At 40.2% G+C, this 1,137,642-nt stretch overlaps 2 protein-coding genes and 442 non-coding genes across 449 annotated transcripts; 443 read left to right on the forward strand and 1 right to left on the reverse strand.

Moving 5' to 3' along the window:
- Positions 1-253: 253 nt before the first annotated feature.
- On the reverse strand, positions 254-146,102 carry ANKS1A (ankyrin repeat and sterile alpha motif domain containing 1A). Of its 5 annotated transcripts, none has more exons than XR_014470387.1 (28): positions 145,861-146,102; positions 126,165-126,245; positions 116,414-116,570; positions 112,281-112,334; positions 92,710-93,006; positions 73,706-73,781; positions 71,610-71,711; positions 62,674-62,748; positions 57,610-57,785; positions 57,447-57,530; positions 52,225-52,315; positions 48,127-48,173; positions 47,890-48,010; positions 47,130-47,494; positions 46,108-46,174; positions 45,913-46,019; positions 35,440-35,538; positions 31,635-31,775; positions 31,438-31,545; positions 30,020-30,157; positions 27,615-27,731; positions 27,303-27,374; positions 27,121-27,207; positions 14,490-14,627; positions 11,001-11,156; positions 9,914-10,007; positions 5,056-7,485; positions 254-5,010 (listed from the first exon to the last, which is right to left on the reverse strand). XR_014470387.1 is itself a non-coding variant. In XM_083173136.1 (27 exons), the coding sequence occupies exons 1-26, from the start codon at positions 146,031-146,033 to the stop codon at positions 9,933-9,935; spliced, it is 3,207 nt and encodes a 1,068-aa protein (XP_083029262.1). In that variant the 5' UTR covers positions 146,034-146,102; the 3' UTR covers positions 254-7,485; positions 9,914-9,932. The 5 variants fall into 5 exon arrangements, 1 of the variants encoding a protein (XP_083029262.1); XR_014470385.1 differs by having other exon boundaries at positions 57,447-57,533; XR_014470386.1 differs by having other exon boundaries at positions 48,127-48,170; positions 57,447-57,533; positions 145,861-146,101.
- A 7,462-nt stretch (positions 146,103-153,564) lies between these two features.
- On the forward strand, positions 153,565-213,580 carry PPARD (peroxisome proliferator activated receptor delta). Of its 2 annotated transcripts, XM_083173138.1 has the most exons (7): positions 153,578-153,701; positions 164,677-164,734; positions 169,474-169,619; positions 177,828-177,966; positions 193,000-193,196; positions 198,984-199,434; positions 211,106-213,580. In XM_083173138.1, exons 2-7 carry the CDS (start codon positions 164,728-164,730, stop codon positions 211,351-211,353), a joined length of 1,188 nt encoding a protein of 395 aa, XP_083029264.1. In that variant the 5' UTR covers positions 153,578-153,701; positions 164,677-164,727; the 3' UTR covers positions 211,354-213,580. The 2 variants fall into 2 exon arrangements, with proteins under 2 accessions (XP_083029263.1, XP_083029264.1); XM_083173137.1 differs by lacking the exon at positions 164,677-164,734 and having other exon boundaries at positions 153,565-153,701.
- A 44,448-nt stretch (positions 213,581-258,028) lies between these two features.
- On the forward strand, positions 258,029-258,102 carry TRNAI-UAU (transfer RNA isoleucine (anticodon UAU)). Its single transcript has one exon. It is a non-coding gene; the product is annotated as a tRNA-Ile (tRNA).
- Positions 258,103-260,395: 2,293 nt separating this feature from the next.
- Positions 260,396-260,469, forward strand: TRNAI-AAU (transfer RNA isoleucine (anticodon AAU)). The gene has a single exon. It is a non-coding gene; the product is annotated as a tRNA-Ile (tRNA).
- A 1,489-nt stretch (positions 260,470-261,958) lies between these two features.
- On the forward strand, positions 261,959-262,032 carry TRNAI-AAU (transfer RNA isoleucine (anticodon AAU)). The gene has a single exon. It is a non-coding gene; the product is annotated as a tRNA-Ile (tRNA).
- A 2,481-nt stretch (positions 262,033-264,513) lies between these two features.
- Positions 264,514-264,587, forward strand: TRNAI-AAU (transfer RNA isoleucine (anticodon AAU)). The gene has a single exon. It is a non-coding gene; the product is annotated as a tRNA-Ile (tRNA).
- Positions 264,588-267,078: 2,491 nt separating this feature from the next.
- TRNAI-AAU (transfer RNA isoleucine (anticodon AAU)) lies at positions 267,079-267,152 on the forward strand. The gene has a single exon. It is a non-coding gene; the product is annotated as a tRNA-Ile (tRNA).
- Positions 267,153-267,867: 715 nt separating this feature from the next.
- Positions 267,868-267,941, forward strand: TRNAI-AAU (transfer RNA isoleucine (anticodon AAU)). Its single transcript has one exon. It is a non-coding gene; the product is annotated as a tRNA-Ile (tRNA).
- A 716-nt stretch (positions 267,942-268,657) lies between these two features.
- TRNAI-AAU (transfer RNA isoleucine (anticodon AAU)) lies at positions 268,658-268,731 on the forward strand. The gene has a single exon. It is a non-coding gene; the product is annotated as a tRNA-Ile (tRNA).
- A 1,506-nt stretch (positions 268,732-270,237) lies between these two features.
- TRNAI-AAU (transfer RNA isoleucine (anticodon AAU)) lies at positions 270,238-270,311 on the forward strand. The gene has a single exon. It is a non-coding gene; the product is annotated as a tRNA-Ile (tRNA).
- Positions 270,312-275,059: 4,748 nt separating this feature from the next.
- TRNAI-AAU (transfer RNA isoleucine (anticodon AAU)) lies at positions 275,060-275,133 on the forward strand. The gene has a single exon. It is a non-coding gene; the product is annotated as a tRNA-Ile (tRNA).
- Positions 275,134-291,020: 15,887 nt separating this feature from the next.
- On the forward strand, positions 291,021-291,094 carry TRNAI-AAU (transfer RNA isoleucine (anticodon AAU)). The gene has a single exon. It is a non-coding gene; the product is annotated as a tRNA-Ile (tRNA).
- Positions 291,095-297,341: 6,247 nt separating this feature from the next.
- On the forward strand, positions 297,342-297,415 carry TRNAI-AAU (transfer RNA isoleucine (anticodon AAU)). The gene has a single exon. It is a non-coding gene; the product is annotated as a tRNA-Ile (tRNA).
- A 9,052-nt stretch (positions 297,416-306,467) lies between these two features.
- Positions 306,468-306,541, forward strand: TRNAI-AAU (transfer RNA isoleucine (anticodon AAU)). The gene has a single exon. It is a non-coding gene; the product is annotated as a tRNA-Ile (tRNA).
- A 1,502-nt stretch (positions 306,542-308,043) lies between these two features.
- Positions 308,044-308,117, forward strand: TRNAI-AAU (transfer RNA isoleucine (anticodon AAU)). The gene has a single exon. It is a non-coding gene; the product is annotated as a tRNA-Ile (tRNA).
- Positions 308,118-310,413: 2,296 nt separating this feature from the next.
- Positions 310,414-310,487, forward strand: TRNAI-AAU (transfer RNA isoleucine (anticodon AAU)). Its single transcript has one exon. It is a non-coding gene; the product is annotated as a tRNA-Ile (tRNA).
- A 1,502-nt stretch (positions 310,488-311,989) lies between these two features.
- Positions 311,990-312,063, forward strand: TRNAI-AAU (transfer RNA isoleucine (anticodon AAU)). Its single transcript has one exon. It is a non-coding gene; the product is annotated as a tRNA-Ile (tRNA).
- Positions 312,064-312,779: 716 nt separating this feature from the next.
- On the forward strand, positions 312,780-312,853 carry TRNAI-AAU (transfer RNA isoleucine (anticodon AAU)). The gene has a single exon. It is a non-coding gene; the product is annotated as a tRNA-Ile (tRNA).
- A 4,412-nt stretch (positions 312,854-317,265) lies between these two features.
- Positions 317,266-317,339, forward strand: TRNAI-AAU (transfer RNA isoleucine (anticodon AAU)). The gene has a single exon. It is a non-coding gene; the product is annotated as a tRNA-Ile (tRNA).
- Positions 317,340-319,640: 2,301 nt separating this feature from the next.
- On the forward strand, positions 319,641-319,714 carry TRNAI-AAU (transfer RNA isoleucine (anticodon AAU)). The gene has a single exon. It is a non-coding gene; the product is annotated as a tRNA-Ile (tRNA).
- A 1,506-nt stretch (positions 319,715-321,220) lies between these two features.
- On the forward strand, positions 321,221-321,294 carry TRNAI-AAU (transfer RNA isoleucine (anticodon AAU)). Its single transcript has one exon. It is a non-coding gene; the product is annotated as a tRNA-Ile (tRNA).
- Positions 321,295-332,577: 11,283 nt separating this feature from the next.
- On the forward strand, positions 332,578-332,651 carry TRNAI-AAU (transfer RNA isoleucine (anticodon AAU)). Its single transcript has one exon. It is a non-coding gene; the product is annotated as a tRNA-Ile (tRNA).
- A 716-nt stretch (positions 332,652-333,367) lies between these two features.
- On the forward strand, positions 333,368-333,441 carry TRNAI-AAU (transfer RNA isoleucine (anticodon AAU)). The gene has a single exon. It is a non-coding gene; the product is annotated as a tRNA-Ile (tRNA).
- Positions 333,442-334,194: 753 nt separating this feature from the next.
- Positions 334,195-334,268, forward strand: TRNAI-AAU (transfer RNA isoleucine (anticodon AAU)). The gene has a single exon. It is a non-coding gene; the product is annotated as a tRNA-Ile (tRNA).
- Positions 334,269-334,983: 715 nt separating this feature from the next.
- TRNAI-AAU (transfer RNA isoleucine (anticodon AAU)) lies at positions 334,984-335,057 on the forward strand. The gene has a single exon. It is a non-coding gene; the product is annotated as a tRNA-Ile (tRNA).
- Positions 335,058-335,773: 716 nt separating this feature from the next.
- TRNAI-AAU (transfer RNA isoleucine (anticodon AAU)) lies at positions 335,774-335,847 on the forward strand. Its single transcript has one exon. It is a non-coding gene; the product is annotated as a tRNA-Ile (tRNA).
- Positions 335,848-336,598: 751 nt separating this feature from the next.
- On the forward strand, positions 336,599-336,672 carry TRNAI-AAU (transfer RNA isoleucine (anticodon AAU)). Its single transcript has one exon. It is a non-coding gene; the product is annotated as a tRNA-Ile (tRNA).
- A 1,551-nt stretch (positions 336,673-338,223) lies between these two features.
- On the forward strand, positions 338,224-338,297 carry TRNAI-AAU (transfer RNA isoleucine (anticodon AAU)). Its single transcript has one exon. It is a non-coding gene; the product is annotated as a tRNA-Ile (tRNA).
- A 1,551-nt stretch (positions 338,298-339,848) lies between these two features.
- TRNAI-AAU (transfer RNA isoleucine (anticodon AAU)) lies at positions 339,849-339,922 on the forward strand. Its single transcript has one exon. It is a non-coding gene; the product is annotated as a tRNA-Ile (tRNA).
- Positions 339,923-340,637: 715 nt separating this feature from the next.
- On the forward strand, positions 340,638-340,711 carry TRNAI-AAU (transfer RNA isoleucine (anticodon AAU)). The gene has a single exon. It is a non-coding gene; the product is annotated as a tRNA-Ile (tRNA).
- Positions 340,712-342,663: 1,952 nt separating this feature from the next.
- Positions 342,664-342,737, forward strand: TRNAI-AAU (transfer RNA isoleucine (anticodon AAU)). The gene has a single exon. It is a non-coding gene; the product is annotated as a tRNA-Ile (tRNA).
- Positions 342,738-343,452: 715 nt separating this feature from the next.
- On the forward strand, positions 343,453-343,526 carry TRNAI-AAU (transfer RNA isoleucine (anticodon AAU)). The gene has a single exon. It is a non-coding gene; the product is annotated as a tRNA-Ile (tRNA).
- Positions 343,527-344,287: 761 nt separating this feature from the next.
- Positions 344,288-344,361, forward strand: TRNAI-AAU (transfer RNA isoleucine (anticodon AAU)). The gene has a single exon. It is a non-coding gene; the product is annotated as a tRNA-Ile (tRNA).
- A 715-nt stretch (positions 344,362-345,076) lies between these two features.
- On the forward strand, positions 345,077-345,150 carry TRNAI-AAU (transfer RNA isoleucine (anticodon AAU)). The gene has a single exon. It is a non-coding gene; the product is annotated as a tRNA-Ile (tRNA).
- Positions 345,151-355,423: 10,273 nt separating this feature from the next.
- On the forward strand, positions 355,424-355,497 carry TRNAI-AAU (transfer RNA isoleucine (anticodon AAU)). The gene has a single exon. It is a non-coding gene; the product is annotated as a tRNA-Ile (tRNA).
- Positions 355,498-357,838: 2,341 nt separating this feature from the next.
- TRNAI-AAU (transfer RNA isoleucine (anticodon AAU)) lies at positions 357,839-357,911 on the forward strand. Its single transcript has one exon. It is a non-coding gene; the product is annotated as a tRNA-Ile (tRNA).
- A 685-nt stretch (positions 357,912-358,596) lies between these two features.
- On the forward strand, positions 358,597-358,670 carry TRNAI-AAU (transfer RNA isoleucine (anticodon AAU)). Its single transcript has one exon. It is a non-coding gene; the product is annotated as a tRNA-Ile (tRNA).
- A 717-nt stretch (positions 358,671-359,387) lies between these two features.
- TRNAI-AAU (transfer RNA isoleucine (anticodon AAU)) lies at positions 359,388-359,461 on the forward strand. Its single transcript has one exon. It is a non-coding gene; the product is annotated as a tRNA-Ile (tRNA).
- A 685-nt stretch (positions 359,462-360,146) lies between these two features.
- Positions 360,147-360,220, forward strand: TRNAI-AAU (transfer RNA isoleucine (anticodon AAU)). Its single transcript has one exon. It is a non-coding gene; the product is annotated as a tRNA-Ile (tRNA).
- A 716-nt stretch (positions 360,221-360,936) lies between these two features.
- Positions 360,937-361,010, forward strand: TRNAI-AAU (transfer RNA isoleucine (anticodon AAU)). Its single transcript has one exon. It is a non-coding gene; the product is annotated as a tRNA-Ile (tRNA).
- Positions 361,011-361,695: 685 nt separating this feature from the next.
- On the forward strand, positions 361,696-361,769 carry TRNAI-AAU (transfer RNA isoleucine (anticodon AAU)). Its single transcript has one exon. It is a non-coding gene; the product is annotated as a tRNA-Ile (tRNA).
- Positions 361,770-362,485: 716 nt separating this feature from the next.
- TRNAI-AAU (transfer RNA isoleucine (anticodon AAU)) lies at positions 362,486-362,559 on the forward strand. Its single transcript has one exon. It is a non-coding gene; the product is annotated as a tRNA-Ile (tRNA).
- A 7,700-nt stretch (positions 362,560-370,259) lies between these two features.
- On the forward strand, positions 370,260-370,333 carry TRNAI-AAU (transfer RNA isoleucine (anticodon AAU)). Its single transcript has one exon. It is a non-coding gene; the product is annotated as a tRNA-Ile (tRNA).
- Positions 370,334-371,042: 709 nt separating this feature from the next.
- On the forward strand, positions 371,043-371,116 carry TRNAI-AAU (transfer RNA isoleucine (anticodon AAU)). The gene has a single exon. It is a non-coding gene; the product is annotated as a tRNA-Ile (tRNA).
- Positions 371,117-373,424: 2,308 nt separating this feature from the next.
- Positions 373,425-373,498, forward strand: TRNAI-AAU (transfer RNA isoleucine (anticodon AAU)). The gene has a single exon. It is a non-coding gene; the product is annotated as a tRNA-Ile (tRNA).
- A 716-nt stretch (positions 373,499-374,214) lies between these two features.
- TRNAI-AAU (transfer RNA isoleucine (anticodon AAU)) lies at positions 374,215-374,288 on the forward strand. The gene has a single exon. It is a non-coding gene; the product is annotated as a tRNA-Ile (tRNA).
- Positions 374,289-375,004: 716 nt separating this feature from the next.
- On the forward strand, positions 375,005-375,078 carry TRNAI-AAU (transfer RNA isoleucine (anticodon AAU)). Its single transcript has one exon. It is a non-coding gene; the product is annotated as a tRNA-Ile (tRNA).
- A 1,505-nt stretch (positions 375,079-376,583) lies between these two features.
- Positions 376,584-376,657, forward strand: TRNAI-AAU (transfer RNA isoleucine (anticodon AAU)). The gene has a single exon. It is a non-coding gene; the product is annotated as a tRNA-Ile (tRNA).
- A 716-nt stretch (positions 376,658-377,373) lies between these two features.
- Positions 377,374-377,447, forward strand: TRNAI-AAU (transfer RNA isoleucine (anticodon AAU)). Its single transcript has one exon. It is a non-coding gene; the product is annotated as a tRNA-Ile (tRNA).
- Positions 377,448-378,953: 1,506 nt separating this feature from the next.
- TRNAI-AAU (transfer RNA isoleucine (anticodon AAU)) lies at positions 378,954-379,027 on the forward strand. The gene has a single exon. It is a non-coding gene; the product is annotated as a tRNA-Ile (tRNA).
- A 715-nt stretch (positions 379,028-379,742) lies between these two features.
- TRNAI-AAU (transfer RNA isoleucine (anticodon AAU)) lies at positions 379,743-379,816 on the forward strand. Its single transcript has one exon. It is a non-coding gene; the product is annotated as a tRNA-Ile (tRNA).
- Positions 379,817-380,532: 716 nt separating this feature from the next.
- Positions 380,533-380,606, forward strand: TRNAI-AAU (transfer RNA isoleucine (anticodon AAU)). The gene has a single exon. It is a non-coding gene; the product is annotated as a tRNA-Ile (tRNA).
- Positions 380,607-382,112: 1,506 nt separating this feature from the next.
- TRNAI-AAU (transfer RNA isoleucine (anticodon AAU)) lies at positions 382,113-382,186 on the forward strand. Its single transcript has one exon. It is a non-coding gene; the product is annotated as a tRNA-Ile (tRNA).
- Positions 382,187-382,901: 715 nt separating this feature from the next.
- TRNAI-AAU (transfer RNA isoleucine (anticodon AAU)) lies at positions 382,902-382,975 on the forward strand. The gene has a single exon. It is a non-coding gene; the product is annotated as a tRNA-Ile (tRNA).
- Positions 382,976-383,691: 716 nt separating this feature from the next.
- TRNAI-AAU (transfer RNA isoleucine (anticodon AAU)) lies at positions 383,692-383,765 on the forward strand. The gene has a single exon. It is a non-coding gene; the product is annotated as a tRNA-Ile (tRNA).
- A 716-nt stretch (positions 383,766-384,481) lies between these two features.
- Positions 384,482-384,555, forward strand: TRNAI-AAU (transfer RNA isoleucine (anticodon AAU)). The gene has a single exon. It is a non-coding gene; the product is annotated as a tRNA-Ile (tRNA).
- Positions 384,556-385,271: 716 nt separating this feature from the next.
- TRNAI-AAU (transfer RNA isoleucine (anticodon AAU)) lies at positions 385,272-385,345 on the forward strand. The gene has a single exon. It is a non-coding gene; the product is annotated as a tRNA-Ile (tRNA).
- Positions 385,346-386,850: 1,505 nt separating this feature from the next.
- Positions 386,851-386,924, forward strand: TRNAI-AAU (transfer RNA isoleucine (anticodon AAU)). Its single transcript has one exon. It is a non-coding gene; the product is annotated as a tRNA-Ile (tRNA).
- A 716-nt stretch (positions 386,925-387,640) lies between these two features.
- On the forward strand, positions 387,641-387,714 carry TRNAI-AAU (transfer RNA isoleucine (anticodon AAU)). Its single transcript has one exon. It is a non-coding gene; the product is annotated as a tRNA-Ile (tRNA).
- Positions 387,715-388,429: 715 nt separating this feature from the next.
- TRNAI-AAU (transfer RNA isoleucine (anticodon AAU)) lies at positions 388,430-388,503 on the forward strand. Its single transcript has one exon. It is a non-coding gene; the product is annotated as a tRNA-Ile (tRNA).
- Positions 388,504-389,219: 716 nt separating this feature from the next.
- TRNAI-AAU (transfer RNA isoleucine (anticodon AAU)) lies at positions 389,220-389,293 on the forward strand. The gene has a single exon. It is a non-coding gene; the product is annotated as a tRNA-Ile (tRNA).
- Positions 389,294-390,009: 716 nt separating this feature from the next.
- Positions 390,010-390,083, forward strand: TRNAI-AAU (transfer RNA isoleucine (anticodon AAU)). Its single transcript has one exon. It is a non-coding gene; the product is annotated as a tRNA-Ile (tRNA).
- Positions 390,084-390,792: 709 nt separating this feature from the next.
- TRNAI-AAU (transfer RNA isoleucine (anticodon AAU)) lies at positions 390,793-390,866 on the forward strand. Its single transcript has one exon. It is a non-coding gene; the product is annotated as a tRNA-Ile (tRNA).
- A 729-nt stretch (positions 390,867-391,595) lies between these two features.
- TRNAI-AAU (transfer RNA isoleucine (anticodon AAU)) lies at positions 391,596-391,669 on the forward strand. The gene has a single exon. It is a non-coding gene; the product is annotated as a tRNA-Ile (tRNA).
- A 1,505-nt stretch (positions 391,670-393,174) lies between these two features.
- Positions 393,175-393,248, forward strand: TRNAI-AAU (transfer RNA isoleucine (anticodon AAU)). The gene has a single exon. It is a non-coding gene; the product is annotated as a tRNA-Ile (tRNA).
- Positions 393,249-393,964: 716 nt separating this feature from the next.
- TRNAI-AAU (transfer RNA isoleucine (anticodon AAU)) lies at positions 393,965-394,038 on the forward strand. The gene has a single exon. It is a non-coding gene; the product is annotated as a tRNA-Ile (tRNA).
- Positions 394,039-395,543: 1,505 nt separating this feature from the next.
- Positions 395,544-395,617, forward strand: TRNAI-AAU (transfer RNA isoleucine (anticodon AAU)). Its single transcript has one exon. It is a non-coding gene; the product is annotated as a tRNA-Ile (tRNA).
- Positions 395,618-396,333: 716 nt separating this feature from the next.
- Positions 396,334-396,407, forward strand: TRNAI-AAU (transfer RNA isoleucine (anticodon AAU)). The gene has a single exon. It is a non-coding gene; the product is annotated as a tRNA-Ile (tRNA).
- A 715-nt stretch (positions 396,408-397,122) lies between these two features.
- Positions 397,123-397,196, forward strand: TRNAI-AAU (transfer RNA isoleucine (anticodon AAU)). Its single transcript has one exon. It is a non-coding gene; the product is annotated as a tRNA-Ile (tRNA).
- Positions 397,197-397,912: 716 nt separating this feature from the next.
- TRNAI-AAU (transfer RNA isoleucine (anticodon AAU)) lies at positions 397,913-397,986 on the forward strand. The gene has a single exon. It is a non-coding gene; the product is annotated as a tRNA-Ile (tRNA).
- A 716-nt stretch (positions 397,987-398,702) lies between these two features.
- Positions 398,703-398,776, forward strand: TRNAI-AAU (transfer RNA isoleucine (anticodon AAU)). Its single transcript has one exon. It is a non-coding gene; the product is annotated as a tRNA-Ile (tRNA).
- Positions 398,777-399,485: 709 nt separating this feature from the next.
- TRNAI-AAU (transfer RNA isoleucine (anticodon AAU)) lies at positions 399,486-399,559 on the forward strand. The gene has a single exon. It is a non-coding gene; the product is annotated as a tRNA-Ile (tRNA).
- Positions 399,560-400,288: 729 nt separating this feature from the next.
- On the forward strand, positions 400,289-400,362 carry TRNAI-AAU (transfer RNA isoleucine (anticodon AAU)). The gene has a single exon. It is a non-coding gene; the product is annotated as a tRNA-Ile (tRNA).
- A 1,505-nt stretch (positions 400,363-401,867) lies between these two features.
- Positions 401,868-401,941, forward strand: TRNAI-AAU (transfer RNA isoleucine (anticodon AAU)). The gene has a single exon. It is a non-coding gene; the product is annotated as a tRNA-Ile (tRNA).
- Positions 401,942-402,657: 716 nt separating this feature from the next.
- On the forward strand, positions 402,658-402,731 carry TRNAI-AAU (transfer RNA isoleucine (anticodon AAU)). The gene has a single exon. It is a non-coding gene; the product is annotated as a tRNA-Ile (tRNA).
- Positions 402,732-404,237: 1,506 nt separating this feature from the next.
- Positions 404,238-404,311, forward strand: TRNAI-AAU (transfer RNA isoleucine (anticodon AAU)). The gene has a single exon. It is a non-coding gene; the product is annotated as a tRNA-Ile (tRNA).
- Positions 404,312-405,026: 715 nt separating this feature from the next.
- On the forward strand, positions 405,027-405,100 carry TRNAI-AAU (transfer RNA isoleucine (anticodon AAU)). The gene has a single exon. It is a non-coding gene; the product is annotated as a tRNA-Ile (tRNA).
- Positions 405,101-405,816: 716 nt separating this feature from the next.
- Positions 405,817-405,890, forward strand: TRNAI-AAU (transfer RNA isoleucine (anticodon AAU)). The gene has a single exon. It is a non-coding gene; the product is annotated as a tRNA-Ile (tRNA).
- A 715-nt stretch (positions 405,891-406,605) lies between these two features.
- On the forward strand, positions 406,606-406,679 carry TRNAI-AAU (transfer RNA isoleucine (anticodon AAU)). The gene has a single exon. It is a non-coding gene; the product is annotated as a tRNA-Ile (tRNA).
- A 716-nt stretch (positions 406,680-407,395) lies between these two features.
- TRNAI-AAU (transfer RNA isoleucine (anticodon AAU)) lies at positions 407,396-407,469 on the forward strand. The gene has a single exon. It is a non-coding gene; the product is annotated as a tRNA-Ile (tRNA).
- Positions 407,470-408,184: 715 nt separating this feature from the next.
- On the forward strand, positions 408,185-408,258 carry TRNAI-AAU (transfer RNA isoleucine (anticodon AAU)). Its single transcript has one exon. It is a non-coding gene; the product is annotated as a tRNA-Ile (tRNA).
- A 716-nt stretch (positions 408,259-408,974) lies between these two features.
- TRNAI-AAU (transfer RNA isoleucine (anticodon AAU)) lies at positions 408,975-409,048 on the forward strand. Its single transcript has one exon. It is a non-coding gene; the product is annotated as a tRNA-Ile (tRNA).
- A 716-nt stretch (positions 409,049-409,764) lies between these two features.
- On the forward strand, positions 409,765-409,838 carry TRNAI-AAU (transfer RNA isoleucine (anticodon AAU)). Its single transcript has one exon. It is a non-coding gene; the product is annotated as a tRNA-Ile (tRNA).
- A 716-nt stretch (positions 409,839-410,554) lies between these two features.
- Positions 410,555-410,628, forward strand: TRNAI-AAU (transfer RNA isoleucine (anticodon AAU)). Its single transcript has one exon. It is a non-coding gene; the product is annotated as a tRNA-Ile (tRNA).
- Positions 410,629-411,344: 716 nt separating this feature from the next.
- TRNAI-AAU (transfer RNA isoleucine (anticodon AAU)) lies at positions 411,345-411,418 on the forward strand. Its single transcript has one exon. It is a non-coding gene; the product is annotated as a tRNA-Ile (tRNA).
- A 715-nt stretch (positions 411,419-412,133) lies between these two features.
- On the forward strand, positions 412,134-412,207 carry TRNAI-AAU (transfer RNA isoleucine (anticodon AAU)). The gene has a single exon. It is a non-coding gene; the product is annotated as a tRNA-Ile (tRNA).
- A 716-nt stretch (positions 412,208-412,923) lies between these two features.
- Positions 412,924-412,997, forward strand: TRNAI-AAU (transfer RNA isoleucine (anticodon AAU)). The gene has a single exon. It is a non-coding gene; the product is annotated as a tRNA-Ile (tRNA).
- Positions 412,998-413,713: 716 nt separating this feature from the next.
- TRNAI-AAU (transfer RNA isoleucine (anticodon AAU)) lies at positions 413,714-413,787 on the forward strand. Its single transcript has one exon. It is a non-coding gene; the product is annotated as a tRNA-Ile (tRNA).
- Positions 413,788-414,548: 761 nt separating this feature from the next.
- Positions 414,549-414,622, forward strand: TRNAI-AAU (transfer RNA isoleucine (anticodon AAU)). The gene has a single exon. It is a non-coding gene; the product is annotated as a tRNA-Ile (tRNA).
- Positions 414,623-416,126: 1,504 nt separating this feature from the next.
- TRNAI-AAU (transfer RNA isoleucine (anticodon AAU)) lies at positions 416,127-416,200 on the forward strand. Its single transcript has one exon. It is a non-coding gene; the product is annotated as a tRNA-Ile (tRNA).
- Positions 416,201-416,629: 429 nt separating this feature from the next.
- Positions 416,630-416,703, forward strand: TRNAI-AAU (transfer RNA isoleucine (anticodon AAU)). Its single transcript has one exon. It is a non-coding gene; the product is annotated as a tRNA-Ile (tRNA).
- A 716-nt stretch (positions 416,704-417,419) lies between these two features.
- TRNAI-AAU (transfer RNA isoleucine (anticodon AAU)) lies at positions 417,420-417,493 on the forward strand. The gene has a single exon. It is a non-coding gene; the product is annotated as a tRNA-Ile (tRNA).
- A 761-nt stretch (positions 417,494-418,254) lies between these two features.
- TRNAI-AAU (transfer RNA isoleucine (anticodon AAU)) lies at positions 418,255-418,328 on the forward strand. The gene has a single exon. It is a non-coding gene; the product is annotated as a tRNA-Ile (tRNA).
- A 1,322-nt stretch (positions 418,329-419,650) lies between these two features.
- On the forward strand, positions 419,651-419,724 carry TRNAI-AAU (transfer RNA isoleucine (anticodon AAU)). The gene has a single exon. It is a non-coding gene; the product is annotated as a tRNA-Ile (tRNA).
- Positions 419,725-421,229: 1,505 nt separating this feature from the next.
- Positions 421,230-421,303, forward strand: TRNAI-AAU (transfer RNA isoleucine (anticodon AAU)). The gene has a single exon. It is a non-coding gene; the product is annotated as a tRNA-Ile (tRNA).
- Positions 421,304-422,019: 716 nt separating this feature from the next.
- TRNAI-AAU (transfer RNA isoleucine (anticodon AAU)) lies at positions 422,020-422,093 on the forward strand. The gene has a single exon. It is a non-coding gene; the product is annotated as a tRNA-Ile (tRNA).
- Positions 422,094-422,808: 715 nt separating this feature from the next.
- On the forward strand, positions 422,809-422,882 carry TRNAI-AAU (transfer RNA isoleucine (anticodon AAU)). The gene has a single exon. It is a non-coding gene; the product is annotated as a tRNA-Ile (tRNA).
- Positions 422,883-423,598: 716 nt separating this feature from the next.
- On the forward strand, positions 423,599-423,672 carry TRNAI-AAU (transfer RNA isoleucine (anticodon AAU)). The gene has a single exon. It is a non-coding gene; the product is annotated as a tRNA-Ile (tRNA).
- Positions 423,673-424,388: 716 nt separating this feature from the next.
- Positions 424,389-424,462, forward strand: TRNAI-AAU (transfer RNA isoleucine (anticodon AAU)). Its single transcript has one exon. It is a non-coding gene; the product is annotated as a tRNA-Ile (tRNA).
- A 716-nt stretch (positions 424,463-425,178) lies between these two features.
- On the forward strand, positions 425,179-425,252 carry TRNAI-AAU (transfer RNA isoleucine (anticodon AAU)). The gene has a single exon. It is a non-coding gene; the product is annotated as a tRNA-Ile (tRNA).
- A 716-nt stretch (positions 425,253-425,968) lies between these two features.
- Positions 425,969-426,042, forward strand: TRNAI-AAU (transfer RNA isoleucine (anticodon AAU)). The gene has a single exon. It is a non-coding gene; the product is annotated as a tRNA-Ile (tRNA).
- A 715-nt stretch (positions 426,043-426,757) lies between these two features.
- Positions 426,758-426,831, forward strand: TRNAI-AAU (transfer RNA isoleucine (anticodon AAU)). The gene has a single exon. It is a non-coding gene; the product is annotated as a tRNA-Ile (tRNA).
- A 716-nt stretch (positions 426,832-427,547) lies between these two features.
- TRNAI-AAU (transfer RNA isoleucine (anticodon AAU)) lies at positions 427,548-427,621 on the forward strand. The gene has a single exon. It is a non-coding gene; the product is annotated as a tRNA-Ile (tRNA).
- Positions 427,622-428,337: 716 nt separating this feature from the next.
- TRNAI-AAU (transfer RNA isoleucine (anticodon AAU)) lies at positions 428,338-428,411 on the forward strand. Its single transcript has one exon. It is a non-coding gene; the product is annotated as a tRNA-Ile (tRNA).
- A 1,550-nt stretch (positions 428,412-429,961) lies between these two features.
- TRNAI-AAU (transfer RNA isoleucine (anticodon AAU)) lies at positions 429,962-430,035 on the forward strand. Its single transcript has one exon. It is a non-coding gene; the product is annotated as a tRNA-Ile (tRNA).
- A 429-nt stretch (positions 430,036-430,464) lies between these two features.
- On the forward strand, positions 430,465-430,538 carry TRNAI-AAU (transfer RNA isoleucine (anticodon AAU)). The gene has a single exon. It is a non-coding gene; the product is annotated as a tRNA-Ile (tRNA).
- Positions 430,539-431,254: 716 nt separating this feature from the next.
- TRNAI-AAU (transfer RNA isoleucine (anticodon AAU)) lies at positions 431,255-431,328 on the forward strand. Its single transcript has one exon. It is a non-coding gene; the product is annotated as a tRNA-Ile (tRNA).
- Positions 431,329-432,043: 715 nt separating this feature from the next.
- On the forward strand, positions 432,044-432,117 carry TRNAI-AAU (transfer RNA isoleucine (anticodon AAU)). The gene has a single exon. It is a non-coding gene; the product is annotated as a tRNA-Ile (tRNA).
- Positions 432,118-432,546: 429 nt separating this feature from the next.
- On the forward strand, positions 432,547-432,620 carry TRNAI-AAU (transfer RNA isoleucine (anticodon AAU)). The gene has a single exon. It is a non-coding gene; the product is annotated as a tRNA-Ile (tRNA).
- Positions 432,621-433,336: 716 nt separating this feature from the next.
- TRNAI-AAU (transfer RNA isoleucine (anticodon AAU)) lies at positions 433,337-433,410 on the forward strand. Its single transcript has one exon. It is a non-coding gene; the product is annotated as a tRNA-Ile (tRNA).
- Positions 433,411-434,171: 761 nt separating this feature from the next.
- TRNAI-AAU (transfer RNA isoleucine (anticodon AAU)) lies at positions 434,172-434,245 on the forward strand. Its single transcript has one exon. It is a non-coding gene; the product is annotated as a tRNA-Ile (tRNA).
- A 1,322-nt stretch (positions 434,246-435,567) lies between these two features.
- On the forward strand, positions 435,568-435,641 carry TRNAI-AAU (transfer RNA isoleucine (anticodon AAU)). Its single transcript has one exon. It is a non-coding gene; the product is annotated as a tRNA-Ile (tRNA).
- A 716-nt stretch (positions 435,642-436,357) lies between these two features.
- On the forward strand, positions 436,358-436,431 carry TRNAI-AAU (transfer RNA isoleucine (anticodon AAU)). The gene has a single exon. It is a non-coding gene; the product is annotated as a tRNA-Ile (tRNA).
- Positions 436,432-437,935: 1,504 nt separating this feature from the next.
- Positions 437,936-438,009, forward strand: TRNAI-AAU (transfer RNA isoleucine (anticodon AAU)). Its single transcript has one exon. It is a non-coding gene; the product is annotated as a tRNA-Ile (tRNA).
- Positions 438,010-438,724: 715 nt separating this feature from the next.
- Positions 438,725-438,798, forward strand: TRNAI-AAU (transfer RNA isoleucine (anticodon AAU)). Its single transcript has one exon. It is a non-coding gene; the product is annotated as a tRNA-Ile (tRNA).
- A 715-nt stretch (positions 438,799-439,513) lies between these two features.
- On the forward strand, positions 439,514-439,587 carry TRNAI-AAU (transfer RNA isoleucine (anticodon AAU)). Its single transcript has one exon. It is a non-coding gene; the product is annotated as a tRNA-Ile (tRNA).
- A 729-nt stretch (positions 439,588-440,316) lies between these two features.
- TRNAI-AAU (transfer RNA isoleucine (anticodon AAU)) lies at positions 440,317-440,390 on the forward strand. The gene has a single exon. It is a non-coding gene; the product is annotated as a tRNA-Ile (tRNA).
- A 716-nt stretch (positions 440,391-441,106) lies between these two features.
- Positions 441,107-441,180, forward strand: TRNAI-AAU (transfer RNA isoleucine (anticodon AAU)). The gene has a single exon. It is a non-coding gene; the product is annotated as a tRNA-Ile (tRNA).
- Positions 441,181-441,941: 761 nt separating this feature from the next.
- Positions 441,942-442,015, forward strand: TRNAI-AAU (transfer RNA isoleucine (anticodon AAU)). The gene has a single exon. It is a non-coding gene; the product is annotated as a tRNA-Ile (tRNA).
- Positions 442,016-442,730: 715 nt separating this feature from the next.
- Positions 442,731-442,804, forward strand: TRNAI-AAU (transfer RNA isoleucine (anticodon AAU)). Its single transcript has one exon. It is a non-coding gene; the product is annotated as a tRNA-Ile (tRNA).
- Positions 442,805-443,565: 761 nt separating this feature from the next.
- TRNAI-AAU (transfer RNA isoleucine (anticodon AAU)) lies at positions 443,566-443,639 on the forward strand. Its single transcript has one exon. It is a non-coding gene; the product is annotated as a tRNA-Ile (tRNA).
- A 715-nt stretch (positions 443,640-444,354) lies between these two features.
- TRNAI-AAU (transfer RNA isoleucine (anticodon AAU)) lies at positions 444,355-444,428 on the forward strand. The gene has a single exon. It is a non-coding gene; the product is annotated as a tRNA-Ile (tRNA).
- A 762-nt stretch (positions 444,429-445,190) lies between these two features.
- TRNAI-AAU (transfer RNA isoleucine (anticodon AAU)) lies at positions 445,191-445,264 on the forward strand. The gene has a single exon. It is a non-coding gene; the product is annotated as a tRNA-Ile (tRNA).
- Positions 445,265-446,109: 845 nt separating this feature from the next.
- Positions 446,110-446,183, forward strand: TRNAI-AAU (transfer RNA isoleucine (anticodon AAU)). Its single transcript has one exon. It is a non-coding gene; the product is annotated as a tRNA-Ile (tRNA).
- Positions 446,184-446,898: 715 nt separating this feature from the next.
- TRNAI-AAU (transfer RNA isoleucine (anticodon AAU)) lies at positions 446,899-446,972 on the forward strand. Its single transcript has one exon. It is a non-coding gene; the product is annotated as a tRNA-Ile (tRNA).
- Positions 446,973-447,734: 762 nt separating this feature from the next.
- On the forward strand, positions 447,735-447,808 carry TRNAI-AAU (transfer RNA isoleucine (anticodon AAU)). Its single transcript has one exon. It is a non-coding gene; the product is annotated as a tRNA-Ile (tRNA).
- A 715-nt stretch (positions 447,809-448,523) lies between these two features.
- Positions 448,524-448,597, forward strand: TRNAI-AAU (transfer RNA isoleucine (anticodon AAU)). The gene has a single exon. It is a non-coding gene; the product is annotated as a tRNA-Ile (tRNA).
- Positions 448,598-449,359: 762 nt separating this feature from the next.
- TRNAI-GAU (transfer RNA isoleucine (anticodon GAU)) lies at positions 449,360-449,433 on the forward strand. Its single transcript has one exon. It is a non-coding gene; the product is annotated as a tRNA-Ile (tRNA).
- A 715-nt stretch (positions 449,434-450,148) lies between these two features.
- TRNAI-AAU (transfer RNA isoleucine (anticodon AAU)) lies at positions 450,149-450,222 on the forward strand. The gene has a single exon. It is a non-coding gene; the product is annotated as a tRNA-Ile (tRNA).
- Positions 450,223-450,990: 768 nt separating this feature from the next.
- Positions 450,991-451,064, forward strand: TRNAI-AAU (transfer RNA isoleucine (anticodon AAU)). Its single transcript has one exon. It is a non-coding gene; the product is annotated as a tRNA-Ile (tRNA).
- Positions 451,065-451,779: 715 nt separating this feature from the next.
- TRNAI-AAU (transfer RNA isoleucine (anticodon AAU)) lies at positions 451,780-451,853 on the forward strand. Its single transcript has one exon. It is a non-coding gene; the product is annotated as a tRNA-Ile (tRNA).
- Positions 451,854-452,614: 761 nt separating this feature from the next.
- Positions 452,615-452,688, forward strand: TRNAI-AAU (transfer RNA isoleucine (anticodon AAU)). Its single transcript has one exon. It is a non-coding gene; the product is annotated as a tRNA-Ile (tRNA).
- Positions 452,689-453,403: 715 nt separating this feature from the next.
- Positions 453,404-453,477, forward strand: TRNAI-AAU (transfer RNA isoleucine (anticodon AAU)). The gene has a single exon. It is a non-coding gene; the product is annotated as a tRNA-Ile (tRNA).
- A 715-nt stretch (positions 453,478-454,192) lies between these two features.
- Positions 454,193-454,266, forward strand: TRNAI-AAU (transfer RNA isoleucine (anticodon AAU)). The gene has a single exon. It is a non-coding gene; the product is annotated as a tRNA-Ile (tRNA).
- A 715-nt stretch (positions 454,267-454,981) lies between these two features.
- Positions 454,982-455,055, forward strand: TRNAI-AAU (transfer RNA isoleucine (anticodon AAU)). The gene has a single exon. It is a non-coding gene; the product is annotated as a tRNA-Ile (tRNA).
- A 1,208-nt stretch (positions 455,056-456,263) lies between these two features.
- On the forward strand, positions 456,264-456,337 carry TRNAI-AAU (transfer RNA isoleucine (anticodon AAU)). Its single transcript has one exon. It is a non-coding gene; the product is annotated as a tRNA-Ile (tRNA).
- Positions 456,338-457,098: 761 nt separating this feature from the next.
- TRNAI-AAU (transfer RNA isoleucine (anticodon AAU)) lies at positions 457,099-457,172 on the forward strand. The gene has a single exon. It is a non-coding gene; the product is annotated as a tRNA-Ile (tRNA).
- Positions 457,173-457,887: 715 nt separating this feature from the next.
- Positions 457,888-457,961, forward strand: TRNAI-AAU (transfer RNA isoleucine (anticodon AAU)). Its single transcript has one exon. It is a non-coding gene; the product is annotated as a tRNA-Ile (tRNA).
- Positions 457,962-459,465: 1,504 nt separating this feature from the next.
- TRNAI-AAU (transfer RNA isoleucine (anticodon AAU)) lies at positions 459,466-459,539 on the forward strand. The gene has a single exon. It is a non-coding gene; the product is annotated as a tRNA-Ile (tRNA).
- A 715-nt stretch (positions 459,540-460,254) lies between these two features.
- TRNAI-AAU (transfer RNA isoleucine (anticodon AAU)) lies at positions 460,255-460,328 on the forward strand. Its single transcript has one exon. It is a non-coding gene; the product is annotated as a tRNA-Ile (tRNA).
- A 715-nt stretch (positions 460,329-461,043) lies between these two features.
- TRNAI-AAU (transfer RNA isoleucine (anticodon AAU)) lies at positions 461,044-461,117 on the forward strand. The gene has a single exon. It is a non-coding gene; the product is annotated as a tRNA-Ile (tRNA).
- Positions 461,118-462,621: 1,504 nt separating this feature from the next.
- Positions 462,622-462,695, forward strand: TRNAF-AAA (transfer RNA phenylalanine (anticodon AAA)). The gene has a single exon. It is a non-coding gene; the product is annotated as a tRNA-Phe (tRNA).
- Positions 462,696-463,456: 761 nt separating this feature from the next.
- TRNAI-AAU (transfer RNA isoleucine (anticodon AAU)) lies at positions 463,457-463,530 on the forward strand. The gene has a single exon. It is a non-coding gene; the product is annotated as a tRNA-Ile (tRNA).
- Positions 463,531-464,245: 715 nt separating this feature from the next.
- Positions 464,246-464,319, forward strand: TRNAI-AAU (transfer RNA isoleucine (anticodon AAU)). The gene has a single exon. It is a non-coding gene; the product is annotated as a tRNA-Ile (tRNA).
- A 1,550-nt stretch (positions 464,320-465,869) lies between these two features.
- TRNAI-AAU (transfer RNA isoleucine (anticodon AAU)) lies at positions 465,870-465,943 on the forward strand. Its single transcript has one exon. It is a non-coding gene; the product is annotated as a tRNA-Ile (tRNA).
- A 761-nt stretch (positions 465,944-466,704) lies between these two features.
- TRNAI-AAU (transfer RNA isoleucine (anticodon AAU)) lies at positions 466,705-466,778 on the forward strand. The gene has a single exon. It is a non-coding gene; the product is annotated as a tRNA-Ile (tRNA).
- A 707-nt stretch (positions 466,779-467,485) lies between these two features.
- On the forward strand, positions 467,486-467,559 carry TRNAI-AAU (transfer RNA isoleucine (anticodon AAU)). Its single transcript has one exon. It is a non-coding gene; the product is annotated as a tRNA-Ile (tRNA).
- Positions 467,560-468,320: 761 nt separating this feature from the next.
- TRNAI-AAU (transfer RNA isoleucine (anticodon AAU)) lies at positions 468,321-468,394 on the forward strand. Its single transcript has one exon. It is a non-coding gene; the product is annotated as a tRNA-Ile (tRNA).
- Positions 468,395-469,109: 715 nt separating this feature from the next.
- On the forward strand, positions 469,110-469,183 carry TRNAI-AAU (transfer RNA isoleucine (anticodon AAU)). Its single transcript has one exon. It is a non-coding gene; the product is annotated as a tRNA-Ile (tRNA).
- A 715-nt stretch (positions 469,184-469,898) lies between these two features.
- On the forward strand, positions 469,899-469,972 carry TRNAI-AAU (transfer RNA isoleucine (anticodon AAU)). Its single transcript has one exon. It is a non-coding gene; the product is annotated as a tRNA-Ile (tRNA).
- A 761-nt stretch (positions 469,973-470,733) lies between these two features.
- TRNAI-AAU (transfer RNA isoleucine (anticodon AAU)) lies at positions 470,734-470,807 on the forward strand. Its single transcript has one exon. It is a non-coding gene; the product is annotated as a tRNA-Ile (tRNA).
- Positions 470,808-471,514: 707 nt separating this feature from the next.
- TRNAI-AAU (transfer RNA isoleucine (anticodon AAU)) lies at positions 471,515-471,588 on the forward strand. The gene has a single exon. It is a non-coding gene; the product is annotated as a tRNA-Ile (tRNA).
- Positions 471,589-471,818: 230 nt separating this feature from the next.
- Positions 471,819-471,892, forward strand: TRNAI-AAU (transfer RNA isoleucine (anticodon AAU)). Its single transcript has one exon. It is a non-coding gene; the product is annotated as a tRNA-Ile (tRNA).
- A 753-nt stretch (positions 471,893-472,645) lies between these two features.
- TRNAI-AAU (transfer RNA isoleucine (anticodon AAU)) lies at positions 472,646-472,719 on the forward strand. Its single transcript has one exon. It is a non-coding gene; the product is annotated as a tRNA-Ile (tRNA).
- Positions 472,720-473,434: 715 nt separating this feature from the next.
- TRNAI-AAU (transfer RNA isoleucine (anticodon AAU)) lies at positions 473,435-473,508 on the forward strand. The gene has a single exon. It is a non-coding gene; the product is annotated as a tRNA-Ile (tRNA).
- A 715-nt stretch (positions 473,509-474,223) lies between these two features.
- TRNAI-AAU (transfer RNA isoleucine (anticodon AAU)) lies at positions 474,224-474,297 on the forward strand. The gene has a single exon. It is a non-coding gene; the product is annotated as a tRNA-Ile (tRNA).
- A 707-nt stretch (positions 474,298-475,004) lies between these two features.
- Positions 475,005-475,078, forward strand: TRNAI-AAU (transfer RNA isoleucine (anticodon AAU)). Its single transcript has one exon. It is a non-coding gene; the product is annotated as a tRNA-Ile (tRNA).
- A 715-nt stretch (positions 475,079-475,793) lies between these two features.
- TRNAI-AAU (transfer RNA isoleucine (anticodon AAU)) lies at positions 475,794-475,867 on the forward strand. The gene has a single exon. It is a non-coding gene; the product is annotated as a tRNA-Ile (tRNA).
- A 761-nt stretch (positions 475,868-476,628) lies between these two features.
- Positions 476,629-476,702, forward strand: TRNAI-AAU (transfer RNA isoleucine (anticodon AAU)). Its single transcript has one exon. It is a non-coding gene; the product is annotated as a tRNA-Ile (tRNA).
- A 715-nt stretch (positions 476,703-477,417) lies between these two features.
- Positions 477,418-477,491, forward strand: TRNAI-AAU (transfer RNA isoleucine (anticodon AAU)). The gene has a single exon. It is a non-coding gene; the product is annotated as a tRNA-Ile (tRNA).
- A 715-nt stretch (positions 477,492-478,206) lies between these two features.
- TRNAI-AAU (transfer RNA isoleucine (anticodon AAU)) lies at positions 478,207-478,280 on the forward strand. The gene has a single exon. It is a non-coding gene; the product is annotated as a tRNA-Ile (tRNA).
- Positions 478,281-479,041: 761 nt separating this feature from the next.
- Positions 479,042-479,115, forward strand: TRNAI-AAU (transfer RNA isoleucine (anticodon AAU)). Its single transcript has one exon. It is a non-coding gene; the product is annotated as a tRNA-Ile (tRNA).
- A 707-nt stretch (positions 479,116-479,822) lies between these two features.
- On the forward strand, positions 479,823-479,896 carry TRNAI-AAU (transfer RNA isoleucine (anticodon AAU)). Its single transcript has one exon. It is a non-coding gene; the product is annotated as a tRNA-Ile (tRNA).
- A 715-nt stretch (positions 479,897-480,611) lies between these two features.
- On the forward strand, positions 480,612-480,685 carry TRNAI-AAU (transfer RNA isoleucine (anticodon AAU)). The gene has a single exon. It is a non-coding gene; the product is annotated as a tRNA-Ile (tRNA).
- A 761-nt stretch (positions 480,686-481,446) lies between these two features.
- On the forward strand, positions 481,447-481,520 carry TRNAI-AAU (transfer RNA isoleucine (anticodon AAU)). The gene has a single exon. It is a non-coding gene; the product is annotated as a tRNA-Ile (tRNA).
- Positions 481,521-482,227: 707 nt separating this feature from the next.
- On the forward strand, positions 482,228-482,301 carry TRNAI-AAU (transfer RNA isoleucine (anticodon AAU)). Its single transcript has one exon. It is a non-coding gene; the product is annotated as a tRNA-Ile (tRNA).
- A 761-nt stretch (positions 482,302-483,062) lies between these two features.
- On the forward strand, positions 483,063-483,136 carry TRNAI-AAU (transfer RNA isoleucine (anticodon AAU)). Its single transcript has one exon. It is a non-coding gene; the product is annotated as a tRNA-Ile (tRNA).
- Positions 483,137-484,686: 1,550 nt separating this feature from the next.
- On the forward strand, positions 484,687-484,760 carry TRNAI-AAU (transfer RNA isoleucine (anticodon AAU)). The gene has a single exon. It is a non-coding gene; the product is annotated as a tRNA-Ile (tRNA).
- A 715-nt stretch (positions 484,761-485,475) lies between these two features.
- On the forward strand, positions 485,476-485,549 carry TRNAI-AAU (transfer RNA isoleucine (anticodon AAU)). Its single transcript has one exon. It is a non-coding gene; the product is annotated as a tRNA-Ile (tRNA).
- A 715-nt stretch (positions 485,550-486,264) lies between these two features.
- On the forward strand, positions 486,265-486,338 carry TRNAI-AAU (transfer RNA isoleucine (anticodon AAU)). The gene has a single exon. It is a non-coding gene; the product is annotated as a tRNA-Ile (tRNA).
- A 9,161-nt stretch (positions 486,339-495,499) lies between these two features.
- On the forward strand, positions 495,500-495,573 carry TRNAI-AAU (transfer RNA isoleucine (anticodon AAU)). The gene has a single exon. It is a non-coding gene; the product is annotated as a tRNA-Ile (tRNA).
- Positions 495,574-496,288: 715 nt separating this feature from the next.
- Positions 496,289-496,362, forward strand: TRNAI-AAU (transfer RNA isoleucine (anticodon AAU)). The gene has a single exon. It is a non-coding gene; the product is annotated as a tRNA-Ile (tRNA).
- Positions 496,363-497,913: 1,551 nt separating this feature from the next.
- Positions 497,914-497,987, forward strand: TRNAI-AAU (transfer RNA isoleucine (anticodon AAU)). The gene has a single exon. It is a non-coding gene; the product is annotated as a tRNA-Ile (tRNA).
- Positions 497,988-498,702: 715 nt separating this feature from the next.
- TRNAI-AAU (transfer RNA isoleucine (anticodon AAU)) lies at positions 498,703-498,776 on the forward strand. The gene has a single exon. It is a non-coding gene; the product is annotated as a tRNA-Ile (tRNA).
- A 715-nt stretch (positions 498,777-499,491) lies between these two features.
- On the forward strand, positions 499,492-499,565 carry TRNAI-AAU (transfer RNA isoleucine (anticodon AAU)). The gene has a single exon. It is a non-coding gene; the product is annotated as a tRNA-Ile (tRNA).
- A 761-nt stretch (positions 499,566-500,326) lies between these two features.
- On the forward strand, positions 500,327-500,400 carry TRNAI-AAU (transfer RNA isoleucine (anticodon AAU)). Its single transcript has one exon. It is a non-coding gene; the product is annotated as a tRNA-Ile (tRNA).
- Positions 500,401-501,115: 715 nt separating this feature from the next.
- TRNAI-AAU (transfer RNA isoleucine (anticodon AAU)) lies at positions 501,116-501,189 on the forward strand. Its single transcript has one exon. It is a non-coding gene; the product is annotated as a tRNA-Ile (tRNA).
- Positions 501,190-501,950: 761 nt separating this feature from the next.
- Positions 501,951-502,024, forward strand: TRNAI-AAU (transfer RNA isoleucine (anticodon AAU)). The gene has a single exon. It is a non-coding gene; the product is annotated as a tRNA-Ile (tRNA).
- A 715-nt stretch (positions 502,025-502,739) lies between these two features.
- TRNAI-AAU (transfer RNA isoleucine (anticodon AAU)) lies at positions 502,740-502,813 on the forward strand. The gene has a single exon. It is a non-coding gene; the product is annotated as a tRNA-Ile (tRNA).
- A 761-nt stretch (positions 502,814-503,574) lies between these two features.
- Positions 503,575-503,648, forward strand: TRNAI-AAU (transfer RNA isoleucine (anticodon AAU)). The gene has a single exon. It is a non-coding gene; the product is annotated as a tRNA-Ile (tRNA).
- Positions 503,649-504,363: 715 nt separating this feature from the next.
- TRNAI-AAU (transfer RNA isoleucine (anticodon AAU)) lies at positions 504,364-504,437 on the forward strand. Its single transcript has one exon. It is a non-coding gene; the product is annotated as a tRNA-Ile (tRNA).
- A 2,340-nt stretch (positions 504,438-506,777) lies between these two features.
- On the forward strand, positions 506,778-506,851 carry TRNAI-AAU (transfer RNA isoleucine (anticodon AAU)). Its single transcript has one exon. It is a non-coding gene; the product is annotated as a tRNA-Ile (tRNA).
- A 761-nt stretch (positions 506,852-507,612) lies between these two features.
- TRNAI-AAU (transfer RNA isoleucine (anticodon AAU)) lies at positions 507,613-507,686 on the forward strand. The gene has a single exon. It is a non-coding gene; the product is annotated as a tRNA-Ile (tRNA).
- Positions 507,687-510,897: 3,211 nt separating this feature from the next.
- TRNAI-AAU (transfer RNA isoleucine (anticodon AAU)) lies at positions 510,898-510,971 on the forward strand. The gene has a single exon. It is a non-coding gene; the product is annotated as a tRNA-Ile (tRNA).
- A 1,551-nt stretch (positions 510,972-512,522) lies between these two features.
- On the forward strand, positions 512,523-512,596 carry TRNAI-AAU (transfer RNA isoleucine (anticodon AAU)). Its single transcript has one exon. It is a non-coding gene; the product is annotated as a tRNA-Ile (tRNA).
- A 1,587-nt stretch (positions 512,597-514,183) lies between these two features.
- Positions 514,184-514,257, forward strand: TRNAI-AAU (transfer RNA isoleucine (anticodon AAU)). The gene has a single exon. It is a non-coding gene; the product is annotated as a tRNA-Ile (tRNA).
- Positions 514,258-515,018: 761 nt separating this feature from the next.
- Positions 515,019-515,092, forward strand: TRNAI-AAU (transfer RNA isoleucine (anticodon AAU)). The gene has a single exon. It is a non-coding gene; the product is annotated as a tRNA-Ile (tRNA).
- A 715-nt stretch (positions 515,093-515,807) lies between these two features.
- TRNAI-AAU (transfer RNA isoleucine (anticodon AAU)) lies at positions 515,808-515,881 on the forward strand. Its single transcript has one exon. It is a non-coding gene; the product is annotated as a tRNA-Ile (tRNA).
- A 1,551-nt stretch (positions 515,882-517,432) lies between these two features.
- TRNAI-AAU (transfer RNA isoleucine (anticodon AAU)) lies at positions 517,433-517,506 on the forward strand. Its single transcript has one exon. It is a non-coding gene; the product is annotated as a tRNA-Ile (tRNA).
- A 715-nt stretch (positions 517,507-518,221) lies between these two features.
- TRNAI-AAU (transfer RNA isoleucine (anticodon AAU)) lies at positions 518,222-518,295 on the forward strand. The gene has a single exon. It is a non-coding gene; the product is annotated as a tRNA-Ile (tRNA).
- Positions 518,296-520,635: 2,340 nt separating this feature from the next.
- On the forward strand, positions 520,636-520,709 carry TRNAI-AAU (transfer RNA isoleucine (anticodon AAU)). The gene has a single exon. It is a non-coding gene; the product is annotated as a tRNA-Ile (tRNA).
- Positions 520,710-523,049: 2,340 nt separating this feature from the next.
- Positions 523,050-523,123, forward strand: TRNAI-AAU (transfer RNA isoleucine (anticodon AAU)). The gene has a single exon. It is a non-coding gene; the product is annotated as a tRNA-Ile (tRNA).
- Positions 523,124-523,838: 715 nt separating this feature from the next.
- Positions 523,839-523,912, forward strand: TRNAI-AAU (transfer RNA isoleucine (anticodon AAU)). Its single transcript has one exon. It is a non-coding gene; the product is annotated as a tRNA-Ile (tRNA).
- Positions 523,913-524,674: 762 nt separating this feature from the next.
- On the forward strand, positions 524,675-524,748 carry TRNAI-AAU (transfer RNA isoleucine (anticodon AAU)). Its single transcript has one exon. It is a non-coding gene; the product is annotated as a tRNA-Ile (tRNA).
- Positions 524,749-527,279: 2,531 nt separating this feature from the next.
- TRNAI-AAU (transfer RNA isoleucine (anticodon AAU)) lies at positions 527,280-527,353 on the forward strand. The gene has a single exon. It is a non-coding gene; the product is annotated as a tRNA-Ile (tRNA).
- A 715-nt stretch (positions 527,354-528,068) lies between these two features.
- TRNAI-AAU (transfer RNA isoleucine (anticodon AAU)) lies at positions 528,069-528,142 on the forward strand. Its single transcript has one exon. It is a non-coding gene; the product is annotated as a tRNA-Ile (tRNA).
- A 304-nt stretch (positions 528,143-528,446) lies between these two features.
- Positions 528,447-528,520, forward strand: TRNAI-AAU (transfer RNA isoleucine (anticodon AAU)). Its single transcript has one exon. It is a non-coding gene; the product is annotated as a tRNA-Ile (tRNA).
- A 761-nt stretch (positions 528,521-529,281) lies between these two features.
- Positions 529,282-529,355, forward strand: TRNAI-AAU (transfer RNA isoleucine (anticodon AAU)). Its single transcript has one exon. It is a non-coding gene; the product is annotated as a tRNA-Ile (tRNA).
- A 715-nt stretch (positions 529,356-530,070) lies between these two features.
- On the forward strand, positions 530,071-530,144 carry TRNAI-AAU (transfer RNA isoleucine (anticodon AAU)). Its single transcript has one exon. It is a non-coding gene; the product is annotated as a tRNA-Ile (tRNA).
- A 1,551-nt stretch (positions 530,145-531,695) lies between these two features.
- TRNAI-AAU (transfer RNA isoleucine (anticodon AAU)) lies at positions 531,696-531,769 on the forward strand. The gene has a single exon. It is a non-coding gene; the product is annotated as a tRNA-Ile (tRNA).
- Positions 531,770-531,886: 117 nt separating this feature from the next.
- TRNAI-AAU (transfer RNA isoleucine (anticodon AAU)) lies at positions 531,887-531,960 on the forward strand. The gene has a single exon. It is a non-coding gene; the product is annotated as a tRNA-Ile (tRNA).
- Positions 531,961-532,675: 715 nt separating this feature from the next.
- Positions 532,676-532,749, forward strand: TRNAI-AAU (transfer RNA isoleucine (anticodon AAU)). The gene has a single exon. It is a non-coding gene; the product is annotated as a tRNA-Ile (tRNA).
- Positions 532,750-533,510: 761 nt separating this feature from the next.
- Positions 533,511-533,584, forward strand: TRNAI-AAU (transfer RNA isoleucine (anticodon AAU)). The gene has a single exon. It is a non-coding gene; the product is annotated as a tRNA-Ile (tRNA).
- Positions 533,585-534,298: 714 nt separating this feature from the next.
- Positions 534,299-534,372, forward strand: TRNAI-AAU (transfer RNA isoleucine (anticodon AAU)). The gene has a single exon. It is a non-coding gene; the product is annotated as a tRNA-Ile (tRNA).
- Positions 534,373-535,133: 761 nt separating this feature from the next.
- TRNAI-AAU (transfer RNA isoleucine (anticodon AAU)) lies at positions 535,134-535,207 on the forward strand. Its single transcript has one exon. It is a non-coding gene; the product is annotated as a tRNA-Ile (tRNA).
- A 1,550-nt stretch (positions 535,208-536,757) lies between these two features.
- Positions 536,758-536,831, forward strand: TRNAI-AAU (transfer RNA isoleucine (anticodon AAU)). The gene has a single exon. It is a non-coding gene; the product is annotated as a tRNA-Ile (tRNA).
- Positions 536,832-538,382: 1,551 nt separating this feature from the next.
- On the forward strand, positions 538,383-538,456 carry TRNAI-AAU (transfer RNA isoleucine (anticodon AAU)). The gene has a single exon. It is a non-coding gene; the product is annotated as a tRNA-Ile (tRNA).
- Positions 538,457-539,170: 714 nt separating this feature from the next.
- TRNAI-AAU (transfer RNA isoleucine (anticodon AAU)) lies at positions 539,171-539,244 on the forward strand. Its single transcript has one exon. It is a non-coding gene; the product is annotated as a tRNA-Ile (tRNA).
- A 1,551-nt stretch (positions 539,245-540,795) lies between these two features.
- TRNAI-AAU (transfer RNA isoleucine (anticodon AAU)) lies at positions 540,796-540,869 on the forward strand. Its single transcript has one exon. It is a non-coding gene; the product is annotated as a tRNA-Ile (tRNA).
- A 762-nt stretch (positions 540,870-541,631) lies between these two features.
- Positions 541,632-541,705, forward strand: TRNAI-AAU (transfer RNA isoleucine (anticodon AAU)). The gene has a single exon. It is a non-coding gene; the product is annotated as a tRNA-Ile (tRNA).
- Positions 541,706-542,420: 715 nt separating this feature from the next.
- TRNAI-AAU (transfer RNA isoleucine (anticodon AAU)) lies at positions 542,421-542,494 on the forward strand. Its single transcript has one exon. It is a non-coding gene; the product is annotated as a tRNA-Ile (tRNA).
- A 761-nt stretch (positions 542,495-543,255) lies between these two features.
- Positions 543,256-543,329, forward strand: TRNAI-AAU (transfer RNA isoleucine (anticodon AAU)). Its single transcript has one exon. It is a non-coding gene; the product is annotated as a tRNA-Ile (tRNA).
- Positions 543,330-544,044: 715 nt separating this feature from the next.
- TRNAI-AAU (transfer RNA isoleucine (anticodon AAU)) lies at positions 544,045-544,118 on the forward strand. Its single transcript has one exon. It is a non-coding gene; the product is annotated as a tRNA-Ile (tRNA).
- A 761-nt stretch (positions 544,119-544,879) lies between these two features.
- On the forward strand, positions 544,880-544,953 carry TRNAI-AAU (transfer RNA isoleucine (anticodon AAU)). The gene has a single exon. It is a non-coding gene; the product is annotated as a tRNA-Ile (tRNA).
- Positions 544,954-545,668: 715 nt separating this feature from the next.
- Positions 545,669-545,742, forward strand: TRNAI-AAU (transfer RNA isoleucine (anticodon AAU)). The gene has a single exon. It is a non-coding gene; the product is annotated as a tRNA-Ile (tRNA).
- Positions 545,743-546,457: 715 nt separating this feature from the next.
- TRNAI-AAU (transfer RNA isoleucine (anticodon AAU)) lies at positions 546,458-546,531 on the forward strand. Its single transcript has one exon. It is a non-coding gene; the product is annotated as a tRNA-Ile (tRNA).
- Positions 546,532-547,292: 761 nt separating this feature from the next.
- TRNAI-AAU (transfer RNA isoleucine (anticodon AAU)) lies at positions 547,293-547,366 on the forward strand. The gene has a single exon. It is a non-coding gene; the product is annotated as a tRNA-Ile (tRNA).
- Positions 547,367-548,081: 715 nt separating this feature from the next.
- TRNAI-AAU (transfer RNA isoleucine (anticodon AAU)) lies at positions 548,082-548,155 on the forward strand. The gene has a single exon. It is a non-coding gene; the product is annotated as a tRNA-Ile (tRNA).
- A 761-nt stretch (positions 548,156-548,916) lies between these two features.
- TRNAI-AAU (transfer RNA isoleucine (anticodon AAU)) lies at positions 548,917-548,990 on the forward strand. The gene has a single exon. It is a non-coding gene; the product is annotated as a tRNA-Ile (tRNA).
- Positions 548,991-549,705: 715 nt separating this feature from the next.
- Positions 549,706-549,779, forward strand: TRNAI-AAU (transfer RNA isoleucine (anticodon AAU)). Its single transcript has one exon. It is a non-coding gene; the product is annotated as a tRNA-Ile (tRNA).
- Positions 549,780-550,494: 715 nt separating this feature from the next.
- On the forward strand, positions 550,495-550,568 carry TRNAI-AAU (transfer RNA isoleucine (anticodon AAU)). Its single transcript has one exon. It is a non-coding gene; the product is annotated as a tRNA-Ile (tRNA).
- Positions 550,569-551,329: 761 nt separating this feature from the next.
- TRNAI-AAU (transfer RNA isoleucine (anticodon AAU)) lies at positions 551,330-551,403 on the forward strand. Its single transcript has one exon. It is a non-coding gene; the product is annotated as a tRNA-Ile (tRNA).
- Positions 551,404-552,118: 715 nt separating this feature from the next.
- On the forward strand, positions 552,119-552,192 carry TRNAI-AAU (transfer RNA isoleucine (anticodon AAU)). Its single transcript has one exon. It is a non-coding gene; the product is annotated as a tRNA-Ile (tRNA).
- A 761-nt stretch (positions 552,193-552,953) lies between these two features.
- On the forward strand, positions 552,954-553,027 carry TRNAI-AAU (transfer RNA isoleucine (anticodon AAU)). The gene has a single exon. It is a non-coding gene; the product is annotated as a tRNA-Ile (tRNA).
- A 715-nt stretch (positions 553,028-553,742) lies between these two features.
- On the forward strand, positions 553,743-553,816 carry TRNAI-AAU (transfer RNA isoleucine (anticodon AAU)). Its single transcript has one exon. It is a non-coding gene; the product is annotated as a tRNA-Ile (tRNA).
- Positions 553,817-554,577: 761 nt separating this feature from the next.
- TRNAI-AAU (transfer RNA isoleucine (anticodon AAU)) lies at positions 554,578-554,651 on the forward strand. Its single transcript has one exon. It is a non-coding gene; the product is annotated as a tRNA-Ile (tRNA).
- A 715-nt stretch (positions 554,652-555,366) lies between these two features.
- TRNAI-AAU (transfer RNA isoleucine (anticodon AAU)) lies at positions 555,367-555,440 on the forward strand. The gene has a single exon. It is a non-coding gene; the product is annotated as a tRNA-Ile (tRNA).
- A 761-nt stretch (positions 555,441-556,201) lies between these two features.
- On the forward strand, positions 556,202-556,275 carry TRNAI-AAU (transfer RNA isoleucine (anticodon AAU)). Its single transcript has one exon. It is a non-coding gene; the product is annotated as a tRNA-Ile (tRNA).
- Positions 556,276-556,990: 715 nt separating this feature from the next.
- TRNAI-AAU (transfer RNA isoleucine (anticodon AAU)) lies at positions 556,991-557,064 on the forward strand. The gene has a single exon. It is a non-coding gene; the product is annotated as a tRNA-Ile (tRNA).
- Positions 557,065-559,357: 2,293 nt separating this feature from the next.
- Positions 559,358-559,431, forward strand: TRNAI-AAU (transfer RNA isoleucine (anticodon AAU)). Its single transcript has one exon. It is a non-coding gene; the product is annotated as a tRNA-Ile (tRNA).
- Positions 559,432-561,724: 2,293 nt separating this feature from the next.
- TRNAI-AAU (transfer RNA isoleucine (anticodon AAU)) lies at positions 561,725-561,798 on the forward strand. The gene has a single exon. It is a non-coding gene; the product is annotated as a tRNA-Ile (tRNA).
- Positions 561,799-562,560: 762 nt separating this feature from the next.
- On the forward strand, positions 562,561-562,634 carry TRNAI-AAU (transfer RNA isoleucine (anticodon AAU)). Its single transcript has one exon. It is a non-coding gene; the product is annotated as a tRNA-Ile (tRNA).
- A 714-nt stretch (positions 562,635-563,348) lies between these two features.
- TRNAI-AAU (transfer RNA isoleucine (anticodon AAU)) lies at positions 563,349-563,422 on the forward strand. The gene has a single exon. It is a non-coding gene; the product is annotated as a tRNA-Ile (tRNA).
- A 762-nt stretch (positions 563,423-564,184) lies between these two features.
- On the forward strand, positions 564,185-564,258 carry TRNAI-AAU (transfer RNA isoleucine (anticodon AAU)). The gene has a single exon. It is a non-coding gene; the product is annotated as a tRNA-Ile (tRNA).
- Positions 564,259-565,020: 762 nt separating this feature from the next.
- Positions 565,021-565,094, forward strand: TRNAI-AAU (transfer RNA isoleucine (anticodon AAU)). The gene has a single exon. It is a non-coding gene; the product is annotated as a tRNA-Ile (tRNA).
- Positions 565,095-565,809: 715 nt separating this feature from the next.
- TRNAI-AAU (transfer RNA isoleucine (anticodon AAU)) lies at positions 565,810-565,883 on the forward strand. Its single transcript has one exon. It is a non-coding gene; the product is annotated as a tRNA-Ile (tRNA).
- Positions 565,884-566,645: 762 nt separating this feature from the next.
- On the forward strand, positions 566,646-566,719 carry TRNAI-AAU (transfer RNA isoleucine (anticodon AAU)). The gene has a single exon. It is a non-coding gene; the product is annotated as a tRNA-Ile (tRNA).
- Positions 566,720-567,481: 762 nt separating this feature from the next.
- On the forward strand, positions 567,482-567,555 carry TRNAI-AAU (transfer RNA isoleucine (anticodon AAU)). Its single transcript has one exon. It is a non-coding gene; the product is annotated as a tRNA-Ile (tRNA).
- Positions 567,556-568,270: 715 nt separating this feature from the next.
- Positions 568,271-568,344, forward strand: TRNAI-AAU (transfer RNA isoleucine (anticodon AAU)). The gene has a single exon. It is a non-coding gene; the product is annotated as a tRNA-Ile (tRNA).
- A 762-nt stretch (positions 568,345-569,106) lies between these two features.
- TRNAI-AAU (transfer RNA isoleucine (anticodon AAU)) lies at positions 569,107-569,180 on the forward strand. Its single transcript has one exon. It is a non-coding gene; the product is annotated as a tRNA-Ile (tRNA).
- Positions 569,181-569,895: 715 nt separating this feature from the next.
- On the forward strand, positions 569,896-569,969 carry TRNAI-AAU (transfer RNA isoleucine (anticodon AAU)). Its single transcript has one exon. It is a non-coding gene; the product is annotated as a tRNA-Ile (tRNA).
- A 762-nt stretch (positions 569,970-570,731) lies between these two features.
- On the forward strand, positions 570,732-570,805 carry TRNAI-AAU (transfer RNA isoleucine (anticodon AAU)). Its single transcript has one exon. It is a non-coding gene; the product is annotated as a tRNA-Ile (tRNA).
- Positions 570,806-571,550: 745 nt separating this feature from the next.
- TRNAI-AAU (transfer RNA isoleucine (anticodon AAU)) lies at positions 571,551-571,624 on the forward strand. The gene has a single exon. It is a non-coding gene; the product is annotated as a tRNA-Ile (tRNA).
- A 762-nt stretch (positions 571,625-572,386) lies between these two features.
- TRNAI-AAU (transfer RNA isoleucine (anticodon AAU)) lies at positions 572,387-572,460 on the forward strand. The gene has a single exon. It is a non-coding gene; the product is annotated as a tRNA-Ile (tRNA).
- Positions 572,461-576,869: 4,409 nt separating this feature from the next.
- On the forward strand, positions 576,870-576,943 carry TRNAI-AAU (transfer RNA isoleucine (anticodon AAU)). The gene has a single exon. It is a non-coding gene; the product is annotated as a tRNA-Ile (tRNA).
- A 762-nt stretch (positions 576,944-577,705) lies between these two features.
- Positions 577,706-577,779, forward strand: TRNAI-AAU (transfer RNA isoleucine (anticodon AAU)). Its single transcript has one exon. It is a non-coding gene; the product is annotated as a tRNA-Ile (tRNA).
- Positions 577,780-591,046: 13,267 nt separating this feature from the next.
- On the forward strand, positions 591,047-591,120 carry TRNAI-AAU (transfer RNA isoleucine (anticodon AAU)). The gene has a single exon. It is a non-coding gene; the product is annotated as a tRNA-Ile (tRNA).
- Positions 591,121-591,836: 716 nt separating this feature from the next.
- TRNAI-AAU (transfer RNA isoleucine (anticodon AAU)) lies at positions 591,837-591,910 on the forward strand. Its single transcript has one exon. It is a non-coding gene; the product is annotated as a tRNA-Ile (tRNA).
- Positions 591,911-594,057: 2,147 nt separating this feature from the next.
- TRNAI-AAU (transfer RNA isoleucine (anticodon AAU)) lies at positions 594,058-594,131 on the forward strand. Its single transcript has one exon. It is a non-coding gene; the product is annotated as a tRNA-Ile (tRNA).
- A 3,579-nt stretch (positions 594,132-597,710) lies between these two features.
- TRNAI-AAU (transfer RNA isoleucine (anticodon AAU)) lies at positions 597,711-597,784 on the forward strand. The gene has a single exon. It is a non-coding gene; the product is annotated as a tRNA-Ile (tRNA).
- A 715-nt stretch (positions 597,785-598,499) lies between these two features.
- TRNAI-AAU (transfer RNA isoleucine (anticodon AAU)) lies at positions 598,500-598,573 on the forward strand. Its single transcript has one exon. It is a non-coding gene; the product is annotated as a tRNA-Ile (tRNA).
- A 2,340-nt stretch (positions 598,574-600,913) lies between these two features.
- TRNAI-AAU (transfer RNA isoleucine (anticodon AAU)) lies at positions 600,914-600,987 on the forward strand. Its single transcript has one exon. It is a non-coding gene; the product is annotated as a tRNA-Ile (tRNA).
- A 1,297-nt stretch (positions 600,988-602,284) lies between these two features.
- On the forward strand, positions 602,285-602,358 carry TRNAI-AAU (transfer RNA isoleucine (anticodon AAU)). Its single transcript has one exon. It is a non-coding gene; the product is annotated as a tRNA-Ile (tRNA).
- A 715-nt stretch (positions 602,359-603,073) lies between these two features.
- On the forward strand, positions 603,074-603,147 carry TRNAI-AAU (transfer RNA isoleucine (anticodon AAU)). The gene has a single exon. It is a non-coding gene; the product is annotated as a tRNA-Ile (tRNA).
- A 715-nt stretch (positions 603,148-603,862) lies between these two features.
- TRNAI-AAU (transfer RNA isoleucine (anticodon AAU)) lies at positions 603,863-603,936 on the forward strand. Its single transcript has one exon. It is a non-coding gene; the product is annotated as a tRNA-Ile (tRNA).
- A 762-nt stretch (positions 603,937-604,698) lies between these two features.
- On the forward strand, positions 604,699-604,772 carry TRNAI-AAU (transfer RNA isoleucine (anticodon AAU)). Its single transcript has one exon. It is a non-coding gene; the product is annotated as a tRNA-Ile (tRNA).
- A 715-nt stretch (positions 604,773-605,487) lies between these two features.
- On the forward strand, positions 605,488-605,561 carry TRNAI-AAU (transfer RNA isoleucine (anticodon AAU)). The gene has a single exon. It is a non-coding gene; the product is annotated as a tRNA-Ile (tRNA).
- Positions 605,562-606,277: 716 nt separating this feature from the next.
- TRNAI-AAU (transfer RNA isoleucine (anticodon AAU)) lies at positions 606,278-606,351 on the forward strand. Its single transcript has one exon. It is a non-coding gene; the product is annotated as a tRNA-Ile (tRNA).
- A 716-nt stretch (positions 606,352-607,067) lies between these two features.
- Positions 607,068-607,141, forward strand: TRNAI-AAU (transfer RNA isoleucine (anticodon AAU)). The gene has a single exon. It is a non-coding gene; the product is annotated as a tRNA-Ile (tRNA).
- Positions 607,142-608,494: 1,353 nt separating this feature from the next.
- On the forward strand, positions 608,495-608,568 carry TRNAI-AAU (transfer RNA isoleucine (anticodon AAU)). Its single transcript has one exon. It is a non-coding gene; the product is annotated as a tRNA-Ile (tRNA).
- Positions 608,569-609,283: 715 nt separating this feature from the next.
- On the forward strand, positions 609,284-609,357 carry TRNAI-AAU (transfer RNA isoleucine (anticodon AAU)). Its single transcript has one exon. It is a non-coding gene; the product is annotated as a tRNA-Ile (tRNA).
- A 1,362-nt stretch (positions 609,358-610,719) lies between these two features.
- Positions 610,720-610,793, forward strand: TRNAI-AAU (transfer RNA isoleucine (anticodon AAU)). The gene has a single exon. It is a non-coding gene; the product is annotated as a tRNA-Ile (tRNA).
- A 693-nt stretch (positions 610,794-611,486) lies between these two features.
- On the forward strand, positions 611,487-611,560 carry TRNAI-AAU (transfer RNA isoleucine (anticodon AAU)). The gene has a single exon. It is a non-coding gene; the product is annotated as a tRNA-Ile (tRNA).
- A 1,099-nt stretch (positions 611,561-612,659) lies between these two features.
- Positions 612,660-612,733, forward strand: TRNAI-AAU (transfer RNA isoleucine (anticodon AAU)). Its single transcript has one exon. It is a non-coding gene; the product is annotated as a tRNA-Ile (tRNA).
- Positions 612,734-613,495: 762 nt separating this feature from the next.
- Positions 613,496-613,569, forward strand: TRNAI-AAU (transfer RNA isoleucine (anticodon AAU)). Its single transcript has one exon. It is a non-coding gene; the product is annotated as a tRNA-Ile (tRNA).
- A 715-nt stretch (positions 613,570-614,284) lies between these two features.
- Positions 614,285-614,358, forward strand: TRNAI-AAU (transfer RNA isoleucine (anticodon AAU)). The gene has a single exon. It is a non-coding gene; the product is annotated as a tRNA-Ile (tRNA).
- A 762-nt stretch (positions 614,359-615,120) lies between these two features.
- Positions 615,121-615,194, forward strand: TRNAI-AAU (transfer RNA isoleucine (anticodon AAU)). The gene has a single exon. It is a non-coding gene; the product is annotated as a tRNA-Ile (tRNA).
- Positions 615,195-615,956: 762 nt separating this feature from the next.
- On the forward strand, positions 615,957-616,030 carry TRNAI-AAU (transfer RNA isoleucine (anticodon AAU)). The gene has a single exon. It is a non-coding gene; the product is annotated as a tRNA-Ile (tRNA).
- A 762-nt stretch (positions 616,031-616,792) lies between these two features.
- On the forward strand, positions 616,793-616,866 carry TRNAI-AAU (transfer RNA isoleucine (anticodon AAU)). The gene has a single exon. It is a non-coding gene; the product is annotated as a tRNA-Ile (tRNA).
- A 762-nt stretch (positions 616,867-617,628) lies between these two features.
- TRNAI-AAU (transfer RNA isoleucine (anticodon AAU)) lies at positions 617,629-617,702 on the forward strand. Its single transcript has one exon. It is a non-coding gene; the product is annotated as a tRNA-Ile (tRNA).
- A 762-nt stretch (positions 617,703-618,464) lies between these two features.
- TRNAI-AAU (transfer RNA isoleucine (anticodon AAU)) lies at positions 618,465-618,538 on the forward strand. Its single transcript has one exon. It is a non-coding gene; the product is annotated as a tRNA-Ile (tRNA).
- A 761-nt stretch (positions 618,539-619,299) lies between these two features.
- TRNAI-AAU (transfer RNA isoleucine (anticodon AAU)) lies at positions 619,300-619,373 on the forward strand. Its single transcript has one exon. It is a non-coding gene; the product is annotated as a tRNA-Ile (tRNA).
- Positions 619,374-620,135: 762 nt separating this feature from the next.
- TRNAI-AAU (transfer RNA isoleucine (anticodon AAU)) lies at positions 620,136-620,209 on the forward strand. Its single transcript has one exon. It is a non-coding gene; the product is annotated as a tRNA-Ile (tRNA).
- Positions 620,210-620,970: 761 nt separating this feature from the next.
- TRNAI-AAU (transfer RNA isoleucine (anticodon AAU)) lies at positions 620,971-621,044 on the forward strand. Its single transcript has one exon. It is a non-coding gene; the product is annotated as a tRNA-Ile (tRNA).
- A 762-nt stretch (positions 621,045-621,806) lies between these two features.
- On the forward strand, positions 621,807-621,880 carry TRNAI-AAU (transfer RNA isoleucine (anticodon AAU)). The gene has a single exon. It is a non-coding gene; the product is annotated as a tRNA-Ile (tRNA).
- Positions 621,881-622,595: 715 nt separating this feature from the next.
- TRNAI-AAU (transfer RNA isoleucine (anticodon AAU)) lies at positions 622,596-622,669 on the forward strand. Its single transcript has one exon. It is a non-coding gene; the product is annotated as a tRNA-Ile (tRNA).
- A 762-nt stretch (positions 622,670-623,431) lies between these two features.
- TRNAI-AAU (transfer RNA isoleucine (anticodon AAU)) lies at positions 623,432-623,505 on the forward strand. Its single transcript has one exon. It is a non-coding gene; the product is annotated as a tRNA-Ile (tRNA).
- A 762-nt stretch (positions 623,506-624,267) lies between these two features.
- Positions 624,268-624,341, forward strand: TRNAI-AAU (transfer RNA isoleucine (anticodon AAU)). The gene has a single exon. It is a non-coding gene; the product is annotated as a tRNA-Ile (tRNA).
- Positions 624,342-625,103: 762 nt separating this feature from the next.
- On the forward strand, positions 625,104-625,177 carry TRNAI-AAU (transfer RNA isoleucine (anticodon AAU)). Its single transcript has one exon. It is a non-coding gene; the product is annotated as a tRNA-Ile (tRNA).
- Positions 625,178-625,892: 715 nt separating this feature from the next.
- TRNAI-AAU (transfer RNA isoleucine (anticodon AAU)) lies at positions 625,893-625,966 on the forward strand. Its single transcript has one exon. It is a non-coding gene; the product is annotated as a tRNA-Ile (tRNA).
- A 716-nt stretch (positions 625,967-626,682) lies between these two features.
- TRNAI-AAU (transfer RNA isoleucine (anticodon AAU)) lies at positions 626,683-626,756 on the forward strand. The gene has a single exon. It is a non-coding gene; the product is annotated as a tRNA-Ile (tRNA).
- A 715-nt stretch (positions 626,757-627,471) lies between these two features.
- TRNAI-AAU (transfer RNA isoleucine (anticodon AAU)) lies at positions 627,472-627,545 on the forward strand. The gene has a single exon. It is a non-coding gene; the product is annotated as a tRNA-Ile (tRNA).
- Positions 627,546-628,261: 716 nt separating this feature from the next.
- On the forward strand, positions 628,262-628,335 carry TRNAI-AAU (transfer RNA isoleucine (anticodon AAU)). Its single transcript has one exon. It is a non-coding gene; the product is annotated as a tRNA-Ile (tRNA).
- Positions 628,336-629,840: 1,505 nt separating this feature from the next.
- TRNAI-AAU (transfer RNA isoleucine (anticodon AAU)) lies at positions 629,841-629,914 on the forward strand. Its single transcript has one exon. It is a non-coding gene; the product is annotated as a tRNA-Ile (tRNA).
- A 1,804-nt stretch (positions 629,915-631,718) lies between these two features.
- TRNAI-AAU (transfer RNA isoleucine (anticodon AAU)) lies at positions 631,719-631,792 on the forward strand. Its single transcript has one exon. It is a non-coding gene; the product is annotated as a tRNA-Ile (tRNA).
- Positions 631,793-634,133: 2,341 nt separating this feature from the next.
- TRNAI-AAU (transfer RNA isoleucine (anticodon AAU)) lies at positions 634,134-634,207 on the forward strand. Its single transcript has one exon. It is a non-coding gene; the product is annotated as a tRNA-Ile (tRNA).
- Positions 634,208-635,743: 1,536 nt separating this feature from the next.
- TRNAI-AAU (transfer RNA isoleucine (anticodon AAU)) lies at positions 635,744-635,817 on the forward strand. Its single transcript has one exon. It is a non-coding gene; the product is annotated as a tRNA-Ile (tRNA).
- Positions 635,818-638,158: 2,341 nt separating this feature from the next.
- On the forward strand, positions 638,159-638,232 carry TRNAI-AAU (transfer RNA isoleucine (anticodon AAU)). Its single transcript has one exon. It is a non-coding gene; the product is annotated as a tRNA-Ile (tRNA).
- Positions 638,233-640,605: 2,373 nt separating this feature from the next.
- TRNAL-AAG (transfer RNA leucine (anticodon AAG)) lies at positions 640,606-640,679 on the forward strand. Its single transcript has one exon. It is a non-coding gene; the product is annotated as a tRNA-Leu (tRNA).
- A 3,195-nt stretch (positions 640,680-643,874) lies between these two features.
- Positions 643,875-643,948, forward strand: TRNAI-AAU (transfer RNA isoleucine (anticodon AAU)). Its single transcript has one exon. It is a non-coding gene; the product is annotated as a tRNA-Ile (tRNA).
- Positions 643,949-646,288: 2,340 nt separating this feature from the next.
- TRNAI-AAU (transfer RNA isoleucine (anticodon AAU)) lies at positions 646,289-646,362 on the forward strand. The gene has a single exon. It is a non-coding gene; the product is annotated as a tRNA-Ile (tRNA).
- Positions 646,363-648,735: 2,373 nt separating this feature from the next.
- On the forward strand, positions 648,736-648,809 carry TRNAL-AAG (transfer RNA leucine (anticodon AAG)). The gene has a single exon. It is a non-coding gene; the product is annotated as a tRNA-Leu (tRNA).
- Positions 648,810-652,051: 3,242 nt separating this feature from the next.
- On the forward strand, positions 652,052-652,125 carry TRNAI-GAU (transfer RNA isoleucine (anticodon GAU)). The gene has a single exon. It is a non-coding gene; the product is annotated as a tRNA-Ile (tRNA).
- A 3,959-nt stretch (positions 652,126-656,084) lies between these two features.
- TRNAI-AAU (transfer RNA isoleucine (anticodon AAU)) lies at positions 656,085-656,158 on the forward strand. The gene has a single exon. It is a non-coding gene; the product is annotated as a tRNA-Ile (tRNA).
- A 762-nt stretch (positions 656,159-656,920) lies between these two features.
- On the forward strand, positions 656,921-656,994 carry TRNAI-AAU (transfer RNA isoleucine (anticodon AAU)). The gene has a single exon. It is a non-coding gene; the product is annotated as a tRNA-Ile (tRNA).
- A 702-nt stretch (positions 656,995-657,696) lies between these two features.
- TRNAI-AAU (transfer RNA isoleucine (anticodon AAU)) lies at positions 657,697-657,770 on the forward strand. Its single transcript has one exon. It is a non-coding gene; the product is annotated as a tRNA-Ile (tRNA).
- Positions 657,771-658,531: 761 nt separating this feature from the next.
- Positions 658,532-658,605, forward strand: TRNAI-AAU (transfer RNA isoleucine (anticodon AAU)). Its single transcript has one exon. It is a non-coding gene; the product is annotated as a tRNA-Ile (tRNA).
- A 716-nt stretch (positions 658,606-659,321) lies between these two features.
- On the forward strand, positions 659,322-659,395 carry TRNAI-AAU (transfer RNA isoleucine (anticodon AAU)). Its single transcript has one exon. It is a non-coding gene; the product is annotated as a tRNA-Ile (tRNA).
- A 4,035-nt stretch (positions 659,396-663,430) lies between these two features.
- Positions 663,431-663,504, forward strand: TRNAI-AAU (transfer RNA isoleucine (anticodon AAU)). The gene has a single exon. It is a non-coding gene; the product is annotated as a tRNA-Ile (tRNA).
- A 715-nt stretch (positions 663,505-664,219) lies between these two features.
- TRNAI-AAU (transfer RNA isoleucine (anticodon AAU)) lies at positions 664,220-664,293 on the forward strand. Its single transcript has one exon. It is a non-coding gene; the product is annotated as a tRNA-Ile (tRNA).
- Positions 664,294-664,994: 701 nt separating this feature from the next.
- On the forward strand, positions 664,995-665,068 carry TRNAI-AAU (transfer RNA isoleucine (anticodon AAU)). Its single transcript has one exon. It is a non-coding gene; the product is annotated as a tRNA-Ile (tRNA).
- A 1,552-nt stretch (positions 665,069-666,620) lies between these two features.
- Positions 666,621-666,694, forward strand: TRNAI-AAU (transfer RNA isoleucine (anticodon AAU)). The gene has a single exon. It is a non-coding gene; the product is annotated as a tRNA-Ile (tRNA).
- A 715-nt stretch (positions 666,695-667,409) lies between these two features.
- On the forward strand, positions 667,410-667,483 carry TRNAI-AAU (transfer RNA isoleucine (anticodon AAU)). The gene has a single exon. It is a non-coding gene; the product is annotated as a tRNA-Ile (tRNA).
- A 701-nt stretch (positions 667,484-668,184) lies between these two features.
- Positions 668,185-668,258, forward strand: TRNAI-AAU (transfer RNA isoleucine (anticodon AAU)). The gene has a single exon. It is a non-coding gene; the product is annotated as a tRNA-Ile (tRNA).
- A 716-nt stretch (positions 668,259-668,974) lies between these two features.
- Positions 668,975-669,048, forward strand: TRNAI-AAU (transfer RNA isoleucine (anticodon AAU)). The gene has a single exon. It is a non-coding gene; the product is annotated as a tRNA-Ile (tRNA).
- An 8,292-nt stretch (positions 669,049-677,340) lies between these two features.
- On the forward strand, positions 677,341-677,414 carry TRNAI-AAU (transfer RNA isoleucine (anticodon AAU)). The gene has a single exon. It is a non-coding gene; the product is annotated as a tRNA-Ile (tRNA).
- Positions 677,415-678,901: 1,487 nt separating this feature from the next.
- Positions 678,902-678,975, forward strand: TRNAI-AAU (transfer RNA isoleucine (anticodon AAU)). Its single transcript has one exon. It is a non-coding gene; the product is annotated as a tRNA-Ile (tRNA).
- A 2,225-nt stretch (positions 678,976-681,200) lies between these two features.
- Positions 681,201-681,274, forward strand: TRNAI-AAU (transfer RNA isoleucine (anticodon AAU)). Its single transcript has one exon. It is a non-coding gene; the product is annotated as a tRNA-Ile (tRNA).
- Positions 681,275-681,525: 251 nt separating this feature from the next.
- Positions 681,526-681,599, forward strand: TRNAI-AAU (transfer RNA isoleucine (anticodon AAU)). Its single transcript has one exon. It is a non-coding gene; the product is annotated as a tRNA-Ile (tRNA).
- Positions 681,600-682,361: 762 nt separating this feature from the next.
- TRNAI-AAU (transfer RNA isoleucine (anticodon AAU)) lies at positions 682,362-682,435 on the forward strand. The gene has a single exon. It is a non-coding gene; the product is annotated as a tRNA-Ile (tRNA).
- A 760-nt stretch (positions 682,436-683,195) lies between these two features.
- Positions 683,196-683,269, forward strand: TRNAI-GAU (transfer RNA isoleucine (anticodon GAU)). Its single transcript has one exon. It is a non-coding gene; the product is annotated as a tRNA-Ile (tRNA).
- A 10,388-nt stretch (positions 683,270-693,657) lies between these two features.
- TRNAI-AAU (transfer RNA isoleucine (anticodon AAU)) lies at positions 693,658-693,731 on the forward strand. The gene has a single exon. It is a non-coding gene; the product is annotated as a tRNA-Ile (tRNA).
- A 2,341-nt stretch (positions 693,732-696,072) lies between these two features.
- On the forward strand, positions 696,073-696,146 carry TRNAI-AAU (transfer RNA isoleucine (anticodon AAU)). Its single transcript has one exon. It is a non-coding gene; the product is annotated as a tRNA-Ile (tRNA).
- Positions 696,147-698,473: 2,327 nt separating this feature from the next.
- On the forward strand, positions 698,474-698,547 carry TRNAI-AAU (transfer RNA isoleucine (anticodon AAU)). The gene has a single exon. It is a non-coding gene; the product is annotated as a tRNA-Ile (tRNA).
- A 2,365-nt stretch (positions 698,548-700,912) lies between these two features.
- TRNAI-AAU (transfer RNA isoleucine (anticodon AAU)) lies at positions 700,913-700,986 on the forward strand. The gene has a single exon. It is a non-coding gene; the product is annotated as a tRNA-Ile (tRNA).
- Positions 700,987-701,747: 761 nt separating this feature from the next.
- On the forward strand, positions 701,748-701,821 carry TRNAI-AAU (transfer RNA isoleucine (anticodon AAU)). Its single transcript has one exon. It is a non-coding gene; the product is annotated as a tRNA-Ile (tRNA).
- Positions 701,822-704,209: 2,388 nt separating this feature from the next.
- On the forward strand, positions 704,210-704,283 carry TRNAI-AAU (transfer RNA isoleucine (anticodon AAU)). The gene has a single exon. It is a non-coding gene; the product is annotated as a tRNA-Ile (tRNA).
- A 6,311-nt stretch (positions 704,284-710,594) lies between these two features.
- Positions 710,595-710,668, forward strand: TRNAI-AAU (transfer RNA isoleucine (anticodon AAU)). The gene has a single exon. It is a non-coding gene; the product is annotated as a tRNA-Ile (tRNA).
- Positions 710,669-711,384: 716 nt separating this feature from the next.
- Positions 711,385-711,458, forward strand: TRNAI-AAU (transfer RNA isoleucine (anticodon AAU)). The gene has a single exon. It is a non-coding gene; the product is annotated as a tRNA-Ile (tRNA).
- Positions 711,459-714,302: 2,844 nt separating this feature from the next.
- On the forward strand, positions 714,303-714,376 carry TRNAI-AAU (transfer RNA isoleucine (anticodon AAU)). The gene has a single exon. It is a non-coding gene; the product is annotated as a tRNA-Ile (tRNA).
- A 716-nt stretch (positions 714,377-715,092) lies between these two features.
- On the forward strand, positions 715,093-715,166 carry TRNAI-AAU (transfer RNA isoleucine (anticodon AAU)). The gene has a single exon. It is a non-coding gene; the product is annotated as a tRNA-Ile (tRNA).
- Positions 715,167-715,882: 716 nt separating this feature from the next.
- Positions 715,883-715,956, forward strand: TRNAI-AAU (transfer RNA isoleucine (anticodon AAU)). Its single transcript has one exon. It is a non-coding gene; the product is annotated as a tRNA-Ile (tRNA).
- Positions 715,957-716,672: 716 nt separating this feature from the next.
- TRNAI-AAU (transfer RNA isoleucine (anticodon AAU)) lies at positions 716,673-716,746 on the forward strand. The gene has a single exon. It is a non-coding gene; the product is annotated as a tRNA-Ile (tRNA).
- A 1,552-nt stretch (positions 716,747-718,298) lies between these two features.
- Positions 718,299-718,372, forward strand: TRNAI-AAU (transfer RNA isoleucine (anticodon AAU)). The gene has a single exon. It is a non-coding gene; the product is annotated as a tRNA-Ile (tRNA).
- A 4,173-nt stretch (positions 718,373-722,545) lies between these two features.
- Positions 722,546-722,619, forward strand: TRNAI-AAU (transfer RNA isoleucine (anticodon AAU)). The gene has a single exon. It is a non-coding gene; the product is annotated as a tRNA-Ile (tRNA).
- Positions 722,620-723,335: 716 nt separating this feature from the next.
- On the forward strand, positions 723,336-723,409 carry TRNAI-AAU (transfer RNA isoleucine (anticodon AAU)). The gene has a single exon. It is a non-coding gene; the product is annotated as a tRNA-Ile (tRNA).
- Positions 723,410-725,464: 2,055 nt separating this feature from the next.
- On the forward strand, positions 725,465-725,538 carry TRNAI-AAU (transfer RNA isoleucine (anticodon AAU)). The gene has a single exon. It is a non-coding gene; the product is annotated as a tRNA-Ile (tRNA).
- Positions 725,539-726,302: 764 nt separating this feature from the next.
- On the forward strand, positions 726,303-726,376 carry TRNAI-AAU (transfer RNA isoleucine (anticodon AAU)). The gene has a single exon. It is a non-coding gene; the product is annotated as a tRNA-Ile (tRNA).
- A 764-nt stretch (positions 726,377-727,140) lies between these two features.
- Positions 727,141-727,214, forward strand: TRNAI-AAU (transfer RNA isoleucine (anticodon AAU)). The gene has a single exon. It is a non-coding gene; the product is annotated as a tRNA-Ile (tRNA).
- A 716-nt stretch (positions 727,215-727,930) lies between these two features.
- TRNAI-AAU (transfer RNA isoleucine (anticodon AAU)) lies at positions 727,931-728,004 on the forward strand. The gene has a single exon. It is a non-coding gene; the product is annotated as a tRNA-Ile (tRNA).
- Positions 728,005-728,479: 475 nt separating this feature from the next.
- On the forward strand, positions 728,480-728,553 carry TRNAI-AAU (transfer RNA isoleucine (anticodon AAU)). Its single transcript has one exon. It is a non-coding gene; the product is annotated as a tRNA-Ile (tRNA).
- Positions 728,554-729,269: 716 nt separating this feature from the next.
- On the forward strand, positions 729,270-729,343 carry TRNAI-AAU (transfer RNA isoleucine (anticodon AAU)). Its single transcript has one exon. It is a non-coding gene; the product is annotated as a tRNA-Ile (tRNA).
- Positions 729,344-730,059: 716 nt separating this feature from the next.
- Positions 730,060-730,133, forward strand: TRNAI-AAU (transfer RNA isoleucine (anticodon AAU)). The gene has a single exon. It is a non-coding gene; the product is annotated as a tRNA-Ile (tRNA).
- A 716-nt stretch (positions 730,134-730,849) lies between these two features.
- On the forward strand, positions 730,850-730,923 carry TRNAI-AAU (transfer RNA isoleucine (anticodon AAU)). Its single transcript has one exon. It is a non-coding gene; the product is annotated as a tRNA-Ile (tRNA).
- Positions 730,924-731,639: 716 nt separating this feature from the next.
- Positions 731,640-731,713, forward strand: TRNAI-AAU (transfer RNA isoleucine (anticodon AAU)). The gene has a single exon. It is a non-coding gene; the product is annotated as a tRNA-Ile (tRNA).
- Positions 731,714-738,721: 7,008 nt separating this feature from the next.
- TRNAI-AAU (transfer RNA isoleucine (anticodon AAU)) lies at positions 738,722-738,795 on the forward strand. The gene has a single exon. It is a non-coding gene; the product is annotated as a tRNA-Ile (tRNA).
- A 3,633-nt stretch (positions 738,796-742,428) lies between these two features.
- On the forward strand, positions 742,429-742,502 carry TRNAI-AAU (transfer RNA isoleucine (anticodon AAU)). Its single transcript has one exon. It is a non-coding gene; the product is annotated as a tRNA-Ile (tRNA).
- A 762-nt stretch (positions 742,503-743,264) lies between these two features.
- Positions 743,265-743,338, forward strand: TRNAI-AAU (transfer RNA isoleucine (anticodon AAU)). Its single transcript has one exon. It is a non-coding gene; the product is annotated as a tRNA-Ile (tRNA).
- A 716-nt stretch (positions 743,339-744,054) lies between these two features.
- On the forward strand, positions 744,055-744,128 carry TRNAI-AAU (transfer RNA isoleucine (anticodon AAU)). Its single transcript has one exon. It is a non-coding gene; the product is annotated as a tRNA-Ile (tRNA).
- A 10,504-nt stretch (positions 744,129-754,632) lies between these two features.
- Positions 754,633-754,706, forward strand: TRNAI-AAU (transfer RNA isoleucine (anticodon AAU)). The gene has a single exon. It is a non-coding gene; the product is annotated as a tRNA-Ile (tRNA).
- A 2,142-nt stretch (positions 754,707-756,848) lies between these two features.
- On the forward strand, positions 756,849-756,922 carry TRNAI-AAU (transfer RNA isoleucine (anticodon AAU)). Its single transcript has one exon. It is a non-coding gene; the product is annotated as a tRNA-Ile (tRNA).
- A 2,142-nt stretch (positions 756,923-759,064) lies between these two features.
- On the forward strand, positions 759,065-759,138 carry TRNAI-AAU (transfer RNA isoleucine (anticodon AAU)). Its single transcript has one exon. It is a non-coding gene; the product is annotated as a tRNA-Ile (tRNA).
- A 715-nt stretch (positions 759,139-759,853) lies between these two features.
- TRNAI-AAU (transfer RNA isoleucine (anticodon AAU)) lies at positions 759,854-759,927 on the forward strand. The gene has a single exon. It is a non-coding gene; the product is annotated as a tRNA-Ile (tRNA).
- A 2,340-nt stretch (positions 759,928-762,267) lies between these two features.
- On the forward strand, positions 762,268-762,341 carry TRNAI-AAU (transfer RNA isoleucine (anticodon AAU)). Its single transcript has one exon. It is a non-coding gene; the product is annotated as a tRNA-Ile (tRNA).
- Positions 762,342-763,709: 1,368 nt separating this feature from the next.
- Positions 763,710-763,783, forward strand: TRNAI-AAU (transfer RNA isoleucine (anticodon AAU)). Its single transcript has one exon. It is a non-coding gene; the product is annotated as a tRNA-Ile (tRNA).
- A 715-nt stretch (positions 763,784-764,498) lies between these two features.
- Positions 764,499-764,572, forward strand: TRNAI-AAU (transfer RNA isoleucine (anticodon AAU)). Its single transcript has one exon. It is a non-coding gene; the product is annotated as a tRNA-Ile (tRNA).
- A 2,147-nt stretch (positions 764,573-766,719) lies between these two features.
- On the forward strand, positions 766,720-766,793 carry TRNAI-AAU (transfer RNA isoleucine (anticodon AAU)). The gene has a single exon. It is a non-coding gene; the product is annotated as a tRNA-Ile (tRNA).
- A 715-nt stretch (positions 766,794-767,508) lies between these two features.
- TRNAI-AAU (transfer RNA isoleucine (anticodon AAU)) lies at positions 767,509-767,582 on the forward strand. Its single transcript has one exon. It is a non-coding gene; the product is annotated as a tRNA-Ile (tRNA).
- A 715-nt stretch (positions 767,583-768,297) lies between these two features.
- TRNAI-AAU (transfer RNA isoleucine (anticodon AAU)) lies at positions 768,298-768,371 on the forward strand. Its single transcript has one exon. It is a non-coding gene; the product is annotated as a tRNA-Ile (tRNA).
- Positions 768,372-769,086: 715 nt separating this feature from the next.
- On the forward strand, positions 769,087-769,160 carry TRNAI-AAU (transfer RNA isoleucine (anticodon AAU)). Its single transcript has one exon. It is a non-coding gene; the product is annotated as a tRNA-Ile (tRNA).
- A 716-nt stretch (positions 769,161-769,876) lies between these two features.
- Positions 769,877-769,950, forward strand: TRNAI-AAU (transfer RNA isoleucine (anticodon AAU)). The gene has a single exon. It is a non-coding gene; the product is annotated as a tRNA-Ile (tRNA).
- A 683-nt stretch (positions 769,951-770,633) lies between these two features.
- On the forward strand, positions 770,634-770,707 carry TRNAI-AAU (transfer RNA isoleucine (anticodon AAU)). Its single transcript has one exon. It is a non-coding gene; the product is annotated as a tRNA-Ile (tRNA).
- A 1,358-nt stretch (positions 770,708-772,065) lies between these two features.
- TRNAI-AAU (transfer RNA isoleucine (anticodon AAU)) lies at positions 772,066-772,139 on the forward strand. Its single transcript has one exon. It is a non-coding gene; the product is annotated as a tRNA-Ile (tRNA).
- A 716-nt stretch (positions 772,140-772,855) lies between these two features.
- Positions 772,856-772,929, forward strand: TRNAI-AAU (transfer RNA isoleucine (anticodon AAU)). Its single transcript has one exon. It is a non-coding gene; the product is annotated as a tRNA-Ile (tRNA).
- A 683-nt stretch (positions 772,930-773,612) lies between these two features.
- On the forward strand, positions 773,613-773,686 carry TRNAI-AAU (transfer RNA isoleucine (anticodon AAU)). Its single transcript has one exon. It is a non-coding gene; the product is annotated as a tRNA-Ile (tRNA).
- Positions 773,687-775,044: 1,358 nt separating this feature from the next.
- Positions 775,045-775,118, forward strand: TRNAI-AAU (transfer RNA isoleucine (anticodon AAU)). Its single transcript has one exon. It is a non-coding gene; the product is annotated as a tRNA-Ile (tRNA).
- Positions 775,119-775,833: 715 nt separating this feature from the next.
- TRNAI-AAU (transfer RNA isoleucine (anticodon AAU)) lies at positions 775,834-775,907 on the forward strand. The gene has a single exon. It is a non-coding gene; the product is annotated as a tRNA-Ile (tRNA).
- Positions 775,908-776,669: 762 nt separating this feature from the next.
- TRNAI-AAU (transfer RNA isoleucine (anticodon AAU)) lies at positions 776,670-776,743 on the forward strand. Its single transcript has one exon. It is a non-coding gene; the product is annotated as a tRNA-Ile (tRNA).
- Positions 776,744-777,504: 761 nt separating this feature from the next.
- Positions 777,505-777,578, forward strand: TRNAI-AAU (transfer RNA isoleucine (anticodon AAU)). Its single transcript has one exon. It is a non-coding gene; the product is annotated as a tRNA-Ile (tRNA).
- A 761-nt stretch (positions 777,579-778,339) lies between these two features.
- On the forward strand, positions 778,340-778,413 carry TRNAI-AAU (transfer RNA isoleucine (anticodon AAU)). Its single transcript has one exon. It is a non-coding gene; the product is annotated as a tRNA-Ile (tRNA).
- A 715-nt stretch (positions 778,414-779,128) lies between these two features.
- TRNAI-AAU (transfer RNA isoleucine (anticodon AAU)) lies at positions 779,129-779,202 on the forward strand. Its single transcript has one exon. It is a non-coding gene; the product is annotated as a tRNA-Ile (tRNA).
- Positions 779,203-779,964: 762 nt separating this feature from the next.
- Positions 779,965-780,038, forward strand: TRNAI-AAU (transfer RNA isoleucine (anticodon AAU)). The gene has a single exon. It is a non-coding gene; the product is annotated as a tRNA-Ile (tRNA).
- A 706-nt stretch (positions 780,039-780,744) lies between these two features.
- Positions 780,745-780,818, forward strand: TRNAI-AAU (transfer RNA isoleucine (anticodon AAU)). Its single transcript has one exon. It is a non-coding gene; the product is annotated as a tRNA-Ile (tRNA).
- A 762-nt stretch (positions 780,819-781,580) lies between these two features.
- TRNAI-AAU (transfer RNA isoleucine (anticodon AAU)) lies at positions 781,581-781,654 on the forward strand. The gene has a single exon. It is a non-coding gene; the product is annotated as a tRNA-Ile (tRNA).
- A 718-nt stretch (positions 781,655-782,372) lies between these two features.
- On the forward strand, positions 782,373-782,446 carry TRNAI-AAU (transfer RNA isoleucine (anticodon AAU)). The gene has a single exon. It is a non-coding gene; the product is annotated as a tRNA-Ile (tRNA).
- A 1,551-nt stretch (positions 782,447-783,997) lies between these two features.
- On the forward strand, positions 783,998-784,071 carry TRNAI-AAU (transfer RNA isoleucine (anticodon AAU)). Its single transcript has one exon. It is a non-coding gene; the product is annotated as a tRNA-Ile (tRNA).
- Positions 784,072-786,489: 2,418 nt separating this feature from the next.
- Positions 786,490-786,563, forward strand: TRNAI-GAU (transfer RNA isoleucine (anticodon GAU)). Its single transcript has one exon. It is a non-coding gene; the product is annotated as a tRNA-Ile (tRNA).
- Positions 786,564-790,617: 4,054 nt separating this feature from the next.
- On the forward strand, positions 790,618-790,691 carry TRNAI-AAU (transfer RNA isoleucine (anticodon AAU)). The gene has a single exon. It is a non-coding gene; the product is annotated as a tRNA-Ile (tRNA).
- Positions 790,692-791,406: 715 nt separating this feature from the next.
- On the forward strand, positions 791,407-791,480 carry TRNAI-AAU (transfer RNA isoleucine (anticodon AAU)). The gene has a single exon. It is a non-coding gene; the product is annotated as a tRNA-Ile (tRNA).
- A 762-nt stretch (positions 791,481-792,242) lies between these two features.
- On the forward strand, positions 792,243-792,316 carry TRNAI-AAU (transfer RNA isoleucine (anticodon AAU)). The gene has a single exon. It is a non-coding gene; the product is annotated as a tRNA-Ile (tRNA).
- Positions 792,317-793,022: 706 nt separating this feature from the next.
- TRNAI-AAU (transfer RNA isoleucine (anticodon AAU)) lies at positions 793,023-793,096 on the forward strand. Its single transcript has one exon. It is a non-coding gene; the product is annotated as a tRNA-Ile (tRNA).
- A 762-nt stretch (positions 793,097-793,858) lies between these two features.
- On the forward strand, positions 793,859-793,932 carry TRNAI-AAU (transfer RNA isoleucine (anticodon AAU)). The gene has a single exon. It is a non-coding gene; the product is annotated as a tRNA-Ile (tRNA).
- A 718-nt stretch (positions 793,933-794,650) lies between these two features.
- TRNAI-AAU (transfer RNA isoleucine (anticodon AAU)) lies at positions 794,651-794,724 on the forward strand. The gene has a single exon. It is a non-coding gene; the product is annotated as a tRNA-Ile (tRNA).
- Positions 794,725-796,275: 1,551 nt separating this feature from the next.
- On the forward strand, positions 796,276-796,349 carry TRNAI-AAU (transfer RNA isoleucine (anticodon AAU)). The gene has a single exon. It is a non-coding gene; the product is annotated as a tRNA-Ile (tRNA).
- A 2,418-nt stretch (positions 796,350-798,767) lies between these two features.
- On the forward strand, positions 798,768-798,841 carry TRNAI-GAU (transfer RNA isoleucine (anticodon GAU)). The gene has a single exon. It is a non-coding gene; the product is annotated as a tRNA-Ile (tRNA).
- Positions 798,842-803,683: 4,842 nt separating this feature from the next.
- Positions 803,684-803,757, forward strand: TRNAI-AAU (transfer RNA isoleucine (anticodon AAU)). The gene has a single exon. It is a non-coding gene; the product is annotated as a tRNA-Ile (tRNA).
- A 1,541-nt stretch (positions 803,758-805,298) lies between these two features.
- TRNAI-AAU (transfer RNA isoleucine (anticodon AAU)) lies at positions 805,299-805,372 on the forward strand. Its single transcript has one exon. It is a non-coding gene; the product is annotated as a tRNA-Ile (tRNA).
- Positions 805,373-806,955: 1,583 nt separating this feature from the next.
- TRNAI-GAU (transfer RNA isoleucine (anticodon GAU)) lies at positions 806,956-807,029 on the forward strand. Its single transcript has one exon. It is a non-coding gene; the product is annotated as a tRNA-Ile (tRNA).
- A 3,941-nt stretch (positions 807,030-810,970) lies between these two features.
- On the forward strand, positions 810,971-811,044 carry TRNAI-AAU (transfer RNA isoleucine (anticodon AAU)). Its single transcript has one exon. It is a non-coding gene; the product is annotated as a tRNA-Ile (tRNA).
- A 761-nt stretch (positions 811,045-811,805) lies between these two features.
- On the forward strand, positions 811,806-811,879 carry TRNAI-AAU (transfer RNA isoleucine (anticodon AAU)). Its single transcript has one exon. It is a non-coding gene; the product is annotated as a tRNA-Ile (tRNA).
- Positions 811,880-812,595: 716 nt separating this feature from the next.
- On the forward strand, positions 812,596-812,669 carry TRNAI-AAU (transfer RNA isoleucine (anticodon AAU)). The gene has a single exon. It is a non-coding gene; the product is annotated as a tRNA-Ile (tRNA).
- Positions 812,670-814,042: 1,373 nt separating this feature from the next.
- TRNAI-AAU (transfer RNA isoleucine (anticodon AAU)) lies at positions 814,043-814,116 on the forward strand. Its single transcript has one exon. It is a non-coding gene; the product is annotated as a tRNA-Ile (tRNA).
- A 701-nt stretch (positions 814,117-814,817) lies between these two features.
- On the forward strand, positions 814,818-814,891 carry TRNAI-AAU (transfer RNA isoleucine (anticodon AAU)). The gene has a single exon. It is a non-coding gene; the product is annotated as a tRNA-Ile (tRNA).
- Positions 814,892-815,652: 761 nt separating this feature from the next.
- TRNAI-AAU (transfer RNA isoleucine (anticodon AAU)) lies at positions 815,653-815,726 on the forward strand. Its single transcript has one exon. It is a non-coding gene; the product is annotated as a tRNA-Ile (tRNA).
- A 701-nt stretch (positions 815,727-816,427) lies between these two features.
- TRNAI-AAU (transfer RNA isoleucine (anticodon AAU)) lies at positions 816,428-816,501 on the forward strand. The gene has a single exon. It is a non-coding gene; the product is annotated as a tRNA-Ile (tRNA).
- Positions 816,502-817,263: 762 nt separating this feature from the next.
- Positions 817,264-817,337, forward strand: TRNAI-AAU (transfer RNA isoleucine (anticodon AAU)). The gene has a single exon. It is a non-coding gene; the product is annotated as a tRNA-Ile (tRNA).
- A 761-nt stretch (positions 817,338-818,098) lies between these two features.
- Positions 818,099-818,172, forward strand: TRNAI-AAU (transfer RNA isoleucine (anticodon AAU)). The gene has a single exon. It is a non-coding gene; the product is annotated as a tRNA-Ile (tRNA).
- A 1,541-nt stretch (positions 818,173-819,713) lies between these two features.
- On the forward strand, positions 819,714-819,787 carry TRNAI-AAU (transfer RNA isoleucine (anticodon AAU)). The gene has a single exon. It is a non-coding gene; the product is annotated as a tRNA-Ile (tRNA).
- Positions 819,788-823,303: 3,516 nt separating this feature from the next.
- On the forward strand, positions 823,304-823,377 carry TRNAI-AAU (transfer RNA isoleucine (anticodon AAU)). Its single transcript has one exon. It is a non-coding gene; the product is annotated as a tRNA-Ile (tRNA).
- Positions 823,378-824,138: 761 nt separating this feature from the next.
- TRNAI-AAU (transfer RNA isoleucine (anticodon AAU)) lies at positions 824,139-824,212 on the forward strand. Its single transcript has one exon. It is a non-coding gene; the product is annotated as a tRNA-Ile (tRNA).
- Positions 824,213-824,927: 715 nt separating this feature from the next.
- On the forward strand, positions 824,928-825,001 carry TRNAI-AAU (transfer RNA isoleucine (anticodon AAU)). The gene has a single exon. It is a non-coding gene; the product is annotated as a tRNA-Ile (tRNA).
- Positions 825,002-826,491: 1,490 nt separating this feature from the next.
- TRNAI-AAU (transfer RNA isoleucine (anticodon AAU)) lies at positions 826,492-826,565 on the forward strand. Its single transcript has one exon. It is a non-coding gene; the product is annotated as a tRNA-Ile (tRNA).
- A 714-nt stretch (positions 826,566-827,279) lies between these two features.
- On the forward strand, positions 827,280-827,353 carry TRNAI-AAU (transfer RNA isoleucine (anticodon AAU)). The gene has a single exon. It is a non-coding gene; the product is annotated as a tRNA-Ile (tRNA).
- A 6,356-nt stretch (positions 827,354-833,709) lies between these two features.
- Positions 833,710-833,783, forward strand: TRNAI-AAU (transfer RNA isoleucine (anticodon AAU)). The gene has a single exon. It is a non-coding gene; the product is annotated as a tRNA-Ile (tRNA).
- A 762-nt stretch (positions 833,784-834,545) lies between these two features.
- TRNAI-AAU (transfer RNA isoleucine (anticodon AAU)) lies at positions 834,546-834,619 on the forward strand. Its single transcript has one exon. It is a non-coding gene; the product is annotated as a tRNA-Ile (tRNA).
- Positions 834,620-839,406: 4,787 nt separating this feature from the next.
- TRNAI-AAU (transfer RNA isoleucine (anticodon AAU)) lies at positions 839,407-839,480 on the forward strand. The gene has a single exon. It is a non-coding gene; the product is annotated as a tRNA-Ile (tRNA).
- A 1,490-nt stretch (positions 839,481-840,970) lies between these two features.
- Positions 840,971-841,044, forward strand: TRNAI-AAU (transfer RNA isoleucine (anticodon AAU)). Its single transcript has one exon. It is a non-coding gene; the product is annotated as a tRNA-Ile (tRNA).
- A 4,010-nt stretch (positions 841,045-845,054) lies between these two features.
- Positions 845,055-845,128, forward strand: TRNAI-AAU (transfer RNA isoleucine (anticodon AAU)). Its single transcript has one exon. It is a non-coding gene; the product is annotated as a tRNA-Ile (tRNA).
- Positions 845,129-845,830: 702 nt separating this feature from the next.
- On the forward strand, positions 845,831-845,904 carry TRNAI-AAU (transfer RNA isoleucine (anticodon AAU)). Its single transcript has one exon. It is a non-coding gene; the product is annotated as a tRNA-Ile (tRNA).
- Positions 845,905-846,665: 761 nt separating this feature from the next.
- TRNAI-AAU (transfer RNA isoleucine (anticodon AAU)) lies at positions 846,666-846,739 on the forward strand. The gene has a single exon. It is a non-coding gene; the product is annotated as a tRNA-Ile (tRNA).
- A 716-nt stretch (positions 846,740-847,455) lies between these two features.
- TRNAI-AAU (transfer RNA isoleucine (anticodon AAU)) lies at positions 847,456-847,529 on the forward strand. The gene has a single exon. It is a non-coding gene; the product is annotated as a tRNA-Ile (tRNA).
- Positions 847,530-848,291: 762 nt separating this feature from the next.
- On the forward strand, positions 848,292-848,365 carry TRNAI-AAU (transfer RNA isoleucine (anticodon AAU)). Its single transcript has one exon. It is a non-coding gene; the product is annotated as a tRNA-Ile (tRNA).
- Positions 848,366-849,112: 747 nt separating this feature from the next.
- On the forward strand, positions 849,113-849,186 carry TRNAI-GAU (transfer RNA isoleucine (anticodon GAU)). The gene has a single exon. It is a non-coding gene; the product is annotated as a tRNA-Ile (tRNA).
- A 2,331-nt stretch (positions 849,187-851,517) lies between these two features.
- On the forward strand, positions 851,518-851,591 carry TRNAI-AAU (transfer RNA isoleucine (anticodon AAU)). Its single transcript has one exon. It is a non-coding gene; the product is annotated as a tRNA-Ile (tRNA).
- Positions 851,592-852,353: 762 nt separating this feature from the next.
- Positions 852,354-852,427, forward strand: TRNAI-AAU (transfer RNA isoleucine (anticodon AAU)). The gene has a single exon. It is a non-coding gene; the product is annotated as a tRNA-Ile (tRNA).
- A 1,547-nt stretch (positions 852,428-853,974) lies between these two features.
- Positions 853,975-854,048, forward strand: TRNAI-AAU (transfer RNA isoleucine (anticodon AAU)). The gene has a single exon. It is a non-coding gene; the product is annotated as a tRNA-Ile (tRNA).
- A 5,620-nt stretch (positions 854,049-859,668) lies between these two features.
- Positions 859,669-859,742, forward strand: TRNAI-AAU (transfer RNA isoleucine (anticodon AAU)). The gene has a single exon. It is a non-coding gene; the product is annotated as a tRNA-Ile (tRNA).
- Positions 859,743-860,458: 716 nt separating this feature from the next.
- TRNAI-AAU (transfer RNA isoleucine (anticodon AAU)) lies at positions 860,459-860,532 on the forward strand. The gene has a single exon. It is a non-coding gene; the product is annotated as a tRNA-Ile (tRNA).
- A 762-nt stretch (positions 860,533-861,294) lies between these two features.
- TRNAI-AAU (transfer RNA isoleucine (anticodon AAU)) lies at positions 861,295-861,368 on the forward strand. Its single transcript has one exon. It is a non-coding gene; the product is annotated as a tRNA-Ile (tRNA).
- Positions 861,369-862,130: 762 nt separating this feature from the next.
- TRNAI-AAU (transfer RNA isoleucine (anticodon AAU)) lies at positions 862,131-862,204 on the forward strand. Its single transcript has one exon. It is a non-coding gene; the product is annotated as a tRNA-Ile (tRNA).
- A 701-nt stretch (positions 862,205-862,905) lies between these two features.
- Positions 862,906-862,979, forward strand: TRNAI-AAU (transfer RNA isoleucine (anticodon AAU)). The gene has a single exon. It is a non-coding gene; the product is annotated as a tRNA-Ile (tRNA).
- Positions 862,980-863,741: 762 nt separating this feature from the next.
- Positions 863,742-863,815, forward strand: TRNAI-AAU (transfer RNA isoleucine (anticodon AAU)). The gene has a single exon. It is a non-coding gene; the product is annotated as a tRNA-Ile (tRNA).
- Positions 863,816-864,651: 836 nt separating this feature from the next.
- TRNAI-AAU (transfer RNA isoleucine (anticodon AAU)) lies at positions 864,652-864,725 on the forward strand. Its single transcript has one exon. It is a non-coding gene; the product is annotated as a tRNA-Ile (tRNA).
- Positions 864,726-865,440: 715 nt separating this feature from the next.
- Positions 865,441-865,514, forward strand: TRNAI-AAU (transfer RNA isoleucine (anticodon AAU)). Its single transcript has one exon. It is a non-coding gene; the product is annotated as a tRNA-Ile (tRNA).
- A 716-nt stretch (positions 865,515-866,230) lies between these two features.
- On the forward strand, positions 866,231-866,304 carry TRNAI-AAU (transfer RNA isoleucine (anticodon AAU)). The gene has a single exon. It is a non-coding gene; the product is annotated as a tRNA-Ile (tRNA).
- Positions 866,305-867,856: 1,552 nt separating this feature from the next.
- TRNAI-AAU (transfer RNA isoleucine (anticodon AAU)) lies at positions 867,857-867,930 on the forward strand. The gene has a single exon. It is a non-coding gene; the product is annotated as a tRNA-Ile (tRNA).
- Positions 867,931-868,274: 344 nt separating this feature from the next.
- On the forward strand, positions 868,275-868,348 carry TRNAI-AAU (transfer RNA isoleucine (anticodon AAU)). The gene has a single exon. It is a non-coding gene; the product is annotated as a tRNA-Ile (tRNA).
- A 716-nt stretch (positions 868,349-869,064) lies between these two features.
- Positions 869,065-869,138, forward strand: TRNAI-AAU (transfer RNA isoleucine (anticodon AAU)). The gene has a single exon. It is a non-coding gene; the product is annotated as a tRNA-Ile (tRNA).
- Positions 869,139-869,854: 716 nt separating this feature from the next.
- On the forward strand, positions 869,855-869,928 carry TRNAI-AAU (transfer RNA isoleucine (anticodon AAU)). The gene has a single exon. It is a non-coding gene; the product is annotated as a tRNA-Ile (tRNA).
- Positions 869,929-870,643: 715 nt separating this feature from the next.
- Positions 870,644-870,717, forward strand: TRNAI-AAU (transfer RNA isoleucine (anticodon AAU)). Its single transcript has one exon. It is a non-coding gene; the product is annotated as a tRNA-Ile (tRNA).
- A 716-nt stretch (positions 870,718-871,433) lies between these two features.
- TRNAI-AAU (transfer RNA isoleucine (anticodon AAU)) lies at positions 871,434-871,507 on the forward strand. The gene has a single exon. It is a non-coding gene; the product is annotated as a tRNA-Ile (tRNA).
- A 716-nt stretch (positions 871,508-872,223) lies between these two features.
- TRNAI-AAU (transfer RNA isoleucine (anticodon AAU)) lies at positions 872,224-872,297 on the forward strand. Its single transcript has one exon. It is a non-coding gene; the product is annotated as a tRNA-Ile (tRNA).
- Positions 872,298-873,012: 715 nt separating this feature from the next.
- On the forward strand, positions 873,013-873,086 carry TRNAI-AAU (transfer RNA isoleucine (anticodon AAU)). The gene has a single exon. It is a non-coding gene; the product is annotated as a tRNA-Ile (tRNA).
- A 762-nt stretch (positions 873,087-873,848) lies between these two features.
- Positions 873,849-873,922, forward strand: TRNAI-AAU (transfer RNA isoleucine (anticodon AAU)). The gene has a single exon. It is a non-coding gene; the product is annotated as a tRNA-Ile (tRNA).
- A 715-nt stretch (positions 873,923-874,637) lies between these two features.
- On the forward strand, positions 874,638-874,711 carry TRNAI-AAU (transfer RNA isoleucine (anticodon AAU)). The gene has a single exon. It is a non-coding gene; the product is annotated as a tRNA-Ile (tRNA).
- A 716-nt stretch (positions 874,712-875,427) lies between these two features.
- TRNAI-AAU (transfer RNA isoleucine (anticodon AAU)) lies at positions 875,428-875,501 on the forward strand. The gene has a single exon. It is a non-coding gene; the product is annotated as a tRNA-Ile (tRNA).
- Positions 875,502-876,216: 715 nt separating this feature from the next.
- TRNAI-AAU (transfer RNA isoleucine (anticodon AAU)) lies at positions 876,217-876,290 on the forward strand. Its single transcript has one exon. It is a non-coding gene; the product is annotated as a tRNA-Ile (tRNA).
- Positions 876,291-877,006: 716 nt separating this feature from the next.
- On the forward strand, positions 877,007-877,080 carry TRNAI-AAU (transfer RNA isoleucine (anticodon AAU)). Its single transcript has one exon. It is a non-coding gene; the product is annotated as a tRNA-Ile (tRNA).
- Positions 877,081-877,796: 716 nt separating this feature from the next.
- Positions 877,797-877,870, forward strand: TRNAI-AAU (transfer RNA isoleucine (anticodon AAU)). Its single transcript has one exon. It is a non-coding gene; the product is annotated as a tRNA-Ile (tRNA).
- Positions 877,871-878,632: 762 nt separating this feature from the next.
- Positions 878,633-878,706, forward strand: TRNAI-AAU (transfer RNA isoleucine (anticodon AAU)). The gene has a single exon. It is a non-coding gene; the product is annotated as a tRNA-Ile (tRNA).
- Positions 878,707-879,421: 715 nt separating this feature from the next.
- TRNAI-AAU (transfer RNA isoleucine (anticodon AAU)) lies at positions 879,422-879,495 on the forward strand. The gene has a single exon. It is a non-coding gene; the product is annotated as a tRNA-Ile (tRNA).
- Positions 879,496-880,211: 716 nt separating this feature from the next.
- On the forward strand, positions 880,212-880,285 carry TRNAI-AAU (transfer RNA isoleucine (anticodon AAU)). Its single transcript has one exon. It is a non-coding gene; the product is annotated as a tRNA-Ile (tRNA).
- Positions 880,286-881,000: 715 nt separating this feature from the next.
- TRNAI-AAU (transfer RNA isoleucine (anticodon AAU)) lies at positions 881,001-881,074 on the forward strand. The gene has a single exon. It is a non-coding gene; the product is annotated as a tRNA-Ile (tRNA).
- A 716-nt stretch (positions 881,075-881,790) lies between these two features.
- On the forward strand, positions 881,791-881,864 carry TRNAI-AAU (transfer RNA isoleucine (anticodon AAU)). The gene has a single exon. It is a non-coding gene; the product is annotated as a tRNA-Ile (tRNA).
- A 716-nt stretch (positions 881,865-882,580) lies between these two features.
- TRNAI-AAU (transfer RNA isoleucine (anticodon AAU)) lies at positions 882,581-882,654 on the forward strand. The gene has a single exon. It is a non-coding gene; the product is annotated as a tRNA-Ile (tRNA).
- A 717-nt stretch (positions 882,655-883,371) lies between these two features.
- Positions 883,372-883,445, forward strand: TRNAI-AAU (transfer RNA isoleucine (anticodon AAU)). Its single transcript has one exon. It is a non-coding gene; the product is annotated as a tRNA-Ile (tRNA).
- Positions 883,446-884,160: 715 nt separating this feature from the next.
- TRNAI-AAU (transfer RNA isoleucine (anticodon AAU)) lies at positions 884,161-884,234 on the forward strand. The gene has a single exon. It is a non-coding gene; the product is annotated as a tRNA-Ile (tRNA).
- Positions 884,235-885,740: 1,506 nt separating this feature from the next.
- Positions 885,741-885,814, forward strand: TRNAI-AAU (transfer RNA isoleucine (anticodon AAU)). Its single transcript has one exon. It is a non-coding gene; the product is annotated as a tRNA-Ile (tRNA).
- A 717-nt stretch (positions 885,815-886,531) lies between these two features.
- On the forward strand, positions 886,532-886,605 carry TRNAI-AAU (transfer RNA isoleucine (anticodon AAU)). Its single transcript has one exon. It is a non-coding gene; the product is annotated as a tRNA-Ile (tRNA).
- A 715-nt stretch (positions 886,606-887,320) lies between these two features.
- Positions 887,321-887,394, forward strand: TRNAI-AAU (transfer RNA isoleucine (anticodon AAU)). Its single transcript has one exon. It is a non-coding gene; the product is annotated as a tRNA-Ile (tRNA).
- A 762-nt stretch (positions 887,395-888,156) lies between these two features.
- TRNAI-AAU (transfer RNA isoleucine (anticodon AAU)) lies at positions 888,157-888,230 on the forward strand. The gene has a single exon. It is a non-coding gene; the product is annotated as a tRNA-Ile (tRNA).
- A 762-nt stretch (positions 888,231-888,992) lies between these two features.
- Positions 888,993-889,066, forward strand: TRNAI-AAU (transfer RNA isoleucine (anticodon AAU)). Its single transcript has one exon. It is a non-coding gene; the product is annotated as a tRNA-Ile (tRNA).
- Positions 889,067-889,781: 715 nt separating this feature from the next.
- On the forward strand, positions 889,782-889,855 carry TRNAI-AAU (transfer RNA isoleucine (anticodon AAU)). The gene has a single exon. It is a non-coding gene; the product is annotated as a tRNA-Ile (tRNA).
- A 762-nt stretch (positions 889,856-890,617) lies between these two features.
- Positions 890,618-890,691, forward strand: TRNAI-AAU (transfer RNA isoleucine (anticodon AAU)). Its single transcript has one exon. It is a non-coding gene; the product is annotated as a tRNA-Ile (tRNA).
- The last annotated feature ends 246,951 nt before the right edge of the window (positions 890,692-1,137,642 follow it).

Genomic DNA, 1,137,642 nt, shown 5'->3' on the forward strand with positions numbered 1-1,137,642 from the left:
CCAACAATGCATCAGGGGTAATAGGATACCAGCCAATGTCTTCATTACTACTTGGGAACAAGTTAATTATAACCCACTACTGTAATTGGCAATAAAAAAGCACAAAGAATATTTACCACTTCCAACAAAAGTCAAATACATGTGTGAGATTTTAGTAATGTAGAAAATACTTGTTTGTGGTAAACACTGCACTGCCATGTAAACCCTTACACTAGAATCAAGTCGTGTAATTGAAAAAAGTCACACAAGTAAGTTTTGGTCCTAAAACAGGTTCTCATTTATTAATTGTTCTAAGGTCTTACATATAAGAAAATACCAAAACGCCTCATGAGTAAGGCTGGCATTATTTACAGTGGCTCCTCCCACAGCAGGATTTAGTGATGCTCATGCTGGAGGCTACTTGAGGCCACCATATTTTGTTCATTACAAAGACAAAGAATAAAACGGATTAGCCATCATCACGCAAACCATTCAAGTATCTTATTACAAAGGTTAAATATTGTGGTCATCTCAGATGAGGTGTCAATCCGATATTTTCATACGTGCAAGCTGTTGAGAGGTTGTCCATGGAAAAATGTACCTCTCTATCAATAACAGTCGTACAAGGGGGATTAACCCTTTAATTAATAAAATATTCACAAATGAGTTGATACAGATCTGAATATTGGCAAGATGAGAACTAATGGGCCTGCAAAAAAGACCCTTTACTACCAGATCAGTCACATTGTATTATTTTTAGTTTAATCCCAATCAAAGATTTAACACTCCCATTGATTCCATGAGTCTTGTAGAAAATTTACCTCCCAGCCATATGTATTATTAGATCTGTCTAATACACATGGCTAATTAAGGAAATCATTTTAAGAACAAGCTGTGTAAAAGGACACTGGGCTCCTCATGAGATATACGCAGTTTTTATTATACTGTACGTAAACCGGAAAGCTCAGAAGTTAGCCACAAGAAAGGAACAAACCACTTCTAACCAAAACAAACAATGACTGATTAAACTATATATTTAACGACAATTAGCAATGCTTGATCACTTTGGTTGTTAACTACTATTCCTTCTATTGGTTTAAACTTTTTTCCCTATTTTACAGCTGGAAGCAATAAAATGACCTGAATGTTAGCCATATCATTCAATTAAGATATTGCATATGCTTGGTTTGAATTTGTTGATTTATTCATATGGAATCTTATTACTAACCAAAATATACTATGGCTGCATAGATATACAACTATATAACCACTAGAGAAAAAATAATAATAAAGGCATAAAACAGATAAGCAAATAGAAAAAAATACTGTTTTTTAAAGAAAGTCACTTCCAAAAAATGTATTCATAAGATGCAAGTGTAATGCATCTAAAAAAATAAAAAAATGAAAATTTAAATACTTTAAAAGACAGACGTGTGTGGTGGAAAAGTTTATTTTTTATACACTAAACAGCGGCTCGGCAATTTAATTTCATGTTCCTTTCTTGTGACAAACTTATTGTGTGCATTTGGTCACGTAAACAAACATTTAAGCCACTAACAAACAGGTGGAATCCATTCACAAAATTATACGATTGCTTCTGATTTACAGTTTATGTACTATAGATGAAACTACAAACATCAGATTACAAATAAAGGCTTATTGATATGGAATAACAACATGCTGTGTGTGTATGGCTTAATCCCATGGAATTTTATCTCCGCATGATCAAGTTAGGAAAAATAAAACCATTAGGACTCATTCACACTTGCATAAATTTGTGTTTTAAAAATATACATGAATTATACATGAAAGGGTTGACACATTTAGGTATATGCACATTTGTTAAACCCAGAATATTTTATGGAAAAATCCTAAATTTTCAAAAAAACACATCTTAAACCCACAAAGGTGATGCTGCATTTAAAATGCACATATTATGAGACTGTTCCGTCGTCATAACATATGAAAATGTTTTACTATTCAATGTGTTTTTATGCATGTGTGAAAGTGCGCTTAGGTTTAATTTAGGTTATCAATTATAGGCGCACAACACAGATCTGAAGATGGCAAAGACAATAAATACAGTTTGCTGACTAATGGTAGTAGGACACTTGCCAATTTTAAAAATGATCTTTCAATTTAATTCATAATCTGACAATCTAAAGCAAAATATATTCACTGTTCATTATACAGTCACTGTACTTAACGAATAAGCTAAGACAGCATGGTGTTTTGCTAAGGTGGCAGCACAGTGTGGCTACAATATCGGAGAACCCAGTAAATGCATTATGGTTTTACGCCATAAAATGGTGTATTTTTGAAAATGTACTGCTCATCTAAAAGTCATGGTGTTAATCTTCAGAATTCCTTGACCACAATAGATTCACACAAGCATATAGATATATGCCGGTTATGTTTGTAAAACCACAAATGGTAACGGCAGTGAGTGTCCAGCATTTTACTCATACAAACATAAAGAGGAAAACATCCAACAACCTGAAATATATTTCTTTAACAAAATAAAACAAAAAACAGAACACAAAATAGGGTATCTTCATTAAATACATATAATAACCGATAGCAAAAATGATACTATAAAATTGTCCTATGGGTTAAACATACTGAATTGGCAAGCTTTGTAAGGAAAGTAGAAACATTGTCCTACATGATACTGTACCACTTCTGGCAAAACATACAGGATCTCTTTTACGTAGAGCACTGGTAGTGCATCACAAACCACCCTGGCAAAAAAAATAAAAACATTCTAGGCTTGTAGTTAGTAGGTAAAATCTGAAGTGGTTACACTTTGCAAAAGCCCAAGCTCCTAACCACATTAAACATTTGTTTAATTTGTAACATTTTTATTTGTATTATTACCCTAAAATCATGCTTAATTTAAAATTATTTGCAGCTTAATCAAATCATGATAGTTAGGAGACAAAAGGACGGCCATTACATGTTGCACTTTTGGAAACTTGAGACTTTTGGCAATGGTACAAATGCACGTCTTTCAAGTGAAAAATTAAAACTCACTAAGGGGGTATTCAATATCCCACCACTATTCCCGGCGGGGGAAATAGCGGCGGGGCCGATTCAATTTGGTCTTTCCCGACAGCATTGAACAGGGCATTGAACTTGGCAGAAAGGACCTGACTTTAGAAGCGATCTCGAGGCCACGCTCCCTTTGAGGTGTTCGGCAAGTGGGACCTTGAATCCTGACTGCCGATAATTCATTGAACCGGCAGAGAACAGGACAGGTCACGGTTGTCGGGCCAGCTTGACAGTCGTGACCCGGTATTGAATATCGCCTAAAGGGGTGATTCTGGTTGGTTTGCAAAAGCAAACTTCTTTAATTGGCAAAACCATGTGCACTGCAGGTGGAGTAGATGTAAGATATGCAGAGAGATACATTTGGGTGAGTTATTTTGTTTCTGTGTGAGTTAATACTGGCTGCTTTATTTTTACACTGTAATTTAGATTTCAGGGGTAGATTTATTAACTAACGGTCAGGGGAATATGCGCTATCCCCTGATCTATCACACCTGCTGGCCGTGTACTTTATCGGTGGCAGTGTGGGGCAGGAGGCATAGCGCAGCTATGATATTTCAGAGTGCGCACCTGCCTCCTGCCTGATTTATGAACGGTCCGCCTCGCTGACCGCTCCGCCGCCTGCAGCTATCGACTTCGACAGCTGCAGGCGGCGATGCCCTATGCCAGAGCTGTCCCTGCTGCTGGCTCTGAGCTGCGCTGGGATCTCGTGTGAGTAGCAAGATCCCATGCATGCGCAGTCCAGCCGGCCGGGGAGAAGCAGACAGCGCGTCAGTGTTAACTGACGCGCTGTCAGCTGGAGGGGACATCGCCGGAGGGGTGAGTTTGCGCTCCCCCCGCTTTGGCGGAAAGATCTTTGTAGATCTTGTCGGTGCCCCCTCCTGCTTCACCTCGCTTCTGAGGTGAAGCAGGGAGTGTAATAGCGGTGCTCTTAGCGCCGCTATAATAAATCTACCCCTCAGTTTGAACATATCCCACCCAAATGTAACTTTCTCTGCACATGTTACATCCGCCCCACCTGCAGTGCACATGGTTTTATCCATTAAAGGAGGAGTTTGCTTTTGCAAACTAACCAGAATCAGGACCTGTAGGTTGAGCAGATCCAAACCGATATACTATGCAATGTTCTTCTAGTGTGAAAATAGCTGTGCACAGACTGTCCTTCCAAATGTCCCCTTTTTACCACTCTCTGGGGTAGATTTATGAAGTGGTAAAGTGGGGCATATGTGCTATCCCCATGCGCTGAAGCAGGGGATAGCACTTCCCCTGATCTATTAAACCCACTGTGCGGGTACTTTAACGGTGGCGGTGCAGTGGAGGCGACTTAGCGCATGTACTAGTTTTAGTACAGCGCGCAATACACATACCTAACTTATGAATTTTCTTATGAGGCTTTGTTCCAGTCTGTGCCGCTGTTCATATCGCCAGAATTTGATGGCGCTGCGGGTCTCCTGTGTATGATGGTAGGCGCCGCTTGTTGGTCTCCAGCGGCTACAGATTAAAACTGCGCATGCGCCGTGTACACAGCATCGCAGCATCCCCTGCGAAAATTTTCCGGTGCATATGCAGTTTTAATCTGGCTGGAGACCAACAAGCGGCACAGAACATGGAAAACTGCGCATGCGCTGGGTACACATTGTGAGAAAATGTATCTGGCGCATGCGCAGATGATACCGCCGGAGGGGAAGGCACCATGCATTATGGGAGGTAGCGTATCCCCGTCAGTAGGGGATAACGCACTCCCATAATGTACACTTGAATGATAATAGACTCAGGCGAATTGCAGGGCAGCTTCACCACGATAAAGTGGTGTAGTTAACCTGCATCATTAAGGAACGTTAAGGACCTGATGCTAAATCTACCCTTCAGTTCTAAAATGTTGCTTTTGCAGTACTCTGGGAAAGAAAAAAACACCCATGCACTTAACTGCACTTATCAATGATCATACTCACTCACCTATCAGCTGCTGCAAGCTGCAAATTTCTGATATTCTGCAAATACATGCCTAGGTACACCATGTACATGTACATGTCTAGGTACACCAGCGTGTGGTCGCCAAAACCGATTTTGTAATGCACATCAACCAGTTTGCAATCCGTAAATGACTTCCATATTTTGCAATTATTAAACAATAAAAAAATACTAAAAATAAAGGTTTCAATAACTTTGAGGTAAATAAAAGTTCTGTGGTACAGTGAAATGTAAAAATGTTATATTCCTTAAATAAACATTTACCATTGCATGTGGAAACAGTACCATTAGGTTCAGTGATAAGAAGTGTCGGTACTTATGTATTATCTGGACTCCCATGTTAAATGCACCCCATTTTTTCATACCCCTGCTATCCAACTACGCATGGAGTTGATTTTATATAGTGTGGCAAGCGCAGCGAGCCACCGTGCCCGAAGCGTGGTGAGCGCAGCGAGCCCCACGAGGGGACGCGGTCTCATAAGAAAAACGTGAGTCCAGATATTACATAAGTACCGAAGTGTCTTCCAGCTAGAATGTACAATGCAATTAAATGGAGTTAATTAAGCTGGTATAGATTTTGTCCAGGTTTAATATTTAACTGCAAAACAAGCAAATAGAATCCATTAGGAAACTTAGAACTAGACACTAACTTCCTTTGGTAAATGAAGAGATAATGTAATGTTCATTTAACCATGAAAGTTGATTATCATTGAATAAAGCAATTTAGCATTATGCACCTTAGAATGCACATTACCAATGTACAAACTCTTCCTTGTACCTTTGTAAAGTTGCACATATATTATACAGTTCATTGTTTTCATTAGTGTAAAGATTTGTATACAGCGCAGCATATAATCAATGCAAGAATCATCTCAGCTTCATACAGCAGTTGATCCTCATCCATCGATAGAGATGTCCAGCATTATTAAACATTTCAATGTGTTCATTACCCACTTGCAGAGATATTCCACATCGTTAGACATTATCAAATGTGGTTAAAAGACAACAGGGTGTTAGAATGGTCTCCCATTAAGAAACATCACAACCTTTTTCTTCAGGTGTGTCACTTATTAATTTAAGAACTAGAAGGCTACAATCCACATCATTAGGGAACATGGGTTAAATGTACCGGTCATCAAAAGCATATCCATGTATCAGTCAACTCAAAAATATCAAATCATTCACTAGAAGATAAATACAGGATTATATATAGCAGCTTTAAACTAGTACAGACTAAAAATGTTAGTGTGATGGTACAGATGGCACAGCGGTGGTGCCAGATATACTACAGTTCCTTTGGGCAGACAGAAACCACAATGGTCTTCCAGAGATGAGCTCTACTTAGGAGCAATCAAGTCATCAGGTTGGAAGATCGGATTTTTTTTCCCCCATTTGCAGCTAAAGTGGATTATGGCATCCTTGCCCAAGGATAAATGGGCATATATAGAGCAATAGCGACAGATAAATGTACCGTATTACAAATTCCCCAAGACTTCATTGCTCCACCCATAAAAATATAAAAAATATAAAATAATAACACCCCCCCCCCCTTTGCAAAAAAAAAAGAAAGAAAAGAAAACCAGGATGACTGCATAAAACTAAGCTGCCATGGCCAATTGCATGGCGGGATGCACAGTGTTTGTCATGTTTATCATACATACATATTGGTGTCACACTTTTGTTACACAATTGAATACACACACGTTCCTAAACAAACTTGCTCAAGAATCTAAATTATTTTCTTACTGTACATATAAAATATTAAGTGATAAGTATATGTTTACAGTTAGTCAAGCATGGGCTTCCTTTTAGGAACTATTCCTTTATTCAAGGACTCCACGTGGCTAATAAACTCAAAATTCTTTAGTGTATCAAATCTATTGCAACTATCAGCAAACTAGTAGCTGATATGGCAATTCTGCTTTCATTTTAGCATTTAATATTACTACAGTAATACTAATTTTCATTAGGAACAGTTGAATAGTAAAAGTTTGATTGTATGGTTTATTAGACTAGTCTTACTTGCTTAGATTCAATGAATACACAAAATATGCCTCACAATGCCTTCAATGGGCAAGTCCTCGAATGGTACCTTTACTCTAAAACAAAGTGCTACATTGCGATTGGGGAGTTGGTTGTGCAGTTATTCTCTGGTAAAAGAAATTATAGGGCAGAGCAGTCTAGTCACTTATGGAAAAGGAACGCTACATGTTTCAGTCTTAATGCAGAACTTCAAATCAGCCTTTTCTCTGCATAGCCCCTAGCAATGTTTTCTTTAAAAAAAAAAAAAAAAAACTGTAAAAAATGGAGGGAAAACGGTTGTAATCCCATTAAGAAGCCATTAGCAAGTCTCAAATTGTAAGAAAAGCAAGAGGGCTATTCCATATTCTTGGTCAGTCTGCGGTCTACGGTTGTCCTCATTTCCTAGAAGAGTTGTTATCAGGGGATTACAGCTGGCGTCCGCTGACTGCAGTATTCTGCCCAGAACTGGATAAAGGTCGATAAAAAGAAAAAAATATATCATTTTAATTGTTATTATGGAAAATACTTGATTTTAATTAGTACAGAAAAGAAAACCATAAAACTACTACATTTTCTGAAGAATGTATACCATAATGAACCATTAGCACATGTATAGGTCTCCAATGAAGGAAAGAAAAAGCCAGCCCATGAGAATTTACTATTTTTCCCTATTTTGTACAATCATTTATGCATATAAAACTTGTTCAAAAAGGAAGTGTTTATTATTTGAACAGGAATTGGCAGCAAACAATGAGGTAGATGCTAAAATATAACACATTAAAGTGGATCAGTTATCCTTGTAACAAACTTAATAGCATTTTACACACTGAACTAATGCTAGCAGGTGAAAATTCTATTTTCCCATCATTACTATGATCACTGCTGCTGAGGACAACACAGGATAAATCAGGGTTGGGCAACACCGGCCCTCCATATGTTAATGAACTACACATCCCAGGATGCTTTGCATTAGTTTTGCTATGTGGCCATGCTCAAACTGATGCAAGGCATGCTGGGATGTGTAGTTCATCAACGTCTGGAGGGCCGGTGTTGCCCGGCCCTGCGATAAATAGTGCATGTATATAAACTAAGCATCAATAGGTCTTCCACTACTGGTTGGCAGGCAATCGGTCAAGACATGAGAGGGTTGACAAGCTTTAGATCATGGGTCTTCAACCTGTGGCCCTCCAGATGTTTTAAAACTACATGTTCCAATATGCATTGCCACATTTTTTCCTATAAGAGCATGCCAAAACAGTCAGGGCATTATGGGACATGAAGTTCCACAACATCTGGAGGGCCACAGGTTGAAGACCTGTGCTTTAGATAGACATTGACAAAAGGTCGACACCAGCAATAGGTCAACATGAAAATAATCGACACAGGAAATAGTCAACATGGTTTATTCTTACTTCCAAATCCAAGTGTGCATAAAGTTAGATTATAATAGTGTGCCTGAAGCATGCCAAGCGCAGCGAGACATGCGAGGAGATGCCGTACACTTATACTTTGTCCATGTTGGCAGATTACGACATGGACACTCAAAAATTACCTTCCCTGTGCTGACCATTTGCTTGTTTCTGCCTTTTGTCAATGACAAAAGGCAGACACATGAAACCTGTGCAGGATGAGGCTAATCCCTTATGAATAGAAATTTAGTTTGCCATCAGAGCTCGCAGAAAATTTGGTAATCAATTACAGTAGACAACACTAATGGTGTGTACACACTTCAATCACCCTGTGATTCTGACTATATAGTCAGAATTGCATCGGTATCGCACGTAGACTGCAAGGGTTTTAACCCCTGCGATCCCGATGCGCGCTCCCGTATCGCACGGCAGAAAGTCTTGGCTGCCTTGACTACATAGTGCAGATCTGCATTATATAGTCAAAATTGTATGCCACCGCATGCATGCCGTGCGATCCGTTAGAATTGCATATCTCAGGTGTGTACACACCATTAGATGGATATTGCCATTTTTGCTAAAAAGTATACATTTTAAAAGGTGGTTTAAAGAGAAAAGGTTCATTTAATAAATCAATATAAATCATTTTCTAAAAGACAGCCACATCCTCTATTCTCAACTTTTTATTAAACACATTGTCCCTCTTCTTTCAGTTGAGGGTGTCCTTGATTTGCATTGTCTTTTCAATGTGTCCCTATAACAATCATGGTCTAATAAAAAAAACTTACTACAGTACATTGAATACCATCAGGTAAACACCAATTTAGGGGGGTATTCAATCCCGGGTCACGACTGTCGATCTGGCCCGACAGCCGTGACCCTGGCCTGTTTTCGTTTTGTTTGACCGCAGATCGCCAGGTGCGATTCAATGTCCCACTTTTTGATCAGCGAAAAGGGGGCGTGTCTGCGTAAACAGCCGTGAATTGTCGATATTCGGCCGCGATCGCGATAATTCACGGCCGAAATCGACAAAACGGGCCCGACTGCTTTTAAAGTCGGGCCCATTCTGTCGATCTGCCTCTTCAATGCTGTCGGGAAAAACAGCATTGAATAGGCGTTCACCGCCATTTCTCCCCGTCGTAAATAGTGGCCCAGATTGAATACCCCCTTAGGCTTAGAACAGAGCTGAGAAAAGACTCGATCGGTTCTCAAACTGTGGGTCCTGACCTTCTCAGTATGGGGTCACGACTCCATGCTGATGACTTTTCTAATCTGTTGAATTGTGTTATTTTAGGCTCCTCACATCATTTTGTGCCTTCACAATGCAATGCTGCATTATTTTTATTGTCTGATGGGATACCAGAGGAAAATAGTTTGAGAACCCTTGGGTTAGATCAACTTAATCTTCTTGCTTACGGCTGATTTATTTAGCTGTCAAACAGTTTATGGGTAGAATTTTTTTTATTTTTTACTATATTGTAACTCACTTCAGATGCAAGCACTGATCTACTGCTTGGGGTCCACAGTCCATGACACACTTCCATGAGGGGCTACAGGCTTCTCACATTCTAAGGACTCCGTCTGATGAGTAAATAAAAGGCATATTATGCACTGCACGACTATGATCACTTCTTTTATACGGTCTGTCTATTTTATACATAAATAAAAATGAAAGAAAGTACTTTGCTCCTACAGCCCATGAATACAGTATGTTTTCAATGCTAAGTCTTAGATGTGCAGACCATTCCATGAAACATTAGACAATAATGTAAACTATACATTTTGGAGAAAATGACTAACATGTGTATGCTAATGTATTTGTAATTAAACCCATCTTGAGTTTAGCGGACAGGTACATTTCAAGACTATATAGCGCAATCAGTTAAGGATGCCAGGAATACCATGGAAGAGCACTTGCTAAAACGATGGCCTGTAATTGCTAGACTCTGGTTGGGAATGGCAAATTAAAAAATGCTAGAAACTGAAACAAGAGCGCATTTACTGAAATACAGTAACATCACAAATTAGGCTAGTAATATACAGGTACAGTATATTGCAATAAGTTAGGGAGATAGGGTTTCCAGAACATCAGGTATGTTTATATTAAATATTACATTTACCAGTATCTTTTTTCCCCTTGCTTCAAAAAGCAGCTATTAAGTTATTTTTTTTTTCTTTGCAGTTTTTTTTTTTTATTGTAATGCTGTCTTTAGAATAAGACCGCTCTGTAATAGGTTGGCATGCAGTCTAATGCATTTTCAAAGAACTGACTGCATTTGAATAACTTAAATCTTAAAATGTCAAATCTTATGTTTCTTTTGTTCGTGTTTGAAAACGCTGCTGTAAAAGGTGGATGTGAGAACACCCATTTTTTGGCAAATGTTTTTATAATGAAAAATATCAACATTGCTACTGACAGAGTTTACATACATTTTTACCAAAATTCTGAACATAAAAGGATGCAAAAAAAGGATTCAGAAAAGCCTTAGTAAAAAGTTGTTTCCCATACAAGGGATATTAAGATATTCAGATATAACTATTTGCTCAGTAAACATAATAATATTTAGTACTTACATTGTGCCGTCTTATACTACCACGCGGCTTAGGGACAGGTTTTGAGGGTCGAGAGACTACTGCTGCAGGGAGACGGGATTTCTGGGCCTGTATGGCCAGTTGATAGGCAACCTCAAAGGCCTGTCCTAAAGTGAGAATTATTTCATAGGCCTGGTTCTACAAAGAGAATCAGAGAGAGACATTGATGTAAACACTACATGACAAACTATTTTCAAACAGAAAAGGAAAACACATAAAAACAACTATCTACAGTATTTCCAGCTATGAAGATAAGGAGATTTACTGTATGTTATTACCCATTAAATCCTTTTCTTCTACTCCACTGGGGACATAGGAATCACAGTGGCTATATAGCGTGGAGAGGTCTGGTACCAAACAGCTAAAACTTTATGGCCGGTTTCACACACTACGGCTCCTGCCGGACAGGGAGCCGTGCCGCACACATTAGTTGTGAATGGACACTATTGTGTCCATTCACACGGGACGGCCACAGTTTTGGGCAACCAAACCCAGCCAGTTGCGTCAGGGTGGGCACCCTGTGTACCCCTTTGGAGTCGAAGAAATGGATTGATCAGGTAAGAACCCCCTTTCTTTCTTTTTCCTGCTCATATAGCTAAGGAGGAATTACAGTCAGAGGGGATGCTCCTAAGCCGCACTAACAGGATGTGAAGTAGTCAAATGAACAGAAACGAATGATAGTGTGGGCTGAGGATAACGTGGCAGCCTCACAAAGCTGCTCTGAAGAAGTACCACAACAAGCTAACCAAGAGAGTCCCATTCAACTGGTGGGAATGATCAATCACTATGACAAGGTGGGATGAGCAAATACTACAGCAGAGGGGGAAAAATCAGCTGCAGTCAAAAGGAGCCCCTTTACCAAGGTCTGCTTAGACGCTGGCCAGCCCAGCAAATGATCATCATTTAGGACAGAGAATCAGTCCTGTGGAATTCCTTTGTCCTGCTCACACTGCATTTAAAAGAGACTTACTCCGAGCAAAGACTCTGTATCTTGGTAAAATGGGAACACAATCTCCATGGGAAGGTTACCAAAGATAGCCCACATAATGACCTCATCCAAGTTGAAAATCAGAAATGGGGAATGATAAGACAAGGCACTCAAGTCTGGCACCCTCTGGGCTGATGTGATGGCTAGAAGGAAAAGTATTCCATGTAAGCCAATGAATTTACATCGTATCTTAGGGCTCAAAAGGAGAAGCCTGTAGAGTTCAGAGAACCAATACTAAGTTTTATGAAGAAACTAGAGAAAGGAAGAGAACTGGAGTACAAAATCCTGATCCGCCAGCAGAAAAACAAATACTTGTGACAGCTGGAATGATCTGGGGTGGTAGCTGAGCACCAATCACAGTAGGCCCTGCCAAATAGGGTGTTGAATTCTGTCTGAAAAAAGGTTCTGGCCATTAAGCATGGTACGAATAACCAGACAAGCATTAGGTCCACACCAATAAATTGACATGGCTTAAGGTCGCCATGACTTAATGTTGACATGCTGAAAGGTCGACATGGTCATTAGGTCAACATGGGTAAGGTCAACAGTGAAAAAGTAAAAAATTATGTGGACAGAGTCACATTCAACCGAATGTGGACAGGGTCAACATAAACACTAAAACGTACCACCGCGTCCCCTCGCATGGCTCGCCATGCTTCGGAGAAGGTGGCTTGCTACGCTCGGCACACTATTTTATTCTCTTACCCCACCCTAGTGGATGGTAGAGCATGAAATACTGCCTGTCGGCACATGTCAGTACAAAAAAAAACAGGAAAAAACAACAACCCATGTCGACCTTCCCCATGTCGACCCAATGACACTGTCGACGTAACCCATGTCGCCCTAATGCTTGTCGACCTACTTGATGGTGACCTAATGACTGTATCCCGTTGAAACAGCTGTTGGGTATTGATGTTTGCATCTCAATGCACATGCTTTTGGATTAAAATACATTTTATCATGACAGAGTGCTGGTTCTTTACTTTTTCCACCAAAAAAAGTAGGAGGGTGAGTGATATTTTTTTTGCGTGGTGCGAGGGGTTGTCTCACCTGAATTGCCCACATTCCTGTGGAGTTTGTTCCCTCCAAGGGAGAGCAAATTGTGAAGTTACACCTGATTCCTTGTGGGTGGTCTTCAACACATCTCTACAGTGAATTTTTTATGCTATTTCATTCTAATGTATCCATTTTCTCCAACCCCATGTTTGCCTCAGGTATTCAACTGCATCAAAGATCAGTGATGGTAATCCTAGTGGCTCCAGACTGCACGCTGACATTCTCAAAATATTGTTAGCTCCAGTGTGGCATCTTCCACTTTGTCCAGAGCTGCTACTGCAGGACCTGTTTCTACACGAACACATTCCTCAGTTGGTTTTCTTTGCCTTGATTTTGAGACTGAGCTTTTGAAAGCTAAAGGTTTCTTTCGCTTGGTAGTAAACACTTTGCTATGAGCCTGGAATCCATTTTAATCACGCAATTGCCAGAGTATGAAAACTACATTTTGTAGTGTAAACATACATCCAATTTTCCCCTCTGTTTCATACAAGGGGGTTTTTAGAAGTAGATTTAAAACTTTATTTCTTTTAAGTGCAGATTTCAGTCCCGTCAATGTATTTTCAGCAGTGTTTGGCCCTTCTGTGTGTTGCTTATTCAACTGATTATTGTCTGTCCGTAGCACCAGGTCTGTTTTTATTTTTTTAACTAAAAACGCACTAGAAAATACTAGAGTGTTGGGTGCTAGTAAAGATATATCAATAATTATAACTGTAAAAATTAATTAAAATAATTATACACTGAGCTGCAGTTACTCCTCTCTGTCAGCATTGATAAGTATGTATAGCACTTGCCAATGCTGGCACCCCACCCTATATCACAGGGAACACATATTATATGTGTATCTAGCGTTAGACACATAGCAATGTGACTAGGATGCACAAGTAGACAGTGCCGATTCATTTGATATACAATTGTGTCCATCTTCAGCTTGTGGGTTTTTGCTTGCCACAGGCTTACGCATTGCAGCAGCGAATACATGCTATGACTAGCATCGGCTTGCCTATGCCCAATGCATCCCTTACAAAGCGAGGCACACAATTTGAGGCAATATATATGTGTTTGGCATGAATAGGAGTATGGATAAGTCTGAAACACGTCTGTATGACAGTGGTATATTGTGTGTGACCGAGCCTCTATACTCAGAAAAACAGAATTTGTATTGGAAAAAAAGCTGTGGCTGCTATATTGTACCACTTCATATACACATATTGTACCACTTCATATACACATTCAGACTTGCACATATTGTGTCATATCAAATTCATCAGAACAGTCTCCTAGTGCATCCTAGTCCCATTGTTGGAAAAAAAGAAGAGTGATGGAAGATTATTATGCAAACTGGTGTGTCAAGAGGGGCAGTATGGCATGACTGTAGCAAAGATGTATGAGGACAGATCCGTACAATGGTTCAGATAGATTTATCTCACCACATCGGCAGTGCTGAAAACATGGCAGTAATGATGGCTCGTCTGCAGATCCTTTGTGATATAAGCAAATGTGCATAAATCCTCTGGATCCTGAGCTGCACATGATATGTTACGGATCTCATGTTCTGCAATTACATTCTGAAAGAATCCAACAATAAAAAAGTTATTAAAATGTAAAGAAACTTATAATATATGTTCTCAATTGGGAACAAATATGCATAAAGATTTTTTTAAATTGTTAATTAGCAAAAACGTAGAAATACCAAAGTTTAACAAAATAAGGTTTTCTAAAACTTCCAGCTTAAAAGTCAAAAAGTCAGATGGATCGATCTTGAAATTTCACTTTAAGAGGCTGTATTCACGGGGTATTCATCATTTTTCATTTTTTTGGGAGGTATTCAGTTTTGGTAGTTAGGGGTGTTTGGCGAAAATAGCATATTTTCCACCAAAAATTTGTGTTGCCTATTCAAGGTCATTTTTTCTCGCCAGTCTAAAGCATTTTGCCTGTCAACTCATTTTGTTTGCAGCACCTGTCTAAAGTCGAACATCTCGTTGCCAAGGGGGGGTTAAATGCTTGTTGTTGTAGGGAGTTCTAAGCTCATTGCCAGGGGTTTCATGTGCCTTGCCAGCAGTTACTTTGTCATTGGCAGGAGGGTTTACCTGCTCATTGCCAGGGAGGAGAGGGGGGGGATTTACCTGCTAGTTGACGGGGTGGGGAGGAGGGGCCGGGGGTGTTACCTGCTCATTGCCAGGGGTGGCGGGGGGTGTTACGTGCTCATTGCCAGGGGGATTTACCTGCTCCTTGATAGGGGCTGCATGGCCACAACGCTCTCCGAATGTGCACTTCTGGATAGCATGGGCGCTCTGCAATCCCCCGACAGAACTTCTGGATAGCGCTGGGCGCTCTGCAATCCCCCGACAGACACTAAAGGAGCACCTGTAGCATATATCTCCTTTACAGCAATCGCCATTTTGGAGGGGCGCAGGGACTCTATATGTGGACCGAACATGAAGAGTACTGTTCTGGTTATCTCCACACCTGTTATTTTAAGAAGCGTTTATATGGTTTTCGCATTACTTTTTTCATATAATAATTAAAATGTTTAACGCAGTTAACGTGTGTGTGTGTGTGTGTGTGTGTGTGTGGGGGGGTGGTGTTGGGTTAGCTGGGGTGTACTGGCAGGGTGTGCAGAGTCTCCATCCACAGGCAGACGGAGACCCTGCGCCCCTCCAAAAATGTCCACCGCTGTGAAGGAGGCAGGCGTTAGAAGTGCTCCTTTACCTGGAAGTGTAGTGTAGAGTGCCCAGTGCTACCCAGAAGTGCGGATTCCGGGAGGGCTGTGGACCTGCAACCCCTGGCAACGAGCAAGTAGACCCCCCCCCCTTGCATGGAGCAAGTAAACCCCCCTTGGCAACGAGCAAGTGAACCCTCTAGCATGGCATGGAGCAAGTAACACCCCCCCCTCCGGTATGGAGCAAGTAACCCCCCCCCGCATGGAGCAGTAAGAAATGGTGCCTCAGTTTTAATTGATTCGATTTTGTATGATTTTAGAACAAGAGTGAACCCATGACCAGAATGAACACCCAAATAGGTGTAGTTGTACCATTTGATGAGGTTCTCAGACCACCTTCATAGCGCATATAATCAATTCCACAGCTAATAGTGATAACTTGAACAGTTCCTCATACAATCCTCAATCACCTTATCCACACTGATGCAGAGGAGGGAGGATCAGTCACTCCAGCAGTCCTGGAGAAAACTTCTGGGGGGTGCAGTAAGTGGTGGGAGCATGCCCTCTCATGTGAAGAGAGTTCAGTGCGCTGACCCTCCCTACTCTGCATTAGTGTGAATAAGGAGATTGAGGATTGTATGAGGAACTGTTCAAGTTATCACTATTAGCATTGGAATTGATCATATGCGCTATGAAGGTGGTATGAGAAGCACAGCAGGTGGTACACCTACACCTGTTTGGGTGTTTATTCTGGTGGCTGGTTCACCCTTGACCTAAAATAATATTACACTAGGAGGCGCCATTTCTCACCTTAGGGGTCACCAGACAGAACCTCTTGGAGATAAGGCAGCCACCCCAAAGAAGAAGGGGACCGTGTGGAGTTGATGAATTGATAATTTGATTCCCAATAGGATTAGCGCTCATAACATCATTGTCTATATTGTATCTCTATCTATCTATACACAAACCCATACATGTGCACATATACAAGGTGGTCGAAGTGAGAATTTTGAAGTGGGGGGTATGGAAAATTGAAAGGGACATCGTGACACTGCAGGGCGTACTGTTGTGAATGGAAAAGACGTGCACGCAAAAATGGAGCATGGCCAATCGCAAGCAGTGTGCCCTTAAGAGACAGAGATTGTAAGCCTGGTTAGATAGATATAGATTGTAAGCTTGCAGCAGGGCCCTCCTACCTCCAGGTCTGTTTGTTGTTACCCAGTTTGTTTTATCACTGTCAGCAATTGTAAAGCGTAATGGAACCTGCTGCGCTATATAAGAAACTGTAAATAAATAAATGAGAGGGAAGCCACATAGTGGAGGAAGGAATGGGGGGGGGGGGGGGGCAGGAGTGCTGAGTGAGAGGAGGTCATATTGAGAGGGAAAGTGGAAGGGTGGGATGCCGGGTAAAAATATATATCTATCGTTGTTTGTATAGAAGCGTACATTTAAAAAAAAAAAATACATCATATTAGACATGTTTCAAATAACGACCCAAGGTATACTTGGGTTCCCCTTTAGTACAATAGGGTATAGATTAGGTCCTGTGCACATTCAAAACTTTAACAGTGTGTACTGGCTCCTCCCCCTTAAGCCCCCTACCACAGCCCAGTATAGGTAAAAAAGAGAGAGAAAAGATGGAGAAATTCTGGGTGCACTCAAAAAATTACTCAAGAAGACTTCCAACTGATACAGGTTGAGTATCTCGTATCCGAGTATCCGTTATCCGAATTATTCCGAAAACCATACATTCCAGAAAGTGAAAAAAAAAAAATATTTTTTTGCTAAAAACTCACTGGGGACATTTGTAACAGCATTACTGGTGACATGATATGTAACTGGCACTATATATGTGCAAAACAATGATTGCTTGGCATTCAAATTCAATATCTGAGATAGTACACAAATTTTGTTTCACGTTTTGAAACCTTGTTTTTTGAACAAATAAAATATATTTGTGTGTATTTTATGTGGTAATAAAATATATTTGTGTGTATTTTATGTGTTTATACAGCATACATGCAAGATACTTCAAAATACATAATTGAAATATTAAAATATTCCGAAATACGGAATAATCCGTTATCCAAAATTCTCCTGGTCCCGAGCATTTTGGATACGGGATATTATTAAATAGTGTTACAACCCCTGTTTCTCATGTGACAATTATTTCACTTTGTTTCTCTTTATTCATTCAGTGTTTAAATTCATACACTGTGTCAAGATTCAAGAGTCAACAGGATGAAGATGAATAAATCCTAGTTATATCTGGGAATTAAACAAATTAATTTTACTGTTTTTTGCCAATATAGGAAGACAGCACACATATAATCATCCTGTTGACTGCCAATAAGGTACAATCTTGATACAGTGTATGAATTTAAACACTGTGGATGAATAAAGAGAAACAAAGTGAAATAATTGTCACACATGAGAAAAAACAGGGGTTGTAACACTAGGATACATAACTCAGTACAATGCCTGAACATCTTATATGCAACTTATGGAACCATAACACATGAACGGTACAACTAACTGAGCGTTAGGGAGGGATCGCTGTGTCACCGGACTGGACTCAGAGAAAGGGGTTTGAACGGTAAATTCTTACAAAAATCCCCTTTTCTCTTTCTTCCAGTCCGGTGACACAGCTCACGATGGGACGTTCACGAGCCGGTCCTTTCGGAGGGTACGCTCAGACTGGAAGTTCTCATCACTACCAGTCCGAATGAAGTGTCCTTTGACGCGAACTCATGAAACCTGTAGAATTTAGTAAAGGTGTGAACAGAGGACCAGGTGGCTGCCCTGCACAGCTGCTCTGCCGTAGCCCCATGGTGCACAGCCCACGAGGAGGCAACTGACCTTGTGGTGTGACAGAACAGGCCTACTTGCCTTACAGTAGGCAAAGGCAATAGTTGATCTCAATCAACGAGCAATCGTCTGCTTCGAAGCAAGCCACCCAATCTTATGTATATCATACAACACCAGAAGCAAATCAGATTTGCGAATATCCTTTACCCTATTCACGTAGATTCGCAAGGCGTGAACCACATCCAACTTCTTCAAACTGTCCCTATTACTCGTTATCTCAGGCAGGGAAAAAAACGTGAACAATGTCCCGATTTAAATGAAACGAGGATACTACCTTAGGTAGGAACTTGGGTACTGTTCTGAGCACAGCCCTGTCATTGTGGAAAATCAAAAACGGTGACGTGCAGGACAAGGCACCCAACTCTGACACACACCTAGCTGAGGCAATGGCCAATAAAAAGGCGTTTCAGCCGATCTCAGTGGCTCAAACGGAGGTTTTTGCAACAGAGACAGAACAAGAGACAAATCCAACGGTGCCACCGGCTGCCTGTATGGGGGTTTAATCCTGGTCACACCCTGTAAAAAGGTCTGAACCTCTGGTAACAGAGCAACCCTTTTTTGAAAGAAAATGGATAGTGCAGAAATCTGCACTTTCAAAGACTGTAAGCTAAGTCCATACGAAAGGCCATCCTGTAGAAACTCCAGTAGCCTCGCTATCTTAAACCTAGATGTGTGAACTCTCTGTCATTCACACCACCTGATGTAAATCTTCCAGACCCAATGGTAATTGGCTGCTGACACCAGTTTTCGAGCCCTGAGCATAGTCTGTATAACCGCATCCTATAAGCCCTTCTTTTTTGATAAGGAGGTCTCATAAGCCACGCCGTCAAATTAAGACGAGCTAGTTCCAGGTGTAGGAACGGTCCTTGTCTTAGCAAATCTGGACGAAGAGGTAGTTGCCACTGATGGTGCAATCAGTATGGCTGGTACACTCTGGTTCTTTATTCTCTTCAACACCCTCGAGATCACTGGAAACGGGGGAAATATGTAGACCAGGCTGAAACACCAAGGGATTGTCATGGCATCCACTGCCCAAGCTGACGGGTCCCTCGGCGGGGAGCAAAACCTCAGTACCTGACAGTTGTTTCTTGACGCCATTAGATCTATTTCTGGCAGTCCCCAGTGGTCTACAATCTCTTGGAAAACTTCCTGATGAAGTGACCATTACCCCCCAGCAGATCCACCCTGCTGAGAAAGTCTGCTTCTACATTCCGGATCCCCGGAATGAACACAGCTGACAGTGCCGGCACCTGTACTTCCGCACTCTCTCTTCCATTGCCATCTTGCTGCGAGTTCCTCCCTGATGGTTCAGGTACACCACTGTTGTGGCATTGTCGGATTGAACTCGTAGTGGTTAACCCTGCAGAAACTCTTCTGCTTCACATAAGGCATTCCATACTGCTCTCAGTTCCAGTATGTTGATAGGAAGCCTGGATTCTTCCTTGGACCAAAGACCCTGTAGCCCTAGGTGAAGGACAACAGCACCCCAAGCCCGGAGGCTGGCATCTGTCGTAATGACCAGCCAATCCCAGGAGCAAAGGTAACACCCCAGCTGCAGAGTCTCTATACCTGTCCACCATTCCAGGGATACGCTCAACTCCTGAGACAGAACCAACCGTTCCTGCTTCATAGTCTTTGCATTCTCTGACCAGCACGATAGAATGTTCCACTGAGAACTCCTCTAATGGAATCTGGCAAACTGCAGTGTCTCGAAGGTTGCTACCATTTTGCCCAGCAACCTTACTCCCTGCCACACTGTCGGTGCAGGAGCCTGAAAGATTGTCAGCACCATCTGACGAATCTCCACTGCCTTGGAATGTGGTAAAAACACCGTGTAAAGGTGTGTGTCCAAAATCACTCCAAAAAATTGCAGACTCTGCGTGGGTGTTAAATGCGATTTGGGGAGGTTTAGCACCCAACCCTGATCTTGCAAGAACTGTGTCGCGATACAATTCCTGCCGACTCCGCCTTGAATAAAAGGGTGTCCAGATACGGAATAATAACTATTCCCTTCAGACGGAGAGCTGCAGCCATGACCACTATCACTTTCGTGAATAGTAGTAGTACGTTTATTTATAAGGCGCCGCAAAGTGTCCGCAGCGCCGTACATAGAAAACAAAAAAAAAAAAACTAATTAACTAATGAATAGTCTCGGAGCCGTTGCCGAACCAAACGGCAGAGCTTGAAACTGCCAATGGTTTTCTCCTATTGAAAATCTGAGAAGAGACTGGTGTTCTTTGTAAATGGGCATATGGAGGTACGTATCCTAAATATCCACAGATGCCAGAAACTCTCCCGGCACTATGCTTAAGAGCACAGAACGCAGGGACTCCATGCGAAAATGATCTACCCATAAGTGAACATTTAAAGATTTTACATTTAGAATAGGCCTGAAAGACCCATCTGGTTTGGGGACTAGAAAAATAATTGAATAAAATCTCTTTTTCCTTTCCTCCTGAGGTACCGGAATCACTACTTCCTTTTCCTTGAGAGACAAGGCTGCCCCCAGAAGGGCGGACCTCAGAGCTGCGGTCCGTGGCAAAGTTGTAGGAAGAAATCTCTCTGGTGGGGTGCCCCTGAGATTTATCCGGTAACCTTCGGAAATAATGGAATGGACCCAAGGATCTCTTAAGTGCAGGAGGCGACCCCCCACTCTGATCCCAGAACGGGGAGCCTCCGCCCCGTCATACAGAGGACTTATCATCACCTTTTGCTGCATGCATTTTTTTTAAGGCCCCAAAGCGAGATTTGGAGTTCTTTCCTCTATTGGCCTGAAATCAACCACTTCACTCAATAAAGAAATCATTCCCTCATCAGAAGGGAAACACACAGGGTCCCTGCGACACTTTTTAAAGACACAGTGTGCAGAGTTTTTTCTTCCTCTGAAACATTCAGAGTCTGTTTTACAGCCACAATCAAATCCTCAATGCCTGAAGCTAAGGCTTCAGCTTCATCATTCCTGTCGCAACTCCAATACTCCTCACACACACCATCATCCTCAGAATCTCCCTGTAAGAGGGGTGGTGTAGAAACAGGGTGTCTAAGCACACTATCAGAGGATTTAGTGAACTGCTCCATCACGGTTGTCATTTTATGAACTCCCTGAGCAGTATCTTGCATAGCTTGTAACAAAATGGGTTCCCCCTGAGCTGGGGTAACTGACCCCCCAGAAACCTGAGAAGAGGGGAAATGGCCAGGAGACCCTAACAAGGAGTCCTTCTGCCTATTCAAAGCCTCTGTTAAGGCATTCATAGACCTGCCTAAGGCCTAAAGCTATCTCAGTTCTGGGGGCGCGCGACCCACTGGGAACAGCTTCACAGGATGGTCATAAATTCCCCTGGTCATCTTGTTCACATGTAAATTTTGCTTCACATTTTTTGCAATAATTAAACATATCCAGCGCTTCCTCCTCCATTGCAGCAGAAGTGAACCCTTCAGCCATGCAAATAACACAATGCAAAATGGCAGGCACCGCACAGAGCAATGTATCAGAGTACTTCTCTTATGCTGTTTTCCTGTCAGCGATCAGCGAGGGAAGCGCTTCTCAGAAGAGACCGGAGTCTGTGTAGTAATTCACCTTGTCAGCTCTGCAGCATGGAGAAAAGGCGCCAAAAACAAAGTGCAGGAAGAGACTAGCCTATTTGGCGCTTTCTCCCCCTTCAGCCGCTCTCACTGTTGTCTCTTCTTACCTCCGTGTGTCTCCCTTCATATGGGACACTTGGAGTTGTCCGGCAACGCAGGACTCCTGTAAAAGACTTCAACTCCCTGGCGGGATTTCAGTCTTTAAGCCTTTCCAAGATGGCAGCCACCATCGCGGGAGGTCTGTCCCCCAAGATCCCCTTCTGTAAGGAGCTGGTTAGGACACCCCCGGGGCAAAGGAAAACCTCTATTGATGAGAGGTTAAGCGCTGTGCAGAGGGAGTAAAAATTGTCCCTCTGCGCACAGAGAGCGGACAGGACGCGCTTATGTCAGCCTCTGCTGTGTTCTCAGTGTGTGTGAACTTCAGTATAAAGTAACACACTGGAAAACCTGCTCTAGGCTAGTGAATTAATAAAATACTAAAAATCTAACTATCTTTAGCAAAACTCCAAGGAAAATACTGCAGCTGCAGCGAAGCATAGCATCCACTCCTGTGGGCACCTAAAAGTAACTGAAGCATTGTGGGATGCAGTAGGGAGGAGCCTGCTCCCAAAGACTTTGAAGCTTAGGTGCCTGGCTCCTGCGGACCCCTCCTACATCCCATCGTGAGCTGTGTCACCGGACTGGACGAAAGAGAAAAACCCTTTGGGCCACTGTGTCCAAAGACCATTCCCAGAAACAGGAGCTTCTGGGTAAGCACCAGATGTGACTTCTAATAATTCAGAATCATCGGTGACGGGACAATAGCTGAGTAGTCCGATCTATGCTGACCGAAAGCAGTTCCCTGGACTTCGCTTTTATCAAGAGATCGTCCAGGTACGGAATAATAGTGTTCACTGTAGAATTCTTTTAGGGCAAAGTGTTGACTACCAAGCAGGGCACATTTTTCAATCGGCGGTACTTGTGTATTTTGGCGGCGCCCATCGCATCGCATACCATAACACATACGATGGTATGCGATGCGACGCGATATCGTACGATAGTGCACGATGGCATACAATTTTTAAATTGTATGCCATTGTACATGGCATACGATGCCATACAATGCAATGCGATGCGATTAAACATTGTATAAGCACCCTAATGGGTGCTTATACAATGTTAAGCACCCAAATGGGTGCTTACAATGTTAAATGCACCCCCACGCCACCCCCCACTATAAACGTGTACCCGAAGCGTGGCGAGCGCAGCGAGCCCGTGAGGGGCGGCGGTACGCGTCCTACGACCTTTTCATACCCCCACTATCCACGTCGGCGTGGAGTTGAGAATAGAATAGTGTGGCGAGCGCAGCGAGCCACCGAGCCCGAAGCGTGGCGAGCGCAGCGAGGGGACGCGGATACCTTCACAAGTAAACGCGTCCCCTCGCGGGCTTCACAGGTGTCCGCGTCGCCACGGACACCTGTGAAGCCCGCGAGGGGACGCGTATAACTGTGAAGGTATCCGCGTGCGCTCGCCACGCTTCGGGCTCGGTGGCTCGCCACACTATTCTATTCTCAACTCCACGCCGACGTGGATAGTGGGGGTATGAAAAGGTCGTAGGACGCGTACCGCTGCGCTCGCCACGCTTCGGGTTCACGTTTATAGTGGGGGGGTGGCGTGGGGGTGCATTTAACATTGTAAGCACCCATTTGGGTGCTCAAAAGCACCCTTTAGGGTGCATGGCATGCGATGCGATCTGTTCGTCGTACGACGGACATCGGGGGCGCCGCCAAAATACACAAGTACCCAAAATGCCTCCAGCAGTGACGCCGGTATAATGCCCCCCAGCAGTGACACACATGCAGTGTTTCCCAGTAATACTCACCGCCCCGGCCTGGCCTCTTCTGCTGTGGCCTCCTTATTGAGGGGAGAAGCAGCGATCGCTCTTCTTCCACCAATGGATGACCACCCAGCTGCCATTTTGAAATATGGAGTCAGCTTCTTAATCTGGTAGCCAATTACTGATCCTACCTTCTGGCATTTAAAATCTAGAGAATACCTACAGCCGGCTCAGCCATGCCCTGCAAACTGCTTGGCCGGGTCTCACTGCAACCAGTCAGAGCAGATGCCAGTCCGGCTCTGCTGAGCTGCTCTCAGTAGAGGGGATCGCACTGTGCGGACAAGGTCTCTGAGTGGTGTGTCAGCGCAGTGTGGTGCACTCGAAAGAGCTGACTGCTTATCCACCCTGCCACGCCGCCAATTCCCCCTGCTGAGAGCATCTGTCAACTATTTCAGCTGGCCCAGAAAAGCCACTGCTACCCCGGCTCCCACAGGTCGGATCCTCCCTGGCTGCCAAAGTCCCTGTATCGGGGGATGGCGGGGCAGTGTGCTCACCAAGGGCACAAAATGAATGTGAGCAGGCTAGTTGATGTAAGGGGTGGGCACGGCCACCACATCACTGTTGGGGGTAGGCCCAGCACCTATGGAGATGCTGGGCTTCCATCTCCCAAGCTCTCCCAGCTTGCATTGAGAGTGACACTGCACGGGGTCGGAGGAGATGGACAGGACTGTTTTAGCAGGGCACGGCGCAATTTGACCTTTAGAAATAGGGCCGGGCGCGACCCGGTGCTAAAATAGCCTAGTTGGAACACTAAGTGTCAGCGAGGGAGGGTGTAACCCTGGTGCCACATACAGTACATTTTCTTCTCATGAAGGAGTAGACAATAAACTGATATACATATGTAGCGAAGCTCATCTTTGCAGGGGCTGGCGGTGTATTCGCCACCCGCCAGCCTTAGTAAGGGGACGCGCATGCGTCCCCTTACATCGGAGCTCCCCTCGGGTCCCTGCGACATTCCCGCTTCCTTCCTAACCCCGTCCATCTCCCTAAAGTGGAGACCGACGGGAAACTGGTATGCTCGCACGTCCCAGTCAGATGTAGCGTCTGCTCGACAGTGGGTGTGGTCTGATGAGCCACGGCGCTGGATGAGCGGCGCTACATCTGTACACACTCAAGCACAACAGAACACAGATGGGAGAAAGCAAAAGTCTGCCCCAGCCCAAACCGTGTAGGAGACCCAGAGGGCAAAGAGCCAGCACAGCAGCCAAACAGACCCAGTAGAAATGTAATAGCGCTATCAGTGAAGCATATGCAGCCACTGATAATATATATACAAGTTACACCAAAGCCCTACATGTGCTTTCCAGTGACTCTCCCCCAGTTAACACCTCTGTACCAGTGAAAACCTGCGACTGGAGTGCCTTGAAGGAGCCTCAACACGCTGCATTCTGTTTCTCTGCTGGGTAATAGCGCAGAGAAGCTGCAGTTCCTGCTCTAAAGTAGCTCCTCCCCCTGCAATGGTGCCAGAGCTACTGATATATTTATACTGGCCAAAACTAGCTCATTTATCACTGTAGAACAAATAGCCATATTTCACTAACCGATGTGCACAGGCGTGGTATGGGACCCCAGACGGGGTCTGTATGTTGGGTATGGATCATTAGGTCATTAGCATTATGGTAAACAAGCATTCGGTCAACACAATTAGGTGGACATGCATTAAGGTCGACATGCAGGAAGGTAAATGTGTAAGGTCAACAGGACCATTAAGTCGACTTGGGTAAGGTCGACATTGAAAAAGTCTACTTTTTGTATTATTGACCGGAATGTCAACACCGTTAACATAAACACTAAAGCGTAGCACCACACTCGCTTGCTTCGGGCACGGTGCCTCATAACGCTCGGCACACTATTTTATTCACCCTCCATGCCCTAGTGCAGGCATTACCAACCACGGCCCTCAAGGCACACCAACAGTGCAGGTTTTGTAGATATCCAGGCTTAAGCACAGGTGACTTAATTAGTACCTGAGGGATTCTGATTAAACCACCTGTGCTGAAGCCTCTATCACTAAAACCTGCACTGTTGGTGTGCCTTGAGGGCCGTGGTTGGGAATGCCTGCCCTAGTGGATGGTAGGGCATGAAATACCACTTGTCGACACGTCAACAAGCATCACGTCCCCTCGCATGGCTTGCTATGCTTCAGGCACACTTTTATTCTCTCACCACACCCTAGTGGATGGTAGGGCATGAAATACCGCCTGTCGGCCTTTGTCGTGTTGACATGGACACTGAAACGTACCGCTGCGCTCATCATGCTTCGGGTATGGTGCCTTGCTACGCTCAGCACACTATTTTATTCTCCCACCACGCCCTAGTGGATGGTAGGGCATGAAATACCGCCTGTCGACACATTTTGGCTCAAAAAAACAGTAAAAACCCCATGTCGACCTAATGACCTTGTCAACCTGGTGACCTTCCTGCATGTCGACCTAATGCTTGTCAACCATCATGCTGGTGACCCAATTACTGTATCCCCGTATGTTCACCTGCGCGTAAATGCTGCACTGAAGAACTGGGGAACCCCCCCTAGCGGGGTCCCTGAAATCTGCTCACCACTCTACTGACCTTCAGGCATGTAGGGGTGTGCGGCATGCTGCGGGCATGTGCACACAGGTTCCTTGCCTAGCGGTACACTGACCCTGCCAAAGCTGCGTTCCATCAGCGGGGACCGGAGCAGCAACTAAAGAGGTCGGTATCCATCCTCCCCCTAAGCTCCCGAGTCACAGGCATGCCGTATGCCCAAACAAATAAAACTTTTGAAAGAAAATAAATTGAAGCAAATCCTCTGGAGCTCTTGTGCATCCTCCCCTGAGGGCACATTTTTCTAAACTGGGCAGTGGTAGGGGCACAGGGAAGAGGAGCCAGCACAACCTGTTGGAAGTTTTTTATGTGCACTGGTTCCTTTGGACCACATCTATACCCCATCGTACTAAATGAACCCCAGTATCCCTTATGGATGATAGAGAAAATGTATTTGTATTATTTACAGTAAGACTAGGAAAAACAGAACATTTGACTATGTATCCCCCCCCCCTCTAAAAATGTAACAGTAAATATGGTTTATTTTAACCTGATTTGATGCATCAATGAACTTCACTCCTTTGTAGCTGATGGATAGCGTTATTCTTGGAATTTTTTTCATCTGTTCTGTGGACTTCTGTAGATAGACATGTAACAGACATGTTTAGTAATGTTTGCAAGGAAACAGGATTACCTGAATAATGCTTTATTGTCACATGCTCTAAATCTCACCCTCATTTTGGCACAAGCATCCTGGGTGGACTCTGTCCCACGGAGATCTTTGATTTGCATTGATCCCAAGTACTGGACCAACAAACAAAGGACGGGGCAAATATTCATTACATTAGCAATCCAACTAATTAGATACAATCAATTAAAAAGAACTTCACAAGACATATTATCAATAAAATAAAAAAAATAAGTGTGTTTCCAACCTCACCAAATGCCCATCTTTGTATAACTATGTTTCTGCTGCAACTTGTGCATTTATTGGCTTTATTGACTGAAAAATCACAGTAGTCAATATGTAATTACAATACTTACACTGGCTTCATAACCACATGACTCAAATATCAACTTTTCGGGTTGGTGCTGCCAGTTTTGTAGTGGGGCATAGGCAGTGGCCAGACTTGGGGGTCGTAAAGTTAATCTAGATTCTTCCTGCATAAAACAAAGTGGATAAAATACAGTTGACATAACCATTTCCCATTAAAATATCAACAATTATTTTGGAATCCTCTACAAGAAGAAAACGAAGCTTCAGTTATTTGATTGCTTAAAAAAGAACTTAGTGTTTTCTCCTAGTCAAAATGTACAAGTTTTTATGACACTGGGAAGAGATTTGGTACTTGTGTAGTTTCACGGCGGTAGTTACGTAGTCAGCGCAGCGACCCTGTCAGAATCAGCGCAGTGTTCCCGCGGCCAGCGTAGTCAGTGTCCCTGTCAGTATCAGCACCGAGTTCCCGCCTGTACACGGCTAGCCAGAGCTTACGTAGTTAGCGTAGTAAGTCAGCGCTATTACATTGTGAAGGAACCATTGACCATTTTAACCTGCCTGACATGCCAGGTGTGAATGTGTTCCTGAAACACCCCCACTATGCACGCCAGCCCGAAGCATGGCAAGCATAGCAAGCCCCGCGAGGGGACGAGTTACGCGTCCTCCCGACTTGTTCATACCCCCGTTGGTGAGGGGATGCGGAATACACGGCAAGTAATATGAGTCCCCTCGTGGGGCTCGGTGGCGGGGCAATGGAGGTCTGGATTTGGAGTCACACTCAAAATTAAAGTGGAAACACACACTACAGACTGATCCAACTTAGATTAAATTTCCTTAAAACAAGTCAAAATGAGGCTCAGTAGTGTGTTTGTGGCCTCCAGGTGCCGGTATGACCTCTCTACAATGCCTGGGCATGCTCCTGATGAGGTGGTGGAGGGTCTCCTGAGGGATCTCCTCCCAGACCTGGACTAAAGCATCCGCCAACTCCTGGACAGTCCCTGGTGCAAGTTGGTGGATGGTGCGCAATTGGATTCAGGTCGGGGGAATGGGCGGGCCAGTCCATAGCATCAATGCCTTTGTCTTGAAGGAAGTGCTGACACACTTCAGCTACATGAGGTCTAGCATTGTCTTGCATTAGGAGGAACCTAGGGCCAACCGCGCGCATATGGTCTCACAAGGGATCTGAGAATCTCATCTCTGTACCTAATGGCAGTCAGGCTATCTCTGGCGAGCACATGGAGGGCTGTGCGGCCCCCCAAAGAAATGCCACCCCACACCATTACTGACCCACTGCCAAACTGGTCGGCCCCTCATACCACCCTCATGGAGTCTGTTTCTGATCGTTTGAGTACACACATGCACATTTGTGGCCTGCTGGAGGCCATTTTGCAGAGATCTGGCAATGTTCCTCCTTGCACAAAGACGAAGGTAGCAGGTCCTACTGCTGGGTTGTTGCCCTCCTACACGTCTCCTGATGTACTGGCCTGTCTCCTGGTAGCGCCTCCCTGCTCTGGACACTACGCTGACAGACACAGCAAACCTTCTTGCCACAGCTTGCATTGATGTGCCATCCTGGATGCAAAAGTTATTGTCACTCAGTGTTGCTTCCTAAGTGGACAGTTTGATTTCACAGAAGTGTGATTGACTTGGAGTTACAATGTGTTATTTAGATGTTCCCTTAATTTTTTTCGGGGCTCCAAACTGCCCCTTTGTCAAGGTTTTGTTTGTACACCTTGACAAAGGGGCAGTTTGGAGCCCCGAAACGTTGGAGCAATAAAAAACCACTCTTGACTTTTTGCAAATCCTGTTGAGTGCCGCTGCTTGCTAGCCACAGTTCTCTACACCTACCTCCCGGAGGGCACCCAGGTCGTTGTCGGACAAGAGGTTGAGTGCCGGACTGACAGTGACTCATATATATATATTTATATATATCGATAGATAGATAGATAGAGATAGAGATAGAGAGAGAGAGAGAGAGAGAGAGAGAGAGAGGTATGTATGTATATATATATATATATATATATATATATACATACATATATATACATACATACACACACACTTACTATATATCTATATGTATTTCTATATCTATATAGGCTCTGTAGCACCAAATGTTGGAAATAGGAGGCACAACCAACTTCCCAACATAGAAGCAAAAATAATGCCAAACCTTTTAACGTGGTTGGGAATAGATCAGGAAAGGGAATATGTAACAACATAATCTATACTCTGTATAATTCATAACCTGTGACACAGATCTTATGTTAGGGGTGTTCTTTCGGTTTTGAACGTGTTAAGATGTAAAAAAATAAAGGCTATCACAAAAAAGACACTAATCTAACTGAGCCTTAAACCAATTAAAAAGTGAGGAAAACACAAAACGGTCATACTACAGGGCTTGCAATGAAATTATTTTAAAATAATTTGAAGAAAGGCATAAAGACGCAACCTCCTTAGCAGATGCTAGACGTCTGCGATGCTCTCTGCTTTCTGTTGATTCTATCCTAGTTCTTCCTGAATCCATTCCTACATCTTCATCTCCTAATGGAATTGATGGCATAGACCGGGGGAGGACATCATGAATACACTGTATGAATAAAAATTATAAAGACATTTCAGCTCAATGAAAATAAATGATGGGGAAAGGACGGGTAGGGAATTTGTCTGCACACTCTTAATGGGTCGTCAGTATTTTTGTTTCTGGACCCGTGTTGCCCGCTATTTTTCGTTCACTTGCGGGGGTGCCACTCAGGGTAACTAGAATGTACAGAAAACTGTGGTAGCACAAAGAGTTGTGCCAGAAAGAGGTTACGCTGTTTGAGTACACACAGTATTTATTATATTTTTTACTGTATTGTAATCATGAGTACAAGGTAAAATTGAACTTTTAATAAACTTGCTTTTAAAAAGATTTCCCCTTTGTTTTTATTCTTTTATGTTCTTAGGAACAGAAGAGGATTAGTTTTTCTAGGTGAAATATAGAATTAAAATCATATACATTTAGACATGGTGCACCATGTCTAAATGTATATGATTTTAATTCTATATTTCACCTAGAAAAACTAATCCTCTTCTGTTCCTAAGAACATAAAAGAATAAAAACAAAGGGGAAATCTTTTTAAAAGCAAGTTTATTAAAAGTTAAATTTTACCTTGTACTCATGATTACAATACAGTAAAAAATATTATAAATACTGTGTGCACTCAAACAGCGTAACCTCTTTCTGGCACAACTCTTTGTGCTACCACAGTTTTCAGCTCAATGGAAATGAAAGAAACCATTTTTATATAGTGCTGAATCTTATACTGCTGTGATAACATCAGGAAATACATCACCATCACCATAGGGCAGAGGTGGGCAAGAAGCTGTTGATGAACTACACATCCCAGCACGTCTTGCCTTTGTTTTGCTATTTGGCCATGAAGGGTATACTGGGATGTTAGTCCATGAACAGCTGGAGGGCCGCTTATTGCCCACCCCTGCCATAGGGCTTTCAATGTTTTACCAGTTCTAAGACTTAGATTTAACAATTCTGAATGTTTCCAGAAAGATTATTTAACTTATACATACTCTGAGTGGACTTCCAGAAAGAAATCCTTTGGCATCTACAACAGTCATGACATTATTTTCTATGCAATAGTTTTATTATGAAATCATCTTTTTATATTTGTGAATAAAAAAGTGATTTCAAATGATTTCATAGGGTTTATGGTTCACCTTTTAAAATATATATGCACTTTACATTTTGTCCAGAAAAGATAGTCAATGTATGTAGTGAGAAACAGACATCATTCTAGCTTACTGGTTGTGGTTCCTTGCAGCAATAATGTATGCATGTATTTACTATATATGAGCATGGCAACTCACTCGTAGCTGTGAGAATCGAGGAGGTTTTTGGGGAGGATCCTCACTTGGTCTCTCTGCCAGTGATGCCAAGATCCTTTTTCTGTGGCCCAATAAATTCACTTTCAATACCTAAATAAATAAATAAATAAATAAAAAGTAGTGAAACAGAGGGTGAAAAACAATTAAAATGATCTAATGAATTTGAAACATTAACTTACATTGACAATCTCAAGTTCCCATAGACTGCGAAGTGTTTCCATAGAGGTATAGCCACTACTTAAAAAGCTGGAAGCATACTGCTGAAGGGAAAGGGCACGCAACCACGACGTTACTGACAGATCCCATGAAAGTGGGAATAGCTAGAAAGTAAAAAAAAATAAAAAAATACAAGTACAGTCAATATGTATGGCAAAAATCTTAAGATCCATTACACATTCTGTTATGTTCCAATTCTGATACAATGATTAACATTACAAGCCTTGTGTAGCTTCCCATAAGTAGGGGAAGGATTCTTTGTCCAGGTTAAAATGACTGTTAATGATTACTTAATGACAAAGATTCATTCTTAAGACTGGAAAAAAACGTGAGCCCTTTCATAAATAACTGTAAGAAAGGTTCAATGAAACTTTGGAAATGAAATACATGTTTTTCAGTGAAACCTGTATTTTTAAAATCAGGTTGGGATCGTTTGGTCTACAGCAAGTTGGTCGACAAGGGTCAAGGTCGACAAGGGTTTAGTTTGACAGGTCAATAGGTCAACAGTCAAAGGGTAGACATGGGGTTTTTCAATGTTTTTGACCCAAATGTCAACACAGTCGACATGGACACAGTTTCCAGGGCACCACATTCCCTTGCATCGCTCGTGGATGGAAGGGCATGAAATATCAGATATCGGCACATGTCGGCTCAAAGAACAGTGAAAAACCTCATGAAGACCTAAACCCATGTCGACCTAACGGTGCCATCATCAAAGCTCTCTCCTTTGCCCATGGATGATCTAATCCTGCCCAGTCTGACCCAGCTGTTAAGGTAGGTGGAACTCACAGTGAATGCATGCTGGTGGTGCCCAGGGTGGAGCTAATGATGAGACCGGAAGTGCAGCTGTGGTAGCTTATGGCGGCAGGGATGCGCAGTGAGGGTGATGCTGGATGGGGGTAAGGGCTAGGGTATATGTATGTGTGTCTTTTAAGTGTTTCATTGGCTGTATGTGGTTCTGAGGATGGGAGCAAGCTCCCAGAAGTACTTAACCCACAATACAGAGTGAATTTTGTTTATATTAAACAGTCTCCGAGTGCTGTCTTTTTTGGAGATTTGTTGTCACTAATATATTATTCAGCATTTCGAAACCTAAAAAGGACATACAATTTGGAAAAGTGTGTATACACAAGTTCACTGACATAAAAACCTTTATTACCGGAAGAACATTGATTACACATCTGTGTCCATTAATAATATTTTGATCCACCTCTCATAGAAATAATGATTCAAAGATTATAATCAGTTGTTTATTCAGTATTTTCAGATTTATATTGTGTTGCACATGATAGTACCAGCATATACAAAATCTGTGTATATATTTTTTTTAAGAACATACCTATGTGAGAATACATTTCTAGGATTATAAACATGAAATCAACAGTAAGTAATCAAAAATAAATAAAATAATTTTAAACTGACTCAATTTAGGTTTCATTATTTTTTTCAGATAGAAACCTAAAGTTTACCATTATTTCAGGGAATAAGATATTAAGTGAAGTGTAATTACACACACAAAAGTATGGTGTAATGGTCATCATACAATTTTTCGGCTGCGGTACATATCGCAACAAGTATGAGCCATTATTTAATTGACTACACACACAATTTACTAACAATTCCTACATGGACAATGCTTTCTATAAAGCACTGTCCCTGTGAAATACTTGTCGACACATTGGCAAAGTCTGTCATATTTCAGCAAGACTCCTTTGCAGTGATGACACAGCACCATGTGCATCTCCTCAGTGCTGGACAAAGACTGCCGGAGAGATATAATAACAGCCTTCACCTCTGGCAATGCCTCCATAGGCATAAAGCGACTGACACCATCAGAGCCAGATATTGGTAACCTTTGGGACCAAGCTCCAAATATGTACCAAGCTCTGAAAAGGGAACCTAAGAATCAGACTCAGTACCAATTCACAATGATGTGGATGGCAACTGGCTCAGTGCACGGTTTGCTTTGCTGTCCCACATGGAACCAATTTTGATTGTGGTGTGGAGTTTTTACTTTCTTTCCATGTTTTTGTGTTTCCTCTTGGTCCTTCCCAAAGTCCAAAAATATACTCAAGCAAGGACTGGGTGGGGTGATAATACTAATGCAGTTTATTAATGAGCGCTGCTGCTATTTGTATTGTGTACTTATTATTATTGCTTGCCTTATCTGGTATAAAGTTCCAAGCAAGTGGGGTGAGACTGCGGCCTTCAAACAAGCTTTCCAAGACTTGTTGGTTGTGAACGTGGCAGAGCGAGGTGTTGCCCTGACTCAGGAGTACCTAGGTCAGGTAAACAAGGAAAAAGACTTCCAAGACCTTATTTTGGTTGCCTAATACACATGACAAGTGAAAAAAAAACCACACCATATTGTGGCTCAAACATATTCGCTTTAAATTGTAATATTTTATTGTTCTAGTATGAATATGTACTTCAACCCTTGTCCTTTATGTTATAAAATATATTTTGAGATGGCTAATACCCCAAACTTCAGACAGTTTGTATTTTTCAAAAGTAATAAAATCCTTGAGAATTTAGGCAATTTTCTTGTTATTTTTAAGCATCTTAAGGCACGGGTTAGAGTTGATCGATTAAATTCATATTTTGCATAGGCTCCCGGAATAGCAAAATGATAAAAAAAATGTTGAAGGTGTATCACATCGTACCTTCAAACTTCAAATCCAAATAAGGGACACTTTAAGGGTGAGGGAGGGGCTAAGATAAGGAACCTTATTAAAAGCAGTATTCTATTCTTGCACTGTCCTGTATGTTTAGCATATGGAGCGGTGACCACCAGAGCCAGACCAATCCAGCACCGTCGGTAGCCTCCACACTCTCGGCGTCAGAGGCGGTCATTGAGGAGCCCAGGTGCAAAGATATAATTTTTGCCCCCTTACTCCACCCAACCCAAATTCACAATATGAAACACAGCAGTGGGTGACAGGGAGAGGCAGTGGGCGACAGGGAGAGGCAGTGGACCCAGACGAATCGGGCTGAGAAATTGGCCCAAATTAGATGTGTTTGACATGTGTTGGAGAGACCGGACGGGCTGCACATTAAATCTATCAGACTGGACCTATCAGTGGCACCCACTATGTGTCGGTTCGATCTGTGTGGTGTGTGCCAGCTGTGTGCAGCAGCTTTGTCCGTGGGGCTGACAGCAGCAGCTAGGAGATTGGAGCAGTATTTGCTGGACAGCGAGTGCAGGAAGCGCTGCTGTATTTGAAAAAATATATTGAAAAAACTGACTGGAACACTGATTGGCTGAAAGAATTCAATCTGCGTTCAGCCAGTCTTTTCAAAATAGCCGCTGCTGCCTGCCCCTCGCCGAACGGACCCCGCTGCCTGGACCCCATTGCCCACCTCCCGCTGCAGCTCCCCAGGGGACATTACATTTGATTTATTGCACGTAAAAATAGCACATTAAGTGCCAAATCGTAAGGGAGCTTCCCGGAGAGCTGCCAGGGCGCTCTCAAGTGCAAACTGGTCTGACTTGTCCATAAGACAAGTCGGACTAGTGTATGGGGGGCCTTTAGAATCTAAGCTATCCAGGCTATATTCCCATGGTAATTGTGACACTTAGTCGAAGACAAAGAAATAAGGGTACTAACAGACAAATTATGCAATAAGAGGGTCCTTCTTATATGTGTACAATCGTTCAGGTTACACATATTCCTTTTGGCTCAGTCAGATAGCAACAGGAAAAAAAAATGTTTATTTGGACTAATCAGTTCTATTAGGAATTTTTAGCATAGCCACCTTGCTATTTACCTTTGGTAAGGAATGGGCAGCCTGCAGAAGTTGGCGGCGATGCTGCATGTCCAGGATTCCGATATCTAACAGGTCCTGATCCTCCAGTATATTTTCCGTCTGCAGGAAATAAAGCATAAAAAAAAATACCATACATTTAAAGAACAAGAGAAAGAGAGCGAACTAGAATGAAATAAATGGATCTACAGAGCTCAAAAAATAAATAAGAAAGAGAGAGACAATATGGCGTCATTAGGAAGAGAGAGAAGTGGGGCTATCTGAAATGAAAAGAGTTGTTTTTAGGGTACTTGTTTCCTAGCACCGCGCCCATCGCATCGCATACGGCATACGATGGTATGCGATGCGATGTTAGCCGATGTTATACAATTTTAAATTGTATACCATTGTATGGCATATACAATGGTATACGATTTTAAATTGTATAAGCACCCTAATGGGTGTTTTCAATGTTAAATGTGCCCCCTATAAGATAAATAATTGTATAAGCACCGTAATAGGTGCTTACAATGTTAAAAGCAACCCCACGCCACCCGTACTATCAACGCCAACCCGAAGCGTGGCGTTGATAATACCCCCACCATGCACGTCGGTGTGGAGTTGATTTTGGATAGTGTGGCGAGTGCAGCGAGACACTGAGCCCGAAGCGTGGCGAGCGCAGCGACCCTCGCGAGGGGAGGCGGAATACATGTATAGTAATACGTGTCTCCTCACCACGCCTCGGTGGCTCGCCACACTATATAAATCAACTCCATGCCGACGTGGATAGTGGGGGTATGAAAAGGTCGGAGGACGCGTACCGCCGCCCCTCGGTGTTGGTTGGTGTTGATAGTGGCGGTGGCGTGGGGGTGCATTTAGCATTGTAAGCACCTATTAAGGCGCTTATACAATTAAAAATCCTAAAGGGGGACCATTTAACATTGAAAAAACCCATTAAGGTGCTTATACAATTATTTATCTTATAGGGGGCACATTTAACATTGAAAACACCCATTAGGGTGCTTATACAATTTAAAATCGCATCGCATTGCATTGTATGCCATATACAATTTTAAATTGAATACAATGCCATACGACTGAGTATCGTGGGCGCCGTGCTAGAAAACAAGTACCGTTTTTAGTAGCACAGGCATTCCCAAACCTCGCTCCTCAGGCACACTTGCTGAGTAGACACTTAAGATGCAGACACAGGCATTTTTTTCAATTATATGCATGATAACGACTAGTCACAGCAACATTTTTGTGCATATTTTCTAGTTAGTACACACAATAGAATTAAAGATTTCCGCTCCTTTGGGTCATTAAGGACCCCTACTGCAGCTCAATCCTGACTATCTCTTTAACAACAGAATGCTCCTGGAGGTGGCCAATGAATATATCTTTGACCATATATTTTGAGAAATCTTTTAAAGGGATAGTTTGGCAGGAAGTTAAAAGGAAATCATGAGTGACATTGTATCATTTGCATGTCGTCTAGTATGTACCCAGCTTTATAATATATATCTGAAGCAGGTGCAGAACTACAGTAGTCTATGGAGTCAGTTGCCGCTGGGCTCTAGCCTTGAAGGAGGCATCTTTTTCCATTGTCCCAGGCAGTTTCCAGCCCAGGTCCCCATTGGTGACTGCAGGCAGACTTCGGGTCTCATTATTAGCCACAGCCAGCCTGGTGCACAGTGCAAGCTCTTGGGGCACTGGGGATGTGTGACTAAATAGGTCATCCTTTATAGCCAGAAAAGATGTAGGTTGCAGTGTCACAGAAGTAGATGGAGCTACCCAGAATGGAGTTCAACAATGTTTTAGGCATTGTAACATGTATATAGGAAGGATGGACTTGGCAAAGCAGCCAAAAGTAACATCTGTAAGGTATGAGGGACCTTAAATGTCTGTGTGCCTCTGTGCACCTGTCTCTGCATCTGTCTCTCTCTAAATATGTGCCCATCTCCCTGTGTCCCTTCACTTCCTTGTAACTATGTACATTGGCCCTTATTCAGATGTAACATGTACAGTATAGAGAGAGTTAGATTTGTATGCGATATTTTGTTTCTGTGCAGGGTATATACTGGCTGCATTATTTTGACACTACAATTTATATTTCAACACACCCCAACCAAATGTAACTCTCTCTGCACCTGTTACATCTGCCACAGCTGCAGTGCACATGGTTTTGCCCATTTAGAGAACAAATTTGTACTGCGATCAGCTCTGAATAAGGGCCATTATGTGTGTCCTTGTCCCTCTGTGACCATGTAACTAAACATGTCCATATATTTATTTATTTATCTGTAACTATATTATCTGTAATTATATGTGTAAGTTTAATTATATATGTGTCTGTGTCCCCCTATTTCCCTGTGTCTGTGCCCAGCAGACAAGGGTGGGGCGGTGGTGGTACAAAACTGGTCCGACTACCATTCTGAGATACAACGCCAGCTGGCCGACATCAATACATACCAAATGGTACCTCAAAACCCCATTCCCGAGTTTAAAAGGAGAATTGACAAGCTCCTTCTCGATGCCCTAAAAAACCAGTGGATCACTAAAGAGAATCACGAATACCTGACAGTAGACTTCCCGGTATGCCCCATAATATACACCCTGCCGAAGATCCATAAGTCCCACTCTCACCCACCAGGCAGACCCATTATTTCTGCCAGACTCTCACTTCTACAACCTCTAGCTATTTTTGTGGATAGCTTCCTGCAACCGATGATCACTGCGGGCACTACGTATGTGAGAGACACCTCCGATTTCATCGAGAAACTAAACACCACCAACATCTCATCAAGCCCGATTCTACTAGCGACTATGGATGTGTGTTCGCTTTACACAGTAATACCACACACTGATGGCCTGAGAGTATTGAGAACCAAGCTCGATGCAAGACAGATACTGGATCCCCCCACCAACTTCTTGGTTGATCTGGCAGAAGTTATCCTCAAATGTAACCACTTCCTTTACCAGAAAAAATATTATAAACAGGTGTCCGGGACCGCAATGGGTTCTATCCGTCGTATGCCTGTTTATATATGTCAGATTATGAAGACACCCACATCATGCCACATTATGGCCACCAGATCCTCTTCTACAAACGCTTCATCGACGATGTGTTCCTGATATGGTCCGACACCACAGAAGCATTTCACCTGATGGTGAACTCTCTGAATTTACTCAACAGCCCCATCAAGTTCACTCATCTCGTCGACAGCCAATCCATCAATTTCCTTGACATCAACATCTGCATCAACGAGGGTACTCTCCAAACCAGCCTGTTCAGGAAATCCACTGACCGCAATACACTGCTATCGACCACCAGCCAACACCCCCCTGCCTTAAAGGAGCATCTACCCATCTCCCAATACATGCGGGTTATCCGAAATAACTCGAATCATGACAACATGGAAATCCAACTCAAGGAAATGACCGATCAATTTGCCCAACGAGGTTACTCTGCAACCACTCTGAGTCGGTGCCTTACGAAGGCCAGGACCAATATGTTGTCACCACGACCCAATACTTCTACCACAAGTAAAAGCCCATCAAGGATGGTTTTTGTGATTCAGTATGACCACGTCTCTTCCAATGTTCAGAAGAGTCTGAAGAAACACTGGCCCATCATCTCTTCTGATAAGGCTCTAAAATTACAACAATTCGGTCCACCCATGATTGCCCATAAACGAGGACCCAATCTGAAACAACTTCTCATACGCCCGATGATGAGCCCCTCATCTGAGAGCAATTTGACCTGGCTCCACTCCAAACGACCTGGATGTTTTCGCTGTACTGGATGTACAACCTGCAGCAGCATGACCCCCGGCACGACCTTTCCGCACCCCCACTCCGGCAAGCCAATCAAGATCAAATACCGCCTCCACTGCCAGATGGACCACATCATCTACCTGTTGAACTGCCCTTGTGGTTTGGCTTACGTGGGAATGACCACCAGGAAATTCCGAGAAAGGATGGCGAATCACAGGAACTCTATTCGCTCTGCCCTCGAGACTATGAAAGCAGACTTGCCAATACCGCGCCATTTCCTCGCAGCAGGCCACCAGAACTCGAATCTACGCTGTCGACTCATTGACTGGGTACCACCCTCACCTCGGGGGGGGGGGGGGGGGGGTGTGTGACCGGGGACTCCAATTGCGTAAACTTGAGAGCCGCTGGATTCATCGATTGGACACTATTTCACCTCGAGGACTTAATGAAAATAATCCTCTGTCAATTTTTCTGAGACAATCATAATATTATTATATTCTAATTATTTATGTCTACTGAACAGCTGTATGTTCTTCTTTATTGGTTCATTATGCCCTATATTTTGCTATCGGTGGATGTAGTTTTTGCCCCCTTGGGCAACATTGCTATGCTTGTTTTGATGATTGTATTTACTCTGTACATCGGGCTATTTCACAATTAATGACTTGGCTTTCACAGACTCATTAGGATTCCCAAAAATGTAATCATATGTTCACATGATGGATGTGCTTATGTCTACCTGCATACTGTGTATTTTGCTGCCCTTCTGGCTGTCGACACATGACCTCAACGGACTGATCGACTCTTAGGTATCCAGCTGACATGCACTCAGACCAGCATTACATTACCATGGTGACCTTGTTCCCCATGACTCCCTTGGTATCTCTTTACTATGATGGGACCTATTCCTATGCACATCCCTCCCTTTTTCAGTGCACCAGAACTTTGATGTATTGGCCCCTATATGCTGAACCGGACCAACATGTTCCATATTTTATCTCTCCCTTTTTTATCTCTCCCTCTGTTTTTTCTCCCCCACTGCCGTTATCTAACACCAGCCCCCGCTATTTAATTCCATTGCGCGATATATTATTTATCCTTAATACTCCGCTAGATAGGTTGGCAGTTAACACTGCTACTGACTTAGTCTGGCGATCGCAAATATATCTTCTTAACCCAGCGCAATGTTATCTATTTACCTACGCATTGGACACACAGCCCCAGACTACCCGGAAGCTGTGCGTTCCAAATTGCGTTCCACTGACCACATCCGGTTTTTCCGGAAATCAGCGCGCGTTCCAGCAGCCTGTCACACCGGCTAATTCGGCGCGCTCGCTGCACACCTCCAACCCCTTTTTTCAAACACATAAATAGCGGGACCTGGACTGCATTGAGTTGGTAGCTGACTTGGATCTGACTTACCTGGCAGACCTTATTTTTGTCGTTGACTACCAGACTCATATGATGGCTATGTAAGCTTATAACTGTACCCTATTGTTTTCAATGCACTGTCTGTTTTATTCTGAAGTGTATTCATGCTATATTTTTTTTGTGTGCCTTAGGCTCCTTGATAATGGTCCATGATTTGGACCGAAACGTCGGGGCTGTCACACAAATATACCTTTGTGTCTATGCTGGACTTTGATGACTCTTTATTAAACTGATTATTTACTATCTTGGATTTCACAAAATTTGTTTTGTGATTGGCGAGTGCTCTCCGTTCTGCTCCCTAGCGTGCAGATCTTTGGACTAGTTTTGAGTGTAAACCCTTTTGGGTCTACACTTTTGGTTGGGCACCCCACTGCTGTTTCCTTCTGGGTGAGAGTGCGGTCTTTCTCTGTATTTGTCTGTGTAACTATATATACGATATATAAAACTCCCATATGCTGACTGGATGGGTGTGAGGGCACTTGGTTCTGTATTGGTGTTCACTATTTATATTATATAGAGGGCACTACAACACAATGCATTACATGGCTGGCAGGGCAACACTGCCTTAAATGGTTGGCCACGGCAACACTATGCATTACATGGCGGGCATTGCAATGCTTTCTACATTAAAAAAAATGCAATCTGTACTGTTGGACCACCACAAAGATTGCATATTTTTATGCTACTGCATATTTATGATTGGGTAAGATTTCACTTTGCATTTGCATCAAGTCCAGTCTCCTGGATCTGCAACCATGGGTGAAAGCAAGCAATACCAGTTAATAGAAAATGGGCTACAACTGGATGGTAAGCACACAATGCAACTCATTTTCATAGGACATTTGTCTTACAAGTTGACATGGGGGGACGGAGGGACATAGGTACATGTATCTTGCCTCCGGGTGATCTATCTGGACTTCGGGGATCTAGGATGAAGTTGCACCACTGATCTGAAGATCAACTTATCTGCAGATATATGTCTAGATGGATCGGGCAACCTGTTCTGCATACACGCTGCCCGATTAGTCATGACTCAAGTCATGTAAATGCCTGCGCAGTTGCTTTGTGTGCATGTGGTTGGTGGATCGCCCATACACACAGCACGGTGTGCTAATATACATTTAGGTATATTGGCTGCACAATGCTGTTAACAGACGTGTCGATTAAACACTTTGGCTGATGGGCCGGTTATATAATTGGCCTTTCATTTGAACCCTGATATATTGACCATATTAAAATAACTAAAAGGTACTAATTAAGTCACGTCGCGCCTGGGAACTCGTACAATGCACTCCTGGGACCGCTGGAGACGAAGCTGAAGGCCTGCCGTGGACGTCGGAGGACTCCATGGACGCTGAGGGACCATCGGGGACAGGCAAGTATGTAATAAAAAAAACTATTCCAAAAACCGGAAAAATCCCTTATTCGGAATGCTCGTGGTCCCGATCATTTCAGATAAGGGATACTCAACCTGTATTAAAGTACTTTACATATTACATCTGCAAAAGTTTAAACTACTAGAAAACACAGACATTAGTTAGGATAATACATCTCTCTCATCAGTCATTGTTAAAGCTAAAGGATTTCTAGTTAGTTAAACTAAATGGCAGTACACATAGGGCAGTATTCAATGTGAATACTGACCACGTGCAGCGAATCCTGTTTAGGATTCGCTGCACATTCGCCAATGCTCGCTGCGTTCCGGAGCCTCGCCGGCTCCGGTATTCAACGAGTCAGGGGCTCTCTGCCCCTGACCGGCGAATTTCAGCTCCTGCGGCGGACGCTGCAGGGAGCCTGAGGACAGTGGCAGGCAGGGAGATGGAAGTCTCCCTGCCTGCCCCAGAACGTTTGTGGGGGGGAGGTGGGCTCCCCGGGAGCCAGGCAGCACAGGCTGCCCCCCAGGGGTGCCAGCAGGGGACCGGGTATATTCACTACACCCGATCATGCATATGTAATGATGGGGTGAAGTGAATATATGAATATCTAATGAGCGGCTCGGCTCCGCCCCCTGCTGGCTGGTCTGTGTAAAAAAATAAAATATATATATATATTTTTTTATTAAATATATATTCATGTGCTTACAGCACATGAATAAAAATAGCATGCCCCTCCTCAGAATAAAATTCCAGATTTTTTGACACCAATTGTAAAAAACACTTTATTTTAAAAGTTCACCTTCCACTTCACCATAAAAAGATAGCGATTGCTACTCGGTGAATCATGGCGAAAAAAACCTTGAAATGTATTCGCCATCTGGTCATTGAATAGGGTGATTCACCGTTTTAGTCAGAAATTTGCCTTACAGCGCAAAATCGCCATTAAAAACCTGGCGAATCAGCCTCATTAAATACCGCCCATAGTATATTGGACAGAGAGATGCTAAAGGGAATGATAGTGATGAATCTATAATGTAGACAGTGTCCAGGAGCTGTAGGGTGGTTATAGCTGTTGGGACACACAAAAAAAGCCTTTTTTCCAATCGCACAGGTGAGGATATCTGTGTATGTGATATAACCCTTTTATATAACGATGAGACTTTAAATAAGTATTTATTTTAGGGTGTGCTGCCACTAGAACAGAAGATTAGATACAGTTTTTGAGAAAGAGAAGGCTGTCATTAGTGTGGCGCACTGGTAAAGAGAGGTGGTTTTAATCAAAATTAACTTTTAATTATTACATCTTAAAATGGCGATATATAAAACACATAACATACATGGGTAAAGTTTTGACAAGGTAAAGATAAAAAAGGAATGAATCCTTGCTTAGTGTGTTTCGATATCCCTTAATGAAAGTTATGGACAGTGGTTGTATCAGTGCCACACTTGATGGGTGCACTGATCACTGCCTTCAATAATATCACAAGTATCTCCACTGTTCGGGCCCCCTCACATTTATTTTATGATGATTTGGTGTGTCTTGTTCAAAATCGCCTGGTGTGTATCCACACGTAATTTCGTATGCAATAAATTGGTTGGATATGGAGTATTATACTTCCTCAATTAAATTGCATTATAACAGAAATATATGCCACTGTAGGTGTATGAAAGAGGCCGCAGTGAGGTTGGTGAGGCGGATTTGGGTATTTTGCCTATAGCATATGCCGCTCATACACTACCAAACTCGGGCTTTTATAAATACAGTTGGTTGGTTGGCTGTGGATATGGTGTAAGACACAGTTTATGATGCATTTAGTTCACCAATCATCATTGTATTGGAGAAACAAGTGTGGGGATAATATACAGTGGGCCCCTACTGGGTGAGTCCCCTTAAAATTATTATCATGTGATTGAGTGCGTCTTATCACAATCGCCCAGTGTGTACCCACAATGATGATTGGTACAATAAATTGGTTGGTTCATATATTAGAATTTTTACTGAATATTACAGTTTATTTATTTGTATTAGGTAGCACTTCGGCTGTAAATACGTGGAGGAGCTCCTAACGGCGAATGAGGTCGGCAGGAGTATCGCTTATAGCATTATAGCATGCTGCTCATACGCCCAGGTTCTCTCTGTACACCTGTCTGTTCTCTGGGTATACACACGGGCAGTGTTATTGTAGTTTGTATGCCGGTGTTACACTGGGAGACACTGCAGTGTGATGGTCACAGTACGGCTCCCCCTATCAGTGCAACTTTGTATTCCGGTTACACGCTAATGTTACAGGTAGGCAGTATGGACGCCGGACTCCTTAAGCAGCACAAACAGCTGGCTGCTGTGCAGCAGGACTGGAGGAGATCGTGGTCAGGGTCTGACCCCACGACTCCTGTCCGATAGTCTCTCTGGTACTGCCTGTGGTGCGCAACAATCACAAATCAAAATACATTGTATATTGGGGAAGGGATATGGGAGTTTAACACACTAAGTGTATTGACAGAAGTATTTGGTGACATCACTGTGGACCACCAAATCCCTGATACTTCTTCCCCTTTCATTCCCTTTCAGTGAAGTCACCAAGCAGCTTAGAGACAACTCGATGAGAACCAGAAAAGCCAATGGTTGCCACAAATGCACAGGATGCAAAACTTGCAGCCACATGATTGTAGGTAAATACTTCTGTCACCCTTATACGGGACAGAGGTATTTCATCAATCATAGTCTGACTTGCTCAAGTTCCTATGTAGTTTATTTGGCCAAATGTCCCTGTGGCTATAACAACATAGGAAAAACCATGCAAACTTTTAAAGAATGCATGGCGTTACATCGATCTGCGATAAGCGCTGCTATAAAAGGCAAAAGTGTGGATCAACCACTTGCAAAACACTTTGCAGAAGCAAAGCATAATTTAGCAAGTTTCCGCCACATGGTAATAGATCATGTACCGGATGACGGAAGAGGGGGCGACAGACACTTAAAACTTCTGAAATGTGAAGCCAAATGGATATTTACAATGGACACATTGAAGACAAAAGGTCTTAATGACCAATTGAACTGGAATATATTTCTATAGGGAATGTAATAATCCTTTTTGCAATAGCCATAAACAGCTTATTATCTATAAATTAATAGCCCCTTCTGTATTGTATTAGATGTAGTATAATGGATGCACTGCAGTCATGTTTTCAACTTTATGCTTCTTGTCACACAATTGTCTTAAACCGTTATACACCGAGTAACGCTCTTGCGGTCAGCTGACCGGCATCCCCTGACGTCACGGACCTCACAGTACGGGGTTGAGACACTCCCAACCCAGAAGGAGACTGAAGACGGAGGGAGGACGCCGCAAGCTTCACGCAAGACAGGATGGGATATAAGGTATGTCTAATTTATGTCACTGTTGTAACACTTTTTCTAGCCTGAGGATGGGATAATAAACTTTCCCGAAAGCTTGCACTTTAAACGGCTGATGCCTGATTTTTATTGCTGAGGAGACAAGTCCCATGCGTGCGGTTTGACTGCCTGCCTATATTGTATCCCACTAACCTGCACCTGGGCAGAAGGGATTTGGAGTGGAGTGTGCCGGCATATCTCTATCTCTATCTATCTAGAGGGAGGGAGGGAGGGAGGGAGGGAGGGAGAGGGAGGGAGGGAGGGAGGGGGGGGGAGAGAGAGAGAGAGAGAGAGAGAGAGAGAGAGAGAGAGAGAGAGAGAGAGAGAGAGAGAGAGAGAGAGAGAGAGAGAGAGAGAGAGAGAGAGAGAGAGAGAGAGAGAGAGATGTAGACTGGATAAAATGTACAAGGAACTGAAAGATCTTCAAGATTTAACTTTCTCATTATTTTCAGAAATAAAAACAGAACACTTAAGTAGCAAGAACACCTTTCCCTTTAACATACCAATCTCTTAACTCACCAAAAAACGAATATCATCAAAGCCGTTTAATACAAATTTGCTTTCATACTGCAGAAGACCCAGAGATTCTAACCACTGGGCTACACTCTGACCTGGGATACGGGACCCTGGGGGTGTGAACAATGGAAATAAGTATTACTTATGCATGCAGTGCAGCAAGCCATTCATTTCATACTGCTGACTTCACACGGTTACCTGCCATGACCTGTTGCTCCTGAGAAAATTCTATGCCCTGATCAATGGAACTCATTATCTTATCGATCTGTGAGGAAACAGAGTAAAGAAAGAAAGAGCAAAATGGACAATCTAAAAAAATAAATAAAAGTACATAAAGTGTAATAGTGATACAGAACTACTATTCATTATATTAAGCCTTTAAAGGGGATGTATAACTGTTTATAATACAGGTGCATCTACATGTAATGTGCAATTTATGAATTATTATTTATTGATGCTGTGGAGTACCGTCTTATATCCTGCAGATTAACACAGCTGAAAGTGTAATCTAAACAGCTATAGAAATTACATCTGCACAATGTAAGGCCATTGAACAAGAATAAAATATGTATATAATTTAAAAAAATTCTATAAATAAATTTAAAATATACAATTATTTTTAAAAATGTCAGTAGTATTTTAGAACACTTCCCCTTTTAAGGTATTTTAAGCCAGCGGACACCAGAATAGGGTGAATGCACCCATAAACAGGTTATTCCCAAGCAAAAGCAGATAATGCATTAACACCAAAGTGAAAATAATAGCTGGCCCAATGGGCAAGCAATTTATAATGAGATGCAACTAGAAAATCCTCCACCAGACAGCAAGAAAATTGACAGCACCACTAAAACACAGTAACAAAAAGCTAAGACAGAAGCATAGATGCTAGCTACAAACAATCTGCCCCTTTTACAACTTCTCCCATCTGACTGTCCTCCTTACGTATTGTTTGGGCAGTGGTTCTGGGGCCAAGTGGAAGCTCTGCTGGAAGAGCATTATTGTTAGGGCTATTTACACAAATCAGCAGCCCCAATAATAAAAACCTTTAGCCCTCAGGGAGCTTTTCTGTCATCTATCCTACAATGACACACCTTATCTCAAACAAATATCTTAAACTTTGTGATTATATAATATCTTTGTACACTTCTCAACTCACAAATATATCCTCCCTTTAATGCCCACTCACATATCATTCAAGAGGTTCCCCATTGCAGACTGACCTCATCCCACTCAGAAGTGAAGGAAGGAGACTTCTCTAATCTCTTCTTGCTGCCTCCAGTAGCACAATTAGTTAGAGATTCGCTCCGGCTCCAGTCTTCGCTTTCACCAACGGCTGGGGGGGAACATGTTAACAAGTCAGAGTCAGATTTGGACAGACTACGACGGAGTGGCAATTCCATGTGTGAGACAGCACCGTTTCTACAGCTGTCTGTGCTGGGAGGGTCACAGGGTACAGGAGGATCTCGAACTTCACAAACTGGAGAAGAACCATGAAGGAGTCCAGAGAAGTGCTGAAGCATATGGGAGTCTGAGCTATCAGCAGAAGCCAAACTCCATCCACCTGAACTGCTCCTACGCTGCCCACCTGTAAGTAGTAAGAAGCTGACATACAAATTTGCAAGATAGAGAAAGGAAATAAAGAATTAAGAAAGACTTGCAGATTGTATGATAAAAGGGAGGGTGAAAGGGACTAAATACAAATAGGGGAAAATATTAACTGGATACATAAAAAAAAAAAAAACAACAGCCAAAAGTGATAAATATGTTAAACAAGGATTGAGTGAATCTGAAAAGAGATTGGAATTTGTTTAAAGCTAGAATTCCAATCCTCCAATGACACAGACCGCAGTGTAACAAGTGTCAACAGCTAAACACTGACAGCTATTGTTTAAGTCAAATCTTTGACATTTACAGAGAATGAAGAAAGGGAGGCTCATAAGTAGGTTCTTACTGTAGATATGTTTAACAAGGCGCTCTTACTGTTTGGCCGCTCAGACCCGTGTGATTCTCCTTCAGAATGGCCACTGGATAAATCAGAAGAACCGCGGCGGTTTGCAGGGCGTGCAGGATCCTGTGGAAGTGTTGAGTGTCGTACTCTGACCTATAAGGAGTATATTAGACTTGATTACAATTACCTGTCAGATGATCGGTCAAAACTGCCTTGCTGAAATAAAGATATGGTAATGGAAGGTGAGAAATAGAAATCATTGAGATTACCTGAGGCTGAGTGTTTCTAAAGTCTCCTTGCAAATGTAGTACCCCTGCTTAAAGAGAGAATCTGGTCAAATTTGTTTTTTTTTTAACATAGGCTAAAATAGTATCTAATATAAACATGTATTTATTTTTTTTATTCAAGGAAAATGAGTATTTTCTGTCTAACATGAAAGCCCCTTCTCCAAAGAAAATTTGGGTTCTGCTTTCTATCCAGAAGGTATAGTAAACAATAACAGAAAAATAACCCATTACAGATCTGTAATCATCATAGAAGGCACATCTCGATGGTAGTTTTTTTTTTTTTTTAAGCAGGACATACACTAAACAATTGTGAAGACAAATTGATTAAATCACAAATTTAACTAATTACTTTACCAATTGTTTTGGTAATTTTCGACCATTTTTATGGCTAATTAAATTCAACCTTTTTAATTCAACCTGCCTGAAACGGCAAATATGCCACGCATCCACATGTTTTGGTGAATCCAATGCCGTGTTTAAGTTTGCTTTAGCCCATACGGACTGTATAAAATTAAATAAAAAAAACGTAAAATGCATAAGCGAAAAATATTCTCAAAAACAAACGAACACACCTGTCATTAAATATTGATTGGCAAATTATTGCAGTTTTTCAGCTGGGGATAAAACAACAATGATTGAATACCCACAGTTGTCGGTTTTCAGGAATTGGAAGCAAATGGCCTATCATCATTTGCTTCTATACATTACGTGATTTTAATTTCAATAAGGCAGATTCGACATATGATCTCACAGATAATTGTACAGTGTATGCACAGCATTACAGATGCATATCATGCCTTGGACAAAGGAGTTTTAAGTAATGGTAAATCTATTTGAACACAGTGTGTACTAACACAAAATCCTACAGTTATAATCAGAAAGTATAAACTGAAAAAGTAACAAGAAACTAAAAGAAAGTTATGCAGAATACACACGGTGCAATTCTATCCACATTTCTACACTATCTGACTAGATAGAAAATGAGCACGAATCGCTCCTTGTGTAGGCCCCCAGCGTCAGCGATCCCGCATGTTGCCATCCCTGGGCTAGATTTATACTGCATCAAGTATAAATCTAGTCATCACCAGTGTTTTCTCTCCAGAGAACACTGGGGGCCAAATGTAATAGGGTGAGAGTTTCAGAAAGTGAGAGATTTTGGGAGAGTTTTCCCCCTTTTTTTAAAGCAGCAATCAATTACACTGCAAAACCAGGTTGATTTTGCCATGTAAATTTAAAAACTTGGGAAAACTCTCTCAAAATCTCTCACTTTCTAAAGCTCTCACCCTATTACATTTGGCCCTGGATGTGCTAGATTGCTGGCTGGTGCATCGCTGTGTGCTGATCAATCTCTGCTAAGCAGATCATGTGAACAGAGCTGTAGAGAGTGTCTTTACACTTGCTTTGCAAACTTTGTATTAACCAGAGTACAGAAACTACGTAGCAAATGTTTTATCTAAAGTACAGGTTCTCAAACTCGGTCCTTAGGACCCCAACACAGTGCATGTTTTGTAGATCTCCTCACAGAATCACAAGTGAAATAATTAGCTCCACCTGTGGATCTTTTTAAAATGTTTCAGTCAGTAATGACTGCACCTGCTGGGTGACCTGGAAAACATGAACTGTGTGAGGTCCTGAGGATCGAGTTTGAGAACCCCTGATCTAAAGTACACAAATCCTGCTTTTGTTCTCTCAAAATATTTCTAAATGCTGTTTGCATGCAACATATCTGCAGTGTAACAGGACTGTTCAGGACCAGCATCGCTCACAGCGACTGTTCTTTTAGTATAAATAAATACAAATAAAGCCAAGTCAATTAATTGAAGTTTAGTTAAATATTGCACCCAAAAAAGAACAGTCGCTGTGAGCGGCGCTGGCATTTTTAACAGCTAATTTGAGGATCCCTCACAGCAATGTTGGCATTTAAAAGGGTTAATAAAAAGGTCTGCTTGGCAATTTTCACACCTATTTTGACAAATTCTCTGGGCACAAAGGAGTAATAATATTCTAGTACTGAATATTTTCCTTGACTAGGTTTACCAGATTTAGCATAATATTTTTTCATTAGATGAAAAATGAAGCAACAAATTCCAATTTAGTTTACGACACATATGCACATTGACAATCAATGCAAAATTTTATTTTAAAAGCCTATTCCCAGTGGTCACACCATAATCTGTCTATTTTGTTAGTCCCATTAAGTGTAGGGATAAATGTAGTGAATTACAGCCAAGTGTTCAGTAAATGAAATGCTTTAGGTTAATTTGGGTTGCATTTAACACGCATGTAAGTATATTTGCCACTTTCAAAAATATTTTGGGAAAAAAATCTGTAACTTCCACATACAAGCTTAAAAAAATGATCACCTTTCCCATCAATAAAGATCCTCTATATACCTGCCCCCGGAGGCGGATTTTTCACAAGGCAACTTAGGCACCTGAACATCCCAAGGGGCCCCATAACAATATCCTTGCCGTCCTAATGGTGTGTACACACGGTCAGATGTGCCTTAAGATCCTATCCACGATCCGATCAGATAGGATCTTAAGGCACATCCGATTTGCATACAATCTTGACTATATAGTGCAGATCTGCACTATATAGACAAGGCAGCCAAGACTTTCTGGCTTCCGATACGTGAACGCGCATCGGGATCGCAAGGGTTAAAATCATTGCGATCTGCATCCGATTCCGATCCTGACTATATCGTCAACATCGGAAAGGAAATCGGACAGTGTGTACACACTATAAGTGTTCCCAGACGAGCATTGCCTGACTACTATATGACATCACATGGACCTGCCCACACTACCAAAGTGTTTTTCTCTGGTTTTATTCACTGTGCAGCGGGTTTACTTTCAATGTGACACTGGTATGAAGCCTACTTCTGATGAAGGAAGGACGCGTTTAAGCGTGCTTTTAATACCAGCCTGGCGTGTGGACCCGTGGAAACAGCTGTGAAGCAGAGGCTAATCCTGGACTGAGCCCCCCTTGCCCCCGGACCAATGGACCCAGACTGACGGAGGATCCTGATGACATCGTATGCTTGCTGTTTTTGCCAGGGACACACTGTTCATGCTTTTATACAAAGTCACTTTATTGTAAGTGCAACTGTCTTATTAAATATCTGTTTTATCATATTGACCTGCACCATGTTGCTTTCTATTATGTCTCCCCTGTGTGTTTAAATAGGGGATAATTTGTATTGGATAAATCTGGAGCAATATATTCAATACACCTCTCGATCCTGCCAAGTTCGATCTGGTTTTGTATTTTTTAAATTGTATTTACATACAGGGTTCTATAACACCTTGCAACATAGTTATCATTGAGCGCTATTATTTCCTATTCACTCTTCCTCTGTTTGCATGAAGCCTACTCCCAAAAGACCTAAAGCCCAATTCAGATTTGAAAACAATGCTGATGTTCACGCAGCTGAGCATTTATCAGTAGACAGTGCAAGCAGCAAGGTATTCTATCCATGCTGCCTGCAATCAGCAGCAAAAATATAGTGCTATGGATTGTTGGAGGGCCCAAAACTTGACTAGGGCCCCATGAGATCCAAATTCGCCTCTGACCTGTCATTCTTGAAGAAATTACTGCAAATATGACATGTCTTTATTGGCCAAATTATGCTAGTTAACATCTTTTAAGTGCCTAATTAATCATATGGGCATATTCCAAGGTTTTGAAGTAAAGTTGGGTACACACTGGCCAATATTATCGGTCATTAAATTTAACAAATATATTGCTGGACCGTCGACCAGTGTGTACCAGCAAAATATCTGACAGTGTCATTCACAGACATATTGTGTCAGCTGTGCACAACAGCTGATGGACGATACATCTTTGCTGCTGCATGTACAGGCTATCTGCCGACTGCCCACACACTTGCAGCAGGAGCGACCAGTAATTGACAGCACCACTGGGTATTATCAGTCACAACGTATCAGGCAGCGTGTATGGAGAATCAGTGATTGCGCAATACTTTTCACTACACTTAAATATGGAGAAAATATAAATATAACCTTTTGACAATTTCACTATAATTCTGTTTATTAAATACCCCAAATTCCCTTTTACCTTGATCATCATGTCTTTTGGTTTCGGCAGTAAGTAGCAGCTCATAGGGGTTCTCCTCCTCCTCCTGACTTATGTGTAAATTTCCATGAGCCTTGTGGGGAATAAAAAAAAAAAGGTTACAAAATTTTGTACACCAGACGTGGCGAAAACATTGATTGCGCCGGTAGATCGCAGCCAACTTCGAAACATCTTCGTAGTGTTCCCAGGGATGCATTGCGCGGGTCCCATAACTTTCATTACTGGGACACTACGCAATGCATCCCTGGTATGTGAGTTACTTTGGTACTTGTGTGCGGCACGCTACACTACATTGTCAGCGTAGTGTCCCCGCGGCAGCCCTGCGTAGTCAAGTAGTGTCCCAGCGGCAGCCCTGCGTAGTCAGTGTATTGTCCCCGCGAGCTGCAGCTCTGTCCCCGGCAATCCTAGTGAGTGCCTCTCACACAGCGCCGGTAAACGCCAGACCCTCTACACTGGCAATCATGCGGGCGCCGGCGGAGAGGTGCTCCATCTGCCTGAGATGCACGAGCGTTCCCACACAATGTTATAAGAGCTGACGCAACGCTGACTGAATAAGCTAACTCCGGTTAGGCGTGAACATACACACAGTCACATACACAAGCTGACTACGCTGGCTGCAGGAACACTACGATGATGCTGACAGGGACACTACACTGACTATGTAAGTGCTGCCGTGAAACTACACAAGTACCATTACTTTAGCCTGTTACGGTGCTGGCCCTGAGATGCACTCCACTTTTCCCTGAAACTGCTGTTGCCAGCTTCCGCAGCCTGCGCCTGTCAAAATGTATGACAGGCAGTGGTGCCCTTACAGTAAACTTTGGGGAGCCGTGGCTGCTGTCAGTTGTAAGACAGGATCAGGAAGCGACACCTTGCAGAGGGCACTGTTGGAAGAGATGAGTGCCAAGAGGCAGGTAAGAGGGGTTATGCACATTATAGAAGAGGGAATGTGTATGGGGAACTACTCTGGGCAATATGGCCCTTATTCTGGTTTACTAGCAAAGGCAAATTCCTTCTCAAATGGAAAAAACCTTGTGCAATGCAGGTGGGGCAGATGTAATCTGCAGAGAGAATTACATTTGGGTGGGGTTTTACTGCAAAGTGAGATCTATATGGCAGTTTAATAATTAGAGACAGGATAATATGCACCATAAAAAGCTTGAAATATGCATGTAAGTATGCATGAAAAATACTTAAAATATGCATGAAAAGTGTTAAAATATGCTACATTAAATAATAAGTAATTTTTAACTTATTTATTTAAAAATCAGCATAAAATTAGTTGCAAATAAACCTCAAAAATAGGTTCACAGCATCTGCAGATGTCTAGTGTTGTACACAGGATTTTTTTCTCCGTGGCTGCTACAGCATACTGCAGCGTCCTAGGCTCTTCTTGCATCAACTACACGGACCCTCATCTCCAGCGCCGATGGATCAAATGTCAGCATAGCGTGTGAGGGCGGCACAGTGGAAGGCTTCCTCCCTGCGCCGCATACTCACTGTGACACGGCATTTCCTCCGCACCGCGTGATGTCACAACCGTTCTGCCCACCTCCTCTGCAGCAGAAGTCTGGCTCTTGGTGTAAAGTGCCAGGCCAGGGACAGGCAAAGGTTCAGGAGCTTAGTATAACCAGTGAGAATGGGCAAAATATGCAAATGCATATGCAAATCTGCAAATGCATATAATCCTGTCTCTAGTAATAATAAAGCAGCCAGTATTTTCTCTGCACAGAAACGAAATAATACACCCAAATCTAAATCTCACTGTACACGTTACATCTGCCCTACCTGCAGTGCACATGGTTTTGTCCAATTGAGAAGGAATTTGCCTTTGCGAGTGAACCAGAATCATGCCTAGCAGCCTGATTCTGGTTCACTCACAAAAGCAAATTCTCTTAATGGACAAAACCATGTGCATTGCAGATGTAAAATGTACATAACCATAACAGTATGAGCTCGTAGCAAATGGTTTTGTCGGTACTGGTTTCCTAACACGGCGCCTATTTTTCAATCATATGGCATCTTATGCATTGTGCGATGCGATTTTAGCCCCCTATACGATTTTTAATTGTATAAGCACCCTTATCGGTGCTTACAATGTTAAATGCACCCCCACGCCACCCCCTCTATGAACACCAACCCGAAGCGTGGCGAGCGCAGCGAGCCTGCGAGGGGCGGCGGTACGCGTCCTCCGACCTTTTCATACCCCCACTATCCACGGCGGTGTGGAGTTGATTTTAGATAGTGTGGCGAGCCACCGAGCCCCGCCTATTACTTTACATGTATTCCGCGTCCCCTCACGGGGCTCGCCACGCTAAGGCCTCGGTGGCTCACTGCGCTCGCCACACTATCTAAAATCAACTCCACGCCAACGTGGTTAGTGGGGGTATGAAAAGGTCAGAGGACATGTACCGCTGCCGCTCGCCACGCTTCGGGTTGGCATTGATACTGGGGGTGGCGTGGGGGTGCTTTTAACATTGTAAGCAGCCATTTCGGTGCTTATACAATTAATAATCATATAGGGGGGGCCCATTTAACATTGAAAACACCCATTAGGGTGCTTATACAATTTAAAATCGTATACCATCACGTTGTATGCCATAGACAATGGTATACAATTTGAAATTGTATAAGATCGGGTGCCATCAAGTAACATCGCATTGCATACCATTGTGGTATACGATGCGATGGGCGCCGTGCTAGGAAACAAGTACCGTTTTGTCTACACCATGGGTACACAACAGCGTTTAATTGAGGGACCAAGGGTCAACTCCTTTTTCTCCTTATAGTGATATCCACTCAAAATGGATAAAGAGAGAACATCATGGTGCAGTATAAAGAATTTAATAACATTTAAAACAGGATATGCAGGGATTAGAATCAAGGGACTCTCACCATTCGATTTTGTCCACAAAGATTTGTAGACAAAATAAGCATGTGTGGATTATAACTCTCAGGCGTCCCTGGATGCTGAAATCTGGTAAGAATTTCCCAAGAGTCCTTTTCCCTGCTTCTAAAAGTTGCCAGCAGCCGACCGGTTTCAATACCTTGCGGTATCTTCTTCATGGCATGAGGTTCTGTCTGTTTGGGGCAGGGTATATTATACCTCCCACACTCATCAAAAAGCAAAACCTAATTCCAGACATAGAATTTCTACTAGCTAAAAGCCTAGTAGATTTGAGTCCCTCAATGAAACGCTGTTGTCTATCCATGGTGTAGACAAAACCATTTGGTACGAGCTCATACACATGGTTTAAGTTAAATCTTCCCATTTATTATATCAGTATCACACTATTGTAAAAAGTTTGTGTCTTTTTGGGTGCATTAATCTGGAGAATTCCAGTTGATTGATTGTATGGTATTGTATGTCTATCTTTTGAAGTGGTGATAAAAAATTTTGGAGGTGGTCACCGTGGCTGCTAATTAGCGCACAAAATAATAGTTTGAATCTATTTCTGTAGTACATTGTAAAATGTACATAGACCATTTGGGTGGGGTTTGTACTTCAAACTGATATCTATATTGCAGTGTAAAAATAAAGCAGCCAGTATTTACCCTGCACAGAATAAAAATAACAACCAAAGCTAATTCTCTCTGCACGTTACATCAGCCCCACCTGCAGTGCACATGTTTTTTTCCATTACAGAGAATTTGCTTTTGCAAGTGAATCAGGCCCTATGTATATTGGGAACTATTCTGGGCATTATGTGCATAATTGGTTATGCACATGTGCAAGGCTTCTGTGCGAGCACCCTCACCAACCTGCACGGTTGGTGTGGCGCACGCAGCGTTTGCATGGGTGTTCCAATGCAAACTCTGGGCTTTGCCATGCAAATGGCGGCATGACGTGGGGTGCCGGGCGGTTGATGTCACATGACGTCAGCCGCCTGTCCTGTCTTCAGCCGGAAGCCTGCAAAAATAAGTCAGTCTCCAATGATTTATATTTGAGAGCCCTGGAGAATCATTTGATGATCGGATGATATTTCCTGGAGCAGGACTTGCAAGGGGATGTGTCTTCCTCACACATCCCCCCGCATGGTTATGAGGGGATGCGGCAGTGGGAGGGAGAGCATTCAGCGGGGTGGGCACTCTGGGACTCGGTAAGATGCTTACGAAGTCAACCAGTAAGGGGGCCTATGTGTAAGCGGCCCTGCGCAGACAGCATTCCCTATAAGCGGCCCTGCGCAGAGAGCATTCCCTATAAGCGGCCCTGTGCAGAGAGCATTCCCTATAAGCGGCCCTGCGCAGAGAGCATTCCCTATAAGCGGCCCTACTCCTGGCATCACCCATAGGCGCCCCTACTCTGGGCATCGCCCATAGGCGCCCCTACTCTGGGCATCGCCCATAAGCGCCCCTACTCTGGGCATCGCCCATAAGCGCCCCTACTCTGGGCATCGCCCATAAGCGCCCCTACTCTGGGCATCATGTAAGCAGCACTACTCAGCATTATGCGTATGAGGTACTAATCTGGGAATTGATCAGTGACAGCACACTGCAGAGTCTGTTTGCACACGTAAGTTATGATCTTTGGGGCAGGCTAGATGTGGTGTGTGGGATTCTCAATAGAGGGGTATATTGAAATGTGTTATGCACTGGGAGGGGAAGGTTTTTTTTGTACAAGCATAGGGGGGGGGGGGGAATTATATGCATAAAGAGAAGTATTGCATATGGGGAACTTTTATGCACTGGGAGGAGGTGGGGTGGTGGGTTTCTGCATAAGGGGGGTTATCTGCACAGCGGGGAATCTGCACAGAGGGGGGTATTTCACATGAGTGGCTGTTCTGCAAATTGTGGAATCTAAACGGGGGGGGGGGGGGGTTATTGCAGTTGGAGGGGTATATACTGCTGTAGACCACCGGTAAGTACGTTTGTGAAATGTAGATCCCGGGTCAGAAAAGTCCGGGCACCCCTGATCTACACATATTGTATCCATATTATATTGTGACATGGAATATAAAACCCAGGTCCATCCAATGACAATTTACCCAGAAATCCTAGCTACACATAATGGACATTTCATACTAAGAATATGTATAGGAACTGGGCTGTACTGCATTTGTGTAGTGGGCTAGAAGGGAAGATGAAAGCAGGATTCAATCTTTGGACCAAGGACCCAGAAACCAGATACTAGTATTCTCAATTTTTCATGACAATGAAAAGGTTAAAGGCACTCAATTGAGATACTGTTGTGTATGAGTACTTACTTCCCGGTTAGCACCCATACTATGCCTCCTCTCCAACTCCTCCTCATCTTCTGGAGGAGGCTTAGCGGGCGGAGGCGGTCGCTCCTTCTGTCAAAAAATGATGGTCAGAAAAAACATTGATAAAAACGGATGAATAGAATGTAGAGCCAAGAAGTAGACTCACCAGTCTAGTCCTTTGAATTTCACGACACAGAGAGTCTCTGTCAGAGGAGCGCCCGCTACATATGCTATCCAATGAGTGGCAAGAAGAAGCATTATACAGCGCTTCATATGGGGACTCTGATTGTGATATGCAGTCTAAATCCAACCGTAAATCCAGTAGTGCTCTTTGCATACTACCTAAAAAGAAAACAATTTGAGGATGAAAAAAAACATTAGTAGGAAAGAACCTGTACATTACCATTTCACAAAATACATTTTGGGGTGCTTACCATTGAACCCATAGGTCTGATTAATGTTGGGGGACAAAGGACTATGGGGATGAAGCACCACAGGAGTAGATACTTTAACTAATATTGTAACCGTAAGAAGACTAAGCTCCTCCTCGAAGCAGTAACCCAGTGAAACATTAAAAATAAATAAATAGAACTGCAGAAAAATGCTGGTAAAGACAAAACATTTCATGACTGAGCATTAGAGAGGTAACGCAGGGACCCACAGCATGAATCCAGAAAAAGTATTCAATGATAAATCATCTTTTCTCTTTTTTCACTATTGCGGGACAATGGACCATGGGAAATTCAAAAGCTGCACCCAGGGGAGTGTACACTCAGGTTGCCTGACCAGAGAACCAAGTAGCCCCTTGCTCAGCAGAGGCCCCATACTGCACCACCCAGGAGGATGCCACCTCCCTAGAGAATGCGCCAATTCCCTGAATGGATCCAATGCAAAATGGTCTGCTTGAGAGCAGGCCATCCACATTTACGAGAACTATAAAAAGACAAGCAAAACACCTGTGCAGCAGACCAAAGAAATCCTTACCAAGTTGATTTGCAGTGTCCAGACAACATCCAACCCAGCCAGATTGTGCTGGCCAGTCGCTGATGAAGGAAATACAGGAAAGATTATTTCCTGGTGCAAATAAAGAGTCAAAACAAATTGTGGTTGGGAAAATGTAAACTCTATGGAGAACCGCCCTATTATCACAGAATATATAAGCTGCCTGCAAGACAATTTACAAAACGGAGAAAAAAAGTCAATTGGAGCCAGTTTGAGAGTCAAGAGGACCAAGTTACAAATCTTACAGATCCACCTGGGGAAAACACAGATGTTGAACCAGTAACACTCTGCAAATGGTGCCAACCAGAGAAAGCAGGGCCCAAATGCCGCTGGAAATAAACTGCCAGACGAAATCACGGCGGCAGGCGAACCCTGTCCTTCAAATCTATCTTAAGGGCAAGAAACGGTAAAGGCAAACCCTCGCTTTTCACACCACAAAATGCATGTATCTCTCAGACCCCATGCTAATTAAGCAACAAAATGGGATTTCAGGTGTGCAACTGAAGAAAAGAAAACCTTAGTCTTCAAGAGCAAGCCTCAAAAGCCAGTTAATTAAAGCCAACCGAGGTTGGTCCTCATGCAGGGGGAGGCGCAGAGAGCTTATGTGGATATGACTGTAGCTGAAGCACACTTCTACCCTGACTTTAAAATGGCTTTACTTGAGTGAGGAATTGTGTTAAGGGGCATAGAAAAGACAAAAAATGTTGTGACTGACAGCTGCAGGGCTCTGAGCCTCCCAGGATTCAGCTGACAAACTAGCCTGACTGGCAAGGGTTTGGTTGCAGCTGGATAATAACTGCAGTGCAAATTGTGGAGATAGTCGCACTGGACAGGACTATGCAGGTGTTAAACTTCTCGGTGCAGCAGTGGGCCCTTCAGGTTTACCCCCATACATTTGAGGAGCTGGCAGTGGTGTGCTTTGAATGTGGAAGCCTGGGAACGTGCGGCGGGACCAAAACAGGGAGAGCTGATGGATTGCAGGAAGGGAAAAGTGGCTCAGCCAATGGTCAGCATGGCTGCTGTGGGTGTCCCCCCTGTTCAGGATACTGGTACAGTTGAAAGGCCGGGAGATCTGGGCACTGGTTGACACTGGTAGTGAGATTACCACTGTCGATGCCAACATGGCTCCTCTAGGAGCGGACAAGGTCCTGCCTCCTGTCAGGGTATTTTATGTACATTGCGATGTTGAGGGGTGCCCTCGGGTGTACCTGCCACCGATACTTCATGGCTGGCCACTGAGGGTGGTAGCTGCGGTGACCTCCAAACTACTTTATCTGCTAATCCTGGGTCATGAATTCCTGTTGCTGCAGGTGCAAGGCCACTGAGGCATCTCAGTGGCCAGAGACTGAGGCCCAATGTTTGTAAGAAGATATCATTGCAGGATATTGGGTGAGACCAATGTCAGGGAAAGCAATCTGGTTTACACCTTTGAGACTGTAAAAGTGGTTAATGGTAGGGCGGTTGCTGCTTTACCACCAGACAGTGTGGAATATTTTGTGTTGAAAAATTATTCGCTATATCGAGTTACCACTTAACATGGGAAAAGAGTAGATCAGTTGCTAGTTCCCCGAAAACTTGAACGGTTGGTATTGGAAGCTGCACATACGCATTTGTGGGATGTCCATTTAGGGGATGAGAAAACCCTCCAACTAATGCAGTTAAGGTTCTTTTGGCCAGGCATCTGTGTCAGGTAGTGTCAGGAATGCCCAGTGTGCCAGACAACTGCCCCTTGGCCAGAGTTTAGTTGAAATTTGGCACTAGCCAGAGAGCCTGGGAAAAGTGGAGCTGGTCTTAACGGTCCAAGGTACCCATTTTGTTTCCAAACTAATGAAGGATTTGTGCCGGTTATTGAAGGTAGACAGGATTACCACCTCAGTGTACCACCCACAAACAGATGGCCTGGTAGAAAGGTTTGATCAAACCCTTAAAAAGATGATAAAGAGGGCAGTGTCCCAACAAAAACGAGACTGGGATTTGCCCCTTCCTTCTTTGATGTTCGCGGTCAGAGAGGTACTGCAATCCTCTACAGGGTTCAGTCCCTTTGAGCTCCTCTATGGGGGGGATTATGGATCTATTAAAAGGGAGGAAAGAAAATCCTCGTCAGGATCCTAGCATCGTTCACTTTGTGTCCCAAATGTCTCCATTGCGCCACTCATGAACGAACACATGGAAAGGGCTCAACAATGTAGGAAACAAAGTTATGACATCACTGCAGTCCACCGTTCCTTTAAAAGGAGACAAGGTACTAGTGCTTGTGTCCACTATAGAAAGTAAGATATATGCTTAATGGCGAGGGCCTTATGAGATCATAGAGGCAGTGGGGCCAGTTAGTTACAAGGTTCGAGAGGAGGGTAGAAGGAGGGGGGTATAAATCTACCATAAAAAAATCTGTTAAAACCTTTGAAGAGAAGTGCCAGTCAGCCCTCTTTAGTAGCAAAAAGGTTCCTGAATGCCAGGTACCTATTGAAGCCAGTAGAAAGAAGGTGGTATGCTGTGCTAAGTAATAAACAACTAATTAATAATAAAAAAATCCATATACATTTAATAAACATATAAAAATACATATAGAGCATGCTGTATTAATTAAAAATAAGAGTAAAACATTAATTCATAGGACCATTTTGAGTGTATAGTCATCCAGAACTTCTGATCCTGGCTTGTCCAATATGCAATTAGAGTCCAAGAATAATAAAAATAGTTTTTAGGGGTGTGCGACAGTCTGACACCTTGAAAAAGCGGTTTGCTACACAACGAAATGCGTCAGTGGACAGGTGCAACGTTATCCATTATCACTTTCACCCAGACACTGCTATCCTTGGCTGACTACGACAGAGCGCAACCTAATTTATACCATCATTGGGTTTGTGCACAAGGAATCTATCAATTATCTGGCAAACGTGAGACCAGCATATCCAGCTTGCAACAATCCAGCTCCTGCCACCTCGCCACTCATTTGAGGCATTAACATCTCGTTGGTACCAACAGACTATTGTACACCCCTTCTTATTATTTTTGGACTCGGTCACTGGTGACCATACACTCAAAATGCACCTATGAATTAATATGTTTTACTCTTATTTTTAATTAATACATCATGCTCTTTTTATGTTTATTAAATTTATATGGATTTTTGAATTATTATTAATTAGTTGTTTATTACTTAGTGCATCATAACACCTTTCTACTGTTTTTCTGTTTAAAGGACTTGACACCCCTTATGAATTGCTGCTGTTTGAGTAAAACCACTCACTCCTAAAAGCGCCCTACTGATATCTTGATATCAAACCCCTGCTACCTATTGAATTCACACTTAGCCCTGGACCAAAACACAAGTGGTGAACTTGATGGCGCAGTACCAAGATGTAGTTTCTGCCATTCACAGATCACCCAACATGATGTTGTGACGCCACCTGGGTGGTCAATAAACAAAGCCAATATCACATTACCGACGCAAAGTGGGCAGCAGTAAAGCAAGAGGTGGAAGAGATGCTACGTGTAATAAAGGAATCAACCAGCGAGTGGAATAATCCCATTGTTTTAGTACCTAAGCCTTTGGGTGCCTTAAGATTTTGCAATGACTTCCGTAAATTAAATCAAGCTTCTCGCTTTGATTCGTACCCTATGCCCAGAGTTAATGAGTTGGTAAAGTGCAACTAAATATGCTGCGCTATATAAGGCAATGTTAATAAATTATAAAAAAATAATTATAATAAATGGAAGAATATTTAGCTAAGAATCCATACCTTCCCACTCTTGATTTGGCAAAAGCATATTGGCAGATTCCTTTGACAGAAGGTGCTAAGGCAAAAACAGCCTTCTCTACCCCAGAGGCCTTATTTCAGTACAATGTGATGGCATTGGTTTACATGGTGCCCCAGCAATCTTCCAGAGATCTATGAACAACTTGCTGCGGCACCACAGGGACCATATGGAGGCCGTATTAAAGTCTCTACAGGCATACAGGTTTACTGCCAACATTGAGAAATGTGCCATTGGTATGGTGGAAGCAAAATATTTGGGGAACATTGGAGGCGGAGAACTGGTTTTACCTCAGCCTATTAAGGTAGAATCAGTCCTCACATGGTCTAAACCCAAATGTTAGTCACAACTTAGGAAAAAACAGAAACAACTAATGCTATACTGCTTCTGTGAATCAATAGTTTTAAAGACACCCCTACATGTACATCACATTATTATTATTATTAATATTTTAACTGTTGTGCTTTACCTGGTTGTGAATCAGTACACACAGATGAACTTGGCAACTCGGATTCTTTTTCTGGAGTTTTGGCTGAATTATGGCCTAAATAACAGAATAAAAATGGTAAAGTCAATGAAAATGACACTGTGTGTGGTAACCAGATCTTGTAAAATTGGGTACAAAGGGCACACTCCTCCTTCTCTGGAACAATTACAAAAAATCCATTTTCTTCTTCTTTAGTCCATGGGAGATTCGCTAAACAATGATGACATCTCAGAGCTATCAACTAAGAGTATGCCCATTTCCAAATGCAGAAATATTAGCCATACTGCACCAGCATATATCTCTTTACTTATCACAAAATATCTCCCATCTCGACCACTCTGCTCTACACAAGATCTGCATCTCTTCCGCACACATCATTAGCTCCCATTCACTATTACAGGACTTTCATCGGGCTACTCCCATCCTATGGATTGCCCTTTCACGCACAGTAAGACTCGCCAAACTTTCAAGTGTTCCCTGAAATCTCACCTCTTCAGGCAAGCCTATATTTAAGTTCTACACGCATAACCCTCTGAGGCACTTATGTATTATATAGCTTCCCTTCTGGACTTGTAACTTGGTGGGACTGCTATGCTATTACTGGTGCCTGTCCTTGTGTTTCCCTCCTATATCCCTATAGATTGTAAGCTTGCCGCAGGGCCATTATACCTCCAAGTCTGTCTGTTGTTACCCAGTTTGTTTTATCACTGTCTACTATTGCGAAGTGCTACGGAATCTGCTGCGCTATATAAGAAACTTTTAATAAATAAATAAATAAATCTGTTGAATTTTGTGAAGGTGTGCACCAAATAGGACTATCTGCCTTGTCAATGAATTGAAAACACCAAGCTGGTAGAATGCACACTCATTCTGTCATGCACACTTATTCTGTCATGCACAAATTAAAGCCCAGTATTAATGAAATTATCTAACTAGCAACGGCATTTTTAGATGCTGTGCTCACAAGTCCTTTAAGCTTACACAATATCCAGAAATCAAACTACAAATGAACTTGGCTTCGATGTTGCGCGGATTTGCAAGGTGATCGATTATCAATGGTTACATTTTTGTCAGTTCCCTCACAACTTGATTGACAGGTGTCGATCAGACTGTCTGTTGCAGAGTTGTGCAAGGGTCAGCGTTATGCACACTTGCACAGACTGGAAAAATTATTGGATATATTGGCGATATTTTTGCAAGACATTCGCATATTTGCACATAGCGGGACTTCACTCTGTCTGGGCGGCGACTATCTGATCGCAGACCTCTACAAATTCGCTCAGCAGCAATCATGGTCTGAATAAGGCCCTTTGTCCAGTACTACTGCATTTCCTTCCTACAGTCACCAAAGTTGAGTTTATGTCCAGAACCACATATGATTACCCTTAATTAATGCTAGCATTATTATGGATCCAGTGAGTCACTCCACACTATAGCAAAATAAAAAATGTGAAGGTTCTTGTATATGCAAATCACTATGGTTATCTGTAAGAAGACACATGGAATTGTTTTTTATCCTATAATACTTTAATTCTAGCTGCTGAACATTAAATACTATTGGTGTCACAGAGCTACAAACATTCTATTAGAAAATCTATGCTGAGATGCACCATTAGGGGCTGCTTCAGGATAACTCTGCGTGATGTCTGTGCATGTGCAAACCCCGGCACCGAAAGGTTTTGGCGAGTGACACACTCACTGGGCCACTCATTGCAGGATGGGAGAGCCGGGGGTGGAAAAGGGGCTGGACCATGGGAACGCCCAGCATTCTATGAGCATTCCCATGAAAATTCTGGGCGTGCCCATGGGAATGCAGGTGGGCCGATGCCTGCCTGGGGTGGTTAGCGAACAAATCCCCTCGCATGGTACAGAGGGTTCAGTGGTGCAGTGGCAGTTAGGCAGGGTGGTGTTTCAGCATTCGGTAAGCAGACAATTTTGCTGCATACTTAGCCATGTGTATGCCCTGTCACCTGATATCCTTTTCACTCAAGTTATGTTTTCCCTAAAGGAGTTGATGTGAATCAAGCCCTTTTCTAACCTCAAGCTTTGGGTGCTGCTAATTTATTCTGCCTTTTAGGCAGAGGATTTTGGATATTGGAGTGCATTATTAATGGTTCCATATCATCTGGGATAAGCCTAATCATTACTATAAAACTATTATACATTTATCTGGCTTAAAAATGTAAAATGATGTTTATTGTATTGCCATATGTGAAATAGTATGGGTCTGGTATCAGCTTTCCTTGTCTCTACCAACTAGACCTGGTAAAGAAAAATCAGTAATAAGGACTGTATGAAAACAGGATTTTGGTAGTCACCATTAAATTCATTTCTCAGAACCCACAGGAGACACTGGAATGTAGACTGTACAGTGGGTATAGAAGTGAAGTAACTGGGAGCTGGCACTAAATAATTTGAGTAGTTTGTCACCACCCCCCCCCCCTCCCCCCCTCCCCAATTCAGTCTTTGTAAACTGAGGCACATAAACTTAACACAATCATGTGTAAACAGAACAATGACATGGAAACTGAGCAAAAGCAGAACCGCAGAAAAACACCCATCACCCAGATAGGAAGAACAGCGCCAGATGGGAGTCCACTGTCCCCTGTGGATTTGGAGAAATGGATTTAATGGTGAGTATCAAATCCTGTTTTCTCCTTCATCCAGCAGGGGACACTGGAATAAAGATTTTACAGTGGGGACGTCCCAGAGCTCCTATCCTGGGTGGGAAAGTGCTGAGACCCTCCAATACCACATGACTAAACTGGGAAGCAGAGGCTGCAAAGGTGTCAAAAACTGTAGAAACGGATAATAGTATGTTGACTTGACCATATAGATGCTCTACATAGTTATAGAACATATTTTATCACACAACTATTTTTGACATAATGATCATTTTTACATACAAAAATGTGGAACATTAATGGGGACACCACTAGCCTCTAGTTAAGCCAATTTGTACATGGCTAAATGGGAACAAGACTTAATTTGGAATAACACCACCATCAAAGAAGATCTAATACTCTGGTATCGATATATAGACAATGTATTCTTTGTCTGAAGAGGGTCTGAGAACAAACTATTAGAATTCACAAAATGTCAAAATCATCTAAATTTGGAATTCACCACAGTTACAAGCAAAACCGAAGCAATTTATTTGGATTTAGAAATGTTCATTACTAATAAAGTAAATACTAGAACCCATTTAAAAGAAGTAAACGGAAACCATATGCTTCACTCTTCCAGCAACTATCACAAACAATGGATTAAAAACATCCCTAGTGGACAGTTCAGAAAATAAAAAGAGAAAATATACCAATACCACACTTAGAGAAAAAACTACAAAAATGTTGAACAACTTTGTGGAAAAGGGGTACAATGAAACAAAAAAAAAAAAAAAAATCAATTAGCTGAAGTGGATCAGCTAAACAGAAAAGACCTACTCACATATAAACCCAAAATACAATCCAATAATGATCTTCCAATTTAATTTATAACACAATACAACAGTAATTCAGAAATAATGGTACTTGTTTCCAAGCACGGCGCCCATCGGGTCCCATCGCATACCTTAACTTAAGGTATGCGATGGGACCCGACGGACCCGATTTTTGGGCTTTTTTTGAGGTTTCTCAATAAATGTAAAATCGGGTCCATCGCATGCCATTATAATGGAATGTGATGCGACCGACGCGACCGACCCGATTTTACATTGTAAGCATTGTATGTAATGTTAAATTCCTATGTAAAATCGGGTCCATTGTATGCCATTATAATGGCATACAATGTTTCCAATGCGATGGACCCGATTTTACATAGGAACCAATGTTAAATTGCCCCCCATACCCAATTTTTGATTGTATACCCACCCTGATGGGTAATTTCTATGTCAAATGCCCCCCCCCCCCCCCTTGTTAACGCCACCCCACGATGAACACCAACCCGAAGCGTGGCGAGCGCAGCGGTACGCGTCCTCCGACCTTTTCATACCCCCACTATCCACGTCGGCGTGGAGTTGATTTTATATAGCGGGGCGAGCGCAGCGAGCCACCAAGCCCAAAAGGTGGCGAGCCCCTAGAGGGGACGTGTAATACGTCTGAAGTAATGCGCATGAGCTCGCCACACTTCGGGCTCGGTGGCTCGCTGCCCTCGCCAACCTATATAGAATCAACTCCACGCTGACATGGATAGTGGAGGTATGAAAGGTCGGAGGACGCGTACCGCCGCTCGCCACGCTTCAGGTTCACATTGATCGTGGCGTGTCGTTAACAATGGGGGGGCATGCAATGAAAAATGGGGTCTGGGGGGCATTTAATATTGGGGCCAATGTAAAATCGGGTCTCAGGGACCATTTAACATTGGTTCCAATGTAAAAAATCGGGTCGGTCAGGTTAATCGCATCGCATGCAATTTGGTTGCATGCGATGCAATTGACCCGATTTTTGCAACCCGATTGCATACAATTAAAATCGGTGGCACCGTGCTAGGAAACAAGTACCAAAATAATTGAAAATTTGGTAAAAATAACTGGCATATCTTAAAACTTGACGATACCTTAAGACCACTAATTGAAGATCAACCTTGAATCAAATATAAGAAAGCAAAACATATGAAACAATAGGAACTAACTAACCTCAACTTACATACACAAAGGTTCAAAAGAATAATGGAGGCTTTCATTATTGCTTTTTCTGCAAAGCTTGTAAACTGAATAAAAAAACTACCAAGGTAATTAAAACATTCAGTTCAAATATAACCAACAAGGAATACAAATATTTAAAGATCAAATTACTTGTGAAATCAAGGGCATAATCTATTTATTGTAATGTCCTTGCAAAAATGCAATACGTTGAACAGACAAGAAGAAAAGCCAAAATTAGATTAGCTGAACATGTTTACAACATAAAAAGAGGTTTAATAACGCACAGTGTCTCCTATCACTTTTTAGAAGCACATAAAGATCCCACTGAACTAAAATTCACTATAATACAAAAAGTTCAAACAACTGAAACAAGATGGATATTTGAATTCAAGACTCTTTCCCCCTTGTAGCCTAAACGTATAAATTTAAATGCATTTTTATAAATAACTTTTCCTCATACAGGTTATGTATCCCTTATCCAAAATGTTTGGGACCAAAAGAATCTTGGATAATGGATTATTCCATATTTCTGAATATTTGAATATTTAAAATTATGTAATTTGAAGTATCTTGCATTTATGTTGTATAACACACATCAACCACATGAAATACACAGAAATATATTTTATTTGTTCAATAAACAAGGTTTAAAACCATGAAACAAAATTTGTGTACTATCTCAGGCACTGAATTTGAATGCCATGCAATCATTTTCTTGCACATATTTAGTGGCAGTTACATATCATGTCCTCAGTAGTGCTGTTACAGATGTCCCCAGTAAGTTTTTAGCAAAAACAAAAAAATATTTTTTCACTTTCTGGAGTGTATGGTTTTCGGAATAATTCGGATAACGGATATTCGGATAAGGGATACTAAACCTGTATATACACATTACTTTTTTTTTTTTTTTTTTTACAATAACATCTATCATATTAATATATTATAGTGGCATCTAATGAAATCCAGAATTCCACAACATGAGGTTCCCGCTGGTTTTATCTGACTTCCTGTCATGAGTTTCATGTTTGAAATTAAGTTCTTGTTAATAAATAAAATAAAAATTTACTATTTCCGCATCCTTGAAAAAGTGCCTGCGGGCATGAAACATATTGGAGCGAATCATGGTCCAAATACACTATCCCAAAGTCTGCACTGGAACAACGCTGGTATACCATCTAACCCGCCACACACAGAAACCCCAGTTAGCCAAACATCAGAAGCGGCTTCTCTCCACAGCTGCTACGGAGACTAGCGCCATCTCCCAAAACAATCGGCTACATCACTGACTCTGCCGCATACGGAAGCCACTTCACTCCGTAGCTGCCATGGAGATCGGCACCACCTCCGACTGCTGTATTCCAACTGCAGCATGCGGGCACGGCGATCAGAGACGACGGCTTTCTGAAGTACCATCTACACTGGCTCTGGTAAGATAGGGACAGATAGGGTTTCATTCGCTCTCTCCAAGGGGATCCATCAAAAAAAAAAAAAAATCCTCCACAAGGAGTGTAAACATTTGTTTTTAACCCAAATAATTTTTTAACCCCTTCACGACATATGACGTATATATACGTCATATGTCGGTTGCGGGGGAATCAAGCCAGCTCACGGAGTGAGCTGGCTTGATAGAGAGCAGGTAATGGCTGTATATTACAGCCAGGTCCCTGCTCTCACGGCCACGAGCGGCGAGTTCGCCGATCGTGGCCGTTTAACCCTTTAAGCACCGCGGGCAAAGCGCCCGCAGTGCTTAAATAGCTGATTGGAGGGGGGGCGCCCCCCTCCGGCGCTGATCGGGGCCCCCCGCAGCGCGATCGGAGGGTGCCGATCGGTTGCCATGGTAGCCAGGGGTCTAATGTAGACCCCTGTGCTGTCCGTGTATGCATACCTATTACATCCTGCCTCAGGTGTAATAGGAAGTGCATAAAATCACTACGTTCAGCCATAGAGCTCTATGGCTGAACCTAGTACAGGCGATCGCGCCCCCTAGTGGTCAAGTACACTAGGGGGCCTTGTAGTAAAAGTAAAAAAAAAAAAAAAAAATAAAGTTTAAAAATAAAAAAAAAAAAAAAAAATATTAAAAGTTCAAATCACCCCCCTTTCCCCATTTCCCAAATAAAAAAAAAAAATAAACATATTTGGTATCGCCGCGTTCCTAAAAGTCCGATCTATTAAAATATAACATTAGTTACCCCGCACGGTTAAAGGCGTAAGCGGAAAATAATCCCCAACGCCAAAACTACGTTTTTTGGTCGCATCGCCTACCCAAAAAAAAAATAGCTAAAAGAGATCAGAAAGTCGCCCATATCCCATAATGGTATTAATTAAAAAGTACACTTCAGCCCGCAAAAAATGAGCCCTCACCCAGGTCCGTAGGTGGAAAAATAAAAAAGTTATAAGCCGCAGAACATGGCGACGCGACGCAAATTCGAAAAACCGTAACATATTCTATTTTTTTTTTTAGTCGTAAAACGTAACGAAAACTATAGAAGTTTGGTATCACCGGAATCGTAACGACCCATAGAATAAAGATAACCCATCATTTTAAACGAACTATGAACTCCAAAAAAAACGTAACCAGCGCAAAATTGTGGAATTGCGTTTTTTTTTCTTTTTACCCCACATTGAATTATTTCCTGATTCCCCAGAATATTATACGGTATAGTAAATGGTACCATTAGAAAGTACAACTTGTCCCGCAAAAAAAAAGCCCTCATGTGTCTATATAGCCGGAAAATTAAAAAAAAAAAAAAAATTACCTTAAAAGGCAATGTCGTGAAGGGGTTAAAGGTGTCCATTCTAAACACATATTATATTTTACGCATAGCGCTGCTGCCTACCTTTTAAAACACTGTACTTTGGAAAAAAGCAACTTACCAAATGGCGCACACACGCATGGAAGAGAAATGCAATTTGCAGGGAACAAAACAAAAAGTTCAACTTGCTTTTACATCTCACTCTGAAAAACGGCTGAGTGGAATGATTAGGTATCCATTAAAAAGGCTGGAAACACTTAGTCTCACTGGTATACTCACCTCAAGTGCTTTAATTCAGCAGCAGAGGACATATGTGGTTTAAGAGGGATGCCCCAGGGTAGTAAGCTAGATTATATGGTGCTTACAGTTTGAGGACCCCCAAAGTTTAGTTACACCCCACTGATGTAGAGTCTGGTGGATCGTCAGGGGTCTATACCACCCACTGTATTCAGCCTATCACCCTAAATCATGGGTCCTCAAACTGCGGCCCTCCAGATGTTGTGAAACTACAAATCCCAGCATGCCTTGCCACAGTTTTAACACTCCCTTAAAGCAAATCTGCAGCAAGGCATGCTGGAATTTGTAGTTTCACAACATCTGGAGGGCCGCAGTTTGAGGACCCATGCCCTAAATGCATCTTACAGTACTTAGTACAAAAAATAAATTGCCTTTTATAGCAAAATGCAAAAATCATTGCTCAGAGGCTAGGTCAAATTCAGCCACAGTGCCAATGGGGAAATAACAGTGCCCCCACTGCTTTATCTGTTCCAGCTACATTGCTCTTGATATGGCACCTGTCCAATTATGCTGCTTTCCCACTGCAGACCCGTTTTAAGTACTGGTATTTTTAAACGGTATTTAAAACGGTATTAGCATTCCCACTGCAGCAGATTACCGTTTTAAATACCGTTTAAGTACCATTCCTATTGCAGTGAACCATTTAAAATGTAAAGAGTTTGGAGGCATCATACATTCCAGTCCAGCACCCAGAAGGACACGGACACTTACCAGTCTTCACAACATCCAGTGTGCTGCGCTGTGCAATCCCAGTCGGTGACACTGAGACCAGCCGACTGACAGGCACCCCCTGTAACATCGGGCAACCCAAAGGCTTCATCACCGCTTGCATAGCAACCGGAGCTCCACAGCGCTGTTCGCTCCTGGTGACGTCATCACTTGGTGCCCCGGGAGTTCGTGCACGCTGTGTCTGAGCTCCGGCGCCCTGCAGCACTGCTTACAGCCGCCTGTCAGCACCCGCAGCCCGGCTGTAAGGGAGCACACAACAGGCACCACCCAGTGTGCGCCAGCACCACCTACAGACCACGCCAGTATTATTGACACCGCGGACACCCTGTACCATTGAAGGAAAGTGCCGACGAGGGACCGACTGCGCAGCGTGGGACCTTTCCATCCACATTATGTTTGCCTGTATCAGATGACACCCAGCGTTCTCTATTCAGACTTACAACAGACTTCAACTAAAAGATTCATAATCTCATAATAAGGACATGCCAGAAATTTACCCTGTATTAGAGATGCTATCTGTTGGCTTTTTTGTGAAGGAACCTCCTGTACGATGTCCAGCGCTGTCATTCCTTTGTGGTCTGTGATGCTGACATCAATTCCTGTAATGGAGGAATGTGAACAAGTAAACAGCAAGTCCCTACACATCTAACCTTGCATTCTTTAAATTGTCTTATGTACAATAGAATCTAAAATAATTAGTAAAAAGAGAAATAGAAAGATGCATTAATAACAATTTGTCAACTGACAGAATAACTGTACTTAACTAATTTGCTCTAAATGGATTTTCCAAGAATTTACCATTATGATATATAAATATATAATGTTGAGTGGATGCTAATAAACATAGGGGTTACTATCAAAACTGCTTCTCCTGAAAAATGACAGCTAGGTCGGGAACCAAGTTTATTTGGTAATCCTGCTCCTTGACTGCTAAATACAGGTTTGGAATTGAATGTAAGGTTTACTCTTTACAAAATTGGGGGAGTTGTTGACCACTAAAATTATGGTACCGTTGCCATTGCAGCGTTCGCAAAATATCAGAGTAGTGATTTAAAAAATAGAAATGGGCATATACAAATACACACATTTTACCTACAAATACTGATGGGGACTCACTTTATAAGAACATGCTCTGTGTGGATTGGTCAAGCAGCAAATGTCGCAAGATGGACACGGCTCCTGGGCAGATGTAACTGCAGCAGTGGAGTGGATGGCAGAAAGGCCGGCTCCTGGCAGTGCAGGACAGCCTAATAATCACCGCACTGAAGCAGCAGTGCTGAAACAAGCAGCACCATTGACGCTGCCCGGGGAAATATAGTATTGTCCCAGTGCATGTGGCTGTACTTTTGGGCTGTGACACTACCTGTTCCCGCACAGCGGTTTCATTGTGGTGATTATTATTACATGCTGGTGTTGGGCACTGGGGCTGCAGAAACAGAGCCGTAGGCCTGCGGGAAGCTGGTTGACTATGCCGGCATGCTCCCGCAGGTTCAGACAAACACGAGGGAAAAGTAAATAGTAAAATGGGAAGATCATTAAATATTTTATGGTTGGGGACTGCACAAATAATTTACCCTTTAAGGCTCCTAATTCTAACCCTTCCTTCCACACAGCCTATCCCTAACCCTCCCAGCTATTGTCTAAACCTAGCCTTCATACTCTGCTGCATAAATGGAATCCCCCAGCCTTGCAGTCTAAAGCCCCGTAAACACGGGATGATGGGGGAGCTGGTGCTGAGCCACATGCTTAAACACACATTGCTGCACACCTACGATGTCTGCTGAGCAATCCTTGCAAAGCAGCATTTTGCCTATGACAATAGGCAAAACCCTGAGATCTTAGCAGGAAATACAGAGCATGGGACCACGTATTGCCGTCACTTGGGGCATACAGTTCACACGGAGCGATCCATGCTTCATTTATAAACAATCTAGTCAGATCATGTACAATCATGTAGTATGCACCCTGAACCTGCCTTGGAAGTGCCTTAACCTAACCTTCCCCTCCCCGCAGTCTATCCATAAATTCCGTAAATAGGGCCTAAACCTAACCCTCCTTACCTGGCCGCACGCTAGCCAGCCCCTCATACTTCCTGACTGACTATATTATATTTAAAATATCCACAGTACTTAAGAGTGAATTGGAAGTGAGCCTATTAATGAGTAGCAGAGATGCAGTGTATGGCTGTGTACTGTCTCCAGGGTTCCTGTTAACAAAAACGATCACTAATGTCTGATGGTAACATTCGTAGTTCCCAGTGGATTATGGTTGTACAAAAGCACAAGGAAATGCTGAAGGAACCGGAAGTGACACTACGTGGTTCGTCTCCACGGCAATGGGAGACTTCTGCTTCTTTTTTGTCCAATATTATTTCAAGTACCCCCAACCAGTCTGCAGTGTACACTCAAGTACCCCAGGTTGGGAACCACACAATGTTTCACAAACTCAGCCTTCATGCATTATGTGTGTTTTCAGGTTATCCCCAGGAATAATTAGTACCACCTAGGCAATTAACACATCTGTACTCCAGCTGTATAATCTGAAAAACATGCACAGTTAAAGTTCCATGCGGACAGGGTTTCATATAAATCACCTGCATCTAGGAGCATCTGTACCACATCAGTCTTCCCAAACAGGGCAGCTTCATGTAAAGCACTTCCTTTTTCGGTCTGAAAAGAAATATACAGGAAAAAAGACTTGATGACCAGAAGAAAAAAGCTATGACTCAATTAATATGCTTAAACATCCTTATCAAGAACATGAAAAACTAGCACAATAACCCTTTTATGATAAAAAGCCGGGCCACACCCAGATTTTTAGACCCCACTCCTACCCGGCTTTTGAACCCTTTTCCACTGCCGTTCCCCATACCTCAGTGGTGGCAGGTCCTGAATCGGTGCTTGGAGAGGACAGTCTCCAAGCATTGGGAAATCTGCCAGCAGGGACCACCGCAATGCCAACGACACAATGGGGGGCAAGCCCAGCACCTGGAAATGCTGTCCCTAGCCTCCATGGGTGGTCATTCCAGCCTCTGTCTGAAGTGAATGGATGCCACACACAGGCATTAATTCACCTCCTCCCCAGCTTCTCTGCTGTCTGCATATTACAGCAGAGCCTGCATGCCGCCTCTTCCAATCTCAGTGCGCTGCGGTCAGCAGGTATGGGCTCCCCCATAGATGTAAACGGGTCCTGGGTCTGAAGACTCTGCTCACCCGTTTACACTGCACCTGAACACGGATCTCACCCATTTCTAACATGAACAATTAGAATTAAATAAACAAAGATCGAAAGAAAACAAAGTTGAATTGCAGTGAGGAAAAAAATGTTAAGTGTCACAAAGAAGGAGGAAAGATGTAATTTAGACTGCCTCAAAAAAACAGTGCTACAGCTGCATAGGATATACAGTATATGTTACATACAAAGGAAGTCAGATTACATATACACCGTTCAAAAGTTTGGGGTCACCAAGACAATTTCATGTTTTGCATGAAAACTGACTTATTTATCAAATGAATTGCAAGATGAATAGAACATATAGTCAAGACATTGGCATTGTAAGAAATAATGTTTTTTATTTGAAATAATTTTTGTCCTTCAAACTATGCTTTTGGCAAAAAATGCTCCTTTTGCCGCAATTACAGCATTGCAGACCTTTGCATTCTAGCTGTTAATTTGTTGAGATACTGTAATCTGAAGAAATTTCACACCACGCTTCCTGAAGGGGTTATATTTATACTGCGTACTCCTGAAAACATAAAGGACAATATTGTACATATAAATTGTAAGTATATACTACTGAAAAGCGTGTACTCACTCTTATATAAATATAACACCACCGATAACTGACTTCATTAAGTATTTTAATCATTCTATCTATTAATAAAAGAGAAGTCTTATACACTTTAACATTACATAAGCATGCCCCACAAAGAGTTCTTTTCTTTCTTTTTTACTTCTTATGTTATAATTAGAGACAGGATTATATGCATTTGCATTTACATATTTTCCCCATTCTCACTGGTTATTGCATATTTTACCTAAAATCTAGTGATGGTGCATATTTTAGGCCCTGCCCCCATCCCACCCGCGAGTCACAGCACTGCTTTGCCCTGCTGCTGCTGGCCAGCTAGTGGTAGAGTGTGCAGGCTGGGGCTATATGTGCGCAGTGTGGGGAACCTTGGATGTACAATATGTCTGACACTGCTCTAGGCTGCCAATCCATGTTGATAAAAGTCAGTCGGGGGGGGGGGGGATGCCATTACGAAGCGCATGCCCCTGGCCTGGGACTTTACATCAAGAGACAGACTTCTGCAGCAGAGGAGGCGGGCAGAAGGGTTGTGACATCACGCAGCACGGAGGAAATGCTGTGTCACAATGAGTATGTGGTGCAGGAAGGAAGCCTTCCACTGCGCCGCCCTCACAAGCTATGCTGACATTTGATCCATCTGCGCTGCAGATGATGGTCCCTGTAGTTAATGCCAGAAGAGCCTAGGACGCTGCAGTCTGCTGTAGCAGCCAGGAAGAAAAAAAATCCTATGCACAACACTAGACATCTGCAGATGCTGTGGGCCTATTTTTGAGGTTTATTTGCAACTAATTGTATTCTGATTTTTAAATAAATAAGTTAAAAATGACTTTTTTTATTATTTAATGTAGCATATTTTAACACTTTTCATGCATATTTGAAGTATTTTTCATGCATATTTCAAGCTTTTTTATGGTGCATATAATCCTGTCTCTAGTTATTATACTCTCAGGGGAGCACCTCCACCAGAGTGATTGATACACCTGTATCACAGACATAATATTGTGGATTTTTCAACATATTTTCTGATATGGTATATATACTCATTGTGATATAATATAGAGTGCAGCCTGTGCAGCAGTAAACTCCTCTATTTCCCACTTTCCCTCCATTTTGTTATATTACTTTTGTTGCAAAGACCTAATGTGATCCCTCTCCTCCTAAGTAGGGGAATGTGATCAATGAGCATAAAGCGAAAATCACGCATAGTACTGTATGTCTGCAGGAGGCAAAGTGTTGTACAACAGGTGGAGTATTAGAGTCTATCGTAGTCATGGCTTTTTTGATAGACCAACGATGTAATGCAACATGTTTGTTCAAAAGACTAATCATCTTGCCAAAATAAATTTGCTTGCACAGACAAACAATGACAAATGATGAAACGACTATCATAGCCGAGGTTGTATCGAATGTTACAGTATGTGCAGTACCTTTTTTGGGATCCACAAACTTGACTCCCAAGCAGAAGTATAGGTAGCTGACACAGCCCCGGCGTCTGAAGACCCCATTTATGGGTTGCAGCCAAGTAGAGTTCTTAATTGGTCCAATATCAGAATTGGCTATAGTAACCTTGAGGTTATTACTCCTTTTGTAGCAAAAAAAAAAAGGGGGAGTTTTCTGACAAAAGCTACAAATAGTGTAGTCCGTTTGCACAATACGCCAATGCTTAAGTACAGCAGCTTTGATGTGTTTAGAGGCAATCCAAAAAGATGTGTCCATATTACGATCCTTCTTGATAAACATATCCTCAGGAGATCGTTCAGAAACAATGCGAAAAAGCTTCCTTAATCTCATTCGCATTGTACCCTCTTTGTGAGGAACGGGACCCATTTTCTCCTCAAGTGACTGAGGGGATTTCATCCCCATTAGAGGTAATTCTCACCATTCTTAGTAATTGTGAGAGTGGTAGACCACGCTTCAATGGCTATAGGTGCTAAATGTCCGCTATGGGTAAAGTATTTTTGTCAGGCTCTTTCCTAAAAATCCTAGTGGACAACCTATCACCCTCTTTAATAACACAAACATCAAGATAGTTGATGGAAGTCTCAGTGTAGCAAAGGAAAAATCTGCTGATGGTGTCGAGTGTATTGAGAACATCAATGAACTCAGTGAGCAGTTTGGTACCACCAGCCCATATCATAAAGAGGTCATCTATATAGAGAACAAAAGATGGATGTGACAAAATGTGTTATTTGTACATGTGCATGAATAAATTACCAGGCATCTGCCCTGATGCTGACATAACTTGCCTCCTTTTGTTACTTCCGACCGGCTGCTGTTCGCGGGCCGCCTCTGCCCAGTGTCTGATTGGTGCATGTGACACGGAGGGAACAGTGCTTCTGTATTGACAGCCCTAGCAGTGTTTTCAAACTCTTGGAATGTTATTTTGTTCAGGTGAGTTTGTGGTTCTGTGGGGTAGATGTATGAAGCAGTGATAAGGGAGGAGAAGTGATTAAGTACCTTGTACTTTATCAATGGGTCAAGTTACAGGCTGGGTTTAAAAAGGGACAGTTAGGGGGGGGGGTGGCCTGGCTGCCATAGCGAGCAGAGGTGTCCCTGCAGAGCTCCCTCTCTCCCAGCGATTAGCGCCCATTGCCGCCCCTGCTTAACCTGCCTCTCACAGCGTGACCGCTCACCGACCGCGGAGCCGGGGAGGGCCTCCTGCGGGTTGCAGCCTGGTGTCTGCCGGGAACTAGAGTTTGGGGAAGAGGATGGCGGCGTGTGGATCCACATAGCCTGGTCCGTCTGTCGGCTGGCAGGGCTGCGGCTAACAGAAAATCTGCTCTGCCCGCAATCACATGAAACCCCGGGAGCCCGTGCGGCGGTGTGGGGGAGAGCACGGAGCCGTCTCTGCCTGGAGGTAGCGGCCACCACTTCAGTGGAATCATCTGGTGTCTGACGCACTTCTGAGGTAAGGAGCCGTCGGCAGCCTACACCCTCACTCCTTCCTAATCTTGAAACTGCATCCTCCCTCTGACGCCACTGCTAAGCCCCCTCACCACCAGCAGCCTGGAACATAAACCCTTAAGAGAGGCTCAATTTCCAGTCTGGAGCCTGCATCCCCCCTGCATGATTTAAATTCATGTTATACTGGGGATAAGTAAGCCTATCATATTGGACAGGCTATACTACTGCATGTCTCTCTGGTACACTAACATCATTATACTGTTACCCGCTCTATAAGGGTCCTGTGTCTGATGCCCCTTTCCCACTGCAGGCTTTACACGGTAAAATGCAGTTTTTTTAGCCTTTTTAAACGGCTAGAGCTGCAGTGGGAAAGCTCCAGGTTGCTTTACACGGGTAACAAATACCGGTATTTGTTAACCGGGTAAAAAGCAGTGTTTTTACCGTGTAAGAGCCGTTTTTTCGGCAGTGGGAAAGGGGTAGCCCTTTACCCGTTAAAAAAAAAAACGGCATGGGGTCCCCCCCACTGCCGTAACCAGCACCAGGCTGAAGGAGCCGGGGCTGGTATTAAAAAAATCAGGAAACCCGACAAATAGGGGTTCCCTGATTTTTTACAACCAGCCCCAGGCTCCAGGTCCGGGGCTGGTTCCCAAAATACGGGGGACAAAATGACTAGGGGTCCCCCGTATTTTAAGAACCAGCCCCAGGCACAACCAGCCAGCAGGGTAATGCCACAGCCGGGGGACACTTATTATATAAGTTCCCACGGCCAAAGCATTAACCCTACCGACCAGTCAGCCTGGCCAGGGGCCCTGGGGGAGTGGAGACCCCCCCAATAAAGGGGTCCCCCCCCCTCCAGGACTTACCTGACCAGGCTGAAGCCTGGTGCGGTCCTCGATGCCCCTGGGCGGTGGGCATCGAGCTGATGGTATGGTGTAAAAAAATAGAATAAAAACCATTGTCTTTTACTGGTGAACTATGAGTCCCAGCAAGCCTCCCCCGCAAGCTGGGACTTGGAGAACCACAAGTCCCAGCCTGCGGGGCATTAAAGGGCCCGCTGGGTCTTGTAGTTCCACAGTAAAAGAAAGAGTTAAATAAACACACTGACACCCGTGAAAAATAAAAGTTTAATACACACATTACATACATACTGATACTTACCTATCTTGAGCCCGTAGGTAGCCCTGGTCCTGATGTCCTGGTCCGTGTCGGCGTCTGTATCCATGTCGGCATCCCTGTCGGCGACGGCGGTCCGGAGTCCGAAGAAATCCATTTGGGAAGCTGTGGAAGGAAACCATACTCACCTGTCCCAGCGCGACGTAGTCCAGGTAAGGTCTTTGCAAAAAAAACAAACCGAACACCCGAACCAAGCGGACACGGAGACGCACGGTGTTTACATCGTGCGGCTCCGCCTCCCGAATGCCGCTATTGGCCGCCTTGCGGCCTAGCGGCCAATCAGGAGCCGCTAGGCCGCAAGGCGGCCAATAGCGGCATTCGGGAGGCGGAGCCGCACGATGTAAACAAACACCGTGCGTCTCCGTGTCCGCTTGGTTCGGGTGTTCGGTTTGTTTTTTTGCAAAGACCTTACCTGGACTACGTCGCGCTGGGACAGGTGAGTATGGTTTCCTTCCACAGCTTCCCAAATGGATTTCTTCGGACTCCGGACCGCCGTCGCCGACAGGGATGCCGACATGGATACAGACGCCGACACGGACCAGGACATCAGGACCAGGGCTACCTACGGGCTCAAGATAGGTAAGTATCAGTATGTATGTAATGTGTGTATTAAACTTTTATTTTTCACGGGTGTCAGTGTGTTTATTTAACTCTTTCTTTTACTGTGGAACTATAAGACCCAGCGGGCCCTTTAATGCCCCGCAGGCTGGGACTTGTGGTTCTCCAAGTCCCAGCTTGCGGGGGAGGCTTGCTGGGACTCATAGTTCACCAGTAAAAGACAATGGTTTTTATTCTATTTTTTACACCATACCATCAGCTCAATGCCCACCGCCCAGGGGCATCGAGGACAGCACCAGGCTTCAGCCTGGTCAGGTAAGTCCTGGAGGGGGGGGACCCCTTTATTGGGGGGGTCCCCACTCCCCCAGGGCCCCTGGCCAGGCTGACTGGTCGGTAGGGTTAATGCTTTGGCCGCGGGAACTTATATAATAAGTGTCCCCCGGCTGTGGCATTACCCTGCTGGCTGGTTGTGCCTGGGGCTGGTTCTTAAAATACGGGGGACCCCTAGTCATTTTGTCCCCCGTATTTTGGGAACCAGCCCCGGACCTGGAGCCTGGGGCTGGTTGTAAAAAATCAGGGAACCCCTATTTGTCGGGTTTCCTGATTTTTTATTACCAGCCCCGGCTCTTTCAGCCTGGTGCTGGTTACGGCAGTGGGGGGGACCCCACGCCGTTTTCTTTTTTAATTCTCCCCCCCCCCCTATCTTTACACTGCTTAAACGGGTTTTTAAACGGGTAAGTGTGAATGTGACAAAAACAGCTTTTAAACGGTAATTTACCGTTTAAAAGCTGCAGTGGGAAAGAGTCTTTATGGCTCTTACCCGTTTAAAGACCCATTTAAAAAAACGGGTCATTACCCGTGTAGGCAGTGGGAAAGCAGCATGAGACTTCATACCCACGCTCCTCCCGCCCCCACAGCATCAGCTCGAGGTCCCACACTTTTGCACCCCGTGAAGTAACCCTTGAATTGAATATCAGTATTCTGAAACCAATTTCCTATGTTATCACTCCCTACCTGATCATGCTCCCTCTTCCACCTAGGAACCTTGCTGTCTGTGCCGACTGACCACAATACCTTGAACTATGACACTATGAGCCGTTCTGCATCGAAAACAAACAAAAAAAAAAGTCCTGCAAGAAATACCAAAAAAAAAAAGTCCTGCAAGAAATCTCACCACTTCCTCCGCCAGGGGAATCAGTCCTAACCCCCTCTCCGTAAAGGCCCTCCCCACTACCCCAAGATGCACCAAGCCTCAACACCCGCCACTAGGAGTGATATAAAAAATATGCAGGACCTCATTGTAGACCTTAAAAACTCGTTCACTTCTGCCCTACAGAAATCTGTTGGCGAACTGAAGGCCGACCTGACTGACCTATCTTCGCGCACCACCTCGCTTGAAACCAACACTGCCAAGATGCAGGCAGAGCAAGAGAACTTCTCAAAGGATCTAAATCACTACTACAATGAACTTTACTTTCTGCGGGAAAAGAATGAAGATCTGGAGAACAGGGAAAGAAGAAACAATCTCTGTATCTGTAACATCCTAGAAACTGTGTCCCCAATGGACCTGGAGCCTTTTCTGATCCGACTTTTCGTACACCTTCTTCCCTCGGAAGCCGTTTCCCTATTTCAAATTGAAAGGGCTCATCGTGCCTTAAGACCCAAACCAAAAGACACTGAACCCCCCAGGGATGTTATCAAATTCCTCTCCTTTAAGAAAAAAACAAGACAAGATCACAATGGCCAGCGGATCCTCCTCCTTTATACTGTTTGAAGGATCAAAGCTCCAGATCTTTCAGGACTTAGCACTGTCCACTATTGCCAAACAAAGAGACCTTAGCACTGTGACGATGCTCCAGAGAGATCATGGCTACAAATATAAATGGGGTTTTCCTTTTCATCTCACAGTGGACATCAGAGGCAATCCCTACTCGATATGATTGACAGAGGAAGGAAGAGATCTTCTCCGCACATTTAAACTGCAGTTTGCTCCTGGCCCCTCTGGCCCTGAAATACAGGACTGCCCTCCCAGAATGAGCCTCTGCGTGGTTGTATGTTTACCTTGATTTACAGTATTGTATTCAGTCTTCACTCTCACACTAACTTGTTTAATCTCAGCCCTACACATAGCTTTATCATTAGGACACTATATCATAGCCTTGTTATCCTATTAGGGTTTGTTACTTAGCACTCTGTTTTATGATTATTTCTATCCACTTGCTATGTATGTTATATTTCTGTTCCGGGTGGAGATTGCTGGCTCTCTGCCAGGCCTCATTACCCCCATTTTTAGGGATTACTGCTTCTAGTATTGCATAATTTAATCTGTATCCCGGGCTCTCAGCCCAATTGCTGTATCCCACACCAGAGCTCCTCATCCTATTTAGAGCTCAGGTATAGTAGCAGCCCATCATCCCTAGTGGCGTTTCCTGCTTTACCTATCCCCCATCTCAGTTTGTCATATTATATTAGTTTTCTTACATTCATTGCAGAGTCCAATCCCTACTATCCCCACTTGCTACCAATTGCATTGAAAGTTGTCATGCCTTTTAAGTGTCCTTCTATTAAATACCAAGGGCCTGAACACCCCCCAGAAACGCACCCACTTGTTTCACTCCCTTCAGAATCTCCATGGTGACTGTGTATTCCTACAGGGAGGCCCACCTTCGGGCGGAACACCCCTTCCCCCCTCTCTAGCTACTAAGAGATATCCTAATGTACACTACTCTAATAATGCCTCTAAACGCAACGGAGTGACCATACTGCTCCACTCGTCCTTCCCATTCATACTATCAGAATGTAAAGCGGACCATGAGGGAAGATACCTAATTCTGAAGGGAAAACTAGGACATGAGGCGATCACCATGGCAAAATGTTTATGCCCCTAACACAGGTCAAGCGAGTTTTTTTTTTTAAATTCTTTAGAATCCTCTCTGAATTCCGGACAGGTAAAACTTTGTAGGGGGAGACTTTAACACAGTCTTACTTCCATCCCTAGAAAAATTGGGACAGTTACCTGACTCAACCCCAGTTCCCGGTTCAGCAGCCCTTCGAAAACACATGGCGAAAGCTGGCCTATTTGACATTTGGAGATCCCTTAACCCCACTACCAGGGACTATACTTTTTATTCCAACCCACATACCTCCCTATTCTGGCATTGACATGTTTTTAGGTTGCGCATCCTTTTCCCAAACAGCAATCCAACCATCCATCTCCCTTAATTCTTGGTCAGATCACTCCTTCCTCGAAGCATCATTTGGGCTCCTGGAGGCCACCTCTTGCAGACCCTACTGGAGGCTGAACGAAATGCTTTTAAAGCTCCCCCAATTTTGCGAAACAATCACAAGCCATCTTCAAGAATATTTTCGCTTTAACTCCACTTATGACGTGCTATTTCCCACAACATGGGAAGCACACAAATCTGTGATTAGAGGACACGATTCAATTTGCCTCCCACCGTAAAAAAAGCCCAGGAAGCTTTGTTTGCTTCACTGACTGACGAAATTGCATCACTTGACAGAGAACATAAGAGAACACTGTCTAGACCAGTGGTAGCCAACCCTAGCCCTCGAGAGCTACCAACAGTTCACATTTTCCAGACAACCTAGCTGCTGCACAGCTGCACAGCTGCACTCACTAATCACTGACACATTTTAAAAGATACACAGATGGAGCTAATTAGCTCACTTGTGATTCTGAGGAGACCTGCAAAACATGCACTGTTGGTAGCTCTCGAGGACTAGGGTTGGCTACCCCAGGTCTAGACAAACACTATCCCGACTTTCCCAAAACGAGCTGAGCTACAAGTTCTACTAGCTGAAAGGGTGGAAAGGAGCCTCAGATGGGCGAACCAAAAATTTTATGATAAGAGTATAAGGCCCACTCTCTCCTAACATGTAGATTATGGTCTGAACAGGCTTTGCAGACCATTGCTTCAATTAAGGATTCGCTAGGCACTACATTGTACAACAATAAAGATATCACCGAATTCTTCGCTAAGTACTATAAAACACTATATAACCTAGATGCCGCGTCTGACATCTATTCTCACACACTTGACGCTCAAAAATATCTAGCCTCCTGCAACCTCCCAACTATACCTGAATCCACGGCTCAATCGCTAGGGGCAGACATCACTGAGGAAGAACTCACAGTAGCACTCAAGTCACAGAAGTCATCAAAGGCCCCTGGCCCTGACGGCCTCACAATGGCTTACTATAAATCATTTACTCAACAACTCTCCCCCCAGCTAACTAGATTGATTTTTTAATGCAACTTTACACTGTGCCTTGTTTTATCCTGACTCTGCCACATCCAAAATAATTGTAAACCCCAAGCCAGGTAAAGACCCCTCTCTCTGCGCAAGTTCCCGGGACTCTACCCTCATTAATACATCCAGATCAAGTATGTTTTATTCCTCACTGACAGGCCTCTGATAACCCGCTCAACTGTGGGGATTGGTAAAGTCAATCCATTAGGACAATCAGTAGCAGTTACCGTGCAACAAGCACACTACAGGGATATACTGACACAATCTCATTTATTCTGTCTCTTTCTTTCTTTGTATATATCCTCTAAGCGAAGCAGTGTTAACTAAGACCACTAGATGGCACCTAAGTGATAATAATCTGACACTATTACTATAACCTATATTGCTGATAATTTCCCCATACATTACGGGTCCTCTCTGTTCATATTAATTTTTATAGGAACATAGATTACTTTAATCCTGATATTGACCTTATATTATTTTGAATAATTTGCGGTCCACCATTTACATTGAGGTGTCTAATCACTGTCATATAGACAGTTCTATTTATAGGTGAACTTTGACTGGAAATTCGTTATTGTTCCACTACATCAAAATGTAATCTGTAAACAGGGTTTACCTATAATATTTTACTGTGTGTAGATGTTTTGTGTGTCATGTATGTAATTTGTTATCACTAATTTACCTAAATGAGTTTTTTTATAAGATACAATTAAACGTTAAGTTTTAAAATAAGTGTGCCCCCAAACAAAGAGTACTTTTCTTCTTTTTTCCTGTTAGGCCTCCGATAACACTAGACGCACCATTGACCTAATCCACTACTCAAACACACATAAGATCCCTTCAATCGTACTAGCTCTGGATGCCAAAAAGGCATTTGACCGCATTTTATGGCCTTTTATGTTCACTACACTAACCTCTGCAGGCATCACAGGTAACTTTTTACAAGCAATTAAATCCCTATATTCATGCCCAACGTCTACAGTTATGAACAATGGTCTCCAAACCCCACGGTTTGCTATGGGAAACCGGACAAGACAGGGCTGCCCCCTGTCTCCTCTCCTCTTTGCCTTATGCATAGAACCGCTGGCGGCTAAAATTCGCTCTAACACGGACAGTACACTGTCACTCTTTGCTGATGATATACTCCTCAGTATAACTAATCCCCTGGTCTCCCTCCCCAGCCTACAATCTGAATTTAACGGTTATGGAATCCTCTCGGGTTATAAGAATAATAGCGCAAAATCTGAAGCTATGGCCATATGCTTCCCCTCTCAACTTTTGTCCACACGAAGATCTTCCTTTCCCTTCATGTGGCGCCCCCAGGCAATCAAATACCTAGGCATATACATTACTAATTCCTACTCCCTCCTATATCGGGCTAACTATTCCCCATGATCCACACTCTGACCACAGACATTGCACGCTGGCAACCTCTCTATATATCTTGGATTGGCAGGATCAACGTGATCAAAATGAACATCCTTCCAAGATTACTATACCTCTTCCAGTCCTTGCCAATACCTGTCCCATACACGGCCTTGAACTCCATACAAACACTATGCAACCGCTTTATATGGGCCAATGGTAAACCCCGCATTCATAAAACAACTCTAGCTAAGGCCGCCCCAGAAGGCGATCTTAGCCTCCCAAAACTCCACTCGTATTACCATGCGGCCTAAATTAATCAGATAATCTTATGGCACTCGTATCCCAGATGTAGAAAATGGGTTGACCGTGAGAACTCTCTGCTCCGGGGGGGGGGGTGTCGGGTTGGCAAGATAGTCTGGTTACCAAAATCACAAAGACCGGCATCGGCCTATACGGCCCCAACCATATGATTTACATTGACATTGTGGGACAAATTCAGCTCTCAGTTGATCTAGCTCCACACCCGCTTACCAATGTCCCCCATATGGAATCACCCTCTTTTTCCCCTGGGGTGTGAAGAAACACTAGCCATACCCTGGCGTGAACTACAAATCATTAGATATAAAACATGTTAAAAGACAAATCGCCCACTTCTACCTTTGCTCAGCTACGGCCCTCAAGCTCTGCCCCCCGGTATGACCCTTTTCCAATGTACACAGCTCCTAAGTTTTGTCAATTCTCAATACCCATCTAACAGCACTAGTACACTGATGCCATTCAAACACCTCTGCTCGCTTTCAGTGGGCCAACGTTGCAACATTTCTTTTTTGTATATCAGCGTTTTGACCTCTACCCCTACTAACTGATAGCCACATGAAACGGCATGGGAAAAGGACCTCCCAAACATCTTGATGGAAGAGGACTGGCCAATCATCCGAGCTAGAATTGCTAACGCATCCATCAGCGTGGCTATCAAAGAGACATGCTACAAGGTTTACACACGTTGGTACTTAGTCTTATCTTGGTTACATGCCATGTTTCAATGCATCTGATCTATGCTGGAGGAACTTTGGCCAAGTTGGCACATTTTATCACATCCGGTGGGATTGCCCAATAATTAAAACATTCTGGAATGCTTTGTGGTCACTGATATGCCGATTGCTGGGCACGCCCCTCTCACCGACAGTCACAGTAGCATTACTGACTGCCCCGAACCAGAGTGTCAGTAAATTCCAAGACAGACTTATTGTCCACATTTGTAAATGCGGCCAAAACCCTGATCTGCAGACATTGGAAACGTACTGAGGCGCCATCTATGACAGCTCTCCACTCCTGAATCAATTTTGTAGCCTCAATGAAATACATCACTTGTCTACAAAGTGACTCCGTCTCTACCTTGCACAAAATAAAGTCCCCTTGGTATACTCTCAACTCCTCCCCCCTCCCTGGACTCTGCTGAATACCTTTTGTGACTACTTTTTGTGTTATTGTTTATTTTTACTTTTCACTACATTTGTTCCTACAACGGTTTTATCTGATGGGACAATTATTTGTAACTGAAATGACCGCTCAAGTAAATAACTGTTTCGTGATTTTTCTCTGCATAAGAAAAATAAAAATTATTGTTTAAAAAAAAAGGGGGGGGGGGGGGGGAACAGTTAGGAGATGATTGGCTGGTGATAAAGTACCAGGCACCTTATCTTTTTTCCCTCCCTTATCACTGCTTCATACATCTACCCCTGTGTCCGTGTGTGTGGGAGTTATATAGTGTATATGTACATATATTTACAGAGGGGGGAATTTTCACCCTCCCACTCCAGCAGCCATAATGTTAATACATCTCAGTGCTAGTTCTTCCAGCTTTGCCTAGGTAAAAGCTGGAAGAGCAAGACTGACATGATATGGGGCAGTAAGTGGCACTAACATACATAGGGCCAGATTCTCTAAGCTTCAAAAGTGATAAAATGGAGAGTGATAAACAGCCAGCCAAGCAGAGAGTGATATACAGGTATTCGTACCCTGAAAGAAAATGGTTGAAGACTTCCTTTGCGCTACTATGATAAAATGATTCGCCCTTTCAGGAATTTGGGGATATAACCCTTACTCCCCCAAACAGACAGTTATATGAAAAATAAATTCCGAATTAAGGCGCTTCCTTCATGGGCACTATGGGAAATGTAATCACTGAAATATACTCTCCTTTTATGTTGTTCCTGTGGTTGATCTTCCGTTACTCCGTTCAACTTCTCTCCACTTTTTACCTCGAGACTCGTCCCGGAATATATGGATGAGAGAAACAAGAGGGCAGGTGTGAGCTGTTCAGAATAGACTCCTCAGCTGATTTATTCTTATCCTAATTGTGCAGTTGCAGGGTAGTCTCCAAAAGTTCTTGAAGCCGTTTCTGCCAGGATTCTTCAGAATTGTGACTGTTTAGATTCTGACCGCCGGGGTTCCTCTACCTGTCCTGCACCAAGAGCATTCGCTTCATGGAATATAACGAGGGTATTCGTACCCATCCGATGACAAATATGTAAGCAGTTCTCATAATTACAATTTACGTACATACAATTCGTATTTTGGGTATTCATATTTAAAAAAAATTATGAATAAGGCTACATTAATTTCAATGGTACCGATAATTTTACTAATGATGCATACACGAATGGAAAATAGAGGGGCTGAAACCCCACACTGTTTTTTTCAGTGTTTCTTTTACACTGGACAGCATTGCACAGATCATTGTGATCAATGCAATGCTGCCACTCCATACGTATTGGTGGCCATATATATGCATACAACTCATTACAAATAAGAACGAATATGACCGGAGAATACGAATGAGACCAATACAACCGCATGGTAAATTTGTCTTATTCTTCATTTCTATTTTTGGGTCAGTTATGGCCGATCATGTATCATAGCGGTCGTATTTGGCCGGGATTAATAAATTTCCCCGGTTGTATATAAAACTTTGTACCTGGAAATATGCAAAATATGGGTAGCATAAGTTCAGACATTTTTCTTTTAGCAGGGTTAGAGTGAGCATAACAAACAATAGTCTAAGAATTGATAAATAAATACTTTTAAGGTCATAGTGATGCCAACCTTTAATATGCAACTGTCATGTTTTTTTAACACAAATGGCAGCTTTTGAATACAGTATAATAGTCGCAGAAACTAAACCATGTTACATAAATGGCATCTTCCTAAATAACACAACACACTAGAACAAACTAGAGAATAAAGGTGCTAATATAAAACAGAAATAAAGACATCTGTTGTATTTATGTGTAGAAAAAAAAAAATATTGGGTACTTATGAATTAGCCGGGCGCCCGACTACGTTGTCAGCGTAGCCATTGCCGGGCGGCCAGCTGGCTAATATGTGATGGATGGCGGGGATTGTGCGGCGGCCGGGCAGACATCAGGGGGTTAACTTACAGCGGCCGGGGTGAGGGACGGGCGGCGGGGTGGGCTGCGGTGATTGAGCAGCGGCCGGGTGAGGGGTTTAGATCCAGGCAGCGGTGCAGCAATGGCCGCCATTCAGCGTAGTCACCGCTGGGGGAGCATCACATGGTTTCCCAGCTCTCCCAGCGGCACTACGCTAATAGCGTACATTGCTGCCGCAGGGGAAGAGCATCATGGCGGCTGTCATGCGGGAAGCAGAGTGCCGGAGATGCCGGGGACATGGTGGATGGTAAGTACAATGCACACTACACACACACACACAAAACACAATCATATCCCCACTATCCACGTGGGCGTGGCGTTATTCTTAGAAAGTGTGGCGAGCGCAGCGAGCCCCGCCACTCCTTTTCCACGAGGGCACTTTCTACAATTAACTCCGCACCCACGTGGACACTGGGGGTAGGACGTGGATAGTGGGTATATGATTCTTTATGTATTAGCACAGCTCCAGTTACGTAAGTTGCGTAGTTTACGTAGCCAGCATAGTGGTGGATTGGTATTCTCAATACACAACTACGCAAACTACGTAATGGGCGCCCGGCTACACTTAGTTGATACTTAAACTGAGCTGCAAGTTTCTGACAATGTGTCGGTGTATACACATACACAGAATTAATATAGTAGAATATATTTATACCAATAATGCCTATTAATCACTTAAATGTGCAATGCTTTTTCTCTAGATAAAGGTGTCTGTATTCCAGCTTAATTTTTGAGCTCTGCTGATGAGCGAAACACCTTCGAGGATTACACCCAGTATCCAACATTTCCTTCTGTGAGCCATTACCAGCTGAAACCTACATTCATCACCAAGAACTTTCCCAGAGAAGCGTGTGACATTCTCTTGGCAGCAGTAGACACAGTCAAAAGTTTTATCAGCATCACAACTAACTATTAAGGACTCGCAGAGTGACAATTGCTACAATTGATAAATTGCAGCCATAAGCATCCGTACATTGTGTATTGAGGTCCAGTGCAATATTACCCATCCAATCTTAGTAAGTTTACCCCTTAGTGCAGGCATGGCCAAACTGTGGCCCTCCAGCTGTTGTGAAACTACACATACCAGGATGTCTTGTCATAGTTTTAGCATTCCTTAATAGCAAAACTGTGACCTGGCATGATGGGAATTGTAGTTTCATAACAGCTGGAGGGCCATAATTTGGCCACACCTGCCTTAGTGTCTTGACAAAGGCCAGAATAATTGTATTTCCCAAGCCCAATAAAGACACACTACTGTTACAAGATCCATATGTTGCTGGTGGCTCGTATGTATTTGGCTGCCGTATTTCCGGAACCCAAATACGAACTGCTATGTCATCTGAGAAATATGAATCTGGAGAATACATCAGCTTTGTAAATTTGCCGTATTCTCCATTCATATTTGCAGGCAATATACGGCCAATCTCGTTAGCTCAACTAGCATGGTCAGTTTGTGTTTGCTACAGGAAGATGCCCACCCCCTTTTCCCCAGGTAACCCCCGGCTCCCTAGAGACAACCCTGAACGGCCAATCTTAGACTTCTAGGTGTGACTTGGGACTAGAACAATCGTTGTACCATTCAAATTTTCCTGGGTTTTCTAACTAGGACTTAAGTTCGAAGTAAACCCCTGATCAATAGCACAGTCCTAGGTTAGGGTCTTTCAGATTGAAGCTAGTCCTGCGTAGTTTGGCCGAATATGAAAAAACAAAAACAAAAAAACACAATATGTCTAAAAGAGGCTTAAAAGCGTACAGTGACAAAAACAAAGGATTTTTTGATACTTAACATTGAATCAATTTCTCTAAATCCATCTGTGGTGCATGGAAATACCTTTGGATATTCTGGAATACTGTAGGCACTTTTTCTGCATTCTACTACCCCAATATAGCTATCCCCCATTTTGGCCTTTGGTTTAATAACCAAGCCCACAGAGGAGAAACAACAAAAACACTTATGAGAAACACACACTCCAGCAAACAGCAAGATAACCAAGTAAAAGGGTTTAGATTGAAGGGTCCCCCAGATGGATTTAGAAAATTTCAGGGGAGAGGGACAAAGATAAGCCATGATTATAATCAATCTAAATACTTTAAACCACAAAACTACTGTACGAATAAAAAACATGTGGCCCGTAATTTGTATTAAAATTCTGATTAGTTAAAATTCCATACAGACCGCACCCCTCAACTCCACACCCTAGCACCTACTCCTAATGGTGTGTACACCTAGGCCGACCTGGCCACCGTCGATATTGATCCAATATCGTAGGAAAGTGTGAGGGGGGGGGGGGGGGGGACACGACACCATGCTGCATTGAGCAGCATTGCCCTCCTTTCGATCACGCAAAATAGACTTGTCTGCACAGTCTATTTCTGCTTTAGATCCCAATGCCACAGGGCCAAGCGTTGGGATCTAATGCACCTGCACATGTGCGATTCAGAATAACTTGCTATTTGTAGTGTTCATTCTAGCAGTCGCTATCTTTGAAAACCCTGGCAATTCCTCTTCCCTGCCTAGCTTGTCGCTGTCTGCTGTAGTGCTTCTAACACCTTGTGGTCTGTAGATCAGCACTGATATGCAAACCGGACCTGTGCCAGAAACACCACAGCAGACAGCGACACCTCAGGCAGGGAACAGGAACTGCATGGGTTTTCAAATATGGCGGGTGCTAGAATGAACACTATATTTGATTTGGACTATATAGTCTAAATTGAATAGAAAATTACCCTGAATTGCACCATGTGTACACTACATAACACACTATGCTTTCTCATCTCTTTAACCTCTTACCCACCTCTATAAAATGTTTGCATATTATCACTTTGCCTGACTCAAAACATTCTCTAATGTTGTACACAATACAAAGAATAAACACATTTTTAACATTTTATAATGGATAATCTAACTAGAGGACATTTACATTATGTGGTTATCACTTTTTTGTTTGTATTAGATTTCACAATTAGAGACATAATATTTAAGAAGTCATAATAAAGCTGACATTTTAAGAAATGTTTATTTATTTCTAATCCTTTTGAAACAATTTAAGTTTAAAAACAGTTTTTCAAACACTCACTACATAATAAATGGTGAGGTACAATTAGCAATTGCTTGACAATAGAATCTTTTGTTTGTCTTTTGCAGGAATACAGTGAAACTTTACTTAAGTGTACCTTCCATTTGGATCATTTAAATCTCTAATGATATTACTGTACCAGCTAATAGTTTGTGTGCAAACATGCAAAACCACCTTTGTCAAAAGATTCCAGCAATAAACCTTAGAAAAAAATGTTTATTGTTTCAGTGAATCTTAATCGGCCTTTAATAGCTCAGATGTTTGCTATAATTTCTCTAATGCTGCTTTCCCACTGCTGAAACGGGTCATTACCCGTTATTTTTAAACGGCAAGAGCCTCAAAGACCCTTTCCCACTGCAGCTTTTAAACGGTAAATTACCGTTTAAAAAGCCGTTTTTGGCACATTCACACTGCCGTTTAAAAACCCGTTTGGCATTACCCTGCTGGCTGGTTGTGCCTGGGGCTGGTTCTTAAAATACAGGGGGACCCCTACTCATTTTGTCCCCCGTATTTTGGGAACCAGCCCCGGCCCTTGAGCCTGGGGCTGGTTTAAAAAAAAATCAGCGAAGCCCTATTTGTCGGGTTTCCTGATTTTTTTAATACCAGCCCCGGCTTATTCAGCCTGGTGCTGGTTACGGCAGTGGGGGGGACCCCACGCCGATTTTTTTTTTTTACTAAATACCGTTTCAGAGCCATTCCCACTGCCTAAAAAACGGCTCTGAAACGTGTAGGACTCTGCTTTTTAAACGTGTTGAAATACCGGTTAACTTTAACCGGTAAATCAACTCTTTCCCACTGCAGACTTAAACGTTTAGAAAGGGGAAAAAAACAGCAATATACCGTTTAAGACCTGCAGTGGGAAAGGGGAATAAATTGTTTACTATAATACCATATTGCAACATAGCCAATAACCACATGAAACACTTGCAAAAAAAATGCAGCAACACAGAACTGCTTATTTCCCAACATAAGTGTGGTTTCTGTACCTGGTAGTTGATATCCATGGCAGCATCAAGCAAAATTCTGACAACTGCTCGGTGCCCATTGCGAGCAGCCAGATGAAGTGGAGTGTGCTTCCGTGTGTGGCAGCTCAACAAGTTAGGATGTGCATTAAGGAGAAGCTTCACTACTTCCAAGCGCCCATATAAAGCTGCAAGATCAAGTGGCGTCTCCATCTTGTTATTGCGCATTGTAGGGTCTGTTAGTTCCTCCAGCAAAACACGAACCACCTCAGTATGCCCATACTGGGCCGCACAGTGCAGGGCCGTCTCATTATCATTGTTCTGCAGAAAATAAAATGTTCTGAAGACTTTAAAAATTGCACACTAGTATCTTATATATTACACGATAATGCTATAAATGTAAAAACAAAATATATATATTGTAAATGTCAAATAAAGGTTAGCATATGCTCTAGTTTTAAACTAAATAACCAGGAGGACGAATACACAGTTATTATGAAACCTTAATAAGAGTTAAACACAGAATTGTTAATATGGAAACATATGAGCAACAATAAACTTTATAAAAGTTACTGAAAACGCAATGCTTTCTTTAAGCAATAGGAGACAGCTTTTAAAAATAACAGTAAAATGCAATAGAGGTTTATATAAATAATCAGAGAAATAAGTGGTCATAGACAGTTCATTCTGAAGTGAGCAATCTGAAGAAACCACTTAGGTGGCTCATGTTGAAGCAGGGGTGGCCAATCTGGTCCTCCAGAGGGTATGTTGAATGTGTCAGTTTAGATTGAATGCAGCATGTTTGATAGTAATGACTACACCAGTGCACCTGCTAGGTTATCTGAGAAATGTTAACTGTTGGTAGGTCTCGAGGACTGGTTTGACCATTCCAGCGTTGAAGCAATTCACAGTAGTTACCAAATTGTTTAGAGCACGAACAAAATTTCTTACACCAAATGTAGATTACCCTATTATGAGTGTTGTGATCATTCATATTATCTGATCCCAAAGCATGGTATTGTTCAAACTGAATTTGTTACCAATGTATATTCTATAGGAAAACATGGTATTTTCAAGCTATATGTGCTATCAAACTCAATCAATTATTTCAACAAATTGTAATTAGCAAGCCAGGAACTTATCAGTGAATATGTAAAATTATATTTCATAACTTTTTTATATGGTCCCTAACAGATTACCTGTTTATAGAGCTGCAGGAGTCATTTCCAGAAGGATGGTTTCCGATCAACTAAAGGTAGTGACGCAAAAAATAAACAAACATTAGGGCAGATTTATCAAGCTAGTTGAAGTGATTATGTGTCTGGTTTTTATCACCGGCCAATCAGCTCCTAACTGTGAAGTTACAGGCTTGGTTTGAAAAATGACAGATAGGAGCTGATTGGCTGGTGATAAAAACCAGACACTTTATCACATCGCCGAGCTTAATAAATCGACTCCACTATTTTAAAGCCAGTTTAAGAAATAGATAGATCTTGAACTCCTAGTCCCCGTGGGAGAGAGACCTGAATATAACCCTTGGGGATGAAGACTGGGATAATGGGAGAGATGTACCAAACACTGAAAAGTGATAAAATGGAGAGCTGAATTTTAAACCAAACCATTCCCCCTGACCCAGTCCTGGCACTGCTCCATGTTTTCCCAATACAATTTTCAGTGGCAGATATGTATGTTTTGAGACATGTCCTTTTTGCCACCAAGGCTGTTATTGCTAAACTGTGGAAATCTGATATAATCCTGAACATATATGAAACAAGGTACACAACTACTTTTTATACATATATAGACTGTCAATGCCATATATTCTTCTTCTCCAAACTCGATAGTCATGAAATGGCTTGGCTGGTCTCTTTATAATGAAAAAATGGTCCACTCGACTATATACAGCAGTCCTCCTGACTTATCTATACTATGTACTCAGTATATACATGTTTCTTCATTGTACATTTATATTCTTGCTGTGTGGATGCATATTGAAATATTGGTACATTTTCTGGTCTGATGGGACTTGTGAGACATAGTATTTTATCACTTGCTGTTTCTTACTTTTTCCCCCTTCCCACTTTACCTTCTGTACCCCCTATTATTTTAAATTTACAATAAAAATGAAATGTTTAAAAAGAAATAGATAAAACCAGAGTAGGTCTTGGAGTGAGTTAAGCTGGCCATACACTACTGCAATTTTACCCTATATCGATGTATCAGCTCAGGGATCAGGCGAAAAGTCACAAATTGCATGTGATTTCGATCCGATCTGATGTGTGGTCCCATGTGCATTGGATCAAGGGCCCTAGATCGCAAGAACTGCACTACAGATTTTTCCGATACGGCAGTACTTGCATGCAAAATATTGCATGAAAAAAAGACAGCATGTTATAAATCACATGGGATCCTGCCTCCCAGGAAGCACCCTGGGGGATCGAAGGAAATCTAAGATGACTTCTTTCTTAAGCTGCCCATACATTTATGTGACTTCTCAGAGGGAGATGTCCCAGGATTTATTGATTTGCCTTAAAAGAATGCTGTGTCAATCGGAGTTATTCAAGCAATCAACTTAAGGCGGATGTACTAGTATCACTTCTGCAATGCGGTACATCCCACAACTTACTGTATCCAATCAAACTGCATATGTACAAACATATGTCTTTAGTACCGCAAAGGACAGCTCTCCTGATAACAGCTGTTCTTTGCAATGTTGATACTTAAGGGTGATACTTTAAGTTACTAGATAATAATGTATACCGTTTTATATTACTGAATAAAATATTATACTGCAATGCCTCAACAAATAAAATAAAAAAAGATTAAATTAACTAACAAAAATACTATTATTTTTCATTCATAAGTTTGAATTAGCAACAACAACAAAAAATAGCAAAATACTGTGAAATGTGAAAAATTCATATTCAATAGTCCATGGAAGCAGATCTGCTGTAATTTCACTATAAATTTTAATTAATCAATTCTGAGCAGCTGAAGAACTTGGGGCAAATCCCTTTATTTTCAAGATAAAAATTTTAGTATTTGGTTCATAACCCCTGGGTCATTTGAATGATGACTTAGATGCTTGGGAGTTTTTAAATATTTTTAATTAGCCAATAATGACATATCATTTTTGGGGAGAAGAAGTGCAAATTGATTGAAATAGCATACAAATTATAGGACAGGTATATTGATTGGGGTGCAGTCAGGCAAGATCAATTAAACTTTTTTTCTGTAATCTCCATAACTCAAAATTTCAAATCGATATACAGTGGGGTGTATTCAATGCTTTTTGCGAGCTGTGACAGCAAGCAGTGCTGCATGCTCGCTGTCACAGCTTGCAGGGTCAGTATTCAACTTACCCCCTGCACACGCCATTTCCCCCTCGCTAGGTTTTTGGAGCGAGGGGTAAACGGCGTATGCAGTCACTAGAATAGTGAAACTCGTGGCTAAATGCAGCGGGATCCCTGCATTAGCCTTGAGCCTCGTTGTTTGGGGGAATCATCGCCATCATCGGACAGCAAGGATTCCCCCGGAACGATGAATAGTTTGAGCAGCCGGCGCAGGGGTTAAACAGGATCGCTGAGGATCGCTTATTTTCAGCGATCTTCGCCGCTTAGCCCCCTCGCTGGCTGCATTGAATACACCCTTTTGTCAGACTTTCAGCCCTAAAGCTGATGTGAAAATACAAATCACTCTTACTGAATACAATAGAGAAAACCCAGGTAAATAGAAAACATTTCACTTAAATATGACCTGGTCCTGTTTCTTTGGAATCTGACCCGTAGCTACCACTGTGGGTCTCAAGACACCTATGCCAATAGGGGTATTCGCTCTAACCATCAACAACGTTACAAAACAGAATCAAGATGCTATTCAGTTTTCCAGCTGTACTGGAGTGTCCCCAGCATCTCCAAGGTCCATCCTCTGCCATCTGTGGACCAGGTCAGTGACCAGTGAGGGTCAACAGACGACAGCAACTAGGCATCTCCAAAAAAACACAACTGATCCAGATGCCGCGTTGATGGAACTTGGTAGTGGAAGCAGCATGCTTACACACTACAGTGGGTGGAGTAAGTAATGTACATTGAAAATCCGAGCCATTCTTTTAACGTATGTGTTCAAGGCTCTAATGACATCCAAAGAATCTGGGATAATTAGGATTATCTGCACCAGACAGAAACCCAATAGGCTGATTGAGGTGGGACGCCGAGGCCCCCTTCGTCAGGAACTGCTGTCGCGTTCTGAGCCCCACTCTATCCTCATAAAAATAGGAGGTATGGACTCTTTTACAACAAGGCTCCTAATTCCGATGCTCATCTTTGCCAAAGCTAAGGCCAGTAGCACTACCTTCTTCCACATAAGGTGCTTCACATCTATTGTCGACAGGGGTTCAAAATTCAACACCACATCCAGATCCCACGGTGCCTTAGGCGGCACAAAGGGAGGTGGAATATGAATAAATTATTGGAGAAAGGTCTGCATAAGGCAGAAGTCTGAACCTTTAGGGATCAGAGACACAGGCCTAAATCCAGACCTTAACTTTTATTGTAGTCAAAATATATTTAAGAATAAAATCGACACACATTGACACTGACCCAACATGAAAACAACATACAGTATATTAGAAGTACACAGCACTATCAAGGTACTTGTACTTAGTTATTCCCTTCAGCGAGAATAATTATGTGTAAAACACTTATTGGAGCATGCATAAGGATTCAATATGCACACTTCATTCTTCTGAATTTAGGAATGGGCACAAAGGTTGGATGGATATCTAATGATATCTATAAGCAACACACTGCAAAATATTTCGTAAACTGTCACACTTTCAAAGAGATATGTATTGTCAAAGTATAATGAGTCTCTGCAAATATATATATATATATATATATATATATATATATATATATTTGCAAAGACTCATTATACTGTGACAATACATATCTCTTTGAAAGTGTGACAGTTTAGTCAGACGCCTCCTGACGAAGTCTTGAATGACGAAACGCGTTGGAGCGGAGTCTTCTGACGTACAGGATCCTGTACGCTGTCCCATCTGAGCTCTCCTGCTGGTACACGCTGACGCCGCTGTTCTTCTACTTACTATCAACATCGATGTTGATAGGTATCAGTGAGAGCTTGGAGCATGACTAAAGCAGCTCGTCAGCACATCAATATCAGCTGTGCGACCTACTATAAGTATAACACCGGTACTTTGGATGGCCACACCCCCTGACGAAGTCCCCAGATGACGAAACCGGTTGGGCATGGCCTAAACTGACAACGCTGTGCTTTTGGAGTTCCTGACCACAGAGGCCCTGGCTATTCAAGTCGTTGGTGCACCAACGATATCACTGTGGCAAGCTGTTTGCTGTTATCTATGATGTATGTGAGCCTGCACTTTCAGTAAAATTTGTTTTACATTTTGCTCATATCTGCGCTTTTTCATCAATTTCTTTCTAATATATATATATATATATATATATATATATATATATATATATATATATATATATATATATATATATATATATATATATATATATATATATATATATATATATATATATATATATATATATATATATATATATATGTATATATGTCTGTGGACATCCCATAGATTCACATTCCGTTCGAATACCTGACTGTTCAGGCTCCACTCCCCGGGATGGTCAAGACTGAGGAAGTCCGCTTTCCAGTTATCCACTCCCAGGATAAATATGTCTGAGACTGCCGTCGCATGCTGTTCCATTCAAGAGAGTATCTTGGTGATACACCCTCCCCCAGCCATTCAGACTGGCATCTGAAGGATCCAATTGGGGATTCCAAAGCTTTGGCCCACCAGGAGGTTTTGAGACTGCAGCCACCACAGGAGCGATATCCTTGCCTGAGGGGACAGACTTATGACCTTGTGCATCTGCAGGTGAGACACTTGCTCAAAACATCTAGCTGAAAGGTTCTGGTATGGAACCTTCCATACTAAGCAGCCTCGAATGAGGCCACCATCTTGGCCAACAACCGGATACAGAAATGGCCAGATATTCGGCTTGGATGGAGCACCTCTCCGACCAAATTTTGAAGATCTATTACCTTCGCTGAGGGCAAGAACACTATTTTTCCATCGTGTCCAGGATCATACCTAGAAACTGCTGGGACTTTGGTACATTTAAAACCCAGGCATGGTGTGACAAGACCTGAATCATGCGGTTGTGCACCTGATCCAACCAAGCCACCAACTGAATTTAATCAGGAGGTCATCCAAGTATGGGACTATATTGATTCCCTGAGTTCTTGGCAAGAACATCATCCCCGCCATCACCTATATACGCGGGACCATAGACAGTCCGAACGGTAATGCCTGGAACTGGTAGTCCTGGAGGGCGAATCTCAGATAAGTCTGATAAAAGGAGGCCAAATGGGTATGTAAAAAGGTAAGTATCCTTCATGTCCAGTGAAGCCAGGAATCCACCTTCCTCCAATCCGGATATCACCGCTTTCAATGATTCCATCTTGACTTGAAAGACTTTTAGGTAGGGATTCAGATATTTCAAATTCAGGAAAGGTAGTACGTAGCCATCCGGGTTTGGCGAAACAAACATGTTGGAATAGTAGCCCCAGACCCCTTTGATGTATTGGGACTGACACGATAACCAGAGACTTGACCAACTTCAGTATGTCCTGACTTGGGACAATTTGAGCCTCCTCCACAGCCGGTAGGCCCGACTGGAAGTAGCACTGAGGTGTAGAACTGTAGAACTCCAGCCTGTAACCATGAGAAATAACATCCCTGACCCAGAAATTTAGGCACGAGGTCTCCCACACGTGGTTTGAGTGCCAAAAGTGTTCTCCCACCTCGGGAGTTTCCCAGGGTGTTTGAACACAGTCATGCTGAGTGCTTGGAAGCAGCGGTACTGGAGCTGCATTCCTGAGCTCCTGCAGTTGCAGGTTTTCTGAACTTACCGTGGTACCCCTGTGAGCATTAGATGCACCTCTTGCTCTAGACCAAAATCTGGGAGCTCAAAAGGACAGCTGAGCTGTTCCTGGAAAGGAACGGCGAACATGTGGGTTTCCAGTCAGAAGAAAGGTAGTCTTCACAGCCATAACTTTGGAAATCCAGTCATCGACTGCACTTCTGAATAATCGTTCACTTGAGAAGGGAAGAGATTCCATGTTGCACTTTGAGTCAGCATCCGCAACTCACGATCGTAGCCACAGGGCCCTACGGGCTTGCACTGCCATAGCAGAGTTTCTCGCATTTATAGCACCCAACTCTTTTTGCACCTCACAAAGGACTTCAGAAGTGTCTTGTATGTTTTGTAATCTCTCAGCAATCTGCGCCACAGACACGTTGCCTAATATGTGTTCCTGCACCTGTGTTGCCCAGGGGAACATAGCCTTAGCCATCCAGCAGCTAACCAGGACTGTGATGCCCCACTCCCACACCTTTCTCCCGGAAGGTTCAAATGGAAAGGTAGAAATACACCTTTTTGAAACCTGAAATCTTTTTCCAGGGTTCGTCCATTCAACCTTAAATGTGTCCTCTAAATTCTTTTGTTCAGGAAAATAAATCTTGGCCCTCTTTTGTGATGCAAAAAAGGGTCTTCCTCTACAGGGTCCACAAGCAGAAGGTCTAACACCTTCCTTATAGCAATAATTAAAGGCTCGGAGCCCTGTAATAGGGACTGAGGCTCCTCTGAGGGGTCTAACTCCTTATCCCCCTCCTCATCGAGGCAATGGCCGGAGGTAGGAGAAAAAGTATCCACTCTAGCTGACAGGACTGAAATTTCCTGCTGCATTTTCTGTGTTTGCTGCACATTTGCAGCAACCTGAGAGGACACATTTCCCAGCATAGCCTTCATACTGCTGGCCCAGGAAGGCTATTGTGAATCACCCTGAGAAATACCACTGAGTTGTGGTGATATACAGTACTCACATGTCACCTGTGAGACAGACCCAGGAGAAAAGTTTGCACTGCAAACCATGCATGTCAGTTTGTTCACCATCTTGGAAAACTGTAAACCACACGTACACACACACACACACACACACACACACACACACAATATGTATATACTGTATGTGTGATAGATTACGGATCTGGTAACACACACTTACATGATGTCTGAAGACTGATAACTCCTGATCTGGGACGCGTTTCGTATGTAAAGGTATAATTGTTAGTTGTAATTCTCATGTATGTTATATCCATCAGCTGTAACACTAGACTGTTAGGAGAAGTATCTATTTGCTGTAACTATCTAGATTACTTAGTATCTGTACTAAGTATATGTTTGTTGTAAATATTCATACTGCACTTATAAATATATGCGGTTTTATCTTCCCTTTGCTAATTAAACCGGTTTTGTGAGTTAGACCAAAATACAATAGTATATACAGCTGTGCACTCTTTTTTTTTAACGGTATTAAAGTGTGCATACCCACAACAAAGGTATGCTATGCTAATAGATGCAGTTTGCATCTGCTATAAACTATCTTATAATGTTTATTAAGTTATAGAACATAATATATATTTATTTACAATTAACAGTTTTTTTTTTATATAGCACACACATTATGCAGGTATTTACAGAGAATATTTGAACATTCACATCAGTTCCTGTCCCAGTGGAGCTTCCAAGCTATATTCCTTACACCAGGGATAGCCAACTCCAGTCCTCGAGAACTACCATCAGTTAACATTTACCAGGTCTCCTCATAGAATAACAAGTTTAGTAATTATCTATACCTGTGGATCTTTTGTAATTTGCCAGTGAGTAAAGAGTGCACCTGATGGGTGGTCTGGAAAACATGAACAATTGGTAACTCTCTAGGACGGGAGTTGGCTACCCCTTCCTTACACAAACACACATTTATTCTAGGGTTAATTTTTGTTGGGAGCCAATTAACCTACCAGTATATTTTTGGATTGTGGGAGTACACAGCACTCCTTTTCAAATGAAGAAAATATTCTTTTTTCTTCATTTGAAAAGGAGTGCCGCCCTATTGGTACCCTGGTGGTTACACAGTTTTCCTATATACTATCCTGGTCCGGCACCCATACCATAGAGATCCAGTCAAGTGTGCGAGTTGCATATGTATACATACATACACACACACACACACACATACATACATACAAACACAGAGCGCCCAGCACTCACTACAACAAACTAACTCACCTTAACATTCAAATAATCAATTAAATAAATAATGGGCTTTTAGTTCATTTAGTTAGTTTGTTGTAGTGAGTGCTGGGCCCCCTGTGTTTGTATTTACTAGAGTGTGTGGTCACAGGCCACAGGCTACGCTTGGCACGCTAATTTATTCTCCCTCCAGGGGTGTCGTGGACACCCACAGAGGGAGAAAGTGTCGAGATTTCGGCGGTCGGGATTCCAGCGTCGGGATTCTGAACGCCGGGATCCCGACCGCCGGGATTTAAACTGCATCCCCTGTTTTGTATTTACTAGAGTGTGTGGTCACAGGCCACTGCACCCCACCCTGGGAAGTGTGTTGGTACTTTTGTATCTATATATATCTGAATCTATACACACATATACATGGAAGTAGTTCGGCACTCCTGCTGATGTTGTTGATATCCTGTGGTGCCTTCCTAGGATTAATAGTCACTGGAAGCCCTGTGTCCCTGAACCCAGGTACAATAAGGCAGGCGGCACTCCAACGGTGTAGTGAACAAAAGTGTTCTGTTTATTTCATTGCTCTGGATGCCTACGTTTCAAGACCGAAGTATTTTCATCAGGGCGTGCAATATGACAAAGAATAAAGTGCTGTGTCCTCTTCTGCACAGCACAGCACTTTATTCTTTGTCATATTGCACGCCATGATGAAAAGACTTCGGTCTTGAAACGTAGGCATCCAGAGCAATGAAATAAACAGAATACTTTTGTTCACTACACCGTTGGAGTGCCGCCTGCCTTATTGTACCTGGGTTCAGGGACACAGGGCTTCCAGTGACATAGGAATATATATATATATATATATATATATATATATATATATATATATATATATATATATATATATATATATATATATATATATATATATATATATATATATATACAGTGGTCGAAGTGGGGCGGTATACGGGGGTATGCCATACCGCCACTTTAATCTGAAGATAAAAAAAACAAACTTTTTTTTCCCCCTCAGGATGCTCTCTGATCACTCAGCAGCGCATATTGTGCTTTTGTAATACCCCTGTACAACGGGGCAGTCTGACAGGGGACGTTGATGGACAGGGGGGTGTCCGAAGGTGCGCACTATATTCACTCTTTACTTTTCCATACCCCCACTTCAAAATTTCCACTTCGACCACTGTATATATATATATATATATATATATATATATATATATATATATATATATATATATATATATATATATATATATATATATATATATATATATATATATATATATATATATTCCTGAGTTAGAGAATTGTTGTGAGAAGGGACCTACATCAAAATCTCTACAGTACTTAGCGGCTACACCAAGTTTCCAGTACCTCTTCTTGAAGGCTGGGCACTAATGGGTTTATTTTCTAAAGTGGGAGTTCTTTTGAAGATAGGATATTGCCCATAGCAACCAATCAGAATTTACTTATTTATGTAATACCTTCTAGAAGATAATAGAAAGGATGTTGCTATAAGCAACTAATCAGATTCTACAGTACTTGTATACTTTCACGGCTCCCATCGCATGCCATATGTAGTGGCATGCGATGCGATTTTTCCGGGATTTTTATGAATTTGTTGTAAAAATCGCATGCCATGCGATGCCATGCTATTTTTATCACAAATGCATCCAAATGCATTTAACCCCTTCCCGACATTGCCTTTTTTGTCAACTTTTTTATTTTTTTTCCTCCTCGCGTTCAAATAAGCGTAACTTTTTGAATTTTCCGGCTATATAGACACATGAGTGCTTTTTTTTTGCGGGACAAGTTGTACTTTTTAATGGTACCATTTACTATACCGTATAATATTCTGGGGAATCAGGAAATAATTCAATGTGGGGTAAAAAGAAAAAAAAAACGCAATTCCACAATTTTGCGCTGGTTACGTTTTTTTTGGAGTTCATAGTTCGTTTAAAATGATGGGTTATCTTTATTGTATGGGTCGTTACGATTCCGGTGATACCAAACTTAAATAGTTTTCGATACGTTTTACCACTAAAAAAAAAAATAGAAAATTTTACGGTTTTTCTAATTTGCGTCGCCATGTTCTGCGGCTTATAACTTTTTTATTTTTCCACCTACGGACCTAGGTGAGGGCTCATTTTTTGCGGGCTGAAGTGTACTTTTTAATTAATACCATTATGGGATATGGGCGACTTTCTGATCTCTTTTAGTTATTTTTTTTGGGGTAGGCAATGCGACCAAAAAACGTAGTTTTGGCGTTGGGAACTTTTTTCCGTTTACGCCTTTAACCGTGCGGGATAACTAATGTTATAGGTACTTGTGAGTTATCCGGGCGCCCGATTTTTTGATTGTATGCCTTAAGTTAAGGCATACAATCAGATGCGATGACCCGATTTTTCCATAGGAATCAATGTTAAAATGATTCCTATGGAAAAAGGGGTCCTTTTCATACCCCTACTATCCAAGTGGGCATGGAGTTGGATATAAACCTGTGGCGAGCGTAGCGAGCCACCGAGCCCGAAGCGTGGCGAGCGAAGCGAGCCCCGCGAGGGGACGGTATTCCGTGTCCCCTTGCGGGGCTCGCTACGCTCGCCACGCTTCGGGGCCGGTGGCTCGCTACGCTCGCCACAGGTTTATATCCAACTCCATGCCCACTTGGATAGTAGGGGTATGAAAAGGACCCCTTTTTCCCACTGAATTCCATGTTAAAATGGACTCAGTCCATTTTAACATTGATTCCTATGGAAAAATCGGGTCATCGCATCGCATCCGATGGTCGCATGCGATGCGATGCGATGTCCCGATCCGACCCGATTTTGAAATCGGGCGCCCGGATAACTCACAAGTACCATGTTATATTTTAATAGATCGGACTTTTAGGAACGCGGCGATACCAAATATGTTTATTTTTTTTATTTTTTATTTATTTTTATTCGTGAAATGGGGAAAGGGGGGTGATTTGAACTTTTAATATTTTTTTTTTTTTTTTAACTTTTTTTTTTTTTTTTTTTTTACTTTTACTACAAGGCCCCCTAGTGTACTTGACCACTAGGGGGCGCGATCGCCTGTACTAGGTTCAGCCATAGAGCTCTATGGCTGAACATAGTGATTTTCAGCACTTCCTATTACATCCTGCCTCAGGCAGGATGTAATAGGAATGCTGACACGGCCAGCACAGGGGTCTACATTAGACCCCTGGCTACCATGGCAACCGATCGGCACCCTCCGATCTCGCTGCGGGGGGCCGCGATCGGCGCCGGAGGGGGGCGCCCCCCCTCCGATCAGCTATTTAAGCACTGCGGGCGCTTTGCCCGCGGTGCTTAAAGGGTTAAACGGCCACGATCGGCGAACTCGCCGCTCGTGGCCGTGAGAGCAGGTGCCTGGCTGTAATATACAGCCATTACCTGCTCTCTTTCAAGCCAGCTCACTCCGTGAGCTGGCTTGATTCCCCCGCAACCGACATATGACGTAAATGTACGTCATATGTCGGGAAGGGGTTAAATTAGTAGCAAACATGTTAAATGCACCCCAAATGTCTTTTTTCACACTGTACCACCCCCACTATCAACGCCAACCCGAAGTGTGGCGAGCGCAGCGAGCCCGCGAGGGGCGGCGGTACGCGTCCTACGACCTTTTCATACCCCCACTATCCACGTCAGCATGGAGTTGAGAATAGAAAGTGTGGCGAGCGCAGCGAGGGGACGCAGATACCTGTGAAAAAGCAAGTAGTGAAGCGCGCGCCAGCAGCACGGCTGTGCGGGCGTATTCCTCCATGCGCTTTCTCCACTAGCCATACTATAGACTCAGCACCTCAATATAGTCAGCCCTTTTCAGGGCTCTAATGTGATTGTTTAATATTGATTTTTGACTGTATGTTGCTATCTTTGTGATAGTGCTTTGGCCGTTTTCCAACGGATCGGACTGTCACGCCACTAGCCCACCCTGTTTAGCAGCACACCGCACCATTGAGTGGGTGTTCCGGTATTAACCACTAGTGTCAGAGGTGACATACCCGGCACTAATGTGTATGTATTTCCACTGGCTTGCTAAACAGTGAATAGTTGGGAACCACATGTGGCCGCAAATTGCTAATTAATGAGCTACTGCAAACTGCCAGTTATTAAATCGTTGCCCCCCTCAAACTGTCATATATCAATAGGGTTCTCACCCTCAGAATACAATGTACACCTATTTCTGATTGAGATTTTGGAGCAACACAAATATACTTTCTGGCACCCAATGTATCCAGCAATACAGTAGATAGAATATTAACCTCTGAAGGGAAATACTCTACACACGACACCATCAGTTGCCAAGTAGTTCTCTCCCCTATTATAAATACAAGAGGTAATCCTTACAATATCTGTATAAGATCATTGTGTGCGACACACAATCATTTATGACGCTGAGTCTCTGCTAGAATAAGAGAGATCGTACAGCGCATGCAGAGAATCCCTGCACGTGCTGTTTTTAAAACACGCACCACCTTCACTTGTTTGTGTCACAACATGTATGTTATTACTATTTTGCAGCTTTTTAGAGATACCTAATAAAAGTTAATTCTTATTGTTGCAATTTATTGATCTAGAGGTGCACCACACCTTAACACACTGTTTCTTCCTTGTGCGATATTCATTTAGTGTCAGTGGTAGCACACCCCTGACAATTTATTGGCCACAGCCACAAATTTAAAGCAGGGGGCCACCCTATCAATCTTGAAATAAGGGATCCATGAAGACTCCCCCACATGTCCTAATTTATAGACAGTATAGGTAATGAGCACAAGACTGATCCCCAAGGCAAAGCAGCAATAGGTCAGATAACATTATGGTGTCCAACGTGTAAAAAGAACCTCTGGTCCAGATCGAGAGGTCAGTTCAGAGAAAGCACCAGATTAACCAAGGGCTGTTCTCCAACGGTGAAAGTCCAGCGATACAACTTGAGCGCTTGATATTGTGCAGATCTGAACCAATAAGCAGATACATCATGCCGAAATAAACCACCCCTCATATCAAGAAAATTATATTCTGCTTTGACTAAACATTTATTCTATGTACATTTACAGTTTCTTCAGAAAACTATACCATTTTGTCACCATCAGAATCGAATCAGAATCCATCAATAAACCATCTTCAAAGGAGATCTCGGACTTCGTCACAATCTTAGCAGCAAGGGTTAACTAAAAATAGGATGGCCAATCCCATGATCGGCAGGATCCTGGGATTTGGCCCCAAAATGTCTGGGATTTCAAACCCGGGATTGGAGTATCCAATCCTGGGATTTCGGGATTAGACTGTCAGTCTAAAGCCGGGCAGCATCTGAGCACTCGCTCAGATGCTGCCCGGCTGTTCCCGACCCTGGCGTGCGGCCTGCGCAGTGTGACTTGGTCATAGGTAACACCGCATAGGCACCTCGGCCTCCCGATCAGCGGTCCCAGCGGCCGATTGCCTCCCGCGGACCATTCCCAGCGCACGCTGACTGCCTCAACGCTGCCACGCGCCCCGCTCCCCCAAGTCATTCCAAACTGACTCGCTGTAAGTTGGTGTGGCTCCCATATTTGAATTTTGGACTGTGCTGCATCCCTACCTCTGGAGCCACCACTGCCTGGCAGACCCTAATACATTAAGAGATATAGTAATTTTCTTTCTAAATCCAATCTTTACTCTCCATAGTTTTGTATTTAGTTTCACATTTTGATAAGGCCAAAGTTAGACATGTGTTCCATTACAGTCAAAGATATAGACAGTACAAAAAAACGTTACCCCTTTGTTTCTGAGACCTGGTACGGTTTAATAATCAATATAGAAAATCTCAGAGTATAAACAAACTGTCAGATACTTATCTAATGGGGCTTACACACTGGGAGATTTCTGCTTAATTTCTAAGCAATTTGGCTAGATTGCTTAGAAATTAAACCCAAATCGCTCAGTGTATCCTCTATAGCGATGGCGAAGCACAGCCCCATGCATCACTATTGCTGGTCTAGATCAGGGGTAGCACACTCCAGTCCTCGAGAGCTAGCAACAGTTAACGTTTTCCATGTCTCCTCACAGAACCACAAGTGAAGTATTTAGCTACTGTACACCTGTGGATCTTTAAAAATGTGTTAGTGAGTAATGAATGCCCCTGTGTACCTGTGAGGTGAGCTGGAAAACGTGAACTGTTGGTAGCGCTTGAGGACTGGAGTTGGCTACCGCTGGTCTAGATCATTCAAGCATGCAGTATATTGAGCAGTTAGATTGCTTAGCAAGAGAATGCAAATTGTCTGTTTTTTTAAATAAGTGATCTGAGCAATCTACATCCCCTCACTCCTGTAATACCCACCCATTATTTAAATAATTTTTTTTTTTGCTTAACACAAAATTTCCCATACTACATCTCTTGCTCAAATCTCCCCGTGTGTATGCCACATAACAAGCACATGGCGTTAGCAGAAAAGAGAGAAGGAAAAGAGCTTTACAATCATCTCACCCAATTCTCTTTTCTTAAGCTGATGGACTGAACCTGCTCATCGGGTCCTCCATGCTGAAATCCTTTTCAGTCCTCCAGATGCCTTAATTCAGTGCATTCCCCTGACAGAGGGTAGGGGCTGAGCATCAGCCTCTAGAGTTCATACAGGGTGAAAGAGGCTGAACCAGTCAACCCTCATTGATTAGAAGTACAATATGATTGTTCCTGGATGCAACTTCTAGGATCTGTAACACTACCACTGTGCATTCTGGGCCTTCCAACTATGATGCACTTCCAGTCAGCTTTTTTTCTGAATCCAGCTGCAAATGCTGCTCATTTCACCACAACAGCTCCCACTTTCCTTCCTGTGTCCCTTCTGCTCCTGAGCCCGGCCAGCTGAACAATGCTTTCAAACCTCCCCAAGAAATCAGGCAAACAGCGATGATGCTTTTTTCCTACACCAATGTTTCTTTATGATAGAGTTCTTTTTCTCCCGTAATCAAACATATTTGTGGAAGAGAGAGAAAAATACAATATCTAGTACGTCTGTATTCTAGATCGTATTTAGGTGAATATATGAAGGGCCCAGAAATGCATACCCTTACTCACATAGAGAGAAGTGAGAACCTGTGCAAAAAGGTATCTTTAGAAATGGATTCCGCCAAGGGATTAGGGTTTTGGATAAAAAAAATCCTCTCCTTCCATATTACGTAAAAGCTGGTCAAATCTATTTCTGGACCGATAACTATTGTTGACGGTGATTGTTGGGTGGTGCAGGTTCTGCGCATGTGGCCACGGCGTGGCTCCAGGTACCACCTTATTTTTTCCCATCTTCCAGATACCACTGTTTTATGCACTGTTAATAAATGTTTTAAATTGAGAGAGATTCTCTCTTTATTTTTAAACACGCACTGGAGTTCATGTTGATAGCACAAACTACGGGAATTATTCCAGTGCTTAAAGATACCTTTATAGGAGTTATCCAAGTGTATTTTATGTGAGTACGGTACATTCATCCAATTCCACCTTTTTGCACAGGTTCTCACATCTCTCTATATAAGTGAGGGTACACATTTCTGGGCCCTTCATATATTCACCTAAATACGATCTAGAATACAGACGTACTGGCGAGGTGGGCCGGTGGAGACGGCGGGGGAGGCTTTGGGGACCCTCGCCGAGCTCCGTTGCCACGGGGTGTGCGGGCGTCTCGTGCGCCATCCACAGCAAGGACAAGGCCTCTGTAGCTTGCTGCATATGGGGCTGCAAAGCCACAGATCAGTCAGAGGGGGAGATGTATGAAGCAGTAAATAGAGTGGAGTAGTGTGCCAATGTTACCAATGGCAACTTGATAAGTGCAACTTCAAAGCTGATTGGCTGCCATGGGAAACGCCTCCATATATCTCGCCCAGAGTGCCCATGTTGACCCCTATCCACCATTGAAAGCATGTACAATTGGCATTTGAGCATCAGAACATACAGCGGAGAAACATTGGGCTCAGACACTTGCCACCTACCTGAACATAGATGCAAAAAAAAGTACACCCCTTCATGCCAATGGTATCTCCTATTGGCATGGTCTCTTTGAACAGGATAATGGCCCTGCCACACAGCTAAAAATCTATGAACATAACAAAGCTTTGGAGTGAGATACCACAGGACACCTTCGGAAGTCTTGAGGAGTCCATAAATGGACGGGACAGAGTTGGTTTCGCAGAAAGAGTAGAATCTACACCACATTAGGTTGATGGTTTTCAGGATATGGCTGATGCAAAAAAAATCCAAAAGCTCATGCAGGTAAGATTGCTAGGGTAGGTAGATCACTAGAGTATGTAGATCGATTAGGTAGATAGATTTCAAAATCAATCTGCTCACTATAGAGAATATGTCCTTTGTAATGCCCTCCCATTCTAAAGGCACCCATACACCAAGTGGAGAAGTCGCCCGCATTCCTCTCTTGAGCTGCCCAGGACCTTCAGGATGGCATGTGATATATCGTATGCGGTCCTTTCACATTCGATATTGAATGCGATCCAAGCCTGCCTGGCTGGGATAAGATCCAACATATTGCTTCTGCAGCAAGTGTGAATCAAAGGCTCCTGTGCGAGGAGCACAAGATCGCACATCGCAGCTGACCTGCTGCCAATTACATGCAATTTGGAAACATTTCATGCACATGAAGAAAAAAAAAAGTTGATACTTGTGTATTATCAGGGAGCCCCTGATTACTTAGTAGTGTATTGAGAATACCAATACAGCACTATGCTGGCTACGTAAACTACGCAAGTGGCTCTGGAGCCCTAAAAAGACACAATGCTTAATATCCCCACTATCCACGTCATAACCCCAGTATCCACGTCAGCGTGGAGTTGATTTTATAAAGCGTGGCGAGCCCCGTGAGGGGACGTGGATATGCGTCCCCTCGCCACACTTTATAAAATCAACTCCACGCCGACGTGGATACTGGGGGTATGACGGGGATAGTGGGGGTAAAATGGCTGGTCTATACTTACCCTCCTCTGGCCCGGGCACCGCGTTGACTCCCTGGCAGTCGCATTCAGTCCCCCTGCTCAGGCACTCGCCACAGACACTGTACGCAGGTAGCTTAGTGCCGCTGGGGGAGCAGGGAAACCATGTGATGCGCCGCCAATTACGTAAAACGTCTGCTGTGAGTGCCAGAGCAGGGGGACTGAATGCGACTGCTGGGGAGTCACCGTGAATCGATGGGAGTCAGCAGGGATCGACGCAGTGCCCAGGCCGGAGGAGGGTAAGTATAAACCACACCACCCTGCTGCCTCCTGTATTATCACGGCGCCGGCTACGCTGACAACGTAGCTTAACCGGGCGCCCTGATAATACACAAGTACCAAAAAGTCCAAATCACACAAGAATGGCCTAGTGCAGTTTTTTCCAGTGGCACCTCAGGGTGCCTCAGGAGACATGCATGGGTGCCCTGGGTTGGTGGTGCAAAATTATTTATAGTCAATGTAATAGGCAAAACCAATGCTGGTGGAAGCTAATAGAACAATATGTGGACAAGCAGAAGTGAATTCTGTCCCTTTCCACATAACCGGGCCTAAAGGTGCCCACAGACGCATCAATTATCGAATGCGTTTTGTACTTTTTAAGCACAAATTGCATCTTATGTACAATTATTGGATGGTGTTTATAGGCTTGTGCGATGCGCGTTCCTGGGAGCCTGATATTGTATGTCTAAAAAAGTACGTGCTGCATGTACTTTTTAGACTACATCTGAAATTTAACATTACAAACATGGATTCATCACATGCATCCAAGTGCACATCTCATAGCAAGCTGGAAGAAAAATTGTATAGAACCATTGTACAGTCAAAAACGCATAGCACAGTACAATTGTAGCGTCTGTGGGCACCTTTAGAATGACATAAAAACACAATTTAATATTTCTGAATTTGTTAATAAGAAACTGTCTGCCCTTGTGGTGCCATGAAAAATAAATTGGATACTATAGGGTACTGTGATTGAAAACGTTTGGGAAGCACTGGCCTAGTGTAGGGGCAACTTATGTTCTCACAAGCAGTGTACGCTCCACCCTTTTTTATTACATATGCACCTCCTTTATAAACAGCACTACTTCACTTTGCGTACAACAACTTATGTTGTGCCTTATAATTAAACAAGGATGGTGACAAACTGTGGTAGAGACTCAAGCCTGGAAAATGAGATATCACCAATAAATGAAGAGCATTAAAAAAAAATATATATTATATAGCTGATAATTACATAAGATGTTTGACAACAACTGTCAGTATGTGACTAGCTGGCAAAGAATACTGAGCTTTGTACTGTACATCAGCAGATTGAAAACTACAGACTTTGTGGGGGGAAAAAAGACCAACACATATAACACCTATGTAACAAACATTACATGGTCTGTGACAAAATAAAAAAGGAGCTAAAATAACACACAAAAGGTTTTGAGGAAATGGATGTACACACCTTAGCATTCACATAAGGATGGAAGGGGCCATACTTTTTCACTTCTGGACCATTCTACAAAAAACAACAACAACAAAAAATAGAGAAGAAAAAATAAGGAGTGGATGAAAATAAAACAAGTGATAAAACGGAGGTGTGGGCCACAATAAGGGATTATCAAGTAAATTGAACACTTTTTGTAATAAAAGCACATAATCATCCTCATAAAATCGACCTAGGCTAGGTATAAAAGGTGAGAAAATTTGGGTAGTTTTAAGGTTAAATAAAATCAGAAGCAGAGTAAGAGATTAAAGCAGCACAGGATGCAAGCAGAAAATAACCTAAAGTGGGGGAAAACACACCTAAGGCTGGCAGAGCATGCTGGGAGTTCAAAATATGAGAGGTTGTGAACGCTCTGAACTACAATTTTGGTTGGCAAATAAAAGTGCACAAAGCAATAAAACCCCATCTGAAACCAAAAGCAGTAAAGACAGATTATATTAAAGGCCAATACATAGTGGGCTATTTTGAGCTGAAGGCACCTAAATTGTCGTTTGAGTTGCTTTCAGCTCAAAAGCCACCCAATGTGTATGGGCCAGCAATGAGCCGAGACGCGCGATCCCGCATCATCGCTGACCATCGCCGGTCAGCAGATGAGCAACAGAGTGGATGGCTTTCCATAGGGTGTGGTATGGGACTGCGACAGTCGGGATCCCAACAGTCATTATTCCCAACGTTGGGATCCCGACTGCCCAGAGTCAGACAGCATGGCGAGCGCAAAAAAGCCCCTTGCTACGCGAGCCACCTATTCTATTCTCCCTCTATGGGGGTCGTGGACCCTCACGAGGGAAAATAGCGGGTGGCAGTCGGGCACCGGCTGTCGGCGTTTTGACAGTCGGGATCCCGACGTCGTGTAAACGACTGTCGGGATCCCGACTGTCGGGAAGCCATCCGGCACCCTTTCCATAAGGCCCCCATACACTGTGCTATTTGGGTCCAATTTCACCCGATTCAGATGGATCAGGCAGTGAAATCGTCCCAAATCGTATGTGCAGACGTCCCATCTGACCCGATGCGTGGTCCCGTGAGCATCGGGTCGGGTGGTCGGACAGGCTGCACATAAGATTAGGTAAATCTTATGTGCAGCCTGGAGGCGGGCAGGGGACGCAACGTATAGGAGGCAGGGAGCTGAGCGGGGCGGGCTGATGCAAGGAGCCGGGCAGGAGAGGCAGAGGGCGCACTGACATGGGTGGTGATTGCCGCAAGCAGAGAGCCTGGCAGGGGAGGCAGTGGTCCAGGCGGTGAATGCAGCGATTGGAACCAGAGACCCTGTAGCGTAGGGGAAGCCGGACAACAACGTTGCACATAGAAATTAGTGGACCGTCAGTGATTGGCTGAGACCGGACCGCTCCCCGCTCCCACCCTGCTACTGCCGCTCCCCGATCCCAGCCTGCTCCTACTGCTCCCACGGACCACTAGCTCTCCTGCAGCTCCCCCGGACCCTTCTCTGCTCCCCGGATTTTTACATGTGATAAATCGCATCCGATTTATCACATGTAAAAAATGGCACAGCAAGTGCCAAATCTTATCAAGCTCCCCGGGGAGCTGCCAAGTCGCCCTAGTGTATGGGGGCCCATAGTGTCCTGCTATGGAAAGTCGTCCACCCCCTGATAAAATCAGTGGCCAGGGGGAAAATCTTAAAAATATTAAATAAATCGCTCAGTGTGTATGCACGGAGCAGTTTTCAGCCCAGCAATTTTCACATCATACCTGTCCACACATGCTGGGTAAAATCACCCAGTGTGTGAGTGTGTGTGTATCGTTATAAAGCTAACAAAAACTCTTGCAGTATGAAATCTCATTTCAAAACTGTAAAATGTGGCATACAAATATAAAATACACAAACTACATGAATAAAACATGAATATATAAAAAAATCACATGCTGCACTTTACTTAATAAACACGGGTCCATTTTTAAAGCTCCGCCACCAAAGCAGATATCACCATGAACAGAGAAAAAAAATGAAAAACCCTATAAAGTTTCTTGGCGTTTTAACACACTCAAGCAAATGAAAATAGGAGATGCCAAAGACCTGCCTTCTAATGCAAGAAACCACAGGGGTACAAAAGCTGATGTCATCCAGTCTCAGGAGACTCCAGCATGCGTAAGGACACAGAGCAGCCCTTACCTGTTAATGAAAAACTGCATTTGTCTTAGCATTCTTTTTTTTTAAAAATGTTGTAATTAGAATGATACCATCATGAATTAGAATTATGACCAGATATTTATAAAAAAAATTATAAAGATTACACCAAAGACAAGTAACAAACAAATAATCACTGGATGTGCTATATAATTTTCCATTTATTTAATATAGGTATATGTGGTACAACAACCAAATTAAAGGTTTCATTTAGTGATGAAATGTATAAGATTTTTTTTTATAAAATTCATAATCAATCTTCTAGCCATGCTGAACATAGATTAGATAGATAGACATGAGACAGCTCGGTAGAGAATGAGCAGTCAATAACAATACAATTCTGAGTGCCATTCTATTATACATATATTAGACAATAGAAGCGGCACTCCAAAGAATTCCATGCTTGAGAAAAATACACAATGTATTGAAATGTTGCAAATAGATACTCACGTTCACCATTTAATGGAGCTCTTTGTAGTGCCGCTTCTATCGTCTATTGTACTATCTTCCTGATGCAGGCACCCAAGAAGCAAAAGTGGCTGTGCGTGTATATATAAACTATTGTTTGTAGCTCTAAATTTACACCCAAAGGAAAAACTAGAGCTATTTTGAAAGATAAACATTTAATCCAGTCTTTGACTGAACCAATGCGTCATTTGTAACAACCACGTCCAATGTCTAGGTTTGGGAAGAATAAAATACCCCAAGTACATTTCAAGTAATACATCATACAGATTGGAATTTCATATGAAAATTTGCGCACAGCTCCAACAAAACTGGTATTAGTTTCAAGCACCCCCAAGAAAACATTGTAGATCTATAGATATTATCAATAAGAGCTAGCTATAGAGACATTCAGTAAACCAACAGAGGGAATAGGGTCCTTGATACTATTGTAAAGCGCAACGGAATCTGCTGCGCTATACAAGAAACTGTAAATAAATATGTGGTGTAACAGCCACATAAACCAAGTACAGGAACAATGGTCAATACTTTAAATACTAAATATTAAGCCAGTGTGGTACAACGGAAATTGAGGTGGTGGCTGTGGATTGTGTGTGGGGGCTCTATACACAGAATAATAGTAAAATTAGAAATAAATTGTTGGATGCTAAAGAGGAACTAAACATGGGGAAGAAGCCAAGTGTAAAGATTTCGTAGCTAAAAAATTGTAACTAATATAACCATAAAAGGACATGTTACATAATACTGGTTAAAAAAGAACATGTTATTATCATTTCCTACTCCTGCAGTATTGAATAATATCCTTCTTGCTTGAAATGTGAATACGTAGAATCTACTAAAGCATAGATGTGTCCAACAACTCTCCTTTTATCCCAAACTAGTTAAAAGCCTGTCAAAATGATGGCTTCTGCAATGGACTTTCACTTTGAGCTGTGACAGTTTTTAGCCCATACACGCTCCACCCCAGTCCTTATGTGCTCTATCTTCACAGGTCCTCTCTCCATATACAGCAAGTTTGAAACAGATTAGTGTCCCTGCAAAAATTGTTTCCTTTTCAAAGGAGTAATTTGGTTTGTCCAGTGACCTCTAGTGGTCGCTGGCAGTATTTCACCTCATAGAGGTGAGGAGTAGTTTGAAATGATTATGTATAGATATATACATACATATACACACACATACACCAACACAAAATTCTGCATCTTAGTACTTCGGTATAGTGCTTTGGCATGGCTAAATAGCAGAGACCGTTGCTATTTGGCGTTACAGGTGGATGGATGTATACCTTTGCAGACTTTTTCTTAATTTTTATTTTCTTGTGTTATAGATTTATCTACTACAAAATCACGAGAGCATTTAACCAATTAAAAAGTTATTAGTTCCAAAATCTAACTTCTGGATCATGGAGGTAAACTTTACAGAGAAAAGAGACATTCGTTAAATCTTCATATCAAGATTAGCATTAAAGTAAAAAGAATAAACTTACCTGTTCGTTGACCTTAGCATGTGAAGGTCCATGGTGAATGAGCAGACGCACAATGTGAGCATCTCCCTTCCATGCTGCCAGATGTAATGGGAAACATCCTTTACAGTCTGCAATATTTGTTACAGCTTCATTCCTCAACAGAACCTCCACCACTTCCCTATTGGAAAACAGTAAGTAAACCAACAAAAGTAAAATGGTAACACTGGTGGAAATGTATTAAAGTGACACATATCATGCCGCTATAGTGTTGCCGCTTTAGAGAGGAAGGTACACAGACGAGATGTATTGACAATATTGTGTTTGCCTAAGTGGGGGAGTAAAAACTCCACTGTCTGATAATTCCTACCAGAGCACGCAGTGCATCAGAATAGTGCCGATGCAGACGTCCTCCTCCCAGCAGACTCCGGTGGCCATGGGCTAGTTCTCCGTATTATCAAGAGATCTCTTACGTATTCTGCAGCTGGCTGCCGCAGCCACTTCAGTCAGGATTTCGTACCCAACACTCCACTGAGACAGCACTGACTAAAGTGGTGAATGATCTGGTCACTGCTACGTCTAAAGGCCAGTACTTCCTCCTATTTCTCCTGGATCTTTCTGCTGCGTTTGACACTGTTGATCACACTCTTCACATACAAACACTGCACTCCCAAGGACTGCATGATACAGCCCTTTCCAAGTTCTAATCTTACCTATCTGATCATTCTTTCAGTGTTCGCTTCTCTGACTCTTCACTACCTCTGTCAGTAGGAGTTCCGCAAGGCTCAGTTTTAGGTCCCCTGCATTTCTCAATATATACCTCATCTCTTGGCAAACTAATCAGCTCTTTTGGATTTCAGAGGTAGATGTATGAAGCAGTCCAATCAGCTCTTAACTGTCCCTTTTTTAAATCCAGCCTGTAACTTGACAGTCAGGTGCTGATAGACCGGTGATAAAGTACCAGGCACTTTATCACTTCTCCTCCCTTATCACAGCTTCATACATCTACCCCTGAGTATCACTTGAATGCAGACTATATTAAAATCTATCTATCACCCCCAGAGTTGTAACTTATGGTTTTGGGCAGAGTCTTGAATGTCTCTCTGCCATCTCATCTTGGATGTCTTATCGTCACCGCAAACTCAATATTTCCAAAACGGAATTAATTATACTCACACCCGCCAAGAACAGTTACCATACTGATACGTAGCTCATTGCCTAAGTGTCATCCTTATCTCTGAACTGTCCTTTGTCCCCACATTCAATCTGTCTCCATATCATGTGACCTGCATCTAAAATACATATCCAAAATATGACCCTATCTTCCACAAGACACTACTCTTATCCTATGCACTCATTATATCCCACAATGATTATTGCAATAGTCTCATAACTGGTCTTCCCAAGAACAGACTCTCGTCACTGCAATCCATTCAAAATGCTGCTGCTAGGCTCATCTTCCTTGCAAGACGCTCATTGTCTGCTGATCCGCTCTTCCAGTCCCTTCTTTGGTTGCCTGTATATTACTAGTTCAATATAAAATACTTCTACATATAAAGCTATATAACCATACTACACCAGCATATATCTTTTTACATATCTCAAAATATCTCCCAACTCGACCACTCCGCTCTGCACAAGATCTGCGTCTCTCTTCTGTACGGATCACTAGCTCCAATTCACTATTACAGGACTTTCATCTGGCTGCTTCCATCCTATGGAATGCCCTTCAACGCACAATAAGATTCTCCACTAGTCTCCAAACTTTCAAGCATTCCCTGAAAACTCACCTCTTCAGGCAAGCCTATCATATTTAAAATCCATACGCATAACCCTCTGAGGCACTTATGTATTATATAGCTCACCTTCTGGACTTGCAACTTGGTGGGACTGCTATGCTATTACTGGAGCCTGTCCTTGTGTTTCCCTCCTATGTCCCTATAGATTGTAAGCTTGCAACAGGGCTCTCCTACCTCCAAGTCTGTCTGTTACCCAGTTTGTTTTATCACTGTCTACTATTGTAAAGTGCTACGGAATCTGCTGCGCTATATAAGAAACTGTAACTAAATACATACATAAAGCCAGTCCTTAAACACACGCAGTAATGAATGGAGGAGATATGGTATCAGCGCACATGACATGTACCGATACCACTTCTCCTCCATAGCGACAGTTCATATATCTACCCTCTGTGTACCAAAAGGAATGGGATCACTTTTAATCTGAAATTATGTCTTTCAACACAAAAATTGCCAGTAACCCTTCAGTTATGTTTAAGCAAGCAACAAAAGAAAATGATGAGGTTAAGAACATTGGGGCAGATGTATTAAGCCTTAACAAGAGATAAATCCAAGGGTGATAAGGAGAGATAAACATCCAGCCAATCACCAGCTAACTGCCATGTTACAGCCTGTGTTTGAAAAAAGTCAGTAAGGAGCTGATTGGCTGGATGTTTATCTCTCCTTATCACGCTTGCATTTATCTCTTGTTAAGTCTTAATACATCTGCCCCATTGTCTTTTTAACATCAAATAACAGTGCTAACAAAGAAGAGTATAAAGGGTAGTGGGGCTGAAGAGAGCAGCCCCACATGGCCAAGATGGCAGTTGGGGCACTGAAATGCTTAACCCTGGTGCTGCACAACCTTATTGAAAGGACCAATAAACACAGAGGTGCTAGCTGTAAATGTAATAACCATTGGCAAGGAGCACTTTGTTCCAGGCTATAGTGTAAAGCCACCCTCTACTAAAAAGGAGGTGGGTGGACGAACGAAAAACAATAGGATAAGTAGGAACGGATGGGAACTGAGGCAGGATAGGAGGATCAAAAGAGGTTAGGAGGAGGGTTAGGTTAGTCGAAAAAAGTGGGTTTTGAGGGAGCGCTTGAAGGAGGTAAAGGAATCAGAAAGCCTGATGGGTGGCGGGAGGTTGTTCCAGTGCAGGGGGGCAGCGCGAGAGAAGTCTTGGACACGGGAGTGGGAGGAGGTGATAAGGTGAGAGGTCAGTCGGCGTCAGCAATGGAGCGGAGGACGGGAGGGAGTGTGGATAGAGATCAGTGAAGAGAGGAGAGGAGAGAGCCTTGTAGGTGGTGGTGAGGAGTTTAAAGAGAACTCAGAAAGGAATGGGGAGCCAGTGAAGAGATAGACAGAGGGGGAGGTGGAGGTAGAGCAGCGGGAGAGGAAGATGAGCCTAGCAGCAGCGTTAAGAATGGATTGGAGAGGTGCGAGGCGGGTGAGAGGTAGCCCAGAGAGAAGGATGTTGCAGTAGTCAAGGCGGGAGATGACAAGAGAGTGAATGAGAATTTGTCGCGTCAGTGGAGAGGAATGGTCTGATGCGTGAGATGTTGCGTAGGTGATCTTCAGTGCATTGATATATAAAGCAGAGTACATTTAATTGTCTGTAACAGGTTTAAGTTCTATATATGTTCAATGTATTAAAACTACAATGTGTTTATTGTATAAGGAATAACCATATTTTGTGACTGTAGTAAATTAGATAGTAATAGTCCTTTCAAAAGCCAGAGGTTTTTTTTTTTCTTTGAATTGCAAGCTATGGGGTCTCTTTTGCATCTCTATGTGAAGTGAACCTTCCTATTATCTCCATTAGCCCAATGATCACAATACATCTACAATTGTTTGATCATTATATTGTGATCAAAACGTTTATGGATCAAGGTAAGACACCTTGATCCGAATAGGAAAGCTTTAGAAAAACCTTCATACTTAGGAATGTACTCAAAAATCAAAGTTCTCAAATGTGCTCCAGAAACAAAGACATATGTCTCCTGAAGAGGTGGTCCATAAATCATCATGGTTGTGACTGGATGCCTGCCATAAGCTCTGGCTCCACAGATGGCAGTTTCTGATCTCACGGGACCTGGTCAATAGAAGATTCCCTGTTAACGTCAGTAACCTCCCGCAGTGTGCGGGGATATCGCTGCCACCACCAGACTCCTACTACATAGCGTCTGGAACCACAGATACCTCCTCAGGTCCAAACGCTGACACCTGAGTAATACCTGCTAGGATGTATGCGTCGAAATGCTGCTGACACCCCCCCCCCCGACTGGCGTCAGCTGGTTCCCCGCCTGGTCATGGACCAGGCCTCTGTTACAGTAGCTAGCAGAGTGGAGAAGGGAGATGCTGGATTCTTTACCCAGTACAGGAGAACAAGACTACTGTTTGAAGTATTCCTGTTGGTGGCAAGAAACAGACGTCTTGAGGCAAAAAGTGTTTATTTCTCACATATAAGTTCTTAAAAAGGACCCTCTCTTATTTCTAAGAGGCACAGCATACAGATGTTACAGCAGGCAAAATAGAAGAAGAGTAAAGAGTTCCAGGGCTCATGAGGACTGTGGATATTTTGGCACAAATACAAAATTGGGATCAATTCTTGGGGTGGCAGACTGAAGTTCTTAGCCTATTAAGCAGAACCCGGTTAGATCCAGAGAACAAAGATGATAACTTTGTATAGATATCAAAACAGCTTGGATCGGCTGGAATTGGAGGATTCTTTGGTCTGATGGATGGGGCCGGATTGAATTCAGAGACCCTTTAGTTCCTGTCCTGGAGTACAATGTTTTAAGTCTCTCATCAGATTGGGGGAATGGGAATCCCACCTGGAATGAAGACACTCAGGTCTCCTATTGAAGGTATGGACTCTGGAGACTTAATTGGAGGAGAGCAATCAACATCCATTTCTATGGTGACAAACCTCTTTTGAGAATAGAAGATGAAAGTTATTTGTTTGGACTTACAGATGTGACCAGATTGGGTCCAGAGATGCTTAAAAATGGTTGTAAACAAAAGGAGACTGGACCGAAAAAACTGATTAAACCGGATTTATTCCAAATGAGCTTGTAGGAATTTTTTGGACCTATAAAAGGGGACCAGATTGGGCCCAGAGATCAGCGAACTGGCTGGAACTTGAGGAGACAGTCAAATGGATGGAAAAGAGGTAGGCAGAATGAAGCTAGAACTGGAGTCCATATTGTCCATCTTGGAACTGGACCCTGCTGAGCATCAACAAAGTAGTGCTCTCAAAAGATGGTGGACATGAGTCCATATTTGTATCTCTGTGTGCTACCATTGGATCTTGCCCCTGGATACCTATATTGGGGTGAAGACTCTAGAGACCCTTCCTGGAGTTGGCACACCAGACACCTCTCTTATGACAGAAGACTATCAGAACATTGGATACTTTAGGGTCAAGGAAATAGTCGCTACTTCCTGGGCTACAGAACAGTTTTAAAAAGGTGATCAGAGCTCCTCATAGTAGAAGAAAAGATGAAACGGTTTGTGACGACTAAGCTCAGATTCAGTAAGCTTAGGCCAAAGCAAGCTCCTGGACCTATCCTCACATCGTGCAAGAATAGATGACTTGTTTCTAGGGAAGTCCTTAAATGAAGCTTCTTTTGACACATAGATGCAAGGAGAAGCTTTGATCACTAAAATCAGTAGGGGAGGTCTTTATTGTGTTAGAAGTGTACCTAGAAATTCTGGAATAATTAGAACTATTCTGGTGAGAAAAGTCTTTGTAACTGCTCTAAAAGTTTAAGAACCTTCAGAAATTCAGATTTTGGCACAATAGAAAACAGAGAAAAAGCTGGATTGAAATCCAGATGTAGAAGCCAGGAGTTGAGGAGTAGGGAGAGGAGCCAGATGTGGAGAAGGTGCAGTACCAGTTAGGATCAGTATTGGACAGCTTAGTCTGGATCTCATTCAAACAGAACATATCCTAAATTAATTGCGCCAACTGTCCCTTAAAAACATTTTGCATTTCAAGATGGATCAACACATACAGAGTAAACCCAGTACCAGCAGACTTATTACTGGTCGAATACATCTGGCCAGTGCTTACTTACACAATCTGTGGTATAGAGGTCTCCGTACCAGAATCAGGGATGCGTGAAGATGACCCAGCGATGTGCTGGAAGTGACAAGGCTGTATGTAGTTCACTTGCATTGTACTGAAAGGAGGATAGTGATGGAAATTATCAGGAACAACTATTTCAGGTGCTGGGTTGTGGAGCAGTAACAGCTATACAGGATACAAGGCTACAGGTGCTAGTTTGAGGACCACAGCAGCCAGGAAAAGATTGGATAGGCAACAATCAGGAGGTCTCTGCTGTAGGTCATGCTGTAACAGCTCCTTATCTGTATTTAGTCAAGTACATACAGAGCACTGATAATTGGCAAGTGTTCAGTGAGCTTCCAATAGACCTGTCGGATATAGGCCGAATATCACATAATGGAAGACTGGCTGCTAATTAGAGACTGAGCGGTCAGCTGATTCACACGGTCATGGCTGTGCACATGGTTAGTTTTGGATTAAACTCCAGAGTTGTACATGTTGGAGAGCATGGTTTGCAGTGAAAACAATGACAGCCTCACACAGGACTGAAAACAGGAGAGCCTGCAAACACACAAGTAATTACTGCTGCAATCTGGATTCTGCACAGGTGTATGACCAGCTTGACGAAAACGCTGTAGCAGTACCACAGCCTTAAGCTGGAAACTCAAAATACGACTATCTGTCCAATCTAGCAATTATAACGGATCAGCACTATGCTCAACCTCCATCTAGATAGCACAGGGCGAGTTGTAATAATATGTCCGCTTGAAGGGATCCCCCAAACCTGGCAACCTTCACCTGCCAGCAGCAACCCGCATCTTCATTTGTACTCTGCAACATCAGGACGGAGCATTCCAGCCACACAGCGCAGAGTTCACTGTCCAGAAAACAGCAGAGACGCGCTGTTGGTGAGAATAGACTGCTTGGTGCATTCCACACCACCGCTTTCAGAGTGACACTGTGTGTGGGCCGATTACGCACAGATACTGACACCGTTGTGCCATTTGCACAAATTCATCTGTGGATACAATTAACTTTCTTTGTATGCATAAAAGATTGACTGCTTTCGACAGCCGCCGCTACACGGACATAAGTGCCCTCTAAACACACATCTTTCCTACTGAAGCGGACATATTATTAAAACTCACCCTGTGCTAATTACATGGAGGTTGAGCATTGTGCTGATCTGTGATAACTGCTGGAATAGTATATTGAATTTATGCACGTATGTGCTTATAGGAGTAACTGGGTTTGTTTTATTTAAACCTGCAAAACTGGCTGGGTGTTTCAGATAGACAAGACAAGTTTTGTTATTTTATCTTTAATTACATTTATTTATTTTATTTATTTATTTACAGTTTCTTATATAGTGCAGCAGATTCCGTTGCGCTTTACAATAGTAGACAGTGATAGAACAAACTGGGAAACAACAGACAGATTTGGGGGTTAGAGGACCCTGCTGCAAGCTTACAATCTATAGGGATATTGGAGGGAAACACAAGGACAGGCACCAGTAATAGCATAGCAGTCCCTCCAAGTTACAAGTCCAGAAGGGAAGCTATATAATACATAAGTGCATTTCAATATAAGCTTTTTCAAACAGAGCACACTCTATATTTAAATATATGTTTTTCTAACCAGTGTTCCAGTACACTACCTGTGAGATATTTGACTGTATCAATTATAGGTGTTTAGACAGTGTACCTTTTATAATTAGTGTGTACAGTCACACTTAAATATTAAGCTTTGCACCTGATTTTTATTTTTTACCTGTCCCATCTGCCTGGTTAGAACAAACATCTGGTAATTTATGGGAGCAACAGGCAATTAGCAATTTGCTCCCTAACAATGGAAAACAGATAAAAACTGACCTTCAGACAAATCTGTAAAATTCATTAAATCTAACCATTTTTGCCCAATTTCAGGCTTTTGAGAGCTAGTGGTTACTTGTCATTTGCTCCCATACATTACAGGATATTCGCTCCAACCACAAACATTGGACAGATACCCCTATAGGGGCAAAACGGACGGTGTAATGGTTAGCATTACTGACTCACAGCACTGAGGTCACAGGTTAGATTCCCACCATGGCTCTAACTGTGCAGAGTTTGTATATTCTCCCCATTGTTGCGTGGCTTTCCTCCGGTTACACCAGTTTACATCCACAATCCAGAAATATACTGGTAGGTTAACTGGATCCCAACAAAAATTAACCTTAGAATGAGTTTGTGTGTGTGTACAAGATTGTGAAAGTCAAATCTTCTCTGTAAAGCGATAAGGAATATGTGTCCTCTATATAAATAACTGATAATATTTAATAAATAGTCTGTAACCAGCATCACCCTGGAGATATAGCAACTTGGAAGCTGAAGTCTGTATAAAGCTCAAAGCAAGGCTGAGAGAAATGGAAAACATTGCAGGACAAAAATAGGTAAGACACTTGGCAGGTATCAGAATATGCATGAAACTAGTCAGGTTCGTGATACCTATAGTCCAGCGGTTCTCAAACTGTGGGTCCTGACCTCCTCAGAATGGGGTCGCGACTCCATGTTGCTGACCATCAGGCTGATGACTTTTCTAATCTCAGTCAGTGATTGTTGAATGTAAAATATCTTTTGAGTTTTATGTTATTTCAGACTCCTCACATCATTTTGTGCCTCCACAATGCTGCCATGTATGTGCTGTCTGCTGACTTCACATGTGATGTGATGACTTTTTGCAGTAACTTGCTGGGGTCCTGTAATTATTTTTATTGTCTGATGGGGTACCAGAGCAAAATAGTTTGAGGACCGGTGCTATAGTCCAATCCAAACTAAATTCTAAAAGAAGATCTAGCTATGAAATTCTCCTAGCCAATGAAACAGCCAAAATAAAACGGGTCTTCCAGGTGGGGAATTTAAAACATATACGCGCACACACACAAGATTCCAAAATCAGCACTGTTTAGCACAACGTTAAGCACAAACTGTCCGAAATCAAATGATTGTCCACATAGACAAAAATTAGGAAATTAGACAGCAATAGGACCATAATATTTGTGAACACTCATGACATACCAGCTTGGGAGAAAAGCCCAGGAAATCTATGGCACATATGTTACTTGACTGCAAAAATAATTTTTATTTCAAGATTAGCTCACTAGCTCACAGAGCAATACATTGAAACATCTAATTTGAGAAGAGGCTAAGGGATTTACAAAAAAATACTGGAAACAAATTATGTTGTCACTGTACCATTTTCACTATTTTATTCAGAGAGTTGAGCATTCAAGAATGGAAAACTGCATGGAATAACTATGGGGGCTATTCTAGTCCACACACAATGCTGCAAATTTTGCAGTGTTGCGTGTGCGCTAAACACCATCTGCTGATAGCAGTTCCGCACACCAGGTTGCCCACACGGCTGCGAATGGATGTTTTTGGGGAAAAAAAAACCATACGCAGCCTATGGGGCGACACCCACATCATTTGATGGTCGCCAACCATCTAATGACATGGAAGGTACACGCATATCTAAGCGACTCTCGGAACCCTTAGAGATATGTGTGCACCCTCACCAGGAACAAGGCAGGCAGTTGACATCCAGCGATGTCAGCTGCCCGCCCCCTGCACCCACGTCACTGGGAGATTTGCATGGGAACGCCCAGTGTTTTCATGGGGATGCCCATGAAACGGCGGGCGTTTTCATGGGCAAGTGCCCTGGCCCCCCACACCCGCAGTCTTGGGTGCATACGCCCAGCGAACACACTGTCGTTGTGACCGCATGCACCATGCACAAAACATCGGTCCGCAGTCTGTGCGCGTGGAGAACCGATTGAACCAGAATTACCTCCTATGTGTATGTTAGGAACGGCAAGGGAACATATGGAGTTGTTGATTTAAAAAAAAAACTTGAATATATAATGAGATGAAGTATAATACTTACTTGTGTCCATTAAGAGAGGCATGGTGTAATGGAGTGTATCCTGAGCTGTCAACACAATTTACATTGGGGCCACGCCAGATACTGAGAAAATAAAATGAATGAAAAAAATTAATGCCATTGCAATCCACAAAAGTTTATAGTTGCAACATAGAATAATAAAAAAAAAAATCAGCTGATACTAATTATTAGTTTATTATGCCTAGATTTTAAATAAATATTACCGTTTAGAAGTTTGGGGTCACCCAGACAATTTTGTGTTTTTTTTATTTTTATTCTATCAATTTTTTATTGAAGTTTTTTGGTATAAGCAAACATTACAATAATATATAAAATAAGATGTAAATAAAAAAATAACATTAAATGATATATACACACATGGGCCCTTATTCTGGTTGGTGCGGCCAGAGCCGCACACGGGGCTCCGGCCGCACAAACCAATCCCCGCCCACCCTACGGATCGCCACGGCCGTCCGTACACGGACGGCTGGCGATCCGCATTAAAATGGTGGAGGCTACGCCTCCACCATGGTGGGAGCTGCCCCCTGCATTCGATGGTCGTCGACCATCGAAGGCAGGTCCGCACGCCGCGGCAGCTCCCGCAAGCTAAGACCACACGGACAATCGTCCGTGTGGTAGCTTGTATGGGGGCTGAAAGCTGACATCCGGCGACGTCAGCTTTCCGCCCCCATGAGTGGCGTCATGCCCTCATTACCATGCATACGCCCCGCGTTTGCATGGGAACGCCCATGAAACGCGGGGCGTACACATAGGGAAATGAGGGCATGATGCCTCTCACGCCCCTATCCGCCCCCTTTGCGGCGGACGAAATCCGTCTGCGGCGAAGGGGGCTGCACATGCGCAGATTCACCTCTGCGCATGTGCAGACCAAAAACATCGGCGGTACGGCCGCACGCGGGCCGTACCGTTCCGATCTGAATAAGGGCCATGGTGTAACATGGTTGCTGAGCAATTTTGGCTTAATATCTCTCAGCAATATATTGCTCAGTGTCTCGTTTTCATCAGCCACCTGCAATTTTGGCTGAAAATTGCAAGTTATTCTGTCTCTACACACGGGGGCGATAGGGGCTGAAATCGCTGGGAATATGGTCGCTGGCGACCATATTGCCAGTGATGGAAGTGTGCCCCGGCGATAAATCGCCAGGTGCGCGCTCCCGTTTTCAGCCCCATTCTAAATCGCTGGTCGCAGGAGCTTGCTCCTGTGACCAGCTGATTACCTATGCGGCTCCTTTTCATCAGCGACCATCTCTGGTTGCTAAAGAAAAGGAGACACTGGGCAATATATTGTTCAGCAATGCATTGCTAGCAATATATTGCAGAGCAATATATCTCCCCCGTGTGTGTACGGGGCTTACCTCATTTTGATTAGAAATCGCTGGTCACTGGTACAGTGCATTGTGCACAAGCAACCAGCAATTTTTAGCCATAATGCAGCGACCATGAAGGGCTCGCTGCGGGAGCACGCTCCTAGCAATTTCTTTCCCACAACACAAAAAGAAACACTGGCGATATGGTCGCTCATCAACCATTTAGTCAGCAATAATGTATGTGGAATATATGCATAAGACAAGATTATGGTATACATATTTCAAATCTTGTCTCATGTTATAATTAATTGCGGCATGCGCAATCGACCCACACCTATCAAGCCTAAGCGCAAAATTACCTACACAGGTCATATTGAGGTAAACACCCCGGTGAAGCTTCTGACACACATCCATATTTTATTTTAGTAGTCTATACCAGGACCCCCAAACCGGCCCAGGGAATTTGTTTAAAGTAATCTATACTTGTCAACAGGACGATGCATATATGGGAAATCAAGCCATCTATTTGCCAGAGACAACCATTTCCCGACTGGAGGACTGGATGAGGCTAACCATGTTCTAGCGATGCACACCTTGGGTGGGTTTATCTAGGATGCCCTCCTCAAATGCTGCTAGGATACAGATTGTTGGGGTAAATGTACCATGGGGGATTCCTGTCGTTGCTATAATTCGAGTAGCGTCCTGCCAAAATTTCGAAACATGTGGGCAGTCCCATATCATGTGCCAGAAGGCTCCTTCTGGCATCGAAGCTGGAGTTATACAGGAGTTAAACAGAAGGAAAACATAAGGAGAACAAGGAAGACTAATCTGTCGGCCAACTCTTCTGCTATGGACCGCATTAATTTACCTACTTATTCTGTATACCCTTCTGACTATATCATCCACTCATGCATCTGGACCACCTTGCTCCATTATTGCTACAAATATCATCTGCTGCGCCCTGAAACATGTGAAATCTAATTCCATTACTTATTGAATGTACCACTGTCTTAATACTGCCTTTTATGTCACTGTAGTATTCTCTTACATTTTCTTCCTGTTACCCCACACCGCATGCTATACCTCTACTATGCACAGCCTGCCAGTAGCAATCTACACTGTGTGCCTTACTCAGATGGCTGCATGGATGGTTTCTCCATTGGAAGGTTGCACCACCTATTGATATGTTCATATGTGGCTGGCATTCCTGGCCTTGGTCCTTGGGGTGCACTGGCAGTGGGCCATAGTGCAGGGCTGTTAGGGGTCAAGGGTGCAGGTGGAGGAGGGAGATGACTACTTTGCCCATTCTCCGTACCTGCTGCTTATGTCCTTACCATCCCTGCCATGCTCACTTCTTGCCTTTAGGTCTCCTTAACTGCACCTCATGTCACCTGTCTGTCTCCCCCTCCCTCTAGACTGTAAGCTCCTTAGAGCAGGGCCCTCTCCCCTCCTGTTCTCACAGCACTCTTCTTGCATTTCAATTACAGCTCTCTTACTCACCTACCATCTATACCTGCATCTCTTCTCGTTCACTTCCCTATATCTCAGCTGTATTGTGTACTAAGAATTGTACTGTTAATTGTGCTCTGTTTTTGTTCTTCTGTTGCGGTTAGGTCTTGTTCCGTGTACCCTGTACTGTTCTACTGGCTGCCTAGGTTCTGTGCCAAATATGTACCCTGTGTCACCCCCGTAGTGTCCTAAATCTGTACTGTTTTTACTTGCTACCGATCTGGCTGGTGCAATCACCAAGTGGCGCAGCTGAATGGCTGCCTGGGTGCTGTACAGCTCAGTAAATATATGCTCCCCATGTCTGTGTCGCTCAATAGAGTACATCTAGTATATATCTGTACTGTTTTACTTGTCTAACTATCTGGCTGGTGCAATCACCATGTGGCACCGCTGAATGGATGCCTGGGTGCTGCACAGCTCAGTTCAGCAAGCCCGGGAACATTTCCACAGGCGGACTTGGTCCCTATGTCCGTGTCCCTCATTAAAATGCGTCTAGTGCATATATGTATGTGTGATGTATATCCATACTGCCATTGTTGCTCGTTCTGATAACCCTTTGTATTATAGTAAGTGCATTATTTTTAATGCCTTGAGTCCTGTTGGAGAAAGTGCGCTATATAAATAAAACTTACTTACCTATTCCTATCTCCCATTCTAAGTAGTCTTATGGGGGTTAAGGCCCCCATACACTAGAAATATTTGTCTGACCTGTAAATTGCATCTGATTTCCCTTGAACTTCCCCGGCAGCTTCCCAGGAAGGCTACATCCAATTTGACACATAGGGCCAAATGTAATAGGGTGAGAGTTTCAGAAAGTGAGAGATTTTGGGAGAGTTTTCCCATGTTTTTTAAAGCAGCAATCAATTACATGGCAAAATCAACCTGGTTTTGCAGTGTAATTGATTGCTGCTTTAAAAAAAAAAAAAGAGGAAAACTCTCCCAAAATCTCTCACGTTCTGAAACTCTCACCCTATTACATTTGACCCATGATGTGCCATTTTTTACATCCAATTTGCGTCAGATGAATCTCATGTGATTTATCTGATGCGAATTGGATGTACCGTAATTTACCGTCTTTTCACCTGGAATACGAATGTATATCGACCATAGTAAATTTGGCTCGATACGGCTAGAAATGGCTATGATTATGCCATTTCTGCTTAGTAAATTTCCCCATTCCCCAAAATCTAGACAAGCAAAGACAGATAAGCACTCTCATCAGCTGACACGTCTTATGTTCTGCCACATTGATGTTCAGTACATTAGGTCACTTAAGCTGTTAGCCACACAATATTCAGACAAAGTAAAACTACAATACGTGGTGGACACTGCTACAGATGGTAGAGAGGAACCACCGCAGCTGCAATGTCCTGAGTCGAAAGTGAGTTGTTCTCTCTATATACAGTACACTGAAATCATGCTTGAGCTCCGTAGCAGCACAGCACCTGATTGGTTATGCAGGTAACATCGGTACACTGACATCAGGCTTGAGCTCCGGCGGAGTACAGCGCCTGATTGCCTGTGCGGCTCTCTGTGGACTCCTGTGTTATTAAAATGTAAACACAGTCTATGGAGAGCCGCATAAGCAATCAGGTGCCGTACTCCGCCGGAGCTCAAGCCTGATGTCAGTGTAATGTATACAGAGAAAACAACTCACTTTCAGCTCAGGACATTGCAGCAGCGGTGGTTCCTCTCTCCCATCTCCCTGCTTCTTCCGGTGACGTGCTGCGGGGGGGGGGGGGGGTCAGGCGGAGGATGGTCCACTCCAGAGCTACACAATAGATATATCGGATCTGACCCATCATGGGTGCTTTTAAGCACCCAAGATGTGCCCAGATTCCGATATATCTTATCTTCAGCAGGTCCGACGCCCTGATCCAATCTGATGCTTACGGGACCGCGCATCAGATCAGATGTCAAACACATGCGATTTTGGGACGATTTCACCCGATTTATCGTCCCAAAGTGCCGGCATCGGGTGAAATCGGCCGAAAATCGCATAGTGTATGGGGGCCTTTAGGTTTACTCTATGAAATATAAAAAGCTGAATTTGCTGGAATCTAGAGGACGTGGAGGATATACTGGGGCTTCCCAGAGATGTTTTCAAGCTTCTTGTGATAAGAGTCATATGTCTGTCTCCCAGGCATCTTTAAGACAGGGCAAGTATATTTCATGGTGTGATGACAGGAGGTTCAAATAGAACCTAAAAATCAACAGAGTATTGCCAGCTAATAGCAGCAATTGTTCAGTAGGCGAGTCCTGTATCACCAGGGATTCAACAGGGAATTGTGTCTTAAGGCATTTACACACGGTGAGATTTTGGTAGTAGATTTTTACTAGATAGTAAAAATCTCCTAGAAGGTTAGCCGAAATCTCCCAGTTTTTCTCCTGCTTAGTCAAAATTGTCTAGCATAAATTGCTTAGCATAAATAGACTGTGTAGGTAAGGCAATTTTTACTACATCATAGGCTATCATTACTTAGACAAAATTGCTTAGTCAAAATCTCCAGTGCATAGAGCCAAAATCGCTCGCAAAATTGCTTAGTCAAAATTAGACATTAGCCAATATCTCACCATGTGTACAGGGCTTTATAGGCGCAAGTTGTAGGTATCTGAAAAAATGTACATGTGGTATAGGATATTCACACTGCAACTGTTGAAGCATTTTCCTGAGTATAGCTAGCCTATAGATGTTATATATGTTGGCTTCAGATCTCGCGTATTTGCAGACCAGACAATTCTGGGAAACCAGAAGCACCATCCAATGGAGTGTCTGGATCACATCCGTTTGTATGTAAAATATTGCTCATCTGCTTCCAAACTTGTACTACCCGTCTAAATAAAGGTAAATCAATTTAACATTTAACATTGCTGCTTAATAACATGTTTAAATGGCGACAAGCCTGGCAGTAGTCAAGACACCAGCAAGGCGGACAGTTTGGAGTTCCCATTTTCACTGACCCAATCAATCAGATGAGCCAGTTGAGTTTCATAATAGTACAGTGTAAAATATTGTAATGCCATGCCTCCATTATCACGTACTCAAGTCAGGGTATCCAATGTGATTCAAGCTCTCCACCCAGACCATCCAACAGACAATAGAATTCCAGCAATACAATTAAATATCTTAAAGGGGGGAATAAATTGGGGAGTGCTGTAACACATACAGTAGCTTGGACTGAACAGTCATTTTTATCAGGCTAATTCTTCATGAAACCGTGAGGGGGAGTTTTCCCCACAGAGAGACTCTAGATTTTAAAGTGGTTTATTTGGGGTTGTTCATAAATAAGAACATATTTGGATGGGTCATTAGTCACCTGGATACCTTAGTATTTAAAAGAGACCATCCATTTAAGTGGAAGTGGAATAATAGGAACATTCGGGATTGTAACCCTAAATGGAAGTATACAAGATATGACCAAATTTATCAAAAGCCCAGAGTATTTGCGTAACTCATTAATAAGTTCCAGCACTTTGGGCATAAAAGGATATCATCCACATACAAGGCTATCTTATCCTCTATGGGACCTATAGTAAAGCCTGTTACTGATTGAGTGGAGCATATAAGGCACGCCAAAGGTTCTACTGCAATTGCGAACAAGGTGGGGGAAAAGAGGTCTTGTACCTCTCGCCAGAGGAAAGGACGAAGAAGTAAAACTATTGACCAAAATCCTAGCTTGAGGACAGGAGTATAAAAGCTGGACCCATTTAATAAACCCTGAGCCTATACCAACTCTGGACATGGTCTCCCACAAAAAAGCCCACTCCACGGAGTCAAACGCCCTAGCCGCGTCAAGCAAAACTATCACGGAAGAGTGAGCGTCCCTGCGAAAGACCTGCAGGTGAGTGAACAGTCTCATAACATTAATCACTGTAGACTTGCCAGGCATAAAGCCAGTTTGATCCTAATGGATGATCTGTGTAATCACGAATTCAGCCTGATGGAAAAAAAAAAATTTGGCAAGAATTTTGTCGGTGGGTATCAGGGAAATTGGCCTATATGACTCAACTCAAGTAGAATCTTTCTCTGGTTCCAACAAATCTATTATAAGCACTTTGGACATGGATTGGGGCAGGATACCACATTTGAACAGTTTATTATAGAAATCTAGTAACTGAAGTGCATAAAAAGAGATATGCTTTTTATATAATTCCAGGGGAATGCCATCCAGGCCTGGAGCCTTTCCACCTGGAAAGGACCTAACTCCTGTTTCAACCTAGTCTATCCTTAGGGGAGAGTCTAGCAGGTCCCTTCGGGTGATAATGACGGCAATGGTATCACACGCAGGAATTCATGTAGATCGTCCTCTCCGCAAGTCAATTTGGTGCTGTATAATTGCCTGTAATAAAAACAAGAATTTGGTACTTACCGATAATTCCTTTTCTCCGAGTTCACAGGGGACACTGCAAGGTCTGCTTACGCTGGGTAGTTTGAGTGATGGTTGGAGTCGGCACTTTAAATTTATTTGACGTGTGACAGGCTCCTCCCCTCTATCCCCCCTCCTAACTCCAGTCTTGAAAAAACTGTGCCGGAGAGGAGAGAGAGAAAAGACCAGAAAACCCCCAGAAAGAGGAAAATAGAGACCAGGAAGAATCAGACACATACTCCTGCCATCGCCAGCCACACTGCAACTTACCCAATGTCTCTGCGCTGGGTGGGCGCTCAGTGTCACCTGTGAACTCGGAGAAAAGGAATTATCGGTAAGTACCAAATTCTTGTTTTCTCCTTCCTTCACAGGGGACACTGCAAAGTCGGTACTTGTGTATTTTGGCGGCGCCCCCGATGTCCGTCGTACGACGAACAGATCGCATCGCATCGCATGCCATGCACCCGATGGCATGCGATGCGACGCGATTTTGACCCCCTATACGACCAAAAATCGTATAAGCACCCTAAAGGGTGCTTTTGAGCACCCAAATGGGTGCTTACAATGTTAAATGCACCCCCACGCCACCCCCCACTATAAACGTGAACCCGAAGCGTGGCGAGCGCAGCGAGCCCGCGAGGGGCGGCGGTACGCGTCCTACGACCTTTTCATACCCCCACTATCCACGTCGGCGTGGAGTTGAGAATAGAATAGTGTGGCGAGCGCAGCGAGCCACCGAGCCCGAAGCGTGGCGAGCGCAGCGAGCCCCGCGAGGGGACGCGGATACCTTCACAGTTATACGCGTCCCCTCGCGGGCTTCACAGGTGTCCGTGGCGACGCGGACACCTGTGAAGCCCGCGAGGGGACGCGTTTACCTGTGAAGGTATCCGCGTCCGCTCGCCACGCTTCGGGCTCGGTGGCTCGCTGCGCTCGCCACACTATTCTATTCTCAACTCCACGCCGACGTGGATAGTGGGGGTATGAAAAGGTCGTAGGACGCGTACCGCCGCCCCTCGCGGGCTCGCTGCGCTCGCCACGCTTCGCTTGCCACGCTTCGGGTTCACGTTTATAGTGGGGGGTGGCGTGGGGGTGCATTTAACATTGTAAGCACCCATTTGGGTGCTTAACATAGTATAAGCACCCATTAGGGTGCTTATACAATGTTTAATCGCATCGCATCGTATGGCATCGTATGCCATGTACAATGGCATACAATTTCAAAATTGTATGCCATCGTGCTCTATCGTACGATATCGCGTCGCATCGCATACCATCGTATGTGTTATGGTATGCGATGCGATGGGCGCCGCCAAAATACACAATTACCCAAAGTCTGCTTACGCTGGGGACGTCCCAAAGCTACCCCCACGGGTGGGAGAGTGCTGAGAACATTGCAGAACCGCCCGACCAAAACTGGATGCTGCAGTTGCAAAAGTATCAAATCTGTAAAACTGGATAAACGTCTGAGAGCTGGACCACGTGGCCGCCCTACACAGCTGCGTCATAGAAACGCCCCTGGCCGCCGCCCAAGAAGGGCCAACGGATCTTGTAGAATGAGCTGAAATAGTCAAAGGGGCCCTAGTTTGTGAAAACACATAGGCCTGCTTAATTGTTAGACATATCCAACGAGCCAACGTCTGCTTTGACGCTGGCCAGCCTCTTTTATTGGCATCATACAAAACAAATAGAGCATCAGACTTCCGAATGTCCCTTGTTCTATCCACGTAAACCCTCAAGGCCTTGACTACATCCAAAGAACTGGACTCTCCCGTCAACCTGGGAACCACAATGGGTTGGTTCATATGATAGGCTGACACCACCTTCGGAAGAAAATCTAACCTCGTCCTGAGCTCCGCCCTGTCCTCATGAAATATGAGAAAAGGCGGCCGACACGAAAGAGCACTAAGGTCTGACACCCTTCTTGCAGAAGCCAAAGCCAGCAGCAAGATAGTTTTCCAAGTCAGCAACCGAAGATCAATTGATTCCAGCGGCTCAAATGTGTCGGACTGAAGAAACGACAGCACTAAAGGTAAATCCCACGGTTCCGTCGGAGTCCTTCCCGGTGGCTGTATACGGAGTACCCCTTTTAAGAATGTCTGGACTTCCGGCAACAAAGCCAGTCTTCTATGGAAAAACACAGATAATGCTGAAATCTGCACCTTTAACGATCCAAGCCGCAGACCCGCCGAAAAACCCGCTTGCAGGAAACGTAGCAGGCGCGCCAGACAGAACACCGTTGTGGGCAAACGCTTCTGTTCGCACCACCGAACGTATGCCTTCCAAATCCTATAATAGTGCAACGAAGTAACCTCCTTCCGTGCCCTGAGCATCGTAGGGATTACTTCCTCCGGAATCCCCCTTCTCTTTAGTAGGGTGGTCTCAACAGCCACGCCGTCAAACGTAGCCGCCCTAAAATCGGGGTAAGTGAACGGCCCTTGAAGTAGAAGATCTTCCCGAAGAGGAAGCCGCCAAGGCTCGTCCGCCAACAGACGTTGCAGATCCGTGTACCAGGAACGCCTGGGCCAATCCGGGGCCACCAGTATTACCGTTGTCCCCTCCCTCTTGATCCGTTTGAGTAGCCTCGGAATGAGAGGAAACGGCGGGAACAGGTAAACCAGTTCGTAATTCCACGGCGCTGACAGGGCATCCACTGCCGCCGCCGCTGGATCCCTTGTGCGTGCACAATAAAGTGGAACCTTGTGGTTTAGCCTGGAGGCCATCAGATCGACCTGAGGTACTCCCCAACGCTGTGTGATCTGAAGGAACACCTCTGGGTGCAGAGCCCACTCTCCCGGGTGGAGATCCTGGCGACTGAGGTAGTCCGCCTCCCAATTCTCCACCCCGGGGATGAAGATGGCCGAAAAAGCCAACGCATGACGCTCCGCCCACTGCAGAATTGGTGTCACCTCCTGCATGGCCCTTCTGCTCTTTGTCCCTCCTTGGTTCCGAATATATGCTACTGCCGTAGCATTGTTGGATTGAATCCTTACAGCACGTCCTTTGAGGATCGGCGTCGCCTGTACCAGAGCCAGACGAATAGCCCGCAGCTCCAAGATGTTGATCGACATCCTTGCTTCCTGTGCGGACCACCTGCCCTAAAATTGGTGATTCAGAACGACCGCCCCCCAGCCCCTGAGGCTGGCGTCGGTTGTGAGGATGGTCCAATCCTGCACAGTGAAGCTGCGACCTTCCAGCAGGTGCGTCGTGTTGAGCCACCAAAGAAGTGATAGCCTTGTTTGAGGATTCAGTGTTATCCGCTTGCGCAAATGCAAGTGGGACCCTGACCATTGACGAAGAAGGTCTAACTGGAAAGTTCGAGAATGAAAACGTCCGAAAGCAATCGCTTCGAAAGAAGCTACCATCTTTCCCAAAAGACGTATGCATACATGTGCCGTCAGCTGATGGTCCTGAAGAACTCTCCTGACTAAATCCTGAAGGGATTGAATCTTTTCCAGAGGGAGGAACACCCTGTTCTGAACCGTATCCAGGATTAGACCCAGAAAAATCAAGCGTTTAGACGGGATCAACTGAGATTTTTTGTAGTTCAAAATCCAGCCATGCTGAACCAGAAACTGGCATGTCATCAGTGCATCCCTCCTGAGCTGGTCCGCGGAAGATGCCTTTATCAATAGATCGTCCAGGTACGGAATCACGGTTATGCCTCGTAACCGGAGCGCCTCCACCATACAGGCCATTATCTTTGTAAAGACCCGCGGGGCCGATGCAAGGCCAAAAGGTAGGGCTTGAAATTGATAATGCTGATGCTGCATTGCAAATCTGAGATACTTCTGATCCTGCTCCCAAATTGGGACATGCAGATATGCATCCTTTACGTCGAGTGAAACTAAAAATTCTAGTGGCTCCAGACTTGCAATGGACTTCGGATAGACTCCATCTTGAACTTCTGATACAGGATGTAATTGTTGAGCCCCTTCAAGTTTAGAATCGGTCTTAACGATCCGTCCGGTTTTGGCACGACAAAAAGATTTGAATAGAACCCCTGACCGCGTTGGCCTGGCGGCACCGGAATAATGACCCTGGACAGAAGTAAAGTCTGAATAGCCTTCTGAATCCCATCTTGCTTTGCTGCCTCTACCGGTAGACCGGAAGTAAAGAATCTTCTGGGCGGAGGGGAGACGAATTCCAAGGCATACCCTCGGATCATAATAGACCGAACCCAATTGTCCGTGCAAATCTGAAGCCACTGTTCTCGAAAAGAAAGCAGTCGTCCTCCCACTCTGGGATCCCCCAGGTGGGCCGGAAACCCGTCATGCCACGGGCTTGTCTGCGGGTTTGTTTTCTGGACGACGAGAGGTTGCTGTGGAAGACAACGCAAAGGAAGACATGGTCCTGCCTCTTCCTCTGCCCGCCGCTGCTGCTGCTCCCCTGGGCTTTCCCCTAAACCTAGAGGAGCCCCGAAAGGACCGAAAGGACGGCCCAGCAAAAGGCCTCTTAGGGGGAGTCGGAGCTGACGGCAAGAAAGTGGACTTCCCCCCCGTGGCCTGGGCTATGAGCTTATCCAGCTCCTGCCCAAACAACACCTCACCTGAAAAAGGTAAAGCCTCCACCGCCTTTTTTATCTCGGCTTCGGCCTGCCACGACCTCAGCCACAAAGTACGTCTGGCTGAGATAGAAGAAGCAGAAATTCTGGCTGCCATTTCCGCCGAATCTCTAGCCGCTTCCCCCAGGTACACCGCCGATTCCCTTATGTGCTCTGCCAAAGGAATCAATTCCGCTCTAGGGCGACCTGATTGAAGCCCCTTTACCAACTCCTCTGCCCATACTTCCACTGCCCTGTTCACCCACGAACTGACCAGTGCTGGCCGAATTAAGACTCCAGCATTAGTGTAAATGGACTTCAGAGTTGTCTCCAACCTACGGTCAGAGGGCTCCTTCAAAGCCACTGCTGTAGGAACCGGTAACGTAGTCTTCTTGGATAACCGAGAGACCGACGTATCAGCTGGAGGCGGGGTTTCCCACTGCACACGACTTTCCTGAGGAAACGGGTAGTAAACATTAAACCGTTTAGACATTTGAAATTTCTTATCTGGCGTCTTCCATGCCTTAAGCAATGGTGCTTCCAGTTCCTCAGAGAAAGGAAAAGTAACCGCCGCCTTCTTCCTTCTGCTGAACAAAGACACTTGGGCCGGCGGATTCTCCTCTTCAATATCAAGAGTAATCCTAACCGCCGAAATCAAAGCCTCTATACCCTGAAGATCGTCAGATGACTAAGGCTCATCAGGATCCCGAACCTCCGCCACCTGCATGTCAGGGTCTATGGTGTGCGAAACATCCCCCTCCTCAGGAGCAGCCTCAAAAAAGACCTCCTCCTCGTCCTCTGAATCATGCAGCAAAACAGGCATAGTGCGCTTTTTCGCTGCCCCTGGCAGGGGGGGCAAAGAACTTGCCGGCGCCTGAACTGTTTTAACCAAAGAGTCCACCGAATGAACCAGCGCCCTGGCCCAGGAAGGCTCCGCAGAGGACACCGAAGACAGGTGGTTATAGAATACCTCCCTATCCCTACGGGACTCTGCTAGTTCAGCTGCAATTGCTGACATAATGGAACTCATGTCAGTAGCAGCAGACGCCTCCGGCTGCGGCCCAGGCACAGGAGCCTTGTAACAGGACTCACATAAATGTACACCCTTAACATGCTGGGTAAACTTGGCTTCACAGCGTTTGCAGACAAACAGCTTGTGTGAGCCCTTAGAAGGAGTAGCCTTGGAGGACATTGCGCAGCCCACACACACACACACACAGAGTATTATAGGAAGACCACCAACAGCCCCCAACAACACCCTAAAGGCAGATAGGGGAGAGGAGCCACCAATCCCACAATGAGCCCAGACCCCACCGCACTGTGTTACCAACACACTCCCTCCCACAGAACAGCAGCACTTACAGCACCGTTGAGCGGAGGGACAAACGCTGTGGACCTGGAAGCTGGCAGCGTTCCGGAGCCCTGAAGCCTGCCTCGTGGGGTAGAGAACGCCGACTGTGCGCTCCAGCCTCTTCCGGTATTTGATATCCGGGACGGCTGTCCACGCGCGAGCAGCGCGTCATCAAAAGCAGCTTCTGCCGGTCAGAGCGTCAAGCTGACCGGCGCCACACCGCGCCGCAGCGCTATCTTCTGCCTGGTCCCCCTGGTCGCGTGGCAGTGACCTCGGGCACCGAGGCAAACCGCGTGCGGCTGCGACGGTACCCCCCCAGCGCGGTGGCAGCCCGGTGGTCCGGGTCACAGAGGAACCCCGCATGCGGCGTCGACCGGACCCCCAGGGGGACTCCCTCGGAGCAGCGCAGACAGCGGCACACTGTCTGCCTGTTGTCAAAATAAAAATACATTATTAGAAACAAAAAAAAAAACAATCTCCTAAGGAGACCTGTGTCCGGGGACCGACTCCTCCGGCACTTTTTTTAAGACTGGAGTTAGGAGGGGGGATAGAGGGGAGGAGCCTGTCACACGTCAAATAAATTTAAAGTGCCGACTCCAACCATCACTCAAACTACCCAGCGTAAGCAGACCTTGCAGTGTCCCCTGTGAAGGAAGGAGAAATAATAAAAAGAACTCATATGCTAATCACCTAACATGATAATACCTTTTAATGTAAGTCAATCCACACTAGGCAATGTACTTGTGGCTGCATGTAAAGTATCCAGTAGGACTAGATGACAACAATATTTGTCTTTAAAAAATTCTGGTACATTCGTTACATGCAGTAGGAAATTATTTGTTAATTTTTTTTAAGCTATTTCCCTGTACCAATTGTTTGGTTAGGGAATTCCATATCTTTTTCCTGCATAATTTGAATGTATGATAAATATATCAGAGGTTAATTGTAAATTCCCAGTTCCTCTGGAATATGATCTGTATTGTGTCTTCTGACTATATAAAGAGGGCTTCCTAACTAGGGAAAAGGGAGATCTCTTCCAACTGAGAAAAGAGTATGCTGCTGCATTGTATGCAATGAACAGTCCTTAAAGACCCAGCAACCTGGGTCCAACCCGGGAATAACAAATCTTTTATCCTGGGTTGGATTGCTGGAACTGGGATATTCTCAATGGACACCGACCCGGGTCAATCCAGCAACAACCTGAGTTCGACCCGGGTTATTTGTGTGGTGTAAAAGAGGTATTACTTAAACCAGTGGTAGCCAACTCCAGTCCTAAAGCTACCAACAGTTCACATTTTCCAGACAATCTAGCTACTGCAAAGGTGCATTCATTACTCAGACACATTTTAAAAGATCCACAGGTGGAACTAATTACTTCACTTGTGATTCTGTGAGGAGATCTGGAAAACATTAACTGTTGGTAGCTCTCGAGGACTGGAGTTGGCTACCCCATACTTAAACAGTAAACTGACTGAACTGGAGCACTGTGAGGGTATACAATTGTTTATTACGCTCAAGAAGGACACTACATTACTTTGTGGTGGTGTGTGGAGGTCACCATCTGTCCAGGATATTAAAGGGTAAAGTTGGAAAGTTAGGTTAAATCTGGGGTAGCCAACCCTAGTCCTCGAGAGCTACCAACAGTGCATGTTTTGCAGGTCTCCTCACAGAATCACAAGTGAGCTAATTAGCTCCACCTGTGGATCTTTTCAAATGTGTCAGTGATTAATGAGTGCAGCAGCTAGGTTGTCTGGAAAATGTGAACTGTTAGTAGCTCTCGAGGGCTAGGGTTGGCTACCACTGGGTTAAATAGTACATTAACAGGATGGATATGGGGTATATGGCTGTATAGGATAGTAGTAACGTTATAGGGGCAAGTCCTGTAACACGGCTAGGGTTGGGTTATATGGTTGTACAGGACAGCATGGAATGAAGTTAGAGGGGTATGAATTTAGTACATCTAGAAGGGATGGTATTATCCCCATGAGTGGTGGGTTTCCCTGGGGCAGGACAAACCCAACAGGGCAGGTTTGTCCTGCCTCAGAAATACTCACAACAGAAGTGGCAGCCGCCCCTGCTCCCCAAGGGCTGCTTTGTCTGGCACTGACTGTGTGCGGCCACTTGGAATAGTTAAGGGCCACTAGAGGGTGACTTGGGAGAGCTCTGATATTCATGTGTTCAGGTGGACGAACACACGAACACCCAAGCGAGTCGGAACTTCACCAAGCGGTGAGGGGGAGGATCGGCAGCGGGGACCACCGAGGGAGACCAGCGGCGGCTAAGCGACTGGTAGGAACAATGAGGGGGTGGTTGGGAGCAGAGAAAGTGCGTCCACAGTCATCCACAGCAGAACAGAGATTACTGCTCTCCAGGGTTCATCGGCCATGCTTTGTGTTTCTGATTAGATGGTGTCACATAATGGGATCTTCAGGGGCACTTTATGGCTAGAAAAGTTCTTAGCTTCAGTCGCACAAACTGAATCTACGTTTTCAGCCTCAAAATCATTGCCAGACAGCAGACAAAAAATAGTGGCACAATACTGTGGCTCAGCAAAACCAATTACAGCAGCAGTCCAGCTGGAACAGAACATTGGGCAGTATCTGCAATGCTGCTCGGGTTATGTAAATAACTGAAGCAACATACCTGCTCCCTGCAGTACTGAGACACAGAGAAGTGCTCCAGACCATGCTGCACCCTTGACACCTGCTGCAGTAATATGTCTAAAGTAAGTGGACCTAATTCAGTAAGAAATGCATGCGATAAGCTGCTCACAGAAGGAGGACCAGTGACCAGCTATAGTTGGGTGTGGATAAGTTGGTCACCAGCAAGTTGTTAGACAGTCATAAAGTCTACACCATTAGGTAGACAGGCATTTACACCTAGGTTGACATGTGTCTATGTCGACAAGCAGGAAGGTGGACATGAGTCTAGGTCGACAAGGGGTTTTTCACTGTTTTTGACCTGAATGTCGACACAATCAACATGGACACAGCTTAAAGTGCACCACGTCCCCTCGCATGGCCAGCTGCACTCGCCATGCTTCAGGCTCAGTGCCTTGCTACTCTCGGCAAACTATTTTATTCTACAACCATGCTCTAGTGGATGGTAAGGCATGAAATACTGCCTGTCGGCACATGTCGGCTCAAAAAACAGTGAAATACCCCATGCCGACCTTATGACTGTCGACCTAACCCATGTCCACCTAATGACCCTGTCGACCTAGGCACTTGTCGACCTAATTACTGTCTAACAACTTGCTGGTGACCCAAAGACCGTATCCCCTAAAGCTCAGTCAGGGCTAAGTTTCACCTACAGCTGGGTAGAAAAAAAAAATCAAGCATTGGTTGTTCCAACAAGTTGGGAAAAACTATTTTTAACGGTTACTTGGTGTGTGGAGCAAACAAATGATTATTAAACTAGTTGGCTGGTTGAAAGAGATATTCTCGTATATGGCCAGCTTAAACCTGAAGCTAACAACACTTTTTTTAACAGAGGAATAATACAGAACACATACGGAAGACCTGCAGTCATAATACCGATGACAGCATCCCGATGCAGAGAGTCCTTACAGGGTTCAGGTAAGTATATTACCCTACACCTGTTCCCACCTAAACTTCCCTCCCAGTAGCCTAAATTCTCCCCCACCCCTTCTAAAGGACTAAACTTAACCATCCCTCTCTGCAGACTAACCCTATGTCTCCCTCCAGTGCCTAAAACTACCTATGAACACCCACCCAGCCCCTGGCCTAAACTTAACTCACCAGCATACAATCTCAGAGGCTGGGATACCAGCGCTGGAATCCTTATTGATGTTAGGTAAAGTCTCTAGCAGAACACTTAGGTTTAAATTGCGAGGAGGATTGTTAAGCTGTGTACACTCGGTGCAATATATTGCTCAGCAATATATTCCTGAGCAATATATCGTTCAGTGTCTCCTTATCATCAGCGACCATAGATGATGGGAGACTCTGGGCCTTATTTTAGTTAGCAAGCTCCTGTGATCAGCGACCATTAGGAGGCTAAACACGGGAGCGTGCCCCAAGCGATTTATCGCTGCAGCATAAACATATCGCTGGCAATATGGTCGCTTAGCGACCAAATTGCCAGCGATATTGCACCGTGTGTACACCGATTTAGTCCTTGCTTGAAGGGAGGGTGGGTTAGGTTAGGCACTAATGGGGCTTACACACGTAGCAATTTGTAGAAACCAACAACTGCCCCTACCTCCTCCTTTGCTCTCCCCAGCATCGGCATGATGAGAATGATGTGAATGTTTAACTATTCTGTGTAAAGCGCAGCGGGGTATGTGTGCGCACGCTATATAAATAACTGGTAATAAATATTTTTCTGTAGTAACTGTTGGTCACTTACAGCTAGGTTATTTGCTCTACTAAACTACCTACTATCGCCATTGGGGACCAAACCCAGCCATTGATACAGCAAATAAAATCAGTAATTTGCTCACAAACACAGGAAAATGCACACAATTGTTTAAATCGAAACAAATTCAACTACAGTACCTTGTCTGACCGACAGTTTTTGTCCATTTTCAAATTTTGGAAGCAAATTACTGAATTACAAATTGCATTTGCTCCCATCTAGTACCAGCTTTTTACTCTATCCAAACAACTAGCTGGATGAACGCTGGTTTGATGTATGGCCGGAATTAGTTTCTTGGAGGAAAATGTATGTTTTTTTTTGGTTTGTTTGTTTTTGCAGTGTCACAAACAGGACACTTTACTCATTTTTATGGCATGGCCCTGCTGAAGTGGCTACTTTTAGATACAGTAACCAAATAAGAAAATAATAATATGTAAATGTAATGGTGCCCATACACGTTACAATTACTGTATACAATATAGCATCTCATCGCATTTCAGTTTTGCGATGAGATCTAGTACAAAAAGTATGTGCAGTACTTTTTGTACTAGATCTCATCTCATTGCAAAACCGATATGCTATATTGTATACAATAATTGTAACGTGTATGGGCACTTTATCACTATGTAAATGTAAAAAAGATAAACACATTTATTGCTTTAACTAGTAACTCATGCATTTAAGGCATATTTCAGTTCACTCTAGTCTATGGTCAGGTTCAACCAACAGAGAAGCAAAATCTATACCAAGGGTAGTTAAGCCATTAAATGCATATTTTATTCCAGCTATTAACTGAACCACATCAAATTACTTAAACATTAAACTTTACTGAAATTAAGATTTATAAATTTAGAATGTTTTTACAAATATAAAAGGAAGAAATATAGCAATACAATTACCATATTGTAGATTTAAAAAAAAACACAAAACAAAAAAAACCACCAGCATATAAGGTTTCCTCTTGCATCAAATCAATCATTACACAAGCAATTACATAAAACATAAGGCAAAATGATTTCTCATACAGGAGTCAATGTAATTAGGGCACCTAATAAGAACTGGCATATTTGCAGAGCTGCACACAGATAATAACATACAGTGGACGTGATTAAGATGTGTATGCACAACACTGCTGTGTCTTTGTATGCAGCGGTTCCGGGAAGATACAAAATTGTCGTAGGATTTATCTTTTCCATCTGCTTTTGGATCCACTGCTTGCATACAAATATGCAGCTTTGAACAAATATATTTGCAATGGATTCAGAAATCCAATGGTGCAACCTAAGACACCATACTAGCGAAACCTGTCTTAAAAGGTGCACATACACCGGTCCGATTTGGCTTGTTTTCATCCAATTTCAAAGGATTGGGAGGATATATTGGATAAAAAAACTGGCCAAATCGGAGGTGTTAGACATCAGATCGGATCTGATGCACGTGTTCCTTGGCACATCGATCAGACCCTGGAGATCTTATGTGCAGCACACAAGATAAATCTGACCATCAGCAGCACTCAGTGTTTGCTTTTTAGCACCTGCGATTTATCGTATCACATTTCCCTTGAACTCCCCCGGCAGCTCTTTTGCATGCGATAAATCACATTTGTTTTATTGCATGTTAAAATGACACATCAAGTTCAAAGTCAGATGGAGCTCTCCCAGGGAGTTGCTTCAGACCAGCCGGATGGGTGTATGGGCTTCTTAAGACTCAGTTGCGTACTGCGACTCGAATCCAAAACAATCGCAACAAACCTGCATTTTAATGACCCCAAGTAGCTGATGTCAATGTTTTTCTAAACCACATCACCATGACATTCGTAAGACCATCACAACTCATCTACAGTGTGAAAAAGATGCTTGTGCAGTACAATAACAATGTAAATGTTCAAAAATATCAGAACTCTGAATCAGGGCCGGGACAGATGAACTAAACCTTGAGAGAGATAACATGGCAGTTAATAGCTGACTGGCTGATACTACTGTATATTACCTTTCCACTTTATCACTGTCCAAGAGTTATGACATCTACCTCCTAGCGTTATCATAGAGGAGCACAATAAGGGGATGTATCATGATAAAGAGACAGTATAATGATGTGTTGCCCAAGAAACCTTGTCACCTCATTGCAGCCACTTACACATCTCCCACTCTCTATACCCCTAGTCCCTGACCACCTCCACCCTCCACCAGGTGCGGCACACGGGTGTACTGTGGGAATATAGTACCTGAGCAGGCTGCTGAGTGGATGACTGCCAGATCCTCCTCCAGTTCCTCCGGCTCCGCCCCCCGCCGACCCACCGGGACCGGCCCCACTTAGCCGCTTCCCACCTAACAACCTTTCTACCGCTGCCCGGTTACCGGTACGGGAGGCTTCCAGGAGCTCCTGCTCTTTCCCCATCCCGCCGTCACCCCGGCAACCACGCCTCCGCCGCCACTTCCGAGACGAGCGTGATTACGTCGCACGCACATTCCATTAATCCACGGGTTTGTGTATTACTGCGTTACGCATTGACACGCATGTACTCCGTCACTGTTGCTTTGGGCTGCTCTGCTGAATAAAGTTTGTTGAAACGTAGATGAAAGAAAGACGGTATAGTAAAATCACAGGGCACGCCACGGGATCTGACAGTGCTTTACAGTTCACAGCTGCGGCTTCCCTTGTTCCTAGCGAGTCAAATTTGTCCTTTCATTTAGGGGCAGATTTATTAAGCTTGGAGAAGAGATAAACTGGAGATAAAGCGGAGAAAAGGTAAAAGGAGATAAAGCACAGCCAATCAGCTGTGTTTGAAAAAGACAGTTGGGAGCTGATTGGCTGGTGCTTTATCTCCTTTTACCTTTTCCCCGCTTTATCTCCAGTTTATCTCTTCTCCAAGCTTAATAAATCTGCCCCATAGTCACTTACACAGGTAAAGTCAGCATGAGATTTTGACTAGTCAAAATCGCATTGGGATCGCACAACCGTCCAGGGCTGAAGCCCGGGGCTGTCACCGGCGTCCGTGGCCAGTGGACGCCGGCCTGATAGGGTTAAATCGATCATACATATCATTACATTGCTTTATACTGGAGAACTACAAGTGCCAGCAGACCTCCCCCGCATGCTGGGACTTGGAGAACCACAAGTCCCAGCATGCGGGGCATTAATGGGCCCGCTGAGACTTGTAGTCCACCTGTAAAAAGAATGTTTATAAAAAACACACACACAGAGAAGTAAAAGTTTATTACACACACACACACACCTCACTTTTACACCAGCGTTACTTACCATTCCTGGATCCAGCGCTGGTCTGGCTGCTTCACAGCCGGCTCCCTCCGCACTGACAGGCAGCGGGAAGAACCGGCTTTCTCCGTTGCCTCTAACAGCTTCTGTAGCGCTGTCCCAGCGCTACAGAGGCTGAGAGCGCGATTGGCCGATACGTCTCCATGGAGACGCATAGCTCAGTCCTGATTGGCTGAGCTATGCGTCTCCATGGAGACGTATCGGCCAATCGCGCTCTCAGCCTCTGTAGCGCTGGAACAGCGCTACAGAAGCTGTTAGAGGCAACGGAGAAAGCCGTTTGGAATTTACATAAGATGCAAAAGGGTATGGGTAAAAACCGTCCCTCCACCCCCATTTTCGGCTTGACAGGCAATTGGGCCCCGGAGGGTACGTTGATAATGTAATCTGGCTTATCAGTGTTCTGCCCCCCGTTCTTAGTGGTGCATTGCGAGGGATGGTCCCGGGTTTAGCTAGTAATAAGTATAGTGAGAAAGAGAGAGATGAGATGTGCAGCACTCATGGCAGAAGAAACACCAGCAGTCAAATATCGTATATCAGGCTATACAAACAAGAATAATAGACAGCTTACCTCAGTGGTCAGGGAACTCGGTCCTCATTACCCCACGCAGTGCATGTTTTGTAGGTCTCCTCACAGAATCACAAGGGAAATAATTAACTCCACCTGCGGACCTTATAAAATGTGTCTGTGAGTAATTAGTACACCTGCGCACCTGCTGGGTTCCCAGCAAAACATGCACTGTGTGGGGAAATGAGGACCGAGTTCCCTGACCACTGGCTTACCTTATACCGCCGCCAAACACTCAGTCGGTTCCGGGTCCCGGGAGAAACGCACTTAAAATTATGTCATCACGTTCCTGTACTACTCCAGTCCTGATTGGCTGAGCTATGCGTCTCCATGGAGACGTATCGGCCAATCGCGCTCTCAGCCTCTGTAGCGCTGGAACAGCGCTACAGAAGCTGTTAGAGGCAACGGAGAAAGCCGGTTCTCCCCGCTGCCTGTCAGTGCGGGGGGAGCCGGCTGTAAAGCAGCCAGACCAGCGCTGGATCCAGGAATGGTAAGTAACGCTGGTGTAAAAGTGAGGTGTGTGTGTGTGTAATAAACTTTTACTTCTCTGTGTGTGTTTTTTATAAACATTCTTTTTACAGGTGGACTACAAGTCTCAGCGGGCCCATTAATGCCCCGCATGCTGGGACTTGTGGTTCTCCAAGTCCCAGCATGCGGGGGAGGTCTGCTGGCACTTGTAGTTCTCCGGTATAAAGCAATGTAATGATATGTATGATCGATTTAACCCTATCAGGCCGGCGTCCACTGGCCACGGACGCCGGTGACAGCCCCGGGCTTCAGCCCTGGACGGGTGAAGCCTGGGGGGGGGGACCCCTTTATTGGGGGGGGGTCCCCACTCCTCCAGGTACCCCGTCCAAGGCTGACCAGCCACGGTGCTCATGTTTTGGCCGGGGGACCTTGTATAAAAAGTGTCCCCCGGCTGTGGCATGACACCGCGGGCTGTTGGAGCCCGGTGCTGGTTTCAAAATACGGGGGACCCCCAGATTTTTTGTCCCCCGTATTTTTGGAACCAGGACCGGTCCAAGAGTCCGGGGCTGGTTTCAGAAATACGGGGGACCCCTATGCTTTTTGTCCCCCCGTATTTTTGGAACCAGGTCCGGCTCAATGAGCCCGGGGCTGGTTATGCTTAGGAGGGGGGACCCTACGCCGTTTTTTTTTTTATAAAAACACTTTTACACATTTTTATTAACAGGACCATGCACAGATCTCAATGATCTGTGCATGGTTCTGTCAAATTCGCCTTTCAGAACCTGGTCTATTTTTTTTGCGATTTTTGGTAACGTTTACCAAAAATCGCACCCTATTACATTTGCGAGTTGTATACTTTATAATGGGAAAACATCTGGATGCGATTTGAAATGTGACTAAAAATCGCACTTCTAAAAGTGCGATTTCGCGGTAAAAAGTGCGATTTTTTTACCGCGATTTTCAACCTATTAAATGTGCGATTTTCGGAAAATGTGCGATTTCGGCCGTTTTTGACCAAAAATCGCACATGTCTAAAAAATCGCACCCTATTACATTTCGCCCCAGGTTCTGACAGACCAGAACCATGCTGGTTAGGTAAAACAAAAATGTGTAAAATTAAAAAATAAACGACATGGGGTCCCCCCTCCTGAGTATAACCAAACTCAAGAGTCAGTTCTGGTTTAAAAAAAAATCACAGGGCAAAGCAAATAGGGTTCCTCTTAATTTTTTTAAAACGGCACCAGGCTCAAGGGCCGGTCCTGGTTCCCAAAATACGGGGGACAAAACAAGTAGGGGTCCCCCTATATTTCAAGAACCAGCACCAGGCAGGGTAATGCCACAGCCTAGGTTCGACTTTTTATACAAGTCCCCCTGGCCAAAGCATTCACCCCCTGACCGGTCAGCTTGGGCAGGGATCCTGGGGAAGTGGGGAAGGTCCCCCCCTCTAGAATTCACCTGCCCAGGCTGAAGCCCGGGCTGTCCATGGTACATCTGTGCGGCACTGGGCTGATGTTTGTGTAAAAAATAGAACAAACTATTGTGTATTGTCCTGCATCTACAAGTCCCAGCAAGCCTGCACCGCATGCAGGGACTTGTAGTTCCACAACAGTACAAATAGTGAAAACAAAACACACACACATATACGACCAGTAAAACTTTATTACATACTAAAATCATCCACTCATACATTACGACCCAGCACCCACGGGTTTCCCTTGCTGAATTGCCACAGCTCCTAGGGTCCAAGGCTGCAGCGCATCACACATCGGTTTCCCGACTGCACCATTCGCCCACTGCAGAATCCATCTGGAAACAACCTCCCCCGACTTTTTTTGGGAGAAAAAAATTAAAATATTTTATTCCATTTTTCAACAGATGAATAAAATATCAATTCAAAATTTCAGTCTTAGATCCAACACCTGAATGACATTAGTTCATGGAGATAATCCGGATAACCCATGGGTTTTTATCACCATGAACTAATGTCATTCAGGTGTTGGATCTAAGACTGAAATTTTGAATTTACATTTTATTAATCTATTGAAAAATGGAATAAACTATTTTAAAGTTTTTCTCCCAAAAAAAGTGTGGGGGAAAGTGTGTGCGTCTTATGGAGCGAATACGTGGGTTAATGTAGCGCTGGGTCTGCTCCCTGCTGCCCAGCATCTCAGAGCCCAGCGGTAGAGCCCGGCATCATGTGACTCATTGTTAGCCGGGAGTGAACGGTATAGCTGGTCGGTAGCGGGCGGTGCTAGAAACTGGTCCCCAGGAGATGTCCATCTCTGAGTTCCTGCCCGGATGGGACTGTGGAGCGGAGCTGCAGGTCCTCCTGGCCTGTGTACTGGTGGCGGTGGTGGGCTGGCTGTGCCGCCTGGCGGAGAGAAGACTCTGGAAACAACCTTCTCCAACAGTAATTGATCATGTCACCACACTCACAAAAATAATAACCTAGTACCAATTGCCTGCTGTAATCAACTCTTTATTTCCTGCATGGTAGTTTCAACATTTTGAAAGGGCCCCCCTCCACCACCAGAAAGGAGAGTACAGAACTAGAGGAGAGTACAGGACTACAGGGGAGTCAGAGGCGGAACTACCATTGGTGCAGCAGGTGCATTGCACCGGGGCCCCTGAAGACTAAGGGGCCCACTTCTGCCACCCACTGCTATGTGGCATATTGTGAACTTGGTTTGGAGTGGAAGAGGAGGGCCCAAAAATGTAGTTTTGCACCTGGGCCAACCACTCGTAAGTTCCGACACTGAGGGGAGTATAGGATGACAGGATGGGGGTAGAGTAGGAAAGGAGGTATAGGAGAGGTTTATTAAATATTTTATTACACTATTTGGTTCATAATAATTTTTTCCTGTTTTCCTCCTCTAAAAACTAAGTGTGTCTTATGGTCAGGTGCGTTTTATGAAGCGAAAAATACGGTAATAATTGTTTTTATTTCATATACAGTATATCAACTGATTGTAATATTTGGTGATTATATAGAGCGCACTTCTATGATCTTTTTCTTTTAATCTATCTACTTCTATTAACAGCGAGGTTCCATAACAATGCTGCCATTCTGCCAGCGAGGTTCCATAGAAATGCTGCCATTCATATTACAAATTCCAACATTCACAGGATGCAGGGAGATACATTGCTGGGTGCACTCCAAAGGTGCACCCACAGGACGCCGATGTCCTAGGATACTTGCAGGGTGAGGCGGCACTCTAGTCATAAAAAAAATACTGAAAGCCAAAACTTGGTAGACATTTCAGCACCTTTTATGTGGTCACCTAAGTTTACCACACCATACACCCCTTATACAAATCATGCAGCACAATACACATAAGGCTCCAAAATTATTATACAAATTTATTATACTTATACTTGCCTCTTAAACATTATGGGCCTTATTCTAGTTCACTCTTTCTGACAAAATCCTTCTTAGATGGACAAAACCATGTGCACTGCAGGTGGGGCAGATGTTTCTTGTGCAGAGAGAATTAGATTTGGGTGGGGTTTTACTTCAAAGTGAGATCTATATTGCAGTGTAAAAATAAAGCAGCCAGTATTTAACCTGCACAGAAACAAAATAACTCACCCAAATCTAATTCTCTCTGCACATGTTACATCTGCCCCACCTGCAGCGCACATGGTTTTGTCCATCTAGGAAGGATTTTGTCAGGAAGAGTGAACTAGAATAAGGCCCCAAGCCACATGGAATGAGCGAAAATACACACTATAGCAAATGGATTGAGCCAAAGTCCACAATATGCTACACAAACAGGGACATTGTGCGCCAAAGGCACACATTAAAAATTTACACCATAATTCCCATTACATGTTAAGGTACACACCATAATGTCCATTATGCATACTTGCCTACTTTCCATTTCACCTCTCTGGGAGAAGCCCAGAGAGGCAACACGTCAGGGGGGCAGGAGCAAGGCTGACATCACTTGGCCCCGCCCCCATCCTGGAAAACTCTGTGATTCGCGGGCCGTGGAGAGGGGGTGGGGCTTAAATGCCACGAAATGCCGCAATCACGTCATTTTAGCCCTGCCCCTCTCCATGGACCCGCGATATCAGGTAATTAAACCAGCGGGCAAGGGGGGAGCGGGGGCTATCTCCAGAATGCGGGAGACTTGCCCACCAAGGATCAGATTTCCGGGAGGCTCCCGGCCATTCCGGGAGGGTAGGCAAGCCTGCATTATGTATTATGCCAAACACCATAATGCCAATTAAAAATTATGCTACATAAGTGTTGCTTACCTACATGCTCATTGTCAGGGGATCCATGCTCGTTGCCATGTGGGATTACATACTCATTGTCAAGGGGAAATACATGCTCGCCACTGGGCAGATGTGACAGCCATTGACAGCCGAGCAGAGAGCGGGGGGCTGCCCAGCTGTATTCAGAGCACTGCAGGTCCTTGCTATTTGAAATAATACCCCATTCACACCAGAAAATGCAGGAAATTACCTGGGAATATGGTCCCAGGATCATGGGGACATTCTCGAGCTGGCCCCTTTTACACCAGCCCAGTCCCTGCATTTTCTGGTGTGAAGGGGAGAGAAAATTAGCGAGTCCCATGTTATCCTATGGGGAAAACTTTCCAGCTTTGCCCGGCGGTATCTCAGTTTAATCCGTCCCTGGCCAGTGGTAACATGTAGGGGGTAGCCCAGCGCAGAGCAAGGCTGCCCCGCATGCTGGGTCCTGCCCCGCGATGAAATCTCAAAAAGTTGTGATTGCATCACTAATATTTGAGCACTTTGCTATATAGCAAAGTGCTGACATGATACTGGGTCACAGCCAGGGGCAAGGGTTGCATTGGCTGCAGATGATGCCATGCAGCCACTGCAGCTCTCCCTAAATGGTAGTAGCAACACACCATCTCCCGTGCCACACTAATTTGTGGCCCCTGCAATGCCTAGTTGCTGTTCCCAGTCAGCCCTTACACTGCGGTCGCATTTTTCTCAATGCGACCACAGTTTCAGGGATCACTGATGAGCACCCCAGCTTGTGTGCATGCACAATTAGTGTGGTCTACTGAATTAAGCCCATAGATTATAGATTTAAAACACCACTGAGACAGGGACGGTGCAATACACTAAAGAAAAATGTAATCAGAACTAAACACAGCTGTATCTTCAGAATTATGGGGGAAACCTTGCACATTTTTTTTGGCAGCACTATGGTGTGCAATCTCAGTGTTGTGGCTGCATGTCAGATTCCCACAGTAACTCAGCCTTGACTGCTGCACTTTTTTTTTTATTATTATTATTATTATTATTATTAAATTATGTTCATTTAAAGAATAGCAATATTATAATTCTTTCTGGGGGGTTTTGCTGAAAAGAAGCACAAGTGGAAAACGTGTGTCATACTTTTTTTGCTTTGCAAAAAAAAAAAATTTTACCATTTACATTTTGATGCGAGATAACGTGAAGCTACAACATCCTATTCCATTATGCAATCTATTCTCTATCCAGTAGCATTGAACTATGCACAAGACAAAGTAATAAAGTATATGTGGGAAAATGCATGCTGAAAGGATGCAGTAGCTCGGCTGAGGGAGGAGGGATAAAGAAAGACTAGAGTCAGGAATGCACCTAATACTCTCCACCCCCACATCACACACATTCCAGCTGCCTGCTGTGATGTCATCTGAGTCACAGGAAGCAGCATAACATGAAGGGGGATGGTGCAGCTCTTTAAATCCTAAATAAAAAAATAATCCTGTCACAACGAAGACAGATGAAAGACGGTAAATTATACATTTTTTTTTATCTCTTGACAAAATGTGCATGTATACAAGTTGACATGTACTAAGCAGTATGTATGCACTTAAACTTGTCTTAGTGTGGGTGTACAGAAGAATGAGTAATAGTAATAGGGAGGATGTCTTTAGGTTACTGTACTAAACTGATATAGTTGTATATCATTATATAGAGTAGCATAACAAAAGAAAAAGTAAAAGAGAGTGATATTAATGTCATATTTCAGTAATATGGTTGGGCATGTTCATTGGACTTTTTGTTTTGGTTTGTCTAATGTATAGAGTACTAACAGCATAGTATTGTCTGTTTCTTTAATTAACCTTTATTTATATACTACCACAATCTATGTCACTTGAATGTTTTCCTGTAACTACCTGTCTTAACACATGCATGAATGTAAACTGACAGCAAGGGCTGCTTGTATTTCATATCACTACATTTTGCATATTCTGGGTTGTGTGTGCCATTAAGGCTATCTGAAGTGGTATACATTCATTATAGTAATCCTTTGAGTGCCAATATCTCTATGAGAGATGCGCAAAATATCTGCAACAAATGCCAACATCTCTTGTGAGCGATGCATGAGTATCAACATCTCAAAAATGTTGTGCCAAAAAAGCTTATATTTCCTATATAAGGCAAACATTGCAGGTCATTATGATGAATAAAAATGTTTGCTTAGCAATTTTCACACCATTTTGGAAAAATTCATTCGGCACTCAAAGGGTTAATATTCAAAATGTTGACATTGAACTTGTCGACAATAACAAATATTAACACTTTATTTTCTCAGATTTTTGGGTTAAGGTTACATTTCTATTACAAACTAGTTGACATTCTGAATGTTGACATATGGTACTACCCACTGTAGAAAATTCAACACTTCAGACTACATAATTTCTGTAACAATTTAAATTTCCCTTTATCACATTGAAAACCTGCCTACTGTACATTGCTTTTTACTATCGCTTCACACCTTTACATATTGGCTAATTTACTATTTTATTGCTGCACCCACTACAACATTTCTCCTAAAAATGCACTTTTGTAGTTGTGCTCATATATTTAGCAGCACTGTTCTTTTTCCTGAAATGTAGCAAAATAACAGCACTGTGTCTATGGGGCAGATTCAAACCTTTTTGCTTGACTGCAAATTCTAAAAGTACTGCACATGTGCACGGATGGTACTTCACTTCACTTCACTTCAAGGACTCCCTGCGATATAATACAGCATATTTTTTTTTCGCTGGCCGCAACTTGATTGACAGGCAGCTGGCATTTGGGGTGGCTCCCGGCCATTTAATGGTGGTGTCAGGAAAAAAAACTCAGGTTTGGAGACCAGTTTTCAGGTAGGCCCTCTAACGCCAGCCTTGGCCCCAATTTGCATATACCATCGCAGCCGCCGAGTACGGTAAGTACAAGGCTTATTTTTACTTGCCTTCCCATTCACAGCCTTGCACAGGGGCAGGTTTTCACTCTGGCAGATGGTGGTTGAACTCGATGGACTAACGTCTTTCTTCAAGCTTAATTATTATGTTGCTAAGTGATCGCAGGGCTCTGCTTTTTAGCAGCTCTGCGATCAGGTCTGAATCAGGCACTATATCATACTGGAAATGGAAATTATATATATATATAATTATATATATATATATATATATATATATATATATATATATAATTTCTCACCTGCACCTTGAAAAAGGGGCGCTGCCCCTAAACGTTGGTTGGTAGTTTTACACTTTTGAATGGACCGCGGTGCCTTCCAATGGGGTAGATATAGCAGCGAACTCTCACCAATAACTTGTTACAGAAATAGATAAGAAAAGAGGCGGCACTCCAACGGATTTGAAATCAAGTGCTGGTGTATTAAGCAATTTTTACAGCATTATAGTAGGTGCAAACGACAACGTTTCAAGACCTGTGCGGTCTTTTCTTCAGGTCATGCATAATGTGCAAGGTGACAACAAACAGTTTCTTACCTCTACATATATATAAGGTGCAGGCAACGTGAACTGTGCAGCGACGATGCCGGGACGCTCCAACTTCCGGGAGGCTGGACACTTAGGGCCGCCCCGTGGGTGTTGCCTCTATGATGTCATTACACCTCCGGACATCGCGCTGTGTGTACAAAAAAATGAATGGTGTTATCATGAGTAAACAATGTGTGAAAAACAAACCTAGGATATGTGCAAAATCGGTGCATATAAACAAGTACACATCTGTAAGAAGACATACATTTAAAACGCTAACCGAATGGGATCATATTATATGTAACATAGCTACCGTAGCTATGTAGCTGACACATATAGTAACATTGTTATTGTTGCAAATAGCGAGAATAGCTATCAAACCCGGCAGTCACGTTATCGGACCAGTGTATCGGACCAGGGCTCCCCCATTTGCGGTTCCCTCTGGTGGCCACCGTCACGACCGTGGCTGCTTGTTAACTGTATATGCGGACGCAAGGTAGGTTATGGTTAGAGATTGCTTGGTGTGTGCGCAAAGGAACAACATGGTAACATCTAATGGCACACTCATTGAGAGATCGAGATACCAGGACCATATGGTATCGATACTCAATATGCTATCAATAAAGGGCAAGTGCAATTGTCAATAAAGGTTTTTAGAAGGTCCAAATAGACACATTCCGATTGTGTTTGCAATCATCACAGGAAAATGTTCCAGGTGAATTTGTCGTTGAGTCCATACGACGCCAGTGTGTTGAGGATGTGAATCCATTTGGATTCGCATTGTGATAGTTTTTTCTGGCAATCACCACCCCGAATGAGAGGAGGTATGTGGTCGATGACCTTACATCGCAGGCTGGCAAGTGAATGTCCTAGTGCTTTGAAATGTTTTGCGACTGGTTGCTCCACTCCTTTCGATTCTTTCCCTTCCAATAATGCACGTATTGAGCCATTGCGATGTTGGGCCATTCTGGTGCAGCGATCCCGGATGGTTTGACCCACATATATGAGTCCACACGGGCAGATAATGATGTATATAATGTGTGTCATAGTGCAAGTTAAGGTCTGTTTCAACTTGTATTTTTGGCCGGAGTGAGGATTTTTAACATATGTCCCTGGCTCCATGTAACTGCAAGTGACACACGTCGGACATCTCACGCCACCCCTGTTACGGGTGGGTAGGAAGGTCTCCTTGGGGATCGGGATGAGGTTAGTTTTAACTAGCATGTCCCTGATGCTGCGACCCCGTCGATAGGCTGGCATCGATGTCTTATTCTTCAGGCAAGGCAGGTCTTTCTCACTGGACACAATGGGCCACAGTTTTTTAGTAGTTTGGGATAAAGACACACAGGCTGGTGTGTACTTGGTGACAAAGGGGATTCGATGATCAGAAGTTTGTAGGGGTGCCTTTTGCAGCAGATCATGTCTAGGGACCTGTAAGCATCTGGGATCTAGGTAGACTCCGCGGTCTACCTAGCTCCCAGATGCTGCGGGCCGCCCGTATCTCCAGTGATAAACCCGCTCTGGCAGCCACACTTGACACCATGATCAACAAATTCGTGACCAGGGGTTACTCCTACAGAGACCTTTTAAAATCTAAAGAAGAGGTCTTACAGATATTCACCTAAACTAATTATCTGAAGGTGGTGGTACTTGTATTAGCGCCCTCTACGCTCCTATTTCTTGTTTCCATTTTGTCTCCCACTAACAGGGGAGATTCTGTAAAGGTAGCTGCTCTCAATCATTGGAAGCGCAATCAGGGTCAACCCCCTTTTGTGTGTATATATATATATATATATATATATATAAAGAAAGGAGTTTCAGAGGGCGCTATGAAAATGATTTTATATTTGTATTGAACAATATTAAAATATACAATTCATGGTACTTGTGTACTATCACGGCGCCCATCGCATCGCAGACCATATCGCATGCGATGCGACGTGATATCGGCCGATGTTGTACAATGGCATACAATTTAAAAATTGTATGTTATTGTATATGGCATACAATGCCATACAATTCGATAGGATGCGATTATAAATTGTATAAGCACCCTAATGGGTGCTTACAATGCTTAAATGCACCCCAACCAGTATAAACGTGAATCCGAAGCGTGGCGACCTTTTCATACCCCCACTATCCACGTCGGCGTGGAGTTGATTTTATAAAGTGCCCGAACGTGGCGAGCGCAGCGAGCCCTGCGAGGGGACACGGATACCTTCAGAGGTATCCGCGTCCCCTCGCAGGCTACACAGGTATCCGCGTCCCCTGCGCTCACCATGCTTCGTGCTCGCTGCGCTCGCCACACTTTATAAAATCAGCTCCCCGCCGACGTGGATAATGGGGGTATATAAAGGTCGTAGGACGCGTACCGCCACCCCTCGCGGGCTCGCTGCGCTCACCACGCTTCAGGTTCACGTTTATACTGGGGGGTGGCGTGGGGGTGCATTTAAGCATTGTAAGCACCCATTAGGGTGCTTATACAATTAAGTATTGTATATGCGTTAAAATTGCATCGCATCGCATGCCATCGGGTGTATGGCATGCAATGTGATTAAAAAATCGGGCGACTAATTATCGGGGCGCGGTGCTAGTACACAAGTACCCAATTCATATAATCACATAAAAATTACATAAAAAAAATATAAAAATGCACCATTTTGGAAGTTTATGAACACTTACAGAAGCTTGTTGGCACTTGATATCTCCTTTGATTGATTGTTAGCCGATGTTGGTATGTATAGCGAAGTTTATTGACTACTTGTTAGTAGGAGTTAGTCGGTTGAGGTGTAGGGCTCAACGCGTTTCATCAAAAAGACTTCCTCAGGGGCAAAAACAAACTGATATACTTCTTATTGAATGGGGTGTATATCATACACAACAATCCGGAATCCGATTTAAATCAGAGGTATTCAACCGTTGGTGAAAGAATCTTCTAGGAAGTGGATCAGCTCAAGTTAATCAGCTCTAGTGAGCTTAGAATCTGTGGTCTTATAACCAGCCAACTACTGCATATATAAGATGTGTATCGTTTGAATCGCTAGTTGGCTGGTTATAAGGCCATAGATTCACAATAGTAAGGCAAGATGATAAGTGTAGAACAGTATCCACACATACTGTATGTTGCTGATCTTCAAATTGCTACTTGGTTGCAGACCCTGACTTTGAGGTGCCATTTCCATCTCCTAGGGCACATTTACAGAGGCTTTTTTCGGGTGTGGATACTGTTCTACACTTATCATCTTGCCTTACTGTTGTTTTATCATCTGGAAGTGTTTACCCTAAAAAAAAAACCTGATGAAGTCTTTCTAAGGACGAAACGCGTGGGGTTGTCATCATCTTTAAAGAAATTAATTAAGACATCATACAATTTTAAAATTATAACTTTTTAATAAAAAAACTGTTAAACTTCAGCAACTTGTATATGTTCTGTTATACTTGAACTATTTGTTTATTACACATAGGGTGGTGGAATCATTTAGCGCTCTCTATCTATTTCTATCTATATATATATATATATATATTTACACATACGTCCTTATATATACGTCCTGAAAGCAGCATTTTATTGTAACCTCCCTTATTCAAGCCTGCCGAGTGCCGTACTACAGACATTAAAAATGAGGCGTGGCCTTCAGAGAGCTAGACCATGCCAATTTTTGATGGTTGCAGCTCTTTGTCTTAACAGGACACATTTTTTGGCTCTTTGTCTCGGATGGGTTGGCCACCCCTGTTCTAGAAGTTTCAAAATAAATAAGAAGTAGATTCTGATTGGTTGTCCATAGCAACATCCCATGTAATATAGGAATCCGATTAATAACTTCCCCCCTCATTGTCTACATAACTCTCAACCTCATGTTCCAACCTCTATCTTAGCGTTAGCCTTGTCTCGTTCTCCTTTACCTTCTCTTCTTCCACCCCTCCATGTCATACTGGAACATTTATGGAAGCAATCCTAATGGGAGCGGGGTCTGGTGAGGGAGGCGGGATTTCTCCCCATAGAGCCTTATTCTAAGTTATACGCAATTACGTCCTACTTTGCATCTTTTGCTGCAGTTGCATCTGTATTTTTATTCTACAATGTCCTTTCGCTGTCCACAGCCTTTACAATCATGCTTTGTGCATTTGTCATACCATTGAAAGTGCCTGATTCAGGTTGGCTCTCTATAAGCAGGGTACATTCGCTGCTTTGCGAGCGGGCAAACACCTGCCCTTCGCCGAGCGTATGGTCACATATGCATATGACTGCATGTGTTCCCTTGCATCCGCATGTGGCCGTACAGGCAAAAACTGGACTGTCTTTTATTTGCCACAGACATGGCCCGAATTTGGGGTGGGTGCTGAGGTCATGTGACCTCAGCCACCTGCCCCAAACAGGCTTCGACATGCCTGCATTCACATGGAGATGCCCAGTCTTTTTGTGGGCACTCTCAGGAAATGCTGGGCATTCCCATTCAACAGCCCACTATCTGCCACTTCCCACACCCATCTGTGTGAACGCCTCAGCAAGTGTGGTATTTGCCAGAGGCATACGCACAGCAGGTCTGCACATGTGTCCAGCAACATCTGTCTCTGGACTGAATTTCGGAAAATAGCGAGTCAACCTGAATCACACCCAAACTTCCATCAGCGTATGCTAGGTGCAGATAATCTGTCAGAATTTGGCCTCTACTGTGAGAAATTTAGGGGTATATACTGTGTGCACTCAGTACCATGCCCATACTACTTCACATCTGCATCTGATTAATAGTATGGTGTCTGAATCTGTACTGTGTCTTTGTACGAGAACCATCGGGACACATGCATCGTGCAACTTAGATGCATGCACAGGCAGATTCAAAGGCGGGACAAGGCTAGGTTCTGAGATAGTGTCTACAGTCACTAGGTGGATCACTAATGGTCGACAGGGACTAGGTTGATACATATAAATGGTTGACACAAGCAAAAGGTCGACCTTGACATGTTCGACACTGAAAAGGTCGACAGGGGTTTCTCACTTTTTTGGTGTCTATATCGATATTTGTCCACATGGACAATTTATAAGTGTACCTGCATCCCCTCGCTTTAGTGTACAAATATGAATTGGGCCCTTTGTTTGAGAGCATTAAAATTAGTGGTGACCTAGCTATATCTGCTGTGGCTGAACACTACAGTATTGTTTAGCAGTGATAAACTGATAGTACATTGCCATTATTTATTGATAACGAAGCACCCATGATGCCAAGCATCCATAAGCTGTATCTAGAGTGTAACTTAACCTAATATTCTCAAAGAAATTATTACATTGTTTTCCTTTCCTGGTGATTATTTATATATATTATTACACTGAACTTTACAAGATATATATATATATATATATATATTTAATGGAATGCGAATTTGCGAATGAAAAGTGCGATATGGTGCCATTTTTAGTCACAAAAAATGTACGATTTTGGAGACATGATAATGTGCATTTTTGTTAAAAAATAAAAATAAAAAAACAACGCGTAGGGTCCCCCCTCCTGAGAATAACCAGCTGGTCCTGGTTGTAAAAAAATCCTCGGACAAAAGAAATAGGGTCCCCTTGATTTCTTTATACCAGCACCAGGCTCAAGTATTGACCTGGTTCCAGAAACACGTGGGACAAAATGAGTAGGGGTCCACCGCATTTCAAGAACCAGCACGGGGCCCAACCAGCCAGCAGGGTAATGCCACAGCCGGGGGGAGAGTTTTTATACAAGTCCCCCCGGTCAAAGCATTCACCCCCTGACCAGTCAGCCTGGGCAGGAATCCTGCGGAAGTTTCTCCGGGGCCCCACGAACGCGGTAGACAGAAGTGGGACTTGGGGATGTGTACATCTGTAGCGGTGCCCTCCTCAGATTGGGAGTTAGGCCCACCCACCAGCCAATGTTCGGGAATCGGGATTTTGGGCCTACTTGAATGTCAACCACTCTTGGCCTCAGAGCACAAATTAACCCCCTATTGGCACTTGCCCACCTTAGGTGATAATTCAACCTTAAATCGGGAAGCAAGGTACACGGTCCGCCCAGAAGGAAGGGGTATAAAAAGAGACAAGCAGACAAAAGGCATGCAGACAGAGATGAAACTCACCAGCACTTATCTTGCACATCACCCTCAGTTCTCCTCACAGGTCCCTGTAAGGAGACAAGAGCACCAGAATCGTGCAGAACCTAACACTACCTAAATTTGGCACAACTACTATACAGTACCTACAACCCATGCCCTAGAACTGAGTAAGAGTGTGTGGTGCGACACAACTAGAACAAACAGGCTAAACAACTTTGCTCTGCACGAACACAACAAACAATACAGTACAAGACTTGCAACTGGGAAAGCCTCTTCAAATAACTGCCTATTACATCTCTCTACCTAGAGCTGAAGTGTTTGTTTGCATCCTCTGCTTCTCCACCCAAACTGTGTCCTTGGCCATCTATAAGCCAATCAGGAGCTGAGTTTCAAACCTATTTATGTTGTAGAACTAGAAGAACCAGCAGGCCCTTTAATACCCCACATGCTGGGACTTGGGGCTCACCAAGTGCCTGCATGCGGGGGAGGCTTGCTGGAACTTGTAGTTCCACAACAAAACCAAATGCTTATTAATCTATTTTTTATACTTTATATACCATCGGTCCGGAGCCCATCATCCAGGGGCACCTGGGACAGCTCCGGGCTTCCGCCCGAACTAGGAGTGCCCTGAAGGGGATACCCCTTTATTGGGGGAGTCCCCACTACCCCAGGGTTCTGGCCTGGGCTGTGCAGCAACAGGTTGATGCTTTGGCCTGGCGACCTAAAAAGTGTCCCCCCAGTTGTGGCATTAGCCTGCTGGCTTTTTGAGCCCTGTGCTGTTTGCCAAAATACGGGGGGACCCCTTTTTATTTTGTCCCCTGTATTTTGGGAACCAGGACTGGGCCATTAACCTGGTAACGGTTATAGAAATACAGGGGGACCCCAGCTTTTTTCCCCTCTGTACTTCTGCAACCAGGATCAGCTCAGCCCAGGGTTGGTTATTGCTGGGCGGGGGGACTGCACATTGTGATTTTTATTTATTCTACTTTTTTACCCTGAGAAGCCTGAACGAATCTGACTGATCCGTGCAGGCTTTATCCAAATAAGACCCAAAAAACGTGGTCTGTTTGTCATTTACTGGTGAATTCGTATTCAAATTTAGCAGTACAAATGGTTGTATATTTGCCATTCATGTAGAACACAATGGCCACATACAGCCTTGTTCTGTTGATGGTGTAGTCCTTCGTACTAGCCAAGTTTGGCTGACCTTGCTGTAAGTTCATAGGCATAGGCATTTGGCTGATTGTAAATTAGCGGGGCACCAGGGGGTGTGGTATAGGGTTCTGACAGTCGGGATCCCGACAGTCATTAGCCCGACGTCGGGATCCCGACTGGCCGGACTCTGACAGCATGGCGAACGCAACAAAGCTGCTTGCGGACTCGCTGTGCTCCCCACGCTGCGGGCACGGTGGCTTGCTACGCTCACCACCTATTCTATTCTATTCTCCCTCTATGGCGGTCGTGGACCCCCACGAGGGAGAATACCCAGTGGCAGTCTGGAACCCGTCTGTTGGTGTTTTAACAGTCGGGATCCCGACGTCGGGTAAATGACTGTCGGGATCCCGACTGTCGGAACCCCACCCGGCACCAGGTCCCGGCTGTGTTTTACATAGAATGAGTACTAATGGCTTAATTTATACGCATTTGATCTTAGTAAATTTTGCACAGACTCTCTACCACAATCCAATCTGTCATCCAAATGTGTCCTGAAATATGACATTCTTCAGTCGGATTTCAGATTGTATTAATACATTTGAGATGTTTATTTAAAGTTACATGCATGGACTATTATTCTTTGAACTGGAGTGTGTTTTGACTCAGTGTCCCAGAGTTTACACCCCCAAAGGGGGGGTACAACAAGTATAATGCCATCAAATTAATACTAATTCCAAAAGACTATGCATCTGTAAGGGTGTTTTATTGGTGTATTAAAACCATATATAAGTGAATTACATAGAAGTTGATTAGATTTCTTGGCTGAACTGCTTTGAGGGTCTTGCTGTAGAATTAGATTTAATTGACCTCCTTGGATCCTGTACAAAGAGCACTGTACTCTATGCAAACTTTTCTTTCCTCCTAAAAAACAGGTATCTGTATTGGTATAGTAATTTAGACTTATATTAAAGACTATGGGGTATATTTACTAATCCCTGGAGAGAGATAAAGTGGACGGAGATAAAGTACCAGCCAATCAGCTCCTAACTGCCATGTGACAGGGTGTGTTTGAAAAATAGCAATTGGGAGCTGGAATGTCTGGTTGTATATCTATCAATAAATAAACCTTGGGTGTGCAGTGGTGCTCTGATATGTGCATGTCGTGATGCATGCGGCCCAAGGCATGCATAAATCTGTGATCCACCTCACACCCAAGAATGGTTTATCTTTCGTAGAAAATGGCCCCTGTTGGTACAAAGTAGGGTAAATCATATGTAGAATAGGAGGAAAGAAACAGTTCAGGAGGATTCAGTACTGAATCCCGGCGGTCGGGATCCCGGCGTTCGGAATCCCGACAGCCGAACTGCCGACAAGGGGGGAACGTGGATCGCCCCCCCTTGCGGGCTCGCTGCGCTCGCCACGCAGCGGGCCCGGTGCCTCGCTACGCTTGGCACACTAATTTATTCTCCCTCCAGGGGTGTCGTGGACACCCACGGATGGAGAATGTGTCGGGATTTCGGCGGTCGGGATTTCGGCGGTCGGGATTCTGAAAGCCGGGATCCCGACCGCCGGGATTTTAACTGCATCCCGTTCAGGATAGGCATTTTAATTAGAATTTTTATTAATGAATAAACATTTAACTAGATAAGAGTAAATAGAATAGTTGTCAGATTCTGTCAGAAATGTGTATGTTTGGCAGTAAGTCAGGGATGGGCTGCTTTTCTGTCAGTAGTATCTCTGGATTGTTTACAGTTGGGTTTCTTTACAGACAGTGCTGTGACAGTTGGAAGCAGTTGAACTGTGTGGTCATTTGGAAATTATGCACGGTAATGTAATCTAAAGTGTCCATTTATGTTACTGCATTTTTTGTCATTGGGGCAGATGTATTAAGCATGGAGGAGAAGCAATAAACTGAGATAAAGTGGAGATAAATTGAAAGGAGATAATGCACCAGCCAATCAACTCCCATCTATCATTTTCAAACACAGTTAATTGGCTGGTGCCAATATATCCTTTCACTTGACCTCCACTTAGGGATGGCCATCGGTGCCTTTGCCATCGATGGTTGCCATTGATGGCAAAAGTGCAACTGACCATCGATATTGCATTTCTATTCAATGGATGACCATCAATGTTTTTGCATATTGATGGTCATCCATTTTCTTTGAAAACAAAAACTGGAGTTTCTGCGCTATTCTTATGTTAAAAAAATGCACCATGGATGAAGTCACTTCACACACATTTTCATCCATTTTCTTTGATTGATTGGGCTGTGGGACAATCAAAATACGGGGGCGGGGCTTCATGGGTGTCGGGGGCGGAGCTAAGCTCCATGTCCCGGCTCCTTGGGGACAAAGTAAAAATGAAACTATTCATTTAAGCTTGACATCGATGGTGGGAAAACAACTGGTTCTCCCCCATCGATGGCAAAGCTATTCTACATCGGCCATAAACCATCGATGAGTTCTAATCATCGATGATCGATGGCCATCCCTACCACCACTTCATCTCCAGTTTATCTCTTCTCCAGGCTTAATACATCTGCCCCACTATACCATGCCATTTAAGAAATATAAAGAGAGAAGTAAAGTAGCTTTATAGTAGAAGCGCACACTGATTCTGGAGTCCTTCATATTTAGTTTAGTTTGGATGACCGCAAAACAGTAACTTTTCTGAGAGTAAAATGCCCACCACTCTGCCACTCACTAACAGAGACCTACTCCATAGGCACTGGTAAGTATGTGGCTTTGGTCATACATACAAAAGGCCTTAAATACCCCATATTCTTCCTGCCTCTCCCATAATGAAAAAAAATTCTCCTTGTTTTTAAAAGATAAACTTTCACAGGTCTACCCTTTTGACCAGACAGACTGCCAATCTTCAGGGAGACAATGCATTTGCAAGAAATAGGTAGAACTAGGGTTGCCACCTCTCCCAGATTTCCGTGAATCTCCCGATTTTGGTGGCAACACTCCAGGAGGCTTTTTCAATATCCCGCATTCCGGGATTCTCCCGGAATCCGGGTGTCTGAAAAAGCCTGCCTGTCCTACTTGCCGCCTCTCCACGTCCCTAACAGCCGCAGCGCCTGCCAGGACTGCCTCCGCAGCCTGACAGATGCACTCGCGAGATGATTATGTCATCATCTCGCGAGTGTCTGCAGTCCCGCCGCCCACCCATCGCTGGTGCACCTGGAGTAACCGGCATGATCATCCAGCTGCCTCCTCTCATCTCCTGCCAAGCCTGGCCCTGCCCAACCCAGCCAACCAGCCCAACCCAGCAAGCCAGCCCAGCCAGCCCTCAAGCCGGCCCAGCCAGCCCGCAAGCCAGCCAGCCAGCCCGCAAGCCAGCCCAGCCAGCCTTAGGTATTTTTTTTTAACAGCCAGCACGGTTTATATATATATATGTATATGCGTGTGTATGTATGCATGTATGTATATTTATATATATGTAGATGTAGTGGGCAAAAATTTGATGTTTTTGAGGTTTTAAGCTATTACAGGGGCCACGCCCACTGTATTGAATAGGCCACGTCCTTTTATTGTGCCACGCCCACTTCTCCGGGAGAGCGCACATTAATGAGGGGGGGGGGGGGGAGTCTCCAGGAATTCATGTGTAGGTACAACAACACACATTTGGGGAAATTTACTAATAAATATATATATACAGCCGATCCTGGATACGACTGCATACGACTGGCATCAGCCGTATTTTTCTGAAAATACGACTCGCAAATAGGGCAGATTTACTAATATATCGTATTTACAGGATTTGTATTTCCCGATGGTGTAGGCGGCTGTATTTTTTTATATTCTTATTCATATTTGGCGGCCGTATTTACAGCCACCAAATACAAATATGAATCAGCAGCCTGCACAGATTAGTCAGATCTGTAAATAAATAAATGTAAAAAAATTGCAGTGGGGTCCCCCCTCATGGCTATAACTAACCCCATGGGCTCAAGCGTTGGTCCTGGTTTTAGAAATTCAGGGGCTGAAAAACACAGGGGATCCCCATCAATTCTAAAACTAGCACCAGTCTCAAGAGCCGGTCCTGTTTCCCAAAATACAGGGGACAAAATGACTAGGGGTCCCCCGTATTTTGAGAACCAGCACCGGGCCCAAACAGTCAGCAGGGTAATGCCACAGCTGGGGAAAACTATTTATATACTAGATCCCCCAGTCAAAGCATTATACCCCTGACTGTGCAGCCCAGACAGGGACCCTGGGGGAGTAGCGACCCCCCAAAAAATGGACCAGCACCTCCAAAATTATCCCAGAGCTGTCCCTGGTGCCCAAGGGTGGTGGGCACCGGGCTGATTTAAGTGTAAAAATAGTATGAACTATTGTGGTTTTGTGGCATTTCTAAATCCAGGACTGACTCATAGAGTCCAGGTTTGGTTATAACCGTGAGAGGGTATTCTTTTTTTTACACACTGAAAGCTGCACGGATCTGACTGATCCATGCAGGCTTCAGCCGATATACGCCTGGAAAATGAGTAGTATTTTCCAGGTGTATATTTAGGGCCTATTAGTAAATTTTGAATCACCATTCGAATAAATGGTGATTCGTATTTGTATCGATTGGCGTATGCATTCGTATTCGGTAATACAAATAGGAATACGCATGGAATACGAATATGAATACCCGTCTTCCGGCCATTGTAAATGCCAAAATACAAATTTACGGCTGTATATGGGCACGAATGGCTATGAGTAGGAGTATTCATAGCCATTTATATTTTAGTAAATTTCCCCCATTGTATCTTTCAAATGCCTAAGTTCCCTTTGTTTGCTAACTAAACACCCCTGGCTCCTTTGAAGCACACTGTGTTTTTCTACACACACACACACACACACACACACACAAAATGACTAGGGGTCCCCCGTATTTTGAGAATCAGCACCGGGCCCAAACAGTCAGCAGGGTAATGCCACAGCTGGGGAAAACTATTTATATACTAGATCCCCCAGTCAAAGCATTATACCCCTGACTGTGCAGCCCAGACAGGGACCCTGGGGGAGTAGCGACCCCCCAAAAAATGGACCAGCACCTCCAAAATTATCCCAGAGCTGTCCCTGGTGCCCAAGGGTGGTGGGCACCGGGCTGATTAAAGTGTAAAAATAGTATGAACTATTGTGGTTCTGTGGCATTTCTAAATCCAGGACTGACTCATAGAGTCCAGGTTTGGTTATAACCGTGAGAGGGTATTCTTTTTTTTACACACTGAAAGCTGCACGGATCTGACTGATCCATGCAGGCTTCAGCCGATATACGCCTGGAAAATGAGTAGTATTTTCCAGGTGTATATTTAGGGCCTATAAGTAAATTTTGAATCACCATTCGAATAAATGGTGATTCGTATTTGTATCGATTGGCGTATGCATTTGTATTCGGTAATACAAATAGGAATACGCATGGAATACGAACATGAATACCCGTCTACCGGCCATTGTAAATGCCAAAATACAAATTTACGGCTGTATATTGGCACCAATGGCTATGAGTAGGAATATTCATAGCCATTTATATTTTAGTAAATTTCCCCCATTGTATCTTTCAAATGCCTAAGTTCCCTTTGTTTGCTAACTAAACACCCCTGGCTCCTTTGAAGCACACTGTGTTTTTCTACAAACACACACACACACACACACACACACACACACACACACAAAATGGGTATGCTGCAACAAATTAGCAGAGCTAGGGGACCCAATGGTGGAAATGCACTGAATTACATAATTGTAGACCCCCCCATGCAGTGCCTGTTTCTACAGCGCTGTATGGGGATGTACCCAAGATGACAGTATCATGTGGCCATACCCCTAATCCACCCATCTACATGTCAGCCATGCCCCAACTACACCGACCAGGCTTCTTCTTACTGCAGCAAGTAAGTCAGAAAGTATGCCTAACTACAGTAGTAACCCTGATCAAAGCAAATGCTTCGAAAGCTAGTCTGCTACCATGTGATTGCCTCTGTGTTTGTGCATGTGTGTGAGAAAGATGTCGTTTCACTCTCTGCCAACAGATGACACACAGACATTAGACATATATATATATATATATATATATATATATATATATATAGATGATATTATACTATTATACTGTCTGTAATATGGATACGCTGCTTTGACAAACACTAGGCACCTCCATAAACCCCTGAGATTTCAGTAGAAAGATGCAAAGAGCAACCTTATATTGGCAGTAGTGCATTCAGCTGGGTAACCAGAGTTCGTCACAGTAGCCTAAAAGGGAAACAAAACATTTTGCAGTGGTGGAGCACTCCCTTCTCAACATTGCCACCGTAAGTGAATATGAAGCCTTAATATAGCTTAGTTTCTTAACTAAGTATGTTAGAAATGTCAATTGAGACGGATTTAAGTAGAAACATGAAACTGTGATACTAGGCAGTACTGTGTGATGTTTTTGCTTTTCCATTTATCTACTTTAGCAATGTACAATTTCTTATATTTTTCTATTGCCCACTTTAATCTGCAAGACCTGTAAGTTGGCAGAATTGTGCAAATGTATGTGCTACATTCTTTTGTCTTCTGTATTACAGAACTCCCACCACGATCTCCATCCTCCGATGAGCAGCTTTCAGGGTCTCTGGAGCATCAGGACATTGTGCAAAGCGTGGATTGCAAGATTTGTGGTGACAAAGCATCTGGGTTTCATTATGGGGTGCACGCATGTGAAGGCTGCAAGGTAACAAACATACAGAGCAGACAGTTCATGCTGTATCATACATCAGGGTTGCCGACTTTTTCTGTCTCCTCTCCGGGAGAAGCCCGGAGAGGAGACTTCCAGCTGCAGGTCGGGGGGCGGGGCTTGAGCTTTACATCATTAAGCCCCGCCCCCAGGATGGTAAAACCCCCAATACACGGATCTCCGTGGAGGGGGCGGAGCTAAAATGACGCGATTTTAGCTCCGCCCCCTCCTCTGACACCCGCGGATTGACAATTTCAATCCAAAAGGTATGGGGAAGACGGGGGGTGGCGTGGGGGTCCCCCGGAATCCGGGAGGGTTGCCCACCTTTCCGGGGGGCCGGGAGGAGGACCCGATTTTCGGGATCCTCCCGGTAATTCCGGGAGGGTCGGCAACCCTGTCATACATTTCAGTTATTCATATCTCCTTGTTAAATGAAAGGGAATACTTTTCTGTTCCTTGTTTACCTGTGACAACAGTGCACACGTTTGGCACCGCCCACAACTGATCCTCCGTCGCAACCATCAATGAATCTGAATCATTGCTGGTTTATGGCCGATGTCAAATACTTATGCCATCGATGGGGGAGAACCAGATGGTTTCTTACCACTGATGGAACAGCAAAACTGAGTTTTTTTTTCAAAGTGCCGGGACATGGAGAATAGCTCTGCCCCAGACAACCCTGAAGCCCCACCCCCACGTTCTGATTGGTCCAAGTGCCAGTCAAAGAAAATGGATGACCATCCTTAGTTAAAACTATCGATGGTCATCCATAACATAGTTTGTCACCATGGATGGCAACTGCACCAATGGTCATCCATACCACGTCCTGCCCGTCGGCTCCCGTCTGCCGCTGTCACTCACATCATGGTCTCCGGAGTCCAGATGCTGCTGCTGCTCTGCCCAGCTTATCCCCCCCTGCTGCATCACTCCTGCGGCCCACCGATCATGGGATGGAGATAGACTGAGACGGATGGAAGTCTGAAGCTCCAGCACGCACCGCCTCCTTATAAGTGCGGACGGTGTGCGTTCGGGCATGACTTGATGACGTCATACTCCACATAAATCACCCCACGCTTGCTCTCCACCTGCGATCTCTCTCCCACCAGGCCCCAGTGTGGTGTACTGCCCTGCCTGGGCTGGTGGAGGAAGAGGGAGGGCTGTAGCTGCTTCTGTGCTTTCATTTTCCAAGGAGAAAATTCCCGACGCGACGGTAGGAGCCTGCGTGTATCATTTATTTATTTATTTTCTTTGGGGTGGGAGCCACTATATTTAATTAAAGTGGGGGCAATATGTTTTTTAAATACTTTGGGGCCAGTGTTATTATGGTAATGCGAGGGCCAGTGTGATTGTACTGCTGCCAGGGCCAACGTGATTTTGTTACTGCAGGGGCCAAAGCTATTGAGTTACTGCGGGGGCCAGTGTCATTGTATTACTGCAGGGGCCAATGTGACTGTGATTGTCTTACTGCGGGGGTAGTGTGATTGTTTAATTACTGTGGGGGTCAGTGTGAATGTTTAATTACTGCGGGGGTCAATATATTAATTTAATTACTGTAGGGACCAATATATTTGTGTAATTACTGTAGGGTCCAAAGTTTTAGTGTAATTACTGTCGGGGCCAATGTATTTGCTTAATAAATTTGCTTAATTATTGTGCGGGCAATTTATTTGGGGCTATTGTGTATGTTTAATTACTATGGGGGACAATGTGTGTTTTATTTTTGCATTGATGCCCAGTAGGCGGTGGTAGGCACACCCCTCCAAGGTGCACCCCCTAATAAAATGGGCTGTGCACACCTATCAGTGTGATTAACGGCATACTAGAGCTCATGCTATTTCAAATGGCCACTAGAGTTATCAAGGAGGGAAAGAGACAGCTGCATCAGAAGCAGAGGCTGGGGTTGTAAATATTACTGTGGGCAATATGTATATGGATTTACGGTGGTCATTAGTTATATGGCACTATGGGTCCATTCTGTATATGGCACTATGTGGTGAAATTTGTATATGGCACTATGGGGGCATTCTGTATATTGTATGATGGGGGCATTCGGTACTTATGTATTATCTGGGCTCCCGATTTTTTCATTGCATGCCACTACTTAAGGCATGCAATGCAATGCGATTTTTTATTGTAAAGACCTGATTTTTAATTGTATAGTCAACCATGGGTGATTTCATACCCCCACTAAACAACTACGCATGGAGTTTAATTTATATTGTGTGGAGAGCGCAGCGAGCCACCGAGCCCGAAGCGTGGCGAGCACAGCGAGCCCCGCGAGGGGCCGTGGATAACTTTACATGTATTCTGTGTCCCCTCGCGGGGCTCGCTGCGCTCGCCACGCTTCGGGCTCGGTGGCTCGCTGCGCTCGCCACACTATATAAAATCAACTCCATGCGTAGTTGGATAGTGGGGGTATGAAATCACCCATGGGTGACTATACAATTAAAAATTGGGTCTTTACAATGAAAAATCGCATTGCATTGTATGCCACTATATTGCATGCGATGCGATGCAATGCAATGCAATGAAAAAATCGGGCGCCCAGATAATACATAAGTACCGGGCATTCTGTATATGGCACTATGGGGGTATTCTCCATATGGCACTACTGGATATATTGTATATGGTACTATTGGAGGCATTCTGGCACAACTGTTGGCATTGTTTGTGTAAAAGGCACTACTAGGGACATTATGGGGGAAATTTACTGATATGAATTTCCTAGGAAAATACGAATTTTTCGGGTGTATTCGTATTTTTGGCATTTACTATGCCAAAAATACAAATATTCATATTCATATTGATGGGACATTCGTATTTGTATTTACAAATACGAATGCATACACCATCATTAGAATACGACAGGAATCACCATTCAAAAGAATGGTGACTCCTGATTTACTAAGCAGCCGTATTGGAAATACGGCTGCTAATTGGCGTGAAACGGCCGGCGAAATACGGCAGAAAAATACACTTTATTTTCCTGTCATATTTGGCTTTAGCCTGCACAGATCAATCAGATCCGTGCAGGCTTTAGTGATTAAAATATATAAAATTAAATAAATAAATGAATAAATCAGCTTGGGGTCCCCCCCACAGCTGTAACCAGCACCAGGCTGAAGGAGCCGGGGCCGGTATTAAAAAAATCAGGAAACCCGGCAAATAGGGGTTCCCCGATTTTTTACAACCAGCTCCAGTTCCGGGGCTGGTTCCCAAAATACGGGGGACAAAATGACGAGGGGTCCCCCGTATTTTAAGAACCAGCCCCAGGCCAAACCAGCCAACAGGGTAATGTCACAGCCGGGGGACACTTATTATATAAGGTCCCGCGGGCAAAACATCACCCTACTGACCAGTCAGCCTGGCCAGGGGCCCTGGGGGAGTGGGGACCCCCCCAATAAAGGGGTCCCCCCCTCCAGGACTTACCTGACCAGGCTGAAGCCTTGTACTGTCCCCGGTGGCCCTGGAGCGGTGGCCACCGGGCTGATTGAGTGTAAAAAAATAGAATAAAAAACAATTGTTTTTAACTGTGGAACTATGAGTCCCAGCAAGCCTCCCCCGCAAGCTGGGACTTGGAGAACCACAAGTCCCAGCCTGCGGGGCATTAAAGGGCCCGCTGGCACTTTAGTTCCACAGTAAAAAAAATAGTGAAATAAACACACACTGACACACAATAAAAATAAAACTTTAATACATCCAAAGTTCATCCAAGTTTAAGGCTGCAATGTGAAAGTGCCAGAGTTGATTTACTGGTTAAAGTTAACCTGTATTTCAATACGGTTAAAAAGCTGAGTCCTAAGTTCAAAGCCGTTTTTTTGGCAGTTTGAACAGCTCTATTTCAATGGCTTGAAACGTGTCCCTTGGGGGTTAAACGGGTTGAATGTTTGAATGGTATTAAATGATTTTTAAAACGGTTTTCACCTGCAATGTGAAAGGTCTCAAGGCTCAGACCCATTTTAAAGTCCCATTTAAGAATACCATGTCATTACCCATTTCTGCAATGTGAAAGCAGTATAAATGATGTATCAAAAGGGCTCAACAAACTGTACAAAAGACCAACAGAGATACACTTGTCTTCCACACTGGACCAAAGAAAGCAAAAGAGAACTAAAAAAAAGATTTATTGGTAACTTCTACAGTGAATGGCACAATATAAAAGGACTCCTGCAGAGGCATTTGCACATATTGTTGAGTAAATCTTTGGACCAACAAATTAATATGAGCTGGCGCCGCTCACCCAATCTGAAGGATAAATCCATCAGCAGCCACTTAGTAAATACTAAATGAAAATCTCCAACAATCACCGGTACATACACATGTGGCAATTGCAAAGTTTGAACACACATACTTAATACTGATCACGTCTTCGACCAACATGGCCATAAAATACAGATTAAGGGATACTTTTACTGTAGAAGTACAAATATGGTGTACTGCATATTATGTCCATGCAATTTGAGGTACTTTGGAATGACACCATGATATGCTCAAGCAAAAGACATGGAACATCTAGGTAATATCCATAATGCTGATAAAGACTTATTAAGGATGAAGCAACTCACTACTTTGGCCCGACATTTTATAAAGAACATCAGGGAAAGACAGGCTATAGGTCTGCAGACTTGAACATGTGATGTTGGGCAAAAGGAGTGGAGATATTACGAATGAGCTTCTAAGGAAAGAGAGCCAATGGATTTTCACTTTGGGCTCTATTATGCCTCAAGGCCTCAATGTAATCATATACTACACAGTATTTTTGGGAGATACCTAGTAACAACCTTCAAAATATGAAGTCATTCTTTTCTCCCATCTATATTCCCTTACTTTCTCTTTCTTTTTTGCATTAATCTTTACAATTGATCAAAAATTAGTTTGGTTCCCTTCTTTTTTGCATTAATCTATACAATTGATCAAAAATTAGTTTGGTTCCCTATCAGACCTGAAAAACAAATTTAATCTAAGCCTATATGGTTAAGCACTAAAGAGGGAAGGTTCGGTTTAGCCTGCGGGGATAGGGTTAGGCACTAACAGGGAGGGCTAGGCTACAGGGGGTGGGAGAGAGTTATGCTGAGGAAGGGAGTATTAGGGGGTAGGGGAAGAGGGTAAATATACATACCTAACCTCTGTTGTTATTGGCAGGAAGAAGGTGACAGGGGCAGCAGTGGGAACTTAATCCTCAGGGGCCCCCAGTGCACTACACCTGCTGCACCAATTTTAGTTCTGCCTCTGATTGCAGGCAAGCATATGTGAAGATACAGTATATATGATTTTAATTGACTCTCATGAACTAAGGGTGGGGCTAGTACAAATGTAGAAAATAGTAATGATATAGTTACATAGATTCAGAATACTGTTGGATATCCGCATAGATTTGTGATCGCCTCCAAAAATTTAACTGTTCTGCCTTCAGGCCCAAATCCAGTATTGTTATCCAAGGGCTCATTGACCTCCAGGCTAAGCCTGTTACAGTATTGTAATGGCAGTTGCCTACAAAACACTGCAAAGTATTTTTACTTGCTTTGATCAGGTTCATATAAAAACAGGTGAATGGTGTTCAGTTTAGTTTGTGCTAATTCAGAAATAATTGCCTTGGTAATAAATTAAATAATCAAAAATTAAGTTTTCCTGATAAAGTGCAAGTTAAGTTAAGCAAGTTGGGGCAGTACGGATGGTGTAAGGCAGGGGTGGGGAACCTTTTGTGTGCCAAGGGCCGTTTGTATGGGGAAAAATCCTTTGGGGGCCATATGTAAAAATGGGCCAGATGTATCAAGCTTCAAAAGTGATAAAATAGAGAGTGATAAACAACCAGCCAATCAGCTCCTACCTGCCATGTCACAGGCTGGGTTTGAAAAATAACAGGTAGTAGCTGATTGGCTGGCTTTTTATCACTCTTTATTTTATCACTTTTTGAAGCTTGATACATCTGGCCCAATGAATCTTACAAATTGTCCTGCTGAAGTCGTCCCATGCTCCGGCGGCTGCTGCTGAATAGGACTGACAGTCTCTGGCTGCTGTTGATTAAGAGGAATTTCACGAGAACTCCCGACCTGTCACGAGTATTCCCCTGTACTTAACTCCCGGAAAAGCCACCGTTGGGTGGGCGGGCCACTCAGACAGGCTACGGCCCCCGGGCCTGAGGTTACACACCACTGGTGTAAAGGTTAGCATTACTGCCTCACAGTACTGAGGTCATGGGTTCGATTCCCACCATGGCCCAAACTGTGCAGAGTTTGTTCTCCCCATACTTACGTGGGTTTCCTATGGGTACTCCGGTTTCCTCCCACAATCCAAAAATATACTGGTAGGTAATTTGACTCCTAACAAAATTACACCCTAGAATATATAGAGTAAGCTCCACTGGGGCAGGGACCCTGTGTTGTGAATGTGGTGTTCAAATATTCTCTGTAAACCACTGCGAAATATGTGTGCGCTATATAAGAAACTGTTAATAAATAAATAAAAATAAAGGTACTTATGTATTATCACAGCACCCGATTTTTCCATCGCATCGGAAAAATCACGTCGATCACATCGACGCGATTTTTCCACAGGAATCAATGTTAAATGGTTCCAAATGTTCCCTGACACTCCATTTCACATTAGGGTCAATGTTAAATGCCCCCCAGGCCCCCCCCCCATTTAGATGTATGCCCCCTCATTGTTAACGCCACCCCACCATCAACGCCAACCTGAAGCGTGGCAAACGGCGGCGGTACGCGTCCTCCGACCTTTTCATACCCCACTATCCACGTCGGCGTGGAGACGATTTTATATAGTGTGCCGAGCGCAGCGAGCCACCGAGCCCGACGCGTGGCGAGCGGACGCAGAATGCAAGCCCGAAGTATGGCGAGGGGACGCGGATTACTTAACATGTATTTTGCGTCCCCTCGCGGAGCTCGCTGCTCTCGCCACGCTTTGGGCTCGTATTACTCGTCCCCTCGCGGGGCTCGCCACGCTTCGGGCTCGCCACACTATATAAAATCAACTCCACGCCATTGTGGATAGTGGGGGTATGAAAAGGGTTGGCGTTGATGGTGGGGTGGCGTTAACAATGCGGGGGCATTTGGGCTAATACACCTAATGGGGGGGGGGGGGCATTTAACATTGCCCATAAAAAATTAGGAAAAATAGGAGGTATCCGTGCGCACTATTTTAACTATAAGATTACTTGCAGCCCTCTGTTGCCAAAATAAAGAGTATAACACCCACTCTTGGATTGGACAATTTTTGGAAAAAATAGGAGAACAGGTGAGTTACAGTACATGCCCCAACTCTGTTGTCCTATTTTTTTCCAAAAATTGCCCCTAAAGTGAAATCGGGTGTCAGGGACCATTTTTAACCATTTAACATTGATTCCTATGGGAAAATCGCGTCGATCGCATCGCATGTACGATTTGGTCGCATGCGATGCGAACGATGCGATTTTGCCGCTAAATCGCGTCAATCGCATGTGATTGTATGCCTAACACTTAAGGAAATCAATGCAACTGGGCGCCGTGATAATACATAAGTACCAAAATAAATAATGCCAATACACACTAGACAATATTGATCACAATATTGTTCAGAAAGGGCATTCTGAACAATATTGTAAACAATATCATCCAGTATGTATGATATACAAGGTGCATATTGTTAATGACTCCCTCCCTCTTCCAGCATGTTAACGAAGGCCGTGCTGCCCCACCACGGTCACCCACCCCCTTGTGTGCGGCATTGACAAGTGTGTATGCACTTGCCGATGCCAGTCCTGTGTGCTTTGTCCAGCCGCAGCCAATGTTAGCGTCAGCAGGGTAGGCATAGTGTGTATGGCCCTTCAGGCTGGGTACACACGTACAGATTTATCTATCCAATCTGTATGGTGTTAAAAAAAAATCTGGTAATGTATAGGAACATATGACAATCAACAATCATTGGACAATATGACAATCAACCATTTGTTTCCAAACAAAATGGACAAAAATAATTGTGTGTATAAATTTGGCTATTTTCCAGTGTTTATCAGCATATGTTCCATTCTCATATGATCCCATGCATTACCATATATTTGTTCCCAACAGATATATTAGACAGATAAATCTTTAGGTGTGTATCCAGCTTTAGCCTAATACAGTACATCAATATTTTTCCATTGCTGTTATGGTAAATTGTCTTGCACAAAGATATTTTTGTGGCACTAATAAATTACATTGGCTTTCATAGGGTTTCTTTCGGCGGACCCTGCGGATGAGGCTTCAGTATGAACACTGTGATCGTAACTGCAAGATACAAAAGAAGAATCGAAACAAATGTCAGTACTGTCGGTTTAACAAGTGTCTGAGCCTTGGAATGTCCCATAATGGTAAGCAAACTGTGCATAAGTATGGTTTTAATTTCTTTCTTTTACTACTGTATTTTCTTTCTGTTGCTCGATACGGGTGTGGTATAACTCACCGACAGTCGGGATCCCGACAGTCATTATCCCGACGTCGGGATCCCGACTGCCTGGCCTCAGACAGCGTGGCCAGCGCAACAAAGCCCCTTGCTGCGCTCGCCACCTATTCTATTCTCCCTCTATGGGTGTCGTGGACCCCCACGAGGGAAAATAGCCGCCGGCCGTCTGTCGGGGATTTAACAGTCGGGATCCCGACGTCGGGTTAATGACTGTCGGGACCCCGTCCGGCACCCGCTCGATACAGCTAAGTAATGACTCCCTAACACAAAAAGTAAATGTGTCCCACTTAATGGGGCATACACATGTGTGCTAAGCGGTTTAGGCTAGGCGCTTGTTTTAAAATAATATAGGGTGTCCTGTGCCCCTCACATTGATGACTTCACCTACCAGTGGTTGATCAAACTTCTCCAGCAGGCTCCTGCAGCTATATTTCCCTGGTGGAAACTTATTGACTCAGTCTGACACTGCCTGTTGTACATGAAATTTGTGTGGTAGCATTTTTGGGGGTTTATTCCCACTTTATAGAATTTTTGTTGTCAAATATTAGGAGTGGCCGGCATACATACCAAAAGTAGCTTTTGAAGTTGGCTCCTTATAGAAGAGAGCTCTTTTAGTAATGATTTTGATGGATGCTCACAAGTCACTTTTAAACTAGATTATCATTGATATATCCTTATATTGCTATAACAGGGAGAAGGAGATGAAAAGATACTGATACAAGCATGATCTATATCTTTTATCTAGTATGCTTATACAATATGGGTGGATATCCTATTACATTAAAACATTGACATTTCGTCAATGCTTTTTTATTGGGCTATGCTATTGGATCGCCAGATAAAGAAAACCCAAAAACATACAGGTTCAGTGATATATCGTAGAGAGCGCCAATTACCCACGATCAGCCATCCCCCATATCCCCCATATTGACTGGGCACTGAAGGCAGTGAAGGCACTGAAGGAATATCTAATCTACCTCGATTAGATATTAATTTGAACTTTCTTTGAAATATAAGTTTACCTGAGAACTCTTTTTTGGCTGCCACGTTAATAGGAGTGTTTTTTTTTTAGTTATTTATCACTTATTGTGAAATGGTAATTTTTATTGTATTGATGTAAATTATGCACAGGTCATTAAGGGCCTTATTCTAGTTCACTCTTTCTGACAAAGTCCTTCTTAGATGGACAAAACCATGTGCACTGCAGGTGGCGCAGATTTTACTTGTGCAGAGAGAATTAGATGTGGGTGGGGTTTTACTTCGAAGTGAGATCTATATTGCAGTGTAAAAATAAAGCAGTCAGTATTTTCCCTGCACAGAAACAAAATAACTCACCCAAATGGAATTCTCTCTGCACATTTTACATCTACCCCCCTGCAGCGCACATGGTTTTGTCCATCTAAGAAGGATTTTGTCAGAAAGAGTGAACTAGTATAAGGCCCTAAGTTTGCAGTGCTTTTTACACTATTTATAGAATACAGATGACACAAAAACTGTATCTGTGGTAAAGGTTTCAGTGAAAACTCAAGTGTGTGTGTGTGTATGTGTGTGTGTGTTCTTAAATTACCTTGTATTCTTTAGGGATGTTTCAATAGTAATAAAAAGATTAACATTCATAGAGCTCAATGACACTCAGCCAAACAGTTACATCTACAAACACTCACTGGGGTTGGGCAGAGATTTTTTCACAAAGACTTCTGGCACTGGTGACCAATAAGCAGATGTTATCTCTACAGCAGTCATGTCCTTTGGAAGAATCAGATGCCTGCAACAACATGCAGACTTTTGGCAGCAGCTCAGCAATATCGCATGATCTCTATGATGGAAATATTGGGGGTGATTCAGGTTGGTTTGCAAAAGCATGTGCACTGCAACTGGGACTGATGTAACATATGCAGAGAATTACATGTGGGTTATTTTGTTCTGAGTAAATACTGGCTGCTTTATTCTTACGCTGCAATTTAGATTTCATTTTGTACACACCCCACCCAAATATAACTTTCTCGTTTGCAAACCAACCTGAATCACCCCCATTGTGTGATGCATGGCCAGCTCCAGGCACGTTCCATATAAGCAGCTGCGCTGGGCGCCACCCTTAGAGGGCATGCTGAAGCAGCAGAACTGAAGCAGTCTGACAGCTGGAGCTCGAAGATCGGTGGGCTGCCCGGCTGTCTTCAGAGTGGGTCCGTGGCTATTTGAAATCTCACGCCGGGTTGCCAGCATAGGATCTTGTGGCCCGGCAGCCAATCAGGAGTGGCAGTGGTGACTCCTGATTGCCTGCCAGGCCACAAGCTCCTATTTCCTGGCGGCTCTGCACGATTTTAATTAGCCGCGGACCCACTCTGAAGACAGCCGGGCAGCCCACCGATCTCTGCCCGGCTGTTACATGGTTTAAATTCTGCCGCTGTGCACCGCTCTAAAGACTGCCGGGAAGCCCACCACTCTCTTCCAGACTGTAAGACTTCAGTCGGGCGGTTTGTTCAATGTGCCCGCTGCAGATTATGCCATCGCTGGCTCCCCCGTGGCAACAAGCATAAAACCTCCTTGGCAACAAGTATAAAATCCCCTTGGCATTGAGCACGAAGCTCCTGGCATCAAGCAGGAAGCCTCTGGCATTGAGCACTTAACCCCTGGAATTGAGCATGTAACCCCTGGCAGTGAGACATAATCCCCTAGCAATGAGAATGTAGGTAAGGCATAATATGTAATGGGCATCACAGTGTTTGTGGATATCTGTAATGGGCATCACAATGTGTGACATATGTGTAATGGAAATCACAGTGTGTGGCTTAATGTGTAATGTGCGTCAAGGTGTGTGGCATAATGTGTAATGGGCATCACAGTGTGTGACATATGTATAATGGGCATCTCAGTATGTGGCATATGTATAATGGGCATCACGGTGTGTGGTATATGTATAATGGGCATCACGATGTATGGCATATGTATACTGGGCATCACGGTGTGTGGCATATGTATAATGGAGCATGGTCACCTCATTTGGAGGGGGTTTCTTAAAAATATCTCTCTCAGGGTGCTAGTAGGTCTCGACCCGGCCCTGATGTGATGTGCTTAAACAGCACTTGTGCTTCTGCTATCTTCCAATAGGAATCTAGAAGGAATGGATTACTGAATGCTGACCTAATCAACTAGTACTTAAACTAAGTTTGGGGTCACCCAGACAATTTAGTGTTTTACTTGAAAACTGACTTTTATTTATCAAATGAGTTGCAAAATAAATAGAACATATAATCAAGTCATTGGCAAGGTGATATACAATTTAAAATCGTTTACCATCGCATTGTATGGCATTGTATGCCATATACAATTTTAACATTGTATGACATCGGGGGGACATCGCGTCGCATCGCATCACATACCATTGTATGCCTTATGGTATGCGATGCGATGGGCGCCATGCTAGGAAACAAGTACCGGAATTTCACCCAACATTTCCTGAAGCACCTCCCACAAGTTGGATTGGCTTCATGGGCACTTCTTGCGTACCATACAGCTCAATGGGGTTGAGATCTGGTCACTGCGTTGGCCACTTCATTACAGACAGAATACCATCTGCCTGCTTCTTCCCTTAAAAGTTCTTGCATCATTTGAAAGTGTGCTTTGGGTCATTGTCCTGAAAATTGGCTCCAATCAAGTGCTGTCCACAGGGTATGGCATGGCATTGCACAATGGAATGATAGCCTTCCATATTCAAAATCCCTTTTAACTAGTACAAATTTCCCACTTTACCAGCACCAAAGCAGCCACAGACCATCACATTACCTCCACCATGCCTGACATATGGCGTCATGCATTCTTTCAACATCTTTTCACACCGTTGTAGGAAATTTTCAGTTTCTTGCCAGTCTCTTGCATGGAATAGCCTTCATTTCAAAGAACAAGAATAGACTCTTTTTCTAGACATTTTGAGAGTATAATCAAACCCACAAATTTGATGCTCCAGATATTCAACTGGTTTAAAGGAAAGCCAGTTTCATAGCTTCACTAATGACTAAACCGATTTTCAGCTATGCGAACATAATTGCACAAGGGATTTCTAATCATCCATTATTCTTCTAATGCGATTAACAAAAACAAGGTACCATTAGAACACTGGAGTGATGGTTGCTGGAAATGGGCCTCTATACACCTATGTAGGTATTCCTTCAAAAGACAGATGTTTGCAGCTAGTAGTCATTTACAATAGTAATATATAGAGTGGGTTTCTGATGAATTTAATGTTATCTTCAATGAAAAAAAAAAAACAGTGGATTTTCCTTCAAAAATAAGGAAATCTTTTGAATGGTAGTGTACTCTTTATGCTTAACCTGACTATGGCTCTGGACACTAAGGGGTACATTGACTGAAGATTATAAAATGAAAAGTGATGTTGCCCATAGCAACCAATAATTTCTCTATTGCATTCTAGAAAATTATACACAGAATCTGATTGGTGTTATGATCCAGAGAGGGAATACCTGAGCAAACTGGATGAAGCAAGCTTGAAGGCTAGGATGTTACTGGAAGGTGGAACTTGGCAACTGTCTTCTGGACAGTCGCCCCGGTACACCCGGGTGTAAGACTCACAGAGGTCACCAGCAGGTCTTCATGCCTATAATAGCAACGGTACCATAAGGCTTTATACGCCTACCGGTACTTGGATGCATCCCCGTTGATAGGTGATCAGCGGCTCTGCTGAGTGGAAGCTGCCAGCTGCTGTGTCAGTAAGAGATGCACAACGGCTTTTAACAATTGGTTGCTATGGACAACATTACCTTTTTTCATTTTATAAACTTTAGTACATTTATCCCTAAGTACTTACCCCCTTTCACACCTATGTGATGAGGTAGGGTTATCCCCGGGTCACCAGCTTTCGCATCTGAGCCTAGTCTTCATCTTACAGTGGATGCTTGAAGATGACATCTCACAAATGGTATTGTCCACGCCAATTAACTACTTATAGGCATGATTACTTGGGTTAACAATACCTGGTTACCTAGTCATCTGGGGAATAATCCTTGCAATGTTTTGAAGAAAAGCTGGGATGGGGTCTGTTCTCACATAGTCAAGACCCAGGATAATCCTGATTTTCGGCAAAACCACAGGTCACAAGGTTATGTGCCATATCTTATAACTAACTGTGGTTAATAGTCTCGCTCTGAGCTATCCAAATAGCCATGGCAAGCTGGCAAGAGCCATGGCTTATTTGGGATTTGCTCAACCTGCTTCAAGTTTCTCTGAACCTGTGTATTTTTGGCAGAAGCGGGACATTTTATAATGCGATCCAAGAGGATTGCCTGATAAAACAAAACGGCGAAACAAATTTCGAAGACCCTTATGCGTGAAAGGGCTATAAGAGAGAGTCAATTAATACATACAGTATATTTAGTGTAAATGTAATTGTGCAAGTTAATACTTGCACCCCAGTGAATAATGATTCTGAATAGCATAGCTTTGGCATATTTCATTTAGAATCACCGTGATATTAAAGAATAGGCCACAGAATTTATACAGGTGAAACTCAAAAAATTTGAATATCGTGCAAAAGTTAATTTATTTCAGTAATTCATCTTAAAAGGTGAAACTAATATATTATATAGACTCATTAAATGCAAAGTGTGATACTTCAAGCCTTTATTTGTTATCATTTTGATGATAATGACTTACAGCTCCTAAAAACCCTAAATCCAAATCTCAGAAAATGTAGAATATTACTTGAAATCAATAAAAATGGGATTTTAATCATCGAAATGTCGGCCCTCTGAAAAGTATAATCATGCATATGTCTTCAGTACTTTGTTTGGGCCCCTTGTGCATGAATAACTGCCTCAATGCAGTGTGGCATGGATGCTATCAGCTTGTGGCACTGCTGAGGTGTTATGGAAGACCAGGCTTCTTCAGTTTCGGCTTTCAGCACTTCTGCATTGTTCGGTCTCATGTCTCATCTTTCTCTTGGCAATACCCCATAAATTCTCTAAGGAGTTCAGGTCAGGTGAGTTTGCTGGCCAATCCAGCACAATATTCCCACGGTCATTGAACCAGGTTTTGGTACTTTTGGCACTGTGGGCAGGTGCCAAGTCCTGCTGGAAAATGAACTCAGCATCTCCATAAAGCTTGTCTGCTGAAAGCTATAAGTGCTATAAATGTCCTGGTTGATGACTGCCTTGACTCGGGACTTAATAAAGCACAGGAGATTAACACCAGCAGATGACATGGCTCCTTAAATCAACACAGACTGGAAAATTTCACACTGGACTTCAAGCATCTTGGATTGTGTGCCTCTCCATTCTTCCTCAAGACTCTGGGTCCTTAGTTTCTAAATGAGATGCAAAATTTGTTCTCATCAGAAAAGAGGCTTTGAACCACTGAGCAACAGACCACAAAAGACTTTGAACCACTGAGCAACAGGCCAGTTATTTATTTTTTCTTTAACCTAGGTTGTTTGTTGTTCAGGAGCGGCTTGGCAAGAGGAATACACAGGGCTTAAAGTGGCCCTGGAAAGGTGGTGGAACTACTTTTTTCCTACCCTCCCCACAATACACACAGACACATTTGGTGGAGCATCTGCCAGTGGCAGGTTTTTTGGCACAACAACAATCTACAAAATTTTTGCCCTAACTTCCATACTTTGCAGAGGGACAGTGGTTATTGCCAGATTGGTAGTAGTAGTAGTACGTTTATTTATAAGGTGCCGCAAAGTGTCCGCAGCGCCGTACATAGCAAACAAAAAAACAAATTACAAGGTAACGTACAGGGTGTGTTGAAAAATACAGTATGAATAGGGGTATAGTTGGTAGAACTAAAATCAGCATCAGTTCAGAAGTAGATGTCAAAATTGTCGAGGAGACTGAAGATGAATTAGAGGAAGGGAAGAACAGGACAGGAGCACAGGTGAGATAAAGAGGTAGGGTAAGTACGTGAGGAAGGAGGACCCTACTCATAAGAGTTAACATACTAAAAATAGGTGGGTGGACGAACGAAAAACAATAGGATAAGTAGGAACGGAGGGGAACGGAGACAGGATAGAAGGATCAAAAGAGGTTAGGAGGAGGGATAGGCTAGTCGAAAAAAGTGGGTTTTGAGGGAGCGCTAGAAGGAGGTAAGGGAATCAGAAAGCCTGATGGGTGGCGGGAGGTTGTTCCAGTGCAGGGGGGCAGCGCGAGAGAAGTCTTGGACACGGGAGTGGGAGGAGGTGATTAGGTGAGAGGTCAGTCGGCGGTCAGCGATGGAGCGAAGAGGACGGGAGGGAGTGTGGATAGAGATCAGTGAAGAGAGGTAAGGAGCGGTGGAGGAGGAGAGAGCCTTGTAGGTGGTGGTGAGGAGTTTAAAGAGAACTCGGAAAGGAATGGGGAGCCAGTGAAGAGATAGACAGAGGGGGGAGGCAGAGGTAGAGCGGCGGGAGAGGAAGATGAGCCTAGCAGCAGCATTAAGAATGGATCGGAGAGGTGCGAGGCGGGTGAGAGGTAGCCCAGAGGGAAGGATGTTGCAGTAGTCAAGGCGGGAGATGACAAGAGAATGAATGAGAATTTTGGTCGCGTCAGTGGAGAGGAATGGTCTGATGCGTGAGATGTTTCGTAGGTGAAAGCGGCAAGACTGTGAGAGAGCACGAATGTGGGGGGTGAAAGAGAGGGAGGAGTCAATGATGACACCGAGGCACCGAGCGCGTTTGGTCGGTGGAGGTGATCTCGGTTTCACCAATGCTGATGGAGATAGTGGGAGAAGAGGGGATGTTCGGGGGATGGAAGATTAGAAGTTCAGTTTTAGCCATGTTTAGTTTCAGGTAACGTGTGGACCCGGTCGAGATGACTTGTGAAAGCACCAGTGACAGTGGCTCCATCTGTATATATAAAAATCGATGTGTGTATGTGTGTATGTTCCCTATGGACTCCAAAATGGCCTGACCGATTTTCATGAAACTGACGAAGACCTCTGTCGAAACGCGTTGGGCGTGGCTACCTTCCTTTGCTGACGGCTGACGTCCTCTGGTCCGGTGAAAAGACTTTCTCGGCTCTGTCCTGACTGCGGCGGGTGGACGAACCCCGCTGGGCTGATCACCCCGCGTGTTCCTGAAAATCTGGTTGACCCCGCTGTGCTGGTGACAAACGCCGTATTGTGGCAATTTATCTTTTATATTACATGTATGTCATTTTTTATCCCTGCTAAAAATATCAGTAAAAACTATTACAAATTTACATATGGTTTTTTTGACTGTGCGCTCTATCTATTTTTTCTCTTACAATATATATATATATATATATATATATATATATATATATATATATATATATATATATATATATATATATATATATAAATTTCGGCAGAGTCCGCACTCAAATTGACCATCCTTCTGAGGGGGGTGCTCCTACAGATGCCTAAACAAAGTATATCGGAGGTGAAAAAAGGGCACTCACCTTATTAAAATTATTATAGGTTTTATTCCATGAAAGTAGAAAAAGCTGACATACCATCGACAAATTTTTGATCTTCCTATGATAACTAATATATTTCTTTATTGTTCCACACATAGGATCTATGTCATGTTATTACACATAGTTCAATTTATACATTAGCGGTTCCCCAGCCAGTTATCGGCATGTGGAACGCACAGGATACTCGTTCTTTAGATCCAATGGAACGCTGGTGACCTTTGACCCGGCGGGTTAGCTGTGGTACACACAGCGTACTCCCATATTACCTAACTTAACAATAGCGGTTCCCCGGCCGATGATCGGCAGGTGGAACACACGAGTCACTCCCCCTCCATACCCGGTGGAACGCTAGTTACTTCCGGAGTTAAGACTGTGGAACGCACAGCTTAATTCCGCCGCATACACTTGACACGCATGGTACTTCCGGTCCGGCGGACTTCCGGCCCGGAGTTTTCCAGTGTGTTTTACAGTGTTTTAGGCTACTTACACATCTAATATATTCCCCCAAGTGGCGTTGTATATCCATATACATTTGAGTTCCATTTTCTACTGTATATGGCCATTTTCTAACATGTTTTGAGGGGCTGATTGAGTGTGATGTGGAAATGCATGGGGTGATGATGTCACTTCCTGCGTATAGGTATTTAAGCTGGCCCCGTGAGGCAGTACAGGTGTATCCTCCCCAGGGATGGATGCCAGGTTGCTTGTCTGACGGTTGTTGAATTTCAAGCTGTATTGAATCCTGATGATGGTCTTTTGTAAGACCGAAACGTCACGTTACGTCGATGGTATGTCAACTTTTTCTACTTTCATGGAATAAAACCTAAAATTATTTTAATATGGTGAGTGCCCTTTTTTCACCTCCGATATATATATATATATATATATATATATATATATATATATATATATATATATATATAAAAATGGATGTGTGTATGTTCCCTATGGACTCCAAAATGGCGTGACCGATTTTGATGACATTTTCAGGCAATCTTCAGATTAGCCCAGCATGTGATCCTGTGAAGTTTGGTAGCAATGAACTTCTGTGAAATGCAACTGAATATTCAAGCCGTTGTCGACAAGGTATTCCCAAATCTAACAACCAACTACAAAAATCCGAAATCATCTGGCTATAGATAATTAGTGCTTCCCATGCGAAGCCGGGGTTGGTCGCTAGTATATTGATTTAATGGTTTATGTATTTAATATCTGCAATTATATTATAATTGATTTTACAGAATAGGTTGGCTCATAACAAAAGGGCAATGTTATTACCAGACCAATCACACAGCAATGTACGTCGTTACAGGAACATTCCTATACATATACATGTGGTTGGCTCATGGGGTATAATCAGGGCCTGCTCTACCACTAGGCAGCTTTAGGCAGCTGCCTAGGGCGCCAGGATCTAGGGGGGCACCACCAAGTCTGCCTATCAAAAAATCAATGGTGTTAGTGACGATCCTTGTTGTACTTAATGCAGGTGGCTGCTGTGGAACCTCTAAGACCTCATCTCCATACTTTCTCTTGAGGCATACTTCCCTACGTTACTGCCCACTCTTCCTGTACTCTGTTATGTGTGGCATAGGGGAGGGTGCTGGGGGCCTCCAGGGAAAGCAGGGGTCTTACCCACCCCTCCTGGGGGGCCGGGTGCACCACAACATTTTTGGAGGCTACCTGCCATTCCAGAATGTTAAGCAAGTATACATTAATGGATTGGAAAATCGTTATTGGTAGCAGTATGGGGGGGGGGGGGGGGGGGGAGAGGCAGTAGGTTGAAGTTTTGGCTAGGGTGCTTAGAAGCCTTACACCGGCCCTGAGTATAATAACTATAGCTCTACTGTCCAGGAACTATGTCCAGGCAAAGTTCAAATATATTTTTAAAGAGATATACTATCCTTGCTCATTGACTATGCAGAAAATATGTTTTAAGAGTGCAAGTCTATTAACCAACCTTGTAAAGCTATATACAAATAGAGAAATAAAAGAAAAATACTCTTTTAGTTGGGGCACTGCTTTTGTATCACCATTTTTGTGGTGTTTAAATTTTATAGTATTTTATTAGGTATATATTAAAATTAATTTGTGACACACATCAACAGTCACAAAAATTGGAAAAACAAAAATTATAATCCAATAAATACAAAAAGAGAGCATATGACTATTATTATGTGAGTTATACAGTAAATGCGTGTGTCAGTTTGGATGCTTAATGTTCTCAAAGGTAAGCTACCCAATGATCCTGTAAGGCATTAATTGCTCCATTTTGTAGCTGAGGGCCAGGGCTTTCCAATGAGCACAGCCCCGTGTCGCTAGCCCCCCCGGGAACCGGAGATAACGCCAGGCAAACTTGGAACGTTTTCCCCATAGGATAACATTTGACCCACTAATTCCGACCTCCACCTGGTTCCAACAGCTGCCAGTTCCCCCTCCGGCATCACAGAAGCTCGAGGTTGATCTCAGTCAAACTCAAATCGCTGGGCCTTCAATCTGATATCTGGTCCATATGAGTTCATTAGTTCTAGAGATATTGCGGGTAAACCAATTTTTTTTTCATTTCTGAAATGTAATTTCATGGCTGTTCATGATGTTCGAGGACAGATTTCTCTGGAACCAAACGGCCCAGTTTCACGGGACCAAAAACATGCAAAGCCTACATGTAAATGGGTCAGTTGGTTCCGAAGATATAGCTGATTGTTTAAAGGGGGGAGGGGTGGTTTTCTCTCCCCCTCAAACCAGAAAATGCAGGGACTAGGCTGTGTAAAAGGGGCCAGTCCGGGAATGTCCCTGCATGATCCAGGGACCATATTCCTGGGTAAATCCCTGTATTTTCTGGTGTGAAAGGGGTATTATTTCCAATAGCAGTGCTCTGAATACAGCTGGGCAGCCCCCTGCTCTCTGCCCGGCTGTCAATGGCTGTCATTTCTGCCCGGCGCGGCGGCTGTCCCCCCGTTACCACGAGCATGTATTCCCCCTTAGCAATAAGCATGTAATCCCACATGGCAATGAGCATGGAACCCCTGGCAATGAGCATGGAACCCCTGGCAATGAACATGGAACCCCTGGCAATGAACATGTAGCTAAGCAACACTTATGTAACATAAATTTTAATAGGCATTATGGTGTTTGGCATAATACGTAATGGAGATTATGGTGTGTGTCTTAACATGTAATGGGCATTATGGTGTAAATTTTTAATGCGTGCCAATATCCCTATTTATGAAGCATATTGTGCATTATTGCTCAATCTGGTATAGTGCAGGCATGTCCAAACTATGGCCCTCCAGCTGTTGTGAAACTACAAGTCCCATAATGCATTGCCACAGTTTTGCTATTAGGGAATGCTAAAACTATGTCAAGGCATGCTGGGATGTGTAGTTTCACAACAGCTGGAGGGCCACTGTTTGGATATGCCTGGTGCAGTGTGTATTTTGGCTCAATCCATGTGGCACAATGTGAATTTTGCCTTAATCAGTGTGGCATAACGTGAATTGTGACTCAATCTGTGTGCCATAGTGTGAATTTTGGCTCATTCCATGTGGCATAATGTAATAGAGGCAAGTACAGTATAAGGGGGTTACTATTGTGTTGCATGATTTGTATAAGGGGTAAATGATGTCGTAAAATTAGGTGACCACATAAAAGGTGTTGAAATGTTGTCTACCAAGTTTCGGCTTTCAGTATTTTATGACTGCAGTGCCGCCTCACCCCGCAAGTATGGACATCGGCATCCTGCGGGTGCACCTTTGGAGTGCACCCGCCAATATATCTCCCTGCATTTTTCTTATGCCAGCCCCCTGCCTTTTCCAGGCATATATAATTAGTTGAAATTATTTACACAAATACAGACACACCCTTGAGCAGACCACCCAAACAGAACACTGGTCACAGCCCCTACATTAATAGGTGCATATGCTTGTTATATTTATATATATATATATATATATATATATATATATATATATATATATATATATATATATATATATATATATATACTAGGTCAGGGGTTCCCAATCTTTTTTAAATCACGGCACCCTAAGAGTATCAGAATTTTTTCACGGCACCCCTAGGCCAATAAAATATAATTTGATGGGGTTTATATGCGATTCTTGGGGTCAGTTATGTGGTAAAGGGCAGGATTTGCTTCTGTTTGCACACATTTTATGATTGGCAGCTGCCAACACTGGTTTTGCTTATAAATAACCATTAATAATTTGAGTTGGTCCTGGACCACCAACCCAGGGCACCCCTGCATGTGTCCCGAGGCACCCCAGGGAGCCACGGCACACAGTTTGGGAACCACTGTACTAGGTGATTCATCCCCCCTTAATTTGTGAACATTTGTATATGAGAAATATGGTTAGAATTGAATGAAAGATGCCCTGTATTGAGTAACTTGAGTTATAGGTGAAATGTGTTAAATAGAGAGCATATGATTTGGAAGGGGGTGTGTATTGTTTTGTTTAATTAAAAAGCGGTTACAGAGTAAGATGTACATTAATAGTGTGGATGGTACAGTGACATTTGTGGGTGTGGGGGGGCTGTGTGTGCATGTTGTTTAGGTGTGTGTGTGTGTGCAATAGTATAGTAGGGTGTTTTTGAGGTAGCGGCTCCCCACTGGCGGAGGTCACGACACAGGAAAACAGGAGGCTGGGTAGTGATAGGGGTGTGTGGGCATAAGGGGGACTAAATAGGAGGGTGGGAGACACTGTGCAGCTTCTGCCAGTGTGTGGGGGTCCAGTGTGGCAGTACAGGACGGTGGCCCTGAGTCAGTGTCTCCTCCTACTGGGTGGGAGTTAGGGTGCATGAGAGCAGGAGGCTGGGCTATGAGGCATGATAGGGGTATGTGGGCAACACAGCATCAGCGACTCCCCAGTGGTGGAAGTTACGGTTCAGGAGAGCAGGAAGCTGGATAGTGATAGGGGTGTGTGGGCATATGGGGGGGTGCCGGGAATCGTGGGGGAAGGGGGCGCGGTGGGTTGCTGCGAATCGTGGGAGGTGGCGGGGGCGCGAATTGCGGGAGGGGGGGGGGGGTCGCGGGGGGGGGGGGGTGCGAATCGCCACAAAAAAAAATAAACACAGAAAGGTCAACACATGTAAATGTTGACATAAGTGTGGCACTTCATTGGTGTCCTTGTCGACACATGAGAATGAATATGAAAACATTCAAAAAATTTAAAATAAATCTTCAAAAACTCATGTCAACCTTTTTCATTGTCGACCATAGCCATGTCAGTGTTTTGGGGGGGGGGGGTGTCCGTGAATCGCGGAAGGTCGGGGGGGGGGAGGTGGTGCAGCGAATTGCAGGAGGGGGGGGGGTCGTGGGGGATGGGGGGCTGCCGCGAATCTCGGGAGGGGGGGTCTGCGAATCGCGGGAGGGGGGTCGCGGCGGTTTAAGGTACTTAAGGCATGCGATCGACGCGATGGACCCGATTTTCTGTCAATCACCAGTTTATTTGCCGGTAAAAGATAAAATCTCGTCCACCGCGGGCCATTATAATGGGCCGCGATGCGACCGACGCGATCAACGCGATTTTCCCATAGATAAGATTGTTAAATGATTTTTAAAGTTAAAATCGCGTTGATCGCATCGGTCGCGGGCCATTATAATGGCCCGCGATGCAATTGACGCGATCAACGCGATTTTACATAGGGAACAATGGGAAATGGGCCAATATGGACAATTTCTCATTGTATATGGTTATAAAGTATGGTTAATGCCTCCCCATTGTTAACGCCACCCCACTATTGACGCCAACCCGAAGCGTGGCGCTTCAATAGTGGAGTGGCGTTAACAATGGAGGGCCATTTCACACATCAGGGGGGGTTTGCTATTAAAATGGGGGGTTTTGGGGCTTTTTACATTGAAATCAATGTAAAATTGGGTCTCAGGTAACATTTTACATTGATTTCAATGTAAAAATCGCGTCGCATGGTCGACGCAATTTTTCCGACCCGATCAATACAATCAAAATCGCAGGCGCCGTGCTAGGAAACAAGTACCATAAATAATTTTAAATAGTCCTGTACCACCAACCTAAGGCACCCCTGCAAGTGTCCCTGGGTGCCACAGCCCACAGTTTGGGAACCACTGGACTTTAACCCTTCTTATAACCCAGGCCGAAATGACAGGTTGCTTGGCCTGGGATATAAGGTTTAGTGCTTTCACACAGCACCTCGACCGGGTCGACCAGCAACAACCCGGGTCTGACCCGGGTTATTTTGCCAATGTGAAAGGGGTGTTGATCTAATGTTTTACTCCATTAGATACTTTTGTCCTATGGGTAAATATAATTCCGATACTCTAGGGTGTCGTGTTTGGGAAACACTGTACTAACCTATACTTTGTGTGGGTAAATTAAGTATGAGGCAATTTGCAATGAATCACCTCCTTTCAGGTACACAAAAATGCAGAACTGAAATGTCCTATTTTTATTTTATATATAGTATTATTATACAATGCAGTTTTACAGCTGTAATAATTCTGAACAAAAAAATTTCAGCAATTAGATTTGGTAGAATGCCAGAAGCAGAGAGAAGGCGTCTGGTGCAGGCCACACCAGGGGATTCAGAAAACCCAGATTCTCCAGTGTCCGATCTGGTGGCGCTTTCTCAGCAAATCCACTCCGCTTACATGAGTGCATTCAACATGACAAAGAAAAGAGCACGAGACATTCTGACTGGCAGAAGCAGCATTTCGGTAAGGATGAAATATAATCCATAACCTAGAATTGTAAAAGTTAGTCATGCTGTATGGAAAAACAGAATTTTAATAATAATAATAATAATAATAATAATAATAATAATAATATTCTTATTATTAATTGTTTAGATGGCACCACAATGGTTCTGCATGTGTGTATATATATATATATATATATATATAGCATGTATATATATATAGCATGCCAAACATTGTGGTACAATCATCTTGACAAAGGTCCCAAAGGCGGACCAAAACTTTGATTGTACCACAATGTTTGGCATGCTGCCTGACTAAACTTAATTTGCTGCTCAAAATCGACTGTTGAGTGACTCCATTTTCTGTTTATATGTTAAAACACTGAATACACTCCATTGTTTTGGATGTTCACCCCAGCACGCCAATACACCTTATGTGAGTGCCAGCCATATGGACTATATATATATAGAGAGAAAAGCAAATGATAAAGGGGTAGCATGGACATACAGGAGTGACATAGAAAGGTCTAGGATGAGAGATAGCTGGGTTTAATGAAGAAGTTGATCTTGAAAACCTCTTTAAAGTTTTGTATATAGTCAAAATCTAATGTTAAATCTCACCATGTCTACACCACATTAGACATGTTGGTGGAAATTTACTAAGATGTGTATTCTACTTCACATGTGTTGTTGCTATGGTCAACAAATCAGAATCTACTTCTTATTTATTTAGCACCCTCTAGAAGATACTAGACAGGATCTGATTGGTTGCCCATAGAAATATCATGTGAAGTAGAATACACATCTTAGTAAATTCCCCCTGTTAAGTTTAAGAAAGCACTGAGATATCCAAGAAGCAATAGCAGAAAGAGAGAGAGAGTTGGAAATACAAGTGAGGAGAGATGAAGAGTAATCAGGAGAGGAGAGGTATATTTGAGTATCATCAGCATAGATGGTATATTGGAATCCAAATGAGAGAGGAATTCTAGAGAGAGAAAAGGAGAGGACCAAGAACAGAGCCTTTGGGTACACATACATGTAGAGGAAGTGAGGGGGATGTGGAGTCATGAGAGGAGACAGAGAAGGTGTGGTCAGAAAATTAGGAAGATAACCAGTATCACACATACCAAGGGAGTGAAGGATTTGGAGAAGGAGAGGATGGTTCATAGTGTCAAAAGCAGTAAGAAGGTCAAGAAGAATAAGCAGGTAGTAATGGCCCTTAGATTTGGAATCATGAAGATCATTGCAGACTTTTGTGAGGACAGTTTTAGTGGAGTGGAGAGGACAGACGCCAGACTGACTGACAGTATAAGCAGGGAGTGGGAGGAAAGAAAGGCAGTTTTAGACAATGCGTTCAAGGAGTTTGGAGGCAAAATGTAGGAGAGAGATGGGTCTGTAGTTGGAGAGAGTGTTAGGATCAAGGGTAGGTGCTTTCAGAATAGGTGAGACAGACATGCTTGAAGGCAGATGGGATAGTGCAAGATGATAGGGAAAGATTGAGGTGTGCAAGGCTGGAACAGGCAGAATGAGACAGGTAACAAAGGAGGTGGAAGGGGATAGGGTCTAATGGGGTGGTGGTTGGGGAATGATGACCAGATGAGGGCCATTACATCATCTCCAGACAAATGGGAAAAAGAAGTCAGAGTTGGTGAAATGGATGGTAAGGGGGTGGTTAGGGAAAGGAGAGGGCAGTTTGTTGAGGGTCTGTTGGAGGTGTGATGTCCTGCCATATGGAGTGCATTTTGGATGTGAAGTAGGTGGCAAAGTCAAGGGCAGATAGTGAGGAAGGGAGATGAGGTGGGTAGAGGAAAGAGTTGTTCATGGCAAAGAGATGCCGGGGGGGGGGGGGGGGGTTAGAAGATTGGAATGAGATGGGTTTATTGAAGTATGACTGTTTAGAGTAGTACATCACTGGACTGGATTGGACGGGAGGATCCATATGCCGTACTCTGCAAGCAAAGTACTGTAAGGGGATACTAACTGTTGCTGTCCCTTCCAGCCACTATAAATAAACTATAGATGTAATAAACAAACAAATCACAATAAATGCAACAATGCAATACAGATGTAATCAGCAGCTCAATAAATGCAACAATGCAATACAGATGTAAGCAGCAACTTGTAGTAAATGCAACAATGCAATAAGGATGACAATACCGGGAGACGCGCACAGTGCCCTTCACCAGGGGCGCAGTCTGCAGGATGACAACAGAGGTGGCTGCTGACACTTACATGAGAGGGTGTGGAGTTCCACTGGGAGAGACCAAGTGATGAAGTGAGGTTAAGAAGTTAAGAGGCAGAGGATTCTGTGGGGATATCCATTGGGATGCTGAAATCACCTAAGATAATGGAGGGAATGTCGGAAGAGAGGAAGTGAGCGAGCCAAGAAGCAAAGTGACTGAAGAATTTGGAGGGAATGCCAGGGGGATAGTAAATAACAGCGACACGAATGTGAACAGGTTGGAACAGGTGTATGGCATGTATCTCAAATGTAGAGAATATAAAGAATGTTTCCAGGGGTATGGGTTGGTAGGAGAAACCTGAGGACAGAAAAATCCAAACAACATTATGTAATATAACACATAATATTCATATATTTTCTGATTAGTTATTTACAGAGCAACAATTTACATTTGCAAATATAGGGAACTTCAACTACTAGCAGTAATTATTCCGTGAGGCTTTCTTCTCGTATAATATTTGTTAAACACCAGATAATTGATAAATGTATTTGAAATATCATGACTGTCACTAGTAAAATCACAATTAAGAATCTGCCACAAACATATTTGTCTGCCCAATGTGAAGAGGAATGACTTTATACTTACTGTAGGATGAAGGCACCCAATATGTATTGGTTAATGACGCAAATAACATTACTAAAGTTTTTTTATGGTGGCAATATTATTTTATATTTAATTTCATCAAAATAACAAAATTATTTCCTAAATGGGAAGTTATGATATGGGCATCAAAATCATTACCTGTCAATGGGGGAAATGTATTCTACCTGAACGACAACAAATCGTGCCTAGTGCTGATTTGCTCTGTCTCTACCCTGGCCAGTTCGCTGGGCATGTGCAAGATCTCGTTACTCAAGCAGTGGTCCCTGCTGTGGCATATGGGCAACGATACCTGCTGCTGTCAAAATCGATAGAGGCAGGTGTAGGAAGGGTCAGTGCTACTGACCATTCATACATTTCCTCCACATATCGGCAAGCTATCTTGTAGATAGCTTGCATAGGGTCCGTAGTCACCATGCACTTATCTTCTCCTTCATACACAGGGAAGAAATGGTATCAGTGCACAAAACGGAGCTGATACTGCTTCTCCCCCTTATTGAATGTTCTTTCATCTACCCCATATCTGCTGGTCAATCCCTTGCCATACAGCCGCTTCACCCCTGTCCATCCAGCACCCCCTCCTCAATTGTCAGTGGAAACCAAACCCCTCCCCCCCCCCCCCACACATTAACATGCTAAACCTTTACCATTGGCCAGCTAGGTTCTCCATGTTATGGTTTTAGGGCTGACCTGTTTAGGACAGCCACGGTGATTCCTACTCTGACTCTGCTGTCCAACTAATGGCTCCTGAGCCAATTCTAGGGAAATAAGTAACCAAACACATAACTGTAAATAAATAAATATATAAATAAATAAGCAACCTCGTCGCATACCAAAGGCGACCTCGTCGCACGCATAAGAGAAACAACACCACACAACAACAGTATAACAACACACAAAAGCACAGCAAACCACACAGAAGGTACAGACAAGTACCGTATTAGGAAACTAACCCAGAACAGGTAAACGTATGCAATGGCCTGTGCCAAAACCTCTGGTGAACTAAACTGTAACAGACTGGCAACGACCAGGACAAGGAGTAAGTGACCCAGGAGCAGATGATTAGGACAGATAAGGATGGCAGGTACCAGCAGCAAGGCAGGTGACTATCCAGAAATGGAAGCTGGTAATTGGCTGCATGCTGCCTGCATGCGTAGGAGAACAGGCCTGGAACACAGGGCACAGGATTTCCAGATAGACCAGACTGCTGAAAGCAGTGAACAAGGAGCTGGATGCTAGGTGCTGGTATCTGGAAGCTGGAAGCTAGAACCTGGAAACAGAAGCTGACTCTAGGACAGAAACAAAAGCTATAACTAGCACCAGTATCTGGGTATGCATTCACTATAAAGGAAGCAAGAACCAATCCAGATTATTAGACAAGCACAAGCCTCCTGCAGCACTGATTACTGCAGGTGAACTGCCCAAAGCAAAGATAAACTAATTAAACAGCAGTCTTGTGCACAGATTAGAAACAAACACAGTATTAAATTGCAATGGCACAGACTACCACAGGAGGCCACCAGAGCTCAAAGAAACTGACATAAAACTAATGAGCTACAACGGTGGCTCATGACACTCTGCATAGGCTAGATCTATTTTGCCTCCTTTTCAGTGGGAGCCACAATGGTGTATTCCCAACCTTTCACTGCAAGCACATTTAGGAGATGGGATAGACTTATGAAATTATTATATAGATTGAGTTTTCCTATCTGATAGCTTAAAAGCATTCTGTTTGAGCTATCGTATCTGTCCCAACCAGTTCTGTTCATCAGGTGTTTCTGGTATTTTTCTCAGAATTGCCATTTTATATATCTAGAGCATTCTAGCCTTTCATATTTACAGTGTTTTTTGTGGAAGGTTATTTTTTGTAAACATAATGGTTTCAAAATGGTGGGAACACCACTCAAATTTTTCCCTATATCTTTATTTCTTTTTTCCTCATTTAATCCAAATGTATTTGTACTAAATATGAAATAATACTAAACAATATTATCTGTATTTAGCAAACTATTTTGTAGTAGGATAGGCTGTAGGAAGAATTGTTGAAAGATTAAAAAACTTGTGTAAACAAAGGAGACCGGGATAATGTTTAAGCATCCTGCGACCCAAATTGTCTTGCGTCTATGTGCATAAAAAAAAACTCTTTCGTAGAAAGGTGAAGAATGGTAATGGGGTTTAAGAGTGAAGTTATTAGAAAACCGCAGGGACACAGGATCTCATTCAGAGTCAGTTAGACTTTTGCGAATCTATGCAAAAGTGCAACTGCTGGTGTTAGGCTTTGGGGTGGGTGGTGGTTGTGCTAGGCTGTAATGGAAGACATGGTCAAGTAAGTGCCCATCAGAGTTGGAGGAAAAATGGAGACCAAAGCCTCCCTCCAGCTGTGCTTCTATGCTAATAGGCGTCTATCAGAGCTATTCTATTGTTGCTCCGTTCAGATGTCCATTAACATGTAACATGGCTGACAGCTCCGGGTTTAGCTAAAGTGGCTAAACCTGTCTAAAGATGACATTTGTTTGTCTAAAAGTACAGGTTTGGGCACCCAACCTATGGATATTAAGCACATTTTTTATCCCGCCTCCGGAGGCTGTGAGATAAAAAAGTATGTGCCACGGGTAATAGGCATCTATCGAAGACACAATTGAATAGCTGCGATAGACATCCATTCATTTAGATGGCCAGCAAGTGGTGCGCTCCACTCATTATATATTGGCAGAGACAGAGAGGTTTTTGCAAGCAAAACTGCATTACAAGATATTGAGTACATTATGATGTGTTGCTTTATTGTGGCAGAAGAATAATAAATCACCCAGTGTAAGGAGATCATTTTATTTAATCTGTAAAATAGTTCTAAGTGAAATTTAACTATTCATTTAACACACAGCAAGTCAGGACAAATTTTATCTCTCAAATACTGAAAGCATATTATTAATATACATATATATTGCATCCTTTTTTTTCTTTAGCCTTTTGTTATACATGACATGGATACCTTGTGGCAGGCTGAACAAGGAACAGTTTGGGAGCAGTTGCCAACACCAGATCCTCCTGGGACAGAGATTGGAGTCCATGTATTTTACCGTTGCCAATGCACTTCTGTGGAGACTGTGCGTGCACTTACTGACTTTGCCAAGAGTGTTCCAGGTTTCAGCACACTCTACCTCAATGATCAGGTCACATTACTAAAGTATGGAGCCCATGAAGCAATTTTTTGTATGCTGGCCTCACTTATGAATAAAGATGGACTGCTGGTGGCTGGTGGCCGTGGTTTCGTCACTCGTGAGTTCCTGCACAGCCTCCGTCTGCCCTACTGTGAAATCATGGAGCCCAAGTTCCACTTCGCTTCTAAGTTCAATGCACTGGAACTTAACGACAATGACCTGGCGCTGTTTGTAGCAGCTATCATCCTTTGTGGGGGTTAGATATTTCACCCTATTTAATCATATTCTGATATATCACTTCTATAGAATACATTGTTTCTATATGGGGGGAGGGGCACTTGAACTGGAATACGGTCATTTGGTCTACAGCATGTTGGTCAACAAGCATTGGGTCAACGCCATTAGGTCGACATGGGTCAAGGTCAACATGGGTCAAGGTCGACATGGGTCAATGTTGACATGGGTCAAGGTCGACAGGTCATTAGGTTGACAGTGTCTAAGTCAAGAGTCAAAAGGTCTACATGGGGTTTTTCACTGTTTTTTGAGCCGACATGTGCCGACAGGTGGAATTTCGTGCCCTACCATCCACTAGCGCACGGTGGGAGAATAAAATAGTGTGCCAAACGCAGCGAGACACCATGCCAGAAGCATTGTGAGTGGATGTGATGCACTTCAAACTGTGTCCATGTCGACTGTGTCGACATTTGGGTTAAAAAACAGTGAAAAATCCCATGTCGAACTTTTTCACTGTCGACCTAATGCTTAGGTTGACCTAATGACCTGTCGACCTAAACCCATGTTGACCTAGACCCATGTCGACCTTGTACCATGTAGACCTATAACCATGTCCACCTTTCCCCATGTCAATCTAGTGGTGTTGACCTAATGCTTGTCGACCAACATGCTGTAGACCAAATGATCCCAACCCCTTGAATTACACACCCTATTTCTAAAAATATTAAGACGTGCTACCATGCTAAGACTTGTAGTTTATCCCAGCAAAGAGAGAAAATATGCTCTATAATACTGCATATCAGGTTAACTACAGATGGAGTGCCTCCCTTCTTTGGCCGGGGATCGCCAGAATGTCCTCTCTGGCGAACCCTGGCGCAGAGCCGCTCCATCTGACTGGGTGCGTTTGCGTCTCACACACACACGTCCCAGTTTCAGGACGGCGCCGCTGCGGGTCCCTGCCCTTTTCCACTTCATAGAGCAGGGATAGGGGGGACTGCAGGGCGGCGAAGGGCACTGGGGGAGGCGGCGGGTACCCATAGCCAGCTCCGAGGCCGGCTCCATCTGTATGATGAACTCTGCAATGCAACATCGAGCAGAATTATATTCTTTCTATACCTGTATTTGTAACACAGTCACACCTGGATAAGTGCAAAACCTCTTACTAGGTCTTGTGCAAACCAACTTGAGTGAATGCCTTTGGCGAGTTTCACACTTGCTGGGGCGGTCGCTCTAGTATGGGAGGGAAGGAGGCGGGCAGGGGGCAGAACCAGGGGAACGCCCAGTGTTTTGTGGGCGTGCCCATAGAAATGCTGAGCATTCACCTGCAAACGCAGGCGTGTCGATGACATCAGCGCCCACCCTGAATACGGCCATCTCAGGCCAGGAAAAAAGACAGTTTCGACTGACTTTTATTTACCAAGGGGATAAAATAAATGTTTAGTTGGTGAGCGACCACCGAATGATTTTTCTCCCGTACGGCCACAAGGGAGGGGATGTGTAAGCGTACACATCTATTTGCATGCTAATGCAGGGATTCGTGAGGCAGGAACCTCTGTAACTGAGACTAATTCAAGTTCAAGCCTCTACATCTGATCAGTGATGTTAGAATGGACACAGAAACCAAGCATGTATGTATTTTTATTTAGCATCTAGGAACCTCGGTACAGTAAGTACTGTTTGAACCTGCATAAGTGAGATGCCTCTTTAAGTGAGACTAAACATGGTGTCCCTTGAAATCCTACTAAACCAGGTTCGGCTGTGTGTGTGTGTGTGTGTGTGTGTATATATATATATATATATATATATCTATATCAAACAATAACAGTCGTCACTCCGGGGCTTGTATACCAAACGTGAGTTTTACTGGTGTTTCACGGTCTAGGCCGTTTCGGGCATTTGCCCTTTGTCAGGACCAAAACACAACAAAGTACTGTACAAAGTGCACTTTGTTGTGTTTTGGTCCTGACGAAGGGCGAATGCCCGAAACCATGTACAAATCATTTTTTTCCCCATTAAAGACCTTTAATTTAATATTCCCCATCTGGGGAGGGGGGCATACCACTGTGACACCAATGAATTTATTATTCCCCATCTGGGGAGGAGGGCCATAGCCACTGGGCACCAATGAATTTAATATTCCCCATCTGGGGAGGGGGGCCATATCCACTGGCCAGTAATGTTTATTTAAAAGCTGTGCCACCAGCTTTTTTTTTCTATATATGGGAGGGCGGGTGGTTATTACATATGAACATTAGGGGGGGGGCAGGGGGGATGTGCATTGTGCCACCGTGCCATTATGCAATAAGGCCTGTATCCCCCATACATATGCAAATAAAAACATTGATGGCACAGTGTAATCCCATCCCCCCTGCCCCCTAATGTTCATGTGTAATACCCCCCCCCCCATCCTCCCATATATAGATTAAAAAAAGCTGGTGGCATAGCTTATAAATAAACATTGCTGGCCAGTGGCTATGGCCCCCCTCCCCAGATGGGGAATAATAAATTCATTGGTGGCACAGTGGTATGCCCCCCCCCCCTCCCCAGATGGAGAATATTAAATTTATTGGTACCCAGTGGCTATGGCCCCCCTCCCCAGATAGGGAATAATAAATTCATTGGTGGCCAGTGGCTGTGGCTATGGCCCCCCTCCCCAGATGGGGAATATTCAATTCATTGGTTGTCAGTGGCTATGCACCCCCCCCCATGGGGAATATTTATCTCATTGGTGGCACAGTGGTTGTGGGGAAGGACCCCCCCCCCTGCCCAGATGGGCAATACATTGGTGGCACAGTGGGGGAAAAAAATACTTACCAACTCCAGGGTCCAGCGTTGCTTCCTCTCTGTCCCGCAGCGTCCACACAATGAAGAGTGAGGTCGCGGCGGGATAGGCCGGCTAGTCCCGAGGTGTCCGGCGCCCGGCGTCATCAGGGGATGCGGCAGTGTCCGGCATCATGGGGGGGGCACCGGTCTCCTGCTGCTCCAGCGGCGGCCGGTGCGTCATCGGGGGCGGCGTCCGGCGTGTGAACGGGGGCAGCGCCCGTCCTGGCAAGGGGGGGGGGGGAGGCGGCATTGTGGGACATCAGGGTGGCGTCGCTCAGAAGGCCCTGCTCACATCCGAGGCCACATATGAGCAGGAGCTTCTGAGCGACTGCTCTAGATTGACAGGCAGGTCCATTCTGAATCCTGGCCAGATTCAGAACGGCGGGGGCGCGCATGTAAATCGCTGTTTGGGCTATACACACAGCGATTTACATGCATTTTCAGGGATTTTCTGAGTGATTTGTTAAAATCGCTCAGAAAATGCCTGAAAATTGTGCTGTGTGTGGGGCCCTTTTGTAAATAGAAACATAGAATTTGAAGGCAGAGAAGAACCACTTGGCCCATCTAGTCTGCCCCTTTTTTAAACATGTTACCTCAAACCATATTTGATCCTTATTTTTTTGTAAGGATATCAATATGCCTATCCCAAGCATGTTTAAATTGTACTACTGTATTTGCCTCTACCACCTCTGGTGGGAGGCTATTCCACTTATCTACTACTCTTTCTGTGAAGTAATTCTTACTCAAATTTCCCCTGAATCTCCCTCCCTCTAGTTTCAGTGTATGTCCTTGTGTTCTGCTGCTCCTCTTCCTATGAAGAATGTCTTCCACCTGTACCTTGTTAAAACCCTTGATATATTTGAAAGTTTCTATTATGTCCCCCCTTTCCCTCCTCTGCTCTAAAGTATACATATTAAGATCTTTTAGTCTTTCCTGGTACATTTTGTGATGTAGGCCATGCACCATTTTAGTTGCCCTTTTTTGTACAGTCTCTAATGTATTTATATCCTTCTGGAGATATGGCCTCCAGAACTGAACACAGTACTCTAGATGAGGTTGTACCAATGACCTATACAGTGGCATTATTACTTCTTTCTTTCTACTGATGCCTCTCCCTATGCAACCAAGCATCTGACTTGCCTTCTTCATTGCTTTGTTACATTGCCTACCTGCCTTTAAGTCCCCTGAAATAGTGACACCTAGATCCCTCTCTTCCTCAGTAGTTTTCAGTATAGTGCCATTTATACTATATTTGGTCTTTGGATTTTTGAGACCCAAGTGCATGATTTTGCATTTTTTGCAATTAAACTGTAGTTGCCATGCTCTTGACTATTCCTCTAATCTAGCTAGATCATCAATCATTTGTTTTACCCAGTGGCGGGCTGGGCCGGGGGCAGGGTGCAATGTGCCCCCCGGGCCAGTAGATTTATGCAGCATCAGGGCCGCCCGTGTGTGACCGATCGCCTGACAGCCGGGAAGGATCTCTCCTGTCAGTATGAGCAGGGCCAGCCGGACTATTACGCTGCCATGCACAGACAGGAGGGCAGAGGGAAGCTAATACAAACAGTGCCGCTGGGCTGGTATTTCAAATGCGGTAGCGGCACCGTCGCCTTCTGCTAGTTGGAATTTTCAGTGAGGCAGCGGCGGCTCGCGATTGGTTCCCAGACTACAAGCACTGATTGGTTTAATGTAGGCAGCGCAGTGGCGCTGCGCATTTGAAATACCAGCGGCGCTGCTTGTATCAGTGGCTTCCCTGCACCCTCCTGTCCTTGGCGGCTGCATGACCCAGCTGCAGCTCCGCACACAGTTCTTCTATGGAGGTAAAGGGGTAGTAGTTACTGGGGCTCACATGCGGGTGCTGCTTTAATAGGACAGACACAGGTCACACTGTGTACTGTCCGGTCCCCACTGGAGAGACCTGGCAGCCCGGTCCTCCATTCTCCTTTAGTGCTTCTTCTCTCCACCGCTGCCACCCTGTCCCTCTCCTCTCTGCGGGCAGCAGACGCCCATGTTCAATGGCATCAATGTCTGTGTGTGCCACTGCCATAGGGAGGGAGGTGCTTTGGTGGTGTGGCAACAAGCCTGTAAACCCCCTGACAACAAGCATATAATCCCCAGTGGAATGATCATGTATTCCCCTAGCAACTAGCATGTAATATGCCCCTGGCAACGATCATGTAATCCCAACTGCAATGAGCATGTAAACCCCCCACCCATGGCAAAGAGCATGTAACAGCCCCCCCCCCGTATGGAAATGATCAGGTAACCCACCATAGCAACAAGCATGACATCCCCCTGGCAACGAGCATGTAATTCACCCTAGCAATGAGCAAGAAACCCCTGGCAAGAAGCAAGAAACCCCTGTTAATGAGCTTGTAACCTCTGGTAAGCGGCACTTCCGGGGGCATTTTGCATATAAACTGCACTAGTGGGGGAATTATGTGTGGAAGCGGAACTAGTGGAAGCATTATGTGTGAAAGCGGTACTTCAGGGGGCATTATGTGTGTAAGCAGTGCTACAGGGGCCATTATGTGTAAGTGGTACTAGTCCTCTTTTGCCATGAAACCCCTTTCAAAGACTAATTATAAGCCTTACTGTGTGGCATCATTTGTGACTTAAAAAAGATTTGGTGTCAATGGAATAATGTGTAATGGGCATTACAGTGTGTGACAACGTGTAATTTGTAATACGGTGTGCATATTTCTGGTGCTGTGTGTCCAACTGAATCAACTGGGTGCAATCTGCCTACGGGGCGGCAGATTGCGCACTGTGCCAAAGGAGCTCTAGTTGGTGCAATCCATATTACACCACATAGTATTTGTTATTCACATTACACCACATCTATTGTGACTTAAAAAAGATTTGGTGTCAGTGGCATAACTATGTGTAATGGGCATTATGGTGTGGCATAATGTGTAATGGGAAGTACAATGTGTGGCCCAATGTGTAATGGGCATTATGGTGTGTAGCATAATGTGTAATGGGTATTATGGTGTGTGGCGTATAGATTTAGGTGCATTACGTTGTGTGGCGTACAGCATTAGGGGCATTATGGTGTTTGTTGTATAGTGTAAGGGGCATTATGGTGTGTGACATAATGGGCATTACAGTGTGTGCATTACAGTGTTAGGGGCATTACGGTGTATGGAATAATATGTAATGGGCATTACAGTGTGTGGCAACGTAATTTGTATTACGGTGTGCATATTTCTGGTGCCACATTTTTTAAGTCACAAATACTATGTGGTGTAATGTTAATAACGGACACTGCTGTGTCATGTAAAATGGTATTATTATGTGGCCGTGCCCCTTTCCCCATGAAGCCACATTCCTAAATTTTTGGTGCACGCACTCTGCAGCTCCCCGAGTTGTCTAGTTACAGAACTGTTGCTACTGGGCTCCTGTATAAGATGTACTACTATTATGGGCATTATACTGTACACCCTTTTTTTCCAGCGTACATGTTGGCAAGCACTCTCTCTTTGTAAAGTATAGGAGGGTACAAATTTATAGTTTGCAGGGTTGCGCCAAACACCCTAACACTGGCCCTGAACAGAAGGATATGTGCGTTAGAAGAAAATCCAGGGCCACTTTCTAGTGTTTGCCCCCCAGGCTAAAAGTAGCCAGCCAGCCCCTGGTTTTACCCCTCCTGTGTGTTTACCCTGTTGCATACCTTTGTGTCATCTGCAAAAAGGCACATTTTACCCTCAATGTCATGTGCAATATCACCAATTAAGATATTAAAAAGCACTGGTCCAAGTACAGATCCCTGGGGTACTCTACTTGTAACCTTTCCCTCCTTTGACTGTACTGTACTGTACTCTGTTTACTACAACTTTACTACAACCCATATGATTTTGATACACTAGTAAATATGAGATGAGAAAAATAATAATAGGAGAAATACAAAATAGAAATGAAGAACAGGAAAATGTACTCAATTATAAACAAGTGAGCAGGTGTAAGGCGGCACCCGGAGTCTGTAAATAAAGTAATACTTGCAACGCTGTAAGGATCAAATGTTTTCGATGTGTTTAATACATCGTCATCCTGATGACGATGTATTAAACACATCAAAAACATTTGATCCTTAAAGCGTTGCAAGTATTACTTTATTTACAGACTCCGGGGGCCGCCTTACTCCTGCTCTATTTGGTTACCATGGTAACCAAGCATGGAGCAAGCATTGCATAGCATTTGGAAGTGCTGCCCCACGGACCTGTACAATTATAAACAATGGCAAAGTAATTATAGTTGGGTAAAATATGAAAATTCCAGAGACATAGTTACATAGTAGTTAGGGCTGAATAAAGACGTGCGTCCATCAAGTTCAACCTTTGGTTAGAGTGCATGATCTATTTGCTATAACCCTTTTATTAACTGTGTAATCTGATTTAATTACAATATATACAGATTATGATTATTGTTTGTACCCCTGTATGTTTTTACCCAATAGATTTTTGTCCAACCTTATTTTAAATTAATTTATTGTGTCTGCTGACACCACCTCTCCAGGAAGAGAGTTCCTCAATTTAACTGCCCTGACCGTAAAAAAGTTTTTTTCTTCTAAAGGTATGAAATTTTCTCTCCTCTAGTTTAAACTCATACCCACCTGTTCTAGGATCCTTCCTCAAAGAAAAATGGTGCTGACAGTTCTTTATATTTGCCCCTGATATATTTGTACATGTTAAGCATGGCTCCCCTTTAAATGTCTCTTTTCTAGGGTAAATAATGTCAGTTTGTCATATCTTTCTTCATAGCTTAATTTCTCTAACAATTATCTTCTTTAGACCTTTTATAGTTCTATGATGACCTTTTTGTAGTGCGGGGTCCTGAATTGTACTCCATATTCTAGATGTGGTCTAACCAATGCTTTGTAAAGAGGCATAATTACATTTGAGTCTTTAGTCTCCATGCCCCTTCGTATACAGGCTAGTATGCTGTTGGCCTTATTAGTTGCTATGTGACACTGAGCTCTACACCCCAGTTTATTGTCTATTTGGACTCCAAGATCCTTTTCCAGTTCTGAGTTAGTCAATGCCACCCCAATTAGGTTATAACTAGCACATAGCTTATGTCTCCCAAGATGCATGACCTTTCATCGACATTGAACCTAACTTTCCAAATTTTTTGCCCACTCTTCTGGTTTATTTAGGTCATTCTGGAGTGTGGAGACATCCTTGAATGTTCTAATTACTCTGCTCAGTTGTTGTCATCAGCAAAGATTGAGACTTTGCTGAGTATACCCACCCCAATATCATTAATGAATATGTTAAATAAAATAGGCCCTAGTACTGAACCCTGTGGCATTCCACTTAGTACAGGTGTCATACTCGATACTGCACCATTTACAACCAACTATTTGTTCTCTATTCCACAGCCAGTTTCCTACCCATCTACAAATTTTACCCCCAAGGTATTTATCAACCTCTTGTGTGGCATAGTATCAAAAGCCTTAGCAAAATCCAGGAAGATCACGTCTTCAGCATTTCCATTGTCTAGATTGTTGACAACATCCTCATAAACCTTATTAAATTTGTTTGGTATGCATGATTTTTTTTACAAACCCATGTTGGTTAATACTGATTATACTGTGCGGCTCTAAATGTGTTTGAATACCACCCCTTAAAATTCCGTCAAATAATTTAACCACTATTGAAGTTAATCTCACTGGTCTATAATTTTCCTTTTTTTTAATAATGGTACTACCTCTGCTATTGTCCAGTCCTTGGACACCTTACCAGATGAAAATGAGTTCTCAAAAATGTAATACAGGGCTTTTGTGATTCCTTCCTTGAATCTGGATCTGGGGATTTGTTTGAGACAAAGAAAAAATATAGTAGAAAACGAGGAAATGCATGTACATGAGGAATATACAGAAGTGATAGAAATATCAGATAGAGAGAGATTAGGAAATATAGAAACATTGTATAACACAGTAAGTCAGGAGCTATTATCACATTTTTATTTCTGTGTTATGCAAATATCACATCAACATGTTTTTAATCATAATTGTCAAGTCAGGGCATTTTAACATGCTGAATTTTGCTGATCCTTGAAAGTTCACCAATCATCAGAGTTTGACAACTGGGAATTGGGCAGTAGATAAATGTCCCATATTATGAGCCTTATTTAAATTTGTATGTAAATTGGATGGTCTTCGTACCAATTATACAGTTGTGGGTCTGCACAGGCTCAAGACTCTTTCTGAGCAAGTGCAGAAGGGGTCTTGTAATATAATTCAAAACTCACTGTCAGTCGCAGCAAGATTGACATGAAGTGGTATTTGAGGGCAGCAGCTGGCACTGTTCTTTAAACTGTAGGAGTAACTCCCCAGGCTTTGTAGGCATGACGGGTCGAGGTGTTGGAATCAGACTTAAGGTGTGTTGGTGCAATATGGTCGCTGAGCAATTTTGGTTTATTATTGCATTGTACCATTTTTTTTCAGTGACTTTTTAGTTTTGACTGACAAGTCAGCACTGAAAAGTCAAAATTGCATGAGCATGCTCCTGCGACCAGCAACCATTAAGGGCTGGCTGCGGGAGTGCGGTCCTAGTGATTTATTACCCTGTACACAACAAAAACCCAGGCAATATGGTCACTCAGCGACAATCTAGCCAGCGACACTGACTAATATTGCCGTATGTACAAAGCGTTACTGGAGCCCGGTGTCAGAATCCTACGGCCAGTTAGAGTAAGCTTCTGATTATGCAGACTGACAGGTGCCTGACACCATTGCAAATTGCAGCTAATGGATCTCGAAAATGAAAGCAGGAGGTATCTATCTCCAGCAATTATTGCATTTTAACTTTAAATATATGGAAATGTGCACTTCCATACAAATAAGATTTTTTTTTTCCCCATAAATGCCTATGCACAGATGATAAACATCGCTCTCCCGTGCGAACACGCGGGGGAAGGATGTAATCAGAATCAGGCCCTTGATGCACTTACTAACCTACCTATGCAACACATGCAAAAACAAGAATTTATTTTGCAGGACAAGATTATTTAAATGGTATCAGACGGGTGAAGAAAGCACATTTAGCAGGCCTGTTTTATTTTATGGGGAGTTGCACATTTTTCTGGCTATAGAAAGACTTGACATCCTTTACACCTTCCACCTTATATAATAGAAATATAAACGTATAATGGAAACAATGCAACACATTACATAAGTAATACATACACTAAAAACTGTCCAGATGCCCCTTCACTCTCATGCTTAAATTAAGACAAACGTTAGGCTAAAAGATAAAGGGCCTTATGCTAAGTTAAATGCAATTTCCATCCCAGTTGAAAAGTTAAAGGCAACCTAAAAATATAGCATGTTTACGTCCCATGTGTAGTTGTTTGTAAACAACATATACGGTCAACTCGTAATCAATAGCAAAATGCGCATCCCTCATTCTAGAAATAAGAGGAGATGTGGCAGGTGTATGAAAAGTGTTGTAGCTTCACTACCAGCACAAAAGATAGCCAAGCCAAAAAACAAAAGCCATACACATAACCATAAATGGCTGGAAAGTAGGGTGTCCAATCCCGGGATCGGGATCGGCGGGATCCGGCCCCCAAAACGCTGGGATTTCAATCCCGGGATTGGAGTTTCCAATCCCGGGATTTCGGGATTAGACTGCGCTTGCGCGCAGTCTAATGCCGGGCAGCGTCTGAGCATCGCTCAAACGCTGCCCGACTTCTCCCGGCAGCACTATGTGCAGCGTGACCTCTCAGCGTGAGATGAGGTCACGCTGCACAGGCAGAGGTCGCGCCCGGCATTGTAATGCCGCGCCACCCGCCCAGCCAGCGCGCCCTCCCGTCCAGCCAGCGTGCCCGCCCTGCCAGCGTGCCCAGCCGCCTGCCCGCCCAGCCAGCGTGCCCAGCCGCCCACTCGCCCAGCCAGTGTGCCCAGCCCAAGCGCCCAGCCAGCATGCCCAGCCCAAGCGCCCAGCCAGCCAGCGCGCCCACCCGCTCACCCAGCCAGCGCGAAGCCAGCATGCCAGCGGCATGGACGACCCGTCCCCCCACCAGGCAACCATCAAATGTAAGTAATTACATTGTAATTACTGACTGGGGCAGTAATTGTGGGGCAGTTTTTTTATTAGGAAAACCAATCCCGGGATCCCGGGAATCCCTGGATTGAGCATTTTTCAATCCCGAATCCCGGGATTGAAAAAATGCCCCGGGATTGGCTTCCCTACTGGAAAGTGGAGACAATAAATACTTAAGTTACATGGAGTGTGTTAAAAGTCAATGGAATAAGATGCACATATAAAATATTTTCTTTTTGAAATCTCATTCTAATAAACTTCTCTCTAGCTGTTCTCTTTCCAGAGTAGAAAATATTCTTTCATTTAAAAATAATAATAATCTTGTTCAGTGCACTGTAATCTGCATTGCAATAATACCTACATTTTACTATATTCAAATAATTTGTGTGTTTTACATGCAACTGGCAAATCAGATGCAAGCACAGCCATCATTATCAAGTTGCAAGTTGAACCAGGGTTCAAGATCCTACATGATATCTGACTCCAAGCAGATGCATTTGCCTTTAGTTGATAGCCATATTGGAATGCATCTTACATCGAGACTCCCTTACTAAAATTTCACCACATTACAACCCTCGTCCTTCCCCACTTGAAACAGAAAGTTGTAAGTGGTTAATGAGAGCGATTCACCAGGGCCAAAGAAAAAGGTTATCTCATTAAACCATCTGATCTGCCTTCTTTTGCATTATACTATTTCCTTTATCATTTTATGTTTTTAAAACTTCTTTTGTAAATAATACATTAATTTCTCTCCAATTATGTATATTATGTTTTTCCCACAAAACTTTCTCACTATTATCTTTTCTATTTCTATCTATCTAGATCGCCCAGGGCTCATGACTTCCTCCCAGGTGGAAGACATCCAAGAAAGGATTCTAAGTGCTCTCAGGTGTCATCTACAGACATCTCACCCTGATACACCTTTCCTCTTTCCAAAACTGCTTCACAAGATGGCTGATTTGCGTCAACTAGTGACTGAGCATGCTGAGCTCGTTCAAAGTATTAAACGCACAGAATCCAGTGCATCGTTGCATCCTCTTCTACAGGAGATCTACAGAGACATGTACTGATTACAAACTGACATACATAAATGAATAACCTCACAACTACTAATGATTCCTTATATTCTTTTTAGTAACATTATATATATGAGTATGCATCCTAACATTTTTCCACCTCATAAAGGTGATTTGCATTTATTTATAAAAGGCCCAATTTAGATACAAACCCAAGATCTATCAAGTACTATTTCATGAATCTCCTATATTTAAGTAAACAGGTATCCAGACTTTAGCTTGACCGTTAATAGGTCCACCACTGTTGGGTGACATGCATTTCTTATGATTTGTTTTAAAAAATTTTTTTATCTTTTTCATACTTTACTATCCATGTGAACTATGACTGGGATTGATATAGTGTGCCAAGCCCAAAGCATGGCGAACAAAGTGTGCAATGTGAGGGGATGCAGTAAAACAATTGGGGGTCCATGTGCTAAAAGATAACAATCTACACCCCAAACCCACCCTCAAAAAAATGATGTCAACATTTTCAGGTGCTGGCCTTTCCCTTATGGCTGTGACTTGACTGTGAACCAAACCCAAGACTTTTCTATACTCATTTTATGTAAGTCTCTGGAATTCTACTGTATATGGGTGAAACTGAATAAAAAAGTGCATTCCGCTTCATTTATAATATTTTAATTAATTTTATTGTTTAAAAGGGCTTACTTAGGACCTAATTCAGCTTAAGTTGTAGTTTTACAATTAATAGCAAAAGTACAACTCCTAGTGGCAGCTTGCTTGATTCTGCACAGGGCATGGCTACCCTATGACGCAATTGCAAAATTTTGCAATCGCATCACTAGTGTGTGAGTAATTTGCTAGAGACCGAGGAGCTTTCATGAAAATGGTAGCCACCTAGCTGAGTCTCCGTCTTCCACCAGCACTTAGACTGCAGGCCTATTTTTCTGAATGTGACTGCATTTTCTGAATGTGACCACAGTTTAAGGTAATCTGATAGACAATTTTGTTCATTTGTATCCATTATTGAATTAGGCCCTTCATTACCAAAGGGCATATCTATGTCAAAAATTTGATTTTTAGTAGTGAAAATCAAAGAAATTTACCAGATTTAAAAAATATATATATATATTTTTATGTAATACAGGTTGAGTATCCCTTATCCAAATATCCATTATCCAAATAATTCTGAAAACCATACATTCCAGAAAGTGCAAAAACCTACTTGGGACATCTGTAACAGCACTACTGAGGACATGATATGTAACTGGCACTAATATCTGCAAGAAAATGATTGCTTGCCATTTAAATTCAGTAGCTGAGATATTTGTTTCATGCTTTGAAACCTTGTTTCATGCACAAATAAAATATATTTGTGTGTATTTCATGTGTTTGTTGTTGTTATACAACATAAATGCAAGATACCTCAAGATACATCATAGAAATATAAAAATATTCTGAAATACGGAATAGTCCGTTATCCAAAATTCTTCTGGTCCTGAGCATTTTTGATAAGGGATACTCAACCTGTATAGGGGCAGATGTATGAAGCAGTGATAAGGGAGGAGAAGTTAGCCAGTGGAGAAGTTGCCCATGGTAACTGATTAGCTGCTCTGTATAATTTTATATTATGCAAATGATAGATGTTAATTCAAATGCTACAAAATGTTTGCATAGCAAAGAGAAGCAACGTGATGTTATGCAGTTCTACTTTACAAACGCTAGTTTACACACTGCTTTTTGAGAAATCTTGTCAAATTCAAAATATGCTGCCTCTACTAAATATATTTTATCTAATAAATATTTATTTTTCATAGTGTACCCTCTAGAAGCTTATATGGTATAAGCTAAATAAACCTTATGCCATCAGATGCCACAGAAAAAAATATCAAAATGTATATTTTAAAGCACAGGTTCTCAAAGTCGGTCCTCAGGACCCCACACAGTGCATATTTTGCAGGTCTCCTCACAGAATCACAAATGAAATAATTAGCTCCACCTGTGGATCTTTTAAACTATGTCAAGGTGTAATGAATGCACCTGTGCACCTGCCAGGTGACCTGGAAAACGTGAACTGTGTGGGATCCTGAGGACTGAGTTTGAGAACCCCTGTTTTAAAGCAAGAACATTGCAGACAATGTTCTTGGTGTCATTACAATGTTTACCCCATTGAAATGATAACAAAGGTAATTTAATGTTATTGGTAGTAAATATTGTAAACATACTGCTTTTAAAACATAAGTTACAGAATGTTAAATAAATCACATACTCAAGCCAATACTGTCTGCTTTTTCATGTAGCCCACAAATGCTAGACGACTTTATTGTTTCAATGCAATTTAGATTTGTATTTTTATACGCTCCTCTGAAATCAAAATCTCACCTTCGGTATATCATGGTTTTGCCAAAGTGTAAAATTAGTTGCTTTTTTTCTTGTCTCACAACTCAATTTCAATGTTTAAGTACTCACAACTTATGGTAGCTGCACCTAGTAGCTTTTCACAGAATTCAAACAATATTCAGTACATGTAGCACATAGAAGAGGCAATATTCAACAAACTGAAAAACTATGCTAGACAGAAACTTTCTGTGTAATGTATGATACAGATTTTACACCCTGCGCTCCACTTCCACCTATAGTTCTATATGTAACTACATTCAGTGATTTATAAAATACATATCAAAGGCTGCTGTACCAATGTTTCAAAGCTCTGTGGCTTTTTTATCAAGGCATTTTGGAGAACAAACAACACATGTACAGACACTTACCTAAATACTGGGTTCTTTTCGTGCTTCCTGGCATCACCCGGCTGGGCGCCTACTATCGACATCATTTCTGGAGGGAGCCATTACACCTGAACTGTGAGGTCCAATCAGTGATACAGATGGTTACTGTGGAAACAGTAAACAATAACATTGACAAACTGGGAAGGAACGGCAAACATTGTTACAATGACGTAAGAAAGAAAAATGCTAAGAATACAGGTTAATACAAAATTGGTGTCAGAACCACATTGTCTGATACACCAATTTACATTCTCAATGTGATTAAAAAATTAATCAAGCAACATACAGCGTACAGCATTGAATTTCAAGCTGAATAAATTATTGTAAATAATGCTAGAATGAACTTATCTATAAAAAGCAAGAAAGGCCCAGGTTGTCATTTAACCCTCACGGCATCTCTGTCTTACCGAGATAATGGCGGCCACACAGGCAACTTAAAAAGGTAAATTGCAAATTTTGTAGTACAACTAACACGGTGTCTGGTTTAAAAATTTTCAACCAGAATAAAAGTGATAGAAAGAATTGTCTTGTACTAAGTAACTACAGGTAGCACAACCACAACATCTAAAACACCCTAATTTTGGGGTGCCCAAAAATGTGGAGGGCACCGGTGGTAATCTGATTTCATTTTTGACTTAGTGATCCTTGAGATTTTTACCTCTAGTATATGCACAGCTGATAGTCTTGTCCTGTAATAATTGTATGTAGGAGGATACACACTGCGCTGTCAATCAGGACTGTGGTTAGAGAAATAATTATAATATAATTTAATATAAAGCACACCAAGCACAATGAGTAGAGGACACGCTGTGAATAGATATAAAAAACTTTTTTATATATAGACAAAAATAAATATAAAAATATAGGTAGGTAATAAACTAAAATTGGAGTATAATTAGCATAAATTCACATACATATACATGAGTATGAAGACACAAATAATATACTAAGATTTAGGTGGGTAATCAACTAAAATTGGAGTATAATGAGCACAATTACATATATAAGTACACAAATAAAATACTTATGTCTGGACCAGTAGATTAAGGATAAAAGTAGCAGACTTGGTGAATTTCATATACCACAGTTAGCTGGCGTCCCAGCGGAAATGGTATAGTGGTATTGAATAATAAATATTAAAAAGTCCCCTCAGAGGATTGCCGTTTGGAGTATACACAATTAGAAGCCTTTAGCAGTAGGAAAGTTAGTAAGCCAAGTAGACCTGGATTAGCGTGTAAGCTGACACGCACAAGAGTTCATGCAGGTGCTGGCAAGTAGGACAGAAAGCAGGCGTCTGCGTGTTAGTATAGCAGTTTTTCTTCCATTTTTTGAAGTCTGGCAGACTTCTCACTCCTGCAGCAGCCAATCAGGACACTATTTTTATAAACTTACTTATTTAAAGAATTTTTCATAAAGAGTTTTTCATATTGATTAAAACTTTTTTACTAATTAGCGCCGGGGCTCTTAGGAGACTGAGATATCCCCTTTCTCTTAGGAACACAAATTCCCAAATTTCTGCTTTTGCCTTTACCCCAGGCAGCTAGTAATATAGTTATTTTGTATAGAAACCATACAGGTTATTATTGCACACTAGGCACAATGAGTGAATTTAAGAGTTATTATGACCGTAAATCTAGACGGGAACAATACTTGTCTTCTTTTAACAAGACTTATATACAGGCGGACATTCCACCCAGTGCCAATCCTAACATGAATAAACTATTTTACAACTTAGAAGATCTTCTTAAAGAAGAAATGAGAAACTGGTGGGATAGCATATCCCTGCAGAAATACATTGATGTAAAAATCATACCAAGAGGCTTGAGAGTCTTTAAACATCTATCAATAATCGATAAACCAGAATTACTGGTTAAATGGAATGAAGCACTGGATGGATGTTCGCTTGCTTTGATGAAACTCCTGGTACAATACAGGTGTCCAAAACTATCATTAAAATCGATAAAATTAAAGATGAACTTATATCATTTAAAGAGAACCCAGCCTTCAAAGAAAGGGATGAACAGATAAATATTAGAGTAGAAAAATTTGAGAGAGAGTTGCTTCAAAATAAAAAAAGAAAATGGGAAAGAGACCAAACGGATTATCATCATAAATAGAATCAGGACTTATCACACACAAAATATCCCAAATGGATACACCAATAGGGATCAAGATAACCCCAATGGCAAAGAAATTGAGGGTCACTATAGAGCGTCAAACCATCTTACCAGTCCTCCAAATACAACTCAGGTTATTCCCACTATAGACCCAATACAGACTATCAGACACATAATAAACGTAAAAGATCTAGAAATTACTCGCATCGTCGAGAACAATCCAATTACCATGTGTCTCGACAAGAACTTCAAACAAGAGGCCCTAAATCCCCCCCTCCCATGACCAATTCCCACCCAACTACTTCAACTACCAACGACCAGGTTTTTCAATCAAATGGTACGATCACAATCCCTACCAATGTTTATCAATTCAAACCCCAAAAAGACAAAGAGACAGAGAGGAAATAGAGGAGGAAGAAAGAGAGCTCAGAAAAGCAAGGTTAAAATAGGGACAGCCGGTATATTCAATTTAACTAATCATGAGATTTCAGATGATCAAAAGAGACTATTATGCAAAGGTTTAAACTTTGCTCCCACAAAGGAACCCAATATTTTTGATCTCTTCTTAGATCTTAATAAATTTCTCAGAATTCTGTGTAGAAAACACTATTTTGCCATTAAGGAACTTAGCAAAAAAAAAAAATATATAAAGATCACCTTGGGATTGATCCCACTTCAATTCTTTTGGACAATAGCGATAGAGAGAGCCTACAAACCCTTGAATCTTTATGGAATGAAAATAACACATCGGAAATTAAATTATTTGACATCAACGCCCATTCTGAAACCAGTATTAAACCCGTATTTAAAAATAAATCAACTTTTTTTCCAATTGAACAGAAAAGTCCAGCTATCACGTTATTTTACAATAAGACATTGGAAGATTTTAAGAAAATTTGTACTAATTCTCAATCAAATAGAGGTAGAAATAAATTCCCATATCTTGACAATCTGACTAAAAAAGAACGTTCCGCCATAAAACAATTTAAAGATGACTCTTCGCTAGTTATCAGACAAGCGGATAAGGGAGGGGGGGTTGTTTTGTTAGATAGACAATACTATATCTCAGAAGCTTTGAGACAATTAAATGATAAAAACTACTATCTACAACTGTCTACAGACCCCACCACCTCCTTCCAAGCTGAATTCAAATGTATGCTGGATGAAGCGTTACTGAAGGATGTGATATCCAAGACTGAACACTCTTTTCTTTTTTCTCTTCACCCAGTCACCCCTATATTTTATCACTTACCCAAAATTCACAAATGCTTACATTCACCTCCCGGTCGTCCCATTATTTCAGGTGTTGGTTCCCTCACGTCTAATTTGTCACATTTTGTTGATTTTTATTTACAAAAATTTGTCACGGCACTCCCCTCACATGTTAGAGACACGACACATATTCTCAATAAAACATTGGACCTTAATTGGTCTGAGGACTGGGCATTCCTTACTTTGGATGTCCAGGCCCTCTATACCAATATCCCCCATTCCAGGGGTCTTGAGGCCATTAGTTACTTTTTGGACACAGATGCTAGTCTTTCTACAGACAAAAAACAATTTATCCTAAATTCCATTTTATACATACTTAAACATAATTATTTCACTTCTGAAGACAAATTTTACTTACAACAGCTTGGGACGGCCATGGGGACCAGATTTGCACCCAGCTTTGCCAACCTCTATATGGGCCGCCAAGAAAAACAACTTATTTGGGGCGGTCCATATAGAGAGAATCTGGTCCTCTATGGCCGTTTCATAGATGACCTCTTCATCATCTGGAATGGGGGACTCATCAAAGCTCTAGAATTTGTTAATTTTTTGAACACTAACACTTTTAATTTAGTTTTCACCCACACCTTCAGTTCCATTTCTGTTAACTTCCTGGATATCACATTCTCTGTACTTCAGAACAAGCTTGTTTCTACCAACTACATGAAACCAGTAGGTGCAGGGAATTACCTACATTTTAAAAGTGGCCATTACAAGCCTTGGATTACAAATATCCCAAAAAAACAGATCCTCAGTGTCACGATCCGAGCTGTCAGACAGACTTTCTTACCGGCTAAGTGCCTCCGCAGGTTCAGCTTGCGGTCCAGACGTCATCTCTGCCGGCCTCCTGTCTCCCAGTGACAGTCCCCAGTGCACGGCAATCCACCTGTCCGCCGCCATTGCTCCCAGTATCCAGCATGGTGTGCACAAACACACTTTCCCGCCATAGCAGACATGGGGGCTGCCATGTTCTTCCCAGTCACATGTCTGTGCTGTCCAATCCTGTGGGTTCTGATCTCCCTGTCATACTTCCTCAGCCAATCCTGGCCACCCAGTGGGGATAAGTACGCTGGGAGCTCTCAGAACCATTGCTAGTGCTTCAGTTGTCTCCAGTGTATGGTCAGCTGTCCTTGTCTCCGTGCAAGTGTATTTCTCTGCTGGTGTTGTCTTCCATGCTGCAGTGTGTTCCAGGTTGTTCCATCTCCTGTGAAGTCCAGGTTATTCCACCGCCTGTGATCCTGCCTCTCAGCCCAGCGACCAAGCCTAGCTCCGGGACTCTGGTCCTTCCGATGCTCCAGCATCATCCACCATCGATGTTTCATCGCTAGTCCGATATTCCGGATCTCCTGCTTCCGTCCGTCATTCCGGACCCACAGTCATCTCCCGTCCGTCATTCCGGACCCACAGTCATCTTCCATATCCGATACCCGGATCCGATGTTCCCACATCATCATCGATAGTCCGATATTCCGGATCTCCAAGCCAAGCTTCCGTCCGTCATTCCGGACCCACAGTCAAGCTCAAGTCTTCCGTCCGTCATTCCGGACCCACAGTCTTCACATCCGATGTTCCACCATCGATCCCACATATCATCACATCTGTAAAGTATTGCAATCTGCATGAACTCTGTTATTTCTCCTGCATACTTTACTGTCTGTTTATTTTATAACCATCTGCAAATAAACTCCGGTTGTATTTTACCTCTGACTGCTTATTGGCTCTGGGTGCACTGTCGCGCACTCCATGCGCAAGGGTCCTCTCCAACCTCCCCGGTCCAGGTACCGGTCCAGGTCCCCACCAGAGGTCTCAGTCTTGTCGACTGAGTCCCCTGGTGTGACAGTAAGCACTAGCCAAATGGATCCAGCCGCAAACCAAGCTTCTCCACCCAGCCCTGTACAGCAACTGGCTGTTCGCTTGGATCAGCAAGAGGCTGCGCAGAGCCAAGTGATTCATTGTCTGCAAGATCTGTCTTCCCGGCTGGATAAGCTACAGACCACTCTCAGTGGCCCTGAGCCTGTCAGAGAACTTCCAAGTCCCGTTCATCCTCCTGTAATGGCTGCGGCACCTCGCCTTCATCTCTCTGTCCCCACCAAGTATGATGGGAACCCCAAGACCTGCCGAGGTTTTCTCAATCAGTGTGAGATTCACTTTGAGCTGCAACCCAGCAACTTCCCTACTGAAAGGGTCAAGATCGCCTACATCATCTCCCTCCTGTGTGGAGCAGCGTTAGAATGGGCGTCTCCCTTATGGGAAAGATCTGATGCCATCCTGTCCAACTACAAGGACTTCGTGTCAACATTCCGGCGTATCTTCGATGAGCCTGGGCGATCAGCATCTGCCTCCACTGAACTCCTCCGTCTCAGACAGGGATCCCGCTCCGTCGGGCAATATCTGGTCCAGTTCCAGATTCTGGCGTCTGAACTCTCCTGGTGTGATGGGGCCTTATACGCAGCTTTCTGGCATGGCCTATCTGATCGTATTAAGGATGAACTCGCTACCAGAGACTTACCCTCAGGTCTAAATGACCTTATTTCATTATGTATCAAGGTAGACCTACGCTTCCGAGAAAGGGCTGTAGAACGTCACAAGAGCGCTCCAGTTAAAGTGCCAACTCCTCCGCCTTCTTTACCCACTGCTCCTGCGGTCCATTCCAAAGAAGAACCAATGGAGATAAACCGTTTCCGTTTGTCTCCAGGAGAACGTCGACGGTTGGCACAGCTCTGCCTGTATTGTGCCGATCCTGCACATCAAATTTCTGCATGCCCAAAGCGTCAGGAAAACTCCTCCTCCTAGCCCGTCAAGGAGAGGGTAGGCTAGGAGTAATTAAGTCCTCTCCATCAGCAACTGATTGTGTCCTTCCAGTTTCCCTACAAGTTGGTCAGCATTTCAAGACTGTCTCCGCACTTCTTGATTCCGGTGCCGCTGGCAACTTCGTTACTGCAGAACTGGTCCGCAAGTGGGGGTTACCCACTGAAAGTCTTTCCAAGACTGTCTTCCTTACTGCTGTGGATGGCAGTAGGATTCCTGATGCGACAGTCTCCCGCAGAACTTTGCCACTTACAGTAAAAGTGGGAGTCCTGCACACTGAACTTTTGTCCTTCCTGGTTTTACCCCGAGCCACTCATGCTCTGGTTCTGGGTTTACCCTGGCTCCGTCTTCACAATCGTCGTCTTGATTGGAAGACATCGGAAATCCTTTCCTGGGATCCTTCCTGCTCCGGTACCTGTCTCCAAAAGGTACTCCCAGCTCGTCATTCTTCAGCCGATGCAGCAGACCTTCCGCCTCTTCCCTACCAAGAGTACTCAGATGTATTCAGCAAGTCTGGCGCTGATGTCCTACCTCCTCACAGACCGTGGGATTGCCCTATCGAACTTATCCTGGGCAAGAACCACCCAGAGGTAGAACCTATCCTCTCTCTCTTCCAGAGACTCAAGCCATGACCAATTACATCAAGGAAAATCTGGCAAAGGGATTCATCCGTCCTTCGACTTCTCCTGCTGGCGCAGGATTCTTCTTCGTAAAGAAGAAGGATGGAGGCCTACGTCCCTGCATTGATTATCGTGGCCTCAATGACATTACAGTAAAGAACCGATATCCGTTGCCCCTCATCACCGAGCTGTTTGACCGTGTCAGCGGTGCAACCATCTTTACGAAACTCGATCTGAGGGGTGCATACAATCTCATCCGCATACGAGAGGGCGACGAGTGGAAGACGGCGTTTAATACCAGAGACGGCCACTATGAGTACCTCGTCATGCCCTTCGGGCTCAGCAATGCCCCAGCCGTGTTCCAGCACTATGTCAATGAGATTTTTCGGGACATTCTGTATCGTCATGTAGTTGTATATCTCGATGACATTTTAATCTACGCCAATAACATCACAGAACATCGTTATTGGGTCAAAGAGGTTCTGTCCCGGCTGCGAGCTAATCATCACTACTGTAAACTGGAGAAATGTGTCTTCGAGGTGAAGTCTATACCCTTCCTAGGGTACATTGTCTCCGGTTCCGGTCTTCAAATGGACCCAGGAAAACTGCAGGCCATCCAAGATTGGCCAATTCCCTCTTCGCTGAAAGGTATTCAACGTTTCCTGGGTTTTGCCAATTATTACAGAAAATTCATTCGTAATTTCTCATCTATTGTGGCTCCCCTCACTGCCTTAACGAAAAAGGGGTCTAATCCAGCGAAGTGGCCGGCAGAAGCCATCGAAGCCTTCCATCTGTTGAAACAGAGGTTCACTTCCGCTCCTGTTTTAAGACAACCTGATACCACCTTGCCCTTTATTCTCGAGGTTGATGCCTCCTCCGTGAGTGTTGGGGCAGTCCTCTCGCAGAAAGCGCCCGATGGTCGTCTTCACCCCTGTGGGTTCTACTCCCGTAAGTTCCTGCCTGCAGAGTGTAACTATGCCATCGGTGACCAAGAGCTCCTTGCCATCAAGTTGGCATTAGAAGAATGGAGATATCTTCTAGAGGGCGCTGTTCATGAGATCACAATTATCACAGACCATAAGAATCTTCTGTATCTCAAGTCTGCTCAATGTTTAAATCCCCGTCAAGCCAGATGGACACTTTTCTTTTCCAGGTTCCGTTTCAAGCTGTCATTCTGTCCAGGGACACAAAACCGAAAAGCTGATGCCCTTTCCCGCTCATGGGAGCAAGAAAGTGAGTCTAAGTCCACACATCAACATTTCATTATTGATCCAGTGGCCTTCTCCGCAACGAGAGTTTCAAATCTCACGCCACCTACAGGGAAAAGATATGTAAAGCCAGCTCTAAGAAAGAAGTTGCTCTGTTGGGCGCATTCTTCAAAATTCGCTGGCCATGCAGGCATTCAGAAAACTTACGAGTTTATCACCAGGTCCTACTGGTGGCCGTCCCTCAAACAGGATGTACAGGACTTTGTTTCCTCTTGTGCTAAATGTGCTCAGCACAAGACCAGTTGTCAGTCTCCTCCTGGGCAATTGATGCCACTGTCAGTGCCACATCGTCCTTGGACGCATATCTCTATGGACTTTGTAACTGATCTTCCAGAGTCTGACAAGTTCACCACCATCTGGGTGATTGTTGACCGGTTCACCAACATGGCTCACTTCGTTCCCCTCACCGGTCTTCCGTCAGCTTCCAAGCTGTCCCAGCTCTTCATCAAAGAGATATTCAAGCTTCATGGACTGCCTCTTGAAATCATCTCCGATAGAGGAGTCCAATTCGTAGCCAAATTCTGGCGAAGCCTGTGCTCCCTGCTTCAAATCAAGTTAAAGTTTTCCACAGCCTACCACCCTCAAACCAATGGCCAAACGGAGAGGGTGAATCAGGACCTTGACGCATTTCTCCACACATATGTCTCTTCTTCCCAAGATGACTGGGCTCAACTCCTTCCATGGGCAGAGTTCTGCCATAATAACCAATATCATTCTTCATCTAATGTCACTCCATTCCTTGCCAATTATGGGTTTCATCCTCGAGTTCCTGACTTCACTCTGCAACCTGTGTCCTCTGTTCCAGCGGTCGACACGACCATCCGGCAATTCGTCAAATCCTGGAAGCTCATTCGTTCTTCACTTCTGAAGGCTTCAAGCAGGTACAAAAAATTTGCCGACAGGAAACGCAGAGCTGTGCCAGCCCTCCGTCCAGGAGATCGTGTCTGGTTGTCAACCAAGAATCTTCGATTGAGAGTGCCATCGATGAAGTTCGCTCCCCGATATATTGGTCCTTTCCCAGTTGAGCGAGTCGTCAATCCAGTAGCTTACAAGCTCAAGTTGCCGTCCTATTTGAAAGTGCCAGCTACATTCCACATTTCGCTGCTCAAGCCGCTGGTTCTGACTCGCTTTCATTCCAAGCTCCCCAAGGCTCCTAAGGTTTGCACCCAGCGTGGAACAGAATATGAGGTCAGTAAAATCTTGGACTCTCGCATCCGATATGGTCGTCTGCAATATCTGATCGATTGGAAGGGCTACGGCCCCGAAGAGCGATCATGGACCAATGCCATCGATGTCCATGCTCCCAGACTCATCCGGGCGTTCCACTCCAAGTTTCCCCGCAAGCCTAAAAGGTGTCCTGGGGCCACCCTTAAAGGGGGGGGGGTGCTGTCACGATCCGAGCTGTCAGACAGACTTTCTTACCGGCTAAGTGCCTCCGCAGGTTCAGCTTGCGGTCCAGACGTCATCTCTGCCGGCCTCCTGTCTCCCAGTGACAGTCCCCAGTGCACGGCAATCCACCTGTCTGCCGGCATTGCTCCCAGTATCCAGCATGGTGTGCACAAACACACTTTCCCGCCATAGCAGACATGGGGGCTGCCATGTTCTTCCCAGTCACATGTATGTGCTGTCCAATCCTGTGGGTTCTGATCTCCCTGTCATACTTCCTCGGCCAATCCTGGCCACCCAGTGGGGATAAGTATGCTGGGAGCTCTCAGAACCATTGCTAGTGCTTCAGTTGTCTCCAGTGTATGGTCAGCTGTCCTTGTCTCCGTGCAAGTGTATTTCTCTGCTGGTGTTGTCTTCCATGCTGCAGTGTGTTCCAGGTTGTTCCATCTCCTGTGAAGTCCAGGTTATTCCACCGCCTGTGATCCTGCCTCTCAGCCCAGCGACCAAGCCTAGCTCCGGGACTCTGGTCCTTCCGATGCTCCAGCATCATCCACCATCGATGTTTCATCGCTAGTCCGATATTCCGGATCTCCTGCTTCCGTCCGTCATTCCGGACCCACAGTCATCTCCCGTCCGTCATTCCGGACCCACAGTCATCTTCCATATCCGATACCCGGATCCGATGTTCCCACATCATCATCGATAGTCCGATATTCCGGATCTCCAAGCCAAGCTTCCGTCCGTCATTCCGGACCCACAGTCAAGCTCAAGTCTTCCGTCCGTCATTCCGGACCCACAGTCTTCACATCCGATGTTCCACCATCGATCCCACATATCATCACATCTGTAAAGTATTGCAATCTGCATGAACTCTGTTATTTCTCCTGCATACTTTACTGTCTGTTTATATTACAACCATCTGCAAATAAACTCCGGTTGTATTTTACCTCTGACTGCTTATTGGCTCTGGGTGCACTGTCGCGCACTCCATGCGCAAGGGTCCTCTCCAACCTCCCCGGTCCAGGTACCGGTCCAGGTCCCCACCAGAGGTCTCAGTCTTGTCGACTGAGTCCCCTGGTGTGACACTCAGATTGAGAAGAAACTGCACGACTGACCATGAATTCGAGACCCAATCAGAAATTATGCTTGATCACTTTAGGAATAGAGGGTATCCGGATTAGATAAAGCCTTCAAAGAATCCGAACTAGTTCCTAGAACCAACCTTTTGACAATCAAAAATAAAAATACAAAACCCCTCCAATCAGTACCCCTAGAAACAGTTAAAAAATCCCCACTTTTTACTTCCAAATATAATTTCAGATCTAATTCTATCAAAAAAGTTATCCAAAAGAACTTTGAAATTTTGAAATATGACAATACTATCCAAATGTCTTAACAAACCCACAATAGTCTTTAAGAGAAATCAAAACCTTAGGGACCTCATAGCACCCAGTATGCTACGGCAAGAACCCACAAGTTCTGTAACAGTTAATACCTCATGGTTACCATCTAAACCTAACGGTAATTATAAATGTGGTAAAACCGTCTGCCTTACTTGTAATTTTATGAAAAATAAAAACCATATGATTACCTCTACACATAATTCTAAAGAGTATCCTATCAAACAATTCATGAATTGCGATACAAATTATTGTATCTACATGTTGCAATGTTCGTGCAATCTTCAATATATCGGTCGAACTACCCGTAGCCTAAAAAGTCGCTTCAGAGAACATAGAACTAATATTCTGAAAAAATTCCAATTTCATAGAATATCGCGCCATTTTTCTGAAGTACATGAGGGCAACCCTAAAGACATTATATTCACAGCTATTGAACATATTACATTTACTAAAAGAGGAGGAGACAGATTTAAACGATTATGTTTGGCTGAATCTTCCTGGATTTTTAAAATGGATACTCTTAGTCCTTCAGGCCTCAATGAGGCTCTAGACTTCCTGTTTAGACTAAATACATTGTAGGTAGTGACTGATAAGCCATTGTATAAGTTGGGATCCACCACTATACATTTGCCTTGTCACTTACTCCCTTCACCCTTACAATTCTTTCCACTGTTCATAAATACATCTTCTGGTTACCTATTTGTGATTTGTAATCCCATATCCCCTATAGACCAATAGTATTATAATGTTTAAATTTCCATGTTTTTTTACCATCTTAGATCACTGCGACGATCGGAATGACAGTTGACTACCCTAACATAGGGTTTGCAGTCTTCTCTCCTTCTATTCATTGCAGGGCACTCCACATGGTTCGACACATATATAGCTGGATCGAGGAAGTATATTAAATTGTATGTGTATTTTTACATTTAGTATTTGATGGGTTTCACACTAAACATATAGTATTGAAAAACTTAATAAACTTTAAAACATCCCAAAAGAATTATGGAACTATATATCTGTTGCTCTCTTACTCCATCCTCATCTCTTCCTTATTGGACTAAAAATAATAATAAAAATAAAAAAATAATAAAAATAAAAAATAATGTCCGATATGTATATATATATATATATATATATATATATATATATATATATATATACATTTCACTGCGTTTTCATGTAAAATTACAAAAAAATCAAATCTTCCTTATGATCTGATATTTAGATTAATTTTTATCTTGTCCTGTGTATCTGACTTTGAATAACTTGAAATAGTATCAGTATTTTCTCTCTCTCTCCATTCCCAAATGCTCTAAATAAATGTATCAAATCTCATTGTTTATATTATAGTTTATTCAATGTCACAAGACATTTCTCTATGCTCCTTTAAATGTATTTAAAATGTACTAATCTGTTCCCATTTCAATTAATGCTATAAATTGTACTTATCATCTATAATTCTCTTATTCCCCTCGTCTCCATTGTCCATCGCTCATTTATTTATTTATTTATTTATTTAATATTTGTGTATATCTGCTAGTTCCGAGGACACGCTGAACGCTATATGTTTATCTCTCAACTGGTTTGCACTATTAAGTGGATAATTGACTATTTACCCAATTAACATGGACCTATAAATATCAAGTACCAGCAATGGCTAAATCACAGCTGGAAAAAGTCTCCAGTTGCTTGGGAGACGAAACACGTTGCCCCACCTCCGCCCCACTTCCGCCAGTTTACACAGCAGACTTGTGACAGACTTCCGCCCTCATCTTCAGCCCCAGGGATCCTTGCCGCTACTACCCCCGGCTGGACGTTTGCCGCTACCTTTAAACACGCAGCCTGGCGTACAACTTCACACAGTAATCTGCCGCCAGCGTGCATCTCTCCAGCACGCTACCCACAAGCAGCCCGCCGAGGTACTACTTCTATCCTCAAGACGCAGTGAGTGTTTCTATACCCACAACTACAAGCGCACACTTGCGACTCCTGGGCTTATTACTGACTGTGCCTGCTATACTAACACGCAGACGCCTGCTTTCTGTCCTACTTGCCAGCACCTGCATGAACTGTTGTGCGTGTCAGCTTACACGCTAATCCAGGTCTACTTGGCTTACTAACTTTCCTGCTGCTAAAGGCTTCTAATTGTGTATACTCCAAAAGGCAATCCTCTGAGGGGACTTTTTAATATTTATTATTCAATACCACTATACCATTTCCGCTGGGACGCCAGCTAACTGTGGTATATGAAATTCACCAAGTCTGCTACTTTTATCCTTAATCTACTGGTCCAGACATAAGTATTTTATTTGTGTACTTATATATGTAATTGTGCTCATTATACTCCAATTTTTGTTGATTACCCACCTAAATCTTAGTATATTATTTGTGTCTTCATACTCATGTATATGTATGTGAATTTATGCTAATTATACTCCAATTTTAGTTTATTACCCACCTATATTTTTATATTTATTTTTGTAAACAATAACATTGACAAACTGGGAAGGAACGGCAAACATTGTTACAATGACGTAAGAAAGAAAAATGCTAAGAAAACAGGTTAATACAAAATTGGTGTCAGAACCACATTGTCTGATACACCAATTTACATTCTCAATGTGATTAAAAAATTAATCAAGCAACATACAGCGTACAGCATTGAGGCCCTTATTCTGATCGGTGCGGCCAGAGCCGCATACGGGGCTCCGGCCGCACCAACCAATCCCCGCCTACTATACGGATCGCCACGGCCGTCCGTACACGGACGGCTGGCGATCCGCAAGAAAATGGTGGGGCGTACGCCTCCACCATGGTGGGAGCTGCCCCCTGCATTCGATGGTCGGCGACCATCGAAGGCAGGGCCGCACGCCCCACCAGGTCCCGCAAGCTGAGACCACACGGACAATCGTCCGTGTGATAGCTTGTATGGGGGCTGAGAGCTGACATCCGGCGACGTCAGCTTTCCGCCCCCATCACTGGCGTCATACCCTCATTAGCATGCATACGCCCCGCGTTTGCATGGGAACGCCCATGAAACGCGGGGCGTATGCATAGGGAAATGAGGGTATGAAGCCCCTCACGCCCCTATACGCCCCCTTTGCGGCGGACGAACTACGTCTGCGGCGAATTGGGCTGCACATGCGCAGATTGACCTCTGCGCATGTGCAGACTAAAAACATCGGCGGTACGGCCGCACGCGGGCCGTACCGCACGATTCTGAATAAGGGCCTGAATTTCAAGCTGAATAAATTATTGTAAATAATGCTAAAATGAACTTATCTATAAAAAGCAAGAAAGGCCCAGGTTGTCATTTAACCCTCACGGCATCTCTGTCTTACCGAGATAATGGCGGCCACACAGGCAACTTAAAAGGTAAATTGCAAATTTTGTAGTACAACTAACACGGTGTCTGGTTTAAAAATTTTCAACCAGAATAAAAGTGATAGAAAGAATTGTCTTGTACTAAGTAACTACAGGTAGCACAACCACAACATCTAAAACACCCTAATTTTGGGGTGCCCAAAAATGTGGAGGGCACCGGTGGTAATCTGATTTCATTTTTGACTTAGTGATCCTTGAGATTTTTACCTCTGGTATATGCACAGCTGATAGTCTTGTCCTGTAATAATTGTATGTAGGAGGATACACACTGCGCTGTCAATCAGGACTTTGGTTAGAGAAATAATTATAATATAATTTAATATAAAGCACACCAAGCACAATGAGTAGAGGACACGCTGTGAATAGATATAAAAAACTTTTTTATATATAGACAAAAATAAATATAAAAATATAGGTAGGTAATAAACTAAAATTGGAGTATAATTAGCATAAATTCACATACATATACATGAGTATGAAGACACAAATAATATACTAAGATTTAGGTGGGTAATCAACTAAAATTGGAGTATAATGAGCACAATTACATATATAAGTACACAAATAAAATACTTATGTCTGGACCAGTAGATTAAGGATAAAAGTAGCAGACTTGGTGAATTTCATATACCACAGTTAGCTGGCATCCCAGCGGAAATGGTATAGTGGTATTGAATAATAAATATTAAAAAGTCCCCTCAGAGGATTGCCGTTTGGAGTATACACAATTAGAAGCCTTTAGCAGTAGGAAAGTTAGTAAGCCAAGTAGACCTGGATTAGCGTGTAAGCTGACACGCACAAGAGTTCATGCAGGTGCTGGCAAGTAGGACAGAAAGCAGGCGTCTGCGTGTTAGTATAGCAGTTTTTCTTCCATTTTTTGAAGTCTGGCAGACTTCTCACTCCTGCAGCAGCCAATCAGGACACTATTTTTATAAAGTTACTTATTTAAAGAATTTTTCATAAAGAGTTTTTCATATTGATTAAAACTTTTTTACTAATTAGCGCCGGGGCTCTTAGGAGACTGAGATATCCCCTTTCTCTTAGGAACACAAATTCCCAAATTTCTGCTTTTGCCTTTACCCCAGGCAGCTAGTAATAATAGTTATTTTGTATAGAAACCATACAGGTTATTATTGCACACTAGGCACAATGAGTGAATTTAAGAGTTATTATGACCGTAAATCTAGACGGGAACAATACTTGTCTTCTTTTAACAAGACTTATATACAGGCGGACATTCCACCCAGTGCCAATCCTAACATGAATAAACTATTTTACAACTTAGAAGATCTTCTTAAAGAAGAAATGAGAAACTGGTGGGATAGCATATCCCTGCAGAAATACATCGATGTAAAAATCATACCAAGAGGCTTGAGAGTCTTTAAACATCTATCAATAATCGATAAACCAGAATCACTGGTTAAATGGAATGAAGCACTGGATGGATGTTCGCTTGCTTTGATGAAACTCCTGGTACAATACAGGTGTCCAAAACTATCATTAAAATCGATAAAATTAAAGATGAACTTATATCATTTAAAGAGAACCCAGCCTTCAAAGAAAGGGATGAACAGATAAATATTAGAGTAGAAAAATTTGAGAGAGAGTTGCTTCAAAATAAAAAAAGAAAATGGGAAAGAGACCAAACGGATTATCATCATAAATAGAATCAGGACTTATCACACACAAAATATCCCAAATGGATACACCAATAGGGATCAAGATAACCCCAATGGCAAAGAAATTGAGGGTCACTATAGAGCGTCAAACCATCTTACCAGTCCTCCAAATACAACTCCGGTTATTCCCACTATAGACCCAATACAGACTATCAGACACATAATAAACGTAAAAGATCTAGAAATTACTCGCATCGTCGAGAACAATCCAATTACCATGTGTCTCGACAATAACTTCAAACAAGAGGCCCTAAATCCCCCCCTCCCATGACCAATTCCCACCCAACTACTTCAACTACCAACGACCAGGTTTTTCAATCAAAAGCCTGGTACGATCACAATCCCTACCAATGTTTATCAATTCAAACCCCAAAAAGACAAAGAGACAGAGAGGAAATAGAGGAGGAAGAAAGAGAGCTCAGAAAAGCAAGGTTAAAATAGGGACAGCCGGTATATTCAATTTAACTAATCATGAGATTTCAGATGATCAAAAGAGACTATTATGCAAAGGTTTAAACTTTGCTCCCACAAAGGAACCCAATATTTTTGATCTCTTCTTAAATCTTAATAAATTTCTCAGAATTCTGTGTAGAAAACACTATTTTGCCATTAAGGAACTTAGCAAAAAAAAAATATATAAAGATCACCTTGGGATTGATCCCACTTCAATTCTTTTGGACAATAGCGATAGAGAGAGCCTACAAACCCTTGAATCTTTATGGAATGAAAATAACACATCGGAAATTGAATTATTTGACATCAACGCCCATTCTGAAACCAGTATTAAACCCGTATTTAAAAGTAAATCAACTTTTTTTCCAATTGAACAGAAAAGTCCAGCTATCACGTTATTTTACAATAAGACATTGGAAGATTTTAAGAAAATTTGTACTAATTCTCAATCAAATAGAGGTAGAAATAAATTCCCATATCTTGACAATCTGACTAAAAAAGAACGTTCCGCCATAAAACAATTTAAAGATGACTCTTCGCTAGTTATCAGACAAGCGGATAAGGGAGGGGGGGTTGTTTTGTTAGATAGACAATACTATATCTCAGAAGCTTTGAGACAATTAAATGATAAAAACTACTATCTACAACTGTCTACAGACCCCACCACCTCCTTCCAAGCTGAATTCAAATGTATGCTGGATGAAGCGTTACTGAAGGATGTGATATCCAAGACTGAACACTCTTTTCTTTTTTCCCTTCACCCAGTCACCCCTATATTTTATCACTTACCCAAAATTCACAAATGCTTACATTCACCTCCCGGTCATCCCATTATTTCAGGTGTTGGTTCCCTCACGTCTAATTTGTCACATTTTGTTGATTTTTATTTACAAAAATTTGTCACGGCACTCCCCTCACATGTTAGAGACATGACACATATTCTCAATAAAACATTGGACCTTAATTGGTCTGAGGACTGGGCATTCCTTACTTTGGATGTCCAGGCCCTCTATACCAATATCCCCCATTCCAGGGGTCTTGAGGCCATTAGTTACTTTTTGGACACAGATGCTAGTCTTTCTACAGACAAAAAACAATTTATCCTAAATTCCATTTTATACATACTTAAACATAATTATTTCACTTCTGAAGACAAATTTTACTTACAACAGCTTGGGACGGCCATGGGGACCAGATTTGCACCCAGCTTTGCCAACCTCTATATGGGCCGCCTAGAAGAACAACTTATTTGGGGCGGTCCATATAGAGAGAATCTGGTCCTCTATGGCCGTTTCATAGATGACCTCTTCATCATCTGGAATGGGGGACTCATCAAAGCTCTAGAATTTGTTAATTTTTTGAACACTAACACTTTTAATTTAGTTTTCACCCACACCTTCAGTTCCATTTCTGTTAACTTCCTGGATATCACATTCTCTGTACTTCAGAACAAGCTTGTTTCTACCAACTACATGAAACCAGTAGGTGCAGGGAATTACCTACATTTTAAAAGTGGCCATTACAAGCCTTGGATTACAAATATCCCAAGAAAACAGATCCTCACATTGAGAAGAAACTGCACGACTGATCATGAATTCGAGACCCAATCAGAAATTATGCTTGATCACTTTAGGAATAGAGGGTATCCGGATGAACTATTAGATAAAGCCCTCAAAGAATCCAAACTAGTTCCTAGAACCAACCTTTTGACAATCAAAAATAAAAATACAAAACCCCTCCAATCAGTACCCCTAGAAACAGTTAAAAAATCCCCACTTTTTACTTCCAAATATAATTTCAGATCTAATTCTATCAAAAAAGTTATCCAAAAGAACTTTGAAATTTTGAAATATGACAATACTATCCAAATGTCTTAACAAACCCACAATAGTCTTTAAGAGAAATCAAAACCTTAGGGACCTCATAGCACCCAGTATGCTACGGCAAGAACCCACAAGTTCTGTAACAGTTAATACCTCATGGTTACCATCTAAACCTAACGGTAATTATAAATGTGGTAAAACCGTCTGCCTTACATGTAATTTTATGAAAAATAAAAACCATATGATTACCTCTACACATAATTCTAAAGAGTATCCTATCAAACAATTCATGAATTGCGATACAAATTATTGTATCTACATGTTGCAATGTTCGTGCAATCTTCAATATATCGGTCGAACTACCCGTAGCCTAAAAAGTCGCTTCAGAGAACATAGAACTAATATTCTGAAAAAATTCCAATTTCATAGCATATCGCGCCATTTTTCTGAAGTACATGAGGGCAACCCTAAAGACATTATATTCACAGCTATTGAACATATTACATTTACTAAAAGAGGAGGAGACAGATTTAAACGATTATGTTTGGCTGAATCTTCCTGGATTTTTAAAATGGATACTCTTAGTCCTTCAGGCCTCAATGAGGCTCTAGACTTTTCCTGTTTAGACTAAATACATTGTAGGTAGTGACTGATAAGCCATTGTATAAGTTGGGGTCCACCACTATACATTTGCCTTGTCACTTACTCCCTTCACCCTTACAATTCTTTCCACTGTTCATAAATACATCTTCTGGTTACCTATTTGTGATTTGTAATCCCATATCCCCTATAGACCAATAGTATTATAATGTGTAACCCCTTCCTGACAGAGCTAGTTTTTGCGTTCCTGACAGAGCCATTTTTTTCAAATCTGACATGTCTCACTTAAGTGGGGATAACTTTTTTTTGCTTTTACTTATCCCAGTGATTTTGAGATTGTTTTTTCGTGACACATTGTACTTCAAATTAGTGGTAAATTTGGGTCGATACAGTCTGTGTTTTTTTGTGAAAAATACCAAAATGTCGTGAAAAAATGGAAAATTTAGCGATTTTCAAAATGTTAAATTTTCTGCTTGTGAGACAAATAATCATACCACTCAAAATAGTTAATAACTAACATAGACCATATGTCTACTTTATGTTTCCATCATTATTTCAACTTCCTTTTAATTTTTTTGGACACTAGGAGGCTTACAATATGAATAGCAAATTCTCAAATTTTCAAGAAAATTTCAAACACTGATTTTTTTAGGGACCAGTTCAGTTCTGATGTGACTTTGAGGGACTTGTATGTGAGACACCCCCATAAATGATGCCATTTCAAAAACTGCACCCCTCACAGTATTCAAAACAGCATTTTGGAAGTTTGTTAACCCTTTAGGTGTTTCACAGGAATTAAAACAAAGTGTAGGTGAAATTTCAAAATTTCATTTTTTTTGCAGAGTTTCAATTTTAATACATTTTTCTAACGAATACAGTAGATTTTACTAGAGAAATGTGACTAAAAATTGATTCCCCCAATTCTTTAGTTTTCATAAATATCCTATATGTGGCCCTAGTGTGCACGGTGACCAAACCACAGGCTTCATAATAGAAGGAGCACCTACTTGATTTTGGAGCCTCCTTTTTATGAGATTATTTTTTAGGCACCATGTAGGTTTCTAGGCACCATAAGATGCTAAAAGTTAGGAACCCCCCCACAAGTGACCCCATTTTGCAAACTACACCCTTCAGGGAATTCATCTAGGGGTATAGTGTACATTTCAAACCCCCAGGGGTTTCACCAATTGTGGTACAACTGGGCAGTGAAAATAAAAAAAATTAATTTTTCATTTTCACAGCTCAGTTGTATCAAAATTGGTGAAACCCCTGGGGGTTTGAAATGTACACTATACCCCTTGATGAATTCCCTGAAGGGTGTAGTTTGCAAAATGGGGTGACTTGTGGGGGGGTTCCACTGTATTGGTGCAACATAGCACCCACCATTCATTCCACCAAAATCTGTGCTGCAAAATCCAAAAATCACTCCTTCCCTTCTGAGTCCTGCCATGCACCCAACTGGTATTTTTTGGTCACATGTGAGGCATTGCCGTACTCGGGAGAAATTGGGGCACAGATTTTGGGGTGCTTTGTATCCTTCATTCCTTGTGAAAATGAAAAATTTTGAGCCAGAACTGCATTTTTCTGTAAAAAATTACATTTTTTTACACAAAAATGCAGATCTGGCTCAAAATTTTTCATTTTCACAAGGAATGAAGGATACAAAGCACCCCAAAATCTGTGCCCCAATTTCTCCCGAGTACGGCAATGCCTCACATGTGACCAAAAAATACCAGTTGGGTGCATGGCAGGACTCAGAAGGGAAGGAGTGATTTTTGGTGGTGGAATGAATGGTGGGTGCTATGTCGCATTAGCAAGACCCCCGAAGCACCAATACAGTGGAACCCCCCCACAAGTGACCCCATTTTGGTCACCAGCTTTGGGAGGGGGGCTGGCGCTGCAGCTGGCGGGGGGGTGGGAGGGGTGCTGGCGCTGCGGCAGCCGGGTGGGTGGGAGTGAGGGGGGCTGCCGGGTGGGAGGGGGGGGGGGGCTGGCGATCGGTGGTGATCGGTGCTGTACTTAACAGCACCGATCACCACCGATCACTGTGTTACCGAGCGGCTTAGCCGCCGGTAACACAGAAAACGCTGCAATTGGCTGTTCACATTTGAACAGCCAATCGCAGCGATCGCCGCGAGGGGGGATGTCTGCTGTCAGGGACAGCAGACATATCCAAACTGTCACCGCGTCTATAGACGCGGTGACAGTTTAAAACCATGACGTATATATACGTCTTCGGTCGGGAAGTACCTCCCGACCATGACGTATATATACGTCATATGTCGGGAATATCTATATATATATATATATATATATATATATGTGTGTGTGTGTGTGTGTGTGTATGTATGTATGTGTGTATATATATATATATATATATATATATATATACACACACATATATATACACACATATATCTGTGTATATATATATACATATATATATGTGTGTATATATATATACATATATACACATACATATATGTGTGTATATATATATATACACATACACACATATATATATATATATATATTTATATATATATATATATATCTCAGTACCTTATTTTTATTTTTTTAACTCATTGCTGGGGTGGGAGGGGGGAAGCGCTGCGTGCGCTGAGGATCCGTGCTGCTGCTGCTGCCGGGGGACCTAGCGTGCTGCTGCTGCTGCCGGGGGACCTGTGGGAGCTGCCGGGTGAGTGCCGGGTGGGTGGGAGGGGGGTGCTGCTCATCGGTGGTGATCGGTGCTGCACCGATCACCACCGTTTTCTGTGTTACCGAGCGGCTTAGCCGCCGGTAACACAGGAAACGCTGTGAATGGCTGTTCAGATTTGAACAGCCAATCACAGCGATCGCCGACCGGGGGGGGCACCCCTGCCCCCCCCGGGCGGCGAGGGGGGATGTCTGCTGTCAGGGACAGCAGACATCTCCAAACTGTCACCGCGTCTATAGACGCGGTGACAGTTTTAACCCATGACGTACATTTATGCCATGTGTCGGGAAGTACTTCCCGACCATGACGTAAATGTACGTCAAATGTCGGGAAGGGGTTAAATTTCCATGTTTTTTTACCATCTTAGATCACTGCGACGATCGGAATGACAGTTGACTACCCTAACATAGGGTTTGCAGTCTTCTCTCCTTCTATTCATTGCAAGGCACTCCACATGGTTCGACACATATATAGCTGGATCGAGGAAGTATATTAAATTGTATGTGTATTTTTACATTTAGTATTTGATGGGTTTCACACTAAACATATAGTATTGAAAAACTTAATAAACTTTAAAACATCCCAAAAGAATTATGGAACTATATATCTGTTGCTCTCTTACTCCATCCTCATCTCTTCCTTATTGGACTAAAAATAATAATAAAAATAAAAAAATAATAAAAAATAAAAATAAAAAATAATGTCCGATATGTATATATATATATATATATATATATATACATTTCACTGCGTTTTCATGTAAAATTACAAAAAAATCAAATCTTCCTTATGATCTGATATTTAGATTAATTTGTATCTTGTCCTGTGTATCTGACTTTGAATAACTTGAAATAGTATCAGTATTTTCTCTCTCTCTCCATTCCCAAATGCTCTAAATAAATGTATCAAATCTCATTGTTTATATTATAGTTTATTCAATGTCACAAGACCTTTCTCTCTGCTCCTTTAAATGTATTTAAAACGTACTAATCTGTTCCCATTTCAATTAATGCTATAATATGTACTTATCATCTATAATTCTCTTATTCCCCTCGTCTCCTTTGTCCATCGCTCATTTATTTATTTATTTATTTAATATTTGTGTATATCTGCTAGTTCCGAGGACACGCTGAACGCTATATGTTTATCTCTCAACTGGTTTGCACTATTAAGTGGATAATTGACTATTTACCCAATTAACATGGACCTATAAATATCAAGTACCAGCAATGGCTAAATCACAGCTTGAAAAAGTCTCCAGTTGCTTGGGAGACGAAACGCGTTGCCCCACCTCCGCCCCACTTCCGCCAGTTTACACAGCAGACTTGTGACAGACTTCCACCCTCATCTTCAGCCCCAGGGATCCTTGCCGCTACTACCCCCGGCTGGACGTTTGCCGCTACCTTCAAACACGCAGCCTGGCGTACAACTTCACACAGTAATCTGCCGCCAGCGTGCATCTCTCCAGCACGCTACCCACAAGCAGCCCGCCGAGGTACTACTTCTATCCTCAAGACGCAGTGAGTGTTTCTATACCCACAACTACAAGCGCACACTTGCGACTCCTGGGCTTATTACTGACTGTGCCTGCTATACTAACATACAGACGCCTGCTTTCTGTCCTACTTGCCAGCACCTGCATGAACTGTTGTGCGTGTCAGCTTACACGCTAATCCAGGTCTACTTGGCTTACTAACTTTCCTGCTGCTAAAGGCTTCTAATTGTGTATACTCCAAAAGGCAATCCTCTGAGGGGACTTTTTAATATTTATTATTCAATACCACTATACCATTTCCGCTGGGACGCCAGCTAACTGTGGTATATGAAATTCACCAAGTCTGCTACTTTTATCCTTAATCTACTGGTCCAGACATAAGTATTTTATTTGTGTACTTATATATGTAATTGTGCTCATTATACTCCAATTTTTGTTGATTACCCACCTAAATCTTAGTATATTATTTGTGTCTTCATACTCATGTATATGTATGTGAATTTATGCTAATTATACTCCAATTTTAGTTTATTACCCACCTATATTTTTATATTTATTTTTGTCTATATATAAAAAAAATTCTATATCTATTCACAGCGTGTCCTCTACTCATTGTGCTTGGTGTGCTTTATATTATATTATAATTATTTCTCTAACCACAGTCCTGATTGACAGCGCAGTGTGTATCCTCCTACATAGAATCGTTGTGTGAAAAATCAGTTTTTCTTCCATTTTTTGAAGTCTGGCAGACTTCTCACTCCTGCAGCAGCCAATCAGGACACTATTTTTATAAACTTACTTATTTAAAGAATTTTTCATAAAGAGTTTTTCATGTTGATTAAAACTTTTTTACTAATTAGCGCCGGGGCTCTTAGGAGACTGGGATATCCCCTTTCTCTTAGGAACACAAATTCCCAAATTGTCCTGTAATAATGTAACATTGGATCAGATGTCAACATCACCAGTGGGACTTTGCAATTTGTATAACAAAACTTGGTCTCTGGAGAGACCCATCACTTTATCTTTAGATTTTTTTAATCAACTAAGAAATATCCCTGTTCGTCAAATTTCTCTATAATGTTATTGAGGGAAAGTTCAAGCTGCTGTGGGTCAGTGGAAATACGCGTTTCCCGTAGCATTTGAGAGAAGAGCAACCCTCAGTCAGTCGGTTTAGTATATAAAGATGTCCCAATAAATCCATCTTTAATTTTAATGTTCACATCAAGATATTGAACTTCAGTTGCATCAATTACATATGTTAATTTAACCGGGGAGTCTGTGCTGTTATGCACTTCAATAAGCCTATCACCTAGCCAAAATACCAGTTGGTCATCTATATACCGTATGTAAAATAACACGGAATGGATGGCTCCTGGGTTTTGGGTAAATAGGATCTGGTCAGCTGTAAACATATACAGTATGAATTGGCGAATGATGGGGCCACTGAAGACCTCATCGCACAGCCTTTGCATTGCAGATACTGTAATTTTTGCCATTAAACATGAAATAATTCCGTTTGAACGTAAGCTCAAGTAACTTAAGAAAAAATGGTATAATTGGACCTGCGTAAGTTACTTGAGCTTACGCTTAAATTGAATTATTTTAAGTTTAAAGGCAGATATTGGGGGAAATTTACTAATGAAAATACACATAAAATAGGCACATTAATATAAAAATACACTTATTTTATGCGTATTCGTATTTTTGGCATTTACTGTATTTTTTGTAATTTTTTAAACCAGCACCAGCCCGATATTGGTTCCCAAAATCCGGGGGACGCAATGAGTAGGAGTCCCCCATATTTTGTGAACCAACACCAGGCCCAACCAGCCAACAGGGTAATGCCACAACCCGGGGATACTTTTCATATAAGGCCAAAGCACTAACCCCCTGACCGGTCAGCCTGTGCCAGAGAGTGATGTCTTGGAAAGGCAGAGTGACATGAGAGAGTAAAATGGGGAGATAGGGCAACAGGGGAGAGGTAGATGGTGATGCAGTGGGTGATGAGGAGAGATAGAGAGACAAAGGTGGCTACAGGGAGAGACATAGGGAGCTAGGGAAGGTAGATGGAGGGATGGGAGTCAGTGAGGCACAGAGAGCGAGGGGAGAGTGAAATAGAGGGTAGAGAGGAGGTGAGTGGAAGAGATAGAGGGGGGAGAGAAATGGGCAGGGAGAGACGGGACAGGGAGGGTGTGAGTGAGAGACAAAGAGAGGGAGAGAGAGTAAGTGAGAGACATAAAAATATGGGGGAGAGACTATTCAACCACATATATATATACAGATTTCACCCCTAAATCCGGTCCCCCAACACCTGCAACAACTACCCCCAGCCCTAGAACACCTACCCGTCCAGCGGTGAGTTGCGCTGCGGAGCCGGGGGAGGGAGCAATCATTCCCTGCAGGTTGCGGCCCTCACCCCAACTCAGCCTGCGGCCTCGATTTTGAAGCAGGCTTGGCGGATGAGTTCCAGACACCAGCCCGGGGACGTTTTCGGCTACCCAGCGCTACACCGGGTCACACAGGACATGCACGCTCACCCGATCCCCACTCAGCCTCTGACGGCCAGCATCTCCTCCACAGCCGAGCCGCCGGAGCCCCAGAGGAGTAGAGCTCCTAGCTACAGACACTGCAGGAGAACAGCGGCAGCCATCTTGGTGGATCTCCGGCCGTCCCGCAGCGCTCGTGCTGGGGCTCCAGAAGGGGAGCCTCTCAGGTATTTAGAGCTGCCCCTAGCTCTCCCAGCATACCCCCTCTCAAGTAGGGGCTGTCTGTGCTGCCCCCCCCGCCGGGCTCAACACCCTATATAAGCAGACGGCGGCCATCTTGGAGGGGGCACAGGCTGTTATCTCTATACTGTTCAGCCAATGCCCTGCCTGGCCCCCCAAACGCCCTGGTGAATAAAAGTGGGTAACCCTGACCAGCACCTACATAACTGTGCCTCACCACCTATACACACCAACTGCAGGACAGTGCTGCAGCCTCAGCTTGTTGCTCCCAAGCGTCACTGCAGGCTGCTCTGCCAGCATCAGCCAGCTGCTCACCCTACTGCCCCTAATAGATTCTAGGGGGGAACGGAGCCCGGCCTTCACCCTGTACGGTGGCCTATATGCATAAAATCCTCCGGATGCCCAACTACCCCCTTGCTGAATTCGGTAAACCCTGCAGCCTACGTAGAAGTCTCAGCCCCAACATCTTTGTGTCCCTATCCCTGACCTGAGCTGCTGTGTGGGGCATAGGGGCTGCAATTTCCCCTGGGAATCCTTTCCCTTCCACGATTGATTGACCTCTGCACTCCGAGAAGCGTCATCATGTCTCCCCCTGGGCTCGAGGGGCTATGTTAGTGTCTGGATGTAGCTTCCCTGCCTAATGGTCCCTCCATGCGCCGCCCCGTGGCCGCCTTCTATATGATCTGACGTCTTGTTGATGGGATACATAGGATAACAGCCTCCATAACACAGTACCTCATACGAGATTACTATCGAACACATCTTCTCTTAAACCATGCCTTCGAAAAAACACAAGGGGCAAAATGTAATAGGGTGCGATTTTTAGACATGTGCGATTTTTGGTCAAAAACGGGCGAAATCGCACATTTTCCGAAAATCGCACATTTAATAGGTTGAAAATCGCGGTAAAAAAATCGCACTTTTTTACCGCGAAATCACACTTTTAGAAGTGCGATTTTTAGTCACATTTCAAATCGCATCCAGATGTTTTCCCATTATAAAGTATACAACTCGCAAATGTAATAGGGTGCGATTTTTGGTAAATGTTACCAAAAATCGCAAAAAAAATAGACCAGGTTCTGACAGGCGAATTTGACAGAACCATGCACAGATCATTGAGATCTGTGCATGGTCCTGTTAATAAAAATGTGTAAAAGTGTTTTTATTAAAAAAAAACCGGCGTGGGGTCCCCCCTCCTAAGCATAACCAGCCCCGGACAAAAAGCATAGGGGTCCCCCGTATTTTTGAAACCAGCCCCGGACTCTTGGACTGGTCCTGGTTCCAAAAATACGGGGGACAAAAAATCTGGGGGTCCCCCGTATTTTGAAACCAGCACCGGGCTCCAACAGCCCGCGGTGTCATGCCACAGCCGGGGGACACTTTTTATACAAGGTCCCCCGGCCAAAACATGAGCACCGTGGCTGGTCATCCTTGGACGGGGTACCTGGAGGAGTGGGGACCCCTCCAATAAAGGGGTCCCCCCCCAGGCTTCACCCGTCCAGGGCTGAAGCCCGGGGCTGTCACCGGCGTCCATGGCCAGTGGACGCCGGCCTGATAGGGTTAAATCGATCATACGTTACATTGCTTTATACCGGAGAACTACAAGTGCCAGCAAACCTCCCTCGCATGGAAAAAATATTCACTAGGAATAATCAGGCGCCTGGCTAAGAGTTGTTCCTCTGGTAAGAGCTGCTGCTTGGATGTGGGGGTAGTCACTCCCCACTTGGAAAAAAGACCGCAAAGTGTCTCACACTAGGTGAGAATAGCAGCGCTCAATTCAATGAATGAAACAAGTTTTTGAAAATATAACAAAATTTTTTTTTTTACTGTTGATTAAAATACAATATAAAAAACATAAATAAAAACAATAATGGTGACACCTTTGATAAAGCTGCAGGACGCAGTGAAACGCGTTAGATGATTGCCCCCCACCTCTGGACCCAGCTGTGACACTCCAGCTCCATTTGGATTCCTTTTCATCTTCCTCTCTCACTGGACGTTGATTTGGCGGACACCGTGCTTTTGATCCACTGGTATACAACATCTAGACCAGTGTGGACTGTCACTCAGCACGGAAGCCACTTCTTCATTGCATTGTCTCCATCTACACCTGGGATATCGCTGCAGACAAATCGGTGGTCTGAACCCCCAAGATCGGCTCTACACCGACACAAAGTCTGCTCCACTTCTGGCGACATTTCATCCCTCCAACGGCTGTCCCAAAAGCCGTCATCATCGTGAGGACTCCCAGCTTAAAAGGATCCATGAAAATTATTGGTAAAGTGCACTTACCTATTTCTTCCACACAAAGTGTCGACACAGCTCTATCCGACGTGTCCATTGAGGCGGGGCATTTATTATTATTTCTATTTTGACTTTCATTCCAATTTACTTTTTTTCCCCCCCTATACCATTATACCATTATTGTCATTATTGTTTTTATTTATGTTTTTTATATTGTATTTTAATCAACAGTAAAAAAAAAAAATTTTGTTATATTTTCAAAAACTTGTTTCATTCATTGAATTGAGCGCTGCTATTCTCACCTAGTGTGAGACACTTTGCAACCTCCCTCGCATGCTGGGACTTGGAGAACCACAAGTCCCAGCATGCGGGGCATTAATGGGCCCGCTGGGACTTGTAGTCCACCTGTAAAAAGAATTTTTATAAAAAACACACACACACAGAAGTAAAAGTTTATTACACACACACCTCACTTTTACACCAGCGTTACTTACCATTCCTGGATCCAGCGCTGGTCTGGCTGCTTCACAGCCGGCTCTCCCCGCACTGTTCTTCCACCGTTGATAGGTTTTTTGATGGGGTTCTCTCGTGATCAGTTGAATATATTAAAGAGAGAAACAAAAAAAAGGGGATATAGTGTCTATAGATTCTTATTAAGACACACTCGGGGATAGAAATCAAGGGCCATAGAATGCGTACCCTCACTCACATAGAGAAGAATAGATACCCGTGTATAAAGGTTTCGGTACTTGTGAGTTATCCGGGCTGCCGATTTTGTCCTTAAGTTTGGTTAACTTAAGGACACCCGACCGACGCGATGCCCACGATTTAGCTCCAAATCGGGGGCATCGCGTCGGTCGTGGCCGTTATAAGGGGCCGCGACGCGATGCCCACGATTTCCCATAGACAGTAATGTTAAAAGACACGAAATCGGGGGCATCGCGTCGGTCGTGGCCGTTATAAGGGGCCGCGACGCGATGCCCACGATTTCCCATAGACAGTAATGTTAAAAGACACGATGGACCCGATTTCCCATAGACAGTAATGTTAAAAGACGCGATGGACCCGATTTCCCATAGACAGCAATGTTAAAATAAAATTACAATGTGAAATTGGGCAATATGTTTTTAAAAAAAATGTTTCATGGCCCCCCACCACCGTTACCGCCACCCCGCTATTGACGCCAACCCGAAGCGTGGCGAGCGCAGCGAGCCCGCGAGGGGCGGCGGTACGCGTCCTCCGACCTTTTCATGCCCTACTATCCACTAGGGCGTGGAGTGAGAATAGAATAGTGTGGCGAGCGCAGCGAGCCCCGCGAGGGGACGCGGACACCTGTGAAGCCCGCAAGGGCACGCGGATACCTGTGAAGGTGTCCGTGTCCCCTCGCGGGGCTCGCTGCGCTCGCCACGCTTCGGGCTCGGTGGCTCGCTGCGCTCGCCACACTATTCTATTCTCGCTCCACGCCCTAGTGGATAGTAGGGCATGAAAAGGTCGGAGGACGCGTACCGCCGCCCCTCGCGGGCTCGCTGCGCTCGCCACGCTTCGGGTTGGCGTCAATAGCGGGGTGGCGTTAACGGTGGTGGGGGGCCATGAAACATTTTTTTTAAAAACATATTGGCCAATTTCACATTGTAATTTTATTTTAACATTGCTGTCTATGGGAAATCGGGTCCATCGCGTCTTTTAACATTACTGTCTATGGGAAATCGTGTCGGAAATCGGGTCCATCGTGTCTTTTAACATTACTGTCTATGGGAAATCGTGGGCATCGCGTCGCGGCTCCTTATAACGGCCACGACCGACGCGATGCCCACGATTTCGGGCGCGATGAAAAAATCGGCAGCCCGGATAACTCACAAGTACCAAGGTTTCTTTATCAATGACGCTCCGTATTATACGTGTTGTTTTCCCTCCACCTGGTAAGTTTGTACACGTACCGTACTCACATCAAGTACGCTTTCAATAATCATATAAAGGTATCTTTAGATAACCAACGGTCTTCTTAATCAATTTCTTATGAGAACGAAGCTCCAATATGAATTCAGGAGAAGACGTCAGGTGGATATATCAAAGTAAAACAAAAATTGCAATGTGTAGAGGGTCTTTAAACCTGTTGTAAGGTGATCTAGAGGGACCCAGAATGCGTACCTTCACTCACATGCAATAGAAAGATCCCACGTGTGTAAAGGTTTCTTTTATCAGGATCACACTTCGTGGTAGAAAGAACAATAATTCCCTCCACCGGTGGACTTATAAACGTACCATACTCACATGTAGTGCTTATGGATAACACATATAAGGGTATCTTTAAGGGTGCACGCTTGTCTTTTGGATATGCAAAACTCAAGCACATGGACTCCAATATAGGATTTATAAAAATAAAGAGAGGGTACCTCTCAGTATCAAATATTTATTTGTACATAAAAACAGGTGCATGGAAACAACAAAGTAGTGACTGAAAGATGGAAAAATGAATGGCAGTACCTAGATCCGTGCAGTGGCCACATGCACCGGAACTCCACCATCCAATTCAGTCACAGATTACAATGGTTGGCACCTCTCTCCACCGACGCGTTTCGATAGGTCCTCCTATCTTTGTCAAGGCTGGAGAGAGGTTCAACCTGTAGGGATATTTATACAGGTCATAATGAGCAATCCAATTAGGTATACGTGCACTTCCGCCGGAAGTGATGTCACGTTCCTAACATTCGTTCAGTTTGATCAATTATATTGTTATTAATGATCATGGGTAATTGTTTTTTTAAGTCAATTATCCCCAAGATTAATGCAAGGTGATTTTATATACGTAAAGCCCAAGATTTAGGTGGCTTTATCAGTGGAACGCATAAAGCAAATGGCGCTGGAACGCATTACGTACTTCCGGTTTTTAAACGGGTACGTTTTTCGTAACTTGCGTCCACTTTTTTATGTTGAAATCTGCAACATCTATAAGGGCGCTGTTATGCCCTCTACTCACAGTGTGAATATCTCACTGCGAGATGCGGTCAATTCTACCGCTCATGCTAGATTCCGTTTGGAGCGCATTCCAACATGGCGCTGGAGCGCATATTCTATTTCCGGTTGGTCACATTTGGAACGCACGGCCATTTGTATTATAGAACACATAGGTTCTTATGGAGTGCATATAAAGTGCATTAATGTAATTTTAGGATGTGCAAATTTAGCTGAAAAAAGTGCAAATGCCTGTATATATCTCCCTTTACAAAAAATATATATATAAAACCACACTAAAAACACATTATAAACACTAATTAGCATAAAAACATTTAAATGAACCACTTTAATTCAAAATCTACATTAAGACCGTGAGGTGCTAAAGTCTGCATGTTAAAGATCCACCTCATCTCTTTTTGTGCGAGGGTAGTATCTTTATTCTTATGCCTCCAATTATCCCTCACACTCTCAAGGCCCCAGGAAAACAACTGAATTGAATATCAATAATCATGTTTATAAAATAGATCAATTCATGACATGTAACATTAAATACGCCATCTATATGATTATGTGCTCATGTTCTAAATGCTATATTGGGAAAATCACTAGAACTTTGAAAGTGAGATGGTCAGAACACATTAGAAACATTAAAAAAGGGAATATCGATCACCCCTTCTCACTGCATTTCAAAGAGGTTCACCAATGTTCTACGGCACATATAAAAGGCTTTTGGGGCCTTGAGAGTGTGAGGGATAATTGGAGGCATAAGAATAAAGATACTACCCTCGCACAAAAAGAGATGAGGGGGATCTTTAACATGCAGACTTTAGCACCTCACGGTCTTAATGTAGATTTTGAATTAAAGTGGTTCATTTAAATGTTTTTATGCTAATTAGTGTTTATAATGTGTTTTTAGTGTGATTTTATATATATATTTTTTGTAAAGGGAGATATATACAGGCATTTGCACTTTTTTCAGCTAAATTTGCACATCCTAAAATTACATTAATGCACTTTATATGCACTCCATAAGAACCTATGTGTTCTATAATACAAATGGCCGTGCGTTCCAAATGTGACCAACCGGAAATAGAATATGCGCTCCAGCGCCATGTTGGAATGCGCTCCAAACGGAATCTAGCATGAGCGGTAGAATTGACAGCATCTCGCAGTGAGATATTCACACTGTGAGTAGAGGGCATAACAGCGCCCTTATAGATGTTGCAGATTTCAACATAAAAAAGTGGACGCAAGTTACGAAAAACGTACCCGTTTAAAAACCGGAAGTACGTAATGCGTTTCAGCGCCATTTGCTTTATGCGTTCCACTGATAAAGCCACCTAAATCTTGGGCTTTACGTATATAAAATCACCTTGCATTAATCTTGGGGATAATTGACTTAAAAAAACAATTACCCATGATCATTAATAACAATATAATTGATCAAACTGAACGAATGTTAGGAACGTGACATCACTTCCGGCGGAAGTGCACGTATACCTAATTGGATTGCTCATTATGACCTGTATAAATATCCCTACAGGTTGAACCTCTCTCCAGCCTTGACAAAGATAGGAGGACCTATCGAAACGCGTCGGTGGAGAGAGGTGCCAACCATTGTAATCTGTGACTGAATTGGATGGTGGAGTTCCGGTGCATGTGGCCACTGCACGGATCTAGGTACTGCCATTCATTTTTCCATCTTTCAGTCACTACTTTGTTGTTTCCATGCACCTGTTTTTATGTACAAATAAATATTTGATACTGAGAGGTACCCTCTCTTTATTTTTATAAATCCTATATTGGAGTCCATGTGCTTGAGTTTTGCATATCCAAAAGACAAGCGTGCACCCTTAAAGATACCCTTATATGTGTTATCCATAAGCACTACATGTGAGTATGGTACGTTTATAAGTCCACCGGTGGAGGGAATTATTGTTCTTTCTACCACGAAGTGTGATCCTGATAAAAGAAACCTTTACACACGTGGGATCTTTCTATTGCATGTGAGTGAAGGTACGCATTATGGGTCCCTCTAGATCACCTTACAACAGGTTTAAAGACCCTCTACACATTGCAATTTTTGTTTTCCTTTGATATATCCACCTGGCGTCTTCTCCTGAATTCATATTGGAGCTTCGTTCTCATAAAAAATTGATTAAGAAGACCGTTGGTTATCTAAAGATACCTTTATATGAGTATTGAAAGCGTACTTGATGTGAGTACGGTACGTGTACAAACTTACCAGGTGGAGGGAAAACAACACGTATAATACGGAGCGTCATTGATAAAGAAACCTTTATACACAGGTATCTATTCTTCTCTATCTGAGTGAGGGTACGCATTCTATGGCCCTTGATTTCTATCCCTGAGTGTGTCTTAATAAGAATCTACAGACACTATATCCCCTTTTTTTTGTTTCTCTCTTTAATATATTCAACTGATCACGAGAGAACCCCATAAAAAAACCTATCAACGGTGGAAGAACAAAGCATCATCGCCGTATGCCTGATTTCTTTTAACATTTGCTCGATATAAGGACTTGTTGGTGGTCCTATTTTTTGAAGGCCTGGCTGAAGGTGCTAGGTGGCGCCTTGGGACTTTTCCTTTTGTTTTCCATTTGGCTCTCCCCGCACTGACAGGCAGCGGGGAGAACTGGCTTTCTCCGTTGCCTCTAATAGCTTCTGTAGCGCTGTCCCAGTGCTACAGAGGCTGAGAGCGCGATTGGCTGAGCTATGCGTCTCCATGGAGACGCATAGCTCAGCCAATCAGGACTGAGCTATGCGTCTCCATGGAGAAGTATCGGCCAATCGCGCTCTCAGCCTCTGTAGCACTGGGACAGCGCTACAGAAGCTGTTAGAGGCAACGGAGAAAGCCGGTTCTCCCCGCTGCCTGTCAGTTCGGGGGGAGCCGGCTGGGAAGCAGCCAGACCAGCGCTGGATCCAGGAATGGTAAGTAACGCTGGTGTAAAAGTGAGGTGTGTGTGTAATAAACTTTTACTTCTCTGTGTGTGTGTTTTTTATAAACATTCTTTTTACAGGTGGACTACAAGTCCCAGCGGGCCCATTAATGCCCCGCATGCTGGGACTTGTGGTTCTCCAAGTCCCAGCATGCGGGGGAGGTTTGCTGGCACTTGTAGTTCTCCGGTATAAAGCAATGTAACGTATGATCGATTTAACCCTATCAGGCCGGCGTCCACTGGCCACGGACGCCGGTGACAGCCCCGGGCTTCAGCCCTGGACGGGTGAAGCCTGGGGGTGGGACCACTTTATTGGGGGGGTCCCCACTCCACCAGGTACCCCATCCAAGGCTGACCAGCCACGGTGCTCATGTTATGGCCGGGGGACCTTGTATAAAAAGTGTCCCCCGGCTGTGGCATGATACCGCGGGCTGTTGGAGCCCGGTGCTGGTTTCAAAATACGGGGGGACCCCCAGATTTTTTGTCCCCCGTATTTTTGGAACCAGGACCGGTCCAAGAGTCCGGGGCTGGTTTCAGAAATACGGGGGACCCCTATGCTTTTTGTCCCCCGTATTTTTGGAACCAGGTCCGGCTCAATGAGCCCGGGGCTGGTTATGCTTAGGAGGGGGACCCCACGCCGTTTTTGTTAAAACTTTTTTTTTTAGCACAAAATCGCATTTATGAAAATGCGCACATTTTCATGACTAAAAATGCGCACATTTTCATGACTATAAATCGTCCGAAATCGCGGCAAATCGCATTTTTTGCCGCTAATTCGCATCTCATTACATATGCGAATTCGCGGCAAAAAACACGATTTTTAAAGGTGCGATTTCTGGCGAGTTTGGAACTCGTCCAAAAATCACACCCTATTACATTTCGCCCCAGGTCTCCAAGCCCATATCCCAGATCCCCTTCTTTAAACCATCTCCTCAGCGTCCTGCCACCCACAGCGCAACCACACCCACTGGAGCTGCGCCACTCCCTCCCCCCGCACCGCATCCTGAAGACTCCTCTGTGCCTCCAGGTGCCTCCCCTGCACTACAATTGGAGAATAGTGAAGCTTTAACAGTAGGCACCTTGCGGCTCTTGTTTTACCAATTCAAAGATGAAGTTGCGTCTGAATTTCGCACAATGTTACAGACCTGCCAGCACTCCATTGATGATCTTGGGGACCGCACTGGCCACTTGGAAACCAAAATGGGGGAGGTTGTGGGATCCCACAATGCCTTAATAGACTCGCACGACTCTCTGGAGGGTGAGGTGGCGGCTCTACGAGACAAGGTGGCAGACCTAGAGGACCGGTCGCGTAGAAACAACCTCAAAATAAGGGGGGTCCCCCGAGAATGTTTCCAATAGTAGTCTTCACGACTTTGCCATTGATGTATTCAAGAAGCTTCTCCCCTCTGCGACCACCGAAGACCTTCTTTTGGACCGTATGCATCGTTTACCAAAGCCAAGGACGGCCCCGGAGGGAGCCCCGAGAGATGTCCTGATGCGAGTCCACTTCTACCATGTCAAGGAAGCTCTGCTGAAGGCAGCTAGACCCTCGTCTGCCTCTGCCGAAGCTCTGGGCCCGCTACAACTTTTTGGAGACCTTTCCCAAACTACCCTTGCTAAGAGACGCTCTCTTCAACCTGTTACCTCAGCTCTACGTAAAGCGGACATAGCATATCATTGGGGGCACCCCACTAAACTCCTCATTCCCCGAGGGGGCTCCACCATCTCTATCTCCACTGTTGAGGAAGGTATGAGGTTCCTTGCTAAGCTGAACCTTGCCGAATGCCCGGATGCTCCTACCCCAGAACGTTGACTCCAGCAGGACTGGTCGATGGTTGCGAAGTAATTTGTTATACCTATTATGTTCGGTTTACAGATCCTTCGGGCTCGGAGGTGCAGGGTCTCTGTCTAAAAGTGCCCGGTTGCCCCTCTAGGGACGACTAAGCGTGCACAACCCTTTAAAGTATTATGTAGCGTAGTTGTGTGATACTTGGCCTTGTCCACCCCAATAACGATGTTCCTTTAATTGTTGTTAGTATAACTCTTGTTTAACATGTTATATTGGATCTCTGACTTGGGAAGACAATAAACCAGAGGAAATCTAGATAATTGAGAAGGGCGCATCTGCACCCCAAGCTTCGATGTCACCAAGTGCTCCTTGTAACAGCTCTGGTTCGCCCGTTGTCTTCCCTACCGGAGATCCATGTTTTTTTCTGTTCTCTCCTTATCCTTGTTCCCATGTTGCTACTGGTTACTGTCTATATCCATGTTTTGGTACTGGGCGGCTGCGGGGTGGTTAGCCACTACCCCCGATTTTCTCCATGATGGGTGAGGCGCTACCTCTTTGGCGCCTTACTAGGACTCCACATGGAGTCTGCTTGATTTCTCTATGTTTCTTTTTTGTGTCTCGTTACCACCGTGTTCCCCATATGTGTGTTGTCCAACCTTCGTACTCCCCTGTTTGTCTTTCCTCTCTTGCACCCAGGCTGTACATAGCTAATATTGTTACAGACTTGCCTATACAGTACATCGAACCCCTCCTTTATCTGCCATGGTTAAGATTGTATCACTAAATGTTAAGGGTTTAAACTCCCCACAAAAGCGGAAACTAGCCCTCTCCTCCTTCTATAAAATGAAAGCAAACATAGTTGCTATTCAGGAAACCCACTTTAGACACCCTGACCCTCCCCGCTTTTTTGACGGACGTTTTCCCCAATGCTTTATGGCAAGTGGCCCAACTAAGAAAGCGGGAGTGGCCATCCTTTTTTCGCTTAATTGCCCCTTTGTATTAGAATCCCAACATGCTGACCCAGAAGGACGATATCTTATATTAATTGGTACCCTGGAAAGTATTGCTGTCACCCTTGTTTCGTGCTATGCCCCCAACTCTAGACAACTGCCGTTTTGTAGAAAACTATGTGCGATTGTCCAACAACTAGCAAAAGGTGCTATAATGATGTTAGGTGACTTTAATTTAGTAGTAGACCCTACAATTGACAGGTCCCTCCCAACGAAAACATCCCTTCATGGCCCTATACCCCCCCCTGACGGCTCCTCTGGTTTCAGACTCCTACTAGGGGAATACGACCTCTATGACGCTTGGCGCACCAAGCACCCATCGGTTAGAGATTATTCTTTCTACTCCCATGCGCACTCCTCGTACTCTAGGATTGATTTAGTTCTGACCGACAAATGGACACTGTCATCAATCACCAAGATTGACATTTTACCTATGACCTGGTCAGATCATTGCCCTATAGCGGTGGTATGGGATATAGGAGACCGTAGAAGCGCCCCGGGTCCCTGGAGACAGGGCAAATATACACGGTCCCATCCAGAGGCTTTCCAATCCATTCAGGAATCTATAAAACAGTATCTGGACTCTAATACCACCGAAGACACGTCTGTTTTCAACCACTGGTGCTCCCTTAAAGCTGTTATACGAGGGACAGCCATTCAAACGGCTTCTAGACTCAAAAGAGCCCATAAACGCGACTTTGAGTCGGCTGAAAAAGAAGCAGCTAAGTTAGAAGAGGCACATAAAGCAGACCCCCTTAACAAAACCATTTACAGACTCTTGCTATCTGCGAGGGAGAAGGTCAACACCTTTTCTCTCCAGGAGGTGTAACGTAACCTGTCTCATCTGAATCAGAGATGCTATGTCTTCGGTAATAAAGCAGGTCGGCTGCTTGCCCGCAAACTGAGAGGTAGGCGGGCTAAAGCCCGGATACACTATGTATATACCTCTGCGGGCTCCAAGGTCTCTGATCCGGACGACATAGCCAACGCATTTGCAGAATATTATCGCCAGCTATATAACTTGCATTCTGATTCTGGTACCCCCCAACCCCTAGAGGCTGACATCATGTCCTTCCTGGATAGATTAAATTTACCCAGATAAGACTCGGAGACCTGCCTGGCCCTGGACTCCCCGTGGTCCCTCTCGGAACTTGAAAAAGCAATCGATGACCTTCCCCGCCATAAAGCCCCTGGACCGGATGGGTATCCGACCAATTTTTATAAAAGTTATAAAACAGATTTGGCCCCCACACTGTTGAAGGTTTTTAACGAGGCATCTAACTCCAGTGGGTTTCCAAAAGAAATGTTGGAAGCACAGATAGTTGCGATTCCGAAGCCTGGGAAGCCCCCCTCCTCAGTTCAAAACTACCGCCCAATAGCGTTGCTGAATACAGATGTCAAACTCTATGCCAGACTGGTAGCAAATCGCCTTTGCCCCCTTCTCCCTTCCCTTATTGCTGCGGACCAAGTTGGTTTTGTCCCGGGCAGGCAGGCCCCAGATAATACTCGTAGAGTCTTTAACGTAATTGAGCATTGTGATTCTCGTAGGTCTCCGCTGTTAGTGCTTTCGTTAGATGCAGAGAAAGCATTTGACAGATTGCACTGGGGGTACCTAAAGTCTGTACTGTCCTCAGACAGGGTACTGTCCTCTGGCTTTCAGGGTAGATTCTTAGACTCTGTTTTGGCCCTCTACTCTGCCCCATCTGCAAAGGTCTTTGCCAATGGTAGTCTCTCCTTGGGGTTTGATATTGCTAACGGTACCAGACAGGGGTGCCCCTTGTCGCCCCTTATATTTGCACTGGCAATCAAACCCCTGGCTGAGACTATCAGAGTTGATGAAGCCGTGGAGGGACCTGTTATTGGGGGCATCGCCCATAAAATAAGCCTGTTTGCAGACGATATCCTCCTGTGTCTGTTAAACCCCGAGACCTCCCTACCCAGACTCCATACCATCCTAGACGATTATACAAATATATCGTACTATAAATTGAATACCTCTAAAACGGAAGCCCTCCCACTTAATGTCCCCCCGGCAACTTTAGCCTTACTTAAAGATAGGTACAAATATGCGTGGCAGTCATGCTCCATTCAGTATTTAGGAGTACACTTAGCCAGAGATGCTGACCTGGTTGAGTGTAATTTTGTGTCTCTGCTTGGCTCATTTGAGAAGTTAATTAAAGAGTGGCTTCTCCACGAGATCTCGTGGCTGGGGCGTATAGCTGCTGCCAAGATGGTGTTGCTCCCTAAACTGATGTATCTCTTTCGCGCCATCCCATGCTCTATACCCAAATCCCTCAGTCACAGAGCCACTCAGGTGTTTTCACGGTATATTTGGAAGGGCGCTAAGCCCCGCATTGCTAAGCACATTTTAGTATTGCCGAAACACTTCGGAGGGGTAGCTTATCCCGACATTGACAGCTACCACTCTGCCTGTATCCTTAGTCAGGCACGGGATTGGTTTTCCGTTACATCCCCCAAACCCTGGGTCCTTATAGAAAGATCATTTGCAGGAAAATATAACCTTACTGACCTACTGTTACTCCCCAAGCAAGCTGTCCCTTCTTGGGAGGGCCCTGGTGTTGCAATTAGGACTACTCTGCAAGCCTGGCATGCTGTTATCTCAGCAGACCCTGACGTGTCCCTACCGGCCCCCAGCCTCCCTATTAAAACTCTTGCCAGTCTCATCCCCGATCTCCGATTAGACCCTTGGATGGAGAAAGGCATTACCTGTTTGAAAGATATTTTTGGTATAGATTCCCTACTTCCCTTTTCCCAACTACAGTCTCAATTTGATATCCCTAAAGGCGATTTTTTCAAATATCTACAAATACGCCACTGGCTGTTATGCATTTTAGATTGACCTCACCTAACCACAGAGGTGGTATATCTCGGTGGTACCAATATATTGTCCTGTTGGGTAAGAAGGGTAAATTAGCATCTCAATCTAAATGGGAAAGAGATTTGTCTAGAGTGTTTCAGGATACGGAGTGGGATTCGATCTCGCTATCCTGTTTTAAGGTATCAAAATGCCTCCAACACTGTGAATGTTCTATAAGCTATGCCATAGAGCCTACTTTACCCCACAGCGGCTGCACCTTATCTGGCCCTCAACATCCTGTCTCTGCTGGAGAAACTGTGGATGCAATGGGACAATTCTACATATATTCTGGGATTGCCCAGCTCTGCGGCCGCTGTGGATCGAAGTATTCTCCCTCATAAACGACGTTCTTAGGATGTCTGTCCCCTTCGACCCTGTAGTGGCTCTGTTCCACCACACCCAAGTTCCTCTCCTAAGCTGCGACAGATACATCATGGGACATATTTTGATCTCCACCAAGGCTGCCATTGGACAACTGTGGAAATCCCAGTCTATTCCCAGTATACAAACCATTATTAATAACACTCACAAGCATTTTATATTCGAGACGGCTGGTTGTAGATACTCCTCCTCCCCCTCCTCAATCCATATAAAATGGTACAAATGGAGTGAATACCGAGAGAGACATGGTCAATCTACCATGAGTAGCGACCATGTTGATGTATTGGCTTTACAGTCGCCTGAGCCTGGCGATTCCTCTTGATCATTTTTGTTGATAGTAGGAAGTGTGTGTCATTTGTTTGTGTCCCCCTGTCCTTGTTATACCCTTCTGTGTCCGTGTTGTCTTGTCTCGTTTTGTATGGTTTTCTTTTTCACCTTCTATATACAGGTTTTGAGTCTTGAAGGGATACACGTATAGATATCATTCTGTAATTTTCAGTATTTTGTTGTTTCATTCCTATATGTGTTTACCATATAAGCTACTACTGTTGTATGTATATTCATACTTCTATATGTTTTGTAATCAATAAAAATGTAATATTCAAAAAAAAATATGGGGGAGAGAGGAAAGACAGAGAGAATGTAAAGAACGAGAGGATGCATGAGAGGGGAGTGTGAGTGAGAGGGGGTGAGGGAGGTCACAAGAGAAAGAGGGGGTAGGTGAGAGGAGTAGAGAAAGAGAGGGGGGAGAAAGGGATTGGGTGAGAGGGGAAAATGAGTGAAAGGTATAATAGGGGGAGGGGAAGTCAGAGAGAGGAGGGATAGTGAGAAAGGGAAGAGAGAGAGAAAGTGAGTTGGGGTGCATGAGAGGGGTGGACAAGGGAGAGGGGGTGAGAGTGGTGGCAAAAGAAAGAGAGGGGTGGGATAGAGGAGGAGAGCATGAGGGGGAAAGAGAGGTTGAGTGAAAGGGGAAAGCGAGTGACGGGAGGATAGTAGGGTGAGGGGAGAGTGAGAGGTGGGCAGAATGAGACAGGGAAGAGATAGAGATGGATAGTGTGTGAGTGGGAGAGGAGGGTGAGAGTGAGTGACAGAAGGAAAGAGAGTGGAGGAAGGGAGAGTGGGTGAGAGAGAAAAAGAAAGAAGGGAAGGCGGAGAGGAAAGGGAGATAAGGAGTGAAAGAGAGATGGGAGGAGAGAGGGAGGGGCCGCAGGACAAGCTATCTCAGCACCCTAGGCAAACTATCTGCCTACTCCCCTCCATATTCCCACATACACACACTAATACCACCAGGAGACTAGGGTTAGAGGAGGAGAGGATGTGGTAGAGCAGGAGATGGGGTTGTAGAGAAGGAGACAGGGGTTAGAGGAGGAAAGGGGGTGGTAAAAGGGGAGAGGAAGTGACAGAGGAGGCAGAGGAGGAGAGGGTATTGTATAGGAGGAGAGGGGGTAGAGAAGGAGAGGGGGGTGTAAGAGTGGAAACGGGTTAGAGGAGGAGACGTGGGGTGGTAGAGAAGGAGAGGGGTTTAGAGGGGGTGGTAAAGGAGGTGACTAGGGTTGTATAGGAGCAGAGGTGTTGGTAGAGGAGGAGTGGGATGTGGTAGAGGAGGAATGGGGGTGGGGTGGTAGAGGAGGAGAAGGGAGTGGTAGAGGAGGAGACAGTGGTGGTAGAGGAGATGTGGGTGGTAGAGGAGAAGAGGGGGTGATAGAGGAGACCGGGGTGGTAGAGGGGGAGATGTGGGGTAGATGAAGAGAAGTAGTATAAGAGTAGAGGGGGGTGTAGAGGATGAGGTAGGTGGTGGTAAAGAAGGAGAGGGGTGGTATAGGAGGAGAGGGGGTGTAGAGGAGGAGAAGGGCGGTGGTAAAGGAGGAGAAGAGGGTGGTAGAAGAGGAGAAGGGTGGTATAGGGGGAGAGGGGTGGTATAGGTGAGAGGGGGTGGTAGACGAGGAGAGGGGGTGGTAGAGAAGGCAGAGCAAGCAGATGTTTGAAAGTTACAGACATTACTTTGATGAATTCTAATCTTCTCCAGCGCCGGGCCTCCTCTCACTCACCGGCGCGCTGGGCCTCTTGTCTGCGGTCCCCTGGTATAGAGCCTCAACCTCCTATCTGCAGCACCAAGGGGGAGTGCGCTGCTTGGGGTGGGGGGGGGGAGTGCGCTGCTTGGGGCAGGAGGGGGGGAGAAGTGTGCTGCTCAGGGCGGCAGGGGGGAGTGCGCTGCTCAGGAGTGTGCTGCTCGGGGTGGGAGGGGGAGGAGTGCACTACTCAGGGCGGGACTAGAGAGGGGGGTGTGCTGCAGTGCTTGGGCAGGAGGGGAAGCGAGGGGATGAGAGTGGGGGTCAATGAGAGGGGAGAGTGAGTGAGATAAATTGGGGGAGAGAGACCTCACAAGACCTTCGGCTCCTCTGTGCAAGTCCTCCACCGGGAGTCTACGGTAATCTATGGAGAAGAGGAGGCGGGGCAGTGGCGTAAGAGGAGGACAGCCATTGGGAGGACATTGACCGGGAGGAGCAGGGGCACAAAAAGAACCTTCAGAGCCCCATAGCAAAATTTTTAAAGCCCTCCCCCCACCTTTCTTACTACAATGCTTCTGGGGGGGGGGGGGTTAGGACGGAGAAATGTTGGAGGAAACAGAGAACATGGGAGAAAAACGAAGGGGGAGGTGGAGAGAGGGGAGACAGAGAGGAGGAGGAGTGAGAGAGTGGTTAATGTGAAGGGAGGAGAGTAGAAGTGAAGTGACGGGAAGGGGGAGGCAAGAGGGGAAGGTGAGAGGGAGTGAAGTAATGGGTTATGAGGGGGAGGAGATAATGCAGGTCAGGGGTGAGGTGACAGGGGCGAGGTGAGAGGGGGTGAGATGAAGGGGGGGGCGAGAGGTGGTGAGGTGACTGGGGATGATGAGGGGGAGGAGAGGATGCAGGTGATGGGGTGAGGTGATGAGGTTACTGGGAATAATGAGGGGGAGGAGAAGATGCAGGTCAGGGGTGAGGTGAGGTGACAGGAATGAGGCAAGAGGTGGTGAGGTGAGAGATTTTGAGGTGAGAGAGGAGAGGTGGTGAGATGATGGGACAAAGTGAGGTGACAGGGGGTGATGGGGGGAAAAGAAGAGGACGCATGTCTTCATTTCACTAGCATTGGCTGGTCTTACTTCACAGTGCTGGCATACGCTGGGTCTGCTGCTCCCATGGTCACATTACTGAGTGCTGTCCTCCTGGGCTGCTCCTGCAGCTGCGGACCCTGCTCCCACGACTGCCTGCAGAGACAGCTCTCCCAGGCTCCAGCAGCTGTGGACCTCCTCCGGCTCCCAAGGCTGCAGAGACAGTTCTCCTGGTATCCAGCAGCTGCGGACCTCCTCTCTCTCTCTCCCACGGCTGCAGTATCTGCTCTCCTACAGTGCTCCTGCAGCCACTGGGCCTTCTCCTGCTTCAGATGCCACACTGACTGCCATGTCTCCTCTTTGACGCCGGCAGCCAGATGAGAAGGGGTAAGGTGACATGGCATCACAGTGCCACAATGACTGGTACTTTTAGTGCCGGCAGCCGCTGGGCTTTCTGCTGCTCCCACCCGCCGCAGTGAGAGATCTAAAGACTTCATATAGGTTCCTGCAGCTGCTGTGTTTCCTGCTCCCGACCAACGCTGAAGGAGGAGTAACTAACAGGATGGTTGCGCAGCCTCTGCCAGGGCAGCACTATTATTTTTTTAAAATAAACTTAAAAAGGGTGCAGTGGATTTCCCTGGGGCCCCCCAAGCCCCATAACAGTTGCATCATGCCACTAAAGAGGATGCTGAGCTGCATGGAGTTGATTTTATATAGTGATCATAGCGTGATGATCGCAGCGAGCCCCGCGAGGGGACGCGGTCTCATAACAAAAACGGGAGTCCAGATATTACATAAGTACCCAAAAAGCACCTTCTAGAAATAATACATATAATAATTTGAAGATTATTTGTCATTTTGGATTTTCGCAATCAAACAGTGTGGCCGGTTAGCTCTGTTGGTTAGAGCGTGGTGCTTATAACGCCAAGGTCTTGGGTTCGATCCCCACACTGGCTATTAGTTTTTCTGGATGACCAAACATCATTGACAACAATGGATTTAAACTTGTAGTACAGTGCTTGGAATCTAGGCTTCATCATCAGTATTGGCTATAGTGATTATCCCTTGTAACTTCCTTGAATACATTGTAGATCTTTTACCATTATCCTTTAAATATATAGTATTTTACACCCTATTTTTATTTTGCTTTGGACTGTAGGAAGAAATGAAAGCCCTCTTACCAATGCCACACTTCAAAGCACTTTATGCTTTATGATTTTTCTTTAAAATAGAAATGCTTTTCAAACAATATATGATCTACTACGTGGCCCATGCGTAAATGTTTCATGCAAATAAAATACAATTCATTTTATAGTGAGGTTGGTGGTTTGTAGTAGGATGAAAGAAGAACTGGTTCATATGTAGCCATTTCGAGAAGCTGTGCAAAACTGATCATCTTTGCCATGCTGTATCAACACATCCAGGGAAAGAAGTGTAGGGCACAAAGTCAATTTGTAACTTCAATTTTTAAAGAAACAAAACCATATACAATTCTTAACTAACAATTTATCTGAAGCAAGTAACTTAATCTTTAAAATGGGACCTCATTTATCGTTTTTGCAAAAGTACGAAGGTAGAAAAAATGATTGTCAACAAAAATCACCTTTTAGAAATAATACATATAATGATTTGATTATTTGTCATTTTGGATTTTCATATTCAAACAGTGTGGCCGATTAGCTCAGTTGGTTAGAGCGTGGTGCTAATAACGCCAAGGTCTTGGGTTCGATCCCCACACTGGCCATTTGTTTTTCTTGATGACCAAACATCATTGACAGCAATGGATTCAAACTTGTAGTACAGTGCTTGGAAACTAGGCTTCATCATCAGTATTGGCTATAGTGATTATCCCTTGTAACTGCCTTGAATACATTGTAGATCTTTTACCATTATCCTTTAAATATATAGTATTTTGCACCATATTTTTATTTTGCTTTGGACTGTAGGAAGAAATGAAAGCCCTCTTACCAAAGCCACACTCCAAAGCACTTTATGCTTTATGATTTTTCTTTAAAATAGAAGTGCTTTTCAAACATTATATGATCTACTAGGTGGCCAGTGCGTAAATGTTTCATGCAAATAAAATACAATTCATTTTATAGTGAGGTTGGTGTTTTGTAGTAGGATGAAAGAGGAACTGGTTCATATGTAGCCATTTCGAGAAGCTGTGCAAAACTGATTATCTTTGCCATGCTGTATCAACACATCCAGGGAAAGAAGTGTAGGGCACAAAGTCAATTTGTAACTTCAATTTTTAAAGAAACAAAACCATATACAATCCTTAATTAACAATTTATCTAAAGCAAAGAACTTAAACTTTAAAATGGGACCTCATTTATCGTTTTTGCAAAAGTATGAAGGGAGAAAAAATGATCGTCAACAAAAATCACCTTTTAGAAATAATACATATAATGATTTGAAGATTATTTGTCATTTTGGATTTTCGAATTCAAACAGTGTGTCCGGTTAGCTCAGTTGGTTATAGCGTGGTGCTAATAACGCCAAGGTCTTGGGTTCGATCCACACACTGGCCATTTTTTTTTCTTAATGACCAAACATCATCGACAACAATGGATTTAAACTTGTAGTACAGTGCTTGGAAACTAGGCTTCATCATCAGTACTGGATATAGTGATTATCCCTTGTAACTGCCTTGAATACATTGTAGATTTTGTACCATTATCCTTTAAATATATAGTATTTTACACCCTATTTTTATTTTGCTTTGGACTGTAGGAAGAAATGAAAGCCCTCTTACCAAAGTCACATTTCAAAGCACTTTATGCTTTATGATTTTTCTTTAAAATAGACATGCTTTTCAATCAGTATATGATTTGCTACGAGGCCCATGCGTAAATGTTTCATGCAAATAAAATACAATTCATTTTATAGTGAGGTTGGTGTTTTGTAGTAGGATGAAAGAAGAACTGGTTCATATGTAGCCATTTCGAGAAGCTGTGCAAAACTGATCATCTTTGCCATGCTGTATCAACACATCCAGGGAAAGAAGTGTAGGGCACAAAGTCAATTTGTGACTTCAATTTTTAAAGAAACAAAACCATATACAATTCTTAACTAACAATTTATCTGAAGCAAGTAACTTAATCTTTAAAATGGGACCTCATTTATCGTTTTTGCAAAAGTATGAAGGGAGAAAAAATGATTGTCAACAAAAATCACCTTTTAGAAATAATATATATAATGATTTGAAGATTATTTGTCATTTTGGATTTTCACTTTCAAACAGTGTGGCCGGTTAGCTTAGTTGGTTAGAGCGTGGTGCTAATAACGCCAAGGTCTTGGGTTCGATCCCCACACTGGTCATTTGTTTTTCTTGATGACCAAACATCATTGACAACAATGGATTTAAACTTGTAGTACAGTGCTTGGAAACTAGGCTTCATCATCAGTATTGGCTATAGTGATTATCCCTTGTAACTGCCTTGAATACATTGTAGATCTTTTACCATTATCCTTTAAATATATAGTATTTTACACCCTATTTTTATTTTGCTTTGGACTGTAGCAAGAAATGAAAGCCCTATTACCAATGCCACACTTCAAAGCACTTTATGATTTTTCTTTAAAATAGAAATGCTTTTCAAACATTATATGATCTACTAGGTGGCCAGTGCGTAAATGTTTTGTGCAAATAAAATACAATTCATTTTATAGTGAGGTTGGTGTTTTGTAGTAGGATGAAAGAGGAACTGGTTCATTTGTAGCCATTTCGAGAAGCTGTGCAAAACTGATCATCTTTGCCATGCTGTATCAACACATCCAGGTAAAGAAGTGTAGGGCACAAAGTCAATTTGTAACTTCAATTTTTAAAGAAACAAAACCATATACAATTCTTAACTAACAATTTATCTGAAGCAAGTAACTTAATCTTTAAAATGGGACCTCATTTATCGTTTTTGCAAAAGTATGAAGGGAGAAAAAATGATTGTCAACAAAAATCACCTTTTAGAAATAATATATATAATGATTTGAAGATTATTTGTCATTTTGGATTTTCACATTCAAACAGTGTGGCCGGTTAGCTTAGTTGGTTAGAGCGTGGTGCTAATAACGCCACGGTCTTGGGTTCGATCCCCACACTGGTCATTTGTTTTTCTTGATGACCAAACATCATTGACAACAATGGATTTAAACTTGTAGTACAGTGCTTGGAAACTAGGCTTCATCATCAGTATTGGCTATAGTGATTATCCCTTGTAACTGCCTTGAATACATTGTAGATCTTTTACCATTATCCTTTAAATATATAGTATTTTACACCCTATTTTTATTTTGCTTTGGACTGTAGCAAGAAATGAAAGCCCTATTACCAATGCCACACTTCAAAGCACTTTATGATTTTTCTTTAAAATAGAAATGCTTTTCAAACATTATATGATCTACTAGGTGGCCAGTGCGTAAATGTTTCATGCAAATAAAATACAATTCATTTTATAGTGAGGTTGGTGGTTTGTAGTAGGATGAAAGAGGAACTGGTTCATATGTAGCCATTTCGAGAAGCTGTGCAAAACTGATTATCTTTGCCATGCTGTATCAACACATCCAGGGAAAGTGTAGGGCACAAAGTCAATTTGTAACTTCAATTTTTAAAGAAACAAAACCATATACAATCCTTAATTAACAATTTATCTAAAGCAAAGAACTTAAACTTTAAAATGGGACCTTATTTATCGTTTTTGCAAAAGTATGAAGGGAGAAAAAATGATCGTCAACAAAAATCACCTTCTAGAAATAATACATATAATGATTTGAAGATTATTTGTCATTTTGGATTTTCTAATTCAAACAGTGTGGCCGGTTAGCTCAGTTGGTTAGAGCGTGGTGCTAATAACGCCAAGGTCTTGGGTTCGATCCCCACACTGGCCATCATTTTTGCAAAAGTATGAAGGGAGAAAAAATGATCATCAACAAAAATCACCTTCTAGAAATAATACATATAATGATTTGAAGATTATTTGTCATTTTGGATTTTCGAATTCAAACAGTGTGGCCGGTTAGCTCAGTTGGTTATAGCGTGGTGCTAATAACGCCAAGGTCTTGGGTTTAATCCACACACTGGCCATTTTTTTTTCTTAATGACTAAACATCATTGACAACAATGGATTTAAACTTGTAGTACAGTGCTTGGAAACTAGGCTTCATCATCAGTACTGGATATAGTGATTATCCCTTGTAACTGCCTTGAATACATTGTAGATTTTGTACCATTATCCTTTAAATATATAGTATTTTACACCCTATTTTTATTTTGCTTTGGACTGTAGGAAGAAATGAAAGCCCTCTTACCAAAGCCACATTTCAAAGCACTTTATGCTTTATGATTTTTCTTTAAAATAGACATGCTTTTCAATCAGTATATGATCTGCTACGAGGCCCATGCGTAAATGTTTCATGCAAATAAAATACAATTCATTTTATAGTGAGGTTGGTGGTTTGTAGTAGGATGAAAGAAGAACTGGTTCATATGTAGCCATATCGAGAAGCTGTGCAAAACTGATCATCTTTGCCATGCTGTATCAACACATCCAGGGAAAGAAGTGTAGGGCACAAAGTCAATTTGTAACTTCAATTTTTAAAGAAACAAAACCATATACAATTCTTAACTAGCAATTTATCTGAAGCAAGTAACTTAATCTTTAAAATGGGACCTCATTTATCGTTTTGCAAAAGTATGAAGGGAGAAAAAATGATTGTCAACAAAAATCACCTTTTAGAAATAATATATATAATGATTTGAAGATTATTTGTCATTTTGGATTTTCACATTCAAACAGTGTGGCCGGTTAGCTCAGTTGGTTAGAGCGTGGTGCTAATAACACCAAGGTCTTGGGTTTGATCCCCACACTGGCCATTTGTTTTTCTTGATGACCAAACATCATTGACAACAATGGATTTAAACTTGTAGTACAGTGCTTGGAAACTAGGCTTCATCATCAGTATTGGCTATAGTGATTATCCCTTGTAACTGCCTTGAATACATTGTAGATCTTTTACCATTATCCTTTAAATATATAGTATTTTACACCCTATTTTTATTTTGCTTTGGACTGTAGGAAGAAATGAAAGCCCTCTTACCAAAGCCACATTTCAAAGCACTTTATGCTTTATGATTTTTCTTTAAAATAGACATGCTTTTCAATAAGTATATGATCTGCTACGAGGCCCATGCGTAAATGTTTCATGCAAATAAAATACAATTCATTTTATAGTGAGGTTGGTGGTTTGTAGTAGAATGAAAGAAGAACTGGTTCATATGTAGCCATTTCGAGAAGCTGTGCAAAACTGATCATCTTTGCCATGCTGTATCAACACATCCAGGGAAAGAAGTGTAGGGCACAAAGTCAATTTGTAACTTCAATTTTTAAAGAAACAAAACCATATACAATTCTTAACTAACAATTTATCTGAAGCAAGTAACTTAATCTTTAAAATGGGACCTCATTTATCGTTTTTGCAAAAGTATGAAGGGAGAAAAAATGATTGTCAACAAAAATCACCTTTTAGAAATAATATATATAATGATTTGAAGATTATTTGTCATTTTGGATTTTCACATTCAAACAGTGTGGCCGGTTAGCTTAGTTGGTTAGAGCGTGGTGCTAATAACGCCACGGTCTTGGGTTCGATCCCCACACTGGTCATTTGTTTTTCTTGATGACCAAACATCATTGACAACAATGGATTTAAACTTGTAGTACAGTGCTTGGAAACTAGGCTTCATCATCAGTATTGGCTATAGTGATTATCCCTTGTAACTGCCTTGAATACATTGTAGATCTTTTACCATTATCCTTTAAATATATAGTATTTTACACCCTATTTTTATTTTGCTTTGGACTGTAGCAAGAAATGAAAGCCCTATTACCAATGCCACACTTCAAAGCACTTTATGATTTTTCTTTAAAATAGAAATGCTTTTCAAACATTATATGATCTACTAGGTGGCCAGTGCGTAAATGTTTCATGCAAATAAAATACAATTCATTTTATAGTGAGGTTGGTGGTTTGTAGTAGGATGAAAGAGGAACTGGTTCATATGTAGCCATTTCGAGAAGCTGTGCAAAACTGATTATCTTTGCCATGCTGTATCAACACATCCAGGGAAAGTGTAGGGCACAAAGTCAATTTGTAACTTCAATTTTTAAAGAAACAAAACCATATACAATCCTTAATTAACAATTTATCTAAAGCAAAGAACTTAAACTTTAAAATGGGACCTTATTTATCGTTTTTGCAAAAGTATGAAGGGAGAAAAAATGATCGTCAACAAAAATCACCTTCTAGAAATAATACATATAATGATTTGAAGATTATTTGTCATTTTGGATTTTCAAATTCAAACAGTGTGGCCGGTTAGCTCAGTTGGTTAGAGCGTGGTGCTAATAACGCCAAGGTCTTGGGTTCGATCCCCACACTGGCCATCATTTTTGCAAAAGTATGAAGGGAGAAAAAATGATCATCAACAAAAATCACCTTCTAGAAATAATACATATAATGATTTGAAGATTATTTGTCATTTTGGATTTTCGAATTCAAACAGTGTGGCCGGTTAGCTCAGTTGGTTATAGCGTGGTGCTAATAACGCCAAGGTCTTGGGTTTAATCCACACACTGGCCATTTTTTTTTCTTAATGACTAAACATCATTGACAACAATGGATTTAAACTTGTAGTACAGTGCTTGGAAACTAGGCTTCATCATCAGTACTGGATATAGTGATTATCCCTTGTAACTGCCTTGAATACATTGTAGATTTTGTACCATTATCCTTTAAATATATAGTATTTTACACCCTATTTTTATTTTGCTTTGGACTGTAGGAAGAAATGAAAGCCCTCTTACCAAAGCCACATTTCAAAGCACTTTATGCTTTATGATTTTTCTTTAAAATAGACATGCTTTTCAATCAGTATATGATCTGCTACGAGGCCCATGCGTAAATGTTTCATGCAAATAAAATACAATTCATTTTATAGTGAGGTTGGTGGTTTGTAGTAGGATGAAAGAAGAACTGGTTCATATGTAGCCATATCGAGAAGCTGTGCAAAACTGATCATCTTTGCCATGCTGTATCAACACATCCAGGGAAAGAAGTGTAGGGCACAAAGTCAATTTGTAACTTCAATTTTTAAAGAAACAAAACCATATACAATTCTTAACTAGCAATTTATCTGAAGCAAGTAACTTAATCTTTAAAATGGGACCTCATTTATCGTTTTGCAAAAGTATGAAGGGAGAAAATATGATTGTCAACAAAAATCACCTTTTAGAAATAATATATATAATGATTTGAAGATTATTTGTCATTTTGGATTTTCACATTCAAACAGTGTGGCCGGTTAGCTCAGTTGGTTAGAGCGTGGTGCTAATAACACCAAGGTCTTGGGTTTGATCCCCACACTGGCCATTTGTTTTTCTTGATGACCAAACATCATTGACAACAATGGATTTAAACTTGTAGTACAGTGCTTGGAAACTAGGCTTCATCATCAGTATTGGCTATAGTGATTATCCCTTGTAACTGCCTTGAATACATTGTAGATCTTTTACCATTATCCTTTAAATATATAGTATTTTACACCCTATTTTTATTTTGCTTTGGACTGTAGGAAGAAATGAAAGCCCTCTTACCAAAGCCACATTTCAAAGCACTTTATGCTTTATGATTTTTCTTTAAAATAGACATGCTTTTCAATAAGTATATGATCTGCTACGAGGCCCATGCGTAAATGTTTCATGCAAATAAAATACAATTCATTTTATAGTGAGGTTGGTGGTTTGTAGTAGAATGAAAGAAGAACTGGTTCATATGTAGCCATTTCGAGAAGCTGTGCAAAACTGATCATCTTTGCCATGCTGTATCAACACATCCAGGGAAAGAAGTGTAGGGCACAAAGTCAATTTGTAACTTCAATTTTTAAAGAAACAAAACCATATACAATTCTTAACTAACAATTTATCTGAAGCAAGTAACTTAATCTTTAAAATGGGACCTCATTTATCGTTTTTGCAAAAGTATGAAGGGAGAAAAAATGATTGTCAACAAAAATCACCTTTTAGAAATAATATATATAATGATTTGAAGATTATTTGTCTTTTTGGATTTTCGCATTCAAACAGTGTGGCCGTTTAGCTCAGTTGGTTAGAGCGTGGTGCTAATAACGCCAAGGTCTTGGGTTCGATCCCCACACTGGCTATTTGTTTTTCTTGATGACCAAACATCATTGACAACAATGGATTTAAACTTGTAGTACAGTGCTTGGAAACTAGGCTTCATCATCAGTATTGGGTATAGTGATTATCCCTTGTAACTGCCTTGAATACATTGTAGATCTTTTACCATTATCCTTTAAATATATAGTATTTTACACCCTATTTTTATTTTGCATTTGGACTGTAGGAAGAAATGAAAGCCCTATTACCAATGCCACACTCCAAAGCACTTTATGCTTTATGATTTTTCTTTAAAATAGAAATGCTTTTCAATCAATATATGATCTACTACGTGGCCCATGCGTAAATGTTTCATGCAAATAAAATACAATTAATTTTATAGTGAGGTTGGTGGTTTGTAGTAGGATGAAAGAAGAACTGGTTCATATGTAGCCATATCGAGAAGCTGTGCAAAACTGATCATCTTTGCCATGCTGTATTAACACATCCAGGGAAAGAAGTGTAGGGCACAAAGTCAATTTGTAACTTCAGTTTTTAAAGAAACAAAACCATAAACAATTCTTAACTAGCAATTTATCTGAAGCAAGTAACTTAATCTTTAAAATGGGACCTCATTTATCGTTTTGCAAAAGTATGAAGGGAGAAAAAATGATTGTCAACAAAAATCACCTTTTAGAAATAATATATATAATGATTTGAACATTATTTGTCATTTTGGATTTTCACGTTCAAACAGTGTGGCCGGTTAGCTCAGTTGGTTAGAGCGTGGTGCTAATAACGCCAAGGTCTTGGGTTCGATCCCCACACTGGCCATTTGTTTTTCTTGATGACCAAACATCATTGACAACAATGGATTTAAACTTGTAGTACAGTGCTTGGAAACTAGGCTTCATCATCAGTATTGGCTATAGTGATTATCCCTTGTAACTGCCTTGAATACATTGTAGATCTTTTACCATTATCCTTTAAATATATAGTATTTTACACCCTATTTTTATTTTGCTTTGGACTGTAGGAAGAAATGAAAGCCCTCTTACCAAAGCCACATTTCAAAGCACTTTATGCTTTATGATTTTTCTTTAAAATAGACATGCTTTTCAATCAGTATATGATCTGCTACGAGGCCCATGCGTAAATGTTTCATGCAAATAAAATACAATTAATTTTATAGTGAGGTTGGTGGTTTGTAGTAGGATGAAAGAAGAACTGGTTCATATGTAGCCATATCGAGAAGCTGTGCAAAACTGATCATCTTTGCCATGCTGTATTAACACATCCAGGGAAAGAAGTGTAGGGCACAAAGTCAATTTGTAACTTCAATTTTTAAAGAAACAAAACCATATACAATTCTTAACTAGCAATTTATCTTAAGCAAGTAACTTAATCTTTAAAATGGGACCTCATTTATCGTTTTGCAAAAGTATGAAGGGAGAAAAAATGATTGTCAACAAAAATCACCTTTTAGAAATAATATATATAATGATTTGAACATTATTTGTCATTTTGGATTTTCACATTCAAACAGTGTGGCCGGTTAGCTCAGTTGGTTAGAGCGTGGTGCTAATAACGCCAAGGTCTTGGGTTCGATCCCCACACTGGCTATTTGTTTTTCTTGATGACCAAACATCATTGACAACAATGGATTTAAACTTGTAGTACAGTGCTTGGAAACTAGGCTTCATCATCAGTATTGGGTATAGTGATTATCCCTTGTAACTGCCTTGAATACATTGTAGATCTTTTACCATTATCCTTTAAATATATAGTATTTTACACCCTATTTTTATTTTGCATTTGGACTGTAGGAAGAAATGAAAGCCCTATTACCAATGCCACACTCCAAAGCACTTTATGCTTTATGATTTTTCTTTAAAATAGAAATGCTTTTCAATCAATATATGATCTACTACGTGGCCCATGCGTAAATGTTTCATGCAAATAAAATACAATTAATTTTATAGTGAGGTTGGTGGTTTGTAGTAGGATGAAAGAAGAACTGGTTCATATGTAGCCATATCGAGAAGCTGTGCAAAACTGATCATCTTTGCCATGCTGTATTAACACATCCAGGGAAAGAAGTGTAGGGCACAAAGTCAATTTGTAACTTCAATTTTTAAAGAAACAAAACCATATACAATTCTTAACTAGCAATTTATCTGAAGCAAGTAACTTAATCTTTAAAATGGGACCTCATTTATCGTTTTGCAAAAGTATGAAGGGAGAAAAAATGATTGTCAACAAAAATCACCTTTTAGAAATAATATATATAATGATTTGAAGATTATTTGTCATTTTGGATTTTCAAATTCAAACAGTGTGGCCGGTTAGCTCAGTTGGTTAGAGCGTGGTGCTAATAACGCCAAGGTCTTGGGTTCGATCCCCACACTGGCCATTTGTTTTTCTTGATGACCAAACATCATTGACAACAATGGATTTAAACTTGTAGTACAGTGCTTGGAAACTAGGCTTCATCATCAGTATTGGCTATAGTGATTATCCTTTGTAACTGCCTTGAATACATTGTAGATCTTTTACCATTATCCTTTAAATATATAGTATTTTACACCCTATTTTTATTTTGCTTTGGACTGTAGGAAGAAATGAAAGCCCTCTTACCAAAGCCACATTTCAAAGCACTTTATGCTTTATGATTTTTCTTTAAAATAGACATGCTTTTCAATCAGTATATGATCTGCTACGAGGCCCATGCGTAAATGTTTCATGCAAATAAAATACAATTCATTTTATAGTGAGGTTGGTGTTTTGTAGTAGGATGAAAGAAGAACTGGTTCATATGTAGCCATTTCGAAAAGCTGTGCAAAACTGATCATCTTTGCCATGCTGTATCAACACATCCAGGGAAAGAAGTGTAGGGCACAAAGTCAATTTGTAACTTCAATTTTTAAAGAAACAAAACCATATACAATTCTTAACTAACAATTTATCTGAAGCAAGTAACTTAATCTTTAAAATGGGACCTCATTTATCGTTTTTGCAAAAGTATGAAGGGAGAAAAAATGATTGTCAACAAAAATCACCTTTTAGAAATAATATATATATTGATTTGAAGATTATTTGTCATTTTGGATTTTCATATTCGAAAAGTGTGGCCGGTTAGCTCAGTTGGTTAGAGCGTGGTGCTAATAACGGCAAGGTCTTGGGTTCGATCCCCACGCTGGCCATTTGTTTTTCTTGATGACCAAACATCATTGACAACAATGGATTTAAACTTGTAGTACAGTGCTTGGAAACTAGGCTTCATCATCAGTATTGGCTATAGTGATTATCCCTTGTAACTGCCTTGAATACATTGCAGATCTTTTACCATTATCCTTTAAATATATAGTATTTTAGACCCTATTTTTATTTTGATTTGGACTGTAGGAAGAAATGAAAGCCCTATTACCAATGCCACACTTCAAAGCACTTTATGCTTTATGATTTTTCTTTAAAATAGAAATGCTTTTCAAACATTATATGATCTACTAGGTGGCGTTTGCGTAAATGTTTCGTGCAAATAAAATACAATTCATTTTATAGTGAGGTTGGTGGTTTGTAGTAGGATGAAAGAGGAACTGTTTCATATGTAGCCATTTCGAGAAGCTGTGCAAAACTGATCATCTTTGCCATGCTGTATCAACACATCCAGGGAAAGAAGTGTAGGGCACAAAGTCAATTTGTAACTTCAATTTTTAAAGAAACAAAACCATATACAATTCTTAACTAACAATTTATCTGAAGCAAGTAACTTAATCTTTAAAATGGGACCTCATTTATCGTTTTTGCAAAAGTATGAAGGGAGAAAAAATGATTGTCAACAAAAATCACCTTTTAGAAATAATATATATAATGAATTGAAGATTATTTGTCATTTTGGATTTTCACATTCAAACAGTGTGGCCGGTTAGCTCAGTTGGTTAAAGCGTGGTGCTAATAACGCCAAGGTCTTGGGTTCGATCCCCACACTGGCCATTTGTTTTTCTTGATGACCAAACATCATTGACAGCAATGGATTCAAACTTGTAGCCAATTCGAGAAGCTGTGCAAAACTGATCATCTTTGCCATGCTGTATCAACACATCCAGGGAAAGAAGTGTAGGGCACAAAGTCAATTTGTAACTTCAATTTTTAAAGAAACAAAACCATATACAATTCTTAACTAACAATTTATCTGAAGCAAGTAACTTAATCTTTAAAATGGGACCTCATTTATCGTTTTTGCAAAAGTATGAAGGGAGAAAAAATGATTGTCAACAAAAATCACCTTTTAGAAATAATATATATAATGATTTGAAGATTATTTGTCATTTTGGATTTTCGCGTTTAAACAGTGTGGCCGGTTAGCTCAGTTGGTTATAGCGTAGTGCTAATAACGCCAAGGTCTTGGGTTCGATCCACACACTGGCCATTTTTTTTTCTTAATGACCAAACATCATTGACAACAATGGATTTAAACTTGTAGTACAGTGCTTGGAAACTAGGCTTCATCATCAGTACTGGATATAGTGATTATCCCTTGTAACTGCCTTGAATACATTGTAGATTTTGTACCATTATCCTTTAAATATATAGTATTTTACACCCTATTTTTATTTAGCTTTGGACTGTAGGAAGAAATGAAAGCCCTCTTACCAAAGCCACATTTCAAAGCACTTTATGCTTTATGATTTTTCTTTAAAATAGACATGCTTTTCAATCAGTATATGATCTGCTACGAGGCCCATGCGTAAATGTTTCATGCAAATAAAATACAATTCATTTTATAGTGAGGTTGGTGTTTTGTAGTAGGATGAAAGAAGAACTGGTTCATATGTAGCAAATTCGAGAAGCTGTGCAAAACTGATCATCTTTGCCATGCTGTATCAACACATCCAGGTAAAGAAGTGTAGGGCACAAAGTCAATTTGTAACTTAAATTTTTAAAGAAACAAAACCATATACAATTCTTAACTAACAATTTATCTGAAGCAAGTAACTTAATCTTTAAAATGGGACCTCATTTATCGTTTTTGCAAAAGTATGAAGGAAGAAAAAATGATTGTCAACAAAAATCACCTTTTAGAAATAATATATATGATGATTTGAAGATTATTTGTCATTTTGGATTTTCATATTCGAACAGTGTGGCTGGTTAGCTCAGTTGGTTAGAGCGTGGTGCTAATAACGGCAAGGTCTTGGGTTCGATCCCCACGCTGGCCATTTGTTTTTCTTGATGACCAAACATCATTGACAACAATGGATTTAAACTTGTAGTACAGTGTTTGGAAACTAGGCTTCATCATCAGTATTGGCTATAGTGATTATCCCTTGTAACTGCCTTGAATACATTGCAGATCTTTTACCATTATCCTTTAAATATATAGTATTTTAGACCCTATTTTTATTTTGATTTGGACTGTAGGAAGAAATGAAAGCCCTATTACCAATGCCACACTTCAAAGCACTTTATGCTTTATGATTTTTCTTTAAAATAGAAATGCTTTTCAAACATTATATGATCTACTAGGTGGCGTTTGCGTAAATGTTTCGTGCAAATAAAATACAATTCATTTTATAGTGAGGTTAGTGGTTTGTAGTAGGATGAAAGAGGAACTGTTTCATATGTAGCCATTTCGAGAAGCTGTGCAAAACTGATCATCTTTGCCATGCTGTATCAACACATCCAGGGAAAGAAGTGTAGGGCACAAAGTCAATTTGTAACTTCAATTTTTAAAGAAACAAAACCATATACAATTCTTAACTAACAATTTATCTGAAGCAAGTAACTTAATCTTTAAAATGGGACCTCATTTATCGTTTTTGCAAAAGTATGAAGGGAGAAAAAATGATTGTCAACAAAAATCACCTTTTAGAAATAATATATATAATGAATTGAAGATTATTTGTCATTTTGGATTTTCACATTCAAACAGTGTGGCCGGTTAGCTCAGTTGGTTAAAGCGTGGTGCTAATAACGCCAAGGTCTTGGGTTCGATCCCCACACTGGCATTTTGTTTTTCTTGATGACCAAACATCATTGACAACAATGGATTTAAACTTGTAGCTAATTCGAGAAGCTGTGCAAAACTGATCATCTTTGCCATGCTGTATCAACACATCCAGGGAAAGAAGTGTAGGGCACAAAGTCAATTTGTAACTTAAATTTTTAAAGAAACAAAACCATATACAATCCTTAATTAACAATTTATCTAAAGCAAAGAACTTAAACTTTAAAATGGGACCTCATTTATCGTTTTTGCAAAAGTATGAAGGGAGAAAAAATGATCGTCAACAAAAATCACCTTCTAGAAATAATACATATAATGATTTGAAGATTATTTGTCATTTTGGATTTTCGCGTTTAAACAGTGTGGCCGGTTAGCTCAGTTGGTTATAGCGTGGTGCTAATAACGCCAAGGTCTTGGGTTCGATCCACACACTGGCCATTTTTTTTTCTTAATGACCAAACATCATTGACAACAATGGATTTAAACTTGTAGTACAGTGCTTGGAAACTAGGCTTCATCATCAGTACTGGATATAGTGATTATCCCTTGTAACTGCCTTGAATACATTGTAGATTTTGTACCATTATCCTTTAAATATATAGTATTTTACACCCTATTTTTATTTAGCTTTGGACTGTAGGAAGAAATGAAAGCCCTCTTACCAAAGCCACATTTCAAAGCACTTTATGCTTTATGATTTTTCTTTAAAATAGACATGCTTTTCAATCAGTATATGATCTGCTACGAGGCCCATGCGTAAATGTTTCATGCAAATAAAATACAATTCATTTTATAGTGAGGTTGGTGTTTTGTAGTAGGATGAAAGAAGAACTGGTTCATATGTAGCAAATTCGAGAAGCTGTGCAAAACTGATCATCTTTGCCATGCTGTATCAACACATCCAGGGAAAGAAGTGTAGGGCACAAAGTCAATTTGTAACTTCAATTTTTAAAGAAACAAAACCATATACAATTCTTAACTAACAATTTATCTGAAGCAAGTAACTTAATCTTTAAAATGGGACCTCATTTATCGTTTTTGCAAAAGTATGAAGGGAGAAAAAATGATTGTCAACAAAAATCACCTTTTAGAAATAATATATATGATGATTTGAAGATTATTTGTCATTTTGGATTTTCACATTCAAACAGTGTGGCCGGTTAGCTCAGTTGGTTAGAGCGTGGTGCTAATAACGCCAAGGTCTTGGGTTCGATCACCACACTAGTCATTTGTTTTTCTTGATGACCAAACATCATTGACAACAATGGATTTAAACTTGTAGTACAGTGCTTGGAAACTAGGCTTCATCATCAGTATTGGCTATAGTGATTATCCCTTGTAACTGCCTTGAATACATTGTAGATCTTTTACCATTATCCTTTAAATATATAGTAATTTACACCCTATTTTTATTTTGATTTGGACTGTAGGAAGAAATGAAAGCCCTATTACCAATGCCACACTTCAAAGCACTTTATGCTTTATGATTTTTCTTTAAAATAGAAATGCTTTTCAAACATTATATGATCTACTAGGTGGCCAGTGCGTAAATGTTTTGTGCAAATAAAATACAATTCATTTCATAGTGAGGTTGGTTGTTTGTAGTAGGATGAAAGAGGAACTGGTTCATATGTAGCCATTTCGAGAAGCTGTGCAAAACTGATCATCTTTGCCATGCTGTATCAACACATCTAGGGAAAGAAGTGTAGGGCACAAAGTCAATTTGTAACTTCAATTTTTAAAGAAACAAAACCATATACAATTCTTAACTAACAATTTATCTGAAGCAAATAACTTAATCTTTAAAATGGGACCTCATTTATCGTTTTTGCAAAAGTATGAAGGGAGAAAAAATGATTGTCAACAAAAATCACCTTTTCGAAATAATATATATAATGATTTGAAGATTATTTGTCATTTTGGATTTTCACATTCAAACTGTGTGGCCGATTAGCTCAGTTGGTTAGAGCATGGTGCTAATAACGCCAAGGTCTTGGGCTCGATCCCCACACTGGCCATTTGTTTTTCTTGATGACCAAACATCATTGACAGCAATGGATTCAAACTTGTAGTACAGTGCTTGGAAACTAGGCTTCATCATCAGTATTGGCTATAGTGATTATCCCTTGTAACTGCCTTGAATACATTGTAGATCTTTTACCATTATCCTTTAAATATATAGTATTTTGCACCATATTTTTATTTTGCTTTGGACTGTAGGAAGAAATGAAAGCCCTCTTACCAAAGCCACACTCCAAAGCACTTTATGCTTTATGATTTTTCTTTAAAATAGAAATGCTTTTCAAACATTATATGATCTACTAGGTGGCCAGTGCGTAAATGTTTCATGCAAATAAAATACAATTCATTTTATAGTGAGGTTGGTGGTTTGTAGTAGGATGAAAGAGGAACTGGTTCATATGTAGCCATTCCGAGAAGCTGTGCAAAACTGATTATCTTTGCCATGCTGTATCAACACATCCAGGGAAAGAAGTGTAGGGCACAAAGTCAATTTGTAACTTCAATTTTTAAAGAAACAAAACCATATACAATTCTAAACTAACAATTTATCTGAAGCAAGTAACTTAATCTTTAAAATGGGACCTCATTTATCGTTTTTGCAAAAGTATGAAGGGAGAAAAAATTATTGTCAACAAAAATCACCTTTTAGAAATAATATATATAATGATTTGAAGATTATTTGTCATTTTGGATTTTCACATTCAAACAGTGTGGCCGGTTAGCTCAGTTGGTTAGAGCGTGGTGCTAATAACGCCAAGGTCTTGGGTTCGATCCCCACACTAGTCATTTGTTTTTCTTGATGACCAAACATCATTGACAACAATGGATTTAAACTTGTAGTACAGTGCTTGGAAACTAGGCTTCATCATCAGTATTGGCTATAGTGATTATCCCTTGTAATTGCCTTGAATACATTGTAGATCTTTTACCATTATCCTTTAAATATATAGTATTTTGCACCTTATTTTTATTTTGCTTTGGACTGTAGGAAGAAATGAAAGCCCTCTTACCAAAGCCACACTCCAAAGCACTTTATGCTTTATGATTTTTCTTTAAAATAGAAGTGCTTTTCAAACATTATATGATCTACTAGGTGGCCAGTGCGTAAATGTTTCATGCAAATAAAATACAATTCATTTTATAGTGAGGTTGGTGGTTTGTAGTAGGATGAAAGAGGAACTGGTTCATATGTAGCCTTTCGAGAAGCTGTGCAAAACTGATTATCTTTGCCATGCTGTATCAACACATCCAGGGAAAGAAGTGTAGGGCACAAAGTCAATTTGTAACTTCAATTTTTAAAGAAACAAAACCATATACAATCCTTAATTAACAATTTATCTAAAGCAAAGAACTTAAACTTTAAAATGGGACCTCATTTATCGTTTTTGCAAAAGTATGAAGGGAGAAAAAATGATCGTCAACAAAAATCACCTTCTAGAAATAATACATATAATGATTTGAAGATTATTTGTCATTTTGGATTTTTGCATTCAAACAGTGTGGCCGGTTAGCTCAGTTGGTTATAGCATGGTGCTAATAACGCCAAGGTCTTGGGTTCGATCCACACACTGGCCATTTGTTTTTCTTAATGACCAAACATCATTGACAACAATGGATTTAAACTTGTAGTACAGTGCTTGGAAACTAGGCTTCATCATCAGTATTGGGTATAGTGATTATCCCTTGTAACTGCCTTGAATACATTGTAGATCTTTTACCATTATCCTTTAAATATATAGTATTTTACACCCTATTTTTATTTTGCATTTGGACTGTAGGAAGAAATGAAAGCCCTATTACCAATGCCACACTTCAAAGCACTTTATGCTTTATGATTTTTCTTTAAAATAGAAATGCTTTTCAATCAATATATGATCTACTACGTGGCCCATGCGTAAATGTTTCATGCAAATAAAATACAATTAATTTTATAGTGAGGTTGGTGGTTTGTAGTAGGATGAAAGAAGAACTGGTTCATATGTAGCCATATCGAGAAGCTGTGCAAAACTGATCATCTTTGCCATGCTGTATCAACACATCCAGGGAAAGAAGTGTAGGGCACAAAGTCAATTTGTAACTTAAATTTTTAAAGAAACAAAACCATATACAATTCTTAACTAACAATTTATCTGAAGCAAGTAACTTAATCTTTAAAATGGGACCTCATTTATCGTTTTTGCAAAAGTATGAAGGAAGAAAAAATGATTGTCAACAAAAATCACCTTTTAGAAATAATATATATAATGATTTGAAGATTATTTGTCATTTTGGATTTTCATATTCGAACTGTGTGGCCGGTTAGCTCAGTTGGTTAGAGCGTGGAGCTAATAACGCCAAGGTCTTGGGTTCGATCCCCACACTGGCCATTTGTTTTTCTTGATGACCAAACATCATTGACAACAATGGATTTAAACTTGTAGTACAGTGCTTGGAAACTAGGCTTCATCATCAGTATTGGCTATAGTGATTATCCCTTGTAACTGCCTTGAATACATTGCAGATCTTTTACCATTATCCTTTAATTATATAGAATTTTAGACCCTATTTTTATTTTGATTTGGACTGTAGGAAGAAATGAAAGCCCTATTACCAATGCCACACTTCAAAGCACTTTATGCTTTATGATTTTTCTTTAAAATAGAAATGCTTTTCAAACATTATATGATCTACTAGGTGGCGTTTGCGTAAATGTTTCGTGCAAATAAAATACAATTCATTTTATAGTGAGGTTGGTGGTTTGTAGTAGGATGAAAGAGGAACTGGTTCATATGTAGCCATTTCGAGAAGCTGTGCAAAACTGATCATCTTTACCATGCTGTATCAACACATCCAGGGAAAGAAGTGTAGGGCACAAAGTCAATTTGGAACTTCAATTTTTAAAAAAACAAAACCATATACAATTCTTAACTAACAATTTATCTGAAGCAAGTAACTTAATCTTTAAAATGGGACCTCATTTATCGTTTTTGCAAAAGTATGAAGGGAGAAAAAATGATTGTCAACAAAAATCACCTTTTAGAAATAATATATATAATGAATTGAAGATTATTTGTCATTTTGGATTTTCACATTCAAACAGTGTGGCCGGTTAGCTCAGTTGGTTAAAGCGTGGTGCTAATAACGCCAAGGTCTTGGGTTCGATCCTCACACTGGCCATTTGTTTTTCTTGATGACCAAACATCATTGACAACAATGGATTTAAACTTGTAGTACAGTGCTTGGAAACTAGGCTTCATCATCAGTATTGGCTATAGTGATTATCCCTTGTAACTGCCTTGAATACATTGTAGATCTTTTACCATTATCCTTTAAATATATAGTATTTTACACCCTATTTTTATTTTGATTTGGACTGTAGGAAGAAATGAAAGCCCTATTACCAATGCCACACTTCAAAGCACTTTATGCTTTATGATTTTTCTTTAAAATAGAAATGCTTTTCAAACATTATATGATCTACTAGGTGGCCAGTGCGTAAATGTTTCATGCAAATAAAATACAATTCATTTTATAGTGAGGTTGGTGGTTTGTAGTAGGATGAAAGAAGAACTGGTTCATATGTAGCCATATCGAGAAGCTGTGCAAAACTGATCATCTTTGCCATGCTGTATCAACACATCCAGGGAAAGAAGTGTAGGGCACAAAGTCAATTTGTAACTTCAATTTTTAAAGAAACAAAACCATATACAATTCTTAACTAGCAATTTATCTGAAGCAAGTAACTTAATCTTTAAAATGGGACCTCATTTGGGAGGGCGTGGCCATGGCAGGACGTGAGTGAGGGAGTGCGTCCGATCTCCCCCCTGCACACCGCTGCTATGAAGCTGGTTTCCATGTTACTATCCCAGCGTTGGTGAGCCTATGCCGGCGTACAAAGCTTGACAGCTGCCCCCACCGATAAAACTTCAAAAAAACGTACCCGCTGAGTGTTTGAGACGTGTCCCGGAGGGGTCGAGTGAGAGCCGGCTCCTTACGTCATACGTTTGCAGCGAGGGGTCCTTCCTGAGCTGACCGCGGCTGGTGCCTGTCTGGAGAGAGGCAAGGACGCCGGCGAGACGCCCGCACACGCCTGCACTGAACCGCTACAAGCGGCGGGTGAGAGACGCCGCACACGCCTGCACTGAACCCCGGTAAGCGGCGGGTGGGAGACGCCGCATACGCCAGCTTTGATCCTCTGCAAGCGGCGGGTGAGAGACGCCGCAAGTCAGGCGGTTCCCAGCAGTCGGAGGCAAGACGCTGTGGCAGGGGTCCCCTCAGGGTCTGTCCCTGTAAGTGCCTGCCCGGAGAGGAGGCAACATTGTGAAGCCTCGGAGAAGCCGGTCTGGAGTCCCTGCCAGCGGTGGGTGAGAGACGCCGCGGCTGGGCAAAACTAAGCTCTATCTGCCACAGCTGACAGGGCAGAAGTCGTCTGCTGAAGAAGAGGTGGAGCTCCAGCGGGTGCCCAAACGGGAGCTGAGAAGCATAAAGAACACAGTGTGCCCTGGCTTGGTGGGTGAGTCGTGCTGGGCACAAGCAGTATTAAAGTACTCTCAGACCCCCTTGGGGCAGTGGATAACTTGTGTTGTTGCTGGCTGATTAAAACTGCCTCTGCAAATCTGTGGGCTGCGTACTAAGAGCAGCAGGCACTGGGCAGTGGGGTATCTATAGCGGTGCTTCGAGTATCTCCCCAGTAGCAGGACTGGCCCGTAACACAGGCAAACAGCAAAGGAGTAAGAGACTGTATAATTTACAGCCTGTGCCCGGGTGGGAGACGGGATTCAGGCTGGACATTACACACCGAGAGGTGCTTGAAATTACATTTACTTGGGCCATCTGTGAGAGGCTGGGATTGCGCAAAGTGTGTTCTGACACAGGTAGTCAGTGCGTGAGTCTGAGCTAAGTCAGGACAGAAGGGTGTCTTACTTCTTCCTTTGGGACTGTGAAACCCCAAATATGGGTAAAACAGGCCAAACCACGGCAGCAGCCAGACTGGAAAAATATGCCAGGTCTCAGGCTGGCAGCAGCTCCCAGGTAAATACACCGCTGTCTACCCCCACTAAGGAAAATAAAAACCCCTCAACCCCTGAGGTAACATTACAGCAAGTCCTAGAAGCAATCAATACATGTGAGACTCGCCTTCTAGAGCAAATTAACAAGGTACAGTCGGATATTACTTTGTTGAGGAATGACGCTCAAATAATTCGTGAAAGAGTCACGGAGGCTGAGACCCGAATAGGTGCAGTGGAGGATATGATCGGCCCCTTGCAGTCCCAGGTCAAATCCCTGGGTGGTCACATGATTGAAATACGCCAAAAAATGTCCGATATGGAGGGCAGACTGAGACGGAACAATATTCGTTTTATTGGTTTCGAGGAACGTGCAGAGGGTAATGCCCCGGAAAAATTCCTGGAAGAATGGTTGATCCAGATGTTTGGCAGCAAAGCCTTCTCTGCACAATTCGCTATTGAGAGAGCCCATCGTATCCCAGGCCGGGCTCCCCCTCCGGGTGGCCCCTCTCGCACGTTGATAGCCAAGTTCCTAAATTTCAAAGATCGGGACAGTGTGCTAAGACTGGCTAGGGATAAGGTGGACTTTGCCTATAATGGAAGAAAGATCTCTGCCTTTCTGGACTTTCCATTGGATGTCCAGAAGGACCGTGCGAAATTCAAAGAAATTAAAAGCCGCCTTAGGGAGCTGGAATTAAAATATTCTATGCTCTACCCGTCCAAACTTAGAGTGGTGGCGGATGGGGCTACGAAGTTTTTTTTCACTCCCGGGGAGGCGGCAAATTGGCTTGATGCCACATACCCTGGAAGGAAGCAGGTGTTGGCATAGAAAGGGGTTTAGCAACAGACACGGCTCCGCTGTGTCAGATATGTATGGTTACTTACTGGATCTGGGCATAGGGAGTTATAGTGTGCTGTGCTCAGGCTGAGTGGGGAGGTGCTCAGTACATGTATACTAATCTTGGTGGGATTGGAGAAATGTTTCATAAGTAGTGGTGGGAAACGAGCGGCTTATATTTTTTTTTTCTATTTTGGATCCGTTGTAAGGCAGCATGAGGTGCGGGGGGGGACCGGGGGTAGGCCTCTTTTGGTGGTCATTAGTTAATTGTCCTCAGGGGGATATAGTGTAAGGGAAGGGTGGGTTGATGTGGGGAGGTAGGGATTTAGGTATGCCATGGGGTTTGGTTATACAGGGTGGGGGAGGGTGGGCGGGGTGTCTTTGTGGCTATATGTTTTTGTATTTGTATATGTGTGTTCACAGCAACAAGTTGAGAGTCCCCTTTAGATGGTTCATGAGGGGCCGTGAATATCTGGTGAGCATGACCCTCCCCCTGCACTCATCCCATAGAGTATGGGATAGAGGTAAAACCCAATTTATCTTTTTGATAACTGTAAATGGTTAAACTGGTTACCTGGAATGTTAGAGGCCTGAATTGCAGGATAAAAAGAGCGTTGGTCTTGCAACAATGTAGGAGTATGGACTCTGACATTATATGCTTGCAAGAGACCCATCTTTCCGCGGAGCGCCTGGGCGCGCTAAAACGGCCTTGGATTGGTCACAGCTTCCATGCTCCATTCTCTACCTCTTCGCGGGGGGTTGCAATGTTGGTTAAGAAGACTGTGGTGTTTGAAGTGGGAATGGTGAAGACTGACCCTGGGGGTAGATATATATTTGTTGAATGTGCTATCGATCACATAAGATTCTGCATCCTCACAGTGTATGTTCCACCCCCATTCTCATACGATGTTGTGAGGATGGCTGTGGAATTTGCTGCTTCATACCCCGATAATTTGATAATATGCTTGGGTGATTTTAATAAAGTCTTGCAGCCTCATATCGATAGATGGAGGAGGGCGGCAAAAGAAAATACAAATGAGGGTAATAAATTTGCGGAATTTGTTGAGGAAATAGGCTGGAAAGATCCCTGGCGAATGAGAAACCCGGATATGCAGCAGTTCTCCTGCTATTCCGCCTCCCATAAAGTGTTCTCAAGGATAGATATGATTCTGGTATCTGAAAGGGTCCTTAGCAATATTAAAAATGTACAATATAGGGCGCGAGGGATCTCGGACCACTCCCCTGTCAGCATTGAGATAGATCTAGAGCCCCAAGTAGGGTTTAAATATTGGAAACTGCAAGCATTTTGGTTACTTCAAATGGGGGAGCAGGAAGAAATGGAGGGTTGGATAAATACTTTTTTTGAGGAGAATAATGGGTCATCCCCAAATATCGTGGTGTGGGACGCCTTCAAGGCCTATCTTCGTGGGGTATTCATTAAGAGGATAGCCTATCTGAAATTAACAAATCGGAAGAGGGCAAGTGAACTAGAAGCCCGGATGGTCCAGTATGAAAACATTTTCCTGGCCAGTAAAACTGATTCAGATAGGTTAACTTGGGAGGCAGCCCAAAAAGAATGGGTAGAGCACCTTCAGGAGGCCACTTGTCGGAGACTAGCCTCGGGGTCGCATAGGTGGTATGCTAATTCCGATCGTACTGGGAAATTTCTGGCTCATATAATGAGACAGGAGAGTCCGCCTAATATTATCCCTATGATTAAATCGGATTCCGGGGTAGTGGTAACCAAAACCCCTGAGATAAGTGAGCTTTTCTCAAAACATTTTGAAGAAGTTTATAAATCTAAATTAACCTGCAGTGAGGCGTTAATTGGGGAGTACCTGTCAGGGTTGGAGCTTCCAAAACTGCCCCCTGTATCAAGGGACATGATGGAGGATCCCCTGACAATAGAGGAGGTGTCTGCCGCTATCAACTCCTTTCCAGGGGGTAAAGCCCCTGGATTGGACGGGATACCCGGTGAGGTTTATCAAAAATACTCTAACAAATTGGGTCCACAGTTGTTGAGGGTTTTTCAGAATATGGAGGTAGAGGATTGTATCCCACAGTCTATGACAGAGGCGGCCATTATTGTGATCCCTAAGAGTGGTAAAGACCCAACCTGTGTTGACTCCTATAGGCCTATATCGCTAATAACATCTGATGCCAAGATATATGCAAAAATATTAGCAACCCGACTTCAAAAGGTGATAGATCAGGTGGTCCACCCCGACCAAACGGGTTTCATGGTGGGGAAGTCCACCATGATCAACTTACGAAGAGCTTATACCTACCTACAACGGGCGGAGATGAGCGAGTCGGATGCAGTGCTCGCGTCTTTTGACGCGAGTAAGGCATTCGACTCGGTCGAATGGCCTTTCCTCTGGATGGTTCTTCGGGCCTTTGGATTCGGGGATAGGTTCATTGGACGGGTGTCAGTTCTCTATCAGAAACCAAGAGCTAGATTAACTATTAATGGGTTTACGTCCCCATCCTTCGCGCTCTCCAGAGGTACCCGACAGGGGTGTCCTCTATCCCCCTTGCTGTTTGCAATGGTGGCGGAGCCCCTGGCGTGTGCATTGAGAGCTGCCCTGGGGAGAGCGGGAGGGGTCCCTGGTAGAAATCTAGTGGCGTTATATGCGGACGACTTGCTGGTGGGTCTAGAGGAGCCTGGAGGGCTTCCCGAGGTCCTGGAGATTATCCAGGAGTTCGGGGGATACTCCGGTCTTATAATGAACTGGGACAAGTCCAATTATATCCAGTTGGGGAAGGAGGGGAGACACCTTCAAGGGAATATGGTACAACTCAACAGGGTGGATAAATTTAGATACCTGGGTATTTGCTTCACTAGGAACTCTTCAGCGTTTATAAGTGAGAATTTAAGCCCGTTTATTAAAGAGCTTAAATCTAGATGTCGGAGCTGGACTAAACTCCAGCTGTCACAATTAGGTCGTGTTAACTTGATAAAGATGGCAATCCTGCCCAAGTTCCTATATATAGTGCAACACTCTCCAGTTTTTATTAAGGACGACTATTTTAGGAAAATAAAGAGCATTGTATCGTCCTTTATCTGGAGGGATAAACAGCCCAGGGTCAGAATGGATATTTTGACCCGAGACAGAGAAAGAGGGGGTTTGGCTCTCCCAGATTTTAAAACATATTATATGGCCGCACAGATGGTTCATATTTGTTCATGGGTAAAGCGGGGGGAGGAAACTCCAGAGCTGCGAGATCTTATGGAGTGTGTGGATCCAGACTATACCCCTCTTCAGAGATTACTTGTGGGGGGGCTGCGGAGGGACATACCTCCAATAGTCTGCCAGGCCGTTAAAGTTTGGAGATGGGCTTGTAGACTTACAAAATCAGCTGGCCTGGATCCCGACACTCCTATTCTATCCCTGCCTGGTATGCGGGCTCTTAAAGAACAACAAGGGGGGACAGTTTGGAAAATTTATGGTATCGGCTCAATAGGCCAATGGTGTGAAGACGGGGTGTTGAAGTCATTTTCCCAGCTTCAAGTAGAGTTTGGAATACGGAATGAATTCTTTTTCAGATACCTGCAAGTAAGAAGCGCGTTGACCCAAGCAGGGAGTATTAATACTTGGAGGGTGGAGGAGGCTCTGTGTAAAAAATTTCTAAAACAACTCCCGAAGGGCAAACGCCTGGCCAAACTGTATAATTTCCTGCATTCATTTATTCAAGCCGATGATCTTGCGGCTTTACGGGCAAAATGGGTGGAGGATATCCCTCAATTGGAGGAAAATAGCTGGTCGGTGGCCCTGGCCGGCCCTCGGCAAGCTACCAATCTAATGAGGACCCAGCAAGTCCAATTCAATATCTTACATAGGACATACATAACGCCGGTAAAAATGAAAAAATATGCGGGGGCAGCGGCGGATAATTGCCCAAAGTGCGGTGAGGGGGGGGCCACATTTGACCACTTGCTGTGGAGCTGTTGTATGGTCAGTAGGTTCTGGGAGGATGTTGTTAATTCCCTAGTCCAGATAGGCCTTCCACGTGGTGCCCTCAACAAGTTGAATCTAGTTTTGGGGACATGGGAGGAGCGTGAGGTGAAATGGGAACTGAGGCAATTGGCTAAGAGCCTCACAGCATTAGCAAAGGTAATAGTAGCTCGTCGGTGGATGTCTCCCCTTAGTCCGCTTCGAGGTGATTGGATATATTTGGTAAATCAGACTAGTGAGCATGAGAAATTTGTCTATGCTTCCCGGGGGGTGTCAATAAAGTACCGGGCTATATGGGGTTATTGGAATAGGTCAATCAACCACAGAGTTATAAATGGGGAGAGAGTGAATAGCTAAATTGGGGTTATTATTATCAACATAGAGGAAGTAAGTTTAAAGAATATAGATTTAGTTTGGTTGTACATATTTTAGGCCACACGGTAGGGCTACTTAGCACATGGAGAGTAAAATGAGACTGCCTCTTGAGAGGCCATATAATAATTATTCCCGAGTAAAAAGGGATTGGATTTCACTTAAGAATTACGATTTGTTAGACACAAGGTATTAAAATAACTTTAACTCAGGTTTTATACTTGATTTGCAATAATTTGTAGTCACAAAGAAGGGTAGAAAGGTGGAAGGGGGAAAAGGAGAAACTATACATTTCTGATTGTTTTTTTTTTTTTCTCATCGGGATATATATATATATATATACTTTCTTTTTTTTTTTTCTCACTGTGTGTGTCTGAGGTAACTCTGTGGTTGGTGTATGCAGTAGAATCAGATTGGTCTGGGGTACGGGAAAATGTCGGGAACAAACATGACAAAGGGGGTACGTACTAACTAAGTGGAAGGGGATAGACAACAACTGGGGAGAGCAAAAGTGGGGGGAGGAGCCAGAAGGGTTGTTAACTGTTGTTAGGGCAGGACAGAATTGGGAAAAATGGAACGGTTGGGGACAGGGGTAGAGATAAATAGTTAAAAAAAGGCTGCTGTGAATTTGTTTGTATGTCTATGTCTTTGTATTTGTTGAATGTTGATTTTTTTTTTTTTTTGGATGGTATAAAATATCGAATGGAAACTTGCTGCTGTGAAATATGACCAACTTTTTGATGTATAATGGCTAGATATTTTTTTTTTTTTGTGTATTGTCGTATGTCGGTATAAGTTTATGTCTAAATGTTTCTTTTTTATATGGAAAAAATTAAAATAAAGACTCAATTTAAAAAAAAAATGGGACCTCATTTATCGTTTTGCAAAAGTATGAAGGGAGAAAAAATGATTGTCAACAAAAATCACCTTTTAGAAATAATATATATAATGATTTGAAGATTATTTGTCATTTTGGATTTTCATATTCAAACAGTGTGGCAGGTTAATCTCAGTTGGTTAGAGCATGGTGCTAATAACGCCAAGGTCTTGGGTTCGATCACCACACTGGACATTTGTTTTTCTTGATGACCAAACATCATTGACAGCAATGGATTTAAACTTGTAGTACAGTGCTTGGAAACTAGGCTTCATCATCAGTATTGGCTATAGTGATTATCCCTTGTAACATTGTAGATCTTTTACCATTATCCTTTAAATATATAGTATTTTGCACCATATTTTTATTTTGCTTTGGACTGTAGGAAGAAATAAAAGCCCTCTTACCAAAGCCACACTCCAAAGCACTTTATGCTTTATGATTTTTCGTTAAAATAGAAGTGCTTTTCAAACATTATATGATCTACTAGGTAGCCAGTGCGTAAATGTTTCATGCAAATAAAATACAATTCATTTTATAGTGAGGTTGGTGGTTTGTAGTCGGATGAAAGAAGAACTGGTTCATATGTAGCCATATCAAGAAGCTGTGCAAAACAGATCATCTTTGCCATGCTGTACCAACACATCCAGGGAAAGAAGTGTAGGGCACAAAGTCAATTTGTAACTTCAATTTTTAAAGAAACAAAACCATATACAATTCTTAACTAGCAATTTATCTGAAGCAAGTAACTTAATCTTTAAAATGGGACCTCATTTATCAATTTGCAAAAGTATGAAGGGAGAAAAAATGATTGTCAACAAAAATCACCTTTTAGAAATAATACATATATTGATTTGAAGATTATTTGTCATTTTGGATTTTCATATTCAAACAGTGTGGGAGGTTAGCTCAGTTGGTTAGAGCATGGTGCTAATAACGCCAAGGTCTTGGGTTCGATCACCACACTGGCCATTTGTTTTTCTTGATGACCAAACATCATTGACAACAATGGATTTAAACTTGTAGTACAGTGCTTGGAAACTAGGCTTCATCATCAGTACTGGATATAGTGATTATCCCTTGTAACTGCCTTGAATACATTGTAGATTTTGTACCATTATCCTTTAAATATATAGTATTTTACACCCTATTTTTATATTGCTTTGGACTGTAGGAAGAAATGAAAGCCCTCTTACCAAAGCCACATTTCAAAGCACTTTATGCTTTATGATTTTTCTTTAAAATAGACATGCTTTTCAATCAGTATATGATCTGCTACGAGGCCCATGCGTAAATGTTTCATGCAAATAAAATACAATTCATTTTATAGTGAGGTTGGTGTTTTGTAGTAGGATGAAAGAAGAACTGGTTCATATGTAGCAAATTCGAGAAGCTGTGCAAAACTGATCATCTTTGCCATGCTGTATCAACACATCCAGGGAAAGAAGTGTAGGGCACAAAGTCAATTTGTAACTTCAATTTTTAAAGAAACAAAACCATATACAATTCTTAACTAACAATTTATCTGAAGCAAGTAACTTAAGCTTTAAAATGGGACCTCATTTATCGTTTTTGCAAAAGTATGAAGGGAGAAAAAATGATTGTCAACAAAAATCACCTTTTAGAAATAATATATATGATGATTTGAAGATTATTTGTCATTTTGGATTTTCATATTCAAACAGTGTGGCCGGTTAGCTCAGTTGGTTAGAGCGTGGTGCTAATAACGCCAAGGTCTTGGGTTCGATCACCACACTAGTCATTTGTTTTTCTTGATGACCAAACATCATTGACAACAATGGATTTAAACTTGTAGTACAGTGCTTGGAAACTAGGCTTCATCATCAGTATTGGCTATAGTGATTATCCCTTGTAACTGCCTTGAATACATTGTAGATCTTTTACCATTATCCTTTAAATATATAGTAATTTACACCCTATTTTTATTTTGATTTGGACTGTAGGAAGAAATGAAAGCCCTATTACCAATGCCACACTTCAAAGCACTTTATGCTTTATGATTTTTCTTTAAAATAGAAATGCTTTTCAAACATTATATGATCTACTAGGTGGCCAGTGCGTAAATGTTTCGTGCAAATAAAATACAATTCATTTTATAGTGAGGTTGGTTGTTTGTAGTAGGATGAAAGAGGAACTGGTTCATATGTAGCCATTTCGAGAAGCTGTGCAAAACTGATCATCTTTGCCATGCTGTATCAACACATCTAGGGAAAGAAGTGTAGGGCACAAAGTCAATTTGTAACTTCAATTTTTAAAGAAACAAAACCATATACAATTCTTAACTAACAATTTATCTGAAGCAAATAACTTAATCTTTAAAATGGGACCTCATTTATCGTTTTTGCAAAAGTATGAAGGGAGAAAAAATGATTGTCAACAAAAATCACCTTTTCGAAATAATATATATAATGATTTGAAGATTATTTGTCATTTTGGATTTTCACATTCAAACAGTGTGGCCGATTAGCTCAGTTGGTTAGAGCATGGTGCTAATAACGCCAAGGTCTTGGGCTCGATCCCCACATTGGCCATTTGTTTTTCTTGATGACCAAACATCATTGACAGCAATGGATTCAAACTTGTAGTACAGTGCTTGGAAACTAGGCTTCATCATCAGTATTGGCTATAGTGATTATCCCTTGTAACTGCCTTGAATACATTGTAGATCTTTTACCATTATCCTTTAAATATATAGTATTTTGCACCATATTTTTATTTTGCTTTGGACTGTAGGAAGAAATGAAAGCCCTCTTACCAAAGCCACACTCCAAAGCACTTTATGCTTTATGATTTTTCTTTAAAATAGAAGTGCTTTTCAAACATTATATGATCTACTAGGTGGCCAGTGCGTAAATGTTTCATGCAAATAAAATACAATTCATTTTATAGTGAGGTTGGTGGTTTGTAGTAGGATGAAAGAGGAACTGGTTCATATGTAGCCATTTCGAGAAGCTGTGCAAAACTGATTATCTTTGACATGCTGTATCAACACATCCAGGGAAAGAAGTGTAGGGCACAAAGTCAATTTGTAACTTCAATTTTTAAAGAAACAAAACCATATACAATCCTTAATTAACAATTTATCTAAAGCAAAGAACTTAAACTTTAAAATGGGACCTCATTTATCGTTTTTGCAAAAGTATGAAGGGAGAAAAAATGATCGTCAACAAAAATCACCTTCTAGAAATAATACATATAATGATTTGAAGATTATTTGTCATTTTGGATTTTCGCATTCAAACAGTGTGGCTGGTTAGCTCAGTTGGTTATAGCGTGGTGCTAATAACGCCAAGGTCTTGGGTTCGATCCACACACTGGCCATTTTTTTTTCTTAATGACCAAACATCATTGACGACAATGGATTTAAACTTGTATTACAGTGCTTGGAAACTAGGCTTCATCATCAGTACTGGATATAGTGATTATCCCTTGTAACTGCCTTGAATACATTGTAGATTTTGTACCATTATCCTTTAAATATATAGTATTTTACACCCTATTTTTATTTTGCTTTGGACTGTAGGAAGAAATGAAAGCCCTCTTACCAAAGCCACATTTCAAAGCACTTTATGCTTTATGATTTTTCTTTAAAATAGACATGCTTTTCAATCAGTATATGATCTGCTACGAGGCCCATGCGTAAATGTTTCATGCAAATAAAATACAATTCATTTTATAGTGAGGTTGGTGTTTTGTAGTAGGATGAAAGAAGAACTGGTTCATATGTAGCCAATTCGAGAAGCTGTGCAAAACTGATCATCTTTGCCATGCTGTATCAACACATCCAGGGAAAGAAGTGTATGGCACAAAGTCAATTTGTAACTTCAATTTTTAAAGAAACAAAACCATATACAATTCTTAACTAACAATTTATCTGAAGCAAGTAACTTAATCTTTAAAATGGGACCTCATTTATCGTTTTTGCAAAAGTATGAAGGGAGAAAAAATGATTGTCAACAAAAATCACCTTTTAGAAATAATATATATAATGATTTGAAGATTATTTGTCATTTTGGATTTTCACATTCAAACATTGTGGCCGGTTAGCTCAGTTGGTTAGAGTGTGGTACTAATAACACCAAGGTCTTGGGTTCGATCCCCACACTAGTCATTTGTTTTTCTTGATGACCAAACATCATTGACAACAATGGATTTAAACTTGTAGTACAGTGCTTGGAAACTAGGCTTCATCATCAGTATTGGCTATAGTGATTATCCCTTGTAATTGCCTTGAATACATTGTAGATCTTTTACCATTATCCTATTATCCTTTAAATATATAGTATTTTGCACCATATTTTTATTTTGCTTTGGACTGTAGGAAGAAATGAAAGCCCTCTTACCAAAGCCACACTCCAAAGCACTTTATGCTTTATGATTTTTCTTTAAAATAGAAGTGCTTTTCAAACATTATATGATCTACTAGGTGGCCAGTGCGTAAATGTTTCATGCAAATAAAATACAATTCATTTTATAGTGAGGTTGGTGGTTTGTAGTAGGATGAAAGAGGAACTGGTTCATATGTAGCCTTTCGAGAAGCTGTGCAAAACTGATTATCTTTGCCATGCTGTATCAACACATCCAGGGAAAGAAGTGTAGGGCACAAAGTCAATTTGTAACTTCAATTTTTAAAGAAACAAAACCATATACAATCCTTAATTAACAATTTATCTAAAGCAAAGAACTTAAACTTTAAAATGGGACCTCATTTATCGTTTTTGCAAAAGTATGAAGGGAGAAAAAATGATCGTCAACAAAAATCACCTTCTAGAAATAATACATATAATGATTTGAAGATTATTTGTCATTTTGGATTTTTGCATTCAAACAGTGTGGCCGGTTAGCTCAGTTGGTTATAGCGTGGTGCTAATAACGCCAAGGTCTTGGGTTCGATCCACACACTGGCCATTTGTTTTTCTTAATGACCAAACATCATTGACAACAATGGATTTAAACTTGTAGTACAGTGCTTGGAAACTAGGCTTCATCATCAGTACTGGATATAGTGATTATCCCTTGTAACTGCCTTGAATACATTGTAGATTTTGTACCATTATCCTTTAAATATATAGTATTTTACACCCTATTTTTATTTTGCTTTGGACTGTAGGATGAAATGAAAGCCCTCTTACCAAAGCCACATTTCAAAGCACTTTATGCTTTATGATTTTTCTTTAAAATAGACATGCTTTTCAATCAGAATATGATCTGCTACGAGGCCCATGCGTAAATGTTTCATGCAAATAAAATACAATTCATTTTATAGTGAGGTTGGTGTTTTGTAGTAGGATGAAAGAAGAACTGGTTCATATGTAGCCATTTCGAGAAGCTGTGCAAAACTGATCATCTTTGCCATGCTGTATCAACACATCCAGGGAAAGAAGTGTAGGGCACAAAGTCAATTTGTAACTTCAATTTTTAAAGAAACAAAACCATATACAATTCTTAACTAACAATTTATCTGAAGCAAGTAACTTAATCTTTAAAATGGGACCTCATTTATCGTTTTTGCAAAAGTATGAAGGGAGAAAAAATGATTGTCAACAAAAATCACCTTTTAGAAATAATATATATAATGATTTGAAGATTATTTGACATTTTGGATTTTCACATTCAAACAGTGTGGCCGGTTAGCTCAGTTGGTTAGAGCGTGGTGCTAATAACGCCAAGGTCTTGGGTTCGATCCCCACACTAGTCATTTGTTTTTCTTGATGACCAAACATCATTGACAACAATGGATTTAAACTTGTAGTACAGTGCTTGGAAACTAGGCTTCATCATCAGTATTGGCTATAGTGATTATCCCTTGTAACTGCCTTGAATACATTGTAGATCTTTTACCATTATCCTTTAAATATATAGTATTTTGCACCATATTTTTATTTTGCTTTGGACTGTAGGAAGAAATGAAAGCCCTCTTACCAAAGCCACACTCCAAAGCACTTTATGCTTTATGATTTTTCTTTAAAATAGAAGTGCTTTTCAAACATTATATGATCTACTAGGTGGCCAGTGCGTAAATGTTTCATGCAAATAAAATACAATTCATTTTATAGTGAGGTTGGTGGTTTGTAGTAGGATGAAAGAGGAACTGGTTCATATGTAGCCATTTCGAGAAGCTGTGCAAAACTGATTATCTTTGCCATGCTGTATCAACACATCCAGGGAAAGAAGTGTAGGGCACAAAGTCAATTTGTAACTTCAATTTTTAAAGAAACAAAACCATATACAATCCTTAATTAACAATTTATCTAAAGCAAAGAACTTAAACTTTAAAATGGGACCTCATTTATCGTTTTTGCAAAAGTATGAAGGGAGAAAAAATGATCGTCAACAAAAATCACCTTCTAGAAATAATACATATAATGATTTGAAGATTATTTGTCATTTTGGATTTTTGCGTTCAAGCAGTGTGGCCGGTTAGCTCAGTTGGTTAGAGCGTGGTGCTAATAACGCCAAGGTCTTGGGTTCGATCCACACACTGGCCATTTGTTTTTCTTAATGACCAAACATCATTGACAACAATGGATTTAAACTTGTAGTACAGTGCTTGGAAACTAGGCTTCATCATCAGTACTGGATATAGTGATTATCCCTTGTAACTGCCTTGAATACATTGTAGATTTTGTACCATTATCCTTTAAATATATAGTATTTTACACCCTATTTTTATTTTGCTTTGGACTGTAGGATGAAATGAAAGCCCTCTTACCAAAGCCACATTTCAAAGCACTTTATGCTTTATGATTTTTCTTTAAAATAGAAGTGCTTTTCAAACATTATATGATCTACTAGGTGGCCAGTGCGTAAATGTTTCATGCAAATAAAATAAAATTCATTTTATAGTGAGGTTGGTTGTTTGTAGTAGGATGAAAGAGGAACTGGTTCATATGTAGCCATTTCGAGAAGCTGTGCAAAACTGATTATCTTTGCCATGCTGTATCAACACATCCAGGGAAAGAAGTGTAGGGCACAAAGTCAATTTGTAACTTCAATTTTTAAAGAAACAAAACCATATACAATCCTTAATTAACAATTTATCTAAAGCAAAGAACTTAAACTTTAAAATGGGACCTCATTTATCGTTTTTGCAAAAGTATGAAGGGAGAAAAAATGATCGTCAACAAAAATCACCTTCTAGAAATAATACATATAATGATTTGAAGATTATTTGTCATTTTGGATTTTTGCATTCAAACAGTGTGGCCGGTTAGCTCAGTTGGTTATAGCGTGGTGCTAATAACGCCAAGGTCTTGGGTTCGATCCACACACTGGCCATTTGTTTTTCTTAATGACCAAACATCATTGACAACAATGGATTTAAACTTGTAGTACAGTGCATGGAAACTAGGCTTCATCATCAGTACTGGATATAGTGATTATCCCTTGTAACTGCCTTGAATACATTGTAGATTTTGTACCATTATCCTTTAAATATATAGTATTTTACACCCTATTTTTATTTTGCTTTGGACTGTAGGATGAAATGAAAGCCCTCTTACCAAAGCCACATTTCAAAGCACTTTATGCTTTATGATTTTTCTTTAAAATAGACATGCTTTTCAATCAGAATATGATCTGCTACGAGGCCCATGCGTAAATGTTTCATGCAAATAAAATACAATTCATTTTATAGTGAGGTTGGTGTTTTGTAGTAGGATGAAAGAAGAACTGGTTCATATGTAGCCAATTCGAGAAGCTGTGCAAAACTGATCATCTTTGCCATGCTGTATCAACACATCCAGGGAAAGAAGTGTAGGGCACAAAGTCAATTTGTAACTTCAATTTTTAAAGAAACAAAACCATATACAATTCTTAACTAACAATTTATCTGAAGCAAGTAACTTAATCTTTAAAATGGGACCTCATTTATCGTTTTTGCAAAAGTATGAAGGGAGAAAAAATGATTGTCAACAAAAATCACCTTTTAGAAATAATATATATAATGATTTGAAGATTATTTGACATTTTGGATTTTCACATTCAAAAAGTGTGGCCGATTAGCTCAGTTGGTTAGAGCATGGTGCTAATAACGCCAAGGTCTTGGGCTCGATCCCCACACTGGCCATTTGTTTTTCTTGATGACCAAACATCATTGACAGCAATGGATTCAAACTTGTAGTACAGTGCTTGGAAACTAGGCTTCATCATCAGTATTGGATATAGTGATTATCCCTTGTAACTGCCTTGAATACATTGTAGATCTTTTACCATTATCCTTTAAATATATAGTATTTTGCACCATATTTTTATTTTGCTTTGGACTGTAGGAAGAAATGAAAGCCCTCTTACCATTAGCCACACTCCAAAGCACTTTATGCTTTATGATTTTTCTTTAAAATAGAAGTGCTTTTCAAACATTATATGATCTACTAGGTGGCCAGTGCGTAAATGTTTCATGCAAATAAAATACAATTAATTTTATAGTGAGGTTGGTGGTTTGTAGTAGGATGAAAGAGGAACTGGTTCATATGTAGCCATTTCGAGAAGCTGTGCAAAACTGATTATCTTTGCCATGCTGTATCAACACATCCAGGGAAAGAAGTGTAGGGCACAAAGTCAATTTGTAACTTCAATTTTTAAAGAAACAAAACCATATACAATCCTTAATTAACAATTTATCTGAAGCAAAGAACTTACACTTTAAAATGGGACCTCATTTATCGTTTTTGCAAAAGTATGAAGGGAGAAAAAATGATCGTCAACAAAAATCACCTTCTAGAAATAATACATATAATGATTTGAAGATTATTTGTCATTTTGGATTTTTGCATTCAAACAGTGTGGCCGGTTAGCTCAGTTGGTTAGAGCGTGGTGCTAATAACGCCAAAGTCTTGGGTTCGATCCACACACTGGCCATTTTTTTTTCTTAATGACCAAACATCATTGACAACAATGGATTTAAACTTGTAGTACAGTGCTTGGAAACTAGGCTTCATCATCAGTACTGGATATAGTGATTATCCCTTGTAACTGCCTTGAATACATTGTAGATTTTGTACCATTATCCTTTAAATATATAGTATTTTACACCCTATTTTTATTTTGCTTTGGACTGTAGGAAGAAATGAAAGCCCTCTTACCAAAGCCACATTTCAAAGCACTTTATGCTTTATGATTTTTCTTTAAAATAGACATGCTTTTCAATCAGTATATGATCTGCTACGAGGCCCATGCGTAATTGTTTCATGCAAATAAAATACAATTCATTTTATAGTGAGGTTGGTGTTTTGTAGTAGGATGAAAGAAGAACTGGTTCATATGTAGCCAATTCGAGAAGCTGTGCAAAACTGATCATCTTTGCCATGCTGTATCAACACATCCAGGGAAAGAAGTGTATGGCACAAAGTCAATTTGTAACTTCAATTTTTAAAGAAACAAAACCATATACAATTCTTAACTAACAATTTATCTGAAGCAAGTAACTTAATCTTTAAAATGGGACCTCATTTATCGTTTTTGCAAAAGTATGAAGGGAGAAAAAATGATTGTCAACAAAAATCACCTTTTAGAAATAATACATATAATGATTTGAAGATTATTTGTCATTTTGGATTTTCACATTCAAACAGTGTGGCCGGTTAGCTCAGTTGGTTATAGCGTGGTGCTAATAACGCCAAGGTCTTGGGTTCGATCCACACATTGGCCGTTTGTTTTTCTTAATGACCAAACATCATTGACAACAATGGATTTAAACTTGTAGTACAGTGCTTGGAAACTAGGCTTCATCATCAGTATTGGCTCTAGTGATTATCTCTTGTAACTGCCTTGAATACATTGTAGATTTTGTACCATTATCCTTTAAATATATAGTATTTTACACCCTATTTTTATTTTGCTTTGGACTGTAGGAAGAAATGAAAGCCCTCTTACCAAAGCCACATTTCAAAGCACTTTATGCTTTATGATTTTTCTTTAAAATAGACATGCTTTTCAATCAGTATATGATCTGCTACGAGGCCCATGCGTAAATGTTTCATGCAAATAAAATACAAATTATTTTATAGTGAGGTTGGTGTTTTGTAGTAGGATGAAAGAAGAACTGGTTCATATGTAGCCAATTCGAGAAGCTGTGCAAAACTGATCATCTTTGCCATGCTGTATCAACACATCCAGGGAAAGAAGTGTATGGCACAAAGTCAATTTGTAACTTCAATTTTTAAAGAAACAAAACCTTATACAATTCTTAACTAACAATTTATCTGAAGCAAGTAACTTAATCTTTAAAATGGGACCTCATTTATCGTTTTTGCAAAAGTATGAAGGGAGAAAAAATGATTGTCAACAAAAATCACCTTCTTGAAATAATACATATAATGATTTGAAGATTATTTGTCATTTTGGATTTTCACCTTCAAACAGTGTGGCCGATTAGCTCAGTTGGTTAGAGCATGGTGCTAATAACGCCAAGGTCTTGGGCTCGATCCCCACACTGGCCATTTGTTTTTCTTGATGACCAAACATCATTGACAGAAATGGATTCAAACTTGTAGTACAGTGCTTGGAAACTAGGCTTCATCATCAGTATTGGCTATAGTGATTATCTCTTGTAACTGCCTTGAATACATTGTAGATCTTTTACCATTATCCTTTAAATATATAGTATTTTGCACCATATTTTTATTTTGCTTTGGACTGTAGGAAGAAATGAAAGCCCTCTTACCAAAGCCACACTCCAAAGCACTTTATGCTTTATGATTTTTCTTTAAAATAGAAGTGCTTTTCAAACATTATATGATCTACTAGGTGGCCAGTGCGTAAATGTTTCATGCAAATAAAATACAATTCATTTTATAGTGAGGTTGGTGGTTTGTAGTAGGATGAAAGAGGAACTGGTTCATATGTAGCCATTTCGAGAAGCTGTGCAAAACTGATTATCTTTGCCATGCTGTATCAACACATCCAGGGAAAGAAGTGTAGGGCACAAAGTCAATTTGTAACTTCAATTTTTAAAGAAACAAAACCATATACAATCCTTAATTAACAATTTATCTAAAGCAAAGAACTTAAACTTTAAAATGGGACCTCATTTATCGTTTTTGCAAAAGTATGAAGGGAGAAAAAATGATCGTCAACAAAAATCACCTTCTAGAAATAATACATATAATGATTTGAAGATTATTTGTCATTTTGGATTTTTGCATTCAAACAGTGTGGCCGGTTAGCTCAGTTGGTTATAGCGTGGTGCTAATAACGCCAAGGTCTTGGGTTCGATCCACACACTGGCCATTTGTTTTTCTTAATGACCAAACATCATTGACAACAATGGATTTAAACTTGTAGTACAGTGCTTGGAAACTAGGCTTCATCATCAGTACTGGATATAGTGATTATCCCTTGTAACTGCCTTGAATACATTGTAGATTTTGTACCATTATCCTTTAAATATATAGTATTTTACACCCTATTTTTATTTTGCTTTGGACTGTAGGATGAAATGAAAGCCCTCTTACCAAAGCCACATTTCAAAGCACTTTATGCTTTATGATTTTTCTTTAAAATAGACATGCTTTTCAATCAGAATATGATCTGCTACGAGGCCCATGCGTAAATGTTTCATGCAAATAAAATACAATTCATTTTATAGTGAGGTTGGTGTTTTGTAGTAGGATGAAAGAAGAACTGGTTCATATGTAGCCATTTCGAGAAGCTGTGCAAAACTGATCATCTTTGCCATGCTGTATCAACACATCCAGGGAAAGAAGTGTAGGGCACAAAGTCAATTTGTAACTTCAATTTTTAAAGAAACAAAACCATATACAATTCTTAACTAACAATTTATCTGAAGCAAGTAACTTAATCTTTAAAATGGGACCTCATTTATCGTTTTTGCAAAAGTATGAAGGGAGAAAAAATGATTGTCAACAAAAATCACCTTTTAGAAATAATATATATAATGATTTGAAGATTATTTGACATTTTGGATTTTCACATTCAAACAGTGTGGCCGGTTAGCTCAGTTGGTTAGAGCGTGGTGCTAATAACGCCAAGGTCTTGGGTTCGATCCCCACACTAGTCATTTGTTTTTCTTGATGACCAAACATCATTGACAACAATGGATTTAAACTTGTAGTACAGTGCTTGGAAACTAGGCTTCATCATCAGTATTGGCTATAGTGATTATCCCTTGTAACTGCCTTGAATACATTGTAGATCTTTTACCATTATCCTTTAAATATATAGTATTTTGCACCATATTTTTATTTTGCTTTGGACTGTAGGAAGAAATAAAAGCCCTCTTACCAAAGCCACACTCCAAAGCACTTTATGCTTTATGATTTTTCTTTAAAATAGAAGTGCTTTTCAAACATTATATGATCTACTAGGTGGCCAGTGCGTAAATGTTTCATGCAAATAAAATACAATTCATTTTATAGTGAGGTTGGTGGTTTGTAGTAGGATGAAAGAGGAACTGGTTCATATGTAGCCATTTCGAGAAGCTGTGCAAAACTGATTATCTTTGCCATGCTGTATCAACACATCCAGGGAAAGAAGTGTAGGGCACAAAGTCAATTTGTAACTTCAATTTTTAAAGAAACAAAACCATATACAATCCTTAATTAACAATTTATCTAAAGCAAAGAACTTAAACTTTAAAATGGGACCTCATTTATCGTTTTTGCAAAAGTATGAAGGGAGAAAAAATGATCGTCAACAAAAATCACCTTCTAGAAATAATACATATAATGATTTGAAGATTATTTGTCATTTTGGATTTTTGCGTTCAAGCAGTGTGGCCGGTTAGCTCAGTTGGTTAGAGCGTGGTGCTAATAATGCAAAGGTCTTGGGTTCGATCCACACACTGGCCATTTGTTTTTCTTAATGACCAAACATCATTGACAACAATGGATTTAAACTTGTAGTACAGTGCTTGGAAACTAGGCTTCATCATCAGTACTGGATATAGTGATTATCCCTTGTAACTGCCTTGAATACATTGTAGATTTTGTACCATTATCCTTTAAATATATAGTATTTTACACCCTATTTTTATTTTGCTTTGGACTGTAGGATGAAATGAAAGCCCTCTTACCAAAGCCACATTTCAAAGCACTTTATGCTTTATGATTTTTCTTTAAAATAGAAGTGCTTTTCAAACATTATATGATCTACTAGGTGGCCAGTGCGTAAATGTTTCATGCAAATAAAATACAATTCATTTTATAGTGAGGTTGGTTGTTTGTAGTAGGATGAAAGAGGAACTGGTTCATATGTAGCCATTTCGAGAAGCTGTGCAAAACTGATTATCTTTGCCATGCTGTATCAACACATCCAGGGAAAGAAGTGTAGGGCACAAAGTCAATTTGTAACTTCAATTTTTAAAGAAACAAAACCATATACAATCCTTAATTAACAATTTATCTAAAGCAAAGAACTTAAACTTTAAAATGGGACCTCATTTATCGTTTTTGCAAAAGTATGAAGGGAGAAAAAATGATCGTCAACAAAAATCACCTTCTAGAAATAATACATATAATGATTTGAAGATTATTTGTCATTTTGGATTTTTGCATTCAAACAGTGTGGCCGGTTAGCTCAGTTGGTTATAGCGTGGTGCTAATAACGCCAAGGTCTTGGGTTCGATCCACACACTGGCCATTTGTTTTTCTTAATGACCAAACATCATTGACAACAATAGATTTAAACTTGTAGTACAGTGCATGGAAACTAGGCTTCATCATCAGTACTGGATATAGTGATTATCCCTTGTAACTGCCTTGAATACATTGTAGATTTTGTACCATTATCCTTTAAATATATAGTATTTTACACCCTATTTTTATTTTGCTTTGGACTGTAGGATGAAATGAAAGCCCTCTTACCAAAGCCACATTTCAAAGCACTTTATGCTTTATGATTTTTCTTTAAAATAGACATGCTTTTCAATCAGAATATGATCTGCTACGAGGCCCATGCGTAAATGTTTCATGCAAATAAAATACAATTCATTTTATAGTGAGGTTGGTGTTTTGTAGTAGGATGAAAGAAGAACTGGTTCATATGTAGCCAATTCGAGAAGCTGTGCAAAACTGATCATCTTTGCCATGCTGTATCAACACATCCAGGGAAAGAAGTGTAGGGCACAAAGTCAATTTGTAACTTCAATTTTTAAAGAAACAAAACCATATACAATTCTTAACTAACAATTTATCTGAAGCAAGTAACTTAATCTTTAAAATGGGACCTCATTTATCGTTTTTGCAAAAGTATGAAGGGAGAAAAAATGATTGTCAACAAAAATCACCTTTTAGAAATAATATATATAATGATTTGAAGATTATTTGACATTTTGGATTTTCACATTCAAAAAGTGTGGCCGATTAGCTCAGTTGGTTAGAGCATGGTGCTAATAACGCCAAGGTCTTGGGCTCGATCCCCACACTGGCCATTTGTTTTTCTTGATGACCAAACATCATTGACAGCAATGGATTCAAACTTGTAGTACAGTGCTTGGAAACTAGGCTTCATCATCAGTATTGGCTATAGTGATTATCCCTTGTAACTGCCTTGAATACATTGTAGATCTTTTACCATTATCCTTTAAATATATAGTATTTTGCACCATATTTTTATTTTGCTTTGGACTGTAGGAAGAAATGAAAGCCCTCTTACCATTAGCCACACTCCAAAGCACTTTATGCTTTATGATTTTTCTTTAAAATAGAAGTGCTTTTCAAACATTATATGATCTACTAGGTGGCCAGTGCGTAAATGTTTCATGCAAATAAAATACAATTAATTTTATAGTGAGGTTGGTGGTTTGTAGTAGGATGAAAGAGGAACTGGTTCATATGTAGCCATTTCGAGAAGCTGTGCAAAACTGATTATCTTTGCCATGCTGTATCAACACATCCAGGGAAAGAAGTGTAGGGCACAAAGTCAATTTGTAACTTCAATTTTTAAAGAAACAAAACCATATACAATCCTTAATTAACAATTTATCTGAAGCAAAGAACTTACACTTTAAAATGGGACCTCATTTATCGTTTTTGCAAAAGTATGAAGGGAGAAAAAATGATCGTCAACAAAAATCACCTTCTAGAAATAATACATATAATGATTTGAAGATTATTTGTCATTTTGGATTTTTGCATTCAAACAGTGTGGCCGGTTAGCTCAGTTGGTTAGAGCGTGGTGCTAATAACGCCAAAGTCTTGGGTTCGATCCACACACTGGCCATTTTTTTTTCTTAATGACCAAACATCATTGACAACAATGGATTTAAACTTGTAGTACAGTGCTTGGAAACTAGGCTTCATCATCAGTACTGGATATAGTGATTATCCCTTGTAACTGCCTTGAATACATTGTAGATTTTGTACCATTATCCTTTAAATATATAGTATTTTACACCCTATTTTTATTTTGCTTTGGACTGTAGGAAGAAATGAAAGCCCTCTTACCAAAGCCACATTTCAAAGCACTTTATGCTTTATGATTTTTCTTTAAAATAGACATGCTTTTCAATCAGTATATGATCTGCTACGAGGCCCATGCGTAATTGTTTCATGCAAATAAAATACAATTCATTTTATAGTGAGGTTGGTGTTTTGTAGTAGGATGAAAGAAGAACTGGTTCATATGTAGCCAATTCGAGAAGCTGTGCAAAACTGATCATCTTTGCCATGCTGTATCAACACATCCAGGGAAAGAAGTGTATGGCACAAAGTCAATTTGTAACTTCAATTTTTAAAGAAACAAAACCATATACAATTCTTAACTAACAATTTATCTGAAGCAAGTAACTTAATCTTTAAAATGGGACCTCATTTATCGTTTTTGCAAAAGTATGAAGGGAGAAAAAATGATTGTCAACAAAAATCACCTTTTAGAAATAATACATATAATGATTTGAAGATTATTTGTCATTTTGGATTTTCACATTCAAACAGTGTGGCCGGTTAGCTCAGTTGGTTATAGCGTGGTGCTAATAACGCCAAGGTCTTGGGTTCGATCCACACATTGGCCGTTTGTTTTTCTTAATGACCAAACATCATTGACAACAATGGATTTAAACTTGTAGTACAGTGCTTGGAAACTAGGCTTCATCATCAGTATTGGCTCTAGTGATTATCTCTTGTAACTGCCTTGAATACATTGTAGATTTTGTACCATTATCCTTTAAATATATAGTATTTTACACCCTATTTTTATTTTGCTTTGGACTGTAGGAAGAAATGAAAGCCCTCTTACCAAAGCCACATTTCAAAGCACTTTATGCTTTATGATTTTTCTTTAAAATAGACATGCTTTTCAATCAGTATATGATCTGCTACGAGGCCCATGCGTAAATGTTTCATGCAAATAAAATACAATTCATTTTATAGTGAGGTTGGTGTTTTGTAGTAGGATGAAAGAAGAACTGGTTCATATGTAGCCAATTCGAGAAGCTGTGCAAAACTGATCATCTTTGCCATGCTGTATCAACACATCCAGGGAAAGAAGTGTATGGCACAAAGTCAATTTGTAACTTCAATTTTTAAAGAAACAAAACCTTATACAATTCTTAACTAACAATTTATCTGAAGCAAGTAACTTAATCTTTAAAATGGGACCTCATTTATCGTTTTTGCAAAAGTATGAAGGGAGAAAAAATGATTGTCAACAAAAATCACCTTCTTGAAATAATACATATAATGATTTAAAGATTATTTGTCATTTTGGATTTTCACCTTCAAACAGTGTGGCCGATTAGCTCAGTTGGTTAGAGCATGGTGCTAATAACGCCAAGGTCTTGGGCTCGATCCCCACACTGGCCATTTGTTTTTCTTGATGACCAAACATCATTGACAGAAATGGATTCAAACTTGTAGTACAGTGCTTGGAAACTAGGCTTCATCATCAGTATTGGCTATAGTGATTATCTCTTGTAACTGCCTTGAATACATTGTAGATCTTTTACCATTATCCTTTAAATATATAGTATTTTGCACCATATTTTTATTTTGCTTTGGACTGTAGGAAGAAATGAAAGCCCTCTTACCAAAGCCACACTCCAAAGCACTTTATGCTTTATGATTTTTCTTTAAAATAGAAGTGCTTTTCAAACATTATATGATCTACTAGGTGGCCAGTGCGTAAATGTTTCATGCAAATAAAATACAATTCATTTTATAGTGAGGTTGTTGGTTTGTAGTAGGATGAAAGAGGAACTGGTTCATATGTAGCCATAAATGGGACCTCATTTATCGTTTTTGCAAAAGTATGAAGGGAGAAAAAATGATTGTCAACAAAAATCACCTTCTTGAAATAATACATATAATGATTTAAAGATTATTTGTCATTTTGGATTTTCACCTTCAAACAGTGTGGCCGATTAGCTCAGTTGGTTAGAGCATGGTGCTAATAACGCCAAGGTCTTGGGCTCGATCCCCACACTGGCCATTTGTTTTTCTTGATGACCAAACATCATTGACAGAAATGGATTCAAACTTGTAGTACAGTGCTTGGAAACTAGGCTTCATCATCAGTATTGGCTATAGTGATTATCTCTTGTAACTGCCTTGAATACATTGTAGATCTTTTACCATTATCCTTTAAATATATAGTATTTTGCACCATATTTTTATTTTGCTTTGGACTGTAGGAAGAAATGAAAGCCCTCTTACCAAAGCCACACTCCAAAGCACTTTATGCTTTATGATTTTTCTTTAAAATAGAAGTGCTTTTCAAACATTATATGATCTACTAGGTGGCCAGTGCGTAAATGTTTCATGCAAATAAAATACAATTCATTTTATAGTGAGGTTGTTGGTTTGTAGTAGGATGAAAGAGGAACTGGTTCATATGTAGCCATTTCGAGAAGCTGTGCAAAACTGATTATCTTTGCCATGCTGTATCAACACATCCAGGGAAAGAAGTGTAGGGCACAAAGTCAATTTGTAACTTCAATTTTTAAAGAAACAAAACCATATACAATCCTTAATTAACAATTTATCTAAAGCAAAGAACTTAAACTTTAAAATGGGACCTCATTTATCGTTTTTGCAAAAGTATGAAGGGAGAAAAAATGATCGTCAACAAAAATCACCTTCTAGAAATAACACATATAATGATTTGAAGATTATTTGTCATTTTGGATTTTCGCATTCAAACAGTGTGGCCGGTTAGCTCAGTTGGTTATAGCGTGGTGCTAATAACGCCAAGGTCTTGGGTTCGATCCACACACTGGCCATTTTTTTTTCTTAATGACCAAACATCATTGACAACAATGGATTTAAACTTGTAGTACAGTGCTTGGAAACTAGGCTTCATCATCAGTACTGGATATAGTGATTATCCCTTGTAACTGCCTTGAATACATTGTAGATTTTGTACCATTATCCTTTAAATATATAGTATTTTACACCCTATTTTTATTTTGCTTTGGACTGTAGGAAGAAATGAAAGCCCTCTTACCAAAGCCACATTTCAAAGCACTTTATGCTTTATGATTGTTCTTTAAAATAGACATGCTTTTCAATCAGTATATGATCTGCTACGAGGCCCATGCATAAATGTTTCATGCAAATAAAATACAATTCATTTTATAGTGAGGTTGGTGTTTTGTAGTAGGATGAAAGAAGAACTGGTTCATATGTAGCCAATTCGAGAAGCTGTGCAAAACTGATCATCTTTGCCATGCTGTATCAACACATCCAGGGAAAGAAGTGTATGGCACAAAGTCAATTTGTAACTTCAATTTTTAAAGAAACAAAACCATATACAATTCTTAACTAACAATTTATCTGAAGCAAGTAACTTAATCTTTAAAATGGGACCTCATTTATCGTTTTTGCAAAAGTATGAAGGGAGAAAAAATGATTGTCAACAAAAATCACCTTTTTGAAATAATATATATAATGATTTGAAGATTATTTGTCATTTTGGATTTTCACATTCAAACAGTGTGGCCGATTAGCTCAGTTGGTTAGAGCATGGTGCTAATAACGCCAAGGTCTTCGGCTCGATCCCCACACTGGCCATTTGTTTTTCTTGATGACCAAACATCATTGCCAGAAATGGATTCAAACTTGTAGTACAGTGCTTGGAAACTAGGCTTCATCATCAGTATTGGCTATAGTGATTATCTCTTGTAACTGCCTTGAATACATTATAGATCTTTTACCATTTTCCTTTAAATATATAGTATTTTACACCCTATTTTTATTTTGATTTGGACTGTAGGAAGAAATGAAAGCCCTATTACCAATGCCACACTTTAAAGCACTTTATGCTTTATGATTTTTCTTTAAAATAGAAATGCTTTTCAAACATTATATGATCTACTAGGTGGCCAGTGCGTAAATGTTTCATGCAAATAAAATACAAGGTACTTGTGAGTTATCCGGGCGCCCGATTTTTTGATTGTATGCCTTAAGTTAAGGCATACAATCAGATGCGATGCGATGCGATATCGCATCGCATCGCATGCGACCATCGGATGCGATGGCCCGATTTTTCCATAGGAATCAATGTTAAAATGATTCCTATGGAAAAAGGGGTCCTTTTCATACCCCTACTATCCAAGTGGGCATGGAGTTGGATATAAACCTGTGGCGAGCGTAGCGAGCCACCGAGCCCGAAGCGTGGCGAGCGAAGCGAGCCCCGCGAGGGGACGGTATTCTGTGTCCCCTCGCGGGGCTCGCTACGCTCGCCACGCTTCGGGCTCGGTGGCTCGCTACGCTCGCCACAGGTTTATATCCAACTCCATGCCCACTTGGATAGTAGGGGTATGAAAAGGACCCTTTTTCCCATTGAATTCCATGTTAAAATGGACTCAGTCCATTTTAACATTGATTCCTATGGAAAAATCGGGTCATCGCATCGCATCGCATCGCATCCGATGGTCGCATGCGATGCGATGCGATGTCCCGATCCGACCCGATTTTAAAATCGGGCGCCCGGATAACTCATAAGTACCAAATACAATTCATTTTATAGTGAGGTTGGTTGTTTGTAGTAGGATGAAAGAGGAACTGGTTCATATGTAGCCATTTTGAGAAGCTGTGCAAAACTGATCATCTTTGCCATGCTGTATCAACACATCTAGGGAAAGAAGTGTAGGGCACAAAGTCAATTTGTAACTTCAATTTTTAAAGAAACAAAACCATATACAATTCTTAACTAACAATTTATCTGAAGCAAATAACTTAATCTTTAAAATGGGACCTCATTTCTCGTTTTTGCAAAAGTATGAAGGGAGAAAAAATGATTGTCAACAAAAATCACCTTTTCGAAATAATATATATAATGATTTGAAGATTATTTGTCATTTTGGATTTTCACATTCAAACAGTGTGGCCGATTAGCTCAGTTGGTTAGAGCATGGTGCTAATAACGCCAAGGTCTTGGGCTCGATCCCCACACTGGCCATTTGTTTTTCTTGATGACCAAACATCATTGATAGCAATGGATTTAAACTTGTAGTACAGTGCTTGGAAACTAGGCTTCATCATCAGTATTGGCTCTAGTGATTATCTCTTGTAACTGCCTTGAATACATTGTAGATTTTGTACCATTATCCTTTAAATATATAGTATTTTACACCCTATTTTTATTTTGCTTTGGACTGTAGGATGAAATGAAAGCCCTCTTACCAAAGCCACATTTCAAAGCACTTTATGCTTTATGATTTTTCTTTAAAATAGACATGCTTTTCAATCAGTATATGATCTGCTACGAGGCCCATGCGTAAATGTTTCATGCAAATAAAATACAATTCATTTTATAGTGAGGTTGGTGTTTTGTAGTACGATGAAAGAAGAACTGGTTCATATGTAGCCAATTCGAGAAGCTGTGCAAAACTGATCATCTTTGCCATGCTGTATCAACACATCCAGGGAAAGAAGTGTAGGGCACAAAGTCAATTTGTAACTTCAATTTTTAAAGAAACAAAACCATATACAATTCTTAACTAACAATTTATCTGAAGCAAGTAACTTAATCTTTAAAATGGGACCTCATTTATCGTTTTTGCAAAAGTATGAAGGGAGAAAAAATGATTGTCAACAAAAATCACCTTTTAGAAATAATATATATAATGATTTGAAGATTATTTGTCATTTTGGATTTTCACATTCAAACAGTGTGGCCGGTTAGCTCAGTTGGTTAGAGCGTGGTGCTAATAACGCCAAGGTCTTGGGTTCGATCCCCACACTAGTCATTTGTTTTTCTTGATGACCAAACATCATTGACAACAATGGATTTAAACTTGTAGTACAGTGCTTGGAAACTAGGCTTCATCATCAGTATTGGCTATAGTGATTATCCCTTGTAACTGCCTTGAATACCTTGTAGATCTTTTACCATTATCCTTTAAATATATAGTATTTTACACCCTATTTTTATTTTGATTTGGACTGTAGGAAGAAATGACAGCCCTATTACCAATGCCACACTTCAAAGCACTTTATGCTTTATGATTTTTCTTTAGAATAGAAATGCTTTTCGAACATTATATGATCTACTAGGTGGCCAGTGTGTAAATGTTTCGTGCAAATAAAATACAATTCATTTTATAGTGAGGTTGGTGGTTTGTAGTAGGATGAAAGAGGAACTGGTTCATATGTAGCCATTTCGAGAAGCTGTGCAAAACTGATCATCTTTGCCATGCTGTATCAACACATCCAGGGAAAGAAGTGTAGGGCACAAAGTCAATTTGTAACGTCAATTTTTAAAGAAACAAAACCATATACAATTCTTAACTAACAATTTATCTGAAGCAAGTAACTTAATCTTTAAAATGGGACCATTTATCGTTTTTGCAAAAGTATGAAGGGAGAAAAAATGATTGTCAACAAAAATCACCTTTTAGAAATAATATATATAATGATTTGAAGATTATTTGTCATTTTGGATTTTCACATTCAAACAGTGTGGCCGGTTAGCTCAGTTGGTTAGAGCGTGGTGCCAATAACGCCAAGGTCTTGGGTTCGATCCCCACACTAGTCATTTGTTTTTCTTGATGACCAAACATCATTGACAACAATGGATTTAAACTTGTAGTACAGTGCTTGGAAACTAGGCTTCATCATCAGTATTGGCTATAGTGATTATCCCTTGTAACTGCCTTGAATACATTGTAGATCTTTTACCATTTTCCTTTAAATATATAGTATTTTACACCCTATTTTTATTTTGATTTGGACTGTAGGAAGAAATGAAAGCCCTATTACCAATGCCACACTTCAAAGCACTTTATGCTTTATGATTTTTCTTTAAAATAGAAATGCTTTTCAAACATTATATGATCTACTAGGTGGCCAGTGTGTAAATGTTTCGTGCAAATAAAATACAATTCATTTTATAGTGAGGTTGGTGGTTTGTAGTAGGATGAAAGAGGAACTGGTTCATATGTAGCCATTTCGAGAAGCTGTGCAAAACTGATCATCTTTGCCATGCTGTATCAACACATCCAGGGAAAGAAGTGTAGGGCACAAAGTCAATTTGTAACTTCAATTTTTAAAGAAACAAAACCATATACAATTCTTAACTAACAATTTATCTGAAGCAAGTAACTTAATCTTTAAAATGGGACCATTTATCGTTTTTGCAAAAGTATGAAGGGAGAAAAAATGATTGTCAACAAAAATCACCTTTTAGAAATAATATATATAATGATTTGAAGATTATTTGTCATTTTGGATTTTCACATTCAAACAGTGTGGCCGGTTAGCTCAGTTGGTTAGAGCGTGGTGCTAATAACGCCAAGGTCTTGGGTTCGATCCCCACACTAGTCATTTGTTTTTCTTGATGACCAAACATCATTGACAACAATGGATTTAAACTTGTAGTACAGTGCTTGGAAACTAGGCTTCATCATCAGTATTGGCTATAGTGATTATCCCTTGTAACTGCCTTGAATACATTGTAGATCTTTTACCATTATCCTTTAAATATATAGTATTTTACACCCTATTTTTATTTAGCTTTGGACTGTAGGAAGAAATGAAAGCCCTCTTACCAAAGCCACATTTCAAAGCACTTTATGCTTTATGATTTTTCTTTAAAATAGACATGCTTTTCAATCAGTATATGATCTGCTACGAGGCCCATGCGTAAATGTTTCATGCAAATAAAATACAATTCATTTTATAGTGAGGTTGGTGTTTTGTAGTAGGATGAAAGAAGAACTGGTTCATATGTAGCCAATTCGAGAAGCTGTGCAAAACTGATCATCTTTGCCATGCTGTATCAACACATCCAGGGAAAGAAGTGTAGGGCACAAAGTCAATTTGTAACTTCAATTTTTAAAGAAACAAAACCATATACAATTCTTAACTAACAATTTATCTGAAGCAAGTAACTTAATCTTTAAAATGGGACTTCATTTATCGTTTTTGCAAAAGTATGAAGGGAGAAAAAATGATTGTCAACAAAAATCACCTTTTAGAAATAATATATATAATGATTTGAAGATTATTTGTCATTTTGGATTTTCACATTCAAACAGTGTGGCCGGTTAGCTCAGTTGGTTAGAGCGTCGTGCTAATAACGCCAAGGTCTTGGGTTCGATCCCCACACTAGTCATTTGTTTTTCTTGATGACCAAACATCATTGACAACAATGGATTCAAACTTGTAGTACAGTGCTTGGAAACTAGGCTTCATCATCAGTATTGGCTATAGTGATTATCCCTTGTAACTGCCTTGAATACATTGTAGATCTTTTACCATTATCCTTTAAATATATAGTATTTTACACCCTATTTTTATTTTGATTTGGACTGTAGGAAGAAATGAAAGCCCTCTTACTAAAGCCACATTTCAAAGCACTTTATGCTTTATGATTTTTCTTTAAAATAGACATGCTTTTCAAACATTATATGATCTACTAGGTGGCCAGTGCGTAAATGTTTCGTGCAAATAAAATACAATTCATTTTATAGTGAGGTTGGTGGTTTGTAGTAGGATGAAAGAAGAACTGGTTCATATGTAGCCATTTCGAGAAGCTGTGCAAAACTGATTATCTTTGCCATACTGTATCAACACATCCAGGGAAAGAAGTGTAGGGCACAAAGTCAATTTGTAACTTCAATTTTTAAAGAAACAAAACCATATACAATCCTTAATTAACAATTTATCTAAAGCAAAGAACTTAAACTTTAAAATGGGACCTCATTTATCGTTTTTGCAAAAGTATAAAGGGAGAAAAAATGATCGTCAACAAAAATCACCTTCTAGAAATAATACATATAATGATTTGAAGATTATTTGTCATTTTGGATTTTTGCATTCAAACAGTGTGGCCGGTTAGCTCAGTTGGTTATAGCGTGGAGCTAATAATGCCAAGGTCTTGGGTTCGATCCCCCAACTGGCTATTTGTTTTTCTTGATGACCAAACATCATTGACAACAATGGATTTAAACTTGTAGTACAGTGCTTGGAAACTAGGCTTCATCATCAGTATTGGCTATAGTGATTATCCCTTGTAACTGCCTTGAATACATTGTAGATTTTGCACCATTATCCTTTAAATATATAGTATTTTACACCCTATTTTTATTTTGCTTTGGACTGTAGGAAGAAATGAAAGCCCTCTTACCAAAGCCACATTTCAAAGCACTTTATGCTTTATGATTTTTCTTTAAAATAGACATGCTTTTCAATCAGTATATGATCTGCTACGAGGCCCATGCGTAAATGTTTCATGCAAATAAAATACAATTCATTTTATAGTGAGGTTGGTGTTTTGTAGTAGGATGAAAGAAGAACTGGTTCATATGTAGCCAATTCGAGAAGCTGTGCAAAACTGATCATCTTTGCCATGCTGTATCAACACATCCAGGGAAAGAAGTGTAGGGCACAAAGTCAATTTGTAACTTCAATTTTTAAAGAAACAAAACCATATACAATTCTTAACTAACAATTTATCTGAAGCAAGTAACTTAATCTTTAAAATGGGACTTCATTTATCGTTTTTGCAAAAGTATGAAGGGAGAAAAAATGATTGTCAACAAAAATCACCTTTTAGAAATAATATATATAATGATTTGAAGATTATTTGTCATTTTGGATTTTCACATTCAAACAGTGTGGCCGGTTAGCTCAGTTGGTTAGAGCGTGGTGCTAATAACGCCAAGGTCTTGGGTTCGATCCCCACACTAGTCATTTGTTTTTCTTGATGACCAAACATCATTGACAACAATGGATTCAAACTTGTAGTACAGTGCTAGGAAACTAGGCTTCATCATCAGTATTGGCTATAGTGATTATCCCTTGTAACTGCCTTGAATACATTGTAGATCTTTTACCATTATCCTTTAAATATATAGTATTTTACACCCTATTTTTATTTTGATTTGGACTGTAGGAAGAAATGAAAGCCCTCTTACTAAAGCCACATTTCAAAGCACTTTATGCTTTATGATTTTTCTTTAAAATAGACATGCTTTTCAAACATTATATGATCTACTAGGTGGCCAGTGCGTAAATGTTTCGTGCAAATAAAATACAATTCATTTTATAGTGAGGTTGGTGGTTTGTAGTAGGATGAAAGAGGAACTGGTTCATATGTAGCCATTTCGAGAAGCTGTGCAAAACTGATCATCTTTGCCATGCTGTACCAACACATCCAGGGAAAGAAGTGTAGGGCACAAAGTCAATTTGTAACGTCAATTTTTAAAGAAACAAAACCATATACAATTCTTAACTAACAATTTATCTGAAGCAAGTAACTTAATCTTTAAAATGGGACCATTTATCGTTTTTGCAAAAGTATGAAGGGAGAAAAAATGATTGTCAACAAAAATCACCTTTTAGAAATAATATATATAATGATTTGAAGATTATTTGTCATTTTGGATTTTCACATTCAAACAGTGTGGCCGGTTAGCTCAGTTGGTTAGAGCGTGGTGCCAATAACGCCAAGGTCTTGGGTTCGATCCCCACACTAGTCATTTGTTTTTCTTGATGACCAAACATCATTGACAACAATGGATTTAAACTTGTAGTACAGTGCTTGGAAACTAGGCTTCATCATCAGTATTGGCTATAGTGATTATCCCTTGTAACTGCCTTGAATACATTGTAGATCTTTTACCATTTTCCTTTAAATATATAGTATTTTACACCCTATTTTTATTTTGATTTGGACTGTAGGAAGAAATGAAAGCCCTATTACCAATGCCACACTTCAAAGCACTTTATGCTTTATGATTTTTCTTTAAAATAGAAATGCTTTTCAAACATTATATGATCTACTAGGTGGCCAGTGTGTAAATGTTTCGTGCAAATAAAATACAATTCATTTTATAGTGAGGTTGGTGGTTTGTAGTAGGATGAAAGAGGAACTGGTTCATATGTAGCCATTTCGAGAAGCTGTGCAAAACTGATCATCTTTGCCATGCTGTATCAACACATCCAGGGAAAGAAGTGTAGGGCACAAAGTCAATTTGTAACTTCAATTTTTAAAGAAACAAAACCATATACAATTCTTAACTAACAATTTATCTGAAGCAAGTAACTTAATCTTTAAAATGGGACCATTTATCGTTTTTGCAAAAGTATGAAGGGAGAAAAAATGATTGTCAACAAAAATCACCTTTTAGAAATAATATAAATAATGATTTGAAGATTATTTGTCATTTTGGATTTTCACATTCAAACAGTGTGGCCGGTTAGCTCAGTTGGTTAGAGCGTGGTGCTAATAACGCCAAGGTCTTGGGTTCGATCCCCACACTAGTCATTTGTTTTTCTTGATGACCAAACATCATTGACAACAATGGATTTAAACTTGTAGTACAGTGCTTGGAAACTAGGCTTCATCATCAGTATTGGCTATAGTGATTATCCCTTGTAACTGCCTTGAATACATTGTAGATCTTTTACCATTATCCTTTAAATATATAGTATTTTACACCCTATTTTTATTTAGCTTTGGACTGTAGGAAGAAATGAAAGCCCTCTTACCAAAGCCACATTTCAAAGCACTTTATGCTTTATGATTTTTCTTTAAAATAGACATGCTTTTCAATCAGTATATGATCTGCTACGAGGCCCATGCGTAAATGTTTCATGCAAATAAAATACAATTCATTTTATAGTGAGGTTGGTGTTTTGTAGTAGGATGAAAGAAGAACTGGTTCATATGTAGCCAATTCGAGAAGCTGTGCAAAACTGATCATCTTTGCCATGCTGTATCAACACATCCAGGGAAAGAAGTGTAGGGCACAAAGTCAATTTGTAACTTCAATTTTTAAAGAAACAAAACCATATACAATTCTTAACTAACAATTTATCTGAAGCAAGTAACTTAATCTTTAAAATGGGACTTCATTTATCGTTTTTGCAAAAGTATGAAGGGAGAAAAAATGATTGTCAACAAAAATCACCTTTTAGAAATAATATATATAATGATTTGAAGATTATTTGTCATTTTGGATTTTCACATTCAAACAGTGTGGCCGGTTAGCTCAGTTGGTTAGAGCGTGGTGCTAATAACGCCAAGGTCTTGGGTTCGATCCCCACACTAGTCATTTGTTTTTCTTGATGACCAAACATCATTGACAACAATGGATTCAAACTTGTAGTACAGTGCTTGGAAACTAGGCTTCATCATCAGTATTGGCTATAGTGATTATCCCTTGTAACTGCCTTGAATACATTGTAGATCTTTTACCATTATCCTTTAAATATATAGTATTTTACACCCTATTTTTATTTTGATTTGGACTGTAGGAAGAAATGAAAGCCCTCTTACTAAAGCCACATTTCAAAGCACTTTATGCTTTATGATTTTTCTTTAAAATAGACATGCTTTTCAAACATTATATGATCTACTAGGTGGCCAGTGCGTAAATGTTTCGTGCAAATAAAATACAATTCATTTTATAGTGAGGTTGGTGGTTTGTAGTAGGATGAAAGAAGAACTGGTTCATATGTAGCCATTTCGAGAAGCTGTGCAAAACTGATTATCTTTGCCATACTGTATCAACACATCCAGGGAAAGAAGTGTAGGGCACAAAGTCAATTTGTAACTTCAATTTTTAAAGAAACAAAACCATATACAATCCTTAATTAACAATTTATCTAAAGCAAAGAACTTAAACTTTAAAATGGGACCTCATTTATCGTTTTTGCAAAAGTATAAAGGGAGAAAAAATGATCGTCAACAAAAATCACCTTCTAGAAATAATACATATAATGATTTGAAGATTATTTGTCATTTTGGATTTTTGCATTCAAACAGTGTGGCCGGTTAGCTCAGTTGGTTATAGCGTGGAGCTAATAATGCCAAGGTCTTGGGTTCGATCCCCCAACTGGCTATTTGTTTTTCTTGATGACCAAACATCATTAACAACAATGGATTTAAACTTGTAGTACAGTGCTTGGAAACTAGGCTTCATCATCAGTATTGGCTATAGTGATTATCCCTTGTAACTGCCTTGAATACATTGTAGATTTTGCACCATTATCCTTTAAATATATAGTATTTTACACCCTATTTTTATTTTGCTTTGGACTGTAGGAAGAAATGAAAGCCCTCTTACCAAAGCCACATTTCAAAGCACTTTATGCTTTATGATTTTTCTTTAAAATAGACATGCTTTTCAATCAGTATATGATCTGCTACGAGGCCCATGCGTAAATGTTTCATGCAAATAAAATACAATTCATTTTATAGTGAGGTTGGTGTTTTGTAGCAGGATGAAAGAAGAACTGGTTCATATGTAGCCAATTCGAGAAGCTGTGCAAAACTGATCATCTTTGCCATGCTGTATCAACACATCCAGGGAAAGAAGTGTAGGGCACAAAGTCAATTTGTAACTTCAATTTTTAAAGAAACAAAACCATATACAATTCTTAACCCAACAATTTATCTGAAGCAAGTAACTTAATCTTTAAAATGGGACCTCATTTATCGTTTTTGCAAAAGTATGAAGGGAGAAAAAATGATTGTCAACAAAAATCACCTTTTAGAAATAATATATATAATGATTTGAAGATTATTTGTCATTTTGGATTTTCACATTCAAACAGTGTGGCCGGTTAGCTCAGTTGGTTAGAGCGTGATGCTAATAACGCCAAGGTCTTGGGTTCGATCCCCACACTAGTCATTTGTTTTTCTTGATGACCAAACATCATTGACAACAATGGATTCAAACTTGTAGTACAGTGCTTGGAAACTAGGCTTCATCATCAGTATTGGCTATAGTGATTATCCCTTGTAACTGCCTTGAATACATTGTAGATCTTTTACCATTATCCTTTAAATATATAGTATTTCACACCCTATTTTTATTTTGATTTGGACTGTAGGAAGAAATGAAAGCCCTCTTACCAAAGCCACATTTCAAAGCACTTTATGCTTTATGATTTTTCTTTAAAATAGACATGCTTTTCAAACATTATATGATCTACTAGGTGGCCAGTGCGTAAATGTTTCGTGCAAATAAAATACAATTCATTTTATAGTGAGGTTGGTGGTTTGTAGTAGGATGAAAGAGGAACTGGTTCATATGTAGCCATTTCGAGAAGCTGTGCAAAACTGATCATCTTTGCCATGCTGTATCAACACATCCAGGGAAAGAAGTGTAGGGCACAAAGTCAATTTGCTAATAACGGTCTTGGGTTCGATCCCCACACTAGTCATTTGTTTTTCTTGATGACCAAACATCATTGACAACAATGGATTTAAACTTGTAGTACAGTGCTTGGAAACTAGGCTTCATCATCAGTATTGGCTATAGTGATTATCCCTTGTAACTGCCTTGAATACATTGTAGATCTTTTACCATTATCCTTTAAATATATAGTATTTTACACCCTATTTTTATTTTGATTTGGACTGTAGGAAGAAATGACAGCCCTATTACCAATGCCACACTTCAAAGCACTTTATGCTTTATGATTTTTCTTTAGAATAGAAATGCTTTTCGAACATTATATGATCTACTAGGTGGCCAGTGTGTAAATGTTTCGTGCAAATAAAATACAATTCATTTTATAGTGAGGTTGGTGGTTTGTAGTAGGATGAAAGAGGAACTGGTTCATATGTAGCCATTTCGAGAAGCTGTGCAAAACTGATCATCTTTGCCATGCTGTATCAACACATCCAGGGAAAGAAGTGTAGGGCACAAAGTCAATTTGTAACTTCAATTTTTAAAGAAACAAAACCATATACAATTCTTAACTAACAATTTATCTGAAGCAAGTAACTTAATCTTTAAAATGGGACCTCATTTATCGTTTTTGCAAAAGTATGAAGGGAGAAAAAATGATTGTCAACAAAAATCACCTTTTAGAAATAATATATATAATGATTTGAAGATTATTTGTCATTTTGGATTTTCACATTCAAACAGTGTGGCCGGTTAGCTCAGTTGGTTAGAGCGTGATGCTAATAACGCCAAGGTCTTGGGTTCGATCCCCACACTAGTCATTTGTTTTTCTTGATGACCAAACATCATTGACAACAATGGATTCAAACTTGTAGTACAGTGCTTGGAAACTAGGCTTCATCATCAGTATTGGCTATAGTGATTATCCCTTGTAACTGCCTTGAATACATTGTAGATCTTTTACCATTTTCCTTTAAATATATAGTATTTTACACCCTATTTTTATTTTGATTTGGACTGTAGGAAGAAATGAAAGCCCTATTACCAATGCCACACTTCAAAGCACTTTATGCTTTATGATTTTTCTTTAAAATAGAAATGCTTTTCAAACATTATATGATCTACTAGGTGGCCAGTGTGTAAATGTTTCGTGCAAATAAAATACAATTCATTTTATAGTGAGGTTGGTGGTTTGTAGTAGGATGAAAGAGGAACTGGTTCATATGTAGCCATTTCGAGAAGCTGTGCAAAACTGATCATCTTTGCCATGCTGTATCAACACATCCAGGGAAAGAAGTGTAGGGCACAAAGTCAATTTGTAACTTCAATTTTTAAAGAAACAAAACCATATACAATTCTTAACTAACAATTTATCTGAAGCAAATAACTTAATCTTTAAAATGGGACCTCATTTATCGTTTTTGCAAAAGTATGAAGGGAGAAAAAATGATTGTCAACAAAAATCACCTTTTAGAAATAATAAATATAATGATTTGAAGATTATTTGTCATTTTGGATTTTCACATTCAAACAGTGTGGCTGGTTAGCTCAGTTGGTTATAGCGTGGAGCTAATAATGCCAAGGTCTTGGGTTCGATCCCCCCACTGGCTATTTGTTTTTCTTGATGACCAAACATCATTGACAACAATGGATTTAAACTTGTAGTACAGTGCTTGGAAACTAGGCTTCATCATCAGTATTGGCTATAGTGATTATCCCTTGCAACTGCCTTGAATACATTGTAGATTTTGCACCATTATCCTTTAAATATATAGTATTTTACACCCTATTTTTATTTTGCTTTGGACTGTAGGAAGAAATGAAAGCCCTCTTACCAAAGCCACATTTCAAAGCACTTTATGCTTTATGATTTTTCTTTAAAATAGACATGCTTTTCAATCAGTATATGATCTGCTACGAGGCCCATGCGTAAATGTTTCATGCAAATAAAATACAATTCATTTTATAGTGAGGTTGGTGTTTTGTAGTAGGATGAAAGAAGAACTGGTTCATATGTAGCCAATTCGAGAAGCTGTGCAAAACTGATCATCTTTGCCATGCTGTATCAACACATCCAGGGAAAGAAGTGTAGGGCACAAAGTCAATTTGTAACTTCAATTTTTAAAGAAACAAAACCATATACAATTCTTAACTAACAATTTATCTGAAGCAAGTAACTTAATCTTTAAAATGGGACCTCATTTATCGTTTTTGCAAAAGTATGAAGGGAGAAAAAAAGATTGTCAACAAAAATCACCTTTTAGAAATAATATATATAATGATTTGAAGATTATTTGTCATTTTGGATTTTCACATTCAAACAGTGTGGCCGGTTAGCTCAGTTGGTTAGAGCGTGGTGCTAATAACGCCAAGGTCTTGGGTTCGATCCCCACACTAGCCATTTGTTTTTCTTGATGACCAAACATCATTGACAACAATGGATTCAAACTTGTAGTACAGTGCTTGGAAACTAGGCTTCATCATCAGTATTGGCTATAGTGATTATACCTTGTAACTGCCTTGAATACATTGTAGATCTTTTACCATTATCCTTTAAATATATAGTATTTCACACCCTATTTTTATTTTGATTTGGACTGTAGGAAGAAATGAAAGCCCTCTTACCAAAGCCACATTTCAAAGCACTTTATGCTTTATGATTTTTCTTTAAAATAGACATGCTTTTCAAACATTATATGATCTACTAGGTGGCCAGTGCGTAAATGTTTCGTGCAAATAAAATACAATTCATTTTATAGTGAGGTTGGTGGTTTGTAGTAGGATGAAAGAGGAACTGGTTCATATGTAGCCATTTCGAGAAGCTGTGCAAAACTGATCATCTTTGCCATGCTGTATCAACACATCCAGGGAAAGAAGTGTAGGGCACAAAGTCAATTTGTAACTTCAATTTTTAAAGAAACAAAACCATATACAATTCTTAACTAACAATTTATCTGAAGCAAATAACTTAATCTTTAAAATGGGACCTCATTTATCATTTTTGCAAAAGTATGAAGGGAGAAAAAATGATTGTCAACAAAAATCACCTTTTAGAAATAATATATATAATGAATTGAAGATTATTTGTCATTTTGGATTTTCAGATTCAAACAGTGTGGCCGGTTAGCTCAGTTGGTTAAAGCGTGGTGCTAATAACGCCAAGGTCTTGGGTTCGATCCCAACACTGGCCATTTGTTTTTCTTGATGACCAAACATCATTAACAACAATGGATTTAAACTTGTAGTACAGTGCTTGGAAACTAGGCTTCATCATCAGTATTGGCTATAGTGATTATCCCTTGTAACTGCCTTGAATACATTATAGATCTTTTACCATTTTCCTTTAAATATATAGTATTTTACACCCTATTTTTATTTTGATTTGGACTGTAGGAAGAAATGAAAGCCCTATTACCAATGCCACACTTCAAAGCACTTTATGCTTTATGATTTTTCTTTAAAATAGAAATGCTTTTCAAACATTATATGATCTACTAGGTGGCCAGTGTGTAAATGTTTTGTGCAAATAAAATACAATTCATTTTATAGTGAGGTTGGTGGTTTGTAGTAGGATGAAAGAGGAACTGGTTCATATGTAGCCATTTCGAGAAGCTGTGCAAAACTGATCATCTTTGCCATGCTGTATCAACACATCCAGGGAAAGAAGTGTAGGGCACAAAGTCAATTTGTAACTTCAATTTTTAAAGAAACAAAACCATATACAATTCTTAACTAACAATTTATCTGAAGCAAATAACTTAATCTTTAAAATGGGACCTCATTTATCGTTTTTGCAAAAGTATGAAGGGAGAAAAAATGATTGTCAACAAAAATCACCTTTTAGAAATAATATATATAATGATTTGAAGATTATTTGTCATTTTGGATTTTCACATTCAAACAGTGTGGCCGGTTAGCTCAGTTGGTTAGAGCGTTGTGCTAATAACGCCAAGGTCTTGGGTTCGATCCCCACACTAGTCATTTGTTTTTCTTGATGACCAAACATCATTGACAACAATGGATTTAAACTTGTAGTACAGTGCTTGGAAACTAGGCTTCATCATCAGTATTGGCTATAGTGATTATCCCTTGTAACTGCCTTGAATATATTGTAGATCTTTTACCATTATCCTTTAAATATATAGTATTTTACACCCTATTTTTATTTTGCTTTGGACTGTAGGAAGAAATGAAAGCCCTATTACCAATGCCACACTTCAAAGCACTTTATGCTTTATGATTTTTCTTTAAAATAGAAATGCTTTTCAATCAATATATGATCTACTATGTGGCCAGTGCGTAAATGTTTCATGCAAATAAAATACAATTCATTTTATAGTGAGGTTGGTGGTTTGTAGTAGGATGAAAGAAGAACTGGTTCATATGTAGCCATTTCGAGAAGCTGTGCAAAACTGATCATCTTTGCCATGCTGTATCAACACATCCAGGGAAAGAAGTGTAGGGCACAAAGTCAATTTGTAACTTCAATTTTTAAAGAAACAAAACCATATACAATTCTTAACTAACAATTTATCTGAAGCAAGTAACTTAATCTTTAAAATGGGACCTCATTTATCGTTTTTGCAAAAGTATGAAGGGAGATAAAATGATTGTCAACAAAAATCACCTTTCAGAAATAATATATATACAGTAATGATTTGAAGATTATTTGTCATTTTGGATTTTCAGATTCAAACAGTGTGGCCGGTTAGCTCAGTTGGTTAGAGCGTGGTGCTAATAACGCCAAGGTCTTGGGTTCGATCCCCACGCTGGCCATTTGTTTTTCTTGATGACCCAACATCATTGACAACAATGGATTTAAACTTGTAGTACAGTGCTTGGAAACTAGGCTTCATCATCAGTATTGGCTATAGTGATTATCCCTTGTAACTGCCTTGAATACATTGTAGATCTTTTACGATTATCCTTTAAATATATAGTATTTTACACCCTATTTTTATTTTGCTTTGGACTGTAGGAAGAAATGAAAGCCCTATTACCAATGCCACACTTCAAAGCACTTTATGCTTTATGATTTTTCTTTAAAATAGAAATGCTTTTCAATCAATATATGATCTACTACGTGGCCCATGCGTAAATGTTTCATGCAAATAAAATACAATTCATTTTATAGTGAGGTTGGTGGTTTGTAGTAGGATGAAAGAAGAACTGGTTCATATGTAGCCATTTCGAGAAGCTGTGCAAAACTGATTATCTTTGCCATACTGTATCAACACATCCAGGGAAAGAAGTGTAGGGCACAAAGTCAATTTGTAACTTCAATTTTTAAAGAAACAAAACCATAAACAATCCTTAATTAACAATTTATCTAAAGCAAAGAACTTAAACTTTAAAATGGGACCTCATTTATCGTTTTTGCAAAAGTATGAAGGGAGAAAAAATGATCGTCAACAAAAATCACCTTCTAGAAATAATACATATAATGATTTGAAGATTATTTGTCATTTTGGATTTTCGCATTCAAACAGTGTGGCCGGTTAGCTCAGTTGGTTATAGCGTGGAGCTAATAATGCCAAGGTCTTGGGTTCGATCCCCCCACTGGCTATTTGTTTTTCTTGATGACCAAACATCATTGACAACAATGGATTTAAACTTGTAGTACAGTGCTTGGAAACTAGGCTTCATCATCAGTATTGGCTATAGTGATTATCCCTTGTAACTGCCTTGAATACATTGTAGATTTTGCACCATTATCCTTTAAATATATAGTATTTTACACCCTATTTTTATTTTGCTTTGGACTGTAGGAAGAAATGAAAGCCCTCTTACCAAAGCCACATTTCAAAGCACTTTATGCTTTATGATTTTTCTTTAAAATAGACATGCTTTTCAATCAGTATATGATCTGCTACGAGGCCCATGCGTAAATGTTTCATGCAAATAAAATACAATTCATTTTATAGTGAGGTTGGTGTTTTGTAGTAGGATGAAAGAAGAACTGGTTCATATGTAGCCAATTCGAGAAGCTGTGCAAAACTGATCATCTTTGCCATGCTGTATCAACACATCCAGGGAAAGAAGTGTAGGGCACAAAGTCAATTTGTAACTTCAATTTTTAAAGAAACAAAACCATATACAATTCTTAACTAACAATTTATCTGAAGCAAGTAACTTAATCTTTAAAATGGGACCTCATTTATCGTTTTTGCAAAAGTATGAAGGGAGAAAAAATGATTGTCAACAAAAATCACCTTTTAGAAATAATATATATAATGATTTGAAGATTATTTGTCATTTTGGATTTTCACATTCAAACAGTGTGGCCGGTTAGCTCAGTTGGTTAGAGCGTGGTGCTAATAACGCCAAGGTCTTGGGTTCGATCCCCACACTAGTCATTTGTTTTTCTTGATGACCAAACATCATTGACAACAATGGATTCAAACTTGTAGTACAGTGCTTGGAAACTAGGCTTCATCATCAGTATTGGCTATAGTGATTATCCCTTGTAACTGCCTTGAATACATTGTAGATCTTTTACCATTATCCTTTAAATATATAGTATTTTACACCCTATTTTTATTTTGATTTGGACTGTAGGAAGAAATGAAAGCCCTCTTACCAAAGCCACATTTCAAAGCACTTTATGCTTTATGATTTTTCTTTAAAATAGACATGCTTTTCAAACATTATATGATCTACTAGGTGGCCAGTGCGTAAATGTTTCGTGCAAATAAAATACAATTCATTTTATAGTGAGGTTGGTGGTTTGTAGTAGGATGAAAGAGGAACTGGTTCATATGTAGCCATTTCGAGAAGCTGTGCAAAACTGATCATCTTTGCCATGCTGTATCAACACATCCAGGGAAAGAAGTGTAGGGCACAAAGTCAATTTGTAACTTCAATTTTTAAAGAAACAAAACCATATACAATTCTTAACTAACAATTTATCTGAAGCAAGTAACTTAAACTTTAAAATGTGTCCTCATTTATCGTTTTTGCAAAAGTATGAAGGGAGAAAAAATGATTGTCAACAAAAATCACCTTTTAGAAATAATATATATAATGAATTGAAGATTATTTGTCATTTTGGATTTTCACATTCAAACAGTGTGGCCGGTTAGCTCAGTTGGTTAAAGCGTGGTGCTAATAACGCCAAGGTCTTGGGTTCGATCCCAACACTGGCCATTTGTTTTTCTTGATGACCAAACATCATTGACAACAATGGATTTAAACTTGTAGTACAGTGCTTGGAAACTAGGCTTCATCATCAGTATTGGCTATAGTGATTATCCCTTGTAACTGCTTTGAATACATTGTAGATCTTTTACCATTATCCTTTAAATATATAGTATTTTACACCCTATTTTTATTTTGCTTTGGACTGTAGGAAGAAATGAAAGCCCTATTACCAATGCCACACTTCAAAGCACTTTATGCTTTATGATTTTTCTTTAAAATAGAAATGCTTTTAGTACATTTTATAATTAGGCAGGGAAAAACCACCTTGGTTACGCTGTGCACACATAATGGGGAATTTTATGCGGGGGGTTTTATTCCTCCATACAAAGGACAGGGTAACCTGATTGAGCTTACGAAAAAAACTTTCTGGGACAGACATAGGCGAGTGCATAAAGATATAAAGAATTTTGGGCAACACCACCATTTTAACTAAATTGACACGGCCAATAATGGTGAGCGGAAGCTTCAACCAGCTTTTCAGGCGAATTTTAAATTCATCAATTATAGGGTCTAGATTGAGCTTAACAAAATCTAATGGGTTGCTAGAAATAATTATACCCAAGTATCTAAACTTCTCAGCCGTCGGAAGACAAACAGTCCTATCAATAACATTGGTGGCAGCAGAATTAATAAACATAAGATGAGATTTATTACAGTTTATAGTTAACCCTGAAAATCCCCCAAATTCATGAAGAGAGGACATCACCCCAGGTAGCTGTTTATTACAATCAGTAACCCCCACAAGTAGGTCATCAGCATAAAGTGAAATTAGACTCCTGGGCAGCACCCGGTTCCTGTCCCCCGTCCCCACCACCCCCCGCAACCTACTGGCCAATGGCTCCATAGCTATTGCGAACAGTAGTGGGGAGAGGGGACAGCCCTGCCGGGTCCCCCTAAGTAGCGGGAAGGGTTCAGACAAGAAGCCATTAACCAACACCCTAGCTACAGGGGATTGATACAGCAAAAACACCCTATTAATAAACTTAGGGCCGAATCCAAATGCCAAAAGCACCTGTTTGAGATACGGCAACTCTACCGAATCAAATGCCTTGTTGGCATCAAAGGACGCTATTGCAGCACCGGGGACATGGGGGACCATAGTTTGCATAAACATATAAAGCCTCCGCAGGTTTATAGCTGTAGACTTCCCCCTCATAAAACCGACCTGGTCCGGATGGACTATCTTCCCGATCACGACTTCCAGTCGACTAACCAGAATTTTAGCAAAAATTTTTGCATCAGTCGTGATCAGGGAGATAGGGCGATAGGAGTCCACCTGCTCTAGATCTTTACCACCTTTAGGGATAATAGTGACTATGGCCTCCGTCATCGAACTCGATAGTTTCCCCTCCTCTTCCATATCACCAAAAAACTGCCATAGTCTAGAGGCTAGAGAGTCCTCATATTTTTTGTAAAATTCACCGGGGATACCATCTACTCCGGGCGCCTTCCCCGAGGGGAGAGACCTTATTGCCCTCACCACTTCATCCAGGGAAACCGGGGCATCCAAGAGATATCTATCTTCCTCAGAAAGAACTGGAAGGGAAATTCCGGCTAAGTACCTCTCGATGTCCCCATTATCATATATAAGCTTAGAAGTATACACGTCAGAGAGGTGTTCCTTAAAAACTGCGGCAATCTCTGGCGTTGAGGTGGTTATAGTACCATTTTTAGATCTTATTTTAACAACTGTAGTTGATGGGCGATCGAGCCTAGACAAAAATGCCAAATATTTACCCCCTTTATCTATATTCATGTAGAACTTGTGTGAGTTTATTAAAACCCTATTGTCATGAACCTGACTTGGTTCAGTCAGTTTCTGAGGTTTCTATGCCTGTTTGCTCCTAGCTGCTGCTGTTGCAGCTGCCTTGCATTCCCAGTGATTAAGTCTCCAGTGAACTTCCCTGAGTTCTGCAGCCTGATCCCTGACCCACACACACCTGTGCAGTAATCAGGTGTGTCTGTCTTTCCCCAGTGTTGATTAGTGCTGCGGCTGGCAGCCAATCACAGAAAGGCTAGGGGGATATAACTCAGGCCCTGGGCCTTCATTCCTTGCCTTGAACAATTGCTTACCTGTTCCCAGAATCTCCTGTGTCAGAGAAGTTTCCAAGGCTCCGAGATCTCCAGCGTACCCCTGCGATACTACCTGGTTCTCTCCATCTCCAGAAGACTCCTGCGATTCCATCCCTGCAGTTGAGTAGCCGGTGTTCCGCTACAAACATCATTTGGCTTTTCAGCCCATCAGTGACTTTCCCACCTGGTCCTGAAAACTGCCGACAGACTCTGTCGACTCCGGGGTTGACTACTCCCTGCTGCTCTCATAGTGACTACATCATCTGTCCTATACTTCCAGCAAGTACCCCGGGGCCTTCCCTCATCTGTCGACACCACGGTCGACATCCCACGTCGACATCCCCAGCAATTCCCAGATTGCACTTCCCTCATTGAGCTCTCCAAGTTCAAGTGTCATCACCCCAGCCTGCATCCAGAGGGCCAGGGCAGGGGGCCGCGACCTGCCTGTCAGACGCAGCTAAGTCCAAAGCTCCTTGCGGGGCTCCCTGGTGAATACCGCTGGCAGGTTAGACTCCGCGCCCCTGTTCCTGGTCTCTGCCAACACTCTGGTTCACAGTGCCCTGATCCTCCTGTGTATTTCTCATATCAAAACCTCCTGCGTTCAACTATCCAGCGCCCTCCACTGGTCCACCACGGTCACAGCCGGGAACACAAAATATCCTTGCGCTGACAGTTTGTTCAAGGCCGATGGACTCGGTTCAAGACCCCAGTGTGGGACCAGCGGTCATCCAAAATGTTACCGCTCGGATAGAGACTCAAGAAGCCACTCAGCAGCGAGTGATAAAATATCTTCAAGAGGTATCCAGTCGATTGGATACAATGCAGCAGTCATTGTCAACTCATGTGTCGACTGTCCAAAATTTTTTACCACCCACTTCCCATTCCAGTCTCCAATTGCCGGTACCAAGCAAATACGACGGTGATTCCAAAACCTGCAGGGGATTCATTAATCAGTGTCAAATTCAATTTGAACTGTTACCTCACAACTTCCCCACAGCTAGAATAAAGATTGCATATATCGTCTCATTGCTTTCCGGATCTGCCCTCGAATGGGTATCACCGCTGTGGGAGAAGTCTGATCCTCTCCTTGCAGACTATGACAAATTTATCGAGACTTTTCGCCGTATTTTTGATAGACCAGGTCGCTCAGCCTCTGCTTCCACAGATATCCTTCAGGTCAAACAAGGATCTCGGCCCATGGGGCAATATGTGGTCCACTTTCAGACTTTGGCATCCGAGTTACTGTGGAACAATGAAGCCTTGACAGCTGCGTTCTGGTTAGGAGTATCAGATCGCATCAAGGATGAGCTGGCAACCCGGGATCTTCCAGATCGGTTGGAAGACCTTATCTCCCAATGTGTCAAGATTGATTTACGCCTCCGTGAGAGAGGTCTTGAAAAACAAAAGAAGTTAATTCCTAGAGAGATTCCTGAATCACGTTCTGTGTCTCCTGACCGTGAAGAACCCATGCAAATTGGTAGATCACGCCTGACTCCTGTCGAACGTGCCCGCAGGCAGCGCAATAGATTGTGTATATATTGTGCTGCTTCCAATCATTTCATTGATGCCTGTCCTGAGCGTTCAGGAGAACGCCAAGGCCTGACCTGCAATGGAGAAGTCAGGTTGGGTCAACTTGTGAAATCTCCTCACGATAATGACTTTGTCCTTTCAGTGTCCCTCGAGACTCCAGCCGGACCCATACCCAGTTCTGCCCTAGCAGATTCCGGGTCAGGTGGAAACTTCATCTCTTATGACCTTGTCTCCAAGTTGAAAATTCCTCTGGTACCCATATCTCCGCCTATCTCTGTTACCGTGATGGATGGCAGCAAGATTCCTGGCAGTGAGGTTCATTTCCGTACTGAACCTGTCCTTTTAAAAGTTGGTACTTTGCATCAAGAGTTAATAAAATTCTTTGTGATTCCCAAAGCATCCTATGACATTGTGCTGGGGCTTCCATGGCTCCGACTCCATAACCCCAGTATCAACTGGTCCACTTTACAGTTGGAACATTGGAGTCCATATTGTCGTCAGCATTGTACTGTTCCGGCGCTGCCAACCGGTTCCACGAATGTCGCACCATTTCCTGGTTGGCCTGACACCTGCAGAGACCTTATGGATAAGCATGCTGCCGATACCCTGCCACCACCTCAGGAGTGGGATTGCTCCATCAATTTACGCCCAGGGAAAATTCCTCCTAAAGGCCGTACCTACCCGGTATCAGTCCCTAAGAATCAGGCCATGCAATCTGGTAATAGAAAGAATCTTCAAAAGAGATTCGTCCGACCTTCTAATCCTCCTGCTGGTATAGGTGTTTGCCCTGCAAAGAAAAAAGGTGGTCTCCAATCTTGTATTGATTCCAGAGACGTAGAATCCCATCGCTCTCCAGTAAAAGAGGTTCCACGTCAGCTCAGACAAAACAAGCCCTATGATAGGATTATGTGCCGTTCTGGTACTCTGAGTGTAAAAACTGATGTCCTATCTTGCTCCATGAAGGAAGACTACCCCATTCCTGATTCCATCGCATTTGCTCCTACGCAAGTATCTCCTACACCTCCTTCTGGTAAGACATTTGTGCCCCCTGAGCTCCGCCCAAGACAGTTGTCAGGGGTTCATAAATCTTTGTTCCCCGGGCGTCCTGGTGCCCAAAACACCCTCGAGACTCTGCAACGCTCCGATGGATGGCCACAGATCAAAGAAGATATCAAAGAATGTGTGACATCCTGTCCAGAGGGTACACAGCATAAAATTCCTTTCCAAGGAGGTCCTATCCTCCACGACCATGTTTTTCTCCAGGATGATACTCCGATAAATTCAGTTTCCATCGATGATGGATGGTCCACCTGTTCCGAAGATGAAAACTATGTTTTGCCTCAGGAAAAAATTAAATTGAATTCTACAAGTTGCTATCCAAAAGCCCCTGGCTATCTTACTAGATGCAACTTAAGCGATAGTGGAGTCCTAGCCTCAAGGGCCCGATCCTCCCGTCCCTACCAAGTTCGTTGGGGTGTTCGGAGTCCACCCCTAAAGGAGGGGGTACTGTCATGAACCTGACTTGGTTCAGTCAGTTTCTGAGGTTTCTATGCCTGTTTGCTCCTAGCTGCTGCTGTTGCAGCTGCCTTGCATTCCCAGTGATTAAGTCTCCAGTGAACTTCCCTGAGTTCTGCAGCCTGATCCCTGACCCACACACACCTGTGCAGTAATCAGGTGTGTCTGTCTTTCCCCAGTGTTGATTAGTGCTGCGGCTGGCAGCCAATCACAGAAAGGCTAGGGGGATATAACTCAGGCCCTGGGCCTTCATTCCTTGCCTTGAACAATTGCTTACCTGTTCCCAGAATCTCCTGTGTCAGAGAAGTTTCCAAGGCTCCGAGATCTCCAGCGTACCCCTGCGATACTACCTGGTTCTCTCCATCTCCAGAAGACTCCTGCGATTCCATCCCTGCAGTTGAGTAGCCGGTGTTCCGCTACAAACATCATTTGGCTTTTCAGCCCATCAGTGACTTTCCCACCTGGTCCTGAAAACTGCCGACAGACTCTGTCGACTCCGGGGTTGACTACTCCCTGCTGCTCTCATAGTGACTACATCATCTGTCCTATACTTCCAGCAAGTACCCCGGGGCCTTCCCTCATCTGTCGACACCACAGTCGACATCCCACGTCGACATCCCCAGCAATTCCCAGATTGCACTTCCCTCATTGAGCTCTCCAAGTTCAAGTGTCATCACCCCAGCCTGCATCCAGAGGGCCAGGGCAGGGGGCCGCGACCTGCCTGTCAGACGCAGCTAAGTCCAAAGCTCCTTGCGGGGCTCCCTGGTGAATACCACTGGCAGGTTAGACTCCGCGCCCCTGTTCCTGGTCTCCGCCAACACTCTGGTTCACAGTGCCCTGATCCTCCTGTGTATTTCTCATATCAAAACCTCCTGCGTTCAACTATCCAGCGCCCTCCACTGGTCCACCACGGTCACAGCCGGGAACACAAAATATCCTTGCGCTGACACCTATGGGCCGACATAGCTTGGAGGTGCTCTACCCAGAGCCGCTGTGCCTCCAACCACTCTGTTCTAGCTGTATCAGTCTTGGCTCTAAGAAATAGCCCCTCTTTAAACGATAGCTGACTTTCTAGAGTGACCGCAGTGTTAAGGAGACGCCGTTTGGCCTGTGAGATTTTTTTCAGACACATCCCCCGTATATATGCTTTAGACGTCTCCCACACAATAGAACTACTGGCTGATTCTAAATTGTCTCCAAAGAAACCATTCATCAAGTGTGAGAACTCCTCACCTTCATATAGTTGAGGAATCCATGATGGATGCAATCTCCACAGACTTTGGCCCATACCTTGTGTTGGCTCAATCTGCATCTGAATGGGGGAGTGATCAGACACCCCTCTAGACATATATTATAGTGACTGCACTTTCACGAGCACATTCCTACCTGGTTTAATGAAAATGAATATACAGAGGAATTGGTTAAATACGTAAGCCATCTTTTTCCGGGTCACTCTCCAACGCAGGCTATTCTGCGTTCAGGCAGGATTAACAAGACCCCTCCCTTTGTTATGCAACTACGTTGGGTTTGGAGAAGGGTTTGTAGTAAGCTGAACTTGGAGGGTATTGACCCGGAAACCAATATTTTTTCTATTCCGGGGTTGGAAGGGCTAAATCTGAGTCAGGGGGGTAGGAGCTGGGGCCAATATGGGGTAAATAACATCGGGCAATTTTATAATGGCAGGGAACTGAAACAATTCACTCAATTGCAGACTGACTATGTTATCCCTAGAAATATGTTTTACAGATATTTGCAATTGAGGAGTGCTATTGCGCAGCAGGCGTGCCAGTGCAGTCTTGTTATTGTTGAATCCCCCTTAAAGAAGTTTATTAAAACTCTGTCGGAGGGTAAATGTCTCTCCAAATGTTATAAATTTCTCATGTCAAGTTTGATAAATAATGAGGTGGAGGGGCAGATGTATAAATGGCTTAAGAATATACCAGACCTTACGATGGAAAAGTGGAGAGAGGCTGTGAGCATTCCTTGTAAGGCAACAAACTCTTTGAGAACCCAACAGATACAACTGAACATTCTATACCAGACCTACTTAACACCAGATAAAATTAGCAAGTTTTCAAATGATAATAACAGTAGGTGTCCAAAGTGTCTGGTCCACAAGTGTGACTTTTGGCATCTAATATGGGAGTGTGAACATTTGCAGAGGTTCTGGACAGATGTTCAATCGGTACTTGTCGAGATTGGGTTGGCTGTCCGTAGCCTTTCTCCATCGGTGGTTATATTGGGGATCTGTTCTGGTGTAGGGGATCCGGGGATAAAACAACTTTTGATAAACCTCTGTGCAATCGCCAAGGTCATCATAGCGAGAGGTTGGATGGCTAAGAGCCCTCCCCGCGTTGAAGAATGGATTGCCTTGGTTAATGTAAATATGAATCATGAGAGGTATGTGCACTATTCCAGGAGGTCTATTGCTAAGTTTTTCTCCATATGGGAGAGATGGTATTACTCCAAATATAACCGTGCCCATCGGGCAGGGTGATGATACTATATGCATAACATCTTTCCTTTTTTTTTTTTTTTTTTTTTTCCCCCTTCTCCTCTTCTGCACTTTTGCACTTTGATACAGTGCATGGAGGAATTAGTTGTTGTTATTGGATAACTATGTTAGGTAGAAGCTGTGGTATTCTTCAGGTCAGTAGGCTGTACTAAAGTAATACGTGTTTTTGAGTATAAATTAATGTTTAGTATCCCGGGTATCCTTTTTTTTTTTTTTTTTTTTTTGGGATCTGTTTAGGTATACACTGCACTTTGAGTGGATATAATACTCTGAGTAAATGAATTGAGCAGTACTAATATCCTTTTCTTCAGCACCTTTGGAGCTAACTGTTGTTATGTGGTCAATTATGTTAGGTAGAAGTTGTGGTATCCTTTAGGTTAGTAGGTTGTACTAAGTAATAATGTAGTTTGAGTATAAATTGATGACTATTACCCTAGGTATTTTTTTTTTTTTTTTTTTGCACGATCGCACTTTAGAGAGGTATAGTGTTGAACCTCTTTTGAAACCATTTAGGTATTCACTGCACTTCGAGTGGATGTAATACTTCGAGTAAATGAATTGACTAGTACAAATTAATGTTTATCACTTCAGGTATATCCAGTTAATATAATTAATATTGCACTTTTGCACTTTAGGGAGGTGTAGGGTAGAATGTAAAGAGGCCATATTTATTTATACTTCTTTTCATATATACTGTCTTTTTTTTTTTTTTTTTTTTTCTTTGATCTATTTAGGTATACACTGCACTTTGAGTGGATGTAATGCTCTGAGTAAATGAATTGAGCAGTATTACTATCCCTTTCTTCAGCACCTTTGAAGCTAACTGTTGTTATGTGGTCAATTATGTTAGGTAGAAGCTGTGGTATCCTTTAGGTTAGTTGGTTGTACCAATGTAATAATGTAGTTTGAGTATAAATTGATGACTATTTCCCTAGGTATTTTTTTTTTTTTTTTTTTGCATGATCGCACTTTAGAAAGGTATAGTGTTGAACCTCTTTTGAAACCATTTAGGTATTCACTGCACTTCGAGTGGATGTAATACTTCGAGTAAATGAATTGACTAGTACAAATTAATGTTTGTCACTTCAGGTATATCTAGTTAATAAAATTAATATTGCACTTTTGCACTTTAGGGAGGTGTAGGGTAGAACTTAAAGAGGCCATATTTATTTATATATATATTTTTTTTTTTTTATATATACTGTCTTTTTTTTTTTTTTTTTTCTTCTTCCTCTTTCTCCTTCTTCTTCTTCCTGTAATTGATCATAAGGGTCAACCCCTGGAATAGTGCACCGTACTATAAAACAACCGACCATGGGATTTTATCCCCTTCTCTGTATTACCATTGCCCTGTATTAGTAGACTAAACCGATTGGAATGGCAGTGATATCTGTAATTATGTACCAGACCCTAGATTGTCTCGTATAATAATGTATCAGTACACACATTGTATGTATATTGTCTATGTATGTTATGTTGTGATGTCGAATGTTCTTCTTGTTTTTTACTTTGTGTTTGTAATGTATATACAATGGAAAAATTTGAATAAAGATTATAAAGAAAAAAAAAAAAATAGAAATGCTTTTCAATCAATATATGATCTACTACGTGGCCCATGCGTAAATGTTTCATGCAAATAAAATACAATTCATTTTATAGTGAGGTTGGTGGTTTGTAGTAGGATGAAAGAAGAACTGGTTCATATGTAGCCATTTCGAGAAGCTGTGCAAAACTGATCATCTTTGCCATGCTGTATCAACACATCCAGGGAAAGAAGTGTAGGGCACAAAGTCAATTTGTAACTTCAATTTTTAAAGAAACAAAACCATATACAATTCTTAACTAACAATTTATCTGAAGCAAGTAACTTAATCTTTAAAATGGGACCTCATTTATCGTTTTTGCAAAAGTATGAAGGGAGAAAAAATGATTGTCAACAAAAATCACCTTTTAGAAATAATACATATAATGATTTGAAGATTATTTGTCATTTTGGATTTTCACATTCGAACAGTTTGGCCGGTTAGCTCAGTTGGTTAGAGCGTGGTGCTAATAACGCGAAGGTCTTGGGTTCGATCCCCACACTGGCCATTTGTTTTTCTTGATGACCCAACATCATTGACAACAATGGATTTAAACTTGTAGTACAGTGCTTGGAAACTAGGCTTCATCATCAGTATTGGCTATAGTGATTATCCTAGTAACTGCCTTGAATACATTGTAGATCTTTTACCATTATCCTTTAAATATATAGTATTTTACACCCTATTTTTATTTTGCTTTGGACTGTAGGAAGAAATGAAAGCCCTATTACCAATGCCACACTTCAAAGCACTTTATGCTTTATGATTTTTCTTTAAAATAGAAATGCTTTTCAATCAATATATGATCTACTACGTGGCCCATGCGTAAATGTTTCATGCAAATAAAATACAATTCATTTTATAGTGAGGTTGGTGGTTTGTAGTAGGATGAAAGAAGAACTGGTTCATATGTAGCCATTTCGAGAAGCTGTGCAAAACTGATCTTCTTTGCCATGCTGTATCAACACATCCAGGGAAAGAAGTGTAGGGCACAAAGTCAATTTGTAACTTCAATTTTTAAAGAAACAAAACCATATACAATTCTTAACTAACAATTTATCTGAAGCAAGTAACTTAATCTTTAAAATGGGACCTCATTTATCGTTTTTGCAAAAGTATGAAGGGAGAAAAAATGATTGTCAACAAAAATCACCTTTTAGAAATAATACATATAATGATTTGAAGATTATTTGTCATTTTGGATTTTCACATTCAATCAGTGTGGCCGGTTAGCTCAGTTGGTTAGAGCGTGGTGCTAATAACGCCAAGGTCTTGGGTTCGATCCCCACACTGGCCAGTTGTTTTTCTTGATGACCCAACATCATTGACAACAATGGATTTAAACTTGTAGTACAGTGCTTGGAAACTAGGCTTCATCATCAGTATTGGCTATAGTGATTATCCCTTGTAGCTGCCTTGAATACATTGTAGATCTTTTACCATTATCCTTTAAATATATAGTATTTTACACCCTATTTTTATTTTGCTTTGGACTGTAGGAAGAAATGAAAGCCCTATTACCAATGCCACACTTCAAAGCACTTTATGCTTTATGATTTTTCTTTAAAATAGAAATGCTTTTCAATCAATATATGATCTACTACGTGGCCCATGCGTAAATGTTTCATGCAAATAAAATACAATTCATTTTATAGTGAGGTTGGTGGTTTGTAGTAGGATGAAAGAAGAACTGGTTCATATGTAGCCATTTTGAGAAGCTGTGCAAAACTGATCATCTTTGCCATGCTGTATCAACACATCCAGGGAAAGAAGTGTAGGGCACAAAGTCAATTTGTAACTTCAATTTTTAAAGAAACAAAACCATATACAATTCTTAACTAACAATTTATCTGAAGCAAGTAACTTAATCTTTAAAATGGGACCTCATTTATCGTTTTTTCAAAAGTATGAAGGGAGAAAAAATGATTGTCAACAAAAATCACCTTTTAGAAATAATACATATAATGATTTGAAGATTATTTGTCATTTTGGATTTTCACATTCAAACAGTGTGGCCGGTTAGCTCAGTTGGTTAGAGCGTGGTGCTAATAACGCCAAGGTCTTGGGTTCGATCCCCACACTGGCCATTTGTTTTTCTTGATGACCCAACATCATTGACAACAATGAATTTAAACTTGTAGTACAGTGCTTGGAAACTAGGCTTCATCATCAGTATTGGCTATAGTGATTATCCCTTGTAGCTGCCTTGAATACATTGTAGATCTTTTACCATTATCCTTTAAATATATAGTATTTTACACCCTATTTTTATTTTGCTTTGGACTGTAGGAAGAAATGAAAGCCCTATTACCAATGCCACACTTCAAAGCACTTTATGCTTTATGATTTTTCTTTAAAATAGAAATGCTTTTCAATCAATATATGATCTAATACGTGGCCCATGCGTAAATGTTTCATGCAAATAAAATACAATTCATTTTATAGTGAGGTTGGTGGTTTGTAGTAGGATGAAAGAAGAACTGGTTCATATGTAGCCATTTTGAGAAGCTGTGCAAAACTGATCATCTTTGCCATGCTGTATCAACACATCCAGGGAAAGAAGTGTAGGGCACAAAGTCAATTTGTAACTTCAATTTTTAAAGAAACAAAACCATATGCAATTCTTAACTAACAATGTATCTGAAGCAAATAATTTAATCTTTAAAATGGGACCTCATTTATCGTTTTTGCAAAAGTATGAAGGGAGAAAAAATGATTGTCAACAAAAATCACCTTTTAGAAATAATACATATAATGATTTATTGTCAACAAAAATCACCTTTTAGAAATAATACACATAATGATTTGAAGATTATTTGTCATTTTGGGTTTTCGCATTTGGCCGGTTAGCTCAGTTGGTTAGAGCGTGGTGCTAATAACGCCAAGGTCTTGGGTTCGATCCCCACACTGGCCATTTGTTTATCTTGATGACCCAACATCATTGACAACAATGGATTTAAACTTGTAGTACAGTGCTTGGAAACTAGGCTTCCTCATCAGTATTGGCTATAGTGATTATCCTAGTAACTGCCTTGAATACATTGTAGATCTTTTACCATTATACTTTAAATATATAGTATTTTACACCCTATTTTTATTTTGCTTTGGACTGTAGGAAGAAATGAAAGCCCTATTACCAATGCCACACTTCAAAGCACTTTATGCTTTATGATTTTTCTTTAAAATAGAAATGCTTTTCAATCAATATATGATCTACTACGTGGCCCATGCGTAAATGTTTCATGCAAATAAAATACAATTCATTTTATAGTGAGGTTGGTGGTTTGTAGTAGGATGAAAGAAGAACTGGTTCATATGTAGCCATTTCGAGAAGCTGTGCAAAACTGATCTTCTTTGCCATGCTGTATCAACACATCCAGGGAAAGAAGTGTAGGGCACAAAGTCAATTTGTAACTTCAATTTTTAAAGAAACAAAACCATATACAATTCTTAACTAACAATTTATCTGAAGCAAGTAACTTAATCTTTAAAATGGGACCTCATTTATCGTTTTTGCAAAAGTATGAAGGGAGAAAAAATGATTGTCAACAAAAATCACCTTTTAGAAATAATACATATAATGATTTGAAGATTATTTGTCATTTTGGATTTTCACATTCAAACAGTGTGGCCGGTTAGCTCAGTTGGTTAGAGCGTGGTGCTAATAACGCCAAGGTCTTGGGTTCGATCCCCACACTGGCCATTTGTTTTTCTTGATGACCCAACATCATTGACAACAATGGAATTAAACTTGTAGTACAGTGCTTGGAAACTAGGCTTCATCATCAGTATTGGCTATAGTGATTATCCCTTGTAGCTGCCTTGAATACATTGTAGATCTTTTACCATTATCCTTTAAATATATAGTATTTTACACCCTATTTTTATTTTGCTTTGGACTGTAGGAAGAAATGAAAGCCCTATTACCAATGCCACACTTCAAAGCACTTTATGCTTTATGATTTTTCTTTAAAATAGAAATGCTTTTCAATCAATATATGATCTACTACGTGGCCCATGCGTAAATGTTTCATGCAAATAAAATACAATTCATTTTATAGTGAGGTTGGTGGTTTGTAGTAGGATGAAAGAAGAACTGGTTCATATGTAGCCATTTTGAGAAGCTGTGCAAAACTGATCATCTTTGCCATGCTGTATCAACACATCCAGGGAAAGAAGTGTAGGGCACAAAGTCAATTTGTAACTTTAATTTTTAAAGAAACAAAACCATATACAATTCTTAACTAACAATTTATCTGAAGCAAGTAACTTAATCTTTAAAATGGGACCTCATTTATCGTTTTTGCAAAAGTATGAAGGGAGAAAAAATGATTGTCAACAAAAATCACCTTTTAGAAATAATACATATAATGATTTGAAGATTATTTGTCATTTTGGATTTTCACATTCAAACAGTGTGGCCGGTTAGCTCAGTTGGTTAGAGCGTGGTGCTAATAACGCCAAGGTCTTGGGTTCGATCCCCACACTGGCCATTTGTTTTTCTTGATGACCCAACATCATTGACAACAATGGATTTAAACTTGTAGTACAGTGCTTGGAAACTAGGCTTCATCATCAGTATTGGCTATAGTGATTATCCCTTGTAGCTGCCTTGAATACATTGTAGATCTTTTACCATTATCCTTTAAATATATAGTATTTTACACCCTATTTTTATTTTGCTTTGGACTGTAGGAAGAAATGAAAGCCCTATTACCAATGCCCCACTTCAAAGTACTTTATGCTTTATGATTTTTCTTTAAAATAGAAATGCTTTTCAATCAATATATGATCTAATACGTGGCCCATGCGTAAATGTTTCATGCAAATAAAATACAATTCATTTTATAGTGAGGTTGGTGGTTTGTAGTAGGATGAAAGAAGAACTGGTTCATATGTAGCCATTTTGAGAAGCTGTGCAAAACTGATCATCTTTGCCATGCTGTATCAACACATCCAGGGAAAGAAGTGTAGGGCACAAAGTCAATTTGTAACTTCAATTTTTATAAAACAAAACCATATGCAATTCTTAACTAACAATGTATCTGAAGCAAATAACTTAATCTTTAAAATGGGACCTCATTTATCGTTTTTGCAAAAGTATGAAGGGAGAAAAAATGATTGTCAACAAAAATCACCTTTTAGAAATAATACATATAATGATTTATTGTCAACAAAAATCACCTTTTAGAAATAATACACATAATGATTTGAAGATTATTTGTCATTTGGGTTTTCGCATTTGGCCGGTTAGCTCAGTTGGTTAGAGCGTGGTGCTAATAACACCAAGGTCTTGGGTTCGATCCCCACACTGGCCATTTGTTTATCTTGATGACCCAACATCATTGACAACAATGGATTTAAACTTGTAGTACAGTGCTTGGAAACTAGGCTTCATCATCAGTATTGGCTATAGTGATTATCCTAGTAACTGCCTTGAATACATTGTAGATCTTTTACCATTATACTTTAAATATATAGTATTTTACACCCTATTTTTATTTTGCTTTGGACTGTAGGAAGAAATGAAAGCCCTATTACCAATGCCACACTTCAAAGCACTTTATGCTTTATGATTTTTCTTTAAAATAGAAATGCTTTTCAATCAATATATGATCTACTACGTGGCCCATGCGTAAATGTTTCATGCAAATAAAATACAATTCAGTTTATAGTGAGGTTGGTGGTTTGTAGTAGGATGAAAGAAGAACTGGTTCATATGTAGCCATTTCGAGAAGCTGTGCAAAACTGATCTTCTTTGCCATGCTGTATCAACACATCCAGGGAAAGAAGTGTAGGGCACAAAGTCAATTTGTAACTTCAATTTTTAAAGAAACAAAACCATATACAATTCTTAACTAACAATTTATCTGAAGCAAGTAACTTAATCTTTAAAATGGGACCTCATTTATCGTTTTTGCAAAAGTATGAAGGGAGAAAAAATGATTGTCAACAAAAATCACCTTTTAGAAATAATACATATAATGATTTGAAGATTATTTGTCATTTTGGATTTTCACATTCAAACAGTGTGGCCGGTTAGCTCAGTTGGTTAGAGCGTGGTGCTAATAACGCCAAGGTCTTGGGTTCGATCCCCACAATAGCCATTTGTTTTTCTTGATGACCCAACATCATTGACAACAATGGATTTAAACTTGTAGTACAGTGCTTGGAAACTAGGCTTCATCATCAGTATTGGCTATAGTGATTATCCCTTGTAGCTGCCTTGAATACATTGTAGATCTTTTACCATTATCCTTTAAATATATAGTATTTTACACCCTATTTTTATTTTGCTTTGGACTGTAGGAAGAAATGAATGCCCTATTACCAATGCCAACCTTCAAAGCACTTTATGCTTTATGATTTTTCTTTAAAATAGAAATGCTTTTCAATCAATATATGATCTACTACGTGGCCCATGCGTAAATGTTTCATGCAAATAAAATACAATTCATTTTATAGTGAGGTTGGTGGTTTGTAGTAGGATGAAAGAAGAACTGGTTCATATGTAGCCATTTTGAGAAGCTGTGCAAAACTGATCATCTTTGCCATGCTGTATCAACACATCCAGGGAAAGAAGTGTAGGGCACAAAGTCAATTTGTAACTTCAATTTTTAAAGAAACAAAACCATATACAATTCTTAACTAACAATGTATCTGAAGCAAATAACTTAATCTTTAAAATGGGACCTCATTTATCGTTTTTGCAAAAGTATGAAGGGAGAAAAAATGATTGTCAACAAAAATCACCTTTTAGAAATAATACATATAATGATTTATTGTCAACAAAAATCACCTTTTAGAAATAATACACATAATGATTTGAAGATTATTTGTCATTTTGGATTTTCGCATTCAAAGAGTGTGGCCGGTTAGCTCAGTTGGTTAGAGCGTGGTGCTAATAACGCCAAGGTCTTGGGTTCGATCCCCACACTGGCCATTTGTTTATCTTTATGACCCAACATCATTGACAACAATGGATTTAAACTTGTAGTACAGTGCTTGGAAACTAGGCTTCATCATCAGTATTGGCTATAGTGATTATCCTAGTAACTGCCTTGAATACATTGTAGATCTTTTACCATTATACTTTAAATATATAGTATTTTACACCCTATTTTTATTTTGCTTTGGACTGTAGGAAGAAATGAAAGCCCTATTACCAATGCCACACTTCAAAGCACTTTATGCTTTATGATTTTTCTTTAAAATAGAAATGCTTTTCAATCAATATATGATCTACTACGTGGCCCATGCGTAAATGTTTCATGCAAATAAAATACAATTCATTTTATAGTGAGGTTGGTGGTTTGTAGTAGGATGAAAGAAGAACTGGTTCATATGTAGCCATTTCGAGAAGCTGTGCAAAACTGATCTTCTTTGCCATGCTGTATCAACCCATCCAGGGAAAGAAGTGTAGGGCACAAAGTCAATTTGTAACTTCAATTTTTAAAGAAACAAAACCATATACAATTCTTAACTAACAATTTATCTGAAGCAAGTAACTTAATCTTTAAAATGGGACCTCATTTATCGTTTTTGCAAAAGTATGAAGGGAGAAAAAATGATTGTCAACAAAAATCACCTTTTAGAAATAATACATATAATGATTTGAAGATTATTTGTCATTTTGGATTTTCACATTCAAACAGTGTGGCCGGTTAGCTCAGTTGGTTAGAGCGTGGTGCTAATAACGCCAAGGTCTTGGGTTCGATCCCCACAATAGCCATTTGTTTTTCTTGATGACCCAACATCATTGACAACAATGGATTTAAACTTGTAGTACAGTGCTTGGAAACTAGGCTTCATCATCAGTATTGGCTATAGTGATTATCCCTTGTAGCTGCCTTGAATACATTGTAGATCTTTTACCATTATCCTTTAAATATATAGTATTTTACACCCTATTTTTATTTTGCTTTGGACTGTAGGAAGAAATGAATGCCCTATTACCAATGCCAACCTTCAAAGCACTTTATGCTTTATGATTTTTCTTTAAAATAGAAATGCTTTTCAATCAATATATGATCTACTACGTGGCCCATGCGTAAATGTTTCATGCAAATAAAATACAATTCATTTTATAGTGAGGTTGGTGGTTTGTAGTAGGATGAAAGAAGAACTGGTTCATATGTAGCCATTTTGAGAAGCTGTGCAAAACTGATCATCTTTGCCATGCTGTATCAACACATCCAGGGAAAGAAGTGTAGGGCACAAAGTCAATTTGTAACTTCAATTTTTAAAGAAACAAAACCATATACAATTCTTAACTAACAATGTATCTGAAGCAAATAACTTAATCTTTAAAATGGGACCTCATTTATCGTTTTTGCAAAAGTATGAAGGGAGAAAAAATGATTGTCAACAAAAATCACCTTTTAGAAATAATACATATAATGATTTATTGTCAACAAAAATCACCTTTTAGAAATAATACACATAATGATTTGAAGATTATTTGTCATTTTGGATTTTCGCATTCAAAGAGTGTGGCCGGTTAGCTCAGTTGGTTAGAGCGTGGTGCTAATAACGCCAAGGTCTTGGGTTCGATCCCCACACTGGCCATTTGTTTATCTTTATGACCCAACATCATTGACAACAATGGATTTAAACTTGTAGTACAGTGCTTGGAAACTAGGCTTCATCATCAGTATTGGCTATAGTGATTATCCTAGTAACTGCCTTGAATACATTGTAGATCTTTTACCATTATACTTTAAATATATAGTATTTTACACCCTATTTTTATTTTGCTTTGGACTGTAGGAAGAAATGAAAGCCCTATTACCAATGCCACACTTCAAAGCACTTTATGCTTTATGATTTTTCTTTAAAATAGAAATGCTTTTCAATCAATATATGATCTACTACGTGGCCCATGCGTAAATGTTTCATGCAAATAAAATACAATTCATTTTATAGTGAGGTTGGTGGTTTGTAGTAGGATGAAAGAAGAACTGGTTCATATGTAGCCATTTCGAGAAGCTGTGCAAAACTGATCTTCTTTGCCATGCTGTATCAACCCATCCAGGGAAAGAAGTGTAGGGCACAAAGTCAATTTGTAACTTCAATTTTTAAAGAAACAAAACCATATACAATTCTTAACTAACAATTTATCTGAAGCAAGTATCTTAATCTTTAAAATGGGACCTCATTTATCGTTTTTGCAAAAGTATGAAGGGAGAAAAAATGATTGTCAACAAAAATCACCTTTTAGAAATAATACACATAATGATTTGAAGATTATTTGTCATTTTGGATTTTCGCATTCAAAGAGTGTGGCTGGTTAGCTCAGTTGGTTAGAGCGTGGTGCTAATAACGCCAAGGTCTTGGGTTCGATCCCCACACTGGCCATTTGTTTATCTTGATGACCCAACATCATTGACAACAATGGATTTAAACTTGTAGTACAGTGCCATGCTGTATCAACACATCCAGGGAAAGAAGTGTAGGGCACAAAGTCAATTTGTAACTTAAATTTTTAAAGAAACAAAACCATATACAATTCTTAACTAACAATTTATCTGAAGCAAGTAACTTAATCTTTAAAATGGGACCTCATTTATCGTTTTTGCAAAAGTATGAAGGGAGAAAAAATGATTGTCAACAAAAATCACCTTTTAGAAATAATACATATAATGATTTGAAGATTATTTGTCATTTTGGATTTTCACATTCAAAGAGTGTGGCCGGTTAGCTCAGTTGGTTAGAGCGTGGTGCTAATAACGCCAAGGTCTTGGGTTCGGTCCCCACACTGGCCATTTGTTTTTCTTGATGACCCAACATCATTGACAACAATGGATTTAAACTTGTAGTACAGTGCTTGGAAACTAGGCTTCATCATCAGTATTGGCTATAGTGATTATCCCTTGTAGCTGCCTTGAATACATTGTAGATCTTTTACCATTATCCTTTAAATATATAGTATTTTACACCCTATTTTTATTTTGCTTTGGGCTGTAGGAATAAATGAAAGCCCTATTACCAATGCCACACTTCAAAGCACTTTATGCTTTATGCATTTTTCTTTAAAATAGAAATGCTTTTCAATCAATATATGATCTACTACGTGGCCCATGCGTAAATGTTTCATGCAAATAAAATACAATTCATTTTATAGTGAGGTTGGTGGTTTGTAGTAGGATGAAAGAAGAACTGGTTCATATGTAGCCATTTTGAGAAGCTGTGCAAAACTGATCATCTTTGCCATGCTGTATCAACACATCCAGGGAAAGAAGTGTAGGGCACAAAGTCAATTTGTAACTTCAATTTTTAAAGAAACAAAACCATATACAATTCTTAACTAACAATGTATCTGAAGCAAATAACTTAATCTTTAAAATGGGACCTCATTTATCGTTTTTGCAAAAGTATGAAGGGAGAAAAAGTGATTGTCAACAAAAATCACCTTTTAGAAATAATACATATAATGATTTATTGTCAACAAAAATCACCTTTTAGAAATAATACACATAATGATATGAAGATTATTTGTCATTTTGGATTTTCGCTTTCAAAGAGTGTGGCCGGTTAGCTCAGTTGGTTAGAGCGTGGTGCTAATAACGCCAAGGTCTTGGGTTCGATCCGCACATTTGTTTATTTTGATGACCCAACATCATTGACAACAATGGATTTAAACTTGTAGTACAGTGCTTGGAAACTAGGCTTCATCATCAGTATTGGCTATAGTGATTATCCTAGTAACTGCCTTGAATACATTGTAGATCTTTTACCATTATACTTTAAATATATAGTATTTTACACCCTATTTTTATTTTGCTTTGGACTGTAGGAAGAAATGAAAGCCCTATTACCAATGCCACACTTCAAAGCACTTTATGCTTTATGATTTTTCTTTAAAATAGAAATACTTTTCAATCAATATATGATCTACTACATGGCCCATGCATAAATGTTTCATGCAAATAAAATACAATTCATTTTATAGTGAGGTTGGTGGTTTGTAGTAGGATGAAAGAAGAACTGGTTCATATGTAGCCATTTCGAGAAGCTGTGCAAAACTGATCTTCTTTGCCATGCTGTATCAACACATCCAGGGAAAGAAGTGTAGGGCACAAAGTCAATTTGTAACTTCAATTTTTAAAGAAACAAAACCATATACAATTCTTAACTAACAATTTATCTGAAGCAAGTAACTTAATCTTTAAAATGGGACCTCATTTATCGTTTTTGCAAAAGTATGAAGGGAGAAAAAATGATTGTCAACAAAAATCACCTTTTAGAAATAATACATATAATGATTTAAAGATTATTTGTCATTTTGGATTTTCACATTCAAACAGTGTGGCCGGTTAGCTCAGTTGGTTAGAGCGTGGTGCTAATAACGCCAGGGTCTTGGGTTCGATCCCCACACTGGCCGTTTGTTTTTCTTGATGACCCAACATCATTGACAACAATGGATTTAAACTTGTAGTACAGTGCTTGGAAACTAGGCTTCATCATCAGTATTGGCTGTAGTGATTATCCTAGTAACTGCCTTGAATACATTGTAGATCTTTTATCATTATACTTTAAATATATAGTATTTTACACCCTATTTTTATTTTGCTTTGGACTGTAGGAAGAAATGAAAGCCCTATTACCAATGCCACACTTCAAAGCACTTTATGCTTTATGATTTTTCTTTAAAATAGAAATGCTTTTCAATCAATATATGATCTACTACGTGGCCCATGCGTAAATGTTTCATGCAAATAAAATACAATTCATTTTATAGTGAGGTTGGTGGTTTGTAGTAGGATGAAAGAAGAACTGGTTCATATGTAGCCATTTCGAGAAGCTGTGCAAAACTGATCTTCTTTGCCATGCTGTATCAACACATCCAGGGAAAGAAGTGTAGGGCACAAAGTCATTTTGTAACTTCAATTTTTAAAGAAACAAAACCATATACAATTCTTAACTAACAACTTATCTGAAGCAAGTAACTTAATCTTTAAAATGGGACCTCATTTATCGTTTTTGCAAAAGTATGAAGGGAGAAAAAATGATTGTCAACAAAAATCACCTTTTAGAAATAATACATATAATGATTTGAAGATTATTTGTCATTTTGGATTTTCACATTCAAACAGTGTGGCCGGTTAGCTCAGTTGGTTAGAGCGTGGTGCTAATAACGCCAAGGTCTTGGGTTCGATCCCCACACTGGCCATTTGTTTTTCTTGATGACCCAACATCATTGACAACAATGGATTTAAACTTGTAGTACAGTGCTTGGAAACTAGGCTTCATCATCAGTATTGGCTATAGTGATTATCCCTTGTAGCTGCCTTGAATACATTGTAGATCTTTTACCATTATCCTTTAAATATATAGTATTTTACACCCTATTTTTATTTTGCTTTGGACTGTAGGAAGAAATGAATGCCCTATTACCAATGCCACACTTCAAAGCACTTTATGCTTTATGATTTTTCTTTAAAATAGAAATGCTTTTCAATCAATATATGATCTACTAGTGGCCCATGCGTAAATGTTTCATGCAAATAAAATACAATTCATTTTATAGTGAGGTTGGTGGTTTGTAGTAGGATGAAAGAAGAACTGGTTAATATGTAACCATTTTGAGAAGCTGTGCAAAACTGATCATCTTTGCCATGCTGTATCAACACATCCAGGGAAAGAATTGTAGGGCACAAAGTCAATTTGTAACTTCAATTTTTAAAGAAACAAAACCATATACAATTCTTAACTAACAATGTATCTGAAGCAAATAACTTAATCTTTAAAATGGGACCTCATTTATCGTTTTTGCAAAAGTATGAAGGGAGAAAAAATGATTGTCAACAAAAATCACCTTTTAAAAATAATACATATAATGATTTATTGTCAACAAAAATCACCTTTTAGAAATAATACACATAATGATATGAAGATTATTTGTCATTTTGGATTTTCGCATTCAAAGAGTGTGGCCGGTTAGCTCAGTTGGTTAGAGCGTGGTGCTAATAACGCCAAGGTCTTGGGTTCGATCCCTACACTGGCCATTTGTTTATCTTGATGACCCAACATCATTGACAACGGTGGATTTAAACTTGTAGTACAGTGCTTGGAAACTAGGCTTCATCATCAGTATTGGCTATAGTGATTATCCTAGTAACTGCCTTGAATACATTGTAGATCTTTTACCATTATACTTTAAATATATAGTATTTTACAACCTATTTTTATTTTGCTTTGGACTGTAGGAAGAAATGAAAGCCCTATTACCAATGCCACACTTCAAAGCACTTTATGCTTTATGATTTTTCTTTAAAATAGAGATGCTTTTCATTCAATATATGATCTACTACGTGGCCCATGCATAAATGTTTCATGCAAATAAAATACAATTCATTTTATAGTGAGGTTGGTGGTTTGTAGTAGGATGAAAGAAGAACTGGTTCATATGTAGCCATTTCGAGAAGCTGTGCAAAACTGATCTTCTTTGCCATGCTGTATCAACACATCCAGGGAAAGAAGTGTAGGGCACAAAGTCAATTTGTAACTTCAATTTTTAAAGAAACAAAACCATATACAATTCTTAACTAACAATTTATCTGAAGCAAGTAACTTAATCTTTAAAATGGGACCTCATTTATCGTTTTTGCAAAAGTATGAAGGGAGAAAAAATGATTGTCAACAAAAATCACCTTTTAGAAATAATACATATAATGATTTGAAGATTATTTGTCATTTTGGATTTTCACATTCAAACAGTGTGGCCGGTTAGCTCAGTTGGTTAGAGCGTGGTGCTAATAACGCCAAGGTCTTGGGTTCGATCCCCACACTGGCCATTTGTTTTTCTTGATGACCCAACATCATTGACAACAATGGATTTAAACTTGTAGTACAGTGCTTGGAAACTAGGCTATATCATCAGTATTGGCTATAGTGATTATCCCTTGTAGCTGCCTTGAATACATTGTAGATCTTTTACCATTATCCTTTAAATATATCGTATTTTACACCCTATTTTTATTTTGCTTTGGACTGTAGGAAGAAATGAAAGCCCTATTACCAATGCCACACTTCAAAGCACTTTATGCTTTATGATTTTTCTTTAAAATAGAAATGCTTTTCAATCAATATATGATCTACTACGTGGCCCATGCGTAAATGTTTCATGCAAATAAAATACAATTCATTTTATAGTGAGGTTGGTGGTTTGTAGTAGGATGAAAGAAGAACTGGTTCATATGTAGCCATTTTGAGAAGCTGTGCAAAACTGATCATCTTTGCCATGCTGTATCAACACATCCAGGGAAAGAAGTGTAGGGCACAAAGTCAATTTGTAACTTCAATTTTTAAAGAAACAAAACCATATACAATTCTTAACTAACAATGTATCTGAAGCAAATAACTTAATCTTTAAAATGGGACCTCATTTATCGTTTTTGCAAAAGTATGAAGGGAGAAAAAATGATTGTCAACAAAAATCACCTTTTAGAAATAATACATATAATGATTTATTGTCAACAAAAATCACCTTTTAGAAATAATACACATAATGATATGAAGATTATTTGTCATTTTGGATTTTCGCATTCAAAGAGTGTGGCCGGTTAGCTCAGTTGGTTAGAGCGTCGTGCTAATAACGCCAAGGTCTTGGGTTCGATCCCCACACTGGCCATTTGTTTTTCTTGATGACCCAACATCATTGACAACAATGGATTTAAACTTGTAGTACAGTGCTTGGAAACTAGGCTTCATCATCAGTATTGGCTATAGTGATTATCCTAGTAACTGCCTTGAATACATTGTAGATCTTTTACCATTATACTTTAAATATATAGTATTTTACACCCTATATATATTTTGCTTTGGACTGTAGGAAGAAATGAAAGCCCTATTACCAATGCCACACTTCAAAGCACTTTATGCTTTATGATTTTTCTATAAAATAGAAATGCTTTTCAATCAATATATGATCTACTACGTGGCCCATGCGTAAATGTTTCATGCAAATAAAATACAATTCATTTTATAGTGAGGTTGGTGGTTTGTAGTAGGATGAAAGAAGAACTGGTTCATATGTAGCCATTTCGAGAAGCTGTGCAAAACTGATCTTCTTTGCCATGCTGTATCAACACATCCAGGGAAAGAAGTGTAGGGCACAAAGTCAATTTGCAACTTCAATTTTTAAAGAAACAAAACCATATACAATTCTTAACTAACAATTTATCTGAAGCAAGTAACTTAATCTTTAAAATGGGACCTCATTTATCGTTTTTGCAAAAGTATGAAGGGAGAAAAAATGATTGTCAACAAAAATCACCTTTTAGAAATAATACATATAATGATTTGAAGATTATTTGTCATTTTGGATTTTCACATTCAAACAGTGTGGTCGGTTAGCTCAGTTGGTTAGAGCGTGGGGCTAATAACGCCAAGGTTTGATCCCCACACTGGCCATTTGTCTTTCTTGATGACCCAACATCATTGACAACAATGGATTTAAACTTGTAGTACAGTGCTTGGAAACTAGGCTTCATGATCAGTATTGGCTATAGTGATTATCCCTTGTAGCTGCCTTGAATACATTGTAGATCTTTTACCATTATCCTTTAAATATATAGTATTTTACACCCTATTTTTATTTTGCTTTGGACTGTAGGAAGAAAGTGCAACAGAATGGCTGCATAGACATGGAGTGTATTAAACAGACAAGGCTGGGTGTGTACCTCTGGTCAGCATGTGACTCGGTGTAGCCAATAAGGGGCATCAGGTTTGGCCTGTTAGCTGAGATAATAGTGCAGGAGTGGGAGGAGCTTTCCTCTTTCTCCTGTGAAGTTTCTGTGAGTAGCTGTGTGCCCCTGCGCTCTGCTTCCCCTTTAGCTTTGCTGTGTTTTTTGAGGTAAAAGTTTCTGTTAAATCACTGTAGGCTATTACTGGTTTGTTAACAGGTTATTGTACTGTGCATTAATAGTTTTACTGACACTGCTGCAATGCCCAGAAGTGCTCCCCGCCGCCCTGCCCGCTCCATTAGGCCTCCTGCCCGTTATGCCTCAGAGGAAGGCCCAGGCTTAGCAGGCGCTGACGCACCTGAACTCCCCAGTAGGCCCCAGGCGCTGGCTTCTGGCTCCGGGACCCGTCGGGCTGCCGGGGCTGCTCCTAGAGCCGGCCGCACTACCCGTGCTGGTCTGGCTCGGGGGGTGGCTTCCGTGAGGCCTGCGGCTTCGGGTCAGAGGGCCGGGCGCCGGGGTGTGACGTCGCGCGGCGGGCGTTCGTCCTCTGGATGCGCTCGCCGCGGGGATGGCGGTGCCGTCAGCGGCGGCTCTGGGACAGTGCTGGGGGGTAGCGGGCGGCCTCCATTTGGTGCGGGGACTGCACGAGGCGCTACACGCCGCCCACCAATGGCGGACAGGCCCGGCCGCGCGAGGGGGCGGGGGTACCTGCAAACTGGTCTGCAGCGTGGACGCGGTGTAAGCAGGGCCCAGGACAGGATTGTCACTGAGGCTCCTGCGGTGGATGCGCCTGCGCCTGACCCTGAGACACCATTTTACGGGTACAGACCCTCCTGGGAGCGACAGACCACGGACTCAGATGCCATTCAGGGTGATGCTGATACAGGTGGGGAGGGGTCACGTGGGAGACGGCCGTCGGCCCGCGGTGGTCGCCATGGGGCTAATACAGCACACCGGGGGGCCAGCGGGTCTGGTTTTGCAGCTCCCACATTTGACCCTGCACTGCTCTCAGCAGCCCTGTCATCCATGGCCGGGGCTCTGGCTCCACTGGTTGAAGGGGTACCGGGCGGATCTGGTGTTGCGGGCGGTAGTAGGCGTACCACTAGGGGACAGAGCAGAGAGCCCATACCTGGCTGCTCTGAATTTGTTAGAGCATTTGGGGGGCGTAGGCCCAATGATGAGCAGTATCCCGGGGGCAGCAGTGAGGGGCCGGCAGCTAGGCCCAGGCGTTTGCCCACGCGGTCCCCCGGTCCCCCTCCCTATGTTTCCACAGGTGCTGATGAGCAGGATGTCATATGGGACGAGGAGAAAGCGGGTATTGATGATGATGATGTTGATGACGACACCTGGGAGGAGTTAGACTCGTCAGGTGAGGCCTCATCAGATGGGGACGATACAACTAAGGATGATTCTGGTTCTGGGGATTCTGATTCCACACATCACTCTTCCTCCTCATCCTCCTCTTCTGCTGGGGGGTCTGATACGGGTAGTAAGGCCAAAGCCCGTAAGAGGGCGGCTAAGTATGCAAAGAAGGAGGCCGGCAGACTCTCCAGCAGTAAGAAGCGCAGGAGAGCAGCGTCTTTATCTAAGAGGGAGCGTAAGAGGAGAAATCTCCCGGGTATGGTACACTGTGACTATACTGCTGTCCTGAGAGGATTGAGGGAGAGCTGCAGGAGAAAAATTGAGAAAGGTGACTTTGTGGACCTTTTCAGCCTGACGGATGAGGCCAAGAAGGCTTTCAAGGTAGCCAAAGGGAAAGGAGGCATTGGTGCTGAAGCCTTCAGGTCATATGATAACTGGCTGTCAGGTTTTTGTTTCTTTGCCGCATGCTATCTTGAGGATAGGCCTGGTGAACATATGAACATCATCAGGTATATCCACATGATACATGACATGTACAGAAAGTATGGAGGAGTGGCGTGGCGAACATATGACGAGCAGTTCAGGCGCAAGCAGGACTGCTTGCATATTATTGATTTTGGTTGCAAGGATGTGGAAGTATGGATGGAGGTGGGGAGAACGCACACGGTTGGGATTGAAGGTGCTCATCCGGCTCCCCCTCCTGCTTCTTTGCCACCAACATCTCAGAGGGCCATTTCAGATGGTACCTCGGCTAAGCGCTTCCCCCAGGGGAATAGGCCTTTTGCACCGGGGTCAGCAAGAGGGAAGTGTTATGCATTTAACAACTCCTCTTGCAACCTAGGGCAACGCTGCAGGTACAAGCATATCTGTATTAATTGCTCTGGGAATCACCCGTCCTCGGGTTGCTTTCGGGGGGGCCGCCCCGGTAGAGGGGCGATCACCCCGGCGGCCGCCCGTGGCTCTGGATCCGCCCCAGCTCGCTAGAGCACCAACCCCGGTTCAGGTCGGAGCCATGGGCCCATGGCTCCGGCTGTATCCGGACAGGGAGGCTGCTGATTTCCTGTCTAAGGGTTTTAAGGAAGGTTTTCACCTACCTATACAAGGTGATGTGTTGGGCGGTTCTTTTAGAAATTTGCAGTCGGCTCGTTCACTGGCCGCTGTGTTAAGAGAGAAAGTGGAGAAGGAAGTGCAGTTGGGAAGGATGGCTGGTCCTTTCCGGGCCCCTCCATTGGCGAATTTGATCATCTCGCCGGTGGGGGTGGTACCCAAAAAGGTTCCTGGAAAGTACAGGTTGATCCAGCATTTGTCTTATCCTGCGGGGTTTTCTGTGAACGACGCCATCCCAGTCGATTGCTGCTCCGTGAATTATCAGTCATTTGATGATGCATTGGAAATGGTACAAGCTTACGGAAGGGGGGCTCTGATGGCGAAAATCGATGTCGAGTCCGCCTTCCGGCTTTTACCTCTGCACCCTGATGCATTCAGGTACATGGGCTTCCGCATTGGTGAGGAATACTTCATTGACAAGTGTTTGCCGATGGGGTGTTCTGTATCCTGTGCCTTCTTTGAGAGGTTCAGTACCTTTTTGCATTGGTGTGTGGAGAGGCATGCAGGGGTGAGCGGGATCGCTCATTACCTGGATGACTTCCTCTGCGTAGGCCCAGCAGACAGCGAACAGTGTGCGGATCTTCTGTCTGCTGTGCGTAGTCTGTTTTTGCAATTTGGTGTCCCAATTGCAGAGGAAAAGACGGAAGGTCCTGTTACCTGCTTGTCTTTTCTGGGGATTCAGATTGACTCGGGGCTAGGACTTTGCAGTCTCCCGCAGGATAAGGTGACTAAGTTGAAGGAGACAATCGCATGTTGTCACTCGGCACGCAAGGTAACGCTACGCCAGGCCCAGTCACTTTTGGGTCAGCTGAACTTTGCGTGTCGAGTGATACCCATGGGCAGGCTTTTTTGCCGCAGAATGGAGCGGGCAACCGCTGGGGTAGCCAGACTTCATCACTTTGTGCGCTTGTCCGCCGAAATTAGGCGTGACCTAGCTGTCTGGTCTTCCTTTTTGGAGGATTTTAACGGTATACGCATATGGCTGGCCCCGGTGGTTGACAGCTCCAGGCTCCAGCTATATACCGATGCAGCCGGTTCCACCGGTTTCGGTTGTTTCTTGAATGGTAGCTGGTGTGCTCAGGCCTGGCCTGAAAGTTGGGTGAATGAAGGCCTCAACAGGGACATGCTTCTTTTAGAACTCTTCCCAATCATGGTTGCTATGGAGGTTTGGGGCATGCGTTTGGCTAACCGCAATGTGCTATTCTGGTGTGACAACTACAGCGCAGTGCATGCAATTAATAACCAGAAGGCCAAATCGCTTATTGTGTTGCGAGTTCTGTCACAACTAACCTTGCAATGCTTGCGTTATAACATCCTGTTTAAAGCTAAGCATGTTCCTGGCGTGCAAAACGAGGTGGCTGATGCGCTGTCGCGCTTCCAATGGGAGCGCTTTAGATCCCTGGCTCCCAATGCTGATGCTGTTGGGGTCTCGTGCCCGCTTTATGTTTGGCAGGTCATCGGGCCGGACTGGAGGGGCTAGCAGAGTTTTCGGTGGCCCCGGGTACTCTTAAAACCTACCGGCAGGCTTGGTCGGAATGGGAAACCTTTTCCGGAGGGTCTGCACACTCAGGTAGGCAGAGCCAACGGCTCTTGCTGTCTTTTCTATGGGGCTTATACAGCGCTGTCAAATCTAGGGCATTTACTTCGCGGTACTTAGCAGGTATAGCATTTTTTGCGCAGCTTAAAGGGCTCCCCGACTTTACAAAGGGATTTCTGGTGCGCAAGGCTATGAAAGGTTGGTTGCGGGCGGCCCCTGCCGCTCCCGATCATAGGCGCCCCATAGTAGTTTCCATGCTTCCTTCTCTGTTAGAAATGGTTTATAGTTACGCTGAGTCCGCGTTTGAGGCTCTTTTATTTCGTTTAGCCTTTTCTATGGCTTTTTATGGAGCTTTGAGAATTTTGGAATTAGTTGCTCCGTCTAAACACAAAGATGCAGCGCTGCTGGATACCGATGTTCGCATAGAAGAACAGGCGCTATGGTGCAGGATCAGGCGCTCTAAAACAGATCAGCTAGCAAGGGGAACTTGGGTGTCAATGCCCCCCGTGTTGCCCGCATCTGTCTGCCCTGTGGCTTTGGCGAGGCAGTATGCCCAGGTTAGACCGGTTGTGAGAGGGTCATGGCTGCTGCATTATGATAAACTGCCATTAACCAGGTACCAATTTAATTGGATGATGAGGCATTGCTTGAGCGGGTTGGGCCTTTCACCGGGGGACTTTGGCACCCATTCCTTTAGGATAGGAGCAGCAACATCAGCGGCTGGAGCAGGTTGGCCGGTGCAAGATATCAAAGCTTTAGGTAGATGGCGCTCGGCTAGCTATAGGAAGTACATTCGTCCGCATTTAATGCTATGTTAATTCTGTGAATGTATGGTTTCCAGCTAAGTGGTTGTACTCCTGTGTTACCCCCCCTCCTTTCAGTCATCCTACTCGGGGATTAGCTACGCTCTGTTGTTGGGCCAGCGTCCGGAGTTTTCACGCTTTTTTACCTGATCTGACGGACTGAATTCGGCTTATCACTAATTCGGCTAATTCGGCTCCAATTAAGAGTCCCTCAGCAGGTTCAGACGTTTTTTCCTCCGGCCGAGTAATTCCCTGTGTTCCTTCATCCCCGTCCATTACCTTTCCCTCCCCCTGTTCGTCATCATACCTTTTGTGTCTAGGAGTGGCTTCAATGTGATTGAAGCAGTTCTACCGCACCAAATTTGTGCACCAATTCAGAAATTTTTTCTTTTTGGCAGATCCTCATAATAAAATGCATTTACCTGTCCTTTAAAACAATATTAACAGTCTTTATACAATTCTTTCCTCCAGGTGTGGGCAATGACAATCGTTAAGTCTGGGTGGTAGGTCATTCCTTCATCTACTGGTCGGGTAGGCTCGTGGCTTCAGGGGATAGTCCTTTGTTAGATCACTGTCACCTGGTGCGCTGGCTTGGTGTGAGGGGAATGTCCTGGCGCAAGCTAAGGTCTTTCCTTCTGGAGAATGTGAGGCTGTATGGTTTGCCAGAGATCTTGGTGCTGCACTTAGGTGGCAATGACCTTGGGAAAGTGTCCCAGTTGGAGTTGCGGGCCTTGATCCTGAGTGATCTGGCCGCAATTAAAGCAGCATGGCCCAGGTGCAAGTTGGTGTGGTCATATATTGTCCCTCGCCTGTGTTGGAGAGGAGCTAGGGACTGTAGGGCCGTTGATGAATCCAGAAAAAAGTTGAATGCTGCCATCGCACGTTGGGTCCTGCAGGCTGGTGGTTATGTAGTCCCACATGAGCGTATTCGGTTTAGACATCACCAGCTTTTCAGGCCCGACGGGGTTCACTTTGTGAGGGCAGGTTTATTCCTGTTTGTTGAGGATCTGTTAGAAGTAATCGCTGGGTTGCTTTAGTTTGGTGGCGGGGCGAGGACTCCGGGACCGGTGTCCTCGCTTTGGCGGGAAAGAACGGCAATTCCATAGATTTTAAGGCTTGATTAAGTTAGTTTTCCTGCATATTTGCCTTGTTTTAGGTGCGCTCACCTCTCATTGGCTTAGGCCTTCGCTGGACTACCCGCCCGGGGGCAGCGACCCCCACCCGGATGGGTGGGGTTGTCAATGTAGTAGGTAGAGTGGAGACCACTGTTGATGAGTTAGGCTGAATTATGCAGGATTAGTTTTGGGGTGGAGCTTAGAGTTAGAGCCGTTCTTTCTGGCCACCAAATTAAATCAAATTAATTAAATAATAAAACAAAAACAAAAATTAGCTTAAATTATTTCAAATAAAATTCAGCTAACAAATTCTGCCAAACCTATGTCTCCGAGTCTTTATTTCTGGTTCTGAGTGCTTTATTTGTTAACTTATCATTATACACATGCCAGGGGTCACACATCTGCCGTTAGAATGTTTAGTGCAACAGAATGGCTGCATAGACATGGAGTGTATTAAACAGACAAGGCTGGGTGTGTACCTCTGGTCAGCATGTGACTCGGTGTAGCCAATAAGGGGCATCAGGTTTGGCCTGTTAGCTGAGATAATAGTGCAGGAGTGGGAGGAGCTTTCCTCTTTCTCCTGTGAAGTTTCCCCGCCCTCCCTCCCTATAAAAGTTGTTTTTCTCTATTTTGGGGTGGGGTGTTTAAGCGCGTTAGCTGACAATCGGGAAAGAACGGCAATTCCATAGATTTTAAGGCTTGATTAAGTTAGTTTTCCTGCATATTTGCCTTGTTTTAGGTGCGCTCACCTCTCATTGGCTTAGGCCTTCGCTGGACTACCCGCCCGGGGGCAGCGACCCCCACCCGGATGGGTGGGGTTGTCAATGTAGTAGGTAGAGTGGAGACCACTGTTGATGAGTTAGGCTGAATTATGCAGGATTAGTTTTGGGGTGGAGCTTAGAGTTAGAGCCGTTCTTTCTGGCCACCAAATTAAATCAAATTAATTAAATAATAAAACAAAAACAAAAATTAGCTTAAATTATTTCAAATAAAATTAAGCTAACAAATTCTGCCAAACCTATGTCTCAGAGTCTTTATTTCTGGTTCTGAGTGTTTTATTTGTTAACTTATCATTATACACATGCCAGGGGTCACACATCTGCCGTTAGAATGTTTATGAAAGCCCTATTACCAATGCCACACTTCAAAGCACTTTATGCTTTATGATTTTTCTTTAAAATAGAAATGCTTTTCAATCAATATATGATCTACTACGTGGCCCATGCGTAAATGTTTCATGCAAATAAAATACAATTCATTTTATAGTGAGGTTGGTGGTTTGTAGTAGGATGAAAGAAGAACTGGTTCATATGTAGCCATTTTGAGAAGCTGTGCAAAACTGATCTTCTTTGCCATGCTGTATCAACACATCCAGGGAAAGAAGTGTAGGGCACAAAGTCAATTTGTTACTTCAATTTTTAAAGAAACAAAACCATATACAATTCTTAACTAACAATGTATCTGAAGCAAATAACTTAATCTTTAAAATGAGACCTCATTTATCGTTTTTGCAAAAGTATGAAGGGAGAAAAAATGATTTTCAACAAAAATCACCTTTTAGAAATAATACATATAATGATTTATTGTCAACAAAAATCACCTTTTAGAAATAATACACATAATGATTTGAAGATTATTTGTCATTTTGGATTTTCGCATTCAAAGAGTGTGGCCGGTTAGCTCAGTTGGTTAGAGCGTAGTGCTAATGACGCCAAGGTCTTGGGTTCGATCCCCACACTGGCCATTTGTTTCTCTTGATGACCCAACATCATTGACAACAATGGATTTAAACTTGTAGTACAGTGCTTGGAAACTAGGCTTCATCATCAGTATTGGCTATAGTGATTATCCTAGTAACTGCCTTGAATACATTGTAGATCTTTTACCATTATACTTTAAATATATAGTATTTTACACCCTATTTTTATTTTGCTTTGGACTGTAGGAAGAAATGAAAGCCCTATTACCAATGCCACACTTCAAAGCACTTTATGCTTTATGATTTTTCTTTAAAATAGAAATGCTTTTCAATCAATATATGATCTACTACGTGGCCCATGCGTAAATGTTTCATGCAAATAAAATACAATTAATTTTATAGTGAGGTTGGTGGTTTGTAGTAGGATGAAAGAAGAACTGGGTCATATGTAGCCATTTCGAGAAGCTGTGCAAAACTGATCTTCTTTGCCATGCTGTATCAACACATCCAGGGAAAGAAGTGTAGGGCACAAAGTCAATTTGTAACTTCAATTTTTAAAGAAACAAAACCATATACAATTCTTAACTAACAATTTATCTGAAGCAAGTAACTTAATCTTTAAAATGGGACCTCATTTATCGTTTTTGCAAAAGTATTAAGGGAGAAAAAATGATTGTCAACAAAAATCACCTTTTAGAAATAATACATATAATGATTTGAAGATTATTTGTCATTTTGGATTTTCACAATCAAACAGTGTGGCCGGTTAGCTCAGTTGGTTAGAGCGTGGTGCTAATAACGCCAAGGTCTTGGGTTTGATCCCCACACTGGCCATTTGTTTTTCTTGATGACCCAACATCATTGACAACAATGGATTTAAACTTGTAGTACAGTGCTTGGAAACTAGGCTTCATCATCAGTATTGGCTATAGTGATTATCCCTTGTAGCTGCCTTGAATACATTGTAGATCTTTTACCATTATCCTTTAAATATATAGTATTTTACACCCTATTTTTATTTTGCTTTGGGCTGTAGGAATAAATGAAAGCCCTATTACCAATGCCACACTTCAAAGCACTTTATGCTTTATGATTTTTCTTTAAAATAGAAATGCTTTTCAATCAATATATGATCTACTACGTGGCCCATGCGTAAATGTTTCATGCAAATAAAATACAATTCATTTTATAGTGAGGTTGGTGGTTTGTAGTAGGATGAAAGAAGAACTGGTTCATATGTAGCCATTTCGAGAAGCTGTGCAAAACTGATCATCTTTGCCATGCTGTATCAACACATCCAGGGAAAGAAGTGTAGGGCACAAAGTCAATTTGTAACTTCAATTTTTAAAGAAACAAAACCATATACAATTCTTAACTAACAATGTATCTGAAGCAAATAACTTAATCTTTAAAATGGGACCTCATTTATCGTTTTTGCAAAAGTATGAAGGGAGAAAAAATGATTGTCAACAAAAATCACCTTTTAGAAATAATACATATAATGATTTATTGTCAACAAAAATCACCTTTTAGAAATAATACACATAATGATTTGAAGATTATTTGTCATTTTGGATTTTCGCATTCAAAGAGTGTGGCCGGTTAGCTCAGTTTGTTAGAGCGTGGTGCTAATAACGCCAAGGTCTTGGGTTCGATCCCCACACTGGCCATTTGTTTATCTTGATGACCCAACATCATTGACAACAATGGATTTAAACTTGTAGTACAGTGCTTAGAAACTAGGCTTCATCATCAGTATTGGCTATAGTGATTATCCTAGTAACTGCCTTGAATACATTGTAGATCTTTTACCCTTATACTTTAAATATATAGTATTTTACACCCTATTTTTATTTTGCTTTGGACTGTAGGAAGAAATGAAAGCCCTATTACCAATGCCACACTTCAAAGCACTTTATGCTTTATGATTTTTCTTTAAAATAGAAATGCTTTTCAATCAATATATGATCTACTACGTGGCCCATGCGTAAATGTTTCATGCAAATAAAATACAATTCATTTTATAGTGAGGTTGGTGGTTTGTAGTAGGATGAAAGAAGAACTGGGTCATATGTAGCCATTTCGAGAAGCTGTGCAAAACTGATCTTCTTTGCCATGCTGTATCAACACATCCAGGGAAAGAAGTGTAGGGCACAAAGTCAATTTGTAACTTCAATTTTTAAAGAAACAAAACCATATACAATTCTTAACTAACAATTTATCTGAAGCAAGTAACTTAATCTTTAAAATGGGACCTCATTTATCGTTTTTGCAAAAGTATGAAGGGAGAAAAAATGATTGTCAACAAAAATCACCTTTTAGAAATAATACATATAATGATTTGAAGATTATTTGTCATTTTGGATTTTCACAATCAAACATTGTGGCCGGTTAGCTCAGTTGGTTAGAGCGTGGTGCTAATAATGCCAAGGTCTTGGGTTTGCTCCCCACACTGGCCATTTGTTTTTCTTGATGACCCAACATCATTGACAACAATGGATTTAAACTTGTAGTACAGTGCTTGGAAACTAGGCTTCATCATCAGTATTGGCTATAGTGATTATCCCTTGTAGCTGCCTTGAATACATTGTAGATCTTTTACCATTATACTTTAAATATATAGTATTTTACACCCTATTTTTATTTTGCTTTGGACTGTAGGAAGAAATGAAAGCCCTATTACCAATGCCACACTTCAAAGCACTTTATGCTTTATGATTTTTCTTTAAAATAGAAATGCTTTTCAATCAATATATGATCTACTACGTGGCCCATGCGTAAATGTTTCATGCAAATAAAATACAATTAATTTTATAGTGAGGTTGGTGGTTTGTAGTAGGATGAAAGAAGAACTGGGTCATATGTAGCCATTTCGAGAAGCTGTGCAAAACTGATCTTCTTTGCCATGCTGTATCAACACATCCAGGGAAAAAAGTGTAGGGCACAAAGTCAATTTGTAACTTCAATTTTTAAAGAAACAAAACCATATACAATTCTTAACTAACAATTTATCTGAAGCAAGTAACTTAATCTTTAAAATGGGACCTCATTTATCGTTTTTGCAAAAGTATGAAGGGAGAAAAAATGATTGTCAACAAAAATCACCTTTTAGAAATAATACACATAATGATTTGAAGATTATTTGTCATTTTGGATTTTCACATTCAAAGAGTGTGGCCGGTTAGCTCAGTTGGTTAGAGCGTGGTGCTAATAACGCCAAGTCTTGGGTTCGATCCCCACACTGGCCATTTGTTTTTCTTGATGACCCAACATCATTGACAACAATGTATTTAAACTTGTAGTACAGTGCTTGGAAACTAGGCTTCATCATCAGTATTGGCTATAGTGATTATCCTAGTAACTGCCTTGAATACATTGTAGATCTTTTACCATTATACTTTAAATATATAGTATTTTACACCCTATTTTTATTTTGCTTTGGACTGTAGGAAGAAATGAAAGCCCTATTACCAATGCCACACTTCAAAGCACTTTATGCTTTATGATTTTTCTTTAAAATAGAAATGCTTTTCAATCAATATATGATCTACTACGTGGCCCATGCGTAAATGTTTCATGCAAATAAAATACTATTCATTTTATAGTGAGGTTGGTGGTTTGTAGTAGGATGAAAGAAGAACTGGGTCATATGTAGCCATTTCGAGAAGCTGTGCAAAACTGATCTTCTTTGCCATGCTGTATTAACACATCCAGGGTTAGTTAGTTAGTTAAGAAACAAAACCATATACAATTCTTAACTAACAATTTATCTGAAGCAAGTAACTTAATCTTTAAAATGGGACCTCATTTATCGTTTTTGCAAAAGTATGAAGGGAGAAAAAATGATTGTCAACAAAAATCACCTTTTAGAAATAATACATATAATGATTTGAAGATTATTTGTCATTTTGGATTTTCACAATCAAACATTGTGGCCGGTTAGCTCAGTTGGTTAGAGCGTGGTGCTAATAACGCCAAGGTCTTGGGTTTGATCCCCACACTGGCCATTTGTTTTTCTTGATGACCCAACATCATTGACAACAATGGATTTAAACTTGTAGTACAGTGCTTGGAAACTAGGCTTCATCATCAGTATTGGCTATAGTGATTATCCCTTGTAGCTGCCTTGAATACATTGTAGATCTTTTACCATTATCCTTTAAATATATAGTATTTTACACCCTATTTTTATTTTGCTTTGGACTGTAGGAAGAAATGAAAGCCCTATTACCAATGCCACACTTCAAAGCACTTTATGCTTTATGATTTTTCTTTAAAATAGAAATGCTTTTCAATCAATATATGATCTACTACGTGGCCCATGCGTAAATGTTTCATGCAAATAAAATACAATAAATTTTATAGTGAGGTTGGTGGTTTGTAGTAGGATGAAAGAAGAACTGGGTCATATGTAGCCATTTCGAGAAGCTGTGCAAAACTGATCTTCTTTGCCATGCTGTATCAACACATCCAGGGAAAGAAGTGTAGGGCACAAAGTCAATTTGTAACTTCAATTTTTAAAAAAAACAAAACCATATACAATTCTTAACTAACAATTTATCTGAAGCAAGTAACTTAATCTTTAAAATGGGACCTCATTTATCGTTTTTGCAAAAGTATGAAGGGAGAAAAAATGATTGTCAACAAAAATCACCTTTTAGAAATAATACACATAATGATTTGAAGATTATTTGTCATTTTGGATTTTCACATTCAAAGAGTGTGGCCGGTTAGCTCAGTTGGTTAGAGCGTGGTGCTAATAACGCCAAGGTCTTGGGTTCGATCCCCACACTGGCCATTTGTTTTTCTTGATGACCCAACATCATTGACAACAATGTATTTAAACTTGTAGTACAGTGCTTGGAAACTAGGCTTCATCATCAGTATTGGCTATAGTGATTATCCTAGTAACTGCCTTGAATACATTGCAGATCTTTTACCATTATACTTTAAATATATAGTATTTTACACCCTATTTTTATTTTGCTTTGGACTGTAGGAAAAAATGAAAGCCCTATTACCAATGCCACACTTCAAAGCACTTTATGCTTTATGATTTTTCTTTAAAATAGAAATGCTTTTCAATCAATATATGATCTACTACGTGGCCCATGCGTAAATGTTTCATGCAAATAAAATACAATTCATTTTATAGTGAGGTTGGTGGTTTGTAGTAGGATGAAAGAAGAACTGGTTCATATGTAGCCATTTTGAGAAGCTGTGCAAAACTGATCTTCTTTGCCATGCTGTATCAACACATCCAGGGTTAGTTAGTTAGTTAAGAAACAAAACCATATACAATTCTTAACTAACAATTTATCTGAAGCAAGTAACTTAATCTTTAAAATGGGACCTCATTTATCGTTTTTGCAAAAGTATGAAGGGAGAAAAAATGATTGTCAACAAAAATCACCTTTTAGAAATAATACATATAATGATTTGAAGATTATTTGTCATTTTGGATTTTCACAATCAAACATTGTGGCCGGTTAGCTCAGTTGGTTAGAGCGTGGTGCTAATAACGCCAAGGTCTTGGGTTTGATCCCCACACTGGCCATTTGTTTTTCTTGATGACCCAACATCATTGACAACAATGGATTTAAACTTGTAGTACAGTGCTTGGAAACTAGGCTTCATCATCAGTATTGGCTATAGTGATTATCCCTTGTAGCTGCCTTGAATACATTGTAGATCTTTTACCATTATCCTTTAAATATATAGTATTTTACACCCTATTTTTATTTTGCTTTGGACTGTAGGAAGAAATGAAAGCCCTATTACCAATGCCACACTTCAAAGCACTTTATGCTTTATGATTTTTCTTTAAAATAGAAATGCTTTTCAATCAATATATGATCTACTACGTGGCCCATGCGTAAATGTTTCATGCAAATAAAATACAATTAATTTTATAGTGAGGTTGGTGGTTTGTAGTAGGATGAAAGAAGAACTGGGTCATATGTAGCCATTTCGAGAAGCTGTGCAAAACTGATCTTCTTTGCCATGCTGTATCAACACATCCAGGGAAAGAAGTGTAGGGCACAAAGTCAATTTGTAACTTCAATTTTTAAAGAAACAAAACCATATACAATTCTTAACTAACAATTTATCTGAAGCAAGTAACTTAATCTTTAAAATGGGACCTCATTTATCGTTTTTGCAAAAGTATGAAGGGAGAAAAAATGATTGTCAACAAAAATCACCTTTTAGAAATAATACACATAATGATTTGAAGATTATTTGTCATTTTGGATTTTCACATTCAAAGAGTGTGGCCGGTTAGCTCAGTTGGTTAGAGCGTGGTGCTAATAACGCCAAGGTCTTGGGTTCGATCCCCACACTGGCCATTTGTTTTTCTTGATGACCCAACATCATTGACAACAATGTATTTAAACTTGTAGTACAGTGCTTGGAAACTAGGCTTCATCATCAGTATTGGCTATAGTGATTATCCTAGTAACTGCCTTGAATACATTGCAGATCTTTTACCATTATACTTTAAATATATAGTATTTTACACCCTATTTTTATTTTGCTTTGGACTGTAGGAAAAAATGAAAGCCCTATTACCAATGCCACACTTCAAAGCACTTTATGCTTTATGATTTTTCTTTAAAATAGAAATGCTTTTCAATCAATATATGATCTACTACGTGGCCCATGCGTAAATGTTTCATGCAAATAAAATACAATTCATTTTATAGTGAGGTTGGTGGTTTGTAGTAGGATGAAAGAAGAACTGGTTCATATGTAGCCATTTTGAGAAGCTGTGCAAAACTGATCTTCTTTGCCATGCTGTATCAACACATCCAGGGTTAGTTAGTTAGTTAAGAAACAAAACCATATACAATTCTTAACTAACAATTTATCTGAAGCAAGTAACTTAATCTTTAAAATGGGACCTCATTTATCGTTTTTGCAAAAGTATGAAGGGAGAAAAAATGATTGTCAACAAAAATCACCTTTTAGAAATAATACATATAATGATTTGAAGATTATTTGTCATTTTGGATTTTCACAATCAAACATTGTGGCCGGTTAGCTCAGTTGGTTAGAGCGTGGTGCTAATAACGCCAAGGTCTTGGGTTTGATCCCCACACTGGCCATTTGTTTTTCTTGATGACCCAACATCATTGACAACAATGGATTTAAACTTGTAGTACAGTGCTTGGAAACTAGGCTTCATCATCAGTATTGGCTATAGTGATTATCCCTTGTAGCTGCCTTGAATACATTGTAGATCTTTTACCATTATCCTTTAAATATATAGTATTTTACACCCTATTTTTATTTTGCTTTGGACTGTAGGAAGAAATGAAAGCCCTATTACCAATGCCACACTTCAAAGCACTTTATGCTTTATGATTTTTCTTTAAAATAGAAATGCTTTTCAATCAATATATGATCTACTACGTGGCCCATGCGTAAATGTTTCATGCAAATAAAATACAATTAATTTTATAGTGAGGTTGGTGGTTTGTAGTAGGATGAAAGAAGAACTGGGTCATATGTAGCCATTTCGAGAAGCTGTGCAAAACTGATCTTCTTTGCCATGCTGTATCAACACATCCAGGGAAAGAAGTGTAGGGCACAAAGTCAATTTGTAACTTCAATTTTTAAAGAAACAAAACCATATACAATTCTTAACTAACAATTTATCTGAAGCAAGTAACTTAATCTTTAAAATGGGACCTCATTTATCGTTTTTGCAAAAGTATGAAGGGAGAAAAAATGATTGTCAACAAAAATCACCTTTTAGAAATAATACACATAATGATTTGAAGATTATTTGTCATTTTGGATTTTCACATTCAAAGAGTGTGGCCGGTTAGCTCAGTTGGTTAGAGCGTGGTGCTAATAACGCCAAGGTCTTGGGTTCGATCCCCACACTGGCCATTTGTTTTTCTTGATGACCCAACATCATTGACAACAATGTATTTAAACTTGTAGTACAGTGCTTGGAAACTAGGCTTCATCATCAGTATTGGCTATAGTGATTATCCTAGTAACTGCCTTGAATACATTGTAGATCTTTTACCATTATACTTTAAATATATAGTATTTTACACCCTATTTTTATTTTGCTTTGGACTGTAGGAAAAAATGAAAGCCCTATTACCAATGCCACACTTCAAAGCACTTTATGCTTTATGATTTTTCTTTAAAATAGAAATGCTTTTCAATCAATATATGATCTACTACGTGGCCCATGCGTAAATGTTTCATGCAAATAAAATACAATTCATTTTATAGTGAGGTTGGTGGTTTGTAGTAGGATGAAAGAAGAACTGGTTCATATGTAGCCATTTTGAGAAGCTGTGCAAAACTGATCATCTTTGGCATGCTGTGTCAACACATCCAGGGAAAGAAGTGTAGGGCACAAAGTGAATTTGTAACTCAATTTTTTTTTTATTCAATTAAGTTTTTATTGAATTTTTAGTTGGACCACAAAACATGTAGAAAAACAATACAGACATACATAGGGAAAACAAACTAAGATATATATGAATGATAAAATAAAATACAATACAATATAACAGGAAAATAAAAAAAACAAAATAAGGTAGGTGTGCATAGCTCACATGCAAAATATGTCAGGTAAATCAGGATAAAGCAATACATCGCTGTGTCTAATGGTGATCAGGTCAGAAGCTGCTGAGTGAAGCCCCAAAAAGTCGGACTTGTGGTACTGCCACGCTGCTAGACTAGTTCAGCACTGAAAGATCTGTATAAGTGCTGCGTCCGCTTGAGTGACCTTGCTGTTCCCTGTATTCGGTCCATCTGAACCATTTAATGTGAATGGAAGACGCCTTAGGGGAATATGCTACATCTGAGGTTTCGAATAGGAAATGCTTATGTATTTTGTTTTCAATCATTTGTATACTAGGGAGATCTGAGGACTTCCAAAGTTGGGCTATAGAGGCCTTAGCCGCTATCAAAATGTGGCCAAGGACGTATCTGTCGCCAGCTGGCAACACCCCTGGGTAGTAGTGAAAGAGTGCGACTAGGGGGTTCATAGGGATGGATTGGTTGAGTACTTTAGCTATCAGAAGAAAAATTTCTCTCCATAGGGAGCTTAGGGCCGGACAGGACCAAAAGATGTGTAAAATGTTCCCCACCCCCCCACATTGCCTCCAGCATAGAGAGGAGACAGAGGGCCAAAACTTATGTAGTCGGTCTGGGGTAAGGTAAGCTCTGTGGACCAGCTTGAAATACATCTCCGAGTGATTTGCACACTTTGACACTTTGAAGCAGGAGCGGAAAATGGATCTCCACACCTCTTCGGAGAAAGTGTTTGGTAGATCTGCCTCCCACTGATACTGAGAAGGGAACCTCCTGTTTGAACCTATAGAAATCATGTGTCTATACCAGCGAGAAATACCTCCCTTTGCGGTTGTAGAATCGAAGAATGACATCAAGACCTTAGGAACACAGAGCTTAACCGGGGCTTTAGGCAGGAAATTACCAAGCCAATGTCTTATTTGTAGGTATTTGTAGAAGTCACGTTTCGAGACTTGGTATTGCTGTTGAAGTTGAGAAAAGGGCACTACCCTCCCATCCACAAGGAAGTCTTGTATTGCCAATAGACCTAAGGGGACCCAGGAATCTACACTTAAGTCGGGAATTAGGGCCGCTAGGGACGTTAACGATAATTGTGGGGAGGGTAAGCAGATGTCTGTGTCAGTCGCAACTAGCTTATGCCATACCGAGATAGTTGTGCGGACCGCTCTACATGAATAGATCTGGGGTATGGTAACTGCTGTTGGTAATCTCAATAAATCCGGTAGGCGAAGGGGGAACATTAAAGCTTGTTCAATCGCAACCCAGGGTTTGTTGCCATCTGTCGTATACCAATCTCTAGATTGGCTCAGGATACATGCTGAGTGGTATTTCTCTAAATCAGGGTATGCTACGCCCCCCTCGTCTTTAGCGAAAGACAGTGTGGTTTTCGCTATTTTGGGCCTAGCCCCCTTCCAAATATAAGCGGTCAGCAACTTATTAAACTTGTTGCAAATAAGAGGTGGGAAAGGTCGAGGGATTGTACGAAAGATGTACATCAGCTTGGGCAGAAGTACCATTTTCGCTGCAGCGATACGTCCTACCCAAGATACTTCCTGCATCATCCAGTCTTTAGTGAGGGTATCGAAAGCACGTAGCAAAGGATCATAGTTAGCATCTAGGATATCGCAGTCCCTAGCCAAATTGATACCTAGGTATTTAATCGACTTAGCTTTCCAAGCGTATTTGTATTCTGCTTTCAAACTTGCTAGCATATTATCTGGCAAGTCTAGTGGGAGAGCCTCTGTTTTTGTGGTGTTTAGCTTGTAGTACGAAATCTTAGAGTAAGCCTCCAGAGTCTTATGTAAGTAGGGAAGAGAAGATGACGGCTCTGTAATACATAGCAGGACATCATCTGCAAATAAGCTGATCTTGTGTGTGGTACCCCCAATAGCCGGTCCCCGGATGCGCTCCTGAGAGCGAATAGACTCAGCCAGAGGCTCAATTGCCAGTGCAAAAATCAACGGGGAAAGCGGGCAACCTTGGCGAGTGCCATTTGTGATGTTAAAGTGTGAAGAAAAACACCCATTCGTAAACACCCTTGCGCCTGGGGCTGAGTATAGGGCCAAGATGGAGCTAAGCATCCTTCCGCAGAAGCCAAAGCGTTGTAGGGTGGAGCACAAGTATACCCAGTGCAGTCTGTCGAATGCTTTTTCAGCATCAAGCGACAGGACCAGGAGGGGATGTCTATGTGTCTGGCAGTATTCTATAATGTCAATAATTCTACGCGTATTATCCGACGCTTGCCTGCCCAATACGAAGCCTACTTGGTCGGGATTGATTAATTTAGGTAATAGGGGGGATATTCTATTGGCTATCATCTTGGCATATAGTTTAATATCAACGTTAAGGAGGGCAATGGGACGATAGTTTTGTACATTGGTAGTAGGTTTACCTGGTTTAGGGATAGTAATTATGCGGGCCTCGAGCATTTCTTTGGGGAAAGCAGTGGTTGAGGAAGCTTCATTAAAAACCGAGACTAATGTAGGGGCCACCTTAGCTTTAAAGGTCCTATAAAAATTGGAAGGGTAGCCGTCTGGGCCTGGGGCCTTATCCAGCGGCATGGAGTCTATAGCTGCCTCCACTTCACCTAGTGACCAAGGTGTGTTAAGACGATCGCGGGCAGCCGAGTCCAAAGAGGGAAGGGATTGGTTTTGCAGGAACTCATTAATGTCGGACAGAGAGGGTTGGGGCGTGTTGGGGTCATTTTTTAAGTTATAGAGTTGTGCGTAGTACTCAGCAAAAGCTTCTGCTATTTCTGTGGGATCTGTAACTTTGGCTCCTCTAGAAGTATGTATGGCCTGGATGCGTTCATTCGCTCTGCGGCCTCGAAGTTTGCGCGCTAGGAGACGGCCCGCTCTATTCCCAAGCAGATAGTATTTTTGATTGAGCCGGTGCAAGTTGCGCTGTACTTCAGCAAGAGAAAAGGAGTTAACCTTGTCTCTGGCGGTTAGCAGTTTGTTATATACAGCTTTATTTGAGGGATCAGCCTTATGGGCAGTTTCCAAATTGGATGCCTCAAGTTCTGCATCAGCAAACCGCTCTTTGTATTGTCTTTTGAGCCTAGCTGCTATTTGTATCGCTGAGCCTCGCAGGACGGCCTTCAAGGCACACCAGTGTACAAAAATAGACGTGTCTTCCATGCGATTGGTGTCTACATAAAGGTCTAGGGAAGTTTGAATAGCTTTTTGGGCCTCCTGCTGAGCCAGTAGAAAGGCACTCAACCTCCAAGGGCCCGGAGTGACCTTACGCTCAGCTACATCCCAGAGGATCGCCAAAGGGGAGTGATCTGACCATGTAATTGGTAGGATATCAGCTTTACGTACTGTGGGCAGGGTCCATTTATCAACCAGGGCCAAATCTATGCGTGAGTATGAGCGATGTACATGTGAATAGAATGTGTAGTCCCTCTCAGAGGGGTGTTTTGCTCTCCACAAATCGAAGAGATCATACTCTGCAAGAACCTTACGGAAGCTAGCCGAGCAATCTCGCTGTCTGATATAGCTAGAGGAGTGGAGTGATTTCGACTTATCTAGGGTGGGGTCGAGAACTATATTGAAGTCCCCCAGAATAAGGAGGGCCCCTTTTGCTCTTTTCTGTAGGGCACAAAGGAACTTCCTGCAGAAGGAGACCTGCTTAGTATTAGGGGCGTAGCAGGAGGCCAAAGTCACTTCAACATTGTCCAAGTGACCCGTCAGTATCAGAAATCTCCCATCAGGGTCTGCGTATTGGGAGGACAGAACAAAAGGACAATGACGAGCTATGAGGAGAGCCACTCCAGCTTTTTTGTTTGGCCCATTGGCAGTGAAGCAATGTGGGTATCTATGATCTGTAAAGAGGGGAGGGTTATTTTTTTGGAAGTGCGTCTCCTGCAGGGCGACTATCTGTGCTTTTATTTTGTGAAAATAGTTCAGTGCCAATTTTCGCTTCTGGGGGGAGTTCAACCCCTTAACATTTAAAGAAACTACTTTAACCATATTCTAGGACAAAAGGGCGAGTTGTATAGGGCATGTTGAAGCGAGGGTAGTAGTAACCTGACATATGAGTGGTGATTAAATATATAAACACAAATAAGGACGTAAAATACATAAATAAATACAAGACAAAACAAAAAGGGGATAGAAGATCCCACTTGGGATCTAAACCAGCCTGCACTAACAGGCGGCTGGGTGTAATGAAAGTGTGGGGGTAGCGGCCAATCTCCCACCTCCCATACGTAGGGGGGAAAAAGGAGTCCCCTTCAAACAAGGCAAGCTAACCTTAAACAACCTACTAGAATTTTAGATTCAACTATGTTAACGTAAAGGTGAGCTTATATTAATCTACGGAATTAGCATGTATAAGTGTAACATTTCCAGCTAAGAGGGCAGAAACTAAGACCCATGTGGTAATTATAAAGAAGAAACATTGTAGATAAGTTAGTAGGGACATTTTACAGAACAGGTGTATATATAGCCAAAGCCCCAACTAACTTATGCAGGTCTATCCAGTAACCGAAGCTGCACGCTAACATGGAACAAACCAAATGCCCAAAGTCTGAATGTTGGGCTATTAGCTTATATCAGCGGCAGGCCCCCTGGATAGAGTGCAACCGGTAGCACGGAATAGAGGGCACATTCGTTACCCAACCAGTCCTCACCCCACCGCAGACCAGTCCTGCTGAAGTCGGCGAGGGGAAGGAGGTCCGGGCACGGGTTTGGAAACGCTCCATGATGCCATAAGCCTCAGGCCCTCCTCTGGGTTTAGAATGACGACTGTGGAGCCTTCTCGTGAAACCAGCAGCTTTGTAGGGAAGCCCCACCGATACGGGATATCCGCCTTTCTAAGAGCTGAGGTGATTGGGTGGAAGGAGCGTCGTTTCAGTAACGTGGCTGCCGATAGATCCCCAAAAAGTTGGAGTTCACCCAGCAGGTCAGACGATGCGGCAGATGGTCTTGCTGCTTTCAGTAAGGCTTCCTTGACATGGAAGTAATGCATTTTCATAAGCACATCTCTAGGGGCATTCTCGGGGGCGGATCTAGCTTTAGGCAGTCTATGTATTCTGTCTATAAGAAGATCCGCTGATGAGGCTTGGGGTAGGAGTTTCCTGAATAGATTCATGGTGTAATCATGCAGGCTACTATTAGAGATATTTTCCGGGATGCCCCTCAGCTTAAGATTAGATCTTCGGGACCTGTCCTCTAAATCAGCAACTTTGTCCCGTAGTAATTTGACTTCTGCTTCAAGGGCATCATGTGAGTCGATTAACCCATTGTGAGAGCTAACAACCTCCTCCATCTTGGTCTCAAGGTGGTCGGTGCGACCACCCAGTTCATCTACCGCGCGTTGGCAGTTTTGCACCGCAGCCCGAATTTCCGCCGTGACTTCATTCTTGAATTCTTTGAAAAGGAGTTTCAAGGTACCAACTGTGAGGGCGTCCGAGTCTCCCACTGGAACAGACGGTAGAGTAACAGCTGTAACAGGGGAAGACGCAGACAGTGTATGTGTGTCCGGTGGGTCAGACACGGCGGTAGGTTTATCTGTGCTCTTGGGGCGAGACGTGTGGGGTGAAGCCTTAAAGAACGGAATCTGGGAAATAGACTGGGGTGGTTTGCTACGTTTGGGAGGCATAGTGAGGAGCCCAGATGAGGTGCAGGTTGAAATATTACACGGGGTAGAGGTACGGATCCACCAAGCTAGTTACATGCAAGTCATTCCGTAGTAACCATGGGAGGTAGGAGAAACAGGGAATTAATCGGTCATAATGGTGAGTCCGATCACATTCCGTGACCCATTAGGCATATCTGTCTGATGCAAGTGAGTGTACTGACACAGCTGGCCACAGGGTGGAGCTCCTACTTATAGACTGCTGGTGTGCCTGTCAGAGAACAGGAATAGTGGGCACTTCTTGTACCTAGAGTCCACAGAGGTTGTGTAATATTATTATATGAGATGGCCGACAGTGCAGGTGGGCTCAGAGGCACCTTTAGTTAAGCACCCCAGCACCACCAGATATGGCTATATGTGTGGCACCAGGGGGCATACAACGCTACTGGGGTGATGCCTGCCCGGGGAAGGGTTTGTGGCTGAGTGCAGGCTATAACACTATTCTGAATAGGCTCCAGAGATGAGGTAGGACGGCAGCATACAGGCTCCCTCGCCTATGGGCTGTGCAGGGTCGCAGCGCAGCAGAGGCAAGATGGCCACCACTGCAGTGTCAGAAGGGAGCTCAGGGATGGCGTCCCAGGTTCCAGGGGCAGCCCTCCCTCCGCGCCCCCCTCGTTTTTTGGGGTATTAGCTGTGCGCCTCCACCCTCACAGCCCCAGGATAGCCTAAGAGCCGCCGGGCCGTTTCCAAGATGGCCGCCGCGACCAGGGAGAGAGAGGAGGTCCCGCAGCTCCCGGCCTGCTACTGACCGTCGGGTGCTCTCAGGCAGGTGAGACCTGCTTGCGTTGGTAGGGGAGGTCTCTGCTTACCTCCCAACGCTGCTCGGATCCCTTTTCGCTGCTGTTTTCCACCGCCGGCGGGTCCTGGAGCTCAGCTTCTGGGCGCGAGCTGAAATTTAGGCCGCGGCTTCACTCGAGGCACTAGGCCGCAACCCGCAGGGCAGGAGTTCTCCTACCCCCGGCTCCGCAGCACCAGGTACCTCGATTCGGAGGGTCACTACAGGGCAGGCAGGTGTGCTGACATGCACTGGGCGTACAGGAACGGGCACAAAGTGCAGTTTAAATGATTTTTTAGCAGGAGCTCAGCCAAGAGACGTCCTTTCACCTTCACCGTTAGGCCACGCCCCGTAACTTCAATTTTTAAAGAAACAAAACCATATACAATTCTTAACTAACAATGTATCTGAAGCAAATAACTTAATCTTTAAAATGGGACCTCATTTATCGTTTTTGCAAAAGTATGAAGGGAGAAAAAATGATTGTCAACAAAAATCACCTTTTAGAAATAATACATATAATGATTTATTGTCAACAAAAATCACCTTTTAGAAATAATACACATAATGATATGAAGATTATTTGTCATTTTGGATTTTCGCATTCAAAGAGTGTGGCCGGTTAGCTCAGTTGGTTAGAGCGTGGTGCTAATAACGCCAAGGTCTTGGGTTCGATCCCCACACTGGCCATTTGTTTATCTTGATGACCCAACATCATTGACAACAATGGATTTAAACTTGTAGTACAGTGCTTGGAAACTAGGCTTCATCATCAGTATTGGCTATAGTGATTATCCTAGTAACTGCCTTGAATACATTGTAGATCTTTTACCATTATACTTTAAATATATAGTATTTTACACCCTATTTTGCTTTGGACTGTAGGATGAAATGAAAGCCCTATTACCAATGCCACACTTCAAAGCACTTTATGCTTTAAGATTTTTCTTTAAAATAGAAATGCTTTTCAATCAATATATGATCTACTACGTGGCCCATGCGTAAATGTTTCATGCAAATAAAATACAATTAATTTTATAGTGAGGTTGGTGGTTTGTAGTAGGATGAAAGAAGAACTGGTTCATATGTAGCCATTTCGAGAAGCTGTGCAAAACTGATCTTCTTTGCCATGCTGTATCAACACATCCAGGGAAAGAAGTGTAGGGCACAATGTCAATTTGTAACTTCAATTTTTAAAGAAACAAAACCATATACAATTCTTAACAAACAATTTATCTGAAGCAAGTAACTTAATCTTTAAAATGGGACCTCATTTATCGTTTTTGCAAAAGTATGAAGGGAGAAAAAATGATTGTCAACAAAAATCACCTTTTAGAAATAATACATATAATGATTTGAAGATTATTTGTCATTTTGGATTTTCACAATCAAACAGTGTGGCCGGTTAGCTCAGTTGGTTAGAGCGTGGTGCTAATAACGCCAAGGTCTTGGGTTCGATCCCCACACTGGCCATTTATTTTTCTTGATGACCCAACATCATTGACAACAATGGATTTAAACTTGTAGTACAGTGCTTGGAAACTAGGCTTCATCATCAAGGCTTCATCATCAGTATTGGCTATAGTGATTATCCTAGTAACTGCCTTGAATACATTGTAGATCTTTTACCATTATACTTTAAATATATAGTATTTTCCACCCTATTTTTATTTTGCTTTGGACTGTAGGAAGAAATGAAAGCCCTATTACCAATGCCACACTTCAAAGCACTTTATGCTTTATGATTTTTCTTTAAAATAGAAATGCTTTTCAATCAATATATGATCTACTACGTGGCCCATGCGTAAATGTTTCATGCAAATAAAATACAATTAATTTTATAGTGAGGTTGGTGGTTTGTAGTAGGATGAAAGAAGAACTGGTTCATATGTAGCCATTTCGAGAAGCTGTGCAAAACTGATCATCTTTGCCATGCTGTATCAACACATCCAGGGAAAGAAGTGTAGGGCACAAAGTCAATTTGTAACTTCAATTTTTAAAGAAACAAAACCATATACAATTCTTAACTAACAATTTATCTGAAGCAAGTAACTTAATCTTTAAAATGGGACCTCAATTATCGTTTTTGCAAAAGTATGAAGGGAGAAAAAATGATTGTCAACAAAAATCACCTTTTAGAAATAATACATATATTGATTTGAAGATTATTTGTCATTTTGGATTTTCACATTCAAACAATGTGGCCGTTTAGCTCAGTTGGTTAGAGCGTGGTGCTAATAACGCCAAGGTCTTGGGTTCGATCCCCACACTGGCCATTTGTTTTTCTTGATGACCCAACATCATTGACAACAATGGATTTAAACTTGTAGTACAGTGCTTGGAAACTTGGCTTCATCATCAGTATTGGCTATAGTGATTATCCCTTGTAGCTGCCTTGAATACATTGTAGATCTTTTACCATTATCCTTTAAATATATAGTATTTGACACCCTATTTTTATTTTGCTTTGGGCTGTAGGAATAAATGAAAGCCCTATTACCAATGCCACACTTCAAAGCACTTTATGCTTTATGATTTTTCTTTAAAATAGAAATGCTTTTCAATCAATATATGATCTACTACGTGGCCCATGCGTAAATGTTTCATGCAAATAAAATACAATTCATTTTATAGTGAGGTTGGTGGTTTGTAGTAGGATGAAAGAAGAACTGGTTCATATGTAGCCATTTTGAGAAGCTGTGCAAAACTGATCATCTTTGCCATGCTGTGTCAACACATCCAGGGAAAGAAGTGTAGGGCACAAAGTGAATTTGTAACTTCAATTTTTAAAGAAACAAAACCATATACAATTCTTAACTAACAATGTATCTGAAGCAAATAACTTAATCTTTAAAATGGGACCTCATTTATCGTTTTTGCAAAAGTATGAAGGGAGAAAAAATGATTGTCAACAAAAATCACCTTTTAGAAATAATACATATAATGATTTGAAGATTATTTGTCATTTTGGATAATCACATTCAAATAGTGTGGCCGGTTAGCTCAGTTGGTTAGAGCGTGGTGCTAATAACGCAAGGTCTTGGGTTCGATCCCCACACTGGCCATTTGTTTATCTTGATGACCCAACATTATTGACAACAATGGATTTAAACTTGTAGTACAGTGCTTGGAAACTAGGCTTCATCATCAGTGTTGGCTATAGTGATTATCCCTTGTAGCTGCCTTGAATACATTGTAGATCTTTTACCATTATCCTTTAAATATATAGTATTTTACACCCTATTTTTATTTTGCTTTGGACTGTAGGAAGAAATGAAAGCCCTATTACCAATGCCACACTTCAAAGCACTTTATGCTTTATGATTTTTCTTTAAAATAGAAATGCTTTTCAATCAATATATGATCTACTACGTGGCCCATGCGTAAATGTTTCATGCAAATAAAATACAATTCATTTTATAGTGAGGTTGGTGGTTTGTAGTAGGATGAAAGAAGAACTGGTTCATATGTAGCCATTTTGAGAAGCTGTGCAAAACTGATCATCTTTGCCATGCTGTATCAACACATCCAGGGAAAGAAGTGTAGGGCACAAAGTCAATTTGTAACTTCAATTTTTAAAGAAACAAAACCATATACAATTCTTAACTAACAATGTATCTGAAGCAAATAACTTAATCTTTAAAATGGGACCTCATTTATCGTTTTTGCAAAAGTATGAAGGGAGAAAAAATGATTGTCAACAAAAATCACCTTTTAGAAATAATACATATAATGATTTGAAGATTATTTGTCATTTTGGATTTTCAAATTTAAAGAGTGTGGCCGGTTAGCTCAGTTGGTTAGAGCGTGGTGCTAATAACGCCAAGGTCTTGGGTTCGATCCCCACACTGGCCATTTGTTTTTCTTGATGACCCAACATCATTGACAACAATGGATTTAAACTTGTAGTACAGTGCTTGGAAACTAGGCTTCATCATCAGTATTGGCTATAGTGATTATCCCTTATAGCTGCCTTGAATACATTGTAGATCTTTTACCATTATCCTTTAAATATATAGTATTTTACACCCTATTTTTATTTTGCTTTGGACTGTAGGAAGAAATGAAAGCCCTATTACCAATGCCACACTTCAAAGCACTTTATGCTTTATGATTTTTCTTTAAAATAGAAATGCTTTTCAATCAATATATGATCTACTACGTGGCCCATGCGTAAATGTTTCATGCAAATAAAATACAATTAATTTTATAGTGAGGTTGGTGGTTTGTAGTAGGATGAAAGAAGAACTGGTTCATATGTAGCCATTTCGAGAAGCTGTGCAAAACTGATCTTCTTTGCCATGCTGTATCAACACATCCAGGGAAAGAAGTGTAGGGCACAAAGTCAATTTGTAACTTCAATTTTTAAAGAAACAAAACCATATACAATTCTTAACTAACAATTTATCTGAAGCAAGTAACTTAATCTTTAAAATGGGACCTCATTTATCGTTTTTGCAAAAGTATGAAGGGAGAAATAATGATTGTCAACAAAAATCACCTTTTAGAAATAATACACATAATGATTTGAAGATTATTTGTCATTTTGGATTTTCACATTCAAAGAGTGTGGCCGGTTAGCTCAGTTGGTTAGAGCGTGGTGCTAATAACGCCAAGGTCTTGGGTTCGATCCCCACACTGGCCATTTGTTTTTCTTGATGTCCCAACATCATTGACAACAATGGATTTAAACTTGTAGTACAGTGCTTGGAAACTAGGCTTCATCATCAGTATTGGCTATAGTGATTATCCCTTGTAGCTGCCTTGAATACATTGTAGATCTTTTACCATTATCCTTTAAATATATAGTATTTTACACCCTATTTTTATTTTGCTTTGGGCTGTAGGAATAAATGAAAGCCCTATTACCAATGCCACACTTCAAAGCACTTTATGCTTTATGATTTTTCTTTAAAATAGAAATGCTTTTCAATCAATATATGATCTACTACGTGGCCCATGCGTAAATGTTTCATGCAAATAAAATACAATTCATTTTATAGTAAGGTTGGTGGTTTGTAGTAGGATGAAAGAAGAACTGGTTCATATGTAGCCATTTTGAGAAGCTGTGCAAAACTGATCATCTTTGCCATGCTGTATCAACACATCCAGGGAAAGAAGTGTAGGGCACAAAGTCAATTTGTAACTTCAATTTTTAAAGAAACAAAACCATATACAATTCTTAACTAACAATGTATCTGAAGCAAATAACTTAATCTTTAAAATGGGACCTCATTTATCGTTTTTGCAAAAGTATGAAGGGAGAAAAAATGATTGTCAACAAAAATCACCTTTTAGAAATAATACATATAATGATTTGAAGATTATTTGTCATTTTGGATTTTCACATTCAAAGAGTGTGGCCGGTTAGCTCAGTTGGTTAGAGTGTGGTGCTAATAACGCCAAGGTCTTGGGTTCGATCCCCACACTGGCCATTTGTTTTTCTTGATGACCCAACATCATTGACAACAATGGATTTAAACTTGTAGTACAGTGCTTGGAAACTTGGCTTCATCATCAGTATTGGCTATAGTGATTATCCCTTGTAGCTGCCTTGAATACATTGTAGATCTTTTACCATTATCCTTTAAATATATAGTATTTGACACCCTATTTTTATTTTGCTTTGGGCTGTAGGAATAAATGAAAGCCCTATTACCAATGCCACACTTCAAAGCACTTTATGCTTTATGATTTTTCTTTAAAATAGAAATGCTTTTCAATCAATATATGATCTACTACGTGGCCCATGCGTAAATGTTTCATGCAAATAAAATACAATTCATTTTATAGTGAGGTTGGTGGTTTGTAGTAGGATGAAAGAAGAACTGGTTCATATGTAGCCATTTTGAGAAGCTGTGCAAAACTGATCATCTTTGCCATGCTGTGTCAACACATCCAGGGAAAGAAGTGTAGGGCACAAAGTGAATTTGTAACTTCAATTTTTAAAGAAACAAAACCATATACAATTCTTAACTAACAATGTATCTGAAGCAAATAACTTAATCTTTAAAATGGGACCTCATTTATCGTTTTTGCAAAAGTATGAAGGGAGAAAAAATGATTGTCAACAAAAATCACCTTTTAGAAATAATACATATAATGATTTGAAGATTATTTGTCATTTTGGATAATCACATTCAAATAGTGTGGCCGGTTAGCTCAGTTGGTTAGAGCGTGGTGCTAATAACGCAAGGTCTTGGGTTCGATCCCCACACTGGCCATTTGTTTATCTTGATGACCCAACATTATTGACAACAATGGATTTAAACTTGTAGTACAGTGCTTGGAAACTAGGCTTCATCATCAGTGTTGGCTATAGTGATTATCCCTTGTAGCTGCCTTGAATACATTGTAGATCTTTTACCATTATCCTTTAAATATATAGTATTTTACACCCTATTTTTATTTTGCTTTGGACTGTAGGAAGAAATGAAAGCCCTATTACCAATGCCACACTTCAAAGCACTTTATGCTTTATGATTTTTCTTTAAAATAGAAATGCTTTTCAATCAATATATGATCTACTACGTGGCCCATGCGTAAATGTTTCATGCAAATAAAATACAATTCATTTTATAGTGAGGTTGGTGGTTTGTAGTAGGATGAAAGAAGAACTGGTTCATATGTAGCCATTTTGAGAAGCTGTGCAAAACTGATCATCTTTGCCATGCTGTATCAACACATCCAGGGAAAGAAGTGTAGGGCACAAAGTCAATTTGTAACTTCAATTTTTAAAGAAACAAAACCATATACAATTCTTAACTAACAATGTATCTGAAGCAAATAACTTAATCTTTAAAATGGGACCTCATTTATCGTTTTTGCAAAAGTATGAAGGGAGAAAAAATGATTGTCAACAAAAATCACCTTTTAGAAATAATACATATAATGATTTGAAGATTATTTGTCATTTTGGATTTTCAAATTTAAAGAGTGTGGCCGGTTAGCTCAGTTGGTTAGAGCGTGGTGCTAATAACGCCAAGGTCTTGGGTTCGATCCCCACACTGGCCATTTGTTTTTCTTGATGACCCAACATCATTGACAACAATGGATTTAAACTTGTAGTACAGTGCTTGGAAACTAGGCTTCATCATCAGTATTGGCTATAGTGATTATCCCTTATAGCTGCCTTGAATACATTGTAGATCTTTTACCATTATCCTTTAAATATATAGTATTTTACACCCTATTTTTATTTTGCTTTGGACTGTAGGAAGAAATGAAAGCCCTATTACCAATGCCACACTTCAAAGCACTTTATGCTTTATGATTTTTCTTTAAAATAGAAATGCTTTTCAATCAATATATGATCTACTACGTGGCCCATGCGTAAATGTTTCATGCAAATAAAATACAATTAATTTTATAGTGAGGTTGGTGGTTTGTAGTAGGATGAAAGAAGAACTGGTTCATATGTAGCCATTTCGAGAAGCTGTGCAAAACTGATCTTCTTTGCCATGCTGTATCAACACATCCAGGGAAAGAAGTGTAGGGCACAAAGTCAATTTGTAACTTCAATTTTTAAAGAAACAAAACCATATACAATTCTTAACTAACAATTTATCTGAAGCAAGTAACTTAATCTTTAAAATGGGACCTCATTTATCGTTTTTGCAAAAGTATGAAGGGAGAAATAATGATTGTCAACAAAAATCACCTTTTAGAAATAATACACATAATGATTTGAAGATTATTTGTCATTTTGGATTTTCACATTCAAAGAGTGTGGCCGGTTAGCTCAGTTGGTTAGAGCGTGGTGCTAATAACGCCAAGGTCTTGGGTTCGATCCCCACACTGGCCATTTGTTTTTCTTGATGTCCCAACATCATTGACAACAATGGATTTAAACTTGTAGTACAGTGCTTGGAAACTAGGCTTCATCATCAGTATTGGCTATAGTGATTATCCCTTGTAGCTGCCTTGAATACATTGTAGATCTTTTACCATTATCCTTTAAATATATAGTATTTTACACCCTATTTTTATTTTGCTTTGGGCTGTAGGAATAAATGAAAGCCCTATTACCAATGCCACACTTCAAAGCACTTTATGCTTTATGATTTTTCTTTAAAATAGAAATGCTTTTCAATCAATATATGATCTACTACGTGGCCCATGCGTAAATGTTTCATGCAAATAAAATACAATTCATTTTATAGTAAGGTTGGTGGTTTGTAGTAGGATGAAAAAAGAACTGGTTCATATGTAGCCATTTTGAGAAGCTGTGCAAAACTGATCATCTTTGCCATGCTGTATCAACACATCCAGGGAAAGAAGTGTAGGGCACAAAGTCAATTTGTAACTTCAATTTTTAAAGAAACAAAACCATATACAATTCTTAACTAACAATGTATCTGAAGCAAATAACTTAATCTTTAAAATGGGACCTCATTTATCGTTTTTGCAAAAGTATGAAGGGAGAAAAAATGATTGTCAACAAAAATCACCTTTTAGAAATAATACATATAATGATTTGAAGATTATTTGTCATTTTGGATTTTCACATTCAAAGAGTGTGGCCGGTTAGCTCAGTTGGTTAGAGTGTGGTGCTAATAACACCAAGGTCTTGGGTTCGATCCCCACACTGGCCATTTGTTTTTCTTGATGACCCAACATCATTGACAACAATGGATTTAAACTTGTAGTACAGTGCTTGGAAACTAGGCTTCATCATCAGTATTGGCTATAGTGATTATCCCTTGTAGCTACCTTGAATACATTGTAGATCTTTTACCATTATCCTTTAAATATATAGTATTTTACACCCTATTTTTATTTTGCTTTGGGCTGTAGGAATAAATGAAAGCCCTATTACCAATGCCACACTTCAAAGCACTTTATGCTTTATGATTTTTCTTTAAAATAGAAATGCTTTTCAATCAATATATGATCTACTACGTGGCCCATGCGTAAATGTTTCATGCAAATAAAATACAATTCATTTTATAGTGAGGTTGGTGGTTTGTAGTAGGATGAAAGAAGAACTGGTTCATATGTAGCCATTTCGAGAAGCTGTGCAAAACTGATCATCTTTGCCATGCTGTATCAACACATCCAGGGAAAGAAGTGTAGGGCACAAAGTCAATTTGTAACTTCAATTTTTAAAGAAACAAAACCATATACAATTCTTAACTAACAATGTATCTGAAGCAAATAACTTAATCTTTAAAATGGGACCTCATTTATCGTTTTTGCAAAAGTATGAAGGGAGAAAAAATGATTGTCAACAAAAATCACCTTTTAGAAATAATACATATAATGATTTGAAGATTATTTGTCATTTTGGATTTTCACATTCAAACAGTGTGGCCGGTTAGCTCAGTTGGTTAGAGCGTGGTGCTAATAACGCCAAGGTCTTGGGTTCGATCCCCACACTGGCCATTTGTTTATCTTGATGACCCAACATCATTGACAACAATGGATTTAAACTTGTAGTACAGTGCTTGGAAACTAGGCTTCATCATCAGTATTGGCTATAGTGATTATCCTAGTAACTGCCTTGAATACATTGTAGATCTTTTACCATTATACTTTAAATATATAGTATTTTACACCCTATTTTTATTTTGCTTTGGACTGTAGGAAGAAATGAAAGCCCTATTACCAATGCCACACTTCAAAGCACTTTATGCTTTATGATTTTTCTTTAAAATAGAAATGCTTTTCAATCAATATATGATCTACTACGTGGCCCATGCGTAAATGTTTCATGCAAATAAAATACAATTCATTTTATAGTGAGGTTGGTGGTTTGTAGTAGGATGAAAGAAGAACTGGTTCATATGTAGCCATTTCGAGAAGCTGTGCAAAACTGATCTTCTTTGCCATGCTGTATCAACACATCCAGGGAAAGAAGTGTAGGGCACAAAGTCAATTTGCAACTTCAATTTTTAAAGAAACAAAACCATATACAATTCTTAACTAACAATTTATCTGAAGCAAGTAACTTAATCTTTAAAATGGGACCTCATTTATCGTTTTTGCAAAAGTATGAAGGGAGAAAAAATGATTGTCAACAAAAATCACCTTTTAGAAATAATACATATAATGATTTGAAGATTATTTGTCATTTTGGATTTTCAAATTTAAAGAGTGTGGCCGGTTAGCTCAGTTGGTTAGAGCGTGGTGCTAATAACGCCAAGGTCTTGGGTTCGATCCCCACACTGGCCATTTGTTTTTCTTGATGACCCAACATCATTGACAACAATGGATTTAAACTTGTAGTACAGTGCTTGGAAACTAGGCTTCATCATCAGTATTGGCTATAGTGATTATCCCTTATAGCTGCCTTGAATACATTGTAGATCTTTTACCATTATCCTTTAAATATATAGTATTTTACACCCTATTTTTATTTTGCTTTGGACTGTAGGAAGAAATGAAAGCCCTATTACCAATGCCACACTTCAAAGCACTTTATGCTTTATGATTTTTCTTTAAAATAGAAATGCTTTTCAATCAATATATGATCTACTACGTGGCCCATGCGTAAATGTTTCATGCAAATAAAATACAATTAATTTTATAGTGAGGTTGGTGGTTTGTAGTAGGATGAAAGAAGAACTGGTTCATATGTAGCCATTTCGAGAAGCTGTGCAAAACTGATCTTCTTTGCCATGCTGTATCAACACATCCAGGGAAAGAAGTGTAGGGCACAAAGTCAATTTGTAACTTCAATTTTTAAAGAAACAAAACCATATACAATTCTTAACTAACAATTTATCTGAAGCAAGTAACTTAATCTTTAAAATGGGACCTCATTTATCGTTTTTGCAAAAGTATGAAGGGAGAAATAATGATTGTCAACAAAAATCACCTTTTAGAAATAATACACATAATGATTTGAAGATTATTTGTCATTTTGGATTTTCACATTCAAAGAGTGTGGCCGGTTAGCTCAGTTGGTTAGAGCGTGGTGCTAATAACGCCAAGGTCTTGGGTTCGATCCCCACACTGGCCATTTGTTTTTCTTGATGTCCCAACATCATTGACAACAATGGATTTAAACTTGTAGTACAGTGCTTGGAAACTAGGCTTCATCATCAGTATTGGCTATAGTGATTATCCCTTGTAGCTGCCTTGAATACATTGTAGATCTTTTACCATTATCCTTTAAATATATAGTATTTTACACCCTATTTTTATTTTGCTTTGGGCTGTAGGAATAAATGAAAGCCCTATTACCAATGCCACACTTCAAAGCACTTTATGCTTTATGATTTTTCTTTAAAATAGAAATGCTTTTCAATCAATATATGATCTACTACGTGGCCCATGCGTAAATGTTTCATGCAAATAAAATACAATTCATTTTATAGTAAGGTTGGTGGTTTGTAGTAGGATGAAAGAAGAACTGGTTCATATGTAGCCATTTTGAGAAGCTGTGCAAAACTGATCATCTTTGCCATGCTGTATCAACACATCCAGGGAAAGAAGTGTAGGGCACAAAGTCAATTTGTAACTTCAATTTTTAAAGAAACAAAACCATATACAATTCTTAACTAACAATGTATCTGAAGCAAATAACTTAATCTTTAAAATGGGACCTCATTTATCGTTTTTGCAAAAGTATGAAGGGAGAAAAAATGATTGTCAACAAAAATCACCTTTTAGAAATAATACATATAATGATTTGAAGATTATTTGTCATTTTGGATTTTCACATTCAAAGAGTGTGGCCGGTTAGCTCAGTTGGTTAGAGTGTGGTGCTAATAACACCAAGGTCTTGGGTTCGATCCCCACACTGGCCATTTGTTTTTCTTGATGACCCAACATCATTGACAACAATGGATTTAAACTTGTAGTACAGTGCTTGGAAACTAGGCTTCATCATCAGTATTGGCTATAGTGATTATCCCTTGTAGCTACCTTGAATACATTGTAGATCTTTTACCATTATCCTTTAAATATATAGTATTTTACACCCTATTTTTATTTTGCTTTGGGCTGTAGGAATAAATGAAAGCCCTATTACCAATGCCACACTTCAAAGCACTTTATGCTTTATGATTTTTCTTTAAAATAGAAATGCTTTTCAATCAATATATGATCTACTACGTGGCCCATGCGTAAATGTTTCATGCAAATAAAATACAATTAATTTTATAGTGAGGTTGGTGGTTTGTAGTAGGATGAAAGAAGAACTGGTTCATATGTAGCCATTTCGAGAAGCTGTGCAAAACTGATCATCTTTGCCATGCTGTATCAACACATCCAGGGAAAGAAGTGTAGGGCACAAAGTCAATTTGTAACTTCAATTTTTAAAGAAACAAAACCATATACAATTCTTAACTAACAATGTATCTGAAGCAAATAACTTAATCTTTAAAATGGGACCTCATTTATCGTTTTTGCAAAAGTATGAAGGGAGAAAAAATGATTGTCAACAAAAATCACCTTTTAGAAATAATACATATAATGATTTGAAGATTATTTGTCATTTTGGATTTTCACATTCAAACAGTGTGGCCGGTTAGCTCAGTTGGTTAGAGCGTGGTGCTAATAACGCCAAGGTCTTGGGTTCGATCCCCACACTGGCCATTTGTTTATCTTGATGACCCAACATCATTGACAACAATGGATTTAAACTTGTAGTACAGTGCTTGGAAACTAGGCTTCATCATCAGTATTGGCTATAGTGATTATCCTAGTAACTGCCTTGAATACATTGTAGATCTTTTACCATTATACTTTAAATATATAGTATTTTACACCCTATTTTTATTTTGCTTTGGACTGTAGGAAGAAATGAAAGCCCTATTACCAATGCCACACTTCAAAGCACTTTATGCTTTATGATTTTTCTTTAAAATAGAAATGCTTTTCAATCAATATATGATCTACTACGTGGCCCATGCGTAAATGTTTCATGCAAATAAAATACAATTCATTTTATAGTGAGGTTGGTGGTTTGTAGTAGGATGAAAGAAGAACTGGTTCATATGTAGCCATTTCGAGAAGCTGTGCAAAACTGATCTTCTTTGCCATGCTGTATCAACACATCCAGGGAAAGAAGTGTAGGGCACAAAGTCAATTTGCAACTTCAATTTTTAAAGAAACAAAACCATATACAATTCTTAACTAACAATTTATCTGAAGCAAGTAACTTAATCTTTAAAATGGGACCTCATTTATCGTTTTTGCAAAAGTATGAAGGGAGAAAAAATGATTGTCAACAAAAATCACCTTTTAGAAATAATACATATAATGATTTGAAGATTATTTGTCATTTTGGATAATCACATTCAAATAGTGTGGCCGGTTAGCTCAGTTGGTTAGAGCGTGGTGCTAATAACGCCAAGGTCTTGGGTTCGATCCCCACACTGGCCATTTGTTTATCTTGATGACCCAACATTATTGACAACAATGGATTTAAACTTGTAGTACAGTGCTTGGAAACTAGGCTTCATCATCAGTATTGGCTATAGTGATTATCCGTTGTAGCTGCCTTGAATACATTGTAGATCTTTTACCATTATCCTTTAAATATATAGTATTTTACACCCTATTTTTATTTTGCTTTGGACTGTAGGAAGAAATGAAAGCCCTATTACCAATGCCACACTTCAAAGCACTTTATGCTTTATGATTTTTCTTTAAAATAGAAATGCTTTTCAATCAATATATGATCTACTACGTGGCCCATGCGTAAATGTTTCATGCAAATAAAATACAATTCATTTTATAGTGAGGTTGGTGGTTTGTAGTAGGATGAAAGAAGAACTGGTTCATATGTAGCCATTTCGAGAAGCTGTGCAAAACTGATCTTCTTTGCCATGCTGTATCAACACATCCAGGGAAAGAAGTGTAGGGCACAAAGTCAATTTGCAACTTCAATTTTTAAAGAAACAAAACCATATACAATTCTTAACTAACAATTTATCTGAAGCAAGTAACTTAATCTTTAAAATGGGACCTCATTTATCGTTTTTGCAAAAGTATGAAGGGAGAAAAAATGATTGTCAACAAAAATCACCTTTTAGAAATAATACATATAATGATTTGAAGATTATTTGTCATTTTGGATAATCACATTCAAATAGTGTGGCCGGTTAGCTCAGTTGGTTAGAGCGTGGTGCTAATAACGCCAAGGTCTTGGGTTCGATCCCCACACTGGCCATTTGTTTATCTTGATGACCCAACATTATTGACAACAATGGATTTAAACTTGTAGTACAGTGCTTGGAAACTAGGCTTCATCATCAGTATTGGCTATAGTGATTATCCGTTGTAGCTGCCTTGAATACATTGTAGATCTTTTACCATTATCCTTTAAATATATAGTATTTTACACCCTATTTTTATTTTGCTTTGGACTGTAGGAAGAAATGAAAGCCCTATTACCAATGCCACACTTCAAAGCACTTTATGCTTTATGATTTTTCTTTAAAATAGAAATGCTTTTCAATCAATATATGATCTACTACGTGGCCCATGCGTAAATGTTTCATGCAAATAAAATACAATTCATTTTATAGTGAGGTTGGTGGTTTGTAGTAGGATGAAAGAAGAACTGGTTCATATGTAGCCATTTTGAGAAGCTGTGCAAAACTGATCATCTTTGCCATGCTGTATCAACACATCCAGGGAAAGAAGTGTAGGGCACAAAGTCAATTTGTAACTTCAATTTTTAAAGAAACAAAACCATATACAATTCTTAACTAACAATGTATCTGAAGCAAATAACTTAATCTTTAAAATGGGACCTCATTTATCGTTTTTGCAAAAGTATGAAGGGAGAAAAAATGATTGTCAACAAAAATCACCTTTTAGAAATAATACATATAATGATTTGAAGATTATTTATCATTTTGGATTTTCAAATTTAAAGAGTGTGGCCGGTTAGCTCAGTTGGTTAGAGCGTGGTGCTAATAACGCCAAGGTCTTGGGTTCGATCCCCACACTGGCCATTTGTTTTTCTTGAGGACCCAACATCATTGACAACAATGGATTTAAACTTGTAGTACAGTGCTTGGAAACTAGGCTTCATCATCAGTATTGGCTATAGTGATTATCCTAGTAACTGCCTTGAATACATTGTAGATCTTTTACCATTATACTTTAAATATATAGTATTTTACACCCTATTTTTATTTTGCTTTGGACTGTAGGAAGAAATGAAAGCCCTATTACCAATGCCACACTTCAAAGCACTTTATGCTTTATGATTTTTTTTTTAAAATAGAAATGCTTTTCAATCAATATATGATCTACTACGTGGCCCATGCGTAAATGTTTCATGCAAATAAAATACAATTCATTTTATAGTGAGGTTGGTGGTTTGTAGTAGGATGAAAGAAGAACTGGTTCATATGTAGCCATTTCGAGAAGCTGTGCAAAACTGATCATCTTTGCCATGCTGTATCAACACATCCAGGGAAAGAAGTGTAGGGCACAAAGTCAATTTGTAACTTCAATTTTTAAAGAAACAAAACCATATACAATTCTTAACTAACAATGTATCTGAAGCAAATAACTTAATCTTTAAAATGGGACCTCATTTATCGTTTTTGCAAAAGTATGAAGGGAGAAAAAATGATTGTCAACAAAAATCACCTTTTAGAAATAATACATATAATGATTTGAAGATTATTTGTCATTTTGGATTTTCACATTCAAACAGTGTGGCCGGTTAGCTCAGTTGGTTAGAGCGTGGTGCTAATAACGCCAAGGTCTTGGGTTCGATCCCCACACTGGCCATTTGTTTATCTTGATGACCCAACATTATTGACAACAATGGATTTAAACTTGTAGTACAGTGCTTGGAAACTAGGCTTCATCATCAGTATTGGCTATAGTGATTATCCGTTGTAGCTGCCTTGAATACATTGTAGATCTTTTACCATTATCCTTTAAATATATAGTATTTTACACCCTATTTTTATTTTGCTTTGGACTGTAGGAAGAAATGAAAGCCCTATTACCAATGCCACACTTCAAAGCACTTTATGCTTTATGATTTTTCTTTAAAATAGAAATGCTTTTCAATCAATATATGATCTACTACGTGGCCCATGCGTAAATGTTTCATGCAAATAAAATACAATTAATTTTATAGTGAGGTTGGTGGTTTGTAGTAGGATGAAAGAAGAACTGGTTCATATGTAGCCATTTTGAGAAGCTGTGCAAAACTGATCATCTTTGCCATGCTGTATCAACACATCCAGGGAAAGAAGTGTAGGGCACAAAGTCAATTTGTAACTTCAATTTTTAAAGAAACAAAACCATATACAATTCTTAACTAACAATTTATCTGAAGCAAGTAACTTAATCTTTAAAATGGGACCTCAATTATCGTTTTTGCAAAAGTATGAAGGGAGAAAAAATGATTGTCAACAAAAATCACCTTTTAGAAATAATACATATATTGATTTGAAGATTATTTGTCATTTTGGATTTTCACAATCAAACAGTGTGGCCGGTTAGCTCAGTTGGTTAGAGCGTAGTGCTAATAACGCCAAGGTCTTGGGTTCGATCCCCACACTGGCCATTTGTTTTTCTTGATGACCCAACATCATTGACAACAATGGATTTAAACTTGTAGTACAGTGCTTGGAAACTAGGCTTCATCATCAGTATTGGCTATAGTGATTATCCTAGTAACTGCCTTGAATACATTGTAGATCTTTTACCATTATACTTTAAATATATAGTATTTTACACCCTATTTTTATTTTGCTTTGGACTGTAGGAAGAAATGAAAGCCCTATTACCAATGCCACACTTGAAAGCACTTTATGCTTTATGATTTTTCTTTAAAATAGAAATGCTTTTCAATCAATATATGATCTACTACGTGGCCCATGCGTAAATGTTTCATGCAAATAAAATACAATTCATTTTATAGTGAGGTTGGTGGTTTGTAGTAGGATGAAAGAAGAACTGGTTCATATGTAGCCATTTCGAGAAGCTGTGCAAAACTGATCTTCTTTGCCATGCTGTATCAACACATCCAGGGAAAGAAGTGTAGGGCACAAAGTCAATTTGCAACTTCAATTTTTAAAGAAACAAAACCATATACAATTCTTAACTAACAATTTATCTGAAGCAAGTAACTTAATCTTTAAAATGGGACCTCATTTATCGTTTTTGCAAAAGTATGAAGGGAGAAAAAATGATTGTCAACAAAAATCACCTTTTAGAAATAATACATATAATGATTTGAAGATTATTTGTCATTTTGGATTTTCACATTCAAAGAGTGTGGCCGGTTAGCTCAGTTGGTTAGAGCGTGGTGCTAATAATGCCAAGGTCTTGGGTTCGATCCCCACACTGGCCATTTGTTTTTCTTGATGACCCAACATCATTGACAACAATGGATTTAAACTTGTAGTACAGTGCTTGGAAACTAGGCTTCATCATCAGTATTGGCTATAATGATTATCCCTTGTAGCTGCCTTGAATACATTGTAGATCTTTTACCATTATCCTTTAAATATATAGTATTTTACACCCTATTTTTATTTTGCTTTGGGCTGTAGGAATAAATGAAAGCCCTATTACCAATGCCACACTTCAAAGCACTTTATGCTTTATGATTTTTCTTTAAAATAGAAATGCTTTTCAATCAATATATGATCTACTACGTGGCCCATGCGTAAATGTTTCATGCAAATAAAATACAATTCATTTTATAGTGAGGTTGGTGGTTTGTAGTAGGATGAAAGAAGAACTGGTTCATATGTAGCCATTTTGAGAAGCTGTGCAAAACTGATCATCTTTGCCATGCTGTATCAACACATCCAGGGAAAGAAGTGTAGGGCACAAAGTCAATTTGTAACTTCAATTTTTAAAGAAACAAAACCATATACAATTCTTAACTAACAATGTATCTGAAGCAAATAACTTAATCTTTAAAATGGGACCTCATTTATCGTTTTTGCAAAAGTATGAAGGGAGAAAAAATGATTGTCAACAAAAATCACCTTTTAGAAATAATACATATAATGATTTGAAGATTATTTGTCATTTTGGATTTTCACATTCAAAGAGTGTGGCCGGTTAGCTCAGTTGGTTAGAGCGTGGTGCTAATAATGCCAAGGTCTTGGGTTCGATCCCCACACTGGCCATTTGTTTTTCTTGATGACCCAACATCATTGACAACAATGGATTTAAACTTGTAGTACAGTGCTTGGAAACTAGGCTTCATCATCAGTATTGGCTATAGTGATTATCCTAGTAACTGCCTTGAATACATTGTAGATCTTTTACCATTATACTTTAAATATATAGTATTTTACACCCTATTTTTATTTTGCTTTGGACTGTAGGAAGAAATGAAAGCCCTATTACCAATGCCACACTTGAAAGCACTTTATGCTTTATGATTTTTCTTTAAAATAGAAATGCTTTTCAATCAATATATGATCTACTACGTGGCCCATGCGTAAATGTTTCATGCAAATAAAATACAATTCATTTTATAGTGAGGTTGGTGGTTTGTAGTAGGATGAAAGAAGAACTGGTTCATATGTAGCCATTTCGAGAAGCTGTGCAAAACTGATCTTCTTTGCCATGCTGTATCAACACATCCAGGGAAAGAAGTGTAGGGCACAAAGTCAATTTGCAACTTCAATTTTTAAAGAAACAAAACCATATACAATTCTTAACTAACAATTTATCTGAAGCAAGTAACTTAATCTTTAAAATGGGACCTCATTTATCGTTTTTGCAAAAGTATGAAGGGAGAAAAAATGATTGTCAACAAAAATCACCTTTTAGAAATAATACATATAATGATTTGAAGATTATTTGTCATTTTGGATTTTCACATTCAAAGAGTGTGGCCGGTTAGCTCAGTTGGTTAGAGCGTGGTGCTAATAATGCCAAGGTCTTGGGTTCGATCCCCACACTGGCCATTTGTTTTTCTTGATGACCCAACATCATTGACAACAATGGATTTAAACTTGTAGTACAGTGCTTGGAAACTAGGCTTCATCATCAGTATTGGCTATAATGATTATCCCTTGTAGCTGCCTTGAATACATTGTAGATCTTTTACCATTATCCTTTAAATATATAGTATTTTACACCCTATTTTTATTTTGCTTTGGACTGTAGGAAGAAATGAAAGCCCTATTACCAATGCCACACTTCAAAGCACTTTATGCTTTATGATTTTTCTTTAAAATAGAAATGCTTTTCAATCAATATATGATCTACTACGTGGCCCATGCGTAAATGTTTCATGCAAATAAAATACAATTCATTTTATAGTGAGGTTGGTGGTTTGTAGTAGGATGAAAGAAGAACTGGTTCATATGTAGCCATTTTGAGAAGCTGTGCAAAACTGATCATCTTTGCCATGCTGTATCAACACATCCAGGGAAAGAAGTGTAGGGCACAAAGTCAATTTGTAACTTCAATTTTTAAAGAAACAAAACCATATACAATTCTTAACTAACAATGTATCTGAAGCAAATAACTTAATCTTTAAAATGGGACCTCATTTATCGTTTTTGCAAAAGTATGAAGGGAGAAAAAATGATTGTCAACAAAAATCACCTTTTAGAAATAATACATATAATGATTTGAAGATTATTTATCATTTTGGATTTTCAAATTTAAAGAGTGTGGCCGGTTAGCTCAGTTGGTTAGAGCGTGGTGCTAATAACGCCAAGGTCTTGGGTTCGATCCCCACACTGGCCATTTGTTTTTCTTGAGGACCCAACATCATTGACAACAATGGATTTAAACTTGAAGTACAGTGCTTGGAAACTAGGCTTCATCATCAGTATTGGCTATAGTGATTATCCCTTGTAACTGCCTTGAATACATTTTAGATCTTTTACCATTATCCTTTAAATATATAGTATTTTACACCCTATTTTTATTTTGCTTTGGACTGTAGGAAGAAATGAAAGCCCTATTACCAATGCCACACTTCAAAGCACTTTATGCTTTATGATTTTTCTTTAAAATAGAAATGCTTTTCAATCAATATATGATCTACTACGTGGCCCATGCGTAAATGTTTCATGCAAATAAAATACAATTCATTTTATAGTGAGGTTGGTGGTTTGTAGTAGGATGAAAGAAGAACTGGTTCATATGTAGCCATTTTGAGAAGCTGTGCAAAACTGATCATCTTTGCCATGCTGTATCAACACATCCAGGGAAAGAAGTGTAGGGCACAAAGTCAATTTGTAACTTCAATTTTTAAAGAAACAAAACCATATACAATTCTTAACTAACAATTTATCTGAAGCAAATAATTTAATCTTTAAAATGGGACCTCATTTATCATTTTTGCAAAAGTATGAACTGAGAAAAAATGATTGTCAACAAAAATCACCTTTTAGAAATAATACATATTATGATTTGAAGATTATTTGTCATTTTGGATTTTCACATTCGAACAGTGTGGCCGGTTAGCTCAGTTGGTTAGAGCGTGGTGCTAATAACGCCAAGGTCTTGGGTTCGATCCCCACACTGGCCATTTGTTTTTCTTGAGGACCCAACATCATTGACAACAATGGATTTAAACTTGTAGTACAGTGCTTGGAAACTAGGCTTCATCATCAGTATTGGCTATAGTGATTATCCTAGTAACTGCCTTGAATACATTGTAGATCTTTTACCATTATACTTTAAATATATAGTATTTTACACCCTATTTTGCTTTGGACTGTAGGATGAAATGAAAGCCCTATTACCAATGCCACACTTCAAAGCACTTTATGCTTTAAGATTTTTCTTTAAAATAGAAATGCTTTTCAATCAATATATGATCTACTACGTGGCCCATGCGTAAATGTTTCATGCAAATAAAATACAATTAATTTTATAGTGAGGTTGGTGGTTTGTAGTAGGATGAAAGAAGAACTGGTTCATATGTAGCCATTTCGAGAAGCTGTGCAAAACTGATCTTCTTTGCCATGCTGTATCAACACATCCAGGGAAAGAAGTGTAGGGCACAATGTCAATTTGTAACTTCAATTTTTAAAGAAACAAAACCATATACAATTCTTAACAAACAATTTATCTGAAGCAAGTAACTTAATCTTTAAAATGGGACCTCATTTATCGTTTTTGCAAAAGTATGAAGGGAGAAAAAATGATTGTCAACAAAAATCACCTTTTAGAAATAATACATATAATGATTTGAAGATTATTTGTCATTTTGGATTTTCACAATCAAACAGTGTGGCCGGTTAGCTCAGTTGGTTAGAGCGTGGTGCTAATAACGCCAAGGTCTTGGGTTCGATCCCCACACTGGCCATTTATTTTTCTTGATGACCCAACATCATTGACAACAATGGATTTAAACTTGTAGTACAGTGCTTGGAAACTAGGCTTCATCATCAAGGCTTCATCATCAGTATTGGCTATAGTGATTATCCTAGTAACTGCCTTGAATACATTGTAGATCTTTTACCATTATACTTTAAATATATAGTATTTTCCACCCTATTTTTATTTTGCTTTGGACTGTAGGAAGAAATGAAAGCCCTATTACCAATGCCACACTTCAAAGCACTTTATGCTTTATGATTTTTCTTTAAAATAGAAATGCTTTTCAATCAATATATGATCTACTACGTGGCCCATGCGTAAATGTTTCATGCAAATAAAATACAATTAATTTTATAGTGAGGTTGGTGGTTTGTAGTAGGATGAAAGAAGAACTGGTTCATATGTAGCCATTTCGAGAAGCTGTGCAAAACTGATCATCTTTGCCATGCTGTATCAACACATCCAGGGAAAGAAGTGTAGGGCACAAAGTCAATTTGTAACTTCAATTTTTAAAGAAACAAAACCATATACAATTCTTAACTAACAATTTATCTGAAGCAAGTAACTTAATCTTTAAAATGGGACCTCAATTATCGTTTTTGCAAAAGTATGAAGGGAGAAAAAATGATTGTCAACAAAAATCACCTTTTAGAAATAATACATATATTGATTTGAAGATTATTTGTCATTTTGGATTTTCACATTCAAACAATGTGGCCGGTTAGCTCAGTTGGTTAGAGCGTGGTGCTAATAACGCCAAGGTCTTGGGTTCGATCCCCACACTGGCCATTTGTTTTTCTTGATGACCCAACATCATTGACAACAATGGATTTAAACTTGTAGTACAGTGCTTGGAAACTTGGCTTCATCATCAGTATTGGCTATAGTGATTATCCCTTGTAGCTGCCTTGAATACATTGTAGATCTTTTACCATTATCCTTTAAATATATAGTATTTGACACCCTATTTTTATTTTGCTTTGGGCTGTAGGAATAAATGAAAGCCCTATTACCAATGCCACACTTCAAAGCACTTTATGCTTTATGATTTTTCTTTAAAATAGAAATGCTTTTCAATCAATATATGATCTACTACGTGGCCCATGCGTAAATGTTTCATGCAAATAAAATACAATTCATTTTATAGTGAGGTTGGTGGTTTGTAGTAGGATGAAAGAAGAACTGGTTCATATGTAGCCATTTTGAGAAGCTGTGCAAAACTGATCATCTTTGCCATGCTGTGTCAACACATCCAGGGAAAGAAGTGTAGGGCACAAAGTGAATTTGTAACTTCAATTTTTAAAGAAACAAAACCATATACAATTCTTAACTAACAATGTATCTGAAGCAAATAACTTAATCTTTAAAATGGGACCTCATTTATCGTTTTTGCAAAAGTATGAAGGGAGAAAAAATGATTGTCAACAAAAATCACCTTTTAGAAATAATACATATAATGATTTGAAGATTATTTGTCATTTTGGATAATCACATTCAAATAGTGTGGCCGGTTAGCTCAGTTGGTTAGAGCGTGGTGCTAATAACGCAAGGTCTTGGGTTCGATCCCCACACTGGCCATTTGTTTATCTTGATGACCCAACATTATTGACAACAATGGATTTAAACTTGTAGTACAGTGCTTGGAAACTAGGCTTCATCATCAGTGTTGGCTATAGTGATTATCCCTTGTAGCTGCCTTGAATACATTGTAGATCTTTTACCATTATCCTTTAAATATATAGTATTTTACACCCTATTTTTATTTTGCTTTGGACTGTAGGAAGAAATGAAAGCCCTATTACCAATGCCACACTTCAAAGCACTTTATGCTTTATGATTTTTCTTTAAAATAGAAATGCTTTTCAATCAATATATGATCTACTACGTGGCCCATGCGTAAATGTTTCATGCAAATAAAATACAATTCATTTTATAGTGAGGTTGGTGGTTTGTAGTAGGATGAAAGAAGAACTGGTTCATATGTAGCCATTTTGAGAAGCTGTGCAAAACTGATCATCTTTGCCATGCTGTATCAACACATCCAGGGAAAGAAGTGTAGGGCACAAAGTCAATTTGTAACTTCAATTTTTAAAGAAACAAAACCATATACAATTCTTAACTAACAATGTATCTGAAGCAAATAACTTAATCTTTAAAATGGGACCTCATTTATCGTTTTTGCAAAAGTATGAAGGGAGAAAAAATGATTGTCAACAAAAATCACCTTTTAGAAATAATACATATAATGATTTGAAGATTATTTGTCATTTTGGATTTTCAAATTTAAAGAGTGTGGCCGGTTAGCTCAGTTGGTTAGAGCGTGGTGCTAATAACGCCAAGGTCTTGGGTTCGATCCCCACACTGGCCATTTGTTTTTCTTGATGACCCAACATCATTGACAACAATGGATTTAAACTTGTAGTACAGTGCTTGGAAACTAGGCTTCATCATCAGTATTGGCTATAGTGATTATCCCTTATAGCTGCCTTGAATACATTGTAGATCTTTTACCATTATCCTTTAAATATATAGTATTTTACACCCTATTTTTATTTTGCTTTGGACTGTAGGAAGAAATGAAAGCCCTATTACCAATGCCACACTTCAAAGCACTTTATGCTTTATGATTTTTCTTTAAAATAGAAATGCTTTTCAATCAATATATGATCTACTACGTGGCCCATGCGTAAATGTTTCATGCAAATAAAATACAATTAATTTTATAGTGAGGTTGGTGGTTTGTAGTAGGATGAAAGAAGAACTGGTTCATATGTAGCCATTTCGAGAAGCTGTGCAAAACTGATCTTCTTTGCCATGCTGTATCAACACATCCAGGGAAAGAAGTGTAGGGCACAAAGTCAATTTGTAACTTCAATTTTTAAAGAAACAAAACCATATACAATTCTTAACTAACAATTTATCTGAAGCAAGTAACTTAATCTTTAAAATGGGACCTCATTTATCGTTTTTGCAAAAGTATGAAGGGAGAAATAATGATTGTCAACAAAAATCACCTTTTAGAAATAATACACATAATGATTTGAAGATTATTTGTCATTTTGGATTTTCACATTCAAAGAGTGTGGCCGGTTAGCTCAGTTGGTTAGAGCGTGGTGCTAATAACGCCAAGGTCTTGGGTTCGATCCCCACACTGGCCATTTGTTTTTCTTGATGTCCCAACATCATTGACAACAATGGATTTAAACTTGTAGTACAGTGCTTGGAAACTAGGCTTCATCATCAGTATTGGCTATAGTGATTATCCCTTGTAGCTGCCTTGAATACATTGTAGATCTTTTACCATTATCCTTTAAATATATAGTATTTTACACCCTATTTTTATTTTGCTTTGGGCTGTAGGAATAAATGAAAGCCCTATTACCAATGCCACACTTCAAAGCACTTTATGCTTTATGATTTTTCTTTAAAATAGAAATGCTTTTCAATCAATATATGATCTACTACGTGGCCCATGCGTAAATGTTTCATGCAAATAAAATACAATTCATTTTATAGTAAGGTTGGTGGTTTGTAGTAGGATGAAAGAAGAACTGGTTCATATGTAGCCATTTTGAGAAGCTGTGCAAAACTGATCATCTTTGCCATGCTGTATCAACACATCCAGGGAAAGAAGTGTAGGGCACAAAGTCAATTTGTAACTTCAATTTTTAAAGAAACAAAACCATATACAATTCTTAACTAACAATGTATCTGAAGCAAATAACTTAATCTTTAAAATGGGACCTCATTTATCGTTTTTGCAAAAGTATGAAGGGAGAAAAAATGATTGTCAACAAAAATCACCTTTTAGAAATAATACATATATTGATTTGAAGATTATTTGTCATTTTGGATTTTCACAATCAAACAGTGTGGCCGGTTAGCTCAGTTGGTTAGAGCGTAGTGCTAATAACGCCAAGGTCTTGGGTTCGATCCCCACACTGGCCATTTGTTTTTCTTGATGACCCAACATCATTGACAACAATGGATTTAAACTTGTAGTACAGTGCTTAGAAACTAGGCTTCATCATCAGTATTGGCTATAGTGATTATCCTAGTAACTGCCTTGAATACATTGTAGATCTTTTACCATTATACTTTAAATATATAGTATTTTACACCCTATTTTTATTTTGCTTTGGACTGTAGGAAGAAATGAAAGCCCTATTACCAATGCCACACTTGAAAGCACTTTATGCTTTATGATTTTTCTTTAAAATAGAAATGCTTTTCAATCAATATATGATCTACTACGTGGCCCATGCGTAAATGTTTCATGCAAATAAAATACAATTCATTTTATAGTGAGGTTGGTGGTTTGTAGTAGGATGAAAGAAGAACTGGTTCATATGTAGCCATTTCGAGAAGCTGTGCAAAACTGATCTTCTTTGCCATGCTGTATCAACACATCCAGGGAAAGAAGTGTAGGGCACAAAGTCAATTTGCAACTTCAATTTTTAAAGAAACAAAACCATATACAATTCTTAACTAACAATTTATCTGAAGCAAGTAACTTAATCTTTAAAATGGGACCTCATTTATCGTTTTTGCAAAAGTATGAAGGGAGAAAAAATGATTGTCAACAAAAATCACCTTTTAGAAATAATACATATAATGATTTGAAGATTATTTGTCATTTTGGATTTTCACATTCAAAGAGTGTGGCCGGTTAGCTCAGTTGGTTAGAGCGTGGTGCTAATAATGCCAAGGTCTTGGGTTCGATCCCCACACTGGCCATTTGTTTTTCTTGATGACCCAACATCATTGACAACAATGGATTTAAACTTGTAGTACAGTGCTTGGAAACTAGGCTTCATCATCAGTATTGGCTATAATGATTATCCCTTGTAGCTGCCTTGAATACATTGTAGATCTTTTACCATTATCCTTTAAATATATAGTATTTTACACCCTATTTTTATTTTGCTTTGGGCTGTAGGAATAAATGAAAGCCCTATTACCAATGCCACACTTCAAAGCACTTTATGCTTTATGATTTTTCTTTAAAATAGAAATGCTTTTCAATCAATATATGATCTACTACGTGGCCCATGCGTAAATGTTTCATGCAAATAAAATACAATTCATTTTATAGTGAGGTTGGTGGTTTGTAGTAGGATGAAAGAAGAACTGGTTCATATGTAGCCATTTTGAGAAGCTGTGCAAAACTGATCATCTTTGCCATGCTGTATCAACACATCCAGGGAAAGAAGTGTAGGGCACAAAGTCAATTTGTAACTTCAATTTTTAAAGAAACAAAACCATATACAATTCTTAACTAACAATGTATCTGAAGCAAATAACTTAATCTTTAAAATGGGACCTCATTTATCGTTTTTGCAAAAGTATGAAGGGAGAAAAAATGATTGTCAACAAAAATCACCTTTTAGAAATAATACATATAATGATTTGAAGATTATTTGTCATTTTGGATTTTCACATTCAAAGAGTGTGGCCGGTTAGCTCAGTTGGTTAGAGCGTGGTGCTAATAATGCCAAGGTCTTGGGTTCGATCCCCACACTGGCCATTTGTTTTTCTTGATGACCCAACATCATTGACAACAATGGATTTAAACTTGTAGTACAGTGCTTGGAAACTAGGCTTCATCATCAGTATTGGCTATAGTGATTATCCTAGTAACTGCCTTGAATACATTGTAGATCTTTTACCATTATACTTTAAATATATAGTATTTTACACCCTATTTTTATTTTGCTTTGGACTGTAGGAAGAAATGAAAGCCCTATTACCAATGCCACACTTGAAAGCACTTTATGCTTTATGATTTTTCTTTAAAATAGAAATGCTTTTCAATCAATATATGATCTACTACGTGGCCCATGCGTAAATGTTTCATGCAAATAAAATACAATTCATTTTATAGTGAGGTTGGTGGTTTGTAGTAGGATGAAAGAAGAACTGGTTCATATGTAGCCATTTCGAGAAGCTGTGCAAAACTGATCTTCTTTGCCATGCTGTATCAACACATCCAGGGAAAGAAGTGTAGGGCACAAAGTCAATTTGCAACTTCAATTTTTAAAGAAACAAAACCATATACAATTCTTAACTAACAATTTATCTGAAGCAAGTAACTTAATCTTTAAAATGGGACCTCATTTATCGTTTTTGCAAAAGTATGAAGGGAGAAAAAATGATTGTCAACAAAAATCACCTTTTAGAAATAATACATATAATGATTTGAAGATTATTTGTCATTTTGGATTTTCACATTCAAAGAGTGTGGCCGGTTAGCTCAGTTGGTTAGAGCGTGGTGCTAATAATGCCAAGGTCTTGGGTTCGATCCCCACACTGGCCATTTGTTTTTCTTGATGACCCAACATCATTGACAACAATGGATTTAAACTTGTAGTACAGTGCTTGGAAACTAGGCTTCATCATCAGTATTGGCTATAATGATTATCCCTTGTAGCTGCCTTGAATACATTGTAGATCTTTTACCATTATCCTTTAAATATATAGTATTTTACACCCTATTTTTATTTTGCTTTGGACTGTAGGAAGAAATGAAAGCCCTATTACCAATGCCACACTTCAAAGCACTTTATGCTTTATGATTTTTCTTTAAAATAGAAATGCTTTTCAATCAATATATGATCTACTACGTGGCCCATGCGTAAATGTTTCATGCAAATAAAATACAATTCATTTTATAGTGAGGTTGGTGGTTTGTAGTAGGATGAAAGAAGAACTGGTTCATATGTAGCCATTTTGAGAAGCTGTGCAAAACTGATCATCTTTGCCATGCTGTATCAACACATCCAGGGAAAGAAGTGTAGGGCACAAAGTCAATTTGTAACTTCAATTTTTAAAGAAACAAAACCATATACAATTCTTAACTAACAATGTATCTGAAGCAAATAACTTAATCTTTAAAATGGGACCTCATTTATCGTTTTTGCAAAAGTATGAAGGGAGAAAAAATGATTGTCAACAAAAATCACCTTTTAGAAATAATACATATAATGATTTGAAGATTATTTATCATTTTGGATTTTCAAATTTAAAGAGTGTGGCCGGTTAGCTCAGTTGGTTAGAGCGTGGTGCTAATAACGCCAAGGTCTTGGGTTCGATCCCCACACTGGCCATTTGTTTTTCTTGAGGACCCAACATCATTGACAACAATGGATTTAAACTTGAAGTACAGTGCTTGGAAACTAGGCTTCATCATCAGTATTGGCTATAGTGATTATCCCTTGTAACTGCCTTGAATACATTTTAGATCTTTTACCATTATCCTTTAAATATATAGTATTTTACACCCTATTTTTATTTTGCTTTGGACTGTAGGAAGAAATGAAAGCCCTATTACCAATGCCACACTTCAAAGCACTTTATGCTTTATGATTTTTCTTTAAAATAGAAATGCTTTTCAATCAATATATGATCTACTACGTGGCCCATGCGTAAATGTTTCATGCAAATAAAATACAATTCATTTTATAGTGAGGTTGGTGGTTTGTAGTAGGATGAAAGAAGAACTGGTTCATATGTAGCCATTTTGAGAAGCTGTGCAAAACTGATCATCTTTGCCATGCTGTATCAACACATCCAGGGAAAGAAGTGTAGGGCACAAAGTCAATTTGTAACTTCAATTTTTAAAGAAACAAAACCATATACAATTCTTAACTAACAATTTATCTGAAGCAAATAATTTAATCTTTAAAATGGGACCTCATTTATCATTTTTGCAAAAGTATGAACTGAGAAAAAATGATTGTCAACAAAAATCACCTTTTAGAAATAATACATATTATGATTTGAAGATTATTTGTCATTTTGGATTTTCACATTCGAACAGTGTGGCCGGTTAGCTCAGTTGGTTAGAGCGTGGTGCTAATAACGCCAAGGTCTTGGGTTCGATCCCCACACTGGCCATTTGTTTTTCTTGAGGACCCAACATCATTGACAACAATGGATTTAAACTTGTAGTACAGTGCTTGGAAACTAGGCTTCATCATCAGTATTGGCTATAGTGATTATCCTAGTAACTGCCTTGAATACATTGTAGATCTTTTACCATTATACTTTAAATATATAGTATTTTACACCCTATTTTGCTTTGGACTGTAGGATGAAATGAAAGCCCTATTACCAATGCCACACTTCAAAGCACTTTATGCTTTAAGATTTTTCTTTAAAATAGAAATGCTTTTCAATCAATATATGATCTACTACGTGGCCCATGCGTAAATGTTTCATGCAAATAAAATACAATTAATTTTATAGTGAGGTTGGTGGTTTGTAGTAGGATGAAAGAAGAACTGGTTCATATGTAGCCATTTCGAGAAGCTGTGCAAAACTGATCTTCTTTGCCATGCTGTATCAACACATCCAGGGAAAGAAGTGTAGGGCACAATGTCAATTTGTAACTTCAATTTTTAAAGAAACAAAACCATATACAATTCTTAACAAACAATTTATCTGAAGCAAGTAACTTAATCTTTAAAATGGGACCTCATTTATCGTTTTTGCAAAAGTATGAAGGGAGAAAAAATGATTGTCAACAAAAATCACCTTTTAGAAATAATACATATAATGATTTGAAGATTATTTGTCATTTTGGATTTTCACAATCAAACAGTGTGGCCGGTTAGCTCAGTTGGTTAGAGCGTGGTGCTAATAACGCCAAGGTCTTGGGTTCGATCCCCACACTGGCCATTTATTTTTCTTGATGACCCAACATCATTGACAACAATGGATTTAAACTTGTAGTACAGTGCTTGGAAACTAGGCTTCATCATCAAGGCTTCATCATCAGTATTGGCTATAGTGATTATCCTAGTAACTGCCTTGAATACATTGTAGATCTTTTACCATTATACTTTAAATATATAGTATTTTCCACCCTATTTTTATTTTGCTTTGGACTGTAGGAAGAAATGAAAGCCCTATTACCAATGCCACACTTCAAAGCACTTTATGCTTTATGATTTTTCTTTAAAATAGAAATGCTTTTCAATCAATATATGATCTACTACGTGGCCCATGCGTAAATGTTTCATGCAAATAAAATACAATTAATTTTATAGTGAGGTTGGTGGTTTGTAGTAGGATGAAAGAAGAACTGGTTCATATGTAGCCATTTCGAGAAGCTGTGCAAAACTGATCATCTTTGCCATGCTGTATCAACACATCCAGGGAAAGAAGTGTAGGGCACAAAGTCAATTTGTAACTTCAATTTTTAAAGAAACAAAACCATATACAATTCTTAACTAACAATTTATCTGAAGCAAGTAACTTAATCTTTAAAATGGGACCTCAATTATCGTTTTTGCAAAAGTATGAAGGGAGAAAAAATGATTGTCAACAAAAATCACCTTTTAGAAATAATACATATATTGATTTGAAGATTATTTGTCATTTTGGATTTTCACATTCAAACAATGTGGCCGGTTAGCTCAGTTGGTTAGAGCGTGGTGCTAATAACGCCAAGGTCTTGGGTTCGATCCCCACACTGGCCATTTGTTTTTCTTGATGACCCAACATCATTGACAACAATGGATTTAAACTTGTAGTACAGTGCTTGGAAACTTGGCTTCATCATCAGTATTGGCTATAGTGATTATCCCTTGTAGCTGCCTTGAATACATTGTAGATCTTTTACCATTATCCTTTAAATATATAGTATTTGACACCCTATTTTTATTTTGCTTTGGGCTGTAGGAATAAATGAAAGCCCTATTACCAATGCCACACTTCAAAGCACTTTATGCTTTATGATTTTTCTTTAAAATAGAAATGCTTTTCAATCAATATATGATCTACTACGTGGCCCATGCGTAAATGTTTCATGCAAATAAAATACAATTCATTTTATAGTGAGGTTGGTGGTTTGTAGTAGGATGAAAGAAGAACTGGTTCATATGTAGCCATTTTGAGAAGCTGTGCAAAACTGATCATCTTTGCCATGCTGTGTCAACACATCCAGGGAAAGAAGTGTAGGGCACAAAGTGAATTTGTAACTTCAATTTTTAAAGAAACAAAACCATATACAATTCTTAACTAACAATGTATCTGAAGCAAATAACTTAATCTTTAAAATGGGACCTCATTTATCGTTTTTGCAAAAGTATGAAGGGAGAAAAAATGATTGTCAACAAAAATCACCTTTTAGAAATAATACATATAATGATTTGAAGATTATTTGTCATTTTGGATAATCACATTCAAATAGTGTGGCCGGTTAGCTCAGTTGGTTAGAGCGTGGTGCTAATAACGCAAGGTCTTGGGTTCGATCCCCACACTGGCCATTTGTTTATCTTGATGACCCAACATTATTGACAACAATGGATTTAAACTTGTAGTACAGTGCTTGGAAACTAGGCTTCATCATCAGTGTTGGCTATAGTGATTATCCCTTGTAGCTGCCTTGAATACATTGTAGATCTTTTACCATTATCCTTTAAATATATAGTATTTTACACCCTATTTTTATTTTGCTTTGGACTGTAGGAAGAAATGAAAGCCCTATTACCAATGCCACACTTCAAAGCACTTTATGCTTTATGATTTTTCTTTAAAATAGAAATGCTTTTCAATCAATATATGATCTACTACGTGGCCCATGCGTAAATGTTTCATGCAAATAAAATACAATTCATTTTATAGTGAGGTTGGTGGTTTGTAGTAGGATGAAAGAAGAACTGGTTCATATGTAGCCATTTTGAGAAGCTGTGCAAAACTGATCATCTTTGCCATGCTGTATCAACACATCCAGGGAAAGAAGTGTAGGGCACAAAGTCAATTTGTAACTTCAATTTTTAAAGAAACAAAACCATATACAATTCTTAACTAACAATGTATCTGAAGCAAATAACTTAATCTTTAAAATGGGACCTCATTTATCGTTTTTGCAAAAGTATGAAGGGAGAAAAAATGATTGTCAACAAAAATCACCTTTTAGAAATAATACATATAATGATTTGAAGATTATTTGTCATTTTGGATTTTCAAATTTAAAGAGTGTGGCCGGTTAGCTCAGTTGGTTAGAGCGTGGTGCTAATAACGCCAAGGTCTTGGGTTCGATCCCCACACTGGCCATTTGTTTTTCTTGATGACCCAACATCATTGACAACAATGGATTTAAACTTGTAGTACAGTGCTTGGAAACTAGGCTTCATCATCAGTATTGGCTATAGTGATTATCCCTTATAGCTGCCTTGAATACATTGTAGATCTTTTACCATTATCCTTTAAATATATAGTATTTTACACCCTATTTTTATTTTGCTTTGGACTGTAGGAAGAAATGAAAGCCCTATTACCAATGCCACACTTCAAAGCACTTTATGCTTTATGATTTTTCTTTAAAATAGAAATGCTTTTCAATCAATATATGATCTACTACGTGGCCCATGCGTAAATGTTTCATGCAAATAAAATACAATTAATTTTATAGTGAGGTTGGTGGTTTGTAGTAGGATGAAAGAAGAACTGGTTCATATGTAGCCATTTCGAGAAGCTGTGCAAAACTGATCTTCTTTGCCATGCTGTATCAACACATCCAGGGAAAGAAGTGTAGGGCACAAAGTCAATTTGTAACTTCAATTTTTAAAGAAACAAAACCATATACAATTCTTAACTAACAATTTATCTGAAGCAAGTAACTTAATCTTTAAAATGGGACCTCATTTATCGTTTTTGCAAAAGTATGAAGGGAGAAATAATGATTGTCAACAAAAATCACCTTTTAGAAATAATACACATAATGATTTGAAGATTATTTGTCATTTTGGATTTTCACATTCAAAGAGTGTGGCCGGTTAGCTCAGTTGGTTAGAGCGTGGTGCTAATAACGCCAAGGTCTTGGGTTCGATCCCCACACTGGCCATTTGTTTTTCTTGATGTCCCAACATCATTGACAACAATGGATTTAAACTTGTAGTACAGTGCTTGGAAACTAGGCTTCATCATCAGTATTGGCTATAGTGATTATCCCTTGTAGCTGCCTTGAATACATTGTAGATCTTTTACCATTATCCTTTAAATATATAGTATTTTACACCCTATTTTTATTTTGCTTTGGGCTGTAGGAATAAATGAAAGCCCTATTACCAATGCCACACTTCAAAGCACTTTATGCTTTATGATTTTTCTTTAAAATAGAAATGCTTTTCAATCAATATATGATCTACTACGTGGCCCATGCGTAAATGTTTCATGCAAATAAAATACAATTCATTTTATAGTAAGGTTGGTGGTTTGTAGTAGGATGAAAGAAGAACTGGTTCATATGTAGCCATTTTGAGAAGCTGTGCAAAACTGATCATCTTTGCCATGCTGTATCAACACATCCAGGGAAAGAAGTGTAGGGCACAAAGTCAATTTGTAACTTCAATTTTTAAAGAAACAAAACCATATACAATTCTTAACTAACAATGTATCTGAAGCAAATAACTTAATCTTTAAAATGGGACCTCATTTATCGTTTTTGCAAAAGTATGAAGGGAGAAAAAATGATTGTCAACAAAAATCACCTTTTAGAAATAATACATATAATGATTTGAAGATTATTTGTCATTTTGGATTTTCACATTCAAAGAGTGTGGCCGGTTAGCTCAGTTGGTTAGAGTGTGGTGCTAATAACACCAAGGTCTTGGGTTCGATCCCCACACTGGCCATTTGTTTTTCTTGATGACCCAACATCATTGACAACAATGGATTTAAACTTGTAGTACAGTGCTTGGAAACTAGGCTTCATCATCAGTATTGGCTATAGTGATTATCCCTTGTAGCTACCTTGAATACATTGTAGATCTTTTACCATTATCCTTTAAATATATAGTATTTTACACCCTATTTTTATTTTGCTTTGGGCTGTAGGAATAAATGAAAGCCCTATTACCAATGCCACACTTCAAAGCACTTTATGCTTTATGATTTTTCTTTAAAATAGAAATGCTTTTCAATCAATATATGATCTACTACGTGGCCCATGCGTAAATGTTTCATGCAAATAAAATACAATTAATTTTATAGTGAGGTTGGTGGTTTGTAGTAGGATGAAAGAAGAACTGGTTCATATGTAGCCATTTCGAGAAGCTGTGCAAAACTGATCATCTTTGCCATGCTGTATCAACACATCCAGGGAAAGAAGTGTAGGGCACAAAGTCAATTTGTAACTTCAATTTTTAAAGAAACAAAACCATATACAATTCTTAACTAACAATGTATCTGAAGCAAATAACTTAATCTTTAAAATGGGACCTCATTTATCGTTTTTGCAAAAGTATGAAGGGAGAAAAAATGATTGTCAACAAAAATCACCTTTTAGAAATAATACATATAATGATTTGAAGATTATTTGTCATTTTGGATTTTCACATTCAAACAGTGTGGCCGGTTAGCTCAGTTGGTTAGAGCGTGGTGCTAATAACGCCAAGGTCTTGGGTTCGATCCCCACACTGGCCATTTGTTTATCTTGATGACCCAACATCATTGACAACAATGGATTTAAACTTGTAGTACAGTGCTTGGAAACTAGGCTTCATCATCAGTATTGGCTATAGTGATTATCCTAGTAACTGCCTTGAATACATTGTAGATCTTTTACCATTATACTTTAAATATATAGTATTTTACACCCTATTTTTATTTTGCTTTGGACTGTAGGAAGAAATGAAAGCCCTATTACCAATGCCACACTTCAAAGCACTTTATGCTTTATGATTTTTCTTTAAAATAGAAATGCTTTTCAATCAATATATGATCTACTACGTGGCCCATGCGTAAATGTTTCATGCAAATAAAATACAATTCATTTTATAGTGAGGTTGGTGGTTTGTAGTAGGATGAAAGAAGAACTGGTTCATATGTAGCCATTTCGAGAAGCTGTGCAAAACTGATCTTCTTTGCCATGCTGTATCAACACATCCAGGGAAAGAAGTGTAGGGCACAAAGTCAATTTGCAACTTCAATTTTTAAAGAAACAAAACCATATACAATTCTTAACTAACAATTTATCTGAAGCAAGTAACTTAATCTTTAAAATGGGACCTCATTTATCGTTTTTGCAAAAGTATGAAGGGAGAAAAAATGATTGTCAACAAAAATCACCTTTTAGAAATAATACATATAATGATTTGAAGATTATTTATCATTTTGGATTTTCAAATTTAAAGAGTGTGGCCGGTTAGCTCAGTTGGTTAGAGCGTGGTGCTAATAACGCCAAGGTCTTGGGTTCGATCCCCACACTGGCCATTTGTTTTTCTTGAGGACCCAACATCATTGACAACAATGGATTTAAACTTGTAGTACAGTGCTTGGAAACTAGGCTTCATCATCAGTATTGGCTATAGTGATTATCCTAGTAACTGCCTTGAATACATTGTAGATCTTTTACCATTATACTTTAAATATATAGTATTTTACACCCTATTTTTATTTTGCTTTGGACTGTAGGAAGAAATGAAAGCCCTATTACCAATGCCACACTTCAAAGCACTTTATGCTTTATGATTTTTTTTTTAAAATAGAAATGCTTTTCAATCAATATATGATCTACTACGTGGCCCATGCGTAAATGTTTCATGCAAATAAAATACAATTCATTTTATAGTGAGGTTGGTGGTTTGTAGTAGGATGAAAGAAGAACTGGTTCATATGTAGCCATTTCGAGAAGCTGTGCAAAACTGATCATCTTTGCCATGCTGTATCAACACATCCAGGGAAAGAAGTGTAGGGCACAAAGTCAATTTGTAACTTCAATTTTTAAAGAAACAAAACCATATACAATTCTTAACTAACAATGTATCTGAAGCAAATAACTTAATCTTTAAAATGGGACCTCATTTATCGTTTTTGCAAAAGTATGAAGGGAGAAAAAATGATTGTCAACAAAAATCACCTTTTAGAAATAATACATATAATGATTTGAAGATTATTTGTCATTTTGGATTTTCACATTCAAATAGTGTGGCCGGTTAGCTCAGTTGGTTAGAGCGTGGTGCTAATAACGCCAAGGTCTTGGGTTCGATCCCCACACTGGCCATTTGTTTTTCTTGATGACCCAACATCATTGACAACAATGGATTTAAACTTGTAGTACAGTGCTTGGAAACTAGGCTTCATCATCAGTATTGGCTATAGTGATTATCCTAGTAACTGCCTTGAATACATTGTAGATCTTTTACCATTATACTTTAAATATATAGTATTTTACACCCTATTTTTATTTTGCTTTGGACTGTAGGAAGAAATGAAAGCCCTATTACCAATGCCACACTTGAAAGCACTTTATGCTTTATGATTTTTCTTTAAAATAGAAATGCTTTTCAATCAATATATGATCTACTACGTGGCCCATGCGTAAATGTTTCATGCAAATAAAATACAATTCATTTTATAGTGAGGTTGGTGGTTTGTAGTAGGATGAAAGAAGAACTGGTTCATATGTAGCCATTTCGAGAAGCTGTGCAAAACTGATCTTCTTTGCCATGCTGTATCAACACATCCAGGGAAAGAAGTGTAGGGCACAAAGTCAATTTGCAACTTCAATTTTTAAAGAAACAAAACCATATACAATTCTTAACTAACAATTTATCTGAAGCAAGTAACTTAATCTTTAAAATGGGACCTCATTTATCGTTTTTGCAAAAGTATGAAGGGAGAAAAAATGATTGTCAACAAAAATCACCTTTTAGAAATAATACATATAATGATTTGAAGATTATTTGTCATTTTGGATTTTCACATTCAAAGAGTGTGGCCGGTTAGCTCAGTTGGTTAGAGCGTGGTGCTAATAATGCCAAGGTCTTGGGTTCGATCCCCACACTGGCCATTTGTTTTTCTTGATGACCCAACATCATTGACAACAATGGATTTAAACTTGTAGTACAGTGCTTGGAAACTAGGCTTCATCATCAGTATTGGCTATAATGATTATCCCTTGTAGCTGCCTTGAATACATTGTAGATCTTTTACCATTATCCTTTAAATATATAGTATTTTACACCCTATTTTTATTTTGCTTTGGGCTGTAGGAATAAATGAAAGCCCTATTACCAATGCCACACTTCAAAGCACTTTATGCTTTATGATTTTTCTTTAAAATAGAAATGCTTTTCAATCAATATATGATCTACTACGTGGCCCATGCGTAAATGTTTCATGCAAATAAAATACAATTCATTTTATAGTGAGGTTGGTGGTTTGTAGTAGGATGAAAGAAGAACTGGTTCATATGTAGCCATTTTGAGAAGCTGTGCAAAACTGATCATCTTTGCCATGCTGTATCAACACATCCAGGGAAAGAAGTGTAGGGCACAAAGTCAATTTGTAACTTCAATTTTTAAAGAAACAAAACCATATACAATTCTTAACTAACAATGTATCTGAAGCAAATAACTTAATCTTTAAAATGGGACCTCATTTATCGTTTTTGCAAAAGTATGAAGGGAGAAAAAATGATTGTCAACAAAAATCACCTTTTAGAAATAATACATATAATGATTTGAAGATTATTTGTCATTTTGGATTTTCACATTCAAAGAGTGTGGCCGGTTAGCTCAGTTGGTTAGAGCGTGGTGCTAATAATGCCAAGGTCTTGGGTTCGATCCCCACACTGGCCATTTGTTTTTCTTGATGACCCAACATCATTGACAACAATGGATTTAAACTTGTAGTACAGTGCTTGGAAACTAGGCTTCATCATCAGTATTGGCTATAGTGATTATCCTAGTAACTGCCTTGAATACATTGTAGATCTTTTACCATTATACTTTAAATATATAGTATTTTACACCCTATTTTTATTTTGCTTTGGACTGTAGGAAGAAATGAAAGCCCTATTACCAATGCCACACTTGAAAGCACTTTATGCTTTATGATTTTTCTTTAAAATAGAAATGCTTTTCAATCAATATATGATCTACTACGTGGCCCATGCGTAAATGTTTCATGCAAATAAAATACAATTCATTTTATAGTGAGGTTGGTGGTTTGTAGTAGGATGAAAGAAGAACTGGTTCATATGTAGCCATTTCGAGAAGCTGTGCAAAACTGATCTTCTTTGCCATGCTGTATCAACACATCCAGGGAAAGAAGTGTAGGGCACAAAGTCAATTTGCAACTTCAATTTTTAAAGAAACAAAACCATATACAATTCTTAACTAACAATTTATCTGAAGCAAGTAACTTAATCTTTAAAATGGGACCTCATTTATCGTTTTTGCAAAAGTATGAAGGGAGAAAAAATGATTGTCAACAAAAATCACCTTTTAGAAATAATACATATAATGATTTGAAGATTATTTGTCATTTTGGATTTTCACATTCAAAGAGTGTGGCCGGTTAGCTCAGTTGGTTAGAGCGTGGTGCTAATAATGCCAAGGTCTTGGGTTCGATCCCCACACTGGCCATTTGTTTTTCTTGATGACCCAACATCATTGACAACAATGGATTTAAACTTGTAGTACAGTGCTTGGAAACTAGGCTTCATCATCAGTATTGGCTATAATGATTATCCCTTGTAGCTGCCTTGAATACATTGTAGATCTTTTACCATTATCCTTTAAATATATAGTATTTTACACCCTATTTTTATTTTGCTTTGGACTGTAGGAAGAAATGAAAGCCCTATTACCAATGCCACACTTCAAAGCACTTTATGCTTTATGATTTTTCTTTAAAATAGAAATGCTTTTCAATCAATATATGATCTACTACGTGGCCCATGCGTAAATGTTTCATGCAAATAAAATACAATTCATTTTATAGTGAGGTTGGTGGTTTGTAGTAGGATGAAAGAAGAACTGGTTCATATGTAGCCATTTTGAGAAGCTGTGCAAAACTGATCATCTTTGCCATGCTGTATCAACACATCCAGGGAAAGAAGTGTAGGGCACAAAGTCAATTTGTAACTTCAATTTTTAAAGAAACAAAACCATATACAATTCTTAACTAACAATGTATCTGAAGCAAATAACTTAATCTTTAAAATGGGACCTCATTTATCGTTTTTGCAAAAGTATGAAGGGAGAAAAAATGATTGTCAACAAAAATCACCTTTTAGAAATAATACATATAATGATTTGAAGATTATTTATCATTTTGGATTTTCAAATTTAAAGAGTGTGGCCGGTTAGCTCAGTTGGTTAGAGCGTGGTGCTAATAACGCCAAGGTCTTGGGTTCGATCCCCACACTGGCCATTTGTTTTTCTTGAGGACCCAACATCATTGACAACAATGGATTTAAACTTGTAGTACAGTGCTTGGAAACTAGGCTTCATCATCAGTATTGGCTATAGTGATTATCCTAGTAACTGCCTTGAATACATTGTAGATCTTTTACCATTATACTTTAAATATATAGTATTTTACACCCTATTTTTATTTTGCTTTGGACTGTAGGAAGAAATGAAAGCCCTATTACCAATGCCACACTTCAAAGCACTTTATGCTTTATGATTTTTTTTTTAAAATAGAAATGCTTTTCAATCAATATATGATCTACTACGTGGCCCATGCGTAAATGTTTCAGGCAAATAAAATACAATTCATTTTATAGTGAGGTTGGTGGTTTGTAGTAGGATGAAAGAAGAACTGGTTCATATGTAGCCATTTCGAGAAGCTGTGCAAAACTGATCATCTTTGCCATGCTGTATCAACACATCCAGGGAAAGAAGTGTAGGGCACAAAGTCAATTTGTAACTTCAATTTTTAAAGAAACAAAATCATATACAATTCTTAACTAACAATGTATCTGAAGCAAATAACTTAATCTTTAAAATGGGACCTCATTTATCGTTTTTGCAAAAGTATGAAGGGAGAAAAAATGATTGTCAACAAAAATCACCTTTTAGAAATAATACATATAATGATTTGAAGATTATTTGTCATTTTGGATTTTCACATTCAAACAGTGTGGCCGGTTAGCTCAGTTGGTTAGAGCGTGGTGCTAATAACGCCAAGGTCTTGGGTTCGATCCCCACACTGGCCATTTGTTTATCTTGATGACCCAACAATATTGACAACAATGGATTTAAACTTGTAGTACAGTGCTTGGAAACTAGGCTTCATCATCAGTATTGGCTATAGTGATTATCCGTTGTAGCTGCCTTGAATACATTGTAGATCTTTTACCATTATCCTTTAAATATATAGTATTTTACACCCTATTTTTATTTTGCTTTGGACTGTAGGAAGAAATGAAAGCCCTATTACCAATGCCACACTTGAAAGCACTTTATGCTTTATGATTTTTCTTTAAAATAGAAATGCTTTTCAATCAATATATGATCTACTACGTGGCCCATGCGTAAATGTTTCATGCAAATAAAATACAATTCATTTTATAGTGAGGTTGGTGGTTTGTAGTAGGATGAAAGAAGAACTGGTTCATATGTAGCCATTTCGAGAAGCTGTGCAAAACTGATCTTCTTTGCCATGCTGTATCAACACATCCAGGGAAAGAAGTGTAGGGCACAAAGTCAATTTGCAACTTCAATTTTTAAAGAAACAAAACCATATACAATTCTTAACTAACAATTTATCTGAAGCAAGTAACTTAATCTTTAAAATGGGACCTCATTTATCGTTTTTGCAAAAGTATGAAGGGAGAAAAAATGATTGTCAACAAAAATCACCTTTTAGAAATAATACATATAATGATTTGAAGATTATTTGTCATTTTGGATTTTCACATTCAAAGAGTGTGGCCGGTTAGCTCAGTTGGTTAGAGCGTGGTGCTAATAATGCCAAGGTCTTGGGTTCGATCCCCACACTGGCCATTTGTTTTTCTTGATGACCCAACATCATTGACAACAATGGATTTAAACTTGTAGTACAGTGCTTGGAAACTAGGCTTCATCATCAGTATTGGCTATAATGATTATCCCTTGTAGCTGCCTTGAATACATTGTAGATCTTTTACCATTATCCTTTAAATATATAGTATTTTACACCCTATTTTTATTTTGCTTTGGGCTGTAGGAATAAATGAAAGCCCTATTACCAATGCCACACTTCAAAGCACTTTATGCTTTATGATTTTTCTTTAAAATAGAAATGCTTTTCAATCAATATATGATCTACTACGTGGCCCATGCGTAAATGTTTCATGCAAATAAAATACAATTCATTTTATAGTGAGGTTGGTGGTTTGTAGTAGGATGAAAGAAGAACTGGTTCATATGTAGCCATTTTGAGAAGCTGTGCAAAACTGATCATCTTTGCCATGCTGTATCAACACATCCAGGGAAAGAAGTGTAGGGCACAAAGTCAATTTGTAACTTCAATTTTTAAAGAAACAAAACCATATACAATTCTTAACTAACAATGTATCTGAAGCAAATAACTTAATCTTTAAAATGGGACCTCATTTATCGTTTTTGCAAAAGTATGAAGGGAGAAAAAATGATTGTCAACAAAAATCACCTTTTAGAAATAATACATATAATGATTTGAAGATTATTTGTCATTTTGGATTTTCACATTCAAAGAGTGTGGCCGGTTAGCTCAGTTGGTTAGAGCGTGGTGCTAATAATGCCAAGGTCTTGGGTTCGATCCCCACACTGGCCATTTGTTTTTCTTGATGACCCAACATCATTGACAACAATGGATTTAAACTTGTAGTACAGTGCTTGGAAACTAGGCTTCATCATCAGTATTGGCTATAGTGATTATCCTAGTAACTGCCTTGAATACATTGTAGATCTTTTACCATTATACTTTAAATATATAGTATTTTACACCCTATTTTTATTTTGCTTTGGACTGTAGGAAGAAATGAAAGCCCTATTACCAATGCCACACTTGAAAGCACTTTATGCTTTATGATTTTTCTTTAAAATAGAAATGCTTTTCAATCAATATATGATCTACTACGTGGCCCATGCGTAAATGTTTCATGCAAATAAAATACAATTCATTTTATAGTGAGGTTGGTGGTTTGTAGTAGGATGAAAGAAGAACTGGTTCATATGTAGCCATTTCGAGAAGCTGTGCAAAACTGATCTTCTTTGCCATGCTGTATCAACACATCCAGGGAAAGAAGTGTAGGGCACAAAGTCAATTTGCAACTTCAATTTTTAAAGAAACAAAACCATATACAATTCTTAACTAACAATTTATCTGAAGCAAGTAACTTAATCTTTAAAATGGGACCTCATTTATCGTTTTTGCAAAAGTATGAAGGGAGAAAAAATGATTGTCAACAAAAATCACCTTTTAGAAATAATACATATAATGATTTGAAGATTATTTGTCATTTTGGATTTTCACATTCAAAGAGTGTGGCCGGTTAGCTCAGTTGGTTAGAGCGTGGTGCTAATAATGCCAAGGTCTTGGGTTCGATCCCCACACTGGCCATTTGTTTTTCTTGATGACCCAACATCATTGACAACAATGGATTTAAACTTGTAGTACAGTGCTTGGAAACTAGGCTTCATCATCAGTATTGGCTATAATGATTATCCCTTGTAGCTGCCTTGAATACATTGTAGATCTTTTACCATTATCCTTTAAATATATAGTATTTTACACCCTATTTTTATTTTGCTTTGGGCTGTAGGAATAAATGAAAGCCCTATTACCAATGCCACACTTCAAAGCACTTTATGCTTTATGATTTTTCTTTAAAATAGAAATGCTTTTCAATCAATATATGATCTACTACGTGGCCCATGCGTAAATGTTTCATGCAAATAAAATACAATTCATTTTATAGTGAGGTTGGTGGTTTGTAGTAGGATGAAAGAAGAACTGGTTCATATGTAGCCATTTTGAGAAGCTGTGCAAAACTTATCATCTTTGCCATGCTGTATCAACACATCCAGGGAAAGAAGTGTAGGGCACAAAGTCAATTTGTAACTTCAATTTTTAAAGAAACAAAACCATATACAATTCTTAACTAACAATGTATCTGAAATAAATAACTTAATCTTTAAAATGGGACCTCATTTATCGTTTTTGCAAAAGTATGAAGGGAGAAAAAATGATTGTCAACAAAAATCACCTTTTAGAAATAATACATATAATGATTTGAAGATTATTTGTCATTTTGGATTTTCACATTCAAAGAGTGTGGCCGGTTAGCTCAGTTGGTTAGAGCGTGGTGCTAATAATGCCAAGGTCTTGGGTTCGATCCCCACACTGGCCATTTGTTTTTCTTGATGACCCAACATCATTGACAACAATGGATTTAAACTTGTAGTACAGTGCTTGGAAACTAGGCTTCATCATCAGTATTGGCTATAATGATTATCCCTTGTAGCTGCCTTGAATACATTGTAGATCTTTTACCATTATCCTTTAAATATATAGTATTTTACACCCTATTTTTATTTTGCTTTGGGCTGTAGGAATAAATGAAAGCCCTATTACCAATGCCACACTTCAAAGCACTTTATGCTTTATGATTTTTCTTTAAAATAGAAATGCTTTTCAATCAATATATGATCTACTACGTGGCCCATGCGTAAATGTTTCATGCAAATAAAATACAATTCATTTTATAGTGAGGTTGGTGGTTTGTAGTAGGATGAAAGAAGAACTGGTTCATATGTAGCCATTTCGAGAAGCTGTGCAAAACTGATCATCTTTGCCATGCTGTATCAACACATCCAGGGAAAGAAGTGTAGGGCACAAAGTCAATTTGTAACTTCAATTTTTAAAGAAACAAAACCATATACAATTCTTAACTAACAATGTATCTGAAGCAAATAACTTAATCTTTAAAATGGGACCTCATTTATCGTTTTTGCAAAAGTATGAAGGGAGAAAAAATGATTGTCAACAAAAATCACCTTTTAGAAATAATACATATAATGATTTGAAGATTATTTGTCATTTTGGATTTTCACATTCAAAGAGTGTGGCCGGTTAGCTCAGTTGGTTAGAGCGTGGTGCTAATAATGCCAAGGTCTTGGGTTCGATCCCCACACTGGCCATTTGTTTTTCTTGATGACCCAACATCATTGACAACAATGGATTTAAACTTGTAGTACAGTGCTTGGAAACTAGGCTTCATCATCAGTATTGGCTATAGTGATTATCCTAGTAACTGCCTTGAATACATTGTAGATCTTTTACCATTATACTTTAAATATATAGTATTTTACACCCTATTTTTATTTTGCTTTGGACTGTAGGAAGAAATGAAAGCCCTATTACCAATGCCACACTTCAAAGCACTTTATGCTTTATGATTTTTCTTTAAAATAGAAATGCTTTTCAATCAATATATGATCTACTACGTGGCCCATGCGTAAATGTTTCATGCAAATAAAATACAATTAATTTTATAGTGAGGTTGGTGGTTTGTAGTAGGATGAAGGAAGAACTGGTTCATATGTAGCCATTTTGAGAAGCTGTGCAAAACTGATCATCTTTGCCATGCTGTATCAACACATCCAGGGAAAGAAGTGTAGGGCACAAAGTCAATTTGTAACTTCAATTTTTAAAGAAACAAAACCATATACAATTCTTAACTAACAATGTATCTGAAGCAAATAACTTAATCTTTAAAATGGGACCTCATTTATCGTTTTTGCAAAAGTATGAAGGGAGAAAAAATGATTGTCAACAAAAATCACCTTTTAGAAATAATACATATAATGATTTATTGTCAACAAAAATCACCTTTTAGAAATAATACACATAATGATATGAAGATTATTTGTCATTTTGGATTTTTGCCTTCAAAGAGTGTGGCCGGTTAGCTCAGTTGGTTAGAGCGTGGTGCTAATAACGCCAAGGTCTTGGGTTCGATCCCCACACTGGCCATTTGTTTATCTTGATGACCCAACATCATTGACAACAATGGATTTAAACTTGTAGTACAGTGCTTGGAAACTAGGCTTCATCATCAGTATTGGCTATAGTGATTATCCTAGTAACTGCCTTGAATACATTGTAGATCTTTTACCATTATACTTTAAATATATAGTATTTTACACCCTATTTTTATTTTGCTTTGGACTGTAGGAAGAAATGAAAGCCCTATTACCAATGCCACACTTCAAAGCACTTTATGCTTTATGATTTTTCTTTAAAATAGAAATGCTTTTCAATCAATATATGATCTACTACGTGGCCCATGCGTAAATGTTTCATGCAAATAAAATACAATTAATTTTATAGTGAGGTTGGTGGTTTGTAGTAGGATGAAAGAAGAACTGGTTCATATGTAGCCATTTTGAGAAGCTGTGCAAAACTGATCATCTTTGCCATGCTGTATCAACACATCCAGGGAAAGAAGTGTAGGGCACAAAGTCAATTTGTAACTTCAATTTTTAAAGAAACAAAACCATATACAATTCTTAACTAACAATTTATCTGAAGCAAGTAACTTAATCTTTAAAATGGGACCTCAATTATCGTTTTTGCAAAAGTATGAAGGGAGAAAAAATGATTGTCAACAAAAATCACCTTTTAGAAATAATACATATATTGATTTGAAGATTATTTGTCATTTTGGATTTTCACAATCAAACAGTGTGGCCGGTTAGCTCAGTTGGTTAGAGCGTAGTGCTAATAACGCCAAGGTCTTGGGTTCGATCCCCACACTGGCCATTTGTTTTTCTTGATGACCCAACATCATTGACAACAATGGATTTAAACTTGTAGTACAGTGCTTGGAAACTAGGCTTCATCATCAGTATTGGCTATAGTGATTATCCTAGTAACTGCCTTGAATACATTGTAGATCTTTTACCATTATACTTTAAATATATAGTATTTTACACCCTATTTTTATTTTGCTTTGGACTGTAGGAAGAAATGAAAGCCCTATTACCAATGCCACACTTGAAAGCACTTTATGCTTTATGATTTTTCTTTAAAATAGAAATGCTTTTCAATCAATATATGATCTACTACGTGGCCCATGCGTAAATGTTTCATGCAAATAAAATACAATTCATTTTATAGTGAGGTTGGTGGTTTGTAGTAGGATGAAAGAAGAACTGGTTCATATGTAGCCATTTCGAGAAGCTGTGCAAAACTGATCTTCTTTGCCATGCTGTATCAACACATCCAGGGAAAGAAGTGTAGGGCACAAAGTCAATTTGCAACTTCAATTTTTAAAGAAACAAAACCATATACAATTCTTAACTAACAATTTATCTGAAGCAAGTAACTTAATCTTTAAAATGGGACCTCATTTATCGTTTTTGCAAAAGTATGAAGGGAGAAAAAATGATTGTCAACAAAAATCACCTTTTAGAAATAATACATATAATGATTTGAAGATTATTTGTCATTTTGGATTTTCACATTCAAAGAGTGTGGCCGGTTAGCTCAGTTGGTTAGAGCGTGGTGCTAATAATGCCAAGGTCTTGGGTTCGATCCCCACACTGGCCATTTGTTTTTCTTGATGACCCAACATCATTGACAACAATGGATTTAAACTTGTAGTACAGTGCTTGGAAACTAGGCTTCATCATCAGTATTGGCTATAATGATTATCCCTTGTAGCTGCCTTGAATACATTGTAGATCTTTTACCATTATCCTTTAAATATATAGTATTTTACACCCTATTTTTATTTTGCTTTGGGCTGTAGGAATAAATGAAAGCCCTATTACCAATGCCACACTTCAAAGCACTTTATGCTTTATGATTGTAGGGCACAAAGTCAATTTGTAACTTCAATTTTTAAAGAAACAAAACCATATACAATTCTTAACTAACAATGTATCTGAAGCAAATAACTTAATCTTTAAAATGGGACCATACATATAATGATTTGAAGATTATTTGTCATTTTGGATTTTCACATTCAAAGAGTGTGGCCGGTTAGCTCAGTTGGTTAGAGCGTGGTGCTAATAATGCCAAGGTCTTGGGTTCGATCCCCACACTGGCCATTTGTTTTTCTTGATGACCCAACATCATTGACAACAATGGATTTAAACTTGTAGTACAGTGCTTGGAAACTAGGCTTCATCATCAGTATTGGCTATAATGATTATCCCTTGTAGCTGCCTTGAATACATTGTAGATCTTTTACCATTATCCTTTAAATATATAGTATTTTACACCCTATTTTTATTTTGCTTTGGGCTGTAGGAATAAATGAAAGCCCTATTACCAATGCCACACTTCAAAGCACTTTATGCTTTATGATTTTTCTTTAAAATAGAAATGCTTTTCAATCAATATATGATCTACTACGTGGCCCATGCGTAAATGTTTCATGCAAATAAAATACAATTCATTTTATAGTGAGGTTGGTGGTTTGTAGTAGGATGAAAGAAGAACTGGTTCATATGTAGCCATTTCGAGAAGCTGTGCAAAACTGATCATCTTTGCCATGCTGTATCAACACATCCAGGGAAAGAAGTGTAGGGCACAAAGTCAATTTGTAACTTCAATTTTTAAAGAAACAAAACCATATACAATTCTTAACTAACAATGTATCTGAAGCAAATAACTTAATCTTTAAAATGGGACCTCATTTATCGTTTTTGCAAAAGTATGAAGGGAGAAAAAATGATTGTCAACAAAAATCACCTTTTAGAAATAATACATATAATGATTTGAAGATTATTTGTCATTTTGGATTTTCACATTCAAACAGTGTGGCCGGTTAGCTCAGTTGGTTAGAGCGTGGTGCTAATAACGCCAAGGTCTTGGGTTTGATCCCCACACTGGCCATTTGTTTATCTTGATGACCCAACATCATTGACAACAATGGATTTAAACTTGTAGTACAGTGCTTGGAAACTAGGCTTCATCATCAGTATTGGCTATAGTGATTATCCTAGTAACTGCCTTGAATACATTGTAGATCTTTTACCATTATACTTTAAATATATAGTATTTTACACCCTATTTTTATTTTGCTTTGGACTGTAGGAAGAAATAAAAGCCCTATTACCAATGCCACACTTCAAAGCACTTTATGCTTTATGATTTTTCTTTAAAATAGAAATGCTTTTCAATCAATATATGATCTACTACGTGGCCCATGCGTAAATGTTTCATGCAAATAAAATACAATTAATTTTATAGTGAGGTTGGTGGTTTGTAGTAGGATGAAAGAAGAACTGGTTCATATGTAGCCATTTTGAGAAGCTGTGCAAAACTGATCATCTTTGCCATGCTGTATCAACACATCCAGGGAAAGAAGTGTAGGGCACAAAGTCAATTTGTAACTTCAATTTTTAAAGAAACAAAACCATATACAATTCTTAACTAACAATGTATCTGAAGCAAATAACTTAATCTTTAAAATGGGACCTCATTTATCGTTTTTGCAAAAGTATGAAGGGAGAAAAAATGATTGTCAACAAAAATCACCTTTTAGAAATAATACATATAATGATTTATTGTCAACAAAAATCACCTTTTAGAAATAATACACATAATGATATGAAGATTATTTGTCATTTTGGATTTTCGCCTTCAAAGTGTGTGGCCGGTTAGCTCAGTTGGTTAGAGCGTGGTGCTAATAACGCCAAGGTCTTGGGTTCGATCCCCACACTGGCCATTTGTTTATCTTGATGACCCAACATCATTGACAACAATGGATTTAAACTTGTAGTACAGTGCTTGGAAACTAGGCTTCATCATCAGTATTGGCTATAGTGATTATCCTAGTAACTGCCTTGAATACATTGTAGATCTTTTACCATTATACTTTAAATATATAGTATTTTACACCCTATTTTTATTTTTCTTTGGACTGTAGGAAGAAATGAAAGCCCTATTACCAATGCCACACTTCAAAGCACTTTATGCTTTATGATTTTTCGGTACTTATGTAGTATCTGGGCTGCCGATTTTTTGATTGTATGCCTTAAGTTAAGGCATACAATCAGATGCGATGCGATGCGATATCGCATCGCATCGCATCGCATCCGATATCGGATGCGATGACCCGATTTTTCCATAGGAATCAATGTTAAAATGATTCCTATGGAAAAATGGGTCCTTTTCATACCCCTACTATCCAAGTGGGCATGGAGTTGGATATAAACCTGTGGCGAGCGTAGCGAGCCACCGAGCCCGAAGCGTGGCGAGCGAAGCGAGCCCCGCGAGGGGACGGTATTCGTCCCCTCGCGGGGCTCGCTTCGCTCGCCACGCTTCGGGCTCGGTGGCTCGCTACGCTCGCCACAGGTTTATATCCAACTCCATGCCCACTTGGATAGTAGGGGTATGAAAAGGACCCATTTTTCCCATTGAATTCCATGTTAAAATGGACTCAGTCCATTTTAACATTGATTCCTATGGAAAAATCGGGTCATCGCATCGCATCGCATCGCATCGAATCGCATGGTCGCATGCGATGCGATGCGATCTCCCGATCCGACCCGATTTAGAAATCGGCAGCCCAGATACTACATAAGTACCTATTTTTCTTTAAAATAGAAATGCTTTTCAATCAATATATGATCTACTACGTGGCCCATGCGTAAATGTTTCATGCAAATAAAATACAATTCATTTTATAGTGAGGTTGGTGGTTTGTAGTAGGATGAAAGAAGAACTGGTTCATATGTAGCCATTTCGAGAAGCTGTGCAAAACTGATCTTCTTTGCCATGCTGTATCAACACATCCAGGGAAAGAAGTGTAGGGCACAAAGTCAATTTGCAACTTCAATTTTTAAAGAAACAAAACCATATACAATTCTTAACTAACAATTTATCTGAAGCAAGTAACTTAATCTTTAAAATGGGACCTCATTTATCGTTTTTGCAAAAGTATGAAGGGAGAAAAAATGATTGTCAACAAAAATCACCATTTAGAAATAATACATATAATGATTTGAAGATTATTTGTCATTTTGGATTTTCACATTCAAACAGTGTGGCCGGTTAGCTCAGTTGGTTAGAGCGTGGTGCTAATAACGCCAAGGTCTTGGGTTCGATCCCCACACTGGCCATTTGTTTATCTTGATGACCCAACATTATTGACAACAATGGATTTAAACTTGTAGTACAGTGCTTGGAAACTAGGCTTCATCATCAGTATTGGCTATAGTGATTATCCGTTGTAGCTGCCTTGAATACATTGTAGATCTTTTACCATTATCCTTTAAATATATAGTATTTTACACCCTATTTTTATTTTGCTTTGGACTGTAGGAAGAAATGAAAGCCCTATTACCAATGCCACACTTCAAAGCACTTTATGCTTTATGATTTTTCTTTAAAATAGAAATGCTTTTCAATCAATATATGATCTACTACGTGGCCCATGCGTAAATGTTTCATGCAAATAAAATACAATTAATTTTATAGTGAGGTTGGTGGTTTGTAGTAGGATGAAAGAAGAACTGGTTCATATGTAGCCATTTTGAGAAGCTGTGCAAAACTGATCATCTTTGCCATGCTGTATCAACACATCCAGGGAAAGAAGTGTAGGGCACAAAGTCAATTTGTAACTTCAATTTTTAAAGAAACAAAACCATATACAATTCTTAACTAACAATTTATCTGAAGCAAGTAACTTAATCTTTAAAATGGGACCTCAATTATCGTTTTTGCAAAAGTATGAAGGGAGAAAAAATGATTGTCAACAAAAATCACCTTTTAGAAATAATACATATATTGATTTGAAGATTATTTGTCATTTTGGATTTTCACAATCAAACAGTGTGGCCGGTTAGCTCAGTTGGTTAGAGCGTAGTGCTAATAACGCCAAGGTCTTGGGTTCGATCCCCACACTGGCCATTTGTTTTTCTTGATGACCCAACATCATTGACAACAATGGATTTAAACTTGTAGTACAGTGCTTGGAAACTAGGCTTCATCATCAGTATTGGCTATAGTGATTATCCTAGTAACTGCCTTGAATACATTGTAGATCTTTTACCATTATACTTTAAATATATAGTATTTTACACCCTATTTTTATTTTGCTTTGGACTGTAGGAAGAAATGAAAGCCCTATTACCAATGCCACACTTGAAAGCACTTTATGCTTTATGATTTTTCTTTAAAATAGAAATGCTTTTCAATCAATATATGATCTACTACGTGGCCCATGCGTAAATGTTTCATGCAAATAAAATACAATTCATTTTATAGTGAGGTTGGTGGTTTGTAGTAGGATGAAAGAAGAACTGGTTCATATGTAGCCATTTCGAGAAGCTGTGCAAAACTGATCTTCTTTGCCATGCTGTATCAACACATCCAGGGAAAGAAGTGTAGGGCACAAAGTCAATTTGCAACTTCAATTTTTAAAGAAACAAAACCATATACAATTCTTAACTAACAATTTATCTGAAGCAAGTAACTTAATCTTTAAAATGGGACCTCATTTATCGTTTTTGCAAAAGTATGAAGGGAGAAAAAATGATTGTCAACAAAAATCACCTTTTAGAAATAATACATATAATGATTTGAAGATTATTTGTCATTTTGGATTTTCACATTCAAAGAGTGTGGCCGGTTAGCTCAGTTGGTTAGAGCGTGGTGCTAATAATGCCAAGGTCTTGGGTTCGATCCCCACACTGGCCATTTGTTTTTCTTGATGACCCAACATCATTGACAACAATGGATTTAAACTTGTAGTACAGTGCTTGGAAACTAGGCTTCATCATCAGTATTGGCTATAATGATTATCCCTTGTAGCTGCCTTGAATACATTGTAGATCTTTTACCATTATCCTTTAAATATATAGTATTTTACACCCTATTTTTATTTTGCTTTGGGCTGTAGGAATAAATGAAAGCCCTATTACCAATGCCACACTTCAAAGCACTTTATGCTTTATGATTTTTCTTTAAAATAGAAATGCTTTTCAATCAATATATGATCTACTACGTGGCCCATGCGTAAATGTTTCATGCAAATAAAATACAATTCATTTTATAGTGAGGTTGGTGGTTTGTAGTAGGATGAAAGAAGAACTGGTTCATATGTAGCCATTTTGAGAAGCTGTGCAAAACTGATCATCTTTGCCATGCTGTATCAACACATCCAGGGAAAGAAGTGTAGGGCACAAAGTCAATTTGTAACTTCAATTTTTAAAGAAACAAAACCATATACAATTCTTAACTAACAATGTATCTGAAGCAAATAACTTAATCTTTAAAATGGGACCTCATTTATCGTTTTTGCAAAAGTATGAAGGGAGAAAAAATGATTGTCAACAAAAATCACCTTTTAGAAATAATACATATAATGATTTGAAGATTATTTGTCATTTTGGATTTTCACATTCAAAGAGTGTGGCCGGTTAGCTCAGTTGGTTAGAGCGTGGTGCTAATAATGCCAAGGTCTTGGGTTCGATCCCCACACTGGCCATTTGTTTTTCTTGATGACCCAACATCATTGACAACAATGGATTTAAACTTGTAGTACAGTGCTTGGAAACTAGGCTTCATCATCAGTATTGGCTATAGTGATTATCCTAGTAACTGCCTTGAATACATTGTAGATCTTTTACCATTATACTTTAAATATATAGTATTTTACACCCTATTTTTATTTTGCTTTGGACTGTAGGAAGAAATGAAAGCCCTATTACCAATGCCACACTTGAAAGCACTTTATGCTTTATGATTTTTCTTTAAAATAGAAATGCTTTTCAATCAATATATGATCTACTACGTGGCCCATGCGTAAATGTTTCATGCAAATAAAATACAATTCATTTTATAGTGAGGTTGGTGGTTTGTAGTAGGATGAAAGAAGAACTGGTTCATATGTAGCCATTTCGAGAAGCTGTGCAAAACTGATCTTCTTTGCCATGCTGTATCAACACATCCAGGGAAAGAAGTGTAGGGCACAAAGTCAATTTGCAACTTCAATTTTTAAAGAAACAAAACCATATACAATTCTTAACTAACAATTTATCTGAAGCAAGTAACTTAATCTTTAAAATGGGACCTCATTTATCGTTTTTGCAAAAGTATGAAGGGAGAAAAAATGATTGTCAACAAAAATCACCTTTTAGAAATAATACATATAATGATTTGAAGATTATTTGTCATTTTGGATTTTCACATTCAAAGAGTGTGGCCGGTTAGCTCAGTTGGTTAGAGCGTGGTGCTAATAATGCCAAGGTCTTGGGTTCGATCCCCACACTGGCCATTTGTTTTTCTTGATGACCCAACATCATTGACAACAATGGATTTAAACTTGTAGTACAGTGCTTGGAAACTAGGCTTCATCATCAGTATTGGCTATAATGATTATCCCTTGTAGCTGCCTTGAATACATTGTAGATCTTTTACCATTATCCTTTAAATATATAGTATTTTACACCCTATTTTTATTTTGCTTTGGACTGTAGGAAGAAATGAAAGCCCTATTACCAATGCCACACTTCAAAGCACTTTATGCTTTATGATTTTTCTTTAAAATAGAAATGCTTTTCAATCAATATATGATCTACTACGTGGCCCATGCGTAAATGTTTCATGCAAATAAAATACAATTCATTTTATAGTGAGGTTGGTGGTTTGTAGTAGGATGAAAGAAGAACTGGTTCATATGTAGCCATTTTGAGAAGCTGTGCAAAACTGATCATCTTTGCCATGCTGTATCAACACATCCAGGGAAAGAAGTGTAGGGCACAAAGTCAATTTGTAACTTCAATTTTTAAAGAAACAAAACCATATACAATTCTTAACTAACAATGTATCTGAAGCAAATAACTTAATCTTTAAAATGGGACCTCATTTATCGTTTTTGCAAAAGTATGAAGGGAGAAAAAATGATTGTCAACAAAAATCACCTTTTAGAAATAATACATATAATGATTTGAAGATTATTTATCATTTTGGATTTTCAAATTTAAAGAGTGTGGCCGGTTAGCTCAGTTGGTTAGAGCGTGGTGCTAATAACGCCAAGGTCTTGGGTTCGATCCCCACACTGGCCATTTGTTTTTCTTGAGGACCCAACATCATTGACAACAATGGATTTAAACTTGTAGTACAGTGCTTGGAAACTAGGCTTCATCATCAGTATTGGCTATAGTGATTATCCTAGTAACTGCCTTGAATACATTGTAGATCTTTTACCATTATACTTTAAATATATAGTATTTTACACCCTATTTTTATTTTGCTTTGGACTGTAGGAAGAAATGAAAGCCCTATTACCAATGCCACACTTCAAAGCACTTTATGCTTTATGATTTTTTTTTTAAAATAGAAATGCTTTTCAATCAATATATGATCTACTACGTGGCCCATGCGTAAATGTTTCAGGCAAATAAAATACAATTCATTTTATAGTGAGGTTGGTGGTTTGTAGTAGGATGAAAGAAGAACTGGTTCATATGTAGCCATTTCGAGAAGCTGTGCAAAACTGATCATCTTTGCCATGCTGTATCAACACATCCAGGGAAAGAAGTGTAGGGCACAAAGTCAATTTGTAACTTCAATTTTTAAAGAAACAAAACCATATACAATTCTTAACTAACAATGTATCTGAAGCAAATAACTTAATCTTTAAAATGGGACCTCATTTATCGTTTTTGCAAAAGTATGAAGGGAGAAAAAATGATTGTCAACAAAAATCACCTTTTAGAAATAATACATATAATGATTTGAAGATTATTTGTCATTTTGGATTTTCACATTCAAACAGTGTGGCCGGTTAGCTCAGTTGGTTAGAGCGTGGTGCTAATAACGCCAAGGTCTTGGGTTCGATCCCCACACTGGCCATTTGTTTATCTTGATGACCCAACAATATTGACAACAATGGATTTAAACTTGTAGTACAGTGCTTGGAAACTAGGCTTCATCATCAGTATTGGCTATAGTGATTATCCGTTGTAGCTGCCTTGAATACATTGTAGATCTTTTACCATTATCCTTTAAATATATAGTATTTTACACCCTATTTTTATTTTGCTTTGGACTGTAGGAAGAAATGAAAGCCCTATTACCAATGCCACACTTGAAAGCACTTTATGCTTTATGATTTTTCTTTAAAATAGAAATGCTTTTCAATCAATATATGATATACTACGTGGCCCATGCGTAAATGTTTCATGCAAATAAAATACAATTCATTTTATAGTGAGGTTGGTGGTTTGTAGTAGGATGAAAGAAGAACTGGTTCATATGTAGCCATTTCGAGAAGCTGTGCAAAACTGATCTTCTTTGCCATGCTGTATCAACACATCCAGGGAAAGAAGTGTAGGGCACAAAGTCAATTTGCAACTTCAATTTTTAAAGAAACAAAACCATATACAATTCTTAACTAACAATTTATCTGAAGCAAGTAACTTAATCTTTAAAATGGGACCTCATTTATCGTTTTTGCAAAAGTATGAAGGGAGAAAAAATGATTGTCAACAAAAATCACCTTTTAGAAATAATACATATAATGATTTGAAGATTATTTGTCATTTTGGATTTTCACATTCAAAGAGTGTGGCCGGTTAGCTCAGTTGGTTAGAGCGTGGTGCTAATAATGCCAAGGTCTTGGGTTCGATCCCCACACTGGCCATTTGTTTTTCTTGATGACCCAACATCATTGACAACAATGGATTTAAACTTGTAGTACAGTGCTTGGAAACTAGGCTTCATCATCAGTATTGGCTATAATGATTATCCCTTGTAGCTGCCTTGAATACATTGTAGATCTTTTACCATTATCCTTTAAATATATAGTATTTTACACCCTATTTTTATTTTGCTTTGGGCTGTAGGAATAAATGAAAGCCCTATTACCAATGCCACACTTCAAAGCACTTTATGCTTTATGATTTTTCTTTAAAATAGAAATGCTTTTCAATCAATATATGATCTACTACGTGGCCCATGCGTAAATGTTTCATGCAAATAAAATACAATTCATTTTATAGTGAGGTTGGTGGTTTGTAGTAGGATGAAAGAAGAACTGGTTCATATGTAGCCATTTTGAGAAGCTGTGCAAAACTGATCATCTTTGCCATGCTGTATCAACACATCCAGGGAAAGAAGTGTAGGGCACAAAGTCAATTTGTAACTTCAATTTTTAAAGAAACAAAACCATATACAATTCTTAACTAACAATGTATCTGAAGCAAATAACTTAATCTTTAAAATGGGACCTCATTTATCGTTTTTGCAAAAGTATGAAGGGAGAAAAAATGATTGTCAACAAAAATCACCTTTTAGAAATAATACATATAATGATTTGAAGATTATTTGTCATTTTGGATTTTCACATTCAAAGAGTGTGGCCGGTTAGCTCAGTTGGTTAGAGCGTGGTGCTAATAATGCCAAGGTCTTGGGTTCGATCCCCACACTGGCCATTTGTTTTTCTTGATGACCCAACATCATTGACAACAATGGATTTAAACTTGTAGTACAGTGCTTGGAAACTAGGCTTCATCATCAGTATTGGCTATAGTGATTATCCTAGTAACTGCCTTGAATACATTGTAGATCTTTTACCATTATACTTTAAATATATAGTATTTTACACCCTATTTTTATTTTGCTTTGGACTGTAGGAAGAAATGAAAGCCCTATTACCAATGCCACACTTGAAAGCACTTTATGCTTTATGATTTTTCTTTAAAATAGAAATGCTTTTCAATCAATATATGATCTACTACGTGGCCCATGCGTAAATGTTTCATGCAAATAAAATACAATTCATTTTATAGTGAGGTTGGTGGTTTGTAGTAGGATGAAAGAAGAACTGGTTCATATGTAGCCATTTCGAGGAGATGTGCAAAACTGATCTTCTTTGCCATGCTGTATCAACACATCCAGGGAAAGAAGTGTAGGGCACAAAGTCAATTTGCAACTTCAATTTTTAAAGAAACAAAACCATATACAATTCTTAACTAACAATTTATCTGAAGCAAGTAACTTAATCTTTAAAATGGGACCTCATTTATCGTTTTTGCAAAAGTATGAAGGGAGAAAAAATGATTGTCAACAAAAATCACCTTTTAGAAATAATACATATAATGATTTGAAGATTATTTGTCATTTTGGATTTTCACATTCAAAGAGTGTGGCCGGTTAGCTCAGTTGGTTAGAGCGTGGTGCTAATAATGCCAAGGTCTTGGGTTCGATCCCCACACTGGCCATTTGTTTTTCTTGATGACCCAACATCATTGACAACAATGGATTTAAACTTGTAGTACAGTGCTTGGAAACTAGGCTTCATCATCAGTATTGGCTATAATGATTATCCCTTGTAGCTGCCTTGAATACATTGTAGATCTTTTACCATTATCCTTTAAATATATAGTATTTTACACCCTATTTTTATTTTGCTTTGGGCTGTAGGAATAAATGAAAGCCCTATTACCAATGCCACACTTCAAAGCACTTTATGCTTTATGATTTTTCTTTAAAATAGAAATGCTTTTCAATCAATATATGATCTACTACGTGGCCCATGCGTAAATGTTTCATGCAAATAAAATACAATTCATTTTATAGTGAGGTTGGTGGTTTGTAGTAGGATGAAAGAAGAACTGGTTCATATGTAGCCATTTTGAGAAGCTGTGCAAAACTGATCATCTTTGCCATGCTGTATCAACACATCCAGGGAAAGAAGTGTAGGGCACAAAGTCAATTTGTAACTTCAATTTTTAAAGAAACAAAACCATATACAATTCTTAACTAACAATGTATCTGAAATAAATAACTTAATCTTTAAAATGGGACCTCATTTATCGTTTTTGCAAAAGTATGAAGGGAGAAAAAATGATTGTCAACAAAAATCACCTTTTAGAAATAATACATATAATGATTTGAAGATTATTTGTCATTTTGGATTTTCACATTCAAAGAGTGTGGCCGGTTAGCTCAGTTGGTTAGAGCGTGGTGCTAATAATGCCAAGGTCTTGGGTTCGATCCCCACACTGGCCATTTGTTTTTCTTGATGACCCAACATCATTGACAACAATGGATTTAAACTTGTAGTACAGTGCTTGGAAACTAGGCTTCATCATCAGTATTGGCTATAATGATTATCCCTTGTAGCTGCCTTGAATACATTGTAGATCTTTTACCATTATCCTTTAAATATATAGTATTTTACACCCTATTTTTATTTTGCTTTGGGCTGTAGGAATAAATGAAAGCCCTATTACCAATGCCACACTTCAAAGCACTTTATGCTTTATGATTTTTCTTTAAAATAGAAATGCTTTTCAATCAATATATGATCTACTACGTGGCCCATGCGTAAATGTTTCATGCAAATAAAATACAATTCATTTTATAGTGAGGTTGGTGGTTTGTAGTAGGATGAAAGAAGAACTGGTTCATATGTAGCCATTTCGAGAAGCTGTGCAAAACTGATCATCTTTGCCATGCTGTATCAACACATCCAGGGAAAGAAGTGTAGGGCACAAAGTCAATTTGTAACTTCAATTTTTAAAGAAACAAAACCATATACAATTCTTAACTAACAATGTATCTGAAGCAAATAACTTAATCTTTAAAATGGGACCTCATTTATCGTTTTTGCAAAAGTATGAAGGGAGAAAAAATGATTGTCAACAAAAATCACCTTTTAGAAATAATACATATAATGATTTGAAGATTATTTGTCATTTTGGATTTTCACATTCAAAGAGTGTGGCCGGTTAGCTCAGTTGGTTAGAGCGTGGTGCTAATAATGCCAAGGTCTTGGGTTCGATCCCCACACTGGCCATTTGTTTTTCTTGATGACCCAACATCATTGACAACAATGGATTTAAACTTGTAGTACAGTGCTTGGAAACTAGGCTTCATCATCAGTATTGGCTATAGTGATTATCCTAGTAACTGCCTTGAATACATTGTAGATCTTTTACCATTATACTTTAAATATATAGTATTTTACACCCTATTTTTATTTTGCTTTGGACTGTAGGAAGAAATGAAAGCCCTATTACCAATGCCACACTTCAAAGCACTTTATGCTTTATGATTTTTCTTTAAAATAGAAATGCTTTTCAATCAATATATGATCTACTACGTGGCCCATGCGTAAATGTTTCATGCAAATAAAATACAATTAATTTTATAGTGAGGTTGGTGGTTTGTAGTAGGATGAAGGAAGAACTGGTTCATATGTAGCCATTTTGAGAAGCTGTGCAAAACTGATCATCTTTGCCATGCTGTATCAACACATCCAGGGAAAGAAGTGTAGGGCACAAAGTCAATTTGTAACTTCAATTTTTAAAGAAACAAAACCATATACAATTCTTAACTAACAATGTATCTGAAGCAAATAACTTAATCTTTAAAATGGGACCTCATTTATCGTTTTTGCAAAAGTATGAAGGGAGAAAAAATGATTGTCAACAAAAATCACCTTTTAGAAATAATACATATAATGATTTATTGTCAACAAAAATCACCTTTTAGAAATAATACACATAATGATATGAAGATTATTTGTCATTTTGGATTTTCACAATCAAACAGTGTGGCCGGTTAGCTCAGTTGGTTAGAGCGTAGTGCTAATAACGCCAAGGTCTTGGGTTCGATCCCCACACTGGCCATTTGTTTTTCTTGATGACCCAACATCATTGACAACAATGGATTTAAACTTGTAGTACAGTGCTTGGAAACTAGGCTTCATCATCAGTATTGGCTATAGTGATTATCCTAGTAACTGCCTTGAATACATTGTAGATCTTTTACCATTATACTTTAAATATATAGTATTTTACACCCTATTTTTATTTTGCTTTGGACTGTAGGAAGAAATGAAAGCCCTATTACCAATGCCACACTTGAAAGCACTTTATGCTTTATGATTTTTCTTTAAAATAGAAATGCTTTTCAATCAATATATGATCTACTACGTGGCCCATGCGTAAATGTTTCATGCAAATAAAATACAATTCATTTTATAGTGAGGTTGGTGGTTTGTAGTAGGATGAAAGAAGAACTGGTTCATATGTAGCCATTTCGAGAAGCTGTGCAAAACTGATCTTCTTTGCCATGCTGTATCAACACATCCAGGGAAAGAAGTGTAGGGCACAAAGTCAATTTGCAACTTCAATTTTTAAAGAAACAAAACCATATACAATTCTTAACTAACAATTTATCTGAAGCAAGTAACTTAATCTTTAAAATGGGACCTCATTTATCGTTTTTGCAAAAGTATGAAGGGAGAAAAAATGATTGTCAACAAAAATCACCTTTTAGAAATAATACATATAATGATTTGAAGATTATTTGTCATTTTGGATTTTCACATTCAAAGAGTGTGGCCGGTTAGCTCAGTTGGTTAGAGCGTGGTGCTAATAATGCCAAGGTCTTGGGTTCGATCCCCACACTGGCCATTTGTTTTTCTTGATGACCCAACATCATTGACAACAATGGATTTAAACTTGTAGTACAGTGCTTGGAAACTAGGCTTCATCATCAGTATTGGCTATAATGATTATCCCTTGTAGCTGCCTTGAATACATTGTAGATCTTTTACCATTATCCTTTAAATATATAGTATTTTACACCCTATTTTTATTTTGCTTTGGGCTGTAGGAATAAATGAAAGCCCTATTACCAATGCCACACTTCAAAGCACTTTATGCTTTATGATTGTAGGGCACAAAGTCAATTTGTAACTTCAATTTTTAAAGAAACAAAACCATATACAATTCTTAACTAACAATGTATCTGAAGCAAATAACTTAATCTTTAAAATGGGACCATACATATAATGATTTGAAGATTATTTGTCATTTTGGATTTTCACATTCAAAGAGTGTGGCCGGTTAGCTCAGTTGGTTAGAGCGTGGTGCTAATAATGCCAAGGTCTTGGGTTCGATCCCCACACTGGCCATTTGTTTTTCTTGATGACCCAACATCATTGACAACAATGGATTTAAACTTGTAGTACAGTGCTTGGAAACTAGGCTTCATCATCAGTATTGGCTATAATGATTATCCCTTGTAGCTGCCTTGAATACATTGTAGATCTTTTACCATTATCCTTTAAATATATAGTATTTTACACCCTATTTTTATTTTGCTTTGGGCTGTAGGAATAAATGAAAGCCCTATTACCAATGCCACACTTCAAAGCACTTTATGCTTTATGATTTTTCTTTAAAATAGAAATGCTTTTCAATCAATATATGATCTACTACGTGGCCCATGCGTAAATGTTTCATGCAAATAAAATACAATTCATTTTATAGTGAGGTTGGTGGTTTGTAGTAGGATGAAAGAAGAACTGGTTCATATGTAGCCATTTCGAGAAGCTGTGCAAAACTGATCATCTTTGCCATGCTGTATCAACACATCCAGGGAAAGAAGTGTAGGGCACAAAGTCAATTTGTAACTTCAATTTTTAAAGAAACAAAACCATATACAATTCTTAACTAACAATGTATCTGAAGCAAATAACTTAATCTTTAAAATGGGACCTCATTTATCGTTTTTGCAAAAGTATGAAGGGAGAAAAAATGATTGTCAACAAAAATCACCTTTTAGAAATAATACATATAATGATTTGAAGATTATTTGTCATTTTGGATTTTCACATTCAAACAGTGTGGCCGGTTAGCTCAGTTGGTTAGAGCGTGGTGCTAATAACGCCAAGGTCTTGGGTTCGATCCCCACACTGGCCATTTGTTTATCTTGATGACCCAACATCATTGACAACAATGGATTTAAACTTGTAGTACAGTGCTTGGAAACTAGGCTTCATCATCAGTATTGGCTATAGTGATTATCCTAGTAACTGCCTTGAATACATTGTAGATCTTTTACCATTATACTTTAAATATATAGTATTTTACACCCTATTTTTATTTTGCTTTGGACTGTAGGAAGAAATGAAAGCCCTATTACCAATGCCACACTTGAAAGCACTTTATGCTTTATGATTTTTCTTTAAAATAGAAATGCTTTTCAATCAATATATGATCTACTACGTGGCCCATGCGTAAATGTTTCATGCAAATAAAATACAATTCATTTTATAGTGAGGTTGGTGGTTTGTAGTAGGATGAAAGAAGAACTGGTTCATATGTAGCCATTTCGAGAAGCTGTGCAAAACTGATCTTCTTTGCCATGCTGTATCAACACATCCAGGGAAAGAAGTGTAGGGCACAAAGTCAATTTGCAACTTCAATTTTTAAAGAAACAAAACCATATACAATTCTTAACTAACAATTTATCTGAAGCAAGTAACTTAATCTTTAAAATGGGACCTCATTTATCGTTTTTGCAAAAGTATGAAGGGAGAAAAAATGATTGTCAACAAAAATCACCTTTTAGAAATAATACATATAATGATTTGAAGATTATTTGTCATTTTGGATTTTCACATTCAAAGAGTGTGGCCGGTTAGCTCAGTTGGTTAGAGCGTGGTGCTAATAATGCCAAGGTCTTGGGTTCGATCCCCACACTGGCCATTTGTTTTTCTTGATGACCCAACATCATTGACAACAATGGATTTAAACTTGTAGTACAGTGCTTGGAAACTAGGCTTCATCATCAGTATTGGCTATAATGATTATCCCTTGTAGCTGCCTTGAATACATTGTAGATCTTTTACCATTATCCTTTAAATATATAGTATTTTACACCCTATTTTTATTTTGCTTTGGGCTGTAGGAATAAATGAAAGCCCTATTACCAATGCCACACTTCAAAGCACTTTATGCTTTATGATTGTAGGGCACAAAGTCAATTTGTAACTTCAATTTTTAAAGAAACAAAACCATATACAATTCTTAACTAACAATGTATCTGAAGCAAATAACTTAATCTTTAAAATGGGACCATACATATAATGATTTGAAGATTATTTGTCATTTTGGATTTTCACATTCAAAGAGTGTGGCCGGTTAGCTCAGTTGGTTAGAGCGTGGTGCTAATAATGCCAAGGTCTTGGGTTCGATCCCCACACTGGCCATTTGTTTTTCTTGATGACCCAACATCATTGACAACAATGGATTTAAACTTGTAGTACAGTGCTTGGAAACTAGGCTTCATCATCAGTATTGGCTATAATGATTATCCCTTGTAGCTGCCTTGAATACATTGTAGATCTTTTACCATTATCCTTTAAATATATAGTATTTTACACCCTATTTTTATTTTGCTTTGGGCTGTAGGAATAAATGAAAGCCCTATTACCAATGCCACACTTCAAAGCACTTTATGCTTTATGATTTTTCTTTAAAATAGAAATGCTTTTCAATCAATATATGATCTACTACGTGGCCCATGCGTAAATGTTTCATGCAAATAAAATACAATTCATTTTATAGTGAGGTTGGTGGTTTGTAGTAGGATGAAAGAAGAACTGGTTCATATGTAGCCATTTCGAGAAGCTGTGCAAAACTGATCATCTTTGCCATGCTGTATCAACACATCCAGGGAAAGAAGTGTAGGGCACAAAGTCAATTTGTAACTTCAATTTTTAAAGAAACAAAACCATATACAATTCTTAACTAACAATGTATCTGAAGCAAATAACTTAATCTTTAAAATGGGACCTCATTTATCGTTTTTGCAAAAGTATGAAGGGAGAAAAAATGATTGTCAACAAAAATCACCTTTTAGAAATAATACATATAATGATTTGAAGATTATTTGTCATTTTGGATTTTCACATTCAAACAGTGTGGCCGGTTAGCTCAGTTGGTTAGAGCGTGGTGCTAATAACGCCAAGGTCTTGGGTTCGATCCCCACACTGGCCATTTGTTTATCTTGATGACCCAACATCATTGACAACAATGGATTTAAACTTGTAGTACAGTGCTTGGAAACTAGGCTTCATCATCAGTATTGGCTATAGTGATTATCCTAGTAACTGCCTTGAATACATTGTAGATCTTTTACCATTATACTTTAAATATATAGTATTTTACACCCTATTTTTATTTTGCTTTGGACTGTAGGAAGAAATAAAAGCCCTATTACCAATGCCACACTTCAAAGCACTTTATGCTTTATGATTTTTCTTTAAAATAGAAATGCTTTTCAATCAATATATGATCTACTACGTGGCCCATGCGTAAATGTTTCATGCAAATAAAATACAATTAATTTTATAGTGAGGTTGGTGGTTTGTAGTAGGATGAAAGAAGAACTGGTTCATATGTAGCCATTTTGAGAAGCTGTGCAAAACTGATCATCTTTGCCATGCTGTATCAACACATCCAGGGAAAGAAGTGTAGGGCACAAAGTCAATTTGTAACTTCAATTTTTAAAGAAACAAAACCATATACAATTCTTAACTAACAATGTATCTGAAGCAAATAACTTAATCTTTAAAATGGGACCTCATTTATCGTTTTTGCAAAAGTATGAAGGGAGAAAAAATGATTGTCAACAAAAATCACCTTTTAGAAATAATACATATAATGATTTATTGTCAACAAAAATCACCTTTTAGAAATAATACACATAATGATATGAAGATTATTTGTCATTTTGGATTTTCGCCTTCAAAGTGTGTGGCCGGTTAGCTCAGTTGGTTAGAGCGTGGTGCTAATAACGCCAAGGTCTTGGGTTCGATCCCCACACTGGCCATTTGTTTATCTTGATGACCCAACATCATTGACAACAATGGATTTAAACTTGTAGTACAGTGCTTGGAAACTAGGCTTCATCATCAGTATTGGCTATAGTGATTATCCTAGTAACTGCCTTGAATACATTGTAGATCTTTTACCATTATACTTTAAATATATAGTATTTTACACCCTATTTTTATTTTTCTTTGGACTGTAGGAAGAAATGAAAGCCCTATTACCAATGCCACACTTCAAAGCACTTTATGCTTTATGATTTTTCGGTACTTATGTAGTATCTGGGCTGCCGATTTTTTGATTGTATGCCTTAAGTTAAGGCATACAATCAGATGCGATGCGATGCGATATCGCATCGCATCGCATCGCATCCGATATCGGATGCGATGACCCGATTTTTCCATAGGAATCAATGTTAAAATGATTCCTATGGAAAAATGGGTCCTTTTCATACCCCTACTATCCAAGTGGGCATGGAGTTGGATATAAACCTGTGGCGAGCGTAGCGAGCCACCGAGCCCGAAGCGTGGCGAGCGAAGCGAGCCCCGCGAGGGGACGGTATTCGTCCCCTCGCGGGGCTCGCTTCGCTCGCCACGCTTCGGGCTCGGTGGCTCGCTACGCTCGCCACAGGTTTATATCCAACTCCATGCCCACTTGGATAGTAGGGGTATGAAAAGGACCCATTTTTCCCATTGAATTCCATGTTAAAATGGACTCAGTCCATTTTAACATTGATTCCTATGGAAAAATCGGGTCATCGCATCGCATCGCATCGCATCGAATCGCATGGTCGCATGCGATGCGATGCGATCTCCCGATCCGACCCGATTTAGAAATCGGCAGCCCAGATACTACATAAGTACCTATTTTTCTTTAAAATAGAAATGCTTTTCAATCAATATATGATCTACTACGTGGCCCATGCGTAAATGTTTCATGCAAATAAAATACAATTCATTTTATAGTGAGGTTGGTGGTTTGTAGTAGGATGAAAGAAGAACTGGTTCATATGTAGCCATTTCGAGAAGCTGTGCAAAACTGATCTTCTTTGCCATGCTGTATCAACACATCCAGGGAAAGAAGTGTAGGGCACAAAGTCAATTTGCAACTTCAATTTTTAAAGAAACAAAACCATATACAATTCTTAACTAACAATTTATCTGAAGCAAGTAACTTAATCTTTAAAATGGGACCTCATTTATCGTTTTTGCAAAAGTATGAAGGGAGAAAAAATGATTGTCAACAAAAATCACCATTTAGAAATAATACATATAATGATTTGAAGATTATTTGTCATTTTGAATTTTCACATTCAAATAGTGTGGCCGGTTAGCTCAGTTGGTTAGAGCGTGGTGCTAATAACGCCAAGGTCTTGGGTTCGATCCCCACACTGGCCATTTGTTTTTCTTGATGACCCAACATCATTGACAACAATGGATTTAAACTTGTAGTACAGTGCTTGGAAACTAGGCTTCATCATCAGTATTGGCTATAATGATTATCCCTTGTAGCTGCCTTGAATACATTGTAGATCTTTTACCATTATCCTTTAAATATATAGTATTTTACACCCTATTTTTATTTTGCTTTGGGCTGTAGGAATAAATGAAAGCCCTATTACCAATGCCACACTTCAAAGCACTTTATGCTTTATGATTTTTCTTTAAAATAGAAATGCTTTTCAATCAATATATGATCTACTACGTGGCCCATGCGTAAATGTTTCATGCAAATAAAATACAATTCATTTTATAGTGAGGTTGGTGGTTTGTAGTAGGATGAAAGAAGAACTGGTTCATATGTAGCCATTTCGAGAAGCTGTGCAAAACTGATCATCTTTGCCATGCTGTATCAACACATCCAGGGAAAGAAGTGTAGGGCACAAAGTCAATTTGTAACTTCAATTTTTAAAGAAACAAAACCATATACAATTCTTAACTAACAATGTATCTGAAGCAAATAACTTAATCTTTAAAATGGGACCTCATTTATCGTTTTTGCAAAAGTATGAAGGGAGAAAAAATGATTGTCAACAAAAATCACCTTTTAGAAATAATACATATAATGATTTGAAGATTATTTGTCATTTTGGATTTTCACATTCAAACAGTGTGGCCGGTTAGCTCAGTTGGTTAGAGCGTGGTGCTAATAACGCCAAGGTCTTGGGTTCGATCCCCACACTGGCCATTTGTTTATCTTGATGACCCAACATCATTGACAACAATGGATTTAAACTTGTAGTACAGTGCTTGGAAACTAGGCTTCATCATCAGTATTGGCTATAGTGATTATCCTAGTAACTGCCTTGAATACATTGTAGATCTTTTACCATTATACTTTAAATATATAGTATTTTACACGCTATTTTTATTTTGCTTTGGACTGTAGGAAGAAATGAAAGCCCTATTACCAATGCCACACTTCAAAGCACTTTATGCTTTATGATTTTTCTTTAAAATAGAAATGCTTTTCAATCAATATATGATCTACTACGTGGCCCATGCGTAAATGTTTCATGCAAATAAAATACAATTAATTTTATAGTGAGGTTGGTGGTTTGTAGTAGGATGAAAGAAGAACTGGTTCATATGTAGCCATTTCGAGAAGCTGTGCAAAACTGATCTTCTTTGCCATGCTGTATGAACACATCCAGGGAAAGAAGTGTAGGGCACAAAGTCAATTTGTAACTTCAATTTTTAAAGAAACAAAACCATATACAATTCTTAACTAACAATTTATCTGAAGCAAGTAACTTAATCTTTAAAATGGGACCTCAATTATCGTTTTTGCAAAAGTATGAAGGGAGAAAAAATGATTGTCAACAAAAATCACCTTTTAGAAATAATACATATATTGATTTGAAGATTATTTGTCATTTTGGATTTTCACAATCAAACAGTGTGGCCGGTTAGCTCAGTTGGTTAGAGCGTGGTGCTAATAACGCCAAGGTCTTCGGTTCGATCCCCACACTGGCCATTTGTTTTTCTTGATGACCCAACATCATTGACAACAATGGATTTAAACTTGTAGTACAGTGCTTGGAAACTAGGCTTCATCATCAGTATTGGCTATAGTGATTATCCTAGTAACTGCCTTGAATACATTGTAGATCTTTTACCATTATACTTTAAATATATAGTATTTTACACCCTATTTTTATTTTGCTTTGGTCTGTAGGAAGAAATGAAAGCCCTATTACCAATGCCACACTTCAAAGCACTTTATGCTTTATGATTTTTCTTTAAAATAGAAATGCTTTTCAATCAATATATGATCTACTACGTGGCCCATGCGTAAATGTTTCATGCAAATAAAATACAATTCATTTTATAGTGAGGTTGGTGGTTTGTAGTAGGATGAAAGAAGAACTGGTTCATATGTAGCCATTTCGAGAAGCTGTGCAAAACTGATCTTCTTTGCCATGCTGTATCAACACATCCAGGGAAAGAAGTGTAGGGCACAAAGTCAATTTGCAACTTCAATTTTTAAAGAAACAAAACCATATACAATTCTTAACTAACAATTTATCTGAAGCAAGTAACTTAATCTTTAAAATGGGACCTCATTTATCGTTTTTGCAAAAGTATGAAGGGAGAAAAAATGATTGTCAACAAAAATCACCTTTTAGAAATAATACATATAATGATTTGAAGATTATTTGTCATTTTGGATAATCACATTCAAATAGTGTGGCCGGTTAGCTCAGTTGGTTAGAGCGTGGTGCTAATAACGCCAAGGTCTTGGGTTCGATCCCCACACTGGCCATTTTTTTTTCTTGATGACCCAACATCATTGACAACAATGGATTTAAACTTGTAGTACAGTGCTTGGAAACTAGGCTTCATCATCAGTATTGGCTATAGTGATTATCCTAGTAACTGCCTTGAATACATTGTAGATCTTTTACCATTATACTTTAAAAATATAGTATTTTACACCCTATTTTTATTTTGCTTTGGACTGTAGGAAGAAATGAAAGCCCTATTACCAATGCCACACTTCAAAGCACTTTATGCTTTATGATTTTTCTTTAAAATAGAAATGCTTTTCAATCAATATATGATCTACTACGTGGCCCATGCGTAAATGTTTCATGCAAATAAAATACAATTCATTTTATAGTGAGGTTGGTGGTTTGTAGTAGGATGAAAGAAGAACTGGTTCATATGTAGCCATTTTGAGAAGCTGTGCAAAACTGATCATCTTTGCCATGCTGTATCAACACATCCAGGGAAAGAAGTGTAGGGCACAAAGTCAATTTGTAACTTCAATTTTTAAAGAAACAAAACCATATACAATTCTTAACTAACAATGTATCTGAAGCAAATAACTTAATCTTTAAAATGGGACCTCATTTATCGTTTTTGCAAAAGTATGAAGGGAGAAAAAATGATTGTCAACAAAAATCACCTTTTAGAAATAATACATATAATGATTTGAAGATTATTTGTCATTTTGGATTTTCACAATCAAACAGTGTGGCCGGTTAGCTCAGTTGGTTAGAGCGTGGTGCTAATAACGCCAAGGTCTTGGGTTCGATCCCCACACTGGCCATTTGTTTTTCTTGATGACCCAACATCATTGACAACAATGGATTTAAACTTGTAGTACAGTGCTTGGAAACTAGGCTTCATCATCAGTATTGGCTATAGTGATTATCCTAGTAACTGCCTTGAATACATTGTAGATCTTTTACCATTATTCTTTAAATATATAGTATTTTACACCCTATTTTTATTTTGCTTTGGACTGTAGGAAGAAATGAAAGCCCTATTACCAATGCCACACTTCAAAGCACTTTATGCTTTATGATTTTTCTTTAAAATAGAAATGCTTTTCAATCAATATATGATCTACTACGTGGCCCATGCGTAAATGTTTCATGCAAATAAAATACAATTAATTTTATAGTGAGGTTGGTGGTTTGTAGTAGGATGAAAGAAGAACTGGTTCATATGTAGCCATTTCGAGAAGCTGTGCAAAACTGATCTTCTTTGCCATGCTGTATCAACACATCCAGGGAAAGAAGTGTAGGGCACAAATTCAATTTGTAACTTCAATTTTTAAAGAAACAAAACCATATACAATTCTTAACTAACAATTTATCTGAAGCAAGTAACTTAATCTTTAAAATGGGACCTCAATTATCGTTTTTGCAAAAGTATGAAGGGAGAAAAAATGATTGTCAACAAAAATAACCTTTTAGAAATAATACATATATTGATTTGAAGATTATTTGTCATTTTGGATTTTCACAATCAAACAGTGTGGCCGGTTAGCTCAGTTGGTTAGAGCGTGGTGCTAATAACGCCAAGGTCTTGGGTTCGATCCCCACACTGGCCATTTGTTTTTCTTGATGACCCAACATCATTGACAACAATGGATTTAAACTTGTAGTACAGTGCTTGGAAACTAGGCTTCATCATCAAGGCTTCATCATCAGTATTGGCTATAGTGATTATCCTAGTAACTGCCTTGAATACATTGTAGATCTTTTACCATTATACTTTAAATATATAGTATTTTACACCCTATTTTTATTTTGCTTTGGACTGTAGGAAGAAATGAAAGCCCTATTACCAATGCCACACTTCAAAGCACTTTATGCTTTATGATTTTTCTTTAAAATAGAAATGCTTTTCAATCAATATATGATCTACTACGTGGCCCATGCGTAAATGTTTCATGCAAATAAAATACAATTCATTTTATAGTGAGGTTGGTGGTTTGTAGTAGGATGAAAGAAGAACTGGTTCATATGTAGCCATTTCGAGAAGCTGTGCAAAACTGATCTTCTTTGCCATGCTGTATCAACACATCCAGGGAAAGAAGTGTAGGGCACAAAGTCAATTTGCAACTTCAATTTTTAAAGAAACAAAACCATATACAATTCTTAACTAACAATTTATCTGAAGCAAGTAACTTAATCTTTAAAATGGGACCTCATTTATCGTTTTTGCAAAAGTATGAAGGGAGAAAAAATGATTGTCAACAAAAATCACCTTTTAGAAATAATACATATAATGATTTGAAGATTATTTGTCATTTTGGATTTTCACAATCAAATAGTGTGGCCGGTTAGCTCAGTTGGTTAGAGCGTGGTGCTAATAACGCCAAGGTCTTGGGTTCGATCCCCACACTGGCCATTTGTTTATCTTGATGACCCAACATTATTGACAACAATGGATTTAAACTTGTAGTACAGTGCTTGGAAACTAGGCTTCATCATCAGTATTGGCTATAGTGATTATCCCTTGTAGCTGCCTTGAATACATTGTAGATCTTTTACCATTATCCTTTAAATATATAGTATTTTACACCCTATTTTTATTTTGCTTTGGACTGTAGGAAGAAATGAAAGCCCTATTACCAATGCCACACTTCAAAGCACTTTATGCTTTATGATTTTTCTTTAAAATAGAAATGCTTTTCAATCAATATATGATCTACTACGTGGCCCATGCGTAAATGTTTCATGCAAATAAAATACAATTCATTTTATAGTGAGGTTGGTGGTTTGTAGTAGGATGAAAGAAGAACTGGTTCATATGTAGCCATTTCGAGAAGCTGTGCAAAACTGATCATCTTTGCCATGCTGTATCAACACATCCAGGGAAAGAAGTGTAGGGCACAAAGTCAATTTGTAACTTCAATTTTTAAAGAAACAAAACCATATACAATTCTTAACTAACAATGTATCTGAAGCAAATAACTTAATCTTTAAAATGGGACCTCATTTATCGTTTTTGCAAAAGTATGAAGGGAGAAAAAATGATTGTCAACAAAAATCACCTTTTAGAAATAATACATATAATGATTTGAAGATTATTTGTCATTTTGGATTTTCACATTCAAAGAGTGTGGCCGGTTAGCTCAGTTGGTTAGAGCGTGGTGCTAATAACGCCAAGGTCTTGGGTTCGATCCCCACACTGGCTATTCGTTTTTCTTGATGACCCAACATCATTGACAACAATGGATTTAAACTTGTAGTACAGTGCTTGGAAACTAGGCTTCATCATCAGTATTGGCTATAGTGATTATCCCTTGTAGCTGCCTTGAATACATTGTAGATCTTTTACCATTATCCTTTAAATATATAGTATTTTACACCCTATTTTTATTTTGCTTTGGGCTGTAGGAATAAATGAAAGCCCTATTACCAATGCCACACTTCAAAGCACTTTATGCTTTATGATTTTTCTTTAAAATAGAAATGCTTTTCAATCAATATATGATCTACTACGTGGCCCATGCGTAAATGTTTCATGCAAATAAAATACAATTCATTTTATAGTGAGGTTGGTGGTTTGTAGTAGGATGAAAGAAGAACTGGTTCATATGTAGCCATTTTGAGAAGCTGTGCAAAACTGATCATCTTTGCCATGCTGTATCAACACATCCAGGGAAAGAAGTGTAGGGCACAAAGTCAATTTGTAACTTCAATTTTTAAAGAAACAAAACCATATACAATTCTTAACTAACAATGTATCTGAAGCAAATAACTTAATCTTTAAAATGGGACCTCATTTATCGTTTTTGCAAAAGTATGAAGGGAGAAAAATGATTGTCAACAAAAATCACCTTTTAGAAATAATACATACAATGATTTATTGTCAACAAAAATCACCTTTTAGAAATAATACACATAATGATATGAAGATTATTTGTCATTTTGGATTTTCGCATTCAAAGAGTGTGGCCGGTTAGCTCAGTTGGTTAGAGCGTGGTGCTAATAACGCCAAGGTCTTGGGTTCGATCCCCACACTGGCCAATTGTTTATCTTGATGACCCAACATCATTGACAACAATGGATTTAAACTTGTAGTACAGTGCTTGGAAACTAGGCTTCATCATCAGTATTGGCTATAGTGATTATCCTAGTAACTGCCTTGAATACATTGTAGATCTTTTACCATTATACTTTAAATATATAGTATTTTACACCCTATTTTTATTTTGCTTTGGATTGTAGGAAGAAATGAAAGCACTATTACCAATGCCACACTTCAAAGCACTTTATGCTTTATGATTTTTCTTTAAAATAGAAATGCTTTTCAATCAATATATGATCTACTACGTGGCCCATGCGTAAATGTTTCATGCAAATAAAATACAATTAATTTTATAGTGAGGTTGGTGGTTTGTAGTAGGATGAAAGAAGAACTGGTTCATATGTAGCCATTTCGAGAAGCTGTGCAAAACTGATCTTCTTTGCCATGCTGTATCAACACATCCAGGGAAAGAAGTGTAGGGCACAAAGTCAATTTGTAACTTCAATTTTTAAAGAAACAAAACCATATACAATTCTTAACTAACAATTTATCTGAAGCAAGTAACTTAATCTTTAAAATGGGACCTCATTTATCGTTTTTGCAAAAGTATGAAGGGAGAAAAAATGATTGTCAACAAAAATCACCTTTTAGAAATAATACATATAATGATTTGAAGATTATTTGTCATTTTGGATTTTCAAATTCAAAGAGTGTGGCCAGTTAGCTCAGTTGGTTAGAGCGTGGTGCTAATAATGCCAAGGTCTTGGGTTCGATCCCCACACTGGCCATTTGTTTTTCTTGATGACCCAACATCATTGACAACAATGGATTTAAACTTGTAGTACAGTGCTTGGAAACTAGGCTTCATCATCAGTATTGGCTATAGTGATTATCCTAGTAACTGCCTTGAATACATTGTAGATCTTTTACCATTATACTTTAAATATATAGTATTTTACACCCTATTTTTATTTTGCTTTGGACTGTAGGAAGAAATGAAAGCCCTATTACCAATGCCACACTTTAAAGCACTTTATGCTTTATGATTTTTCTTTAAAATAGAAATGCTTTTCAATCAATATATGATCTACTACGTGGCCCATGCGTAAATGTTTCATGCAAATAAAATACAATTCATTTTATAGTGAGGTTGGTGGTTTGTAGTAGGATGAAAGAAGAACTGGTTCATATGTAGCCATTTTGAGAAGCTGTGCAAAACTGATCATCTTTGCCATGCTGTATCAACACATCCAGGGAAAGAAGTGTAGGGCACAAAGTCAATTTGTAACTTCAATTTTTAAAGAAACAAAACCATATACAATTCTTAACTAACAATGTATCTGAAGCAAGTAACTTAATCTTTAAAATGGGACCTCATTTATCGTTTTTGCAAAAGTATGAAGGGAGAAAAAATGATTGTCAACAAAAATCACCTTTTAGAAATAATACATATAATGATTTATTGTCAACAAAAATCACCTTTTAGAAATAATACACATAATGATATGAAGATTATTTGTCATTTTGGATTTTCGCATTCAAAGAGTGTGGCCGGTTAGCTCAGTTGGTTAGAGCGTGGTGCTAATAACGCCAAGGTCTTGGGTTCGATCCCCACACTGGCCATTTGTTTATCTTGATGACCCAACATCATTGACAACAATGGATTTAAACTTGTAGTACAGTGCTTGGAAACTAGGCTTCATCATCAGTATTGGCTATAGTGATTATCCTAGTAACTGCCTTGAATACATTGTAGATCTTTTACCATTATACTTTAAATATATAGTATTTTACACCCTATTTTTATTTTGCTTTGGACTGTAGGAAGAAATGAAAGCCCTATTACCAATGCCACACTTCAAAGCACTTTATGCTTTATGATTTTTCTTTAAAATAGAAATGCTTTTCAATCAATATATGATCTACTACGTGGCCCATGCGTAAATGTTTCATGCAAATAAAATACAATTCATTTTATAGTGAGGTTGGTGGTTTGTAGTAGGATGAAAGAAGAACTGGTTCATATGTAGCCATTTCGAGAAGCTGTGCAAAACTGATCTTCTTTGCCATGCTGTATCAACACATCCAGGGAAAGAAGTGTAGGGCACAAAGTCAATTTGCAACTTCAATTTTTAAAGAAACAAAACCATATACAATTCTTAACTAACAATTTATCTGAAGCAAGTAACTTAATCTTTAAAATGGGACCTCATTTATCGTTTTTGCAAAAGTATGAAGGGAGAAAAAATGATTGTCAACAAAAATCACCATTTAGAAATAATACATATAATGATTTGAAGATTATTTGTCATTTTGGATTTTCACATTCAAATAGTGTGGCCGGTTAGCTCAGTTGGTTAGAGCGTGGTGCTAATAACGCCAAGGTCTTGGGTTCGATCCCCACACTGGCCATTTGTTTTTCTTGATGACCCAACATCATTGACAACAATGGATTTAAACTTGTAGTACAGTGCTTGGAAACTAGGCTTCATCATCAGTATTGGCTATAGTGATTATCCCTTGTAGCTGCCTTGAATACATTGTAGATCTTTTACCATTATCCTTTAAATATATAATATTTTACACCCTATTTTTATTTTGCTTTGGACTGTAGGAAGAAATGAAAGCCCTATTACCAATGCCACACTTCAAAGCACTTTATGCTTTATGATTTTTCTTTAAAATAGAAATGCTTTTCAATCAATATATGATCTACTACGTGGCCCATGCGTAAATGTTTCATGCAAATAAAATACAATTCATTTTATAGTGAGGTTGGTGGTTTGTAGTAGGATGAAAGAAGAACTGGTTCATATGTAGCCATTTTGAGAAGCTGTGCAAAACTGATCATCTTTGCCATGCTGTATCAACACATCCAGGGAAAGAAGTGTAGGGCACAAAGTCAATTTGTAACTTCAATTTTTAAAGAAACAAAACCATATACAATTCTTAACTAACAATGTATCTGAAGCAAATAACTTAATCTTTAAAATGGGACCTCATTTATCGTTTTTGCAAAAGTATGAAGGGAGAAAAAATGATTGTCAACAAAAATCACCTTTTAGAAATAATACATATAATGATTTATTGTCAACAAAAATCACCTTTTAGAAATAATACACATAATGATTTGAAGATTATTTGTCATTTTGGATTTTCGCATTCAAAGAGTGTGGCCGGTTAGCTCAGTTGGTTAGAGCGTGGTGCTAATAACGCCAAGGTCTTGGGTTCGATCCCCACACTGGCCATTTGTTTATCTTGATGACCCAACATCATTGACAACAATGGATTTAAACTTGTAGTACAGTGCTTGGAAACTAGGCTTCATCATCAGTATTGGCTATAGTGATTATCCTAGTAACTGCCTTGAATACATTGTAGATCTTTTACCATTATACTTTAAATATATAGTATTTTAAACCCTATTTTTATTTTTCTTTGGACTGTAGGAAGAAATGAAAGCCCTATTACCAATGCCACACTTCAAAGCACTTTATGCTTTATGATTTTTCTTTAAAATAGAAATGCTTTTCAATCAATATATGATCTACTACGTGGCCCATGCGTAAATGTTTCATGCAAATAAAATACAATTAATTTTATAGTGAGGTTGGTGGTTTGTAGTAGGATGAAAGAAGAACTGGGTCATATGTAGCCATTTCGAGAAGCTGTGCAAAACTGATCTTCTTTGCCATGCTGTATCAACACATCCAGGGAAAGAAGTGTAGGGCACAAAGTCAATTTGCAACTTCAGTTTTTAAAGAAACAAAACCATATACAATTCTTAACTAACAATTTATCTGAAGCAAGTAACTTAATCTTTAAAATGGGACCTCATTTATCGTTTTTGCAAAAGTATGAAGGGAGAAAAAATGATTGTCAACAAAAATCACCATTTAGAAATAATACATATAATGATTTGAAGATTATTTGTCATTTTGGATTTTCACATTCAAATAGTGTGGCCGGTTAGCTCAGTTGGTTAGAGCGTGGTGAGAAAAAATGATTGTCAACAAAAATCACCTTTTAGAAATAATACATATAATGATTTGAAGATTATTTGTCATTTTGGATTTTCACAATCAAACAGTGTGGCCGGTTAGCTCAGTTGGTTAGAGCGTGGTGCTAATAACGCCAAGGTATTGGGTTCGATCCCCACACTGGCCATTTGTTTTTCTTGATGACCCAACATCATTGACAACAATGGATTTAAACTTGTAGTACAGTGCTTGGAAACTAGGCTTCATCATCAGTATTGGCTATAGTGATTATCCTAGTAACTGCCTTGAATACATTGTAGATCTTTTACCATTATACTTTAAATATATAGTATTTTACACCCTATTTTTATTTTGCTTTGGACTGTAGGAAGAAATGAAAGCCCTATTACCAATGCCACACTTCAAAGCACTTTATGCTTTATGATTTTTCTTTAAAATAGAAATGCTTTTCAATCAATATATGATCTACTACGTGGCCCATGCGTAAATGTTTCATGCAAATAAAATACAATTCATTTTATAGTGAGGTTGGTGGTTTGTAGTAGGATGAAAGAAGAACTGGTTCATATGTAGCCATTTCGAGAAGCTGTGCAAAACTGATCTTCTTTGCCATGCTGTATCAACACATCCAGGGAAAGAAGTGTAGGGCACAAAGTCAATTTGCAACTTCAATTTTTAAAGAAACAAAACCATATACAATTCTTAACTAACAATTTATCTGAAGCAAGTAACTTAATCTTTAAAATGGGACCTCATTTATCGTTTTTGCAAAAGTATGAAGGGAGAAAAAATGATTGTCAACAAAAATCACCATTTAGAAATAATACATATAATGATTTGAAGATTATTTGTCATTTTGGATTTTCACATTCAAATAGTGTGGCCGGTTAGCTCAGTTGGTTAGAGCGTGGTGCTAATAATGCCAAGGTCTTGGGTTCGATCCCCACACTGGCCATTTGTTTTTCTTGATGACCCAACATCATTGACAACAATGGATTTAAACTTGTAGTACAGTGCTTGGAAACTAGGCTTCATCATCAGTATTGGCTATAGTGATTATCCCTTGTAGCTGCCTTGAATACATTGTAGATCTTTTACCATTATCCTTTAAATATATAGTATTTTACACCCTATTTTTATTTTGCTTTGGACTGTAGGAAGAAATGAAAGCCCTATTACCAATGCCACACTTCAAAGCACTTTATGCTTTATGATTTTTCTTTAAAATAGAAATGCTTTTCAATCAATATATGATCTACTACGTGGCCCATGCGTAAATGTTTCATGCAAATAAAATACAATTCATTTTATAGTGAGGTTGGTGGTTTGTAGTAGGATGAAAGAAGAACTGGTTCATATGTAGCCATTTTGAGAAGCTGTGCAAAACTGATCATCTTTGCCATGCTGTATCAACACATCCAGGGAAAGAAGTGTAGGGCACAAAGTCAATTTGTAACTTCAATTTTTAAAGAAACAAAACCATATACAATTCTTAACTAACAATGTATCTGAAGCAAATAACTTAATCTTTAAAATGGGACCTCATTTATCGTTTTTGCAAAAGTATGAAGGGAGAAAAAATGATTGTCAACAAAAATCACCTTTTAGAAATAATACATATAATGATTTATTGTCAACAAAAATCACCTTTTAGAAATAATACACATAATGATTTGAAGATTATTTGTCATTTTGGATTTTCGCATTCAAAGAGTGTGGCCGGTTAGCTCAGTTGGTTAGAGCGTGGTGCTAATAACGCCAAGGTCTTGGGTTCGATCCCCACACTGGCCATTTGTTTATCTTGATGACCCAACATCATTGACAACAATGGATTTAAACTTGTAGTACAGTGCTTGGAAACTAGGCTTCATCATCAGTATTGGCTATAGTGATTATCCTAGTAACTGCCTTGAATACATTGTAGATCTTTTACCATTATACTTTAAATATATAGTATTTTAAACCCTATTTTTATTTTTCTTTGGACTGTAGGAAGAAATGAAAGCCCTATTACCAATGCCACACTTCAAAGCACTTTATGCTTTATGATTTTTCTTTAAAATAGAAATGCTTTTCAATCAATATATGATCTACTACGTGGCCCATGCGTAAATGTTTCATGCAAATAAAATACAATTAATTTTATAGTGAGGTTGGTGGTTTGTAGTAGGATGAAAGAAGAACTGGGTCATATGTAGCCATTTCGAGAAGCTGTGCAAAACTGATCTTCTTTGCCATGCTGTATCAACACATCCAGGGAAAGAAGTGTAGGGCACAAAGTCAATTTGCAACTTCAGTTTTTAAAGAAACAAAACCATATACAATTCTTAACTAACAATTTATCTGAAGCAAGTAACTTAATCTTTAAAATGGGACCTCATTTATCGTTTTTGCAAAAGTATGAAGGGAGAAAAAATGATTGTCAACAAAAATCACCTTTTAGAAATAATACATATAATGATTTGAAGATTATTTGTCATTTTGGATTTTCACAGTCAAAGAGTGTGGCCGGTTAGCTCAGTTGGTTAGAGCGCGGTGCTAATAACGCCAAGGTCTTGGGTTCGATCCCCACACTGGCCATTTGTTTTCCTTGATGACCCAACATCATTGACAACAATGGATTTAAACTTGTAGTACAGTGCTTGGAAACTCGGCTTCATCATCAGTATTGGCTATAGTGAATATCCCTTGTAGCTGCCTTGAATACATTGTAGATCTTTTACCATTATCCTTTAAATATATAGTATTTTACACCCTATTTTTATTTTGCTTTGGGCTGTAGGAATAAATGAAAGCCCTATTACCAATGCCACACTTCAAAGCACTTTATGCTTTATGATTTTTCTTTAAAATAGAAATGCTTTTCAATCAATATATGATCTACTACGTGGCCCATGCGTAAATGTTTCATGCAAATAAAATACAATTCATTTTATAGTGAGGTTGGTGGTTTGTAGTAGGATGAAAGAAGAACTGGTTCATATGTAGCCATTTTGAGAAGCTGTGCAAAACTGATCATCTTTGCCATGCTGTATCAACACATCCAGGGAAAGAAGTGTAGGGCACAAAGTCAATTTGTAACTTCAATTTTTAAAGAAACAAAACCATATACAATTCTTAACTAACAATGTATCTGAAGCAAATAACTTAATCTTTAAAATGGGACCTCATTTATCGTTTTTGCAAAAGTATGAAGGGAGAAAAAATGATTGTCAACAAAAATCACCTTTTAGAAATAATACATATAATGATTTATTGTCAACAAAAATCACCTTTTAGAAATAATACACATAATGATATGAAGATTATTTGTCATTTTGGATTTTCGCCTTCAAAGAGTGTGGCCGGTTAGCTCAGTTGGTTTGAGCGTGGTGCTGATAACGCCAAGGTCTTGGGTTCGATCCCCACACTGGCCGTTTGTTTATCTTGATGACCCAACATCATTGACAACAATTGATTTAAACTTGTAGTACAGTGCTTGGAAACTAGGCTTCATCATCAGTATTGGCTATAGTGATTATCCTAGTAACTGCCTTGAATACATTGTAGATCTTTTACCATTATACTTTAAATATATAGTATTTTACACCCTATTTTTATTTTTCTTTGGACTGTAGGAAGAAATGAAAGCCCTATTACCAATGCCACACTTCAAAGCACTTTATGCTTTATGATTTTTCTTTAAAATAGAAATGCTTTTCAATCAATATATGATCTACTACGTGGCCCATGCGTAAATGTTTCATGCAAATAAAATACAATTCATTTTATAGTGAGGTTGGTGGTTTGTAGTAGGATGAAAGAAGAACTGGTTCATATGTAGCCATTTCGAGAAGCTGTGCAAAACTGATCTTCTTTGCCATGCTGTATCAACACATCCAGGGAAAGAAGTGTAGGGCACAAAGTCAATTTGCAACTTCAATTTTTAAAGAAACAAAACCATATACAATTCTTAACTAACAATTTATCTGAAGCAAGTAACTTAATCTTTAAAATGGGACCTCATTTATCGTTTTTGCAAAAGTATGAAGGGAGAAAAAATGATTGTCAACAAAAATCACCATTTAGAAATAATACATATAAGGATTTGAAGATTATTTGTCATTTTGGATTTTCAAATTCAAATAGTGTGGCCGGTTAGCTCAGTTGGTTAGAGCGTGGTGCTAATAACACCAAGGTCTTGGGTTCGATCCCCACACTGGCCATTTGTTTTTCTTGATGACCCAACATCATTGACAACAATGGATTTAAACTTGTAGTACAGTATTTAAGCTTGGAAACTAGGCTTCATCATCAGTATTGGCTATAGTGATTATCCCTTGTAGCTGCCTTGAATACATTGTAGATCTTTTACCATTATCCTTTAAATATATAGTATTTTACACCCTATTTTTATTTTGCTTTGGACTGTAGGAAGAAATGAAAGCCCTATTACCAATGCCACACTTCAAAGCACTTTATGCTTTATGATTTTTCTTTAAAATAGAAATGCTTTTCAATCAATATATGATCTACTACGTGGCCCATGCGTAAATGTTTCATGCAAATAAAATACAATTCATTTTATAGTGAGGTTGGTGGTTTGTAGTAGGATGAAAGAAGAACTGGTTCATATGTAGCCATTTTGAGAAGCTGTGCAAAACTGATCATCTTTGCCATGCTGTATCAACACATCCAGGGAAAGAAGTGTAGGGCACAAAGTCAATTTGTAACTTCAATTTTTAAAGAAACAAAACCATATACAATTCTTAACTAACAATGTATCTGAAGCAAATAACTTAATCTTTAAAATGGGACCTCATTTATCGTTTTTGCAAAAGTATGAAGGGAGAAAAAATGATTGTCAACAAAAATCACCTTTTAGAAATAATACATATAATGATTTATTGTCAACAAAAATCACCTTTTAGAAATAATACACATAATGATTTGAAGATTATTTGTCATTTTGGATTTTCGCGTTCAAAGAGTGTGGCCGGTTAGCTCAGTTGGTTAGAGCGTGGTGCTAATAACGCCAAGGTCTTGGGTTCGATCCCCACACTGGCCATTTGTTTATCTTGATGACCCAACATCATTGACAACAATGGATTTAAACTTGTAGTACAGTGCTTGGAAACTAGGCTTCATCATCAGTATTGGCTATAGTGATTATCCTAGTAACTGCCTTGAATACATTGTAGATCTTTTACCATTATACTTTAAATATATAGTATTTTAAACCCTATTTTTATTTTGCTTTGGACTGTAGGAAGAAATGAAAGCCCTATTACCAATGCCACACTTCAAAGCACTGTATGCTTTATGATTTTTCTTTAAAATAGAAATGCTTTTCAATCAATATATGATCTACTACGTGGCCCATGCGTAAATGTTTCATGCAAATAAAATACAATTAATTTTATAGTGAGGTTGGTGGTTTGTAGTAGGATGAAAGAAGAACTGGGTCATATGTAGCCATTTCGAGAAGCTGTGCAAAACTGATCTTCTTTGCCATGCTGTATCAACACATCCAGGGAAAGAAGTGTAGGGCACAAAGTCAATTTGTAACTTCAATTTTTAAAGAAACAAAACCATATACAATTCTTAACTAACAATTTATCTGAAGCAAGTAACTTAATCTTTAAAATGGGACCTCATTTATCGTTTTTGCAAAAGTATGAAGGGAGAAAAAATGATTGTCAACAAAAATCACCTTTTAGAAATAATACATATAATGATTGGAAGATTATTTGTCATTTTGGATTTTCACATTCAAAGAGTGTGGCCGGTTAGCTCAGTTGGTTAGAGCGTGGTGCTAATAACGCCAAGGTCTTGGGTTCGATCCCCACACTGGCCATTTGTTTTCCTTGATGACCCAACATCATTGACAACAATGGATTTAAACTTGTAGTACAGTGCTTGGAAACTCGGCTTCATCATCAGTATTGGCTATAGTGATTATCCTAGTAACTGCCTTGAATACATTGTAAATCTTTTACCATTATACTTTAAATATATAGTATTTTACACCCTATTTTTATTTTGCTTTGGACTGTAGGAAGAAATGAAAGCCCTATTACCAATGCCACACTTCAAAGCACTTTATGCTTTATGATTTTTCTTTAAAATATAAATGCTTTTCAATCAATATATGATCTACTACGTGGCCCATGCGTAAATGTTTCATGCAAATAAAATACAATTCATTTTATAGTGAGGTTGGTGGTTTGTAGTAGGATGAAAGAAGAACTGGTTCATAAGTAGCCATTTTGAGAAGCTGTGCAAAACTGATCATCTTTGCCATGCTGTATCAACACATCCAGGGAAAGAAGTGTAGGGCACAAAGTCAATTTGTAACTTCAATTTTTAAAGAAACAAAACCATATACAATTCTTAACTAACAATGTATCTGAAGCAAGTAACTTAATCTTTAAAATGGGACCTCATTTATCGTTTTTGCAAAAGTATGAAGGGAGAAAAAATGATTGTCAACAAAAATCACCTTTTAGAAATAATACATATAATGATTTATTGTCAACAAAAATCACCTTTTAGAAATAATACATATAATGATTTGAAGATTATTTGTCATTTTGGATTTTCTCATTCAAACAGTGTGGCCGGTTAGCTCAGTTGGTTAGAGCGTGGTGCTAATAACGCCAAGGTCTTGGGTTCGATCCCCACACTGGCCATTTGTTTATCTTGATGACCCAACATCATTGACAACAATGGATTTAAACTTGTAGTACAGTGCTTGGAAACTAGGCTTCATCATCAGTATTGGCTATAGTGATTATCCTAGTAACTGCCTTGAATACATTGTAGATCTTTTACCATTATACTTTAAATATATAGTATTTTAAACCCTATTTTTATTTTGCTTTGGACTGTAGGAAGAAATGAAAGCCCTATTACCAATGCCACACTTCAAAGCACTTTATGCTTTATGATTTTTCTTTAAAATAGAAATGCTTTTCAATCAATATATGATCTACTACGTGGCCCATGCGTAAATGTTTCATGCAAATAAAATACAATTAATTTTATAGTGAGGTTGGTGGTTTGTAGTAGGATGAAAGAAGAACTGGTTCATATGTAGCCATTTCGAGAAGCTGTGCAAAACTGATCTTCTTTGCCATGCTGTATCAACACATCCAGGGAAAGAAGTGTAGGGCACAAAGTCAATTTGTAACTTCAATTTTTAAAGAAACAAAACCATATACAATTCTTAACTAACAATTTATCTGAAGCAAGTAACTTAATCTTTAAAATGGGACCTCATTTATCGTTTTTGCAAAAGTATGAAGGGAGAAAAAATGATTGTCAACAAAAATCACCTTTTAGAAATAATACATATAATGATTTGAAGATTATTTGTCATTTTGGATTTTCACATTCAAACAGTGTGGCCGGTTAGCTCAGTTGGTTAGAGCGTGGTGCTAATAACGCCAAGGTCTTGGGTTCGATCCCCACACTGGCCATTTGTTTTTCTTGATGACCCAACATCATTGACAACAATGGATTTAAACTTGTAGTACAGTGCTTGGAAACTAGGCTTCATCATCAGTATTGGCTATAGTGATTATCCTAGTAACTGCCTTGAATACATTGTAGATCTTTTACCATTATACTTTAAATATATAGTATTTTACACCCTATTTTTATTTTGCTTTGGACTGTAGGAAGAAATGAAATCCCTATTACCAATGCCACACTTCAAAGCACTTTATGCTTTATGATTTTTCTTTAAAATAGAAATGCTTTTCAATCAATATATGATCTACTACGTGGCCCATGCGTAAATGTTTCATGCAAATAAAATACAATTCATTTTATAGTGAGGTTGGTGGTTTGTAGTAGGATGAAAGAAGAACTGGTTCATATGTAGCCATTTCGAGAAGCTGTGCAAAACTGATCTTCTTTGCCATGCTGTATCAACACATCCAGGGAAAGAAGTGTAGGGCACAAAGTCAATTTGTAACTTCAATTTTTAAAGAAACAAAACCATATACAATTCTTAACTAACAATTTATCTGAAGCAAGTAACTTAATCTTTAAAATGGGACCTCATTTATCGTTTTTGCAAAAGTATGAAGGGAGAAAAAATGATTGTCAACAAAAATCACCTTTTAGAAATAATACATATAATGATTTGAAGATTATTTGTCATTTTGGATTTTCACAATCAAACAGTGTGGCCGGTTAGCTCAGTTGGTTAGAGCGTGGTGCTAATAACCCCAAGGTCTTGGGTTCGATCCCCACACTGGCCATTTGTTTTTCTTGATGACCCAACATCATTGACAACAATGGATTTAAACTTGTAGTACAGTGCTTGGAAACTAGGCTTCATCATCAGTATTGGCTATAGTGATTATCCTAGTAACTGCCTTGAATACATTGTAGATCTTTTACCATTATACTTTAAATATATAGTATTTTACACCCTATTTTTATTTTGCTTTGGACTGTAGGAAGAAATGAAATCCCTATTACCAATGCCACACTTCAAAGCACTTTATGCTTTATGATTTTTCTTTAAAATAGAAATGCTTTTCAATCAATATATGATCTACTACGTGGCCCATGCGTAAATGTTTCATGCAAATAAAATACAATTCATTTTATAGTGAGGTTGGTGGTTTGTAGTAGGATGAAAGAAGAACTGGTTCATATGTAGCCATTTCGAGAAGCTGTGCAAAACTGATCTTCTTTGCCATGCTGTATCAACACATCCAGGGAAAGAAGTGTAGGGCACAAAGTCAATTTGCAACTTCAATTTTTAAAGAAACAAAACCATATACAATTCTTAACTAACAATTTATCTGAAGCAAGTAACTTAATCTTTAAAATGGGACCTCATTTATCGTTTTTGCAAAAGTATGAAGGGAGAAAAAATGATTGTCAACAAAAATCACCATTTAGAAAAAATACATATAATGATTTGAAGATTATTTGTCATTTTGGATTTTCGCATTCAAATAGTGTGGCCGGTTAGCTCAGTTGGTTAGAGCATGGTGCTAATAACGCCAAGGTCTTGGGTTCGATCCCCACACTGGCCATTTGTTTTTCTTGATGACCCAACATCATTGACAACAATGGATTTAAACTTGTAGTACAGTGCTTGGAAACTAGGCTTCATCATCAGTATTGGCTATAGTGATTATCCTAGTAACAGCCTTGAATACATTGTAAATCTTTTACCATTATACTTTAAATATATAGTATTTTACACCCTATTTTTATTTTGCTTTGGACTGTAGGAAGAAATGAAAGCCCTATTACCAATGCCACACTTCAAAGCACTTTATGCTTTATGATTTTTCTTTAAAATAGAAATGCTTTTCAATCAATATATGATCTACTACGTGGCCCATGCGTAAATGTTTCATGCAAATAAAATACAATTAATTTTATAGTGAGGTTGGTGGTTTGTAGTAGGATGAAAGAAGAACTGGTTCATATGTAGCCATTTCGAGAAGCTGTGCAAAACTGATCTTCTTTGCCATGCTGTATCAACACATCCAGGGAAAGAAGTGTAGGGCACAAAGTCAATTTGTAACTTCAATTTTTAAAGAAACAAAACCATATACAATTCTTAACTAACAATTTATCTGAAGCAAGTAACTTAATCTTTAAAATGGGACCTCATTTATCGTTTTTGCAAAAGTATGAAGGGAGAAAAAATGATTGTCAACAAAAATCACCTTTTAGAAATAATACATATAATGATTTTTATTTTGCTTTGGACTGTAGGAAGAAATGAAAGCCCTATTACCAATGCCACACTTCAAAGCACTTTATGCTTTATGATTTTTCTTTAAAATAGAAATGCTTTTCAATCAATATATGATCTACTACGTGGCCCATGCGTAAATGTTTCATGCAAATAAAATACAATTAATTTTATAGTGAGGTTGGTGGTTTGTAGTAGGATGAAAGAAGAACTGGGTCATATGTAGCCATTTCGAGAAGCTGTGCAAAACTGATCTTCTTTGCCATGCTGTATCAACACATCCAGGGAAAGAAGTGTAGGGCACAAAGTCAATTTGTAACTTCAATTTTTAAAGAAACAAAACCATATACAATTCTTAACTAACAATTTATCTGAAGCAAGTAACTTAATCTTTAAAATGGGACCTCATTTATCGTTTTTGCAAAAGTATGAAGGGAGAAAAAATGATTGTCAACAAAAATCACCTTTTAGAAATAATACATATAATGATTGGAAGATTATTTGTCATTTTGGATTTTCACATTCAAAGAGTGTGGCCGGTTAGCTCAGTTGGTTAGAGCGTGGTGCTAATAACGCCAAGGTCTTGGGTTCGATCCCCACACTGGCCATTTGTTTTCCTTGATGACCCAACATCATTGACAACAATGGATTTAAACTTGTAGTACAGTGCTTGGAAACTCGGCTTCATCATCAGTATTGGCTATAGTGATTATCCTAGTAACTGCCTTGAATACATTGTAAATCTTTTACCATTATACTTTAAATATATAGTATTTTACACCCTATTTTTATTTTGCTTTGGACTGTAGGAAGAAATGAAAGCCCTATTACCAATGCCACACTTCAAAGCACTTTATGCTTTATGATTTTTCTTTAAAATATAAATGCTTTTCAATCAATATATGATCTACTACGTGGCCCATGCGTAAATGTTTCATGCAAATAAAATACAATTCATTTTATAGTGAGGTTGGTGGTTTGTAGTAGGATGAAAGAAGAACTGGTTCATAAGTAGCCATTTTGAGAAGCTGTGCAAAACTGATCATCTTTGCCATGCTGTATCAACACATCCAGGGAAAGAAGTGTAGGGCACAAAGTCAATTTGTAACTTCAATTTTTAAAGAAACAAAACCATATACAATTCTTAACTAACAATGTATCTGAAGCAAGTAACTTAATCTTTAAAATGGGACCTCATTTATCGTTTTTGCAAAAGTATGAAGGGAGAAAAAATGATTGTCAACAAAAATCACCTTTTAGAAATAATACATATAATGATTTATTGTCAACAAAAATCACCTTTTAGAAATAATACATATAATGATTTGAAGATTATTTGTCATTTTGGATTTTCTCATTCAAACAGTGTGGCCGGTTAGCTCAGTTGGTTAGAGCGTGGTGCTAATAACGCCAAGGTCTTGGGTTCGATCCCCACACTGGCCATTTGTTTATCTTGATGACCCAACATCATTGACAACAATGGATTTAAACTTGTAGTACAGTGCTTGGAAACTAGGCTTCATCATCAGTATTGGCTATAGTGATTATCCTAGTAACTGCCTTGAATACATTGTAGATCTTTTACCATTATACTTTAAATATATAGTATTTTAAACCCTATTTTTATTTTGCTTTGGACTGTAGGAAGAAATGAAAGCCCTATTACCAATGCCACACTTCAAAGCACTTTATGCTTTATGATTTTTCTTTAAAATAGAAATGCTTTTCAATCAATATATGATCTACTACGTGGCCCATGCGTAAATGTTTCATGCAAATAAAATACAATTAATTTTATAGTGAGGTTGGTGGTTTGTAGTAGGATGAAAGAAGAACTGGTTCATATGTAGCCATTTCGAGAAGCTGTGCAAAACTGATCTTCTTTGCCATGCTGTATCAACACATCCAGGGAAAGAAGTGTAGGGCACAAAGTCAATTTGTAACTTCAATTTTTAAAGAAACAAAACCATATACAATTCTTAACTAACAATTTATCTGAAGCAAGTAACTTAATCTTTAAAATGGGACCTCATTTATCGTTTTTGCAAAAGTATGAAGGGAGAAAAAATGATTGTCAACAAAAATCACCTTTTAGAAATAATACATATAATGATTTGAAGATTATTTGTCATTTTGGATTTTCACATTCAAACAGTGTGGCCGGTTAGCTCAGTTGGTTAGAGCGTGGTGCTAATAACGCCAAGGTCTTGGGTTCGATCCCCACACTGGCCATTTGTTTTTCTTGATGACCCAACATCATTGACAACAATGGATTTAAACTTGTAGTACAGTGCTTGGAAACTAGGCTTCATCATCAGTATTGGCTATAGTGATTATCCTAGTAACTGCCTTGAATACATTGTAGATCTTTTACCATTATACTTTAAATATATAGTATTTTACACCCTATTTTTATTTTGCTTTGGACTGTAGGAAGAAATGAAATCCCTATTACCAATGCCACACTTCAAAGCACTTTATGCTTTATGATTTTTCTTTAAAATAGAAATGCTTTTCAATCAATATATGATCTACTACGTGGCCCATGCGTAAATGTTTCATGCAAATAAAATACAATTCATTTTATAGTGAGGTTGGTGGTTTGTAGTAGGATGAAAGAAGAACTGGTTCATATGTAGCCATTTCGAGAAGCTGTGCAAAACTGATCTTCTTTGCCATGCTGTATCAACACATCCAGGGAAAGAAGTGTAGGGCACAAAGTCAATTTGTAACTTCAATTTTTAAAGAAACAAAACCATATACAATTCTTAACTAACAATTTATCTGAAGCAAGTAACTTAATCTTTAAAATGGGACCTCATTTATCGTTTTTGCAAAAGTATGAAGGGAGAAAAAATGATTGTCAACAAAAATCACCTTTTAGAAATAATACATATAATGATTTGAAGATTATTTGTCATTTTGGATTTTCACAATCAAACAGTGTGGCCGGTTAGCTCAGTTGGTTAGAGCGTGGTGCTAATAACCCCAAGGTCTTGGGTTCGATCACCACACTGGCCATTTGTTTTTCTTGATGACCCAACATCATTGACAACAATGGATTTAAACTTGTAGTACAGTGCTTGGAAACTAGGCTTCATCATCAGTATTGGCTATAGTGATTATCCTAGTAACTGCCTTGAATACATTGTAGATCTTTTACCATTATACTTTAAATATATAGTATTTTACACCCTATTTTTATTTTGCTTTGGACTGTAGGAAGAAATGAAATCCCTATTACCAATGCCACACTTCAAAGCACTTTATGCTTTATGATTTTTCTTTAAAATAGAAATGCTTTTCAATCAATATATGATCTACTACGTGGCCCATGCGTAAATGTTTCATGCAAATAAAATACAATTCATTTTATAGTGAGGTTGGTGGTTTGTAGTAGGATGAAAGAAGAACTGGTTCATATGTAGCCATTTCGAGAAGCTGTGCAAAACTGATCTTCTTTGCCATGCTGTATCAACACATCCAGGGAAAGAAGTGTAGGGCACAAAGTCAATTTGCAACTTCAATTTTTAAAGAAACAAAACCATATACAATTCTTAACTAACAATTTATCTGAAGCAAGTAACTTAATCTTTAAAATGGGACCTCATTTATCGTTTTTGCAAAAGTATGAAGGGAGAAAAAATGATTGTCAACAAAAATCACCATTTAGAAAAAATACATATAATGATTTGAAGATTATTTGTCATTTTGGATTTTCGCATTCAAATAGTGTGGCCGGTTAGCTCAGTTGGTTAGAGCATGGTGCTAATAACGCCAAGGTCTTGGGTTCGATCCCCACACTGGCCATTTGTTTTTCTTGATGACCCAACATCATTGACAACAATGGATTTAAACTTGTAGTACAGTGCTTGGAAACTAGGCTTCATCATCAGTATTGGCTATAGTGATTATCCTAGTAACAGCCTTGAATACATTGTAAATCTTTTACCATTATACTTTAAATATATAGTATTTTACACCCTATTTTTATTTTGCTTTGGACTGTAGGAAGAAATGAAAGCCCTATTACCAATGCCACACTTCAAAGCACTTTATGCTTTATGATTTTTCTTTAAAATAGAAATGCTTTTCAATCAATATATGATCTACTACGTGGCCCATGCGTAAATGTTTCATGCAAATAAAATACAATTAATTTTATAGTGAGGTTGGTGGTTTGTAGTAGGATGAAAGAAGAACTGGTTCATATGTAGCCATTTCGAGAAGCTGTGCAAAACTGATCTTCTTTGCCATGCTGTATCAACACATCCAGGGAAAGAAGTGTAGGGCACAAAGTCAATTTGTAACTTCAATTTTTAAAGAAACAAAACCATATACAATTCTTAACTAACAATTTATCTGAAGCAAGTAACTTAATCTTTAAAATGGGACCTCATTTATCGTTTTTGCAAAAGTATGAAGGGAGAAAAAATGATTGTCAACAAAAATCACCTTTTAGAAATAATACATATAATGATTTGAAGATTATTTGTCATTTTGGATTTTCACAATCAAACAGTGTGGCCGGTTAGCTCAGTTGGTTAGAGCGTGGTGCTAATAACGCCAAGGTCTTGGGTTCGATCCCCACACTGGCCATTTGTTTTTCTTGATGACCCAACATCATTGACAACAATGGATTTAAACTTGTAGTACAGTGCTTGGAAACTAGGCTTCATCATCAGTATTGGCTATAGTGATTATCCTAGTAACTGCCTTGAATACATTGTAGATCTTTTACCATTATACTTTAAATATATAGTATTTTACACCGTATTTTTATTTTGCTTTGGACTGTAGGAAGAAATGAAATCCCTATTACCAATGCCACACTTCAAAGCACTTTATGCTTTATGATTTTTCTTTAAAATAGAAATGCTTTTCAATCAATATATGATCTACTACGTGGCCCATGCGTAAATGTTTCATGCAAATAAAATACAATTCATTTTATAGTGAGGTTGGTGGTTTGTAGTAGGATGAAAGAAGAACTGGTTCATATGTAGCCATTTCGAGAAGCTGTGCAAAACTGATCTTCTTTGCCATGCTGTATCAACACATCCAGGGAAAGAAGTGTAGGGCACAAAGTCAATTTGTAACTTCAATTTTTAAAGAAACAAAACCATATACAATTCTTAACTAACAATTTATCTGAAGCAAGTAACTTAATCTTTAAAATGGGACCTCATTTATCGTTTTTGCAAAAGTATGAAGGGAGAAAAAATGATTGTCAACAAAAATCACCTTTTAGAAATAATACATATAATGATTTGAAGATTATTTGTCATTTTGGATTTTCACAATCAAACAGTGTGGCCGGTTAGCTCAGTTGGTTAGAGCGTGGTGCTAATAACGCCAAGGTCTTGGGTTCGATCCCCACACTGGCCATTTGTTTTTCTTGATGACCCAACATCATTGACAACAATGGATTTAAACTTGTAGTACAGTGCTTGGAAACTAGGCTTCATCATCAGTATTGGCTATAGTGATTATCCTAGTAACTGCCTTGAATACATTGTAGATCTTTTACCATTATACTTTAAATATATAGTATTTTACACCCTATTTTTATTTTGCTTTGGACTGTAGGAAGAAATGAAATCCCTATTACCAATGCCACACTTCAAAGCACTTTATGCTTTATGATTTTTCTTTAAAATAGAAATGCTTTTCAATCAATATATGATCTACTACGTGGCCCATGCGTAAATGTTTCATGCAAATAAAATACAATTCATTTTATAGTGAGGTTGGTGGTTTGTAGTAGGATGAAAGAAGAACTGGTTCATATGTAGCCATTTCGAGAAGCTGTGCAAAACTGATCTTCTTTGCCATGCTGTATCAACACATCCAGGGAAAGAAGTGTAGGGCACAAAGTCAATTTGCAACTTCAATTTTTAAAGAAACAAAACCATATACAATTCTTAACTAACAATTTATCTGAAGCAAGTAACTTAATCTTTAAAATGGGACCTCATTTATCGTTTTTGCAAAAGTATGAAGGGAGAAAAAATGATTGTCAACAAAAATCACCATTTAGAAAAAATACATATAATGATTTGAAGATTATTTGTCATTTTGGATTATCGCATTCAAATAGTGTGGCCGGTTAGCTCAGTTGGTTAGAGCATGGTGCTAATAACGACAAGGTCTTGGGTTCGATCCCCACACTGGCCATTTGTTTTTCTTGATGACCCAACATCATTGACAACAATGGATTTAAACTTGTAGTACAGTGCTTGGAAACTAGGCTTCATCATCAGTATTGGCTATAGTGATTATCCTAGTAACAGCCTTGAATACATTGTAAATCTTTTACCATTATACTTTAAATATATAGTATTTTACACCCTATTTTTATTTTGCTTTGGACTGTAGGAAGAAATGAAAGCCCTATTACCAATGCCACACTTCAAAGCACTTTATGCTTTATGATTTTTCTTTAAAATAGAAATGCTTTTCAATCAATATATGATCTACTACGTGGCCCATGCGTAAATGTTTCATGCAAATAAAATACAATTAATTTTATAGTGAGGTTGGTGGTTTGTAGTAGGATGAAAGAAGAACTGGTTCATATGTAGCCATTTCGAGAAGCTGTGCAAAACTGATCTTCTTTGCCATGCTGTATCAACACATCCAGGGAAAGAAGTGTAGGGCACAAAGTCAATTTGTAACTTCAATTTTTAAAGAAACAAAACCATATACAATTCTTAACAAACAATTTATCTGAAGCAAGTAACTTAATCTTTAAAATGGGACCTCATTTATCGTTTTTGTAAAGGAATGAAGGGAGAAAAAATGATTGTCAACAAAAATCACCTTTTAGAAATAATACATATAATGATTTGAAGATTATTTGTCATTTTGGATTTTCACAATCAAACAGTGTGGCCGGTTAGCTCAGTTGGTTAGAGCGTGGTGCTAAAAACGCCAAGGTCTTGGGTTCGATCCCCACACTGGCCATTTGTTTTTCTTGATGACCCAACATCATTGACAACAATGGATTTAAACTTGTAGTACAGTGCTTGGAAACTAGGCTTCATCATCAGTATTGGCTATAGTGATTATCCTAGTAACTGCCTTGAATACATTGTAAATCTTTTACCATTATACTTTAAATATATAGTATTTTACACCCTATTTTTATTTTGCTTTGGACTGTAGGAAGAAATGAAAGCCCTATTACCAATGCCACACTTCAAAGCACTTTATGCTTTATGATTTTTCTTTAAAATATAAATGCTTTTCAATCAATATATGATCTACTACGTGGCCCATGCGTAAATGTTTCATGCAAATAAAATACAATTCATTTTATAGTGAGGTTGGTGGTTTGTAGTAGGATGAAAGAAGAACTGGTTCATATGTAGCCATTTTGAGAAGCTGTGCAAAACTGATCATCTTTGCCATGCTGTATCAACACATCCAGGGAAAGAAGTGTAGGGCACAAAGTCAATTTGTAACTTCAATTTTTAAAGAAACAAAACCATATACAATTCTTAACTAACAATGTATCTGAAGCAAGTAACTTAATCTTTAAAATGGGACCTCATTTATCGTTTTTGCAAAAGTATGAAGGGAGAAAAAATGATTGTCAACAAAAATCACCTTTTAGAAATAATACATATAATGATTTATTGTCAACAAAAATCACCTTTTAGAAATAATACATATAATGATTTGAAGATTATTTGTCATTTTGGATTTTCTCATTCAAACAGTGTGGCCGGTTAGCTCAGTTGGTTAGAGCGTGGTGCTAATAACGCCAAGGTCTTGGGTTCGATCCCCACACTGGCCATTTGTTTATCTTGATGACCCAACATCATTGACAACAATGGATTTAAACTTGTAGTACAGTGCTTGGAAACTAGGCTTCATCATCAGTATTGGCTATAGTGATTATCCTAGTAACTGCCTTGAATACATTGTAGATCTTTTACCATTATACTTTAAATATATAGTATTTTACACCCTATTTTTATTTTTCTTTGGACTGTAGGAAGAAATGAAAGCCCTATTACCAATGCCACACTTCAAAGCACTTTATGCTTTATGATTTTTCTTTAAAATAGAAATGCTTTTCAATCAATATATGATCTACTACGTGGCCCATGCGTAAATGTTTCATGCAAATAAAATACAATTAATTTTATAGTGAGGTTGGTGGTTTGTAGTAGGATGAAAGAAGAACTGGTTCATATGTAGCCATTTCGAGAAGCTGTGCAAAACTGATCTTCTTTGCCATGCTGTATCAACACATCCAGGGAAAGAAGTGTAGGGCACAAAGTCAATTTGTAACTTCAATTTTTAAAGAAACAAAACCATATACAATTCTTAACAAACAATTTATCTGAAGCAAGTAACTTAATCTTTAAAATGGGACCTCATTTATCGTTTTTGTAAAGGAATGAAGGGAGAAAAAATGATTGTCAACAAAAATCACCTTTTAGAAATAATACATATAATGATTTGAAGATTATTTGTCATTTTGGATTTTCACAATCAAACAGTGTGGCCGGTTAGCTCAGTTGGTTAGAGCGTGGTGCTAATAACGCCAAGGTCTTGGGTTCGATCCCCACACTGGCCATTTGTTTTTCTTGATGACCCAACATCATTGACAACAATGGATTTAAACTTGTAGTACAGTGCTTGGAAACTAGGCTTCATCATCAGTATTGGCTATAGTGATTATCCTAGTAACTGCCTTGAATACATTGTAAATCTTTTACCATTATACTTTAAATATATAGTATTTTACACCCTATTTTTATTTTGCTTTGGACTGTAGGAAGAAATGAAAGCCCTATTACCAATGCCACACTTCAAAGCTCTTTATGCTTTATGATTTTTCTTTAAAATATAAATGCTTTTCAATCAATATATGATCTACTACGTGGCCCATGCGTAAATGTTTCATGCAAATAAAATACAATTCATTTTATAGTGAGGTTGGTGGTTTGTAGTAGGATGAAAGAAGAACTGGTTCATATGTAGCCATTTTGAGAAGCTGTGCAAAACTGATCATCTTTGCCATGCTGTATCAACACATCCAGGGAAAGAAGTGTAGGGCACAAAGTCAATTTGTAACTTCAATTTTTAAAGAAACAAAACCATATACAATTCTTAACTAACAATGTATCTGAAGCAAGTAACTTAATCTTTAAAATGGGACCTCATTTATCGTTTTTGCAAAAGTATGAAGGGAGAAAAAATGATTGTCAACAAAAATCACCTTTTAGAAATAATACATATAATGATTTATTGTCAACAAAAATCACCTTTTAGAAATAATACATATAATGATTTGAAGATTATTTGTCATTTTGGATTTTCTCATTCAAACAGTGTGGCCGGTTAGCTCAGTTGGTTAGAGCGTGGTGCTAATAACGCCAAGGTCTTGGGTTCGTTCCCCACACTGGCCATTTGTTTATCTTGATGACCCAACATCATTGACAACAATGGATTTAAACTTGTAGTACAGTGCTTGGAAACTAGGCTTCATCATCAGTATTGGCTATAGTGATTATCCTAGTAACTGCCTTGAATACATTGTAGATCTTTTACCATTATACTTTAAATATATAGTATTTTACACCCTATTTTTATTTTTCTTTGGACTGTAGGAAGAAATGAAAGCCCTATTACCAATGCCACACTTCAAAGCACTTTATGCTTTATGATTTTTCTTTAAAATAGAAATGCTTTTCAATCAATATATGATCTACTACGTGGCCCATGCGTAAATGTTTCATGCAAATAAAATACAATTAATTTTATAGTGAGGTTGGTGGTTTGTAGTAGGATGAAAGAAGAACTGGTTCATATGTAGCCATTTCGAGAAGCTGTGCAAAACTGATCTTCTTTGCCATGCTGTATCAACACATCCAGGGAAAGAAGTGTAGGGCACAAAGTCAATTTTTAACTTCAATTTTTAAAGAAACAAAACCATATACAATTCTTAACAAACAATTTATCTGAAGCAAGTAACTTAATCTTTAAAATGGGACCTCATTTATCGTTTTTGTAAAGGAATGAAGGGAGAAAAAATGATTGTCAACAAAAATCACCTTTTAGAAATAATACATATAATGATTTGAAGATTATTTGTCATTTTGGATTTTCACAATCAAACAGTGTGGCCGGTTAGCTCAGTTGGTTAGAGCGTGGTGCTAATAACGCCAAGGTCTTGGGTTCGATCCCCACACTGGCCATTTGTTTTTCTTGATGACCCAACATCATTGACAACAATGGATTTAAACTTGTAGTACAGTGCTTGGAAACTAGGCTTCATCATCAGTATTGGCTATAGTGATTATCCTAGTAACTGCCTTGAATACATTGTAAATCTTTTACCATTATACTTTAAATATATAGTATTTTACACCCTATTTTTATTTTGCTTTGGACTGTAGGAAGAAATGAAAGCCCTATTACCAATGCCACACTTCAAAGCACTTTATGCTTTATGATTTTTCTTTAAAATATAAATGCTTTTCAATCAATATATGATCTACTACGTGGCCCATGCGTAAATGTTTCATGCAAATAAAATACAATTCATTTTATAGTGAGGTTGGTGGTTTGTAGTAGGATGAAAGAAGAACTGGTTCATATGTAGCCATTTTGAGAAGCTGTGCAAAACTGATCATCTTTGCCATGCTGTATCAACACATCCAGGGAAAGAAGTGTAGGGCACAAAGTCAATTTGTAACTTCAATTTTTAAAGAAACAAAACCATATACAATTCTTAACTAACAATGTATCTGAAGCAAGTAACTTAATCTTTAAAATGGGACCTCATTTATCGTTTTTGCAAAAGTATGAAGGGAGAAAAAATGATTGTCAACAAAAATCACCTTTTAGAAATAATACATATAATGATTTATTGTCAACAAAAATCACCTTTTAGAAATAATACACATAATGATATGAAGATTATTTGTCATTTTGGATTTTCGCATTCAAAGAGTGTGGCCGGTTAGCTCAGTTGGTTAGAGCGTGGTGCTAATAACGCCAAGGTCTTGGGTTCGATCCCCACACTGGCCATTTGTTTATCTTGATGACCCAACATCATTGACAACAATGGATTTAAACTTGTGCTTGGAAACTAGGCTTCATTATCAGTATTGGCTATAGTGATTATCCTAGTAACTGCCTTGAATACATTGTAGATCTTTTACCATTATACTTTAAATATATAGTATTTTAAACCCTATTTTTATTTTGCTTTGGACTGTAGGAAGAAATGAAAGCCCTATTACCAATGCCACACTTCAAAGCACTTTATGCTTTATGATTTTTCTTTAAAATAGAAATGCTTTTCAATCAATATATGATCTACTACGTGGCCCATGCGTAAATGTTTCATGCAAATAAAATACAATTCATTTTATAGTGAGGTTGGTGGTTTGTAGTAGGATGAAAGAAGAACTGGTTCATATGTAGCCATTTCGAGAAGCTGTGCAAAACTGATCTTCTTTGCCATGCTGTATCAACACATCCAGGGAAAGAAGTGTAGGGCACAAAGTCAATTTGCAACTTCAATTTTTAAAGAAACAAAACCATATACAATTCTTAACTAACAATTTATCTGAAGCAAGTAACTTAATCTTTAAAATGGGACCTCATTTATCGTTTTTGCAAAAGTATGAAGGGAGAAAAAATGATTGTCAACAAAAATCACCATTTAGAAAAAATACATATAATGATTTGAAGATTATTTGTCATTTTGGATTTTCACATTCAAATAGTGTGGCCGGTTAGCTCAGTTGGTTAGAGCGTGGTGCTAATAACGCCAAGGTCTTGGGTTCGATCCCCACACTGGCCATTTGTTTTTCTTGATGACCCAACATCATTGACAACAATGGATTTAAACTTGTAGTACAGTGCTTGGAAACTAGGCTTCATCATCAGTATTGGCTATAGTGATTATCCTAGTAACAGCCTTGAATACATTGTAAATCTTTTACCATTATACTTTAAATATATAGTATTTTACACCCTATTTTTATTTTGCTTTGGACTGTAGGAAGAAATGAAAGCCCTATTACCAATGCCACACTTCAAAGCACTTTATGCTTTATGATTTTTCTTTAAAATATAAATGCTTTTCAATCAATATATGATCTACTACGTGGCCCATGCGTAAATGTTTCATGCAAATAAAATACAATTCATTTTATAGTGAGGTTGGTGGTTTGTAGTAGGATGAAAGAAGAACTGGTTCATATGTAGCCATTTTGAGAAGCTGTGCAAAACTGATCATCTTTGCCATGCTGTATCAACACATCCAGGGAAAGAAGTGTAGGGCACAAAGTCAATTTGTAACTTCAATTTTTAAAGAAACAAAACCATATACAATTCTTAACTAACAATGTATCTGAAGCAAATAACTTAATCTTTAAAATGGGACCTCATTTATCATTTTTGCAAAAGTATGAAGGGAGAAAAAATGATTGTCAACAAAAATCACCTTTTAGAAATAATACATATAATGATTTATTGTCAACAAAAATCACCTTTTAGAAATAATACACATAATGATTTGAAGATTATTTGTCATTTTGGATTTTCGCATTCAAAGAGTGTGGCCGGTTAGCTCAGTTGGTTAGAGCGTGGTGCTAATAACGCCAAGGTCTTGGGTTTGATCCCCACACTGGCCATTTGTTTATCTTGATGACCCAACATCATTGACAACAATGGATTTAAACTTGTAGTACAGTGCTTGGAAACTAGGCTTCATCATCAGTATTGGCTATAGTGATTATCCTAGTAACTGCCTTGAATACATTGTAGATCTTTTACCATTATACTTTAAATATATAGTATTTTAAACCCTATTTTTATTTTGCTTTGGACTGTAGGAAGAAATGAAAGCCCTATTACCAATGCCACACTTCAAAGCACTTTATGCTTTATGATTTTTCTTTAAAATAGAAATGCTTTTCAATCAATATATGATCTACTACGTGGCCCATGCGTAAATGTTTCATGCAAATAAAATACAATTAATTTTATAGTGAGGTTGGTGGTTTGTACTAGGATGAAAGAAGAACTGGGTCATATGTAGCCATTTCGAGAAGCTGTGCAAAACTGATCTTCTTTGCCATGCTGTATCAACACATCCAGGGAAAGAAGTGTAGGGCACAAAGTCAATTTGTAACTTCAATTTTTAAAGAAACAAAACCATATACAATTCTTAACTAACAATGTATCTGAAGCAAATAACTTAATCTTTAAAATGGGACCTCATTTATCGTTTTTGCAAAAGTATGAAGGGAGAAAAAATGATTGCCAACAAAAATCAAATTTTAGAAATAATACATATAATGATTTGAAGATTATTTGTCATTTTGGATTTTCTCATTCAAACAGTGTGGCCGGTTAGCTCAGTTGGTTAGAGCGTGGTGCTAATAACGCCAAGGTCTTGGGTTCGATCCCCACACTGGCCATTTGTTTATCTTGATGACCCAACATCATTGACAACAATGGATTTAAACTTGTAGTACAGTGCTTGGAAACTAGGCTTCATCATCAGTATTGGCTATAGTGATTATCCTAGTAACTGCCTTGAATACATTGTAGATCTTTTACCATTATACTTTAAATATATAGTATTTTACACCCTATTTTTATTTTTCTTTGGACTGTAGGAAGAAATGAAAGCCCTATTACCAATGCCACACTTCAAAGCACTTTATGCTTTATGATTTTTCTTTAAAATAGAAATGCTTTTCAATCAATATATGATCTACTACGTGGCCCATGCGTAAATGTTTCATGCAAATAAAATACAATTAATTTTATAGTGAGGTTGGTGGTTTGTAGTAGGATGAAAGAAGAACTGGTTCATATGTAGCCATTTCGAGAAGCTGTGCAAAACTGATCTTCTTTGCCATGCTGTATCAACACATCCAGGGAAAGAAGTGTAGGGCACAAAGTCAATTTGTAACTTCAATTTTTAAAGAAACAAAACCATATACAATTCTTAACAAACAATTTATCTGAAGCAAGTAACTTAATCTTTAAAATGGGACCTCATTTATCGTTTTTGTAAAGGAATGAAGGGAGAAAAAATGATTGTCAACAAAAATCACCTTTTAGAAATAATACATATAATGATTTGAAGATTATTTGTCATTTTGGATTTTCACAATCAAACAGTGTGGCCGGTTAGCTCAGTTGGTTAGAGCGTGGTGCTAATAACGCCAAGGTCTTGGGTTCGATCCCCACACTGGCCATTTGTTTTTCTTGATGACCCAACATCATTGACAACAATGGATTTAAACTTGTAGTACAGTGCTTGGAAACTAGGCTTCATCATCAGTATTGGCTATAGTGATTATCCTAGTAACTGCCTTGAATACATTGTAAATCTTTTACCATTATACTTTAAATATATAGTATTTTACACCCTATTTTTATTTTGCTTTGGACTGTAGGAAGAAATGAAAGCCCTATTACCAATGCCACACTTCAAAGCACTTTATGCTTTATGATTTTTCTTTAAAATATAAATGCTTTTCAATCAATATATGATCTACTACGTGGCCCATGCGTAAATGTTTCATGCAAATAAAATACAATTCATTTTATAGTGAGGTTGGTGGTTTGTAGTAGGATGAAAGAAGAACTGGTTCATATGTAGCCATTTTGAGAAGCTGTGCAAAACTGATCATCTTTGCCATGCTGTATCAACACATCCAGGGAAAGAAGTGTAGGGCACAAAGTCAATTTGTAACTTCAATTTTTAAAGAAACAAAACCATATACAATTCTTAACTAACAATGTATCTGAAGCAAGTAACTTAATCTTTAAAATGGGACCTCATTTATCGTTTTTGCAAAAGTATGAAGGGAGAAAAAATGATTGTCAACAAAAATCACCTTTTAGAAATAATACATATAATGATTTATTGTCAACAAAAATCACCTTTTAGAAATAATACACATAATGATATGAAGATTATTTGTCATTTTGGATTTTCGCATTCAAAGAGTGTGGCCGGTTAGCTCAGTTGGTTAGAGCGTGGTGCTAATAACGCCAAGGTCTTGGGTTCGATCCCCACACTGGCCATTTGTTTATCTTGATGACCCAACATCATTGACAACAATGGATTTAAACTTGTGCTTGGAAACTAGGCTTCATCATCAGTATTGGCTATAGTGATTATCCTAGTAACTGCCTTGAATACATTGTAGATCTTTTACCATTATACTTTAAATATATAGTATTTTAAACCCTATTTTTATTTTGCTTTGGACTGTAGGAAGAAATGAAAGCCCTATTACCAATGCCACACTTCAAAGCACTTTATGCTTTATGATTTTTCTTTAAAATAGAAATGCTTTTCAATCAATATATGATCTACTACGTGGCCCATGCGTAAATGTTTCATGCAAATAAAATACAATTCATTTTATAGTGAGGTTGGTGGTTTGTAGTAGGATGAAAGAAGAACTGGTTCATATGTAGCCATTTCGAGAAGCTGTGCAAAACTGATCTTCTTTGCCATGCTGTATCAACACATCCAGGGAAAGAAGTGTAGGGCACAAAGTCAATTTGTAACTTCAATTTTTAAAGAAACAAAACCATATACAATTCTTAACTAACAATTTATCTGAAGCAAGTAACTTAATCTTTAAAATGGGACCTCATTTATCGTTTTTGCAAAAGTATGAAGGGAGAAAAAATGATTGTCAACAAAAATCACCTTTTAGAAATAATACATATAATGATTTGAAGATTATTTGTCATTTTGGATTTTCACAATCAAACAGTGTGGCCGGTTAGCTCAGTTGGTTAGAGCGTGGTGCTAATAACGCCAAGGTCTTGGGTTCGATCCCCACACTGGCCATTTGTTTATCTTGATGACCCAACATCATTGACAACAATGGATTTAAACTTGTAGTACAGTGCTTGGAAACTAGGCTTCCCACACTGAGAAAAAATGATTGTCAACAAAAATCACCTTTTAGAAATAATACATATAATGATTTATTGTCAACAAAAATCACCTTTTAGAAATAATACACATAATGATATGAAGATTATTTGTCATTTTGGATTTTCGCATTCAAAGAGTGTGGCCGGTTAGCTCAGTTGGTTAGAGCGTGGTGCTAATAACGCCAAGGTCTTGGGTTCGATCCCCACACTGGCCATTTGTTTATCTTGATGACCCAACATCATTGACAACAATGGATTTAAACTTGTGCTTGGAAACTAGGCTTCATCATCAGTATTGGCTATAGTGATTATCCTAGTAACTGCCTTGAATACATTGTAGATCTTTTACCATTATACTTTAAATATATAGTATTTTACACCCTATTTCTATTTTGCTTTGGACTGTAGGAAGAAATGAAAGCCCTATTACCAATGCCACACTTCAAAGCACTTTATGCTTTATAATTTTTCTTTAAAATAGAAATGCTTTTCAATCAATATATGATCTACTACGTGGCCCATGCGTAAATGTTTCATGCAAATAAAATACAATTCATTTTATAGTGAGGTTGGTGGTTTGTAGTAGGATGAAAGAAGAACTGGTTCATATGTAGCCATTTTGAGAAGCTGTGCAAAACTGATCATCTTTGCCATGCTGTATCAACACATCCAGGGAAAGAAGTGTAGGGCACAAAGTCAATTTGTAACTTCAATTTTTAAAGAAACAAAACCATATACAATTCTTAACTAACAATGTATCTGAAGCAAGTAACTTAATCTTTAAAATGGGACCTCATTTATCGTTTTTGCAAAAGTATGAAGGGAGAAAAAATGATTGTCAACAAAAATCACCTTTTAGAAATAATACATATAATGATTTATTGTCAACAAAAATCACCTTTTAGAAATAATACACATAATGATATGAAGATTATTTGTCATTTTGGATTTTCGCATTCAGAGAGTGTGGCCGGTTAGCTCAGTTGGTTAGAGCGTGGTGCTAATAACGCCAAGGTCTTGGGTTCGATCCCCACACTGGCCATTTGTTTATCTTGATGACCCAACATCATTGACAACAATGGATTTAAACTTGTAGTACAGTGCTTGGAAACTAGGCTTCATCATCAGTATTGGCTATAGTGATTATCCTAGTAACTGCCTTGAATACATTGTAGATCTTTTACCATTATACTTTAAATATATAGTATTTTAAACCCTATTTTTATTTTGCTTTGGACTGTAGGAAGAAATGAAAGCCCTATTACCAATGCCACACTTCAAAGCACTTTATGCTTTATGATTTTTCTTTAAAATAGAAATGCTTTTCAATCAATATATGATCTACTACGTGGCCCATGCGTAAATGTTTCATGCAAATAAAATACAATTAATTTTATAGTGAGGTTGGTGGTTTGTAGTAGGATGAAAGAAGAACTGGTTCATATGTAGCCATTTCGAGAAGCTGTGCAAAACTGATCTTCTTTGCCATGCTGTATCAACACATCCAGGGAAAGAAGTGTAGGGCACAAAGTCAATTTGTAACTTCAATTTTTAAAGAAACAAAACCATATACAATTCTTAACTAACAATTTATCTGAAGCAAGTAACTTAATCTTTAAAATGGGACCTCATTTATCGTTTTTGCAAAAGTATGAAGGGAGAAAAAATGATTGTCAACAAAAATCACCTTTTAGAAATAATACATATAATGATTTGAAGATTATTTGTCATTTTGGATTTTCACAATCAAACAGTGTGGCCGGTTAGCTCAGTTGGTTAGAGCGTGGTGCTAATAACGCCAAGGTCTTGGGTTCGATCCCCACACTGGCCATTTGTTTTTCTTGATGACCCAACATCATTGACAACAATGGATTTAAACTTGTAGTACAGTGCTTGGAAACTAGGCTTCATCATCAGTATTGGCTATAGTGATTATCCTAGTAACTGCCTTGAATACATTGTAGATCTTTTACCATTATACTTTAAATATATAGTATTTTACACCCTATTTTTATTTTGCTTTGGACTGTAGGAAGAAATGAAAGCCCTATTACCAATGCCACACTTCAAAGCACTTTATGCTTTATGATTTTTCTTTAAAATAGAAATGCTTTTCAATCAATATATGATCTACTACGTGGCCCATGCGTAAATGTTTCATGCAAATAAAATACAATTCATTTTATAGTGAGGTTGGTGGTTTGTAGTAGGATGAAAGAAGAACTGGTTCATATGTAGCCATTTCGAGAAGCTGTGCAAAACTGATCTTCTTTGCTATGCTGTATCAACACATCCAGGGAAAGAAGTGTAGGGCACAAAGTCAATTTGCAACTTCAATTTTTAAAGAAACAAAACCATATACAATTCTTAACTAACAATTTATCTGAAGCAAGTAACTTAATCTTTAAAATGGGACCTCATTTATCGTTTTTGCAAAAGTATGAAGGGAGAAAAAATGATTGTCAACAAAAATCACCATTTAGAAAAAATACATATAATGATTTGAAGATTATTTGTCATTTTGGATTTTCACATTCAAATAGTGTGGCCGGTTAGCTCAGTTGGTTAGAGCGTGGTGCTAATAACGCCAAGGTCTTGGGTTCGATCCCCACACTGGCCATTTGTTTTTCTTGATGACCCAACATCATTGACAACAATGGATTTAAACTTGTGCTTGGAAACTAGGCTTCATCATCAGTATTGGCTATAGTGATTATCCTAGTAACTGCCTTGAATACATTGTAGATCTTTTACCATTATACTTTAAATATATAGTATTTTAAACCCTATTTTTATTTTGCTTTGGACTGTAGGAAGAAATGAAAGCCCTATTACCAATGCCACACTTCAAAGCACTTTATGCTTTATGATTTTTCTTTAAAATAGAAATGCTTTTCAATCAATATATGATCTACTACGTGGCCCATGCGTAAATGTTTCATGCAAATAAAATACAATTAATTTTATAGTGAGGTTGGTGGTTTGTAGTAGGATGAAAGAAGAACTGGTTCATATGTAGCCATTTCGAGAAGCTGTGCAAAACTGATCTTCTTTGCCATGCTGTATCAACACATCCAGGGAAAGAAGTGTAGGGCACAAAGTCAATTTGTAACTTCAATTTTTAAAGAAACAAAACCATATACAATTCTTAACTAACAATTTATCTGAAGCAAGTAACTTAATCTTTAAAATGGGACCTCATTTATCGTTTTTGCAAAAGTATGAAGGGAGAAAAAATGATTGTCAACAAAAATCACCTTTTAGAAATAATACATATAATGATTTGAAGATTATTTGTCATTTTGGATTTTCACAATCAAACAGTGTGGCCGGTTAGCTCAGTTGGTTAGAGCGTGGTGCTAATAACGCCAAGGTCTTGGGTTCGATCCCCACACTGGCCATTTGTTTTTCTTGATGACCCAACATCATTGACAACAATGGATTTAAACTTGTAGTACAGTGCTTGGAAACTAGGCTTCATCATCAGTATTGGCTATAGTGATTATCCTAGTAACTGCCTTGAATACATTGTAGATCTTTTACCATTATACTTTAAATATATAGTATTTTACACCCTATTTTTATTTTGCTTTGGACTGTAGGAAGAAATGAAATCCCTATTACCAATGCCACACTTCAAAGCACTTTATGCTTTATGATTTTTCTTTAAAATAGAAATGCTTTTCAATCAATATATGATCTACTACGTGGCCCATGCGTAAATGTTTCATGCAAATAAAATACAATTCATTTTATAGTGAGGTTGGTGGTTTGTAGTAGGATGAAAGAAGAACTGGTTCATATGTAGCCATTTCGAGAAGCTGTGCAAAACTGATCTTCTTTGCCATGCTGTATCAACACATCCAGGGAAAGAAGTGTAGGGCACAAAGTCAATTTGCAACTTCAATTTTTAAAGAAACAAAACCATATACAATTCTTAACTAACAATTTATCTGAAGCAAGTAACTTAATCTTTAAAATGGGACCTCATTTATCGTTTTTGCAAAAGTATGAAGGGAGAAAAAATGATTGTCAACAAAAATCACCATTTAGAAAAAATACATATAATGATTTGAAGATTATTTGTCATTTTGGATTTTCACATTCAAATAGTGTGGCCGGTTAGCTCAGTTGGTTAGAGCGTGGTGCTAATAACGCCAAGGTCTTGGGTTCGATCCCCACACTGGCCATTTGTTTTTCTTGATGACCCAACATCATTGACAACAATGGATTTAAACTTGTAGTACAGTGCTTGGAAACTAGGCTTCATCATCAGTATTGGCTATAGTGATTATCCTAGTAACAGCCTTGAATACATTGTAAATCTTTTACCATTATACTTTAAATATATAGTATTTTACACCCTATTTTTATTTTGCTTTGGACTGTAGGAAGAAATGAAAGCCCTATTACCAATGCCACACTTCAAAGCACTTTATGCTTTATGATTTTTCTTTAAAATATAAATGCTTTTCAATCAATATATGATCTACTACGTGGCCCATGCGTAAATGTTTCATGCAAATAAAATACAATTCATTTTATAGTGAGGTTGGTGGTTTGTAGTAGGATGAAAGAAGAACTGGTTCATATGTAGCCATTTTGAGAAGCTGTGCAAAACTGATCATCTTTGCCATGCTGTATCAACACATCCAGGGAAAGAAGTGTAGGGCACAAAGTCAATTTGTAACTTCAATTTTTAAAGAAACAAAACCATATACAATTCTTAACTAACAATGTATCTGAAGCAAATAACTTAATCTTTAAAATGGGACCTCATTTATCATTTTTGCAAAAGTATGAAGGGAGAAAAAATGATTGTCAACAAAAATCACCTTTTAGAAATAATACATATAATGATTTATTGTCAACAAAAATCACCTTTTAGAAATAATACACATAATGATTTGAAGATTATTTGTCATTTTGGATTTTCGCATTCAAAGAGTGTGGCCGGTTAGCTCAGTTGGTTAGAGCGTGGTGCTAATAACGCCAAGGTCTTGGGTTTGATCCCCACACTGGCCATTTGTTTATCTTGATGACCCAACATCATTGACAACAATGGATTTAAACTTGTAGTACAGTGCTTGGAAACTAGGCTTCATCATCAGTATTGGCTATAGTGATTATCCTAGTAACTGCCTTGAATACATTGTAGATCTTTTACCATTATACTTTAAATATATAGTATTTTAAACCCTATTTTTATTTTGCTTTGGACTGTAGGAAGAAATGAAAGCCCTATTACCAATGCCACACTTCAAAGCACTTTATGCTTTATGATTTTTCTTTAAAATAGAAATGCTTTTCAATCAATATATGATCTACTACGTGGCCCATGCGTAAATGTTTCATGCAAATAAAATACAATTAATTTTATAGTGAGGTTGGTGGTTTGTACTAGGATGAAAGAAGAACTGGGTCATATGTAGCCATTTCGAGAAGCTGTGCAAAACTGATCTTCTTTGCCATGCTGTATCAACACATCCAGGGAAAGAAGTGTAGGGCACAAAGTCAATTTGTAACTTCAATTTTTAAAGAAACAAAACCATATACAATTCTTAACTAACAATGTATCTGAAGCAAATAACTTAATCTTTAAAATGGGACCTCATTTATCGTTTTTGCAAAAGTATGAAGGGAGAAAAAATGATTGTCAACAAAAATCAAATTTTAGAAATAATACATATAATGATTTGAAGATTATTTGTCATTTTGGATTTTCTCATTCAAACAGTGTGGCCGGTTAGCTCAGTTGGTTAGAGCGTGGTGCTAATAACGCCAAGGTCTTGGGTTCGATCCCCACACTGGCCATTTGTTTATCTTGATGACCCAACATCATTGACAACAATGGATTTAAACTTGTAGTACAGTGCTTGGAAACTAGGCTTCATCATCAGTATTGGCTATAGTGATTATCCTAGTAACTGCCTTGAATACATTGTAGATCTTTTACCATTATACTTTAAATATATAGTATTTTACACCCTATTTTTATTTTTCTTTGGACTGTAGGAAGAAATGAAAGCCCTATTACCAATGCCACACTTCAAAGCACTTTATGCTTTATGATTTTTCTTTAAAATAGAAATGCTTTTCAATCAATATATGATCTACTACGTGGCCCATGCGTAAATGTTTCATGCAAATAAAATACAATTAATTTTATAGTGAGGTTGGTGGTTTGTAGTAGGATGAAAGAAGAACTGGTTCATATGTAGCCATTTCGAGAAGCTGTGCAAAACTGATCTTCTTTGCCATGCTGTATCAACACATCCAGGGAAAGAAGTGTAGGGCACAAAGTCAATTTGTAACTTCAATTTTTAAAGAAACAAAACCATATACAATTCTTAACAAACAATTTATCTGAAGCAAGTAACTTAATCTTTAAAATGGGACCTCATTTATCGTTTTTGTAAAGGAATGAAGGGAGAAAAAATGATTGTCAACAAAAATCACCTTTTAGAAATAATACATATAATGATTTGAAGATTATTTGTCATTTTGGATTTTCACAATCAAACAGTGTGGCCGGTTAGCTCAGTTGGTTAGAGCGTGGTGCTAATAACGCCAAGGTCTTGGGTTCGATCCCCACACTGGCCATTTGTTTTTCTTGATGACCCAACATCATTGACAACAATGGATTTAAACTTGTAGTACAGTGCTTGGAAACTAGGCTTCATCATCAGTATTGGCTATAGTGATTATCCTAGTAACTGCCTTGAATACATTGTAAATCTTTTACCATTATACTTTAAATATATAGTATTTTACACCCTATTTTTATTTTGCTTTGGACTGTAGGAAGAAATGAAAGCCCTATTACCAATGCCACACTTCAAAGCACTTTATGCTTTATGATTTTTCTTTAAAATATAAATGCTTTTCAATCAATATATGATCTACTACGTGGCCCATGCGTAAATGTTTCATGCAAATAAAATACAATTCATTTTATAGTGAGGTTGGTGGTTTGTAGTAGGATGAAAGAAGAACTGGTTCATATGTAGCCATTTTGAGAAGCTGTGCAAAACTGATCATCTTTGCCATGCTGTATCAACACATCCAGGGAAAGAAGTGTAGGGCACAAAGTCAATTTGTAACTTCAATTTTTAAAGAAACAAAACCATATACAATTCTTAACTAACAATGTATCTGAAGCAAGTAACTTAATCTTTAAAATGGGACCTCATTTATCGTTTTTGCAAAAGTATGAAGGGAGAAAAAATGATTGTCAACAAAAATCACCTTTTAGAAATAATACATATAATGATTTATTGTCAACAAAAATCACCTTTTAGAAATAATACACATAATGATATGAAGATTATTTGTCATTTTGGATTTTCGCATTCAAAGAGTGTGGCCGGTTAGCTCAGTTGGTTAGAGCGTGGTGCTAATAACGCCAAGGTCTTGGGTTCGATCCCCACACTGGCCATTTGTTTATCTTGATGACCCAACATCATTGACAACAATGGATTTAAACTTGTGCTTGGAAACTAGGCTTCATCATCAGTATTGGCTATAGTGATTATCCTAGTAACTGCCTTGAATACATTGTAGATCTTTTACCATTATACTTTAAATATATAGTATTTTAAACCCTATTTTTATTTTGCTTTGGACTGTAGGAAGAAATGAAAGCCCTATTACCAATGCCACACTTCAAAGCACTTTATGCTTTATGATTTTTCTTTAAAATAGAAATGCTTTTCAATCAATATATGATCTACTACGTGGCCCATGCGTAAATGTTTCATGCAAATAAAATACAATTAATTTTATAGTGAGGTTGGTGGTTTGTAGTAGGATGAAAGAAGAACTGGTTCATATGTAGCCATTTCGAGAAGCTGTGCAAAACTGATCTTCTTTGCCATGCTGTATCAACACATCCAGGGAAAGAAGTGTAGGGCACAAAGTCAATTTGTAACTTCAATTTTTAAAGAAACAAAACCATATACAATTCTTAACTAACAATTTATCTGAAGCAAGTAACTTAATCTTTAAAATGGGACCTCATTTATCGTTTTTGCAAAATTATGAAGGGAGAAAAAATGATTGTCAACAAAAATCACCTTTTAGAAATAATACATATAATGATTTGAAGATTATTTGTCATTTTGGATTTTCACAATCAAACAGTGTGGCCGGTTAGCTCAGTTGGTTAGAGCGTGGTGCTAATAACGCCAAGGTCTTGGGTTCGATCCCCACACTGGCCATTTGTTTATCTTGATGACCCAACATCATTGACAACAATGGATTTAAACTTGTAGTACAGTGCTTGGAAACTAGGCTTCATCATCAGTATTGGCTATAGTGATTATCCTAGTAACTGCCTTGAATACATTGTAGATCTTTTACCATTATACTTTAAATATATAGTATTTTACACCCTATTTTTATTTTTCTTTGGACTGTAGGAAGAAATGAAAGCCCTATTACCAATGCCACACTTCAAAGCACTTTATGCTTTATGATTTTTCTTTAAAATAGAAATGCTTTTCAATCAATATATGATCTACTACGTGGCCCATGCGTAAATGTTTCATGCAAATAAAATACAATTAATTTTATAGTGAGGTTGGTGGTTTGTAGTAGGATGAAAGAAGAACTGGTTCATATGTAGCCATTTCGAGAAGCTGTGCAAAACTGATCTTCTTTGCCATGCTGTATCAACACATCCAGGGAAAGAAGTGTAGGGCACAAAGTCAATTTGTAACTTCAATTTTTAAAGAAACAAAACCATATACAATTCTTAACAAACAATTTATCTGAAGCAAGTAACTTAATCTTTAAAATGGGACCTCATTTATCGTTTTTGTAAAGGAATGAAGGGAGAAAAAATGATTGTCAACAAAAATCACCTTTTAGAAATAATACATATAATGATTTGAAGATTATTTGTCATTTTGGATTTTCACAATCAAACAGTGTGGCCGGTTAGCTCAGTTGGTTAGAGCGTGGTGCTAATAACGCCAAGGTCTTGGGTTCGATCCCCACACTGGCCATTTGTTTTTCTTGATGACCCAACATCATTGACAACAATGGATTTAAACTTGTAGTACAGTGCTTGGAAACTAGGCTTCATCATCAGTATTGGCTATAGTGATTATCCTAGTAACTGCCTTGAATACATTGTAAATCTTTTACCATTATACTTTAAATATATAGTATTTTACACCCTATTTTTATTTTGCTTTGGACTGTAGGAAGAAATGAAAGCCCTATTACCAATGCCACACTTCAAAGCACTTTATGCTTTATGATTTTTCTTTAAAATATAAATGCTTTTCAATCAATATATGATCTACTACGTGGCCCATGCGTAAATGTTTCATGCAAATAAAATACAATTCATTTTATAGTGAGGTTGGTGGTTTGTAGTAGGATGAAAGAAGAACTGGTTCATATGTAGCCATTTTAAAAAGCTGTGCAAAACTGATCATCTTTGCCATGCTGTATCAACACATCCAGGGAAAGAAGTGTAGGGCACAAAGTCAATTTGTAACTTCAATTTTTAAAGAAACAAAACCATATACAATTCTTAACTAACAATGTATCTGAAGCAAGTAACTTAATCTTTAAAATGGGACCTCATTTATCGTTTTTGCAAAAGTATGAAGGGAGAAAAAATGATTGTCAACAAAAATCACCTTTTAGAAATAATACATATAATGATTTATTGTCAACAAAAATCACCTTTTAGAAATAATACACATAATGATATGAAGATTATTTGTCATTTTGGATTTTCGCATTCAAAGAGTGTGGCCGGTTAGCTCAGTTGGTTAGAGCGTGGTGCTAATAACGCCAAGGTCTTGGGTTCGATCCCCACACTGGCCATTTGTTTATCTTGATGACCCAACATCATTGACAACAATGGATTTAAACTTGTGCTTGGAAACTAGGCTTCATCATCAGTATTGGCTATAGTGATTATCCTAGTAACTGCCTTGAATACATTGTAAATCTTTTACCATTATACTTTAAATATATAGTATTTTACACCCTATTTTTATTTTGCTTTGGACTGTAGGAAGAAATGAAAGCCCTATTACCAATGCCACACTTCAAAGCACTTTATGCTTTATGATTTTTCTTTAAAATAGAAATGCTTTTCAATCAATATATGATCTACTACGTGGCCCATGCGTAAATGTTTCATGCAAATAAAATACAATTCATTTTATAGTGAGGTTGGTGGTTTGTAGTAGGATGAAAGAAGAACTGGTTCATATGTAGCCATTTCGAGAAGCTGTGCAAAACTGATCTTCTTTGCCATGCTGTATCAACACATCCAGGGAAAGAAGTGTAGGGCACAAAGTCAATTTGCAACTTCAATTTTTAAAGAAACAAAACCATATACAATTCTTAACTAACAATTTATCTGAAGCAAGTAACTTAATCTTTAAAATGGGACCTCATTTATCGTTTTTGCAAAAGTATGAAGGGAGAAAAAATGATTGTCAACAAAAATCACCATTTAGAAAAAATACATATAATGATTTGAAGATTATTTGTCATTTTGGATTTTCACATTCAAATAGTGTGGCCGGTTAGCTCAGTTGGTTAGAGCGTGGTGCTAATAACGCCAAGGTCTTGGGTTCGATCCCCACACTGGCCATTTGTTTTTCTTGATGACCCAACATCATTGACAACAATGGATTTAAACTTGTAGTACAGTGCTTGGAAACTAGGCTTCATCATCAGTATTGGCTATAGTGATTATCCTAGTAACTGCCTTGAATACATTGTAAATCTTTTACCATTATACTTTAAATATATAGTATTTTACACCCTATTTTTATTTTGCTTTGGACTGTAGGAAGAAATGAAAGCCCTATTACCAATGCCACACTTCAAAGCACTTTATGCTTTATGATTTTTCTTTAAAATATAAATGCTTTTCAATCAATATATGATCTACTACGTGGCCCATGCGTAAATGTTTCATGCAAATAAAATACAATTCATTTTATAGTGAGGTTGGTGGTTTGTAGTAGGATGAAAGAAGAACTGGTTCATATGTAGCCATTTTGAGAAGCTGTGCAAAACTGATCATCTTTGCCATGCTGTATCAACACATCCAGGGAAAGAAGTGTAGGGCACAAAGTCAATTTGTAACTTCAATTTTTAAAGAAACAAAACCATATACAATTCTTAACTAACAATGTATCTGAAGCAAGTAACTTAATCTTTAAAATGGGACCTCATTTATCGTTTTTGCAAAAGTATGAAGGGAGAAAAAATGATTGTCAACAAAAATCACCTTTTAGAAATAATACATATAATGATTTATTGTCAACAAAAATCACCTTTTAGAAATAATACACATAATGATATGAAGATTATTTGTCATTTTGGATTTTCGCATTCAAAGAGTGTGGCCGGTTAGCTCAGTTGGTTAGAGCGTGGTGCTAATAATGCCAAGGTCTTGGGTTCGATCCCCACACTGGCCATTTGTTTATCTTGATGACCCAACATCATTGACAACAATGGATTTAAACTTGTAGTACAGTGCTTGGAAACTAGGCTTCATCATCAGTATTGGCTATAGTGATTATCCTAGTAACTGCCTTGAATACATTGTAGATCTTTTACCATTATACTTTAAATATATAGTATTTTAAACCCTATTTTTATTTTGCTTTGGACTGTAGGAAGAAATGAAAGCCCTATTACCAATGCCACACTTCAAAGCACTTTATGCTTTATGATTTTTCTTTAAAATAGAAATGCTTTTCAATCAATATATGATCTACTACGTGGCCCATGCGTAAATGTTTCATGCAAATAAAATACAATTAATTTTATAGTGAGGTTGGTGGTTTGTAGTAGGATGAAAGAAGAACTGGTTCATATGTAGCCATTTCGAGAAGCTGTGCAAAACTGATCTTCTTTGCCATGCTGTATCAACACATCCAGGGAAAGAAGTGTAGGGCACAAAGTCAATTTGTAACTTCAATTTTTAAAGAAACAAAACCATATACAATTCTTAACTAACAATTTATCTGAAGCAAGTAACTTAATCTTTAAAATGGGACCTCATTTATCGTTTTTGCAAAAGTATGAAGGGAGAAAAAATGATTGTCAACAAAAATCACCTTTTAGAAATAATACATATAATGATTTGAAGATTATTTGTCATTTTGGATTTTCACAATCAAACAGTGTGGCCGGTTAGCTCAGTTGGTTAGAGCGTTGAGCTAATAACGCCAAGGTCTTGGGTTCGATCCCCACACTGGCCATTTGTTTTTCTTGATGACCCAACATCATTGACAACAATGGATTTAAACTTGTAGTACAGTGCTTGGAAACTAGGCTTCATCATCAGTATTGGCTATAGTGATTATCCTAGTAACTGCCTTGAATACATTGTAGATCTTTTACCATTATACTTTAAATATATAGTATTTTACACCCTATTTCTATTTTGCTTTGGACTGTAGGAAGAAATGAAAGCCCTATTACCAATGCCACACTTCAAAGCACTTTATGCTTTATAATTTTTCTTTAAAATAGAAATGCTTTTCAATCAATATATGATCTACTACGTGGCCCATGCGTAAATGTTTCATGCAAATAAAATACAATTCATTTTATAGTGAGGTTGGTGGTTTGTAGTAGGATGAAAGAAGAACTGGTTCATATGTAGCCATTTTGAGAAGCTGTGCAAAACTGATCATCTTTGCCATGCTGTATCAACACATCCAGGGAAAGAAGTGTAGGGCACAAAGTCAATTTGTAACTTCAATTTTTAAAGAAACAAAACCATATACAATTCTTAACTAACAATGTATCTGAAGCAAGTAACTTAATCTTTAAAATGGGACCTCATTTATCGTTTTTGCAAAAGTATGAAGGGAGAAAAAATGATTGTCAACAAAAATCACCTTTTAGAAATAATACATATAATGATTTATTGTCAACAAAAATCACCTTTTAGAAATAATACACATAATGATATGAAGATTATTTGTCATTTTGGATTTTCGCATTCAGAGAGTGTGGCCGGTTAGCTCAGTTGGTTAGAGCGTGGTGCTAATAACGCCAAGGTCTTGGGTTCGATCCCCACACTGGCCATTTGTTTATCTTGATGACCCAACATCATTGACAACAATGGATTTAAACTTGTAGTACAGTGCTTGGAAACTAGGCTTCATCATCAGTATTGGCTATAGTGATTATCCTAGTAACTGCCTTGAATACATTGTAGATCTTTTACCATTATACTTTAAATATATAGTATTTTAAACCCTATTTTTATTTTGCTTTGGACTGTAGGAAGAAATGAAAGCCCTATTACCAATGCCACACTTCAAAGCACTTTATGCTTTATGATTTTTCTTTAAAATAGAAATGCTTTTCAATCAATATATGATCTACTACGTGGCCCATGCGTAAATGTTTCATGCAAATAAAATACAATTAATTTTATAGTGAGGTTGGTGGTTTGTAGTAGGATGAAAGAAGAACTGGTTCATATGTAGCCATTTCGAGAAGCTGTGCAAAACTGATCTTCTTTGCCATGCTGTATCAACACATCCAGGGAAAGAAGTGTAGGGCACAAAGTCAATTTGTAACTTCAATTTTTAAAGAAACAAAACCATATACAATTCTTAACTAACAATTTATCTGAAGCAAGTAACTTAATCTTTAAAATGGGACCTCATTTATCGTTTTTGCAAAAGTATGAAGGGAGAAAAAATGATTGTCAACAAAAATCACCTTTTAGAAATAATACATATAATGATTTGAAGATTATTTGTCATTTTGGATTTTCACAATCAAACAGTGTGGCCGGTTAGCTCAGTTGGTTAGAGCGTGGTGCTAATAACGCCAAGGTCTTGGGTTCGATCCCCACACTGGCCATTTGTTTTTCTTGATGACCCAACATCATTGACAACAATGGATTTAAACTTGTAGTACAGTGCTTGGAAACTAGGCTTCATCATCAGTATTGGCTATAGTGATTATCCTAGTAACTGCCTTGAATACATTGTAGATCTTTTACCATTATACTTTAAATATATAGTATTTTACACCCTATTTTTATTTTGCTTTGGACTGTAGGAAGAAATGAAAGCCCTATTACCAATGCCACACTTCAAAGCACTTTATGCTTTATGATTTTTCTTTAAAATAGAAATGCTTTTCAATCAATATATGATCTACTACGTGGCCCATGCGTAAATGTTTCATGCAAATAAAATACAATTCATTTTATAGTGAGGTTGGTGGTTTGTAGTAGGATGAAAGAAGAACTGGTTCATATGTAGCCATTTCGAGAAGCTGTGCAAAACTGATCTTCTTTGCTATGCTGTATCAACACATCCAGGGAAAGAAGTGTAGGGCACAAAGTCAATTTGCAACTTCAATTTTTAAAGAAACAAAACCATATACAATTCTTAACTAACAATTTATCTGAAGCAAGTAACTTAATCTTTAAAATGGGACCTCATTTATCGTTTTTGCAAAAGTATGAAGGGAGAAAAAATGATTGTCAACAAAAATCACCATTTAGAAAAAATACATATAATGATTTGAAGATTATTTGTCATTTTGGATTTTCACATTCAAATAGTGTGGCCGGTTAGCTCAGTTGGTTAGAGCGTGGTGCTAATAACGCCAAGGTCTTGGGTTCGATCCCCACACTGGCCATTTCTTTTTCTTGATGACCCAACATCATTGACAACAATGGATTTAAACTTGTAGTACAGTGCTTGGAAACTAGGCTTCATCATCAGTATTGGCTATAGTGATTATCCTAGTAACTGCCTTGAATACATTGTAAATCTTTTACCATTATACTTTAAATATATAGTATTTTACACCCTATTTTTATTTTGCTTTGGACTGTAGGAAGAAATGAAAGCCCTATTACCAATGCCACACTTCAAAGCACTTTATGCTTTATGATTTTTCTTTAAAATATAAATGCTTTTCAATCAATATATGATCTACTACGTGGCCCATGCGTAAATGTTTCATGCAAATAAAATACAATTAATTTTATAGTGAGGTTGGTGGTTTGTAGTAGGATGAAAGAAGAACTGGTTCATATGTAGCCATTTCGAGAAGCTGTGCAAAACTGATCTTCTTTGCCATGCTGTATCAACACATCCAGGGAAAGAAGTGTAGGGCACAAAGTCAATTTGTAACTTCAATTTTTAAAGAAACAAAACCATATACAATTCTTAACTAACAATTTATCTGAAGCAAGTAACTTAATCTTTAAAATGGGACCTCATTTATCGTTTTTGCAAAAGTATGAAGGGAGAAAAAATGATTGTCAACAAAAATCACCTTTTAGAAATAATACATATAATGATTTGAAGATTATTTGTCATTTTGGATTTTCACAATCAAACAGTGTGGCCGGTTAGCTCAGTTGGTTAGAGCGTTGAGCTAATAACGCCAAGGTCTTGGGTTCGATCCCCACACTGGCCATTTGTTTTTCTTGATGACCCAACATCATTGACAACAATGGATTTAAACTTGTAGTACAGTGCTTGGAAACTAGGCTTCATCATCAGTATTGGCTATAGTGATTATCCTAGTAACTGCCTTGAATACATTGTAGATCTTTTACCATTATACTTTAAATATATAGTATTTTACACCCTATTTCTATTTTGCTTTGGACTGTAGGAAGAAATGAAAGCCCTATTACCAATGCCACACTTCAAAGCACTTTATGCTTTATAATTTTTCTTTAAAATAGAAATGCTTTTCAATCAATATATGATCTACTACGTGGCCCATGCGTAAATGTTTCATGCAAATAAAATACAATTCATTTTATAGTGAGGTTGGTGGTTTGTAGTAGGATGAAAGAAGAACTGGTTCATATGTAGCCATTTTGAGAAACTGTGCAAAACTGATCATCTTTGCCATGCTGTATCAACACATCCAGGGAAAGAAGTGTAGGGCACAAAGTCAATTTGTAACTTAAATTTTTAAAGAAACAAAACCATATACAATTCTTGGGGTTTTTTGGATATGAATCCACAAACTGGTCTGCGCTGTGTTTGAGCGGCCCAATACGGTAGATAACTGTGGGGGTTGCTAGAAAGCAGGATATATCGGGCGCTTGTAAAAAATAATAAATAAAAATACAAAAAGAATTTTGCAAAACGGAGATTTTTTTGTGATGGAGAGTGGTAAAAATGGAAGAGATAAGGTCAACCAGATGGTTGCTAAAATTATTATTGGGGGTGCTGTTTGGAATTAAATGGAAGAAGGAGGATAAAAAGTGTAGTAATGAGTCAAGGATAGGAAATAAAAAATAATAATAGTAATGATAAAATAATAAAAATAAAAATAAATAAAATAAGAATATAAAAGTAAAAAAAAAAAAAAAAAAAAATAATAACAAGATTAAAGAAAAATAACTGGGCTGAAATTAACGGTACTGATAAACCAAATAGAGTAGAATGAGAATAAATGAAAGAGATATAAATGCAGTAAGAAATAAATAAATAAATAATAAAATAATAAAATTGAAAGAAATAGACGGACAAACAAAAAACACTTATTGCGGCATGTTTACAATCCTTTGGTTGAGAAGGTAAGGGGGGAGCAGTCCAGTATCTCTAACTCACCCTAACTAGTCCTGCCTGGGGTCCGTTTTGGTGGACGCTCCGGGCGGCAGCGGGCGGTAGCAGACGGCACGGGTCCTGCGCTGTCAATTGCCGGCTTCTGTCATAAAGCTTGTAGCGTGCGGCAGAGCGGCGGCTTGTGGCGGCTGTCAGACTTGGCTTGCTGCTGGTTCTGCTGGGTCTTCTGGTCCCTCCTAGAAACACATCCAACGCGTTTCACATCGGGTAGATGCTTTGTCAAGGATGACTGTGTTTGTGGCTTGATGCTTTTTATAGCATAAAAACTTTATTAGTAAAACGGAAGTGCCCAGAATAGCTTTGGCTTAATTCGGAGGCAACCTCATGGCTCTTTTTTTTCTTTTTTTTCCAAAGGTAATTTAAAATCTTTTCATGCGCAATAGTTGACAAACAGTCACAAACAAAATACAGAAAAAATACACAGAAAAAATACGCTGAACATTGATAGTGGTGAAGAGAAAAGGATATAAAATGAATACATATAAGAGAGGTTTAAGATGAAAATAAGGCAAAATAAAATAAATAATAATAAAAATAAAAATAAATATATATAAAATATAAAATAAATGAAAATAATAAAAGTAACAAAACAAAAACAAAAACAAAAATCAAAATAAATAAGGATAATAATAATAATAAAAATAATAGAAAACAAAAAAATAAATAAGAAAATAAAACAAAAAGCAAAAAGAAAAATAGAAGAGGAAGAAGGTGTGCGGGAAGTTTATCTGCAGGGGGATTCTTTTCATAGAAATGCTTTGAGCTCAATGTCAATGTTTAGACCCTTTGGCTCAAGGGTGTCCAGGAGATAGATCCATTTTGTTTCTGTCCTTTTTAGGGTGGATACCATATCCTCTCCTCTCCAATGTGGGGTTATGTTCTGGATTCCCATAAAGGTGAGGCCTCTCGGATCTTTGTTGTGTCTTTCAAGAAAATGGGCAGAGACACTATGGGTTTTTAGTCCTCTTTTGATATTATAAATATGCTCTGTGATTCTTGTTTTTAATTTCCTCTTGGTCTGCCCAACATATTGCTGGCCACATGGGCATTCTAAAAGATAGATTGCTCCTTCTGTGTTGCAGGAGAGCTGGTCATTTATTTGAAAGACTTTTTTGTTCTGGTTTGATGAGAATTCTTTGATTGGTTTTGTGCTTGTTTTTTGGTTTTTACATCCTGTGCATTTGGTGCATTGGAAAAAACCTTTTGTTGTTTTTTTCTTCTTGTTTTCTGTTGGAAGGTAGCTGCTCGTTAGTGCTTTTTTTAGATTATTTGCCTTCCGATATACGACTTTGGGTTTATTAGTCAAAGTTCCTTTTAGTTGTTCGTCTAGCATTAATATATGCCAGTGTTTACGTAGCATTTCTTCAATGGTTCTGTGATTGCTATTGTATTTTGTGATGAATGTCAATGGCATCTCCTTTGTCTTTTTTGGGTTGTAACTGATTAGTTCGTCTCGCTTCAAGTCTCTTGTATTCTTTATTTGCGTTTGTAGGAAGTTTTGCTTGTATCCTTTTTGAAGGAACTTTTTTTCCATGTCTTTGCTTTGATGTTCGAATACTTCATCTTCTGTACAGTTACGCCTTAGTCGACGAAATTGTCCTCCTGGGATGTTACTTATCCATTGTTGATGGTGGTTGCTATTGTGTGCCAGCATATTGTTCCCATTAACAGTTTTTATGTGTGTTCTGGTTTGAATCTTTTTGTTTTTTATGTAGATTTCTAAATCTAAAAAGACAACCATGTCTTTACTGTCCACCGTTGTGAATTCAAGGTTAAGTGAGTTGTTGTTCATATGTAGTTTGAATTCTTCTAGTTCTTCTGGTGATCCTTCCCATATGAAGAAGAGGTCATCTATATACCGTTTCCAGCAATGGATTTTCTCCAGGTATATGTTGTTCTTCCAGATGGCCGTATCTTCCCATCTTGACACAAACAAATTCGCATAACTCGGTGCGAAGGAAGTTCCCATTGCGGTCCCCTGGTCCTGGTTAAAAAATGCCCCATTGTACCAGAAATAATTATGTCTGAGAATGAAATCGATATTTTCCATGATGAAATTGATTTGTCTATTGGAAATGGTGGTTTGTTCAGTTAGGTAGTGGCGTGTTGCTTCACATCCTGCGTCGTGGTTTATTACTGTGTACAATGATTTTATGTCACTTGTACAGAGGGTGTAAGTCTCTTTCCATTCAATTGTATTCAGAGTCTGCAGGATGCTTGTGGTGTCCTTCAGGAAACTTTTTTGTTTTTTGACCAGGGGTTGGAGGAAAAAGTCAATATATTTTGACAGGTTGGATGTTGTTGATCCAATTCCTGAAACTATTGGGCGTCCAGGTGGGTTTTCTTGATTTTTGTGAATCTTTGGCAGGTGATAGAATGTTGGGATCTTTGGATGTTCTATGTAAATGTAATCAAATTCTTTTTTAGTAATGATACCTGTTTCTAGTCCCTCTTGTAATTGTTGATATAGGAGGCGCTGGTAGTTGGCTGTGGGATCTTGATCTAGTTTTCTGTATGTGTTCACATCGAAAAGTAATTTCTCTGCTTCCTTTTCATAATTCTCCTTATCTTGAATCACCACTCCTCCACCTTTGTCCGCCGGTTTGATTACTATCGTGCGGTCTTGTTTTAGTGTTTTTAGAGCTTTTTGTTCCTCTTTCGAAAAGTTGTATTGTATTCTCTGTTTCTCGTCGATGTTTGAGATTTCATCTTCTATCAACTTTTGGAATGTCGCAATGTGCGGTCCTTTGATATGACTTGGGAAGAAGGACGAGGTCGGTTTAAAATCTGTGTGTTCAAATTGCGTCTCTTCCTCATTGGTCTCTTTTTCTTTTTTATTTGAGAAGAATTTCTTGATGCACAATTTGCGTACGAATTTTTGTGTATCTATATACAGTTCGAATTTGTCTATTTTTGAATGTGGTGCGAACTTTAGTCCTTTTTTCAGGACCTTTTGTTCTTCTGTGGTGAGGTTTCTCTTGCTTAGATTGAACACTGTCTCTGATTGGTCTTCTAAGGGTTCAGATGTTTCTTTTTTCTTTCTTTTTTTCTTTCCTCCTCTTTTTCCCCTCATGGTTTTTATGGATTGTTCCTTCGTCTCTTTTGTGCAGATTTTACATAGTCTGGTGGTGCCTCGTTCTCCCAGACTGCCGCTAAAAAAGCATTATCCTCATCATCATCCTCTTCATATTCTTCCTCACTTTCTATTTCTTCTGTGTAGTTTCTTTTTCTGGATTTCTTCTCTCCTTCTTGTTTATTTTTTTCTATTTTATTGATGAGGTTTATAAAGCTTGTAGATTCTTCATCTTTGGCCTGCTGTACTCCTTCGTAGAATGACTTTTTTATTATTTTGTATGGATTCTCTTGATTGGGGTTATGTGCTCTGTAGGGTCTATGTTCCTTTAGTGGTTTCTGTGTGGAAGGTCTTCTCTGTTGGGGTTCTTTTCTTGTATTGCGGAATGATTGTTTCCGTACAGGTTTGTAGTTTGATCTTAGTTTTCTTTGGTTGGTATTGTCGCATCCTTTTTCTGCAAGGTCGCGCTGAAATTTCTTTTGTTTGATGAGTATGATATTATCTTCAATTTTTTCCATTTTTGTATTTGTCATTTTGATCAGGTTCTTAAAGTCTTCCATTTCGTTTAGTGGTTCAAACTTTTTTTCTATTTCTGTAATGGATTCATTTATATTTTTCAGTGACTTTTTTCTGTCTTCAATAATTAAGGAAATGAGTTGTTTTGAACACTGTATTAGTGCATTGTTCCACTTTATTTTGAAGTCAGCATCACTTGATTCGTATGTGCAGTTTTTTTGTATTTTTAATCCTTTTGGTATAAGGTTCTGTTCTAGGTATTTGGAAAGAGCAGTTATTTCCCACCACTGCTTGATCTCTGTGGTGTATAATTTTTCTAATTTTAAGAACTGTGTGCAGAATTTTTCTTCTTCCACTTGTGGTTGTATCATTTGCATATTGGTTGTGGAGAACAGTTCTTCAATTCTGTCTCTTCTGTTTGCGTGCGTGATGTGTGAAGAGCTATGTGCCATGATCTAAAAGCTGCAGTCCTGTTTGAATAGTTTAACGAGATATGGGGTTTTTTGGATATGAATCCACAAACTGGTCTGCGCTGTGTTTGAGCGGCCCAATACGGTAGATAACTGTGGGGGTTGCTAGAAAGCAGGATATATCGGGCGCTTGTAAAAAATAATAAATAAAAATACAAAAAGAATTTTGCAAAACGGAGATTTTTTTGTGATGGAGAGTGGTAAAAATGGAAGAGATAAGGTCAACCAGATGGTTGCTAAAATTATTATTGGGGGTGCTGTTTGGAATTAAATGGAAGAAGGAGGATAAAAAGTGTAGTAATGAGTCAAGGATAGGAAATAAAAAATAATAATAGTAATAATAAAATAATAAAAATAAAAATAAATAAAATAAGAATATAAAAGTAAAAAAAAAAAAAAAAAAAATAATAACAAGATTAAAGAAAAATAACTGGGCTGAAATTAACGGTACTGATAAACCAAATAGAGTAGAATGAGAATAAATGAAAGAGATATAAATGCAGTAAGAAAGAAATAAATAAATAATAAAATAATAAAATTGAAAGAAATAGACGGACAAACAAAAAACACTTATTGCGGCATGTTTACAATCCTTTGGTTGAGAAGGTAAGGGGGGAGCAGTCCAGTATCTCTAACTCACCCTAACTAGTCCTGCCTGGGGTCCGTTTTGGTGGACGCTCCGGGCGGCAGCGGGCGGTAGCAGACGGCACGGGTCCTGCGCTGTCAATTGCCGGCTTCTGTCATAAAGCTTGTAGCGTGCGGCAGAGCGGCGGCTTGTGGCGGCTGTCAGACTTGGCTTGCTGCTGGTTCTGCTGGGTCTTCTGGTCCCTCCTAGAAACACATCCAACGCGTTTCACATCGGGTAGATGCTTTGTCAAGGATGACTGTGTTTGTGGCTTGATGCTTTTTATAGCATAAAAACTTTATTAGTAAAACGGAAGTGCCCAGAATAGCTTTGGCTTAATTCGGAGGCAACCTCATGGCTCTTTTTTTTCTTTTTTTTCCAAAGGTAATTTAAAATCTTTTCATGCGCAATAGTTGACAAACAGTCACAAACAAAATACAGAAAAAATACACAGAAAAAATACGCTGAACATTGATAGTGGTGAAGAGAAAAGGATATAAAATGAATACATATAAGAGAGGTTTAAGATGAAAATAAGGCAAAATAAAATAAATAATAATAAAAATAAAAATAAATATATATAAAATATAAAATAAATGAAAATAATAAAAGTAACAAAACAAAAACAAAAACAAAAATCAAAATAAATAAGGATAATAATAATAATAAAAATAATAGAAAACAAAAAAATAAATAAGAAAATAAAACAAAAAGCAAAAAGAAAAATAGAAGAGGAAGAAGGTGTGCGGGAAGTTTATCTGCAGGGGGATTCTTTTCATAGAAATGCTTTGAGCTCAATGTCAATGTTTAGACCCTTTGGCTCAAGGGTGTCCAGGAGATAGATCCATTTTGTTTCTGTCCTTTTTAGGGTGGATACCATATCCTCTCCTCTCCAATGTGGGGTTATGTTCTGGATTCCCATAAAGGTGAGGCCTCTCGGATCTTTGTTGTGTCTTTCAAGAAAATGGGCAGAGACACTATGGGTTTTTAGTCCTCTTTTGATATTATAAATATGCTCTGTGATTCTTGTTTTTAATTTCCTCTTGGTCTGCCCAACATATTGCTGGCCACATGGGCATTCTAAAAGATAGATTGCTCCTTCTGTGTTGCAGGAGAGCTGGTCATTTATTTGAAAGACTTTTTTGTTCTGGTTTGATGAGAATTCTTTGATTGGTTTTGTGCTTGTTTTTTGGTTTTTACATCCTGTGCATTTGGTGCATTGGAAAAAACCTTTTGTTGTTTTTTTTCTTCTTGTTTTCTGTTGGAAGGTAGCTGCTCGTTAGTGCTTTTTTTAGATTATTTGCCTTCCGATATACGACTTTGGGTTTATTTGTCAAAGTTCCTTTTAGTTGTTCGTCTAGCATTAATATATGCCAGTGTTTACGTAGCATTTCTTCAATGGTTCTGTGATTGCTATTGTATTTTGTGATGAATGTCAATAGCATCTCCTTTGTCTTTTTTGGGTTGTAACTGATTAGTTCGTCTCGCTTCAAGTCTCTTGTATTCTTTATTTGCGTTTGTAGGAAGCAAATAACTTAATCTTTAAAATGGGACCTCATTTATCATTTTTGCAAAAGTATGAAGGGAGAAAAAATGATTGTCAACAAAAATCACCTTTTAGAAATAATACATATAATGATTTATTGTCAACAAAAATCACCTTTTAGAAATAATACACATAATGATTTGAAGATTATTTGTCATTTTGGATTTTCGCATTCAAAGAGTGTGGCCGGTTAACTCAGTTGGTTAGAGCGTGGTGCTAATAACGCCAAGGTCTTGGGTTTGATCCCCACACTGGCCATTTGTTTATCTTGATGACCCAACATCATTGACAACAATGGATTTAAACTTGTAGTACAGTGCTTGGAAACTAGGCTTCATCATCAGTATTGGCTATAGTGATTATCCTAGTAACTGCCTTGAATACATTGTAGATCTTTTACCATTATACTTTAAATATATAGTATTTTAAACCCTATTTTTATTTTGCTTTGGACTGTAGGAAGAAATGAAAGCCCTATTACCAATGCCACACTTCAAAGCACTTTATGCTTTATGATTTTTCTTTAAAATAGAAATGCTTTTCAATCAATATATGATCTACTACGTGGCCCATGCGTAAATGTTTCATGCAAATAAAATACAATTAATTTTATAGTGAGGTTGGTGGTTTGTAGTAGGATGAAAGAAGAACTGGGTCATATGTAGCCATTTCGAGAAGCTGTGCAAAACTGATCTTCTTTGCCATGCTGTATCAACACATCCAGGGAAAGAAGTGTAGGGCACAAAGTCAATTTGTAACTTCAATTTTTAAAGAAACAAAACCATATACAATTCTTAACTAACAATGTATCTGAAGCAAATAACTTAATCTTTAAAATGGGACCTCATTTATCGTTTTTGCAAAAGTATGAAGGGAGAAAAAATGATTGTCAACAAAAATCAAATTTTAGAAATAATACATATAATGATTTGAAGATTATTTGTCATTTTGGATTTTCTCATTCAAACAGTGTGGCCGGTTAGCTCAGTTGGTTAGAGCGTGGTGCTAATAACGCCAAGGTCTTGGGTTCGATCCCCACACTGGCCATTTGTTTATCTTGATGACCCAACATCATTGACAACAATGGATTTAAACTTGTAGTACAGTGCTTGGAAACTAGGCTTCATCATCAGTATTGGCTATAGTGATTATCCTAGTAACTGCCTTGAATACATTGTAGATCTTTTACCATTATACTTTAAATATATAGTATTTTACACCCTATTTTTATTTTTCTTTGGACTGTAGGAAGAAATGAAAGCCCTATTACCAATGCCACACTTCAAAGCACTTTATGCTTTATGATTTTTCTTTAAAATAGAAATGCTTTTCAATCAATATATGATCTACTACGTGGCCCATGCGTAAATGTTTCATGCAAATAAAATACAATTAATTTTATAGTGAGGTTGGTGGTTTGTAGTAGGATGAAAGAAGAACTGGTTCATATGTAGCCATTTCGAGAAGCTGTGCAAAACTGATCTTCTTTGCCATGCTGTATCAACACATCCAGGGAAAGAAGTGTAGGGCACAAAGTCAATTTGTAACTTCAATTTTTAAAGAAACAAAACCATATACAATTCTTAACAAACAATTTATCTGAAGCAAGTAACTTAATCTTTAAAATGGGACCTCATTTATCGTTTTTGTAAAGGAATGAAGGGAGAAAAAATGATTGTCAACAAAAATCACCTTTTAGAAATAATACATATAATGATTTGAAGATTATTTGTCATTTTGGATTTTCACAATCAAACAGTGTGGCCGGTTAGCTCAGTTGGTTAGAGCGTGGTGCTAATAACGCCAAGGTCTTGGGTTCGATCCCCACACTGGCCATTTGTTTTTCTTGATGACCCAACATCATTGACAACAATGGATTTAAACTTGTAGTACAGTGCTTGGAAACTAGGCTTCATCATCAGTATTGGCTATAGTGATTATCCTAGTAACTGCCTTGAATACATTGTAGATCTTTTACCATTATACTTTAAATATATAGTATTTTACACCCTATTTTTATTTTGCTTTGGACTGTAGGAAGAAATGAAAGCCCTATTACCAATGCCACACTTCAAAGCACTTTATGCTTTATGATTTTTCTTTAAAATAGAAATGCTTTTCAATCAATATATGATCTACTACGTGGCCCATGCGTAAATGTTTCATGCAAATAAAATACAATTCATTTTATAGTGAGGTTGGTGGTTTGTAGTAGGATGAAAGAAGAACTGGTTCATATGTAGCCATTTCGAGAAGCTGTGCAAAACTGATCTTCTTTGCCATGCTGTATCAACACATCCAGGGAAAGAAGTGTAGGGCACAAAGTCAATTTGCAACTTCAATTTTTAAAGAAACAAAACCATATACAATTCTTAACTAACAATTTATCTGAAGCAAGTAACTTAATCTTTAAAATGGGACCTCATTTATCGTTTTTGCAAAAGTATGAAGGGAGAAAAAATGATTGTCAACAAAAATCACCATTTAGAAAAAATACATATAATGATTTGAAGATTATTTGTCATTTTGGATTTTCACATTCAAATAGTGTGGCTGGTTAGCTCAGTTGGTTAGAGCGTGGTGCTAATAACTCCAAGGTCTTGGGTTCGATCCCCACACTGACCATTTGTTTTTCTTGATGACCCAACATCATTGACAACAATGGATTTAAACTTGTAGTACAGTGCTTGGAAACTAGGCTTCATCATCAGTATTGGCTATAGTGATTATCCCTTGTAGCTGCCTTGAATACATTGTAGATCTTTTACCATTATCCTTTAAATATATAGTATTTTACACCCTATTTTTATTTTGCTTTGGACTGTAGGAAGAAATGAAAGCCCTATTACCAATGCCACACTTCAAAGCACTTTATGCTTTATGATTTTTCTTTAAAATAGAAATGCTTTTCAATCAATATATGATCTACTACGTGGCCCATGCGTAAATGTTTCATGCAAATAAAATACAATTCATTTTATAGTGAGGTTGGTGGTTTGTAGTAGGATGAAAGAAGAACTGGTTCATATGTAGCCATTTTGAGAAGCTGTGCAAAACTGATCATCTTTGCCATGCTGTATCAACACATCCAGGGAAAGAAGTGTAGGGCACAAAGTCAATTTGTAACTTCAATTTTTAAAGAAACAAAACCATATACAATTCTTAACTAACAATGTATCTGAAGCAAATAACTTAATCTTTAAAATGGGACCTCATTTATCATTTTTGCAAAAGTATGAAGGGAGAAAAAATGATTGTCAACAAAAATCACCTTTTAGAAATAATACATATAATGATTTATTGTCAACAAAAATCACCTTTTAGAAATAATACACATAATGATTTGAAGATTATTTGTCATTTTGGATTTTCGAATTCAAAGAGTGTGGCCGGTTAGCTCAGTTGGTTAGAGCGTGGTGCTAATAACGCCAAGGTCTTGGGTTCGATCCCCACACTGGCCATTTGTTTTTCTTGATGACCCAACATCATTGACAACAATGGATTTAAACTTGTAGTACAGTGCTTGGAAACTAGGCTTCATCATCAGTATTGGCTATAGTGATTATCCTAGTAACTGCCTTGAATACATTGTAGATCTTTTACCATTATACTTTAAATATATAGTATTTTAAACCCTATTTTTATTTTGCTTTGGACTGTAGGAAGAAATGAAAGCCCTATTACCAATGCCACACTTCAAAGCACTTTATGCTTTATGATTTTTCTTTAAAATAGAAATGCTTTTCAATCAATATATGATCTACTACGTGGCCCATGCGTAAATGTTTCATGCAAATAAAATACAATTAATTTTATAGTGAGGTTGGTGGTTTGTAGTAGGATGAAAGAAGAACTGGGTCATATGTAGCCATTTCGAGAAGCTGTGCAAAACTGATCTTCTTTGCCATGCTGTATCAACACATCCAGGGAAAGAAGTGTAGGGCACAAAGTCAATTTGTAACTTCAATTTTTAAAGAAACAAAACCATATACAATTCTTAACTAACAATGTATCTGAAGCAAATAACTTAATCTTTAAAATGGGACCTCATTTATCGTTTTTGCAAAAGTATGAAGGGAGAAAAAATGATTGTCAACAAAAATCAAATTTTAGAAATAATACATATAATGATTTGAAGATTATTTGTCATTTTGGTTTTTCTCATTCAAACAGTGTGGCCGGTTAGCTCAGTTGGTTAGAGCGTGGTGCTAATAACGCCAAGGTCTTGGGTTCGATCCCCACACTGGCCATTTGTTTATCTTGATGACCCAACATCATTGACAACAATGGATTTAAACTTGTAGTACAGTGCTTGGAAACTAGGCTTCATCATCAGTATTGGCTATAGTGATTATCCTAGTAACTGCCTTGAATACATTGTAGATCTTTTACCATTATACTTTAAATATATAGTATTTTACACCCTATTTTTATTTTTCTTTGGACTGTAGGAAGAAATGAAAGCCCTATTACCAATGCCACACTTCAAAGCACTATATGCTTTATGATTTTTCTTTAAAATAGAAATGCTTTTCAATCAATATATGATCTACTACGTGGCCCATGCGTAAATGTTTCATGCAAATAAAATACAATTAATTTTATAGTGAGGTTGGTGGTTTGTAGTAGGATGAAAGAAGAACTGGTTCATATGTAGCCATTTCGAGAAGCTGTGCAAAACTGATCTTCTTTGCCATGCTGTATCAACACATCAAGGGAAAGAAGTGTAGGGCACAAAGTCAATTTGTAACTTCAATTTCTAAAGAAACAAAACCATATACAATTCTTAACAAACAATTTATCTGAAGCAAGTAACTTAATCTTTAAAATGGGACCTCATTTATCGTTTTTGTAAAGGAATGAAGGGAGAAAAAATGATTGTCAACAAAAATCACCTTTTAGAAATAATACATATAATGATTTGAAGATTATTTGTCATTTTGGATTTTCACAATCAAACAGTGTGGCCGGTTAGCTCAGTTGGTTAGAGCGTGGTGCTAATAACGCCAAGGTCTTGGGTTCGATCCCCACACTGGCCATTTGTTTTTCTTGATGACCCAACATCATTGACAACAATGGATTTAAACTTGTAGTACAGTGCTTGGAAACTAGGCTTCATCATCAGTATTGGCTATAGTGATTATCCTAGTAACTGCCTTGAATACATTGTAAATCTTTTACCATTATACTTTAAATATATAGTATTTTACACCCTATTTTTATTTTGCTTTGGACTGTAGGAAGAAATGAAAGCCCTATTACCAATGCCACACTTCAAAGCACTTTATGCTTTATGATTTTTCTTTAAAATATAAATGCTTTTCAATCAATATATGATCTACTACGTGGCCCATGCGTAAATGTTTCATGCAAATAAAATACAATTCATTTTATAGTGAGGTTGGTGGTTTGTAGTAGGATGAAAGAAGAACTGGTTCATATGTAGCCATTTTGAGAAGCTGTGCAAAACTGATCATCTTTGCCATGCTGTATCAACACATCCAGGGAAAGAAGTGTAGGGCACAAAGTCAATTTGTAACTTCAATTTTTAAAGAAACAAAACCATATACAATTCTTAACTAACAATGTATCTGAAGCAAGTAACTTAATCTTTAAAATGGGACCTCATTTATCGTTTTTGCAAAAGTATGAAGGGAGAAAAAATGATTGTCAACAAAAATCACCTTTTAGAAATAATACATATAATGATTTATTGTCAACAAAAATCACCTTTTAGAAATAATACACATAATGATATGAAGATTATTTGTCATTTTGGATTTTCGCATTCAAAGAGTGTGGCCGGTTAGCTCAGTTGGTTAGAGCGTGGTGCTAATAACGCCAAGGTCTTGGGTTCGATCCCCACACTGGCCATTTGTTTATCTTGATGACCCAACATCATTGACAACAATGGATTTAAACTTGTAGTACAGTGCTTGGAAACTAGGCTTCATCATCAGTATTGGCTATAGTGATTATCCTAGTAACTGCCTTGAATACATTGTAGATCTTTTACCATTATACTTTAAATATATAGTATTTTAAACCCTATTTTTATTTTGCTTTGGACTGTAGGAAGAAATGAAAGCCCTATTACCAATGCCACACTTCAAAGCACTTTATGCTTTATGATTTTTCTTTAAAATAGAAATGCTTTTCAATCAATATATGATCTACTACGTGGCCCATGCGTAAATGTTTCATGCAAATAAAATACAATTAATTTTATAGTGAGGTTGGTGGTTTGTAGTAGGATGAAAGAAGAACTGGTTCATATGTAGCCATTTCGAGAAGCTGTGCAAAACTGATCTTCTTTGCCATGCTGTATCAACACATCCAGGGAAAGAAGTGTAGGGCACAAAGTCAATTTGTAACTTCAATTTTTAAAGAAACAAAACCATATACAATTCTTAACTAACAATTTATCTGAAGCAAGTAACTTAATCTTTAAAATGGGACCTCATTTATCGTTTTTGCAAAAGTATGAAGGGAGAAAAAATGATTGTCAACAAAAATCACCTTTTAGAAATAATACATATAATGATTTGAAGATTATTTGTCATTTTGGATTTTCACAATAAAACAGTGTGGCCGGTTAGCTCAGTTGGTTAGAGCGTGGTGCTAATAACGCCAAGGTCTTGGGTTCGATCCCCACACTGGCCATTTGTTTTTCTTGATGACCCAACATCATTGACAACAATGGATTTAAACTTGTAGTACAGTGCTTGGAAACTAGGCTTCATCATCAGTATTGGCTATAGTGATTATCCTAGTAACTGCCTTGAATACATTGTAGATCTTTTACCATTATACTTTAAATATATAGTATTTTACACCCTATTTTTATTTTGCTTTGGACTGTAGGAAGAAATGAAAGCCCTATTACCAATGCCACACTTCAAAGCACTTTATGCTTTATGATTTTTCTTTAAAATAGAAATGCTTTTCAATCAATATATGATCTACTACGTGGCCCATGCGTAAATGTTTCATGCAAATAAAATACAATTCATTTTATAGTGAGGTTGGTGGTTTGTAGTAGGATGAAAGAAGAACTGGTTCATATGTAGCCATTTCGAGAAGCTGTGCAAAACTGATCTTCTTTGCCATGCTGTATCAACACATCCAGGGAAAGAAGTGTAGGGCACAACGTCAATTTGTAACTTCAATTTTTAAAGAAACAAAACCATATACAATTCTTAACTAACAATGTATCTGAAGCAAATAACTTAATCTTTAAAATGGGACCTCATTTATCGTTTTTGCAAAAGTATGAAGGGAGAAAAAATGATTGTCAACAAAAATCACCTTTTAGAAATAATACATATAATGATTTATTGTCAACAAAAATCACCTTTTAGAAATAATACACATAATGATATGAAGATTATTTGTCATTTTGGATTTTCGCCTTCAAAGAGTGTGGCCGGTTAGCTCAGTTGGTTAGAGCGTGGTGCTAATAACGCCAAGGTCTTGGGTTCGATCCCCACACTGGCCATTTGTTTATCTTGATGACCCAACATCATTGACAACAATGGATTTAAACTTGTAGTACAGTGCTTGGAAACTAGGCTTCATCATCAGTATTGGCTATAGCGATTATCCTAGTAACTGCCTTGAATACATTGTAGATCTTTTACCATTATACTTTAAATATATAGTATTTTACACCCTATTTTTATTTTTCTTTGGACTGTAGGAAGAAATGAAAGCCCTATTACCAATGCCACACTTCAAAGCACTTTATGCTTTATGATTTTTCTTTAAAATAGAAATGCTTTTCAATCAATATATGATCTACTACGTGGCCCATGCGTAAATGTTTCATGCAAATAAAATACAATTAATTTTATAGTGAGGTTGGTGGTTTGTAGTAGGATGAAAGAAGAACTGGTTCATATGTAGCCATTTCGAGAAGCTGTGCAAAACTGATCTTCTTTGCCATGCTGTATCAACACATCCAGGGAAAGAAGTGTAGGGCACAAAGTCAATTTGTAACTTCAATTTCTAAAGAAACAAAACCATATACAATTCTTAACAAACAATTTATCTGAAGCAAGTAACTTAATCTTTAAAATGGGACCTCATTTATCGTTTTTGTAAAGGAATGAAGGGAGAAAAAATGATTGTCAACAAAAATCACCTTTTAGAAATAATACATATAATGATTTGAAGATTATTTGTCATTTTGGATTTTCACAATCAAACAGTGTGGCCGGTTAGCTCAGTTGGTTAGAGCGTGGTGCTAATAACGCCAAGGTCTTGGGTTCGATCCCCACACTGGCCATTTGTTTTTCTTGATGACCCAACATCATTGACAACAATGGATTTAAACTTGTAGTACAGTGCTTGGAAACTAGGCTTCATCATCAGTATTGGCTATAGTGATTATCCTAGTAACTGCCTTGAATACATTGTAAATCTTTTACCATTATACTTTAAATATATAGTATTTTACACCCTATTTTTATTTTGCTTTGGACTGTAGGAAGAAATGAAAGCCCTATTACCAATGCCACACTTCAAAGCACTTTATGCTTTATGATTTTTCTTTAAAATATAAATGCTTTTCAATCAATATATGATCTACTACGTGGCCCATGCGTAAATGTTTCATGCAAATAAAATACAATTCATTTTATAGTGAGGTTGGTGGTTTGTAGTAGGATGAAAGAAGAACTGGTTCATATGTAGCCATTTTGAGAAGCTGTGCAAAACTGATCATCTTTGCCATGCTGTATCAACACATCCAGGGAAAGAAGTGTAGGGCACAAAGTCAATTTGTAACTTCAATTTTTAAAGAAACAAAACCATATACAATTCTTAACTAACAATGTATCTGAAGCAAGTAACTTAATCTTTAAAATGGGACCTCATTTATCGTTTTTGCAAAAGTATGAAGGGAGAAAAAATGATTGTCAACAAAAATCACCTTTTAGAAATAATACATATAATGATTTATTGTCAACAAAAATCACCTTTTAGAAATAATACACATAATGATATGAAGATTATTTGTCATTTTGGATTTTCGCATTCAAAGAGTGTGGCCGGTTAGCTCAGTTGGTTAGAGCGTGGTGCTAATAACGCCAAGGTCTTGGGTTCGATCCCCACACTGGCCATTTGTTTATCTTGATGACCCAACATCATTGACAACAATGGATTTAAACTTGTAGTACAGTGCTTGGAAACTAGGCTTCATCATCAGTATTGGCTATAGTGATTATCCTAGTAACTGCCTTGAATACATTGTAGATCTTTTACCATTATACTTTAAATATATAGTATTTTAAACCCTATTTTTATTTTGCTTTGGACTGTAGGAAGAAATGAAAGCCCTATTACCAATGCCACACTTCAAAGCACTTTATGCTTTATGATTTTTCTTTAAAATAGAAATGCTTTTCAATCAATATATGATCTACTACGTGGCCCATGCGTAAATGTTTCATGCAAATAAAATACAATTAATTTTATAGTGAGGTTGGTGGTTTGTAGTAGGATGAAAGAAGAACTGGTTCATATGTAGCCATTTCGAGAAGCTGTGCAAAACTGATCTTCTTTGCCATGCTGTATCAACACATCCAGGGAAAGAAGTGTAGGGCACAAAGTCAATTTGTAACTTCAATTTTTAAAGAAACAAAACCATATACAATTCTTAACTAACAATTTATCTGAAGCAAGTAACTTAATCTTTAAAATGGGACCTCATTTATCGTTTTTGCAAAAGTATGAAGGGAGAAAAAATGATTGTCAACAAAAATCACCTTTTAGAAATAATACATATAATGATTTGAAGATTATTTGTCATTTTGGATTTTCACAATCAAACAGTGTGGCCGGTTAGCTCAGTTGGTTAGAGCGTGGTGCTAATAACGCCAAGGTCTTGGGTTCGATCCCCACACTGGCCATTTGTTTTTCTTGATGACCCAACATCATTGACAACAATGGATTTAAACTTGTAGTACAGTGCTTGGAAACTAGGCTTCATCATCAGTATTGGCTATAGTGATTATCCTAGTAACTGCCTTGAATACATTGTAGATCTTTTACCATTATACTTTAAATATATAGTATTTTACACCCTATTTTTATTTTGCTTTGGACTGTAGGAAGAAATGAAAGCCCTATTACCAATGCCACACTTCAAAGCACTTTATGCTTTATGATTTTTCTTTAAAATAGAAATGCTTTTCAATCAATATATGATCGACTACGTGGCCCATGCGTAAATGTTTCATGCAAATAAAATACAATTCATTTTATAGTGAGGTTGGTGGTTTGTAGTAGGATGAAAGAAGAACTGGTTCATATGTAGCCATTTCGAGAAGCTGTGCAAAACTGATCTTCTTTGCCATGCTGTATCAACACATCCAGGGAAAGAAGTGTAGGGCACAAAGTCAATTTGCAACTTCAATTTTTAAAGAAACAAAACCATATACAATTCTTAACTAACAATTTATCTGAAGCAAGTAACTTAATCTTTAAAATGGGACCTCATTTATCGTTTTTGCAAAAGTATGAAGGGAGAAAAAATGATTGTCAACAAAAATCACCATTTAGAAAAAATACATATAATGATTTGAAGATTATTTGTCATTTTGGATTTTCACATTCAAATAGTGTGGCCGGTTAGCTCATTTGGTTAGAGCGTGGTGCTAATAACGCCAAGGTCTTGGGTTCGATCCCCACACTGACCATTTGTTTTTCTTGATGACCCAACATCATTGACAACAATGGATTTAAACTTGTAGTACAGTGCTTGGAAACTAGGCTTCATCATCAGTATTGGCTATAGTGATTATCCCTTGTAGCTGCCTTGAATACATTGTAGATCTTTTACCATTATCCTTTAAATATATAGTATTTTACACCCTATTTTTATTTTGCTTTGGACTGTAGGAAGAAATGAAAGCCCTATTACCAATGCCACACTTCAAAGCACTTTATGCTTTATGATTTTTCTTTAAAATAGAAATGCTTTTCAATCAATATATGATCTACTACGTGGCCCATGCGTAAATGTTTCATGCAAATAAAATACAATTCATTTTATAGTGAGGTTGGTGGTTTGTAGTAGGATGAAAGAAGAACTGGTTCATATGTAGCCATTTTGAGAAGCTGTGCAAAACTGATCATCTTTGCCATGCTGTATCAACACATCCAGGGAAAGAAGTGTAGGGCACAAAGTCAATTTGTAACTTCAATTTTTAAAGAAACAAAACCATATACAATTCTTAACTAACAATGTATCTGAAGCAAATAACTTAATCTTTAAAATGGGACCTCATTTATCATTTTTGCAAAAGTATGAAGGGAGAAAAAATGATTGTCAACAAAAATCACCTTTTAGAAATAATACATATAATGATTTATTGTCAACAAAAATCACCTTTTAGAAATAATACACATAATGATTTGAAGATTATTTGTTATTTTGGATTTTCGCATTCAAAGAGTGTGGCCGGTTAGCTCAGTTGGTTAGCGCGTGGTGCTAATAACGCCAAGGTCTTGGGTTTGATCCCCACGCTGGCCATTTGTTTATCTTGATGACCCAACATCATTGACAACAATGGATTTAAACTTGTAGTACAGTGCTTGGAAACTAGGCTTCATCATCAGTATTGGCTATAGTGATTATCCTAGTAACTGCCTTGAATACATTGTAGATCTTTTACCATTATACTTTAAATATATAGTATTTTAAACCCTATTTTTATTTTGCTTTGGACTGTAGGAAGAAATGAAAGCCCTATTACCAATGCCACACTTCAAAGCACTTTATGCTTTATGATTTTTCTTTAAAATAGAAATGCTTTTCAATCAATATATGATCTACTACGTGGCCCATGCGTAAATGTTTCATGCAAATAAAATACAATTAATTTTATAGTGAGGTTGGTGGTTTGTAGTAGGATGAAAGAAGAACTGGGTCATATGTAGCCATTTCGAGAAGCTGTGCAAAACTGATCTTCTTTGCCATGCTGTATCAACACATCCAGGGAAAGAAGTGTAGGGCACAAAGTCAATTTGTAACTTCAATTTTTAAAGAAACAAAACCATATACAATTCTTAACTAACAATGTATCTGAAGCAAATAACTTAATCTTTAAAATGGGACCTCATTTATCGTTTTTGTAAAGGAATGAAGGGAGAAAAAATGATTGTCAACAAAAATCACCTTTTAGAAATAATACATATAATGATTTGAAGATTATTTGTCATTTTGGATTTTCACAATCAAACAGTGTGGCCGGTTAGCTCAGTTGGTTAGAGCGTGGTGCTAATAACGCCAAGGTCTTGGGTTCGATCCCCACACTGGCCATTTGTTTTTCTTGATGACCCAACATCATTGACAACAATGGATTTAAACTTGTAGTACAGTGCTTGGAAACTAGGCTTCATCATCAGTATTGGCTATAGTGATTATCCTAGTAACTGCCTTGAATACATTGTAAATCTTTTACCATTATACTTTAAATATATAGTATTTTACACCCTATTTTTATTTTGCTTTGGACTGTAGGAAGAAATGAAAGCCCTATTACCAATGCCACACTTCAAAGCACTTTATGCTTTATGATTTTTCTTTAAAATATAAATGCTTTTCAATCAATATATGATCTACTACGTGGCCCATGCGTAAATGTTTCATGCAAATAAAATACAATTCATTTTATAGTGAGGTTGGTGGTTTGTAGTAGGATGAAAGAAGAACTGGTTCATATGTAGCCATTTTGAGAAGCTGTGCAAAACTGATCATCTTTGCCATGCTGTATCAACACATCCAGGGAAAGAAGTGTAGGGCACAAAGTCAATTTGTAACTTCAATTTTTAAAGAAACAAAACCATATACAATTCTTAACTAACAATGTATCTGAAGCAAGTAACTTAATCTTTAAAATGGGACCTCATTTATCGTTTTTGCAAAAGTATGAAGGGAGAAAAAATGATTGTCAACAAAAATCACCTTTTAGAAATAATACATATAATGATTTATTGTCAACAAAAATCACCTTTTAGAAATAATACACATAATGATATGAAGATTATTTGTCATTTTGGATTTTCGCATTCAAAGAGTGTGGCCGGTTAGCTCAGTTGGTTAGAGCGTGGTGCTAATAACGCCAAGGTCTTGGGTTCGATCCCCACACTGGCCATTTGTTTATCTTGATGACCCAACATCATTGACAACAATGGATTTAAACTTGTAATACAGTGCTTGGAAACTAGGCTTCATCATCAGTATTGGCTATAGTGATTATCCTAGTAACTGCCTTGAATACATTGTAGATCTTTTACCATTATACTTTAAATATATAGTATTTTAAACCCTATTTTTATTTTGCTTTGGACTGTAGGAAGAAATGAAAGCCCTATTACCAATGCCACACTTCAAAGCACTTTATGCTTTATGATTTTTCTTTAAAATAGAAATGCTTTTCAATCAATATATGATCTACTACGTGGCCCATGCGTAAATGTTTCATGCAAATAAAATACAATTAATTTTATAGTGAGGTTGGTGGTTTGTAGTAGGATGAAAGAAGAACTGGTTCATATGTAGCCATTTCGAGAAGCTGTGCAAAACTGATCTTCTTTGCCATGCTGTATCAACACATCCAGGGAAAGAAGTGTAGGGCACAAAGTCAATTTGTAACTTCAATTTCTAAAGAAACAAAACCATATACAATTCTTAACAAACAATTTATCTGAAGCAAGTAACTTAATCTTTAAAATGCTGTAACAAACAATGCTGTAACAAACAATGCTGTATCAACACATCCAGGGAAAGAAGTGTAGGGCACAAAGTCAATTTGTAACTTCAATTTCTAAAGAAACAAAACCATATACAATTCTTAACAAACAATTTATCTGAAGCAAGTAACTTAATCTTTAAAATGGGACCTCATTTATCGTTTTTGTAAAGGAATGAAGGGAGAAAAAATGATTGTCAACAAAAATCACCTTTTAGAAATAATACATATAATGATTTGAAGATTATTTGTCATTTTGGATTTTCACAATCAAACAGTGTGGCCGGTTAGCTCAGTTGGTTAGAGTACTTGTAGTACAGTACTTGTAGTACAGTGCTTGGAAACTAGGCTTCATCATCAGTATTGGCTATAGCGATTATCCTAGTAACTGCCTTGAATACATTGTAGATCTTTTACCATTATACTTTAAATATATAGTATTTTACACCCTATTTTTATTTTTCTTTGGACTGTAGGAAGAAATGAAAGCCCTATTACCAATGCCACACTTCAAAGCACTTTATGCTTTATGATTTTTCTTTAAAATAGAAATGCTTTTCAATCAATATATGATCTACTACGTGGCCCATGCGTAAATGTTTCATGCAAATAAAATACAATTAATTTTATAGTGAGGTTGGTGGTTTGTAGTAGGATGAAAGAAGAACTGGGTCATATGTAGCCATTTCGAGAAGCTGTGCAAAACTGATCTTCTTTGCCATGCTGTATCAACACATCCAGGGAAAGAAGTGTAGGGCACAAAGTCAATTTGTAACTTCAATTTTTAAAGAAACAAAACCATATACAATTCTTAACTAACAATGTATCTGAAGCAAATAACTTAATCTTTAAAATGGGACCTCATTTATCGTTTTTGCAAAAGTATGAAGGGAGAAAAAATGATTGTCAACAAAAATTAAATTTTAGAAATAATACATATAATGATTTGAAGATTATTTGTCATTTTGGTTTTTCTCATTCAAACAGTGTGGCCGGTTAGCTCAGTTGGTTAGAGCGTGGTGCTAATAACGCCAAGGTCTTGTGTTCGATCCCCACACTGGCCATTTGTTTATCTTGATGACCCAACATCATTGACAACAATGGATTTAAACTTGTAGTACAGTGCTTGGAAACTAGGCTTCATCATCAGTATTGGCTATAGTGATTATCCTAGTAACTGCCTTGAATACATTGTAGATCTTTTACCATTATACTTTAAATATATAGTATTTTACACCCTATTTTTATTTTTCTTTGGACTGTAGGAAGAAATGAAAGCCCTATTACCAATGCCACACTTCAAAGCACTTTATGCTTTATGATTTTTCTTTAAAATAGAAATGCTTTTCAATCAATATATGATCTACTACGTGGCCCATGCGTAAATGTTTCATGCAAATAAAATACAATTAATTTTATAGTGAGGTTGGTGGTTTGTAGTAGGATGAAAGAAGAACTGGTTCATATGTAGCCATTTCGAGAAGCTGTGCAAAACTGATCTTCTTTGCCATGCTGTATCAACACATCCAGGGAAAGAAGTGTAGGGCACAAAGTCAATTTGTAACTTCAATTTCTAAAGAAACAAAACCATATACAATTCTTAACAAACAATTTATCTGAAGCAAGTAACTTAATCTTTAAAATGGGACCTCATTTATCGTTTTTGTAAAGGAATGAAGGGAGAAAAAATGATTGTCAACAAAAATCACCTTTTAGAAATAATACATATAATGATTTATTGTCAACAAAAATCACCTTTTAGAAATAATACACATAATGATATGAAGATTATTTGTCATTTTGGATTTTCGCATTCAAAGAGTGTGGCCGGTTAGCTCAGTTGGTTAGAGCGTGGTGCTAATAACGCCAAGGTCTTGGGTTCGGTCCCCACACTGGCCATTTGTTTATCTTGATGACCCAACATCATTGACAACAATGGATTTAAACTTGTAGTACAGTGCTTGGAAACTAGGCTTCATCATCAGTATTGGCTATAGTGATTATCCTAGTAACTGCCTTGAATACATTGTAGATCTTTTACCATTATACTTTAAATATATAGTATTTTAAACCCTATTTTTATTTTGCTTTGGACTGTAGGAAGAAATGAAAGCCCTATTACCAATGCCACACTTCAAAGCACTTTATGCTTTATGATTTTTCTTTAAAATAGAAATGCTTTTCAATCAATATATGATCTACTACGTGGCCCATGCGTAAATGTTTCATGCAAATAAAATACAATTAATTTTATAGTGAGGTTGGTGGTTTGTAGTAGGATGAAAGAAGAACTGGTTCATATGTAGCCATTTCGAGAAGCTGTGCAAAACTGATCTTCTTTGCCATGCTGTATCAACACATCCAGGGAAAGAAGTGTAGGGCACAAAGTCAATTTGTAACTTCAATTTTTAAAGAAACAAAACCATATACAATTCTTAACTAACAATTTATCTGAAGCAAGTAACTTAATCTTTAAAATGGGACCTCATTTATCGTTTTTGCAAAAGTATGAAGGGAGAAAAAATGATTGTCAACAAAAATCACCTTTTAGAAATAATACATATAATGATTTGAAGATTATTTGTCATTTTGGATTTTCACAATCAAACAGTGTGGCCGGTTAGCTCAGTTGGTTAGAGCGTGGTGCTAATAACGCCAAGGTCTTGGGTTCGATCCCCACACTGGCCATTTGTTTTTCTTGATGACCCAACATCATTGACAACAATGGATTTAAACTTGTAGTACAGTGCTTGGAAACTAGGCTTCATCATCAGTATTGGCTATAGTGATTATCCTAGTAACTGCCTTGAATACATTGTAGATCTTTTACCATTATACTTTAAATATATAGTATTTTACACCCTATTTTTATTTTGCTTTGGACTGTAGGAAGAAATGAAAGCCCTATTACCAATGCCACACTTCAAAGCACTTTATGCTTTATGATTTTTCTTTAAAATAGAAATGCTTTTCAATCAATATATGATCTACTACGTGGCCCATGCGTAAATGTTTCATGCAAATAAAATACAATTCATTTTATAGTGAGGTTGGTGGTTTGTAGTAGGATGAAAGAAGAACTGGTTCATATGTAGCCATTTCGAGAAGCTGTGCAAAACTGATCTTCTCTGCCATGCTGTATCAACACATCCAGGGAAAGAAGTGTAGGGCACAAAGTCAATTTGCAACTTCAATTTTTAAAGAAACAAAACCATATACAATTCTTAACTAACAATTTATCTGAAGCAAGTAACTTAATCTTTAAAATGGGACCTCATTTATCGTTTTTGCAAAAGTATGAAGGGAGAAAAAATGATTGTCAACAAAAATCACCATTTAGAAAAAATACATATAATGATTTGAAGATTATTTGTCATTTTGGATTTTCACATTCAAATAGTGTGGCCGGTTAGCTCATTTGGTTAGAGCGTGGTGCTAATAACGCCAAGGTCTTGGGTTCGATCCCCACACTGACCATTTGTTTTTCTTGATGACCCAACATCATTGACAACAATGGATTTAAACTTGTAGTACAGTGCTTGGAAACTAGGCTTCATCATCAGTATTGGCTATAGTGATTATCCCTTGTAGCTGCCTTGAATACATTGTAGATCTTTTACCATTATCCTTTAAATATATAGTATTTTACACCCTATTTTTATTTTGCTTTGGACTGTAGGAAGAAATGAAAGCCCTATTACCAATGCCACACTTCAAAGCACTTTATGCTTTATGATTTTTCTTTAAAATAGAAATGCTTTTCAATCAATATATGATCTACTACGTGGCCCATGCGTAAATGTTTCATGCAAATAAAATACAATTCATTTTATAGTGAGGTTGGTGGTTTGTAGTAGGATGAAAGAAGAACTGGTTCATATGTAGCCATTTTGAGAAGCTGTGCAAAACTGATCATCTTTGCCATGCTGTATCAACACATCCAGGGAAAGAAGTGTAGGGCACAAAGTCAATTTGTAACTTCAATTTTTAAAGAAACAAAACCATATACAATTCTTAACTAACAATGTATCTGAAGCAAATAACTTAATCTTTAAAATGGGACCTCATTTATCATTTTTGCAAAAGTATGAAGGGAGAAAAAATGATTGTCAACAAAAATCACCTTTTAGAAATAATACATATAATGATTTATTGTCAACAAAAATCACCTTTTAGAAATAATACACATAATGATATGAAGATTATTTGTCATTTTGGATTTTCGCATTCAAAGAGTGTGGCCGGTTAGCTCAGTTGGTTAGAGCGTGGTGCTAATAACGCCAAGGTCTTGGGTTCGATCCCCACACTGGCCATTTGTTTATCTTGATGACCCAACATCATTGACAACAATGGATTTAAACTTGTAATACAGTGCTTGGAAACTAGGCTTCATCATCAGTATTGGCTATAGTGATTATCCTAGTAACTGCCTTGAATACATTGTAGATCTTTTACCATTATACTTTAAATATATAGTATTTTAAACCCTATTTTTATTTTGCTTTGGACTGTAGGAAGAAATGAAAGCCCTATTACCAATGCCACACTTCAAAGCACTTTATGCTTTATGATTTTTCTTTAAAATAGAAATGCTTTTCAATCAATATATGATCTACTACGTGGCCCATGCGTAAATGTTTCATGCAAATAAAATACAATTAATTTTATAGTGAGGTTGGTGGTTTGTAGTAGGATGAAAGAAGAACTGGTTCATATGTAGCCATTTCGAGAAGCTGTGCAAAACTGATCTTCTTTGCCATGCTGTATCAACACATCCAGGGAAAGAAGTGTAGGGCACAAAGTCAATTTGTAACTTCAATTTCTAAAGAAACAAAACCATATACAATTCTTAACAAACAATTTATCTGAAGCAAGTAACTTAATCTTTAAAATGCTGTAACAAACAATGCTGTAACAAACAATGCTGTATCAACACATCCAGGGAAAGAAGTGTAGGGCACAAAGTCAATTTGTAACTTCAATTTCTAAAGAAACAAAACCATATACAATTCTTAACAAACAATTTATCTGAAGCAAGTAACTTAATCTTTAAAATGGGACCTCATTTATCGTTTTTGTAAAGGAATGAAGGGAGAAAAAATGATTGTCAACAAAAATCACCTTTTAGAAATAATACATATAATGATTTGAAGATTATTTGTCATTTTGGATTTTCACAATCAAACAGTGTGGCCGGTTAGCTCAGTTGGTTAGAGTACTTGTAGTACAGTACTTGTAGTACAGTGCTTGGAAACTAGGCTTCATCATCAGTATTGGCTATAGCGATTATCCTAGTAACTGCCTTGAATACATTGTAGATCTTTTACCATTATACTTTAAATATATAGTATTTTACACCCTATTTTTATTTTTCTTTGGACTGTAGGAAGAAATGAAAGCCCTATTACCAATGCCACACTTCAAAGCACTTTATGCTTTATGATTTTTCTTTAAAATAGAAATGCTTTTCAATCAATATATGATCTACTACGTGGCCCATGCGTAAATGTTTCATGCAAATAAAATACAATTAATTTTATAGTGAGGTTGGTGGTTTGTAGTAGGATGAAAGAAGAACTGGGTCATATGTAGCCATTTCGAGAAGCTGTGCAAAACTGATCTTCTTTGCCATGCTGTATCAACACATCCAGGGAAAGAAGTGTAGGGCACAAAGTCAATTTGTAACTTCAATTTTTAAAGAAACAAAACCATATACAATTCTTAACTAACAATGTATCTGAAGCAAATAACTTAATCTTTAAAATGGGACCTCATTTATCGTTTTTGCAAAAGTATGAAGGGAGAAAAAATGATTGTCAACAAAAATTAAATTTTAGAAATAATACATATAATGATTTGAAGATTATTTGTCATTTTGGTTTTTCTCATTCAAACAGTGTGGCCGGTTAGCTCAGTTGGTTAGAGCGTGGTGCTAATAACGCCAAGGTCTTGGGTTCGATCCCCACACTGGCCATTTGTTTATCTTGATGACCCAACATCATTGACAACAATGGATTTAAACTTGTAGTACAGTGCTTGGAAACTAGGCTTCATCATCAGTATTGGCTATAGTGATTATCCTAGTAACTGCCTTGAATACATTGTAGATCTTTTACCATTATACTTTAAATATATAGTATTTTACACCCTATTTTTATTTTTCTTTGGACTGTAGGAAGAAATGAAAGCCCTATTACCAATGCCACACTTCAAAGCACTTTATGCTTTATGATTTTTCTTTAAAATAGAAATGCTTTTCAATCAATATATGATCTACTACGTGGCCCATGCGTAAATGTTTCATGCAAATAAAATACAATTAATTTTATAGTGAGGTTGGTGGTTTGTAGTAGGATGAAAGAAGAACTGGTTCATATGTAGCCATTTCGAGAAGCTGTGCAAAACTGATCTTCTTTGCCATGCTGTATCAACACATCCAGGGAAAGAAGTGTAGGGCACAAAGTCAATTTGTAACTTCAATTTCTAAAGAAACAAAACCATATACAATTCTTAACAAACAATTTATCTGAAGCAAGTAACTTAATCTTTAAAATGGGACCTCATTTATCGTTTTTGTAAAGGAATGAAGGGAGAAAAAATGATTGTCAACAAAAATCACCTTTTAGAAATAATACATATAATGATTTATTGTCAACAAAAATCACCTTTTAGAAATAATACACATAATGATATGAAGATTATTTGTCATTTTGGATTTTCGCATTCAAAGAGTGTGGCCGGTTAGCTCAGTTGGTTAGAGCGTGGTGCTAATAACGCCAAGGTCTTGGGTTCGATCCCCACACTGGCCATTTGTTTATCTTGATGACCCAACATCATTGACAACAATGGATTTAAACTTGTAGTACAGTGCTTGGAAACTAGGCTTCATCATCAGTATTGGCTATAGTGATTATCCTAGTAACTGCCTTGAATACATTGTAGATCTTTTACCATTATACTTTAAATATATAGTATTTTAAACCCTATTTTTATTTTGCTTTGGACTGTAGGAAGAAATGAAAGCCCTATTACCAATGCCACACTTCAAAGCACTTTATGCTTTATGATTTTTCTTTAAAATAGAAATGCTTTTCAATCAATATATGATCTACTACGTGGCCCATGCGTAAATGTTTCATGCAAATAAAATACAATTAATTTTATAGTGAGGTTGGTGGTTTGTAGTAGGATGAAAGAAGAACTGGTTCATATGTAGCCATTTCGAGAAGCTGTGCAAAACTGATCTTCTTTGCCATGCTGTATCAACACATCCAGGGAAAGAAGTGTAGGGCACAAAGTCAATTTGTAACTTCAATTTTTAAAGAAACAAAACCATATACAATTCTTAACTAACAATTTATCTGAAGCAAGTAACTTAATCTTTAAAATGGGACCTCATTTATCGTTTTTGCAAAAGTATGAAGGGAGAAAAAATGATTGTCAACAAAAATCACCTTTTAGAAATAATACATATAATGATTTGAAGATTATTTGTCATTTTGGATTTTCACAATCAAACAGTGTGGCCGGTTAGCTCAGTTGGTTAGAGCGTGGTGCTAATAACGCCAAGGTCTTGGGTTCGATCCCCACACTGGCCATTTGTTTTTCTTGATGACCCAACATCATTGACAACAATGGATTTAAACTTGTAGTACAGTGCTTGGAAACTAGGCTTCATCATCAGTATTGGCTATAGTGATTATCCTAGTAACTGCCTTGAATACATTGTAGATCTTTTACCATTATACTTTAAATATATAGTATTTTACACCCTATTTTTATTTTGCTTTGGACTGTAGGAAGAAATGAAAGCCCTATTACCAATGCCACACTTCAAAGCACTTTATGCTTTATGATTTTTCTTTAAAATAGAAATGCTTTTCAATCAATATATGATCTACTACGTGGCCCATGCGTAAATGTTTCATGCAAATAAAATACAATTCATTTTATAGTGAGGTTGGTGGTTTGTAGTAGGATGAAAGAAGAACTGGTTCATATGTAGCCATTTCGAGAAGCTGTGCAAAACTGATCTTCTTTGCCATGCTGTATCAACACATCCAGGGAAAGAAGTGTAGGGCACAAAGTCAATTTGCAACTTCAATTTTTAAAGAAACAAAACCATATACAATTCTTAACTAACAATTTATCTGAAGCAAGTAACTTAATCTTTAAAATGGGACCTCATTTATCGTTTTTGCAAAAGTATGAAGGGAGAAAAAATGATTGTCAACAAAAATCACCATTTAGAAAAAATACATATAATGATTTGAAGATTATTTGTCATTTTGGATTTTCACATTCAAATAGTGTGGCCGGTTAGCTCATTTGGTTAGAGCGTGGTGCTAATAACGCCAAGGTCTTGGGTTCGATCCCCACACTGACCATTTGTTTTTCTTGATGACCCAACATCATTGACAACAATGGATTTAAACTTGTAGTACAGTGCTTGGAAACTAGGCTTCATCATCAGTATTGGCTATAGTGATTATCCCTTGTAGCTGCCTTGAATACATTGTAGATCTTTTACCATTATCCTTTAAATATATAGTATTTTACACCCTATTTTTATTTTGCTTTGGACTGTAGGAAGAAATGAAAGCCCTATTACCAATGCCACACTTCAAAGCACTTTATGCTTTATGATTTTTCTTTAAAATAGAAATGCTTTTCAATCAATATATGATCTACTACGTGGCCCATGCGTAAATGTTTCATGCAAATAAAATACAATTCATTTTATAGTGAGGTTGGTGGTTTGTAGTAGGATGAAAGAAGAACTGGTTCATATGTAGCCATTTTGAGAAGCTGTGCAAAACTGATCATCTTTGCCATGCTGTATCAACACATCCAGGGAAAGAAGTGTAGGGCACAAAGTCAATTTGTAACTTCAATTTTTAAAGAAACAAAACCATATACAATTCTTAACTAACAATGTATCTGAAGCAAATAACTTAATCTTTAAAATGGGACCTCATTTATCATTTTTGCAAAAGTATGAAGGGAGAAAAAATGATTGTCAACAAAAATCACCTTTTAGAAATAATACATATAATGATTTATTGTCAACAAAAATCACCTTTTAGAAATAATACACATAATGATATGAAGATTATTTGTCATTTTGGATTTTCGCATTCAAAGAGTGTGGCCGGTTAGCTCAGTTGGTTAGAGCGTGGTGCTAATAACGCCAAGGTCTTGGGTTCGATCCCCACACTGGCCATTTGTTTATCTTGATGACCCAACATCATTGACAACAATGGATTTAAACTTGTAATACAGTGCTTGGAAACTAGGCTTCATCATCAGTATTGGCTATAGTGATTATCCTAGTAACTGCCTTGAATACATTGTAGATCTTTTACCATTATACTTTAAATATATAGTATTTTAAACCCTATTTTTATTTTGCTTTGGACTGTAGGAAGAAATGAAAGCCCTATTACCAATGCCACACTTCAAAGCACTTTATGCTTTATGATTTTTCTTTAAAATAGAAATGCTTTTCAATCAATATATGATCTACTACGTGGCCCATGCGTAAATGTTTCATGCAAATAAAATACAATTAATTTTATAGTGAGGTTGGTGGTTTGTAGTAGGATGAAAGAAGAACTGGGTCATATGTAGCCATTTCGAGAAGCTGTGCAAAACTGATCTTCTTTGCCATGCTGTATCAACACATCCAGGGAAAGAAGTGTAGGGCACAAAGTCAATTTGTAACTTCAATTTTTAAAGAAACAAAACCATATACAATTCTTAACTAACAATTTATCTGAAGCAAGTAACTTAATCTTTAAAATGGGACCTCATTTATCGTTTTTGCAAAAGTATGAAGGGAGAAAAAATGATTGTCAACAAAAATCACCTTTTAGAAATAATACATATAATGATTTGAAGATTATTTGTCATTTTGGATTTTCACAATCAAACAGTGTGGCCGGTTAGCTCAGTTGGTTAGAGCGTGGTGCTAATAACGCCAAGGTCTTGGGTTCGATCCCCACACTGGCCATTTGTTTTTCTTGATGACCCAACATCATTGACAACAATGGATTTAAACTTGTAGTACAGTGCTTGGAAACTAGGCTTCATCATCAGTATTGGCTATAGTGATTATCCTAGTAACTGCCTTGAATACATTGTAGATCTTTTACCATTATACTTTAAATATATAGTATTTTACACCCTATTTTTATTTTGCTTTGGACTGTAGGAAGAAATGAAAGCCCTATTACCAATGCCACACTTCAAAGCACTTTATGCTTTATGATTTTTCTTTAAAATAGAAATGCTTTTCAATCAATATATGATCTACTACGTGGCCCATGCGTAAATGTTTCATGCAAATAAAATACAATTCATTTTATAGTGAGGTTGGTGGTTTGTAGTAGGATGAAAGAAGAACTGGTTCATATGTAGCCATTTCGAGAAGCTGTGCAAAACTGATCTTCTTTGCCATGCTGTATCAACACATCCAGGGAAAGAAGTGTAGGGCACAAAGTCAATTTGCAACTTCAATTTTTAAAGAAACAAAACCATATACAATTCTTAACTAACAATTTATCTGAAGCAAGTAACTTAATCTTTAAAATGGGACCTCATTTATCGTTTTTGCAAAAGTATGAAGGGAGAAAAAATGATTGTCAACAAAAATCACCATTTAGAAAAAATACATATAATGATTTGAAGTTTATTTGTCATTTTGGATTTTCACATTCAAATAGTGTGGCCGGTTAGCTTATTTGGTTAGAGCGTGGTGCTAATAACGCCAAGGTCTTGGGTTCGATCCCCACACTGACCATTTGTTTTTCTTGATGACCCAACATCATTGACAACAATGGATTTAAACTTGTAGTACAGTGCTTGGAAACTAGGCTTCATCATCAGTATTGGCTATAGTGATTATCCCTTGTAGCTGCCTTGAATACATTGTAGATCTTTTACCATTATCCTTTAAATATATAGTATTTTACACCCTATTTTTATTTTGCTTTGGACTGTAGGAAGAAATGAAAGCCCTATTACCAATGCCACACTTCAAAGCACTTTATGCTTTATGATTTTTCTTTAAAATAGAAATGCTTTTCAATCAATATATGATCTACTACGTGGCCCATGCGTAAATGTTTCATGCAAATAAAATACAATTCATTTTATAGTGAGGTTGGTGGTTTGTAGTAGGATGAAAGAAGAACTGGTTCATATGTAGCCATTTTGAGAAGCTGTGCAAAACTGATCATCTTTGCCATGCTGTATCAACACATCCAGGGAAAGAAGTGTAGGGCACAAAGTCAATTTGTAACTTCAATTTTTAAAGAAACAAAACCATATACAATTCTTAACTAACAATGTATCTGAAGCAAATAACTTAATCTTTAAAATGGGACCTCATTTATCATTTTTGCAAAAGTATGAAGGGAGAAAAAATGATTGTCAACAAAAATCACCTTTTAGAAATAATACATATAATGATTTATTGTCAACAAAAATCACCTTTTAGAAATAATACACATAATGATTTGAAGATTATTTGTCATTTTGGATTTTCGCATTCAAAGAGTGTGGCCGGTTAGCTCAGTTGGTTAGCGCGTGGTGCTAATAACGCCAAGGTCTTGGGTTTGATCCCCACGCTGGCCATTTGTTTATCTTGATGACCCAACATCATTGACAACAATGGATTTAAACTTGTAGTACAGTGCTTGGAAACTAGGCTTCATCATCAGTATTGGCTATAGTGATTATCCTAGTAACTGCCTTGAATACATTGTAGATCTTTTACCATTATACTTTAAATATATAGTATTTTAAACCCTATTTTTATTTTGCTTTGGACTGTAGGAAGAAATGAAAGCCCTATTACCAATGCCACACTTCAAAGCACTTTATGCTTTATGATTTTTCTTTAAAATAGAAATGCTTTTCAATCAATATATGATCTACTACGTGGCCCATGCGTAAATGTTTCATGCAAATAAAATACAATTAATTTTATAGTGAGGTTGGTGGTTTGTAGTAGGATGAAAGAAGAACTGGGTCATATGTAGCCATTTCGAGAAGCTGTGCAAAACTGATCTTCTTTGCCATGCTGTATCAACACATCCAGGGAAAGAAGTGTAGGGCACAAAGTCAATTTGTAACTTCAATTTTTAAAGAAACAAAACCATATACAATTCTTAACTAACAATTTATCTGAAGCAAGTAACTTAATCTTTAAAATGGGACCTCATTTATCGTTTTTGCAAAAGTATGAAGGGAGAAAAAATGATTGTCAACAAAAATCACCTTTTAGAAATAATACATATAATGATTTGAAGATTATTTGTCATTTTGGATTTTCACAATCAAACAGTGTGGCCGGTTAGCTCAGTTGGTTAGAGCGTGGTGCTAATAACGCCAAGGTCTTGGGTTCGATCCCCACACTGGCCATTTGTTTTTCTTGATGACCCAACATCATTGACAACAATGGATTTAAACTTGTAGTACAGTGCTTGGAAACTAGGCTTCATCATCAGTATTGGCTATAGTGATTATCCTAGTAACTGCCTTGAATACATTGTAGATCTTTTACCATTATACTTTAAATATATAGTATTTTACACCCTATTTTTATTTTGCTTTGGACTGTAGGAAGAAATGAAAGCCCTATTACCAATGCCACACTTCAAAGCACTTTATGCTTTATGATTTTTCTTTAAAATAGAAATGCTTTTCAATCAATATATGATCTACTACGTGGCCCATGCGTAAATGTTTCATGCAAATAAAATACAATTCATTTTATAGTGAGGTTGGTGGTTTGTAGTAGGATGAAAGAAGAACTGGTTCATATGTAGCCATTTCGAGAAGCTGTGCAAAACTGATCTTCTTTGCCATGCTGTATCAACACATCCAGGGAAAGAAGTGTAGGGCACAAAGTCAATTTGCAACTTCAATTTTTAAAGAAACAAAACCATATACAATTCTTAACTAACAATTTATCTGAAGCAAGTAACTTAATCTTTAAAATGGGACCTCATTTATCGTTTTTGCAAAAGTATGAAGGGAGAAAAAATGATTGTCAACAAAAATCACCATTTAGAAAAAATACATATAATGATTTGAAGTTTATTTGTCATTTTGGATTTTCACATTCAAATAGTGTGGCCGGTTAGCTTATTTGGTTAGAGCGTGGTGCTAATAACGCCAAGGTCTTGGGTTCGATCCCCACACTGACCATTTGTTTTTCTTGATGACCCAACATCATTGACAACAATGGATTTAAACTTGTAGTACAGTGCTTGGAAACTAGGCTTCATCATCAGTATTGGCTATAGTGATTATCCCTTGTAGCTGCCTTGAATACATTGTAGATCTTTTACCATTATCCTTTAAATATATAGTATTTTACACCCTATTTTTATTTTGCTTTGGACTGTAGGAAGAAATGAAAGCCCTATTACCAATGCCACACTTCAAAGCACTTTATGCTTTATGATTTTTCTTTAAAATAGAAATGCTTTTCAATCAATATATGATCTACTACGTGGCCCATGCGTAAATGTTTCATGCAAATAAAATACAATTCATTTTATAGTGAGGTTGGTGGTTTGTAGTAGGATGAAAGAAGAACTGGTTCATATGTAGCCATTTTGAGAAGCTGTGCAAAACTGATCATCTTTGCCATGCTGTATCAACACATCCAGGGAAAGAAGTGTAGGGCACAAAGTCAATTTGTAACTTCAATTTTTAAAGAAACAAAACCATATACAATTCTTAACTAACAATGTATCTGAAGCAAATAACTTAATCTTTAAAATGGGACCTCATTTATCATTTTTGCAAAAGTATGAAGGGAGAAAAAATGATTGTCAACAAAAATCACCTTTTAGAAATAATACATATAATGATTTATTGTCAACAAAAATCACCTTTTAGAAATAATACACATAATGATTTGAAGATTATTTGTCATTTTGGATTTTCGCATTCAAAGAGTGTGGCCGGTTAGCTCAGTTGGTTAGCGCGTGGTGCTAATAACGCCAAGGTCTTGGGTTTGATCCCCACGCTGGCCATTTGTTTATCTTGATGACCCAACATCATTGACAACAATGGATTTAAACTTGTAGTACAGTGCTTGGAAACTAGGCTTCATCATCAGTATTGGCTATAGTGATTATCCTAGTAACTGCCTTGAATACATTGTAGATCTTTTACCATTATACTTTAAATATATAGTATTTTAAACCCTATTTTTATTTTGCTTTGGACTGTAGGAAGAAATGAAAGCCCTATTACCAATGCCACACTTCAAAGCACTTTATGCTTTATGATTTTTCTTTAAAATAGAAATGCTTTTCAATCAATATATGATCTACTACGTGGCCCATGCGTAAATGTTTCATGCAAATAAAATACAATTAATTTTATAGTGAGGTTGGTGGTTTGTAGTAGGATGAAAGAAGAACTGGGTCATATGTAGCCATTTCGAGAAGCTGTGCAAAACTGATCTTCTTTGCCATGCTGTATCAACACATCCAGGGAAAGAAGTGTAGGGCACAAAGTCAATTTGTAACTTCAATTTTTAAAGAAACAAAACCATATACAATTCTTAACTAACAATGTATCTGAAGCAAATAACTTAATCTTTAAAATGGGACCTCATTTATCGTTTTTGCAAAAGTATGAAGGGAGAAAAAATGATTGTCAACAAAAATCAAATTTTAGAAATAATACATATAATGATTTGAAGATTATTTGTCATTTTGGATTTTCTCATTCAAACAGTGTGGCCGGTTAGCTCAGTTGGTTAGAGCGTGGTGCTAATAACGCCAAGGTCTTGGGTTCGATCCCCACACTGGCCATTTGTTTATCTTGATGACCCAACATCATTGACAACAATGGATTTAAACTTGTAGTACAGTGCTTGGAAACTAGGCTTCATCATCAGTATTGGCTATAGTGATTATCCTAGTAACTGCCTTGAATACATTGTAGATCTTTTACCATTATACTTTAAATATATAGTATTTTACACCCTATTTTTATTTTTCTTTGGACTGTAGGAAGAAATGAAAGCCCTATTACCAATGCCACACTTCAAAGCACTTTATGCTTTATGATTTTTCTTTAAAATAGAAATGCTTTTCAATCAATATATGATCTACTACGTGGCCCATGCGTAAATGTTTCATGCAAATAAAATACAATTAATTTTATAGTGAGGTTGGTGGTTTGTAGTAGGATGAAAGAAGAACTGGTTCATATGTAGCCATTTCGAGAAGCTGTGCAAAACTGATCTTCTTTGCCATGCTGTATCAACACATCCAGGGAAAGAAGTGTAGGGCACAAAGTCAATTTGTAACTTCAATTTCTAAAGAAACAAAACCATATACAATTCTTAACAAACAATTTATCTGAAGCAAGTAACTTAATCTTTAAAATGGGACCTCATTTATCGTTTTTGTAAAGGAATGAAGGGAGAAAAAATGATTGTCAACAAAAATCACCTTTTAGAAATAATACATATAATGATTTGAAGATTATTTGTCATTTTGGATTTTCACAATCAAACAGTGTGGCCGGTTAGCTCAGTTGGTTAGAGCGTGGTGCTAATAACGCCAAGGTCTTGGGTTCGATCCCCACACTGGCCATTTGTTTTTCTTGATGACCCAACATCATTGACAACAATGGATTTAAACTTGTAGTACAGTGCTTGGAAACTAGGCTTCATCATCAGTATTGGCTATAGTGATTATCCTAGTAACTGCCTTGAATACATTGTAAATCTTTTACCATTATACTTTAAATATATAGTATTTTACACCCTATTTTTATTTTGCTTTGGACTGAAGGAAAGAAATGAAAGCCCTATTACCAATGCCACACTTCAAAGCACTTTATGCTTTATGATTTTTCTTTAAAATATAAATGCTTTTCAATCAATATATGATCTACTACGTGGCCCATGCGTAAATGTTTCATGCAAATAAAATACAATTCATTTTATAGTGAGGTTGGTGGTTTGTAGTAGGATGAAAGAAGAACTGGTTCATATGTAGCCATTTTGAGAAGCTGTGCAAAACTGATCATCTTTGCCATGCTGTATCAACACATCCAGGGAAAGAAGTGTAGGGCACAAAGTCAATTTGTAACTTCAATTTTTAAAGAAACAAAACCATATACAATTCTTAACTAACAATGTATCTGAAGCAAGTAACTTAATCTTTAAAATGGGACCTCATTTATCGTTTTTGCAAAAGTATGAAGGGAGAAAAAATGATTGTCAACAAAAATCACCTTTTAGAAATAATACATATAATGATTTATTGTCAACAAAAATCACCTTTTAGAAATAATACACATAATGAAATGAAGATTATTTGTCATTTTGGATTTTCGCATTCAAAGAGTGTGGCCGGTTAGCTCAGTTGGTTAGAGCGTGGTGCTAATAACGCCAAGGTCTTGGGTTCGATCCCCACACTGGCCATTTGTTTATCTTGATGACCCAACATCATTGACAACAATGGATTTAAACTTGTAGTACAGTGCTTGGAAACTAGGCTTCATCATCAGTATTGGCTATAGTGATTATCCTAGTAACTGCCTTGAATACATTGTAGATCTTTTACCATTATACTTTAAATATATAGTATTTTAAACCCTATTTTTATTTTGCTTTGGACTGTAGGAAGAAATGAAAGCCCTATTACCAATGCCACACTTCAAAGCACTTTATGCTTTATGATTTTTCTTTAAAATAGAAATGCTTTTCAATCAATATATGATCTACTACGTGGCCCATGCGTAAATGTTTCATGCAAATAAAATACAATTAATTTTATAGTGAGGTTGGTGGTTTGTAGTAGGATGAAAGAAGAACTGGTTCATATGTAGCCATTTCGAGAAGCTGTGCAAAACTGATCTTCTTTGCCATGCTGTATCAACACATCCAGGGAAAGAAGTGTAGGGCACAAAGTCAATTTGTAACTTCAATTTTTAAAGAAACAAAACCATATACAATTCTTAACTAACAATTTATCTGAAGCAAGTAACTTAATCTTTAAAATGGGACCTCATTTATCGTTTTTGCAAAAGTATGAAGGGAGAAAAAATGATTGTCAACAAAAATCACCTTTTAGAAATAATACATATAATGATTTGAAGATTATTTGTCATTTTGGATTTTCACAATCAAACAGTGTGGCCGGTTAGCTCAGTTGGTTAGAGCGTGGTGCTAATAACGCCAAGGTCTTGGGTTCGATCCCCACACTGGCAATTTGTTTTTCTTGATGACCCAACATCATTGACAACAATGGATTTAAACTTGTAGTACAGTGCTTGGAAACTAGGCTTCATCATCAGTATTGGCTATAGTGATTATCCTAGTAACTGCCTTGAATACATTGTAGATCTTTTACCATTATACTTTAAATATATAGTATTTTACACCCTATTTTTATTTTGCATTGGACTGTAGGAAGAAATGAAAGCCCTATTACCAATGCCACACTTCAAAGCACTTTATGCTTTATGATTTTTCTTTAAAATAGAAATGCTTTTCAATCAATATATGATCTACTACGTGGCCCATGCGTAAATGTTTCATGCAAATAAAATACAATTCATTTTATAGTGAGGTTGGTGGTTTGTAGTAGGATGAAAGAAGAACTGGTTCATATGTAGCCATTTCGAGAAGCTGTGCAAAACTGATCTCCTTTGCCATGCTGTATCAACACATCCAGGGAAAGAAGTGTAGGGCACAAAGTCAATTTGCAACTTCAATTTTTAAAGAAACAAAACCATATACAATTCTTAACTAACAATTTATCTGAAGCAAGTAACTTAATCTTTAAAATGGGACCTCATTTATCGTTTTTGCAAAAGTATGAAGGGAGAAAAAATGATTGTCAACAAAAATCACCATTTAGAAAAAATACATATAATGATTTGAAGATTATTTGTCATTTTGGATTTTCACATTCAAATAGTGTGGCCGGTTAGCTCAGTTGGTTAGAGCGTGGTGCTAATAACGCCAAGGTCTTGGGTTCGATCCCCACACTGACCATTTGTTTTTCTTGATGACCCAACATCATTGACAACAATGGATTTAAACTTGTAGTACAGTGCTTGGAAACTAGGCTTCATCATCAGTATTGGCTATAGTGATTATCCCTTGTAGCTGCCTTGAATACATTGTAGATCTTTTACCATTATCCTTTAAATATATAGTATTTTACACCCTATTTTTATTTTGCTTTGGACTGTAGGAAGAAATGAAAGCCCTATTACCAATGCCACACTTCAAAGCACTTTATGCTTTATGATTTTTCTTTAAAATATAAATGCTTTTCAATCAATATATGATCTACTACGTGGCCCATGCGTAAATGTTTCATGCAAATAAAATACAATTCATTTTATAGTGAGGTTGGTGGTTTGTAGTAGGATGAAAGAAGAACTGGTTCATATGTAGCCATTTTGAGAAGCTGTGCAAAACTGATCATCTTTGCCATGCTGTATCAACACATCCAGGGAAAGAAGTGTAGGGCACAAAGTCAATTTGTAACTTCAATTTTTAAAGAAACAAAACCATATACAATTCTTAACTAACAATGTATCTGAAGCAAATAACTTAATCTTTAAAATGGGACCTCATTTATCATTTTTGCAAAAGTATGAAGGGAGAAAAAATGATTGTCAACAAAAATCACCTTTTAGAAATAATACATATAATGATTTATTGTCAACAAAAATCACCTTTTAGAAATAATACACATAATGATTTGAAGATTATTTGTCATTTTGGATTTTCGCATTCAAAGAGTGTGGCCGGTTAGCTCAGTTGGTTAGAGCGTGGTGCTAATAACGCCAAGGTCTTGGGTTTGATCCCCACACTGTCCATTTGTTTATCTTGATGACCCAACATCATTGACAACAATGGATTTAAACTTGTAGTACAGTGCTTGGAAACTAGGCTTCATCATCAGTATTGGCTATAGTGATTATCCTAGTAAGTGTGGCCGGTTAGCTCAGTTGGTTAGAGCGTGGTGCTAATAACGCCAAGGTCTTGGGTTCGATCCCCACACTGGCCATTTGTTTATCTTGATGACCCAACATCATTGACAACAATGGATTTAAACCTGTAGTACAGTGCTTGGAAACTAGGCTTCATCATCAGTATTGGCTATAGTGATTATCCTAGTAACTGCCTTGAATACATTGTAGATCTTTTACCATTATACTTTAAATATATAGTATTTTAAACCCTATTTTTATTTTGCTTTGGACTGTAGGAAGAAATGAAAGCCCTATTACCAATGCCACACTTCAAAGCACTTTATGCTTTATGATTTTTCTTTAAAATAGAAATGCTTTTCAATCAATATATGATCTACTACGTGGCCCATGCGTAAATGTTTCATGCAAATAAAATACAATTAATTTTATAGTGAGGTTGGTGGTTTGTAGTAGGATGAAAGAAGAACTGGTTCATATGTAGCCATTTCGAGAAGCTGTGCAAAACTGATCTTCTTTGCCATGCTGTATCAACACATCCAGGGAAAGAAGTGTAGGGCACAAAGTCAATTTGTAACTTCAATTTTTAAAGAAACAAAACCATATACAATTCTTAACTAACAATTTATCTGAAGCAAGTAACTTAATCTTTAAAATGGGACCTCATTTATCGTTTTTGCAAAAGTATGAAGGGAGAAAAAATGATTGTCAACAAAAATCACCTTTTAGAAATAATACATATAATGATTTGAAGATTATTTGTCATTTTGGATTTTCACAATCAAACAGTGTGGCCGGTTAGCTCAGTTGGTTAGAGCGTGGTGCTAATAACGCCAAGGTCTTGGGTTCGATCCCCACACTGGCCATTTGTTTTTCTTGATGACCCAACATCATTGACAACAATGGATTTAAACTTGTAGTACAGTGCTTGGAAACTAGGCTTCATCATCAGTAACTTCAATTTTTAAAGAAACAAAACCATATACAATTCTTAACAAACAATTTATCTGAAGCAAGTAACTTAATCTTTAAAATGGGACCTCATTTATCGTTTTTGTAAAGGAATGAAGGGAGAAAAAATGATTGTCAACAAAAATCACCTTTTAGAAATAATACATATAATGATTTGAAGATTATTTGTCATTTTGGATTTTCACAATCAAACAGTGTGGCCGGTTAGCTCAGTTGGTTAGAGCGTGGTGCTAATAACGCCAAGGTCTTGGGTTCGATCCCCACACTGGCCATTTGTTTTTCTTGATGACCCAACATCATTGACAACAATGGATTTAAACTTGTAGTACAGTGCTTGGAAACTAGGCTTCATCATCAGTATTGGCTATAGTGATTATCCTAGTAACTGCCTTGAATACATTGTAAATCTTTTACCATTATACTTTAAATATATAGTATTTTACACCCTATTTTTATTTTGCTTTGGACTGTAGGAAGAAATGAAAGCCCTATTACCAATGCCACACTTCAAAGCACTTTATGCTTTATGATTTTTCTTTAAAATATAAATGCTTTTCAATCAATATATGATCTACTACGTGGCCCATGCGTAAATGTTTCATGCAAATAAAATACAATTCATTTTATAGTGAGGTTGGTGGTTTGTAGTAGGATGAAAGAAGAACTGGTTCATATGTAGCCATTTTGAGAAGCTGTGCAAAACTGATCATCTTTGCCATGCTGTATCAACACATCCAGGGAAAGAAGTGTAGGGCACAAAGTCAATTTGTAACTTCAATTTTTAAAGAAACAAAACCATATACAATTCTTAACTAACAATGTATCTGAAGCAAGTAACTTAATCTTTAAAATGGGACCTCATTTATCGTTTTTGCAAAAGTATGAAGGGAGAAAAAATGATTGTCAACAAAAATCACCTTTTAGAAATAATACATATAATGATTTATTGTCAACAAAAATCACCTTTTAGAAATAATACACATAATGATATGAAGATTATTTGTCATTTTGGATTTTCGCATTCAAAGAGTGTGGCCGGTTAGCTCAGTTGGTTAGAGCGTGGTGCTAATAACGCCAAGGTCTTGGGTTCGATCCCCACGCTGGCCATTTGTTTATCTTGATGACCCAACATCATTGACAACAATGGATTTAAACTTGTAGTACAGTGCTTGGAAACTAGGCTTAATCATCAGTATTGGCTATAGTGATTATCCTAGTAACTGCCTTGAATACATTGTAGATCTTTTACCATTATACTTTAAATATATAGTATTTTAAACCCTATTTTTATTTTGCTTTGGACTGTAGGAAGAAATGAAAGCCCTATTACCAATGCCACACTTCAAAGCACTTTATGCTTTATGATTTTTCTTTAAAATAGAAATGCTTTTCAATCAATATATGATCTACTACGTGGCCCATGCGTAAATGTTTCATGCAAATAAAATACAATTAATTTTATAGTGAGGTTGGTGGTTTGTAGTAGGATGAAAGAAGAACTGGTTCATATGTAGCCATTTCGAGAAGCTGTGCAAAACTGATCTTCTTTGCCATGCTGTATCAACACATCCAGGGAAAGAAGTGTAGGGCACAAAGTCAATTTGTAACTTCAATTTTTAAAGAAACAAAACCATATACAATTCTTAACTAACAATTTATCTGAAGCAAGTAACTTAATCTTTAAAATGGGACCTCATTTATCGTTTTTGCAAAAGTATGAAGGGAGAAAAAATGATTGTCAACAAAAATCACCTTTTAGAAATAATACATATAATGATTTGAAGATTATTTGTCATTTTGGATTTTCACAACCAAACAGTGTGGCCGGTTAGCTCAGTTGGTTAGAGCGTGGTGCTAATAACGCCAAGGTCTTGGGTTCGATCCCCACACTGGCCATTTGTTTTTCTTGATGACCCAACATCATTGACAACAATGGATTTAAACTTGTAGTACAGTGCTTGGAAACTAGGCTTCATCATCAGTATTGGCTATAGTGATTATCCTAGTAACTGCCTTGAATACATTGTAGATCTTTTACCATTATACTTTAAATATATAGTATTTTACACCCTATTTTTATTTTGCATTGGACTGTAGGAAGAAATGAAAGCCCTATTACCAATGCCACACTTCAAAGCACTTTATGCTTTATGATTTTTCTTTAAAATAGAAATGCTTTTCAATCAATATATGATCTACTACGTGGCCCATGCGTAAATGTTTCATGCAAATAAAATACAATTCATTTTATAGTGAGGTTGGTGGTTTGTAGTAGGATGAAAGAAGAACTGGTTCATATGTAGCCATTTCGAGAAGCTGTGCAAAACTGATCTCCTTTGCCATGCTGTATCAACACATCCAGGGAAAGAAGTGTAGGGCACAAAGTCAATTTGCAACTTCAATTTTTAAAGAAACAAAACCATATACAATTCTTAACTAACAATTTATCTGAAGCAAGTAACTTAATCTTTAAAATGGGACCTCATTTATCGTTTTTGCAAAAGTATGAAGGGAGAAAAAATGATTGTCAACAAAAATCACCATTTAGAAAAAATACATATAATGATTTGAAGATTATTTGTCATTTTGGATTTTCACATTCAAATAGTGTGGCCGGTTAGCTCAGTTGGTTAGAGCGTGGTGCTAATAACGCCAAGGTCTTGGGTTCGATCCCCACACTGACCATTTGTTTTTCTTGATGACCCAACATCATTGACAACAATGGATTTAAACTTGTAGTACAGTGCTTGGAAACTAGGCTTCATCATCAGTATTGGCTATAGTGATTATCCCTTGTAGCTGCCTTGAATACATTGTAGATCTTTTACCATTATCCTTTAAATATATAGTATTTTACACCCTATTTTTATTTTGCTTTGGACTGTAGGAAGAAATGAAAGCCCTATTACCAATGCCACACTTCAAAGCACTTTATGCTTTATGATTTTTCTTTAAAATAGAAATGCTTTTCAATCAATATATGATCTACTACGTGGCCCATGCGTAAATGTTTCATGCAAATAAAATACAATTCATTTTATAGTGAGGTTGGTGGTTTGTAGTAGGATGAAAGAAGAACTGGTTCATATGTAGCCATTTTGAGAAGCTGTGCAAAACTGATCATCTTTGCCATGCTGTATCAACACATCCAGGGAAAGAAGTGTAGGGCACAAAGTCAATTTGTAACTTCAATTTTTAAAGAAACAAAACCATATACAATTCTTAACTAACAATGTATCTGAAGCAAATAACTTAATCTTTAAAATGGGACCTCATTTATCATTTTTGCAAAAGTATGAAGGGAGAAAAAATGATTGTCAACAAAAATCACCTTTTAGAAATAATACATATAATGATTTATTGTCAACAAAAATCACCTTTTAGAAATAATACACATAATGATTTGAAGATTATTTGTCATTTTGGATTTTCGCATTCAAAGAGTGTGGCCGGTTAGCTCAGTTGGTTAGAGCGTGGTGCTAATAACGCCAAGGTCTTGGGTTTGATCCCCACACTGGCCATTTGTTTATCTTGATGACCCAACATCATTGACAACAATGGATTTAAACTTGTAGTACAGTGCTTGGAAACTAGGCTTCATCATCAGTATTGGCTATAGTGATTATCCTAGTAAGTGTGGCCGGTTAGCTCAGTTGGTTAGAGCGTGGTGCTAATAACGCCAAGGTCTTGGGTTCGATCCCCACACTGGCCATTTGTTTATCTTGATGACCCAACATCATTGACAACAATGGATTTAAACCTGTAGTACAGTGCTTGGAAACTAGGCTTCATCATCAGTATTGGCTATAGTGATTATCCTAGTAACTGCCTTGAATACATTGTAGATCTTTTACCATTATACTTTAAATATATAGTATTTTAAACCCTATTTTTATTTTGCTTTGGACTGTAGGAAGAAATGAAAGCCCTATTACCAATGCCACACTTCAAAGCACTTTATGCTTTATGATTTTTCTTTAAAATAGAAATGCTTTTCAATCAATATATGATCTACTACGTGGCCCATGCGTAAATGTTTCATGCAAATAAAATACAATTAATTTTATAGTGAGGTTGGTGGTTTGTAGTAGGATGAAAGAAGAACTGGTTCATATGTAGCCATTTCGAGAAGCTGTGCAAAACTGATCTTCTTTGCCATGCTGTATCAACACATCCAGGGAAAGAAGTGTAGGGCACAAAGTCAATTTGTAACTTCAATTTTTAAAGAAACAAAACCATATACAATTCTTAACTAACAATTTATCTGAAGCAAGTAACTTAATCTTTAACATGGGACCTCATTTATCGTTTTTGCAAAAGTATGAAGGGAGAAAAAATGATTGTCAACAAAAATCACCTTTTAGAAATAATACATATAATGATTTGAAGATTATTTGTCATTTTGGATTTTCACAATCAAACAGTGTGGCCGGTTAGCTCAGTTGGTTAGAGCGTGGTGCTAATAACGCCAAGGTCTTGGGTTCGATCCCCACACTGGCCATTTGTTTTTCTTGATGACCCAACATCATTGACAACAATGGATTTAAACTTGTAGTACAGTGCTTGGAAACTAGGCTTCATCATCAGTATTGGCTATAGTGATTATCCTAGTAACTGCCTTGAATACATTGTAGATCTTTTACCATTATACTTTAAATATATAGTATTTTACACCCTATTTTTATTTTGCTTTGGACTGTAGGAAGAAATGAAAGCCCTATTACCAATGCCACACTTCAAAGCACTTTATGCTTTATGATTTTTCTTTAAAATAGAAATGCTTTTCAATCAATATATGATCTACTACGTGGCCCATGCGTAAATGTTTCATGCAAATAAAATACAATTCATTTTATAGTGAGGTTGGTGGTTTGTAGTAGGATGAAAGAAGAACTGGTTCATATGTAGCCATTTTGAGAAGCTGTGCAAAACTGATCATCTTTGCCATGCTGTATCAACACATCCAGGGAAAGAAGTGTAGGGCACAAAGTCAATTTGTAACTTCAATTTTTAAAGAAACAAAACCATATACAATTCTTAACTAACAATGTATCTGAAGCAAATAACTTAATCTTTAAAATGGGACCTCATTTATCATTTTTGCAAAAGTATGAAGGGAGAAAAAATGATTGTCAACAAAAATCACCTTTTAGAAATAATACATATAATGATTTATTGTCAACAAAAATCACCTTTTAGAAATAATACACATAATGATTTGAAGATTATTTGTCATTTTGGATTTTCGCATTCAAAGAGTGTGGCCGGTTAGCTCAGTTGGTTAGAGCGTGGTGCTAATAACGCCAAGGTCTTGGGTTTGATCCCCACACTGGCCATTTGTTTATCTTGATGACCCAACATCATTGACAACAATGGATTTAAACTTGTAGTACAGTGCTCGGAAACTAGGCTTCATCATCAGTATTGGCTATAGTGATTATCCTAGTAACTGCCTTGAATACATTGTAGATCTTTTACCATTATACTTTAAATATATAGTATTTTAAACCCTATTTTTATTTTGCTTTGGACTGTAGGAAGAAATGAAAGCCCTATTACCAATGCCACACTTCAAAGCACTTTATGCTTTATGATTTTTCTTTAAAATAGAAATGCTTTTCAATCAATATATGATCTACTACGTGGCCCATGCGTAAATGTTTCATGCAAATAAAATACAATTAATTTTATAGTGAGGTTGGTGGTTTGTAGTAGGATGAAAGAAGAACTGGGTCATATGTAGCCATTTCGAGAAGCTGTGCAAAACTGATCTTCTTTGCCATGCTGTATCAACACATCCAGGGAAAGAAGTGTAGGGCACAAAGTCGATTTGTAACTTCAATTTTTAAAGAAACAAAACCATATACAATTCTTAACAAACAATTTATCTGAAGCAAGTAACTTAATCTTTAAAATGGGACCTCATTTATCGTTTTTGTAAAGGAATGAAGGGAGAAAAAATGATTGTCAACAAAAATCACCTTTTAGAAATAATACATATAATGATTTGAAGATTATTTGTCATTTTGGATTTTCACAATCAAACAGTTGGCCGGTTAGCTCAGTTGGTTAGAGCGTGGTGCTAATAACGCCAAGGTCTTGGGTTCGATCCCCACACTGGCCATTTGTTTTTCTTAATGACCCAACATCATTGACAACAATGGATTTAAACTTGTAGTACAGTGCTTGGAAACTAGGCTTCATCATCAGTATTGGCTATAGTGATTATCCTAGTAACTGCCTTGAATACATTGTAAATCTTTTACCATTATACTTTAAATATATAGTATTTTACACCCTATTTTTATTTTGCTTTGGACTGTAGGAAGAAATGAAAGCCCTATTACCAATGCCACACTTCAAAGCACTTTATGCTTTATGATTTTTCTTTAAAATATAAATGCTTTTCAATCAATATATGATCTACTACGTGGCCCATGCGTAAATGTTTCATGCAAATAAAATACAATTCATTTTATAGTGAGGTTGGTGGTTTGTAGTAGGATGAAAGAAGAACTGGTTCATATGTAGCCATTTTGAGAAGCTGTGCAAAACTGATCATCTTTGCCATGCTGTATCAACACATCCAGGGAAAGAAGTGTAGGGCACAAAGTCAATTTGTAACTTCAATTTTTAAAGAAACAAAACCATATACAATTCTTAACTAACAATGTATCTGAAGCAAGTAACTTAATCTTTAAAATGGGACCTCATTTATCGTTTTTGCAAAAGTATGAAGGGAGAAAAAATGATTGTCAACAAAAATCACCTTTTAGAAATAATACATATAATGATTTATTGTCAACAAAAATCACCTTTTAGAAATAATACACATAATGATATGAAGATTATTTGTCATTTTGGATTTTCGCATTCAAAGAGTGTGGCCGGTTAGCTCAGTTGGTTAGAGCATGGTGCTAATAACGCCAAGGTCTTGGGTTCGATCCCCACACTGGCCATTTGTTTATCTTGATGACCCAACATCATTGACAACAATGGATTTAAACTTGTAGTACAGTGCTTGGAAACTAGGCTTCATCATCAGTATTGGCTATAGTGATTATCCTAGTAACTGCCTTGAATACATTGTAGATCTTTTACCATTATACTTTAAATATATAGTATTTTAAACCCTATTTTTATTTTGCTTTGGACTGTAGGAAGAAATGAAAGCCCTATTACCAATGCCACACTTCAAAGCACTTTATGCTTTATGATTTTTCTTTAAAATAGAAATGCTTTTCAATCAATATATGATCTACTACGTGGCCCATGCGTAAATGTTTCATGCAAATAAAATACAATTAATTTTATAGTGAGGTTGGTGGTTTGTAGTAGGATGAAAGAAGAACTGGTTCATATGTAGCCATTTCGAGAAGCTGTGCAAAACTGATCTTCTTTGCCATGCTGTATCAACACATCCAGGGAAAGAAGTGTAGGGCACAAAGTCAATTTGTAACTTCAATTTTTAAAGAAACAAAACCATATACAATTCTTAACTAACAATTTATCTGAAGCAAGTAACTTAATCTTTAAAATGGGACCTCATTTATCGTTTTTGCAAAAGTATGAAGGGAGAAAAAATGATTGTCAACAAAAATCACCTTTTAGAAATAATACATATAATGATTTGAAGATTATTTGTCATTTTGGATTTTCACAATCAAACAGTGTGGCCGGTTAGCTCAGTTGGTTAGAGCGTGGTGCTAATAACGCCAAGGTCTTGGGTTCGATCCCCACACTCGCCATTTGTTTTTCTTGATGACCCAACATCATTGACAACAATGGATTTAAACTTGTAGTACAGTGCTTGGAAACTAGGCTTCATCATCAGTATTGGCTATAGTGATTATCCTAGTAACTGCCTTGAATACATTGAAGATCTTTTACCATTATACTTTAAATATATAGTATTTTACACCCTATTTTTATTTTGCTTTGGACTGTAGGAAGAAATGAAAGCCCTATTACCAATGCCACACTTCAAAGCACTTTATGCTTTATGATTTTTCTTTAAAATAGCAATGCTTTTCAATCAATATATGATCTACTACGTGGCCCATGCGTAAATGTTTCATGCAAATAAAATACAATTCATTTTATAGTGAGGTTGGTGGTTTGTAGTAGGATGAAAGAAGAACTGGTTCATATGTAGCCATTTCGAGAAGCTGTGCAAAACTGATCTTCTTTGCCATGCTGTATCAACACATCCAGGGAAAGAAGTGTAGGGCACAAAGTCAATTTGTAACTTCAATTTTTAAAGAAACAAAACCATATACAATTCTTAACTAACAATGTATCTGAAGCAAATAACTTAATCTTTAAAATGGGACCTCATTTATCGTTTTTGCAAAAGTATGAAGGGAGAAAAAATGATTGTCAACAAAAATCACCTTTTAGAAATAATACATATAATGATTTATTGTCAACAAAAATCACCTTTTAGAAATAATACACATAATGATATGAAGATTATTTGTCATTTTGGATTTTCGCCTTCAAAGAGTGTGGCCGGTTAGCTCAGTTGGTTAGAGCGTGGTGCTAATAACGCCAAGGTCTTGGGTTCGATCCCCACACTGGCCATTTGTTTATCTTGATGACCCAACATCATTGACAACAATGGATTTAAACTTGTAGTACAGTGCTTGGAAACTAGGCTTCATCATCAGTATTGGCTATAGTGATTATCCTAGTAACTGCCTTGAATACATTGTAGATCTTTTACCATTATACTTTAAATATATAGTATTTTACACCCTATTTTTATTTTTCTTTGGACTGTAGGAAGAAATGAAAGCCCTATTACCAATGCCACACTTCAAAGCACTTTATGCTTTATGATTTTTCTTTAAAATAGAAATGCTTTTCAATCAATATATGATCTACTACGTGGCCCATGCGTAAATGTTTCATGCAAATAAAATACAATTAATTTTATAGTGAGGTTGGTGGTTTGTAGTAGGATGAAAGAAGAACTGGTTCATATGTAGCCATTTCGAGAAGCTGTGCAAAACTGATCTTCTTTGCCATGCTGTATCAACACATCCAGGGAAAGAAGTGTAGGGCACAAAGTCAATTTGTAACTTCAATTTTTAAAGAAACAAAACCATATACAATTCTTAACAAACAATTTATCTGAAGCAAGTAACTTAATCTTTAAAATGGGACCTCATTTATCGTTTTTGTAAAGGAATGAAGGGAGAAAAAATGATTGTCAACAAAAATCACCTTTTAAAAATAATACATATAATGATTTGAAGATTATTTGTCATTTTGGATTTTCACATTCAAATAGTGTGGCCGGTTAGCTCAGTTGGTTAGAGCGTGGTGCTAATAACGCCAAGGTCTTGGGTTCGATCCCCACACTGACCATTTGTTTTTCTTGATGACCCAACATCATTGACAACAATGGATTTAAACTTGTAGTACAGTGCTTGGAAACTAGGCTTCATCATCAGTATTGGCTATAGTGATTATCCCTTGTAGCTGCCTTGAATACATTGTAGATCTTTTACCATTATCCTTTAAATATATAGTATTTTACACCCTATTTTTATTTTGCTTTGGACTGTAGGAAGAAATGAAAGCCCTATTACCAATGCCACACTTCAAAGCACTTTATGCTTTATGATTTTTCTTTAAAATAGAAATGCTTTTCAATCAATATATGATCTACTACGTGGCCCATGCGTAAATGTTTCATGCAAATAAAATACAATTCATTTTATAGTGAGGTTGGTGGTTTGTAGTAGGATGAAAGAAGAACTGGTTCATATGTAGCCATTTTGAGAAGCTGTGCAAAACTGATCATCTTTGCCATGCTGTATCAACACATCCAGGGAAAGAAGTGTAGGGCACAAAGTCAATTTGTAACTTCAATTTTTAAAGAAACAAAACCATATACAATTCTTAACTAACAATGTATCTGAAGCAAATAACTTAATCTTTAAAATGGGACCTCATTTATCATTTTTGCAAAAGTATGAAGGGAGAAAAAATGATTGTCAACAAAAATCACCTTTTAGAAATAATACATATAATGATTTATTGTCAACAAAAATCACCTTTTAGAAATAATACACATAATGATTTGAAGATTATTTGTCATTTTGGATTTTCGCATTCAAAGAGTGTGGCCGGTTAGCTCAGTTGGTTAGAGCGTGGTGCTAATAACGCCAAGGTCTTGGGTTTGATCCCCACACTGGCCATTTGTTTTTCTTGATGACCCAACATAATTGACAACAATGGATTTAAACTTGTAGTACAGTGCTTGGAAACTAGGCTTCATCATCAGTATTGGCTATAGTGATTATCCTAGTAACTGCCTTGAATACATTGTAGATCTTTTACCATTATACTTTAAATATATAGTATTTAAACCCTATTTTTATTTTGCTTTGGACTGTAGGAAGAAATGAAAGCCCTATTACCAATGCCACACTTCAAAGCACTTTATGCTTTATGATTTTTCTTTAAAATAGAAATGCTTTTCAATCAATATATGATCTACTACGTGGCCCATGCGTAAATGTTTCATGCAAATAAAATACAATTAATTTTATAGTGAGGTTGGTGGTTTGTAGTAGGATGAAAGAAGAACTGGGTCATATGTAGCCATTTCGAGAAGCTGTGCAAAACTGATCTTCTTTGCCATGCTGTATCAACACATCCAGGGAAAGAAGTGTAGGGCACAAAGTCAATTTGCAACTTCAATTTTTAAAGAAACAAAACCATATACAATTCTTAACTAACAATTTATCTGAAGCAAGTAACTTAATCTTTAAAATGGGACCTCATTTATCGTTTTTGCAAAAGTATGAAGGGAGAAAAAATGATTGTCAACAAAAATCACCATTTAGAAATAATACATATAATGATTTGAAGATTATTTGTCATTTTGGATTTTCACATTCAAATAGTGTGGCCGGTTAGCTCAGTTGGTTAGAGCGTGGTGCTAATAACGCCAAGGTCTTGGGTTCGATCCCCACACTGGCCATTTGTTTTTCTTGATGACCCAACATCATTGACAACAATGGATTTAAACTTGTAGTACAGTGCTTTGAAACTAGGCTTCATCATCAGTATTGGCTATAGTGATTATCCCTTGTAGCTGCCTTGAATACATTGTAGATCTTTTACCATTATCCTTTAAATATATAGTATTTTACACCCTATTTTTATTTTGCTTTGGACTGTAGGAAGAAATGAAAGCCCTATTACCAATACCACACTTCAAAGCACTTTATGCTTTATGATTTTTCTTTAAAATAGAAATGCTTTTCAATCAATATATGATCTACTACGTGGCCCATGCGTAAATGTTTCATGCAAATAAAATACAATTCATTTTATAGTGAGGTTGGTGGTTTGTAGTAGGATGAAAGAAGAACTGGTTCATATGTAGCCATTTTGAGAAGCTGTGCAAAACTGATCATCTTTGCCATGCTGTATCAACACATCCAGGGAAAGAAGTGTAGGGCACAAAGTCAATTTGTAACTTCAATTTTTAAAGAAACAAAACAATATACAATTCTTAACTAACAATGTATCTGAAGCAAATAACTTAATCTTTAAAATGGGACCTCATTTATCGTTTTTGCAAAAGTATGAAGGGAGAAAAAATGATTGTCAACAAAAATCACCTTTTAGAAATAATACATACAATGATTTATTGTCAACAAAAATCACCTTTTAGAAATAATACACATAATGATATGAAGATTATTTGTCATTTTGGATTTTCACATTCAAAGAGTGTGGCCGGTTAGCTCAGTTGGTTAGAGCGTGGTGCTAATAACACCAAGATCTTGGGTTAGATCCCCACACTGGCCATTTGTTTATCTTGATGACCCAACATCATTGACAACAATGGATTTAAACTTGTAGTACAGTGCTTGGAAACTAGGCTTCATCATCAGTATTGGCTATAGTGATTATCCTAGTAACTGCCTTGAATACATTGTAGATCTTTTACCATTATACTTTAAATATATAGTATTTTACACCCTATTTTTATTTTGCTTTGGACTGTAGGAAGAAATGAAAGCCCTATTACCAATGCCACACTTCAAAGCACTTTATGCTTTATGATTTTTCTTTAAAATAGAAATGCTTTTCAATCAATATATGATCTACTACGTGGCCCATGCGTAAATGTTTCATGCAAATTAAATACAATTCATTTTATAGTGAGGTTGGTGGTTTGTAGTAGGATGAAAGAAGAACTGGTTCATATGTAGCCATTTCGAGAAGCTGTGCAAAACTGATCTTCTTTGCCATGCTGTATCAACACATCCAGGGAAAGAAGTGTAGGGCACAAAGTCAATTTGTAACTTCAATTTTTAAAGAAACAAAACCATATACAATTCTTAACTAACAATTTATCTGAAGCAAGTAACTTAATCTTTAAAATGGGACCTCATTTATCGTTTTTGCAAAAGTATGAAGGGAGAAAAAATGATTGTCAACAAAAATCACCTTTTAGAAATAATACATATAATGATTTGAAGATTATTTGTCATTTTGGATTTTCACAATCAAACAGTGTGGCCGGTTAGCTCAGTTGGTTAGAGCGTGGTGCTAATAACGCCAAGGTCTTGGGTTCGATCCCCACACTGGCCATTTGTTTTTCTTGATGACCCAACATCATTGACAACAATGGATTTAAACTTGTAGTACAGTGCTTGGAAACTAGGCTTCATCATCAGTATTGGCTATAGTGATTATCCCTTGTAGCTGACTTGAATACATTGTAGATCTTTTACCATTATCCTTTAAATATATAGTATTTTACACCCTATTTTTATTTTGCTTTGGGCTGTAGGAATAAATGAAAGCCCTATTACCAATGCCACACTTCAAAGCACTTTATGCTTTATGATTTTTCTTTAAAATAGAAATGCTTTTCAATCAATATATGATCTACTACGTGGCCCATGCGTAAATGTTTCATGCAAAAAAAATACAATTCATTTTATAGTGAGGTTGGTGGTTTGTAGTAGGATGAAAGAAGAACTGGTTCATATGTAGCCATTTTGAGAAGCTGTGCAAAACTGATCATCTTTGCCATGCTGTATCAACACATCCAGGGAAAGAAGTGTAGGGCACAAAGTCAATTTGTAACTTCAATTTTTAAAGAAACAAAACCATATACAATTCTTAACTAACAATGTATCTGAAGCAAATAACTTAATCTTTAAAATGGGACCTCATTTATCATTTTTGCAAAAGTATGAAGGGAGAAAAAATGATTGTCAACAAAAATCACCTTTTAGAAATAATACATATAATGATTTATTGTCAACAAAAATCACCTTTTAGAAATAATACACATAATGATTTGAAGATTATTTGTCATTTTGGATTTTCGCATTCAAAGAGTGTGGCCGGTTAGCTCAGTTGGTTAGAGCGTGGTGCTAATAACGCCAAGGTCTTGGGTTTGATCCCCACACTGGCCATTTGTTTATCTTGATGACCCAACATCATTGACAACAATGGATTTAAACTTGTAGTACAGTGCTTGGAAACTAGGCTTCATCATCAGTATTGGCTATAGTGATTATCCTAGTAACTGCCTTGAATACATTGTAGATCTTTTACCATTATACTTTAAATATATAGTATTTTAAACCCTATTTTTATTTTGCTTTGGACTGTAGGAAGAAATGAAAGCCCTATTACCAATGCCACACTTCAAAGCACTTTATGCTTTATGATTTTTCTTTAAAATAGAAATGCTTTTCAATCAATATATGATCTACTACGTGGCCCATGCGTAAATGTTTCATGCAAATAAAATACAATTAATTTTATAGTGAGGTTGGTGGTTTGTAGTAGGATGAAAGAAGAACTGGTTCATATGTAGCCATTTCGAGAAGCTGTGCAAAACTGATCTTCTTTGCCATGCTGTATCAACACATCCAGGGAAAGAAGTGTAGGGCACAAAGTCAATTTGTAACTTCAATTTTTAAAGAAACAAAACCATATACAATTCTTAACTAACAATTTATCTGAAGCAAGTAACTTAATCTTTAAAATGGGACCTCATTTATCGTTTTTGCAAAAGTATGAAGGGAGAAAAAATGATTGTCAACAAAAATCACCTTTTAGAAATAATACATATAATGATTTGAAGATTATTTGTCATTTTGGATTTTCACAATCAAACAGTGTGGCCGGTTAGCTCAGTTGGTTAGAGCGTGGTGCTAATAACGCCAAGGTCTTGGGTTCGATCCCCACACTGGCCATTTGTTTTTCTTGATGACCCAACATCATTGACAACAATGGATTTAAACTTGTAGTACAGTGCTTGGAAACTAGGCTTCATCATCAGTATTGGCTATAGTGATTATCCTAGTAACTGCCTTGAATACATTGTAGATCTTTTACCATTATACTTTAAATATATAGTATTTTACACCCTATTTTTATTTTGCTTTGGACTGTAGGAAGAAATGAAAGCCCTATTACCAATGCCACACTTCAAAGCACTTTATGCTTTATGATTTTTCTTTAAAATAGAAATGCTTTTCAATCAATATATGATCTACTACGTGGCCCATGCGTAAATGTTTCATGCAAATAAAATACAATTCATTTTATAGTGAGGTTGGTGGTTTGTAGTAGGATGAAAGAAGAACTGGTTCATATGTAGCCATTTTGAGAAGCTGTGCAAAACTGATCATCTTTGCCATGCTGTATCAACACATCCAGGGAAAGAAGTGTAGGGCACAAAGTCAATTTGTAACTTCAATTTTTAAAGAAACAAAACCATATACAATTCTTAACTAACAATGTATCTGAAGCAAATAACTTAATCTTTAAAATGGGACCTCATTTATCATTTTTGCAAAAGTATGAAGGGAGAAAAAATGATTGTCAACAAAAATCACCTTTTAGAAATAATACATATAATGATTTATTGTCAACAAAAATCACCTTTTAGAAATAATACACATAATGATTTGAAGATTATTTGTCATTTTGGATTTTCGCATTCAAAGAGTGTGGCCGGTTAGCTCAGTTGGTTAGAGCGTGGTGCTAATAACGCCAAGGTCTTGGGTTTGATCCCCACACTGGCCATTTGTTTATCTTGATGACCCAACATCATTGACAACAATGGATTTAAACTTGTAGTACAGTGCTTGGAAACTAGGCTTCATCATCAGTATTGGCTATAGTGATTATCCTAGTAACTGCCTTGAATACATTGTAGATCTTTTACCATTATACTTTAAATATATAGTATTTTAAACCCTATTTTTATTTTGCTTTGGACTGTAGGAAGAAATGAAAGCCCTATTACCAATGCCACACTTCAAAGCACTTTATGCTTTATGATTTTTCTTTAAAATAGAAATGCTTTTCAATCAATATATGATCTACTACGTGGCCCATGCGTAAATGTTTCATGCAAATAAAATACAATTAATTTTATAGTGAGGTTGGTGGTTTGTAGTAGGATGAAAGAAGAACTGGGTCATATGTAGCCATTTCGAGAAGCTGTGCAAAACTGATCTTCTTTGCCATGCTGTATCAACACATCCAGGGAAAGAAGTGTAGGGCACAAAGTCAATTTGTAACTTCAATTTTTAAAGAAACAAAACCATATACAATTCTTAACTAACAATGTATCTGAAGCAAATAACTTAATCTTTAAAATGGGACCTCATTTATCGTTTTTGCAAAAGTATGAAGGGAGAAAAAATGATTGTCAACAAAAATCAAATTTTAGAAATAATACATATAATGATTTGAAGATTATTTGTCATTTTGGATTTTCTCATTCAAACAGTGTGGCCGGTTAGCTCAGTTGGTTAGAGCGTGGTGCTAATAACGCCAAGGTCTTGGGTTTGATCCCCACACTGGCCATTTGTTTATCTTGATGACCCAACATCATTGACAACAATGGATTTAAACTTGTAGTACAGTGCTTGGAAACTAGGCTTCATCATCAGTATTGGCTATAGTGATTATCCTAGTAACTGCCTTGAATACATTGTAGATCTTTTACCATTATACTTTAAATATATAGTATTTTACACCCTATTTTTATTTTTCTTTGGACTGTAGGAAGAAATGAAAGCCCTATTACCAATGCCACACTTCAAAGCACTTTATGCTTTATGATTTTTCTTTAAAATAGAAATGCTTTTCAATCAATATATGGTCTACTACGTGGCCCATGCGTAAATGTTTCATGCAAATAAAATACAATTCATTTTATAGTGAGGTTGGTGGTTTGTAGTAGGATGAAAGAAGAACTGGTTCATATGTAGCCATTTTGAGAAGCTGTGCAAAACTGATCATCTTTGCCATGCTGTATCAACACATCCAGGGAAAGAAGTGTAGGGCACAAAGTCAATTTGTAACTTCAATTTTTAAAGAAACAAAACCATATACAATTCTTAACTAACAATGTATCTGAAGCAAATAACTTAATCTTTAAAATGGGACCTCATTTATCATTTTTGCAAAAGTATGAAGGGAGAAAAAATGATTGTCAACAAAAATCACCTTTTAGAAATAATACATATAATGATTTATTGTCAACAAAAATCACCTTTTAGAAATAATACACATAATGATTTGAAGATTATTTGTCATTTTGGATTTTCGCATTCAAAGAGTGTGGCCGGTTAGCTCAGTTGGTTAGAGCGTGGTGCTAATAACGCCAAGGTCTTGGGTTTGATCCCCACACTGGCCATTTGTTTATCTTGATGACCCAACATCATTGACAACAATGGATTTAAACTTGTAGTACAGTGCTTGGAAACTAGGCTTCATCATCAGTATTGGCTATAGTGATTATCCTAGTAACTGCCTTGAATACATTGTAGATCTTTTACCATTATACTTTAAATATATAGTATTTTAAACCCTATTTTTATTTTGCTTTGGACTGTAGGAAGAAATGAAAGCCCTATTACCAATGCCACACTTCAAAGCACTTTATGCTTTATGATTTTTCTTTAAAATAGAAATGCTTTTCAATCAATATATGATCTACTACGTGGCCCATGCGTAAATGTTTCATGCAAATAAAATACAATTAATTTTATAGTGAGGTTGGTGGTTTGTAGTAGGATGAAAGAAGAACTGGGTCATATGTAGCCATTTCGAGAAGCTGTGCAAAACTGATCTTCTTTGCCATGCTGTATCAACACATCCAGGGAAAGAAGTGTAGGGCACAAAGTCAATTTGTAACTTCAATTTTTAAAGAAACAAAACCATATACAATTCTTAACTAACAATGTATCTGAAGCAAATAACTTAATCTTTAAAATGGGACCTCATTTATCGTTTTTGCAAAAGTATGAAGGGAGAAAAAATGATTGTCAACAAAAATCAAATTTTAGAAATAATACATATAATGATTTGAAGATTATTTGTCATTTTGGATTTTCTCATTCAAACAGTGTGGCCGGTTAGCTCAGTTGGTTAGAGCGTGGTGCTAATAACGCCAAGGTCTTGGGTTTGATCCCCACACTGGCCATTTGTTTATCTTGATGACCCAACATCATTGACAACAATGGATTTAAACTTGTAGTACAGTGCTTGGAAACTAGGCTTCATCATCAGTATTGGCTATAGTGATTATCCTAGTAACTGCCTTGAATACATTGTAGATCTTTTACCATTATACTTTAAATATATAGTATTTTACACCCTATTTTTATTTTTCTTTGGACTGTAGGAAGAAATGAAAGCCCTATTACCAATGCCACACTTCAAAGCACTTTATGCTTTATGATTTTTCTTTAAAATAGAAATGCTTTTCAATCAATATATGATCTACTACGTGGCCCATGCGTAAATGTTTCATGCAAATAAAATACAATTAATTTTATAGTGAGGTTGGTGGTTTGTAGTAGGATGAAAGAAGAACTGGTTCATATGTAGCCATTTCGAGAAGCTGTGCAAAACTGATCTTCTTTGCCATGCTGTATCAACACATCCAGGGAAAGAAGTGTAGGGCACAAAGTCAATTTGTAACTTCAATTTTTAAAGAAACAAAACCATATACAATTCTTAACAAACAATTTATCTGAAGCAAGTAACTTAATCTTTAAAATGGGACCTCATTTATCGTTTTTGTAAAGGAATGAAGGGAGAAAAAATGATTGTCAACAAAAATCACCTTTTAGAAATAATACATATAATGATTTGAAGATTATTTGTCATTTTGGATTTTCACAATCAAACAGTGTGGCCGGTTAGCTCAGTTGGTTAGAGCGTGGTGCTAATAACGCCAAGGTCTTGGGTTCGATCCCCACACTGGCCATTTGTTTTTCTTGATGACCCAACATCATTGACAACAATGGATTTAAACTTGTAGTACAGTGCTTGGAAACTAGGCTTCATCATCAGTATTGGCTATAGTGATTATCCTAGTAACTGCCTTGAATACATTGTAAATCTTTTACCATTATACTTTAAATATATAGTATTTTACACCCTATTTTTATTTTGCTTTGGACTGTAGGAAGAAATGAAAGCCCTATTACCAATGCCACACTTCAAAGCACTTTATGCTTTATGATTTTTCTTTAAAATATAAATGCTTTTCAATCAATATATGATCTACTACGTGGCCCATGCGTAAATGTTTCATGCAAATAAAATACAATTCATTTTATAGTGAGGTTGGTGGTTTGTAGTAGGATGAAAGAAGAACTGGTTCATATGTAGCCATTTTGAGAAGCTGTGCAAAACTGATCATCTTTGCCATGCTGTATCAACACATCCAGGGAAAGAAGTGTAGGGCACAAAGTCAATTTGTAACTTCAATTTTTAAAGAAACAAAACCATATACAATTCTTAACTAACAATGTATCTGAAGCAAGTAACTTAATCTTTAAAATGGGACCTCATTTATCGTTTTTGCAAAAGTATGAAGGGAGAAAAAATGATTGTCAACAAAAATCACCTTTTAGAAATAATACATATAATGATTTATTGTCAACAAAAATCACCTTTTAGAAATAATACACATAATGATATGAAGATTATTTGTCATTTTGGATTTTCGCATTCAAAGAGTGTGGCCGGTTAGCTCAGTTGGTTAGAGCGTGGTGCTAATAACGCCAAGGTCTTGGGTTCGATCCCCACACTGGCCATTTGTTTATCTTGATGACCCAACATCATTGACAACAATGGATTTAAACTTGTAGTACAGTGCTTGGAAACTAGGCTTCATCATCAGTATTGGCTATAGTGATTATCCTAGTAACTGCCTTGAATACATTGTAGATCTTTTACCATTATACTTTAAATATATAGTATTTTAAACCCTATTTTTATTTTGCTTTGGACTGTAGGAAGAAATGAAAGCCCTATTACCAATGCCACACTTCAAAGCACTTTATGCTTTATGATTTTTCTTTAAAATAGAAATGCTTTTCAATCAATATATGATCTACTACGTGGCCCATGCGTAAATGTTTCATGCAAATAAAATACAATTAATTTTATAGTGAGGTTGGTGGTTTGTAGTAGGATGAAAGAAGAACTGGGTCATATGTAGCCATTTCGAGAAGCTGTGCAAAACTGATCTTCTTTGCCATGCTGTATCAACACATCCAGGGAAAGAAGTGTAGGGCACAAAGTCAATTTGTAACTTCAATTTTTAAAGAAACAAAACCATATACAATTCTTAACTAACAATGTATCTGAAGCAAATAACTTAATCTTTAAAATGGGACCTCATTTATCGTTTTTGCAAAAGTATGAAGGGAGAAAAAATGATTGTCAACAAAAATCAAATTTTAGAAATAATACATATAATGATTTGAAGATTATTTGTCATTTTGGATTTTCTCATTCAAACAGTGTGGCCGGTTAGCTCAGTTGGTTAGAGCGTGGTGCTAATAACGCCAAGGTCTTGGGTTTGATCCCCACACTGGCCATTTGTTTATCTTGATGACCCAACATCATTGACAACAATGGATTTAAACTTGTAGTACAGTGCTTGGAAACTAGGCTTCATCATCAGTATTGGCTATAGTGATTATCCTAGTAACTGCCTTGAATACATTGTAGATCTTTTACCATTATACTTTAAATATATAGTATTTTACACCCTATTTTTATTTTTCTTTGGACTGTAGGAAGAAATGAAAGCCCTATTACCAATGCCACACTTCAAAGCACTTTATGCTTTATGATTTTTCTTTAAAATAGAAATGCTTTTCAATCAATATATGATCTACTACGTGGCCCATGCGTAAATGTTTCATGCAAATAAAATACAATTCATTTTATAGTGAGGTTGGTGGTTTGTAGTAGGATGAAAGAAGAACTGGTTCATATGTAGCCATTTTGAGAAGCTGTGCAAAACTGATCATCTTTGCCATGCTGTATCAACACATCCAGGGAAAGAAGTGTAGGGCACAAAGTCAATTTGTAACTTCAATTTTTAAAGAAACAAAACCATATACAATTCTTAACTAACAATGTATCTGAAGCAAATAACTTAATCTTTAAAATGGGACCTCATTTATCATTTTTGCAAAAGTATGAAGGGAGAAAAAATGATTGTCAACAAAAATCACCTTTTAGAAATAATACATATAATGATTTATTGTCAACAAAAATCACCTTTTAGAAATAATACACATAATGATTTGAAGATTATTTGTCATTTTGGATTTTCGCATTCAAAGAGTGTGGCCGGTTAGCTCAGTTGGTTAGAGCGTGGTGCTAATAACGCCAAGGTCTTGGGTTTGATCCCCACACTGGCCATTTGTTTATCTTGATGACCCAACATCATTGACAACAATGGATTTAAACTTGTAGTACAGTGCTTGGAAACTAGGCTTCATCATCAGTATTGGCTATAGTGATTATCCTAGTAACTGCCTTGAATACATTGTAGATCTTTTACCATTATACTTTAAATATATAGTATTTTAAACCCTATTTTTATTTTGCTTTGGACTGTAGGAAGAAATGAAAGCCCTATTACCAATGCCACACTTCAAAGCACTTTATGCTTTATGATTTTTCTTTAAAATAGAAATGCTTTTCAATCAATATATGATCTACTACGTGGCCCATGCGTAAATGTTTCATGCAAATAAAATACAATTAATTTTATAGTGAGGTTGGTGGTTTGTAGTAGGATGAAAGAAGAACTGGGTCATATGTAGCCATTTCGAGAAGCTGTGCAAAACTGATCTTCTTTGCCATGCTGTATCAACACATCCAGGGAAAGAAGTGTAGGGCACAAAGTCAATTTGTAACTTCAATTTTTAAAGAAACAAAACCATATACAATTCTTAACTAACAATGTATCTGAAGCAAATAACTTAATCTTCAAAATGGGACCTCATTTATCGTTTTTGCAAAAGTATGAAGGGAGAAAAAATGATTGTCAACAAAAATCAAATTTTAGAAATAATACATATAATGATTTGAAGATTATTTGTCATTTTGGATTTTCTCATTCAAACAGTGTGGCCGGTTAGCTCAGTTGGTTAGAGCGTGGTGCTAATAACGCCAAGGTCTTGGGTTTGATCCCCACACTGGCCATTTGTTTATCTTGATGACCCAACATCATTGACAACAATGGATTTAAACTTGTAGTACAGTGCTTGGAAACTAGGCTTCATCATCAGTATTGGCTATAGTGATTATCCTAGTAACTGCCTTGAATACATTGTAGATCTTTTACCATTATACTTTAAATATATAGTATTTTACACCCTATTTTTATTTTTCTTTGGACTGTAGGAAGAAATGAAAGCCCTATTACCAATGCCACACTTCAAAGCACTTTATGCTTTATGATTTTTCTTTAAAATAGAAATGCTTTTCAATCAATATATGATCTACTACGTGGCCCATGCGTAAATGTTTCATGCAAATAAAATACAATTAATTTTATAGTGAGGTTGGTGGTTTGTAGTAGGATGAAAGAAGAACTGGTTCATATGTAGCCATTTCGAGAAGCTGTGCAAAACTGATCTTCTTTGCCATGCTGTATCAACACATCCAGGGAAAGAAGTGTAGGGCACAAAGTCAATTTGTAACTTCAATTTTTAAAGAAACAAAACCATATACAATTCTTAACAAACAATTTATCTGAAGCAAGTAACTTAATCTTTAAAATGGGACCTCATTTATCGTTTTTGTAAAGGAATGAAGGGAGAAAAAATGATTGTCAACAAAAATCACCTTTTAGAAATAATACATATAATGATTTGAAGATTATTTGTCATTTTGGATTTTCACAATCAAACAGTGTGGCCGGTTAGCTCAGTTGGTTAGAGCGTGGTGCTAATAACGCCAAGGTCTTGGGTTCGATCCCCACACTGGCCATTTGTTTTTCTTGATGACCCAACATCATTGACAACAATGGATTTAAACTTGTAGTACAGTGCTTGGAAACTAGGCTTCATCATCAGTATTGGCTATAGTGATTATCCTAGTAACTGCCTTGAATACATTGTAAATCTTTTACCATTATACTTTAAATATATAGTATTTTACACCCTATTTTTATTTTGCTTTGGACTGTAGGAAGAAATGAAAGCCCTATTACCAATGCCACACTTCAAAGCACTTTATGCTTTATGATTTTTCTTTAAAATATAAATGCTTTTCAATCAATATATGATCTACTACGTGGCCCATGCGTAAATGTTTCATGCAAATAAAATACAATTCATTTTATAGTGAGGTTGGTGGTTTGTAGTAGGATGAAAGAAGAACTGGTTCATATGTAGCCATTTTGAGAAGCTGTGCAAAACTGATCATCTTTGCCATGCTGTATCAACACATCCAGGGAAAGAAGTGTAGGGCACAAAGTCAATTTGTAACTTCAATTTTTAAAGAAACAAAACCATATACAATTCTTAACTAACAATGTATCTGAAGCAAGTAACTTAATCTTTAAAATGGGACCTCATTTATCGTTTTTGCAAAAGTATGAAGGGAGAAAAAATGATTGTCAACAAAAATCACCTTTTAGAAATAATACATATAATGATTTATTGTCAACAAAAATCACCTTTTAGAAATAATACACATAATGATATGAAGATTATTTGTCATTTTGGATTTTCGCATTCAAAGAGTGTGGCCGGTTAGCTCAGTTGGTTAGAGCGTGGTGCTAATAACGCCAAGGTCTTGGGTTCGATCCCCACACTGGCCATTTGTTTATCTTGATGACCCAACATCATTGACAACAATGGATTTAAACTTGTAGTACAGTGCTTGGAAACTAGGCTTCATCATCAGTATTGGCTATAGTGATTATCCTAGTAACTGCCTTGAATACATTGTAGATCTTTTACCATTATACTTTAAATATATAGTATTTTAAACCCTATTTTTATTTTGCTTTGGACTGTAGGAAGAAATGAAAGCCCTATTACCAATGCCACACTTCAAAGCACTTTATGCTTTATGATTTTTCTTTAAAATAGAAATGCTTTTCAATCAATATATGATCTACTACGTGGCCCATGCGTAAATGTTTCATGCAAATAAAATACAATTAATTTTATAGTGAGGTTGGTGGTTTGTAGTAGGATGAAAGAAGAACTGGTTCATATGTAGCCATTTCGAGAAGCTGTGCAAAACTGATCTTCTTTGCCATGCTGTATCAACACATCCAGGGAAAGAAGTGTAGGGCACAAAGTCAATTTGTAACTTCAATTTTTAAAGAAACAAAACCATATACAATTCTTAACTAACAATTTATCTGAAGCAAGTAACTTAATCTTTAAAATGGGACCTCATTTATCGTTTTTGCAAAAGTATGAAGGGAGAAAAAATGATTGTCAACAAAAATCACCTTTTAGAAATAATACATATAATGATTTGAAGATTATTTGTCATTTTGGATTTTCACAATCAAACAGTGTGGCCGGTTAGCTCAGTTGGTTAGAGCGTGGTGCTAATAACGCCAAGGTCTTGGGTTCGATCCCCACACTGGCCATTTGTTTTTCTTGATGACCCAACATCATTGACAACAATGGATTTAAACTTGTAGTACAGTGCTTGGAAACTAGGCTTCATCATCAGTATTGGCTATAGTGATTATCCTAGTAACTGCCTTGAATACATTGTAGATCTTTTACCATTATACTTTAAATATATAGTATTTTACACCCTATTTTTATTTTGCTTTGGACTGTAGGAAGAAATGAAAGCCCTATTACCAATGCCACACTTCAAAGCACTTTATGCTTTATGATTTTTCTTTAAAATAGAAATGCTTTTCAATCAATATATGATCTACTACGTGGCCCATGCGTAAATGTTTCATGCAAATAAAATACAATTAATTTTATAGTGAGGTTGGTGGTTTGTAGTAGGATGAAAGAAGAACTGGTTCATATGTAGCCATTTCGAGAAGCTGTGCAAAACTGATCTTCTTTGCCATGCTGTATCAACACATCCAGGGAAAGAAGTGTAGGGCACAAAGTCAATTTGTAACTTCAATTTTTAAAGAAACAAAACCATATACAATTCTTAACTAACAATGTATCTGAAGCAAGTAACTTAATCTTTAAAATGGGACCTCATTTATCGTTTTTGCAAAAGTATGAAGGGAGAAAAAATGATTGTCAACAAAAATCACCTTTTAGAAATAATACATATAATGATTTATTGTCAACAAAAATCACCTTTTAGAAATAATACACATAATGATATGAAGATTATTTGTCATTTTGGATTTTCGCATTCAAAGAGTGTGGCCGGTTAGCTCAGTTGGTTAGAGCGTGGTGCTAATAACGCCAAGGTCTTGGGTTCGATCCCCACACTGGCCATTTGTTTATCTTGATGACCCAACATCATTGACAACAATGGATTTAAACTTGTAGTACAGTGCTTGGAAACTAGGCTTCATCATCAGTATTGGCTATAGTGATTATCCTAGTAACTGCCTTGAATACATTGTAGATCTTTTACCATTATACTTTAAATATATAGTATTTTAAACCCTATTTTTATTTTGCTTTGGACTGTAGGAAGAAATGAAAGCCCTATTACCAATGCCACACTTCAAAGCACTTTATGCTTTATGATTTTTCTTTAAAATAGAAATGCTTTTCAATCAATATATGATCTACTACGTGGCCCATGCGTAAATGTTTCATGCAAATAAAATACAATTAATTTTATAGTGAGGTTGGTGGTTTGTAGTAGGATGAAAGAAGAACTGGTTCATATGTAGCCATTTCGAGAAGCTGTGCAAAACTGATCTTCTTTGCCATGCTGTATCAACACATCCAGGGAAAGAAGTGTAGGGCACAAAGTCAATTTGTAACTTCAATTTTTAAAGAAACAAAACCATATACAATTCTTAACTAACAATTTATCTGAAGCAAGTAACTTAATCTTTAAAATGGGACCTCATTTATCGTTTTTGCAAAAGTATGAAGGGAGAAAAAATGATTGTCAACAAAAATCACCTTTTAGAAATAATACATATAATGATTTGAAGATTATTTGTCATTTTGGATTTTCACAATCAAACAGTGTGGCCGGTTAGCTCAGTTGGTTAGAGCGTGGTGCTAATAACGGCAAGGTCTTGGGTTCGATCCCCACACTGGCCATTTGTTTTTCTTGATGACCCAACATCATTGACAACAATGGATTTAAACTTGTAGTACAGTGCTTGGAAACTAGGCTTCATCATCAGTATTGGCTATAGTGATTATCCTAGTAACTGCCTTGAATACATTGTAGATCTTTTACCATTATACTTTAAATATATAGTATTTTACACCCTATTTTTATTTTGCTTTGGACTGTAGGAAGAAATGAAAGCCCTATTACCAATGCCACACTTCAAAGCACTTTATGCTTTATGATTTTTCTTTAAAATAGAAATGCTTTTCAATCAATATATGATCTACTACGTGGCCCATGCGTAAATGTTTCATGCAAATAAAATACAATTAATTTTATAGTGAGGTTGGTGGTTTGTAGTAGGATGAAAGAAGAACTGGTTCATATGTAGCCATTTCGAGAAGCTGTGCAAAACTGATCTTCTTTGCCATGCTGTATCAACACATCCAGGGAAAGAAGTGTAGGGCACAAAGTCAATTTGTAACTTCAATTTTTAAAGAAACAAAACCATATACAATTCTTAACTAACAATGTATCTGAAGCAAATAACTTAATCTTTAAAATGGGACCTCATTTATCGTTTTTGCAAAAGTATGAAGGGAGAAAAAATGATTGTCAACAAAAATCACCTTTTAGAAATAATACATATAATGATTTATTGTCAACAAAAATCACCTTTTAGAAATAATACACATAATGATATGAAGATTATTTGTCATTTTGGATTTTCGCCTTCAAAGAGTGTGGCCGGTTAGCTCAGTTGGTTAGAGCGTGGTGCTAATAACGCCAAGGTCTTGGGTTCGATCCCCACACTGGCCATTTGTTTATCTTGATGACCCAACATCATTGACAACAATGGATTTAAACTTGTAGTACAGTGCTTGGAAACTAGGCTTCATCATCAGTATTGGCTATAGTGATTATCCTAGTAACTGCCTTGAATACATTGTAGATCTTTTACCATTATACTTTAAATATATAGTATTTTACACCCTATTTTTATTTTTCTTTGGACTGTAGGAAGAAATGAAAGCCCTATTACCAATGCCACACTTCAAAGCACTTTATGCTTTATGATTTTTCTTTAAAATAGAAATGCTTTTCAATCAATATATGATCTACTACGTGGCCCATGCGTAAATGTTTCATGCAAATAAAATACAATTAATTTTATAGTGAGGTTGGTGGTTTGTAGTAGGATGAAAGAAGAACTGGTTCATATGTAGCCATTTCGAGAAGCTGTGCAAAACTGATCTTCTTTGCCATGCTGTATCAACACATCCAGGGAAAGAAGTGTAGGGCACAAAGTCAATTTGTAACTTCAATTTTTAAAGAAACAAAACCATATACAATTCTTAACAAACAATTTATCTGAAGCAAGTAACTTAATCTTTAAAATGGGACCTCATTTATCGTTTTTGTAAAGGAATGAAGGGAGAAAAAATGATTGTCAACAAAAATCACCTTTTAGAAATAATACATATAATGATTTGAAGATTATTTGTCATTTTGGATTTTCACAATCAAACAGTGTGGCCGGTTAGCTCAGTTGGTTAGAGCGTGGTGCTAATAACGCCAAGGTCTTGGGTTCGATCCCCACACTGGCCATTTGTTTTTCTTGATGACCCAACATCATTGACAACAATGGATTTAAACTTGTAGTACAGTGCTTGGAAACTAGGCTTCATCATCAGTATTGGCTATAGTGATTATCCTAGTAACTGCCTTGAATACATTGTAAATCTTTTACCATTATACTTTAAATATATAGTATTTTACACCCTATTTTTATTTTGCTTTGGACTGTAGGAAGAAATGAAAGCCCTATTACCAATGCCACACTTCAAAGCACTTTATGCTTTATGATTTTTCTTTAAAATATAAATGCTTTTCAATCAATATATGATCTACTACGTGGCCCATGCGTAAATGTTTCATGCAAATAAAATACAATTCATTTTATAGTGAGGTTGGTGGTTTGTAGTAGGATGAAAGAAGAACTGGTTCATATGTAGCCATTTTGAGAAGCTGTGCAAAACTGATCATCTTTGCCATGCTGTATCAACACATCCAGGGAAAGAAGTGTAGGGCACAAAGTCAATTTGTAACTTCAATTTTTAAAGAAACAAAACCATATACAATTCTTAACTAACAATGTATCTGAAGCAAGTAACTTAATCTTTAAAATGGGACCTCATTTATCGTTTTTGCAAAAGTATGAAGGGAGAAAAAATGATTGTCAACAAAAATCACCTTTTAGAAATAATACATATAATGATTTATTGTCAACAAAAATCACCTTTTAGAAATAATACACATAATGATATGAAGATTATTTGACATTTTGGATTTTCGCATTCAAAGAGTGTGGCCGGTTAGCTCAGTTGGTTAGAGCGTGGTGCTAATAACGCCAAGGTCTTGGGTTCGATCCCCACACTGGCCATTTGTTTATCTTGATGACCCAACATCATTGACAACAATGGATTTAAACTTGTAGTACAGTGCTTGGAAACTAGGCTTCATCATCAGTATTGGCTATAGTGATTATCCTAGTAACTGCCTTGAATACATTGTAGATCTTTTACCATTATACTTTAAATATATAGTATTTTAAACCCTATTTTTATTTTGCTTTGGACTGTAGGAAGAAATGAAAGCCCTATTACCAATGCCACACTTCAAAGCACTTTATGCTTTATGATTTTTCTTTAAAATAGAAATGCTTTTCAATCAATATATGATCTACTACGTGGCCCATGCGTAAATGTTTCATGCAAATAAAATACAATTCATTTTATAGTGAGGTTGGTGGTTTGTAGTAGGATGAAAGAAGAACTGGTTCATATGTAGCAATTTTGAGAAGCTGTGCAAAACTGATCATCTTTGCCATGCTGTATCAACACATCCAGGGAAAGAAGTGTAGGGCACAAAGTCAATTTGTAACTTCAATTTTTAAAGAAACAAAACCATATACAATTCTTAACTAACAATTTATCTGAAGCAAGTAACTTAATCTTTAAAATGGGACCTCATTTATCGTTTTTGCAAAAGTATGAAGGGAGAAAAAATGATTGTCAACAAAAATCACCTTTTAGAAATAATACACATAATGATTTGAAGATTATTTGTCATTTTGGATTTTCGCATTCAAAGAGTGTGGCCGGTTAGCTCAGTTGGTTAGAGCGTGGTGCTAATAACGCCAAGGTCTTGGGTTTGATCCCCACACTGGCCATTTGTTTATCTTGATGACCCAACATCATTGACAACAATGGATTTAAACTTGTAGTACAGTGCTTGGAAACTAGGCTTCATCATCAGTATTGGCTATAGTGATTATCCTAGTAACTGCCTTGAATACATTGTAGATCTTTTACCATTATACTTTAAATATATAGTATTTTACACCCTATTTTTATTTTGCTTTGGACTGTAGGAAGAAATGAAAGCCCTATTACCAATGCCACACTTCAAAGCACTTTATGCTTTATGATTTTTCTTTAAAATAGAAATGCTTTTCAATCAATATATGATCTACTACGTGGCCCATGCGTAAATGTTTCATGCAAATAAAATACAATTCATTTTATAGTGAGGTTGGTGGTTTGTAGTAGGATGAAAGAAGAACTGGTTCATATGTAGCCATTTCGAGAAGCTGTGCAAAACTGATCTTCTTTGCCATGCTGTATCAACACATCCAGGGAAAGAAGTGTAGGGCACAAAGTCAATTTGCAACTTCAATTTTTAAAGAAACAAAACCATATACAATTCTTAACTAACAATTTATCTGAAGCAAGTAACTTAATCTTTAAAATGGGACCTCATTTATCGTTTTTGCAAAAGTATGAAGGGAGAAAAAATGATTGTCAACAAAAATCACCATTTAGAAAAAATACATATAATGATTTGAAGATTATTTGTCATTTTGGATTTTCACATTCAAATAGTGTGGCCGGTTAGCTCAGTTGGTTAGAGCGTGGTGCTAATAACGCCAAGGTCTTGGGTTCGATCCCCACACTGACCATTTGTTTTTCTTGATGTCCCAACATCATTGACAACAATGGATTTAAACTTGTAGTACAGTGCTTGGAAACTAGGCTTCATCATCAGTATTGGCTATAGTGATTATCCCTTGTAGCTGCCTTGAATACATTGTAGATCTTTTACCATTATCCTTTAAATATATAGTATTTTACACCCTATTTTTATTTTGCTTTGGACTGTAGGAAGAAATGAAAGCCCTATTACCAATGCCACACTTCAAAGCACTTTATGCTTTATGATTTTTCTTTAAAATAGAAATGCTTTTCAATCAATATATGATCTACTACGTGGCCCATGCGTAAATGTTTCATGCAAATAAAATACAATTCATTTTATAGTGAGGTTGGTGGTTTGTAGTAGGATGAAAGAAGAACTGGTTCATATGTAGCCATTTTGAGAAGCTGTGCAAAACTGATCATCTTTGCCATGCTGTATCAACACATCCAGGGAAAGAAGTGTAGGGCACAAAGTCAATTTGTAACTTCAATTTTTAAAGAAACAAAACCATATACAATTCTTAACTAACAATGTATCTGAAGCAAATAACTTAATCTTTAAAATGGGACCTCATTTATCGTTTTTGCAAAAGTATGAAGGGAGAAAAAATGATTGTCAACAAAAATCAAATTTTAGAAATAATACATATAATGATTTGAAGATTATTTGTCATTTTGGATTTTCTCATTCAAACAGTGTGGCCGGTTAGCTCAGTTGGTTAGAGCGTGGTGCTAATAACGCCAATGTCTTGGGTTCGATCCCCACACTGGCGATTTGTTTATCTTGATGACCCAACATCATTGACAACAACGGATTTAAACTTGTAGTACAGTGCTTGGAAACTAGGCTTCATCATCAGTATTGGCTATAGTGATTATCCTAGTAACTGCCTTGAATACATTGTAGATCTTTTACCATTATACTTTAAATATATAGTATTTAAACCCTATTTTTATTTTGCTTTGGACTGTAGGAAGAAATGAAAGCCCTATTACCAATGCCACACTTCAAAGCACTTTATGCTTTATGATTTTTCTTTAAAATAGAAATGCTTTTCAATCAATATATGATCTACTACGTGGCCCATGCGTAAATGTTTCATGCAAATAAAATACAATTAATTTTATAGTGAGGTTGGTGGTTTGTAGTAGGATGAAAGAAGAACTGGTTCATATGTAGCAATTTTGAGAAGCTGTGCAAAACTGATCATCTTTGCCATGCTGTATCAACACATCCAGGGAAAGAAGTGTAGGGCACAAAGTCAATTTGTAACTTCAATTTTTAAAGAAACAAAACCATATACAATTCTTAACTAACAATTTATCTGAAGCAAGTAACTTAATCTTTAAAATGGGACCTCATTTATCGTTTTTGCAAAAGTATGAAGGGAGAAAAAATGATTGTCAACAAAAATCACCTTTTAGAAATAATACACATAATGATTAGAAGATTATTTGTCATTTTGGATTTTCGCATTCAAAGAGTGTGGCCGGTTAGCTCAGTTGGTTAGAGCGTGGTGCTAATAACGCCAAGGTCTTGGGTTTGATCCCCACACTGGCCATTTGTTTATCTTGATGACCCAACATCATTGACAACAATGGATTTAAACTTGTAGTACAGTGCTTGGAAACTAGGCTTTATCATCAGTATTGGCTATAGTGATTATCCTAGTAACTGCCTTGAATACATTGTAGATCTTTTACCATTATACTTTAAATATATAGTATTTTACACCCTATTTTTATTTTGCTTTGGACTGTAGGAAGAAATGAAAGCCCTATTACCAATGCCACACTTCAAAGCACTTTATGCTTTATGATTTTTCTTTAAAATAGAAATGCTTTTCAATCAATATATGATCTACTACGTGGCCCATGCGTAAATGTTTCATGCAAATAAAATACAATTCATTTTATAGTGAGGTTGGTGGTTTGTAGTAGGATGAAAGAAGAACTGGTTCATATGTAGCCATTTCGAGAAGCTGTGCAAAACTGATCTTCTTTGCCATGCTGTATCAACACATCCAGGGAAAGAAGTGTAGGGCACAAAGTCAATTTGCAACTTCAATTTTTAAAGAAACAAAACCATATACAATTCTTAACTAACAATTTATCTGAAGCAAGTAACTTAATCTTTAAAATGGGACCTCATTTATCGTTTTTGCAAAAGTATGAAGGGAGAAAAAATGATTGTCAACAAAAATCACCATTTAGAAAAAATACATATAATGATTTGAAGATTATTTGTCATTTTGGATTTTCACATTCAAATAGTGTGGCCGGTTAGCTCAGTTGGTTAGAGCGTGGTGCTAATAACGCCAAGGTCTTGGGTTCGATCCCCACACTGACCATTTGTTTTTCTTGATGTCCCAACATCATTGACAACAATGGATTTAAACTTGTAGTACAGTGCTTGGAAACTAGGCTTCATCATCAGTATTGGCTATAGTGATTATCCCTTGTAGCTGCCTTGAATACATTGTAGATCTTTTACCATTATCCTTTAAATATATAGTATTTTACACCCTATTTTTATTTTGCTTTGGACTGTAGGAAGAAATGAAAGCCCCATTACCAATGCCACACTTCAAAGCACTTTATGCTTTATGATTTTTCTTTAAAATAGAAATGCTTTTCAATCAATATATGATCTACTACGTGGCCCATGCGTAAATGTTTCATGCAAATAAAATACAATTCATTTTATAGTGAGGTTGGTGGTTTGTAGTAGGATGAAAGAAGAACTGGTTCATATGTAGCCATTTTGAGAAGCTGTGCAAAACTGATCATCTTTGCCATGCTGTATCAACACATCCAGGGAAAGAAGTGTAGGGCACAAAGTCAATTTGTAACTTCAATTTTTAAAGAAACAAAACCATATACAATTCTTAACTAACAATGTATCTGAAGCAAATAACTTAATCTTTAAAATGGGACCTCATTTATCGTTTTTGCAAAAGTATGAAGGGAGAAAAAATGATTGTCAACAAAAATCAAATTTTAGAAATAATACATATAATGATTTGAAGATTATTTGTCATTTTGGATTTTCTCATTCAAACAGTGTGGCCGGTTAGCTCAGTTGGTTAGAGCGTGGTGCTAATAACGCCAATGTCTTGGGTTCGATCCCCACACTGGCGATTTGTTTATCTTGATGACCCAACATCATTGACAACAACGGATTTAAACTTGTAGTACAGTGCTTGGAAACTAGGCTTCATCATCAGTATTGGCTATAGTGATTATCCTAGTAACTGCCTTGAATACATTGTAGATCTTTTACCATTATACTTTAAATATATAGTATTTAAACCCTATTTTTATTTTGCTTTGGACTGTAGGAAGAAATGAAAGCCCTATTACCAATGCCACACTTCAAAGCACTTTATGCTTTATGATTTTTCTTTAAAATAGAAATGCTTTTCAATCAATATATGATCTACTACGTGGCCCATGCGTAAATGTTTCATGCAAATAAAATACAATTAATTTTATAGTGAGGTTGGTGGTTTGTAGTAGGATGAAAGAAGAACTGGGTCATATGTAGCCATTTCGAGAAGCTGTGCAAAACTGATCTTCTTTGCCATGCTGTATCAACACATCCAGGGAAAGAAGTGTAGGGCACAAAGTCAATTTGCAACTTCAATTTTTAAAGAAACAAAACCATATACAATTCTTAACTAACAATTTATCTGAAGCAAGTAACTTAATCTTTAAAATGGGACCTCATTTATCGTTTTTGCAAAAGTATGAAGGGAGAAAAAATGATTGTCAACAAAAATCACCATTTAGAAATAATACATATAATGATTTGAAGATTATTTGTCATTTTGGATTTTCACATTCAAATAGTGTGGCCGGTTAGCTCAGTTGGTTAGAGCGTGGTGCTAATAACGCCAAGGTCTTGGGTTCGATCCCCACACTGGCCATTTGTTTTTCTTGATGACCCAACATCATTGACAACAATGGATTTAAACTTGTAGTACAGTGCTTGGAAACTAGGCTTCATCATCAGTATTGGCTATAGTGATTATCCCTTGTAGCTGCCTTGAATACATTGTAGATCTTTTACCATTATCCTTTAAATATATAGTATTTTACACCCTATTTTTATTTTGCTTTGGACTGTAGGAAGAAATGAAAGCCCTATTACCAATACCACACTTCAAAGCACTTTATGCTTTATGATTTTTCTTTAAAATAGAAATGCTTTTCAATCAATATATGATCTACTACGTGGCCCATGCGTAAATGTTTCATGCAAATAAAATACAATTCATTTTATAGTGAGGTTGGTGGTTTGTAGTAGGATGAAAGAAGAACTGGTTCATATGTAGCCATTTTGAGAAGCTGTGCAAAACTGATCATCTTTGCCATGCTGTATCAACACATCCAGGGAAAGAAGTGTAGGGCACAAAGTCAATTTGTAACTTCAATTTTTAAAGAAACAAAACCATATACAATTCTTAACTAACAATGTATCTGAAGCAAATAACTTAATCTTTAAAATAGGACCTCATTTATCGTTTTTGCAAAAGTATGAAGGGAGAAAAAATGATTGTCAACAAAAATCACCTTTTAGAAATAATACATACAATGATTTATTGTCAACAAAAATCACCTTTTAGAAATAATACACATAATGATATGAAGATTATTTGTCATTTTGGATTTTCACATTCAAAGAGTGTGGCCGGTTAGCTCAGTTGGTTAGAGCGTGGTGCTAATAACGCCAAGATCTTGGGTTCGATCCCCACACTGGCCATTTGTTTATCTTGATGACCCAACATCATTGACAACAATGGATTTAAACTTGTAGTACAGTGCTTGGAAACTAGGCTTCATCATCAGTATTGGCTATAGTGATTATCCTAGTAACTGCCTTGAATACATTGTAGATCTTTTACCATTATACTTTAAATATATAGTATTTAAACCCTATTTTTATTTTGCTTTGGACTGTAGGAAGAAATGAAAGCCCTATTACCAATGCCACACTTCAAAGCACTTTATGCTTTATGATTTTTCTTTAAAATAGAAATGCTTTTCAATCAATATATGATCTACTACGTGGCCCATGCGTAAATGTTTCATGCAAATAAAATACAATTAATTTTATAGTGAGGTTGGTGGTTTGTAGTAGGATGAAAGAAGAACTGGGTCATATGTAGCCATTTCGAGAAGCTGTGCAAAACTGATCTTCTTTGCCATGCTGTATCAACACATCCAGGGAAAGAAGTGTAGGGCACAAAGTCAATTTGCAACTTCAATTTTTAAAGAAACAAAACCATATACAATTCTTAACTAACAATTTATCTGAAGCAAGTAACTTAATCTTTAAAATGGGACCTCATTTATCGTTTTTGCAAAAGTATGAAGGGAGAAAAAATGATTGTCAACAAAAATCACCATTTAGAAATAATACATATAATGATTTGAAGATTATTTGTCATTTTGGATTTTCACATTCAAATAGTGTGGCCGGTTAGCTCAGTTGGTTAGAGCGTGGTGCTAATAACGCCAAGGTCTTGGGTTCGATCCCCACACTGGCCATTTGTTTTTCTTGATGACCCAACATCATTGACAACAATGGATTTAAACTTGTAGTACAGTGCTTGGAAACTAGGCTTCATCATCAGTATTGGCTATAGTGATTATCCCTTGTAGCTGCCTTGAATACATTGTAGATCTTTTACCATTATCCTTTAAATATATAGTATTTTACACCCTATTTTTATTTTGCTTTGGACTGTAGGAAGAAATGAAAGCCCTATTACCAATACCACACTTCAAAGCACTTTATGCTTTATGATTTTTCTTTAAAATAGAAATGCTTTTCAATCAATATATGATCTACTACGTGGCCCATGCGTAAATGTTTCATGCAAATAAAATACAATTCATTTTATAGTGAGGTTGGTGGTTTGTAGTAGGATGAAAGAAGAACTGGTTCATATGTAGCCATTTTGAGAAGCTGTGCAAAACTGATCATCTTTGCCATGCTGTATCAACACATCCAGGGAAAGAAGTGTAGGGCACAAAGTCAATTTGTAACTTCAATTTTTAAAGAAACAAAACCATATACAATTCTTAACTAACAATGTATCTGAAGCAAATAACTTAATCTTTAAAATGGGACCTCATTTATCGTTTTTGCAAAAGTATGAAGGGAGAAAAAATGATTGTCAACAAAAATCACCTTTTAGAAATAATACATACAATGATTTATTGTCAACAAAAATCACCTTTTAGAAATAATACACATAATGATATGAAGATTATTTGTCATTTTGGATTTTCGCATTCAAAGAGTGTGGCCGGTTAGCTCAGTTGGTTAGAGCGTGGTGCTAATAACGCCAAGATCTTGGGTTCGATCCCCACACTGGCCATTTGTTTATCTTGATGACCCAACATCATTGACAACAATGGATTTAAACTTGTAGTACAGTGCTTGGAAACTCGGCTTCATCATCAGTATTGGCTATAGTGATTATCCCTTGTAGCTGCCTTGAATACATTGTAGATCTTTTACCATTATCCTTTAAATATATAGTATTTTACACCCTATTTTTATTTTGCTTTGGGCTGTAGGAATAAATGAAAGCCCTATTACCAATGCCACACTTCAAAGCACTTTATGCTTTATGATTTTTCTTTAAAATAGAAATGCTTTTCAATCAATATATGATCTACTACGTGGCCCATGCGTAAATGTTTCATGCAAAAAAAATACAATTCATTTTATAGTGAGGTTGGTGGTTTGTAGTAGGATGAAAGAAGAACTGGTTCATATGTAGCCATTTTGAGAAGCTGTGCAAAACTGATCATCTTTGCCATGCTGTATCAACACATCCAGGGAAAGAAGTGTAGGGCACAAAGTCAATTTGTAACTTCAATTTTTAAAGAAACAAAACCATATACAATTCTTAACTAACAATGTATCTGAAGCAAATAACTTAATCTTTAAAATGGGACCTCATTTATCGTTTTTGCAAAAGTATGAAGGGAGAAAAAATGATTGTCAACAAAAATCACCTTTTAGAAATAATACATATAATGATTTATTGTCAACAAAAATCACCTTTTAGAAATAATACACATAATGATTTGAAGATTATTTGTCATTTTGGATTTTCGCATTCAAAGAGTGTGGCCGGTTAGCTCAGTTGGTTAGAGCGTGGTGCTAATAACGCCAAGGTCTTGGGTTCGATCCCCACACTGGCCATTTGTTTATCTTGATGACCCAACATCATTGACAACAATGGATTTAAACTTGTAGTACAGTGCTTGGAAACTAGGCTTCATCATCAGTATTGGCTATAGTGATTATCCTAGTAACTGCCTTGAATACATTGTAGATCTTTTACCATTATACTTTAAATATATAGTATTTTAAACCCTATTTTTATTTTGCTTTGGACTGTAGGAAGAAATGAAAGCCCTATTACCAATGCCACACTTCAAAGCACTTTATGCTTTATGATTTTTCTTTAAAATAGAAATGCTTTTCAATCAATATATGATCTACTACGTGGCCCATGCGTAAATGTTTCATGCAAATAAAATACAATTAATTTTATAGTGAGGTTGGTGGTTTGTAGTAGGATGAAAGAAGAACTGGGTCATATGTAGCCATTTCGAGAAGCTGTGCAAAACTGATCTTCTTTGCCATGCTGTATCAACACATCCAGGGAAAGAAGTGTAGGGCACAAAGTCAATTTGTAACTTCAATTTTTAAAGAAACAAAACCATATACAATTCTTAACTAACAATTTATCTGAAGCAAGTAACTTAATCTTTAAAATGGGACCTCATTTATCGTTTTTGCAAAAGTATGAAGGGAGAAAAAATGATTGTCAACAAAAATCACCTTTTAGAAATAATACATATAATGATTTGAAGATTATTTGTCATTTTGGATTTTCACATTCAAAGAGTGTGGCCGGTTAGCTCAGTTGGTTAGAGCGTGGTGCTAATAACGCCAAGGTCTTGGGTTCGATCCCCACACTGGCCATTTGTTTTCCTTGATGACCCAACATCATTGACAACAATGGATTTAAACTTGTAGTACAGTGCTTGGAAACTCGGCTTCATCATCAGTATTGGCTATAGTGATTATCCCTTGTAGCTGCCTTGAATACATTGTAGATCTTTTACCATTATCCTTTAAATATATAGTATTTTACACCCTATTTTTATTTTGCTTTGGGCTGTAGGAATAAATGAAAGCCCTATTACCAATGCCACACTTCAAAGCACTTTATGCTTTATGATTTTTCTTTAAAATAGAAATGCTTTTCAATCAATATATGATCTACTACGTGGCCCATGCGTAAATGTTTCATGCAAATAAAATACAATTCATTTTATAGTGAGGTTGGTGGTTTGTAGTAGGATGAAAGAAGAACTGGTTCATATGTAGCCATTTTGAGAAGCTGTGCAAAACTGATCATCTTTGCCATGCTGTATCAACACATCCAGGGAAAGAAGTGTAGGGCACAAAGTCAATTTGTAACTTCAATTTTTAAAGAAACAAAACCATATACAATTCTTAACTAACAATGTATCTGAAGCAAATAACTTAATCTTTAAAATGGGACCTCATTTATCGTTTTTGCAAAAGTATGAAGGGAGAAAAAATGATTGTCAACAAAAATCACCTTTTAGAAATAATACATATAATGATTTATTGTCAACAAAAATCACCTTTTAGAAATAATACACATAATGATATGAAGATTATTTGTCATTTTGGATTTTCGCATTCAAAGAGTGTGGCCGGTTAGCTCAGTTGGTTAGAGCGTGGTGCTAATAACGCCAAGGTCTTGGGTTCGATCCCCACACTGGCCATTTGTTTATCTTGATGACCCAACATCATTGACAACAATGGATTTAAACTTGTAGTACAGTGCTTGGAAACTAGGCTTCATCATCAGTATTGGCTATAGTGATTATCCCTTGTAGCTGCCTTGAATACATTGTAGATCTTTTACCATTATCCTTTAAATATATAGTATTTTACACCCTATTTTTATTTTGCTTTGGGCTGTAGGAATAAATGAAAGCCCTATTACCAATGCCACACTTCAAAGCACTTTATGCTTTATGATTTTTCTTTAAAATAGAAATGCTTTTCAATCAATATATGATCTACTACGTGGCCCATGCGTAAATGTTTCATGCAAATAAAATACAATTCATTTTATAGTGAGGTTGGTGGTTTGTAGTAGGATGAAAGAAGAACTGGTTCATATGTAGCCATTTTGAGAAGCTGTGCAAAACTGATCATCTTTGCCATGCTGTATCAACACATCCAGGGAAAGAAGTATAGGGCACAAAGTCAATTTGTAACTTCAATTTTTAAAGAAACAAAACCATATACAATTCTTAACTAACAATGTATCTGAAGCAAATAACTCAATCTTTAAAATGGGACCTCATTTATCGTTTTTGCAAAAGTATGAAGGGAGAAAAAATGATTGTCAACAAAAATCACCTTTTAGAAATAATACATACAATGATTTATTGTCAACAAAAATCACCTTTTAGAAATAATACACATAATGATATGAAGATTATTTGTCATTTTGGATTTTCGCATTCAAAGAGTGTGGCCGGTTAGCTCAGTTGGTTAGAGCGTGGTGCTAATAACGCCAAGGTCTTGGGTTCGATCCCCACACTGGCCATTTGTTTATCTTGATGACCCAACATCATTGACAACAATGGATTTAAACTTGTAGTACAGTGCTTGGAAACTAGGCTTCATCATCAGTATTGGCTATAGTGATTATCCTAGTAACTGCCTTGAATACATTGTAGATCTTTTACCATTATACTTTAAATATATAGTATTTTACACCCTATTTTTATTTTGCTTTGGACTGTAGGAAGAAATGAAAGCCCTATTACCAATGCCACACTTCAAAGCACTTTATGCTTTATGATTTTTCTTTAAAATAGAAATGCTTTTCAATCAATATATGATCTACTACGTGGCCCATGCGTAAATGTTTCATGCAATTAAAATACAATTCATTTTATAGTGAGGTTGGTGGTTTGTAGTAGGATGAAAGAAGAACTGGTTCATATGTAGCCATTTCGAGAAGCTGTGCAAAACTGATCTTCTTTGCCATGCTGTATCAACACATCCAGGGAAAGAAGTGTAGGGCACAAAGTCAATTTGTAACTTCAATTTTTAAAGAAACAAAACCATATACAATTCTTAACTAACAATTTATCTGAAGCAAGTAACTTAATCTTTAAAATGGGACCTCATTTATCGTTTTAGCAAAAGTATGAAGGGAGAAAAAATGATTGTCAACAAAAATCACCTTTTAGAAATAATACATATAATGATTTGAAGATTATTTGTCATTTTGGATTTTCACAATCAAACAGTGTGGCCGGTTAGCTCAGTTGGTTAGAGCGTGGTGCTAATAACGCCAAGGTCTTGGGTTCGATCCCCACACTGGCCATTTGTTTTTCTTGATGACCCAACATCATTGACAACAATGGATTTAAACTTGTAGTACAGTGCTTGGAAACTAGGCTTCATCATCAGTATTGGCTATAGTGATTATCCCTTGTAGCTGCCTTGAATACATTGTAGATCTTTTACCATTATCCTTTAAATATATAGTATTTTACACCCTATTTTTATTTTGCTTTGGGCTGTAGGAATAAATGAAAGCCCTATTACCAATGCCACACTTCAAAGCACTTTATGCTTTATGATTTTTCTTTAAAATAGAAATGCTTTTCAATCAATATATGATCTACTACGTGGCCCATGCGTAAATGTTTCATGCAAAAAAAATACAATTCATTTTATAGTGAGGTTGGTGGTTTGTAGTAGGATGAAAGAAGAACTGGTTCATATGTAGCCATTTTGAGAAGCTGTGCAAAACTGATCATCTTTGCCATGCTGTATCAACACATCCAGGGAAAGAAGTGTAGGGCACAAAGTCAATTTGTAACTTCAATTTTTAAAGAAACAAAACCATATACAATTCTTAACAAACAATGTATCTGAAGCAAATAACTTAATCTTTAAAATGGGACCTCATTTATCGTTTTTGCAAAAGTATGAAGGGAGAAAAAATGATTGTCAACAAAAATCACCTTTTAGAAATAATACATATAATGATTTATTGTCAACAAAAATCACCTTTTAGAAATAATACACATAATGATTTGAAGATTATTTGTCATTTTGGATTTTCGCATTCAAAGAGTGTGGCCGGTTAGCTCAGTTGGTTAGAGCGTGGTGCTAATAACGCCAAGGTCTTGGGTTCGATCCCCACACTGGCCATTTGTTTATCTTGATGACCCAACATCATTGACAACAATGGATTTAAACTTGTAGTACAGTGCTTGGAAACTAGGCTTCATCATCAGTATTGGCTATAGTGATTATCCTAGTAACTGCCTTGAATACATTGTAGATCTTTTACCATTATACTTTAAATATATAGTATTTTAAACCCTATTTTTATTTTGCTTTGGACTGTAGGAAGAAATGAAAGCCCTATTACCAAAGCCACACTTCAAAGCACTTTATGCTTTATGATTTTTCTTTAAAATAGAAATGCTTTTCAATCAATATATGATCTACTACGTGGCCCATGCGTAAATGTTTCATGCAAATAAAATACAATTAATTTTATAGTGAGGTTGGTGGTTTGTAGTAGGATGAAAGAAGAACTGGTTCATATGTAGCCATTTCGAGAAACTGTGCAAAACTGATCTTCTTTGCCATGCTGTATCAACACATCCAGGGAAAGAAGTGTAGGGCACAAAGTCAATTTGTAACTTCAATTTTTAAAGAAACAAAACCATAAACAATTCTTAACTAACAATTTATCTGAAGCAAGTAACTTAATCTTTAAAATGGGACCTCATTTATCGTTTTTGCAAAAGTATGAAGGGAGAAAAAATGATTGTCAACAAAAATCACCTTTTAGAAATAATACATATAATGATTTGAAGATTATTTGTCATTTTGGATTTTCACATTCAAAGAGTGTGGCCGGTTAGCTCAGTTGGTTAGAGCGTGGTGCTAATAACGCCAAGGTCTTGGGTTCGATCCCCACACTGGCCATTTGTTTTCCTTGATGACCCAACATCATTGACAACAATGGATTTAAACTTGTAGTACAGTGCTTGGAAACTCGGCTTCATCATCAGTATTGGCTATAGTGATTATCCCTTGTAGCTGCCTTGAATACATTGTAGATCTTTTACCATTATCCTTTAAATATATAGTATTTTACACCCTATTTTTATTTTGCTTTGGGCTGTAGGAATAAATGAAAGCCCTATTACCAATGCCACACTTCAAAGCACTTTATGCTTTATGATTTTTCTTTAAAATAGAAATGCTTTTCAATCAATATATGATCTACTACGTGGCCCATGCGTAAATGTTTCATGCAAATAAAATACAATTCATTTTATAGTGAGGTTGGTGGTTTGTAGTAGGATGAAAGAAGAACTGGTTCATATGTAGCCATTTTGAGAAGCTGTGCAAAACTGATCATCTTTGCCATGCTGTATCAACACATCCATTGAAAGAAGTGTAGGGCACAAAGTCAATTTGTAACTTCAATTTTTAAAGAAACAAAACCATATACAATTCTTAACTAACAATGTATCTGAAGCAAATAACTTAATCTTTAAAATGGGACCTCATTTATCGTTTTTGCAAAAGTATGAAGGGAGAAAAAATGATTGTCAACAAAAATCACCTTTTAGAAATAATACATATAATGATTTATTGTCAACAAAAATCACCTTTTAGAAATAATACACATAATGATATGAAGATTATTTGTCATTTTGGATTTTCGCATTCAAAGAGTGTGGCCGGTTAGCTCAGTTGGTTAGAGCGTGGTGCTAATAACGCCAAGGTCTTGGGTTCGATCCCCACACTGGCCATTTGTTTATCTTGACAACAATGGATTTAAACTTGTAGTACAGTGCTTGGATACTAGGCTTCATCATCAGTATTGGCTATAGTGATTATCCCTTGTAGCTGCCTTGAATACATTGTAGATCTTTTACCATTATCCTTTAAATATATAGTATTTTACACCCTATTTTTATTTTGCTTTGGGCTGTAGGAATAAATGAAAGCCCTATTACCAATGCCACACTTCAAAGCACTTTATGCTTTATGATTTTTCTTTAAAATAGAAATGCTTTTCAATCAATATATGATCTACTACGTGGCCCATGCGTAAATGTTTCATGCAAATAAAATACAATTCATTTTATAGTGAGGTTGGTGGTTTGTAGTAGGATGAAAGAAGAACTGGTTCATATGTAGCCATTTTGAGAAGCTGTGCAAAACTGATCATCTTTGCCATGCTGTATCAACACATCCAGGGAAAGAAGTATAGGGCACAAAGTCAATTTGTAACTTCAATTTTTAAAGAAACAAAACCATATACAATTCTTAACTAACAATGTATCTGAAGCAAATAACTCAATCTTTAAAATGGGACCTCATTTATCGTTTTTGCAAAAGTATGAAGGGAGAAAAAATGATTGTCAACAAAAATCACCTTTTAGAAATAATACATACAATGATTTATTGTCAACAAAAATCACCTTTTAGAAATAATACACATAATGATATGAAGATTATTTGTCATTTTGGATTTTCGCATTCAAAGAGTGTGGCCGGTTAGCTCAGTTGGTTAGAGCGTGGTGCTAATAACGCCAAGGTCTTGGGTTCGATCCCCACACTGGCCATTTGTTTATCTTGATGACCCAACATCATTGACAACAATGGATTTAAACTTGTAGTACAGTGCTTGGAAACTAGGCTTCATCATCAGTATTGGCTATAGTGATTATCCCTTGTAGCTGCCTTGAATACATTGTAGATCTTTTACCATTATCCTTTAAATATATAGTATTTTACACCCTATTTTTATTTTGCTTTGGGCTGTAGGAATAAATGAAAGCCCTATTACCAATGCCACACTTCAAAGCACTTTATGCTTTATGATTTTTCTTTAAAATAGAAATGCTTTTCAATCAATATATGATCTACTACGTGGCCCATGCGTAAATGTTTCATGCAAATAAAATACAATTCATTTTATAGTGAGGTTGGTGGTTTGTAGTAGGATGAAAGAAGAACTGGTTCATATGTAGCCATTTTGAGAAGCTGTGCAAAACTGATCATCTTTGCCATGCTGTATCAACACATCCAGGGAAAGAAGTATAGGGCACAAAGTCAATTTGTAACTTCAATTTTTAAAGAAACAAAACCATATACAATTCTTAACTAACAATGTATCTGAAGCAAATAACTCAATCTTTAAAATGGGACCTCATTTATCGTTTTTGCAAAAGTATGAAGGGAGAAAAAATGATTGTCAACAAAAATCACCTTTTAGAAATAATACATACAATGATTTATTGTCAACAAAAATCACCTTTTAGAAATAATACACATAATGATATGAAGATTATTTGTCATTTTGGATTTTCACATTCAAAGAGTGTGGCCGGTTAGCTCAGTTGGTTAGAGCGTGGTGCTAATAACGCCAAGGTCTTGGGTTCGATCCCCACACTGGCCATTTGTTTATCTTGATGACCCAACATCATTGACAACAATGGATTTAAACTTGTAGTACAGTGCTTGGAAACTAGGCTTCATCATCAGTATTGGCTATAGTGATTATCCTAGTAACTGCCTTGAATACATTGTAGATCTTTTACCATTATACTTTAAATATATAGTATTTTACACCCTATTTTTATTTTGCTTTGGACTGTAGGAAGAAATGAAAGCCCTATTACCAATGCCACACTTCAAAGCACTTTATGCTTTATGATTTTTCTTTAAAATAGAAATGCTTTTCAATCAATATATGATCTACTACGTGGCCCATGCGTAAATGTTTCATGCAAATAAAATACAATTCATTTTATAGTGAGGTTGGTGGTTTGTAGTAGGATGAAAGAAGAACTGGTTCATATGTAGCCATTTCGAGAAGCTGTGCAAAACTGATCTTCTTTGCCATGCTGTATCAACACATCCAGGGAAAGAAGTGTAGGGCACAAAGTCAATTTGTAACTTCAATTTTTAAAGAAACAAAACCATATACAATTCTTAACTAACAATTTATCTGAAGATAGTAACTTAATCTTTAAAATGGGACCTCATTTATCGTTTTTGCAAAAGTATGAAGGGAGAAAAAATGATTGTCAACAAAAATCACCTTTTAGAAATAATACATATAATGATTTGAAGATTATTTGTCATTTTGGATTTTCACAATCAAACAGTGTGGCCGGTTAGCTCAGTTGGTTAGAGCGTGGTTCTAATAACGCCAAGGTCTTGGGTTCGATCCCCACACTGGCCATTTGTTTTTCTTGATGACACAACATCATTGACAACAATGGATTTAAACTTGTAGTACAGTGCTTGGAAACTAGGCTTCATCATCAGTATTGGCTATAGTGATTATCCCTTGTAGCTGACTTGAATACATTGTAGATCTTTTACCATTATCCTTTAAATATATAGTATTTTACTCCCTATTTTTATTTTGCTTTGGGCTGTAGGAATAAATGAAAGCCCTATTACCAATGCCACACTTCAAAGCACTTTATGCTTTATGATTTTTCTTTAAAATAGAAATGCTTTTCAATAAATATATGATCTACTACGTGGCCCATGCGTAAATGTTTCATGCAAATAAAATACAATTCATTTTATAGTGAGGTTGGTGGTTTGTAGTAGGATGAAAGAAGAACTGGTTCATATGTAGCAATTTTGAGAAGCTGTGCAAAACTGATCATCTTTGCCATGCTGTATCAACACATCCAGGGAAAGAAGTGTAGGGCACAAAGTCAATTTGTAACTTCAATTTTTAAAGAAACAAAACCATATACAATTCTTAACTAACAATGTATCTGAAGCAAATAACTTAATCTTTAAAATGGGACCTCATTTATCGTTTTTGCAAAAGTATGAAGGGAGAAAAAATGATTGTCAACAAAAATCACCTTTTAGAAATAATACATATAATGATTTATTGTCAACAAAAATCACCTTTTAGAAATAATACACATAATGATATGAAGATTATTTGTCATTTTGGATTTTCGCATTCAAAGAGTGTGGCCGGTTAGCTCAGTTGGTTAGAGCGTGGTGCTAATAACGCCAAGGTCTTGGGTTCGATCCCCACACTGGCAATTTGTTTATCTTGATGACCCAACATCATTGACAACAATGGATTTAAACTTGTAGTAGTAGTAGTACGTTTATTTATAGGGCGCCGCAAAGTGTCCGCAGCGCCGTACATAGCAAACAAAAAAAAAATGACGAGGTAACGTACAGGGTGTGTTGAAAAATACAGTATAAATGGGGGTATAGCTGGTAGAACTAAAATCAGCATCAGTTCAGAAGTAGGTGTCAAAATTGTCAAGGAGACTAAAGGTGAAGTAGAGGAAGGGAAGAACAGGACAGGAGCACAGGTGAGGTAAAGAGGTAGGGTGAGTACGTGAGGAAGGAGGGCCCTACTCATAAGAGTTAACATACTAAAAATAGGTGGGTGGACGAACGAAAAACAATAGGATAAGTAGGAACGGAGGGGGACGGAGGCAGGATCAAAAGAGGTTAGGAAGGAGGGATAGGCTAGTCGAAAAAAGTGGGTTTTGAGGGAGCGCTTGAAGGAGGTAAGGGAATCAGAAAGCCTGATGGGTGGCGGGAGGTTGTTCCAGTGCAGGGGGGCAGCGCGAGAGAAGTCTTGGACACGGGAGTGGGAGGAGGTGATTAGGTGAGAGGGCGGTCAGCGATGGAGCGAAGAGGACGGGAGGGAGTGTGGATAGAGATCAGTGAAGAGAGGTAAGGAGCGGTGGAGGAGGAGAGAGCTTTGTAGGTGGTGGTGAGGAGTTTAAAGAGAACTCGGAAAGGAATGGGGAGCCAGTGAAGAGATAGACAGAGGGGGGAGGCGGAGGTAGAGCGTCGGGAGAGGAAGATGAGCCTAGCAGCAGCGTTAAGAATGGATTGGAGAGGTGCGAGGCGGGTGAGAGGTAGCCCGGAGAGAAGGATGTTGCAGTAGTCAAGGCGGGAGATGATAAGAGAGTGAATGAGAATTTTGGTTGCGTCAGTGGAGAGGAATGGTCTGATGCGTGAGATGTTGCGTAGGTGAAAGCGGCAAGACTGTGAGAGAGCACGAATGTGGGGGGTGAAAGAGAGGGAGGAGTCAATGATGACACCAAGGCAGCGCGTTTGGTCGGTGGAGGTGATCTCGGTTTCACCAATACTGATGGAGATAGTGGGAGAAGAGGGGATGTTCGGGGGATGGAAGATTAGAAGTTCAGTTTTAGCCATGTTTAGCTTCAGGAAGCGTTGGGTCATCCAGGCTGAGATGGCTGTGAGGCATTCAGAGACCTTGGACAGGAGTGATGGGGATAGATCGGGGGAAGAGAGATAGATTAGGGTATCATCAGCATAAAGGTGGTAATGAAAACCATAGGAGCTGATGAGAGTGCCCAGAGAGGTGGTGTAGAGAGAGAACTTGTAGTACAGTTTCCAAAAACTAGGCTTCATCATCAGTATTGGCTATAGTGATTATCCCTTGTAGCTGCCTTGAATACATTGTAGATCTTTTACCAATATCCTTTAAATATATAGTATTTTACACCCTATTTTTATTTTGCTTTGGACTGTAGGAAGAAATGAAAGCCCTATTACCAATGCCACACTTCAAAGCACTTTATGCTTTATGATTTTTCTTTAAAATAGAAATGCTTTTCAATCAATATATGATCTACTATGTGGCCCATGCGTAAATGTTTCATGCAAATAAAATACAATTCATTTTATAGTGAGGTTGGTGGTTTGTAGTAGGATGAAAGAAGAACTGGTTCATATGTAGCCATTTCGAGAAGCTGTGCAAAACTGATCTTCTTTGCCATGCTGTATCAACACATCCAGGGAAAGAAGTGTAGGGCACAAAGTCAATTTGTAACTTCAATTTTTAAAGAAACAAAACCATATACAATTCTTAACTAACAATTTATCTGAAGCAAGTAACTTAATCTTTAAAATGGGACCTCATTTATCGTTTTTGCAAAAGTATGAAGGGAGAAAAAATGATTGTCAACAAAAATCACCTTTCAGAAATAATACATATAATGATTTGAAGATTATTTGTCATTTTGGATTATCACAATCAAACAGTGTGGACGGTTAGCTCAGTTGGTTAGAGCGTGGTGCTAATAACGCCAAGGTCTTGGGTTTGATCCCCACACTGGCCATTTGTTTTTCTTGATGACCCAACATCATTGACAACAATGGATTTAAACTTGTAGTACAGTGCTTGGAAACTAGGCTTCATCATCAGTATTGGCTATAGTGATTATCCTAGTAACTGCCTTGAATACGTTGTAGATCTTTTACCATTATACTTTAAATATATAGTATTTTACACCCTATTTTTATTTTGCTTTGGACTGTAGGAAGAAATGAAAGCCCTATTACCAATGCCACACTTCAAAGCACTTTATGCTTTATGATTTTTCTTTAAAATAGAAATGCTTTTCAATCAATATATGATCTACTACGTGGCCCATGCGTAAATGTTTCATGCAAATAAAATACAATTCATTTTATAGTGAGGTTGGTGGTTTGTAGTAGGATGAAAGAAGAACTGGTTCATATGTAGCCATTTCGAGAAGCTGTGCAAAACTGATCTTCTTTGCCATGCTGTATCAACACATCCAGGGAAAGAAGTGTAGGGCACAAAGTCAATTTGCAACTTCAATTTTTAAAGAAACAAAACCATATACAATTCTTAACTAACAATGTATCTGAAGCAAATAACTTAATCTTTAAAATGGGACCTCATTTATCGTTTTTGCAAAAGTATGAAGGGAGAAAAAATGATTGTCAACAAAAATCACCTTTTAGAAATAATACATATAATGATTTGAAGATTATTTGTCATTTTGGATTTTCACATTCAAACAGTGTGGCCGGTTAGCTCAGTTGGTTAGAGCGTGGTGCTAATAACGCCAAGGTCTTGGGTTCGATCCCCACACTGGCCATTTGTTTTTCTTGATGACCCAACATCATTGACAACAATGGATTTAAACTTGTAGTACAGTGCTTGGAAACTAGGCTTCATCATCAGTATTGGCTATAGTGATTATCCCTTGTAGCTGCCTTGAATACATTGTAGATCTTTTACCATTATCCTTTAAATATATAGTATTTTACACCCTATTTTTATTTTGCTTTGGGCTGTAGGAATAAATGAAAGCCCTATTACCAATGCCACACTTCAAAGCACTTTATGCTTTATGATTTTTCTTTAAAATAGAAATGCTTTTCAATAAATATATGATCTACTACGTGGCCCATGCGTAAATGTTTCATGCAAATAAAATACAATTCATTTTATAGTGAGGTTGGTGGTTTGTAGTAGGATGAAAGAAGAACTGGTTCATATGTAGCCATTTCGAGAAGCTGTGCAAAACTGATCATCTTTGCCATGCTGTATCAACACATCCAGGGAAAGAAGTGTAGGGCACAAAGTCAATTTGTAACTTCAATTTTTAAAGAAACAAAACCATATACAATTCTTAACTAACAATGTATCTGAAGCAAATAACTTAATCTTTAAAATGGGACCTCATTTATCGTTTTTGCAAAAGTATGAAGGGAGAAAAAATGATTGTCAACAAAAATCACCTTTTAGAAATAATACATATAATGATTTATTGTCAACAAAAATCACCTTTTAGAAATAATACACATAATGATATGAAGATTATTTGTCATTTTGGATTTTCGCATTCAAAGAGTGTGGCCGGTTAGCTCAGTTGGTTAGAGCGTGGTGCTAATAACGCCAAGGTCTTGGGTTCGATCCCCACACTGGCCGTTTGTTTATCTTGATGACCCAACATCATTGACAACAATGGATTTAAACTTGTAGTACAGTTTCCAAAAACTAGGCTTCATCATCAGTATTGGCTATATTGATTATCCCTTGTAGCTGCCTTGAATACATTGTAGATCTTTTACCAATATCCTTTAAATATATAGTATTTTACACCCTATTTTTATTTTGCTTTGGACTGTAGGAAGAAATGAAAGCCCTATTACCAATGCCACACTTCAAAGCACTTTATGCTTTATGATTTTTCTTTAAAATAGAAATGCTTTTCAATCAATATATGATCTACTACGTGGCCCATGCGTAAATGTTTCATGCAAATAAAATACAATTCATTTTATAGTGAGGTTGGTGGTTTGTAGTAGGATGAAAGAAGAACTGGTTCATATGTAGCCATTTCGAGAAGCTGTGCAAAACTGATCTTCTTTGCCATGCTGTATCAACACATCCAGGGAAAGAAGTGTAGGGCACAAAGTCAATTTGCAACTTCAATTTTTAAAGAAACAAAACCATATACAATTCTTAACTAACAATGTATCTGAAGCAAGTAACTTAATCTTTAAAATGGGACCTCATTTATCGTTTTTGCAAAAGTATGAAGGGAGAAAAAATGATTGTCAACAAAAATCACCTTTTAGAAATAATACATATAATGATTTGAAGATTATTTGTCATTTTGGATTTTCACATTCAAACAGTGTGGCCGGTTAGCTCAGTTTGTAAGAGCGTGGTGCTAATAACGCCAAGGTCTTGGGTTCGATCCCCACACTGGCCATTTGTTTTTCTTGATGACCCAACATCATTGACAACAATGGATTTAAACTTGTAGTACAGTGCTTGGAAACTAGGCTTCATCATCAGTATTGGCTATAGTGATTATCCCTTGTAGCTGCCTTGAATACATTGTAGATCTTTTACCATTATCCTTTAAATATATAGTATTTTACACCCTATTTTTATTTTGCTTTGGGCTGTAGGAATAAATAAAAGCCCTATTACCAATGCCACACTTCAAAGCACTTTATGCTTTATGATTTTTCTTTAAAATAGAAATGCTTTTCAATCAATATATGATCTACTACGTGGCCCATGCGTAAATGTTTCATGCAAATAAAATACAATTCATTTTATAGTGAGGTTGGTGGTTTGTAGTAGGATGAAAGAAGAACTGGTTCATATGTAGCAATTTTGAGAAGCTGTGCAAAACTGATCATCTTTGCCATGCTGTATCAACACATCCAGGGAAAGAAGTGTAGGGCACAAAGTCAATTTGTAACTTCAATTTTTAAAGAAACAAAACCATATACAATTCTTAACTAACAATGTATCTGAAGCAAATAACTTAATCTTTAAAATGGGACCTCATTTATCGTTTTTGCAAAAGTATGAAGGGAGAAAAAATGATTGTCAACAAAAATCACCTTTTAGAAATAATACATATAATGATTTGAAGATTATTTGTCATTTTGGATTTTCACATTCAAACAGTGTGGCCGGTTAGCTCAGTTGGTTAGAGCGTGGTGCTAATAACGCCAAGGTCTTAGGTTCGATCCCCACACTGGCCATTTGTTTTTCTTGATGACCCAACATCATTGACAACAATGGATTTAAACTTGTAGTACAGTGCTTGGAAACTAGGCTTCATCATCAGTATTGGCTATAGTGATTATCCCTTGTAGCTGCCTTGAATACATTGTAGATCTTTTACCATTATCCTTTAAATATATAGTATTTTACACCCTATTTTTATTTTGCTTTGGGCTGTAGGAATAAATGAAAGCCCTATTACCAATGCCACACTTCAAAGCACTTTATGCTTTATGATTTTTCTTTAAAATAGAAATGCTGTTCAATAAATATATGATCTACTACGTGGCCCATGCGTAAATGTTTCATGCAAATAAAATACAATTCATTTTATAGTGAGGTTGGTGGTTTGTAGTAGGATGAAAGAAGAACTGGTTCATATGTAGCAATTTTGAGAAGCTGTGCAAAACTGATCATCTTTGCCATGCTGTATCAACACATCCAGGGAAAGAAGTGTAGGGCACAAAGTCAATTTGTAACTTCAATTTTTAAAGAAACAAAACCATATACAATTCTTAACTAACAATGTATCTGAAGCAAATAACTTAATCTTTAACCCCTTCACGACATTTAACGTATATATACGTAATGGCCGGGAAGTACTTCCCGACACATGACGTATATATACGTCATGACTTTAAACTGTCACTGCGTCTCGAGACGCAGTGACAGAGGGACGATGTCTGCGGTCCCTGACAGCAGACATGTCCCTGCATGCCCAGGGGGGGCTGCGATGTCGCCCCCCCCGTCGGCGATCGCTGTGATTGGCTGTTCAGTGTGAACAGCCATTCACAGCGTTTTCCTGTGTTACCAGCGAATCAGACGCTTGGTAACACAGGTGTCAATCACCGCCGGGCGTCAGGGGGCATGAAGGGGTCATCGGTGACGATGACACCTCACCCCACCCTCACCCCACCTGCCCCCAAGGCTGTGATTGGTCCGTGGGACCCACGGACCAATCACAGCCAAGGCGCGACATTTAAACTAACGGTGACTGCGCTGCAGACGCCATTCCGGTCTGGAATAGCGTGCAGAACGGTCACCGTGCCTGTCTGCCGTGAATACCGACCTGATCCTTGCTAATACTTACCTGATCCTTGCAAATACCTTACCTGATCACCTGCTCACTGCTTGTAGCGTGCTGGACGCTTCCTGGATCTGACTTCCTGAGACTTCCTGCTGCTGCTGCAGTGTGATAGAGAGATAGAGAGATAGAGATAGAGAGATAGAGAGAGATAGAGAGATAGTGACAGAGAGAGCTATATTTTGTGTCTGCTACCCCCCCTTTTTGGGGGTGCAGGGGTTTTTTATATATAAATAACTGTCGCTGCTGCTGCAGTGTCATAGTGATAGATAGTGATAGATAGTGAGAGATAGTGATAGATAGTAATAGATAGTGAGAGATAGAGAGATTTGTGTCTGCTACCCCCCTTTTTTGGGGGTGCAGGTTTTTTTTTTATATATATAACTGTCAGTGCTGCTGCTGCAGTGTCATAGTGATAGATAGTGATAGATAGTGAGAGATAGAGAGATAGAGAGAGATAGTGACAGAGAGTGATAGAGAGTGTATATTTTGTGTCTGCTACCCCCCCTTTTTGGGGGTGCAGTTTTTTTTTTATACATATAACTGTCAGTGCTGCTGCTGCAGTGTGATAGATAGTGATAGATAGTGATAGATAGTGAGAGATAGAGAGAGATAGTGACAGAGAGTGATAGAGAGTGTATATTTTGTGTCTGCTACCCCCGCCTTTTGTGCTGATCACTATATCTGAGGTGATCAGCAACTTTTTGGGGGTGCAGAGGTTTTTTTTTTTTATATATACCTGTCAGTTGCTGCCAGTTGCACCAAAGGTTGTGCACCTGCTGCCCCTCACTGGTAATCAGTGTCGCATCACTGATCACCTTTTTTTTTTTTTTGTGGGTGCTGTGTGGTCTTTTTTAATTTTTTTTTTACACACACTGTGATTTTGTGGGTGTCCTGTGGCCACTGTGCGCTGATCAGTGACGTACATCACTGATCAGCTTTTTCGGCACAGGGTTGATCTATTTTTTTTTTTTTGATCAAATTCCTGTTGCCTTTGAGCGCTGTTCAGTGACAGACGTTACTGACCAACATCTGTGCTCAATTTTTGGTGCAGGACCTTTTTTTTTGTTTTTTTAACCCCTTCATTTTTTTTTTTTTTTAACCCCTTCAATTTTTTTTTTTTTAACCCCTTCATTTTTTTTTTTTTTGTATAAAGTATTTTTTTTGTTCTGCACTACATACACACAACACACTACATACCCCCCGGGTTGAAATAAAGTTTGTACCCCCCCCTACACTATACACGTGTTGAAACATTTCACTACCAGTAACACAAAAATAAAAATGGCATCCCAAATGTCCTCCCAAATGTCCTCCCAAATGTCATCCCAGTCATCCAGAAGAATGTATTCAGTGGAGGAGGCATATGCCATGCTTGCCTCTGATTCTGACACAGCCAGTGAGGCAAGCGGGGAATTTGAAGGATTCGTCTTAAGCTCCTCTTCCTCCTCTGGTGATGAGGGACCCCCTCAAAGACGCCCCCGTAGAGCAGCTGAGACCCCCCCCCAATAATTGATCTCGTATGGACCCCACCACCAGACAATTTTGAGCCCCAGGTTCCTGAGTTTTTGGCCATGCCAGGAATCCAATTTGATTCCACAGGTCTCAGAGAAATTGACTTTTTCAAATTATTTTTCTCTGATGATTTTATAAATTTAATGGTGGACCAAACTAATTTATATGCCCAGCAGTTTATTGCTCAAAACCCCACGTCATCATTTGCTAGGTGGACCCCTGTAGATGCAGTAGAGATGATGACGTTTTGGGGTCTGGTGTTTCATATGGGCATAGTAAAAAAGCCACAAATTAGGCAATATTGGAGTACAGATGTTCTGTACAGCACCCCATTTTACCGTATGGCCATGACTCGGACTCGTTTTGAGGCAATCCATAAATTTATACATTACACCGATAATGCACAGTGCCCACCCAGAGATGATCCCACCTTTGACCGGCTATTCAAAGTCAGGCCGGTCATTGATCATTTCAGTGCCAAATTTGCAGAGCTATACATCCCTGAAAAATTTATTTGTATTGACGAGTCCCTTATACATTTTAAAGGAAGGGTTAAATTCCGCCAGTACCTTCCCAGTAAGAGGGCAAGGTATGGCATAAAAATGTATAAGCTGTGTGAAAGCACCACAGGGTACACCCACAAGTTTAGGGTATATGAAGGGAAGGATTCAAGAATTGAACCGCCAGAATGCCCCCCCTCCCTCGTAGGTGTTAGTGGCAAAATTGTCTGGGATTTAATGCACCCCTTCCTGGATAAGGGTTATCACCTCTATGTGGATAACTTTTACACCAGCATCCCCCTGTTTAAGGCCCTTGGTTCAAGAGGTACAGCAGCTTGCGGTACTGTGCGCAAGAACCAAAGAGGCCTCCCCAAAACGCACATTGCCCAAGTAATGAGAAGGGGTGAAAGCAGGGGAATATGCACCGAAAATATGTTGTTGGTCAAATATAAGGACAAGAGGGATGTCCTTATACTGACAACAATTCATGGAGACAGTACCACCTCCATCCCTGTACGAGGTACCAGTACCCACACCTCAAAACCAAATTGTATCCTAGATTACAATAAGTACATGGGCGGAGTGGATCTTTCAGATCAGGTACTGAAGCCGTACAGTGCCCTGCGGAAAACAAATATCTGGTACAAGAAGCTGGCCGTGTATATCATCCAGATGGCACTGTATAACGCTTACGTGCTATTCCGTTCTACCGGCCAGAGGGGGACATTTATGCACTTTCAAGAGGAAGTCATAAAGGGCCTAATATTTGGGAACCAGCAGGCAGAGGGCCCCAGTACTTCTAGTACTGGGCCCCGTATTGTACCAGGGCAGCATTTCCCAACGAAATCCCCTCCACTGCAAGAAAGGGCAGGACACAAAAAAGGTGCAAAGTTTGCTATAAAAAGGGAATAAGAAAGGAAACTATTTTCCACTGTGAAACTTGCCCCGACAAACCCGGCCTATGTATAAAGGAGTGTTTCAAAATATACCACACATCGATGGATTATTAGGTTCATCATTTCACCGTGCATCGGGGGTCTTGCTAATGCCACATAGCACCCACCATTCATTCCACCAGAATCTGAGCTGCAAAATCCAAAAATCACTCCTTCCCTTCTGAGTCCTGCCATGCACCCAACTGGTATTTTTTGGTCACATGTGAGGCATTGCCGTACTCTGGAGAAATGGGGGCACAGATTTTGGGGTGCTTTGTCTCCTTCATTCCTTGTGAAAATGAAAAATTTTGAGCCAGAACTGCATTTTTGTGTAAAAAAATGTAATTTTTCATTTTCACAGCCCAGTTGTACCAAAATTGGTGAAACCCCTGGGGGTTTGAAATGTACACTATACCCCTAGATGAATTCCCTGAGGGGTGTAGTTTGCAAAATGGGGTCACTTGTGGGGGGGTTCCACTGTATTGGTAATGCAACATAGCACCCACCATTCATTCCACCAAAATCTGTGCTGCCAAATCCAAAAATCACTCCTTCCCTTCTGAGTCCTGCCATGCGCCCAACTGGTATTTTTTGGTCACATGTGAGGCATTGCCGTACTCGGGAGAAATTGGGGCACAGATTTTGGGGTGCTTTGTCTCCTTCATTCCTTGTGAAAATGAAAAATTTTGAGCCAGAACTGCATTTTTGTGTAAAAAAATGTAATTTTTCATTTTCACAGCCCAGTTGTACCAAAATTGGTGAAACCCCTGGGGGTTTGAAATGTACACTATACCCCTAGATGAATTCCCTGAGGGGTGTAGTTTGCAAAATGGGGTCACTTGTGGGGGGGTTCCACTGTATTGGTAATGCAACATAGCACCCACCATTCATTCCACCAAAATCTGTGCTGCCAAATCCAAAAATCACTCCTTCCCTTCTGAGTCCTGCCATGCGCCCAACTGGTATTTTTTGGTCACATGTGAGGCATTGCCGTACTCGGGAGAAATTGGGGCACAGATTTTGGGGTGCTTTGTCTCCTTCATTCCTTGTGAAAATGAAAAATTTTGAGCCAGAACTGCATTTTTGTGTAAAAAAATGTAATTTTTCATTTTCACTGCCCGGTTGTATCAAAATTGGTGAAACCCCTGGGGGTTTGAAATGTACACTATACCCCTAGATTAATTCCCTGAGGGGTGTACTTTGCAAAATGGGGTGACTTGTGGGGGGGTTCCACTCTATTGGTGCTTTGGGAGTCTTGCTAATGCAACATGGCACCCACCATTCATTCCACCAAAATCTGTGCTGCCAAATCCAAAAATCACTCCTTCCCTTCTGAGTCCTGCCATGCGCCCAACTGGTATTTTTTGGTCACATGTGAGGCATTGCCGTACTCGGGAGAAATTGGGGCACAGATTTTGGGGTGCTTTGTCTCCTTCATTCCTTGTGAAAATGAAAAATTTTGAGCCAGAACTGCATTTTTGTGTAAAAAAATGTAATTTTTCATTTTCACTGCCCAGTTGTATCAAAATTGGTGAAACCCCTGGGGGTTTGAAATGTACACTATACCCCTAGATGAATTCCCTGAGGGGTGTACTTTGCAAAATGGGGTGACTTGTGGGGGCTTCCACTGTATTGGTGCTTTGGGAGTCTTGCTAATGCAACATGGCACCCACCATTCATTCCACCAAAATCTGTGCTGCCAAATCCAAAAATCACTCCTTCCCTTCTGAGTCCTGCCATGCGCCCCACTGGTATTTTTTGGTCACATGTGAGGCATTGCCGTACTCGGGAGAAATTGGGGCACAGATTTTGGGGTGCTTTGTCTCCTTCATTCCTTGTGAAAATGAAAAATTTTGAGCCAGAACTGCATGTTTGTGTAAAAAAATGTAATTTTCCATTTTCACATCCCAGTTGTACCAAAATTGGTGAAACCCCTGGGGGTTTGAAATGTACACTATACCCCTAGATGAATTCCCTGAGGGGTGTACTTTGCAAAATGGGGTGACTTGTGGGGGGGTTCCACTGTATTGGTGCTTTGGGAGTCTTGCTAATGCAACATGGCACCCACCATTCATTCCACCAAAATCTGTGCTGCCAAATCCAAAAATCACTCCTTCCCTTCTGAGTCCTGCCATGCGCCCCACTGGTATTTTTTGGTCACATGTGAGGCATTGCCGTACTCGGGAGAAACTGGGGCACAGATTTTGGGGTGCTTTGTCTCCTTCATTCCTTGTGAAAATGAAAAATTTTGAGCCAGAACTGCATGTTTGTGTAAAAAAATGTAATTTTCCATTTTCACATCCCAGTTGTACCAAAATTGGTGAAACCCCTGGGGGTTTGAAATGTACACTATACCCCTAGATGAATTCCCTGAGGGGTGTACTTTGCAAAATGGGGTGACTTGTGGGGGGGTTCCACTGTATTGGTGCTTTGGGAGTCTTGCTAATGCAACATGGCACCCACCATTCATTCCACCAAAATCTGTGCTGCCAAATCCAAAAATCACTCCTTCCCTTCTGAGTCCTGCCATGCGCCCCACTGGTATTTTTTGGTCACATGTGAGGCATTGCCGTACTCGGGAGAAATTGGGGCACAGATTTTGGGGTGCTTTGTCTCCTTCATTCCTTGTGAAAATGAAAAATTTTGAGCCAGAACTGCATGTTTGTGTAAAAAAATGTAATTTTCCATTTTCACATCCCAGTTGTACCAAAATTGGTGAAACCCCTGGGGGTTTGAAATGTACACTATACCCCTAGATGAATTCCCTGAGGGGTGTACTTTGCAAAATGGGGTGACTTGTGGGGGGGTTCCACTGTATTGGTGCTTTGGGAGTCTTGCTAATGCAACATGGCACCCACCATTCATTCCACCAAAATCTGTGCTGCCAAATCCAAAAATCACTCCTTCCCTTCTGAGTCCTGCCATGCGCCCCACTGGTATTTTTTGGTCACATGTGAGGCATTGCCGTACTCAGGAGAAACTGGGGCACAGATTTTGGGGTGCTTTGTCTCCTTCATTCCTTGTGAAAATGAAAAATTTTGAGCCAGAACTGCATGTTTGTGTAAAAAAATGTAATTTTCCATTTTCACATCCCAGTTGTACCAAAATTGGTGAAACCCCTGGGGGTTTGAAATGTACACTATACCCCTAGATGAATTCCCTGAGGGGTGTACTTTGCAAAATGGGGTGACTTGTGGGGGCTTCCACTGTATTGGTGCTTTGGGAGTCTTGCTAATGCAACATGGCACCCACCATTCATTCCACCAAAATCTGTGCTGCCAAATCCAAAAATCACTCCTTCCCTTCTGAGTCCTGCCATGCGCCCCACTGGTATTTTTTGGTCACATGTGAGGCATTGCCGTACTCGGGAGAAACTGGGGCACAGATTTTGGGGTGCTTTGTCTCCTTCATTCCTTGTGAAAATGAAAAATTTTGAGCCAGAACTGCATGTTTGTGTAAAAAAATGTAATTTTCCATTTTCACATCCCAGTTGTACCAAAATTGGTGAAACCCCTGGGGGTTTGAAATGTACACTATACCCCTAGATGAATTCCCTGAGGGGTGTACTTTGCAAAATGGGGTGACTTGTGGGGGGGTTCCACTGTATTGGTGCTTTGGGAGTCTTGCTAATGCAACATGGCACCCACCATTCATTCCACCAAAATCTGTGCTGCCAAATCCAAAAATCACTCCTTCCCTTCTGAGTCCTGCCATGCGCCCCACTGGTATTTTTTGGTCACATGTGAGGCATTGCCGTACTCGGGAGAAATTGGGGCACAGATTTTGGGGTGCTTTGTCTCCTTCATTCCTTGTGAAAATGAAAAATTTTGAGCCAGAACTGCATGTTTGTGTAAAAAAATGTAATTTTCCATTTTCACATCCCAGTTGTACCAAAATTGGTGAAACCCCTGGGGGTTTGAAATGTACACTATACCCCTAGATGAATTCCCTGAGGGGTGTACTTTGCAAAATGGGGTGACTTGTGGGGGGGTTCCACTGTATTGGTGCTTTGGGAGTCTTGCTAATGCAACATGGCACCCACCATTCATTCCACCAAAATCTGTGCTGCCAAATCCAAAAATCACTCCTTCCCTTCTGAGTCCTGCCATGCGCCCCACTGGTATTTTTTGGTCACATGTGAGGCATTGCCGTACTCGGGAGAAACTGGGGCACAGATTTTGGGGTGCTTTGTCTCCTTCATTCCTTGTGAAAATGAAAAATTTTGAGCCAGAACTGCATGTTTGTGTAAAAAAATGTAATTTTCCATTTTCACATCCCAGTTGTACCAAAATTGGTGAAACCCCTGGGGGTTTGAAATGTACACTATACCCCTAGATGAATTCCCTGAGGGGTGTACTTTGCAAAATGGGGTGACTTGTGGGGGGGTTCCACTGTATTGGTGCTTTGGGAGTCTTGCTAATGCAACATGGCACCCACCATTCATTCCACCAAAATCTGTGCTGCCAAATCCAAAAATCACTCCTTCCCTTCTGAGTCCTGCCATGCGCCCCACTGGTATTTTTTGGTCACATGTGAGGCATTGCCGTACTCGGGAGAAATTGGGGCACAGATTTTGGGGTGCTTTGTCTCCTTCATTCCTTGTGAAAATGAAAAATTTTGAGCCAGAACTGCATGTTTGTGTAAAAAAATGTAATTTTCCATTTTCACATCCCAGTTGTACCAAAATTGGTGAAACCCCTGGGGGTTTGAAATGTACACTATACCCCTAGATGAATTCCCTGAGGGGTGTACTTTGCAAAATGGGGTGACTTGTGGGGGGGTTCCACTGTATTGGTGCTTTGGGAGTCTTGCTAATGCAACATGGCACCCACCATTCATTCCACCAAAATCTGTGCTGCCAAATCCAAAAATCACTCCTTCCCTTCTGAGTCCTGCCATGCGCCCCACTGGTATTTTTTGGTCACATGTGAGGCATTGCCGTACTCAGGAGAAACTGGGGCACAGATTTTGGGGTGCTTTGTCTCCTTCATTCCTTGTGAAAATGAAAAATTTTGAGCCAGAACTGCATGTTTGTGTAAAAAAATGTAATTTTCCATTTTCACATCCCAGTTGTACCAAAATTGGTGAAACCCCTGGGGGTTTGAAATGTACACTATACCCCTAGATGAATTCCCTGAGGGGTGTACTTTGCAAAATGGGGTGACTTGTGGGGGGGTTCCACTGTATTGGTGCTTTGGGAGTCTTGCTAATGCAACATGGCACCCACCATTCATTCCACCAAAATCTGTGCTGCCAAATCCAAAAATCACTCCTTCCCTTCTGAGTCCTGCCATGCGCCCCACTGGTATTTTTTGGTCACATGTGAGGCATTGCCGTACTCGGGAGAAACTGGGGCACAGATTTTGGGGTGCTTTGTCTCCTTCATTCCTTGTGAAAATGAAAAATTTTGAGCCAGAACTGCATGTTTGTGTAAAAAAATGTAATTTTCCATTTTCACATCCCAGTTGTACCAAAATTGGTGAAACCCCTGGGGGTTTGAAATGTACACTATACCCCTAGATGAATTCCCTGAGGGGTGTACTTTGCAAAATGGGGTGACTTGTGGGGGGGTTCCACTGTATTGGTGCTTTGGGAGTCTTGCTAATGCAACATGGCACCCACCATTCATTCCACCAAAATCTGTGCTGCCAAATCCAAAAATCACTCCTTCCCTTCTGAGTCCTGCCATGCGCCCCACTGGTATTTTTTGGTCACATGTGAGGCATTGCCGTACTCGGGAGAAATTGGGGCACAGATTTTGGGGTGCTTTGTCTCCTTCATTCCTTGTGAAAATGAAAAATTTTGAGCCAGAACTGCATGTTTGTGTAAAAAAATGTAATTTTCCATTTTCACATCCCAGTTGTACCAAAATTGGTGAAACCCCTGGGGGTTTGAAATGTACACTATACCCCTAGATGAATTCCCTGAGGGGTGTAGATTGCAAAATGGGGTGACTTGTGGGGAAGGTTCCTAACTTTTAGCACTTATGGTGCCTAGAAACCTACATGGTGCCTAAAAAAAAATCTCATAAAAAGGAGGCTCCAAAATCAAGTAGGTGCTCCTTCTATTATGAAGCCTGTGGTTTGGTCAACGTGCACACTAGGGCCACATATAGGATATTTTTGAAAACACAAGAATTGGGGGAATCAATTTTTAGTCACATTTCTCTAGTAAAATCTACTGTATTTGTTAGAAAAATGTATTAAAATTGAAACTCTGCAAAAAAAAAGAAATTTTGAAATTTCACCTACACTTTGTTTTAATTCCTGTGAAACACCTAAAGGGTTAACAAACTTCCAAAATGCTGTTTTGAATACTGTGAGGGGTGCAGTTTTTGAAATGGCATCATTTATGGGGGTGTCTCACATACAAGTCCCTCAAAGTCACATCAGAACTGAACTGGTCCCTAAAAAAATCAGTGTTTGAAATTTTCTTGAAAATTTGAGAATTTGCTAGTCATATTTGAAGCCTCCTAGTGTCCAAAAAAATGAAAAGGGGGTTGAAATAATGATGGCAACATAAAGTAGACATATGGTCTATGTTAGTTATTAACTATTTTGAGTGGTATGATTATTTGTCTCACAAGCAGAAAATTTAACATTTTGCATATTGCTAAATTTTCCATTTTTTCACGATATTTTGGTATTTTTCACAAAAAAACACAGACTGTATCGACCAAAATTTACCACTAACTTGAAGTACAATGTGTCACGAGAAAACAATCTCAAAATCACTGGGATAAGTAAAAGCAAAAAAAAATTATCCCCACTTAAGTGAGACATGTCAGATTTGAAAAAAAGGGCTCTGTCATGAAGGCACAAACTGGCTCTGTCATGAAGGGGTTAAAATGGGGGTACTTGTGAGTTATCCGGGCTCCCGATTTTTTGATTGTATGCCTTAAGTTAAGGCATACAATCCGATGCGATGCGATGCGATATCGCATCGCATCGCATCGCATCCGACCATCGGATGCGATGACCCGATTTTTCCATAGGAATCAATGTTAAAATGATTTCTATGGAAAAAGGGGTCCTTTTCATACCCCTACTATCCAAGTGGGCATGGAGTTGGATATAAACCTGTGGCGAGCGTAGCGAGCCACTGAGCCCGAAGCGTGGCGAACAAAGCGAGCCCCGCGAGGGGACGGTATTCCGTGTCCCCTCGCGGGGCTCGCTACGCTCGCCACGCTTCGGGCTCGGTGGCTCGCTACGCTCGCCACAGGTTTATATCCAACTCCATGCCCACTTGGATAGTAGGGGTATGAAAAGGACCCCTTTTTCCCATTGAATTCCATGTTAAAATGGACTCAGTCCATTTTAACATTGATTCCTATGGAAAAATCGGGTCATCGCATCGCATCGCATCCGATGGTCGCATGCGATGCGATGCGATGTCCCGATCCGACCCGATTTTAAAATCGGGCGCCCGGATAACTCACAAGTACCAAAATGGGACCTCATTTATCGTTTTTGCAAAAGTATGAAGGGAGAAAAAATTATTGTCAACAAAAATCACCTTTTAGAAATAATACATATAATGATTTATTGTCAACAAAAATCACCTTTTAGAAATAATACACATAATGATATGAAGATTATTTGTCTTTTTGGATTTTCACATTCAAAGAGTGTGGCCGGTTAGCTCAGTTGGTTAGAGCGTGGTGCTAATAACGCCAAGGTCTTGGGTTCGATCCCCACACTGGCCTTTTGTTTATCTTGATGACCCAACATCATTGACAACAATGGATTTAAACTTGTAGTACAGTGCTTGGAAACTAGGCTTCATCATCAGTATTGGCTATAGTGATTATCCTAGTAACTGCCTTGAATACATTGTAGATCTTTTACCATTATACTTTAAATATATAGTATTTTACACCCTATTTTTATTTTGCTTTGGACTGTAGGAAGAAATGAAAGCCCTATTACCAATGCCACACTTCAAAGCACTTTATGCTTTATAATTTTTCTTTCAAATAGAAATGCTTTTCAATCAATATATGATCTACTACGTGGCCCATGCGTAAATGTTTCATGCAAATAAAATACAATTCATTTTATAGTGAGGTTGGTGGTTTGTAGTAGGATGAAAGAAGAACTGGTTCATATGTAGCCATTTCGAGAAGCTGTGCAAAACTGATCTTCTTTGCCATGCTGTATCAACACATCCAGGGAAAGAAGTGTAGGGCACAAAGTCAATTTGTAACTTCAATTTTTAAAGAAACAAAACCATATACAATTCTTAACTAACAATTTATCTGAAGCAAGTAACTTAATCTTTAAAATGGGACCTCATTTATCGTTTTTGCAAAAAGTATGAAGGGAGAAAAAATGATTGTCAACAAAAATCACCTTTCAGAAATAATACATATAATGATTTGAAGATTATTTGTCATTTTGGATTTTCACATTCAAACAGTGTGGCCGGTTAGCTCAGTTGGTTAGAGCGTGGTGCTAATAACGCCAAGGTCTTGGGTTCGATCCCCACACTGGCCATTTGCTTTTCTTGATGACCCAACATCATTGACAACAATGGATTTAAACTTGTAGTACAGTGCTTGGAAACTAGGCTTCATCATCAGTATTGGCTATAGTGATTATCCTAGTAACTGCCTTGAATACATTGTAGATCTTTTACCATTATACTTTAAATATATAGTATTTTACACCCTATTTTTATTTTGCTTTGGACTGTAGGAAGAAATGAAAGCCCTATTACCAATGCCACACTTCAAAGCACTTTATGCTTTATGATTTTTCTTTCAAATAGAAATGCTTTTCAATCAATATATGATCTACTACGTGGCCCATGCGTAAATGTTTCATGCAAATAAAATACAATTCATTTTATAGTGAGGTTGGTGGTTTGTAGTAGGATGAAAGAAGAACTGGTTCATATGTAGCCATTTCGAGAAGCTGTGCAAAACTGATCTTCTTTGCCATGCTGTATCAACACATCCAGGGAAAGAAGTGTAGGGCACAAAGTCAATTTGCAACTTCAATTTTTAAAGAAACAAAACCATATACAATTCTTAACTAACAATGTATCTGAAGCAAATAACTTAATCTTTAAAATGGGACCTCATTTATCGTTTTTGCAAAAGTATGAAGGGAGAAAAAATGATTGTCAACAAAAATCACCTTTTAGAAATAATACATATAATGATTTGAAGATTATTTGTCATTTTGGATTTTCACATTCAAACAGTGTGGCCGGTTAGCTCAGTTGGTTAGAGCGTGGTGCTAATAAAGCCAAGGTCTTGGGTTCGATCCCCACACTGGCCATTTGTTTTTCTTGATGACCCAACATCATTGACAACAATGGATTTAAACTTGTAGTACAGTGCTTGGAAACTAGGCTTCATCATCAGTATTGGCTATAGTGATTATCCCTTGTAGCTGCCTTGAATACATTGTAGATCTTTTACCATTATCCTTTAAATATATAGTATTTTACACCCTATTTTTATTTTGCTTTGGGCTGTAGGAATAAATGAAAGCCCTATTACCAATGCCACACTTCAAAGCACTTTATGCTTTATGATTTTTCTTTAAAATAGAAATGCTGTTCAATAAATATATGATCTACTACGTGGCCCATGCGTAAATGTTTCATGCAAATAAAATACAATTCATTTTATAGTGAGGTTGGTGGTTTGTAGTAGGATGAAAGAAGAACTGGTTCATATGTAGCAATTTTGAGAAGCTGTGCAAAACTGATCATCTTTGCCATGCTGTATCAACACATCCAGGGAAAGAAGTGTAGGGCACAAAGTCAATTTGTAACTTCAATTTTTAAAGAAACAAAACCATATACAATTCTTAACTAACAATGTATCTGAAGCAAATAACTTAATCTTTAAAATGGGGGTACTTGTGAGTTATCCGGGCTCCCGATTTTTTGATTGTATGCCTTAAGTTAAGGCATACAATCCGATGCGATGCGATGCGATATCGCATCGCATCGCATCGCATCCGACCATCGGATGCGATGACCCGATTTTTCCATAGGAATCAATGTTAAAATGATTCCTATGGAAAAAGGGGTCCTTTTCATACCCCTACTATCCAAGTGGGCATGGAGTTGGATACAAACCTGTGGCGAGCGTAGCGAGCCACCGAGCCCGAAGCGTGGCGAGCGAAGCGAGCCCCGCGAGGGGACGGTATTCCGTGTCCCCTCGCGGGGCTCGCTACGCTCGCCACGCTTCGGGCTCGGTGGCTCGCTACGCTCGCCACAGGTTTATATCCAACTCCATGCCCACTTGGATAGTAGGGGTATGAAAAGGACCCCTTTTTCCCATTGAATTCCATGTTAAAATGGACTCAGTCCATTTTAACATTGATTCCTATGGAAAAATCGGGTCATCGCATCGCATCCGATGGTCGCATGCGATGCGATGCGATGTCCCGATCCGACCCGATTTTAAAATCGGGCGCCCGGATAACTCACAAGTACCAAAATGGGACCTCATTTATCGTTTTTGCAAAAGTATGAAGGGAGAAAAAATTATTGTCAACAAAAATCACCTTTTAGAAATAATACATATAATGATTTATTGTCAACAAAAATCACCTTTTAGAAATAATACACATAATGATATGAAGATTATTTGTCTTTTTGGATTTTCACATTCAAAGAGTGTGGCCGGTTAGCTCAGTTGGTTAGAGCGTGGTGCTAATAACGCCAAGGTCTTGGGTTCGATCCCCACACTGGCCATTTGTTTATCTTGATGACCCAACATCATTGACAACAATGGATTTAAACTTGTAGTACAGTGCTTGGAAACTAGGCTTCATCATCAGTATTGGCTATAGTGATTATCCTAGTAACTGCCTTGAATACATTGTAGATCTTTTACCATTATACTTTAAATATATAGTATTTTACACCCTATTTTTATTTTGCTTTGGACTGTAGGAAGAAATGAAAGCCCTATTACCAATGCCACACTTCAAAGCACTTTATGCTTTATGATTTTTCTTTCAAATAGAAATGCTTTTCAATCAATATATGATCTACTACGTGGCCCATGCGTAAATGTTTCATGCAAATAAAATACAATTCATTTTATAGTGAGGTTGGTGGTTTGTAGTAGGATGAAAGAAGAACTGGTTCATATGTAGCCATTTCGAGAAGCTGTGCAAAACTGATCTTCTTTGCCATGCTGTATCAACACATCCAGGGAAAGAAGTGTAGGGCACAAAGTCAATTTGCAACTTCAATTTTTAAAGAAACAAAACCATATACAATTCTTAACTAACAATTTATCTGAAGCAAGTAACTTAATCTTTAAAATGGGACCTCATTTATCGTTTTTGCAAAAGTATGAAGGGAGAAAAAATGATTGTCAACAAAAATCACCTTTTAGAAATAATACATATAATGATTTGAAGATTATTTGTCATTTTGGATTTTCACATTCAAACAGTGTGGCCGGTTAGCTCAGTTGGTTAGAGCGTGGTGCTAATAAAGCCAAGGTCTTGGGTTCGATCCCCACACTGGCCATTTGTTTTTCTTGATGACCCAACATCATTGACAACAATGGATTTAAACTTGTAGTACAGTGCTTGGAAACTAGGCTTCATCATCAGTATTGGCTATAGTGATTATCCCTTGTAGCTGCCTTGAATACATTGTAGATCTTTTACCATTATCCTTTAAATATATAGTATTTTACACCCTATTTTTATTTTGCTTTGGGCTGTAGGAATAAATGAAAGCCCTATTACCAATGCCACACTTCAAAGCACTTTATGCTTTATGATTTTTCTTTAAAATAGAAATGCTGTTCAATAAATATATGATCTACTACGTGGCCCATGCGTAAATGTTTCATGCAAATAAAATACAATTCATTTTATAGTGAGGTTGGTGGTTTGTAGTAGGATGAAAGAAGAACTGGTTCATATGTAGCAATTTTGAGAAGCTGTGCAAAACTGATCATCTTTGCCATGCTGTATCAACACATCCAGGGAAAGAAGTGTAGGGCACAAAGTCAATTTGTAACTTCAATTTTTAAAGAAACAAAACCATATACAATTCTTAACTAACAATGTATCTGAAGCAAATAACTTAATCTTTAAAATGGGGGTACTTGTGAGTTATCCGGGCTCCCGATTTTTTGATTGTATGCCTTAAGTTAAGGCATACAATCCGATGCGATGCGATGCGATATCGCATCGCATCGCATCGCATCCGACCATCGGATGCGATGACCCGATTTTTCCATAGGAATCAATGTTAAAATGATTCCTATGGAAAAAGGGGTCCTTTTCATACCCCTACTATCCAAGTGGGCATGGAGTTGGATACAAACCTGTGGCGAGCGTAGCGAGCCACCGAGCCCGAAGCGTGGCGAGCGAAGCGAGCCCCGCGAGGGGACGGTATTCCGTGTCCCCTCGCGGGGCTCGCTACGCTCGCCACGCTTCGGGCTCGGTGGCTCGCTACGCTCGCCACAGGTTTATATCCAACTCCATGCCCACTTGGATAGTAGGGGTATGAAAAGGACCCCTTTTTCCCATTGAATTCCATGTTAAAATGGACTCAGTCCATTTTAACATTGATTCCTATGGAAAAATCGGGTCATCGCATCGCATCCGATGGTCGCATGCGATGCGATGCGATGTCCCGATCCGACCCGATTTTAAAATCGGGCGCCCGGATAACTCACAAGTACCAAAATGGGACCTCATTTATCGTTTTTGCAAAAGTATGAAGGGAGAAAAAATTATTGTCAACAACAATCACCTTTTAGAAATAATACATATAATGATTTATTGTCAACAAAAATCACCTTTTAGAAATAATACACATAATGATATGAAGATTATTTGTCTTTTTGGATTTTCACATTCAAAGAGTGTGGCCGGTTAGCTCAGTTGGTTAGAGCGTGGTGCTAATAAAGCCAAGGTCTTGGGTTCGATCCCCACACTGGCCATTTGTTTTTCTTGATGACCCAACATCATTGACAACAATGGATTTAAACTTGTAGTACAGTGCTTGGAAACTAGGCTTCATCATCAGTATTGGCTATAGTGATTATCCCTTGTAGCTGCCTTGAATACATTGTAGATCTTTTACCATTATCCTTTAAATATATAGTATTTTACACCCTATTTTTATTTTGCTTTGGGCTGTAGGAATAAATGAAAGCCCTATTACCAATGCCACACTTCAAAGCACTTTATGCTTTATGATTTTTCTTTAAAATAGAAATGCTGTTCAATAAATATATGATCTACTACGTGGCCCATGCGTAAATGTTTCATGCAAATAAAATACAATTCATTTTATAGTGAGGTTGGTGGTTTGTAGTAGGATGAAAGAAGAACTGGTTCATATGTAGCAATTTTGAGAAGCTGTGCAAAACTGATCATCTTTGCCATGCTGTATCAACACATCCAGGGAAAGAAGTGTAGGGCACAAAGTCAATTTGTAACTTCAATTTTTAAAGAAACAAAACCATATACAATTCTTAACTAACAATGTATCTGAAGCAAATAACTTAATCTTTAAAATGGGGGTACTTGTGAGTTATCCGGGCTCCCGATTTTTTGATTGTATGCCTTAAGTTAAGGCATACAATCCGATGCGATGCGATGCGATATCGCATCGCATCGCATCGCATCCGACCATCGGATGCGATGACCCGATTTTTCCATAGGAATCAATGTTAAAATGATTCCTATGGAAAAAGGGGTCCTTTTCATACCCCTACTATCCAAGTGGGCATGGAGTTGGATACAAACCTGTGGCGAGCGTAGCGAGCCACCGAGCCCGAAGCGTGGCGAGCGAAGCGAGCCCCGCGAGGGGACGGTATTCCGTGTCCCCTCGCGGGGCTCGCTACGCTCGCCACGCTTCGGGCTCGGTGGCTCGCTACGCTCGCCACAGGTTTATATCCAACTCCATGCCCACTTGGATAGTAGGGGTATGAAAAGGACCCCTTTTTCCCATTGAATTCCATGTTAAAATGGACTCAGTCCATTTTAACATTGATTCCTATGGAAAAATCGGGTCATCGCATCGCATCCGATGGTCGCATGCGATGCGATGCGATGTCCCGATCCGACCCGATTTTAAAATCGGGCGCCCGGATAACTCACAAGTACCAAAATGGGACCTCATTTATCGTTTTTGCAAAAGTATGAAGGGAGAAAAAATTATTGTCAACAACAATCACCTTTTAGAAATAATACATATAATGATTTATTGTCAACAAAAATCACCTTTTAGAAATAATACACATAATGATATGAAGATTATTTGTCTTTTTGGATTTTCACATTCAAAGAGTGTGGCCGGTTAGCTCAGTTGGTTAGAGCGTGGTGCTAATAACGCCAAGGTCTTGGGTTCGATCCCCACACTGGCCATTTGTTTATCTTGATGACCCAACATCATTGACAACAATGGATTTAAACTTGTAGTACAGTGCTTGGAAACTAGGCTTCATCATCAGTATTGGCTATAGTGATTATCCTAGTAACTGCCTTGAATACATTGTAGATCTTTTACCATTATACTTTAAATATATAGTATTTTACACCCTATTTTTATTTTGCTTTGGACTGTAGGAAGAAATGAAAGCCCTATTACCAATGCCACACTTCAAAGCACTTTATGCTTTATGATTTTTCTTTCAAATAGAAATGCTTTTCAATCAATATATGATCTACTACGTGGCCCATGCGTAAATGTTTCATGCAAATAAAATACAATTCATTTTATAGTGAGGTTGGTGGTTTGTAGTAGGATGAAAGAAGAACTGGTTCATATGTAGCCATTTCGAGAAGCTGTGCAAAACTGATCTTCTTTGCCATGCTGTATCAACACATCCAGGGAAAGAAGTGTAGGGCACAAAGTCAATTTGTAACTTCAATTTTTAAAGAAACAAAACCATATACAATTCTTAACTAACAATTTATCTGAAGCAAGTAACTTAATCTTTAAAATGGGACCTCATTTATCGTTTTTGCAAAAGTATGAAGGGAGAAAAAATGATTGTCAACAAAAATCACCTTTTAGAAATAATACATATAATGATTTGAAGATTATTTGTCATTTTGGATTTTCACATTCGAACAGTGTGGCCGGTTAGCTCAGTTGGTTAGAGCGTGGTGCTAATAACGCCAAGGTCTTGGGTTCGATCCCCACACTGGCCATTTGTTTTTCTTGATGACCCAACATCATTGACAACAATGGATTTAAACTTGTAGTACAGTGCTTGGAAACTAGGCTTCATCATCAGTATTGGCTATAGTGATTATCCTAGTAACTGCCTTGAATACATTGTAGATCTTTTACCATTATACTTTAAATATATAGTATTTTACACCCTATTTTTATTTTGCTTTGGACTGTAGGAAGAAATGAAAGCCCTATTACCAATGCCACACTTCAAAGCACTTTATGCTTTATGATTTTTCTTTCAAATAGAAATGCTTTTCAATCAATATATGATCTACTACGTGGCCCATGCGTAAATGTTTCATGCAAATAAAATACAATTCATTTTATAGTGAGGTTGGTGGTTTGTAGTAGGATGAAAGAAGAACTGGTTCATATGTAGCCATTTCGAGAAGCTGTGCAAAACTGATCTTCTTTGCCATGCTGTATCAACACATCCAGGGAAAGAAGTGTAGGGCACAAAGTCAATTTGCAACTTCAATTTTTAAAGAAACAAAACCATATACAATTCTTAACTAACAATGTATCTGAAGCAAATAACTTAATCTTTAAAATGGGACCTCATTTATCGTTTTTGCAAAAGTATGAAGGGAGAAAAAATGATTGTCAACAAAAATCACCTTTTAGAAATAATACATATAATGATTTGAAGATTATTTGTCATTTTGGATTTTCACATTCAAACAGTGTGGCCGGTTAGCTCAGTTTGTAAGAGCGTGGTGCTAATAACGCCAAGGTCTTGGGTTCGATCCCCACACTGGCCATTTGTTTTTCTTGATGACCCAACATCATTGACAACAATGGATTTAAACTTGTAGTACAGTGCTTGGAAACTAGGCTTCATCATCAGTATTGGCTATAGTGATTATCCCTTGTAGCTGCCTTGAATACATTGTAGATCTTTTACCATTATCCTTTAAATATATAGTATTTTACACCCTATTTTTATTTTGCTTTCGGCTGTAGGAATAAATAAAAGCCCTATTACCAATGCCACACTTCAAAGCACTTTATGCTTTATGATTTTTCTTTAAAATAGAAATGCTTTTCAATAAATATATGATCTACTACGTGGCCCATGCGTAAATGTTTCATGCAAATAAAATACAATTCATTTTATAGTGAGGTTGGTGGTTTGTAGTAGGATGAAAGAAGAACTGGTTCATATGTAGCAATTTTGAGAAGCTGTGCAAAACTGATCATCTTTGCCATGCTGTATCAACACATCCAGGGAAAGAAGTGTAGGGCACAAAGTCAATTTGTAACTTCAATTTTTAAAGAAACAAAACCATATACAATTCTTAACTAACAATGTATCTGAAGCAAATAACTTAATCTTTAAAATGGGACCTCATTTATCGTTTTTGCAAAAGTATGAAGGGAGAAAAAATGATTGTCAACAAAAATCACCTTTTAGAAATAATACATATAATGATTTATTGTCAACAAAAATCACCTTTTAGAAATAATACACATAATGATATGAAGATTATTTGTCTTTTTGGATTTTCGCATTCAAAGAGTGTGGCCGGTTAGCTCAGTTGGTTAGAGCGTCGTGCTAATAACGCCAAGGTCTTGGGTTCGATCCCCACACTGGCCATTTGTTTTTCTTGATGACCCAACATCATTGACAACAATGGATTTAAACTTGTAGTACAGTGCTTGGAAACTAGGCTTCATCATCAGTATTGGCTATAGTGATTATCCTAGTAACTGCCTTGAATACATTGTAGATCTTTTACCATTATACTTTAAATATATAGTATTTTACACCCTATTTTTATTTTGCTTTGGACTGTAGGAAGAAATGAAAGCCCTATTACCAATGCCACACTTCAAAGCACTTTATGCTTTATGATTTTTCTTTAAAATAGAAATGCTTTTCAATCAATATATGATCTACTACGTGGCCCATGCGTAAATGTTTCATGCAAATAAAATACAATTCATTTTATAGTGAGGTTGGTGGTTTGTAGTAGGATGAAAGAAGAACTGGTTCATATGTAGCCATTTCGAGAAGCTGTGCAAAACTGATCTTCTTTGCCATGCTGTATCAACACATCCAGGGAAAGAAGTGTAGGGCACAAAGTCAATTTGCAACTTCAATTTTTAAAGAAACAAAACCATATACAATTCTTAACTAACAATGTATCTGAAGCAAATAACTTAATCTTTAAAATGGGACCTCATTTATCGTTTTTGCAAAAGTATGAAGGGAGAAAAAATGATTGTCAACAAAAATCACCTTTTAGAAATAATACATATAATGATTTGAAGATTATTTGTCATTTTGGATTTTCACATTCAAACAGTGTGGCCGGTTAGCTCAGTTGGTTAGAGCGTGGTGCTAATAACGCCAAGGTCTTGGGTTCGATCCCCACACTGGCCATTTGTTTTTCTTGATGACCCAACATCATTGACAACAATGGATTTAAACTTGTAGTACAGTGCTTGGAAACTAGGCTTCATCATCAGTATTGGCTATAGTGATTATCCCTTGTAGCTGCCTTGAATACATTGTAGATCTTTTACCATTATCCTTTAAATATATAGTATTTTACACCCTATTTTTATTTTGCTTTGGGCTGTAGGAATAAATGAAAGCCCTATTACCAATGCCACACTTCAAAGCACTTTATGCTTTATGATTTTTCTTTAAAATAGAAATGCTGTTCAATAAATATATGATCTACTACGTGGCCCATGCGTAAATGTTTCATGCAAATAAAATACAATTCATTTTATAGTGAGGTTGGTGGTTTGTAGTAGGATGAAAGAAGAACTGGTTCATATGTAGCAATTTTAAGAAGCTGTGCAAAACTGATCATCTTTGCCATGCTGTATCAACACATCCAGGGAAAGAAGTGTAGGGCACAAAGTCAATTTGTAACTTCAATTTTTAAAGAAACAAAACCATATACAATTCTTAACTAACAATGTATCTGAAGCAAATAACTTAATCTTTAAAATGGGGGTACTTGTGAGTTATCCGGGCTCCCGATTTTTTGATTGTATGCCTTAAGTTAAGGCATACAATCCGATGCGATGCGATGCGATATCGCATCGCATCGCATCCGACCATCGGATGCGATGACCCGATTTTTCCATAGGAATCAATGTTAAAATGATTTCTATGGAAAAAGGGGTCCTTTTCATACCCCTACTATCCAAGTGGGCATGGAGTTGGACATAAACCTGTGGCGAGCGTAGCGAGCCACCGAGCCCGAAGCGTGGCGAGCGAAGCGAGCCCCGCGAGGGGACGGTATTCCGCCACAGGTTTATATCCAACTCCATGCCCACTTGGATAGTAGGGGTATGAAAAGGACCCCTTTTTCCCATTGAATTCCATGTTAAAATGGACTCAGTCCATTTTAACATTGATTCCTATGGAAAAATCGGGTCATCGCATCGCATCGCATCCGATGGTCGCATGCGATGCGATGCGATGTCCCGATCCGACCCGATTTTAAAATCGGGCGCCCGGATAACTCACAAGTACCAAAATAGGACCTCATTTATCGTTTTTGCAAAAGTATGAAGGGAGAAAAAATTATTGTCAACAAAAATCACCTTTTAGAAATAATACATATAATGATTTATTGTCAACAAAAATCACCTTTTAGAAATAATACACATAATGATATGAAGATTATTTGTCTTTTTGGATTTTCACATTCAAAGAGTGTGGCCGGTTAGCTCAGTTGGTTAGAGCGTGGTGCTAATAACGCCAAGGTCTTGGGTTCGATCCCCACACTGGCCATTTGTTTATCTTGATGACCCAACATCATTGACAACAATGGATTTAAACTTGTAGTACAGTGCTTGGAAACTAGGCTTCATCATCAGTATTGGCTATAGTGATTATCCTAGTAACTGCCTTGAATACATTGTAGATCTTTTACCATTATACTTTAAATATATAGTATTTTACACCCTATTTTTATTTTGCTTTGGACTGTAGGAAGAAATGAAAGCCCTATTACCAATGCCACACTTCAAAGCACTTTATGCTTTATGATTTTTCTTTCAAATAGAAATGCTTTTCAATCAATATATGATCTACTACGTGGCCCATGCGTAAATGTTTCATGCAAATAAAATACAATTCATTTTATAGTGAGGTTGGTGGTTTGTAGTAGGATGAAAGAAGAATTGGTTCATATGTAGCCATTTCGAGAAGCTGTGCAAAACTGATCTTCTTTGCCATGCTGTATCAACACATCCAGGGAAAGAAGTGTAGGGCACAAAGTCAATTTGTAACTTCAATTTTTAAAGAAACAAAACCATATACAATTCTTAACTAACAATTTATCTGAAGCAAGTAACTTAATCTTTAAAATGGGACCTCATTTATCGTTTTTGCAAAAGTATGAAGGGAGAAAAAATGATTGTCAACAAAAATCACCTTTCAGAAATAATACATATAATGATTTGAAGATTATTTGTCATTTTGGATTTTCACATTCAAACAGTGTGGCCGGTTAGCTCAGTTGGTTAGAGCGTGGTGCTAATAACGCCAAGGTCTTGGGTTCGATCCCCACACTGGCCATTTGTTTTTCTTGATGACCCAACATCATTGACAACAATGGATTTAAACTTGTAGTACAGTGCTTGGAAACTAGGCTTCATCATCAGTATTGGCTATAGTGATTATCCTAGTAACTGCCTTGAATACATTGTAGATCTTTTACCATTATACTTTAAATATATAGTATTTTACACCCTATTTTTATTTTGCTTTGGACTGTAGGAAGAAATGAAAGCCCTATTACCAATGCCACACTTCAAAGCACTTTATGCTTTATGATTTTTCTTTAAAATAGAAATGCTTTTCAATCAATATATGATCTACTATGTGGCCCATGCGTAAATGTTTCATGCAAATAAAATACAATTCATTTTATAGTGAGGTTGGTGGTTTGTAGTAGGATGAAAGAAGAACTGGTTCATATGTAGCCATTTCGAGAAGCTGTGCAAAACTGATCTTCTTTGCCATGCTGTATCAACACATCCAGGGAAAGAAGTGTAGGGCACAAAGTCAATTTGCAACTTCAATTTTTAAAGAAACAAAACCATATACAATTCTTAACTAACAATGTATCTGAAGCAAGTAACTTAATCTTTAAAATGGGACCTCATTTATCGTTTTTGCAAAAGTATGAAGGGAGAAAAAATGATTGTCAACAAAAATCACCTTTTAGAAATAATACATATAATGATTTGAAGATTATTTGTCATTTTGGATTTTCACATTCAAACAGTGTGGCCGGTTAGCTCAGTTGGTTAGAGCGTGGTGCTAATAACGCCAAGGTCTTGGGTTCGATCCCCACACTGGCCATTTGTTTTTCTTGATGACCCAACATCATTGACAACAATGGATTTAAACTTGTAGTACAGTGCTTGGAAACTAGGCTTCATCATCAGTATTGGCTATAGTGATTATCCCTTGTAGCTGCCTTGAATACATTGTAGATCTTTTACCATTATCCTTTAAATATATAGTATTTTACACCCTATTTTTATTTTGCTTTGGGCTGTAGGAATAAATGAAAGCCCTATTACCAATGCCACACTTCAAAGCACTTTATGCTTTATGATTTTTCTTTAAAATAGAAATGCTTTTCAATAAATATATGATCTACTACGTGGCCCATGCGTAAATGTTTCATGCAAATAAAATACAATTCATTTTATAGTGAGGTTGGTGGTTTGTAGTAGGATGAAAGAAGAACTGGTTCATATGTAGCAATTTTGAGAAGCTGTGCAAAACTGATCATCTTTGCCATGCTGTATCAACACATCCAGGGAAAGAAGTGTAGGGCACAAAGTCAATTTGTAACTTCAATTTTTAAAGAAACAAAACCATATACAATTCTTAACTAACAATGTATCTGAAGCAAATAACTTAATCTTTAAAATGGGACCTCATTTATCGTTTTTGCAAAAGTATGAAGGGAGAAAAAATGATTGTCAACAAAAATCACCTTTTAGAAATAATACATATAATGATTTATTGTCAACAAAAATCACCTTTTAGAAATAATACACATAATGATATGAAGATTATTTGTCTTTTTGGATTTTCGCATTCAAAGAGTGTGGCCGGTTAGCTCAGTTGGTTAGAGCGTGGTGCTAATAACGCCAAGGTCTTGGGTTCGATCCCCACACTGGCCATTTGTTTTTCTTGATGACCCAACATCATTGACAACAATGGATTTAAACTTGTAGTACAGTGCTTGGAAACTAGGCTTCATCATCAGTATTGGCTATAGTGATTATCCTAGTAACTGCCTTGAATACATTGTAGATCTTTTACCATTATACTTTAAATATATAGTATTTTACACCCTATTTTTATTTTGCTATGGACTGTAGGAAGAAATGAAAGCCCTATTACCAATGCCACACTTCAAAGCACTTTATGCTTTATGATTTTTCTTTAAAATAGAAATGCTTTTCAATCAATATATGATCTACTACGTGGCCCATGCGTAAATGTTTCATGCAAATAAAATACAATTCATTTTATAGTGAGGTTGGTGGTTTGTAGTAGGATGAAAGAAGAACTGGTTCATATGTAGCCATTTCGAGAAGCTGTGCAAAACTGATCTTCTTTGCCATGCTGTATCAACACATCCAGGGAAAGAAGTGTAGGGCACAAAGTCAATTTGCAACTTCAATTTTTAAAGAAACAAAACCATATACAATTCTTAACTAACAATGTATCTGAAGCAAATAACTTAATCTTTAAAATGGGACCTCATTTATCGTTTTTGCAAAAGTATGAAGGGAGAAAAAATGATTGTCAACAAAAATCACCTTTTAGAAATAATACATATAATGATTTGAAGATTATTTGTCATTTTGGATTTTCACATTCAAACAGTGTGGCCGGTTAGCTCAGTTGGTTAGAGCGTGGTGCTAATAACGCCAAGGTCTTGGGTTCGATCCCCACACTGGCCATTTGTTTTTCTTGATGACCCAACATCATTGACAACAATGGATTTAAACTTGTAGTACAGTGCTTGGAAACTAGGCTTCATCATCAGTATTGGCTATAGTGATTATCCCTTGTAGCTGCCTTGAATACATTGTAGATCTTTTACCATTATCCTTTAAATATATAGTATTTTACACCCTATTTTTATTTTGCTTTGGGCTGTAGGAATAAATGAAAGCCCTATTACCAATGCCACACTTCAAAGCACTTTATGCTTTATGATTTTTCTTTAAAATAGAAATGCTTTTCAATAAATATATGATCTACTACGTGGCCCATGCGTAAATGTTTCATGCAAATAAAATAGAATTCATTTTATAGTGAGGTTGGTGGTTTGTAGTAGGATGAAAGAAGAACTGGTTCATATGTAGCAATTTTGAGAAGCTGTGCAAAACTGATCATCTTTGCCATGCTGTATCAACACATCCAGGGAAAGAAGTGTAGGGCACAAAGTCAATTTGTAACTTCAATTTTTAAAGAAACAAAACCATATACAATTCTTAACTAACAATGTATCTGAAGCAAATAACTTAATCTTTAAAATGGGACCTCATTTATCGTTTTTGCAAAAGTATGAAGGGAGAAAAAATGATTGTCAACAAAAATCACCTTTTAGAAATAATACATATAATGATTTGAAGATTATTTGTCATTTTGGATTTTCGCATTCAAACAGTGTGGCCGGTTAGCTCAGTTGGTTAGAGCGTGGTGCTAATAACGCCAAGGTCTTGGGTTCGATCCCCACACTGGCCATTTGTTTTTCTTGATGACCCAACATCATTGACAACAATGGATTTAAACTTGTAGTACAGTGCTTGGAAACTAGGCTTCATCATCAGTATTGGCTATAGTGATTATCCCTTGTAGCTGCCTTGAATACATTGTAGATCTTTTACCATTATCCTTTAAATATATAGTATTTTACACCCTATTTTTATTTTGCTTTGGGCTGTAGGAATAAATGAAAGCCCTATTACCAATGCCACACTTCAAAGCACTTTATGCTTTATGATTTTTCTTTAAAATAGAAATGCTTTTCAATAAATATATGATCTACTACGTGGCCCATGCGTAAATGTTTCATGCAAATAAAATAGAATTCATTTTATAGTGAGGTTGGTGGTTTGTAGTAGGATGAAAGAAGAACTGGTTCATATGTAGCAATTTTGAGAAGCTGTGCAAAACTGATCATCTTTGCCATGCTGTATCAACACATCCAGGGAAAGAAGTGTAGGGCACAAAGTCAATTTGTAACTTCAATTTTTAAAGAAACAAAACCATATACAATTCTTAACTAACAATGTATCTGAAGCAAATAACTTAATCTTTAAAATGGGACCTCATTTATCGTTTTTGCAAAAGTATGAAGGGAGAAAAAATGATTGTCAACAAAAATCACCTTTTAGAAATAATACATATAATGATTTGAAGATTATTTGTCATTTTGGATTTTCACATTCAAACAGTGTGGCCGGTTAGCTCAGTTGGTTAGAGCGTGGTGCTAATAACGCCAAGGTCTTGGGTTCGATCCCCACACTGGCCATTTGTTTTTCTTGATGACCCAACATCATTGACAACAATGGATTTAAACTTGTAGTACAGTGCTTGGAAACTAGGCTTCATCATCAGTATTGGCTATAGTGATTATCCCTTGTAGCTGCCTTGAATACATTGTAGATCTTTTACCATTATCCTTTAAATATATAGTATTTTACACCCTATTTTTATTTTGCTTTGGGCTGTAGGAATAAATGAAAGCCCTATTACCAATGCCACACTTCAAAGCACTTTATGCTTTATGATTTTTCTTTAAAATAGAAATGCTTTTCAATAAATATATGATCTACTACGTGGCCCATGCGTAAATGTTTCATGCAAATAAAATACAATTAATTTTATAGTGAGGTTGGTGGTTTGTAGTAGGATGAAAGAAGAACTGGTTCATATGTAGCAATTTTGAGAAGCTGTGCAAAACTGATCATCTTTGCCATGATGTATCAACACATCCAGGGAAAGAAGTGTAGGGCACAAAGTCAATTTGTAACTTCAATTTTTAAAGAAACAAAACCATATACAATTCTTAACTAACAATGTATCTGAAGCAAATAACTTAATCTTTAAAATGGGGGTACTTGTGAGTTATCCGGGCTCCCGATTTTTTGATTGTATGCCTTAAGTTAAGGCATACAATCCGATGCGATGCGATATCGCATCGCATCGCATCGCATCCGACCATCGGATGCGATGACCCGATTTTTCCATAGGAATCAATGTTAAAATGATTCCTATGGAAAAAGGGGTCCTTTTCATACCCCTACTATCCAAGTGGGCATGGAGTTGGATATAAACCTGTGGCGAGCGTAGCGAGCCACCGAGCCCGAAGCGTGGCGAGCGAAGCGAGCCCCGCGAGGGGACGGTATTCCGTGTCCCCTCGCGGGGCTCGCTACGCTCGCCACGCTTCGGGCTCGGTGGCTCGCTACGCTCGCCACAGGTTTATATCCAACTCCATGCCCACTTGGATAGTAGGGGTATGAAAAGGACCCCTTTTTCCCATTGAATTCCATGTTAAAATGGACTCAGTCCATTTTAACATTGATTCCTATGGAAAAATCGGGTCATCGCATCGCATTCGATGGTCGCATGCGATGCGATGCGATGTCCCGATCCGACCCGATTTTAAAATCGGGCGCCCGGATAACTCACAAGTACCAAAATGGGACCTCATTTATCGTTTTTGCAAAAGTATGAAGGGAGAAAAAATTATTGTCAACAAAAATCACCTTTTAGAAATAATACATATAATGATTTATTGTCAACAAAAATCACCTTTTAGAAATAATACACATAATGATATGAAGATTATTTGTCTTTTTGGATTTTCGCATTCAAAGAGTGTGGCCGGTTAGCTCAGTTGGTTAGAGCGTGGTGCTAATAACGCCAAGGTCTTGGGTTCGATCCCCACACTGGCCATTTGTTTATCTTGATGACCCAACATCATTGACAACAATGGATTTAAACTTGTAGTACAGTGCTTGGAAACTAGGCTTCATCATCAGTATTGGCTATAGTGATTATCCTAGTAACTGCCTTGAATACATTGTAGATCTTTTACCATTATACTTTAAATATATAGTATTTTACACCCTATTTTTATTTTGCTTTGGACTGTAGGAAGAAATGAAAGCCCTATTACCAATGCCACACTTCAAAGCACTTTATGCTTTATGATTTTTCTTTCAAATAGAAATGCTTTTCAATCAATAAATGATCTACTACGTGGCCCATGCGTAAATGTTTCATGCAAATAAAATACAATTCATTTTATAGTGAGGTTGGTGGTTTGTAGTAGGATGAAAGAAGAACTGGTTCATATGTAGCCATTTCGAGAAGCTGTGCAAAACTGATCTTCTTTGCCATGCTGTATCAACACATCCAGGGAAAGAAGTGTAGGGCACAAAGTCAATTTGTAACTTCAATTTTTAAAGAAACAAAACCATATACAATTCTTAACTAACAATTTATCTGAAGCAAGTAACTTAATCTTTAAAATGGGACCTCATTTATCGTTTTTGCAAAAGTATGAAGGGAGAAAAAATGATTGTCAACAAAAATCACCTTTTAGAAATAATACATATAATGATTTGAAGATTATTTGTCATTTTGGATTTTCACATTCAAACAGTGTGGCCGGTTAGCTCAGTTGGTTAGAGCGTGGTGCTAATAACGCCAAGGTCTTGGGTTCGATCCCCACATTGGCCATTTGTTTTTCTTGATGACCCAACATCATTGACAACAATGGATTTAAACTTGTAGTACAGTGCTTGGAAACTAGGCTTCATCATCAGTATTGGCTATAGTGATTATCCTAGTAACTGCCTTGAATACATTGTAGATCTTTTACCATTATACTTTAAATATATAGTATTTTACACCCTATTTTTATTTTGCTTTGGACTGTAGGAAGAAATGAAAGCCCTATTACCAATGCCACACTTCAAAGCACTTTATGCTTTATGATTTTTCTTTCAAATAGAAATGCTTTTCAATCAATATATGATCTACTACGTGGCCCATGCGTAAATGTTTCATGCAAATAAAATACAATTCATTTTATAGTGAGGTTGGTGGTTTGTAGTAGGATGAAAGAAGAACTGGTTCATATGTAGCCATTTCGAGAAGCTGTGCAAAACTGATCTTCTTTGCCATGCTGTATCAACACATCCAGGGAAAGAAGTGTAGGGCACAAAGTCAATTTGTAACTTCAATTTTTAAAGAAACAAAACCATATACAATTCTTAACTAACAATGTATCTGAAGCAAATAACTTAATCTTTAAAATGGGGGTACTTGTGAGTTATCCGGGCTCCCGATTTTTTGATTGTATGCCTTAAGTTAAGGCATACAATCCGATGCGATGCGATGCGATATCGCATCGCATCGCATCGCATCCGACCATCGGATGCAATGACCCGATTTTTCCATAGGAATCAATGTTAAAATGATTCCTATGGAAAAAGGGGTCCTTTTCATACCCCTACTATCCAAGTGGGCATGGAGTTGGATATAAACCTGTGGCGAGCGTAGCGAGCCATCGAGCCCGAAGCGTGGCGAGCGAAGCGAGCCCCGCGAGGGGACGGTATTCCGTGTCCCTTCGCGGGGCTCGCTACGCTCGCCACGCTTCGGGCTCGGTGGCTCGCTACGCTCGCCACAGGTTTATATCCAACTCCATGCCCACTTGGATAGTAGGGGTATGAAAAGGACCCCTTTTTCCCATTGAATTCCATGTTAAAATGGACTCAGTCCATTTTAACATTGATTCCTATGGAAAAATCGGGTCATCGCATCGCATCGCATCCGATGGTCGCATGCGATGCGATGCGATGTCCCGATCCGACCCGATTTTAAAATCGGGCGCCCGGATAACTCACAAGTACCAAAATGGGACCTCATTTATCGTTTTTGCAAAAGTATGAAGGGAGAAAAAATTATTGTCAACAAAAATCACCTTTTAGAAATAATACATATAATGATTTATTGTCAACAAAAATCACCTTTTAGAAATAATACACATAATGATATGAAGATTATTTGTCTTTTTGGATTTTCACATTCAAAGAGTGTGGCCGGTTAGCTCAGTTGGTTAGAGCGTGGTGCTAATAACGCCAAGTTCTTGGGTTCGATCCCCACACTGGCCATTTGTTTATCTTGATGACCCAACATCATTGACAACAATGTGCTTGGAAACTAGGCTTCATCATCAGTATTGGCTATAGTGATTATCCTAGTAACTGCCTTGAATACATTGTAGATCTTTTACCATTATACTTTAAATAGGGTATTTTACACCCTATTTTTATTTTGCTTTGGACTGTAGGAAGAAATGAAAGCCCTATTACCAATGCCACACTTCAAAGCACTTTATGCTTTATGATTTTTCTTTCAAATAGAAATGCTTTTCAATCAATATATGATCTACTACGTGGCCCATGCGTAAATGTTTCATGCAAATAAAATACAATTCATTTTATAGTGAGGTTGGTGGTTTGTAGTAGGATGAAAGAAGAACTGGTTCATATGTAGCCATTTCGAGAAGCTGTGCAAAACTGATCTTCTTTGCCATGCTGTATCAACACATCCAGGGAAAGAAGTGTAGGGCACAAAGTCAATTTGTAACTTAAATTTTTAAAGAAACAAAACCATATACAATTCTTAACTAACAATTTATCTGAAGCAAGTAACTTAATCTTTAAAATGGGACCTCATTTATCGTTTTTGCAAAAGTATGAAGGGAGAAAAAATGATTGTCAACAAAAATCACCTTTCAGAAATAATACATATAATGATTTGAAGATTATTTGTCATTTTGGATTTTCACATTCAAACAGTGTGGCCGGTTAGCTCAGTTGGTTAGAGCGTGGTGCTAATAACGCCAAGGTCTTGGGTTCGATCCCCACACTGGCCATTTGTTTTTCTTGATGACCCAACATCATTGACAACAATGGATTTAAACTTGTAGTACAGTGCTTGGAAACTAGGCTTCATCATCAGTATTGGCTATAGTGATTATCCCTTGTAGCTGCCTTGAATACATTGTAGATCTTTTACCATTATCCTTTAAATATATAGTATTTTACACCCTATTTTTATTTTGCTTTGGGCTGTAGGAATAAATGAAAGCCCTATTACCAATGCCACACTTCAAAGCACTTTATGCTTTATGATTTTTCTTTAAAATAGAAATGCTTTTCAATAAATATATGATCTACTACGTGGCCCATGCGTAAATGTTTCATGCAAATAAAATACAATTAATTTTATAGTGAGGTTGGTGGTTTGTAGTAGGATGAAAGAAGAACTGGTTCATATGTAGCAATTTTGAGAAGCTGTGCAAAACTGATCATCTTTGCCATGCTGTATCAACACATCCAGGGAAAGAAGTGTAGGGCACAAAGTCAATTTGTAACTTCAATTTTTAAAGAAACAAAACCATATACAATTCTTAACTAACAATGTATCTGAAGCAAATAACTTAATCTTTAAAATGGGGGTACTTGTGAGTTATCCGGGCTCCCGATTTTTTGATTGTATGCCTTAAGTTAAGGCATACAATCCGATGCGATGCGATGCGATATCGCATCGCATCGCATCGCATCCGACCATCGGATGCGATGACCCGATTTTTCCATAGGAATCAATGTTAAAATGATTCCTATGGAAAAAGGGGTCCTTTTCATACCCCTACTATCCAAGTGGGCATGGAGTTGGATATAAACCTGTGGCGAGCGTAGCGAGCCACCGAGCCCGAAGCGTGGCGAGCGAAGTGTAGGGCACAAAGTCAATTTGTAACTTCAATTTTTAAAGAAACAAAACCATATACAATTCTTAACTAACAATGTATCTGAAGCAAATAACTTAATCTTTAAAATGGGACCTCATTTATCGTTTTTGCAAAAGTATGAAGGGAGAAAAAATGATTGTCAACAAAAATCACCTTTTAGAAATAATACATATAATGATTTGAAGATTATTTTTCATTTTGGATTTTCGCATTCAAAGAGTGTGGCCGGTTAGCTCAGTTGGTTAGAGCGTGGTGCTAATAACGCCAAGGTCTTGGGTTCGATCCCCACACTGGCTATTCGTTTTTCTTGATGACCCAACATCATTGACAACAATGGATTTAAACTTGTAGTACAGTGCTTGGAAACTAGGCTTCATCATCAGTATTGGCTATAGTGATTATCCCTTGTAGCTGCCTTGAATACATTGTAGATCTTTTACCATTATCCTTTAAATATATAGTATTTTACACCCTATTTTTATTTTGCTTTGGACTGTAGGAAGAAATGAAAGCCCTATTACCAATGCCACACTTCAAAGCACTTTATGCTTTATGATTTTTCTTTAAAATAGAAATGCTTTTCAATCAATATATGATCTACTACGTGGCCCATGCGTAAATGTTTCATGCAAATAAAATACAATTCATTTTATAGTGAGGTTGGTGGTTTGTAGTAGGATGAAAGAAGAACTGGTTCATATGTAGCCATTTTGAGAAGCTGTGCAAAACTGATCATCTTTGCCATGCTGTATCAACACATCCAGGGAAAGAAGTATAGGGCACAAAGTCAATTTGTAACTTCAATTTTTAAAGAAACAAATCCATATACAATTATTAACTAACAATGTATCTGAAGCAAATAACTTAATCTTTAAAATGGGACCTCATTTATCGTTTTTGCAAAAGTATGAAGGGAGAAAAAATGATTGTCAACAAAAATCACCTTTTAGAAATAATACATACAATGATTTATTGTCAACAAAAATCACCTTTTAGAAATAATACACATAATGATATGAAGATTATTTGTCATTTTGGATTTTCGCATTCAAACAGTGTGGCCGGTTAGCTCAGTTGGTTAGAGCGTGGTGCTAATAACGCCAAGGTCTTGGGTTCGATCCCCACACTGGCCATTTGTTTATCTTGATGACCCAACATCATTGACAACAATGGATTTAAACTTGTAGTACAGTGCTTGGAAACTAGGCTTCATCATCAGTATTGGCTATAGTGATTAACCTAGTAACTGCCTTGAATACATTGTAGATCTTTTACCATTATACTTTAAATATATAGTATTTTAAACCCTATTTTTATTTTGCTTTGGACTGTAGGAAGAAATGAAAGCCCTATTACCAATGCCACACTTCAAAGCACTTTATGCTTTATGATTTTTCTTTAAAATAGAAATGCTTTTCAATCAATATATGATCTACTACGTGGCCCATGCGTAAATGTTTCATGCAAATAAAATACAATTAATTTTATAGTGAGGTTGGTGGTTTGTAGTAGGATGAAAGAAGAACTGGGTCATATGTAGCCATTTCGAGAAGCTGTGCAAAACTGATCTTCTTTGCCATGCTGTATCAACACATCCAGGGAAAGAAGTGTAGGGCACAAAGTCAATTTGCAACTTCAATTTTTAAAGAAACAAAACCATATACAATTCTTAACTAACAATTTATCTGAAGCAAGTAACTTAATCTTTCAAATGGGACCTCATTTATCGTTTTTGCAAAAGTATGAAGGGAGAAAAAATGATTGTCAACAAAAATCACCATTTAGAAATAATACATATAATGATTTGAAGATTATTTGTCATTTTGGATTTTCAAATTCAAATAGTGTGGCCGGTTAGCTCAGTTGGTTAGAGCGTGGTGCTAATAATGCCAAGGTCTTGGGTTCGATCCCCACACTGGCCATTTGTTTTTCTTGATGACCCAACATCATTGACAACAATGGATTTAAACTTGTAGTACAGTGCTTGGAAACTAGGCTTCATCATCAGTATTGGCTATAGTGATTATCCCTTGTAGCTGCCTTGAATATATTGTAGATCTTTTACCATTATCCTTTAAATATATAGTATTTTACACCCTATTTTTATTTTGCTTTGGACTGTAGGAAGAAATGAAAGCCCTATTACCAATGCCACACTTCAAAGCACTTTATGCTTTATGATTTTTCTTTAAAATAGAAATGCTTTTCAATCAATATATGATCTACTACGTGGCCCATGCGTAAATGTTTCATGCAAATAAAATACAATTCATTTTATAGTGAGGTTGGTGGTTTGCAGTAGGATGAAAGAAGAACTGGTTCATATGTAGCCATTTTGAGAAGCTGTGCAAAACTGATCATCTTTGCCATGCTGTATCAACACATCCAGGGAAAGAAGTGTAGGGCACAAAGTCAATTTGTAACTTCAATTTTTAAAGAAACAAAACCATATACAATTCTTAACTAACAATGTATCTGAAGCAAATAACTTAATCTTTAAAATGGGACCTCATTTATCGTTTTTGCAAAAGTATGAAGGGAGAAAAAATGATTGTCAACAAAAATCACCTTTTAGAAATAATACATATAATGATTTATTGTCAACAAAAATCACCTTTTAGAAATAATACACATAATGATTTGAAGATTATTTGTCATTTTGGATTTTCGCATTCAAAGAGTGTGGCCGGTTAGCTCAGTTGGTTAGAGCGTGGTGCTAATAACGCCAAGGTCTTGGGTTCGATCCCCACACTGGCCATTTGTTTTCCTTGATGACCCAACATCATTGACAACAATGGATTTAAACTTGTAGTACAGTGCTTGGAAACTCGGCTTCATCATCAGTATTGGCTATAGTGATTATCCCTTGTAGCTGCCTTGAATACATTGTAGATCTTTTACCATTATCCTTTAAATATATAGTATTTTACACCCTATTTTTATTTTGCTTTGGGCTGTAGGAATAAATGAAAGCCCTATTACCAATGCCACACTTCAAAGCACTTTATGCTTTATGATTTTTCTTTAAAATAGAAATGCTTTTCAATCAATATATGATCTACTACGTGGCCCATGCGTAAATGTTTCATGCAAATAAAATACAATTCATTTTATAGTGAGGTTGGTGGTTTGTAGTAGGATGAAAGAAGAACTCGTTCATATGTAGCCATTTTGAGAAGCTGTGCAAAACTGATCATCTTTGCCATGCTGTATCAACACATCCAGGGAAAGAAGTGTAGGGCACAAAGTCAATTTGTAACTTCAATTTTTAAAGAAACAAAACCATATACAATTCTTAACTAACAATGTATCTGAAGCAAATAACTTCATCTTTAAAATGGGACCTCATTTATCGTTTTTGCAAAAGTATGAAGGGAGAAAAAATGATTGTCAACAAAAATCACCTTTTAGAAATAATACATATAATGATTTATTGTCAACAAAAATCACCTTTTAGAAATAATACACATAATGATATGAAGATTATTTGTCATTTTGGATTTTCGCATTCAAAGAGTGTGGCCGGTTAGCTCAGTTGGTTAGAGCGTGGTGCTAATAACGCCAAGGTCTTGGGTTCGATCCCCACACTGGCCATTTGTTTTCCTTGATGACCCAACATCATTGACAACAATGGATTTAAACTTGTAGTACAGTGCTTGGAAACTCGGCTTCATCATCAGTATTGGCTATAGTGATTATCCCTTGTAGCTGCCTTGAATACATTGTAGATCTTTTACCATTATCCTTTAAATATATAGTATTTTACACCCTATTTTTATTTTGCTTTGGGCTGTAGGAATAAATGAAAGCCCTATTACCAATGCCACACTTCAAAGCACTTTATGCTTTATGATTTTTCTTTAAAATAGAAATGCTTTTCAATCAATATATGATCTACTACGTGGCCCATGCGTAAATGTTTCATGCAAATAAAATACAATTCATTTTATAGTGAGGTTGGTGGTTTGTAGTAGGATGAAAGAAGAACTGGTTCATATGTAGCCATTTTGAGAAGCTGTGCAAAACTGATCATCTTTGCCATGCTGTATCAACACATCCAGGGAAAAAAGTATAGGGCACAAAGTCAATTTGTAACTTCAATTTTTAAAGAAACAAAACCATATACAATTCTTAACTAACAATGTATCTGAAGCAAATAACTCAATCTTTAAAATGGGACCTCATTTATCGTTTTTGCAAAAGTATGAAGGGAGAAAAAATGATTGTCAACAAAAATCACCTTTTAGAAATAATACATATAATGATTTATTGTCAACAAAAATCACCTTTTAGAAATAATACACATAATGATTTGAAGATTATTTGTCATTTTGGATTTTCGCATTCAAAGAGTGTGGCCGGTTAGCTCAGTTGGTTAGAGCGTGGTGCTAATAACGCCAAGGTCTTGGGTTCGATCCCCACACTGGCCATTTGTTTTCCTTGATGACCCAACATCATTGACAACAATGGATTTAAACTTGTAGTACAGTGCTTGGAAACTCGGCTTCATCATCAGTATTGGCTATAGTGATTATCCCTTGTAGCTGCCTTGAATACATTGTAGATCTTTTACCATTATCCTTTAAATATATAGTATTTTACACCCTATTTTTATTTTGCTTTGGGCTGTAGGAATAAATGAAAGCCCTATTACCAATGCCACACTTCAAAGCACTTTATGCTTTATGATTTTTCTTTAAAATAGAAATGCTTTTCAATCAATATATGATCTACTACGTGGCCCATGCGTAAATGTTTCATGCAAATAAAATACAATTCATTTTATAGTGAGGTTGGTGGTTTGTAGTAGGATGAAAGAAGAACTCGTTCATATGTAGCCATTTTGAGAAGCTGTGCAAAACTGATCATCTTTGCCATGCTGTATCAACACATCCAGGGAAAGAAGTGTAGGGCACAAAGTCAATTTGTAACTTCAATTTTTAAAGAAACAAAACCATATACAATTCTTAACTAACAATGTATCTGAAGCAAATAACTTCATCTTTAAAATGGGACCTCATTTATCGTTTTTGCAAAAGTATGAAGGGAGAAAAAATGATTGTCAACAAAAATCACCTTTTAGAAATAATACATATAATGATTTATTGTCAACAAAAATCACCTTTTAGAAATAATACACATAATGATATGAAGATTATTTGTCATTTTGGATTTTCGCATTCAAAGAGTGTGGCCGGTTAGCTCAGTTGGTTAGAGCGTGGTGCTAATAACGCCAAGGTCTTGGGTTCGATCCCCACACTGGCCATTTGTTTTCCTTGATGACCCAACATCATTGACAACAATGGATTTAAACTTGTAGTACAGTGCTTGGAAACTCGGCTTCATCATCAGTATTGGCTATAGTGATTATCCCTTGTAGCTGCCTTGAATACATTGTAGATCTTTTACCATTATCCTTTAAATATATAGTATTTTACACCCTATTTTTATTTTGCTTTGGGCTGTAGGAATAAATGAAAGCCCTATTACCAATGTCACACTTCAAAGCACTTTATGCTTTATGATTTTTCTTTAAAATAGAAATGCTTTTCAATCAATATATGATCTACTACGTGGCCCATGCGTAAATGTTTCATGCAAATAAAATACAATTCATTTTATAGTGAGGTTGGTGGTTTGTAGTAGGATGAAAGAAGAACTGGTTCATATGTAGCCATTTTGAGAAGCTGTGCAAAACTGATCATCTTTGCCATGCTGTATCAACACATCCAGGGAAAAAAGTATAGGGCACAAAGTCAATTTGTAACTTCAATTTTTAAAGAAACAAAACCATATACAATTCTTAACTAACAATGTATCTGAAGCAAATAACTCAATCTTTAAAATGGGACCTCATTTATCGTTTTTGCAAAAGTATGAAGGGAGAAAAAATGATTGTCAACAAAAATCACCTTTTAGAAATAATACATACAATGATTTATTGTCAACAAAAATCACCTTTTAGAAATAATACACATAATGATATGAAGATTATTTGTCATTTTGGATTTTCGCATTCAAAGAGTGTGGCCGGTTAGCTCAGTTGGTTAGAGCGTGGTGCTAATAACGCCAAGGTCTTGGGTTCGATCCCCACACTGGCCATTTGTTTATCTTGATGACCCAACATCATTGACAACAATGGATTTAAACTTGTAGTACAGTGCTTGGAAACTAGGCTTCATCATCAGTATTGGCTATAGTGATTATCCTAGTAACTGCCTTGAATACATTGTAGATCTTTTACCATTATACTTTAAATATATAGTATTTTAAACCCTATTTTTATTTTGCTTTGGACTGTAGGAAGAAATGAAAGCCCTATTACCAATGCCACACTTCAAAGCACTTTATGCTTTATGATTTTTCTTTAAAATAGAAATGCTTTTCAATCAATATATGATCTACTACGTGGCCCATGCGTAAATGTTTCATGCAAATAAAATACAATTCATTTTATAGTGAGGTTGGTGGTTTGTAGTAGGATGAAAGAAGAACTCGTTCATATGTAGCCATTTTGAGAAGCTGTGCAAAACTGATCATCTTTGCCATGCTGTATCAACACATCCAGGGAAAGAAGTGTAGGGCACAAAGTCAATTTGTAACTTCAATTTTTAAAGAAACAAAACCATATACAATTCTTAACTAACAATGTATCTGAAGCAAATAACTTCATCTTTAAAATGGGACCACATTTATCGTTTTTGCAAAAGTATGAAGGGAGAAAAAATGATTGTCAACAAAAATCACCTTTTAGAAATAATACATATAATGATTTATTGTCAACAAAAATCACCTTTTAGAAATAATACACATAATGATATGAAGATTATTTGTCATTTTGGATTTTCGCATTCAAAGAGTGTGGCTGGTTAGCTCAGTTGGTTAGAGCGTGGTGCTAATAACGCCAAGGTCTTGGGTTCGATCCCCACACTGGCCATTTGTTTTCCTTGATGACCCAACATCATTGACAACAATGGATTTAAACTTGTAGTACAGTGCTTGGAAACTCGGCTTCATCATCAGTATTGGCTATAGTGATTATCCCTTGTAGCTGCCTTGAATACATTGTAGATCTTTTACCATTATCCTTTAAATATATAGTATTTTACACCCTATTTTTATTTTGCTTTGGGCTGCAGGAATAAATGAAAGCCCTATTACCAATGCCACACTTCAAAGCACTTTATGCTTTATGATTTTTCTTTAAAATAGAAATGCTTTTCAATCAATATATGATCTACTACGTGGCCCATGCGTAAATGTTTCATGCAAATAAAATACAATTCATTTTATAGTGAGGTTGGTGGTTTGTAGTAGGATGAAAGAAGAACTGGTTCATATGTAGCCATTTTGAGAAGCTGTGCAAAACTGATCATCTTTGCCATGCTGTATCAACACATCCAGGGAAAAAAGTATAGGGCACAAAGTCAATTTGTAACTTCAATTTTTAAAGAAACAAAACCATATACAATTCTTAACTAACAATGTATCTGAAGCAAATAACTCAATCTTTAAAATGGGACCTCATTTATCGTTTTTGCAAAAGTATGAAGGGAGAAAAAATGATTGTCAACAAAAATCACCTTTTAGAAATAATACATACAATGATTTATTGTCAACAAAAATCACCTTTTAGAAATAATACACATAATGATATGAAGATTATTTGTCATTTTGGATTTTCGCATTCAAAGAGTGTGGCCGGTTAGCTCAGTTGGTTAGAGCGTGGTGCTAATAACGCCAAGGTCTTGGGTTCGATCCCCACACTGGCCATTTGTTTATCTTGATGACCCAACATCATTGACAACAATGGATTTAAACTTGTAGTACAGTGCTTGGAAACTAGGCTTCATCATCAGTATTGGCTATAGTGATTATCCTAGTAACTGCCTTGAATACATTGTAGATCTTTTACCATTATACTTTAAATATATAGTATTTTACACCCTATTTTTATTTTGCTTTGGGCTGTAGGAATAAATGAAAGCCCTATTACCAATGCCACACTTCAAAGCACTTTATGCTTTATGATTTTTCTTTAAAATAGAAATGCTTTTCAATCAATATATGATCTACTACGTGGCCCATGCGTAAATGTTTCATGCAAATAAAATACAATTCATTTTATAGTGAGGTTGGTGGTTTGTAGTAGGATGAAAGAAGAACTGGTTCATATGTAGCCATTTTGAGAAGCTGTGCAAAACTGATCATCTTTGCCATGCTGTATCAACACATCCAGGGAAAGAAGTGTAGGGCACAAAGTCAATTTGTAACTTCAATTTTTAAAGAAACAAAACCATATACAATTCTTAACTAACAATGTATCTGAAGCAAATAACTTAATCTTTAAAATGGGACCTCATTTATCGTTTTTGCAAAAGTATGAAGGGAGAAAAAATGATTGTCAACAAAAATCACCTTTTAGAAATAATACATATAATGATTTATTGTCAACAAAAATCACCTTTTAGAAATAATACACATAATGATATGAAGATTATTTGTCATTTTGGATTTTCGCATTCAAAGAGTGTGGCCGGTTAGCTCAGTTGGTTAGAGCGTGGTGCTAATAACGCCAAGGTCTTGGGTTCGATCCCCACACTGGCTATTTGTTTTTCTTGATGACCCAACATCATTGACAACAATGGATTTAAACTTGTAGTACAGTGCTTGGAAACTAGGCTTCATCATCAGTATTGGCTATAGTGATTATCCCTTGTAGCTGCCTTGAATACATTGTAGATCTTTTACCATTATCCTTTAAATATATAGTATTTTACACCCTATTTTTATTTTGCTTTGGACTGTAGGAAGAAATGAAAGCCCTATTACCAATGCCACACTTCAAAGCACTTTATGCTTTATGATTTTTCTTTAAAATAGAAATGCTTTTCAATCAATATATGATCTACTACGTGGCCCATGCGTAAATGTTTCATGCAAATAAAATACAATTCATTTTATAGTGAGGTTGGTGGTTTGTAGTAGGATGAAAGAAGAACTGGTTCATATGTAGCCATTTTGAGAAGCTGTGCAAAACTGATCATCTTTGCCATGCTGTATCAACACATCCAGGGAAAGAAGTATAGGGCACAAAGTCAATTTGTAACTTCAATTTTTAAAGAAACAAATCCATATACAATTATTAACTAACAATGTATCTGAAGCAAATAACTTAATCTTTAAAATGGGACCTCATTTATCGTTTTTGCAAAAGTATGAAGGGAGAAAAAATGATTGTCAACAAAAATCACCTTTTAGAAATAATACATACAATGATTTATTGTCAACAAAAATCACCTTTTAGAAATAATACACATAATGATATGAAGATTATTTGTCATTTTGGATTTTCGCATTCAAAGAGTGTGGCCGGTTAGCTCAGTTGGTTAGAGCGTGGTGCTAATAACGCCAAGGTCTTGGGTTCGATCCCCACACTGGCCATTTGTTTATCTTGATGACCCAACATCATTGACAACAATGGATTTAAACTTGTAGTACAGTGCTTGGAAACTAGGCTTCATCATCAGTATTGGCTATAGTGATTATCCTAGTAACTGCCTTGAATACATTGTAGATCTTTTACCATTATACTTTAAATATATAGTATTTTAAACCCTATTTTTATTTTGCTTTGGACTGTAGGAAGAAATGAAAGCCCTATTACCAATGCCACACTTCAAAGCACTTTATGCTTTATGATTTTTCTTTAAAATAGAAATGCTTTTCAATCAATATATGATCTACTACGTGGCCCATGCGTAAATGTTTCATGCAAATAAAATACAATTAATTTTATAGTGAGGTTGGTGGTTTGTAGTAGGATGAAAGAAGAACTGGGTCATATGTAGCCATTTCGAGAAGCTGTGCAAAACTGATCTTCTTTGCCATGCTGTATCAACACATCCAGGGAAAGAAGTGTAGGGCACAAAGTCAATTTGCAACTTCAATTTTTAAAGAAACAAAACCATATACAATTCTTAACTAACAATTTATCTGAAGCAAGTAACTTAATCTTTCGAATGGGACCTCATTTATTGTTTTTGCAAAAGTATGAAGGGAGAAAAAATGATTGTCAACAAAAATCACCATTTAGAAATAATACATATAATGATTTGAAGATTATTTGTCATTTTGGATTTTCAAATTCAAATAGTGTGGCCGGTTAGCTCAGTTGGTTAGAGCGTGGTGCTAATAACGCCAAGGTCTTGGGTTCGATCCCCACACTGGCCATTTGTTTTTCTTGATGACCCAACATCATTGACAACAAAGGATTTAAACTTGTAGTACAGTGCTTGGAAACTAGGCTTCATCATCAGTATTGGCTATAGTGATTATCCCTTGTAGCTGCCTTGAATACATTGTAGATCTTTTACCATTATCCTTTAAATATATAGTATTTTACACCCTATTTTTATTTTGCTTTGGACTGTAGGAAGAAATGAAAGCCCTATTACCAATGCCACACTTCAAAGCACTTTATGCTTTATGATTTTTCTTTAAAATAGAAATGCTTTTCAATCAATATATGATCTACTACGTGGCCCATGCGTAAATGTTTCATGCAAATAAAATACAATTCATTTTATAGTGAGGTTGGTGGTTTGCAGTAGGATGAAAGAAGAACTGGTTCATATGTAGCCATTTTGAGAAGCTGTGCAAAACTGATCATCTTTGCCATGCTGTATCAACACATCCAGGGAAAGAAGTGTAGGGCACAAAGTCAATTTGAAACTTCAATTTTTAAAGAAACAAAACCATATACAATTCTTAACTAACAATGTATCTGAAGCAAATAACTTAATCTTTAAAATGGGACCTCATTTATCGTTTTTGCAAAAGTATGAAGGGAGAAAAAATGATTGTCAACAAAAATCACCTTTTAGAAATAATACATATAATGATTTATTGTCAACAAAAATCACCTTTTAGAAATAATACACATAATGATTTGAAGATTATTTGTCATTTTGGATTTTCGCATTCAAAGAGTGTGGCCGGTTAGCTCAGTTGGTTAGAGCGTGGTGCTAATAACGCCAAGGTCTTGGGTTCGATCCCCACACTGGCCATTTGTTTTCCTTGATGACCCAACATCATTGACAACAATGGATTTAAACTTGTAGTACAGTGCTTGGAAACTCGGCTTCATCATCAGTATTGGCTATAGTGATTATCCCTTGTAGCTGCCTTGAATACATTGTAGATCTTTTACCATTATCCTTTAAATATATAGTATTTTACACCCTATTTTTATTTTGCTTTGGGCTGTAGGAATAAATGAAAGCCCTATTACCAATGCCACACTTCAAAGCACTTTATGCTTTATGATTTTTCTTTAAAATAGAAATGCTTTTCAATCAATATATGATCTACTACGTGGCCCATGCGTAAATGTTTCATGCAAATAAAATACAATTCATTTTATAGTGAGGTTGGTGGTTTGTAGTAGGATGAAAGAAGAACTCGTTCATATGTAGCCATTTTGAGAAGCTGTGCAAAACTGATCATCTTTGCCATGCTGTATCAACACATCCAGGGAAAGAAGTGTAGGGCACAAAGTCAATTTGTAACTTCAATTTTTAAAGAAACAAAACCATATACGATTCTTAACTAACAATGTATCTGAAGCAAATAACTTCATCTTTAAAATGGGACCTCATTTATCGTTTTTGCAAAAGTATGAAGGGAGAAAAAATGATTGTCAACAAAAATCACCTTTTAGAAATAATACATATAATGATTTATTGTCAACAAAAATCACCTTTTAGAAATAATACACATAATGATATGAAGATTATTTGTCATTTTGGATTTTCGCATTCAAAGAGTGTGGCCGGTTAGCTCAGTTGGTTAGAGCGTGGTGCTAATAACGCCAAGGTCTTGGGTTCGATCCCCACACTGGCCATTTGTTTTCCTTGATGACCCAACATCATTGACAACAATGGATTTAAACTTGTAGTACAGTGCTTGGAAACTCGGCTTCATCATCAGTATTGGCTATAGTGATTATCCCTTGTAGCTGCCTTGAATACATTGTAGATCTTTTACCATTATCCTTTAAATATATAGTATTTTACACCCTATTTTTATTTTGCTTTGGGCTGTAGGAATAAATGAAAGCCCTATTACCAATGCCACACTTCAAAGCACTTTATGCTTTATGATTTTTCTTTAAAATAGAAATGCTTTTCAATCAATATATGATCTACTACGTGGCCCATGCGTAAATGTTTCATGCAAATAAAATACAATTCATTTTATAGTGAGGTTGGTGGTTTGTAGTAGGATGAAAGAAGAACTGGTTCATATGTAGCCATTTCGAGAAGCTGTGCAAAACTGATCTTCTTTGCCATGCTGTATCAACACATCCAGGGAAAGAAGTGTAGGGCACAAAGTCAATTTGCAACTTCAATTTTTAAAGAAACAAAACCATATACAATTCTTAACTAACAATGTATCTGAAGCAAATAACTTAATCTTTAAAATGGGACCTCATTTATCGTTTTTGCAAAAGTATGAAGGGAGAAAAAATGATTGTCAACAAAAATCACCTTTTAGAAATAATACATATAATGATTTATTGTCAACAAAAATCACCTTTTAGAAATAATACACATAATGATTTGAAGATTATTTGTCATTTTGGATTTTCGCATTCAAAGAGTGTGGCCGGTTAGCTCAGTTGGTTAGAGCGTGGTGCTAATAACGCCAAGGTCTTGGGTTCGATCCCCACACTGGCCATTTGTTTATCTTGATGACCCAACATCATTGACAACAATGGATTTAAACTTGTAGTACAGTGCTTGGAAACTAGGCTTCATCATCAGTATTGGCTATAGTGATTATCCTAGTAACTGCCTTGAATACATTGTAGATCTTTTACCATTATACTTTAAATATATAGTATTTTACACCCTATTTTTATTTTGCTTTGGACTGTAGGAAGAAATGAAAGCCCTATTACCAATGCCACACTTCAAAGCACTTTATGCTTTATGATTTTTCTTTAAAATAGAAATGCTTTTCAATCAATATATGATCTACTACGTGGACCATGCGTAAATGTTTCATGCAAATAAAATACAATTCATTTTATAGTGAGGTTGGTGGTTTGTAGTAGGATGAAAGAAGAACTGGTTCATATGTAGCCATTTCGAGAAGCTGTGCAAAACTGATCTTCTTTGCCATGCTGTATCAACACATCCAGGGAAAGAAGTGTAGGGCACAAAGTCAATTTGTAACTTCAATTTTTAAAGAAACAAAACCATATACAATTCTTAACTAACAATTTATCTGAAGCAAGTAACTTAATCTTTAAAATGGGACCTCATTTATCGTTTTTGCAAAAGTATGAAGGGAGAAAAAATGATTGTCAACAAAAATCACCTTTTAGAAATAATACATATAATGATTTGAAGATTATTTGTCATTTTGGATTTTCACAATCAAACAGTGTGGCCGGTTAGCTCAGTTGGTTAGAGCGTGGTGCTAATAACGCCAAGGTCTTGGGTTCGATCCCCACACTGGCCATTTGTTTTTCTTGATGACCCAACATCATTGACAACAATGGATTTAAACTTGTAGTACAGTGCTTGGAAACTAGGCTTCATCATCAGTATTGGCTATAGTGATTATCCCTTGTAGCTGCCTTGAATACATTGTAGATCTTTTACCATTATCCTTTAAATATATAGTATTTTACACCCTATTTTTATTTTGCTTTGGGCTGTAGGAATAAATGAAAGCCCTATTACCAATGCCACACTTCAAAGCACTTTATGCTTTATGATTTTTCTTTAAAATAGAAATGCTTTTCAATCAATATATGATCTACTACGTGGCCCATGCGTAAATGTTTCATGCAAATAAAATACAATTCATTTTATAGTGAGGTTGGTGGTTTGTAGTAGGATGAAAGAAGAACTGGTTCACATGTAGCCATTTTGAGAAGCTGTGCAAAACTGATCATCTTTGCCATGCTGTATCAACACATCCAGGGAAAGAAGTGTAGGGCACAAAGTCAATTTGTAACTTCAATTTTTAAAGAAACAAAACCATATACAATTCTTAACTAACAATGTATCTGAAGCAAATAACTTAATCTTTAAAATGGGACCTCATTTATCGTTTTTGCAAAAGTATGAAGGGAGATAAAATGATTGTCAACAAAAATCACCTTTTAGAAATAATACATATAATGATTTGAAGATTATTTGTCATTTTGGATTTTCACATTCAAACAGTGTGGCCGGTTAGCTCAGTTGGTTAGAGCGTGGTGCTAATAACGCCAAGGTCTTGGGTTCGATCCCCACACTGGCCATTTGTTTATCTTAATGACCCAACATCATTGACAACAATGGATTTAAACTTGTAGTACAGTGCTTGGAAACTAGGCTTCATCATCAGTATTGGCTATAGTGATTATCCTAGTAACTGCCTTGAATACATTGTAGATCTTTTACCATTATACTTTAAATATATAGTATTTGACACCCTATTTTTATTTTGCTTTGGACTGTAGGAAGAAATGAAAGCCCTATTACTAATGCCACACTTCAAAGCACTTTATGCTTTATGATTTTTCTTTAAAATAGAAATGCTTTTCAATCAATATATGATCTACTACGTGGCCCATGCGTAAATGTTTCATGCAAATAAAATACAATTAATTTTATAGTGAGGTTGGTGGTTTGTAGTAGGATGAAAGAAGAACTGGGTCATATCTAGCCATTTCGAGAAGCTGTGCAAAACTGATCTTCTTTGCCATGCTGTATCAACACATCCAGGGAAAGAAGTGTAGGGCACAAAGTCAATTTGTAACTTCAATTTTTAAAGAAACAAAACCATATACAATTCTTAACTAACAATTTATCTGAAGCAAGTAACTTAATCTTTAAAATGGGACCTCATTTATCGTTTTTGCAAAAGTATGAAGGGAGAAAAAATGATTGTCAACAAAAATCACCTTTTAGAAATAATACATATAATGATTTGAAGATTATTTGTCATTTTGGATTTTCACATTCAAAGAGTGTGGCCGGTTAGCTCAGTTGGTTAGAGCGTGGTGCTAATAACGCCAAGGTCTTGGGTTCGATCCCCACATTGGCCATTTTTTTTTCTTGATGACCCAACATCATTGACAACAATGGATTTAAACTTGTAGTACAGTGCTTGGAAACTAGGCTTCATCATCAGTATTGGCTATAGTGATCATCCCTTGTAGCTGCCTTAAATATTTTGTAGATCTTTTACCATTATCCTTTAAATATATAGTATTTTACACCCGATTTTTATTTTGCTTTGGGCTGTAGGAATAAATGAAAGCCCTATTACCAATGCCACACTTCAAAGCACTTTATGCTTTATGATTTTTCTTTAAAATAGAAATGCTTTTCAATCAATATATGATCTACTACGTGGCCCATGCGTAAATGTTTCATGCAAATAAAATACAATTCATTTTATAGTGAGGTTGGTGGTTTGTAGTAGGATGAAAGAAGAACTGGTTCATATGTAGCCATTTCGAGAAGCTGTGCAAAACTGATATTCTTTGCCATGCTGTATCAACACATCCAGGGAAAGAAGTGTAGGGCACAAAGTCAATTTGTAACTTCAATTTTTAAAGAAACAAAACCATATACAATTCTTAACTAACAATTTATCTGAAGCAAGTAACTTAATCTTTAAAATGGGACCTCATTTATCGTTTTTGCAAAAGTATGAAGGGAGAAAAAATGATTGTCAACAAAAATCACCTTTTAGAAATAATACATATAATGATTTGAAGATTATTTGTCATTTTAGATTTTCACATTCAAACAGTGTGGCCGGTTAGCTCAGTTGGTTAGAGCGTGGTGCTAATAATGCCAAGGTCTTGGGTTCGATCCCCACATTGGCCATTTGTTTATCTTGATGACCCAACATCATTGACAACAATGGATTTAAACTTGTAGTACAGTGCTTGGAAACTAGGCTTCATCATCAGTATTGGCTATAGTGATTATCCTAGTAACTGCCTTGAATACATTGTAGATCTTTTACCATTATACTTTAAATATATAGTATTTTACACCCTATTTTTATTTTGCTTTGGACTGTAGGAAGAAATGAAAGCCTTATTACCAATGCCACACTTCAAAGCACTTTATGCTTTATGATTTTTCTTTAAAATAGAAATGCTTTTCAATCAATATATGATCTACTACGTGGCCCATGCGTAAATGTTTCATGCAAATAAAATACAATTCATTTTATAGTGAGGTTGGTGGTTTGTAGTAGGATGAAAGAAGAACTGGTTCATATGTAGCCATTTCGAGAAGCTGTGCAAAACTGATCTTCTTTGCCATGCTGTATCAACACATCCAGGGAAAGAAGTGTAGGGCACAAAGTCAATTTGCAACTTCAATTTTTAAAGAAACAAAACCATATACAATTCTTAACTAACAATGTATCTGAAGCAAATAACTTAATCTTTAAAATGGGACCTCATTTATCGTTTTTGCAAAAGTATGAAGGGAGAAAAAATGATTGTCAACAAAAATCACCTTTTAGAAATAATACATATAATGATTTGAAGATTATTTGTCATTTTGGATTTTCACATTCAAACAGTGTGGCCGGTTAGCTCAGTTGGTTCGAGCGTGGTGCTAATAACGCCAAGGTCTTGGGTTCGATCCCCACACTGGCCATTTGTTTTTCTTGATGACCCAACATCATTGACAACAATGGATTTAAACTTGTAGTACAGTGCTTGGAAACTAGGCTTCATCATCAGTATTGGCTATAGTGATTATCCCTTGTAGCTGCCTTGAATACATTGTAGATCTTTTACCATTATCCTTTAAATATATAGTATTTTACACCCTATTTTTATTTTGCTTTGGGCTGTAGGAATAAATGAAAGCCCTATTACCAATGCCACACTTCAAAGCACTTTATGCTTTATGATTTTTCTTTAAAATAGAAATGCTTTTCAATAAATATATAATCTACTACGTGGCCCATGCGTAAATGTTTCATGCAAATAAAATACAATTCATTTTATAGTGAGGTTGGTGGTTTGTAGTAGGATGAAAGAAGAACTGGTTCATATGTAGCAATTTTGAGAAGCTGTGCAAAACTGATCATCTTTGCCATGCTGTATCAACACATCCAGGGAAAGAAGTGTAGGGCACAAAGTCAATTTGTAACTTCAATTTTTAAAGAAACAAAACCATATACAATTCTTAACTAACAATTTATCTGAAGCAAGTAACTTAATCTTTAAAATGGGACCTCATTTATCGTTTTTGCAAAAGTATGAAGGGAGAAAAAATGATTGTCAACAAAAATCACCTTTTAGAAATAATACATATAATGATTTGAAGATTATTTGTCATTTTGGATTTTCACAATCAAACAGTGTGGCCGGTTAGCTCAGTTGGTTAGAGCGTGGTGCTAATAACGCCAAGGTCTTGGGTTCGATCCCCACACTGGCCATTTGTTTTTCTTGATGACCCAACATCATTGACAACAATGGATTTAAACTTGTAGTACAGTGCTTGGAAACTAGGCTTCATCATCAGTATTGGCTATAGTGATTATCCTAGTAACTGCCTTGAATACATTGTAGATCTTTTACCATTATCCTTTAAATATATAGTATTTTACACCCTATTTTTATTTTGCTTTGGACTGTAGGAAGAAATGAAAGCCCTATTACCAATGCCACACTTCAAAGCACTTTATGCTTTATGATTTTTCTTTCAAATAGAAATGCTTTTCAATCAATATATGTTCTACTACGTGGCCCATGCGTAAATGTTTCATGCAAATAAAATACAATTCAATTTTGTCAACAAAAATCACCTTTTAGAAATAATACACATAATGATTTGAAGATTATTTGTCATTTTGGATTTTCGCATTCAAAGAGTGTGGCCGGTTAGCTCAGTTGGTTAGAGCGTGGTGCTAATTGTAGCTGACTTGAATACATTGTAGATCTTTTACCATTATCCTTTAAATATATAGTATTTTACACCCTATTTTTATTTTGCTTTGGGCTGTAGGAATAAATGAAAGCCCTATTACCAATGCCACACTTCAAAGCACTTTATGCTTTATGATTTTTCTTTAAAATAGAAATGCTTTTCAATAAATATATGATCTACTACGTGGCCCATGCGTAAATGTTTCATGCAAATAAAATACAATTCATTTTATAGTGAGGTTGGTGGTTTGTAGTAGGATGAAAGAAGAACTGGTTCATATGTAGCAATTTTGAGAAGCTGTGCAAAACTGATCATCTTTGCCATGCTGTATCAACACATCCAGGGAAAGAAGTGTAGGGCACAAAGTCAATTTGTAACTTCAATTTTTAAAGAAACAAAACCATATACAATTCTTAACTAACAATGTATCTGAAGCAAATAACTTAATCTTTAAAATAGGACCTCATTTATCGTTTTTGCAAAAGTATGAAGGGAGAAAAAATGATTGTCAACAAAAATCACCTTTTAGAAATAATACATATAATGATTTATTGTCAACAAAAATCACCTTTTAGGCCATCGATCCCCACACTGGCCATTTGTTTTTCTTGATGACCCAACATCATTGACAACAATGGATTTAAACTTGTAGTACAGTGCTTGGAAACTAGGCTTCATCATCAGTATTGGCTATAGTGATTATCCTAGTAACTGCCTTGAATACATTGTAGATCTTTTACCATTATACTTTAAATATATAGTATTTTACACCCTATTTTTATTTTGCTTTGGACTGTAGGAAGAAATGAAAGCCCTATTACCAATGCCACACTTCAAAGCACTTTATGCTTTATGATTTTTCTTTAAAATAGAAATGCTTTTCAATCAATATATGATCTACTACGTGGCCCATGCGTAAATGTTTCATGCAAATAAAATACAATTCATTTTATAGTGAGGTTGGTGGTTTGTAGTAGGATGAAAGAAGAACTGGTTCATATGTAGCCATTTCGAGAAGCTGTGCAAAACTGATCTTCTTTGCCATGCTGTATCAACACATCCAGGGAAAGAAGTGTAGGGCACAAAGTCAATTTGCAACTTCAATTTTTAAAGAAACAAAACCATATACAATTCTTAACTAACAATGTATCTGAAGCAAATAACTTAATCTTTAAAATGGGACCTCATTTATCGTTTTTGCAAAAGTATGAAGGGAGAAAAAATGATTGTCAACAAAAATCACCTTTTAGAAATAATACATATAATGATTTGAAGATTATTTGTCATTTTGGATTTTCACATTCAAACAGTGTGGCCGGTTAGCTCAGTTGGTTAGAGCGTGGTGCTAATAACGCCAAGGTCTTGGGTTCGATCCCCACACTGGCCATTTGTTTTTCTTGATGACCCAACATCATTGACAACAATGGATTTAAACTTGTAGTACAGTGCTTGGAAACTAGGCTTCATCATCAGTATTGGCTATAGTGATTATCCCTTGTAGCTGCCTTGAATACATTGTAGATCTTTTACCATTATCCTTTAAATATATAGTATTTTACACCCTATTTTTATTTTGCTTTGGGCTGTAGGAATAAATGAAAGCCCTATTACCAATGCCACACTTCAAAGCACTTTATGCTTTATGATTTTTCTTTAAAATAGAAATGCTTTTCAATAAATATATGATCTACTACGTGGCCCATGCGTAAATGTTTCATGCAAATAAAATACAATTCATTTTATAGTGAGGTTGGTGGTTTGTAGTAGGATGAAAGAAGAACTGGTTCATATGTAGCAATTTTGAGAAGCTGTGCAAAACTGATCATCTTTGCCATGCTGTATCAACACATCCAGGGAAAGAAGTGTAGGGCACAAAGTCAATTTGTAACTTCAATTTTTAAAGAAACAAAACCATATACAATTCTTAACTAACAATTTATCTGAAGCAAGTAACTTAATCTTTAAAATGGGACCTCATTTATCGTTTTTGCAAAAGTATGAAGGGAGAAAAAATGATTGTCAACAAAAATCACCTTTTAGAAATAATACATATAATGATTTGAAGATTATTTGTCATTTTGGATTTTCACATTCAAACAGTGTGGCCGATTAGCTCAGTTGGTTAGAGCGTGGTGCTAATAATGCCAAGGTCTTGGGTTCGATCCCCACACTGGCCATTTGTTTTTCTTGATGACCCAACATCATTGACAACAATGTATTTAAACTTGTAGTACAGTGCTTGGAAACTAGGCTTCATCATCGGTATTGGCTATAGTGATTATCCCTTGTAGCTGCCTTGAATACATTGTAGATCTTTTACCATTATCCTTTAAATATATAGTATTTTTCACCCTATTTTTATTTTGCTTTGGACTGTAGGAAGAAATGAAAGCCCTATTACCAATGCCACACTTCAAAGCACTTTATGCTTTATTATTTTTCTTTAAAATAGAAATGCTTTTCAATCAATATACGATCTACTACGTGGCCCATGCGTAAATGTTTCATGCAAATAAAATACAATTCATTTTATAGTGAGGTTGGTGGTTTGTAGTAGGATGAAAGAAGAACTTGTTCATATGTAGCCATTTTGAGAAGCTGTGCAAAGCTGATCCTCTTTTCCATGCTGTATCAAAACATCCAGGGAAAGAAGTGTAGGGCACAAAGTCAATTTGTAACTACAATTTTTAAAGAAACAAAACCATATACAATTTTTAACTAACAATGTATCTGAAGCAAATAACTTAATCTTTAAAATGGGACCTCATTTATTGTTTTTGCAAAAGTATGAAGGGAGAAAAAATGATTGTCAACAAAAATCACCTTTTAGAAATAATACATATAATGATTTATTGTCAACAAAAATCACCTTTTAGAAATAATACATATAATGATTTGAAGATTATTTGTCATTTTGGATTTTCGCATTCAAAGAGTGTGGCCGGTTAGCTCAGTTGGTTAGAGGGTGGTGCTAATAACGCCAAGGTCTTGGGTTCGATCCCCACACTGGCCATTTGTTTATCTTGATGACCCAACATCATTGACAACAATGGATTTAAACTTGTAGTACAGTGCTTGGAAACTAGGCTTCATCATCAGTATTGGCTATAGTGATTATCCTAGTAACTGCCTTGAATACATTGTAGATCTTCTACCATTATACTTTAAATATATAGTATTTTACACCCTATTTTTATTTTGCTTTGGACTGTAGGAAGAAATGAAAGCCCTATTACCAATGCCACACTTCAAAGCACTTTATGCTTTATGATTTTTCTTTAAAATAGAAATGCTTTTCAATCAATATATGATCTACTACGTGGCCCATGCGTAAATGTTTCATGCAAATAAAATACAATTCATTTTATAGTGAGGTTGGTGGTTTGTAGTAGGATGAAAGAAGAACTGGTTCATATGTAGCCATTTCGAGAAGCTGTGCAAAACTGATCTTCTTTGCCATGCTGTATCAACACATCCAGGGAAAGAAGTGTAGGGCACAAAGTCAATTTGTAACTTCAATTTTTAAAGAAACAAAACCATATACAATTCTTAACTAACAATTTATCTGAAGCAAGTAACTTAATCTTTAAAATGGGACCTCATTTATCGTTTTTGCAAAAGTATGAAGGGAGAAAAAATGATTGTCAACAAAAATCACCTTTTAGAAATAATACATATAATGATTTGAAGATTATTTGTCATTTTGGATTTTCACATTTAAACAGTGTGGCCGGTTAGCTCAGTTGGTTAGAGCGTGGTGCTAATAACGCCAAGGTCTTGGGTTCGATCCCCACACTGGCCATTTGTTTTTCTTGATGACCCAACATCATTGACAACAATGGATTTAAACTTGTAGTACAGTGCTTGGAAACTAGGCTTCATCATCAGTATGGCTATAGTGATTATCCCTTGTAGCTGCCTTGAATACATTGTAGATCTTTTACCATTATCCTTTAAATATATAGTATTTTACACCCTATTTTTATTTTGCTTTGGACTGTAGGAAGAAATGAAAGCCCTATTACCAATGCCACACTTCAAAGCACTTTATGCTTTATGATTTTTCTTTAAAATAGAAATGCTTTTCAATCAATATACAATCTACTACGTGGCCCATGCGTAAATGTTACATGCAAATAAAATACAATTCATTTTATAGTGAGGTTGGTGGTTTGTAGTAGGATGAAAGAAGAACTGGTTCATATGTAGCCATTTTGAGAAGCTGTGCAAAACTGATCATCTTTGCCATGCTGTATCAACACATCCAGGGAAAGAAGTGTAGGGCACAAAGTCAATTTGTAACTTCAATTTTTAAAGAAACAAAACCATATACAATTCTTAACTAACAATGTATCTGAAGCAAATAACTTAATCTTTAAATTGGGACCTCATTTATCGTTTTTGCAAAAGTATGAAGGGAGAAAAAATGATTGTCAACAAAAATCACCTTTTAGAAATAATACATATAATGATTTATTGTCAACAAAAATCACCTTTTAGAAATAATACACATAATGATTTGAAGATTATTTGTCATTTTGGATTTTCGAATTCAAAGAGTGTGGCCGGTTAGCTTAGTTGGTTAGAGCGTAGTGCTAATAACGCCAAGGTCTTGGGTTCGATCCCCACACTGGCCGTTTGTTTATCTTGATGACCCAACATCATTGACAACAATGGATTTAAACTTCTAGTACAGTGCTTGGAAACTAGGCTTCATCATCAGTATTGGCTATAGTGATTATCCTAGTAACTGCCTTGAATACATTGTAGATCTTTTACCATTATCCTTTAAATATATAGTATTTTACACCCTATTTTTATTTTGCTTTGGACTGTAGGAAGAAAAGAAATCCACACTTCAAAGCACTTTATGCTATATGATTTTTCTTTAAAATAGAAATGCTTTTCAATCAATATATGATCTTCTACGTGGCCCATGCGTAAATGTTTCATGCAAATAAAATACAATTCATTTTATAGTGAGGTTGGTGGTTTGTAGTAGGATGAAAGAAGAACTGGTTCATATGTAGCCATTTCGAGAAGCTGTGCAAAACGGATCTTCTTTGCCATGCTGTATCAACACATCCAGGGAAAGAAGTGTAGGGCACAAAGTCAATTTGTAACTTCAATTTTTAAAGAAACAAAACCATATACAATTCTTAAATAACAATTTATCTGAAGCAAGTAACTTAATCTTTAAAATGGGACCTCATTTATCGTTTTTGCAAAAGTATGAAGGGAGAAAAAATGATTGTCAACAAAAATCACCTTTTAGAAATAATACATATAATGATTTGAAGATTATTTGTCATTTTGGATTTTCACATTCAAACAGTGTGGCCGGTTAGCTCAGTTGGTTAGAGCGTGGTGCTAATAACGCCAAGGTCTTGGGTTCGATCCCCACACTGGCCATTTGTTTTTCTTGATGACCCAACATCATTGACAACAATGGATTTAAACTTGTAGTACAGTGCTTGGAAACTAGGCTTCATCATCAGTATTGGCTATAGTGATTATCCCTTGTAGCTGCCTTGAATACATTGTAGATCTTTTACCATTATCCTTTAAATATATAGTATTTTACACCCTATTTTTATTTTGCTTTGGGCTGTAGGAATAAATGAAAGCCCTATTACCAATGCCACACTTCAAAGCACTTTATGCTTTATGATTTTTCTTTAAAATAGAAATGCTTTTCAATAAATATATGATCTACTACGTGGCCCATGCGTAAATGTTTCATGCAAATAAAATACAATTCATTTTATAGTGAGGTTGGTGGTTTGTAGTAGGATGAAAGAAGAACTGGTTCATATGTAGCAATTTTGAGAAGCTGTGCAAAACTGATCATCTTTGCCATGCTGTATCAACACATCCAGGGAAAGAAGTGTAGGGCACAAAGTCAATTTGTAACTTCAATTTTTAAAGAAACAAAACCATATACAATTCTTAACTAACAATTTATCTGAAGCAAGTAACTTAATCTTTAAAATGGGACCTCATTTATCGTTTTTGCAAAAGTATGAAGGGAGAAAAAATGATTGTCAACAAAAATCACCTTTTAGAAATAATACATATAATGATTTGAAGATTATTTGTCATTTTGGATTTTCACATTCAAACAGTGTGGCCGATTAGCTCAGTTGGTTAGAGCGTGGTGCTAATAATGCCAAGGTCTTGGGTTCGATCCCCACACTGGCCATTTGTTTTTCTTGATGACCCAACATCATTGACAACAATGTATTTAAACTTGTAGTACAGTGCTTGGAAACTAGGCTTCATCATCGGTATTGGCTATAGTGATTATCCCTTGTAGCTGCCTTGAATACATTGTAGATCTTTTACCATTATCCTTTAAATATATAGTATTTTTCACCCTATTTTTATTTTGCTTTGGACTGTAGGAAGAAATGAAAGCCCTATTACCAATGCCACACTTCAAAGCACTTTATGCTTTATGATTTTTCTTTAAAATAGAAATGCTTTTCAATCAATATACGATCTACTACGTGGCCCATGCGTAAATGTTTCATGCAAATAAAATACAATTCATTTTATAGTGAGGTTGGTGGTTTGTAGTAGGATGAAAGAAGAACTTGTTCATATGTAGCCATTTTGAGAAGCTGTGCAAAGCTGATCCTCTTTTCCATGCTGTATCAAAACATCCAGGGAAAGAAGTGTAGGGCACAAAGTCAATTTGTAACTACAATTTTTAAAGAAACAAAACCATATACAATTTTTAACTAACAATGTATCTGAAGCAAATAACTTAATCTTTAAAATGGGACCTCATTTATTGTTTTTGCAAAAGTATGAAGGGAGAAAAAATGATTGTCAACAAAAATCACCTTTTAGAAATAATACATATAATGATTTATTGTCAACAAAAATCACCTTTTAGAAATAATACATATAATGATTTGAAGATTATTTGTCATTTTGGATTTTCGCATTCAAAGAGTGTGGCCGGTTAGCTCAGTTGGTTAGAGGGTGGTGCTAATAACGCCAAGGTCTTGGGTTCGATCCCCACACTGGCCATTTGTTTATCTTGATGACCCAACATCATTGACAACAATGGATTTAAACTTGTAGTACAGTGCTTGGAAACTAGGCTTCATCATCAGTATTGGCTATAGTGATTATCCTAGTAACTGCCTTGAATACATTGTAGATCTTCTACCATTATACTTTAAATATATAGTATTTTACACCCTATTTTTATTTTGCTTTGGACTGTAGGAAGAAATGAAAGCCCTATTACCAATGCCACACTTCAAAGCACTTTATGCTTTATGATTTTTCTTTAAAATAGAAATGCTTTTCAATCAATATATGATCTACTACGTGGCCCATGCGTAAATGTTTCATGCAAATAAAATACAATTCATTTTATAGTGAGGTTGGTGGTTTGTAGTAGGATGAAAGAAGAACTGGTTCATATGTAGCCATTTCGAGAAGCTGTGCAAAACTGATCTTCTTTGCCATGCTGTATCAACACATCCAGGGAAAGAAGTGTAGGGCACAAAGTCAATTTGTAACTTCAATTTTTAAAGAAACAAAACCATATACAATTCTTAACTAACAATTTATCTGAAGCAAGTAACTTAATCTTTAAAATGGGACCTCATTTATCGTTTTTGCAAAAGTATGAAGGGAGAAAAAATGATTGTCAACAAAAATCACCTTTTAGAAATAATACATATAATGATTTGAAGATTATTTGTCATTTTGGATTTTCACATTTAAACAGTGTGGCCGGTTAGCTCAGTTGGTTAGAGTGTGGTGCTAATAACGCCAAGGTCTTGGGTTCGATCCCCACACTGGCCATTTGTTTTTCTTGATGACCCAACATCATTGACAACAATGGATTTAAACTTGTAGTACAGTGCTTGGAAACTAGGCTTCATCATCAGTATGGCTATAGTGATTATCCCTTGTAGCTGCCTTGAATACATTGTAGATCTTTTACCATTATCCTTTAAATATATAGTATTTTACACCCTATTTTTATTTTGCTTTGGACTGTAGGAAGAAATGAAAGCCCTATTACCAATGCCACACTTCAAAGCACTTTATGCTTTATGATTTTTCTTTAAAATAGAAATGCTTTTCAATCAATATACAATCTACTACGTGGCCCATGCGTAAATGTTACATGCAAATAAAATACAATTCATTTTATAGTGAGGTTGGTGGTTTGTAGTAGGATGAAAGAAGAACTGGTTCATATGTAGCCATTTTGAGAAGCTGTGCAAAACTGATCATCTTTGCCATGCTGTATCAACACATCCAGGGAAAGAAGTGTAGGGCACAAAGTCAATTTGTAACTTCAATTTTTAAAGAAACAAAACCATATACAATTCTTAACTAACAATGTATCTGAAGCAAATAACTTAATCTTTAAATTGGGACCTCATTTATCGTTTTTGCAAAAGTATGAAGGGAGAAAAAATGATTGTCAACAAAAATCACCTTTTAGAAATAATACATATAATGATTTATTGTCAACAAAAATCACCTTTTAGAAATAATACACATAATGATTTGAAGATTATTTGTCATTTTGGATTTTCGAATTCAAAGAGTGTGGCCGGTTAGCTTAGTTGGTTAGAGCGTAGTGCTAATAACGCCAAGGTCTTGGGTTCGATCCCCACACTGGCCGTTTGTTTATCTTGATGACCCAACATCATTGACAACAATGGATTTAAACTTCTAGTACAGTGCTTGGAAACTAGGCTTCATCATCAGTATTGGCTATAGTGATTATCCTAGTAACTGCCTTGAATACATTGTAGATCTTTTACCATTATCCTTTAAATATATAGTATTTTACACCCTATTTTTATTTTGCTTTGGACTGTAGGAAGAAAAGAAATCCACACTTCAAAGCACTTTATGCTATATGATTTTTCTTTAAAATAGAAATGCTTTTCAATCAATATATGATCTTCTACGTGGCCCATGCGTAAATGTTTCATGCAAATAAAATACAATTCATTTTATAGTGAGGTTGGTGGTTTGTAGTAGGATGAAAGAAGAACTGGTTCATATGTAGCCATTTCGAGAAGCTGTGCAAAACGGATCTTCTTTGCCATGCTGTATCAACACATCCAGGGAAAGAAGTGTAGGGCACAAAGTCAATTTGTAACTTCAATTTTTAAAGAAACAAAACCATATACAATTCTTAAATAACAATTTATCTGAAGCAAGTAACTTAATCTTTAAAATGGGACCTCATTTATCGTTTTTGCATAAGTATGAAGGGAGAAAAAATGATTGTCAACAAAAATCACCTTTTAGAAATAATACATATAATGATTTATTGTCAACAAAAATCACCTTTTAGAAATAATACATATAATGATTTGAAGATTATTTGTCATTTTGGATTTTCGCATTTCAAAGAGTGTGGCCGGTTAGCTCAGTTGGTTAGAGCGTGGTGCTAATAACGCCAAGGTCTTGGGTTCGATCCCAACACTGGCCATTTGTTTATCTTGATGACCCAACATCATTGACAACAATGGATTTAAACTTGTAGTACAGTGCTTGGAAACTAGGCTTCATCATCAGTATTGGCTATAGTGATTATCCCTTGTAGCTGCCTTGAATACATTGTAGATCTTTTACCATTATCCTTTAAATATATAGTATTTTACACCCTATTTTTATTTTGCTTTGGACTGTAGGAAGAAATGAAAGCCCTATTACCAATGCCACACTTCAAAGCACTTTATGCTTTATGATTTTTCTTTAAAATAGAAATGCTTTTCAATCAATATATGATCTACTACGTGGCCCATGCGTAAATGTTTCAAGCAAATAAAATACAATTCATTTTATAGTGAGGTTGGTGGTTTGTAGTAGGATGAAAGAAGAACTGGTTCATATGTAGCCATTTTGAGAAGCTGTGCAAAACTGATCCTCTTTGCCATGCTGTATCAACACATCCAGGGAAAGAAGTGTAGGGCACAAAGTCAATTTGTAACTTCAATTTTTAAAGAAACAAAACCATATACAATTCTTAACTAACAATTTATCTGAAGCAAGTAACTTAATCTTTAAAATGGGACCTCATTTATCGTTTTTGCAAAAGTATGAAGGGAGAAAAAATGATTGTCAACAAAAATCACCTTTTAGAAATAATACATATAATGATTTGAAGATTATTTGTCATTTTGGATTTTCACATTCAAACAGTGTGGCCGGTTAGCTCAGTTGGTTAGAGCGTGGTGCTAAGAACGCCAAGGTCTTGGGTTCGATCCCCACACTGGCCATTTGTTTTTCTTGATGACCCAACATCATTGACAACAATGGATTTAAACTTGTAGTACAGTGCTTGGAAACTAGGCTTCATCATCAGTATGGCTATAGTGATTATCCCTTGTAGCTGCCTTGAATACATTGTAGATCTTTTACCATTATCCTTTAAATATATAGTATTTTACACCCTATTTTTATTTTGCTTTGGACTGTAGGAAGAAATGAAAGCCCTATTACCAATGCCACACTTCAAAGCACTTTATGCTTTATGATTTTTCTTTAAAATAGAAATGCTTTTCAATCAATATACAATCTACTACGTGGCCCATGCGTAAATGTTACATGCAAATAAAATACAATTCATTTTATAGTGAGGTTGGTGGTTTGTAGTAGGATGAAAGAAGAACTGGTTCATATGTAGCCATTTTGAGAAGCTGTGCAAAACTGATCATCTTTGCCATGCTGTATCAACACATCCAGGGAAAGAAGTGTAGGGCACAAAGTCAATTTGTAACTTCAATTTTTAAAGAAACAAAACCATATACAATTCTTAACTAACAATGTATCTGAAGCAAATAACTTAATCTTTAAATTGGGACCTCATTTATCGTTTTTGCAAAAGTATGAAGGGAGAAAAAATGATTGTCAACAAAAATCACCTTTTAGAAATAATACATATAATGATTTATTGTCAACAAAAATCACCTTTTAGAAATAATACACATAATGATTTGAAGATTATTTGTCATTTTGGATTTTCGAATTCAAAGAGTGTGGCCGGTTAGCTTAGTTGGTTAGAGCGTAGTGCTAATAACGCCAAGGTCTTGGGTTCGATCCCCACACTGGCCGTTTGTTTATCTTGATGACCCAACATCATTGACAACAATGGATTTAAACTTCTAGTACAGTGCTTGGAAACTAGGCTTCATCATCAGTATTGGCTATAGTGATTATCCTAGTAACTGCCTTGAATACATTGTAGATCTTTTACCATTATCCTTTAAATATATAGTATTTTACACCCTATTTTTATTTTGCTTTGGACTGTAGGAAGAAATGAAATCCACACTTCAAAGCACTTTATGCTATATGATTTTTCTTTAAAATAGAAATGCTTTTCAATCAATATATGATCTTCTACGTGGCCCATGCGTAAATGTTTCATGCAAATAAAATACAATTCATTTTATAGTGAGGTTGGTGGTTTGTAGTAGGATGAAAGAAGAACTGGTTCATATGTAGCCATTTCGAGAAGCTGTGCAAAACGGATCTTCTTTGCCATGCTGTATCAACACATCCAGGGAAAGAAGTGTAGGGCACAAAGTCAATTTGTAACTTCAATTTTTAAAGAAACAAAACCATATACAATTCTTAAATAACAATTTATCTGAAGCAAGTAACTTAATCTTTAAAATGGGACCTCATTTATCGTTTTTGCAAAAGTATGAAGGGAGAAAAAATGATTGTCAACAAAAATCACCTTTTAGAAATAATACATATAATGATTTATTGTCAACAAAAATCACCTTTTAGAAATAATACATATAATGATTTGAAGATTATTTGTCATTTTGGATTTTCGCATTTCAAAGAGTGTGGCCGGTTAGCTTAGTTGGTTAGAGCGTAGTGCTAATAACGCCAAGGTCTTGGGTTCGATCCCCACACTGGCCGTTTGTTTATCTTGATGACCCAACATCATTGACAACAATGGATTTAAACTTCTAGTACAGTGCTTGGAAACTAGGCTTCATCATCAGTATTGGCTATAGTGATTATCCTAGTAACTGCCTTGAATACATTGTAGATCTTTTACCATTATCCTTTAAATATATAGTATTTTACACCCTATTTTTATTTTGCTTTGGACTGTAGGAAGAAAAGAAATCCACACTTCAAAGCACTTTATGCTATATGATTTTTCTTTAAAATAGAAATGCTTTTCAATCAATATATGATCTTCTACGTGGCCCATGCGTAAATGTTTCATGCAAATAAAATACAATTCATTTTATAGTGAGGTTGGTGGTTTGTAGTAGGATGAAAGAAGAACTGGTTCATATGTAGCCATTTCGAGAAGCTGTGCAAAACGGATCTTCTTTGCCATGCTGTATCAACACATCCAGGGAAAGAAGTGTAGGGCACAAAGTCAATTTGTAACTTCAATTTTTAAAGAAACAAAACCATATACAATTCTTAAATAACAATTTATCTGAAGCAAGTAACTTAATCTTTAAAATGGGACCTCATTTATCGTTTTTGCAAAAGTATGAAGGGAGAAAAAATGATTGTCAACAAAAATCACCTTTTAGAAATAATACATATAATGATTTATTGTCAACAAAAATCACCTTTTAGAAATAATACATATAATGATTTGAAGATTATTTGTCATTTTGGATTTTCGCATTTCAAAGAGTGTGGCCGGTTAGCTCAGTTGGTTAGAGCGTGGTGCTAATAACGCCAAGGTCTTGGGTTCGATCCCAACACTGGCCATTTGTTTATCTTGATGACCCAACATCATTGACAACAATGGATTTAAACTTGTAGTACAGTGCTTGGAAACTAGGCTTCATCATCAGTATTGGCTATAGTGATTATCCCTTGTAGCTGCCTTGAATACATTGTAGATCGTTTACCATTATCCTTTAAATATATAGTATTTTACACCCTATTTTTATTTTGCTTTGGACTGTAGGAAGAAATGAAAGCCCTATTACCAATGCCACACTTCAAAGCACTTTATGCTTTATGATTTTTCTTTAAAATAGAAATGCTTTTCAATCAATATATGATCTACTACGTGGCCCATGCGTAAATGTTTCAAGCAAATAAAATACAATTCATTTTATAGTGAGGTTGGTGGTTTGTAGTAGGATGAAAGAAGAACTGGTTAATATGTAGCCATTTTGAGAAGCTGTGCAAAACTGATCCTCTTTGCCATGCTGTATCAACACATCCAGGGAAAGAAGTGTAGGGCACAAAGTCAATTTGTAACTTCAATTTTTAAAGAAACAAAACCATATACAATTCTTAACTAACAATTTATCTGAAGCAAGTAACTTAATCTTTAAAATGGGACCTCATTTATCGTTTTTGCAAAAGTATGAAGGGAGAAAAAATGATTGTCAACAAAAATCACCTTTTAGAAATAATACATATAATGATTTGAAGATTATTTGTCATTTTGGATTTTCACATTCAAACAGTGTGGCCGGTTAGCTCAGTTGGTTAGAGCGTGGTGCTAATAACGCCAAGGTCTTGGGTTCGATCCCCACACTGGCCATTTGTTTTTCTTGATGACCCAACATCATTGACAACAATGGATTTAAACTTGTAGTACAGTGCTTGGAAACTAGGCTTCATCATCAGTATGGCTATAGTGATTATCCCTTGTAGCTGCCTTGAATACATTGTAGATCTTTTACCATTATCCTTTAAATATATAGTATTTTACACCCTATTTTTATTTTGCTTTGGGCTGTAGGAATAAATGAAAGCCCTATTACCAATGCCACACTTCAAAGCACTTTATGCTTTATGATTTTTCTTTAAAATAGAAATGCTTTTCAATAAATATATGATCTACTACGTGGCCCATGCGTAAATGTTTCATGCAAATAAAATACAATTCATTTTATAGTGAGGTTGGTGGTTTGTAGTAGGATGAAAGAAGAACTGGTTCATATGTAGCAATTTTGAGAAGCTGTGCAAAACTGATCATCTTTGCCATGCTGTATCAACACATCCAGGGAAAGAAGTGTAGGGCACAAAGTCAATTTGTAACTTCAATTTTTAAAGAAACAAAACCATATACAATTCTTAACTAACAATTTATCTGAAGCAAGTAACTTAATCTTTAAAATGGGACCTCATTTATCGTTTTTGCAAAAGTATGAAGGGAGAAAAAATGATTGTCAACAAAAATCACCTTTTAGAAATAATACATATAATGATTTGAAGATTATTTGTCATTTTGGATTTTCACATTCAAACAGTGTGGCCGATTAGCTCAGTTGGTTAGAGCGTGGTGCTAATAATGCCAAGGTCTTGGGTTCGATCCCCACACTGGCCATTTGTTTTTCTTGATGACCCAACATCATTGACAACAATGTATTTAAACTTGTAGTACAGTGCTTGGAAACTAGGCTTCATCATCGGTATTGGCTATAGTGATTATCCCTTGTAGCTGCCTTGAATACATTGTAGATCTTTTACCATTATCCTTTAAATATATAGTATTTTTCACCCTATTTTTATTTTGCTTTGGACTGTAGGAAGAAATGAAAGCCCTATTACCAATGCCACACTTCAAAGCACTTTATGCTTTATGATTTTTCTTTAAAATAGAAATGCTTTTCAATCAATATACGATCTACTACGTGGCCCATGCGTAAATGTTTCATGCAAATAAAATACAATTCATTTTATAGTGAGGTTGGTGGTTTGTAGTAGGATGAAAGAAGAACTTGTTCATATGTAGCCATTTTGAGAAGCTGTGCAAAGCTGATCCTCTTTTCCATGCTGTATCAAAACATCCAGGGAAAGAAGTGTAGGGCACAAAGTCAATTTGTAACTACAATTTTTAAAGAAACAAAACCATATACAATTTTTAACTAACAATGTATCTGAAGCAAATAACTTAATCTTTAAAATGGGACCTCATTTATTGTTTTTGCAAAAGTATGAAGGGAGAAAAAATGATTGTCAACAAAAATCACCTTTTAGAAATAATACATATAATGATTTATTGTCAACAAAAATCACCTTTTAGAAATAATACATATAATGATTTGAAGATTATTTGTCATTTTGGATTTTCGCATTCAAAGAGTGTGGCCGGTTAGCTCAGTTGGTTAGAGGGTGGTGCTAATAACGCCAAGGTCTTGGGTTCGATCCCCACACTGGCCATTTGTTTATCTTGATGACCCAACATCATTGACAACAATGGATTTAAACTTGTAGTACAGTGCTTGGAAACTAGGCTTCATCATCAGTATTGGCTATAGTGATTATCCTAGTAACTGCCTTGAATACATTGTAGATCTTCTACCATTATACTTTAAATATATAGTATTTTACACCCTATTTTTATTTTGCTTTGGACTGTAGGAAGAAATGAAAGCCCTATTACCAATGCCACACTTCAAAGCACTTTATGCTTTATGATTTTTCTTTAAAATAGAAATGCTTTTCAATCAATATATGATCTACTACGTGGCCCATGCGTAAATGTTTCATGCAAATAAAATACAATTCATTTTATAGTGAGGTTGGTGGTTTGTAGTAGGATGAAAGAAGAACTGGTTCATATGTAGCCATTTCGAGAAGCTGTGCAAAACTGATCTTCTTTGCCATGCTGTATCAACACATCCAGGGAAAGAAGTGTAGGGCACAAAGTCAATTTGTAACTTCAATTTTTAAAGAAACAAAACCATATACAATTCTTAACTAACAATTTATCTGAAGCAAGTAACTTAATCTTTAAAATGGGACCTCATTTATCGTTTTTGCAAAAGTATGAAGGGAGAAAAAATGATTGTCAACAAAAATCACCTTTTAGAAATAATACATATAATGATTTGAAGATTATTTGTCATTTTGGATTTTCACATTTAAACAGTGTGGCCGGTTAGCTCAGTTGGTTAGAGCGTGGTGCTAATAACGCCAAGGTCTTGGGTTCGATCCCCACACTGGCCATTTGTTTTTCTTGATGACCCAACATCATTGACAACAATGGATTTAAACTTGTAGTACAGTGCTTGGAAACTAGGCTTCATCATCAGTATGGCTATAGTGATTATCCCTTGTAGCTGCCTTGAATACATTGTAGATCTTTTACCATTATCCTTTAAATATATAGTATTTTACACCCTATTTTTATTTTGCTTTGGACTGTAGGAAGAAATGAAAGCCCTATTACCAATGCCACACTTCAAAGCACTTTATGCTTTATGATTTTTCTTTAAAATAGAAATGCTTTTCAATCAATATACAATCTACTACGTGGCCCATGCGTAAATGTTACATGCAAATAAAATACAATTCATTTTATAGTGAGGTTGGTGGTTTGTAGTAGGATGAAAGAAGAACTGGTTCATATGTAGCCATTTTGAGAAGCTGTGCAAAACTGATCATCTTTGCCATGCTGTATCAACACATCCAGGGAAAGAAGTGTAGGGCACAAAGTCAATTTGTAACTTCAATTTTTAAAGAAACAAAACCATATACAATTCTTAACTAACAATGTATCTGAAGCAAATAACTTAATCTTTAAATTGGGACCTCATTTATCGTTTTTGCAAAAGTATGAAGGGAGAAAAAATGATTGTCAACAAAAATCACCTTTTAGAAATAATACATATAATGATTTATTGTCAACAAAAATCACCTTTTAGAAATAATACACATAATGATTTGAAGATTATTTGTCATTTTGGATTTTCGAATTCAAAGAGTGTGGCCGGTTAGCTTAGTTGGTTAGAGCGTAGTGCTAATAACGCCAAGGTCTTGGGTTCGATCCCCACACTGGCCGTTTGTTTATCTTGATGACCCAACATCATTGACAACAATGGATTTAAACTTCTAGTACAGTGCTTGGAAACTAGGCTTCATCATCAGTATTGGCTATAGTGATTATCCTAGTAACTGCCTTGAATACATTGTAGATCTTTTACCATTATCCTTTAAATATATAGTATTTTACACCCTATTTTTATTTTGCTTTGGACTGTAGGAAGAAAAGAAATCCACACTTCAAAGCACTTTATGCTATATGATTTTTCTTTAAAATAGAAATGCTTTTCAATCAATATATGATCTTCTACGTGGCCCATGCGTAAATGTTTCATGCAAATAAAATACAATTCATTTTATAGTGAGGTTGGTGGTTTGTAGTAGGATGAAAGAAGAACTGGTTCATATGTAGCCATTTCGAGAAGCTGTGCAAAACGGATCTTCTTTGCCATGCTGTATCAACACATCCAGGGAAAGAAGTGTAGGGCACAAAGTCAATTTGTAACTTCAATTTTTAAAGAAACAAAACCATATACAATTCTTAAATAACAATTTATCTGAAGCAAGTAACTTAATCTTTAAAATGGGACCTCATTTATCGTTTTTGCATAAGTATGAAGGGAGAAAAAATGATTGTCAACAAAAATCACCTTTTAGAAATAATACATATAATGATTTATTGTCAACAAAAATCACCTTTTAGAAATAATACATATAATGATTTGAAGATTATTTGTCATTTTGGATTTTCGCATTTCAAAGAGTGTGGCCGGTTAGCTCAGTTGGTTAGAGCGTGGTGCTAATAACGCCAAGGTCTTGGGTTCGATCCCAACACTGGCCATTTGTTTATCTTGATGACCCAACATCATTGACAACAATGGATTTAAACTTGTAGTACAGTGCTTGGAAACTAGGCTTCATCATCAGTATTGGCTATAGTGATTATCCCTTGTAGCTGCCTTGAATACATTGTAGATCTTTTACCATTATCCTTTAAATATATAGTATTTTACACCCTATTTTTATTTTGCTTTGGACTGTAGGAAGAAATGAAAGCCCTATTACCAATGCCACACTTCAAAGCACTTTATGCTTTATGATTTTTCTTTAAAATAGAAATGCTTTTCAATCAATATATGATCTACTACGTGGCCCATGCGTAAATGTTTCAAGCAAATAAAATACAATTCATTTTATAGTGAGGTTGGTGGTTTGTAGTAGGATGAAAGAAGAACTGGTTCATATGTAGCCATTTTGAGAAGCTGTGCAAAACTGATCCTCTTTGCCATGCTGTATCAACACATCCAGGGAAAGAAGTGTAGGGCACAAAGTCAATTTGTAACTTCAATTTTTAAAGAAACAAAACCATATACAATTCTTAACTAACAATTTATCTGAAGCAAGTAACTTAATCTTTAAAATGGGACCTCATTTATCGTTTTTGCAAAAGTATGAAGGGAGAAAAAATGATTGTCAACAAAAATCACCTTTTAGAAATAATACATATAATGATTTGAAGATTATTTGTCATTTTGGATTTTCACATTCAAACAGTGTGGCCGGTTAGCTCAGTTGGTTAGAGCGTGGTGCTAAGAACGCCAAGGTCTTGGGTTCGATCCCCACACTGGCCATTTGTTTTTCTTGATGACCCAACATCATTGACAACAATGGATTTAAACTTGTAGTACAGTGCTTGGAAACTAGGCTTCATCATCAGTATGGCTATAGTGATTATCCCTTGTAGCTGCCTTGAATACATTGTAGATCTTTTACCATTATCCTTTAAATATATAGTATTTTACACCCTATTTTTATTTTGCTTTGGACTGTAGGAAGAAATGAAAGCCCTATTACCAATGCCACACTTCAAAGCACTTTATGCTTTATGATTTTTCTTTAAAATAGAAATGCTTTTCAATCAATATACAATCTACTACGTGGCCCATGCGTAAATGTTACATGCAAATAAAATACAATTCATTTTATAGTGAGGTTGGTGGTTTGTAGTAGGATGAAAGAAGAACTGGTTCATATGTAGCCATTTTGAGAAGCTGTGCAAAACTGATCATCTTTGCCATGCTGTATCAACACATCCAGGGAAAGAAGTGTAGGGCACAAAGTCAATTTGTAACTTCAATTTTTAAAGAAACAAAACCATATACAATTCTTAACTAACAATGTATCTGAAGCAAATAACTTAATCTTTAAATTGGGACCTCATTTATCGTTTTTGCAAAAGTATGAAGGGAGAAAAAATGATTGTCAACAAAAATCACCTTTTAGAAATAATACATATAATGATTTATTGTCAACAAAAATCACCTTTTAGAAATAATACACATAATGATTTGAAGATTATTTGTCATTTTGGATTTTCGAATTCAAAGAGTGTGGCCGGTTAGCTTAGTTGGTTAGAGCGTAGTGCTAATAACGCCAAGGTCTTGGGTTCGATCCCCACACTGGCCGTTTGTTTATCTTGATGACCCAACATCATTGACAACAATGGATTTAAACTTCTAGTACAGTGCTTGGAAACTAGGCTTCATCATCAGTATTGGCTATAGTGATTATCCTAGTAACTGCCTTGAATACATTGTAGATCTTTTACCATTATCCTTTAAATATATAGTATTTTACACCCTATTTTTATTTTGCTTTGGACTGTAGGAAGAAATGAAATCCACACTTCAAAGCACTTTATGCTATATGATTTTTCTTTAAAATAGAAATGCTTTTCAATCAATATATGATCTTCTACGTGGCCCATGCGTAAATGTTTCATGCAAATAAAATACAATTCATTTTATAGTGAGGTTGGTGGTTTGTAGTAGGATGAAAGAAGAACTGGTTCATATGTAGCCATTTCGAGAAGCTGTGCAAAACGGATCTTCTTTGCCATGCTGTATCAACACATCCAGGGAAAGAAGTGTAGGGCACAAAGTCAATTTGTAACTTCAATTTTTAAAGAAACAAAACCATATACAATTCTTAAATAACAATTTATCTGAAGCAAGTAACTTAATCTTTAAAATGGGACCTCATTTATCGTTTTTGCAAAAGTATGAAGGGAGAAAAAATGATTGTCAACAAAAATCACCTTTTAGAAATAATACATATAATGATTTATTGTCAACAAAAATCACCTTTTAGAAATAATACATATAATGATTTGAAGATTATTTGTCATTTTGGATTTTCGCATTTCAAAGAGTGTGGCCGGTTAGCTTAGTTGGTTAGAGCGTAGTGCTAATAACGCCAAGGTCTTGGGTTCGATCCCCACACTGGCCGTTTGTTTATCTTGATGACCCAACATCATTGACAACAATGGATTTAAACTTCTAGTACAGTGCTTGGAAACTAGGCTTCATCATCAGTATTGGCTATAGTGATTATCCTAGTAACTGCCTTGAATACATTGTAGATCTTTTACCATTATCCTTTAAATATATAGTATTTTACACCCTATTTTTATTTTGCTTTGGACTGTAGGAAGAAAAGAAATCCACACTTCAAAGCACTTTATGCTATATGATTTTTCTTTAAAATAGAAATGCTTTTCAATCAATATATGATCTTCTACGTGGCCCATGCGTAAATGTTTCATGCAAATAAAATACAATTCATTTTATAGTGAGGTTGGTGGTTTGTAGTAGGATGAAAGAAGAACTGGTTCATATGTAGCCATTTCGAGAAGCTGTGCAAAACGGATCTTCTTTGCCATGCTGTATCAACACATCCAGGGAAAGAAGTGTAGGGCACAAAGTCAATTTGTAACTTCAATTTTTAAAGAAACAAAACCATATACAATTCTTAAATAACAATTTATCTGAAGCAAGTAACTTAATCTTTAAAATGGGACCTCATTTATCGTTTTTGCAAAAGTATGAAGGGAGAAAAAATGATTGTCAACAAAAATCACCTTTTAGAAATAATACATATAATGATTTATTGTCAACAAAAATCACCTTTTAGAAATAATACATATAATGATTTGAAGATTATTTGTCATTTTGGATTTTCGCATTTCAAAGAGTGTGGCCGGTTAGCTCAGTTGGTTAGAGCGTGGTGCTAATAACGCCAAGGTCTTGGGTTCGATCCCAACACTGGCCATTTGTTTATCTTGATGACCCAACATCATTGACAACAATGGATTTAAACTTGTAGTACAGTGCTTGGAAACTAGGCTTCATCATCAGTATTGGCTATAGTGATTATCCCTTGTAGCTGCCTTGAATACATTGTAGATCGTTTACCATTATCCTTTAAATATATAGTATTTTACACCCTATTTTTATTTTGCTTTGGACTGTAGGAAGAAATGAAAGCCCTATTACCAATGCCACACTTCAAAGCACTTTATGCTTTATGATTTTTCTTTAAAATAGAAATGCTTTTCAATCAATATATGATCTACTACGTGGCCCATGCGTAAATGTTTCAAGCAAATAAAATACAATTCATTTTATAGTGAGGTTGGTGGTTTGTAGTAGGATGAAAGAAGAACTGGTTAATATGTAGCCATTTTGAGAAGCTGTGCAAAACTGATCCTCTTTGCCATGCTGTATCAACACATCCAGGGAAAGAAGTGTAGGGCACAAAGTCAATTTGTAACTTCAATTTTTAAAGAAACAAAACCATATACAATTCTTAACTAACAATTTATCTGAAGCAAGTAACTTAATCTTTAAAATGGGACCTCATTTATCGTTTTTGCAAAAGTATGAAGGGAGAAAAAATGATTGTCAACAAAAATCACCTTTTAGAAATAATACATATAATGATTTATTGTCAACAAAAATCACCTTTTAGAAATAATACATATAATGATTTGAAGATTATTTGTCATTTTGGATTTTCGCAATTCAAAGAGTGTGGCCGGTTAGCTCAGTTGGTTAGAGCGTGGTGCTGATAACGCCAAGGTCTTGGGTTCGATTACCACACTGGCTATTTGTTTATCTTGATGACCCAACATCATTGACAACAATGGATTTAAACTTGTAGTACAGTGCTTGGAAACTAGGCTTCATCATCAGTATTGGCTATAGTGATTATCCCTTGTAACTGCCTTGAATACATTGTAGATCTTTTACCATTATCCTTTAAATATATAGTATTTTACACCCTATTTTTATTTTGCTTTGGACTGTAGGAAGAAATGAAAGCCCTATTACCAATGCCACACTTCAAAGCACTTTATGCTTTATGATTTTTCTTTAAAATAGAAATGCTTTTCAATCAATATATGATCTACTACATGGCCCATGCATAAATGTTTCATGCAAATAAAATACAATTCATTTTATAGTGAGGTTGGTGGTTTGTAGTAGGAAGAAAGAAGAACTGGTTCATATGTAGCCATTTCGAGAAGCTGTGCAAAACTGATCTTCTTTGCCATGCTGTATCAACACATCCAGGGAAAGAAGTGTAGGGCACAAAGTCAATTTGTAACTTAAATTTTTAAAGAAACAAAACCATATACAATTCTTAACTAACAATTTATCTGAAGCAAGTAACTTAATCTTTAAATTGGGACCTCATTTATCGTTTTTGCAAAAGTATGAAGGGAGAAAACATGATTGTCAACAAAAATCACCTTTTAGAAATAATACATATAATGATTTGAAGATTATTTGTCATTTTGGATTTTCACATTCAAACAGTGTGGCCGGTTAGCTCAGTTGGTTAGAGCGTGGTGCTAATAACGCCAAGGTCTTGGGTTCGATCTCCACACTGGCCATTTGTTTTTCTTGATGACCCAACATCATTGACAACAATGGATTTAAACTTGTAGTACAGTGCTTGGAAACTAGGCTTCATCATCGGTATTGGCTATAGTGATTATCCCTTGTAGCTGCCTTGAATACATTGTAGATCTTTTACCATTATCCTTTACATATATAGTATTTTTCACCCTATTTTTATTTTGCTTTGGACTGTAGGAAGAAATGAAAGCCCTATTACCAATGCCACACTTCAAAGCACTTTATGCTTTATGATTTTTCTTTAAAATAGAAATGCTTTTCAATCAATATATGATCTACTACGTGGCCCATGCGTAAATGTTTCATGCAAATAAAATACAATTAATTTTATAGTGAGGTTGGTGGTTTGTAGTAGGATGAAAGAAGAACTGGTTCATATGTAGCCATTTTGAGAAGCTGTGCAAAACTGATCCTCTTTTCCATGCTGTATCAACACATCCAGGGAAAGAAGTGTAGGGCACAAAGTCAATTTGTAACTACAATTTTTAAAGAAACAAAACCATATACAATTTTTAACTAACAATGTATCTGAAGCAAATAACTTAATCTTTAAAATGGGACCTCATTTATCGTTTTTGCAAAAGTATGAAGGGAGAAAAAATGATTGTCAACAAAAATCACCTTTTAGAAATAATACATATAATGATTTATTGTCAACAAAAATCACCTTTTAGAAATAATACATATAATGATTTGAAGATTATTTGTCATTTTGGATTTTCGCATTCAAAGAGTGTGGCCTTTTAGCTCAGTTGGTTAGAGGGTGGTGCTAATAACGCCAAGGTCTTGGGTTCGATCCCCACACTGGCCATTTGTTTATCTTGATGACCCAACATCATTGACAACAATGGATTTAAACTTGTAGTACAGTGCTTGGAAACTAGGCTTCATCATCAGTATTGGCTATAGTGATTATCCTAGTAACTGCCTTGAATACATTGTAGATCTTTTACCATTATACTTTAAATATATAGTATTTTACACCCTATTTTTATTTTGCTTTGGACTGTAGGAAGAAATGAAAGCCCTATTACCAATGCCACACTTCAAAGCACTTTATGCTTTATGATTTTTCTTTAAAATAGAAATGCTTTTCAATCAATATATGATCTACTACGTGGCCCATGAGTAAATGTTTCATGCAAATAAAATACAATTCATTTTATAGTGAGGTTGGTGGTTTGTAGTAGGATGAAAGAAGAACTGGTTCATATGTAGCCATTTCGAGAAGCTGTGCAAAACTGATCTTCTTTGCCATGCTGTATCAACACATCCAGGGAAAGAAGTGTAGGGCACAAAGTCAATTTGTAACTTCAATTTTTAAAGAAACAAAACCATATACAATTCTTAACTAACAATTTATCTGAAGCAAGTAACTTAATCTTTAAAATGGGACCTCATTTATCGTTTTTGCAAAAGTATGAAGGGAGAAAAAATGATTGTCAACAAAAATCACCTTTTAGAAATAATACATATAATGATTTGAAGATTATTTGTCATTTTGGATTTTCACATTCAAACAGTGTGGCCGGTTAGCTCAGTTGGTTAGAGCGTGGTGCTAATAACGCCAAGGTCTTGGGTTCGATCCCAACACTGGCCATTTGTTTTTCTTGATGACCCAACATCATTGACAACAATGGATTTAAACTTGTAGTACAGTGCTTGGAAACTAGGCTTCATCATCAGTATTGGCTATAGTGATTATCCCTTGTAGCTGCCTTGAATACATTGTAGATCTTTTACCATTATCCTTTAAATATATAGTATTTTTCACCCTATTTTTATTTTGCTTTGGACTGTAGGAAGAAATGAAAGCCCTATTACCAATGCCACACTTCAAAGCACTTTATGCTTTATGATTTTTCTTTAAAATAGAAATGCTTTTCAATCAATATATGATCTACTACGTGGCCCATGCGTAAATGTTTCAAGCAAATAAAATACAATTCATTTTATAGTGAGGTTGGTGGTTTGTAGTAGGATGAAAGAAGAACTGGTTCATATGTAGCCATTTTGAGAAGCTGTGCAAAACTGATCCTCTTTGCCATGCTGTATCAACACATCCAGGGAAAGAAGTGTAGGGCACAAAGTCAATTTGTAACTTCAATTTTTAAAGAAACAAAACCATATACAATTCTTAACTAACAATTTATCTGAAGCAAATAACTTAATCTTTAAAATGGGACCTCATTTATCGTTTTTGCAAAAGTATGAAGGGAGAAAAAATGATTGTCAACAAAAATCACCTTTTAGAAATAATACATATAATGATTTATTGTCAACAAAAATCACCTTTTAGAAATAATACATATAATGATTTGAAGATTATTTGTCATTTTGGATTTTCGCATTCAAAGAGTGTGGCCGGTTAGCTCAGTTGGTTAGAGCGTGGTACTAATAACGCCAAGGTCTTGGGTTCGATCCCCACACTGGCCATTTGTTTATCTTGATGACCCAACATCATTGACAACAATGGATTTAAACTTGTAGTACAGTGCTTGGAAACTAGGCTTCATCATCAGTATAGTGATTATCCTAGTAACTGCCTTGAATACATTGTAGATCTTTTACCATTATACTTTAAATATATAGTATTTTACACCCTATTTTTATTTTGCTTTGGACTGTAGGAAGAAATGAAAGCCCTATTACCAATGCCACACTTCAAAGCACTTTTTGCTTTATGATTTTTCTTTAAAATAGAAATGCTTTTCAATCAATATATGATCTAAAACGTGGCCCATGCGTAAATGTTTCATGCAAATAAAATACAATTCATTTTATAGTGAGGTTGGTGGTTTGTAGTAGGATGAAAGAAGAACTGGTTCATATGTAGCCATTTCGAGAAGCTGTGCAAAACTGATCTTCTTTGCCATGCTGTATCAACACATCCAGGGAAAGAAGTGTAGGGCACAAAGTCAATTTGTAACTTTAATTTTTAAAGAAACAAAACCATATACAATTCTTAACTAACAATTTATCTGAAGCAAGTAACTTAATCTTTAAAATGGGACCTCATTTATCGTTTTTGCAAAAGTATGAAGGGAGAAAAAATGATTGTCAACAAAAATCAAATTTTAGAAATAATACATATAATGATTTGAAGATTATTTGTCATTTTGGATTTTCTCATTCAAACAGTGTGGCCGGTTAGCTCAGTTGGTTAGAGCATGGTGCTAATAACGCCAAGGTCTTGGGTTCGATCCCCACACTGGCCATTTGTTTTTCTTGATGACCCAACATCATTGACAACAATGGATTTAAACTTGTAGTACAGTGCTTGGAAACTAGGCTTCATCATCAGTATTGGCTATAGTGATTATCCCTTGTAACTGCCTTGAATACATTGTAGATCTTTTACCATTATCCTTTAAATATATAGTATTTTACACCCTATTTTTATTTTGCATTGGACTGTAGGAAGAAATAAAAGCCCTATTACCAATGCCACACTTCAAAGCACTTTATGTTTTATGATTTTTCTTTAAAATAGAAATGCTTTTCAATCAATATATGATCTACTACGTGGCCCATGCGTAAATGTTTCATGCAAATAAAATACAATTCATTTTATAGTGAGGTTGGTGGTTTGCAGTAGGATGAAAGAAGAACTGGTTCATATGAAGCCATTTTGAGAAGCTGTGCAAAACTGATCATCTTTGCCATGCTGTATCAACACATCCAGGGAAAGAAGTGTAGGGCACCAAGTCAATTTGTAACTTCAATTTTTAAAGAAACAAAACCATATACAATTCTTAACTAACAATTTATCTGAAGCAAATAACTTAATCTTTAAAATGGGACCTCATTTATCGTTTTTGCAAAAGTATGAAGGGAGAAAAAATGATTGTCAACAAAAATCACCTTTTAGAAATAATACATATAATTAATTATTGTCAACAAAAATCACCTTTTAGAAATAATACATATAAGGATTTGAAGATTATTTGTCATTTTGGATTTTTGCATTCAAAGAGTGTGGCCGGTTAGCTCAGTTGGTTAGAGCGTGGTGCTAATAACGCCAAGGTCTTGGGTTCGATCCCCACACTGGCCATTTGTTTATCTTGATGACCCAACATCATTGACAACAATGGATTTAAACTTGAAGTACAGTGCTTGGAAACTAGGCTTCATCATCAGTATTGGCTATAGTGATTATCCCTTGTAACTGCCTTGAATACATTGTAGATCTTTTACCATTATCCTTTAAATATATAGTATTTTACACCCTATTTTTATTTTGCTTTGGACTGTAGGAAGAAATGAAAGCCACATTTCAAAGCACTTTATGCTTTATGATTTTTCTTTAAAATAGAAATGCTTTTCAATCAATATATGATCTACTACGTGGCCCATGCGTAAATGTTTCATGCAAATAAAATACAATTCATTTTATAGTGAGGTTGGTGGTTTGTAGTAGGATGAAAGAAGAACTGGTTCATATGTAGCCATTTCGAGAAGCTGTGCAAAACTGATCTTATTTGCCATGCTGTATCAACACATCCAGGGAAAGAAGTGTAGGGCACAAAGTCAATTTGTAACTTCAATTTTTAAAGAAACAAAACCATATACAATTCTTAACTAACAATTTATCTGAAGCAAGTAACTTAATCTTCAAATTGGGACCTCATTTATCGTTTTTGCAAAAGTATGAAGGGAGAAAAAATGATTGTCAACAAAAATCACCTTTTAGAAATAATACATATAATGATTTGAAGATTATTTGTCATTTTGGATTTTCACATTCAAACAGTGTGGCCGGTTAGCTCAGTTGGTTAGAGCGTGGTGCTAATAACGCCAAGGTCTTGGGTTCGATCCCCACACTGGCCATTTGTTTATCTTGATGACCCAATATCATTGACAACAATTGATTTAAACTTCTAGTACAGTGCTTGGAAACTAGGCTTCATCATCAGTATTGGCTATAGTGATTATCCTAGTAACTGCCTTGAATACATTGTAGATCTTTTACCATTATACTTTAAATATATAGTATTTTACACCCTATTTTTATTTTGCTTGGGACTGTAGGAAGAAATGAAAGCCCTATTACCAATGCCACACTTCAAAGCACTTTATGCTTTATGATTTTTCTTTAAAATAGAAATGCTTTTCAATCAATATATGATCTACTACGTGGCCCATGCGTAAATGTTTCATGCAAATAAAATACAATTCATTTTATAGTGAGGTTGGTGGTTTGTAGTAGGATGAAAGAAGAACTGGTTCATATGTAGCCATTTTGAGAAGCTGTGCAAAACTGATCATCTTTGCCATGCTGTATCAACACATCCAGGGAAAGAAGTGTAGGGCACAAAGTCAATTTGTAGCTTCAATTTTTAAAGAAACAAAACCATATACAATTCTTATCTAACAATGTATCTGAAGCAAATAACTTAATCTTTAAAATGGGACCTCATTTATCGTTTTTGCAAAAGTATGAAGGGAGAAAAAATGATTGTCAACAAAAATCACCTTTTAGAAATAATACATATCATGATATATTGTCAACAAAAATCACCATTTAGAAATAATACATATAATGATTTAAAGATTATTTGTCATTTTGGATTTTCACATTCAAACAGTGTGGCCGGTTAGCTCAGTTGGTTAGAGCGTGGTGCTAATAACGCCAAGGTCTTGGGTTCGATCCCCACACTGGCCATTTGTTTTTCTTGATGACCCAACATCATTGACAACAATGGATTTAAACTTGTAGTACAGTGCTTGGAAACTAGGCCTCATCATCAGTATTGGCTATAGTGATTATCCCTTGTAGCTGCCTTGAATACATTGTAGATCTTTTACCATTATCCTTTAAATATATAGTATTTTACACCCTATTTTTATTTTGCTTTGGACTGTAGGAAGAAATGAAAGCCCTATTACCAATGCCACACTTCAAAGCACTTTATGCTTTATGATTTTTCTTTAAAATAGAAATGCTTTTCGATCAATATATGATCTACTACGTGGCCCATGCGTAAATGTTTCATGCAAATAAAATACAATTCATTTTATAGTGAGGTTGGTGGTTTGTAGTAGGATGAAAGAAGAACTGGTTCATATGTAGCCATTTTGAGAAGCTGTGCAAAACTGATCATCTTTGCCATGCTGTATCAACACATCCAGGGAAAGAAGTGTAGGGCACAAAGTCAATTTGTAACTTCAATTTTTAAAGAAACAAAACCATATACAATTCTTAACTAACAATTTATCTGAAGCAAATAACTTAATCTTTAAAATGGGACCTCATTTATCGTTTTTGCAAAAGTATGAAGGGAGAAAAAATGATTGTCAACAAAAATCACCTTTTAGAAATAATACATATTATGATTTGAAGATTATTTGTCATTTTGGATTTTCACATTCGAACAGTGTGGCCGGTTAGCTCAGTTGGTTAGAGCGTGGTGCTAATAACGCCAAGGTCTTGGGTTCGATCCCCACACTGGCCATTTGTTTTTCTTGATGACCCAACATCATTGACAACAATGGATTTAAACTTGTAGTACAGTGCTTGGAAACTAGGCTTCATCATCAGTATTGGCTATAGTGATTATCCCTTGTAGCTGCATTGAATACATTGTAGATCTTTTACCATTATCCTTTAAATATATAGTATTTTACACCCTATTTTTATTTTGCTTTGGACTGTAGGAAGAAATGAAAGCCCTATTACCAATGCCACACTTCAAAGCACTTTATGCTTTATGATTTTTCTTTAAAATAGAAATGCTTTTCAATCAATATATGATCTACTACGTGGCCCATCCGTAAATGTTTCATGCAAATAAAATACAATTCATTTTATAGTGAGGTTTTTGGTTTGTAGTAGGATGAAAGAAGAACTGGTTCATATGTAGCCATTTTGAGAAGCTGTGCAAAACTGATCATCTTTGCCATGCTGTATCAACACATCCAGGGAAAGAAGTGTAGGGCACAACGTCAATTTGTAACTTCAATTTTTAAAGAAACAAAACCATATACAATTCTTAACTAACAATGTATCTGAAGCAAATAACTTAATCTTTAAAATGGGACCTCATTTATCGTTTTTGCAAAAGTATGAAGGGAGAAAAAATGATTGTCAACAAAAATCACCTTTTAGAAATAATACATATAATGATTTATTGTCAACAAAAATCACCTTTTAGAAATAATACACATAATGATTTGAAGATTATTTGTCATTTTGGATTTTCGCATTCAAAGAGTGTGGCCGGTTAGCTCAGTTGGTTAGAGCGTGGTGCTAATAACGCCAAGGTCTTGGGTTCGATCACCACACTGGCCATTTGTTTATCTTTATGACCCAACATCATTGAAAACAATGGATTTAAACTTGTAGTACAGTGCTTGGAAACTAGGCTTCATCATCAGTATTGGCTATAGTGATTATCCTAGTAACTGCCTTGAATACATTGTAGATCTTTTACCATTATACTTTAAATATATAGTATTTTACACCCTATTTTTATTTTGCTTTGGACTGTAGGAAAAAATGAAAGCCACACTTCAAAGCACTTTATGCTTTATGATTTTTCTTTAAAATAGAAATGCTTTTCAATCAATATATGATCTACTACGTGGCCCATGCGTAAATGTTTCATGCAAATAAAATACAATTCATTTTATAGTGAGGTTGGTGGTTTGTAGTAGGATGAAAGTAGAACTGGTTCATATATAGCCATTTCGAGAAGCTGTGCAAAACTGATCTTCTTTGCCATGCTGTATCAACACATCCAGGGAAAGAAGTGTAGGGCACAAAGTCAATTTGTAACTTCAATTTTTAAAGAAACAAAACCATATACAATTCTTAACTAACAATTTATCTGAAGCAAGTAACTTAATCTTTAAAATGGGACCTCATTTATCGTTTTTGCAAAAGTATGAAGGGAGAAAAAATGATTGTCAACAAAAATCACCTTTTAGAAATAATACATATAATGATTTATTGTCAACAAAAATCACCTTTTAGAAATAATACACATAATGATTTGAAGATTATTTGTCATTTTGGATTTTCGCATTCAAAGAGTGTGGCCGGTTAGCTCAGTTGGTTAGAGCGTAGTGCTAATAATGCCAAGGTCTTTGGTTCAATCCCCACACTGGCCATTTGTTTTTCTTGATGACCCAACATCATTTACAACAATGGATTTAAACTTGTAGTACAGTGCTTGGAAACTAGGCTTCATCATCAGTATTGGCTATAGTGATTATCCCTTGTAGCTGCCTTGAATGCATTGTAGATCTTTTACCATTATCCTTTAAATATATAGTATTTTACACCCTATTTTTATTTTGCTTTGGACTGTAGGAAGAAATGAAAGCCCTATTACCAATGCCACACTTAAAAGCACTTTATGCTTTATGATTTTTCTTTAAAATAGAAATGCTTTTCAATCAATATATGATCTACTACGTGGCCCATGCGTAAATGTTTCATGCAAATAAAATACAATTCATTTTATAGTGAGGTTGGTGGTTTGTAGTAGGATGAAAGAAGAACTGGTTCATATGTAGCCATTTTGAGAAGCTGTGCAAAACTGATCCTCTTTGCCATGCTGTATCAACACATCCAGGGAAAGAAGTGTAGGGCACAAAGTCAATTTGTCACTTCAATTTTTAAAGAAACAAAACCATATACAATTCTTAACTAACAATGTATCTGAAGCAAATAACTTAATCTTTAAAATGGGACCTCATTTATCGTTTTTGCAAAAGTATGAAGGGAGAAAAAATGATTGTCAACAAAAATCACCTTTTAGAAATAATACATATAATGATTTATTGTCAACAAAAATCACCTTTTAGAAATAATACACATAATGATTTGAAGATTATTTGTCATTTTGGATTTTCGCTTTTGGCCGGTTAGCTCAGTTGTTTAGAGCATGGTGCTAATAACGCCAAGGTCTTGGGTTTGATCCCCACACTGGCCGTTTGTTTATCTTGATGACCCAACATCATTGACAACAATGGATTTAAACTTGTAGTACAGTGCTTGGAAACTAGGCTTCATCATCAGTATTGGCTATAGTGATTATCCTAGTAACTGCCTTGAATACATTGTAGATCTTTTACCATTATACTTTAAATATATAGTATTTTACCCCCTATTTTTATTTCGCTTTGGACTGTAGGAAGAAATGAAAGCCCTATTACCAATGCCACACTTCAAAGCACTTTATGCTTTATGATTTTTCTTTAAAATAGAAATGCTTTTCAATCAATATATGATGTACTACGTGGCCCATGCGTAAATGTTTCATGCAAATAAAATACAATTCATTTTATAGTGAGGTTGGTGGTTTGTAGTAGGATGAAAGTAGAACTGGTTCATATATAGCCATTTCGAGAAGCTGTGCAAAACTGATCTTCTTTGCCATGCTGTATCAACACATCCAGGGAAAGAAGTGTAGGGCACAAAGTCAATTTGTAACTTCAATTTTTAAAGAAACAAAACCATATACAATTCTTAACTAACAATTTATCTGAAGCAAGTAACTTAATCTTTAAAATGGGACCTCATTTATCGTTTTTGCAAAAGTATGAAGGGAGAAAAAATGATTGTCAACAAAAATCACCTTTTAGAAATAATACATATAATGATTTGAAGATTATTTGTCATTTTGGATTTTCACATTCAAACAGTGTGGCCGGTTAGCTCATTTGGTTAGAGCGTGGTGCTAATAACGCCAAGGTCTTGGGTTCGATCCCCACACTGGCCATTTGTTTTTCTTGATGACCCAACATCATTGACAACAATGGATTTAAACTTGTAGTACAGTGCTTGGAAACTAGGCTTCATCATCAGTATTGGCTATAGTGATTATCCCTTGTAGCTGCCTTGAATACATTGTAGATCTTTTACCATTATCCTTTAAATATATAGTATTTTTCACCCTATTTTTATTTTGCTTTGGACTGTAGGAAGAAATGAAAGCCCTATTACCAATGCCACACTTCAAAGCACTTTATGCTTTATGATTTTTCTTTAAAATAGAAATGCTTTTCAATCAATATATGATCTACTACGTGGCCCATGCGTAAATGTTTCAAGCAAATAAAATACAATTCATTTTATAGTGAGGTTGGTGGTTTGTAGTAGGATGAAAGAAGAACTGGTTCATATGTAGCCATTTTGAGAAGCTGTGCAAAACTGATCCTCTTTGCCATGCTGTATCAACACATCCAGGGAAAGAAGTGTAGGGCACAAAGTCAATTTGTAACTACAATTTTTAAAGAAACAAAACCATATACAATTTTTAACTAACAATGTATTTGAAGCAAATAACTTAATCTTTAAAATGGGACCTCATTTCTCGTTTTTGCAAAAGTATGAAGGGAGAAAAAATGATTGTCAACAAAAATCACCTTTTAGAAATAATACATATAATGATTTATTGTCAACAAAAATCACCTTTTAGAAATAATACACATAATGATTTGAAGATTATTTGTCATTTTGGATTTTCGCATTCAAAGAGTGTGGCCGGTTAGCTCAGTTGGTTAGAGCGTGGTGCTAATAATGCCAAGGTCTTGGGTTCGATCCCCACACTGGCCATTTGTTTACCTTGATGACCTAACATCATTGACAACAATGGATTTAAACTTGTAGTACAGTGCTTGGAAACTAGGCTTCATCATCAGTATTGGCTATAGTGATTATCCTAGTAACTGCCTTGAATACATTGTAGATCTTTTACCATTATACTTTAAATATATAGTATTTTACACCCTATTTTTATTTTGCTTTGGACTGTAGGAAGAAATGAAAGCCCTATTACCAATGCCACACTTCAAAGCACTTTATGCTTTATGATTTTTCTTTAAAATAGAAATGCTTTTCAATCAATATATGATCTACTACGTGGCCCATGCGTAAATGTTTCATGCAAATAAAATACAATTCATTTTATAGTGAGGTTGGTGGTTTGTAGTAGGATGAAAGAAGAACTGGTTCATATGTAGCCATTTCGAGAAGCTGTGCAAAACTGATCTTCTTTGCCATGCTGTATCAACACATCCAGGGAAAGAAGTGTAGGGCACAAAGTCAATTTGTTACTTCAATTTTTATAGAAACAAAACCATATACAATTCTTAACTAACAATTTATCTGAAGCAAGTAACTTAATCTTTAAAATTGGACCTCATTTATCGTTTTTGCAAAAGTATGAAGGGAGAAAAAATGATTGTCAACAAAAATCACCTTTTAGAAATAATACATATAATGATTTGAAGATTATTTGTCATTTTGGATTTTCACATTCAATCAGTGTGGCCTGTTAGCTCAGTTGGTTAGAGCGTGGTGCTAATAACGCCAAGGTCTTGGGTTCGATCCCCACATTGGCCATTTGTTTTTCTTGATGACCCAACATCATTGACAACAATGGATTTAAACTTGGAAACTAGGCTTCATCATCAGTATTGGCTATAGTGATTATCCCTTGTAGCTGCCTTGATTACATTGTAGATCTTTTACCATTATCCTTTAAATATATAGTATTTTACACCCTATTTTTATTTTGCTTTAAACTGTAGGAAGAAATGAAAGCCCTATTACCAATGCCACACTTCAAAGCACTTTATGCTTTATGATTTTTCTTTAAAATAGAAATGCTTTTCAATCAATATATGATCTACTACGTGGCCCATGCGTAAATGTTTCATGCAAATAAAATACAATTCATTTTATAGTGAGGTTGGTGGTTTGTAGTAGGATGAAAGAAGAACTGGTTCATATGTAGCCATTTTGAGAAGCTGTGCAAAACTGATCATCTTTGCCATGCTGTATCAACACATCCAGGGAAAGAAGTGTAGGGCACAAAGTCAATTTGTAACTTCAATTTTTAAAGAAACAAAACCATATACATTTCTTAACTAACAATGTATCTGAAGCAAATAACTTAATCTTTAAAATGGGACCTCATTTATCGTTTTTGCAAAAGTATGAAGGGAGAAAAAATGATTGTCAACAAAAATCACATTTAGAAATAATACATATAATGATTTGAAGATTATTTGTCATTTTGGATTTTCAAATTCAAACAGTGTGGCCGGTTAGCTCAGTTGGTTAGAGCGTGGTGCTAATAACGCCAAGGTCTTGGGTTCGATCCCCACACTGGCCATTTGTTTTTCTTGATGACCCAACATCATTGACAACAATGGATTTAAACTTGTAGTACAGTGCTTGGAAACTAGGCTTCATCATCAGTATTGGCTATAGTGATTATCCCTTGTAACTGCCTTGAATACATTGTAGATCTTTTACCATTATCCTTTAAATATATAGTATTTTACACCCTATTTTTATTTTGCTTTGGACTGTAGGAAGAAATGAAAGCCCTATTACCAATGCCACACTTCAAAGCACTTTATGCTTTATGATTTTTCTTTAAAATAGAAATGCTTTTCAATCAATATATGATCTACTACATGGCCCATGCGTAAATGTTTCATGCAAATAAAATACAATTCATTTTATAGTGAGGTTGGTGGTTTGTAGTAGGATGAAAGAAGAACTGGTTCATATGTAGCCATTTCGAGAAGCTGTGCAAAACTGATCTTCTTTGCCATGCTGTATCAACACATCCAGGGAAAGAAGTGTAGGGCACAAAGTCAATTTGTAACTTAAATTTTTAAAGAAACAAAACCATATACAATTCTTAACTAACAATTTATCTGAAGCAAGTAACTTAATCTTTAAATTGGGACCTCATTTATCGTTTTTGCAAAAGTATGAAGGGAGAAAACATGATTGTCAACAAAAATCACCTTTTAGAAATAATACATATAATGATTTGAAGATTATTTGTCATTTTGGATTTTCACATTCAAACAGTGTGGCCGGTTAGCTCATTTGGTTAGAGCGTGGTGCTAATAACGCCAAGGTCTTGGGTTCGATCCCCACACTGGCCATTTGTTTTTCTTGATGACCCAACATCATTGACAACAATGGATTTAAACTTGTAGTACAGTGCTTGGAAACTAGGCTTCATCATCAGTATTGGCTATAGTGATTATCCCTTGTAGCTGCCTTGAATACATTGTAGATCTTTTACCATTATCCTTTAAATATATAGTATTTTTCACCCTATTTTTATTTTGCTTTGGACTGTAGGAAGAAATGAAAGCCCTATTACCAATGCCACACTTCAAAGCACTTTATGCTTTATGATTTTTCTTTAAAATAGAAATGCTTTTCAATCAATATATGATCTACTACGTGGCCCATGCGTAAATGTTTCAAGCAAATAAAATACAATTCATTTTATAGTGAGGTTGGTGGTTTGTAGTAGGATGAAAGAAGAACTGGTTCATATGTAGCCATTTTGAGAAGCTGTGCAAAACTGATCCTCTTTGCCATGCTGTATCAACACATCCAGGGAAAGAAGTGTAGGGCACAAAGTCAATTTGTAACTACAATTTTTAAAGAAACAAAACCATATACAATTTTTAACTAACAATGTATCTGAAGCAAATAACTTAATCTTTAAAATGGGACCTCATTTCTCGTTTTTGCAAAAGTATGAAGGGAGAAAAAATGATTGTCAACAAAAATCACCTTTTAGAAATAATACATATAATGATTTATTGTCAACAAAAATCACCTTTTAGAAATAATACACATAATGATTTGAAGATTATTTGTCATTTTGGATTTTCGCATTCAAAGAGTGTGGCCGGTTAGCTCAGTTGGTTAGAGCGTGGTGCTAATAATGCCAAGGTCTTGGGTTCGATCCCCACACTGGCCATTTGTTTACCTTGATGACCTAACATCATTGACAACAATGGATTTAAACTTGTAGTACAGTGCTTGGAAACTAGGCTTCATCATCAGTATTGGCTATAGTGATTATCCTAGTAACTGCCTTGAATACATTGTAGATCTTTTACCATTATACTTTAAATATATAGTATTTTACACCCTATTTTTATTTTGCTTTGGACTGTAGGAAGAAATGAAAGCCCTATTACCAATGCCACACTTCAAAGCACTTTATGCTTTATGATTTTTCTTTAAAATAGAAATGCTTTTCAATCAATATATGATCTACTACGTGGCCCATGCGTAAATGTTTCATGCAAATAAAATACAATTCATTTTATAGTGAGGTTGGTGGTTTGTAGTAGGATGAAAGAAGAACTGGTTCATATGTAGCCATTTCGAGAAGCTGTGCAAAACTGATCTTCTTTGCCATGCTGTATCAACACATCCAGGGAAAGAAGTGTAGGGCACAAAGTCAATTTGTTACTTCAATTTTTATAGAAACAAAACCATATACAATTCTTAACTAACAATTTATCTGAAGCAAGTAACTTAATCTTTAAAATTGGACCTCATTTATCGTTTTTGCAAAAGTATGAAGGGAGAAAAAATGATTGTCAACAAAAATCACCTTTTAGAAATAATACATATAATGATTTGAAGATTATTTGTCATTTTGGATTTTCACATTCAATCAGTGTGGCCTGTTAGCTCAGTTGGTTAGAGCGTGGTGCTAATAACGCCAAGGTCTTGGGTTCGATCCCCACATTGGCCATTTGTTTTTCTTGATGACCCAACATCATTGACAACAATGGATTTAAACTTGGAAACTAGGCTTCATCATCAGTATTGGCTATAGTGATTATCCCTTGTAGCTGCCTTGATTACATTGTAGATCTTTTACCATTATCCTTTAAATATATAGTATTTTACACCCTATTTTTATTTTGCTTTAAACTGTAGGAAGAAATGAAAGCCCTATTACCAATGCCACACTTCAAAGCACTTTATGCTTTATGATTTTTCTTTAAAATAGAAATGCTTTTCAATCAATATATGATCTACTACGTGGCCCATGCGTAAATGTTTCATGCAAATAAAATACAATTCATTTTATAGTGAGGTTGGTGGTTTGTAGTAGGATGAAAGAAGAACTGGTTCATATGTAGCCATTTTGAGAAGCTGTGCAAAACTGATCATCTTTGCCATGCTGTATCAACACATCCAGGGAAAGAAGTGTAGGGCACAAAGTCAATTTGTAACTTCAATTTTTAAAGAAACAAAACCATATACAATTCTTAACTAACAATGTATCTGAAGCAAATAACTTAATCTTTAAAATGGGACCTCATTTATCGTTTTTGCAAAAGTATGAAGGGAGAAAAAATGATTGTCAACAAAAATCACATTTAGAAATAATACATATAATGATTTGAAGATTATTTGTCATTTTGGATTTTCAAATTCAAACAGTGTGGCCGGTTAGCTCAGTTGGTTAGAGCGTGGTGCTAATAACGCCAAGGTCTTGGGTTCGATCCCCACACTGGCCATTTGTTTTTCTTGATGACCCAACATCATTGACAACAATGGATTTAAACTTGTAGTACAGTGCTTGGAAACTAGGCTTCATCATCAGTATTGGCTATAGTGATTATCCCTTGTAACTGCCTTGAATACATTGTAGATCTTTTACCATTATCCTTTAAATATATAGTATTTTACACCCTATTTTTATTTTGCTTTGGACTGTAGGAAGAAATGAAAGCCCTATTACCAATGCCACACTTCAAAGCACTTTATGCTTTATGATTTTTCTTTAAAATAGAAATGCTTTTCAATCAATATATGATCTACTACATGGCCCATGCGTAAATGTTTCATGCAAATAAAATACAATTCATTTTATAGTGAGGTTGGTGGTTTGTAGTAGGATGAAAGAAGAACTGGTTCATATGTAGCCATTTCGAGAAGCTGTGCAAAACTGATCTTCTTTGCCATGCTGTATCAACACATCCAGGGAAAGAAGTGTAGGGCACAAAGTCAATTTGTAACTTAAATTTTTAAAGAAACAAAACCATATACAATTCTTAACTAACAATTTATCTGAAGCAAGTAACTTAATCTTTAAATTGGGACCTCATTTATCGTTTTTGCAAAAGTATGAAGGGAGAAAACATGATTGTCAACAAAAATCACCTTTTAGAAATAATACATATAATGATTTGAAGATTATTTGTCATTTTGGATTTTCACATTCAAACAGTGTGGCCGGTTAGCTCAGTTGGTTAGAGCGTGGTGCTAATAACGCCAAGGTCTTGGGTTCGATCCCCACACTGGCCATTTGTTTTTCTTGATGACCCAACATCATTGACAACAATGGATTTAAACTTGTAGTACAGTGCTTGGAAACTAGGCTTCATCATCAGTATTGGCTATAGTGATTATCCCTTGTAACTGCCTTGAATACATTGTAGATCTTTTACCATTATCCTTTAAATATATAGTATTTTTCACCCTATTTTTATTTTGCTTTGGACTGTAGGAAGAAATGAAAGCCCTATTACCAATGCCACACTTCAAAGCACTTTATGCTTTATGATTTTTCTTTAAAATAGAAATGCTTTTCAATCAATATATGATCTACTACGTGGCCCATGCGTAAATGTTTCATGCAAATAAAATACAATTCATTTTATAGTGAGGTTGGTGGTTTGTAGTAGGATGAAAGAAGAACTGGTTCATATGTAGCCATTTTGAGAAGCTGTGCAAAACTGATCCTCTTTGCCATGCTGTATCAACACATCCAGGGAAAGAAGTGTAGGGCACAAAGTCAATTTGTCACTTCAATTTTTAAAGAAACAAAACCATATACAATTCTTAACTAACAATGTATCTGAAGCAAATAACTTAATCTTTAAAATGGGACCTCATTTATCGTTTTTGCAAAAGTATGAAGGGAGAAAAAATGATTGTCAACAAAAATCACATTTTTTTTTTTAACTTATAATCTTTTATTGTTTTTCATAATTACATAAGTAAAAAAAAAGGAACATACAGACATACATACATTCACAGACAATTAACAGTATGAGCGCCTATTGCAAAATCACGAACATGATAAAAGAGAAACACTATGTGACACTCCACATTACATACAAACAGCAGTGCACATTCCAATCCACTTTTTCTGCTTTTTTACTGATCTATAACTATGGCGGGGTATCTGACAATATTGTCTCTTAGCCACGCAGGTGACTTTTGACGGTCTAGGTGGGCAGATTCGTTGTTATCTGCCTTCCACTATGGAGGCGTGCTATCACCTTTATTTCCACTTCAGTATAATTAAGTGCTACAACATTCAACACTTGTGGCATTAATCCTTTATTGGTTACCTAACCTTAATGTGCTGTTTTCGTGTTTTTAGTGGTAATATACATTGTGTCTTCTATATTATGGTTTTGTGGGACTTTCACTTCTTAAGTTTACGTGCTTTCAATTGCCCCCTATCTCCATACCCCCCCCCCCTCTCCAAACCCCCATTTTTTTTTTTTTTTTTATAAATAACATTGTGATTAGATTCAGTGTCTACTGTGTCTAGTGTAGTAACGCAGATTGTGATTTATACTGAATTGTTAACATTCAATTCTTTCATGTGTGTTATAAATTACTTTTTGCATTTTTAGCCAACTGTGAACCCTTTATTACCCTATTTCAATTCTTCACCCACCAACTACTACTACTCTCATCTAAGTGTCATCGTACCTCCAATAAATTGATGTGGTCCACCTATACCATGCTTTTGGGTAGTTATTCAACATCTTTCTACTTCTATATACCTGTTTTTCCTGTCTAGCTGTGTAGTTTACCAGGGCTTTCCAAGACTGAATATCGGGGCCATTTTCTGCCATCCAACCCCTGGCAATAATGACCTTCGCCAGGGCACAGAGGTTGTTAACATACGATTTATCCCCGGCCTGGAGTCCCGTTCCCACCATCAGGCCAAGTATACAGCATTTTACCGTCATGGTTTCTCTGGGTATCCCCGTATTCACCAACACTTGCACGATTTTACCCCAAAAGATAGCAATTATGGGGCATTCCCATAACAAGTGAAAAAAGGTTCCCGTATCTCTCTTGCATTTTGGGCATACACTCGAGGTCCGCCCTGAAAATTTCATCAACCTGGGCATTGATAAGTACGCCCTATGAAATATAAACAGTTGCACTTGTTGGACCCGCAGGGCACTGGTCGCTTTGGATATCCCAGACTTCACGTTATTCCACTCCTCCTCACATAAAGAACCTACATCCCCTTCCCATTTTTCCTTAAGATCGCTCAGGCCGTCACTACTTTTACCTCTATTAATACATTTATATAATCTTGATATTATTTTTGTTTTATCACTTGATTTTAATATTCTTTTTATTGGGGACTCCTCAAATATTGGAGGGATGTTAAGAAATTGAACTTCCAAAGCGTGTCTCAGCTGTAAAAAGCGGAAGAAATGTGTCTGCGGCAACCTATATTCGTCCCTCAATTGTGAGAAAGACTTTATCCCATCTGCATTATATACCTGACTGAGAGTGACAATAGCATATGGCATCCAGACCTCTCTTACTTGTAGCTTACATAGTTCATTTAACAACTTGTTATCTACAATCGGATGATCTTGGTCTATGTGCTTAAATTGTATACACCTATTGGCCTCTCTCCAGATTTTTACAGCCTGGATCACTAAAGGGGGGTCCGAACTCGTGATTTGACCTCGTAATATTTTATGCATAGGGTTAGTTCCTGGGGCTGCCGAATCTACCAAAGCTGCTGTTAATTTACTGTTCTGCTCCTCCACAATCCAACACTTTGTTTGTGCCAATTGGGTAGAGATATAATAGCCTCTAAGATCCGGCAGCCCCAGACCCGCCTCTGCCTTGTCTCTCATCAAGATATTTAAACTAATTTTCGCTCTGGCCCCATTCCATATAAAGGATGAGATCATGCTATTCATTTTTCTGAACAAGGTCATGGGGAGGAATATCGGGGACTGATGTATCACGTATAAAATTTTGGGGAGGACCACCATTTTAAATAGGTTGACTCTACCAGTCACGGTTAATGGCAGTCTACGCCAAGATTTAAATTTCATCCCCATATATTCTAATATTGGCTGGATATTTAATTGTACAAATGTCTTTGGATCCAGGGAGATGAGAATCCCAAGATATCTAAATGTTAATACCCAACCTAATGGATACGGAGAGGGGAGTGCTGGACAGATTTTACCATCTAGGGGAAAGATGTGCGATTTACCCCAGTTCATTCTAACTCCTGAGTGATTTCCAAACTCTTGTATCAGACTTAAAACACAGGGGAGAGATTTACTAAAATCTGACAGGTAAATAAGCAGATCGTCTGCGTACAGAGATACCACATCTCTCTCATCCCCTAGTCTGAAGCCATGGATCTCGGGGTGCTTTCTAATAATGCAGGCCAGAGGTTCGATCGCCAGGGCGAAGAGGGCAGGTGAAAGGGGGCACCCTTGCCTCGTCCCCCTGGCGAGTGCAAAAACCGGCGATGTCCAGCCGTTTATAGTGACCCTGGCGGTTGGATCAGTGTACATCAGCTGCAACCATTTTATATAGTTGGGCCCTATGCCGTAGGCTCTAAGCACCGTCCACAAATACGGCCATTCTATCGAATCAAATGCCTTGATTGCGTCCAGGGTCACCACAACCGGCTCCGTCCCACCCTCGATTGGCATCTGCAAATGGCTATATAATTTGCGGAGATTGAGCGAGGTCGCCTTGCCTGGCATAAAACCGGTCTGATCTTGATGTACCATTTTTAATATATGCTTGTTGAGTCTAACCGCTAGTATTTTAGCCAAGATTTTAGCTTCACATGTTAAAAGAGATATAGGCCTGTACGAATCCATGCATTTCGGATCCTTTCCCTGTTTAGGAATAACAATGATATTTGTTTGTGTCATAGATCTCGGGATGTTATTTTGTTCGAAGCATGCACATAGTGCATCATGGAGTAATGGCCCAATTATATCTTTATGTTTTTTATACCATTCTATGGGTAACCCATCTAATCCTGGCACTTTCCCCGAGGGGAGTTCTTTTATGGCCAACATGACCTCAGCTAGGGTTAGTGGAGCCTCCAGACTTGCCCTATCTTCTGCGTTTAATACGGGCAACGCAATATTATCAATATAACTTTGTGTTTCATTTTGGCACTGCTGCGTCTTGGTAGCATATATATCCCTGTAATACTCTTTAAATGCCTCACCTATCTGTGTGGGAGTATTCAGCACAATGCCATTATTATCCACTATACTACTGATTATTTTAGGGGGACTTTCAGCTTGTGCAAGAAAGGCCAAGTAGTTGCCTGCTCTATCCGAGTGCTGATAGCGCCTCTGTGACCTATACAACATTATTTTGGAATTCTCCTCTTCTAGTGTATTGAGCCAAGCCCTTTGGGCTTCCTGCCAATTTTCCCGTGTGTCGTCGGTGTTACACCGCAGGTAATTAGCCTCTGAATCCTCACAATTCTTTTCCATTTCGCATATTTTATTTCTGCTCGCCCTCTTGCATTCTGCTATGCATTTTTTGAAGGTACCCCTTACATAAGCCTTAAATGTGTCCCAGATTATCGCAGGCTTAGCTGTCCCTTTATTAAATTCCCAGAATTCTTCCCACTGTGCTATCAGAGATTCATTCTGCCCTATTTGATCTATCCAATTTGGGTTCAGCCTCCAAAAACTTTGCCCACGTACATTACTCTCAGATAATTCCAGGAGAATCGGGGAATGATCAGAAATTCCCCTCGGCTTATACACTATTTCTGCAACCTGAGGTAATAGATTGCGCGAAACCAGGGCCATATCAATCCGGGAGAAGGTCTGATGTGAGGAGGAGTAGCAAGAAAATTGCGTCGCATTTGGATTATACTCCCTCCAGGGGTCCACCCATCCCATATTACTTATGAATTCTGCAAAGCCCCTGGTTCCCCTGACCAACCCCTGCGATGCACTCCTCCTGTCTGCCCGGGGATCCAGCACATTGTTGAAATCCCCCAAGCAGACAACAGGAACATCTGGTGTAAGGGCAGAAAATTCTGCCGCTTTTCTAAGGACTTCGTATGAGAAGGGTGGGGGGACATACACCGAGAGTAACAATATCTGCTTGTTATTGATCGTACAATCTAAGAAGACATATCGACCTCCACTATCTATTTTGACTTTGTTACAAACAAACGCCACTGATTTTTTAATTAATACTGAGACACCCCTGGAGGATGATGTGAATGGGGCATGATAGACATATCCAACCCAGGGTTTCCTCAGTGACAATAATTTCCCACCCACCAAGTGGGTCTCAAGCAGACATATCACATCTGCATTGTAGTGCCTTAATTGATTAAGCACAAGTGACCGTTTGATCCTGTCATTTATGCCCCTTATATTCCAGGTCAATAGCTTAATCATTTTTCTTTACAACTATGATTATCCCCCATGCCTTCCACACATCCCCAACCACCTTCCGCGTGGCGTAGCTTATACATTTTCCCTTCCGCCATAGAATATTACTGTACACTGCTAAGAAAATACAATTTACATACATTACATCGAGAAACACATACCCTCCCCCCTCCCTGTATACCATCCACCCCTTAGTATACCTATACCTTTGGCCTTCCCTCCCCCAACCACCCATACAAAAAAAATACAAAAAAAAGAGAAAAATAAACATCACACACTATACACCCCGTTCCTGGGGGCTATACCAATTGGGCCACCAATTTGCAGGTGGCTCCCTGACATGATTATTTTGTTATAATCTGTCCTGAGGCCTATCCATCCGCCAGCTGCCGGGTGCCCGGGAGCTTTGTGTCCAACCATTTTGCCGCCTCGTTAGGCGTAGAGAAAAAAAGGGTTTCGTCGCCACTTATCACCCTTAACTTTGAAGGAAAAACCATTGAGTACTTAAGATTATTGTCCCGTAATCTTCTCTTAACTTCAATGTACTTTGCTCTATCTCTCTGAACTTCTAAGGCGAAGTCAGGGAATACAGAAATCTTAGTCCCGTTGTACTCTAATGGACCTTTAGTACGCAACAGTCGAAGAATAGTGTCCCTGTCCTGAAAGTTTAGTATTTTAACAATCAGGGTTCTAGGCGGGGCCCCTGGTGGCAGGGGGCGAAATGGCACCCTATGTGCCCTTTCTACTGAAAAGTGGTCTGTAAAGGAAGATTTCCCCAGCTTGGTACTCAGCCACTCTATTATAAATTTGGGCGCATCTGCACCCTCCACCCGCTCGGGCAGCCCCACGAATCTTAGGTTATTTCGCCGTAATCTTCCTTCGATATCAAGTAGTTTACTTTTCATCTCTATCATTTGCTGGGTCATGTTGTTAACTTTATTTGAACAGAGATTGTGTTTATCCTCCATTGTGGATATGCGCTCCTCTGCTTCCTTTATTCTGTCTGTATTCGCCTTTAGTTCAGTTTTGATTATACTAATTTCTTGCTGTACTCCATTTATTTGCTCTGACAAACGTTGTTCAGAGCTATTGATGGCTTCTAGAACCTGTTGGAGTGTAATCTCTGGAGTAGATATGGAGATCGGGCTTTTATTTTTTGTTGGGGTGGCCTGTGGCGTTGAGGAGGGGGTCTCTGTAGTGTTCTTACCCTGACCACGGGCGAATTTCTCAAGCCGGGCAGCGGCGGTTGCATTGCCAGTTTTCCCCATTGTACTCAAGGGGATCTGCGCAACTTTTATCTATTCAGACACTAATCCTTTTTCTTTATTTTGCACAGTTGACCTGTGCCTGCCACGTGGTTTAGGAGGTGCAGTACTTATTGCCACACCGTTTGCTGATCGCAATACTCCCTAGTCAGTTCTAGCAACGGTATTTTGTTTGATCAGGGGCACAAACCTGTTTACTTCAAATATACTGCACCATTACAGTTTTCTTTCCACAGGTCACACAAAAATGAACAGAGAACCAGACCAAAACAGAGAGGCTTATGTTCTTATCACAGTCAATACAGCTTAAAAAGAAAGAGGAAAGGCAATGTTATACTGCACCGGTTTGTAGACTTGCAGTCCTGACTGGGCACCCAATGTCACTCGGTGTTGTTATATTATCCGACTTTGTGAGGCTTTTATCACTGTAGTGTGCGGGTGCTCACACCACCACGCATTTATTGGAGCCCCAGCGTCCTTTACCGCGGGTTTAGGGTTTCTTCTGTGTGTCTCCTCTTTTACTTGTGCCCACTGCTCTCTCACCTGGGTCCTGCGTCCCAGCCTCCAACCACGGCTTCCAACCCCCAGTAGTCGGCTCTCGCTTCAGTGCCGCTGTGCATAGACCGGGAGCGGAGGTGCCCCTCCTTTCCTCTCCCCCCTGGTGTCTATTCGGCGTGTCTCACGTCTGCTAGTTCCACCTCGCGTGACGGCAGCAGCCGGAGCGTCTAATACTGGATACCGACAGCCGGGCTTGCAGACCTCCGATACAGCTCCTCGCTTAACCCGGCTTGCACACAATCTCCAGCTGCCCTGGATGTCAGCAGTTTAGCAGCGCCTCACTCCACCGCTCATTCCCCGGGGCATAACTCCCTCAACCGGCTTCAGGATCTCAGGTAACGCCCGGGTCTTTTACATGTCAGGGAGCGCACTCTCTCACCTGCTCACACCTGCACCGCCGTGGCCCCGCCCCCCAACAAAAATCACATTTTAGAAATAATACATATAATGATTTATTGTCAACAAAAATCACCTTTTAGAAATAATACACATAATGATTTGAAGATTATTTGTCATTTTGGATTTTCGCATTTGGCCGGTTAGCTCAGTTGTTTAGAGCGTGGTGCTAATAACGCCAAGGTCTTGGGTTTGATCCCCACACTGGCCGTTTGTTTATCTTGATGACCCAACATCATTGACAACAATGGATTTAAACTTGTAGTACAGTGCTTGGAAACTAGGCTTCATCATCAGTATTGGCTATAGTGATTATCCTAGTAACTGCCTTGAATACATTGTAGATCTTTTACCATTATACTTTAAATATATAGTATTTTACCCCCTATTTTTATTTCGCTTTGGACTGTAGGAAGAAATGAAAGCCCTATTACCAATGCCACACTTCAAAGCACTTTATGCTTTATGATTTTTCTTTAAAATAGAAATGCTTTTCAATCAATATATGATCTACTACGTGGCCCATGCGTAAATGTTTCATGCAAATAAAATACAATTCATTTTATAGTGAGGTTGGTGGTTTGTAGTAGGATGAAAGTAGAACTGGTTCATATATAGCCATTTCGAGAAGCTGTGCAAAACTGATCTTCTTTGCCATGCTGTATCAACACATCCAGGGAAAGAAGTGTAGGGCACAAAGTCAATTTGTAACTTCAATTTTTAAAGAAACAAAACCATATACAATTCTTAACTAACAATTTATCTGAAGCAAGTAACTTAATCTTTAAAATGGGACCTCATTTATCGTTTTTGCAAAAGTATGAAGGGAGAAAAAATGATTGTCAACAAAAATCACCTTTTAGAAATAATACATATAATGATTTGAAGATTATTTGTCATTTTGGATTTTCACATTCAAACAGTGTGGCCGGTTAGCTCAGTTGGTTAGAGCGTGGTGCTAATAACGCCAAGGTCTTGGGTTCGATCCCCACACTGGCCATTTGTTTTTCTTGATGACCCAACATCATTGACAACAATGGATTTAAACTTGTAGTACAGTGCTTGGAAACTAGGCTTCATCATCAGTATTGGCTATAGTGATTATCCTAGTAACTGCCTTGAATACATTGTAGATCTTTTACCATTATACTTTAAATATATAGTATTTTACACCCTATTTTTATTTTGCTTTGGACTGTTTGAAGAAATGAAAGCCCTATTACCAATGCCACACTTCAAAGCACTTTATGCTTTATGATTTTTCTTTAAAATAGAAATGCTTTTCAATCAATATATGATCTACTACGTGGCCCATGCGTAAATGTTTCATGCAAATAAAATACAATTCATTTTATAGTGAGGTTGGTGGTTTGTAGTAGGATGAAAGAAGAACTGGTTCATATGTAGCCATTTCGAGAAGCTGTGCAAAACTGATCTTCTTTGCCATGCTGTATCAACACATCCAGGGAAAGAAGTGTAGGGCACAAAGTCAATTTGTTACTTCAATTTTTATAGAAACAAAACCATATACAATTCTTAACTAACAATTTATCTGAAGCAAGTAACTTAATCTTTAAAATTGGACCTCATTTATCGTTTTTGCAAAAGTATGAAGGGAGAAAAAATGATTGTCAACAAAAATCACCTTTTAGAAATAATACATATAATGATTTGAAGATTATTTGTCATTTTGGATTTTCACATTCAAACAGTGTGGCCTGTTAGCTCAGTTTGTTAGAGCGTGGTGCTAATAACGCCAAGGTCTTGGGTTCGATCCCCACATTGGCCATTTGTTTTTCTTGATGACCCAACATCATTGACAACAATGGATTTAAACTTGGAAACTAGGCTTCATCATCAGTATTGGCTATAGTGATTATCCCTTGTAGCTGCCTTGAATACATTGTAGATCTTTTACCATTATCCTTTAAATATATAGTATTTTACACCCTATTTTTATTTTGCTTTAAACTGTAGGAAGAAATGAAAGCCCTATTACCAATGCCACACTTCAAAGCACTTTATGCTTTATAATTTTTCTTTAAAATAGAAATGCTTTTCAATCAATATATGATCTACTACGTGGCCCATGCGTAAATGTTTCATGCAAATAAAATACAATTCATTTTATAGTGAGGTTGGTGGTTTGTAGTAGGATGAAAGAACTGGTTCATATGTAGCCATTTTGAGAAGCTGTGCAAAACTGATCATCTTTGCCATGCTGTATCAACACATCCAGGGAAAGAAGTGTAGGGCACAAAGTCAATTTGTAACTTCAATTTTTAAAGAAACAAAACCATATACAATTCTTAACTAACAATGTATCTGAAGCAAATAACTTAATCTTTAAAATGGGACCTCATTTATCGTTTTTGCAAAAGTATGAAGGGAGAAAAAATGATTGTCAACAAAAATCACATTTAGAAATAATACATATAATGATTTGAAGATTATTTGTCATTTTGGATTTTCACATTCAAAAAGTGTGGCCGGTTAGCTCAGTTGGTTAGAGCGTGGTGCTAATAACGCCAAGGTCTTGGGTTCGATCCCCACACTGGCCATTTGTTTTTCTTGATGACCCAACATCATTGACAACAATGGATTTAAACTTGTAGTACAGTGCTTGGAAACTAGGCTTCATAATCAGTATTGGCTATAGTGATTATCCCTTGTAACTGCCTTGAATACATTGTAGATCTTTTACCATTATCCTTTAAATACAGTATATAGTATTTTACACCCTATTTTTATTTTGCTTTGGACTGTACGAAGAAATGAAAGCCCTATTACCAATGCCACACTTCAAAGCACTTTATGCTTTATGATTTTTCTTTAAAATAGAAATGCTTTTCAATCAATATATGATCTACTACGTGGCCCATGCGTAAATGTTTCAAGCAAATAAAATACAATTCATTTTATAGTGAGGTTGGTGGTTTGTAGTAGGATGAAAGAAGAACTGGTTCATATGTAGCTATTTTGAGAAGCTGTGCAAAACTGATCCTCTTTGCCATGCTGTATCAACACATCCAGGGAAAGAAGTGTAGGGCACAAAGTCAATTTGTAACTTCAATTTTTAAAGAAACAAAACCATATACAATTCTTAACTAACAATTTATCTGAAGCAAATAACTTAATCTTTAAAATGGGACCTCATTTATCGTTTTTGCAAAAGTATGAAGGGAGAAAAAATGATTGTCAACAAAAATCACCTTTTAGAAATAATACATATAATGATTTATTGTCAACAAAAATCACCTTTTAGAAATAATACATATAATGATTTGAAGATTATTTGTCATTTTGGATTTTCGCATTCAAAGAGTGTGGCCGGTTAGCTCAGTTGGTTAGAGCGTGGTACTAATAACGCCAAGGTCTTGGGTTCGATCCCTACACTGGCCATTTGGTTATCTTGATGACCCAACATCATTGACAACAATGGATTTAAATTTGTAGTACAGTGCTTGGAAACTAGGCTTCATCATCAGTATAGTGATTATCCTAGTAACTGCCTTGAATACATTGTAGATCTTTTACCATTATACTTTAAATATATAGTATTTTACACCCTATTTTTATTTTGCTTGGGACTGTAGGAAGAAATGAAAGCCCTATTACCAATGCCACACTTCAAAGCACTTTATGCTTTATGATTTTTCTTTAAAATAGAAATGCTTTTCAATCAATATATGATCTACTACGTGGCCCATGCGTAAATGTTTCATGCAAATAAAATACAATTCATTTTATAGTGAGGTTGGTGGTTTGTAGTAGGATGAAAGAAGAACTGGTTCATATGTAGCCATTTTGAGAAGCTGTGCAAAACTGATCATCTTTGCCATGCTGTATCAACACATCCAGGGAAAGAAGTGTAGGGCACAAAGTCAATTTGTAGCTTCAATTTTTAAAGAAACAAAACCATATACAATTCTTATCTAACAATGTATCTGAAGCAAATAACTTAATCTTTAAAATGGGACCTCATTTATCGTTTTTGCAAAAGTATGAAGGGAGAAAAAATGATTGTCAACAAAAATTACCTTTTAGAAATAATACATATAATGATATATTGTCAACAAAAATCACCATTTAGAAATAATACATATAATGATTTAAACTTGTAGTACAGTGCTTGGAAACTAGGCCTCCTCATCAGTATTGGCTATAGTGATTATCCCTTGTAGCTGCCTTGAATACATTGTAGATCTTTTACCATTATCCTTTAAATATATAGTATTTTACACCCTATTTTTATTTTGCTTTGGACTGTAGGAAGAAATGAAAGCCCTATTACCAATGCCACACTTCAAAGCACTTTATGCTTTATGATTTTTCTTTAAAATAGAAATGCTTTTCAATCAATATATGATCTACTACGTGGCCCATGCGTAAATGTTTCATGCAAATAAAATACAATTCATTTTATAGTGAGGTTGGTGGTTTGTAGTAGGATGAAAGAAGAACTGGTTCATATGTAGCCATTTTGAGAAGCTGTGCAAAACTGATCATCTTTGCCATGCTGTATCAACACATCCAGGGAAAGAAGTGTAGGGCACAAAGTCAATTTGTAACTTCAATTTTTAAAGAAACAAAACCATATACAATTCTTAACTAACAATTTATCTGAAGCAAATAATTTAATCTTTAAAATGGGACCTCATTTATCGTTTTTGCAAAAGTATGAAGGGAGAAAAAATGATTGTCAACAAAAATCACCTTTTAGAAATAATACATATTATGATTTGAAGATTATTTGTCATTTTGGATTTTCACATTCGAACAGTGTGGCCGGTTAGCTCAGTTGGTTAGAGCGTGGTGCTAATAACGCCAAGGTCTTGGGTTCGATCCCCACACTGGCCATTTGTTTTTCTTGATGACCCAACATCATTGACAACAATGGATTTAAACTTGTAGTACAGTGCTTGGAAACTAGGCTTCATCAAATTATCTGAAGCAAGTAACTTAATCTTTAAATTGGGACCTCATTTATTGTTTTTGCAAAAGTATGAAGGGAGAAAAAATGATTGTCAACAAAAATCACCTTTTAGAAATAATACATATAATGATTTGAAGATTATTTGTCATTTTGGATTTTCACATTCAAACAGTGTGGCCGGTTAGCTCAGTTGGTTAGAGCGTGGTGCTAATAATGCCAAGGTCTTGGGTTCGATCCCCACACTGGCCATTTGTTTTTCTTGATGACCCAACATCATTGACAACAATGGATTTAAACTTGTAGTACAGTGCTTGGAAACTAGGCTTCATCATCAGTATTGGCTATAGTGATTATCCCTTGTAGCTGCCTTGAATACATTGTAGATCTTTTACCATTATCCTTTAAATATATAGTATTTTACACCCTATTTTTATTTGGCTTTGGACTGTAGGAAGAAGCGAAAGCCCTATTACCAATGCCACACTTCAAAGCACTTTATGCTTTATGATTTTTCTTTAAAATAGAAATGCTTTTTAATCAATATATGATCTACTACGTGGCCAATGCGTAAATGTTTCATGCAAATAAAATACAATTCATTTTATAGTGAGGTTGGTGGTTTGTAGTAGGATGAAAGAAGAACTGGTTCATATGTAGCCATTTTGAGAAGCTGTGCAAAACTGATCATCTTTGCCATGCTGTATCAACACATCCAGGGAAAGAAGTGTAGGGCACCAAGTCAATTTGTAACTTCAATTTTTAAAGAAACAAAACCATATACAATTTTTAACTAACAATGTATCTGAAGCAAATAACTTAATCTTTAAAATGGGACCTCATTTATCGTTTTTGCAAAAGTATGAAGGGAGAAAAAATGATTGTCAACAAAAATCACCTTTTAGAAATAATACATATAATGATTTATTGTCAACAAAAATCACCTTTTAGAAATAATACACATAATGATTTGAAGATTATTTGTCATTTTGGATTTTCGCATTCAAAGAGTGTGGCCGGTTAGCTCAGTTGGTTAGAGCGTGGTGCTAATAACGCCAAGGTCTTGGGTTCGATCCCCACACTGGCCATTTGTTTATCTTTATGACCCAACATCATTGACAACAATGGATTTAAACTTGTAGTACAGTGCTTGGAAACTAGGCTTCATCATCAGTATTGGCTATAGTGATTATCCTAGTAACTGCCTTGAATACATTGTAGAACTTTTACCATTATACTTTAAATATATAGTATTTTAAACCCTATTTTTATTTTGCTTTGGACTGTAGGAAGAAATGAAAGCCCTATTACCAATGCCACACTTCAAAGCACTTTATGCTTTATGATTTTTCTTTAAAATAGAAATGCTTTTCAATCAATATATGATCTACTACGTGGCCCATGCGTAAATGTTTCATGCAAATAAAATACAATTCATTTTATAGTGAGGTTGGTGGTTTGTAGTAGGATGAAGAAGAACTGGTTCATATGTAGCCATTTCGAGAAGCCGTGCAAAACTGATCATCTTTGCCATGCTGTATCAACACATCCAGGGAAAGAAGTGTAGGGCACCAAGTCAATTTGTAACTTCAATTTTTAAAGAAACAAAACCATATACAATTTTTAACTAACAATGTATCTGAAGCAAATAACTTAATCTTTAAAATGGGACCTCATTTATCGTTTTTGCAAAAGTATGAAGGGAGAAAAAATGATTGTCAAAAAAAATCACCTTTTAGAAATAATACATATAATGATTTATTGTCAACAAAAATCACCTTTTAGAAATAATACACATAATGATTTGAAGATTATTTGTCATTTTGGATTTTCGCATTCAAAGAGTGTGGCCGGTTAGCTCAGTTGGTTAGAGCGTGGTGCTGATAACGCCAAGGTCTTGGGTTCGATCCCCACACTGGCCATTTGTTTATCTTTATGACCCAACATCATTGACAACAATGGATTTAAACTTGTAGTACAGTGCTTGGAAACTAGGCTTCATCATCAGTATTGGCTATAGTGATTATCCTAGTAACTGCCTTGAATACATTGTAGATCTTTTACCATTATACTTTAAATATATAGTATTTTACACCCTATTTTTATTTTGCTTTGGACTGTAGGAAGAAATGAAAGCCCTATTACCAATGCCACACTTCAAAGCACTTTATGCTTTATGATTTTTCTTTAAAATAGAAATGCTTTTCTTTTTTTTTTTTTTTATCATCTTTATTGAAAGTTTTATAAAACAACAATACATAGTACACATACATAGACAAAGTTACAATACATTCCACATACATATACCCGTGTGCATCTTATACAATTTAATCGCTATGCTACATTCCAAATACTCAATCTATATTTGTCCTTGCGGACTTCAGTATCTTTTGTTTTCGTTGTTATATGAAAGACAGACAGAAAAGAAGTTGATTGGATTAACAATCTAATTTTATGAGACGCATGGAAGCGAAAGAAAAGAGAGTATCGAAGAAGAAAAGAGTTAAAAAAAAGATATAAAGGGGGGGGGGGGGACTGAGAATGGAAAAGGGGGGCTTGTATTTTTTTTTTTTTTTTTTTTCCTTTTTAATTCTTAACTATATTTGTGTGTGTGATGACAGCTACATTTTTCACCGCCCTCACAGCTATCCATAACTTCATAACCTACGATCTGAAGGTGCCGAAGTGCGTGACGCTTCTTTGTATTTAGCTTCAAGTGAATAGTATTGTCAAGTAGGTGCAATGCAACTACTATAATACTTTTTATAAATATGCATAAAAGGTGTAAGATTATTGTGCCTAACTTCATATTCTGTCGGTGACTCATTTACGTGGGTGAGATCGTGAACCGTCAATAAATTTACGGGTGTTGTGATACTTTATTATACGTTGTGTTAACATTTCTCAGTGTGTCACAGTGTCTATGGCCATACAGAATTTCTCCAATTCTAAATAGTGACATTTTTAAAGTGCTAAATTTCCATCTTCTACAAAAGTTACATCTCATTCTGCCACACTGGTCATTTATCTACAGTTCATCCATAATCTTCCTCGTCTAATTATTTGACCAGTTAGTGAATAGAAAGAGGAAGATAACATTTAATACTGTTAGTGATTATATTACTTAGTGATTATAATACTTTGAATAGTACCATGCCCCCCAAATATCATAGAATTTATCAATTGACTTATTTAAAAGATATAAATATTTCTCATGCTCCATATTACAATTGACCAAGCTAATCCATTCCTGTACCCGTGGGCCACTTTTTGCCATCCATGAGCGAGCAATTACCATTTTTGCCATGGCACAAAGGTTAATCACCAACTGCCTGTCTCCACGAGACATACTACTAGATGGCCAAACCCCGAGAATCAGCCCCAAGGGTGATAGACTTTGACATGGGACCCCTAGTGCCGCAAGTATTTTTCCAACCCCTTTCCAGAATACTTGCAATTTTTTGCACTCCCAAAGGAGATGCCAAAAGTTGCATCCTATTTCATCGCATTTCGGGCAACGGTTACGGCTACCTTGAGAAAATTTGCTAATCCTTTCTGGGGTTATATACGTTCGATATAAGATATTTAATTGTACCTGCTGGATTCTTAACGAATTTGTTGCTAAGCTAGGGGCCTCAAGAACAATTCTCCAATTTCCCGCATTCACTTCTGGGATGTTAATATTCCATTTTTGGACCAAGCCATCCATTTCCTCACCTTGAGTATTTACTGAGAGAAATTTATAACATTTTGATAAGCGTTTATTATTTCCCAATGTTTTAATGAATTTTTTAATTGGGGATTCAACAAGATTAATCTGTTTTATCCGATTGCGTTGTGTCACTGCACTCCTCAATTGCAGATATCTATAAAACATGGTTTTAGGGAGGGAAAATTCAATTTGTAATTGGGAAAATGATTTTAGACCATTATTAACAAAAACCTGACCAATAGAGTTAATTCCAAAGTGTCCCCATATCCTCCCACCTTGGTGTAGTTTTAATTTGTCAATTGGGTTCAGCGAAAATAGGTGAGTATCTGGATCTATTTCAGCGAAGTCCATTTTTTTACTTATCCATTGCCATATTTTCCTGGCTTGTTTAAGTATTGGAGGAAAATTGTGATGGTTCTCCTTCATCAGGATTGCCTGCAATGGGGAGTGCCCGGGAATAGTTCTAGATATAAATCTGGCTATTTGCCCGATATATTCATCCCCTTTAATCCAGCCTGTTAAATGAACCATTTGGGCTGCGTAATAATATAGTTTAAAGTTGGGCATAGCCGCACCCCCATCTCCGCGCTCTCTCGTTAGGAAGGGCATTTTGATTCTCGGAATTTTATTCCGCCATACAAAGGATGATATTACACCGTTGATTTTCTTGAACACCTCTTCCTTAATGAGGATGGGAGAGTGTAAGAATACATATAGGAGCTTTGGTAAAATCGTCATTTTTACTAAGTTAACCCGACCAATTACTGTTAGTGGGAGTCTCAGCCAACTTTTACATCTGATTCTGATCTCATCTATTATGGGGTCTAGATTTTGTTTGACGTACTCTCCTGGGTTGTTCGATACAATAATCCCCAAATACTTGAATCTCTCAACCCTTGGGAGAAGGGAGGCCCTTTCAGGTATACCATCCCCTTCGGCTTTAGTTATGAGAAGCTGTGATTTCCCGTAGTTTATCGTTAGACCCGAATACTGTCCGAATACCCGCATGTTATCTATTACTACTGGCAATTGGTTGACATAATCAGCCATTCCCACCAACAGATCATCGGCATATAAGGAGATGATATTGCTATTTAGATTCTCCCTCTCATCCCCACATCTCAGAATTGCCCTTAATTTGCACGCAATGGGCTCAATAGCCACCGCGAAGAGTAGGGGTGAGAGGGGGCACCCTTGACGGGTACCCCTAAACAGCGGAAATGAGTCAGTTATATAGCCGTTGACTGAGATCCTCGCACTTGGAGACTGGTATAACAAGAAGATCCAATTTATAAACCTAGGGCCCAATCCCATTGCAGACAGTACATGCCTTAAATAAAGCCATTCGACCGAGTCGAACGCTTTATTTGCATCGAATGATGCAATTGCAATATTTTTACCTGACATATCTGCCATCTGAAGAGACATGAATACTCTGCGCAGATTAATTGCTGTGGACTTTCCACTCATAAATCCGGTTTGGTCCGGGTGGACTATCTTCCCGATCACGCTGTTCAATCTGATCGCCAGAATCTTAGCGTAGATCTTGGCGTCAGTCGTGATCAGGGAGATTGGCCGGTACGAGTCTACCAGTGTGGGGTCCTTACCGCTTTTAGGAATTACAGTAATAATGGCCTCAGTCATTGATTTTGATAGATTACCTTCCTGTTCCATCTCCTGAAAATACTGTAACAATTTTGGGGCTAAAATCCCCCCAAATTTTTTATAGAGCTCACCCGGAAGCCCATCTATCCCCGGGGCTTTACCTGATGCTAGGGACTTGATCGCCACTTCAACCTCCTCAGCAGAGAAGGGAGAGTCTAGTAATCTCCTCTCTTCATGAGAGATGGAGGGAAGGTTGATGCTACTAAGATATCTTTCAATTTTATGGCTCTCATGAGTGAGTTTGGATTTATACACTTCGCTGAAATGATCCCGAAAAACCTCTGCAATTTCCGGAGCAGCTACCCGCATGACCCCTGTACCCGAGTAGATTTTAGTTACAATGTTCGATGGTTTATCTAGCTTAGAGAGATAGGCGGTATACTTCCCAGCTTTGTCGATGTTCAAGTAAAATTGATGTGAATTTTTTACTAATCTATGATTCGTCATAATTTGTAGATGCTCCACCCAACCTCTCTGAGCCGCCAGCCATTCTATTCTGGCTGCTTCCGTTTGTTCCCGCAAGAATCTCTGTTCCAATTCGATCGTATTGTTTTCTAATAGCAGAGCAGCTTCACGGCAATTACTTTTGGCTTGTGCTATTTTTTTCATTAATATACCTCGAGTAAAAGCCTTGAAGGTATCCCAGACCACAGTTGAGCTTGCCGAATCGATGTTCTCCCCAAAGAAGCTGTCTACCATTACCCGCATTTCCTCCCTATCATCAATCTGGGTAAGCCATGAGGGATGAAATCTCCAATATCTAAAACCCGCTTGAGAATCTGCGTTTGTTAACATCAACACCGGTGAATGATCAGAGATCCCACGGGCCTTGTAGTCTATCATAGAAATATTCTGTAACAAATTTCTAGAAACAAAAATGATGTCGATTCTCGAGAAGGTTTTATGCGAGGGAGAATAACATGAATATTGATTCTTACTGGGATGCCTTTCTCTCCAGACATCCCACCAATCAACCTCGGATGTGAATTCGGCCAAACCAGTTTTATTGTTTTTACTTCCCCCTTTACTGTTCCACCTATCAATGCTGATATTCATTACTGCATTGAAATCACCCAGACAGACTGTATATATATCAGGGCGAGCAGCCACAAAGTCTACTGCCTGCCTCAAGACGTCATATGCAAAGGGGGGGGGGGATATATACCGCCATAATGCAATATCTAATTGAGTTAACCCTCCCATCCAAAAAAATAAATCTGCCCCTAGGGTCAATTTCAGATGCGAGAAGTTCAAAAACAGTGTTTTTCTTAATAATTATAGAGACTCCTCGAGAGGATGAGGAAAACTGAGAATGAAAGGACCTACCAATCCAAGGTCGCCTCAAAGCCAGTACTTTCTCTCCATATAAATGGGTTTCCTGGAGACATATTATGTCCGCCTCAGAGGACTTACAATATTTAAGCACTAGGGAGCGCTTGGTCTTCTCATTTAGGCCACGCACGTTCCATGTTAAGAATCCTACCATTCCCAAGTACCTACAATCTCTACCGGATATTCATGTTTTCCGATTGGGGGTGGCATATACTGATCACCCTTTGTCCAAATTTTCTTATTGCCCACCATCCGTACCGATTGCAAAGAATAGGATGAGATGCAATTTCCCTTTCCCCTAGTTCCTCCCTTTGATTGCTGATTAGATGCATAGACTACACACGAACAAACAACACACAACATATACCCCACCCCCCTCCCCCACCCTGTATCACCTACCCATCTAGGCATACCTATAGAACTACCTCCCAGCCAAAATCCCAATACGCTCTAGTTCCCCACTTTCGTTGGGGGCAATTAACTATCGGGCACACTATCATAGGCGTGCCTGGCTCTCCGGCGTCTCCATTTGTCACTTGTCATTTGTCCCATCCCTCCCACCCACCCACTTCCCACCTGATTAGTATATATTTAGTTAGATACTATTTTTTCACACAGTTGTTACATTATATGAAGATCTACCGTCTAACTTAAAGTCACGTTGTTATAACTTTCCAGACACTACTTATAGCAAAAGAACTATTGCCACACTATGGGCATTGCAAATTTTAATTAATTTGGTGCAAGCTGTTTTTTGCTTGGATGCGTTTTATCAAGCCATGCCGCGGCTTCCCCTGGTGAAAGGAAGAACTTGATCTCATCATTGGCGACAATTCGAAGTTTTGTGGGATATAACATAGAGTATTTAATACTCAAGTCTCTAAGTCTCGCCTTTACATAACGGAATCTGGTTCTCTCCCTCTGTACATCTTGTGGAAGATCAGGAAAGGCGGAGATTTTCTTGCCGTTATAACTTAAGTCCCCCATATTTCTTGCAAGTCTTAGAATTTTGTCCCGATCTTTAGACTGGAGTATTTTTGCTATTAAGGTACGAGGAGGACCACCGGGAATCGGGGCTCTACCGGGAACTCGATGTGCCCTTTCTACAGAGAACAAAGGGGAAAGAGCTTCATTTCCTAGGCTTTGTTTCAACCAGTCCTCAATAAATTTTTCGGGCGTGTTCCCCTCCACTTTTTCTTCAAAGCCTATGAATCGTATATTATTTCGACGCAGCCGTCCTTCCATATCGGACATTTTGCTGCGCATCTCCACTAATTGGTCCGAGATGGTTTTGACCTGGGTTTGCATAGGCCCTATAGTATCTTCGATCTCTGAGACTCGCGTTTCAACCTCCGTTACTCTTGCACGTATTTTCTGTGCATCATCACGCAGAAGCATAATATCGGATTGAACTTTGTTAATCTGTTCTGATAAGCGAGTTTCGCAAGCAGTAACTGCCTCCAGCACTTGTGACAAAGTAACCTCTTTTTGCTGTGAGCCGTTCCCACTTTTAGTAGGGGTACTCTGTGGGGTGCTTTCCCTTGAGCCACTCAGGACCTGTACCTGGGTACGGGCATATTTTTCCAACCTGGCGGCCGCAGAGTTCTGCCCTGCTTTTGGCATGATAACAATTGAGGTATTTCTCCGTCCGACTCCTGGGCAAGTTTAATACGCAAGCAAGGTATCCCAATAGGATTTGCAGTCTCTAATACTATTGGTGTATAAATAGGCAATTTTTCTTTTCCAATGTGACCTAGTCCACCACCTGTGACCATTTATCTTCACCACAAACACACTTAAGTTTTTATAATTTATCCGATAACATGGATTTTTGCCGATTGAATCAATAGTATCTCGGTAGGTACTGTAGAGATATAGAACTCGGCTCCAAAATATAATAACGTTAGAGTTATTCCTATTTTTAGCTGACGATGATCGCCGAGCAATCAATTATTAACTATAAGTGTGTGTGGACTTACCGGTCCGATGTTTTAGCCCGCCGGCCGCGGCTCCTGGATCTTTCCTCCTAGAAGAAGGATTGCTGGCATCCGCTGGGGGTCACTGCAGCCAATGTACTGTATTCCTCAGGGAATCTGCTTATATTGAGGTCTATTATCACTCTTCTGAATGTCCTTGTCCCCTGAGTCCAGGTATTTAGGACACCAGAAATGCACACCAACAATTCACTGGACAGGGTCCTCTGCCTCAACAGCAGTGCAGGGCACAAACAGTTCAACCTCCCGCACACCAGCGATAGTAAATGTCCAGCAATTGGAGGTTTAATGCAAGAAATCAGTTAGTAATTACTCCTGCTTGATAGCAGCAGTATATGTCCAGCAAACGGAGATTCAGTACAGCTGGCCAGCAGGTAATTGCCTCTGCACCCTGCTTAATAATATATGCCAGCAATGCAGGTTCCATGCAGGTGTCCAGCAGGTAGGTGCTCCTGCACGTATCTGCCCAGCAAATATAAATTAGAGGGAGGAGGATTGCAGGGGCAGAGCAGGAACCACAACGTTTCCTAACCGGGGCTTCTCCGGTCCCTGTCGAGGAGCACCGGCGATTCACACACAGGGCAGCAATTCTCTGCCACGGACCTCTCCCCCCTGACAGGGTCTGCTGGTGCTTTCAGCAAACACTCCTTCTGCCCCCCGCTGTACAGTGACCAAAGAGCTGCTCCTGATACAGGTCGCCAGCGGGTCGTCAGCAGGTTAGCAGCGGGTATTCAGGAGCTCCGGCAATTAGTACACGGGGCCAATAGGTCTCAGCGGCATTGATCTCCCCCGTATCAGCGTCAGCTGGGGCTCTCACGAGCGCTCCTTCCGACTCCCTGTCACACAGCTGTGACGAGGCGGCAGTTCCACAGACGGCGGCCAGCAGAGTTGTCAGCGGGTCAGGCAGCGGGTCGCAGGCAGATCATCAGCGGGACCATCAGCCACATTCATCCGACTGGAAGCCAGCACAGGTGGGACGGGTGGGGAAGGGTTTTACCGGCTGGAGATGGAGACGCCGGTCAGCTCAGTCATCCTCCCTCACACGCACGCCGTCGTGACCCCGCCCCCCTCATACAGGTATCAAATAGAAATGCTTTTCAATCAATATATGATCTACTACGTGGCCCATGCGTAAATGTTTCATGCAAATAAAATACAATTCATTTGTATGGTTAGCTCAGTTGGTTAGAGCGTAGTGCTAATAATGCCAAGGTCTTTGGTTCGATCCCCACACTGGCCATTTGTTTTTCTTGATGACCCAACATCATTGACAACAATGGATTTAAACTTGTAGTACAGTGCTTGGAAACTAGGCTTCATCATCAGTATTGGCTATAGTGATTATCCCTTGAATGCATTGTAGATCTTTTACCATTATCCTTTAAATATATAGTATTTTACACCCTATTTTTATTTTGCTTTGGACTGTAGGAAGAAATGAAAGCCCTATTACCAATGCCACACTTAAAAGCACTTTATGCTTTATGATTTTTCTTTAAAATAGAAATGCTTTTCAATCAATATATGATCTACTACGTGGCCCATGCGTAAATGTTTCATGCAAATAAAATACAATTCATTTTATAGTGAGGTTGGTGGTTTGTAGTAGGATGAAAGAAGAACTGGTTCATATGTAGCCATTTTGAGAAGCTGTGCAAAACTGATCCTCTTTGCCATGCTGTATCAACACATCCAGGGAAAGAAGTGTAGGGCACAAAGTCAATTTGTCACTTCAATTTTTAAAGAAACAAAACCATATACAATTCTTAACTAACAATGTATCTGAAGCAAATAACTTAATCTTTAAAATGGGACCTCATTTATCGTTTTTGCAAAAGTATGAAGGGAGAAAAAATGATTGTCAACAAAAATCACCTTTTAGAAATAATACATATAATGATTTATTGTCAACAAAAATCACCTTTTAGAAATAATACACATAATGATTTGAAGATTATTTGTCATTTTGGATTTTCGCATTTGGCCGGTTAGCTCAGTTGTTTAGAGCGTGGTGCTAATAACGCCAAGGTCTTGGGTTTGATCCCCACACTGGCCGTTTGTTTATCTTGATGACCCAACATCATTGACAACAATGGATTTAAACTTGTAGTACAGTGCTTGGAAACTAGGCTTCATCATCAGTATTGGCTATAGTGATTATCCTAGTAACTGCCTTGAATACATTGTAGATCTTTTACCATTATACTTTAAATATATAGTATTTTACCCCCTATTTTTATTTCGCTTTGGACTGTAGGAAGAAATGAAAGCCCTATTACCAATGCCACACTTCAAAGCACTTTATGCTTTATGATTTTTCTTTAAAATAGAAATGCTTTTCAATCAATATATGATCTACTACGTGGCCCATGCGTAAATGTTTCATGCAAATAAAATACAATTAATTTTATAGTGAGGTTGGTGGTTTGTAGTAGGATGAAAGAAGAACTGGTTCATATGTAGCCATTTCGAGAAGCTGTGCAAAACTGATCTTCTTTGCCATGCTGTATCAACACATCCAGGGAAAGAAGTGTAGGGCACAAAGTCAATTTGTAACTTCAATTTTTAAAGAAACAAAACCATATACAATTCTTAACTAACAATTTATCTGAAGCAAGTAACTTAATCTTTAAAATGGGACCTCATTTATCGTTTTTGCAAAAGTATGAAGGGAGAAAAAATGATTGTCAACAAAAATCACCTTTTAGAAATAATACATATAATGATTTGAAGATTATTTGTCATTTTGGATTTTCACATTCAAACAGTGTGGCCGGTTAGCTCAGTTGGTTAGAGCGTGGTGCTAATAAGGCCAAGGTCTTGGGTTCGATCCCCACACTGGCCATTTGTTTTTCTTGATGACCCAACATCATTGACAACAATGGATTTAAACTTGTAGTACAGTGCTTGGAAACTAGGCTTCATCATCAGTATTGGCTATAGTGATTATCCCTTGTAGCTGCCTTGAATACATTGTAGATCTTTTACCATTATCCTTTAAATATATAGTATTTTTCACCCTATTTTTATTTTGCTTTGGACTGTAGGAAGAAATGAAAGCCCTATTACCAATGCCACACTTCAAAGCACTTTATGCTTTATGATTTTTCTTTAAAATAGAAATGCTTTTCAATCAATATATGATCTACTACGTGGCCCATGCGTAAATGTTCCAAGCAAATAAAATACAATTCATTTTATAGTGAGGTTGGTGGTTTGTAGTAGGATGAAAGAACAACTGGTTCATATGTAGCCATTTTGAGAAGCTGTGCAAAACTGATCCTCTTTGCCATGCTGTATCAACACATCCAGGGAAAGAAGTGTAGGGCACAAAGTCAATTTGTAACTACAATTTTTAAAGAAACAAAACCATATACAATTTTTAACTAACAATGTATCTGAAGCAAATAACTTAATCTTTAAAATGGGACCTCATTTATCATTTTTGCAAAAGTATGAAGGGAGAAAAAATGATTGTCAACAAAAATCACCTTTTAGAAATAATACATATAATGATTTATTGTCAACAAAAATCACCTTTTAGAAATAATACACATAATGATTTGAAGATTATTTGTCATTTTGGATTTTCGCATTCAAAGAGTGTGGCCGGTTAGCTCAGTTGGTTAGAGCGTGGTGCTAATAATGCCAAGGTCTTGGGTTCGATCCCCACACTGGCCATTTGTTTTTCTTGATGACCTAACATCATTGACAACAATGGATTTAAACTTGTAGTACAGTGCTTGGAAACTAGGCTTCATCATCAGTATTGGCTATAGTGATTATCCCTTGTAGCTGCCTTGAATACATTGTAGATCTTTTACCATTATCCTTTAAATATATAGTATTTTACACCCTATTTTTATTTTGCTTTAAACTGTAGGAAGAAATGAAAGCCCTATTACCAATGCCACACTTCAAAACACTTTATGCTTTATGATTTTTCTTTAAAATAGAAATGCTTTTCAATCAATATATGATCTACTACGTGGCCCATGCGTAAATGTTTCATGCAAATAAAATACAATTCATTTTATAGTGAGGTTGGTGGTTTGTAGTAGGATGAAAGAAGAACTGGTTCATATGTAGCCATTTTGAGAAGCTGTGCAAAACTGATCATCTTTGCCATGCTGTATCAACACATCCAGGGAAAGAAGTGTAGGGCACAAAGTCAATTTGTAACTTCAATTTTTAAAGAAACAAAACCATATACAATTCTTAACTAACAATGTATCTGAAGCAAATAACTTAATCTTTAAAATGGGACCTCATTTATCGTTTTTGCAAAAGTATGAAGGGAGAAAAAATGATTGTCAACAAAAATCACCTTTTAGAAATAATACATATAATGATTTGAAGATTATTTGTCATTTTGAATTTTCACATTCAAACAGTGTGGCCGGTTAGCTCAGTTGGTTAGAGCGTGGTGCTAATAACGCCAAGGTCTTGGGTTCGATCCCCACACTGACCATTTGTTTTTCTTGATGACCCAACATCATTGACAACAATGGATTTAAACTTGTAGTACAGTGCTTGGAAACTAGGCTTCATCATCAGTATTGGCTATAGTGATTATCCCTTGTAGCTGCCTTGAATACATTGTAGATCTTTTACCATTATCCTTTAAATATATAGTATTTTACACCCTATTATTATTTTGCTTTAAACTGTAGGAAGAAATGAAAGCCCTATTACCAATGCCACACTTCAAAGCACTTTATGCTTTATGATTTTTCTTTAAAATAGAAATGCTTTTCAATCAATATATGATCTACTACGTGGCCCATGCGTAAATGTTTCATGCAAATAAAATACAATTAATTTTATAGTGAGGTTGGTGGTTTGTAGTAGGATGAAAGAAGAACTGGTTCATATGTAGCCATTTTGAGAAGCTGTGCAAAACTGATCATCTTTGCCATGCTGTATCAACACATCCAGGGAAAGAAGTGTAGGGCACAAAGTCAATTTGTAACTTCAATTTTTAAAGAAACAAAACCATATACAATTCTTAACTAACAATGTATTTGAAGCAAATAACTTAATCTTTAAAATGGGACCTCATTTATCGTTTTTGCAAAAGTATGAAGGGAGAAAAAATGATTGTCAACAAAAATCACCTTTTAGAAATAATACATATAATGATTTATTGTCAACAAAAATCACCTTTTAGAAATAATACACATAATGATTTGAAGATTATTTGTCATTTTGGATTTTCGCATTCAAAGAGTGTGGCCGGTTAGCTGAGTTGGTTAGAGCATGGTGCTAATAACGCCAAGGTCTTGGGTTCGATCCCCACACTGGCCATTTGTTTATCTTGATGACCTAACATCATTGACAACAATGGATTTAAACTTGTAGTACAGTGCTTGGAAACTAGGCTTCATCATCAGTATTGGCTATAGTGATTATCCTAGTAACTGCCTTGAATACATTGTAGATCTTTTACCATTATTCTTTAAATATATAGTATTTTACACCCTATTTTTATTTTGCTTTGGACTGTAGGAAGAAATGAAAGCCCTATTACCAATGCCACACTTCAAAGCACTTTATGCTTTATGATTTTTCTTTAAAATAGAAATGCTTTTCAATCAATATATGATCTACTACGTGGCCCATGCGTAAATGTTTCATGCAAATAAAATACAATTCATTTTATAGTGAGGTTGGTGGTTTGTAGTAGGATGAAAGAAGAACTGGTTCATATGTAGCCATTTCGAGAAGCTGTGCAAAACTGATCTTCTTTGCCATGCTGTATCAACACATCCAGGGAAAGAAGTGTAGGGCACAAAGTCAATTTGTTACTTCAATTTTTATAGAAACAAAACCATATACAATTCTTAACTAACAATTTATCTGAAGCAAGTAACTTAATCTTTAAAATTGGACCTCATTTATCGTTTTTGCAAAAGTATGAAGGGAGAAAAAATGATTGTCAACAAAAATCACCTTTTAGAAATAATACATATAATGATTTGAAGATTATTTGTCATTTTGGATTTTCACATTCAAACAGTGTGGCCTGTTAGCTCAGTTGGTTAGAGCGTGGTGCTAATAACGCCAAGGTCTTGGGTTCGATCCCCACACTGGCCATTTGTTTTTCTTGATGACCCAACATCATTGACAACAATGGATTTAAACTTGGAAACTAGGCTTCATCATCAGTATTGGCTATAGTGATTATCCCTTGTAGCTGCCTTGAATACATTGTAGATCTTTTACCATTATCCTTTAAATATATAGTATTTTACACCCTATTTTTATTTTGCTTTAAACTGTAGGAAGAAATGAAAGCCCTATTACCAATGCCACACTTCAAAGCACTTTATGCTTTATGATTTTTCTTTAAAATAGAAATGCTTTTCAATCAATATATGATCTACTACGTGGCCCATGCGTAAATGTTTCATGCAAATAAAATACAATTCATTTTATAGTGAGGTTGGTGGTTTGTAGTAGGATGAAAGAAGAACTGGTTCATATGTAGCCATTTTGAGAAGCTGTGCAAAACTGATCATCTTTGCAATGCTGTATCAACACATCCAGGGAAAGAAGTGTAGGGCACAAAGTCAATTTGTAACTTCAATTTTTAAAGAAACAAAACCATATACAATTCTTAACTAACAATGTATCTGAAGCAAATAACTTAATCTTTAAAATGGGACCTCATTTATCGTTTTTGCAAAAGTATGAAGGGAGAAAAAATGATTGTCAACAAAAATCACCTTTTAGAAATAATACATATAATGATTTGAAGATTATTTGTCATTTTGGATTTTCACATTCAAACAGTGTGGCCGGTTAGCTGAGTTGGTTAGAGCGTGGTGCTAATAACGCCAAGGTCTTGGGTTCGATCCCCACACTGGCCATTTGTTTTTCTTGATGACCCAACATCATTGACAACAATGGATTTAAACTTGTAGTACAGTGCTTGGAAACTAGGCTTCATCATCAGTATTGGCTATAGTGATTATCCCTTGTAGCTGCCTTGAATACATTGTAGATCTTTTACCATTATCCTTTAAATATATAGTATTTTACACCCTATTTTTATTTTGCTTTGGACTGTAGGAAGAAATGAAAGCCCTATTACCAATGCCACACTTCAAAGCACTTTATGCTTTATGATTTTTCTTTAAAATAGAAATGCTTTTCAATCAATATATGATCTACTACGTGGCCCATCCGTAAATGTTTCATGCAAATAAAATACAATTCATTTTATAGTGAGGTTTTTGGTTTGTAGTAGGATGAAAGAAGAACTGGTTCATATGTAGCCATTTTGAGAAGCTGTGCAAAACTGATCATCTTTGCCATGCTGTATCAACACATCCAGGGAAAGAAGTGTAGGGCACAAAGTCAATTTGTAACTTCAATTTTTAAAGAAACAAAACCATATACAATTCTTAACTAACAATGTATCTGAAGCAAATAACTTAATCTTTAAAATGGGACCTCATTTATCGTTTTTGCAAAAGTATGAAGGGAGAAAAAATGATTGTCAACAAAAATCACCTTTTAGAAATAATACATATAATGATTTATTGTCAACAAAAATCACCTTTTAGAAATAATACACATAATGATTTGAAGATTATTTGTCATTTTGGATTTTCGCATTCAAAGAGTGTGGCTGGTTAGCTGAGTTGGTTAGAGCATGGTGCTAATAACGCCAAGGTCTTGGGTTCGATCCCCACACTGGCCATTTGTTTATCTTGATGACCTAACATCATTGACAACAATGGATTTAAACTTGTAGTACAGTGCTTGGAAACTAGGCTTCATCATCAGTATTGGCTATAGTGATTATCCTAGTAACTGCCTTGAATACATTGTAGATCTTTTACCATTATTCTTTAAATATATAGTATTTTACACCCTATTTTTATTTTGCTTTGGACTGTAGGAAGAAATGAAAGCCCTATTACCAATGCCACACTTCAAAGCACTTTATGCTTTATGATTTTTCTTTAAAATAGAAATGCTTTTCAATCAATATATGATCTACTACGTGGCCCATGCGTAAATGTTTCATGCAAATAAAATACAATTCATTTTATAGTGAGGTTGGTGGTTTGTAGTAGGATGAAAGAAGAACTGGTTCATATGTAGCCATTTCGAGAAGCTGTGCAAAACTGATCTTCTTTGCCATGCTGTATCAACACATCCAGGGAAAGAAGTGTAGGGCACAAAGTCAATTTGTTACTTCAATTTTTATAGAAACAAAACCATATACAATTCTTAACTAACAATTTATCTGAAGCAAGTAACTTAATCTTTAAAATTGGACCTCATTTATCGTTTTTGCAAAAGTATGAAGGGAGAAAAAATGATTGTCAACAAAAATCACCTTTTAGAAATAATACATATAATGATTTGAAGATTATTTGTCATTTTGGATTTTCACATTCAAACAGTGTGGCCTGTTAGCTCAGTTGGTTAGAGCGTGGTGCTAATAACGCCAAGGTCTTGGGTTCGATCCCCACACTGGCCATTTGTTTTTCTTGATGACCCAACATCATTGACAACAATGGATTTAAACTTGGAAACTAGGCTTCATCATCAGTATTGGCTATAGTGATTATCCCTTGTAGCTGCCTTGAATACATTGTAGATCTTTTACCATTATCCTTTAAATATATAGTATTTTACACCCTATTTTTATTTTGCTTTAAACTGTAGGAAGAAATGAAAGCCCTATTACCAATGCCACACTTCAAAGCACTTTATGCTTTATGATTTTTCTTTAAAATAGAAATGCTTTTCAATCAATATATGATCTACTACGTGGCCCATGCGTAAATGTTTCATGCAAATAAAATACAATTCATTTTATAGTGAGGTTGGTGGTTTGTAGTAGGATGAAAGAAGAACTGGTTCATATGTAGCCATTTTGAGAAGCTGTGCAAAACTGATCATCTTTGCAATGCTGTATCAACACATCCAGGGAAAGAAGTGTAGGGCACAAAGTCAATTTGTAACTTCAATTTTTAAAGAAACAAAACCATATACAATTCTTAACTAACAATGTATCTGAAGCAAATAACTTAATCTTTAAAATGGGACCTCATTTATCGTTTTTGCAAAAGTATGAAGGGAGAAAAAATGATTGTCAACAAAAATCACCTTTTAGAAATAATACATATAATGATTTGAAGATTATTTGTCATTTTGGATGTTCACATTCAAACAGTGTGGCCGGTTAGCTCAGTTGGTTATAGCGTGGTGCTAATAACGCCAAGGTCTTGGGTTCGATCCCCACACTGGCCATTTGTTTTTCTTGATGACCCAACATCATTGACAACAATGGATTTAAACTTGTAGTACAGTGCTTGGATCTAGGCTTCATCATCAGTATTGGCTATAGTGATTATCCCTTGTAGCTGCCTTGAATACATTGTAGATCTTTTACCATTATCCTTTAAATATATAGTATTTTACACCCTATTTTTATTTTGCTTTGGACTGTAGGAAGAAATGAAAGCCCTATTACCAATGCCACACTTCAAAGCACTTTATGCTTTATGATTTTTCTTTAAAATAGAAATGCTTTTCAATCAATATATGATCTACTACGTGGCCCATGCGTAAATATTTCATGCAAATAAAATACAATTCATTTTATAGTGAGGTTTTTGGTTTGTAGTAGGATGAAAGAAGAACTGGTTCATATGTAGCCATTTTGAGAAGCTGTGCAAAACTGATCATCTTTGCCATGCTGTATCAACACATCCAGGGAAAGAAGTGTAGGGCACAAAGTCAATTTGTAACTTCAATTTTTAAAGAAACAAAACCATATACAATTCTTAACTAACAATGTATCTGAAGCAAATAACTTAATCTTTAAAATGGGACCTCATTTATCGTTTTTGCAAAAGTATGAAGGGAGAAAAAATGATTGTCAACAAAAATCACCTTTTAGAAATAATTCATATAATGATTTATTGTCAACAAAAATCACCTTTTAGAAATAATACACATAATGATTTGAAGATTATTTGTCATTTTGGATTTTCACATTCAAAGAGTGTGGCCGGTTAGCTCAGTTGGTTAGAGCATGGTGCTAATAACGCCAAGGTCTTGGGTTCGATCCCCACATTTGTTTATCTTGATGACCTAACATCTTTGACAACAATGGATTTAAACTTGTAGTACAGTGCTTGGAAACTAGGCTTCATCATCAGTATTGGCTATAGTGATTATCCTAGTAACTGCCTTGAATACATTGTAGATCTTTTACCATTATACTTTAAATATATAGTATTTTACACCCTATTTTTATTTTGCTTTGGACTGTAGGAAGAAATGAAAGCCCTATTACCAATGCCACACTTCAAAGCACTTTATGCTTTATGATTTTTCTTTCAAATAGAAATGCTTTTCAATCAATATATGATCTACTACGTGGCCCATGCGTAAATGTTTCATGCAAATAAAATACAATTAATTTTATAGTGAGGTTGGTGGTTTGTAGTAGGATGAAAGAAGAACTGGTTCATATGTAGCCATTTCGAGAAGCTGTGCAAAACTGATCTTCTTTGCCATGCTGTATCAACACATCCAGGGAAAGAAGTGTAGGGCACAAAGTCAATTTGTAACTTCAATTTTTAAAGAAACAAAACCATATACAATTCTTAACTAACAATGTATCTGAAGCAAGTAACTTAATCTTTAAAATGGGACCTCATTTATCGTTTTTGCAAAAGTATGAAGGGAGAAAAAATGATTGTCAACAAAAATCACCTTTTAGAAATAATACATATAATGATTTATTGTCAACAAAAATCACCTTTTAGAAATAATACACATAATGATATGAAGATTATTTGTCATTTTGGATTTTCGCATTCAAAGAGTGTGGCCGGTTAGCTCAGTTGGTTAGAGCGTGGTGCTAATAACGCCAAGGTCTTGGGTTCGATCCCCACACTGGCCATTTGTTTATCTTGATGACCCAACATCATTGACAACAATGGATTTAAACTTGTAGTACAGTGCTTGGAAACTAGGCTTCATCATCAGTATTGGCTATAGTGATTATCCTAGTAACTGCCTTGAATACATTGTAGATCTTTTACCATTATACTTTAAATATATAGTATTTTAAACCCTATTTTTATTTTGCTTTGGACTGTAGGAAGAAATGAAAGCCCTATTACCAATGCCACACTTCAAAGCACTTTATGCTTTATGATTTTTCTTTAAAATAGAAATGCTTTTCAATCAATATATGATCTACTACGTGGCCCATGCGTAAATGTTTCATGCAAATAAAATACAATTAATTTTATAGTGAGGTTGGTGGTTTGTAGTAGGATGAAAGAAGAACTGGTTCATATGTAGCCATTTCGAGAAGCTGTGCAAAACTGATCTTCTTTGCCATGCTGTATCAACACATCCAGGGAAAGAAGTGTAGGGCACAAAGTCAATTTGTTACTTAAATTTTTATAGAAACAAAACCATATACAATTCTTAACTAACAATTTATCTGAAGCAAGTAACTTAATCTTTAAAATGGGACCTCATTTATCGTTTTTGCAAAAGTATGAAGTGAGAAAAAATGATTGTCAACAAAAATCACCTTTTAGAAATAATACATATAATGATTTATTGTCAACAAAAATCACCTTTTAGAAATAATACACATAATGATTTGAAGATTATTTGTCATTTTGGATTTTCGCATTCAAACAGTGTGGCCGGTTAGCTCAGTTGGTTAGAGCGTGGTGCTAATAACGCCAAGGTCTTGGGTTTGATCCCCACACTGGCCAATTGTTTTGCTTGATGACCCAACATCATTGACAACAATGGATTTAAACTTGTATTACAGTGCTTGGAAACTAGGCTTCATCATCAGTATTGGCTATAGTGATTATCCCTTGTAACTGCCTTGAATACATTGTAGATCTTTTACCATTATCCATTAAATATATACTATTTTACACCCTATTTTTATTTTGCTTTGGACTGTAGGAAGAAATGAAAGCCCTATTACCAATGCCAAACTTCAAAGCACTTTATGCTTTATGAGTTTTCTTTAAAATAGAAATGCTTTTCAATCAATATATGATCTACTACGTGGCCCATGCGTAAATGTTTCATGCAAATAAAATACAATTAATTTTATAGTGAGGTTGGTGGTTTGTAGTAGGATGAAAGAAGAACTGGGTCATATGTAGACATATCGAGAAGCTGTGCAAAACTGATCTTCTTTGCCATGCTGTATCAACACATCCAGGGAAAGAAGTGTAGGGCACAAAGTCAATTTGTAACTTCAATTTTTAAAGAAACAAAACCATATACAATTCTTAACTAACAATTTATCTGAAGCAAATAAGTTAATCTTTAAAATGGGACCTCATTTATCGTTTTTGCAAAAGTATGAAGGGAGAAAAAATGATTGTCAACAAAAATCACCTTTTAGAAATAATACATATAATGATTTGAAGATTATTTGTCATTTTGGATTTTCACATTCAAACAGTGTGGCCGGTTAGCTCAGTTGGTTAGAGCGTGGTGCTAATAACGCCAAGGTCTTGGGTTCGATCCCAACACTGGCCATTTGTTTTTCTTGATGACCCAACATCATTGACAACAATGGATTTAAACTTGTAGTACAGTGCTTGGAAACTAGGCTTCATCATCAGTATTGGCTATAGTGATTATCCCTTGTAGCTGCCTTGAATACATTGTAGATCTTTTACCATTATCCTTTAAATATATAGTATTTTACACCCTATTTTTATTTTGCTTTGGACTGTAGGAAGAAATGAAAGCCCTATTACCAATGCCACACTTCAAAGCACTTTATGCTTTATGATTTTTCTTTAATATAGAAATGCTTTTCAATCAATATATGATCTAATACGTGGCCCATGTGTAAATGTTTCATGCAAATAAAATGCAATTCATTTTATAGTGAGGTTGGTGGTTTGTAGTAGGATGAAAGAAGAACTGGTTCATATATAGCCATTTTGAGAAGCTGTGCAAAACTGATCATCTTTGCCATGCTGTATCAACACATCCAGGGAAAGAAGTGTAGGGCACAAAGTCAATTTGTAACTTCAATTTTTAAAGAAACAAAACCATATACAATTCTTAACTAACAATGTATCTGAAGCAAATAACTTAATCTTTAAAATGGGACCTCATTTATCGTTTTTGCAAAAGTATGAAGGGAGAAAAAATTATTGTCAACAAAAATCACCTTTTAGAAATAATACATATAATGATTTATTGTCAACAAAAATCACCTTTTAGAAATAATACATATAATGATTTGAAGATTATTTGTCATTTTGGATTTTCACATTCAAACAGTGTGGCCGGTTAGCTCAGTTGGTTAGAGCGTGGTGCTAATAACACCAAGGTCTTGGGTTCGATCCCAACACTGGCCATTTGTTTTTCTTGATGACCCAACATCATTGACAACAATGGATTTAAACTTGTAGTACAGTGCTTGGAAACTAGGCTTCATCATCAGTATTGGCTATAGTGATTATCCCTTGTAGCTGCCTTGAATACATTGTAGATCTTTTACCATTATCCTTTAAATATATAGTATTTTACACCCTATTTTTATTTTGCTTTGGACTGTAGGAAGAAATGAAAGCCCTATTACCAATGCCACACTTCAAAGCACTTTATGCTTTATGATTTTTCTTTAATATAGAAATGCTTTTCAATCAATATATGATCTAATACGTGGCCCATGTGTAAATGTTTCATGCAAATAAAATGCAATTCATTTTATAGTGAGGTTGGTGGTTTGTAGTAGGATGAAAGAAGAACTGGTTCATATATAGCCATTTTGAGAAGCTGTGCAAAACTGATCATCTTTGCCATGCTGTATCAACACATCCAGGGAAAGAAGTGTAGGGCACAAAGTCAATTTGTAACTTCAATTTTTAAAGAAACAAAACCATATACAATTCTTAACTAACAATGTATCTGAAGCAAATAACTTAATCTTTAAAATGGGACCTCATTTATCGTTTTTGCAAAAGTATGAAGGGAGAAAAAATTATTGTCAACAAAAATCACCTTTTAGAAATAATACATATAATGATTTATTGTCAACAAAAATCACCTTTTAGAAATAATACATATAATGATTTGAAGATTATTTGTCATTTTGGATTTTCACATTCAAACGGTGTGGCCGGTTAGCTCAGTTGGTTAGAGCGTGGTGCTAATAACGCCAAGGTCTTGGGTTTGATCCCCACACTGGCCAATTGTTTTGCTTGATGACCCAACATCATTGACAACAATGGATTTAAACTTGTATTACAGTGCTTGGAAACTAGGCTTCATCATCAGTATTGGCTATAGTGATTATCCCTTGTAACTACCTTGAATACATTGTAGATCTTTTACCATTATCCTTTAAATATATAGTATTTTACACCCTATTTTTATTTTGCTTTGGACTGTAGGAAGAAATGAAAGCCCTATTACCAATGCCACACTTCAAAGCACTTTATGCTTTATGATTTTTCTTTAAAATAGAAATGCTTTTCAATCAATATATGATCTAATACGTGGCCCATGTGTAAATGTTTCATGCAAATAAAATACAATTCATTTTATAGTGAGGTTGGTGGTTTGTACTAGGATGAAAGAAGAACTGGTTCATATATAGCCATTTTGAGAAGCTGTGCAAAACTGATCATCTTTGCCATGCTGTATCAACACATCCAGGGAAAGAAGTGTAGGGCACAAAGTCAATTTGTAACTTTAATTTTTAAAGAAACAAAACCATATACAATTCTTAACTAACAATTTATCTGAAGCAAGTAACTTAATCTTTAAAATGGGACCTCATTTATCGTTTTTGCAAAAGTATGAAGGGAGAAAAAATGATTGTCAACAAAAATCACCTTTTAGAAATAAGACATATAATGATTTGAAGATTATTTGTCATTTTTGATTTTCACATTCAAATAGTGTGGCCGGTTAGATCAGTTGGTTAGAGCGTGGTGCTAATAACGTCAAGGTCTTGGCTTCGATCCCCACAATGGCCATTTGTTTTTCTTGATGACCCAACATCATTGACAACAATGGATTTAATTAATATATGATCTACTACGTGGCCCATGCGTAAATGTTTCATGCAAATAAAATACAATTCATTTTATAGTGAGGTTGGTGGTTTTTAGTAGGATGAAAGAAGAACTGGTTCATATGTAGCCATTTCGAGAAGCTGTGCAAAACTGATCTTCTTTGCCATGCTGTATCAACACATCCAGGGAAAGAAGTGTAGGGCACAAAGTCAATTTGTAACTTCAATTTTTAAAGAAACAAAACCATATACAATTCTTAACTAACAATTTATCTGAAGCAAATAACTTAATCTTTAAAATGGGACCTCATTTATCGTTTTTGCAAAAGTATGAAGGGAGAAAAAATGATTGTCAACAAAAATCACCTTTTAGAAATAATACATATAATGATTTGAAGATTATTTGTCATTTTGGATTTTCGCATTCAAAGAGTGTGGCCGGTTAGCTCAGTTGGTTAGAGCGTGGTGTTAATAACGCCATGGTCTTCGGTTCGATCCCTACACTGGCCATTTGTTTATCTTGATGACCCAACATCATTGACAACAATGTATTTAAACTTGTAGTACAGTGCTTGGAAACTAGGCTTCATCATCAGTATTGGCTATAGTGATTATCCCTTGTAACTGCCTTGAATATATTGTAGATCTTTTACCATTATCCTTTAAATATATAGTATTTTACACCCTATTTTTATTTTGCTTTGGACTGTAGGAAGAAATGAAAGCCCTATTACCAATGCCACACTTCAAAGCACTTTATGCTTTATGATTTTTCTTTAAAATAGAAATGCTTTTCAATCAATATATTATCTACTACATGGCCCATGCGTAAATGTTTCATGCAAATAAAATACAATTCATTTTTATAGTGAGGTTGGTGGTTTGTAGTAGGATGAAAGAAGAACTGGTTCATATGTAGCCATTTCGAGAAGCTGTGCAAAACTGATCTTCTTTGCCATGCTGTATCAACACATCCAGGGAAAGAAGTGTAGGGCACAAAGTCAATTTGTAACTTCAATTTTTAAAGAAACAAAACCATATACAATTCATAACTAACAATTTATCTGAAGCAAGTAACTTAATCTTTAAAATGGGACCTCATTTATCGTTTTTGCAAAAGTATGAAGGGAGAAAAAATGATTGTCAACAAAAATCACCTTTTAGAAATAAGATATATAATGATTTGTAGATTATTTGTCATTTTTGATTTTCACATTCAAACAGTGTGGCCGGTTAGCTCAGTTGGTTAGAGCGTGGTGCTAATAACGCCAAGGTCTTGTGTTCGATCCCCACACTGGCCATTTGTTTTGCTTGATGACCCAACATCATTGACAACAATGGATTTAAACTTGTAGTACAGTGCTTGGAAACTAGGCTTCATCATCAGTATTGGCTATAGTGATTATCCCTTGTAGCTGCCTTGAATACATTGTAGATCTTTTACCATTATCCTTTAAATATATAGTATTTTACACCCTATTTTTATTTTGCTTTGGACTGTAGGAAGAAATGAAAGCCCTATTACCAATGCCACACTTCAAAGCACTTTATGCTTTATGATTTTTCTTTAAAATAGAAATGCTTTTCAATCAATATATGATCTAATACGTGGCCCATGTGTAAATGTTTCATGCAAATAAAATACAATTCATTTTATAGTGAGGTTGGTGGTTTGTACTAGGATGAAAGAAGAACTGGTTCATATATAGCCATTTTGAGAAGCTGTGCAAAACTGATCATCTTTGCCATGCTTTATCAACACATCCAGGGAAAGAAGTGTAGGGCACAAAGTCAATTTGTAACTTCAATTTTTAAAGAAACAAAACCATATACAATTCTTAACTAACAATGTATCTGAAGCAAATAACTTAATCTTTAAAATGGGACCTCATTTATCGTTTTTGCAAAAGTATGAAGGGAGAAAAAATGATTGTCAACAAAAATCACCTTTTAGAAATAATACATATAATGATTTGAAGATTATTTGTCATTTTGGATTTTCACATTCAAACAGTGTGGCCGGTTAGATCAGTTGGTTAGAGCGTGGTGCTAATAACGTCAAGGTCTTGGGTTCGATCCCCACACTGGCCATTTGTTTTTCTTGATGACCCAACATCATTGACAACAATGGATTTAATTAATATATGATCTACTACGTGGCCCATGCGTAAATGTTTCATGCAAATAAAATACAATTCATTTTATAGTGAGGTTGGTGGTTTGTAGTAGGATGAAAGAAGAACTGGTTCATATGTAGCCATTTCGAGAAGCTGTGCAAAACTGATCTTCTTTGCCATGCTGTATCAACACATCCAGGGAAAGAAGTGTAGGGCACAAAGTCAATTTGTAACTTCGATTTTTAAAGAAACAAAACCATATACAATTCTTAACTAACAATTTATCTGAAGCAAATAACTTAATCTTTAAAATGGGACCTCATTTATCGTTTTTGCAAAAGTATGAAGGGAGAAAAAATGATTGTCAACAAAAGTCACCTTTTAGAAATAATACATATAATGATTTGAAGATTATTTGTCATTTTGGATTTTCGCATTCAAAGAGTGTGGCCGGTTAGCTCAGTTGGTTAGAGTGTGGTGTTAATAACGCCATGGTCTTGGGTTCGATCCCTACACTGGCCATTTGTTTATCTTGATGACCCAACATCATTGACAACAATGGATTTAAACTTGTATTACAGTGCTTGGAAACTAGGCTTCATCATCAGTATTGGCTATAGTGATTATCCCTTGTAACTACCTTGAATACATTGTAGATCTTTTACCATAATCCTTTAAATATATAGTATTTTACACCCTATTTTTATTTTGCTTTGGACTGTAGGAAGAAATGAAAGCCCTATTACCAATGCCACACTTCAAAGCACTTTATGCTTTATGATTTTTCTTTAAAATAGAAATGTTTTTCAATCAATATATGATCTACTACGTGGCCCATGCGTAAATGTTTCATGCAAATAAAATACAATTCATTTTATAGTGAGGTTGGTGGTTTGTAGTAGGATGAAAGAAGAACTGGTTCATATGTAGCCATTTCGAGAAGCTGTGCAAAACTGATCTTCTTTGCCATGCTGTATCAACACATCCAGGGAAAGAAGTGTAGGGCACAAAGTCAATTTGTAACTTCAATTTTTAAAGAAACAAAACCATATACAATTCATAACTAACAATTTATCTGAAGCAAGTAACTTAATCTTTAAAATGGGACCTCATTTATCGTTTTTGCAAAAGTATGAAGGGAGAAAAAATGATTGTCAACAAAAATCACCTTTTAGAAATAAGATATATAATGATTTGTAGATTATTTGTCATTTTTGATTTTCACATTCAAACAGTGTGGCCGGTTAGCTCAGTTGGTTAGAGCGTGGTGCTAATAACGCCAAGGTCTTGTGTTCGATCCCCACACTGGCCATTTGTTTTGCTTGATGACCCAACATCATTGACAACAATGGATTTAAACTTGTAGTACAGTGCTTGGAAACTAGGCTTCATCATCAGTATTGGCTATAGTGATTATCCCTTGTAGCTGCCTTGAATACATTGTAGATCTTTTACCATTATCCTTTAAATATATAGTATTTTACACCCTATTTTTATTTTGCTTTGGACTGTAGGAAGAAATGAAAGCCCTATTACCAATGCCACACTTCAAAGCACTTTATGCTTTATGATTTTTCTTTAAAATAGAAATGCTTTTCAATCAATATATGATCTAATACGTGGCCCATGTGTAAATGTTTCATGCAAATAAAATACAATTCATTTTATAGTGAGGTTGGTGGTTTGTACTAGGATGAAAGAAGAACTGGTTCATATATAGCCATTTTGAGAAGCTGTGCAAAACTGATCATCTTTGCCATGCTTTATCAACACATCCAGGGAAAGAAGTGTAGGGCACAAAGTCAATTTGTAACTTCAATTTTTAAAGAAACAAAACCATATACAATTCTTAACTAACAATGTATCTGAAGCAAATAACTTAATCTTTAAAATGGGACCTCATTTATCGTTTTTGCAAAAGTATGAAGGGAGAAAAAATGATTGTCAACAAAAATCACCTTTTAGAAATAATACATATAATGATTTGAAGATTATTTGTCATTTTGGATTTTCACATTCAAACAGTGTGGCCGGTTAGATCAGTTGGTTAGAGCGTGGTGCTAATAACGTCAAGGTCTTGGGTTCGATCCCCACACTGGCCATTTGTTTTTCTTGATGACCCAACATCATTGACAACAATGGATTTAATTAATATATGATCTACTACGTGGCCCATGCGTAAATGTTTCATGCAAATAAAATACAATTCATTTTATAGTGAGGTTGGTGGTTTGTAGTAGGATGAAAGAAGAACTGGTTCATATGTAGCCATTTCGAGAAGCTGTGCAAAACTGATCTTCTTTGCCATGCTGTATCAACACATCCAGGGAAAGAAGTGTAGGGCACAAAGTCAATTTGTAACTTCGATTTTTAAAGAAACAAAACCATATACAATTCTTAACTAACAATTTATCTGAAGCAAATAACTTAATCTTTAAAATGGGACCTCATTTATCGTTTTTGCAAAAGTATGAAGGGAGAAAAAATGATTGTCAACAAAAGTCACCTTTTAGAAATAATACATATAATGATTTGAAGATTATTTGTCATTTTGGATTTTCGCATTCAAAGAGTGTGGCCGGTTAGCTCAGTTGGTTAGAGTGTGGTGTTAATAACGCCATGGTCTTGGGTTTGATCCCTACACTGGCCATTTGTTTATCTTGATGACCCAACATCATTGACAACAATGGATTTAAATTTGTATTACAGTGCTTGGAAACTAGGCTTCATCATCAGTATTGGCTATAGTGATTATCCCTTGTAACTACCTTGAATACATTGTAGATCTTTTACCATAATCCTTTAAATATATAGTATTTTACACCCTATTTTTATTTTGCTTTGGACTGTAGGAAGAAATGAAAGCCCTATTACCAATGCCACACTTCAAAGCACTTTATGCTTTATGATTTTTCTTTAAAATAGAAATGTTTTTCAATCAATATATGATCTACTACGTGGCCCATGCGTAAATGTTTCATGCAAATAAAATACAATTCATTTTATAGTGAGGTTGGTGGTTTGTAGTAGGATGAAAGAAGAACTGGTTCATATGTAGCCATTTCGAGAAGCTGTGCAAAACTGATCTTCTTTGCCATGCTGTATCAACACATCCAGGGAAAGAAGTGTAGGGCACAAAGTCAATTTGTAACTTCAATTTTTAAAGAAACAAAACCATATACAATTCTTAACTAACAATTTATCTGAAGCAAGTAACTTAATCTTTAAAATGGGACCTCATTTATCGTTTTTGCAAAAGTATGAAGGGAGAAAAAATGATTGTCAACAAAAATCACCTTTTAGAAATAATACATATAATGATTTGAAGATTATTTGTCATTTTGGATTTTCACATTCAAACAGTGTGGCCGGTTAGCTCAGTTGGTTAGAGCGTGGTGCTAATAACGCCAAGGTCTTGGGTTCGATCCCCACACTGGCCATTTGTTTATCTTGATGACCCAACATTATTGACAACAATGGATTTAAACTTGTATTACAGTGCTTGGAAACTAGGCTTCATCATCAGTATTGGCTATAGTGATTATCCCTTGTAACTACCTTGAATACATTGTAGATCTTTTACCATTATCCTTTAAATATATAGTATTTTACACCCTATTTTTATTTTGCTTTGGACTGTACGAAGAAATGAAAGCCCTATTACCAATGCCACACTTCAAAGCACTTTATGCTTTATGATTTTTCTTTAAAATAGAAATGCTTTTCAATCAATATATGATCTACTATGTGGCCCATGCGTAAATGTTTCATGCAAATAAAATACAATTCATTTTATAGTGAGGTTGGTGGTTTGTAGTAGGATGAAAGAATAACTGGTTCATATGTAGCCATTTCGAGAAGCTGTGCAAAACTGATCTTCTTTGCCATGCTGTATCAACACATCCAGGGAAAGAAGTGTAGGGCACAAAGTCAATTTGTAACTTCAATTTTTAAAGAAACAAAACCATATACAATTCTTAACTAACAATTTATCTGAAGCAAGTAACTTAATCTTTAAAATGGGACCTCATTTATCGTTTTTGCAAAAGTATGAAGGGATAAAAAATGATTGTCAACAAAAATCACCTTTTAGAAATAAGATATATAATGATTTGAAGATTATTTGTCATTTTGGATTTTCACATTCAAACGGTGTGGCCGGTTAGCTCAGTTGGTTAGAGCGTGGTGCTAATAACGCCAAGGTCTTGGGTTCGATCCCCACACTGGCCAATTGTTTTGCTTGATGACCCAACATCATTGACAACAATGGATTTAAACTTGTATTACAGTGCTTGGAAACTAGGCTTCATCATCAGTATTGGCTATAGTGATTATCCCTTGTAACTACCTTGAATACATTGTAGATCTTTTACCATTATCCTTTAAATATATAGTATTTTACACCCTATTTTTATTTTGCTTTGGACTGTAGGAAGAAATGAAAGCCCTATTACCAATGCCACACTTCAAAGCACTTTATGCTTTATGATTTTTCTTTAAAATAGATATGGTTTTCAATCAATATATGATCTACTACGTGGCCCATGCGTAAATGTTTCATGCAAATAAAATACAATTCATTTTATAGTGAGGTTGGTGGTTTGTAGTAGGATGAAAGAAGAACTGGTTCATATGTAGCCATTTCGAGAAGCTGTGCAAAACTGATCTTCTTTGCCATGCTGTATCAACACATCCAGGGAAAGAAGTGTAGGGCACAAAGTCAATTTGTAACTTCAATTTTTAAAGAAACAAAACCATATACAATTCTTAACTAACAATTTATCTGAAGCAAGTAACTTAATCTTTAAAATGGGACCTCATTTATCGTTTTTGCAAAAGTATGAAGGGAGAAAAAATGATTGTCAACAAAAATCACCTTTTAGAAATAATACATATAATGATTTGAAGATTATTTGTCATTTTTGATTTTCACATTCAAACACTGTGGCCGGTTAGCTCACTTGGTTAGAGCGTGGTGCTAATAACGCCAAGGTCTTGTGTTCGATCCCCACACTGGCCATTTGTTTTGCTTGATGACCCAACATCATTGACAACAATGGATTTAAACTTGTAGTACAGTGCTTGGAAACTAGGCTTCATCATCAGTATTGGCTATAGTGATTATCCCTTGTAGCTGCCTTGAATACATTGTAGATCTTTTACCATTATCCTTTAAATATATAGTATTTTACACCCTATTTTTATTTTGCTTTGGACTGTAGGAAGAAATGAAAGCCCTATTACCAATGCCACACTTCAAAGCACTTTATGCTTTATGATTTTTCTTTAAAATAGAAATGCTTTTCAATCAATATATGATCTAATACGTGGCCCATGTGTAAATGTTTCATGCAAATAAAATACAATTCATTTTATAGTGAGGTTGGTGGTTTGTACTAGGATGAAAGAAGAACTGGTTCATATATAGCCATTTTGAGAAGCTGTGCAAAACTGATCATCTTTGCCATGCTTTATCAACACATCCAGGGAAAGAAGTGTAGGGCACAAAGTCAATTTGTAACTTCAATTTTTAAAGAAACAAAACCATATACAATTCTTAACTAACAATGTATCTGAAGCAAATAACTTAATCTTTAAAATGGGACCTCATTTATCGTTTTTGCAAAAGTATGAAGGGAGAAAAAATGATTGTCAACAAAAATCACCTTTTAGAAATAATACATATAATGATTTGAAGATTATTTGTCATTTTGGATTTTCACATTCAAACAGTGTGGCCGGTTAGATCAGTTGGTTAGAGCGTGGTGCTAATAACGTCAAGGTCTTGGGTTCGATCCCCACACTGGCCATTTGTTTTTCTTGATGACCCAACATCATTGACAACAATGGATTTAATTAATATATGATCTACTACGTGGCCCATGCGTAAATGTTTCATGCAAATAAAATACAATTCATTTTATAGTGAGGTTGGTGGTTTGTAGTAGGATGAAAGAAGAACTGGTTCATATGTAGCCATTTCGAGAAGCTGTGCAAAACTGATCTTCTTTGCCATGCTGTATCAACACATCCAGGGAAAGAAGTGTAGGGCACAAAGTCAATTTGTAACTTCGATTTTTAAAGAAACAAAACCATATACAATTCTTAACTAACAATTTATCTGAAGCAAATAACTTAATCTTTAAAATGGGACCTCATTTATCGTTTTTGCAAAAGTATGAAGGGAGAAAAAATGATTGTCAACAAAAGTCACCTTTTAGAAATAATACATATAATGATTTGAAGATTATTTGTCATTTTGGATTTTCGCATTCAAAGAGTGTGGCCGGTTAGCTCAGTTGGTTAGAGTGTGGTGTTAATAACGCCATGGTCTTGGGTTCGATCCCTACACTGGCCATTTGTTTATCTTGATGACCCAACATCATTGACAACAATGGATTTAAACTTGTATTACAGTGCTTGGAAACTAGGCTTCATCATCAGTATTGGCTATAGTGATTATCCCTTGTAACTACCTTGAATACATTGTAGATCTTTTACCATAATCCTTTAAATATATAGTATTTTACACCCTATTTTTATTTTGCTTTGGACTGTAGGAAGAAATGAAAGCCCTATTACCAATGCCACACTTCAAAGCACTTTATGCTTTATGATTTTTCTTTAAAATAGAAATGTTTTTCAATCAATATATGATCTACTACGTGGCCCATGCGTAAATGTTTCATGCAAATAAAATACAATTCATTTTATAGTGAGGTTGGTGGTTTGTAGTAGGATGAAAGAAGAACTGGTTCATATGTAGCCATTTCGAGAAGCTGTGCAAAACTGATCTTCTTTGCCATGCTGTATCAACACATCCAGGGAAAGAAGTGTAGGGCACAAAGTCAATTTGTAACTTCAATTTTTAAAGAAACAAAACCATATACAATTCTTAACTAACAATTTATCTGAAGCAAGTAACTTAATCTTTAAAATGGGACCTCATTTATCGTTTTTGCAAAAGTATGAAGGGAGAAAAAATGATTGTCAACAAAAATCACCTTTTAGAAATAATACATATAATGATTTGAAGATTATTTGTCATTTTGGATTTTCACATTCAAACAGTGTGGCCGGTTAGCTCAGTTGGTTAGAGCGTGGTGCTAATAACGCCAAGGTCTTGGGTTCGATCCCCACACTGGCCATTTGTTTATCTTGATGACCCAACATTATTGACAACAATGGATTTAAACTTGTATTACAGTGCTTGGAAACTAGGCTTCATCATCAGTATTGGCTATAGTGATTATCCCTTGTAACTACCTTGAATACATTGTAGATCTTTTACCATTATCCTTTAAATATATAGTATTTTACACCCTATTTTTATTTTGCTTTGGACTGTACGAAGAAATGAAAGCCCTATTACCAATGCCACACTTCAAAGCACTTTATGCTTTATGATTTTTCTTTAAAATAGAAATGCTTTTCAATCAATATATGATCTACTATGTGGCCCATGCGTAAATGTTTCATGCAAATAAAATACAATTCATTTTATAGTGAGGTTGGTGGTTTGTAGTAGGATGAAAGAATAACTGGTTCATATGTAGCCATTTCGAGAAGCTGTGCAAAACTGATCTTCTTTGCCATGCTGTATCAACACATCCAGGGAAAGAAGTGTAGGGCACAAAGTCAATTTGTAACTTCAATTTTTAAAGAAACAAAACCATATACAATTCTTAACTAACAATTTATCTGAAGCAAGTAACTTAATCTTTAAAATGGGACCTCATTTATCGTTTTTGCAAAAGTATGAAGGGATAAAAAATGATTGTCAACAAAAATCACCTTTTAGAAATAAGATATATAATGATTTGAAGATTATTTGTCATTTTGGATTTTCACATTCAAACGGTGTGGCCGGTTAGCTCAGTTGGTTAGAGCGTGGTGCTAATAACGCCAAGGTCTTGGGTTCGATCCCCACACTGGCCAATTGTTTTGCTTGATGACCCAACATCATTGACAACAATGGATTTAAACTTGTATTACAGTGCTTGGAAACTAGGCTTTATCATCAGTATTGGCTATAGTGATTATCCCTTGTAACTACCTTGAATACATTGTAGATCTTTTACCATTATCCTTTAAATATATAGTATTTTACACCCTATTTTTATTTTGCTTTGGACTGTAGGAAGAAATGAAAGCCCTATTACCAATGCCACACTTCAAAGCACTTTATGCTTTATGATTTTTCTTTAAAATAGATATGGTTTTCAATCAATATATGATCTACTACGTGGCCCATGCGTAAATGTTTCATGCAAATAAAATACAATTCATTTTATAGTGAGGTTGGTGGTTTGTAGTAGGATGAAAGAAGAACTGGTTCATATGTAGCCATTTCGAGAAGCTGTGCAAAACTGATCTTCTTTGCCATGCTGTATCAACACATCCAGGGAAAGAAGTGTAGGGCACAAAGTCAATTTGTAACTTCAATTTTTAAAGAAACAAAACCATATACAATTCTTAACTAACAATTTATCTGAAGCAAGTAACTTAATCTTTAAAATGGGACCTCATTTATCGTTTTTGCAAAAGTATGAAGGGAGAAAAAATGATTGTCAACAAAAATCACCTTTTAGAAATAATACATATAATGATTTGAAGATTATTTGTCATTTTGGATTTTCACATTCGAACAGTGTGGCCGGTTAGCTCAGTTGGTTAGAGCGTGGTGCTAATAACGCCAAGGTCTTGGGTTCGATCCCCACACTGGCCATTTGTTTATCTTGATGACCCAACATTATTGACAACAATGGATTTAAACTTGTATTACAGTGCTTGGAAACTAGGCTTCATCATCAGTATTGGCTATAGTGATTATCCCTTGTAACTACCTTGAATACATTGTAGATCTTTTACCATTATCCTTTAAATATATAGTATTTTACACCCTATTTTTATTTTGCTTTGGACTGTACGAAGAAATGAAAGCCCTATTACCAATGCCACACTTCAAAGCACTTTATGCTTTATGATTTTTCTTTAAAATAGAAATGCTTTTCAATCAATATATGATCTACTATGTGGCCCATGCGTAAATGTTTCATGCAAATAAAATACAATTCATTTTATAGTGAGGTTGGTGGTTTGTAGTAGGATGAAAGAATAACTGGTTCATATGTAGCCATTTCGAGAAGCTGTGCAAAACTGATCTTCTTTGCCATGCTGTATCAACACATCCAGGGAAAGAAGTGTAGGGCACAAAGTCAATTTGTAACTTCAATTTTTAAAGAAACAAAACCATATACAATTCTTAACTAACAATTTATCTGAAGCAAGTAACTTAATCTTTAAAATGGGACCTCATTTATCGTTTTTGCAAAAGTATGAAGGGAGAAAAAATGATTGTTAACAAAAATCACCTTTTAGAAATAAGATATATAATGATTTGAAGATTATTTGTCATTTTGGATTTTCACATTCAAACGGTGTGGCCGGTTAGCTCAGTTGGTTAGAGCGTGGTGCTAATAACGCCAAGGTCTTGGGTTCGATCCCCACACTGGCCAATTGTTTTGCTTGATGACCCAACATCATTGACAAAAATGGATTTAAACTTGTATTACAGTGCTTGGAAACTAGGCTTCATCATCAGTATTGGCTATAGTGATTATCCCTTGTAACTACCTTGAATACATTGTAGATCTTTTACCATTATCCTTTAAATATATAGTATTTTACACCCTATTTTTATTTTGCTTTGGACTGTAGGAAGAAATGAAAGCCCTATTACCAATGCCACACTTCAAAGCACTTTATGCTTTATGATTTTTCTTTAAAATAGAAATGCTTTTCAATCAATATATGATCTACTACGTGGCCCATGCGTAAATGTTTCATGCAAATAAAATACAATTCATTTTATAGTGAGGTTGGTGGTTTGTAGTAGGATGAAAGAAGAACTGGTTCATATGTAGCCATTTTGAGAAGCTGTGCAAAACTGATCATCTTTGCCATGCTGTATCAACACATCCAGGGAAAGAAGTGTAGGGCACAAAGTCAATTTGTAACTTCAATTTTTAAAGAAACAAAACCATATACAATTCTTAACTAACAATTTATCTGAAGCAAGTAACTTAATCTTTAAAATGGGACCTCATTTATCGTTTTTGCAAAAGTATGAAGGGAGAAAAAATGATTGTCAACAAAAATCACCTTTTAGAAATAATACATATAATGATTTGAAGATTATTTGATATTTTGGATTTTCACATTCAAACAGTGTGGCCGGTTAGCTCAGTTGGTTAGAGCGTGGTGCTAATAACGCCAAGGTCTTGGGTTCGATCCCAACACTGGCCATTTGTTTTTCTTGATGACCCAACATCATTGACAACAATGGATTTAAACTTGTAGTACAGTGCTTGGAAACTAGGCTTCATCATCAGTATTGGCTATAGTGATTATCCCTTGTAGCTGCCTTGAATACATTGTAGATCTTTTACCATTATCCTTTAAATATATAGTATTTTACACCCTATTTTTATTTTGCTTTGGACTGTAGGAAGAAATGAAAGCCCTATTACCAATGCCACACTTCAAAGCACTTTATGCTTTATGATTTTTCTTTAAAATAGAAATGCTTTTCAATCAATATATGATCTAATACGTGGCCCATGTGTAAATGTTTCATGCAAATAAAATGCAATTCATTTTATAGTGAGGTTGGTGGTTTGTAGTAGGATGAAAGAAGAACTGGTTCATATATAGCCATTTTGAGAAGCTGTGCAAAACTGATCATCTTTGCCATGCTGTATCAACACATCCAGGGAAAGAAGTGTAGGGCACAAAGTCAATTTGTAACTTCAATTTTTAAAGAAACAAAACCATATACAATTCTTAACTAACAATGTATCTGAAGCGAATAACTTAATCTTTAAAATGGGACCTCATTTATCGTTTTTGCAAAAGTATGAAGGGAGAAAAAATTATTGTCAACAAAAATCACCTTTTAGAAATAATACATATAATGATTTATTGTCAACAAAAATCACCTTTTAGAAATAATACATATAATGATTTGAAGATTATTTGTCATTTTGGATTTTCACATTCAAACGGTGTGGCCGGTTAGCTCAGTTGGTTAGAGCGTGGTGCTAATAACGCCAAGGTCTTGGGTTTGATCCCCACACTGGCCAATTGTTTTGCTTGATGACCCAACATCATTGACAACAATGGATTTAAACTTGTATTACAGTGCTTGGAAACTAGGCTTCATCATCAGTATTGGCTATAGTGATTATCCCTTGTAACTACCTTGAATACATTGTAGATCTTTTACCATTATCCTTTAAATATATAGTATTTTACACCCTATTTTTATTTTGCTTTGGACTGTAGGAAGAAATGAAAGCCCTATTACCAATGCCACACTTCAAAGCACTTTATGCTTTATGATTTTTCTTTAAAATAGAAATGCTTTTCAATCAATATATGATCTAATACGTGGCCCATGTGTAAATGTTTCATGCAAATAAAATACAATTCATTTTATAGTGAGGTTGGTGGTTTGTACTAGGATGAAAGAAGAACTGGTTCATATATAGCCATTTTGAGAAGCTGTGCAAAACTGATCATCTTTGCCATGCTGTATCAACACATCCAGGGAAAGAAGTGTAGGGCACAAAGTCAATTTGTAACTTCAATTTTTAAAGAAACAAAACCATATACAATTCTTAACTAACAATTTATCTGAAGCAAGTAACTTAATCTTTAAAATGGGACCTCATTTATCGTTTTTGCAAAAGTATGAAGGGAGAAAAAATGATTGTCAACAAAAATCACCTTTTAGAAATAAGACATATAATGATTTGAAGATTATTTGTCATTTTTGATTTTCACATTCAAATAGTGTGGCCGGTTAGATCAGTTGGTTAGAGCGTGGTGCTAATAACGTCAAGGTCTTGGGTTCGATACCCACACTGGCCATTTGTTTTTCTTGATGACCCAACATCATTGACAACAATGGATTTAATTAATATATGATCTACTACGTGGCCCATGCGTAAATGTTTCATGCAAATAAAATACAATTCATTTTATAGTGAGGTTGGTGGTTTTTAGTAGGATGAAAGAAGAACTGGTTCATATGTAGCCATTTCGAGAAGCTGTGCAAAACTGATCTTCTTTGCCATGCTGTATCAACACATCCAGGGAAAGAAGTGTAGGGCACAAAGTCAATTTGTAACTTCAATTTTTAAAGAAACAAAACCATATACAATTCTTAACTAACAATTTATCTGAAGCAAATAACTTAATCTTTAAAATGGGACCTCATTTATCGTTTTTGCAAAAGTATGAAGGGAGAAAAAATGATTGTCAACAAAAATCACCTTTTAGAAATAATACATATAATGATTTGAAGATTATTTGTCATTTTGGATTTTCGCATTCAAAGGGTGTGGCCGGTTAGCTCAGTTGGTTAGAGCGTGGTGTTAATAACGCCATGGTCTTGGGTTCGATCCCTACACTGGCCATTTGTTTATCTTGATGACCCAACATCATTGACAACAATGTATTTAAACTTGTAGTACAGTGCTTGGAAACTAGGCTTCATCATCAGTATTGGCTATAGTGATTATCCCTTGTAACTGCCTTGAATATATTGTAGATCTTTTACCATTATCCTTTAAATATATAGTATTTTACACCCTATTTTTATTTTGCTTTGGACTGTAGGAAGAAATGAAAGCCCTATTACCAATGCCACACTTCAAAGCACTTTATGCTTTATGATTTTTCTTTAAAATAGAAATGCTTTTCAATCAATATATTATCTACTACATGGCCCATGCGTAAATGTTTCATGCAAATAAAATACAATTCTTTTTTTATAGTGAGGTTGGTGGTTTGTAGTAGGATGAAAGAAGAACTGGTTCATATGTAGCCATTTCGAGAAGCTGTGCAAAACTGATCTTCTTTGCCATGCTGTATCAACACATCCAGGGAAAGAAGTGTAGGGCACAAAGTCAATTTGTAACTTCAATTTTTAAAGAAACAAAACCATATACAATTCATAACTAACAATTTATCTGAAGCAAGTAACTTAATCTTTAAAATGGGACCTCATTTATCGTTTTTGCAAAAGTATGAAGGGAGAAAAAATGATTGTCAACAAAAATCACCTTTTAGAAATAAGATATATAATGATTTGTAGATTATTTGTCATTTTTGATTTTCACATTCAAACAGTGTGGCCGGTTAGCTCAGTTGGTTAGAGCGTGGTGCTAATAACGCCAAGGTCTTGTGTTCGATCCCCTCACTGGCCATTTGTTTTGCTTGATGACCCAACATCATTGACAACAATGGATTTAAACTTGTAGTACAGTGCTTGGAAACTAGGCTTCATCATCAGTATTGGCTATAGTGATTATCCCTTGTAGCTGCCTTGAATACATTGTAGATCTTTTACCATTATCCTTTAAATATATAGTATTTTACACCCTATTTTTATTTTGCTTTGGACTGTAGGAAGAAATGAAAGCCCTATTACCAATGCCACACTTCAAAGCACTTAATGCTTTATGATTTTTCTTTAAAATAGAAATGTTTTTCAATCAATATATGATCTAATACGTGGCCCATGTGTAAATGTTTCATGCAAATAAAATACAATTCATTTTATAGTGAGGTTGGTGGTTTGTACTAGGATGAAAGAAGAACTGGTTCATATATAGCCATTTTGAGAAGCTGTGCAAAACTGATCATCTTTGCCATGCTTTATCAACACATCCAGGGAAAGAAGTGTAGGGCACAAAGTCAATTTGTAACTTCAATTTTTAAAGAAACAAAACCATATACAATTCTTAACTAACAATGTATCTGAAGCAAATAACTTAATCTTTAAAATGGGACCTCATTTATCGTTTTTGCAAAAGTATGAAGGGAGAAAAAATTATTGTCAACAAAAATCACCTTTTAGAAATAATACATATAATGATTTGAAGATTATTCGTCATTTTAGATTTTCACATTCAAACAGTGTGGCTGGTTAGATCAGTTGGTTAGAGCGTGGTGCTAATAACGTCAAGGTCTTGGGTTCGATCCCCACACTGGCCATTTGTTTTTCTTCATGACCCAACATCATTGACAACAATGGATTTAATTAATATATGATCTACTACGTGGCCCATGCGTAAATGTTTCATGCAAATAAAATACAATTCATTTTATAGTGAGGTTGGTGGTTTGTAGTAGGATGAAAGAAGAACTGGTTCATATGTAGCCATTTCGAGAAGCTGTGCAAAACTGATCTTCTTTGCCATGCTGTATCAACACATCCAGGGAAAGAAGTGTAGGGCACAAAGTCAATTTGTATTTTCGATTTTTAAAGAAACAAAACCATATACAATTCTTAACTAACAATTTATCTGAATCAAATAACTTAATCTTTAAAATGGGACCTCATTTATCGTTTTTGCAAAAGTATGAAGGGAGAAAAAATGATTGTCAACAAAAGTCACCTTTTAGAAATAATACATATAATGATTTGAAGATTATTTGTCATTTTGGATTTTCGCATTCAAAGAGTGTGGCCGGTTAGCTCAGTTGGTTAGAGTGTGGTGTTAATAACGCCATGGTCTTGGGTTCGATCCCTACACTGGCCATTTGTTTATCTTGATGACCCAACATCATTGACAACAATGGATTTAAACTTGTATTACAGTGCTTGGAAACTAGGCTTCATCATCAGTATTGGCTATAGTGATTATCCCTTGAATAAATTGTAGATCTTTTACCATTATCCTTTAAATAAATAGTATTTTACACCCTATTTTTATTTTGCTTTGGACTGTAGGAAGAAATGAAAGCCCTATTACCAATGCCACACTTCAAAGCACTTTATGCTTTATGATTTTTCTTTAAAATAGAAATGTTTTTCAATCAATATATGATCTACTACGTGGCCCATGCGTAAATGTTTCATGCAAATAAAATACAATTCATTTTATAGTAAGGTTGGTGGTTTGTAGTAGGATGAAAGAAGAACTGGTTCATATGTAGCCATTTCGAGAAGCTGTGCAAAACTGATCTTCTTTGCCATGCTGTATCAACACATCCAGGGAAAGAAGTGTAGGGCACAAAGTCAATTTGTAACTTCAATTTTTAAAGAAACAAAACCATATACAATTCTTAACTAACAATTTATCTGAAGCAAGTAACTTAATCTTTAAAATGGGACCTCATTTATCGTTTTTGCAAAAGTATGAAGGGAGAAAAAATTATTGTCAACAAAAATCACCTTTTAGAAATAATACATATAATGATTTGAAGATTATTTGTCATTTTGGATTTTCACATTCAAACAGTGTGGCCGGTTAGCTCAGTTGGTTAGAGCGTGGTGCTAATAACGCCAAGGTCTTGGGTTCGATCCCCACACTGGCCATTTGTTTATCTTGATGACCCAACATTATTGACAACAATGGATTTAAACTTGTATTACATTGCTTGGAAACTAGGCTTCATCATCAGTATTGGCTATAGTGATTATCCCTTGTAACTACCTTGAATACATTGTAGATCTTTTACCATTATCCTTTAAATATATAGTATTTTACACCCTATTTTTATTTTGCTTTGGACTGTAGGAAGAAATGAAAGCCCTATTACCAATGCCACACTTCAAAGCACTTTATGCTTTAGGATTTATCTTTAAAATAGAAATGCTTTTCAATCAATATATGATCTACTACGAGGCCCATGCGTAAATGTTTCATGCAAATAAAATACAATTCATTTTATAGTGAGGTTGGTGGTTTGTAGTAGGATGAAAGAAGAACTGGTTCATATGTAGCCATTTCGAGAAGCTGTGCAAAACTGATCTTCTTTGCCATGCTGTATCAACACATCCAGGGAAAGAAGTGTAGGGCACAAAGTCAATTTGTAACTTCAATTTTTAAAGAAACAAAACCATATACAATTCCTAACTAACAATTTATCTGAAGCAAGTAACTTAATCTTTAAAAGGGGACCTCATTTATCGTTTTTGCAAAAGTATGAAGGGAGAAAAAATGATTGTCAACAAAAATCACCTTTTAGAAATAAGATATATAATGATTTGAAGATTATTTGTCATTTTGGATATTCACATTCAAACGGTGTGGCCGGTTAGCTCAGTTGGTTAGAGCGTGGTGCTAATAACGCCAAGGTCTTGGGTTCGATCCCCACACTGGCCAATTGTTTTGCTTGATGACCCAACATCATTGACAACAATGGATTTAAACTTGTATTACAGTGCTTGGAAACTAGGCTTCATCATCAGTATTGGCTATAGTGATTATCCCTTGTAGCTGCCTTGAATACATTGTAGATCTTTTACCATTATCCTTTAAATATATAGTATTTTACACCCTATTTTTATTTTGCTTTGGACTGTAGGGAGAAATGAAAGCCCTATTACCAATGCCACACTTCAAAGCACTTTATGCTTTATGATTTTTCTTTAAAATAGAAATGCTTTTCAATCAATATATGATCTACTACGTGGCCCATGCGTAAATGTTTCATGCAAATAAAATACAATTCATTTTATAGTGAGGTTGGTGGTTTGTAGTAGGATGAAAGAAGAACTGGTTCATATGTAGCCATTTTGAGAAGCTGTGCAAAACTGATCATCTTTGCCATGCTGTATCAACACATCCAGGGAAAGAAGTGTAGGGCACAAAGTCAATTTGTAACTTCAATTTTTAAAGAAACAAAACCATATACAATTCTTAACTAACAATTTATCTGAAGCAAGTAACTTAATCTTTAAAATGGGACCTCATTTATCGTTTTTGCAAAAGTATGAAGGGAGAAAAAATGATTGTCAACAAAAATCACCTTTTAGAAATAATACATATAATGATTTGAAGATTATTTGTCATTTTGGATTTTCGCATTCAAAGAGTGTGGCCGATTAGCTCAGTTGGTTAGAGCGTGGTGCTAATAACGCCAAGGTTTTGGGTTCGATCCCCACACTGGCCATTTGTTTATCTTGATGACCCAACATCATTGACAACAATGGATTTAAACTTGTAGTACAGTGCTTGGAAACTAGGCTTCATCATCAGTATTGGCTATAATGATTATCCCTTGTAGCTGCCTTGAATACATTGTAGATCTTTTACCATTATCCTTTAAATATATAGTATTTTACACCCTATTTTTATTTTGCTTTGGACTGTAGGAAGAAATGAAAGCCCTATTACCAATGCCACACTTCAAAGCACTTTATGCTTTATGAGTTTTCTTTAAAATAGAAATGCTTTTCAATCAATATATGATCTACTACGTGGCCCATGCATAAATGTTTCATGCAAATAAAATACAATTCATTTTATAGTGAGGTTGGTGGTTTGTAGTAGGATGAAAGAATAACTGGTTCATATGTAGCCATTTCGAGAAGCTGTGCAAAACTGATCTTCTTTGCCATGCTGTATCAACACATCCAGGGAAAGAAGTGTAGGGCACAAAGTCAATTTGTAACTTCAATTTTTAAAGAAACAAAACCATATACAATTCTTAACTAACAATTTATCTGAAGCAAGTAACTTAATCTTTAAAATGGGACCTCATTTATCGTTTTTGCAAAAGTATGAATGGAGAAAAAAAAATTGTCAACAAAAATCACCTTTTAGAAATAATACATATAATGATTTAAAGATTATTTGTCATTTTGGATTTTCACATTCAAACAGTGTGGCCGGTTAGCTCGGTTGGTTAGAGCGTGGTGCTAATAACGCCAAGGTCTTGGGTTCGATCCCCACACTGGCCATTTGTTTTTCTTGATGACCCAACATCATTGACAACAATGGATTTAATCAATATATGATCTACTACGTGGCCCATGCGTAAATGTTTCATGCAAATAAAATACAATTCATTTTATAGTGAGGTTGGTGGTTTGTAGTAGGATGAAAGAAGAACTGGTTCATATGTAGCCAATTCGAGAAGCTGTGCAAAACTGATCTTTTTTTGCCATGCTGTATCAACACATCCAGGGAAAGAAGTGTAGGGCACAAAGTCAATTTGTAACTTCAATTTTTAAAGAAACAAAACCATATACAATTCTTAACTAACAATTTATCTGAAGCAAGTAACTTAATCTTTAAAATAGGACCTCATTTATCGTTTTTGCAAAAGTATGAAGGGAGAACAAATGATTGTCAACAAAAATCACATTTTAGAAATAAGATATATAATGATTTGAAGATTATTTGTCATTTTGGATTTTCACATTCAAACAGTGTGGCCGGTTAGCTCAGTTGGTTAGAGCGTGGTGCTAATAACGCCAAGGTCTTGGGTTCGATCCCCACACTGGCCATTTGTTTTTCTTGATGACCCAACATCATTGACAACAATGGATTTAAACTTGTAGTACAGTGCTTGGAAACTAGGCTTCATCATCAGTATTGCCTATAGTGATTATCCCTTGTAGCTGCCTTGAATACATTGTAGATCTTTTACCATTATCCTTTAAATATATAGTATTTTACACCCTATTTTTATTTTGCTTTGGACTGTAGGAAGAAATGAAAGCCCTATTACCAATGCCACACTTCAAAGCACTTTATGCTTTATGATTTTTCTTTAAAATAGAAATGCTTTTCAATCAATATATGATCTACTACGTGGCCCATGCGTAAATGTTTCATGCAAATAAAATACAATTCATTTTTTATAGTGAGGTTGGTGGTTTGTAGTAGGATGAAAGAAGAACTGGTTCATATGTAGCCATTTTGAGAAGCTGTGCAAAACTGATCATCTTTGCCATGCTGTATCAACACATCCAGGGAAAGAAGTGTAGGGCACAAAGTCAATTTGTGACTTCAATTTTTAAAGAAACAAAACCATATACAATTCTTAACTAACAATTTATCTGAAGCAAATAACTTAATCTTTAAAATGGGACCTCATTTATCGTTTTTGCAAAAGTATGAAGGGAGAAAAAATGATTGTCAACAAAAATCACCTTTTAGAAATAATACATATAATGATTTATTGTCAACAAAAATCACCTTTTAGAAATAAGATATATAATGATTTGAAGATTATTTGTCATTTTGGATTTTCACATTCAAACAGTGTGGCCGGTTAGCTCAGTTGGTTAGAGCGTGGTGCTAATAACGCCAAGGTCTTGGGTTCGATCCCCACACTGGCCATTTGTTTTTCTTGATGACCCAACATCATTGACAACAATGGATTTAAACTTGTAGTACAGTGCTTGGAAACTAGGCTTCATCATCAGTATTGCCTATAGTGATTATCCCTTGTAGCTGCCTTGAATACATTGTAGATCTTTTACCATTATCCTTTAAATATATAGTATTTTACACCCTATTTTTATTTTGCTTTGGACTGTAGGAAGAAATGAAAGCCCTATTACCAATGCCACACTTCAAAGCACTTTATGCTTTATGATTTTTCTTTAAAATAGAAATGCTTTTCAATCAATATATGATCTACTACGTGGCCCATGCGTAAATGTTTCATGCAAATAAAATACAATTCATTTTTTATAGTGAGGTTGGTGGTTTGTAGTAGGATGAAAGAAGAACTGGTTCATATGTAGCCATTTTGAGAAGCTGTGCAAAACTGATCATCTTTGCCATGCTGTATCAACACATCCAGGGAAAGAAGTGTAGGGCACAAAGTCAATTTGTGACTTCAATTTTTAAAGAAACAAAACCATATACAATTCTTAACTAACAATTTATCTGAAGCAAATAACTTAATCTTTAAAATGGGACCTCATTTATCGTTTTTGCAAAAGTATGAAGGGAGAAAAAATGATTGTTAACAAAAATCACCTTTTAGAAATAATACATATAATGATTTATTGTCAACAAAAATCACCTTTTAGAAATAATACATATAATGATTTGAAGATTATTTGTCATTTTGGATTTTCGCATTCAAAGAGTGTGGCCGGTTAGCTCAGTTGGTTAGAGCGTGGTGCTAATAACGCCAAGGTTTTGGGTTCGATCCCCACACTGGCCATTTGTTTATCTTGATGACCCAACATCATTGACAACAATGGATTTAAACTTGTAGTACAGTGCTTGGAAACTAGGCTTCATCATCAGTATTGGCTATAATGATTATCCCTTGTAGCTGCCTTGAATACATTGTAGATCTTTTACCATTATCCTTTAAATATATAGTATTTTACACCCTATTTTTATTTTGCTTTGGACTGTAGGAAGAAATGAAAGCCCTATTACCAATGCCACACTTCAAAGCACTTTATGCTTTATGATTTTTCTTTAAAATAGAAATGCTTTTCAATCAATATATGATCTACTACGTGGCCCATGCATAAATGTTTCATGCAAATAAAATACAATTCATTTTATAGTGAGGTTGGTGGTTTGTAGTAGGATGAAAGAATAACTGGTTCATATGTAGCCATTTCGAGAAGCTGTGCAAAACTGATCTTCTTTGCCATGCTGTATCAACACATCCAGGGAAAGAAGTGTAGGGCACAAAGTCAATTTGTAACTTCAATTTTTAAAGAAACAAAACCATATACAATTCTTAACTAACAATTTATCTGAAGCAAGTAACTTAATCTTTAAAATGGGACCTCATTTATCGTTTTTGCAAAAGTATGAATGGAGAAAAAATGATTGTCAACAAAAATCACCTTTTAGAAATAATACATATAATGATTTAAAGATTATTTGTCATTTTGGATTTTCACATTCAAACAGTGTGGCCGGTTAGCTCGGTTGGTTAGAGCGTGGTGCTAATAACGCCAAGGTCTTGGGTTCGATCCCCACACTGGCCATTTGTTTTTCTTGATGACCCAACATCATTGACAACAATGGATTTAATCAATATATGATCTACTACGTGGCCCATGCGTAAATGTTTCATGCAAATAAAATACAATTCATTTTATAGTGAGGTTGGTGGTTTGTAGTAGGATGAAAGAAGAACTGGTTCATATGTAGCCATTTCGAGAAGCTGTGCAAAACTGATCTTTTTTTGCCATGCTGTATCAACACATCCAGGGAAAGAAGTGTAGGGCACAAAGTCAATTTGTAACTTCAATTTTTAAAGAAACAAAACCATATACAATTCTTAACTAACAATTTATCTGAAGCAAGTAACTTAATCTTTAAAATGGGACCTCATTTATCGTTTTTGCAAAAGTATGAAGGGAGAACAAATGATTGTCAACAAAAATCACCTTTTAGAAATAAGATATATAATGATTTGAAGATTATTTGTCATTTTGGATTTTCACATTCAAACAGTGTGGCCGGTTAGCTCAGTTGGTTAGAGCGTGGTGCTAATAACGCCAAGGTCTTGGGTTCGATCCCCACACTGGCCAATTGTTTTGCTTGATGACCCAACATCATTGACAACAATGGATTTAAACTTGTATTACAGTGCTTGGAAACTAGGCTTCATCATCAGTATTGGCTATAGTGATTATCCCTTGTAACTGCCTTGAATACATTGTATATCTTTTACCATTATCCTTTAAATATATAGTATTTTACACCTTATTTTTATTTTGCTTTGGACTTTAGGAAGAAATGAAAGCCCTATTACCAATGCCACACTTCAAAGCACTTTATGCTTTATGATTTTTCTTTAAAATAGAAATGCTTTTCAATCAATATATGATCTACTACGTGGCCCATGCGTAAATGTTTCATGCAAATAAAATACAATTCATTTTATAGTGAGGTTGGTGGTTTGTAGTAGGATGAAAGAAGAACTGGTTCATATGTAGCCATTTCGAGAAGCTGTGCAAAACTGATCATCTTTGCCATGCTGTATCAACACATCCAGGGAAAGAAGTGTAGGGCACAAAGTCAATTTGTAACTTCAATTTTTAAAGAAACAAAACCATATACAATTCTTAACTAACAATGTATCTGAAGCAAATAACTTAATCTTTAAAATGAGACCTCATTTATCGTTTTTGCAAAAGTATGAAGGGAGAAAAAATGATTGTCAACAAAAATCACCTTTTAGAAATAATACATATAATGATTTGAAGATTATTTGTCATTTTGGATTTTCACATTCAAACAGTGTGGCCGGTTAGCTCAGTTGGTTAGAGCGTGGTGCTAATAATGCCAAGGTCTTGGGTTCGATCCCCACACTGGCCATTTGTTTTTCTTGATGACCCAACATCATTGACAACAATGGATTTAAACTTTTAGTACAGTGCTTGGAAACTAGGCTTCATCATCAGTATTGGCTATAGTGATTATCCCTTGTAGCTGCCTTGAATACATTGTAGATCTTTTACCATTATCCTTTAAATATATAGTATTTTACACCCTATTTTTATTTAGCTTTGGACTGTAGGAAGAAATGAAAGCCCTATTACCAATGCCACACTTCAAAGCACTTTATGCTTTATGATTTTTCTTTAAAATAGAAATGCTTTTCAATCAATATATGATCTACTACGTGGCCCATGCGTAAATGTTTCATGCAAATAAAATACAATTCATTTTATAGTGAGGTTGGTGGTTTGTAGTAGGATGAAAGAATAACTGGTTCATATGTAGCCATTTCGAGAAGCTGTGCAAAACTGATCTTCTTTGCCATGCTGTATCAACACATCCAGGGAAAGAAGTGTAGGGCACAAAGTCAATTTGTAACTTCAATTTTTAAAGAAACAAAACCATATACAATTCTTAACTAACAATTTATCTGAAGCAAGTAACTTAATCTTTAAAATGGGACCTCATTTATCGTTTTTGCAAAAGTATGAAGGGAGAACAAATGATTGTCAACAAAAATCACCTTTTAGAAATAAGATATATAATGATTTGAAGATTATTTGTCATTTTGGATTTTCACATTCAAACAGTGTGGCCGGTTAGCTCAGTTGGTTAGAGCGTGGTGCTAATAACGCCAAGGTCTTGGGTTCGATCCCCACACTGGCCAATTGTTTTGCTTGATGACCCAACATCATTGACAACAATGGATTTAAACTTGTATTACAGTGCTTGGAAACTAGGCTTCATCATCAGTATTGGCTATAGTGATTATCCCTTGTAACTGCCTTGAATACATTGTATATCTTTTACCATTATCCTTTAAATATATAGTATTTTACACCTTATTTTTATTTTGCTTTGGACTTTAGGAAGAAATGAAAGCCCTATTACCAATGCCACACTTCAAAGCACTTTATGCTTTATGATTTTTCTTTAAAATAGAAATGCTTTTCAATCAATATATGATCTACTACGTGGCCCATGCGTAAATGTTTCATGCAAATAAAATACAATTCATTTTATAGTGAGGTTGGTGGTTTGTAGTAGGATGAAAGAAGAACTGGTTCATATGTAGCCATTTCGAGAAGCTGTGCAAAACTGATCATCTTTGCCATGCTGTATCAACACATCCAGGGAAAGAAGTGTAGGGCACAAAGTCAATTTGTAACTTCAATTTTTAAAGAAACAAAACCATATACAATTCTTAACTAACAATGTATCTGAAGCAAATAACTTAATCTTTAAAATGAGACCTCATTTATCGTTTTTGCAAAAGTATGAAGGGAGAAAAAATGATTGTCAACAAAAATCACCTTTTAGAAATAATACATATAATGATTTGAAGATTATTTGTCATTTTGGATTTTCACATTCAAACAGTGTGGCCGGTTAGCTCAGTTGGTTAGAGCGTGGTGCTAATAATGCCAAGGTCTTGGGTTCGATCCCCACACTGGCCATTTGTTTTTCTTGATGACCCAACATCATTGACAACAATGGATTTAAACTTTTAGTACAGTGCTTGGAAACTAGGCTTCATCATCAGTATTGGCTATAGTGATTATCCCTTGTAGCTGCCTTGAATACATTGTAGATCTTTTACCATTATCCTTTAAATATATAGTATTTTACACCCTATTTTTATTTAGCTTTGGACTGTAGGAAGAAATGAAAGCCCTATTACCAATGCCACACTTCAAAGCACTTTATGCTTTATGATTTTTCTTTAAAATAGAAATGCTTTTCAATCAATATATGATCTACTACGTGGCCCATGCGTAAATGTTTCATGCAAATAAAATACAATTCATTTTATAGTGAGGTTGGTGGTTTGTAGTAGGATGAAAGAATAACTGGTTCATATGTAGCCATTTCGAGAAGCTGTGCAAAACTGATCTTCTTTGCCATGCTGTATCAACACATCCAGGGAAAGAAGTGTAGGGCACAAAGTCAATTTGTAACTTCAATTTTTAAAGAAACAAAACCATATACAATTCTTAACTAACAATTTATCTAAAGCAAGTAACTTAATCTTTAAAATGGGACCTCATTTATCGTTTTTGCAAAAGTATGAAGGGAGAACAAATGATTGTCAACAAAAATCACCTTTTAGAAATAAGATATATAATGATTTGAAAATTATTTGTCATTTTGGATTTTCACATTCAAGCAGTGTGGCCGGTTAGCTCAGTTGGTTAGAGCGTGGTGCTAATAACGCCAAGGTCTTGGGTTTGATCCCCACACTGGCCATTTGTTTTTCTTGATGACCAAACATCATTGACAACAATGGATTTAAACTTGTAGTACAGTGCTTGGAAACTAGGCTTCATCATCAGTATTGCCTATAGTGATTATCCCTTGTAGCTGCCTTGAATACATTGTAGATCTTTTACCATTATCCTTTAAATATATAGTATTTTACACCCTATTTTTATTTTGCTTTGGACTGTAGGAAGAAATGAAAGCCCTATTACCAATGCCACACTTCAAAGCACTTTATGCTTTATGATTTTTCTTTAAAATAGAAATGCTTGACTTCCGCTTCCGGCTGAGATGAAGTAGCAGCCTTGAATGGGGCTCCGCTACCCACCGCTCCACAAACCCCATTTACAAGGCTTTTGCCTCCGTTGACAGGCACCTGATGACTGCCAGTATCACAGGGAGCAGCTTGCGTCGCATGGAGAAATACTTCTCCGCGATGCCGAAGAAGCAAAGGCAGTGACAGGAGAAGCGGCATCGCGAGGCGCTTCCCAAGATGGCGCCCGCCAGCAACACCGACAGCGAGTCGCGCTCCCCAGCCTACCCGCAGATGGCTTCACCAGCAATAGAAGGAGATTCCTCTCCCCCCCTGCTCCAAAGTCAGAAAAAGCGGTGCTCGGCAGAGACGCAGGCTGACTATTCAGACGACTCGGACCTGGAATCAGAGCAGGTACCTTCCCCTGTGCAGCACAGCAACCCTTCTAAGCACTATACTTCCCCATTGAAGGAGCCCACACCATCACAAGCCCCCCGATTATCACACGCTTGTGAGGGAGCCCCATCTAAGTTCTCACTGGATAGTGAGATGCATGACAAACCTGATCAGCCCATTACACGCAGAGAACTCACTGAGGCTATTCAATCTGCTATGAGCCCGCTCTTAAAGGCACAAACACGTGACATTAACAAACAAATACAAGCGCTGCAGCATAGAGTTTTGGAAGTGGAACATAGGGTGGGTGAATGCTTCATGGATGTAGCTGATTTAAAGCCAAGGGTTAAAGAGCAAGAAAAAACTATTCTTTACTTGCAGAATAAACTCCAAGATCTAGAGAATCGCTCGAGAAGAAATAATCTTCGGCTCATAGGGCTCCCAGAATCAGTGAAAGGGACAGACCTAGCATATTTTGTGAAACATACCCTACCAGAATTATTACGGTTACAGGATGAATGCAAAGATCTAGTAATTGAGAGGGTACACAGACTGGGGCCTCTGCGCAACAATGATAATGCCCGCCCGAGAGCAGTGATCTTTAAAGTTCTTAATTTCCTACACAAAGATTTGATTTGGACCTCTTTCAGAAAACAGAGAGGTCTGGAGTGGGAGGGTCACCGACTCTTGATTTTTCAGGAATACTCGGCAGAGTTAAGTAAACAGCGGAAAGAGTTCTCACAGGTGTGCTCCACAATGATAAAAAAGGAGAAGAAATTTGCTCTGCTGTACCCAGCACGTTTAAGATTCTATGAAGGGGACTCTTTCAAAGATTTCCTATCTGCAGCTGATGCATCTGCCTACTTGGAAGAAATCCAAATGTGTGATGACCAGAGAAGACCCCCTGTTTGAAAGAATGATCCCGAGTTAAACTTTTTCATAATTTTGGAGTAAAAGCTCAAGAGGTGGGTGAGAAAGGGTCCTCTGGCAAATTTCTGGACCTAAAGACCTTTCTCACATCTGTGAGGACTATTCTTCACTTATATGAGAACTGACACGGTCTGTAGAGACTTTAAGGTTCCAGGTTTAGTATGGCAACATATTTTCTTATGCAGAGATTAAGAGATATTGGCTGCGTCTTAGTTTGACAGCCCAAACACAAGAAGGCGATTTTGAGACTCTTTGCAAATCTCATTTGGAGTTAGCAAAGCATTAGTATTTTTGCAAGTTTAAATGGAAATGAAAAATGCAAAAGCATTAAGGGCACATGCAGAGCTGACAGGCGTGTCAGGTGCTAAAAGTTAATGTTAGAAACATATTGTGGCGGTGGAGTTAGGAGTTGTTTATTAGAAACAGAGAATGCGAGTGTGGTTAGCACTCATAAGGGACACGGAAGTCTTTGGTTTCAATTTTACATCTATATTTTGGATGTTATGTTTTTGTGTTTGTTTTGTTATCCCCCCCCTTCCCCAGGTGTATTTCTACCGCTCCCGGGACACGGGATGCCATATATTTTCAAAATTAAACAAGTGTGATGGTAAATACCATATAGGTGCTTTAGGGAAAAGCGAAACTCTCTATGGGAGTATTGGTTCATTTATAGCGATGATGCTGCTCACTTTAAAGATTCTCAAGTCTAGCCCGGTATGTCTCTTGTGATAGGCAGCTGGAACGTGGGAGGAGTTAACTCCCCCATTAAACGCAAGAAGCTATTAGTTTATCTAAACAAACATAAGGTGGACCTTGCTTTTTTACAGGAGACACATCTCACAGAAGGGGAAACTCTCAAGTTTGGCATTTTGGGTTGGAGAGTGATAGCGGCTGCTCCTTACAATTCAAAAGCCAGAGGAGTGGTTGTGCTAGCAAGGAAAAACATAGATATAGAGATCTCCGAAATCACATCTGACCCTAATGGGAGATTTGTCTCCTTTATGACCAAATTCAAGGGCCAATCCTTTTTTTGTATGAATGTTTATGGGCCGAACCAATATTCCAAACCATTCCTCATGTCTCTAATTAGACAACTTTCGAAAGCACCACAGATTCCAAAACTAATTTGTGGTGACTTTACTTTGCTAACCTCTATAAGCTTGGACAGACAACCTAGACCAACCAAACCAAAGAAGCTTCCTAAATTCGGAATTAAAGAATTCATAAAGACATTAGGCCTAGTGGATAGCTGGAGGGTTTGTAACCCCACAGAGCAAGAATACTCATGTATGTCTGCTGCGTCTGGTTATATGTCTAGGATTGACTACATTATGATTTCACAAGATTGGCTTCCCAAATTAGATGATGTAGAAATGGGACCGATAGTCATTTCAGACCATGCCCTCATAACCCTCAAACTACACTTCTCCTATGAAAGGTCGAACCTAATAACGTGGCGCTGCCCTCCGGGCATAGCATCTTCACCCCAGTTAAGGAATTTAACATTAGAAGCTTGGGAAATTTTTTTAAAGGACAATAAACAGAGCCTAGAAGAAAAACCACAAATTTTTTGGGAAGCAGCCAAAGCAACCCTTAGAGGGGTAATCATCTCAGGTACAACAGCAATTAAACGGCAGATAGCTAAAGAATACTTAGAAGCCAGAGAAACGTTAACAGATTCCTTTCAGAGATACCAAGCTTCACCTACACCCACATCAAAACAAGACTATTATATAGCAAAGGCGAGAGTAGAAGGCCTTGTAGAAAAACAGGCACATATATACACTTTTAAGCGACAGGCAAGATTCCATAAATATGGGAATAAATCTAGCAAATTGCTATCCTCCCTCTTACAAGGTCAAAAAACTCCTTCGGCTATACACCCCCTGAAAACCTCCACTCATTCCCTTGCAACCTCAAGTGCTCAAATTGCTGAAGTATTGAGGGATTTTTATACAAATTTGTATGCCCAACCTAATTCTGACAAGAGCAAAGAAACTTCATTTTGGGAGAACATTCTAACACCTAAATTGACCCCTTCTCAAGCACAATCTTTAATAAACCCCATAACTCATGAAGAAGTCTCAGAAGCAATTTCAAATTTAAAACCAGGGAAGGCTCCAGGCCCCGATGGCTTTACATCTGAATTTTACAAACTCTTAGCCCCAAAATTAATCCCCATCTTAGTTTCGGTATTCAATGATATAGATCAATCAGGCTCTATCCCAAAGTACTTCAATTTGGCCTCTCTGCGCCTCCTTCCTAAGTCAGGTAGAGATCTGTCAGACCCTGGGTCCTATAGACCAATTTCCTTATTGAATCTTGATTACAAGATATTTACGAAAATTCTCGCTGAAAGACTCAAACTTCTATTACCCTGTCTGATTCACGAGGACCAGACAGGATTTGTTTCAGGCAGAAACCCAGTTGCAAACATCAGAAGGGTGCTTGCGGCTGTGGGGGGTTCCCGGTGCGCCATGTCACACGCCATCCAAGGAATATTAGCATTGGATGCAGAAAAAGCTTTTGACATGATGCACTGGGATCACCTTTTTAATACCCTAAGAGAGTTCGCCTTCCCAGAAAAATGTATTGCCTTATTAGCAACCCTTTACAATAAGTCGGCATCCAGAATTCTTTGTAACGGACTGCTTTCTGATCCATTTAATATCTGCAGAGGCACCCGCCAGGGATGCCCCTTATCTCCGTTATTATTTGTTCTGGCCTTGGAACCATTAGCTATTGCCATAAGAGAATCACCTTTATATCAAGGTATTCAGGTTGGACATGTAGATCTTAGGCTCTCCTTGTTTGCTGACGACATGTTGCTCTTCTTATCCAACCCGCATCACTCGATAAAAGAAGCCCTCTCTATAATTAAACATTTCAGCAGCTTTTCGGGGTACAAAATAAATATAAGTAAATCAGAACTACTAATGCTAAGAGGAAATCTCCCAATTGGGTTTGAATCAGAGGAAGAGGGGAAGGCAATCAAGGTCCAAAAACACCAAATTAAATACTTGGGCATACAAATAACAAATAACCCCAATGCGCTATATAAGAGCAACTTTGACCCGGCAATTAAAAAAATAATTGATTCAATGAATAATTGGAAAGACCTCCCGTTATCTCTTTTGGGGAGGATGGAGGTGATTAGGTCGGTGTTATTCCCTAGGCTTTTCTATATTTTACAATTACTCCCCTTTAGGCTAGCTAAGAAAGATAACAAATTGCTTGATAAGGCCTGTTCCACCTTTTTATGGAAGGGGAAGAAACCACGAATCGCTATAGCTAGATTAAAACTTTCTAGGGAGGAAGGCGGTATAGGCTTCCCTGATTTAGAACATTACTCTAGGGCATTGCTTATCAGATTTGCGCTAGGTTGGTTAACAGGTAACAACGCCTATTCAAATTTTGCTTTAGACAGAGCTCTGTTTTCTCCTTGGAACCCTAGTGCCCTGCTCCATTCTCCCAGGAGGCATATACCGCCTGACATCCTTGACCACTTCATGTTTAAAGACACATACGAGGCTTGGTCTCATTTTAATGCCCTTACTGGATCAGATCCAGAGAAATCTGAGTGGATCCCCTTTTGTGGAAATCCTCTTTTCCCCCCCGGGACCTCAAACCCGATTTTCACTCGCATACATATGAAAGGATTGAGTTTAGTTTCCCAGGTGTTTGATCCAGGGGGGAATATGATTTCTTCAGAGAATCTGCAAAGTAAATACGGCCTACCCAATAATAGCTTCTTTCCCCTTCTGCAACTAAAACATTTCGCTTCTTCACTCGACATAAAGAGCATCATTGGGACACAAGGTTCTAGATTGCAATTAGAGACCCAGAAATTCTTGATAGGGAAGTTCAAGCCTAGATCACTTTACAACATTCGTCCTGATACAAAGGTAAAGAAACTCCGAGAAATAACAACAGAGAAATGGATGACAGATATTCCTTCACTAGATACAGAATCTTTATTTAAATACTGGGAAAGTACACTTAAAATTTTACAGACTACAATTTTACAAGAAATCCATATCAAAATAGTTTACAGAGCATACATTTCACAGAGCCAAAGAAAACATTACATGCCAGATGAATCAAGTAAATGCCCCAAGTGTGGCCACCAGGATGCTACCTTCTTCCACAATCTTTGGACCTGCAGGAAAATAAAGAGATTCTGGAATAAGGTACTGTCTCAAATTAGCAAATTACTTAAGCAGAATATTAGCCCAGACCCTGTGCCTGTTCTGTTTAATAATTTTGATTCTTGGAACATCCCTCCTTCTTCTAACCATCTGATCCCTTTCATTACGATGGTTCTGAATATAGCAAAGAAAATTATCCTGAATCATTGGATAGTTAAACAGGCTCCTAGATTTCAGGAGGTTTTGGCATTGATGGTTAAATTCATGTATCTGGATAGATATAATGGGCAAATTGCAGCAAAGAACCACGCCGACTCATTTAAGAGAAAATGGGACCCTTTAGAATGTTTGCTCTCTCACAGATCTATGTCTCAATTGTATCATGATATTATTACCTAGCCTAGTTAATAGCCACCTTCTAGATTAGAGAGCTGGTTACCTCTGTGACACCTTCGGGCGAATTGACTAACAGCATCTGAAACACTTGTTTATAAATTCCTGTGTAAGAATATTGATAAACACCTCCCCCCCTCTCTTTTCTCCCCGATCCCTCCCCCCCCCCTAATCTCATACTCCCCCAATTATTCCCCCTATCCTCCCCCCCCTCACCCCCCCCTCCCATTGCTTTCATTACTGCTTAGATGAAGGCCTCGGTATCAAACTGATCTAAGAAGTTAATTTACATACAGCACTTGTTTATGGTTATACTCGATATTATGTGGAAATTGCTGACATAAGCCGTTGACCTGTCTACAATGTTTATGTTCTGATTTGTATTAAAAACTGAAAACTCAATAAACATATTTTGAAAAAAAAAAAAAAAAATAGAAATGCTTTTCAATCAATATATGATCTACTACGTGGCCCATGCGTAAATGTTTCATGCAAATAAAATACAATTCATTTTATAGTGAGGTTGGTGGTTTGTAGTAGGATGAAAGAAGAACTGGTTCATATGTAGCCATTTCGAGAAGCTGTGCAAAACTGATCTTCTTTGCCATGCTGTATCAACACATCCAGGGAAAGAAGTGTAGGGCACAAAGTCAATTTGTAACTTCAATTTTTAAAGAAACAAAACCATATACAATTCTTAACTAACAATTTATCTGAAGATAGTAACTTAATCTTTAAAATGGGACCTCATTTATCGTTTTTGCAAAAGTATGAAGGGAGAAAAAATGATTGTCAACAAAAATCACCTTTTAGAAATAATACATATAATGATTTGAAGATTATTTGTCATTTTGGATTTTCACAATCAAACAGTGTGGCCGGTTAGCTCAGTTGGTTAGAGCGTGGTGCTAATAACGCCAAGGTCTTGGGTTCGATCCCCACACTGGCCATTTGTTTTTCTTGATGACCCAACATCATTGACAACAATGGATTTAAACTTGTAGTACAGTGCTTGGAAACTAGGCTTCATCATCAGTATTGGCTATAGTGATTATCCCTTGTAGCTGACTTGAATACATTGTAGATCTTTTACCATTATCCTTTAAATATATAGTATTTTACACCCTATTTTTATTTTGCTTTGGGCTGTAGGAATAAATGAAAGCCCTATTACCAATGCCACACTTCAAAGCACTTTATGCTTTATGATTTTTCTTTAAAATAGAAATGCTTTTCAATAAATATATGATCTACTACGTGGCCCATGCGTAAATGTTTCATGCAAATAAAATACAATTCATTTTATAGTGAGGTTGGTGGTTTGTAGTAGGATGAAAAAAGAACTGGTTCATATGTAGCAATTTTGAGAAGCTGTGCAAAACTGATCATCTTTGCCATGCTGTATCAACACATCCAGGGAAAGAAGTGTAGGGCACAAAGTCAATTTGTAACTTCAATTTTTAAAGAAACAAAACCATATACAATTCTTAACTAACAATGTATCTGAAGCAAATAACTTAATCTTTAAAATGGGACCTCATTTATCGTTTTTGCAAAAGTATGAAGGGAGAAAAAATGATTGTCAACAAAAATCACCTTTTAGAAATAATACATATAATGATTTATTGTCAACAAAAATCACCTTTTAGAAATAATACACATAATGATATGAAGATTATTTGTCATTTTGGATTTTCGCATTCAAAGAGTGTGGCCGGTTAGCTCAGTTGGTTAGAGCGTGGTGCTAATAACGCCAAGGTCTTGGGTTCGATCCCCACACTGGCAATTTGTTTATCTTGATGACCCAACATCATTGACAACAATGGATTTAAACTTGTAGTAGTAGTAGTACGTTTATTTATAGGGCGCCGCAAAGTGTCCGCAGCGCCGTACATAGCAAACAAAAAAAAAATGACGAGGTAACGTACAGGGTGTGTTGAAAAATACAGTATAAATGGGGGTATAGCTGGTAGAACTAAAATCAGCATCAGTTCAGAAGTAGGTGTCAAAATTGTCAAGGAGACTAAAGGTGAAGTAGAGGAAGGGAAGAACAGGACAGGAGCACAGGTGAGGTAAAGAGGTAGGGTGAGTACGTGAGGAAGGAGGGCCCTACTCATAAGAGTTAACATACTAAAAATAGGTGGGTGGACGAACGAAAAACAATAGGATAAGTAGGAACGGAGGGGGACGGAGGCAGGATAAGAGGATCAAAAGAGGTTAGGAGGAGGGATAGGCTAGTCGAAAAAAGTGGGTTTTGAGGGAGCGCTTGAAGGAGGTAAGGGAATCAGAAAGCCTGATGGGTGGCGGGAGGTTGTTCCAGTGCAGGGGGGCAGCGCGAGAGAAGTCTTGGACACGGGAGTGGGAGGAGGTGATTAGGTGAGAGGTCAGTCGGCGGTCAGCGATGGAGCGAAGAGGACGGGAGGGAGTGTGGATAGAGATCAGTGAAGAGAGGTAAGGAGCGGTGGAGGAGGAGAGAGCTTTGTAGGTGGTGGTGAGGAGTTTAAAGAGAACTCGGAAAGGAATGGGGAGCCAGTGAAGAGATAGACAGAGGGGGGAGGCGGAGGTAGAGCGGCGGGAGAGGAAGATGAGCCTAGCAGCAGCGTTAAGAATGGATTGGAGAGGTGCGAGGCGGGTGAGAGGTAGCCCGGAGAGAAGGATGTTGCAGTAGTCAAGGCGGGAGATGATAAGAGAGTGAATGAGAATTTTGGTCGCGTCAGTGGAGAGGAATGGTCTGATGCGTGAGATGTTGCGTAGGTGAAAGCGGCAAGACTGTGAGAGAGCACGAATGTGGGGGGTGAAAGAGAGGGAGGAGTCAATGATGACACCAAGGCAGCGCGTTTGGTCGGTGGAGGTGATCTCGGTTTCACCAATACTGATGGAGATAGTGGGAGAAGAGGGGATGTTCGGGGGATGGAAGATTAGAAGTTCAGTTTTAGCCATGTTTAGCTTCAGGAAGCGTTGGGTCATCCAGGCTGAGATGGCTGTGAGGCATTCAGAGACCTTGGACAGGAGTGATGGGGATAGATCGGGGGAAGAGAGATAGATTAGGGTATCATCAGCATAAAGGTGGTAATGAAAACCATAGGAGCTGATGAGAGTGCCCAGAGAGGTGGTGTAGAGAGAGAACTTGTAGTACAGTTTCCAAAAACTAGGCTTCATCATCAGTATTGGCTATAGTGATTATCCCTTGTAGCTGCCTTGAATACATTGTAGATCTTTTACCAATATCCTTTAAATATATAGTATTTTACACCCTATTTTTATTTTGCTTTGGACTGTAGGAAGAAATGAAAGCCCTATTACCAATGCCACACTTCAAAGCACTTTATGCTTTATGATTTTTCTTTAAAATAGAAATGCTTTTCAATCAATATATGATCTACTATGTGGCCCATGCGTAAATGTTTCATGCAAATAAAATACAATTCATTTTATAGTGAGGTTGGTGGTTTGTAGTAGGATGAAAGAAGAACTGGTTCATATGTAGCCATTTCGAGAAGCTGTGCAAAACTGATCTTCTTTGCCATGCTGTATCAACACATCCAGGGAAAGAAGTGTAGGGCACAAAGTCAATTTGTAACTTCAATTTTTAAAGAAACAAAACCATATACAATTCTTAACTAACAATTTATCTGAAGCAAGTAACTTAATCTTTAAAATGGGACCTCATTTATCGTTTTTGCAAAAGTATGAAGGGAGAAAAAATGATTGTCAACAAAAATCACCTTTCAGAAATAATACATATAATGATTTGAAGATTATTTGTCATTTTGGATTATCACGATCAAACAGTGTGGACGGTTAGCTCAGTTGGTTAGAGCGTGGTGCTAATAACGCCAAGGTCTTGGGTTCGATCCCCACACTGGCCATTTGTTTTTTCTTGATGACCCAACATCATTGACAACAATGGATTTAAACTTGTAGTACAGTGCTTGGAAACTAGGCTTCATCATCAGTATTGGCTATAGTGATTATCCTAGTAACTGCCTTGAATACGTTGTAGATCTTTTACCATTATACTTTAAATATATAGTATTTTACACCCTATTTTTATTTTGCTTTGGACTGTAGGAAGAAATGAAAGCCCTATTACCAATGCCACACTTCAAAGCACTTTATGCTTTATGATTTTTCTTTAAAATAGAAATGCTTCAATCAATATATGATCTACTACGTGGCCCATGCGTAAATGTTTCATGCAAATAAAATACAATTCATTTTATAGTGAGGTTGGTGGTTTGTAGTAGGATGAAAGAAGAACTGGTTCATATGTAGCCATTTCGAGAAGCTGTGCAAAACTGATCTTCTTTGCCATGCTGTATCAACACATCCAGGGAAAGAAGTGTAGGGCACAAAGTCAATTTGCAACTTCAATTTTTAAAGAAACAAAACCATATACAATTCTTAACTAACAATGTATCTGAAGCAAATAACTTAATCTTTAAAATGGGACCTCATTTATCGTTTTTGCAAAAGTATGAAGGGAGAAAAAATGATTGTCAACAAAAATCACCTTTTAGAAATAATACATATAATGATTTGAAGATTATTTGTCATTTTGGATTTTCACATTCAAACAGTGTGGCCGGTTAGCTCAGTTGGTTAGAGCGTGGTGCTAATAACGCCAAGGTCTTGGGTTCGATCCCCACACTGGCCATTTGTTTTTCTTGATGACCCAACATCATTGACAACAATGGATTTAAACTTGTAGTACAGTGCTTGGAAACTAGGCTTCATCATCAGTATTGGCTATAGTGATTATCCCTTGTAGCTGCCTTGAATACATTGTAGATCTTTTACCATTATCCTTTAAATATATAGTATTTTACACCCTATTTTTATTTTGCTTTGGGCTGTAGGAATAAATGAAAGCCCTATTACCAATGCCACACTTCAAAGCACTTTATGCTTTATGATTTTTCTTTAAAATAGAAATGCTTTTCAATAAATATATGATCTACTACGTGGCCCATGCGTAAATGTTTCATGCAAATAAAATACAATTCATTTTATAGTGAGGTTGGTGGTTTGTAGTAGGATGAAAGAAGAACTGGTTCATATGTAGCCATTTCGAGAAGCTGTGCAAAACTGATCATCTTTGCCATGCTGTATCAACACATCCAGGGAAAGAAGTGTAGGGCACAAAGTCAATTTGTAACTTCAATTTTTAAAGAAACAAAACCATATACAATTCTTAACTAACAATGTATCTGAAGCAAATAACTTAATCTTTAAAATGGGACCTCATTTATCGTTTTTGCAAAAGTATGAAGGGAGAAAAAATGATTGTCAACAAAAATCACCTTTTAGAAATAATACATATAATGATTTATTGTCAACAAAAATCACCTTTTAGAAATAATACACATAATGATATGAAGATTATTTGTCATTTTGGATTTTCGCATTTAAAGAGTGTGGCCGGTTAGCTCAGTTGGTTAGAGCGTGGTGCTAATAACGCCAAGGTCTTGGGTTCGATCCCCACACTGGCCGTTTGTTTATCTTGATGACCCAACATCATTGACAACAATGGATTTAAACTTGTAGTACAGTTTCCAAAAACTAGGCTTCATCATCAGTATTGGCTATATTGATTATCCCTTGTAGCTGCCTTGAATACATTGTAGATCTTTTACCAATATCCTTTAAATATATAGTATTTTACACCCTATTTTTATTTTGCTTTGGACTGTAGGAAGAAATGAAAGCCCTATTACCAATGCCACACTTCAAAGCACTTTATGCTTTATGATTTTTCTTTAAAATAGAAATGCTTTTCAATCAATATATGATCTACTACGTGGCCCATGCGTAAATGTTTCATGCAAATAAAATACAATTCATTTTATAGTGAGGTTGGTGGTTTGTAGTAGGATGAAAGAAGAACTGGTTCATATGTAGCCATTTCGAGAAGCTGTGCAAAACTGATCTTCTTTGCCATGCTGTATCAACACATCCAGGGAAAGAAGTGTAGGGCACAAAGTCAATTTGTAACTTCAATTTTTAAAGAAACAAAACCATATACAATTCTTAACTAACAATTTATCTGAAGCAAATAACTTAATCTTTAAAATGGGACCTCATTTATCGTTTTTGCAAAAGTATGAAGGGAGAAAAAATTATTGTCAACAAAAATCACCTTTTAGAAATAATACATATAATGATTTGAAGATTATTTGTCATTTTGGATTATCACAATCAAACAGTGTGGCCGGTTAGCTCAGTTGGTTAGAGCGTGGTGCTAATAACGCCAAGGTCTTGGGTTCGATCCCCACACTGGCCATTTGTTTTTCTTGATGACCCAACATCATTGACAACAATGGATTTAAACTTGTAGTACAGTGCTTGGAAACTAGGCTTCATCATCAGTATTGGCTATAGTGATTATCCTAGTAACTGCCTTGAATACATTGTAGATCTTTTACCATTATCCTTTAAATATATAGTATTTTACACCCTATTTTTATTTTGCTTTGGGCTGTAGGAATAAATGAAAGCCCTATTACCAATGCCACACTTCAAAGCACTTTATGCTTTATGATTTTTCTTTAAAATAGAAATGCTGTTCAATAAATATATGATCTACTACGTGGCCCATGCGTAAATGTTTCATGCAAATAAAATACAATTCATTTTATAGTGAGGTTGGTGGTTTGTAGTAGGATGAAAGAAGAACTGGTTCATATGTAGCAATTTTGAGAAGCTGTGCAAAACTGATCATCTTTGCCATGCTGTATCAACACATCCAGGGAAAGAAGTGTAGGGCACAAAGTCAATTTGTAACTTCAATTTTTAAAGAAACAAAACCATATACAATTCTTAACTAACAATGTATCTGAAGCAAATAACTTAATCTTTAACCCCTTCACGACATTTGACGTATATATACGTCATGGCCGGGAAGTACTTCCCGACACATGACGTATATATACGTCATGACTTTAAACTGTCACTGCGTCTCGAGACGCAGTGACAGAGGGACGATGTCTGCTGTCCCTGACAGCAGACATGTCCCTGCATGCCCAGGGGGGGCTGCGATGTCGCCCCCCCCGTCGGCGATCGCTGTGATTGGCTGTTCAGTGTGAACAGCCATTCACAGCGTTTTCCTGTGTTACCAGCGAATCAGACGCTTGGTAACACAGGTGTCAATCACCGCCGGGCGTCAGGGGGCATGAAGGGGTCATCGGTGACGATGACACCTCACCCCACCCTCACCCCACCTGCCCCCAAGGCTGTGATTGGTCCGTGGGACCCACGGACCAATCACAGCCAAGGCGCGACATTTAAACTAACGGTGACTGCGCTGCAGACGCCATTCCGGTCTGGAATAGCGTGCAGAACGGTCACCGTGCCTGTCTGCCGTGAATACCGACCTGATCCTTGCTAATACTTACCTGATCCTTGCAAATACCTTACCTGATCACCTGCTCACTGCTTGTAGCGTGCTGGACGCTTCCTGGATCTGACTTCCTGAGACTTCCTGCTGCTGCTGCAGTGTGATAGAGAGATAGAGAGATAGAGAGAGAGAGATAGAGAGAGATAGAGAGATAGTGACAGAGAGAGCTATATTTTGTGTCTGCTACCCCCCCTTTTTGGGGGTGCAGGGGTTTTTTATATATAAATAACTGTCGCTGCTGCTGCAGTGTCATAGTGATAGATAGTGATAGATAGTGAGAGATAGTGATAGATAGTAATAGATAGTGAGAGATAGAGAGATTTGTGTCTGCTACCCCCCTTTTTTGGGGGTGCAGGTTTTTTTTTTATATATATAACTGTCAGTGCTGCTGCTGCAGTGTCATAGTGATAGATAGTGATAGATAGTGAGAGATAGAGAGATAGAGAGAGATAGTGACAGAGAGTGATAGAGAGTGTATATTTTGTGTCTGCTACCCCCCCTTTTTGGGGGTGCAGTTTTTTTTTTATACATATAACTGTCAGTGCTGCTGCTGCAGTGTGATAGATAGTGATAGATAGTGATAGATAGTGAGAGATAGAGAGAGATAGTGACAGAGAGTGATAGAGAGTGTATATTTTGTGTCTGCTACCCCCGCCTTTTGTGCTGATCACTATATCTGAGGTGATCAGCAACTTTTTGGGGGTGCAGAGGTTTTTTTTTTTTATATATACCTGTCAGTTGCTGCCAGTTGCACCAAAGGTTGTGCACCTGCTGCCCCTCACTGGTAATCAGTGTCGCATCACTGATCACCTTTTTTTTTTTTTTGTGGGTGCTGTGTGGTCTTTTTTAATTTTTTTTTTACACACACTGTGATTTTGTGGGTGTCCTGTGGCCACTGTGCGCTGATCAGTGACGTACATCACTGATCAGCTTTTTCGGCACAGGGTTGATCTATTTTTTTTTTTTTTTATCAAATTCCTGTTGCCTTTGAGCGCTGTTCAGTGACAGACGTTACTGACCAACATCTGTGCTCAATTTTTGGTGCAGGACCTTTTTTTTTGTTTTTTTAACCCCTTCATTTTTTTTTTTTTTTAACCCCTTCAATTTTTTTTTTTTTTAACCCCTTCATTTTTTTTTTTTTTTGTATAAAGTATTTTTTTTGTTCTGCACTACATACACACAACACACTACATACCCCCCGGGTTGAAATAAAGTTTGTACCCCCCCCTACACTATACACGTGTTGAAACATTTCACTACCAGTAACACAAAAATAAAAATGGCATCCCAAATGTCCTCCCAAATGTCCTCCCAAATGTCATCCCAGTCATCCAGAAGAATGTATTCAGTGGAGGAGGCATATGCCATGCTTGCCTCTGATTCTGACACAGCCAGTGAGGCAAGCGGGGAATTTGAAGGATTCGTCTTAAGCTCCTCTTCCTCCTCTGGTGATGAGGGACCCCCTCAAAGACGCCCCCGTAGAGCAGCTGAGACCCCCCCCCCCCAATAATTGATCTCGTATGGACCCCACCACCAGACAATTTTGAGCCCCAGGTTCCTGAGTTTTTGGCCATGCCAGGAATCCAATTTGATTCCACAGGTCTCAGAGAAATTGACTTTTTCAAATTATTTTTCTCTGATGATTTTATAAATTTAATGGTGGACCAAACTAATTTATATGCCCAGCAGTTTATTGCTCAAAACCCCACGTCATCATTTGCTAGGTGGACCCCTGTAGATGCAGTAGAGATGATGACGTTTTGGGGTCTGGTGTTTCATATGGGCATAGTAAAAAAGCCACAAATTAGGCAATATTGGAGTACAGATGTTCTGTACAGCACCCCATTTTACCGTATGGCCATGACTCGGACTCGTTTTGAGGCAATCCATAAATTTATACATTACACCGATAATGCACAGTGCCCACCCAGAGATGATCCCACCTTTGACCGGCTATTCAAAGTCAGGCCGGTCATTGATCATTTCAGTGCCAAATTTGCAGAGCTATACATCCCTGAAAAATTTATTTGTATTGACGAGTCCCTTATACATTTTAAAGGAAGGGTTAAATTCCGCCAGTACCTTCCCAGTAAGAGGGCAAGGTATGGCATAAAAATGTATAAGCTGTGTGAAAGCACCACAGGGTACACCCACAAGTTTAGGGTATATGAAGGGAAGGATTCAAGAATTGAACCGCCAGAATGCCCCCCCTCCCTCGTAGGTGTTAGTGGCAAAATTGTCTGGGATTTAATGCACCCCTTCCTGGATAAGGGTTATCACCTCTATGTGGATAACTTTTACACCAGCATCCCCCTGTTTAAGGCCCTTGGTTCAAGAGGTACAGCAGCTTGCGGTACTGTGCGCAAGAACCAAAGAGGCCTCCCCAAAACGCACATTGCCCAAGTAATGAGAAGGGGTGAAAGCAGGGGAATATGCACCGAAAATATGTTGTTGGTCAAATATAAGGACAAGAGGGATGTCCTTATACTGACAACAATTCATGGAGACAGTACCACCTCCATCCCTGTACGAGGTACCAGTACCCACACCTCAAAACCAAATTGTATCCTAGATTACAATAAGTACATGGGCGGAGTGGATCTTTCAGATCAGGTACTGAAGCCGTACAGTGCCCTGCGGAAAACAAATATCTGGTACAAGAAGCTGGCCGTGTATATCATCCAGATGGCACTGTATAACGCTTACGTGCTATTCCGTTCTACCGGCCAGAGGGGGACATTTATGCACTTTCAAGAGGAAGTCATAAAGGGCCTAATATTTGGGAACCAGCAGGCAGAGGGCCCCAGTACTTCTAGTACTGGGCCCCGTATTGTACCAGGGCAGCATTTTCCCAACGAAATCCCCTCCACTGCAAGAAAGGGCAGGACACAAAAAAGGTGCAAAGTTTGCTATAAAAAGGGAATAAGAAAGGAAACTATTTTCCACTGTGAAACTTGCCCCGACAAACCCGGCCTATGTATAAAGGAGTGTTTCAAAATATACCACACATCGATGGATTATTAGGTTCATCATTTCACCGTGCATCGGGGGTCTTGCTAATGCCACATAGCACCCACCATTCATTCCACCAGAATCTGAGCTGCAAAATCCAAAAATCAATCCTTCCCTTCTGAGTCCTGCCATGCACCCAACTGGTATTTTTTGGTCACATGTGAGGCATTGCCGTACTCTGGAGAAATGGGGGCACAGATTTTGGGGTGCTTTGTCTCCTTCATTCCTTGTGAAAATGAAAAATTTTGAGCCAGAACTGCATTTTTGTGTAAAAAAATGTAATTTTTCATTTTCACAGCCCAGTTGTACCAAAATTGGTGAAACCCCTGGGGGTTTGAAATGTACACTATACCCCTAGATGAATTCCCTGAGGGGTGTAGTTTGCAAAATGGGGTCACTTGTGGGGGGGTTCCACTGTATTGGTAATGCAACATAGCACCCACCATTCATTCCACCAAAATCTGTGCTGCCAAATCTAAAAATCACTCCTTCCCTTCTGAGTCCTGCCATGCGCCCAACTGGTATTTTTTGGTCACATGTGAGGCATTGCCGTACTCGGGAGAAATTGGGGCACAGATTTTGGGGTGCTTTGTCTCCTTCATTCCTTGTGAAAATGAAAAATTTTGAGCCAGAACTGCATTTTTGTGTAAAAAAATGTAATTTTTCATTTTCACAGCCCAGTTGTACCAAAATTGGTGAAACCCCTGGGGGTTTGAAATGTACACTATACCCCTAGATGAATTCCCTAAGGGGTGTAGTTTGCAAAATGGGGTCACTTGTGGGGGGGTTCCACTGTATTGGTAATGCAACATAGCACCCACCATTCATTCCACCAAAATCTGTGCTGCCAAATCCAAAAATCACTCCTTCCCTTCTGAGTCCTGCCATGCGCCCAACTGGTATTTTTTGGTCACATGTGAGGCATTGCCGTACTCCGGAGAAATTGGGGCACAGATTTTGGGGTGCTTTGTCTCCTTCATTCCTTGTGAAAATGAAAAATTTTGAGCCAGAACTGCATTTTTGTGTAAAAAAATGTAATTTTTCATTTTCACTGCCCGGTTGTATCAAAATTGGTGAAACCCCTGGGGGTTTGAAATGTACACTATACCCCTAGATTAATTCCCTGAGGGGTGTACTTTGCAAAATGGGGTGACTTGTGGGGGGGTTCCACTCTATTGGTGCTTTGGGAGTCTTGCTAATGCAACATGGCACCCACCATTCATTCCACCAAAATCTGTGCTGCCAAATCCAAAAATCACTCCTTCCCTTCTGAGTCCTGCCATGCGCCCAACTGGTATTTTTTGGTCACATGTGAGGCATTGCCGTACTCGGGAGAAATTGGGGCACAGATTTTGGGGTGCTTTGTCTCCTTCATTCCTTGTGAAAATGAAAAATTTTGAGCCAGAACTGCATTTTTGTGTAAAAAAATGTAATTTTCCATTTTCACATCCCAGTTGTATCAAAATTGGTGAAACCCCTGGGGGTTTGAAATGTACACTATACCCCTAGATGAATTCCCTGAGGGGTGTACTTTGCAAAATGGGGTGACTTGTGGGGGGGTTCCACTGTATTGGTGCTTTGGGAGTCTTGCTAATGCAACATGGCACCCACCATTCATTCCACCAAAATCTGTGCTGCCAAATCCAAAAATCACTCCTTCCCTTCTGAGTCCTGCCATGCGCCCCACTGGTATTTTTTGGTCACATGTGAGGCATTGCCGTACTCGGGAGAAATTGGGGCACAGATTTTGGGGTGCTTTGTCTCCTTCATTCCTTGTGAAAATGAAAAATTTTGAGCCAGAACTGCATGTTTGTGTAAAAAAATGTAATTTTCCATTTTCACATCCCAGTTGTACCAAAATTGGTGAAACCCCTGGGGGTTTGAAATGTACACTATACCCCTAGATGAATTCCCTGAGGGGTGTACTTTGCAAAATGGGGTGACTTGTGGGGGGGTTCCACTGTATTGGTGCTTTGGGAGTCTTGCTAATGCAACATGGCACCCACCATTCATTCCACCAAAATCTGTGCTGCCAAATCCAAAAATCACTCCTTCCCTTCTGAGTCCTGCCATGCGCCCCACTGGTATTTTTTGGTCACATGTGAGGCATTGCCGTACTCGGGAGAAACTGGGGCACAGATTTTGGGGTGCTTTGTCTCCTTCATTCCTTGTGAAAATGAAAAATTTTGAGCCAGAACTGCATGTTTGTGTAAAAAAATGTAATTTTCCATTTTCACATCCCAGTTGTACCAAAATTGGTGAAACCCCTGGGGGTTTGAAATGTACACTATACCCCTAGATGAATTCCCTGAGGGGTGTACTTTGCAAAATGGGGTGACTTGTGGGGGGGTTCCACTGTATTGGTGCTTTGGGAGTCTTGCTAATGCAACATGGCACCCACCATTCATTCCACCAAAATCTGTGCTGCCAAATCCAAAAATCACTCCTTCCCTTCTGAGTCCTGCCATGCGCCCCACTGGTATTTTTTGGTCACATGTGAGGCATTGCCGTACTCGGGAGAAATTGGGGCACAGATTTTGGGGTGCTTTGTCTCCTTCATTCCTTGTGAAAATGAAAAATTTTGAGCCAGAACTGCATGTTTGTGTAAAAAAATGTAATTTTCCATTTTCACATCCCAGTTGTACCAAAATTGGTGAAACCCCTGGGGGTTTGAAATGTACACTATACCCCTAGATGAATTCCCTGAGGGGTGTACTTTGCAAAATGGGGTGACTTGTGGGGGGGTTCCACTGTATTGGTGCTTTGGGAGTCTTGCTAATGCAACATGGCACCCACCATTCATTCCACCAAAATCTGTGCTGCCAAATCCAAAAATCACTCCTTCCCTTCTGAGTCCTGCCATGCGCCCCACTGGTATTTTTTGGTCACATGTGAGGCATTGCCGTACTCGGGAGAAACTGGGGCACAGATTTTGGGGTGCTTTGTCTCCTTCATTCCTTGTGAAAATGAAAAATTTTGAGCCAGAACTGCATGTTTGTGTAAAAAAATGTAATTTTCCATTTTCACATCCCAGTTGTACCAAAATTGGTGAAACCCCTGGGGGTTTGAAATGTACACTATACCCCTAGATGAATTCCCTGAGGGGTGTACTTTGCAAAATGGGGTGACTTGTGGGGGGGTTCCACTGTATTGGTGCTTTGGGAGTCTTGCTAATGCAACATGGCACCCACCATTCATTCCACCAAAATCTGTGCTGCCAAATCCAAAAATCACTCCTTCCCTTCTGAGTCCTGCCATGCGCCCCACTGGTATTTTTTGGTCACATGTGAGGCATTGCCGTACTCGGGAGAAACTGGGGCACAGATTTTGGGGTGCTTTGTCTCCTTCATTCCTTGTGAAAATGAAAAATTTTGAGCCAGAACTGCATGTTTGTGTAAAAAAATGTAATTTTCCATTTTCACATCCCAGTTGTACCAAAATTGGTGAAACCCCTGGGGGTTTGAAATGTACACTATACCCCTAGATGAATTCCCTGAGGGGTGTACTTTGCAAAATGGGGTGACTTGTGGGGGGGTTCCACTGTATTGGTGCTTTGGGAGTCTTGCTAATGCAACATGGCACCCACCATTCATTCCACCAAAATCTGTGCTGCCAAATCCAAAAATCACTCCTTCCCTTCTGAGTCCTGCCATGCGCCCCACTGGTATTTTTTGGTCACATGTGAGGCATTGCCGTACTCGGGAGAAATTGGGGCACAGATTTTGGGGTGCTTTGTCTCCTTCATTCCTTGTGAAAATGAAAAATTTTGAGCCAGAACTGCATGTTTGTGTAAAAAAATGTAATTTTCCATTTTCACATCCCAGTTGTACCAAAATTGGTGAAACCCCTGGGGGTTTGAAATGTACACTATACCCCTAGATGAATTCCCTGAGGGGTGTAGATTGCAAAATGGGGTGACTTGTGGGGAAGGTTCCTAACTTTTAGCACTTATGGTGCCTAGAAACCTACATGGTGCCTAAAAAAAAATCTCATAAAAAGGAGGCTCCAAAATCAAGTAGGTGCTCCTTCTATTATGAAGCCTGTGGTTTGGTCAACGTGCACACTAGGGCCACATATAGGATATTTTTGAAAACACAAGAATTGGGGGAATCAATTTTTAGTCACATTTTTCTAGTAAAATCTACTGTATTTGTTAGAAAAATGTATTAAAATTGAAACTCTGCAAAAAAAAAAGAAATTTTGAAATTTCACCTACACTTTGTTTTAATTCCTGTGAAACACCTAAAGGGTTAACAAACTTCCAAAATGCTGTTTTGAATACTGTGAGGGGTGCAGTTTTTGAAATGGCATCATTTATGGGGGTGTCTCACATACAAGTCCCTCAAAGTCACATCAGAACTGAACTGGTCCCTAAAAAAATCAGTGTTTGAAATTTTCTTGAAAATTTGAGAATTTGCTAGTCATATTTGAAGCCTCCTAGTGTCCAAAAAAATGAAAAGGGGGTTGAAATAATGATGGCAACATAAAGTAGACATATGGTCTATGTTAGTTATTAACTATTTTGAGTGGTATGATTATTTGTCTCACAAGCAGAAAATTTAACATTTTGCATATTGCTAAATTTTCCATTTTTTCACGATATTTTGGTATTTTTCACAAAAAAACACAGACTGTATCGACCAAAATTTACCACTAACTTGAAGTACAATGTGTCACGAGAAAACAATCTCAAAATCACTGGGATAAGTAAAAGCAAAAAAAAATTATCCCCACTTAAGTGAGACATGTCAGATTTGAAAAAAAGGGCTCTGTCATGAAGGCACAAACTGGCTCTGTCATGAAGGGGTTAAAATGGGGGTACTTGTGAGTTATCCGGGCTCCCGATTTTTTGATTGTATGCCTTAAGTTAAGGCATACAATCCGATGCGATGCGATATCGCATCGCATCGCATCGCATCCGACCATCGGATGCGATGACCCGATTTTTCCATAGGAATCAATGTTAAAATGATTTCTATGGAAAAAGGGGTCCTTTTCATACCCCTACTATCCAAGTGGGCATGGAGTTGGATATAAACCTGTGGCGAGCGTAGCGAGCCACCGAGCCCAAAGCGTGGCGAGCAAAGCGAGCCCCGCGAGGGGACGGTATTCCGTGTCCCCTCGCGGGGCTCGCTACGCTCGCCACGCTTCGGGCTCGGTGGCTCGCTACGCTCGCCACAGGTTTATATCCAACTCCATGCCCACTTGGATAGTAGGGGTATGAAAAGGACCCCTTTTTCCCATTGAATTCCATGTTAAAATGGACTCAGTCCATTTTAACATTGATTCCTATGGAAAAATCGGGTCATCGCATCGCATCGCATCCGATGGTCGCATGCGATGCGATGCGATGTCCCGATCCGACCCGATTTTAAAATCGGGCGCCCGGATAACTCACAAGTACCAAAATGGGACCTCATTTATCGTTTTTGCAAAAGTATGAAGGGAGAAAAAATGATTGTCAACAAAAATCACCTTTTAGAAATAATACATATAATGATTTATTGTCAACAAAAATCACCTTTTAGAAATAATACACATAATGATATGAAGATTATTTGTCTTTTTGGATTTTCACATTCAAAGAGTGTGGCCGGTTAGCTCAGTTGGTTAGAGCGTGGTGCTAATAATGCAAGGTCTTGGGTTCGATCCCCACACTGGCCATTTGTTTATCTTGATGACCCAACATCATTGACAACAATGGATTTAAACTTGTAGTACAGTGCTTGGAAACTAGGCTTCATCATCAGTATTGGCTATAGTGATTATCCTAGTAACTGCCTTGAATACATTGTAGATCTTTTACCATTATACTTTAAATATATAGTATTTTACACCCTATTTTTATTTTGCTTTGGACTGTAGGAAGAAATGAAAGCCCTATTACCAATGCCACACTTCAAAGCACTTTATGCTTTATGATTTTTCTTTCAAATAGAAATGCTTTTCAATCAATATATGATCTACTACGTGGCCCATGCGTAAATGTTTCATGCAAATAAAATACAATTCATTTTATAGTGAGGTTGGTGGTTTGTAGTAGGATGAAAGAAGAACTGGTTCATATGTAGCCATTTCGAGAAGCTGTGCAAAACTGATCTTCTTTGCCATGCTGTATCAACACATCCAGGGAAAGAAGTGTAGGGCACAAAGTCAATTTGTAACTTCAATTTTTAAAGAAACAAAACCATATACAATTCTTAACTAACAATTTATCTGAAGCAAGTAACTTAATCTTTAAAATGGGACCTCATTTATCGTTTTTGCAAAAGTATGAAGGGAGAAAAAATGATTGTCAACAAAAATCACCTTTCAGAAATAATACATATAATGATTTGAAGATTATTTGTCATTTTGGATTTTCACATTCAAACAGTGTGGCCGGTTAGCTCAGTTGGTTAGAGCGTGGTGCTAATAACGCCAAGGTCTTGGGTTCGATCCCCACACTGGCCATTTGTTTTTCTTGATGACCCAACATCATTGACAACAATGGATTTAAACTTGTAGTACAGTGCTTGGAAACTAGGCTTCATCATCAGTATTGGCTATAGTGATTATCCTAGTAACTGCCTTGAATACATTGTAGATCTTTTACCATTATACTTTAAATATATAGTATTTTACACCCTATTTTTATTTTGCTTTGGACTGTAGGAAGAAATGAAAGCCCTATTACCAATGCCACACTTCAAAGCACTTTATGCTTTATGATTTTTCTTTCAAATAGAAATGCTTTTCAATCAATATATGATCTACTACGTGGCCCATGCGTAAATGTTTCATGCAAATAAAATACAATTCATTTTATAGTGAGGTTGGTGGTTTGTAGTAGGATGAAAGAAGAACTGGTTCATATGTAGCCATTTCGAGAAGCTGTGCAAAACTGATCTTCTTTGCCATGCTGTATCAACACATCCAGGGAAAGAAGTGTAGGGCACAAAGTCAATTTGCAACTTCAATTTTTAAAGAAACAAAACCATATACAATTCTTAACTAACAATGTATCTGAAGCAAATAACTTAATCTTTAAAATGGGACCTCATTTATCGTTTTTGCAAAAGTATGAAGGGAGAAAAAATGATTGTCAACAAAAATCACCTTTTAGAAATAATACATATAATGATTTGAAGATTATTTGTCATTTTGGATTTTCACATTCAAACAGTGTGGCCGGTTAGCTCAGTTGGTTAGAGCGTGGTGCTAATAAAGCCAAGGTCTTGGGTTCGATCCCCACACTGGCCATTTGTTTTTCTTGATGACCCAACATCATTGACAACAATGGATTTAAACTTGTAGTACAGTGCTTGGAAACTAGGCTTCATCATCAGTATTGGCTATAGTGATTATCCCTTGTAGCTGCCTTGAATACATTGTAGATCTTTTACCATTATCCTTTAAATATATAGTATTTTACACCCTATTTTTATTTTGCTTTGGGCTGTAGGAATAAATGAAAGCCCTATTACCAATGCCACACTTCAAAGCACTTTATGCTTTATGATTTTTCTTTAAAATAGAAATGCTGTTCAATAAATATATGATCTACTATGTGGCCCATGCGTAAATGTTTCATGCAAATAAAATACAATTCATTTTATAGTGAGGTTGGTGGTTTGTAGTAGGATGAAAGAAGAACTGGTTCATATGTAGCAATTTTGAGAAGCTGTGCAAAACTGATCATCTTTGCCATGCTGTATCAACACATCAGGGGAAAGAAGTGTAGGGCACAAAGTCAATTTGTAACTTCAATTTTTAAAGAAACAAAACCATATACAATTCTTAACTAACAATGTATCTGAAGCAAATAACTTAATCTTTAAAATGGGGGTACTTGTGAGTTATCCGGGCTCCCGATTTTTTGATTGTATGCCTTAAGTTAAGGCATACAATCCGATGCGATGCGATATCGCATCGCATCGCATCGCATCCGACCATCGGATGCGATGACCCGATTTTTCCATAGGAATCAATGTTAAAATGATTCCTATGGAAAAAGGGGTCCTTTTCATACCCCTACTATCCAAGTGGGCATGGAGTTGGATACAAACCTGTGGCGAGCGTAGCGAGCCACCGAGCCCGAAGCGTGGCGAGCGAAGCGAGCCCCGCGAGGGGACGGTATTCCGTGTCCCCTCGCGGGGCTCGCTACGCTCGCCACGCTTCGGGCTCGGTGGCTCGCTACGCTCGCCACAGGTTTATATCCAACTCCATGCCCACTTGGATAGTAGGGGTATGAAAAGGACCCCTTTTTCCCATTGAATTCCATGTTAAAATGGACTCAGTCCATTTTAACATTGATTCCTATGGAAAAATCGGGTCATCGCATCGCATCCGATGGTCGCATGCGATGCGATGCGATGTCCCGATCCGACCCGATTTTAAAATCGGGCGCCCGGATAACTCACAAGTACCAAAATGGGACCTCATTTATCGTTTTTGCAAAAGTATGAAGGGAGAAAAAATTATTGTCAACAAAAATCACCTTTTAGAAATAATACATATAATGATTTATTGTCAACAAAAATCACCTTTTAGAAATAATACACATAATGATATGAAGATTATTTGTCTTTTTGGATTTTCGCATTCAAAGAGTGTGGCCGGTTAGCTCAGTTGGTTAGAGCGTGGTGCTAATAACGCCAAGGTCTTGGGTTCGATCCCCACACTGGCCATTTGTTTATCTTGATGACCCAACATCATTGACAACAATGGATTTAAACTTGTAGTACAGTGCTTGTAAACTAGGCTTCATCATCAGTATTGGCTATAGTGATTATCCTAGTAACTGCCTTGAATACATTGTAGATCTTTTACCATTATACTTTAAATATATAGTATTTTACACCCTATTTTTATTTTGCTTTGGACTGTAGGAAGAAATGAAAGCCCTATTACCAATGCCACACTTCAAAGCACTTTATGCTTTATGATTTTTCTTTCAAATAGAAATGCTTTTCAATCAATATATGATCTACTACGTGGCCCATGCGTAAATGTTTCATGCAAATAAAATACAATTCATTTTATAGTGAGGTTGGTGGTTTGTAGTAGGATGAAAGAAGAACTGGTTCATATGTAGCCATTTCGAGAAGCTGTGCAAAACTGATCTTCTTTGCCATGCTGTATCAACACATCCAGGGAAAGAAGTGTAGGGCACAAAGTCAATTTGCAACTTCAATTTTTAAAGAAACAAAACCATATACAATTCTTAACTAACAATGTATCTGAAGCAAATAACTTAATCTTTAAAATGGGACCTCATTTATCGTTTTTGCAAAAGTATGAAGGGAGAAAAAATGATTGTCAACAAAAATCACCTTTTAGAAATAATACATATAATGATTTGAAGATTATTTGTCATTTTGGATTTTCACATTCAAACAGTGTGGCCGGTTAGCTCAGTTGGTTAGAGCGTGGTGCTAATAAAGCCAAGGTCTTGGGTTCGATCCCCACACTGGCCATTTGTTTTTCTTGATGACCCAACATCATTGACAACAATGGATTTAAACTTGTAGTACAGTGCTTGGAAACTAGGCTTCATCATCAGTATTGGCTATAGTGATTATCCCTTGTAGCTGCCTTGAATACATTGTAGATCTTTTACCATTATCCTTTAAATATATAGTATTTTACACCCTATTTTTATTTTGCTTTGGGCTGTAGGAATAAATGAAAGCCCTATTACCAATGCCACACTTCAAAGCACTTTATGCTTTATGATTTTTCTTTAAAATAGAAATGCTGTTCAATAAATATATGATCTACTACGTGGCCCATGCGTAAATGTTTCATGCAAATAAAATACAATTCATTTTATAGTGAGGTTGGTGGTTTGTAGTAGGATGAAAGAAGAACTGGTTCATATGTAGCAATTTTGAGAAGCTGTGCAAAACTGATCATCTTTGCCATGCTGTATCAACACATCAGGGGAAAGAAGTGTAGGGCACAAAGTCAATTTGTAACTTCAATTTTTAAAGAAACAAAACCATATACAATTCTTAACTAACAATGTATCTGAAGCAAATAACTTAATCTTTAAAATGGGGGTACTTGTGAGTTATCCGGGCTCCCGATTTTTTGATTGTATGCCTTAAGTTAAGGCATACAATCCGATGCGATGCGATATCGCATCGCATCGCATCGCATCCGACCATCGGATGCGATGACCCGATTTTTCCATAGGAATCAATGTTAAAATGATTCCTATGGAAAAAGGGGTCCTTTTCATACCCCTACTATCCAAGTGGGCATGGAGTTGGATACAAACCTGTGGCGAGCGTAGCGAGCCACCGAGCCCGAAGCGTGGCGAGCGAAGCGAGCCCCGCGAGGGGACGGTATTCCGTGTCCCCTCGCGGGGCTCGCTACGCTCGCCACGCTTCGGGCTCGGTGGCTCGCTACGCTCGCCACAGGTTTATATCCAACTCCATGCCCACTTGGATAGTAGGGGTATGAAAAGGACCCCTTTTTCCCATTGAATTCCATGTTAAAATGGACTCAGTCCATTTTAACATTGATTCCTATGGAAAAATCGGGTCATCGCATCGCATCCGATGGTCGCATGCGATGCGATGCGATGTCCCGATCCGACCCGATTTTAAAATCGGGCGCCCGGATAACTCACAAGTACCAAAATGGGACCTCATTTATCGTTTTTGCAAAAGTATGAAGGGAGAAAAAATTATTGTCAACAAAAATCACCTTTTAGAAATAATACATATAATGATTTATTGTCAACAAAAATCACCTTTTAGAAATAATACACATAATGATATGAAGATTATTTGTCTTTTTGGATTTTCACATTCAAAGAGTGTGGCCGGTTAGCTCAGTTGGTTAGAGCGTGGTGCTAATAACGCCAAGGTCTTGGGTTCGATCCCCACACTGGCCATTTGTTTATCTTGATGACCCAACATCATTGACAACAATGGATTTAAACTTGTAGTACAGTGCTTGTAAACTAGGCTTCATCATCAGTATTGGCTATAGTGATTATCCTAGTAACTGCCTTGAATACATTGTAGATCTTTTACCATTATACTTTAAATATATAGTATTTTACACCCTATTTTTATTTTGCTTTGGACTGTAGGAAGAAATGAAAGCCCTATTACCAATGCCACACTTCAAAGCACTTTATGCTTTATGATTTTTCTTTCAAATAGAAATGCTTTTCAATCAATATATGATCTACTACGTGGCCCATGCGTAAATGTTTCATGCAAATAAAATACAATTCATTTTATAGTGAGGTTGGTGGTTTGTAGTAGGATGAAAGAAGAACTGGTTCATATGTAGCCATTTCGAGAAGCTGTGCAAAACTGATCTTCTTTGCCATGCTGTATCAACACATCCAGGGAAAGAAGTGTAGGGCACAAAGTCAATTTGTAACTTCAATTTTTAAAGAAACAAAACCATATACAATTCTTAACTAACAATTTATCTGAAGCAAGTAACTTAATCTTTAAAATGGGACCTCATTTATCGTTTTTGCAAAAGTATGAAGGGAGAAAAAATGATTGTCAACAAAAATCACCTTTTAGAAATAATACATATAATGATTTGAAGATTATTTGTCATTTTGGATTTTCACATTCAAACAGTGTGGCCGGTTAGCTCAGTTGGTTAGAGCGTGGTGCTAATAACGCCAAGGTCTTGGGTTCGATCCCCACACTGGCCATTTGTTTTTCTTGATGACCCAACATCATTGACAACAATGGATTTAAACTTGTAGTACAGTGCTTGGAAACTAGGCTTCATCATCAGTATTGGCTATAGTGATTATCCTAGTAACTGCCTTGAATACATTGTAGATCTTTTACCATTATACTTTAAATATATAGTATTTTACACCCTATTTTTATTTTGCTTTGGACTGTAGGAAGAAATGAAAGCCCTATTACCAATGCCACACTTCAAAGCACTTTATGCTTTATGATTTTTCTTTCAAATAGAAATGCTTTTCAATCAATATATGATCTACTACGTGGCCCATGCGTAAATGTTTCATGCAAATAAAATACAATTCATTTTATAGTGAGGTTGGTGGTTTGTAGTAGGATGAAAGAAGAACTGGTTCATATGTAGCCATTTCGAGAAGCTGTGCAAAACTGATCTTCTTTGCCATGCTGTATCAACACATCCAGGGAAAGAAGTGTAGGGCACAAAGTCAATTTGCAACTTCAATTTTTAAAGAAACAAAACCATATACAATTCTTAACTAACAATGTATCTGAAGCAAATAACTTAATCTTTAAAATGGGACCTCATTTATCGTTTTTGCAAAAGTATGAAGGGAGAAAAAATGATTGTCAACAAAAATCACCTTTTAGAAATAATACATATAATGATTTGAAGATTATTTGTCATTTTGGATTTTCACATTCAAACAGTGTGGCCGGTTAGCTCAGTTTGTAAGAGCGTGGTGCTAATAACGCCAAGGTCTTGGGTTCGATCCCCACACTGGCCATTTGTTTTTCTTGATGACCCAACATCATTGACAACAATGGATTTAAACTTGTAGTACAGTGCTTGGAAACTAGGCTTCATCATCAGTATTGGCTATAGTGATTATCCCTTGTAGCTGCCTTGAATACATTGTAGATCTTTTACCATTATCCTTTAAATATATAGTATTTTACACCCTATTTTTATTTTGCTTTGGGCTGTAGGAATAAATAAAAGCCCTATTACCAATGCCACACTTCAAAGCACTTTATGCTTTATGATTTTTCTTTAAAATAGAAATGCTTTTCAATAAATATATGATCTACTACGTGGCCCATGCGTAAATGTTTCATGCAAATAAAATACAATTCATTTTATAGTGAGGTTGGTGGTTTGTAGTAGGATGAAAGAAGAACTGGTTCATATGTAGCAATTTTGAGAAGCTGTGCAAAACTGATCATCTTTGCCATGCTGTATCAACACATCCAGGGAAAGAAGTGTAGGGCACAAAGTCAATTTGTAACTTCAATTTTTAAAGAAACAAAACCATATACAATTCTTAACTAACAATGTATCTGAAGCAAATAACTTAATCTTTAAAATGGGACCTCATTTATCGTTTTTGCAAAAGTATGAAGGGAGAAAAAATGATTGTCAACAAAAATCACCTTTTAGAAATAAAACATATAATGATTTATTGTCAACAAAAATCACCTTTTAGAAATAATACACATAATGATATGAAGATTATTTGTCTTTTTGGATTTTCGCATTCAAAGAGTGTGGCCGGTTAGCTCAGTTGGTTAGAGCGTCGTGCTAATAACGCCAAGGTCTTGGGTTCGATCCCCACACTGGCCATTTGTTTTTCTTGATGACCCAACATCATTGACAACAATGGATTTAAACTTGCAGTACAGTGCTTGGAAACTAGGCTTCATCATCAGTATTGGCTATAGTGATTATCCTAGTAACTGCCTTGAATACATTGTAGATCTTTTACCATTATACTTTAAATATATAGTATTTTACACCCTATTTTTATTTTGCTTTGGACTGTAGGAAGAAATGAAAGCCCTATTACCAATGCCACACTTCAAAGCACTTTATGCTTTATGATTTTTCTTTAAAATAGAAATGCTTTTCAATCAATATATGATCTACTACGTGGCCCATGCGTAAATGTTTCATGCAAATAAAATACAATTCATTTTATAGTGAGGTTGGTGGTTTGTAGTAGGATGAAAGAAGAACTGGTTCATATGTAGCCATTTCGAGAAGCTGTGCAAAACTGATCTTCTTTGCCATGCTGTATCAACACATCCAGGGAAAGAAGTGTAGGGCACAAAGTCAATTTGCAACTTCAATTTTTAAAGAAACAAAACCATATACAATTCTTAACTAACAATGTATCTGAAGCAAATAACTTAATCTTTAAAATGGGACCTCATTTATCGTTTTTGCAAAAGTATGAAGGGAGAAAAAATGATTGTCAACAAAAATCACCTTTTAGAAATAATACATATAATGATTTGAAGATTATTTGTCATTTTGGATTTTCACATTCAAACAGTGTGGCCGGTTAGCTCAGTTGGTTAGAGCTTGGTGCTAATAACGCCAAGGTCTTGGGTTCGATCCCCACACTGGCCATTTGTTTTTCTTGATGACCCAACATCATTGACAACAATGGATTTAAACTTGTAGTACAGTGCTTGGAAACTAGGCTTCATCATCAGTATTGGCTATAGTGATTATCCCTTGTAGCTGCCTTGAATACATTGTAGATCTTTTACCATTATCCTTTAAATATATAGTATTTTACACCCTATTTTTATTTTGCGTTGGGCTGTAGGAATAAATGAAAGCCCTATTACCAATGCCACACTTCAAAGCACTTTATGCTTTATGATTTTTCTTTAAAATAGAAATGCTGTTCAATAAATATATGATCTACTACGTGGCCCATGCGTAAATGTTTCATGCAAATAAAATACAATTCATTTTATAGTGAGGTTGGTGGTTTGTAGTAGGATGAAAGAAGAACTGGTTCATATGTAGCAATTTTGAGAAGCTGTGCAAAACTGATCATCTTTGCCATGCTGTATCAACACATCCAGGGAAAGAAGTGTAGGGCACAAAGTCAATTTGTAACTTCAATTTTTAAAGAAACAAAACCATATACAATTCTTAACTAACAATGTATCTGAAGCAAATAACTTAATCTTTAAAATGGGGGTACTTGTGAGTTATCCGGGCTCCCGATTTTTTGATTGTATGCCTTAAGTTAAGGCATACAATCCGATGCGATGCGATGCGATATCGCATCGCATCGCATCGCATCGCATCCGACCATCGGATGCGATGACCCGATTTTTCCATAGGAATCAATGTTAAAATGATTTCTATGGAAAAAGGGGTCCTTTTCATACCCCTACTATCCAAGTGGGCATGGAGTTGGATATAAACCTGTGGCGAGCGTAGCGAGCCACCGAGCCCGAAGCGTGGCGAGCGAAGCGAGCCCCGCGAGGGGACGGTATTCCGTGTCCCCTCGCGGGGCTCGCTACGCTCGCCACGCTTCGGGCTCGGTGGCTCGCTACGCTCGCCACAGGTTTATATCCAACTCCATGCCCACTTGGATAGTAGGGGTATGAAAAGGACCCCTTTTTCCCATTGAATTCCATGTTAAAATGGACTCAGTCCATTTTAACATTGATTCCTATGGAAAAATCGGGTCATCGCATCGCATCGCATCCGATGGTCGCATGCGATGCGATGCGATGTCCCGATCCGACCCGATTTTAAAATCGGGCGCCCGGATAACTCACAAGTACCAAAATGGGACCTCATTTATCGTTTTTGCAAAAGTATGAAGGGAGAAAAAATTATTGTCAACAAAAATCACCTTTTAGAAATAATACATATAATGATTTATTGTCAACAAAAATCACCTTTTAGAAATAATACACATAATGATATGAAGATTATTTGTCTTTTTGGATTTTCACATTCAAAGAGTGTGGCCGGTTAGCTCAGTTGGTTAGAGCGTGGTGCTAATAACGCCAAGGTCTTGGGTTCGATCCCCACACTGGCCATTTGTTTATCTTGATGACCCAACATCATTGACAACAATGGATTTAAACTTGTAGTACAGTGCTTGGAAACTAGGCTTCATCATCAGTATTGGCTATAGTGATTATCCTAGTAACTGCCTTGAATACATTGTAGATCTTTTACCATTATACTTTAAATATATAGTATTTTACACCCTATTTTTATTTTGCTTTGGACTGTAGGAAGAAATGAAAGCCCTATTACCAATGCCACACTTCAAAGCACTTTATGCTTTATGATTTTTCTTTCAAATAGAAATGCTTTTCAATCAATATATGATCTACTACGTGGCCCATGCGTAAATGTTTCATGCAAATAAAATACAATTCATTTTATAGTGAGGTTGGTGGTTTGTAGTAGGATGAAAGAAGAATTGGTTCATATGTAGCCATTTCGAGAAGCTGTGCAAAACTGATCTTCTTTGCCATGCTGTATCAACACATCCAGGGAAAGAAGTGTAGGGCACAAAGTCAATTTGTAACTTCAATTTTTAAAGAAACAAAACCATATACAATTCTTAACTAACAATTTATCTGAAGCAAGTAACTTAATCTTTAAAATGGGACCTCATTTATCGTTTTTGCAAAAGTATGAAGGGAGAAAAAATGATCGTCAACAAAAATCACCTTTCAGAAATAATACATATAATGATTTGAAGATTATTTGTCATTTTGGATTTTCACATTCAAACAGTGTGGCCGGTTAGCTCAGTTGGTTAGAGCGTGGTGCTAATAACGCCAAGGTCTTGGGTTCGATCCCCACACTGGCCATTTGTTTTTCTTGATGACCCAACATCATTGACAACAATGGATTTAAACTTGTAGTACAGTGCTTGGAAACTAGGCTTCATCATCAGTATTGGCTATAGTGATTATCCTAGTAACTGCCTTGAATACATTGTAGATCTTTTACCATTATACTTTAAATATATAGAATTTTACACCCTATTTTTATTTTGGTTTGGACTGTAGGAAGAAATGAAAGCCCTATTACCAATGCCACACTTCAAAGCACTTTATGCTTTATGATTTTTCTTTCAAATAGAAATGCTTTTCAATCAATATATGATCTACTACGTGGCCCATGCGTAAATGTTTCATGCAAATAAAATACAATTCATTTTATAGTGAGGTTGGTGGTTTGTAGTAGGATGAAAGAAGAACTGGTTCATATGTAGCCATTTCGAGAAGCTGTGCAAAACTGATCTTCTTTGCCATGCTGTATCAACACATCCAGGGAAAGAAGTGTAGGGCACAAAGTCAATTTGTAACTTCAATTTTTAAAGAAACAAAACCATATACAATTCTTAACTAACAATGTATCTGAAGCAAATAACTTAATCTTTAAAATGGGACCTCATTTATCGTTTTTGCAAAAGTATGAAGGGAGAAAAAATGATTGTCAACAAAAATCACCTTTTAGAAATAATACATATAATGATTTGAAGATTATTTGTCATTTTGGATTTTCACATTCAAACAGTGTGGCCGGTTAGCTCAGTTGGTTAGAGCGTGGTGCTAATAAAGCCAAGGTCTTGGGTTCGATCCCCACACTGGCCATTTGTTTTTCTTGATGACCCAACATCATTGACAACAATGGATTTAAACTTGTAGTACAGTGCTTGGAAACTAGGCTTCATCATCAGTATTGGCTATAGTGATTATCCCTTGTAGCTGCCTTGAATACATTGTAGATCTTTTACCATTATCCTTTAAATATATAGTATTTTACACCCTATTTTTATTTTGCTTTGGGCTGTAGGAATAAATGAAAGCCCTATTACCAATGCCACACTTCAAAGCACTTTATGCTTTATGATTTTTCTTTAAAATAGAAATGCTGTTCAATAAATATATGATCTACTACGTGGCCCATGCGTAAATGTTTCATGCAAATAAAATACAATTCATTTTATAGTGAGGTTGGTGGTTTGTAGTAGGATGAAAGAAGAACTGGTTCATATGTAGCAATTTTGAGAAGCTGTGCAAAACTGATCATCTTTGCCATGCTGTATCAACACATCCAGGGAAAGAAGTGTAGGGCACAAAGTCAATTTGTAACTTCAATTTTTAAAGAAACAAAACCATATACAATTCTTAACTAACAATGTATCTGAAGCAAATAACTTAATCTTTAAAATGGGGGTACTTGTGAGTTATCCGGGCTCCCGATTTTTTGATTGTATGCCTTAAGTTAAGGCATACAATCCGATGCGATGCGATGCGATATCGCATCGCATCGCATCGCATCCGACCATCGGATGCGATGACCCGATTTTTCCATAGGAATCAATGTTAAAATGATTCCTATGGAAAAAGGGGTCCTTTTCATACCTCTACTATCCAAGTGGGCATGGAGTTGGATACAAACCTGTGGCGAGCGTAGCGAGCCACCGAGCCCGAAGCGTGGCGAGCGAAGCGAGCCCCGCGAGGGGACGGTATTCCGTGTCCCCTTGCGGGGCTCGCTACGCTCGCCACGCTTCGGGCTCGGTGGCTCGCTACGCTCGCCACAGGTTTATATCCAACTCCATGCCCACTTGGATAGTAGGGGTATGAAAAGGACCCCTTTTTCCCATTGAATTCCATGTTAAAATGGACTCAGTCCATTTTAACATTGATTCCTATGGAAAAATCGGGTCATCGCATCGCATCGCATCCGATGGTCGCATGCGATGCGATGTCCCGATCCGACCCAATTTTAAAATCGGGCGCCCGGATAACTCACAAGTACCAAAATGGGACCTCATTTATCGTTTTTGCAAAAGTATGAAGGGAGAAAAAATTATTGTCAACAAAAATCACCTTTTAGAAATAATACATATAATGATTTATTGTCAACAAAAATCACCTTTTAGAAATAATACACATAATGATATGAAGATTATTTGTCTTTTTGGATTTTTACATTCAAAGAGTGTGGCCGGTTAGCTCAGTTGGTTAGAGCGTGGTGCTAATAACGCCAAGGTCTTGGGTTCAATCCCCACACTGGCCATTTGTTTATCTTGATGACCCAACATCATTGACAACAATGGATTTAAACTTGTAGTACAGTGCTTGGAAACTAGGCTTCATCATCAGTATTGGCTATAGTGATTATCCTAGTAACTGCCTTGAATACATTGTAGATCTTTTACCATTATACTTTAAATATATAGTATTTTACACCCTATTTTTATTTTGCTTTGGACTGTAGGAAGAAATGAAAGCCCTATTACCAATGCCACACTTCAAAGCACTTTATGCTTTATGATTTTTCTTTCAAATAGAAATGCTTTTCAATCAATATATGATCTACTACGTGGCCCATGCGTAAATGTTTCATGCAAATAAAATACAATTCATTTTATAGTGAGGTTGGTGGTTTGTAGTAGGATGAAAGAAGAACTGGTTCATATGTAGCCATTTCGAGAAGCTGTGCAAAACTGATCTTCTTTGCCATGCTGTATCAACACATCCAGGGAAAGAAGTGTAGGGCACAAAGTCAATTTGTAACTTCAATTTTTAAAGAAACAAAACCATATACAATTCTTAACTAACAATTTATCTGAAGCAAGTAACTTAATCTTTAAAATGGGACCTCATTTATCGTTTTTGCAAAAGTATGAAGGGAGAAAAAATGATTGTCAACAAAAATCACCTTTTAGAAATAATACATATAATGATTTGAAGATTATTTGTCATTTTGGATTTTCACATTCAAACAGTGTGGCCGGTTAGCTCAGTTGGTTAGAGCGTGGTGCTAATAACGCCAAGGTCTTGGGTTCGATCCCCACACTGGCCATTTGTTTTTCTTGATGACCCAACATCATTGACAACAATGGATTTAAACTTGTAGTACAGTGCTTGGAAACTAGGCTTCATCATCAGTATTGGCTATAGTGATTATCCTAGTAACTGCCTTGAATACATTGTAGATCTTTTACCATTATACTTTAAATATATAGTATTTTACACCCTATTTTTATTTTGCTTTGGACTGTAGGAAGAAATGAAAGCCCTATTACCAATGCCACACTTCAAAGCACTTTATGCTTTATGATTTTTCTTTCAAATAGAAATGCTTTTCAATCAATATATGATCTACTACGTGGCCCATGCGTAAATGTTTCATGCAAATAAAATACAATTCATTTTATAGTGAGGTTGGTGGTTTGTAGTAGGATGAAAGAAGAACTGGTTCATATGTAGCCATTTCGAGAAGCTGTGCAAAACTGATCTTCTTTGCCATGCTGTATCAACACATCCAGGGAAAGAAGTGTAGGGCACAAAGTCAATTTGTAACTTCAATTTTTAAAGAAACAAAACCATATACAATTCTTAACTAACAATTTATCTGAAGCAAGTAACTTAATCTTTAAAATGGGACCTCATTTATCGTTTTTGCAAAAGTATGAAGGGAGAAAAAATGATTGTCAACAAAAATCACCTTTTAGAAATAATACATATAATGATTTGAAGATTATTTGTCATTTTGGATTTTCACATTCAAACAGTGTGGCCGGTTAGCTCAGTTGGTTAGAGCGTGGTGCTAATAACGCCAAGGTCTTGGGTTCGATCCCCACACTGGCCATTTGTTTTTCTTGATGACCCAACATCATTGACAACAATGGATTTAAACTTGTAGTACAGTGCTTGGAAACTAGGCTTCATCATCAGTATTGGCTATAGTGATTATCCTAGTAACTGCCTTGAATACATTGTAGATCTTTTACCATTATACTTTAAATATATAGTATTTTACACCCTATTTTTATTTTGCTATGGACTGTAGGAAGAAATGAAAGCCCTATTACCAATGCCACACTTCAAAGCACTTTATGCTTTATGATTTTTCTTTAAAATAGAAATGCTTTTCAATCAATATATGATCTACTACGTGGCCCATGCGTAAATGTTTCATGCAAATAAAATACAATTCATTTTATAGTGAGGTTGGTGGTTTGTAGTAGGATGAAAGAAGAACTGGTTCATATGTAGCCATTTCGAGAAGCTGTGCAAAACTGATCTTCTTTGCCATGCTGTATCAACACATCCAGGGAAAGAAGTGTAGGGCACAAAGTCAATTTGCAACTTCAATTTTTAAAGAAACAAAACCATATACAATTCTTAACTAACAATGTATCTGAAGCAAGTAACTTAATCTTTAAAATGGGACCTCATTTATCGTTTTTGCAAAAGTATGAAGGGAGAAAAAATGATTGTCAACAAAAATCACCTTTTAAAAATAATACATATAATGATTTGAAGATTATTTGTCATTTTGGATTTTCACGTTCAAACAGTGTGGCCGGTTAGCTCAGTTGGTTAGAGCGTGGTGCTAATAACGCCAAGGTCTTGGGTTCGATCCCCACACTGGCCATTTGTTTTTCTTGATGACCCAACATCATTGACAACAATGGATTTAAACTTGTAGTACAGTGCTTGGAAACTAGGCTTCATCATCAGTATTGGCTATAGTGATTATCCCTTGTAGCTGCCTTGAATACATTGTAGATCTTTTACCATTATCCTTTAAATATATAGTATTTTACACCCTATTTTTATTTTGCTTTGGGCTGTAGGAATAAATGAAAGCCCTATTACCAATGCCACACTTCAAAGCACTTTATGCTTTATGATTTTTCTTTAAAATAGAAATGCTTTTCAATAAATATATGATCTACTACGTGGCCCATGCGTAAATGTTTCATGCAAATAAAATACAATTCATTTTATAGTGAGGTTGGTGGTTTGTAGTAGGATGAAAGAAGAACTGGTTCATATGTAGCAATTTTGAGAAGCTGTGCAAAACTGATCATCTTTGCCATGCTGTATCAACACATCCAGGGAAAGAAGTGTAGGGCACAAAGTCAATTTGTAACTTCAATTTTTAAAGAAACAAAACCATATACAATTCTTAACTAACAATGTATCTGAAGCAAATAACTTAATCTTTAAAATGGGACCTCATTTATCGTTTTTGCAAAAGTATGAAGGGAGAAAAAATGATTGTCAACAAAAATCACCTTTTAGAAATAATACATATAATGATTTGAAGATTATTTGTCATTTTGGATTTTCACATTCAAACAGTGTGGCCGGTTAGCTCAGTTGGTTAGAGCGTGGTGCTAATAACGCCAAGGTCTTGGGTTCGATCCCCACACTGGCCATTTGTTTTTCTTGATGACCCAACATCATTGACAACAATGGATTTAAACTTGTAGTACAGTGCTTGGAAACTAGGCTTCATCATCAGTATTGGCTATAGTGATTATCCCTTGTAGCTGCCTTGAATACATTGTAGATCTTTTACCATTATCCTTTAAATAAATGAAATAGGAATAAATGAAAGCCCTATTACCAATGCCACACTTCAAAGCACTTTATGCTTTATGATTTTTCTTTAAAATAGAAATGCTTTTCAATAAATATATGATCTACTACGTGGCCCATGCGTAAATGTTTCATGCAAATAAAATAGAATTCATTTTATAGTGAGGTTGGTGGTTTGTAGTAGGATGAAAGAAGAACTGGTTCATATGTAGCAATTTTGAGAAGCTGTGCAAAACTGATCATCTTTGCCATGCTGTATCAACACATCCAGGGAAAGAAGTGTAGGGCACAAAGTCAATTTGTAACTTCAATTTTTAAAGAAACAAAACCATATACAATTCTTAACTAACAATGTATCTGAAGCAAATAACTTAATCTTTAAAATGGGACCTCATTTATCGTTTTTGCAAAAGTATGAAGGGAGAAAAAATGATTGTCAACAAAAATCACCTTTTAGAAATAATACATATAATGATTTGAAGATTATTTGTCATTTTGGATTTTCACATTCAAACAGTGTGGCCGGTTAGCTCAGTTGGTTAGAGCGTGGTGCTAATAACGCCAAGGTCTTGGGTTCGATCCCCACACTGGCCATTTGTTTTTCTTGATGACCCAACATCATTGACAACAATGGATTTAAACTTGTAGTACAGTGCTTGGAAACTAGGCTTCATCATCAGTATTGGCTATAGTGATTATCCCTTGTAGCTGCCTTGAATACATTGTAGATCTTTTACCATTATCCTTTAAATATATAGTATTTTACACCCTATTTTTATTTTGCTTTGGGCTGTAGGAATAAATGAAAGCCCTATTACCAATGCCACACTTCAAAGCACTTTATGCTTTATGATTTTTCTTTAAAATAGAAATGCTTTTCAATAAATATATGATCTACTACGTGGCCCATGCGTAAATGTTTCATGCAAATAAAATACAATTAATTTTATAGTGAGGTTGGTGGTTTGTAGTAGGATGAAAGAAGAACTGGTTCATATGTAGCAATTTTGAGAAGCTGTGCAAAACTGATCATCTTTGCCATGCTGTATCAACACATCCAGGGAAAGAAGTGTAGGGCACAAAGTCAATTTGTAACTTCAATTTTTAAAGAAACAAAACCATATACAATTCTTAACTAACAATGTATCTGAAGCAAATAACTTAATCTTTAAAATGGGGGTACTTGTGAGTTATCCGGGCTCCCGATTTTTTGATTGTATGCCTTAAGTTAAGGCATACAATCCGATGCGATGCGATGCGATATCGCATCGCATCGCATCGCATCCGACCATCGGATGCGATGACCCGATTTTTCCATAGGAATCAATGTTAAAATGATTCCTATGGAAAAAGGGGTCCTTTTCATACCCCTACTATCCAAGTGGGCATGGAGTTGGATATAAACCTGTGGCGAGCGTAGCGAGCCACCGAGCCCGAAGCGTGGCGAGCGAAGCGAGCCCCGCGAGGGGACGGTATTCCGTGTCCCCTCGCGGGGCTCGCTACACTCGCCACGCTTCGGGCTCGGTGGCTCGCTACGCTCGCCACAGGTTTATATCCAACTCCATGCCCACTTGGATAGTAGGGGTATGAAAAGGACCCCTTTTTCCCATTGAATTCCATGTTAAAATGGACTCAGTCCATTTTAACATTGATTCCTATGGAAAAATCGGGTCATCGCATCGCATCGCATCCGATGGTCGCATGCGATGCGATGTCCCGATCCGACCCGATTTTAAAATCGGGCGCCCGGATAACTCACAAGTACCAAAATGGGACCTCATTTATCGTTTTTGCAAAAGTATGAAGGGAGAAAAAATTATTGTCAACAAAAATCACCTTTTAGAAATAATACATATAATGATTTATTGTCAACAAAAATCACCTTTTAAAAATAATACATATAATGATTTGAAGATTATTTGTCATTTTGGATTTTCACGTTCAAACAGTGTGGCCGGTTAGCTCAGTTGGTTAGAGCGTGGTGCTAATAACGCCAAGGTCTTGGGTTCGATCCCCACACTGGCCATTTGTTTTTCTTGATGACCCAACATCATTGACAACAATGGATTTAAACTTGTAGTACAGTGCTTGGAAACTAGGCTTCATCATCAGTATTGGCTATAGTGATTATCCCTTGTAGCTGCCTTGAATACATTGTAGATCTTTTACCATTATCCTTTAAATATATAGTATTTTACACCCTATTTTTATTTTGCTTTGGGCTGTAGGAATAAATGAAAGCCCTATTACCAATGCCACACTTCAAAGCACTTTATGCTTTATGATTTTTCTTTAAAATAGAAATGCTTTTCAATAAATATATGATCTACTACGTGGCCCATGCGTAAATGTTTCATGCAAATAAAATACAATTCATTTTATAGTGAGGTTGGTGGTTTGTAGTAGGATGAAAGAAGAACTGGTTCATATGTAGCAATTTTGAGAAGCTGTGCAAAACTGATCATCTTTGCCATGCTGTATCAACACATCCAGGGAAAGAAGTGTAGGGCACAAAGTCAATTTGTAACTTCAATTTTTAAAGAAACAAAACCATATACAATTCTTAACTAACAATGTATCTGAAGCAAATAACTTAATCTTTAAAATGGGACCTCATTTATCGTTTTTGCAAAAGTATGAAGGGAGAAAAAATGATTGTCAACAAAAATCACCTTTTAGAAATAATACATATAATGATTTGAAGATTATTTGTCATTTTGGATTTTCACATTCAAACAGTGTGGCCGGTTAGCTCAGTTGGTTAGAGCGTGGTGCTAATAACGCCAAGGTCTTGGGTTCGATCCCCACACTGGCCATTTGTTTTTCTTGATGACCCAACATCATTGACAACAATGGATTTAAACTTGTAGTACAGTGCTTGGAAACTAGGCTTCATCATCAGTATTGGCTATAGTGATTATCCCTTGTAGCTGCCTTGAATACATTGTAGATCTTTTACCATTATCCTTTAAATAAATGAAATAGGAATAAATGAAAGCCCTATTACCAATGCCACACTTCAAAGCACTTTATGCTTTATGATTTTTCTTTAAAATAGAAATGCTTTTCAATAAATATATGATCTACTACGTGGCCCATGCGTAAATGTTTCATGCAAATAAAATAGAATTCATTTTATAGTGAGGTTGGTGGTTTGTAGTAGGATGAAAGAAGAACTGGTTCATATGTAGCAATTTTGAGAAGCTGTGCAAAACTGATCATCTTTGCCATGCTGTATCAACACATCCAGGGAAAGAAGTGTAGGGCACAAAGTCAATTTGTAACTTCAATTTTTAAAGAAACAAAACCATATACAATTCTTAACTAACAATGTATCTGAAGCAAATAACTTAATCTTTAAAATGGGACCTCATTTATCGTTTTTGCAAAAGTATGAAGGGAGAAAAAATGATTGTCAACAAAAATCACCTTTTAGAAATAATACATATAATGATTTGAAGATTATTTGTCATTTTGGATTTTCACATTCAAACAGTGTGGCCGGTTAGCTCAGTTGGTTAGAGCGTGGTGCTAATAACGCCAAGGTCTTGGGTTCGATCCCCACACTGGCCATTTGTTTTTCTTGATGACCCAACATCATTGACAACAATGGATTTAAACTTGTAGTACAGTGCTTGGAAACTAGGCTTCATCATCAGTATTGGCTATAGTGATTATCCCTTGTAGCTGCCTTGAATACATTGTAGATCTTTTACCATTATCCTTTAAATATATAGTATTTTACACCCTATTTTTATTTTGCTTTGGGCTGTAGGAATAAATGAAAGCCCTATTACCAATGCCACACTTCAAAGCACTTTATGCTTTATGATTTTTCTTTAAAATACAAATGCTTTTCAATAAATATATGATCTACTACGTGGCCCATGCGTAAATGTTTCATGCAAATAAAATACAATTAATTTTATAGTGAGGTTGGTGGTTTGTAGTAGGATGAAAGAAGAACTGGTTCATATGTAGCAATTTTGAGAAGCTGTGCAAAACTGATCATCTTTGCCATGCTGTATCAACACATCCAGGGAAAGAAGTGTAGGGCACAAAGTCAATTTGTAACTTCAATTTTTAAAGAAACAAAACCATATACAATTCTTAACTAACAATGTATCTGAAGCAAATAACTTAATCTTTAAAATGGGGGTACTTGTGAGTTATCCGGGCTCCCGATTTTTTGATTGTATGCCTTAAGTTAAGGCATACAATCCGATGCGATGCGATGCGATATCGCATCGCATCGCATCGCATCCGACCATCGGATGCGATGACCCGATTTTTCCATAGGAATCAATGTTAAAATGATTCCTATGGAAAAAGGGGTCCTTTTCATACCCCTACTATCCAAGTGGGCATGGAGTTGGATATAAACCTGTGGCGAGCGTAGCGAGCCACCGAGCCCGAAGCGTGGCGAGCGAAGCGAGCCCCGCGAGGGGACGGTATTCCGTGTCCCCTCGCGGGGCTCGCTACACTCGCCACGCTTCGGGCTCGGTGGCTCGCTACGCTCGCCACAGGTTTATATCCAACTCCATGCCCACTTGGATAGTAGGGGTATGAAAAGGACCCCTTTTTCCCATTGAATTCCATGTTAAAATGGACTCAGTCCATTTTAACATTGATTCCTATGGAAAAATCGGGTCATCGCATCGCATCGCATCCGATGGTCGCATGCGATGCGATGTCCCGATCCGACCCGATTTTAAAATCGGGCGCCCGGATAACTCACAAGTACCAAAATGGGACCTCATTTATCGTTTTTGCAAAAGTATGAAGGGAGAAAAAATTATTGTCAACAAAAATCACCTTTTAGAAATAATACATATAATGATTTATTGTCAACAAAAATCACCTTTTAGAAATAATACACATAATGATATGAAAATTATTTGTCTTTTTGGATTTTCGCATTCAAAGAGTGTGGCCGGTTAGCTCAGTTGGTTAGAGCGTGGTGCTAATAACGCCAAGGTCTTGGGTTCGATCCCCACACTGGCCATTTGTTTATCTTGATGACCCAACATCATTGACAACAATGGATTTAAACTTGTAGTACAGTGCTTGGAAACTAGGCTTCATCATCAGTATTGGCTATAGTGATTATCCTAGTAACTGCCTTGAATACATTGTAGATCTTTTACCATTATACTTTAAATATATAGTATTTTACACCCTATTTTTATTTTGCTTTGGACTGTAGGAAGAAATGAAAGCCCTATTACCAATGCCACACTTCAAAGCACTTTATGCTTTATGATTTTTCTTTCAAATAGAAATGCTTTTCAATCAATAAATGATCTACTACGTGGCCCATGCGTAAATGTTTCATGCAAATAAAATACAATTCATTTTATAGTGAGGTTGGTGGTTTGTAGTAGGATGAAAGAAGAACTGGTTCATATGTAGCCATTTCGAGAAGCTGTGCAAAACTGATCTTCTTTGCCATGCTGTATCAACACATCCAGGGAAAGAAGTGTAGGGCACAAAGTCAATTTGCAACTTCAATTTTTAAAGAAACAAAACCATATACAATTCTTAACTAACAATGTATCTGAAGCAAATAACTTAATCGTTAAAATGGGACCTCATTTATCGTTTTTGCAAAAGTATGAAGGGAGAAAAAATGATTGTCAACAAAAATCACCTTTTAGAAATAATACATATAATGATTTGAAGATTATTTGTCATTTTGGATTTTCACATTCAAACAGTGTGGCCGGTTAGCTCAGTTGGTTAGAGCGTGGTGCTAATAACGCCAAGGTCTTGGGTTCGATCCCCACACTGGCCATTTGTTTTTCTTGATGACCCAACATCATTGACAACAATGGATTTAAACTTCTAGTACAGTGCTTGGAAACTAGGCTTCATCATCAGTATTGGCTATAGTGATTATCCCTTGTAGCTGCCTTGAATACATTGTAGATCTTTTACCATTATCCTTTAAATATATAGTATTTTACACCCTATTTTTATTTTGCTTTGGGCTGTAGGAATAAATGAAAGCCCTATTACCAATGCCACACTTCAAAGCACTTTATGCTTTATGATTTTTCTTTAAAATAGAAATGCTTTTCAATAAATATATGATCTACTACGTGGCCCATGCGTAAATGTTTCATGCAAATAAAATACAATTCATTTTATAGTGAGGTTGGTGGTTTGTAGTAGGATGAAAGAAGAACTGGTTCATATGTAGCAATTTTGAGAAGCTGTGCAAAACTGATCATCTTTGCCATGCTGTATCAACACATCCAGGGAAAGAAGTGTAGGGCACAAAGTCAATTTGTAACTTCAATTTTTAAAGAAACAAAACCATATACAATTCTTAACTAACAATGTATCTGAAGCAAATAACTTAATCTTTAAAATGGGACCTCATTTATCGTTTTTGCAAAAGTATGAAGGGAGAAAAAATGATTGTCAACAAAAATCACCTTTTAGAAATAATACATATAATGATTTATTGTAAACAAAAATCACCTTTTAGAAATAATACACATAATGATATGAAGATAATTTGTCATTTTGGATTTTCACATTCAAACAGTGTGGCCGGTTAGCTCAGTTGGTTAGAGCGTGGTGCTAATAACGCCAAGGTCTTGGGTTCGATCCCCACACTGGCCATTTGTTTATCTTGATGACCCAACATCATTGACAACAATGGATTTAAACTTGTAGTACAGTGCTTGGAAACTAGGCTTCATCATCAGTATTGGCTATAGTGATTATCCTAGTAACTGCCTTGAATACATTGTAGATCTTTTACCATTATCCTTTAAATATATAGTATTTTACACCCTATTTTTATTTTGCTTTGGACTGTAGGAAGAAATGAAAGCCCTATTACCAATGCCACACTTCAAAGCACTTTATGCTTTATGATTTTTCTTTAAAATAGAAATGCTTTTCAATCAATATATGATCTACTACGTGGCCCATGCGTAAATGTTTCATGCAAATAAAATACAATTCATTTTATAGTGAGGTTGGTGGTTTGTAGTAGGATGAAAGAAGAACTGGTTCATATGTAGCCATTTTGAGAAGCTGTGAAAAACTGATCATCTTTGCCATGCTGTATCAACACATCCAGGGAAAGAAGTGTAGGGCACAAAGTCAATTTGTAACTTCAATTTTTAAAGAAACAAAACCATATACAATTCTTAACTAACAATTTATCTGAAGCAAGTAACTTAATCTTTAAAATGGGACCTCATTTATCGTTTTTGCAAAAGTATGAAGGGAGAAAAAATGATTGTCAACAAAAATCACCTTTTAGAAATAATACATATAATGATTTATTGTCAACAAAAATCACCTTTTAGAAATAATACACATAATGATATGAAGATTATTTGTCATTTTGGATTTTCGCATTCAAAGAGTGTGGCCGGTTAGCTCAGTTGGTTAGAGCGTGGTGCTAATAACGCCAAGGTCTTGGGTTCGATCCCCACACTGGCCATTTGTTTATCTTGATGACCCAACATCATTGACAACAATGGATTTAAACTTGTAGTACAGTGCTTGGAAACTAGGCTTCATCATCAGTATTGGCTACAGTGATTATCCTAGTAACTGCCTTGAATACATTGTAGATCTTTTACCATTATACTTTAAATATATAGTATTTTACACCCTATTTTTATTTTGCTTTGGACTGTAGGAAGAAATGAAAGCCCTATTACCAATGCCACACTTCAAAGCACTTTATGCTTTATGATTTTTCTTTAAAATAGAAATGCTTTTCAATCAATATATGATCTACTACGTGGCCCATGCGTAAATGTTTCATGCAAATAAAATACAATTCATTTTATAGTGAGGTTGGTGGTTTGTAGTAGGATGAAAGAAGAACTGGTTCATATGTAGCCATTTCGAGAAGCTGTGCAAAACTGATCTTCTTTGCCATGCTGTATCAACACATCCAGGGAAAGAAGTGTAGGGCACAAAGTCAATTTGTAACTTCAATTTTTAAAGAAACAAAACCATATACAATTCTTAACTAACAATTTATCTGAAGCAAGTAACTTAATCTTTAAAATGGGACCTCATTTATCGTTTTTGCAAAAGTATGAAGGGAGAAAAAATGATTGTCAACAAAAATCACCTTTTAGAAATAATACATATAATGATTTATTGTAAACAAAAATCACCTTTTAGAAATAATACACATAATGATATGAAGATAATTTGTCATTTTGGATTTTCGCATTCAATGAGTGTGGCCGGTTAGCTCAGTTGGTTAGAGCGTGGTGCTAATAACGCCAAGGTCTTGGGTTCGATCCCCACACTGGCCATTTGTTTATCTTGATGACCCAACATCATTGACAACAATGGATTTAAACTTGTAGTACAGTGCTTGGAAACTAGGCTTCATCATCAGTATTGGCTATAGTGATTATCCTAGTAACTGCCTTGAATACATTGTAGATCTTTTACCATTATACTTTAAATATATAGTATTTTACACCCTATTTTTATTTTGCTTTGGACTGTAGGAAGAAATGAAATCCCTATTACCAATGCCACACTTCAAAGCACTTTATGCTTTATGATTTTTCTTTAAAATAGAAATGCTTTTCAATCAATATATGATCTACTACGTGGCCCATGCGTAAATGTTTCATGCAAATAAAATACAATTCATTTTATAGTGAGGTTGGTGGTTTGTAGTAGGATGAAAGAAGAACTGGGTCATATGTATCCATTTCGAGAAGCTGTGCAAAACTGATCTTCTTTGCCATGCTGTATCAACACATCCAGGGAAAGAAGTGTAGGGCACAAAGTCAATTTGTAACTTCAATTTTTAAAGAAACAAAACCATATACAATTCTTAACTAACAATTTATCTGAAGCAAGTAACTTAATCTTTAAAATGGGACCTCATTTATCGTTTTTGCAAAAGTATGAAGGGAGAAAAAATGATTGTCAACAAAAATCACCTTTTAGAAATAATACATATAATGATTTGAAGATTATTTGTCATTTTGGATTTTCACATTCAAAGAGTGTGGCCGGTTAGCTCAGTTGGTTAGAGCGTGGTGCTAATAACGCCAAGGTCTTGGGTTCGATCCCCACACTGGCCATTTGTTTTTCTTGATGACCCAACATCATTGACAACAATGGATTTAAACTTGTAGTACAGTGCTTGGAAACTAGGCTTCATCATCAGTATTGGCTATAGTGATTATCCCTTGTAGCTGCCTTGAATACATTGTAGATCTTTTACCATTATCCTTTAAATATATAGTATTTTACACCCTATTTTTATTTTGCTTTGGGCTGTAGGAATAAATGAAAGCCCTATTACCAATGCCACACTTCAAAGCACTTTATGCTTTATGATTTTTCTTTAAAATAGAAATGCTTTTCAATCAATATATGATCTACTACGTGGCCCATGCGTAAATGTTTCATGCAAATAAAATACAATTTATTTTATAGTGAGGTTGGTGGTTTGTAGTAGGATGAAAGAAGAACTGGTTCATATGTAGCCATTTTGAGAAGCTGTGCAAAACTGATCATCTTTGCCATGCTGTATCAACACATCCAGGGAAAGAAGTGTAGGGCACAAAGTCAATTTGTAACTTCAATTTTTAAAGAAACAAAACCATATACAATTCTTAACTAACAATGTATCTGAAGCAAATAACTTAATCTTTAAAATGGGACCTCATTTATCGTTTTTGCAAAAGTATGAAGGGAGAAAAAATGATTGTCAACAAAAATCACCTTTTAGAAATAATACATATAATGATTTATTGTCAACAAAAATCACCTTTTAGAAATAATACACATAATGATATGAAGATTATTTGTCATTTTGGATTTTCGCATTCAAAGAGTGTGGCCGGTTAGCTCAGTTGGTTAGAGCGTGGTGCTAATAATGCCAAGGTCTTGGGTTCGATCCCCACACTGGCCATTTGTTTATCTTGATGACCCAACATCATTGACAACAATGGATTTAAACTTGTAGTACAGTGCTTGGAAACTAGGCTTCATCATCAGTATTGGCTATAGTGATTATCCTAGTAACTGCCTTGTAGATCTTTTACCATTATACTTTAAATATATAGTATTTTACACCCTATTTTTATTTTGCTTTGGACTGTAGGAAGAAATGAAAGCCCTATTACCAATGCCACACTTCAAAGCACTTTATGCTTTATGATTTTTCTTTAAAATAGAAATGCTTTTCAATCAATATATGATCTACTACGTGGCCCATGCGTAAATGTTTCATGCAAATAAAATATAATTAATTTTATAGTGAGGTTGGTGGTTTGAAGTAGGATGAAAGAAGAACTGGGTCATATGTAGCCATTTCGAGAAGCTGTGCAAAACTGATCTTCTTTGCCATGCTGTATCAACACATCCAGGGAAAGAAGTGTAGGGCACAAAGTCAATTTGTAACTTCAATTTTTAAAGAAACAAAACCATATACAATTCTTAACTAACAATTTATCTGAAGCAAGTAACTTAATCTTTAAAATGGGACCTCATTTATCATTTTTGCAAAAGTATGAAGGGAGAAAAAATGATTGTCAACAAAAATCACCTTTTAGAAATAATACATATAATGATTTGAAGATTATTTGTCATTTTGGATTTTCACATTTAAAGAGTGTGGCCGGTTAGCTCAGTTGGTTAGAGCGTGGTGCTAATAACGCCAAGGTCTTGGGTTCGATCCCCACACTGGCCATTTGTTTTTCTTGATGACCCAACATCATTGACAACAATGGATTTAAACTTGTAGTACAGTGCTTGGAAACTAGGCTTCATCATCAGTATTGGCTATAGTGATTATCCCTTGTAGCTGCCTTGAATACATTGTAGATCTTTTACCATTATCCTTTAAATATATAGTATTTTACACCCTATTTTTATTTTGCTTTGGGCTGTAGGAATAAATGAAAGCCCTATTACCAATGCCACACTTCAAAGCACTTTATGCTTTATGATTTTTCTTTAAAATAGAAATGCTGTTCAATCAATATATGATCTACTACGTGGCCCATGCGTAAATGTTTCATGCAAATAAAATACAATTCATTTTATAGTGAGGTTGGTGGTTTGTAGTAGGATGAAAGAAGAACTGGTTCATATGTAGCCATTTTGAGAAGCTGTGAAAAACTGATCATCTTTGCCATGCTGTATCAACACATCCAGGGAAAGAAGTGTAGGGCACAAAGTCAATTTGTAACTTCAATTTTTAAAGAAACAAAACCATATACAATTCTTAACTAACAATGTATCTGAAGCAAATAACTTAATCTTTAAAATGGGACCTCATTTATCGTTTTTGCAAAAGTATGAAGGGAGAAAAAATGATTGTCAACAAAAATCACCTTTTAGAAATAATACATATAATGATTTATTGTCAACAAAAATCACCTTTTAGAAATAATACACATAATGATATGAAGATTATTTGTCATTTTGGATTTTTGCATTCAAAGAGTGTGGCCAGTTAGCTCAGTTGGTTAGAGCGTGGTGCTAATAACGCCAAGGTCTTGGGTTCGATCCCCACACTGGCCATTTGTTTATCTTGATGACCCAACATCATTGACAACAATGGATTTAAACTTGTAGTACAGTGCTTGGAAACTAGGCTTAATCATCATCAGTATTGGCTATAGTGATTATCCTAGTAACTGCCTTGAATACATTGTAGATCTTTTACCATTATACTTTAAATATATAGTACTTTACACCCTATTTTTATTTTGCTTTGGACTGTAGGAAGAAATGAAAGCCCTATTACCAATGCCACACTTCAAAGCACTTTATGCTTTATGATTTTTCTTTAAAATAGAAATGCTTTTCAATCAATATATGATCTACTACGTGGCCCATGCGTAAATGTTTCATGCAAATAAAATACAATTAATTTTATAGTGAGGTTGGTGGTTTGTAGTAGGATGAAAGAAGAACTGGGTCATATGTAGCCATTTCGAGAAGCTGTGCAAAACTGATCTTCTTTGCCATGCTGTATCAACACATCCAGGGAAAGAAGTGTAGGGCACAAAGTCAATTTGTAACTTCAATTTTTAAAGAAACAAAACCATATACAATTCTTAACTAACAATTTATCTGAAGCAAGTAACTTAATCTTTAAAATGGGACCTCATTTATCATTTTTGCAAAAGTATGAAGGGAGAAAAAATGATTGTCAACAAAAATCACCTTTTAGAAATAATACATATAATGATTTGAAGATTATTTGTCATTTTGGATTTTCACATTTAAAGAGCGTGGCCGGTTAGCTCAGTTGGTTAGAGCGTGGTGCTAATAACGCCAAGGTCTTGGGTTCGATCCCCACACTGGCCATTTGTTTTTCTTGATGACCCAACATCATTGACAACAATGTATTTAAACTTGTAGTACAGTGCTTGGAAACTAGGCTTCATCATCGGTATTGGCTATAGTGATTATCCCTTGTAGCTGCCTTGAATACATTGTAGATCTTTTACCATTATCCTTTAAATATATAGTATTTTTCACCCTATTTTTATTTTGCTTTGGACTGTAGGAAGAAATGAAAGCCCTATTACCAATGCCACACTTCAAAGCACTTTATGCTTTATGATTTTTCTTTAAAATAGAAATGCTTTTCAATCAATATACGATCTACTACGTGGCCCATGCGTAAATGTTTCATGCAAATAAAATACAATTCATTTTATAGTGAGGTTGGTGGTTTGTAGTAGGATGAAAGAAGAACTTGTTCATATGTAGCCATTTTGAGAAGCTGTGCAAAGCTGATCCTCTTTTCCATGCTGTATCAACACATCCAGGGAAAGAAGTGTAGGGCACAAAGTCAATTTGTAACTACAATTTTTAAAGAAACAAAACCATATACAATTTTTAACTAACAATGTATCTGAAGCAAATAACTTAATCTTTAAAATGGGACCTCATTTATTGTTTTTGCAAAAGTATGAAGGGAGAAAAAATGATTGTCAACAAAAATCACCTTTTAGAAATAATACATATAATGATTTATTGTCAACAAAAATCACCTTTTAGAAATAATACATATAATGATTTGAAGATTATTTGTCATTTTGGATTTTCGCATTCAAAGAGTGTGGCCGGTTAGCTCAGTTGGTTAGAGGGTGGTGCTAATAACGCCAAGGTCTTGGGTTCGATCCCCACACTGGCCATTTGTTTATCTTGATGACCCAACATCATTGACAACAATGGATTTAAACTTGTAGTACAGTGCTTGGAAACTAGGCTTCATCATCAGTATTGGCTATAGTGATTATCCTAGTAACTGCCTTGAATACATTGTAGATCTTTTACCATTATACTTTAAATATATAGTATTTTACACCCTATTTTTATTTTGCTTTGGACTGTAGGAAGAAATGAAAGCCCTATTACCAATGCCACACTTCAAAGCACTTTATGCTTTATGATTTTTCTTTAAAATAGAAATGCTTTTCAATCAATATATGATCTACTACGTGGCCCATGCGTAAATGTTTCATGCAAATAAAATACAATTCATTTTATAGTGAGGTTGGTGGTTTGTAGTAGGATGAAAGAAGAACTGGTTCATATGTAGCCATTTCGAGACGCTGTGCAAAACTGATCTTCTTTGCCATGCTGTATCAACACATCCAGGGAAAGAAGTGTAGGGCACAAAGTCAATTTGTAACTTCAATTTTTAAAGAAACAAAACCATATACAATTCTTAACTAACAATTTATCTGAAGCAAGTAACTTAATCTTTAAAATGGGACCTCATTTATCGTTTTTGCAAAAGTATGAAGGGAGAAAAAATGATTGTCAACAAAAATCACCTTTTAGAAATAATACATATAATGATTTGAAGATTATTTGTCATTTTGGATTTTCACATTCAAACAGTGTGGCCGGTTAGCTCAGTTGGTTAGAGCGTGGTGCTAATAACGCCAAGGTCTTGGGTTCGATCCCCACACTGGCCATTTGTTTTTCTTGATGACCCAACATCATTGACAACAATGGATTTAAACTTGTAGTACAGTGCTTGGAAACTAGGCTTCATCATCAGTATGGCTATAGTGATTATCCCTTGTAGCTGCCTTAAATACATTGTAGATCTTTTACCATTATCCTTTAAATATATAGTATTTTACACCCTATTTTTATTTTGCTTTGGACTGTAGGAAGAAATGAAAGCCCTATTACCAATGCCACACTTCAAAGCACTTTATGCTTTATGATTTTTCTTTAAAATAGAAATGCTTTTCAATCAATATATGATCTACTACGTGGCCCATGCGTAAATGTTTCATGCAAATAAAATACAATTCATTTTATAGTGAGGTTGGTGGTTTGTAGTAGGATGAAAGAAGAACTTGTTCATATGTAGCCATTTTGAGAAGCTGTGCAAAGCTGATCCTCTTTTCCATGCTGTATCAACACATCCAGGGAAAGAAGTGTAGGGCACAAAGTCAATTTGTAACTACAATTTTTAAAGAAACAAAACCATATACAATTTTTAACTAACAATGTATCTGAAGCAAATAACTTAATCTTTAAAATGGGACCTCATTTATTGTTTTTGCAAAAGTATGAAGGGAGAAAAAATGATTGTCAACAAAAATCACCTTTTAGAAATAATACATATAATGATTTATTGTCAACAAAAATCACCTTTTAGAAATAATACATATAATGATTTGAAGATTATTTGTCATTTTGGATTTTCGCATTCAAAGAATGTGGCCGGTTAGCTCAGTTGGTTAGAGGGTGGTGCTAATAACGCCAAGGTCTTGGGTTCGATCCCCACACTGGCCATTTGTTTATCTTGATGACCCAACATCATTGACAACAATGGATTTAAACTTGTAGTACAGTGCTTGGAAACTAGGCTTCATCATCAGTATTGGCTATAGTGATTATCCTAGTAACTGCCTTGAATACATTGTAGATCTTTTACCATTATACTTTAAATATATAGTATTTTACACCCTATTTTTATTTTGCTTTGGACTGTAGGAAGAAATGAAAGCCCTATTACCAATGCCACACTTCAAAGCACTTTATGCTTTATGATTTTTCTTTAAAATAGAAATGCTTTTCAATCAATATACAATCTACTACGTGGCCCATGCATAAATGTTACATGCAAATAAAATACAATTCATTTTATAGTGAGGTTGGTGGTTTGTAGTAGGATGAAAGAAGAACTGGTTCATATGTAGCCATTTTGAGAAGCTGTGCAAAACTGATCATCTTTGCCATGCTGTATCAACACATCCAGGGAAAGAAGTGTAGGGCACAAAGTCAATTTGTAACTTCAATTTTTAAAGAAACAAAACCATATACAATTCTTAACTAACAATGTATCTGAAGCAAATAACTTAATCTTTAAATTGGGACCTCATTTATCGTTTTTGCAAAAGTATGAAGGGAGAAAAAATGATTGTCAACAAAAATCACCTTTTAGAAATAATACATATAATGATTTATTGTCAACAAAAATCACCTTTTAGAAATAATACACATAATGATTTGAAGATTATTTGTCATTTTGGATTTTCGTATTCAAAGAGTGTGGCCGGTTAGCTTAGTTAGTTAGAGCGTAGTGCTAATAACGCCAAGGTCTTGGGTTCGATCCCCACACTGGCCGTTTGTTTATCTTGATGACCCAACATCATTGACAACAATGGATTTAAACTTCTAGTACAGTGCTTGGAAACTAGGCTTCATCATCAGTATTGGCTATAGTGATTATCCTAGTAACTGCCTTGAATACATTGTAGATCTTTTACCATTATCCTTTAAATATATAGTATTTTACACCCTATTTTTATTTTGCTTTGGACTGTAGGAAGAAATGAAAGCCACACTTCAAAGCACTTTATGCTTTATGATTTTTCTTTAAAATAGAAATGCTTTTCAATCAATATATGATCTTCTACGTGGCCCATGCGTAAATGTTTCATGCAAATAAAATACAATTCATTTTATAGTGAGGTTGGTGGTTTGTAGTAGGATGAAAGAAGAACTGGTTCATATGTAGCCATTTCGAGAAGCTGTGCAAAACGGATCTTCTTTGCCATGCTGTATCAACACATCCAGGGAAAGAAGTGTAGGGCACAAAGTCAATTTGTAACTTCAATTTTTAAAGAAACAAAACCATATACAATTCTTAACTAACAATTTATCTGAAGCAAGTAACTTAATCTTTAAAATGGGACCTCATTTATCGTTTTTGCAAAAGTATGAAGGGAGAAAAAATGATTGTCAACAAAAATCACCTTTTAGAAATAATACATATAATGATTTATTGTCAACAAAAATCACCTTTTAGAAATAATACATATAATGATTTGAAGATTATTTGTCATTTTGGATTTTCGCATTTCAAAGAGTGTGGCCGGTTAGCTCAGTTGGTTAGAGCGTGGTGCTGATAACGCCAAGGTCTTGGGTTCGATTACCACACTGGCCATTTGTTTATCTTGATGACCCAACATCATTGACAACAATGGATTTAAACTTGTAGTACAGTGCTTGGAAACTAGGCTTCATCATCAGTATTGGCTATAGTGATTATCCCTTGTAACTGCCTTGAATACATTTTAGATCTTTTACCATTATCCTTTAAATATATAGTATTTTACACCCTATTTTTATTTTGCTTTGGACTGTAGGAAGAAATGAAAGCCCTATTACCAATGCCACACTTCAAAGCACTTTATGCTTTATGATTTTTCTTTAAAATAGAAATGCTTTTCAATCAATATATGATCTACTACATGGCCCATGCATAAATGTTTCATGCAAATAAAATACAATTCATTTTATAGTGAGGTTGGTGGTTTGTAGTAGGATGAAAGAAGAACTGGTTCATATGTAGCCATTTCGAGAAGCTGTGCAAAACTGATCTTCTTTGCCATGCTGTATCAACACATCCAGGGAAAGAAGTGTAGGGCACAAAGTCAATTTGTAACTTAAATTTTTAAAGAAACAAAACCATATACAATTCTTAACTAACAATTTATCTGAAGCAAGTAACTTAATCTTTAAATTGGGACCTCATTTATCGTTTTTGCAAAAGTATGAAGGGAGAAAACATGATTGTCAACAAAAATCACCTTTTAGAAATAATACATATAATGATTTGAAGATTATTTGTCATTTTGGATTTTCACATTCGAACGGTGTGGCCGGTTAGCTCAGTTGGTTAGAGCGTGGTGCTAATAACGCCAAGGTCTTGGGTTTGATCTCCACACTGGCCATTTGTTTTTCTTGATGACCCAACATCATTGACAACAATGGATTTAAACTTGTAGTACAGTGCTTGGAAACTAGGCTTCATCATCGGTATTGGCTATAGTGATTATCCCTTGTAGCTGCCTTGAATACATTGTAGATCTTTTACCATTATCCTTTAAATATATAGTATTTTTCACCCTATTTTTATTTTGCTTTGGGCTGTAGAAATAAATGAAAGCCCTATTACCAATGCCACACTTCAAAGCACTTTATGCTTTATGATTTTTCTTTAAAATAGAAATGCTGTTCAATCAATATATGATCTACTACGTGGCCCATGCGTAAATGTTTCATGCAAATAAAATACAATTCATTTTATAGTGAGGTTGGTGGTTTGTAGTAGGATGAAAGAAGAACTGGTTCATATCTAGCCATTTTGAGAAGCTGTGAAAAACTGATCATCTTTGCCATGCTGTATCAACACATCCAGGGAAAGAAGTGTAGGGCACAAAGTCAATTTGTAACTTCAATTTTTAAAGAAACAAAACCACATCAACAACAAAATCAACACATCCAGGGAAAGAAGTGTAGGGCACAAAGTCAATTTGTAACTTCAATTTTTAAAGAAACAAAACCATATACAATTCTTAACTAACAATTTATCTGAAGCAAGTAACTTAATCTTTAAAATGGGACCTCATTTATCGTTTTTGCAAAAGTATGAAGGGAGAAAAAATGATTGTCAACAAAAATCACCTTTTAGAAATAATACATATAATGATTTGAAGATTATTTGTCATTTTGGATTTTCACATTCAAACAGTGTGGCCGATTAGCTCAGTTGGTTAGAGCGTGGTGCTAATAACGCCAAGTTCTTGGGTTCGATCCCCACACTGGCCATTTGTTTTTCTTGATGACCCAACATCATTGACAACAATGTATTTAAACTTGTAGTACAGTGCTTGGAAACTAGGCTTCATCATCGGTATTGGCTATAGTGATTATCCCTTGTAGCTGCCTTGAATACATTGTAGATCTTTTACCATTATCCTTTAAATATATAGTATTTTTCACCCTATTTTTATTTTGCTTTGGACTGTAGGAAGAAATGAAAGCCCTATTACCAATGCCACACTTCAAAGCACTTTATGCTTTATGATTTTTCTTTAAAATAGAAATGCTTTTCAATCAATATACGATCTACTACGTGGCCCATGCGTAAATGTTTCATGCAAATAAAATACAATTCATTTTATAGTGAGGTTGGTGGTTTGTAGTAGGATGAAAGAAGAACTTGTTCATATGTAGCCATTTTGAGAAGCTGTGCAAAGCTGATCCTCTTTTCCATGCTGTATCAACACATCCAGGGAAAGAAGTGTAGGGCACAAAGTCAATTTGTAACTACAATTTTTAAAGAAACAAAACCATATACAATTTTTAACTAACAATGTATCTGAAGCAAATAACTTAATCTTTAAAATGGGACCTCATTTATTGTTTTTGCAAAAGTATGAAGGGAGAAAAAATGATTGTCAACAAAAATCACCTTTTAGAAATAATACATATAATGATTTATTGTCAACAAAAATCACCTTTTAGAAATAATACATATAATGATTTGAAGATTATTTGTCATTTTGGATTTTCGCATTCAAAGAGTGTGGCCGGTTAGCTCAGTTGGTTAGAGGGTGGTGCTAATAACGCCAAGGTCTTGGGTTCGATCCCCACACTGGCCATTTGTTTATCTTGATGACCCAACATCATTGACAACAATGGATTTAAACTTGTAGTACAGTGCTTGGAAACTAGGCTTCATCATCAGTATTGGCTATAGTGATTATCCTAGTAACTGCCTTGAATACATTGTAGATCTTTTACCATTATACTTTAAATATATAGTATTTTACACCCTATTTTTATTTTGCTTTGGACTGTAGGAAGAAATGAAAGCCCTATTACCAATGCCACACTTCAAAGCACTTTATGCTTTATGATTTTTCTTTAAAATAGAAATGCTTTTCAATCAATATATGATCTACTACGTGGCCCATGCGTAAATGTTTCATGCAAATAAAATACAATTCATTTTATAGTGAGGTTGGTGGTTTGTAGTAGGATGAAAGAAGAACTGGTTCATATGTAGCCATTTCGAGACGCTGTGCAAAACTGATCTTCTTTGCCATGCTGTATCAACACATCCAGGGAAAGAAGTGTAGGGCACAAAGTCAATTTGTAACTTCAATTTTTAAAGAAACAAAACCATATACAATTCTTAACTAACAATTTATCTGAAGCAAGTAACTTAATCTTTAAAATGGGACCTCATTTATCGTTTTTGCAAAAGTATGAAGGGAGAAAAAATGATTGTCAACAAAAATCACCTTTTAGAAATAATACATATAATGATTTGAAGATTATTTGTCATTTTGGATTTTCACATTCGAACAGTGTGGCCGCTTAGCTCAGTTGGTTAGAGCGTGGTGCTAATAACGCCAAGGTCTTGGGTTCGATCCCCACACTGGCCATTTGTTTTTCTTGATGACCCAACATCATTGACAACAATGGATTTAAACTTGTAGTACAGTGCTTGGAAACTAGGCTTCATCATCAGTATGGCTATAGTGATTATCCCTTGTAACTGCCTTGAATACATTGTAGATCTTTTTACCATTATCCTTTAAATATATAGTATTTTACACCCTATTTTTATTTTGCTTTGGACTGTAGGAAGAAATGAAAGCCCTATTACCAATGCCACACTTCAAAGCACTTTATGCTTTATGATTTTTCTTTAAAATAGAAATGCTTTTCAATCAATATATGATCTACTACGTGGCCCATGCGTAAATGTTTCATGCAAATAAAATACAATTCATTTTATAGTGAGGTTGGTGGTTTGTAGTAGGATGAAAGAAGAACTGGTTCATATGTAGCCATTTCGAGAAGCTGTGCAAAACTGATCTTCTTTGCCATGCTGTATCAACACATCCAGGGAAAGAAGTGTAGGGCACAAAGTCAATTTGTAACTTCAATTTTTAAAGAAACAAAACCATATACAATTCTTAACTAACAATTTATCTGAAGCAAGTAACTTAATCTTTAAAATGGGACCTCATTTATCGTTTTTGCAAAAGTATGAAGGGAGAAAAAATGATTGTCAACAAAAATCACCTTTTAGAAATAATACATATAATGATTTATTGTAAACAAAAATCACCTTTTAGAAATAATACACATAATGATATGAAGATAATTTGTCATTTTGGATTTTCGCATTCAATGAGTGTGGCCGGTTAGCTCAGTTGGTTAGAGCGTGGTGCTAATAACGCCAAGGTCTTGGGTTCGATCCCCACACTGGCCATTTGTTTATCTTGATGACCCAACATCATTGACAACAATGGATTTAAACTTGTAGTACAGTGCTTGGAAACTAGGCTTCATCATCAGTATTGGCTATAGTGATTATCCTAGTAACTGCCTTGAATACATTGTAGATCTTTTACCATTATACTTTAAATATATAGTATTTTACACCCTATTTTTATTTTGCTTTGGACTGTAGGAAGAAATGAAATCCCTATTACCAATGCCACACTTCAAAGCACTTTATGCTTTATGATTTTTCTTTAAAATAGAAATGCTTTTCAATCAATATATGATCTACTACGTGGCCCATGCGTAAATGTTTCATGCAAATAAAATACAATTCATTTTATAGTGAGGTTGGTGGTTTGTAGTAGGATGAAAGAAGAACTGGGTCATATGTATCCATTTCGAGAAGCTGTGCAAAACTGATCTTCTTTGCCATGCTGTATCAACACATCCAGGGAAAGAAGTGTAGGGCACAAAGTCAATTTGTAACTTCAATTTTTAAAGAAACAAAACCATATACAATTCTTAACTAACAATTTATCTGAAGCAAGTAACTTAATCTTTAAAATGGGACCTCATTTATCGTTTTTGCAAAAGTATGAAGGGAGAAAAAATGATTGTCAACAAAAATCACCTTTTAGAAATAATACATATAATGATTTGAAGATTATTTGTCATTTTGGATTTTCACATTCAAAGAGTGTGGCCGGTTAGCTCAGTTGGTTAGAGCGTGGTGCTAATAACGCCAAGGTCTTGGGTTCGATCCCCACACTGGCCATTTGTTTTTCTTGATGACCCAACATCATTGACAACAATGGATTTAAACTTGTAGTACAGTGCTTGGAAACTAGGCTTCATCATCAGTATTGGCTATAGTGATTATCCCTTGTAGCTGCCTTGAATACATTGTAGATCTTTTACCATTATCCTTTAAATATATAGTATTTTACACCCTATTTTTATTTTGCTTTGGGCTGTAGGAATAAATGAAAGCCCTATTACCAATGCCACACTTCAAAGCACTTTATGCTTTATGATTTTTCTTTAAAATAGAAATGCTTTTCAATCAATATATGATCTACTACGTGGCCCATGCGTAAATGTTTCATGCAAATAAAATACAATTTATTTTATAGTGAGGTTGGTGGTTTGTAGTAGGATGAAAGAAGAACTGGTTCATATGTAGCCATTTTGAGAAGCTGTGCAAAACTGATCATCTTTGCCATGCTGTATCAACACATCCAGGGAAAGAAGTGTAGGGCACAAAGTCAATTTGTAACTTCAATTTTTAAAGAAACAAAACCATATACAATTCTTAACTAACAATGTATCTGAAGCAAATAACTTAATCTTTAAAATGGGACCTCATTTATCGTTTTTGCAAAAGTATGAAGGGAGAAAAAATGATTGTCAACAAAAATCACCTTTTAGAAATAATACATATAATGATTTATTGTCAACAAAAATCACCTTTTAGAAATAATACACATAATGATATGAAGATTATTTGTCATTTTGGATTTTCGCATTCAAAGAGTGTGGCCGGTTAGCTCAGTTGGTTAGAGCGTGGTGCTAATAATGCCAAGGTCTTGGGTTCGATCCCCACACTGGCCATTTGTTTATCTTGATGACCCAACATCATTGACAACAATGGATTTAAACTTGTAGTACAGTGCTTGGAAACTAGGCTTCATCATCAGTATTGGCTATAGTGATTATCCTAGTAACTGCCTTGTAGATCTTTTACCATTATACTTTAAATATATAGTATTTTACACCCTATTTTTATTTTGCTTTGGACTGTAGGAAGAAATGAAAGCCCTATTACCAATGCCACACTTCAAAGCACTTTATGCTTTATGATTTTTCTTTAAAATAGAAATGCTTTTCAATCAATATATGATCTACTACGTGGCCCATGCGTAAATGTTTCATGCAAATAAAATATAATTAATTTTATAGTGAGGTTGGTGGTTTGAAGTAGGATGAAAGAAGAACTGGGTCATATGTAGCCATTTCGAGAAGCTGTGCAAAACTGATCTTCTTTGCCATGCTGTATCAACACATCCAGGGAAAGAAGTGTAGGGCACAAAGTCAATTTGTAACTTCAATTTTTAAAGAAACAAAACCATATACAATTCTTAACTAACAATTTATCTGAAGCAAGTAACTTAATCTTTAAAATGGGACCTCATTTATCATTTTTGCAAAAGTATGAAGGGAGAAAAAATGATTGTCAACAAAAATCACCTTTTAGAAATAATACATATAATGATTTGAAGATTATTTGTCATTTTGGATTTTCACATTTAAAGAGTGTGGCCGGTTAGCTCAGTTGGTTAGAGCGTGGTGCTAATAACGCCAAGGTCTTGGGTTCGATCCCCACACTGGCCATTTGTTTTTCTTGATGACCCAACATCATTGACAACAATGGATTTAAACTTGTAGTACAGTGCTTGGAAACTAGGCTTCATCATCAGTATTGGCTATAGTGATTATCCCTTGTAGCTGCCTTGAATACATTGTAGATCTTTTACCATTATCCTTTAAATATATAGTATTTTACACCCTATTTTTATTTTGCTTTGGGCTGTAGGAATAAATGAAAGCCCTATTACCAATGCCACACTTCAAAGCACTTTATGCTTTATGATTTTTCTTTAAAATAGAAATGCTGTTCAATCAATATATGATCTACTACGTGGCCCATGCGTAAATGTTTCATGCAAATAAAATACAATTCATTTTATAGTGAGGTTGGTGGTTTGTAGTAGGATGAAAGAAGAACTGGTTCATATGTAGCCATTTTGAGAAGCTGTGAAAAACTGATCATCTTTGCCATGCTGTATCAACACATCCAGGGAAAGAAGTGTAGGGCACAAAGTCAATTTGTAACTTCAATTTTTAAAGAAACAAAACCATATACAATTCTTAACTAACAATGTATCTGAAGCAAATAACTTAATCTTTAAAATGGGACCTCATTTATCGTTTTTGCAAAAGTATGAAGGGAGAAAAAATGATTGTCAACAAAAATCACCTTTTAGAAATAATACATATAATGATTTATTGTCAACAAAAATCACCTTTTAGAAATAATACACATAATGATATGAAGATTATTTGTCATTTTGGATTTTTGCATTCAAAGAGTGTGGCCAGTTAGCTCAGTTGGTTAGAGCGTGGTGCTAATAACGCCAAGGTCTTGGGTTCGATCCCCACACTGGCCATTTGTTTATCTTGATGACCCAACATCATTGACAACAATGGATTTAAACTTGTAGTACAGTGCTTGGAAACTAGGCTTAATCATCATCAGTATTGGCTATAGTGATTATCCTAGTAACTGCCTTGAATACATTGTAGATCTTTTACCATTATACTTTAAATATATAGTACTTTACACCCTATTTTTATTTTGCTTTGGACTGTAGGAAGAAATGAAAGCCCTATTACCAATGCCACACTTCAAAGCACTTTATGCTTTATGATTTTTCTTTAAAATAGAAATGCTTTTCAATCAATATATGATCTACTACGTGGCCCATGCGTAAATGTTTCATGCAAATAAAATACAATTAATTTTATAGTGAGGTTGGTGGTTTGTAGTAGGATGAAAGAAGAACTGGGTCATATGTAGCCATTTCGAGAAGCTGTGCAAAACTGATCTTCTTTGCCATGCTGTATCAACACATCCAGGGAAAGAAGTGTAGGGCACAAAGTCAATTTGTAACTTCAATTTTTAAAGAAACAAAACCATATACAATTCTTAACTAACAATTTATCTGAAGCAAGTAACTTAATCTTTAAAATGGGACCTCATTTATCATTTTTGCAAAAGTATGAAGGGAGAAAAAATGATTGTCAACAAAAATCACCTTTTAGAAATAATACATATAATGATTTGAAGATTATTTGTCATTTTGGATTTTCACATTTAAAGAGCGTGGCCGGTTAGCTCAGTTGGTTAGAGCGTGGTGCTAATAACGCCAAGGTCTTGGGTTCGATCCCCACACTGGCCATTTGTTTTTCTTGATGACCCAACATCATTGACAACAATGTATTTAAACTTGTAGTACAGTGCTTGGAAACTAGGCTTCATCATCGGTATTGGCTATAGTGATTATCCCTTGTAGCTGCCTTGAATACATTGTAGATCTTTTACCATTATCCTTTAAATATATAGTATTTTTCACCCTATTTTTATTTTGCTTTGGACTGTAGGAAGAAATGAAAGCCCTATTACCAATGCCACACTTCAAAGCACTTTATGCTTTATGATTTTTCTTTAAAATAGAAATGCTTTTCAATCAATATACGATCTACTACGTGGCCCATGCGTAAATGTTTCATGCAAATAAAATACAATTCATTTTATAGTGAGGTTGGTGGTTTGTAGTAGGATGAAAGAAGAACTTGTTCATATGTAGCCATTTTGAGAAGCTGTGCAAAGCTGATCCTCTTTTCCATGCTGTATCAACACATCCAGGGAAAGAAGTGTAGGGCACAAAGTCAATTTGTAACTACAATTTTTAAAGAAACAAAACCATATACAATTTTTAACTAACAATGTATCTGAAGCAAATAACTTAATCTTTAAAATGGGACCTCATTTATTGTTTTTGCAAAAGTATGAAGGGAGAAAAAATGATTGTCAACAAAAATCACCTTTTAGAAATAATACATATAATGATTTATTGTCAACAAAAATCACCTTTTAGAAATAATACATATAATGATTTGAAGATTATTTGTCATTTTGGATTTTCGCATTCAAAGAGTGTGGCCGGTTAGCTCAGTTGGTTAGAGGGTGGTGCTAATAACGCCAAGGTCTTGGGTTCGATCCCCACACTGGCCATTTGTTTATCTTGATGACCCAACATCATTGACAACAATGGATTTAAACTTGTAGTACAGTGCTTGGAAACTAGGCTTCATCATCAGTATTGGCTATAGTGATTATCCTAGTAACTGCCTTGAATACATTGTAGATCTTTTACCATTATACTTTAAATATATAGTATTTTACACCCTATTTTTATTTTGCTTTGGACTGTAGGAAGAAATGAAAGCCCTATTACCAATGCCACACTTCAAAGCACTTTATGCTTTATGATTTTTCTTTAAAATAGAAATGCTTTTCAATCAATATATGATCTACTACGTGGCCCATGCGTAAATGTTTCATGCAAATAAAATACAATTCATTTTATAGTGAGGTTGGTGGTTTGTAGTAGGATGAAAGAAGAACTGGTTCATATGTAGCCATTTCGAGACGCTGTGCAAAACTGATCTTCTTTGCCATGCTGTATCAACACATCCAGGGAAAGAAGTGTAGGGCACAAAGTCAATTTGTAACTTCAATTTTTAAAGAAACAAAACCATATACAATTCTTAACTAACAATTTATCTGAAGCAAGTAACTTAATCTTTAAAATGGGACCTCATTTATCGTTTTTGCAAAAGTATGAAGGGAGAAAAAATGATTGTCAACAAAAATCACCTTTTAGAAATAATACATATAATGATTTGAAGATTATTTGTCATTTTGGATTTTCACATTCAAACAGTGTGGCCGGTTAGCTCAGTTGGTTAGAGCGTGGTGCTAATAACGCCAAGGTCTTGGGTTCGATCCCCACACTGGCCATTTGTTTTTCTTGATGACCCAACATCATTGACAACAATGGATTTAAACTTGTAGTACAGTGCTTGGAAACTAGGCTTCATCATCAGTATGGCTATAGTGATTATCCCTTGTAGCTGCCTTAAATACATTGTAGATCTTTTACCATTATCCTTTAAATATATAGTATTTTACACCCTATTTTTATTTTGCTTTGGACTGTAGGAAGAAATGAAAGCCCTATTACCAATGCCACACTTCAAAGCACTTTATGCTTTATGATTTTTCTTTAAAATAGAAATGCTTTTCAATCAATATATGATCTACTACGTGGCCCATGCGTAAATGTTTCATGCAAATAAAATACAATTCATTTTATAGTGAGGTTGGTGGTTTGTAGTAGGATGAAAGAAGAACTTGTTCATATGTAGCCATTTTGAGAAGCTGTGCAAAGCTGATCCTCTTTTCCATGCTGTATCAACACATCCAGGGAAAGAAGTGTAGGGCACAAAGTCAATTTGTAACTACAATTTTTAAAGAAACAAAACCATATACAATTTTTAACTAACAATGTATCTGAAGCAAATAACTTAATCTTTAAAATGGGACCTCATTTATTGTTTTTGCAAAAGTATGAAGGGAGAAAAAATGATTGTCAACAAAAATCACCTTTTAGAAATAATACATATAATGATTTATTGTCAACAAAAATCACCTTTTAGAAATAATACATATAATGATTTGAAGATTATTTGTCATTTTGGATTTTCGCATTCAAAGAATGTGGCCGGTTAGCTCAGTTGGTTAGAGGGTGGTGCTAATAACGCCAAGGTCTTGGGTTCGATCCCCACACTGGCCATTTGTTTATCTTGATGACCCAACATCATTGACAACAATGGATTTAAACTTGTAGTACAGTGCTTGGAAACTAGGCTTCATCATCAGTATTGTCTATAGTGATTATCCTAGTAACTGCCTTGAATACATTGTAGATCTTTTACCATTATACTTTAAATATATAGTATTTTACACCCTATTTTTATTTTGCTTTGGACTGTAGGAAGAAATGAAAGCCCTATTACCAATGCCACACTTCAAAGCACTTTATGCTTTATGATTTTTCTTTAAAATAGAAATGCTTTTCAATCAATATACAATCTACTACGTGGCCCATGCATAAATGTTACATGCAAATAAAATACAATTCATTTTATAGTGAGGTTGGTGGTTTGTAGTAGGATGAAAGAAGAACTGGTTCATATGTAGCCATTTTGAGAAGCTGTGCAAAACTGATCATCTTTGCCATGCTGTATCAACACATCCAGGGAAAGAAGTGTAGGGCACAAAGTCAATTTGTAACTTCAATTTTTAAAGAAACAAAACCATATACAATTCTTAACTAACAATGTATCTGAAGCAAATAACTTAATCTTTAAATTGGGACCTCATTTATCGTTTTTGCAAAAGTATGAAGGGAGAAAAAATGATTGTCAACAAAAATCACCTTTTAGAAATAATACATATAATGATTTATTGTCAACAAAAATCACCTTTTAGAAATAATACACATAATGATTTGAAGATTATTTGTCATTTTGGATTTTCGTATTCAAAGAGTGTGGCCGGTTAGCTTAGTTAGTTAGAGCGTAGTGCTAATAACGCCAAGGTCTTGGGTTCGATCCCCACACTGGCCGTTTGTTTATCTTGATGACCCAACATCATTGACAACAATGGATTTAAACTTCTAGTACAGTGCTTGGAAACTAGGCTTCATCATCAGTATTGGCTATAGTGATTATCCTAGTAACTGCCTTGAATACATTGTAGATCTTTTACCATTATCCTTTAAATATATAGTATTTTACACCCTATTTTTATTTTGCTTTGGACTGTAGGAAGAAATGAAAGCCACACTTCAAAGCACTTTATGCTTTATGATTTTTCTTTAAAATAGAAATGCTTTTCAATCAATATATGATCTTCTACGTGGCCCATGCGTAAATGTTTCATGCAAATAAAATACAATTCATTTTATAGTGAGGTTGGTGGTTTGTAGTAGGATGAAAGAAGAACTGGTTCATATGTAGCCATTTCGAGAAGCTGTGCAAAACGGATCTTCTTTGCCATGCTGTATCAACACATCCAGGGAAAGAAGTGTAGGGCACAAAGTCAATTTGTAACTTCAATTTTTAAAGAAACAAAACCATATACAATTCTTAACTAACAATTTATCTGAAGCAAGTAACTTAATCTTTAAAATGGGACCTCATTTATCGTTTTTGCAAAAGTATGAAGGGAGAAAAAATGATTGTCAACAAAAATCACCTTTTAGAAATAATACATATAATGATTTATTGTCAACAAAAATCACCTTTTAGAAATAATACATATAATGATTTGAAGATTATTTGTCATTTTGGATTTTCGCATTTCAAAGAGTGTGGCCGGTTAGCTCAGTTGGTTAGAGCGTGGTGCTGATAACGCCAAGGTCTTGGGTTCGATTACCACACTGGCCATTTGTTTATCTTGATGACCCAACATCATTGACAACAATGGATTTAAACTTGTAGTACAGTGCTTGGAAACTAGGCTTCATCATCAGTATTGGCTATAGTGATTATCCCTTGTAACTGCCTTGAATACATTTTAGATCTTTTACCATTATCCTTTAAATATATAGTATTTTACACCCTATTTTTATTTTGCTTTGGACTGTAGGAAGAAATGAAAGCCCTATTACCAATGCCACACTTCAAAGCACTTTATGCTTTATGATTTTTCTTTAAAATAGAAATGCTTTTCAATCAATATATGATCTACTACATGGCCCATGCATAAATGTTTCATGCAAATAAAATACAATTCATTTTATAGTGAGGTTGGTGGTTTGTAGTAGGATGAAAGAAGAACTGGTTCATATGTAGCCATTTCGAGAAGCTGTGCAAAACTGATCTTCTTTGCCATGCTGTATCAACACATCCAGGGAAAGAAGTGTAGGGCACAAAGTCAATTTGTAACTTAAATTTTTAAAGAAACAAAACCATATACAATTCTTAACTAACAATTTATCTGAAGCAAGTAACTTAATCTTTAAATTGGGACCTCATTTATCGTTTTTGCAAAAGTATGAAGGGAGAAAACATGATTGTCAACAAAAATCACCTTTTAGAAATAATACATATAATGATTTGAAGATTATTTGTCATTTTGGATTTTCACATTCGAACGGTGTGGCCGGTTAGCTCAGTTGGTTAGAGCGTGGTGCTAATAACGCCAAGGTCTTGGGTTTGATCTCCACACTGGCCATTTGTTTTTCTTGATGACCCAACATCATTGACAACAATGGATTTAAACTTGTAGTACAGTGCTTGGAAACTAGGCTTCATCATCGGTATTGGCTATAGTGATTATCCCTTGTAGCTGCCTTGAATACATTGTAGATCTTTTACCATTATCCTTTAAATATATAGTATTTTTCACCCTATTTTTATTTTGCTTTGGGCTGTAGAAATAAATGAAAGCCCTATTACCAATGCCACACTTCAAAGCACTTTATGCTTTATGATTTTTCTTTAAAATAGAAATGCTGTTCAATCAATATATGATCTACTACGTGGCCCATGCGTAAATGTTTCATGCAAATAAAATACAATTCATTTTATAGTGAGGTTGGTGGTTTGTAGTAGGATGAAAGAAGAACTGGTTCATATCTAGCCATTTTGAGAAGCTGTGAAAAACTGATCATCTTTGCCATGCTGTATCAACACATCCAGGGAAAGAAGTGTAGGGCACAAAGTCAATTTGTAACTTCAATTTTTAAAGAAACAAAACCACATCAACAACAAAATCAACACATCCAGGGAAAGAAGTGTAGGGCACAAAGTCAATTTGTAACTTCAATTTTTAAAGAAACAAAACCATATACAATTCTTAACTAACAATTTATCTGAAGCAAGTAACTTAATCTTTAAAATGGGACCTCATTTATCGTTTTTGCAAAAGTATGAAGGGAGAAAAAATGATTGTCAACAAAAATCACCTTTTAGAAATAATACATATAATGATTTGAAGATTATTTGTCATTTTGGATTTTCACATTCAAACAGTGTGGCCGATTAGCTCAGTTGGTTAGAGCGTGGTGCTAATAACGCCAAGTTCTTGGGTTCGATCCCCACACTGGCCATTTGTTTTTCTTGATGACCCAACATCATTGACAACAATGTATTTAAACTTGTAGTACAGTGCTTGGAAACTAGGCTTCATCATCGGTATTGGCTATAGTGATTATCCCTTGTAGCTGCCTTGAATACATTGTAGATCTTTTACCATTATCCTTTAAATATATAGTATTTTTCACCCTATTTTTATTTTGCTTTGGACTGTAGGAAGAAATGAAAGCCCTATTACCAATGCCACACTTCAAAGCACTTTATGCTTTATGATTTTTCTTTAAAATAGAAATGCTTTTCAATCAATATACGATCTACTACGTGGCCCATGCGTAAATGTTTCATGCAAATAAAATACAATTCATTTTATAGTGAGGTTGGTGGTTTGTAGTAGGATGAAAGAAGAACTTGTTCATATGTAGCCATTTTGAGAAGCTGTGCAAAGCTGATCCTCTTTTCCATGCTGTATCAACACATCCAGGGAAAGAAGTGTAGGGCACAAAGTCAATTTGTAACTACAATTTTTAAAGAAACAAAACCATATACAATTTTTAACTAACAATGTATCTGAAGCAAATAACTTAATCTTTAAAATGGGACCTCATTTATTGTTTTTGCAAAAGTATGAAGGGAGAAAAAATGATTGTCAACAAAAATCACCTTTTAGAAATAATACATATAATGATTTATTGTCAACAAAAATCACCTTTTAGAAATAATACATATAATGATTTGAAGATTATTTGTCATTTTGGATTTTCGCATTCAAAGAGTGTGGCCGGTTAGCTCAGTTGGTTAGAGGGTGGTGCTAATAACGCCAAGGTCTTGGGTTCGATCCCCACACTGGCCATTTGTTTATCTTGATGACCCAACATCATTGACAACAATGGATTTAAACTTGTAGTACAGTGCTTGGAAACTAGGCTTCATCATCAGTATTGGCTATAGTGATTATCCTAGTAACTGCCTTGAATACATTGTAGATCTTTTACCATTATACTTTAAATATATAGTATTTTACACCCTATTTTTATTTTGCTTTGGACTGTAGGAAGAAATGAAAGCCCTATTACCAATGCCACACTTCAAAGCACTTTATGCTTTATGATTTTTCTTTAAAATAGAAATGCTTTTCAATCAATATATGATCTACTACGTGGCCCATGCGTAAATGTTTCATGCAAATAAAATACAATTCATTTTATAGTGAGGTTGGTGGTTTGTAGTAGGATGAAAGAAGAACTGGTTCATATGTAGCCATTTCGAGACGCTGTGCAAAACTGATCTTCTTTGCCATGCTGTATCAACACATCCAGGGAAAGAAGTGTAGGGCACAAAGTCAATTTGTAACTTCAATTTTTAAAGAAACAAAACCATATACAATTCTTAACTAACAATTTATCTGAAGCAAGTAACTTAATCTTTAAAATGGGACCTCATTTATCGTTTTTGCAAAAGTATGAAGGGAGAAAAAATGATTGTCAACAAAAATCACCTTTTAGAAATAATACATATAATGATTTGAAGATTATTTGTCATTTTGGATTTTCACATTCGAACAGTGTGGCCGCTTAGCTCAGTTGGTTAGAGCGTGGTGCTAATAACGCCAAGGTCTTGGGTTCGATCCCCACACTGGCCATTTGTTTTTCTTGATGACCCAACATCATTGACAACAATGGATTTAAACTTGTAGTACAGTGCTTGGAAACTAGGCTTCATCATCAGTATGGCTATAGTGATTATCCCTTGTAACTGCCTTGAATACATTGTAGATCTTTTACCATTATCCTTTAAATATATAGTATTTTACACCCTATTTTTATTTTGCTTTGGACTGTAGGAAGAAATGAAAGCCCTATTACCAATGCCACACTTCAAAGCACTTTATGCTTTATGATTTTTCTTTAAAATAGAAATGCTTTTCAATCAATATATGATCTACTACGTGGCCCATGCGTAAATGTTTCATGCAAATAAAATACAATTCATTTTATAGTGAGGTTGGTGGTTTGTAGTAGGATGAAAGAAGAACTTGTTCATATGTAGCCATTTTGAGAAGCTGTGCAAAGCTGATCCTCTTTTCCATGCTGTATCAACACATCCAGGGAAAGAAGTGTAGGGCACAAAGTCAATTTGTAACTACAATTTTTAAAGAAACAAAACCATATACAATTTTTAACTAACAATGTATCTGAAGCAAATAACTTAATCTTTAAAATGGGACCTCATTTATTGTTTTTGCAAAAGTATGAAGGGAGAAAAAATGATTGTCAACAAAAATCACCTTTTAGAAATAATACATATAATGATTTATTGTCAACAAAAATCACCTTTTAGAAATAATACATATAATGATTTGAAGATTATTTGTCATTTTGGATTTTCGCATTCAAAGAGTGTGGCCGGTTAGCTCAGTTGGTTAGAGAGTGGTGCTAATAACGCCAAGGTCTTGGGTTCGATCCCCACACTGGCCATTTGTTTATCTTGATGACCCAACATCATTGACAACAATGGATTTAAACTTGTAGTACAGTGCTTGGAAACTAGGCTTCATCATCAGTATTGGCTATAGTGATTATCCTAGTAACTGCCTTGAATACATTGTAGATCTTTTACCATTATACTTTAAATATATAGTATTTTACACCCTATTTTTATTTTGCTTTGGACTGTAGGAAGAAATGAAAGCCCTATTACCAATGCCACACTTCAAAGCACTTTATGCTTTATGATTTTTCTTTAAAATAGAAATGCTTTTCAATCAATATATGATCTACTACGTGGCCCATGCGTAAATGTTTCATGCAAATAAAATACAATTCATTTTATAGTGAGGTTGGTGGTTTGTAGTAGGATGAAAGAAGAACTGGTTCATATGTAGCCATTTCGAGACGCTGTGCAAAACTGATCTTCTTTGCCATGCTGTTTCAACACATCCAGGGAAAGAAGTGTAGGGCACAAAGTCAATTTGTAACTTCAATTTTTAAAGAAACAAAACCATATACAATTCTTAACTAACAATTTATCTGAAGCAAGTAACTTAATCTTTAAAATGGGACCTCATTTATCGTTTTTGCAAAAGTATGAAGGGAGAAAAAATGATTGTCAACAAAAATCACCTTTTAGAAATAATACATATAATGATTTGAAGATTATTTGTCATTTTGGATTTTCACATTCAAACAGTGTGGCCGGTTAGCTCAGTTGGTTAGAGCGTGGTGCTAATAACGCCAAGGTCTTGGGTTCGATCCCCACACTGGCCATTTGTTTTTCTTGATGACCCAACATCATTGACAACAATGGATTTAAACTTGTAGTACAGTGCTTGGAAACTAGGCTTCATCATCAGTATGGCTATAGTGATTATCCCTTGTAGCTGCCTTGAATACATTGTAGATCTTTTACCATTATCCTTTAAATATATAGTATTTTACACCCTATTTTTATTTTGCTTTGGACTGTAGGAAGAAATGAAAGCCCTATTACCAATGCCACACTTCAAAGCACTTTATGCTTTATGATTTTTCTTTAAAATAGAAATGCTTTTCAATCAATATATGATCTACTACGTGGCCCATGCGTAAATGTTTCATGCAAATAAAATACAATTCATTTTATAGTGAGGTTGGTGGTTTGTAGTAGGATGAAAGAAGAACTTGTTCATATGTAGCCATTTTGAGAAGCTGTGCAAAGCTGATCCTCTTTTCCATGCTGTATCAACACATCCAGGGAAAGAAGTGTAGGGCACAAAGTCAATTTGTAACTACAATTTTTAAAGAAACAAAACCATATACAATTTTTAACTAACAATGTATCTGAAGCAAATAACTTAATCTTTAAAATGGGACCTCATTTATTGTTTTTGCAAAAGTATGAAGGGAGAAAAAATGATTGTCAACAAAAATCACCTTTTAGAAATAATACATATAATGATTTATTGTCAACAAAAATCACCTTTTAGAAATAATACATATAATGATTTGAAGATTATTTGTCATTTTGGATTTTCGCATTCAAAGAGTGTGGCCGGTTAGCTCAGTTGGTTAGAGGGTGGTGCTAATAACGCCAAGGTCTTGGGTTCGATCCCCACACTGGCCATTTGTTTATCTTGATGACCCAACATCATTGACAACAATGGATTTAAACTTGTAGTACAGTGCTTGGAAACTAGGCTTCATCATCAGTATTGGCTATAGTGATTATCCTAGTAACTGCCTTGTAGATCTTTTACCATTATACTTTAAATATATAGTATTTTACACCCTATTTTTATTTTGCTTTGGACTGTAGGAAGAAATGAAAGCCCTATTACCAATGCCACACTTCAAAGCACTTTATGCTTTATGATTTTTCTTTAAAATAGAAATGCTTTTCAATCAATATATGATCTACTACGTGGCCCATGCGTAAATGTTTCATGCAAATAAAATACAATTCATTTTATAGTGAGGTTGGTGGTTTGTAGTAGGATGAAAGAAGAACTGGTTCATATGTAGCCATTTCGAGAAGCTGTGCAAAACTGATCTTCTTTGCCATGCTGTATCAACACATCCAGGGAAAGAAGTGTAGGGCACAAAGTCAATTTGTAACTTCAATTTTTAAAGAAACAAAACCATATACAATTCTTAACTAACAATTTATCTGAAGCAAGTAACTTAATCTTTAAAATGGGACCTCATTTATCGTTTTTGCAAAAGTATGAAGGGAGAAAAAATGATTGTCAACAAAAATCACCTTTTAGAAATAATACATATAATGATTTGAAGATTATTTGTCATTTTGGATTTTCACATTCAAACAGTGTGGCCGGTTAGCTCAGTTGGTTAGAGCGTGGTGCTAATAACGCCAAGGTCTTGGGTTCGATCCCCACACTGGCCATTTGTTTTTCTTGATGACCCAACATCATTGACAACAATGGATTTAAACTTGTAGTACAGTGCTTGGAAACTAGGCTTCATCATCAGTATGGCTATAGTGATTATCCCTTGTAGCTGCCTTGAATACATTGTAGATCTTTTACCATTATCCTTTAAATATATAGTATTTTACACCCTATTTTTATTTTGCTTTGGACTGTAGGAAGAAATGAAAGCCCTATTACCAATGCCACACTTCAAAGCACTTTATGCTTTATGATTTTTCTTTAAAATAGAAATGCTTTTCAATCAATATACAATCTACTACGTGGCCCATGCGTAAATGTTACATGCAAATAAAATACAATTCATTTTATAGTGAGGTTGGTGGTTTGTAGTAGGATGAAAGAAGAACTGGTTCATATGTAGCCATTTTGAGAAGCTGTGCAAAACTGATCATCTTTGCCATGCTGTATCAACACATCCAGGGAAAGAAGTGTAGGGCACAAAGTCAATTTGTAACTTCAATTTTTAAAGAAACAAAACCATATACAATTCTTAACTAACAATGTATCTGAAGCAAATAACTTAATCTTTAAATTGGGACCTCATTTATCGTTTTTGCAAAAGTATGAAGGGAGAAAAAATGATTGTCAACAAAAATCACCTTTTAGAAATAATACATATAATGATTTATTGTCAACAAAAATCACCTTTTAGAAATAATACACATAATGATTTGAAGATTATTTGTCATTTTGGATTTTCGTATTCAAAGAGTGTGGCCGGTTAGCTTAGTTGGTTAGAGCGTAGTGCTAATAACGCCAAGGTCTTGGGTTCGATCCCCACACTGGCCGTTTGTTTATCTTGATGACCCAACATCATTGACAACAATGGATTTAAACTTCTAGTACAGTGCTTGGAAACTAGGCTTCATCATCAGTATTGGCTATAGTGATTATCCTAGTAACTGCCTTGAATACATTGTAGATCTTTTACCATTATCCTTTAAATATATAGTATTTTACACCCTATTTTTATTTTGCTTTGGACTGTAGGAAGAAATGAAAGCCACACTTCAAAGCACTTTATGCTTTATGATTTTTCTTTAAAATAGAAATGCTTTTCAATCAATATATGATCTTCTACGTGGCCCATGCGTAAATGTTTCATGCAAATAAAATACAATTCATTTTATAGTGAGGTTGGTGGTTTGTAGTAGGATGAAAGAAGAACTGGTTCATATGTAGCCATTTCGAGAAGCTGTGCAAAACGGATCTTCTTTGCCATGCTGTATCAACACATCCAGGGAAAGAAGTGTAGGGCACAAAGTCAATTTGTAACTTCAATTTTTAAAGAAACAAAACCATATACAATTCTTAACTAACAATTTATCTGAAGCAAGTAACTTAATCTTTAAAATGGGACCTCATTTATCGTTTTTGCAAAAGTATGAAGGGAGAAAAAATGATTGTCAACAAAAATCACCTTTTAGAAATAATACATATAATGATTTATTGTCAACAAAAATCACCTTTTAGAAATAATACATATAATGATTTGAAGATTATTTGTCATTTTGGATTTTCGCATTTCAAAGAGTGTGGCCGGTTAGCTCAGTTGGTTAGAGCGTGGTGCTGATAACGCCAAGGTCTTGGGTTCGATTACCACACTGGCCATTTGTTTATCTTGATGACCCAACATCATTGACAACAATGGATTTAAACTTGTAGTACAGTGCTTGGAAACTAGGCTTCATCATCAGTATTGGCTATAGTGATTATCCCTTGTAACTGCCTTGAATACATTGTAGATCTTTTACCATTATCCTTCAAATATATAGTATTTTACACCCTATTTTTATTTTGCTTTGGACTGTAGGAAGAAATGAAAGCCCTATTACCAATGCCACACTTCAAAGCACTTTATGCTTTATGATTTTTCTTTAAAATAGAAATGCTTTTCAATCAATATATGATCTACTACATGGCCCATGCATAAATGTTTCATGCAAATAAAATACAATTCATTTTATAGTGAGGTTGGTGGTTTGTAGTAGGATGAAAGAAGAACTGGTTCATATGTAGCCATTTCGAGAAGCTGTGCAAAACTGATCTTCTTTGCCATGCTGTATCAACACATCCAGGGAAAGAAGTGTAGGGCACAAAGTCAATTTGTAACTTAAATTTTTAAAGAAACAAAACCATATACAATTCTTAACTAACAATTTATCTGAAGCAAGTAACTTAATCTTTAAATTGGGACCTCATTTATCGTTTTTGCAAAAGTATGAAGGGAGAAAACATGATTGTCAACAAAAATCACCTTTTAGAAATAATACATATAATGATTTGAAGATTATTTGTCATTTTGGATTTTCACATTCAAACGGTGTGGCCGGTTAGCTCAGTTGGTTAGAGCGTGGTGCTAATAACGCCAAGGTCTTGGGTTTGATCTCCACACTGGCCATTTGTTTTTCTTGATGACCCAACATCATTGACAACAATGGATTTAAACTTGTAGTACAGTGCTTGGAAACTAGGCTTCATCATCGGTATTGGCTATAGTGATTATCCCTTGTAGCTGCCTTGAATACATTGTAGATCTTTTACCATTATCCTTTAAATATATAGTATTTTTCACCCTATTTTTATTTTGCTTTGGACTGTAGGAAGAAATGAAAGCCCTATTACCAATGCCACACTTCAAAGCACTTTATGCTTTATGATTTTTCTTTAAAATAGAAATGCTTTTCAATCAATATATGATCTACTACGTGGCCCATGCGTAAATGTTTCAAGCAAATAAAATACAATTCATTTTATAGTGAGGTTGGTGGTTTGTAGTAGGATGAAAGAAGAACTGGTTCATATGTAGCCATTTTGAGAAGCTGTGCAAAACTGATCCTCTTTGCCATGCTGTATCAACACATCCAGGGAAAGAAGTGTAGGGCACAAAGTCAATTTGTAACTTCAATTTTTAAAGAAACAAAACCATATACAATTCTTAACTAACAATTTATCTGAAGCAAATAACTTAATCTTTAAAATGGGACCTCATTTATCGTTTTTGCAAAAGTATGAAGGGAGAAAAAATGATTGTCAACAAAAATCACTTTTTAGAAATAATACATATAATGATTTATTGTCAACAAAAATCACCTTTTAGAAATAATACATATAATGATTTGAAGATTATTTGTCATTTTGGATTTTCGCATTCAAAGAGTGTGGCCGGTTAGCTCAGTTGGTTAGAGCGTGGTACTAATAACGCCAAGGTCTTGGGTTCGATCCCCACACTGGCCATTTGTTTATCTTGATGACCCAACATCATTGACAACAATGGATTTAAACTTGTAGTACAGTGCTTGGAAACTAGGCTTCATCATCAGTATAGTGATTATCCTAGTAACTGCCTTGAATACATTGTAGATCTTTTACCATTATACTTTAAATATATAGTATTTTACACCCTATTTTTATTTTGCTTTGGACTGTAGGAAGAAATGAAAGCCCTATTACCAATGCCACACTTCAAAGCACTTTTTGCTTTATGATTTTTCTTTAAAATAGAAATGCTTTTCAATCAATATATGATCTAAAACGTGGCCCATGCGTAAATGTTTCATGCAAATAAAATACAATTCATTTTATAGTGAGGTTGGTGGTTTGTAGTAGGATGAAAGAAGAACTGGTTCATATGTAGCCATTTCGAGAAGCTGTGCAAAACTGATCTTCTTTGCCATGCTGTATCAACACATCCAGGGAAAGAAGTGTAGGGCACAAAGTCAATTTGTAACTTTAATTTTTAAAGAAACAAAACCATATACAATTCTTAACTAACAATTTATCTGAAGCAAGTAACTTAATCTTTAAAATGGGACCTCATTTATCGTTTTTGCAAAAGTATGAAGGGAGAAAAAATGATTGTCAACAAAAATCAAATTTTAGAAATAATACATATAATGATTTGAAGATTATTTGTCATTTTGGATTTTCTCATTCAAACAGTGTGGCCGGTTAGCTCAGTTGGTTAGAGCGTGGTTCTAATAACGCCAAGGTCTTGGGTTCGATCCCCACACTGGCCATTTGTTTTTCTTGATGACCCAACATCATTGACAACAATGGATTTAAACTTGTAGTACAGTGCTTGGAAACTAGGCTTCATCATCAGTATTGGCTATAGTGATTATCCCTTGTAACTGCCTTGAATACATTGTAGATCTTTTACCATTATCCTTTAAATATATAGTATTTTACACCCTATTTTTATTTTGCATTGGACTGTAGGAAGAAATAAAAGCCCTATTACCAATGCCACACTTCAAAGCACTTTATGTTTTATGATTTTTCTTTAAAATAGAAATGCTTTTCAATCAATATATGATCTACTACGTGGCCCATGCGTAAATGTTTCATGCAAATAAAATACAATTCATTTTATAGTGAGGTTGGTGGTTTGTAGTAGGATGAAAGAAGAACTGGTTCATATAAAGCCATTTTGAGAAGCTGTGCAAAACTGATCCTCTTTGCCATGCTGTATCAACACATCCAGGGAAAGAAGTGTAGGGCACAAAGTCAATTTGTAACTTCAATTTTTAAAGAAACAAAACCATATACAATTCTTAACTAACAATTTATCTGAAGCAAATAACTTAATCTTTAAAATGGGACCTCATTTATCGTTTTTGCAAAAGTATGAAGGGAGAAAAAATGATTGTCAACAAAAATCACCTTTTAGAAATAATACATATAATTAATTATTGTCAACAAAAATCACCTTTTAGAAATAATACATATAATGATTTGAAGATTATTTGTCATTTTGGATTTTTGCATTCAAAGAGTGTGGCCGGTTAGCTCAGTTGGTTAGAGCGTGGTGCTAATAACGCTCTTGGGTTCGATCCCCACACTGGCCATTTGTTTATCTTGATGACCCAACATCATTGACAACAATGGATTTAAACTTGAAGTACAGTGCTTGGAAACTAGGCTTCATCATCAGTATTGGCTATAGTGATTATCCCTTGTAACTGCCTTGAATACATTGTAGATCTTCTACCATTATCCTTTAAATATATAGTATTTTACACCCTATTTTTATTTTGCTTTGGACTGTAGGAAGAAATGAAAGCCACACTTCAAAGCACTTTATGCTTTATGATTTTTCTTTAAAATAGAAATGCTTTTCAATCAATATATGATCTACTACGTGGCCCATGCGTAAATGTTTCATGCAAATAAAATACAATTCATTTTATAGTGAGGTTGGTGGTTTGTAGTAGGATGAAAGAAGAACTGGTTCATATGTAGCCATTTCGAGAAGCTGTGCAAAACTGATCTTATTTGCCATGCTGTATCAACACATCCAGGGAAAGAAGTGTAGGGCACAAAGTCAATTTGTAACTTCAATTTTTAAAGAAACAAAACCATATACAATTCTTAACTAACAATTTATCTGAAGCAAGTAACTTAATCTTTAAATTGGGACCTCATTTATCGTTTTTGCAAAAGTATGAAGGGAGAAAAAATGATTGTCAACAAAAATCACCTTTTAGAAATAATACATATAATGATTTGAAGATTATTTGTCATTTTGGATTTTCGCATTCAAACAGTGTGGCCGGTTAGCTCAGTTGGTTAGAGCGTGGTGCTAATAACGCCAAGGTCTTGGGTTCGATCCCCACACTGGCCATTTGTTTATCTTGATGACCCAACATCATTGACAACAATGGATTTAAACTTCTAGTACAGTGCTTGGAAACTAGGCTTCATCATCAGTATTGGCTATAGTGATTATCCTAGTAACTGCCTTGAATACATTGTAGATCTTTTACCATTATACTTTAAATATATAGTATTTTACACCCTATTTTTATTTTGCTTGGGACTGTAGGAAGAAATGAAAGCCCTATTACCAATGCCACACTTCAAAGCACTTTATGCTTTATGATTTTTCTTTAAAATAGAAATGCTTTTCAATCAATATATGATCTACTACGTGGCCCATGCGTAAATGTTTCATGCAAATAAAATACAATTCATTTTATAGTGAGGTTGGTGGTTTGTAGTAGGATGAAAGAAGAACTGGTTCATATGTAGCCATTTTGAGAAGCTGTGCAAAACTGATCATCTTTGCCATGCTGTATCAACACATCCAGGGAAAGAAGTGTAGGGCACAAAGTCAATTTGTAGCTTCAATTTTTAAAGAAACAAAACCATATACAATTCTTATCTAACAATGTATCTGAAGCAAATAACTTAATCTTTAAAATGGGACCTCATTTATCGTTTTTGCAAAAGTATGAAGGGAGAAAAAATGATTGTCAACAAAAATCACCTTTTAAAAATAATACATATAATGATATATTGTCAACAAAAATCACCATTTAGAAATAATACATATAATGATTTAAAGATTATTTGTCATTTTGGATTTTCACATTCAAACAGTGTGGCCGGTTAGCTCAGTTGGTTAGAGCGTGGTGCTAATAACGCCAAGGTCTTGGGTTCGATCCCCACACTGGCCATTTGTTTTTCTTGATGACCCAACATCATTGACAACAATGGATTTAAACTTGTAGTACAGTGCTTGGAAACTAGGCCTCATCATCAGTATTGGCTATAGTGATTATCCCTTGTAGCTGCCTTGAATACATTGTAGATCTTTTACCATTATCCTTTAAATATATAGTATTTTACACCCTATTTTTATTTTGCTTTGGACTGTAGGAAGAAATGAAAGCCCTATTACCAATGCCACACTTCAAAGCACTTTATGCTTTATGATTTTTCTTTAAAATAGAAATGCTTTTCAATCAATATATGATCTACTACGTGGCCCATGCGTAAATGTTTCATGCAAATAAAATACAATTCATTTTATAGTGAGGTTGGTGGTTTGTAGTAGGATGAAAGAAGAACTGGTTCATATGTAGCCATTTTGAGAAGCTGTGCAAAACTGATCATCTTTGCCATGCTGTATCAACACATCCAGGGAAAGAAGTGTAGGGCACAAAGTCAATTTGTAACTTCAATTTTTAAAGAAACAAAACCATATACAATTCTTAACTAACAATTTATCTGAAGCAAATAACTTAATCTTTAAAATGGGACCTCATTTATCGTTTTTGCAAAAGTATGAAGGGAGAAAAAATGATTGTCAACAAAAATCACCTTTTAGAAATAATACATATTATGATTTGAAGATTATTTGTCATTTTGGATTTTCACATTCGAACAGTGTGGCCGGTTAGCTCAGTTGGTTAGAGCGTGGTGCTAATAACGCCAAGGTCTTGGGTTCGATCCCCACACTGGCCATTTGTTTTTCTTGATGACCCAACATCATTGACAACAATGGATTTAAACTTGTAGTACAGTGCTTGGAAACTAGGCTTCATCATCAGTATTGGCTATAGTGATTATCCCTTGTAGCTGCATTGAATACATTGTAGATCTTTTACCATTATCCTTTAAATATATAGTATTTTACACCCAATTTTTATTTTGCTTTGGACTGTAGGAAGAAATGAAAGCCCTATTACCAATGCCACACTTCAAAGCACTTTATGCTTTATGATTTTTCGGTACTTATGTAGTATCTGGGCTGCCGATTTCTAAATCGGGTCGGATCGGGAGATCGCATCGCATCGCATGCGACCATGCGATTCGATGCGATGCGATGCGATGCGATGACCCGATTTTTCCATAGGAATCAATGTTAAAATGGACTGAGTCCATTTTAACATGGAATTCAATGGGAAAAATGGGTCCTTTTCATACCCCTACTATCCAAGTGGGCATGGAGTTGGATATAAACCTGTGGCGAGCGTAGCGAGCCACCGAGCCCGAAGCGTGGCGAGCGAAGCGAGCCCCGCGAGGGGACGAATACCGTCCCCTCGCGGGGCTCGCTTCGCTCGCCACGCTTCGGGCTCGGTGGCTCGCTACGCTCGCCACAGGTTTATATCCAACTCCATGCCCACTTGGATAGTAGGGGTATGAAAAGGACCCATTTTTCCATAGGAATCATTTTAACATTGATTCCTATGGAAAAATTGGGTCATCGCATCCGATATCGGATGCGATGCGATGCGATGCGATGCGATATCGCATCGCATCGCATCTGATTGTATGCCTTAACTTAAGGCATACAATCAAAAAATCGGCAGCCCAGATACTACATAAGTACCGATTTTTCTTTAAAATAGAAATGCTTTTCAAGCAATATATGATCTACTACGTGGCCCATCCGTAAATGTTTCATGCAAATAAAATACAATTCATTTTATAGTGAGGTTTTTGGTTTGTAGTAGGATGAAAGAAGAACTGGTTCATATGTAGCCATTTTGAGAAGCTGTGCAAAACTGATCATCTTTGCCATGCTGTATCAACACATCCAGGGAAAGAAGTGTAGGGCACAAAGTCAATTTGTAACTTCAATTTTTAAAGAAACAAAACCATATACAATTCTTAACTAACAATGTATCTGAAGCAAATAACTTAATCTTTAAAATGGGACCTCATTTATCGTTTTTGCAAAAGTATGAAGGGAGAAAAAATGATTGTCAACAAAAATCACCTTTTAGAAATAATACATATAATGATTTATTGTCAACAAAAATCACCTTTTAGAAATAATACACATAATGATTTGAAGATTATTTGTCATTTTGATTTTCGCATTCAAAGAGTGTGGCCGGTTAGCTCAGTTGGTTAGAGCGTGGTGCTAATAACGCCAAGGTCTTGGGTTCGATCCCCACACTGGCCATTTGTTTATCTTTATGACCCAACATCATTGACAACAATGGATTTAAACTTGTAGTACAGTGCTTGGAAACTAGGCTTCATCATCAGTATTGGCTATAGTGATTATCCTAGTAACTGCCTTGAATACATTGTAGATCTTTTACCATTATACTTTAAATATATAGTATTTTACACCCTATTTTTATTTTGCTTTGGACTGTAGGAAGAAATGAAAGCCACACTTCAAAGCACTTTATGCTTTATGATTTTTCTTTAAAATAGAAATGCTTTTCAATCAATATATGATCTACTACGTGGCCCATGCGTAAATGTTTCATGCAAATAAAATACAATTCATTTTATAGTGAGGTTGGTGGTTTGTAGTAGAATGAAAGAAGAACTGGTTCATATGTAGCCATTTCGAGAAGCTGTGCAAAACTGATCTTCTTTGCCATGCTGTATCAACACATCCAGGGAAAGAAGTGTAGGGCACAAAGTCAATTTGTAACTTCAATTTTTAAAGAAACAAAACCATATACAATTCTTAACTAACAAATTATCTGAAGCAAGTAACTTAATCTTTAAATTGGGACCTCATTTATTGTTTTTGCAAAAGTATGAAGGGAGAAAAAATGATTGTCAACAAAAATCACCTTTTAGAAATAATACATATAATGATTTGAAGATTATTTGTCATTTTGGATTTTCACATTCAAACAGTGTGGCCGGTTAGCTCAGTTGGTTAGAGCGTGGTGCTAATAATGCCAAGGTCTTGGGTTCGATCCCCACACTGGCCATTTGTTTTTCTTGATGACCCAACATCATTGACAACAATGGATTTAAACTTGTAGTACAGTGCTTGGAAACTAGGCTTCATCATCAGTATTGGCTATAGTGATTATCCCTTGTAGCTGCCTTGAATACATTGTAGATCTTTTACCATTATCCTTTAAATATATAGTATTTTACACCCTATTTTTATTTGGCTTTGGACTGTAGGAAGAAATGAAAGCCCTATTACCAATGCCACACTTCAAAGCACTTTATGCTTTATGATTTTTCATTAAAATAGAAATGCTTTTTAATCAATATATGATCTACTACGTGGCCCATGCGTAAATGTTTCATGCAAATAAAATACAATTCATTTTATAGTGAGGTTGGTGGTTTGTAGTAGGATGAAAGAAGAACTGGTTCATATGTAGCCATTTTGAGAAGCTGTGCAAAACTGATCATCTTTGCCATGCTGTATCAACACATCCAGGGAAAGAAGTGTAGGGCACCAAGTCAATTTGTAACTTCAATTTTTAAAGAAACAAAACCATACACAATTTTTAACTAACAATGTATCTGAAGCAAATAACTTAATCTTTAAAATGGGACCTCATTTATCGTTTTTGCAAAAGTATGAAGGGAGAAAAAATGATTGTCAACAAAAATCACCTTTTAGAAATAATACATATAATGATTTATTGTCAACAAAAATCACCTTTTAGAAATAATACACATAATGATTTGAAGATTATTTGTCATTTTGATTTTCGCATTCAAAGAGTGTGGCCGGTTAGCTCAGTTGGTTAGAGCGTGGTGCTAATAACGCCAAGGTCTTGGGTTCGATCCCCACACTGGCCATTTGTTTATCTTTATGACCCAACATCATTGACAACAATGGATTTAAACTTGTAGTACAGTGCTTGGAAACTAGGCTTCATCATCAGTATTGGCTATAGTGATTATCCTAGTAACTGCCTTGAATACATTGTAGATCTTTTACCATTATACTTTAAATATATAGTATTTTACACCCTATTTTTATTTTGCTTTGGACTGTAGGAAGAAATGAAAGCCACACTTCAAAGCACTTTATGCTTTATGATTTTTCTTTAAAATAGAAATGCTTTTCAATCAATATATGATCTACTACGTGGCCCATGCGTAAATGTTTCATGCAAATAAAATACAATTCATTTTATAGTGAGGTTGGTGGTTTGTAGTAGAATGAAAGAAGAACTGGTTCATATGTAGCCATTTCGAGAAGCTGTGCAAAACTGATCTTCTTTGCCATGCTGTATCAACACATCCAGGGAAAGAAGTGTAGGGCACAAAGTCAATTTGTAACTTCAATTTTTAAAGAAACAAAACCATATACAATTCTTAACTAACAAATTATCTGAAGCAAGTAACTTAATCTTTAAATTGGGACCTCATTTATTGTTTTTGCAAAAGTATGAAGGGAGAAAAAATGATTGTCAACAAAAATCACCTTTTAGAAATAATACATATAATGATTTGAAGATTATTTGTCATTTTGGATTTTCACATTCAAACAGTGTGGCCGGTTAGCTCAGTTGGTTAGAGCGTGGTGCTAATAATGCCAAGGTCTTGGGTTCGATCCCCACACTGGCCATTTGTTTTTCTTGATGACCCAACATCATTGACAACAATGGATTTAAACTTGTAGTACAGTGCTTGGAAACTAGGCTTCATCATCAGTATTGGCTATAGTGATTATCCCTTGTAGCTGCCTTGAATACATTGTAGATCTTTTACCATTATCCTTTAAATATATAGTATTTTACACCCTATTTTTATTTGGCTTTGGACTGTAGGAAGAAATGAAAGCCCTATTACCAATGCCACACTTCAAAGCACTTTATGCTTTATGATTTTTCATTAAAATAGAAATGCTTTTTAATCAATATATGATCTACTACGTGGCCCATGCGTAAATGTTTCATGCAAATAAAATACAATTCATTTTATAGTGAGGTTGGTGGTTTGTAGTAGGATGAAAGAAGAACTGGTTCATATGTAGCCATTTTGAGAAGCTGTGCAAAACTGATCATCTTTGCCATGCTGTATCAACACATCCAGGGAAAGAAGTGTAGGGCACCAAGTCAATTTGTAACTTCAATTTTTAAAGAAACAAAACCATACACAATTTTTAACTAACAATGTATCTGAAGCAAATAACTTAATCTTTAAAATGGGACCTCATTTATCGTTTTTGCAAAAGTATGAAGGGAGAAAAAATGATTGTCAACAAAAATCACCTTTTAGAAATAATACATATAATGATTTATTGTCAACAAAAATCACCTTTTAGAAATAATACACATAATGATTTGAAGATTATTTGTCATTTTGGATTTTCGCATTCAAAGAGTGTGGCCGGTTAGCTCAGTTGGTTAGAGCGTGGTGCTAATAACGCCAAGGTCTTGGGTTCGATCCCCACACTGGCCATTTGTTTATCTTTATGACCCAACATCATTGACAACAATGGATTTAAACTTGTAGTACAGTGCTTGGAAACTAGGCTTCATCATCAGTATTGGCTACAGTGATTATCCTAGTAACTGCCTTGAATACATTGTAGATCTTTTACCATTATCCTTTAAATATATAGTATTTTACACCCTATTTTTATTTTGCTTTGGACTGTAGGAAGAAATGAAAGCCCTATTACCAATGCCACACTTCAAAGCACTTTATGCTTTATGATTTTTCTTTAAAATAGAAATGCTTTTCAATCAATATATGATCTACTACGTGGCCCATGCGTAAATGTTTCATGCAAATAAAATACAATTCATTTTATAGTGAGGTTGGTGGTTTGTAGTAGGATGAAAGAAGAACTGGTTCATATGTAGCCATTTCGAGAAGCTGTGCAAAACTGATCATCTTTGCCATGCTGTATCAACACATCCAGGGAAAGAAGTGTAGGGCACCAAGTCAATTTGTAACTTCAATTTTTAAAGAAACAAAACCATATACAATTTTTAACTAACAATGTATCTGAAGCAAATAACTTAATCTTTAAAATGGGACCTCATTTATCGTTTTTGCAAAAGTATGAAGGGAGAAAAAATGATTGTCAACAAAAATCACCTTTTAGAAATAATACATATAATGATTTATTGTCAACAAAAATCACCTTTTAGAAATAATACACATAATGATTTGAAGATTATTTGTCATTTTGGATTTTCGCATTCAAAGAGTGTGGCCGGTTAGCTCAGTTGGTTAGAGCGTGGTGCTAATAACGCCAAGGTCTTGGGTTCGATCCCCACACTGGCCATTTGTTTATCTTTATGACCCAACATCATTGACAACAATGGATTTAAACTTGTAGTACAGTGCTTGAAAACTAGGCTTTATCATCAGTATTGGCTATAGTGATTATCCTAGTAACTGCCTTGAATACATTGTAGATCTTTTACCATTATCCTTTAAATATATAGTATTTTACACCCTATTTTTATTTTGCTTTGGACTGTAGGAAGAAATGAAAGCCCTATTACCAATGCCACACTTCAAAGCACTTTATGCTTTATGATTTTTCTTTAAAATAGAAATGCTTTTCAATCAATATATGATCTACTACGTGGCCCATGCGTAAATGTTTCATGCAAATAAAATACAATTCATTTTATAGTGAGGTTGGTGGTTTGTAGTAGGATGAAAGAAGAACTGGTTCATATGTAGCCATTTTGAGAAGCTGTGCAAAACTGATCCTCTTTGCCATGCTGTATCAACACATCCAGGGAAAGAAGTGTAGGGCACAAAGTCAATTTGTCACTTCAATTTTTAAAGAAACAAAACCATATACAATTCTTAACTAACAATGTATCTGAAGCAAATAACTTAATCTTTAAAATGGGACCTCATTTATCGTTTTTGCAAAAGTATGAAGGGAGAAAAAATGATTGTCAACAAAAATCACCTTTTAGAAATAATACATATAATGATTTATTGTCAACAAAAATCACCTTTTAGAAATAATACACATAATGATTTGAAGATTATTTGTCATTTTGGATTTTCGCATTTGGCCGGTTAGCTCAGTTGTTTAGAGCGTGGTGCTAATAATGCCAAGGTCTTGGGTTTGATCCCCACACTGGCCGTTTGTTTATCTTGATGACCCAACATCATTGACAACAATGGATTTAAACTTGTAGTACAGTGCTTGGAAACTAGGCTTCATCATCAGTATTGGCTATAGTGATTATCCTAGTAACTGCCTTGAATACATTGTAGATCTTTTACCATTATACTTTAAATATATAGTATTTTACCCCCTATTTTTATTTCGCTTTGGACTGTAGGAAGAAATGAAAGCCCTATTACCAATGCCACACTTCAAAGCACTTTATGCTTTATGATTTTTCTTTAAAATAGAAATGCTTTTCAATCAATATATGATCTACTACGTGGCCCATGCGTAAATGTTTCATGCAAATAAAATACAATTCATTTTATAGTGAGGTTGGTGGTTTGTAGTAGGATGAAAGTAGAACTGGTTCATATATAGCCATTTCGAGAAGCTGTGCAAAACTGATCTTCTTTGCCATGCTGTATCAACACATCCAGGGAAAGAAGTGTAGGGCACAAAGTCAATTTGTAACTTCAATTTTTAAAGAAACAAAACCATATACAATTCTTAACTAACAATTTATCTGAAGCAAGTAACTTAATCTTTAAAATGGGACCTCATTTATCGTTTTTGCAAAAGTATGAAGGGAGAAAAAATGATTGTCAACAAAAATCACCTTTTAGAAATAATACACATAATGATTTGAAGATTATTTGTCATTTTGGATTTTCGCATTCAAAGAGTGTGGCCGGTTAGCTCAGTTGGTTAGAGCGTGGTGCTAATAATGCCAAGGTCTTGGGTTCGATCCCCACACTGGCCATTTGTTTACCTTGATGACCTAACATCATTGACAACAATGGATTTAAACTTGTAGTACAGTGCTTGGAAACTAGGCTTCATCATCAGTATTGGCTATAGTGATTATCCTAGTAACTGCCTTGAATACATTGTAGATCTTTTACCATTATACTTTAAATATATAGTATTTTACACCCTATTTTTATTTTGCTTTGGACTGTAGGAAGAAATGAAAGCCCTATTACCAATGCCACACTTCAAAGCACTTTATGCTTTATGATTTTTCTTTAAAATAGAAATGCTTTTCAATCAATATATGATCTACTACGTGGCCCATGTGTAAATGTTTCATGCAAATAAAATACAATTCATTTTATAGTGAGGTTGGTGGTTTGTAGTAGGATGAAAGAAGAACTGGTTCATATGTAGCCATTTCGAGAAGCTGTGCAAAACTGATCTTCTTTGACATGCTGTATCAACACATCCAGGGAAAGAAGTGTAGGGCACAAAGTCAATTTGTTACTTCAATTTTTATAGAAACAAAACCATATACAATTCTTAACTAACAATTTATCTGAAGCAAGTAACTTAATCTTTAAAATTGGACCTCATTTATCGTTTTTGCAAAAGTATGAAGGGAGAAAAAATGATTGTCAACAAAAATCACCTTTTAGAAATAATACATATAATGATTTGAAGATTATTTGTCATTTTGGATTTTCACATTCAAACAGTGTGGCCTGTTAGCTCAGTTGGTTAGAGCGTGGTGCTAATAACGACAAGGTCTTGGGTTCGATCCCCACATTGGCCACTTGTTTTTCTTGATGACCCAACATCATTGACAACAATGGATTTAAACTTGGAAACTAGGCTTCATCATCAGTATTGGCTATAGTGATTATCCCTTGTAGCTGCCTTGAATACATTGTAGATCTTTTACCATTATCCTTTAAATATATAGTATTTTACACCCTATTTTTATTTTGCTTTAAACTGTAGGAAGAAATGAAAGCCCTATTACCAATGCCACACTTCAAAGCACTTTATGCTTTATGATTTTTCTTTAAAATAGAAATGCTTTTCAATCAATATATGATCTACTACGTGGCCCATGCGTAAATGTTTCATGCAAATAAAATACAATTCTTTTTTTTTTTAATATACTTTTTATTAGTTTTTTGCACAAATTAAACAGAGTATACATTAACATACTTATGTATTTTCATAAACATTGGTTAAGCAATAAGATACAATACAATTTGGGCTTGCATATTGATGTCTAGATCACAATGTTTTCTAGGTATACATTTAAAAAGTCGTATATATGTATACATTCGTTATTCTAAACCCTTAAAGAAATTCAACATTTCTGTCTAACTATGAGCTGATAAATTCCTTTGTAAGATAGTCTTTCCTGAGTCCAGATATTTAGAGGAATTGACAGCTCCTGAAAAATTTTTTTTTTTTAACTATGCTCGATATACTTAGCCTACAATTAACTAGTTATCAAACAAATACACTCATATATTCAATCATATTATCTAATTATCTAATTACGAAGACTGAAGGGGGGGGGGTGTGGGAAGGGGGGGGTGTAGGTTGCAGTGTTCCTTTATGCTGGCGTTTTTTATGCTGCGTGAAACTAAGTACAGCTGGTTCGTATCGGATTTGTGTATTCCGGACGTGTCAGCATGGCCTCTTCTCCTCGTACAGGTCCTAATCAACGTGGGGGTTCGTCAACATTTGAAGTTCCAATGAACAGTGTCCAGCGCTCTTATTTAATCTGCTGTTAAAGAGCCAGTTAGGGTGAAGTATAATGTATACTATTTCCGGCTAAGCCCTCTGATATCAAGGGACTAACTCTACTCCAAGCTGATGTTTCAAAATAATTTAAAATAATAAGTCTGGAGTCTTGATCTAAGGATAATATGTAGTTATGCCACTTTGTTTGAAATTTATATAAAGAACTGTTTTCTTGTAAAATAATGGATTTTAGATCAAAGTATAAGTATTGAAGTAAAAAAGATTTCAACTCTTGGATGCTGGGTGCCGTCTTTTTTATCCAATGTTTTAAAATCAATTTCTTTGCCAAAGTAAAGGTTAAAACTAGTATAGGGATATTTTGTGGGCTAATAGGATTTTCATTTACGGATTGGAATTTTAACAATAGACAGACCTCAGGTGTCATTGTTAACGAGATTTGTAGTGTTGAATTAATATAAGCTATTGTTTTATTCCAGAATCTACGCACTTTCGAGCACTCCCAAAAGCAGTGTATAAATTTAGCGTTGCTCATTGAGCATTTATAACAATGTCCTGGGTCGTCCGCTACCATATATTTTCTTTGGGCTGGAGATATAAAGGATTTGTGTATGAATTTTAAGTGTGTTTCCTGGAGATACGCCGAGGTCAAATATTTAGATAGTGAACAATAATTTTCTATGAGATTTGCCGGATATTCCATTGTGGAGGAGATATCGGGTTGCCATTTATTTTCCAGATTTTTAATTTGATTTTCAACAGAGGAGTTGGCTTCTATAAGATGAGGGTATAACAGGCTTAATTTGTATTTCCCTGTAGTTCTGTGTTGTAAGATATGAAGAATCGGATGGGGAGGGGAGTTGTTGATTATTGATAAGTTTAATGTTTGTGCATAGTGTCTTACTTGAAGGTATAGATAGAATTGTGAGTTTGGTAGTGCGTATGTTTGTGCTAATGTACTGAAAGGCAGGATTCCACCGCCTGGGTCGAAGACCTTGGTCACAAGAGACAAGCCACTTTGTTTCCATTTCAGAATTGTAGCATTCGAAAGGGAGGGGGGGAAACCCGGGTTGCCCCAAAGCGGGATATAAGGGGAGACATGTGGATCTCGCTTAAGTTTTTTATGGAGGAAAATCCAGTTTAGATAGGTATCCCTGAACATGATATTATTTAGTAATGCTTTCGGAATATCAGCATACCTCTGGTGTAATAAGGCTGCTGGGGAGAAAGGGTGGAAGTTTGCACAATCTAAGTTTATGTCAGTGTATACAGATTGTTCCAACAACCAGTCACCCGCATACCTAAATAGGACTGAAGCCGTATAGGCTTTAAAGTCAGGTATTCGTAGCCCTCCCTGCGCCTTAGGAAGTGTTAACCTAGTCAGTGCGATAAATAAAATACAATTCATTTTATAGTGAGGTTGGTGGTTTGTAGTAGGATGAAAGAAGAACTGGTTCATATGTAGCCATTTTGAGAAGCTGTGCAAAACTGATCATCTTTGCCATGCTGTATCAACACATCCAGGGAAAGAAGTGTAGGGCACAAAGTCAATTTGTAACTTCAATTTTTAAAGAACCCAAGACCTTGGCGTTATTAGCACCACGCTCTAACCAACTGAGCTAACCGGCCACACTCTTTGAATGCGAAAATCCAAAATGACAAATAATCTTCAAATCATTATGTGTATTATTTCTAAAAGGTGATTTTTGTTGACAATAAATCATTATATGTATTATTTCTAAAAGGTGATTTTTGTTGACAATCATTCAAAGAGTGTGGCCGGTTAGCTCAGTTGGTTAGAGCGTGGTGCTAATAACGCCAAGGTCTTGGGTTCGATCCCCACACTGGCCATTTGTTTATCTTTATGACCCAACATCATTGACAACAATGGATTTAAACTTGTAGTACAGTGCTTGGAAACTAGGCTTCATCATCAGTATTGGCTACAGTGATTATCCTAGTAACTGCCTTGAATACATTGTAGATCTTTTACCATTATACTTTAAATATATAGTATTTTACACCCTATTTTTATTTTGCTTTGGACTGTAGGAAGAAATGAAAGCCCTATTACCAATGCCACACTTCAAAGCACTTTATGCTTTATGATTTTTCTTTAAAATAGAAATGCTTTTCAATCAATATATGATCTACTACGTGGCCCATGCATAAATGTTTCATGCAAATAAAATACAATTCATTTTATAGTGAGGTTGGTGGTTTGTAGTAGGATGAAAGAAGAACTGGTTCATATGTAGCCATTTCGAGAAGCTGTGCAAAACTGATCATCTTTGCCATGCTGTATCAACACATCCAGGGAAAGAAGTGTAGGGCACCAAGTCAATTTGTAACTTCAATTTTTAAAGAAACAAAACCATATACAATTTTTAACTAACAATGTATCTGAAGCAAATAACTTAATCTTTAAAATGGGACCTCATTTATCGTTTTTGCAAAAGTATGAAGGGAGAAAAAATGATTGTCAACAAAAATCACCTTTTAGAAATAATACATATAATGATTTATTGTCAACAAAAATCACCTTTTAGAAATAATACACATAATGATTTGAAGATTATTTGTCATTTTGGATTTTCGCATTCAAAGAGTGTGGCCGGTTAGCTCAGTTGGTTAGAGCGTGGTGCTAATAACGCCAAGGTCTTGGGTTCGATCCCCACACTGGCCATTTGTTTATCTTTATGACCCAACATCATTGACAACAATGGATTTAAACTTGTAGTACAGTGCTTGGAAACTAGGCTTCATCATCAGTATTGGCTATAGTGATTATCCTAGTAACTGCCTTGAATACATTGTAGATCTTTTACCATTATCCTTTAAATATATAGTATTTTACACCCTATTTTTATTTTGCTTTGGACTGTAGGAAGAAATGAAAGCCCTATTACCAATGCCACACTTCAAAGCACTTTATGCTTTATGATTTTTCTTTAAAATAGAAATGCTTTTCAATCAATATATGATCTACTACGTGGCCCATGCGTAAATGTTTCATGCAAATAAAATACAATTCATTTTATAGTGAGGTTGGTGGTTTGTAGTAGGATGAAAGAAGAACTGGTTCATATGTAGCCATTTTGAGAAGCTGTGCAAAACTGATCCTCTTTGCCATGCTGTATCAACACATCCAGGGAAAGAAGTGTAGGGCACAAAGTCAATTTGTCACTTCAATTTTTAAAGAAACAAAACCATATACAATTCTTAACTAACAATGTATCTGAAGCAAATAACTTAATCTTTAAAATGGGACCTCATTTATCGTTTTTGCAAAAGTATGAAGGGAGAAAAAATGATTGTCAACAAAAATCACCTTTTAGAAATAATACACATAATGATTTAAAGATTATTTGTCATTTTGGATTTTCGCATTCAAAGAGTGTGGCCGGTTAGCTCAGTTGGTTAGAGCGTGGTGCTAATAATGCCAAGGTCTTGGGTTCGATCCCCACACTGGCCATTTGTTTACCTTGATGACCTAACATCATTGACAACAATGGATTTAAACTTGTAGTACAGTGCTTGGAAACTAGGCTTCATCATCAGTATTGGCTATAGTGATTATCCTAGTAACTGCCTTGAATACATTGTAGATCTTTTACCATTATACTTTAAATATATAGTATTTTACACCCTATTTTTATTTTGCTTTGGACTGTAGGAAGAAATGAAAGCCCTATTACCAATGCCACACTTCAAAGCACTTTATGCTTTATGATTTTTCTTTAAAATAGAAATGCTTTTCAATCAATATATGATCTACTACGTGGCCCATGCGTAAATGTTTCATGCAAATAAAATACAATTCATTTTATAGTGAGGTTGGTGGTTTGTAGTAGGATGAAAGAAGAACTGGTTCATATGTAGCCATTTCGAGAAGCTGTGCAAAACTGATCTTCTTTGACATGCTGTATCAACACATCCAGGGAAAGAAGTGTAGGGCACAAAGTCAATTTGTTACTTCAATTTTTATAGAAACAAAACCATATACAATTCTTAACTAACAATTTATCTGAAGCAAGTAACTTAATCTTTAAAATTGGACCTCATTTATCGTTTTTGCAAAAGTATGAAGGGAGAAAAAATGATTGTCAACAAAAATCACATTTTAGAAATAATACATATAATGATTTGAAGATTATTTGTCATTTTGGATTTTCACATTCAAACAGTGTGGCCTGTTAGCTCAGTTGGTTAGAGCGTGGTGCTAATAACGACAAGGTCTTGGGTTCGATCCCCACATTGGCCACTTGTTTTTCTTGATGACCCAACATCATTGACAACAATGGATTTAAACTTGGAAACTAGGCTTCATCATCAGTATTGGCTATAGTGATTATCCCTTGTAGCTGCCTTGAATACATTGTAGATCTTTTACCATTATCCTTTAAATATATAGTATTTTACACCCTATTTTTATTTTGCTTTAAACTGTAGGAAGAAATGAAAGCCCTATTACCAATGCCACACTTCAAAGCACTTTATGCTTTATGATTTTTCTTTAAAATAGAAATGCTTTTCAATCAATATATGATCTACTACGTGGCCCATGCGTAAATGTTTCATGCAAATAAAATACAATTCATTTTATAGTGAGGTTGGTGGTTTGTAGTAGGATGAAAGAAGAACTGGTTCATATGTAGCCATTTTGAGAAGCTGTGCAAAACTGATCATCTTTGCCATGCTGTATCAACACATCCAGGGAAAGAAGTGTAGGGCACAAAGTCAATTTGTAACTTCAATTTTTAAAGAAACAAAACCATATACAATTCTTAACTAACAATGTATCTGAAGCAAATAACTTAATCTTTAAAATGGGACCTCATTTATCGTTTTTGCAAAAGTATGAAGGGAGAAAAAATGATTGTCAACAAAAATCACATTTAGAAATAATACATATAATGATTTGAAGATTATTTGTCATTTTGGATTTTCACATTCAAACAGTGTGGCCGGTTAGCTCAGTTGGTTAGAGCGTGGTGCTAATAACGCCAAGGTCTTGGGTTCGATCCCCACACTGGCCATTTGTTTTTCTTGATGACCCAACATCATTGACAACAATGGATTTAAACTTGTAGTACAGTGCTTGGAAACTAGGCTTCATCATCAGTATTGGCTATAGTGATTATCCCTTGTAACTGCCTTGAATACATTGTAGATCTTTTACCATTATCCTTTAAATATATAGTATTTTACACCCTATTTGTATTTTGCTTTGGACTAGGAAGAAATGAAAGCCCTATTACCAATGCCACACTTCAAAGCACTTTATGCTTTATGATTTTTCTTTAAAATAGAAATGCTTTTCAATCAATATATGATCTACTACATGGCCCATGCGTAAATGTTTCATGCAAATAAAATACAATTCATTTTATAGTGAGGTTGGTGGTTTGTAGTAGGATGAAAGAAGAACTGGTTCATATGTAGCCATTTCGAGAAGCTGTGCAAAACTGATCTTCTTTGCCATGCTGTATCAACACATCCAGGGAAAGAAGTGTAGGGCACAAAGTCAATTTGTAACTTAAATTTTTAAAGAAACAAAACCATATACAATTCTTAACTAACAATTTATCTGAAGCAAGTAACTTAATCTTTAAATTGGGACCTCATTTATCGTTTTTGCAAAAGTATGAAGGGAGAAAACATGATTGTCAACAAAAATCACCTTTTAGAAATAATACATATAATGATTTGAAGATTATTTGTCATTTTGGATTTTCACATTCAAAGAGTGTGGCCGGTTAGCTCAGTTGGTTAGAGCGTGGTGCTAATAATGCCAAGGTCTTGGGTTCGATCCCCACACTGGCCATTTGTTTTTCTTGATGACCCAACATCATTGACAACAATGGATTTAAACTTGTAGTACAGTGCTTGGAAACTAGGCTTCATCATCAGTATTGGCTATAGTGATTATCCCTTGTAACTGCCTTGAATACATTGTAGATCTTTTACCATTATCCTTTAAATATATAGTATTTTTCACCCTATTTTTATTTTGCTTTGGACTGTAGGAAGAAATGAAAGCCCTATTACCAATGCCACACTTCAAAGCACTTTATGCTTTATGATTTTTCTTTAAAATAGAAATGCTTTTCAATCAATATATGATCTACTACGTGGCCCATGCGTAAATGTTTCATGCAAATAAAATACAATTCATTTTATAGTGAGGTTGGTGGTTTGTAGTAGGATGAAAGAAGAACTGGTTCATATGTAGCCATTTTGAGAAGCTGTGCAAAACTGATCCTCTTTGCCATGCTGTATCAACACATCCAGGGAAAGAAGTGTAGGGCACAAAGTCAATTTGTAACTTCAATTTTTAAAGAAACAAAACCATATACAATTCTTAACTAACAATGTATCTGAAGCAAATAACTTAATCTTTAAAATGGGACCTCATTTATCGTTTTTGCAAAAGTATGAAGGGAGAAAAAATGATTGTCAACAAAAATCACCTTTTAGAAATAATACATATAATGATTTATTGTCAACAATAATCACCTTTTAGAAATAATACACATAATGATTTGAAGATTATTTGTCATTTTGGATTTTCGCATTTGGCCGGTTAGCTCAGTTGTTTAGAGCGTGGTGCTAATAACGCCAAGGTCTTGGGTTTGATCCCCACACTGGCCGTTTGTTTATCTTGATGACCCAACATCATTGACAACAATGGATTTAAACTTGTAGTACAGTGCTTGGAAACTAGGCTTCATCATCAGTATTGGCTATAGTGATTATCCTAGTAACTGCCTTGAATACATTGTAGATCTTTTACCATTATACTTTAAATATATAGTATTTTACCCCCTATTTTTATTTCGCTTTGGACTGTAGGAAGAAATGAAAGCCCTATTACCAATGCCACACTTCAAAGCACTTTATGCTTTATGATTTTTCTTTAAAATAGAAATGCTTTTCAATCAATATATGATCTACTACGTGGCCCATGCGTAAATGTTTCATGCAAATAAAATACAATTCATTTTATAGTGAGGTTGGTGGTTTGTAGTAGGATGAAAGTAGAACTGGTTCATATATAGCCATTTCGAGAAGCTGTGCAAAACTGATCTTCTTTGCCATGCTGTATCAACACATCCAGGGAAAGAAGTGTAGGGCACAAAGTCAATTTGTAACTTCAATTTTTAAAGAAACAAAACCATATACAATTCTTAACTAACAATTTATCTGAAGCAAGTAACTTAATCTTTAAAATGGGACCTCATTTATCGTTTTTGCAAAAGTATGAAGGGAGAAAAAATGATTGTCAACAAAAATCACCTTTTAGAAATAATACATATAATGATTTGAAGATTATTTGTCATTTTGGATTTTCACATTCAAACAGTGTGGCCGGTTAGCTCAGTTTGTTAGAGCGTGGTGCTAATAACGCCAAGGTCTTGGGTTCGATCCCCACATTGGCCATTTGTTTTTCTTGATGACCCAACATCATTGACAACAATGGATTTAAACTTGGAAACTAGGCTTCATCATCAGTATTGGCTATAGTGATTATCCCTTGTAGCTGCCTTGAATACATTGTAGATCTTTTACCATTATCCTTTAAATATATAGTATTTTACACCCTATTTTTATTTTGCTTTAAACTGTAGGAAGAAATGAAAGCCCTATTACCAATGCCACACTTCAAAGCACTTTATGCTTTATGATTTTTCTTTAAAATAGAAATGCTTTTCAATCAATATATGATCTACTACGTGGCCCATGCGTAAATGTTTCATGCAAATAAAATACAATTCATTTTATAGTGAGGTTGGTGGTTTGTAGTAGGATGAAAGAAGAACTGGTTCATATGTAGCCATTTTGAGAAGCTGTGCAAAACTGATCATCTTTGCCATGCTGTATCAACACATCCAGGGAAAGAAGTGTAGGGCACAAAGTCAATTTGTAACTTCAATTTTTAAAGAAACAAAAATATATACAATTCTTAACTAACAATGTATCTGAAGCAAATAACTTAATCTTTAAAATGGGACCTCATTTATCGTTTTTGCAAAAGTATGAAGGGAGAAAAAATGATTGTCAACAAAAATCACATTTAGAAATAATACATATAATGATTTGAAGATTATTTGTCATTTTGGATTTTCACATTCAAACAGTGTGGCCGGTTAGCTCAGTTGGTTAGAGCGTGGTTCTAATAACGCCAAGGTCTTGGGTTCGATCCCCACACTGGCCATTTGTTTTTCTTGATGACCCAACATCATTGACAACAATGGATTTAAACTTGTAGTACAGTGCTTGGAAACTAGGCTTCATCATCAGTATTGGCTATAGTGATTATCCCTTGTAACTGCCTTGAATACATTGTAGATCTTTTACCATTATCCTTTAAATACAGTATATAGTATTTTACACCCTATTTTTATTTTGCTTTGGACTGTAGGAAGAAATGAAAGCCCTATTACCAATGCCACACTTCAAAGCACTTTATGCTTTATGATTTTTCTTTAAAATAGAAATGCTTTTCAATCAATATATGATCTACTACATGGCCCATGCGTAAATGTTTCATGCAAATAAAATACAATTCATTTTATAGTGAGGTTGGTGGTTTGTAGTAGGATGAAAGAAGAACTGGTTCATATGTAGCCATTTCGAGAAGCTGTGCAAAACTGATCTTCTTTGCCATGCTGTATCAACACATCCAGGGAAAGAAGTGTAGGGCACAAAGTCAATTTGTAACTTAAATTTTTAAAGAAACAAAACCATATACAATTCTTAACTAACAATTTATCTGAAGCAAGTAACTTAATCTTTAAATTGGGACCTCATTTATCGTTTTTTGCAAAAGTATGAAGGGAGAAAACATGATTGTCAACAAAAATCACCTTTTAGAAATAATACATATAATGATTTGAAGATTATTTGTCATTTTGGATTTTCACATTCAAACGGTGTGGCCGGTTAGCTCAGTTGGTTAGAGCGTGGTGCTAATAACGCCAAGGTCTTGGGTTCGATCTCCACACTGGCCATTTGTTTTTCTTGATGACCCAACATCATTGACAACAATGGATTTAAACTTGTAGTACAGTGCTTGGAAACTAGGCTTCATCATCGGTATTGGCTATAGTGATTATCCCTTGTAGCTGCCTTGAATACATTGTAGATCTTTTACCATTATCCTTTAAATATATAGTATTTTTCACCCTATTTTTATTTTGCTATGGACTGTAGGAAGAAATGAAAGCCCTATTACCAATGCCACACTTCAAAGCACTTTATGCTTTATGATTTTTCTTTAAAATAGAAATGCTTTTCAATCAATATATGATCTACTACGTGGCCCATGCGTAAATGTTTCATGCAAATAAAATACAATTCATTTTATAGTGAGGTTGGTGGTTTGTAGTAGGATGAAAGAAGAACTGGTTCATATGTAGCCATTTTAAGAAGCTGTGCAAAACTGATCCTCTTTTCCATGCTGTATCAACACATCCAGGGAAAGAAGTGTAGGGCACAAAGTCAATTTGTAACTACAATTTTTAAAGAAACAAAACCATATACAATTTTTAACTAACAATGTATCTGAAGCAAATAACTTAATCTTTAAAATGGGACCTCATTTATTGTTTTTGCAAAAGTATGAAGGGAGAAAAAATGATTGTCAACAAAAATCACCTTTTAGAAATAATACATATAATGATTTATTGTCAACAAAAATCACCTTTTAGAAATAATACATATAATGATTTGAAGATTATTTGTCATTGTGGATTTTCGCATTCAAAGAGTGTGGCCGGTTAGCTAAGTTGGTTAGAGGGTGGTGCTAATAACGCCAAGGTCTTGGGTTCGATCCCCACACTGGCCATTTGTTTATCTTGATGACCCAACATCATTGACAACAATGGATTTAAACTTGTAGTACAGTGCTTGGAAACTAGGCTTCATCATCAGTATTGGCTATAGTGATTATCCAAGTAACTGCCTTGAATACATTGTAGATCTTTTACCATTATACTTTAAGTATATAGTATTTTACACCCTATTTTTATTTTGCTTTGGACTGTAGGAAGAAATGAAAGCCCTATTACCAATGCCACACTTCAAAGCACTTTATGCTTTATGATTTTTCTTTAAAATAGAAATGCTTTTCAATCAATATATGATCTACTACGTGGCCCATGCGTAAATGTTTCATGCAAATAAAATACAATTCATTTTATAGTGAGGTTGGTGGTTTGTAGTAGGATGAAAGAAGAACTGGTTCATATGTAGCCATTTCGAGAAGCTGTGCAAAACTGATCTTCTTTGCCATGCTGTATCAACACATCCAGGGAAAGAAGTGTAGGGCACAAAGTCAATTTGTAACTTCAATTTTTAAAGAAACAAAACCATATACAATTCTTAACTAACAATTTATCTGAAGCAAGTAACTTAATCTTTAAAATGGGACCTCATTTATCGTTTTTGCAAAAGTATGAAGGGAGAAAAAATGATTGTCAACAAAAATCACCTTTTAGAAATAATACATATAATGATTTGAAGATTATTTGTCATTTTGGATTTTCACATTCAAACAGTGTGGCCGGTTAGCTCAGTTGGTTAGAGCGTGGTGCTAATAACGCCAAGGTCTTGGGTTCGATCCCAACACTGGCCATTTGTTTTTCTTGATGACCCAACATCATTGACAACAATGGATTTAAACTTGTAGTACAGTGCTTGGAAACTAGGCTTCATCATCAGTATTGGCTATAGTGATTATCCCTTGTAGCTGCCTTGAATACATTGTAGATCTTTTACCATTATCCTTTAAATATATAGTATTTTTCACCCTATTTTTATTTTGCTTTGGACTGTACGAAGAAATGAAAGCCCTATTACCAATGCCACACTTCAAAGCACTTTATGCTTTATGATTTTTCTTTAAAATAGAAATGCTTTTCAATCAATATATGATCTACTACGTGGCCCATGCGTAAATGTTTCAAGCAAATAAAATACAATTCATTTTATAGTGAGGTTGGTGGTTTGTAGTAGGATGAAAGAAGAACTGGTTCATATGTAGCCATTTTGAGAAGCTGTGCAAAACTGATCCTCTTTGCCATGCTGTATCAACACATCCAGGGAAAGAAGTGTAGGGCACAAAGTCAATTTGTAACTTCAATTTTTAAAGAAACAAAACCATATACAATTCTTAACTAACAATTTATCTGAAGCAAATAACTTAATCTTTAAAATGGGACCTCATTTATCGTTTTTGCAAAAGTATGAAGGGAGAAAAAATGATTGTCAACAAAAATCACCTTTTAGAAATAATACATATAATGATTTATTGTCAACAAAAATCACCTTTTAGAAATAATACCTATAATGATTTGAAGATTATTTGTCATTTTGGATTTTCGCATTCAAAGAGTGTGGCCGGTTAGCTCAGTTGGTTAGAGCGTGGTACTAATAACGCCAAGGTCTTGGGTTCGATCCCCACACTGGCCATTTGGTTATCTTGATGACCCAACCTCATTGACAACAATGGATTTAAACTTGTAGTACAGTGCTTGGAAACTAGGCTTCATCATCAGTATAGTGATTATCCTAGTAACTGCCTTGAATACATTGTAGATCTTTTACCATTATACTTTAAATATATAGTATTTTACACCCTATTTTTATTTTGCTTTGGACTGTAGGAAGAAATGAAAGCCCTATTACCAATGCCACACTTCAAAGCACTTTTTGCTTTATGATTTTTCTTTAAAATAGAAATGCTTTTCAATCAATATATGATCTAAAACGTGGCCCATGCGTAAATGTTTCATGCAAATAAAATACAATTCATTTTATAGTGAGGTTGGTGGTTTGTAGTAGGATGAAAGAAGAACTGGTTCATATGTAGCCATTTCGAGAAGCTGTGCAAAACTGATCTTCTTTGCCATGCTGTATCAACACATCCAGGGAAAGAAGTGTAGGGCACAAAGTCAATTTGTAACTTTAATTTTTAAAGAAACAAAACCATATACAATTCTTAACTAACAATTTATCTGAAGCAAGTAACTTAATCTTTAAAATGGGACCTCATTTATCGTTTTTGCAAAAGTATGAAGGGAGAAAAAATGATTGTCAACAAAAATCACCTTTTAGAAATAATACATATAATGATTTGAAGATTATTTGTCATTTTGGATTTTCACATTCAAACAGTGTGGCCGGTTAGCTCAGTTGGTTAGAGCGTGGTGCTAATAACGCCAAGGTCTTGGGTTCGATCCCCACACTGGCCATTTGTTTTTCTTGATGACCCAACATCATTGACAACAATGGATTTAAACTTGTAGTACAGTGCTTGGAAACTAGGCTTCATCATCAGTATTGGCTATAGTGATTATCCCTTGTAGCTGCCTTGAATACATTGTAGATCTTTTACCATTATCCTTTAAATATATAGTATTTTTCACCCTATTTTTATTTTGCTTTGGACTGTAGGAAGAAATGAAAGCCCTATTACCAATGCCACACTTCAAAGCACTTTATGCTTTATGATTTTTCTTTAAAATAGAAATGCTTTTCAATCAATATATGATCTACTACGTGGCCCATGCGTAAATGTTTCAAGCAAATAAAATACAATTCATTTTATAGTGAGGTTGGTGGTTTGTAGTAGGATGAAAGAAGAACTGGTTCATATGTAGCCATTTTGAGAAGCTGTGCAAAACTGATCCTCTTTGCCATGCTGTATCAACACATCCAGGGAAAGAAGTGTAGGGCACAAAGTCAATTTGTAACTACAATTTTTAAAGAAACAAAACCATATACAATTTTTAACTAACAATGTATCTGAAGCAAATAACTTAATCTTTAAAATGGGACCTCATTTATCGTTTTTGCAAAAGTATGAAGGGAGAAAAAATGATTGTCAACAAAAATCACCTTTTAGAAATAATACATATAATGATTTATTGTCAACAAAAATCACCTTTTAGAAATAATACACATAATGATTTGAAGATTATTTGTCATTTTGGATTTTCGCATTCAAAGAGTGTGGCCGGTTAGCTCAGTTGGTTAGAGCGTGGTGCTAATAATGCCAAGGTCTTGGGTTCGATCCCCACACTGGCCATTTTTTTATCTTGATGACCTAACATCATTGACAACAATGGATTTAAACTTGTAGTACAGTGCTTGGAAACTAGGCTTCATCATCAGTATAGTGATTATCCTAGTAACTGCCTTGAATACATTGTAGATCTTTTACCATTATACTTTAAATATATAGTATTTTACACCCTATTTTTATTTTGCTTTGGACTGTAGGAAGAAATGAAAGCCCTATTACCAATGCCACACTTCAAAGCACTTTTTGCTTTATGATTTTTCTTTAAAATAGAAATGCTTTTCAATCAATATATGATCTAAAACGTGGCCCATGCGTAAATGTTTCATGCAAATAAAATACAATTCATTTTATAGTGAGGTTGGTGGTTTGTAGTAGGATGAAAGAAGAACTGGTTCATATGTAGCCATTTCGAGAAGCTGTGCAAAACTGATCTTCTTTGCCATGCTGTATCAACACATCCAGGGAAAGAAGTGTAGGGCACAAAGTCAATTTGTAACTTCAATTTTTAAAGAAACAAAACCATATACAATTCTTAACTAACAATTTATCTGAAGCAAGTAACTTAATCTTTAAAATGGGACCTCATTTATCGTTTTTGCAAAAGTATGAAGGGAGAAAAAATGATTGTCAACAAAAATCACCTTTTAGAAATATTACATATAATGATTTGAAGATTATTTGTGATTTTGGATTTTCACATTCAAACAGTGTGGCCGGTTAGCTCAGTTGGTTAGAGCGTGGTGCTAATAACGCCAAGGTCTTGGGTTCGATCCCAACACTGGCCATTTGTTTTTCTTGATGACCCAACATCATTGACAACAATGGATTTAAACTTGTAGTACAGTGCTTGGAAACTAGGCTTCATCATCAGTATTGGCTATAGTGATTATCCCTTGTAGCTGCCTTGAATACATTGTAGATCTTTTACCATTATCCTTTAAATATATAGTATTTTTCACCCTATTTTTATTTTGCTATGGACTGTAGGAAGAAATGAAAGCCCTATTACCAATGCCACACTTCAAAGCACTTTATGCTTTATGATTTTTCTTTAAAATAGAAATGCTTTTCAATCAATATATGATCTACTACGTGGCCCATGCGTAAATGTTTCATGCAAATAAAATACAATTCATTTTATAGTGAGGTTGGTGGTTTGTAGTAGGATGAAAGAAGAACTGGTTCATATGTAGCCATTTTGAGAAGCTGTGCAAAACTGATCCTCTTTTCCATGCTGTATCAACACATCCAGGGAAAGAAGTGTAGGGCACAAAGTCAATTTGTAACTACAATTTTTAAAGAAACAAAACCATATACAATTTTTAACTAACAATGTATCTGAAGCAAATAACTTAATCTTTAAAATGGGACCTCATTTATCGTTTTTGCAAAAGTATGAAGGGAGAAAAAATGATTGTCAACAAAAATCACCTTTTAGAAATAATACATATAATGATTTATTGTCAACAAAAATCACCTTTTAGAAATAATACATATAATGATTTGAAGATTATTTGTCATTTTGGATTTTCGCATTCAAAGAGTGTGGCCGGTTAGCTAAGTTGGTTAGAGGGTGGTGCTAATAACGCCAAGGTCTTGGGTTCGATCCCCACACTGGCTATTTGTTTATCTTGATGACCCAACATCATTGACAACAATGGATTTAAACTTGTAGTACAGTGCTTGGAAACTAGGCTTCATCATCAGTATTGGCTATAGTGATTATCCAAGTAACTGCCTTGAATACATTGTAGATCTTTTACCATTATACTTTAAATATATAGTATTTTACACCCTATTTTTATTTTGCTTTGGACTGTAGGAAGAAATGAAAGCCCTATTACCAATGCCACACTTCAAAGCACTTTATGCTTTATGATTTTTCTTTAAAATAGAAATGCTTTTCAATCAATATATGATCTACTACGTGGCCCATGCGTAAATGTTTCATGCAAATAAAATACAATTCATTTTATAGTGAGGTTGGTGGTTTGTAGTAGGATGAAAGAAGAACTGGTTCATATGTAGCCATTTCGAGAAGCTGTGCAAAACTGATCTTCTTTGCCATGCTGTATCAACACATCCAGGGAAAGAAGTGTAGGGCACAAAGTCAATTTGTAACTTCAATTTTTAAAGAAACAAAACCATATACAATTCTTAACTAACAATTTATCTGAAGCAAGTAACTTAATCTTTAAAATGGGACCTCATTTATCGTTTTTGCAAAAGTATGAAGGGAGAAAAAATGATTGTCAACAAAAATCACCTTTTAGAAATAATACATATAATGATTTGAAGATTATTTGTCATTTTGGATTTTCACATTCCAACAGTGTGGCCGGTTAGCTCAGTTGGTTAGAGCGTGGTGCTAATAACGCCAAGGTCTTGGGTTCGATCCCAACACTGGCCATTTGTTTTTCTTGATGACCCAACATCATTGACAACAATGGATTTAAACTTGTAGTACAGTGCTTGGAAACTAGGCTTCATCATCAGTATTGGCTATAGTGATTATCCCTTGTAGCTGCCTTGAATACATTGTAGATCTTTTACCATTATCCTTTAAATATATAGTATTTTTCACCCTATTTTTATTTTGCTTTGGACTGTACGAAGAAATGAAAGCCCTATTACCATTGCCACACTTCAAAGCACTTTATGCTTTATGATTTTTCTTTAAAATAGAAATGCTTTTCAATCAATATATGATCTACTACGTGGCCCATGCGTAAATGTTTCAAGCAAATAAAATACAATTCATTTTATAGTGAGGTTGGTGGTTTGTAGTAGGATGAAAGAAGAACTGGTTCATATGTAGCCATTTTGAGAAGCTGTGCAAAACTGATCCTCTTTGCCATGCTGTATCAACACATCCAGGGAAAGAAGTGTAGGGCACAAAGTCAATTTGTAACTTCAATTTTTAAAGAAACAAAACCATATACAATTCTTAACTAACAATTTATCTGAAGCAAATAACTTAATCTTTAAAATGGGACCTCATTTATCGTTTTTGCAAAAGTATGAAGGGAGAAAAAATGATTGTCAACAAAAATCACCTTTTAGAAATAATACATATAATGATTTATTGTCAACAAAAATCACCTTTTAGAAATAATACATATAATGATTTGAAGATTATTTGTCATTTTGGATTTTCGCATTCAAAGAGTGTGGCCGGTTAGCTCAGTTGGTTAGAGCGTGGTACTAATAACGCCAAGGTCTTGGGTTCGATCCCCACACTGGCCATTTGGTTATCTTGATGACCCAACCTCATTGACAACAATGGATTTAAACTTGTAGTACAGTGCTTGGAAACTAGGCTTCATCATCAGTATAGTGATTATCCTAGTAACTGCCTTGAATACATTGTAGATCTTTTACCATTATACTTTAAATATATAGTATTTTACACCCTATTTTTATTTTGCTTTGGACTGTAGGAAGAAATGAAAGCCCTATTACCAATGCCACACTTCAAAGCACTTTTTGCTTTATGATTTTTCTTTAAAATAGAAATGCTTTTCAATCAATATATGATCTAAAACGTGGCCCATGCGTAAATGTTTCATGCAAATAAAATACAATTCATTTTATAGTGAGGTTGGTGGTTTGTAGTAGGATGAAAGAAGAACTGGTTCATATGTAGCCATTTCGAGAAGCTGTGCAAAACTGATCTTCTTTGCCATGCTGTATCAACACATCCAGGGAAAGAAGTGTAGGGCACAAAGTCAATTTGTAACTTTAATTTTTAAAGAAACAAAACCATATACAATTCTTAACTAACAATTTATCTGAAGCAAGTAACTTAATCTTTAAAATGGGACCTCATTTATCGTTTTTGCAAAAGTATGAAGGGAGAAAAAATGATTGTCAACAAAAATCACCTTTTAGAAATAATACATATAATGATTTGAAGATTATTTGTCATTTTGGATTTTCACATTCAAACAGTGTGGCCGGTTAGCTCAGTTGTTTAGAGCGTGGTGCTAATAACGCCAAGGTCTTGGGTTCGATCCCCACACTGGCCATTTGTTTTTCTTGATGACCCAACATCATTGACAACAATGGATTTAAACTTGTAGTACAGTGCTTGGAAACTAGGCTTCATCATCAGTATTGGCTATAGTGATTATCCCTTGTAGCTGCCTTGAATACATTGTAGATCTTTTACCATTATCCTTTAAATATATAGTATTTTTCACCCTATTTTTATTTTGCTTTGGACTGTAGGAAGAAATGAAAGCCCTATTACCAATGCCACACTTCAAAGCACTTTATGCTTTATGATTTTTCTTTAAAATAGAAATGCTTTTCAATCAATATATGATCTACTACGTGGCCCATGCGTAAATGTTTCAAGCAAATAAAATACAATTCATTTTATAGTGAGGTTGGTGGTTTGTAGTAGGATGAAAGAAGAACTGGTTCATATGTAGCCATTTTGAGAAGCTGTGCAAAACTGATCCTCTTTGCCATGCTGTATCAACACATCCAGGGAAAGAAGTGTAGGGCACAAAGTCAATTTGTAACTACAATTTTTAAAGAAACAAAACCATATACAATTTTTAACTAACAATGTATCTGAAGCAAATAACTTAATCTTTAAAATGGGACCTCATTTATCGTTTTTGCAAAAGTATGAAGGGAGAAAAAATGATTGTCAACAAAAATCACCTTTTAGAAATAATACATATAATGATTTATTGTCAACAAAAATCACCTTTTAGAAATAATACACATAATGATTTGAAGATTACTTGTCATTTTGGATTTTCGCATTCAAAGAGTGTGGCCGGTTAGCTCAGTTGGTTAGAGCGTGGTGCTAATAATGCCAAGGTCTTGGGTTCGATCCCCACACTGGCCATTTTTTTATCTTGATGACCTAACATCATTGACAACAATGGATTTAAACTTGTAGTACAGTGCTTGGAAACTAGGCTTCATCATCAGTATTGGCTATAGTGATTATCCTAGTAACTGCCTTGAATACATTGTAGATCTTTTACCATTATACTTTAAATATATAGTATTTTACACCCTATTTTTATTTTGCTTTGGACTGTAGGAAGAAATGAAAGCCCTATTACCAATGCCACACTTCAAAGCACTTTATGCTTTATGATTTTTCTTTAAAATAGAAATGCTTTTCAATCAATATATGATCTACTACGTGGCCCATGCGTAAATGTTTCATGCAAATAAAATACAATTCATTTTATAGTGAGGTTGGTGGTTTGTAGTAGGATGAAAGAAGAACTGGTTCATATGTAGCCATTTCGAGAAGCTGTGCAAAACTGATCTTCTTTGCCATGCTGTATCAACACATCCAGGGAAAGAAGTGTAGGGCACAAAGTCAATTTGTTACTTCAATTTTTATAGAAACAAAACCATATACAATTCTTAACTAACAATTTATCTGAAGCAAGTAACTTAATCTTTAAAATTGGACCTCATTTATCGTTTTTGCAAAAGTATGAAGGGAGAAAAAATGATTGTCAACAAAAATCACCTTTTAGAAATAATACATATAATGATTTGAAGATTATTTGTCATTTTGGATTTTCACATTCAAACAGTGTGGCCTGTTAGCTCAGTTTGTTAGAGCGTGGTGCTAATAACGCCAAGGTCTTGGGTTCGATCCCCACATTGGCCATTTGTCTTTCTTGATGACCCAACATCATTGACAACAATGGATTTAAACTTGGAAACTAGGCTTCATCATCAGTATTGGCTATAGTGATTATCCCTTGTAGCTGCCTTGAATACATTGTAGATCTTTTACCATTATCCTTTAAATATATAGTATTTTACACCCTATTTTTATTTTGCTTTAAACTGTAGGAAGAAATGAAAGCCCTATTACCAATGCCACACTTCACAGCACTTTATGCTTTATGATTTTTCTTTAAAATAGAAATGCTTTTCAATCAATATATGATCTACTACGTGGCCCATGCGTAAATGTTTCATGCAAATAAAATACAATTCATTTTATAGTGAGGTTGGTGGTTTGTAGTAGGATGAAAGAAGAACTGGTTCATATGTAGCCATTTTGAGAAGCTGTGCAAAACTGATCATCTTTGCCATGCTGTATCAACACATCCAGGGAAAGAAGTGTAGGGCACAAAGTCAATTTGTAACTTCAATTTGTAAAGAAACAAAACCATATACAATTCTTAACTAACAATGTATCTGAAGCAAATAACTTAATCTTTAAAATGGGACCTCATTTATCGTTTTTGCAAAAGTATGAAGGGAGAAAAAATGATTGTCAACAAAAATCACATTTAGAAATAATACATATAATGATTTGAAGATTATTTGTCATTTTGGATTTTCACATTCAAACAGTGTGGCCGGTTAGCTCAGTTGGTTAGAGCGTGGTGCTAATAACGCCAAGGTCTTGGGTTCGATCCCCACACTGGCCATTTGTTTTTCTTGATGACCCAACATCATTGACAACAATGGATTTAAACTTGTAGTACAGTGCTTGGAAACTAGGCTTCATCATCAGTATTGGCTATAGTGATTATCCCTTGTAACTGCCTTGAATACATTGTAGATCTTTTACCATTATCCTTTAAATACAGTATATAGTATTTTACACCCTATTTTTATTTTGCTTTGGACTGTAGGAAGAAATGAAAGCCCTATTACCAATGCCACACTTCAAAGCACTTTATGCTTTATGATTTTTCTTTAAAATAGAAATGCTTTTCAATCAATATATGATCTACTACATGGCCCATGCGTAAATGTTTCATGCAAATAAAATACAATTCATTTTATAGTGAGGTTGGTGGTTTGTAGTAGGATGAAAGAAGAACTGGTTCATATGTAGCCATTTCGAGAAGCTGTGCAAAACTGATCTTCTTTGCCATGCTGTATCAACACATCCAGGGAAAGAAGTGTAGGGCACAAAGTCAATTTGTAACTTAAATTTTTAAAGAAACAAAACCATATACAATTCTTAACTAACAATTTATCTGAAGCAAGTAACTTAATCTTTAAATTGGGACCTCATTTATCGTTTTTGCAAAAGTATGAAGGGAGAAAACATGATTGTCAACAAAAATCACCTTTTAGAAATAATACATATAATGATTTGAAGATTATTTGTCATTTTGGATTTTCACATTCAAACGGTGTGGCCAGTTAGCTCAGTTGGTTAGAGCGTGGTGCTAATAACGCCAAGGTCTTGGGTCCGATCTCCACACTGGCCATTTGTTTTTCTTGATGACCCAACATCATTGACAACAATGGATTTAAACTTGTAGTACAGTGCTTGGAAACTAGGCTTCATCATCGGTATTGGCTATAGTGATTATCCCTTGTAGCTGCCTTGAATACATTGTAGATCTTTTACCATTATCCTTTAAATATATAGTATTTTTCACCCTATTTTTATTTTGCTATGGACTGTAGGAAGAAATGAAAGCCCTATTACCAATGCCACACTTCAAAGCACTTTATGCTTTATGATTTTTCTTTAAAATAGAAATGCTTTTCAATCAATATATGATCTACTACGTGGCCCATGCGTAAATGTTTCATGCAAATAAAATACAATTCATTTTATAGTGAGGTTGGTGGTTTGTAGTAGGATGAAAGAAGAACTGGTTCATATGTAGCCATTTTGAGAAGCTGTGCAAAACTGATCCTCTTTTCCATGCTGTATCAACACATCCAGGGAAAGAAGTGTAGGGCACAAAGTCAATTTGTAACTACAATTTTTAAAGAAACAAAACCATATACAATTTTTAACTAACAATGTATCTGAAGCAAATAACTTAATCTTTAAAATGGGACCTCATTTATCGTTTTTGCAAAAGTATGAAGGGAGAAAAAATGATTGTCAACAAAAATCACCTTTTAGAAATAATACATATAATGATTTATTGTCAACAAAAATCACCTTTTAGAAATAATACATATAATGATTTGAAGATTATTTGTCATTTTGGATTTTCGCATTCAAAGAGTGTGGCCGGTTAGCTAAGTTGGTTAGAGGGTGGTGCTAATAACGCCAAGGTCTTGGGTTCGATCCCCACACTGGCCATTTGTTTATCTTGATGACCCAACATCATTGACAACAATGGATTTAAACTTGTAGTACAGTGCTTGGAAACTAGGCTTTATCATCAGTATTGGCTATAGTGATTATCCAAGTAACTGCCTTGAATACATTGTAGATCTTTTACCATTATACTTTAAATATATAGTATTTTACACCCTATTTTTATTTTGCTTTGGACTGTAGGAAGAAATGAAAGCCCTATTACCAATGCCACACTTCAAAGCACTTTATGCTTTATGATTTTTCTTTAAAATAGAAATGCTTTTCAATCAATATATGATCTACTACGTGGCCCATGCGTAAATGTTTCATGCAAATAAAATACAATTCATTTTATAGTGAGGTTGGTGGTTTGTAGTAGGATGAAAGAAGAACTGGTTCATATGTAGCCATTTCGAGAAGCTGTGCAAAACTGATCTTCTTTGCCATGCTGTATCAACACATCCAGGGAAAGAAGTGTAGGGCACAAAGTCAATTTGTAACTTCAATTTTTAAAGAAACAAAACCATATACAATTCTTAACTAACAATTTATCTGAAGCAAGTAACTTAATCTTTAAAATGGGACCTCATTTATCGTTTTTGCAAAAGTATGAAGGGAGAAAAAATGATTGTCAACAAAAATCACCTTTTAGAAATAATACATATAATGATTTGAAGATTATTTGTCATTTTGGATTTTCACATTCAAACAGTGTGGCCGGTTAGCTCAGTTGGTTAGAGCGTGGTGCTAATAACGCCAAGGTCTTGGGTTCGATCCCAACACTGGCCGTTTGTTTTTCTTGATGACCCAACATCATTGACAACAATGGATTTAAACTTGTAGTACAGTGCTTGGAAACTAGGCTTCATCATCAGTATTGGCTATAGTGATTATCCCTTGTAGCTGCCTTGAATACATTGTAGATCTTTTACCATTATCCTTTAAATATATAGTATTTTTCACCCTATTTTTATTTTGCTTTGGACTGTACGAAGAAATGAAAGCCCTATTACCAATGCCACACTTCAAAGCACTTTATGCTTTATGATTTTTCTTTAAAATAGAAATGCTTTTCAATCAATATATGATCTACTACGTGGCCCATGCGTAAATGTTTCAAGCAAATAAAATACAATTCATTTTATAGTGAGGTTGGTGGTTTGTAGTAGGATGAAAGAAGAACTGGTTCATATGTAGCCATTTTGAGAAGCTGTGCAAAACTGATCCTCTTTGCCATGCTGTATCAACACATCCAGGGAAAGAAGTGTAGGGCACAAAGTCAATTTGTAACTTCAATTTTTAAAGAAACAAAACCATATACAATTCTTAACTAACAATTTATCTGAAGCAAATAACTTAATCTTTAAAATGGGACCTCATTTATCGTTTTTGCAAAAGTATGAAGGGAGAAAAAATGATTGTCAACAAAAATCACCTTTTAGAAATAATACATATAATGATTTATTGTCAACAAAAATCACCTTTTAGAAATAATACATATAATGATTTGAAGATTATTTGTCATTTTGGATTTTCGCATTCAAAGAGTGTGGCCGGTTAGCTCAGTTGGTTAGAGCGTTGTACTAATAACGCCAAGGTCTTGGGTTCGATCCCCACACTGGCCATTTGGTTATCTTGATGACCCAACCTCATTGACAACAATGGATTTAAACTTGTAGTACAGTGCTTGGAAACTAGGCTTCATCATCAGTATAGTGATTATCCTAGTAACTGCCTTGAATACATTGTAGATCTTTTACCATTATACTTTAAATATATAGTATTTTACACCCTATTTTTATTTTGCTTTGGACTGTAGGAAGAAATGAAAGCCCTATTACCAATGCCACACTTCAAAGCACTTTTTGCTTTATGATTTTTCTTTAAAATAGAAATGCTTTTCAATCAATATATGATCTAAAACGTGGCCCATGCGTAAATGTTTCATGCAAATAAAATACAATTCATTTTATAGTGAGGTTGGTGGTTTGTAGTAGGATGAAAGAAGAACTGGTTCATATGAAGCCATTTTGAGAAGCTGTGCAAAACTGATCATCTTTGCCATGCTGTATCAACACATCCAAGGAAAGAAGTGTAGGGCACCAAGTCAATTTGTAACTTCAATTTTTAAAGAAACAAAACCATATACAATTCTTAACTAACAATTTATCTGAAGCAAATAACTTAATCTTTAAAATGGGACCTCATTTATCGTTTTTGCAAAAGTATGAAGGGAGAAAAAATGATTGTCAACAAAAATCACCTTTTAGAAATAATACATATAATTAATTATTGTCAACAAAAATCACCTTTTAGAAATAATACATATAATGATTTGAAGATTATTTGTCATTTTGGATTTTTGCATTCAAAGAGTGTGGCCGGTTAGCTCAGTTGGTTAGAGCGTGGTGCTAATAACGCCAAGGTCTTGGGTTCGATCCCCACACTGGCCATTTGTTTATCTTGATGACCCAACATCATTGACAACAATGGATTTAAACTTGAAGTACAGTGCTTGGAAACTAGGCTTCATCATCAGTATTGGCTATAGTGATTATCCCTTGTAACTGCCTTGAATACATTTTAGATCTTTTACCATTATCCTTTAAATGTATAGTATTTTACACCCTATTTTTATTTTGCTTTGGACTGTAGGAAGAAATGAAAGCCACACTTCAAAGCACTTTATGCTTTATGATTTTTCTTTAAAATAGAAATGCTTTTCAATCAATATATGATCTACTACGTGGCCCATGCGTAAATGTTTCATGCAAATAAAATACAATTCATTTTATAGTGAGGTTGGTGGTTTGTAGTAGGATGAAAGAAGAACTGGTTCATATGTAGCCATTTCGAGAAGCTGTGCAAAACTGATCTTATTTGCCATGCTGTATCAACACATCCAGGGAAAGAAGTGTAGGGCACAAAGTCAATTTGTAACTTCAATTTTTAAAGAAACAAAACCATATACAATTCTTAACTAACAATTTATCTGAAGCAAGTAACTTAATCTTTAAATTGGGACCTCATTTATCGTTTTTGCAAAAGTATGAAGGGAGAAAAAATGATTGTCAACAAAAATCACCTTTTAGAAATAATATATATAATGATTTGAAGATTATTTGTCATTTTGGATTTTCACATTCAAACAGTGTGGCCGGTTAGCTCAGTTGGTTAGAGCGTGGTGCTAATAACGCCAAGGTCTTGGGTTCGATCCCCACACTGGCCATTTGTTTATCTTGATGACCCAACATCATTGACAACAATGGATTTAAACTTCTAGTACAGTGCTTGGAAACTAGGCTTCATCATCAGTATTGGCTATAGTGATTATCCTAGTAACTGCCTTGAATACATTGTAGATCTTTTACCATTATACTTTAAATATATAGTATTTTACACCCTATTTTTATTTTGCTTGGGACTGTAGGAAGAAATGAAAGCCCTATTACCAATGCCACACTTCAAAGCACTTTATGCTTTATGATTTTTCTTTAAAATAGAAATGCTTTTCAATCAATATATGATCTACTACGTGGCCCATGCGTAAATGTTTCATGCAAATAAAATACAATTAATTTTATAGTGAGGTTGGTGGTTTGTAGTAGGATGAAAGAAGAACTGGTTCATATGTAGCCATTTTGAGAAGCTGTGCAAAACTGATCATCTTTGCCATGCTGTATCAACACATCCAGGGAAAGAAGTGTAGGGCACAAAGTCAATTTGTAGCTTCAATTTTTAAAGAAACAAAACCATATACAATTCTTATCTAACAATGTATCTGAAGCAAATAACTTAATCTTTAAAATGGGACCTCATTTATCGTTTTTGCAAAAGTATGAAGGGAGAAAAAATGATTGTCAACAAAAATCACCTTTTAGAAATAATACATATAATGATATATTGTCAACAAAAATCACCATTTAGAAATAATACATATAATGATTTAAAGATTATTTGTCATTTTGGATTTTCACATTCAAACAGTGTGGCCGGTTAGCTCAGTTGGTTAGAGCGTGGTGCTAATAACGCCAAGGTCTTGGGTTCGATCCCCACACTGGCCATTTGTTTTTCTTGATGACCCAACATCATTGACAACAATGGATTTAAACTTGTAGTACAGTGCTTGGAAACTAGGCCTCATCATCAGTATTGGCTATAGTGATTATCCCTTGTAGCTGCCTTGAATACATTGTAGATCTTTTACCATTATCCTTTAAATATATAGTATTTTACACCCTATTTTTATTTTGCTTTGGACTGTAGGAAGAAATGAAAGCCCTATTACCAATGCCACACTTCAAAGCACTTTATGCTTTATGATTTTTCTTTAAAATAGAAATGCTTTTCAATCAATATATGATCTACTACGTGGCCCATGCGTAAATGTTTCATGCAAATAAAATACAATTCATTTTATAGTGAGGTTGGTGGTTTGTAGTAGGATTAAAGAAGAACTGGTTCATATGTAGCCATTTTGAGAAGCTGTGCAAAACTGATCATCTTTGCCATGCTGTATCAACACATCCAGGGAAAGAAGTGTAGGGCACAAAGTCAATTTGTAACTTCAATTTTTAAAGAAACAAAACCATATACAATTCTTAACTAACAATTTATCTGAAGCAAATAACTTAATCTTTAAAATGGGACCTCATTTATCGTTTTTGCAAAAGTATGAAGGGAGAAAAAATGATTGTCAACAAAAATCACCTTTTAGAAATAATACATATTATGATTTGAAGATTATTTGTCATTTTGGATTTTCACATTCGAACAGTGTAGCCGGTTAGCTCAGTTGGTTAGAGCGTGGTGCTAATAACGCCAAGGTCTTGGGTTCGATCCCCACACTGGCCATTTGTTTTTCTTGATGACCCAACATCATTGACAACAATGGATTTAAACTTGTAGTACAGTGCTTGGAAACTAGGCTTCATCATCAGTATTGGCTATAGTGATTATCCCTTGTAGCTGCCTTGAATACATTGTAGATCTTTTACCATTATCCTTTAAATATATAGTATTTTACACCCTATTTTTATTTTGCTTTGGACTGTAGGAAGAAATGAAAGCCCTATTACCAATGCCACACTTCAAAGCACTTTATGCTTTATGATTTTTCTTTAAAATAGAAATGCTTTTCAATCAATATATGATCTACTACGTGGCCCATCCGTAAATGTTTCATGCAAATAAAATACAATTCATTTTATAGTGAGGTTTTTGGTTTGTAGTAGGATAAAAGAAGAACTGGTTCATATGTAGCCATTTTGAGAAGCTGTGCAAAACTGATCATCTTTGCCATGCTGTATCAACACATCCAGGGAAAGAAGTGTAGGGCACAAAGTCAATTTGTAACTTCAATTTTTAAAGAAACAAAACCATATACAATTCTTAACTAACAATGTATCTGAAGCAAATAACTTAATCTTTAAAATGGGACCTCATTTATCGTTTTTGCAAAAGTATGAAGGGAGAAAAAATGATTGTCAACAAAAATCACCTTTTAGAAATAATACATATAATGATTTATTGTCAACAAAAATCACCTTTTAGAAATAATACACATAATGATTTGAAGATTATTTGTCATTTTGGATTTTCGCATGCAAAGAGTGTGGCCGGTTAGCTCAGTTGGTTAGAGCGTGGTGCTAATAACGCCAAGGTCTTGGGTTCGATCCCCACACTGGCCATTTGTTTATCTTTATGACCCAACATCATTGACAACAATGGATTTAAACTTGTAGTAAAGTGCTTGGAAACTAGGCTTCATCATCAGTATTGGCTATAGTGATTGTCCTAGTAACTGCCTTGAATACATTGTAGATCTTTTACCATTATACTTTAAATATATAGTATTTTACACCCTATTTTTATTTTGCTTTGGACTGTAGGAAGAAATGAAAGCCACACTTCAAAGCACTTTATGCTTTATGATTTTTCTTTAAAATAGAAATGCTTTTCAATCAATATATGATCTACTACGTGGCCCATGCGTAAATGTTTCATGCAAATAAAATACAATTCATTTTATAGTGAGGTTGGTGGTTTGTAGTAGGATGAAAGAAGAACTGGTTCATATGTAGCCATTTCGAGAAGCCGTGCAAAACTGATCATCTTTGCCATGCTGTATCAACACATCCAGGGAAAGAAGTGTAGGGCACCAAGTCAATTTGTAACTTCAATTTTTAAAGAAACAAAACCATATACAATTTTTAACTAACAATGTATCTGAAGCAAATAACTTAATCTTTAAAATGGGACCTCATTTATCGTTTTTGCAAAAGTATGAAGGGAGAAAAAATGATTGTCAAAAAAAATCACCTTTTAGAAATAATACATATAATGATTTATTGTCAACAAAAATCACCTTTTAGAAATAATACACATAATGATTTGAAGATTATTTGTCATTTTGGATTTTCGCATTCAAAGAGTGTGGCCGGTTAGCTCAGTTGGTTAGAGCGTGGTGCTGATAACGCCAAGGTCTTGGGTTCGATCCCCACACTGGCCATTTGTTTATCTTTATGACCCAACATCATTGACAACAATGGATTTAAACTTGTAGTACAGTGCTTGGAAACTAGGCTTCATCATCAGTATTGGCTATAGTGATTATCCTAGTAACTGCCTTGAATACATTGTAGATCTTTTACCATTATACTTTAAATATATAGTATTTTACACCCTATTTTTATTTTGCTTTGTACTGTAGGAAGAAATGAAAGCCCTATTACCAATGCCACACTTCAAAGCACTTTATGCTTTATGATTTTTCTTTAAAATAGAAATGCTTTTCAATCAATATATGATCTACTACGTGGCCCATGCGTAAATTTTTCATGCAAATAAAATACAATTCATTTTATAGTGAGGTTGGTGGTTTGTAGTAGGATGAAAGAAGAACTGGTTCATATGTAGCCATTTCGAGAAGCTGTGCAAAACTGATCTTCTTTGCCATGCTGTATCAACACATCCAGGGAAAGAAGTGTAGGGCACAAAGTCAATTTGTAACTTCAATTTTTAAAGAAACAAAACCATATACAATTCTTAACTAACAATTTATCTGAAGCAAGTAACTTAATCTTTAAAATGGGACCTCATTTATCGTTTTTGCAAAAGTATGAAGGGAGAAAAAATGATTGTCAACAAAAATCACCTTTTAGAAATAATACATATAATGATTCTAAGATTATTTGTCATTTTGGATTTTCACATTCAAACAGTGTGGCCGGTTAGCTCAGTTGGTTAGAGCGTAGTGCTAATAATGCCAAGGTCTTTGGTTCGATCCCCACACTGGCCATTTGTTTTTCTTGATGACCCAACATCATTGACAACAATGGATTTAAACTTGTAGTACAGTGCTTGGAAACTAGGCTTCATCATCAGTATTGGCTATAGTGATTATCCCTTGTAGCTGCCATGAATGCATTGTAGATCTTTTACCATTATCCTTTAAATATATAGTATTTTACACCCTATTTTTATTTTGCTTTGGACTGTAGGAAGAAATGAAAGCCCTATTACCAATGCCACACTTAAAAGCACTTTATGCTTTATGATTTTTCTTTAAAATAGAAATGCTTTTCAATCAATATATGATCTACTACGTGGCCCATGCGTAAATGTTTCATGCAAATAAAATACAATTCATTTTATAGTGAGGTTGGTGGTTTGTAGTAGGATGAAAGAAGAACTGGTTCATATGTAGCCATTTTGAGAAGCTGTGCAAAACTGATCCTCTTTGCCATGCTGTATCAACACATCCAGGGAAAGAAGTGTAGGGCACAAAGTCAATTTGTCACTTCAATTTTTAAAGAAACAAAACCATATACAATTCTTAACTAACAATGTATCTGAAGCAAATAACTTAATCTTTAAAATGGGACCTCATTTATCGTTTTTGCAAAAGTATGAAGGGAGAAAAAATGATTGTCAACAAAAATCACCTTTTAGAAATAATACATATAATGATTTATTGTCAACAAAAATCACCTTTTAGAAATAATACACATAATGATTTGAAGATTATTTGTCATTTTGGATTTTCGCATTTGGCCGGTTAGCTTAGTTGTTTAGAGCGTGGTGCTAATAACGCCAAGGTCTTGGGTTTGATCCCCACACTGGCCGTTTGTTTATCCTGATGACCCAACATCATTGACAACAATGGATTTAAACTTGTAGTACAGTGCTTGGAAACTAGGCTTCATCATCAGTATTGGCTATAGTGATTATCCTAGTAACTGCCTTGAATACATTGTAGATCTTTTACCATTATACTTTAAATATATAGTATTTTACCCCCTATTTTTATTTCGCTTTGGACTGTAGGAAGAAATGAAAGCCCTATTACCAATGCCACACTTCAAAGCACTGTATGCTTTATGATTTTTCTTTAAAATAGAAATGCTTTTCAATCAATATATGATCTACTACGTGGCCCATGCGTAAATGTTTCATGCAAATAAAATACAATTCATTTTATAGTGAGGTTGGTGGTTTGTAGTAGGATGAAAGAAGAACTGGTTCATATGTAGCCATTTCGAGAAGCTGTGCAAAACTGATCTTTTTTGCCATGCTGTATCAACACATCCAGGGAAAGAAGTGTAGGGCACAAAGTCAATTTGTAACTTCAATTTTTAAAGAAACAAAACCATATACAATTCTTAACTAACAATTTATCTGAAGCAAGTAACTTAATCTTTAAAATGGGACCTCATTTATCGTTTTTGCAAAAGTATGAAGGGAGAAAAAATGATTGTCAACAAAAATCACCTTTTAGAAATAATACATATAATGATTTGAAGATTATTTGTCATTTTGGATTTTCACATTCAAACAGTGTGGCCGGTTAGCTCAGTTGGTTAGAGCGTGGTGCTAATAACGCCAAGGTCTTGGGTTCGATCCCCACACTGGTCATTTGTTTTTCTTGATGACCCAACATCATTGACAACAATGGATTTAAACTTGTAGTACAGTGCTTGGAAACTAGGCTTCATCATCAGTATTGGCTATAGTGATTATCCCTTGTAGCTGCCTTGAATACATTGTAGATCTTTTACCATTATCCTTTAAATATATAGTATTTTTCACCCTATTTTTATTTTGCTTTGGACTGTAGGAAGAAATGAAAGCCCTATTACCAATGCCACACTTCAAAGCACTTTATGCTTTATGATTTTTCTTTAAAATAGAAATGCTTTTCAATCAATATATGATCTACTACGTGGCCCATGCGTAAATGTTTCAAGCAAATAAAATACAATTCATTTTATAGTGAGGTTGGTGGTTTGTAGTAGGATGAAAGAAGAACTGGTTCATATGTAGCCATTTTGAGAAGCTGTGCAAAACTGATCCTCTTTGCCATGCTGTATCAACACATCCAGGGAAAGAAGTGTAGGGCACAAAGTCAATTTGTAACTACAATTTTTAAAGAAACAAAACCATATACAATTTTTAACTAACAATGTATCTGAAGCAAATAACTTAATCTTTAAAATGGGACCTCATTTATCGTTTTTGCAAAAGTATGAAGGGAGAAAAAATGATTGTCAACAAAAATCACCTTTTAGAAATAATACATATAATAATTTATTGTCAACAAAAATCACCTTTTAGAAATAATACACATAATGATTTGAAGATTATTTGTCATTTTGGATTTTCGCATTCAAAGAGTGTGGCCGGTTAGCTCAGTTGGTTAGAGCGTGGTGCTAATAATGCCAAGGTCTTGGGTTCAATCCCCACACTGGCCATTTGTTTATCTTGATGACCTAACATCATTGACAACAATGGATTTAAACTTGTAGTACAGTGCTTGGAAACTAGGCTTCATCATCAGTATTGGCTATAGTGATTATCCTAGTAACCTAGATACATTGTAGATCTTTTACCATTATACTTTAAGTATATAGTATTTTACACCCTATTTTTATTTTGCTTTGGACTGTAGGAAGAAATGAAAGCCCTATTACCAATGCCACACTTCAAAGCACTTTATGCTTTATGATTTTTCTTTAAAATAGAAATGCTTTTCAATCAATATATGATCTACTACGTGGCCCATGCGTAAATGTTTCATGCAAATAAAATACAATTCATTTTATAGTGAGGTTGGTGGTTTGTAGTAGGATGAAAGAAGAACTGGTTCATATGTAGCCATTTCGAGAAGCTGTGCAAAACTGATCTTCTTTGCCATGCTGTATCAACACATCCAGGGAAAGAAGTGTAGGGCACAAAGTCAATTTGTAACTTCAATTTTTAAAGAAACAAAACCATATACAATTCTTAACTAACAATTTATCTGAAGCAAGTAACTTAATCTTTAAAATGGGACCTCATTTATCGTTTTTGCAAAAGTATGAAGGGAGAAAAAATGATTGTCAACAAAAATCACCTTTTAGAAATAATACATATAATGATTTGAAGATTATTTGTCATTTTGGATTTTCACATTCAAACAGTGTGGCCGGTTAGCTCAGTTGGTTAGAGCGTGGTGCTAATAACGCCAAGGTCTTGGGTTCGATCCCAACACTGGCCATTTGTTTTTCTTGATGACCCAACATCATTGACAACAATGGATTTAAACTTGTAGTACAGTGCTTGGAAACTAGGCTTCATCATCAGTATTGGCTATAGTGATTATCCCTTGTAGCTGCCTTGAATACATTGTAGATCTTTTACCATTATCCTTTAAATATATAGTATTTTTCACCCTATTTTTATTTTGCTTTGGACTGTACGAAGAAATGAAAGCCCTATTACCAATGCCACACTTCAAAGCACTTTATGCTTTATGATTTTTCTTTAAAATAGAAATGCTTTTCAATCAATATATGATCTACTACGTGGCCCATGCGTAAATGTTTCAAGCAAATAAAATACAATTCATTTTATAGTGAGGTTGGTGGTTTGTAGTAGGATGAAAGAAGAACTGGTTCATATGTAGCCATTTTGAGAAGCTGTGCAAAACTGATCCTCTTTGCCATGCTGTATCAACACATCCAGGGAAAGAAGTGTAGGGCACAAAGTCAATTTGTAACTTCAATTTTTAAAGAAACAAAACCATATACAATTCTTAACTAACAATTTATCTGAAGCAAATAACTTAATCTTTAAAATGGGACCTCATTTATCGTTTTTGCAAAAGTATGAAGGGAGAAAAAATGATTGTCAACAAAAATCACCTTTTAGAAATAATACATATAATGATTTATTGTCAACAAAAATCACCTTTTAGAAATAATACATATAATGATTTGAAGATTATTTGTCATTTTGGATTTTCGCATTCAAAGAGTGTGGCCGGTTAGCTCAGTTGGTTAGAGCGTGGTACTAATAATGCCAAGGTCTTGGGTTCGATCCCCACACTGGCCATTTTTTTATCTTGATGACCTAACATCATTGACAACAATGGATTTAAACTTGTAGTACAGTGCTTGGAAACTAGGCTTCATCATCAGTATTGGCTATAGTGATTATCCTAGTAACTGCCTTGAATACATTGTAGATCTTTTACCATTATACTTTAAATATATAGTATTTTACACCCTATTTTTATTTTGCTTTGGACTGTAGGAAGAAATGAAAGCCCTATTACCAATGCCACACTTCAAAGCACTTTATGCTTTATGATTTTTCTTTAAAATAGAAATGCTTTTCAATCAATATATGATCTACTACGTGGCCCATGCGTAAATGTTTCATGCAAATAAAATACAATTCATTTTATAGTGAGGTTGGTGGTTTGTAGTAGGATGAAAGAAGAACTGGTTCATATGTAGCCATTTCGAGAAGCTGTGCAAAACTGATCTTCTTTGCCATGCTGTATCAACACATCCAGGGAAAGAAGTGTAGGGCACAAAGTCAATTTGTTACTTCAATTTTTATAGAAACAAAACCATATACAATTCTTAACTAACAATTTATCTGAAGCAAGTAACTTAATCTTTAAAATTGGACCTCATTTATCGTTTTTGCAAAAGTATGAAGGGAGAAAAAATGATTGTCAACAAAAATCACCTTTTAGAAATAATACATATAATGATTTGAAGATTATTTGTCATTTTGGATTTTCACATTCAAACGGTGTGGCCAGTTAGCTCAGTTGGTTAGAGCGTGGTGCTAATAACGCCAAGGTCTTGGGTCCGATCTCCACACTGGCCATTTGTTTTTCTTGATGACCCAACATCATTGACAACAATGGATTTAAACTTGTAGTACAGTGCTTGGAAACTAGGCTTCATCATCGGTATTGGCTATAGTGATTATCCCTTGTAGCTGCCTTGAATACATTGTAGATCTTTTACCATTATCCTTTAAATATATAGTATTTTTCACCCTATTTTTATTTTGCTATGGACTGTAGGAAGAAATGAAAGCCCTATTACCAATGCCACACTTCAAAGCACTTTATGCTTTATGATTTTTCTTTAAAATAGAAATGCTTTTCAATCAATATATGATCTACTACGTGGCCCATGCGTAAATGTTTCATGCAAATAAAATACAATTCATTTTATAGTGAGGTTGGTGGTTTGTAGTAGGATGAAAGAAGAACTGGTTCATATGTAGCCATTTTGAGAAGCTGTGCAAAACTGATCCTCTTTTCCATGCTGTATCAACACATCCAGGGAAAGAAGTGTAGGGCACAAAGTCAATTTGTAACTACAATTTTTAAAGAAACAAAACCATATACAATTTTTAACTAACAATGTATCTGAAGCAAATAACTTAATCTTTAAAATGGGACCTCATTTATCGTTTTTGCAAAAGTATGAAGGGAGAAAAAATGATTGTCAACAAAAATCACCTTTTAGAAATAATACATATAATGATTTATTGTCAACAAAAATCACCTTTTAGAAATAATACATATAATGATTTGAAGATTATTTGTCATTTTGGATTTTCGCATTCAAAGAGTGTGGCCGGTTAGCTAAGTTGGTTAGAGGGTGGTGCTAATAACGCCAAGGTCTTGGGTTCGATCCCCACACTGGCCATTTGTTTATCTTGATGACCCAACATCATTGACAACAATGGATTTAAACTTGTAGTACAGTGCTTGGAAACTAGGCTTCATCATCAGTATTGGCTATAGTGATTATCCAAGTAACTGCCTTGAATACATTGTAGATCTTTTACCATTATACTTTAAATATATAGTATTTTACACCCTATTTTTATTTTGCTTTGGACTGTAGGAAGAAATGAAAGCCCTATTACCAATGCCACACTTCAAAGCACTTTATGCTTTATGATTTTTCTTTAAAATAGAAATGCTTTTCAATCAATATATGATCTACTACGTGGCCCATGCGTAAATGTTTCATGCAAATAAAATACAATTCATTTTATAGTGAGGTTGGTGGTTTGTAGTAGGATGAAAGAAGAACTGGTTCATATGTAGCCATTTCGAGAAGCTGTGCAAAACTGATCTTCTTTGCCATGCTGTATCAACACATCCAGGGAAAGAAGTGTAGGGCACAAAGTCAATTTGTAACTTCAATTTTTAAAGAAACAAAACCATATACAATTCTTAACTAACAATTTATCTGAAGCAAGTAACTTAATCTTTAAAATGGGACCTCATTTATCGTTTTTGCAAAAGTATGAAGGGAGAAAAAATGATTGTCAACAAAAATCACCTTTTAGAAATAATACATATAATGATTTGAAGATTATTTGTCATTTTGGATTTTCACATTCAAACAGTGTGGCCGGTTAGCTCAGTTGGTTAGAGCGTGGTGCTAATAACGCCAAGGTCTTGGGTTCGATCCCAACACTGGCCATTTGTTTTTCTTGATGACCCAACATCATTGACAACAATGGATTTAAACTTGTAGTACAGTGCTTGGAAACTAGGCTTCATCATCAGTATTGGCTATAGTGATTATCCCTTGTAGCTGCCTTGAATACATTGTAGATCTTTTACCATTATCCTTTAAATATATAGTATTTTTCACCCTATTTTTATTTTGCTTTGGACTGTACGAAGAAATGAAAGCCCTATTACCAATGCCACACTTCAAAGCACTTTATGCTTTATGATTTTTCTTTAAAATAGAAATGCTTTTCAATCAATATATGATCTACTACGTGGCCCATGCGTAAATGTTTCAAGCAAATAAAATACAATTCATTTTATAGTGAGGTTGGTGGTTTGTAGTAGGATGAAAGAAGAACTGGTTCATATGTAGCCATTTTGAGAAGCTGTGCAAAACTGATCCTCTTTGCCATGCTGTATCAACACATCCAGGGAAAGAAGTGTAGGGCACAAAGTCAATTTGTAACTTCAATTTTTAAAGAAACAAAACCATATACAATTCTTAACTAACAATTTATCTGAAGCAAATAACTTAATCTTTAAAATGGGACCTCATTTATCGTTTTTGCAAAAGTATGAAGGGAGAAAAAATGATTGTCAACAAAAATCACCTTTTAGAAATAATACATATAATGATTTATTGTCAACAAAAATCACCTTTTAGAAATAATACATATAATGATTTGAAGATTATTTGTCATTTTGGATTTTCGCATTCAAAGAGTGTGGCCGGTTAGCTCAGTTGGTTAGAGCGTGGTACTAATAACGCCAAGGTCTTGGGTTCGATCCCCACACTGGCCATTTGGTTATCTTGATGACCCAACATCATTGACAACAATGGATTTAAACTTGTAGTACAGTGCTTGGAAACTAGGCTTCATCATCAGCATTGGCTATAGTGATTATCCAAGTAACTACATTGTAGATCTTTTACCATTATACTTTAAATATATAGTATTTTACACCCTATTTTTATTTTGCTTTGGACTGTAGGAAGAAATGAAAGCCCTATTACCAATGCCACACTTCAAAGCACTTTATGCTTTATGATTTTTCTTTAAAATAGAAATGCTTTTCAATCAATATATGATCTACTACGTGGCCCATGCGTAAATGTTTCATGCAAATAAAATACAATTCATTTTATAGTGAGGTTGGTGGTTTGTAGTAGGATGAAAGAAGAACTGGTTCATATGTAGCCATTTCGAGAAGCTGTGCAAAACTGATCTTCTTTGCCATGCTGTATCAACACATCCAGGGAAAGAAGTGTAGGGCACAAAGTCAATTTGTAACTTCAATTTTTAAAGAAACAAAACCATATACAATTCTTAACTAACAATTTATCTGAAGCAAGTAACTTAATCTTTAAAATGGGACCTCATTTATCGTTTTTGCAAAAGTATGAAGGGAGAAAAAATGATTGTCAACAAAAATCACCTTTTAGAAATAATACATATAATGATTTGAAGATTATTTGTCATTTTGGATTTTCACATTCAAACAGTGTGGCCGGTTAGCTCAGTTGGTTAGAGCGTGGTGCTAATAACGCCAAGGTCTTGGGTTCGATCCCAACACTGGCCATTTGTTTTTCTTGATGACCCAACATCATTGACAACAATGGATTTAAACTTGTAGTACAGTGCTTGGAAACTAGGCTTCATCATCAGTATTGGCTATAGTGATTATCCCTTGTAGCTGCCTTGAATACATTGTAGATCTTTTACCATTATCCTTTAAATATATAGTATTTTTCACCCTATTTTTATTTTGCTTTGGACTGTACGAAGAAATGAAAGCCCTATTACCAATGCCACACTTCAAAGCACTTTATGCTTTATGATTTTTCTTTAAAATAGAAATGCTTTTCAATCAATATATGATCTACTACGTGGCCCATGCGTAAATGTTTCAAGCAAATAAAATACAATTCATTTTATAGTGAGGTTGGTGGTTTGTAGTAGGATGAAAGAAGAACTGGTTCATATGTAGCCATTTTGAGAAGCTGTGCAAAACTGATCCTCTTTGCCATGCTGTATCAACACATCCAGGGAAAGAAGTGTAGGGCACAAAGTCAATTTGTAACTTCAATTTTTAAAGAAACAAAACCATATACAATTCTTAACTAACAATTTATCTGAAGCAAATAACTTAATCTTTAAAATGGGACCTCATTTATCGTTTTTGCAAAAGTATGAAGGGAAAAAAAATGATTGTCAACAAAAATCACCTTTTAGAAATAATACATATAATGATTTATTGTCAACAAAAATCACCTTTTAGAAATAATACATATAATGATTTGAAGATTATTTGTCATTTTGGATTTTCGCATTCAAAGAGTGTGGCCGGTTAGCTCAGTTGGTTAGAGCGTGGTACTAATAACGCCAAGGTCTTGGGTTCGATCCCCACACTGGCCATTTGGTTATCTTGATGACCCAACCTCATTGACAACAATGGATTTAAACTTGTAGTACAGTGCTTGGAAACTAGGCTTCATCATCAGTATAGTGATTATCCTAGTAACTGCCTTGAATACATTGTAGATCTTTTACCATTATACTTTAAATATATAGTATTTTACACCCTATTTTTATTTTGCTTTGGACTGTAGGAAGAAATGAAAGCCCTATTACCAATGCCACACTTCAAAGCACTTTTTGCTTTATGATTTTTCTTTAAAATAGAAATGCTTTTCAATCAATATATGATCTAAAACGTGGCCCATGCGTAAATGTTTCATGCAAATAAAATACAATTCATTTTATAGTGAGGTTGGTGGTTTGTAGTAGGATGAAAGAAGAACTGGTTCATATGAAGCCATTTTGAGAAGCTGTGCAAAACTGATCATCTTTGCCATGCTGTATCAACACATCCAAGGAAAGAAGTGTAGGGCACCAAGTCAATTTGTAACTTCAATTTTTAAAGAAACAAAACCATATACAATTCTTAACTAACAATTTATCTGAAGCAAATAACTTAATCTTTAAAATGGGACCTCGTTTATCGTTTTTGCAAAAGTATGAAGGGAGAAAAAATGATTGTCAACAAAAATCACCTTTTAGAAATAATACATATAATTAATTATTGTCAACAAAAATCACCTTTTAGAAATAATACATATAATGATTTGAAGATTATTTGTCATTTTGGATTTTTGCATTCAAAGAGTGTGGCCGGTTAGCTCAGTTGGTTAGAGCGTGGTGCTAATAACGCCAAGGTCTTGGGTTCGATCCCCACACTGGCCATTTGTTTATCTTGATGACCCAACATCATTGACAACAATGGATTTAAACTTGAAGTACAGTGCTTGGAAACTAGGCTTCATCATCAGTATTGGCTATAGTGATTATCCCTTGTAACTGCCTTGAATACATTTTAGATCTTTTACCATTATCCTTTAAATATATAGTATTTTACACCCTATTTTTATTTTGCTTTGGACTGTAGGAAGAAATGAAAGCCCTATTACCAATGCCACACTTCAAAGCACTTTATGCTTTATGATTTTTCTTTAAAATAGAAATGCTTTTCAATCAATATATGATCTACTACGTGGCCCATGCGTAAATGTTTCATGCAAATAAAATACAATTCATTTTATAGTGAGGTTGGTGGTTTGTAGTAGGATGAAAGAAGAACTGGTTCATATGTAGCCATTTTGAGAAGCTGTGCAAAACTGATCATCTTTGCCATGCTGTATCAACACATCCAGGGAAAGAAGTGTAGGGCACAAAGTCAATTTGTAACTTCAATTTTTAAAGAAACAAAACCATATACAATTCTTAACTAACAATTTATCTGAAGCAAATAATTTAATCTTTAAAATGGGACCTCATTTATCATTTTTGCAAAAGTATGAACTGAGAAAAAATGATTGTCAACAAAAATCACCTTTTAGAAATAATACATATTATGATTTGAAGATTATTTGTCATTTTGGATTTTCACATTCGAACAGTGTGGCCGGTTAGCTCAGTTGGTTAGAGCGTGGTGCTAATAACGCCAAGGTCTTGGGTTCGATCCCCACACTGGCCATTTGTTTTTCTTGATGACCCAACATCATTGACAACAATGGATTTAAACTTGTAGTACAGTGCTTGGAAACTAGGCTTCATCATCAGTATTGGCTATAGTGATTATCCCTTGTAGCTGCCTTGAATACATTGTAGATCTTTTACCATTATCCTTTAAATATATAGTATTTTACACCCTATTTTTATTTTGCTTTGGACTGTAGGAAGAAATGAAAGCCCTATTACCAATGCCACACTTCAAAGCACTTTATGCTTTATGATTTTTCTTTAAAATAGAAATGCTTTTCAATCAATATATGATCTACTACGTGGCCCATCCGTAAATGTTTCATGCAAATAAAATACAATTCATTTTATAGTGAGGTTTTTGGTTTGTAGTAGGATGAAAGAAGAACTGGTTCATATGTAGCCATTTTGAGAAGCTGTGCAAAACTGATCATCTTTGCCATGCTGTATCAACACATCCAGGGAAAGAAGTGTAGGGCACCAAGTCAATTTGTAACTTCAATTTTTAAAGAAACAAAACCATATACAATTTTTAACTAACAATGTATCTGAAGCAAATAACTTAATCTTTAAAATGGGACCTCATTTATCGTTTTTGCAAAAGTATGAAGGGAGAAAAAATGATTGTCAAAAAAAATCACCTTTTAGAAATAATACATATAATGATTTATTGTCAACAAAAATCACCTTTTAGAAATAATACACATAATGATTTGAAGATTATTTGTCATTTTGGATTTTCGCATTCAGAGAGTGTGGCTGGTTAGCTCAGTTGGTTAGAGCGTGGTGCTAATAACGCCAAGGTCTTGGGTTCGATCCCCACACTGGCCATTTGTTTTTCTTGATGACCCAACATCATTGACAACAATGAATTTAAACTTGTAGTACAGTGCTTGGAAACTAGGCTTCATCATCAGTATTGGCTATAGTGATTATCCCTTGTAACTGCCTTGAATACATTGTAGATCTTTTACCATTATCCTTTAAATATATAGTATTTTACACCCTATTTGTATTTTGCTTTGGACTGTAGGAAGAAATGAAAGCCCTATTACCAATGCCACACTTTAAAGCACTTTATGCTTTATGATTTTTCTTTAAAATAGAAATGCTTTTCAATCAATATATGATCTACTACGTGGCCCATGCGTAAATGTTTCATGCAAATAAAATACAATTCATTTTATAGTGAGGTTGGTGGTTTGTAGTAGGATGAAAGAAGAACTGGTTCATATGTAGCCATTTTGAGAAGCTGTGCAAAACTGATCATCTTTGCCATGCTGTATCAACACATCCAGGGAAAGAAGTGTAGGGCACCAAGTCAATTTGTAACTTCAATTTTTAAAGAAACAAAACCATATACAATTTTTAACTAACAATGTATCTGAAGCAAATAACTTAATCTTTAAAATGGGACCTCATTTATCGTTTTTGCAAAAGTATGAAGGGAGAAAAAATGATTGTCAACAAAAATCACCTTTTAGAAATAATACATATAATGATTTATTGTCAACAAAAATCACCTTTTAGAAATAATACACATAATGATTTGAAGATTATTTGTCATTTTGGATTTTCGCATTCAAAGAGTGTGGCCGGTTAGCTCAGTTGGTTAGAGCGTGGTGCTAATGACGCCAAGGTCTTGGGTTCGATCCCCACACTGGCCATTTGTTTATCTTTATGACCCAACATCATTGACAACAATGGATTTAAACTTGTAGTACAGTGCTTGGAAACTAGGCTTCATCATCAGTATTGGCTATAGTGATTATCCTAGTAACTGCCTTGAATACATTGTAGATCTTTTACCATTATACTTTAAATATATAGTATTTTACACCCTATTTTTATTTTGCTTTGGACTGTAGGAAGAAATGAAAGCCACACTTCAAAGCACTTTATGCTTTATTATTTTTCTTTAAAATAGAAATGCTTTTCAATCAATATATGATCTACTACGTGGCCCATGCGTAAATGTTTCATGCAAATAAAATACAATTCATTTTATAGTGAGGTTGGTGGTTTGTAGTAGAATGAAAGAAGAACTGGTTCATATGTAGCCATTTCGAGAAGCTGTGCAAAACTGATCTTCTTTGCCATGCTGTATCAACACATCCAGGGAAAGAAGTGTAGGGCACAAAGTCAATTTGTAACTTCAATTTTTAAAGAAACAAAACCATATACAATTCTTAACTAACAAATTATCTGAAGCAAGTAACTTAATCTTTAAATTGGGACCTCATTTATTGTTTTTGCAAAAGTATGAAGGGAGAAAAAATGATTGTCAACAAAAATCACCTTTTAGAAATAATACATATAATGATTTGAAGATTATTTGTCATTTTGGATTTTCACATTCAAACAGTGTGGCCGGTTAGCTCAGTTGGTTAGAGCGTGGTGCTAATAATGCCAAGGTCTTGGGTTCGATCCCCACACTGGCCATTTGTTTTTCTTGATGACCCAACATCATTGACAACAATGGATTTAAACTTGTAGTACAGTGCTTGGAAACTAGGCTTCATCATCAGTATTGGCTATAGTGATTATCCCTTGTAGCTGCCTTGAATACATTGTAGATCTTTTACCATTATCCTTTAAATATATAGTATTTTACACCCTATTTTTATTTGGCTTTGGACTGTAGGAAGAAATGAAAGCCCTATTACCAATGCCACACTTCAAAGCACTTTATGCTTTATGATTTTTCTTTAAAATAGAAATGCTTTTCAATCAATATATGATCTACTACGTGGCCCATGCGTAAATGTTTCATGCAAATAAAATACAATTCATTTTATAGTGAGGTTGGTGGTTTGTAGTAGGATGAAAGAAGAACTGGTTCATATGTAGCCATTTTGAGAAGCTGTGCAAAACTGATCATCTTTGCCATGCTGTATAAACACATCCAGGGAAAGAAGTGTAGGGCACCAAGTCAATTTGTAACTTCAATTTTTAAAGAAACAAAACCATATACAATTTTTAACTAACAATGTATCTGAAGCAAATAACTTAATCTTTAAAATGGGACCTCATTTATCGTTTTTGCAAAAGTATGAAGGGAGAAAAAATGATTGTCAACAAAAATCACCTTTTAGAAATAATACATATAATGATTTATTGTCAACAAAAATCACCTTTTAGAAATAATACACATAATGATTTGAAGATTATTTGTCATTTTGGATTTTCGCGTTCAAAGAGTGTGGCCGGTTAGCTCAGTTGGTTAGAGCGTGGTGCTAATAACGCCAAGGTCTTGGGTTCGATCCCCACACTGGCCATTTGTTTTTCTTGATGACCCAACATCATTGACAACAATGGATTTAAACTTGTAGTACAGTGCTTGGAAACTAGGCTTCATCATCAGTATTGGCTATAGTGATTATCCCTTGTAACTGCCTTGAATACATTGTAGATCTTTTACCATTATCCTTTAAATATATAGTATTTTACACCCTATTTTTATTTTGCTTTGGACTGTAGGAAGAAATGAAAGCCCTATTACCAATGCCACACTTTAAAGCACTTTATGCTTTATGATTTTTCTTTAAAATAGAAATGCTTTTCAATCAATATATGATTTGAAGATTATTTGTCATTTTGGATTTTCACAATCAAACATTGTGGCCGGTTAGCTCAGTTGGTTAGAGCGTGGTGCTAATAACGCCAAGGTCTTGGGTTTGATCCCCACCTACTACCATCTACTACGTGGCCCATGCGTAAATGTTTCATGCAAATAAAATACAATTCATTTTATAGTAAGGTTGGTGGTTTGTAGTAGGATGAAAGAAGAACTGGTTCATATGTAGCCATTTTGAGAAGCTGTGCAAAACTGATCATCTTTGCCATGCTGTATCAACACATCCAGGGAAAGAAGTGTAGGGCACAAAGTCAATTTGTAACTTCAATTTTTAAAGAAACAAAACCATATACAATTCTTAACTAACAATGTATCTGAAGCAAATAACTTAATCTTTAAAATGGGACCTCATTTATCGTTTTTGCAAAAGTATGAAGGGAGAAAAAATGATTGTCAACAAAAATCACCTTTTAGAAATAATACATATAATGATTTGAAGATTATTTGTCATTTTGGATTTTCACATTCAAAGAATGTGGCCGGTTAGCTCAGTTGGTTAGAGCGTGGTGCTAATAACGCCAAGGTCTTGGGTTCGATCCCCACACTGGCCATTTGTTTATCTTGATGACCCAACATCATTGACAACAATGGATTTAAACTTGTAGTACAGTGCTTGGAAACTAGGCTTCATCATCAGTATTGGCTATAGTGATTATCCTAGTAACTGCCTTGAATACATTGTAGATCTTTAACCATTATACTTTAAATATATAGTATTTTACACCCTATTTTTATTTTGCTTTGGACTGTAGGAAGAAATGAAAGCCCTATTACCAATGCCACACTTCAAAGCACTTTATGCTTTATGATTTTTCTTTAAAATAGAAATGCTTTTCAATCAATATATGATCTACTACGTGGCCCATGCGTAAATGTTTCATGCAAATAAAATACAATTAATTTTATAGTGAGGTTGGTGGTTTGTAGTAGGATGAAAGAAGAACTGGTTCATATGTAGCCATTTCGAGAAGCTGTGCAAAACTGATCTTCTTTGCCATGCTGTATCAACACATCCAGGGAAAGAAGTGTAGGGCACAAAGTCAATTTGTAACTTCAATTTTTAAAGAAACAAAACCATATACAATTCTTAACTAACAATTTATCTGAAGCAAGTAACTTAATCTTTAAAATGGAACCTCAATTATCGTTTTTGCAAAAGTATGAAGGGAGAAAAAATCATTGTCAACAAAAATCACCTTTTAGAAATAATACATATATTGATTTGAAGATTATTTGTCATTTTGGATTTTCACATTCAAACAGTGTGGCCGGTTAGCTCAGTTGGTTAGAGCGTGGTGCTAATAACGCCAAGGTCTTGGGTTCGATCCCCACACTGGCCATTTGTTTTTCTTGATGACCCAACATCATTGACAACAATGGATTTAAACTTGTAGTACAGTGCTTGGAAACTAGGCTTCATCATCAGTATTGGCTATAGTGATTATCCCTTGTAGCTGCCTTGAATACATTGTAGATCTTTTACCATTATCCTTTAAATATATAACATTTTACACCCTATTTTTATTTTGCTTTGGACTGTAGGAAGAAATGAAAGCCCTATTACCAATGCCACACTTCAAAGCACTTTATGCTTTATGATTTTTCTTTAAAATAGAAATGCTTTTCAATCAATATATGATCTACTACGTGGCCCATGCGTAAATGTTTCATGCAAATAAAATACAATTAATTTTATAGTGAGGTTGGTGGTTTGTAGTAGGATGAAAGAAGAACTGGGTCATATGTAGCCATTTCGAGAAGCTGTGCAAAACTGATCTTCTTTGCCATGCTGTATCAACACATCCAGGGAAAGAAGTGTAGGGCACAAAGTCAATTTGTAACTTCAATTTTTAAAGAAACAAAACCATATACAATTCTTAACTAACAATTTATCTGAAGCAAGTAACTTAATCTTTAAAATGGGACCTCATTTATCGTTTTTGCAAAAGTATGAAGGGAGAAATAATGATTGTCAACAAAAATCACCTTTTAGAAATAATACACATAATGATTTGAAGATTATTTGTCATTTTGGATTTTCACATTCAAAGAGTGTGGCCGGTTAGCTCAGTTGGTTAGAGCGTGGTGCTAATAACGCCAAGGTCTTGGGTTCGATCCCCACACTGGCCATTTGTTTTTCTTGATGACCCAACATCATTGACAACAATGGATTTAAACTTGTAGTACAGTGCTTGGAAACTAGGCTTCATCATCAGTATTGGCTATAGTTATTATCCCTTGTAGCTGCCTTGAATACATTGTAGATCTTTTACCATTATCCTTTAAATATATAGTATTTTACACCCTATTTTTATTTTGCTTTGGGCTGTAGGAATAAATGAAAGCCCTATTACCAATGCCACACTTCAAAGCACTTTATGCTTTATGATTTTTCTTTAAAATAGAAATGCTTTTCAATCAATATATGATCTACTACGTGGCCCATGCGTAAATGTTTCATGCAAATAAAATACAATTCATTTTATAGTAAGGTTGGTGGTTTGTAGTAGGATGAAAGAAGAACTGGTTCATATGTAGCCATTTTGAAAAGCTGTGCAAAACTGATCATCTTTGCCATGCTGTATCAACACATCCAGGGAAAGAAGTGTAGGGCACAAAGTCAATTTGTAACTTCAATTTTTAAAGAAACAAAACCATATACAATTCTTAACTAACAAATTATCTGAAGCAAGTAACTTAATCTTTAAATTGGGACCTCATTTATTGTTTTTGCAAAAGTATGAAGGGAGAAAAAATGATTGTCAACAAAAATCACCTTTTAGAAATAATACATATAATGATTTGAAGATTATTTGTCATTTTGGATTTTCACATTCAAACAGTGTGGCCGGTTAGCTCAGTTGGATAGAGCGTGGTGCTAATAATGCCAAGGTCTTGGGTTCGATCCCCACACTGGCCATTTGTTTTTCTTGATGACCCAACATCATTGACAACAATGGATTTAAACTTGTAGTACAGTGCTTGGAAACTAGGCTTCATCATCAGTATTGGCTATAGTGATTATCCCTTGTAACTGCCTTAAATACATTGTAGATCTTTTACCATTATCCTTTAAATATATAGTATTTTACACCCTATTTTTATTTTGCTTTGGACTGTAGGAAGAAATGAAAGCCCTATTACCAATGCCACACTTTAAAGCACTTTATGCTTTATGATTTTTCTTTAAAATAGAAATGCTTTTCAATCAATATATGATCAACTACGTGGCCCATGCGTAAATGTTTCATGCAAATAAAATACAATTCATTTTATAGTGAGGTTGGTGGTTTGTAGTAGGATGAAAGAAGAACTGGTTCATATGTAGCCATTTTGAGAAGCTGTGCAAAACTGATCATCTTTGCCATGCTGTATCAACACATCCAGGGAAAGAAGTGTAGGGCACCAAGTCAATTTGTAACTTCAATTTTTAAAGAAACAAAACCATATACAATTCTTAACTAACAATTTATCTGAAGCAAATAACTTAATCTTTAAAATGGGACCTCATTTATCGTTTTTGCAAAAGTATGAAGGGAGAAAAAATGATTGTCAACAAAAATCACCTTTTAGAAATAATACATATAATGATATATTGTCAACAAAAATCACCTTTTAGAAATAATACATATAAAGATTTAAAGATTATTTCTCATTTTGGATTTTCACATTCAAACAGTGTGGCCGGTTAGCTCAGTTGGTTAGAGCGTGGTGCTAATAACGCCAAGGTCTTGGGTTCGATCCCCACACTGGCCATTTGTTTTTCTTGATGACCCAACATCATTGACAACAATGGATTTAAACTTGTAGTACAGTGCTTGGAAACTAGGCTTCATCATCAGTATTGGCTATAGTGATTATCCCTTGTAACTGCCTTGAATACATTGTAGATCTTTTACCATTATCCTTTAAATATATAGTATTTTACACCCTATTTTTATTTTGCTTTGGACTGTAGGAAGAAATGAAAGCCCTATTACCAATGCCACACTTTAAAGCACTTTATGCTTTATGATTTTTCTTTAAAATAGAAATGCTTTTCAATCAATATATGATTTGAAGATTATTTGTCATTTTGGATTTTCACAATCAAACATTGTGGCCGGTTAGCTCAGTTGGTTAGAGCGTGGTGCTAATAACGCCAAGGTCTTGGGTTTGATCCCCACACTGGCCATTTGTTTTTCTTGATGACCCAACATCATTGACAACAATGGATTTAAACTTGTAGTACAGTGCTTGGAAACTAGGCTTCATCATCAGTATTGGCTATAGTGATTATCCCTTGTAGCTGCCTTGAATACATTGTAGATCTTTTACCATTATCCTTTAAATATATAGCATTTTACACCCTATTTTTATTTTGCTTTGGACTGTAGGAAGAAATGAAAGCCCTATTACCAATGCCACACTTCAAAGCACTTTATGCTTTATGATTTTTCTTTAAAATAGAAATGCTTTTCAATCAATATATGATCTACTACGTGGCCCATGCGTAAATGTTTCATGCAAATAAAATACAATTAATTTTATAGTGAGGTTGGTGGTTTGTAGTAGGATGAAAGAAGAACTGGGTCATATGTAGCCATTTCGAGAAGCTGTGCAAAACTGATCTTCTTTGCCATGCTGTATCAACACATCCAGGGAAAGAAGTGTAGGGCACAAAGTCAATTTGTAACTTCAATTTTTAAAGAAACAAAACCATATACAATTCTTAACTAACAATTTATCTGAAGCAAGTAACTTAATCTTTAAAATGGGACCTCATTTATCGTTTTTGCAAAAGTATGAAGGGAGAAATAATGATTGTCAACAAAAATCACCTTTTAGAAATAATACACATAATGATTTGAAGATTATTTGTCATTTTGGATTTTCGCATTCAAAGAGTGTGGCCGGTTAGCTCAGTTGGTTAGAGCGTGGTGCTAATAACGCCAAGGTCTTGGGTTCGATCCCCACACTGGCCATTTGTTTTTCTTGATGACCCAACATCATTGACAACAATGGATTTAAACTTGTAGTACAGTGCTTGGAAACTAGGCTTCATCATCAGTATTGGCTATAGTGATTATCCCTTGTAGCTGCCTTGAATACATTGTAGATCTTTTACCATTATCCTTTAAATATATAGTATTTTACACCCTATTTTTATTTTGCTTTGGGCTGTAGGAATAAATGAAAGCCCTATTACCAATGCCACACTTCAAAGCACTTTATGCTTTATGATTTTTCTTTAAAATAGAAATGCTTTTCAATCAATATATGATCTACTACGTGGCCCATGCGTAAATGTTTCATGCAAATAAAATACAATTCATTTTATAGTAAGGTTGGTGGTTTGTAGTAGGATGAAAGAAGAACTGGTTCATATGTAGCCATTTTGAGAAGCTGTGCAAAACTGATCATCTTTGCCATGCTGTATCAACACATCCAGGGAAAGAAGTGTAGGGCACAAAGTCAATTTGTAACTTCAATTTTTAAAGAAACAAAACCATATACAATTCTTAACTAACAATGTATCTGAAGCAAATAACTTAATCTTTAAAATGGGACCTCATTTATCGTTTTTGCAAAAGTATGAAGGGAGAAAAAATGATTGTCAACAAAAATCACCTTTTAGAAATAATACATATAATGATTTGAAGATTATTTGTCATTTTGGATTTTCACATTCAAAGAATGTGGCCGGTTAGCTCAGTTGGTTAGAGCGTGGTGCTAATAACGCCAAGGTCTTGGGTTCGATCCCCACACTGGCCATTTGTTTATCTTGATGACCCAACATCATTGACAACAATGGATTTAAACTTGTAGTACAGTGCTTGGAAACTAGGCTTCATCATCAGTATTGGCTATAGTGATTATCCTAGTAACTGCCTTGAATACATTGTAGATCTTTTACCATTATACTTTAAATATATAGTATTTTACACCCTATTTTTATTTTGCTTTGGACTGTAGGAAGAAATGAAAGCCCTATTACCAATGCCACACTTCAAAGCACTTTATGCTTTATGATTTTTCTTTAAAATAGAAATGCTTTTCAATCAATATATGATCTACTACGTGGCCCATGCGTAAATGTTTCATGCAAATAAAATACAATTAATTTTATAGTGAGGTTGGTGGTTTGTAGTAGGATGAAAGAAGAACTGGTTCATATGTAGCCATTTCGAGAAGCTGTGCAAAACTGATCTTCTTTGCCATGCTGTATCAACACATCCAGGGAAAGAAGTGTAGGGCACAAAGTCAATTTGTAACTTCAATTTTTAAAGAAACAAAACCATATACAATTCTTAACTAACAATTTATCTGAAGCAAGTAACTTAATCTTTAAAATGGGACCTCAATTATCGTTTTTGCAAAAGTATGAAGGGAGAAAAAATCATTGTCAACAAAAATCACCTTTTAGAAATAATACATATATTGATTTGAAGATTATTTGTCATTTTGGATTTTCACATTCAAACAGTGTGGCCGGTTAGCTCAGTTGGTTAGAGCGTGGTGCTAATAACGCCAAGGTCTTGGGTTCGATCCCCACACTGGCCATTTGTTTTTCTTGATGACCCAACATCATTGACAACAATGGATTTAAACTTGTAGTACAGTGCTTGGAAACTAGGCTTCATCATCAGTATTGGCTATAGTGATTATCCCTTGTAGCTGCCTTGAATACATTGTAGATCTTTTACCATTATCCTTTAAATATATAGCATTTTACACCCTATTTTTATTTTGCTTTGGACTGTAGGAAGAAATGAAAGCCCTATTACCAATGCCACACTTTAAAGCACTTTATGCTTTATGATTTTTCTTTAAAATAGAAATGCTTTTCAATCAATATATGATCTACTACGTGGCCCATGCGTAAATGTTTCATGCAAATAAAATACAATTAATTTTATAGTGAGGTTGGTGGTTTGTAGTAGGATGAAAGAAGAACTGGGTCATATGTAGCCATTTCGAGAAGCTGTGCAAAACTGATCTTCTTTGCCATGCTGTATCAACACATCCAGGGAAAGAAGTGTAGGGCACAAAGTCAATTTGTAACTTCAATTTTTAAAGAAACAAAACCATATACAATTCTTAACTAACAATTTATCTGAAGCAAGTAACTTAATCTTTAAAATGGGACCTCATTTATCGTTTTTGCAAAAGTATGAAGGGAGAAATAATGATTGTCAACAAAAATCACCTTTTAGAAATAATACACATAATGATTTGAAGATTATTTGTCATTTTGGATTTTCATATTCAAAGAGTGTGGCCGGTTAGCTCAGTTGGTTAGAGCGTGGTGCTAATAACGCCAAGGTCTTGGGTTCGATCCCCACACTGGCCATTTGTTTTTCTTGATGACCCAACATCATTGACAACAATGGATTTAAACTTGTAGTACAGTGCTTGGAAACTAGGCTTCATCATCAGTATTGGCTATAGTTATTATCCCTTGTAGCTGCCTTGAATACATTGTAGATCTTTTACCATTATCCTTTAAATATATAGTATTTTACACCCTATTTTTATTTTGCTTTGGGCTGTAGGAATAAATGAAAGCCCTATTACCAATGCCACACTTCAAAGCACTTTATGCTTTATGATTTTTCTTTAAAATAGAAATGCTTTTCAATCAATATATGATCTACTACGTGGCCCATGCGTAAATGTTTCATGCAAATAAAATACAATTCATTTTATAGTAAGGTTGGTGGTTTGTAGTAGGATGAAAGAAGAACTGGTTCATATGTAGCCATTTTGAGAAGCTGTGCAAAACTGATCATCTTTGCCATGCTGTATCAACACATCCAGGGAAAGAAGTGTAGGGCACAAAGTCAATTTGTAACTTCAATTTTTAAAGAAACAAAACCATATACAATTCTTAACTAACAATGTATCTGAAGCAAATAACTTAATCTTTAAAATGGGACCTCATTTATCGTTTTTGCAAAAGTATGAAGGGAGAAAAAATGATTGTCAACAAAAATCACCTTTTAGAAATAATACATATAATGATTTGAAGATTATTTGTCATTTTGGATTTTCACATTCAAAGAATGTGGCCGGTTAGCTCAGTTGGTTAGAGCGTGGTGCTAATAACGCCAAGGTCTTGGGTTCGATCCCCACACTGGCCATTTGTTTATCTTGATGACCCAACATCATTGACAACAATGGATTTAAACTTGTAGTACAGTGCTTGGAAACTAGGCTTCATCATCAGTATTGGCTATAGTGATTATCCTAGTAACTGCCTTGAATACATTGTAGATCTTTTACCATTATACTTTAAATATATAGTATTTTACACCCTATTTTTATTTTGCTTTGGACTGTAGGAAGAAATGAAAGCCCTATTACCAATGCCACACTTCAAAGCACTTTATGCTTTATGATTTTTCTTTAAAATAGAAATGCTTTTCAATCAATATATGATCTACTACGTGGCCCATGCGTAAATGTTTCATGCAAATAAAATACAATTAATTTTATAGTGAGGTTGGTGGTTTGTAGTAGGATGAAAGAAGAACTGGTTAATATGTAGCCATTTCGAGAAGCTGTGCAAAACTGATCTTCTTTGCCATGCTGTATCAACACATCCAGGGAAAGAAGTGTAGGGCACAAAGTCAATTTGTAACTTCAATTTTTAAAGAAATAAAACCATATACAATTCTTAACTAACAATTTATCTGAAGCAAGTAACTTAATCTTTAAAATGGGACCTCAATTATCGTTTTTGCAAAAGTATGAAGGGAGAAAAAATCATTGTCAACAAAAATCACCTTTTAGAAATAATACATATATTGATTTGAAGATTATTTGTCATTTTGGATTTTCACATTCAAACAGTGTGGCCGGTTAGCTCAGTTGGTTAGAGCGTGGTGCTAATAATGCCAAGGTCTTGGGTTCGATCCCCACACTGGCCATTTGTTTTTCTTGATGACCCAACATCATTGACAACAATGGATTTAAACTTGTAGTACAGTGCTTGGAAACTAGGCTTCATCATCAGTATTGGCTATAGTGATTATCCCTTGTAGCTGCCTTGAATACATTGTAGATCTTTTACCATTATCCTTTAAATATATAGTATTTGACACCCTTATTTTTATTTTGCTTTGGGCTGTAGGAATAAATGAAAGCCCTATTTCCAATGCCACACTTCAAAGCACTTTATGCTTTATGATTTTTCTTTAAAATAGAAATGCTTTTCAATCAATATATGATCTACTACGTGGCCCATGCGTAAATGTTTCATGCAAATAAAATACAATTCATTTTATAGTGAGGTTGGTGGTTTGTAGTAGGATGAAAGAAGAACTGGTTCATATGTAGCCATTTCGAGAAGCTGTGCAAAACTGATCTTCTTTGCCATGCTGTATCAACACATCCAGGGAAAGAAGTGTAGGGCACAAAGTCAATTTGTAACTTCAATTTTTAAAGAAACAAAACCATATACAATTCTTAACAAACAATTTATCTGAAGCAAGTAACTTAATCTTTAAAATGGGACCTCATTTATCGTTTTTGCAAAAGTATGAAGGGAGAAAAAATGATTGTCAACAAAAATCACCTTTTAGAAATAATACATATAATGATTTATTGTCAACAAAAATCCCTTTTAGAAATAATACACATAATGATATGAAGATTATTTGTCATTTTGGATTTTCGCATTCAAAGAGTGTGGCCGGTTAGCTCAGTTGGTTAGAGCGTGGTGCTAATAACGCCAAAGTCTTGGGTTCGATCCCCACACTGGCCATTTGTTTATCTTGATGACCCAACATCATTGACAACAATGGATTTAAACTTGTAGTACAGTGCTTGGAAACTAGGCTTCATCATCAGTATTGGCTATAGTGATTATCCTAGTAACTGCCTTGAATACATTGTAGATCTTTTACCATTATACTTTAAATATATAGTATTTTACACCCTATTTTTATTTTGCTTTGGACTGTAGGAAGAAATGAAAGCCCTATTACCAATGCCACACTTCAAAGCACTTTATGCTTTATGATTTTTCTTTAAAATAGAAATGCTTTTCAATCAATATATGATCTACTACATGGCCCATGCGTAAATGTTTCATGCAAATAAAATACAATTCATTTTATAGTGAGGTTGGTGGTTTGTAGTAGGATGAAAGAAGAACTGGTTCATATGTAGCCATTTCGAGAAGCTGTGCAAAACTGATCTTCTTTGCCATGCTGTATCAACACATCCAGGGAAAGAAGTGTAGGGCACAAAGTCAATTTGCAACTTCAATTTTTAAAGAAACAAAACCATATACAATTCTTAACTAACAATTTATCTGAAGCAAGTAACTTAATCTTTAAAATGGGACCTCATTTATCATTTTTGCAAAAGTATGAAGGGAGAAAAAATGATTGTCAACAAAAATCACCTTTTAGAAATAATACATATAATGATTTGAAGATTATTTGTCATTTTGGATAATCACATTCAAATAGTGTGGCCAGTTAGCTTAGTTGGTTAGAGCGTGGTGCTAATAACGCCAAGGTCTTGGGTTCGATCCCCACACTGGCCATTTGTTTATCTTGATGACCCAACATTATTGACAACAATGGATTTAAACTTGTAGTACAGTGCTTGGAAACTAGGCTTCATCATCAGTATTGGCTATAGTGATTATCCGTTGTAGCTGCCTTGAATACATTGTAGATCTTTTACCATTATCCTTTAAATATATAGTATTTTACACCCTATTTTTATTTTGCTTTGGACTGTAGGAAGAAATGAAAGCCCTATTACCAATGCCACACTTCAAAGCACTTTATGCTTTATGATTTTTCTTTAAAATAGAAATGCTTTTCAATCAATATATGATCTACTACGTGGCCCATGCGTAAATGTTTCATGCAAATAAAATACAATTCATTTTATAGTGAGGTTGGTGGTTTGTAGTAGGATGAAAGAAGAACTGGTTCATATGTAGCCATTTTGAGAAGCTGTGCAAAACTGATCATCTTTGCCATGCTGTATCAACACATCCAGGGAAAGAAGTGTAGGGCACAAAGTCAATTTGTAACTTCAATTTTTAAAGAAACAAAACCATATACAATTCTTAACTAACAATGTATCTGAAGCAAATAACTTAATCTTTAAAATGGGACCTCATTTATCGTTTTTGCAAAAGTATGAAGGGAGAAAAAATGATTGTCAACAAAAATCACCTTTTAGAAATAATACATATAATGATTTGAAGATTATTTGTCATTTTGGATTTTCAAATTTAAAGAGTGTGGCCGGTTAGCTCAGTTGGTTAGAGCGTGGTGCTAATAACGCCAAGGTCTTGGGTTCGATCCCCACACTGGCCATTTGTTTTTCTTGATGACCCAACATCATTGACAACAATGGATTTAAACTTGTAGTACAGTGCTTGGAAACTAGGCTTCATCATCAGTATTGGCTATAGTGATTATCCTAGTAACTGCCTTGAATACATTGTAGATCTTTTACCATTATACTTTAAATATATAGTATTTTACACCCTATTTTTATTTTGCTTTGGACTGTAGGAAGAAATGAAAGCCCTATTACCAATGCCACACTTCAAAGCACTTTATGCTTTATGATTTTTCTTTAAAATAGAAATGCTTTTCAATCAATATATGATCTACTACGTGGCCCATGCGTAAATGTTTCATGCAAATAAAATACAATTAATTTTATAGTGAGGTTGGTGGTTTGTAGTAGGATGAAAGAAGAACTGGTTCATATGTAGCCATTTCGAGAAGCTGTGCAAAACTGATCTTCTTTGCCATGCTGTATCAACACATCCAGGGAAAGAAGTGTAGGGCACAAAGTCAATTTGTAACTTCAATTTTTAAAGAAACAAAACCATATACAATTCTTAACAAACAATTTATCTGAAGCAAGTAACTTAATCTTTAAAATGGGACCTCATTTATCGTTTTTGCAAAAGTATGAAGGGAGAAAAAATGATTGTCAACAAAAATCACCTTTTAGAAATAATACATATAATGATTTGAAGATTATTTGTCATTTTGGATTTTCACAATCAAACAGTGTGGCCGGTTAGCTCAGTTGGTTAGAGTGTGGTGCTAATAACGCCAAGGTCTTGGGTTCGATCCCCACACTGGCCATTTGTTTTTCTTGATGACCCAACATCATTGACAACAATGGATTTAAACTTGTAGTACAGTGCTTGGAAACTAGGCTTCATCATCAGTATTGGCTATAGTGATTATCCCTTGTAGCTGCCTTGAATACATTTGAGATCTTTTACCATTATCCTTTAAATATATAGTATTTTACACCCTATTTTTATTTTGCTTTGGACTGTAGGAAGGAATGAAAGCCCTATTACCAATGCCACACTTCAAAGCACTTTATGCTTTATGATTTTTCTTTAAAATAGAAATGCTTTTCAATCAATATATGATCTACTACGTGGCCCATGCGTAAATGTTTCATGCAAATAAAATACAATAAATTTTATAGTGAGGTTGGTGGTTTGTAGTAGGATGAAAGAAGAACTGGGTCATATGTAGCCATTTTGAGAAGCTGTGCAAAACTGATCTTCTTTGCCATGCTGTATCAACACATCCAGGGAAAGAAGTGTAGGGCACAAAGTCAATTTGTAACTTCAATTTTTAAAGAAACAAAACCATATACAATTCTTAACTAACAATTTATCTGAAGCAAGTAACTTAATCTTTAAAATGGGACCTCATTTATCGTTTTTGCAAAAGTATGAAGGGAGAAATAATGATTGTCAACAAAAATCACCTTTTAGAAATAATACACATAATGATTTGAAGATTATTTGTCATTTTGGATTTTCACATTCAAAGAGTGTGGCCGGTTAGCTCAGTTGGTTAGAGCGTGGTGCTAATAACGCCAAGGTCTTGGGTTCGATCCCCACACTGGCCATTTGTTTTTCTTGATGACCCAACATCATTGACAACAATGGATTTAAACTTGTAGTACAGTGCTTGGAAACTAGGCTTCATCATCAGTATTGGCTATAGTGATTATCCCTTGTAGCTGCCTTTAATACATTGTAGATCTTTTACCATTATCCTTTAAATATATAGTATTTTACACCCTATTTTTATTTTGCTTTGGGCTGTAGGAATAAATGAAAGCCCTATTACCAATGCCACACTTCAAAGCACTTTATGCTTTATGATTTTTCTTTAAAATAGAAATGCTTTTCAATCAATATATGATCTACTACGTGGCCCATGCGTAAATGTTTCATGCAAATAAAATACAATTAATTTTATAGTGAGGTTGGTGGTTTGTAGTAGGATGAAAGAAGAACTGGTTAATATGTAGCCATTTCGAGAAGCTGTGCAAAACTGATCTTCTTTGCCATGCTGTATCAACACATCCAGGGAAAGAAGTGTAGGGCACAAAGTCAATTTGTAACTTCAATTTTTAAAGAAATAAAACCATATACAATTCTTAACTAACAATTTATCTGAAGCAAGTAACTTAATCTTTAAAATGGGACCTCAATTATCGTTTTTGCAAAAGTATGAAGGGAGAAAAAATCATTGTCAACAAAAATCACCTTTTAGAAATAATACATATATTGATTTGAAGATTATTTGTCATTTTGGATTTTCACATTCAAACAGTGTGGCCGGTTAGCTCAGTTGGTTAGAGCGTGGTGCTAATAATGCCAAGGTCTTGGGTTCGATCCCCACACTGGCCATTTGTTTTTCTTGATGACCCAACATCATTGACAACAATGGATTTAAACTTGTAGTACAGTGCTTGGAAACTAGGCTTCATCATCAGTATTGGCTATAGTGATTATCCCTTGTAGCTGCCTTGAATACATTGTAGATCTTTTACCATTATCCTTTAAATATATAGTATTTGACACCCTTATTTTTATTTTGCTTTGGGCTGTAGGAATAAATGAAAGCCCTATTTCCAATGCCACACTTCAAAGCACTTTATGCTTTATGATTTTTCTTTAAAATAGAAATGCTTTTCAATCAATATATGATCTACTACGTGGCCCATGCGTAAATGTTTCATGCAAATAAAATACAATTCATTTTATAGTGAGGTTGGTGGTTTGTAGTAGGATGAAAGAAGAACTGGTTCATATGTAGCCATTTCGAGAAGCTGTGCAAAACTGATCTTCTTTGCCATGCTGTATCAACACATCCAGGGAAAGAAGTGTAGGGCACAAAGTCAATTTGTAACTTCAATTTTTAAAGAAACAAAACCATATACAATTCTTAACAAACAATTTATCTGAAGCAAGTAACTTAATCTTTAAAATGGGACCTCATTTATCGTTTTTGCAAAAGTATGAAGGGAGAAAAAATGATTGTCAACAAAAATCACCTTTTAGAAATAATACATATAATGATTTATTGTCAACAAAAATCCCTTTTAGAAATAATACACATAATGATATGAAGATTATTTGTCATTTTGGATTTTCGCATTCAAAGAGTGTGGCCGGTTAGCTCAGTTGGTTAGAGCGTGGTGCTAATAACGCCAAAGTCTTGGGTTCGATCCCCACACTGGCCATTTGTTTATCTTGATGACCCAACATCATTGACAACAATGGATTTAAACTTGTAGTACAGTGCTTGGAAACTAGGCTTCATCATCAGTATTGGCTATAGTGATTATCCTAGTAACTGCCTTGAATACATTGTAGATCTTTTACCATTATACTTTAAATATATAGTATTTTACACCCTATTTTTATTTTGCTTTGGACTGTAGGAAGAAATGAAAGCCCTATTACCAATGCCACACTTCAAAGCACTTTATGCTTTATGATTTTTCTTTAAAATAGAAATGCTTTTCAATCAATATATGATCTACTACATGGCCCATGCGTAAATGTTTCATGCAAATAAAATACAATTCATTTTATAGTGAGGTTGGTGGTTTGTAGTAGGATGAAAGAAGAACTGGTTCATATGTAGCCATTTCGAGAAGCTGTGCAAAACTGATCTTCTTTGCCATGCTGTATCAACACATCCAGGGAAAGAAGTGTAGGGCACAAAGTCAATTTGCAACTTCAATTTTTAAAGAAACAAAACCATATACAATTCTTAACTAACAATTTATCTGAAGCAAGTAACTTAATCTTTAAAATGGGACCTCATTTATCATTTTTGCAAAAGTATGAAGGGAGAAAAAATGATTGTCAACAAAAATCACCTTTTAGAAATAATACATATAATGATTTGAAGATTATTTGTCATTTTGGATAATCACATTCAAATAGTGTGGCCAGTTAGCTTAGTTGGTTAGAGCGTGGTGCTAATAACGCCAAGGTCTTGGGTTCGATCCCCACACTGGCCATTTGTTTATCTTGATGACCCAACATTATTGACAACAATGGATTTAAACTTGTAGTACAGTGCTTGGAAACTAGGCTTCATCATCAGTATTGGCTATAGTGATTATCCGTTGTAGCTGCCTTGAATACATTGTAGATCTTTTACCATTATCCTTTAAATATATAGTATTTTACACCCTATTTTTATTTTGCTTTGGACTGTAGGAAGAAATGAAAGCCCTATTACCAATGCCACACTTCAAAGCACTTTATGCTTTATGATTTTTCTTTAAAATAGAAATGCTTTTCAATCAATATATGATCTACTACGTGGCCCATGCGTAAATGTTTCATGCAAATAAAATACAATTCATTTTATAGTGAGGTTGGTGGTTTGTAGTAGGATGAAAGAAGAACTGGTTCATATGTAGCCATTTTGAGAAGCTGTGCAAAACTGATCATCTTTGCCATGCTGTATCAACACATCCAGGGAAAGAAGTGTAGGGCACAAAGTCAATTTGTAACTTCAATTTTTAAAGAAACAAAACCATATACAATTCTTAACTAACAATGTATCTGAAGCAAATAACTTAATCTTTAAAATGGGACCTCATTTATCGTTTTTGCAAAAGTATGAAGGGAGAAAAAATGATTGTCAACAAAAATCACCTTTTAGAAATAATACATATAATGATTTGAAGATTATTTGTCATTTTGGATTTTCAAATTTAAAGAGTGTGGCCGGTTAGCTCAGTTGGTTAGAGCGTGGTGCTAATAACGCCAAGGTCTTGGGTTCGATCCCCACACTGGCCATTTGTTTTTCTTGATGACCCAACATCATTGACAACAATGGATTTAAACTTGTAGTACAGTGCTTGGAAACTAGGCTTCATCATCAGTATTGGCTATAGTGATTATCCTAGTAACTGCCTTGAATACATTGTAGATCTTTTACCATTATACTTTAAATATATAGTATTTTACACCCTATTTTTATTTTGCTTTGGACTGTAGGAAGAAATGAAAGCCCTATTACCAATGCCACACTTCAAAGCACTTTATGCTTTATGATTTTTCTTTAAAATAGAAATGCTTTTCAATCAATATATGATCTACTACGTGGCCCATGCGTAAATGTTTCATGCAAATAAAATACAATTAATTTTATAGTGAGGTTGGTGGTTTGTAGTAGGATGAAAGAAGAACTGGTTCATATGTAGCCATTTCGAGAAGCTGTGCAAAACTGATCTTCTTTGCCATGCTGTATCAACACATCCAGGGAAAGAAGTGTAGGGCACAAAGTCAATTTGTAACTTCAATTTTTAAAGAAACAAAACCATATACAATTCTTAACAAACAATTTATCTGAAGCAAGTAACTTAATCTTTAAAATGGGACCTCATTTATCGTTTTTGCAAAAGTATGAAGGGAGAAAAAATGATTGTCAACAAAAATCACCTTTTAGAAATAATACATATAATGATTTGAAGATTATTTGTCATTTTGGATTTTCACAATCAAACAGTGTGGCCGGTTAGCTCAGTTGGTTAGAGTGTGGTGCTAATAACGCCAAGGTCTTGGGTTCGATCCCCACACTGGCCATTTGTTTTTCTTGATGACCCAACATCATTGACAACAATGGATTTAAACTTGTAGTACAGTGCTTGGAAACTAGGCTTCATCATCAGTATTGGCTATAGTGATTATCCCTTGTAGCTGCCTTGAATACATTTGAGATCTTTTACCATTATCCTTTAAATATATAGTATTTTACACCCTATTTTTATTTTGCTTTGGACTGTAGGAAGGAATGAAAGCCCTATTACCAATGCCACACTTCAAAGCACTTTATGCTTTATGATTTTTCTTTAAAATAGAAATGCTTTTCAATCAATATATGATCTACTACGTGGCCCATGCGTAAATGTTTCATGCAAATAAAATACAATAAATTTTATAGTGAGGTTGGTGGTTTGTAGTAGGATGAAAGAAGAACTGGGTCATATGTAGCCATTTTGAGAAGCTGTGCAAAACTGATCTTCTTTGCCATGCTGTATCAACACATCCAGGGAAAGAAGTGTAGGGCACAAAGTCAATTTGTAACTTCAATTTTTAAAGAAACAAAACCATATACAATTCTTAACTAACAATTTATCTGAAGCAAGTAACTTAATCTTTAAAATGGGACCTCATTTATCGTTTTTGCAAAAGTATGAAGGGAGAAATAATGATTGTCAACAAAAATCACCTTTTAGAAATAATACACATAATGATTTGAAGATTATTTGTCATTTTGGATTTTCACATTCAAAGAGTGTGGCCGGTTAGCTCAGTTGGTTAGAGCGTGGTGCTAATAACGCCAAGGTCTTGGGTTCGATCCCCACACTGGCCATTTGTTTTTCTTGATGACCCAACATCATTGACAACAATGGATTTAAACTTGTAGTACAGTGCTTGGAAACTAGGCTTCATCATCAGTATTGGCTATAGTGATTATCCCTTGTAGCTGCCTTTAATACATTGTAGATCTTTTACCATTATCCTTTAAATATATAGTATTTTACACCCTATTTTTATTTTGCTTTGGGCTGTAGGAATAAATGAAAGCCCTATTACCAATGCCACACTTCAAAGCACTTTATGCTTTATGATTTTTCTTTAAAATAGAAATGCTTTTCAATCAATATATGATCTACTACGTGGCCCATGCGTAAATGTTTCATGCAAATAAAATACAATTCATTTTATAGTGAGGTTGGTGGTTTGTAGTAGGATGAAAGAAGAACTGGTTCATATGTAGCCATTTTGAGAAGCTGTGCAAAACTGATCATCTTTGCCATGCTGTATCAACACATCCAGGGAAAGAAGTGTAGGGCACAAAGTCAATTTGTAACTTCAATTTTTAAAGAAACAAAACCATATACAATTCTTATCTAACAATGTATCTGAAGCAAATAACTTAATCTTTAAAATGGGACCTCATTTATCGTTTTTGCAAAAGTATGAAGGGAGAAAAAATGATTGTCAACAAAAATCACCTTTTAGAAATAATACATATAATGATTTGAAGATTATTTGTCATTTTGGATTTTCACATTCAAAGAGTGTGGCCGGTTAGCTCAGTTGGTTAGAGCGTGGTGCTAATAATGCCAAGGTCTTGGGTTCGATCCCCACACTGGCCATTTGTTTTTCTTGATGACCCAACATCATTGACAACAATGGATTTAAACTTGTAGTACAGTGCTTGGAAACTAGGCTTCATCATCAGTATTGGCTATAATGATTATCCCTTGTAGCTGCCTTGAATACATTGTAGATCTTTTACCATTATCCTTTAAATATATAGTATTTTACACCCTATTTTTTATTTTGCTTTGGGCTGTAGGAATAAATGAAAGCCCTATTACCAATGCCACACTTCAAAGCACTTTATGCTTTATGATTTTTCTTTAAAATAGAAATGCTTTTCAATCAATATATGATCTACTACGTGGCCCATGCGTAAATGTTTCATGCAAATAAAATACAATTCATTTTATAGTGAGGTTGGTGGTTTGTAGTAGGATGAAAGAAGAACTGGTTCATATGTAGCCATTTCGAGAAGCTGTGCAAAACTGATCATCTTTGCCATGCTGTATCAACACATCCAGGGAAAGAAGTGTAGGGCACAAAGTCAATTTGTAACTTCAATTTTTAAAGAAACAAAACCATATACAATTCTTAACTAACAATGTATCTGAAGCAAATAACTTAATCTTTAAAATGGGACCTCATTTATCGTTTTTGCAAAAGTATGAAGGGAGAAAAAATGATTGTCAACAAAAATCACCTTTTAGAAATAATACATATAATGATTTGAAGATCATTTTTCATTTTGGATTTTCACATTCAAACAGTGTGGCCGGTTAGCTCAGTTGGTTAGAGCGTGGTGCTAATAACGCCAAGGTCTTGGGTTCGATCCCCACACTGGCCATTTGTTTTTCTTGATGACCCAACATCATTGACAACAATGGATTTAAACTTGTAGTACAGTGCTTGGAAACTAGGCTTCATCATCAGTATTGGCTATAGTGATTATCCTAGTAACTGCCTTGAATACATTGTAGATCTTTTACCATTATACTTTAAATATATAGTATTTTAAACCCTATTTTTATTTTGCTTTGGACTGTAGGAAGAAATGAAAGCCCTATTACCAATGCCACACTTCAAAGCACTTTATGCTTTATGATTTTTCTTTAAAATAGAAATGCTTTTCAATCAATATATGATCTACTACGTGGCCCATGCGTAAATGTTTCATGCAAATAAAATACAATTAATTTTATAGTGAGGTTGGTGGTTTGTAGTAGGATGAAAGAAGAACTGGGTCATATGTAGCCATTTCGAGAAGCTGTGCAAAACTGATCTTCTTTGCCATGCTGTATCAACACATCCAGGGAAAGAAGTGTAGGGCACAAAGTCAATTTGCAACTTCAATTTTTAAAGAAACAAAACCATATACAATTCTTAACTAACAATTTATCTGAAGCAAGTAACTTAATCTTTCAAATGGGACCTCATTTATCGTTTTTGCAAAAGTATGAAGGGAGAAAAAATGATTGTCAACAAAAATCACCATTTAGAAATAATACATATAATGATTTGAAGATTATTTGTCATTTTGGATTTTCACATTCAAATAGTGTGGCCGGTTAGCTCAGTTGGTTAGAGCGTGGTGCTAATAACGCCAAGGTCTTGGGTTCGATCCCCACACTGGCTATTCGTTTTTCTTGATGACCCAACATCATTGACAACAATGGATTTAAACTTGTAGTACAGTGCTTGGAAACTAGGCTTCATCATCAGTATTGGCTATAGTGATTATCCCTTGTAGCTGCCTTGAATACATTGTAGATCTTTTACCATTATCCTTTAAATATATAGTATTTTACACCCTATTTTTATTTTGCTTTGGGCTGTAGGAATAAATGAAAGCCCTATTACCAATGCCACACTTCAAAGCACTTTATGCTTTATGATTTTTCTTTAAAATAGAAATGCTTTTCAATCAATATATGATCTACTACGTGGCCCATGCGTAAATGTTTCATGCAAATAAAATACAATTCATTTTATAGTGAGGTTGGTGGTTTGTAGTAGGATGAAAGAAGAACTGGTTCATATGTAGCCATTTTGAGAAGCTGTGCAAAACTGATCATCTTTGCCATGCTGTATCAACACATCCAGGGAAAGAAGTGTAGGGCACAAAGTCAATTTGTAACTTCAATTTTTAAAGAAACAAAACCATATACAATTCTTAACTAACAATTTATCTGAAGCAAGTAACTTAATCTTTAAAATGGGACCTCATTTATCGTTTTTGCAAAAGTATGAAGGGAGAAATAATGATTGTCAACAAAAATCACCTTTTAGAAATAATACACATAATGATTTGAAGATTATTTGTCATTTTGGATTTTCACATTCAAAGAGTGTGGCCGGTTAGCTCAGTTGGTTAGAGCGTAGTGCTAATAACGCCAAGGTCTTGGGTTCGATCCCCACACTGGCCATTTGTTTTTCTTGATGACCCAACATCATTGACAACAATGGATTTAAACTTGTAGTACAGTGCTTGGAAACTAGGCTTCATCATCAGTATTGGCTATAGTGATTATCCCTTGTAGCTGCCTTTAATACATTGTAGATCTTTTACCATTATCCTTTAAATATATAGTATTTTACACCCTATTTTTATTTTGCTTTGGGCTGTAGGAATAAATGAAAGCCCTATTACCAATGCCACACTTCAAAGCACTTTATGCTTTATGATTTTTCTTTAAAATAGAAATGCTTTTCAATCAATATATGATCTACTACGTGGCCCATTCGTAAATGTTTCATGCAAATAAAATACAATTCATTTTATAGTGAGGTTGGTGGTTTGTAGTAGGATGAAAGAAGAACTGGTTCATATGTAGCCATTTTGAGAAGCTGTGCAAAACTGATCATCTTTGCCATGCTGTATCAACACATCCAGGGAAAGAAGTGTAGGGCACAAAGTCAATTTGTAACTTCAATTTTTAAAGAAACAAAACCATATACAATTCTTATCTAACAATGTATCTGAAGCAAATAACTTAATCTTTAAAATGGGACCTCATTTATCGTTTTTGCAAAAGTATGAAGGGAGAAAAAATGATTGTCAACAAAAATCACCTTTTAGAAATAATACATATAATGATTTGAAGATTATTTGTCATTTTGGATTTTCATATTCAAAGAGTGTGGCCGGTTAGCTCAGTTGGTTAGAGCGTGGTGCTAATAATGCCAAGGTCTTGGGTTCGATCCCCACACTGGCCATTTGTTTTTCTTGATGACCCAACATCATTGACAACAATGGATTTAAACTTGTAGTACAGTGCTTGGAAACTAGGCTTCATCATCAGTATTGGCTATAATGATTATCCCTTGTAGCTGCCTTGAATACATTGTAGATCTTTTACCATTATCCTTTAAATATATAGTATTTTACACCCTATTTTTTATTTTGCTTTGGGCTGTAGGAATAAATGAAAGCCCTATTACCAATGCCACACTTCAAAGCACTTTATGCTTTATGATTTTTCTTTAAAATAGAAATGCTTTTCAATCAATATATGATCTACTACGTGGCCCATGCGTAAATGTTTCATGCAAATAAAATACAATTCATTTTATAGTGAGGTTGGTGGTTTGTAGTAGGATGAAAGAAGAACTGGTTCATATGTAGCCATTTCGAGAAGCTGTGCAAAACTGATCATCTTTGCCATGCTGTATCAACACATCCAGGGAAAGAAGTGTAGGGCACAAAGTCAATTTGTAACTTCAATTTTTAAAGAAACAAAACCATATACAATTCTTAACTAACAATGTATCTGAAGCAAATAACTTAATCTTTAAAATGGGACCTCATTTATCGTTTTTGCAAAAGTATGAAGGGAGAAAAAATGATTGTCAACAAAAATCACCTTTTAGAAATAATACATATAATGATTTGAAGATTATTTTTCATTTTGGATTTTCACATTCAAACAGTGTGGCCGGTTAGCTCAGTTGGTTAGAGCGTGGTGCTAATAACGCCAAGGTCTTGGGTTCGATCCCCACACTGGCCATTTGTTTTTCTTGATGACCCAACATCATTGACAACAATGGATTTAAACTTGTAGTACAGTGCTTGGAAACTAGGCTTCATCATCAGTATTGGCTATAGTGATTATCCTAGTAACTGCCTTGAATACATTGTAGATCTTTTACCATTATACTTTAAATATATAGTATTTTAAACCCTATTTTTATTTTGCTTTGGACTGTAGGAAGAAATGAAAGCCCTATTACCAATGCCACACTTCAAAGCACTTTATGCTTTATGATTTTTCTTTAAAATAGAAATGCTTTTCAATCAATATATGATCTACTACGTGGCCCATGCGTAAATGTTTCATGCAAATAAAATACAATTAATTTTATAGTGAGGTTGGTGGTTTGTAGTAGGATGAAAGAAGAACTGGGTCATATGTAGCCATTTCGAGAAGCTGTGCAAAACTGATCTTCTTTGCCATGCTGTATCAACACATCCAGGGAAAGAAGTGTAGGGCACAAAGTCAATTTGCAACTTCAATTTTTAAAGAAACAAAACCATATACAATTCTTAACTAACAATTTATCTGAAGCAAGTAACTTAATCTTTCAAATGGGACCTCATTTATCGTTTTTGCAAAAGTATGAAGGGAGAAAAAATGATTGTCAACAAAAATCACCATTTAGAAATAATACATATAATGATTTGAAGATTATTTGTCATTTTGGATTTTCACATTCAAATAGTGTGGCCGGTTAGCTCAGTTGGTTAGAGCGTGGTGCTAATAACGCCAAGGTCTTGGGTTCGATCCCCACACTGGCTATTCGTTTTTCTTGATGACCCAACATCATTGACAACAATGGATTTAAACTTGTAGTACAGTGCTTGGAAACTAGGCTTCATCATCAGTATTGGCTATAGTGATTATCCCTTGTAGCTGCCTTGAATACATTGTAGATCTTTTACCATTATCCTTTAAATATATAGTATTTTACACCCTATTTTTATTTTGCTTTGGGCTGTAGGAATAAATAAAAGCCCTATTACCAATGCCACACTTCAAAGCACTTTATGCTTTATGATTTTTCTTTAAAATAGAAATGCTTTTCAATCAATATATGATCTACTACGTGGCCCATGCGTAAATGTTTCATGCAAATAAAATACAATTCATTTTATAGTGAGGTTGGTGGTTTGTAGTAGGATGAAAGAAGAACTGGTTCATATGTAGCCATTTTGAGAAGCTGTGCAAAACTGATCATCTTTGCCATGCTGTATCAACACATCCAGGGAAAGAAGTGTAGGGCACAAAGTCAATTTGTAACTTCAATTTTTAAAGAAACAAAACCATATACAATTCTTAACTAACAATGTATCTGAAGCAAATAACTTAATCTTTAAAATGGGACCTCATTTATCGTTTTTGCAAAAGTATGAAGGGAGAAAAAATGATTGTCAACAAAAATCACCTTTTAGAAATAATACATATAATGATTTATTGTCAACAAAAATCACCTTTTAGAAATAATACACATAATGATATGAAGATTATTTGTCATTTTGGATTTTCGCATTCAAAGAGTGTGGCCGGTTAGCTCAGTTGGTTAGAGCGTGGTGCTAATAACGCCAAGGTCTTGGGTTCGATCCCCACACTGGCTATTCGTTTTTCTTGATGACCCAACATCATTGACAACAATGGATTTAAACTTGTAGTACAGTGCTTGGAAACTAGGCTTCATCATCAGTATTGGCTATAGTGATTATCCCTTGTAGCTGCCTTGAATACATTGTAGATCTTTTACCATTATCCTTTAAATATATAGTATTTCACACCCTATTTTTATTTTGCTTTGGACTGTAGGAAGAAATGAAAGCCCTATTACCAATGCCACACTTCAAAGCACTTTATGCTTTATGATTTTTCTTTAAAATAGAAATGCTTTTCAATCAATATATGATCTACTACGTGGCCCATGCGTAAATGTTTCATGCAAATAAAATACAATTAATTTTATAGTGAGGTTGGTGGTTTGTAGTAGGATGAAAGAAGAACTGGTTCATATGTAGCCATTTTGAGAAGCTGTGCAAAACTGATCATCTTTGCCATGCTGTATCAACACATCCAGGGAAAGAAGTATAGGGCACAAAGTCAATTTGTAACTTCAATTTTTAAAGAAACAAATCCATATACAATTATTAACTAACAATGTATCTGAAGCAAATAACTTAATCTTTAAAATGGGACCTCATTTATCGTTTTTGCAAAAGTATGAAGGGAGAAAAAATGATTGTCAACAAAAATCACCTTTTAGAAATAATACATACAATGATTTATTGTCAACAAAAATCACCTTTTAGAAATAATACACATAATGATATGAAGATTATTTGTCATTTTGGATTTTCGCATTCAAAGAGTGTGGCCGGTTAGCTCAGTTGGTTAGAGCGTGGTGCTAATAACGCCAAGGTCTTGGGTTCGATCCCCACACTGGCCATTTGTTTATCTTGATGACCCAACATCATTGACAACAATGGATTTAAACTTGTAGTACAGTGCTTGGAAACTAGGCTTCATCATCAGTATTGGCTATAGTGATTATCCTAGTAACTGCCTTGAATACATTGTAGATCTTTTACCATTATACTTTAAATATATAGTATTTTAAACCCTATTTTTATTTTGCTTTGGACTGTAGGAAGAAATGAAAGCCCTATTACCAATGCCACACTTCAAAGCACTTTATGCTTTATGATTTTTCTTTAAAATAGAAATGCTTTTCAATCAATATATGATCTACTACGTGGCCCATGCGTAAATGTTTCATGCAAATAAAATACAATTAATTTTATAGTGAGGTTGGTGGTTTGTAGTAGGATGAAAGAAGAACTGGGTCATATGTAGCCATTTCGAGAAGCTGTGCAAAACTGATCTTCTTTGCCATGCTGTATCAACACATCCAGGGAAAGAAGTGTAGGGCACAAAGTCAATTTGCAACTTCAATTTTTAAAGAAACAAAACCATATACAATTCTTAACTAACAATTTATCTGAAGCAAGTAACTTAATCTTTCAAATGGGACCTCATTTATCGTTTTTGCAAAAGTATGAAGGGAGAAAAAATGATTGTCAACAAAAATCACCATTTAGAAATAATACATATAATGATTTGAAGATTATTTGTCATTTTGGATTTTCAAATTCAAATAGTGTGGCCGGTTAGCTCAGTTGGTTAGAGCGTGGTGCTAATAACGCCAAGGTCTTGGGTTCGATCCCCACACTGGCCATTTGTTTTTCTTGATGACCCAACATCATTGACAACAATGGATTTAAACTTGTAGTACAGTGCTTGGAAACTAGGCTTCATCATCAGTATTGGCTATAGTGATTATCCCTTGTAGCTGCCTTGAATACATTGTAGATCTTTTACCATTATCCTTTAAATATATAGTATTTTACACCCTATTTTTATTTTGCTTTGGACTGTAGGAAGAAATGAAAGCCCTATTACCAATGCCACACTTCAAAGCACTTTATGCTTTATGATTTTTCTTTAAAATAGAAATGCTTTTCAATCAATATATGATCTACTACGTGGCCCATGCGTAAATGTTTCATGCAAATAAAATACAATTCATTTTATAGTGAGGTTGGTGGTTTGCAGTAGGATGAAAGAAGAACTGGTTCATATGTAGCCATTTTGAGAAGCTGTGCAAAACTGATCATCTTTGCCATGCTGTATCAACACATCCAGGGAAAGAAGTGTAGGGCACAAAGTCAATTTGTAACTTCAATTTTTAAAGAAACAAAACCATATACAATTCTTAACTAACAATGTATCTGAAGCAAATAACTTAATCTTTAAAATGGGACCTCATTTATCGTTTTTGCAAAAGTATGAAGGGAGAAAAAATGATTGTCAACAAAAATCACCTTTTAGAAATAATACATATAATGATTTATTGTCAACAAAAATCACCTTTTAGAAATAATACACATAATGATTTGAAGATTATTTGTCATTTTGGATTTTCGCATTCAAAGAGTGTGGCCGGTTAGCTCAGTTGGTTAGAGCGTGGTGCTAATAACGCCAAGGTCTTGGGTTCGATCCCCACACTGGCCATTTGTTTTCCTTGATGACCCAACATCATTGACAACAATGGATTTAAACTTGTAGTACAGTGCTTGGAAACTCGGCTTCATCATCAGTATTGGCTATAGTGATTATCCCTTGTAGCTGCCTTGAATACATTGTAGATCTTTTACCATTATCCTTTAAATATATAGTATTTTACACCCTATTTTTATTTTGCTTTGGGCTGTAGGAATAAATGAAAGCCCTATTACCAATGCCACACTTCAAAGCACTTTATGCTTTATGATTTTTCTTTAAAATAGAAATGCTTTTCAATCAATATATGATCTACTACGTGGCCCATGCGTAAAGCCCAGAATACCATTCAGAGTATAGACCATGACATGGGTGAGGGTTGAGATACTTTTGGCCACGCCCCTTTTGCCTAGAAGCCCCTAAACCCATTGAAATAGCATTGGGGGTTTAAATTCGTTAGGCCCCGCCCCTTTGGGTCCAGATGCCCAGAATACCATTCAGAGTATAGACCATGACATGGCTGAGGGTTGAGATACTTTTGGCCACGCCCCTTTTGACTAGAAGCCCCTAAATCCATTGAAATAGCATTAAGGGTTTAAATTCGTTAGGCCCCGCCCCTTTGGGTCCAGAAGCCCAGAATACCATTCAGAGTATAGACCATGACATGTCTGAGGGTTGAGATACTTTTGGCCACGCCCCTTTTGCCTAGAAGCCCCTAAACCCATTGAAATAGCATTAAGGGTTTAAATTCGTTAGGCCCCGCCCCTTTGGGTCCAGAAGCCCAAAATATCAATCAGAGTATAGACCATGACATGGCTGAGGGTTGAGATACTTTTAGCCACGCCCCTTTTGCCTAGAAGCCCCTAAACCCATTGAAATAGCATTAAGGGTTTAAATTCGTTAGGCCCCGCCCCTTTGGGTCCAGAAGCCCAGAATACCATTCAGAGTATAGATCATGACATGGCTGAGGGTTGAGATACTTTTGGCCACGCCCCTTTTGCCTAGAAGCCCCTAAACCCATTGAAATAGCATTAAGGGTTTAAATTCGTTAGGCCCCGCCCCTTTGGGTCCAGAAGCCCATAATACCATTCAGAGTATAGACCATGACATGGCTGAGGGTTGATATACTTTTGGCCACGCCCCTTTTGCCTAGAAGCCCCTAAACCCATTGAAATAGCATTAAGGGTTTAAATTCGTTAGGCCCCGCCCCTTTGGGTCCAGAAGCCCATAATACCATTCAGAGTATAGACCATGACATGGCTGAGGGTTAAAATACTTTTGGCCACGCCCCTTTTGCCTAGAAGCCCCTAAACCTATTGAAATAGCATTAAGGGAGTTAAATTTGTTAGGCCCCGCCCTTTGTGTCCAGAAGCCCAGAATACCATTCAGAGTATAGACCATGACATGGATGACGGTTAAGATACTTTTGGCCACGCCCCGTTTGCCTAGAAGCCCCTAAACCCATTGAAATAGCATTGGGGGTTTAAATTCGTTAGGCCCCGCCCCTTTGGGTCCAGATGCCCAGAATACCATTCAGAGTATAGACCATGACATGGCTGAGGGTTGAGATACTTTTGGCCACGCCCCTTTTGCCTAGAAGCCCCTAAACCCATTGAAATAGCATTAAGGGTTTAAATTCGTTAGGCCCCGCCCCTTTGGGTCCAGAAGCCCAGAATACCATTCAGAGTATAGACCATGAAATGTCTGAGGGTTGAGATACTTTTGGCCACGCCCCTTTTGCCTAGAAGCCCCTAAACTCATTGAAATAGCATTAAGGGTTTAAATTCGTTAGGCCCCGCCCCTTTGGGTCCAGAAGCCCAGAATACCATTCAGAGTATAGACCATGACATGTCTGAGGGTTGAGATACTTTTGGCCACGCCCCTTTTGCCTAGAAGCCCCTAAACCCATTGAAATAGCATTAAGGGTTTAAATTCGTTAGGCCCCGCCCCATTGGGTCCAGAAGCCCAAAATATCATTCAGAGTATAGACCATGACATGGCTGAGGGTTTAGATACTTTTAGCCACGCCCCTTTTGCCTAGAAGCCCCTAAACCTATTGAAATAGCATTAAGGGTTTAAATTCGTTAGGCCCCGCCCCTTTGGGTCCAGAAGCCCAGAATACCATTCAGAGTATAGACCATGACTTGGCTGAGGGTTGAGATACTTTTGGCCACGCCCCTTTTGCCTAGAAGCCCCTAAACCCATTGAAATAGCATTAAGGGTTTAAATTCGTTAGGCCCCGCCCCTTTGGGTCCAGAAGCCCAAAATATCAATCAGAGTATAGACCATGACATGGCTGAGGGTTGAGATACTTTTAGCCACGCCCCTTTTGCCTAGAAGCCCCTAAACCCATTGAAATAGCATTAAGGGTTTAAATTCGTTAGGCCCCGCCCCTTTGGGTCCAGAAGCCCAGAATACCATTCAGAGTATAGATCATGACATGGCTGAGGGTTGAGATACTTTTGGCCACGCCCCTTTTGCCTAGAAGCCCCTAAACCCATTGAAATAGCATTAAGGGTTTAAATTCGTTAGGCCCCGCCCCTTTGGGTCCAGAAGCCCATAATACCATTCAGAGTATAGACCATGACATGGCTGAGGGTTGAGATACTTTTGGCCACGCCCCTTTTGTCTAGAAGCCCCTAAACCCATTGAAATAGCATTAAGGGTTTAAATTCGTTAGGCCCCGCCCCTTTGGGTCCAGAAGCCCATAATACCATTCAGAGTATAGACCATGACATGGCTGAGGGTTAAAATACTTTTGGCCACGCCCCTTTTGCCTAGAAGCCCCTAAACCTATTGAAATAGCATTAAGGGAGTTAAATTTGTTAGGCCCCGCCCTTTGTGTCCAGAAGCCCAGAATACCATTCAGAGTATAGACCATGACATGGATGACGGTTGAGATACTTTTGGCCACGCCCCGTTTGCCTAGAAGCCCCTAAACCCATTGAAATAGCATTGGGGGTTTAAATTCGTTAGGCCCCGCCCCTTTGGGTCCAGATGCCCAGAATACCATTCAGAGTATAGACCATGACATGGCTGAGGGTTGAGATACTTTTGGCCACGCCCCTTTTGCCTAGAAGCCCCTAAACCCATTGAAATAGCATTAAGGGTTTAAATTCGTTAGGCCCCGCCCCTTTGGGTCCAGAAGCCCAGAATACCATTCAGAGTATAGACCATGAAATGTCTGAGGGTTGAGATACTTTTGGCCACGCCCCTTTTGCCTAGAAGCCCCTAAACTCATTGAAATAGCATTAAGGGTTTAAATTCGATAGGCCCCGCCCCTTTGGGTCCAGAAGCCCAGAATACCATTCAGAGTATAGACCATGACATGGCTGAGGGTTGAGATACTTTTGGCCACGCCCCTTTTGCCTAGAAGCCCCTAAACCCATTGAAATAGCATTAAGGGTTTAAATTCGTTAGGCCCCGCCCCTTTGGGTCCAGAAGCCCATAATACCATTCAGAGTATAGACCATGACATGGCTGAGGGTTAAAATACTTTTGGCCACGCCCCTTTTGCCTAGAAGCCCCTAAACCCATTGAAATAGCATTAAGGGTTTAAATTCGTTAGGCCCCGCCCCTTTGGGTCCAGAAGCCCATAATACCATTCAGAGTATAGACCATGACATGGCTGAGGGTTAAAATACTTTTGGCCACGCCCCTTTTGCCTAGAAGCCCCTAAACCTATTGAAATAGCATTAAGGGAGTTAAATTTGTTAGGCCCCGCCCTTTGTGTCCAGAAGCCCAGAATACCATTCAGAGTATAGACCATGACATGGATGACGGTTGAGATACTTTTGGCCACGCCCCGTTTGCCTAGAAGCCCCTAAACCCATTGAAATAGCATTGGGGGTTTAAATTCGTTAGGCCCCGCCCCTTTCGGTCCAGATGCCCAGAATACCATTCAGAGTATAGACCATGACATGGCTGAGGGTTGAGATACTTTTGGCCACGCCCCTTTTGCCTAGAAGCCCCTAAACCCATTGAAATAGCATTAAGGGTTTAAATTCGTTAGGCCCCGCCCCTTTGGGTCCAGAAGCCCAGAATACCATTCAGAGTATAGACCATGAAATGTCTGAGGGTTGAGATACTTTTGGCCACGCCCCTTTTGCCTAGAAGCCCCTAAACTCATTGAAATAGCATTAAGGGTTTAAATTCGATAGGCCCCGCCCCTTTGGGTCCAGAAGCCCAGAATACCATTCAGAGTATAGACCATGACATGGCTGAGGGTTGAGATACTTTTGGCCACGCCCCTTTTGCCTAGAAGCCCCTAAACTCATTGAAATAGCATTAAGGGTTTAAATTCGTTAGGCCCCGCCCCTTTGGGTCCAGAAGCCCAGAATACCATTCAGAGTATAGATCATGACATGGCTGAGGGTTGAGATACTTTTGGCCACGCCCCTTTTGCCTAGAAGCCCCTAAACCCATTGAAATAGCATTAAGGGTTTAAATTCGTTAGGCCCCGCCCCTTTGGGTCCAGAAGCCCATAATACCATTCAGAGTATAGACCATGACTTGGCTGAGGGTTGAGATACTTTTGGCCACGCCCCTTTTGCCTAGAAGCCCCTAAACCCATTGAAATAGCATTGGGGGTTTAAATTCGTTAGGCCCCGCCCATTTGGGTCCAGAAGCCCAGAATACCATTCAAAGTATAGACCTTGACATGGCTGAGGGTTGAGATACTTTTGGCCACGCCCCTTTTGCCTAGAAGCCCCTAAACTCATTGAAATAGCATTAAGGGTTTAAATTCGATAGGCCCCGCCCCTTTGGGTCCAGAAGCCCAGAATACCATTCAGAGTATAGACAATGACATGGCTGAGGGTTGAGATACTTTTGGCCACGCCCCTTTTGCCTAGAAGCCCCTAAACCCATTGAAATAGCATTAAGGGTTTAAATTCGTTAGGCCCCGCCCCTTTGGGTCCAGAAGCCCAGAATACCATTCAGAGTATAGATCATGATATGGCTGAGGGTTGAGATACTTTTGGCCACGCCCCTTTTGCCTAGAAGCCCCTAAACCCATTGAAATAGCATTAAGGGTTTAAATTCGTTAGGCCCCGCCCCTTTGGGTCCAGAAGCCCAGAATACCATTCAGAGTATAGACCATGACATGGCTGAGGGTTTAGATACTTTTGGCCACGCCCCTTTTGCCTAGAAGCCCCTAAACCCATTGAAATAGCATTAAGGGTTTAAATTCGTTAGGCCCCGCCCCTTTAAGTCCAGAAGCCCAGAATACCATTCAGAGTATAGACCATGACATGGCTGAGGGTTGAGATACTTTTGGCCACGCCCCTTTTGCTTAGAAGCCCCTAAACTCATTGAAATAGCATTAAGGGTTTAAATTCGTTAGGCCCCGCCCCTTTGGGTCCAGAAGCCCATAATATCATTCAGAGTATAGACCATGACATGGCTGAGGGTTGAGATACTTTTAGCCACGCCCCTTTTGCCTAGAAGCCCCTAAACCCATTGAAATAGCATTAAGGGTTTAAATTCGTTAGGCCCCGCCCCTTTGGGTCCAGAAGCCCAGAATACCATTCAGAGTATAGATCATGACATGGCTGAAGGTTGAGATACTTTTGGCCACGCCCCTTTTGCCTAGAAGCCCCTAAACCCATTGAAATAGCATTAAGGGTTTAAATTCGTTAGGCCCCGCCCCTTTGGGTCCAGAAGCCCATAATACCATTCAGAGTATAGACCATGACGTGGCTGAGGGTTGAGATACTTTTGGCCACGCCCCTTTTGCCTATAAGCCCCTAAACCCATTGAAATAGCATTGGGGGTTTAAATTCGTTAGGCCCCGCCCCTTTGGGTCCAGAAGCCCAGAATACCATTCAGAGTATAGATCATGACATGGCTGAGGGTTGAGATACTTTTGGCCACGCCCCTTTTGCCTAGAAGCCCCTAAACCCATTGAAATAGCATTAAGGGTTTAAATTCGTTAGGCCCCGCCCCTTTGGGTCCAGAAGCCCATAATACCATTCAGAGTATAGACCATGACATGGCTGAGGGTTAAAATACTTTTGGCCACGCCCCTTTTGCCTAGAAGCCCCTAAACCTATTGAAATAGCATTAAGGGTTTAAATTTGTTAGGCCCCGCCCTTTGTGTCCAGAAGCCCAGAATACCATTCAGAGTATAGACCATGACATGGATGAGGGTTGAGATACTTTTGGCCACGCCCCTTTTGCCTAGAAGCCCCTAAACCCATTGAAATAGCATTAAGTGTTTAAATTCGTTAGGCCCCGCCCCTTTTGCCTAGAAGCCCCTAAACCTATTGAAATAGCATTAAGGGTTTAAATTTGTTAGGCCCCGCCCTTTGTGTCCAGAAGCCCAGAATACCATTCAGAGTATAGACCATGACATGGGTGAGGGTTGAGATACTTTTGGCCACGCCCCTTTTGCCTAGAAGCCCCTAAACCCATTGAAATAGCATTGGTAGTTTAAATTCGTTAGGCCCCGCCCCTTTGGGTCCAGATGCCCAGAATACCATTCAGAGTATAGACCATGACATGGCTGAGGGTTGAGATACTTTTGGCCACGCCCCTTTTGACTAGAAGCCCCTAAATCCATTGAAATAGCATTAAGGGTTTAAATTCGTTAGGCCCCGCCCCTTTGGGTCCAGAAGCCCAGAATACCATTCAGAGTATAGACCATGACATGTCTGAGGGTTGAGATACTTTTGGCCACGCCCCTTTTGCCTAGAAGCCCCTAAACCCATTGAAATAGCATTAAGGGTTTAAATTCGTTAGGCCCCGCCCCTTTGGGTCCAGAAGCCCAAAATATCATTCAGAGTATAGACCATGACATGGCTGAGGGTTTAGATACTTTTAGCCACGCCCCTTTTGCCTAGAAGCCCCTAAACCCATTGAAATAGCATTAAGGGTTTAAATTCGTTAGGCCCCGCCCCTTTGGGTCCAGAAGCCCAGAATACCATTCAGAGTATAGATCATGACATGGCTGAGGGTTGAGATACTTTTGGCCACGCCCCTTTTGCCTAGAAGCCCCTAAACCCATTGAAATAGCATTAAGGGTTTAAATTCGTTAGGCCCCGCCCCTTTGGGTCCAGAAGCCCATAATACCATTCAGAGTATAGACCATGACATGGCTGAGGGTTGAGATACTTTTGGCCACGCCCCTTTTGACTAGAAGCCCCTAAATCCATTGAAATAGCATTAAGGGTTTAAATTCGTTAGGCCCCGCCCCTTTGGGTCCAGAAGCCCATAATACCATTCAGAGTATAGACCATGACATGGCTGAGGGTTAAAATACTTTTGGCCACGCCCCTTTTGCCTAGAAGCCCCTAAACCTATTGAAATAGCATTAAGGGAGTTAAATTTGTTAGGCCCCGCCCTTTGTGTCCAGAAGCCCAGAATACCATTCAGAGTATAGACCATGACATGGATGACGGTTGAGATACTTTTGGCCACGCCCCGTTTGCCTAGAAGCCCCTAAACCCATTGAAATAGCATTGGGGGTTTAAATTCGTTAGGCCCCGCCCCTTTGGGTCCAGATGCCCAGAATACCATTCAGAGTATAGACCATGACATGGCTGAGGGTTGAGATACTTTTGGCCACGCCCCTTTTGCCTAGAAGCCCCTAAACCCATTGAAATAGCATTAAGGGTTTAAATTCGTTAGGCCCCGCCCCTTTGGGTCCAGAAGCCCAGAATACCATTCAGAGTATAGACCATGAAATGTCTGAGGGTTGAGATACTTTTGGCCACGCCCCTTTTGCCTAGAAGCCCCTAAACTCATTGAAATAGCATTAAGGGTTTAAATTCGATAGGCCCCGCCCCTTTGGGTCCAGAAGCCCAGAATACCATTCAGAGTATAGACCATGACATGGCTGAGGGTTGAGATACTTTTGGCCACGCCCCTTTTGCCTAGAAGCCCCTAAACCCATTGAAATAGCATTAAGGGTTTAAATTCGTTAGGCCCCGCCCCTTTGGGTCCAGAAGCCCATAATACCATTCAGAGTATAGACCATGACTTGGCTGAGGGTTGAGATACTTTTGGCCACGCCCCTTTTGCCTAGAAGCCCCTAAACCCATTGAAATAGCATTGGGGGTTTAAATTCGTTAGGCCCCGCCCATTTGGGTCCAGAAGCCCAGAATACCATTCAAAGTATAGACCTTGACATGGCTGAGGGTTGAGATACTTTTGGCCACGCCCCTTTTGCCTAGAAGCCCCTAAACTCATTGAAATAGCATTAAGGGTTTAAATTCGATAGGCCCCGCCCCTTTGGGTCCAGAAGCCCAGAATACCATTCAGAGTATAGACCATGACTTGGCTGAGGGTTGAGATACTTTTGGCCACGCCCCTTTTGCCTAGAAGCCCCTAAACCCATTGAAATAGCATTAAGGGTTTAAATTCGTTAGGCCCCGCCCCTTTGGTTCCAGAAGCCCAAAATATCAATCAGAGTATAGACCATGACATGGCTGAGGGTTGAGATACTTTTAGCCACGCCCCTTTTGCCTAGAAGCCCCTAAACCCATTGAAATAGCATTAAGGGTTTAAATTCGTTAGGCCCCGCCCCTTTGGGTCCAGAAGCCCAGAATACCATTCAGAGTATAGATCATGACATGGCTGAGGGTTGAGATACTTTTGGCCACGCCCCTTTTGCCTAGAAGCCCCTAAACCCATTGAAATAGCATTAAGGGTTTAAATTCGTTAGGCCCCGCCCCTTTGGGTCCAGAAGCCCATAATACCATTCAGAGTATAGACCATGACATGGCTGAGGGTTGAGATACTTTTGGCCACGCCCCTTTTGTCTAGAAGCCCCTAAACCCATTGAAATAGCATTAAGGGTTTAAATTCGTTAGGCCCCGCCCCTTTGGGTCCAGAAGCCCATAATACCATTCAGAGTATAGACCATGACATGGCTGAGGGTTAAAATACTTTTGGCCACGCCCCTTTTGCCTAGAAGCCCCTAAACCTATTGAAATAGCATTAAGGGAGTTAAATTTGTTAGGCCCCGCCCTTTGTGTCCAGAAGCCCAGAATACCATTCAGAGTATAGACCATGACATGGATGACGGTTGAGATACTTTTGGCCACGCCCCGTTTGCCTAGAAGCCCCTAAACCCATTGAAATAACATTGGGGGTTTAAATTCGTTAGGCCCCGCCCCTTTGGGTCCAGATGCCCAGAATACCATTCAGAGTATAGACCATGACATGGCTGAGGGTTGAGATACTTTTGGCCACGCCCCTTTTGCCTAGAAGCCCCTAAACCCATTGAAATAGCATTAAGGGTTTAAATTCGTTAGGCCCCGCCCCTTTGGGTCCAGAAGCCCAGAATACCATTCAGAGTATAGACCATGAAATGTCTGAGGGTTGAGATACTTTTGGCCACGCCCCTTTTGCCTAGAAGCCCCTAAACTCATTGAAATAGCATTAAGGGTTTAAATTCGATAGGCCCCGCCCCTTTGGGTCCAGAAGCCCAGAATACCATTCAGAGTATAGACCATGACATGGCTGAGGGTTGAGATACTTTTGGCCACGCCCCTTTTGCCTAGAAGCCCCTAAACCCATTGAAATAGCATTAAGGGTTTAAATTCGTTAGGCCCCGCCCCTTTGGGTCCAGAAGCCCATAATACCATTCAGAGTATAGACCATGACATGGCTGAGGGTTAAAATACTTTTGGCCACGCCCCTTTTGCCTAGAAGCCCCTAAACCCATTGAAATAGCATTAAGGGTTTAAATTCGTTAGGCCCCGCCCCTTTGGGTCCAGAAGCCCATAATACCATTCAGAGTATAGACCATGACATGGCTGAGGGTTAAAATACTTTTGGCCACGCCCCTTTTGCCTAGAAGCCCCTAAACCTATTGAAATAGCATTAAGGGAGTTAAATTTGTTAGGCCCCGCCCTTTGTGTCCAGAAGCCCAGAATACCATTCAGAGTATAGACCATGACATGGATGACGGTTGAGATACTTTTGGCCACGCCCCGTTTGCCTAGAAGCCCCTAAACCCATTGAAATAGCATTGGGGGTTTAAATTCGTTAGGCCCCGCCCCTTTGGGTCCAGATGCCCAGAATACCATTCAGAGTATAGACCATGACATGGCTGAGGGTTGAGATACTTTTGGCCACGCCCCTTTTGCCTATAAGCCCCTAAACCCATTGAAATAGCATTGGGGGTTTAAATTCGTTAGGCCCCGCCCCTTTGGGTCCAGAAGCCCAGAATACCATTCAGAGTATAGATCATGACATGGCTGAGGGTTGAGATACTTTTGGCCACGCCCCTTTTGCCTAGAAGCCCCTAAACCCATTGAAATAGCATTAAGGGTTTAAATTCGTTAGGCCCCGCCCCTTTGGGTCCAGAAGCCCATAATACCATTCAGAGTATAGACCATGACATGGCTGAGGGTTAAAATACTTTTGGCCACGCCCCTTTTGCCTAGAAGCCCCTAAACCTATTGAAATAGCATTAAGGGTTTAAATTTGTTAGGCCCCGCCCTTTGTGTCCAGAAGCCCAGAATACCATTCAGAGTATAGACCATGACATGGATGAGGGTTGAGATACTTTTGGCCACGCCCCTTTTGCCTAGAAGCCCCTAAACCCATTGAAATAGCATTAAGTGTTTAAATTCGTTAGGCCCCGCCCCTTTTGCCTAGAAGCCCCTAAACCTATTGAAATAGCATTAAGGGTTTAAATTTGTTAGGCCCCGCCCTTTGTGTCCAGAAGCCCAGAATACCATTCAGAGTATAGACCATGACATGGGTGAGGGTTGAGATACTTTTGGCCACGCCCCTTTTGCCTAGAAGCCCCTAAACCCATTGAAATAGCATTGGTAGTTTAAATTCGTTAGGCCCCGCCCCTTTGGGTCCAGATGCCCAGAATACCATTCAGAGTATAGACCATGACATGGCTGAGGGTTGAGATACTTTTGGCCACGCCCCTTTTGACTAGAAGCCCCTAAATCCATTGAAATAGCATTAAGGGTTTAAATTCGTTAGGCCCCGCCCCTTTGGGTCCAGAAGCCCAGAATACCATTCAGAGTATAGACCATGACATGTCTGAGGGTTGAGATACTTTTGGCCACGCCCCTTTTGCCTAGAAGCCCCTAAACCCATTGAAATAGCATTAAGGGTTTAAATTCGTTAGGCCCCGCCCCTTTGGGTCCAGAAGCCCAAAATATCATTCAGAGTATAGACCATGACATGGCTGAGGGTTTAGATACTTTTAGCCACGCCCCTTTTGCCTAGAAGCCCCTAAACCCATTGAAATAGCATTAAGGGTTTAAATTCGTTAGGCCCCGCCCCTTTGGGTCCAGAAGCCCAGAATACCATTCAGAGTATAGATCATGACATGGCTGAGGGTTGAGATACTTTTGGCCACGCCCCTTTTGCCTAGAAGCCCCTAAACCCATTGAAATAGCATTAAGGGTTTAAATTCGTTAGGCCCCGCCCCTTTGGGTCCAGAAGCCCATAATACCATTCAGAGTATAGACCATGACATGGCTGAGGGTTGAGATACTTTTGGCCACGCCCCTTTTGACTAGAAGCCCCTAAATCCATTGAAATAGCATTAAGGGTTTAAATTCGTTAGGCCCCGCCCCTTTGGGTCCAGAAGCCCATAATACCATTCAGAGTATAGACCATGACATGGCTGAGGGTTAAAATACTTTTGGCCACGCCCCTTTTGCCTAGAAGCCCCTAAACCTATTGAAATAGCATTAAGGGAGTTAAATTTGTTAGGCCCCGCCCTTTGTGTCCAGAAGCCCAGAATACCATTCAGAGTATAGACCATGACATGGATGACGGTTGAGATACTTTTGGCCACGCCCCGTTTGCCTAGAAGCCCCTAAACCCATTGAAATAGCATTGGGGGTTTAAATTCGTTAGGCCCCGCCCCTTTGGGTCCAGATGCCCAGAATACCATTCAGAGTATAGACCATGACATGGCTGAGGGTTGAGATACTTTTGGCCACGCCCCTTTTGCCTAGAAGCCCCTAAACCCATTGAAATAGCATTAAGGGTTTAAATTCGTTAGGCCCCGCCCCTTTGGGTCCAGAAGCCCAGAATACCATTCAGAGTATAGACCATGAAATGTCTGAGGGTTGAGATACTTTTGGCCACGCCCCTTTTGCCTAGAAGCCCCTAAACTCATTGAAATAGCATTAAGGGTTTAAATTCGATAGGCCCCGCCCCTTTGGGTCCAGAAGCCCAGAATACCATTCAGAGTATAGACCATGACATGGCTGAGGGTTGAGATACTTTTGGCCACGCCCCTTTTGCCTAGAAGCCCCTAAACCCATTGAAATAGCATTAAGGGTTTAAATTCGTTAGGCCCCGCCCCTTTGGGTCCAGAAGCCCATAATACCATTCAGAGTATAGACCATGACTTGGCTGAGGGTTGAGATACTTTTGGCCACGCCCCTTTTGCCTAGAAGCCCCTAAACCCATTGAAATAGCATTGGGGGTTTAAATTCGTTAGGCCCCGCCCATTTGGGTCCAGAAGCCCAGAATACCATTCAAAGTATAGACCTTGACATGGCTGAGGGTTGAGATACTTTTGGCCACGCCCCTTTTGCCTAGAAGCCCCTAAACTCATTGAAATAGCATTAAGGGTTTAAATTCGATAGGCCCCGCCCCTTTGGGTCCAGAAGCCCAGAATACCATTCAGAGTATAGACCATGACTTGGCTGAGGGTTGAGATACTTTTGGCCACGCCCCTTTTGCCTAGAAGCCCCTAAACCCATTGAAATAGCATTAAGGGTTTAAATTCGTTAGGCCCCGCCCCTTTGGTTCCAGAAGCCCAAAATATCAATCAGAGTATAGACCATGACATGGCTGAGGGTTGAGATACTTTTAGCCACGCCCCTTTTGCCTAGAAGCCCCTAAACCCATTGAAATAGCATTAAGGGTTTAAATTCGTTAGGCCCCGCCCCTTTGGGTCCAGAAGCCCAGAATACCATTCAGAGTATAGATCATGACATGGCTGAGGGTTGAGATACTTTTGGCCACGCCCCTTTTGCCTAGAAGCCCCTAAACCCATTGAAATAGCATTAAGGGTTTAAATTCGTTAGGCCCCGCCCCTTTGGGTCCAGAAGCCCATAATACCATTCAGAGTATAGACCATGACATGGCTGAGGGTTGAGATACTTTTGGCCACGCCCCTTTTGTCTAGAAGCCCCTAAACCCATTGAAATAGCATTAAGGGTTTAAATTCGTTAGGCCCCGCCCCTTTGGGTCCAGAAGCCCATAATACCATTCAGAGTATAGACCATGACATGGCTGAGGGTTAAAATACTTTTGGCCACGCCCCTTTTGCCTAGAAGCCCCTAAACCTATTGAAATAGCATTAAGGGAGTTAAATTTGTTAGGCCCCGCCCTTTGTGTCCAGAAGCCCAGAATACCATTCAGAGTATAGACCATGACATGGATGACGGTTGAGATACTTTTGGCCACGCCCCGTTTGCCTAGAAGCCCCTAAACCCATTGAAATAACATTGGGGGTTTAAATTCGTTAGGCCCCGCCCCTTTGGGTCCAGATGCCCAGAATACCATTCAGAGTATAGACCATGACATGGCTGAGGGTTGAGATACTTTTGGCCACGCCCCTTTTGCCTAGAAGCCCCTAAACCCATTGAAATAGCATTAAGGGTTTAAATTCGTTAGGCCCCGCCCCTTTGGGTCCAGAAGCCCAGAATACCATTCAGAGTATAGACCATGAAATGTCTGAGGGTTGAGATACTTTTGGCCACGCCCCTTTTGCCTAGAAGCCCCTAAACTCATTGAAATAGCATTAAGGGTTTAAATTCGATAGGCCCCGCCCCTTTGGGTCCAGAAGCCCAGAATACCATTCAGAGTATAGACCATGACATGGCTGAGGGTTGAGATACTTTTGGCCACGCCCCTTTTGCCTAGAAGCCCCTAAACCCATTGAAATAGCATTAAGGGTTTAAATTCGTTAGGCCCCGCCCCTTTGGGTCCAGAAGCCCATAATACCATTCAGAGTATAGACCATGACATGGCTGAGGGTTAAAATACTTTTGGCCACGCCCCTTTTGCCTAGAAGCCCCTAAACCCATTGAAATAGCATTAAGGGTTTAAATTCGTTAGGCCCCGCCCCTTTGGGTCCAGAAGCCCATAATACCATTCAGAGTATAGACCATGACATGGCTGAGGGTTAAAATACTTTTGGCCACGCCCCTTTTGCCTAGAAGCCCCTAAACCTATTGAAATAGCATTAAGGGAGTTAAATTTGTTAGGCCCCGCCCTTTGTGTCCAGAAGCCCAGAATACCATTCAGAGTATAGACCATGACATGGATGACGGTTGAGATACTTTTGGCCACGCCCCGTTTGCCTAGAAGCCCCTAAACCCATTGAAATAGCATTGGGGGTTTAAATTCGTTAGGCCCCGCCCCTTTGGGTCCAGATGCCCAGAATACCATTCAGAGTATAGACCATGACATGGCTGAGGGTTGAGATACTTTTGGCCACGCCCCTTTTGCCTAGAAGCCCCTAAACCCATTGAAATAGCATTAAGGGTTTAAATTCGTTAGGCCCCGCCCCTTTGGGTCCAGAAGCCCAGAATACCATTCAGAGTATAGACCATGACATGGCTGAGGGTTGAGATACTTTTGGCCACGCCCCTTTTGCCTAGAAGCCCCTAAACCCATTGAAATAGCATTAAGGGTTTAAATTCGTTAGGCCCCGCCCCTTTGGGTCCAGAAGCCCAGAATACCATTCAGAGTATAGATCATGACATGGCTGAGGGTTGAGATACTTTTGGCCACGCCCCTTTTGCCTAGAAGCCCCTAAACCCATTGAAATAGCATTAAGGGTTTAAATTCGTTAGGCCCCGCCCCTTTGGGTCCAGAAGCCCATAATACCATTCAGAGTATAGACCATGACTTGGCTGAGGGTTGAGATACTTTTGGCCACGCCCCTTTTGCCTAGAAGCCCCTAAACCCATTGAAATAGCATTGGGGGTTTAAATTCGTTAGGCCCCGCCCATTTGGGTCCAGAAGCCCAGAATACCATTCAAAGTATAGACCTTGACATGGCTGAGGGTTGAGATACTTTTGGCCACGCCCCTTTTGCCTAGAAGCCCCTAAACTCATTGAAATAGCATTAAGGGTTTAAATTCGATAGGCCCCGCCCCTTTGGGTCCAGAAGCCCAGAATACCATTCAGAGTATAGACAATGACATGGCTGAGGGTTGAGATACTTTTGGCCACGCCCCTTTTGCCTAGAAGCCCCTAAACCCATTGAAATAGCATTAAGGGTTTAAATTCGTTAGGCCCCGCCCCTTTGGGTCCAGAAGCCCAGAATACCATTCAGAGTATAGATCATGATATGGCTGAGGGTTGAGATACTTTTGGCCACGCCCCTTTTGCCTAGAAGCCCCTAAACCCATTGAAATAGCATTAAGGGTTTAAATTCGTTAGGCCCCGCCCCTTTGGGTCCAGAAGCCCAGAATACCATTCAGAGTATAGACCATGACATGGCTGAGGGTTTAGATACTTTTGGCCACGCCCCTTTTGCCTAGAAGCCCCTAAACCCATTGAAATAGCATTAAGGGTTTAAATTCGTTAGGCCCCGCCCCTTTAAGTCCAGAAGCCCAGAATACCATTCAGAGTATAGACCATGACATGGCTGAGGGTTGAGATACTTTTGGCCACGCCCCTTTTGCTTAGAAGCCCCTAAACTCATTGAAATAGCATTAAGGGTTTAAATTCGTTAGGCCCCGCCCCTTTGGGTCCAGAAGCCCATAATATCATTCAGAGTATAGACCATGACATGGCTGAGGGTTGAGATACTTTTAGCCACGCCCCTTTTGCCTAGAAGCCCCTAAACCCATTGAAATAGCATTAAGGGTTTAAATTCGTTAGGCCCCGCCCCTTTGGGTCCAGAAGCCCAGAATACCATTCAGAGTATAGATCATGACATGGCTGAAGGTTGAGATACTTTTGGCCACGCCCCTTTTGCCTAGAAGCCCCTAAACCCATTGAAATAGCATTAAGGGTTTAAATTCGTTAGGCCCCGCCCCTTTGGGTCCAGAAGCACATAATACCATTCAGAGTATAGACCATGACGTGGCTGAGGGTTGAGATACTTTTGGCCACGCCCCTTTTGCCTAGAAGCCCCTAAACCCATTGAAATAGCATTGGGGGTTTAAATTCGTTAGGCCCCGCCCCTTTGGGTCCAGAAGCCCAGAATACCATTCAGAGTATAGATCATGACATGGCTGAGGGTTGAGATACTTTTGGCCACGCCCCTTTTGCCTAGAAGCCCCTAAACCCATTGAAATAGCATTAAGGGTTTAAATTCGTTAGGCCCCGCCCCTTTGGGTCCAGAAGCCCATAATACCATTCAGAGTATAGACCATGACATGGCTGAGGGTTAAAATACTTTTGGCCACGCCCCTTTTGCCTAGAAGCCCCTAAACCTATTGAAATAGCATTAAGGGTTTAAATTTGTTAGGCCCCGCCCTTTGTGTCCAGAAGCCCAGAATACCATTCAGAGTATAGACCATGACATGGATGAGGGTTGAGATACTTTTGGCCACGCCCCTTTTGCCTAGAAGCCCCTAAACCCATTGAAATAGCATTAAGTGTTTAAATTCGTTAGGCCCCGCCCCTTTTGCCTAGAAGCCCCTAAACCTATTGAAATAGCATTAAGGGTTTAAATTTGTTAGGCCCCGCCCTTTGTGTCCAGAAGCCCAGAATACCATTCAGAGTATAGACCATGACATGGGTGAGGGTTGAGATACTTTTGGCCACGCCCCTTTTGCCTAGAAGCCCCTAAACCCATTGAAATAGCATTGGTAGTTTAAATTCGTTAGGCCCCGCCCCTTTGGGTCCAGATGCCCAGAATACCATTCAGAGTATAGACCATGACATGGCTGAGGGTTGAGATACTTTTGGCCACGCCCCTTTTGACTAGAAGCCCCTAAATCCATTGAAATAGCATTAAGGGTTTAAATTCGTTAGGCCCCGCCCCTTTGGGTCCAGAAGCCCAGAATACCATTCAGAGTATAGACCATGACATGTCTGAGGGTTGAGATACTTTTGGCCACGCCCCTTTTGCCTAGAAGCCCCTAAACCCATTGAAATAGCATTAAGGGTTTAAATTCGTTAGGCCCCGCCCCTTTGGGTCCAGAAGCCCAAAATATCATTCAGAGTATAGACCATGACATGGCTGAGGGTTTAGATACTTTTAGCCACGCCCCTTTTGCCTAGAAGCCCCTAAACCCATTGAAATAGCATTAAGGGTTTAAATTCGTTAGGCCCCGCCCCTTTGGGTCCAGAAGCCCAGAATACCATTCAGAGTATAGATCATGACATGGCTGAGGGTTGAGATACTTTTGGCCACGCCCCTTTTGCCTAGAAGCCCCTAAACCCATTGAAATAGCATTAAGGGTTTAAATTCGTTAGGCCCCGCCCCTTTGGGTCCAGAAGCCCATAATACCATTCAGAGTATAGACCATGACATGGCTGAGGGTTGAGATACTTTTGGCCACGCCCCTTTTGACTAGAAGCCCCTAAATCCATTGAAATAGCATTAAGGGTTTAAATTCGATAGGCCCCGCCCCTTTGGGTCCAGAAGCCCAGAATACCATTCAGAGTATAGACCATGACATGGCTGAGGGTTGAGATACTTTTGGCCACGCCCCTTTTGACTAGAAGCCCCTAAATCCATTGAAATAGCATTAAGGGTTTAAATTCGATAGGCCCCGCCCCTTTGGGTCCAGAAGCCAAGAATACCATTCAGAGTATAGATCATGACATGGCTGAGGGTTGAGATACTTTTGGCCACGCCCCTTTTGCCTAGAAGCCCCTAAACCCATTGAAATAGCATTGGGGGTTTAAATTCGTTAGGCCCCGCCCCTTTGGGTCCAGAAGCCCATAATACCATTCAGAGTATAGACCATGACATGGCTGAGGGTTAAAATACTTTTGGCCACGCCCCTTTTGCCTAGAAGCCCCTAAACCTATTGAAATAGCATTAAGGGAGTTAAATTTGTTAGGCCCCGCCCTTTGTGTCCAGAAGCCCAGAATACCATTCAGAGTATAGACCATGACATGGATGACGGTTGAGATACTTTTGGCCACGCCCCGTTTGCCTAGAAGCCCCTAAACCCATTGAAATAGCATTGGGGGTTTAAATTCGTTAGGCCCCGCCCCTTTGGGTCCAGATGCCCAGAATACCATTCAGAGTATAGACCATGACATGGCTGAGGGTTGAGATACTTTTGGCCACGCCCCTTTTGCCTAGAAGCCCCTAAACCCATTGAAATAGCATTAAGGGTTTAAATTCGTTAGGCCCCGCCCCTTTGGGTCCAGAAGCCCAGAATACCATTCAGAGTATAGACCATGAAATGTCTGAGGGTTGAGATACTTTTGGCCACGCCCCTTTTGCCTAGAAGCCCCTAAACTCATTGAAATAGCATTAAGGGTTTAAATTCGATAGGCCCCGCCCCTTTGGGTCCAGAAGCCCAGAATACCATTCAGAGTATAGACCATGACATGGCTGAGGGTTGAGATACTTTTGGCCACGCCCCTTTTGCCTAGAAGCCCCTAAACCCATTGAAATAGCATTAAGGGTTTAAATTCGTTAGGCCCCGCCCCTTTGGGTCCAGAAGCCCATAATACCATTCAGAGTATAGACCATGACTTGGCTGAGGGTTGAGATACTTTTGGCCACGCCCCTTTTGCCTAGAAGCCCCTAAACCCATTGAAATAGCATTGGGGGTTTAAATTCGTTAGGCCCCGCCCATTTGGGTCCAGAAGCCCAGAATACCATTCAAAGTATAGACCTTGACATGGCTGAGGGTTGAGATACTTTTGGCCACGCCCCTTTTGCCTAGAAGCCCCTAAACTCATTGAAATAGCATTAAGGGTTTAAATTCGATAGGCCCCGCCCCTTTGGGTCCAGAAGCCCAGAATACCATTCAGAGTATAGACCATGACATGGCTGAGGGTTGAGATACTTTTGGCCACGCCCCTTTTGCCTAGAAGCCCCTAAACCCATTGAAATAGCATTAAGGGTTTAAATTTGATAGGCCCCGCCCCTTTGGGTCCAGAAGCCCAGAATACCATTCAGAGTATAGACCATGACATGGCTGAGGGTTTAGATACTTTTGGCCACGCCCCTTTTGCCTAGAAGCCCCTAAACCCATTGAAATAGCATTAAGGGTTTAAATTCGTTAGGCCCCGCCCCTTTGGGTCCAGAAGCCCAGAATACCATTCAGAGTATAGACCATGACGTGGCTGAGGGTTGAGATACTTTTGGCCACGCCCCTTTTGCCTAGAAGCCCCTAAACCCATTGAAATAGAATTGGGGGTTTAAATTCGTTAGGCCCCGCCCATTTGGGTCCAGAAGCCCAGAATACCATTCAAAGTATAGACCTTGACATGGCTGAGGGTTGAGATACTTTTGGCCACGCCCCTTTTTGCCTAGAAGCCCCTAAACTCATTGAAATAGCATTAAGGGTTTAAATTCGATAGGCCCCGCCCCTTTGGGTCCAGAAGCCCAGAATACCATTCAGAGTATAGACCATGACATGGCTGAGGGTTGAGATACTTTTGGCCACGCCCCTTTTGCCTAGAAGCCCCTAAACCCATTGAAATAGCATTAAGGGTTTAAATTCGTTAGGCCCCGCCCCTTTGGGTCCAGAAGCCCATAATACCATTCAGAGTATAGACCATGACGTGGCTGAGGGTTGAGATACTTTTGGCCACGCCCCTTTTGCCTAGAAGCCCCTAAACCCATTGAAATAGCATTGGGGGTTTAAATTCGTTAGGCCCCGCCCCTTTGGGTCCAGAAGCCCATAATACCATTCAGAGTATAGACCATGACGTGGCTGAGGGTTGAGATACTTTTGGCCACGCCCCTTTTGCCTAGAAGCCCCTAAACCCATTGAAATAGCATTGGGGGTTTAAATTCGTTAGGCCCCGCCCCTTTGGGTCCAGAAGCCCAGAATACCATTCAGAGTATAGACCATGACATGGCTGAGGGTTGAGATACTTTTGGCCACGCCCCTTTTGCCTAGAAGCCCCTAAACCCATTGAAATAGCATTAAGGGTTTAAATTCGTTAGGCCCCGCCCCTTTGGGTCCAGAAGCCCAGAATACCATTCAGAGTATAGATCATGACATGGCTGAGGGTTGAGATACTTTTGGCCACGCCCCTTTTGCCTAGAAGCCCCTAAACCCATTGAAATAGCATTGGGGGTTTAAATTCGTTAGGCCCCGCCCCTTTGGGTCCAGATGCCCAGAATACCATTCAGAGTATAGACCATGACATGGCTGAGGGTTGAGATACTTTTGGCCACGCCCCTTTTGACTAGAAGCCCCTAAATCCATTGAAATAGCATTAAGGGTTTAAATTCGTTAGGCCCCGCCCCTTTGGGTCCAGAAGCCCAGAATACCATTCAGAGTATAGATCATGACATGGCTGAGGGTTGAGATACTTTTGGCCACGCCCCTTTTGCCTAGAAGCCCCTAAACCCATTGAAATAGCATTAAGGGTTTAAATTCGTTAGGCCCCGCCCATTTGTGTCCAGAAGCCCATAATACCATTCAGAGTATAGACCATGACATGGCTGAGGGTTAAAATACTTTTGGCCACGCCCCTTTTGACTAAAAGCCCCTAAATCCATTGAAATAGCATTAAGGGTTTAAATTCGTTAGGCCCCGCCCCTTTGGGTCCAGAAGCCCAGAATACCATTAAGAGTATAGACCATGACATGTCTGAGGGTTGAGATACTTTTGGCAACGCCCCTTTTGCCTAGAAGCCCCTAAACCCATTGAAATAGCATTAAGGGTTTAAATTCGTTAGGCCCCGCCCCTTTGGGTCCAGAAGCCCATAATACCATTCAGAGTATAGACCATGACGTGGCTGAGGGTTGATATACTTTTGGCCACGCCCCTTTTGCCTAGAAGCCCCTAAACCCATTGAAATAGCATTGGGGGTTTAAATTCGTTAGGCCCCGCCCATTTGGGTCCAGAAGCCCAGAATACCATTCAAAGTATAGACCTTGACAAGGCTGAGGGTTGAGATACTTTTGGCCACGCCCCTTTTGCCTAGAAGCCCCTAAACTCATTGAAATAGCATTAAGGGTTTAAATTCGATAGGCCCCGCCCCTTTGGGTCCAGAAGCCCAGAATACCATTCAGAGTATAGACCATGACATGGCTGAGGGTTGAGATACTTTTGGCCACGCCCCTTTTGCCTAGAAGCCCCTAAACCCATTGAAATAGCATTGGGGGTTTAAATTCGTTAGGCCCCGCCCCTTTGGGTCCAGATGCCCAGAATACCATTCAGAGTATAGACCATGACATGGCTGAGGGTTGAGATACTTTTGGCCACGCCCCTTTTGACTAAAAGCCCCTAAATCCATTGAAATAGCATTAAGGGTTTAAATTCGTTAGGCCCCGCTCCTTTGGGTCCAGAAGCCCAGAATACCATTAAGAGTATAGACCATGACATGTCTGAGGGTTGAGATACTTTTGGCAACGCCCCTTTTGCCTAGAAGCCCCTAAACCCATTGAAATAGCATTAAGGGTTTAAATTCGTTAGGCCCCGCCCCTTTGGGTCCAGAAGCCCATAATACCATTCAGAGTATAGACCATGACGTGGCTGAGGGTTGATATACTTTTGGCCACGCCCCTTTTGCCTAGAAGCCCCTAAACCCATTGAAATAGCATTGGGGGTTTAAATTCGTTAGGCCCCGCCCATTTGGGTCCAGAAGCCCAGAATACCATTCAAAGTATAGACCTTGACAAGGCTGAGGGTTGAGATACTTTTGGCCACGCCCCTTTTGCCTAGAAGCCCCTAAACTCATTGAAATAGCATTAAGGGTTTAAATTCGATAGGCCCCGCCCCTTTGGGTCCAGAAGCCCAGAATACCATTCAGAGTATAGACCATGACATGGCTGAGGGTTGAGATACTTTTGGCCACGCCCCTTTTGCCTAGAAGCCCCTAAACCCATTGAAATAGCATTAAGGGTTTAAATTCGTTAGGCCCCGCCCCTTTGGGTCCAGAAGCCCAGAATACCATTCAGAGTATAGATCATGACATGGCTGAGGGTTGAGATACTTTTGGCCACGCCCCTTTTGCCTAGAAGCCCCTAAACCCATTGAAATAGCATTAAGGGTTTAAATTCGTTAGGCCCCGCCCCTTTTGGTCCAGAAGCCCAGAATACCATTCAAAGTATAGACCTTGACAAGGCTGAGGGTTGAGATACTTTTGGCCACGCCCCTTTTGCCTAGAAGCCCCTAAACTCATTGAAATAGCATTAAGGGTTTAAATTCGATAGGCCCCGCCCTTTGTGTCCAGAAGCCCAGAATACCATTCAGAGTATAGACCATGACATGGATGAGGGTTGAGATACTTTTGGCCACGCCCCTTTTGCCTAGAAGCCCCTAAACCCATTGAAATAGCATTAAGGGTTTAAATTCGTTAGGCCCCGCCCCTTTGGGTCCAGAAGCCCAGAATACCATTCAGAGTATAGATCATGACATGGCTGAGGGTTGAGATACTTTTGGCCACGCCCCTTTTGCCTAGAAGCCCCTAAACCCATTGAAATAGCATTGGGGGTTTAAATTCGTTAGGCCCCGCCCCTTTGGGTCCAGATGCCCAGAATACCATTCAGAGTATAGACCATGACATGGCTGAGGGTTGAGATACTTTTGGCCACGCCCCTTTTGACTAGAAGCCCCTAAATCCATTGAAATAGCATTAAGGGTTTAAATTCGTTAGGCCCCGCCCCTTTGGGTCCAGAAGCCCAGAATACCATTCAGAGTATAGATCATGACATGGCTGAGGGTTGAGATACTTTTGGCCACGCCCCTTTTGCCTAGAAGCCCCTAAACCCATTGAAATAGCATTAAGGGTTTAAATTCGTTAGGCCCCGCCCATTTGTGTCCAGAAGCCCATAATACCATTCAGAGTATAGACCATGACATGGCTGAGGGTTAAAATACTTTTGGCCACGCCCCTTTTGCCTAGAAGCCCCTAAACCTATTGAAATAGCATTAAGGGTTTAAATTTGTTAGGCCCCGCCCTTTGTGTCCAGAAGCCCAGAATACCATTCAGAGTATAGACCATGACATGGATGAGGGTTGAGATACTTTTGGCCACGCCCCTTTTGCCTAGAAGCCCCTAAACCCATTGAAATAGCATTAAGGGTTTAAATTCGATAGGCCCCGCCCCTTTGGGTCCAGAAGCCCAGAATACCATTCAGAGTATAGACCATGACATGGCTGAGGGTTGAGATACTTTTGGCCACGCCCCTTTTGCCTAGAAGCCCCTAAACCCATTGAAATAGCATTAAGGGTTTAAATTCGTTAGGCCCCGCCCCTTTGGGTCCAGAAGCCCATAATACCATTCAGAGTATAGACCATGACTTGGCTGAGGGTTGAGATACTTTTGGCCACGCCCCTTTTGCCTAGAAGCCCCTAAACCCATTGAAATAGCATTGGGGGTTTAAATTCGTTAGGCCCCGCCCATTTGGGTCCAGAAGCCCAGAATACCATTCAAAGTATAGACCTTGACATGGCTGAGGGTTGAGATACTTTTGGCCACGCCCCTTTTGCCTAGAAGCCCCTAAACTCATTGAAATAGCATTAAGGGTTTAAATTCGATAGGCCCCGCCCCTTTGGGTCCAGAAGCCCAGAATACCATTCAGAGTATAGACCATGACATGGCTGAGGGTTGAGATACTTTTGGCCACGCCCCTTTTGCCTAGAAGCCCCTAAACCCATTGAAATAGCATTAAGGGTTTAAATTCGATAGGCCCCGCCCCTTTGGGTCCAGAAGCCCAGAATACCATTCAGAGTATAGACCATGACATGGCTGAGGGTTTAGATACTTTTGGCCACGCCCCTTTTGCCTAGAAGCCCCTAAACACATTGAAATAGCATTAAGGGTTTAAATTCGTTAGGCCCCGCCCCTTTGGGTCCAGAAGCCCAGAATACCATTCAGAGTATAGACCATGACGTGGCTGAGGGTTGAGATACTTTTGGCCACGCCCCTTTTGCCTAGAAGCCCCTAAACCCATTGAAATAGAATTGGGGGTTTAAATTCGTTAGGCCCCGCCCATTTGGGTCCAGAAGCCCAGAATACCATTCAAAGTATAGACCTTGACATGGCTGAGGGTTGAGATACTTTTGGCCACGCCCCTTTTTGCCTAGAAGCCCCTAAACTCATTGAAATAGCATTAAGGGTTTAAATTCGATAGGCCCCGCCCCTTTGGGTCCAGAAGCCCAGAATACCATTCAGAGTATAGACCATGACATGGCTGAGGGTTGAGATACTTTTGGCCACGCCCCTTTTGCCTAGAAGCCCCTAAACCCATTGAAATAGCATTAAGGGTTTAAATTCGTTAGGCCCCGCCCCTTTGGGTCCAGAAGCCCATAATACCATTCAGAGTATAGACCATGACGTGGCTGAGGGTTGAGATACTTTTGGCCACGCCCCTTTTGCCTAGAAGCCCCTAAACCCATTGAAATAGCATTGGGGGTTTAAATTCGTTAGGCCCCGCCCCTTTGGGTCCAGAAGCCCATAATACCATTCAGAGTATAGACCATGACGTGGCTGAGGGTTGAGATACTTTTGGCCACGCCCCTTTTGCCTAGAAGCCCCTAAACCCATTGAAATAGCATTAAGGGTTTAAATTCGTTAGGCCCCGCCCATTTGTGTCCAGAAGCCCATAATACCATTCAGAGTATAGACCATGACATGGCTGAGGGTTAAAATACTTTTGGCCACGCCCCTTTTGCCTAGAAGCCCCTAAACCTATTGAAATAGCATTAAGGGTTTAAATTTGTTAGGCCCTGCCCTTTGTGTCCAGAAGCCCAGAATACCATTCAGAGTATAGACCATGACATGGATGAGGGTTGAGATACTTTTGGCCACGCCCCTTTTGCCTAGAAGCCCCTAAACCCATTGAAATAGCATTGGGGGTTTAAATTCGTTAGGCCCCGCCCCTTTGGGTCCAGATGCCCAGAATACCATTCAGAGTATAGACCATGACATGGCTGAGGGTTGAGATACTTTTGGCCACGCCCCTTTTGACTAAAAGCCCCTAAATCCATTGAAATAGCATTAAGGGTTTAAATTCGTTAGGCCCCGCCCCTTTGGGTCCAGAAGCCCAGAATACCATTAAGAGTATAGACCATGACATGTCTGAGGGTTGAGATACTTTTGGCAACGCCCCTTTTGCCTAGAAGCCCCTAAACCCATTGAAATAGCATTAAGGGTTTAAATTCGTTAGGCCCCGCCCCTTTGGGTCCAGAAGCCCATAATACCATTCAGAGTATAGACCATGACGTGGCTGAGGGTTGATATACTTTTGGCCACGCCCCTTTTGCCTAGAAGCCCCTAAACCCATTGAAATAGCATTGGGGGTTTAAATTCGTTAGTCCCCGCCCATTTGGGTCCAGAAGCCCAGAATACCATTCAAAGTATAGACCTTGACAAGGCTGAGGGTTGAGATACTTTTGGCCACGCCCCTTTTGCCTAGAAGCCCCTAAACTCATTGAAATAGCATTAAGGGTTTAAATTCGATAGGCCCCGCCCCTTTGGGTCCAGAAGCCCAGAATACCATTCAGAGTATAGACCATGACATGGCTGAGGGTTGAGATACTTTTGGCCACGCCCCTTTTGCCTAGAAGCCCCTAAACCCATTGAAATAGCATTAAGGGTTTAAATTCGTTAGGCCCCGCCCCTTTGGGTCCAGAAGCCCAGAATACCATTCAGAGTATAGATCATGACATGGCTGAGGGTTGAGATACTTTTGGCCACGCCCCTTTTGCCTAGAAGCCCCTAAACCCATTGAAATAGCATTAAGGGTTTAAATTCGTTAGGCCCCGCCCCTTTTGGTCCAGAAGCCCAGAATACCATTCAAAATATAGACCTTGACAAGGCTGAGGGTTGAGATACTTTTGGCCACGCCCCTTTTGCCTAGAAGCCCCTAAACTCATTGAAATAGCATTAAGGGTTTAAATTCGATAGGCCCCGCCCTTTGTGTCCAGAAGCCCAGAATACCATTCAGAGTATAGACCATGACATGGATGAGGGTTGAGATACTTTTGGCCACGCCCCTTTTGCCTAGAAGCCCCTAAACCCATTGAAATAGCATTGGGGGTTTAAATTCGTTAGGCCCCGCCCCTTTGGGTCCAGATGCCCAGAATACCATTCAGAGTATAGACCATGACATGGCTGAGGGTTGAGATACTTTTGGCCACGCCCCTTTTGCCTAGAAGCCCCTAAACCCATTGAAATAGCATTAAGGGTTTAAATTCGTTAGGCCCCGCCCCTTTGGGTCCAGAAGCCCAGAATACCATTCAGAGTATAGACCATGAAATGTCTGAGGGTTGAGATACTTTTGGCCACGCCCCTTTTGCCTAGAAGCCCCTAAACTCATTGAAATAGCATTAAGGGTTTAAATTCGATAGGCCCCGCCCCTTTGGGTCCAGAAGCCCAGAATACCATTCAGAGTATAGACCATGACATGGCTGAGGGTTGAGATACTTTTGGCCACGCCCCTTTTGCCTAGAAGCCCCTAAACCCATTGAAATAGCATTAAGGGTTTAAATTCGTTAGGCCCCGCCCCTTTGGGTCCAGAAGCCCAGAATACCATTCAGAGTATAGATCATGACATGGCTGAGGGTTGAGATACTTTTGGCCACGCCCCTTTTGCCTAGAAGCCCCTAAACCCATTAAAATAGCATTAAGGGTTTAAATTCGTTAGGCCCCGCCCCTTTGGGTCCAGAAGCCCATAATACCATTCAGAGTATAGACCATGACTTGGCTGAGGGTTGAGATACTTTTGGCCACGCCCCTTTTGCCTAGAAGCCCCTAAACCCATTGAAATAGCATTAAGGGTTTAAATTCGTTAGGCCCCGCCCCTTTGGGTCCAGAAGCCCATAATACCATTCAGAGTATAGACCATGACTTGGCTGAGGGTTGAGATACTTTTGGCCACGCCCCTTTTGCCTAGAAGCCCCTAAACCCATTGAAATAGCATTGGGGGTTTAAATTCGTTAGGCCCCGCCCATTTGGGTCCAGAAGCCCAGAATACCATTCAAAGTATAGACCTTGACATGGCTGAGGGTTGAGATACTTTTGGCCACGCCCCTTTTGCCTAGAAGCCCCTAAACTCATTGAAATAGCATTAAGGGTTTAAATTCGATAGGCCCCGCCCCTTTGGGTCCAGAAGCCCAGAATACCATTCAGAGTATAGACCATGACATGGCTGAGGGTTGAGATACTTTTGGCCACGCCCCTTTTGCCTAGAAGCCCCTAAACCCATTGAAATAGCATTAAGGGTTTAAATTCGATAGGCCCCGCCCCTTTGGGTCCAGAAGCCCAGAATACCATTCAGAGTATAGACCATGACATGGCTGAGGGTTGAGATACTTTTGGCCACGCCCCTTTTGCCTAGAAGCCCCTAAACCCATTGAAATAGCATTAAGGGTTTAAATTCGTTAGGCCCCGCCCCTTTGGGTCCAGAAGCCCAGAATACCATTCATAGTACAGACCTCGACATGGCTGAGGGTGGAGATACTTTTGGCCACGCCCCTTTTGCCTAGAAGCCCCTAAACCCATTGAAATAGCATTGGGGGTTTATATTCGTTAGGCCACGCCCCTTTGGGTCCAGAAGCCCAGAATACCATTCATAGTATAGACCTCGACATGGCTGAGGGTTGAGGTACTTTTGGCCACGCCCCTTTTGCCTAGAAGCCCCTAAAACCATTGAAATAGCATTGGGGTTTAAATTCGTTAGGCCCCGCCCCTTTGGGTCCAGAAGCCCAGAATACCATTCATAGTACAGACCTCGACATGGCTGAGGGTTGAGATACTTTTGGCCACGCCCCTTTTGCCTAGAAGCCCCTAAACCCATTGAAATAGCATTGGGGGTTTATATTCGTTAGGCCCCACCCCTTTGGGTCCAGAAGCCCAGAATACCATTCATAGTACAGACCTCGACATGGCTGAGGGTTGAGGTACTTTTGGCCACGCCCCTTTTGCCTAGAAGCCCCTAAACCCATTGAAATAACATTGGGGGTTTAAATTCGTTAGGCCCCGCCCCTTTGGGTCCAGAAGCCCAGAATACCATTCATAGTACAGACCTCGACATGGCTGAGGGTTGAGGTACTTTTGGCCACGCCCCTTTTGCCTAGAAGCCCCTAAACCCATTGAAATAGCATTGGGGTTTAAATTCGTTAGGCCCCGCCCCTTTGGGTCCAGAAGCCCAGAATACCATTCATAGTACAGACCTCGACATGGCTGAGGGTTGAGATACTTTTGGCCACGCCCCTTTTGCCTAGAAGCCCCTAAACCCATTGAAATAGCATTGGGGGTTTATATTCGTTAGGCCCCGCCCCTTTGGGTCCAGAAGCCCAGAATACCATTCATAGTACAGACCTCGACATGGCTGAGGGTTGAGATACTTTTGGCCACGCCCCTTTTGCCTAGAAGCCCCTAAACCCATTGAAATAGCATTGGGGGTTTATATTCGTTAGGCCCCGCCCCTTTGGGTCCAGAAGCCCAGAATACCATTCATAGTACAGACCTCGACATGGCTGAGGGTTGAGATACTTTTGGCCACGCCCCTTTTGCCTAGAAGCCCCTAAACCCATTGAAATAGCATTGGGGGTTTATATTCGTTAGGCCCCACCCCTTTGGGTCCAGAAGCCCAGAATACCATTCATAGTACAGACCTCGACATGGCTGAGGGTTGAGGTACTTTTGGCCACGCCCCTTTTGCCTAGAAGCCCCTAAACCCATTGAAATAACATTGGGGGTTTAAATTCGTTAGGCCCCGCCCCTTTGGGTCCAGAAGCCCAGAATACCATTCATAGTACAGACCTCGACATGGCTGAGGGTTGAGGTACTTTTGGCCACGCCCCTTTTGCCTAGAAGCCCCTAAACCCATTGAAATAGCATTGGGGTTTAAATTCGTTAGGCCCCGCCCCTTTGGGTCCAGAAGCCCAGAATACCATTCATAGTACAGACCTCGACATGGCTGAGGGTTGAGATACTTTTGGCCACGCCCCTTTTGCCTAGAAGCCCCTAAACCCATTGAAATAGCATTGGGGGTTTATATTCGTTAGGCCCCGCCCCTTTTGGTCCAGAAGCCCAGAATACCATTCATAGTACAGACCTCGACATGGCTGAGGGTTGAGATACTTTTGGCCACGCCCCTTTTGCCTAGAAGCCCCTAAACCCATTGAAATAGCATTGGGGGTTTATATTCGTTAGGCCCCGCCCCTTTGGGTCCAGAAGCCCAGAATACCATTCATAGTATAGACCTCGACATGGCTGAGGGTTGAGATACTTTTGGCCACGCCCCTTTTGCCTAGAAGCCCCTAAACCCATTGAAATAGCATTGGGGTTTAAATTCGCTAGGCCCCGCCCCTTTGGGTCCAGAAGCCCAGAATACCATTCATAGTATAGACAACGACATGGCTGAGGGTTGAGGTACTTTTGGCCACGCCCCTTTTGCCTAGAAGCCCCTAAACCCATTGAAATAGCATTGGGGGTTTAAATTCGTTAGGCCCCGCCCCTTTGGGGCTTGAAGCCCAGAATACCATTCATAGTATAGACCTAGACATGGCTGAGGGTTGAGGTACTTTTGGCCACGCCCCTTTTGCCTAGAAGCCCCTAAACCCATTGAAATAGCATTGGGGGTTTAAATTCGTTAGGCCCCGCCCCTTTGGGTCCAGAATCCCAGAATACCATTCATAGTATAGACCTCGACATGGCTGAGGGTTGAGGTACTTTTGGCCACGCCCCTTTTGCCTAGAAGCCCCTAAACCCATTGAAATAGCATTGGGGGTTTAAATTCGTTAGGTACCGCCCCTTTGGGTCCAGAAGCCCAGAATACCATTCATAGTACAGACCTCGACATGGCTGAGGGTTGAGATACTTTTGGCCACGCCCCTTTTGCCTAGAAGCCCCTAAACCCATTGAAATAGCATTGGGGGTTTAAATTCGTTAGGCCCCGCCCCTTTGGGTCCAGAAGCCCAGAATACCATTCATAGTATAGACCTCGACATGGCTGAGGGTTGAGGTACTTTTGGCCACACCCCTTTTGCCGAGAAGCCCCTAAACCCATTGAAATAGCATTGGGGGTTTAAATTCGTTAGGCCCCGCCCCTTTGGTTCCAGAAGCCCAGAATACCATTCATAGTATAGACCTCGACATGGCTGATGGTTGAGATACTTTTGGCCACGCCCCTTTTGCCTAGAAGCCCCTAAACCCATTGAAATAGCATTGGGGGTTTAAATTCGGTAGGCCCCGCCCCTTTGGGTCCAGAAGCCCAGAATACCATTCATAGTATAGACCTCGACATGGCTGAGGGTTGAGATACTTTTGGCCACGCCCCTTTTGCCTAGAAGCCCTAAACCCATTGAAATCGCATTGGGGGTTTAAATTCGTTAGGCCCCGCCCCTTTGGGTCCTGAAGCCCAGAATACCATTCATAGTATAGACCTCGACATGGCTGAGGGTTGAGGTACTTTTGGCCATGCCCCTTTTGCCTAGAAGCCCCTAAACCCATTGAAATAGCATTGGGGGTTTAAATTCGTTAGGCCCCGCCCCTTTGGGTCCAGAAGCACAGAATACCATTCATAGTATAGACCTCGACATGGCTGAGGGTTGAGATACTTTTGGCCACGCCCCTTTTGCTAGAAGCCCCTAAACCCATTGAAATAGCATTGGGGGTTTAAATTCGTTAGGCCACGCCCCTTTGGGTCCAGAAGCCCAGAATACCATTCATAGTATAGACCTCGACATGGCTGATGGTTGAGATACTTTTGGCCACGCCCCTTTTGCCTAGAAGCCCCTAAACCCATTGAAATAGCATTGGGGGTTTAAATTCGGTAGGCCCCTCCCCTTTGGGTCCAGAAGCCCAGAATACCATTCATAGTATAGACCTCGACATGGCTGAGGGTTGAGATACTTTTGGCCACGCCCCTTTTGCCTAGAAGCCCCTAAACCCATTGAAATCGCATTGGGGGTTTAAATTCGTTAGGCCCCGCCCCTTTGGGTCCAGAAGCCCAGAATACCATTCATAGTACAGACCTCGACATGGCTGAGGGTTGAGATACTTTTGGCCACGCCCCTTTTGCCTAGAAGCCCCTAAACCCATTGAAATAGCATTGGGGGTTTATATTCGTTAGGCCCCGCCCCTTTGGGTCCAGAAGCCCAGAATACCATTCATAGTATAGACCTCGACATGGCTGAGGGTTGAGGTACTTTTGGCCACGCCCCTTTTGCCTAGAAGCCCCTAAAACCATTGAAATAGCATTGGGGTTTAAATTCGTTAGGCCCCGCCCCTTTGGGTCCAGAAGCCCAGAATACCATTCATTGTACAGACCTCGACATGGCTGAGGGTTGAGATACTTTTGGCCACGCCCCTTTTGCCTAGAAGCCCCTAAACCCATTGAAATAGCATTGGGGGTTTAAATTCGTTAGGCCCCGCCCCTTTGGGTCCAGAAGCCCAGAATACCATTCATAGTATAGACCTCGACATGGCTGAGGGTTGAGATACTTTTGGCCACGCCCCTTTTGCCTAGAAGCCCCTAAACCCATTGAAATAGCATTGGGGTTTAAATTCGCTAGGCCCCGCCCTTTGGGTCCAGAAGCCCAGAATACCATTCATAGTATAGACCTCGACATGGCTGAGGGTTGAGGTACTTTTGGCCACGCCCTTTTTGCCTAGAAGCCCCTAAACCCATTGAAATAGCATTGGGGTTTAAATTCGTTAGGCCCCGCCCCTTTGGGGCCAGAAGCCCAGAATACCATTCATAGTACAGACCTCGACATGGCTGAGGGTTGAGATACTTTTGGCCACGCCCCTTTTGCCTAGAAGCCCCTAAACCCATTGAAATCGCATTGGGGGTTTAAATTCGTTAGGCCCCGCCCCTTTGGGTCCAGAAGCCCAGAATACCATTCATAGTATAGACCTCGACATGGCTGAGGGTTGAGGTACTTTTGGCCACGCCCCTTTTGCCTAGAAGCCCCTAAACCCATTGAAATAGCATTGGGGGTTTAAATTCGTTAGGCCCCGCCCCTTTGGGGCTTGAAGCCCAGAATACCATTCATAGTATAGACCTCGACATGGCTGAGGGTTGAGGTACTTTTGGCCATGTCCCTTTTGCCTAGAAGCCCCTAAACCCATTGAAATAGCATTGGGGGTTTAAATTCGTTAGGCCCCGCCCCTTTGGGTCCAGAAGCACAGAATACCATTCATAGTATAGACCTCGACATGGCTGAGGGTTGAGATACTTTTGGCCATGCCCTTTTTGCCTAGAAGCCCCTAAACCCATTGAAATAGCATTGGGGGTTTAAATTCGTTAGGCCACGCCCCTTTGGGTCCAGAAGCCCAGAATACCATTCATAGTATAGACCTCGACATGGCTGAGGGTTGAGATACTTTTGGCCACGCCCCTTTTGCCTAGAAGCCCCTAAACCCATTGAAATAGCATTGGGGTTTAAATTCGCTAGGCCCCGCCCCTTTGGGTCCAGAAGCCCAGAATACCATTCATAGTATAGACCTCGACATGGCTGAGGGTTGAGGTACTTTTGGCCACGCCCTTTTTGCCTAGAAGCCCCTAAACCCATTGAAATAGCATTGGGGGTTTAAATTCGTTAGGCCCCGCCCCTTTGGGGCCAGAAGCCCAGAATACCATTCATAGTACAGACCTCGACATGGCTGAGGGTTGAGATACTTTTGGCCACGCCCCTTTTGCCTAGAAGCCCCTAAACCCATTGAAATAGCATTGGGGGTTTAAATTCGTTAGGCCCCGCCCCTTTGGGTCCAGAAGCCCAGAATACCATTCATAGTATAGACCTCGACATGGCTGAGGGTTGAGGTACTTTTGACCACACCCCTTTTGCCGAGAAGCCCCTAAACCTATTGAAATAGCATTGGGGGTTTAAATTCGTTAGGCCCCGCCCCTTTGGGTCCAGAAGCCCAGAATACCATTCATAGTATAGACCTCGACATGGCTGAGGGTTGAGGTACTTTTGGCCACGCCCCTTTTGCCTAGAAGCCCCTAAACCCATTGAAATAGCATTGGGGGTTTAAATTCGTTAGGCCCCGCCCCTTTTGGTCCTGAAGCCCAGAATACCATTCATAGTATAGACCTCGACATGGCTGAGGGTTGAGGTACTTTTGGACACGCCCCTTTTGCCTAGAAGTCCCTAAAACCCATTGAAATAGCATTGGGGGTTTAAATTCGTTAGGCCTCGCCCCTTTGTGTCCAGAAGCCCAGAATACCATTCATAGTATAGACCTCGACATGGCTGAGGGTTGAGGTACTTTTGGCCACGCCCCTTTTGCCTAGAAGCCCCTAAACCCATTGAAATAGCATTGGGGGTTTAAATTCGTTAGGCCCCGCCCCTTTGGGGCTTGAAGCCCAGAATACCATTCATAGTATAGACCTAGACATGGCTGAGGGTTGAGGTACTTTTGGCCACGCCCCTTTTGCCTAGAAGCCCCTAAACCCATTGAAATAGCATTGGGGGTTTAAATTCCTTAGGCCCCGCCCCTTTGGGTCCAGAAGCCCAGAATACCATTCATAGTATAGACCTCGACATGGCTGAGGGTTGAGGTACTTTTGGCCACGCCCCTTTTGCCTAGAAGCCCCTAAACCCATTGAAATAGCATTGGGGGTTTAAATTTGTTAGGCCCCGCCCCTTTGGGTCCAGAAGCCCAGAATACCATTCATAGTACAGACCTTGATATGGCTGAGGGTTGAGATACTTTTGGCCACGCCCATTTTGCCTAGAAGCCCCTAAACCCATTGAAATAGCATTGGGGGTTTAAATTCGTTAGGCCCCGCCCCTTTGGGTCCAGAAGCCCAGAATACCATTCATAGTATAGACCTCGACATGGCTGAGGGTTGAGGTACTTTTGGCCACACCCCTTTTGCCGAGAAGCCCCTAAACCCATTGAAATAGCATTGGGGGTTTAAATTCGTTAGGCCCCGCCCCTTTGGGGCTTGAAGCCCAGAATACCATTCATAGTATAGACCTAGACATGGCTGAGGGTTGAGGTACTTTTGGCCACGCCCCTTTTGCCTAGAAGCCCCTAAACCCATTGAAATAGCATTGGGGGTTTAAATTCGTTAGGCCCCGCCCCTTTGGGTCCAGAAGCCCAGAATACCATTCATAGTATAGACCTCGACATGGCTGAGGGTTGAGGTACTTTTGGCCACGCCCCTTTTGCCTAGAAGCCCCTAAACCCATTGAAATAGCATTGGGGGTTTAAATTCGTTAGGCCCCGCCCCTTTGGGTCCAGAAGCCCAGAATACCATTCATAGTACAGACCTCGACATGGCTGAGGGTTGAGATACTTTTGGCCACGCCCCTTTTGCCTAGAAGCCCCTAAACCCATTGAAATAGCATTGGGGGTTTAAATTCGTTAGGCCCCGCCCCTTTGGGTCCAGAAGCCCAGAATACCATTCATAGTATAGACCTCGACATGGCTGAGGGTTGAGGTACTTTTGGCCACACCCCTTTTGCCGAGAAGCCCCTAAACCCATTGAAATAGCATTGGGGGTTTAAATTCGTTAGGCCCCGCCCCTTTGGGTCCAGAAGCCCAGAATACCATTCATAGTATAGACCTCGACATGGCTGATGGTTGAGATACTTTTGGCCACGCCCCTTTTGCCTAGAAGCCCCTAAACCCATTGAAATAGCATTGGGGGTTTAAATTCGGTAGGCCCCGCCCCTTTGGGTCCAGAAGCCCAGAATACCATTCATAGTATAGACCTCGACATGGCTGAGGGTTGAGATACTTTTGGCCACGCCCCTTTTGCCTAGAAGCCCCTTAACCCATTGAAATCGCATTGGGGGTTTAAATTCGTTAGGCCCCGCCCCTTTGGGTCCTGAAGCCCAGAATACCATTCATAGTATAGACCTCGACATGGCTGAGGGTTGAGGTACTTTTGGCCATGCCCCTTTTGCCTAGAAGCCCCTAAACCCATTGAAATAGCATTGGGGGTTTAAATTCGTTAGGCCCCGCCCCTTTGGGTCCAGAAGCACAGAATACCATTCATAGTATAGACCTCGACATGGCTGAGGGTTGAGATACTTTTGGCCACGCCCCTTTTGCTAGAAGCCCCTAAACCCATTGAAATAGCATTGGGGGTTTAAATTCGTTAGGCCACGCCCCTTTGGGTCCAGAAGCCCAGAATACCATTCATAGTATAGACCTCGACATGGCTGATGGTTGAGATACTTTTGGCCACGCCCCTTTTGCCTAGAAGCCCCTAAACCCATTGAAATAGCATTGGGGGTTTAAATTCGGTAGGCCCCTCCCCTTTGGGTCCAGAAGCCCAGAATACCATTCATAGTATAGACCTCGACATGGCTGAGGGTTGAGATACTTTTGGCCACGCCCCTTTTGCCTAGAAGCCCCTAAACCCATTGAAATCGCATTGGGGGTTTAAATTCGTTAGGCCCCATCCCTTTGGGTCCAGAAGCCCAGAATACCATTCATAGTACAGACCTCGACATGGCTGAGGGTTGAGATACTTTTGGCCACGCCCCTTTTGCCTAGAAGCCCCTAAACCCATTGAAATAGCATTAAGGGTTTAAATTCGTTAGGCCCCGCCCCTTTGGGTCCAGAAGCCCATAATACCATTCAGAGTATAGACCATGACTTGGCTGAGGGTTGAGATACTTTTGGCCACGCCCCTTTTGCCTAGAAGCCCCTAAACCCATTGAAATAGCATTGGGGGTTTAAATTCGTTAGGCCCCGCCCATTTGGGTCCAGAAGCCCAGAATACCATTCAAAGTATAGACCTTGACATGGCTGAGGGTTGAGATACTTTTGGCCACGCCCCTTTTGCCTAGAAGCCCCTAAACTCATTGAAATAGCATTAAGGGTTTAAATTCGATAGGCCCCGCCCCTTTGGGTCCAGAAGCCCAGAATACCATTCAGAGTATAGACCATGACATGGCTGAGGGTTGAGATACTTTTGGCCACGCCCCTTTTGCCTAGAAGCCCCTAAACCCATTGAAATAGCATTAAGGGTTTAAATTCGATAGGCCCCGCCCCTTTGGGTCCAGAAGCCCAGAATACCATTCAGAGTATAGACCATGACATGGCTGAGGGTTTAGATACTTTTGGCCACGCCCCTTTTGCCTAGAAGCCCCTAAACACATTGAAATAGCATTAAGGGTTTACATTCGTTAGGCCCCGCCCCTTTGGGTCCAGAAGCCCAGAATACCATTCAGAGTATAGACCATGACGTGGCTGAGGGTTGAGATACTTTTGGCCACGCCCCTTTTGCCTAGAAGCCCCTAAACCCATTGAAATAGAATTGGGGGTTTAAATTCGTTAGGCCCCGCCCATTTGGGTCCAGAAGCCCAGAATACCATTCAAAGTATAGACCTTGACATGGCTGAGGGTTGAGATACTTTTGGCCACGCCCCTTTTTGCCTAGAAGCCCCTAAACTCATTGAAATAGCATTAAGGGTTTAAATTCGATAGGCCCCGCCCCTTTGGGTCCAGAAGCCCAGAATACCATTCAGAGTATAGACCATGACATGGCTGAGGGTTGAGATACTTTTGGCCACGCCCCTTTTGCCTAGAAGCCCCTAAACCCATTGAAATAGCATTAAGGGTTTAAATTCGTTAGGCCCCGCCCCTTTGGGTCCAGAAGCCCATAATACCATTCAGAGTATAGACCATGACGTGGCTGAGGGTTGAGATACTTTTGGCCACGCCCCTTTTGCCTAGAAGCCCCTAAACCCATTGAAATAGCATTGGGGGTTTAAATTCGTTAGGCCCCGCCCCTTTGGGTCCAGAAGCCCATAATACCATTCAGAGTATAGACCATGACGTGGCTGAGGGTTGAGATACTTTTGGCCACGCCCCTTTTGCCTAGAAGCCCCTAAACCCATTGAAATAGCATTAAGGGTTTAAATTCGTTAGGCCCCGCCCATTTGTGTCCAGAAGCCCATAATACCATTCAGAGTATAGACCATGACATGGCTGAGGGTTAAAATACTTTTGGCCACGCCCCTTTTGCCTAGAAGCCCCTAAACCTATTGAAATAGCATTAAGGGTTTAAATTTGTTAGGCCCTGCCCTTTGTGTCCAGAAGCCCAGAATACCATTCAGAGTATAGACCATGACATGGATGAGGGTTGAGATACTTTTGGCCACGCCCCTTTTGCCTAGAAGCCCCTAAACCCATTGAAATAGCATTGGGGGTTTAAATTCGTTAGGCCCCGCCCCTTTGGGTCCAGATGCCCAGAATACCATTCAGAGTATAGACCATGACATGGCTGAGGGTTGAGATACTTTTGGCCACGCCCCTTTTGACTAAAAGCCCCTAAATCCATTGAAATAGCATTAAGGGTTTAAATTCGTTAGGCCCCGCCCCTTTGGGTCCAGAAGCCCAGAATACCATTAAGAGTATAGACCATGACATGTCTGAGGGTTGAGATACTTTTGGCAACGCCCCTTTTGCCTAGAAGCCCCTAAACCCATTGAAATAGCATTAAGGGTTTAAATTCGTTAGGCCCCGCCCCTTTGGGTCCAGAAGCCCATAATACCATTCAGAGTATAGACCATGACGTGGCTGAGGGTTGATATACTTTTGGCCACGCCCCTTTTGCCTAGAAGCCCCTAAACCCATTGAAATAGCATTGGGGGTTTAAATTCGTTAGGCCCCGCCCATTTGGGTCCAGAAGCCCAGAATACCATTCAAAGTATAGACCTTGACAAGGCTGAGGGTTGAGATACTTTTGGCCACGCCCCTTTTGCCTAGAAGCCCCTAAACTCATTGAAATAGCATTAAGGGTTTAAATTCGATAGGCCCCGCCCCTTTGGGTCCAGAAGCCCAGAATACCATTCAGAGTATAGACCATGACATGGCTGAGGGTTGAGATACTTTTGGCCACGCCCCTTTTGCCTAGAAGCCCCTAAACCCATTGAAATAGCATTAAGGGTTTAAATTCGTTAGGCCCCGCCCCTTTGGGTCCAGAAGCCCAGAATACCATTCAGAGTATAGATCATGACATGGCTGAGGGTTGAGATACTTTTGGCCACGCCCCTTTTGCCTAGAAGCCCCTAAACCCATTGAAATAGCATTAAGGGTTTAAATTCGTTAGGCCCCGCCCCTTTTGGTCCAGAAGCCCAGAATACCATTCAAAATATAGACCTTGACAAGGCTGAGGGTTGAGATACTTTTGGCCACGCCCCTTTTGCCTAGAAGCCCCTAAACTCATTGAAATAGCATTAAGGGTTTAAATTCGATAGGCCCCGCCCTTTGTGTCCAGAAGCCCAGAATACCATTCAGAGTATAGACCATGACATGGATGAGGGTTGAGATACTTTTGGCCACGCCCCTTTTGCCTAGAAGCCCCTAAACCCATTGAAATAGCATTGGGGGTTTAAATTCGTTAGGCCCCGCCCCTTTGGGTCCAGATGCCCAGAATACCATTCAGAGTATAGACCATGACATGGCTGAGGGTTGAGATACTTTTGGCCACGCCCCTTTTGCCTAGAAGCCCCTAAACCCATTGAAATAGCATTAAGGGTTTAAATTCGTTAGGCCCCGCCCCTTTGGGTCCAGAAGCCCAGAATACCATTCAGAGTATAGACCATGAAATGTCTGAGGGTTGAGATACTTTTGGCCACGCCCCTTTTGCCTAGAAGCCCCTAAACTCATTGAAATAGCATTAAGGGTTTAAATTCGATAGGCCCCGCCCCTTTGGGTCCAGAAGCCCAGAATACCATTCAGAGTATAGACCATGACATGGCTGAGGGTTGAGATACTTTTGGCCACGCCCCTTTTGCCTAGAAGCCCCTAAACCCATTGAAATAGCATTAAGGGTTTAAATTCGTTAGGCCCCGCCCCTTTGGGTCCAGAAGCCCAGAATACCATTCAGAGTATAGATCATGACATGGCTGAGGGTTGAGATACTTTTGGCCACGCCCCTTTTGCCTAGAAGCCCCTAAACCCATTAAAATAGCATTAAGGGTTTAAATTCGTTAGGCCCCGCCCCTTTGGGTCCAGAAGCCCATAATACCATTCAGAGTATAGACCATGACTTGGCTGAGGGTTGAGATACTTTTGGCCACGCCCCTTTTGCCTAGAAGCCCCTAAACCCATTGAAATAGCATTAAGGGTTTAAATTCGTTAGGCCCCGCCCCTTTGGGTCCAGAAGCCCATAATACCATTCAGAGTATAGACCATGACTTGGCTGAGGGTTGAGATACTTTTGGCCACGCCCCTTTTGCCTAGAAGCCCCTAAACCCATTGAAATAGCATTGGGGGTTTAAATTCGTTAGGCCCCGCCCATTTGGGTCCAGAAGCCCAGAATACCATTCAAAGTATAGACCTTGACATGGCTGAGGGTTGAGATACTTTTGGCCACGCCCCTTTTGCCTAGAAGCCCCTAAACTCATTGAAATAGCATTAAGGGTTTAAATTCGATAGGCCCCGCCCCTTTGGGTCCAGAAGCCCAGAATACCATTCAGAGTATAGACCATGACATGGCTGAGGGTTGAGATACTTTTGGCCACGCCCCTTTTGCCTAGAAGCCCCTAAACCCATTGAAATAGCATTAAGGGTTTAAATTCGATAGGCCCCGCCCCTTTGGGTCCAGAAGCCCAGAATACCATTCAGAGTATAGACCATGACATGGCTGAGGGTTGAGATACTTTTGGCCACGCCCCTTTTGCCTAGAAGCCCCTAAACCCATTGAAATAGCATTAAGGGTTTAAATTCGTTAGGCCCCGCCCCTTTGGGTCCAGAAGCCCAGAATACCATTCATAGTACAGACCTCGACATGGCTGAGGGTGGAGATACTTTTGGCCACGCCCCTTTTGCCTAGAAGCCCCTAAACCCATTGAAATAGCATTGGGGGTTTATATTCGTTAGGCCACGCCCCTTTGGGTCCAGAAGCCCAGAATACCATTCATAGTATAGACCTCGACATGGCTGAGGGTTGAGGTACTTTTGGCCACGCCCCTTTTGCCTAGAAGCCCCTAAAACCATTGAAATAGCATTGGGGTTTAAATTCGTTAGGCCCCGCCCCTTTGGGTCCAGAAGCCCAGAATACCATTCATAGTACAGACCTCGACATGGCTGAGGGTTGAGATACTTTTGGCCACGCCCCTTTTGCCTAGAAGCCCCTAAACCCATTGAAATAGCATTGGGGGTTTATATTCGTTAGGCCCCACCCCTTTGGGTCCAGAAGCCCAGAATACCATTCATAGTACAGACCTCGACATGGCTGAGGGTTGAGGTACTTTTGGCCACGCCCCTTTTGCCTAGAAGCCCCTAAACCCATTGAAATAACATTGGGGGTTTAAATTCGTTAGGCCCCGCCCCTTTGGGTCCAGAAGCCCAGAATACCATTCATAGTACAGACCTCGACATGGCTGAGGGTTGAGGTACTTTTGGCCACGCCCCTTTTGCCTAGAAGCCCCTAAACCCATTGAAATAGCATTGGGGTTTAAATTCGTTAGGCCCCGCCCCTTTGGGTCCAGAAGCCCAGAATACCATTCATAGTACAGACCTCGACATGGCTGAGGGTTGAGATACTTTTGGCCACGCCCCTTTTGCCTAGAAGCCCCTAAACCCATTGAAATAGCATTGGGGGTTTATATTCGTTAGGCCCCGCCCCTTTGGGTCCAGAAGCCCAGAATACCATTCATAGTACAGACCTCGACATGGCTGAGGGTTGAGATACTTTTGGCCACGCCCCTTTTGCCTAGAAGCCCCTAAACCCATTGAAATAGCATTGGGGGTTTATATTCGTTAGGCCCCGCCCCTTTGGGTCCAGAAGCCCAGAATACCATTCATAGTACAGACCTCGACATGGCTGAGGGTTGAGATACTTTTGGCCACGCCCCTTTTGCCTAGAAGCCCCTAAACCCATTGAAATAGCATTGGGGGTTTATATTCGTTAGGCCCCACCCCTTTGGGTCCAGAAGCCCAGAATACCATTCATAGTACAGACCTCGACATGGCTGAGGGTTGAGGTACTTTTGGCCACGCCCCTTTTGCCTAGAAGCCCCTAAACCCATTGAAATAACATTGGGGGTTTAAATTCGTTAGGCCCCGCCCCTTTGGGTCCAGAAGCCCAGAATACCATTCATAGTACAGACCTCGACATGGCTGAGGGTTGAGGTACTTTTGGCCACGCCCCTTTTGCCTAGAAGCCCCTAAACCCATTGAAATAGCATTGGGGTTTAAATTCGTTAGGCCCCGCCCCTTTGGGTCCAGAAGCCCAGAATACCATTCATAGTACAGACCTCGACATGGCTGAGGGTTGAGATACTTTTGGCCACGCCCCTTTTGCCTAGAAGCCCCTAAACCCATTGAAATAGCATTGGGGGTTTATATTCGTTAGGCCCCGCCCCTTTTGGTCCAGAAGCCCAGAATACCATTCATAGTACAGACCTCGACATGGCTGAGGGTTGAGATACTTTTGGCCACGCCCCTTTTGCCTAGAAGCCCCTAAACCCATTGAAATAGCATTGGGGGTTTATATTCGTTAGGCCCCGCCCCTTTGGGTCCAGAAGCCCAGAATACCATTCATAGTATAGACCTCGACATGGCTGAGGGTTGAGATACTTTTGGCCACGCCCCTTTTGCCTAGAAGCCCCTAAACCCATTGAAATAGCATTGGGGTTTAAATTCGCTAGGCCCCGCCCCTTTGGGTCCAGAAGCCCAGAATACCATTCATAGTATAGACAACGACATGGCTGAGGGTTTAGGTACTTTTGGCCACGCCCCTTTTGCCTAGAAGCCCCTAAACCCATTGAAATAGCATTGGGGGTTTAAATTCGTTAGGCCCCGCCCCTTTGGGGCTTGAAGCCCAGAATACCATTCATAGTATAGACCTAGACATGGCTGAGGGTTGAGGTACTTTTGGCCACGCCCCTTTTGCCTAGAAGCCCCTAAACCCATTGAAATAGCATTGGGGGTTTAAATTCGTTAGGCCCCGCCCCTTTGGGTCCAGAAGCCCAGAATACCATTCATAGTATAGACCTCGACATGGCTGAGGGTTGAGGTACTTTTGGCCACGCCCCTTTTGCCTAGAAGCCCCTAAACCCATTGAAATAGCATTGGGGGTTTAAATTCGTTAGGCCCCGCCCCTTTGGGTCCAGAAGCCCAGAATACCATTCATAGTACAGACCTCGACATGGCTGAGGGTTGAGATACTTTTGGCCACGCCCCTTTTGCCTAGAAGCCCCTAAACCCATTGAAATAGCATTGGGGGTTTAAATTCGTTAGGCCCCGCCCCTTTGGGTCCAGAAGCCCAGAATACCATTCATAGTATAGACCTCGACATGGCTGAGGGTTGAGGTACTTTTGGCCACACCCCTTTTGCCGAGAAGCCCCTAAACCCATTGAAATAGCATTGGGGGTTTAAATTCGTTAGGCCCCGCCCCTTTGGTTCCAGAAGCCCAGAATACCATTCATAGTATAGACCTCGACATGGCTGATGGTTGAGATACTTTTGGCCACGCCCCTTTTGCCTAGAAGCCCCTAAACCCATTGAAATAGCATTGGGGGTTTAAATTCGGTAGGCCCCGCCCCTTTGGGTCCAGAAGCCCAGAATACCATTCATAGTATAGACCTCGACATGGCTGAGGGTTGAGATACTTTTGGCCACGCCCCTTTTGCCTAGAAGCCCCTAAACCCATTGAAATCGCATTGGGGGTTTAAATTCGTTAGGCCCCGCCCCTTTGGGTCCTGAAGCCCAGAATACCATTCATAGTATAGACCTCGACATGGCTGAGGGTTGAGGTACTTTTGGCCATGCCCCTTTTGCCTAGAAGCCCCTAAACCCATTGAAATAGCATTGGGGGTTTAAATTCGTTAGGCCCCGCCCCTTTGGGTCCAGAAGCACAGAATACCATTCATAGTATAGACCTCGACATGGCTGAGGGTTGAGATACTTTTGGCCACGCCCCTTTTGCTAGAAGCCCCTAAACCCATTGAAATAGCATTGGGGGTTTAAATTCGTTAGGCCACGCCCCTTTGGGTCCAGAAGCCCAGAATACCATTCATAGTATAGACCTCGACATGGCTGATGGTTGAGATACTTTTGGCCACGCCCCTTTTGCCTAGAAGCCCCTAAACCCATTGAAATAGCATTGGGGGTTTAAATTCGGTAGGCCCCTCCCCTTTGGGTCCAGAAGCCCAGAATACCATTCATAGTATAGACCTCGACATGGCTGAGGGTTGAGATACTTTTGGCCACGCCCCTTTTGCCTAGAAGCCCCTAAACCCATTGAAATCGCATTGGGGGTTTAAATTCGTTAGGCCCCGCCCCTTTGGGTCCAGAAGCCCAGAATACCATTCATAGTACAGACCTCGACATGGCTGAGGGTTGAGATACTTTTGGCCACGCCCCTTTTGCCTAGAAGCCCCTAAACCCATTGAAATAGCATTGGGGGTTTATATTCGTTAGGCCCCGCCCCTTTGGGTCCAGAAGCCCAGAATACCATTCATAGTATAGACCTCGACATGGCTGAGGGTTGAGGTACTTTTGGCCACGCCCCTTTTGCCTAGAAGCCCCTAAAACCATTGAAATAGCATTGGGGTTTAAATTCGTTAGGCCCCGCCCCTTTGGGTCCAGAAGCCCAGAATACCATTCATTGTACAGACCTCGACATGGCTGAGGGTTGAGATACTTTTGGCCACGCCCCTTTTGCCTAGAAGCCCCTAAACCCATTGAAATAGCATTGGGGGTTTAAATTCGTTAGGCCCCGCCCCTTTGGGTCCAGAAGCCCAGAATACCATTCATAGTATAGACCTCGACATGGCTGAGGGTTGAGATACTTTTGGCCACGCCCCTTTTGCCTAGAAGCCCCTAAACCCATTGAAATAGCATTGGGGTTTAAATTCGCTAGGCCCCGCCCCTTTGGGTCCAGAAGCCCAGAATACCATTCATAGTATAGACCTCGACATGGCTGAGGGTTGAGGTACTTTTGGCCACGCCCTTTTTGCCTAGAAGCCCCTAAACCCATTGAAATAGCATTGGGGGTTTAAATTCGTTAGGCCCCGCCCCTTTGGGGCCAGAAGCCCAGAATACCATTCATAGTACAGACCTCGACATGGCTGAGGGTTGAGATACTTTTGGCCACGCCCCTTTTGCCTAGAAGCCCCTAAACCCATTGAAATCGCATTGGGGGTTTAAATTCGTTAGGCCCCGCCCCTTTGGGTCCAGAAGCCCAGAATACCATTCATAGTATAGACCTCGACATGGCTGAGGGTTGAGGTACTTTTGGCCACGCCCCTTTTGCCTAGAAGCCCCTAAACCCATTGAAATAGCATTGGGGGTTTAAATTCGTTAGGCCCCGCCCCTTTGGGGCTTGAAGCCCAGAATACCATTCATAGTATAGACCTCGACATGGCTGAGGGTTGAGGTACTTTTGGCCATGTCCCTTTTGCCTAGAAGCCCCTAAACCCATTGAAATAGCATTGGGGGTTTAAATTCGTTAGGCCCCGCCCCTTTGGGTCCAGAAGCACAGAATACCATTCATAGTATAGACCTCGACATGGCTGAGGGTTGAGATACTTTTGGCCATGCCCTTTTTGCCTAGAAGCCCCTAAACCCATTGAAATAGCATTGGGGGTTTAAATTCGTTAGGCCACGCCCCTTTGGGTCCAGAAGCCCAGAATACCATTCATAGTATAGACCTCGACATGGCTGAGGGTTGAGATACTTTTGGCCACGCCCCTTTTGCCTAGAAGCCCCTAAACCCATTGAAATAGCATTGGGGTTTAAATTCGCTAGGCCCCGCCCCTTTGGGTCCAGAAGCCCAGAATACCATTCATAGTATAGACCTCGACATGGCTGAGGGTTGAGGTACTTTTGGCCACGCCCTTTTTGCCTAGAAGCCCCTAAACCCATTGAAATAGCATTGGGGGTTTAAATTCGTTAGGCCCCGCCCCTTTGGGGCCAGAAGCCCAGAATACCATTCATAGTACAGACCTCGACTTGGCTGAGGGTTGAGATACTTTTGGCCACGCCCCTTTTGCCTAGAAGCCCCTAAACCCATTGAAATAGCATTGGGGGTTTAAATTCGTTAGGCCCCGCCCCTTTGGGTCCAGAAGCCCAGAATACCATTCATAGTATAGACCTCGACATGGCTGAGGGTTGAGGTACTTTTGACCACACCCCTTTTGCCGAGAAGCCCCTAAACCTATTGAAATAGCATTGGGGGTTTAAATTCGTTAGGCCCCGCCCCTTTGGGTCCAGAAGCCCAGAATACCATTCATAGTATAGACCTCGACATGGCTGAGGGTTGAGGTACTTTTGGCCACGCCCCTTTTGCCTAGAAGCCCCTAAACCCATTGAAATAGCATTGGGGGTTTAAATTCGTTAGGCCCCGCCCCTTTTGGTCCTGAAGCCCAGAATACCATTCATAGTATAGACCTCGACATGGCTGAGGGTTGAGGTACTTTTGGACACGCCCCTTTTGCCTAGAAGTCCCTAAACCCATTGAAATAGCATTGGGGGTTTAAATTCGTTAGGCCCCGCCCCTTTGTGTCCAGAAGCCCAGAATACCATTCATAGTATAGACCTCGACATGGCTGAGGGTTGAGGTACTTTTGGCCACGCCCCTTTTGCCTAGAAGCCCCTAAACCCATTGAAATAGCATTGGGGGTTTAAATTCGTTAGGCCCCGCCCCTTTGGGGCTTGAAGCCCAGAATACCATTCATAGTATAGACCTAGACATGGCTGAGGGTTGAGGTACTTTTGGCCACGCCCCTTTTGCCTAGAAGCCCCTAAACCCATTGAAATAGCATTGGGGGTTTAAATTCCTTAGGCCCCGCCCCTTTGGGTCCAGAAGCCCAGAATACCATTCATAGTATAGACCTCGACATGGCTGAGGGTTGAGGTACTTTTGGCCACGCCCCTTTTGCCTAGAAGCCCCTAAACCCATTGAAATAGCATTGGGGGTTTAAATTCGTTAGGCCCCGCCCCTTTGGGTCCAGAAGCCCAGAATACCATTCATAGTACAGACCTTGATATGGCTGAGGGTTGAGATACTTTTGGCCACGCCCATTTTGCCTAGAAGCCCCTAAACCCATTGAAATAGCATTGGGGGTTTAAATTCGTTAGGCCCCGCCCCTTTGGGTCCAGAAGCCCAGAATACCATTCATAGTATAGACCTCGACATGGCTGAGGGTTGAGGTACTTTTGGCCACACCCCTTTTGCCGAGAAGCCCCTAAACCCATTGAAATAGCATTGGGGGTTTAAATTCGTTAGGCCCCGCCCCTTTGGGGCTTGAAGCCCAGAATACCATTCATAGTATAGACCTAGACATGGCTGAGGGTTGAGGTACTTTTGGCCACGCCCCTTTTGCCTAGAAGCCCCTAAACCCATTGAAATAGCATTGGGGGTTTAAATTCGTTAGGCCCCGCCCCTTTGGGTCCAGAAGCCCAGAATACCATTCATAGTATAGAGCTCGACATGGCTGAGGGTTGAGGTACTTTTGGCCACGCCCCTTTTGCCTAGAAGCCCCTAAACCCATTGAAATAGCATTGGGGGTTTAAATTCGTTAGGCCCCGCCCCTTTGGGTCCAGAAGCCCAGAATACCATTCATAGTACAGACCTCGACATGGCTGAGGGTTGAGATACTTTTGGCCACGCCCCTTTTGCCTAGAAGCCCCTAAACCCATTGAAATAGCTTTGGGGGTTTAAATTCGTTAGGCCCCGCCCCTTTGGGTCCAGAAGCCCAGAATACCATTCATAGTATAGACCTCGACATGGCTGAGGGTTGAGGTACTTTTGGCCACACCCCTTTTGCCGAGAAGCCCCTAAACCCATTGAAATAGCATTGGGGGTTTAAATTCGTTAGGCCCCGCCCCTTTGGGTCCAGAAGCCCAGAATACCATTCATAGTATAGACCTCGACATGGCTGATGGTTGAGATACTTTTGGCCACGCCCCTTTTGCCTAGAAGCCCCTAAACCCATTGAAATAGCATTGGGGGTTTAAATTCGGTAGGCCCCGCCCCTTTGGGTCCAGAAGCCCAGAATACCATTCATAGTATAGACCTCGACATGGCTGAGGGTTGAGATACTTTTGGCCACGCCCCTTTTGCCTAGAAGCCCCTTAACCCATTGAAATCGCATTGGGGGTTTAAATTCGTTAGGCCCCGCCCCTTTGGGTCCTGAAGCCCAGAATACCATTCATAGTATAGACCTCGACATGGCTGAGGGTTGAGGTACTTTTGGCCATGCCCCTTTTGCCTAGAAGCCCCTAAACCCATTGAAATAGCATTGGGGGTTTAAATTCGTTAGGCCCCGCCCCTTTGGGTCCAGAAGCACAGAATACCATTCATAGTATAGACCTCGACATGGCTGAGGGTTGAGATACTTTTGGCCACGCCCCTTTTGCTAGAAGCCCCTAAACCCATTGAAATAGCATTGGGGGTTTAAATTCGTTAGGCCACGCCCCTTTGGGTCCAGAAGCCCAGAATACCATTCATAGTATAGACCTCGACATGGCTGATGGTTGAGATACTTTTGGCCACGCCCCTTTTGCCTAGAAGCCCCTAAACCCATTGAAATAGCATTGGGGGTTTAAATTCGGTAGGCCCCTCCCCTTTGGGTCCAGAAGCCCAGAATACCATTCATAGTATAGACCTCGACATGGCTGAGGGTTGAGATACTTTTGGCCACGCCCCTTTTGCCTAGAAGCCCCTAAACCCATTGAAATCGCATTGGGGGTTTAAATTCGTTAGGCCCCATCCCTTTGGGTCCAGAAGCCCAGAATACCATTCATAGTACAGACCTCGACATGGCTGAGGGTTGAGATACTTTTGGCCACGCCCCTTTTGCCTAGAAGCCCCTAAACCCATTGAAATAGCATTGGGGGTTTATATTCGTTAGGCCCCGCCCCTTTGGGTCCAGAAGCCCAGAATACCATTCATAGTATAGACCTCGACATGGCTGAGGGTTGAGGTACTTTTGGCCACGCCCCTTTTGCCTAGAAGCCCCTAAAACCATTGAAATAGCATTGGGGTTTAAATTCGTTAGGCCCCACCCCTTTGGGTCCAGAAGCCCAGAATACCATTCATAGTACAGACCTCGACATGGCTGAGGGTTGAGATACTTTTGGCCACGCCCCTTTTGCCTAGAAGCCCCTAAACCCATTGAAATAGCATTGGGGGTTTATATTCGTTAGGCCCCGCCCCTTTGGGTCCAGAAGCCCAGAATACCATTCATAGTATAGACCTCGACATGGCTGAGGGTTGAGGTACTTTTGGCCACGCCCCTTTTGCCTAGAAGCCCCTAAAACCATTGAAATAGCATTGGGGTTTAAATTCGTTAGGCCCCGCCCCTTTGGGTCCAGAAGCCCAGAATACCATTCATAGTACAGACCTCGACATGGCTGAGGGTTGAGATACTTTTGGCCACACCCCTTTTGCCGAGAAGCCCCTAAACCCATTGCAATAGCATTGGGGGTTTAAATTCGTTAGGCCCCGCCCCTTTGGGTCCAGAAGCCCAGAATACCATTCATAGTATAGACCTCGACATGGCTGAGGGTTGAGATACTTTTGGCCACACCCCTTTTGCCGAGAAACCCCTAAACACATTGAAATAGCATTGGGGGTTTAAATTCGTTAGGCCCCGCCCCTTTGGGTCCAGAAGCACAGAATACCATTCATAGTATAGACCTCGACATGGCTGAGGGTTGAGGTACTTTTGGCCACGCCCCTTTTGCCTAGAAGCCCCTAAACCCATTGAAATAGCATTGGGGGTTTAAATTCGTTAGGCCCCGCCCCTTTGGGTCCAGAAGCCCAGAATACCATTCATAGTATAGACCTCGACATGGCTGAGGGTTGAGGTACTTTTGGCCACGCCCCTTTTGCCTAGAAGCCCCTAAACCCATTGAAATAGCATTGGGGGTTTAAATTCGTTAGGCCCCGCCCCTTTGGGGCTTGAAGCCCAGAATACCATTCATAGTATAGACCTCGACATGGCTGAGGGTTGAGGTACTTTTGGCCATGTCCCTTTTGCCTAGAAGCCCCTAAACCCATTGAAATAGCATTGGGGGTTTAAATTCGTTAGGCCCCGCCCCTTTGGGTCCAGAAGCACAGAATACCATTCATAGTATAGACCTCGACATGGCTGAGGGTTGAGATACTTTTGGCCATGCCCTTTTTGCCTAGAAGCCCCTAAACCCATTGAAATAGCATTGGGGGTTTAAATTCGTTAGGCCACGCCCCTTTGGGTCCAGAAGCCCAGAATACCATTCATAGTATAGACCTCGACATGGCTGATGGTTGAGATACTTTTGGCCACGCCCCTTTTGCCTAGAAGCCCCTAAACCCATTGAAATAGCATTGGGGGTTTAAATTCGGTAGGCCCCTCCCCTTTGGGTCCAGAAGCCCAGAATACCATTCATAGTATAGACCTCGACATGGCTGAGGGTTGAGATACTTTTGGCCACGCCCCTTTTGCCTAGAAGCCCCTAAACCCATTGAAATCGCATTGGGGGTTTAAATTCGTTAGGCCCCGTCCCTTTGGGTCCAGAAGCCCAGAATACCATTCATAGTACAGACCTCGACATGGCTGAGGGTTGAGATACTTTTGGCCACGCCCCTTTTGCCTAGAAGCCCCTAAACCCATTGAAATAGCATTGGGGGTTTATATTCGTTAGGCCCCGCCCCTTTGGGTCCAGAAGCCCAGAATACCATTCATAGTATAGACCTCGACATGGCTGAGGGTTGAGGTACTTTTGGCCACGCCCCTTTTGCCTAGAAGCCCCTAAAACCATTGAAATAGCATTGGGGTTTAAATTCGTTAGGCCCCACCCCTTTGGGTCCAGAAGCCCAGAATACCATTCATAGTACAAACCTCGACATGGCTGAGGGTTGAGATACTTTTGGCCACGCCCCTTTTGCCTAGAAGCCCCTAAACCTATTGAAATAGCATTGGGGGTTTATATTCGTTAGGCCCCGCCCCTTTGGGTCCAGAAGCACAGAATACCATTCATAGTATAGACCTCGACATGGCTGAGGGTTGAGATACTTTTGGCCATGCCCTTTTTGCCTAGAAGCCCCTAAACCCATTGAAATAGCATTGGGGGTTTAAATTCGTTAGGCCCCGCCCCTTTGGGTCCAGAAGCCCAGAATACCATTCATAGTATAGACCTCGACATGGCTGAGGGTTGAGGTACTTTTGGCCACGCCCCTTTTGCCTAGAAGCCCCTAAACCCATTGAAATAGCATTGGGGGTTTAAATTCGTTAGGCCCCGCCCCTTTGGGGCTTGAAGCCCAGAATACCATTCATAGTATAGACCTAGACATGGCTGAGGGTTGAGGTACTTTTGGCCACGCCCCTTTTTTTTCCTAGAAGCCCCTAAACCCATTGAAATAGCATTGGGGGTTTAAATTCCTTAGGCCCCGCCCCTTTGGGTCCAGAAGCCCAGAATACCATTCATAGTATAGACCTCGACATGGCTGAGGGTTGAGGTACTTTTGGCCATGCCCCTTTTGCCTAGAAGCCCCTAAACCCATTGAAATAGCATTGGGGGTTTAAATTCGTTAGGCCCCGCCCCTTTGGGTCCAGAAGCCCAGAATACCATTCATAGTACAGACCTTGATATGGCTGAGGGTTGAGATACTTTTGGCCACGCCCATTTTGCCTAGAAGCCCGTAAACCCATTGAAATAGCATTGGGGGTTTAAATTCGTTAGGCCCCGCCCCTTTGGGTCCAGAAGCCCAGAATACCATTCATAGTACAGACCTCGACATGGCTGAGGGTTGAGATACTTTTGGCCACGCCCCTTTTGCCTAGAAGCCCCTAAACCCATTGAAATAGCATTGGGGGTTTATATTCGTTAGGCCCCGCCCCTTTGGGTCCAGAAGCCCAGAATACCATTCATAGTATAGACCTCGACATGGCTGAGGGTTGAGGTACTTTTGGCCACGCCCCTTTTGCCTAGAAGCCCCTAAAACCATTGAAATAGCATTGGGGTTTAAATTCGTTAGGCCCCACCCCTTTGGGTCCAGAAGCCCAGAATACCATTCATAGTACAAACCTCGACATGGCTGAGGGTTGAGATACTTTTGGCCACGCCCCTTTTGCCTAGAAGCCCCTAAACCTATTGAAATAGCATTGGGGGTTTATATTCGTTAGGCCCCGCCCCTTTGGGTCCAGAAGCACAGAATACCATTCATAGTATAGACCTCGACATGGCTGAGGGTTGAGATACTTTTGGCCATGCCCTTTTTGCCTAGAAGCCCCTAAACCCATTGAAATAGCATTGGGGGTTTAAATTCGTTAGGCCCCGCCCCTTTGGGTCCAGAAGCCCAGAATACCATTCATAGTATAGACCTCGACATGGCTGAGGGTTGAGGTACTTTTGGCCACGCCCCTTTTGCCTAGAAGCCCCTAAACCCATTGAAATAGCATTGGGGGTTTAAATTCGTTAGGCCCCGCCCCTTTGGGGCTTGAAGCCCAGAATACCATTCATAGTATAGACCTAGACATGGCTGAGGGTTGAGGTACTTTTGGCCACGCCCCTTTTTTTTCCTAGAAGCCCCTAAACCCATTGAAATAGCATTGGGGGTTTAAATTCCTTAGGCCCCGCCCCTTTGGGTCCAGAAGCCCAGAATACCATTCATAGTATAGACCTCGACATGGCTGAGGGTTGAGGTACTTTTGGCCATGCCCCTTTTGCCTAGAAGCCCCTAAACCCATTGAAATAGCATTGGGGGTTTAAATTCGTTAGGCCCCGCCCCTTTGGGTCCAGAAGCCCAGAATACCATTCATAGTACAGACCTTGATATGGCTGAGGGTTGAGATACTTTTGGCCACGCCCATTTTGCCTAGAAGCCCGTAAACCCATTGAAATAGCATTGGGGGTTTAAATTCGTTAGGCCCCGCCCCTTTGGGTCCAGAAGCCCAGAATACCATTCATAGTATAGACCTCGACATGGCTGAGGGTTGAGGTACTTTTGGCCACACCCCTTTTGCCGAGAAGCCCCTAAACCCATTGAAATAGCATTGGGGGTTTAAATTCGTTAGGCCCCGCCCCTTTGGGTCCAGAAGCCCAGAATACCATTCATAGTATAGACCTCGACATGGCTGAGGGTTGAGGTACTTTTGGCCACGCCCCTTTTGCCTAGAAGCCCCTAAACCCATTGAAATAGCATTGGGGGTTTAAATTCGTTAGGCCCCGCCCCTTTGGGGCTTGAAGCCCAGAATACCATTCATAGTATAGACCTAGACATGGCTGAGGGTTGAGGTACTTTTGGCCACGCCCCTTTTTTTCCTAGAAGCCCCTAAACCCATTGAAATAGCATTGGGGGTTTAAATTCCTTAGGCCCCGCCCCTTTGGGTCCAGAAGCCCAGAATACCATTCATAGTATAGACCTCGACATGGCTGAGGGTTGAGGTACTTTTGGCCACGCCCCTTTTGCCTAGAAGCCCCTAAACCCATTGAAATAGCATTGGGGGTTTAAATTCGTTAGGCCCCGCCCCTTTGGGTCCAGAAGCCCAGAATACCATTCATAGTACAGACCTTGATATGGCTGAGGGTTGAGATACTTTTGGCCACACCCATTTTGCCTAGAAGCCCGTAAACCCATTGAAATAGCATTGGGGGTTTAAATTCGTTAGGCCCCGCCCCTTTGGGTCCAGAAGCCCAGAATACCATTCATAGTATAGACCTCGACATGGCTGAGGGTTGAGGTACTTTTGGCCACACCCCTTTTGCCGAGAAGCCCCTAAACCCATTGAAATAGCATTGGGGGTTTAAATTCGTTAGGCCCCGCCCCTTTGGGGCTTGAAGCCCAGAATACCATTCATAGTATAGACCTAGACATGGCTGAGGGTTGAGGTACTTTTGGCCACGCCCCTTTTGCCTAGAAGCCCCTAAACCCATTGAAATAGCATTGGGGGTTTAAATTCGTTAGGCCCCGCCCCTTTGGGTCCAGAAGCCCAGAATACCATTCATAGTATAGACCTCGACATGGCTGAGGGTTGAGGTACTTTTGGCCACGCCCCTTTTGCCTAGAAGCCCCTAAACCCATTGAAATAGCATTGGGGGTTTAAATTCGTTAGGCCCCGCCCCTTTGGGTCCAGAAGCCCAGAATACCATTCATAGTACAGACCTCGACATGGCTGAGGGTTGAGATACTTTTGGCCACGCCCCTTTTGCCTAGAAGCCCCTAAACCCATTGAAATAGCATTGGGGGTTTAAATTCGTTAGGCCCCGCCCCTTTGGGTCCAGAAACCCAGAATACCATTCATAGTATAGACCTCGACATGGCTGAGGGTTGAGGTACTTTTGGCCACACCCCTTTTGCCGAGAAGCCCCTAAACCCATTGAAATAGCATTGGGGGTTTAAATTCGTTAGGCCCCGCCCCTTTGGGTCCAGAAGCCCAGAATACCATTCATAGTATAGACCTCGACATGGCTGATGGTTGAGATACTTTTGGCCACGCCCCTTTTGCCTAGAAGCCCCTAAACCCATTGAAATAGCATTGGGGGTTTAAATTCGGTAGGCCCCGCCCCTTTCGGTCCAGAAGCCCAGAATACTATTCATAGTATAGACCTCGACATGGCTGAGGGTTGAGATACTTTTGGCCACGCCCCTTTTGCCTAGAAGCCCCTTAACCCATTGAAATCGCATTGGGGGTTTAAATTCGTTAGGCCCCGCCCCTTTGGGTCCTGAAGCCCAGAATACCATTCATAGTATAGACCTCGACATGGCTGAGGGTTGAGGTACTTTTGGCCACGCCCCTTTTGCCTAGAAGCCCCTAAACCCATTGAAATAGCATTGGGGGTTTAAATTCGTTAGGCCCCGCCCCTTTGGGTCCAGAAGCACAGAATACCATTCATAGTATAGACCTCGACATGGCTGAGGGTTGAGATACTTTTGGCCACGCCCCTTTTGCTAGAAGCCCCTAAACCCATTGAAATAGCATTGGGGGTTTAAATTCGTTAGGCCACGCCCCTTTGGGTCCAGAAGCCCAGAATACCATTCATAGTATAGACCTCGACATGGCTGATGGTTGAGATACTTTTGGCCACGCCCCTTTTGCCTAGAAGCCCCTAAACCCATTGAAATAGCATTGGGGGTTTAAATTCGGTAGGACCCTCCCCTTTGGGTCCAGAAGCCCAGAATACCATTTATAGTATAGACCTCGACATGGCTGAGGGTTGAGATACTTTTGGCCACGCCCCTTTTGCCTAGAAGCCCCTAAACCCATTGAAATCGCATTGGGGGTTTAAATTCGTTAGGCCCCGTCCCTTTGGGTCCAGAAGCCCAGAATACCATTCATAGTACAGACCTCGACATGGCTGAGGGTTGAGATACTTTTGGCCACGCCCCTTTTGCCTAGAAGCCCCTAAACCCATTGAAATAGCATTGGGGGTTTATATTCGTTAGGCCCCGCCCCTTTGGGTCCAGAAGCCCAGAATACCATTCATAGTATAGACCTCGACATGGCTGAGGGTTGAGGTACTTTTGGCCACGCCCCTTTTGCCTAGAAGCCCCTAAAACCATTGAAATAGCATTGGGGTTTAAATTCGTTAGGCCCCACCCCTTTGGGTCCAGAAGCCCAGAATACCATTCATAGTACAGACCTCGACATGGCTGAGGGTTGAGATACTTTTGGCCATGCCCCTTTTGCCTAGAAGCCCCTAAACCCATTGAAATAGCATTGGGGGTTTATATTCGTTAGGCCCCGCCCCTTTGGGTCCAGAAGCCCAGAATACCATTCATAGTATAGACCTCGACATGGCTGAGGGTTGAGGTACTTTTGGCCACGCCCCTTTTGCCTAGAAGCCCCTAAAACCATTGAAATAGCATTGGGGTTTAAATTCGTTAGGCCCCGCCCCTTTGGGTCCAGAAGCCCAGAATACCATTCATAGTACAGACCTCGACATGGCTGAGGGTTGAGATACTTTTGGCCACACCCCTTTTGCCGAGAAGCCCCTAAACCCATTGCAATAGCATTGGGGGTTTAAATTCGTTAGGCCCCGCCCCTTTGGGTCCAGAAGCCCAGAATACCATTCATAGTATAGACCTCGACATGGCTGAGGGTTGAGATACTTTTGGCCACACCCCTTTTGCCGAGAAACCCCTAAACCCATTGAAATAGCATTGGGGGTTTAAATTCGTTAGGCCCCGCCCCTTTGGGTCCAGAAGCACAGAATACCATTCATAGTATAGACCTCGACATGGCTGAGGGTTGAGGTACTTTTGGCCACGCCCCTTTTGCCTAGAAGCCCCTAAACCCATTGAAATAGCATTGGGGGTTTAAATTCGTTAGGCCCCGCCCCTTTGGGTCCAGAAGCCCAGAATACCATTCATAGTATAGACCTCGACATGGCTGAGGGTTGAGGTACTTTTGGCCACGCCCCTTTTGCCTAGAAGCCCCTAAACCCATTGAAATAGCATTGGGGGTTTAAATTCGTTAGGCCCCGCCCCTTTGGGGCTTGAAGCCCAGAATACCATTCATAGTATAGACCTCGACATGGCTGAGGGTTGAGGTACTTTTGGCCATGTCCCTTTTGCCTAGAAGCCCCTAAACCCATTGAAATAGCATTGGGGGTTTAAATTCGTTAGGCCCCGCCCCTTTGGGTCCAGAAGCCCAGAATACCATTCATAGTATAGACCTCGACATGGCTGAGGGTTGAGATACTTTTGGCCATGCCCTTTTTGCCTAGAAGCCCCTAAACCCATTGAAATAGCATTGGGGGTTTAAATTCGTTAGGCCCCGTCCCTTTGGGTCCAGAAGCCCAGAATACCATTCATAGTACAGACCTCGACATGGCTGAGGGTTGAGATACTTTTGGCCACGCCCCTTTTGCCTAGAAGCCCCTAAACCCATTGAAATAGCATTGGGGGTTTATATTCGTTAGGCCCCGCCCCTTTGGGTCCAGAAGCCCAGAATACCATTCATAGTATAGACCTCGACATGGCTGAGGGTTGAGGTACTTTTGGCCACGCCCCTTTTGCCTAGAAGCCCCTAAAACCATTGAAATAGCATTGGGGTTTAAATTCGTTAGGCCCCACCCCTTTGGGTCCAGAAGCCCAGAATACCATTCATAGTACAGACCTCGACATGGCTGAGGGTTGAGATACTTTTGGCCACGCCCCTTTTGCCTAGAAGCCCCTAAACCCATTGAAATAGCATTGGGGGTTTATATTCGTTAGGCCCCGCCCCTTTGGGTCCAGAAGCCCAGAATACCATTCATAGTATAGACCTCGACATGGCTGAGGGTTAAGGTACTTTTGGCCACGCCCCTTTTGCCTAGAAGCCCCTAAAACCATTGAAATAGCATTGGGGTTTAAATTCGTTAGGCCCCGCCCCTTTGGGTCCAGAAGCCCAGAATACCATTCATAGTACAGACCTCAACATGGCTGAGGGTTGAGATACTTTTGGCCACGCCCCTTTTGCCGAGAAGCCCCTAAACCCATTGCAATAGCATTGGGGGTTTAAATTCGTTAGGCCCCGCCCCTTTGGGTCCAGAAGCCCAGAATACCATTCATAGTATAGACCTCGACATGGCTGAGGGTTGAGATACTTTTGGCCACACCCCTTTTGCCGAGAAACCCCTAAACCCATTGAAATAGCATTGGGGGTTTAAATTCGTTAGGCCCCGCCCCTTTGGGTCCAGAAGCACAGAATACCATTCATAGTATAGACCTCGACATGGCTGAGGGTTGAGGTACTTTTGGCCACGCCCCTTTTGCCTAGAAGCCCCTAAACCCATTGAAATAGCATTGGGGGTTTAAATTCGTTAGGCCCCGCCCCTTTGGGTCCAGAAGCCCAGAATACCATTCATAGTATAGACCTCGACATGGCTGAGGGTTGAGGTACTTTTGGCCACGCCCCTTTTGCCTAGAAGCCCCTAAACCCATTGAAATAGCATTGGGGGTTTAAATTCGTTAGGCCCCGCCCCTTTGGGGCTTGAAGCCCAGAATACCATTCATAGTATAGACCTCGACATGGCTGAGGGTTGAGGTACTTTTGGCCATGTCCCTTTTGCCTAGAAGCCCCTAAACCCATTGAAATAGCATTGGGGGTTTAAATTCGTTAGGCCCCGCCCCTTTGGGTCCAGAAGCACAGAATACCATTCATAGTATAGACCTCGACATGGCTGAGGGTTGAGATACTTTTGGCCATGCCCTTTTTGCCTAGAAGCCCCTAAACCCATTGAAATAGCATTGGGGGTTTAAATTCGTTAGGCCACGCCCCTTTGGGTCCAGAAGCCCAGAATACCATTCATAGTATAGACCTCGACATGGCTGATGGTTGAGATACTTTTGGCCACGCCCCTTTTGCCTAGAAGCCCCTAAACCCATTGAAATAGCATTGGGGGTTTAAATTCGTTAGGCCCCGCTCCTTTGGGTCCAGAAGCACAGAATACCATTCATAGTATAGACCTCGACATGGCTGAGGGTTGAGATACTTTTGGCCATGCCCTTTTTGCCTAGAAGCCCCTAAACCCATTGAAATAGCATTGGGGGTTTAAATTCGTTAGGCCACGCCCCTTTGGGTCCAGAAGCCCAGAATACCATTCATAGTATAGACCTCGACATGGCTGATGGTTGAGATACTTTTGGCCACGCCCCTTTTGCCTAGAAGCCCCTAAACCCATTGAAATAGCATTGGGGGTTTAAATTCGTTAGGCCCCGCCCCTTTGGGTCCAGAAGCCCAGAATACCATTCATAGTATAGACCTCGAAATGGCTGAGGGTTGAGATACTTTTAGCCACGCCCCTTTTGCCTAGAAGCCCCTAAACCCATTGAAATCGCATTGGGGGTTTAAATTCGTTAGGCCCCGCCCCTTTGGGTCCAGAAGCCCAGAATACCATTCATAGTATAGACCTCGACATGGCTGAGGGTTGAGGTACTTTTGGCCATGCCCCTTTTGCCTAGAAGCCCCTAAACCCATTGAAATAGCATTGGGGGTTTAAATTCGTTAGGCCCCGCCCCTTTGGGTCCAGAAGCACAGAATACCATTCATAGTATAGACCTCGACATGGCTGAGGGTTGAGATACTTTTGGCCACGCCCCTTTTGCTAGAAGCCCCTAAACCCATTGAAATAGCATTGGGGGTTTAAATTCGTTAGGCCCCGCCCCTTTGGGTCCAGTAGCCCAGAATACCATTCATAGTATAGACCTCGACATGGCTGAGGGTTGAGATACTTTTGGCCACGCCCCTTTTGCCTAGAAGCCCCTAAACCCATTGAAATCGCATTGGGGGTTTAAATTCGTTAGGCCCCGCCCCTTTGGGTCCAGAAGCCCAGAATACCATTCATAGTATAGACCTCGACATGGCTGAGGGTTGAGGTACTTTTGGCCATGCCCCTTTTGCCTAGAAGCCCCTAAACCCATTGAAATAGCATTGGGGGTTTAAATTCGTTAGGCCCCGCCCCTTTGGGTCCAGAAGCACAGAATACCATTCATAGTATAGACCTCGACATGGCTGAGGGTTGAGATACTTTTGGCCACGCCCCTTTTGCTAGAAGCCCCTAAACCCATTGAAATAGCATTGGGGGTTTAAATTCGTTAGGCCACGCCCCTTTGAGTCCAGAAGCCCAGAATACCATTCATAGTACAGACCTCGACATGGCTGAGGGTTGAGATACTTTTGGCCACGCCCCTTTTGCCTAGAAGCCCCTAAACCCATTGAAATAGCATTGGGGGTTTATATTCGTTAGGCCCCGCCCCTTTGGGTCCAGAAGCCCAGAATACCATTCATAGTATAGACCTCGACATGGCTGAGGGTTGAGATTCTTTTGGCCACGCCCCTTTTGCCTAGAAGCCCCTAAACCCATTGAAATAGCATTGGGGTTTAAATTCGCTAGGCCCCGCCCCTTTGGGTCCAGAAGCCCAGAATACCATTCATAGTATAGACCTCGACATGGCTGAGGGTTGAGGTACTTTTGGCCACGCCCTTTTTGCCTAGAAGCCCCTAAACCCATTGAAATAGCATTGGGGGTTTAAATTCGTTAGGCCCCGCCCCTTTGGGGCCAGAAGCCCAGAATACCATTCATAGTACAGACCTCGACATGGCTGAGGGTTGAGATACTTTTGGCCACGCCCCTTTTGCCTAGAAGCCCCTAAACCCATTGAAATAGCATTGGGGGTTTAAATTCGTTAGGCCCCGCCCCTTTGGGTCCAGAAGCCCAGAATACCATTCATAGTATAGACCTCGACATGGCTGAGGGTTGAGATACTTTTGGCCACGCCCCTTTTGCCTAGAAGCCCCTAAACCCATTGAAATAGCATTGGGGGTTTAAATTCGTTAGGCCCCGCCCCTTTGGGTCCAGAAGCCCAGAATACCATTCATAGTATAGACCTCGACATGGCTGAGGGTTGAGGTACTTTTGGCCACGCCCCTTTTGCCTAGAAGCCCCTAAACCCATTGAAATAGCATTGGGGGTTTAAATTCGTTAGGCCCCGCCCCTTTTGGTCCTGAAGCCCAGAATACCATTCATAGTATAGACCTCGACATGGCTGTGGGTTGAGGTACTTTTGGCCACGCCCCTTTTGCCTAGAAGTCCCTAAACCCATTGAAATAGCATTGGGGGTTTAAATTCGTTAGGCCCCGCCCCTTTGGGTCCTGAAGCCCAGAATACCATTCATAGTATAGACCTCGACATGGCTGAGGGTTGAGGTACTTTTGGCCACGCCCCTTTTGCCTAGAAGCCCCTAAACCCATTGAAATAGCATTGGGGGTTTAAATTCGTTAGGCCCCGCCCCTTTGGGGCTTGAAGCCCAGAATACCATTCATAGTATAGACCTAGACATGGCTGAGGGTTGAGGTACTTTTTGCCACGCCCCTTTTGCCTAGAAGCCCCTAAACCCATTGAAATAGCATTGGGGGTTTAAATTCGTTAGGCCCCGCCCCTTTGGGTCCAGAAGCCCAGAATACCATTCATAGTATAGACCTCGACATGGCTGAGGGTTGAGGTACTTTTGGCCACGCCCCTTTTGCCTAGAAGCCCCTAAACCCATTGAAATAGCATTGGGGGTTTAAATTCGTTAGGCCCCGCCCCTTTGGGTCCAGAAGCCCAGAATACCATTCATAGTACAGACCTTGATATGGCTGAGGGTTGAGATACTTTTGGCCATGCCCCTTTTGCCTAGAAGCCCCTAAACCCATTGAAATAGCATTGGGGGTTTAAATTCCTTAGGCCCTGCCCCTTTGGGTCCAGAAGCCCAGAATACCATTCATAGTATAGACCTCGACATGGCTGAGGGTTGAGATACTTTTGGTCACGCCCCTTTAGCCTAGAAGCCCCTAAACCCATTGAAATAGCATTGGGGGTTTAAATTCGTTAGGCCCCGCCCCTTTGGGTCCAGAAGCCCAGAATACCATTCATAGTACAGACCTCGACATGGCTGAGGGTTGAGATACTTTTGGCCACGCCCCTTTTGCCTAGAAGCCCCTAAACCCATTGAAATAGCATTGGGGGTTTAAATTCGTTAGGCCCCGCCCCTTTGGGTCCAGAAGCCCAGAATACCATTCATAGTATAGACCTCGACATGGCTGAGGGTTGAGGTACTTTTGGCCACACCCCTTTTGCCGAGAAGCCCCTAAACCCATTGAAATAGCATTGGGTGTTTAAATTCGTTAGGCCCCGCCCTTTTGGGTCCAGAAGCCCAGAATACCATTCATAGTATAGACCTCGACATGGCTGAGGGTTGAGGTACTTTTGGCCACGCCCCTTTTGCCTAGAAGCCCCTAAACCCATTGAAATAGCATTGGGGGTTTAAATTCGTTAGGCCCCGCCCCTTTGGGTCCTGAAGCCCAGAATACCATTCATAGTATAGACCTCGACATGGCTGAGGGTTGAGGTACTTTTGGCCACGCCCCTTTTGCCTAGAAGCCCCTAAACCCATTGAAATAGCATTGGGGGTTTAAATTCGTTAGGCCCCGCCCCTTTGGGTCCAGAAGCCCAGAATACCATTCATAGTATAGACCTCGACATGGCTGAGGGTTGAGGTACTTTTGGCCACGCCCCTTTTGCCTAGAAGCCCCTAAACCCATTGAAATAGCATTGGGGGTTTAAATTCGTTAGGCCCCGCCCCTTTGGGGCTTGAAGCCCAGAATACCATTCATAGTATAGACCTCGACATGGCTGAGGGTTGAGGTACTTTTGGCCATGTCCCTTTTGCCTAGAAGCCCCTAAACCCATTGAAATAGCATTGGGGGTTTAAATTCGTTAGGCCCCGCCCCTTTGGGTCCAGAAGCACAGAATACCATTCATAGTATAGACCTCGACATGGCTGAGGGTTGAGATACTTTTGGCCATGCCCTTTTTGCCTAGAAGCCCTTAAACCCATTGAAATAGCATTGGGGGTTTAAATTCGTTAGGCCCCGCCCCTTTGGGTCCAGAAGCCCAGAATACCATTCAGAGTATAGACCATGACATGGCTGAGGGTTGAGATACTTTTGGCCACGCCCCTTTTGCCTAGAAGCCCCTAAACTCATTGAAATAGCATTAAGGGTTAAAATTCGATAGGCCCCGCCCCTTTGGGTCCAGAAGCCCAGAATACCATTCAGAGTATAGATCATGACATGGCTGAGGGTTGAGATACTTTTGGCCACGCCCCTTTTGCCTAGAAGCCCCTAAACCCATTGAAATAGCATTGGGGGTTTAAATTCGTTAGGCCCCGCCCCTTTGGGTCCAGAAGCCCAGAATACCATTCATAGTATAGACCTCGACATGGCTGAGGGTTGAGATACTTTTGGCCACGCCCCTTTTGCCTAGAAGCCCCTAAACCCATTGAAATAGCATTGGGGGTTTAAATTCGTTAGGCCCCGCCCCTTTGGGTCCAGAAGCCCAGAATACCATTCATAGTATAGACCTCGACATGGCTGAGGGTTGAGGTACTTTTGGCCACGCCCCTTTTGCCTAGAAGCCCCTAAACCCATTGAAATAGCATTGGGGGTTTAAATTCGTTAGGCCCCGCCCCTTTTGGTCCTGAAGCCCAGAATACCATTCATAGTATAGACCTCGACATGGCTGAGGGTTGAGGTACTTTTGGCCACGCCCCTTTTGCCTAGAAGCCCCTAAACCCATTGAAATAGCATTGGGGGTTTAAATTCGTTAGGCCCCGCCCCTTTGGGGCTTGAAGCCCAGAATACCATTCATAGTATAGACCTAGACATGGCTGAGGGTTGAGGTACTTTTTGCCACGCCCCTTTTGCCTAGAAGCCCCTAAACCCATTGAAATAGCATTGGGGGTTTAAATTCGTTAGGCCCCGCCCCTTTGGGTCCAGAAGCCCAGAATACCATTCATAGTATAGACCTCGACATGGCTGAGGGTTGAGGTACTTTTGGCCACGCCCCTTTTGCCTAGAAGCCCCTAAACCCATTGAAATAGCATTGGGGGTTTAAATTCGTTAGGCCCCGCCCCTTTGGGTCCAGAAGCCCAGAATACCATTCATAGTACAGACCTTGATATGGCTGAGGGTTGAGATACTTTTGGCCATGCCCCTTTTGCCTAGAAGCCCCTAAACCCATTGAAATAGCATTGGGGGTTTAAATTCCTTAGGCCCTGCCCCTTTGGGTCCAGAAGCCCAGAATACCATTCATAGTATAGACCTCGACATGGCTGAGGGTTGAGATACTTTTGGTCACGCCCCTTTAGCCTAGAAGCCCCTAAACCCATTGAAATAGCATTGGGGGTTTAAATTCGTTAGGCCCCGCCCCTTTGGGTCCAGAAGCCCAGAATACCATTCATAGTACAGACCTCGACATGGCTGAGGGTTGAGATACTTTTGGCCACGCCCCTTTTGCCTAGAAGCCCCTAAACCCATTGAAATAGCATTGGGGGTTTAAATTCGTTAGGCCCCGCCCCTTTGGGTCCAGAAGCCCAGAATACCATTCATAGTATAGACCTCGACATGGCTGAGGGTTGAGGTACTTTTGGCCACACCCCTTTTGCCGAGAAGCCCCTAAACCCATTGAAATAGCATTGGGTGTTTAAATTCGTTAGGCCCCGCCCTTTTGGGTCCAGAAGCCCAGAATACCATTCATAGTATAGACCTCGACATGGCTGAGGGTTGAGGTACTTTTGGCCACGCCCCTTTTGCCTAGAAGCCCCTAAACCCATTGAAATAGCATTGGGGGTTTAAATTCGTTAGGCCCCGCCCCTTTGGGTCCTGAAGCCCAGAATACCATTCATAGTATAGACCTCGACATGGCTGAGGGTTGAGGTACTTTTGGCCACGCCCCTTTTGCCTAGAAGCCCCTAAACCCATTGAAATAGCATTGGGGGTTTAAATTCGTTAGGCCCCGCCCCTTTGGGTCCAGAAGCCCAGAATACCATTCATAGTATAGACCTCGACATGGCTGAGGGTTGAGGTACTTTTGGCCACGCCCCTTTTGCCTAGAAGCCCCTAAACCCATTGAAATAGCATTGGGGGTTTAAATTCGTTAGGCCCCGCCCCTTTGGGGCTTGAAGCCCAGAATACCATTCATAGTATAGACCTCGACATGGCTGAGGGTTGAGGTACTTTTGGCCATGTCCCTTTTGCCTAGAAGCCCCTAAACCCATTGAAATAGCATTGGGGGTTTAAATTCGTTAGGCCCCGCCCCTTTGGGTCCAGAAGCACAGAATACCATTCATAGTATAGACCTCGACATGGCTGAGGGTTGAGATACTTTTGGCCATGCCCTTTTTGCCTAGAAGCCCTTAAACCCATTGAAATAGCATTGGGGGTTTAAATTCGTTAGGCCCCGCCCCTTTGGGTCCAGAAGCCCAGAATACCATTCAGAGTATAGACCATGACATGGCTGAGGGTTGAGATACTTTTGGCCACGCCCCTTTTGCCTAGAAGCCCCTAAACTCATTGAAATAGCATTAAGGGTTAAAATTCGATAGGCCCCGCCCCTTTGGGTCCAGAAGCCCAGAATACCATTCAGAGTATAGATCATGACATGGCTGAGGGTTGAGATACTTTTGGCCACGCCCCTTTTGCCTAGAAGCCCCTAAACCCATTGAAATAGCATTGGGGGTTTAAATTCGTTAGGCCCCGCCCCTTTGGGTCCAGAAGCCCAGAATACCATTCATAGTATAGACCTCGACATGGCTGAGGGTTGAGATACTTTTGGCCACGCCCCTTTTGCCTAGAAGCCCCTAAACCCATTGAAATAGCATTGGGGGTTTAAATTCGTTAGGCCCCGCCCCTTTGGGTCCAGAAGCCCAGAATACCATTCATAGTATAGACCTCGACATGGCTGAGGGTTGAGGTACTTTTGGCCACGCCCCTTTTGCCTAGAAGCCCCTAAACCCATTGAAATAGCATTGGGGGTTTAAATTCGTTAGGCCCCGCCCCTTTTGGTCCTGAAGCCCAGAATACCATTCATAGTATAGACCTCGACATGGCTGAGGGTTGAGGTACTTTTGGCCACGCCCCTTTTGCCTAGAAGCCCCTAAACCCATTGAAATAGCATTGGGGGTTTAAATTCGTTAGGCCCCGCCCCTTTGGGGCTTGAAGCCCAGAATACCATTCATAGTATAGACCTAGACATGGCTGAGGGTTGAGGTACTTTTTGCCACGCCCCTTTTGCCTAGAAGCCCCTAAACCCATTGAAATAGCATTGGGGGTTTAAATTCGTTAGGCCCCGCCCCTTTGGGTCCAGAAGCCCAGAATACCATTCATAGTATAGACCTCGACATGGCTGAGGGTTGAGGTACTTTTGGCCACGCCCCTTTTGCCTAGAAGCCCCTAAACCCATTGAAATAGCATTGGGGGTTTAAATTCGTTAGGCCCCGCCCCTTTGGGTCCAGAAGCCCAGAATACCATTTATAGTACAGACCTTGATATGGCTGAGGGTTGAGATACTTTTGGCCATGCCCCTTTTGCCTAGAAGCCCCTAAACCCATTGAAATAGCATTGGGGGTTTAAATTCCTTAGGCCCCGCCCCTTTGGGTCCAGAAGCCCAGAATACCATTCATAGTATAGACCTCGACATGGCTGAGGGTTGAGATACTTTTGGTCACGCCCCTTTAGCCTAGAAGCCCCTAAACCCATTGAAATAGCATTGGGGGTTTAAATTCGTTAGGCCCCGCCCCTTTGGGTCCAGAAGCCCAGAATACCATTCATAGTACAGACCTCGACATGGCTGAGGGTTGAGATACTTTTGGCCACGCCCCTTTTGCCTAGAAGCCCCTAAACCCATTGAAATAGCATTGGGGGTTTAAATTCGTTAGGCCCCGCCCCTTTGGGTCCAGAAGCCCAGAATACCATTCATAGTATAGACCTCGACATGGCTGAGGGTTGAGGTACTTTTGGCCACACCCCTTTTGCCGAGAAGCCCCTAAACCCATTGAAATAGCATTGGGTGTTTAAATTCGTTAGGCCCCGCCCTTTTGGGTCCAGAAGCCCAGAATACCATTCATAGTATAGACCTCGACATGGCTGAGGGTTGAGGTACTTTTGGCCACGCCCCTTTTGCCTAGAAGCCCCTAAACCCATTGAAATAGCATTGGGGGTTTAAATTCGTTAGGCCCCGCCCCTTTGGGTCCTGAAGCCCAGAATACCATTCATAGTATAGACCTCGACATGGCTGAGGGTTGAGGTACTTTTGGCCACGCCCCTTTTGCCTAGAAGCCCCTAAACCCATTGAAATAGCATTGGGGGTTTAAATTCGTTAGGCCCCGCCCCTTTGGGTCCAGAAGCCCAGAATACCATTCATAGTATAGACCTCGACATGGCTGAGGGTTGAGGTACTTTTGGCCACGCCCCTTTTGCCTAGAAGCCCCTAAACCCATTGAAATAGCATTGGGGGTTTAAATTCGTTAGGCCCCGCCCCTTTGGGGCTTGAAGCCCAGAATACCATTCATAGTATAGACCTCGACATGGCTGAGGGTTGAGGTACTTTTGGCCATGTCCCTTTTGCCTAGAAGCCCCTAAACCCATTGAAATAGCATTGGGGGTTTAAATTCGTTAGGCCCCGCCCCTTTGGGTCCAGAAGCACAGAATACCATTCATAGTATAGACCTCGACATGGCTGAGGGTTGAGATACTTTTGGCCATGCCCTTTTTGCCTAGAAGCCCTTAAACCCATTGAAATAGCATTGGGGGTTTAAATTCGTTAGGCCCCGCCCCTTTGGGTCCAGAAGCCCAGAATACCATTCAGAGTATAGACCATGACATGGCTGAGGGTTGAGATACTTTTGGCCACGCCCCTTTTGCCTAGAAGCCCCTAAACTCATTGAAATAGCATTAAGGGTTAAAATTCGATAGGCCCCGCCCCTTTGGGTCCAGAAGCCAAGAATACCATTCAGAGTATAGATCATGACATGGCTGAGGGTTGAGATACTTTTGGCCACGCCCCTTTTGCCTAGAAGCCCCTAAACCCATTGAAATATCATTAATGGTTTAAATTCGTTAGGCCCCGCCCCTTTGGGTCCAGATGCCCAGAATACCATTCATAGTATAGACCTCGACATGGCTGAGGGTTGAGGTACTTTTGGCCACACCCCTTTTGCCGAGAAGCCCCTAAACCAATTGAAATAGCATTGGGGGTTTAAATTCGTTAGGCCCCGCCCCTTTGGGTCCAGAAGCCCAGAATACCATTCATAGTATAGACCTCGACATGGCTGATGGTTGAGATACTTTTGGCCACGCCCCTTTTGCCTAGAAGCCCCTAAACCTATTGAAATAGCATTGGGGGTTTAAATTCGGTAGGCCCCGCCCCTTTGGGTCCAGAAGCCCAGAATACCATTCATAGTATAGACCTCGACATGGCTGAGGGTTGAGATACTTTTGGCCACGCCCCTTTTGCCTAGAAGCCCCTAAACCCATTGAAATAGCATTGGGGGTTTAAATTCGGTAGGCCCCGCCCCTTTGGGTCCAGAAGCCCAGAATACCATTCATAGTATAGACCTCGACATGGCTGAGGGTTGAGATACTTTTGGCCACGCCCCTTTTGCCTAGAAGCCCCTTAACCCATTGAAATCGCATTGGGGGTTTAAATTCGTTAGGCCCCGCCCCTTTGGGTCCTGAAGCCCAGAATACCATTCATAGTATAGACCTCGACATGGCTGAGGGTTGAGGTACTTTTGGCCATGCCCCTTTTGCCTAGAAGCCCCTAAACCCATTGAAATAGCATTGGGGGTTTAAATTCGTTAGGCCCCGCCCCTTTGGGTCCAGAAGCACAGAATACCATTCATAGTATAGACCTCGACATGGCTGAGGGTTGAGATACTTTTGGCCACGCCCCTTTTGCTAGAAGCCCCTAAACCCATTGAAATAGCATTGGGGGTTTAAATTCGTTAGGCCACGCCCCTTTGGGTCCAGAAGCCCAGAATACCATTCATAGTATAGACCTCGACATGGCTGATGGTTGAGATACTTTTGGCCACGCCCCTTTTGCCTAGAAGCCCCTAAACCCATTGAAATAGCATTGGGGGTTTAAATTCGGTAGGCCCCTCCCCTTTGGGTCCAGAAGCCCAGAATACCATTCATAGTATAGACCTCGACATGGCTGAGGGTTGAGATACTTTTGGCCACGCCCCTTTTGCCTAGAAGCCCCTAAACCCATTGAAATCGCATTGGGGGTTTAAATTCGTTAGGCCCCGCCCCTTTGGGTCCAGAAGCCCAGAATACCATTCATAGTACAGACCTCGACATGGCTGAGGGTTGAGATACTTTTGGCCACGCCCCTTTTGCCTAGAAGCCCCTAAACCCATTGAAATAGCATTGGGGGTTTATATTCGTTAGGCCCCGCCCCTTTGGGTCCAGAAGCCCAGAATACCATTCATAGTATAGACCTCGACATGGCTGAGGGTTGAGGTACTTTTGGCCACGCCCCTTTTGCCTAGAAGCCCCTAAAACCATTGAAATAGCATTGGGGTTTAAATTCGTTAGGCCCCGCCCCTTTGGGTCCAGAAGCCCAGAATACCATTCATTGTACAGACCTCGACATGGCTGAGGGTTGAGATACTTTTGGCCACGCCCCTTTTGCCTAGAAGCCCCTAAACCCATTGAAATAGCATTGGGGGTTTAAATTCGTTAGGCCCCGCCCCTTTGGGTCCAGAAGCCCAGAATACCATTCATAGTATAGACCTCGACATGGCTGAGGGTTGAGATACTTTTGGCCACGCCCCTTTTGCCTAGAAGCCCCTAAACCCATTGAAATAGCATTGGGGTTTAAATTCGCTAGGCCCCGCCCCTTTGGGTCCAGAAGCCCAGAATACCATTCATAGTATAGACCTCGACATGGCTGAGGGTTGAGGTACTTTTGGCCACGCCCTTTTTGCCTAGAAGCCCCTAAACCCATTGAAATAGCATTGGGGGTTTAAATTCGTTAGGCCCCGCCCCTTTGGGGCCAGAAGCCCAGAATACCATTCATAGTACAGACCTCGACATGGCTGAGGGTTGAGATACTTTTGGCCACGCCCCTTTTGCCTAGAAGCCCCTAAACCCATTGAAATAGCATTGGGGGTTTAAATTCGTTAGGCCCCGCCCCTTTGGGTCCAGAAGCCCAGAATACCATTCATAGTATAGACCTCGACATGGCTGAGGGTTGAGGTACTTTTGACCACACCCCTTTTGCCGAGAAGCCCCTAAACCCATTGAAATAGCATTGGGGGTTTAAATTCGTTAGGCCCCGCCCCTTTGGGTCCAGAAGCCCAGAATACCATTCATAGTATAGACCTCGACATGGCTGAGGGTTGAGGTACTTTTGGCCACGCCCCTTTTGCCTAGAAGCCCCTAAACCCATTGAAATAGCATTGGGGGTTTAAATTCGTTAGGCCCCGCCCCTTTTGGTCCTGAAGCCCAGAATACCATTCATAGTATAGACCTCGACATGGCTGAGGGTTGAGGTACTTTTGGACACGCCCCTTTTGCCTAGAAGTCCCTAAACCCATTGAAATAGCATTGGGGGTTTAAATTCGTTAGGCCCCGCCCCTTTGGGTCCAGAAGCCCAGAATACCATTCATAGTATAGACCTCGACATGGCTGAGGGTTGAGGTACTTTTGGCCACGCCCCTTTTGCCTAGAAGCCCCTAAACCCATTGAAATAGCATTGGGGGTTTAAATTCGTTAGGCCCCGCCCCTTTGGGGCTTGAAGCCCAGAATACCATTCATAGTATAGACCTAGACATGGCTGAGGGTTGAGGTACTTTTGGCCACGCCCCTTTTGCCTAGAAGCCCCTAAACCCATTGAAATAGCATTGGGGGTTTAAATTCCTTAGGCCCCGCCCCTTTGGGTCCAGAAGCCCAGAATACCATTCATAGTATAGACCTCGACATGGCTGAGGGTTGAGGTACTTTTGGCCACGCCCCTTTTGCCTAGAAGCCCCTAAACCCATTGAAATAGCATTGGGGGTTTAAATTCGTTAGGCCCCGCCCCTTTGGGTCCAGAAGCCCAGAATACCATTCATAGTATAGACCTCGACATGGCTGAGGGTTGAGGTACTTTTGGCCACACCCCTTTTGCCGAGAAGCCCCTAAACCCATTGAAATAGCATTGGGGGTTTAAATTCGTTAGGCCCCGCCCCTTTGGGGCTTGAAGCCCAGAATACCATTCATAGTATAGACCTAGACATGGCTGAGGGTTGAGGTACTTTTGGCCACGCCCCTTTTGCCTAGAAGCCCCTAAACCCATTGAAATAGCATTGGGGGTTTAAATTCGTTAGGCCCCGCCCCTTTGGGTCCAGAAGCCCAGAATACCATTCATAGTATAGACCTCGACATGGCTGAGGGTTGAGGTACTTTTGGCCACGCCCCTTTTGCCTAGAAGCCCCTAAACCCATTGAAATAGCATTGGGGGTTTAAATTCGTTAGGCCCCGCCCCTTTGGGTCCAGAAGCCCAGAATACCATTCATAGTATAGACCTCGACATGGCTGATGGTTGAGATACTTTTGGCCACGCCCCTTTTGCCTAGAAGCCCCTAAACCCATTGAAATAGCATTGGGGGTTTAAATTCGTTAGGCCCCGCCCCTTTGGGTCCAGAAGCCCAGAATACCATTCATAGTATAGACCTCGAAATGGCTGAGGGTTGAGATACTTTTAGCCACGCCCCTTTTGCCTAGAAGCCCCTAAACCCATTGAAATCGCATTGGGGGTTTAAATTCGTTAGGCCCCGCCCCTTTGGGTCCAGAAGCCCAGAATACCATTCATAGTATAGACCTCGACATGGCTGAGGGTTGAGGTACTTTTGGCCATGCCCCTTTTGCCTAGAAGCCCCTAAACCCATTGAAATAGCATTGGGGGTTTAAATTCGTTAGGCCCCGCCCCTTTGGGTCCAGAAGCCCAGAATACCATTCATAGTATAGACCTCGACATGGCTGAGGGTTGAGGTACTTTTGGCCACGCCCCTTTTGCCTAGAAGCCCCTAAACCCATTGAAATAGCATTGGGGGTTTAAATTCGTTAGGCCCCGCCCCTTTGGGTCCAGAAGCACAGAATACCATTCATAGTATAGACCTCGACATGGCTGAGGGTTGAGATACTTTTGGCCATGCCCTTTTTGCCTAGAAGCCCTTAAACCCATTGAAATAGCATTGGGGGTTTAAATTCGTTAGGCCCCGCCCCTTTGGGTCCAGAAGCCCAGAATACCATTCAGAGTATAGACCATGACATGGCTGAGGGTTGAGATACTTTTGGCCACGCCCCTTTTGCCTAGAAGCCCCTAAACTCATTGAAATAGCATTAAGGGTTAAAATTCGATAGGCCCCGCCCCTTTGGGTCCAGAAGCCCAGAATACCATTCAGAGTATAGATCATGACATGGCTGAGGGTTGAGATACTTTTGGCCACGCCCCTTTTGCCTAGAAGCCCCTAAACCCATTGAAATATCATTAATGGTTTAAATTCGTTAGGCCCCGCCCCTTTGGGTCCAGATGCCCAGAATACCATTCATAGTATAGACCTCGACATGGCTGAGGGTTGAGGTACTTTTGGCCACACCCCTTTTGCCGAGAAGCCCCTAAACCCATTGAAATAGCATTGGGGGTTTAAATTCGTTAGGCCCCGCCCCTTTGGGTCCAGAAGCCCAGAATACCATTCATAGTATAGACCTCGACATGGCTGATGGTTGAGATACTTTTGGCCACGCCCCTTTTGCCTAGAAGCCCCTAAACCCATTGAAATAGCATTGGGGGTTTAAATTCGGTAGGCCCCGCCCCTTTGGGTCCAGAAGCCCAGAATACCATTCATAGTATAGACCTCGACATGGCTGAGGGTTGAGATACTTTTGGCCACGCCCCTTTTGCCTAGAAGCCCCTAAACCCATTGAAATAGCATTGGGGGTTTAAATTGGGTAGGCCCCGCCCCTTTGGGTCCAGAAGCCCAGAATACCATTCATAGTATAGACCTCGACATGGCTGAGGGTTGAGATACTTTTGGCCACGCCCCTTTTGCCTAGAAGCCCCTTAACCCATTGAAATCGCATTGGGGGTTTAAATTCGTTAGGCCCCGCCCCTTTGGGTCCTGAAGCCCAGAATACCATTCATAGTATAGACCTCGACATGGCTGAGGGTTGAGGTACTTTTGGCCATGCCCCTTTTGCCTAGAAGCCCCTAAACCCATTGAAATAGCATTGGGGGTTTAAATTCGTTAGGCCCCGCCCCTTTGGGTCCAGAAGCACAGAATACCATTCATAGTATAGACCTCGACATGGCTGAGGGTTGAGATACTTTTGGCCACGCCCCTTTTGCTAGAAGCCCCTAAACCCATTGAAATAGCATTGGGGGTTTAAATTCGTTAGGCCACGCCCCTTTGGGTCCAGAAGCCCAGAATACCATTCATAGTATAGACCTCGACATGGCTGATGGTTGAGATACTTTTGGCCACGCCCCTTTTGCCTAGAAGCCCCTAAACCCATTGAAATAGCATTGGGGGTTTAAATTCGGTAGGCCCCTCCCCTTTGGGTCCAGAAGCCCAGAATACCATTCATAGTATAGACCTCGACATGGCTGAGGGTTGAAATACTTTTGGCCACGCCCCTTTTGCCTAGAAGCCCCTAAACCCATTGAAATATCATTAATGGTTTAAATTCGTTAGGCCCCGCCCCTTTGGGTCCAGATGCCCAGAATACCATTCATAGTATAGACCTCGACATGGCTGAGGGTTGAGGTACTTTTGGCCACACCCCTTTTGCCGAGAAGCCCCTAAACCCATTGAAATAGCATTGGGGGTTTAAATTCGTTAGGCCCCGCCCCTTTGGGTCCAGAAGCCCAGAATACCATTCATAGTATAGACCTCGACATGGCTGATGGTTGAGATACTTTTGGCCACGCCCCTTTTGCCTAGAAGCCCCTAAACCCATTGAAATAGCATTGGGGGTTTAAATTCGGTAGGCCCCGCCCCTTTGGGTCCAGAAGCCCAGAATACCATTCATAGTATAGACCTCGACATGGCTGAGGGTTGAGATACTTTTGGCCACGCCCCTTTTGCCTAGAAGCCCCTAAACCCATTGAAATAGCATTGGGGGTTTAAATTCGGTAGGCCCCGCCCCTTTGGGTCCAGAAGCCCAGAATACCATTCATAGTATAGACCTCGACATGGCTGAGGGTTGAGATACTTTTGGCCACGCCCCTTTTGCCTAGAAGCCCCTTAACCCATTGAAATCGCATTGGGGGTTTAAATTCGTTAGGCCCCGCCCCTTTGGGTCCTGAAGCCCAGAATACCATTCATAGTATAGACCTCGACATGGCTGAGGGTTGAGGTACTTTTGGCCATGCCCCTTTTGCCTAGAAGCCCCTAAACCCATTGAAATAGCATTGGGGGTTTAAATTCGTTAGGCCCCGCCCCTTTGGGTCCAGAAGCACAGAATACCATTCATAGTATAGACCTCGACATGGCTGAGGGTTGAGATACTTTTGGCCACGCCCCTTTTGCTAGAAGCCCCTAAACCCATTGAAATAGCATTGGGGGTTTAAATTCGTTAGGCCACGCCCCTTTGGGTCCAGAAGCCCAGAATACCATTCATAGTATAGACCTCGACATGGCTGATGGTTGAGATACTTTTGGCCACGCCCCTTTTGCCTAGAAGCCCCTAAACCCATTGAAATAGCATTGGGGGTTTAAATTCGGTAGGCCCCTCCCCTTTGGGTCCAGAAGCCCAGAATACCATTCATAGTATAGACCTCGACATGGCTGAGGGTTGAGATACTTTTGGCCACGCCCCTTTTGCCTAGAAGCCCCTAAACCCATTGAAATCGCATTGGGGGTTTAAATTCGTTAGGCCCCGCCCCTTTGGGTCCAGAAGCCCAGAATACCATTCATAGTACAGACCTCGACATGGCTGAGGGTTGAGATACTTTTGGCCACGCCCATTTTGCCTAGAAGCCCCTAAACCCATTGAAATAGCATTGGGGGTTTAAATTCGTTAGGCCCCGCCCCTTTGGGTCCAGAAGCCCAGAATACCATTCATAGTATAGACCTCGACATGGCTGAGGGTTGAGGTACTTTTGGCCACACCCCTTTTGCCGAGAAGCCCCTAAACTTATTGAAATAGCATTGGGGGTTTAAATTCGTTAGGCCCCGCCCCTTTGGGGCTTGAAGCCCAGAATACCATTCATAGTATAGACCTAGACATGGCTGAGGGTTGAGGTACTTTTGGCCACGCCCCTTTTGCCTAGAAGCCCCTAAACCCATTGAAATAGCATTGGGGGTTTAAATTCGTTAGGCCCCGCCCCTTTGGGTCCAGAAGCCCAGAATACCATTCATAGTATAGACCTCGACATGGCTGAGGGTTGAGGTACTTTTGGCCACGCCCCTTTTGCCTAGAAGCCCCTAAACCCATTGAAATAGCATTGGGGGTTTAAATTCGTTAGGCCCCGCCCCTTTGGGTCCAGAAGCCCAGAATACCATTCATAGTATAGACCTCGACATGGCTGATGGTTGAGATACTTTTGGCCACGCCCCTTTTGCCTAGAAGCCCCTAAACCCATTGAAATAGCATTGGGGGTTTAAATTCGTTAGGCCCCGCCCCTTTGGGTCCAGAAGCCCAGAATACCATTCATAGTATAGACCTCGAAATGGCTGAGGGTTGAGATACTTTTAGCCACGCCCCTTTTGCCTAGAAGCCCCTAAACCCATTGAAATCGCATTGGGGGTTTAAATTCGTTAGGCCCCGCCCCTTTGGGTCCAGAAGCCCAGAATACCATTCATAGTATAGACCTCGACATGGCTGAGGGTTGAGGTACTTTTGGCCATGCCCCTTTTGCCTAGAAGCCCCTAAACCCATTGAAATAGCATTGGGGGTTTAAATTCGTTAGGCCCCGCCCCTTTGGGTCCAGAAGCCCAGAATACCATTCATAGTATAGACCTCGACATGGCTGAGGGTTGAGGTACTTTTGGCCACGCCCCTTTTGCCTAGAAGCCCCTAAACCCATTGAAATAGCATTGGGGGTTTAAATTCGTTAGGCCCCGCCCCTTTGGGTCCAGAAGCACAGAATACCATTCATAGTATAGACCTCGACATGGCTGAGGGTTGAGATACTTTTGGCCATGCCCTTTTTGCCTAGAAGCCCTTAAACCCATTGAAATAGCATTGGGGGTTTAAATTCGTTAGGCCCCGCCCCTTTGGGTCCAGAAGCCCAGAATACCATTCAGAGTATAGACCATGACATGGCTGAGGGTTGAGATACTTTTGGCCACGCCCCTTTTGCCTAGAAGCCCCTAAACTCATTGAAATAGCATTAAGGGTTAAAATTCGATAGGCCCCGCCCCTTTGGGTCCAGAAGCCCAGAATACCATTCAGAGTATAGATCATGACATGGCTGAGGGTTGAGATACTTTTGGCCACGCCCCTTTTGCCTAGAAGCCCCTAAACCCATTGAAATAGCATTGGGGGTTTAAATTCGTTAGGCCCCGCCCCTTTGGGGCCAGAAGCCCAGAATACCATTCATAGTACAGACCTCGACATGGCTGAGGGTTGAGATACTTTTGGCCACGCCCCTTTTGCCTAGAAGCCCCTAAACCCATTGAAATAGCATTGGGGGTTTAAATTCGTTAGGCCCCGCCCCTTTGGGTCCAGAAGCCCAGAATACCATTCATAGTATAGACCTCGACATGGCTGAGGGTTGAGGTACTTTTGACCACACCCCTTTTGCCGAGAAGCCCCTAAACCCATTGAAATAGCATTGGGGGTTTAAATTCGTTAGGCCCCGCCCCTTTGGGTCCAGAAGCCCAGAATACCATTCATAGTATAGACCTCGACATGGCTGAGGGTTGAGGTACTTTTGGCCACGCCCCTTTTGCCTAGAAGCCCCTAAACCCATTGAAATAGCATTGGGGGTTTAAATTCGTTAGGCCCCGCCCCTTTTGGTCCTGAAGCCCAGAATACCATTCATAGTATAGACCTCGACATGGCTGAGGGTTGAGGTACTTTTGGACACGCCCCTTTTGCCTAGAAGTCCCTAAACCCATTGAAATAGCATTGGGGGTTTAAATTCGTTAGGCCCCGCCCCTTTGGGTCCAGAAGCCCAGAATACCATTCATAGTATAGACCTCGACATGGCTGAGGGTTGAGGTACTTTTGGCCACGCCCCTTTTGCCTAGAAGCCCCTAAACCCATTGAAATAGCATTGGGGGTTTAAATTCGTTAGGCCCCGCCCCTTTGGGGCTTGAAGCCCAGAATACCATTCATAGTATAGACCTAGACATGGCTGAGGGTTGAGGTACTTTTGGCCACGCCCCTTTTGCCTAGAAGCCCCTAAACCCATTGAAATAGCATTGGGGGTTTAAATTCCTTAGGCCCCGCCCCTTTGGGTCCAGAAGCCCAGAATACCATTCATAGTATAGACCTCGACATGGCTGAGGGTTGAGGTACTTTTGGCCACGCCCCTTTTGCCTAGAAGCCCCTAAACCCATTGAAATAGCATTGGGGGTTTAAATTCGTTAGGCCCCGCCCCTTTGGGTCCAGAAGCCCAGAATACCATTCATAGTATAGACCTCGACATGGCTGAGGGTTGAGGTACTTTTGGCCACACCCCTTTTGCCGAGAAGCCCCTAAACCCATTGAAATAGCATTGGGGGTTTAAATTCGTTAGGCCCCGCCCCTTTGGGGCTTGAAGCCCAGAATACCATTCATAGTATAGACCTAGACATGGCTGAGGGTTGAGGTACTTTTGGCCACGCCCCTTTTGCCTAGAAGCCCCTAAACCCATTGAAATAGCATTGGGGGTTTAAATTCGTTAGGCCCCGCCCCTTTGGGTCCAGAAGCCCAGAATACCATTCATAGTATAGACCTCGACATGGCTGAGGGTTGAGGTACTTTTGGCCACGCCCCTTTTGCCTAGAAGCCCCTAAACCCATTGAAATAGCATTGGGGGTTTAAATTCGTTAGGCCCCGCCCCTTTGGGTCCAGAAGCCCAGAATACCATTCATAGTATAGACCTCGACATGGCTGATGGTTGAGATACTTTTGGCCACGCCCCTTTTGCCTAGAAGCCCCTAAACCCATTGAAATAGCATTGGGGGTTTAAATTCGTTAGGCCCCGCCCCTTTGGGTCCAGAAGCCCAGAATACCATTCATAGTATAGACCTCGAAATGGCTGAGGGTTGAGATACTTTTAGCCACGCCCCTTTTGCCTAGAAGCCCCTAAACCCATTGAAATCGCATTGGGGGTTTAAATTCGTTAGGCCCCGCCCCTTTGGGTCCAGAAGCCCAGAATACCATTCATAGTATAGACCTCGACATGGCTGAGGGTTGAGGTACTTTTGGCCATGCCCCTTTTGCCTAGAAGCCCCTAAACCCATTGAAATAGCATTGGGGGTTTAAATTCGTTAGGCCCCGCCCCTTTGGGTCCAGAAGCCCAGAATACCATTCATAGTATAGACCTCGACATGGCTGAGGGTTGAGGTACTTTTGGCCACGCCCCTTTTGCCTAGAAGCCCCTAAACCCATTGAAATAGCATTGGGGGTTTAAATTCGTTAGGCCCCGCCCCTTTGGGTCCAGAAGCACAGAATACCATTCATAGTATAGACCTCGACATGGCTGAGGGTTGAGATACTTTTGGCCATGCCCTTTTTGCCTAGAAGCCCTTAAACCCATTGAAATAGCATTGGGGGTTTAAATTCGTTAGGCCCCGCCCCTTTGGGTCCAGAAGCCCAGAATACCATTCAGAGTATAGACCATGACATGGCTGAGGGTTGAGATACTTTTGGCCACGCCCCTTTTGCCTAGAAGCCCCTAAACTCATTGAAATAGCATTAAGGGTTAAAATTCGATAGGCCCCGCCCCTTTGGGTCCAGAAGCCCAGAATACCATTCAGAGTATAGATCATGACATGGCTGAGGGTTGAGATACTTTTGGCCACGCCCCTTTTGCCTAGAAGCCCCTAAACCCATTGAAATATCATTAATGGTTTAAATTCGTTAGGCCCCGCCCCTTTGGGTCCAGATGCCCAGAATACCATTCATAGTATAGACCTCGACATGGCTGAGGGTTGAGGTACTTTTGGCCACACCCCTTTTGCCGAGAAGCCCCTAAACCCATTGAAATAGCATTGGGGGTTTAAATTCGTTAGGCCCCGCCCCTTTGGGTCCAGAAGCCCAGAATACCATTCATAGTATAGACCTCGACATGGCTGATGGTTGAGATACTTTTGGCCACGCCCCTTTTGCCTAGAAGCCCCTAAACCCATTGAAATAGCATTGGGGGTTTAAATTCGGTAGGCCCCGCCCCTTTGGGTCCAGAAGCCCAGAATACCATTCATAGTATAGACCTCGACATGGCTGAGGGTTGAGATACTTTTGGCCACGCCCCTTTTGCCTAGAAGCCCCTAAACCCATTGAAATAGCATTGGGGGTTTAAATTGGGTAGGCCCCGCCCCTTTGGGTCCAGAAGCCCAGAATACCATTCATAGTATAGACCTCGACATGGCTGAGGGTTGAGATACTTTTGGCCACGCCCCTTTTGCCTAGAAGCCCCTTAACCCATTGAAATCGCATTGGGGGTTTAAATTCGTTAGGCCCCGCCCCTTTGGGTCCTGAAGCCCAGAATACCATTCATAGTATAGACCTCGACATGGCTGAGGGTTGAGGTACTTTTGGCCATGCCCCTTTTGCCTAGAAGCCCCTAAACCCATTGAAATAGCATTGGGGGTTTAAATTCGTTAGGCCCCGCCCCTTTGGGTCCAGAAGCACAGAATACCATTCATAGTATAGACCTCGACATGGCTGAGGGTTGAGATACTTTTGGCCACGCCCCTTTTGCTAGAAGCCCCTAAACCCATTGAAATAGCATTGGGGGTTTAAATTCGTTAGGCCACGCCCCTTTGGGTCCAGAAGCCCAGAATACCATTCATAGTATAGACCTCGACATGGCTGATGGTTGAGATACTTTTGGCCACGCCCCTTTTGCCTAGAAGCCCCTAAACCCATTGAAATAGCATTGGGGGTTTAAATTCGGTAGGCCCCTCCCCTTTGGGTCCAGAAGCCCAGAATACCATTCATAGTATAGACCTCGACATGGCTGAGGGTTGAAATACTTTTGGCCACGCCCCTTTTGCCTAGAAGCCCCTAAACCCATTGAAATATCATTAATGGTTTAAATTCGTTAGGCCCCGCCCCTTTGGGTCCAGATGCCCAGAATACCATTCATAGTATAGACCTCGACATGGCTGAGGGTTGAGGTACTTTTGGCCACACCCCTTTTGCCGAGAAGCCCCTAAACCCATTGAAATAGCATTGGGGGTTTAAATTCGTTAGGCCCCGCCCCTTTGGGTCCAGAAGCCCAGAATACCATTCATAGTATAGACCTCGACATGGCTGATGGTTGAGATACTTTTGGCCACGCCCCTTTTGCCTAGAAGCCCCTAAACCCATTGAAATAGCATTGGGGGTTTAAATTCGGTAGGCCCCGCCCCTTTGGGTCCAGAAGCCCAGAATACCATTCATAGTATAGACCTCGACATGGCTGAGGGTTGAGATACTTTTGGCCACGCCCCTTTTGCCTAGAAGCCCCTAAACCCATTGAAATAGCATTGGGGGTTTAAATTCGGTAGGCCCCGCCCCTTTGGGTCCAGAAGCCCAGAATACCATTCATAGTATAGACCTCGACATGGCTGAGGGTTGAGATACTTTTGGCCACGCCCCTTTTGCCTAGAAGCCCCTTAACCCATTGAAATCGCATTGGGGGTTTAAATTCGTTAGGCCCCGCCCCTTTGGGTCCTGAAGCCCAGAATACCATTCATAGTATAGACCTCGACATGGCTGAGGGTTGAGGTACTTTTGGCCATGCCCCTTTTGCCTAGAAGCCCCTAAACCCATTGAAATAGCATTGGGGGTTTAAATTCGTTAGGCCCCGCCCCTTTGGGTCCAGAAGCACAGAATACCATTCATAGTATAGACCTCGACATGGCTGAGGGTTGAGATACTTTTGGCCACGCCCCTTTTGCTAGAAGCCCCTAAACCCATTGAAATAGCATTGGGGGTTTAAATTCGTTAGGCCACGCCCCTTTGGGTCCAGAAGCCCAGAATACCATTCATAGTATAGACCTCGACATGGCTGATGGTTGAGATACTTTTGGCCACGCCCCTTTTGCCTAGAAGCCCCTAAACCCATTGAAATAGCATTGGGGGTTTAAATTCGGTAGGCCCCTCCCCTTTGGGTCCAGAAGCCCAGAATACCATTCATAGTATAGACCTCGACATGGCTGAGGGTTGAGATACTTTTGGCCACGCCCCTTTTGCCTAGAAGCCCCTAAACCCATTGAAATCGCATTGGGGGTTTAAATTCGTTAGGCCCCGCCCCTTTGGGTCCAGAAGCCCAGAATACCATTCATAGTACAGACCTCGACATGGCTGAGGGTTGAGATACTTTTGGCCACGCCCATTTTGCCTAGAAGCCCCTAAACCCATTGAAATAGCATTGGGGGTTTAAATTCGTTAGGCCCCGCCCCTTTGGGTCCAGAAGCCCAGAATACCATTCATAGTATAGACCTCGACATGGCTGAGGGTTGAGGTACTTTTGGCCACACCCCTTTTGCCGAGAAGCCCCTAAACTTATTGAAATAGCATTGGGGGTTTAAATTCGTTAGGCCCCGCCCCTTTGGGGCTTGAAGCCCAGAATACCATTCATAGTATAGACCTAGACATGGCTGAGGGTTGAGGTACTTTTGGCCACGCCCCTTTTGCCTAGAAGCCCCTAAACCCATTGAAATAGCATTGGGGGTTTAAATTCGTTAGGCCCCGCCCCTTTGGGTCCAGAAGCCCAGAATACCATTCATAGTATAGACCTCGACATGGCTGAGGGTTGAGGTACTTTTGGCCACGCCCCTTTTGCCTAGAAGCCCCTAAACCCATTGAAATAGCATTGGGGGTTTAAATTCGTTAGGCCCCGCCCCTTTGGGTCCAGAAGCCCAGAATACCATTCATAGTATAGACCTCGACATGGCTGATGGTTGAGATACTTTTGGCCACGCCCCTTTTGCCTAGAAGCCCCTAAACCCATTGAAATAGCATTGGGGGTTTAAATTCGTTAGGCCCCGCCCCTTTGGGTCCAGAAGCCCAGAATACCATTCATAGTATAGACCTCGAAATGGCTGAGGGTTGAGATACTTTTAGCCACGCCCCTTTTGCCTAGAAGCCCCTAAACCCATTGAAATCGCATTGGGGGTTTAAATTCGTTAGGCCCCGCCCCTTTGGGTCCAGAAGCCCAGAATACCATTCATAGTATAGACCTCGACATGGCTGAGGGTTGAGGTACTTTTGGCCATGCCCCTTTTGCCTAGAAGCCCCTAAACCCATTGAAATAGCATTGGGGGTTTAAATTCGTTAGGCCCCGCCCCTTTGGGTCCAGAAGCCCAGAATACCATTCATAGTATAGACCTCGACATGGCTGAGGGTTGAGGTACTTTTGGCCACGCCCCTTTTGCCTAGAAGCCCCTAAACCCATTGAAATAGCATTGGGGGTTTAAATTCGTTAGGCCCCGCCCCTTTGGGTCCAGAAGCACAGAATACCATTCATAGTATAGACCTCGACATGGCTGAGGGTTGAGATACTTTTGGCCATGCCCTTTTTGCCTAGAAGCCCTTAAACCCATTGAAATAGCATTGGGGGTTTAAATTCGTTAGGCCCCGCCCCTTTGGGTCCAGAAGCCCAGAATACCATTCAGAGTATAGACCATGACATGGCTGAGGGTTGAGATACTTTTGGCCACGCCCCTTTTGCCTAGAAGCCCCTAAACTCATTGAAATAGCATTAAGGGTTAAAATTCGATAGGCCCCGCCCCTTTGGGTCCAGAAGCCCAGAATACCATTCAGAGTATAGATCATGACATGGCTGAGGGTTGAGATACTTTTGGCCACGCCCCTTTTGCCTAGAAGCCCCTAAACCCATTGAAATATCATTAATGGTTTAAATTCGTTAGGCCCCGCCCCTTTGGGTCCAGATGCCCAGAATACCATTCATAGTATAGACCTCGACATGGCTGAGGGTTGAGGTACTTTTGGCCACACCCCTTTTGCCGAGAAGCCCCTAAACCCATTGAAATAGCATTGGGGGTTTAAATTCGTTAGGCCCCGCCCCTTTGGGTCCAGAAGCCCAGAATACCATTCATAGTATAGACCTCGACATGGCTGATGGTTGAGATACTTTTGGCCACGCCCCTTTTGCCTAGAAGCCCCTAAACCCATTGAAATAGCATTGGGGGTTTAAATTCGGTAGGCCCCGCCCCTTTGGGTCCAGAAGCCCAGAATACCATTCATAGTATAGACCTCGACATGGCTGAGGGTTGAGATACTTTTGGCCACGCCCCTTTTGCCTAGAAGCCCCTAAACCCATTGAAATAGCATTGGGGGTTTAAATTCGGTAGGCCCCGCCCCTTTGGGTCCAGAAGCCCAGAATACCATTCATAGTATAGACCTCGACATGGCTGAGGGTTGAGATACTTTTGGCCACGCCCCTTTTGCCTAGAAGCCCCTTAACCCATTGAAATCGCATTGGGGGTTTAAATTCGTTAGGCCCCGCCCCTTTGGGTCCTGAAGCCCAGAATACCATTCATAGTATAGACCTCGACATGGCTGAGGGTTGAGGTACTTTTGGCCATGCCCCTTTTGCCTAGAAGCCCCTAAACCCTTTGAAATAGCATTGGGGGTTTAAATTCGTTAGGCCCCGCCCCTTTGGGTCCAGAAGCACAGAATACCATTCATAGTATAGACCTCGACATGGCTGAGGGTTGAGATACTTTTGGCCACGCCCCTTTTGCTAGAAGCCCCTAAACCCATTGAAATAGCATTGGGGGTTTAAATTCGTTAGGCCACGCCCCTTTGGGTCCAGAAGCCCAGAATACCATTCATAGTATAGACCTCGACATGGCTGATGGTTGAGATACTTTTGGCCACGCCCCTTTTGCCTAGAAGCCCCTAAACCCATTGAAATAGCATTGGGGGTTTAAATTCGGTAGGCCCCTCCCCTTTGGGTCCAGAAGCCCAGAATACCATTCATAGTATAGACCTCGACATGGCTGAGGGTTGAGATACTTTTGGCCACGCCCCTTTTGCCTAGAAGCCCCTAAACCCATTGAAATCGCATTGGGGGTTTAAATTCGTTAGGCCCCGCCCCTTTGGGTCCAGAAGCCCAGAATACCATTCATAGTACAGACCTCGACATGGCTGAGGGTTGAGATACTTTTGGCCACGCCCCTTTTGCCTAGAAGCCCCTAAACCCATTGAAATAGCATTGGGGGTTTATATTCGTTAGGCCCCGCCCCTTTGGGTCCAGAAGCCCAGAATACCATTCATAGTATAGACCTCGACATGGCTGAGGGTTGAGGTACTTTTGGCCACGCCCCTTTTGCCTAGAAGCCCCTAAAACCATTGAAATAGCATTGGGGTTTAAATTCGTTAGGCCCCGCCCCTTTGGGTCCAGAAGCCCAGAATACCATTCATTGTACAGACCTCGACATGGCTGAGGGTTGAGATACTTTTGGCCACGCCCCTTTTGCCTAGAAGCCCCTAAACCCATTGAAATAGCATTGGGGGTTTAAATTCGTTAGGCCCCGCCCCTTTGGGTCCAGAAGCCCAGAATACCATTCATAGTATAGACCTCGACATGACTGAGGGTTGAGATACTTTTGGCCACGCCCCTTTTGCCTAGAAGCCCCTAAACCCATTGAAATAGCATTGGGGTTTAAATTCGCTAGGCCCCGCCCCTTTGGGTCCAGAAGCCCAGAATACCATTCATAGTATAGACCTCGACATGGCTGAGGGTTGAGGTACTTTTGGCCACGCCCTTTTTGCCTAGAAGCCCCTAAACCCATTGAAATAGCATTGGGGGTTTAAATTCGTTAGGCCCCGCCCCTTTGGGGCCAGAAGCCCAGAATACCATTCATAGTACAGACCTCGACATGGCTGAGGGTTGAGATACTTTTGGCCACGCCCCTTTTGCCTAGAAGCCCCTAAACCCATTGAAATAGCATTGGGGGTTTAAATTCGTTAGGCCCCGCCCCTTTGGGTCCAGAAGCCCAGAATACCATTCATAGTATAGACCTCGACATGGCTGAGGGTTGAGGTACTTTTGACCACACCCCTTTTGCCGAGAAGCCCCTAAACCCATTGAAATAGCATTGGGAGTTTAAATTCGTTAGGCCCCGCCCCTTTGGGTCCAGAAGCCCAGAATACCATTCATAGTATAGACCTCGACATGGCTGAGGGTTGAGGTACTTTTGGCCACGCCCCTTTTGCCTAGAAGCCCCTAAACCCATTGAAATAGCATTGGGGGTTTAAATTCGTTAGGCCCCGCCCCTTTTGGTCCTGAAGCCCAGAATACCATTCATAGTATAGACCTTGACATGGCTGAGGGTTGAGGTACTTTTGGACACGCCCCTTTTGCCTAGAAGTCCCTAAACCCATTGAAATAGCATTGGGGGTTTAAATTCGTTAGGCCCCGCCCCTTTGGGTCCAGAAGCCCAGAATACCATTCATAGTATAGACCTCGACATGGCTGAGGGTTGAGGTACTTTTGGCCACGCCCCTTTTGCCTAGAAGCCCCTAAACCCATTGAAATAGCATTGGGGGTTTAAATTCGTTAGGCCCCGCCCCTTTGGGGCTTGAAGCCCAGAATACCATTCATAGTATAGACCTAGACATGGCTGAGGGTTGAGGTACTTTTGGCCACGCCCCTTTTGCCTAGAAGCCCCTAAACCCATTGAAATAGCATTGGGGGTTTAAATTCCTTAGGCCCCGCCCCTTTGGGTCCAGAAGCCCAGAATACCATTCATAGTATAGACCTCGACATGGCTGAGGGTTGAGGTACTTTTGGCCACGCCCCTTTTGCCTAGAAGCCCCTAAACCCATTGAAATAGCATTGGGGGTTTAAATTCGTTAGGCCCCGCCCCTTTGGGTCCAGAAGCCCAGAATACCATTCATAGTACAGACCTTGATATGGCTGAGGGTTGAGATACTTTTGGCCACGCCCATTTTGCCTAGAAGCCCCTAAACCCATTGAAATAGCATTGGGGGTTTAAATTCGTTAGGCCCCGCCCCTTTGGGTCCAGAAGCCCAGAATACCATTCATAGTATAGACCTCGACATGGCTGAGGGTTGAGGTACTTTTGGCCACACCCCTTTTGCCGAGAAGCCCCTAAACCCATTGAAATAGCATTGGGGGTTTAAATTCGTTAGGCCCCGCCCCTTTGGGGCTTGAAGCCCAGAATACCATTCATAGTATAGACCTAGACATGGCTGAGGGTTGAGGTACTTTTGGCCACGCCCCTTTTGCCTAGAAGCCCCTAAACCCATTGAAATAGCATTGGGGGTTTAAATTCGTTAGGCCCCGCCCCTTTGGGTCCAGAAGCCCAGAATACCATTCATAGTATAGACCTCGACATGGCTGAGGGTTGAGGTACTTTTGGCCACGCCCCTTTTGCCTAGAAGCCCCTAAACCCATTGAAATAGCATTGGGGGTTTAAATTCGTTAGGCCCCGCCCCTTTGGGTCCAGAAGCCCAGAATACCATTCATAGTACAGACCTCGACATGGCTGAGGGTTGAGATACTTTTGGCCACGCCCCTTTTGCCTAGAAGCCCCTAAACCCATTGAAATAGCATTGGGGGTTTAAATTCGTTAGGCCCCGCCCCTTTGGGTCCAGAAGCCCAGAATACCATTTATAGTATAGACCTCGACATGGCTGAGGGTTGAGGTACTTTTGGCCACACCCCTTTTGCCGAGAAGCCCCTAAACCCATTGAAATAGCATTGGGGGTTTAAATTCGTTAGGCCCCGCCCCTTTGGGTCCAGAAGCCCAGAATACCATTCATAGTATAGACCTCGACATGGCTGATGGTTGAGATACTTTTGGCCACGCCCCTTTTGCCTAGAAGCCCCTAAACCCATTGAAATAGCATTGGGGGTTTAAATTCGGTAGGCCCCGCCCCTTTGGGTCCAGAAGCCCAGAATACCATTCATAGTATAGACCTCGACATGGCTGAGGGTTGAGATACTTTTGGCCACGCCCCTTTTGCCTAGAAGCCCCTTAACCCATTGAAATCGCATTGGGGGTTTAAATTCGTTAGGCCCCGCCCCTTTGGGTCCTGAAGCCCAGAATACCATTCATAGTATAGACCTCGACATGGCTGAGGGTTGAGGTACTTTTGGCCATGCCCCTTTTGCCTAGAAGCCCCTAAACCCATTGAAAAAGCATTGGGGGTTTAAATTCGTTAGGCCCCGCCCCTTTGGGTCCAGAAGCACAGAATACCATTCATAGTATAGACCTCGACATGGCTGAGGGTTGAGATACTTTTGGCCACGCCCCTTTTGCTAGAAGCCCCTAAACCCATTGAAATAGCATTGGGGGTTTAAATTCGTTAGGCCCCGCCCCTTTGGGTCCAGAAGCACAGAATACCATTCATAGTATAGACCTCGACATGGCTGAGGGTTGAGATACTTTTGGCCACGCCCCTTTTGCTAGAAGCCCCTAAACCCATTGAAATAGCATTGGGGGTTTAAATTCGTTAGGCCACGCCCCTTTGGGTCCAGAAGCCCAGAATACCATTCATAGTATAGACCTCGACATGGCTGATGGTTGAGATACTTTTGGCCACGCCCCTTTTGCCTAGAAGCCCCTAAACCCATTGAAATAGCATTGGGGGTTTAAATTCGGTAGGCCCCTCCCCTTTGGGTCCAGAAGCCCAGAATACCATTCATAGTATAGACCTCGACATGGCTGAGGGTTGAGATACTTTTGGCCACGCCCCTTTTGCCTAGAAGCCCCTAAACCCATTGAAATCGCATTGGGGGTTTAAATTCGTTAGGCCCCATCCCTTTGGGTCCAGAAGCCCAGAATACCATTCATAGTACAGACCTCGACATGGCTGAGGGTTGAGATACTTTTGGCCACGCCCCTTTTGCCTAGAAGCCCCTAAACCCATTGAAATAGCATTGGGGGTTTATATTCGTTAGGCCCCGCCCCTTTGGGTCCAGAAGCCCAGAATACCATTCATAGTATAGACCTCGACATGGCTGAGGGTTGAGGTACTTTTGGCCACGCCCCTTTTGCCTAGAAGCCCCTAAAACCATTGAAATAGCATTGGGGTTTAAATTCGTTAGGCCCCACCCCTTTGGGTCCAGAAGCCCAGAATACCATTCATAGTACAGACCTCGACATGGCTGAGGGTTGAGATACTTTTGGCCACGCCCCTTTTGCCTAGAAGCCCCTAAACCCATTGAAATAGCATTGGGGGTTTATATTCGTTAGGCCCCGCCCCTTTGGGTCCAGAAGCCCAGAATACCATTCATAGTACAGACCTCGACATGGCTGAGGGTTGAGGTACTTTTGGCCACGCCCCTTTTGCCTAGAAGCCCCTAAAACCATTGAAATAGCATTGGGGTTTAAATTCGTTAGGCCCCGCCCCTTTGGGTCCAGAAGCCCAGAATACCATTCATAGTACAGACCTCGACATGGCTGAGGGTTGAGATACTTTTGGCCACACCCCTTTTGCCGAGAAGCCCCTAAACCCATTGCAATAGCATTGGGGGTTTAAATTCGTTAGGCCCCGCCCCTTTGGGTCCAGAAGCCCAGAATACCATTCATAGTATAGACCTCGACATGGCTGAGGGTTGAGATACTTTTGGCCACACCCCTTTTGCCGAGAAACCCCTAAACCCATTGAAATAGCATTGGGGGTTTAAATTCGTTAGGCCCCGCCCCTTTGGGTCCAGAAGCACAGAATACCATTCATAGTATAGACCTCGACATGGCTGAGGGTTGAGGTACTTTTGGCCACGCCCCTTTTGCCTAGAAGCCCCTAAACCCATTGAAATCGCATTGGGGGTTTAAATTCGTTAGGCCCCGCCCCTTTGGGTCCAGAAGCCCAGAATACCATTCATAGTATAGACCTCGACATGGCTGAGGGTTGAGGTACTTTTGGCCACGCCCCTTTTGCCTAGAAGCCCCTAAACCCATTGAAATAGCATTGGGGGTTTAAATTCGTTATTCCCCGCCCCTTTGGGGCTTGAAGCCCAGAATACCATTCATAGTATAGACCTCGACATGGCTGAGGGTTGAGGTACTTTTGGCCATGTTTCTTTTGCCTAGAAGCCCCTAAACCCATTGAAATAGCATTGGGGGTTTAAATTCGTTAGGCCCCGCCCCTTTGGGTCCAGAAGCACAGAATACCATTCATAGTATAGACCTCGACATGGCTGAGGGTTGAGATACTTTTGGCCATGCCCTTTTTGCCTAGAAGCCCCTAAACCCATTGAAATAGCATTGGGGGTTTAAATTCGTTAGGCCACGCCCCTTTGGGTCCAGAAGCCCAGAATACCATTCATAGTATAGACCTCGACATGGCTGATGGTTGAGATACTTTTGGCCACGCCCCTTTTGCCTAGAAGCCCCTAAACCCATTGAAATAGCATTGGGGGTTTAAATTCGGTAGGCCCCTCCCCTTTGGGTCCAGAAGCCCAGAATACCATTCATAGTATAGACCTCGACATGGCTGAGGGTTGAGATACTTTTGGCCACGCCCCTTTTGCCTAGAAGCCCCTAAACCCATTGAAATCGCATTGGGGGTTTAAATTCGTTAGGCCCCGTCCCTTTGGGTCCAGAAGCCCAGAATACCATTCATAGTACAGACCTCGACATGGCTGAGGGTTGAGATACTTTTGGCCACGCCCCTTTTGCCTAGAAGCCCCTAAACCCATTGAAATCGCATTGGGGGTTTAAATTCGTTAGGCCCCGCCCCTTTGGGTCCAGAAGCCCAGAATACCATTCATAGTACAGACCTCGACATGGCTGAGGGTTGAGATACTTTTGGCCACGCCCATTTTGCCTAGAAGCCCCTAAACCCATTGAAATAGCATTGGGGGTTTAAATTCGTTAGGCCCCGCCCCTTTGGGTCCAGAAGCCCAGAATACCATTCATAGTATAGACCTCGACATGGCTGAGGGTTGAGGTACTTTTGGCCACACCCCTTTTGCCGAGAAGCCCCTAAACTTATTGAAATAGCATTGGGGGTTTAAATTCGTTAGGCCCCGCCCCTTTGGGGCTTGAAGCCCAGAATACCATTCATAGTATAGACCTAGACATGGCTGAGGGTTGAGATACTTTTGGCCACGCCCCTTTTGCCTAGAAGCCCCTAAACCCATTGAAATCGCATTGGGGGTTTAAATTCGTTAGGCCCCGCCCCTTTGGGTCCAGAAGCCCAGAATACCATTCATAGTACAGACCTCGACATGGCTGAGGGTTGAGATACTTTTGGCCACGCCCCTTTTGCCTAGAAGCCCCTAAACCCATTGAAATAGCATTGGGGGTTTATATTCGTTAGGCCCCGCCCCTTTGGGTCCAGAAGCCCAGAATACCATTCATAGTATAGACCTCGACATGGCTGAGGGTTGAGGTACTTTTGGCCACGCCCCTTTTGCCTAGAAGCCCCTAAAACCATTGAAATAGCATTGGGGTTTAAATTCGTTAGGCCCCGCCCCTTTGGGTCCAGAAGCCCAGAATACCATTCATTGTACAGACCTCGACATGGCTGAGGGTTGAGATACTTTTGGCCACGCCCCTTTTGCCTAGAAGCCCCTAAACCCATTGAAATAGCATTGGGGGTTTAAATTCGTTAGGCCCCGCCCCTTTGGGTCCAGAAGCCCAGAATACCATTCATAGTATAGACCTCGACATGACTGAGGGTTGAGATACTTTTGGCCACGCCCCTTTTGCCTAGAAGCCCCTAAACCCATTGAAATAGCATTGGGGTTTAAATTCGCTAGGCCCCGCCCCTTTGGGTCCAGAAGCCCAGAATACCATTCATAGTATAGACCTCGACATGGCTGAGGGTTGAGGTACTTTTGGCCACGCCCTTTTTGCCTAGAAGCCCCTAAACCCATTGAAATAGCATTGGGGGTTTAAATTCGTTAGGCCCCGCCCCTTTGGGGCCAGAAGCCCAGAATACCATTCATAGTATAGACCTCGACATGGCTGAGGGTTGAGGTACTTTTGGACACGCCCCTTTTGCCTAGAAGTCCCTAAACCCATTGAAATAGCATTGGGGGTTTAAATTCGTTAGGCCCCGCCCCTTTGGGTCCAGAAGCCCAGAATACCATTCATAGTATAGACCTCGACATGGCTGAGGGTTGAGGTACTTTTGGCCACGCCCCTTTTGCCTAGAAGCCCCTAAACCCATTGAAATAGCATTGGGGGTTTAAATTCGTTAGGCCCCGCCCCTTTGGGTCCAGAAGCACAGAATACCATTCATAGTATAGACCTCGACATGGCTGAGGGTTGAGATACTTTTGGCCATGCCCTTTTTGCCTAGAAGCCCTTAAACCCATTGAAATAGCATTGGGGGTTTAAATTCGTTAGGCCCCGCCCCTTTGGGTCCAGAAGCCCAGAATACCATTCAGAGTATAGACCATGACATGGCTGAGGGTTGAGATACTTTTGGCCACGCCCCTTTTGCCTAGAAGCCCCTAAACTCATTGAAATAGCATTAAGGGTTAAAATTCGATAGGCCCCGCCCCTTTGGGTCCAGAAGCCCAGAATACCATTCAGAGTATAGATCATGACATGGCTGAGGGTTGAGATACTTTTGGCCACGCCCCTTTTGCCTAGAAGCCCCTAAACCCATTGAAATATCATTAATGGTTTAAATTCGTTAGGCCCCGCCCCTTTGGGTCCAGATGCCCAGAATACCATTCATAGTATAGACCTCGACATGGCTGAGGGTTGAGGTACTTTTGGCCACACCCCTTTTGCCGAGAAGCCCCTAAACCCATTGAAATAGCATTGGGGGTTTAAATTCGTTAGGCCCCGCCCCTTTGGGTCCAGAAGCCCAGAATACCATTCATAGTATAGACCTCGACATGGCTGATGGTTGAGATACTTTTGGCCACGCCCCTTTTGCCTAGAAGCCCCTAAACCCATTGAAATAGCATTGGGGGTTTAAATTCGGTAGGCCCCGCCCCTTTGGGTCCAGAAGCCCAGAATACCATTCATAGTATAGACCTCGACATGGCTGAGGGTTGAGGTACTTTTGGCCACGCCCCTTTTGCCTAGAAGCCCCTAAACCCATTGAAATAGCATTGGGGGTTTAAATTCGTTATTCCCCGCCCCTTTGGGGCTTGAAGCCCAGAATACCATTCATAGTATAGACCTCGACATGGCTGAGGGTTGAGGTACTTTTGGCCATGTCTCTTTTGCCTAGAAGCCCCTAAACCCATTGAAATAGCATTGGGGGTTTAAATTCGTTAGGCCCCGCCCCTTTGGGTCCAGAAGCACAGAATACCATTCATAGTATAGACCTCGACATGGCTGAGGGTTGAGATACTTTTGGCCATGCCCTTTTTGCCTAGAAGCCCCTAAACCCATTGAAATAGCATTGGGGGTTTAAATTCGTTAGGCCACGCCCCTTTGGGTCCAGAAGCCCAGAATACCATTCATAGTATAGACCTCGACATGGCTGATGGTTGAGATACTTTTGGCCACGCCCCTTTTGCCTAGAAGCCCCTAAACCCATTGAAATAGCATTGGGGGTTTAAATTCGGTAGGCCCCTCCCCTTTGGGTCCAGAAGCCCAGAATACCATTCATAGTATAGACCTCGACATGGCTGAGGGTTGAGATACTTTTGGCCACGCCCCTTTTGCCTAGAAGCCCCTAAACCCATTGAAATCGCATTGGGGGTTTAAATTCGTTAGGCCCCGTCCCTTTGGGTCCAGAAGCCCAGAATACCATTCATAGTACAGACCTCGACATGGCTGAGGGTTGAGATACTTTTGGCCACGCCCCTTTTGCCTAGAAGCCCCTAAACCCATTGAAATCGCATTGGGGGTTTAAATTCGTTAGGCCCCGCCCCTTTGGGTCCAGAAGCCCAGAATACCATTCATAGTACAGACCTCGACATGGCTGAGGGTTGAGATACTTTTGGCCACGCCCATTTTGCCTAGAAGCCCCTAAACCCATTGAAATAGCATTGGGGGTTTAAATTCGTTAGGCCCCGCCCCTTTGGGTCCAGAAGCCCAGAATACCATTCATAGTATAGACCTCGACATGGCTGAGGGTTGAGGTACTTTTGGCCACACCCCTTTTGCCGAGAAGCCCCTAAACTTATTGAAATAGCATTGGGGGTTTAAATTCGTTAGGCCCCGCCCCTTTGGGGCTTGAAGCCCAGAATACCATTCATAGTATAGACCTAGACATGGCTGAGGGTTGAGATACTTTTGGCCACGCCCCTTTTGCCTAGAAGCCCCTAAACCCATTGAAATCGCATTGGGGGTTTAAATTCGTTAGGCCCCGCCCCTTTGGGTCCAGAAGCCCAGAATACCATTCATAGTACAGACCTCGACATGGCTGAGGGTTGAGATACTTTTGGCCACGCCCCTTTTGCCTAGAAGCCCCTAAACCCATTGAAATAGCATTGGGGGTTTATATTCGTTAGGCCCCGCCCCTTTGGGTCCAGAAGCCCAGAATACCATTCATAGTATAGACCTCGACATGGCTGAGGGTTGAGGTACTTTTGGCCACGCCCCTTTTGCCTAGAAGCCCCTAAAACCATTGAAATAGCATTGGGGTTTAAATTCGTTAGGCCCCGCCCCTTTGGGTCCAGAAGCCCAGAATACCATTCATTGTACAGACCTCGACATGGCTGAGGGTTGAGATACTTTTGGCCACGCCCCTTTTGCCTAGAAGCCCCTAAACCCATTGAAATAGCATTGGGGGTTTAAATTCGTTAGGCCCCGCCCCTTTGGGTCCAGAAGCCCAGAATACCATTCATAGTATAGACCTCGACATGACTGAGGGTTGAGATACTTTTGGCCACGCCCCTTTTGCCTAGAAGCCCCTAAACCCATTGAAATAGCATTGGGGTTTAAATTCGCTAGGCCCCGCCCCTTTGGGTCCAGAAGCCCAGAATACCATTCATAGTATAGACCTCGACATGGCTGAGGGTTGAGGTACTTTTGGCCACGCCCTTTTTGCCTAGAAGCCCCTAAACCCATTGAAATAGCATTGGGGGTTTAAATTCGTTAGGCCCCGCCCCTTTGGGGCCAGAAGCCCAGAATACCATTCATAGTATAGACCTCGACATGGCTGAGGGTTGAGGTACTTTTGGACACGCCCCTTTTGCCTAGAAGTCCCTAAACCCATTGAAATAGCATTGGGGGTTTAAATTCGTTAGGCCCCGCCCCTTTGGGTCCAGAAGCCCAGAATACCATTCATAGTATAGACCTCGACATGGCTGAGGGTTGAGGTACTTTTGGCCACGCCCCTTTTGCCTAGAAGCCCCTAAACCCATTGAAATAGCATTGGGGGTTTAAATTCGTTAGGCCCCGCCCCTTTGGGTCCAGAAGCACAGAATACCATTCATAGTATAGACCTCGACATGGCTGAGGGTTGAGATACTTTTGGCCATGCCCTTTTTGCCTAGAAGCCCTTAAACCCATTGAAATAGCATTGGGGGTTTAAATTCGTTAGGCCCCGCCCCTTTGGGTCCAGAAGCCCAGAATACCATTCAGAGTATAGACCATGACATGGCTGAGGGTTGAGATACTTTTGGCCACGCCCCTTTTGCCTAGAAGCCCCTAAACTCATTGAAATAGCATTAAGGGTTAAAATTCGATAGGCCCCGCCCCTTTGGGTCCAGAAGCCCAGAATACCATTCAGAGTATAGATCATGACATGGCTGAGGGTTGAGATACTTTTGGCCACGCCCCTTTTGCCTAGAAGCCCCTAAACCCATTGAAATATCATTAATGGTTTAAATTCGTTAGGCCCCGCCCCTTTGGGTCCAGATGCCCAGAATACCATTCATAGTATAGACCTCGACATGGCTGAGGGTTGAGGTACTTTTGGCCACACCCCTTTTGCCGAGAAGCCCCTAAACCCATTGAAATAGCATTGGGGGTTTAAATTCGTTAGGCCCCGCCCCTTTGGGTCCAGAAGCCCAGAATACCATTCATAGTATAGACCTCGACATGGCTGATGGTTGAGATACTTTTGGCCACGCCCCTTTTGCCTAGAAGCCCCTAAACCCATTGAAATAGCATTGGGGGTTTAAATTCGTTAGGCCCCGCCCCTTTGGGTCCAGAAGCACAGAATACCATTCATAGTATAGACCTCGACATGGCTGAGGGTTGAGATACTTTTGGCCATGCCCTTTTTGCCTAGAAGCCCCTAAACCCATTGAAATAGCATTGGGGGTTTAAATTCGTTAGGCCACGCCCCTTTGGGTCCAGAAGCCCAGAATACCATTCATAGTATAGACCTCGACATGGCTGATGGTTGAGATACTTTTGGCCACGCCCCTTTTGCCTAGAAGCCCCTAAACCCATTGAAATAGCATTGGGGGTTTAAATTCGGTAGGCCCCTCCCCTTTGGGTCCAGAAGCCCAGAATACCATTCATAGTATAGACCTCGACATGGCTGAGGGTTGAGATACTTTTGGCCACGCCCCTTTTGCCTAGAAGCCCCTAAACCCATTGAAATCGCATTGGGGGTTTAAATTCGTTAGGCCCCGTCCCTTTGGGTCCAGAAGCCCAGAATACCATTCATAGTACAGACCTCGACATGGCTGAGGGTTGAGATACTTTTGGCCACGCCCCTTTTGCCTAGAAGCCCCTAAACCCATTGAAATCGCATTGGGGGTTTAAATTCGTTAGGCCCCGCCCCTTTGGGTCCAGAAGCCCAGAATACCATTCATAGTACAGACCTCGACATGGCTGAGGGTTGAGATACTTTTGGCCACGCCCATTTTGCCTAGAAGCCCCTAAACCCATTGAAATAGCATTGGGGGTTTAAATTCGTTAGGCCCCGCCCCTTTGGGTCCAGAAGCCCAGAATACCATTCATAGTATAGACCTCGACATGGCTGAGGGTTGAGGTACTTTTGGCCACACCCCTTTTGCCGAGAAGCCCCTAAACTTATTGAAATAGCATTGGGGGTTTAAATTCGTTAGGCCCCGCCCCTTTGGGGCTTGAAGCCCAGAATACCATTCATAGTATAGACCTAGACATGGCTGAGGGTTGAGATACTTTTGGCCACGCCCCTTTTGCCTAGAAGCCCCTAAACCCATTGAAATCGCATTGGGGGTTTAAATTCGTTAGGCCCCGCCCCTTTGGGTCCAGAAGCCCAGAATACCATTCATAGTACAGACCTCGACATGGCTGAGGGTTGAGATACTTTTGGCCACGCCCCTTTTGCCTAGAAGCCCCTAAACCCATTGAAATAGCATTGGGGGTTTATATTCGTTAGGCCCCGCCCCTTTGGGTCCAGAAGCCCAGAATACCATTCATAGTATAGACCTCGACATGGCTGAGGGTTGAGGTACTTTTGGCCACGCCCCTTTTGCCTAGAAGCCCCTAAAACCATTGAAATAGCATTGGGGTTTAAATTCGTTAGGCCCCGCCCCTTTGGGTCCAGAAGCCCAGAATACCATTCATTGTACAGACCTCGACATGGCTGAGGGTTGAGATACTTTTGGCCACGCCCCTTTTGCCTAGAAGCCCCTAAACCCATTGAAATAGCATTGGGGGTTTAAATTCGTTAGGCCCCGCCCCTTTGGGTCCAGAAGCCCAGAATACCATTCATAGTATAGACCTCGACATGACTGAGGGTTGAGATACTTTTGGCCACGCCCCTTTTGCCTAGAAGCCCCTAAACCCATTGAAATAGCATTGGGGTTTAAATTCGCTAGGCCCCGCCCCTTTGGGTCCAGAAGCCCAGAATACCATTCATAGTATAGACCTCGACATGGCTGAGGGTTGAGGTACTTTTGGCCACGCCCTTTTTGCCTAGAAGCCCCTAAACCCATTGAAATAGCATTGGGGGTTTAAATTCGTTAGGCCCCGCCCCTTTGGGGCCAGAAGCCCAGAATACCATTCATAGTATAGACCTCGACATGGCTGAGGGTTGAGGTACTTTTGGACACGCCCCTTTTGCCTAGAAGTCCCTAAACCCATTGAAATAGCATTGGGGGTTTAAATTCGTTAGGCCCCGCCCCTTTGGGTCCAGAAGCCCAGAATACCATTCATAGTATAGACCTCGACATGGCTGAGGGTTGAGGTACTTTTGGCCACGCCCCTTTTGCCTAGAAGCCCCTAAACCCATTGAAATAGCATTGGGGGTTTAAATTCGTTAGGCCCCGCCCCTTTGGGTCCAGAAGCACAGAATACCATTCATAGTATAGACCTCGACATGGCTGAGGGTTGAGATACTTTTGGCCATGCCCTTTTTGCCTAGAAGCCCTTAAACCCATTGAAATAGCATTGGGGGTTTAAATTCGTTAGGCCCCGCCCCTTTGGGTCCAGAAGCCCAGAATACCATTCAGAGTATAGACCATGACATGGCTGAGGGTTGAGATACTTTTGGCCACGCCCCTTTTGCCTAGAAGCCCCTAAACTCATTGAAATAGCATTAAGGGTTAAAATTCGATAGGCCCCGCCCCTTTGGGTCCAGAAGCCCAGAATACCATTCAGAGTATAGATCATGACATGGCTGAGGGTTGAGATACTTTTGGCCACGCCCCTTTTGCCTAGAAGCCCCTAAACCCATTGAAATATCATTAATGGTTTAAATTCGTTAGGCCCCGCCCCTTTGGGTCCAGATGCCCAGAATACCATTCATAGTATAGACCTCGACATGGCTGAGGGTTGAGGTACTTTTGGCCACACCCCTTTTGCCGAGAAGCCCCTAAACCCATTGAAATAGCATTGGGGGTTTAAATTCGTTAGGCCCCGCCCCTTTGGGTCCAGAAGCCCAGAATACCATTCATAGTATAGACCTCGACATGGCTGATGGTTGAGATACTTTTGGCCACGCCCCTTTTGCCTAGAAGCCCCTAAACCCATTGAAATAGCATTGGGGGTTTAAATTCGTTAGGCCCCGCCCCTTTGGGTCCAGAAGCCCAGAATACCATTCATAGTATAGACCTCGACATGGCTGAGGGTTGAGGTACTTTTGGCCACGCCCCTTTTGCCTAGAAGCCCCTAAACCCATTGAAATAGCATTGGGGGTTTAAATTCGTTATTCCCCGCCCCTTTGGGGCTTGAAGCCCAGAATACCATTCATAGTATAGACCTCGACATGGCTGAGGGTTGAGGTACTTTTGGCCATGTCTCTTTTGCCTAGAAGCCCCTAAACCCATTGAAATAGCATTGGGGGTTTAAATTCGTTAGGCCCCGCCCCTTTGGGTCCAGAAGCACAGAATACCATTCATAGTATAGACCTCGACATGGCTGAGGGTTGAGATACTTTTGGCCATGCCCTTTTTGCCTAGAAGCCCCTAAACCCATTGAAATAGCATTGGGGGTTTAAATTCGTTAGGCCACGCCCCTTTGGGTCCAGAAGCCCAGAATACCATTCATAGTATAGACCTCGACATGGCTGATGGTTGAGATACTTTTGGCCACGCCCCTTTTGCCTAGAAGCCCCTAAACCCATTGAAATAGCATTGGGGGTTTAAATTCGGTAGGCCCCTCCCCTTTGGGTCCAGAAGCCCAGAATACCATTCATAGTATAGACCTCGACATGGCTGAGGGTTGAGATACTTTTGGCCACGCCCCTTTTGCCTAGAAGCCCCTAAACCCATTGAAATCGCATTGGGGGTTTAAATTCGTTAGGCCCCGTCCCTTTGGGTCCAGAAGCCCAGAATACCATTCATAGTACAGACCTCGACATGGCTGAGGGTTGAGATACTTTTGGCCACGCCCCTTTTGCCTAGAAGCCCCTAAACCCATTGAAATCGCATTGGGGGTTTAAATTCGTTAGGCCCCGCCCCTTTGGGTCCAGAAGCCCAGAATACCATTCATAGTACAGACCTCGACATGGCTGAGGGTTGAGATACTTTTGGCCACGCCCATTTTGCCTAGAAGCCCCTAAACCCATTGAAATAGCATTGGGGGTTTAAATTCGTTAGGCCCCGCCCCTTTGGGTCCAGAAGCCCAGAATACCATTCATAGTATAGACCTCGACATGGCTGAGGGTTGAGGTACTTTTGGCCACACCCCTTTTGCCGAGAAGCCCCTAAACTTATTGAAATAGCATTGGGGGTTTAAATTCGTTAGGCCCCGCCCCTTTGGGGCTTGAAGCCCAGAATACCATTCATAGTATAGACCTAGACATGGCTGAGGGTTGAGATACTTTTGGCCACGCCCCTTTTGCCTAGAAGCCCCTAAACCCATTGAAATCGCATTGGGGGTTTAAATTCGTTAGGCCCCGCCCCTTTGGGTCCAGAAGCCCAGAATACCATTCATAGTACAGACCTCGACATGGCTGAGGGTTGAGATACTTTTGGCCACGCCCCTTTTGCCTAGAAGCCCCTAAACCCATTGAAATAGCATTGGGGGTTTATATTCGTTAGGCCCCGCCCCTTTGGGTCCAGAAGCCCAGAATACCATTCATAGTATAGACCTCGACATGGCTGAGGGTTGAGGTACTTTTGGCCACGCCCCTTTTGCCTAGAAGCCCCTAAAACCATTGAAATAGCATTGGGGTTTAAATTCGTTAGGCCCCGCCCCTTTGGGTCCAGAAGCCCAGAATACCATTCATTGTACAGACCTCGACATGGCTGAGGGTTGAGATACTTTTGGCCACGCCCCTTTTGCCTAGAAGCCCCTAAACCCATTGAAATAGCATTGGGGGTTTAAATTCGTTAGGCCCCGCCCCTTTGGGTCCAGAAGCCCAGAATACCATTCATAGTATAGACCTCGACATGACTGAGGGTTGAGATACTTTTGGCCACGCCCCTTTTGCCTAGAAGCCCCTAAACCCATTGAAATAGCATTGGGGTTTAAATTCGCTAGGCCCCGCCCCTTTGGGTCCAGAAGCCCAGAATACCATTCATAGTATAGACCTCGACATGGCTGAGGGTTGAGGTACTTTTGGCCACGCCCTTTTTGCCTAGAAGCCCCTAAACCCATTGAAATAGCATTGGGGGTTTAAATTCGTTAGGCCCCGCCCCTTTGGGGCCAGAAGCCCAGAATACCATTCATAGTATAGACCTCGACATGGCTGAGGGTTGAGGTACTTTTGGACACGCCCCTTTTGCCTAGAAGTCCCTAAACCCATTGAAATAGCATTGGGGGTTTAAATTCGTTAGGCCCCGCCCCTTTGGGTCCAGAAGCCCAGAATACCATTCATAGTATAGACCTCGACATGGCTGAGGGTTGAGGTACTTTTGGCCACGCCCCTTTTGCCTAGAAGCCCCTAAACCCATTGAAATAGCATTGGGGGTTTAAATTCGTTAGGCCCCGCCCCTTTGGGTCCAGAAGCACAGAATACCATTCATAGTATAGACCTCGACATGGCTGAGGGTTGAGATACTTTTGGCCATGCCCTTTTTGCCTAGAAGCCCTTAAACCCATTGAAATAGCATTGGGGGTTTAAATTCGTTAGGCCCCGCCCCTTTGGGTCCAGAAGCCCAGAATACCATTCAGAGTATAGACCATGACATGGCTGAGGGTTGAGATACTTTTGGCCACGCCCCTTTTGCCTAGAAGCCCCTAAACTCATTGAAATAGCATTAAGGGTTAAAATTCGATAGGCCCCGCCCCTTTGGGTCCAGAAGCCCAGAATACCATTCAGAGTATAGATCATGACATGGCTGAGGGTTGAGATACTTTTGGCCACGCCCCTTTTGCCTAGAAGCCCCTAAACCCATTGAAATATCATTAATGGTTTAAATTCGTTAGGCCCCGCCCCTTTGGGTCCAGATGCCCAGAATACCATTCATAGTATAGACCTCGACATGGCTGAGGGTTGAGGTACTTTTGGCCACACCCCTTTTGCCGAGAAGCCCCTAAACCCATTGAAATAGCATTGGGGGTTTAAATTCGTTAGGCCCCGCCCCTTTGGGTCCAGAAGCCCAGAATACCATTCATAGTATAGACCTCGACATGGCTGATGGTTGAGATACTTTTGGCCACGCCCCTTTTGCCTAGAAGCCCCTAAACCCATTGAAATAGCATTGGGGGTTTAAATTCGGTAGGCCCCGCCCCTTTGGGTCCAGAAGCCCAGAATACCATTCATAGTATAGACCTCGACATGGCTGAGGGTTGAGATACTTTTGGCCACGCCCCTTTTGCCTAGAAGCCCCTAAACCCATTGAAATAGCATTGGGGGTTTAAATTGGGTAGGCCCCGCCCCTTTGGGTCCAGAAGCCCAGAATACCATTCATAGTATAGACCTCGACATGGCTGAGGGTTGAGATACTTTTGGCCACGCCCCTTTTGCCTAGAAGCCCCTTAACCCATTGAAATCGCATTGGGGGTTTAAATTCGTTAGGCCCCGCCCCTTTGGGTCCTGAAGCCCAGAATACCATTCATAGTATAGACCTCGACATGGCTGAGGGTTGAGGTACTTTTGGCCATGCCCCTTTTGCCTAGAAGCCCCTAAACCCATTGAAATAGCATTGGGGGTTTAAATTCGTTAGGCCCCGCCCCTTTGGGTCCAGAAGCACAGAATACCATTCATAGTATAGACCTCGACATGGCTGAGGGTTGAGATACTTTTGGCCACGCCCCTTTTGCTAGAAGCCCCTAAACCCATTGAAATAGCATTGGGGGTTTAAATTCGTTAGGCCACGCCCCTTTGGGTCCAGAAGCCCAGAATACCATTCATAGTATAGACCTCGACATGGCTGATGGTTGAGATACTTTTGGCCACGCCCCTTTTGCCTAGAAGCCCCTAAACCCATTGAAATAGCATTGGGGGTTTAAATTCGGTAGGCCCCTCCCCTTTGGGTCCAGAAGCCCAGAATACCATTCATAGTATAGACCTCGACATGGCTGAGGGTTGAAATACTTTTGGCCACGCCCCTTTTGCCTAGAAGCCCCTAAACCCATTGAAATATCATTAATGGTTTAAATTCGTTAGGCCCCGCCCCTTTGGGTCCAGATGCCCAGAATACCATTCATAGTATAGACCTCGACATGGCTGAGGGTTGAGGTACTTTTGGCCACACCCCTTTTGCCGAGAAGCCCCTAAACCCATTGAAATAGCATTGGGGGTTTAAATTCGTTAGGCCCCGCCCCTTTGGGTCCAGAAGCCCAGAATACCATTCATAGTATAGACCTCGACATGGCTGATGGTTGAGATACTTTTGGCCACGCCCCTTTTGCCTAGAAGCCCCTAAACCCATTGAAATAGCATTGGGGGTTTAAATTCGGTAGGCCCCTCCCCTTTGGGTCCAGAAGCCCAGAATACCATTCATAGTATAGACCTCGACATGGCTGAGGGTTGAGATACTTTTGGCCACGCCCCTTTTGCCTAGAAGCCCCTAAACCCATTGAAATCGCATTGGGGGTTTAAATTCGTTAGGCCCCGCCCCTTTGGGTCCAGAAGCCCAGAATACCATTCATAGTACAGACCTCGACATGGCTGAGGGTTGAGATACTTTTGGCCACGCCCATTTTGCCTAGAAGCCCCTAAACCCATTGAAATAGCATTGGGGGTTTAAATTCGTTAGGCCCCGCCCCTTTGGGTCCAGAAGCCCAGAATACCATTCATAGTATAGACCTCGACATGGCTGAGGGTTGAGGTACTTTTGGCCACACCCCTTTTGCCGAGAAGCCCCTAAACTTATTGAAATAGCATTGGGGGTTTAAATTCGTTAGGCCCCGCCCCTTTGGGGCTTGAAGCCCAGAATACCATTCATAGTATAGACCTAGACATGGCTGAGGGTTGAGATACTTTTGGCCACGCCCCTTTTGCCTAGAAGCCCCTAAACCCATTGAAATCGCATTGGGGGTTTAAATTCGTTAGGCCCCGCCCCTTTGGGTCCAGAAGCCCAGAATACCATTCATAGTACAGACCTCGACATGGCTGAGGGTTGAGATACTTTTGGCCACGCCCCTTTTGCCTAGAAGCCCCTAAACCCATTGAAATAGCATTGGGGGTTTATATTCGTTAGGCCCCGCCCCTTTGGGTCCAGAAGCCCAGAATACCATTCATAGTATAGACCTCGACATGGCTGAGGGTTGAGGTACTTTTGGCCACGCCCCTTTTGCCTAGAAGCCCCTAAAACCATTGAAATAGCATTGGGGTTTAAATTCGTTAGGCCCCGCCCCTTTGGGTCCAGAAGCCCAGAATACCATTCATTGTACAGACCTCGACATGGCTGAGGGTTGAGATACTTTTGGCCACGCCCCTTTTGCCTAGAAGCCCCTAAACCCATTGAAATAGCATTGGGGGTTTAAATTCGGTAGGCCCCGCCCCTTTGGGTCCAGAAGCCCAGAATACCATTCATAGTATAGACCTCGACATGGCTGAGGGTTGAGATACTTTTGGCCACGCCCCTTTTGCCTAGAAGCCCCTAAACCCATTGAAATAGCATTGGGGGTTTAAATTCGGTAGGCCCCGCCCCTTTGGGTCCAGAAGCCCAGAATACCATTCATAGTATAGACCTCGACATGGCTGAGGGTTGAGATACTTTTGGCCACGCCCCTTTTGCCTAGAAGCCCCTTAACCCATTGAAATCGCATTGGGGGTTTAAATTCGTTAGGCCCCGCCCCTTTGGGTCCTGAAGCCCAGAATACCATTCATAGTATAGACCTCGACATGGCTGAGGGTTGAGGTACTTTTGGCCATGCCCCTTTTGCCTAGAAGCCCCTAAACCCATTGAAATAGCATTGGGGGTTTAAATTCGTTAGGCCCCGCCCCTTTGGGTCCAGAAGCACAGAATACCATTCATAGTATAGACCTCGACATGGCTGAGGGTTGAGATACTTTTGGCCACGCCCCTTTTGCTAGAAGCCCCTAAACCCATTGAAATAGCATTGGGGGTTTAAATTCGTTAGGCCACGCCCCTTTGGGTCCAGAAGCCCAGAATACCATTCATAGTATAGACCTCGACATGGCTGATGGTTGAGATACTTTTGGCCACGCCCCTTTTGCCTAGAAGCCCCTAAACCCATTGAAATAGCATTGGGGGTTTAAATTCGGTAGGCCCCTCCCCTTTGGGTCCAGAAGCCCAGAATACCATTCATAGTATAGACCTCGACATGGCTGAGGGTTGAGATACTTTTGGCCACGCCCCTTTTGCCTAGAAGCCCCTAAACCCATTGAAATCGCATTGGGGGTTTAAATTCGTTAGGCCCCGCCCCTTTGGGTCCAGAAGCCCAGAATACCATTCATAGTACAGACCTCGACATGGCTGAGGGTTGAGATACTTTTGGCCACGCCCATTTTGCCTAGAAGCCCCTAAACCCATTGAAATAGCATTGGGGGTTTAAATTCGTTAGGCCCCGCCCCTTTGGGTCCAGAAGCCCAGAATACCATTCATAGTATAGACCTCGACATGGCTGAGGGTTGAGGTACTTTTGGCCACACCCCTTTTGCCGAGAAGCCCCTAAACTTATTGAAATAGCATTGGGGGTTTAAATTCGTTAGGCCCCGCCCCTTTGGGGCTTGAAGCCCAGAATACCATTCATAGTATAGACCTAGACATGGCTGAGGGTTGAGGTACTTTTGGCCACGCCCCTTTTGCCTAGAAGCCCCTAAACCCATTGAAATAGCATTGGGGGTTTAAATTCGTTAGGCCCCGCCCCTTTGGGTCCAGAAGCCCAGAATACCATTCAAAGTATAGACCTCGACATGGCTGAGGGTTGAGGTACTTTTGGCCACGCCCCTTTTGCCTAGAAGCCCCTAAACCCATTGAAATAGCATTGGGGGTTTAAATTCGTTAGGCCCCGCCCCTTTGGGTCCAGAAGCCCAGAATACCATTCATAGTATAGACCTCGACATGGCTGATGGTTGAGATACTTTTGGCCACGCCCCTTTTGCCTAGAAGCCCCTAAACCCATTGAAATAGCATTGGGGGTTTAAATTCGTTAGGCCCCGCCCCTTTGGGTCCAGAAGCCCAGAATACCATTCATAGTATAGACCTCGAAATGGCTGAGGGTTGAGATACTTTTAGCCACGCCCCTTTTGCCTAGAAGCCCCTAAACCCATTGAAATCGCATTGGGGGTTTAAATTCGTTAGGCCCCGCCCCTTTGGGTCCAGAAGCCCAGAATACCATTCATAGTATAGACCTCGACATGGCTGAGGGTTGAGGTACTTTTGGCCATGCCCCTTTTGCCTAGAAGCCCCTAAACCCATTGAAATAGCATTGGGGGTTTAAATTCGTTAGGCCCCGCCCCTTTGGGTCCAGAAGCCCAGAATACCATTCATAGTATAGACCTCGACATGGCTGAGGGTTGAGGTACTTTTGGCCACGCCCCTTTTGCCTAGAAGCCCCTAAACCCATTGAAATAGCATTGGGGGTTTAAATTCGTTAGGCCCCGCCCCTTTGGGTCCAGAAGCACAGAATACCATTCATAGTATAGACCTCGACATGGCTGAGGGTTGAGATACTTTTGGCCATGCCCTTTTTGCCTAGAAGCCCTTAAACCCATTGAAATAGCATTGGGGGTTTAAATTCGTTAGGCCCCGCCCCTTTGGGTCCAGAAGCCCAGAATACCATTCAGAGTATAGACCATGACATGGCTGAGGGTTGAGATACTTTTGGCCACGCCCCTTTTGCCTAGAAGCCCCTAAACTCATTGAAATAGCATTAAGGGTTAAAATTCGATAGGCCCCGCCCCTTTGGGTCCAGAAGCCCAGAATACCATTCAGAGTATAGATCATGACATGGCTGAGGGTTGAGATACTTTTGGCCACGCCCCTTTTGCCTAGAAGCCCCTAAACCCATTGAAATATCATTAATGGTTTAAATTCGTTAGGCCCCGCCCCTTTGGGTCCAGATGCCCAGAATACCATTCATAGTATAGACCTCGACATGGCTGAGGGTTGAGGTACTTTTGGCCACACCCCTTTTGCCGAGAAGCCCCTAAACCCATTGAAATAGCATTGGGGGTTTAAATTCGTTAGGCCCCGCCCCTTTGGGTCCAGAAGCCCAGAATACCATTCATAGTATAGACCTCGACATGGCTGATGGTTGAGATACTTTTGGCCACGCCCCTTTTGCCTAGAAGCCCCTAAACCCATTGAAATAGCATTGGGGGTTTAAATTCGGTAGGCCCCGCCCCTTTGGGTCCAGAAGCCCAGAATACCATTCATAGTATAGACCTCGACATGGCTGAGGGTTGAGATACTTTTGGCCACGCCCCTTTTGCCTAGAAGCCCCTAAACCCATTGAAATAGCATTGGGGGTTTAAATTCGGTAGGCCCCGCCCCTTTGGGTCCAGAAGCCCAGAATACCATTCATAGTATAGACCTCGACATGGCTGAGGGTTGAGATACTTTTGGCCACGCCCCTTTTGCCTAGAAGCCCCTTAACCCATTGAAATCGCATTGGGGGTTTAAATTCGTTAGGCCCCGCTCCTTTGGGTCCTGAAGCCCAGAATACCATTCATAGTATAGACCTCGACATGGCTGAGGGTTGAGGTACTTTTGGCCATGCCCCTTTTGCCTAGAAGCCCCTAAACCCTTTGAAATAGCATTGGGGGTTTAAATTCGTTAGGCCCCGCCCCTTTGGGTCCAGAAGCACAGAATACCATTCATAGTATAGACCTCGACATGGCTGAGGGTTGAGATACTTTTGGCCACGCCCCTTTTGCTAGAAGCCCCTAAACCCATTGAAATAGCATTGGGGGTTTAAATTCGTTAGGCCACGCCCCTTTGGGTCCAGAAGCCCAGAATACCATTCATAGTATAGACCTCGACATGGCTGATGGTTGAGATACTTTTGGCCACGCCCCTTTTGCCTAGAAGCCCCTAAACCCATTGAAATAGCATTGGGGGTTTAAATTCGGTAGGCCCCTCCCCTTTGGGTCCAGAAGCCCAGAATACCATTCATAGTATAGACCTCGACATGGCTGAGGGTTGAGATACTTTTGGCCACGCCCCTTTTGCCTAGAAGCCCCTAAACCCATTGAAATCGCATTGGGGGTTTAAATTCGTTAGGCCCCGCCCCTTTGGGTCCAGAAGCCCAGAATACCATTCATAGTACAGACCTCGACATGGCTGAGGGTTGAGATACTTTTGGCCACGCCCCTTTTGCCTAGAAGCCCCTAAACCCATTGAAATAGCATTGGGGGTTTATATTCGTTAGGCCCCGCCCCTTTGGGTCCAGAAGCCCAGAATACCATTCATAGTATAGACCTCGACATGGCTGAGGGTTGAGGTACTTTTGGCCACGCCCCTTTTGCCTAGAAGCCCCTAAAACCATTGAAATAGCATTGGGGTTTAAATTCGTTAGGCCCCGCCCCTTTGGGTCCAGAAGCCCAGAATACCATTCATTGTACAGACCTCGACATGGCTGAGGGTTGAGATACTTTTGGCCACGCCCCTTTTGCCTAGAAGCCCCTAAACCCATTGAAATAGCATTGGGGGTTTAAATTCGTTAGGCCCCGCCCCTTTGGGTCCAGAAGCCCAGAATACCATTCATAGTATAGACCTCGACATGACTGAGGGTTGAGATACTTTTGGCCACGCCCCTTTTGCCTAGAAGCCCCTAAACCCATTGAAATAGCATTGGGGTTTAAATTCGCTAGGCCCCGCCCCTTTGGGTCCAGAAGCCCAGAATACCATTCATAGTATAGACCTCGACATGGCTGAGGGTTGAGGTACTTTTGGCCACGCCCTTTTTGCCTAGAAGCCCCTAAACCCATTGAAATAGCATTGGGGGTTTAAATTCGTTAGGCCCCGCCCCTTTGGGGCCAGAAGCCCAGAATACCATTCATAGTACAGACCTCGACATGGCTGAGGGTTGAGATACTTTTGGCCACGCCCCTTTTGCCTAGAAGCCCCTAAACCCATTGAAATAGCATTGGGGGTTTAAATTCGTTAGGCCCCGCCCCTTTGGGTCCAGAAGCCCAGAATACCATTCATAGTATAGACCTCGACATGGCTGAGGGTTGAGGTACTTTTGACCACACCCCTTTTGCCGAGAAGCCCCTAAACCCATTGAAATAGCATTGGGAGTTTAAATTCGTTAGGCCCCGCCCCTTTGGGTCCAGAAGCCCAGAATACCATTCATAGTATAGACCTCGACATGGCTGAGGGTTGAGGTACTTTTGGCCACGCCCCTTTTGCCTAGAAGCCCCTAAACCCATTGAAATAGCATTGGGGGTTTAAATTCGTTAGGCCCCGCCCCTTTTGGTCCTGAAGCCCAGAATACCATTCATAGTATAGACCTTGACATGGCCTGAGGGTTGAGGTACTTTTGGACACGCCCCTTTTGCCTAGAAGTCCCTAAACCCATTGAAATAGCATTGGGGGTTTAAATTCGTTAGGCCCCGCCCCTTTGGGTCCAGAAGCCCAGAATACCATTCATAGTATAGACCTCGACATGGCTGAGGGTTGAGGTACTTTTGGCCACGCCCCTTTTGCCTAGAAGCCCCTAAACCCATTGAAATAGCATTGGGGGTTTAAATTCGTTAGGCCCCGCCCCTTTGGGGCTTGAAGCCCAGAATACCATTCATAGTATAGACCTAGACATGGCTGAGGGTTGAGGTACTTTTGGCCACGCCCCTTTTGCCTAGAAGCCCCTAAACCCATTGAAATAGCATTGGGGGTTTAAATTCCTTAGGCCCCGCCCCTTTGGGTCCAGAAGCCCAGAATACCATTCATAGTATAGACCTCGACATGGCTGAGGGTTGAGGTACTTTTGGCCACGCCCCTTTTGCCTAGAAGCCCCTAAACCCATTGAAATAGCATTGGGGGTTTAAATTCGTTAGGCCCCGCCCCTTTGGGTCCAGAAGCCCAGAATACCATTCATAGTACAGACCTTGATATGGCTGAGGGTTGAGATACTTTTGGCCACGCCCATTTTGCCTAGAAGCCCCTAAACCCATTGAAATAGCATTGGGGGTTTAAATTCGTTAGGCCCCGCCCCTTTGGGTCCAGAAGCCCAGAATACCATTCATAGTATAGACCTCGACATGGCTGAGGGTTGAGGTACTTTTGGCCACACCCCTTTTGCCGAGAAGCCCCTAAACCCATTGAAATAGCATTGGGGGTTTAAATTCGTTAGGCCCCGCCCCTTTGGGGCTTGAAGCCCAGAATACCATTCATAGTATAGACCTAGACATGGCTGAGGGTTGAGGTACTTTTGGCCACGCCCCTTTTGCCTAGAAGCCCCTAAACCCATTGAAATAGCATTGGGGGTTTAAATTCGTTAGGCCCCGCCCCTTTGGGTCCAGAAGCCCAGAATACCATTCATAGTATAGACCTCGACATGGCTGAGGGTTGAGGTACTTTTGGCCACGCCCCTTTTGCCTAGAAGCCCCTAAACCCATTGAAATAGCATTGGGGGTTTAAATTCGTTAGGCCCCGCCCCTTTGGGTCCAGAAGCCCAGAATACCATTCATAGTACAGACCTCGACATGGCTGAGGGTTGAGATACTTTTGGCCACGCCCCTTTTGCCTAGAAGCCCCTAAACCCATTGAAATAGCATTGGGGGTTTAAATTCGTTAGGCCCCGCCCCTTTGGGTCCAGAAGCCCAGAATACCATTTATAGTATAGACCTCGACATGGCTGAGGGTTGAGGTACTTTTGGCCACACCCCTTTTGCCGAGAAGCCCCTAAACCCATTGAAATAGCATTGGGGGTTTAAATTCGTTAGGCCCCGCCCCTTTGGGTCCAGAAGCCCAGAATACCATTCATAGTATAGACCTCGACATGGCTGATGGTTGAGATACTTTTGGCCACGCCCCTTTTGCCTAGAAGCCCCTAAACCCATTGAAATAGCATTGGGGGTTTAAATTCGGTAGGCCCCGCCCCTTTGGGTCCAGAAGCCCAGAATACCATTCATAGTATAGACCTCGACATGGCTGAGGGTTGAGATACTTTTGGCCACGCCCCTTTTGCCTAGAAGCCCCTTAACCCATTGAAATCGCATTGGGGGTTTAAATTCGTTAGGCCCCGCCCCTTTGGGTCCTGAAGCCCAGAATACCATTCATAGTATAGACCTCGACATGGCTGAGGGTTGAGGTACTTTTGGCCATGCCCCTTTTGCCTAGAAGCCCCTAAACCCATTGAAAAAGCATTGGGGGTTTAAATTCGTTAGGCCCCGCCCCTTTGGGTCCAGAAGCACAGAATACCATTCATAGTATAGACCTCGACATGGCTGAGGGTTGAGATACTTTTGGCCACGCCCCTTTTGCTAGAAGCCCCTAAACCCATTGAAATAGCATTGGGGGTTTAAATTCGTTAGGCCCCGCCCCTTTGGGTCCAGAAGCACAGAATACCATTCATAGTATAGACCTCGACATGGCTGAGGGTTGAGATACTTTTGGCCACGCCCCTTTTGCTAGAAGCCCCTAAACCCATTGAAATAGCATTGGGGGTTTAAATTCGTTAGGCCACGCCCCTTTGGGTCCAGAAGCCCAGAATACCATTCATAGTATAGACCTCGACATGGCTGATGGTTGAGATACTTTTGGCCACGCCCCTTTTGCCTAGAAGCCCCTAAACCCATTGAAATAGCATTGGGGGTTTAAATTCGGTAGGCCCCTCCCCTTTGGGTCCAGAAGCCCAGAATACCATTCATAGTATAGACCTCGACATGGCTGAGGGTTGAGATACTTTTGGCCACGCCCCTTTTGCCTAGAAGCCCCTAAACCCATTGAAATCGCATTGGGGGTTTAAATTCGTTAGGCCCCATCCCTTTGGGTCCAGAAGCCCAGAATACCATTCATAGTACAGACCTCGACATGGCTGAGGGTTGAGATACTTTTGGCCACGCCCCTTTTGCCTAGAAGCCCCTAAACCCATTGAAATAGCATTGGGGGTTTATATTCGTTAGGCCCCGCCCCTTTGGGTCCAGAAGCCCAGAATACCATTCATAGTATAGACCTCGACATGGCTGAGGGTTGAGGTACTTTTGGCCACGCCCCTTTTGCCTAGAAGCCCCTAAAACCATTGAAATAGCATTGGGGTTTAAATTCGTTAGGCCCCACCCCTTTGGGTCCAGAAGCCCAGAATACCATTCATAGTACAGACCTCGACATGGCTGAGGGTTGAGATACTTTTGGCCACGCCCCTTTTGCCTAGAAGCCCCTAAACCCATTGAAATAGCATTGGGGGTTTATATTCGTTAGGCCCCGCCCCTTTGGGTCCAGAAGCCCAGAATACCATTCATAGTACAGACCTCGACATGGCTGAGGGTTGAGGTACTTTTGGCCACGCCCCTTTTGCCTAGAAGCCCCTAAAACCATTGAAATAGCATTGGGGTTTAAATTCGTTAGGCCCCGCCCCTTTGGGTCCAGAAGCCCAGAATACCATTCATAGTACAGACCTCGACATGGCTGAGGGTTGAGATACTTTTGGCCACACCCCTTTTGCCGAGAAGCCCCTAAACCCATTGCAATAGCATTGGGGGTTTAAATTCGTTAGGCCCCGCCCCTTTGGGTCCAGAAGCCCAGAATACCATTCATAGTATAGACCTCGACATGGCTGAGGGTTGAGATACTTTTGGCCACACCCCTTTTGCCGAGAAACCCCTAAACCCATTGAAATAGCATTGGGGGTTTAAATTCGTTAGGCCCCGCCCCTTTGGGTCCAGAAGCACAGAATACCATTCATAGTATAGACCTCGACATGGCTGAGGGTTGAGGTACTTTTGGCCACGCCCCTTTTGCCTAGAAGCCCCTAAACCCATTGAAATCGCATTGGGGGTTTAAATTCGTTAGGCCCCGCCCCTTTGGGTCCAGAAGCCCAGAATACCATTCATAGTATAGACCTCGACATGGCTGAGGGTTGAGGTACTTTTGGCCACGCCCCTTTTGCCTAGAAGCCCCTAAACCCATTGAAATAGCATTGGGGGTTTAAATTCGTTATTCCCCGCCCCTTTGGGGCTTGAAGCCCAGAATACCATTCATAGTATAGACCTCGACATGGCTGAGGGTTGAGGTACTTTTGGCCATGTCTCTTTTGCCTAGAAGCCCCTAAACCCATTGAAATAGCATTGGGGGTTTAAATTCGTTAGGCCCCGCCCCTTTGGGTCCAGAAGCACAGAATACCATTCATAGTATAGACCTCGACATGGCTGAGGGTTGAGATACTTTTGGCCATGCCCTTTTTGCCTAGAAGCCCCTAAACCCATTGAAATAGCATTGGGGGTTTAAATTCGTTAGGCCACGCCCCTTTGGGTCCAGAAGCCCAGAATACCATTCATAGTATAGACCTCGACATGGCTGATGGTTGAGATACTTTTGGCCACGCCCCTTTTGCCTAGAAGCCCCTAAACCCATTGAAATAGCATTGGGGGTTTAAATTCGGTAGGCCCCTCCCCTTTGGGTCCAGAAGCCCAGAATACCATTCATAGTATAGACCTCGACATGGCTGAGGGTTGAGATACTTTTGGCCACGCCCCTTTTGCCTAGAAGCCCCTAAACCCATTGAAATCGCATTGGGGGTTTAAATTCGTTAGGCCCCGTCCCTTTGGGTCCAGAAGCCCAGAATACCATTCATAGTACAGACCTCGACATGGCTGAGGGTTGAGATACTTTTGGCCACGCCCCTTTTGCCTAGAAGCCCCTAAACCCATTGAAATCGCATTGGGGGTTTAAATTCGTTAGGCCCCGCCCCTTTGGGTCCAGAAGCCCAGAATACCATTCATAGTACAGACCTCGACATGGCTGAGGGTTGAGATACTTTTGGCCACGCCCATTTTGCCTAGAAGCCCCTAAACCCATTGAAATAGCATTGGGGGTTTAAATTCGTTAGGCCCCGCCCCTTTGGGTCCAGAAGCCCAGAATACCATTCATAGTATAGACCTCGACATGGCTGAGGGTTGAGGTACTTTTGGCCACACCCCTTTTGCCGAGAAGCCCCTAAACTTATTGAAATAGCATTGGGGGTTTAAATTCGTTAGGCCCCGCCCCTTTGGGGCTTGAAGCCCAGAATACCATTCATAGTATAGACCTAGACATGGCTGAGGGTTGAGATACTTTTGGCCACGCCCCTTTTGCCTAGAAGCCCCTAAACCCATTGAAATCGCATTGGGGGTTTAAATTCGTTAGGCCCCGCCCCTTTGGGTCCAGAAGCCCAGAATACCATTCATAGTACAGACCTCGACATGGCTGAGGGTTGAGATACTTTTGGCCACGCCCCTTTTGCCTAGAAGCCCCTAAACCCATTGAAATAGCATTGGGGGTTTATATTCGTTAGGCCCCGCCCCTTTGGGTCCAGAAGCCCAGAATACCATTCATAGTATAGACCTCGACATGGCTGAGGGTTGAGGTACTTTTGGCCACGCCCCTTTTGCCTAGAAGCCCCTAAAACCATTGAAATAGCATTGGGGTTTAAATTCGTTAGGCCCCGCCCCTTTGGGTCCAGAAGCCCAGAATACCATTCATTGTACAGACCTCGACATGGCTGAGGGTTGAGATACTTTTGGCCACGCCCCTTTTGCCTAGAAGCCCCTAAACCCATTGAAATAGCATTGGGGGTTTAAATTCGTTAGGCCCCGCCCCTTTGGGTCCAGAAGCCCAGAATACCATTCATAGTATAGACCTCGACATGACTGAGGGTTGAGATACTTTTGGCCACGCCCCTTTTGCCTAGAAGCCCCTAAACCCATTGAAATAGCATTGGGGTTTAAATTCGCTAGGCCCCGCCCCTTTGGGTCCAGAAGCCCAGAATACCATTCATAGTATAGACCTCGACATGGCTGAGGGTTGAGGTACTTTTGGCTACGCCCTTTTTGCCTAGAAGCCCCTAAACCCATTGAAATAGCATTGGGGGTTTAAATTCGTTAGGCCCCGCCCCTTTGGGGCCAGAAGCCCAGAATACCATTCATAGTATAGACCTCGACATGGCTGAGGGTTGAGGTACTTTTGGACACGCCCCTTTTGCCTAGAAGTCCCTAAACCCATTGAAATAGCATTGGGGGTTTAAATTCGTTAGGCCCCGCCCCTTTGGGTCCAGAAGCCCAGAATACCATTCATAGTATAGACCTCGACATGGCTGAGGGTTGAGGTACTTTTGGCCACGCCCCTTTTGCCTAGAAGCCCCTAAACCCATTGAAATAGCATTGGGGGTTTAAATTCGTTAGGCCCCGCCCCTTTGGGTCCAGAAGCACAGAATACCATTCATAGTATAGACCTCGACATGGCTGAGGGTTGAGATACTTTTGGCCATGCCCTTTTTGCCTAGAAGCCCTTAAACCCATTGAAATAGCATTGGGGGTTTAAATTCGTTAGGCCCCGCCCCTTTGGGTCCAGAAGCCCAGAATACCATTCAGAGTATAGACCATGACATGGCTGAGGGTTGAGATACTTTTGGCCACGCCCCTTTTGCCTAGAAGCCCCTAAACTCATTGAAATAGCATTAAGGGTTAAAATTCGATAGGCCCCGCCCCTTTGGGTCCAGAAGCCCAGAATACCATTCAGAGTATAGATCATGACATGGCTGAGGGTTGAGATACTTTTGGCCACGCCCCTTTTGCCTAGAAGCCCCTAAACCCATTGAAATATCATTAATGGTTTAAATTCGTTAGGCCCCGCCCCTTTGGGTCCAGATGCCCAGAATACCATTCATAGTATAGACCTCGACATGGCTGAGGGTTGAGGTACTTTTGGCCACACCCCTTTTGCCGAGAAGCCCCTAAACCCATTGAAATAGCATTGGGGGTTTAAATTCGTTAGGCCCCGCCCCTTTGGGTCCAGAAGCCCAGAATACCATTCATAGTATAGACCTCGACATGGCTGATGGTTGAGATACTTTTGGCCACGCCCCTTTTGCCTAGAAGCCCCTAAACCCATTGAAATAGCATTGGGGGTTTAAATTCGGTAGGCCCCGCCCCTTTGGGTCCAGAAGCCCAGAATACCATTCATAGTATAGACCTCGACATGGCTGAGGGTTGAGGTACTTTTGGCCACGCCCCTTTTGCCTAGAAGCCCCTAAACCCATTGAAATAGCATTGGGGGTTTAAATTCGTTATTCCCCGCCCCTTTGGGGCTTGAAGCCCAGAATACCATTCATAGTATAGACCTCGACATGGCTGAGGGTTGAGGTACTTTTGGCCATGTCTCTTTTGCCTAGAAGCCCCTAAACCCATTGAAATAGCATTGGGGGTTTAAATTCGTTAGGCCCCGCCCCTTTGGGTCCAGAAGCACAGAATACCATTCATAGTATAGACCTCGACATGGCTGAGGGTTGAGATACTTTTGGCCATGCCCTTTTTGCCTAGAAGCCCCTAAACCCATTGAAATAGCATTGGGGGTTTAAATTCGTTAGGCCACGCCCCTTTGGGTCCAGAAGCCCAGAATACCATTCATAGTATAGACCTCGACATGGCTGATGGTTGAGATACTTTTGGCCACGCCCCTTTTGCCTAGAAGCCCCTAAACCCATTGAAATAGCATTGGGGGTTTAAATTCGGTAGGCCCCTCCCCTTTGGGTCCAGAAGCCCAGAATACCATTCATAGTATAGACCTCGACATGGCTGAGGGTTGAGATACTTTTGGCCACGCCCCTTTTGCCTAGAAGCCCCTAAACCCATTGAAATCGCATTGGGGGTTTAAATTCGTTAGGCCCCGTCCCTTTGGGTCCAGAAGCCCAGAATACCATTCATAGTACAGACCTCGACATGGCTGAGGGTTGAGATACTTTTGGCCACGCCCCTTTTGCCTAGAAGCCCCTAAACCCATTGAAATCGCATTGGGGGTTTAAATTCGTTAGGCCCCGCCCCTTTGGGTCCAGAAGCCCAGAATACCATTCATAGTATAGACCTCGACATGGCTGAGGGTTGAGGTACTTTTGGCCACGCCCCTTTTGCCTAGAAGCCCCTAAACCCATTGAAATAGCATTGGGGGTTTAAATTCGTTAGGCCCCGCCCCTTTGGGGCTTGAAGCCCAGAATACCATTCATAGTATAGACCTAGACATGGCTGAGGGTTGAGGTACTTTTGGCCACGCCCCTTTTGCCTAGAAGCCCCTAAACCCATTGAAATAGCATTGGGGGTTTAAATTCCTTAGGCCCCGCCCCTTTGGGTCCAGAAGCCCAGAATACCATTCATAGTATAGACCTCGACATGGCTGAGGGTTGAGGTACTTTTGGCCACGCCCCTTTTGCCTAGAAGCCCCTAAACCCATTGAAATAGCATTGGGGGTTTAAATTCGTTAGGCCCCGCCCCTTTGGGTCCAGAAGCCCAGAATACCATTCATAGTACAGACCTTGATATGGCTGAGGGTTGAGATACTTTTGGCCACGCCCATTTTGCCTAGAAGCCCCTAAACCCATTGAAATAGCATTGGGGGTTTAAATTCGTTAGGCCCCGCCCCTTTGGGGCTTGAAGCCCAGAATACCATTCATAGTATAGACCTAGACATGGCTGAGGGTTGAGGTACTTTTGGCCACGCCCCTTTTCCCTAGAAGCCCCTAAACCCATTGAAATAGCATTGGGGGTTTAAATTCGTTAGGCCCCGCCCCTTTGGGTCCAGAAGCCCAGAATACCATTCATAGTATAGACCTCGACATGGCTGAGGGTTGAGGTACTTTTGGCCACGCCCCTTTTGCCTAGAAGCCCCTAAACCCATTGAAATAGCATTGGGGATTTAAATTCGTTAGGCCCCGCCCCTTTGGGTCCAGAAGCCCAGAATACCATTCATAGTACAGACCTCGACATGGCTGAGGGTTGAGATACTTTTGGCCACGCCCCTTTTGCCTAGAAGCCCCTAAACCCATTGAAATAGCATTGGGGGTTTAAATTCGTTAGGCCCCGCCCCTTTGGGTCCAGAAGCCCAGAATACCATTCATAGTATAGACCTCGACATGGCTGAGGGTTGAGGTACTTTTGGCCACACCCCTTTTGCCGAGAAGCCCCTAAACCCATTGAAATAGCATTGGGGGTTTAAATTCGTTAGGCCCCGCCCCTTTGGGTCCAGAAGCCCAGAATACCATTCATAGTATAGACCTCGACATGGCTGATGGTTGAGATACTTTTGGCCACGCCCCTTTTGCCTAGAAGCCCCTAAACCCATTGAAATAGCATTGGGGGTTTAAATTCGGTAGGCCCCGCCCCTTTCGGTCCAGAAGCCCAGAATACTATTCATAGTATAGACCTCGACATGGCTGAGGGTTGAGATACTTTTGGCCACGCCCCTTTTGCCTAGAAGCCCCTTAACCCATTGAAATCGCATTGGGGGTTTAAATTCGTTAGGCCCCGCCCCTTTGGGTCCTGAAGCCCAGAATACCATTCATAGTATAGACCTCGACATGGCTGAGGGTTGAGGTACTTTTGGCCACGCCCCTTTTGCCTAGAAGCCCCTAAACCCATTGAAATAGCATTGGGGGTTTAAATTCGTTAGGCCCCGCCCCTTTGGGTCCAGAAGCACAGAATACCATTCATAGTATAGACCTCGACATGGCTGAGGGTTGAGATACTTTTGGCCACGCCCCTTTTGCTAGAAGCCCCTAAACCCATTGAAATAGCATTGGGGGTTTAAATTCGTTAGGCCACGCCCCTTTGGGTCCAGAAGCCCAGAATACCATTCATAGTATAGACCTCGACATGGCTGATGGTTGAGATACTTTTGGCCACGCCCCTTTTGCCTAGAAGCCCCTAAACCCATTGAAATAGCATTGAGGGTTTAAATTCGGTAGGACCCTCCCCTTTGGGTCCAGAAGCCCAGAATACCATTTATAGTATAGACCTCGACATGGCTGAGGGTTGAGATACTTTTGGCCACGCCCCTTTTGCCTAGAAGCCCCTAAACCCATTGAAATCGCATTGGGGGTTTAAATTCGTTAGGCCCCGTCCCTTTGGGTCCAGAAGCCCAGAATACCATTCATAGTACAGACCTCGACATGGCTGAGGGTTGAGATACTTTTGGCCACGCCCCTTTTGCCTAGAAGCCCCTAAACCCATTGAAATAGCATTGGGGGTTTATATTCGTTAGGCCCCGCCCCTTTCGGTCCAGAAGCCCAGAATACCATTCATAGTATAGACCTCGACATGGCTGAGGGTTGAGGTACTTTTGGCCACGCCCCTTTTGCCTAGAAGCCCCTAAAACCATTGAAATAGCATTGGGGTTTAAATTCGTTAGGCCCCACCCCTTTGGGTCCAGAAGCCCAGAATACCATTCATAGTACAGACCTCGACATGGCTGAGGGTTGAGATACTTTTGGCCATGCCCCTTTTGCCTAGAAGCCCCTAAACCCATTGAAATAGCATTGGGGGTTTATATTCGTTAGGCCCCGCCCCTTTGGGTCCAGAAGCCCAGAATACCATTCATAGTATAGACCTCGACATGGCTGAGGGTTGAGGTACTTTTGGCCACGCCCCTTTTGCCTAGAAGCCCCTAAAACCATTGAAATAGCATTGGGGTTTAAATTCGTTAGGCCCCGCCCCTTTGGGTCCAGAAGCCCAGAATACCATTCATAGTACAGACCTCGACATGGCTGAGGGTTGAGATACTTTTGGCCACACCCCTTTTGCCGAGAAGCCCCTAAACCCATTGCAATAGCATTGGGGGTTTAAATTCGTTAGGCCCCGCCCCTTTGGGTCCAGAAGCCCAGAATACCATTCATAGTATAGACCTCGACATGGCTGAGGGTTGAGATACTTTTGGCCACACCCCTTTTGCCGAGAAACCCCTAAACCCATTGAAATAGCATTGGGGGTTTAAATTCGTTAGGCCCCGCCCCTTTGGGTCCAGAAGCACAGAATACCATTCATAGTATAGACCTCGACATGGCTGAGGGTTGAGGTACTTTTGGCCACGCCCCTTTTGCCTAGAAGCCCCTAAACCCATTGAAATAGCATTGGGGGTTTAAATTCGTTAGGCCCCGCCCCTTTGGGTCCAGAAGCCCAGAATACCATTCATAGTATAGACCTCGACATGGCTGAGGGTTGAGGTACTTTTGGCCACGCCCCTTTTGCCTAGAAGCCCCTAAACCCATTGAAATAGCATTGGGGGTTTAAATTCGTTAGGCCCCGCCCCTTTGGGGCTTGAAGCCCAGAATACCATTCATAGTATAGACCTCGACATGGCTGAGGGTTGAGGTACTTTTGGCCATGTCCCTTTTGCCTAGAAGCCCCTAAACCCATTGAAATAGCATTGGGGGTTTAAATTCGTTAGGCCCCGCCCCTTTGGGTCCAGAAGCACAGAATACCATTCATAGTATAGACCTCGACATGGCTGAGGGTTGAGATACTTTTGGCCATGCCCTTTTTGCCTAGAAGCCCCTAAACCCATTGAAATAGCATTGGGGGTTTAAATTCGTTAGGCCACGCCCCTTTGGGTCCAGAAGCCCAGAATACCATTCATAGTATAGACCTCGACATGGCTGATGGTTGAGATACTTTTGGCCACGCCCCTTTTGCCTAGAAGCCCCTAAACCCATTGAAATAGCATTGGGGGTTTAAATTCGGTAGGCCCCTCCCCTTTGGGTCCAGAAGCCCAGAATACCATTCATAGTATAGACCTCGACATGGCTGAGGGTTGAGATACTTTTGGCCACGCCCCTTTTGCCTAGAAGCCCCTAAACCCATTGAAATCGCATTGGGGGTTTAAATTCGTTAGGCCCCGTCCCTTTGGGTCCAGAAGCCCAGAATACCATTCATAGTACAGACCTCGACATGGCTGAGGGTTGAGATACTTTTGGCCACGCCCCTTTTGCCTAGAAGCCCCTAAACCCATTGAAATAGCATTGGGGGTTTATATTCGTTAGGCCCCGCCCCTTTGGGTCCAGAAGCCCAGAATACCATTCATAGTATAGACCTCGACATGGCTGAGGGTTGAGGTACTTTTGGCCACGCCCCTTTTGCCTAGAAGCCCCTAAAACCATTGAAATAGCATTGGGGTTTAAATTCGTTAGGCCCCACCCCTTTGGGTCCAGAAGCCCAGAATACCATTCATAGTACAGACCTCGACATGGCTGAGGGTTGAGATACTTTTGGCCACGCCCCTTTTGCCTAGAAGCCCCTAAACCCATTGAAATAGCATTGGGGGTTTATATTCGTTAGGCCCCGCCCCTTTGGGTCCAGAAGCCCAGAATACCATTCATAGTATAGACCTCGACATGGCTGAGGGTTGAGGTACTTTTGGCCACGCCCCTTTTGCCTAGAAGCCCCTAAAACCATTGAAATAGCATTGGGGTTTAAATTCGTTAGGCCCCGCCCCTTTGGGTCCAGAAGCCCAGAATACCATTCATAGTACAGACCTCGACATGGCTGAGGGTTGAGATACTTTTGGCCACACCCCTTTTGCCGAGAAGCCCCTAAACCCATTGCAATAGCATTGGGGGTTTAAATTCGTTAGGCCCCGCCCCTTTGGGTCCAGAAGCCCAGAATACCATTCATAGTATAGACCTCGACATGGCTGAGGGTTGAGATACTTTTGGCCACACCCCTTTTGCCGAGAAACCCCTAAACCCATTGAAATAGCATTGGGGGTTTAAATTCGTTAGGCCCCGCCCCTTTGGGTCCAGAAGCACAGAATACCATTCATAGTATAGACCTCGACATGGCTGAGGGTTGAGGTACTTTTGGCCACGCCCCTTTTGCCTATAAGCCCCTAAACCCATTGAAATCGCATTGGGGGTTTAAATTCGTTAGGCCCCGCCCCTTTGGGTCCAGAAGCCCAGAATACCATTCATAGTATAGACCTCGACATGGCTGAGGGTTGAGGTACTTTTGGCCACGCCCCTTTTGCCTAGAAGCCCCTAAACCCATTGAAATAGCATTGGGGGTTTAAATTCGTTAGGCCCCGCCCCTTTGGGGCTTGAAGCCCAGAATACCATTCATAGTATAGACCTCGACATGGCTGAGGGTTGAGGTACTTTTGGCCATGTCTCTTTTGCCTAGAAGCCCCTAAACCCATTGAAATAGCATTGGGGGTTTAAATTCGTTAGGCCACGCCCCTTTGGGTCCAGAAGCCCAGAATACCATTCATAGTATAGACCTCGACATGGCTGATGGTTGAGATACTTTTGGCCACGCCCCTTTTGCCTAGAAGCCCCTAAACCCATTGAAATAGCATTGGGGGTTTAAATTCGGTAGGCCCCTCCCCTTTGGGTCCAGAAGCCCAGAATACCATTCATAGTATAGACCTCGACATGGCTGAGGGTTGAGATACTTTTGGCCACGCCCCTTTTGCCTAGAAGCCCCTAAACCCATTGAAATCGCATTGGGGGTTTAAATTCGTTAGGCCCCGTCCCTTTGGGTCCAGAAGCCCAGAATACCATTCATAGTACAGACCTCGACATGGCTGAGGGTTGAGATACTTTTGGCCACGCCCCTTTTGCCTAGAAGCCCCTAAACCCATTGAAATAGCATTGGGGGTTTATATTCGTTAGGCCCCGCCCCTTTGGGTCCAGAAGCCCAGAATACCATTCATAGTATAGACCTCGACATGGCTGAGGGTTGAGGTACTTTTGGCCACGCCCCTTTTGCCTAGAAGCCCCTAAAACCATTGAAATAGCATTGGGGTTTAAATTCGTTAGGCCCCACCCCTTTGGGTCCAGAAGCCCAGAATACCATTCATAGTACAGACCTCGACATGGCTGAGGGTTGAGATACTTTTGGCCACGCCCCTTTTGCCTAGAAGCCCCTAAACCCATTGAAATAGCATTGGGGGTTTATATTCGTTAGGCCCCGCCCCTTTGGGTCCAGAAGCACAGAATACCATTCATAGTATAGACCTCGACATGGCTGAGGGTTGAGATACTTTTGGCCATGCCCTTTTTGCCTAGAAGCCCCTAAACCCATTGAAATAGCATTGGGGGTTTAAATTCGTTAGGCCCCGCCCCTTTGGGTCCAGAAGCCCAGAATACCATTCATAGTATAGACCTCGACATGGCTGAGGGTTGAGGTACTTTTGGCCACGCCCCTTTTGCCTAGAAGCCCCTAAACCCATTGAAATAGCATTGGGGGTTTAAATTCGTTAGGCCCCGCCCCTTTGGGGCTTGAAGCCCAGAATACCATTCATAGTATAGACCTAGACATGGCTGAGGGTTGAGGTACTTTTGGCCACGCCCCTTTTGCCTAGAAGCCCCTAAACCCATTGAAATAGCATTGGGGGTTTAAATTCCTTAGGCCCCGCCCCTTTGGGTCCAGAAGCCCAGAATACCATTCATAGTATAGACCTCGACATGGCTGAGGGTTGAGGTACTTTTGGCCACGCCCCTTTTGCCTAGAAGCCCCTAAACCCATTGAAATAGCATTGGGGGTTTAAATTCGTTAGGCCCCGCCCCTTTGGGTCCAGAAGCCCAGAATACCATTCATAGTACAGACCTTGATATGGCTGAGGGTTGAGATACTTTTGGCCACGCCCATTTTGCCTAGAAGCCCCTAAACCCATTGAAATAGCATTGGGGGTTTAAATTCGGTAGGCCCCGCCCCTTTGGGTCCAGAAGCCCAGAATACCATTCATAGTATAGACCTCGACATGGCTGAGGGTTGAGGTACTTTTGGCCACACCCCTTTTGCCGAGAAGCCCCTAAACCCATTGAAATAGCATTGGGGGTTTAAATTCGTTAGGCCCCGCCCCTTTGGGGCTTGAAGCCCAGAATACCATTCATAGTATAGACCTAGACATGGCTGAGGGTTGAGGTACTTTTGGCCACGCCCCTTTTCCCTAGAAGCCCCTAAACCCATTGAAATAGCATTGGGGGTTTAAATTCGTTAGGCCCCGCCCCTTTGGGTCCAGAAGCCCAGAATACCATTCATAGTATAGACCTCGACATGGCTGAGGGTTGAGGTACTTTTGGCCACGCCCCTTTTGCCTAGAAGCCCCTAAACCCATTGAAATAGCATTGGGGGTTTAAATTCGTTAGGCCCCGCCCCTTTGGGTCCAGAAGCCCAGAATACCATTCATAGTACAGACCTCGACATGGCTGAGGGTTGAGATACTTTTGGCCACGCCCCTTTTGCCTAGAAGCCCCTAAACCCATTGAAATAGCATTGGGGGTTTAAATTCGTTAGGCCCCGCCCCTTTGGGTCCAGAAGCCCAGAATACCATTCATAGTATAGACCTCGACATGGCTGAGGGTTGAGGTACTTTTGGCCACACCCCTTTTGCCGAGAAGCCCCTAAACCCATTGAAATAGCATTGGGGGTTTAAATTCGTTAGGCCCCGCCCCTTTGGGTCCAGAAGCCCAGAATACCATTCATAGTATAGACCTCGACATGGCTGATGGTTGAGATACTTTTGGCCACGCCCCTTTTGCCTAGAAGCCCCTAAACCCATTGAAATAGCATTGGGGGTTTAAATTCGGTAGGCCCCGCCCCTTTCGGTCCAGAAGCCCAGAATACTATTCATAGTATAGACCTCGACATGGCTGAGGGTTGAGATACTTTTGGCCACGCCCCTTTTGCCTAGAAGCCCCTTAACCCATTGAAATCGCATTGGGGGTTTAAATTCGTTAGGCCCCGCCCCTTTGGGTCCTGAAGCCCAGAATACCATTCATAGTATAGACCTCGACATGGCTGAGGGTTGAGGTACTTTTGGCCACGCCCCTTTTGCCTAGAAGCCCCTAAACCCATTGAAATAGCATTGGGGGTTTAAATTCGTTAGGCCCCGCCCCTTTGGGTCCAGAAGCACAGAATACCATTCATAGTATAGACCTCGACATGGCTGAGGGTTGAGATACTTTTGGCCACGCCCCTTTTGCTAGAAGCCCCTAAACCCATTGAAATAGCATTGGGGGTTTAAATTCGTTAGGCCACGCCCCTTTGGGTCCAGAAGCCCAGAATACCATTCATAGTATAGACCTCGACATGGCTGATGGTTGAGATACTTTTGGCCACGCCCCTTTTGCCTAGAAGCCCCTAAACCCATTGAAATAGCATTGAGGGTTTAAATTCGGTAGGACCCTCCCCTTTGGGTCCAGAAGCCCAGAATACCATTTATAGTATAGACCTCGACATGGCTGAGGGTTGAGATACTTTTGGCCACGCCCCTTTTGCCTAGAAGCCCCTAAACCCATTGAAATCGCATTGGGGGTTTAAATTCGTTAGGCCCCGTCCCTTTGGGTCCAGAAGCCCAGAATACCATTCATAGTACAGACCTCGACATGGCTGAGGGTTGAGATACTTTTGGCCACGCCCCTTTTGCCTAGAAGCCCCTAAACCCATTGAAATAGCATTGGGGGTTTATATTCGTTAGGCCCCGCCCCTTTCGGTCCAGAAGCCCAGAATACCATTCATAGTATAGACCTCGACATGGCTGAGGGTTGAGGTACTTTTGGCCACGCCCCTTTTGCCTAGAAGCCCCTAAAACCATTGAAATAGCATTGGGGTTTAAATTCGTTAGGCCCCACCCCTTTGGGTCCAGAAGCCCAGAATACCATTCATAGTACAGACCTCGACATGGCTGAGGGTTGAGATACTTTTGGCCATGCCCCTTTTGCCTAGAAGCCCCTAAACCCATTGAAATAGCATTGGGGGTTTATATTCGTTAGGCCCCGCCCCTTTGGGTCCAGAAGCCCAGAATACCATTCATAGTATAGACCTCGACATGGCTGAGGGTTGAGGTACTTTTGGCCACGCCCCTTTTGCCTAGAAGCCCCTAAAACCATTGAAATAGCATTGGGGTTTAAATTCGTTAGGCCCCGCCCCTTTGGGTCCAGAAGCCCAGAATACCATTCATAGTACAGACCTCGACATGGCTGAGGGTTGAGATACTTTTGGCCACACCCCTTTTGCCGAGAAGCCCCTAAACCCATTGCAATAGCATTGGGGGTTTAAATTCGTTAGGCCCCGCCCCTTTGGGTCCAGAAGCCCAGAATACCATTCATAGTATAGACCTCGACATGGCTGAGGGTTGAGATACTTTTGGCCACACCCCTTTTGCCGAGAAACCCCTAAACCCATTGAAATAGCATTGGGGGTTTAAATTCGTTAGGCCCCGCCCCTTTGGGTCCAGAAGCACAGAATACCATTCATAGTATAGACCTCGACATGGCTGAGGGTTGAGGTACTTTTGGCCACGCCCCTTTTGCCTAGAAGCCCCTAAACCCATTGAAATAGCATTGGGGGTTTAAATTCGTTAGGCCCCGCCCCTTTGGGTCCAGAAGCCCAGAATACCATTCATAGTATAGACCTCGACATGGCTGAGGGTTGAGGTACTTTTGGCCACGCCCCTTTTGCCTAGAAGCCCCTAAACCCATTGAAATAGCATTGGGGGTTTAAATTCGTTAGGCCCCGCCCCTTTGGGGCTTGAAGCCCAGAATACCATTCATAGTATAGACCTCGACATGGCTGAGGGTTGAGGTACTTTTGGCCATGTCCCTTTTGCCTAGAAGCCCCTAAACCCATTGAAATAGCATTGGGGGTTTAAATTCGTTAGGCCCCGCCCCTTTGGGTCCAGAAGCACAGAATACCATTCATAGTATAGACCTCGACATGGCTGAGGGTTGAGATACTTTTGGCCATGCCCTTTTTGCCTAGAAGCCCCTAAACCCATTGAAATAGCATTGGGGGTTTAAATTCGTTAGGCCACGCCCCTTTGGGTCCAGAAGCCCAGAATACCATTCATAGTATAGACCTCGACATGGCTGATGGTTGAGATACTTTTGGCCACGCCCCTTTTGCCTAGAAGCCCCTAAACCCATTGAAATAGCATTGGGGGTTTAAATTCGGTAGGCCCCTCCCCTTTGGGTCCAGAAGCCCAGAATACCATTCATAGTATAGACCTCGACATGGCTGAGGGTTGAGATACTTTTGGCCACACCCCTTTTGCCGAGAAACCCCTAAACCCATTGAAATAGCATTGGGGGTTTAAATTCGTTAGGCCCCGCCCCTTTGGGTCCAGAAGCACAGAATACCATTCATAGTATAGACCTCGACATGGCTGAGGGTTGAGGTACTTTTGGCCACGCCCCTTTTGCCTAGAAGCCCCTAAACCCATTGAAATAGCATTGGGGGTTTAAATTCGTTAGGCCCCGCCCCTTTGGGTCCAGAAGCCCAGAATACCATTCATAGTATAGACCTCGACATGGCTGAGGGTTGAGGTACTTTTGGCCACGCCCCTTTTGCCTAGAAGCCCCTAAACCCATTGAAACAGCATTGGGGGTTTAAATTCGTTAGGCCCCGCCCCTTTGGGGCTTGAAGCCCAGAATACCATTCATAGTATAGACCTCGACATGGCTGAGGGTTGAGGTACTTTTGGCCATGTCCCTTTTGCCTAGAAGCCCCTAAACCCATTGAAATAGCATTGGGGGTTTAAATTCGTTAGGCCCCGCCCCTTTGGGTCCAGAAGCACAGAATACCATTCATAGTATAGACCTCGACATGGCTGAGGGTTGAGATACTTTTGGCCATGCCCTTTTTGCCTAGAAGCCCCTAAACCCATTGAAATAGCATTGGGGGTTTAAATTCGTTAGGCCACGCCCCTTTGGGTCCAGAAGCCCAGAATACCATTCATAGTATAGACCTCGACATGGCTGATGGTTGAGATACTTTTGGCCACGCCCCTTTTGCCTAGAAGCCCCTAAACCCATTGAAATAGCATTGGGGGTTTAAATTCGTTAGGCCCCGCCCCTTTGGGTCCAGAAGCACAGAATACCATTCATAGTATAGACCTCGACATGGCTGAGGGTTGAGATACTTTTGGCCATGCCCTTTTTGCCTAGAAGCCCCTAAACCCATTGAAATAGCATTGGGGGTTTAAATTCGTTAGGCCACGCCCCTTTGGGTCCAGAAGCCCAGAATACCATTCATAGTATAGACCTCGACATGGCTGAGGGTTGAGGTACTTTTGGCCACGCCCCTTTTGCCTAGAAGCCCCTAAAACCATTGAAATAGCATTGGGGTTTAAATTCGTTAGGCCCCGCCCCTTTGGGTCCAGAAGCCCAGAATACCATTCATAGTACAGACCTCGACATGGCTGAGGGTTGAGATACTTTTGGCCACACCCCTTTTGCCGAGAAGCCCCTAAACCCATTGCAATAGCATTGGGGGTTTAAATTCGTTAGGCCCCGCCCCTTTGGGTCCAGAAGCCCAGAATACCATTCATAGTATAGACCTCGACATGGCTGAGGGTTGAGATACTTTTGGCCACACCCCTTTTGCCGAGAAACCCCTAAACCCATTGAAATAGCATTGGGGGTTTAAATTCGTTAGGTCCCGCCCCTTTGGGTCCAGAAGCACAGAATACCATTCATAGTATAGACCTCGACATGGCTGAGGGTTGAGGTACTTTTGGCCACGCCCCTTTTGCCTAGAAGCCCCTAAACCCATTGAAATAGCATTGGGGGTTTAAATTCGTTAGGCCCCGCCCCTTTGGGTCCAGAAGCCCAGAATACCATTTATAGTATAGACCTCGACATGGCTGAGGGTTGAGGTACTTTTGGCCACGCCCCTTTTGCCTAGAAGCCCCTAAACCCATTGAAACAGCATTGGGGGTTTAAATTCGTTAGGCCCCGCCCCTTTGGGGCTTGAAGCCCAGAATACCATTCATAGTATAGACCTCGACATGGCTGAGGGTTGAGGTACTTTTGGCCATGTCCCTTTTGCCTAGAAGCCCCTAAACCCATTGAAATAGCATTGGGGGTTTAAATTCGTTAGGCCCCGCCCCTTTGGGTCCAGAAGCACAGAATACCATTCATAGTATAGACCTCGACATGGCTGAGGGTTGAGATACTTTTGGCCATGCCCTTTTTGCCTAGAAGCCCCTAAACCCATTGAAATAGCATTGGGGGTTTAAATTCGTTAGGCCACGCCCCTTTGGGTCCAGAAGCCCAGAATACCATTCATAGTATAGACCTCGACATGGCTGATGGTTGAGATACTTTTGGCCACGCCCCTTTTGCCTAGAAGCCCCTAAACCCATTGAAATAGCATTGGGGGTTTAAATTCGTTAGGCCCCGCCCCTTTGGGTCCAGAAGCACAGAATACCATTCATAGTATAGACCTCGACATGGCTGATGGTTGAGATACTTTTGGCCACGCCCCTTTTGCCTAGAAGCCCCTAAACCCATTGAAATAGCATTGGGGTTTAAATTCGTTAGGCCCCCACCCCTTTGGGTCCAGAAGCCCAGAATACCATTCATAGTACAGACCTCGACATGGCTGAGGGTTGAGATACTTTTGGCCATGCCCCTTTTGCCTAGAAGCCCCTAAACCCATTGAAATAGCATTGGGGGTTTATATTCGTTAGGCCCCGCCCCTTTGGGTCCAGAAGCCCAGAATACCATTCATAGTATAGACCTCGACATGGCTGAGGGTTGAGGTACTTTTGGCCACGCCCCTTTTGCCTAGAAGCCCCTAAAACCATTGAAATAGCATTGGGGTTTAAATTCGTTAGGCCCCGCCCCTTTGGGTCCAGAAGCCCAGAATACCATTCATAGTACAGACCTCGACATGGCTGAGGGTTGAGATACTTTTGGCCACACCCCTTTTGCCGAGAAGCCCCTAAACCCATTGCAATAGCATTGGGGGTTTAAATTCGTTAGGCCCCGCCCCTTTGGGTCCAGAAGCCCAGAATACCATTCATAGTATAGACCTCGACATGGCTGAGGGTTGAGATACTTTTGGCCACACCCCTTTTGCCGAGAAACCCCTAAACCCATTGAAATAGCATTGGGGGTTTAAATTCGTTAGGCCCCGCCCCTTTGGGTCCAGAAGCACAGAATACCATTCATAGTATAGACCTCGACATGGCTGAGGGTTGAGGTACTTTTGGCCACGCCCCTTTTGCCTAGAAGCCCCTAAACCCATTGAAATAGCATTGGGGGTTTAAATTCGTTAGGCCCCGCCCCTTTGGGTCCAGAAGCCCAGAATACCATTCATAGTATAGACCTCGACATGGCTGAGGGTTGAGGTACTTTTGGCCACGCCCCTTTTGCCTAGAAGCCCCTAAACCCATTGAAATAGCATTGGGGGTTTAAATTCGTTAGGCCCCGCCCCTTTGGGGCTTGAAGCCCAGAATACCATTCATAGTATAGACCTCGACATGGCTGAGGGTTGAGGTACTTTTGGCCATGTCCCTTTTGCCTAGAAGCCCCTAAACCCATTGAAAAAGCATTGGGGGTTTAAATTCGTTAGGCCCCGCCCCTTTGGGTCCAGAAGCACAGAATACCATTCATAGTATAGACCTCGACATGGCTGAGGGTTGAGATACTTTTGGCCATGCCCTTTTTGCCTAGAAGCCCCTAAACCCATTGAAATAGCATTGGGGGTTTAAATTCGTTAGGCCACGCCCCTTTGGGTCCAGAAGCCCAGAATACCATTCATAGTATAGACCTCGACATGGCTGATGGTTGAGATACTTTTGGCCACGCCCCTTTTGCCTAGAAGCCCCTAAACCCATTGAAATAGCATTGGGGGTTTAAATTCGGTAGGCCCCTCCCCTTTGGGTCCAGAAGCCCAGAATACCATTCATAGTATAGACCTCGACATGGCTGAGGGTTGAGATACTTTTGGCCACGCCCCTTTTGCCTAGAAGCCCCTAAACCCATTGAAATCGCATTGGGGGTTTAAATTCGTTAGGCCCCGTCCCTTTGGGTCCAGAAGCCCAGAATACCATTCATAGTACAGACCTCGACATGGCTGAGGGTTGAGATACTTTTGGCCACGCCCCTTTTGCCTAGAAGCCCCTAAACCCATTGAAATAGCATTGGGGGTTTATATTCGTTAGGCCCCGCCCCTTTGGGTCCAGAAGCCCAGAATACCATTCATAGTATAGACCTCGACATGGCTGAGGGTTGAGGTACTTTTGGCCACGCCCCTTTTGCCTAGAAGCCCCTAAAACCATTGAAATAGCATTGGGGTTTAAATTCGTTAGGCCCCACCCCTTTGGGTCCAGAAGCCCAGAATACCATTCATAGTACAGACCTCGACATGGCTGAGGGTTGAGATACTTTTGGCCACGCCCCTTTTGCCTAGAAGCCCCTAAACCCATTGAAATAGCATTGGGGGTTTATATTCGTTAGGCCCCGCCCCTTTGGGTCCAGAAGCCCAGAATACCATTCATAGTATAGACCTCGACATGGCTGAGGGTTGAGGTACTTTTGGCCACGCCCCTTTTGCCTAGAAGCCCCTAAAACCATTGAAATAGCATTGGGGTTTAAATTCGTTAGGCCCCGCCCCTTTGGGTCCAGAAGCCCAGAATACCATTCATAGTACAGACCTCGACATGGCTGAGGGTTGAGATACTTTTGGCCACACCCCTTTTGCCGAGAAGCCCCTAAACCCATTGCAATAGCATTGGGGGTTTAAATTCGTTAGGCCCCGCCCCTTTGGGTCCAGAAGCCCAGAATACCATTCATAGTATAGACCTCGACATGGCTGAGGGTTGAGATACTTTTGGCCACACCCCTTTTGCCGAGAAACCCCTAAACCCATTGAAATAGCATTGGGGGTTTAAATTCGTTAGGCCCCGCCCCTTTGGGTCCAGAAGCACAGAATACCATTCATAGTATAGACCTCGACATGGCTGAGGGTTGAGGTACTTTTGGCCACGCCCCTTTTGCCTAGAAGCCCCTAAACCCATTGAAATAGCATTGGGGGTTTAAATTCGTTAGGCCCCGCCCCTTTGGGTCCAGAAGCCCAGAATACCATTCATAGTATAGACCTCGACATGGCTGAGGGTTGAGGTACTTTTGGCCACGCCCCTTTTGCCTAGAAGCCCCTAAACCCATTGAAACAGCATTGGGGGTTTAAATTCGTTAGGCCCCGCCCCTTTGGGGCTTGAAGCCCAGAATACCATTCATAGTATAGACCTCGACATGGCTGAGGGTTGAGGTACTTTTGGCCATGTCCCTTTTGCCTAGAAGCCCCTAAACCCATTGAAATAGCATTGGGGGTTTAAATTCGTTAGGCCCCGCCCCTTTGGGTCCAGAAGCACAGAATACCATTCATAGTATAGACCTCGACATGGCTGAGGGTTGAGATACTTTTGGCCATGCCCTTTTTGCCTAGAAGCCCCTAAACCCATTGAAATAGCATTGGGGGTTTAAATTCGTTAGGCCACGCCCCTTTGGGTCCAGAAGCCCAGAATACCATTCATAGTATAGACCTCGACATGGCTGATGGTTGAGATACTTTTGGCCACGCCCCTTTTGCCTAGAAGCCCCTAAACCCATTGAAATAGCATTGGGGGTTTAAATTCGTTAGGCCCCGCCCCTTTGGGTCCAGAAGCACAGAATACCATTCATAGTATAGACCTCGACATGGCTGAGGGTTGAGATACTTTTGGCCATGCCCTTTTTGCCTAGAAGCCCCTAAACCCATTGAAATAGCATTGGGGGTTTAAATTCGTTAGGCCACGCCCCTTTGGGTCCAGAAGCCCAGAATACCATTCATAGTATAGACCTCGACATGGCTGATGGTTGAGATACTTTTGGCCACGCCCCTTTTGCCTAGAAGCCCCTAAACCCATTGAAATAGCATTGGGGGTTTAAATTCGTTAGGCCCCGCCCCTTTGGGTCCAGAAGCCCAGAATACCATTCATAGTATAGACCTCGAAATGGCTGAGGGTTGAGATACTTTTAGCCACGCCCCTTTTGCCTAGAAGCCCCTAAACCCATTGAAATCGCATTGGGGGTTTAAATTCGTTAGGCCCCGCCCCTTTGGGTCCAGAAGCCCAGAATACCATTCATAGTATAGACCTCGACATGGCTGAGGGTTGAGGTACTTTTGGCCATGCCCCTTTTGCCTAGAAGCCCCTAAACCCATTGAAATAGCATTGGGGGTTTAAATTCGTTAGGCCCCGCCCCTTTGGGTCCAGAAGCACAGAATACCATTCATAGTATAGACCTCGACATGGCTGAGGGTTGAGATACTTTTGGCCACGCCCCTTTTGCTAGAAGCCCCTAAACCCATTGAAATAGCATTGGGGGTTTAAATTCGTTAGGCCCCGCCCCTTTGGGTCCAGAAGCCAGAATACCATTCATAGTATAGACCTCGACATGGCTGAGGGTTGAGATACTTTTGGCCACGCCCCTTTTGCCTAGAAGCCCCTAAACCCATTGAAATCGCATTGGGGGTTTAAATTCGTTAGGCCCCGCCCCTTTGGGTCCAGAAGCCCAGAATACCATTCATAGTATAGACCTCGACATGGCTGAGGGTTGAGGTACTTTTGGCCATGCCCCTTTTGCCTAGAAGCCCCTAAACCCATTGAAATAGCATTGGGGGTTTAAATTCGTTAGGCCCCGCCCCTTTGGGTCCAGAAGCACAGAATACCATTCATAGTATAGACCTCGACATGGCTGAGGGTTGAGATACTTTTGGCCACGCCCCTTTTGCTAGAAGCCCCTAAACCCATTGAAATAGCATTGGGGGTTTAAATTCGTTAGGCCACGCCCCTTTGAGTCCAGAAGCCCAGAATACCATTCATAGTACAGACCTCGACATGGCTGAGGGTTGAGATACTTTTGGCCACGCCCCTTTTGCCTAGAAGCCCCTAAACCCATTGAAATAGCATTGGGGGTTTATATTCGTTAGGCCCCGCCCCTTTGGGTCCAGAAGCCAAGAATACCATTCATAGTATAGACCTCGACATGGCTGAGGGTTGAGATACTTTTGGCCACGCCCCTTTTGCCTAGAAGCCCCTAAACCCATTGAAATAGCATTGGGGTTTAAATTCGCTAGGCCCCGCCCCTTTGGGTCCAGAAGCCCAGAATACCATTCATAGTATAGACCTCGACATGGCTGAGGGTTGAGGTACTTTTGGCCACGCCCTTTTTGCCTAGAAGCCCCTAAACCCATTGAAATAGCATTGGGGGTTTAAATTCGTTAGGCCCCGCCCCTTTGGGGCCAGAAGCCCAGAATACCATTCATAGTACAGACCTCGACATGGCTGAGGGTTGAGATACTTTTGGCCACGCCCCTTTTGCCTAGAAGCCCCTAAACCCATTGAAATAGCATTGGGGGTTTAAATTCGTTAGGCCCCGCCCCTTTGGGTCCAGAAGCCCAGAATACCATTCATAGTATAGACCTCGACATGGCTGAGGGTTGAGATACTTTTGGCCACGCCCCTTTTGCCTAGAAGCCCCTAAACCCATTGAAATAGCATTGGGGGTTTAAATTCGTTAGGCCCCGCCCCTTTGGGTCCAGAAGCCCAGAATACCATTCATAGTATAGACCTCGACATGGCTGAGGGTTGAGGTACTTTTGGCCACGCCCCTTTTGCCTAGAAGCCCCTAAACCCATTGAAATAGCATTGGGGGTTTAAATTCGTTAGGCCCCGCCCCTTTTGGTCCTGAAGCCCAGAATACCATTCATAGTATAGACCTCGACATGGCTGTGGGTTGAGGTACTTTTGGCCACGCCCCTTTTGCCTAGAAGTCCCTAAACCCATTGAAATAGCATTGGGGGTTTAAATTCGTTAGGCCCCGCCCCTTTGGGTCCTGAAGCCCAGAATACCATTCATAGTATAGACCTCGACATGGCTGAGGGTTGAGGTACTTTTGGCCACGCCCCTTTTGCCTAGAAGCCCCTAAACCCATTGAAATAGCATTGGGGGTTTAAATTCGTTAGGCCCCGCCCCTTTGGGGCTTGAAGCCCAGAATACCATTCATAGTATAGACCTAGACATGGCTGAGGGTTGAGGTACTTTTTGCCACGCCCCTTTTGCCTAGAAGCCCCTAAACCCATTGAAATAGCATTGGGGGTTTAAATTCGTTAGGCCCCGCCCCTTTGGGTCCAGAAGCCCAGAATACCATTCATAGTATAGACCTCGACATGGCTGAGGGTTGAGGTACTTTTGGCCACGCCCCTTTTGCCTAGAAGCCCCTAAACCCATTGAAAGAGCATTGGGGGTTTAAATTCGTTAGGCCCCGCCCCTTTGGGTCCAGAAGCCCAGAATACCATTCATAGTACAGACCTTGATATGGCTGAGGGTTGAGATACTTTTGGCCATGCCCCTTTTGCCTAGAAGCCCCTAAACCCATTGAAATAGCATTGGGGGTTTAAATTCCTTAGGCCCCGCCCCTTTGGGTCCAGAAGCCCAGAATACCATTCATAGTATAGACCTCGACATGGCTGAGGGTTGAGATACTTTTGGTCACGCCCCTTTAGCCTAGAAGCCCCTAAACCCATTGAAATAGCATTGGGGGTTTAAATTCGTTAGGCCCCGCCCCTTTGGGTCCAGAAGCCCAGAATACCATTCATAGTACAGACCTCGACATGGCTGAGGGTTGAGATACTTTTGGCCACGCCCCTTTTGCCTAGAAGCCCCTAAACCCATTGAAATAGCATTGGGGGTTTAAATTCGTTAGGCCCCGCCCCTTTGGGTCCAGAAGCCCAGAATACCATTCATAGTATAGACCTCGACATGGCTGAGGGTTGAGGTACTTTTGGCCACACCCCTTTTGCCGAGAAGCCCCTAAACCCATTGAAATAGCATTGGGTGTTTAAATTCGTTAGGCCCCGCCCTTTTGGGTCCAGAAGCCCAGAATACCATTCATAGTATAGACCTCGACATGGCTGAGGGTTGAGGTACTTTTGGCCACGCCCCTTTTGCCTAGAAGCCCCTAAACCCATTGAAATAGCATTGGGGGTTTAAATTCGTTAGGCCCCGCCCCTTTGGGTCCTGAAGCCCAGAATACCATTCATAGTATAGACCTCGACATGGCTGAGGGTTGAGGTACTTTTGGCCACGCCCCTTTTGCCTAGAAGCCCCTAAACCCATTGAAATAGCATTGGGGGTTTAAATTCGTTAGGCCCCGCCCCTTTGGGTCCAGAAGCCCAGAATACCATTCATAGTATAGACCTCGACATGGCTGAGGGTTGAGGTACTTTTGGCCACGCCCCTTTTGCCTAGAAGCCCCTAAACCCATTGAAATAGCATTGGGGGTTTAAATTCGTTAGGCCCCGCCCCTTTGGGGCTTGAAGCCCAGAATACCATTCATAGTATAGACCTCGACATGGCTGAGGGTTGAGGTACTTTTGGCCATGTCCCTTTTGCCTAGAAGCCCCTAAACCCATTGAAATAGCATTGGGGGTTTAAATTCGTTAGGCCCCGCCCCTTTGGGTCCAGAAGCACAGAATACCATTCATAGTATAGACCTCGACATGGCTGAGGGTTGAGATACTTTTGGCCATGCCCTTTTTGCCTAGAAGCCCTTAAACCCATTGAAATAGCATTGGGGGTTTAAATTCGTTAGGCCCCGCCCCTTTGGGTCCAGAAGCCCAGAATACCATTCAGAGTATAGACCATGACATGGCTGAGGGTTGAGATACTTTTGGCCACGCCCCTTTTGCCTAGAAGCCCCTAAACTCATTGAAATAGCATTAAGGGTTAAAATTCGATAGGCCCCGCCCCTTTGGGTCCAGAAGCCCAGAATACCATTCAGAGTATAGATCATGACATGGCTGAGGGTTGAGATACTTTTGGCCACGCCCCTTTTGCCTAGAAGCCCCTAAACCCATTGAAATAGCATTGGGGGTTTAAATTCGTTAGGCCCCGCCCCTTTGGGTCCAGAAGCCCAGAATACCATTCATAGTATAGACCTCGACATGGCTGAGGGTTGAGATACTTTTGGCCACGCCCGTTTTGCCTAGAAGCCCCTAAACCCATTGAAATAGCATTGGGGGTTTAAATTCGTTAGGCCCCGCCCCTTTGGGTCCAGAAGCCCAGAATACCATTCATAGTATAGACCTCGACATGGCTGAGGGTTGAGGTACTTTTGGCCACGCCCCTTTTGCCTAGAAGCCCCTAAACCCATTGAAATAGCATTGGGGGTTTAAATTCGTTAGGCCCCGCCCCTTTTGGTCCTGAAGCCCAGAATACCATTCATAGTATAGACCTCGACATGGCTGTGGGTTGAGGTACTTTTGGCCACGCCCCTTTTGCCTAGAAGTCCCTAAACCCATTGAAATAGCATTGGGGGTTTAAATTCGTTAGGCCCCGCCCCTTTGGGTCCTGAAGCCCAGAATACCATTCATAGTATAGACCTCGACATGGCTGAGGGTTGAGGTACTTTTGGCCACGCCCCTTTTGCCTAGAAGCCCCTAAACCCATTGAAATAGCATTGGGGGTTTAAATTCGTTAGGCCCCGCCCCTTTGGGGCTTGAAGCCCAGAATACCATTCATAGTATAGACCTAGACATGGCTGAGGGTTGAGGTACTTTTTGCCACGCCCCTTTTGCCTAGAAGCCCCTAAACCCATTGAAATAGCATTGGGGGTTTAAATTCGTTAGGCCCCGCCCCTTTGGGTCCAGAAGCCCAGAATACCATTCATAGTATAGACCTCGACATGGCTGAGGGTTGAGGTACTTTTGGCCACGCCCCTTTTGCCTAGAAGCCCCTAAACCCATTGAAATAGCATTGGGGGTTTAAATTCGTTAGGCCCCGCCCCTTTGGGTCCAGAAGCCCAGAATACCATTCATAGTACAGACCTTGATATGGCTGAGGGTTGAGATACTTTTGGCCATGCCCCTTTTGCCTAGAAGCCCCTAAACCCATTGAAATAGCATTGGGGGTTTAAATTCCTTAGGCCCCGCCCCTTTGGGTCCAGAAGCCCAGAATACCATTCATAGTATAGACCTCGACAAGGCTGAGGGTTGAGATACTTTTGGTCACGCCCCTTTAGCCTAGAAGCCCCTAAACCCATTGAAATAGCATTGGGGGTTTAAATTCGTTAGGCCCCGCCCCTTTGGGTCCAGAAGCCCAGAATACCATTCATAGTACAGACCTCGACATGGCTGAGGGTTGAGATACTTTTGGCCACGCCCCTTTTGCCTAGAAGCCCCTAAACCCATTGAAATAGCATTGGGGGTTTAAATTCGTTAGGCCCCGCCCCTTTGGGTCCAGAAGCCCAGAATACCATTCATAGTATAGACCTCGACATGGCTGAGGGTTGAGGTACTTTTGGCCACACCCCTTTTGCCGAGAAGCCCCTAAACCCATTGAAATAGCATTGGGTGTTTAAATTCGTTAGGCCCCGCCCTTTTGGGTCCAGAAGCCCAGAATACCATTCATAGTATAGACCTCGACATGGCTGAGGGTTGAGGTACTTTTGGCCACGCCCCTTTTGCCTAGAAGCCCCTAAACCCATTGAAATAGCATTGGGGGTTTAAATTCGTTAGGCCCCGCCCCTTTGGGTCCTGAAGCCCAGAATACCATTCATAGTATAGACCTCGACATGGCTGAGGGTTGAAGTACTTTTGGCCACGCCCCTTTTGCCTAGAAGCCCCTAAACCCATTGAAATAGCATTGGGGGTTTAAATTCGTTAGGCCCCGCCCCTTTGGGTCCAGAAGCCCAGAATACCATTCATAGTATAGACCTCGACATGGCTGAGGGTTGAGGTACTTTTGGCCACGCCCCTTTTGCCTAGAAGCCCCTAAACCCATTGAAATAGCATTGGGGGTTTAAATTCGTTAGGCCCCGCCCCTTTGGGGCTTGAAGCCCAGAATACCATTCATAGTATAGACCTCGACATGGCTGAGGGTTGAGGTACTTTTGGCCATGTCCCTTTTGCCTAGAAGCCCCTAAACCCATTGAAATAGCATTGGGGGTTTAAATTCGTTAGGCCCCGCCCCTTTGGGTCCAGAAGCACAGAATACCATTCATAGTATAGACCTCGACATGGCTGAGGGTTGAGATACTTTTGGCCATGCCCTTTTTGCCTAGAAGCCCTTAAACCCATTGAAATAGCATTGGGGGTTTAAATTCGTTAGGCCCCGCCCCTTTGGGTCCAGAAGCCCAGAATACCATTCAGAGTATAGACCATGACATGGCTGAGGGTTGAGATACTTTTGGCCACGCCCCTTTTGCCTAGAAGCCCCTAAACTCATTGAAATAGCATTAAGGGTTAAAATTCGATAGGCCCCGCCCCTTTGGGTCCAGAAGCCCAGAATACCATTCAGAGTATAGATCATGACATGGCTGAGGGTTGAGATACTTTTGGCCACGCCCCTTTTGCCTAGAAGCCCCTAAACCCATTGAAATATCATTAATGGTTTAAATTCGTTAGGCCCCGCCCCTTTGGGTCCAGATGCCCAGAATACCATTCATAGTATAGACCTCGACATGGCTGAGGGTTGAGGTACTTTTGGCCACACCCCTTTTGCCGAGAAGCCCCTAAACCCATTGAAATAGCATTGGGGGTTTAAATTCGTTAGGCCCCGCCCCTTTGGGTCCAGAAGCCCAGAATACCATTCATAGTATAGACCTCGACATGGCTGATGGTTGAGATACTTTTGGCCACGCCCCTTTTGCCTAGAAGCCCCTAAACCCATTGAAATAGCATTGGGGGTTTAAATTCGGTAGGCCCCGCCCCTTTGGGTCCAGAAGCCCAGAATACCATTCATAGTATAGACCTCGACATGGCTGAGGGTTGAGATACTTTTGGCCACGCCCCTTTTGCCTAGAAGCCCCTAAACCCATTGAAATAGCATTGGGGGTTTAAATTCGGTAGGCCCCGCCCCTTTGGGTCCAGAAGCCCAGAATACCATTCATAGTATAGACCTCGACATGGCTGAGGGTTGAGATACTTTTGGCCACGCCCCTTTTGCCTAGAAGCCCCTTAACCCATTGAAATCGCATTGGGGGTTTAAATTCGTTAGGCCCCGCCCCTTTGGGTCCTGAAGCCCAGAATACCATTCATAGTATAGACCTCGACATGGCTGAGGGTTGAGGTACTTTTGGCCATGCCCCTTTTGCCTAGAAGCCCCTAAACCCATTGAAATAGCATTGGGGGTTTAAATTCGTTAGGCCCCGCCCCTTTGGGTCCAGAAGCACAGAATACCATTCATAGTATAGACCTCGACATGGCTGATGGTTGAGATACTTTTGGCCACGCCCCTTTTGCCTAGAAGCCCCTAAACCCATTGAAATAGCATTGGGGGTTTAAATTCGGTAGGCCCCTCCCCTTTGGGTCCAGAAGCCCAGAATACCATTCATAGTATAGACCTCGACATGGCTGAGGGTTGAGATACTTTTGGCCACGCCCCTTTTGCCTAGAAGCCCCTAAACCCATTGAAATCGCATTGGGGGTTTAAATTCGTTAGGCCCCGTCCCTTTGGGTCCAGAAGCCCAGAATACCATTCATAGTACAGACCTCGACATGGCTGAGGGTTGAGATACTTTTGGCCACGCCCCTTTTGCCTAGAAGCCCCTAAACCCATTGAAATCGCATTGGGGGTTTAAATTCGTTAGGCCCCGCCCCTTTGGGTCCAGAAGCACAGAATACCATTCATAGTATAGACCTCGACATGGCTGAGGGTTGAGATACTTTTGGCCACGCCCCTTTTGCTAGAAGCCCCTAAACCCATTGAAATAGCATTGGGGGTTTAAATTCGTTAGGCCACGCCCCTTTGAGTCCAGAAGCCCAGAATACCATTCATAGTACAGACCTCGACATGGCTGAGGGTTGAGATACTTTTGGCCACGCCCCTTTTGCCTAGAAGCCCCTAAACCCATTGAAATAGCATTGGGGGTTTATATTCGTTAGGCCCCGCCCCTTTGGGTCCAGAAGCCCAGAATACCATTCATAGTATAGACCTCGACATGGCTGAGGGTTGAGATACTTTTGGCCACGCCCCTTTTGCCTAGAAGCCCCTAAACCCATTGAAATAGCATTGGGGTTTAAATTCGCTAGGCCCCGCCCCTTTGGGTCCAGAAGCCCAGAATACCATTCATAGTATAGACCTCGACATGGCTGAGGGTTGAGGTACTTTTGGCCACGCCCTTTTTGCCTAGAAGCCCCTAAACCCATTGAAATAGCATTGGGGGTTTAAATTCGTTAGGCCCCGCCCCTTTGGGGCCAGAAGCCCAGAATACCATTCATAGTACAGACCTCGACATGGCTGAGGGTTGAGATACTTTTGGCCACGCCCCTTTTGCCTAGAAGCCCCTAAACCCATTGAAATAGCATTGGGGGTTTAAATTCGTTAGGCCCCGCCCCTTTGGGTCCAGAAGCCCAGAATACCATTCATAGTATAGACCTCGACATGGCTGAGGGTTGAGATACTTTTGGCCACGCCCCTTTTGCCTAGAAGCCCCTAAACCCATTGAAATAGCATTGGGGGTTTAAATTCGTTAGGCCCCGCCCCTTTGGGTCCAGAAGCCCAGAATACCATTCATAGTATAGACCTCGACATAACTGAGGGTTGAGGTACTTTTGGCCACGCCCCTTTTGCCTAGAAGCCCCTAAACCCATTGAAATAGCATTGGGGGTTTAAATTCGTTAGGCCCCGCCCCTTTTGGTCCTGAAGCCCAGAATACCATTCATAGTATAGACCTCGACATGGCTGTGGGTTGAGGTACTTTTGGCCACGCCCCTTTTGCCTAGAAGTCCCTAAACCCATTGAAATAGCATTGGGGGTTTAAATTCGTTAGGCCCCGCCCCTTTGGGTCCTGAAGCCCAGAATACCATTCATAGTATAGACCTCGACATGGCTGAGGGTTGAGGTACTTTTGGCCACGCCCCTTTTGCCTAGAAGCCCCTAAACCCATTGAAATAGCATTGGGGGTTTAAATTCGTTAGGCCCCGCCCCTTTGGGGCTTGAAGCCCAGAATACCATTCATAGTATAGACCTAGACATGGCTGAGGGTTGAGGTACTTTTTGCCACGCCCCTTTTGCCTAGAAGCCCCTAAACCCATTGAAATAGCATTGGGGGTTTAAATTCGTTAGGCCCCGCCCCTTTGGGTCCAGAAGCCCAGAATACCATTCATAGTATAGACCTCGACATGGCTGAGGGTTGAGATACTTTTGGCCACGCCCCTTTTGCCTAGAAGCCCCTTAACCCATTGAAATCGCATTGGGGGTTTAAATTCGTTAGGCCCCGCCCCTTTGGGTCCAGATGCCCAGAATACCATTCATAGTATAGACCTCGACATGGCTGAGGGTTGAGGTACTTTTGGCCACACCCCTTTTGCCGAGAAGCCCCTAAACCCATTGAAATAGCATTGGGGGTTTAAATTCGTTAGGCCCCGCCCCTTTGGGTCCAGAAGCCCAGAATACCATTCATAGTATAGACCTCGACATGGCTGATGGTTGAGATACTTTTGGCCACGCCCCTTTTGCCTAGAAGCCCCTAAACCCATTGAAATAGCATTGGGGGTTTAAATTCGGTAGGCCCCGCCCCTTTGGGTCCAGAAGCCCAGAATACCATTCATAGTATAGACCTCGACATGGCTGAGGGTTGAGATACTTTTGGCCACGCCCCTTTTGCCTAGAAGCCCCTAAACCCATTGAAATAGCATTGGGGGTTTAAATTCGGTAGGCCCCGCCCCTTTGGGTCCAGAAGCCCAGAATACCATTCATAGTATAGACCTCGACATGGCTGAGGGTTGAGATACTTTTGGCCACGCCCCTTTTGCCTAGAAGCCCCTTAACCCATTGAAATCGCATTGGGGGTTTAAATTCGTTAGGCCCCGCCCCTTTGGGTCCTGAAGCCCAGAATACCATTCATAGTATAGACCTCGACATGGCTGAGGGTTGAGGTACTTTTGGCCATGCCCCTTTTGCCTAGAAGCCCCTAAACCCATTGAAATAGCATTGGGGGTTTAAATTCGTTAGGCCCCGCCCCTTTGGGTCCAGAAGCACAGAATACCATTCATAGTATAGACCTCGACATGGCTGATGGTTGAGATACTTTTGGCCACGCCCCTTTTGCCTAGAAGCCCCTAAACCCATTGAAATAGCATTGGGGGTTTAAATTCGGTAGGCCCCTCCCCTTTGGGTCCAGAAGCCCAGAATACCATTCATAGTATAGACCTCGACATGGCTGAGGGTTGAGATACTTTTGGCCACGCCCCTTTTGCCTAGAAGCCCCTAAACCCATTGAAATCGCATTGGGGGTTTAAATTCGTTAGGCCCCGTCCCTTTGGGTCCAGAAGCCCAGAATACCATTCATAGTACAGACCTCGACATGGCTGAGGGTTGAGATACTTTTGGCCACGCCCCTTTTGCCTAGAAGCCCCTAAACCCATTGAAATCGCATTGGGGGTTTAAATTCGTTAGGCCCCGCCCCTTTGGGTCCAGAAGCACAGAATACCATTCATAGTATAGACCTCGACATGGCTGAGGGTTGAGATACTTTTGGCCACGCCCCTTTTGCTAGAAGCCCCTAAACCCATTGAAATAGCATTGGGGGTTTAAATTCGTTAGGCCACGCCCCTTTGAGTCCAGAAGCCCAGAATACCATTCATAGTACAGACCTCGACATGGCTGAGGGTTGAGATACTTTTGGCCACGCCCCTTTTGCCTAGAAGCCCCTAAACCCATTGAAATAGCATTGGGGGTTTATATTCGTTAGGCCCCGCCCCTTTGGGTCCAGAAGCCCAGAATACCATTCATAGTATAGACCTCGACATGGCTGAGGGTTGAGATACTTTTGGCCACGCCCCTTTTGCCTAGAAGCCCCTAAACCCATTGAAATAGCATTGGGGTTTAAATTCGCTAGGCCCCGCCCCTTTGGGTCCAGAAGCCCAGAATACCATTCATAGTATAGACCTCGACATGGCTGAGGGTTGAGGTACTTTTGGCCACGCCCTTTTTGCCTAGAAGCCCCTAAACCCATTGAAATAGCATTGGGGGTTTAAATTCGTTAGGCCCCGCCCCTTTGGGGCCAGAAGCCCAGAATACCATTCATAGTACAGACCTCGACATGGCTGAGGGTTGAGATACTTTTGGCCACGCCCCTTTTGCCTAGAAGCCCCTAAACCCATTGAAATAGCATTGGGGGTTTAAATTCGTTAGGCCCCGCCCCTTTGGGTCCAGAAGCCCAGAATACCATTCATAGTATAGACCTCGACATGGCTGAGGGTTGAGATACTTTTGGCCACGCCCCTTTTGCCTAGAAGCCCCTAAACCCATTGAAATAGCATTGGGGGTTTAAATTCGTTAGGCCCCGCCCCTTTGGGTCCAGAAGCCCAGAATACCATTCATAGTATAGACCTCGACATAACTGAGGGTTGAGGTACTTTTGGCCACGCCCCTTTTGCCTAGAAGCCCCTAAACCCATTGAAATAGCATTGGGGGTTTAAATTCGTTAGGCCCCGCCCCTTTTGGTCCTGAAGCCCAGAATACCATTCATAGTATAGACCTCGACATGGCTGTGGGTTGAGGTACTTTTGGCCACGCCCCTTTTGCCTAGAAGTCCCTAAACCCATTGAAATAGCATTGGGGGTTTAAATTCGTTAGGCCCCGCCCCTTTGGGTCCTGAAGCCCAGAATACCATTCATAGTATAGACCTCGACATGGCTGAGGGTTGAGGTACTTTTGGCCACGCCCCTTTTGCCTAGAAGCCCCTAAACCCATTGAAATAGCATTGGGGGTTTAAATTCGTTAGGCCCCGCCCCTTTGGGGCTTGAAGCCCAGAATACCATTCATAGTATAGACCTAGACATGGCTGAGGGTTGAGGTACTTTTTGCCACGCCCCTTTTGCCTAGAAGCCCCTAAACCCATTGAAATAGCATTGGGGGTTTAAATTCGTTAGGCCCCGCCCCTTTGGGTCCAGAAGCCCAGAATACCATTCATAGTATAGACCTCGACATGGCTGAGGGTTGAGGTACTTTTGGCCACGCCCCTTTTGCCTAGAAGCCCCTAAACCCATTGAAATAGCATTGGGGGTTTAAATTCGTTAGGCCCCGCCCCTTTGGGTCCAGAAGCCCAGAATACCATTCATAGTACAGACCTTGATATGGCTGAGGGTTGAGATACTTTTGGCCATGCCCCTTTTGCCTAGAAGCCCCTAAACCCATTGAAATAGCATTGGGGGTTTAAATTTCTTAGGCCCCGCCCCTTTGGGTCCAGAAGCCCAGAATACCATTCATAGTATAGACCTCGACATGGCTGAGGGTTGAGATACTTTTGGTCACGCCCCTTTAGCCTAGAAGCCCCTAAACCCATTGAAATAGCATTGGGGGTTTAAATTCGTTAGGCCCCGCCCCTTTGGGTCCAGAAGCCCAGAATACCATTCATAGTACAGACCTCGACATGGCTGAGGGTTGAGATACTTTTGGCCACGCCCCTTTTGCCTAGAAGCCCCTAAACCCATTGAAATAGCATTGGGGGTTTAAATTCGTTAGGCCCCGCCCCTTTGGGTCCAGAAGCCCAGAATACCATTCATAGTATAGACCTCGACATGGCTGAGGGTTGAGGTACTTTTGGCCACACCCCTTTTGCCGAGAAGCCCCTAAACCCATTGAAATAGCATTGGGTGTTTAAATTCGTTAGGCCCCGCCCTTTTGGGTCCAGAAGCCCAGAATACCATTCATAGTATAGACCTCGACATGGCTGAGGGTTGAGGTACTTTTGGCCACGCCCCTTTTGCCTAGAAGCCCCTAAACCCATTGAAATAGCATTGGGGGTTTAAATTCGTTAGGCCCCGCCCCTTTGGGTCCTGAAGCCCAGAATACCATTCATAGTATAGACCTCGACATGGCTGAGGGTTGAGGTACTTTTGGCCACGCCCCTTTTGCCTAGAAGCCCCTAAACCCATTGAAATAGCATTGGGGGTTTAAATTCGTTAGGCCCCGCCCCTTTGGGTCCAGAAGCCCAGAATACCATTCATAGTATAGACCTCGACATGGCTGAGGGTTGAGGTACTTTTGGCCACGCCCCTTTTGCCTAGAAGCCCCTAAACCCATTGAAATAGCATTGGGGGTTTAAATTCGTTAGGCCCCGCCCCTTTGGGGCTTGAAGCCCAGAATACCATTCATAGTATAGACCTCGACATGGCTGAGGGTTGAGGTACTTTTGGCCATGTCCCTTTTGCCTAGAAGCCCCTAAACCCATTGAAATAGCATTGGGGGTTTAAATTCGTTAGGCCCCGCCCCTTTGGGTCCAGAAGCACAGAATACCATTCATAGTATAGACCTCGACATGGCTGAGGGTTGAGATACTTTTGGCCATGCCCTTTTTGCCTAGAAGCCCTTAAACCCATTGAAATAGCATTGGGGGTTTAAATTCGTTAGGCCCCGCCCCTTTGGGTCCAGAAGCCCAGAATACCATTCAGAGTATAGACCATGACATGGCTGAGGGTTGAGATACTTTTGGCCACGCCCCTTTTGCCTAGAAGCCCCTAAACTCATTGAAATAGCATTAAGGGTTAAAATTCGATAGGCCCCGCCCCTTTGGGTCCAGAAGCCCAGAATACCATTCAGAGTATAGATCATGACATGGCTGAGGGTTGAGATACTTTTGGCCACGCCCCTTTTGCCTAGAAGCCCCTAAACCCATTGAAATAGCATTGGGGGTTTAAATTCGTTAGGCCCCGCCCCTTTGGGTCCAGAAGCCCAGAATACCATTCATAGTATAGACCTCGACATGGCTGAGGGTTGAGATACTTTTGGCCACGCCCCTTTTGCCTAGAAGCCCCTAAACCCATTGAAATAGCATTGGGGGTTTAAATTCGTTAGGCCCCGCCCCTTTGGGTCCAGAAGCCCAGAATACCATTCATAGTATAGACCTCGACATGGCTGAGGGTTGAGGTACTTTTGGCCACGCCCCTTTTGCCTAGAAGCCCCTAAACCCATTGAAATAGCATTGGGGGTTTAAATTCGTTAGGCCCCGCCCCTTTTGGTCCTGAAGCCCAGAATACCATTCATAGTATAGACCTCGACATGGCTGTGGGTTGAGGTACTTTTGGCCACGCCCCTTTTGCCTAGAAGTCCCTAAACCCATTGAAATAGCATTGGGGGTTTAAATTCGTTAGGCCCCGCCCCTTTGGGTCCTGAAGCCCAGAATACCATTCATAGTATAGACCTCGACATGGCTGAGGGTTGAGGTACTTTTGGCCACGCCCCTTTTGCCTAGAAGCCCCTAAACCCATTGAAATAGCATTGGGGGTTTAAATTCGTTAGGCCCCGCCCCTTTGGGTCCAGAAGCCCAGAATACCATTCATAGTACAGACCTTGATATGGCTGAGGGTTGAGATACTTTTGGCCATGCCCCTTTTGCCTAGAAGCCCCTAAACCCATTGAAATAGCATTGGGGGTTTAAATTCCTTAGGCCCCGCCCCTTTGGGTCCAGAAGCCCAGAATACCATTCATAGTATAGACCTCGACAAGGCTGAGGGTTGAGATACTTTTGGTCACGCCCCTTTAGCCTAGAAGCCCCTAAACCCATTGAAATAGCATTGGGGGTTTAAATTCGTTGGGCCCCGCCCCTTTGGGTCCAGAAGCCCAGAATACCATTCATAGTACAGACCTCGACATGGCTGAGGGTTGAGATACTTTTGGCCACGCCCCTTTTGCCTAGAAGCCCCTAAACCCATTGAAATAGCATTGGGGGTTTAAATTCGTTAGGCCCCGCCCCTTTGGGTCCAGAAGCCCAGAATACCATTCATAGTATAGACCTCGACATGGCTGAGGGTTGAGGTACTTTTGGCCACACCCCTTTTGCCGAGAAGCCCCTAAACCCATTGAAATAGCATTGGGTGTTTAAATTCGTTAGGCCCCGCCCTTTTGGGTCCAGAAGCCCAGAATACCATTCATAGTATAGACCTCGACATGGCTGAGGGTTGAGGTACTTTTGGCCACGCCCCTTTTGCCTAGAAGCCCCTAAACCCATTGAAATAGCATTGGGGGTTTAAATTCGTTAGGCCCCGCCCCTTTGGGTCCTGAAGCCCAGAATACCATTCATAGTATAGACCTCGACATGGCTGAGGGTTGAAGTACTTTTGGCCACGCCCCTTTTGCCTAGAAGCCCCTAAACCCATTGAAATAGCATTGGGGGTTTAAATTCGTTAGGCCCCGCCCCTTTGGGTCCTGAAGCCCAGAATACCATTCATAGTATAGACCTCGACATGGCTGAGGGTTGAAGTACTTTTGGCCACGCCCCTTTTGCCTAGAAGCCCCTAAACCCATTGAAATAGCATTGGGGGTTTAAATTCGTTAGGCCCCGCCCCTTTGGGTCCAGAAGCCCAGAATACCATTCATAGTATAGACCTCGACATGGCTGAGGGTTGAGGTACTTTTGGCCACGCCCCTTTTGCCTAGAAGCCCCTAAACCCATTGAAATAGCATTGGGGGTTTAAATTCGTTAGGCCCCGCCCCTTTGGGGCTTGAAGCCCAGAATACCATTCATAGTATAGACCTCGACATGGCTGAGGGTTGAGGTACTTTTGGCCATGTCCCTTTTGCCTAGAAGCCCCTAAACCCATTGAAATAGCATTGGGGGTTTAAATTCGTTAGGCCCCGCCCCTTTGGGTCAAGAAGCACAGAATACCATTCATAGTATAGACCTCGACATGGCTGAGGGTTGAGATACTTTTGGCCATGCCCTTTTTGCCTAGAAGCCCTTAAACCCATTGAAATAGCATTGGGGGTTTAAATTCGTTAGGCCCCGCCCCTTTGGGTCCAGAAGCCCAGAATACCATTCAGAGTATAGACCATGACATGGCTGAGGGTTGAGATACTTTTGGCCACGCCCCTTTTGCCTAGAAGCCCCTAAACTCATTGAAATAGCATTAAGGGTTAAAATTCGATAGGCCCCGCCCCTTTGGGTCCAGAAGCCCAGAATACCATTCAGAGTATAGATCATGACATGGCTGAGGGTTGAGATACTTTTGGCCACGCCCCTTTTGCCTAGAAGCCCCTAAACCCATTGAAATATCATTAATGGTTTAAATTCGTTAGGCCCCGCCCCTTTGGGTCCAGATGCCCAGAATACCATTCATAGTATAGACCTCGACATGGCTGAGGGTTGAGGTACTTTTGGCCACACCCCTTTTGCCGAGAAGCCCCTAAACCCATTGAAATAGCATTGGGGGTTTAAATTCGTTAGGCCCCGCCCCTTTGGGTCCAGAAGCCCAGAATACCATTCATAGTATAGACCTCGACATGGCTGATGGTTGAGATACTTTTGGCCACGCCCCTTTTGCCTAGAAGCCCCTAAACCCATTGAAATAGCATTGGGGGTTTAAATTCGGTAGGCCCCGCCCCTTTGGGTCCAGAAGCCCAGAATACCATTCATAGTATAGACCTCGACATGGCTGAGGGTTGAGATACTTTTGGCCACGCCCCTTTTGCCTAGAAGCCCCTAAACCCATTGAAATAGCATTGGGGGTTTAAATTCGGTAGGCCCCGCCCCTTTGGGTCCAGAAGCCCAGAATACCATTCATAGTATAGACCTCGACATGGCTGAGGGTTGAGATACTTTTGGCCACGCCCCTTTTGCCTAGAAGCCCCTTAACCCATTGAAATCGCATTGGGGGTTTAAATTCGTTAGGCCCCGCCCCTTTGGGTCCTGAAGCCCAGAATACCATTCATAGTATAGACCTCGACATGGCTGAGGGTTGAGGTACTTTTGGCCATGCCCCTTTTGCCTAGAAGCCCCTAAACCCATTGAAATAGCATTGGGGGTTTAAATTCGTTAGGCCCCGCCCCTTTGGGTCCAGAAGCACAGAATACCATTCATAGTATAGACCTCGACATGGCTGATGGTTGAGATACTTTTGGCCACGCCCCTTTTGCCTAGAAGCCCCTAAACCCATTGAAATCGCATTGGGGGTTTAAATTCGTTAGGCCCCGTCCCTTTGGGTCCAGAAGCCCAGAATACCATTCATAGTACAGACCTCGACATGGCTGAGGGTTGAGATACTTTTGGCCACACCCCTTTTGCCTAGAAGCCCCTAAACCCATTGAAATAGCATTGGGGGTTTATATTCGTTAGGCCCCGCCCCTTTGGGTCCAGAAGCCCAGAATACCATTCATAGTATAGACCTCGACATGGCTGAGGGTTGAGGTACTTTTGGCCACGCCCCTTTTGCCTAGAAGCCCCTAAAACCATTGAAATAGCATTGGGGTTTAAATTCGTTAGGCCCCACCCCTTTGGGTCCAGAAGCCCAGAATACCATTCATAGTACAGACCTCGACATGGCTGAGGGTTGAGATACTTTTGGCCACGCCCCTTTTGCCTAGAAGCCCCTAAACCCATTGAAATAGCATTGGGGGTTTATATTCGTTAGGCCCCGCCCCTTTGGGTCCAGAAGCCCAGAATACCATTCATAGTATAGACCTCGACATGGCTGAGGGTTGAGATACTTTTGGCCACGCCCCTTTTGCCTAGAAGCCCCTAAAACCATTGAAATAGCATTGGGGTTTAAATTCGTTAGGCCCCGCCCCTTTGGGTCCAGAAGCCCAGAATACCATTCATAGTATAGACCTCGACATGGCTGAGGGTTGAGGTACTTTTGGCCACGCCCCTTTTGCCTAGAAGCCCCTAAACCCATTGAAATAGCATTGGGGGTTTAAATTCGTTAGGCCCCGCCCCTTTGGGGCTTGAAGCCCAGAATACCATTCATAGTATAGACCTCGACATGGCTGAGGGTTGAGGTACTTTTGGCCATGTCCCTTTTGCCTAGAAGCCCCTAAACCCATTGAAATAGCATTGGGGGTTTAAATTCGTTAGGCCCCGCCCCTTTGGGTCAAGAAGCACAGAATACCATTCATAGTATAGACCTCGACATGGCTGAGGGTTGAGATACTTTTGGCCATGCCCTTTTTGCCTAGAAGCCCTTAAACCCATTGAAATAGCATTGGGGGTTTAAATTCGTTAGGCCCCGCCCCTTTGGGTCCAGAAGCCCAGAATACCATTCAGAGTATAGACCATGACATGGCTGAGGGTTGAGATACTTTTGGCCACGCCCCTTTTGCCTAGAAGCCCCTAAACTCATTGAAATAGCATTAAGGGTTAAAATTCGATAGGCCCCGCCCCTTTGGGTCCAGAAGCCCAGAATACCATTCAGAGTATAGATCATGACATGGCTGAGGGTTGAGATACTTTTGGCCACGCCCCTTTTGCCTAGAAGCCCCTAAACCCATTGAAATATCATTAATGGTTTAAATTCGTTAGGCCCCGCCCCTTTGGGTCCAGATGCCCAGAATACCATTCATAGTATAGACCTCGACATGGCTGAGGGTTGAGGTACTTTTGGCCACACCCCTTTTGCCGAGAAGCCCCTAAACCCATTGAAATAGCATTGGGGGTTTAAATTCGTTAGGCCCCGCCCCTTTGGGTCCAGAAGCCCAGAATACCATTCATAGTATAGACCTCGACATGGCTGATGGTTGAGATACTTTTGGCCACGCCCCTTTTGCCTAGAAGCCCCTAAACCCATTGAAATAGCATTGGGGGTTTAAATTCGGTAGGCCCCGCCCCTTTGGGTCCAGAAGCCCAGAATACCATTCATAGTATAGACCTCGACATGGCTGAGGGTTGAGATACTTTTGGCCACGCCCCTTTTGCCTAGAAGCCCCTAAACCCATTGAAATAGCATTGGGGGTTTAAATTCGGTAGGCCCCGCCCCTTTGGGTCCAGAAGCCCAGAATACCATTCATAGTATAGACCTCGACATGGCTGAGGGTTGAGATACTTTTGGCCACGCCCCTTTTGCCTAGAAGCCCCTTAACCCATTGAAATCGCATTGGGGGTTTAAATTCGTTAGGCCCCGCCCCTTTGGGTCCTGAAGCCCAGAATACCATTCATAGTATAGACCTCGACATGGCTGAGGGTTGAGGTACTTTTGGCCATGCCCCTTTTGCCTAGAAGCCCCTAAACCCATTGAAATAGCATTGGGGGTTTAAATTCGTTAGGCCCCGCCCCTTTGGGTCCAGAAGCACAGAATACCATTCATAGTATAGACCTCGACATGGCTGATGGTTGAGATACTTTTGGCCACGCCCCTTTTGCCTAGAAGCCCCTAAACCCATTGAAATAGCATTGGGGGTTTAAATTCGGTAGGCCCCTCCCCTTTGGGTCCAGAAGCCCAGAATACCATTCATAGTATAGACCTCGACATGGCTGAGGGTTGAGATACTTTTGGCCACGCCCCTTTTGCCTAGAAGCCCCTAAACCCATTGAAATCGCATTGGGGGTTTAAATTCGTTAGGCCCCGTCCCTTTGGGTCCAGAAGCCCAGAATACCATTCATAGTACAGACCTCGACATGGCTGAGGGTTGAGATACTTTTGGCCACACCCCTTTTGCCTAGAAGCCCCTAAACCCATTGAAATAGCATTGGGGGTTTATATTCGTTAGGCCCCGCCCCTTTGGGTCCAGAAGCCCAGAATACCATTCATAGTATAGACCTCGACATGGCTGAGGGTTGAGGTACTTTTGGCCACGCCCCTTTTGCCTAGAAGCCCCTAAAACCATTGAAATAGCATTGGGGTTTAAATTCGTTAGGCCCCACCCCTTTGGGTCCAGAAGCCCAGAATACCATTCATAGTACAGACCTCGACATGGCTGAGGGTTGAGATACTTTTGGCCACGCCCCTTTTGCCTAGAAGCCCCTAAACCCATTGAAATAGCATTGGGGGTTTATATTCGTTAGGCCCCGCCCCTTTGGGTCCAGAAGCCCAGAATACCATTCATAGTATAGACCTCGACATGGCTGAGGGTTGAGATACTTTTGGCCACGCCCCTTTTGCCTAGAAGCCCCTAAAACCATTGAAATAGCATTGGGGTTTAAATTCGTTAGGCCCCGCCCCTTTGGGTCCAGAAGCCCAGAATACCATTCATAGTACAGACCTCGACATGGCTGAGGGTTGAGATACTTTTGGCCACACCCCTTTTGCCGAGAAGCCCCTAAACCCATTGCAATAGCATTGGGGGTTTAAATTCGTTAGGCCCCGCCCCTTTGGGTCCAGAAGCCCAGAATACCATTCATAGTATAGACCTCGACATGGCTGAGGGTTGAGATACTTTTGGCCACACCCCTTTTGCCGAGAAACCCCTAAACCCATTGAAATAGCATTGGGGGTTTAAATTCGTTAGGCCCCGCCCCTTTGGGTCCAGAAGCACAGAATACCATTCATAGTATAGACCTCGACATGGCTGAGGGTTGAGGTACTTTTGGCCACGCCCCTTTTGCCTAGAAGCCCCTAAACCCATTGAAATAGCATTGGGGGTTTAAATTCGTTAGGCCCCGCCCCTTTGGGTCCAGAAGCCCAGAATACCATTCATAGTATAGACCTCGACATGGCTGAGGGTTGAGGTACTTTTGGCCACGCCCCTTTTGCCTAGAAGCCCCTAAACCCATTGAAATAGCATTGGGGGTTTAAATTCGTTAGGCCCCGCCCCTTTGGGGCTTGAAGCCCAGAATACCATTCATAGTATAGACCTCGACATGGCTGAGGGTTGAGGTACTTTTGGCCATGTCCCTTTTGCCTAGAAGCCCCTAAACCCATTGAAATAGCATTGGGGGTTTAAATTCGTTAGGCCCCGCCCCTTTGGGTCCAGAAGCACAGAATACCATTCATAGTATAGACCTCGACATGGCTGAGGGTTGAGATACTTTTGGCCATGCCCTTTTTGCCTAGAAGCCCCTAAACCCATTGAAATAGCATTGGGGGTTTAAATTCGTTAGGCCACGCCCCTTTGGGTCCAGAAGCCCAGAATACCATTCATAGTATAGACCTCGACATGGCTGATGGTTGAGATACTTTTGGCCACGCCCCTTTTGCCTAGAAGCCCCTAAACCCATTGAAATAGCATTGGGGGTTTAAATTCGTTAGGCCCCGCCCCTTTGGGTCCAGAAGCCCAGAATACCATTCATAGTATAGACCTCGAAATGGCTGAGGGTTGAGATACTTTTAGCCACGCCCCTTTTGCCTAGAAGCCCCTAAACCCATTGAAATCGCATTGGGGGTTTAAATTCGTTAGGCCCCGCCCCTTTGGGTCCAGAAGCACAGAATACCATTCATAGTATAGACCTCGACATGGCTGAGGGTTGAGATACTTTTGGCCATGCCCTTTTTGCCTAGAAGCCCCTAAACCCATTGAAATAGCATTGGGGGTTTAAATTCGTTAGGCCACGCCCCTTTGGGTCCAGAAGCCCAGAATACCATTCATAGTATAGACCTCGACATGGCTGATGGTTGAGATACTTTTGGCCACGCCCCTTTTGCCTAGAAGCCCCTAAACCCATTGAAATAGCATTGGGGGTTTAAATTCGTTAGGCCCCGCCCCTTTGGGTCCAGAAGCCCAGAATACCATTCATAGTATAGACCTCGAAATGGCTGAGGGTTGAGATACTTTTAGCCACGCCCCTTTTGCCTAGAAGCCCCTAAACCCATTGAAATCGCATTGGGGGTTTAAATTCGTTAGGCCCCGCCCCTTTGGGTCCAGAAGCCCAGAATACCATTCATAGTATAGACCTCGACATGGCTGAGGGTTGAGGTACTTTTGGCCATGCCCCTTTTGCCTAGAAGCCCCTAAACCCATTGAAATAGCATTGGGGGTTTAAATTCGTTAGGCCCCGCCCCTTTGGGTCCAGAAGCACAGAATACCATTCATAGTATAGACCTCGACATGGCTGAGGGTTGAGATACTTTTGGCCACGCCCCTTTTGCTAGAAGCCCCTAAACCCATTGAAATAGCATTGGGGGTTTAAATTCGTTAGGCCCCGCCCCTTTGGGTCCAGAAGCCCAGAATACCATTCATAGTATAGACCTCGACATGGCTGAGGGTTGAGATACTTTTGGCCACGCCCCTTTTGCCTAGAAGCCCCTAAACCCATTGAAATCGCATTGGGGGTTTAAATTCGTTAGGCCCCGCCCCTTTGGGTCCAGAAGCCCAGAATACCATTCATAGTATAGACCTCGACATGGCTGAGGGTTGAGGTACTTTTGGCCATGCCCCTTTTGCCTAGAAGCCCCTAAACCCATTGAAATAGCATTGGGGGTTTAAATTCGTTAGGCCCCGCCCCTTTGGGTCCAGAAGCACAGAATACCATTCATAGTATAGACCTCGACATGGCTGAGGGTTGAGATACTTTTGGCCACGCCCCTTTTGCTAGAAGCCCCTAAACCCATTGAAATAGCATTGGGGGTTTAAATTCGTTAGGCCACGCCCTTTTGAGTCCAGAAGCCCAGAATACCATTCATAGTACAGACCTCGACATGGCTGAGGGTTGAGATACTTTTGGCCACGCCCCTTTTGCCTAGAAGCCCCTAAACCCATTGAAATAGCATTGGGGGTTTATATTCGTTAGGCCCCGCCCCTTTGGGTCCAGAAGCCCAGAATACCATTCATAGTATAGACCTCGACATGGCTGAGGGTTGAGATACTTTTGGCCACGCCCCTTTTGCCTAGAAGCCCCTAAACCCATTGAAATAGCATTGGGGTTTAAATTCGCTAGGCCCCGCCCCTTTGGGTCCAGAAGCCCAGAATACCATTCATAGTATAGACCTCGACATGGCTGAGGGTTGAGGTACTTTTGGCCACGCCCTTTTTGCCTAGAAGCCCCTAAACCCATTGAAATAGCATTGGGGGTTTAAATTCGTTAGGCCCCGCCCCTTTGGGGCCAGAAGCCCAGAATACCATTCATAGTACAGACCTCGACATGGCTGAGGGTTGAGATACTTTTGGCCACGCCCCTTTTGCCTAGAAGCCCCTAAACCCATTGAAATAGCATTGGGGGTTTAAATTCGTTAGGCCCCGCCCCTTTGGGTCCAGAAGCCCAGAATACCATTCATAGTATAGACCTCGACATGGCTGAGGGTTGAGATACTTTTGGCCACGCCCCTTTTGCCTAGAAGCCCCTAAACCCATTGAAATAGCATTGGGGGTTTAAATTCGTTAGGCCCCGCCCCTTTGGGTCCAGAAGCCCAGAATACCATTCATAGTATAGACCTCGACATGGCTGAGGGTTGAGGTACTTTTGGCCACGCCCCTTTTGCCTAGAAGCCCCTAAACCCATTGAAATAGCATTGGGGGTTTAAATTCGTTAGGCCACGCCCCTTTTGGTCCTGAAGCCCAGAATACCATTCATAGTATAGACCTCGACATGGCTGAGGGTTGAGGTACTTTTGGCCACGCCCCTTTTGCCTAGAAGTCCCTAAACCCATTGAAATAGCATTGGGGGTTTAAATTCGTTAGGCCCCGCCCCTTTGGGTCCTGAAGCCCAGAATACCATTCATAGTAAAGACCTCGACATGGCTGAGGGTTGAGGTACTTTTGGCCACGCCCCTTTTGCCTAGAAGCCCCTAAACCCATTGAAATAGCATTGGGGGTTTAAATTCGTTAGGCCCCGCCCCTTTGGGTCCAGAAGCCCAGAATACCATTCATAGTATAGACCTCGACATGGCTGAGGGTTGAGGTACTTTTGGCCACGCCCCTTTTGCCTAGAAGCCCCTAAACCCATTGAAATAGCATTGGGGGTTTAAATTCGTTAGGCCCCGCCCCTTTGGGTCCAGAAGCCCAGAATACCATTCATAGTACAGACCTTGATATGGCTGAGGGTTGAGATACTTTTGGCCATGCCCCTTTTGCCTAGAAGCCCCTAAACCCATTGAAATAGCATTGGGGGTTTAAATTCGTTAGGCCCCGCCCCTTTGGGTCCAGAAGCACAGAATACCATTCATAGTATAGACCTCGACATGGCTGAGGGTTGAGATACTTTTGGCCATGCCCTTTTTGCCTAGAAGCCCCTAAACCCATTGAAATAGCATTGGGGGTTTAAATTCGTTAGGCCACGCCCCTTTGGGTCCAGAAGCCCAGAATACCATTCATAGTATAGACCTCGACATGGCTGATGGTTGAGATACTTTTGGCCACGCCCCTTTTGCCTAGAAGCCCCTAAACCCATTGAAATAGCATTGGGGGTTTAAATTCGGTAGGCCCCGCCCCTTTGGGTCCAGAAGCCCAGAATACCATTCATAGTATAGACCTCGAAATGGCTGAGGGTTGAGATACTTTTGGCCACGCCCCTTTACCTAGAAGCCCCTAAACCCATTGAAATCGCATTGGGGGTTTAAATTCGTTAGGCCCCGCCCCTTTGGGTCCAGAAGCCCAGAATACCATTCATAGTATAGACCTCGACATGGCTGAGGGTTGAGGTACTTTTGGCCATGCCCCTTTTGCCTAGAAGCCCCTAAACCCATTGAAATAGCATTGGGGGTTTAAATTCGTTAGGCCCCGCCCCTTTGGGTCCAGAAGCACAGAATACCATTCATAGTATAGACCTCGACATGGCTGAGGGTTGAGATACTTTTGGCCACGCCCCTTTTGCTAGAAGCCCCTAAACCCATTGAAATAGCATTGGGGGTTTAAATTCGTTAGGCCACGCCCCTTTGGGTCCAGAAGCCCAGAATACCATTCATAGTATAGACCTCGACATGGCTGATGGTTGAGATAGTTTTGGCCACGCCCCTTTTGCCTAGAAGCCCCTAAACCCATTGAAATAGCATTGGGGGTTTAAATTCGGTAGGCCCCTCCCCTTTGGGTCCAGAAGCCCAGAATACCATTCATAGTATAGACCTCGACATGGCTGAGGGTTGAGATACTTTTGGCCACGCCCCTTTTGCCTAGAAGCCCCTAAACCCATTGAAATCGCATTGGGGGTTTAAATTCGTTAGGCCCCGCCCCTTTGGGTCCAGAAGCCCAGAATACCATTCATAGTACAGACCTCGACATGGCTGAGGGTTGAGATACTTTTGGCCACGCCCCTTTTGCCTAGAAGCCCCTAAACCCATTGAAATAGCATTGGGGGTTTATATTCGTTAGGCCCCGCCCCTTTGGGTCCAGAAGCCCAGAATACCATTCATAGTATAGACCTCGACATGGCTGAGGGTTGAGGTACTTTTGGCCACGCCCCTTTTGCCTAGAAGCCCCTAAAACCATTGAAATAGCATTGGGGTTTAAATTCGTTAGGCCCCGCCCCTTTGGGTCCAGAAGCCCAGAATACCATTCATAGTACAGACCTCGACATGGCTGAGGGTTGAGATACTTTTGGCCACACCCCTTTTGCCGAGAAGCCCCTAAACCCATTGAAATAGCATTGGGGGTTTAAATTCGTTAGGCCCCGCCCCTTTGGGTCCAGAAGCCCAGAATACCATTCATAGTATAGACCTCGACATGGCTGAGGGTTGAGATACTTTTGGCCACACCCCTTTTGCCGAGAAGCCCCTAAACCCATTGAAATAGCATTGGGGGTTTAAATTCGGTAGGCCCCTCCCCTTTGGGTCCAGAAGCCCAGAATACCATTCATAGTATAGACCTCGACATGGCTGAGGGTTGAGATACTTTTGGCCACGCCCCTTTTGCCTAGAAGCCCCTAAACCCATTGAAATCGCATTGGGGGTTTAAATTCGTTAGGCACCGCCCCTTTGGGTCCAGAAGCCCAGAATACCAGTCATAGTACAGACCTCGACATGGCTGAGGGTTGAGATACTTTTGGCCACGCCCCTTTTGCCTAGAAGCCCCTAAACCCATTGAAATAGCATTGGGGGTTTATATTCGTTAGGCCCCGCCCCTTTGGGTCCAGAAGCCCAGAATACCATTCATAGTATAGACCTCGACATGGCTGAGGGTTGAGGTACTTTTGGCCACGCCCCTTTTGCCTAGAAGCCCCTAAAACCATTGAAATAGCATTGGGGTTTAAATTCGTTAGGCCCCACCCCTTTGGGTCCAGAAGCCCAGAATACCATTCATAGTACAGACCTCGACATGGCTGAGGGTTGAGATACTTTTGGCCACACCCCTTTTGCCGAGAAGCCCCTAAACCCATTGAAATAGCATTGGGGGTTTAAATTCGTTAGGCCCCGCCCCTTTGGGTCCAGAAGCCCAGAATACCATTCATAGTATAGACCTCGACATGGCTGAGGGTTGAGGTACTTTTGGCCACGCCCCTTTTGCCTAGAAGCCCCTAAACCCATTGAAATAGCATTGGGGGTTTAAATTCGTTAGGCCCCGCCCCTTTGGGGCTTGAAGCCCAGAATACCATTCATAGTATAGACCTCGACATGGCTGAGGGTTGAGGTACTTTTGGCCATGTCCCTTTTGCCTAGAAGCCCCTAAACCCATTGAAATAGCATTGGGGGTTTAAATTCGTTAGGCCCCGCCCCTTTGGGTCCAGAAGCACAGAATACCATTCATAGTATAGACCTCGACATGGCTGAGGGTTGAGATACTTTTGGCCATGCCCTTTTTGCCTAGAAGCCCCTAAACCCATTGAAATAGCATTGGGGGTTTAAATTCGTTAGGCCCCGCCCCTTTGGGTCCAGAAGCCCAGAATACCATTCATAGTACAGACCTTGATATGGCTGAGGGTTGAGATACTTTTGGCCATGCCCCTTTTGCCTAGAAGCCCCTAAACCCATTGAAATAGCATTGGGGGTTTAAATTCCTTAGGCCCCGCCCCTTTGGGTCCAGAAGCCCAGAATACCATTCATAGTATAGACCTCGACAAGGCTGAGGGTTGAGATACTTTTGGTCACGCCCCTTTAGCCTAGAAGCCCCTAAACCCATTGAAATAGCATTGGGGGTTTAAATTCGTTAGGCCCCGCCCCTTTGGGTCCAGAAGCCCAGAATACCATTCATAGTACAGACCTCGACATGGCTGAGGGTTGAGATACTTTTGGCCACGCCCCTTTTGCCTAGAAGCCCCTAAACCCATTGAAATAGCATTGGGGGTTTAAATTCGTTAGGCCCCGCCCCTTTGGGTCCAGAAGCCCAGAATACCATTCATAGTATAGACCTCGACATGGCTGAGGGTTGAGGTACTTTTGGCCACACCCCTTTTGCCGAGAAGCCCCTAAACCCATTGAAATAGCATTGGGTGTTTAAATTCGTTAGGCCCCGCCCTTTTGGGTCCAGAAGCCCAGAATACCATTCATAGTATAGACCTCGACATGGCTGAGGGTTGAGGTACTTTTGGCCACGCCCCTTTTGCCTAGAAGCCCCTAAACCCATTGAAATAGCATTGGGGGTTTAAATTCGTTAGGCCCCGCCCCTTTGGGTCCTGAAGCCCAGAATACCATTCATAGTATAGACCTCGACATGGCTGAGGGTTGAAGTACTTTTGGCCACGCCCCTTTTGCCTAGAAGCCCCTAAACCCATTGAAATAGCATTGGGGGTTTAAATTCGTTAGGCCCCGCCCCTTTGGGTCCAGAAGCCCAGAATACCATTCATAGTATAGACCTCGACATGGCTGAGGGTTGAGGTACTTTTGGCCACGCCCCTTTTGCCTAGAAGCCCCTAAACCCATTGAAATAGCATTGGGGGTTTAAATTCGTTAGGCCCCGCCCCTTTGGGGCTTGAAGCCCAGAATACCATTCATAGTATAGACCTCGACATGGCTGAGGGTTGAGGTACTTTTGGCCATGTCCCTTTTGCCTAGAAGCCCCTAAACCCATTGAAATAGCATTGGGGGTTTAAATTCGTTAGGCCCCGCCCCTTTGGGTCAAGAAGCACAGAATACCATTCATAGTATAGACCTCGACATGGCTGAGGGTTGAGATACTTTTGGCCATGCCCTTTTTGCCTAGAAGCCCTTAAACCCATTGAAATAGCATTGGGGGTTTAAATTCGTTAGGCCCCGCCCCTTTGGGTCCAGAAGCCCAGAATACCATTCAGAGTATAGACCATGACATGGCTGAGGGTTGAGATACTTTTGGCCACGCCCCTTTTGCCTAGAAGCCCCTAAACTCATTGAAATAGCATTAAGGGTTAAAATTCGATAGGCCCCGCCCCTTTGGGTCCAGAAGCCCAGAATACCATTCAGAGTATAGATCATGACATGGCTGAGGGTTGAGATACTTTTGGCCACGCCCCTTTTGCCTAGAAGCCCCTAAACCCATTGAAATATCATTAATGGTTTAAATTCGTTAGGCCCCGCCCCTTTGGGTCCAGATGCCCAGAATACCATTCAAAGTATAGACCTCGACATGGCTGAGGGTTGAGGTACTTTTGGCCACACCCCTTTTGCCGAGAAGCCCCTAAACCCATTGAAATAGCATTGGGGGTTTAAATTCGTTAGGCCCCGCCCCTTTGGGTCCAGAAGCCCAGAATACCATTCATAGTATAGACCTCGACATGGCTGATGGTTGAGATACTTTTGGCCACGCCCCTTTTGCCTAGAAGCCCCTAAACCCATTGAAATAGCATTGGGGGTTTAAATTCGGTAGGCCCCGCCCCTTTGGGTCCAGAAGCCCAGAATACCATTCATAGTATAGACCTCGACATGGCTGAGGGTTGAGATACTTTTGGCCACGCCCCTTTTGCCTAGAAGCCCCTAAACCCATTGAAATAGCATTGGGGGTTTAAATTCGGTAGGCCCCGCCCCTTTGGGTCCAGAAGCCCAGAATACCATTCATAGTATAGACCTCGACATGGCTGAGGGTTGAGATACTTTTGGCCACGCCCCTTTTGCCTAGAAGCCCCTTAACCCATTGAAATCGCATTGGGGGTTTAAATTCGTTAGGCCCCGCCCCTTTGGGTCCTGAAGCCCAGAATACCATTCATAGTATAGACCTCGACATGGCTGAGGGTTGAGGTACTTTTGGCCATGCCCCTTTTGCCTAGAAGCCCCTAAACCCATTGAAATAGCATTGGGGGTTTAAATTCGTTAGGCCCCGCCCCTTTGGGTCCAGAAGCACAGAATACCATTCATAGTATAGACCTCGACATGGCTGATGGTTGAGATACTTTTGGCCACGCCCCTTTTGCCTAGAAGCCCCTAAACCCATTGAAATAGCATTGGGGGTTTAAATTCGGTAGGCCCCTCCCCTTTGGGTCCAGAAGCCCAGAATACCATTCATAGTATAGACCTCGACATGGCTGAGGGTTGAGATACTTTTGGCCACGCCCCTTTTGCCTAGAAGCCCCTAAACCCATTGAAATCGCATTGGGGGTTTAAATTCGTTAGGCCCCGTCCCTTTGGGTCCAGAAGCCCAGAATACCATTCATAGTACAGACCTCGACATGGCTGAGGGTTGAGATACTTTTGGCCACGCCCCTTTTGCCTAGAAGCCCCTAAACCCATTGAAATAGCATTGGGGGTTTATATTCGTTAGGCCCCGCCCCTTTGGGTCCAGAAGCCCAGAATACCATTCATAGTATAGACCTCGACATGGCTGAGGGTTGAGGTACTTTTGGCCACGCCCCTTTTGCCTAGAAGCCCCTAAAACCATTGAAATAGCATTGGGGTTTAAATTCGTTAGGCCCCACCCCTTTGGGTCCAGAAGCCCAGAATACCATTCATAGTACAGACCTCGACATGGCTGAGGGTTGAGATACTTTTGGCCACGCCCCTTTTGCCTAGAAGCCCCTAAACCCATTGAAATAGCATTGGGGGTTTATATTCGTTAGGCCCCGCCCCTTTGGGTCCAGAAGCCCAGAATACCATTCATAGTATAGACCTCGACATGGCTGAGGGTTGAGGTACTTTTGGCCACGCCCCTTTTGCCTAGAAGCCCCTAAAACCATTGAAATAGCATTGGGGTTTAAATTCGTTAGGCCCCGCCCCTTTGGGTCCAGAAGCCCAGAATACCATTCATAGTACAGACCTCGACATGGCTGAGGGTTGAGATACTTTTGGCCACACCCCTTTTGCCGAGAAGCCCCTAAACCCATTGCAATAGCATTGGGGGTTTAAATTCGTTAGGCCCCGCCCCTTTGGGTCCAGAAGCCCAGAATACCATTCATAGTATAGACCTCGACATGGCTGAGGGTTGAGATACTTTTGGCCACACCCCTTTTGCCGAGAAACCCCTAAACCCATTGAAATAGCATTGGGGGTTTAAATTCGTTAGGCCCCGCCCCTTTGGGTCCAGAAGCACAGAATACCATTCATAGTATAGACCTCGACATGGCTGAGGGTTGAGGTACTTTTGGCCACGCCCCTTTTGCCTAGAAGCCCCTAAACCCATTGAAATAGCATTGGGGGTTTAAATTCGTTAGGCCCCGCCCCTTTGGGTCCAGAAGCCCAGAATACCATTCATAGTATAGACCTCGACATGGCTGAGGGTTGAGGTACTTTTGGCCACGCCCCTTTTGCCTAGAAGCCCCTAAACCCATTGAAATAGCATTGGGGGTTTAAATTCGTTAGGCCCCGCCCCTTTGGGGCTTGAAGCCCAGAATACCATTCATAGTATAGACCTCGACATGGCTGAGGGTTGAGGTACTTTTGGCCATGTCCCTTTTGCCTAGAAGCCCCTAAACCCATTGAAATAGCATTGGGGGTTTAAATTCGTTAGGCCCCGCCCCTTTGGGTCCAGAAGCACAGAATACCATTCATAGTATAGACCTCGACATGGCTGAGGGTTGAGATACTTTTGGCCATGCCCTTTTTGCCTAGAAGCCCCTAAACCCATTGAAATAGCATTGGGGGTTTAAATTCGTTAGGCCACGCCCCTTTGGGTCCAGAAGCCCAGAATACCATTCATAGTATAGACCTCGACATGGCTGATGGTTGAGATACTTTTGGCCACGCCCCTTTTGCCTAGAAGCCCCTAAACCCATTGAAATAGCATTGGGGGTTTAAATTCGTTAGGCCCCGCCCCTTTGGGTCCAGAAGCCCAGAATACCATTCATAGTATAGACCTCGAAATGGCTGAGGGTTGAGATACTTTTAGCCACGCCCCTTTTGCCTAGAAGCCCCTAAACCCATTGAAATCGCATTGGGGGTTTAAATTCGTTAGGCCCCGCCCCTTTGGGTCCAGAAGCACAGAATACCATTCATAGTATAGACCTCGACATGGCTGAGGGTTGAGATACTTTTGGCCATGCCCTTTTTGCCTAGAAGCCCCTAAACCCATTGAAATAGCATTGGGGGTTTAAATTCGTTAGGCCACGCCCCTTTGGGTCCAGAAGCCCAGAATACCATTCATAGTATAGACCTCGACATGGCTGATGGTTGAGATACTTTTGGCCACGCCCCTTTTGCCTAGAAGCCCCTAAACCCATTGAAATAGCATTGGGGGTTTAAATTCGTTAGGCCCCGCCCCTTTGGGTCCAGAAGCCCAGAATACCATTCATAGTATAGACCTCGAAATGGCTGAGGGTTGAGATACTTTTAGCCACGCCCCTTTTGCCTAGAAGCCCCTAAACCCATTGAAATCGCATTGGGGGTTTAAATTCGTTAGGCCCCGCCCCTTTGGGTCCAGAAGCCCAGAATACCATTCATAGTATAGACCTCGACATGGCTGAGGGTTGAGGTACTTTTGGCCATGCCCCTTTTGCCTAGAAGCCCCTAAACCCATTGAAATAGCATTGGGGGTTTAAATTCGTTAGGCCCCGCCCCTTTGGGTCCAGAAGCACAGAATACCATTCATAGTATAGACCTCGACATGGCTGAGGGTTGAGATACTTTTGGCCACGCCCCTTTTGCTAGAAGCCCCTAAACCCATTGAAATAGCATTGGGGGTTTAAATTCGTTAGGCCCCGCCCCTTTGGGTCCAGAAGCCCAGAATACCATTCATAGTATAGACCTCGACATGGCTGAGGGTTGAGATACTTTTGGCCACGCCCCTTTTGCCTAGAAGCCCCTAAACCCATTGAAATCGCATTGGGGGTTTAAATTCGTTAGGCCCCGCCCCTTTGGGTCCAGAAGCCCAGAATACCATTCATAGTATAGACCTCGACATGGCTGAGGGTTGAGGTACTTTTGGCCATGCCCCTTTTGCCTAGAAGCCCCTAAACCCATTGAAATAGCATTGGGGGTTTAAATTCGTTAGGCCCCGCCCCTTTGGGTCCAGAAGCACAGAATACCATTCATAGTATAGACCTCGACATGGCTGAGGGTTGAGATACTTTTGGCCACGCCCCTTTTGCTAGAAGCCCCTAAACCCATTGAAATAGCATTGGGGGTTTAAATTCGTTAGGCCACGCCCTTTTGAGTCCAGAAGCCCAGAATACCATTCATAGTACAGACCTCGACATGGCTGAGGGTTGAGATACTTTTGGCCACGCCCCTTTTGCCTAGAAGCCCCTAAACCCATTGAAATAGCATTGGGGGTTTATATTCGTTAGGCCCCGCCCCTTTGGGTCCAGAAGCCCAGAATACCATTCATAGTATAGACCTCGACATGGCTGAGGGTTGAGATACTTTTGGCCACGCCCCTTTTGCCTAGAAGCCCCTAAACCCATTGAAATAGCATTGGGGTTTAAATTCGCTAGGCCCCGCCCCTTTGGGTCCAGAAGCCCAGAATACCATTCATAGTATAGACCTCGACATGGCTGAGGGTTGAGGTACTTTTGGCCACGCCCTTTTTGCCTAGAAGCCCCTAAACCCATTGAAATAGCATTGGGGGTTTAAATTCGTTAGGCCCCGCCCCTTTGGGGCCAGAAGCCCAGAATACCATTCATAGTACAGACCTCGACATGGCTGAGGGTTGAGATACTTTTGGCCACGCCCCTTTTGCCTAGAAGCCCCTAAACCCATTGAAATAGCATTGGGGGTTTAAATTCGTTAGGCCCCGCCCCTTTGGGTCCAGAAGCCCAGAATACCATTCATAGTATAGACCTCGACATGGCTGAGGGTTGAGATACTTTTGGCCACGCCCCTTTTGCCTAGAAGCCCCTAAACCCATTGAAATAGCATTGGGGGTTTAAATTCGTTAGGCCCCGCCCCTTTGGGTCCAGAAGCCCAGAATACCATTCATAGTATAGACCTCGACATGGCTGAGGGTTGAGGTACTTTTGGCCACGCCCCTTTTGCCTAGAAGCCCCTAAACCCATTGAAATAGCATTGGGGGTTTAAATTCGTTAGGCCACGCCCCTTTTGGTCCTGAAGCCCAGAATACCATTCATAGTATAGACCTCGACATGGCTGAGGGTTGAGGTACTTTTGGCCACGCCCCTTTTGCCTAGAAGTCCCTAAACCCATTGAAATAGCATTGGGGGTTTAAATTCGTTAGGCCCCGCCCCTTTGGGTCCTGAAGCCCAGAATACCATTCATAGTAAAGACCTCGACATGGCTGAGGGTTGAGGTACTTTTGGCCACGCCCCTTTTGCCTAGAAGCCCCTAAACCCATTGAAATAGCATTGGGGGTTTAAATTCGTTAGGCCCCGCCCCTTTGGGTCCAGAAGCCCAGAATACCATTCATAGTATAGACCTCGACATGGCTGAGGGTTGAGGTACTTTTGGCCACGCCCCTTTTGCCTAGAAGCCCCTAAACCCATTGAAATAGCATTGGGGGTTTAAATTCGTTAGGCCCCGCCCCTTTGGGTCCAGAAGCCCAGAATACCATTCATAGTACAGACCTTGATATGGCTGAGGGTTGAGATACTTTTGGCCATGCCCCTTTTGCCTAGAAGCCCCTAAACCCATTGAAATAGCATTGGGGGTTTAAATTCCTTAGGCCCCGCCCCTTTGGGTCCAGAAGCCCAGAATACCATTCATAGTATAGACCTCGACATGGCTGAGGGTTGAGATACTTTTGGTCACGCCCCTTTAGCCTAGAAGCCCCTAAACCCATTGAAATAGCATTGGGGGTTTAAATTCGTTAGGCCCCGACCCTTTGGGTCCAGAAGCCCAGAATACCATTCATAGTACAGACCTCGACATGGCTGAGGGTTGAGATACTTTTGGCCACGCCCCTTTTGCCTGGAAGCCCCTAAACCCATTGAAATAGCATTGGGGGTTTAAATTCGTTAGGCCCCGCCCCTTTGGGTCCAGAAGCCCAGAATACCATTCATAGTATAGACCTCGACATGGCTGAGGGTTGAGGTACTTTTGGCCACACCCCTTTTGCCGAGAAGCCCCTAAACCCATTGAAATAGCATTGGGTGTTTAAATTCGTTAGGCCCCGCCCTTTTGGGTCCAGAAGCCCAGAATACCATTCATAGTATAGACCTCGACATGGCTGAGGGTTGAGGTACTTTTGGCCACGCCCCTTTTGCCTAGAAGCCCCTAAACCCATTGAAATAGCATTGGGGGTTTAAATTCGTTAGGCCCCGCCCCTTTGGGTCCTGAAGCCCAGAATACCATTCATAGTATAGACCTCGACATGGCTGAGGGTTGAGGTACTTTTGGCCACGCCCCTTTTGCCTAGAAGCCCCTAAACCCATTGAAATAGCATTGGGGGTTTAAATTCGTTAGGCCCCGCCCCTTTGGGTCCAGAAGCCCAGAATACCATTCATAGTATAGACCTCGACATGGCTGAGGGTTGAGGTACTTTTGGCCACGCCCATTTTGCCTAGAAGCCCCTAAACCCATTGAAATAGCATTGGGGGTTTAAATTCGTTAGGCCCCGCCCCTTTGGGGCTTGAAGCCCAGAATACCATTCATAGTATAGACCTCGACATGGCTGAGGGTTGAGGTACTTTTGGCCATGTCCCTTTTGCCTAGAAGCCCCTAAACCCATTGAAATAGCATTGGGGGTTTAAATTCGTTAGGCCCCGCCCCTTTGGGTCCAGAAGCACAGAATACCATTCATAGTATAGACCTCGACATGGCTGAGGGTTGAGATACTTTTGGCCATGCCCTTTTTGCCTAGAAGCCCCTAAACCCATTGAAATAGCATTGGGGGTTTAAATTCGTTAGGCCACGCCCCTTTGGGTCCAGAAGCCCAGAATACCATTCATAGTATAGACCTCGACATGGCTGATGGTTGAGATACTTTTGGCCACGCCCCTTTTGCCTAGAAGCCCCTAAACCCATTGAAATAGCATTGGGGGTTTAAATTCGGTAGGCCCCGCCCCTTTGGGTCCAGAAGCCCAGAATACCATTCATAGTATAGACCTCGAAATGGCTGAGGGTTGAGATACTTTTGGCCACGCCCCTTTTGCCTGGAAGCCCCTAAACCCATTGAAATAGCATTGGGGGTTTAAATTCGGTAGGCCCCTCCCCTTTGGGTCCAGAAGCCCAGAATACCATTCATAGTATAGACCTCGACATGGCTGAGGGTTGAGATACTTTTGGCCACGCCCCTTTTGCCTAGAAGCCCCTAAACCCATTGAAATCGCATTGGGGGTTTAAATTCGTTAGGCCCCGCCCCTTTGGGTCCAGAAGCCCAGAATACCATTCATAGTACAGACCTCGACATGGCTGAGGGTTGAGATACTTTTGGCCACGCCCCTTTTGCCTAGAAGCCCCTAAACCCATTGAAATAGCATTGGGGGTTTATATTCGTTAGGCCCCGCCCCTTTGGGTCCAGAAGCCCAGAATACCATTCATAGTATAGACCTCGACATGGCTGAGGGTTGAGGTACTTTTGGCCACGCCCCTTTTGCCTAGAAGCCCCTAAAACCATTGAAACAGCATTGGGGTTTAAATTCGTTAGGCCCCGCCCCTTTGGGTCCAGAAGCCCAGAATACCATTCATAGTACAGACCTCGACATGGCTGAGGGTTGAGATACTTTTGGCCACACCCCTTTTGCCGAGAAGCCCCTAAACCCATTGAAATAGCATTGGGGGTTTAAATTCGTTAGGCCCCGCCCCTTTGGGTCCAGAAGCCCAGAATACCATTCATAGTATAGACCTCGACATGGCTGAGGGTTGAGGTACTTTTGGCCACGCCCCTTTTGCCTAGAAGCCCCTAAACCCATTGAAATAGCATTGGGGGTTTAAATTCGTTAGGCCCCGCCCCTTTGGGGCTTGAAGCCCAGAATACCATTCATAGTATAGACCTCGACATGGCTGAGGGTTGAGGTACTTTTGGCCATGTCCCTTTTGCCTAGAAGCCCCTAAACCCATTGAAATAGCATTGGGGGTTTAAATTCGTTAGGCCCCGCCCCTTTGGGTCCAGAAGCACAGAATACCATTCATAGTATAGACCTTGACATGGCTGAGGGTTGAGATACTTTTGGCCATGCCCTTTTTGCCTAGAAGCCCCTAAACCCATTGAAATAGCATTGGGGGTTTAAATTCGTTAGGCCACGCCCCTTTGGGTCCAGAAGCCCAGAATACCATTCATAGTATAGACCTCGACATGGCTGATGGTTGAGATACTTTTGGCCACGCCCCTTTTGCCTAGAAGCCCCTAAACCCATTGAAATAGCATTGGGGGTTTAAATTCGGTAGGCCCCGCCCCTTTGGGTCCAGAAGCCCAGAATACCATTCATAGTATAGACCTCGAAATGGCTGAGGGTTGAGATACTTTTGGCCACGCCCCTTTTGCCTAGAAGCCCCTAAACCCATTGAAATCGCATTGGGGGTTTAAATTCGTTAGGCCCCGCCCCTTTGGGTCCAGAAGCCCAGAATACCATTCATAGTATAGACCTCGACATGGCTGAGGGTTGAGGTACTTTTGGCCATGCCCCTTTTGCCTAGAAGCCCCTAAACCCATTGAAATAGCATTGGGGGTTTAAATTCGTTAGGCCCCACCCCTTTGGGTCCAGAAGCACAGAATACCATTCATAGTATAGACCTCGACATGGCTGAGGGTTGAGATACTTTTGGCCACGCCCCTTTTGCTAGAAGCCCCTAAACCTATTGAAATAGCATTGGGGGTTTAAATTCGTTAGGCCACGCCCCTTTGGGTCCAGAAGCCCAGAATACCATTCATAGTATAGACCTCGACATGGCTGATGGTTGAGATACTTTTGGCCACGCCCCTTTTGCCTAGAAGCCCCTAAACCCATTGAAATAGCATTGGGGGTTTAAATTCGGTAGGCCCCTCCCCTTTGGGTCCAGAAGCCCAGAATACCATTCATAGTATAGACCTCGACATGGCTGAGGGTTGAGATACTTTTGGCCACGCCCCTTTTGCCTAGAAGCCCCTAAACCCATTGAAATCGCATTGGGGGTTTAAATTCGTTAGGCCCCGCCCCTTTGGGTCCAGAAGCCCAGAATACCATTCATAGTACAGACCTCGACATGGCTGAGGGTTGAGATACTTTTGGCCACGCCCCTTTTGCCTAGAAGCCCCTAAACCCATTGAAATAGCATTGGGGGTTTATATTCGTTAGGCCCCGCCCCTTTGGGTCCAGAAGCCCAGAATACCATTCATAGTATAGACCTCGACATGGCTGAGGGTTGAGGTACTTTTGGCCACGCCCCTTTTGCCTAGAAGCCCCTAAAACCATTGAAATAGCATTGGGGTTTAAATTCGTTAGGCCCCGCCCCTTTGGGTCCAGAAGCCCAGAATACCATTCATAGTACAGACCTCGACATGGCTGAGGGTTGAGATACTTTTGGCCACACCCCTTTTGCCGAGAAGCCCCTAAACCCATTGAAATAGCATTGGGGGTTTAAATTCGTTAGGCCCCGCCCCTTTGGGTCCAGAAGCCCAGAATACCATTCATAGTATAGACCTCGACATGGCTGAGGGTTGAGATACTTTTGGCCACACCCCTTTTGCCGAGAAGCCCCTAAACCCATTGAAATAGCATTGGGGGTTTAAATTCGTTAGGCCCCGCCCCTTTGGGTCCAGAAGCACAGAATACCATTCATAGTATAGACCTCGACATGGCTGAGGGTTGAGGTACTTTTGGCCACGCCCCTTTTGCCTAGAAGCCCCTAAACCCATTGAAATAGCATTGGGGGTTTAAATTCGTTAGGCCCCGCCCCTTTGGGTCCAGAAGCCCAGAATACCATTCATAGTATAGACCTCGACATGGCTGAGGGTTGAGATACTTTTGGCCACGCCCCTTTTGCCTAGAAGCCCCTAAACCCATTGAAATCGCATTGGGGGTTTAAATTCGTTAGGCCCCGCCCCTTTGGGTCCAGAAGCCCAGAATACCATTCATAGTACAGACCTCGACATGGCTGAGGGTTGAGATACTTTTGGCCACGCCCCTTTTGCCTAGAAGCCCCTAAACCCATTGAAATAGCATTGGGGGTTTATATTCGTTAGGCCCCGCCCCTTTGGGTCCAGAAGCCCAGAATACCATTCATAGTATAGACCTCGACATGGCTGAGGGTTGAGGTACTTTTGGCCACGCCCCTTTTGCCTAGAAGCCCCTAAAACCATTGAAATAGCATTGGGGTTTAAATTCGTTAGGCCCCGCCCCTTTGGGTCCAGAAGCCCAGAATACCATTCATAGTACAGACCTCGACATGGCTGAGGGTTGAGATACTTTTGGCCACACCCCTTTTGCCGAGAAGCCCCTAAACCCATTGAAATAGCATTGGGGGTTTAAATTCGTTAGGCCCCGCCCCTTTGGGTCCAGAAGCCCAGAATACCATTCATAGTATAGACCTCGACATGGCTGAGGGTTGAGATACTTTTGGCCACACCCCTTTTGCCGAGAAGCCCCTAAACCCATTGAAATAGCATTGGGGGTTTAAATTCGTTAGGCCCCGCCCCTTTGGGTCCAGAAGCACAGAATACCATTCATAGTATAGACCTCGACATGGCTGAGGGTTGAGGTACTTTTGGCCACGCCCCTTTTGCCTAGAAGCCCCTAAACCCATTGAAATAGCATTGGGGGTTTAAATTCGTTAGGCCCCGCCCCTTTGGGTCCAGAAGCACAGAATACCATTCATAGTATAGACCTCGACATGGCTGAGGGTTGAGATACTTTTGGCCACACCCCTTTTGCCGAGAAGCCCCTAAACCCATTGAAATAGCATTGGGGGTTTAAATTCGTTAGGCCCCGCCCCTTTGGGTCCAGAAGCCCAGAATACCATTCATAGTATAGACCTCGACATGGCTGAGGGTTGAGATACTTTTGGCCACACCCCTTTTGCCGAGAAGCCCCTAAACCCATTGAAATAGCATTGGGGGTTTAAATTCGTTAGGCCCCGCCCCTTTGGGTCCAGAAGCACAGAATACCATTCATAGTATAGACCTCGACATGGCTGAGGGTTGAGGTACTTTTGGCCACGCCCCTTTTGCCTAGAAGCCCCTAAACCCATTGAAATAGCATTGGGGGTTTAAATTCGTTAGGCCCCGCCCCTTTGGGGCTTGAAGCCCAGAATACCATTCATAGTATAGACCTCGACATGGCTGAGGGTTGAGGTACTTTTGGCCATGTCCCTTTTGCCTAGAAGCCCCTAAACCCATTGAAATAGCATTGGGGGTTTAAATTCGTTAGGCCCCGCCCCTTTGGGTCCAGAAGCACAGAATACCATTCATAGTATAGACCTCGACATGGCTGAGGGTTGAGATACTTTTGGCCATGCCCTTTTTGCCTAGAAGCCCCTAAACCCATTGAAATAGCATTGGGGGTTTAAATTCGTTAGGCCACGCCCCTTTGGGTCCAGAAGCCCAGAATACCATTCATAGTATAGACCTCGACATGGCTGATGGTTGAGATACTTTTGGCCACGCCCCTTTTGCCTAGAAGCCCCTAAACCCATTGAAATAGCATTGGGGGTTTAAATTCGGTAGGCCCCGCCCCTTTGGGTCCAGAAGCCCAGAATACCATTCATAGTATAGACCTCGAAATGGCTGAGGGTTGAGATACTTTTGGCCACGCCCCTTTTGCCTAGAAGCCCCTAAACCCATTGAAATCGCATTGGGGGTTTAAATTCGTTAGGCCCCGCCCCTTTGGGTCCAGAAGCCCAGAATACCATTCATAGTATAGACCTCGACATGGCTGAGGGTTGAGGTACTTTTGGCCATGCCCCTTTTGCCTAGAAGCCCCTAAACCCATTGAAATAGCATTGGGGGTTTAAATTCGTTAGGCCCCGCCCCTTTGGGTCCAGAAGCACAGAATACCATTCATAGTATAGACCTCGACATGGCTGAGGGTTGAGATACTTTTGGCCACGCCCCTTTTGCTAGAAGCCCCTAAACCCATTGAAATAGCATTGGGGGTTTAAATTCGTTAGGCCACGCCCCTTTGGGTCCAGAAGCCCAGAATACCATTCATAGTATAGACCTCGACATGGCTGATGGTTGAGATACTTTTGGCCACGCCCCTTTTGCCTAGAAGCCCCTAAACCCATTGAAATAGCATTGGGGGTTTAAATTCGGTAGGCCCCTCCCCTTTGGGTCCAGAAGCCCAGAATACCATTCATAGTATAGACCTCGACATGGCTGAGGGTTGAGATACTTTTGGCCACGCCCCTTTTGCCTAGAAGCCCCTAAAACCATTGAAATAGCATTGGGGTTTAAATTCGTTAGGCCCCGCCCCTTTGGGTCCAGAAGCCCAGAATACCATTCATAGTACAGACCTCGACATGGCTGAGGGTTGAGATACTTTTGGCCACACCCCTTTTGCCGAGAAGCCCCTAAACCCATTGAAATAGCATTGGGGGTTTAAATTCGTTAGGCCCCGCCCCTTTGGGGCTTGAAGCCCAGAATACCATTCATAGTATAGACCTCGACATGGCTGAGGGTTGAGGTACTTTTGGCCATGTCCCTTTTGCCTAGAAGCCCCTAAACCCATTGAAATAGCATTGGGGGTTTAAATTCGTTAGGCCCCGCCCCTTTGGGTCCAGAAGCACAGAATACCATTCATAGTATAGACCTCGACATGGCTGAGGGTTGAGATACTTTTGGCCATGCCCTTTTTGCCTAGAAGCCCCTAAACCCATTGAAATAGCATTGGGGGTTTAAATTCGTTAGGCCACGCCCCTTTGGGTCCAGAAGCCCAGAATACCATTCATAGTATAGACCTCGACATGGCTGATGGTTGAGATACTTTTGGCCACGCCCCTTTTGCCTAGAAGCCCCTAAACCCATTGAAATAGCATTGGGGGTTTAAATTCGGTAGGCCCCGCCCCTTTGGGTCCAGAAGCCCAGAATACCATTCATAGTATAGACCTCGAAATGGCTGAGGGTTGAGATACTTTTGGCCACGCCCCTTTTGCCTAGAAGCCCCTAAACCCATTGAAATCGCATTGGGGGTTTAAATTCGTTAGGCCCCGCCCCTTTGGGTCCAGAAGCCCAGAATACCATTCATAGTATAGACCTCGACATGGCTGAGGGTTGAGGTACTTTTGGCCATGCCCCTTTTGCCTAGAAGCCCCTAAACCCATTGAAATAGCATTGGGGGTTTAAATTCGTTAGGCCCCGCCCCTTTGGGTCCAGAAGCACAGAATACCATTCATAGTATAGACCTCGACATGGCTGAGGGTTGAGATACTTTTGGCCACGCCCCTTTTGCTAGAAGCCCCTAAACCCATTGAAATAGCATTGGGGGTTTAAATTCGTTAGGCCACGCCCCTTTGGGTCCAGAAGCCCAGAATACCATTCATAGTATAGACCTCGACATGGCTGATGGTTGAGATACTTTTGGCCACGCCCCTTTTGCCTAGAAGCCCCTAAACCCATTGAAATAGCATTGGGGGTTTAAATTCGGTAGGCCCCTCCCCTTTGGGTCCAGAAGCCCAGAATACCATTCATAGTATAGACCTCGACATGGCTGAGGGTTGAGATACTTTTGGCCACGCCCCTTTTGCCTAGAAGCCCCTAAAACCATTGAAATAGCATTGGGGTTTAAATTCGTTAGGCCCCGCCCCTTTGGGTCCAGAAGCCCAGAATACCATTCATAGTACAGACCTCGACATGGCTGAGGGTTGAGATACTTTTGGCCACACCCCTTTTGCCGAGAAGCCCCTAAACCCATTGAAATAGCATTGGGGGTTTAAATTCGTTAGGCCCCGCCCCTTTGGGTCCAGAAGCCCAGAATACCATTCATAGTATAGACCTCGACATGGCTGAGGGTTGAGATACTTTTGGCCACACCCCTTTTGCCGAGAAGCCCCTAAACATATTGAAATAGCATTGGGGGTTTAAATTCGTTAGGCCCCGCCCCTTTGGGTCCAGAAGCACAGAATACCATTCATAGTATAGACCTCGACATGGCTGAGGGTTGAGATACTTTTGGCCACGCCCCTTTTGCCTAGAAGCCCCTAAACCCATTGAAATAGCATTGGGGGTTTAAATTCGGTAGGCCCCGCCCCTTTGGGTCCAGAAGCCCAGAATACCATTCATAGTATAGACCTCGACATGGCTGAGGGTTGAGATACTTTTGGCCACGCCCCTTTTGCCTAGAAGCCCCTAAACACATTGAAATCGAATTGGGGGTTTAAATTCGTTAGGCCCCGCCCCTTTGGGTCCAGAAGCCCAGAATACCATTCATAGTATAGACCTCGACATGGCTGAGGGTTGAGGTACTTTTGGCCATGCCCCTTTTGCCTAGAAACCCCTAAACCCATTGAAATAGCATTGGGGGTTTAAATTCGTTAGGCCCCGCCCCTTTGGGTCCAGAAGCACAGAATACCATTCATAGTATAGACCTCGACATGGCTGAGGGTTGAGATACTTTTGGCCACGCCCCTTTTGCTAGAAGCCCCTAAACCCATTGAAATAGCATTGGGGGTTTAAATTCGTTAGGCCACGCCCCTTTGGGTCCAGAAGCCCAGAATACCATTCATAGTATAGACCTCGACGTGGCTGATGGTTGAGATACTTTTGGCCACGCCCCTTTTGCCTAGAAGCCCCTAAACCCATTGAAATAGCATTGGGGGTTTAAATTCGGTAGGCCCCTCCCCTTTGGGTCCAGAAGCCCAGAATACCATTCATAGTATAGACCTCGACATGGCTGAGGGTTGAGATACTTTTGGCCACGCCCCTTTTGCCTAGAAGCCCCTAAACCCATTGAAATCGCATTGGGGGTTTAAATTCGTTAGGCCCCGCCCCTTTGGGTCCAGAAGCCCAGAATACCATTCATAGTACAGACCTCGACATGGCTGAGGGTTGAGATACTTTTGGCCACGCCCCTTTTGCCTAGAAGCCCCTAAACCCATTGAAATAGCATTGGGGGTTTATATTCGTTAGGCCCCGCCCCTTTGGGTCCAGAAGCCCAGAATACCATTCATAGTATAGACCTCGACATGGCTGAGGGTTGAGGTACTTTTGGCCACGCCCCTTTTGCCTAGAAGCCCCTAAAACCATTGAAATAGCATTGGGGTTTAAATTCGTTAGGCCCCGCCCCTTTGGGTCCAGAAGCCCAGAATACCATTCATAGTACAGACCTCGACATGGCTGAGGGTTGAGATACTTTTGGCCACGCCCCTTTTGCCTAGAAGCCCCTAAACCCATTGAAATAGCATTGGGGGTTTATATTCGTTAGGCCCCGCCCCTTTGGGTCCAGAAGCCCAGAATACCATTCATAGTATAGACCTCGACATGGCTGAGGGTTGAGATACTTTTGGCCACGCCCCTTTTGCCTAGAAGCCCCTAAACCCATTGAAATAGCATTGGGGTTTAAATTCGCTAGGCCCCGCCCCTTTGGGTCCAGAAGCCCAGAATACCATTCATAGTATAGACCTCGACATGGCTGAGGGTTGAGGTACTTTTGGCCACGCCCTTTTTGCCTAGAAGCCCCTAAACCCATTGAAATAGCATTGGGGGTTTAAATTCGTTAGGCCCCGCCCCTTTGGGTCCAGAAGCCCAGAATACCATTCATAGTATAGACCTCGACATGGCTGAGGGTTGAGGTACTTTTGGCCACGCCCCTTTTGCCTAGAAGCCCCTAAACCCATTGAAATAGCATTGGGGGTTTAAATTCGTTAGGCCCCGCCCCTTTGGGTCCAGAAGCACAGAATACCATTCATAGTATAGACCTCGACATGGCTGAGGGTTGAGATACTTTTGGCCACGCTTCTTTTGCCTAGAAGCCCCTAAACCCATTGAAATAGCATTGGGGGTTTAAATTCGGTAGGCCCCGCCCCTTTGGGTCCAGAAGCCCAGAATACCATTCATAGTATAGACCTCGACATGGCTGAGGGTTGAGATACTTTTGGCCACGCCCCTTTTGCCTAGAAGCCCTTAAACCCATTGAAATCGCATTGGGGGTTTAAATTCGTTAGGCCCCGCCCCTTTGGGTCCAGAAGCCCAGAATACCATTCATAGTATAGACCTCGACATGGCTGAGGGTTGAGGTACTTTTGGCCATGCCCCTTTTGCCTAGAAGCCCCTAAACCCATTGAAATAGCATTGGGGGTTTAAATTCGTTAGGCCCCGCCCCTTTGGGTCCAGAAGCACAGAATACCATTCATAGTATAGACCTCGACATGGCTGAGGGTTGAGATACTTTTGGCCACGCCCCTTTTGCTAGAAGCCCCTAAACCCATTGAAATAGCATTGGGGGTTTAAATTCGTTAGGCCACGCCCTTTGAGTCCAGAAGCCCAGAATACCATTCATAGTACAGACCTCGACATGGCTGAGGGTTGAGATACTTTTGGCCACGCCCCTTTTGCCTAGAAGCCCCTAAACCCATTGAAATAGCATTGGGGGTTTAAATTCGGTAGGCCCCGCCCCTTTGGGTCCAGAAGCCCAGAATACCATTCATAGTATAGACCTCGAAATGGCTGAGGGTTGAGATACTTTTGGCCACGCCCCTTTGCCTAGAAGCCCCTAAACCCATTGAAATCGCATTGGGGGTTTAAATTCGTTAGGCCCCGCCCCTTTTGGTCCAGAAGCCCAGAATACCATTCATAGTATATACCTCGACATGGCTGAGGGTTGAGGTACTTTTGGCCATGCCCCTTTTGCCTAGAAGCCCCTAAACCCATTGAAATAGCATTGGGGGTTTAAATTCGTTAGGCCCCGCCCCTTTGGGTCCAGAAGCACAGAATACCATTCATAGTATAGACCTCGAGATGGCTGAGGGTTGAGATACTTTTGGCCACGCCCCTTTTGCTAGAAGCCCCTAAACCCATTGAAATAGCATTGGGGGTTTAAATTCGTTAGGCCACGCCCCTTTGGGTCCAGAAGCCCAGAATACCATTCATAGTATAGACCTCGACATGGCTGATGGTTGAGATACTTTTGGCCACGCCCCTTTTGCCTAGAAGCCCCTAAACCCATTGAAATAGCATTGGGGGTTTAAATTCGGTAGGCCCCTCCCCTTTGGGTCCAGAAGCCCAGAATACCATTCATAGTATAGACCTCGACATGGCTGAGGGTTGAGATACTTTTGGCCACGCCCCTTTTGCCTAGAAGCCCCTAAAACCATTGAAATAGCATTGGGGTTTAAATTCGTTAGGCCCCGCCCCTTTGGGTCCAGAAGCCCAGAATACCATTCATAGTACAGACCTCGACATGGCTGAGGGTTGAGATACTTTTGGCCACGCCCCTTTTGCCTAGAAGCCCCTAAACCCATTGAAATAGCATTGGGGGTTTAAATTCGGTAGGCCCCGCCCCTTTGGGTCCAGAAGCCCAGAATACCATTCATAGTATAGACCTCGAAATGGCTGAGGGTTGAGATACTTTTGGCCACGCCCCTTTTGCCTAGAAGCCCCTAAACCCATTGAAATCGCATTGGGGGTTTAAATTCGTTAGGCCCCGCCCCTTTGGGTCCAGAAGCCCAGAATACCATTCATAGTATAGACCTCGACATGGCTGAGGGTTGAGGTACTTTTGGCCATGCCCCTTTTGCCTAGAAGCCCCTAAACCCATTGAAATAGCATTGGGGGTTTAAATTCGTTAGGCCCCGCCCCTTTGGGTCCAGAAGCACAGAATACCATTCATAGTATAGACCTCGACATGGCTGAGGGTTGAGATACTTTTGGCCACGCCCCTTTTGCTAGAAGCCCCTAAACCCATTGAAATAGCATTGGGGGTTTAAATTCGTTAGGCCACGCCCCTTTGGGTCCAGAAGCCCAGAATACCATTCATAGTATAGACCTCGACATGGCTGATGGTTGAGATACTTTTGGCCACGCCCCTTTTGCCTAGAAGCCCCTAAAACCATTGAAATAGCATTGGGGGTTTAAATTCGGTAGGCCCCTCCCCTTTGGGTCCAGAAGCCCAGAATACCATTCATAGTATAGACCTCGACATGGCTGAGGGTTGAGATACTTTTGGCCACGCCCCTTTTGCCTAGAAGCCCCTAAAACCATTGAAATATCATTAGGGTTTAAATTCGTTAGGCCCCGCCCCTTTGGGTCCAGAAGCCCAGAATACCATTCATAGTACAGACCTCGACATGGCTGAGGGTTGAGATACTTTTGGCCACACCCCTTTTGCCGAAAAGCCCCTAAACCCATTGAAATAGCATTGGGGGTTTAAATTCGTTAGGCCCCGCCCCTTTGGGTCCAGAAGCCCAGAATACCATTCATAGTATAGACCTCGACATGGCTGAGGGTTGAGATACTTTTGGCCACACCCCTTTTGCCGAGAAGCCCCTAAACATATTGAAATAGCATTGGGGGTTTAAATTCGTTAGGCCCCGCCCCTTTGGGTCCAGAAGCACAGAATACCATTCATAGTATAGACCTCGACATGGCTGAGGGTTGAGATACTTTTGGCCACGCCCCTTTTGCCTAGAAGCCCCTAAACCCATTGAAATAGCATTGGGGGTTTAAATTCGGTAGGCCCCGCCCCTTTGGGTCCAGAAGCCCAGAATACCATTCATAGTATAGACCTCGACATGGCTGAGGGTTGAGATACTTTTGGCCACGCCCCTTTTGCCTAGAAGCCCCTAAACACATTGAAATCGCATTGGGGGTTTAAATTCGTTAGGCCCCGCCCCTTTGGGTCCAGAAGCCCAGAATACCATTCATAGTATAGACCTCGACATGGCTGAGGGTTGAGGTACTTTTGGCCATGCCCCTTTTGCCTAGAAACCCCTAAACCCATTGAAATAGCATTGGGGGTTTAAATTCGTTAGGCCCCGCCCCTTTGGGTCCAGAAGCACAGAATACCATTCATAGTATAGACCTCGACATGGCTGAGGGTTGAGATACTTTTGGCCACGCCCCTTTTGCTAGAAGCCCCTAAACCCATTGAAATAGCATTGGGGGTTTAAATTCGTTAGGCCACGCCCCTTTGGGTCCAGAAGCCCAGAATACCATTCATAGTATAGACCTCGACGTGGCTGATGGTTGAGATACTTTTGGCCACGCCCCTTTTGCCTAGAAGCCCCTAAACCCATTGAAATAGCATTGGGGGTTTAAATTCGGTAGGCCCCTCCCCTTTGGGTCCAGAAGCCCAAAATACCATTCATAGTATAGACCTCGACATGGCTGAGGGTTGAGATACTTTTGGCCACGCCCCTTTTGCCTAGAAGCCCCTAAACCCATTGAAATCGCATTGGGGGTTTAAATTCGTTAGGCCCCGCCCCTTTGGGTCCAGAAGCCCAGAATACCATTCATAGTACAGACCTCGACATGGCTGAGGGTTGAGATACTTTTGGCCACGCCCCTTTTGCCTAGAAGCCCCTAAACCCATTGAAATAGCATTGGGGGTTTATATTCGTTAGGCCCCGCCCCTTTGGGTCCAGAAGCCCAGAATACCATTCATAGTATAGACCTCGACATGGCTGAGGGTTGAGGTACTTTTGGCCACGCCCCTTTTGCCTAGAAGCCCCTAAAACCATTGAAATAGCATTGGGGTTTAAATTCGTTAGGCCCCGCCCCTTTGGGTCCAGAAGCCCAGAATACCATTCATAGTACAGACCTCGACATGGCTGAGGGTTGAGATACTTTTGGCCACGCCCCTTTTGCCTAGAAGCCCCTAAACCCATTGAAATAGCATTGGGGGTTTATATTCGTTAGGCCCCGCCCCTTTGGGTCCAGAAGCCCAGAATACCATTCATAGTATAGACCTCGACATGGCTGAGGGTTGAGATACTTTTGGCCACGCCCCTTTTGCCTAGAAGCCCCTAAACCCATTGAAATAGCATTGGGGTTTAAATTCGCTAGGCCCCGCCCCTTTGGGTCCAGAAGCCCAGAATACCATTCATAGTACAGACCTCGACATGGCTGAGGGTTGAGGTACTTTTGGCCACGCCCTTTTTGCCTAGAAGCCCCTAAACCCATTGAAATAGCATTGGGGGTTTAAATTCGTTAGGCCCCGCCCCTTTGGGTCCAGAAGCCCAGAATACCATTCATAGTATAGACCTCGACATGGCTGAGGGTTGAGGTACTTTTGGCCACGCCCCTTTTGCCTAGAAGCCCCTAAACCCATTGAAATAGCATTGGGGGTTTAAATTCGTTAGGCCCCGCCCCTTTGGGTCCAGAAGCACAGAATACCATTCATAGTATAGACCTCGACATGGCTGAGGGTTGAGATACTTTTGGCCACGCCCCTTTTGCCTAGAAGCCCCTAAACCCATTGAAATCGCATTGGGGGTTTAAATTCGTTAGGCCCCGCCCCTTTGGGTCCAGAAGCCCAGAATACCATTCATAGTATAGACCTCGACATGGCTGAGGGTTGAGGTACTTTTGGCCATGCCCCTTTTGCCTAGAAGCCCCTAAACCCATTGAAATAGCATTGGGGGTTTAAATTCGTTAGGCCCCGCCCCTTTGGGTCCAGAAGCACAGAATACCATTCATAGTATAGACCTCGACATGGCTGAGGGTTGAGATACTTTTGGCCACGCCCCTTTTGCTAGAAGCCCCTAAACCCATTGAAATAGCATTGGGGGTTTAAATTCGTTAGGCCACGCCCTTTGAGTCCAGAAGCCCAGAATACCATTCATAGTACAGACCTCGACATGGCTGAGGGTTGAGATACTTTTGGCCACGCCCCTTTTGCCTAGAAGCCCCTAAACCCATTGAAAAAGCATTGGGGGTTTATATTCGTTAGGCCCCGCCCCTTTGGGTCCAGAAGCCCAGAATACCATTCATAGTATAGACCTCGACATGGCTGAGGGTTGAGATACTTTTGGCCACGCCCCTTTTGCCTAGAAGCCCCTAAACCCATTGAAATAGCATTGGGGTTTAAATTCGCTAGGCCCCGCCCCTTTGGGTCCAGAAGCCCAGAATACCATTCATAGTATAGACCTCGACATGGCTGAGGGTTGAGGTACTTTTGGCCACGCCCTTTTTGCCTAGAAGCCCCTAAACCCATTGAAATAGCATTGGGGGTTTAAATTCGTTAGGCCCCGCCCCTTTGGGTTCAGAAGCCCAGAATACCATTCATAGTATAGACCTCGAAATGGCTGAGGGTTGAGATACTTTTGGCCACGCCCCTTTTGCCTAGAAGCCCCTAAACCCATTGAAATAGCATTGGGGGTTTAAATTCGTTAGGCCCCGCCCCTTTGGGTCCAGAAGCCCAGAATACCATTCATAGTATAGACCTCGACATGGCTGAGGGTTGAGGTACTTTTGGCCACACCCCTTTTGCCGAGAAGCCCCTAAACCCATTGAAATAGCATTGGGGGTTTAAATTCGTTAGGCCCCGCCCCTTTGGGTCCAGAAGCCCAGAATACCATTCATAGTATAGACCTCGACATGGCTGAGGGTTGAGATACTTTTGGCCACGCCCCTTTTGCCTAGAAGCCCCTAAACCCGTGAAATAGCATTGGGGGTTTAAATTCGGTAGGCCCCGCCCCTTTGGGTCCAGAAGCCCAGAATACCATTCATAGTATAGACCTCGACATGGCTGAGGGTTGAGATACTTTTGGCCACACCCCTTTTGCCGAGAAGCCCCTAAACCCATTGAAATAGCATTGGGGGTTTAAATTCGTTAGGCCCCGCCCCTTTGGGTCCAGAAGCACAGAATACCATTCATAGTATAGACCTCGACATGGCTGAGGGTTGAGATACTTTTGGCCACGCCCCTTTTGCCTAGAAGTCCCTAAACCCATTGAAATAGCATTGGGGGTTTAAATTCGTTAGGCCCCGCCCCTTTGGGTCCTGAAGCCCAGAATACCATTCATAGTATAGACCTCGACATGGCTGAGGGTTGAGATACTTTTGGCCAGACCCCTTTTGCCGAGAAGCCCCTAAACCCATTGAAATAGCATTGGGGTTTTAAATTCGTTAGGCCCCGCCCCTTTGGGTCCAGAAGCCCAGAATACCATTCATAGTATAGACCTCGACATGGCTGAGGGTTGAGATACTTTTGGCCACACCCCTTTTGCCGAGAAGCCCCTAAACCCATTGAAATAGCATTGGGGGTTTAAATTCGTTAGGCCCCGCCCCTTTGGGTCCAGAAGCACAGAATACCATTCATAGTATAGACCTCGACATGGCTGAGGGTTGAGATACTTTTGGCCACGCCCCTTTTGCCTAGAAGCCCCTAAACCCATTGAAATAGCATTGGGGGTTTAAATTCGGTAGGCCCCGCCCCTTTGGGTCCAGAAGCCCAGAATACCATTCATAGTATAGACCTCGACATGGCTGAGGGTTGAGATACTTTTGGCCACGCCCCTTTTGCCTAGAAGTCCCTAAACCCATTGAAATAGCATTGGGGGTTTAAATTCGTTAGGCCCCGCCCCTTTGGGTCCTGAAGCCCAGAATACCATTCATAGTATAGACCTCGACATGGCTGAGGGTTGAGGTACTTTTGGCCATGCCCCTTTTGCCTAGAAACCCCTAAACCCATTGAAATAGCATTGGGGGTTTAAATTCGTTAGGCCCCGCCCCTTTGGGTCCAGAAGCACAGAATACCATTCATAGTATAGACCTCGACATGGCTGAGGGTTGAGATACTTTTGGCCACGCCCCTTTTGCTAGAAGCCCCTAAACCCATTGAAATAGCATTGGGGGTTTAAATTCGTTAGGACACGCCCCTTTGGGTCCAGAAGCCCAGAATACCATTCATAGTATAGACCTCGACGTGGCTGATGGTTGAGATACTTTTGGCCACGCCCCTTTTGCCTAGAAGCCCCTAAACCCATTGAAATAGCATTGGGGGTTTAAATTCGGTAGGCCCCTCCCCTTTGGGTCCAGAAGCCCAGAATACCATTCATAGTATAGACCTCGACATGGCTGAGGGTTGAGATACTTTTGGCCACGCCCCTTTTGCCTAGAAGCCCCTAAACCCATTGAAATCGCATTGGGGGTTTAAATTCGTTAGGCCCCGCCCCTTTGGGTCCAGAAGCCCAGAATACCATTCATAGTACAGACCTCGACATGGCTGAGGGTTGAGATACTTTTGGCCACGCCCCTTTTGCCTAGAAGCCCCTAAACCCATTGAAATAGCATTGGGGGTTTATATTCGTTAGGCCCCGCCCCTTTGGGTCCAGAAGCCCAGAATACCATTCATAGTATAGACCTCGACATGGCTGAGGGTTGAGGTACTTTTGGCCACGCCCCTTTTGCCTAGAAGCCCCTAAAACCATTGAAATAGCATTGGGGTTTAAATTCGTTAGGCCCCGCCCCTTTGGGTCCAGAAGCCCAGAATACCATTCATAGTACAGACCTCGACATGGCTGAGGGTTGAGATACTTTTGGCCACGCCCCTTTTGCCTAGAAGCCCCTAAACCCATTGAAATAGCATTGGGGGTTTATATTCGTTAGGCCCCGCCCCTTTGGGTCCAGAAGCCCAGAATACCATTCATAGTATAGACCTCGACATGGCTGAGGGTTGAGATACTTTTGGCCACGCCCCTTTTGCCTAGAAGCCCCTAAACCCATTGAAATAGCATTGGGGTTTAAATTCGCTAGGCCCCGCCCCTTTGGGTCCAGAAGCCCAGAATACCATTCATAGTATAGACCTCGACATGGCTGAGGGTTGAGGTACTTTTGGCCACGCCCTTTTTGCCTAGAAGCCCCTAAACCCATTGAAATAGCATTGGGGGTTTAAATTCGTTAGGCCCCGCCCCTTTGGGTCCAGAAGCCCAGAATACCATTCATAGTATAGACCTCGACATGGCTGAGGGTTGAGGTACTTTTGGCCACGCCCCTTTTGCCTAGAAGCCCCTAAACCCATTGAAATAGCATTGGGGGTTTAAATTCGGTAGGCCCCGCCCCTTTGGGTCCAGAAGCCCAGAATACCATTCATAGTATAGACCTCGACATGGCTGAGGGTTGAGATACTTTTGGCCACGCCCCTTTTGCCTAGAAGCCCCTAAACCCATTGAAATCGCATTGGGGGTTTAAATTCGTTAGGCCCCGCCCCTTTGGGTCCAGAAGCCCAGAATACCATTCATAGTATAGACCTCGACATGGCTGAGGGTTGAGGTACTTTTGGCCACGCCCCTTTTGCCTAGAAGCCCCTAAACCCATTGAAATAGCATTGGGGGTTTATATTCGTTAGGCCCCGCCCCTTTGGGTCCAGAAGCCCAGAATACCATTCATAGTATAGACCTCGACATGGCTGAGGGTTGAGGTACTTTTGGCCACGCCCCTTTTGCCTAGAAGCCCCTAAAACCATTGAAATAGCATTGGGGTTTAAATTCGTTAGGCCCCGCCCCTTTGGGTCCAGAAGCCCAGAATACCATTCATAGTACAGACCTCGACATGGCTGAGGGTTGAGATACTTTTGGCCACGCCCCTTTTGCCTAGAAGCCCCTAAACCCATTGAAATAGCATTGGGGGTTTATATTCGTTAGGCCCCGCCCCTTTGGGTCCAGAAGCCCAGAATACCATTCATAGTATAGACCTCGACATGGCTGAGGGTTGAGATACTTTTGGCCACGCCCCTTTTGCCTAGAAGCCCCTAAACCCATTGAAATAGCATTGGGGTTTAAATTCGCTAGGCCCCGCCCCTTTGGGTCCAGAAGCCCAGAATACCATTCATAGTACAGACCTCGACATGGCTGAGGGTTGAGGTACTTTTGGCCACGCCCTTTTTGCCTAGAAGCCCCTAAACCCATTGAAATAGCATTGGGGGTTTAAATTCGTTAGGCCCCGCCCCTTTGGGTCCAGAAGCCCAGAATACCATTCATAGTATAGACCTCGACATGGCTGAGGGTTGAGGTACTTTTGGCCACGCCCCTTTTGCCTAGAAGCCCCTAAACCCATTGAAATAGCATTGGGGGTTTAAATTCGTTAGGCCCCGCCCCTTTGGGTCCAGAAGCACAGAATACCATTCATAGTATAGACCTCGACATGGCTGAGGGTTGAGATACTTTTGGCCACGCCCCTTTTGCCTAGAAGCCCCTAAACCCATTGAAATCGCATTGGGGGTTTAAATTCGTTAGGCCCCGCCCCTTTGGGTCCAGAAGCCCAGAATACCATTCATAGTATAGACCTCGACATGGCTGAGGGTTGAGGTACTTTTGGCCACGCCCCTTTTGCCGAGAAGCCCCTAAACCCATTGAAATAGCATTGGGGGTTTAAATTCGTTAGGCCCCGCCCCTTTGGGTCCAGAAGCCCAGAATACCATTCATAGTATAGACCTCGACATGGCTGAGGGTTGAGATACTTTTGGCCACGCCCCTTTTGCCTAGAAGCCCCTAAACCCATTGAAATAGCATTGGGGGTTTAAATTCGTTAGGCCCCGCCCCTTTGGGTCCAGAAGCCCAGAATACCATTCATAGTATAGACCTCGACATGGCTGAGGGTTGAGGTACTTTTGGCCACGCCCCTTTTGCCTAGAAGCCCCTAAACCCATTGAAATAGCATTGGGGGTTTAAATTCGTTAGGCCCCGCCCCTTTTGGTCCTGAAGCCCAGAATACCATTCATAGTATAGACCTCGACATGGCTGAGGGTTGAGGTACTTTTGGCCACGCCCCTTTTGCCTAGAAGTCCCTAAACCCATTGAAATAGCATTGGGGGTTTAAATTCGTTAGGCCCCGCCCCTTTGGGTCCTGAAGCCCAGAATACCATTCATAGTATAGACCTCGACATGGCTGAGGGTTGAGGTACTTTTGGCCACGCCCCTTTTGCCTAGAAGCCCCTAAACCCATTGAAATAGCATTGGGGGTTTAAATTCGTTAGGCCCCGCCCCTTTGGGGCTTGAAGCCCAGAATACCATTCATAGTATAGACCTAGACATGGCTGAGGGTTGAGGTACTTTTGGCCACGCCCCTTTTGCCTAGAAGCCCCTAAACCCATTGAAATAGCATTGGGGGTTTAAATTCGTTAGGCCCCGCCCCTTTGGGTCCAGAAGCCCAGAATACCATTCATAGTATAGACCTCGACATGGCTGAGGGTTGAGGTACTTTTAGTCACGCCCCTTTTGCCTAGAAGCCCCTAAACCCATTGAAATAGCATTGGGGGTTTAAATTCGTTAGGCCCCGCCCCTTTGGGTCCAGAAGCCCAGAATACCATTCATAGTACAGACCTTGATATGGCTGAGGGTTGAGATAATTTTGGCCACGCCCATTTTGCCTAGAAGCCCCTAAACCCATTGAAATAGCATTGGGGGTTTAAATTCCTTAGGCCCCGCCCCTTTGGGTCCAGAAGCCCAGAATACCATTCATAGTATAGACCTCGACATGGCTGAGGGTTGAGATACTTTTGGTCACGCCCCTTTAGCCTAGAAGCCCCTAAACCCATTGAAATAGCATTGGGGGTTTAAATTCGTTAGGCCCCGCCCCTTTGGGTCCAGAAGCCCAGAATACCATTCATAGTACAGACCTCGACATGGCTGAGGGTTGAGATACTTTTGGCCACGCCCCTTTTGCCTAGAAGCCCCTAAACCCATTGAAATAGCATTGGGGGTTTAAATTCGTTAGGCCCCGCCCCTTTGGGTCCAGAAGCCCAGAATACCATTCATAGTATAGACCTCGACATGGCTGAGGGTTGAGGTACTTTTGGCCACACCCCTTTTGCCGAGAAGCCCCTAAACCCATTGAAATAGCATTGGGGGTTTAAATTCGTTAGGCCCCGCCCCTTTGGGTCCAGAAGCCCAGAATACCATTCATAGTATAGACCTCGACATGGCTGAGGGTTGAGATACTTTTGGCCACGCCCCTTTTGCCTAGAAGCCCCTAAACCCATTGAAATAGCATTGGGGGTTTAAATTCGTTAGGCCCCGCCCCTTTGGGTCCTGAAGCCCAGAATACCATTCATAGTATAGACCTCGACATGGCTGAGGGTTGAGGTACTTTTGGCCACGCCCCTTTTGCCTAGAAGCCCCTAAACCCATTGAAATAGCATTGGGGGTTTAAATTCGTTAGGCCCCGCCCCTTTGGGTCCTGAAGCCCAGAATACCATTCATAGTATAGACCTCGACATGGCTGAGGGTTGAGGTACTTTTGGCCACGCCCCTTTTGCCTAGAAGCCCCTAAACCCATTGAAATCGCATTGGGGGTTTAAATTCGTTAGGCCCCGCCCCTTTGGGTCCAGAAGCCCAGAATACCATTCATAGTATAGACCTCGACATGGCTGAGGGTTGAGGTACTTTTGGCCACGCCCCTTTTGCCTAGAAGCCCCTAAACCCATTGAAATAGCATTGGGGGTTTAAATTCGTTAGGCCCCGCCCCTTTGGGTCCAGAAGCACAGAATACCATTCATAGTATAGACCTCGAAATGGCTGAGGGTTGAGATACTTTTGGCCATGCCCTTTTTGCCTAGAAGCCCCTAAACCCATTGAAATAGCATTGGGGGTTTAAATTCATTAGGCCACGCCCCTTTGGGTCCAGAAGCCCAGTATACCATTCATAGTATAGACCTCGACATGGCTGATGGTTGAGATACTTTTGGCCACGCCCCTTTTGCCTAGAAGCCCCTAAACCCATTGAAATAGCATTGGGGGTTTAAATTCGGTAGGCCCCGCCCCTTTGGGTCCAGAAGCCCAGAATACCATTCATAGTATAGACCTCGAAATGGCTGAGGGTTGAGATACTTTTGGCCACGCCCCTTTTGCCTAGAAGCCCCTAAACCCATTGAAATCGCATTGGGGGTTTAAATTCGTTAGGCCCCGCCCCTTTGGGTCCAGAAGCCCAGAATACCATTCATAGTATAGACCTCGACATGGCTGAGGGTTGAGGTACTTTTGGCCATGCCCCTTTTGCCTAGAAGCCCCTAAACCCATTGAAATAGCATTGGGGGTTTAAATTCGTTAGGCCCCGCCCCTTTGGGTCCAGAAGCACAGAATACCATTCATAGTATAGACCTCGACATGGCTGAGGGTTGAGATACTTTTGGCCACGCCCCTTTTGCTAGAAGCCCCTAAACCCATTGAAATAGCATTGGGGGTTTAAATTCGTTAGGCCACGCCCCTTTGGGTCCAGAAGCCCAGAATACCATTCATAGTATAGACCTCGACATGGCTGATGGTTGAGATACTTTTGGCCACGCCCCTTTTGCCTAGAAGCCCCTAAACCCATTGAAATAGCATTGGGGGTTTAAATTCGGTAGGCCCCTCCCCTTTGGGTCCAGAAGCCCAGAATACCATTCATAGTATAGACCTCGACATGGCTGAGGGTTGAGATACTTTTGGCCACGCCCCTTTTGCCTAGAAGCCCCTAAACCCATTGAAATCGCATTGGGGGTTTAAATTCGTTAGGCCCCGCCCCTTTGGGTCCAGAAGCCCAGAATACCATTCATAGTACAGACCTCGACATGGCTGAGGGTTGAGATACTTTTGGCCACGCCCCTTTTGCCTAGAAGCCCCTAAACCCATTGAAATAGCATTGGGGGTTTAAATTCGTTAGGCCCCGCCCCTTTGGGTCCAGAAGCCCAGAATACCATTCATAGTATAGACCTCGACATGGCTGAGGGTTGAGGTACTTTTGGCCACGCCCCTTTTGCCTAGAAGCCCCTAAACCCATTGAAATAGCATTGGGGGTTTAAATTCGTTAGGCCCCGCCCCTTTTGGTCCTGAAGCCCAGAATACCATTCATAGTATAGAACTCGACATGGCTGAGGGTTGAGGTACTTTTGGCCACGCCCCTTTTGCCTAGAAGTCCCTAAACCCATTGAAATAGCATTGGGGGTTTAAATTCGTTAGGCCCCGCCCCTTTGGGTCCTGAAGCCCAGAATACCATTCATAGTATAGACCTCGACATGGCTGAGGGTTGAGGTACTTTTGGCCACGCCCCTTTTGCCTAGAAGCCCCTAAACCCATTGAAATAGCATTGGGGGTTTAAATTCGTTAGGCCCCGCCCCTTTGGGTCCAGAAGCCCAGAATACCATTCATAGTATAGACCTCGACATGGCTGAGGGTTGAGGTACTTTTAGCCACGCCCCTTTTGCCTAGAAGCCCCTAAACCCATTGAAATAGCATTGGGGGTTTAAATTCGTAAGGCCCCGCCCCTTTGGGTCCAGAAGCCCAGAATACCATTCATAGTGCAGACCTTGATATGGCTGAGGGTTGAGATAATTTTGGCCACGCCCATTTTGCCTAGAAGCCCCTAAACCCATTGAAATAGCATTGGGGGTTTAAATTCCTTAGGCCCCGCCCCTTTGGGTCCAGAAGCCCAGAATACCATTCATAGTATACACCTCGACATGGCTGAGGGTTGAGATACTTTTGGTCACGCCCCTTTAGCCTAGAAGCCCCTAAACCCATTGAAATAGCATTGGGGGTTTAAATTCGTTAGGCCCCGCCCCTTTGGGTCCAGAAGCCCAGAATACCATTCATAGTACAGACCTCGACATGGCTGAGGGTTGAGATACTTTTGGCCACGCCCCTTTTGCCTAGAAGCCCCTAAACCCATTGAAATAGCATTGGGGGTTTAAATTCGTTAGGCCCCGCCCCTTTGGGTCCAGAAGCCCAGAATACCATTCATAGTATAGACCTCGACATGGCTGAGGGTTGAGGTACTTTTGGCCACACCCCTTTTGCCGAGAAGCCCCTAAACCCATTGAAATAGCATTGGGGGTTTAAATTCGTTAGGCCCCGCCCCTTTGGGTCCAGAAGCCCAGAATACCATTCATAGTATAGACCTCGACATGGCTGAGGGTTGAGATACTTTTGGCCACGCCCCTTTTGCCTAGAAGCCCCTAAACCCATTGAAATCGCATTGGGGGTTTAAATTCGTTAGGCCCCGCCCCTTTGGGTCCAGAAGCCCAGAATACCATTCATAGTACAGACCTCGACATGGCTGAGGGTTGAGATACTTTTGGCCACGCCCCTTTTGCCTAGAAACCCCTAAACCCATTGAAATAGCATTGGGGGTTTATATTCGTTAGGCCCCGCCCCTTTGGGTCCAGAAGCCCAGAATACCATTCATAGTATAGACCTCGACATGGCTGAGGGTTGAGGTACTTTTGGCCACGCCCCTTTTGCCTAGAAGCCCCTAAAACCATTGAAATAGCATTGGGGTTTAAATTCGTTAGGCCCCGCCCCTTTGGGTCCAGAAGCCCAGAATACCATTCATAGTACAGACCTCGACATGGCTGAGGGTTGAGATACTTTTGGCCACACCCCTTTTGCCGAGAAGCCCCTAAACCCATTGAAATAGCATTGGGGGTTTAAATTCGTTAGGCCCCGCCCCTTTGGGTCCAGAAGCCCAGAATACCATTCATAGTATAGACCTCGACATGGCTGAGGGTTGAGATACTTTTGGCCACACCCCTTTTGCCGAGAAGCCCCTAAACCCATTGAAATAGCATTGGGGGTTTAAATTCGTTAGGCCCCGCCCCTTTGGGTCCAGAAGCACAGAATACCATTCATAGTATAGACCTCGACATGGCTGAGGGTTGAGGTACTTTTGGCCACGCCCCTTTTGCCTAGAAGCCCCTAAACCCATTGAAATAGCATTGGGGGTTTAAATTCGTTAGGCCCCGCCCCTTTGGGTCCAGAAGCCCAGAATACCATTCATAGTATAGACCTCGACATGGCTGAGGGTTGAGGTACTTTTGGCCACGCCCCTTTTGCCTAGAAGCCCCTAAACCCATTGAAATAGCATTGGGGGTTTAAATTCGTTAGGCCCCGCCCCTTTGGGGCTTGAAGCCCAGAATACCATTCATAGTATAGACCTCGACATGGCTGAGGGTTGAGGTACTTTTGGCCATGTCCCTTTTGCCTAGAAGCCCCTAAACCCATTGAAATAGCATTGGGGGTTTAAATTCGTTAGGCCCCGCCCCTTTGGGTCCAGAAGCACAGAATACCATTCATAGTATAGACCTCGACATGGCTGAGGGTTGAGATACTTTTGGCCATGCCCTTTTTGCCTAGAAGCCCCTAAACCCATTGAAATAGCATTGGGGGTTTAAATTCGTTAGGCCACGCCCCTTTGGGTCCAGAAGCCCAGAATACCATTCATAGTATAGACCTCGACATGGCTGATGGTTGAGATACTTTTGGCCACGCCCCTTTTGCCTAGAAGCCCCTAAACCCATTGAAATAGCATTGGGGGTTTAAATTCGGTAGGCCCCGCCCCTTTGGGTCCAGAAGCCCAGAATACCATTCATAGTATAGACCTCGAAATGGCTGAGGGTTGAGATACTTTTGGCCACGCCCCTTTTGCCTAGAAGCCCCTAAACCCATTGAAATCGCATTGGGGGTTTAAATTCGTTAGGCCCCGCCCCTTTGGGTCCAGAAGCCCAGAATACCATTCATAGTATAGACCTCGACATGGCTGAGGGTTGAGGTACTTTTGGCCATGCCCCTTTTGCCTAGAAGCCCCTAAACCCATTGAAATAGCATTGGGGGTTTAAATTTGTTAGGTCCCGCCCCTTTGGGTCCAGAAGCACAGAATACCATTCATAGTATAGACCTCGACATGGCTGAGGGTTGAGATACTTTTGGCCACGCCCCTTTTGCTAGAAGCCCCTAAACCCATTGAAATAGCATTGGGGGTTTAAATTCGTTAGGCCACGCCCCTTTGGGTCCAGAAGCCCAGAATACCATTCATAGTATAGACCTCGACATGGCTGATGGTTGAGATACTTTTGGCCACGCCCCTTTTGCCTAGAAGCCCCTAAACCCATTGAAATAGCATTGGGGGTTTAAATTCGGTAGGCCCCTCCCCTTTGGGTCCAGAAGCCCAGAATACCATTCATAGTATAGACCTCGACATGGCTGAGGGTTGAGATACTTTTGGCCACGCCCCTTTTGCCTAGAAGCCCCTAAAACCATTGAAATAGCATTGGGGTTTAAATTCGTTAGGCCCCGCCCCTTTGGGTCCAGAAGCCCAGAATACCATTCATAGTACAGACCTCGACATGGCTGAGGGTTGAGATACTTTTGGCCACACCCCTTTTGCCGAGAAGCCCCTAAACCCATTGAAATAGCATTGGGGGTTTAAATTCGTTAGGCCCCGCCCCTTTGGGTCCAGAAGCCCAGAATACCATTCATAGTATAGACCTCGACATGGCTGAGGGTTGAGATACTTTTGGCCACACCCCTTTTGCCGAGAAGCCCCTAAACCCATTGAAATAGCATTGGGGGTTTAAATTCGTTAGGCCCCGCCCCTTTGGGTCCAGAAGCACAGAATACCATTCATAGTATAGACCTCGACATGGCTGAGGGTTGAGATACTTTTGGCCACGCCCCTTTTGCCTAGAAGCCCCTAAACCCATTGAAATAGCATTGGGGGTTTAAATTTGGTAGGCCCCGCCCCTTTGGGTCCAGAAGCCCAGAATACCATTCATAGTATAGACCTCGACATGGCTGAGGGTTGAGATACTTTTGGCCACGCCCCTTTTGCCTAGAAGCCCCTAAACACATTGAAATCGCATTGGGGGTTTAAATTCGTTAGGCCCCGCCCCTTTGGGTCCAGAAGCCCAGAATACCATTCATAGTATAGACCTCGACATGGCTGAGGGTTGAGGTACTTTTGGCCATGCCCCTTTTGCCTAGAAACCCCTAAACCCATTGAAATAGCATTGGGGGTTTAAATTCGGTAGGCCCCTCCCCTTTGGGTCCAGAAGCCCAGAATACCATTCATAGTATAGACCTCGACATGGCTGAGGGTTGAGATACTTTTGGCCACGCCCCTTTTGCCTAGAAGCCCCTAAAACCATTGAAATAGCATTGGGGTTTAAATTCGTTAGGCCCCGCCCCTTTGGGTCCAGAAGCCCAGAATACCATTCATAGTACAGACCTCGACATGGCTGAGGGTTGAGATACTTTTGGCCACACCCCTTTTGCCGAGAAGCCCCTAAACCCATTGAAATAGCATTGGGGGTTTAAATTCGTTAGGCCCCGCCCCTTTGGGTCCAGAAGCCCAGAATACCATTCATAGTATAGACCTCGACATGGCTGAGGGTTGAGATACTTTTGGCCACACCCCTTTTGCCGAGAAGCCCCTAAACCCATTGAAATAGCATTGGGGGTTTAAATTCGTTAGGCCCCGCCCCTTTGGGTCCAGAAGCACAGAATACCATTCATAGTATAGACCTCGACATGGCTGAGGGTTGAGATACTTTTGGCCACGCCCCTTTTGCCTAGAAGCCCCTAAACCCATTGAAATAGCATTGGGGGTTTAAATTTGGTAGGCCCCGCCCCTTTGGGTCCAGAAGCCCAGAATACCATTCATAGTATAGACCTCGACATGGCTGAGGGTTGAGATACTTTTGGCCACGCCCCTTTTGCCTAGAAGCCCCTAAACACATTTAAATCGCATTGGGGGTTTAAATTCGTTAGGCCCCGCCCCTTTGGGTCCAGAAGCCCAGAATACCATTCATAGTATAGACCTCGACATGGCTGAGGGTTGAGGTACTTTTGGCCATGCCCCTTTTGCCTAGAAACCCCTAAACCCATTGAAATAGCATTGGGGGTTTAAATTCGTTAGGCCCCGCCCCTTTGGGTCCAGAAGCACAGAATACCATTCATAGTATAGACCTCGACATGGCTGAGGGTTGAGATACTTTTGGCCACGCCCCTTTTGCTAGAAGCCCCTAAACCCATTGAAATAGCATTGGGGGTTTAAATTCGTTAGGCCACGCCCCTTTGGGTCCAGAAGCCCAGAATACCATTCATAGTATAGACCTCGACATGGCTGATGGTTGAGATACTTTTGGCCACGCCCCTTTTGCCTAGAAGCCCCTAAACCCATTGAAATAGCATTGGGGGTTTAAATTCAGTAGGCCCCTCCCCTTTGGGTCCAGAAGCCCAGAATACCATTCATAGTATAGACCTCGACATGGCTGAGGGTTGAGATACTTTTGGCCACGCCCCTTTTGCCTAGAAGCCCCTAAACCCATTGAAATCGCATTGGGGGTTTAAATTCGTTAGGCCCCGCCCCTTTGGGTCCAGAAGCCCAGAATACCATTCATAGTACAGACCTCGACATGGCTGAGGGTTGAGATACTTTTGGCCACGCCCCTTTTGCCTAGAAGCCCCTAAACCTATTGAAATAGCATTGGGGGTTTATATTCGTTAGGCCCCGCCCCTTTGGGTCCAAAAGCCCAGAATACCATTCATAGTATAGACCTCGACATGGCTGAGGGTTGAGATACTTTTGGCCACGCCCCTTTTGCCTAGAAGCCCCTAAACCCATTGAAATAGCATTGGGGTTTAAATTCGCTAGGCCCCGCCCCTTTGGGTCCAGAAGCCCAGAATACCATTCATAGTATAGACCTCGACATGGCTGAGGGTTGAGGTACTTTTGGCCACGCCCTTTTTGCCTAGAAGCCCCTAAACCCATTGAAATAGCATTGGGGTTTAAATTCGTTAGGCCCCGCCCCTTTGGGTCCAGAAGCCCAGAATACCATTCATAGTACAGACCTCGACATGGCTGAGGGTTGAGATACTTTTGGCCACGCCCCTTTTGCCTAGAAGCCCCTAAACCCATTGAAATAGCATTGGGGGTTTATATTCGTTAGGCCCCGCCCCTTTGGGTCCAGAAGCCCAGAATACCATTCATAGTATAGACCTCGACATGGCTGAAGGTTGAGGTACTTTTGGCCACGCCCCTTTTGCCTAGAAGCCCCTAAAACCATTGAAATAGCATTGGGGTTTAAATTCGTTAGGCCCCGCCCCTTTGGGTCCAGAAGCCCAGAATACCATTCATAGTACAGACCTCGACATGGCTGAGGGTTGAGATACTTTTGGCCACACCCCTTTTGCCGAGAAGCCCCTAAACCCATTGAAATAGCATTGGGGGTTAAAATTCGTTAGGCCCCGCCCCTTTGGGTCCAGAAGCCCAGAATACCATTCATAGTATAGACCTCGACATGGCTGAGGGTTGAGATACTTTTGGCCACACCCCTTTTGCCGAGAAGCCCCTAAACCCATTGAAATAGCATTGGGGGTTTAAATTCGTTAGGCCCCGCCCCTTTGGGTCCAGAAGCACAGAATACCATTCATAGTATAGACCTCGACATGGCTGAGGGTTGAGGTACTTTTGGCCACGCCCCTTTTGCCTAGAAGCCCCTAAACCCATTGAAATAGCATTGGGGGTTTAAATTCGTTAGGCCCCGCCCCTTTGGGTCCAGAAGCCCAGAATACCATTCATAGTATAGACCTCGACATGGCTGAGGGTTGAGGTACTTTTGGCCACGCCCCTTTTGCCTAGAAGCCCCTAAACCCATTGAAATAGCATTGGGGGTTTAAATTCGTTAGGCCCCGCCCCTTTGGGGCTTGAAGCCCAGAATACCATTCATAGTATAGACCTCGACATGGCTGAGGGTTGAGGTACTTTTGGCCATGTCCCTTTTGCCTAGAAGCCCCTAAACCCATTGAAATAGCATTGGGGGTTTAAATTCGTTAGGCCCCGCCCCATTGGGTCCAGAAGCACAGAATACCATTCATAGTATAGACCTCGACATGGCTGAGGGTTGAGATACTTTTGGCCATGCCCTTTTTGCCTAGAAGCCCCTAAACCCATTGAAATAGCATTGGGGGTTTAAATTCGTTAGGCCACGCCCCTTTGGGTCCAGAAGCCCAGAATACCATTCATAGTATAGACCTCGACATGGCTGATGGTTGAGATACTTTTGGCCACGCCCCTTTTGCCTAGAAGCCCCTAAACCCATTGAAATAGCATTGGGGGTTTAAATTCGGTAGGCCCCGCCCCTTTTGGTCCAGAAGCCCAGAATACCATTCATAGTATAGACCTCGAAATGGCTGAGGGTTGAGATACTTTTGGCCACGCCCCTTTTGCCTAGAAGCCCCTAAACCCATTGAAATCGCATTGGGGGTTTAAATTCGTTAGGCCCCGCCCCTTTGGGTCCAGAAGCCCAGAATACCATTCATAGTATAGACCTCGACATGGCTGAGGGTTGAGGTACTTTTGGCCATGCCCCTTTTGCCTAGAAGCCCCTAAACCCATTGAAATAGCATTGGGGGTTTAAATTTGTTAGGTCCCGCCCCTTTGGGTCCAGAAGCACAGAATACCATTCATAGTATAGACCTCGACATGGCTGAGGGTTGAGATACTTTTGGCCACGCCCCTTTTGCTAGAAGCCCCTAAACCCATTGAAATAGCATTGGGGGTTTAAATTCGTTAGGCCACGCCCCTTTGGGTCCAGAAGCCCAGAATACCATTCATAGTATAGACCTCGACATGGCTGATGGTTGAGATACTTTTGGCCACGCCCCTTTTGCCTAGAAGCCCCTAAACCCAAATAAATAGCATTGGGGGTTTAAATTCGGTAGGCCCCTCCCCTTTGGGTCCAGAAGCCCAGAATACCATTCATAGTATAGACCTCGACATGGCTGAGGGTTGAGATACTTTTGGCCACGCCCCTTTTGCCTAGAAGCCCCTAAAACCATTGAAATAGCATTGGGGTTTAAATTCGTTAGGCCCCGCCCCTTTGGGTCCAGAAGCCCAGAATACCATTCACAGTACAGACCTCGACATGGCTGAGGGTTGAGATACTTTTGGCCACACCCCTTTTGCCGAGAAGCCCCTAAACCCATTGAAATAGCATTGGGGGTTTAAATTCGTTAGGCCCCGCCCCTTTGGGTCCAGAAGCCCAGAATACCATTCATAGTATAGACCTCGACATGGCTGAGGGTTGAGATACTTTTGGCCACGCCCCTTTTGCCTAGAAGCCCCTAAACCCATTGAAATCGCATTGGGGGTTTAAATTCGTTAGGCCCCGCCCCTTTGGGTCCAGAAGCCCAGAATACCATTCATAGTACAGACCTCGACATGGCTGAGGGTTGAGATACTTTTGGCCACGCCCCTTTTGCCTAGAAGCCCCTAAACCTATTGAAATAGCATTGGGGGTTTATATTCGTTAGGCCCCGCCCCTTTGGGTCCAAAAGCCCAGAATACCATTCATAGTATAGACCTCGACATGGCTGAGGGTTGAGATACTTTTGGCCACGCCCCTTTTGCCTAGAAGCCCCTAAACCCATTGAAATAGCATTGGGGTTTAAATTCGCTAGGCCCCGCCCCTTTGGGTCCAGAAGCCCAGAATACCATTCATAGTATAGACCTCGACATGGCTGAGGGTTGAGATACTTTTGGCCACGCCCCTTTTGCTAGAAGCCCCTAAACCCATTGAAATAGCATTGGGGGTTTAAATTCGTTAGGCCACGCCCCTTTGGGTCCAGAAGCCCAGAATACCATTCATAGTATAGACCTCGACATGGCTGATGGTTGAGATACTTTTGGCCACGCCCCTTTTGCCTAGAAGCCCCTAAACCCATTGAAATAGCATTGGGGGTTTAAATTCAGTAGGCCCCTCCCCTTTGGGTCCAGAAGCCCAGAATACCATTCATAGTATAGACCTCGACATGGCTGAGGGTTGAGATACTTTTGGCCACACCCCTTTTGCCGAGAAGCCCCTAAACCCATTGAAATAGCATTGGGGGTTTAAATTCGTTAGGCCCCGCCCCTTTGGGTCCAGAAGCACAGAATACCATTCATAGTATAGACCTCGACATGGCTGAGGGTTGAGGTACTTTTGGCCACGCCCCTTTTTCCTAGAAGCCCCTAAACCCATTGAAATAGCATTGGGGGTTTAAATTCGTTAGGCCCCGCCCCTTTGGGTCCAGAAGCCCAGAATACCATTCATAGTATAGACCTCGACATGGCTGAGGGTTGAGGTACTTTTGGCCACGCCCCTTTTGCCTAGAAGCCCCTAAACCCATTGAAATAGCATTGGGGGTTTAAATTCGTTAGGCCCCGCCCCTTTGGGGCTTGAAGCCCAGAATACCATTCATAGTATAGACCTCGACATGGCTGAGGGTTGAGGTACTTTTGGCCATGTCCCTTTTGCCTAGAAGCCCCTAAACCCATTGAAATAGCATTGGGGGTTTAAATTCGTTAGGCCCCGCCCCTTTGGGTCCAGAAGCACAGAATACCATTCATAGTATAGACCTCGACATGGCTGAGGGTTGAGATACTTTTGGCCATGCCCTTTTTGCCTAGAAGCCCCTAAACCCATTGAAATAGCATTGGGGGTTTAAATTCGTTAGGCCACGCCCCTTTGGGTCCAGAAGCCCAGAATACCATTCATAGTATAGACCTCGACATGGCTGAGGGTTGAGGTACTTTTGGCCACGCCCCTTTTGCCTAGAAGCCCCTAAACCCATTGAAATAGCATTGGGGGTTTAAATTCGGTAGGCCCCGCCCCTTTGGGTCCAGAAGCCCAGAATACCATTCATAGTATAGACCTCGAAATGGCTGAGGGTTGAGATACTTTTGGCCACGCCCCTTTTGCCTAGAAGCCCCTAAACCCATTGAAATCGCATTGGGGGTTTAAATTCGTTAGGCCCCGCCCCTTTGGGTCCAGAAGCCCAGAATACCATTCATAGTATAGACCTCGACATGGCTGAGGGTTGAGGTACTTTTGGCCATGCCCCTTTTGCCTAGAAGCCCCTAAACCCATTGAAATAGCATTGGGGGTTTAAATTTGTTAGGTCCCGCCCCTTTGGGTCCAGAAGCACAGAATACCATTCATAGTATAGACCTCGACATGGCTGAGGGTTGAGATACTTTTGGCCACGCCCCTTTTGCTAGAAGCCCCTAAACCCATTGAAATAGCATTGGGGGTTTAAATTTGTTAGGCCACGCCCCTTTGGGTCCAGAAGCCCAGAATACCATTCATAGTATAGACCTCGACATGGCTGATGGTTGAGATACTTTTGGCCACGCCCCTTTTGCCTAGAAGCCCCTAAACCCATTGAAATAGCATTGGGGGTTTAAATTCGGTAGGCCCCTCCCCTTTGGGTCCAGAAGCCCAGAATACCATTCATAGTATAGACCTCGACATGGCTGAGGGTTGAGATACTTTTGGCCACACCCCTTTTGCCGAGAAGCCCCTAAACCCATTGAAATAGCATTGGGGGTTTAAATTCGTTAGGCCCCGCCCCTTTGGGTCCAGAAGCCCAGAATACCATTCATAGTATAGACCTCGACATGGCTGAGGGTTGAGATACTTTTGGCCACACCCCTTTTGCCGAGAAGCCCCTAAACCCATTGAAATAGCATTGGGGGTTTAAATTCGTTAGGCCACGCCCCTTTGGGTCCAGAAGCCCAGAATACCATTCATAGTATAGACCTCGACATGGCTGAGGGTTGAGGTACTTTTGGCCACGCCCCTTTTGCCTAGAAGCCCCTAAACCCATTGAAATAGCATTGGGGGTTTAAATTCGGTAGGCCCCGCCCCTTTGGGTCCAGAAGCCCAGAATACCATTCATAGTATAGACCTCGAAATGGCTGAGGGTTGAGATACTTTTGGCCACGCCCCTTTTGCCTAGAAGCCCCTAAACCCATTGAAATCGCATTGGGGGTTTAAATTCGTTAGGCCCCGCCCCTTTGGGTCCAGAAGCCCAGAATACCATTCATAGTATAGACCTCGACATGGCTGAGGGTTGAGGTACTTTTGGCCATGCCCCTTTTGCCTAGAAGCCCCTAAACCCATTGAAATAGCATTGGGGGTTTAAATTTGTAGGTCCCGCCCCTTTGGGTCCAGAAGCACAGAATACCATTCATAGTATAGACCTCGACATGGCTGAGGGTTGAGATACTTTTGGCCACGCCCCTTTTGCTAGAAGCCCCTAAACCCATTGAAATAGCATTGGGGGTTTAAATTTGTTAGGCCACGCCCCTTTGGGTCCAGAAGCCCAGAATACCATTCATAGTATAGACCTCGACATGGCTGATGGTTGAGATACTTTTGGCCACGCCCCTTTTGCCTAGAAGCCCCTAAACCCATTGAAATAGCATTGGGGGTTTAAATTCGGTAGGCCCCTCCCCTTTGGGTCCAGAAGCCCAGAATACCATTCATAGTATAGACCTCGACATGGCTGAGGGTTGAGATACTTTTGGCCACGCCCCTTTTGCCTAGAAGCCCCTAAAACCATTGAAATAGCATTGGGGTTTAAATTCGTTAGGCCCCGCCCCTTTGGGTCCAGAAGCCCAGAATACCATTCATAGTACAGACCTCGACATGGCTGAGGGTTGAGATACTTTTGGCCACACCCCTTTTGCCGAGAAGCCCCTAAACCCATTGAAATAGCATTGGGGGTTTAAATTCGTTAGGCCCCGCCCCTTTGGGTCCAGAAGCCCAGAATACCATTCATAGTATAGACCTCGACATGGCTGAGGGTTGAGATACTTTTGGCCACACCCCTTTTGCCGAGAAGCCCCTAAACCCATTGAAATAGCATTGGGGGTTTAAATTCGTTAGGCCCCGCCCCTTTGGGTCCAGAAGCACAGAATACCATTCATAGTATAGACCTCGACTTGGCTGAGGGTTGAGATACTTTTGGCCACGCCCCTTTTGCCTAGAAGCCCCTAAACCCATTGAAATAGCATTGGGGGTTTAAATTTGGTAGGCCCCGCCCCTTTGGGGCTTGAAGCCCAGAATACCATTCATAGTATAGACCTCGACATGACTGAGGGTTGAGGTACTTTTGGCTATGTCCCTTTTGCCTAGAAGCCCCTAAACCCATTGAAATAGCATTGGGGGTTTAAATTCGTTAGGCCCCGCCCCTTTGGGTCCAGAAGCACAGAATACCATTCATAGTATAGACCTCGACATGGCTGAGGGTTGAGATACTTTTGGCCATGCCCTTTTTGCCTAGAAGCCCTTAAACCCATTGAAATAGCATTGGGGGTTTAAATTCGTTAGGCCACGCCCCTTTGGGTCCAGAAGCCCAGAATACCATTCATAGTATAGACCTCGACATGGCTGATGGTTGAGATACTTTTGGCCACGCCCCTTTTGCCTAGAAGCCCCTAAACCCATTGAAATAGCATTGGGGGTTTAAATTCGGTAGGCCCCTCCCCTTTGGGTCCAGAAGCCCAGAATACCATTCATAGTATAGACCTCGACATGGCTGAGGGTTGAGATACTTTTGGCCACGCCACTTTTGCCTAGAAGCCCCTAAAACCATTGAAATAGCATTGGGGTTTAAATTCGTTAGGCCCCGCCCCTTTGGGTCCAGAAGCACAGAATACCATTCATAGTATAGACCTCGACATGGCTGAGGGTTGAGGTACTTTTGGCCAAGCCCCTTTTTCCTAGAAGCCCCTAAACCCATTGAAATAGCATTGGGGGTTTAAATTCGTTAGGCCCCGCCCCTTTGGGTCCAGAAGCCCAGAATACCATTCATAGTATGACCTCGACATGGCTGAGGGTTGAGGTACTTTTGGCCACGCCCCTTTTGCCTAGAAGCCCCTAAACCCATTGAAATAGCATTGGGGGTTTAAATTCGTTAGGCCCCGCCCCTTTGGGGCTTGAAGCCCAGAATACCATTCATAGTATAGACCTCGACATGGCTGAGGGTTGAGGTACTTTTGGCCATGTCCCTTTTGCCTAGAAGCCCCTAAACCCATTGAAATAGCATTGGGGGTTTAAATTCGTTAGGCCCCGCCCCTTTCGGTCCAGAAGCACAGAATACCATTCATAGTATAGACCTCGACATGGCTGAGGGTTGAGATACTTTTGGCCATGCCCTTTTTGCCTAGAAGCCCCTAAACCCATTGAAATAGCATTGGGGGTTTAAATTCGTTAGGCCACGCCCCTTTGGGTCCAGAAGCCCAGAATACCATTCATAGTATAGACCTCGACATGGCTGAGGGTTGAGGTACTTTTGGCCACGCCCCTTTTGCCTAGAAGCCCCTAAACCCATTGAAATAGCATTGGGGGTTTAAATTCGGTAGGCCCCGCCCCTTTGGGTCCAGAAGCCCAGAATACCATTCATAGTATAGACCTCGAAATGGCTGAGGGTTGAGATACTTTTGGCCACGCCCCTTTTGCCTAGAAGCCCCTAAACCCATTGAAATCGCATTGGGGGTTTAAATTCGTTAGGCCCCGCCCCTTTGGGTCCAGAAGCCCAGAATACCATTCATAGTATAGACCTCGACATGGCTGAGGGTTGAGGTACTTTTGGCCATGCCCCTTTTGCCTAGAAGCCCCTAAACCCATTGAAATAGCATTGGGGGTTTAAATTTGTTAGGTCCCGCCCCTTTGGGTCCAGAAGCACAGAATACCATTCATAGTATAGACCTCGACATGGCTGAGGGTTGAGATACTTTTGGCCACGCCCCTTTTGCTAGAAGCCCCTAAACCCATTGAAATAGCATTGGGGGTTTAAATTTGTTAGGCCACGCCCCTTTGGGTCCAGAAGCCCAGAATACCATTCATAGTATAGACCTCGACATGGCTGATGGTTGAGATACTTTTGGCCACGCCCCTTTTGCCTAGAAGCCCCTAAACCCATTGAAATAGCATTGGGGGTTTAAATTCGGTAGGCCCCTCCCCTTTGGGTCCAGAAGCCCAGAATACCATTCATAGTATAGACCTCGACATGGCTGAGGGTTGAGATACTTTTGGCCACACCCCTTTTGCCGAGAAGCCCCTAAACCCATTGAAATAGCATTGGGGGTTTAAATTCGTTAGGCCCCGCCCCTTTGGGTCCAGAAGCCCAGAATACCATTCATAGTATAGACCTCGACATGGCTGAGGGTTGAGATACTTTTGGCCACACCCCTTTTGCCGAGAAGCCCCTAAACCCATTGAAATAGCATTGGGGGTTTAAATTCGTTAGGCCACGCCCCTTTGGGTCCAGAAGCCCAGAATACCATTCATAGTATAGACCTCGACATGGCTGAGGGTTGAGGTACTTTTGGCCACGCCCCTTTTGCCTAGAAGCCCCTAAACCCATTGAAATAGCATTGGGGGTTTAAATTCGGTAGGCCCCGCCCCTTTGGGTCCAGAAGCCCAGAATACCATTCATAGTATAGACCTCGAAATGGCTGAGGGTTGAGATACTTTTGGCCACGCCCCTTTTGCCTAGAAGCCCCTAAACCCATTGAAATCGCATTGGGGGTTTAAATTCGTTAGGCCCCGCCCCTTTGGGTCCAGAAGCCCAGAATACCATTCATAGTATAGACCTCGACATGGCTGAGGGTTGAGGTACTTTTGGCCATGCCCCTTTTGCCTAGAAGCCCCTAAACCCATTGAAATAGCATTGGGGGTTTAAATTTGTTAGGTCCCGCCCCTTTGGGTCCAGAAGCACAGAATACCATTCATAGTATAGACCTCGACATGGCTGAGGGTTGAGATACTTTTGGCCACGCCCCTTTTGCTAGAAGCCCCTAAACCCATTGAAATAGCATTGGGGGTTTAAATTTGTTAGGCCACGCCCCTTTGGGTCCAGAAGCCCAGAATACCATTCATAGTATAGACCTCGACATGGCTGATGGTTGAGATACTTTTGGCCACGCCCCTTTTGCCTAGAAGCCCCTAAACCCATTGAAATAGCATTGGGGGTTTAAATTCGGTAGGCCCCTCCCCTTTGGGTCCAGAAGCCCAGAATACCATTCATAGTATAGACCTCGACATGGCTGAGGGTTGAGATACTTTTGGCCACGCCCCTTTTGCCTAGAAGCCCCTAAAACCATTGAAATAGCATTGGGGTTTAAATTCGTTAGGCCCCGCCCCTTTGGGTCCAGAAGCCCAGAATACCATTCATAGTACAGACCTCGACATGGCTGAGGGTTGAGATACTTTTGGCCACACCCCTTTTGCCGAGAAGCCCCTAAACCCATTGAAATAGCATTGGGGGTTTAAATTCGTTAGGCCCCGCCCCTTTTGGTCCAGAAGCCCAGAATACCATTCATAGTATAGACCTCGACATGGCTGAGGGTTGAGATACTTTTGGCCACACCCCTTTTGCCGAGAAGCCCCTAAACCCATTGAAATAGCATTGGGGGTTTAAATTCGTTAGGCCCCGCCCCTTTGGGTCCAGAAGCACAGAATACCATTCATAGTATAGACCTCGACTTGGCTGAGGGTTGAGATACTTTTGGCCACGCCCCTTTTGCCTAGAAGCCCCTAAACCCATTGAAATAGCATTGGGGGTTTAAATTTGGTAGGCCCCGCCCCTTTGGGGCTTGAAGCCCAGAATACCATTCATAGTATAGACCTCGACATGACTGAGGGTTGAGGTACTTTTGGCTATGTCCCTTTTGCCTAGAAGCCCCTAAACCCATTGAAATAGCATTGGGGGTTTAAATTCGTTAGGCCCCGCCCCTTTGGGTCCAGAAGCACAGAATACCATTCATAGTATAGACCTCGACATGGCTGAGGGTTGAGATACTTTTGGCCATGCCCTTTTTGCCTAGAAGCCCTTAAACCCATTGAAATAGCATTGGGGGTTTAAATTCGTTAGGCCACGCCCCTTTGGGTCCAGAAGCCCAGAATACCATTCATAGTATAGACCTCGACATGGCTGATGGTTGAGATACTTTTGGCCACGCCCCTTTTGCCTAGAAGCCCCTAAACCCATTGAAATAGCATTGGGGGTTTAAATTCGGTAGGCCCCTCCCCTTTGGGTCCAGAAGCCCAGAATACCATTCATAGTATAGACCTCGACATGGCTGAGGGTTGAGATACTTTTGGCCACGCCCCTTTTGCCTAGAAGCCCCTAAAACCATTGAAATAGCATTGGGGTTTAAATTCGTTAGGCCCCGCCCCTTTGGGTCCAGAAGCCCAGAATACCATTCATAGTACAGACCTCGACATGGCTGAGGGTTGAGATACTTTTGGCCACACCCCTTTTGCCGAGAAGCCCCTAAACACATTGAAATAGCATTGGGGGTTTAAATTCGTTAGGCCCCGCCCCTTTGGGTCCAGAAGCCCAGAATACCATTCATAGTATAGACCTCGACATGGCTGAGGGTTGAGATACTTTTGGCCACACCCCTTTTGCCGAGAAGCCCCTAAACCCATTGAAATAGCATTGGGGGTTTAAATTCGTTAGGCCCCGCCCCTTTGGGTCCAGAAGCACAGAATACCATTCATAGTATAGACCTCGACATGGCTGAGGGTTGAGATACTTTTGGCCACGCCCCTTTTGCCTAGAAGCCCCTAAACCCATTGAAATAGCATTGGGGGTTTAAATTCGGTAGGCCCCGCCCCTTTGGGTCCAGAAGCCCAGAATACCATTCATAGTATAGACCTCGACATGGCTGAGGGTTGAGATACTTTTGGCCACGCCCCTTTTGCCTAGAAGCCCCTAAACACATTGAAATCGCATTGGGGGTTTAAATTCGTTAGGCCCCGCCCTATTGGGTCCAGAAGCCCAGAATACCATTCATAGTATAGAACTCGACATGGCTGAGGGTTGAGGTACTTTTGGCCATGCCCCTTTTGCCTAGAAACCCCTAAACCCATTGAAATAGCATTGGGGGTTTAAATTCGTTAGGCCCCGCCCCTTTGGGTCCAGAAGCACAGAATACCATTCATAGTATAGACCTCGACATGGCTGAGGGTTGAGATACTTTTGGCCACGCCCCTTTTGCTAGAAGCCCCTAAACCCATTGAAATAGCATTGGGGGTTTAAATTCGTTAGGCCACGCCCCTTTGGGTCCAGAAGCCCAGAATACCATTCATAGTATAGACCTCGACATGGCTGATGGTTGAGATACTTTTGGCCACGCCCCTTTTGCCTAGAAGCCCCTAAACCCATTGAAATAGCATTGGGGGTTTAAATTCGGTAGGCCCCTCCCCTTCGGGTCCAGAAGCCCAGAATACCATTCATAGTATAGACCTCGACATGGCTGAGGGTTGAGATACTTTTGGCCACGCCCCTTTTGCCTAGAAGCCCCTAAACCCATTGAAATCGCATTGGGGGTTTAAATTCGTTAGGCCCCGCCCCTTTGGGTCCAGAAGCCCAGAATACCATTCATAGTACAGACCTCGACATGGCTGAGGGTTGAGATACTTTTGGCCACGCCCCTTTTGCCTAGAAGCCCCTAAACCCATTGAAATAGCATTGGGGGTTTATATTCGTTAGGCCCCGCCCCTTTGGGTCCAGAAGATCAGAATACCATTCATAGTATAGACCTCGACATGGCTGAGGGTTGAGGTACTTTTGGCCACGCCCCTTTTGCCTAGAAGCCCCTAAAACCATTGAAATAGCATTGGGGTTTAAATTCGTTAGGCCCCGCCCCTTTGGGTCCAGAAGCCCAGAATACCATTCATAGTACAGACCTCGACATGGCTGAGGGTTGAGATACTTTTGGCCACGCCCCTTTTGCCTAGAAGCCCCTAAACCCATTGAAATAGCATTGGGGGTTTATATTCGTTAGGCCCCGCCCCTTTGGGTCCAGAAGCCCAGAATACCATTCATAGTATAGACCTCGACATGGCTGAGGGTTGAGATACTTTTGGCCACGCCCCTTTTGCCTAGAAGCCCCTAAACCCATTGAAATAGCATTGGGGTTTAAATTCGCTAGGCCCCGCCCCTTTGGGTCCAGAAGCCCAGAATACCATTCATAGTATAGACCTCGACATGGCTGAGGGTTGAGGTACTTTTGGCCACGCCCTTTTTGCCTAGAAGCCCCTAAACCCATTGAAATAGCATTGGGGGTTTTAATTCGTTAGGCCCCGCCCCTTTGGGGCCAGAAGCCCAGAATACCATTCATAGTACAGACCTCGACATGGCTGAGGGTTGAGATACTTTTGGCCACAACCCCTTTTGCCTAGAAGCCCCTAAACCCATTGAAATAGCATTGGGGGTTTAAATTCGTTAGGCCCCGCCCCTTTGGGTCCAGAAGCCCAGAATACCATTCATAGTATAGACCTCGACATGGCTGAGGGTTGAGGTACTTTTGGCCACACCCCTTTTGCCGAGAAGCCCCTAAACCCATTGAAATAGCATTGGGGGTTTAAATTCGTTAGGCCCCGCCCCTTTGGGTCCAGAAGCCCAGAATACCATTCATAGTATAGACCTCGACATGGCTGAGGGTTGAGATACTTTTGGCCACGCCCCTTTTGCCTAGAAGCCCCTAAACCCATTGAAATAGCATTGGGGGTTTAAATTCGTTAGGCCCCGCCCCTTTGGGTCCAGAAGCCCAGAATACCATTCATAGTATAGACCTCGACATGGCTGAGGGTTGAGGTACTTTTGGCCACGCCCCTTTTGCCTAGAAGCCCCTAAACCCATTGAAATAGCATTGGGGGTTTAAATTCGTTAGGCCCCGCCCCTTTGGGTCCAGAATCACAGAATACCATTCATAGTATAGACCTCGACATGGCTGAGGGTTGAGATACTTTTGGCCACGCCCCTTTTGCCTAGAAGCCCCTAAACCCATTGAAATAGCATTGGGGGTTTAAATTCGGTAGGCCCCGCCCCTTTGGGTCCAGAAGCCCAGAATACCATTCATAGTATAGACCTCGACATGGCTGAGGGTTGAGATACTTTTGGCCACGCCCCTTTTGCCTAGAAGCCCCTAAACCCATTGAAATCGCATTGGGGGTTTAAATTCGTTAGGCCCCGCCCCTTTGGGTCCAGAAGCCCAGAATACCATTCATAGTATAGACCTCGACATGGCTGAGGGTTGAGGTACTTTTGGCCATGCCCCTTTTGCCTAGAAGCCTCTAAACCCATTGAAATAGCATTGGGGGTTTAAATTCGTTAGGCCCCGCCCCTTTGGGTCCAGAAGCCCAGAATACCATTCATAGTATAGACCTCGACATGGCTGAGGGTTGAGATACTTTTGGCCACGCCCCTTTTGCCTAGAAGCCCCTAAAACCATTGAAATAGCATTGGGGTTTAAATTCGTTAGGCCCCGCCCCTTTGGGTCCAGAAGCCCAGAATACCATTCATAGTACAGACCTCGACATGGCTGAGGGTTGAGATACTTTTGGCCACACCCCTTTTGCCGAGAAGCCCCTAAACCCATTGAAATAGCATTGGGGGTTTAAATTCGTTAGGCCCCGCCCCTTTGGGTCCAGAAGCCCAGAATACCATTCATAGTATAGACCTCGACATGGCTGAGGGTTGAGATACTTTTGGCCACACCCCTTTTGCCGAGAAGCCCCTAAACCCATTGAAATAGCATTGGGGGTTTAAATTCGTTAGGCCCCGCCCCTTTGGGTCCAGAAACACAGAATACCATTCATAGTATAGACCTCGACATGGCTGAGGGTTGAGATACTTTTGGCCACGCCCCTTTTGCCTAGAAGCCCCTAAACCCATTGAAATAGCATTGGGGGTTTAAATTCGGTAGGCCCCGCCCCTTTGGGTCCAGAAGCCCAGAATACCATTCATAGTATAGACCTCGACATGGCTGAGGGTTGAGATACTTTTGGCCACGCCCCTTTTGCCTAGAAGCCCCTAAACCCATTGAAATAGCATTGGGGTTTAAATTCGCTAGGCCCCGCCCCTTTGGGTCCAGAAGCCCAGAATACCATTCATAGTATAGACCTCGACATGGCTGAGGGTTGAGGTACTTTTGGCCACGCCCTTTTTGCCTAGAAGCCCCTAAACCCATTGAAATAGCATTGGGGGTTTAAATTCGTTAGGCCCCGCCCCTTTGGGTCCAGAAGCCCAGAATACCATTCATAGTACAGACCTCGACATGGCTGAGGGTTGAGATACTTTTGGCCACGCCCCTTTTGCCTAGAAGCCCCTAAACCCATTGAAATAGCATTGGGGGTTTAAATTCGTTAGGCCCCGCCCCTTTGGGTCCAGAAGCCCAGAATACCATTCATAGTATAGACCTCGACATGGCTGAGGGTTGAGGTACTTTTGGCCACACCCCTTTTGCCGAGAAGCCCCTAAACCCATTGAAATAGCATTGGGGGTTTAAATTTGTTAGGCCCCGCCCCTTTAGGTCCAGAAGCCCAGAATACCATTCATAGTATAGACCTCGACATGGCTGAGGGTTGAGATACTTTTGGCCACGCCCCTTTTGCCTAGAAGCCCCTAAACCCATTGAAATAGCATTGGGGGTTTAAATTCGTTAGGCCCCGCCCCTTTGGGTCCAGAAGCCCAGAATACCATTCATAGTATAGACCTCGACATGGCTGAGGGTTGAGGTACTTTTGGCCACGCCCCTTTTGCCTAGAAGCCCCTAAACCCATTGAAATAGCATTGGGGGTTTAAATTCGTTAGGCCCCGCCCCTTTGGGTCCAGAATCACAGAATACCATTCATAGTATAGACCTCGACATGGCTGAGGGTTGAGATACTTTTGGCCATGCCCCTTTTGCCTAGAAGCCCCTAAACCCATTGAAATAGCATTGGGGGTTTAAATTCGGTAGGCCCCGCCCCTTTGGGTCCAGAAGCCCAGAATACCATTCATAGTATAGACCTCGACATGGCTGAGGGTTGAGATACTTTTGGCCACGCCCCTTTTGCCTAGAAGCCCCTAAACCCATTGAAATCGCATTGGGGGTTTAAATTCGTTAGGCCCCGCCCCTTTGGGTCCAGAAGCCCAGAATACCATTCATAGTATAGACCTCGACATGGCTGAGGGTTGAGGTACTTTTGGCCATGCCCCTTTTGCCTAGAAGCCCCTAAACCCATTGAAATAGCATTGGGGGTTTAAATTCGTTAGGCCCCGCCCCTTTGGGTCCAGAAGCCCAGAATACCATTCATAGTATAGACCTCGACATGGCTGAGGGTTGAGATACTTTTGGCCACGCCCCTTTTGCCTAGAAGCCCCTAAAACCATTGAAATAGCATTGGGGTTTAAATTCGTTAGGCCCCGCCCCTTTGGGTCCAGAAGCCCAGAATACCATTCATAGTACAGACCTCGACATGGCTGAGGGTTGAGATACTTTTGGCCACACCCCTTTTGCCGAGAAGCCCCTAAACCCATTGAAATAGCATTGGGGGTTTAAATTCGTTAGGCCCCGCCCCTTTGGGTCCAGAAGCCCAGAATACCATTCATAGTATAGACCTCGACATGGCTGAGGGTTGAGATACTTTTGGCCACACCCCTTTTGCCGAGAAGCCCCTAAACCCATTGAAATAGCATTGGGGGTTTAAATTCGTTAGGCCCCGCCCCTTTGGGTCCAGAAGCACAGAATACCATTCATAGTATAGACCTCGACATGGCTGAGGGTTGAGATACTTTTGGCCACGCCCCTTTTGCCTAGAAGCCCCTAAACACATTGAAATCGCATTGGGGGTTTAAATTCGTTAGGCCCCGCCCCTTTGGGTCCAGAAGCACAGAATACCATTCATAGTATAGACCTCGACATGGCTGAGGGTTGAGATACTTTTGGCCACGCCCCTTTTGCCTAGAAGCCCCTAAACCCATTGAAATAGCATTGGGGGTTTAAATTCGTTAGGCCCCGCCCCTTTGGGTCCAGAAGCCCAGAATACCATTCATAGTACAGACCTCGACATGGCTGAGGGTTGAGATACTTTTGGCCACGCCCCTTTTGCCTAGAAGCCCCTAAACCCATTGAAATAGCATTGGGGGTTTAAATTCGTTAGGCCCCGCCCCTTTGGGTCCAGAAGCCCAGAATACCATTCATAGTATAGACCTCGACATGGCTGAGGGTTGAGGTACTTTTGGCCACACCCCTTTTGCCGAGAAGCCACTAAACCCATTGAAATAGCATTGGGGGTTTAAATTCGTTAGGCCCCGCCCCTTTGGGTCCAGAAGCCCAGAATACCATTCATAGTATAGACCTCGACATGGCTGAGGGTTGAGATACTTTTGGCCACGCACCTTTTGCCTAGAAGCCCCTAAACCCATTGAAATAGCATTGGGGGTTTAAATTCGTTAGGCCCCGCCCCTTTGGGTCCAGAAGCCCAGAATACCATTCATAGTATAGACCTCGACATGGCTGAGGGTTGAGGTACTTTTGGCCACGCCCCTTTTGCCTAGAAGCCCCTAAACCCATTGAAATAGCATTGGGGGTTTAAATTCGTTAGGCCCCGCCCCTTTGGGTCCAGAATCACAGAATACCATTCATAGTATAGACCTCGACATGGCTGAGGGTTGAGATACTTTTGGCCATGCCCCTTTTGCCTAGAAGCCCCTAAACCCATTGAAATAGCATTGGGGGTTTAAATTCGTTAGGCCCCGCCCCTTTGGGTCCAGAAACACAGAATACCATTCATAGTATAGACCTCGACATGGCTGAGGGTTGAGATACTTTTGGCCACGCCCCTTTTGCCTAGAAGCCCCTAAACCCATTGAAATCGCATTGGGGGTTTAAATTCGTTAGGCCCCGCCCCTTTGGGTCCAGAAGCCCAGAATACCATTCATAGTATAGACCTCGACATGGCTGAGGGTTGAGGTACTTTTGGCCATGCCCCTTTTGCCTAGAAGCCCCTAAACCCATTGAAATAGCATTGGGGGTTTAAATTCGTTAGGCCCCGCCCCTTTGGGTCCAGAAGCCCAGAATACCATTCATAGTATAGACCTCGACATGGCTGAGGGTTGAGATACTTTTGGCCACGCCCCTTTTGCCTAGAAGCCCCTAAAACCATTGAAATAGCATTGGGGTTTAAATTCGTTAGGCCCCGCCCCTTTGGGTCCAGAAGCCCAGAATACCATTCATAGTACAGACCTCGACATGGCTGAGGGTTGAGATACTTTTGGCCACACCCCTTTTGCCGAGAAGCCCCTAAACCCATTGAAATAGCATTGGGGGTTTAAATTCGTTAGGCCCCGCCCCTTTGGGTCCAGAAGCCCAGAATACCATTCATAGTATAGACCTCGACATGGCTGAGGGTTGAGATACTTTTGGCCACACCCCTTTTGCCGAGAAGCCCCTAAACCCATTGAAATAGCATTGGGGGTTTAAATTCGTTAGGCCCCGCCCCTTTGGGTCCAGAAGCACAGAATACCATTCATAGTATAGACCTCGACATGGCTGAGGGTTGAGATACTTTTGGCCACGCCCCTTTTGTCTAGAAGCCCCTAAACCCATTGAAATAGCATTGGGGGTTTAAATTCGGTAGGCCCCGCCCCTTTGGGTCCAGAAGCCCAGAATACCATTCATAGTATAGACCTCGACATGGCTGAGGGTTGAGATACTTTTGGCCACGCCCCTTTTGCCTAGAAGCCCCTAAACACATTGAAATCGCATTGGGGGTTTAAATTCGTTAGGCCCCGCCCCTTTGGGTCCAGAAGCCCAGAATACCATTCATAGTATAGACCTCGACATGGCTGAGGGTTGAGGTACTTTTGGCCATGCCCCTTTTGCCTAGAAACCCCTAAACCCATTGAAATAGCATTGGGGGTTTAAATTCGTTAGGCCCCGCCCCTTTGGGTCCAGAAGCACAGAATACCATTCATAGTATAGACCTCGACATGGCTGAGGGTTGAGATACTTTTGGCCACGCCCCTTTTGCTAGAAGCCCCTAAACCCATTGAAATAGCATTGGGGGTTTAAATTCGTTAGGCCACGCCCCTTTGGGTCCAGAAGCCCAGAATACCATTCATAGTATAGACCTCGACATGGCTGATGGTTGAGATACTTTTGGCCACGCCCCTTTTGCCTAGAAGCCCCTAAACCCATTGAAATAGCATTGGGGGTTTAAATTCGGTAGGCCCCTCCCCTTCGGGTCCAGAAGCCCAGAATACCATTCATAGTATAGACCTCGACATGGCTGAGGGTTGAGATACTTTTGGCCACACCCCTTTTGCCTAGAAGCCCCTAAACCCATTGAAATCGCATTGGGGGTTTAAATTCGTTAGGCCCCGCCCCTTTGGGTCCAGAAGCCCAGAATACCATTCATAGTACAGACCTCGACATGGCTGAGGGTTGAGATACTTTTGGCCACGCCCCTTTTGCCTAGAAGCCCCTAAACCCATTGAAATAGCATTGGGGGTTTATATTCGTTAGGCCCCGCCCCTTTGGGTCCAGAAGCCCAGAATACCATTCATAGTATAGACCTCGACATGGCTGAGGGTTGAGGTACTTTTGGCCACGACCCTTTTGCCTAGAAGCCCCTAAAACCATTGAAATAGCATTGGGGTTTAAATTCGTTAGGCCCCGCCCCTTTGGGTCCAGAAGCCCAGAATACCATTCATAGTACAGACCTCGACATGGCTGAGGGTTGAGATACTTTTGGCCACGCCCCTTTTGCCTAGAAGCCCCTAAACCCATTGAAATAGCATTGGGGGTTTATATTCGTTAGGCCCCGCCCCTTTGGGTCCAGAAGCCCAGAATACCATTCATAGTATAGACCTCGACATGGCTGAGGGTTGAGATACTTTTGGCCACGCCCCTTTTGCCTAGAAGCCCCTAAACCCATTGAAATAGCATTGGGGTTTAAATTCGCTAGGCCCCGCCCCTTTGGGTCCATAAGCCCAGAATACCATTCATAGTATAGACCTCGACATGGCTGAGGGTTGAGGTACTTTTGGCCACGCCCTTTTTGCCTAGAAGCCCCTAAACCCATTGAAATAGCATTGGGGGCTTAAATTCGTTAGGCCCCGCCCCTTTGGGGCCAGAAGCCCAGAATACCATTCATAGTACAGACCTCGACATGGCTGAGGGTTGAGATACTTTTGGCCACGCCCCTTTTGCCTAGAAGCCCCTAAACCCATTGAAATAGCATTGGGGGTTTAAATTCGTTAGGCCCCGCCCCTTTGGGTCCAGAAGCCCAGAATACCATTCATAGTATAGAACTCGACATGGCTGAGGGTTGAGGTACTTTTGGCCACACCCCTTTTGCCGAGAAGCCCCTAAACCCATTGAAATAGCATTGGGGGTTTAAATTCGTTAGGCCCCGCCCCTTTGGGTCCAGAAGCCCAGAATACCATTCATAGTATAGACCTCGACATGGCTGAGGGTTGAGATACTTTTGGCCACGCCCCTTTTGCCTAGAAGCCCCTAAACCCATTGAAATAGCATTGGGGGTTTAAATTCGTTAGGCCCCGCCCCTTTGGGTCCAGAAGCCCAGAATACCATTCATAGTATAGACCTCGACATGGCTGAGGGTTGAGGTACTTTTGGCCACGCCCCTTTTGCCTAGAAGCCCCTAAACCCATTGAAATAGCATTGGGGGTTTAAATTCGTTAGGCCCCGCCCCTTTGGGTCCAGAATCACAGAATACCATTCATAGTATAGACCTCGACATGGCTGAGGGTTGAGATACTTTTGGCCATGCCCCTTTTGCCTAGAAGCCCCTAAACCCATTGAAATAGCATTGGGGGTTTAAATTCGGTAGGCCCCGCCCCTTTGGGTCCAGAAGCCCAGAATACCATTCATAGTATAGACCTCGACATGGCTGAGGGTTGAGATACTTTTGGCCACGCCCCTTTTGCCTAGAAGCCCCTAAACCCATTGAAATCGCATTGGGGGTTTAAATTCGTTAGGCCCCGCCCCTTTGGGTCCAGAAGCCCAGAATACCATTCATAGTATAGACCTCGACATGGCTGAGGGTTGAGGTACTTTTGGCCATGCCCCTTTTGCCTAGAAGCCCCTAAACCCATTGAAATAGCATTGGGGGTGTAAATTCGTTAGGCCCCGCCCCTTTGGGTCCAGAAGCACAGAATACCATTCATAGTATAGACCTCGACATGGCTGAGGGTTGAGATACTTTTGGCCACGCCCCTTTTGCCTAGAAGCCCCTAAACACATTGAAATCGCATTGGGGGTTTAAATTCGTTAGGCCCCGCCCCTTTGGGTCCAGAAGCCCAGAATACCATTCATAGTATAGACCTCGACATGGCTGAGGGTTGAGATACTTTTGGCCACGCCCCTTTTGCCTAGAAGCCCCTAAACCCATTGAAATAGCATTGGGGGTTTAAATTCGTTAGGCCCCGCCCCTTTGGGTCCAGAAGCCCATAATACCATTCATAGTACAGACCTCGACATGGCTGAGGGTTGAGATACTTTTGGCCACGCCCCTTTTGCCTAGAAGCCCCTAAACCCATTGAAATAGCATTGGGGGTTTAAATTCGTTAGGCCCCGCCCCTTTGGGTCCAGAAGCCCAGAATACCATTCATAGTATAGACCTCGACATGGCTGAGGGTTGAGGTACTTTTGGCCACACCCCTTTTGCCGAGAAGCCCCTAAACCCATTGAAATAGCATTGGGGGTTTAAATTCGTTAGGCCCCGCCCCTTTGGGTCCAGAAGCCCAGAATACCATTCATAGTATAGACCTCGACATGGCTGAGGGTTGAGATACTTTTGGCCACGCACCTTTTGCCTAGAAGCCCCTAAACCCATTGAAATAGCATTGGGGGTTTAAATTCGTTAGGCCCCGCCCCTTTGGGTCCAGAAGCCCAGAATACCATTCATAGTATAGACCTCGACATGGCTGAGGGTTGAGGTACTTTTGGCCACGCCCCTTTTGCCTAGAAGCCCCTAAACCCATTGAAATAGCATTGGGGGTTTAAATTCGTTAGGCCCCGCCCCTTTGGGTCCAGAATCACAGAATACCATTCATAGTATAGACCTCGACATGGCTGAGGGTTGAGATACTTTTGGCCATGCCCCTTTTGCCTAGAAGCCCCTAAACCCATTGAAATAGCATTGGGGGTTTAAATTCGGTAGGCCCCGCCCCTTTAGGTCCAGAAGCCTAGAATACCATTCATAGTATAGACCTCGACATGGCTGAGGGTTGAGATACTTTTGGCCACGCCCCTTTTGCCTAGAAGCCCCTAAACCCATTGAAATCGCATTGGGGGTTTAAATTCGTTAGGCCCCGCCCCTTTGGGTCCAGAAGCCCAGAATACCATTCATAGTATAGACCTCGACATGGCTGAGGGTTGAGGTACTTTTGGCCATGCCCCTTTTGCCTAGAAGCCCCTAAACCCATTGAAATAGCATTGGGGGTTTAAATTCGTTAGGCCCCGCCCCTTTGGGTCCAGAAGCCCAGAATACCATTCATAGTATAGACCTCGACATGGCTGAGGGTTGAGATACTTTTGGCAACGCCCCTTTTGCCTAGAAGCCCCTAAAACCATTGAAATAGCATTGGGGTTTAAATTCGTTAGGCCCCGCCCCTTTGGGTCCAGAAGCCCAGAATACCATTCATAGTACAGACCTCGACATGGCTGAGGGTTGAGATACTTTTGGCCACACCCCTTTTGCCGAGAAGCCCCTAAACCCATTGAAATAGCATTGGGGGTTTAAATTCGTTAGGCCCCGCCCCTTTGGGTCCAGAAGCCCAGAATACCATTCATAGTATAGACCTCGACATGGCTGAGGGTTGAGATACTTTTGGCCACACCCCTTTTGCCGTAAAGCCCCTAAACCCATTGAAATAGCATTGGGGGTTTAAATTCGTTAGGCCCCGCCCCTTTGGGTCCAGAAGCACAGAATACCATTCATAGTATAGACCTCGACATGGCTGAGGGTTGAGATACTTTTGGCCACGCCCCTTTTGCCTAGAAACCCCTAAACCCATTGAAATAGCATTGGGGGTTTAAATTCGGTAGGCCCCGCCCCTTTGGGTCCAGAAGCCCAGAATACCATTCATAGTATAGACCTCGACATGGCTGAGGGTTGAGATACTTTTGGCCACGCCCCTTTTGCCTAGAAGCCCCTAAACACATTGAAATCGCATTGGGGGTTTAAATTCGTTAGGCCCCGCCCCTTTGGGTCCAGAAGCCCAGAATACCATTCATAGTATAGACCTCGACATGGCTGAGGGTTGAGGTACTTTTGGCCATGCCCCTTTTGCCTAGAAACCCCTAAACCCATTGAAATAGCATTGGGGGTTTAAATTCGTTAGGCCCCGCCCCTTTGGGTCCAGAAGCACAGAATACCATTCATAGTATAGACCTCGACATGGCTGAGGGTTGAGATACTTTTGGCCATGCCCCTTTTGCCTAGAAGCCCCTAAACCCATTGAAATAGCATTGGGGGTTTAAATTCGGTAGGCCCCGCCCCTTTAGGTCCAGAAGCCTAGAATACCATTCATAGTATAGACCTCGACATGGCTGAGGGTTGAGATACTTTTGGCCACGCCCCTTTTGCCTAGAAGCCCCTAAACCCATTGAAATCGCATTGGGGGTTTAAATTCGTTAGGCCCCGCCCCTTTGGGTCCAGAAGCCCAGAATACCATTCATAGTATAGACCTCGACATGGCTGAGGGTTGAGGTACTTTTGGCCATGCCCCTTTTGCCTAGAAGCCCCTAAACCCATTGAAATAGCATTGGGGGTTTAAATTCGTTAGGCCCCGCCCCTTTGGGTCCAGAAGCCCAGAATACCATTCATAGTATAGACCTCGACATGGCTGAGGGTTGAGATACTTTTGGCAACGCCCCTTTTGCCTAGAAGCCCCTAAAACCATTGAAATAGCATTGGGGTTTAAATTCGTTAGGCCCCGCCCCTTTGGGTCCAGAAGCCCAGAATACCATTCATAGTACAGACCTCGACATGGCTGAGGGTTGAGATACTTTTGGCCACACCCCTTTTGCCGAGAAGCCCCTAAACCCATTGAAATAGCATTGGGGGTTTAAATTCGTTAGGCCCCGCCCCTTTGGGTCCAGAAGCCCAGAATACCATTCATAGTATAGACCTCGACATGGCTGAGGGTTGAGATACTTTTGGCCACACCCCTTTTGCCGTAAAGCCCCTAAACCCATTGAAATAGCATTGGGGGTTTAAATTCGTTAGGCCCCGCCCCTTTGGGTCCAGAAGCACAGAATACCATTCATAGTATAGACCTCGACATGGCTGAGGGTTGAGATACTTTTGGCCACGCCCCTTTTGCCTAGAAACCCCTAAACCCATTGAAATAGCATTGGGGGTTTAAATTCGGTAGGCCCCGCCCCTTTGGGTCCAGAAGCCCAGAATACCATTCATAGTATAGACCTCGACATGGCTGAGGGTTGAGATACTTTTGGCCACGCCCCTTTTGCCTAGAAGCCCCTAAACACATTGAAATCGCATTGGGGGTTTAAATTCGTTAGGCCCCGCCCCTTTGGGTCCAGAAGCCCAGAATACCATTCATAGTATAGACCTCGACATGGCTGAGGGTTGAGGTACTTTTGGCCATGCCCCTTTTGCCTAGAAACCCCTAAACCCATTGAAATAGCATTGGGGGTTTAAATTCGTTAGGCCCCGCCCCTTTGGGTCCAGAAGCACAGAATACCATTCATAGTATAGACCTCGACATGGCTGAGGGTTGAGATACTTTTGGCCACGCCCCTTTTGCTAGAAGCCCCTAAACCCATTGAAATAGCATTGGGGGTTTAAATTCGTTAGACCACGCCCCTTTGGGTCCAGAAGCCCAGAATACCATTCATAGTATAGACCTCGACATGGCTGATGGTTGAGATACTTTTGGCCACGCCCCTTTTGCCTAGAAGCCCCTAAACCCATTGAAATAGCATTGGGGGTTTAAATTTGGTAGGCCCCTCCCCTTCGGGTCCAGAAGCCCAGAATACCATTCATAGTATAGACCTCGACATGGCTGAGGGTTGAGATACTTTTGGCCACACCCCTTTTGCCTAGAAGCCCCTAAACCCATTGAAATCGCATTGGGGGTTTAAATTCGTTAGGCCCCGCCCCTTTGGGTCCAGAAGCCCAGAATACCATTCATAGTACAGACCTCGACATGGCTGAGGGTTGAGATACTTTTGGCCACGCCCCTTTTGCCTAGAAGCCCCTAAACCCATTGAAATAGCATTGGGGGTTTATATTCGTTAGGCCCCGCCCCTTTGGGTCCAGAAGCCCAGAATACCATTCATAGTATAGACCTCGACATGGTTGAGGGTTGAGGTACTTTTGGCCACGCCCCTTTTGCCTAGAAGCCCCTAAAACCATTGAAATAGCATTGGGGTTTAAATTCGTTAGGCCCCGCCCCTTTGGGTCCAGAAACCCAGAATACCATTCATAGTACAGACCTCGACATGGCTGAGGGTTGAGATACTTTTGGCCACGCCCCTTTTGCCTAGAAGCCCCTAAACCCATTGAAATAGCATTGGGGGTTTATATTCGTTAGGCCCCGCCCCTTTGGGTCCAGAAGCCCAGAATACCATTCATAGTATAGACCTCGACATGGCTGAGGGTTGAGATACTTTTGGCCACGCCCCTTTTGCCTAGAAGCCCCTAAACCCTTTGAAATAGCATTGGGGTTTAAATTCGCTAGGCCCCGCCCCTTTGGGTCCATAAGCCCAGAATACCATTCATAGTATAGACCTCGACATGGCTGAGGGTTGAGGTACTTTTGGCCACGCCCTTTTTGCCTAGAAGCCCCTAAACCCATTGAAATAGCATTGGGGGTTTAAATTCGTTAGGCCCCGCCTCTTTGGGGCCAGAAGCCCAGAATACCATTCATAGTACAGACCTCGACATGGCTGAGGGTTGAGATACTTTTGGCCACGCCCCTTTTGCCTAGAAGCCCCTAAACCCATTGAAATAGCATTGGGGGTTTAAATTCGTTAGGCCCCGCCCCTTTGGGTCCAGAAGCCCAGAATACCATTCATAGTATAGACCTCGACATGGCTGAGGGTTGAGGTACTTTTGGCCACACCCCTTTTGCAGAGAAGCCCCTAAACCCATTGAAATAGCATTGGGGGTTTAAATTCGTTAGGCCCCGCCCCTTTGGGTCCAGAAGCCCAGAATACCATTCATAGTATAGACCTCGACATGGCTGAGGGTTGAGGTACTTTTGGCCATGCCCCTTTTGCCTAGAAACCCCTAAACCCATTGAAATAGCATTGGGGGTTTAAATTCGTTAGGCCCCGCCCCTTTGGGTCCAGAAGCACAGAATACCATTCATAGTATAGACCTCGACATGGCTGAGGGTTGAGATACTTTTGGCCACGCCCCTTTTGCTAGAAGCCCCTAAACCCATTGAAATAGCATTGGGGGTTTAAATTCGTTAGGCCACGCCCCTTTGGGTCCAGAAGCCCAGAATACCATTCATAGTATAGACCTCGACATGGCTGATGGTTGAGATACTTTTGGCCACGCCCCTTTTGCCTAGAAGCCCCTAAACCCATTGAAATAGCATTGGGAGTTTAAATTCGGTAGGCCCCTCCCCTTCGGGTCCAGAAGCCCAGAATACCATTCATAGTATAGACCTCGACATGGCTGAGGGTTGAGATACTTTTGGCCACACCCCTTTTGCCTAGAAGCCCCTAAACCCATTGAAATCGCATTGGGGGTTTAAATTCGTTAGGCCCCGCCCCTTTGGGTCCAGAAGCCCAGAATACCATTCATAGTACAGACCTCGACATGGCTGAGGGTTGAGATACTTTTGGCCACGCCCCTTTTGCCTAGAAGCCCCTAAACCCATTGAAATAGCATTGGGGGTTTATATTCGTTAGGCCCCGCCCCTTTGGGTCCAGAAGCCCAGAATACCATTCATAGTATAGACCTCGACATGGTTGAGGGTTGAGGTACTTTTGGCCACGCCCCTTTTGCCTAGAAGCCCCTAAACCCATTGAAATAGCATTGGGGGTTTATATTCGTTAGGCCCCGCCCCTTTGGGTCCAGAAGCCCAGAATACCATTCATAGTATAGACCTCGACATGGCTGAGGGTTGAGATACTTTTGGCCACGCCCCTTTTGCCTAGAAGCCCCTAAACCCATTGAAATAGCATTGGGGTTTAAATTCGCTAGGCCCCGCCCCTTTGGGTCCATAAGCCCAGAATACCATTCATAGTATAGACCTCGACATGGCTGAGGGTTGAGGTACTTTTGGCCACGCCCTTTTTGCCTAGAAGCCCCTAAACCCATTGAAATAGCATTGGGGGTTTAAATTCGTTAGGCCCCGCCCCTTTGGGGCCAGAAGCCCAGAATACCATTCATAGTACAGACCTCGACATGGCTGAGGGTTGAGATACTTTTGGCCACGCCCCTTTTGCCTAGAAGCCCCTAAACCCATTGAAATAGCATTGGGGGTTTAAATTCGTTAGGCCCCGCCCCTTTGGGTCCAGAAGCCCAGAATACCATTCATAGTATAGACCTCGACATGGCTGAGGGTTGAGGTACTTTTGGCCACACCCCTTTTGCCGAGAAGCCCCTAAACCCATTGAAATAGCATTGGGGGTTTAAATTCGTTAGGCCCCGCCCCTTTGGGTCCAGAAGCCCAGAATACCATTCATAGTATAGACCTCGACATGGCTGAGGGTTGAGATACTTTTGGCCACGCCCCTTTTGCCTAGAAGCCCCTAAACCCATTGAAATCGCATTGGGGGTTTAAATTCGTTAGGCCCCGCCCCTTTGGGTCCAGAAGCCCAGAATACCATTCATAGTATAGACCTCGACATGGCTGAGGGTTGAGGTACTTTTGGCCATGCCCCTTTTGCCTAGAAGCCCCTAAACCCATTGAAATAGCATTGGGGGTTTAAATTCGTTAGGCCCCGCCCCTTTGGGTCCAAAAGCACAGAATACCATTCATAGTATAGACCTCGACATGGCTGAGGGTTGAGGTACTTTTGGCCACGCCCTTTTTGCCTAGAAGCCCCTAAACCCATTGAAATAGCATTGGGGGTTTAAATTCGTTAGGCCCCGCCCCTTTGGGGCCAGAAGCCCAGAATACCATTCATAGTACAGACCTCGACATGGCTGAGGGTTGAGATACTTTTGGCCACGCCCCTTTTGCCTAGAAGCCCCTAAACCCATTGAAATAGCATTGGGGGTTTAAATTCGTTAGGCCCCGCCCCTTTGGGTCCAGAAGCCCAGAATACCATTCATAGTATAGACCTCGACATGGCTGAGGGTTGAGGTACTTTTGGCCACACCCCTTTTGCCGAGAAGCCCCTAAACCCATTGAAATAGCATTGGGGGTTTAAATTCGTTAGGCCCCGCCCCTTTGGGTCCAGAAGCCCAGAATACCATTCATAGTATAGACCTCGACATGGCTGAGGGTTGAGATACTTTTGGCCACGCCCCTTTTGCCTAGAAGCCCCTAAACCCATTGAAATAACATTGGGGGTTTAAATTCGTTAGGCCCCGCCCCTTTGGGTCCAGAAGCCCAGAATACCATTCATAGTATAGACCTCGACATGGCTGAGGGTTGAGGTACTTTTGGCCACGCCCCTTTTGCCTAGAAGCCCCTAAACCCATTGAAATAGCATTGGGGGGTTTAAATTCGTTAGGCCCCGCCCCTTTGGGTCCAGAAGCACAGAATACCATTCATAGTATAGACCTCGACATGGCTGAGGGTTGAGATACTTTTGGCCACGCCCCTTTTGCCTAGAAGCCCCTAAACCCATTGAAATAGCATTGGGGGTTTAAATTCGGTAGGCCCCGCCCCTTTGGGTCCAGAAGCCCAGAATACCATTCATAGTATAGACCTCGACATGGCTGAGGGTTGAGATACTTTTGGCCACGCCCCTTTTGCCTAGAAGCCCCTAAACCCATTGAAATCGCATTGGGTGTTTAAATTCGTTAGGCCCCGCCCCTTTGGGTCCAGAAGCCCAGAATACCATTCATAGTATAGACCTCGACATGGCTGAGGGTTGAGGTACTTTTGGCCATGCCCCTTTTGCCTAGAAGCCCCTAAACCCATTGAAATAGCATTGGGGGTTTAAATTCGTTAGGCCCCGCCCCTTTGGGTCCAGAAGCACAGAATACCATTCATAGTATAGACCTCGACATGGCTGAGGGTTGAGATACTTTTGGCCACGCCCCTTTTGCTAGAAGCCCCTAAACCCATTGAAATAGCATTGGGGGTTTAAATTCGTTAGGTCACGCCCCTTTGGGTCCAGAAGCCCAGAATACCATTCATAGTATAGACCTCGACATGGCTGATGGTTGAGATACTTTTGGCCACGCCCCTTTTGCCTAGAAGCCCCTAAACCCATTGAAATAGCATTGGGGGTTTAAATTCGGTAGGCCCCTCCCCTTTGGGTCCAGAAGCCCAGAATACCATTCATAGTATAGACCTCGACATGGCTGAGGGTTGAGATACTTTTGGCCACGCCCCTTTTGCCTAGAAGCCCCTAAACCCATTGAAATCGCATTGGGGGTTTAAATTCGTTAGGCCCCGCCCATTTGGGTCCAGAAGCCCAGAATACCATTCATAGTACAGACCTCGACATGGCTGAGGGTTGAGATACTTTTGGCCATGCCCCTTTTGCCTAGAAGCCCCTAAACCCATTGAAATAGCATTGGGGGTTTATATTCGTTAGGCCCCGCCCCTTTGGGTCCAGAAGCCCAGAATATTATTCATAGTATAGACCTCGACATGGCTGAGGGTTGAGGTACTTTTGGCCACGCCCCTTTTGCCTAGAAGCCCCTAAAACCATTGAAATAGCATTGGGGTTTAAATTCGTTAGGCCCCGCCCCTTTGGGTCCAGAAGCCCAGAATACCATTCATAGTACAGACCTCGACATGGCTGAGGGTTGAGATACTTTTGGCCACGCCCCTTTTGCCTAGAAGCCCCTAAACCCATTGAAATAGCATTGGGGGTTTATATTCGTTAGGCCCCGCCCCTTTGGGTCCAGAAGCCCAGAATACCATTCATAGTATAGACCTCGACATGGCTGAGGGTTGAGATACTTTTGGCCACGCCCCTTTTGCCTAGAAGCCCCTAAACCCATTGAAATAGCATTGGGGTTTAAATTCGCTAGGCCCCGCCCCTTTGGGTCCAGCAGCCCAGAATACCATTCATAGTATAGACCTCGACATGGCTGAGGGTTGAGGTACTTTTGGCCACGCCCTTTTTGCCTAGAAGCCCCTAAACCCATTGAAATAGCATTGGGGGTTTAAATTCGTTAGGCCCCGCCCCTTTGGGGCCAGAAGCCCAGAATACCATTCATAGTACAGACCTCGACATGGCTGAGGGTTGAGATACTTTTGGCCACGCCCCTTTTGCCTAGAAGCCCCTAAACCCATTGAAATAGCATTGGGGGTTTAAATTCGTTAGGCCCCGCCCCTTTGGGTCCAGAAGCCCAGAATACCATTCATAGTATAGACCTCGACATGGCTGAGGGTTGAGATACTTTTGGCCACGCCCCTTTTGCCTAGAAGCCCCTAAACCCATTGAAATCGCATTGGGGGTTTAAATTCGTTAGGCCCCGCCCATTTGGGTCCAGAAGCCCAGAATACCATTCATAGTACAGACCTCGACATGGCTGAGGGTTGAGATACTTTTGGCCACGCCCCTTTTGCCTAGAAGCCCCTAAACCCATTGAAATAGCATTGGGGGTTTATATTCGTTAGGCCCCGCCCCTTTGGGTCCAGAAGCCCAGAATACCATTCATAGTATAGACCTCGACATGGCTGAGGGTTGAGGTACTTTTGGCCACGCCCCTTTTGCCTAGAAGCCCCTAAAACCATTGAAATAGCATTGGGGTTTAAATTCGTTAGGCCCCGCCCCTTTGGGTCCAGAAGCCCAGAATACCATTCATAGTACAGACCTCGACATGGCTGAGGGTTGAGATACTTTTGGCCACGCCCCTTTTGCCTAGAAGCCCCTAAACCCATTGAAATAGCATTGGGGGTTTGTATTCGTTAGGCCCCTCCCCTTTGGGTCCAGAAGCCCAGAATACCATTCATAGTATAGACCTCGACATGGCTGAGGGTTGAGATACTTTTGGCCACGCCCCTTTTGCCTAGAAGCCCCTAAACCCATTGAAATAGCATTGGGGTTTAAATTCGCTAGGCCCCGCCCCTTTGGGTCCAGAAGCCCAGAATACCATTCATAGTATAGACCTCGACATGGCTGAGGGTTGAGGTACTTTTGGCCACGCCCTTTTTGCCTAGAAGCCCCTAAACCCATTGAAATAGCATTGGGGGTTTAAATTCGTTAGGCCCCGCCCCTTTGGGTCCAGAAGCCCAGAATACCATTCATAGTACAGACCTCGACATGGCTGAGGGTTGAGATACTTTTGGCCACGCCCCTTTTGCCTAGAAGCCCCTAAACCCATTGAAATAGCATTGGGGGTTTATATTCGTTAGGCCCCGCCCCTTTGGGTCCAGAAGCCCAGAATACCATTCATAGTATAGACCTCGACATGGCTGAGGGTTGAGGTACTTTTGGCCACACCCCTTTTGCCGAGAAGCCCCTAAACCCATTGAAATAGCATTGGGGGTTTAAATTCGTTAGGCCCCGCCCCTTTGGGTCCAGAAGCCCAGAATACCATTCATAGTATAGACCTCGACATGGCTGAGGGTTGAGATACTTTTGGCCACGCCCCTTTTGCCTAGAAGCCCCTAAACCCATTGAAATAGCATTGGGGGTTTAAATTCGTTAGGCCCCGCCCCTTTGGGTCCAGAAGCCCAGAATACCATTCATAGTATAGACCTCGACATGGCTGAGGGTTGAGGTACTTTTGGCCACGCCCCTTTTGCCTAGAAGCCCCTAAACCCATTGAAATAGCATTGGGGGTTTAAATTCGTTAGGCCCCGCCCCTTTGGGTCCTGAAGCCCAGAATACCATTCATAGTATAGACCTCGACATGGCTGAGGGTTGAGGTACTTTTGGCCACGCCCCTTTTGCCTAGAAGCCCCTAAACCCATTGAAATAGCATTGGGGGTTTAAATTCGTTAGGCCCCGCCCCTTTGGGTCCTGAAGCCCAGAATACCATTCATAGTATAGACCTCGACATGGCTGAGGGTTGAGATACTTTTGGCCACGCCCCTTTTGCCTAGAAGCCCCTAAACCCATTGAAATAGCATTGGGGGTTTAAATTCGTTAGGCCCCGCCCCTTTGGGTCCAGAAGCCCAGAATACCATTCATAGTATAGACCTCGACATGGCTGAGGGTTGAGGTACTTTTGGCCACGCCCCTTTTGCCTAGAAGCCCCTAAACCCATTGAAATAGCATTGGGGGTTTAAATTCGTTAGGCCCCGCCCCTTTGGGGCTTGAAGCCCAGAATACCATTCATAGTATAGACCTAGACATGGCTGAGGGTTGAGGTACTTTTGGCCACGCCCCTTTTGCCTAGAAGCCCCTAAACCCATTGAAATAGCATTGGGGGTTTAAATTCGTTAGGCCCCGCCCCTTTGGGTCCAGAAGCCCAGAATACCATTCATAGTATAGACCTCGACATGGCTGAGGGTTGAGGTACTTTTGGCCACGCCTCTTTTGCCTAGAAGCCCCTAAACCCATTGAAATAGCATTGGGGGTTTAAATTCGTTAGGCCCCGCCCCTTTGGGTCCAGAAGCCCAGAATACCATTCATAGTACAGACCTTGATATGGCTGAGGGTTGAGATACTTTTGGCCACGCCCATTTTGCCTAGAAGCCCCTAAACCCATTGAAATAGCATTGGGGGTTTAAATTCGTTAGGCCCCACCCCTTTGGGTCCAGAAGCACAGAATACCATTCATAGTATAGACCTCGACATGGCTGAGGGTTGAGATACTTTTGGCCACGCCCCTTTTGCTAGAAGCCCCTAAACCCATTGAAATAGCATTGGGGGTTTAAATTCGTTAGGCCACGCCCTTTGAGTCCAGAAGCCCAGAATACCATTCATAGTACAGACCTCGACATGGCTGAGGGTTGAGATACTTTTGGCCATGCCCATTTTGCCTAGAAGCCCCTAAACCCATTGAAATAGCATTGGGGGTTTAAATTCGTTAGGCCCCGCCCCTTTGGGTCCAGAAGCCCAGCATACCATTCATAGTATAGACCTCGACATGGCTGAGGGTTGAGATACTTTTGGCCACGCCCCTTTTGCCTAGAAGCCCCTAAACCCATTGAAATAGCATTGGGGGTTTAAATTCGTTAGGCCCCGCCCCTTTGGGTCCTGAAGCCCAGAATACCATTCATAGTATAGACCTCGACATGGCTGAGGGTTGAGGTACTTTTGGCCACGCCCCTTTTGCCTAGAAGCCCCTAAACCCATTGAAATAGCATTGGGGGTTTAAATTCGTTAGGCCCCGCCCCTTTGGGGCTTGAAGCCCAGAATACCATTCATAGTATAGACCTCGACATGGCTGAGGGTTGAGGTACTTTTGGCCATGTCCCTTTTGCCTAGAAGCCCCTAAACCCATTGAAATAGCATTGGGGGTTTAAATTCGTTAGGCCCCGCCCCTTTGGGTCCAGAAGCCCAGAATACCATTCATAGTATAGACCTCGACATGGCTGATGGTTGAGATACTTTTGGCCACGCCCCTTTTGCCTAGAAGCCCCTAAACCCATTGAAATAGCATTGGGGGTTTAAATTCGGTAGGCCCCGCCCCTTTGGGTCCAGAAGCCCAGAATACCATTCATAGTATAGACCTCGACATGGCTGAGGGTTGAGGTACTTTTGGCCACACCCCTTTTGCAGAGAAGCCCCTAAACCCATTGAAATAGCATTGGGGGTTTAAATTCGTTAGGCCCCGCCCCTTTGGGTCCAGAAGCCCAGAATACCATTCATAGTATAGACCTCGACATGGCTGAGGGTTGAGGTACTTTTGGCCATGCCCCTTTTGCCTAGAAACCCCTAAACCCATTGAAATAGCATTGGGGGTTTAAATTCGTTAGGCCCCGCCCCTTTGGGTCCAGAAGCACAGAATACCATTCATAGTATAGACCTCGACATGGCTGAGGGTTGAGATACTTTTGGCCACGCCCCTTTTGCTAGAAGCCCCTAAACCCATTGAAATAGCATTGGGGGTTTAAATTCGTTAGGCCACGCCCCTTTGGGTCCAGAAGCCCAGAATACCATTCATAGTATAGACCTCGACATGGCTGATGGTTGAGATACTTTTGGCCACGCCCCTTTTGCCTAGAAGCCCCTAAACCCATTGAAATAGCATTGGGGGTTTAAATTCGGTAGGCCCCTCCCCTTCGGGTCCAGAAGCCCAGAATACCATTCATAGTATAGACCTCGACATGGATGAGGGTTGAGATACTTTTGGCCACACCCCTTTTGCCTAGAAGCCCCTAAACCCATTGAAATCGCATTGGGGGTTTAAATTCGTTAGGCCCCGCCCCTTTGGGTCCAGAAGCCCAGAATACCATTCATAGTACAGACCTCGACATGGCTGAGGGTTGAGATACTTTTGGCCACGCCCCTTTTGCCTAGAAGCCCCTAAACCCATTGAAATAGCATTGGGGGTTTATATTCGTTAGGCCCCGCCCCTTTGGGTCCAGAAGCCCAGAATACCATTCATAGTATAGACCTCGACATGGCTGAGGGTTGAGGTACTTTTGGCCACGCCCCTTTTGCCTAGAAGCCCCTAAAACCATTGAAATAGCATTGGGGTTTAAATTCGTTAGGCCCCGCCCCTTTTGGTCCAGAAGCCCAGAATACCATTCATAGTACAGACCTCGACATGGCTGAGGGTTGAGATACTTTTGGCCACGCCCCTTTTGCCTAGAAGCCCCTAAACCCATTGAAATAGCATTGGGGGTTTATATTCGTTAGGCCCTGCCCCTTTGGGTCCAGAAGCCCAGAATACCATTCATAGTATAGACCTCGACATGGCTGAGGGTTGAGGTACTTTTGGCCACGCCCCTTTTGCCTAGAAGCCCCTAAAACCATTGAAATAGCATTGGGGTTTAAATTCGTTAGGCCCCGCCCCTTTGGGTCCAGAAGCCCAGAATACCATTCATAGTACAGACCTCGACATGGCTGAGGGTTGAGATACTTTTGGCCACGCCCCTTTTGCCTAGAAGCCCCTAAACCCATTGAAATAGCATTGGGGGTTTGTATTCGTTAGGCCCCTCCCCTTTGGGTCCAGAAGCCCAGAATACCATTCATAGTATAGACCTCGACATGGATGAGGGTTGAGATACTTTTGGCCACGCCCCTTTTGCCTAGAAGCCCCTAAACCCATTGAAATAGCATTGGGGTTTAAATTCGCTAGGCCCCGCCCCTTTGGGTCCAGAAGCCCAGAATACCATTCATAGTATAGACCTCGACATGGCTGAGGGTTGAGGTACTTTTGGCCACGCCCTTTTTGCCTAGAAGCCCCTAAACCCATTGAAATAGCATTGGGGGTTTAAATTCGTTAGGCCCCGCCCCTTTGGGTCCAGAAGCCCAGAATACCATTCATAGTACAGACCTCGACATGGCTGAGGGTTGAGATACTTTTGGCCACGCCCCTTTTGCCTAGAAGCCCCTAAACCCATTGAAATAGCATTGGGGGTTTATATTCGTTAGGCCCCGCCCCTTTGGGTCCAGAAGCCCAGAATACCATTCATAGTATAGACCTCGACATGGCTGAGGGTTGAGGTACTTTTGGCCACACCCCTTTTGCCGAGAAGCCCCTAAACCCATTGAAATAGCATTGGGGGTTTAAATTCGTTAGGCCCCGCCCCTTTGGGTCCAGAAGCCCAGAATACCATTCATAGTATAGACCTCGACATGGCTGAGGGTTGAGATACTTTTGGCCACGCCCCTTTTGCCTAGAAGCCCCTAAACCCATTGAAATAGCATTGGGGGTTTAAATTCGTTAGGCCCCGCCCCTTTGGGTCCAGAAGCCCAGAATACCATTCATAGTATAGACCTCGACATGGCTGAGGGTTGAGGTACTTTTGGCCACGCCCCTTTTGCCTAGAAGCCCCTAAACCCATTGAAATAGCATTGGGGGTTTAAATTCGTTAGGCCCCGCCCCTTTGGGTCCTGAAGCCCAGAATACCATTCATAGTATAGACCTCGACATGGCTGAGGGTTGAGGTACTTTTGGCCACGCCCCTTTTGCCTAGAAGCCCCTAAACCCATTGAAATAGCATTGGGGGTTTAAATTCGTTAGGCCCCGCCCCTTTGGGTCCTGAAGCCCAGAATACCATTCATAGTATAGACCTCGACATGGCTGAGGGTTGAGATACTTTTGGCCACGCCCCTTTTGCCTAGAAGCCCCTAAACCCATTGAAATAGCATTGGGGGTTTAAATTCGTTAGGCCCCGCCCCTTTGGGTCCAGAAGCCCAGAATACCATTCATAGTATAGACCTCGACATGGCTGAGGGTTGAGGTACTTTTGGCCACGCCCCTTTTGCCTAGAAGCCCCTAAACCCATTGAAATAGCATTGGGGGTTTAAATTCGTTAGGCCCCGCCCCTTTGGGGCTTGAAGCCCAGAATACCATTCATAGTATAGACCTAGACATGGCTGAGGGTTGAGGTACTTTTGGCCACGCCCCTTTTGCCTAGAAGCCCCTAAACCCATTGAAATAGCATTGGGGGTTTAAATTCGTTAGGCCCCGCCCCTTTGGGTCCAGAAGCCCAGAATACCATTCATAGTATAGACCTCGACATGGCTGAGGGTTGAGGTACTTTTGGCCACGCCCCTTTTGCCTAGAAGCCCCTAAACCCATTGAAATAGCATTGGGGGTTTAAATTCGTTAGGCCCCGCCCCTTTGGGTCCAGAAGCCCAGAATACCATTCATAGTACAGACCTTGATATGGCTGAGGGTTGAGATACTTTTGGCCACGCCCATTTTGCCTAGAAGCCCCTAAACCCATTGAAATAGCATTGGGGGTTTAAATTCGTTAGGCCCCGCCCCTTTGGGTCCAGAAGCACAGAATACCATTCATAGTATAGACCTCGACATGGCTGAGGGTTGAGATACTTTTGGCCACGCCCCTTTTGCTAGAAGCCCCTAAACCCATTGAAATAGCATTGGGGGTTTAAATTCGTTAGGCCACGCCCTTTGAGTCCAGAAGCCCAGAATACCATTCATAGTACAGACCTCGACATGGCTGAGGGTTGAGATACTTTTGGCCACGCCCATTTTGCCTAGAAGCCCCTAAACCCATTGAAATAGCATTGGGGGTTTAAATTCGTTAGGCCCCGCCCCTTTGGGTCCAGAAGCCCAGCATACCATTCATAGTATAGACCTCGACATGGCTGAGGGTTGAGATACTTTTGGCCACGCCCCTTTTGCCTAGAAGCCCCTAAACCCATTGAAATAGCATTGGGGGTTTAAATTCGTTAGGCCCCGCCCCTTTGGGTCCTGAAGCCCAGAATACCATTCATAGTATAGACCTCGACATGGCTGAGGGTTGAGGTACTTTTGGCCACGCCCCTTTTGCCTAGAAGCCCCTAAACCCATTGAAATAGCATTGGGGGTTTAAATTCGTTAGGCCCCGCCCCTTTGGGGCTTGAAGCCCAGAATACCATTCATAGTATAGACCTCGACATGGCTGAGGGTTGAGGTACTTTTGGCCATGTCCCTTTTGCCTAGAAGCCCCTAAACCCATTGAAATAGCATTGGGGGTTTAAATTCGTTAGGCCCCGCCCCTTTGGGTCCAGAAGCCCAGAATACCATTCATAGTATAGACCTCGACATGGCTGATGGTTGAGATACTTTTGGCCACGCCCCTTTTGCCTAGAAGCCCCTAAACCCATTGAAATAGCATTGGGGGTTTAAATTCGGTAGGCCCCGCCCCTTTGGGTCCAGAAGCCCAGAATACCATTCATAGTATAGACCTCGACATGGCTGAGGGTTGAGGTACTTTTGGCCACACCCCTTTTGCCGAGAAGCCCCTAAACCCATTGAAATAGCATTGTGGGTTTAAATTCGTTAGGCCCCGCCCCTTTGGGTCCAGAAGCCCAGAATACCATTCATAGTATAGACCTCGACATGGCTGAGGGTTGAGGTACTTTTGGCCATGCCCCTTTTGCCTAGAAACCCCTAAACCCATTGAAATAGCATTGGGGGTTTAAATTCGTTAGGCCCCGCCCCTTTGGGTCCAGAAGCACAGAATACCATTCATAGTATAGACCTCGACATGGCTGAGGGTTGAGATACTTTTGGCCACGCCCCTTTTGCTAGAAGCCCCTAAACCCATTGAAATAGCATTGGGGGTTTAAATTCGTTAGGCCACGCCCCTTTGGGTCCAGAAGCCCAGAATACCATTCATAGTATAGACCTCGACATGGCTGATGGTTGAGATACTTTTGGCCACGCCCCTTTTGCCTAGAAGCCCCTAAACCCATTGAAATAGCATTGGGGGTTTAAATTCGGTAGGCCCCTCCCCTTCGGGTCCAGAAGCCCAGAATACCATTCATAGTATAGACCTCGACATGGATGAGGGTTGAGATACTTTTGGCCACACCCCTTTTGCCTAGAAGCCCCTAAACCCATTGAAATCGCATTGGGGGTTTAAATTCGTTAGGCCCCGCCCCTTTGGGTCCAGAAGCCCAGAATACCATTCATAGTACAGACCTCGACATGGCTGAGGGTTGAGATACTTTTGGCCACGCCCCTTTTGCCTAGAAGCCCCTAAACCCATTGAAATAGCATTGGGGGTTTATATTCGTTAGGCCCCGCCCCTTTGGGTCCAGAAGCCCAGAATACCATTCATAGTATAGACCTCGACATGGCTGAGGGTTGAGGTACTTTTGGCCACGCCCCTTTTGCCTAGAAGCCCCTAAAACCATTGAAATAGCATTGGGGTTTAAATTCGTTAGGCCCCGCCCCTTTGGGTCCAGAAGCCCAGAATACCATTCATAGTACAGACCTCGACATGGCTGAGGGTTGAGATACTTTTGGCCACGCCCCTTTTGCCTAGAAGCCCCTAAACCCATTGAAATAGCATTGGGGGTTTATATTCGTTAGGCCCCGCCCCTTTGGGTCCAGAAGCCCAGAATACCATTCATAGTATAGACCTCGACATGGCTGAGGGTTGAGATACTTTTGGCCACGCCCCTTTTGCCTAGAAGCCCCTAAACCCATTGAAATAGCATTGGGGTTTAAATTCGCTAGGCCCCGCCCCTTTGGGTCCATAAGCCCAGAATACCATTCATAGTATAGACCTCGACATGGCTGAGGGTTGAGGTACTTTTGGCCACGCCCTTTTTGCCTAGAAGCCCCTAAACCCATTGAAATAGCATTGGGGGTTTAAATTCGTTAGGCCCCGCCCCTTTGGGGCCAGAAGCCCAGAATACCATTCATAGTACAGACCTCGACATGGCTGAGGGTTGAGATACTTTTGGCCACGCCCCTTTTGCCTAGAAGCCCCTAAACCCATTGAAATAGCATTGGGGGTTTAAATTCGTTAGGCCCCGCCCCTTTGGGTCCAGAAGCCCAGAATACCATTCATAGTATAGACCTCGACATGGCTGAGGGTTGAGGTACTTTTGGCCACACCCCTTTTGCCGAGAAGCCCCTAAACCCATTGAAATAGCATTGGGGGTTTAAATTCGTTAGGCCCCGCCCCTTTGGGTCCAGAAGCCCAGAATACCATTCATAGTATAGACCTCGACATGGCTGAGGGTTGAGATACTTTTGGCCACGCCCCTTTTGCCTAGAAGCCCCTAAACCCATTGAAATAGCATTGGGGGTTTAAATTCGTTAGGCCCCGCCCCTTTGGGTCCAGAAGCCCAGAATACCATTCATAGTATAGACCTCGACATGGCTGAGGGTTGAGGTACTTTTGGCCACGCCCCTTTTGCCTAGAAGCCCCTAAACCCATTGAAATAGCATTGGGGGTTTAAATTCGTTAGGCCCCGCCCCTTTGGGTCCAGAATCACAGAATACCATTCATAGTATAGACCTCGACATGGCTGAGGGTTGAGATACTTTTGGCCACGCCCCTTTTGCCTAGAAGCCCCTAAACCCATTGAAATAGCATTGGGGGTTTAAATTCGGTAGGCCCCGCCCCTTTGGGTCCAGAAGCCCAGAATACCATTCATAGTATAGACCTCGACATGGCTGAGGGTTGAGATACTTTTGGCCACGCCCCTTTTGCCTAGAAGCCCCTAAACCCATTGAAATCGCATTGGGGGTTTAAATTCGTTAGGCCCCGCCCCTTTGGGTCCAGAAGCCCAGAATACCATTCATAGTATAGACCTCGACATGGCTGAGGGTTGAGGTACTTTTGGCCATGCCCCTTTTGCCTAGAAGCCCCTAAACCCATTGAAATAGCATTGAGGGTTTAAATTCGTTAGGCCCCGCCCCTTTGGGTCCAGAAGCACAGAATACCATTCATAGTATAGACCTCGACATGGCTGAGGGTTGAGGTACTTTTGGCCACGCCCTTTTTGCCTAGAAGCCCCTAAACCCATTGAAATAGCATTGGGGGTTTAAATTCGTTAGGCCCCGCCCCTTTGGGTCCAGAAGCACAGAATACCATTCATAGTACAGACCTCGACATGGGTGAGGGTTGAGATACTTTTGGCCACGCCTCTTTTGCCTAGAAGCCCCTAAACCCATTGAAATAGCATTGGGGGTTTAAATTCGTTAGGCCCCGCCCCTTTGGGTCCAGAAGCCCAGAATACCATTCATAGTATAGACCTCGACATGGCTGAGGGTTGAGGTACTTTTGGCCACACCCCTTTTGCCGAGAAGCCCCTAAACCCATTGAAATAGCATTGGGGGTTTAAATTCGTTAGGCCCCGCCCCTTTGGGTCCAGAAGCCCAGAATACCATTCATAGTATAGACCTCGACATGGCTGAGGGTTGAGATACTTTTGGCCACGCCCCTTTTGCCTAGAAGCCCCTAAACCCATTGAAATAGCATTGGGGGTTTAAATTCGTTAGGCCCCGCCCCTTTGGGTCCAGAAGCCCAGAATACCATTCATAGTATAGACCTCGACATGGCTGAGGGTTGAGGTACTTTTGGCCATGCCCCTTTTGCCTAGAAGCCCCTAAACCCATTGAAATAGCATTGGGGGTTTAAATTCGTTAGGCCCCGCCCCTTTGGGTCCAGAAGCACAGAATACCATTCATAGTATAGACCTCGACATGGCTGAGGGTTGAGATACTTTTGGCCACGCCCCTTTTGCCTAGAAGCCCCTAAACCCATTGAAATAGCATTGGGGGTTTAAATTCGGTAGGCCCCGCCCCTTTGGGTCCAGAAGCCCAGAATACCATTCATAGTATAGACCTCGACATGGCTGAGGGTTGAGATACTTTTGGCCACGCCCCTTTTGCCTAGAAGCCCCTAAACCCATTGAAATCGCATTGGGGGTTTAAATTCGTTAGGCCCCGCCCCTTTGGGTCCAGAAGCCCAGAATACCATTCATAGTATAGACCTCGACATGGCTGAGGGTTGAGGTACTTTTGGCCATGCCCCTTTTGCCTAGAAGCCCCTAAACCCATTGAAATAGCATTGGGGGTTTAAATTCGTTAGGCCCCGCCCCTTTGGGTCCAGAAGCACAGAATACCATTCATAGTATAGACCTCGACATGGCTGAGGGTTGAGATACTTTTGGCCACGCCCCTTTTGCTAGAAGCCCCTAAACCCATTGAAATAGCATTGGGGGTTTAAATTCGTTAGGCCACGCCCCTTTGGGTCCAGAAGCCCAGAATACCATTCATAGTATAGACCTCGACATGTCTGATGGTTGAGATACTTTTGGCCACGCCCCTTTTGCCTAGAAGCCCCTAAACCCATTGAAATAGCATTGGGGGTTTAAATTCGGTAGGCCCCTCCCCTTTGGGTCCAGAAGCCCAGAATACCATTCATAGTATAGACCTCGACATGGCTGAGGGTTGAGATACTTTTGGCCACGCCCCTTTTGCCTAGAAGCCCCTAAACCCATTGAAATCGCATTGGGGGTTTAAATTCGTTAGGCCCCGCCCATTTGGGTCCAGAAGCCCAGAATACCATTCATAGTACAGACCTCGACATGGCTGAGGGTTGAGATACTTTTGGCCACGCCCCTTTTGCCTAGAAGCCCCTAAACCCATTGAAATAGCATTGGGGGTTTATATTCGTTAGGCCCCGCCCCTTTGGGTCCAGAAGCCCAGAATACCATTCATAGTATAGACCTCGACATGGCTGAGGGTTGAGGTTCTTTTGGCCATGCCCCTTTTGCCTAGAAGCCCCTAAAACCATTGAAATAGCATTGGGGTTTAAATTCGTTAGGCCCCGCCCCTTTGGGTCCAGAAGCCCAGAATACCATTCATAGTACAGACCTCGACATGGCTGAGGGTTGAGATACTTTTGGCCACGCCCCTTTTGCCTAGAAGCCCCTAAACCCATTGAAATAGCATTGGGGGTTTATATTCGTTAGGCCCCGCCCCTTTGGGTCCAGAAGCCCAGAATACCATTCATAGTATAGACCTCGACATGGCTGAGGGTTGAGGTACTTTTGGCCACGCCCCTTTTGCCTAGAAGCCCCTAAACCCATTGAAATAGCATTGGGGGTTTAAATTCGTTAGGCCCCGCCCCTTTGGGTCCAGAAGCACAGAATACCATTCATAGTATAGACCTCGACATGGCTGAGGGTTGAGATACTTTTGGCCACGCCCCTTTTGCCTAGAAGCCCCTAAACCCATTGAAATAGCATTGGGGGTTTAAATTCGGTAGGCCCCGCCCCTTTGGGTCCAGAAGCCCAGAATACCATTCATAGTATAGACCTCGACATGGCTGAGGGTTGAGATACTTTTGGCCACGCCCCTTTTGCCTAGAAGCCCCTAAACCCATTGAAATCGCATTGGGGGTTTAAATTCGTTAGGCCCCGCCCCTTTGGGTCCAGAAGCCCAGAATACCATTCATAGTATAGACCTCGACATGGCTGAGGGTTGAGGTACTTTTGGCCATGCCCCTTTTGCCTAGAAGCCCCTAAACCCATTGAAATAGCATTGGGGGTTTAAATTCGTTAGGCCCCGCCCCTTTGGGTCCAGAAGCACAGAATACCATTCATAGTATAGACCTCGACATGGCTGAGGGTTGAGATACTTTTGGCCACGCCCCTTTTGCTAGAAGCCCCTAAACCCATTGAAATAGCATTGGGGGTTTAAATTCGTTAGGCCACGCCCCTTTGGGTCCAGAAGCCCAGAATACCATTCATAGTATAGACCTCGACATGGCTGATGGTTGAGATACTTTTGGCCACGCCCCTTTTGCCTAGAAGCCCCTAAACCCATTGAAATAGCATTGGGGGTTTAAATTCGGTAGGCCCCTCCCCTTTGGGTCCAGAAGCCCAGAATACCATTCATAGTATAGACCTCGACATGGCTGAGGGTTGAGATACTTTTGGCCACGCCCCTTTTGCCTAGAAGCCCCTAAACCCATTGAAATCGCATTGGGGGTTTAAATTCGTTAGGCCCCGCCCATTTGGGTCCAGAAGCCCAGAATACCATTCATAGTACAGACCTCGACATGGCTGAGGGTTGAGATACTTTTGGCCACGCCCCTTTTGCCTAGAAGCCCCTAAACCCATTGAAATAGCATTGGGGGTTTATATTCGTTAGGCCCCGCCCCTTTGGGTCCAGAAGCCCAGAATACCATTCATAGTATAGACCTCGACATGGCTGAGGGTTGAGGTTCTTTTGGCCACGCCCCTTTTGCCTAGAAGCCCCTAAAACCATTGAAATAGCATTGGGGTTTAAATTCGTTAGGCCCCGCCCCTTTGGGTCCAGAAGCCCAGAATACCATTCATAGTACAGACCTCGACATGGCTGAGGGTTGAGATACTTTTGGCCACGCCCCTTTTGCCTAGAAGCCCCTAAACCCATTGAAATAGCATTGGGGGTTTATATTCGTTAGGCCCCGCCCCTTTGGGTCCAGAAGCCCAGAATACCATTCATAGTATAGACCTCGACATGGCTGAGGGTTGAGATACTTTTGGCCACGCCCCTTTTGCCTAGAAGCCCCTAAACCCATTGAAATAGCATTGGGGTTTAAATTCGCTAGGCCCCGCCCCTTTGGGTCCAGAAGCCCAGAATACCATTCATAGTATAGACCTCGACATGGCTGAGGGTTGAGGTACTTTTGGCCACGCCCTTTTTGCCTAGAAGCCCCTAAACCCATTGAAATAGCATTGGGGGTTTAAATTCGTTAGGCCCCGCCCCTTTGGGGCCAGAAAACCAGAATACCATTCATAGTACAGACCTCGACATGGCTGAGGGTTGAGATACTTTTGGCCACGCCCCTTTTGCCTAGAAGCCCCTAAACCCATTGAAATAGCATTGGGGGTTTAAATTCGTTAGGCCCCGCCCCTTTGGGTCCAGAAGCCCAGAATACCATTCATAGTATAGACCTCGACATGGCTGAGGGTTGAGATACTTTTGGCCACGCCCCTTTTGCCTAGAAGCCCCTAAACCCATTGAAATCGCATTGGGGGTTTAAATTCGTTAGGCCCCGCCCATTTGGGTCCAGAAGCCCAGAATACCATTCATAGTACAGACCTCGACATGGCTGAGGGTTGAGATACTTTTGGCCACGCCCCTTTTGCCTAGAAGCCCCTAAACCCATTGAAATAGCATTGGGGGTTTATATTCGTTAGGCCCCGCCCCTTTGGGTCCAGAAGCCCAGAATACCATTCATAGTATAGACCTCGACATGGCTGAGGGTTGAGGTACTTTTGGCCACGCCCCTTTTGCCTAGAAGCCAATAAAACCATTGAAATAGCATTGGGGTTTAAATTCGTTAGGCCCCGCCCCTTTGGGTCCATAAGCCCAGAATACCATTCATAGTATAGACCTCGACATGGCTGAGGGTTGAGGTACTTTTGGCCACGCCCTTTTTGCCTAGAAGCCCCTAAACCCATTGAAATAGCATTGGGGGTTTAAATTCGTTAGGCCCCGCCCCTTTGGGGCCAGAAGCCCAGAATACCATTCATAGTACAGACCTCGACATGGCTGAGGGTTGAGATACTTTTGGCCACGCCCCTTTTGCCTAGAAGCCCCTAAACCCATTGAAATAGCATTGGGGGTTTATATTCGTTAGGCCCCGCCCCTTTGGGTCCAGAAGCCCAGAATACCATTCATAGTATAGACCTCGACATGGCTGAGGGTTGAGGTACTTTTGGCTACGCCCCTTTTGCCTAGAAGCCCCTAAAACCATTGAAATAGCATTGGGGTTTATATTCGTTAGGCCCCGCCCCTTTGGGTCCATAAGCCCAGAATACCATTCATAGTATAGACCTCGACATGGCTGAGGGTTGAGGTACTTTTGGCCACGCCCTTTTTGCCTAGAAGCCCCTAAACCCATTGAAATAGCATTGGGGGTTTAAATTCGTTAGGCCCCGCCCCTTTGGGGCCAGAAGCCCAGAATACCATTCATAGTACAGACCTCGACATGGCTGAGGGTTGAGATACTTTTGGCCACGCCCCTTTTGCCTAGAAGCCCCTAAACCCATTGAAATAGCATTGGGGGTTTAAATTCGTTAGGCCCCGCCCCTTTGGGTCCAGAAGCCCAGAATACCATTCATAGTATAGACCTCGACATGGCTGAGGGTTGAGGTACTTTTGGCCACGCCCCTTTTGCCTAGAAGCCCCTAAACCCATTGAAATAGCATTGGGGGTTTAAATTCGTTAGGCCCCGCCCCTTTGGGTCCAGAATCACAGAATACCATTCATAGTATAGACCTCGACATGGCTGAGGGTTGAGATACTTTTGGCCACGCCCCTTTTGCCTAGAAGCCCCTAAACCCATTGAAATAGCATTGGGGGTTTAAATTCGGTAGGCCCCGCCCCTTTGGGTCCAGAAGCCCAGAATACCATTCATAGTATAGACCTCGACATGGCTGAGGGTTGAGATACTTTTGGCCACGCCCCTTTTGCCTAGAAGCCCCTAAACCCATTGAAATCGCATTGGGGGTTTAAATTCGTTAGGCCCCGCCCCTTTGGGTCCAGAAGCCCAGAATACCATTCATAGTATAGACCTCGACATGGCTGAGGGTTGAGGTACTTTTGGCCACGCCCTTTTTGCCTAGAAGCCCCTAAACCCATTGAAATAGCATTGGGGGTTTAAATTCGTTAGGCCACGCCCCTTTGGGTCCAGAAGCCCAGAATACCATTCATAGTATAGACCTCGACATGGCTGATGGTTGAGATACTTTTGGCCACGCCCCTTTTGCCTAGAAGCCCCTAAACCCATTGAAATAGCATTGGGGGTTTAAATTCGGTAGGCCCCTCCCCTTTGGGTCCAGAAGCCCAGAATACCATTCATAGTATAGACCTCGACATGGCTGAGGGTTGAGATACTTTTGGCCACGCCCCTTTTGCCTAGAAGCCCCTAAACCCATTGAAATAGCATTGGGGGTTTAAATTCGTTAGGCCCCGCCCCTTTGGGTCCAGAAGCACAGAATACCATTCATAGTATAGACCTCGACATGGCTGAGGGTTGAGATACTTTTGGCCACGCCCCTTTTGCTAGAAGCCCCTAAACCCATTGAAATAGCATTGGGGGTTTAAATTCGTTAGGCCACGCCCCTTTGGGTCCAGAAGCCCAGAATACCATTCATAGTATAGACCTCAACATGGCTGATGGTTGAGATACTTTTGGCCACGCCCGTTTTGCCTAGAAGCCCCTAAACCCATTGAAATAGCATTGGGGGTTTAAATTCGGTAGGCCCCTCCCCTTTGGGTCCAGAAGCCCAGAATACCATTCATAGTATAGACCTCGACATGGCTGAGGGTTGAGATACTTTTGGCCACGCCCCTTTTGCCTAGAAGCCCCTAAACCCATTGAAATCGCATTGGGGGTTTAAATTCGTTAGGCCCCGCCCATTTGGGTCCAGAAGCCCAGAATACCATTCATAGTACAGACCTCGACATGGCTGAGGGTTGAGATACTTTTGGCCACGCCCCTTTTGCCTAGAAGCCCCTAAACCCATTGAAATAGCATTGGGGGTTTATATTCGTTAGGCCCCGCCCCTTTGGGTCCAGAAGCCCAGAATACCATTCATAGTATAGACCTCGACATGGCTGAGGGTTGAGGTACTTTTGGCCACGCCCCTTTTGCCTAGAAGCCCCTAAAACCATTGAAATAGCATTGGGGTTTAAATTCGTTAGGCCCCGCCCCTTTGGGTCCAGAAGCCCAGAATACCATTCATAGTACAGACCTCGACATGGCTGAGGGTTGAGATACTTTTGGCCACGCCCCTTTTGCCTAGAAGCCCCTAAACCCATTGAAATAGCATTGGGGGTTTATATTCGTTAGGCCCCGCCCCTTTGGGTCCAGAAGCCCAGAATACCATTCATAGTATAGACCTCGACATGGCTGAGGGTTGAGATACTTTTGGCCACGCCCCTTTTGCCTAGAAGCCCCTAAACCCATTGAAATAGCATTGGGGTTTAAATTCGCTAGGCCCCGCCCCTTTGGGTCCAGACGCCCAGAATACCATTCATAGTATAGACCTCGACATGGCTGAGGGTTGAGGTACTTTTGGCCACGCCCTTTTTGCCTAGAAGCCCCTAAACCCATTGAAATAGCATTGGGGGTTTAAATTCGTTAGGCCCCGCCCCTTTGGGGCCAGAAGCCCAGAATACCATTCATAATACAGACCTCGACATGGCTGAGGGTTGAGATACTTTTGGCCACGCCCCTTTTGCCTAGAAGCCCCTAAACCCATTGAAATAGCATTGGGGGTTTAAATTCGTTAGGCCCCGCCCCTTTGGGTCCAGAAGCCCAGAATACCATTCATAGTATAGACCTCGACATGGCTGAGGGTTGAGATACTTTTGGCCACGCCCCTTTTGCCTAGAAGCCCCTAAACCCATTGAAATCGCATTGGGGGTTTAAATTCGTTAGGCCCCGCCCATTTGGGTCCAGAAGCCCAGAATACCATTCATAGTACAGACCTCGACATGGCTGAGGGTTGAGATACTTTTGGCCACGCCCCTTTTGCCTAGAAGCCCCTAAACCCATTGAAATAGCATTGGGGGTTTATATTCGTTAGGCCCCGCCCCTTTGGGTCCAGAAGCCCAGAATACCATTCATAGTATAGACCTCGACATGGCTGAGGGTTGAGGTACTTTTGGCCACACCCCTTTTGCCTAGAAGCCCCTAAAACCATTGAAATAGCATTGGGGTTTAAATTCGTTAGGCCCCGCCCCTTTGGGTCCAGAAGCCCAGAATACCATTCATAGTACAGACCTCGACATGGCTGAGGGTTGAGATACTTTTGGCCACGCCCCTTTTGCCTAGAAGCCCCTAAACCCATTGAAATAGCATTGGGGGTTTGTATTCGTTAGGCCCCGCCCCTTTGGGTCCAGAAGCCCAGAATACCATTCATAGTATAGAACTCGACATGGCTGAGGGTTGAGATACTTTTGGCCACGCCCCTTTTGCCTAGAAGCCCCTAAACCCATTGAAATAGCATTGGGGTTTAAATTCGCTAGGCCCCGCCCCTTTGGGTCCAGAAGCCCAGAATACCATTCATAGTATAGACCTCGACATGGCTGAGGGTTGAGGTACTTTTGGCCACGCCCTTTTTGCCTAGAAGCCCCTAAACCCATTGAAATAGCATTGGGGGTTTAAATTCGTTAGGCCCCGCCCCTTTGGGGCCAGAAGCCCAGAATACCATTCATAGTACAGACCTCGACATGGCTGAGGGTTGAGATACTTTTGGCCACGCCCCTTTTGCCTAGAAGCCCCTAAACCCATTGAAATAGCATTGGGGGTTTATATTCGTTAGGCCCCGCCCCTTTGGGTCCAGAAGCCCAGAATACCATTCATAGTATAGACCTCGACATGGCTGAGGGTTGAGGTACTTTTGGCCACACCCCTTTTGCCGAGAAGCCCCTAAACCCATTGAAATAGCATTGGGGGTTTAAATTCGTTAGGCCCCGTCCCTTTGGGTCCAGAAGCCCAGAATACCATTCATAGTATAGACCTCGACATGGCTGAGGGTTGAGGTACTTTTGGCCACGCCCTTTTTGCCTAGAAGCCCCTAAACCCATTGAAATAGCATTGGGGGTTTAAATTCGTTAGGCCCCGCCCCTTTGGGTCCAGAAGCCCAGAATACCATTCATAGTATAGACCTCGACATGGCTGAGGTTTGAGATACTTTTGGCCACGCCCCTTTTGCCTAGAAGCCCCTAAACCCATTGAAATAGCATTGGGGGTTTAAATTCGTTAGGCCCCGCCCCTTTGGGTCCAGAAGCCCAGAATACCATTCATAGTATAGACCTCGACATGGCTGAGGGTTGAGGTACTTTTGGCCACGCCCCTTTTGCCTAGAAGCCCCTAAACCCATTGAAATAGCATTGGGGGTTTAAATTCGTTAGGCCCCGCCCCTTTGGGTCCTGAAGCCCAGAATACCATTCATAGTATAGACCTCGACATGGCTGAGGGTTGAGGTACTTTTGGCCACGCCCCTTTTGCCTAGAAGCCCCTAAACCCATTGAAATAGCATTGGGGGTTTATATTCGTTAGGCCCCGCCCCTTTGGGTCCAGAAGCCCAGAATACCATTCATAGTATAGACCTCGACATGGCTGAGGGTTGAGGTACTTTTGGCCACGCCCCTTTTGCCTAGAAGCCCCTAAACCCATTGAAATAGCATTGGGGGTTTAAATTCGTTAGGCCCCGCCCCTTTGGGTCCAGAATCACAGAATACCATTCATAGTATAGACCTCGACATGGCTGAGGGTTTAGATACTTTTGGCCACGCCCCTTTTGCCTAGAAGCCCCTAAACCCATTGAAATAGCATTGGGGGTTTAAATTCGGTAGGCCCCGCCCCTTTGGGTCCAGAAGCCCAGAATACCATTCATAGTATAGACCTCGACATGGCTGAGGGTTGAGATACTTTTGGCCACGCCCCTTTTGCCTAGAAGCCCCTAAACCCATTGAAATCGCATTGGGGGTTTAAATTCGTTAGGCCCCGCCCCTTTGGGTCCAGAAGCCCAGAATACCATTCATAGTATAGACCTCGACATGGCTGAGGGTTGAGGTACTTTTGGCCACGCCCTTTTTGCCTAGAAGCCCCTAAACCCATTGAAATAGCATTGGGGGTTTAAATTCGTTAGGCCACGCCCCTTTGGGTCCAGAAGCCCAGAATACCATTCATAGTATAGACCTCGACATGGCTGATGGTTGAGATACTTTTGGCCACGCCCCTTTTGCCTAGAAGCCCCTAAACCCATTGAAATAGCATTGGGGGTTTAAATTCGGTAGGCCCCTCCCCTTTGGGTCCAGAAGCCCAGAATACCATTCATAGTATAGACCTCGACATGGCTGAGGGTTGAGATACTTTTGGCCACGCCCCTTTTGCCTAGAAGCCCCTAAACCCATTGAAATAGCATTGGGGGTTTAAATTTGTTAGGCCCCGCCCCTTTGGGTCCAGAAGCACAGAATACCATTCATAGTATAGACCTCGACATGGCTGAGGGTTGAGATACTTTTGGCCACGCCCCTTTTGCTAGAAGCCCCTAAACCCATTGAAATAGCATTGGGGGTTTAAATTCGTTAGGCCACGCCCCTTTGGGTCCAGAAGCCCAGAATACCATTCATAGTATAGACCTCGACATGGCTGATGGTTGAGATACTTTTGGCCACGCCCGTTTTGCCTAGAAGCCCCTAAACCCATTGAAATAGCATTGGGGGTTTAAATTCGGTAGGCCCCTCCCCTTTGGGTCCAGAAGCCCAGAATACCATTCATAGTATAGACCTCGACATGGCTGAGGGTTGAGATACTTTTGGCCACGCCCCTTTTGCCTAGAAGCCCCTAAACCCATTGAAATCGCATTGGGGGTTTAAATTCGTTAGGCCCCGCCCATTTGGGTCCAGAAGCCCAGAATACCATTCATAGTACAGACCTCGACATGGCTGAGGGTTGAGATACTTTTGGCCACGCCCCTTTTGCCTAGAAGCCCCTAAACCCATTGAAATAGCATTGGGGGTTTATATTCGTTAGGCCCCGCCCCTTTGGGTCCAGAAGCCCAGAATACCATTCATAGTATAGACCTCGACATGGCTGAGGGTTGAGGTACTTTTGGCCACGCCCCTTTTGCCTAGAAGCCCCTAAAACCATTGAAATAGCATTGGGGTTTAAATTCGTTAGGCCCCGCCCCTTTGGGTCCAGAAGCCCAGAATACCATTCATAGTACAGACCTCGACATGGCTGAGGGTTGAGATTCTTTTGGCCACGCCCCTTTTGCCTAGAAGCCCCTAAACCCATTGAAATAGCATTGGGGGTTTATATTCGTTAGGCCCCGCCCCTTTGGGTCCAGAAGCCCAGAATACCATTCATAGTATAGACCTCGACATGGCTGAGGGTTGAGATACTTTTGGCCACGCCCCTTTTGCCTAGAAGCCCCTAAACCCATTGAAATAGCATTGGGGTTTAAATTCGCTAGGCCCCGCCCCTTTGGGTCCAGACGCCCAGAATACCATTCATAGTATAGACCTCGACATGGCTGAGGGTTGAGGTACTTTTGGCCACGCCCTTTTTGCCTAGAAGCCCCTAAACCCATTGAAATAGCATTGGGGGTTTAAATTCGTTAGGCCCCGCCCCTTTGGGGCCAGAAGCCCAGAATACCATTCATAGTACAGACCTCGACATGGCTGAGGGTTGAGATACTTTTGGCCACGCCCCTTTTGCCTAGAAGCCCCTAAACCCATTGAAATAGCATTGGGGGTTTAAATTCGTTAGGCCCCGCCCCTTTGGGTCCAGAAGCCCAGAATACCATTCATAGTATAGACCTCGACATGGCTGAGGGTTGAGATACTTTTGGCCACGCCCCTTTTGCCTAGAAGCCCCTAAACCCATTGAAATCGCATTGGGGGTTTAAATTCGTTAGGCCCCGCCCATTTGGGTCCAGAAGCCCAGAATACCATTCATAGTACAGACCTCGACATGGCTGAGGGTTGAGATACTTTTGGCCACGCCCCTTTTGCCTAGAAGCCCCTAAACCCATTGAAATAGCATTGGGGGTTTATATTCGTTAGGCCCCGCCCCTTTGGGTCCAGAAGCCCAGAATACCATTCATAGTATAGACCTCGACATGGCTGAGGGTTGAGGTACTTTTGGCCACACCCCTTTTGCCTAGAAGCCCCTAAAACCATTGAAATAGCATTGGGGTTTAAATTCGTTAGGCCCCGCCCCTTTGGGTCCAGAAGCCCAGAATACCATTCATAGTACAGACCTCGACATGGCTGAGGGTTGAGATACTTTTGGCCACGCCCCTTTTGCCTAGAAGCCCCTAAACCCATTGAAATAGCATTGGGGGTTTGTATTCGTTAGGCCCCGCCCCTTTGGGTCCAGAAGCCCAGAATACCATTCATAGTATAGACCTCGACATGGCTGAGGGTTGAGATACTTTTGGCCACGCCCCTTTTGCCTAGAAGCCCCTAAACCCATTGAAATAGCATTGGGGTTTAAATTCGCTAGGCCCCGCCCCTTTGGGTCCAGAAGCCCAGAATACCATTCATAGTATAGACCTCGACATGGCTGAGGGTTGAGGTACTTTTGGCCACGCCCTTTTTGCCTAGAAGCCCCTAAACCCATTGAAATAGCATTGGGGGTTTAAATTCGTTAGGCCCCGCCCCTTTGGGGCCAGAAGCCCAGAATACCATTCATAGTACAGACCTCGACATGGCTGAGGGTTGAGATACTTTTGGCCACGCCCCTTTTGCCTAGAAGCCCCTAAACCCATTGAAATAGCATTGGGGGTTTATATTCGTTAGGCCCCGCCCCTTTGGGTCCAGAAGCCCAGAATACCATTCATAGTATAGACCTCGACATGGCTGAGGGTTGAGGTACTTTTGGCCACACCCCTTTTGCCGAGAAGCCCCTAAACCCATTGAAATAGCATTGGGGGTTTAAATTCGTTAGGCCCCGCCCCTTTGGGTCCAGAAGCCCAGAATACCATTCATAGTATAGACCTCGACATGGCTGAGGGTTGAGGTACTTTTGGCCACGCCCTTTTTGCCTAGAAGCCCCTAAACCCATTGAAATAGCATTGGGGGTTTAAATTCGTTAGGCCCCGCCCCTTTGGGTCCAGAAGCCCAGAATACCATTCATAGTATAGACCTCGACATGGCTGAGGTTTGAGATACTTTTGGCCACGCCCCTTTTGCCTAGAAGCCCCTAAACCCATTGAAATAGCATTGGGGGTTTAAATTTGTTAGGCCCCGCCCCTTTGGGTCCAGAAGCACAGAATACCATTCATAGTATAGACCTCGACATGGCTGAGGGTTGAGATACTTTTGGCCACGCCCCTTTTGCTAGAAGCCCCTAAACCCATTGAAATAGCATTGGGGGTTTAAATTCGTTAGGCCACGCCCCTTTGGGTCCAGAAGCCCAGAATACCATTCATAGTATAGACCTCGACATGGCTGATGGTTGAGATACTTTTGGCCACGCCCGTTTTGCCTAGAAGCCCCTAAACCCATTGAAATAGCATTGGGGGTTTAAATTCGGTAGGCCCCTCCCCTTTGGGTCCAGAAGCCCAGAATACCATTCATAGTATAGACCTCGACATGGCTGAGGGTTGAGATACTTTTGGCCACGCCCCTTTTGCCTAGAAGCCCCTAAACCCATTGAAATCGCATTGGGGGTTTAAATTCGTTAGGCCCCGCCCATTTGGGTCCAGAAGCCCAGAATACCATTCATAGTACAGACCTCGACATGGCTGAGGGTTGAGATACTTTTGGCCACGCCCCTTTTGCCTAGAAGCCCCTAAACCCATTGAAATAGCATTGGGGGTTTATATTCGTTAGGCCCCGCCCCTTTGGGTCCAGAAGCCCAGAATACCATTCATAGTATAGACCTCGACATGGCTGAGGGTTGAGGTACTTTTGGCCACGCCCCTTTTGCCTAGAAGCCCCTAAAACCATTGAAATAGCATTGGGGTTTAAATTCGTTAGGCCCCGCCCCTTTGGGTCCAGAAGCCCAGAATACCATTCATAGTACAGACCTCGACATGGCTGAGGGTTGAGATACTTTTGGCCACGCCCCTTTTGCCTAGAAGCCCCTAAACCCATTGAAATAGCATTGGGGGTTTATATTCGTTAGGCCCCGCCCCTTTGGGTCCAGAAGCCCAGAATACCATTCATAGTATAGACCTCGACATGGCTGAGGGTTGAGATACTTTTGGCCACGCCCCTTTTGCCTAGAAGCCCCTAAACCCATTGAAATAGCATTGGGGTTTAAATTCGCTAGGCCCCGCCCCTTTGGGTCCAGACGCCCAGAATACCATTCATAGTATAGACCTCGACATGGCTGAGGGTTGAGGTACTTTTGGCCACGCCCTTTTTGCCTAGAAGCCCCTAAACCCATTGAAATAGCATTGGGGGTTTAAATTCGTTAGGCCCCGCCCCTTTGGGGCCAGAAGCCCAGAATACCATTCATAGTACAGACCTCGACATGGCTGAGGGTTGAGATACTTTTGGCCACGCCCCTTTTGCCTAGAAGCCCCTAAACCCATTGAAATAGCATTGGGGGTTTAAATTCGTTAGGCCCCGCCCCTTTGGGTCCAGAAGCCCAGAATACCATTCATAGTATAGACCTCGACATGGCTGAGGGTTGAGATACTTTTGGCCACGCCCCTTTTGCCTAGAAGCCCCTAAACCCATTGAAATCGCATTGGGGGTTTAAATTCGTTAGGCCCCGCCCATTTGGGTCCAGAAGCCCAGAATACCATTCATAGTACAGACCTCGACATGGCTGAGGGTTGAGATACTTTTGGCCACGCCCCTTTTGCCTAGAAGCCCCTAAACCCATTGAAATAGCATTGGGGGTTTATATTCGTTAGGCCCCGCCCCTTTGGGTCCAGAAGCCCAGAATACCATTCATAGTATAGACCTCGACATGGCTGAGGGTTGAGGTACTTTTGGCCACACCCCTTTTGCCTAGAAGCCCCTAAAACCATTGAAATAGCATTGGGGTTTAAATTCGTTAGGCCCCGCCCCTTTGGGTCCAGAAGCCCAGAATACCATTCATAGTACAGACCTCGACATGGCTGAGGGTTGAGATACTTTTGGCCACGCCCCTTTTGCCTAGAAGCCCCTAAACCCATTGAAATAGCATTGGGGGTTTGTATTCGTTAGGCCCCGCCCCTTTGGGTCCAGAAGCCCAGAATACCATTCATAGTATAGACCTCGACATGGCTGAGGGTTGAGATACTTTTGGCCACGCCCCTTTTGCCTAGAAGCCCCTAAACCCATTGAAATAGCATTGGGGTTTAAATTCGCTAGGCCCCGCCCCTTTGGGTCCAGAAGCCCAGAATACCATTCATAGTATAGACCTCGACATGGCTGAGGGTTGAGGTACTTTTGGCCACGCCCTTTTTGCCTAGAAGCCCCTAAACCCATTGAAATAGCATTGGGGGTTTAAATTCGTTAGGCCCCGCCCCTTTGGGGCCAGAAGCCCAGAATACCATTCATAGTACAGACCTCGACATGGCTGAGGGTTGAGATACTTTTGGCCACGCCCCTTTTGCCTAGAAGCCCCTAAACCCATTGAAATAGCATTGGGGGTTTATATTCGTTAGGCCCCGCCCCTTTGGGTCCAGAAGCCCAGAATACCATTCATAGTATAGACCTCGACATGGCTGAGGGTTGAGGTACTTTTGGCCACACCCCTTTTGCCGAGAAGCCCCTAAACCCATTGAAATAGCATTGGGGGTTTAAATTCGTTAGGCCCCGCCCCTTTGGGTCCAGAAGCCCAGAATACCATTCATAGTATAGACCTCGACATGGCTGAGGGTTGAGGTACTTTTGGCCACGCCCTTTTTGCCTAGAAGCCCCTAAACCCATTGAAATAGCATTGGGGGTTTAAATTCGTTAGGCCCCGCCCCTTTGGGTCCAGAAGCCCAGAATACCATTCATAGTATAGACCTCGACATGGCTGAGGTTTGAGATACTTTTGGCCACGCCCCTTTTGCCTAGAAGCCCCTAAACCCATTGAAATAGCATTGGGGGTTTAAATTCGTTAGGCCCCGCCCCTTTGGGTCCAGAAGCCCAGAATACCATTCATAGTATAGACCTCGACATGGCTGAGGGTTGAGGTACTTTTGGCCACGCCCCTTTTGCCTAGAAGCCCCTAAACCCATTGAAATAGCATTGGGGGTTTAAATTCGTTAGGCCCCGCCCCTTTGGGTCCTGAAGCCCAGAATACCATTCATAGTATAGACCTCGACATGGCTGAGGGTTGAGGTACTTTTGGCCACGCCCC

This window comes from Crinia signifera, chromosome 2 (assembly GCF_055691185.1).
Source record: "Crinia signifera chromosome 2, ASM5569118v1, whole genome shotgun sequence".
Lineage (NCBI taxonomy): Eukaryota > Metazoa > Chordata > Amphibia > Anura > Myobatrachidae > Crinia > Crinia signifera.

Coding starts and splice junctions, on each gene's coding strand:
- PPARD (XM_083173137.1), top strand. Junction 193,197..198,983: donor CTGGCAGAAGCAGCATTTCG/GTAAGGATGAAA, acceptor TTTTTTCTTTAG/CCTTTTGTTATACATGACAT. Junction 199,435..211,105: donor AGCTATCATCCTTTGTGGGG/GTTAGATATTTC, acceptor CTATCTATCTAG/ATCGCCCAGGGCTCATGACT.
- ANKS1A (XM_083173136.1), bottom strand. CDS start 146,033: ATGGGGAAAGAGCAGGAGCTCCTGGAAGCCTCCCGTACCGGTAACCGG. Junction 126,246..145,860: donor CCACTCAGCAGCCTGCTCAG/GTACTATATTCC, acceptor TTATTTTCTCAG/TATCTGGCGTGGCCCCAATG. Junction 31,776..35,439: donor CTGCCCATTCCTTACCAAAG/GTAAATAGCAAG, acceptor TTTACTTTCTAG/CTATTCCCACTTTCATGGGA.